Source organism: Suncus etruscus, chromosome 1 (assembly GCF_024139225.1).
Source record: "Suncus etruscus isolate mSunEtr1 chromosome 1, mSunEtr1.pri.cur, whole genome shotgun sequence".
NCBI classification, from domain to species: Eukaryota; Metazoa; Chordata; class Mammalia; order Eulipotyphla; family Soricidae; genus Suncus; species Suncus etruscus.
In genome coordinates, this window is record NC_064848.1 from 10,300,100 (window position 1) to 11,367,452 (window position 1,067,353).

Sequence of the window (1,067,353 nt, forward strand, 5' to 3'; positions counted from 1 at the left end):
GCACCCGTTTCATTTATTCATTGATTATCCCACTCTTTTGGGGGGAGGGCACACTCAGCAGTGCTTAGGGATAACAGCTCTACACTCAGAAATCACTCCTGGAAGGCTTGGGGAACCATATGGGATGCCAGGAATTGAACCCAGGTCAGCCATGTGCAAAACAAATACCTTACCTGCTGTGCTGTCAGTCCTATCACTCTGGGGTTTTTAATGAATTAACAATCATTTTGTTCCTGATCTATGGTAACAGCTATGGTTGCTGCAATATGAGCTGCATGTGCTTGAGCTAACTGTTTCTTCTCATCTGACGAAGTTTCATTTCTCCCCTTCTAGGATCCATAAGAATTTCTCTTCTTTAGTTATGGACTCTACTTCATTCCACAGTCTGGAGTTGTAAGGTTAGTTTTTCTTGAAGTCCAGTGTTGGTGGCTGAGCTTTGATCTGCATCAGATTTTTAATTGGAGAAGCTCATTCTTTTTTTAAATAGGGCCCCAGGATGCCCTTTGCTTCAATTCTGAGCCCTTCCTTGTGCCTATCCAGTCTGTGGGGACCCTCAAAGCCTTTCAGGCTGCCTGAGACCTACTCTTCTGGTTTCCTGTTCTTCTGGCAGTGACATTCTGCATACAAAGTGGGGTTCCTCATAATCTGGGTGGTCCTTTTCACTCTCAAGAGGCATGTAACCTCCCAGGTCATTCTTATGCACATCCAGAGAAAGATGCTTTCTGTGGGGACACATCAAAAAGTCCAGTGTTGGAAATCTTTACAAACATCTAGCCCCCCACAACAATGCTTCTATTATGTAGTGCCTCCAATTTCCAGTGGATTCTTGCTTTTATTGGGGGTGGGATGGGGTGAGGCCATACCCAGTGGTGTTCAGGCATTGCTTCTGACTCCACACTCAAATCATTTCTGGCAAGCTCAAGGACCATATATGATGCTAGGAATTGAACCCGGGTTGGCCATATGCAAGGTAAATGCCCTACCTGCTGCGCTCTCACTCTGGCCCCATTATTGCATTTTTATTTCCTTAGGTAGCTTTGCTCTTGGAGGTCTACCAGTTTGGTGCCCAGAAATCTTCAGCTTCTTTTCCCTTTTTATTTACCTAGTGCTTTCAAATTTACTCTGGCCTTCTATGAATCCATGGTCTGAGTTAGGCAGCAATGATAAACACAGAGGAAAACAAATAATAACAGAGAAGGAATACAACAAACAAGTTTTGTAGAATTTGTGAAGTAAAGAAAGACCCTGGTGGGAATGTAAATTGATGCAGCCATTACAGCAGACTGTATGGGATTTTCTTTAAACAACTAAAAATAGAAACTTATCCAGTTATCCCATTTCTAGATGTTTTCCCATAGAATATGTGCATTATTGCAGCATTATAATTATATATATAATATAAGAATTGGAAACAACCTAAATCCCATCGATTGCAAAATGAATAAAGATGTGATCTTTGTCCTTAATGAAATACCATTCAGTTATACCAAATAAGAGAAAGTAAACACTGCATGATTTGATACAGTGGTCCATAAAGAAATCAATAAATAAAGATGTTAAATAAAAGAAAAAGGAACATTCCCACTTTCAAAAAGAGGAAGAATGTGGTAGTGTGAATTTTAATAAAATTATTTTCTGTATTTTGAAATATAGACAGTTTTCTATTCCCGGCTTCAATTATCTCTCTAGAGCAGAGTACTGCAGCAGTACTGTGTGTGTGTGTGTGTGTGTGTGTGTGTATGTGTGTGTGTGTGTGTGTGTGTGTGTGAGAGAGAGAGAGAGAGAGAGAGAGAGAGAGAGAGAGAGAGAATGTGTGTATCTGCATCTGTCTGTCTGCATGCATTTGCACTAAGAAAGAAGACTGGATAGCAGTTGTACCTTTGTTTACATATTTTATTTGTGACCTCATGTTTCAGTGACCAAAATTAAAGTGATGATCTAAACAGGAATGACTGCTCCTTAGCCCATCCAACTGCTTGTAGAGTGCCCCTGGGAAGCAGCTGAGTGGATAATGTTTGCATGCTCAATCAGTTTCCTGATGCTTTGGTGTATAGACAGTTTTCTCGATGCCCTGCTCCTTCATTAGTGCTAGCAGAGGTCCTCAAAGAGCCCTTTGAGTAGTGAGCAAACCTGAATGCCTCTTACATTCCTCGAGGTATTTCCAAAGACAGGGGTGCAGGCAGAGATGCCAGAAGATAAAGTTGCAATGAGTACAAACTCTCTGAACCCCAGAAAACTCTAAACTAAAACCTAGGACTAAATACAAGCTTGGGAACCCTTAAATTAATATATTTAATTCACACTTCCAGAGGCGAGGGGTGACATTTTCATAAAAGTGTCTTTTGGTGGTTGTGGTTTATTAATTTTAAAATCTGTTTGAAGGGGCCAGGTATTTGATACAGGAGTTCAGGCACATGCTTTGTATGCTTTAAACATGAGTTCTATTCCCATCATCACATGTCCACACCACCTCCAGGGTAATCCTGATAATTCCAAGTACCTACTTATTCTTGGGCCTGGCACTAAGGCAGCTTAATTGACCAAATAAAGCTGGACATGACCCAAAAACTCCTGAGTACCACCTGTGAGACCCCCTGAAAATCTATTTGAAATATATTCTTATCAGATAAGTCTGCTTAACATATTAATAAATTATTAATCCTCTTGTATAATAACATCTATACTTTTAAGTAAAGTTTTCTTATTATATGTATAACTATGATATTAGATATTCTTACTAATATCTAAGCTAAGCTTATATTATTTTTTTATCTACTTTGTCTTCAATGATACATCACTTCTTGTATTATATGATCCCCCCCCCAAAAAAAGAACCCACAAAAACAATCTGAGTTAACAGAAGAACATAACCAGCTCCTTTACTGAGGATCAAAGGAGTGTCTCTCTAAGGGAAATACTTAGCATTTCTTCTATTAATACCAATTATTAAAGATTTGTTTAGGTGCAATTTCTGGGCCATATGCTGTAGTCATACAGGTTTCTCACCACTTTTACAACTAAACCACACGAAACCTATTTAGGTACATTTTGGATTTGACTTTATGAGTCTTTCATATATATTCATTCTCCAGTTTTCATGAAGATAATAACAGAGCTAAAAATGAGCAATACAAATCTAGAATATAATCTGTCCTTTTTTTGGGGGGTGGGCCACACCCAGCAGTGCTCATGGCTTACTCCTGACTCCTGGCAGGCTTGGGGACCATGTGGGATGCCAGGAATCAAACCCAGATTCGTCCCAGGTCAGCAGCTTGCAAGGCTTACCACTGTGCTATCCACTGTGCTTACCACTCCTTACCACTGTACTATCACTCCAACTCCATTCTGTTCTTTTAAATGTTTTGTCTGTTCTCAACTCTTCATGTAAATGTCTAGTAGTAGACCAAACTATAAGAATTCTATCAAATTCCAGTGAGCAATTATAAGTCAGAATAAATAGATCATACTGGCAAGTTCTGAGTATTTAAATGTCCCAATAAATCCAATTAGCTGACTCTTGGCTACTGAAATCATAATCAGGTATATCTGTATTTTGAGATTTGACCTTCACCCAAAACATCTCTCTAATTGCCTATTTTATGGATGCTATTTAGGTTTTATGTCCCTCTTAGGACAGAAACATTCACTAAAGGAGAAAGTCAGATCAGGACAGAATTTGTTTTATTTAAAATAATCATGGGGCTGGAAAGATAGATAGCACAGCGGTAGGGCAGTTGCCTTGCATATGGCAGATCCAGGATGGACCTGGGTTCAATTGTGAACAATTTCTGAGTGCAGAGCCAGGAGTAATCCCTGAGGACTACCAGGTGTGGCCCAAAAACCAAAAATAAATTAATAATAATAATAATAAAATAATCTGTGCTACTTCCTTGAAAAATGCTATTGTAGGTTATACCATAAACAAAGATCATTCCTGGTTTCTTTGTAGCTGTTTGTTTACAACTTGATTTCATTCGAAAACAAAGATTGTTTTATATGTAAACTATGTCCTTACTGCCCCATCTGGGGGAGGTCTCTGTACTCAATAAAAACAGTTCTGGCAGTTTGCTAGCGATATGAAGTAGAAGACTAACAGACTATGTGTTCCACCCTGGTTTGGATTATTCCAGCCTGGTTTGGATTATTTCGTGCACAATCCTGATTCATGCTACATTCACCCAGCGTTTGAAATATAGAAATATAGCATCTAGAGTGACTTTACACTACTGGTATTTTTGTTGCTCTTGTATCTGGAGGTTGCAGTGTCAATGGTCACATATTCTTTGTGGTGATTGTTGTGTTGAGAAAGTCACACTTTGTTGTGATGCCAGGGATGAAAATCAGGACCCCACAGCTTCAAGGCCTGAACTTTATCACTGAGTCACAGTCCCAAGTCCTACCTACCCTTGATATTTTAAGATGGATGTATTGGTTGCTTAAAGTAAGATAACCATTTAAATGTCCACTTCCACTCAGCAAACATGGAAAGACGTTTATCTCTTTGTCTCTTCTCTTTATTTTAGTAATGTCTAATTGTTATCTGTAGACAGTTCATTCACTGCCTTTCGTTTGCTACCAGTATTTCTCTTATCTGTTGCAGTTGCAAATGGACTTAAAAAATCCCTTTCTTTTAATTCATTGTTTTAAGTAGAAATGCAGTAGTTTTATATGGACTGATTTTGTTGTCTCTCAACTTTGCTGAACTCATCCATTATTTCTGGTCATTGTTTTCTTGTTTTATAATTGCTTTATTTAAGTATCCTTGTTAAAAAATTGTTCTGATTGAGGTTCTGTTTATAGAATTTTTACCAGTCTTCACCAGTGCGTATTTCCACCACCAAAGTGTCTCCAGTTTCTTTCCCACCACCCACCTCTACCTGTCTCTGGGGCAGACATTTTGCTTCTCTCACTATCTCTCTTTTTCCTATTTGACACTGTGGCTTTCACTATTGTTAATAAAGAGGTACCATACTTGTCACTTTATCTCCTTCAAGAACCCAGCTTATTCAGAGCAATAAATTCCAAATATTATTGTCATCATGGACTCATCACTTCTTATGGCAAATTTCCTTTTATGGACTGGTTCTCCTGATCCTCATTTCTTTTGTCTCTGGATATCAATACCATGTCGTCTTTTATTTTTCTTATATCCCACAAATGAGTGAGATTATTCTATGTCTATCCTTCTCCTTTCGACTCATTTCACTCAGCATAACAATTTCCATATCCATCCATATATAAGCAAATTTTATGACTTCATTTTTCCATTGTATAGATATACCACCATTTCTTTAACCACTCATCTGATTTCAGGCACTTGAGTTGTTTCCAGATTCTGGCTATTGTAAATAGTGCTGCAACAAATATGGGAATGCAGAGGGTTTTTCTTCATGGTGCCTGGTCAATGTTTTTTTTGTTTGTTTGTTTGTTGTTGTTTTTTAATGTGTGTATATGTGTCTGTGTGGTCTAGGATTTATTTTATGTGTATTATTTTGCTATCTGAAAACAGTGATAATCTTTTTTTTTCAATTTGGATTACTTTCGCTTCTTTTCTTGCCGAATTGCTCTTCCAAAATTTCTAATATTGTGCAGAAAAGTAGTGGTGAGAAAGAACATCTGTCTTGTTCCAGACCAAAGGAGGAAAAGCTTTCAGCATAGAGTTTGAGACTAACTGTAGATCTGCCATAGATGAAAAGTCTGCATTATGTTGAGATTCTTGAACTCTGCTAAAATATGAGCATATTAGCTTGATGTCTTCTAAAACTGATGTTCTTTTGGGAAGCAAAGAAAACCTTGCTTATCTTTGCCGAACATGACATGAGAAAGATAGGGTTGCTCTGTTTCCTGCCTTTTGGAATTATTTTTATCATGAATGGAAGTTGAATCCTGTCAAAAACTTTTCAGCATATACTGACAGGGTCATCAGTTTTGTGTTGTTGTTGTTGTTGTTGATGATGATGATGAGAGAGTTCATTAGATTAGTTGATTAGCATCTTTATGAATTTGGTCATGATGATTCCCTTATGTTCTTGCATTTGGTTTGCCAAGATTATGTTGAAAATTTTTTCAGGTGTATTCAAGATAGTAAACTGTGGTTTTCTTTTTGGTGTTGTCCTTTTCTGATTTAAGTATTAGAATAATTGTGATTTTTAAACTTCTCCATATTACCTCACCTGATTTCATTAAGATTTTGTTTTATTTTTTTTTCTTTATTAAAACAGAAATAGGCCAAGGAGAAAAATAGTTCCACTTCCTTCATTCAGGCAGCCAGAAAGGTGGGTGCTGGGGAGAATTTTAAAGGGGACCTCAGGCCTATCCGCTGCCCCCACCCAGCACATGTGGGAGGAGATTAGGGAGGGGGTGGGAAGATTTCTAGCTTCCGGTTCTACACCAAATCCTTTTCTGTTCTGGAGGCTAGCTCTCACTGGCATGGGGTGTGGGGAGACCTCAGGCCGAATGCCCTCTCCCTAGCTTGGAGGTGCTGGGAGGCTAGGGAGGCTCCCAGCCATCTCCCTGCTTCTTTTTCCTGGACTCCAGCGGCATGCCTGGGTGCTGGCCCAGGCAGCCAATAATGTAGGTGCTGGGGAGGACTCTAAAGAGGGTTGGGCTTGGGAAATCACCGGCAACTTTTTTTTCTCACTTGTCTCCATTTTCAAAACTGCGCGGGGGTGCTATATGGTATAAATCAATAGGATAGTATAATATAAATCAATAGGATTTCCTATGATTAATGTATGTTTTCAGATACAGAATATCCATTTATATTCTGCCCTTGCCTATCACCCTACAAGCTCATGTCTAGTCCTTCACTTCCCTCACCCCCAACCATCATTACCCCACATTTAGCCCTTTTTTACCTTCAGTTCTTGGTTCCTCTAGAAGTAGATCATTAGGACCACACAAAGCCAGCTACCAAACCACACCCTAAGTGATAGGATAGATTCTCAGCCTAAGAAGATCGCAATATACTGTTGCTATTGATCTACTCTTGGAGGCCACCTTTCCTCCTCTTTCCTTCATTGTGGGCTTTTGCTTGCTAAGATACTCAGTTTCTGAGAAGTCAAGGCTCAAGAATTTTTCCTGATATGGGTCCATCACCAGCTGGTTATCAGACTGCACAAGCTAAATTACAGACCAAAGTGATGCACCAAATTTAACACATCCCAACTATTTCAGAAACATAAAAGGTATGCATATATATCTTTTGAATATCTTGTATTATTCCCTTAATAGCTATAACCTTACTGAATATTCTCTTATACAGTGACGATTTTCCCCACTGTTTCGTCTGTTCTTCTCTTTGTGATCTGTTCAAATAAGGAATTCTGGTAGAAGAGTCCCTAGATTTAGAGCTTATATTAGAACCAAGCTACGGGGATTGTTGGACTTGTTCCAGCAGTCCCCATATGCACCACTAACACCATGAGGCATTGTTTCACTTTTGCATAGGCACATTAAAATGGGAAAATACTATACATACAGGCAAGTTCTTATCTAATGAGATAGGAACACACATATCTTGTCATGCAGTGGAACCTTACACCCTGAACATTGTCTTAATGACCTGGCTCAGGCCTCAGAAGACCCAGCATTGTCCATTCACCCCTGAATCAGGATGCCATCTACGAAACAACCACAGTTGTCTATAACATCACCTGGGAGCAATCCTCTACCACAGAAGACCCTACTGCTGCCCTGGCATTGATCTACTCCAAAGAGAGGTCCCTTAACACCAAGAAGACATAACAACAACAACTACCTGCTTTCAGGGCACGGCTATCCGAATTGCCCTCTAATTGTGAGGTGAAACTAGAGGACGCTCCACATCATCCTGACTTTGATGTAGGATATGCACAGATTCCAGGATATGTAACTACAGATACCTGAAACCAACAACAGTGACTTTGGGGGGGTGAGTGGGGAAAGGTTTATTGACACTACAGACAATGACTTCGGTTGGACAACCTAATATGCCTGGAGCCTAGAAATGGTCTTATGCCAGAAAACATCAGGGGTAAGGTCTCCTTGTATTTAGGCCAAGGCTTTTCCTTTTCATGTCCCCCATACTTTGCTGTGCCTATGCAAACAATTGCCACTCTAATACTATTTTTGCTGTACTTCTTTAACTCTTATCTTTAAAAAAAATAAGAAGAAAAGCTTATTAAACCTTTTGCTAAGCCTTTAAAAAAGTATTACCAGTATTGGTTTTATATATTTTTGTTTTTAAACAAAAAATGAGAATTTAATCTATATTTCTGCACATAAAATATATTATAAATAACTTGTTTGTTTGTTTTTGTTTTTGATTGTTTTGGATCACACCTGGTGACACTTAGGCATTACTTCTGGTTCTGTGCTCAGAAATCACTCCTGGAAGGCTTGAAGAACCATATTGGATTCCATGGATCAATCAGGGGATAAACACCCTACCCATTGTGCAATAGCTCTGGCCTCTGTAAATAGCTTTTAGGTCAACAAAGAAAGACTGAAATATTTATTTTTAGGTTCTGATTATCTAATTTTATGAATAGGTAATGATATATTTTATTAAGCATAAATTTATTACTATATCTAGATCATTAGATTATCTATGGGAAATTGCTTTTAAAAATGCTTCAATGAGCATCTTTGAATACATACATTTGCATATTGGCTATAAGCCTTTCCATTTAAACTGCCCTAAAAATTGGTTTCTCCATATTAAAAGCATCTTTGAAAGTCTTCTGGTCATTTATGTTTCCATTTTATAAATTGTTGGTATTCTTTTGTTTTTGCTGATTGTAGCTTTTTTTGGTTTAAGTTTTTTCTATGATTCTGTTATTTGCCTTCAAAGGATTAGTTTTCTTTGACTCTTTTTCCTGACTATTATGTCTAGACCAGAGGTTCCAAACATCACAGAACATGGAAATCAATTTCCTAGGGATATTTAAGAACTTCCAGATGCTAGCTATCATTTCAAGAGTTGAATGACTATGAATGGAAACTAACCCTTTTGCATGCTTCCATAGATGTATATTTTCTTCTAATCTGCCCCACTTCTTTTTTAGAAATTGATTTTACTTAAAGTATATTAACATCTTTTATTTATTTTTTTTAGAAAATTTTTATTACAGAACCTGGCACCATGGCGCACTGTTGAGTGATATCCCTGGACTTAGGTACAAACCTTAGTGCTATAACAAGAGCTAACAAGAGTAGCCAGTCTTGTGTCCAGTCCCACCTCCATGAACTTCGTAATCAAGTATACAACTTTCAGATATCGCAACATTTCATATTATATTATAAGCAGACATTTTAGTTGATTTTGCCAAGGAAGCAACTGAGTATGAGTGCCAATAGGGAGATTGGTTTTTGGACTGTCTAAATTTGACCTCCAAAGTATGACCTAGAGCAAATGGTTTGACTTTTCTTGACCTCAGTTTCTTCACCTGTAAAATTGTAAAATGGAGTGGTACAATAGGTCATGGCATTGTTGTTGTGTTTAACTATATGAGTTAATATGTAAAAACATTTATGTTAGTAAGACAGTCAATCCCACAGAACATTTCTGAAAATATATGTGTGTTATATATACACAGACACATATATATAATTTTTTGTTTGGTGACCATGCTGGGTGGTACTTAGGTTGCTTCTGGTGATGCTTTAGGGGACCATGTGGTGCCATGTTTAAATTCCCAGCTCTTAAATGCAAACTTTGAGTTGTCTCCCTATTTGAATACTTAGAGTTTATAAGATAACGTCTATTTTACTCAGCAAGATGATTTCATCATATCATCCCTTTGTATTTTGTGTCAATCTGGAGGACCAACTTCCCATTTACTACTCTATTTTTTTTTCTATTTTTTTTCGGCCCACACCCATTTGATGCTCAGGGGTTACTCCTGGCTAAGCGCTCAGAAATTGCCCCTGGCTTGGGGGGACCATATGGGACACCGGGGGATCGAACCGCAGTCCTTCCTTGGCTAGCGCTTGCAAGGCAGACACCTTACCTCTAGCACCACCTCGCCGGCCCCTACTACTCTATTTTTTACTGAGATTCTGCTTATATACTCCTTTTCCCAGATAAATGTATGAGTAAGTCTGGGCTTTTTTTTTTTTTTTTTTTCAAATTGATCAAAAATTTTCTCTGGGCTACCTGGATACCTCTTTTAGGTTTTATATTTAAGTTACAACCTGTGTTTGTGCTTCAGCTTAGAAGAACTTGAATTTTTTTTTTTTGTATATTGGGGATGCTAACCAGCCTGTATTCTAAAACTAGTGTATTTTAAAAAGTTGAGAAAACAACTATTTTCCATTTTTGCAGTGCGTGGTATGAAAAAGATGGGGTGCCTTTTGATACCTGTAGGGAGTGCCTGATGGCATCTGACCTCTCTTGTCCAGTGTTCCACCCTGTTCTGTCCATCCAGGCTACTCAAAATTTATAGTCAGAAAAGATTTAGGGGTCTCAAACTTGTGCCCCGCAGGCTACAAACAGCCCTACATATAACATTTTGTGGCCCTGCCCTAGAGGAATCTTTTTTTGTTTTGTTTTGTTTTAGTTGTGTTCAAGGCTTACTACTGACTTTGCACTCAAGGATCACCCAGACTTTGCCTCCTGCAGCCAGCAGGTAAATTGAGTTTGAGGTCGGGGACATACTTTATTCTTTTTACATTTAAAAAATTTTTTAATTTAAAAATTACTTTATTTAAACACTGTTATTTACAAGGTTGTTCATAAAACAACAGGGTTGTTTTATTCCCATAGTTATAAAGTTGTTCATTATTGACTTTCAATCATGAACAATGTACAACATCCTTCACCAGTGGATATTTTCCACCACCAAATCACCAAATGTCCCCAGTTTGCCCTCCCCTGTCTCCTCCTCTTCCTCTTCCTCTTCTTACTCTTACTCTTCCTCCTCCTCCTCCTCCTCCTCCTACTCCTTCTTCTTCTTCTTCTTCTTCTTCTTCTTCTTCTTCTTCTTCTTCTTCTTCTTCTTCTTCTTCTTCTTCTTCTCCTCCTCCTCCTCCTCCTCCTTTTTCTTCTCCTTCTCCTCCTTCTCCTTCTCCTCTTCCTCCTCCTTCTACTTCTCCTCCTCCTCCTCTTCCTCTTTTCCTCCTCCTCATCTTCCTATTTTCCCTTTTGAACACCTTGATTTAGCCTTAAAAGACAAACTGAAGGGTCTACTTTAAAACAAAACAGACCAAGAGACACACCAAACTCCTACACAAAGATGACACTAAACCCCATGACAATTATTTCTCTCAACACCAATGAACTAAATGTATCAGTAAAAAGACACAGAGTGGCAAAAATGGATCAAAAATCTAAATCGAATATTCTGCTGCCTACAAGAAACACATCTGAATAGTCAGACAGCAGCATATGGAGACAGCTACCTGCTGCTCCAGGTCTATTCAGCCCTGCACCCCAATAATTGTGCCTCCACAACTCTTAATTATTCTGACTCTTTACTACTTTGATCATGAACAGATGCTGATTGGCTAGTTTCAGGTGAGACACTGGGATCTGGCAGTCAATTCCTCTGGACACCCCTAGTTGTAGTAATTCTAAATTCTCTATATCCAAATGAGTTGGAGGAATGTAGTCAGGGTCTAAGCTTCAGTCAGGGTGTCCTAACCTAAGATTAGGTCCTGGAGGAGCAAAGCATGGTAGATAGCATGGACTAAAGCTTTACAAGTTTTTTGCAGACATTATTGTAAGAGTGCATTGGGAGGCAATTACTTAATATGGTTGAAAATTATAAGAAACAGGGTGGCATGCGAGGCTTAGAAATGAGAGTCTGTACCACTGGGATGACCAACACACTCCCAATGGCGTTTCTGCTTTCACAGAAGCTGCCAGAGCTATGGACCTGAATTAATAGATATAGAGGAAGTATTGGACAAGATCCAGTTGTCACTCTTGATTTAAAAAATACTCAGTAAAATCAGAACTTTTTAATTATGATTGAAGTAATTTATCATGAAGTCGGCTAACATCATGCATAGTAGTGAGAAACTGAAAGCCTTTCCTCTAAGATAAGGGACAAGAATGGACACTTTCACCACTATTATTCAAGAAAGAAAATATTGCAAGTCTTTGCCATAGTAATTATGTAAGAAAAAGATATTCAGGGAATCTAGATAGGAAAGGAAGAAGTCAAAATATTACGTTTGCAGATTATATAATATTATACATAGAAAACCTTGAGCTCTACCTAAAAAGACCTTCCAGAAATAATAAACTTGTACAGTAATATTGTGGGCTACAAAATTAACACTCAGATATTCATGAATTGCTTTTTGCAACAGAAGAATAGAAGAAAAAGAATAGAAAACTGATGCCATTCATAGAATCTTCTCTTTTGGGCTTTTCCTCATTATTGATGATATTCCTTCCCTAGAATCTTGCTTTCAGTAGTACCATTTGTATGGGTAATACTTCCTAATAATTGAGTGTCTGGGAAAGCAGTTGGAATGCTATTTACTCTCATTCAGGTTAAGTCTGACCTGGTGATGTGGGTGTCTTCCCCTTTGGCAGAGTGACTACAGTGAATATGCCTAGCCAACTTAAATTCCTCAATTCATTGGATATGATGCCTTGGGTTCTTCAGAGTTGTGCTTTCCCTACAACATGCATATGAGCTGTTGCACTTCACTCCCAAGACTCTTTTGCCTGGACTCCATTCAGGCCTCTTGCTTCCTTTTTACTGGTGCCATCAAGACGAGATGCCAGAAGCAGAGGGCTGCCTGTCTGTAAGCACGGATACTCAGGACTGAAACATTGGTACCACTGCCCATCCTTCCTTGAGAAGGATGCCCCCACCTTAAGGAGCCCACTTACCTGAATATGCCTATAGGAGGTAAAACAGCTCTGAGAAGCAAATAAGTACTAGACCAAATGACAAAACCCTCCACGCTTTGAAACAGGAGAAAGTCTGTCCAATCTGGTAGAATCCTCATTGCTTTGATCCTCTGTGCCCCTGACCAACAGGGACAGGGCAAGAGAAAGCCTTTCCTTTCCTTTCAGGAGTACCATGAGGGCTGGTGTCTTGACAATGGTTAACTTCAGTCCCTAAAATTCTGGATTGAGCCAAGAGATGTCACTATCCCTAAAACTTTCATGAATTAATCAGTGTTTCTAATCATTTACTACCATGCTTTAAAGTGCTTGACTCTGCATTTTCCCAATCTTGCCAGTATTGTTTTAACCATGTTTTTTCATTCTTTCTGTTTTTCTTCCTGGTTAGGATCACGTCAATATTTACCCCTGAGAAAGTAGTAATATCAGAACCTTGAATCCCCTAATTTGGAAGGTACCTAAAGGAGTTTCCAATGTTCTCCAACCTCATTGAATGTAAAATATGTTCCATTGTAAAGATCCCCACTGAGAAGTAGTCATCCAATGTCATTTTCTTCAGCTCTTATATAATTAATCTCCCTCACAGACTTGCGGACTAAGGCAAAAATGAGTGGTAGAAAATAAAAGATCATTAATCATCCTGGCATCATGATCTCATGTTGTTAGGAAATAAATATGTAAGCTAAACAGATCCAAATGCGTGCGCATGCATGCTTCTCGTGAAGATTTTTTTCCCTTGTTAGCCTGGGCATACACAATAGTTATGTGTAACATCTCTCCCCACCAATTGCTTATGACTCTACAAATATTCTTTCTACCTCTTTTCCCTGTCACTCTACTGTTGGCGAAAAGTGTTTTCTGATAAGGATTCTGAGGCAAACCCTACTAAAGCAGGAAACTTTTTCTCCTGACCCAGAGCTGATGGGTTGAAGAAAATGAAAATATATGGCCTATCATCTACCAATGTGGAGTAAGACCTTTTCTCTATGAATTTTCTTGCCCAATACATCAAAGTACAGAGTACAGCCTAAGATACTGTAGTCCATACAGGACATACATGTTCTTAGAGGAACACCTACTCTCATTCTATGTAAGGGCAACATGACAGAAGGTTACAGGCATGTTCATACCTTCCAGCTACAGGTGGTAAGTGTTGAGTTGTTCTTCTAATACCAACCTGGTCACTGGCTATAGACTGAAAATTTGAGGGCTCTGTTGAAAGAGGGTGGAACTCATGGGGAGTTGAAGGCAGTGGTGAGCATGGATTTAATCCTGACAATTGTCCTTTCCCAAACATTTTCTTCATTAACTCCTAATTGATGGAGGATAACTGAGGTTTTACTTCAAATTTCACCGTATCTAGGTTAGCACCTAGGGTATGGTTGTTATTATCTTGAATGAACAAGATTACCACAATTGAGCTCCCTGGAGTAGAATAGAGGAAAGCTTTTTCTAATGTTGAAATGTGCCACTGACCATGAAGTCCACTAGGGCCACTCTTCCCTTCAAACAAAAGTAGAATAGCCTTGAGGCTTAAATAGCAGAAAACATGCTGATAGGTGCCTTCTTCTAAGGCTAATACCTTTCTGGGCGAGTCAAAGATTGTATATCCTTTTTTTTAATCCCCACAATAACCAAGGGAAATGGTCAGTACAGCTAGGGAAGCTGAGGTTTCATACCTATCTTCCTTAAACATCTATGCTAGGGCCAGACAGCAAGCAAGGTGCTTGCATATGGTTGACCTAGGTTTGACCCCCAGCACCCTGTATGGTCCCCTCAGCTTACTGGGAGTGATCCCTGAGTGCAGAGCCAGGGGTAACCCCTAAACACAGGCAGGTGTGGGCCAAAACTGCCAAACAAAAAAGACCTATGCTGGTCCCAGTCCTTTTCCTCTACAATTTGTAGTAAATCTTTTATAAAAATAGTTCTTACAAAGTTTTAGATTAAACTTGAGTAGAGAATGTATTTATGTAGACATATATTATAATCTATATTTAGGGCTGTGTACTCTCAGTATTGTCATATTTTTCCCTGCAGGGCCCTGGACCCATGCAGATAAGAGAAAACTGTTGTTCTGAAGGGATAGATAACCACAGAAACACACATTTGGCATTCACCTCAGTGGACATCAATCTTTAGAGGTTTCTTGATCTTAGACTCTGTGTCTACTTTAAAAAAAAAAGCAAACCTCCTTCTAAAAAAAAAACAAAAAACAACTCTTTCTGCCATTGAAGCCTCCAGTGTATGGTGTTTTGCTCTGGGTCAGTGTCAGGTAGCTAAGAGGACCCAGAGCACCCTTCTCACTAGCCTCTCTGCATCTCCTAGCAGGGCTTTTACACTTGCTGCCCCTGCTTCCTGGGATGATCTGACCCTCAGATTTTCCAATGGTTCCTTCCTTGTCAGCCAAGTTTCACTTCAACCCTTAACAGCTCTGTGAGGCCTGAACTATGCTGCCCTGCTGCCCTCTCTTAGTTACCCTGTTCCTTTGCTACAGATTACCAAAACTCCAAAATCTGTGGGATTGACTAATTTTTTCTCATAGATCTTGAGAGCAGTGACTTTCAGTCTTATTCCTGTATCAGCTGTCCTCCCTGGACAGTGCTGTCACCTGAGGAGGTTCAAATAATTTTAATGTATGAATCATTGAAAAAAATTAAAGCAATGACACTTTTTTAAAAAAATGAAAAGGTTTGCAGGAGGGAGAGAGTCTGATTTTCATAGAGATGTTTCTTAAGAGAACCACATCCTTTTGGCCCCCTGAATATCTCATGCCTATCTCAAGCAACTGACCTCTTGGATATTACCTATAACCAGTATTTCTCAACTGGGTCATACTGTACCCCTGTGAGTCCGCAAAATATTGCAAAGAGGGCACAGATGAAAGTTGAATAAATGGGGGGCATAGCACGAGACTAGATGGTTAACCAATGATTTGGGGCATCCACAAGGTCAGAAGAGGGCCAAGAAACACGGGTCTCTACCATCCCATTTCCATAGATAAGTACAAAAGGTGGTTCTTGGTGACTTTCATGTCATTGCTAGAATCCTTTTTCTACATAACCACCTCTTTAACTGAATCCTCTCTATTAGAACAAGGATGCCTATGTCTTCCTATTCAGGAACAAAACAAAAACCACAGTGCAAGTTTCTTTCTATAGTTAATAACTAATGACAACTGTTGTGTCTGAAAGCTTTTTTGCCTCCGTCCAGGTGACTAGGCAGGTAAGAGCTTCTCATAATGAGATCTTCTATCTGGAAGGACTTTTCATCCAAAGCTGCTAAAAGCCCTGCAGCTTTTCTAAGTCTCTAGAAAATATTTACCCTGAGAGTATTTCTGGGTGAGTTAGAAAAGACATTTTGGTCGGATGATCACAGCTCTTTAAAAATGTTTAGTTACAGTTTATGGAGAGACAATGAATGTCTCCCTGTGGGCTGGGAGCAGAATCTGTTTATTAGTTGTGCTTTGCTTTGTTTTGAAAGGTGGAGCTAGTTTTATATGTACTTCACTGCAAAGTTGGGGTTTTAAAGAGGAGCTATTTAGCAGACACTGGAGATGTGAGAAATGAGGACCAAGCAGGACAGAGATTAGAAAAGGGATTATCAGTCTTTGCCTCTGTAGGACCACAGGTGTTCAGAACCCACCTAGACTATCATAGAGACTAAATTTTAGACCTGGGAACATTATAAATGTACTAGAAAGCTTTACCATCAATGCCTACATTTGCTATTTTGTTCTGTACCAAGGATGATTTATATCAAGATGAAAAACTATTTGTTTGTCCCCAGTGAACTTGTATTCCCCAGTCAAATTCTGGCTTGAAAATGGCCCTTGAGGCTATGAAAGAAGAGTAACATCAAGTCAATCCAGATGTTATATTTTTGTGGCTTGGATTCTGTGAACAGTACTTAAATTATGAGGTTGTGGACCACTCCTTCTTCTTTAAAAGATGTTTGATGGCAGTTGTGAATGTGGATCTATTTAAAGGTATCTAGCTCCTGAACAATAAGAGATGCCAAAACATTGTGAGATAAATTCAAAATAACTTTCATCTCAAGTCTGACTTGTGAATTTTTAGTACTAAGTCAGATATCTGCTTTCCCAATACCCACGTTTCTGTCCCATGGAAAATGTTAGTCTCTATCTTGTAACTAATACCTAGATTGTATGATGTGATATCCAGCCACTGTAGTCTTCAAAATGGTACATGTTTTGGGGTAGTCCTATTGTAGCCCTTGTTTTCTCTGAATAATTTTTTCAAGAAAGGGTTTTATTGATATAAATTATTAAATATTTCCATATAAACCTTAATTGGTAGGTTGATGTTTATTTAGAACAAAATTTACAGAGTATTTTATAACATGTATTTAATTTATTTTTCCATAGTGAAGATTGTGTTTTTGTTTTGTTTTATTTTGTTTTGTTTTGTAATAGTCCCAGAGTTTGTACTAAAACTTTTTAATAGGATTTTTAATGTAAGTAATTAGAACCCAGGAAGGAGAGATATTTTGAGAGCTTAGTGAAAAATTCTGATCTGAATTTTATTTTAAAATAGTAGGGTAAAGAAATGTAAAAATGAGACCACATTTTTTTTTTTATAGAAATGATAGTACCTTGGCTAACTAAAATTTCCTCTATGGAAATTGAACCATTTTACTTGTACCATAGCAGTGGTAATCCTGTAAAGTAATTGATAGAAAAATAAGAAGTGATTATTAATACTTGTACCAAAATTTTTGTGCCAGTTTCCTTGTTGATTTACTGAGTCCAGCTTCTGTCATGTTTTCAATTGTTACCTAGAACTGATTAGGAGGTATCACATTATTTTATGAACTAAGTAATGGTATCAGCATGATAGTCAGACTCCCTTTTGAGATCTGCTGTTTCTATAGATAGATCATATATTTTATTTTCAATTGCCTTTAATTATGCAGTAAGTTTTATGAAATTGAACAATGAAATGAGACAGTAGTATTAATAGAGAAAGAGACTGGGAAGCTATTCCAACAGTATCCTAAGAGAGCCCAACATTTATGGCACCTTGTTATAGCTACAGGTTAGATATTAGACATTAATGACTAAAATCACATGAGTTCTAAATTACTAAAAGTAAAACATGCAAATACCATTGAGTGAGATACTGAATTTGCTAGGTTTACATTTTTCTACCTATAGGAATATATATATATATATGCATATATAGGTATGGGTATATGTTATATATAGATATATGTACATATAAGAAGCCAGAGAATAGTTATTATAATTTGATGTAGATCAAGCTGACTTCAAACATGAAGAGTTTTTCAGTCCTCCCACTTATAGTTAATCATTACTTTGACTGCCCTGTAGTAAGGATTGGATAATTTATTGTATAAATGCCAAGCACTCTGGTACTTATCATTATTAAGAGTAATTTATTATGATTTCATTCAACCATTGAGTTTGACTAGGTTGGGCCTCAAGAAGCATAATGTCTTGTAATCTTATGCTTCCTTTTTCACAGTTGGAAAGCAAGCACGTGAGCACTTTTCCAAAAAATAGACTTTTATCCAATTTGTTTAACATGCACTTTCACTGGCTGCAGCTAAAGATAGTTCATACCCCAAGGATTTCCCTTCTTGAGACTGTAATCTGTTGGTGTAGTCTTTCATATTTATGAATAGCTTTCCATACACCTTAAGAAAAACAAGTTTTTCTTACCTGTTTTCGCAGACTTTATCTTCCTGACTAACTAACACTCTTTATTTTTTGTAGTGTTTTTTCTAAGAAATATAATATTTAGTATTCACTGAGTAATTATTAGGTGCAAAGTGTAGTTTATATGTTGCCTTCTTCATTTCACTTTCCTAATAAGCCTATGATCTAGATAGTCTCTTCATTCTCAAAGTGAAGAAGAAAAACACTAGAGAGTTGAAATGACAGCTAGAAAATAGCAGAGCTGGTATTAGCCCAAATTTGCACTGCTTTCAAACTTTAGAGATCCATTTAGAGTTGTAAGTTGTTATCTGTGTGTAAAAGGCCTATCCAATTGTAGTGATATGGACGTTTTTCTACTTTACTTTGATGGTTATTATTATTATTATTATTATTATTTATCTTAGAAAATTTTAATATAGTGAAAACATGGAAAATAATAAAATACTTTACACTTGCTACTAATATTTAATGCAAACAACTATTTGCCATAATGTGTATAGACATCAAAATTTGTTCATTAATTTCCATAGTGAAGCTCTTTATAATGATTAACCTTGATGACATTAGCTTCTTATATTAATGAGAGGAATGATCACCTTACTCTGTTGTCAGTCATATGTATTGCAAAACCAGAAACTGGCAAATTCTTCAAAAGATCAGATAGCTATGCTTTTACATTGGACTTAGTGTCTGATAAAGCTTTTTAATTTTTTATCGTAACATGAAAGCAGATATTGGTGATGCATAATCAAATGGAATGGCCATGTGTCAATAAAACATTATTTATAAGAAAATATACATAAGGTCAGATTATGACCACAGTTCCTCGATTAAGATCATCTATCTTTTTGCTTATGAAAACAACAATTTTTGTTAATTTTAACTTGAATATAGTTAATTTTTCTCAAACCTCTTTCTTTTTGCAGTTTTTATCTTATTTTAAGATATTATTTCTAGGAGCCTGAGTAATAGCATAGAGGGTAGGGCATTTGCCTAGCATGCAGCTGACCTAGGTTCTATCCCTGATATTTCATATGGTCTCCTGAGCCTGCTAGGAGTGAATTCTGAGCACAGAGCCTGAAGAAACCCCTGAGTGCTGCTGAGTGTGGCTCAAAAACCAAAGAAAAAATATATTATTTTTACTTGCATTAATATTTTTTCTTGGTAGATCTCCAAAAACTTTAAAGTGTAGCTTTTTAAATTTATGTTTCAGTTCACCTGGAGTTTATTTTTTGTGTGATATGAGCTATAAATTTCATTTTTTGTTGTCTTCCTCCAGCTCAGTTGTTCTAAACACTGAATAGTTCATCTTTTCTTCCCTGATTTGTTAAGCTGCCTCTATTATATACCAATTTATTTTAAAATAATCTTAGTTTCCCAACCCCTACCAGGAGTGATTCCTGAAAACAGGAGTAAGCCTGAATATATCTGGTTATGTTTCCCATATCAAAACAAGCAAACAACAAAGTACCTTATTTGCAAAGATAATACCAAACAGATATCTACCCGCTGCTATCTATGTGAACAATTAAGCCAAAATTGAGACCTTTCAATTGAGCAAAATTTAAATGTCCCAAGGAGAAACCTCTCCTGGGGATATTTGCTGGAGAAACCAGATGGTATCACTTAACCTCTTTGTATTCCTCAGGATAAATACACTCCAGTGTAATGAACAGCCTCCAGATTTCAGGGTCTCACACATTGAGGACCTATTTTTCACAGAGTACCAGGCATCGTAGGGACATAGGTCGTAGTGTTCTGTTCTCATCATTAAGGGACTTTCACTCCTTTACCTTCTCTAGATTCTCACCCTTTTGGCTTTGGGGGCCCTCCAATGGATACTCTGCCATAGGTTTATATATAATGGAAGAAAGGAGTCTTTTTGGATACTTTATTTTACCAACATTCCATTGGCCAGATCTCAGCCAAGTCTCCTGGCTGCATCTGACCTGGAGAAATTTTGGGAATGTGCTATATCTACATATGAGCCCAGGAAAAAGAACTCAGGAAGGTTGAGATGGAAAATGGAGAACTACAGAGGTTCTTCATTTTGGTGCAGAAATAAATTCTCAGGACAGCATAAATATGTTGATTTTACTTGCACATCTGCTTACTAATGTGCCAGGACCTGGCTTATTGTATTGTAGGGGTTCCAGAAAGACTAGAAAGGAAGGTGTCAAGGAGGAACAAAGAAACAGAGTGAGGGACTGATATGAAAGAATGGATGGAGGGCTAAGGCATTTCTGAAGTGATTGGTCAGACTGCAATTGAGTCTGCAGTTCACCCACAGAGCTACCATTACTGAAAGTGTAAGATACACAACTGACTGTGACTCTTCGGGATTTCGTTATCATTTTTCTGTTTAAGTCCATTAGAACTTCCCATGCATCTAAGTCTGGTTTTTAGTGACTACAGAACTGAATGGCACTAGAGATGGGTCTCTGCAGCTGAACAGAGATTTATCTTTGGAGCTTGGGCTTTCTTGGTCCCTCCTTAGCAACAGAAACTGGCTAGAAATATGTTCCAAGCTTCTCAGTAGACTGCTACGAAAACAGTGTAATCGATGGTAGGGCCAAAATATGAGGATTCTCAGATAAGACCCATTTCTGCCTGTTTTTGCAGAGTCTGAGATGGGAAATGCCCAAAGTATTGTACTTTGTAGTTATCAGTGGAACCTAATAAACCATTGCCAGTTCTGACATTTTTATTTTTATGGAACACAAAATGAATCCTGGGAGCAACCTTCCAAGGTCCCTTAGAAAGTGTTGGCAGAACCCAACGTTTCAGAAATATTGGGTGGGATGTAAATGTTTAGACAGATTAGATTGCCTAAGTGTTTTCACTGTATAAGAATAGTCTGAACAAACTGCTGAGGAATAGTTTTCAGTGTTGGAGATTGGTGTTTAAAACAGTGGAGATGAAAGTGGCTAGCCCCTTTATTCTTTTTGACCCTGGAACATATTTGAGATAGAATTACAAGCAAAAAGTTGCTGTGAGAAAGGGTATTTGTTTCCCGTGAACCCTTTCGAAGATAGAATTTTTGGGGAGGGATCAAAATGCACTCATTAGGAATTTTATTTTAAGATATTAAGGAAGAAGATGCCTGTGGATGGTCTAGCTGAATGGATTAAATTTGGCAATGGATTAATTTCAAATTCTGGATCTACCCATTGGTATTGACATCTGGAAAATCACTCAACTCCTTTGAGAATTATTTTTATCATCTTAATAAAAAGGGAGGGTATTAGTAATAAAAATGATTGTACTTAAAAACCAAATCCAAAGCCAATGACAACAGAATTGATACCCAATCTACAACAAGCGCTAGACACAGAGGGGACCACTTATACTAGCAGCTCAGGGGGTAAGAAAGGAGGATATGGGATGCATGCTGGGAACAGGGGGTGGAGGGAGGACAACTTTGGTGGTGGAAATTCCCCTGATTCAATGTCAATGTGTACCTAAAATATTACTGTGAAAGATCTGTAATCCACTTTGGTCAAAATAAAAATTATTATTATATAAAAAGGAGGGTATTATAGTACTTACCTTCACAAGTCTTTTATGGCACTATAGATTTCTTCACTAGGAAAGCCTTTCTATTTGATATGATTTGATAGACTCTTTGGGGGGGCCTAGCAATGCTCAAAATTTCTTCTATATAAATGAATGAAAATAGTATTTCCAGATCCAAAAAAATAACCTATTAAATCAAATACTAAATATGAACATTCTACTTTCCAATAGTGGGGGGGGACCTGCAAATCAAATAAGTAATCTAAGTGCTTGATTAGCAAAATTTGCAAAAAAAAAAAGGAAGAGATAGAGAGACAGAAATTCAAGAAACTTAGAACATGTATAACACCATTGCAGGGTCATCAACTGCCCAGGACTATAGGAGGCTATCAAGGAAAGAAAATTTATGAAGCATTTACCCTTAATTTTTCTATATCATTCACTGGAAAAGCTCCTGAGAAAGTTCAAGTTTCTTCACAGGAAGCTTGTCATGAACCAGGGATAAAGCAGTGACTTGAGAATGACACAAGACAACCAGTTCCTCTGAAGGTGTCAACTTAAGGTGGGACTTATTTAATGTAGATAATTACTCAGAAGAAGGTTGAAGGGGTCAGAGATGGGAGTGGGGGTGGAGAGAGGACAGTAGCTGGAGCAAGATTAATCCAGTCCTCTTTTTTCACACAAGCCTGATGCTCAGCCACACTGAATGATGGAATAATATTAGGAAGGACCTACTGTCTTACTTTTGGCTATAAGCCTTTTTTGTCCATGGTGAGAATATTCTGGTGAGAAATATAGGTCCTGGGAGACATATAGTGTTCGGCTGCAGAGTCATTGAGGAGAGAACAATATTAAGACCATTTGGGCCAATGAAAACTCAGAACCTAGGTCATTGACTGGTACTGGGAAAAGCCCTTTAACAATCAGGAATCCCCCTACCTCCAGAGAGGGCAAAACAACTCTGGGTCATTTTATTTGCCAGAGGTAAGGTTGGGGTGGGAGAGGTGACGTGTAGAAACAGTAGGGTTGAATACTAGGAGACATTTGGCCAATGAATAAGAACAGAAGGAAGAACCCCCTAGTTTAACTGAAAAAGGTCGAACCAGAGAGATAATTCAGGGCTTAAAGTTTTTGCCTTCTACATGGCAGATCCCTTTCACCATAAATGGTCCCCTTAACATTTTTAGGATTGACTCAGAGCACAGAGATAGGAGTAATACCTGTGTGTGCCCTGCAAATAAAACAAGCAAGTGTCAGGAGCTGGAGGAATATTATAATGAAGAAGGTGCATATGGTTGATACAGATTTGATTACTGGAACTCCATATGGTTTCCTGAGCCCCATCAGGAATGATTCCTGAACACAGAGCTTAGGAGTAAGCCTTGAGGACTGCTTAGTGTGGTCCAAATAACAAAACAAAGCAAAACTACAAACAAAAAAGCTAGGGCCAATGTGAGCCCAAGAAGCAGGGTGCAGGGAAGGCAGTAAGCATGTGCCTGGAGAGAGAGAGAGAGAGAGAGAGAGAGAGAGAGAGAGAGAGAGAGAGAGAGAGAGAGAGAGAGAGAGAGAGAGAGAGAGAGAGAGAGAGAGAGAGAACTGAGTTGAGAGCAGGTCTCTGATGAGGGGGAACAACTCCTCTTGCATTTTCCTCATCTGCAAGATGGGGGTGAGATGGGTCATAACATCACTTAATGATGGTAATTATGGTACCAAATTTAGATATTGGGAGAACATGGCTTAGTATGTCAGGGATTGAACCAGGATTGGCTGCATACAAATCAAATTCCTTAATCCCAACACTGAAAATATTAACCTAAAACAAGAATTCCAAAAACTCAAATGTCCCTAAGTTCTTCTGAAACTTTCCAAAATATACTATTTTACACTAATTTCAGAGTAAAACAATTCTGCCTTGTAGAATGAGAAAATAGGGCATTAATTTTTTCTCTATGCTTATCCTTGTTGTGGTTCCAAGTTCCCAGAGGCAGCAATGCTATGTTAGAGCCAGTGAGGTGGTCTTGGACAGGTACTGTTTGGGCTATGATGAGGCTTATTTGGGGCTATTTATGACAAGCAGGTGAAAAAGTAGGCAATTTCTTCATGGCAGAACACCTTTGAGCTTTTACTCTACTAATATGGATTATAGATTTGTCAAGAAAAAAGTCCAATCACTATGAACTACAAGATGAGACATAGACCCTTTGCTTCATTTCTTAGAGGCAAATCATGAAGACATTGTGGAAACTGGAATTGCTATGGTGACAGGTCCTGTGCCACTTTCTAAAGTTGACCAAAATATCTGATGACTTACTTTGTAGATAAGTAAATGGAAATTTGGCAAAATGGGATGGCTTGAACTCACTTTTCTGTGTTAGCCAGAGCTGACAACAAAGTCTTCTGGCCCTTTATGACAATTCTTGTGAAAACCTTAATTGAGTTCTTTGTATTAAAACATCAGGTTAATAACCTCTCTTAAAATCATTTTTCCTCTCCCCCACATTTTAAAATGTATTCCAAGAATAAATTAGAACCAAGTAAGGCATAAAAATCAGCAGTTCTAAATGCAAAAGCATTGAAATAAGACTTAGAATGCTCTAAGACCAGATAATAATGTTTAAATTAAGATATTTAACCAAAAAGCAGTTGAAACAGCTTTAAGTTGTTAAACCAACAAATAGGCCGATGTGAGCAAAGCTGGAAAGAATCTTAGAATATTATAGAAATTTATCATGGGCAAAAAATAAAACCTATTTGTTACTTTTGTAAAAAATCATGGAAAACAGCTAAAGAGAGGAAAAGCCAGAGACAGCAATTGCAAGTGTTAATAACAAAGTCTTTTAGAACTAAAGGGCAGACTTAGAACTGAATAAAAATTGCTGAAATTTCTTTGGAGGGACTTTAATGTGGGTCAAATTAAGTTGAAATCAATCATGGACTATGTAAAATGCAGCTAATAATATTTTTTAAAACAAGCCCTTACAAGTCAGTGTTATGGAATTCTGCCTAGAAGGGATGTTTTAGGAACTTTGAAGAACTGTTCCCCTAGTCAGTCTCATTTGTATTCCCTGGCTCACTGGGATAGAAAGAGAATTTCCACAAGGTACAGAGATTGAGAGTATGATGCTGGAAGTGTCTTGACTGGGCACATTCAGCCCTTGATGGCAAATATCTGGTTATCAGGATCAATTCAGGAGAAAAATGAGACTGAATCACAGAAATAGACCAGATAAATGTACCCACTATGTTGAATCATGGTGATATCATTCCATTTGTTTCCCATGGTTGTAAATGGTGAATTCTCAAAAACAAATGTATTCTTGACTCTTGCTGAATAATGATCCTCAATTTTAGAGAATTAGAGATAGTAATAGTTAGCGTCTTACACAATTTCTGTTGGCCAGGCTTGGCGAGATTGCTTTGGTTGTTGTTATTCATGAGGTGACAGATGTTGGCTGGGTCTCTCCTTATCTGAAATTTGTCAGGGATAAGAGGAGTCAAATCCAAAGTTCACTTCCTGGGCCGGCAAGTTGATGACCACAAATTGGCAGGGGATGTCAAACCTTCCCCACTTGGATTTTCCTCAAGACTGCTGTATTTTCCCTCTTCATGGAGGCTGACTTCTCCCCAAGCAGGATGAGAGGTGAAGTGGAAAATTGAGGTTACAATGTTTACAAATTACCTGAGTTTCAAAGTCAGAAACTGTCATCTTGTCCTCTATATTGGTCACATGGAGAGTCTTGATCAGTGTGTGAGGATACATCAGGGAAATGTGACTAGAAGAAGATGCTGATGGCCGATACCCATGGAGAAGCTAATGACTCCAACAAAGGATTCAAGGTCACGAAGAAAGTAGAGGATGTCTCTGTCTGGCTGCCACCAACCCTGCAGAAGGCTCAATAGGTACATAACTCAGAAAAGGAGTCAGGAATGCGTCAAGTGATAGGACAATGGTAGGGATTTTGCCTTGCACTCCAACCCAAATTTGATCCTTTGTACCCTATGTGGTCTTCTAAGCACATCTAGGAATGATCCCTGGGTTCAGAGATAGGAGCAAGCCCTAAGCACTATTGGATGTCCCCCACCTCCACCCCCAAAAACCAAAACAAATTTGAAAAACAAAAAGCAAAGGAGGAACTTCTATACACGTGGCAGGGAAAAAGATGGGCTGGTTCAAGCATTCAGTTGGGAACTCAGAGGAAATGGAAATGGGGAAGGTAGAAATGCCTATGATTTGCTCTCAAGATCCCTGGAAATCTATGGTAGAGCATTGGACTAGTTTGGCTTCCAGGAAGGACACCTGGAGTTGAAATTTTGGGTGCTTTGATACAGCTCTACAGTAAAGCTAAATGATCAAAGAGAAAAGCCACGTAATAGAAGCTGGATGAAGATACAGCAACAGAATGTCAGGATGCTTATAGAGTTCTACTGCTTCATTTAGTTAAATGCAAAACTAATCCAATAATGTAGCTCTTTTGGTACATACACAAGTCATTTTTCTCATAAGGAATGCATTTTTAAAATAAAAATGAACTTTAGAAGAAACAGATAATGAATTAATAAAAGAATGTCTAACCACATTTACAAAATGGATATTACAAAATGTAGATTTTTCAATATAGTAAATATGTCATATTCTCTATATGTGTTTGTTGCATTTCTATGTATATGTTTTTCCAACGTGGTGTCATTGCCATCATTTTTTTATGAACTACTCAATTTTTTTATTTTTGTATAAGGGCCACATCTGGTGGTGCTATTCCTGACTATGCACTCAGAGATCATTTGTAGTAGTGTCTGGGGGCCTTATAGAGTGACAGGGAATGAATACAGTCAGTTCAGCCATGTTCAAAGACTTTACTACCTGCTATACTATTTCTCCAGCCCTCATCTTTAATACTGAATGGTCATGAATTCCTTAACTAAAATAGTGCTTTTTTGGTATTGTTTAGCTTTGATTTTTAGGCCACACCTGACAATGCTCAGGGTTTATTCCTGGCTCTATGCTCAGTAATTACTCCTGGATAAACTTGGGACTAGAATCTCAGTGGTCGGCAACCTTTTTTTTTTTTTTTTTTTTTTTTTTTTTTAAATATGGAACGCTTCACGAATTTGCGTGTCATCCTTGCGCAGGGGCCATGCTAATCTTCTCTGTATCGTTCCAATTTTAGTATATGTGCTGCCGAAGCGAGCATGGCAACCTTTTTTTTCAACTGAGCCAACTCTCACCAAAACCACGATTGAAATTTATTTTGAGAGCCACACAGGGCGCGAGTCCTGACTCCTGGAGCAGCAGTCCGGCACACAGAAGAGCCACATTAAAAGTAGAAAGAGCCACATGTGGCTCACAAGCCTCAGGTTGCCAACCACTGGACTAGATCACAGATATGCCATATATTTTTATGTATTGTTGTTCTCTGTACTGCAAATAATTGCATTATCCAAATCATTCCTTTTACTTCCCAAGAGCAAATATTTATCCCATTTTGACAATGTGTGTTTTGCAATGTTTTATAAAGCTTTATGGGAGTTCATGATGTGTATGCGTTAAATTATATAATCATGTCCCTTTGCTAAAATTGTGTACTATTTCCAGTTTTTAAACAATATAAGACATCTTCATACATGGCCAAAACCATCTTTTTCCCCTGTAGGTATCAGGATCTTTATTGTATTTCCTTCTGATTTCCTTTCCCTTTGATTTCGTCATCATTCATTTCATCCTCATTTTCATCTTAGCAGTGCCTCAGTGACTCACTTTGTGGAGTTCATGCCCAGGAGGCAAATGTGAAAATAAATAAGAGGCCAGAAGACTATGTAACCAGAGAAGTTCTCCATTGTGAGTGAAATATATCACAGATACATAAGTCAGGGTATGAGGTCACAGGGTCATGATTATTAGATTCTTTTTTTTTTACATCTGTACAATAGGCTGGCACTAATTACCACATAACCATCTTTTTTTCCTGAGCTTTCAGTTGGGGCTCAGCTGTTAAAATGCTAACCCCAGATGTTGGAGCAGTCAGAGGAAATGCTATATTAGAGCCTATTTGACTTCTGAATGTGATATTAATTAAGCACAAATATCTCCAGGAACTCTGAACAGTTCATCCAGGGAGACACTGTGGATTTACGATGACATCAAAGCTGGAAAGAAATAACAATTTTTACTGGGATCTCTTTTTTCTTTTTTTCTCACTCACCCTGAGTAAATCTAATGATATGCATGTAAAATACGTTATGTCAAAGCTTCTCACAATTTCCGTCCCAGTAAAAAATGTTGCATGCTATGAGAGCAAGAACATCTGCTTAATAATTTCATGTCACTGCTCTACAAAGTCAGGGTAGGATTTAGTCAGTTGGGTATGAAGCAGATCACATGGAGAAGGAAAAATGCCATTTGAATCCAAGCTGAGGCAACTAATGTGACCTGAGGTCCTGAGGAAAAGTTTCATTCCAGGTTTCCTTATCCATAATGTCAGATAATGAAGGAGACACAGCACACAGGTTTGTTATGAGTTTGTAGTAGAGAAAAATGAATGTCCAGGGTTTTACTGCTAATATGTGCGCTAGAGCCAATGCCTCTGCAAGAGCTTAGTAAATAGTTGATGATAGTTGATGGCAGTGGAAGCATGAAAAAGACTTATATAGCACACTTTGGAATCAGGAATAGTTTTCTTTTTTCTTTTAGGTCTACCTCCAGCAATGCTTGGGTTTTACTCCTGACTGTATTCTTGGTTCTAACCTGGCAGGACTCAGAGGATCAAATGGGGTTCTGGGAATTGATCCCCAGTTGGGTGTATGCAAGGCAAATATCTCACTATACTGTCTCTTCGTCCCCAGGAATAGTTTTCTTGGCCTGTTGTAGCTGCAGCTGAGGTAAAGTGACAGTAACATATAATAGTAATTTTTATTTTTTTGGTTTTGGGTTCACACCCAGTGATTCTCAGGGGTTACTCCTGGCTATATGCTCAGAAATCGCCCCTGTCTTGGGGGACCATATGGGACACTGAAGGAATCAAACCACTGTCCGTTTTAGACTAGCGCACGCAAGACAGATGCCTTATGCCCTGCGCCACTGCTCCGGTCCCAATAGTAATTTTTTTTTCAGGTCACCATGAACTTACTTAGCAATGAACTAGAGTCAAAGAACAGACCCACAGCACTCTGCTCCTCACGGGTGCTATGGTATCTGGTCTTACTGACTTGACTCGGATTTTCCTACCTGTGAATGGGCCCAGGACCTTGTTCCCCAGAGTACACTGATAATGGAAGGAGTTATTGTAGAGTGTAAGCAGCCCCTTAGTTTTTGTTTCCTTCATAAAAAAATGTAATTTAATCACTCCTAAGTATTGTTCTTTTCATCCCATTTTCTCCTTGTAATTGATGGTGATGTCCTCTTTTCCTCCTGTGAAATATGCACACATTCTCAGGGAAGTGGGGAGACTCACACTGTCCTTCCACCTACCATAATTTCAAACAACTCCTATAGTTCTAATTTTAACCTTCTTCTAGCAGGTCTGATCACCTTCTTTAAGAAGCTCTCCCTGATTGATCAGTTCCACCTACCACTCTCTTTCTTAGGATTTCTAAATCTAGAACTGAGTAAACAATTTTACCATATTTTATTATGCCTATGCATGCATGTTTCCTTTGTATATGAATATTTGCCTTTGATTCAACTCCCAACAGATTAAAGTACTATGCAATTAAGAATTCTATCACTGGAGTTGGAGAGACAATACAGGGGGTATTGTGCTTGCCTTGCACACGGCTGACTCAGAATCCATCTCAGCATCCTATATGGTTCACTGAGCACCTCCAGAAGTGATTCCTGAGCACAGGTGAGCCAGGAATTACCGGTGAACATTGCTGAGTGTTACCATTGCAAAAAAAAAGAAAGAAAGAAAGAAAGAAAGAAAGAAAGAAAGAAAGAAAGAAAGAAAGAAAGAAAGAAAGAAAGAAAGAAAGAAAGAAAGAAAGAAAGTAAGAAAGAAAAGAAAGAAAAAAAAGAGAGAAAGAAAGAGAAAGAAAGAAAGAAAGAAGGAAAGAAGAAAGAAGAGAAAGAAAGAAAGAAAGAAAGAAAGAAAGAAAGAAAGAAAGAAAAAGAAAAAGAAAAAAGAAGAAAGAATTCTATCATATTTTTTCAATTTCAAGTTTTCTCTCACCCTGAATTCCATTCCTCATGCCTCCGACAAAACATAAATTTTTTTTCTAGAATAGCTCTGAACATAAAAAGGGTCTTCAAAATTAAAGCTGTATTTGAATATCTATTACTTTTAAAGAATTCTGCTGTTTCTCTTTGCCCGTTCCCCATATCAGATGCCTCATATATGCACAACCTTTATGTCTGTTTATTTCCTGCCCTGCTGCGACAATACATGTGGGGCCCTGACATCTGATCCCACTTGGTCTTTAGATTATATGAATGAATTTAGTCGTGTCTGTGTGAGATCTGTGGTTTCTTCACTTAAAAGCAGGTTGGATGGGATGCAGCCTGCATCCTTGCTGGCAGAGTTACTGATGTAAAGAAGGGCAGAAGGAAGCCTCTCTTTTACCTGTGGTGTGATTGGCTGTGTGCCCATTATACTCCCCAGCTGAGATCTGGCTCTACAATTCCAGTTACCTTTAACATCTTGATTCCCACACCCCACTCCATTGCTGTCACTAATAGATTCTGTCACCCTCTTCTCTTATTTCTCTTCCTTCTATTTCCTCTTTGTAATTCATTCTCCATCTATGTAGTCGAGCTGTGGTAGTGACCTCAAAATGCCTTTTTGTTTGTTTGTTTGTGGCCACACCCTGCAGAGCTCAGAGGTTACTTCTGAGTCTGCACTCAGAAATTATTCCTGAAAGACCCATGGACTATATGGGATGCTGGGAATCAAACCCAGTTTGGCCATGTGCAAGGCAAATGCCCTACCCACTATCCTATTGCTCTGACTCTATAATGTCTTTTATTTTACTGCAATAAAATAAATTTACTAAATAGCACATACTCTGAAAATTAAGGTGCAACAACATGAAATTTAAGTTAATAAATACATTAAAAAGTCAATTATAAAGGCTTATATATGACTCAATAGTCTTTCTTCGCTTCCTTCCTTTCTCTCCCTCTCTTACTCTGTTCCTCACTCTCTCTTTCTTTTTAGAAAAGTTATTTAAACATCGTAATTACAAGATTATTTATACTACAGTTTTTTTCCCTCACAGATAAAGTAGTTTATGATTGAGTTACAGTCATACAGTGTACAACAACCTTCATCAGTGCGTATCAGTTTCCCAGAAAAGATGAGAGGGAAACTGATGCCTAATTTTTAAGAACAAGTAAATCCCTTCCATTTATTCTCTTCAAAAGATACCACTTGTAAAGACCTTGGGCAGAAGATGGGGAAAAGGTATCACAATCTCATTTCTTCTTCCTTCATTCCTTCTTCCTTTCTTCCTTTTTCCTTCCTTCCTTTCTTCCTGCTTCCTTCCTTTTTCCTTCCTTTCCTCCCCTTCCTTCCTTCCTTCCTTCCTTTCTTTTTCTTTCTTTCTTTCTTTCTTTCTCTTTCTTTCTTTCTTCGTTCTCTTTCTTTCTTTCTTCTTCCTTCTTTCTTCTTTCTTTCTTTCTTTCTTTTCTTTCTTTCTTTCTTCCTTTCTTTCTTCTTTCTTTCTTTTTTGTTTCTTTTTTCTTCCTTCCTTCCTTCCTTCTCTTCCTTCCTTCCTTCCTTCCTTCCTTCCTTCCTTTCTTCTTTCTTTCTTTCTTTCTTTCTTTCTTTTTTCTTTCTTTCTTTCTTTCTTTCTTTCTTTCTTCTTTCTTTTTTGTTTCTTTTTTCTTTCTTTCTTTCTTCCTTTCTTTTCTTCTCTTCTCTTAACCTCTCTTTTCTTTCTTTTTTCTTTTCTTTTCTTTCCTTTTCATCAGCACCATGAACCAAATTCAAGGACCTAAAAAGCAAGTGTCCTCCACAGAGTGTCATGACTCTGCCTGGAAAAAGATCTCCTTTTGGAGCTGTGACATTGCTCTTCTCACAAACATCTCAGTCCCAAGGCCTGATAGTTCTCTTTCTCATCTATTATTTTTATTCTGTCTGTTTGGCATTTCAAAAATATTTATTATCTGCTTTTTCTTGTCTAGCGCTATTCTCAGCTCCAGAGACATGACAGTGAGTCAAAATGATTGGACTTTGCTTCCTGGAACCACATTATAGGGAAAATCATACACCATGATGGCATTTTGTGGGTTGGAACATTTAAAACTTAGAAACTTGGGGAACATCTACGTTCAGCGACTTATTTAATATGTGAAGTCAATTGCTGGACCGGAAAATAGTACAATGGTTAGGGTGCATGCCTTTAATGTTCCTGAACTGGACTACATTCTTGGTACCACAATTCCCTAAACATGGCTTGAGTGCAGCAATGATGGACCCAAGCACCACTGGCGTGTACTGGGTATTACCATCCCTACAGTATCTTACCAGCATAGGCCCTTGTCTTCTTGCATTGAACCAATGGCCTATTTGGCCAAGAATTAATGGTAGGGCTACCTGAGCATTGTTTGAAAGGTCGCTCTAAAATAAAAAGCCAATTGACAGACACTGCTTAGTGGGGAACAGATTCCAGAAACATAGAACATTTGATTTTATGATTTATAAAATTTGTTATAAAAATAGCTTGTGCCAGAGAGATAGTACAACAGGCAGAGCTTGCATATAGTCTCAATCCTTGACAGTCTATCAAGGTTCCTGAGCTCTACTAAGGAGCTTCACCCTGAGCACAGGGACAGGAGTAAATCCTGAGCACCTCTGGGTATCCCCCATCCCCCAAAAAAGCAAATAGAGGGAAAAAAAGTAAAAAATAGTTTTCTACAGATGTCACCTTTGATGAGTTTATGACTTTGAGCACTGGGATAGGAGTAAATCCTGAGCACCTCTGGGTATGTCCCTTCCCAAAAAAAAAGCAAATACAGAAAAAATGAAATAAAAATAGTTCTCTACAGATGCCACCTTTGATGAGCTTATGACTTTGTGGAGCTATGGACATGAGAACAGGAGGCAGTTTCAAACTCTACTCATTGACTGGGCCTCAGTTTCCTCAACTTTAAAATTATGGGGGATAATATTTCTAGTTCCCTTTAGAGGTAGATTCTAATTATTTTAATTCTACAAAATCAAGGCCTTTTTTCCTGTGGGGTGGGATCTTTTTTTGCCTTCTTCCAACAGAAGGAACCACCAGGGCATCTGAGAAATACCAAGTCTCCATTACAATGGTGTTGCCATGAAAATGTTGGCTGGCCTCCAGACACAGCTGGGTGGGGACTGTGGCCCAAAATTAAATTTAGATAAAAATCAGTTAGGAGCTAAATATATTTCCAGCTTTTCTGACAGGTTGCATCCATCATCATGGGAGCAAAAATAAGGAACTAGCTGCTTTCAGACAGGGAGTGAGCCCAGACCAAGGGTGATCTCAGGCATTGGCATGCTGGAATATCACTAATTTGAAAGGTCAGATCTGGATCCTGGGAAGTCTGTGGTCTGTGGAAGGCTTTGGCTTGAGGAATGTGAATATTCAAGTGCGAAAGGTGATAGCAGGACCTCTGTGTAACCCATGATGCCCAGAATTTCTAGAATGTTTATTGAGGGACTTTTTTTTTTTTAACAATGGCACCTGGAAACATTCTTAGCTGCCTCTTTTAACAACTTGCCTGAAAGAGATTCTTTAGACAAAGAGCATCCTTTAGTTGAGGAAAAAAGGTGACGCTTGAGTTGATGTCATTTCTTGTGAAATGCCATGTTGTCAGCACTAGACTGAATCTGAGTGCTTTTCCTCAGTCTTCCTCAGTTTTATTTGCTGCTGGCCTTGCCTTAGCAACCCCAATTGACAAAAGGGTATTAAAGGCACTTACCTGACAAGGGCTGTGGTAAAGATGGTGTGAGGGCATTGTGCAAAATTGTGCTTGTCTTGGTGTTGAGATGTCATAAATACTTAGTTGGTATTCAGTGTCTTTGTTTCTTTTTGTTTTTGTTTGTTTGTTTGTTTGGTTGGTTGGTTGGTTGGTTTTTGGGTCACACCCGGCAGCACTCAGGGGTTACTCCTGGCTCTGAGCTCAAAAATCACTCCTGGCAGGCACGAGGGACCATATGGGATGCTGAAATTCGAACCACAGTCTGTCCTGGATCAGCTGCATGCAAGACAAACACCCTACCACTGTGCTATCGCTCTGGCCCCTCAGTGTTATTGTTAGTTGGCATCCAGAATTATTGTTACTTCCCCCACTTTGGGGGAGAATCACATTTGGCAGTGTTCAGGGCTTACCCCTGGCTCTGCACTCAGGTATCACTCTTGATGGTACTTGGGAATTATATATGGTGCTGAGAATTGAACTTGGGTCAGCTACACGCAAGGCAGGTGCCCTATTATACTGTCTCTCTAGCTCTCATTGCTAATAATTTTATCCCTGTTCCCTCACCCAACAAGATTACAATCACTATAAATGTCCCTAAATACACCCAATGAAGACTCAGACTGCCACTTAAACTGTCTCTACTTGAGTTCCTGCCCTTCATCTTTCCCCTCTCTAGGTCTTTGACATTTACTGATTTTCTACTTCTGAGATTCAGCATAACAATGTAAGAATCACATGGTTTCATATTCTTAGCACAGCAGATATTCAGTAAATTCAGGGAATAGTGTGTTTGTGCGGTCACTGGGCTTTACTGTGGCCCCTCATGTAAGCTCTACAATTAAACTGATAAATAGTTGTTCAAACCCAACTCAACTGGTCATTGGTTGGGGGCCTCATTGCTTCATCACTCTGAAGTCCAGATTCCTGTTCTAGAAGTGACAATTGCATCAACTGTCTAGAGTAACTGTGGAGATTGGCTGATTTCATGTATAGCCTGCTGCTCTGGCACACAATAAAGTCTTCAGTGACTATTACCTTTTTCTTGCCTTCTCAGTTATCCTAAAAATGTGATACCATGCATGGTTTTCCCGATGGCCTTAAACACTGCTCCACCCATACTCCTATCCCCTCACATTGTTTTTGTGTATCTATTGCAGCTCTATTGGTCTATTATTCTGTGGGTTGCCAAGACTAGAAGAGAAACTTGTATGGTGAGAAAGAAAGCAGGTGGAGGTGACTCCTAGAGGTGAGAATTGCACAGGCACTGAGTAGTCTATTGACCAAGTGTCACCTAAGTCTGCCCTTGTCCATGATGATAAAGACCCACACTAAAATTTGCTTTCCTCCTGTGTGTCTCCTGGGGTGTCAACAGAAAATTAAGCTTGTCTCTCCTGTCCTTCATCTCAGTGGCCTCTGTCCTGTCAAGCTTTTTGTCTCCATGTCCACTTTTTCTTCTGCTATAGTCATTAAGCCCCTAGTTCTCCTGAGCTGGTGTTTGGATGTCCTACCAGCCACCTAGGGAAAAGAAGACAGTGTATTTGACTGTGATGGGGGTGGCTGCTCTCCTGCATTAGGGGAAGGGACTCTTCAAATCCCAACTGGAAGAGCTAATTGTGGACCCAAAATACTTGGTTTTCTTGGAGACTGGTTTCCTTGGAGGTCAGCTCATTGGAAAGAAATGTTTGTGAGCTCCACATTGGTGAGATGTAAATTTACAAGGTGCGAATTCACATTGATGAAATCATCAGCCCCAAACACACTTACTAAATGCAAAAACCTTCTGTGGCTATACAGGGTGGAGTCAGCCATGGAGTTCACTCTAGCTGGGGTCTCTTTGATGTGGATTGGTTCTCAAGCAGGGCTGCCAGGAGGAAGTTTAAGGTTTAGATGCTGAAACCCCAGCTTTTGTCTTGGCTCATCACTAATCAGCTAAGGATCCTGGTGTGGGAGCATCCAACTACACAGAAAAAGAAAATCCTTCCTCGAGTTTTATTTACCCATTTCTGAGGCCTATGGTGGAGGTTGGTGTTTCTGCAGTATATTAGATTCATGTTATAGTTCATTCCTTGTTCCCCAAGTGTTTCAAGCTAGTTTTTGCCCCTTAGAACTTCAGTGTTCCTAATTGTAACACAGATGGGACTAAATAAGATTCTATTTGCTGTCATCTTCCAAGGAGTGAAATTTGAGTTTTATTGGGGGGGAGGGATACAGATGAGACTGTGAGAATGATCAGAGAGGAAGGAGAGGTTATAAAAAGAATCTCCAATATCCAGGAGGCTGCAGCAAGGTTAATAATAAAAGTGAATAAGTCAGCTATCAGACAATTGTGCCTCTCCAGATCCAATGGCCATAGAACTGCTCCAGGGAGCTTGATGACAAGGCCAGTGCTACTATAAGGCTGGATTGTAGAGCATGGTAGCTGGACATATACTTACTTACATCACTTCCGCTCCCTATTGATGGGCATTTAAAAAGGACATCCGTCCTGAGAGCGCCACAAATACTTGCACAGAAAATGACTATGAAGCTGAGACATTAAGATGAAAAGAACCATGTTCCTAGGTTAAGGGTGGGATCTATGTGTTCACACATGCTCAGTAATTCCTGGAAGTAGAGGACTTGGAAGCACACCAAGATTGATATCAGAAAGCCTAAGAAAAGGAAGGATCCCTCCAATTATATCCCCACAGAGAAATGTGGAGAGGGAGTCTGAGGTTGCAAAGTTAAAATGCTTGAACTCAAGTTCAAGGCTTTTAACATTAATTTTTATGGCCCAGTGGCCATTACAAGGTTAAAGGAGGGGTCTTTCCTTATCTATGACAGCAGCTGGGTCTGTCAGATTTGCTCACATAGTAACATCTGTAATCCTGTCTAATACATGGAAGTGCTTAATTTAGTACATGTTTGTGTGATGAACCTATTGATTGCAATGGGTTTAGTGTCCTGTCTGGCTTATGCAGGATACACCCAGAAAAGATGCTTCTACAGAGATACTGTAGAATGAGAAGATGAGAATGTAGAAGATACTGCTTGAATGAGAAAATCAACCCATTTCTTTCTGGCTACAGAGTAATGTCAGAGAGAACATGTGCTCTGAACTTTCTACCTGAAGATCAAAGGAGACTTTCTTGAAGGTTGAATCTTACTGAGAGCAGCTCAACCCCACAGCCTGATTTCTCACTCTGAAATCTCCAGGTTGAAGGGTGCTTGGGAGGAAGAGAGGCAAAGGCAATAGTGAATTTCAGATCAAGGCTAAATTCTGTGTGTTGGACCCCAGTTACTGTCCTGGTAACCCAATTGCTCATGTATCTCATGTGGAGATTTGTCAATCGAGATTGAACTTTGCCTTTTCTTAATATATTTTATAGGGTATTTTTTAACCCTCAACACATTCTAATTAGACTGAACCTCTTTTTTGTAACTTGGCCAGGAGCCTTGGCATTCAGGCATATACAGTTTTAGACAGGAACAGGTTAGATTTGAGTAGCTAGTGACTGAGGCAATGCAGAAGGACAGAGATATTAGTAATTCCCAAGGCATTAGTGTGAGCATATTTGGGGACATGAAGTTGGGAGCCACACCTAGTGGTATACAGGGCTATTTTCTCAAGAAAGGCTCCTAGAGATGATCAGGGGATGTTATTCAGTGCTGGGAATAGAAACATAGTCATTGAAGAGGCCACATGCAAGACAAATCTCTTTCTCCTATATTATCTCTCTGATCTCTGTGTGTGCATGTACTTTTTTTTTTTTTTTTTTTTTTTTGGTTTTTGGGCCACACCCGTTTGACGCTCAGGGGTTACTCCTGGCTATATGCTCAGAAATCGCCCCTGGCTTGGGGGGACCATGTGGGACACCGGGGGATCAAACCACGGTCCGTTCCTTGGCTAGCGCTAGCGCTTGCAAGGCAGACACCTTACCTCTAGCGCCAATTTCCCGGCCCCATGTGTGCATGTACTTTTATCTTCCCAAGAATATGCCAGACCAAGGGTTCAAGACTTATGTGTGTGACTGTCTTTGAAAGCAAATAGTCTCTGTTTTATAGTTTAAGGGGCAGGGAATTGGTGCACTCACCATGTTCAGGGCTTACTCCCCCTCTGTGCTCAGGGATCACTCCTCACAGAACTCATTTATGCAGTGTGCCAGGGATTGAACCCAGATCAGACACGTGCCTCACCCACTATACTATATCTTTCTAGTCCCTCTGGTTCATACTTTATACAATGATATTTTCTTCTCAGCAAAGTAGCATTGGCATTGGAGCCTTGCTTTTTTTTTTTTTTTTTTTTTTTTTTGGTTTTTTTTTTGGGGCCACACCCTGTGACGCTCAGGGGTTACTCCTGGCTATGTGCTCAGAAGTTGCTCCTGGCTTCTTGGGGGACCATATGGGACGCCGGGGGATCGAACCGCGATCCGTCCTAGGCTAGCGCAGGCAAGGCAGGCACCTTACCTCCCGCGCCACCGCCCGGCCCCGGAGCCTTGCTTTTTTTAATAAAATATTTTAAAATTTAAAGCGTTATTCACAAAGTTATTCATTGCTAAGTTTTAGACATACAATATTTCAGCACTAACCCATCACCAGTGTCAGCCTACCTCCAACAGAGTCTACGCCATACGTCCCTGATGCTCCAGCCTGCCAACATAACAGGTACCTTTTTAAGTTTGGTTGTCAAAATTTGGATTGCACAATTTTGTTGTTGATGAATCTGGTTTGGATATTTAGTTCTGTCCTTTAACACCATCAATGTTCCTGAATCCCCTTGGAGCCTGTCCCTCATTATTTCACATATGTTTTTCTCCTCTTGTACTCTATTTCCTTCTCTTCACTATACTCTGGGGCCAAAAGTGTTCTAGGCTAACCCCAAATAAACCACTGAATTCTCTCATGGAGTTATTCTAAAAGCTACATATAAGTTAAATCACTTTATTCTTTTTCTTGTTTACATCATTTAAAATGATATCTTCCAGTTTTATCCATGTTGGAGCAAATTGCATGATTTCATCATTCCTTATAGCTATATAGTATTTTCTCATATATATGTTTCACATCTTCAAAATCCACTCAACTGTGGAATGAGTAGACATCTAGGTTGATTCTCACTCCTAGCAATTGAACTGAATGCTGTGATGAATAGTGGGTGTACAAATCCTTTTGAATGATTTTTTTTCCTGTGGAAAATGGAAATATTTGATCATACGGCAGCTCAATTTTGAGTTTACTGAGAATTTTTCCTACTGTTTTCAATAGGGTTTGTTTGAACAAGTAGTATATGAGAGTTCCTTTTTCACCCCATCCCAGAAGCACAGATGTTCCCAGTATTTTTGATATATGCCATAAAAATTCACTGGTATAACATAATATTTCATTGTCATCTTGATTTGTATTTCCCTAATGATAAGTGATTTGAGCATTTTTATGTGCCTGTTGGCCATCTATTGGTCTTCTTCAGAGATATTTCTATTCATTTTATTTTCCATTTTTGATGGAGTTTTTAAATTTGGGGGTTTAATCTTTATGAGTGCTTTGCATATCCTAGATGTTAACCCTTTATCTGATGTGTTGAGTTGATGTGTTGATTTTCTCCCACTCAGCTGTCTTTTCATTTTAGCCATGTTTCTTTTGACATATAAAACTTTTTAGTTTTATGTAGAACCATTTTTTTTTTATTTTTGGTTTTTGGGCCACACCCGGCGGTGCTCAGGGATTACTCCTGGCTATCTGCTCAGAAATAGCTCCTGGCATGCATGGGGGACCATATGGGACGCTGGGATTTGAACCAACCACCTTAGGTCCTGGATCGGCTGCTTGCAAGGCAAATGCCACTGTGCTATCTCTCCATCCTCGTAGTCCTATTTATTAATTAAATATTTTAAACCCTCAGTATCAAAGAAGGTTTCAACCAGACAAAAACTATTCATTCTTGAAGAGCTTCATAGTTGTTTGTTGAAACTAAGCAGATTTTTGCTAACAAGATAATGGCACAGCAGGCTGTGACTTCTTCCTCCCTTCCCTCCTCAACTCTCTGGTCCTTATCCTCAACTAACATTGCTTGTCTATTTCTATTATGCCAAATATGTGGGACTCAGAGATGAGTAAGACACAACCCCTGCCCTCCAAGAACTCACAAACTCCCAGCCTTCTTTTTTATTTTGAATACAGTTGATAAAAATATTTTAAGAAAGAACATTTTTTAAAATTGAGAATTAACATTGTGGAGAACAGAGAGATAAAAGACATGTAACAAGCAGGAAGTTGGAGCAGTATATCAACAACCAGAAGAGTCATAAAGTGAGAAATCGGCTAGCTGTTTCCTTCCACAAAGTAGTCTACAGCCTGTGCTCATTCATCATTTTTCTTCTCATGATGTAGAACATGTGAATAATTGGGAAGAATTTTCTCATTTTTGCAGATGAATTTGAAATGAAACCAGGATTTCTCTATCTAAAGCCTTAAACACCAGCAGTTTTTCTAAATCAATGGGCCATAGAAGAGTTTGAGGATTTAACAGTAGACTTTTGTGGGTATCCTCTTCCCCAACTTCTTATTTATCCCACCTGAATGAACAGAACGGCCCACCCCTGGAATGGGTGGGTAGAGAAGTTTGATTGGGGGTGGGGGAGAGAGAGGGGATAAGAAGGAGAGTTAGAGTCAGTAGAAAGATTTAGCATCAGCAAAGAAGCAGCAGTAATATCAGCAAAGGGAGTTAGTTAGTCAGCAAGGAAGCCTGGAGAAGCAGCTGAAAAGGAGACAGAGGCAGAGAGAGCCAGAAGGAGCAGAGAAGTGGCTGTTAGGAAAAGGTTTAGCATAGATGTTCTGTAAGGAAATGTAGATGTTAGGTTAGGACTGTGAAATAAAGATGACTGACTCCTGAAACTTCATCTGATTGCTTTGTGAATTTCTCTGTCATCACCCTGCAACCTTCAGATCTGCCAGGCCAAAGGGGCTATGGAGCCGGACCAATGGAGCCGGACCAAGTTGAGAAAGACCTCACCATTCCCACACTAACTCTAGGACTCATTAATTTATATATTAAAGCAGCAGACCTTATGAGATGCATGTTTTCAGGTGCTTAATGAACTTACAATATAACTTTAATTTTCACCATCATTCTCATTTTTTCCTTTCCCTGATCTGGCAGCAGCTAGTACTAGGCAGGTTCCACAGATAATCTCAACAGACAGAATAACATGGGGTGGCACTGGCCCAAACTGTGGCTGAGAACTACCTGGGATTGAACCCAAACTCAGGAGAAAAGGCACAACATCCTTCCCCTTTTCACTTATTGGAAATGAAATTATCAGCATTTGTGGCTTTGTTTGTGGCCTGAGAGATCTATAACCCTCACAACTCTTTGGAACATTGACAGGTAAGGTGGTCTGAATAAGGAAAATCTATCTTTGGAAATTGCTGTTCATGTGGAGCAGAAATTAGATGAGTCCAAAGTTGTCTTCTTTTTGAAGCTGCACATTCAGACATAGGATGTAGCTCAGTGACAGATTAGAACAGATGGTCCTGGGGCTGCCTAGCATTTAGAAACTTCCTCCCAGGACCAGAATTAATGGTCTTGGGAGAGTGAGTGATCTCTTGGTATGCAGCTGTCCAGGATGATACTTCGCTACCCTCATATGGGAAACATGTTGCATCTGAGAAGAGAGTTTTGGATCCTGCATCATGTTAGTATTACTGAATCTTTTATTAATTAAATGAGACGAGGAGTGAGAGATGCTCAGGGAAGTGCCTGTTTCACAACTTGGCCCATGTGAGTGCCAGAGCCAATATCTTCCTGAGTTGATGAGTCTTAGCTTAAATCTGTGTTGTTGGATTTGGGGGTAAGACTTCAGAATCAGAGCAACCTAAATTCCTGCTTTGTTTATGTCTTAAATGTGTGTCTCCTCCCCAGTTGGCTTTTTGTAAGATCTTCATCCCTTTGTTTCTGAAAATTTGTTTAATGCAGTTTATTTCCTTGTCTGGCAAAAAACTTTGGAATCCAAAGTCAAAGGATGGCAGGTAGATTTAACTTGGTACTTAGAGCCTGGCTGGATCTCTCTTAGAGAAGATTTCCAAGATTAATTTCAGGCTGGGATATGGGAAGGAGCCAATTGCTGATTAGTGATGTCTGTCATGGTGTCATGGTGTGGGATAGAATAAAGGGCACATGTGCTCCATCTCTAACCAAAGAAAGGAACCACAGACAAAGCTCTCTAGGCAAGAGAACATGAGGCTCAGTGTTCTCTCAATGTACAGAAGATGTTGCCATTCTGGCAGGCAGCTGAGACCCAAACAGCTGTTTATCTTCTTGCTCCTATTTCTAGTTTCTGGCTGTTTGTCTTTTAGCAAGGGGTCAGTGATTGAAAGCTCCCCCACATCTGTAGGGAGTTTCCTGCAGAATTAAGATGTGTAAAATAAACCCATTAAATCAAAGCCTCCAGCAGATGCTGAGGATGGCTTCCCACTAGAGTTCATCCTTCTTCTAGAAGGGTATGTTACTGTAAGGGCACAACATGGAGGCCAAACTTAGAGCCTCAATCACAAGAAAAAGTATCTAAAAAAGCAGTTCTTCATTTCCAATAATCAATGATTTCTAAAATGACCTACAATTTAGAATCCATTTAGGGAAGAGGGATAATATGATGCTTGCCATAAACCATTCTTTCTAGCTTCTAGAACCTATTTAATCAGCTCAGTGATATAGAATAAGTTGTACCAATTTTCTCATATAAAAGTACATGTTGAAATCCAGATATAGTACAGCAGGTAGGGCACGTGCCTTGCACACAGTTAACCTGAGTTTGATCCCCAGCACCCCGTGTGCCCCCAAACTAAAAATAAATAAACAAACACATATTACAGACTTGTTCTGTATTTTCTAAAGCAAATGATATTTATCTCCTGGAATGATCCTGGAAGTAGTACTAGTCTCAGCGAGGGTGCTTTTTGTTTGCTTAAAGAAGGTAGATTTCCAGGAGATTTTTGAGTTATTTTTTTTCTTGAAAAGAGGTCAGGCAGTGGTGGTGGTGGTGGTGGTGGTGGTGGTGGTAGGGTTTGAGGCATTGGTGGTGGTAATGCTGACTGGTGAAAGGGGGTGTTATTTTTTATGACTGAAACCCAACTACAAACATGTTTGTAATCATGCTTAAATAAATCAATCAAGCTTAAATAAAGATATTATTTTAAGAAAAGGAAAGAAAAGAAAAGAGGACAGTAGGCCAAGAAGGTTTGGAACCCTCTGAGAAACATGGAAATTAGTAGTATCTAAATACATACAGTATATCCATTGTCTTCATCACAACTTTGCAATATTGTGTGATTATGAAACCTAGGTTGTGTTTCCATCAAAATATGGAAGAGAAATTCAAATGTGAGTGACTGAAAAGTTGAAGTTTCTAATGAGCAGGGTTAAAAGTCAGAACATTTTATACATTGTCGTTTTAGCCTTTAAGAGTAGAAAGAAAAGTGATCATTTGACTATGATTGTTTTAGTTCAAGTTGAAGATCAGTGTTTAGACCCACTGGTATAACTTCTGGTCATTAATTATAGTCCACATCTAACCATGCTTAATTTGTTTTACAGTGCCACATGTGCAGAGATACCATAACTATCACTGATTGGACTTTATTTTGAAAGATACAAAATACCTTTCTATAAGCTCTACTTTCCAATTCTAGATATAAATATTCATCATTCGTTTCTTAAAATTTGTTTGATGCAGTTCTTTTTCACGCTTGGCAATTTACATACCATTCCTGAAGCAAAAATTGGTTTGAACCTCTAGAAACTTTTTCCATGCAGGAAATAAATGCTAAGAATGTTATATAGATCTATCAGAATGACTGAGAACTTTCCCATTTGCATCTGAGGAAAACAGTGACTCATCAGGGTAGGCTGATGGTGACAAGAGTCCCATTTAAGGACCAGAGAGATAGTACAGCGGTGTTTGCCTTGGAAGCAGCTGATCCAGGACCTAAGGTGGTTGGTTTGAATCCCGATGTCCCATATAGTCGGTCCCTATGCCTGCCAGGAGCTATTTCTGAGCAGATAGCCAGGAGTAACCCCTGAGCACTGCCGGGTGTGGCAAAAAAAAAAAAAAAAAAGAGTCCCATTAAAGCCTATGCTATAAGGAAACAAAAACTTGAAAGACAGGGACCACTTTCTGTTAGAGGTGCTTTTATCATCCTTCTGAGTGTGTGTGTATACATACTGTGTCTGATATGTGGAAGTGAATACAGATGGGTAGACAAAGGCTATTTTTAATCAAATTTTTTAATGTTCTTCACTCTAGCTTGGCATAGTCACAAGCCTGTGGATACATATCTAGCTCAAGGAGGGTTGTTCTCAGACCAACAGAGAAGTGTGGTAGGCTTTAGGTACTACAGCTGCCATGGTAGACCTAGAACAGATGAGGGCCCCTGGAAAGAAGCTGTTTCAGATTACAGATAGTCTTGAATGAATCCTAGACTAGAGTCCCTGGTAGACTAGGAGTGAAGCAAAATGAACCAAGGTCAGTGGAAGGAAATCTACTCTCAAAAAGTTTGGTCCTCATTTGTGTAGTGGATGTCATTCCAAGAGAAAAACCACAAATACTTGTCCTATGAACTCAACTCTGCAAGAATCAACTAGTCAACATGTTGTCCTAAATTGAAACTGGATAAACTAGTCTGGTTTGATAAATACAAAGTTTCCCAGCCAGGGACAGGGTTAAAGAGAATTTTGGATATTCACATTTGGTAACACATTTTGAACCCTGGGAGGTCCTGAAAAGCCTGGGCCCTAGGCATGAGATGCACTGGAAAGCCTGGTAGATTCAGCTCTGTACATAGAAGGGCATCTTTGAGAACACTAGATGGGCCTAGTGGAGAGCTAAGAATTTTGATCCATTACTGGGAGACCTGAAGGTTGGAGAGTTCGGAGTGATAACTCAGTGATCAAGGGTGATCAAGGGCAGCAGGACCCAAGTTCAAATTCCAGCACCACATGGACACTGAATATGACCAGGAATGGTCCTGGAGGTCCCTCACAACCAGTGGGTGTACTTGAGGATGTCCTTGGGCACTATGGAGTGACCCAGTGGTACTAGGCAGTACTGACTTGCTGGTCCCTACCATTGGGCCTGGTTAGTTCAGTGACCCAAGGACTATCCCTAGATCCTACTACTGAGTCATTCCCAAGAACAAAAATAATAGTTAAATGCAGGGGGTAGAAGCGCATTCCAGTCCATTGGCAGATAGGACCAAGTTCTCATCTGGACTCTCAAGAATTGAGTGTGATCATGTTTCTAAGTCTTTCTCAGCCTCCTCTACCTTCTTGGATTAATAACATGATGGTGCTTATAACTGCTTGGAAGGATTATAAAGATTAAATAGAACTAAGCATGTTAAACACACTGCAATACCCAGCAAGAGATAGTGTTCACGTTTCTCTTCGTGGGGTTATTATTAAACTATTTCTTCATTGCCTATTCCCCAAAGGTATTGCCTTCTTATTCAAACTAGTTGCAAAGGATTGCTGCTGACTGTTGATACATCTGAATTTTGAGTTTTGAATCCTAGCATTGCCCTCATTAACTGCACAGTGCCAATCTTCTGTTTTTGGCCTGCCTTGGAAGGGAAGGAGTCTCCTGGTGATGGCATAGGTACTCCTACAGGAACCTTCTTTGCCCCCATCCTTTACAGTAGCAAGGATAATTCGAAAGCAGTTTTGCTAACAAGTCATATGCCCAGGTTTTCCAAATCAATGTCTCAACAGCCTGAGCTCTCCCAGTGTTACATACTAGCATAGTTGACGCTCATGCATGGAACCTAGTAGACTCAGGCTGTGAGGTCATGCTCAGAGTATGTGGATGGTTATAAATTAACATGCAGATCTGTTTTGCAGTGAGGTTCTTTCGGCTCTGATTTTTCCTTTTATGGTGTCACTGGAGAAAGGCAGGAAGGGTGGGAAGTGGTACCCAGAGCAGATTCAAGTGTGCACGCTCATCTGGCCTGTCCTTGTCTGAGTTTCACTTTTTCTTTCCAAGAAAGTTTGGTTGTTTGGATTTGTCTCATTTGCAACAGAAAACTGAAATTATCTGCAGTATAAAGCATCCATTGCTATTTGCAGTAATAAACAGCTGGTGAGGTAAGAGAAGGAAGAATCTGGCCAAAATAGAAAGGACAAACCCGCAGAGACAGCATAGCAGGCTGCCTGTACCCAGCCCACTGGGTTAGGCCTGAGGTCACAGTCAACTCTTGACTGGAAACCAGATTGCAGAGTCTTGGGATTCTACCTTTGTTGCTCTAGGAGAATCCACAAAAGCCTCAGTTCTTGGCAGGGTGCTTTGCTCTAGCTATGGCCAACTCTGTCTACTCACCTCTTTTTGCCCTTACCTCCCTCTCAGTTGTCAGTTTAGCCTTATTTTGGTCCTCGAAAATTTTGATCTCCATAAATAGTATACAGTCTACCATTTCTAGTATACGTTTTACATTATGGTGTGTGTGTGTGTGTGTGTGTGTGTGTGTGTGTGTGTGTGTGTGTGTGTTTAGCTAGGAGGCACATGCAGCAGTAGTGCTCAGTGCTGTTTCTTGGCTCTGTGCTCTGAGGACCATATGTGGTACGAAGTACTGAATCAGGGTCATAGCACCCTACCAACTGTACTCTCTCCAGTCTTGACTAAAAACTGTAACCTCTACTTTCCAACAATTTCTCCCCTCCCTTCCTCTTTTATAATTTATTTTCCCTTTTTTCTTTACTGTCGCCTCTGTTTAGATAAGTAGTACTTGTGCCTTGAAATTATTATTTTTTTTACCCTCCCACTCACTATTCAAAACAGATTGAGTTTCTTTGCTCTTAGGAAATTTTTCCTGACCCTCTTGCATATGTAATGATTGTCCCCTTGGGTACCCTGTACTGTGCTTTGCACTCATCCCTTGTTTATGGTGCAGTATTTTTATTTGTTTACATTACTTGTCCCTATCTTAAAATGTGACTTTGGGAGAAATAAGAGCTATTTGTTATCGAGTGGGCATTAAGGATGGTCTATTATGTTGAGCGAAATAAGTCAGAGAGAGAGTGAGAGAGAGAGAAAGAGAGAGAGACAGAATGGTCTCATTCATCTATGCGTTTTAAGAAAAATGAAAGACATTCTTGCAATAATTTCAGAGACAAAAGAGAGGAGGGCTGGAAGTTACCAGCCCACTTCATGAACCTCACCACAAAGAGTGATGAGTTTAGTTAGAGAATAACTACATTGTGAACTATCCTAACAATGAGAATGTATGAGGGAAATAGAAAGCCTGTCTAGAGTACAGGTTGGGGGCGGGGTGGGGAGAGGGATATTTGAGAGATTGGTGGTAGGAATGTTGCACTGGTGATGGGGGTGTCCTCTTCTATGACTGAAACCCAACCACAATCATGTTTTGTAACCAAGGTGTTTTAAATAAAAAATATTATTTTAAAAAAAGGATGGTTTTAAGAGGTGTATTACATAAATTTAAACCCCAGAGCTACCATTTTCTAGATTTCTTGAGTTCCAGAACAGTTCTTTGCTCAGTTCTGAGCCTCAGTTTCCTAATATGAAAGAAAAAGAATAATACATTATTTTTTATTTAAAAAAATCTACTACCTATAGCTTCTGTGAGAATTGTAGGAAGCCTTGTTAGGCACAATTTTTTTTTTTCAGTATATCAATAGTTACTGATTTGGGTCTGAATCCACAGGCTTCTTCATGGCTTTGAAATCAATACATATTCTCTGGTTGCTTTATATCTAAGTCTCTGGCTGGACTGTAGACTTTTTGGGGAAGGACCTATACAGTCTATGCCTCTCACTAAGGTCTAATATATGGGTGGATCTCATTCCCATTCAGAGTTGAGAACCTGAGGTTAAGAGAGCTGAGAGTGACTTGCTGAAATCTATGATGTAATAGCATTCTAGAGAATTCTGAGTTTGAGCTAGAGTCAGAGATCCTAAAATGTCACTGCCGCTGATAACTAGGTGCTCACCAGATGGATGAACCATGCCGCACTGTCCCAGGAAACTTGTTTGGCTGCCAATCATCAACCGTGGTCCTTGGCCATGAAAGCATCCCACTTCCTAGTTTTTTTCATAGGAGAGATGATCAGTGTTTGCACTTTTATGATTCCAAAGATTCCATTTTTGGAGGACTCTCAGTAAGGGAGAGCTGAGTGAAACCTACTCTGCAGTGTCTGGTGAAGATAGCCACATATTTCTCAAACATTTGACTTCCGTCACACTCATTTCTTTTCTTTTCTCCTCTTTATTTCTCCTTTTCCCTTCCCTTTTCTAGCCTCTCTTCTTGGTCTACAGCATCTTTCTGTTTATGTATTTCTAGTTGTTGAATCTTTATCCTAACATAAGACCAACTATAGGCTACAGGCATACTAAATTTCTAATTCTTTCTCTGTGGGTCCCAGTAAAAATGTTCTACACAGTCACAGTTGTCATGGTCAGGTTTCTCTAGTTAAATATCCAGGATTTTATACAAATTCTTATGTCAGAGTCAGGGTGATTCGAAGCAATTTATGGTTTCATCTCACCATTAGGTGCCAATGCAGGGAGCCCTGCTTTGAAAGCAGGTTGTTGCTGTTACCAAGTCATCAGGGTATCATATGAATCCACCCTGGAGCAAGTCAATGCCAGAGCAGCATTGTGGCCATCCCTGGGTAGAAGACTGATTCCTGGTGCTGTGGTAGAAAAAACATGCTGGTTCCATATATGAGGTCCCAAGATTCAGGGGGTGAATGGCCAATGTCCAATCTTCTGGAGCCTAAGCCTAGTCATTATGACAGATGTTCAGGGATTAAGGTCCCAGTGCAATATAAAATTTATGTGTTACTATCCCTATTATATAAAAGCTTGTTTCCACACATAAAATTACCGCATTTTAATGTGCCTATACAAAAAGAAACAATGCCACATGGTACTATTGGTTCATAGTGGGTTAAAAATAACAAGCCAAATAATCTCAATATCCTGGTTCTAACATAAACTTGGGGCACAAGAGGGACTTATCTAATAGAATTTTCTACTAAATAGAACAAAGAAAAAAAGCAGTAGGAAAAATTGCTGTTACATAAGAAGATAGACAATAAGAATTATACCTATTAAATATTTGAGGGAGATATACATGTCCCTTTAAGTCTTTTGAAATATTCTAGGGGTAGGTTTAAAATATGGAGCACAGCTTTAGCTGTGTCTGAAAAATGGGTTTCGTCTGAAAAATGGCTCCTAGCAATCACATTTTAGGAAATATCCTCTAGCTGGTGGCTTCTCAGAAACTTAATCTGGTAGAAGCAACAGTCCATATGAAGGGAGGTGGGAGGAAAGGGGCAGGAGAGATCAAATCAGCAACAGCCGCAGTGGCAACTTCTTCTTGGGCTGAGGAAAGGCAGGCTGGGAATCAGTCTTTTAGGTTTGGGAGCTGATTGGCAACTGGTTGGTGTGGGGGGAACTTTCCACTTCCTGAGGAGTTAAGAACGGAGAGTAAAAAGGACTAAATGGGGGAAAATAACAGATCTGAGGTGAGAGAGTGAAGGGCTAGAAAAGAATTTTTAAGGTGGCAAGTGGAGGGGGCAAGGAGGTGTTATATATAACAGGGAAGGACAATATACAATGTAGACAAACATTATGTATATTACAAACAGACATTAGACAGATAATGTGGTGGCCAACACATACACTCATGCGCATATACATAGATACTGAGGATTGATCCATGGGTTACAGTTGAAAAGCTGACCCAAGTGGAATGGGTCAGAATGCTTTAAAAACGTAAAGCCAGGAAATCAGATAAAAAGGTTTTCCATTTTAAAAGCCAATCATCATTGGTGAGGTAAACTTTCAGAGGTCTCAAACTCAATTTACTTGCGGGCCGCAGGAGGCAAAGTCAGGGTGATCCTTGAGTGCAAAGTCAGTAGTAAGCCTTGAACATTGGGGGGTGTGACCAAAACAACTAAAATAAAACCAAACCAAAAAATATTCCTCTAGGACAGGGCCACAAAATGTACGGAGGGCCGTTTGCAGCCTGCAGGCCACAAGTTTGAGACCCCTGCAAATGATAAGGTAATAAGTACTGTAATAGGAGTCTACACCATGAAGAATTGTCAAGAGGGTCTTGAGCATCCAGGTTCCTTTCCTAAAAGCAAACTAATATCATGAGCATTACGGTATAAGGGTAAACTACCTACAATTGAATTCATTTGTAGAATTCATTTTGTACTTGATTACTCCTGCTAATGTAATCTAATTTTATGTCTACAGATAGCAATGGAAAATGCAACTGCATATCATAAACTCCTGCTACAGAGCTCACTCATTGAATATGTTTTTAATTGTATGTAGTTGCTCATGATTTTAGTTTGCTGAGGGTTTTCATTATGAATGGGTGTTGTATTTTTTCAAAAGATTTTTCTGAAATAATTGATATAATCATGTGTTTTATATCCTTCCTTTTATTAATGTGGTGTATGATGTGGGTTGATTTGTGTATATTGAACCTTCCTTGCATCCCTGGGATGAAACCCACTTCGTCATGACTTATAATCTTTTTGATGTGTTGTTAGATTCAGTTTACTAAGATTTTGTTAAGGATTTTTTCATCCATGTTCATTAGTGAGATTGGTCTGTGGTTTTCTTTTTTTTTCTGGATTATCAGAAAATTTATGCATATTAAAAACTCAAATACAAGATCTTGATTTGAGACAAATATGGAATTTCTTTTCTTCTCACCTCTCTTCTTACATCTAGGTATCTCTCATTCTTTTTTTTTTATTTTTTATTTATTTATTTTTTTATTTAAACACCTTGATTACATACATGATTGTGTTTGGGTTTCAGTCATGTAAAGAACACCACCCATCACCAGTGAAACATTCCCATCACCAATGTCCCAAGTCTCCCTCCTCCCCACCCGACCCCCACCTGTAATCTAAACAGGCTCTCCATTTCCCTCATACATTTTAATTATTAGGAAAGTTCAAAATGTAGTTATTTCTCTAACTAAACACATCACTCTTTGTGGTGAGCTTCCTGTGGTGAGCTGGAACTTCCAGCTCTTTTCTCTTTTGTGTCTGAAAATTATTATTGCAAGAATGTCTTTCATTTTTCTTAAAACCCATAGATGAGTGAGACCATTCTGCGTTTTTCTCTCTCTCTCTATGACTTATTTCACTCAGCATAATAGATTCCATGTACATCCATGTATAGGAAAATTTCATGACTTCATCTCTCCTGACAGCTGCATAATATTCCATTGTGTATATGTACCACAGTTTCTTTAGCCATTCATCTGTTGAAGGGCCTCTTGGTTGTTTCCAGAGTCTTGCTATGGTAAATAGTGCTGCAATGAATATAGGTGTAAGGAAGGGGTTTTTGTATTGTATTTTTGTGTTCCTAGGGTATATTCCTAGGAGTGGTATAGCTGGATCATATGGGAGCTCTATTTCCAGTTTTTGGAGGACTCTCCATATCGCTTTCCATAAAGGTTGAACTAGACGGCATTCCCACCAGCAGTGGATAAGAGTTCCTTTCTCTCCACATCCCTGCCAACACTGTTTATTCTCATTCTTTGTGATGTGTGCCATTCTCTGTGGTGTGAGGTGGTATCTCATCGTTGTTTTGATTTGCATCTCCCTGATGATTAGTGATGTGGAGCACTTTTTCATGTGTCTTTTGGACATTTGTATTTCTTCTTTGTCAAAGTGTCTATTCATTTCTTCTCCCCATTTTTTGATGGGATTAGATGTTTTTTTCTTGTAAAGTTCTGTCAGTGCATTGTATATTTTGGAGATTAGCCCCTTATCTGATCGGTATTGGGTGAATAGTTTCTCCCACTCAGTGGGGGGCTCTTGTATCCTGGGCACTATTTCCTTTGAGGTGCAGAAGCTTCTCAGCTTAATATATTCCCATCTGTTAATCTCTGCTTTCACTTGCTTGGAGAGTGCAGTTTCCTCCTTGAAGATGCCTGTAATGTCCTGGAGTGTCTTGCCTATGTGCTGTTCTATATATCTTATGGTTTTGGGGCTGATGTCGAGGTCTTTAATCCATTTGGATTTTACCTTCGTACATGATGATAGCTGGGGGTCTAAGTTCAATTTTTTGCAAGCGGCTATCCAATTGTGCCAACACCACTTGTTGAAGAGGCTTTCCCTGCTCCATTTAGGGTTTCCTGCTCCTTTATCAAAAATTAGTTGATTGAATGTCTGGGGAACATTTTCTGAGTATTCAAGCCTATTCCACTGATCTGAGGGCCTGTCTTTATTCCAATACCATGCTGTTTTGATAACTATTGCTTTGTAGTACAGTTTAAAGTTGGGGAAAGTAATTCCTCCCATATTCTTTTTCCCAATTATTGCTTTAGCTATTCGAGGGTGTTTATTGTTCCAAATGAATTTTAAAAGTGCCTGATCCACTTCTTTGAAGAATGTCATGGGTATCTTTAAGGGGATAGCATTAAATCTGTATAATGCCTTGGGGAGTATTGCCATTTTGATGATGTTAATCCTGCCAATCCACGAGCAGGGTATGCGTTTCCATTTCCGCGTGTCCTCTCTTATTTCTTGGAGCAGAGTTTTATAGTTTTCTTTGTATAGGTCCTTCACATTTTAGTCAAGTTGATTCCAAGATATTTGAGTTTGTGTGGCACTATTGTGAATGGGGTTGTTTTCTTAATGTCCATTTCTTCCTTATTACTATTGGTGCATAGAAAGGCCATTGATTTTTGTGTGTTAATTTTGTAGCCTGCCACCTTGCTATATGAGTCTATTGTTTCTAGAAGCTTTTTGGTAGAGTATTTAGGGTTTTCTAAGTAGAGTATCATGTCATCTGCAAACAGTGAGAGCTTGACTTCTTCCTTTCCTATCTGGATTCCTTGATATCTTTTTCTTGCCTAATCGCTATAGCAAGTACTTCCAGTGCTATGTTGAATAGGAGTGGTGAGAGAGGACAGCCTTGTCTTGTGCCAGAATTTAGAGGGAAGGCTTTTAGTTTTTCTCCGTTGAGGATAATATTTTCCATTGGCTTGTGGTAGATGGCTTCAACTAGATTGAGAAAGGTTCCTTCCATTCCCTTCTTGCTGAGAGTTTTGATCAAGAATGGGTGTTGGACCTTATCAAATGCTTTCTCTGCATCTATTGATATGATCATGTGGTTTTTATTTTTCTTGTTATTGATGTTGTGTATTCTGTTGATAGATTTAAGGATGTTAAACCATCCTTGCATTCCTGGGATGAAACCTACTTGATCATAGTGGATGATCTTCTTAATGAGGCATTGAATCCTATTTGTCAGGATTTTGTTGAGGATCTTTGCATCTGCATTCATCAGCGATATTGGTCTGTAATTTTCTTTTTTTGTAGCATCTCTGTCTGGTTTAGGTATCAAGGTGATGTTGGCTTCATAAAAGCTATTTGGAATTGTTTCCGTTTGTTCAATTTTATGAAAGAGTCTTGCCAGTATTGGTAGTAGTTCCTCTTGGAAAGTTTGAAAGAATTCATTAGTGAATCCATCTGGGCCTGGGCTTTTGTTTTTCGGCAGACCTTTGATTACCGTTTTAATTTCATCAATGGTGATGGGGGTGTTTAGATATGCTACATCCTCTTCCTTCAACCGTGGAAGATTATAAGAGTCCAAGAATTTATCCATTTCTTCCAGGTTCTCGTTTTTAGTGGCGTAGAGTTTCTCAAAGTAGTTTCTGATTACCCTTTGAATCTCTGTCATATCAGTAGTGATCTCTCCTTTTTCATTCCTAATACGAGTTATCAAGTTTCTCTCTCTCTCTTTCTTTGTTAGGTTTGCCAGTGGTCTATCAATCTTTTTTTTTTTTTCAAAGAACCAACTTCTGCTTTTGTTGATCTTTCGGATTGTTTTTTGGGTTTCCACTTCATTGATTTCTGCTCTCAGCTTTGTTATTTCCTTCTGTCTTCCTATTTTTGGGTCCTTTTGTTGAGCACTTTCTAGTTCTATTAGCTGTGCCATTAAGCTACTCAGGTAAGCTCCTTCTTCCTTCCTGATGTGTGCTTGCAAAGCTATAAATTTTCCTCTCAGTACTGCTTTTGCTGTGTCCCATAAGTTCTGATAGTTTGTGTCTTTATTGTCATTTGTCTCCAGGAACCTTTTGATTTCCTCCTTGATTTCATCTCGGACCCACTGGTTATTGAATATGAGGCTGTTTAACTTCCAGGTGTTAAGGTTTTTCTTCTGAGTCCCTTTGGAATTCACAAATAATTTCAGAGCTTTGTGGTCAGTAAAGGTAGTCTGCAAAATTTCTGTCCTCTTGATGTTATGGAGGTATGTTTTATGTGCCAGCATGTAGTCTATCCTGGAGAATGTCCCATGTACATTGGAGAAGAATGTGTATCCAGGTTTCTGGGGATGGAGTGTCCTGTATATATCCACTAGGCCTCTTTCTTCCATTTCTCTCCTCAGGTCTAGTATATTCTTGTTGGGTTTTAGCCTGGTTGACCTATCCAGTGTTGACAAAGCCGTGTTAAGGTCCCCCACAATTATTGTGTTGTAGTTGATATTATTTTTCAGATTTGTCAACAGTTGTATTAAATATTTTGCTGGCCCCTCATTCGGTGCATATATGTTTAGGAGAGTGATTTCTTCCTGCTCTACATACCCCTTGATTAATATAAAATGTCCATCTTTGTCCCTTACAACCTTCCTGAGTATAAAGTTTGCATTATCTGATATTAGTATGGCCACTCCAGCTTTTTTATGGGTGTTGTTTGCTTAGATAATTTTTCTCCAGCCTTTTATTTTGAGTCTATGATTGTTCTGACTATTCAGGTGCGTTTCTTGTAGGCAGCAGAAGGTTGGATTGAGTTTTTTGATCCATTTAGCCACTCTGTGTCTCTTGACTGGTGCATTTAGTCCATTGACGTTGAGAGAAAGAATTGTCCTGGGATTTAATGCCATCTTTATATCGAAATTTGGTGTGTCTTTTGGTTGGTCTTGTCTTAAATTAGGTCTTTCAGTTTTTCTCTTAAGACTGGTTTTGTGTCTGTGAAGTTTCTGAGCTGCTTTTTGTCTGTGAAACCATGTATTCTTCCATCAAACCGGAAAGTGAGTTTTGCTGGGTATAGTATTCTGGGTGAAGCATTCATTTCATTCAGTCTTGTCACAATATCCCACCACTGCTTTCTGGCATTGAGTGTTTCTGGTGACAGGTCTGCTGTAAATCTCAAAGATTCTTGCTTGAACATAAATTCCCCTTTTGATCTTGCTGTTTTCAGAATTCTGTCTCTATCTGTGGGATTTGTCATTGTGACTAGGATGTGTCTTGGGGTGTTTTTTCTGGGGCCTCTTTTGGTTGGTACTCTTCGAGCATGCAGGATTTGATCACATATATTCTTTAGCTCTGGAAGTTTCTCTTTAATGATGTTCTTGACCATGGATTCTTCCTGGGAATTTTCTTCCTGGGTCTCTGGGACTCCAATGATTCTTAAGTTGTTTCTTTTGATCTTATCATAGACTTCTATTTTCATCTGTTCCCATTCTTTGACTAATTTTTCCATTGTCTGCTGATTTGCTTTAAGTTTTTTTTTCCAATCTCTCCTGCTGTATGGAATTGTTATGTATCTCATCTTCCACTGCACCAAGTCTATTCTCAGCTTCTGATACCCTGTCCCAGAACTTATCCATTTTGTCATTCACTTCGTTTACTGACTTTTTTAGGCCTGTTAGTTGACATGTTATTTCAGTTTGGAGTTTTGTGATTTCTGTCTTCATATTTTCTTGGTTCTTATTAGTGTTCTGTTCAACTGTATCCTTGGTTTCTTTCAGTTCTTTGAGCATCTTCCATATTGCTAGTCTAAAGTCCTTATCTGAGAGGTTGATTAGTTGGTTGGTCATTATCTGGTCATCAGAATTGTCATCTTCATTCTCTATGTCTGATGCTGGCCTGCGTTTTTTCCCCATTGTCACACTTGTATTGTGGGTTTTTCTACATGTTGTGGTGGTATTCATTGGCTATATGATGTAGGCAGCACACTCCTCTGGCTCCGCCCTTTCTGGATGGGCTGACTTGCCTCTGAGGGAGGGGAGTCCTCCGTGGATGAAGCCTCACACTGGATCAAATCTTAGGCCCGAGCATGAGAGAAATTTCCGGAGAGAAATGCTTGCTTCTGTGATATAGCACAGTTCTTAGTGTGATTTTTCCTTCTTGTTGCGATGCTCCACTTCGGTACTCGGCCGTGCTCTGCTGGAGCCTCTTTTGCCCCACTCCCAAGAGTTTCACGCAAGAGACAGTAGACAGACATTTACAGGTAGCACTCACAGTTGGGCCCCGCTGGGCGGGCGTAGATTCGTGGCTTTTCCCCGCCTGATGTCCCAAACAGGGCACCCGGCTTCTGCGACAGTCTGCCGGTTTTTATGTTCTGGAGTCCCGCCCTGGAAATGGCCTCCAGGAGAGCAAGTTTCTGGAGCTCTTTTGCCCCACTCCCAAGAGTTTCATGCAAGAGGACAGTAGACAGACATTTACAGGTAGCACTCACAGTTGGGCCCAGCTGGGCGGGCGTAGATTCGTGGCTTTTCCCCGCCTGATGTCCCAAACAGGGCACCCGGCTTCTGCGACAGTCTGCCGGTTTTTATGTTCTGGAGTCCAGCCCTGGAAAATCTGTGGTTTTCTTTTTGTTGGGATCTTTGTCAGCATTGGAGATGAGTGTGATATTAGCTTCATAGAAGGTATTACAGAGAGTTACTGTCTTTTCAATATTTTGGAAGAGTCTAAAGATCAATGTAAGTAACTGTTCTCTAAATGCTCAATAAGACTCACCTCTAAACTTATCTGGTCCTGGACTTTTGTTCTTGGGAAGTTACCTAATTAGTGTTTCAATTTCCTTACTTGTTATTAACCTGTTTAAGTTTTCCAGTTCTTCCTCATTAGGTATTGAGATAATATTTTTCCAAAAATCTGTTTCTTCTAGGTTCTCTAGCTTAACTGAGTTCAGTTGTTCATAAAAAGCTCTAATGATGTCTTGGATTTCTTGAAGTTCTGTTGTAGTCTCTATCCCTTTCATTTCTATCCTATTTATTTGAGTATTTCCCTTTTTATTTTATTGTGATCCTTGCCAGTGGTTTGTCTATTCTCTTTATTCTTTCAGAAAAAAAAACAGCTCTTCATCTCATTATTACATTGTTTTCTTTTTTCTACATTTCTTTTCTATTTTCTATATTTCTGCTCTCATTTTTATTATTATTTTTTTTTGCCTGCATGTGGTTTCCTTTGCTGTTGGTTTTCCAGATGTTTAAGGTGTTCGTTTAGGTTGGTGATTTTGTCATTTTCTTCTTTCCTAATGTATTCCTATATTGCTATGAGTTTCCCCCTTCTTATTGCTTTTGCTGTGTCCCATAGATTTTGGCAATTTCTTTCTACAAAGGAATCTCTTTATTTCTTCTTTTATTTCATTTTATTCTTTTATTTCTTCTTTGACCTAGCTATTGTTGAGCAGCATGTTGTTTAGTCTCTAGGTGTTAGATTTTCTTCACATCTTCATTTTACCATTAACTTTGATCTCTATGGCATTGTGGTCTGATAGGGTGGTTTATATAATTCTTATATTTGTGACTTTATGTATGTTAGATTTGTGACCTAGAATGTGGTCTATCCTAAGGGGCCGGAGAGATAGCATGGAGGTAAGGCGTTTGCCTTTCATGCAGGAGGTCATCAGTTCGAATCCCGGCGCCCCATATGGTCCTCTGTGCCTGCCAGGAGCAATTTCTGAGCGTGGAGCCAGAAATAACTCCTGAGCACTGCCGGGTGTGACCCAAAAACCACAAAAAAAAAAAAAAAAAGAATGTGGTCTATCCTGGAGAAAAGTTCCATGTGTTCTTGAGAAGAATGAGCTCTTATGTCTTTGCTAGTGTTCTGTCTAGTGGGTCTGTCTAGTGGCGATAATGTGGTGTTGAAATTTTCCACTACTATGACATTTCCATCCATATGTTTCTCTAAATTTGTGAGCAAAGCCTTATATATTGCTGGCTCTACATTTGATGTATAGATGTTGATCAGAGCTAGCACTTCTTGGAGTATTGTTCCCCTGATCAATAAGTAGCAACCATCTTTATCTCTAAGCTTTTTCTTGAGGTTGAATGCAGTTTGGTCTGATATGAATATAGCTGTCTCCACTTTTTTTGTTTGTTTGTTTTCCAGTGGCTTGTATAATTGTTTTCTTCCTTTAACTCTGAGCCTGTGTCTATCCTGAACTTTTAAGTGTAGTTCCTGTAGGCAGCAGATGTCTAGGTTTTGTTTCCTGATCTAACCTACTACTCTGTGCCTTTTGGGTTTTTTTTCCCTAGGGGCGGGGTACACCTGGTGATGCTCAGGGCTCTGTGCTCAGAAATAGCCTCTGGCTTGGGGGAATATGGGATGCTGTAAATCGAAACATGGTCAGTCCTAGCTTAGCATGTGCAAAGCAAATGCCCTACCACTTGTGCCACTGCTCTAGCCCCTACTCTGGGCCTTTTGATGAGAGAGTTTAGTTCATTTTAAGAAACTATTGACAGAAAGAGCTGTTGTACTATTATGTTGTGTAGGGTTGTTGTTGTTACAATGGGGATTTGGTTTGTGTAATTGTTCTTCAAGTGGGTTGTTTTGTGTTGGTTTGATTAGCACAAATATTGCGAGTTTTTTTTTGTCCAAGAAGGTTTTGAATCCTCCCTCTCATGTATATGAGAGTTTTTCTGGATAGTGGACTCTAGGTTGAAAGTTTCTTTCATAACAGTAATTTGAATATGTCATCCCACCCTTCCTTTCCTGGATTGTTTCAAATGGAAGATCTGGTTTGGGTCTTAGGTTTTTTTCCTTTATACTTGAGATTCTTTTTCTCCATTACTACCTTAAAGAGCCCATCTCTCTCTTGGGTTGGTTGTTTGTTGGTTGCCATTTGTATTACTAAGTTTCTTGGTGTTGTTCTGTTAGGGTCTATTTTATTTGGCACTCTTTTTGCATCTTGGATTTTTAGAGAAACATCTTTTCCAAGGGTGGGAAGTTCTCTGCTATTATCTCCCTCACTACTTGCTCTTTCCCTTTCCAGTGTTCTTCACCTTCTGGTATTCTTAAAATACAGAGATTGTCTATCTTGTCTTTGTTCATTAAGTACAATACATTTTCTTCCAATGTTTTGTCTTTCCTTTCTTTTTTGACTTCTTTATCACTGCTGGCTTGTATTTTGTCTTCAAACTTGTCTATGTGATTCTTCACCTGTGTAATTCTACTATTATGGCTTACTAACTTGTATTTTAGTTCTTTCAGTTCCATTTCTATGGATAATTTCATCTTCTGAAAGAGTTCTTTTTTGAGTTGGTTGAATTGTTCATCTATAGTATTATTAATTTTGCAGACTAGTGACTCCTTGATTTTCATTGCTAAACCAGTGTGTTGATTTTAGGTTCTCATCTATAGGGTTCTGGCATTTGGGTGGACTTGGAGATTTGCCAGGATTTCTCTCCATATCTTCCAGTGTAGGTGTCTTCCTTAGCTTCCCTATTGATCTTTGTATTTAGTGGTTTGGAATGCTGGAATATCAGGTGTTCAAGAAAGTGATCTGTTGCAAAACAGCCCTTAAGATGGGCTTGGATGGTGGATGGAGGCCTTTGTCCTTAGGCCTTGGACCACGTGGCTCCATCCCTATTAACTGGAGGGTCTGGGTCCAGGAAAGCGATGGGTGTTGAATTCACTCACAGGCAGGCTTCCAGAGAGATAACATCTTTATTGTCCTGGCCAACAGATGTGGCTGCTAACCATTTGCGCGTGCCATACTTAGCTAGCCCTGCATCTTACTTCTTTCATCCATGTCTCTTCCAACCTCCATCCTGGCCAAAGACCAAAAAGCCCTAATCCCCTGGGTTAGAGGCCTTATATAACCTTCCCAAGACCACTCCCAAGAATGGGAGGGGTCCGGTTACCAAGACCCCTCCCAGGAATGGGCGGGTCTCAGATAGGATCAACTTACCTGGGAAGAATGGGGGGATGAGGCTACAGTGACCTATTTAATTGTTTGTATGAAATGTGGCGATAGGTATATCTTAATATAAATGTGTGATTTGGGAAAAGAAGAGCTGATGGGAAGGAGGAGGGTTTTCAGTAATAGTGCTGGAACCCAGAAGGAGGCTGAGGGAAGGCTGTAAAGAAGGCCCAGTTCACTCTTAGTGGTGGTGATGGTGAGGAGTGGTGGCGGAATAGGACCAAAGTTTTCCTGTTCCTGCCCAGACACAGAACTGATTTTCCTCAAGGGGGAAAAGGACAGCAATGGCAATGGCACTTGCACCCAGAAAGAGACTGAAATACCTAAAAAGACAGTCTCCTTTGTGTTTGGTGGAAGGGATTAAGATGTGAGGATCCCTATTGTTTCCCAGACACAAACCTGGCTGGTCCCTAAGGGTAGCAATCAGCAATGGTGCTGGAACCCAGAAGGAAACTGAGAGGGAAGGCTACAAAGAAGGCCCTCATTTATGCATTCATGCTTTGGTGGAAGGAATTAGGCTATTCTATTTTTTTAAGAATAATGACTTTGAGCTGGAGAAATGGTACAGTGCTTGCTTTCCATTAAGTTGACCCATGCTTGAGCTCTAGCATCACTATGGTCCCCCATGTACCACCAAAAGTAAAAACCCTGAGCCCAACTGGGTGTGGCCCAAAAACCAAAGCACAAAGAAATAAAGAAAAAAAAAAAGCATCTTAATTGCCTTTATGTCTTCTTTTTTTCCTAAAAAGAAAAATGTGCTTCATGTAAAGAATGTAAGCAAGCCAGATGAGGACTAAAAGAGAGTAAACAGAGATTCAGTTACACCCTGAGAACAAATTTTTATTAAGCAAGTGAGCATAATGCTAGCAATCTGTGTCACCTGACCTGTCTGTCTATCATACACACAGCACAAAGAAAAGAAGGATGGATGAAGTTGATTGATGATCAATCTATTGATGGGAAATCCATCAACAGGCTGACTTCAATTAGTGACCAAAGTGATTAAGAAAAATGTTTTTAAGGGAGGCCTAGAGATAGTATAGTTGGTAAGACAGCACTTGCCTTGCACTTGCCTGTCTCTCATATGGTCTCCTGCTCCCCACCAGTAGTGATCCTGAGCACAGAGGCAAATTCTAAACCAATTAACAAAAAAAATTTAATTAATAAAAGTGAAATACTGGATACTATAAAACACTATTTACTAATTTTTTTTTCCCTCTGTGATGTTTAGAAATAACATTGTTGGTAAGATTTTCACTTTGGGAATACTGGCATGGAAAGACTAGGATTGGGATGTGGGGACATTTCTGGTGGGCTAGTGAATAGGAAATGTAGGAGAGGGGCCTTGTGTTGGCACAGGCCACATTCCTTTCCTTGTAATCTCCCCGGGAGGCACAGTGGGAGGAAATGATCTGCTCTGCACTCTGTATGATGATTGCTCTTTGGTGCCCTCAGCTGTCCCCTTTTCTTTCTGCCACTATCCTGTGGTGCTTATTCCAGGAAAGATTATAGAAGAGTGTGTTAAGTGGATTCCAAGTGCTTCCCAGGGTCTCTAATTCCCTTAGTCAAGCATAGGCACCTTTTGAGGCTGTGGATCTAGACAAGAACCCATTTTGACCCTTAGCAGTGGAGACAGTGCTAGCCTCCCAGCATCACCAGACATCTCCAGCCAGACCCCGGACACCTAGATAATGGCTTTGTTCTTGTGGTGCCATCCCATGAGGCATTGGTGCCAAGTCCACTCAGATTGGGAGAAAAATCAGTGTCGGATTCAGATAGTGTTTGTGAAAACGCAGTTTCTCTGCTTATTTCCTGCATGTCTAGTCTTCCAGTTAGAAAGTTTGAAAAAGTTCTCATTCCCCCTCACCTATATACCTAGGTGCCTACCCTAGGTTCCTCCATATTGCATTGTCATAGTGGGGAATGTGGTATCTTCTTTGGACACACAAGCCAGCACCTGGTGGCCTCCTTGTCCACTGCATTCATCTTTCATGGTAGCTAGAACATATGACCCTAGTGTGCTAGCTGAACACCACATCTAATTCTCTATTCACTTTGGACTGTCAGGAATTATGATATCTGTGGAGAGAGTCACCTATGCCTAATTCCTCTCCTAGGCTGCTGCCAGCCAACCCTGGTGTTCCTTGGCTTGTGGACACAGGCTTCTAATCTCTGCCTTTGTCATTGTAGCTGCCTCTCAGGGTGTCTATGATCACTCTCTGATTCTCTTATAGACTTTTGTCACTAGATTTTGCCAGGATGATCCATTTCAGATCCCTGACTTAATTTTTTTTTAACACCACCCATCACCAGTGCAACATTCCCATCACCAATGTCCCAAGTCTCCCTCCTCCCCACCCGACCCCCGCCTGTACTCTAAACAGGTTCTCAATTTCCCTCATACATTCTCATTATTAGGACAGTTCAAAATGTAGTTATTTATCCAACTAAACTCATCACTCTTTGTGATGAGCTTCCTGAGGTGAGCTGGAACTTCCAGCTCTTTTCTCTTTTGTGTCTGAAAGTTATTATTGCAAGAATGTCTTTCATTTTTCTTAAAACCCATAAATGTGTGAGACCATTCTGCGTTTTTCTCTCTCTCTCTGACTTATTTCACTCAGCATAATAGATTCCGTGTACATCCATGTATAGGAAAATTTCATGACTTCATCTCTCCTGACAGCTGCATAATATTCCATTGTGTATATGTACCACAGTTTCTTTAGCCATTCGTCTGTTGAAGGGCATCTTGGTTGTTTCCAGAGTCTTGCTATGGTAAATAGAGCTGCAATGAATATAGGTGTAAGGAAGGGGTTTTTGTATTGTATTTTTGTGTTCCTAGGGTATATTCCTAGGAGTGGTATAGCTGGATCGTATGGGAGCTCGATTTCCAGTTTTTGGAGGACTCTCCATATCGCTTTCCATAAAGGTTGAACTAGACGGCATTCCCACCAGCAGTGGATAAGAGTTCCTTTCTCCCCACATCCCCGCCAACACTGTTTATTCTCATTCTTTGTAATGTGTGCCATTCTCTGTGGTGTGAGGTGGTATCTCATCGTTGTTTTGATTTGCATCTCCCTGATGATTAGTGATGTGGAGCACTTTTTCATGTGTCTTTTGGCCATCTGTATTTCTTCTTTGTCAAAGTGTCTGTTCATTTCTTCTCCCCCATTTTTTGATGGGATTAGATGTTTTTTTCTTGTAAAGTTCTGTCAGTGCCTTGTATATTTTGGAGATTAGCCCCTTATCTGATGGGTATTGGGTGAATAGTTTCTCCCACTCAGTGGGTGGCTCTTGTATCTTGGGCACTATTTCCTTTGAGGTGCAGAAGCTTCTCAGCTTAATATATTCCCATCTGTTAATTTCTGCTTTCACTTGCTTGGAGAGTGCAGTTTCTTCCTTGAAGATGCCTTTAGCCTCAATGTCCTGGAGTGTTTTACCTACGTATTGTTCTATATATCTTATGGTTTTGGGGCTGATATCGAGGTCTTTAATCCATTTGGATTTTACCTTCGTACATGATGTTAGCTGGGGGTCTAAGTTCAATTTTTTGCAAGTGGCTACCCAGTTTTGCCAACACCACTTGTTGAAGAGGCTTTCTTTGTTCCATTTAGGATTTTTTGCTCCTTTATCAAAAATTAGATGATTGTATGTCTGGGGAACATTCTCTGAGTATTCAAGCTTATTCCACTGATCTGAGGGCCTGTCTTTATTCCAATACCATGCTGTTTTGATAACTATTGCTTTGTAGTAAAGTTTAAAGTTGGGGAAAGTAATTCCTCCCATATTCTTTTTCCCAATGATTGCTTTAGCTATTCGAGGGTGTTTATTGTTCCAAATAAATTTCAAAAGTGCCTGGTCCACTTCTTTGAAGAATGTCATGGGTATCTTTAGGGGGATCGCATTAAATCTGTACAGTGCTTTGGGGAGTATTGCCATTTTAATGATGTTAATCCTGCCAATCCATGAGCAGGGTATATGCTTCCATTTCCGCGTGTCCTCTCTTATTTCTTGGAGCAGAGTTTTATAGTTTTCCTTGTATAGGTCCTTCACATTTTTAGTCAAGTTGATTCCAAGATATTTGAGTTTGTGTGACACTATAGTGAATGGAGTTGTTTTCTTAATGTCCATTTCTTCCTTTTAGTATTGGTGTATAGGAAGGCCATTGATTTTTGTGTGTTAATTTTGTAGCCTGCCACCTTGCTATATGAGTCTATTGTTTCTAGAAGCTTTTTGATAGAGTCTTTGGGGTTTTCTAAGTAGAGTATCATGTCATCTGCAAACAGTGAGAGCTTGACTTCTTCCTTTCCTATCTGGATTCCCTTGATATCCTTTTGTTGCCTAATTGCTATAGCGAGTACTTCCAGTGCTATGTTGAATAGGAGTGGTGAGAGAGGACAGCCTTGTCTTGTGCCAGAATTTAGAGGAAAGGCTTTCAGTTTTTCTCCATTGAGGACAATATTTGCCTCTGGCTTGTGGTAGATGGCCTTAACTATATTGAGAAAGGTTCCCTCCATTCCCATCTTGCTGAGAGTTTTGATCAAGAATGGGTGTTGGACCTTGTCAAATGCTTTCTCTGCGTCGATTGATATGATCATGTGATTTTTATTTTTCTTGCTGTTGATGTTGTGTATTATGTTGATAGATTTACGGATGTTAAACCAGCCTTGCATTCCTGGAATGAAACCTACTTGATCGTAGTGGATGATCTTCTTAATGAGGCATTGAATCCTATTTGCCAGGATTTTGTTGAAGATCTTTGCATCTGCATTCATCAGCGATATTGGTCTGTAATTTTCTTTTTTCGTAGCATCTCTGTCTGGTTTAGGTATCAAGGTAATGTTGGCTTCATAAAAGCTATTTGGAAGTTTTCCTGTTTTTTCAATTTCATGAAAGAGTCTTGCCAGGATTGGTAGTAGTTCCTCTTGAAAGGTTTGAAAGAATTCATTAGTAAATCCATCTGGGCCTGGGCTTTTGTTTTTGGGCAGACATTTGATTACTTTCTTAATTTCCTCAATAGTAATGGGTGTGTTTAGATATGCTACATCCTCTTCATTCAATCGTGGAAGATTATAAGATTCCAAAAATTTATCCATTTCTTCCAGGTTTTCATTTTTAGTGGCATAGAGTTTCTCAAAGTAGTTTCTGATTACCCTTTGAATCTCTACCATATCAGTAGTGATCTCTCCTTTTTCATTCCTAATACGAGTTATCAAGTTTCTCTCTCTTTCTTTCTTTGTTAATTTTGCCAGTGGTCTATCAATCTTGTTTATTTTTTCAAAGAACCAACTTCTGCTTTCGTTGATCTTTTGGATGGTTTTTCTGGTTTCCACTTCATTGATTTCTGCTCTCAGCTTTGTTATTTCCTTCTGCCTCCCTATTTTTGGATCCTTTTGTTGAGCACTTTCTAATTCTATGAGCTGCGTCATTAAGCTATTCAGGTATGCCCCTTCTTCTTTCCTGATATGTGCTTGCAAAGCTATAAATTTTCCTCTCAGTACTGCTTTTGCTGTGTCCCATAGGTTCTGATAAATTGTGTCTCCATTGTCATTTGTTTTCAGGAAGGTTTTGATTTCCTCTTTGATTTCATCTCGGACCCACTGATTATTTAGTATGAGGCTATTTAACTTCCAGGTGTTAAAATTTTTCTTCTGTGTCCCTTTGTAGTTTATATATAATTTCAGGGCTTTGTGGTCAGCAAAGGCAGCCTGCAAAATTTCTATCCTCTTGATATTATGGAGATATGTTTTGTGTGCTAACATGTAGTCTATCCTAGAGAATGTCCCATGTACATTAGAGAAAAATGTGTATCCAGGCTTCTGGGGGTGGAGTGTCCTGTATATATCTACTAGGCCTCTTACTTCCATTTCTCTCCTCAGGTCTAGTATATTCTTGTTGGGTTTCAGTCTGGTTGACCTGTCTAGTGTTGACAATGCCGTGTTGAGGTCTCCCACAATTATTGTGTTGTTATTGATATTATTTTTCAGATTTGTCAACAGTTGTATTAAATATTTTGCTGGCCCCTCATTCGGTGCATATATGTTTAGGAGGGTGATTTCTTCCTGCTGTACATATCCCTTGATTAATACAAAATGTCCATCTTCGTCCCTTACTACTTTCCTAAGTATAAAGTTTGCATCATCTGATATTAATATGGCCACTCCTGCTTTTTTTTGGGTGTTGTTTGCTTGGATGATTTTCCTCCAGCCTTTTATTTTGAGTCTATGTTTGTTCTGACTATTCAGGTGCGTTTCTTGTAGGCAGCAGAAGGTTGGATTGAGTTTTTTGATCCATTTAGCCACTCTGTGTCTCTTAACTGGTGCATTTAGTCCATTGACCTTGAGAGAAAGAATTGTCCTGGGAGTTAGTGCCATCTTTATATTAAAGTTTGGTGTGTCTGTTGGTAAGCCTTGTCTTAAAGTATGCCGTTCAGTTTTTCTTTTAAGAATGGTTTTGAGTCTGTGAAGTTTTTGAGCTGTTGTTTGTCTGTGAAACTATGTATTGTTCCTTCAAACCTAAAAGTGAGTTTTGCTGGGTGCAGTATTCTAGGCGAAGCATTTATTTCATTGAGTTTTGTCACTATGTCCCACTACTGCCTTCTGGCCTTGAGTGTTTCTGGTGACAGGTCTGCAGTAAATCTCAAGGATGTTCCCTTAAATGTAATTTCTCTTTTCGATCTTGCTGCTTTCAGAATTCTGTCTCTATCTATGGGATTCGTCATTGTGACTAGGATGTGTCTTGGGGTGTTTTTTCTGGGGTCTCTTTTAGTTGGCACTCTTCGGGCATGCAGGATTTGATCACATGTATTCATTATCTCTGGTAGTTTCTCTTTAATGATGTTCTTGACTGTTGATTCTTCCCGGAGATTTTCTTCCTGAGTCTCTGGGACTCCAATGATTCTTAAGTTGTTTCTGTTGAGCTTATCATAGACTTCTATTTTCATCTGTTCCCATTCTTTGAGTAATTTTTCCATTGTTTGATCATTTGCTTTGAGGCTTTTTTCCAATTTCTTCTGCTGTATGTAATTGTTATGTATCTCATCTTCCAGTGTACTGATTCTATCCTCAGCTGCTGTTAACCTGTGGGAAATCTCAAACATGTTTTTCTTCAATTCATCTACTGAGTTTCTCAGACCTGTTATTTGATCTGAAATTTCCGTTTGGAGTTTTCTCATTTCTATCTTCATATTCTCCTGATTCTTTTTAGTTTTCTCTTCTATACTTTGTTTGAGTTCTTTGAACATGTTCCATATTGCAACTCTAAACTCCTTATCTGAGAGACTGACTAGGTGGTTGATCATGTTCAAGTCATCAGAGTTGCCATCTTCATTCTCTATGTCTGGCACTGGCCCATGTTGTTTCCCCATTGTCACACTAGTACTGCGTGTTTTTCTACGTGTTGTGATTGTATTCATTGGCTAAATGCTGTGCACCGTCGCGAAGGGGAGCGGAGCAACCGTGCTCCTCTGGCTTCTCCCTTTCTGGGCGTGTCGACTCACCTCCACGGAAGGCTCACAGGAAGGCAGGCTGGCAGATGGGCCGCACCCAGGATGAAATCAGGCCAAAAATGCAGGACAGCAGAGTAGAGAGGCAGAAGGGTGCTGGCATCTGAGATCCAGCGAAGTTCAGTGGCTCCTCCCTTTCTGGGCGTGTCGACTCACCTCCACGGAAGGCTCACGGGAAGGCAGACTCCCCGGAAAGTTCACAGGAAGGCAGGCTTGCTGATGAGCCGCACCAAGGGTGAAATCAGGCCGAAAATGCAGGACAGCAGAGTAGAGAGCCCCTGACTTAATTTTATTCACAGTGGCACTTGTGTAAATCAAAATCATGGTCTGCATTCTATGATGTGTTCATATTTGTGAGCCCAACCACCACTGGGACTTTCTGAGTCCCTGAGCCCGCCTATCCTGCTGTCCCTTATCTCAGTCATCCCCTCACCATCCCAATCCTGTGTTCCAGGGAGTGCAAATGCCACCTAGCCTCTGCCTGACCACTGTAGGGCCCTCCATGGCTCTACCCAAGCATACCTGTACTACACACGTGCATGTGATCCAGCACATGTGCTCAGGTACCACTGTTGCATGCATCTCAGCTGCTGCATGGAGCAGCTGGCCCAGAGCACCCCAGTGCTGCAGGTCTAGAGAGCTACAGAGAGCTTCTGATCCCAATAAAAACTCTTGACCTCCTGTCCTCCAAAATAAATATATTAGTATGGGGGGAAAGCACATCCTTCAACCTTAAGGGAAAAACATTTGGCAGCCTCCCAAAACATATGAGCCTAGCTCAACCCAGCTTCATATGCAGAAGCATGTGGGTTCTAGCCACAAGATCCTCTTAGTACTGCAGAATTCCTCAAGTATTACAGGGCCAATTCCTCTCCCCAGCACAGAACTTGAAAAAGTAGCCCCCAAACATCCCCTAGGTATGTCCACTGTCTTAACCCCTGTGTCTCAACACCTGCACCAGTGCTATGTATTTATCTGTAGCTATTCTTGCAAGACAAAATGGTTTCAGGAAAGGAAAAAAATCATGAATTGTGTGTGATTTTCTCTGGCGCGTTATTTTACTAATCAGAAAAAAATTCTGTGGAAATAACAGATTGGAGTCTGAGCAATGGATTGTCCGTATGCCTCTTCATGGTCTGTGTTCATGTATAAGAGATGGACATGACAAATGTGATCTTGGCCCACTCAACAAGACTCCCTGGTGCTGTGGAAATGAATCTGACAAGAGTTCACTATTATAAGTTCTACTTCTTAGGTATCATCACTTTCATGAGCTTCAAGGTGGGAGATGAACATTAGGGAAGAAAAGCATGAAGAAAGGACACTCAAGAATGCTGAGTATGGGGAAAGGAGGGAAATGGGTAACATTAGTGTCCAGAAAGTAACACTGGTAATGGGTGGTGTACATTCGATGACTGAAACCCAACTACAAACATTTTTGTAACCACTGTGCTTAAATAAAAAAAAATATTTTCTAAAAAATGCTGAGTATGTGTGTGATCTTGAGGGATGAATGGGGAGAGAGATGTCATTTACCCTGGAGTGACATTTCAGGGGTGACCAGGGCTTACAGTTCAAATAAAAACTGTTCCCTTTCATCTTTATCCTTGACCCTTTTGCAGTCTAGCAAGTACCATCAGTTATACCGTATTTCACTGCATAACCATCACAGATATTATGCCAATTTTGTTTTTCAAAAAAATGTGGCTGAACCACCATTATGTGGAGCCTTAAAAAAATACTATGGGCTGGAGCACTATTATGGTAGAGCTCTTGTCTTGTTTGTAGCAGACCCAAGTTCCATTCTCGGCATCCCATTTAGTCTCCTGAATACTACCAGGAGTAATTCCTGAGAGAAGAATCAGGAGTAACCCTTGAGCACTGCCAAGTGTGGCCTCAAAAGAAAAACAACTGTGCTCGTATTACAGAAAAAAACAGGGCATGAGAGATAGTATTACCTATGGGACTTTTGGTTTTTGTAAGGTATACTTTGTTCTGTTTCTGTGGAGTGTGTGTGTGAGAGTGTGTGTGTGTGTGTGTGTGTGTGTTTACAACTTTTGGTTTTTGTAAGGTATAATTTGTTCTGTTTCTGTGGAGTCTGTGTGTGTGTGTGGGGGGGGGTTTGAACCTGGAGGAATTCTATCCTAACTACCTGCCAGATAGGATGAGCATTTCAAGAGCAGCAGCCACAATCTTGAGGCAGAGGAGGTGGTGGAAAGGAATCTGAGAAACGGGGCTACAGAGTGACCCCCAGATCTGAACAGCCTCCAGTGGGAGAGACTGGGGTCTATCCTCCCTGCCATTGACTTCATACTTCAAACAGAACAGCCAGTGCTACCCAGTCACATCCCAGGGCTTTGTTTAGCCATCATTTGGGTTTGAGATGTAACCACACCTAACAAGAAACCCTGGAAGGCATGTGGACATTGAGAAACTTTTGAATGGCATGTCTGTAATCCAAGTTCCAGGGACAAGCTGCAGCACATTACTCTCTACATTGTGTGTGTGTGTGTGTGTGTGTGTGTGTGTGTGTGAGTGTGTGTGTGTGTGTGTTTCAATCAAGAAGACCATCTTTCTGAGATACCTTTAACTTTTTCTTAGGACTCATTAGCCAGAAATAGGACAGCATCATTTTAGTTATGGAAGCTGGCCCCTCCTGTGTGCAAGGTTCAGTGGTCATTTCAGAATCTAACTGATTATGGGTCTGCTGGTCTAGGATTCAGAGTTGACAGAGCTGGAAGTTACCAGCATTATACCCAGCAGTGCTTAGGGGTCATCCAGGGGCAGGGATCAAGCTCACGGCCTCATCCAGCCCTTTGAACTTTCTCTCTGATCCCCAAACAAAATAGCTTTATTTTCACATTGAAACAGTCTCAAACTTACAGAAAACTTGCAGGTCTTATACCAATGTGTGTATATAATTTTTCTTAAACTATTGGAGAATTAATTGCTAGGATAAGTCACCATCTCACCAGCAGGACACACTTTCCATTCACAGACATTCTTAGGCATAACTTCTGTCCAGCCATCAAAGTCAGACCATGAATATCAGTCTATTATTTCTATTAGTGATCAAACACCATTCACCTCACCTACTGTCTCCAGAATGATTTGATGGTCAAAGTTTGTAGGTCAGAATCACACATTGTAATAATTTAATTTCCTCTATTTGGAACAACTTTTTCTGGTTTCTTGATTTTCACATATCTGATTTTACTCGGGGAGGGGTGGCACACACAACAGTGCTCAGGGATTACTCCTAACTCTGCACTCAGAAATCACTCCTGGAAGGGCTCGGGGAACTATATGGGTTGCCAGGATTAAATTAAGGTCAGCACTTCAAAGGCACGTAAGTACTTTACCTGCTGTTCTTTTTTTTCCTTGGCCCTACATCCCTAATATTTTTAAAACATCCAATATGTTTATTTGTATGGTACTTGAATTAGGAAAATCACAGAATGGGTGGTGCTTTTTTTTTTGGTTTTGTTTTGTATTTGCATTGCTTAAGGACTACCTACTTCTGGCACAATAATCATCAGCTATTTCATGAGATTCTGGGAGTGGAACCTGGGCCTCTTGCTGCATTTTAGCCCTTTAGACATTCTCCCTATGCTCTTACAGTATCTTAGCTTGCAGTTCAACGGGTCCATTTGATTCTTCTTTAGTGATTTCTAAATCTCATTATGCATACAAATATGTCTTTCTGTAGACTCCGGTCATTTCTTGGTATGTGAGCTCCATCAGTCTTCAATTATTTCGACTCTTGTGTTCTTTGTGATATGTCTCCATCATTCTTTCTGGCACAGCCATGTAACTCAGGCTTATCTTGGACTTTGTCAGCCCCAGTCCTGGAAGTTGTAGTTTTCCCAAAAACACCAGGCTCATTTTTCAATGAAGAAAGGCAAGATACGGAAATGAGGTGCAATGTGCTGCCAGGCATTACTATTCAAGGCACTGGCTGTGGCCAGCCTGAGACCATGTGTATCAATTGGTGGACATAAGACATAATTATTGAGTGCATCTCTGCATTCATCAACTATCTCTTGACCATTCAAACTAATTTCTTGTTCTGATTGAATGTAATGGGGACCATTCTAGTGTTCTCTTTTCATGCTTCTTACTCTTCTGAGGTGGATAATCTGACTTTCATCAGCCTTTACTTACTTGTTTAGTCACCTGTAGGTAATAGGCTTCTATTGTTCCTGCCATCTTCCCCTCATTTCATACCAAATGAGCATCTCCCCTGCTTGGCCCTTCCAAAGCACTTTTGATTTTTGTTTGGTTGGATTTTTTTTAGTTTGTTTTTGTGTTACATCCAGTAGAGCCCAAGGCTTATTCTTTGCCCTACACTAAGGATCACTCCTGGTGAGTTCGGAGATGCAAGGAATTGAATCCTGGTTGGCCATGTGCAAAGCAAGCACCCTACCCATTGCGCTATCCTTCCAGCTCTTGAGAGCATTTTTAAATGCTAAGAATTTGACCTTACAAGAATCTCTACTTTCTCTATGTCTAAATCTCCATTTCCAATCTCTCTTTTTATGGGATTGATGTCAGTGACCTACTGACAACCTTTTCCACATGAAAGTCCTGGTGATTATTTTGGATCTAAAAAGGCCCTGGGGCTGGTGTTGTCTATTCTTGGTGGTTATTTAAGTCTCTTTGCTGTCTCCTATGGTGGCCAGTAGTCACCTTTAATTATTTGAGCTTAATTAAAATTAAGTAAAATAGGGGTCAGAGAGATAATAGAGCTGGTCATGTAATGACCTTACATGTGGCCAATTTGGGTTTGATTCTAGCATGTGTAGAGGCTCCTGAATCCTATCAGGAGTGACCCCTGACCATAGAGATAGGAGTAAACTCTGAACACTACCAGTATGTCCTTCAAAAAAATAATCCAAATTTAATAAAATATAAAATTCAGATTCTCAGCAGTACTATCTCTGTTTTAAGTGTGTGGTCATTGTATGTGGTTGATGCTATTTTGGACAATGTAGAGAAGGAGCCTTTCCAGTACCACAGAAAGTTCTGTCAGCCAGCTCTAATATAGACTGCATGTTTCCCACTGCTCTTTCCCACCTACTATGCCATCAGTTCCTTTCTGTCTACTCTTCCTCCTGATTTTAGCTCATTTTTTTTTATTGTTCTGATCATCAGCAGAACTCTAAGAACTTACCATGCTACCTAGTCTGTCTCCATATCTATATACTAACAGCTCTCATCATCTCAATCTTTTTTATATTGCCAGATCATACACAATACAGGGGCTGCAAAAGAAATAGAGTATTTGAAATAGAATTTGGGAACACTCAGACTTCAGTTGCAAACACCAATTGAGGCCAGCGAAACAACCCATTGTCTACACTTTTGAAACACAACCTCTCTTTAGGGCACTTTGGGGAACCTCAATTCCTAGACATCTTTTCCATTCTACTGTTACCCAACTCATGGCATAAGACCCCACTTCTCCACTTTCAATATGCAATAGAACCCCAGGGAAGTATAGTAAAAATGCCAACCTCCTGACTGAGGCAGGCCAGAGGGAGCCTGGGTTCTAAATTTTAATGAGCTCAATGCTGCCCATGTGAAAAAACACCCACAGGTTGTGGAAGTGTCAGGTACTAGATGTTTGACAGGTCAAGAGTTGCCTGTTCTGTCTCCTTTCTTCTCCTACCCAACACCTTCCCTGGTGTCTAGGCACACATTATTGTTCAATAGAATACCTGGAAGGTCTATCTCCTGGTGAGATACATTCCTACACACACACACACACACACACACACACACACACACACACAAAACACACACACACCAACAAGTCAGAAATTGGGCTGGAGTCCAGGCCAGAGAGAACCAACAGAGATGTCTCAGTCTTCAGCTGAGTCTAACAGTCACCTCAGGCTAGCTCCAGATTTGACTTCAAAGGATGAACTCCTATTCCCAGCAGGGTCCTCAAAGGAAAATGTGCTCTGCTTCTCTCCCTCTAATGGCCATCTCAGTGAGAGTGACAGCAGCATCTGGGAATAAGGACTGAGTGTTGGGGTGACCCCTGAAAGAAAGAGCAATGCTCTTTAAATAAATCAGTTCTCAACGTGTTCTTATGAAATATGAGTCCTTTGGGGTCACATTGTGTGCAACCATCTCTGCATTCACTCTGTTGTCAGAGTCCCCCTTTTCTGGTCCCCCTTCCTACCTGTGCCCACAGGTTCACCCCATTTCTTAGGACTTTGAGACATGGACTATTGTGGAGACTGATAACCAGTAAAAAATATCTGACAAATGGGGATTAAATAAACATGAATTGAATGAATAACACATGTATTGGATACAAAGGTGCCGAGTGCAGAAAAACATCCCAGAATGTCTTAGTTTTTTTTTTCTCCTTTGGTGTCAACCCCTATCTTGCTCAGGTATTTTCTTTGTTTAAGCATGCAGATTTCCTTTTCTTGATTTTGTTTGTTTGCTTCAGGGTCACATCAATGATGCTTAGTCTATTCCTGGATTGATGCTCTGTTGTTTCCTGAGGACCCTGTCATGCTGGGGAGGAAAGTTGGTCTCCTGCAGAGCATGCAGATCGCTCTTTTGAGCCACCACTTATTCTGGCTAAGATGGTGGTCTTCAACCACAATCCATGGTTCATTGCTGCTTTGCAGATGCACACAGGTTGAAACCCATTGGTCTACTGCTAGTGTAAAATGGTTAAAGAAAATTGGTCTCGAAAACAGCTATGGAGAGAAGCTAGTTCATCTACCATTTACCTATGTGGACATACTTTCAAGAGACTATGCCACTAGCTGTTATTATTTTCTGAGTGGCTAGTACCTGTTCAGGGGCACAGCCCCAGAGACTCCTCTGTTAGCCTCAACAAGCCTGTGTTTTCTCTACTCACTTGACAAGGGAGCCAATTCCTCTATTCTTTACTCACTGACATGTTCACAGGTAAAAGTGGATCCTGCCTAGCATAAGTCAGAGGCCCTAGTGAAAGAAGAGTCATTAATTCTAGGGTTATCTCATCAAATGTTTGGAAGAGCTGGGAGGAGGCTGGCTCTGATCAGTTGTTTACATTAGGAAAGGGACAGAGGCTGCAGGAGCAGTGGAACTCAAGGGGAGATTGGTGTGGGCCCAGCTAGGGGCATCTGCCCTGCAACGGGCTGCAGGAAGGAGGTCAGAGCTGGAGGGAAAGCAGGGCATTACTGCTCAGTGAAAGAAGAGGTTTACAGTCCATTAATTTTAACGTAACACAAATCAGTTTATGGAAGTACTGTTACCTTAAAAGCATGAGTAGCGTGATAATTAAATCTGTATATATTTTATTCAAGCACATTTATAGTATGCCCTTGTCACAGCTGGTGTGATCGATATCCAGTTATAATGCTATACACTACAAAGTAATCAAAAAGGAGAAAAAAAATGAATTGCAATGCCAAAACCAAGGTAGGGTGTATTAACTTAAGCATCATTATTCTAAGCTGAACTTGGTTATGTTCCTGAATGTGCCCACATTTACTCACTAAAAATATCCCTCTGCTGTGCTGTGCAGTGTACAACATGAACAGACTGTGGTGTCTGGTTAATGTTTCCTTCTAGTACCTTCAAGTTGAAGCATGAGTTCTTGGTAAGGAGCCCAGTGCCTAGAATTTAGTCATTCCTGCTTAGTGGAGGGTGGAATTGCAACAAGTCCTTTGCCAGTGATCAGACACCCTGGGTTCTGCTTTGGGGCTGCCCCGAAAGGAGGTAGTGACCTCTCCACTAAAGTGAACATATGTGACTCAAATTCCTTCCTCCCTTCCTTCCTCCCTCCCTCCCTCCCTTCTTCCCTCTCCTTCCCACCATCCCTCCATCCCTCCCTCCCATCCTTCCTTCCTTCCTTCCTCCCTTCCTTCCTTCCTTCCTTCCTTCCTTCCTTCCTTCCTTCCTTCCATCCTTCCTTCCTTCCTTCCTTCTTTCCTTTCTGTCATTAATCTGTCTTGGACTACTATTTTTATTTTCATCCAAGAGTGTTCCATCTAGAAAAGCAGTGAGGGGAGCAGAGAATAAGATTTTGGGGACAAAACATTTTTGGTAACAGATGAGGGTTATTAATAAAATTCAGATACCCCACTTTCCTTTTTAATTAAAAGACACTAAAGCCGATGGCAAAAGAATTCATGATGTCATGCATTTTCGGTAAGCTTGCTAGAGAGAAGTATTCCTTTATGTAACTCTACTTTTTTTTCAAGAAAAAAAAGAAAGTCTTTCCTTCCCTTCCCCCACCCTCCCTGCCCCAGTAGTGGAATCCAAAAAGCTACTACAGCTACCCTGCACCCTCTCTCCTGCATATCATTTCAGCAACCACTTTGGAAAACTTTGGAAAACACTCTGCTCTTTTAATTTATTTTTTATTATATATATAATATTTATATTAGCACCATGATTACAAGCATGATTGTAGTTGGGTTTTAGTCATAAACAGAACACCACCCCCCCTTCACCAGTGCAACATGTTGCTTTTGCTGTTGCTTCTCCTGGAATCTCAGCTTCCATCCCTGCATGTATGGGGGGCACAATGAACTACACACATGTGGAATAAAGAGAGCAGATGGGATTGCCATATAATTTAGGAGGATAAAATGGAGGATGGGGTCCTGGAAGGATGGAATTATTATTCAAGGGAATGTTGAGGAAAGGAGGTGATAGAGAAGCTTGAGGAGATGTTGGAGAGCTGGAAGGGATTCCAGAATGGTGTCCTGAAGTGAGAGACATATGGTGACCAGTAGACACCCAGAAGTAGTCTCATTCTAGTCCTTGATCTGTTTGTGAGAGAGAGAGATAGAGAGAGAGAGAGAGAGAGATTTTATCTTTCTTTTCTTCCACCATGATGACCTGGCAGGATGATCATTCTCAGTTGAAAATCTCTTTAATGAGAACTCTGTGTTTCATTTCTTCTGTCCAATATGTGTCATTTCATAAAGATTTCCTTCTTTGTTTTTCCTTGGATGCTTACAGTATTCTAACTTTTAGTTTTTAATGCTTTGTGTGATATTTTTTAGTTAAGCAAAGGTTTTATTGAAAGAGATTTAGAGAGATGTGAGAGAGGGAATGAGTAAGTGAGAGAGAGAGATAGACAGAGATATTCAAGAGAAAACGTAGACTACTTCTCCAGGGGAGAAAATGCAGGAGAGAGAAAGAAATACATGTTCAAAAGATAACACAGCCTCAAGAGAAAAAAAGTTGAGTTTGTAATGTTGTCATTCAAATATGTCAGGCAGTCTGGTAGTGGTAAGGTGTAATTATACAACAAAAGCATAAACATTATCACTATTGTAAACACACTAGCTAAATTACAACTTGAATAATAAAAAAAATATGTGTCTTGGGACTCTTTGGGATTCTTTGATCCTTTTGTATTGGATGCTGTGCACTTTTTCCAAATTAGGGAAGTTCCTGGCTATTACTTATCTAAGTACAGTTTCTTCCCTTTTCTTTCTTCTTTTGGAATCTCTATAACCTGGATATCACTCCTGACGTAGTTTCACGGGGCTCTGGACCTCTTTTGCATTTATTATTATTTTTTGACATCCTGTTTAGTTTAAGTATTTTTTACTCTTATTTCTGTTTTCCAGACACTATCACTGTTTCTTGTTTTCTGCTTCACCCCTTTATTGTCCTTAGCTCTGCTATTTTTTTTTAATTTTTTTCTTGGAGCTTTTAAAATGTTTCTCTATAATTGTATAAACTCATTGAAGTTTTTTAATTGTTTTTATGATCTCATTTGGCATTTTATAATATTCTTTCTAAACTCTTCTTTAGGCAGACAGCTCTGCTCTACCTGCCTTCCCTCAGGTTTTTGTTTTACTCCAATTTCCCCATTTGTGTAACGTTTTTTGCTACCCTTGGTGTGCTGAGTTGAGCTGCTGTCTTGCCTTGCTGTGTAGACTTTGTTTGAGACTTCTGAGTCATGGGATTAAATCAGAAGAGATTTTCCCAGGATACTGTGATGCTTGTCGCTGTACATCCTGACACCCTGTGCCCTGTTCTAGCAAATAGAAGCTAATTCCACACAGAGTTGGAGCCGGAATTTGAAAATTTACTCCATTTGGGGAGAAACCTTGAAGTCAAGCCTCCCAGGAGACAGGGGTAGAAACAGCACCTGGTCCTCTAGGCAACTCCTCAATCTAATCTCTCCTTCTGCTCACTTATCCCCTCTCCCTGAGTGGCGACCTCATTCTGATCTATAGGTTCTGATGCTCAAATTTTTCCTCAGGGTGCATAGCGGAGACAGAGTAGGAGCTGCATTTGGACACTGGTTGCTTCAGTTTCACTGATAGTCATGGGGTATGTTTAAGGAGTGGTGAGGTGGGCATGGTGAAGGGGTGTGGTGATGGGATATGATGAGGGGTATAATGAAGGAGATGGGATGAGGGTGTGATGAGGAGGTGTGATGAGGAAGTGTGATGAGGGAGTATGGTAAGGGAATAAGATGAGGGGATGTAAATTGGGTGCATTAAGGTGGTATGATGGGGTATGATAACAATGTGGTAAGGTGTGTGACAAGAATTGTAGTGGAGGGATGGGATGGGTGTGGTGAGGGGAGGCAGTAAGGGATTTTATAGGGGGTAATTAAATAGGGTATTTGATAAGGGGTATGATGATGGAATATGGTAAGTATCTATGGGAATGGGCTATGGGGAAGGGGTATGGTATTGGATATAGTGAGGGGGTCCTTGGAATCTGTGTCATCAATTTAATAAGTGCCTTCTTACAGTTGCTCTCAGTTCCTGTCCTTTGGTTTCTCACTGATGCTGTCAGAGACACCAGCCCTGTAATGGCCCAGAGCATAAATGAGGCTTTCTATCAACTCAGCCTTGGAAGGAGGCCACAAGTGCAGCTCATTTAGCTCCCAACAAGTTCCACAATTGCCACCACTATTTCCAAGTGCGCCCTAAATTCAAATTCCAGTCACCTGCACAAATGGATTCATCGGACTGTCTGACCCCAGTGTGGTTCAGGGCCAGTCAGGCAGCCATAGCTGTAAATGCAGTAGCAGCTGTCCCTGTCTCCTCAAGGGTTCCAGCATTAATCAGTGGGCATTGGCCCTCTGGTCCCGGCCTTTTCATGTTTTTGTTTTTTCTTGGTTTGGGGACCACACTAGGCATTTCTCAAAGAATTAATCTCATCCTATTCTAGGAACTACGTGGTACCAAGAATGGCCTCTTGAATGTAGAACATGCGTTACAATCCTTTGAGCTGTCTGTCCAGTGTGATTTTGTGACTCATCTAGTGAAAAAAAAACCAACATCTTTTATAAGCCTCTGACTTTCACTTTGATTCCCCAAGACATGCTCAGGAAGTACTTGATGAATGAATAAAATATTCCTCCTTTAACAATCAAACACAAACAGACTAGGCATCTAATGTGCCAAGCAAAGCTATTGATCCCATACATGGTCCATAAGGATGAACATTGAGAAACTGTAGGCACTATGTGATTTGTGCCCCCATGACAATTGAGGAGTACCATGTGTATAATCTAGAACTCCTCTAGAACAATCTAGAGGTCCCTGTCTAGAACAATCTCACCAGGTGAATAAGATGGAGACTGGATTTCTGAAGGTTCCCCAGTCTTCAATAAATCCTACTCCACTGCCTGATCAAAAGGGAAATCATGAAGAATTATTGAATGACACTGCCATTCTCTCACACAACACACACACACACACACACACACACACACACACACACACACACACACCCTGCAAAGCTTGGTCTTGTTTATAGCGTTCATTTTTGCAGAATGTTGCTCCGGAAGTTTCTCTCTTTTCTCCTGTGTTTTCCTCTTTTTCTCTTTGTGTTTCCTCTGCCTGAATGGCACCAGTGTTGGTGTTTGTCAGTGGGATAACTGTCCTAGAACTGATGATGCTCTCCTCTCCTCCCAGGGAATCCTCTCATTTCAACATGAAAGTATGTTAAATGTTGTGGAAAGCAAAAAATTAGCATCTGTTGGATGCTAACCAGGTGCTAGATTCTTTCCTATCCATGATCTGATTTGAGGTGCTTTTTATGGAGTCTTCAGTACATGACAGCTCAAATCATGTCTACAAATGGAGATTCTCCTGGAGCAGAACTGCAAACTCTGAAACTAATAGGAATCACTGCATGCAAGACGAGAAAGCCACAGTCCATTGTCTCACACTCAGCTCACTGAAGGGCTTGTTTGTATTCCAGATTGATTTCCAAGACTGAAAATATTCTGAACAGGACAGGCTTTCCCCCAGTTAGTTTGAGAGTTGTGTGTGTATGTGTGTGTGTGCGCGCACACACATGCACACAAACACACACGCACTCACATACCATTATCCCAAGTATTGTCGAATTATGTGTTACTCATGACACTGCCTTGGGAGGGTAGAAAGGATGTTTGAACTTTGGCCCAGCTCCTGTGCACAGGGAGTTGGGTTAAAAGCCATGGGCAGCTGGAATAAGCTTTGCAGAGTTAAATTCACAGACAACAGAATTTTAGGATCACTGTAGTTACACTGAGTTTTTATCAGCAGAACAGGGGTCAAGACATAAAGTAATAGCTTGTTCTGTGTCAAAAGGAGCCAGAGATGCATAACACTATTCCAATTCCTCTGCAGTGGGCACTTCATTTGGTTCTCATTGTTGCTTCATCCAATGAGGTTGATGGCTGCTCTTTGCAGAGTGTTGTGTCTCAGGGAACCTCAGGTTTTCCTGAGCACCCAGATTAAAATTTTCTTGCCCTCACTTCCTGCCTAGATTTTGTTGCAGGTCTCTCCTATTACATGAATCGGGTGGGAACAAGTTCACTTGTTGATTTATTGTCCACTGTCTTCCACTCCTCCATAGACTGTAACTGAATGTAAGTGAAGACATGAAGGTGTCCTTCCCTTCAACTAGGAAGAAAAGACTTGGTACATAGTAGGTGCTGGTGTTGAGTGAATGAACAGAAGTGTGAGGAAGAAAGGTAAAAAAGAGGAAGAAGGAAGGAAGGAAGGAAGGAAGGAAGGAAGGAAGGAAGGAAGGAAGGAAGGAAGGAAGGAAGGAAGGAAGGAAGGAAGGAAGGAAGGAAGGAAGGAAGGAAGGAAGGAAGGAAGGAAGGAGAAGGGAAAAGAAGTGAGGAAAGAAGGAGAAAAAGGAGGACGGGGAAAAAGGGAAGAAAATGTAAAGGAAAAAGAATGGAAGGAAAGAGGAGGAAAGGGAAGGGTGGTAGGAGGGGGGGACCAGAAGGGGGCCTGTTTTCCCCTGTTTCAGCAGGCTGAGTAATGGCCTCTAGTTCCAAAAGCTGTGCCCTGTAATCCTTGTGAACCATCTGTCTCTTAGAGCCCACCACACATGCAAGTCTACCCTGAATCCAAGAACTGAGGGCCAGACTCTGTCCTCTCCCTTCTCATTGTCTTACCCTTACAACTCCTTTAGAGTTGGTTTGTTCCCAGAATATGTGCCTCCCTGAGCCCCATAAAGATACTCAGGCACAAGTCTTATGGGACAGTAGATCTAGCCTTGGATCCTGGTAAGATCTCAGTGGGGTTACCCAGCTCAGCATCTACATCTTTAACTCATGAGTGTGATAAAGGACAAGATTTTTTGAGGAGATTGGGAGAGACAGAAGAAAAGACCCATAACTGTGCACTGGGACTGTATGGCAGCCACTGCATGTGTGCAGTATCTGAACCCAAAATCTTTCCTGCCAGGCAGGGTCCTGCTCAGTCTTGCATAGCAGGTGGGGAAAATGCCAAGGAATGGCTGCTTCCTGCCTTCCTGCCTTCTGCTATCTCCTTCAGTCCCTCCCTTGTTGCTCAGGACACATGCTGAGCCACATCTGTGTTGCTGAGACATGTTGACCTAGTGTGGTGTGTCCCCACTGGCTCTGCCGGGAGGCATTTTCTTGGCTCTCACTCTGGCCTTGTGCTGACACTTGTCCACATGCATGTCAGCCTGTGGTTAAGATGGGAGCCCAAAGCATCTGGCTTTTCCTCCTGGAAGTGAGCTTTGGGTGAGTGGCAGGGAGAACTTACAAGAGTGGCGGGAGACTGCCAGGTTTGGAGCAAGTATTGAGGCATCACAGGCCAGCCCCCTTGCTCCCTTCCTACTTCTGGCTCTCCTGCCTGCAGTTTTCAGAGGGTGGAGCTGGACTCCGTGTCTTGGCAGAGTCTCCTACCAGCCAGTCCTTTCTGGCAGAGACCCACATTCCAGATGCAGGGATGGGAGATTTGGGAAGGATAAAGGAAAGAGAGTGAGAAAACTAAATGTGGCGAGAAATGGATTTTTCCTTTCTGCCGTCTGAAAATAATTGAGTTATGCTATTTTGTAAAATAATCTGTTTTGAGGGGTTTCCTGTTCCCCATCCTACTACCAATTGCCTTTACAATTTGGAGAGGGGGACAGAGTGTTGCTTTGGTCCCCATGCTGTAATTCCTACCAAATATCTCCAGCCCACTTCTACGAGGGGCACTGCTGTTGGAAAACTGGAGATAGGAGCAGCAGCAGATTGTCCTTCAAGGGATTTGGTGCTGGATCTTCTGTCAGGTCCTGGCTGGTCCCTTCCTTTCCCCAATAGAGGTCCCCAAAACAGCCTATGGAGTTTGATTTTTCTTTTCTCTAAATTATTAAGGGGAACAGTCCTTACTGGCAGAGATCCTAGTGTCTAATTCTGACCCCACCATGCTGTCCCTTATACTTTCCCTCCACATCTCACCTGTTCTTGGATTCTCTGAGGCTCAAGGGGCATTTCCCACATGAAGTTGATCTCAGAATAGATGGTACTCAGGCTTCTGTCCAAGAGAAATTCCATTAGATGAGTCTCCATTGAAAGGTAACTTCACCCTGCTACTGCAGGATAAGCTCAGGCCTTTCAAGAGCTTTAGCAGAAACGTTGATACTAGCAGTCACTTCTCCGTAGTGAACCAAAGAGGAAAGTGCTATATACCTTGACGTGTGTGTGTGTGTGTGTGTGTGTGTGTGTGTGTGTGTGTGTGTGTGTGTGTGTAATGATGGCAAAACCAAGGTTTTCCTTTGGTTGTAGTGAGGGTTCAGACAAGTAATGCCAAGGAAAGTCTTAGAACTACCTCTGCTCCACCTTGCCCCTTAGAAAAACATCCTGGCACCTTCACTGTTCTCCCTTAGAATGCAGTGACCTTATGCAAGTCACTGCTTCTCTAACCCTGAGTCTACTTGATACAAGGTGATACACAGAATGACATACAAGGCTCAATAGCGAGTGGAGACTTGGGAAAAGGTGTTTCCTGGTCCCTCTCTAACCTTGCCAACTGTTCAGGAGAAAAGATGCATTTCTGTGGCCTCTGTGTGTCCGTGAGTCTTATTTTAGTTTGGCACAAGTTCACAAACTAACCTTCAGTTTAAATAACCTATGCCTTTCTTATCTCCAATGCTTTTCCTATCTCTTTTCTTCTGCTGCCAGACAGCCAAGCAGTTATTTTCCAGAGCCTTATCTATTCTTAGGATCAAGTAGGGAGGCCCAGAGCTCAAACACACAGGAGCCTTTTCTGAATGGCTTTTAAAGGGGAGGTATTACAAAAAATATTTCCTGACTCTATTGCAGGCTTCTTTTCTCTTTTCTTCAATCTTGAGTAATCTTCACTTTTCCCTCCATAGTAATAATATGCCCTTTTCAGAAAAACTCTACAATTAGCCTATTCAGAGACTTGTTGTGTAAGTAAATCAATAACTATATCCATTAATCATATATCTGGCATAGCTTTGGTTCTCCTTAGGTATTCTTGAAGCCAGAGATGTTTATTGTTATCAATAATGCATTTCACCATGTTTTATTTTCCTGCTCTCCATTTACATGAAGATTCACTGAATTTTTCCAGTCATTTTATATTCTTGTCTATGTGTATCTACTAAATCCCTTCATGAGATTTAAGACTGTTTTGAGGGTAAAGATTATGCCTCTGGTCAGTAAGCTTATTCTGTAAAATGCCAGAGAGTAAACATTTTGGGATTTATGGGGTAATGCTCAATGCTGCCACTGGAGCATTAAAAGCATCTCTAAACAGTATAAAGGAATAAAACTTAATTTATAAAAACAGGTGGCAAATCAAATTTGGTCCAAGGCCATAGTTTGCTAATCACCAATTCATAGTTTACTATCATCAAATTTAGTGCTATATCTGCCTTTGCTCTTTTCCCTTTCCCCCTCTCTCTCTGGGAAAAGTCTGATATTCCTGGAATGTGTGGATGTGGTGGTGTGTGTGTTTGCATATGTGTAAGTGTGCATGTGTGGTCCCTGGGAAGAAAGAGACAGCCTGTTTCTGGGTTAATGAGGAATCCAGGTTGACTTGAGAGTGCTTCATGCAGCATTGGAAAATGTTAGAGAATCCTTTTCTAAGAGCATGTCATTGTACACCCCTCAATAGATCCAATAAATAAAGTGACCATGTATTTAAGCCATTCATTTATGATGGAAGCAATATCGAGTTTTCTTGTTGCCTGGAGGCTATGCCTTGTGAGGCTCAGGGCTCATTCCTAGGGGTACTTGACAGCAGGGACTATGTGGTGCACAGGATGGAACCCAGGACTTCAACATACACAGCGTGTAATCTAGCCCTCTGAGTGATCTCCCATGCCCCAGAACCCAGCATGATGCTATCCTTCCTTCAAAGTAAAAAGAAAATAACCATCAAGGCATTGGGAGTGCTGAAAGGAATTTAAACTAGCAACTGAAGGTATGCACAAATGTTTCCCGGGGAGCAAAGAGCTGACATCTCTTTGTGTGACAAGTTTCATTTGCATTTACTATTAATTTTATACATTTTATCGAGTCATAAAATAGCTCAGCTAAGGGTTACCAGAGGTACAGACCAATAGGATGCTCTAAAAAGAATGTATCCAACAGAGCCTAATTGTTCCCTGGAAACACTGCTTACTTGGAGAAGTTTTTCTGCTCTTTTCAAAATTTTTCACAAGTTTAGGTGTTAGAAATAACCTCCGGTAAACTCATGTTACATTGATCATTGTCAATGACCTTAAACTGTAGGCATGATGTTTTCAAGCTCAGTTTTGTGGGTGACAGGCAGCAAAATCAATGCTTGAGTTTTTGGGAGAGCAAGGGGTGGAGTATACAGGAAAGAGATAGGGTGTAAAATCTCCCCAACGCCCTACTTCAAGCTGATGAAGCATCCAGTTAGCATCAGATCTGAAAGAGCAAAGAACGCTTTTTATGGCATACCTATGGAGAATGTACACAAACATTCTAAAAGCAAAATGAGGTTGTTCGGATCCTTAGCTAGGAATGAAATGCAGATCTTGGCTTCAAGGAGGTGGGCATAGGGGGCTCACATGACAAAAGAGGGTGACTCTGTGATGAAGACTAGATGCTCTGTCTTCCAATCTTTGCCATGCCAGAGTTAAGTTTCTTTATTAGAAGAATTATGTCTGGTTAAAAATGAAAAAATATGAGGACTGAATTAGGGGAAGGATGCTTGTTTAAACTTAGCTAACCTGGATTTGATCCCTGGTGCCACATATGATCTTCTCAGCCCACCAGGAGTGATCCCTGAATGGAGAGTTAGGAATTAACCCTGGGCATCACCAGGCATAGCTCAAAAACAAAAATCCTAATTATAATAATTATCCCCACTTTTCGTTGTTCTGGGTCATTAAAGGTATGATAAAAGTTTCTCTGGAGTTTGCAATGTCTTAACCAACCTCACCTTGCAATGACACACATGCCAAGGCAATACAACTTGTGTGGCTTGTCTGAACATCTTTTGGAGGCCTGTCTTCCACCAGCAGTGCTTGAGGTGAGGCCAGATATCAGTGAAAATTTTATGGTGACATGGAATTGCACTGAAATAGAGTTCAAAACTTGACCTTGAGTCTCAGCCCCACCCTTTGTACCCCTGTAAGAGGGTAAGAAGAAAGAACAGTTGGCTCCTCTCTCAGAGAATACTAGCCTCAAAGCCAATGCAATAATGAGAAAGCACATACCTTAGTATTTGGCACTGTGCTTGGCTCTATCATTTTGTAGTGGTTGAGTGCCCTGCCTCTGTCTAGATGCTGGAAGCCCTTGGGCAAGTTTCTTTGCAACCCAAGCTCTGATTTCTCACCTATTCTGATAAGGCAATGGGTATCCACCTCAAGAGTTTCTGGAGGGCTTGACAGCAAGTGGTTTTGGGGAAAATATTAGTTTCTCTTTGGGGTTCAGCAAGGTTCACATGGGAGATGACCCTAAGTCAAGTCTGAGCAGATGAAAGATTTAAATATCTGTGAGTCCAGATTTCCTAGCACAATAATAAGGATGCAGGGAATCCACTTTCTTTTCATCACACCCTTTTGGAAAGTTTGACCCCTCCAGGCATTTTTCTGCCAGCTGGAATGGTGATTCAATGGGTTTGAGACTATGGTGCTGCTTGGGTCCTGTGGTGCTAGAGATTATTTGAGCTTCCCAGTGGTGCTTTGGGGCCTTTGGGCTACAGCTGGGGATGTTCCTGGAATTTCTGGGATTTGAAACATGCAAACCTAACCACAACAGTGAGGTTTCTAATAAAATATTATCTGGGGCCGAAGTGGTGGTGCAGCAGTAGGGTGTTTGCCTTGCACACGGCTGACCTAGGATGGACCATGGTTCGATCCCCAGGTCTCCCTCAAGCCAGGAATGATTTCTGAGCGCATACCCAGTTATAACCCCTGAGCCTCACCAGGAGAGGCCCCAAAACCAAACCAACCAAACAAAAACATTTAGCAGTGAGTTTTTAAAGTGTCACAGTATGTACTCTGACCATATTAAGTGGTAAGTAATATAAAATTAAAAATTGTTGGGGAATGGATTATAAATATATATATATATATATTTATATATATGAATATAAGAAACTAGGCTTCTGGTTAAATTTATGTTCAACTGCAGCTTTCTAGATGATCCTAACTACAAATATTTTGATGCATGGCTACAACCCAAATAATAAAATATCTTAGGAATTCTATTATTGAGGCAGTTAAAATACATTTCTCTGATATTTCTCTCCAAGTAATAATTAAAAATAATTCTTTAGACCATAGAAGGAATGCTTATCTCATGGAATATATCTCATAGAAATATATTCTCTGTATGAGAAAGAGAGAGTGAGTGAGAGAATATGAAATGGTCACTTAATTGGGTATTTTTTTTTTTTTTTGCGGGGGAACCATACCCAGTGATGATCAGGGGTTACTTCTGGCTCTGCATTCAGGAATTACTCTGGTGGAACTTGCTAGGGATGTCAAACCTGGGTCGGCTGCTTGCAATGCAAATGCCTACAGATTATACTGCCTCTCTAGACCCAGTGTGGTTAGCAATGTAAGGAGTTTGTACTTAGATGAAACTTTTCTTGGTTGTTAAACTCCTATAGTTCCTGTTACTGTTGCTTCTATTACAGTAACAAGGCCTCCAGAGAGTGATTCAACCAGGAATTTTAAGTTGGTACCTTTACTCCAGGACCCTCTCTTCTAACAAGCTCTCATTCTTTCAGCCTATAAAACTCCAGACCTATCCTCCATTAGCCCCAGTACTCTAGGCCTAATTCTGTTAAAAGGGTCCTTCAGTCCTTCGAATATTTCCTAAGTTTCTCTTCTGCAGCTCTGGATCATCTCTTCCTGTGACTGTCTTAAATGCTGAGTCTGCTGTGTCTTCATAGAAGCTCAGGAGCTGGCAAGATAGGGAAGAGACTTCATGGCCATAATGGAGGCTTCTTGTTCTGTGAATGACCTTGGCACTCATCATCCCTAGTGGTTTTTAGTCAAAATGGAAATTTAAAAATGTCTGAATGCTATTAAGCCAAACATAAAAAAATACCAAAAATTTTTGAAAATTAAAAGAATTTCCATGTGATCTAATGGACAAAAAATATATTAATGGAAAATATACAATTATATATATTTTATTTTTACACACCTTTTTAAATTGAATTTTTAATCTTTTATTTTTATTTTTTAATAATACTTTGAAGCACCATGATTAAAAACATGTTGGAAGTTGGGTTGTAGTTATAAAAAAGAATACCCCCCCTTCACCAGTGCAACCTTCCTACCTCCAATGCCCCCCCATCTCCATCCTCCCTCACTACCTGCCTGTATTCAAGAGAGGAATTCTATTTCTCAAACTCACAACCATTGTCATGATAGTTGTTAATGTAGTTATTTTTCTAATCGCATTCACCACTCTTTGTGGTAAGCTTTATATCATGGACCCATCCTTCCAGCACTCATCTCTATTGTCTCTGGGTACTACAATAATGTCCTTTTTTTTCTTAAATCCCTGATATGAATGAGACTATTCTGTGTCTACCTCTCTCCCTTTGTCTTACTTCACACAGCATAATAGTTTCCATTCCATCCATATATAGGAAAATTTTATGACTTTGTTTTTCCTGATGGCTGCATAGCATTTCATTGTGCATATGTACCATAGTTTCTTTAGCCACTTAACTGTTGAAGGGCATATGAGTTGTAGCCAGATTTTGGCTATAGCAAATAATATATATAGCAAGGAATATAGGAGTGCAGAGGGCATTTTTTCTTGTGACTTTGTGTTCCTAGGGTATATCCCTATGAGTGGTATAGCTGGATCATATAGGAGCTCAATTTCCAGTTTCTTGAGGAATCTCCATATTGCTGTTCATAATGGCTGGACTAAACTGAATTCTTACCAGCAATGGATGCTCCCAACATCCCCACTGCACTGATGGTTCTTGTTTTTTTTTGTGATGTGTGCCAGTCTCTGTAGCACGAGATAGTACTTCATTGTTGTTCTGATTTGCATCTCCCTAATGATCAGTGATGTGGAGCATTTTTTTTCATGTGCCATTTGACCATGTATTTTTTATTGATTGATTGATTTTTCTTTTTGGGCCACATTCGGTGATGCTCAGGGTCTACTCCTGGCTATGAGCTCAGAAATCGTTCCTGGCTTGGGGGAGCATATGGAACGCCTGGGGATTGAACCAGGATCTGTCCTAGGTTTGCATGCAAGGCAAACACCCTAATGCTTGCACCATCACTCTGCGCCCTGGCCATGTATTTCTTATTTGAGGAAGTGTCTGGTTATGATGTGGCATTGTATCCTATTTGCCAGGATATTTTTAAGGATCTTTGCATCTGTGTTCATCAGAGATATTTGTCTGTAGTTTTCTTTTATTGCAGCATCTCTGTCTGGGTTTGGTATTAGGGTGATGGTTGCTTCATAAAAACTATTTGGTAGTGGTTCTGTATTTTAAATTTCCTGGAAGAACCTGAAAAGTATTGGTAGTAGGTCCTCTTGAAAGGTTTAAAAGAACTCATTAGTGAATCAATTAGGGACTGGGCTTTTGTTTTTTGGAAGACTTTTGATTACCATTTTAATTTCCTCAATAGTGATGAGTCTGTGTAGATATACAAGATTATTTCTATTCAACCCTGGAAGATTATAGGAGTTTAAAAATTTATCCATTACTTCCAGATTCTCTTGGTTCGTGGCATAGTTTCTCAAAGTAGTCTCTGATTACCCTTTGAATCTCTGTAGTATCTGTAATGATCTCTTCTTTTCATTTCTAATCTAGTTTATTAAGTTTCTTTCTTTCCCTTTGTGAGTTCTGATAGTTGTTTATTTTTTCAAAGAACCAAATTTTGCTTTCGTTGATCTTTCAGATTGTTTTTTTTTTATTTGCACTTCATTGATTTCTGCTCTACACTTTGTTATTTTCTTCTGCCTACCTACTTTTGGTTCATTATGTTGATAATTTTTTTTGGGGAGCCACATCCATTTGATGCTCAGGGGTTACTCCTGGCTAATCCCTCAGAAATTGCCCCTGGCTTGGAGGGACCATATGGGACGCCAGGGCATTGAACCTCGGTCCTTCCTTGGCTAGCACTTGCAAGGCAGACACCTTACCTCTAGCACCACCTCGCTGGCCCAGTGTTGATAATTTTCTATATATTTTATAAAAATCTAAATACAGCCTATAAGTTAATGGTAGGTACTTATATACAACTTCCCTTTTCCCTTTCTGTCCTTGTAAGTATAATGCAGGAGACCTTGTTTCCAAGACCCTTGGTGGACAAGTCATGTTGTCATGCCATGACTTTTCTGATCACTCTGATACATAAGAATTTTTAGGACTGCTGGAAGATGATAACATAGTCTCCATTTAGGAAGAATCTTGTGCCTATGGGATGAGAAGAATGTCCCTTTCACACACATACACACATGTTTGTGCATGTGCACACACATACATACCCCATACATACTCACATAGGACAGAATTTTCCAAGAAGAGAGAAGAAGGGCAGAAGGCTTCCTTTCCCAGCCCTTCTCTAAGATGTATCCCTTGGGCATGTCCAAGAAATCTTGTTCTCTTGCCAAAAGTGGCTACCACAAATAAATAAGAAAGGAGACCAGCTTGATATTATGGACCTTTGTTTCCCCCAGCTCATGCATGTTTCATGTTCTCCTAGCTGGTCACTATTCTCTCATCTCAGAGCTTTCCTAGATTCACTCAGCACAGACCTTGTAGATTGGAATATCTACTTTTCTAGTAATCTTCCTCTATGGAATTTCATATAGAGCCATATGACTCCCACCCCATGTAGCCCAATGTACTTCTCTCTGCTGCCCTTTAGAGTTTTCCAGTTCATCGGCCTTGACAGTCTGCATTACAGTCATGCCTCCTCCACCTGTCCTTAGAGAAGTTGTTCTTTCTATGTTCCATGCAAAAATAAAGCTCAGTTCTCTGTATCTCAGCTACCATACTGAGGAGTACCCTAAGAACCTTAGGAGTAATCTTAGAAAATCTTTCTTTCTGTTTTTTGCTTGTGGTGCTTAGGGCTTACTCCTGGCTCTGTGCTCAGGGATTACTCCTATAGTCAGGGATTTCTCTAACTAGATTCAGCTATGTGCAGGTCAAGTGCTTTAACCTCTCAATTGGAGCCTTTGCTCTTAAATTGAAGAAGATTGTCCTTTCTACTTGGTACGGGGCAAGGAATGCCAGCAAAATTTTCCCCAGATATCCTCTGTCAAACTGCATTTCTCCAAGTGGGAAAAAGCTCCAAACATCTTTTGCATGTTTACAATTTCTTCCACTTTGAAGTCTTTGTGACAGAGCCTCTTCCCAATGCAACAGCCACTGCTTTTACTTTTAGATCGTGGCTGAAAATAGGACTGGATATCCTTGGATTCATATCCAGCTTTACTTTACAAGCTTCAGCTTTATTGACAGCATTGTTTTGTTGAGCAATCAGGGTCTACCACAAGACCCTTTCTCTTTTTATTGCACTTAATCCTTACAACAGCTTGAGAAGGAAATGGAAAGATTATAGGACTTGTTCAAGAGTGTCCACAGAGTGTGAGGGCTGAAATGGAAACAATTCTTGTACACAGCTCTAATTCAGTTTTGATTGCTTCTTAGATCAGAGACTTGTTTAAGGGAAGACTTCTGACATGCAAGTGAATAGATTAAAAACAATATTTTAGTAGGATTATCCTAAATAAGCTCCAACTTTAGAGTGTAGGGAATTTTTTTACTGTGGTTTGATATATGGACAGCTCCAATAATAGTTTCCTGAGAAGTTAATGGCTATAAATTTGCCTTATTTTGTTTTGGGACCACACCCAGCAGCTCTCAAGAGTTACTCTTGGCATTGCACCCAGAAATCACTCCTGGCAGGCTCAGGGGACCATATGGGATGTTGGCCATTGAACCTAGGGCCCCTGTGTGCAAGGCAAACACCATACCTACTGGCTTTTGCTCCAGCCCCATATATTTGCATTTTTGGCTCTAATTCAGTTTTGATTGCTTCTTAGATCAGAGACTTGTTTAAGGGAAGACTTCTGACATGCAAGTGAATAGATTAAAAACAATATTTTAGTAGGATTATCCTAAATAAGCTCCAACTTTAGAGTGTAGGGAATTTTTTTACTGTGGTTTGATATATGGACAGCTCCAATAATAGTTTCCTGAGAAGTTAATGGCTATAAATTTGCCTTATTTTGTTTTGGGACCACACCCAGCAGCTCTCAAGAGTTACTCTTGGCATTGCACCCAGAAATCACTCCTGGCAGGCTCAGGGGACCATATGGGATGTTGGCCATTGAACCTAGGGCCCCTGTGTGCAAGGCAAACACCATACCTACTGGCTTTTGCTCCAGCCCCATATATTTGCATTTTTGTTATGCAGGGCTCTGGAGTTTTCTCTCAGACATCCCAGAGCTTCTAGCCCACATAGGAAATACTAGTGGCTAAAACAGATATTTTGGACATTCAAGTAGCAAATACTTGTTGAAGAGATTAGTTTACCTGAATCTCAACTTGATCTTGTTATTTCCTTCCCAGACATGCAGGAAGTCCTTTCCAGACTCCCATAGTCAGGTTCTTCTGCAGCTTCTACAACTATAGAGCATGGAAGTTCTTGGTTCACCACCAACTTGTCCCTAGGAAGTTCCCATCTGGCCCCTAAGTTTCATTTGTCTTTTGAGAGCTTAAGACTCTATGCCTCTGGCATTGGTGATGAGGATGTTCCCACTGCAAGAGAGGACTTCTGGAGGAAGTTCATGGGCTCCTGGGAATTATTGACTCATTATTGTATTGTATTGTATTGTATTGTATTGTATTGTATTGTATTGTATTGTATTGTATTGTATTGTATTGTATTGTATGTATAAACTGGACATGAGAGATATTATATCAGTAGGTAAGGCACTTGCCTTGTATGCGTCAAATTCTGGTTTGATCCCTGACACCTCATATGACTCCCTGAGCTCCACAAGTAATTATCTCTGAGTAGATAGCTGGGAGTAAGCCCTGAGCACCACCTAGTGTGTCCCAAATCCTCATCTCCTAAAGGAATGATAAGACCCGGGGGGATAATACAGTAGGTAGAGTTTTTGCCTTAAATGCACTCAACTTGTGTTCAATCTCTGGTACCCTATTTGGTACCTTGAGACTACAAGGAGTGCTCCCTGAGTACAGAGCCAGGAGTAAGCCCTGAGTACCACTGGTAATAGACCACAAGAATAATAAAAAATGCTGAAGCTACTGGACTAATCAGTGGTCAAATGACTGGAAGACCCTCCCTTTTATGCTCTAGGTACATAGCAAGAGCCTGGGGGAGACCCTGAGCTTATGTGGCTTTATAATCTCTGTTGGAATGACTGCTTAGGACTAGGTGTTATTGTTCCCCCAATGGCAAAGCACTTGCTTTCTCTAATCCACAGTTCTTGCTCCCTATCTCTCCCTTGATTGTGGGAGGTGGCTGAAACTTTCAGATAGAAACAGAAAAAAAGTAAACTTCTAGCAGAACAATTCATTTGTTTTCTTCATGTCAAGGTGTATATGGTGTGTCAGTGTCTCAGTGACAAGTCATATTTTAACTGTTGTGCCTCTGTGAACTTCACTTCTTAACCAAAGATGGAGAAGGGATTGTCTGGGCCAATAGGTGGCATCACTTGTTTTATTGTTTGTTTGGAGGCCAAAACCAGCCGTGCTCAGGGCTAACTCCTGTCTGTGCTCAGGGATAACCTCTGGTAAGGTTCAAGGGACCTTATGAGGTACCAGGGATCAAAATGTACCTGCCATGTGCAAGGCAAGTATTTTAACCCCTATAATATGTCTCTGGCCTTGCTTGTCACTTTTTGACCCACCTACAGTGCCCAATAAGCCAACTGCATTCTAAATCAAAGTAAAGAAAAGGATGTGATGAGAAAGAGGACATGGTCAGAGAATGACCATTTAAATTCCCCTTGGAGTGGTGCTCTGCAGAATAGAAATCCACTTATTGGAGGGGGGAGTCTTGCCTGCCCTCTTCACCATGCTGGGCTTCTCTCCAGTTTCCTAAGTGGTTGCTTTGGGGAATGAATCTTGAGAATGAGCAACTGCCCTGACCCTTAAACCTCAAATTCTAGGAAAGAGGTTGCTTGCAGGGATGAGCTCAGCCTAATCACTTGACATGAAGGCAGCAGAAGAAAACGCCCAATCTCTGTTTATAAACCTGCAAAACAATTTCCTTGACACAGCTATTACTCAAGCAGAGACTATTCACAGATGGTGGCTTGCTGGGGCAGGGAGTGGACGCAAAGGCTAGGACTTTGGGTCATCAATCACTGTCGGCAGATATGCTACCACTGCCAAGCACTAGCAAATATATTGGGCTGAGGCAGGGGTTATGATGGGGGCTTGATTAACCCCCTTCTGCAGGTAGGGAGATCCTGAGAGTCACAGAAATCACCCCCAAACAACCCTCCCAATCAGAGTTTCAGCCAAGCCCAAACATGTACTCAAATTCCTCTCTCCTCTCTCCTACTTGTGGAATGATCTGAAGACCTATGGAAGGTATGTAGTCAATGGGGAGAGCATTCATCTCTGCTGTCACAGTGCTCAAGCTGTGTAAGTGGTGGTGTGTATACCTTAGTCTGTGCAGAAGAAAATTCTCTCCCTCTTCCTCTTCATCTAGTTTCAGTTCTGCTTACCCTTCCTTTGAGCAGCCTTCTCTGACCTTCCAATACTGAGTGTGGTGTTCCAGATCTGTGTTCCCCAGCTATACAGCACCTTCCTATCACAGTCCTTCTCATACTGAGATTTGATAGCCTTTCAGTATCTGTGCCACACTCCCCTTATCCTAACTCTGACTTTTGTGGGAGCAGTTCTTCCTGGATTTGTCCTTGCCAGCACAAGATGGTTTTGTTCTTGATTGATTTTCCATTTATGACGATAGTGTTGGAGTGGGGAAGTAGTTTTCAGCACAGGAGAAGAGATTCTTACTGGCACTGAGTGAAGAACAAAATGAGAGATGGTTTCTATATCTGTGGGTCTCTCGACTGATAATATCAGCTTCACTTGTGAACTGGTGAAAATGTACATTCCAACCTCACCTCACACCTCCTTGTCTTGGCCTGTAGAGCTGGAATCTGACAGTCAGTGTTTAAGAAACCCTTCAGGTGATTGCAAATGTGCATCAATGTTTGAAAATTTCAGAGTTCACACCTTGCAACTTTGACTGTTATTTACAACTGAGGCCAGTGAATGCTCCTACCAAGTAAGCCTGCCCCATGACTCTGGCAAAACAAACACAGCTTCTTCTGCTGCTTTCAAATGATGGATATGACTGCTTGGAGATCTTATGCAGAGAATATGACTTCACTGAGGGAATGTCTGTAGTGGGCATTGGTGTAAGGAGTATTTATCCATGAACTTGATTTTCACATCTGGACCCATTCTGCAGGTATGCTGGGTATGACAAAGGCAGTACATGGAGACACAAATAGGAAAACCAAGCAATGGCAGGAATTGCTGGTATAGAGTCCTCAGTCTGATCCCAGTCCTTCCAAATATTGTTTTATTTCATTATGGGTAGATTTTTAGAGAGGGGTCTGTAGAAGTATACTCTTATAGAGTATAGTCTGCAGTAAGGACACCAGAAAGTACAGTGGAAGAGAGCTGGCCTGATAAACTGTGCTAATGGATTTATAAACAACACCAGAGTGCAGCGGCCAATATATGTCAGGTACCTAAAGGAATGTTGTTTATCCATAAAAGTCCTTGCACAGACAAGTGTACAGGTCAAACTGCTACAACATGAGAACTCTGTGATGGATAGCAGTCATTCCTTAGAAATCTTGTAATTTGACTTGTAATCATCCCTTTTTCTCCTTACTCAGTATCTGACCCCAAAGCAAACACGCACACACACACACACACACATTTCTCACTCTTTCAAGCAGTGATTCCTTTGAAAGACAACATGAAAGCCACAGAACTTAAGAGGTTCAACCACTTGCCATCCACTTCTAAGTCTTACTTCTCAAAATTAGTCACAAAGATGCCCAGAAAACATCATTTGTCTTATATGATTATTCTGTTTGTGCCTAGAATAAGTCACTTTATCTAAGTGTGTCTTTATTATTTTGATTCCTTTATTCCTTATTATGACTATGTTGACTTAAAGATAAATAATTTGTATATTTACTATGACAACCTTCTGGCTCTGTCATATAGAACTAAAGGAGCATTTTCTAACAATTTTAATATAGTATGACAATCTTCTGAGAAAGAACAACCTTTTGTTTTTTTGTAAAGGTCTGTGATGGGGATGTGACCAACATCCACAAGATAAATGAGAGGTCAGTCAGCATTGTTAGCATATGACTTTCCAGCCAGCTTCTCTAGGCATACACCATTTGAATGGGCACTGGGCAGTCCCTTCCAACTCTACAAGCATTTACCAATCATTTATGGTGTTCAAGGACTTCTGTCAAGTTTACTAAGATAAGAAAAACAAAGTCCTCTCATCCTATAAGAACTCATAGGGTAAGTGGTGTACAAATAGGAAAATCACACAATGTAGTAAGAGTAGATATATTGTACTAGACACCTGAGCTCAGTCTTGTCAAATCTATTGTTTCTCTCCATTATGGGCCTGCTTTTTAAAGGAATAAGCTTAACTACTAGCTATAATTAAGAAACCGTTTTAAGTGGAACTTTTATTGTTGTGAGTCACTGCTTAATAAATGTAATTCTTTTTTCAAGGCAACAGATGATAACTTGTTTGAAACCAGTTGTTGAGATCAAAAGCTTTTAAAGGCTTCTTTTGGATTAGGCAGCTGGGGTGGGGTAGGGGAGGAGAAAGAGAGAGAGAAAGAATGAGAGAAAATGAGTTTTTCTTTAGTTTCTCTGTTTTTCCTTTCTTCTCATTGATGCTTTCCATGGAGATGAGTAAAGATCAGTTTATTGAAGTTCTCTTGAAGAAGGAGATTCTGACTCTCTTGCTTATCAGAGTGTTGTCCTCTTAAAGACAGGAGCACTCATATTCAGCTTGTCCTTCCCGTCCTCCATATCTAAGCTTTTTACAGCTTTAGTTTCCTCTATTGCCAAATTATCCCAGCTAAGTTTGGAGCCTTTCAGAGACTGCTAAAGCAGATGGTGGATTTATGACCCTAAGTCTCATCTTTCCCTGATATTAGATTAGAATGAACATTAAGAATTTGCACCTCCCCTGTGGACTATGCAAGAAGAGGTAAGCAACAGAAAATTGCTCAGATTCCCTATAGGTAAGCCTAGTTGAGCAATCCTTAATCAGTAGACTTGCAGGTTGGTTCACTTTTAGAAAAAGGAATGAGTACCACCAAAATAGAAGAGGGATTAAGGTGCTTACCTTGTGGCTAGACCTGGTTCAATTTTCTGTACCACATAGAGTACCATGATCACTGCCAGTATTGAAAAGAGAAATAAATAAGCCCCAGGTACTTCAAGAAGTGGCTACTAAACCATAAATAAATAAGTAATAAGGAATAAAAGGAGCTACAGCATGAAGACTACACAACAGAAATGACAGACAGAATCGATAGCCTAGCAAGGTGTGTGGATGCTTCCTAGATGCTGAGTGGGTAAAGGGCCAAGGTGGGCTCTATGGTGCGCCAACCCCTGCCCCCTCCACCTACTAATCAGACCTTGCAGGTGTGAGACCTCCAGCCAGATGGGGCAACCTCCCGGTGGTCGGCAACCTGCAGCTCGCGAGCCACATGTGGCTCTTTACACTTTTAATTTGGCTCTTCTGTGTGCCCGATGACCGCTCCAGGAGTCAGGACTCTGCTCCTAGCCTCTGTCAGTCCGCGCCTTGTGTGGCTCTCAAAATAAATTTTAATTGTGGTTTTGGTGAGATTTGGCTCAGTTGAAACAAAAGGTTGCCGACCACTGCCACCCCACTGCCAACCTTGGGAGACCTGCAGCAACCACGCCCTCTCTGCTAACCACCCAGACCGAGTATACTACTGCCATAACTGTTTCTGCCAGGTGCAGAAACGCCTGCCCCCTTCGTCAACTGCCTAGACCTCATGGACAACTATCCTGTCGCCTTGGATTGGATGTTCTCTGCCCATTCTTGGCTGAGAGCTCTTCTTCAGAGGTGAGCTGACCTGCCCACAAACAGTGGAGCCAGAGGATCTTTCACTACCATGCGCACCTTAGCCAATGAACACTACCATAACATGTAGAAAATCCACATTACAAATGTGACAATGAGAAAACAACCACATAGAGAATGAAGATGGCAGCTCTGATGACCTGAAAACAGCCAACCACCTAGTTAATTTCTCAGATAAGGAGGTTAGAGAAGAAATATGGAGGATGTTCATAGAACTTAAAGAAAGCATAGATCGAGTTGAATGAAATGCAAACAAGAGTCAGAAGTATATGAAGATAGAAATCAGAAAGCTCCAAATTGAAATAAAAGGCCTGAAAAACTTGGTAGATGAAATGAAAAACTCTATGGATAGCCTTTCCAACAGAGTAACAGCAGCTGAAGATAGAATCAGTGAGCTGGAAGATGAGCTGCATAACAACTCCATACAACAGTAGAGACTGGAAAAGAGACTTAAAGCAAATGATCAGACAATGGAAAAATTACTCAAAGAATGTGAACAAATGAAAATAGAAGTGTTCGATAAACTCAACAGAAACAACATAAGAATCATTGGAGTCCCAGAGACCCAGAAAGAAAATCCCCAGGAAGTATCAACAGTCAAGGACATCATTACAGACAAACTCCCAGAGATAAGAACTGCTTGCAACCAAATCCTGCATGCCTGAAGAGACCTGAAGAAAAGCACCCCAAGACACATCCTAGTCACAATGCTGAATCCCACAGATAGGGACAGAATACTGAAAGCAGCAAAATCAAAAAGGGAAATTACAGGGGCTGGAGAGATAGCATGGAGGTAGGGCTTTGCCTTGCATGCACAAGGACTGTGGTTCAAATTCCGACAACCCATATGGTCCCCTGAGCCTGCCAGGAGCGATTTCTGAGCATAGAGCCAGGAGTAACCCCTGAGCACTGCTGGGTGTGACCCCCCAAAAAAATGTAAAAGGGAAATTACATTCAAAGGAGCATCCTCAAATTTTACAGCAGACCTGTTACAAGAAACCCTCAAGGCCAGAAGGCTGTGGAGGGATATAGTGATAAAACTCAATGAAATGAATGCTTCCCCTAGAAAACTGCACCCAGGCAGACTCACTTGCAGACTTGAAGGAAGTATTCATAGATTTATGGATAAACAACAGGTCAGAAACTTCACAGATGCAAAACTAGCCTTAAAAGAAAAACTGAAAGGTCTCTTTTAAGATAAGACTGACAAACGGACACACCAAACTTCTACACAAAGATTGCACTAATCCCATGACAGTTATCTCTATCAATGTGAATATACTTAATGCACCTGTTAAGGGACACAAGTGGCTAAATAGATCAAAAAGCTGAGTCCAAACTTCTGCTGCCTACAAGAAACACACCTGAAAAACAGAACAAACATAGACTCAAAATCAAAGGCTGGAGGAAAATCATCTAAGCAAACAACACCCTTAAAAAAGCTGGAGTGGCCACATTAATATCAGATGACACAAACTTTAGACTCAGAAAACTTGTAAGGGACAAAATGGACATTTTGTACTAATCAAGGGATATGTGCAACAGGAAGAAATCACACTATTAAACATATACACACCCAATAAGAGACCAGCAAAATATCTAATATAATTATTGACAAATTTGAAAGAAGATATCAATAGTAACACAATAATTGTGGGAGACCTCAACACTGCCCTGTTACCTCTTGATAGGTCAACAGTCTAAAAACAGTCTGAAAGCCAACAAAAATATACTAGCCCTGAAAAGAGAAATGGAAGAAAGAGGTCTAGTACATATATATACATGAGTCATTCTCTAGGATAGACTACATGCTGGCACATAAAGCATACCTACATAAACTCAAGAAGATAGAAATCATGCAGACTACCTTCGCTGATCACGAGGCTCTGAAATTAGATGTAAATTACAAAGAGACACGGAAGAAAAACTTTAATACCTGGAAATTAAACAGCCTATTACTGAAAAACCAGTGGGTCAGAGATGAATTCAAAGAGAAAATCAAAAGATTCCTGGAAACAAATGCCAATGAAGACACAAATTATCACAATTTATGGGACACAGCAAAAGTGGCACTGAGAGAAAATTTATAGCTTTGCAAGCACACATCAGGAAGAAAGAAGGGGCCTACCTGAATAGCTTAATGACACAGCTTATAAAATTAGAAAATGATCAACAAAAAGAAACAAAAATAGGTAGACAGAAGGAGATAACAAAGATTAGAGAAAAAAAATCAATGAGCGGGAAATCCAGAAAACAATCTGAAAGATCAAGGAAAAAAGAACTTGGTTCTTTGAAAAAATAAACAAGATTGATAGACCACTGGCAAAACTCACAAAGAAAGAGAGAAACTTGGTAAACCAGATTAGAAAGAAAAGGGGAAATCACTACAAATATTGCAGAGATTCAAAGGGTAATCAGAGATTATTTTGAGAAATTCTATGCTATGAAACATGAGAACCTGGAAAAAATGGATAAATTCTTGTACTCTTATCACCTTCCACTGTTAAATAAGTAGGATGTAGCATATCTAAACACTCCCATCACTACTGGGTTTTAAAAAAATTAAAGACATTATTGTAATAATCCCAGAGACAATAGAATTAAGGGCCAGAAGGACCAGTTTACAATATTATGCTCACCACAAAGGGTGGTGAATGCTGTTAAGGAAATAACTACACTAACAACTAGCATGACAATGTTAATGAATGAGAGAAGTAGAATGCATGTCTCAAATACAGGCAGAGGTCGGGGAGGTAGTAAGGGGCATTGGTAGTGGGAATGTTGTACTGGTGAAGGGGGTATTCTGTTTATGACTAAATCCTAACTACAATCATACTTGTAATTATGGTGCTTAAAGATTTTATAAAATAAATAAATAAATTACTTAAAAAATTAAAGACCAAACAGGTACTAAAGTAACAGTTTGCCTTCTAGGCACATGCTTTGTAGAGCTTATGCCACAATAGAATGAGCAAGGAGGAGAGGGGACAGGAGATCTTGACCTTTCAAGATTCAGAGATGATTTCAGGACTGTCATGATCAGTGTGGACTGGCTTAAAATCAGAAGTGGGGAACCAGGATAGATCTTGGTACAGAGCTCAGCTCAGGCAAAAATTAGAGGGCTAAATATCACTGGAGATCTTGGAAAATAGATGGTAAAGCCTGAGTTTTCAATGTGCTATGTATAGACAGGAAAATAGAGGTCAAAGAGAAGGTGTTTGCCTTACATGTAGATAGCCCGGGTTCAATCCCCAACATTGTATGAGTATTCCTGAGTGCAGAGCCAGGCATAATTTCTGAGAACTGAAAGATATGGCCCTCCTTCCTCTCCAGCCAAAAAAGAAAAAAAAATGATCCTGGTTTATAGAAAAATGAGCCATCTGCTTTTAATGCAGGCTTCTGACTTTCCAGCAGATGGAGACGTTCTGTCAGGAAAGAGAAGTTGGCCAGGTAGGCCCATCCTCAGTTTCCCTTCCCTTCCCTCAGCAAAATAGGGTGCAAGGTTTCTCAAAGTACAGAGAAGCCCAAAATTCTAAGGCTTCACTTCTGAAAGGAAATGAGACTTGGGTTTTTTGAGGGGCCCACACCTGGCACTGATCAGGCAGGGCTTTGCACTTAGGCATCACTCCTGGCAAGGATTGGGGCACCCTTTGCCATATGCAAGAAAAGTCTTATGCACTATACTCTCAGGTCCCAGAAATGACGCTGTTAAAAAAGAAAAAGGAGAAGCCATTTGGGTCTCTAATTCACTAGGTAAACTTTTTAAATTATGAAAGTCTTTACCACTGTCTCTCCTCCTTACTTTGGGAGAATTTATCAAAACACACTTAGTTGTCTATGTGTTGCATTTAAAATCCACCAGCAGCCCAGAAGTCTGTTTTCTTGCTTGCTCCTGCATTTATATCTCAGACCAGACTACTTTAGAAGTCATGGTTTCAGGGTTGTTTTGGTTGTCTTATTTTTTCCCCCTGATTCTTAGAGATCAGAGCCTCTTGCTCCCTAGGCAATGGAGAAAGTTGTTTAGACAACTTGCTGGTGTTTTGTTTTAGGCTTCTGAAGTCTTAGACAAGATACTCTTATCATATGTTAGAAGAACTGAATGACAGTGCCTGCAAACTAGTACTCTACAAAACTCATTAACATGTTTTTAAAGTGGGGGGCTGGAATTAGGGCTTCTTTTTACACTTCGTTCTCATTTTGGTTTTGGACCACATCAATGGCAATAGGGATTTAATTCTGGCTCTGTGCTCCTGGTGGGGCTCAGGGGACCATAAATTATGGTGCAACTTGAGTGCCTCCTTACTATCTCCCCAGCTCCATAAACCATCTTTTTGATGGACCATGTTGTACAGGTGATCTCCATATATGCCCAAATCAAGGACACAGTCACCACAAATGAGGAGTTCCAAAGAGGTTAATGAGGCCTTGTTTTTCTCTCCTACTGTCCTTTTATTAATGATTTTAACCAAAACAAATCAACATTCACTCAAAGACATTTTCCTGAAAACCATAGCCCATGTAACTCTTCTTTGTAGAATAAATTCCAAGAGGGGGATGAGTGATTCGGTGGATTGAGTGGGTCGGTAGGATGAATGATGTCGTCTAATACCTGTTTTGTCCGCCCAATGCATCTGAAGATATCATGTTCACCCTGAATTTGTTTTTAGTGCTATTACTAGAATGAAATAGGGCAGAGGCATTTTTTGTTGTTAATTATCATATCTGTAGGGAAAAAAATCTTAGAAGTAAATATTAAGATCTGATCAGGGAATTCCAGGCATGCAGCTCCAAATCCAGGTCAGCAGAGCTTAGGAGAAGCATTGTAGGGATTTTCTTTAACAACCCAAACCCAATTTGCACATGCCTCTAAGTTCAAGCAGAGGTTATATTCCTTGGTCAGGGACCTCTTGCTGCCTGCCAGCCGAGAATGTCTGCATCTTCCTTTGATCTGTTCCCTCCACACTATTTCCTCTCTCCTGGGAAAGGCAGAAGCATGTGGTCTGCAGCCATCAGCAGCGAGCAGCCTTTCTGATGTATACACATAATCAAAAGATAAATGCAACTGTGCTCAGGATATCACACATTTGTAGTAAACCTGAAACTTTCACAAGAACACACTTGTTCTTGTTTCACATAAATTATCCCTTGAATTTGGCAAAAAAAGAGGCTGAACATTCATGAGATCTTATTAGATTTCTGCCAGAAAGGCTGTTTAATTTATTTTCTTTAGCCACTGGTGATATCTCTAGCATATTGTCTTTGTTTTGTTTGTTTTGTTTTTAATTTTGGTAAAATACATGATTTCACCATATGAGCTATTAGCCTGTCTATACGAAGTACATTCACCCAACTGTATGCCCAATCTCCAGAGCTTCATTCTTCTTGTAAAACTGAAGCTCCTCAGTCATTCAGTAGTAGCTTATTTCCCTAGACCCAGAACATCCTGGCAATATTATCCTGTTTCCTAGTTCTCTAGATGTCACTGCTCCAAGTACCTTCTATCAGTGGAGTCACACACACAAAAAAAAAAAATCACTTCATAATTGACTTGTTCTACAGAGAATAATGTCTTTAAGACTTGTACATGTGTCCAAATTTCCTTTCACCTCTTTGAATGCTGAAGAATGTTTCTTTTTTCTCTTGGTTTATTTTTTGTTTGTTTGTTTGTTTGTGGGGAAGACCACAACTGGCTGTGCTCAGGAGTCACTTCTGGTAAAGCTTGGTCCCATATGTACTGCTGGGTATCAAGGCAAGTACCCTACTTACCATACTAGCTCTTTGACTTCTGTAGTATATATATATATATATATATATATATATATATATATATATATATATATATATATTTTATTTAAACACCTTGATTACATACATGATTGTGTTTGGGTTTCAGTCCTGTAAAGAACACCACCCATCACCAGTGCCACATTCCCATCACCAATGTCCCAAGTCTCCCTCCTCCCCGCCCAACCCCCGCCTGTACTCTAAACAGGCTCTCCATTTCCCTCATACATTCTCATTATTAGGACAGTTCAAAATGTAGTTGTTTCTCTAACTAAACTCATCACTCTTTGTGGTGAGCTTCCTGAGGTGAGCTGGAACTTCCAGCTCTTTTCTCTTTTGTGTCTGAAAATTATTATTGCAAGAATGTCTTTCATTTTTCTTAGAACCCATAGATGAGTGAGACAATTCTGCGTTTTTCTCTTTCTCTCTGACTTATTTCACTCAGCATAATAGATTCCGTGTACATCCATGTATAGGAAAATTTCATGACTTCATCTCTCCTGACAGCTGCATAATATTTTATTGTGTATATGTACCACAGTTTCTTTAGCCATTCATCTGTTGAAGGGCCTCTTGGTTGTTTCCAGAGTCTTGCTATGGTAAATAGTGCTGCAATGAATATAGGTGTAAGGAAGGGGATTTTGTATTGTATTTTTGTGTTCCTAGGGTATATTCCTAGGAGTGGTATAGCTGGGTCATATGGGAGCTCGATTTCCAGTTTTTGGAGGAATCTCCATATCGCTTTCCATAAAGGTTGAACTAGACGGCATTCCCACCAGCAGTGGATAAGAGTTCCTTTCTCTCAACATCCCCGCCAGAACTGTTTATTCTCATTCTTTGTGATGTGTGCCATTCTCTGGGGTGTGAGGTGGTATCTCATCGTTGTTTTGATTTGCATCTCCCTGATGATTAGTGATGTGGAGCACTTTTTCATGTGTCTTTTGGCCATTTGTATTTCTTCTTTGTCAAAGTGTCTGTTCATTTCTTCTCCCCATATTTTGATGGGATTAGATGTTTTTTTTCTTGTAAAGTTCTGTCAGTGCCTTGAATATTTTGGAGATTAGCCCCTTATCTGATGGATATTGGGTGAATAGTTTCTCCCACTCAGTGGGTGGCTCTTGTATCCTGGGCGCTATTTTCTTTGAGGAGCAGAAGTTTCTCAGCTTAATATATTCCCATCTGTTAATCTCTGCTTTCACTTGCTTGGAGAGTGCAGTTTCCTCCTTGAAGATGCCTGTAATGTCCTGGAGTGTTTTGCCTATGTGCTGTTCTATATATCTTATGGTTTGGGGGCTGATGTCGAGGTCTTTAATCCATTTGGATTTTACCTTCGTACATGATGTTAGCTGGGGGTCTAAATTCAATTTTTTGCAAGTGGCTATCCAATTGTGCCAACACCACTTGTTGAAGAGGCTTTCCCTGCTCCATTTAGGATTTCCTGCTCCTTTATCAAAAATTAGGTGGTTGTATGTCTGGGGAACATTTTCTGAGTATTCAAGCCTATTCCACTGATCTGAGGGCCTGTCCTTATTCCAATACCATGCTGTTTTGATAACTATTGCTTTGTAGTACAGTTTAAAGTTGGGGAAAGTAATTCCTCCCATATTCTTTTTCCCAAAGATTGCTTTAGCTATTCGAGGGTGTTTATTGTTCCAGATGAATTTCAAAAGTGCCTGATCCACTTCTTTGAAGAATGTCACGGGTATCTTTAGAGAGATAGCATTAAATTTGTATAATGCCTTGGGGAGTATTGACATTTTGATGATGTTAATCCTGCCAATCCATGAGCAGGGTATGTGTTTCCATTTCCGTGTGTCTTCTCTTATTTCTTGGAGCAGAGTTTTATAGTTTTCTTTGTATAGGTCCTTCACATTTTTAGTCAAGTTGATTCCAAGATATTTGAGTTTGTGTGGCACTATTGTGAATGGAATTGTTTTCTTAATGTCCATTTCATCCTTATTACTATTGGTGTATAGGAAGGCCATTGATTTTTGTGTGTTAATTTTGTAGCCTGCCACCTTGCTATATGAGTCTATTGTTTCTAGAAGCTTTTTGGTAGAGTCTTTAGGGTTTTCTAAGTAGAGTATCATGTCATCTGCAAACAGTGAGAGCTTAACTTCTTCCTTTCCTATCTGTATTCCCTTGATATCTTTTTCTTGCCAAATCGCTATAGCAAGTACTTCCAGTGCTATGTTGAATAGGAGTGGTGAGAGAGGACAGCCTTGTCTTGTGCCAGAATTTAGAGGGAATGCTTTTAATTTTTCTCCATTGAGGATAATATTTGCCACTGGCTTGTGGTAGATGGCCTTAACTATATTGAGAAAGGTTCCTTCCATTCCCATCTTGCTGAGAGTTTTGATCAAGAATGGGTGTTGGACCTTATCAAATGCTTTCTCTGCATCTATTGATATGATCATGTGGTTTTTATTTTTCTTGTTATTGATGTTGTGTATTCTGTTGATAGATTTACGGATGTTAAACCATCCTTGCATTCCTGGGATGAAACCTACTTGATCATAGTGGATGATCTTCTTAATGAGGCATTGAATCCTATTTGCCAGGATTTTGTTGAGGATCTTTGCATCTGCATTCATCAGCGATATTGGTCTGTAATTTTCTTTTTTTGTAGCATCTCTGTCTGGTTTAGGTATCAAGGTGATGTTGGCTTCATAAAAGCTATTTGGAAGTGTTTCCGTTTGTTCAATTTCATGAAAGAGTCTTGCCAGGATCGGTAGTAGTTCCTCTTGGAAAGTTTGAAAGAATTCATTAGTGAATCCATCTGGGCCTGGGCTTTTGTTTTTCGGCAGACACTTGATTACCATTTTAATTCATCAATGGTAATGGGAGTGATTAGATATGCTACATCCTCTTCCTTCAATCGTGGAAGATTATAAGAGTCCAAGAATTTATCCATTTCTTCCAGGTTCTCATTTTTGGTGGCGTAGAGTTTCTCAAAGTAGTTTCTGATTACCCTTTGAATCTCTGTCATATCAGTAGTGATCTCTCCTTTTTCATTCCTAATACGAGTTATCAAGTTTCTCTCTCTCTCTTTCTTTGTTAGGTTTGCCAGTGGTCTATCAATCTTGTTTATTTTTTCAAAGAACCAACTTCTGCTTTCGTTGATCTTTCGGATTGTTTCTTGGGTTTCCACTTCATTGATTTCTGCTCTCAGTTTTGTTATTTCCTTCTGTCTTCCTATTTTTGGGTTCTTTTGTTGAGCACTTTCTAGTTCTATTAGCTGTGTCATTAAGCTACTCAGGTAAGCTCCTTCTTCCTTCCTGATGTGTGCTTGCAAAGCTATAAATTTTCCTCTCAGTACTTCTTTTGCTGTGTCCCATAAGTTCTGATAGTTTGTGTCTATTGTCATTTGTTTCCAGGAACCTTTTGATTTCCTCCATGATTTCATCTCGGACCCACTGGTTATTGAGTATGAGGCTGTTTAACTTCCAGGTGTTAAGGTTTTTCTTCTGAGTCCCTTTGGAATTCACAAATAATTTCAGAGCCTTGTGGTCAGCGAAGATAGTCTGCAAAATTTCTATCCTCTTGATATTATGGAGGTATGTCTTATGTGCCAGCATGTAGTCTATCCTGGAGAATGTCCCATGTACATTGGAGAAGAATGTGTATCCAGGTTTCTGGGGATGGAGTGTCCTATATATATCCACTAGGCCTCTTTCTTCCATTTCTCTCCTCAGGTCTAGTATATTCTTGTTGGGTTCAGTCTCGTTGACCTATCCAGTGTTGACAAAGCTGTGTTGAGGTCTCCCACAATTATTGTGTTGTTATTGATATTATTTTTCAGATTTGTCAACAGTTGTATTAAATATTTTGCTGGCCCCTCATTCGGTGCATATATCTTCCTGCTCTACATACCCCTTGATTAATATAAAATGTCCATCTTTGTCCCTTACAACCTTCCTGAGTATAAAGTTTGCATTATCTGATATTAGTATGGCCACTCCAGCTTTTTTATGGGTGTTGTTTGCTTGGATAATTTTTCTCCAGCCTTTTATTTTGAGTCTATGTTTGTTCTGACTATTCAGGTGCATTTCTTGTAGGCAGCAGAAGGTTGGATTGAGTTTTTTGATCCATTTGGCCACTCTGTGTCTCTTGACTGGTGCATTTAGTCCATTGACGTTGAGAGAAAGAATTGTCCTGGGATTTAATGCCATCTTTATATCGAAATTTTGTGTGTCTTTTGGTTAGTCTTGTTTTAAATTAGGTCTTTCAGTTTTTCTCTTAAGACTGGTTTTGTGTCTGTAAAGTTTCTGAGCTGTTTTTTGTCTGTGAAACCATGTATTCTTCCATCAAACCGGAAAGTGAGTTTTGCTGGGTATAGTATTCTGGGTGAAGCATTCATTTCATTCAGTCTTGTCACAATATCCCACCACTGCTTTCTGGCATTGAGTGTTTCTGGTGACAGGTCTGCTGTAAATCTCAATGATGCTTGCTTGAATGTAATTTCCCCTTTTGATCTTGCTGTTTTCAGAATTCTGTCTCTATCTGTGGGATTTGTCATTGTGACTAGGATGTGTCTTGGGGTGGTTTTTCTGGGGCCTCTTTTGGTTGGTACTCTTCGAGCATGCAGGATTTGATCACATATATTCTTTAGCTCTGGAAGTTTCTCTTTAATGATGTTCTTGACCGTTGATTCTTTCTGGAAATTTTCTTCCTGGGTCTCTGGGACTCCAATGACTCTTAAGTTATTTCTGTTGATCTTACCATAGACTTCTATTTTCATCTGTTCCCATTCTTTGACTAATTTTTCCATTGTCTGCTCATTTGCTTTAAGTTTTTTTTTTCCAATCTCTCCTGCTGTATGGAATTGTTATGTATCTCATCTTCCACAGCACCAAGTCTATTCTCAGCTTCTGATACCCTGTCCCAGAGCTTATCCATTTTGTCATTCACTTCGTTTACTGACTTTTTCAGGCCTGTTAGTTGACATGTTATTTCAGTTTGGAGTTTTGTGATTTCGGTCTTCACATTTTCTTGGTTCTTATTAGTGTTCTGTTCAACTCGATCCATGGTTTCTTTGAGGTCTTTGAACATCTTCCCTATTGCTAGTCTAAAGTCCTTATCTGAGAGGTTGATTAGTTGGTTGGCCATTATCTGGTCATCAGAATTGTCATCTTCATTCTCTATGTCTGATGCTGGCCTGCGTAGTTTCCCCCATTGTCACACTTGTATTGTGGGTTTTCCTACGTGTTGTCGTGGTATTCATTGGCTATATAATGCAGGCAGCACTCTCCTCTGGCTCTGCCCTTTCTGGATGGGCCAACTTGCCTCTAAGGGAGGGGAGTCCTCCGTGGATGAAGCCTCACACAGGATCAAATCTTAGGCCCAAGCATGCAACAGAGAAGACAGTCCGGAGAGAAATGCTTGCTTCTGTGATATAGCACAGTTCTTAGTGTGACTTTTTCTTCTTGTGATGGTGTTCTTTTCTTAGAAAGAGCGCACGGCCGCGTAGCGAAGCAAAGCGGCCGTGCTCTGCTGGAGCGTCTTTCGCCCCACTCCCAAGAGTTTCACACAAGAGGACAGTAGACAGACATACACAGGTAGAACTCACAGGTTTTCACAGTTGGGCCCCACTGGGCAAAGCGTATTTTCGTTGATTTTCCCCGCCTGATGTCACCAACAGGAGTATATATATTTTTTAAATCAAGTTTTTTGTGTTAATTCATTTATCCACAGAGAATCCATCAGCTTCTACCATTTGGCTCTACATAATGCTGCAGCAAACATGTCTCTAAATTCCTCCTTAAGAACCTGCTTTTAACTTCTTTTGGAGGGGGAGGATTGTGCCACACCCTGTGGTGCTCAGGGGTTACTCCTGGCTTTGCACTCAGAAATTACTCCTGGCAGGGGATCATATGGAATGCCAGGGATCTAACCAAGTCTATCCCAGATCGGTTGCTTGCAAGGCAAACACCCTACCACTTGTGCTATTGCTCTGGCCCCAACTCAGAAGTAAAATTGTTGGATCATATGATCATTTTATTTTTTCTGAGAAAGTGTCATCCATTTTCTTTGGTGACTGTGCTATTTGGACATTTTCACCAACAGTGCTAATGTTCCAAAGTCTGTAGTTCAACTCTGGTTGTTGAGCTTTGATAATAGTTGTCTTACTAGGTAGAGGACATGACTTCGCTTTTTTATTTTTTTTAAGTCATACCCTACTGTGCTCTGGGATTATTCCTGGCAGGTTATAAGGAACTTTATGGGTACTGGGAATCATACCCTGGTTGGCTACATGCAAGACTAAAGCCTTAACTCTCTCCTGTGGCTTCATTTTCAGACAAAACAATAAAACAGAGCAAACTTATACTGAGCAATTCCTGCATTTTCAGATAGACAAATATAAATCAGAAGAAACGAAGAAAAAGACTAACAATTATCACCCTACACTGAGTATCAAGATTCCCTAATAGCATTCAGGGCTGATAGATCATGGCTTAAGGTCAAGACACAAGTTCAACTCCCAGTATTGAAGGATTCTTTTATAATACCATACCGTTATATTATCTAGCCCAGTTAACCAAATAGTGCCAAGTGTGACCTCCAGCCACCTGAGCACTTGTTTGTGAAGGCCTACCCACAAACAAGCAAACTAATTGGAAGGGCCAAAGGAATCTAGGTCCAAGGCTTAAGGATATCATATTACATTTTCTTTGTTATTTTGTTTGATTTTCATTTGTTTTAACTTTTTGGGGCCACACTCAGTGATACTTTGAGAATGATGGTATGCTGAGGTATCAGACCTGGGCTCAAATCTGCAACTCCTGCATGTTAAGCTTTTTCTAGATCTCTTTAGCCATCTCTCTGGTCCAGATTTTCTGGTTGTTTTGGTATTTTTTTTTAAATTTCTTTATTTAAACACTGTAATTACAAAAATGTCCATTGTTGGGTTTTAGTCATCAAATGAACACTACCCTTCTCCGGTTTTTGATGATTTTCACTTTCTATAACTAACTGTTTAAGAAACAGAAAGGAATGAGAGTGGACCTTGAAGCATAGGTAGACCTACTGGGAAAATCTGAACTTTTCCTTATGTCAATCTATAACTTTAAATCAAATTAACATCTTCTATCTCTCTCTGTGCCTTTATTTGTCCTAAGGATTTGTTCATTGTATTTCACTATTTTCCTTAGAGCCTGATCTACACAGTACTATGGGAAGCTGTGATGGTAATGATTTAGTCAAGATATCAAATTTTTTCATCTTAAATGCATAACGCATGAAAAGAAAAGTTTTTTTCTATCTGCACCATTCCCACAGATATTTAGATGATTATGAGTAGCTATCTTTATCCAGACTAAATTACAGCACTGGGATCTGTTTCCACAGCTGGCAAGGAGTAAGGAACTGAAGGAGAACCTGCTTCACTAAGGCTCATAGGCTTAGTATTAGTATAGTATCAGAGATGGCTCAGGCTCCTTTCTTCCAAGTGAACCTGCCTGATGTCACTGGCTCCTCACAGGACCTTGCTGGCATGAGTTTTTGCTTTGCTAAGAACTTTGTCAGTAGATAAAGGTTGAATGTAGGCACCCATAATTATCCTTGAGAACCCAGACAGCTTTTAGAGGTAAAAAAGAGAGAAATCCACTCTCTATGCAGATTCCAACCATGAACCAAATCTTGCAGATGAACTGATTGCAATAACCAGAAAGAGAAAGAAAAGGGTATTATCGGGTTTTGAATGGCAGTCCCCAGTATTGTCTGCCAAATAACCTGTGTCCTGATATGTAGCCAACAAGACATGGAACCCTTATGCCTTCTCTCTTGTAGGTATACTTCTTCTCCACTCTGCATTGACAACCATTAGTAGCAAAATTGCAAAGGCCAGGTGACTCTGAAAGGCCTTAGGAGTAGGTACCATGAATTAACTACCTCCAGATAAAGTGATAATTTTCATAAAGCCTTGAAACTACAGGAATGAGAACCTTACCTATCATATTCTGCCCAAGATTGCTACATTTTCATGTAGCTGGTTCCTTAAATGCATTTCTTATAGAGCTCCCAAATACGTATTTTTACATTTCCCTGGGCTCCTTATGGCAGGGGGGAAAGGAAGTGGGCAATTATATTGAATGCCTGCACTTTTTTTTTAAATATTCTTAAGGAATTCTCAAATGTGTCTGTGAGATAAAGCCAGGCTAATTAATAGATATGAAGTAAAGTGGCTGGTGACTCAAGTTCAGCAAGTAGTAGAACTCCGAGTTAGATCCTAGTTAGGACAAGCAAAAGCACTTTTTTGCAAGGCAGTTGGATGAGCAGTATGACGAGCATCTTTTTTACTATTTGAAGATTATGGAATTTGAAGTTCTAAAGGCCCTGGAACCATCATACTGGCTGTGGAAAGTTGTGGGGAACAACATTGGGCCCCTAGTATGGAGGAAAAGGCTGTAAATCACTGAATTAGGGGGCTAACGCCCAAGTTGCCCTACAGTCAAGAACTGAGCTGTTTTGCAGGCTTCTTCTGTACACAGCCTTGACATGCTTTTTTTTCTCCCTTTTTTTGGTCTTTGTCCATTCTTCCCCCCCAAATACCACAAAACACTGTTTCAGCCTGAGGTTTCAATTAGATTCTGGCACACAGAGCTCATGTCACGCTTTGTGTGGCCACCATCAAGTCTCCTTCCCGGGGCTTCCTTTGAGAGGGAAACAGGCTGCCCTATTCCCTTTTTATGCCACCACAAGGGAACCTCCATTTCTCATTTATCCAAATCCTTGTTTGTCTTTGGGGAAAGTAAAATGCTTGCACTTGATTGTGATTGGGATGGATTGATGTCTCTTAAAAGTTGCATGGAGGAATGCAAGCCAGGCTTATTCAGGGGGATTAGTCTGGGCATTCAGTGGAGTTGAATGGGGAGGGCTGCTTTGGTTTGGTAAATAGTGGTGGTGGGCCCCACCCTGGCCTTTTTTTCCCTTGGTGGTTGTGCATATTTGGACAGAACGTGTTCTGCCTACAGATTGAGCCTGGGGGTGGAGGGAGGATAACACTGTCTCTCAGCAAGTAACTGTGACTTGAAGGGGGCACATGAAGTTGGCTGGTGACTCAATTCAGCATCATAATTTTCATCAGAAAAGTAAAACTGAGTATTTTCTACAATGGCCATGTCAGCCCAGTGGGACCTCAATACAGTAATGAGTGTTCCAAGCCTCTCCACCAAATCCTAGACTCTTGTGGATCTCAGAAAGACTGAGTCTAGCTGGTTGAAGCAGCCACTTGCTGGGTCCCTTTGTGTCTGTCTCTGTGTTTGTGCCTGTGCAAAATAGTCCCTTCTCTGTCTGGTTTACTGTTTATTTTGTTTGGAAAGTTACTGGCTGTCTGGGTTTGTATCCATTCATCCCCTCTGTACAGAGGCATGTAAATGAGCTTGTTAATTCAATTGAGTAATTGATTAAGCTGGTTTTTAATGTGCTTAATGCTGGCCTTGGCACAGCAAGGGAGCCCGAAAGAAGTCTTCGCTGAGGACTCTATCTGTGACCCTGAACAATGCCCAGGGGCTTTGCTGAGCCTCCTGTTCTGTCTGTGCACTCAGAGGCTCAACTAGATGATTTCTAGAAGGATATTTCCCATGTGATAAAAGACTTACTGAGGTTAAGAGTAAGACTTTTTTTATGACACAGAAGCCATTGCAGTTACATAGGAAAAATACTTTCTTGAGTTGTATTCAGAGTGAGATTTCTACCAAATAATTTTAAATGCCCTGTTAAACTTGGATTTTTAATCAACTAAATCAACAGTAAATATGTGCTCAGGGATCACTTCTGAGGTGTTCAAGGGACCACGTAGCATGATTGAATCATTGTAGGCTTAATCACATACAGTACAAATCAAGTATCCTACCCACTACTACTGTTCCAGACCTTACATATAAAAATTTTAACTGAGCAGCTTTCATTCTATCTCTAATCCAGAGAGATGTTAAGAGTTGGGGTCTTAGAAGGGCACTGCTTCTGGTGATCCTACCCTTACTTTCCAACAATATTTGCCTTCTTTTTACTTCTTCTCATACTCGCAGTGGTCCTCAACTATTGTATTTGTATCTGCTTTGTTTCTTCATTGCAAAATAAGATATATGCAGGGTGCATAAGAATTCGTTTATAGGTTTTGTTTTTATTATAGTCAGACCCTCCAATGGTCTGAGGGACAGTGAACTGGCCCTGTTTAAAAAGTTTGAGGACCCCTGCTAGAGTCATCGTACCAATGAGCACCAGTTCATGGAATTACTTTTCCCCCCATCTCCTCCCTCAGACCTCATTCACAAATTCCATTTCAGCAATGCTTCCTCAAATAAAGTCTTCACGAGGCTTGACTAATTACCCAGACAAAAATTCCCTTTGCCTACTCATTATTTCATGGGAGATTATCTTCTCAGAATTTGTCACAACATGCATGCTTGTATTTCACAAACACACGCTGAAATTTCAATTTATGCCTGTCGTATTAGAACATGAAAATTATCCTGAAAATAAGGATAAAACTTTTATCTATGGAGAAAGGGCAAACGGGTACCCATGTTGTGTTTCTACAACAGTTGGAGAAAAGCATAGCGGTCAGAGTTAGTCTAAGAACCAAATGTAGTATCTGAGAGAGAGCTCAAAGGACTAGAGCACATTCTTTGCACACAACAGGCTTGCCTTTGATTCCTTCCACTACATGGTCTCCAAAGTACCATGCACCCACACACTGTCAGGTGTGATCCAAAACCAAAAATAAATTGTTGAGTATTGTATAGGCAAAAATTGTATAGGTTTTGGTATAGGTATTTAGATAATGAATCATTGTGAAAAGAGAGATAGCATGATGAAAGTTGTTCTTCCATAGGATTTATTAAATGCAAAGGAGAGAGCACAGAGCCTGAGGATCCTCAAGATGATATCAAGTATAGTATATTCATCAAGTCCACAGAGAGTTTAAGTCTAGAAAAGTCTGTTGAGTCCCAACTTCCCTGAAACAAAGTCTGTCCTAAGCACAGGTAGTTTCCAGTGATCCAGGATACATGCCCAACTCATAGGTGTCTGTAGCCCAAAGCTGATACAAGGTTCCTTGAAGTCTTCCCGTGAATCCTGAGAATTTTTCATACTAAAATTTATTTTTCTTGTACTTTTGAAACTTTCTTTCTTCCTTCCTTCCTTCCTTCCTTCCTTCCTTCCTTCCTTCCTTCCTTCCTTCCTTCCTTCCTTCCTTCCTTCCTTTCTTTCTTTCTTTCTTTCTTTCTTTCTTTCTTTTTTTGGTTTTTCGGGCCACACCCGTTTGATGCTCAGAAATTGCCCCTGGCTTGGGGGGACCATATGGGACGCCGAAGGATCGAACCGCGGTCCTTCCTTGGCTGGCGCTTGCAAGGCAGACACCTTACCTTTAGCGCCACCTCACCGGCCCCGGAACTTTCTTTCTAATAAAGTCATTGTCCAGTGTTCAACCAACTCTGCATTGAAATGTTTAAGAGAGAGAGGAAAAGAGAGAGCACTTTTGTTGGAGTCATTGTTTGCTTTTCAGGGACCATGTGAATTGGCTGGATCTTCCCATGTATTCATGCCATGAGCTCTCATATGATCCATCCCAAGTGTTCTTATCACTGTTAATCATCCTGGTATAAAGCTATCAAACTGGAAGCTACATGTGTGTATACACAGACCATGATTGCATGATTGCAGGGCCATATCCACACAATGTATGTAGACTTATATGTATACATGCATGTGTATACATGTAAATATGCCTAAGAACATATTTCAGCATGAAAATACATGCTGGGACACATTTGTTTTGTTCTGTAGGATACAGGAAGTTAAGTACCTCTCGGTACCTTTTTGAGAGATGTTACATCTCCTCTGCTTCTGAGCTTCTCTGGTTTCTGAAACACACTTGACATGGTGTTTCACTTGAGTTCCCCTCTCTGATTCTCATAGCTCTCAAAAACCCCACTGCTTGACAAGAAAAAACTCATCACCTAGTTTTTCTGGAGGATGTATATATATCCTATACTTCAATATATCCTTGTCCACTCAGATAATTTCACAAGCCATAAGAAACTAGTTTCAGCCTTCACTTCAGCTCTCAAGCTGCTCTCCTGACAGCTGGCTAGACAGACTTTCTGCTGACAGAATCAAGTTTAAAACTTTTCCTTTTTATTAGATGTAGCATCTTAAGGTATAACACTACATGCCACACAGCTTAAAGAGTTTTGAACAAAATAGTATTTTTTCCATAATGGTATTTGTCTTTGGTTACTTTTTCCAGCTTTGGATTTACTCTGACATGAGAAGAAAATAAAATATTTTAAACAGAAAAAGAAAAGAAAGAAAAAAGAGTTGGGTAACTTGGACAAAGTTGGCTTAGCCAAGTCTCATGAATCTCCTTGTTAGGAATTTTATTTAAATAGGAAACTATGAATATCCCTTAGTATGCTCTCTGGAAAAGAGTAGAGAATCTGAGCCATGGAACTTAGTACAACTCTCAACACATGTTCACTTTTTCTCCAGATCAGTGGTCGTGCATGGCGTGAATTGCTCAGCTGTCTCCACAGCCTCAATCATACCATCTCCCCTTGGCCTCACTTCAATCTCTCTGTCCTTGGGCAAGCCATCTAGGAAGTAAAGCATGGCCTTTGCTTTACTTTTGCCTTGAGTTTTCTTTCCTCCCTTTCACATATTGAATGCTTCTTCATAGCTATAATTTCACATTTATTTGTACGTATAATTAATAACTGCCTTTCCTCTAACACTGTTGTGGCATGAAATTGAGAACCTGGTCTCTTTCTTACATCCTCAGAGTTTGTTCTATTAAGTGTTGGAATGGAATGAGGTAGAAGCTCAGTAAATATTTGATGTGTGAATGAATACATAGAATGATTTCATACAAATTGTGGCCCTGGGGGAAGAAAGTATGATAAACTTAATTTACTCTGGATCCTAGCACACAATAGAAGGTAGTGTTTGTGAGAAAAATGAACAAGCATCCCTCTTTAATACGGCATCATAAGAACAACCCTAGAGAGGTAAACTACTTAGACAGATAGTTCATATTCAGATAAAAGCATTAAAAGTTCAAAGTAGGGGTGGGGTTAGATTGTGACTCAAGTGGCTGAGCACATGCCTTTTAGGCTCTAGCTTCCACTCTTTCCTGCCACCACATAGCCTCATGGCCCCATAACCACTAGGTGTGCCTCCCACTATGATTCAATTTTTAAAACATTTACAGAGCACTAAAAATAAGAATTGTACTTTAGAATCAAGCCTGAAGGTATATTTTTGTTTGGGACATCATATCTGGTGCTGCTTAGAGCTTCCTCCTGGCTCTGAACTCAAGAATCATTCTTAGTAAGATTCAGGAGACCTGGTGGAGTGATGAATATCAAATCTAGGTCAATTATGTGCAAGGTAAAAACCTTACCTGCAGTGTACTATCTCTTCAGCCTCAAGCCCAGATTTCGGTACAGGTGATTTTACCTGGCTATCCACATGTATTTTAGAAAGTCACCTAATCTTTTCTTGTAGTGATCATATCCCACCACCTATGCTGGTTCACCCCAGTACTGAGGACACTGTAAGTTCTCTAACATGTTAGATGATGTTAGTGATTGTTTCCAAAATCTCAATGCATTTTTAAGTATGGCAGGTCATTGACAATATAAAAAGTCTTTTCACTTTCCAGGCATCAATTTTCTGCTGTGAAATTTAGAGTGTTGAGTTCTTCCCCGGGTGTGACACTGTGTGTCTATAGAGAAAGACAGCAGGGCAGACTTGCATGGCCAGGAGAACATTTAGGAGCTGGTAGGCAGAGCCTCATCTTTAAGTGCAGGTAGAATTAGTTTAGCTAGAGAAGAAAATTAGGGGGTCTAACCTTCCGGTATGTGTATAGCCCAACTTATAAGTAGGATGAAAAAGCAGATTTAGAAATGGAAATGAGAAGGTAGTTGTTTGGGAGCAGTGGGGAGAGGGAAAGAGCTATTACAGGTTCTCAAAATAGGGCACCCTGAAGCAAAATGATTTGGAATAATATAGCTTGAGTTGTTTGAATGGGGAGAAAGAAGACTTGGGTTCAGGGGGAGCAGATAGAAGACACAGACAGCAGATAGATGGACACAGACAGGTGAGAAACAGAGTTGGGGGTATCAGGAGGAAAATAGGAGGGAGAGAACCCAAAGTAACTGAAACACAGCTTCATGGCAAGGAGGAAAAAAGGTTGCCGGGACATTGGCTGCCACTGATGGAAATATCTCCTGCCCTTGAGAATTTTGAGCACTATCCCGGGTAGGCACATCTACAACTGGCTCCCCAGAAGAGGTCCTGATTCTACTCTTAATGGATAAGCCTATCTTGCCCAAAAGCCACAGCCCATGGACACAGTGCAAAGAGTTTGTCTATTCTCAGTAAGTCTAATACCAGTTTCCAGAGTTCTCCAACTTGAAATCAGGCAATTAATTATACAGTTCTAACCCAATTGGCTGAGGATCATGCACTCCCCAGATGTGAAGGGATTAGATCTACAAGGCTGCCCTCCATTTCAGACAGCATTGGCAAATCATGATACCTAAGTCCCCCTCATTTGTGTCCATCTTAACTACAGAGAAGAGATGTTGTGTGAATCACTTGCTTCTCAGGTTTGAAATTTACCGGAATAACTCACAGAACCCACTGTCACAATATACCAGGAAAGTTAAAGCTGAATGTCAGCCAGGTGAGAGAGGGAGGCCTAGATTAAAGTATGGGAACATACCACATGTGGTATGAAATTGATGAAATTTACATTCATCAGCTTGATGAATTGATGAAATTTCCAGCTCCTAGCCACTGGTGATTGATAAGGTTCCTCTTTCAAGATAGAGACACAGAATAGTCTCACTCATTTATGTTTTTTACTCTATTAACTTATCACGGTGGGAACCCATGGAAAAGTTAGTAGCCTGGGCCCGTGTCTGGCACCTTAACACATCTGCTACCCAAGAATCATGAACTGTTGAGACCAGTTTGGGGGATTGGGTAAGCAGAAGTGGCTCAACCTGAGAATCTGAAATAAAATCTGAGATCACTTCCTGGCAGGACATGGACTTCCTTTAGCTGACTGTCAAAGGGGAATCATAAAGTCTTTAGGTACCCATGAAATTCAGCAGGAGAGGTCTGCGGAGAGACTTTGATGAGTTGTGCCCCAGTTATAAGCCACCCAGTAGGTCACACAGCTTTTATTTCAGTAAAGGATGAAGAAGGGAGTGGCATAGGGTTCATTCCAAGGGTGGTACTGTCCATCCTCAAATGTGGATAAAAGCTGTGTTACCACATGGACGAGGCCATTAGCTTTCTAAGCTTCAGTGTCTTCCCCTTCCCTAGGTGAAAATAAGCTGATGAATGTAGAGTTTGGTAAGGAATGAGTGCTCAGTGCAGCCTCGTGCCACTATCCAAAAGTAGTAGAGAGAACCTTCCTAGGAAATCTTTGGTAGACTCAAATAAATGAGTGCTAAAAAAAAAAAAAAGCAATTATCCTGACTTTATATAGACATTGTTTAGCCTTCGGAGACCTGAGCGTATGATCTATCCTCATACCAAATAATACATTGAATCTCAAAGAACCCTGGCATTTAGTGAGAGCAGGACTGTGAGATGTTCACAAAAATATCCAGGGAAGGACCGTGGAAGTATTTCTACCTGCAACAAAACCAACATGGAAGCTGTGTTCACTTTTCACCATTTGTGGTCAAAGCAGAAGTCCCCATGAGATTTCTTCTAATTCATGAAAATAGACACATCCATGCAAGGGGGAATAAGCAAAGTGAAATAACTTAGACTTTTAGAAAGTGAAAGTGTTTTTCTATAAACATTAGACATAGTATAATTTATAAAAGGTGGTAATCAGTTCAGCAGCAAAATCCAAAAGCAGATGCCAATGGACTAGATCTGACCAAAAAATCTCTTAAAAGGCCACTGTGTGGCAGTTTTGTAGTTTTGTGCAAGCTTACATGCATAAAACAGTATTAGTTGTGTGTTTTTTTAATGTTGTTAAGGGATTTCTAGGGAGGCAGAGAGTTATCTAGTTATTCTAGATCAATTGGTTTTCTTGCTCCATCCTGGTTTTATAGTCTCCATTTTGGAACATTAGTTCTCAAAGTGTGTTTCCTGACCCAGCAGGAAATCAGGAAGAAATCAGGAGGATGCTGAATATGTAAGATCTGGACCTCTGCTCACTCCACATGAATCCAGAACTGTTGGAGGCAGAGTTCTTCAGAGTGTTTTTACAAGATGGCGAGGTGAAGTCTAATGAAGTTTGAGATCCACTATATGGAAGCATTACAGACTTAAAGTTTGTGCCCAACTGATCTGGAACAAGTAGGCTAACTTGCACATGGCCAACCTAGATTCAACCCCTGGCATTCTATATGATCCCCTGAATACTACCAAGAGTGATTTTTGAGTGCAGAATTAGGAGTTACCCCTGATCATTGCTGAGTGTGGCTCTCTCCATATAGTTTTTGCCCTTCGTTGGTGTGATTTTCATTATACTCTGGGAGTGGCTTTGACCCTCAGAGATTTATTTGTAAGGCCTTTCCCAGTCCTTTCCAGAAGCCATTCTGTTCACTGTATCTAATTCATATTTCTGAAGCTACTAAAAGACTTTTTAGAATGTCAGTTAAATAAGAGTCAGTGGGGTGCTGTGATCAAACTTTTAATGTTGAAATGACACAGTTCCAAGGATGGAGTTGAAGGTATATGGTCTTTGGTGCTTAATACAGTGGATGTCTTTGCATATATGTTTTGAGTGGAATCTGCCCCAAACAATATTTTTCTCTTTATAGGAAAGCTAAGAATGAGTCTTGTCATCTTCTCTTCTGACATTTTTCTATAGGGTTCAGTTTCCAGAGAAGAAAACCGAGCCTTTAGAAGCACACTTTTCATCTTATTTCCGTAACTTTCTTCTGGAAAAATAACCATCTGGGAAGAAAAAGCAGATTCAGTTGAAACTGGTCTAGACTGTGAAGTTGAAGACCAGATCCACAGACCTTTCCAGAAGACATTCTGTTCACTGTATCTAATCTATATTCCTGCAGCTAATAAAAGACTTTTTAGAATGTCATTTAAGTAAGAGTCAGTGGGGTGCTGTTTCATAAACAGGAGTATTGCATTGCAAATGTAGACAGTAGAGGTCAGACCAGGCACTGCTCTGGCCTAGGGGGCCACAGACTCTGCTGTAGACCCACACTCTTTTCTAGGCTGTGAGCAAACCTCCTGTATTTGTACGGACATTTAAACAATGTCAACCACATGTGTCTGATTCGTTAACACTTCACTCATCCGCATATGTTGGGTAAGTCTTTTGCCAAAACCAAGGTTTATGAGCTGCATTTATGAGGTTGCTTTAGTTGAACAAGAGTATCAAATAATCTACATACACACAAACACACACACAATTTGAGCCTTGGAAATTCAGTCTAAATTAGTGCTAAATATGGAGAGAACTAGTGACTGAATGGCTCTGAAATAAAACACAGATGTTCAAGAATAACTGGTGTTTTTGTTTAGTTTTGTTTTGTTTTTATTGACAGAATCTCCTCTCTTGCCTTACCTGAGTCTTTTCTCCCACATGAGTGAAGACCCAAGAATGTGTTATTAAGGAAATAGCTTCAACCTCCTTTCCTGCCACTTTAGTCCCATCAGTCCCTCTGTGAATCTCACCTTCTCCTTGCGACGATGAACAAATACAAACTTTGCTAAAATCTAATTTCTACATTTGAGGGACAATATTGCTTCCTAGAAAGGAAGGTTGTGCAAATTTCCTGAAAAGGAAGGAAGGAAGGAAGGAAGGAAGGAAGGAAGGAAGGAAGGAAGGAAGGAAGGAAGGAAGGAAGGAAGGAAGGAAGGAAGGAAGGAAGGAAGGAAGGAAGGACCAGACAGGAGAGATAATTTGAAGTCTACAATGCATAATTTTCATGAAGCAACTCTAGGCTCACTCTCCTAAGCTCTAAGATGAGAGTACTACTTGAGTAAGTCTGACTGTAGTGTGACATACTCCCTCATTCAACCAATCAATCAAAGACAAGAAGTTCTAAAATTGAGTTTGAAAAAGAAAAAGAAGGACCTATGTTTGATAGTATCTATGCTATATAGAATTCTGTTTCTAAGAGCTGGAATTTCTTTAACTTCTTTTAAGTTTAAGTTGTCATATTTAAGCAATGTTTGCTTGCACCTCTATTAATCAGGAAGGTCTACAAACTTTGCCACTCCCACATTTTTCATAAATCCTACATATGTTGGACTGACATATGACTGACACCATTCTGTGTCTCTCTCCCTCTGACTTATTTCACACAGCATAATACTTTTAATGTCCATCCATATATAAGAAGATTTCATTACTTCATTTTTCCTGAAAGCTACTAAGTATTCCATTGAATAAATGTACCGCCAATCATCTGTTGTTGGGCATCTGGGTTATTTCTAGATTATGGCCATTGTAAATAGTACTACAATGAGTACAGGTGTGCAGAATGTATTTTTTGTATTGTGTTATTGTGTTCCTTCCTAGGGTATATCCCTAGGAGTGTATAGCTGGAACATATGGGATTTCAATTTCTAGTGTTTTAAGGAATCTCTATGTTTTTTCCCATAAAGGCTGAACAACATGACATTACCAACACTACATCCTCACCATACTGATTGTTCTTGATTTTTGTAATGTGTGCCAGTCTCTGTGGCATGATATGGTACCTTAGTGTTGTTTTGAATTGCATCTCTCTAATTATTAGTGACATAGAACATTTTTTTCATGTGCTTTTTGGCCATTTGGTATTTCTTCTTTGAGAAAGTTTCTGTTCATTTCTTTTTCCAATTTATTTTTTAATTTAAATTTTGGGCCACACCCAGTGACACTCAGAGGTTACTCCTGGCTTTGCACTCAGAAATCAATCCTAGTTTGAGGGACCATATGGGACATTGGGTTCAATAGAACTGTGGTGCATCCTTGGTCAATGGCATGCAAGGCAAACGCTCTACTGCTGCACCACCCCTCTGGCCCCTCTTCTCTCAACTTTCTGATGGGATTAGATTTTTTTTCTTTATTAAGTTCTGTCAGTACCTTGTATATTATCTTAGCTATTAGTCCCTTATCTGATGGGTATTGGGTGAATAGTTTCTCCCATTCTGTGGGTGGCCTTTATATCCTAATCACTATTTCCTTTGAGGTGCATTAGTTGCTCATATAGTCCCATTTGTTATCTCTGCTTCGACTTGTTTGAACAGTGTAATGTTTTCTCCTTGAAAATGCCTTTAGTCTCAATATTATGAAATGTTTTACATACCTGTTCTGTTATATCTTTATGGTTCCGTGTCTGATATCAAGGTCATTAACCCATTTGAACTTGACCTTTATGCATTGTATTAGATGGAGGTCTGAGTTCACTTTTTTGCATGTGGCTGACCAGTTGTATCATCTCCACTCTTTGAAGAGGCTTTCCTTGCTCCATTTTGTGTTTTCTTGTCCTTATATCAAAGATTACTTGATTGTATGTCTTATAAACATTATTTGAATACTCAAGGCTATTTCAGCAATCTGAGGATCTGTCTTTATTTCAATGCTATACTGTTTTAATGACTATTGCTATGTAGTACAATTTAAAGTTGAGGAAGGGATGTCTCCTGTCTTCTTATTCCTAAGGTTTGATTTATTTATTTGTGGGTGTTTATTGTTCCAAATAAATTTCAGGAGTGTTTGATCCACTTCTTTGAAGAATGTCATGGTATTCTTAGAGGGATAGCATTAAATCTGTATAATGCTTTGGGGAGAATTGCCATTTTAATGATGTTAATCCTCCCAATCCATGAACAGGGTATGTATATTCATTTTTTTGTATTTTCTTTTATTTCTTGAAACAGTGTTTTGTGGTTTTCTTTGTATAGATTCTTCACCTCTTTAGTTGACACCAAGGTATTTGAGTTTGTGTTGCACTAATGTAATGGGATTGCTTTTTTAATGTCCATTTCTTCTCTATCATTATTTGTGTATAAGAAGGTCAATAATTTTGCATGTTAATTTTGCATCCTGTCACTTTGCTGTCTTAATCTATTGTTTCTAGTAGAATCTTTAGGATTTTCTGAATATAGAAGCATGCCTTCTGAAAACAGTAAAAGCTTGACTTCTTCCTTTACTATCTAAATGCCCTTGATATTTTTTTTTTGCCTAATTGTTAAGTACTTCCAGTACTATGCTAAATAGGAGTGATGAGATGAGGCAGCCTTGTCTTGTACCAGATATTAAAGGAAAGGCTTTTAGTTTATATCCATTGAGAATAATATTTTCCTTTTTTGTGGTAAATGGCCTTGACTATATTGAGAAAAGATCCTTCTATTCCCATCTAGTTGAGAGTTTTTATCATGAATGGATGTTGGACCTAATCAAAGCTTTTCTCTGCATCTATTGATATGATCATATGGTTTTTATTTTTTCCTTTTGTTGATATGATGTATTATGTTTATTGATTTGCATATGTTAAACCATATTTGCATCTCTGGAATGAAACCTACTTGGTCATGGTGTATGACTTTCTTAATGAGGCATTGAATCCTATTTGCTAGGATTTTGTTGAGGACCTTTGCATCTGTGAATATTGGTCTGTAGTTTTCATTTTTGCAGCATCTCTGTCTGATTTTGGTATAAAGGTGAAATTAGCTTCATAAAAACTATGTGGTAGTGTTTCTGTTTCTTCAATTTCCTGAAAAAGCCTGAAAAGGGTGGTAGTAGTTTCTTCTAAATGGTTTGAAAGAATTCATTAGTGAATCCATCAGGACCTGGGCTTTTGTTTAGGGAAGACTTTTGACTACCATTTTAATTTCCTCAATATAGTGATGCGTCTGTTTAGATACATTAGATTATCCTGAGTCAGCCATGGAAGATTACAAGAGTCCAAGAATTTATCCATTTCTTCCAGGTTCTCATGTTTTGTGGCATAGAGTGAAAATTTCTCAAAGTAGTCTCTGATTACCATTTAAATCCCTTTAGTATCTATAGTGATAGCTCCGTTTTCATTTTTAATCCAGTTTATTAAGTTTCTTTCCCTTACTTTTTGAGTTTTGCTAGTGGTTTATCAATCTTGTTTATTTATTCAAATAAATACATTTTGCTTTCATTGGTCTTTTGGATTGTTTTTTGAATTTCCACTACATTGATTTCTGCTCTAAGCTGTTATTTCCTTCTACCTATCTATTTTGGTTCATTTTGTTGATCATTTTCTAATTTTATAAGTGTGTCATTAACTATTTATTATGGACCCTTCTTCCTTCCTGACATGTGCTTTCAAAGCTATCAATTTTCCTTTCGTACCACTTTTGAGATATGCCACATATTCTGATAATCTGTGTCTTCTCTCACATTTCTTTTTAGGAATATTTTGGTTTTCTCTCTGATTTCATATCTGGCCCACTGGTTGTTCAATAGTGAACTGTTTAATTTCCAGGTGTTAAATTTTTTCCATCTGTGTCCCTTTGTAATTCTCTTCTAACTTTAGTGCATTGTGATGTAAGAAGGTAGTCTGTACAATTTCTATTCTCTTGATTTTATAGAGATATGTTTTATGGGACAGCATGTGTCTATCCTGATGAATGACTCATGTGCAATGGTAAAGAATATGTATCCCGTTTTCTGGGAATTGCATGCCTTTTATATATCTACTAGGCCACTTTCTTCCATTTCTCTTTGTAGTGCTATTAATTCTTGTTGGGTTGACCTATCAAGGGGTGACAGAGCAGTGTTGAGGTCTCCCAGTATTATTGTGTTGTTATTAACTTCTTTCAGATTTGTCAACAATTGTATTGAATATTTTGGTGGTCCCTCAGTAGGTGCATATATGTTTAAGAGTGTGATTTCTTTCTGTTGTACATATCCCCTGACTATTATGAAATGCCCAATTTTGTCTAATAACTTCTAGGTCTAACATTTGTGTCATCTGATATTAATATTGCCACTTCAGCTTTTTTAAGGCAATTTTTTGATTATTGTCATGCTTGGATTATTGTCCTGCAACCTTAGATTTGGAGTCTATCTTTATTCTGACTATTCAGATGTGTTTCTTGTGGGCAGCACAATGTTGGATTCAAGTTTTTTGTTTGTTGGTTTGGTTTGGTTTGGTTTGGGGCCACACCCAGTGACACTCAGGGGTTACTCCTAGCTTGGCACTCAGAAATTGCTCCTGGCTTAGGGGAGCATGTGGGATGCCTGGGGATTGAACCATGGGCCATCCTGGGTTAGCTGCATGCAAGGCAAACACCCTATTTCGGTGCCACTGCTCTGCCCCCTGGATTCAGCTTCTTGATCTATTTTGCCACTCTATATATCTTAACTGGTGCATTTAGTACATTAATGTTGAGAGATATAATTGACATGGGATTTAGTGTCATCTTTGTGTAGGAGTTTGATGTCTCTGTTGTCTGTCTTTGTCTTAAAATAGACCTTTCAGGGTTTTTTTAACCCTAGTTTTGAATCTGTCATGTTTCTGAGCTGTTGTTTATCAGTGAAGCTATGTATACTTCTTTCAAACCTGAAAGTGAATCTGGCTGGGTACATTATTATAGGCAACACATAGTTTTATCACTATATCCTACCACTGTCTTCTGGCTTTGAGGGTTTCTTGTGACATTTCTGCTGTAAATTTTAAGGATGCTCCTTTGATTGTAATTTCCCTTTGTGATCTTGCTGCTTTTAGTATTCTATCCCTATTTGTGGGATTCATCATTGTGACTAGAATGTGTCTTGGAGTGCTTTTCTCAGGTCTCTTATAGCTGGTACTCTTTGGGCATGCAGGATTTGGTTGCATGCACTCTTTAGCTCTGGGAGTTTCTCTGCAATGATTTCCTTGACTTTTGATTTCTCATGGGTATTTTCTCCCTGGGGCTCAATGATTCTTATGTTGTTTCTGTTGAGTTTATCAAAGACTTATATTTTCATCTTTTCACAATCTTTGAGAATTTTTTCCATTTCCTGATCATTTGCTTTAAGGTTCTTTTTCATTCTCTTTTTGTGTATGGAGTTGTTATCCATCTCATCTTCCAGCTCTCTGATTTGATTCTTACCTGCTACTGTTGGAGAGGCTTTCCAGTGAAGTTTTCATTTCCCCTACCAAGTTTTTCTGTCCTGTTATTTCAGTTTAAAGTTTTCTAATTTCTATTTTCATAATCTCTTGGTTCTTATTTGTGGTTTGTTCAGCTCAATCGAAGCTTTCTTTGAGTTTTATGAACATTCTTCATATTTCTTTTCTAATCTTATCTGAGTGGCTAAAGGGGTGGTTGCCACTTTTTGGGTCATCAGAGCTGCCATTTTCACTCTCTATGCATGGTGTTGGTCTGTGTTGTTTCCCCATTATCACTCTTGTAGTGTGGTGTTTTCTACATGTTGTGCTAGAGTCCATTGGCTAGAAGATGTGTGCAGCCACAGAGTAAGGCTTCTTTGGCTTTGCCCTTACATCATCACCTCTGATGATGTACCCTCAGGAAATGTTCTCTGTTGTCATGGCACTATCTTGATAAAAGTATTCCAGTCCATGAATATGAGTTGTCTTTTATTTTTATCTGTCTAATTTCTTCCAACAATGTTGTATAGTTTTTGTTATTTAATTCAGATTTTTATTATTAAATTTGTTCCTAAAATTTTTATTTTAATGAAAGAAATTTAGTCAAATGTTATAGTGCTATAATTGTTATAAGTGCTATAATTTTTATGTTTTAATTGATAATATGTAGAAATTTATGTTGTAAATTTATGTTGATATTTTATACCATAATCTTAATGAACTTTTTCATGATTCTAGGTTTTATTCTATGAACTACTATGTATACTCTGTTAATTCCATTCTTCTATACTTATTGAAGCCATTTTTATCTGACATATGTTTATTCCCACCCAGACATTATTTCATAAGCTCTTGAGAAGCATGTGTATTTGTATTCTGCTGTTGTTAAATAAACTAACCAGTGGGCATCTATTAAATCCAGTTAGTTTGTAGCTAATATGTTGCATTATTTTTGACCTCCCATCTTGTTGTTCTATCCATTATTAAAAGGGCTATATCAAAAAATTCACTTACTGCTGCAAAATTATATATTTTTTCTGTCAGTCTGCCCATGTTCGTTTCATGTGTTGTCTCCTAATGGATTGACATTTTTAGCAAAATTAAATACTCTTATTTCTCTCAAGTAACTACTTGTCTTAAAGTGTGTTTTATCTAATATTAATATAGCCACTACAGCTCCCTTTTACTAATGTTGCTGTTGCTTTTACAAGAGTGCATTTTCTGAGACTTGAACAATAACCATTTTGGAAAGTAATACTTTTATTCTTAAACACCCCTTCAAATCATTTTTATTTCTTTCTTTATTATAGACTTACTATCTCTTCTGTTTCCAAAGTTACCTCTTAGAGATGCTGTGATTTTGATTCCTGCATAGAATTGTCTCAAGGGTACTAAGTCATATTTTGGGTTCTCTTGCCACCCCCATCTTCCAGATTTTCCTGTTAACCCCTTTTTCAACTTCTTAATTCTTTGTTAAAAAAATGCCATGGACCTGAGAAAGTAGACTGCCCAGGCTTAGTATACAGAGGCAGGCAGAGTTCAATCCCAGGTTTTGCATAAGCACCATCAGAGCAACCAATCAAGCACAGAATTAGTTTCCCTAACTAACTGTATGTTGCTCCAACTCACACCCTCACTAAAGCTCTTGCTTTTATTATATACTTTTTAACTTTTATTTTTATTTAAACATTTCTCCTTACTGGGGACCCTGGACAGTGGAGCTGTTGGGGTCACTGGTAAAGGAAACTCAGTATATGCAGTGACTCTGGGGATTAAACTCATAGTGTCCTAGCCAAATGTATACAAATGCTTTAAGCCACTGAGATATCTTCTGGGTCCATATTTACACGTATGTCACTGAGCTTTCCAAGAGAAAAGGGCTCAACAATTCATTGTAATGTTAAAATATTTATAAAAGTTATTATTTTAACTCTTTGCTGCTTTATTCTTTGAAACCTAAATTTTATTCAGATCTTATTCGGGTTTCTTTGATATCTGGATTTGAAACCTGAACCTGGGTAGTCTCAGATTTTTTTTAAATAAAGTTAATTTTTTTAATTTGGGTCACTCCCAGCGATGCTCAGAGTGGCTCTGCCCTCAGAAATCTCCCCAGGCAGGTGTGGGGGATCATATGGGATGCCAGGAATCAAACCATCATTCGCCCTGGGTTGGCTGCTTGCAAGGCCCTACTGCTGTGCTATCTCTCCAACCCCAGAATTTTTTTTTTTAAAGAAATGCATGAGGTGACTTTCTTGCATGTTGTCAACCTAGGTTGCATTATTCTCACTCTATATGGTTCCTCAAGCACTACCAGGAGTGCTCTCTGAGCATAGAGCCAGGAGTAAGCCTTGAATATAGGCAGGGGCAACCCTCTCTCCTCCCCCAAAAAAGGAATAAGGAGGAAGAGAAGGATCAATGTCTCCAGTGTCACTCATGGATTTTTATTGGAGCGTGACTTCCTACTCTTGTCTGTGCATCAGATTCATCCAGAAGGGCTGATAAAATGCAGGACCTGACTCCATCCCAGTTTCTGATATAGGAGTGGCTGGTGAGGACTCTTGGTACTGACATTCACTATGTGAATTTGTGGCTCGTAAAAGTGTACAAGGAAGAAGACAAAAACACGCAGGGAGAATTAACAGAGAAAAACAGGAAAAGAATTTTGTCCGTCATGTTTTTTATCTTAGGGCTTCTGAACCTGGCCACTTGTTTTAAAGCCCCTGAAGCTACTTTCAATGTGGGTGAGTGTGTGTGGTGGTTTCCTACACCAACCAATTTTTCTGATCCCAACTGAATTCAACTCAATTGAGCTCAAGTCTGAAATTCTCTCTGTGGAGAGAAGATATGATTTCACAGATCAATAATTTGATCTCCTATCACTGTCCTCCACTTCAAATTCTAGTCACAAGTTCAAGTGATTACCTGTGCTTCTGAACAACAGGTGGTAGAAATGGAAGAAATGGAAATTCTCAGGACATACTCCTCAGATTCTGTTAATGTGCTAGAACAACACACAGAATTTAGAAAACCTGTTTACTCACTAGATCACCATCAGTTTGTTGCAGTGGGGAGCAGCCAGATGGAAAAGATGCAGAGTTTAGAGATTGGAATAGAGTGAGGATCCTTCTCTGGACACACCGTTCTACACAAATTTTGGCCTAAATTCCAAACTGGAAGCTTCCCAAAGCCCCTCTCTTAGCTTTTGTGTCAGCTTCATTATTTCTCCTAGGCTGATTTACACACTGGCAGTTGGCCTTTTAAAGCCTGTCTCCCTTTCCTAAGGGTCTGGGTGAGAGATGGGAAATTCCAGCTCTCTAATACCAAACTTGACTCTGGAAGCCAGCATCCTCATCTTTGTATGTTTCCCAAAATCTCAGTCACATAACAAAAGACACCTTCAGCAGCACTTGTAAGTCTTAGGTTTGGGGGAGTTGTGAGCCAGTCAGAAGACTGGATGAAGACCAAAGGTGTATGAGAAATAAGCTCTGATCATTTGAGTGACTAAATATAAATAGTCACATATAAATTTACGACAAATATATATATGTACATGTATATCTTATAAATCACATTAATATAAACCACTCCTCTCTCTCTCCTGACAAAACCATAACAAAATCTGCTTAGAGAAGAGATTCCTGGCATCAAATTTGTAATTTTATTCCGAGACGGGGGACAGGGAGGAATAAAGTGATTATTCATGAAAAGCTAATCTGAAGTAAAATGTATTTTTATGTGGAATTTTAAATTGGTTTGGGTAATAAATGCAAAGTCTAGACATGGCAGTGGGATCCTAGGCAGTTCAATGAGAGGATTAGTCTCAGCTATCCCCTTGGAAACTCTTTTCTTCTTTTTGGACAGTCTAAGAAGGCAAGAACACAGTTAGATTAGAGGATAACACTCAAGCTGCCTGTCCTTATTGAGAGGAGTCAAGACTAAAATCCAATCCTATAGGTTATTTTCAGGTGGCCAATATGAGGATCTTCAGTTGACCATGTCTTTCATATTTGGTCATGCTTTTATTGTCATTGTTCTCATATGCTCTATATAACTATGCTTGTGAATATTAAGAAATAAAATGTGGCTGCAAAAGCTTGTTTCCCAAAGGGTAAGATTTGTGTCGAGAAACTATAAGAATTAAGCAACCCAATTTTTTACCCCACTCAAGACTTCCTTGCAGAGTCCATTCTATTACCTAAATGATAGATAAAAAATAGTTGCTACAATCCCTTCTTTTTTTTTAGAGGGGGGGGGTTGTTTACCTGGTTGTGCTTTGAGATTAGTCCTGGCTCAAGGATTACTCCTGAGGGTGTTCGGTAATCCGTTTGTGTTACTGGGGATCAAATCCAGTCAGATTTGTACAAGGCAAGCACTTTACTCACTTTACTATCTCTCCATCCGCTTGAATCCCTTCTTAAATTAGAAGTTTGTAAGAGGCTTCAATTGACAGAGGCCAGGAGAAAACAATTTGGAAGAGATGTATTGCCCTAACTTCAATTTCTTTTTGAGATCTGGTTTTATTTTGTTTTGTTTGGGGGCCACACCCAGCAGTGAACAGGCATTACTCCTGGCTCTGTGCTCAGAATCACTTCTAGCAGCCTCCAGGGACCATATGGGATGCTGGGGATCAAACTCAGGCTGGCTGTAAGCAAGAAAAATGTCCTACACTCTGTGATATTGCTTTGGTCCCATCTGTTTTTTTAATCTGTACAATGATTATTTGATTTTTAAATCATTCCCAAAGTTGCTTCTGTTTTTGGTATGCTTGGCTTTTTCCAAGACCATTTCTTCTATCTCTTGTACAGATAACACGATTAATGAAGCCTTTGATTCCAAAGATAGAGCTCAGCATATATCAAAGGTTCTGTTATCCCAAAACCACATGGTCAAAGAGACATGTTATTTCTTGTTCATGCTTTTCTGTGGCTCAAATAGAAAAAAAAAATGCCTACTGCTATGATGGTGAGACAACTCACATAGATGGAAATAATGATGTATTGTGTTGTGTAGGAAAATATAAGTATTGTCAATCCAGTCATCTGATCTTCAGATCAAGACTCTGGAATATGCTGTCTGTGACTAAGCATAGCTTTACTCTAGTCTCCAGAAGCATTTTTTTAAATTGATGTCTGCTTCATTTTCTATCTTTGACATATGGAATATAAATTTTCCTCAGTTTTATTTGAAGACACATAAATTTCTCTGAAGAAGTTAGTTTTGGAGGTTATTAATTTAGCATTTATTGATCATCTACTACAGTAGATGTCACGCTCTCTGAGAGGTGACAAATATATAGACAAATATCTAGTGGGATATAGTAGAGAAAGAAAAACATAAAAGATTAATATTTATTTCCCTAGATGCTCCCCTGGGCCTTTTGAGCTTTTATTATGTGCCCAATTCTGTGCTCAATGCTGGGGATACAAAAATGAATTAGACACATATTTCTTGCAGTTCTCAAGAATATGTTCCAGTACAGTCTGGTTAACTCTCCAACCAAACTGCCAAATTTATCTTCAGTGATGTACAAGCACAATTAGCATCCAGAAGCACTTCCCAGAGGAGGTCACGTAGGAAATAAAAATCTAAGTAGGTATTAGTCAAGTGAGTGAAAGGCTGAAGAAAGGTCAGAAGTACCAGATGAAGCAAGTGCTGAGTTGTTTCTGGAATATGGATTGAAGGAAGAATAGTAGGAAATGAGATGGGGGAATTATTGCATTAAAAGCTGGGCATTTAGCAAGACATAAAGATGCTCTAACTGAATACTTTTAACATAAAAATAAAGCCGTGTCATAAATTGTCTGCTCTCTATGATTACTAATACATAAAATGTAATTAAGTTTATGGCAGAGCACTGGGACATCATCTATTATTTGCATTGTGAGATTCCTAAAGAATCTCCTTTATGAGATCCACTCAGCATCAAATCACTACTGTGCCATAGATCAAGATGCTTTCCTTTGCCATCAGCTACAGAGAACCCTAATAGCTTTTGTGAATCTTTTAAAGTATGTGTCCAGGAGATGTCCTGAGTAGGTGAATCCACAGTAAATCAGTAAATCAGTGCTTTCAAAGGCTGGAAGAGGGGAGAGGCTGGAAGTGACAGGGAACAAATACAGGATTTCTCCTGGGACATGCTGGGAAAGTTCTGCAAATAGTATTGGTGTGACTATAAAATATTATGAACGTACTAAAAGCCACTAGATTACATATTTTGGTTAAAAATAGTTCATTTTAGGTTTTTTCCTAACCAATACAGGGTTATTGATTTTGCTTGTTTGTTTATTTGTAGTAAAGGGCAATCGGAAGTGTGAGTTGAACTGCCAGGCCATGGGCTATCGATTCTATGTCCGGCAAGCTGAGAAGGTCATCGATGGCACACCCTGTGACCAGAATGGGACAGCCATCTGTGTGTCTGGGCAATGCAAGGTAAGTACCTGATACTGGCACAAGTACAGTGGGTTCATTCATTTAACTGTGATCTCTAACTCCAGGGCTAGCCTCTGAGGCCTTCTCCTTTCTCCAATCTGATGGGAAAAGATGGGGTCCTTCAGCACTCTGGGTTCAACTTAAGTTTGGGACAGTTCACTCTACTAAATGTTTGGATCTTTTGGAGTGATGCACATTTCAGCTATTAGGTGGCTTCTTTCCTTGCACAGACACAATATCTGCCTGGCCTCCTTCCCTAGTTCTAACCCAGAGCTCAGGGGATCAGTCAAGAAATAATCCTTCACCAACGCTGGTGGCATTTAAAGGGCATGATGTATTTTAGCTTTCCTCCCACCAGCCTTCCAAATGAAAGTTGTTTCAGGCCTTTTATAGCAAAAGTTGTACTTTAAACAGGAAGCATTTGCAGCCTCCTTGGACTTGTGAAGTTTGTTCCAGGAACTCCCCACCCTGTACTCTGCAAACATCCTGGGCTTGAAAGCATTTGTGGGATGCTAACCTTGGACAGCCAGCAGCATTGGGTTAAAAATAAGTCTTAGATGTGATGGCATGTATTCCATAGCCTCGTTAATTTGGGCCTGGTTGTCCACCCTCCTTTCATCTGTAAATGTATTTGTGGCTAAGTTACTAACAGGTAAATAACTCCTCAGAGCCCAGATGCCGTCTTAATTAACTCTGAATAATTGGCAGAACTGATTTTCATCAAAGGAAGCCCACTTTGGCTATAACATCTGAAAGTTTCAGCTACACTTTGAACATAAATCGCCACAGTGTTTACTCCTAGGATCATTTCACAGTGATTTCTAAGCACCACCTTCCCCTCCTCACCTTGATTTTAATAAAGAGGTTTCGTGTAAAATATAAAATAACTTATCTGGGGCCAGAGAGATAGCATGGAGGTAAGGAGTTTGCCTTGCATGCAGAAGCTCGGTAGTTTGAATTCCAGCATCCCATGTGGTCCCCCGAGCCTGCCAGGAGCGATTTCTGAGAGTAGAGCCAGCAATAACCCCTGAGCGTTGCCGGGGTGTGACCCAAAACTCAAAAATAAAATAAAATAAAATAACTTATCAAAGTAGCAAGGATAATCTCAGATGTTGAATGGAAATTAAGAAGGAAAGGCTGGGATTTGATATTTGGTGGGGAGAGGTATATGGAATAATCAAATCCCCAAATATTAGGAGGTAAAATAGAAGAGGTGTGAAGTGTGCTGAGGCAGCTGGCTTCTGATTTCCCACCACTTTGGGGAACCATTGGGCCTCCCATACCCTCACACCCCCTCTAAGCAGCATTGAGCATCCTCAGACAGTGCTTAAGAGAGTTCTATTAGAGGATGGGCCTTCTGCTTACTTGGTCTCTCCTGGATGATACTGGGCCTCAAATGGTGGACCTTAGACAATCTACTTTCTTTCAGAAAGGCCTCAAGCTTTTTTCTTAGTACAGGTACCCACAGCCAGGAGCTAGTTATTATGGTGGTTAAGACATGCTATCTGACATCAGACTGCCATTTTCATTGACATCCCATACCTTTGTGCCAGTTATGCAAGCTCCTAGTGCCTCCCAATACAGTCTCCTAATTAATATAGGGCTGCCTCCTATACCATAGGAAAGAATTAGGCATTAACTCTTAGAAGGCTTTTATAAGTGATCTAGAACTAAGGAAGCCTGATGGAATCTTGTTGTATTATTACTGTTTATGTCTATGTATGTCTTGTTGAATGGAATTTTCTCTGCAGAAGTATGTGGCTGTGTTTATATATCCTATTCTAGGTTTATGGGGTTCATTCTTTCTCCCTCTCTATTCTTTTTGTTGTTGTTGTTGTTGTTGTTTTGTGCCACCCCCATGATGCAGAAGGTATAATTTTGGCTTTGCACCCAGGATTACTCCTGAGAGTGCTTAGAGGATCTTACAGAATGCTGGGGATCAAACCAATGCTGTTATGCAAAGCAAGTGCCCTACCTGCTGTGCTATTGCTCCAGCCCTTCATATTCTTTTCAAGATAGTGACTTCAGTCTCTAGTCACAATCAGAGGGAATTGGTTGGGGGTCATTGTGGACATGAGTATGCCAAGTCTCAGGGAAGGTCGGAAAATTTCTGTCTAAGGAGCATCATACCTCATGTCATTCTGCTACTCATCCACGGTTTATGCATCTTACCAGGAACAGAAAAATTTCTGCAGACACTTAGATTTACTATGGTGAGAAAATATCCAGAACTGTACATGGGGAGGTAGGATGTCTTGAAGGGAAATGAAAGGTGGTCTCTTTCCATGGTTTCTCAGTGTGGTGTTAAATGTTTCTAAGCTATTGAAATGTAAGAACAACAAACACATGTACATAAGTAGGGATTCTTCCTAGTGGATGGAAGCCATGCAAAGTCCAGAGCAATAGTGTTTAAAGATGACAGTTGCTAAAAGACTGAGACAAACATTTCCAGTATATAAGGATGTTAATAGGAGTTTGATGTCCAAGAACTGCTTCAATACAGCTTCATATCCTCTATGCATTCGCCTACAGATTGTTCATTGAAGCTGTCAAAACCAATGACTATCTTGTTCTCCTCAGAGCTGTAGTTTAAACAACCAGAAGTACATTTGCTTTCCATGCTGAGGTTTCTGTTTACTTGGCAGTTTTCAAAGAGTCAAGTGTACTTCTCTGAATATTTGATTGGAAGCCCAGTTTGCAAATTGGTGTCTCCACTTCCCTGACTTGTGGCTGAAAAAACTATTCCTTCCTTGAAGACAGTTTTTGCTAGCATGTGTGTGTGTGTGTGTGTGTGAGAGAGAGAGAGAGAGAGAGAGAGAGAGAGAGAGAGAGAGAGAGAGAGAGAGAGACTGACTGGCTAACTGACTGAAATAGCTCCAGAAAACCTCTGCTGGACATAGAAAGTTAAAAGGCAACGTTAGGCTTACAATAGAATTTGGTGAAAGGCAAGACACATTAGATATAAATAGGGGCTACACACACAGAGAGAGAGAGAGAGAGAGAGAGAGAGAGAGAGAGAGAGAGAGAGAGTGTTTTGGGACCTTTTTCACACAAAACCAAAATCAGTTTTCATGCTCTGTTCCAGTCAGCAGAGTACTTCAGCCAACCTACATATAACCTGTTGCCAATGTGCCTCTGTGCTTTTAGTCCAAGATTTGAAAGAGGAGAATGAAGAAGGTAGACATCCTGAGCTGGAGAGATAATACAAGGTATAAGATACTTGCCTTTGCATGTAGCTGACCCCAATTCTATGTCTGTCACCACCTGGTTCTCCAGGCACTGCTGGGAGTGAATGCTGAGCACAGAGGCAAGTGTATCCCCAGCATCTCAAGAGCAGATATGTCACAAGAGACCCTCAAGGCCCAAAGGCAGTGGTGGGATATAGAACAAAACTCAATTAAATGAATGCTTCACTGAGAATAATTTACGCAGCCACACTCACATTCAGGTTGGAAAGAAACATGCATAGCTTCACGGGCAAACAACAGCTAAGAAACTTGACAGACTCCAAACCAACCTTAAAAAAGACAAATTTAAAGACCTAATTTAAGACAATACAGAACAACAGACACACAAAACTCCTACACAAAGATGACACTATATCCCATGTCAATTATCTCTCTCAACATCAATGAACTAAATGCTCCAGTCGAGAGTAGCAAAATGTATCAAAAAGCTGAAATGACATTCTTCTGCCTATAAGAAACACATCTGAATAGTCAAACAAACATAGACTTGAAATCAATAGTTGAAGGACAAATATCCAAGCAAACAACTCTCTTAAAAAAAGCTGTAGTGGCCATTTTACTGTCAGATGACACAAACATTAGACCTAGAAAAGTTATAAGGGGCAAAGATGGACATTTTGTAATAATCAAGGGATATGTACAAGAGGAAGAAATCACACTCCTTAACATATGCACCCAATGAAGATCCACCAAAATATTTAATACAATTGTTGACAAATCTGAAAGAAGACATCAATAGCAGCAGAATAATAGTGGGGGACCTCAGTATCACCCTGTCACCACCTGATAGGTGAACCAGGGTGAACCCTAACAAAAAGATACTATCTCTAAAAGGAGAAATGGAAAAATACATATACATACATACATACATAAAAATATATATGGCTCTCCATAGCCAGAAAATTGGATACACCCGTTCATGATAAAAACTCTCAAAAATATGGAATGGAAGGAAATTTTCTCAATATAGTCAATGCCATTTACCACAAGCCAATAGAAAATATTATTCTCAATTGATATCAACTAAAAACCTTTCCTCAAATATCTGGTCTGCCCCCTCTCAATACTCCTATTTAACATAGCTTTGAAAGTATTTGCCATAGCAATTAGAAAAGAAAAAGATATTAAGGGCATCCAAGTAGAAAAAGAAGAAAATAAGCCCCCACTGTTTGCATAAGGCATGCTTTTATATTTAGAAAACCCTAAAGATTCTACTAGAAACAATAGATTCATATAGCAAAGTGACAGGATACAAAATTAAACTGCAAAAATCAATGACTTTATACACAAATAATTATAGAGAAGAAATGGACATTTAAAACAATCCCATTCACATTAGTGCCACACAAAATCAAATACCTTGGAGTCAACTTAACTACAGAGCTGAAGGACCTATCAAAGTAAACTACAAAATACAGCTTCAAGAAATAAAAGAAAATGGAGACACATTCGTTGATTGGGAAGATTAACATCATCAAAATGGCAATCCTGCCCAAAGCAAATGGAGCTATATTAAACTGAGAAGCTTCTGCACCTCAAAGAAAATAGTGACTAGGATACAAAGGCCATCAAAGAATGGAAGAAACTATTCCCCCAATACCTGTCAGCTAAGGGGCTAATAGCTAAGATATACAAGGTACTGATAGAACTAACAGATTAAAACATCTAACCTTATCAAAAACAGGGGAGAAGAAATTAACAGACACTTCCTCAAGAAGAAATATAGATGGCCAAAAGGCACATGAAAAAATGCTCTATATCACTTGTCATCAGGGAGATGCAAATCAAAACAACAATGAGGTACTATCTTTTGCCACAGAGACTGGTACACATCACACACACACACACACACACACACACACACACACACACACACACACCAAGAAAGATCAGTGTGGTGGGGATGTGAGGAGAAAGGAACTGTCATTTACTGCTCTTGAGAATGCCATCTAGTGCAGCCTTTCTGAAAAACAATATGAAGATTCCTCAAAAAACTGGGAATTGAACTCCCATATTGAACTCTAGCTATACCATTCCTAGGGATATATCTTTTTTTTTTTTTTTTTTTTTTTTGGTTTTTGGGCCACACCCAGCAGTGCTCAGGGGTTCCTCCTGGCTGTCTGCTCAGAAATAGCTCCTGGCAGGCACGGAGGACCATATGGGACACCGGGATTTGAACCAACCACCTTTGGTTCTGGATCGGCTGCTTGCAAGGTAAACGCCATTGTGCTATCTCTTCGGGCCCCTAGGGATATATCTTAAGAACACAAAAACACAGTACAAAAATGCCTTCTGCACACCTATATTCATTGCAACACATTTTCAATAGTCAGAATCGGAAACAATCCAGATTCCAGATAACAAATGACTGGCTAAAGAGACTGTAGTATATATACACAATGGAATACTATGCAGCTATCAGGAAAAAATTAGGTCGTGAAATTTTTTTATACACAGATGATCATGAAAACTATTTTGCTGAGTGAAATAAGTCAGAGGGAGGAAGATAGATATATAATAGACTCATTCATATGTGGTATTTAAGAAAATAAAAGACAGTATTGTAATTATATCTAGAGACAATAGAGATAAGGGCTGGAACTAGTGGCCCATGATATTAAGCTTACCACAAAGAGTGGTGAATGCAGTTAAAGAAAGAATTATACTAACAACTATCATGACAATGTTATTGAGTAAAATAGAATGCCTGTCTCAAATATAGATGGGAGAGGAGAGACAGGGGAGCACTGATGGTGGGAAGGTTGCACTGGAGAAGGGGAATATTCTTTTTTATAACTGAAAACCAACTACAAATATGTTTGTAATCATGTTGCTTAAATAAAGATATTATAAAAACAAGAATGATACTTTCTGTGGCTATTATCTTGAGGAAAGCTCCTTCCACTCCTATTTTTTTTATCATGAATGGATATAACATGATGTCAAAATTTTTCTCTGTATTGTTTTATATGATTAATGGCTCTTATCTTTCATTTAATTAATGTGGTATGTTAATTAATTTGTGTATTTTAAACTATCCTTGCAATCTGGTATAAATTACACTTGATCAGGGTATATGTTTTATGTTTTGTATTTGTTTAATTAAGATATTGTTAAGGATTTTTTTTCAGTGATCAAGGTCATTTATCTGAAATATTTTTTTCTAAAAATTTCACTGTTTATAGAGATGAGGGCCAGGAAGACAAGTGTGTGGTAAAAAGCTTGTCACAAATAGCAGAAGAGGGGCCAGAGAGGTGGCGCTAGAGGTAAGGTGTCTGCCTTGCAAGCGCTAGCCAAGGAAGGACTGCGGTTCGATCCCCCGGCGTCCCATATGGTCCCCCCAAGCCAGGGGCAATTTCTGAGCACTTAGCCAGGAGTAACCCCTGAGCATCAAATGGGTGTGGCCAAAAAAAGTAGCAGAAAAGTGCAATTAGGGCAGAGAATGTACTTCTATGATAACGATAGTTGAAAATGATCATTTTGGATACTGAAAGGAGATAAAAATGATATCCAAAATACATCTTCTGTAACAATATTGTAAACCACAGTATCTAAATGGCAAAAAATAGAAGAGAAAGAAAAAAATGTCTGTCACAGAGGTGGGAAGTGGGGAGGGAAGAATGGAAACTGGGGACATTGGTAGTTGGAAATGTGCACTGGTAAAGTGTGTTGTACATTATATGACTGAAACTCAATCATACACAACTTTGTATACCTTAGGCATATACTATGGCCCACAGGCCACATATTGTACTTATTCCCGTTTTGTTTCTTCACTTCTAAATAAGATATATGCAGTGTGCATAGAAATTTGTTCATAATTTTTGTTTTTACTATAATCTGGCCCTCCAACAATCTGAAGGACAGTGAACTGGCCCCCTGTTTAAAAAGTTTGAGGACCCCTGCCTTAGAGTAATTCAATTAAATTATTTATAATTAAATTAAAAAAAAAAAGAAATACCAGGGGAGGAGGCCGGGCAGATATGTGGCTTCCGGTTCCTTGATCCTGGAGGCCAGCTCTTCCCAGGTATGGAGTTAGGGGACTCCCCATGCCGGAGCCCTACTCCCTAGCTTGGGGGTGGTGCTGGGAGGCTTGGCAGGCTCCCAGCCGTTCCTTTATTTCTCCCCTGGACTCCAGGCCTTCCCTGGTTGCCGGCCCAGGTGGACTCTATAGTGGTCCTCAGGCTTTCCTCCTTTCTCTCCCTACACTAAGGGGGGACACATGGGGAGGAGGGCGGGCCAATGCAGCACTGGTGTATATCGGGACATTCACTAGTAATTTTTTCCCATTGGTCTCCATTTTAAAAACCGTGCGGGGGACTAGCTCCCTCACACGTACCATATATATTCAAAATAAAAATGAAAGAATGGACTCTCAGGCTGGGAAGAGACCAGTACTCATTTCCTACTTGTTTACTCTCAGCGGCCTCTTGGCCTCTTCCTTCTTTCATTTTGTAACTGTGTTTGCTACCATACTAGGTTTCTGATTAGTTTCCACTCAAATGCATTTCCCTATATTGAACAGCAGGGAATCATTTTGCAGACTCCAGAAGGCTAAATCACAGACCAAAGTGGTATCCAGGATTCAGCACCCTCCTCTCAACTATTTCTAATGACATAAAAAGGGACATGCATATCTCCTTTGAATATTGTAGATATATTCCCTCAACCACTATAACTATTATTGAATATTCCCTTAAACGGTGACAATTGTGTCCACTATCTTAAGTTAGATAGTTTATTTTTCCCACTTTTTATCTTTTCTTCTCTTTGTGAACTGTTCAATAAGGAATTTTGGTGAAAGAGTCCCTCAGTTTAATGCTTATGTTTGAGCCAAGTCACAGGGATTGTTGGACTTGTTCTTGCGGCCCCCTTATGCACTGATAATGCCACATGGCATTATTCCTTGTTTGCATGGGCACATTAAAATGGAAAATACTGTACATACAAATAAGTTCTTATCTAATAGAGATAGGAACACACAAATCTAGTTGTGCAGTGGAACCTTACACCCTGAACATTGACATGATGACCTGACACAGGCCTCAGAGGTTTGGGCATTTTCCAGTCACCCCTGAACCAGGGAAGCCATCTACGAAACATCCAAAGTTGTCTATGTCATCACCTGGAATCAATTCTCTACCAGGGAAGACCTACTGCTGCTCTGACATCGATTTATTCAAAAGAGTCTTCCCTTAACACTGAGAATATTTAAACAACAACAACGACCTGTGTACTGGACAGGGCTTTCTGCATTGCCCTTTAATTTTGAGTTGAAAAATTAGAGGACGCTCCGCACCATCCTGACTTCAATGTAGGATATACAGATTTCAGGATCTTTAATACAGAAACATGATACCAACAACAGAGACTGTGTGAAAAATAAAACTGTATTGACACTACAGACAATGACCTGGATTGGACAAACTAGTTTGCCTGGAGCCTAGAATTGGTCTTATGTCAGAAAACTTCAGGGGTATGGTCTCCTTGTATTTAGGCCAAGGCTTTTCCTTTCCATGCTCCCCATACTTTGGTGGGCCTATGCAAACGATAATTGCCACTCTAACACCATTTTTACTGTGCTCCTTTGTCTCTAAACCTTAAGAAAAACCACTTAAACTTTTGAGGTTAACTTAAACTAATATGTATGTGCATGGAAATGTAAAAAACTACTATGTCTTCAAGTTTAAGGAGTTACATAAATTTTATGGCTTTAGATTGCTTTGTGTACTGCTAAGAAAATTTATAATGTACTACGATCTGGGGTCATGAGGGACAAAGTAATTGTACATGGGTTCTGTTTTATCTTTCTTTGATTGTAAGTTTAAAATTAAGTTGTTATGAGGGGGATTTCTTTTGAGAACTCTGTTTCTGGGTGATTGTCCTTCCACTGTAACTTTACCTTGTCCTCTTTCTTTGCATCATTGTTCACATAATTAAAAATAAAAAATTTAAAAAATAGCAATGTCTTCTTGGGTATTTGTATGATATTAGCTTCAAAGAAGGTATTAGGAAGATATTCATCTGTCTTCAATGTTTTGGAAGCGTATAAATAGAGAGGCAGTAAATATTCTCTGGGGGTTTGATAGAACTCACCAGTGACCATCTGGACCAGGACTTTTGTTCTTGGAGAGATTCTTAGTGTTTCAATTTCCTTACTTGTGATTGGCCTGTTTATGCTTTCTACTTCCTCCTCGTTCAGCTCGAGAAATTGCAAGACTATTCATTTCTTCTAGGTTCTCCTTAGTAACCACTCATTTTATTTTGAATTACTGGATACATTGTGATATTTTCCCTTTCATTTCTGATCCAATTTATTTGAATATTTTCTATTTTTTTCTTCCTGAGTCTAGCTAAAAGTTTATCTGTATTGTTTATTCTTTCAAGAAACCAACACCTGGTTTCATTCATTCCTTTAATTGCTTTCTTGGTTTCTATGAAAGCTTTAGCAGTTGGTTTGAATTCCAAAACTCTGTGACACTTTGTGACCTCCCTCCCCTCTTCCCAACCAAGTGCCATCTGTGTTCTGAGATCATCTAACTTGTCACCATTGAATGTTTCTCCTGCATGTCCAAGCTAAAAGAGCAAGAAAGAGTATTATTTGTATCTGAAACCATCGTGCTGAACATACTAAGAGTATGTCCTTTTTAAAGGATATGGATGGTGTTCTGCATACATTGGTGTTCATAGTTTATTCCTAGCTCTGTTAGGATCACTACTGGCAGACTGGGAACAATATGGAATGTCAGGAATCAAACCCACATTGGTCTCATGCAAGGCAAGAGCTTTACTCACTATACTATCTCTACAATCCCTATTTAGATTTGTTTTGTTTTTGGGTCACACACAGTGGCACTAGGGGATTATTCCTGTCTTTGCTCTCGGAAGTCCTCCTGGAAGACTGAGGGGACCATATGACATGCCAGAGATCAAACTTGGATAAGCCATGTACAAGGCTTGTTTTAACACTCTGGCCCCTATGTAAATGTTTTTAATGACTGCATGAACATTAATTACCCCTTGTCAACCCAAGGCATCCATGTCATTCTTTTTGTCCCCCAATTCACAATACATGTCATTCTTAATTTATTTAATGCATACGATGGAGATGCTCTCCACTAATCATGCATTGGGCATGGGAGATAAAAGGGATGAAAAAGATTAGTGTGGTTTTCAGCTATGATGTACTTAGACAAAGAGAGGAGAGCTGGAAGGGCCAGCTCATGACATGAAGCTCACCACAAAGAGTGGTGAGTGCAGTTAGAGAAATAACTATACTGAGCACTATCATAACAATGTGAATGAATGAGGGAAGTGGAAAGCCTGTCTAGAGTACAGGAGGGTGTGGAGTGAGGAGGAGTGAGAGTTGGGACATTGGTGGTGGAAATGTTGCACCAGTGAAGTTTTATGACTGAAACCCAACTACAATTATATTTGTAATCAAGGTGTTTAAACAAAGATGTTAATTTAAAAAAACTGAGTGGAGAAAGTACTCAAGCAAGAGAATTGCAGATACAGCTGAGTGTTGTGAATTAAAATTGTGGTGGCAATGATATTAGAACTAGGCTCAAGAACAGAACTCCTGAGAAGTGACACTGTTGACTTTGCAGTCACAGGGGTTACAGGAAGTGCATGCCTGTTCAGTCCAGGATCCTGAGCACAGCTGGTCTACAGGTAATAACAGTGGAGCTGGTCACTCTGAGGTTCTCCTGCTTTCTTCCCTGAGTTATTAACGTGATATCCCCTGATAATGCCCATGTTAGTGATCCCAAAGAGCTCAACAACTTCCTATAAATATGCTGCCTTTGACAGCAAAAAGCTCTCCAGAAAGTTATTCTGTAGATTCATAAAATCTTCTCTAGAAGTCAGAGGATCTAAGCAGGTTTGGGAAGCAACAAGAATTGACAATTTCGTGTCAATTAAGGAGGGGGAAGAATACAGGGCCAAAAATTTTACTCAGAGAGTTGGAACACATGCCTTCAATACGCAAGGCTCCAGGTTTAATCCCCAGTACTGCATGGCTTTCCAAGCAGTCTAGGGCCTGAGAAGAAGCATACTGCTAGAATCTGCATCTAACTGGTCCCTGAAAATAGCCAGAGGACCTCTGGGGGAACTCCTGAGCACTGCTGTGGAGACTCCCCCAGCAGTGACTACACAAGTAAAATTACAGTAAGGATGTCTAACTCTTCCTGGTGATTCTTCATATATTAGTGTCAGAGGAAAAACTGGAATTCCCTTCCATTGGATTTCTGATGGAAAAGTTCATCTTTATTCCAGCATACCCACCTCCCTGCACCTAAACAGAGCATAGATTAGATACTCAGTCTGAGTCTGAGCTGGCAGAGCCAGGCAGTAGAAATGTATGGTAGTGCCCAGAAAGTATAGCCAAAGCATGCATATAATTCTAGGAATAGAGAAAATTGCAGTATAATCTCAAAAAATTTTGGAACAAACCAAAAAGCTCAAGGGACCCATTCACATTGGCCCTTGCTATTCTATTCACACTCATGATAAGTTAGTTTGTATTCTTGTTGGGTGATATGGATGGACATAGGGTCAGTTTCTTCAAAAATCACTGGGTCCCCAAAGATAGTACAGCAAATGGGGTACTTGCCTTGCATGAAGACAAGCTGGATTCAATTCTTGCACTGCTGAGCCCTGCCAAATATAAACCTTAATCTTAAAGCCAGGAGTAAGCTCTGATCATAGCTGAATGTGACCCAATACCCCCACCTCTCAAATAAAATAAAATTAAAAACGGGCTACTTCACTTGATGGTGATTGTGATAGAGTCTTGAAGTTCCAGGAAAGATGTGAAGGTCGAATTATAATCATAACACTACTTTTGGGCAAAAAGTTCTGTCCCAAATTGGTAGGACTGCTAAGAAGCAGAAATGGCTGTTACATGATGGAGAGGGGAAAAGGTTTCCCCAAAATGTCTAGATAGAAATAGGAATCTGAGCACAAAAATGTCAGATGAAAACATTTCATTTGTAGTTCATATTTTAATAGAGAATGTGTTTCTATGACTCTGTATCTAAAAATATGATCCCTTTCCTCCTGTTCACCCAGATCCCTTGTCCCCAGCAGGAAATTACCCCTGTTTGATAGTTTCTTTTCTAAGAAAGGTATTTTTATGCTTCTATGAGCCTATTCATATTACATTATTTCCCCCTTCTTTTAACACAGATGTAGCATATCAAACCTTCCTGTTCTGGACTTTGCTTTGCTCCACAGAGCCTGGAGAACTTTCCACATTAATATCTAAAGAATGTCCTCATTCATTTTATGGCTGCATAATGCTGCTCTATATGCATTAACTATAGTTTATTTAACCACAGTGCCCATTGGGGTTATATTGTCTTTTACCTTCACCAACAAGAAAGTCCGAGGTGGACCATTTTGCATTTGAATATCTGTAGAATATGTTCTCAGAAGCAAGTCAAGAGTTCATTTGTATTTGTGATGTTTTAGGCCTACTGAGGGTAAAAAAAAAAAAAAAAAAAAAAAAAACTCCCTGGTGGCCAAAACAACTAAAACCTTTCTATCAGCAATATATCAAGTGTATATTGTCAAACTCTGAGATTTTTTTTTCCAATCTAATACTTGAAAAATTACACCTTGTGTGCTTTTTATTTTTTGGCATTTATCTCAGATCTGGTGAAGAAGCATGTCTTTTCCTGCATTTAGGAACCACTCAGGCAGGATCTGGACTAGTAGTATAGAACTACTGAGTATAGAGCTGTAGGAAGCCTGAGTATAGAACTGTAGGAAGCATTTCCCAAATTATAAGCTCTTCTTCAACTTCCTGCTTTGGACATCTCACCTGCCCCGTCAAGCTCAGCCCAGTCCCGTACTGTCCTACCAGGAACCATTTACATGCTTTTTGTGTGAACTGTATTCCCATGACCAGGCCCATTTCTCTATCAAATAGTTAGTTGACCTTTTTACTCTGCAGAAGTTTTTACACATAAAAATTATGTTTTTTATAATATAAATTAGTTGTTTTTTTTTAAAAAAGATAGGCTTTTGATTTATGTCTTTGCTCATAGGGTTATTTATTTGTTTTATTTGTTTGTTTGCCATACAGAAGGTTTAAGGCTTTTTTAAAAATTATTTCTTTATTTAAGCACAATGGTTACACACACATTTGTAATTGGGTTTCAGACATAAAATGTTCATACCCCCTTTACCAGTTCAACTTTTCCACCACCATTGTCCCCCCATTTCCTACCTTCCACAACCCCCTCCCTATCTTTAAACAGGCATTGTATTTCTCTCTATATCATTGTCATATTAGCTTTTAGTATAGTTATTTATCTAACAGCACTTACCACTCTTTGCAGAAAGCTTGTTATCATGGGCTGGTCCTTCTATCCCTCATCTCTATTGTCTATGGGTATTATTACAATAATGTCTTTTATTTTCTTAAATCCTACAGATGAGTAAAACTATTCAGTGCTTATCTCTCTACCTCTAGCTTATTTCACAAACATAATAGTTCTAAATCCATCTATGTGTATGAAAATTTCATGACTTCATTTTTTCCAAAAGTTGCATAGTATTCCATTGTATAGATGTACTATAATGTCTTTAACCACTTATATGTTGTTGGGCATCTGGATTGCTTCCAGATTCTGGCTATTGTAAATATTGCTTCGATGAACATAGAGGGCATTATTGTATTGTGTTTTTGTGTCCCTAGGGTATACCCCTAGTAGTGGTATTGATGGATCATATGAGAGCTAAATATCCAAATTTTTAATAAATATCCATATTGTTTTCCAAAAAGGCTGGACTAAATGGCATTTCCACCAGCAGTGAATGAGAGTTCCTTTCTCCCCACATCCAGCAATGATTATTCTTGTTCTTTGTGATGTGTGCCAGTCTCTGTGGAGTGAGATGCTATCTCATTGTTGTTATGATTTGCATCTCCCTGATGATTAGTGAAGTGGAGATTTTTTTCATGTGCCTTTTGGCCATCTGTATTTCTTCTTTGAGGAAATGTCTGCTCATTTCTTCTCCCCATTTTTTGATGGGGTTAGTTTTTTTTCTATTAAGTTCTGTCAGTACCTTGCATTTCTTATATATTAGCCTCTTATTTGATGGATGTTGTGTGAATAGTTTCTCCCATTCTGTGGGTGACCGTTTTACCCTAGTAACTATTTCCTTTGAAACACAGAAGCTACTCAGTTTAATGTAATCCCATTTGTTGATCTCTGCTTCTATTTGTTTGGACAGTGGTGTTTCCTCCTTGAAGATGCCTTTGGTTTCAACGTCATGAAGTGTTTTGCCCATCTTTTCTTCTATATACATTATAGTTTCAGGTTTAGTTTCAGATATCAAGGATTTTAATTCATTTTGATTTGATATTTGTGCATGGTATTAGATGGAGATCCAAGTTCAACTTTTTGCATGTGGCTGATCAGTTGTCCCAACACAACTTGTTGAAGAGACTTTCCAAGCTCCATTTTGCAATATTTCCCCTTTATCAAATATTAATTGATTGTAAGTCTGAGGGACACTCTTTGAATATTACAGTCTATTCCTTTGGTCTGAGGGTCTGTCTTTATTCCAGTGCCATGCTGTTTTAATGATTATTGTTTTGTTTTGTTTTTTGGGGGGAGGCCACACCTGGTAACACTCAGGGGTTACTCCTGGCTATGCCCTCAGAAGTTGCTCCTAGCTTGGGGGATCATATGGGACGCCAGAGGATCGAACCGTGGTCCATCCAAGGCTAGCGCAGGCAAGGCAGGCACCTTACCTCTAGCACCACCCCCGGCCCCATGATTATTGCTTTGTAGTACAATTTCAAATTGGAGAAAATGATGCCTCCCATCTTCTTTTTACTCAGGGTTATTTTAGCTATTCTTGATCATTTATTGTTCCAGATGGATTGGTTTTTGGGTCGTACCTGGTGATACTCGGGTTACTCCTAGCTATGTGCTCAGAAATCACTTCTGGCTTGAGGGACCATATGGGACGTCTGGGATCAAACCAAGGTTCGTCCTAGTCTAGACATGCAAGGCAGACACCTATGCCCTGTGCCACCACTCCGGCCCCTCTTTTTTTTTTTTTTTTACTGGATTTTAAATGAATCTTCCTTGACTTTTAGGAGTAGAATGGAAGAAATTCCATTTGTCAAAAGTACTCCAGATGATAGGTTCATGGTAGATTAGAAAGGGAAGTAAAGGGCAGGAAAAGGAATTAAATGATTATTTATTTTTATAAACACAGTAAAGAGACTGGAGAGGTAGTACAGGAACTAAAGTGCTTCCCTTGCATCACACTGACCCCATTCAAAAATTCAGCACCACTTATGGTGCCCTAAGCACCACTGGAGGTTGCTTCTGATGACAGAGATAGGAATAGTACCTAAGCACTACCAGATATAACTTAGAAACAAAAAGGGGGTGCAAGAAAGGAGAAAAAAACAGTAAAAGTTCTAGCAGTTATTATTCTTAGTACAAATGAGATTTGACGGAAGAAAATGCCATTACTGTAAGCAACCCAAATTTGAGATACCATTTTTTTTGCCATTTAATAAATAGGCAATATCCTCCAAAAATTGTTTCTTATTGGGGCCGGAGAGATAGCATGGAGGTAGGGCATTTGCCTTGCATGCAGGACAGTGGTTCAAATCCTGGCATCCCATATGGTCCCCTGAGCCTACCAGGAGCGATTTCTGAGCATAGAGCCAGGAGTAACCCCTGAGCACTGTCAGGTGTGACCCAAAATCAAAAAGAAATTTTTTTTTGTTTCTTATACATTGATTTTTATCTCTCAATTTCAGAGAGTTTATCAACTTACCTCCAGGTGGGTTGACCTTACTTACTTTTCTGTTGTTACATTTTCATCATTTTCAGAAAAATGCTAGTAATTTTAGGCTGTAAAGATGTTCTTTTTGGGAGGCACACCCAGTGATGCTCAGGGATTACTCCTGGCTATATGCTCATAAATCGCTCCTGGCTTGGGGGAGCATAGGAGACTCCGGGAGATCAAATCGTGGTCCATCTTAGGTCAGCTGTGTGCAAGGCAAACACCCTACTGTTGCACCACAGCTCCAGCCCCTGAAAAAATATTCCTAACCTGGTTTTCTTCATTAGTCTTTGGAATATTACAAAAGAAAAGATTTTTTTTTTCCTTTACTTCCAAATTCATCCACACCAACTAAAGATCAGGGGTAGCCAACATGGTTATTTAAAAGCAACACCATGTTGATCGAAAGAGCTTACAGTCAGACATTTGATTTAAAAATACTAGCCTTATATTCTCTGAATTGTTTTCTCAAGGCTTCTCAATATGTTTTTTTTTTCCTAAAAATCTAAAGTTGTTTGTCTCTCCTTTGAGAACTTTGATAACCTTTCCCTAGGAAAATAACTTTTGTATCTTTAGGTTTTAAATCCATTTCTAAATGCCTAATTAAATACTTCACACTTTCAATATGAGGCTTCAGATCTATGCTATAAATAAAGTTCAATGCCTGGTGTCCTGCTGAATTCTTGTTATTTTTCACTTGGGAATAAAGTCTATTTTTTTTCACATTAAAGATGTGTGAGCCTCTGTAGACCTAAAACATAAAATATTTTTTCAATGGAAGGCTGTATTTTTATGCTATGACCCAGCTTTTATAGACTAAGTATATGGTGCAATTGCAAATAAATGTGTCTTGTTGAAGACTTTAATTTGTGATGGGCCATTGTGTAGTACTGGGTGATAGCGTCACCTAGGGTTCAGTAATAAAATTACATGTCCTTCTTAAAGACTCTTCAAAGACATTGAACATAGGTTGAACTTTAATTTGGGGTTAGGAGTAAACTAAATAGGCTAAAATCAGAATAAGTAAAAGTGATAAAAAATCGTATGAAATCAGTGGGACAAAATTGACACAAATGATGGTAATTTCTCATTGACACACCACCAATAAATAGCATTTATTAAATAACAATAAATAACATTTGGGGGCCTTGACTCTTCTTAGGTGTATAAGAAATGTTAGTGGAATTGATGAATATAAGAAAAATGCAGGTGAAGCTTGATAGATAGGAGAGAAGAAACATAATCTTGGCAGAATGTTTTCTGAATCTAGGGGGAGGATTGTGTGGACATTTATTATTCTTACATAGTTTCCTTTAGGTTTTTTTTTAGCTCCTTCAAATTATATAGTCGAAGAAGGAAATTAAAATTTTGCCTTCTCCACTTTTGAGTTAATTGATCCATTTTGCATACACAGCATTTCCTTTTAGAGAGATGGTACCTGAAAGGATCTGGCACCATTGTCTGCCCTCTTTCCCACTCCCTCCCCAGGTTACTCTGATGTTCCAAACATTGAATGTGTCCGAAAGACGAAGCTGTCTTCCCTGAGGAAGAGGAAAGAGTCCAACAGTCCTTTGAAATGCATGTTCAGTTAAGAGACAAAAAAAAAAAAAATCAATTGGGGGAAATAGTTACAAAAGCTATATAATGTCACTCTTAGGCCCTCTGCTGGGCATGTGCAGAATTGTATCATCACGGGGTTCTTGAAGGCTTTTATTATCAGGATTGGTAAATCATGGTGCCTAAAATAAAATAAAAATAAACAATATTGGATTTTGTATCTATGCATGGATGTAAAATACTCTACTTTCAGATGATGTCTTTCAATTGTATTGGGAAAACGCCTGTAGACAGCCAACAATTCAATCAAGTCAATAAACTGGGTAACTTGAACATATGAAAAATAAAATTAATTACTTTTTAAAAGAATTTCCACATACTGTACCTTTAAAAAAAATCACAAAGCTGTAGTTTATTCCCTTACCCACTGCACCACTACCACTTAACCTGTTAAACTGAGCAAAATTAAGATACTAAGGGAAAGGAAAGTCACAAAGAAAATGCTCTTAAAATGCTTTTCTTTTCTTTTCTTTTTTACTTGATAAGAAAGGGGAGGAGGCAAATCTTACAAGTAAACACAGCCTGCTTCTTCCTTTGTTATGGGGGTTGCTAAGGACAGGAAGGCTTTCTCAATTGAAGAGTATGCTTCCTTTCTATGATTATCTAAGACCAAGGTGGTATTTTTCTAAAATAAGAGACCTTTTGTCATCTTTCTTTTTTAAGGTCCTAAGAAATGAAACATTTTATCAATGGAAGAGCTTACCATTAAACATGAACAGACACCCTGGACACGAAAGAAAAGGGATGCCTGAGTTCAGATTTGGACAAAATCAGCTTCAGTGGGGGTACACCCAGCACCTTCTCATCTGAAGTGGCTTCAGCTGGAATCTCAATTTTTTTCCTATATAAATAGCAAAGAGGCAACACTGGAGTCATGTCGTTTATCATGTTGTTAATCTTGATCCACAGGAATACCAACTCCTGATTGTGCCCCAAACAGACATCTATCAGGATACTAGTAATCCTCCACTGGGCTTTTGATTTCCTAGTCTACCTCCCCTGTGCCCAACCATGATACTTTCTTTTGTTCTGCACGATCACAGGGAAGTCAGTACTGAGTACTTACTCAAAAGAGGTTTGCTTCAAGGCCCAAATCAATGTTACTGAATCAGTCATAAATTGGTCATAAGAGGTCAATGGAGCAGTCAAAGCTGCTAGGCTAAGTTTTATTCATTCTCCACTAGGTTCTAATCTGCCCTGACTCAAACTCACCAACGCCATTAATGTTGGAGTGAGGAAGAGAGGAATGATTTTTGTGTTCATTCACTGTTCCCAGGTTCTTCAGAATTTTCAGGAGTGAAAATATTGAGGAGTATAAAGATGTGTCATTTTCTGAAATATAAATCTGAATATGCACTATCCTGCTGATAACCTTTAATAGCTCCTCTGGTCTTTAGGGCTCTGCTTTATTTTCCAGTTGCCATCTTATACTGCTTTTACCTGAGCTCTTTAAAACCTCTTTTTTTTTTTTTAAGTAATTTTCAGTATCAGGGATGGAACCCAGGGTCTCCCACATGCAAGGCAAATGTCATTGAGCCACATTAATCAGTCTCTCTAGTTCTTACTAATGGGCCCCTATTTAATTCTGACTCTAGGCTCTTCAGTATGTACGCTGCTGCTTCTGCCTGTAATTTCTTCGCAGTAGAATAATTTTGACTGTAGGTGGCAGAAAATTCAATACAAAAATTAATCCCAGGGAGGACTTAACTCTTTTCTTGGATTGATAACTACACTGAAGAGAAAGGCTGCCCCCACCATATGATGCTGCATATGAGTCTCCTCATTTTCATTCCTCCACTATGGGTCCTGGTGTCTTGTGAGCTCACACTTTGTGTTGGAACTGAGCAAATAATAGAATGATAAAGACCACACTCTCACACGTGGATGGCTCTGGTGGTTTGGGAGGTCAAACTCAGGGCCTCATGCTTGTGTTTTAGTTGATCAACCATCAATAGCCTCAAGAACATTACTTGTGATTCTGTCTACCTATTGGAACCAAGCGAGATGAGTGATTAAGAAGTGCCATGTGGGGCCTGAGAGATAGCACAGCCTTTGTTTTGGCAAGCATTTGCCTTGGCAAGAAGCCGATCCAAGAGGGATGGGGTTTCGAATCCTGGCATCTCATATGGTCCCCCATGCCTGCCAGGAGTTAAGCCTGAGCACCGCTGGGTGTGACCCAAAAACCAAACCAAACTAAAAAAAACAACAATTAAAAAAAAAAAAGGTGCCACGTTTAGGTATAATTGTGTAAAGGTTCTTGCTAAACTGTCTTTGAAAAAAACATCATTTTATTTTGAGGACATAATTTCCATTTTCTCCTCAGTGTTATAGCAAAAACAGTGAAATGATGCCTTTGAGGAGCTGCTGCATTGAGTTTATCCTAGAACCGCTCTTATAAGAATGACTTCTTTCCCATTTCCAACTTATCTTTATTGAGATGACTGAGGAGAGGTCTGGGAAGTCTGAGGTCCAGTGAGGTGTCATTTGTGTAAGCTTGGAAGCAGAGGTGGTTTGAGAGAATTGCCTCCTTTATCTCACTCAACTCTAATTCCCTTAATTCTAGTCAATTTGTGATTTTAATGCCCGTGATCTTTTTTTAATTGCCCGTAATCTTAATAAATTAGATTCATTCACTTTGTAATTGACTTTTACATAATATTATATTCAAAATAAAAAGAACTTATTTGTGTGCTTTGTTTTATATAGTGCCCAGTATTGATTCGCATTATGGCAATCTTCGTGCTTTCTGTGTGTGTATGAACTTGGAGACAGTGGCCTTGAAATAACTACTTTTCATGCCTAGATGGCGCTCATACATCAACTAGGAAATGGCCTGCTAGTGTTTTAACTGCTTGCTAGGAACTGATAAATTCTTGAATCAAGGTGGTGAAAAGTTAAATACAGGCAGCTTTCAAGCAAGGTGGGTGAATGGATTGATTAAAAGAGAGATGGTGAAAACCATGGACTGGCTGTAAACACATTTGATGATTATGTAGAAATCTCTTTACGTTCTGTTAGTTTTCTGCAGATCTCAGATCCCCAATCTAGCCCCAGAATGTTTGGTGTTTTACCTGGGTGTTCACCAGGCCAGAAGACAAAATCTGATTCAAGGGGCCCAATTCCCAGTGGCTACAAACTCACATAGGAAACTCAAGTCTCCTGGCCACTGTTTACTACTCAAAGAGAACTTATTTTTGGTGGAATTTGTAACTTGGGTGGTTAATTTTTATGGTACTTTTATAGACATAAACATTGATGATTACTACTCAGCACCACTAATGTCAAACTCCTGTTTTCAGGCTAAATTATCTAGTGGTGTTTCATTATTGTTTGGCTATGGCTGTATAGCAAACTTGACTTGAATTCTAGTTCATGTTCTGTCTCTGAATTCAGTGTGGTCTTAGGCAGGTTAGTTCCCCTCTCTGTGCCTCAAAGGAATGGAGGTACTAGTAAAATTAATTTCCTAGACTACGTGTGACAGTTGAATAGGATAATTCTGTGGCATCTACCTAGTACAGTACAGTCTTGGCTACACTGCGTGTTTCCCAAACACAGTCATTTTTGCCATTAATCTGAATTCATGAAAATCAAGAATTTTTTTTAAATTCCCATTTTATACAGGAAGGAATATGTTTTTTTGTTTGTTTGTTTGGTTGGTTGGTTTGGGGCCACACCTATGATGTTTGGGAGTTACTCCTGGGTGTGAACTTGGGAATCATTCCTGCTGGTACTTGGGACACCATATAGAAAGCCAAAGATCAGGCCCTAGTCAACTATATAACAAGGCAAGCACCTTCTCTGTTATACTATCTTTTGAGCTTCAGATGTTATCATTTTTTTCTTGTAGAAAGTGTTCTGTGCAAAGTCAATCAACATTGACATAAAACCTGTTCTGGGGATCAAGTTAAAATAGTATTTTAGAATCGGTTTTAATTGAGGAGTGGAGAAGATTGATGTTCACCCAAAATCCAAACTACTAGAAAACAAAACTTAGAGCATTTTAGCACCAACTAATAAGATTAGCCAATTCAAGTCTATGTCTAATTCTCTGCATTAAGCTTTCACCACCAGCTCATAAAAGATTTGTAGACACTGTGGAAATAAAATCACCAGTTAGGTTTGAAACTAGGGTAAATCAAAATCAGTCCACAGAGCAGCTGTCTAGAGGGACTTGGGTGCCTCTGAGGGAGCTGCCTGGTGACAAATGCTTACACTCAAAATGGGGACAAAGAAGAAGGGTTTGGTGTGGGACAACAATGTGTATTTGAACCTTAAAGAAGATAGGGATGGGACAGAACTGTGCTTTTCTCTAAGTCAGGTAAGGGCTAGTCCTTGTAGGAACTGGCTCAGGTAGAGACTTCCATGATCTTCTGGCCCCAGTGTTTCATAATTGATTAATGTTATAGCCTTAGAAAGGAAAAAGGGTATAGGTTGGAGCCTGTACTTGAGGACCAGAGCTAAGGACATGCAGAGTGAAAGGCTCCCTTTCCTTGTCCTTATTTTTAAAACTTCTCCCCTTCCATTCCCTATTCTATGGTTATTTCATTGTTGGTCCTGACACCCTTTGGTCATAGGGTTCTTTTATAGGGGACAGGGTAGTACCACACATTCTCCTATATTGAAGTAAAAGGAAAAGTCCCAAACTTAAAACTGTAGGCCTTCCCTTTGCAAGGTCTTGTCCTATGCCCAACTCTCCAAGGGTTTAGCCCTAGATGGAATTTTGCTCCTCTCCCCACAAAATATATCTCATGCCAATTGAGGACCTTTGGAGAGGACCCTACTAAGTAATAATATTAATGAGATAAAGCAGGAGTGTGAGAACCCCATGACTGAATTTGGTGTCATGTGAAAGGATATGCTGAAGAGCTTGCTCCCACTCTCCACATACATGCATGCACATGTGAAAACATGTGAACACATTCACACACAAGTGTTTGCATGCATGAACACAGCACACACACACACACACACACACACACACACACACACTGAAAAGGCCATGTGTAGGTATGACAAAGTGGTGGCATCGAAAATCCAGGAGCAAAGTCCTTATTATGCAGGAGCTCATACTTCATGACCTTAATCTCAGATTTCCAGCAGAACAGTGAGAAATTATTGTCTGTCATTTAACCCCTGCTCCTCCAACTCCCTAATCCGTGCTGCTTTACTATAACAACCAGAGCACTGAGGACAAGCCCACTCCCTGGGTGCAGACAAGGTCCTGGGCCCCTAGTCCCCCTTTACTCCTCCCTGGTGTTTCTAGATATACAGAAGTCAGCCTGGAATGATCTTCCAGGGTAAGCCCTGGTGGGGAAGAGAGCAAATGCTTTGCTCCAAGGCTCAAGGCTTTACAAGTCAAAATGTTCTGTTCTTTAAGATGGGCTTTAGGAACTAACTGAAGATCTCCTTTATCTCTCAAGACCTCTCTGATTGGAGGATTATGGAGCACCATGAATTTCCTACAGAGCACAGTATGTGGATCATGACTGCATGTCCCATTTGGTGACTGGTGCAAATGTGAAATTGCTTAGTACTGGGACTGGTACACTGCTGGTGCTCAGATTTTGGTGTTGCCTGCATTTAGACATTGCCTAACAGCTATAGCCTTGGTTAACCACTTGGAATCAATGGGTACTTTTTGGCACCTCAGTAGACCCGTGGCATGATATTCAGACATGAAGGGCTGAGGGCATGAGCAGTGGTGCAGGCTCTCTCATGGGATTCTGGAGAAGGGAACAACAAAACACCACTTATGGCTAGGAGCAGGTCCCCAGAAATGAGGATTTCCAGGTGATGCTTCCCAGTATTGCACATGGGCTAGTTGTTTCAAATAATGTTCGAAGTCCAAGATGGATGCATGCTCTTTAGACAACCCTGTAGATAATAACTCAGCAGAAAGGGACATTAATTTTATTTCATTATTTATTGATTTATCTAGCTATTTATTTACTAATTTGGGGGCCACACATGAGGATGCTCAGATCTTTCTCTTAACTCTGTTCTCTCTAATCACACCTGCTGGGGCTCAGAGATTGTACCCAGTCGGCCACATGCAACGCAAGTGCCCTATAGACTGTACCCAGAAAAGGCCATTTAAACCACTCTGCTTGCTCTGGCCTGACAAAGAAAAATAAACTTAATACAAAAACTTAAAGAGGGAATAAAATGTCATGTTGTTATCAAACAAGGCAGTTTCTATACACTGATATCAGAGGATAGCTTTGCAAGGAAGGTTGCAACTATCCCTAGCCAGGATCTGGGAGCTTGTCTGCCAAAGAAAGAGGAGCCTTTCCCCAGCTAGTGTGGGGGGAGCAGCAGGGGAACCCTAGGCCCCGCCTGTGACACCTCGCTCTTAACTACTTTAATTTATAGTTAATGCCTTTTAAGCAAACAAGAGAGGAGGGAAACCTGTTTCATATTATAGTGAGTTTCAATGAAGGAAAGTCTGAGAGTTTCAAGAAAAGAAGATCCCAGGAAAAGTATGGCCCGTTAAAATTCATTCCAAGTGAGCAGGAAGGCCATTGAAAAGAAGATTTTTCTCAGGGTTAAGTTGACAGTCTCATCCTCCCCTCCACCCCTCCACACCCCCACACCAATCATATCTTCTGATCCAAAGATTATTGTAAATAGGAACCAAATGAACAGGAAGTGGTTACTAAAATGTGCTAAATTGACTGCATCAATAAAAATAGCAGAGATTGGGCCAGAGCAATAGTACAGAAATCAAAATGCTTGCCTCGCATACACCAATCCTCATCTTTGCATACTGTTCCCTGGGCCCACCAGGAGTGACTCCTGAAAACAGAGCCAAGTCTAAGCCAAGTATAGGCCCCAAATCAATAAAGAAATGGATACAGCTATGCTCAGTTGGAGGGATCAAGTGGGGAAAAAATGAATCCACTCTCCTATTAAAGCCAGGGTTTCTTTGGTTCGGTGGGAGCCACAGAGAGTCCCTTTCTCTCCCCACATATCAGCTTTACCTTCCTGGAAGATCCCCCTTCCCTACTGATTTTCTGGGACTTTCTACCAGTAGGGTGGGCCTAACAGCTTCTTCTGATCAAGTAGCTCAGTGATGTTCTGAGGTCTGCAGAGCAGGAGTAAAAGGAAAGAACTGGAATATTGAAAAGAGTATAAAGGTACTTGCCTTACCCCATCCACCCTATGCCTCCCACACTGAGTCTTGATCCTCTCTGGAATAGGTTTGAGGCCCAAGACTGTGTGAATACTGCAAGGAGTTCAAAGATATTTGGGGTAGAGAATGGTTGAAGGCACGTCCAGAAGTTCATGTTGTGGCTGTGCTTACTGGGACACTTATAGTAAGGCTGATGTTTAAAGGATAATCTTGCAAGGTGAACCTACATCCTTCATGCCCACAAGCGATCCTACTGACCCTACCATGGTATGGGTTGGAGTAGATGTGCATCTTCCTCACCAGCCCCCCAAAATTTTTCATTCAGTTTTAACTCTTCAGGATGGTCCTCATATCATCAGTTCCTAATTTCTCCCTGAATTAGGCTTGTTGGGAGTGTGGGATCATTACTTTGCCCTAAAGAAAGAGTTTGGGATAAAATGCTGTTCTCCAGCATCTTGGCTTGACATTAGTGAGATTGGGAGAATAATACCTTTCAGAGGAGGCCTGATTGGTGTTGATGAGAAATGAGTGGAAATTTCACAAAGTGGGTGCTAAAGGAGGGGAGGTAGTGGACAAAATTGTTCTCTTCACCCAAGGTAACCCATATAAAAGCATAAAAGAGCACCCTTCTGTGGTCTTTTCCAAAGAGCCCAATGGCTCGTTCTCTCTTGAGGCATCAAGGCCTTAAGTTATCTACCCTGTTTGATAGAGAGCAGCATATTTCCTCTCTGAGGTTTCCTAAAAACCAATGGTTATGCTCAACCCAAGCTATTAGAAAGGGCTGCCTTTTTTGTAAACCAGATTAGAATTTTCCTCCTTGATTTAGAGCCCCTTAATTTGGATAGTTGTGCCATTTGGTTTGGGCATAAAGAATGTTTTCCTTCCTTTTTTCCTGGAGTGATTTGCTTGGGGATGACTTAAATAGATAGATAAAAATACTCAACTTCAGCAGTCAGAGGGTACAGGGCCATGTGCTACCTTGTGAATTTCCTTTGTCCCTGATATTTAGGTAATCATGCTCTTTGCTTTTTCCTGCTCGATTTCTTTCATACACAGAACGAATTTTGAAGAACATGTCAGCAAAATGGGGAACAGTTAACATGATCTTACTTGCTGAAATAAAAGGGCAAGAGTGTTTCAACTATGATGGGGATAAATGAGGAACATTCCCTGATTCTTTTACTTAATTCTGATTCTCCCTAATCCCTTATTAGAAATAGAGAGGTGGAACAGAATGGGGATGCAGACCAGAGATGAAGAAAGAGTTTCTTTAGAAAGGGTTGAACATGGGTGGGAGCTACAGAGGGTCCCTTTTCTTCCCTGGAAAATTCATGACTGTATGCACATAATACATGGGCAAGTACTGTAACAAGGTTACGTTTGGGTACCAACTATGGGGTGGAAGCCAGTGCAAGAGGTTTCATTCCCACAGAGAGCTCTCAGGACAGTGGTGGTACAGGTGTTTCAGCCTGTCCTTGTGGGGTAAGTTGTGAAAGGAGGTTCATCCCCAGAATTATCCAAAAAGCTTGTTGGAAATGACTAAGAACTCTATGATCTGAGTCCTTCCCACTATTCTCACTGCCTCTTTGTGGTTCTCACACTACACAAGGCTTCTAACCCTTCATGGTTCTGTACCTGTCAGGAATTTAACCCTCAGAGCTGCTGGGGCAATGAACCCTGGATCCATGCTGAACACAATTTTTCACCTCTTTCACTCTCAAGTCAGAGAACAAAGTCCTCTGCCAGCTCAGCTACCCTTACCATTGTCCTCTTTGGTTTTCACCACATCATTACCTCAGATAACATTGTGTATTTAGGTGTGTGCTTCTAACCCTCTCCGGCTAGGACATATGATCCCTGTAAAATGGAGTTTCTGTTTTTCCTGCCCATAGTTGGCTCCCTAATGTATTCTTACTAGACTACTTTTCCATGCATTAGCTTAATTCTTTTATGTCTCTGAGTGAATTATTATCATGGTCATTAATACTTTTCTTCATGGATGATAAAACTGAGTCTTCTGGAAAGTTATTGATTTGACAAAAATGCTTATAAGCTTTTGAGTAAGAATTTGATTTGCAGTTCTTGGTAGAGTACGAAAAAGAGCCAAGAATTTAACTCAAAATGGTTTTGTTTGTTTCTTTCTTTCAATTTTGAAGGGTTTATACCCAGCAATGCTCAGAGTTTACTCCTGGCTCTGGACTCACGAATTACTCCTGAATACAATAAGGGATGTCAGGGAATGAACCCAGATCAGCCATGTTCAAGGCAAGTGCCCTACATGCAGTACTATTGCTCTAGTCTTTTAAAAATGTATTGATTCATTTTCTTTATTTTGTTTGTTTTGTGGCCACACCCAGAAATGCTCATGGCTTACTCATGGCTCTGTATATGATCTATGTGACTATATGGGATGCCAGGGATCAAACCTGGGTTGGCCAGAAATAAGACAAGTACTCTACCTACTGTACTGTCACTCCAGCCCAAAATGTTTATTTGTAATATATATCTTAGCTTATATTCTAACATATTTGTTGCAATATTATTATAGACAATATACTCCTTGTCTAAGGTTTAATGTTCTTATCTATGAAATAATAAAATAAAACATTAAATATGAATTTAATTAGAACTACCTTCAAGTGTGTAACTTTTGTGGAGTTCAGCATACCTATCAAACATTCAAATATTGGTTAACTTATACAGGCCCATTTATTCAATTGTAAAATGCCCTCATTAGGATTATTATTAAGCTCAAATAAAGTTTTGTGCCAAAAGTATTTTGTGAACCCCCAAAAGAACACTAATGTTAAGTGATCATGTAATTGTCCTGTTCCATAACACTGGCTTTCTTCAGACTTTCTGAAAGAGAAAAAAATAGATGAAATTTTTCTATTTAAGATTGCTGGGAAGGAATACAGAAACATGAATGGAAGGTATTGAGCACATGGACAGTGCTAAGAGAAGGTACTAGTCTGCACCAAAACCATAACTATCAGTTAACAAATAAAGGGCAGAGATGGGAATGAAGAAATATTGAAGGTGGGGTGACATCGAGATGTAGATGGTGGAGAACCCTGGGCACTTCGTTGGTGGGAGTGAGAACTATCTTTGCACATTCATTACAGAAACTCTACCGCCTAAACTAGAATTTTAAAAAAGAAAAGAAAATATTCTGTTCATCATTAGACATTATTTTATAAACATTAATGTTACTGAAAAGTCATTCTTTTTAAATATTGAGGTAGTGTTCATTGACAAGACTGTAGGTTTTAAGAGTATAATTTCTTAATTTAAATAAACTTTTAATTGAATCATCATGAGATAACTTACATAGTTGTCCATGATTAAATTTTAGTCATGCATTGTCCAACACCCACCCCCACCAGTGCACATTTTCCACCACCAATGTCCCTAGTTTTCTTCTTGCCCTCCCCACTGCCTGTCTCTATGGCTCACATTTTTTTTCTTTCCTTCAGAGTATAATTTCGTATTCGCATACCATTACTGTTCTACCACTTTCTACTACTCCATGCCTCACTACCAGGCCTACCTCTGCCCTGCAGAATAGAATGGTTTGATTTCTCTGAGCTTTGTCTGTTCCCTTGTCTGATACTTTTTTTAAAATATTTTTTGGGTATTTTTTGTTTTTGTTTTTTTGCTTTTTGGGCCAACCGATGATGATCTGGGGCTACTTCTAGCTATGTGCTTGGAAATCACCCCTGGGTTGGGGACCATATGATATGGTAGGGGATCAAATTGCGGTTCTTCCTAGGTTAGCACGTGCAAGGCAAACACCCTACCCCTTGTGCCACCACTCCGGCCCCTGCCTTGATTCTTTATGCATATAAATGAAGACATCTAGTGTTTGTTGTCTTTCTTTCGACATATTTCATTTAGAATGGTCCCCTCCAGTCCCATGCATGTTTTTGTAAGTGGTAAGATTCCATCAATTCTTATAGCTGAGTGGTGCTCATGTGTGTAAAATATCTTCTTTGTCCATTCATCTGTCATTGTTGGTTACATATTGTGGCTATTGTCTGTCATGCTGCAGGAACAAAAGTGTACATGTGTTTTTTTTAGAGGAGTATATGTTCTCAACTCAGAAGTGAAATTACTGGGGAGAGTTGTTTTTGTGAAATTTGTGCAACTTTATATTTATTCTTATGCATAGATTTGGTTTGGGCTTTGGGAGGCACAGTTCACACCTGGCATTGTTCAGGGGTCACCCTGGGTGTTTGGAGGTGAGGGGACCATAAGTCTGCAAACCCAATCTGCTGTCCCAGTGCTCTCTGGCCTCCTGGGGCAAGTGAACTTTCTACTTTTCACTTCTGTAGGATTCCATACCTCTTAGAGGCTTTCTGACTGGTCTTACACAGACTAAATCTGCCTCTTATCCTGGGCTATACTCAACCCTCTTTTGTGTAGCTCTTAGATGATCAGCACTCCTGAACTTCTGAGTTTATCTGCAGGTTTCTCCCTGCTATCTTCTCATGAGAAGTGTCATGGACCCTTCTTTGTGTTTATCTGAAACTGCCCCTTTTCTCCCCTTTGATCTCTGTGGCCCCAAATACCAATGGTAATTTTCTTTTCAAATTCCCAAAGTATCCCCTAAGGGAATGGTTGTGGATTGAGAGGCTAGGTCAATTGTTCTCAGCTGACCCGTGCTAATAGAAGAAATAAATCACTTACTAGGACTCAAAAATAATATAGGTATATAAGAAAGGGGAGAAGAATTATATGTTGCCTGTTTTTAAAAGGCATGCCATTGGCCCCAGATAACCCAGGAATAGATTAAATGGTATATTAAAATTCACTTAAGTATCATGCCTGCTTGCTCGAAATTAATGGATTGGGATAAATTGCAGATTGAATTTATTATGCCTGCCAGCAGGGCCAGATGGCATGTGGACATATTTGCACACTGTGGAAATAGTAGCTTGGTTTATGATCCTTAAAGGCCCAAGCTCAGATCATGATGGGACTGTAATACCTTTTATTCTATGGGAACTGATTTATATTGGACTGTTGGAAGGTAACACCTTTCCATGTCTGAATTCTGGCCTTTCTCTCTCTGGGCTTCTGATGTGTCTTTAGTGAACATAACAGAGGCCCTCCTATGGCAATGACCAGAGCTCCCTTTTAGAGCCTAGTCCAACCCACTTTAAAGCTAAGATCACCTCACTTTTCCCTATGCTGTTGTACGGTCACTGTCATTTAAAAAAAATGATGCTTAAAGTTGCCAGAGCTGATTTCTGAATGTGTTTATCCAGCCAGCCATTGAGCAGGGACCCAGGCCAGGGTTTAGCTCAGTAGTAAAGCAAGTGTTTGACATAACGCCCTGGGTTTGATACCTGGCATAAAAACTGAACAAAGAAAAGACATTGTGTAGGGAAATCCATCTTAGAAAGATAGATTTTCTATGTTTCCTTTTTTAATACTCTGAACCAAATGTAAGAATCCTTAAAGGGATTACAAAGTGAAATTGAATTTTACTCAGTGTTACTCTGTCCTAATTCTACACTTCAATTATCTCTCACTGTATAACAAGTTACTCTAAAACAAAATGACCTGAAAACAATCACAAACTTTTATTTTTTAGCCCACACTGTTTTTTTATGGAACTTTAATTCAGTCACTGCTTCTTTGGATTGTTTGGATGTGGAGACTCTCATGAGGTGTCAGTCAAAATATTAGCTGGATCTGCCATAATCTAAAGAATCACAGGTCTAGTCCATCTTAAAGGCTCCTTCACCTGGTAATAAGCTGGTGCCAACTCTTTGTAGAAGCCTTAGTTCCTTGAGAGTCTGGGGGGCTTTTTGAGTGCCTTTTGAATATGGTGGATGGCTTTCCTAAATGATCCAAGAATGCACAAGGAAGTATCCTCCATGCTTTTAATGGCCTATTCTCAGAAACCATACCTCAACATCTTACTTGTTGCACAGATTGGCCTTATTTAGAGTGTGAAGGAACTACTGAAGGTATGCATACCAGTAGACAAAGAAAGATTATTAGAGATGGTGTTATAAGGTGGGCTATCACACACATTTTTTTTTGTTGCTGTCCTTCAGAAATTTCCATTTTCTTTGAAAAACTCCCATAGTGCTCAGCTAAAGAACCAAGGTACTGTTCAACCAAGGGATCTGTGGACTCTGTATGTGTCACTTCCAACATCAATATTATATGCAATAGTATTAGTTTAGGTATGTTGGAAACCAGAGAAAAATCTTAAGAACTAGACCATAGGTTTATGCATTCATAAGGACCCAAGTTCAGTTCCCAGCACTATCTGGTCTGCAAGCACTAAACTAGGAGTAGCCCAGAACAGCTCAGAGAAACCGCTAGAACAAAAATGAGCTACACGTTTCCAGATATATGATCTGATGTATGTTAAGAAACAAAAACACAGTCCAGAAAAGTCAAGGTCAAAAATTTGCTTTTGAACACAATTTCCAAGCAGGGTTTTCTTCCACCATGATGAGGCCATATGGGCACTGTCAACTTTCCTTTCTTAGTGTTTGCATTGAGGAAAGCTAAATAAACAAATCAAAACTGAATCTCACGTTAGAAAGTTACCATTTTATAGATTGTCATTCTGGAGTACAGACCAGTTTCTTTTGTTAGCTGCTGCTTTGAAATCCGTAGCCAAGATTACTGCCCTGATGCTTTGTATGTTGGCAAGCCAGCCTCAATGAGTTGGAAACTCATTCGGAACTAAAGGAAGGAGACTTGCAGCATTGTGGAATCCTATCTCTGAGGGCTTTGCATTTGGAAGAAATCCAAGAGACCCTCCAGGCCTCACTTCCAACGAATGTTGCTCTCTATTTTGAAACAGTAGAGATTGCAATAGGGGATCCTCCTACTTTATCAAACAGCCCTCAGTTTCAAATTTAGCTAAGTGTTGTTTCTGAATATCTTCTGACAACTGATTTTTAATTCATCCCCCAATCTGGAACAAAATCAAATGTGAAATGCCTTCACATAGTTAAAAAACCTCTCTTCTTTGGGTCTCTTCTGTCTTTTCCAGGTTAAACATTACATGTTTTCTCAGGCTTCTCTTCTGAGAATAGTCTCTAAATCCCATACCATCTTATTTTTAAGGTTCATCTGAAAATGTGGTATCCATTCATGTGACAAGTATTTGTTGAATGTTGTCTATTGATGAGGCATTGTGCCAGCCCAGATGTCTGAACAGAACAAAGTTGACAGAGACTGTTTCTTCCAATGAATTTGGATGTTTGGATGTTATGTTTCTATTGATGCACCCAAAGATTATAGTAACTTTCTTTTTTTCCTATAACCATGTCAAATTTTTGGATTATTTTTGGCTGTGATCAACTAAAATGATCAGTTTTTATTAAAGGGAACTATTCTCAGGCCAGGCTTCCCTAATTCATATCATTGACTTTTTGAACCAAAATTAAAGACTTCACATTTATCTATGTCCAACTCTATTGGTCCTTCTCATTGTTCTAGTCAATTGGAATCATATTGATGTTTGCTAACTCTTAAATCTTGATTTTATTGTATTAGTTGTTTAGATGTTTCTTGCAGATGTGTGTCATCTATACTTTTGATCCCTCCAACTTTGTATTCAAGAGGCTTAAGAGTGATGAGGAGTAGAATAATAGAACCAATAACACATCCATTTGGCTGGTTCCTGGACACCACCCTCCCCCCATCCATCAGCACTCTTTGAAAACAGGTTTTCAGCCAACTGTAAGCTGCCCAAATTATACTGTCATCTGGTCTGCATTTCTCCATCTTGTCCACAAAAATTTCCTGAAAGACTCTGCCAAATGCCTTGATTAATCAATACATTCTGGGTCTTTGACATTCACAGTTGTCAGTGGTAGTGACCTGCTGCTTGCCCCAAAGGAAGAAAGGGAATGGGACCAGCCAAGGACTGTTCCAGCTTCTTAACCACCAAATGCCTGGGACTGCCAGAATTATAAGGATGGAGCTGTTGACTGATCTCTTGCCTTGACCCCTAAGGATCAAGAGATAGTCTATTGCTTATAAGCTCTATGATATTGATTCAAATTCATGTCTCTCAACTCTTAACCAACTGTTCTTTCTAGCTGTTCTGGTTTCCATTCACCCTTCCTATTTAACTGAAGTTGTCATCTTTTATCTTTAAGTTTATGACTTTGACAATTCAAATTCCCAAATCATTGAGTACCTAGTGTATCTAGTCTAATTTCCTACATAAGATACATCTATCTATATCAGCCCGTTCTAATGCTCTATACAACTATTCATGCCCACACATGAATTCATAGGAAGCCATTTAGTTAAGTTCTCCTCACCTTAGCTTTCATTCAAACTTGGCCTTTCCTTACCATCCTAGTTGCCCAGTCTTACATATTAGGGTATATAGTCCTCCATTCTCTTTGGTTTCATGACCTGACTTACAGTTCTATCTGGTTCATAGATCTGAGTTTACACAATCTATCTTGGCAAAGACCTTGTTCCCATCAGGATATGAATTTTATGGATCAGCCACCACTGTCAATATTACTTTGTTCCACCTCTGACCTGGAAACCTTTATTGTTTATTATCTGATTATTAAGAAAAGATATACAATTTTTTTAATTTGCATCAGTCTAGGTGATCTGATGGGAAGGTGCTTACCACCAAGAGTCACAATTCAAGGTAACTGTGTTTCCCACAGCATTCTGTCTCTTGGTTTTCAAATACATATACCTATAAGCTATATGTAGTATACTCAATCAACTTGCCCTTATCATTTTTGGAAGGAACAGAGTGATTATGCTTTATCCTGGAACATAATAGTTCAGTCTAAACTCACATTTTATCTGGATATTTTCCTTTCTGAAGCTTAAACATCAAATTTCTCTGCATGAGTTCCCAGGTTTGAGGAGAAAAGCACAATTTCTATTTTTTTTATTTTTCACATTTTTATTGTGTTATTGACACCTAACATTATATTAGTTTAAGAGGTACAATATAATAATTCTGATATATATGTATATAATTATACAGTGATTTTGTTGACATCTAACACCTTACAGATATAGGGCTTTTTAAAGTCTTTCCAATAAAAAATTAAAATTACTTGTCAATTTTCATAAATGAGATACAGTATTGTTGGTGTTGGGACAATACTACAATGAATAGGTCACTTGCCTTGCATGTGGCCAACCTAGGTTCTATTCCAAGCTTCCAATAAGTGAGAATGATCCCTGTGTCTAGAACCTGGACTAAGCCCTGAGAACAGTCAGGTGTGGTCCCAAAACAAGAAAACAAAAAATAAATTTTTGTTGACTCTAATTACTGCCTATGACATAACTTTATCAGGCAGATGACTGGAAATTTGTACCATTAGCCACCTTCACCAGTGCCTCTGGTGAAGAATAATCTGTTCTCTGTATCTATGAATTTAGTGATTTAGTTCTTTTTAGACTCCAACCATAACTAAGATCAGGTAAAATCTGTTTTCCTTTGCTTAATTTCAACTTAGCAAAATGCCCTCACATCCTATCACACTTTTTCACCCATCAATGGACTCGATTCATTCCATATCTTGATTATTGTAAATGGTACTGCAGTGAACAACGGGCTATGGGTACCTTTTTAAAACAGTGAGTTTATTGAGGGTAAATGGCCAGAAGTGGACTTTCTATTTCACATGGTAGTTTTGGGTTTTTTTTTTGAGACATCATACATTCCCACCTATGACCCGGAGTGGCTTCCTTTTCTTCACATCATCCCAAACACAGTCCTTCTACCAGATGTGAAGTGCTATCTCGATGCAGCTTAGGTTTTTAATGCCCTATTGAACTTCCTGGTCAGTACATGTTAGCTTCCCATATCATTTTTGGCAAATGTCTGTTTAGGTCATTTGCCCCAAGTTTAATCAGATCCGCTTTTATTGTGTGTTGTTGCTCTGGAATTATATGAGCTCTTATATATTTTGGGTATTAATCCCCTATTAGAGCTATGATTTGTAAATGTTTTCTTTTATTTGGTTTATTGCCTCTTCATTGTTCTGATGTTTTACTTGTGTGTTTTGCTGTGATGTGAGGAAGAATTTTTGGTTTGGTATCCTCACACTTGTTTATTTTTGCTTGCTTTGCTTTAATGTCAAATCTAAGAACTCTAAGTATTTTAGTATAAATGGATATCCTCTAATGGTACATGAAAAAAATAGCCATTTAAAACTTTCCAAATTAAGTAAAATTTATACTCGTGTGTGGCCCTTACCTGAGTTATAGTTTTTCTGCTGGGTGAATGATTTGTAATAAATAGAACCCAAACTCCTAGAGCTTTCCCTGAACTACTAAGAAATCTGAGCTCTTAACCACTGAAATTCTTTAGTGAATTGCCTGTTTCTACTCATTTTCAAGCATATTTATCTCTTCTTGCCTTTGAAGAAACGAAAGTTAGTATTAATTGAAGCTAGATTCCTGCAGGATATTCAGTGTGATTGGCTGAATCATTACATAATTGTGATCAACACATGACCCCTTTTGAGCCTTGCTGCATCAGCGCCTGCATCTTGGCTGAGGTCCTGTAGTTTGACACTGGTCCTGCTATTAATTAGGGTGGCATTGAGAAGTAGACAGGCAGAAAAAAGAAAGGATTTAAAAGCCATTCCTGCTACCTTTTGGGGAGTTTCAAGTCCTTTCTAAATTATAAAACAAAATGACAGATTTATACTTTATTTTCTCCCTGGTCTCTCTCCTTGGCTTTCAGATTTAATGAGCCCAAAGGAAAGGGAAACACATTATTTAAAATCTGGGTGACAGTGCATTTAAATTTAAGGTTTGTATTTGCCCAGACTTTTTATCCCTGGGACCCAGGTTACCTACATATCAATCAAACTTCATCTGTTATATTGTTGGTATTCATCTCCCCCATTGGGCAGAGCTTAATGGAACGGGGTGTTTCCCAAAACTTGCTTTGTTGTTTTCTGACTTGTGAAGCATAGGGTATCAGCTGGAGCCTGGAGGGAACTGGAAAGAATGCTTTGGTCCCTTTTATGAGTTTTAAAGTAGTGGCAAATATGAGAAAGCCTATTCACAATGTTTATTGGCACTTCCATGGTGGGAGAGGGGGTCAAGGCTAAAGTTTTTGGTGACAACAGAGTGAAATGCCCAGAAAACAGGGCCTATATTGAAGTTGACATGGGCAAGATGAAACTCCCTTACTTTTCTTGAAGAAATTTGAAGGATATTTCTTCTTCCTCTACTTCCTTTCTTTCCCTCTTCTATTTAGATGTGAGAACTAGAGAAGGAGAATCTGGATCAAATCCATATATAATGCAGACCCTCACTGCTGGCTTGCCCCCCAACTCCTGGTTTAAGGAAGACAATTTAAACCTTGAAATGTATGTACCCTTCCTTCTCTCTCCCTAAGGCAGAAACCTCTAAATGCATTGTTTTCTTTCTCATCTCTCAAGCATCTGTTACACTGTTCTTCTTCCCACTATCACCATAAAAGCCATCATTACTTCTGGCTTAGATAAACACATTGGCTTTGAAAGCCACTTTTCCTTCTTCTAGCTGGCTGGTCCATTATGGTCATCAGTGCTGCAAAGCAGCCCACCCCCACTCTTGTTTTTCTTTCCAGAAACATTAGTGGTATTAAACCAGTGTTCCTCTGGAGATAAAATATCCAGCTCTTATCAAGTCTTGATTATCTTTCATGGCTCAGCCTTTGCTCACCTCACAATGATCCTCATTGCCCTTGTCCTGATCCACTGCAGCCACAATGGAATACGTAGTTCTTTGGCCTGGACACCTAATGTTTTGGAGTCCTTGGTTTTAGCTGCAGAAGACTTCCAGACCTGCCCTTTAGTTGAGAGTCCTCTCTTAGTTATCATTTTCTCATTTAAAATTCAGGTTTTAAATGGCACCTCTCTGGAATTTTATAAAATTCAAATGGGAAAGGAGGAATTTCCTATGTTTTTCAGATTTTTAGGACATGCTTTTTGAAGTTTTTCTCTGTCTCTTCACTTTTACATTCTCACTTTCTTCCTTCATTTTCTGTTCTTGTCCGTCAAGCCTCCAAAATCGTTTTTCCTTAAAAATAAAAAACTGCATTGTATAAGTTTATTTTTCACAAATTTACTAATTTTAGGAATGGTTAAGATGAATATGGAAGGGGTTTTGGGGGTTTTTTTGTTTGTTTTGTTTTGTTTTGTTTTGTTTGTTTAGGGGGCCATACCTGGTGGCACTCAGAGGTTAAGCCTGGCTCTGCACTCAGAAATTACTCCTGGCAGGTTCAGGGTTCCATATGGGATTGAACCCAGGCTGGCCTCATGAAGGTCGACTATCAACCCCTTATTGGTTGTGCTATTGTGCTCTGGCCCAATCATGAAAGTTACTTTAGTAAGTGATTACCCATGTCCTCTCATCCCATTTCTCTTTTTCTTACACCCCACTTCTTAAATTCAATTATAATACAGATAATAATAAAAACAATGACCTAAAATGTCTATTTACCATTCACATAAAAGAAATCTGATAATGGTCAGCTCAGGGAAATTTTGTTGTCCACGCTATCAGATTTCCTTTCGTCTTAATTTTTTCATATACCCAAGGTCAGCTAATCATCGAAAATGATTACTGCAGCTCCCCTCATTACACCCGAGTTCCAGCCATTAAGAAGGCATACTCAGGGCCAGAGCAATAGTACTGTGGGTGGGCATTTGCCTTACACACAGCTAATCTGGATTCAATCCTCAGCACCCAGTATAGTCCCCTGAACCCACCAGGAGTGATCTCTGATTATAGGCCAAAAGCAAACCTTAAGCACTATCAGTTGTGGCCTAAAATACCAAAAAGAGGAAAGAAAACTGTACACATTCTCTTTAAGAAGTTTGAAAGAATTCCACAGGTCACTTCTACTTCCATCCTATTGGCCAGAACTTAGTCACATGGCTACATCTAAATAAAAGATAGATTGAGGGGGCTTAAGAGAGAGCATGGAAGTAGGGCATTTGCCTTGCATGCAGAAGGAGGTGATTCGAATCCCGACATCCCATATGGTCCCCCAAGCCTGCCAGGAGCGATTTCTGAGCGTAGAGCCAGGAATAACCCCTGAGTGCTGCCGAGTGGGACTCAAAAACCAAACAAACAAAAAAATTGGTATGAACATTCAGTAGAAATAAAAAAATGATCATACTTAAACATCAAATCCAAAGACAACAGAATTGATACCCAATTCACAACAAGCTAGACACAGAGGGGACCACTTATTCTAGCAGCCCGGGGGGGCCAAGGAGGGGGATATGGAATGCATATTGGGAACAGGGGTGGAGGAAGGACAGCACTGGTGGTGGGAATACCCCTGATTCAATGTCACTATGTTCCTAAAATATTAGTGTGAAAAATGTAATTCACTTTGGTCAAAATAAAAATTATTTTAAAAAAAGATAGATTGAAAAGTGTAGTCTTTATTTTGTGCAGGAATATGCCCAGCTAAAACCTGGGTCTGTTACTACTGAATGATAAGAATAAAAATCATTCTTTGTGATGTGTGCCAATCTCTGTGGTGTAAAGTGGTACCTCATAGTTGTTTTGTTTTGCATCTCCCTGATGATTAGTGATGTGGAGCATTTTTTCAAATGCCTTTTGGCCATTTGTATTTCTTTTTTGTCAAATTGCCTGTCCATTTCTTCTCCCCATTTTTTGATGGAATTAGATGTTTTTTTCTTGTAAAGTTCTGCCAGTGCCTTGTATATTTTGGATGTTAGCCCCTTATCTTATGGGTATTGGGTGAATAGTTTCTCCCACTCATCTTAATATATTATATTCCCATCTGTTAATCTCTACTTTCACTTGTTTGGAGAGTGCAGTTTCCTCCTTGAAGATGCCTTTAGTCTCAATGTTATGGAGTGTTTTACCTACATGCTGTTTTATATACCTTATAGTATCAGGTCTGATATCAAGGTCTTTAATCCATTTGGATTTTACCTTCGTACACGATGTTAGCTGGGGTCTAAGTTCAATTTTTTGCAAGTGGCTAGCCAGTTATGCCAACACCACTTGTTGAAGAGGCTTTCCTTGCTCCATTTAGGATTTCTTGGTCCTTTTTTTTTTTTTTTTTTTTTGGTTTTTTTTTTTTTTTTGGTTTTGGGGCCACAGCCGTTTGATACTCAGGGGTTACTCCTGGCTAAGCGCTCAGAAATTGCCGCTGGCTTGGGGGGACCATATGGGACGTCGGGGGATCAAACCGCGGTCCTTCCTTGGCTAGCGCCACCTCACCGGCCCAATTTCTTGCTCCTTTATCAAAAATTAGGTGACTGACAAGCAGTGCTGGTGGGGATGTGGAGAGAAAGGAACTCTTATCCACTGCTGGTGGGAATGCCATCCAGTCCAACCTTTATGGAAAGTGACATGGAGATTCCTCCAAAAACTAGAAATTGAGCTCCATATGATCCAGCTATACCACTCCTAGGGATATACCCTAGGAACACAAAAATACAATACAAAAATTCCTTTCTTACACCTATATTCATTGCAGCACTATTTACCATAGCCAGACTCTGGAAACAACCAAGATGCCCTTCAACAGATGAATGGCTAAGGAAACTGTGGTAAATATACACAATGGAATATTATGCAGCCATCAGGAGAGATGAAGTCAGGACATTTTCCTACACATGCATGTACAGGGAATCTATTATGCTGAGTGAAATAAGTCAGAGGGAGAGAGAAAGATGCAGAATAGTCTCACTCATCTATGGGTTTTAAGAAAAAAAAAGACATTCTTGCAATAATTTTCAGAGACAAAAGAGAGGAGGGCTGGAAGTTCCAGCTCACTTCCTGAAGCTCACCACAAAGAGTGATGAGTGTAGTTAGAGAAATAACTACATTGAGAACAATCCTAACAATGAAAATGAATGAGGGAAGTAGAAAGCCTGTCTAGAGTACAGGTGGGGGGGTGGGGAGGAGGGAGATTTGGGACATTGGTGATGGGAATGTTGCACAGGTGAAGGGAGGTGTTCTTTACATGACTGAAACCCAACCATAATCATGTTTGTAATCAAGGTATTTAAATAAAGATATTAATTTTAAAAAAGAATAAAAATCATGGTTAGATCTGTCTTAAAGATGATATTATATCTAAAACAAGAAGTGCCTTTCTTTTTGCTTGTCCTGCCATGTTTGAGATCTGTCCAATTCCCCTCTATGCTTCATATTTGACTCATGAACTGATTTGGATGCTACCAATTATCCACACCTGTACTTGTGTTTTCTTATTATGTTAAATTATGTTTAAAAGATGTGTCTATCTTATAAAGTATGGTGACTTTTCTATGTTCTGAATTTCTCAAAGCTCATAAAGTCCTCAAAGCTTTTTGCCAGCGGGGCTCCTTGAATTGCATTCCAGGTCTGTCTGTGTACTTACAGCCTCAGTTTTCATTAATCTAGGCCACAATTTTCAGGTCTCCAAGTGATTGCAGGTCAGCAGCCATAGTGAACAATTAGGAGGACAGTGTGACGTTTCCCCTTGGTCTGGCTTCCCCCATGCCCCCAGTGTTCTACAGATTTTCAGAAATGGACTGGTCAAGGACTGAGAAATTATCCCCCAAACTTCCAATACGCTGTCTTTTGGTTGAGCTAGGCACAGGTGATATTTATCTACTATTTATCCTCCCATATGAATACATTTAGCTTGTGATATGTTCAACTTGCTCAACACATCTGCATCAAATATATCTTTGGAAAACTGCCCTTCTCTCAGAGGAAGGCAGGAAATTCACAATCTGGTTCTTTATTTTCCTCTGGTCTCCACACCTGATCTTGATTACTTCATATTCTTTCTTGTGTCCACATGGTGCCTAACCATAGAGTAGACTTATAAAAACTATAGTAGGTTAGCCAATCGGGTGGATGGACACAGGTGTTAAATGGTAAGATACAGAGACAAAGGTCATTGAAAACTAGTCTTTACCCACACAGAATTTTGGACAAATGAGAGAGCTAAACACAAACTAAACTTTGTGTTTGTAGAGAAAACAAGTGAAGCATAAATATCCTACAAAGTGTTGAAGTATCACAGTGGAGCTGTCTGAGCTGGATTTTGGTAGAAGAGTTCACTTGGCTGTGGAGAGAGACATGAACGCATTACACTGTGTAAAAGTCAACTTGTACAAAAATTATAAATGACTCAAGTTACAAATTTACATGTCTAGGCAATAACGCATGAGCGTCCCTCTATCTTAAGGATATTATAGTTTTTAAAATGTTGGGGTTTTTTGTTTTGTTTTGGGGCCACCATATGGCTATGCTCAGGGTGTATTCCTGTCTGCACTAAGGAATTAGACCTGGTAGGACTCAGGAGACCATATGGGATGTGAGGATCAAAACTTGGGTTGTCTATGTTCAAGGCAAGCACCCTACCCACTGTACAAGATATTGTAGTTTTAAAACATTTTTTGATAGAACCAAATTTTTCTAGAAGTGACTTATACTTGCTACTAATTTACCAAGTATCAGAAGTTTTAGAATGATGACTCCCTTTTGAAAAATTATTTTATTTTAAGCACCATGACTTGCAATATTGTTAATGGTAAGGGTTCATGCATAAATACATACATTCCAGTAACACACTTCTTGGACTGCTTCCCTCCACCACGTGCTAACCCCACTGTATTTACCATGCTTTATCTTCCATCACTGTAGACTGGTTCTTAGTTACTGTTGCCTTTGGACATTTTATTTACTTTCTATATTTATTTATATTGACATATAAAAGAGATCATTATGTATCTATTTTTCTCTTTCTGACTAACCACTCAGCATATTCTCTATATCTATCCTATAGCAGTAAATTTTATTATATTTTTCTCCCAGCTGAGTCATAGTCATATGTACCATAGTTTTTCTTTATCTAGTCATCTGTTCTTGGACCCTTAGGTTGTTTCCAGAGTTGGGCTATAGTAAATAGTTCTGCAATGAACATAGGAATACTAATGTCTTTTCTGAATAGAGTTTTTAGGCCCTTAGGGTATATGTCAAGAAGTGAAACTGCTGGGTTATATAGAAAATAAAGTTTAGTATTTTGAGAATTGTCCATATGGTTTTCTGAAAAAGTTAGACCAGTGACATTCTCAGGAGCTTTGAAAGAGACTCCCTTTTTTAACACTCACATCTCCAATATGGTTGCTTTTTTTCTTTGTGATGTATGTCAGTTTCACTGATGTTTGATTAGCATTCCCTTAGTGATCAGTGATGCAGAGCATTTTTTCATATATCCATTGGCCATCTTTTTCTTCTTTCTTCTCATTTTCTTTTCTTCTCATTTTTTTGGGTTTTTTTGGGGGACCACACCCGTTTGATGCTCAGGGGTTACTCCTGGCTAAGTGCTCAGAAAATGGCCCTGTCTTGGGGGGACCATATGGGGATGCCGGGGGATCAAGCCGCGGTCACGGTCCTTTCTTGGCTAGCGCTTGCAAGGCAGAAACCTTACCTCTAGCGCCACCTCACCAGCCCCTTTTCTTCTCATTTTTGATATGATTGTTTGTTTTTGATTTTTGATTGTTGATTTTATTTGTTAAGGTCTACCAGTGTTATTATGTATACTAGATATATAATATTGGATATTAATACTTTGTCAGATGAATGGTGAAATTTTCTCCCAATTTGTGGGGTCAATATTCTTGTTGTCAATAATCTTGTGACACAGAAGCTTCTTAGTTTGATGTAGTCTCATTTGTTTGTCTTTGCTTCTGTTTTCTTGGCCAATGGCACCAAATCACTGAAGATACTATAGTCAATGTTATGAAGACTTATACCTATATTTTCTTTTGGCATAATTTATAGGTTTAGATCTGATCTCAAGGTCTTTAATCAATTTTGGGGATTTTGTGCCACACTCAACGGCTCTCAGGATTACTCCTGGCTCTGTGCTCAGTGGTCGCTGGAACCTGCCAGGAGTAATTTCTGAGTGCAGAGCCAGGAGTAATCCCTAGATGCCACTGGGTGTGACCCAAAAACCAAAAAAGAAAAAGGAAGAAGAGGATGGAAAAGAATGGAAGGAAGGAAAGTAGGAAGAAAGAAGGGAAAGAAAGGAAAGAGAAAGAAAGCAAAAGAAAAGAAAAAAGAAGGAAGGGAGAACAAATGATTGAAAGACAAAGAAAGAAACAGAAAGAAGAAAGAAAGAAAGAAAGAAAAGAAGAAAGAAGAAAGAAAGAAAGAAAGAAAGAAAGAAGAAAGAAAGAAGAAAGAAAGAAGAAAGAAAAGAAAGAAAGAAAGAAAGAGGAGAGGGAGGGAGGGAGGAAGGAAGGAAGGAAGGAAGGAGGAAGGAAGGAAGGAAGGAGGAAAGGAAGGAAGGAAGGAAGGAAGGAAGGAAGGAAGGAAGGAAGAAGGAAGAAGGAAGGAAGGGAGGGAGGGAGGAAGGATGAAGAAAGGAAGAAAAAGGGAAGAAAGAAATAAAGAAAAAGGAAGAAAGAAAGAAAGAAAGAAAGAAAGAAACAGAAATAGAAAGAAAGAGAAAGAAAGAAAGAAGAAGAAAGAAAGAAAGAAAAGAAAGAAAGAAAGAAAGAAAGAAGAAAGGAAGAAGAAGAAAGAAAGAAAAGAAAGAAAGGAAAAGAAAGAAGAAAAGAAGAGAGAAGAAAGAAAGAAAGAAAGAAAGAAAGAAAGAAAGAAAGAAAGAAAGAAAAGAAAGAAAGAAAGAAAGAAAGAAAGGAAAGAAAGAAAGAAAAGAAAGAAAGAAAAGAAAGAAGAAACAGAGAAAGAAAGAACGAAAGAAAAAGAAAGAACGAAAGAAAAAGAAAGGAGAAAGAGTAAGAAAGAAAGATAATAAAGAAAGAAAAAGAAAGAAAGAAAGAAGAAACAGAGAAAGAAAGAACGAAAGAAAAAGAAAGAACGAAAGAAAGAAAGAAAGAAAGAAAGAAGAAAGAAAAGAAAGAAAGAAAAAAAGAAAATTGTTCCTGGAAGGCTTGGGAGACCATATGGGATGCTGGGGATAGAATCTAATCAGCCGATTATAGGGCAATCTAAGTGCTCTGATAGCACTCCAACCCCTTTCATCAATTTTTATTTGACTTTGTACCTGGTATGAGAAAGGGGTCTGAGTTCACTTTTTTTGTATGGACCAAATCAACTTTTCCAAACTTTGTGGTAGAGGATTTATTTCATTCACTATATACTTTTTGCTCTTATGCCAAAGATTAACTGTCCAGGAACTTGAGGATCTGCCTCTGAACTCTCAAATTTATTTCACTGATATGAAGGTCTATCCGTAGTCAAATACCATACTGATTATTGTAGCTTTATAGTATAGTCTGAAATTGGAAGAGAGCATCCCATCATTTTTGTTCTTAGAATTGTTTTAGCTATTTGTAGGGGAGTGTTATTGCTTAATGTAAATTTTAACAGCATTTCATCATTTAAAAAGGCATGGGTGATAAAAACAGCCTGGCTCCTCTACCAAAAGAAAATAATTGTCACTGATACTACCTGAGTAGCTCAGTCCTGGCTAATATCTCTGTGGCATTTGCAGAAAGCAGTAGAGAACAATCCCCCTTTCTGAGTGAACTAAGGCAGTCCAATACAATCTCCAACAGAAATAGCCCAACTCTACAACTTAACCTTATCAAAATTGCAAGCCAACTTTTCTTTAGATCTACAGATCCTGGCCCACATGTGGCAATCAACACCTCAATATTTTACAGTAGTTTCAGCCCCATAGTCTCACAGGAAATTTTATGGGAATGTTACGTACTAATCTACCAAGCTCAGTGAGCCTAAACAGTAACACAGAAGCTCAACTAGCACCAAGCACAACCCAGTAAATCTTGACACTGACTTCAGTAGCACTTTGAATTGACCTTATTTTATCTAAGTTTTGATCATTCCATTTGCCCTTGTGTTATGAAGGCAATGAAAATAAATTTGTCTGCACCTCGATGAAGGCAGACTATTGTATTGGATGAGAGTTTGGAGCACTGGTGAAGAAAGACCACACTGATGGTGGGATTAGTGCTTTAAAGGACTATTATGAACAACTTGGTAAGTTAACGAGTTATAATAAAAATTAGAAAAAAATGTCAATGGTATTTTAATAGGACTTCATTTAACTTGGATATTTTAGGATATTCATTGAATAATATTTTAGGCAAGATTGCCCAAGGACTAGGAATAAGATTGGTAGTTTGTTGGCATTTAATCTACTCCCTGCCCCCAAGGCACCAGTAAAATGGAAAATTTGGTTTCTTTTCAAAAGATAAACTACTGGGAGCCAAGTGAATTCTATACTCACTGATCTCTACAAAGAAGTTTTAAATCTCAACCTATAACCACAGCACAAGAAATCAAAACCACAATGTCAGGCTTGATTATGGCAGAGTGCCCAGAACTCTTGATGTATTTTGTGTGTCAAATCATTTAACTTTCCTGATAACCTGATGAGCGAGGTAGCATCCTTATCACAACATCTTTCAATGGTGAGGAAACAGTACAAACAGTACAAAGACTTTGTGACTGACTTAAAGATCACAAAACTAGGAACTGGTTAAACTTGGATTTTTTAACTCTTACATTAAAAGCATTTCAAAAGTTATACTGTGTAATAAAAGCTGTTGAGTTCTTTGTTGTTTTATTTTTTGTCTTTCTGCTAAATCAAGGAAACCTACAGTAGTCAAAACCAAAAGAAAAACTTTGAGGATTCTTCTGGGGGTTCTTAATACCTCCTGAGCTTCCCTCACCTTCCTGGTGAGGTTTGGGACTTTGTTTCCCCTCTCCTCACCAGCATTGTGTCTTCCTTGGGCTTCCCCACCCCAATCTGCCCTTCACTCATGCCACTCTCATACCTAATAACACTGTCTTTGCCCATAAGTATGCCGGTTTGTACGTGGTGATATTCAGAATCAACCACCATACATGTAAGTAGTGGTCCCCACAGTTCAGTTTCATGGAGGAGAACCAGAGTCTCTTGTAGAAGGTTCTGCCTCCCTCTGAGATGCCACGTGCTCTTCTTCCTTTGAAAGCAAATCTCAGCACTTTCCCCTTCCCATATTGCCACTCTTACTCACACAACCTGGCCTTGAGAGGTTCTGCTGGATGTCAGAGACATTGGGAGGTTTCTCTGTAATCCCTGAGTCTCTGAACCAGTTGCTTCCTGTCCTCCCTTGGATTTGCCCTTTTCAGGCAGATGTTTTTTCTTTCATGAGATCAACGGTGGCCTTATAGGAGATTTTCTCTACTCAGAGCTGAATTCAAATCCTTGCTCAACCACTTACAAAGTACTTTATGGAAGTTTCCAAGCTATTTAATGTCTTGAGTCTTTCTTGCAGTGTGCTCTTCAGAATTCAAGTATAGTAATCTGCAGTGCCCAGAAATAGGCGATGAATGGCAGAGTCTGGGTTCTGGGATTACATGTGGATTGAATCCTAGCTTGGCCCCTGACTCACATTGAACCTGTGATTAAGGGACTTGGCCTCTGTAACTTAGAGACAATACACTATCCAGAAGAGTATACTAAGACTCTTCAATTACATCGTGCTTACAAAGTTAATACGGTAAAGCACCAATCCTGGAGTCCAGCGCATAGTAGCAGTTCAATAATTTACCAGCTGCTGTAGGGTTCCAGAGTAGAAGGATGAGACCACACAACTGAAATAAAGTTTAATATTTAATCCGTCTGCCAACAAGACCCCCAACCTGGCCAGCCAGGGCCATCTCCCGAAGAAGATGAGCACTACCCAAGGTCATGAGGAAGATTATATAGGGAAGGGATATAGGGAGGTTCCAGCTTTCTGATGATCCTTAAAATGATTTGCTCTTGTCTAGGGGAACCTTCCTACTGCTCCCTTGCCCTTCCCTTATAGACTTCCTTGTATGACCAGGTAGCTTGGGGCTGGGTCTATGGAAATAGGCTTGTGAAGACCTAACATGTGTCTTATACCATGTAGTCCTTACAAAATGGCATCTCTCCTTGCTCAGAACCTGAGAAGCCAGCCATGTAGCCTTTACAAAATGGTGTCCCTCCTTGTTCAAAATTTAGGTCCCAACTGAGAAGAAGCCAGCCATGTGGCCTTTACAAAATGGTGTCCCTCCTTGTTCAGAATTTAGGTCCCAACTGAGAAGAAGCCAGCCATGTAGCCTTTACAAAATGGTGTCCCTCCTTGTTCAGAATTTAGGTCCCAACTGAGAAGAAGCCAGCCATGTGGCCTTTACAAAATGGCTTTCCTCCTTGTTCAGAATTCAGGTCCCAACACTGCTATAGTTTGTAGTAACTTATATACATCACCCCAATCTGGAACCTGTTGTTCTAGAATCTAGAGAAATCAGTAAATCAGTGGAGAAGGCTGGTTTTGGAGGTGTGTGTGTGTGTGTGTGTGTGTGTGTGTGTGTGTGTGTGTGTGTGTGTGTGTAAGGTCTTGTCTGAGTTGTGATTCTTTCAGAAAGCATTAACTCATCAGCATTCCTTCCAGAAAGTTTCTCTTAGTTGGCAAAGGTTTCCCAACCCATGGGAGTTCCACTCCAGAGAAGCTAGCAGTGTCTCCATGAGAAATCTTCCTCGCTTCTAAGGAGAATGCTCCAAAAACATCTCCTTTTTTGAAGCATCTTTGGAAGTTCTGACCTACTTGGAAATAAGAATCCTGGTTTTAAGAGGTTTATTTGGCAGGGGTTGGTTACAAGTTATTCTCATCAACCATATGTCCTCTTCATTGAAATGTCCTGAGTAGTAAACTTTCTTGATCTAAATTTAGAAAATCCAGCTTGGGGAGAAAATGTGACTTTGAAAGAGACAGGGAACTCTTTTATATAACTGACAATGAGATGACCTGATTGGTGCAGTGGATCCATAGGTGGCAGATGCTGTCCCAGAAAGGTCTAGTTTGGTGCATTTTAGCTGTGTGTATTGTCTGGGTTTCCTCATGTTACCTAATCTGTTCAAGTTTTATTGATTTTATTCACTTTACCAATCTGAGCCCTTTCTTTTGTTCACCTAGTTTTATCTCCAGGCCATGATCCCTGATGGCAATCTCAAACCAGATTATTTCATATTGATATTGATCTTGAACCTTCAACCCCACTCATAGTCAATGAGATAACTCACCTCCGCTCATCTCACTTTCCCAATCTCCTCTGCACAAAGACCTGACATGCACAGACTATGTGGGTGGTCTCACCAAGGTACTCCCAGCTCCACTGGGAAGAGGCAGAGAGAATTCCTTTCATTTTGCCATGGCTCCTGGTGGGCAGGGAAATGGTTTTGGAGTGGTGTTGAAAATCAGGATATTGAAGCCTGGAGCACTTTTAACAAAACCAGCAGAATTGCTGTGCAGGCCACATGCTGCACAGACATATAGACTCAGCCATTCAGGCCAGAGCTGGGGTGAGCTTGATTTGCACTTGCAAGGGTAGGGGCTGAGTGGCTGTTCCTAGTGCTTTCTCAGATGGTTCAGACATACACCCAATGAAGACCTTAGTATGGGCCACATGAGAGGGTTAGTATGATGTCTGGTGTGCCTCATTGATATTGGCCGCAAGATATTGATAGTACTCTAACCTTGAAGATGTCTGGGCAGATCCTCTGTTAGCCTCTAACCTGGTCCTGGGCTCTGCCCACTCATGGAATTGCATTGCCCCAGAGAACTGACAGCAGCCTTGTTCTTCATTGTCTTTTGCATGTGGATCATGCAGCTATTTACTGCTCTTCCAGGCAATTTGTCTCTGTTCCCATGTACTTTTGGCCTCTTGCTCTCTGCCATGTAACCACAACTTTGTTAAGGCTCTATTCTTCCTGGTTTTCCATTGGTGTTTTAACAGTTGGAGTCCTGCCTAAGGCAGAGAGATGGGAGGAGAACACATGGAGCATTCCTTGCCTATGTTCTCATAAGTCATTGTGACCAGGCTCTAGCTATCTCTCCCTCTTCATGATCCTTTGGGACTTGGAAGACGATGGGGGGCGGAGGGGTGGATCTCCTTCACTTTACTAGTCCTAGTCTACAGAAGACATTTCTCAAAGTGTAGTTACCAGATCCTCGAAATTATCCTTTGGGAAACTGTTGGAAATACAGATTCTCAGGCCAAAACAAGACCTAAAAATTTAGACTCTGAGCATAAGGTCCGACAGGCTGTTGAACAAGTCCTCAAGGTGATATTGATACACATTCAAGTTTGAAAGCCACTAGTCTGGGCCTTCCTCTTGGGCCCATCTGTAGCTATACTGATAATCTCTGTTACTAGGACTCTGGTTGGTCATTTCTTTCCTCCAGGGGCCCTGTCTGAGATACTGTTTTAATGAACATTTAGTTTGTGATTCCATAGCAGATACTTTAGTTTCTGTACCTTTATTGAACATATCAAGAAAGGTACACTTTCCTTAAGGAAACATTTTTGGGATGCTTTGGATTTTTTTTGATTTTTGAGTCACACCCAGCAGTGCTCAGGGGTTCCTCCTGGCTCTATGCTCAGAAATTGACTCTGGCAGACTATAGGGACCATATGGTATGCCTGGATTTGAACCACCAACCTTCTGCATGCAAGGCAAGCACCTTACCTCCGTGCTATCTCTCTGTGGCCTTGGATGCTTTGTATTTTAAGTGATAGTGCCAGGTTGTCCACAGAGGTAGTTTCAGTTTAGTTTTTCCTTTTTTTTTTTTTTTTTTTTTGGTTTTTGGTTTTTGAGTCACATTGGGCAGTGCTCAGGGGTTACTCCCTGGCTCTATATGTTCAGAAACCGCTCCTGGCAGGCTCGGGGGACCATATGGGATGCTGGGATTTGAACCACCATCCTTCTGCATACAAGGCAAACACCCTACCTCCATGCAATCTCTCCAGCCCCTGGTTTAGTTTTTTTTCTACATGGCTCTTGACTGACTTCCTCTGTTACTCTTCCAATGTCCGTCGTCTATCAGCTAGAAACTGTGTCAGTGTCATACTGCAGGGATATGGGTACAATAAGATAATCTGGGGTTTCTGTTCAAATTTAAATTCAGGTCAGATGGCACCTGAGATTCTGCATTTTATAGGGGTCACATCCAACAGTGCTTAGAGAATCTGACCACTCCCTTTAATGCCCAGTCTGGTGATATGATATGATGGTTGACTTTTAGGTTCAGCAAAACTGTATTTGGCTTTAGGATGCCTGAATGCTACCTGGACTACAGCCAATGGTACTGAGTGTATTGATGCTAGAGATCTAACTCAGGGCCTCCCAAATACCAGGCATATGTTTTTAACCTGGCCCTGGATTCTGCAATTTTAACCAGTTCTGTGTCATTCTAGTCCATACTTATCTATAATAATCAGAGTTTAGGAAAAGTATAAACAAATGACTACAAGGTGGGCTATAGGTTTAAATGTCCACTCAGCCATCTTCTTACTGTGGCTCTCAGAAAATCTCTTGACCTGCTTGAGCCTAAGTTTATTTATCTCTAAGACAGGACTTGCATCCTAGTGTTTTATGATGATAAGATTTCATATATGTATACAAAGTATGTAGCAAGACCGTGGCACTTTATGACTTTTCATAAATGGTGGCTCAAGTCATCATTTGCCCCATCTCCAGTCTGTATAGCTATCCTTAACTACCTTTACTGCTTCCAGTCATCCAGATTCACACCTACCCCAGACTCGTCTTGGAGGCCTCCTCCAAGCTGGACAAGAGTTGGAATCCAATACTTCTCTTTTAATATGTCTAGAAAGGGGATTCTGGCAGAGACACTGCCAGACCCTCTGCTGAGCAATGATTCTACTAGTTCTTGAAATGCTTGGGGCCACTAGCCCTCAGCTTCTCAGCGAGTCTCTAATTCATCCTTGCTTTGGCTGTCTTTAATCTGAGAGAGAATCCTTGGGACTCTGATACTTCTTCAAGATGAGTTGGGATGAGCATCCGCTGGCTCCTTTCACATGGAGCTCACTAAGACCAACTAGAACCCCTGAGAAATACATATAGATTGAATCATGCAACATGAAAACCACTGGTAATACAAAAGAAAAATCTAAAATGCAAGAGCCCTGGTGTCATAGCTTTGAAAATATGTTTTAGGCCTGTCCAGGGCAGCTGCCAGAGGCTGTACCATAAATGTCTTATTTTTTTCATGTGAAGTTATACCCAAATACAAGCAGATAGCCAGGAAATCTAGAAACATCTACATGAAGCAAGGCATGTAGGAGTTTCCCAGAGGTGTTCACAGGTGATGGAAATAGCTGTGTGCTGCCCTGTACCCCTCAAATTGGCAGCTCTAGGACTTCTAGGAAGAATGAAAGACTAGGCAAATAGTAAGAGATGTTTGAAAGTTACAGGACTATGAAGGCTGTATCGGGCACCGTTTGACACATATTACAGAAAAAGAAAGAAAAGCTGCTACCTATTTTGCACCTTAAACAACTCACCTCTCTGTATGTCCTTATCCCTTTCTGTTTTTATTCCTTAAATTGGGCCAGCTCATCTCCTACTGTTTTAGCATCCCCCTCGGGGCTACTTATTGTTGTGGATTCCTCACCAGACTAGCTCTTCTTCCAGATCTCTTTCCCTGCATCAGAATGTCTCCCCTGGAGCCCTATTATTGGTATCCCTAAGATACTCTTAAATTTTACTTCTCCATACCTGCTTCTCTCTGTATTTCTCACTTCTGAATTTGTGTCTTTTAAAGTTAGGATTGTACAGCTTAAACAGGACTGCAAACAGGAGCGGTGAGATGGCTGTAGGGTAGAGCCCAAATCTGATTTGATCACCAAGCACCGTATACCACCTCTTCTTTCCCCAACCCACCTCCACAATAGCAGCACTAGAAACTTCTATAAAGGAAAGTATTCTCAAACAGTGGTTCTGCTTGCTCCTACATCTCTCCAGCCTGTCTTTGAATCAGGTGTGCTACAGCAGAGCTGTGTGCCCAGTTCAAATTGTTTCTGTCCTCAGGGAGTGAAGGGCCTTATAGCCTGGGGTTTACTATAAAACAGCTTCATAAAACTGCCAGCTGCGGGTGTGCAATGCTTTCCTTGAAAATGTTGTCCATTACATTCCATAACATATGCTTAACAAGAACTCCAGGGAGATATTTCCTTGAAAAAAATGAATTAGCTGTGTTTGTCCTAAGCAAGGGACCTATTCTGATCTGGTGAATGCTCTTATATCCTGGCTTACAGCAAAGCTCAGAGCTTGCCTCTAGCAAGTACATGAGAAGGGACAACTAAGTGTGTTGTAGCTCAACTTCTCTTTGGCCTTTCTGGTGTCTGCATCTTGATTTAATTACATTACCCTATATTTTTCTGTATATTTATTTAAACTTCCTTTAAGATGGGCCATTAAATGTAAGAAATTACCCACCCCATTCTCTTATCTTTATAAATAAGCATGCATAGTATGTCTGTAAGGCAATATCCATGAAGTCAAAACTTTTTGAGTTAATAAAATTTGCAAAGTTCTCCCCAATGGATATTTTAAATATTAACAAAATTAAAGGAATAGTCATTCTAATGGCTTGCTATAAAACAGTGCAGTGTTGTGAAGAGAGGGTTAGATCTTGAATTTCAATGAGAATTTTCTGTGATAGGCAAGTGGAATATCAATTTTAGGTAGCAAGTACAATGTATGTGTGGTTTAACAGACACATTATTTATAGTAACATGGTATATAGCAAAAAATATTGGGGACCCTATTCAGATAATGGGGAGGGCCCAGACACAGGGCAGTGTGGCAGAACCTTCTGAGAACCTATTTCTTGCTGGGCTTCCCTAATGGGCCATTAGAGAAAGAAACTATTTTCTGGTTAATAGGAATGAAAGTTTTGACATTTTTCTGTAAGCAATCAAGTCTTTAATATCTCCTGAAACTACAGGTCTGCTTCATGTCTCATAACTGAAACAATATCACTTAACACCAGAGAACAACAGGCACCCTAAAATGCCATGGTAGGATTGGGAAGTAGAAAACATCTACGGAAACATTAGGCAGAAAGTGTTTGGCAAACTGTGTGTAGGATCTATAAATGCTAGCAGGAAGTTCTCATGCCTTTCCTTCCCTCCTTATCCCTTCCCAATTTCCTCTCCTTTCCTTATATCCTTCTTTCCTTTCTCTGTCTTTTTTACTTTCAATGACTCCCCTCTACCTGATTGTGATGTTAGATGAACATAATTTGATATTTTACATAAATTCCTGGCAGATGCAAATACATTCTCATTTGGAGGAGTGGTTAGTTTTTGTTTGTTTGTTTTGGCACCACACCTGATGGTGTTCAGAGCTAATATCTGATGGTGTTATGAGCCCAAGGATAATTCCTGGCAGGGTTCAGAGGACCATATTGAATGCAGAAAATTGAACATATTAATTAAGTTCAAGTCAAAAACCCTTCCCACTGCACTATTGCTTCAAATGTCTACAAATAAATTCTCTTTGTCCATTTACCCATGTAAGCAACTCTGTGATAGCAAATCTTTTGTTAGCATGGCCTTTCTTTTAATTGGTAAGCTTTCCATTTTCCTTCCAAAATTCTATACAAGTTTTAATTGTTTTTTCTGTAATAAGTAACTTACATTTTCATATACACTTTAATCTTTGTGACCTTATCTTTTCAATACAAAAATATTTTAACTATTAGCAATAAAAAATACTGCTAATACTTGGGATTTTTGGTAAGTCCTTTCCTATTCTTGTAAACATTAAATGGCGATGCATTTAAGAAGGGAATCCTATGTGTGTCCATGTTTTTAACTGTTTTTTTCTTAATATAAATTTTTATATTTTATATAGTATATCTGTATTTCACTATGATTAGTAGTAATGACTATTTTTTCCATTATATATTAAGTTTATTTAACTCCCTATATTTTGGCTTGGAGATTTGTATCATCTAGCATCTGAAATCTTAGAGCCACAGATAAATAAACACTTATTTCTTGCATACCCAATTAGGTAGATGGGGAGGCTGCTTTATGAGATTATCTTTTTTTTTTTTGATTTTTGGGCCACACCCGGTAATGCTCAGGGGTTACTCCTGGCTATGTGCTCAGAAGTTGCTCCTGGCTTGGGGGACCATATGGGACACTGGGGGATCGAACCGCGGTTCGTCCAGGGCTAGCGCAGGCAAGGCAGGCACCTTACCTTTAGCGCCACCGCCCAGCCCCTTATGAGATTATCTTAAAGAGAGGGGCTCCTACTCATGCCAGCTAAAGTATTTATATTCTTTTATGATATTGACAAAATTGCAAGAGTGCAGGTCAGTAGCACAAATTTTTTTGAGCCATGGGTTAAATCTTATTACCACACAAATTCCATTGGCCAAAGTAAATCCCATGATTCAGCCTGAAGTCAGGGCTCAGGTAATATACTGGGTCCATAGAGAGTAAGAAACATCATGAAGAGAACATAGTTCCATGCATGATTCTAATCTGTCACTGATTGTCTCCATTTTCCATTATTTTAATTGTTGACATGACTGCTCCTATGCATACAACTTGCACACCTGATAAATCTTTTTAAGGATAAGTTATAGAGGTGAAATTTGGTCAAGATTCTAGGGCATATAAAGTTTGGATTTTTAATGAGCGTGTGCGGAGCCTGTTGTTGTTCTCATGACAGTAGGCTTCAGGGGTGGAGAAACTTTATATCCCTTAGGCCAAAGGAATTCCCTTTGTAATTTCCCCAATACTTACTGTGTCTATGCAGGGGGAAAAAAAAAATAAAAGCACAAAGCCTTGCCATACCAGACCTTCCTTTTTTTTTTTTTTTCCATTCTCACGATTATTATTTGGGTTTTTTTTGTTGTTGATGTTGTTGTCGTTGTTGTTGCTGTTATGCTTTTTGTAGTTGCTGGTTTAGATTTTTGTTTTTTCCTTCCTTTTCCCCTTTCTTCTTTTAAATGGATTATAACCTCTAGAAGGATTCCTCCCAGTGTTTTTTATCTTTTCTTTTTTTTTTTTCAAACAGAACCACATAACTTGAATCATCTTGTTCTGCCTCATAAATTGGGGGGGTGGGTGGCACCAGGACCAAACAGTCGTATGAACATTGAGTAGAAATAAAAAATGATCAGACTTAAACACCAAATCAACAGAATTGATACCCAATGTACAACAAGCTATACACAGAGGGGACCAGTTACACTAGCAGTCTAGGGAGAAAAGGAGGGAGATATAGGATGTATGCTGGGAACAGGGATGAAGGGAGGACAACACTGGTGGTGGGAATGCTCCTGATTCATTTTCACTATGTACCTTAAATATTACTGTGAAAGATTTGTAATTCACTTTGGTCACAATAAAAGTTATTTAAAAAATAAAGTTTGTGTTTTTATACATGTGACCAAATCACTTTTTTTTTAATTTTTATTTTGATCATAGTGGCTTACATATCTTTCACATTAGTATTTTAGGTACATATTAACATTGAATCAGGGGAATACCCACTACCAAATTTGTCCTCCCCCCTTCCCCGTTTCCTTTCTGCAACCCATATACCCCACCATCACCCCCCGGGCTGCTAGAGTAGGTGGTCCCCTCTTTGTCTAGCTTACTATCAGTGATCATACATCTGTTTGGTCCTGGTGCCCTCCCTTGTTTCTTCCTCTATTTGAGAGGCTAAGCTAGATAAATCGAGTTATGTGGTTTTGTTTGAGGGAAAGAAAAGCAATAGAATGGGGTAAAGAATAAGAAAAATAATTTAAAAAATTAAAATATGCTGAAAATGGGCGGAGTCCTTCTAGTGGCTATCAACCTCAGTTTGGGAGAGGACATGAAGAAGGTAATTGAAACACCGTAACAATACAAAAATAAATGTCAAATTAAATATCCAGTGAGCCCTACAGCAATAAAGTGAAGCACTACACAATAGTCTCGGTTCTGAAATCAAATCATGCCGGAGTGCAAAAAGAAAGAGAAAGAGAAGATAAAATAATATAAAATAAAAAATGAATATATATGTGGAAAATGATTATTTTGTGTTTTTTTTTCTTTTTCCCCCTGCATAGGCACAGTAACTATTAGGGATATTATAGAGGGAATTCCCTTGGCCTAGGAGATACAGGGTCTCTCCATCCCTGAAGTATACTGTCATGGGATTAGCTATAGACTCCTTGCATGATCTTTTACTCTCCCCTCGGTCAGACCTCTGTATCTAGAGATCTTGGTGACTGTGCAGCTCAAGGAATGGAGCTTATGATGAAGGCTTTCTTTGTGGTTCTAGCAGTTCTGCTTCTTCAGTGTCGTTTTAATTCATCTTCTGTAGTTGGTGTTCTTGGTCATTATGTTGCTCCTAGTATGGAGCCTGGGACAGAGTCTTTCGCTATGTTTCTGGAAGACCCATTCACTTGTGGTTGTCTCAGTCAGACCTCTGGAATTGGAGATCTTGTTTGTTGAACAGATTGTAGACCAAAAGCTAGGTTAGAGCTTTGTATTGCTGTTGTTGATCCCGGGATGCATACTGTCTAGTCCTGGTTGTAACAACCAGTCATCTGTATATAGCAATCTTGGTTTTTGCACAGATCAAAGGGTCACATGACTTCTGATTTTATCTTATCATTGGCTGGTGAGGAAGGATAACTTGCTCTTAGATCTAGTTGTTCCTATTTCCTCGTTGTCAGGTTATCAATTTAGAACTGGCATGCGTTGACATCAGAGCAGCATTATGAATGCTCTAGAGGGGATTTGGTTCCTGGAGCTGTTGTGGAGAACTCTGTCGTTTCTATGTCTGGGATCCAGGAGTCAAGGCTAGACAGCCGGTGCCTATTTCTCTGGAGTCTAGGTTGGTTCCACATGACATACTTTCAGGGTGGGAGATGTCCCTGTGTTGTAAAAAAGTATAAGTTCTTATCCCTAGTAGATAAGAGCTTGTTTTTACACGTAAAATTTCTCCTATTTTTAATATGCCTTTGCAGGAAGAAGTGGTGCTACATTATATTGCTGGTGGATTTGGGGGTGGAGAGAGAAGAAAACAGACCCATGACAAAAACTAAAAATATATATGCTCAGACATATCTAAAGAAAAAAAGAGTTTCTTAAAAGAAAAAAAATATTAAATAAAAGACATAATTGAAGGAATAAATTGGGGCCAGGAGGGATAGCACGGAGGCAAGGCGTCTGTCCTTCCTACAGAAGGACGGTGGCTCACATCCTGGCATCCCACATGGTCCCCCATGCCCACCAGGGGCAACCTTTGAGCACAGAGCCAGGAGCACCCTCCGAGCGCCGCCAGCTGTGACCCAAAAGAAGCAAAAAACAAATCAAATAAAAAAATTGAACAAAACAAATTTTTAAAAAAACGAACAAGGTGGGGGGGACAAAGAAAAATGGAGAAAGTGATACAGGAGATTACATTTGGGGAGAAACAGTATAAGAGGTAGTGTTATATAGGTCTATACTTATGATGATAGTATAGGCTTCCCCATTGTTTTTGAGATTTCCTCGTGAGGTGTGGGCTCCAGGCAGGGAGGTCTTGGATAGAGTTCTTGCAATGGGAGTCCTTTTGGAGCTAATCCAGTATTAAGCCACAGTCCACAATAAGGAGAGGTGATTAGGAGGGCCACACTGCATGAGTCAGTCGGGGTGTTGGTTATATTTTCTTGCCGGGAACAAGGTGTGAGTTTGAGTGAGTGTCTCTTCACTTGGGTACAAGGTACTGGTTCGTTGGTGTAGGAGGTTGGTCTTGATGCCTAATGGGTTAAGAACTGAGGGTGAAGAGTTATAACATGGTGGGGATATTGGGGATTGGATTAAGGGGTGAAGGGATAGTCAGGTTTCTGAGGGGGGAGAGGGGATAGTACATGGGAGGGGTTATGTAGGGTATAGGTAATGGGTTGTTTGTGGTTTAGGTTTGTCTCTTAAGGAGGATTCCTATCTCTGTGTGCTCCTGCCTCCATATAAATATATAGAAGTTAGCTTAGGTATATATTAATGTAGAGAGGTGGGGAGGGCAAGAGATACACTGAGTACAGAAAGATAGGTAGGTATAGTACTTGTAAGGAAAGGAAACTAATAGATCAACTTTTGGATATGTATAGGTTTCATATCTCGAGTACTAACCATTGTGTTAGTGAGGTCTATATAGGTGTTTACCCTTTGCAGTATTGTCCGCAGCACCCTATATATCAGCTTTCTTTCCTTTTCTTAGAGGAACCATGTGGTTTTTATTTGATATGGATTGAATTGATGGTAATGAGAAGAAGGTGGAAGAAGAGGGAGACAAGAGAGAAAAGGGAAAACAAAACAGAACAAAACAAACCAACAATTAAACAACAACAACAACAAATATGAAGTAATGAGAAGAGAGGGTAAAAGAGCAAGGGCATGTTAATTTGCTTGAAGGTGTTTGATGCTTAGGCCCTGTAGTAAAAATCTGTAGCTCACGGTTGTTGCTTCGGTGGTCTGGCTGGTCATGCACTTCAGGTCCTAAAAGAAGGCATAATCTAGAGATAAAGGATATGGTAAAGAGTTTTATCCGGAAATTTTCATGATGCCAGCTGAGTATGGTGCCTCGTGTGACTCAGCACCGAGGTACCACTGTAGGATGTTCACACTTTGTATCCAGGAACCCCTATGGACCCAGATCACTTTTTTAGCATAGTCTAAAAACAAAACAGTTACCCAAGGCTGATTTTTTTTTTGCTGATATTTTTCAATTTGTTTTCAGGAGAGCAAAAAAGAGGATATTCACTAAGCCAAAAATTTAAAATAGCTACAATAATAGCAACAACAAAAAGGCCCTATACTTCACTGAGTAGAAAGGCTTACATAGGAAGTTCTGACACATACTTCCCAACTTCTAAGCATATTTAAAACATCTGGGTGTTTTATTTTTTTAATAGTATGCACTTCTGGCACTGTTCTGAGGGCCATGTGGTGCCAGAGGTCAGATTCAAGGCTACAGACATGTTAGCCATATGCTTTACCACTTGAGCTACCTCCCTAACCCCCAAAGTTTATATCTATATGTAATTATATATACATGTATAATTCTTGGTAAAATAATATTTTAAATAGATTTTTAGCTTTGGATATTTGAAAATATAAGCATGTCAGTTTTTTTCAACGAATAGCATTTCTTTCTTTTTTGTTTTATTTTGTTTTGGGAGGGCCATACCCAGCCATGCTCAGTGGTTACTTCCGGCTCTGTGCTCAGAAATTACTCCTAGCAGGTTCTGGGGAGCATTTGAGATGCCACAGATCGAATTCAAGTTGACCATGTACAAGGCAAACTCGCTTTGCCAAGGCTCTGGCCCCACATTTTATTCTTTCTAAGTAACAAAGGACCTTCCTTATATTTTAAAAGATCAAGACCAGGGTGATTGTCTCTAATACTGAAGGTAAATAACAACATCTGCTGCTCAGTACATCAGAAAGCCAAACAATGTCAACCAACTTGTAAAGAAGTAAAGGCTTTATTAAGTTCAGCGTACCAATGAAAGCAGAAACAATGCTCAACTCTACTTCAACGCTATCTCTTTAATTCAGGGAATAGTCTATACAGATAGAATGAAGATCTTAAAACTTCTATTATTTGAAAAGTATATTAATATGGGGACAAACAGTGTAGGCACCTTGAAGAAAAACAGGAGGTCTTGGGATAAACAGGATGATGATGTGTTTTCTGTATTTTCTCCTAAAATGCACCTTTTAAATAGTCTTAGATTATTTTGACTCTTTAGAAGGTAAGAGGCAAGCTGTTGAGTTCCAACCATCTACCTGGAATGTTTGTGTCCACAGCAGAAGGATGTCATGATCCTCTTTGTCCGGATACTTCAGGAATTCTCAGGGTCACCAGGAAAGTGGGTGCAGGGTTTGATGAATGATGGAGTCACACTCGGCTGTGGGGGTGAATCTGAATTGTGTGTCATTATTGAATGCTATTGGGATGTATTTAAACATGAATTTTACATGTGAAGAAACACCTACATCTGCTTTTCTGCAAGGTTAAAAAAAATTGTACTTTCTTGTTAGCAAAATGCTTATCAGTACATACTGTTTGACCTATAAGTTTCTTCACACCAGACAATTCATAGGCCTTTATTGTGGGTTACAAACCTAAGCTCCAATTAAAAGACAGAAAAGAGTTGAGCCAGAATCTTCTCTAGGCTCAAAAGGTTGAATTTTAACATCTCAAAGTTTTTTACTCCCAGGCTGGACCCTGGGTGTCAATTCTGATATAAATGAAAAGATTAGCAAGTTTGCCAGATGTTCCTGTGAAGAAAAGGTTCCTTTCATTTGAAGGAGCAGACTGATTAAAGATACAGAACATCTTTTAAAAGACTAGCTTCATTTGGAGGATTGCAAAGTAATTTTTATGTTTCTCTTGATGCTGATTTTCCCAGGTAAAATGATATTTAATCAAGGCCATATTTGCATGTACTAATTTTTGTCATCTGGAGGTAAATGCTCAAATATATACATACTTAACACAGCAATAGAGAGGTTCTTATTAGGCCAAATAAATGTTTGCTACTATTACTAAACTAAGCTTAAGAAAGATCACCCTCACTTTTGTAAAAAGTGACCTCTCTTTGAAGTCTTTTCTCAGCCATTCATGCTGGCAGGGGTGGGGGCAGCAGGCCCTCTGATTTTAACTTTCCTTAGTCATAGTAGTAGTAGTAGTAGAAAGAGATAAAAAGCTATACTGTACCTTGTAGTGGGAAAGTAAAACTTTCCTATACCTGCAGTTTATCCCTTGCTTATTAAGCCCAATTTATATCATTAGCCAGAACTATTAAATGCCCATGAGAAACTGTAAAAGGACGTATTTAACAACAATTTTTATTGATGAGATTCTGTGGTTTACGAAACTGTCAACAATGATTTTTCATGTAAATACTCATAAATAAATTATAATTATATAAATCATATAATGTAATTTAAATAATAATAAATCATAATTATATAATTTAATTATAAATCATATAAAATATATGATTATAAATCATATGATTAAATTATAATTTAATTATAAATTATATGATTATATAAATTATTATAAATAAATTATACTCAAAAATAAATAAAATTACACTCATCATCAGTACTTGCCTTCAAAGGGAGTATTATTTTTTTATTTATTACTTTACTTAAATACCACAGATACAAGGTTGTTCATATTAGTTGTTTTCTTTTTTTTTTTTTGTTTTGTTTTTGGGCCACACCCGGCGGTGCTCAGGGGTTACTCCTGGCTGTCTGCTCAGAAATAGCTCCTGGCAGGCACGAGGGACCATATGGGACACCGGGATTCGAACCAACCACCTTTGGTCCTGGATCGGCTGTTTGCAAGGCAAACACCGCTGTGCTATCTCTCCGGGCCCTGTTTTCTTTTTTTATACTAGTTGTTTTCATAGATATGAAGTTACTCATAATTGAGTTTCCATCATGCAATATACAACACCCTTCACCAGTGCACATTTTCCACCACCAATGTCCCTATTTCCCTCCTTGCTTACCTATGGGGCAGTTCTCTCTCTCTCTCTCTCTCTCTCTCTCTCTCTCTCTCTCTCTCTCTCTCCCTCTCCCTCTCTCTCTATCCCTCTCTCTCTCAGACACTCACTTTAATTTCCTCCCCATTTTAGACACTGTGATTTGCAATAATTGTTATTGAGGGATATCATGCCTATATCACTTTATCTTTTCTTAACAACTACTATTGCCATAGTGATCCCTTTTCTGCCCTAACTGCACTCCCCCACTATTTGTAAGAAAGCTTCATATATAAAGTGGTCCTCCTGACATTTATCTCTATCATCTTTGATAATAATCGGACACATTTTTAATGATGACATCAAAAAACAAGTATTGGGGAAAGTGTTGGTTTTCCAGTGAAAATTTTCTTTTCAAGACATAATAAAAGAGCTATAAAAGCCCCACCAGGTACACAGAAAACTCTAAGTTAGTAGATAATCGGCCATGTTGAGCTGAATGCAGTGTGGAGTCTCACAAACTAATGATAAAAATCACAATTCTGGGGCCGGAGAGATAGCATGGAGGTAAGGCGTTTGCCTTTCATGCAGGAGGTCATTGGTTCGAATCCCGGCGCCCCATATGGTCCCCTGTGCCTGCCAGGAGCAATTTCTGAGCCTGGAGCCAGAAATAACCCCTGAGCACTGCCGGGTGTGACCCAAAAACCACAAAAAAAAAAAAATCACAATTCTGCTTGAGTTCTTTTTTCTTAAACTTCCCTCAAATTTTATGTGTGTAAATAGTTGCTTAGTCTACCTAAATTTTAACCTGTGATTTTATGATAGACAGTTATTCATTACTAATATTTGGGCTTTAACGTAATACTGAATTTTGAGGCCAGTGACATGTTTATACTTGGAAACATAGAATACAAGGTAGTGTCATCAGAATATTGGCCTGGTTGGCCAATGTTTACATAAGAAAATAACTGGAAACCTTAGAGTTCTGGCTTCTGGTTCTAAAAGAGATCATCCACCCTGCCTACCCAGAGGGTTCTGAGTAAAGGATGGGAAAGTAAACAAACAAAAAAGACCCTCTATATGATGCATTAGTAGAGTATCCTTTTTCATATTGGGACCATTTTCTCAGAACAGCTTTTCTCTGAATCTGAGCTTTCTCAGGATTTAAAACTGACATAGAGGAAAGCATATAGTCCCAAAGGAAACTTTTGGAATCTTTTTCTACAAAATTCCTAATGCTCTGACCACCAGGGGAATCCTGTCTACTGATTTTACTGACCCTGAAAACATTGTTTCATCATGAAGAACATCCATGGAGAATGGTTCTACTTTTCTAAATTAGCTTTCCAAAAGGCCTGCATGCTATTGTTTCCATGAATAACATAATTAGACTCAGCAGGCTGTGTCTCTTTTCTAAAGGTCTTTTCTGATGAGATAGGTATACTATTAGTCTTCCAAATTTAATTTCGAGGAAACCAAAGCTCAGAAAGTCTTGCTTTAGACTGCCCAGAGCTTGAGTTTTAAACAGTACCTTTCTAGTTTTCAAAGTTCTTAGCTCCCATCAATTTAGTTAAAAGTAACAAATTGATATTAAATGCCATCTCTTCATTTTCCTCACAATTAAACACAACTTTTATCATATACTTTCCTCTGTTGACTGAGATTGCTAATACCACTTATTAAGATTTAATTTGTACATGAAGAAACTGAGACTCCAAGATGTAGAGAGATGCACCCGAGAAACAGCAGGGAATTCTTGATTGAGGGAGATCTAGAAAGGAGCAGAGTCAAGATTCTTCCTCTCATATCTTTTAATTTATATGAAGTTTCTGAGCCAGGAATTGGATCCAACTGATAAAACATGCATTCTGATAAATCACACATGACCTCCCCTCTTGGCCAGTGTCCAACCATTGCAGACCAGCTTGGTGATCATCAGTAATATGTCAATAAGTCAGCATCTTCAAGATTTCTCCACTCTGCTTTTTCTAACTCTTCCATTGCCTAGTGTTTTGAGACCTTGAAGGAGGAAGTGTGATTACTTTGATAAGGATCACTGCCACTTCTACCATCCTCATGCATGGTAGAGCTTCTCCTAACAGTCACTGGCACATCTGTATATCTATTTCTGCCCTGACTCTGCTGACTAAAGACTCAGATTCAAAGTCAGAGTTCCCTTAGTGGTCATCATACTCTTCATCTCTAGACTACAAATATTTTCCCTAGGCTCTAAAAATTGAACTAGGTGCTCTCTAAGTAATTTTGCTATAATTCATTTTCCACCTGGGGACTTATTGGGGTTCAGAAGAATGGTGGTTCTGTGGTGGAGGAGACACACTGGGCTTATATTTTTTGAGCTCATTACAACAAAGCTAAATTTGCTGGTTTCTCCAGAGCCTTGAATCTTGTGGAGCAGGAAGCCTGAGGAAAGTGGAATTTGGAGTCAGACCATGACCAGAAAACTTGCTCAGTCACCCAGCTCTGAAGAACAAAACTGGTTCCCACATGATTTCCCACAGTGGTCTGTAAAATGCTAGTCTTGGCTTACAGACATTACAGTATTAGCCCATATAAACTAAGTGACCATGTGAGGTCAGCGGTGCCTTCCCTTGTCTTTATGATGGGACCGATTCCCAAAGTTCAGCGACAACTTCCCTGTCCAGCCTATGGAAATAATTACATCCTCAAATACCACTTCATGATGAAAAACTTGTCTCACCAGGAATAGCTCCCTTTTCACAGTAATTACTTGTGGCAATGTCCTTTTTTTAGAAAAATAAATGCTGAACAAATTGAAGTCAGATCATTTTTTCCTCTCCTGCTAAAATAATTGCGTGAGTAAGAGGCAATTTCAGCCTGGAGACATTCGTAGTTTTATAGTAGTTTTATATACTGCCTGCTTTTCAGTCTTCCATGCCAGAGCACACCCTCCTCAGCATCTCTCAATAGTTATTTCTCAGTGTGGGAACAGAAATAGGATCCAGCTTCCTTCAAAATCAACCTTCCCTCCTTGGTGATATTATACCTCAACTTTACTTTTTTTTTCTTTTGCAGCTATCATTTTTCTTTTTTGTTTAGTTTCTAATTCAGTTTCAATTTTGTAACCTTGGCAATTTTAAACACTCAGAAACTCAGTTAAAAACTGGGAATAGGTCATTTTACCCCACCCAGGAGTTACCATGAGATTAGTTGAGAAAGTTACATGCTCTATCATGCCTCACATCTAATTAGCTAATTATATGCTCCATTCTCTCACTTACTTGCACATCTTCATTTAACTTGATGTCATGTAGATGTTACCTACCTCTTACCAAAACCCTGCTTAGAACCATCCACTACTCTCATGACACCAAGTTTCTGTGCTGGTTTTTGTTTTTATTTTTATTTCTTATTTGGATTTTTCTTCTTAATCTCTGAGCATGGCAGATTCTGCAGATCCTGGTGTGAATTGCTTTGTAAACAATTATGCAGCTTTGCTTCAGGGAAAAGCAGAGCTCCTCATGTTTGGAAATTATAAGGCATGGGCAGGTTCACAAGAGTCTATTCTAGGAGCAGGAGCCATAGTACAGCAGGTAGGGCTTCGTCTTCCACATGGCTGACCTGGGTGCAATCTCTGGCACTATGGATGGTTCCCTGAACCTTGCGAGGCATGATATCTGAGCACAGGAATTAGCTCTGAGCACTGCCAGATGTGTCCCTACCACCACCACACCATACCCCAAAAAATAAGACTCCTCTGGAGAGACCCTTTTGCCTTGGGTTCAGAGAAATATGTATGGTAGGTTTTCAATTTGACTTTTGGGGTTGCTAGCAATTTCTTCAGTATTTAGCCATGTCTCATGTTGATGTTTAAATTTCTGCCAATGGAGTAATTTCTAATGGTTCGTAGAACTTCTGATGAACACTGTCCAAACCTTCCCTTTCCAGCTGTTTTCAGCAAGTGTTAAGGAGCCACTTTTGAAATAGACTCATTTCTGGGCTGTCTCAAAGCCACACTTTGGTCCTTCCCTGCAGAGGATTTTAGTGGCAGGCACTCAGCTGACATCCGGCTTCATGTTTGTGTTTATGTTTGTGTTTCTTCTGATGCCTCTAGACTTCCCTTTCTTTATGTGAAATTGACTCTGCAGGAATATAGTGTGTTTATCTGTTTTTGTTTTTGTCTTCACAACTTATCTATGTATTTAGTACCGGAAGATGAGTTTTATGTTGTGGTTTATTTGGTAATCAAATGAGAGAGAAGTGAGAAAGAAGCTCTTTGCCTTTGGCACCAAAATAATGACTTTTGTTAATAGCTACAATATTACTTTCATTATCTATATGGAAACAATTCTCTTGTAGGTCAGTAGTAACCACTGGGTTTCTAAATTCAGTTGCCTTTTCTGAGTTTTTTGCATACATATAAATATTTTTAGTATTTTGTTTAAATGTAATTAAATCATCAGCCAAATAATCAAGTATTGGTTAATTATATTTATATACAGATATATACCATATACATTTGCATTATTCTAGTTCCAAGGGGGAACTATTCCCCCGCACTTTCTTTTTCCTTTGTTTTTGTTGTGAAGTCTGGGATTTGTCAGAGACCACCCTGCAATGCATAGGGCCATAGTAAAGTGATGTCAGGGAATAAATACGCAGCTTCATACCTGCAAGGCAGTCACTTCCCCACTGAACCACATCCCTGGGCCCATCTGTTAACGGGTCCATCTGATAATGCAATGCTTGTATTTCTTTTTTGTATGTTTGTTTTGCTTTGCCACACCTGCTGGTGCTCAGGGGTTACTCCTAGATCTGCACTCAGAAATTGCTCCTGGCAGGTTTGGGGGACCATGTGGGATACTGGGAATAGAACCTGGATCTGTCCCAGTTCGGCTGCATGCAAGGCAAATGCCCTATCGCTGTGCTATCATTTCAGCCTCTGTATTTCATTTTCTTAAATTTTATTTTTTTATAACAATTGTGATCTACAGAGTCCCTCACAGTTGAATTTCAGATATATGATTATTCAGGGTCATTCCTTCCACCAGTGTCAACCTCCCTCCATCAATGTTCCCAGAGTACATCTTATACCACCACCTCTTGACCTCTGGCCTGCCAGTATATCAGGTCCCTTTAAGTTTAGATTGTTAAAGTTTAGTTTCCTTGATTCTATTTTATTAACTTTGGCTTGGATATTTAATTCTGTCCTTCTTTATATCCCTACCAATGTAGCTGAAACCACTTGGTCCCTGGTCCCCAGCCTTCCTTTATTCCTTTCTTCTTAATTTTATAGAAAAATGAGGGAATATGTGGTAAAACCAAATAATCCATGTCCCCTGGTTCTATTAAAAAGGCAGAAGCCCTGATTTAAAAGATAAGAAAGAAAAAAATTTTAAAATGTATGTGTGGCAGGTTTTTTCTTTGTTTGTTTGTTGTTTTGTATAGGCACAGAAAAATATGGGGAAAAAAGAAAGGGAAAAAAACTTTGGCCTAACAAACAGGGAGACCTTACCCATGAAGCATCCTGCCACAAGACCAACTATAGGCTCCAGGTATACTAATTTGTCTAACCACAGAGTTTATCTCTGGGGCTGTTGCAGTCAGGTTTCTATAGTTAGAGATCCTGGTTTTTGTATAGATCCTATGTTAGATCCTATGAAGTTAGGGTGACATGGAGTATCTTCTGGTCTATATCACCATTAGGTGGCAGTGCAGAGAACCCTACCCTGAAAGCAAGTTGTTGCTTTCAGGACTTTAGGGTGTTATATGAAACCACTCTGAAGCAAGTAAGCATTAGAGCTTTCCCTGGTAGAATTTCAATTCCTGGCGCTGTTATAGACAACCGTGCTGGTTACATAGATGGAATCCAAGGTTCAGGGGTGAATGACCAAAGTCAGATTTTCTGAAGCCTAATCCAAATCACTATGACAAGTGTTCACGGTGGAAGGCCTCACTGCATTTATGCATTTATGCATTCCTATCACTATTAGATAAGAACTTGTTTTCACACATAAGATTCCCCCCCCTTTTTTTTTTGGTTTTTGGGCCACACCCGGTGACACTCAGGGGTTACTCCTGGCTATGCACTCAGGAGTCACTCCTGGCTTGGGGGATCATATGGGACTCCAGGGATCGAACAGAGGTCCGTCCTAGGCTAGCGATGGCAAAGCAAACACTTTACCTCTAGCACCACCATGCCAGCCCCAGATTTCCCCATTTTAATGTGCCTAAGCAAAAAGGAACAATGCCACCTGGTGCATGTGGGGTAAGAATAACAAGCTAAACAATCCCAATAACCTGGTTCTAACATAAACTTAGAACCCAAGAAAGACTTGTCTACTAGAATTTTCTATTAAACAGATTCATAAAAGGGAATGGGGAAAACTGCTGCTACATAAGAAAATAGACAATAAATGGGCCGGAGAGATAGCACAGCAGTAGGGTGTTTGCCTTGCACGTGGCCAACCCATGACAGACCTGAGTTTGATTCATGGCATCCTATATGGACAAAAGGCCAAAAGGCACATGAAAAAAATGCTCCACATCATTAATTACCAGGGCAATGCAAGTCAATCTATTTTAGCTCTTTCAGTTCCATTTGTATGGATTCTCTCATCTTCTGAAAGAGTTCTTTGAGGTGGTTGAATTGTTCATCTATAGATTTCTTAATTTTGATGCTAGTGACTCCTTGATTTCCATTGCTAAACCATTAAGTATTGATATTAGGTCCTCATCTATAAAGCTTCAGACATTTGGGTGGACTTGGAAATTTGCCAGGATTTCTCTCCATATCCCCCAGTGTAGGTGTATTCTTTTGCTTCCCCATTTATCTTTGTGTTTAGTGGTCTGGAATGCTGGAGTATCAGTGTTTAAGAAAATGATTTATTGAATTGTTTGTATAAAGGTAGCTCGAGGTATATCTTCTTTAGAGGTTATTTTTCTAAACTAGCAAAGTTGTCTAAGTATGATGAGAATATTGCATACTAGTTCATTGGTTTGGTCAGCTGGGTTTTGAGCTATATATTTTCTAAAAGAAAGTAGTGCTAGATCCAATCTGCCAGGAACTCTGATATAAAATGAAATGACTTCACACAGACCCACTATAGCATCCACGCAGTTCTGGAAAAGGAGGGCTGATGGGAAGGAGGGGGTTTTCAGTAATGGTACTGGAATCCAGAAGGAGGCTGAGGGAAGGCTGGAAAGAAAGCCCTGTTCATGCTTGGTAGAGGAGATTAGGACAGGATATTAAGCAGGATACACTGCCTTCAGTCTCCAGAAGGCAGACAATCAGGGGTCAGAGAAATAGCACAGCTGTAGGTAGGTTGTTTGCCTTGCATTCTGCCAACCCAGGACAGACCCTGGTTTGATTCCTGGAGTCCTAGGACCCTGAGGTTTCTGCTTTCCCATGAAAGTTTCTGCTTTTGCTAAAACTGCTCTGTATATTCCCTTAGTTAGCTTGTTAGCTTGTGGGAATGTGACTTGTGACCTTCAGATAAGAATTGGAGACAGGGGGCCTGGAGAGATAGCACAGCGGCGTTTGCCTTGCAAGCAGCCGACCCAGGACCAAAGGTGGTTGGTTCGAATCCGATGTCCCATATGGTCCCCCGTGCCTGCCAGGAGCTATTTCTGAGCAGACAGCCAGGAGTAACCCCTGAGCACTGCCAGGTGTGGCCCCAAAACAAAAAAAAAAAAAAAAAAAAAAAGAATTGGAGACAGGGCTCAGAGCTGTGGCGCAAACCTTGCACGCACTAGCCTAGGACGGATGGCAGTTCGATTCCCCCTGCGTCCCATATGGTCCCCCAAGCCAGGAGCGACTTCTGAGCGCATAGCCAGGAGTAACTCTTGAGTATCACAGTGTGTGGCCCCAAAACAAAACAAAACAAAACAAAACAAAAAATAGAGTTGGAGAAAAAAGGAAAAACAAGACCTGGAACATGGCATTACCCCCCGGGGATTGGATATGGGTGAAGAAACACCAAGCCTAGACTTTGGAGCCCAGGTGAAAGGGGTCATAGGTGGTGCTACACCAGTGGGCCCATGTAATATCACATCACACGGCAGGGTCCATACATCAACCCAAATGACCCAGTTGGCTGAGTGGGCCCTAGGTTCATTTTGAGCAGGGGTGGCGAACACGCAGCTCGTGAGCAGCATGCAGCTCCCAGCCAAAATGAATGTGGCCTATTCCTCTTATCATTATTTTGTATACTGTGGCTCTTTGTCAAGTTTAGATTTTCTTCTGCTGCTTCTGAGGAGGGACCTCTGAGGAGAGATCTCCGAGCTCGGAGTCCCGCCCCAAGGGGGGGGGGGCTGTGTCACATGTTGGGTCACATCTTTCCGTTAGTTCTTAGTGTGGAGGACGCAGCACACCCCACCATCACTGCAGGATTTTTACCCTCACTCAAAATGGCAAAATGTAACGTGTGTTTAATATATTATTGTTAAAATTATATGGTTTTGTGTGAGTGTCTGTTTTGGCAGGTCACTGCGTGATGTGGCTCTCTGACTCTTAAAGTTTAAAATTTTGGCTCTTGTGTCGAACTTGTTCGCCACCCCTGATTTTGAGCATAGCTTGGGAAACCCCTCTGCCCATGATTTTTTGTTTTGGTTGCTTGTTCTTATACTATTTCATCTATAAGCAGTGATAAGTGTACTGACTTTTAATCATTATTTTTGGTCATATTTTTGTCTTATTAAATAAGCTACTAATTTTGATCTAAAGTTAATAAATGAAATCTTTATATCTTTGTTCTCAGCTTTATTGAAGATGCTTCTTGTATTTCTATCTTCAGCAAGTTCATGGCATGGATAGACTTACTTACTGTTGATATGTTAAAGGGAAGTCTTATCTCATTTTGCAGTTCCACAGCAGACATTGAGATTTGGCTTTGTGGGGTTTTGTTTTTTGTTTTTTTCTTGTTGTTTGTGTTTGGGTCACACTCGGTGGCGTTCAGGGGTTACTCTTGGCTCTGAGCTCAGAAATGGCTCCTGGAAGGCCTAGGGGACCATATGGGATGCCAGGAATCAAAGCAAATGCTATCTCTCCGCCCCGGCAGACATTGAGATAAAGAGAAATAGAGAATTTTGTTACTCATAGGTTATGGAGGGCCTCCACAGGGAGGTCAAGAAAGGAGGGGTGTGCACAAAACCCAAAGCCATGCTTTTATTAGACTTTGGGAGCCAAGTACTTTGGACTTTACAGACTAGGGCCAAGTTAGCGAATTCAAACCAAGAGAACAAAGTCTTAGTAAATCTTCAGAGTTCTTATCTAATTCGCACAATGGCACAGAGGCCATGGAAGGTAGGAGATACTGTGGATCACAAGTACTGTCAGTAAGGAATTTATTTGTGTGTGACCGACTTTAATGGTCGCTATCTAGCCATGTGCTTACAAGAGCATGTAAATTTAAAACCACTGAATATTGCTTCACTGCAGGAGGGTGGGTGGAGATACACAGACAGTCATGCCATAGATTAGCTTTGTGAAATTCTCAACAGTTTAATCTTTTCGGATTTTTGCCTCAGGGTCCATAATAGATAGTTTGTGAAATAGATTTTTGAAATATTTGTTTCACTTTGTTATTGCTCAGACTCTGAAGTTTTTATCCTGTTCGACATTCTGTAATTACATTGGGATTCTTTTGTTCTTTAAATTTTGCAGGAAATTGTAGATTAAGTCTAATGAATCTGGTACTTTTCAGGAAATGAGGCACTTCTGTCAGATTTTCTAGTTGTTTAGAATATTGTTGAATATCATGAATATTGATGAATATTACTGTTTATATTTTTCTGTAAATATTGTTGTTTAGATTTTTTCTAGCATCAAATTAAGGAAATTATATTTTCTTCAAGAATTGTTCATTTATCCAGGTTTAAAATGCATTTGATTTGAATTTTAAAGTGTTTTATGGATATTTCAGTTTGCTTAGATTCTTTGTAGTTATCTCATAAAAATCTTTCTTACTATATTTGCTGTATTTTCCCTTTCCCAAGTTAAATTAGCTAAAATATTATCTTCTTTCAAACTTCTGGTTCTGTTTTTAATCTTGACCTATTTAGTCTTTAAGATATTTAGTCTTATCCTATTTGTTATCTTCTATTTTCTGACTCATTGATATCTTTTTTATTAACTATCTCTCCACTATTTCTCCTACTTTTTCAATTTTTATTTTTCTAAATTATGACACTCAACTCTGCTCTGCTTTTATATTTACAGTGAAAGACAACCAAAGGATTCCTCCTATTACTCTAACAGTTTCCCCAGCTAACTTTTGGTTGGCTATAATTCATCCTCTAGACTTAGAAAGCTTCTGAGTACAATACTTGTCTATGACATTGTATTGTCTTTTTTTTTTTTTTTTTGATTTTTGGGCCCGGTGATGCTCAGGGGTTATCCCTAGCTGTCTGCTCAAAAATAGCTCCTGGCAGGCATGGGGGACCATATGGGACACCGGGATTCGAACCAACCACCTTTGGTCCTGGATCGGCTGCTTGCAAGGCAAACGCCGCTGTGCTATCTCTCCGGGCCCGACATTGTATTGTCTTAAAAAAAAAAAAAAGTGGTCCAGAAGTTTCTGCACCTCAAAGGAAATAATGACAAAAAGAACACAAAGATTACACATGGAATGGGAGAAGCTATTTACCCAATGCCCAGCTAATACGGAGTTAATATCTAAAATATATAAAGCATTAGAAGAGTATAAAAAGGAAAAACCATCTAAACCCATCCAAAAATCAGAAGAAGAGATGAACAGAAACTTCCTCAAAAAAGAAATACAAATGGCCAAAAGGCACGTGAAAAAATGCTCCACATCATTAATTACCAGTGCAATGCAAGTCAAAACAACAATGAAATATCATCTCACACCATAGAGACTAGTATGCATCACAAAGATAACAAGAATAACCAGTGCTGGTGCAGATGTGAAAAGAAAGGAACTCCCATTCACTGCTGGTGGGAATATTGACTGGTCTAGGCTTTTGGAAAACAATACAGATATTCTTCAAAAAATTAGATATTGAGCTTCCATATGACCCAGCAATACAACTCCTAGGAATATACCCTATGGGTCAAAAAAAGCCCTTAGTACTACAATGTCCATTGTGGCACAATTCACAATATCCAGAAACTGAAAATGACCCAACCGCCCAAGAATGGATGAGTGGCTAAAAAACAAAACAAACAAACAGACAAAAAAAAACCTGTGGTAATCTACACAATGAGAATACTATACAACTGTTAGGAAAAATAAAGCCATAAAATTTGCTTATACATGGATAGATATGGAGAGTATTATGTTGAGTGAAATGAGTCAGAGGGAAAAGGATATAGAATGAGGATAGGAAGCTTGCCTCACACACACACACACACACACACACACACACACAGAGTGCAACAGTTAGGACTGAAAGGGGCCACTGTGACAATGGTAGTTGGAAATGATCACTCTGGACAAGAGCTAGATGTTGAAAGAAGACAAAGTGAATGCATGATAACAATATTTCAAATGACCATGTTTAAAAGGGAAAAATGGGGAGGAGAGAGAGAGAGAGAGAGAGAGAGAGAGAGAGAGAGAGAGAGAGAGAGAGAGAATGTCTGTCTCAGAGTCAGGCAGGGTCAGAGGGAAAGAGGGGAACTGGGGACACTAGTGACAGAAAACATGTTGGACATTTTATGATTAAAACTCAATCATGAAAAACTTTGTAACTATCTCATGGTGATTCAATTAAATAATTTATTTACAAATAAATTTATAAATACCCTTTGGAGGGCATAGTTTTCGGGGAGCTATAAAATCTGCTACTTCTGTACTGTCCCTCCTCCTCTTTACCACTTTCTATCCTCTGCAAAATAAATGATGTTTGTCTTTTGGATGTTGCCAGAAATGAAGGATGGTAAGCTTTTTTTCCTCCTTTGTTCTTATTTTGGATTATTTCCATAGGCACACAAGGAGAGAATGCTGACTGATAAAACTAGTCACACCAACAGTTCAATTTCCTCATGTTAAACATGTTTTTCTATTTTAAAAATAAAACACAGATACACAAATCCAAATCCTGAGACATGTAAAGAAAAAAAGCTCAAACTGTCACCACTGTTAAAATTTTCACATACTTCTTTCTAATCCCTTTTCCATGCTCACATGCTTCTTTCTCCACTAAAATAAAAATCAGTATCATTCTAAACCTGCAGTTTCACATCCTGATTTTTTTCAGTTGCTTTGCCCAAGTCACTGAAAGAGAACAAAGTTGTGATGAGGAAAAGATCTATAAAACCTACTTTTGCCACTTTTATATTAGACATGAGTTGATTACGTTTTAAGAATTATTGCTTATATTTTTCAGGTTGACAGATTAAAGTCCAAATTGCAAAGCAAGCCTACACTACCCACTATTGCTAAAATAAAAATAATAAAGTTTTGTTGCAACACAGCCTTCCCATGTGATCATTAGCTCTCTTTGGTTTCTCCCTCCAGTGGAAGGATTGTGTAGTCACACATTGATGACTTTCCAGGACTAAAATATCCTTCCTTCCTTCTTTCCTTCTTCCCTCCCTCCCTTCTTTCCTTCCTTCTTTCCTCCCTTCCTTCTATTCTCCCTCCCTCTCTTCCTTCCATACTTTTTTCCTTCCTTCCTTCCTTCCTTCCTTCCTTCCTTCCTTCCTTCCTTCCTTCCTTCCTTCCTTCCTTCCTTCCTTCCTCCCTCTCTTTCTTCCAATTTTTACCCTTCTTAACTTTCCTTCCCTATTATCGCGGGCATCTTTCCTGGTTCATTTAAACATGTTTGCATGTTTATTATATTATTATAACTTCCCAGAAAATGAGATACTTTGAAAAAAAGGAAATAAACATTTTTATAGCACTTGCCCAATTGTGCAACAAAAAGTCACTGGTTAACTGTTCTATTACCAGAGTAGGAAATTTTGCCCTTATCACACATCTTGGCCTCACCAGACATGTGTTTGATCTGTGACCATTTTGTCAATTGAAGAATGCCATTTTATTTTCAGTTGCCTATCATTGTTTTCTAGTAAGATACAATATCTATCTCTTCATCAGTATTGCTTCCAGGTCATTTTCAAGTTACCTTTCACACACCTTGTGTGTTTTCCCATTGGAGCATTTGGTTCTTCTTCATGATATATAAATAGAGCGAATAAATAGAGTTATGTATGCTTTGGATGTCAGTTTTTCTACACAACAATATGTTGCCCTTAGTAGTCATAGCAATAGAGAGGCACAATTAGTTGTAGTATGGCAGCTCTTTGAGTCTTAGGGTGGTTTGTGGTTGTGGTTGTTGTTGTTGTTGTTGTTGTTTTGGAAGAGAAGAAAAATCAAAACATGGTTTCACCTCTATGAGTCTAAGAAAAGGAGATATTTCAGGAAAGAAATATTGGGGTTTAGTTAGCAAGACACCCTTTTCCTCTTCTTGCTCTCCCCTCCCCTCTTCTCTTCTACACTCTTCTTTCTATCCTTTCCTTTCCAAGGTTCACAGCTAACACAGAGGCCTTTTCAAACTACAAAAATTTCACTACTCCTAAATAAGGTCCGTCGTTAGTTCAAAATTCATGAACCCTGTGGCTGGAGAGATACGACTGGTAGGGTGCTTAAGTTGCACATGATTGATCAATCCTGGCATCCTATGAGCCTCTCAAATGATTCCTGAGCCAGAACCCAGAGTGAACCCGGAACACCCTTGTGTGTAGACCTGAAACAAAACAAATACTCAGGGAATCAGCAGAAATTCATGTGTGTGAGGCTCACAAGCATTATCCCTAAAGCATGACACATTAAAATCCTTACTCTCTGGGAAATGTCTTTTTTTTATGTTTTCAGAAACCATAAAAAGAATTGTTTAGATAAAGAAGGAGTGTTAAATCACTGCAATGCATAAAGTAGCCCCTAGGAAAACCATTCCAATCTTCAAATTTTCCAAATAAACTTTTGTGAATTCAGGTGGGCTTTCTGGCTGAGAGGAGGCAGCAAGAAGATATTTCTGAATCATGTGGCTGTTCCTGTGTTAAAATAAACAAAACTGCGTGGGTTACCCGGAGTCAAAAGGGCTAGGAAGTCACAAGTGTACCAAAGGCAGAGAAGCCTCCGCTCAGGATCCTCTTTTGGGACCAAGTTTTCTGAGACAGAGCTAAAAAATTTGACATTTGTTCATGAGATATTTCTAAAACTTCTCTGATACATCAGTGCCTGAGCCCTAATTTAACTCTCACTCTTACAGATATTTGATTTTGTTTTTAAACAGTGTTTTAAGATTTACCCCTGAGTTTTGGGCTGGAAACTGCCCAAGTCTAATAACAAACTATATTTGTGTAACACTCACAGATCCAACATGTGTTATTCATGTTATCTTTATTATCCACATGGAAACTATAGCCATTATCCCAATTTCATGGCCAAGTAAACCTGGGGCTCTGTGAAGCCTAATGGGTTTTTGTGAGTCATGTAACTAGTAGGTACCAGCATTAGTTTATGAACCCTGACTTTATTTTTATTTTGAGAACTCCATACAACCTTATGGAAACAAAAAACAAACAAACAAACAAACAAACAAAAAACAGAATGAATTGCTCCCAAAATGTTGACATTATCTCTATTTTGCTGTTTTCATTTTGGGGTGTGGTTACTGTTTTCTTCTTTTCATGCCTCTTCAATCCTTTGTAGTAACTGTTTTGATTCTTTTTATTTATTTTACTTTATTTAAACATAGTGGTTTACAAAATTGTTTATAATTCAGTTGTTTTTGGCATTTAGTGTTCCAATTCCACCAATCCCACCACCACTCTAAATTCCTTCCACCATTGTCTCCAGTTCCCCACCCAACACTAAGCTTGACCCTTTGAAAGACACAAAATAATTTATTTTATATTGCCTGTTATAACTTAATGGTGTTGATGGGGTCTGGGAAGACCTCAATGTCGAAGGCTTTCTCCCTAGCTTGGGCGTGCTGAGAGCCTTGGTAGGCCCCCAGCCGTCCCCTCTCCTGCCCCCCGGCCTCCAGGCCTTCCCTGGGACCCAGCCCAGGCGGCCAGAAAAGGTTGGTGTTGGGTGGTCCCTCCTGGAGGGGATCCCAAGCTTTTCCTCCTGGAGGGGATCCCAAGCTCTTCTTCCAGTGAAGGGGGGGAGGGTATAGGGAGGAGGGCGGGTAGATCCTGGCTTCTGGTTCTCTACCAAATCCTTTCTTGATCTGGAGACTAGCTCTAGCCGGCATGGGGTCTGGGGAGACCCTAATGTCGAAGGCTTTCTCCCTAGCTTGGGCGTGCTGGGAGCATTGGTAGGCCCCAGCCGTCCCCTCTCCTGTCCCCTGGCCTCCAGGCCTTCCCTGGGACCCAGCCCAGGCGGCCAGAAATGGTGGGTCCAAATTTGGGGGTGCTGAGAGCTGCTCATTTTTACTAAGTCAGTCTCTGGCAATTTCTTACCAGTCTACATGTTCAAAACTGCGCTGGGGAGATATTAATAATATATCCTATCCTTAAGTTATGTTTTGTGTATGTAGAATGTCCATCTGGTATTCTGCTCTTTCGCACACCTCTGTAAAGCTCATTTTCACTTTTTAACTCTATCACCCCAATCATCAGAACCCCCATTTACCCTTTTTAACTTCAGTACTGCACAGTCCTATTCACACACCAAAGTGGTGCAGTGGATTTAACAACCCCCAACTATTTCAAAAGACATAAAATGGACACCTATGGCTTTGAATATTTCATATCTATTTTCTTTGACAGCTAACTCTTACTAAATATTCTCTTACAAAGTGAAGATTTTCCCCACTCTTTATCTTTTCTTCTCTTTGTGAGCTGTTCAATAAGAAATATTCGGTGAAAGAGTCCCTCAGTTTAATGCTTATGTTTAACCATGTCATGGGGAGTTTTGGACTTGTTCTTGCAGCCCCCAAATGGGCCTATAACGCCCATCATGTGGCATTGTTCCTTGTTTGCATAGGCACATTAAAATGGGAAAATACTACACACACAAATAACTTCTTATCTAATAGAGATTGGGACACACAAATCTTGTAGTGCAATGGGACCTTACACCCTGAACATTGACATATGACCTGGCACAGGCCTCAGAAGAATGGGCATTCTCCATTTACCCCTGAACCAGGGAAGCTATCTACGAAACATCCAAGGTTTTTTTACAACAACACCTGGAAGCAATCCTCTACCAGGGAAGACCCTACCGCAGCTCTGACATCTATCTACTCAAAAGAGACTTCCCTTAACACTGAGAAGACAAGAACATCAATGACCTACGTACTGGACAGGGCTTTCTGCATTGCCCTTTAATTGTGAGGTGAAACTAGAGTATGCTCCACATCCTGACTTCAATGTAGGATATGCAGATTCCAGGATCTTTAATACAGAAACATGATACCAATAACAGAAACTGTGTGAAAAATAAAAGTGTGTTGGCACTACAGACAATGACTTGGATTGGGCAAACTAGTTTGCCTAGAGCCTAGAGTTGGTCTTATGCCAGGAAACTTCAGGGGTAGGGTCTTCTTGTATTTAGGCCAAGACTTTTCCTTTCCATGTCTCCCATATTTTGGTGGGCCTATGCAAACAATTATTGCCACTCTAACACCATTTTTTACTGTGCTCCTTTGACTCTTATCCTTAAAAAGAAAAACCCACTTTTGAGGTTAACTTAAACTAATATGCATGTGCATGGAAATGTAAAAAAAAATACTATGCTTTCAATGTTCAAGGAGTTACATAAGTTTTATGGCTTTAGATTGCTTGATGTGCTACTAAGAAATATTATGTTTTACAATCTGGGGACTTGAGGGACAAAGTAATTGTACATGGGCTCTGTTTTATTTTTCTTAATGTTCTTTGGCTGAAAGTTCAAAGTTAAGATATCAGCAAGGGGACTTCTGAGAATTCTGTTTATGGGTGATTGTCCTTCCACTGTAACTTTACCTTGTCCTCTTTCTTTGCATCTTTGTTCTCATAATTAAAAATTAAAAATTTTAATAAAAAACAACTTAATGGTGTTAAAATTATCAGAAAAAACTTCAGTGAAAGAAAATTTGTGCAAATTGTTATATCTAACAATTGTAGTCTTTAAGTCATTGCTTGGAGGCTTACTAAACTATGTGCTGCTAGTGTCTTCTGTGTTGTTTTTGTTTGTTGGGCTTAGGTGCCACTATGCTATTTTGCCAACTAATTTAGTGTTTTCCTACTGGAGCATCAACATTATGGAATTTAGAGGCTCCAGGACTCCAGGATCTGTACAACTGTCTGTGCTTATATGTTGGCAGCTATTGAATATGAGTATGGCTGCTTGGGCTTTCAGAAGTATGGGGTAGGACAGCTGGAGGGAGATTTCCTGCCCCCATGCGGAGAAGATCCCAGAGTTTTTAGACAAGAAAACTTTTTGTATCATTTTCTTTTTGTTCTGATACCACACACAGTGATGCTCATGGGTTATTCCTGGGTCTGTGCTTAGGAATTACTCCTGGCTATGCTTGGGGGACCATATGGGATGACAGAGCTTGAACCAAGGTTGGCAGCATGCAAGGCAAGTGCCTACCTGCTATACTCTCTCTCTCTCTTTCTCTCAAACTCCAATGCAAGAAGTCTTTTAAAAGACAGTTTTGTCTTCTCAAGTTCCCTTTAATCTGTTCACTCTGCTTCTAGTACTCAGCATTGTTTCAGTGCCAGTAGTCTGCGAGGAAGGACTCACCTACCTGGACATTAGAGAAAGGAAAGTGCAAAGTGGCCCAAGGCAGAGTCTAGCAAATGAGACATCATAGTGCATGTGAACTTACATCCTTTGTGTGCCTAGAACTGGCTGTGTGTTGACAGGCTCAACCTGTGAGCACTAACAGTGCATGACTCTATTTTGCACTTGCTCATGGGCAGTATTGCTTTCAAGGATCATCTGCATGATGAACAGCCAGATATAACAATCTAACTTTAAGCTGATTGAGTACTTTGGATCAAGTTCATGTGTGTGTGTTTATTTGAGTGGGAGAATTTGGGCTACACCCCGTGGCACTCAGAGCTTACTCTTTTTTTTTTTTTTTTTTTTGGTTTTTGGGCCACACCCTGTGACGCTCAGGGGTTACTCCTGGCTATGCGCTCAGAAGTTGCTCCTGGCAACATATGGGGACCATATGGGACGCCGGGGGATCGAACCGCGGTCCGTCCTAGGCTAGCGCAGGCAAGGCAGGCACCTTACCTCCAGCGCCACCGCCCGGCCCCAGAGCTTACTCTTGATTCTGCTTATGGATCACTCCTGATGGAACTAAGGATACTAAATGTGATGTTAGGGGTCAAATTCAGTTTGGGCACATGCAAGAACAGTGTCCTACTCTACTCACTATATTGTTCTCATGTTTGTGCGTGTGTTGTATGTGTAAGCAGAAACAACACCTGGCGATGTTGAGTGGTGGGAGGTGGGCTGTGCAATGTGGTACTAAGAATTAAAGTCAATGTCTCACACTGTTAGGCGCATATTCTACCACTTGAGTCACTTCCCCAGACCTAGAAAGGTCAACTCTTTCAGAAAACTTGTGCATCCAAATAGGTTTTTTTTTTTTTAATGCTGAACCTGAGTTCATGAAAACATTCAGGTAAATTCAGGTGAAAATTATTTTTTAATTAAACTTTAATTGAATTGTCAGTTGAGTTGAACATTTGGGAGCAGTGAATTTTTTTAGTTGTTGTTAATGGTCATTGTCATGGGGGGAATAATAACCATGTGATTGCATGAGCTTCTTGTAGTTAAGAATAAAATAGACAGCTATATATCTCAGCCCCCTCCCTGCATAGCTACAACCTGACAGAGAGAAACCACGGCTCTAAAGACCCATTTTAGAGCTAAAAAATTATGGCCTCAGGTGTGCTTAATAGGGCCTCTGATAACATTTTCCAGAGAAGGGATACTTTTGTCTCTTTGAATGCTAACTTCTAGTATTAAACTGAAAGATCTTTTTCATTCTCTCTTGAGAAGTGTATTATTTTAACTAATCAAAGAGATGAATGCCAACATACAAAAGGGTGAGGGCTCTTCACTGCCTCATGATTTTCCTTATTAATGCCAACTTCCAATCTGAGAAACCTTGTATCCCAAACAAGTCAGAATCCAGTTCATAGTAAGCCCCAGATCTCACCAAAGGCTGGCACAAAACACCAATAGTTTCCAATCTAATGGGAATGCTAATTTTTAATGAAAATTTAACGTGTTCAAGCCACCTAAGTGTGTATTATAAAGTTTTCTATTAACCATTCTGTCTTTTGGGCTCCCCCAAACACCCTACCACCAAACCAAGACCCCAGAGAAGTCCTGCTGGATCCTTGCCCATTAGCAAATTCAATATTTTTCTTTCAAGTTCTGGTTCAGTTAAGGAAGAAGACTGACTTTATAAACCATTACCAAAATCAAAGCCCGTCCAAGGAGGACAGAAGCCCCTATACATGGAGATGAATTATTTCTGCTTCTTGATTCTCTGCCAGTGTGAGTGAAATTTCACAGCTGCTTATTAAAAAATCGTAGGTCAGGGTTATATGCTATTTATGTCAGGAGAAGCAGGAGACATAAAATACCCTGAAGATATGAAAACATTTTGTAAAGTGACATGTTTGTGGCACATATTTCTCTTGGAGTCTAGGAAGCGATTTATGCATACTGATGAAGTGCTGCTTGAAAAACCTCCCCCGAATTGCCCCCTTAATGGTGCCTTCACTCTCCTAAGTATTGATATAGCTGACCTGGCCAGGACTCATGGCAGGGAGGCTGAGGAAATGTGGGCAATTTTCTTCTCACAAAGCAGAAAAATGAAATGGTATGAGTCACAGTTTCTTCAAAAAGTAGAAGCTGGGGTTGGTATAATAGTACAGCAGGTAAGGCACTTGTCTTGCACACAGTCAGCCCAGGTTCAGCACTCCATATTGATGCCCCAGCCTGTCAGGAGTAATTCCAGAGTGCAGAGCTGGGAATAACATCTCTTGAGCACCACCAGGTATGACCCAGTAACAAACAAACAAACTAAAATAGGTATTAACTGTTCACAGTTCAAGTCAGCAACTGCCAATTGATGATTTCATCTCAATGTTTCTCCACAACTCAAACCACTGGATTCTTTTTGAGAGCGAAAAGAAATAATCCTTCTACTACTTGGAGTAGCTCCATACTTGCCCTCAAATGCAAGCTTCGGTTGCCTTTATAGAAAGAGTTGAATATGATCCATGAGCCAGCTAGTCCAAGAGCAGTATTATCCTAGCACAAAAGTTGAGTTGGAACATCTGATTGTGATTGTGGTGGTCCCTAATATCTAGTCCCACTCATCAAATAATGCACTAAATGAAAGTACTAAAAGGTATTGGAGAGATAATATAGAAAATATAATCATTATATCTGGAATATTATTATCATTATCATTATCACTGGAATAAAAAAAGATTGGGTCTAAACGGTCTCACCCACCAACTATGTGGACTGAAGAAGAGAAAGTCCAAAGCTGCATCATACAGATGCCTTTCACTGCCTACAGCAATTCTCCCAAGTGCACAGTCCAGTCAAATCATGCGCAGTCATTTCATGAGAATGCACATCAAGATAAGGATGTGCTTATTCTTGAAAGTGATGTGTGGTCACTACCAGAGAGACTGAAGAGGACTCCAGCATTTGAAATATTCAGTAGTGTCCCCAGGTGTCCATGGGAGAGCAATTAGGCTCGACACTGTCCCTGCACTGTCCACTGCAGTAAGCCCCCAGATCAGGTGCTAGTCTTCCTACATGTAGAGACTTCTCTGTGGAGGAAGTGATGATCACAGCTCCTTTGATTTCTTGGAGCTTTGTGATTTTCATTCTGGGGCCACACCAGCAGTGCTAAGAGCTTACTCCTACTTCAGGGATCACTGCTGGTAGGGTATGGAGAACTAAATGGGGTGCAAGCGATCAAACTCAGGTCAGCTACATGAAGGCAAGTGCCTTATTTACTGTACTATCCGCATTCCCACCCCTTTGGTGTTTTTTTTTTCTTTTTGGGCCACACTCAGTGACACTCCTGGTTATATGCTCAGAAATCACTCCTGGCTTGGAGAACCATATTGACGCCAGGGGATCGAACCGAGGCTCGTCCTAGGTTAGTTGCGTGCAAGACAAACATCCTACCGCTTGCACCACTGCTCCAGCCTCTCCCTTTTGGTTTCTTAATAGCCTGGAATGTTACTTGTCCCATGGGAATCTGATATTTTCCTTGATTAAATTGAATGGAGGTCATTTTGGGATGTATCAATTATATATAAATACCAGGAACTACAGTTTATTTTTTGCAACTATTGGTATAAAAAATAAATTTTTGAATTAAAAATGGAGTCATGTTCAGAAGAAAGCTGCTGGGATAAAGGTTTATAAATGGAGACAAATATTGAAATATTGTTGTTAGGAGGGAACTCAGGGCTCATCACTGGAATAATTGTCAGTAGAAGATGTGGGGTGTCTGGGGTAGCTCCAGACCAGGAAAGGGAGTTAGTCCCAACTTCCAAGAGAATTCAGGTATTTGTCCCAGAATAGAATTTACAGAGAAAAAAAAAGAGAAAGAGGTAAAACATTTTATCTTGTAAATGTGAAGAGAGATAAGAGAGAACCTTCTAAAGCAGGGGTCCTCAAACTTTTTAAACAGGGGGCCAGTTCACTGTCCTTCAGACTGTTGGAGGGCCAGATTATAGTAAAAACAAAAAGTATGAACAAATTTCTATGCACACTGCATATATCTTATTTAGAAGTGAAGACACAAAATGGGAATAAATACAACATGTGGCCCGTGGGGTGTAGTTTGAGGACCATTGTCTAAAGGAACTAATTCATGCACCCCAAATTGGCAGTTGCCCTCTACTCCAAAAGAGTATACAAAAAGAAAGAAAAAATACCTCACCCAAGTTGGTAAATGAGGGGCCTCCAAATGGAGTGTGGAGAGGTTGCTTTCATAAAAACTTAATCTATATGTGTTTTCCAAGCTGCCTTGGTTTGGGACTTTCTGTACCTCTGGGCCCAGGGTGAATGCTGGAGTCCCAGTCAAAGGAAACATTCCAGGCAGCTAGGAAGAAAGAAAAAATTGCTGGGCTGCTAGTTCCACTCTTTAAAACCTTTCCCAAAACCATCCTGCAATGTTCCCAGACATCTTATTGGTGAACCTCTAGCCACATGAAAAGATAGAAACTATACCTTTTAGTTGGACATATTGATCCATGGAATAAAATTAGAGTTCTATTTTAAGGAAGGGTGGAAATGAATGCATATGGGCAAATGACTCAGATTCTCCTTTACATTAGAAAAAAGGAAATGTATTTGCATGTTCCCCAGCCCCTTTCACTTGGGATGGTGGCAGCACAACTAAAATAAACCATTCTAGGAACATTTACTGGAACTGGGATTTTGGTGGCGTGAATAGGGTGATGAATTAATTACCAAAGAGAGGAAGAAATATGTGTTCTCAGGCTATACCTTAGAATTATGTTGCTTTTGTACTTTATGCCATGCACATAAAGTGATACATATACACACAATAATACATAACCCATGTGTTTAAAATGAATTCATTTTATATCAATTTACATTAGAACTTTGCTCAAGGAGTCTTAGCTATAGATATAAAATTTGAATTTCCCAGAAAGAAGCATTACTTTTGGGTTATTAGGATCTCAGCCTACTGCAGCCCTACTGCAGCCTGTTGTAATTTTCTTTCTTTTAGCAACATATGACTGACAGTCCTTGAACATAAACATATGATTGTAATGGTGTATCATCTGTTTAATAGAGCTAATGGTTTCTTAAAATATTTGTATAAAAATGTAGATTATTTTGATGTCTGAAAAGTATAATACCATTTCAGAATCATCAACTCAATGTTCTTGGCATATATATAATATCTTATACACACCAATGGAATTTTCAGAGTGAGAAATTCAACGTGTTCAGTTTAAAAATACACTAAAAGGAAACTCAATTCTTTACAAGGGAAGGGTGGGAGAGGTTGGTTTCAATGATTTAGGTGTTTGCCCCTCCCTGGAACAGCATGAAGCCAACATGGGCAGGTGTTTGAAATGTAATATTCTTTTGAATTTAATGATTAAGTAATTTTTAACAAATATAAATCCTGCTGTTGGATTCTATTACTCAAAACAATATTAAGTTTTGTAATACCATTTAATTAGAAGGAATTCACAGGAATAATCCATATGGTACCATAATTTATTATGCTTTAAAAGGACAAAAACTAAAAAAAGAAAAAAAAAAAAGGACAACTCTTTTCTTTTAGAAAAAGTTAATTACTTTTCACCTAATTAAAAACATTAACATTTTAGGAAACATTGCAAGTTGACACCCACAACCCCTCCCTGATGGTACAAATACTTTGAATATTTATAGAATATTACACATTTTTTTCACCCCACTGGTGCTTATGTGTTGAAAGACCTTACTCATAGAGGAGGAACACTATTGTATTGTTTCATGCACTCCTTCTTTTTAAATAGAAATGTTCTCTTAATTCTCATCAGGAAGAGCTTTCTAGAATCATTTCTTCCTCTCACTTACATGACATACTCCAACTCTTTTGACTGCTTCCTATGCATTGCAAGAACTACTGTAACTGTTTTCTTTGCTTCTGCTTACTACCTGATTACTGGTTGTTCTGGATACTACAACCTGATCAATTGCCCTACTACATAAATTTGGTCATCCAGCCACCATGCTCAAGAGTGTACAATTGTGTCATATTTATACCATCAGAAGTGTTATAGCTTGGCATTGAGAAATTTTGTTCTAGCCTTCCCTCTTTGTCTCTTATTTCCAAATGCCAAAGCTTTTTCTTTGGACTAATTAGATCAACTTCTGGTGCCCTAAGTGGCTGCTTGTCCATATAATATTGCCTTACATATTATTCACTTCTGCTTAGAGGGCCCACCTACATCTCTTTATTCAGTTTGATCTACCTCTCAAGCCCCAGAAAAAGAGTTTCTCTCCTTTTGCTATGTCTATCCATGCAATTGTGATCTCTCCAATGCTGAGTTCTTGAAGCATATATTGTCCCTGGTACAGACTTTTGGCTATTTAGTGTTAAATAGCATGTACTTCGTTTTATATGCATTACATCTTGTAAGCAATTTGAGGCCCAGTTTTGTACAGCTTAAGTACTTAGACAACACTACATTTAATAAGATATATCGGTAATTAAAGAATGTAAAAAGATCACCAAAGCTATTAACTTTGTTCTTTTTATACCCTTTCTCTATTTTTAGAGAAGTCAGAAAGAGAAAAAGAAAGCAATTAACATATATCTAGGTTTCTGTGTATAAACACTTTTGATTTTTCTTAGTACAAACTTATGAGGTAGATGTTACTATCCTTATTTTGCATAGAAAGAAACCCTTAGACTCACAATTAAGAATTTCACTGAGGGCCCGGAGAGATAGCACAGTGGCGTTTGCCTTGCAAGCAGCCGATCCAGGACCAAAGGTGGTTGGTTCGAATCCCGGTGTCCCATATGGTCCCCCGTGCCTGCCAGGAGCTATTTCTGAGCAGACAGCCAGGAGTAACCCCTGAGCACCGCCGGGTGTGGCCCAAAAACCAAAAAAAAAAAAAAAAAAAAGAATTTCACTGAGAACAGGGGAGGAGATAGCTCCAAGGACAAGAACATATGCCTGCCAGGCACTAGATCCTGGGCTCACTCTCTGGCAACACACCTTCTTCACTCCCCAAAGACCACAATAGGTGAGCCTTGTGGTTCCCAGAAACAGGGGGCTTGAGTAGCAACCATATCCAGGTATCATTGAACTGTCAGATCCATGCAACTGGCCCTAGTATCCCTGGAAGTGATACAAGGACCCCTAAGCACTGCTTGGAAACACCTCTACGCTTACACACACACACAGACACACACACACACACACACACACACACACACACACAAATAATTTCATGTCTCAAAGGTCATGTAAGTGCATGGCAAATTCTGAATTTGGACAGAATGAGCTTATCTGATTCTCAGACCTCATTTTCACTTATTCCCAGTCTCTATCTCTGCTTCCTTCTTACTCCTTTCCCTCTCCTCTATTCTCTACACTCTTATTTTCTTTCCTTATCAATGCTGCTATTTTTTAACGGCTGATAAGAGTGATTGCCTGAATACCAAGGTTAGACCAAGGTCATGATTAGCAATTTTTTGAAGAGGATATTTGAACATAGCAAAGGTATTAACGTTAATTAAATAATTCTACTTTATTTGACTTAATTCACTAAATATTGTGAGCATCTTTTATCACTAGCAGTTGAAGACAAGTCTAAATTTATAGATGCAAATAGGGAACTCCACTTGGTACCCTAATAAACCTCTAGCTCCATTTTTGATTTGGAGTCATTGAATTGTCTTCATGGCCTCCATTCCCCATCTCTGCCTCCTCTATTTAGTGTGCTACATAATTTCTTCAGTCAAAGAGGGAACAAATCATGCAGAGAACACATCTATTTAACTATGTTTAAGATCTGCCCAGGAATGTAGAACATTTTTAAATATAAAACCGAGAATGAGGCTTTTGACATTGATTGATTTTAGAAATAAAGTAGAACTAATCCATGATACCAATCTCATAGAAAAATATTTTCATAAAATTCCAGAACATTTGTGGAACCTGGACCTTAATTAGAGCCCCATTGTACAGGGATAAATGTGGTCATTATAATTGATGTAGTTACTGAAAGAAACGGTACATAATCAAGGAAAGTTGTGAATTTAGGTATTATACCTTACAGCATGATGGAACTAACACCCAACTATATCCCTTGAAAGAAATCTGTTTATAGGTGTTTATATATAATATATGTTCAGTCCAGGAAACATTTAAAATACATGTAACACTTCCTATGTGCCATTGAAATTAACATAGATTACTAAAGTTCATCAAAATTATAGAAAGAAAATGAATAAAGATATGTCTTCCTGTCACAGAAACACACTTTAGAAGTCATCATATGTTACATATTAAAAGGAACATAATAGATTTTCCAAAAGCAAGTTTGCTATATATTTGAATAATCATAAAATCTATTACTAATCTTCCAACTTGGAATTAGTTGCATACATTAATAACTGCTTACTGCAGTTTATACATCCCAAGTTAGAAAAATAAAGAAATTTTAAAAGGAGGGGTGGGAAGACAAATATAATTAAAGTGATGAAAAGTAAAATGTAAGAAGAGGTAAAACAGTTGATTGAATAATAACATATGGTATCATTACATATTAAATAATGATTAGAGGCAAGATATTTTCAGGCTCTTTTCTATCTTTGGATTAATAAAGAATAAAGGCAATCATTTTCTAAGTTGAAGAGATAAAACAAATACTTTTTAAAAGGTTTTTCTGACAAGTGATTAATATCAATTGTCCACACTACTAGATTGTGCCAGCTGTGATTCCTCACATGTGTGCCAGGCACTTGCCTGAGCTTCCTTCTTTTCCTTCAGAAATTTGTAGCTCCATGAGCTTACACCGACCTTAATAGCTGTCTAATAAACATTTGTCTCTTAAATGTCATGTATTTGAAGTGTACTACTGGTTCACCTATAAACAGATTTCTTTCAAGAGATATACTTGGGTGTTAGTTCTATCATGCTGTAAGGTACACAGCCCTCCCCCCAATTTTTACACTCCTTAGAATGTGAACTCTGTCTTTAATACTGGGGCTTTGTGGTCACAGCGATGCCCCTGTAGCATTGCCTCTGTGTCCCTTCTAGGGAGAAAAGAGAGAATACAACATGACTGCCAGCAACCCACGTAAAGATCTTTTTCATCTAGTAGTGCTCACTTACATTCCATTGACCAGAACTGTGAGCATTACTAATTGCAAGAGAGACTGGGAATGGTAGGTTTTTGCCTGAAAAAAAAAATAAGATCAATTCAGTGTTCTTTTAAGATAAGAGATGATTGTTCTGTCTGCAACTCATCTTGTCATATCTGTTTAAAATCCCATGGTTGGCCTGAAGACCATACCTCTTTACATAAGGCTGGATTTATATTTATTTTTCTGGCCCCATGTGCCAACTTAAAACTACCTTTTCTCTACTGCTTCAGTCTCACTTACCTAATGGTGCTTATTAATTTCAGGTGCTTTCTGAGCCCCAACATCCAAATCCTGACTATAGGCTACCATCATTTCTCCCTTTGGAACCAACAACTGTCTTAGAGTTGATTAGATCTGTGTGTGGGGGGTGGCTTTATCAACTGGAGACTTCTTTAGACCTAGACTTGCCTGCCCTATGGAAAACTTCCAGGGGTAAAAAGGGAATCAGCCTCACCTAGATTTCTTGTGCCCAGCTCAATCAACCCCTGAGCCACCCCCAGGTCTCCCTCTTGAGGGAAAAGGTTCATGGAGCTCTACAGGGATCTAGTTTGCAATTACCCTGCCTTCCACACACCCAAGAAGCTGTTTTAGCTTCCCAAAATTGAATATCTTCAACAAAGGAGGTCTGAAATTGTTCCCCTCCCTGAAGGCTGCTCCCCTTCTTCAAGTTAGGCTGCTTCTAACTGGAGTAATAGTTCAATGAGGAACTATTCTTGCTCTTGGGCCCTGGATTGAAAGTTTGGAGAGAGATTTAACATAGTAAGGCCAAAAGAAGCACTGAATTTAATTTCTGGATCTACACACTCATCTTTACCTAGATAAAAATCACATGCAAAATAGAAAAATGGAACCATTGTGTGGTAAGACATAAAGTATTGTTTGTACTGGCATTCATTATGTCAACAGTCTGTGGAGACCAGCTACTCCATAAATTAGCATTCCAGGACTCATACAGCTTGATCTTGGCTTGAGAAAAATAAGGAAAGGTGGGAAATAATGGTAGGAAATTGGTGGCAAGTTGAAACTTTTCAAAGCCTGCCCTTTTAGGGTTTTTGTTTTTGTTTAGGGTTTTTCTTTGGGGGGCTTCACCTAGCAGTACTCAGGACTTTTTCCTGGTTTCATGTTCAGAGATAACACCTAGTAAAACTGGGGGACCATATGGGTGCCAGAGATGGAACCCAGATTAAGTTCAAGGATAAGCAAGGCACGCTTATCTGCTTTGCTGTCTCTCCAGCCCCAAAATATACCTTTATATGGATAATGTCAAATAAATGCATGAGAAGCGAATGAGTGAATAAATTAATGAATCAGGCCTAGAGAGGCTGGTACAAAGATAAGGGTAGTCGCTCCTGTTGATTTTAGAGAATTGATGAGGGGTTAAAAGATTCTTGAAGGAAAGAAACAATTGTAGAAGCATTAAACCTAAAGCCATACAAATTGTCACATGAAGTATATATACAATTATAAGAAATATGTAAAAGAAATATGTATGATTACTGGGAGTGTAGCGCAGTGGTACTCTGCTTCACATGTTTAAGATCCTAGATTTGATGCCTCAGCTCCTATCTCCCAGTTAAAACTAGAGCTAGAGGCTAAAGTCACTAAAGGACTTTGAGGATAGCTTTCTTTGGATTCAAAATTTTAAATTTTTATTTTGGGATTGATTTATATTTACAGAAGAAAAGCAGAGTACCGAGTGTGATTGTACAAGTTGGTCTTAGTTTTGTTTTCTATATATCCTATATAATTGCTAAATCTGAGAAGCCAGTATTGATCTAGTACTGTTAACTGAACCTGAGACTTTATTCATATCCTCAGTTTTTCCATTACTATCTTTTTCCTGTTCTAGAATCCAGTCCAGGACCTGACATTTCATGATCTCATCCTTCTTCCTAGTCTACTCTGATCTCTGATCTGTGACAGTTTCTCAATGGTTTCTATTTTGTATACATTTAACAGTTTTGAATAGTAGGGCTGGGAATACTGTAGAATACATTCAATTGGGCTTGTGTGTTTTGCTAATGGCAACAGGCTGTGGGCTAAGGGAGAATATCCCATCAGAAAGCTCTTCTCATTCCATCATCTCAGAAGACACATGAAACCCACATGACATTAATAGTAACATTTAACTTGAGCTATTTTTTTACTACAGTGCTCTCTCCCAATCTCATCTGTTTGTCTCCCCCTCTCTCACTTATTTTCCCCTATCTCTCTCTCTCTTTCACTTTGAACCATGCCACATTCAGCAGTACTCAGAACTTATTCCTGGCTCTGTACTTAAGGATCATTCCTTATGGGCTAGCTAGAGAGTCCATATAGCATTCCCAGAATTAAACCCAGGCTGGCCACTTATAAGGCAAATTCAATACCCACTATACTATCACTTAAGCCTCAACATTTTTTTACCCCAGCATATACCCCTCTTAGGACCAAACCCCAATGTGGTAACCACATTAAGTGGAAAGAAATCTTTTAGACATTTCAGGCATAAGTGCTCAAACTCAAAACCATAAACCTCCATGTCTTCACTAATCCCCTTTTCTCACAAGTTCTCTTTTTGCTTAAGTAACAAGAATCTGTTTATAGAGTTTTGTGAAGTATTTGGGTATTGTCAAAGAGAGTGAGTGAAACAGAGCTGTACTCTCAAGGTGTTCTTCCGGCTTGAGGAAGAAAGTTCAAGTTGCTGAAAAGCAAAATTAGATACAGAAAAGTTAGGAGATGGAAGAGTAATGGCAGCCAAAAGTAGACAGCCAAATCAAATAGGGGCACAATTTGAGATTAAAATAGCAAATGCAGAAATGGAAAAGTAGTGGTCAAGAGCAAAAGTTAAAAAATTTTAAGTTTCCAACTTTGAAATTTTGCAAAAGTAAAGGAAATTTAAGTGGTGCTGGTCTGTATGAGAACAGAAACTTCGAGGGAAAATATGCTTCAAATGGGTAAGACTAATTTTAATGAAAAGCCAAATAACACAGTTATCTGATCTTACTTGTAAAAGGAAAGTACTTCAATTTGGAAAGCACTCGAAACTCTTGGCAGCTCCAGGATAATTAATAATGATCATCTTGGGCTGAATGAAGAGGCCTGAAGAGGATTGACTAAGAGGGCAGATTTTGGGCTTGTTGCTTTTTTTTAAATATATATACATATAAACAGAACCTCCAATTTTTCATTTGGACTAAAGAGACAAACAAAAAAAGAATTTGAAAACTAAAAGAGATTTTTTTTAAATTAGTGTGTAAGTTGGCAAAATGGTATTTTATTTTTGAGAAAAAGAAATTCACCAACCATTTTCTAAGGGCATTTTATGCTCAAGATATCTTACTGGATAGTTTCTTTTGCTCAAGGGAACTTATTGTAGATTATTTCTATTCAAACAAAGTGTCAAGACTATAAACTGCAAAGTCCTTCTAGTCTACTTAGTAGACACTCATTTTGTTCCTTAGTTCTCATTTGTGTCTTTTAGAATTTACGTATTGGCTATTAAAACTATACTAGGCAAAATTTTAGTTTTTGTTTTATTGCTTCTGTAACCCAGGATGTTCACTCTCCCCACTTTAAGAGAGGGTGAATAGTCTATTTCAGCATCTCCCCTCTAGCCCCTGCATAGAAACTAGACTGAATGGATTGGAAGGAATAATCTGAGGACCTTTTAAACATAATGAATTTGTCTCCATCAGTGTGCTTTACTTGGTAATTTTCATGTTAAACAAGTCCTTGTAGTTGGTAGGTTACCTGTCTGATGCCAAAAAGCACATGGGCCATTATATAAAGTGTTACTTCCATTCAAGAGTACAAGAATTTCATGTTATGCAAGTGTCCACATAAGCTTATGAAAATCCATGCAATAGATACAAAATGATGTAAAATCTTAAAATGAAGGTTGCATCTACGAATGAAGCTGCATCAATCAATGCCCTATTATCCTTTCTTTTTCAGTTGTCTTATACCATCATTGGGCTTGTTTAAAAAAACAGTATCTTGACTAATTTTCGGCCTGAACTATCCTAAGGTCTATGCCAGGCTGCTTCCTCACAATTGTGTGCTAGATTGTCTCTCAGGGTGAAGTCTTTTCTCTTCGTATTACTTCTTCATGAAGTAACCTCCTGGTTACTTCACCAATGATGGGTGAAGGAAAAGATGAATTATATCAGTGTACCTGTATTGTACAGTGTAGTTAGATTGATTCATCCATGATTTTTCCAAGACAGATGTAGAGTGAAATACAAAGAATAGAATTATGAACTTCTATGAGGAAATGAAAAGTCTTCAATGTGGAACTGCATTGGTAGTGACTTTTTCAGATATGTTTATAAAATAGACACACATCTACAGCTTCCTCCAGGAGAAATTCTAGTTGCACTCAATGGCTGCTTTCACTCAGTGTCCTCTTTATCACCTGTGTCAGCACCTGCAAGTCAGCTGGGCTACTTTAAAAAAAAGTTTGTACAATTTTATATCCCCTGAGGATACTTAAAACTCCAGAACTCAATACTTCCTGCTTGAGATTTTAATTTATATCCCAGGAACCAATTATTGTCACTGGCTTCTGGAAACAGTATTGCCTAGTTTTTAAAAGTTGCCCCCTCATTATTTTTAGGGGCCTGTTTTACAGCACACCATGTTTTTCAGGAGGGCATATTGAAAGGTACTTACTAAGCTATGTGTTTTCTTTTCACCTATGCTAATAACTCTTCCCTCTGATATCTTCTTAGCTCAGGCCACTATAACTTCCTTTGTCATGAAGTTTAAAAGAGGGGGTCAAAAGAGATAAGGAAATTATGCATTTTTATGCAGTTATGGCAACATAATGTTGCTATGAACCTCATCTGTCTGCTTCTAGACCCTGGTCCCCTTTTAAAACAAAGACAACTCTTTTAGACTTTAGAGATAAACCCATAAAACACACTTAAGGGCCCTTTCTAACTTTTAACCTTTAACTTTTCTAACTCCATTGACAATTATGCCAGTTTAATTTTATAATAATATGTCAGACTCTTTCTGAAATAAGGAATAGCCTCCATTGGCACCAAAAAAAGGGGGGGGGGAATAAAAGGTCCAATGGTGCAATAAGTTATTTGGAAATAATAGTGGGGGGAAGAGGCAGGCATGTGAGTGATTTAGAGAGATGCATTACATGAGCTGTGGCTATTGGTACAAGAGATACTCTTAATTACTCAGTGAATGGGCCCGGAGAGATAGCACAGCGGCGTTTGCCTTGCAAGCAGCCAATCCAGGACCAAAGGTGGTTGGTTCGAATCCTGGTGTCCCATATGGTCCCCCGTGCCTGCCAGGAGCTATTTCTGAACAGACAGCCAGGAGTAACCCCTGAGCACCGCCGAGCGTGACCCCCCCCAAAAAAAAACAAAACAAACAAAAAAAATTACTCAGTGAAATGAAAACCATATACTCAAGCAGTTCATATAGCTCATACTGAAGCCAACTCTTCAGGAGCATTGGGTCAGTGCCCATTTCAGACCTGCCCAATAGAGTTTCAGGGCTTGGCTTTGCCTTGAATTTAGCCACATCTCTATTGACTTATAGCTATTAATAATGGGTTGCTTACCATCAGAAAGTTAATTCAATTGAAATCCATCTACTCCCTCATGCTTACTGTAGAAGAGGGATGGTGAACAATGGTGGAACTTCCATAAGTTATTTAATGCACAGGTACTTTTCCCCTACCAAGTCCAAAGGATATGGCAGTGTTCTTCAAACATCAGGACACAGATTAGTACCAACCAATTTGGATCTGTAGAACTATTTAAAACTACTGTTCTACCATCTTTGTTATAACTTCTGGTCCATGGATTAGTAACAGGTATAAAAAGGTTGAAGAACACAGGGTTGTGTTCACCTTCTCCAGACCTTCCATGCCTCTCTCAGTCTTCTATGTGCTCCATCCCCACAGAACCTAGAGCAGAAGACATTAGACATGGTACAGTTCATCAGAGGATGTGAACACTCCAGCAGAAACCCTGTATAGATCCCAGTATACACCCTGCTATGGACCCAGGAGAAGTCCCTGAACTCTGCTTCTCAGTTTCTCAGCTTAAGTGGAGAAACTGAATTAGAACATTTTCTTCTCAGAAAAGAGAATATTAAAGCTTTTTTTAATTATTATAAAACACAATATTGGATCATTCTTCCTCTGGAGATGGGATCTATCTTCCTTATTTTTCAAAAATCTGTGTAATTTGTAATCTCTTACTAAAATTTTATCACTACTGGATTTTTGCAATGCCTTGCTGCAGCTTAAACATCTTAGAATTCTTTGGTAATACTACTAAAATAAAAGAAGGGAATTTAAAGACGTTTTTATAAGAGAGAGAAGAGATAATGCCTTTAAGTACCATCTAGGTTCTCTGGGGGCATAATTTAATATTATGATGATTGGGAGACAGTCCTTTCTGGATCTCTTGCTCATTCGTCTTCTTTATTCAAAATTTGAAGAAATTAAGCCTTTTGGATTTGAACCATACTTCGTGGTTGGGTTACTAGCAAGTAGTTCTGATAAATGAGATTAGGATTATGAACAAAACTAGAGCAAAGATCTAGTTGCTTTTTCTAAGAGGAATTTATTCCTCAAGTTCAGAGCTTCCTTGGTGGCAATACAAATGCATTGCCCATTAACCTCTGTCTGGGGTCTTCTACTTTGCCTCATGGACTTGGGACAAAGGTAACTAAGGCCATTGCTGGTGTGCCTGCTTCTTGCTGTGCCATGAGTAATGAAGTCTTTTGTCTCTGACCCAAAAGTTTCATATCTTCTGCCAGCAATAAATTAGCTCATTATCTTCTAAAGGAAAAAAAATCACTCCCAAACCCAGCAGTTGTTGCACGTCAGTTAAACACTGGCAGTAGAGCAGCAGGAGATTTAGAAGCCAGAAGGCAAAGCATCTTACTGAACTTTACACAGCTGGTCATTGGCAGAGCTAGAAATTAAGCCCAGGACTATGGATATTAAACCCACATAACTTCTTGGCAGTTTTGTTCATCTCAGGCACCATATCATATCCTCTGGTTAGTAGAAATCGTAAGATCAGAAATGAAAGGACAACATCAAATAGATTCTTCACAAGAATATTAGTAATATATTAAGTATTAAGAGACTTTTCCTGCAAAGCATACCATCTGCCACCTATTAGGAGCACTCATTGACCAGTCTGCACCACCGGTTTTCTTTAGATTAAATGAAAGCATTTAAAACTGGTTGTTGTGGTGTTTTATTGGCTTTAAAAAAGAATGTTCCCCCCAGAAACATCCAGTATATAAATATTAAATCATATAAAATGAAATGAACACAGTAGGAATTGTTCTAACACCCATACTGGCAGAAGTTATCAACTTTCCATGCTGGGGAGAAAAAAAAGTATTAAATAACCTCTAAAATGCATATCACTGTGATACTAAAAGAAGGAACTATGTTTTAGACTTTGTTTTTTTTTAAGAGGAAGTTTAATTTCACAGCAACATTAAAAGGAAAAGAAGAGATTTCTCCTAAATTCCCTAGTCTCCACATATGCTTCCCCATTATCAAATTTCCCCACCATTTTTACAATTGATGACCCTGCATTGATGCATAGCTATCAATCAATAATGGCTGTAGCTTCCATTCAAGTTTACTATAGGATATTGTTTATTGCAAAATATTGTCCATTGATAGAAAACATGCTTCCAGAACACCCAGTGAGCTTGATAGATATATTCTCTGCTCACTATCTAGTTACTGGTAAACTCCCAGTAATTGGTAAAGATTGTGATTAGACATTTGGTAAAAATTTTTCAATGAATGACAGTTATTTGTTAGTTCATTCATTTATTCCTTGGAATTTTATTGAGTCGCTACTAAAAAGGCAGATTCTTCAAGACACCAGGATCCATAGTTTAATATGGCATAAGTCTCTGCCTTCATAACCCTTTGGTCTCAAGAGAGATACCATAAACATGCAGAATTGGACTTCATATAGGCCAACCTATATGTTTATATGTGGTCATGTGATAAGCCATGTTTCCTTTAAGGAGAGTAAAGAAGAGAATGGGAAAAAACTGAAAAAAAAATAAATAAAACCCAGTCCCTATTTATCATGGAGTTGATCAAACAAACAAATGCCAAATTATAGGAAGCAAAGCAAGAATAAGAGAGAGGGAGTTGTGTTATTGTGATCTGTCTGTGGAACTGGTAACCAGGTTTTTCTAAAGGACATTTTTCTTTTGGGAGGAATTGAGGGAGAGGAAGCTGGGCCATTCTTGTTTCAGGGCTTACTTCTGGCTCTGTGATTAGGGATCACTCCTAGAAATGTCAGAAGATCAGAGACAGCTCTGTGGATGGAACCAGGGTCAGCCCTGTGTGAGGCAAGCACCTCAACCCTGTCCTATCCTGTTCATGTGCATTTTCACGAATAAATGAGAGGTTGAAACTTGAATACAAATCTCTTTAACTCAACTTTTGGCTTCAAGTACAAAAGGAGGAATTGTACATTATTTTCACTACTATAGCTGAAGTTTGGAAATAAAGTTAAATTTGAGAGAAATTAGGTGATATCTGAAGGCTGGGGTCTTTTTTTATATTTATATTTATGTTTATATTTTTATATTTATATTTATACTTACAAAAAGGAAAAATATTTGTTGCAAATATTTGAACATTTGTTGTGTTCCTTTTCACATAGGAGTTCAAATATGGGGAAAGGATTAGGATTTGAATTAGGGTTTTTTTAGATTAAGGACATGAAAGTAAAGTACAGGACAGTTGTTCAATTGAGGCTAGTGAGGATGTGGATTGGATTAATGTTAGGCATAGGGATCTGTTAGAGTAAGGGAATAGGCTTGGCTATGTTTCAACTTAAAAATGAAAAGTATTGGGCAAATGTTCAATTGAAGCTAATAGGTAAATTTGGCTGAACCTTGTTCATGGATCACTATTTAGATGTGGATTGGGTTAGCACTAGGGTTAGGGTAGGGTTCTTCTATGTTCAAAGCTGAATATGGCAGTTAAGTATAGGGTTTTGTTCAATTGAGGACAGTAGGTAAATTTAGGCCAAGCCTTGGTTATGGTTTCTATAAAGATATGGATTGTATTAGGGCTAGTTTTAAGGTTAGTGTTTGGATTCTGTTACAGTAAGGGTAATTTTTGGCTATATGGCATATACCCCTAATGTGAAGAAACTAAAAATGCCCTCCTAAGCTTCTGTTTGGACTTTTGCTTAATTTTGTAACGTTCAGCCTTTAATCCTTTCCACCATAAATCATTTAAGTGACTTTGATTAAATAACTGCTTCACTTTCAAAATTCTTCACATATTGGTCATATTCCTTGTCATATGCTAAGTAATTATGATGAGGTTTTACAAAGCAGGATCAAATGCCAACACACCTGGATTCCTCTTGGCAAGCTGTGATTTAAGGCAAGTGACTTCGCCTCACAAGGCTTAGCTTCAATATTGATAAGAAAAGCTGAGTATTTAATATACATCCCCTACAGAGACAGTGTCATAAATTTTATTCAGTTAGTGTTTAGAAAGGAAATAGACCCCAGGGAGGAATATTTTAATATGTAATAGGAAATCTGCTCTTTGGACCAGCTTGCCAGTTTTATATAATGACCTGTCTTGGGCTCTGCCTTTACTCTGGAGATCTTCTCTTGTCTCTGGCAATTGGTGTGTACTGTTTTCCCAAGGGCTAAGAGACAAGGCAAAAGGGTGTATAGGCAGATGACCCTGCAGATCCACCACCCAGCACATATAGGACATAGTCAGAGCCTATAATGATGTAAACTGAGCAATCACTGCCAATAGCCCTACCTCTGTGGGTGAACTATGAAATGCAGGGGCTCCTCTTTTTTCATTCTGCTACTAAGGTTTTACCCAAAATTCTAGATAATTCTTTCTCATTTTGTTCACTTTCAGTTCTGTAAGTAACACAGACTGATTCCCATGGACATGTCTGTTGCTGTGGTACAGAAAGCATTGCTTTCTCATCTCTAAGTGCTTGCATCACTTAAAGACAAGATAACTGTCATGGACATGGTTCCGATTTCTCCGATTGCTTCTGAAGTGATTATTAGGCCCCAAGAACAAGAGACAAAGTGAAATGTGGCTTAAGGGAAGGAAGAAACAAAAACCTTGGGTTTTTAAGTTTAAACTAATATTTAATGAAGGATAAAGACTACTAGTAAATATTGATGTATCTTCCCTCCTGGACCCTGAAGGGCTGAATCTTACAACTCAGAACATTGATTTTTATTCAGTCAATATTAGAAAAGCAATAATGGAATTCTTTTACTTCTTTTTTTTTCCTTTATAAAAGGTATTTAAAAAGCATTTATTTTCGCAGCAGGACCGAGCAATTGCTTGTGTATTAACTAGCACAGGCATGTGAGAACTGGCCTCTCTGTGGCTCAGTTCTTTACAAAAGGGGCCTGCTGCTTTTCCTGGCCGAAGCAACAATATTTTAAAAAAATGAGTTCTTTTGGAGTGGATGTTGAATGAATGTCCTGGAAGGATGGGAATAACCCCTCTCTGAGATATGTGGTTACCATGAGCTAATGTAATGGTTGAGCACTATTGATGTGATGGGTACAATCCAGGAACTGAATTTTATATATTTCATTGTACTTTAGTTACTTACACTCAAATAAACATTTGTGATAAGGGGATAACATAGTATTTTTCAGAGATTAATAGTTATCCAAGAGTAAGCTCAAGAAGTCGACTCCACCCCATTCCAGTGACTCAGGCCAGAATGGTACAAGGGTATCCTGGGAAATGGCAAATCCTAAAACATTTGCTTTCTCTTTAGAGTTAAACATTATAATTTCTTTTCTTCTGCATTCTGCATTGGCCAGCCAGCTTTTTAAATATAAACTCAATTAAGAAATAATTTGGTTCTTTCCCAATCATCAGCTGGGGGAAATTTCCTCAGTAGCGCACTGGGACGACATAAGATGACCCTTGATGGATGACAGGATCAACATACATATTATACAAGAAATTTAGTATGAAAGAATATGTCTTGGAAGATAGAACAGTCACATTTACAAAACAAGTATCTTCAAAAACTTGTTCCTGGAACACAGCTGAGGCCTAGATCCATGGCTGCCAGTTTGGGAACCAAGCCAGCCCAAAAGCGCCTGTGAATGCCAGGTGAAATGAGGTGAGCTAAACCAGCTCATGAAGGATGGAGCCTGATCTACACTGCATGCTTTTCAATGTGGGTGTTGCCCAAGACTCGAGGCTGCCAATTTTGGGACCAACCCCATCCAGAAGTGCCTGCAGAAGCCACATTGTGGAACACAGCAAAAGCAGTACTAAGAGAAAAATTTATAGATTTACAAGCACACATCAGAAAGAAATAAGGACCCTACATAAATAACTTAATTTTTTAAGAAAAAAAATATAGTTTAACAGAAAAATGATAAGCAAAAGTAAAAAATCTTAATGACACAACTTATAAAATTAGAAAGTGATCAACAAAATGAATTAAAAATAGATAGGTAGAAGGAAAAAAATAAAGCTTAGAGCAGAAATTAATGAGGTGAATTTCCAAAGAATAATTCAAAAAATTAATGAAAGCAAAAGTTCTTTGAAAATATCAACAAGGTTTATAAGCTACTATCAAAGCTCACAAAGAAAGGAAGAGAGAAATCTGACTAAACCAAATTATAAATGAAAAGGGGAGATCACTCCAGATACTAAAGAGATTCAAAGTGTAATCAGAGACTACTTTGAGAAACTCTATGCCATGAAACATGAAAACCTTAAAGAAATGGATAAATTTTTGGACTCTTAGAATCTTCCACAGTTGAACCAGGATGGCCTAGCATATCTAAACAAACCACTATTGAGGAAAATTAAAATGGTAATAAAAGTCTTTCAAAAATCAAAACCCAGGCCCAGATTGATTCACTAATGAATTCTTTCAAACCTTTTAAGAGGACCTTCTACCAATACTTTTCAGGCTCTTCCAGGACACTGAAAAGAACAGAAACACTATCAAATAGTTTTTATGAAGCTAAAAATCACTCTGATATTAAAAACATACATAAATGCTGCAAAAATAAAATGAAAACTACAAACCAATATACCTGATATGCACAGGTGCAAAGATCCTCAATAAAATCCTAGCAAATTGGATCCAACACCTCATCAAGAAGGTCATACATCATTATCAAGAAGGTTTCATTCCAGAGATGTAAGTATGGTTTAACATATACACATCAATTACCATAATACACCATATCAACAAAATAAAAAATAAAAACATATAATCATATTAATAGCTGCAGAAAAAGAATTCAACAAGGTCCAACGTCCATTCATGATAAAAACTTTCAGAAAGATGGGAATGGAAGGAACTTTTCTCTGTATAGTCAAGGCCATATACCACAAGCCAATGAAAAATACTCAGTGAAGATATGCCTTTCCTCTAAAATCTGGTACAATACAAGTCTGCAACCTCTCACCACATCTCTTTAACATAGTACTGGATGTACTTGCCATAGTAATTAGGCAATAAAAAGATATGAAGGGCATCCAGATAGAAAAGGAAGAAGTCAAGCTTTCACTGTTTGCAGATGACATGCTACTATATTTAGAAAACCCTAAAGACTTTACCAAAAAGCTTCTAGAAACAATAGATTCATATAGCAAAGAGGCAGGCTACAAAATTAACATGCAAAAACCAGTGGCCTTCTTATACACAAATAATGACAGAGAAGAAATGCACATTAAAAACAATCCCATTCAGGGGCTGGAGAGATAGCATGGAGGTAGGGCATTTGTCTTGCAGGCAGAAGGATGATAGTTCGAATCCCGGCATCCCATATGGTCCCCTGAGCCTGCCAGGAGTGATTTCTGTGTGTAGAGCCAGGAATAACCCCTGAGCGCTGGGTGTGACCTCCCTCAAAAAAAATCCCATTCACATTAGTGCCACACAAAATTAAATACCTTGGAGTCAACTTAAATAAGGAGATAAAGGACCTATACAAAGAAAACTACAAACACTACTTCTGGAGATAAAAGAGGACACAAGGAAATGGAGAAACATACGATTCAGAGATTGGGAGGATTAACATTATTAATAAGGCAACACTCCCCAAAGCATTGTACAGATTTAATGCAATTTCTCTAAGAATACCTATGGCATTCGTCAAAGACATGGATCAAACACTCTTGAAATTTATATGGAACAATAAACATTTATGAATAACTAAAGCAACCCTTAGGAAAAAGAATGAGAGACATCCCTTTCCCCAACTTTAAATTGTACTACAAAGCAATGGTAAAACAGATTGAAATAAAGGCAGACCCTCAGATCAATGGAATAGACTTGAGTATTCAGAGAATGTTCCTCTGACATACAATTAATTAATCTTTGATAAAGGGGCAAGAATTGTAAAATGGATCAGGAAAGCTTCTTCAACAAGTGGTGTTGGAACAACTGGTCAGCCACGTACAAAAAATGTGAGCTCAGATCTCCATCTAACACCATGCACAAAGATCAAATACAAATGGATTAAAGATCTTGATATGGGCCTGGAGAGATAGCACAGCTGTGTTTGCCTTGCAAGCAGCCGATCCAGGACCAAAGGTGGTTGGTTCGAATCCCAGTGTCCCATATGGTCCCCCATGCCTGCCAGGAGCTATTTCTGAGCAGACAGCCAGGAGTAACCCCTGAGCACTGCCGGGTGTGCCCCCCCCCAAAAATAAAGATCTTGATATAAAATCTGGAAACTAATGGTATATAGAAGAACACATAGCTAAACCACTCTATGACATTGAGACTAAAGGCATCTTCAAGGAGGAAACTGCACTTTCCAAACAAGTGGAAGCAGAGATCAACAGATGGGAATACACTAAACTGAGAAGCTTCTCCACCTCAAAAGAAATAGTGCCCAGGATACAAGAGTCACCCACCGAGTGGGAGAAACTATTTACCCAACACCCATCAGATAAGGGGCTAATATCCAAAATATACAGGGCACTGACAGAACTTTACAAGAAAAAAAACATCTAATCCCATAAAAAAAAAAATGGGGAGAAGAAATGAACAGACACTTTGATAAAAAAAAAAGAAATACAAATGCCAAAAGGCACAAGAAAAATTGCTCCTCGTCACTAATCATCAGGGAGATGCAAATCAAAACAACGATGAGATACCACCTCACATCACAGAGATTGGTGCACACCACAAAGAATGAGAACAATCAGTGCTGGTGGGATGTAAAGAGAAAGGAACTCTTATCCACTGCTGGTGGGAATGCTGTCTAGTCCAACCTCTATGGAAAGCGATATGGAGATTCCTCCAAAATCTGGAAATTAAGCTCCCATTCGACCCAGCTATTCCACTCCTAGGGATATACCCTAAGAACACAAGAATACAATACAAAAACCCCTTCCTCACACCTATATTTATTGCAGCACTATTCACAGTAGCCAGGCTCTGGAAACAACCAAGATGCCCTTCAACAGACGAATGACTAAAGAAACTATGGTACATATACACAATGGAATATTATGCAGCCGTCAGGAGAGATGAAGTCATGAAATTTTCCTATACATGGATGTACATGGAATCTATCATGCTGAGTGAAATAAGTCAGAGGGAGAGAGAGACACACAGAATAGTCTCACTCATTTATGGGTTTTAAGAAAAATAAAAGTAATTTTTGTAACAATCCTCAGAGACAATGAGAAGAGGGCTGGAACACCAGCTCACTTCATGAAGCTCACCACAAAGAGTGGTGAGTGCAGCTATAGAAATAACTACACAGAGAACTACCATAATCATGTGAATGAATGAGGGAACTGGAAAGCCTGACTGGAGTACAGGTGGGGGTGGGGTGGGATGGAGGGAGATTGGGGACATTGGTTGTGGGAATGTTGCACTGGTGAAGGGGGTGTTCTTTACATGACTGAAACCTAATCACAATCATTTATGTAATCAAGATGTTTAAATAAAGAAAAAGATGGAAAAAAAGACATATATGCACCTAAAAAAAAGAAAAAATGCTTCACAACACTAATAATCAGGGAGATGCAAATCAAAACAATTGGGGAGGGGTATAGCACAAGTCAAGGCCAACTGGTAACATGGGAAGAGGCAACAAGAAGGAAACAAGTCAGAACAGGGCCACAAATGGTAAAAGGTTGACAAACACTGCTTTAACTCATCTTTACTTAGCTCACTCCATATACATCTTTACCTATTTAGAACAGGCCTCTCAAAAGCAGGCTTATAAATTGAGAGTGTCAGGCTTTTGAAATGCAGCTTGTGTGGGAAAGGAAAAAACTCAGCAGCTAGTCAACTGCTGGATCTGAATTCTGTCTTTTTGTGAAGTCATAAATTGTGTCTTGGCTCCTGGTTTTCTCCAGGTTGCCTCGGGTTCTGCGGAAGTGGCTTTTCAGAAATTGTTGCTGTTGCCAGAAAGTGGGTTTTAATTTGCATCTTGACTATTTTTCAGAGAACACTGGCAAAATCCTGGCAGCTTTTTTTTTTTTCAGTGGTTCAACAGATGTCAGTGCTTGGGAATCACTGTCCTTGCAAGATCATATATGTCCAACATTAGTAATCCAAAGGAAGTCTAGATTCAGAGCCCTCAGGTTTAAAGTGAACCCCTAGATCATTCTGAAAGGTTTTTGGAACCAAATGAAAGTTCTCTGATTAACATTACCACAGGAAGTAAGATAGCTAGAATAAAGAAAATGGTAAATGTTCCTTAATCATGCATCTTGTTTGAGTGGAATCCAGGCTGTGTCCTGAAGAAGAGCCGAAGTAGTAAGGCAGAAATAAAATGAAGTCTCACTTATTGCAAATTCTCCACAATTTGCAATCTCATTGATCTACTTTATTTACTCCCTAAAGTGCCTCTAGGATATGCATTATTTCAGCATTTTTCTCCCAAATTTACCCACCAAACAACTGGATAATTGCTAGAACTGGATAATTGGTGGTGAGGGGAACATATGTACCAGTTGCTTCAACAATTTGGGCTTGTCATGAGGTTGCTCCAATGGTACTTTTTTTTTTTTTTTTTTTTTTTTGGTGTAACCCCTCTTTCCTCCTTTAGCTCACTCTCTGTAGTGGAGAAAAAAACTTTTTCTTTCTTATCCTATAAGTTTTACTGAAAAATTAAGTTCCTGTGCCATATTTCAGGAAACACTTGAAAAACATCATCTAGTCTAGTAGTTCTCATCCTTTACTCATTGAATTTTCTATATTCATGCCACTTTTTAATGTATCAGGTATGGTTATTCACTATTTGCCTTCAAATGAATGTGCTATTTTATTTTCTCTTATTCAATGCAAGACATAATCTACAAAAATATTGGTTTAGTATGCTAAAATTTTTCTGACATACCTCAAAATAACCATATGGTTATTGACTATTTCAAATGTTCATTGGTATATTGCCATCTTACTATTTTCAAACATTTTGGGGTAAACAGCATACTCTGAAAAGTTCATTAAAATTGAATACAATTTAAAATCACTTCTTTGGTTAAAGTAGAATGCCACAAGAGCTATACCACATTGAATTATGCAGACAGAGAGCACTCTGTCACCCTAAGAACTTGTCCTAATTATGTTTTTCTTATGCTAATGTTTTTCTAGGCATTTAGACTGCTTCCATTCACTTGAGTTAAAGTAATATATGGTAAAATATTTTTTTAAATCTGACTATGGGACTGAACAGTAGTACAATGGGTAGGGTATTCGCTTTGCACACAATCGGCATCTCATAAGATCCATGCCAAGAATGATCCCTAAGTGCAGTGCCAGGAGTAAGCCCTGAGCACTATCAGGTATGGCCTCAAAATAAAAACACAAAAAATTAATATTATCAAATTTGGAAATAACAATAAAAATATCAAACAATAAACTCCCCCCCCCTTTTTTTTAACCACATCTCTATGAAAGTCTGAGCAGCAAGGCAAGTAGAACCATTTAAAGATGAGTAATAGAAATGTTCTCTACTCAATCTTTTCTGTTTTGTTTTGTTTTGTTTGGGCCACACCTGGTGACACTTAGGGGTTACTCCTGGCTATGCTCTCAGAAATTGCTCCTGGCTTGGGGGACCATATGGGTCAAGGGGATGGAACCAAGGATGGATCAGCTGCCTGCAAGGCAAATGCCCTACCGCTGTGCTATTGTTCTGGCCCACTACTCCCTCTTTTCTATGGCACTCTCTTCCCTCCAGCTCTGTTGCTTTTCCTTGTCCCAGTCTCCATTTCTCTCTTCTTTCTCAAGGTGTCTTTGTATACCTTTAACAGGTTCTTGCTTCTTCTTCAAGACCCACCTCTTTGTGTTGTCCCTGTTTTCATTCTTGTTGTCAGTACTTTCTTTCCATATTCTTTTTTAACTTTCATCAAGGACTCTCCCTAATTCAAAATAATGAGATTTCTTGGTTTTCTTTTTTGAATTATTCTTCAGCTACCATAGTTTCTGACCAAATGAAATACTCAGTTATAACACAACTAAAAGTTCCTTAGATTTATGGTTAGTGTCACAGTGGACATCTCTACTTAAAAGGCCCAATGACAGGCAGTTCAGCCAATGTGACTAAGAATGAAACCATTTTTCCACTCGAATTCCTGCCTCCCTCACTGATGTAGCCAGACCAAACAACTTGCTTTAACCTACCTCTCAGAAAATCCTTCCTTAGAAAAATGAGAATTTTTGTTTGTTTGGGGGCCATGGCTTATTTCTGGCTCAGAGTTTAGGAATTACTCAATAGATTGATCTGGGTAGTGAACCTAGGTTAACCATATGCAAGACTGTTTTACTTCTCTGGCCCTGAACAAGAGAATATTTTTTATCATATTTCTCATTTCAAGTCTACGGAGTGACTCAATGTTCCCTTTGCGGCTTTATTGAGCAGTAGAGTGCTTTGGAAGCAGCAAAGTGGATGGGAAAGAGATTACCTCCTGGGCAGAATTCTCTATTTAGGTCCTAAGACAATGGAGATGTGAGGAGAGAACCTAGAGGCTAGCCAGGTATAATGGGTGGAATGAAGGGAAAGGAGCCTTCAGAAAGAAAGTTGAAACTACAGGAAGATACCTACAGGTGCTTTGGTGGCAAATCATTTTGTTTTGTTGAGCATATGCTATGTGCATACCCATATTTAAACATTTAAATATTGCAATGACTTCCATAATCTTCCCAATGATACTGAATTATAGGTATATTCTTAGTCCTATTTCACATAAGAATCATAACCAGAGCTTTAAGAAAATTGCAGCTAAAGGTCAGAAGTCAAGGATAATAGATTCTCAATTGTGTGAATTAAGGAGAAAGCTGTGGGGATAGTCAGAGAACATTGAGGAGCAGACTGGGGACATGGGATGACAGGCTCATAGATAAGACCCATGGGCTAAAAGGAATCCGTGAAATAATGACACAGGTAAATTAGTTTGTTCTTTGAAGCCATTCACTCAAATGGACATGAAAAAAAAAGTTCTGATCAATCCAAACAGTAAATTGTTACAGATAAACAACTCTTCTACAACTTCCTGTGGGTGAGGATACTGGTCCCCCTTCCTGGGATTGATATCTTAGACATCTTGTGGAGAAGAGTAGTCTTTTCTGAATAGACCACCACTTTTGTCCTCTGCTCTCTGTTGGGAGGATGCTCATCTGTACACATTTCTGGGCTGTTTTCTCTCAACTCAAATTTTTAGACAATCATTATAGACAATCTAGATTAGAATCTCAAACCCGTGGCCCGCAGGCTGCAAACAGCCCTCCCCTCCTTACATTTTGTGGTCCTGCCCTAGAGGAATCTTTTTTTTGTTTTGTTTTGTTTTGTTTTAGTTGTTTGGGTCACATCCCCCAATGTTCAAGGCTTACTAATGACTTTGCACTCAAGGATCACTGACTTTGCCTCCTGCGGCCCGCAAGTAAATTGAGTTTGAGACCCCTGAAGCTGTTTGAATCAGGTTCTGTGCTAAGCACTTGACATATATTCTTTCAAGAAACACAACAGTACAATGATAAGACTACCCTGCCTGCTCCCTTTTTCTGAGAGAATTTTCTAAGAAGATGGAGAGTTGGGTTACATTATTTGCCCTAAATTATAGATTGTGGTAGACCTGAGATTGATAGTCTCAACCAGAAGTTAATCCTTAATCACTATGTTCCAAAAGAACAGATGTCTGTTGGAGGGGAATACTTCCCTGAAAATTTTATGAATCCCCAAAGAATCAATAAATTGTAGCAACACACAATTGGAAGAGAATTCCTGAGAGTGAAAAGCCAACCTCAGCCATGATCACACTGTTTTTGAAATATCAGGAGACCACCTACCGACATCAGAAGCTGACTGATGGTACTAAACTTAGAAAAATAAAGGTGAGAGATAGTTATTAGATATAATAAAAAGAAAAACAACTGTTGTTTTCCTTAGCTTGTCTTCTAGTGATAAGTATTAAAGTTAGAGTCCTCAAATAATACTCTCCCCCTTTGGATTCCACTTAATTGACACCTTAAAAGTGACTTTTCCATTCTCTGTTAGAACAAAGAGTTGTGAGATTATGGATAATTTCAGGTAAGATTTTTCTATGATTTTAAAATAAAATAAACACACATGGTATTTTTAAAAGAAATTATTTTAAAATATGAAACAAGATTTTTTAGACATCATATTTAATTGAATCCATCTTGTCACTTAAACAATTTTTTTTCTTCGACTTTCATCTGTTCCTAGCCAAAACCATGAGTGGATAATATGATCTCTGGTTTCTTAGAATCTATGATCTTGGCAAAGTTTCTTTGTAATCATATATCTATCTTTCTCAAACTTAAAAATACTTAAACTTTCAGGACAATGGAGCTGTAATGATAGAACCTTGAATTTCTCTGCCAAGTGCTTGGTTGCTCCTTAGCTCATCATTTGTATTCTAAAAGAATCCATCCACTTTTGAATCATCTTATTTTCTTATGATTTACTTGGTAGATCAGATTTTGCTGTCACTAAATATTCCTGGAAGCTCCTTGGAGAAAAAGTGCCGTGAATAATAGGCATTTGTTCATTTGTCTTACTAATGTGTATTGAGTGCCTACTGTGTCCAGGCAAATATTCAGCATAAGGAAGATGGGATTGTCTTCAAAAGGACTCATTATTTGACAGAGTTGTTCAAAAAGTTGGTAGGGGCAAACTGGACCACCTGTTTGGTGGGTTACTTTGTGTTTCTGTGTAACAAATTCCTCTAAAGTTAAGGACCTGTAGTTCTTGAATACATTCACAATATTCTCATACTGGCATGCTGTTATAAAAAGGCATTTCTACACCTGATATGCCTCGCTTTGAAGATCATTAAGTCCTACTCTAAGCGGGAAAGATTGAGTCCAGTGAGACAGGCCAGCAAGTAAACAGTAGAATCAGGCTTTGCACCTCCAACACTTGTGTCAATGCACTTTTTACACTGAAAAGAAAGCCCTCTGGGTTAATGGTACATTTTGTTTATGCCTTTAAATTCCCCCCAATCATTATTGACATTTATTTACTCTTGGAAACCACTCTTTGGGGATAAGCCAACATGCGGTTTTGAAGCACCTTGGTAAAGCAAAGTCAGCTTTTTACTCTGGCTGTCTCCCAGACTAACACATGCATAGCCCACCCACAAAGGACAGAAGGAGAAGAGATGTAAGTATGAGTAGAAGAGAGGATAGTTAGGGATTGCAGTAATAATAATAACATAGAGTTTTAGGATGAAGGCTTTAAAAGCAGAAAATAGCCCTCATTGATTGCAGGAACTATATTAAACATTCTGTGCTTCAAAGTAGCCGTAGCTGGCTCTATCTGTGGTATTTGTCTCTTTGTAAGTGCTCGATTAGTTGACTGAATTAGTTTATGCAGGGAAGAGAAGCACATGTAAACACAACAAGAAACCCTAGAATCTTTGCTTTCTGCATGTCTACTAAAATAGATGTGGTTTTGCACCCCCAGGTCTAAGGATGGTGATGAAAGAGTCCAGACAGTAGTTGATGGATGTCTGTATTTCAGTGATGATTAGGGAAAGGACAGTCATTGTGGGGGCCAAAAGGAAGATGAAACTCTATCTGTAATCTGATCAGAGGTAGCCAGGCCATTTAGAATTCTCCTTTACACTGAAGCCTCACACACAGATGCCCTCCACAGTGAAGACTACATTGCTTTAATTGTAATTTAGCACATGTTACTTGGCAAGTGGTGGAAACGGGGTCAACACTTTGAGGCAATGACTTATACAGCTTTCTTTTTGGAGAGCAAAAAAGGTATCACGATGCCTATGTTTGTTTCCTGTGACCAATGTAACAAATGACCACAAATATGATGTGTTTATGCCAAAAAATTATACTCTCAGTTCTAGGGAACAGGTATTACTCAGTGGGACTAACACCCTCCAGCTTCTCAGGGCTGGGCATCCCCTACCTCTTCCAACTTCTGGTGCTCCTGAATTACTTGGCAGGTTTCTCTACCCACTCTGATTTCCTCTCCATATATTATGAACTTTGCCTCTTATCTCTGTGTCTCTTATGAGATTTAGAACCAAACGGAATATCCAAGACAATTTTATCTTCAGAATTTTAAGTACATCTGCAAAACCTATTTTCCCAAATAAGTGTATAGAAGTAGGGAACTATATAATATTCCTCTACTGCTTTAAGTGGTTGTATGAGCCTATGTAACAAAAGACAGATAAAAAGAGAAAAGCATATAAATCTAAGTGCTCTACATTTTAGGTAACATAAGAACTTTTAAAGCAATGACAATCTAAAAAAATGGTTATACCTAATATTTTTTCATACTAAGAGATTGTTTTATTTTGTTTTGTTTTTCTCTTCCATTGTTGTTATTGTTATAATCAGTGTTATTGTTGTAATTAATGCACAGCAATATGGTTGCTCTATGGTAGATATCACACAATTTCTTGTGGCATGGGGCATCCTAAATGGCTTGCCATTAGGATGGATCTGGAGGAAATTCCTGCAATGATGCCAGGGATTGAATTCATGCCTTCATATATACAAGGCAGGCACTCGGCCATTGGGCAAATCTTTTTTCCTGTATTAGGCAGAATGAAGCAAGGAGAATCATCAAAGAAAGTAGAAAGACAGACAGAGATATGGGGAAAAGTGTGGATAAGAAATGAACAGAAACTTCCTCAAGAAGAAATATAAATGGACAAAAGGCACATGAAAAAAATGCTCTGTATCACTAATCAAAATGCAAATCAAAACAACAATGAGATATTACTTCACACCAAAGAATCTAACACTCATCACAAAGAAAAGCAAGTATTGGCATGGATGTGGGAAAAAAAAAAAAGAGGATTCTCATTCACTGCTGGTGGGAAAGTCAACTGGTCCATCCTTTATGGAAAACAATAGGAACTTTCCTCCAAAAACAGGATTGAGCTTCCAGATGACTCAACAATTTCACTTCTGGGCATATCCTCTAAGGGCCCCAAAATACAATGCAGAAAATACATCTGCATGCCTATGTTCATTGCAGGACTATTCATCAAAATCTGGAGATTCAGTCAAAATTTGGAAACAACTTAAGTGACCAAAAACAGATGACTCAATAAAGATGCTATGGTATATATACACACTAGAATATTATGCAGCTGTTAGAATGATAAAATTATGAATTTTTCTAATACATGGATTAATCTGGAGATTATCATACTGAGAGAAATGAGTCAGGGGGAAAGGAACAGACACAGAATGATCTCACTCATTTGTAGTGAGATAACTAATGCCAAAAGATAATAGAAACAAAGGGCAAGAGAACTGAACCTTCATAGGAATCTAATGACAGTGGGGGTGAGAGAAGGGCAAGGATAGGACAATGATAGAGAAAAATGGCGACTCTGGATTAGAACTAGATGCTGAAAGGTGGAAAAGTGATATGTATAATATACCTTATCAGTAATAATATTACAAATCACAGTGCCTAAATAGAAAAAAGTGCTTGTCATAGAAGCAAGCTGGGGATAGGATGGAAACTGAGAGCATTGGTGGATGGAAGTAGTGGTGGTGACAGGATTCTGAAACTCAATCATGGATAACTTTGTAACTGTAATTCACAGTGATTAAGTTTTTTCTTAAATGGGAGTATATGAAGTTAAAGTTGTAACCTGGGGAAAACCTTGCAAAGCCTGTTTGTTCAGATTTCTCTTGACATCCCAATGTTTAAATTATAAGGACCTGCCTTTCCTTCAGGTACATGATAGGGTATTTCTACCTAGGGGTCCTATTACCTGCAAGATAAGAGAATTCTTCCTTATACAATGGTTCTCTTTTCTATTTGGTCTAAAGTATTCACTACCTCAAGTGCCATGTTTGGAGATGCTATGTCCTAAACCCCAGCAGTTACATTCACAAGTTCTGGGGATTTGGGCCCAATATTCTTTTGGGGAGCACCTTTCAACCGCTTTTAATGACGTGTTGAGTTAGGAGAATAATTAGATAGCAGGGAAGGGACAGCAGAGAAGGGTGGAAGCATTGGATGCTCAGGCCTTAATTCTAGAATGGAGTAGTGAAGGGTTGGATCAGGCAGAGGCTGATATTAAGGATGGAAATAGAAACATCATTCAGAATGAACTGAATGAAAGAATTTGCCCAGACTTTGTCATTAATAGGTGTGGTGAATAAGGTGAAAAAACCTTTTTCTTTGGTCTGAAAGCAGATTTCTCCCAAAGAAAATCTAGAGCTAGAACATACTAGATCTTAGATTGTTGGTAGGTACTATGTGAGGATGAAAGGCTTCTCTAGAGAAAGGTATTGGGGGCAGCATGGGTTCAACAGGCTAACAGGATTTTCTTATAAAGGAAACTCTCCCTTCAAGAAAGCTCCTTGAAGCTCTTGAAAAGGATGTGTATTAGAGAGATAACCTCTTTTATTAATTTTAATAATATTTTTAATTTTTAATTCTTTTTTATTTAAATGCTATGGTTAAAAGGTTGTTCATAATATAGTGTTTTTTCCACAGATAAAGTTGTTCATGATTGAGTTACAGTCATACAATATATAACAACCAGTACAGATTTTCTGCCACCAATGTCAAGTTTCCCTCTAACCCTCGCTGATTATGTCTCTTTTCCCAACCACCCTCTCTCGCCTGCCTCTGGGGCAGACATTTTACTTCTCTCTCTTTCTCTAGCTCTGCCACTCTTTCTCTTTTATTTTTTGACATTGTGGTTAGTACTACTGAAAAGGAAAGGATGTCATGGGTGTCCCCTTCATATTAGATCCTTCTCTACTTTAACTGCAGTTTCTGCTCTTTGTGGCAAGTTTTCTACCATGGATTGGTCATCCTAAGTCTCGTCTCATCTCATCTCTATTGTCTCTGGATATCATTCCAACACTGTCTTTTATTTTCCTTATATTCCAGTTATAAGTGGGATTGTTCTTTAAGAAAAATGAAAGACACTTCTCAACAATTTTCAGAGACAAAAGAGAGGAGGGCTGGACGTTACAGCCGACCTCATGAACCTCACTACAAAGAGTGATGAGTTTAGTTAGAGAAATAACTACATTGAGAACTATCCTAACAATGAGAATATATGAGGGAAATAGAAAGCCTGTCTAGAGTACAAGTAGGGGCAAGGAGGGGAGGAGGGATATTTGGGTCATTGGTGATGGGAATGTTACATTGGTGATGGGGGGGTGTTATCTTATATGACTGAAACCCAACCACAATCATGTTTGTAACCAAGGTGTTTAAATAAAAAATAATAATAATAAAGTGGGATTTTTCTATGTTTATAGTATTACATTTACATCAGCCCTGAGTGGGTTACCACCACTCATCAGATTGCACAGATACAGCTCAGTATTAAGATTAAGATTAATATAAGATTAAGTTATGGGCCCATGGATATAGAACTAATGTGTGGTACAGCCAGAACTTGACATCAAAGCTGTCTGATATTAAAACATATTCTCCTAACTACCCAGTTATTAATGTATTTATAGATATTTTGGATTGTAAGTGTGAATAAGACTTGGAAAAATACAGGAGGCGGATATGGAATCGGATGAGGCCAGGCCTGGGCTCAGAGCCAAAGTGGGAGATGGTGGTTAAAAAGTGCCTCTGGTTACATTTACTCACACTATGAGGTTGAAGGTTGGTTGGACAGATTTACTATGCAAAGATGACTCCATGCAAAGATTTTTATGTATTAGTGGGATGTTTTCCCAAGCATTGACTTAGAAATAACTGACTACTGTTATCACAGTCCAAGGGCAAAACATTCCAACTGTGAGGAAACAGGACCCAGACACAGAGGTCTATGCCTTAAATCATATTGGAGTCAGAATCAGTGGGGATTTCTAAGCAGTAAAGAAATCTCACTGGTCCCATAGTACAGGAGAAAGTCCTAGTCTTAGGAGAACGCTCATGAGGAGGCCCCATAGACCTTGACCTTGGCACTCTAACTCTGGACTCTGTGCCTCTCTAATCTGTGTGTCTCAAAAGCTAGAGACCACACCTCATTCATCTTCAAGCTTCCAGTAACAGGCACATTGAACATGCCCAAGAAATAGAAGCTGGATTCATTGAACTAAGAAATTAGAATCTATCCTGTTCAACTACATTATGTCTCCTGGAGACACAATCACATGTTAAGATGTTTTCACTGACTCATCAATGCTGTGTTGCAGACCTCTGACTTTTCTTCTTACAACTGGGGGCAAAGACATGATAAATTGCTACCTACTGCATTGAGTTTCCTTTTGTTCCAGTTCATTGCCTACTTAAAGAATCTTCTAAAGTCACATTTTATGGACTCCCCATCTCAGTGGTTCCCAGAGAGAACTGAGCCTATGTTCCCCAGATTGCAAAAGTCTTCAAACTTGCAGCCAGATTCCAGGATCCCTGCAATAGTCTCTTAAGCCCCTAAGTATTTCCTCTCTTAAATCACATATCACTGGCATAAGCAGAATATTTTCAAACTATTTTTTTTTTTGTTAGGAGACAGTTACTCAGAGGTCTACTGACTAGACAGAAACACAAGTCGTACTTGGCAGCTTGATTGTATTGATCTTAGGTTTAGCTTAGTGATTCCTTTTTAAAGTTTTTATTTATTTGTGTGTTTGTTTGTTTATTTATTGACCCTGCACAAGAAACCGTGTTGAATCTGTCTTGGCATGTTTACAGCAAGATGCAAGACTGTGTGTGAAAGGGCCTGTGCTAGTTCACTGGTGCTAATACTTTAATTTTATTTGACCCATAGGTCATGAGTCTTGCATGAGCCAGTAATGGGTATTGTAGAACAAAAACATTTTAGGTCTATATGCAAAATATTTTTTACTTAAATCTACAGTGGATTCTCTGTGAATTCTCAGTGTCAATCTGGCATTATGTGGAACTGAGTAGACTGGAGAGTGAGGCACAGGCTTCTGTGTTAGGGTTAGAACAGTTCAGCTCAGATCAACACATTGAAGAAACAACCATTTTATAAACTATTCAAACACCTCTCATAGTGACAGAAAAGGTATGTCTTCTGGATAATGAATGATTCTAAAAGGAGAGGTGATAAAAGAAATCAAATGATAGCTGAAGGAAGTTTGTGAAACTTTCTGAAGATATCTTTCCCATAATCAATATTTACTTTTAGCCCCCTTTCATTGTACAACTCAAAAATGTGAGTATTTGAAGTATTTTCTATATACACACATACGCATAAACTTGAAAACCATTTCCAATAATATAACATTAGATAGGCTTACACATATTCATTCATACATACATAAACACATGTTTGTTTATAGTTGTTTTGAATACTTGGACGTTCTTCCATGTTTCCTGACTTTTTTCCATGGTCTTCATTGATTTAAAACAATGTGCTGATTTCATTACAATATTTTGATACATAATTGTAAGCCCAGGGCAATTGCCTTAAAAGACTGAATTGTGTCTCAAAATCTTCTGCTGCCAGTGAGTAAGTACCAACTTTTCAGAATTATTATTACCAAAGTCATAAAAATTGAAAATAAATAACTGCTCCCTTGGGAATGCCCTCCTCATCCTTCCTCTCCTGCCATTGTCAGGTGGATGAAAGGATTAAAGGTAAGAGTCTGAAAAATTGAGCTTCAAGATGATCTAGCAGTTCCAGTTCTTGGCATCTATCCCAAGAGTACAAAAACTATTCAGTAAGAGCATTTGTATGCTTATGTTTATTGCCGCATATTCATACTAGCCAAATTTTGGAAATTCCTTGAGTGTCTAAGATCATATAACTGGATAAAGAAAGTATGGTACAGATATACATTGGCCATATTTGAACATAAGAAAAAAATGAAATCATGCAGTTTACCACTATGTGGATAGTCCTGGAGAGTATCATGTTGAGTGAAGTCGGTCGAAAGGAGAGAACCAGATACAGTATGATCTCTTTCATATGTGGGATATAAAGAAACATCATAGAGGAATTTTTTTAAATTCCCAGACAATAGGTTTAAGAACAGTGGAAGAAGTTGGGGCAGGAGCTGTAGGTTGAAGAGGGGACACTCTGGTGGAGTGTATGGTATTGGAGAATTGTGTACATAAAACTCTATAATCAACAATATTGGAAATTATGCCCCTAAAGAAACAGAGATTCGAAGCCAGAGCTTTTCCCTGTGTAGTCTGAGTATCTTAATGAGGATAAGTCTGACTCTTGGAGAGCTGTGTCCTTTAGAATGACAGGAGCTGCATGGACAGCTCAGAAATTTCCATTGCATGCAAGGCAAACCTACAAGGTCAACCAAATACCCTTGCTCCTTGGTAGAGTGATACAGTGGAAAGTACATGGACTTGATTCACTTCTCTACTGCTACTACAACCTTGGTAGAATTATCTACTCTGTAAGCCTCTGTTTTCAAAATGAAAGTGAAAACAAATGTCTTCCTAGATGATCAAGTCAAGTGCCAACATAGAATAGGCACTTGGTTAATATTCTTTCTCTTGCCTCTCTGCAGCCCATGATCTACCAGTAGCCCTCACTGGGCTAAAGTTTCTGTTTCTAAAATTAGAGTATATGAGCATCAACTTGGGGAATATTGAGGAAGGAATTTTTAGTGAATTCTTTGGATGACTCAGATGGCCTTGGGTAAAAGAATAAAAGTAAAATCATGTAAAGTGGAAGGCATTTAGATCTCATCAACAGTAAGAAGTCTGGGGTCTCTCTTTCTGTGGATATCTAACTACAAATATACTTTACCCTTTGTTGCTGTTATTGTTAGGACCACACCAGGAAGTTCCTAGGGACCACTCATGCTGAAGATTGCACCCAGACCTCTGGTTTGCATGTGCTCTGCCCACTGACATTTTTGTTTGTTTGTTTGTTTTTGTTTGGTGACCACACCTGGTTGTGCTTACTCTTGGCTCTGTAGTCAAGATTCAGTCCTGATACAGGCTACCAACCATATCAGATGCTGGGGGATTAAGCCTGGGTTAATCACATGCAAGGCCTTATACATGACCTCATGTATGACCTCACCAACTGTATGGTATTTTCAACTCCCAATGAGTTATCTTTATCGTTCTCATATGTCACACTCCTATCTAATACTGTCAACAGTGATGAACTTACCCACCTTTTAGTAGCAGTTGATTGCCATGACAGATCATTGATTTTCTTACTGGCCACCCCTATGACTCTAGATCCTTTGGGTCCACAGCTGGGTCCCATGTTCTGGCCTTTTGGCAGTTGGATGTGCCCACAGAAAGGTGGACAGTCCTGGTCATTATCTACTTTCTCTCCTGCAAACAGTTACTGCCAACTGTGCCCGGGGGTGATACTGGGAATAGCAGAGTCACTGGCAGCCATGCCCCAGAGTGGCTGACAGAACCTTGCTGCCCACCATCTGGACTTGACCCAAACAACAAATAAGCTCTGTGTGCTAAGCCATTAAACCTCCAGGTCTATCTGTTACAGCACAGGACTCCTTCACTGATAAACTGGATGAAACATGAGACGAGTTTAAAACCCTTTCCTTGATGATAACACTTGACATTCTTCTAAACCAGACAGCTTTGTTTTATAATTTCTTACTGTGGGAAACACTTTTCATAATTGTTTAAAAATTATTTGACAATATCTACTCAAAATATGTGCGGTATATTGATCATAAGAAATAACAAATAAGACTCTGTCAACAAGAAGTCTATTTGATTTTTTTCTTTGCCTCACAGTTTCAGCCAAAAGCCAGGGTTAGTGATTAACTGCATTTTTTGTATTTCTAAGTTAGATTAAACACTCCTGACTCCAGGTGCAGAGTTGGGAAGGGGCAGCTGAGTAAGGACAGAAGAAATCAAGGAAATTATTGTATTCTACATGATAAGAAATTCTGAAACTGGAAAGTTTTCTCCAAAGTAGCCTATATACTTCTGCATTTCCTTAGGCAAAGGCTACTGACCATAATTTTGTCTTTCCCAGTTTTCAGCTTCATCAACCATAAAATGAAAACTAATTCCTCTGATCTGAGGAGTGACTGCAGATCATGTCAACTTACTTTCCTGCCTAATGCCTGCTACTATGAGTTATTAAATCCACACCACAAAGAATAAAACCTTGACCCCCTTCTTAATGGTTTGTTTTATTGGATTTTGCCTTTGAAATATGTTATGAAAATGAGTTATCACCTCCAGAGATTTGTAAAGTGTCTTTGAGTTCTCCCTCAAACATCGATGCTTTTTGGTATGGTCTTGAACAATTTTTATGGATTGCTTCTTGCTGCTTTTTACTCATAAGCACAACCTTTCTAAATTCTAGTCTAACCATTTTTATGAGGAGAAAATAGGATACTCCTATTTATAAACTATAAAGTTAGAAATTTATAATATATATTATCATTGAGAACTCAACAAGTCTGTGAGCTGGGCGGAGGTAGCCCCAGAAAAGTGCAGACCATGGCTGTTCTGTCAGTATTATCAGTGACAAAGTTGTGAATGCTTCAAGACAATTAAGGCAATAAAGTCTAAACTTCCCCCTTGGCCACATTTCTTTACCTCTAAACCACTATTCTGAGAAGAGAGAGAGGGAAATGAGAGATGAGGTAAAGAAAGGTTATAGACTGAATAAGGAAAGGAAGGCTACGTATAAAGTACTTTGATGATTTTCTTGAGCATCTTGGTAAGAGGTGGACTGTTGTGTATGTAAATATTTTAGGGGATTACTATGTTACTCACCCTAAACTGATTGGTGATTGTGCCCTACCCTAGGGTGTGACCTGGCATTCTGCCCCCACCCTAGGGTAGGACCTGATTCTGCTTCCACCATTGGTTGGTATCTGATCCCACCATTGGGTGGTACCTGACTCTGGGGGATAAAAACAAGGGTCTGTGGAAGACCGAGGCTTTTTTGCTGGAACTTAGGCTGAGTCTTTGGACTTCTGTCTTGTCCACCGAATAAAGCTAATATTTCCACGAGCCTGACTGTCTGCGAGCTGTTTACCCGCCGTTTCACCTCAGAACCATCAGCTAGACAGGGTGGCAGATGCGTGCTCCGAGCTGGAAGAGAAAGGCCTCATCCTCCATCCCTCCATCAGTCAACCTCTTCAAGGGCTGACTTGCAACAGTGGACCATCTTGGATCACCCAAGCAGTGGTCTCTTTGCTGTGAGTTTTTGTATTATGTTACTTGTTTGAAGTTCAGAGTGGCACATAAATGCAACGAGTAGAGCACTTGCTTTGCATTTAGCTCACCTGGGCTCAATCCCAGAATCACATGTCCCTGAGCACTGACAGGAATGAACTCTAAGTGCAGAGCCAGGGGTAACCCTGAGCACCACTGGGTGTGGCCCAAAAACTCCCACTACTCTAATCCAGCCAAAGATAATAATATAACCATCTCTCTAAGTGGTAACCTCATGTGCCCTGATTTGAAAGACAGCAGAAAACGACCTCTCTTCTAGAGATCTCCTCATCCAGTTTGATATGAAGAAGACCTCATGCTCAGCATTTCTGCCTCTACATTTGGATAGAGTTATTTTTTATTCAAATACTAAATATGCTGTACTTGTTATGTGCCCCATAGGCATACCTAGCTCTATGTAAGAAAATCTTATCATCTAGAAAAGCATTCTTCAGCCTTTTTATACTTCAGACAAGCATCTGTTCTGCATACCAGTCAAGAGTTATAACAACCAAGATCAGCAGTTACAATCAAAGTGGCATACCTGTGGCAGACCAGTGCTTTCAACCTTCATACCCCCTGAACCAACATCATCAGTTCATGGACTGGTGGTTGAAGATTATCAGTATGGGATATTAACACAAAATGACTTTTAAAAAAGGCCTAGTCAAGAGAAATATGGGTGTTTTTGAGAGATTAACTATGTAGTATGGGAAAGGCACATTAATTTAAATTCTAGAGTTAGAACGCCTCTCTGTAAAGATCTGGTTTCAACTAAAACCCGAACAATGAATAGTTCTTTGGCAAACAAAAGAAGAAAAGCTCCAAACATTTAAAAAAAAAAAAAAGTGAGAAGATTGGAGGCAGGACCTATCCCACTCCCAACTCCACCCTCCTCACTTTAACCTATCACACTGGTTGAGATATGAAAACTTTTCTTGTTTTGGCTATTGGGTTGTTTAGGGGCCACACCCAGCCCTGCTCAGGGCTTGCTCTTCTTAATTCTGAACTTAAGGATCACTCCTGGCAGACCTTGGAGACCGTATGGGATGCTAGTAATCAAACCTGGGTTGCCTGCTTGCAAGGAAAGCATCCTATCCACTGAATTATCTAACCAGCCCTGGGAACTGTTTATAAAAATATTTTGGATCATTCCTGGCAGCGTTCATGAACCATAGGCAGTGCCGAGAATCAAACCTCTATGTTCAAGCAAGCCCTTTAACCCCTGTAATGTTTCTGTACACATCTCAAATGTGGAAACATCCCAGAAAGTAGGCATGTAGCTTTTTGGGTACCAATAAGAAAGACATTCAAGAAGATGTGTGGTTTGCAAACATTTTGGAGATGGGGAAAATGGTTGGAGTTCAGTTTGAACTCAGTGAACTCAAACATTTTACAAAAGAGTGCAAGAATCATTTACATTGTGCTAAAGAGCTTAGTCAGAGGGGAACCCCCCCTCACCAAATCCCCAAATGGCTACAAAATCATGGCTTAACTTCTTTATAGCTTTGTCTTCCCATCTGCAAAAACCCTGAGGTGTCAACTTGTCATGTGATTTAAATAAAATCAGTGTATCCTAACCACTTAGTACAGTGCCTACTGATGACAAAGTACGTGCTAAAATGTTATTGTTCTCTTTGGTTGAAAAGCAAGAGATGGAATTTGAATCAATTAAACAGCACTGGGCTCTGAATGAGTTCAGATAGTTTCTAGTTACTGTAGAAGAGATTCAGAAACTGAACAGAAGATTGTGGGCAATTCTGGTGGGGGAGTGTGGATGGAGGGAGAGCATAACTGCATCAGAACCTCCACTGGATTTGACAATTGTTTCTCTTCTCTTGCTTACTCATGAAGTGACATCAGCCTTAATCTGAGATCACTTTTTTCCAGCTTACATGATTATCTCCATATCCTCTGACATCTCTGTTGCCTTAAATGAGGACTCCCAACATAGTGATGCTCTAGGGTGCTCTAGGGCCGCAAACAGAAATGCAAAAGGTTTTACTGGAACCTTTGTCACTTAATTTGAGGCTCTGACGTGGAGACAGAAAGATAAGAAACACCAGCCTTCAGCAATGCCAGTACTAACCCCTCTGACTGATCACATCTCTGAAGGTTGAAATAATTTTGTATGTAGAAATGGTTTTGTCACATTTGTTGAACTCTCCCATGTTAGTATTGGTGCCATCAGTTACTGATGTTAGTGTTAGACAAATGTGCTAACACATGAAAATCCATTTCTCTATGTATTAGGAGCATTACCTCTATGCTACTTTTATCATACAATTAACTATAATTAAATACAATGCATAGTGGGAGAGGAGTGCTGTTTAAAACTCTTGGTAGAAGTATTTTTTCAGCCCTCTCTGAGAGTTACAAATACCTTCTTTTCCACAGAGAATTAATACCAATGCTTAGTGAAAGCTTTCCTACTGAAAGTTGTCACCCTTGTGTGCACCTTTCGCATTTAACTATGAATTTTAGGTCCTCTCTAGGCTAGGGTGTCTACCGTTTCAATACATAACCTCTAGGTGGCGCTTTTGCATTTTTTGCTGAGCTAGGTTTCAAAGTCCAGCTCAAATCTCCATGCATTTGATCTGAAGAAGATCACAACAAATTTTTGTTACTCTTTCTTATTATGAGTATTGTGTGTCTGTGGTGAGAACACTAAAACTTGCAGATTATAAAATAGGGAATATAAGCGTCACCATTCCAAATTAACAGCATTATTCTGAAGGAGAATAGCTTTTACTGTCTTACCACTTTTTACTCTACATTTACATTTACTCAATCTTACTACATTTTCTAATGAATTTTTTTCATTCTCCATATTCTCTTCTAATATTCCCCTTGAATAGCAAATGTTTATTTAATTGATATATTTAGGGAGGCCTCATAAGCAGGGCTCAGGGGTATCTGGGGCCAATCCTAGCATTACTTGGCCTGCTATGTCCAACAGTTCATTACTAGGAACAGGAAGGGGGAAATGTGGTACCAGGGATCACCACCAGGTGCAATTCAGGGTGCTGGGAGCCCTGTAGCCACATCTGGCCATGCTCAGAGGTGTAAAATCAGTCCCGATACACTGCCTCTGACTACTGTCCTAGTTCAATAGAAATAAATTTTAAATTCAAATTGGTGTTTCTATATATTTTAACACATTATTCAATAGTGGCATTCTGAGCTAGACAGTAAGATATAACTCAAACACTGTATATAAACATTCACATTTAACATTTTAAAATAAAATCATTTTTATTATAGAAACAATGGTGAGATAAAATTCTTTAGATTAGTTTTAAAATTTTAATTTTAATGTCCATGATGACTAGAAATGAAACTGGGTTCTTTTTCAAACTCTAAGTATTGCATTTGTAAGTTTTTGGCCCCTAACTGTAAGTTCTAACCATTGGAGATTATTAGACATTGCAAACCTTTGGGCCTTACCCCCAGTCCTATCGATTCAATCTCCTTAGGATTCCTTGGATTTCTGTGTGACAGTCAGCTCTCAAAGTACCTGTACTTGTATGTATTCACACCAGCCCTATCAACTACGCACCAGCATAAATGATAGCCAAGAATGGTTATTCTCATTCATAAAGATGAAATTCTGCTGTCTTGGATGTGTGTGATGTCAATGTTATCTGGTTTTGTGATTCTTTGTTTACTTTTGATATACAACTTCTTTCACCTTTCATTTCATGAAGCTTTAGTTTCTTTTCATTTGTAAAGTTCCTAATAACACATTCCCTCATTTTGTTACATTCCCTTTTTTTTAACATTCCCAAAAAGCCCTTGCCATTTCTATTTATGTCAGGCAATAACATTGAATATCCAGTTAGAATTTGTAAAAAAAAAAAAAATCAAACTCCATTAAATAAGTAGAGAAAGATTGAACAAAATCATCCTCAAAGAAGAAACACAGATGGCCAAAAGGCCCATGAAAAAATGCTTCACATTATTAGTCATCAGAGAGATGCAAATCAAAACACTGAGATATCATCTCATATCAAAATGAATAAGAACAATCAGTGTTGGTGTGGTTACAGGGTGAAAAGGACTCTCATTTACTCCTGGTGGAAATGTTGACTGTTTAAACTTTTTGGAAAACAATAATGGACATTCCTCAAAAAAACTAGAAATTGAGCTGCCATTTAATTCAGAAATAACACTCCTGGGACTACAGTCTCGAGACCCCAAAACACAAAGCAGAAAGTTTCTTTGCACTTCTATTTTAATTGCAGCACTATTCATCATAGCCAGAATTTGGAAACAACCCAAGTACCCAAGAATAGATGAATAGATTTTAAAATGATGGTACTTTTACAGAATGAAATACTGTGTAATCATTCAGAAAAAAAACAAAGTCATGAAATTTGTTTATACTTGGACAGACATGGAGAGTATCATGTTGACTGAAATGAATCATAGGGAGAAAGACAGACACTCACTTATGGGGTATTAAAAATTCCATAATATTAAAATAGAAAGATAGGGCTGGAGAGATAGCATGGAGATAGCGCATTTGCCTTGCATGTAGGATGGTGGTTCGAATCCCAGCAACCCATATGGTCCCCCAAGCCTGCCAGGAGCGATTTCTGAGCATAGAGCCAGGAGTAACCACTGAGCGCTGCCAGGTGTGACCCCAAAACCAAAAAAAAAAAAAAAGAAAGAAAGAAAGATAACAGAAATGCAAGCCAGAAGAACTAGTCTGTGGTGGAAGCTTATCAGAAAGGTGTGAGCAAATGCAGTTAAGAAAGGGACAGGTGGAGGTGAAGTGTACAGTGGTAGGGTGTTTGCCTTGCACGCAGTCAACCCAGGACGGATGGTGGTTCGATTCCCGGCATTCCATAAGTTCCCCTGAGCATTGCAGGAGCGATTCCTGAGCACAAAGCTAGGAGTAACCCCCAAGCGCTGCCAGGTGTGTCCCAAACACCAAAATAAATAAATAAATAAATAAATAAATAAATAAATAAATAAAAATTAAAAAAGGGACAGGACTACTATGACAATAAGAGTTGGAAACGATCACTCTGATCAAGATTAAAGTGTTGAAATGAGGTAAAGTGAGCTGCATGATGCTCTTTCAGTAACAGTATTGCAAATTACAGTGACTAAAAGGAAAGAGGGAGAGAAGAAAAATGTCCGCCATAGAGATGGGGGGAGGCAGGGAGGGACTGTTTGGGAGGGAAATTGAGTCATTGGTGGCAGAAGTGTACACCAGAGTGATAGCAGAGTGGATAGGGCATTTTTGCCTTGCATGGAGCCAATCCTGGTTCTATCCTCAGAATTCCATATGGTCTCCCAAGAATGCCAAGAGTGATATCTGAGTACAGAGCGAGGAGTAATCCCTGTGCACTGCTTGGTGTGGCCCAAAACACAAACAAACAAATAGAAGAGTACACTTGTAAAGGAATAGGTGTTGGAACATTATATGACAAAAACACAACCATCAATAACTTTGTAACTGTGTTTTTCATGGTGATTCAATAAAAACTGAAATATAGATATTTATATAAATGTGGACTGTGCTCACTGAACCCTGCAGCACTACATTCCAGTACATGACAGGTACAGATCTTTTGAATAAATAGACAAGTGAAATATTCATTTTTGTGGGGGCCAAGGCAATAGCACAATGGTAGGGCATTTGCCTTGCACGTCGCCAATCCAAGATGGACCCCAGTTCGATTCCCAGCATCCCATATGGTCCCCCGAGTCTGTCAGCAGCAATTTCTGAGCACAGAGCCAGGAGTAACCCTCCCAGAGCCTCTTGGTGTGACCCAAACACCCCCCAAATTCACTTATGCACCTTATTTTATTTGGGGGTATTTTTTTTTGGTTTGGGGGGTCATACCCTGCAGTGCTCAGGGGTTACTCCTGGCTCTGTGCTCAGAAATCTTCCCTGGCAGGCTTGGGGGACCATACGGTGTGCAAGGAATCGAACCACCATCAGGCCTGGGTTGGCCATGTGCAAGGTAAATGCCCTACAGCTGTGCTATCTCTCGGGCCCCTACTTTTGTTTATTTTTTGTTTGCTTTGTTTTGGGGCCATTGGCTATGCTCAGGGTTTACTCTTGGTTCTTCACTCAGAAATCACTCAGGCAAGCTACAGGGACCTACAGTACAGCAACAATTGAACTCTTAGTCAATATGTGCAAGAAAATGTCTGGCCACCATATTTGACAGTTAATTCCAGGTACAGAATCTTAAAAATATGTATAAATCTGTTCTGATTTCTGCCTGTCTTAGTGTTATCCTTAAAAGTCCTTCCACACTCCAAGAACATAGAAATATTCATCTATTTTCTTTTACCACTTTCAAACATTCATATTTAACATTAAATCTTTATTCTACCTGCCATTTACTTTTTGCATATGGTATATATTAGGGAAGTCATTTTATTTCCCAACTGTTGGCCGTGGTTCCAAATCTTTTCTATTCTTTGCTTGAGAATTTTAAATGACTCATTGATTGCATACTAAATCCTTGTACATGTCTAGTTACAGAAAGCACATTTATTCTTATATAAGTAGTTTTTGCCACTGTTTTAGTTTTTGGGGGATGCATTCAGTACTTTCTTACCTGACAATCATATTTTGAAGGAAAATATTAATTTTACAAAATAATACTTTCACATTTTGCATTTTGAATTCATTGTACTAGAAAAAAATCATTGCAGTGTCATCAAAATGTTTGAGGGTGGTTTGGGGTTAGTAAACCATACCCAGTGGTGCTCAAAGTTTATTCCTGGCTCTGAGCTTAGGAACCATTCTTGACAGAACTCAAGGGGCCATATTTGGTGCCATGAATTGAATCTAGGTCTGCCCCATGCAAGGCAAGTAGTTTACCCATTGTACTATCTCTAGCCTCCATCAAACTTCATTTGAAGTGTCAGAAAACTATAATGGCTTGTACAGTACCCGTGATTACACAGAATTATGGACCTCAGTAAATCTGGAGTAGGACCCAAGATTTGTCACATTTCCCAAAGCGCTGATGTTGTTGTTTGGGAACGCTTTGGCCTTAGAGTAAAATCTTAAATGCAGATCAAGGTCAACAAGGGAGAGTTCTTGATACTCCTCTGAAAAAAATTCTTTGAGTATCTCTGAGCCTGCCCACCCTAACCTTTGTACTCTGCAGGCATCTCCCTGACCATGTCTTCCATCCTGTTTCAAAGCACAGTATTCTTATTAGAGACCCCACAACGTGTGTAATCTAATGCAGGACTGTCTTACTGGTTACAGGTACCCAGGCATCTAGGCTTTAATCCCTCTCAAGCAAAAACCAAAGAAAGGTTTGCTGTGACTCTAGACTGTAGGTTTTCATTGTTTTCCTTACCTTGCCCCCCCCTCCCTCCTTCCTTGGTAGAAATGGCTCCTCTGGTCCACTCACAGGACAGACAAGTTCATTGTGAACAGCTGCTCCTGCTCCCAGATGGGACTTCTGGACAGACATTTTCCTCCTATTCCATACAACATGAATGTACTTAAAAATATGAAATAAAGAACCGTTGAGCAGTTCACTCATAGTCTTTGTTTCTTTGGAGGAGGCTGCATCTTATTCCTTCCTTGACAAAGGATGGACATTCTTTGTTGGAAATAAAAGAGCCTTAGAGATTTCTGCTATAGGTTAACTCATCTTTGCTATTGTGACAAATACCTCAATGTTTGCATGGAGTATGAGGTTGTAGGCTTCTATTATTTGTGGATAGTCATAGTTTTGATGCTTCTATTCTGTCACCCCCCCTTTATTTCCTTTATTTTTTCCATATACCACACCCAGAAGATAGATTGAAATAGATAGATTTGCATTTTCTGGAGGAATATACCATCTTGGAATTTCTCGCTTTCATTTGTTCCTTCCTGAAGTCTAAGATGCATGTTGAAAAGCTTTTCCTTCCTCCTGTCAAAAGACTGGTGGCCATCTGTGAAGGTTTCTCCTGCAGCCATGCCCTTTCTCAGCACACATGGAAGGAAGTTGTATGCAGATGATTGGGCAAAAATTAGGTCTCCTATTCTCACAACCTGGTTCTCGATTGAGTTAGATAGATACATCCGTTAACAATTGCATTGCAGTGCAGAGCTAGAGAGTTAGTTAACACACTTACCTTGCAAGCAGTTGATCCCACACTGTTGGGTGTGTTATAAGCATCCTCCTGCCTCCAAATTACAATATAGTTTAATTATTATTGCACAAGAGATCATCAGAAGGCAGCCTGGGATCTAATTGTGGGTATTTCTCTCAACATGACAAGGCACTAAGCCCAGAAAAGTTGACAATTAAATTAAATGAAAGAGGTACTCGTGTGGCTATTTCTATTGTTATTTCTAGCATTAATTTATTTATTGTTATTATTACTAGCATTTCAATGTTCTTTACTTTTTGAATGATCATTCATTCAGAACTTGAATTATCCTTTAAGTAGGCAAGTGTTGCATTAAATAATTAACGATGGGGCTGGATGGTGGATGATGCCATCCAGCCCACATGGCTCTGCAACCTCCATGCAGCTGGCGAGTTCCAGGCCCAGGTGAAATCACTCACACGCAGGCTTCAGGAAGAATCATCTTTATTCATGCCCTTGCCACCACAGGTGTGTGGCCTATGTCAACCTTTCAAGCATTCAGCAATATTTTGCTAGCCCTGCATCTTATCTCCTGTTAGCCATCTTCCCTTTGGGCTCCATGCGGCCCAAAGATCCAAAAACCAGGAAGCCAAGCCGGGCCAAAAGAGAAACGGCCAAAAGGGGCCAAAAGGGCCGAATCCCCTGGCTCAGAGGTTTATCTATCCTTTTCCAGACCCCTCCCAGAAATGGGAGGTCTTGCAGGTAGTTACACCTATTATCCGGTTCCCAAAACTCCTCCCAGATATGGGTGGGTCTTGGGGTACACCACATTTCCCCCTTTTTTAAATATTTTTATGCGCCAACGTAATAAAGTGAAAATTAATATACCAGCCCTTTTCAAAAACATATTATTTGCAAAATATACTTTACACCTGTAACCTAAAATTCTATTAATGCTTTTTTACCAAGCACTATTTCGGAACTTTCATGTTCCTATATTTTTAAACTATATTGGGGGAACTTTACTGTTCCTATATTTTTTCTATACACAAGTACTTCAGCATACATGCATAACATACATTTTAAAAACAGGCTAAGTACATTAAAATACACAGTAAAACATTTTGCAATTGAAAATATTAACTTTGAAAGACAACAAAACACATTTAAATTATAAAGAAAATGACTAAGACAAAGATGCAGGTGGTTAGAAATTAGATGTTAAAATGGGCTAATCTGTATTACCTCCCTTATATTTTTTTTTAACCACTAATTAAAACTTATTCCATCACCAACTATGAGTAAAATATTACTACCCACTAATTTTCTACACCTAAAACCATAGTTTAGATTAATTTGTCCCACGCTGATCTCACCACGTGGCTTTTGTAAACTTTTAAAGTTCAGATGTTGGTTTGTCCCACGCTGATCTTACCACGTGGCTTTCTTCCGTAGTTCCAGGCTCCGCTGCCGGTTTGTGATCTGGAGCGAGGATTCCAGGTTTTTCGCTTTTCCGGGCAAAGCTGAGCCCAGCCAAGCCGATCCCAGCCGAGATTCCAGCCGAGCCGAGCCCAGCCGCTTGGAGCTTTTTGCAGCTTTTTTTTTTTTCTTTGGGCGCACTTTACAAGCAAGTTTTCGGCCACTTTTCTGATGCTGGAGGGGCTTCACCGCTGCCTTATTTTTCCCTCCGGGCGCACTTTGGAAGCAGCTTATGGATGTTCAGAGTTTCAAGTGATTTAAACTAAAAGTTCAGTTCGAAATTTCCAAAGTCGAAATCCAAATTCAAGCCAAAGGTCATTTTTAGAAAATCAGTCCACTTTAAATACAGTCTTTTTTCTCCTCCGTTTCCAATTTAGACTTTTAATAAGTTTTTGAAGAGGCCGAGGTTTTTGGTTTTTGTAACAAAGTTTTAGTTCTGGGCCTTGGCCAGAGGTGGTGCAAGCTTTCACCTCTCTTGTTTTAATGGCCTTTGAACCCCCAGGTGGGGTGTTGGCCATCTTTGAAAATTGTTGCACGTGGCCCAGGGTTGTGGGCTCAGTGCACCCGACAAGAGCCAAAATTAAACTGAAAAGCAGAAATATTACCATTGTTGCTGGTTTCTTGGGTCCAGGATTCAGGTCAAAGTTCGGAGCGCCAGATGTTGCATTAAATAATTAACGATGGGGCTGGATGGTGGATGATGCCATCCAGCCCACATGGCTCTGCAACCTCCATGCAGCCGGTGAGTTCCAGGCCCAGGTGAAATCACTCACACGCAGGCTTCAGGAAGAATCATCTTTATTCATGCCCTTGCCACCACAGGTGTGTGGCCTATGTCAACCTTTCAAGCATTCAGCAATATTTTGCTAGCCCTGCATCTTATCTCCTGTTAGCCATCTTCCCTTTGGGCTCCATGCGGCCCAAAGATCCAAAAACCAGGAAGCCAAGCCGGGCCAAAAGAGAAACGGCCAAAAGGGGCCAAAAGGGCCGAATCCCCTGGCTCAGAGGTTTATCTATCCTTTTCCAGACCCCTCCCAGAAATGGGAGGTCTTGCAGGTAGTTACACCTATTATCCGGTTCCCAAAACTCCTCCCAGATATGGGTGGGTCTTGGGGTACACCACAGGCAAGAGATATAAATGTGCTGTCCAATCCAATATAATATGATTTTAATGTTTTTTAGTAACCATACTTTTTAGAAGTACATGCCATTAGTTTTAATATTAAATTGTATTTAATACAAATAATATGTTAATTTTACTTAGCATATAAAAGTGTCACTTGATAATTAGATGTTGATTTAATCAGAACAAATTTTCTGATATTTTAATACTCTGAAATGTTTTGCATTCTTTTTATCATATTAAATCGGGGCTAAGAGTAGTTTACATTTATAACATGTTACAGTTTAAAAGCGGTGCCTTTCAGATACTTCATAGCCACACATGGGTAGATGTTATATAGTAATACTTTTTCCTGCCTTTAATTTTCCTCTCTTGGGTAGCCATTCTTCCCAGATAATTCATATGTTTAGAAACAAATATAAATTTCATATGGGATAGAACAATGATCATATTACATTTTCTACTTTTCACTTTATACTTTAGAAATTATGTTCCACAATATTGCAGAAGAAGCAACCCATTTCTTCCTTTTTTAGAAATGGCCACTTTTAATAATAATGTGCCATGAAATAGCAGCATGCCATCAGAAACATTTCAAGGGAAACTTTTATTTTTGCAGTGCATTGTATAAAATATTGATTAAAAGAACACAGTATCCAGCCATGCTTTCTTCTTTTCTTGTTCTCTTTTGCCACTATATAGCATCCTGTTTGATGCATTTTATAAATTAGTTAGCATGGAGGTATTTAGTGCTAGTTAACAATGGGAGCTACGCCTTACAAAGAGACAATAAGTAACAGGAGCAAATGACATTCTAGAGAAGGGGATTAATGTAAAGGAATGAATGGGGCAAAAGGACATATAACAGTTGGGGTTGTTTCTTGTGGTTCATATTATCTATAGAGGAGGGTTTGTGTGTGTGTGTGTGTGTGTGTGTGTGTGTGTGTGTGTGTGTGTGTGTGAACAGAGGAAGGGGGATGCCAGAAGGATAGAAAAAGAGCAGATTGCAAATAGCCCTGAAGGGTCCCATGAAGGATTTCATCCTTAAGTAGAGGGTCATCAAAAGATTATATGAGGTGAGAAGAATAAGTAAATGAGGGAATTTCCTAATGGGGGGCTGATGAGAAAAATCATTTACAATAATAAATTCTCATGGCTAGACTAAGAAAGCATGAGGGAACCAGAAAGATACATTAGAACACTACATGGTAATAATTGCTGCAGGCAAGATCTATGATGATGAATACTAAAATTAGTGGACAAAGCTTTGAGAAACCAGATATTTGCATAGCCTCAAAGTATTTCCCCCAAATATGTATTAATTATAATGATGGCTTCAACATATGTCCAATTATTCTTTGATACTCCTTCTCCAGGAAGTGGAGCTTAATTCCACTGGACTTACTGACTCACTTCTAATGAGTAGGGGCTGAGAAAGAAAAGCCAGTGACTTTTTAGTGGACACAAGGTAAGCAAGGTTTTCATCACAAATAATGTCATATTGCTATTGGGTACCCCTGGCAAATGTGGCGAGAAGGGCACTTCACACCTACGATGTACTATCTCCAAATCCATAACCCTAGGATTCATAAGAGAAATATATCAGAGACACCAAAATTGAAGGATATTCTTCAAAATGACTGGCCAATACTTCTCAGAAGCATCATAGTCATGAAAAATATTAGGTGAAACATTGTCAGAGACTGGAAGAAACTAAAAAGACATGTTAGGGGCCGGAGAGATAGCATGGAGGTAAGGCGTTTGCCTTTCATGCAGAAGGTCATTGTTTTGAATCCCGGCATCCCATATGGTCCCCCAAGCCTGCTAGGAGTGATTTCTGAGCGTAGAACCAGGAGTAACCCTTGAGCGCTGCCAGGTATGACCCAAAAACCAAAAAAATAAATAAAATAAATAAATAAAAAGACAAGTTAAATGAGTAGAGTGGGTTCCTGGAACAGCAAAACAACACCTTGGGGAAATTTGAATGGAGTCAATATTATGATACTGACCTCAACTTAGATTTTATAATGTCCCTGAGTGATTTAAGGCAATGACACTGGAAGAAACTGAGTAAAAATATGCCACATACCATATGTTCTCTTTGAACCTATTCTGTAAATATATAAATATTTTAAACATATGGTAAAAAAAAAGGGGGGGCTGGAGAGATAGCAATGAGGTAGGGCATTTGCCTTGCATGCAGAAGGATGGTAGTTCAAATCCCAGCATCCCATATGGTCCCCCGAGCCTGCCAGGAGTGATTTCTGAGTGTAGAGCCAGGAGTAACCCCTAAGCACTGCCGAATGTGACCCAAAAATCCAATATATATGGTAAAGAAAAATAATAAGTGACATGATTAGATCCCCATTCTGAAAGAATTCCAGTGGTTGTGGAGGGAAGGACTGGCAAAGGAAAGGGCCAGAGCAATATAATTACAAGGTTTTGCTACAAGAGTAGCAGAAGGGGGTGGTGTGGGCCAGATGGAAGCAGGAAAGCAGCTGTCAGGGACTTCGGGCAGACTGGAAGAGACTGGAAACTCATTAAAACCTGTTTTGTGATAATTTAGAGAAGTGAAGGAGGAGGAGGACCTGTGATAACACCCAATTTTCAGTCTTCAAGAAATAATATAAGTAATGAATAATGCAGTTTAAACTGGAGAAAATAGGAAGAATAATGGAATGGGTTCCATTTTAAGCTTGTTGAATTTGGCATACAGTTGAGAGATCCAAGTATCCTGGAGGCAACTGGATGTATCATCTCACAGGTCAGAAGATGGTTGTAGACTGCTTTAAATAGTCCTCAGAACATAAAAGTGACCCTGGAGAAATAAGGAATGATGCAAGAAGAGAGTGGAGAGAGGACTGAGAACTTAGGCATTTGGGAGGGCTAAGTCCAGCAGGATGCAGGAAGCTGGAGCAAATTCAAAGAAGTGGAGTCAGTTTAAGCTGGGATTTAGAGACAAACTCCTAGGACCAAAATACTGACTTTGCCCCCTCCCCTGCCATTGGGTGAAATGGTCAAATTATTTTGTAAGCTGTTTGAGAGAGTATACCAGATACTAAATGTAAAGTCTTTAGATGATGCATGGCTTAAGAATGTTTCGAGAGGCCAGAGAGATAGCATGGAGATAGGGCATTTGCCTTGCATGTGGAAGGATGGTGGTTCGAATCCTGGCATCCCATATGCCCCCCCTCCCCCGAGCCTGCCAGGAGCAATTTCTGAGCATAGAACCAGGAGTAAGCCTAAACGCTGCCAAGTATGACCCAAAAACAAACAAACAAACAAAAGAATGTTTCAAGAAGATTGGCTTAAAAAAAAAGAATAATGGCTAGTTAGAGGTAGAAAAAATAAGAAAGAAGTAATTCAAAAGCTAAGGGATAAGCATAATTTTTAAAAGGGCACACATTTCACACCCCCAATGATGTTTTTATTAAAGAAGTAAAAAATGATTTTCCCTGTTAAAGAAGTAGAAACATTATAACCCTCATGCAATGTACTGTGGCTAATGGGAACATCACATGGTACTAATACCAGAGAACTGTTTGGTATATCCTCAAAAAGTGAAACATGGAATTTTCATAAAATTCAAAAATTAATTAGAATACAGCAAAAAAATGAAGGCAGGGACTAAAACAGATATATATATACACTCATATTTATACTAGCATTAATCATATGTGAGTGGTAGAAATAATCCAGTTATCCACAAGATGAATGGATTAAAAACAATGGGGCCTCCTTATTCTGGAATATTACTCAACAACAAAAAATAAAATAAAAGCATTTTCTGACACATACTACATCATGAACAAATCTTGAAAACAAAAGTACAAAGGAATACATGTAATATGACACTTAGCTATTAACCCAAAACAAAGGCATTCCCTCATCTTCTTCTTTCTTTTATACTTCTTCCTTTGATATGTAAAAGCCAACCTGGATCACTTGACCTTCCCCCTCCTGGTGAATTGGTGTTTGTTTAATAAAGGAAGAGCAGATTGGTTTTGGCAGGCACAGGCAAAGATACAAGGCAAAAAGAAAATTGACTCTATGACTCTCTCCTGACTGGCTTGGTTTATTAATTCTTCATGGCTACACACCTTCATCAGACCCGTCCACGTGGAGTTGGAGATACAGTGTGGGTGATGATTTCACAACATGGGGATTTATTTTACAGATACATATTGTATTATTTAGCTTTTATGAAGAGCCTAGAATAGGGAAATTCAAAGAGACAGGAAGAAAAAATAAAGGATGTTAGCAGAAAGGAATGAGAAGTCATTGTTTACTGAGTTACTGGTTTGGATTGATGAAACGTCTAGTCATGGATATGGTCGTAGTTGTGCAACAGTGTGAATGCACATAAGCTAAAAAGGATAGAATAGGGTGAGGAGATTGTAGAGAAGGTAAGGTGCTTGCCTTGTATGTGATCAACTAGGTTTGAAAACTGGGACATCATAGGATCCCCCAAGCACCCCCATGAGTGATCTCTCTGTACAGAGCCAAAAATAAACCTTGAGCTTATTTATGACTAAAAATAAACTAACAAACAAAAAATGGTTAGGTGGTGAGATTTTTATGTTTTATTTACCACCATGTTTTTGTTTTGGTTTTTGGTTTTTGGTTTGTTTTTTATTTGTTTTTGTTTTGGGTCACACCCGGCAGTGCTCAGGGCTTACTCCTCCTGGCTTTACACTCAGAAATCACTCCTGGCAAGCTCGGGGGCCTATATGGGATGCCAGGATTCGAACCACCGTCCTTCTGCATGCAAGGCAAACACCCTATCTCCATGCTATCACTCCGGTCCACCACAATGTTTTTTTGTTTGTTTGGTTTTGGTTTTCAGATCACACCCAGCAGCACTCAGGGCTTACTCCTGGCTCTACACTCAGAAATCGCTCCTGCAAGCTCAGGGGACCATATGGGATGCCGGGATTCGAACCACCATCTTTCTGCATGCAAGGCAAACGCCTTCCTTACCTCCATGCTATCTCTCCGGCCCCTCACCATGTTTTTTTAATGGGAGATGGAAGAGTGTAGAGAATGCAAAAGAGAAGTCAAATTAGATATACCTAGAACATGTGCCTTCTGTATGTTGCAACATTTCCAAAGACATTGTAGAGGATCACAGTTTCAAAGTCCATGCAGTGGTTGTATGGTGATTGGGGAGTGCCCTAGACTAGAGGTTGGCAAGCTAGAGTCAAATCTGACCTGTTGCCCTTTTCTCTAAATAAAGTTTTATTGGAACATTTCCCTCCTCTTTCTCTTTATGTACTATAAAAGCCTGTTTGAGTCATTACCACAGAAGTCATATAGTCTACCATATATTTACTGTTGAGCCTTTTACAAAGTTTCCCACACCCTTGTCTAAATAATGTGACTAGACTTGGTTTTCTTGGACGATTGTTGCATTTCTCATGTGGTTATTGAGTAGACGACATAGTCACACAAATGAAACAGGTCTCATGCCAAACAATCATAATGATAAATAAGAAGGAGTATGAAGAGAGTGAACTAGGAGAGAAGAAATTTCATCCTTTCTTCCTTGCTCTAACTAAAGATACTACCTTCATGTACTTTCCTTCTTGTACAGCCTGAAAAGGGGGGTTCTAAGACCTTCCACCAATGCCCTCCACCATATCCCCTCTGGTAAATTGCCCTATGACTGGTAAAACTAAATAAATATTCTGAGATGGTTACTGCAGTGTTGCTTTAAAGTTAATGTTGAAAATGTCTGCAACCTGAGGCTTTTCCCATATTTGTTCCTTTGCTATCTGGGACTTGTACTGGTATTTATTTCAGATGAAAGAGAAAGAGGACGCCTTAAGCAATTACTGTGTGGCAGGAACTCTGCCAAGTTTGGTGCCCAAAATAACGTCAGTAAAAGTGGTTATAAGTACTAGATGTCCTTTCATTAATTCATAGATAGATGATGGGGCGCATGGGTCATGTGCTCTCTAAGACCAACAGAAAGATAGCAGTTGAACTGAGGTTTGAACCCTTGTCTGCCTACATTGTTTGCCCTGCATCGAGATAGCATGGAGATAAGGCTTTTGCCTTGCGTGCAGAAGGACAGTGGTTTGAATCCCGGCATCCCATATGGTCCCCTGAGCTTGCCAAGAGCAATTTCTGAGCGTAGAGCCAGGAGTAACCCCTGAGCACTGCCAGTGTGACCCAAAAACCAATAAATAAATAAATAAATTGTCATCCTATCTTCTGTGGCCACAAAAAAAAAAAAAAAACCTCTGGAATAGTCTTCATATACAATCTGTACAAAATCAAATTCAGTGGACTCTTGAACTCTTTGAACTGTGTGGATCTTATACCAGATTTTTCTATATTCTGAGCCTCTACATTCACAGGTTCAATCTATCAGGAAGTTGTTTGAGTCCAGCCCAGAGGCTGTTATAAGCCTTTAAATTGCTATGCATGTATTTGGACTGGGGTGACTGGGTGGATCAGCATCCCTAACCCCCCAGATCACTCAAGGCTTGGTGGCAGTTGGTAGTTTCTCAACGTGTTTCCATCACTAAGTCCTGCTGTTTCATGTGACCAGACTACTGAAGGGGTCTTTAAAGTTCTGTTGGCTTTAGTGAAACCAGCTTTCTCAGCCTATTCCCCTACTCCCCGCTTTGACACTTAACCGGAGGTTTCTCTTCCAAGCCATCCTGTTTTCCAGTGCACTAGCACCTAAGCTTTGCTCTCTGCAATGATTTCTCTAGCTCTTGGTTTGGCACAGCAATCCTAGAAGGCAGCAAGAAGGAGATGCCATCACCATTGGTTTCCATCCTCTCATGTCCCTAAAAATCAACACATAAACACACGGTTCCCTTGACCTGGGTGAGGAAACTTTCACAGCTTGATTTCTGCAGTGTTCAAGTCAGAACTGAAAGGTGACTCATATTTATTTATAAATAAATAAACCCTTATTTATAGCAGTGGGGTAAAAAAAATAATAATAATGGAGACCCAGAAAGGGCTGATGAGGCATTCAGGCACAGACAGCCCTTAAGCAGCAGCTCCTAGTAAAGGTAAATCTTCCAGCTCCCAATTCTGGAGCTCTTCCTCCCACAGTCGCCTGCCTCCAGCCCCCTGGATTGCTGAAGCAGGAGCCATCCCCTGCCTGGGGAGTTGCTTACCTTGGAGCCCTTTTCATGAATGAGGCCAGATGCAGAAGTCCACATTGATCATTTTTCTCCCTCCCCTTTCTGCTTTCTGTTAAAGTCAGCCGCGCCCACCACCACCACCACCACCCCCTACCCCAGCTCCCAGCTGGCTCCTGTCCCCTCCCCCAGCCGGGAGAAGTTATTCCACGAAGAGATCAGCTTACCAGTTTTTCTTCTAAGCAGAGGCTGAGCTCGGAGCTCCGCTCTGGGAGGACGGTGAAGGAGAGCTGCATGGTGCCTAGCAGAACTTCAAGCTGGAACCCCAAGACACAAGTGCGTCTGCTAGCTGTTAGCGCTTGGCAGACAGCTCTCCTCTAGGGCAGTTCTAACTTGGGGTAATCATGTTTGTCAGCTACCTGATAATAACATTGCTCCACGTTCAAATAGCATTGTCAGCAAGACCTGGGGGAGAGGTAAGCCAAATAAAATCTCTTGTCAGAAGTTGTATTTTTGTCAGCATTATATTTCCTCTTTGGTCTACCAAGAGGGATGAGGGAATGGGTTTGTATGGTGGACAAAAAGTAATGCATTTCGAGTGCTTTTTTATTTTAGGCTTGCTTTGCCTTTTCTTAGCAGATTGCTTCTTTTCTTCTCGAAGAATTCTGTCATTCCTAACAGCTGGTTCTCAGGCTGCAAGAACAGTTGCCCCACAAGGGAGTTTCCTTGGTCTTGGTGACAGACTCTTGCACGCAGTTCCTTGTGCCTTTTGGAGAGAGTGAAAACCAATGTGCAGAGCAAAATCAGGGGAGCAGAGTTTACCTTGTGAGAATTTTCCTCTCATGTTGCAGAGAGAATGTGGGTTCTAAAAGAATTGCTAGACTTTACTCACTTGACATCACTTTTTTTTCCTCCTGTACAGCACTTGGGAGCATCTGTGTTGAACTTTCTAGCATAGGTTTGAGGAGGAAAGAAATGGCCAAGCATATGCCCATATCTACCTCAGAAGTTAAGCATGTTAAAAATATATATATCTTTGAGATGATTTCTTCCTTTGGGGGCTCATGTATTTGCTGGATGTATTTTTGCACATCGCAGATGTTTCTCAGAGCTGGATTGGGAAGCAAACCAGGAAAGAAAACTCATATAAACTGCAAAGGGACGCAGTTGGGTATATTTACCTTTACCTTTCAATAAGCCTGCAACAAATGTACTTCATTCATGCCCTTGACTCCATATTCTAATGAAAACTTTCAGACAGATGCCTGCATAATGAAAAGGAGAGCCTTTTTCCTAAATCTGTCTTCTCCCTTCAAAATCATCTCCTAAAAAGGCCACTGGGCCACTTCAGATCTCTCTCTGCCTTTTGTTTGCATTGTCAGAGAAGCAGGCTCTGCAAGCCCTAATGTAATTACTTTCCCTTTTCTAAAGAGAGTGGAAATGCTGTGGCCACAGCAGGCTGTTTGTTCCCTTTGCAATAGACCTAGGGCTCAGAGGTAGAGAGCACGACCACTTGTTTTTGACTTTTGGCCTATTAGTGACCCATGCCTCTACCTGCAGAAATTTTCTGGGTCTGTGAGAATTTTCTGGGTCTGGAGAAGGGAGGGAGGAAATCAAGGTCACGAATGGGAACTGAAGGAGAAAAGGGGTAGTGATGCTGAGAGCTGAAAGCAGACCATTGCCCTCTAGTTGTAGTCGAAGTTCACAACTCCTTCGTTGACTTTTTACTGCGGAGAGCAAATGACAAATAGGCTCTCCTAGCACAGCCTAGAGCACTTCAGCATGGGAGAGGGGCAGCTCATATGGAAAATATTTCTGTCACTGCCGCCTGCGCATATGGTCTGGGGAGACCCCCAAGCAGCGTGAATCACAGAGCCATGGCGGCCCCTCAGTGGTGTGCCAATTACTCTTATTAACAGCAATGCGAAGAGCTGGCTTCAGGGCGCAGTGGGTGTACAACTGGTTTCAGTGCAAGACTAGTCTGGAAGGCTTGTGCCTGCCGCTTTGTGTCACACTTGGGGGTTCAGGGGGCAGTTGTTTCACTGAACAGTCAGCAAAACAGATACAAAAAAAATAAAGGGATTACACAGGCTCTCCCTGTTCTTAATGGGAAGAGATGGGCAAAGTATTCTTGTCTCTTAAGTATAAGTTTGTGTGCTGACCATCTCGGAGTCCCAATCAGTGGTCTTTTGATCAAAAGCCAAGCTCTTCTGCTCCCCTTTTCTTCTCTGCTGTGTGAATAAAGCCCCCTGCTGTGCCTTTCCTCTCTTCTTTCTTGTTTCCCTTTCCTTCCTAGTCTATGTGTGCATATGATTGTACATGGGTGCTTGTTTGTACATTTTCACGTGACATGGTAGACCCCAGCTCTATAATGCCTCTATGACTAGCAACATATACAATTAGAATTCCTTTCCCCTGGCTGGCAATGAAATGATGAGGAAGGAATTCAAAAGTCACTCCCCCTCCCTCCTCAAAAAGAATGCAGTATATCTAGGATTTTGAAGAATGTGGCATTTATTTACTACAAGAATTTATTTTTCTTTTCTTTTCTTCAATTTTCTTTACTTTTTTGTTTTACGTTAGCTATGCTACTTACAAAATTCACCCATAAACATGTGACATTGTCCCCAAGTCACCAAGTCATCATTGGCTCTGCGGGGCTTTCTTGCAGGTTTTGATTATCTTCCCCTTGGATTCTCCTCCAAACACAGGAGAAAAAGGAATAAAGGGAAAGAAAGCAGGGAGCAGCACAGCTGGCTGTGCTGTTGAAAGCCAGGTGGCTGACTCCAGGTAGCTACTTACAAAATCAGTTTTGTAGGGTGTGAGGCCCCTAAAGAAGTTGGCTAAGCGGTGGTAGGTAGAAAGTGCTTCGAAACCAGCCTGATTGATATCCTATTGCTGGCATGATAACAACCCAGCCGAGTGTGGTGCGGAAGTCTGAGGGCAAACATAGAAAGATACTGCTTGCTTCATTTTCTGGTGGCAAGAGCATTACATTCACAGCACTGAGATCACTAGAATGCCTTTGCCCTTGTCAAAAGGAAGTTATTGTATTCCTTGTTCAAATACGTTTGTGCTCTTAGAAATTTACCAAGATCATCAGGTCAGGCTAACCCAATGATATATTTGCCAATGTGGGAGGTATGCCAAGATCCCAATTTCTTTGCAGGGTGCAGTAATGAGTGAGTGTGTGTGGTATTTTCTTTCCCATACTTACACTTAGCTGCTCAGATCTGGCAAATAAGGAAAAAGGAGGAGAGGCACCTAGGAGCCTATGCAACTTCATATCACATGGTGAAATATAATTCCAAGAAGTAGGTTTAAAAACTGCCTAATTTTGATAAAATTTGATTTGACAATTTTGATTAAAATAATTGGACTAAATTTGTCACAACATGTAAATAAAATGCTCTGACAATCAAAATGCATAGGGTTTCTTTGTTATTTATCTTGAATTTTGTTTTAGGGGCCACACTTAGTTGTGCTCAGTGATTATTCCTTGCTCTGTGCTCAAGGATCACTCCTGTCAAAGACCATATGGGGTGCTGGAAATCAAATCTCATAGGCAGTGAGTGTGCAAGGCAAGTACCCTACTATCTGTAATATCACTTCTACCCAGGGTTTCTTTTTTATTAAATATTATGGCACCATGACTTACATAGTTTTTCAAAGTTGAGTTTTAAGAAGTACAATGTTCCTGGGACCAAAGAGATAGCACAGTGGTAGGGCGTTTGCCTTGAACACAGCCGATTCAGGACAGACAGTGGTTTAAATCCCAGCATCCCATATGGTCCCCCTGGCCTGCCTGGAGTGATTTCTGGGCTTAGAGACAGGAATAACCCCTGAGTGCTGCTGGGTGTGACCCCAAAACAACAAAAAAATGAAGAAGTACAATGTTCTAATATCAATACCATCACCAATATTGACTTCCCTCCATCATATATCCTACCTTCCAGCCTTGCCTCTTTTGATAGGCACATTTCTAAGTTTGGTTATTGTGGGATTTTATTGGGGGGGTGTATGTGTGTGTTTTTAAGCATTTTGGGGAGGGCCACACCCACTTGACACTCAGGGATTACTCTTGGGTATGCGCTTAGAAATCACTCCTGGCTTGGGAGGACCATATGGGACGCTGGGGAATCTTTCTAGGCTAGCATTTACAAGGCAGATGCCTTACCTCTAGCGCCACAGCTCCAGCCCCATTTTTAAGCATTGTTTTTTTTTTTTCATTTTTTGTTTGTTTGTTTTGGGCTTTTGGGTCACATCCGGCAGTGTTCAGTGGTTACTCCTGGCTCCATGCTCAGAAATCACTCCTGACAGGCTCAGGGGATCATATGGGATGCTGGGGTTCAAACCAATGACCTTCTGCATGAAAGGCAAATGCCTTACCTCTATGCTATCTCTCCGGCCCCATTTTTAAGCATTTTTAAATTGAATCACTATGAGATATGCAGTTACAAAGTTATTGATGATTGAGTTCTGTCAGACAACACCATTGCTTGGCCAGTGTTTGCTTCCCACTGTTGTAGTTTGGATGGCATGCTAACAGTACTATTGGATTTCTAGCTTAACTTTTTTGTTCGTTTGCTTGCTTGCTTCTTGGGCCACACCCAGAAGTGATTAAGAGTTATTCCTAGTTCTGTTCTCAGGAATCCCTCCTGATGGACTCAGAGGATCATATGGGATGCCGGAGATTGAACCTGAAAAGCCATGTACCGATCAGCAAGCACCCTACACACCCTACACACAGTACTCCAGCACCCAGTACTGCATAGACCCTCAAGAGATATCCCTTGTTTATATATATATATATATATATATATATATATATATATATATACATATACCACATCTCTATATCACTAATATTCAGATTACCCTTTATCAAAGATCATAGAAATGAGAAGGACGGGGAGGAAAGAAACTGAGGGCATGAGTAAAAAATGATGGACAAGAGATAACAAGGGTAGGGGTCAGCAGTTTCAAGAACATATTGGAGGGTTCTTTTCTTGGTGATGAAAATATTTTGGGACCAAATTGTGTTGATTGTTCCAATCAACTTACTCTTACTTTATAAGAGAAAAGAGAAAAGTTCTAGTATAATTCTATTTGGAGGGGCTGTTTTGTGTCGTTTTGGTTTTGGGGTTACATTTAGTGATGCCCAGGGATTAATAAGAGTTCTCCACTCATGAATTACTCTTGGTGTTACTAGGAAGACCATATAGATGCTGGGGATCAAACCTGAGTTGGCTGTGTGCAAGGCAAGTGCTTTGCCCTCTGTACTATTGCTCTGGCCCCAAACATCTTTTAAAAGTGCCAATTGTATGGCTTGTGAATAATGTCTCCATTGCTGAATCAAAAGGTAAATTTAGAAAAACATGAGCCAGCTTTCCTCACATATAATACTAAGCAATAGAGTCTACTCAATAGGCAAATTGGCTTATATGCCATTTTCATAAGGCTGATGATATAATGACTGAAATGCTGAGTGAAATGAGTCAGAGGGAGAGGGATATACATAAAATAGTCTCACTCATCTTTGGGATATAAGAAAAAATAAAAGACGATAGATATGAGGGCCAGGAGGATCAGCCTATTATCTGAAGCTTGCCAAGAAGTAGTGAATTCAACTAGAGCACTAACTACACTGTCCACTACTATGACAGTGGTAGTGAGAGAAAGAAGCAGAATGCTTGTCCCAGAAATAGGCAGGGGGGATTGAAATGGGTGACATTTGTGGTAGGAAAGTTGCACTAGTGAAGGGCAATGTACATTCTATGACTGAAACCCAAGTATGACCATTTCTATAACCACAGTGCTAAAATAAACAAATTATTAAAATAAAATTTGAGGGAGGCCAGAGCAATAGCACCACAGGTAAGATATATGCCTTTATGTGGTCTACCCAGGTTCAATCCCCAGCATCCTATATGGTCCCCTGAACACCACCAGGAATGATTTCTGAGTGGAGAACCAGAACCAGGATTAATCCTCAAGCACTGCCAGTTGTGCTCCCATCCCCCCCAAAAAGCTTGAGGATGCTCTAAATATTTTGATGTCATTTACCAGCTGTGTACATGAGGTTACAATAAAAAGCCAGTTTACCAGCAGAATGAGTATTAATTAAACTTAGTAGAGAATGTGTCTAAGTTCCTTCCAAAAGATATCACTGTATTCATTGCATAATCATCACACATTTTTTCCATTAAGCTACATGATATTCCCATCAATGGTAAACCAAAGATCCTTTTTACTCATTCCTACAAATACTAGTTATTTCCAGTCTTTTGAATATATGCATTTCTTGATAGCTCAAACTTTAAAAAGGACACAGAATGTAAACACTTAGTGATCATGGAATAAGAACTCATTGATTAAAAGATGGAGGCCAATGAGTATGACTTAGTGGTAGAATGGATGCCTCTCATGCTTGAGGTCCCAGATTTGATTCCTGAAAACACACATACAAACACATTACTCCTCCTCCTCCTCCTTCTCTTCTTCCTCCTCCTCCTCCTCCTCCTCCTCCTCCTCCTCCTCCTCCTCCTACTACTACTACTACTACTACTACTACTATTCTATTGAAATTGAGAAATGAAGGGATGTGCATTGTGGATCTTTAAGTCAAACCCCAATGACTCACAACTTTATGACATGAAAGTATACAGAGGAAAATATCAACAAAGGAAAAGGTATTTGAGGTGATATCTGCCAGAAACCAGGAGGAAGCTTCCACTGCATTTTTCCCAGCGGAGTCGCACAGGACATGCTTAATTTCCCCCAGGAATAAGTTTGCCATTACATATGAAATGCTGTCCGTCAGAGATGTTCGCTTGAGGCTCAGCAAAGCAATTAGAATTTTCCTTGGGGCTGGCCACACAGACACCCTCTGCCAACCATTTGCATTATAGACTCTAAAAAGACTATTGTCTAGGCTCTAGAAAGGAATTAGTGGTCTGTGAGAACCAAACTTCTTGTATAATATGCCGAGTGTGCTACTTTGCCAGTTCTAGGACAGGTGTGGTAAAATAAAAATTCACAAGTTGTGAGATCAGCCCATGCACCATATCTCTAACCCCATAGTGAGGGGTCTGAAGAAGCAGGATAATGGTGAAATATTAATAAACCAAACCAGTGTGGTGTCGACTCTGAGCACCAAACCAAAACCGATTTTTCTTTTTTTTTTTTTTTTTTTTTGGTGGTTTTTGGGTCACACCCGGCAGTGCTCAGGGGTTATTTCTGGCTCCACGCTCAGAAATTGCTCCTGGCAGGCACAGAGGACCATATGGGGCGCCGGGATTCGAACTGATGACCTCCTGCATGAAAGGCAAACGCCTTACCTCCATGCTATCTCTCCGGCCCCGATTTTTCTTTATTATCTCAGAGCAGGGCAGAATGACCTAGGTGGGCTTTCACATAATCAAAGGAGAGATTTAACAGAAATAGGAAGAAATAGGAAGCCTTTGTTTTGGTTAATAGCTGGGTATCATCTTACAGGTGCAAATATTCCCAAAGTACCAAATTTCCAAGCACCATTTCATGGACAGCCTTGTGTGTAGGACTTTATAAATCCGAGTAGTCATATCTGTTTTGTGATCTCTTTTCCGCATAATTTTATGTTATTTTTAAAGTCTATTTTTAAACAATCACTGAAAATGTTTAATTGATTTTGTTTGGTATTGTTATATAAAATGGCATCTTGGTATGTTTTAGTCATTTAGTTTATTTTTAATGTTACATGGTATTTTTCTATGTTAACATACCATTTTCATTCGTGTTAATAGATCATTGAGTTCTTTCCAAATATATTAGCTCTTTTTTTTATTATAAATAATGGTGCTATGAACATTTTGGAACAAATCTCTTCACATTTATGTGTGAGGATTCCTTTAAAAGTTAATTTATTGGATTATAGCATATGTTTTTTTGTAACACAGCAAGATAATGTCAAATTGAATTTTCAAGTGGTCGTATCGGTTTTCAAACATACTAGCAGTATATATGTATCTCCTTATCAATATTTGTTGTAATTAGACAGGTTATTTATTGCCAAAGTACTAGTACAAATATATTATGAGTGACATTATTTATATTTCTCTGAATGCTATTGTCATTCTATAATATAGGTTATCTGTGCTTCATATCATTTGATATGAAGATCAGGGTTGCATTATCAGAGGTAGAGAACACTTGTCTTGCATACATGAGGCCACGAGTCCCATCCAGGCATCATTAAGGGAAAAAAAAAAAAAGAAATGCCTGCTTCTGCCTATTTCCTATTCTTAAATCTGATTCTTCAACTTTTCAATACTGATTTAGGAGTGCTTGATATGCTATAATATAAATTTTTTGCTTGCTATTCCATGTAATTTTCTCCAATTTATAGTTTATATTCAAATTTTTCTACTGCATTTTGTTTAATGAAAGTCTTCAGTTTTAATGCATTTGTATTGGGTTGATTTCTCATGTTAACTCTACATCTTTTGTATAGGGAGATTTATATTTGTACCCAGCAATTCTCGGGATTGACTCCTGGCTCTATGCTCAAAGGTCATTTCTGACAATGCTTAGGGGATTATAAGTGGATGCTCAAGATTGAACTAGGGTCAACTTCATATAAAACAAGCACCTTAATCTTTGTACTATCTATCACTAGAATGCTAACTACATCATTTTAAAGAAATTACTGATCCCAATGTTATAAAAAATATTCTCCATGTTTTTCTAAAATTACAAAAGTTTTGCACTTCACATTTATATCATAGATTATATTTATTACATCATAGGTAGTAAGCATAAATTATGTTTTTCTATAGCAAGTGAACAAAGGACCTCAGTTCATTTTTTGCTGTATTGTAATCAGTTGTTGCAGAGCCTTTCATTGAAATCTATCTGCCTTATACTTTTGGAATGTCTTCATTGTACTAAGACATTTGTTCATCTTTCTGAAATTTGAAATTAACTCATAAGTTTTCTTTGAAAAACCCTTGAGGACTCTGTACCCCAACTGAATTAATCTATCGATTCATATATTTCTAGATTGAGCCATTTGATCTGCTAACATAGTATAAGCCTCACATCATTCAGTTTTTCTTTGAAGTTTTCAGTAAAGTTTTATAGTTTTTGACATAAAAGTCTCACACAACTTTAGTTTATTCCTAGCTGCCTTGTTATACTTTGATTATAGTTCATTTTAATTAAAGTTTTGTTTGATACAAATGCTTTGGAAACAAATGATCTTTTATTCAATTTATTAAACATTTATTGATTTAAATTAACTACTTTAATTCTTGTGATTACTCAATCCCTAAGCATGCCATCTGTGAATCGTTAATACTTTGAATTTTCCTCTTCCAGTTCTTATACCTTTGTTTCTTTTTTATTCGTATTGCCATGTACCTTTATAAGGATCCCAGTAGACTGTTGAATAAAAGCGGTGTTATTTTGTTCTTGAGCTATAGGATATATACTTCTCACAGTTTGAATTTAAAAATAAAGTTGTATTTGGCTATACATTTTATTAGGCTCAAAAATTCTCTTATAGCTATAATCTTTTAAAAGATGCATTGATTCCTTACTTTCTTGATTGGTATAGGAGTGGTTCTCCCTAATAATACTCAGGGTTTCAGCAGTATGGCCCAGATGGTTCACAATTAAGGCAAGTGATGTAGTATTGTCTGGACCTGGTGACTCCTGGGAACTAGTAGGGCCACATCTGGCAGTGTTTTAGATCAAACCTAGGATCTCATGTATTCAAGATATGTACTTCAGCCCTTCTAGCTATCTCCCTGTCCCAAAGGATTTATTTTTTAATTATAATTAGCTACTGAAAATTTTAATGCATTGTTTCTATATGCTGGACAATTATTTAGTTTTCTATATTCTATAAATGCTATAAATTACAGAGATATATTGTATAATTTAAACTATCCTTGCATTCTCAGAATAAATTCAACTTGGTTATAATTTATTTCCATTTTATTCAATTTACACTTGACTTTATTTAGAAAAGCTTTTGCAAATCTATGCACATGAATTTAGCTCAGTGATAGAGGATATGCCTCATATGTATGTAGCCTGAATTTGATCTCTGGCATTATAAAACAAAAACAAATGAAAGAACATTAACTCCCCACTGCTTTCTCTCCCCCAAATTCCTGGTAACCAAGGAAATAAACTGATATTCAAGAATGACTTATAAACTCTTCTTTCTTTATACCAGTCTCCTAAACTCATTTCAGACACATCTTTAAATAACATCATTTCATTCATTCTATGTCATTTTATTATAAGTGGAAAAAATATCAGCTGATATTGAAAGAAACATTTGGACAGGAGAACAGTGGATAGGGTGCTTGCCTTGAAGGCACAGGTTTGATTCCTGGCATCCCATATAGTCCCCCAAACTCCACTCGGAGTGACCCTGAACTCAGAGCCAGAAATAAGCTTTGAGCAATGTCATGGAAAGAAGGAGGTGAAAGAGAAGAAAAAGGAAAAGAATGATGATGATGATGATGAACATATTAGCTATGTATATTTTCACTTCTCATGGTTTCCAAGACTGTCTTGATGTGAAGTGAGAAATTACTATATTCTTTTAAACTCATTTCTGGACATTTTTCTTTCAGTCTCTTTTATTTCTAGAAATTCATCCGAAAAATGACCTAGGTGAATTGTCTTATTTTACTTTATGGGAAATGTTTTTCTATTTCTTGACCACATCAGTTATCAGTGCTTGTAGTTTGCTCTAGAAGCCACGTGTTTCTCATGAACCACTCCCCTACAGTGTTCAGAGGGCATGTAGTACTAGAAATCACCCTCTCTATGTAAAGCACGCATTTCAGTTCATTGAACCATCTCCACAGTATGGAGATGAGATTTTTAAACTACTGATGCAATTCCTTGCTTGATTTTAAGAATAGTAAGACCCTTTCTTCTTGAATAATGCTTGAAAGTGATATATGTCTAGGAATTTGTCCTTTCTATCTAAATTTGCCAATTTTTCTTAACACAAGTATATTCAGTGTACCTATCTTCATTGTCAACAACATTGAGAATACACATCTTATTCTCTATTTATTTATTTGGTTTTGGGGTCACACCTGTCGGTGCTCAGGGCTTATACTTGGCTTGGCTCTCAGGTATCACTTCTGTCTTGCTCTGTGGACCATATATGATGACGGGATTGAACCTCATTTGATCATGTGCAAAGCAAACACCATACCTACTGCATTGTCACTCTGGCAAAGTTCACTTTTTCATTGTTTGATCCCAGCTTCTGCTTTAGTGATCATACTCAGCCCAAGACTTTATGCCATATTTCAGTTTGTATGAAATGTCAACTTTGGATTTGCTAATTCTCTTCATTAAATTTTTATTCTTTTTTCAGTTCTGCTCTTATTTTTCTTGTCTTTTAGGGTTTATACATTGGTTCGTTTTACCCCTTTAAATTTAATAACTTTACATTCTTTATGTATCTCATTTATTTTCAGCCTCAAGTCTGTTTGAATATAAATTTCAGAGATGTTGATTTGTCTTGAAATACCACTGTTGTTGCCTCTCTTAAGTTTTGATATGCAGTATTTTTATTATTTACTTTGTGTTTTGGCAACTTTTCATTATGATATTATTTCTGGCCCGTGCACTCTTTAGTTACATTTTTCAAAAGTGTGGCCTAAGTTTATTTCTAACATTACTGATTGTGGCCAGAGAATATTGGTATAGCAACTGTTTATTTTTTGGAACTCGTTTAAATTTGTTTTATGGACTAAGATGTTATTCTTTGCAAATAGACTAAGTATACTTGAGAAAAATGTTTATTCTTGATAATTAAATACAGGAATTTTTTTCTGTATCTACTAAATCAAGGTGGCATATTGATTTGTTTAGACCTTCTACACTACATTGTTTGTCTGATTCCTTTCTCAGTATTTGAAACAGAATACTAACTTTCCTTGGCTACTCTTTGAGCCTGTAGGGGAAGCCAAGGATTGATATCATTGTTCTTGGGGCAGTATTCTCTTGATATTTTTACCATCTTCACTCAGTAGTACCTTTTGCTTTTGGCACCTGGGTTGTAAACTTTTGAAGTTTCTTTCTCTACAGTTGTTATTTTGGTGACTTCCTCTGTCATGGTTTCTTGCTAACATAAAATTTTTAGTATCAAGAAACCTCTTTAAAAAATTATATCTGCATGGGGCTGGAGCGATAGCACAGTGTTAGGGCATTTGCCTTGCATGCAGCTGACCCAGGACAGACCTGGGTTCAATCCCTGGCATCCCACATGGTCCCCTGAGCCAGGAGGAATTTCTGAGTGCAGAGCCAGGAGTAACCCCTGAGCATCACTGGGTGTGGCCCAAAATAAAACAGAAAATTATATCTGCTGATTTTATCCTTGTTCTATAATAAATGTACAATTTATTATAGAACAATTTCTTGTTCTATAATAAATGTACATATGTATTTCCTCTTCGCCCATCTTGGTTTTGTCACTTTTGTAATTCTGGGTTGTACACCTATTTGAGTTACTCACACACACTTTATATACAGACATATGGTGTAGTTAGTCCTAGGAGACACAGTAGCAGTACCTCCAGAACTAAAATAGAGAATGTGAGGAGATGTCAGGATTGTGCTTGACTTTCACCTGAAAGGTAGGTATTTTACCACATGTGTCTTTTCTATCATTTGAATGGAATTTTGGGAAAGGAAAAATAAATAGCTTTGCACAGTTGCCCATATTAACCTTTTGTAAGACAGTATTTAAATTATTTTTATCTAATTAAAGAACCATTATTTAAAATAATTGAGGTTTAGACATATAATATTTCAACATTAATTCACCACCAGTGTCAACTTCCTCCACCGATGTTACCATACATCATCACCTTAAAATCCCTGATCCCTTCTATGCCACATTTTAATCTTTTCTTTTACTCTGCTTTGTTTAATTGAGCAAATATTTGTTTCAGATCTCTAAAGATTTCCTAATTTTTTTCAATAGGGAGGAGGTAAGGGGATGGAAGGGCACCCTGGTCAATGCTGAGAGAAAACTGATACTGGTGGAGGGTAAGATTGTGGAATGCTAGACCTGAGAAACCCTACCGTGCTTCAAATGTAAAAAGTAAATGAGATTAGTAAGAAAATTCATCCCAATGACATCTACAATTTACAGGAGCTTGTCAATAGACAAGAGTTTGTCAATATAAGTGCTTTCAGACAGAAGATATCCACAAATGTAGAGGATAACGTTAACATTTGCTAATGACTGTTTTTCCTTTTGTGTAGATAATTGAAAGAAGTTGCCTGGATATAACTTTTTTTTTTTTAATTTTTGGGCCACACCCGGCAGTGCTCAGGGTTTACTCCTGGCTATCTGCTCAGAAATAGCTCCTGGCAGGCACTGGGGATCATATGGGATGCTGGGCTTCGAAACAATCATCTTGGGTCCTGGATAGGTTACTTGCAAGCCAAACGCCACTGTGCTATCTCTCAGGCCCCTGCCTGGATATATCTTAAAAATAACTAATATGGTCCTAAAATATTGATGGCTGGGAAAAATTTCATTTGCTACTTTTAAGGAACTTAGTTCCTGAAAAAATAAATGCTGCATGCTTTACTAGAAAGTCACATATTGTGTAAAGGGAAATATTTACTTAGTCTAAAATAATTGATATGGCTCTTATTTTGCCTTTATTGTACTATATTTTTGGTCTGCATAGTAAATTAGGCTTTTGTCCTTTAGAATTAATTTCACCCTTAAAATTATATTTTCTGATTCATACACATTTATTTTCTTTTACTTGAAAGTTAATACTGAACTGACAAAAATAATGCTGAAATTGTAATCCAGGCATTTTTTTTGTTTGTTTTTTTGGGCCATACCCGTTTGATGCTCAGGGGTTACTCCTGGCTAAGCGCTCAGAAATCACCCCTGGCTTGGGGGGACCACACGGGACACCAGGGGATCGAACCGTGGTCCTTCCTTGGCTAGCGCTTGCAAGGCAGACACCTTACCTCTAGAGCCACCTCACCGGCCCCAATCCAGGCATATTTAAAGGAGCACAGTAAATGAAGTTTAAAAGATCAAGTGGTTTTATTAAAATGTACAAAATTCTGTAATCTACAATTATCTTTTTTACTTATTTTTCATATCCTTACATTTCACCAAAGAAAATAATCAATTCTTCATTATTATAAACAAGCAATGCTGTTTTGTAGATAAGGTTGTGCTAAGTCCTTTAGAATTCATAAAGAAGTAAGACCCTTCTCTATCTTCCTTCCACAGATGGGCACCTCCATGAGTAGGTTCATTGAAACTAAGATTTATATTAAGCTGAAAAGTCTATTTCAAGTGGCTTAAGGAGAAAATTAGAGATGGAATTGAAGAATGCTTAAGAAGTTTATAGATAGGTAGTTATGAAGGCATTTGTATAACTGTATAACTAAAGAGAGGGATTAAAATGGTAAAGGTCAGAGCATATTTAGACAATGGAGAGTGATTCTTATTTTTCTTTATTCCTTTTGGCTAGAATTCCAAGAACCTATACTGGAGACAATGCATGCAAAAAGGCTCCAAGTACTGGAGCCGGTAAGGCATTAGCTTAGGACAGACCGCAGTTCAATCCCCCAGTGTCCCATAAGGTCCCCCAAGCCAGGAGCAATTTCTGAGCATATAGAGAGTAATCCCTAAGTGTCACCAGGTGTGGCCCAAAAACAAAACAAACAAAAAAATGACCTTACATGGTGGCCAAATATGCCAAAATATGCCAATTTTTGTAAATGTTTTATGGAAGCTGGTAAAGGATACTTTACAATTTTATTTAAATATAGCTATATATAATATGTATGCATTCTTCCATGTAATTATATTATTTCTGTGTGTTGGGTATGCTTTTATATTTCTCAGGTTCTACGTAAAGTTCCTAAAACTAAATTAGCTCTTTAATATATTCTAGCTTAATACTATGGATCTAGGACTGATCCCTAAACTATAGAACACATCAGTAGCCCACTGAAGAGTGTCAATGTCTTTTGGAAAGTAAGCAAGGCCCATAGAGTTGAGACACAGGCCACTAAACTTGACTCACCTGTTCTTTAGGCTGAACGTTTTCTCTAAACATCATTTTTATCTAATTGGGAGTACCATGTCAATATCAGACAGTTTAAACAATTAGGTTTTAGCAATTTCCACAAGATATTTTCAGCACAGCAGATGTCAATGGCTGTCATAAAAATACTTGCTCTCAAAAAAATCCAATGGACTTTTAAGCTGAAACTGTGACAAAGGAAAAGAAGGAGGTTTACACAAGTTCTCTGGACCTTAGAAGACATGGAACTGTTCTTTAGGTCACAGAAATGAGGATCTGTAAGAAGGGTGGCATTGTAGGTATAAAAGAATGTTTAATGTTCAAAAAGAAACACCCCACAGATGTTCCCAGGACAAAACTGGAACAGTCTATAATGATACCCAGCATGCTCTAGGCATTGTTGTAAAGAAGAAAATAAAGGGCAGTATTTAAATGTTCATGTTGAGCCTATCAAATTCTCTATAGCTTCTTGAAACATGTGAGAGAAAATGATCAGGAAAAAAGGTAATTAAAGAGAAAAGATCTTGGACTCAACTGAGTTGCCAATGAGAAAAGTATGTTCCACCCAGAGAAATACACTTTATGTGAACCAGGGTGAAGAAGCTAGAACTGCTGGTACCCATTTCTTAGAAATTCATGGCACAACTAAGACTACCAAGACCCACCTAGCAAATACTGGAACTAAGGCTTAATAAGAGAAGCTCCCAGAAACAAAGGCCAGGAAAGGAAAGTTAAAGAAGGTCACCTGGGGCACAGTAGGGAGGACATTTACCTTGCACACAGCCAACCCAGGTTCAATCCCTGACATGCCATATGGTTCCTCATGCCTGCCAGAAGTAATTTCTAAGCACAGAGCTTGAAGTAAGTAACTCCTGAGTGCTGCCTGAAGTGACCAAAAAAAAAAAAAATCAACTGATCCCACTTGGTAATCACAATAGGACTCTTAACCTAGTAGAAGGTCATATGTGGGGCAGATTGGGAAAAACCCTATATAAACCAACTTGGAACAAAAGAAGGACCAATGAATTTGCTGCCCACATTCCCCCCTCTTGAGATGTGTACCTCTCTACTTTCATGCTGGTTTGTATAACAGATTGCTCTTCACCTTTGGAAAAGACTACATTCTCTCTTGAGCACATTAATCTCTTTTTTTCTTAACTTCTCAGTAAAGTTGTTATATCAGAAGAAAAAGAGAAATTAAATAATATCATGCAGGAGAGGTAAAAAAATGAAAAATGTAAAGTCTACCAGGCTACTAATAAGTGAATGGATAGATAGATACAAATATGGATATATTCATATAGATAAGATATAGATTAGATCGAGATATAGCTTCATAGAAAGGAACCCTTTTTGAGGAGAAGGGGATTAAGTAAAGCTAAGATATGTGTGTCCCATTATAGCAACATAGATAATGAGGGATATGAGAGAGGAAGGTTACATTGCTGAGAAGAAAGAGGGATTCACAAGAATAAAAGAAGTAGGATATCTCAGAGAAAAGAGTCAAGAGTCAAGAGGTTAGGTGTCTGTGGTGAGCTTCATGAGGGGAGCTGTAACTTCCAGTTTAGTTAGAGAAATAACTACATTGTGAACTATCCTAACAATGAGAATGTATGACAGAAATAGAAAGCCTGTCTAGAGTACAGATGGGGGTTGGGTGGGGAGGAGGGAGATTTGGGACATTGGTGATGGGAATGTTGCACTGGTGATGGGTGGTGTGCTTTACATGACTGAAACTCAAACACAATCATGTATGTAATCAAGTTGTTTAAATAATATATATAAAGAGGTTAGGTGTCTTGCCCAAGGCCACACAGTGGCTTTTCCTGGAACTGGAAGGTGAATAGTCTAGCAACAATGTAATTTTGACAGGTCTAGTAGTAACACCTGAAACCTTTGAGTACATGAGAATTTGGGAGTAACTTGGGAGAGTGACTGTGACTTTAAGTTTCATAACAACAAGAATTAAACTGAATATAATAAACATGTTCAGAGCTATTTGTAAGCTATTTGTAACTCAGCTAATATTTTGTTCCCCAAAGCTGCTTATCCTATAGTGATGCTGACATTTGTACAACTATTTGAGTCTTTTGAAGGTATATGTAGTAGGGAGAGGAGGGGATTCATCAATACATCATATATGAATAACATGCATATGCCATGCTTTGTTTTGCATACTCCAGTATGCTAATTTAATAAATATGCTGGCCTCACATTCTCATTTTCCTGCCCCAGAAATGTAGCAGAAAATCAGGGTGTGTATGTGATGGTATATCCATCTCATCAGACCTTCTCCTCTCTGCTCATTTCATGCCCTCCTCCTCCCACTTCTAGACACCCAAGCACACCACCCTCCTCTGATCCTAGTCCTAAAGAATTCAGTTCTTTGGCAGTCCACGACCTTGCTTCCAACTTGACTTAAGTTGCTTTCTTACTAATATGCTCCATGAACATCTAATTCCAAGGTAAGTCTGTAAACCTCTCAGACTGGGAAACCAGCCTTGCATCCTTATACTCCACGTCACCCCCATGATGCCCAGCACCAGACACTTAGATGTGTGTATGTACCACACACTTTTTTCAGACTTCATATCAGACTAGAGTAGAAAAGCTTTATCATGATTGTTGAGGCCATCCATCAGAGAGTAGCGGTGCAACAGAGCCTCACTAGGAAACACCCTAGCACAGACCTTGTAGCAAAAGCAAATAAATATCCATTGTAAGAATCAAGGCATATAGTTTTACTACTTAGGAGGCAGCTTCTTTGGAAGTATGTCCTGAGGAACACATTGAAAGAGGACTCCTGATGCTCTTATTGCCACTAAAATAAATGAGAACTATGACTGAATACAGTACAATTGGCCAGTGAAAGGGATACTAAACACCAAGCATTTTGATGTTTCACAGAGTTATAAGTCAAGATCTCAACCAAATTATTCTGAGTTTTCTGGTATCTTATTCATGAGAAAAAGAGCACACTAAAACCAAAAGAAAGTAAGCATTTTTCAACACATATCTTTATTGGGTTCAAGTAATTCAATTCTAAGCACTTACAAAGTGCTTGATTTCCTTGTTCTATAATATCTGCCCATGATATCATAACCTCAGTAAAGATAATAATACCCAACCTCCTCTTACCAGTAACTGAAGTAATGTACTTATGGCAATTCTATCCCATTCTGTCTATATTCCCCTCTTTGGGAAGCTCTCAAGGTAAGAGCTACTGTCATTCTGCTTATGTTGGGAAATGCATCAGAAATTAAAGCTACAGGGCTAGAGCTGCAGATATTGTACAGCTTGTAGAATGCTTGTCTTGCATGTGGCTCATCTGGCTTCCATCCCTTGCATCCAATATGATCTCCTGTGCACAGCCAGAAGTAACCCCTAAGCATTGTTGGCTGTGCCCCCCCCCAAAAAAAACCTAAAGTACCTGTGTCCTATGATCCCACCAATGGGGACATACATACCTCAATAGAACCATAGTGGAAAGTTCTGGAATATGCCTGACTAGGGTGCCACAGGAACATCAATGGAGGCTAATCCTTCTGAGGACAGTCCTGAAAGCTTCACAGAGGACAAGATTAGATTGGGGCACACAGTAAGGAAAACAGCTTGAGCATGAGAAGCAGCCAGGTTGAACCTAGAAAAGTCTATAATCAGGGGAGAAGTACATGGAATCCAGTGAAGTCATTTGAAAGAAATAAAAGGGAATTTAGCAAACCTGCAGTTTAATTAGGTCTCTGATACACGTGGAAGCATTGTCAAGTTTTAATCTCCCAGGCACTCTCTTATGAGAGTTGTTTCATAAATTGTTTCTTTATATCCCACATATGAGAGAGATTATTCTGTGTTGATTTCCCTCTAACTCCACTAAACACAATACTCTTTAGGTCCCTCTTTATATCAACAAATTTCATGACTTTATCTTTTCTTATGACTAAGTAGTATTCCATTTTGTATATATACCATATTTTCTTTATCCTGGTAGAAGTGGATGCTGGTGAAGAGAATGGCGTTAAAACATTGCATGCCTGAAGCAGAATCATGAATAACTGTAAATTCAGGGTGACTATATTTTTTAAACATTGTAATAAAAATTAAAATTAAAAAAGTAATAAAAATTTAATTTGGGGAGGAAACAACAGATTCATTTTCCACAATGAACCTCACAAAACACAGGACATAATTAGAGAGGAACTTTAATGACAGGGGATGCCTAATCATGTGACTTATTAATGAAATAATAAAATTGATTTTCTCTTTGAGAAAAATCAAAGAGATTGTTAAGTCTTAGATACTTTAAGCTGGTTTTTGAGATGCTTATACAAGTTTGACTATCACATAAAGGACTTGGTTCTCCACTTTACTGAAATTTTGGTGGGTGGTAAGGACCTCCTAATATTGAAACAGACTGAAGGCCTAAAATGATCTGTGCATCTGGCTCCCTTCCCAGCTATGTGATTTCTGGGAAATCTGAGGTTCAGGACAGGGGGAATAATTTACTATGGTCAGAGCTAATACTTCAGTAGATCATTTCATTTGGCTTTGTTTTACTATTTTTTTTCCGGAAATTCTATCATAAATTCAAGTGTCCTGAGGCACTCAATGCTATCTGTAACAGTACATGATTTGAATGTGGCATATTTACTCTTTACAAAGACTTAATCAAATAGAAATACAAACAAGAGTTAAAAAAGACTCACGGAGTGATGAGAAGTTCATGAAGGGGGTACGCCCATGTGTTTCCTTAATTTAGGGTCAGTCCACAGATTTTACCACTATTAATTCAGCATCTGCTTTGTGCTTAGGTACTAGACTTTATGTAATCCAGAGTTCTGTTGTCAGGAGGAATTTTTCAGTTTTAGGTATATATTTGGTGTCTCCCAAACTATGCTCATGGACCTCTAGGTATACCCCCAGTGCTGCTGGAGAGGGGATGATTAACGGAGCCAGAAATTGAATTCAGAGCCTTGTGCATGTAAGGCATGTGCCCTTGACCCCTGAGCTACTTTGTTGGCCCCAATATCCCATCTTTAACAGAAAGAAAAATGAGCTACACAGATACTTAACATGCCATATATGATTTGTTTCAGAGAACCACTGGGCATTGCCCTTGTTCTGCAGCCAACCTGAAGACATACCATCCTGCTGTAATTTCCATACTGTATAAACCCGATCTCTTGTATCATTTGCTTCATTATCTCCATTGCTTCCTTCCTACCCAGCAACTAGATTTTGATGGTCATCATTGGCTCACTATATCTCTGTAGATTTATAAACTCCTGTCTCCCCATAAGTCTCTGCTTCTTTCTTCCCCGCAAATTGCTTCTAAGTCCTTCACTCCAGGAGGAGGGTCAGAATGTGCCTCGGAATAATACAATAGAGCGACAGAAAAAGATGTGTGTTTGCTCCCCTGTTCCCGTCAACATCAGTTGAGATTGCTTTTGGGAGCAGTATCTCTCCTCATGTTCAGCTCACTCACAGTAAGAACGAAGATCCCCATAGAGAATCCCAGGCATCCCCTAACAAACTCTGCAACCAGCTAGATGTGGAAAAGAGGCAGCATGGCACAGATAGTCCCTATTGGTGAAGGTCCTTGGTCAGAAGCAGGAAAGTAGGAACTCTAGACTCCTGCCCTTGATCAAGAAGGTTTACAAACACTGATTTTAATTGCTGCTGAAGCTTAGCTTTCAAGTTTCTCCAAGCCAGTTTATAGCCCGTGATTCATACTTCAGGATAATACAATATTTCTATCAACTTTCTCTTGTATTTCCCCTCTCTTCTTTTCCTCAGTTTCTTTTTTTTTTTTTTCTTTTTTTTTTTTTTTTTGTGGTTTTTGGGTCACACCCGGCAGTGCTCAGGGATTATTCCTGGCTCCAGGCTCAGAAATTGCTCCTGGCAGGCACGGGGGACCATATGGGATGCCGGGATTCGAACCGATGACCTCCTGCATGAAAGGCAAACGCCTTACCTCCATGCTATCTCTCCGGCCCTCCTCAGTTTCTTGAGAGGACACACCTGGCAGTGCTTTGGTTCCTGTCTCAGGGAACCACGCAGTGCTGGGGATGAAACCGAGGCCTCCAATGTACAAAGCATGTGCTCAGCCCTTTAAACGATCTCTTTGGCAGTACTTGTGCTATTGATGCATGCCTATCTAAGCATCCTCTAATCCATGCATTGGTTAAGGTTGGACACAAATGAGTACAAAAGCAAATCTTCCAGTTAAAACAGAAACTGCAGGAACTTGAGTGAGTTGAGAGCAGCTGCCAAGCAACAGATTGGTGTCTAATATTCTACAATCAGGGATTGTTAGTTTCTTTTTTGTTTTTTGGGGGTTTGGGGGGGATTCACACCCAGCAGCGCTCAGAGCTTACTACTGTCTCTACGCTCAGAAATCACCCCTGGCAGGCTCGAGGGACCATATGGGATGCCGGTATTTGAACCACCATCCTTCTCCATGCAAGACAAATGCTTTACCTCCATGCTATCTCTCCGGCCCTAAGGACTTGTTAGTTTCCACATGAAATTCTCAGGATTCTTACTGTTTGTCAAGTGAGTCACCAAAGAATTTTTCAGTAAGGGAAGTCCTATTGATTAATATATTGTTACTGCTATGGCAAGTTTTCTTTAATAAGCAGGTATTACCCTAAATGGGGTAGAGAAAATGAGAAGTCATTTCCCCTCACCTGGATATTTTTTTAATCCTGACACTCCACACCTCACCCTTACCTGAAAGTTTTGTTTCTAAAATTAGATGTTTCGCTAGAAATGTTCCTAGAAAAATGTGATCTTCCTCTCAGAAGTCTAAAATTCCAATTGTTTTCTTTTCTAGTCAAAGACCCTGAAGCAATGAAGATTCTATTCTCTGATATCCATGACTGTGGGTACTCAGGCTGTCTGGATTTGCTATTTTGTTCCATGTTTCAAGAAAAATGCTAATCCAGATGTCAATGTCAACACAAAAAAAGAGACAGGGAGGGAGGGTGGGATGGAGAAGTTTGATTTAGAGTTCACTCTTGTTTCTTTTTCGTTTGTTCTTTTTGTTTGTTTATTGGTTTTGGTTTTTGGGCCACACCGGCAGTGCTCAGGGGTTACTCCTGGCTGTCTGCTCAGAAATAGCTCCTGGCAGGCACAGGGGACTATATGGGACACCGGGATTCGAACCAACCACCTTAGGTCCTGGATTGGCTGCTTGCAAGGCAAACACCACTGTGCTATCTTTTCGGGCCCTCACTCTTGTTTCTTTTTTCATCTTTCTCCGGTCTAATAATCAACATCATTAACTGTGCATTTATCAAAATTTATTTTTTATTATGTTCACTTTAAAAATATTTTTAAAACATGTGAAACAAATAGTAGAGGTAGTACAGGGGCTAGTTAAAGCACTTGCCTTACACACAGCCTACCCAGACTCACTCACTCTACTCTACATGGTCCCCCAAGCCCTACGAATAGTGATCTTTGAGTGCAGGGGCAAGAATAAGCCATTAGGACAGCTGGTATAACCCCCAAAATAAGATCTTCAGTCTATAAAGGTGTTGAATGCTCTTTTCTTATATTCCTACTTTCAACACCCTTATGAACTATTGGCCATGGAAATGTGAAAGTAACAATCCTTTGAACATCTAAAGAACATCTAAAGATACTCTTCCAGAGTATTATTTTCCTATATGATAGTTTAATTTATAAATTAAATACAGTAAGGCATAAGCAATGATAATATAAAAATTACAATAATACAATAATACAATAATAATTCAAATAATATGGTTGTTCCCTGAAAATATATTTTTGGGTTTTCAATTTCTTTATTTTGTTTGGGGGACACATGCAGTCATTCTCAGTGAGTTCAGGTTCCAAAACTAGGACCTGGAGAGATGGGGGTCTGGAAGCAAATGTTGACACAGGAAATAATCCATACAGTGAAAGAATGGGTTCAGGAATTACAACACTCAAGACAGGAATACCAATACACAAGTCTTCTGCTCCTAAGAAGGAAAGCAGGTAGCAGGTTGGTGAAGAAAGACTGAAGAATAAATGTACTGCCTTCCTGAAATCTGGGCTTTCATTAGCAAGAACCAGACCATAACCTAGGATAGAGAAGGAATATAAAGTAGGGAGGGATCCAGTAATCCAATCACCAGATCTCACTCTAGGATGGAGAATGAATACTGAGTAGTGTAGGATCCAGTAATTCAACATTCTGGACTTACTCCTGGCTCTGTGCTCAAGAATTACTCCTAGAGGTGTTCGGGGTATCATATATGGTACTGGTATCCAAGGGGGATTGCCTCATGTAAGGCAAGGGCCTCAGCCCTGTGCTATATCTCCAGCCTCAAAATTTTTTTATTCTGCACAATAGTTCTGGACAAAATTGATCAGAATAGTTGACAGATACCTGAAACTGCAGAAAGTGAAGCCACAGATAATGTGCTTAGAGCTGATCATTGATAGTAGACCTAGGAAATAAATACTATATTTCCAGACAAGTTTTTTTTTTCACTTTATCAGGATTGGGGAAGGAATGACTATCAGGCATAATGATGGTAAATGGATATTTGGCTTTATGTCTGACACTGTGTTTGTGTGGTTAGTCCCCCAAGGCCTTCACTATCTGACAGAGTGGTGTTGGGTAAGTCTCTTTCCTTCTTGGAGCTACAGTGTCTTCCCTAGAAACTTGGGAGACCAGTTGGCTCCAGGAGATTTGTTCCAGCTGCTACAGCATGTTCATCACTGGGTTCCTGTGGTTGCAGGCAATTTCCCAGACCCCATTTGGGTGTGTCTACTCACTTTCATGTTAGCAATTGCTCTGAGGTCCAGCCAGGCTGTGCCTCTAGGGATCATATACTTTTAGCCATTATCTCTGCTGCCTAAACGTTGGGGGCTGCATGCTCAAGACTGTGAATCCAGAACTCCCTAGGAGCCCAGGATGTCCTGTGAGGTATTTCCACTGTATTCACAGCCTGTTTTGTGGTCATTGCCTAATTCTCCATTTACCATGGGTTTTCTGAGAAAGTAGAAAGTGCATGAAGTTGAATCTAAACCAAGTGGAAAATAAAAAGTTACTTTCCCTCCCTTTTTAAAATCTCCTCTGAACCCTTAGACCCCATGTCTTAGATTCTTACAAGTTAGCTGTAGCTCTGTGGAGGGTTTCCCTTGGGGTGTAGAATGCTGCGTGTTGGTTTCCTATGCCCAAGTAAATAAACCCTGGCCTACAATTGAGGCTCCAGGTTTGTTTCTGGCATCCCTTTGCCTAGAAGTTTCTGTACTGAATAAAACAGAAATGTTTAGCAAACCCCAAGAAATTCCTTATTTAATGGAAAATAAAAATATCCCAGAGCTTATATTTCAAAATGTAATTCCCACGTTCGCATTGCATTAAGGCAATTCCCTACATATCTGGTCCACTTTTCTTAAAAAGCATTATCTTTCACCCCTATTTTCAAAGATATTTTGAATAGAATTTTCTTCTAAATTCTGTAGGAGAGAGAATCATCCAGAAGAGATTACTCTCTAACTCAGTTGTAAAGGTTCAGAGGATCTGGGTAACTTACATGTTATCCTTCCCACAAACTTTCCCTACATGTTCTTTTAAAAATTTTTGAAAGAATACCCAGCTCTAGTCTGTGGGGTCAGGGGCCCCTCTGGAAAATACTCAGGAGACCCTGTGTTGTGAAGATTCAACCAGAGCTCTCACAGGTAAAGCTTACACACACACACACACACACACACACACACACACACACACACACACACACTTTATGAGTCTTTAAGCATCTCCCTAGCTCCTGTTCATCTCTTCTGCTATGCAGCATGAGTATCTGTGTAGTAATCTATCATGATGACAGGGATGTCAGCCCCTGAGCTGCCACATAAAGTTGATCTTAGTTGCCAACTTGACATCTTGGAACTAATGGGAAATTTCTTTATAAATTCTATTTTTCTCTTCCACCATCTTTGAAGACAGAGCTCTTTCTTTAGCTTTTTTACTTTGAGGACTACACCTGGTAGTGCTCAAGAACTGATGTTGATATGGTGCTTCCAATGATGTTCGCAACACCAAATGATACTGGGAACTGAACCTGAACATCCTATAAGCAAATCATGATCTTTCTCTGAGGCATCAACCTCCTCAGTCCTTCATTTTCTTCTTATCTCAGCCAACTCTAAATGGCTCTTGCACCAAAAATAATTTTATTATAACATATTTCATATTTATTGTTGAGAGAAAGACTGAAGAACAGAGAGAGGTTGCAGAGAGAAACTTAGAAAAGCACAGTAATGAAAAGAAAATCAAAATCCCACCGCAGCAAGCCTTCATGTTTTGGATTCAGAAAAGTATGTTTGCCTGTAGTTATTTATCCAGGCCAATTATGTGACTTTCCAGTTGGAGGAAAATAACTGTATTATATTGTGAGCAATTTTCTGTATCATTAAATCGCCTTCAAACCCTGATTGTTAAGATTGGCATAACTTTCCGTTGCACAAGCAAAGCAGTTAGTTTAACCATTTTGTCAATGCTGAATTTTTTACCTTTTTCCTCCAGACCCGCTTTAAGCTGATAATATACTGTGGTAGCAGCTCATGCCTTCCACAGGACTGGCTTGCCCCACCAGAGAGGACTGGTGACACCAGCAGAGTCGTGTCTTATGCCTACTAATGTGATGCTTTATACTGGAAGCCATGCCAGTGACATCAGAGTCCAAAAGAACTTACACAGTCATCTAACATTAAGTCACGGTCAGTCCTGTCTTAGAGTAGTGAATTGTTTTCTAAGTTGAAAAAGTAGAATTAGAGTAAAGGTAGACAGAAATTTTCCCCAAGATAAGCTAAATGTGAAGCTCCATTTTGTTAACTCTGGACTCAAGATCTGACCCACAAAGACCAATAGGAGACAAGTCAGGAAATGCAAAATCAGGGGAGTTTATTACCAGCATGCTGGGACTGTTCCTGTCATGAGTGGCAACCCCTCTGATGAGACTTGCAAGTCCTCTTATAGGGTCACGAGGGGTTCAAGATAGGAGTAAAACTATAGGTTCTTAGTACACCTTGTGTCATCCAGGTTTAAACTGGTTGGCTGAAGTAGGAGAGGAGGGGTTTGGATGTCCACTGGGTGGGTACCTGCAACCTTGATGTGCAGTGACATGAGATTTATCACCCACAGACTAGTTTACCTAACTTTCCTTGAAGTTCCTGGAACTTGCTGTCTGAGCCTAGTCCCTCTTTTGTTAGGCTGAGCCTGTCATGGCAATTCTTATGTCTAAAGCAAAGCAGCAAAACAGCATCAATTAATTCTAACACATTTTCCCCTTCCTTCTCTTCCATTAACTTTGGTTGTTGCAAGAATTATGTTGTGTTGCTTGCTGGAAGTCAAACATTAGGTTATGCTATCTGAGCACACTCTGTTGTGATACTCTCTGGAGGTGGCATGCTTTAGTTGTGGTCCACATACATACTCTTTGGGGAGTGTACTACCGTATTTTCTGGAGTATAAGAAGACCGGGCGTATAAGACGACACCCTAATTTTACAGTTAAAAGATAGGTTTAGGCCTATATTCGCTGTATCAGACAGAACGTTTCTGTGCTGCATGTGCTGCATGTGTTCCTGTGCTCATGTACCACAGTGAGCCAATCACAACAAGCAAAGGTCCAAACGTTATACTGTAATAGACGTCCTCTCTGACTCTGGCCAATCTGAGCAGGCTTTTTACAGTGTAGATTCGGGTACAGAACACTGTATAATTTGCATGCATAAAAAGCCTGCTTGGATTGGCTGAGTTAGAAAGGCGGTCCGAGCAGCCTGGCAGTGACTGGTGCAGAATCGAGTTGGAAAATTTGTTTTGTGGCAATATTCAGAAATTTTCGTTTAGCGGCATGTTGAAACATTTTTCGGGATATACTCGGCGTATAAGACGACCCCCGATTTTCGGTTGACTTTTTTTTGTTTCAAAAGTCATCTTATACGCCGGAAAATATGGTACTTTAGTTGTACTCAGTCACATTCTGAATATAATGCTCTTTAATGGGTGGAACAGGGTAAGTAGAACTGGTCCTTGTGGTTAATTTCTTGAAGATCAAATTGATACTGAGAAAATAGGAATGATTAGGATGAGAAAAAGGTAAGTCATTCCCAGAAATAAAAAGCAATGCCAAAAAAGAGAGTTTAGCAGGTTGTGTGTGTGTGTGTGTGTGTGTGTGTGTGTGTGTGTGTGTGTGTGTGTGTGTGTCACGGTCTTGTACTAGCCTGAATTGATTACATGTGATAGTATCCCAGAGACTGCAACTAAAGAGGTCTGCCAGGGACACATCCTGGGAGGTCCTTGCTAATCCCACTAAAGAGGGTAATTTTAACCCTAAAGTCTTGGTGAAGCCACAGGCTTATAAGGTAGAGATCAGCAGACATGCGATTGATGGAAACTCACTGGCATCTGTAAGGGGACAACTACCATGGCTTCTGGAATGATACAGTGAGCTTAAGACTCTGAACCTTCTGGAATCAAGGAACATTATTACTTCCATTTCTGTTTTGTGGCCAACTCTAGGTGCTTAGTGTTTGCTTGACCTGAAGGAATCAGTCATAGATGCTAGACCAGGAATACGGGATGAAATACAAAGAGAAAGGGTCTTATTGGGTCATATTTAGTGATGCACATGAGCTTTACTAATTTAATGCCAAACAATTTCCACAAACATTATTCTTTTAGCCTAAGCAAAAACTAGATGTGGCTTCTAAAAAGATAGTTAACTCTAGGAAACAACCAACCATTGAAATGTTTCTAGAACCTTTCAAAATCTGAACCTCTGCTTTGTGAATTACAGAGTTTGTTTCTATTACCAAAATCTCTTCTCCCTTACCCTATGCCACCTGTGAAGTAAGTTAAACACCACACTGTTTTCATGTTAAAAAATATTTCTTCAAATTCAATGTAGAAATGAATCCTTAGGGATTGGGAGCATCTAATTTCCTTTAGACAATGTGCTCTATTCACATGGTGTACCTTATGGTACAGTCAGCTATGAATTGGCCATTTCAAAAGGATTATGAGCTATAATAAATGTCAGTATGGGCCTTGATTGATTTCCTGCTGCCTCACTACTTGTGACTTCATTTAGTGACTCAAAACAAATTGTGTGGCTTTGATTGCCTTTGGTTCCTCCAGTACTGTCAACACCTACTGGAGTAGCTGGAATAGGCCAGGAGGACTAATCTATGTCTGAGTGAAGAAGGATTTTCTGCCCTGTAAGAATGCCCCTCAGGAATATCTGGAAGAGGCCAGAGGATCTACAACTCAGGTAGACACAAGCTCTAGGTGAAAGGAAAATTCCTTTCTGGGGGCCGGAGTGAGTAGGGTGTTTACCTTGCACAAGGCTAACCTAGGTTCAATCCCTGACATCCCATATAATTTCCAGGAGCAACTTCGGAGCACAGAGCCAGGAGTAACCCCTGAGCACTGGCAGGGGTGTCCCAAAATTAAAAAGAAATTCCTTTCTGGAGAAAATAGCATGGAGCTACTCCACAGCTCTGCTTTCTGTCAGGACCTTGGCATCTGGTGAACACACCAGTGAGATTTTTGTGGACCCACCAGTGAAATTTTGTGAGGGTTTGTCAACTGACCAGCCCTTCTGTAGCCATGTTTGATGGGAATTTTTATTCCTAGTCCAACTCCAAGCCTTAGGCAGTGATGCCACCCTTTGTTTGCCTAGGTCAGCCTTTATTGAGCATCTGTAGTACCCCAACACAATAGCAGAGAGTCATGCTGTACCTTGGATTCCAGTGTAGTTTTCTTTGTAAAGTTCATGACTTGATCTTTAAGCCCATGTACGTGTATCTTGCTTGCTTGTCTCTATGTCCCCTTTCTTGCTTTTTCCACTCTGGAGAAGCCCGTATTCTCTCTTTAACACTTCCTTCCTTTCTCCCCTCATAAATAAGTTTTAATCAAAACTATCCTTCTTTATATCCACACTCAACATTTCACAATCCGTGGGGTATCTTGTATTATATATACTTTTGTACTTGTATTATATATACTTTTATACTAAAAGAAATTCAGGACACCATAAGCTACTCTTCCAAGACTGTGTGATCAATCACATGACAAGTTGGTTCATTCTTCTATATCCTCATGATACCAAAACTTGCCTTCTAGCTCTCCTTTCAAGTAAACCAGAGTGGTTGTGAAGTGTTTTTCCAGTGTCAAAAGGGACGAATCCCCAGCTCCATGCTTTACAGATCCCAAGCAACTTCTTTCTAACTCTGACCCTCAATTTGTTGCCAGAGATGGTAAATGATACTATCTAGATGGGAGATGATAAACCAAGAGGTACCAGAACAGTTAGGGAGAAGGTACTAACACAGAATGTTAAGAAATGGTGACTGATGCAGGGTAAGGTGGAAAAGTGGGGAGTTAAAGCAGCAGCAATTTCTAAGTGCTCTAGAGTTAGTGTTAGTGTTCTGAAGTTCAGTTGTGTTGGTTCTCCTGGTCTGATCTGTATACAGTTTATCTTTCCTGGATTCACTAATGCATCTGAGCTAATACTGCCACTCCCAAGTCTCATACTTGCATGGCTATTCAACAGAGTAATAAGGGTGAGTGACCCGCTTATCGTTTATCTTCTGCTGGGCTCACTCAGGCTTGTTTTTATGAGAATATATTATGCTCTCTAGATTGTTATGTAAAAAACAAACAAAAAACCCAGCAAGACATAACAGCAAGGATAAGGAAATAGATTCAATGTCTTCAAGAGAGGAGCATCAAAGTCACATTACCACAGGCAGAGATACAAAGAGATAATGAATAAGTCCCCCCATACTAACTGACTGATGCTGATAAAACCAAACCATTTTTCTAAAAACCTTAGAATGTCTTCAGATCAACCAAACTGTAGTAGCTACATGCCTAGTTCATACTAGTATCACCCTCTGTAAGATTATCTTCACTAATAGGGCTTTTGTGAAGTATCAGTGCATGAAGTTACTGTAAACAAAACTAGGAAGTTTGCTGTTGTAATTTGTTCATTGTTTATTGTTGAAGACATTGTTCACCTTAGAACCTGGGAGCAGGTAGTTATCTCTTATGTCAGAACTAGGCCCTCTTAGTTTCTTCAGAACTGGGCTTGTTTTTTTGTTTTTGTTTTTATAATTTACAGATTTGGACTCACAAAGCTCATTTAAAAAAATTATATACTTTTATTATAGATATATTATATATATCTATATTGTAGATATTTTATGTTTGAAACTTTATTTAAACACTGTGGCTTATAAATTGTTCCTAATGCAGATGTTTGGCATCCAATGTTCTAATACCAAACCAAAACCAACTACCCCAGTGTGATCTTTCCTCCATCAATGTCCCCAGTTTCCCACCTTTCTCCCTAAGAAGGCACAGAAAACTTTACTTTATATCAGTTAATATAAAAAATGGAAAATGAAATTATCAACAGTTAATTTAATGAAAAAACTTTCTGATGATTTTTAATTGCTTTACAAAATTGTTCATAGTTGATTTAAGTCATAAAATGTATATAATCTTTCACCAGTTCACCCTTCTACATGCCATCACCAATTTCTCCTGTTTCCTCTCACCCCCCACATTTGCTCTATGGCAAACAGATAGTTTCTCTCTCTCTCTCTCTCTCTCTCTCTCTCTCTCTCTCTCTCTCTCTCTCTTTCCATCTCTCTATCTCTCTCTCCTTTCCTTTCTGACACTGTGGTTTGCACTATTATTAATGGAGCAATGCCTTGTCTGTTAGTTTCTCCACTTTCAGCACCACAATGAGTAATTGTCCCAGGAGATCAGTTCCATCTATCATTGTCCTAGTAGACCCTTCTCTACTCTAACTACACTCACTGCTCTTTGTGTCCAGCTTTGTGGGCTGGACTTCCTGACCTTTGTCTCTATTGTCTCTGGGTATTAATACCATATTATCTTTGTTTTTCTTATACTCTACAAATCAGTGGCATTATTCAGTTTATACCTTTCCCTCTGACTAATTTCAAATAGCATAATAGTCTCCATGTCCATTCATGTATAAGCAAATTTAATGACAACATTTTCCTAACGGCTGCATAATATTCCATTGTGTAGATGTACCACTGTTTCTTTAGCCACTCATCTGTTGTCAAGCACCTGAGTTGTTTCCAGATTCTTGCTATTATAAATAGTGCTGTGTTGAACATAGGAATGCAGAGGGCAATTTTATATTGTGTTTTTGTGTTCTTGAGGCATATCCCTATGAGTGGTATTGCTGGATCATATGGAACTCAGTTTTTAGCCTTTTGAGGAATGTCCATATTGTTTACCAAAAAGGCTGGACCAATCTACATTCCCACCAGTAGTGAATTAGAGTCCCTTTTTCTCACACCAGCACTGGTTTTTCCTTGTGTGTGTGTGTGTGTGTGTGTGTGTGTGTGTGTGTGTGTGTGTGTGTTATGTGTATTAGTCTCTGGTGTGAAATGATATCTCATTGTCATTTTAATTTGCATCTCCCTGATAATTAGTAATGCTGAGCATTTTTTTCATGTGCCTTTTGACCATCTGTATTTCTTCTTTATGGAACTATCTGTTCATTTCTTCTCTCCATTTTTTGATGGAGTTGGATTTTTTTCTTCTTCTAAAGTTTAATCAGAGCCTTGTATATCTTAGATATTACCTGATGGATATTGTTGAATAGTTTCTCCCATTCCATGGGTAGCCTTTGGATCCTGGTCACTATTTCCACTGAGGTATAGAAGCTTCTGATGATGTTAGTCCATTTGTTTACATTTGCTTTTACTTGCTTGGCCAGTGATGTTTCATCTTGAAGATGCCATTATCAAAGCTAACTATCATCAAGTTATCTGCCCAAGGGGACTATATTGTGGAGTATAGTTTGCTACTGTTTTAGATTTCAGCTTTATGTTTTTGTTCCCCTTTAACACATACACTCTTTTAATCATATTTTATGCTATTGCATTGCATATTTTGTTAGGCCGTAAGTTATGAATGTAGTAGTTGAGAAAGTAAAGCAAAAGAATGAGTAAGAAAGCAGAGTACCTTAATATACCTATAAATATATTGAATCATCATAGTGCTTTTACTTGCTTATTTGTGTTTTGGCTAACTGCACATGGAGCCAAAATGCATACCTGAAAAGCTACTAGATTGTTTTGGAAAGTCTGCAGTTACCTTTGTGACCACTAGATGACACTCCTTATTATCATCTCTAAGCTGTATGGCCTCTAGTCTTCAGGAGAGTGGGCATTTATGAATGTGTCTCCTTTATAAAGGATTAGATGTACAAATATTTGGTACAAATGAAAAGAGTTGAGGAGATGTATATAGCATGTGGGCTAGTTCCTGCTTTCAGGATGCATTCACACTCTCTTAATTAAAGTTTTCAATGTCTCTGAGCAAAATATGAAAGGCATACATGGAACTAAATAAATGTTTTTAATGTATACTTTTAACATTCTCTTTTACTTTCCCATTATGACTTTGCTACATTTTTGGTGTTTAAAATTAAGTATTTGAATCTTAAGGTACTGCTTTTCATGCAGCTAACTCAGTTCTCAGTTTAATCCCCGCAGCATACTATGTGGTCCCACAAGCACTGCCAGAAGTGATCCCAGAACACAGAACCAGGGATGTTTACTGGCTGGTATGGTGCAAAAAAACAAGCAAAAAATCCATATATTTAAGAATAAAAAAGTGAATAATTCCCAAGATGGTTGATCTGAAAAAGTGTGGTTATTATATTTAATATAATCTTTCTCAATACATTTACATTATGTATCTGGTTAGCAGAAAATATGGCTTCATATCATTAATAGCCCATGTCTTGGTAAAAACCAAGCTTTTTGAAAAGGTGGTGTTTAGGAAAATAGCCCAAGGGATATTCTTTCTTTCTTTTCCATGACTGGAAATTCTGAATCTCTTCCCAAAGTACAGGCTACAATAATAACATTATAATGCTATATGTTCTTAGTTTTTACAGTATTAGATTTTACAGATCAAAACAATGAAACAAATGAATTAAAATTTTCTTCTACTTTTTTAATTTTAAAGCGTTTTTAAGGATCCTTCACAGTAGATCTTGAAGTTCCACATAAGAAACTTTTAGAATCCTTTCTCATATTCTATGGATCTATCTTTCTTCCTTCTTTCAGAAAACATAACATCTTTTGCCTACCATGGCCTCAAGTTCAGATTTTATATATTAATTAGAACAAGTTTGTTTAGTCTTAGGATTGATCCATTTTCAGTTTCCTGGGCTCTTTTAATTGTATTAGCCTTATAAAATCTTTCAACATAATCCTCCCAAACACTACATTAGAATGATCTAGAGGGGCTGGAGCAGTGGCCCAAGTTAGCTCAAGCTAGCCTAGAAGGGACCATGGTATGATCCCCCAGGTTCCATATGGTCCCCCAAGCCAGGAGCTATTTCTGAGCACATAGCCAAGAGTAACCTCTAAGCATCACCGGGTGTGGCCCAAAAACAAACAAACAAACAAAAAAGAATGATCTATAAATATTCCTTTTCTTTGAGAGGGCACACCCAGCTGTGCTCAGTGCTTACTCCTGGTTCTGTTCTCAATAATTATTCCTAGTTGTGCTTAGGAGACCAGACACAGTGCCTGGGATTGAACCTGGTCAACATACAAGCCAAGTGCCTTATCCACTGAACTATTCATTTAAACTCAAATATTACATGTAGTTTTGAGTTGCTATAATCTTTACCTATAACAAATATGTTGCTTATGTTAATTACAGACAGAAACACATAGAATATGATATTTAGAGAAGTGATACTTACAATATACTTTGAACAGAATGTAAATTTAAGGACAGATAGCTCTCCTTTAAAATAGTGAAGTATATTTTTAACTATTGCACTTAAAATGCTTATAAAATGAAACAAATTAAAAAAACACATGTCACCAGAAGGCCAAAGAGACAGTACAGGAATCTAGGCATTTGTATGTATGCAGGTGATCCCAGCCTGATCCCCACACTTTGTGGTTTCCTAACCACTTCAGAAGTGATGCTTGAGCATAGAGTCAGGAGTACCCCCTAAATATTGACAAATATGGCTCTGACCCCCAACTCCCCTCCCAAATAAAGAACTGTGCTATGGAAGACAAAGTGAGACACAAAAAAATTGAAAATTAAAAAGCAAATATAAAAATGATGTTTTTGAAATGGTGTAAGTTCAATGTCAGTTTAGGCTGGGATAAGTTAGGAAGGATACATGCGAGGTAAGGGGTGCAAGTATGCAGAAGGGAGGATAGAGGGTGCAGCCAGTGGGAGCAAAGACAGGAACAAGTGAAATGTGATGTGAGAGAAGGAGGGGAACCTGTCAAAGGGTTAATGATCTGTCAAAGAGCTTCTAGAATTTGCTGTGGGGTGTTAGACATGACGGAACTGATGTGTTTTTCTAGCTGGAGAGTGATTTTAAATGGCAGCATTTTAATGGAGTTTTTGAAGGTTGACATAGCCTTTCATCCACTCAGCAACTCCATGCTTGGGTACATACCAAAGGCCCATTAATGGATCGTGAAATCAATTTAGTGGGTTTTGACTAGCATTTAAACTATCGACTAGAATGACATGGTTATATTAAAGCATGGAGGATGCCATAGGGTAGTATTCTTTCTTGGAAAAGTTCCACTATGTCTGTGTGCATATTTGGTGTTTTATATAATGATAAATAAAAATAAATATAATAAAACAGATTTCTTGTCATGGATCGCAGTTAAAAAATATTTGAAAAGGACTGCTCAGAGAGACAGTCTTAGATATAGATACTCATAGTTTAATACAATAATGTCACTAGCAGCACTGCCTACAATAGTCAGTAATTGGAGTAACCTTTGATGTCCATCCTAAGGAGAAGAGATTAAGTAGGTTATGTTTGTAAGAATACAAACAACTGCTAGTGTGGCCTTATCCTCTCATAAACCAAACTATTCCAAAGTAGAAGAGAAAAGACCATTATTAATCACTTACTATCATTCTAGCACTTATATTTCCCTTAAAAACATACACAATATGGAGCCAGAGCTATAGTACCAAGGTTAAGGCATTTTCTTTGCAATCAGCCAACCCCAGTTCAATTCCTCACACTTCCATGCAATGTCAGGAACAATTCCTAGGAGTAGACAAGGGAAAACCTTTACCATCACTGGGTATGGCCAAAAAAAAAAAAAAAAAAAAAAAAAACCAAACAAAAATTACACAATTAAACTCATCATACATGTAAATTTTTGTAAATATTAGTGGAAGTAAAAAAACATGCATGCAGGGGTCAGAGCAATAGCGCAGTGGTAGGGCATTTGCCTTGCATTCGGCTACCCAGGATGGACCACAGTGCGATCCCTGGAGTCCCATATGGTCCCCCGAGCCAGGAGTGATTTCTCAGTGCATAGCCAGGAGTAACTCCTGAGTGTCACTGGGTGTGGCCCAAAAACAAAACAAACAAAAAAATCATGCATACAATTGACAACAACTGTATTCTCATAACTACCATGAGAACAGCGGTTATGGAAGTTGAAGGAGCAAAGGAAATGTGATCTGCAGAAGCATGTTTGCCTGTCTGGGTTACTGCTAGGTGATCTCCTGTCTAGAAAGGTCTATAAATGGTCCAGAATGCTTTTGCTCAGAGAAAACTTGTGGGTAGTTTCTAAGTTACCCCAGCATGAAGCTGATGTTGAAACTCTTGATGGTGTAGATTTGAAGCTCCATTCACGAGGATGAGGTGGGAAGTCAAGACAAGCTTCTGTCCTCCAATGGTCACAGTATAGCAATATGTGTAGTAGAAGGCCTGCACAATTACAAACATATCCTTAAGTTGTCTGTCAAAAGACAGGCTGGTCTGGAGTTTATCATTTGGGAGCTCAGAAAAAAGGAAATTAGGAGAACTTCAGCAAATCACTTCAGGTCAAATGGTGCTAAGTAGTGAAAAGAGGAATTGACTATGTTGCCCCAAGATTTTTTCTGGCTTTCCAATCTTTTGGGCCACATCCAGTATGTCTTAAGTCTGTTTCTTCCTTTTGGTGTGTGTCACAAGTCTGTGGCCATGCAGTAAAAGATTCGGTTGTGAAGATGTTTTCAGTCCCCATGAGCAAGATAAGTGCTGCCATGTCTTCCTCACTGTCACCTTCTAAGGTGCAGAAGCAGGTCATCACTTGGATTTCCTCCATTGAGCACTTGTCAGGTCCATAGATGACAGGTAGCAATGAAAGGAGGACCAGTATCATTAGAACTGTGTGAACTCATGTCACAGTGCTTTTGTCATGGCAAAGGGCAGCCATTGGGAGAATAAGGCCAGATGTACCCTTCTGCAAGAATGTTTGTAATCAGTCTACTTGTGAGAGAAATTGGTACCACTTATTTTCCTTAGCAAGGAAGGAAGAGAATAAAAATGGGGAAGAAAGGAACCATAAATCCAGGCATTTTCTATATACCATGAACAACAAACAACAAATGGCTATGGAACAACAAGGCAGCAAAATAAACGTGAAGGGTAATATTGAGAGGTGGTTTGACTACATAAGTAATGAGAAAAAAGGCAGAAACAAATGTTTATGAACTTGATATGTGACAGATTCCACATCAAACTCCACATCAAATATTAATTTTAAGAAGTTTCTCAGTAACCCTATCAGACAACTGTTAATATCTCTCAATTAAAATTTTTTTCATTGACTACTCAGATGTGCTACAAGTATGGAATTTTAGGGAGTGAGCTTCACAATTTTCTTTGAGGTTCAGTGTCACCACAGCACTACCAAAGAAATATTTCTGCTCATTCCTTCACTCCTTTCCCTCTAGTAGGAACCATCAATTTCAATTTACTGTCACCACAGCACCACCAAAGAAATATCTCTGCTCATTCCTTCACTCCTTTCCCTCTAGTAGGCACCATTAATTTCAATTTAGAAATTAGTATTTTTTTCAGTTCATTCATAATTAATATCCCACACAGGAGTGAAACCATCCAAAAATTCTTATACTCTCTTACTTATTGCGCATAGAATAATATCAAAAGTTTTATCCCAAAAGGCACATTATTGTCATTTTAACAGCAAAGTAATACTTCATTCGGTATCTGTTGTGGGTAGAAAGGTTGAAGGTTGATTCTATATTTTGACTTTGGTGAATAATGCTTTTAGTAAACACTTGGTGCAAAATCCTTTTGAATTGGTGTTTTCTCATCCTTCAGATACAAATCCATGAGTAGTATTGCTGATCACATGGAATTGTCATTTAAGGAAATGAAAATTAAGACATAAACTTGTTTGCACAAGGAGACTGGAGAATAAGATTTAGAGTCAAGATTTGAACAAGTGTTTTTCTCCAAAGCTAATTGAATCTGGATTAAAAGTGGTTTGGGGTTCTTGTTTGGAGATATCATAGAATTCTGGAATCATTTTAAAGCAGAAAGACCTGAAACATCAGTCAGAAAGTCATCATCTGAAAGTGTGAACATCAGTCCAGACTTGAAAGCATGCTTTTAACCAATGGTACTGTTAGCACTTTCATGACACAAGATCTTAATTGCAAGTGTGTATACATAAGTCCAAAGGATTGCATCCTTTACTGTAAATTGTATCTCCAAAGAGTTTTGCTAGTAATTATCTGAAAAATGTACTTTGATGGGAATATTCTTCCCTGAACTTAGATGCAGAATTCTCTCATTCTTTCACACCAAGATCTTGTAGTTTACTACCCTCCCTTTAAAGTTGTACTTGGTTGGGGGAGGGATAAGATACCTCCTTGAGCTAGTGTGCATGCTTTTTAAACATTGAAGCCACTAGCTTTAGGGAGAAGTTCCAAGTTTGAGCCCCAGCACTGCATAATCTCTTCAGCATCACTAGGAGCAAACCCTAAGCATCACCAAGTGTGGCAAAAAAAAAAAAAAAAGACAAAAAATTGCAAGGAACTGTTATACCACTTCTATAGATGAGGAAGCCAAGGCCCAAAGAGACTAAGAAACTTATAAAGATCAGTATGAGTGTTGGAGAAGGATTGGAGTCTGTTTGTATAACCACACTTCTTGGTTTCCCAGCAAGATGGCAGAACTTGGGCAGGATATATATATGGGGAAGTTAAAGGGGTAGGGAATAATTGTTTTAGCATCTCCGGATCATAGAGTCAGGACACAAATCCTACTGTCAAATCTCATGGCCAGTTTTTCTTTGCAGCAAATGTTCTGTTTATTTTTATGGTTGTTTTTTAAATCACAACCAGAATGTCCTGAGGTAGTCCTAGTTTGTATTATTATTTCTTATGAATATTCATTCCAGCCTTTATTAAAAACATGTCTTTCAGAGAGATCGCTGCGTGATGAGGTGATTTTCCTTTTGCTGATGGGTATGAGGGGAAATTGGCTTCCACAAATGACATGATTTGTTCCCTCCCTATGGGTAGACATTTAGTCTAAATCATGACATCATTATGATCATCTCACTCTCTTTTCCACAAACACCGTCATCATCCACAGGTTTTTTTTTATTATGAAAGAGAAGAAATCTTCTACTACATTGCAGAAGTGGCTATCTGTTTCTCTCACCCAATCAATGCAATCAGCCATCTGCAATTTCTGTGAAGCTCATTGATAAGAGTTGGAATTTTTTTATATTGTGTGTACCATTCAGATTATCCATAGAAATCTAACACTGCTTCCAAGGGAACAAACACATATGTTACTCTGGGTTTAGATACTGGTGGGACACTGGATTCTTAAGTTTCTGGGTATGAAAGAGATCTAGATTGACAAAGGCTGGAACAATTCTCCTTCAACTCACTTTGACCCAGCTGCTCATGAGGGATCCACTTCCTGCTTGTTTCCTCTGGTCTTTGGTTAGAACCTGTGGACCTTCCTGATTGGGAAGTCATGGACACCCTATGCTGAGGCACAAAAGCAGAGTGTGGTGGAAGGACAAAGGTGACTAAAGGAACACAGGCTGCTCCTCTGGCCTCAGAATTCTGTTATCTAAGCACTGCTGCCAGAGAGGGGGTGGGGAGACTGCGGCAAGCAGCCAAGAAACATTGAAGCCACAAGCTTAGGGAGCAAGGCTGGCTGAGGCAAAGAGGAACTATTGCTAAACCAAAATATTTTACTAGATTTCACTTTTTTTCTTCCAGTCCAAATTCTTTACTTGAACATTTAGCTTTGAAGTTGTTTCTTTTCTTAATGCTCCAACAATATTGTTTTATAATCTTGTTTTGGGGTGGAATGGAGACACTTTAGATGACTTCTAAATTATAGCATCAAATTTCTCAAATTCCTGGGTATGTTTTTCGTCATAGGCCTTCTGTGCTGCTACCCAGAATCTCCTTTCTCAAGGAGGGAACAATGCAAAACCAGCCCAGTCAAAAAAATAAAATGGAAGTATGCTTCTTTATGGATTTTTCAAATCTTCAAAGTGGATAAATAGATAATATACATTTGTCATATTTGCAACTCTTTTGTTTCTAACAGCAAGGGGTTTCTGCTATATCTTTGAGTAGAAAATACACTCTAAAGAACACACTAAGAATCATAAGATTTATAGAGAAAAAGTTTTTCACCCAAAAATACAAAGACAGAAAATACTATATTTTATTTCTCTTGGAAGAACAAGGGAAGCACTTGCCTGGTCAAAGCACCGAACATCAATAAATCTGTTTCTTTTACACACATTCTCTTAAGGCATGGATGACACTTAGGGGCTTTTAAGGAGCTTGGTACCATTTGCAGAAAGGGCTTCTTTTATTCATGGGCTTTGTGAGTAAGCCAGCAGATCCCATTGTCCACCCCCAAATGCATCTCCTTAGGGAACACATCTGAGTTCCTCCTAAAGGGAGAGAATGAGTGTAGGCTCTTCTCTTGCCCTTAAATTGCTTGTGGTATCTTTATTTAGTGAATGCCAGCTGGGAGCCAGATTCTGTGATGATCACTTAGATGATGACTTAAATGAATAAACCATGATTCCATTTTTCTTCAGGCCCCCAGACTATCCAAAGGTCCAGAAAGTGGGAAGGTGCTCACTAGAACCAGTTGAGTGACAAGAATATTAATGTTTAAAATGTAGGTAAAATGGAAGCCAGAATCTTGCAGATGAAAAGTATGTTAGGCCAATGGAGACAGCTAAAACAGACTACTGTCAAGGAGAAACTGAAGCTTTCTCTTTCAATATTATGAAGAGGTTTTCTGGTCTATTCATTAGAAAGGCCACACTCTCTAACTAAAGGGTGAGGAAATGTCCATTATTTTGTTGGTTCTCTTTCCCTCCTGTTCCACAGACCTTCCCTTCCTCCTCTCCTTTGTGCTAGGTGTTAAAATTTTTCACAAACCTAGGTCCTGAGGTTTGGGGGTGAAGCATGAGATCAGTATTTAGGAAAGTCTTCGAAGGTAGGAGCCAACAGGATCATGGTTTTATGTTTGAGAGAATCCACACTACTCATTCCAAGATTCAGGCATCTTTCCTGTGACCCACATCTGCTATTTGAGTGACTGTCTCATGTTCCCCCAAGGTAACAGATGCCTCCAAATAATGTCAAAAAAAATAAGCTTCCATCAGTAAGTGATGTATTGTGCCTCCCATGTCATTCTTCCCTTGGTACTATGGCACCATAGATTAGTTCTAGTAAATGAGGCTTCATCCTCTCTGACACATGATCTATATAAAGCCTGATCCAGCAAATCCATATTCTTCTGCCAGAGCCATCACCTTTGAATAATGTAAAAAATGAGAACAGGACTTGAACAAGTTCATACTGCTGGCCTAGATGTGTAAGGTTCAAGCACAGACCAGGATTTGAAACCCCATACCCTCTGACAAAATCCTGCAGCCTCTGAGGACACCTATCTCCCAAGTACTCAAAGAAATAATCTTGTCCACAAAGTTCTTATGACTTATTTTAGTTAGCCCTTAAGACTGATATTTGAATGTGTCATCCAAGAGCACCCTGGCTGAAGCCCCACTCTCCCTGTGACAACTACTCAAACTTGACCCTGACCTTTTTCTATTCTCTGATCTCCACCACCAATATTTTTAATTAACACCACTTGAAAACTTCATACTATTTGCTAAGAATATTTGCTTCCCGAGGCTTAGTTTAGTTTTCCAAACCAAAGTGTGGATCTTCGTGCATAGGAGTTTTATCTGTCTCTTTGAATCTAAGCCTCTGTCTTTAGCATGAGGCAGTGCTGGAGTGTATACTAGATAAGTACTGGACTTCTGTGCTATTGCTTTCTTCATGCAACTGGAAACGGGAGGAGTGTCTCCTGCAGAGGGTCCCAGACCTCTGGACTAAAAAGAAGAGGCAGAGCCTGCTTCCTTCATGTGATCATGCACTCATTGGACACAATGAGCTCTTAAGTGCCATATCCTTTTCATTTATTACCTCAGTATTTCTCTAAGCTCTTAAGTATGAAATTCATGCAAACACTTTACATTTATGAGAGGAAAAAAACATGGAGAAATCAAAGCAATAGCTCAATGAGCTTTTCATGCAGGAAGCCCAGGTTCCATCTCTTGGCATCACATGGTGTCTCCCAAATACATGCCAGAAGCCAACCCTGAATGAAGGACAGAGAGTAAGCCCCCAGTACTGCTAGGTATAGTTCAAGTACTGAAAAACAAACAAACAAATAAAGACCTATGAAGTCACAGAAGAGTTGTGAGGTGTCTCCAGGGTGCAAAGGACCTAAAGCAGGAAGCCTGACTTTCCAACCATGCAGACAATTCCACTCTAGCAGGCTGCCAATAAGTGCACCCCTGGCCAGGTCCCCCTCCATTTTCTTCTTAAAACCTGATGAGGGGTGCCCTTTTCAAGCAAGAATGATTATATTCTGGCTGCCAGCCTAGCCCTGAGGAATGTGTGTGCATTCAAGAGCAAATGTTGTCTCCTGTCATTGTGCGGGGAGGTGGCTTTGTGTCTACAGGCTGGGAACTGCATAAAGCCCCAATGTCTGCCCCACAAAGCGCCCCAGTATGAAAAGTCCCTTTCAGTACAAAGCCACTGAGATCAGCACATAGTCTTCTCTGCTTTCCCAGAAGCTCTCATTGCTCAGATCCAAACACAGCCAGGCTTAGGGGAGTGTCATCTTTCTCTTGTGATTTCATCTGGTAAAAACCTATTTAAGTTTCTTTCCAAAGTAACCAATTTGAGTAGCAAAAGGGCTCACTCCCCACCTTTGTTTTAAAGACCCAGCAATTAAGACTTTCTAGCAGTGTGATATTGGGAAAACTTACTTGTTAGTAACAGCTGGTGCTGTGGATGAGACCGTGTTCAGGGCAACCTTCACACACACACACACACACACACACACACACACACACACACACACACACATACACACACACACACAACAAGGGCCAGATGCACTTCATACACTTGTCCTTTACCTAGAATTCCTGACTCCATGTCTTCTAAGTGTCAAACTATGATTTTAATGGCTCAGGCACCACCTTCTCCATGATGTTCTCTCTGGTTTCCACTGCTTCTGTACTCCCCACAAATTCTCACTGGGCTTCTTTTAGAATCCTTTTTAAAATGTTCTTACTACTTGCAAAAGTAACTTTCACTCTTCAGTAAGATCCTTAAGGTAAAATTGTCTTTCTAATTCTGTATTCCTAATTGTTATAGTTTCCATAATGTTTATTAAGTGCCTTAAAATATATTTCAAATATGAAAGATGTATTTCAAAGGATAGATTTCAAATGTGCCTTAAAACATGGATTAAAGTCGTATTTCAAATATTTGGGGTGTGGACTAGAAAAGGAATGAATGGAAAAAACTAGATTAATCATCTTTGGTTTGATTTTGTGGTGTGTTTTTAAAAGTTGTATAAAGATATAGTGGATATATAACATTGGACTTAGTTAAATCAGAGGTCTCCAAATTTATTTAGTCAAACCCCCCTTTTTAGAAAGGCAATTCACTCAGTGCTCCTGGAAATGGAAATGTACCCTCATTAAGTTAAAAAAAAAAACTGACTCCCTCCCAGTTGCATCTGAATTACTGCTCTCTCTCCAGATTATTCCAGGAGAAATGTTGCCCAATGAAGGAAACAGAAATTTTAAAGTATACAACATAGTGATTTGAAAGACATGGTAGAAAGATCTCCACAATAAATTTAGTCAACATCTATCACCTCCCATAGTTATATCTTCTTCCTTATGATGAGAACTTTTAACATCTATTCTCTAAGAAGCTTTCAAATTAACAAAGAAGTATTATTAACTAACAAAGGACCACACGGTACATTATATCACAAAATTTATTTATTTTATAACAGTTTATACCCATACTCCACCATTTTCAATGACCTCCATAACTGGCTGCTGTATCTCATCTAGAGGTGATGATTAGGGCAATGATGATCATAATTAAACAGCTGCTACGTTTTACATTGTTTAAGTATTATATCCATACACACACAATGAATACTATGGAGCTGTAATAAAGTATGAAATCATATCATTGCTACAAGGTGGATGGAACTGGAGAGTAGCATGTTGAGTTGAGCTCACTCATCTACTGATCTCACTCAGTTATTATTTCTCCGATATTTTTATTTATTGGAGAATAATTCTTATTCAATAATATCCAATATTATTTCTCCAATAATCCACACAGAGAAAATGATAGAGAATCTACTTAAACTTAGCTTACTCTGACTATAAAACAAGAACCACTTTATACACTCTTATACTAAAGACTCTCCCTTGTGTAGTTCCTGATGTGTATACTTTTCCTTTATTTCTTCAAAGATTTGGCTGGGAGAGAGGAAATAAATGATGTATTTCTGAAATTAGCATTTTTCTGGTTTTGAATACATTGCTATATGTCCATTATATCTTATTACAACTTCTTTAAAATCTCTAGACAATCAAGCCAAAGATGACGGATCTAATTATTCCCATTCATTCTTTTTCTATCCCACAATCCAACTATGTGGAAAATGTTAGAAAGGCGAGGAGAGGTCACTTGCTCCAACACATCTTCAGAGGTTGTAATCTCCCTCCCAAGGCCTGCAGGGCTCTCCTGGACAAGAGAGTGGAAAACTGGGAAAGCATTCCCAGGCGGGTGGACTTTGCAAGGCACTGTCATAGGCTTGCCAAGCCCCTTTTCATCTTAGCTACTTCATAAATGACTATAATTGCACCCGGCTTTAGTGGAAGACTTTGAGTCTAATCCAAATGTCAAACTCATTAAGAAGGTTTCCAAGACCAAATAAACTCTGAAGAGGCTATAATCTTTGAGGGCTCATATTTGCAAATCACAAGATTGTGAAAAAATAGAGAGCTGCCAGAACAGAGCTACTGAGATGTCACTGTTTATTGCTTCAATGTCTTATGTTATAGTGGAGGTTTAATTGCGAGGTCAAAGTCTTTATTGAAAAAAAGATCACTGGACCAGAGAGATAGCACAGCAGTGGGACATTTGTCTTGCACACAGCACAGCAGTAGGGTATTTGCCTTGTACACTGCTGATCCAGAACAGACAATGGTTCAAATCCCGGCATCCCACAAGTAAACCTGAGTGTCACTGTGTGTGACCCAAAAAGCCAAAAAGCCAAAAAAAAAAAAAAAAAAGGAAAGAAATGAAAAAAGATCACTCATTTTTCTTAGTGACAAAGAAAGGTGTGTGCAAGAGCTGTTTTGTCACAAAGCAAAATCTAGAATAAGTATAGGTTTTTTAGCCTGGTATTCTGGCCAAAGTTGCATTCAAGTCAAGATGAAATAAATGGTGGGTTTTTTTTCTCTCTCTCTCTCTTTGTTAAGCCCCCACCCCAGGAAAGGTTACACATGTTGAAGGTAGGATTGCAACTAAATCTTAAGAGAAATTTAGGAGATAGGGTGTGCAGTGAAGTCAAAGCAAAGAAAACTGGTAAGTTGACTGGGCCAGAGCCATAACAATAGCAGTAAGGTTTGTCTTGCATGTGGTCAATACAGGACTGACCCCAGTTCAAATGCTGACATCCCATATGGTCCCCATGCCTGCCAGGAGTGTTTTCTGAGCACAGAGTCAGGAGTAACCCCTGAGCACTGCCAGGTGTGACCCCCACCCCCCCCCCAAAAAAAAAGGTAAGTTGACTAACCTCAGGGACTGATGCTAGAAGATCTCCAGAAACCAGAGAAACAATGACACAAAATTTATTAAAGTCTTCTCTGATACCAAATACTGGGCTAGAAGCTTTGCAAAATCTGTCTTTCTACCAGGCAATCCTATAGCATAAATCTTATAGAGACAAAACTACAACTCGGGCAAATTCATAGAGATAGACAGCTGATTACTGGCTGCAGGGCTGGGTGGAAAAGTGATAGGGGTTTTATGACTAATGGGTTCCTTTAGAAGGCGAAATGTCCTAGAACTAGAAAAGCATATTATTGGCTATAATTTTTGTGTATATTAAACACTTTAAAGTTGAGCTGTAAAAGAAGTATATCTTTAAAAAGTAGGATGAGGATGCCAATGTCCCAAGAAACCAAGTGACATTATCTACTTCATGAAGGGGGATGGGTGGTCAGCCAGCAAATTGGAATTTAAACACAAGGTTTAAAGCATACACTTGTCTCTCTCTAGATCTCTCTGAACTCTGTCCTTTCAGAATCTGTGAAGACCCAAGCAATACGTAAAACACATTTTTACTACAAATGCAATGACATTAACAGACTCAATACAAAGTTTCAAGCATTAAGAAACTCATAAGTTTGCAGATAGCACCATTAATGTTGAACCATACAAATCGGAAAGGAGAGCTGGTTTGCTGGCTCTCAAAAGGTCAGAGACTGGCTGAAATTCATGTTTTTTGGGGGCATCTTCAGTTGATAGGCTGATAAATTGATCCAAGAGGAGACATATTATTAAAAAAAAAAAAGCTTAAAATTCCTCCCCTCTCATGGGGCAATTTTAAGTTGGTGCATTCTGGAGATGATTCTTGCAATATACAAAAGGGTGAGTGCATGTGAAAGTAGGGTGAATAAGAGTACTACATGTGGTCATCTGAGCAGGAGTTGGGGAGGACATAGGTCAAGGCTTTTGATAGTAAAAATGATGAGGATTGAAATTAAGTGAGACACAAAGAAATGATAATTCCCTTCAGACACAGATGAAGGGTAGGGAGGAGTTATAGCTACTGAACATGCCTAAGTTTATCTATTGTTGATTACCAGACATTATAGTCTGGAAGATGAGAAAGTGTTGTGAATGGACATAAAATAGAAAAGATGAGACTAAGATTTATGAGAAAATAATTAAACCAGCCTAATGAGCTTGGGACAAGTGATGTTAGAACATCATGCATCAAGGGGCTGGAATGCTAACACAGCAGGTAGAGCATTTGTCTTGCATGCTGCTGACCTGGGTTTGATTTCCAGCATCCCATATGGTCCCCTGAGCCCAAAAAAGGTGATTTCTTTCTTTTTCTTTTTTTCCTTTTTTCTTTGTGTGTGTGGGGGTCAGATTGAGCCACACCTGACACTCCTGGCTTTGCACTCAGAAATCTACTCCTGGAAGGCTCAGGGTGGTTTCTGAGTGCAGAGCCAGGAATAACCCCTGAACACCACCAGGTGTGACTCCAAAACCAAAAAAAAAAAGACAGAGAGAGAGAGAGAGAGAGAGAGAGAGAGAGAGAGAGAGAGAGAGAGAGAGAGAGAGAGAGAGAAACATGCATTAAGAGTGTGCTAACCTCCTGGAAGTCTCTGTCTTCCACCCACTTTATAAAGGCAAGGTTGGATATCTGTATCAGAAAGAAATAGGTAAGAATAACAACACTGACAATACAATACACAATAATGAGTTGACCAAAGAGTACACTTAGATAACTCTTGAACAAACCCAAGTGAGCAAGGAGAGCATCTTCGGTCCCAAAGCAGCAGTAGAGGTGATGAGAAGTGTCTAAATTTTAGAGGTAATTGGCAGGTAAAAATGGTACATTATCTGTAGGGGGTGTGAAAGAGAATGTAGGTGGAGGTTGACAGCTAAATCTTTGGCCTAAAGGAAGAATAGAGCCCATCGCAGCTATGGGAAACAGCTGGGAAGACCAGATTTGCGGAAAACTAGCAGGAACTATTTTTGAAGGTGTAAATTTTGTAGGATCTCTTGGACACCTAAGTGAAGATGTCAGTGAACTACTGGATGTAGAAGTATCTGAGGTGCCAGATGTCGGAGGTGCTGGAGATATAATTGTGGTTGATAACACCAAGAGTCTGATGATCTCACCAGGTGTATCAGAAGAGAGAAGACAAAGAATTGAGCGCTGGTTTTTCAAGTGAATTAAATTCCTAGAACAGAAAATAAGCAAAAGATGTATCAGCAGCCAGAGCCAGTCATAAAAATATATTGTAGTAAGGTATAGTTAGCTTTTTGAATACTCTTATTAAGTGGGGTTAGATGGGGATTCAGATTTGACCATTGGATTCTGGTAATCTTAGATAACTTTGACCATGATGATATCTGTCCATGGTAACAGCAGTCATTCCACTACACAGAGTTCAAGAGAAAATACTGTCTCTCTTCTAGATTTTGGTTGGTATTTTATTTTTGTCTTCATGTTTTCTTCTTTCCCTACTCTCAGATATTCTCCTTGGTCTTTGTCAAAAGCAAAGACCTTTCATAACCTATTGGTACTGTGCCTAGACAGAAGCCACAGAAGTAATGTGCCAGTTTGTCGCTGGCATCTGGTTCCATTAAGAGTGAAGACTTTTTGCAGGGGTGTGGTAGCTCATTTGCAGTTCCTTGTCACTTAAGCTTCTGTGGCAAAATAAGTGTAATTTGAGGACAGCTCACTCCAGCATAGAGACAGGATCAGCTGCTCAAAGAAACCAGACCTCCCAGAAGTAACATATTTTAAGTGGTAATTTAATGTGGTTATTCTTCAAATTAGGAGATAAAATCAGAAAACATTTCAGAAGGGAGAAATCATCAGGGCTGGATGACAGCCTGAGTTGAGGGGATGAATTAGGGAAAAAAGAGAGAATTTACCAAAGCTTCTCGGGTTTTAGTCCAAACCTCAGCAATCCTCTAGCAAGAATGGATGGGGGTGGGGGAGAAGTGAGGGTAGCAGGACAACTTTGCTTCAGTGCCTTTGAAGGAATTATTAATGAAGGTTTTCTTTTGCTGGCTAAAACTAGAGATCAGAAACTCAAGTAAGTGGACCTAGAAATCTCTGACTGGGCAGTGGCAGACAAAGTTGTAATTCAGAAGAGGTGCATTTAGCAGTCACTGCAAAGGTTGGGGAAAGGGAACTTAACTTGTTTTAGAAATAAGAGATAATAGGGAAGCTTGCAGATGGCCTAGCTTGCAGCATGCCTCCACAGTTCAGACGGATAGCATTTGTAAGTAACAAGGACTTTGAGAAATGATAATAGGAGTTAAGGCATTATTTCATTGGAGGGAACTTATTTTTGTGTTGCTTGGTTTGGGTATTTTGTTGTTGATTTTATGAGCCACACTGGGAACTGCCCAGGATTTATTTCTGGCTGTGTTCAGGGGACCATATGTTATGCCAATGATAAAACCCTGACCAGCCAAGTGCTTCTCACCCACTGAACGATCTCTCTGACCCCCAGTGTTTTCTTTACTGACCCGTTAGTGGTGTAAGTTAAGTTAAATTAAAGTAAGTCTCCTCCTTCTGCATTCATTTGACTAGTTGCTAAGTCCCAACTTTAATTCCCAGTATTGAGGATTCAAATATGTAAAAGGGACATTGTCCACACTTTTTACTGTCATTTGGTGAGTAGAAAGTTGTGGCTTTGATTGTAAAAGCTTAGTAAGAGTTACAATGTGGGGAACAAGAGCCTGTTTTTTTAATTTTTTATTTAAACACCATGGTTACAAGGTTGTTTATACTACATTTTTCCCCAGAGATAAAATTGTTCATGATTGAGTTACTGTCATATAATGTACACACTTTACCAGTGCACATTTACCACCACCAATGTCCCAGTTTCCTTCTTACCCCCCCTGATGCCCTCTTCCCTCCCAACCATCCTCCTCCACCTGCTTTCTTCTGGGAAAGGCACTTGACCGACCTCTCTCTCTCTCTCTCTCTCTCTCTCTCTCTCTCTCTCTCTCTCTCTCTCTCTCTCTCTCTCTCTCTCTCTCTCTCTCACACACACACACACACACACACACACACACACACTGTGGTCTGCACTATTATTAATGAAAGGGTGCCATATATGTCACTTTATTCCCTTTTGCCACCCACCCAGTTACAAGAGCCTATCTTGAGTCTCAGTGGAGGTGAGCTATTAGAGTGTATGAAATAGATCCGAACAAGGTATACCAGGGGAACTACCAGATTTTTTTTTCAATCACAAACAAGGAACATCTTTAAAAAAGCATGAAGGATTCTTGATAAGGAGTTCAAAATGTCAGATGTACTAAAGGTTGGAAAGAATAGGTAAAAGAAAAAATGTGGACAAGGACCAGAGCAATAGCAGTTTAGGAAATTGGGGGTGGGGTGGAGAATGTGGGAGGAGGTGTAGTGGGTTGGGCTGATCCAAGTACTTTGTTCATTTTTTCTTTACTGACCCATGCTGATGGCTCTGGGAGAATCATGGGTACTGGGGATTGAACTCAGACTTTCTGCAAATAAAACATGTGCTTCAGTGCATGAAACTGTTATGCTATGCTATATTGCCATCTTCAAGTTTCCCCCCCTCCTTTTTTTTGTTTGTTTTTGTTTTGGGGCCACACCAGGTAACGCTCAGGGGTTACTGCTGGCTATGCGCTTAGAAGTTGCTCCTGGCTTGGGGGACCATATGGCACGCCAGGGGGATCGAACCGCTAGCTCAGGCAAGGCAGGCACCTTACCTCTAGCGCCACCGCCTGGCCCAAGTTTCCCCATTTATAAGGTTAGTGGTTTCCTATCAATTTAAAATATATACTCTTGGGCCGGAGGGGTAGCACAGTGATAGGGTGTTTGCTTTGCACGTGGCTGACCCAGGACAGACCAGAATTCGATCCCCAGCATTCCATATGGTCCCCAAAGCCAGAAGTAGCTCCTGAGCACTGTTGGGTGTGGCCCCAAAACAAAAACAAACAGATAAAGTATATGCTCTTGTAGAAAACTTACAAACCACACAAAATAGGGGAAAAACTCCTCCCAAGTTTGCAAGTGGATGTCATTCTTATTGGTACTTATTTAAAATTCTTTACAAACATCATGCTAATATCAATAGATAATATTCTTTAATGTGAATATGTAGTGACTTATGTACTCATTCTTCTAGCCTTACACAGTTGAGATATTTCTAGTTATGTAAATATTTACAAAGCTGTGAATAGGGGGCCAGAGCAGGGAAATATCGATAGGGTATTTGCCTTGCATGCAGCTGACCTAGGACAGCGTTCCTTAGGGTCCCCCAAGCCAGGAACGATTTCTGAACACACAGCAGGAGTAACCCCTGAGCATTACCGGGTGTGGCCCAAAAACAAAAAAATATCTGTGAATAAGTGTTGTTGCATATAGATCTTTGATCTTGTTTTGGCCTATGACTTTAAGATTATTTCTATAATTGAATAACTAGGTCAAAAGGCATGGGAATTTTTGAAGTTACCTTATTTTTATTTATTTATTTTTTATAATATCTTTATTTAAACATCTTGATTACAAACATGATTGTGATTAGGTTTCAGTCATGTAAAGAACACCCCCATTCACCAGTGCAACATTCCCAACACCAATGTCCCAAATCTCCCTCTATCCCACCCCACCCCCACCCATACTCTAGACAGGCTTTCCAGTTCAGCATGGGAATTTTTTAAATAAATTTTTAATTGAATCACCATGAGATACAGTTACAAAGTTGTTCATGATTGAATTTCAGTCATACACTATCCAATAGAGTGTATTTGATTGACACTGTTTTGTAACAGAGTACTATAGTTTTCAGGTGTTTAGTCTTAGTAGTCAACAACTTAAGATCACTTTACCAGTAAATTTCCTGATGTCTCTTGCCAAATGACTTTCCAAAAAGTTCTTCTAATCTGTCTCAACAAAAAGAATTTTACCACACACTACCCTAAGTAAATGTTACTTAAAATGTGGAACCAGAGATATAACTCAAGGGTAAAGGTGCATGCTTGACATGTGACCATGTATCACCCCTAACATGTTTTTTCAAGCATCACCCAGTATAACCATGGCGGAAGACCACCCCTAACACCAGTACTGCTGGGAAAGCCCAAGTGATACCTGCATTCTGAGGCCCTCACGTTGTGCCTTTAACTTGGTGGACAGAAAACCTGGACCTCCTGAGCATTGCTTTGAAAGACCAAGAAAAACAAATTAATTACATACAGTAAAATGTGGCATCACTTCAGACTCATGATAATCTCATAAAATGACTATTATCACCAATTTACAAGTGAGGAAACTGAGGCCAAAGGTTGTTTATTTATTTTCATGAGCCCTCATCTCTATTGTCTCTGGATATTATTAATATGCTGTCTTTTACTTTTCTGAAATATCACAGATGAGAGAGCCTATTCTGTTTATCTCTCTCCCTCTGACTTATTTCACTCAACTTAACAGTCTCCATATTCATTCATGTATAGGCAAATTCCGTGACTTCATTTTTTCTAACAGCTGCATAGTATTCAATTGTATAGATGTGCCACAGTTTTTTAGCCACTCATCTGTTGTTGGCATCAGAGTTATTTCCAGATTCTGGCTATTGTAAATAGTGCTATTATGAACATAGGAGTGCAGAGGGCATTATTGTATTGTGTTTTTGTAGCCAAAGGTATATATCTAGGAGTGTTATCACTGGGTCATATGGGAGCTCAATGTCCAGTTTTTTAAGGACAATGCATATTGTTTTCCAGCAAGGCTGGACTAGAAGACATTCCCACCAGCAGTGAATGAGAGTTTCTTTCTCCCCACATTCATGTCAGCAGTGATTGTTCTTGTTCTTTGTGATGTGTTCCAGTCTCTGTGGTGTGAGATGGTATCTCCTTGTTGTTTTGATTTAAATCTCCCTGATGATTAGTGATGTGGAGCATTTTTTTCATGTGGCTTTTGTTCATCTTTATTTCTTCTTTGAGAAAATGTCTGTTCATTTCTTCTCCCCATTTTTTGGTGGAGCTAGATTTTTTTCTTGTTACATTCTGTCAGTACCTTGTATATCTTAGATATTAGTCCCTTATATAATGGGTGTTGTGTGAATAGTTTCTCCCACTCTGTGGGTGACCTTTTTACCCTAGTCACTGTTTCCTTTGAATTGCAGAAGCTTCTCAGTTTAACTTAATCCATTTGTATATCTCTGTTTCCACTTGTTTGGACAGTGGTGTTTCCTCCTTGAAGATGCCTTTTAGTTTCAATGTCATGGAGAGTTTTGCCAATGTTTTCTTCTCTATACATTATAGTTTTAGGTCTGACATAAAGATATTTAATCCATTTTGATTTTACCATTGTGTATTATGTTAGATAGAAGTCCAAGTTTGCTTTTTTGCATGTGGTTGACCAGTTGTCCCAAGACCACTTTTTTTTTGAGTCAATTAGTAAGATTTATTGGTTGAATGACAAAAAATAATATATTAACAATATAATTGACAAAATAATTGACAAAATAATAAATTTCAGTTTGTGATATCAATACATTCTGTTATGTAATGTGGACCCGAGTAGAGATCATTAATATTATTGGAACTCAATTTACAAATTTTGGATCTCAGCCACTTGTAACAAATTTTTTAATAAATATAATTTTTATTTTAATCATAGTGGCTTATATATCATTGACAATAATATTTTAGGTACATATTAACATAAACTCGGAAATTTCCATCACCAAATTGCCCTCCCTCCATCTCCGTTCCTATCCTACCTCCCATATCCTCCTCCCTCACCCCTGGGGCTGCCAGAATACGTGGTCCTCCCTGTGCCTAGCTTACTACTTAGTGGTCCTACCCCTGTTTGGTCTTGGTACCTGCCTTATTTCCCACTCTAATTGGGAGGTGGGACTAGATAGTTCAAGTTATGTGGTTTTGTTTGAAGAAGAGAAAAGTAATAAACTGGGGGGAAAATCAAATATGCCAAGAATGGGCAGAGTCCTTCTGGAGGCTCTCATCCTAGGTTGGAGAGATGAAGGGGAAAAAGAAGGTAAAATACCACAACAGTACAAAAAGAGGTGTCAAATAAAATGTCCAGTGAGCACTCCAACAATAAAAATAAGCACCACATAAAAGCCATGGTCTTGAGATTAAAAAAAAAAAAAAACCCATGGCAGAGCACATAAAGGAAGAAAAGAAAAGAAGAAAAAAAAAAAAAACAAATATAAATGGAGACAACAACTTCAATATCTACACCAAAACAAAGAGATCAATAAAATCTAGATAAATAAGAAAAAATGTTTTGTGCTTTTTTTGCCTTTTTTTCTTTTTTCCTTCCCTCCTGCACAGGCACAGTAAATATTGGGGTCGTTCGAAAAGGAATTCCGTTGGCCTCAGAAAGGTTTCTCCACCCTTGAAGTATATTGTCATGGGATTAACTATAGACTCCTTTCAGGTTCATTTACTCTCCCTTTGGCCAACACCACTTTTTGAAGAAGCTTTCCTTGCTCCATTTTGCGTTTCTTGCCCCTTTATCAAAGATTAATTGGATTATATATGGCTTTAAGCAAATTTCATGACTTCATTTTTTCCTAACAGCTGCATAGTTTTCCATTGTATATATGTACCACAATTTCTTTAGCCACTCATCTTTTTCAGGCCCTTCGGTTGTTTCCAAATTCTGCTTAAATTCTTAATGCTTACTTTAAATTCTTAAATTCCAAATTTTGAGTAATACTACAATAAGCATAGGAATGCAGAAGGCTTACCGACATTGTATTTTGGGGCTCCTGGAGTGATATAGAGTACTGGAATTACTTGACATAGAAATTGGGCAAGAAAAAGTTATCAAGGGCATCCACATAGAAAAGGAAGAAGTCAGCTCTTACTATTTGCAGATGTCATGGTATTATATCTAAAGCATTCTAAAGACTCTACAAAAAAGATTCTAGAAATAATATATTTGTAAGGTATTCATCTACAAGATTAATCATGGCTTTCTATTTACAAGTAATGAAAAAGAAAAATGAGATACTAAAATTACATTTCCATTCACAATTGTACCTCAGAAAATTAAGTACTTTGAAGTCAACTAAAGAGATGAAATACTTATACAAAGAAAATGACAAAATATTGCTTTAAGAAATAAGGGGACATGAAATGAAAATACATTCATTTTCTGCTCATAGATTGGGAGGATTAACATCATAGAGATGGCAATACTTCCCAAAGCATTGTACATATTAAGGAGACCCAGGACATTTTTCAAAGAATATATATTAATAGATGAAACACTCCTGAAATTCATATGGAACAATAAATGTTCACAATCGCTAAATAAATTCTTTGGGGGGGATGTGTAAGCATCACTTTCCCCAACATCAAACTTACTACAGAGTAGTAGTCATTAAAACAGTATGGTATTGGAATAAAGCAATAGAATAGATGTTACTATCCTAAGATTTGCTCTCAGTATATGATCAATTAATCTTTGATAAAGAAGCAGGAAATACAAAGTGGAGCAAGGAAAGCCTCTTTAACAAGTGGTGTTAGAAAAACTAGCCAATTACATGCAAAAAAAAAAAAAGTAAACTCAGACCTCTCTTTAATGCCATACAAAAAAGTCAAATCAAAACGAATTAAAGACTATGATATCATACCTGAATCCATAAGATACATAGAAGAAAATGTAGGCAGAGCACTTCATGACATTGAAGGTAAAGGTATAGTCAAGGATGAAGCACCACTGACCAGGAAAGTGGACACAAAGATAAACAAATGAGGCTACATTAAACTAAGAAGTGTCTGCACCTCAAAGGAAACTGTTACTATAAACAAAGACTATCCAGGGAATGGGAGAAACTACTCACCTAATACTCATCTGATAATGGTTTAATATATAAAATATTTAAGACACTAGTAGATCTTAGCAAGAAAAAGAACTTCTAACCCATCCAAAATGGGAAGAAGATATGAACAGACATTTCCTCAAAGAAAAAATACAGATGGTCAACAGGCACATGAAAAAAATTCTCCACATCACTAATCATCAGGGAGATGCAAATCAAAATGACAGGAGATATCATCTCACACCACAGAGACTGGCACATGTCACACACACACACACACATACACACACACACACACACACACACACACACACACAAATAACCAATGCTGGTGTGGATGTGGGAGGAAGGGACTCTTATTCCCTGTTGGTGGGAATGTCAACTCATCCAGCCTTTTGGGAAACAATATGGGTATTTAAAAAAAAAACTATCTTTTAATATTTAACATATTTAGAAATCCTATTGGAAACCCTGCCTATTTGGGGAAAAATTAAGTAATGCTGATTTTGAAAATTAAGACAAAAATAGGAATAGGGTGAAAAAAATAGGAATAGGATTCATTGTTTTGGTTTTTCTTGCTTTGATGAGTTGGTCACTTAATCTTTAGTCGATAGATGATAGATAGATAGATAGATAGATAGATAGATAGATAGATAGATAGATAGATAGATAGATAGATAGATAGATAGATAGATAGATAGATAGATAGATAGGTAGATAGGTAGGTAGGTAGGTAGGTAGGTAGGTAGATAGATAGATAGATAGATAGATAGATAGATAGATAGATAGATAGATAGATAGATAGATAGATAGATAGATAGATAGATGATAGATGGATAGATAGATAGATAGATAGATAGATAGATAGATAGATAGATAGATAGATAGATAGATAGATAGATAGATAGATAGATAGATAGATAGATAGATAGATAGATAGATACTTGGAGCCACATATATAAAATGAGTAACAGTCCTTCAGCAAGATTCTCCTCTAGTTCCTCTTTTTCATAATTATCCATATTTATCTAAGCAAAACTGGCCCAATCTTGTCTATTTTTTCCACAACAATATGCTTATGAACTTGTATGTATGCCAATCATTGTTTTTTGAAAGGATTTGCTATCCACACATGGAATTAAGCCCATCTAAACTTCTAAATACATGCAGAACTCACGGACTTCAATAAATCAATCCTGATTAGGTGGAATGTGATATCACATCTGGGTCAAATTCCCAGCTGACCAACATGCATCCTTTCATGTGGGGTATAAGTAGAGCTCATCTGGGCTTTGAATGTGTTCAACTGGTATCCATCTATATACAGAGGTTTCAAAATTTATTTGGCCTTCCACCCCCTTTTCATAAAAACACATCACTCAGTGAAGCCATGGAAATATTTATCATCTTCACTTTTTAAATAATATCTTTATTTAAGAACCATGATTACAAACATGATTGTAGTTGGGTTTCAGTCATAAAAAACACCCCCCTTTACCAGTGCAGCATTCCCATCACCAGTGTCCCCCATCTCCCATCTCCTCCCCACCCCCCACCAGTATTGGAGACAGGCATTCTACTTCTCTCATTCATTGAGATAGTTGTCACTATAATCATTTCTCTAACTGCACTCATCACTCTATGTGGTGAGCTTCATATCATGAGTCGGTTTTTCCAACCCTCATCTCTGTTGTCTCTGGGCATTATTACAATGACATCTTTTATTTTTCTTAAAACCCATAGATGAGTGAAACAATTCTGTGTGTCTCTCTCTGACTTATTTCACTCAGCATAATAGTTTACATGACTATCCACGTATAGGAGAATTTTATGACTTCATCTCTCCTGACGACTACATAATATTCCATTGTGTGTATGTACCACATTTTTCTTAGTGATTCATTTATTGAAAGAAATCTTGATTGTTTACAGATTCTGGCAATTGTAAATAGTGCTGCTTTAATCTTTTTTGTTTTTGGTTTTGGTTTTTGGTTTTGGTTTTTGGCCACACCCGGCAGTGCTCAGGGGTTACTCCTGGCTATCTGCTCAGAAATAGCACCTGGAAGGCATAAGGGAACATATGGGACGCCGGGATTCGAACCAACCACCTTAGGTCCTGGATTGGCTGTTTGCAAGGCAAACGCCACTGTGCTATCTCTCCAGCCCCTGCTTTTATCTTTAAATAAATAAAGAAATCATGAAGATATTACCACCTGCTATAGTTTTAGAACCCCCAACTCAGGGATAAGGGTTTGGAAGGAGGCTATCTTTCACTTTGGGAAACACTATACAATGTCCTGAAAAGGAGTTTCTGTGTAAGGCAGATCATAAGCTCAATTAATAGATTATTTTCTTTTTCTTGCTCATTACACAGGGAATAATCATTGACATAATGTTAAACCATAGAAACTAGCTTCAGACATTGAGGTTCTATGATTGGACTAGACAACAGAATAGTAGGATGGGTATGCTTGCCCACTGAAGTCCCCTATCTCTTCTTTCTCCATTATCTAGCAACTCTAGTCTTGGCTAAATGCTTCTCTGTCTGTTCCAAATCTTCTCCAGGGAAGTAGAACAGCAGGACAGTGATCAGTGTTGTATATGCCCAAGGTCAGACATACTGAGTTTGGGGCCTGGACACATGTCTCTGTCTTATTGGCTCAGCTTCCATTGAGAGCAAAACCATGAACTTCATGGAGTTATTAGGAGGATTAAAGGAGTCTATCTGAAGTATAACTTTTACTTTATGCAGAGTAGTTATCAAAGACATAGATGTTTCTTTACTTCTTCCTCATTACTGTCTTCATCTCCCTTTCCTCTAATAAGGAACAGAGCAAAGACCTGAGCCTATTTCTTAGAGGGTTAACTATAATGTTAATCTATAAGAAGAAACAAGGACCATGACTTTTTGAAGTCTGCCTTTTCCAAGGTGGAAATTATGTTTTACTTGAAACAAGTAAATGCAATAGGGCAAAGAAGCATATGCAGCTCTTAGTAGGTGAGATGGGACACCTGGACACTCAAAACAGATTTGGACTTCCTGCCAGGACTGCTTTTGTTTAGGTTGATCCAGAAACCAGAAAATGTCTCTCAGCTTGGCGAATAGGGTACCCATAGGAACTTCACTGGTGTGATTTCTCACTTAGATAACGATTTCTGCAGAGCATGGCAAAGACTGTGTCTCTCATTTCTGTTTATTCTCATTTCCTACCCAGCAGCAGGCTCCTACTAAATTATATAAACATGCAATTAAAGACAGTAAAAAGAAAACTCAATATAAAAAAATGTCAGTTTTCAAAATGGAGAAGGGTATACTTTCACACACTGAAAATCTAAACTTGATGGTAATTTAGAAAACAACAAAAACAAAAACAAATAATCTGAAACAGGGTTTAAAAGCAAGTTTGAAAGAATCTGCACTTCATCTAAAAATGAAGAAATTTGAGCTGACCTTCATTAAAAACCACAAGTTTGATGAAAAGATTGAGAAAGCAAAACTAATTGTAGATTACAATAATAGAAATGCATGTTTCAAGTAATTATAATCCTCTTATTTTATTGGTCAGCCCATATTATGTTCTGTTCTTAAATGTTTAATCAAATTTAGACAACAATGAGCTATCACTTCACACCAGTAAAATTGGCAGACATAAAAAAATAAAGGACACAAACAACCAGAGCTGGCATGAATGTGGAGAGAAAGGACCCGTCATTCATTGTTAGTGGAAATGTAAATTGTTTTAACCTCTTTGTAAAACAATATGGAAATTTCTCAAAAAAAAATCTAAGAATTGAGTTTTTATGTGATCCAAGAATTTCACTTTTTAGCATCTGCCTCCAAACCCTCCAAATTCTACTACAAAAGAGGCATTTATGCTGCTATATTCATTGCAATAGTACTAATGGGAACCAAGACCTGGAAACAACCCAGGTGTCTAGAAATATATGACTGGTTAGTTATTGTGGTGTATATACAATGAAATACTACTTATCTCTAAGAAAACATGAAATCATTCAATTTGCCACTACATGGAAGAAACTAGAAGAAGTCATGCTAAGTGAAGTAAGAAAAAGGATTGGGATAGATACAGAATGATTGCCTTCATATGTGGAGCATAAAAAACATAATAAAGAAATAACAAATGGCCAATGATGACAGAAACTGAGAATTAGTCTAGAGAACTGGGCTTACCAAGGGCAGAGGTCCTGGGGGCTTGTGGGAGGGGTATAGAAGAGGAACACTTGGCAACACTGAGACAAGGTAGACAGAAACCGACACTGGTGGAGAGTGTGGTATTGGAATATTATGCATGAAATCCTAACATTAATAGTATTGCAAATCACAATGCTCCAAATAAACTAAAGTTTCTTTTCATCTTCTCATCCTCTATGAATTTAACACTTTTGTAACTTTCCTAGGATCCAGTTAGTATCACTTAAAAATACCAGCGACCAAAAAAAATAAAATTAAAAATAAATATATATACCAGTGACACCTTGGAACTTGGGTCTTTAATTCTGAACTGGAAACCATATCTGGAGCCAAAAAAAATGGCTTTGGTTTTGCTCTGAAAAGAGCATGGATATGCAGGTGTGGTGCAAAGTTGGTCTTAAAAATACAGCTGTTATTACCTCTGGTCTTTTGGGACCTAGAACAAATGAGCAAGCCACCCCAGAGGTGAAACAATAGTCATAAAATTGTTTCTCAATTCCTGGGTTTTGCTGAGCTGTCTCTTCATAACCTTTAGTGACTCTTTAATATCACCCTAACAGCTCTTTGAGCTAAATTGCTAACATTTGGGGAGCAAGGTTACATAAAACAAAATTGAATTATGAAAACAATTTTCCAGTTAACTATGGCATTTCTTTATTTCTGTTTATCTTTTTTCCTCAAAGGAACCATTTACTAGTACCCACTCGGCTGGCATGTGCGGATGTGCACAGACCCCAAAAGCTTAGCACACACCTCTGAACAACAAGGGGCCTTGTTTTCCATCTCTGGTCCTTGCCCAAAGCTTGGAAACACGTTCAGCCATGGAAAGATCTAAAACCCAGTGCCTAAAGTGGTCTTTTGAAGAAAATTATGATGCTCATTTAACCCCACTTAAGTTTTCATAAAATATCTCTCTTAGTCTCTTACTGTTGGAGGTAATCTTATTTATACAGAGAAGCAGCATGAGTTGATCCATGAGCCTTAAAGACAGAGGCACTTTCTAGTAAAGCTGAAAATGTGCACATCATAAAAGCAATTCCATTCAAGGCACATACTTCAGGGCAACTCTCCCACATGTACACACTTAACAGCAGTTAGAATGAATAAACTAGATGCACGTGTGTGTGGATGGCTAGCTCTCAAGAAAAGCAGAGAGTGAAGAAAGATATGGTGCTTTTATGCTTAATTTTAAATGCAGCACTACCCATACAAAATAAATATGGGTACACACCAATTTCAAAGACTTGGAGAGGAGGAAGGCAGAGAAAGAAACCAAAGGTTCTTTAGTGTTATAGATAATGCCTTTCCTTAAAAGATAAAACATATTTGAGGGACTGGAGAGATAGTGTAAAGGTATAGTATGCTTGTACAACTGTATAGTATACAAGTATAGATATACCTTAGATAGTATACTTATATTGATGTGGTTTACCTAGATCCTATCCTCGACTTCCCATATGCCCACACATGATAGATGTAGCTCCCAAAAAAATATTCAAAAAGAAAATATTTGAAGCAAAATTAAACAAAAAATTGAATTAAGGATCAAGTAATGTAAATTAAAAATAGTTGGTTTGGGATGTTTTTTAATATTTGTCTGAATCTTGACCTATTTGGCAAATTGAAAATAAACTCAAATATGTCTGGAGATATAACTCAGCAGTAGAGCATTAAACTAGCATGTGTAAGCCTGAGCTCTACCTTAGCACCAAAAAAAAAAAAAAAAAAAGCCAATGTATAATTTAATCAAAAGGGAAAAACAAAACACCAAGAGTTGACATCTGGGAGAAAAGGTTTCAGCTCTATTTTCCCAAGAGGACAGAAGTTCTGGAAGAGTGATGTTCAAACCAATTCATTCACTTTCAGCAGTCTATTCTCAGGACTCCATAAATACATGTTATTTAATGCTTAACTTCCTGGTCACATTCTTCTTGCTGGGCACACAATTTGGAACCCACTCGGTGATAATATAAATAAAAATTTCCATTGCTCCTGTCTATTCTGTTACTTGGGAGCTCAAGTTTCCTCTTCTTTCTATACGTTCTATTCAAATGGATGGCCCCAAACCAGGCTTCTAAGTCCATGACAGAGCCTCCTCTGTATTTCAGGTTGAATTGTATTTAATAAGCAGAAATAAAAGCTCCATGAGGAGAAATGTCTGTCTAATATTAACAGTTCATTTGTCTAACTAATCCATTTAACACCTGATTAGAAAGCCAGACTGGAATTTAAAGGTACTTCAATACTTAATGCTATTTCTGGTCAACAAGTATCTTTTCAATATCTTCTCTACTGAGGGCAACCAGTCTCTAAAATATAGATTACACATAGCTCTTTAGAAACCACTGTGCAATCCCAGATGTCATTTGGAGAAAAAAAATACTATATTGCCATGAAGTGTTATCAATGCCTTGTCATCTGTGCCACCTTAGAAAAGTTATTTCACATCTCTAATCTTTTGTCTCATCATGCCAAAAACATTAAAATAGTGATGCCTACTTTATGAGGTTGTTTATAATTAAGCACAATAATTAATGTACAATGTTTACCATTTTTGTATTGCATGCTATGTAGTATGCCCACCCAACATAGTATGAGTCTTTGAAAGCATAGATGTATCTTCCTATCCCTGACATAAAGCACAGAGGGAGATAACTTGTTGCTATACATATCTATAAAATCCATGAAGACACCTGGTTTGAACTCACATGGTGAGAAGCTCATTTTCTCTCTTTTTTTTTTATAAATTTTCTTTATTTAAACACCGTGATTACAAATATAATTGTAGTTGTATGATTACAGTCACGTAAAGAACACCCCCCTTCACCAGTACAGGATTCCCACCACCAATTTCCCAGATCTATCTATTCCCCACCCCACCCACACCTGTACTCGAGACAGGCTTTCTTTTTCCCTCATTCATTCACATTGTTATGATAGTTTTCAGTGTAGTTATTTCTCTAACTGCAATTATCACTCTATGTGGTGAGCTTCATGTCATGAGCTGCATCTACATGGGAAGATGTGGGGAAATAAGGGTTGGGACTGAGGCAGTAAAATATTAGAAATGAGATTTGTAGGGCAGTATCAAGGTCACAATACAAGATGGATGTTATGGATATATAAAATATATGCATACAATACTATCAATAGGAAAACTAGGAGAAAAAATTCCAGTGACTGTCCCAACATAAACCAGTACTAAAACAGCCCACCCTCCTCCCAAAGTGCATTTCCATTAGTGTAGGGAGAGGTGGGAGGAAGCCTGAGGACCACTAAGAGTCCACCTGAACCCACTTCTAGTCATCTGAGCTGGCACCCAGGGAAGGCCTGGAGTCAGGGGGAAAAGACAAGGACAGCTTGGGGCCTATCAAGCCTCCCAGCACTCCCCAGGCTAGGGAGAAGAGTTCCGGTATGGGGCCTCCCCAAACCCCATACCTGGCAAGAGGTGGTCTCCAGAATCAAGGAGGAAACGGGAGGCCAGATGTCTGCTCTCCCTCCTCCCCATGCACCTCCCCCCTGGAGTATGGAGGGAGGGGGGAAGCCTGAGGACCACTAAGAGTCTACCTGAACCCACTTCAGTGTGAAAATTTCTAATTTCAGTTGACAAATCTTCTTGATGCTTAATTTTACTCCAGTCAAGTCTATCGATGCTTTTTTTTTTGAGCTCCCTGAACATTTTCCATAATTCTACTCTAAACTTCTTATTTGAGATGATACCTATTTGTTTCCTACTTTTTAGATTATTAGAGGAGCCATCTTAATTTCTGTAAATATGGGGGTGTACTGCAAAATTACTCCATTGGCAAGGCTGTAGATTGCTTCTTAAAATGTGCAGAAATGGAATTCAGGGGTTACAAGATAAGCGTGCTTCTCGGGTGTGGGTCCTGGAGAGATTATAGTCCTTGGAGTGTCTAGGCAGGCTCAGCAGAAAAGAGGCAGAGATCATGGCCGCCGTGCTTTATAAGTCTCTGGGTACCCAATCATGCGGCAGGAATTGGCCCCACATGCATTGGGTGGGGACATCTTACCGGGTGTGGGTCCTGGAGAGATTATAGTCCTTGGAGTGTCTAGGCAGGCTCAGCAGAAAAGAGCCCATATTCTCTCTTAAACACTTTCTTTCTCTTCTCTCACTTCTCTACAAGTAAATTTTTTCCAATAAAACTATTTTGCTTCATTGAAAAAGGTACCTGTTTTGCATTGACATAGGAAAATGTTGATATAGCTTTGGTTGGTCATGCCAAGGATTTGCCTGGAAACTACAGAAAATTACATTCCTTTTTCAAACAAAAGTTATCTTCTCTCTTAATAATTTATCATTGTTCTAGCCAAATAATTCAGCTGAAGCAACCCCAATTATAATTGTGGCATCAGATATAGTTATATCTATATATATATATATACATATATATATGTAGTTATATCTACATATAACTATATATAGTTATATCTATATATTCAGTGTACAGCCTTGTACAGGGCTTGATAAGTGAAGTATTGAGTAGATAGATTAAAGCTATCACAAGACCACTACCCTTATCTTAGCCCTCAGGAGGAGGGGTGCAAAACTATCAACCAGCAAAGTCAGTTTCTGTCCAGTCTTGTCCTCTAGACAGATGCTTGCTGGCAACTTACTATTGTGTTATAATGAGCTCTAATAACTTATTTGACTCTAAATTTCTTCATCTTTAAAAATGGGGCTATTGAATGCTGGATTGTGCTTAATTTTTCTCAAGTTTTGTGTTCTGATTTTCATATTTATTTATGAGTTCTTACTGCATCTATGATTAAACTCTAAAACAGTGTTATCAACTCTTAAATACTCTTGTTATTTTCACATTATAGCATGTAGGCATTCCAGTTGCAATCTATAATTGATGATCATTTATTTGACTGTGAAAATACAATATTAAGTGCATGAAAAATACTGATTTAACTACTGTTCAGGGTTCCACAGGAAAGACAAAAATTACTGTCAAATATTGTCAGAAAATGAGTATATAGTACTGTACTTATAATTTTAGTAGAGGTTATTATCATATAAAACGACTAGGAGCTGCAAAGACTATTATCTCAAAGGAGGACTTGATTTGGTGTTACTAAAGACCCCTGATATCCCTAAATTGCTATGACACAGATTTTATTTCAGTTGTTTAGTTTTTTTTGTTCTAGTTTTTTTTGGTTTTTGGGCCACACCCGGTGATGCTCTGGGGTTACTCTTGGCTATGAGCTCAGAAATCATTTCTGGTTTGGGGGATCATATGGGACACCGGGGGATCGAACAGTGGTCCATTCTAGGTTAGCCGTATACAAGGCAAATGCCCTACCACTGTGCCACCACTCCAGCTCCATTGTTTAGTTATTTTTTGCAATCATTGATTAATTCTCATCCTAGAAAAATAAAGGTTATGGTAATTATATAGTATTATCTAATCATAATTATAATTAATAATTATAATTAATTATATGTGACTTCATTTATGTGATTTTGAGATTCTAATTATGAGAGTTGCTATAGCTGGAACACATTTTAAAATAAATGTTTGTACACTACAACCATATTGAAATGATTTTGTATTTGTTGATACTTAAACTATCAGCAAATATATGAATACTTGTGAAATCTACAAAAGTTAATTTACTATAAGCACAATTTTCACATAACAAAAAACTATTATTTATGCTCTTGATAACCATATTGTATTTATTCTTGCCCCAACCATAATGAGGATATAATTTTGTTATAACTACTAATGCATTTTTGATATAATATATATAATTGTTTTATGTGTTATAAAAGAAGCCAAGTTATCCTAGTTACTAATGGTGACTTATTGCGTAACTTATCAAGCCTTCATAACATCACTGCATGTCACATATTATATCTAAGTAACCTCACTGTGGCTCTCTGTATTGCTAAGAATTTAAGTAATTTTTTTGTTTTGTAAATATAATTTTTATTTTAATCATAGTGGCTTACATATCATTGAAAATAATATTTTAGGTACATATTAACATAAAATCAGGGGAATTCCCATCACCAAATTATCCTCCCTCCACCTTCGTTCTTGTCCTACCTCCCATATCCTTCTTCCTCACACCCGGGGCTGCCAGAATAAGGTGGTCCCACCTCTGTTTGGTCTTGGTACCTGCCTTATTTCCCGCTCTCATTGGGAGGTGGGACTAGATAGTTCAAGTTATGTGATTTTGTTTGAAGAAGAGAAAAGTAATAAACTGGGGGGAAAGAATCAAATACACCAAAAATGGGCAGAGTCCTTCTGGAGGCTCTCATCCGAGGTTTGAGAGACGAAGGGGAAAAAGAAGGTAAAATACCACAACAGTACAAAAAGTACAAATAAAATATCCAGTGAGCACTCCAGCTATAAAGATAAGCACCACATAAAAGCCATGGTCTTGAGACAAAAAACATGGCAGAGCACATAAGGGAAGAGAAGAAAAGAAGAAAAAAATAATAAATATGAATGGAGACAAAAACTTCAATATCTACACCAAAACAAAGAAATCGACAAAGACTAGATAAATAAATAAAAAAAATTTGTTTTGTGCTTTTTGCCTTATTTTTTCCTTTTTTTCTTCCCTCCTGCACAGGTACAGTAAATATTGGGGTCATTCGAAAAGGAATTCCCTTGGCCTAAGAGATACAGGGTTTCTCCACCCTTGAAGCATTTTGTCATGGGATTAACTATCCTTTCAGGTTCATTTACTCTCCCATTGGTGCTTTTGTGGTGTATGAAAGACTTCTGCTCCATCCTGGGTGATAAAATCAGACCTCTGTATCTAGACAGGTCAGGGAGTGGAACTTATGATGAAGTTTTTCTTTGTGGCTCTAGAAGTTCTGTTCTCTCAGTGTCATTTTAATCCGCCTTCTGTGGTTGGTGGTCTTGGTCTTTGTGCTAGGATGGGGCCGGGGACAGTGTCTTTTGTTATGTTTCCAGAAGACCCATTCCGTTGCAATTGTCTCAGACAGACCTCTGGAACTAGAGATCATGGTTGTTGTGTAGGTCGTAGCTCAAACCCTAGACTAGTGCTTTTTTTTTTTTTTTTTTTTTTTTTTTTGGTCCCAGGAAAATTACAGTCCAGTCATGGTTCTATCATTGCGATCTTGGCATTTGGAGAGACCAAAGGGTGGTCTCTCTGATTTTGTCTTATCGTTAGCTGGTGAGATAGGATAATCTGCTCTTGGGCCAAGTTGTTCCATTTCCTAGTTGTAGTATATCATATTAGAGCTGGCACTTGTTGGTGTCCAAGCAGTATTAAGGATGTCCCGGATGGGATTTGTTTCCTGTGGCTGTTGTGAAGAACTGTGTCATTTCTATGTCTGGGATCCAGGGTTCAAGGCTGGACGGTTGGTGTCTAATCACCTGGGATCTAAGTTGGGTCCACATGACATATTTTCAAGGTGGAAGATGCCCCTGTATTGTAAACAAGTATGAGTTCTTATCTCTAGTAGATAAGAGCTTGGTTTTTTTTTTTTTTTGTTTTTCTTTTTTTTTTTGGGTTTTGGGTTTTGGGCCACACCCTGTGACGCTCAGGGGTTACTCCTGGCTATGCGCTCAGAAGTTGCTCCTGGCTTGGGGGACCATATGGGACACCGGGGGATCGAACCGTGGTCCGTCCTAGGCTAGCGCAGGCAAGGCAGGCACCTTACCTCCAGCGCCACCGCCCGGCCCCAAGAGCTTGTTTTTATAAGTAAGATTTCCTCTTTTTTTAGTGTGCCTTTGCAAAGAGAAATGGTGCTACATTGTATTGCCGGTGCATTTGAGGGTGGAAAGAGAAGAAAACAGAAATAGGTCACATCCCAAAAAAGATAAAAATAGAAATAAAAATATATGTGCTCACATATATATATAAAGAAAAAAGATTTTAAAAATGAAATAAAAAAGTAATTAAAGGAACAAAGTGATGCAAGAGACTACCTTACGTTTGGGGAGTAATTTTTAACATGACTATCCCAGAAATAAGGTCCAGAGGTGTGATGCAGTGGTCTTGGAAGAGCTACTTAGAAAATGATTCTTAATGTCAAAATCTTGTATCAGTTATCCAAAGGACTGTGACACTGAGGGTTTGTGTTTAATTCCAGGGTTTCTCTAATTGACAGTAGAAATCTTAGTTTATCACATATGTCATGAATTTGTTAGTCTGAAGGAATTAATCAAAATACTGTTTCTATAAACATTTTTATTGATTCATCATTTCTGAAATCATGCAGTTTATGACTTGGTCCTATTTTGAGTAATAGCAATTACTTATGAAAGCTGTAAGATAGTTTCTGCCAAGCTTAATTAAACCTTTTCTGCCAGGCGACATTTTAAAGAGTTTATGAACTGTCAACTATGGATACCATAGCCCAAATATTACTCATAAAATAGAATCTCTACTAGTAAAAATAACTTAGAAGCATCAAATCTTCAAATCTGGAAACCAGTTGGCTCATTTTAGAAAAATTCCATGTCTCATTACCTCATCACAGCTTAACATTTGGTCTTGTGTATTATTTATGGGAGGATTCACTTTTTTTCCCCTAACATGCTATAACTCACTTGTTGAGATGTCCACTCACTCTATGTTTTACAATCACCTTTTAGAAATTTTCCTTGATATTCAAAGCACTCATGGAGATGTTCAAAAGAAAAAACTGTTTAGGATTTCTTAATGAAGAGCTTTTTTAAGGAAATATTTTGACCTGGTTCTATAAAATATTTAAGAAAAATATAGAATTTTAGGAATGAGGTGCCTTCAGATATACTGTATTTAAAGTAGAGAACTTTAGGGTAAGTAAATGTTTAGAAAGAGGTAGCTATGCACTTAGATTAAGGTGAAGTTTAATGATTGGGGTTTACTTAGCATTGAACAGATTTTGAATTAATAAAGAAAATAAGAAAGCTCAGTCCAGGCTGTGCACTATGTTCAAGGCCAATGAAAGAGTTTCTTCTTTATTAGAATTATGGTGGATGAGGAGAGAAGTGTAAGTGTAGGATGGTCTTGATAACCAGCAGTTCCCCAAGAATTTTGAATAGAGAAGGGATTTAATGAAAGCAATATTTTAAGAAACGAATCAATAGCTTTGGATAGAACTAGATGGAAAAAGTAAGGACAAGAAAAGTCGATAGGCAGTAGCTCCTATTTCTGTTTAATAATCTGGTATGTTTCTTTTTTTTTTTTTCCTTTTTTTTTTTTCTTTTTGGTTTTTGGGCTACACTTGATGACGCTTAGGGGTTACTCCTGGCTTTGAGCTCAGAAATCGCTCCTGGCTTGGGTAAGGTGACAATTGAATAATATAGCAGTGAAGTTTCACAGAATGGTTCCTGTATTGTGCCATCAATAATAATAGTAATAGTAATAATAATAATAATAATAATAATAATAAATAATAATGGTTACCACTTCTTGGCTGCTTGTTATGTGCCAGGCATGTACTTTAAAGTACATGTACTTTACATAGATTTTAAAGAACTATGTACTTTACATAAATTAAATTTTTTAATCACCTTATAAAAATAAGCTTTATTTTCTTCTTACATCTCTCCTTTTTGGTAATTACCAGAAGTTGTACAGGCATACACACTTGTTTGAGGACTTATATGTAATTATGGTGCTTGCATGCTTGACAGTCATGCACTTAAGTTGTGGTGCTTGCACACATTTGGGTGCAGCGTACTGGAGGTCATATACTTTATTATGGTCCCAGGGATCCCAAAGAACAAAGTTGCTGTCATCACATACAGGCATGTGGGCTGATTCAGGATATCAACTTCACAACGTTATATATGCAAAGCAAGTGCTCTATCATTGAGCTACACCCAGACGCCAATAAGTATTATTTTTAATCCTGTTTAGCAGATTAAAACATTAGAATTTAAAAAGCTGAATGAGGGCTCCAAGAGATAGTAGATGAGTTCATGCATTTGCCTTGCATGTGACTTATTCCAGTTTTAATCCCCAGAATGCAGAGGTTCCTCCAAGTCTCACCAAAAGTGACCCCTGAGCACAGAGCCAAAGTATGCACTTCCCTTAAAAAAATTGTGATTTTTTTCTAAGTAATTCAACAAGCTAGTATTTGACCAAAGTTATCTCATATCTAAGCTCATGCTAAGAGAGACATTAGAAATATTTGAAGGGAAAAATGAAAACTAACCAATATTTATTTTGCGTACTAAAGCATCTTAAACTAGTTAAAACTGCATTTTATTAGAACCATTTAAGAGCATCAAGTCCTTGACTTTGACAACCACAACTGAGCAGAACATTTTCTGGCAACATGAAAAAAGACCTTAGACTTCAACAATGAACAGGTCTGGAGACTGTAGTTAGTCTCATGACAGTATGCTTCAAAGGTGGAGACACCCTGTATCTCTTAGGCCAAGAGAATTTCCTTTCTAATTTCCCCAATACTTATTGTGCCTATGCAAAACAAACAAACAAACAATAACAAGAACAAAAAAATAAACCTTGCCACACTGCCACCTTTTTCTTTTCTTTTCTTTTCTTTTCTTTTTTTGACCAAAGTGAATTACATATCTTTCACAGTAATATTTTAGGTACATAGTGACATTGAATCAGGGGCATTCCCATGACCAATGTTGTCCTCCCTCCATCCCTGTCCCCAGCATGCATCCCATATCCCCCTCCTTTACCCCTGGGCTGTTAGTATAAGTGGTCCCCTCTGTGTCTAGCTTGTTGTAGATTGGGTATCAATTCTGTTGTCATTGGCTTTGGATTTGGTGTTTAAGTCTGATCACATTTTATTTCTACTTAATGTTCATACAACTGTTTGGTCTTGGTACCCTCCATTATTTTCCCCCCTCAGTTTGTGAGGCAGAACAAAATAGTTCAAGTTATGTGGTTCTGTTTGAAGGAAAGAAAAAACATAAAATATGGCAAAAATCAAAGAAGCAAAAAAATTGGAGGAGTCCTTCTAGAGGCTATAAATACCAATTTAAGAGAAGAAAGGGAGAAAAACATAACAATAATACAAAAAAAATCAAATAAAAGAACCTGAAAAAGCAACACAGCAATAAATACAACAACTACACAATAACCACGGTCCTGAAATAAAAACAAAACAAAGCACAAAAAAAAAACCACAGAAAAAAACAACAATAACAAAACCAAAAAAAAAATTAACTCGTGCTTCTTTTTTTTTTTTTCTTGCATAGGCACAGTAAATATTGGGGAGATTAGAAAGAGAATTCCCTTGGCCCTTGAATTCTTCACCCTTGAAGTATACTGTCATGGGAATAACTACAGGCTTCGTACATGACCTTTTACTCTCCCCTAAGTCTTTCTGTGGTGTCTGGAAACTTTCTACTCTGTTGTGGATGATAAAAATCAGGCTTCTGTAGCTAGAGATCTTGGTATTTGCACAGGCCAAAGGCTGGAGCCTAGGATGGAGTCTTTCTTTACAGTTCTAGAAGTTCTGTTTCATCGCTGTTGTTTTAATCAGTCTTCTGTAGTTGGTGGTCTTGGTTTTTGCACCTACCCTAGGATGAAGCCTAGGATAGAGTCTTTCATTATGTTTCCAGAAGATCTGCTCAGTTGCAGTTGTCTCAGTCAGACCTCTGAAATTAGAGATCTTGGTTGTTGTACAGATCATAGTCCAAAGTCTAAACTAGGGTCTTTTTTTATTGGTCCCAGGATAAGTTCTGCCCAACCATAGTTGTCACAATCAGTCTTCTGTAGATAGCGATCTTGGCTTTTGCACAGATCAAAAGATGACAAGTCTTCTGATTTTGTCTTATCATTAGATGGAGAGGTAAGACAACCTGCTCTTAGATCAAGTTGTTGCCATTTCCTCATTGTCAGGATGTCATATCAAAACTGATGCATGTTGGTGTTGGAGCAGTATTAAGAATGTCCCAGAAGGAGTTTGGTTCCTGGAGCTGTTGCAGAGAATTGTGTCAGTTCTATGTCTGGGATCTAGGGCTTGGGATTGGACGGTCACTGTCTAATCACCTGGAGTCTAAGTTGGGTCCACATGACATATGTTCAAGGTGGGAGGTACCCCTGCCATCGCTTTTTTATCTCTTTTATTTTCCTTTTTTCTTTTTCTTTCTTTTCTTTTAAATTTATATTTATAACTTCTAGACAGGGTTCCCACCCACTTTTTTTTTTAAACAGAACCATAGACCACGAATCATCTTGTTCTGCCTCATATTTCTCGGTCTTCCTACAAACTGAGTATATAAAAGTGGATGGTAGCAGGGGCAAAGCAGTCTCAGGAGGATAGAGTGAAAATAAAAAATGACCAGACCTAAATTCCCAACCCAAAGTCAATGACAATAGAATCAAAAGACCCAAACTACAACAAGTTATACACAAAAAGGACCTGTTACACTAGCAGTCCCTGAGGCTAAGGGTGGAGATATGGGATGCGTACTGGGAACAGTGGTGGGGGGATGTCAACATTGGTGCTAGGAATTGCCCTAATTCACTGTCAATATGTACCTTAAATATAACTGTGAAAGACTTTTAATTCACATTGGTCTCAATAAAAATTTTAAAAAAAGAGAGAGAGAATCAAGTCCAACATCAATTCATAAACTAAGATGAATGACATAGGATGGAATCTCCAGAAAATAGACTTGTGAGAGAGATTTGTGAGCAAGGGGTTTATTGGGAAGAATACTTTTAAAAAAATTTGAAGAGCAATGAGAAGATGCAACAGAGAATTAAACTGATATTAGAAAGACACTGGAGCATGAATGGCCTTTCAGAGCTGCCCCAATAAAAACCAGTGGACTGATCCCTCTTACCCCGCCAGCACATTGACTGCTCCCAGAAAGGAATAGTAAATCAAGTAAAACAACTTCTTTCTACTGATGGTGAGTCCTGGAAAGGATTCAACTATGCATTTAGAGCCTCAGTCCTTTAGAGAATCTGGACACCATTATAGCATCCACTGCACCAAAACATAAGAACCAATTATGTTTTTTAATTATCTACTCTTCAATATATAAACACCTCCAGGCACATTTGGGTGGGGGAGTGACTTTCCCTTTAAAGTGTTCTTTTGGTGGGAAGGAAACATGCAATAAATCTGTCAGTACATTTCTTTGCCATGGAGTGGTGGCATTACTTCTAAATGAAAATAATCAACATGGAAAGCATTTGGAGTGTGGCTTAATTGAAGCCCTGTGCTTTGGACCTATTTGGTGTTAATGTGTAAATCCAATACTGTTTTCACACCTGCCTTTTTTTATGATGCTCTTTTTAGTCAGGAGTCTAGTATAATTTTTTGCTTTGGCTATAGAAAGGGCATGAACTGTTATCATTGTCTAGAAGTAAAATTCATATGGTGTCAAGAAGTCATCTTCATGTCCATGAAAAACATCTTGCCTGGCTTTCTTGCCAAGAGAGCCTGTGCCAGAATCACGTGGGGAACACTCCTTTGTGCCACTCTTGATCTTGACAGCCATTAGATATATACAAACATTAAACGTGTGCCTGAATTTTGCCCCCAAAGAATCTGAAAAATGATTGTGAATAGATCCTGGAAAGGATCTATTATATAATAAGGCACACTTATTATATATAATATGTATACATTTTTTTATTTAAGCATCATGGTTACAAAGATGTTAGTAATTGGTTTTCAGCCATAAAATGTCTTCAGGATAGACATTGCATTGCTCAATCATTGGCATGGTAGTTGTTAGTGTAGTTATTTCTCTAACTTCACTTGCCACTGTGGTAAGCTTTATATTATGGGCTGGTCCTTCTGGCCCTCATCTCTATTGTTTTGGGTATTATTTTTATGCTTGCTTTTATTTTTCTTAAATCCCACAGATGAGTGAGACTATTCTGTTTATCTGACTTATTTCACTCAACTTAATAGTCTCCATATCCATCCATGTATAGGCAAATTTTGTGACTTCATTTTTTTCTAACAGCTGCATTGATTTAATTGTATAGATGTACCACAGTTTCTTTAGTCACTCATCTATTGCTGGCATCTGGGTTGTTTCCAGATACTGGCTATTATAAATAGTACTGTTATGAACATAGGAGTGCAGAGGCCATTATTGTATTGTGTTTTTGTGGTCCTAAAGTATATCCCTAGAAGTAGTATTACTGGATGACATGGGATCTCAATGTCTAGTTTTAAAGGAGTATCCATATTGTTTTTCAGAAAGACTAGACTAGACAGCATTCCCACCAACAGTGAATGAGAGTTCCTTTCTCCCCACATTCACACCAGCAGTGGATGTTCTTTGTGATGCAGGCACACTTATTTTTTAACAGCTTATAAGATTGACCAGAGTTGAAATGTCCCTTTCTAGTGAACCAGTAGAGACTGTTGATAAATTGTTCTTTTTGTAGGAGCCTTTGAGCATGAGAATACTTGTTGTATATTAGGGATCATCAGTAGGTTGAATCTATTTAAAGAAAAATAGATTTTTGGGGCCGGAGTGATAGCATGGAGGTAAGGCGTTTGCCTTTCATGCAGAAGGTCATCAGTTCAAATCCCGGCGTCCCATATGCTCCCCCCCCCCCCCGTGCCTGCCAGGAGCAAGCAATTTCTGAGCATGGAGCCAGGAATAACCCCTGAGCACTACCAGGTGTAACCCAAAAAAACACAAAAAAAGAAAAATAGAATTTTAATCTATTAGATTTACTAAATCTTAATAGATTTTACTCTATTAAGAGATTAAATAATTTAAATAATTACAATAATTTTATTAAATAACTATAATTTTCCAAATTATATCTATAAGTATGTAATATATTGTATATAGTTATATATAAAATTTACATTAAATATTCTATATAATTATATTGAATAATTTAAATTTAATCTATTTGGAGAAAGAAAAATGTCTTAGATGAAGTGGTGAGTGCCATCCAGAAATAATAAGGAAGGAAAGAGAGTTTTGGAAAATTGAGTCCAAATGAAAGAGTGAAAGGATGCAGGAGAGAAGTATGAACTGGAAGTGAGTCCTATGGAGTGTGGAAAAACTGTGATTCAGACATTTCCTTTAAACTCTTCTTATTTATTTCCACCCTCATCTGTTACTATTACAGGAAGGTCATTTTTGAGCATAGGTAGAAAATGGGTAGAAATTTGCAAGCAGAGATCTGCTTCTCTCTTATTCATGCATGCAGTAAACCTGCATTGAATGGTTAATGATAGCCAAACGACTGTGCTAAATTTTAATATGTGCTTTCAAGAAAATCACAATCTGAAGGAGAGGGCAGAGACTGCCAGATAGTGGTATACTGATGATATGGGAAACACCAGGACTTGAAAAGCATAAACTAGGTAGTCTCTAAACACTGTTCTAAAAGCCAGAGACAGCTTTGTGGGGAAGTTTTGTAATGCTACAAGATTTTTGGTTGCTGTGATTTTTCCACCCATAATTTTTTTCATTTTATAGATTATCTTTTATGTCCTGTAGGAGAGTTTTTATACATTTTTATGAAATATCTCTTGTAGTGTCCTTGAGATTATTCCTAAACAGTTTATAGTGTTTGCTGTTATCATAAGGAATACATCATATATCATTTTTCTTGTTGCTTAATGTTGGCCATAGAGGAGCACAATTGGTATGTACTATCTTATAACTTATAACTTTAATGTACTCTCTAATTCTAAGGATTTGGAGGGTTTCTTGCTTTTTCTTTGTTGATAAACAAATCACTTGCAAAAAATGGAAATCTTGTCTCATCTTTCCCAGTTCTATCTTATTTTATTTTTACTATTGCATTGTTTAAGACCTCCATATCTTGTTGAGAATCACTGGTGATAATTAGCATCTTTATTTATTTTGGGGCCACATCTGGCAGTGCTCAGGGATCATTCCTGGCTCTAAAGTCAGGAAGTACTCCTGAAAAGCTTGGAACACTATATGGGATGCTAGAAATTGAACTCGAGTTGACCATGCAAGGCAGGTACTATCTCTCCACCTCCTTAACTAGCATCTTTATTTTCTCCCAGACCCTAAAGAAAGAGCATTTCCATTTCCTCCTTTGAGAGTAATGTTTTCCATGGATAGATTTTTGATAGATAAGCATAGTAAAAATCACTTTATGATATTTAATTATCAGTGTACTATACTATAGATGCTATTAATTGATATCCTAGTAAGGTTTCTTCCTTTCACCACTGCTTGCTCAGTCACTGCCTCAGACCAGCCTTGCTTCAAAAAACTGATGACCACATGGATCTTTCCAGGAAAGGGTGAGGGGACTTCCAATGGCACAGAGCTGGCTCCATCTCCTCACTGTACTGCCTTTGATCTTTAATATAAACCTTTTTGGGCAGTACCAGAATACTCTGAAAATGCACTTTATATTTTATCCCCAAGTTCAGGGTTCTTGATTTCTTGTCACGCTTTCCTCTGGAACTTTCTAGAATGAAAGAGATATGAATGCTCTGGAAAAGTTTCTGTATAAAAGGAGATGAAATCCCATTGGTCCCTCTGCAGGAAGAATAGTTTCTCCCACAGCTTCTAGGTACCCCATTCATAAGGCTGAAACATGATGACTTTAGTGGTACAGTTTCCAGAAGGGAAACGGTCAGGAGAGGAGGAGCTTCTCATTGGCTGAGCCTTTTTAGTAGGTGTTGGGACCTAAGGAACTCCCCATTACAGACACAGAATATCTGGAAGTTCTTAGCTGTTTTCCAAGTGGTCCCACTCACTTTTTAAAAAATAGTTTAATTTTATTTGGTTTATGGGCCACATCCAGCAGTGCTCGAGGCTTACTCAGCAATTAATCCTGATAGTGCTTGGGGGATCATATGCGATGCTGGAGATCAAATACAGGTTCGCTGCATGTAAGGCAAGTGACCTACCCACTGTACTACCACTCTGCCCTCCCCCACTCACTTATTTATTATTATTATTATTATTATTAAATTATTGTGAGATACAGTAAAAAAAGTTATTGATAGTTGGGTTTCAGTCAGATAATGTTCCAATATTCATTCTTTCATCATTGTTCATTTCCCACCAACAATTTCCTGTTTTCCTGTCTTACACACACACACACACACACACACACACACACACACACTTTTCTGTTCTCTCTTTCTCTCTCTTTTTCTGTTCTCTCTCTTACTCTCTTTTCCCTTTTTCCTTTTAGGCACCATGGTTTGCATAGTATTCACTATGACTGCAGGGATATCATGCTTATCACTTTACTATCTTTAAGCACTCAGTTCTTGTCCAGAGTGATCATTTCCAACTATTATTGCCATAGTGATCCCTTCTCTGCCCTAACTCAACCCTCCATCACCTCTACTATCTTTAGGTATTATTCTGATATTATATTGTTTGGATTTTAATGCCCCTCAAATGAGTGTGATCATTCTGTCCCTCTCCCTCTAATTCATTTCACTCATCATGATGTTCTCCATATTTATCCATGTATAAGCAAATTTTATGACTTCATTTTTCCTAACAGCTGCATAATATTCTATTGGGTTGAAGTATCACATTTTCTTTATCTATTCATCTGTTCTCATGAACTTGGTTATTTCCAGATTCTGCTATTGTGAATAGTACTGCAAAACATAGGAGTACAGAGAGGTTTTCTACACTGTATTTTGGGTTGTTGGATCAAATGGAAGCTCAATTTCTAGTTTTTTGAGGAATGTCCATATTGTTTTCCAAAAAGGTTAGACCAGTCTACTTTTTGGAACAATTGATCACCCACATCCCTGGATCCAGGTGACAAAAAACATTCTCCCCCACATCTCTGTAAACCCTACCACCAAACATCTAATGTTTCCCCACCCCAACCCAAGATTAGCATCTTCATTCTTGTTAAGTTCCACGATGTGAAATGGACTTGGAAAAGGGCCCTTGTAAGAAGTAGAGCCAGCAGTATTCAGAAAAGAACTCGCTTTTTTTTGGCTTTCCTCCCCTGAGCTATCTGCTTCTTAGATTAGAAAGCTTGCATGTTGAGGGAGGGACTTCAGAGCATAAAAACCGGCTAACCTTTGCAAAAGCTGGCTCCCTGTGTGTGACACCAGGCGGGGAAAATCCGCAAAAGTACACCGGCCCAGTGGGGCTCAGCTGTGAAAGACTGTGAGTGTGACCTGTCTATGTCTGTCTACTGTCCTCTTGCGTGAAACTCTTGCGAGTGGGGCAAAAAGAGCCTCCAGAAACCTCGCTCGCCCAGACGCCATTTTCAGGGAGGGACTTCAGAGCATAAAAACCGGCTAACCTTTGCAAAAGCTGGCTCCCTGTGTGTGACACCAGGCGGGGAAAATCCGCGAAAGTACACCGGCCCAGTGGGGCTCAGCTGTGAAAGACTGTGAGTGTGACCTGTCTATGTCTGTCTACTGTCCTCTTGCGTGAAACTCTTGCGAGTGGGGCAAAAAGAGGCTCAGAGGAGCACGGCCGCTCTGCTTCGCTACGCGGCCGTGCAATCTTTCTAAGGAAAGAACTCCATTGCAACAAGAAGGAAAAATCACACTAAGAACGGCGCTATATCACAGAAGCAAACATTTCTCTCTGGACTGTCTTCTATGTTGCATGCTCGGGCCTAAGATTTGACCCAGTATGAGGCTTCATCCACGGAGGACTCCCCTCCCTTAGAGGCAAGTCAGCCCATCCAGAAAGGGAGGAGCCAGAGGAGTGTGCTGCCTACATCATATAGACAATGAATACCACCACAACACGTAGAAAAACCCACAATACAAGTGTGACAATGGGGAAACAACGCAGGCCAGCATCAGACATAGAGAATGAAGATGACAATTCTGAGGACCAGATAATGACTGAACAACTAATCAACCTCTCAGATAAGGACTTTAGACTAGCAATATGGAAGGTGCTCAACAGACTCCAAGAAACCATGGATCGAGTTGAACAGAACACTAATAAGAACCAAGAAAATATGAAGGCAGAAATGACAAAACTCCAAACTGAAATAACATGTCAACTAACAGGACTGAAAAAGTCAGTAAACGAAGTGAATGACAAAATGGGTAAGCTCTGGGACAGGGTATCAGAAGCTGAGAATAGACTTGGTGCTGTGGAAGATGAGATACATAACAATTCCATACAGCAGGAGAGATTGGAAAAAAAACTTAAAGCAAATGAGCAGACAATGGAAAAATTAGTCAAAGAATGGGAACAGATGAAAATAGAAGTCTATGATAAGATCAACAGAAACAACTTAAGAATCATTGGAGTCCCAGAGACCCAGGAAGAAAATTTCCAGGAAGAATCAATGGTCAAGAACATCATTAAAGAGAAACTTCCAGAGCTAAAGAATATATGTGATCAAATCCTGCATGCCCAAAGAGTACCAACCAAAAGAGACCCCAGAAAAACCACCCCAAGACACATCCTAGTCACAATGACAAATCCCACAGATAGAGACAGAATTCTGAAAACAGCAAGATCAAAAGGGGAAATCATGTTCAAGCAAGCTTCCCTGAGATTTACAGCAGACCTGTCACCAGAAACGCTCAATGCCAGAAAGCAGTGGTGGGATATTGTGACAAGACTGAATGAAATGAATGCTTCACCCAGAATACTATACCCAGCAAAACTCACTTTCCGGTTTGATGGAAGAATACATGGTTTCACAGACAAAAAACAGCTCAGAAACTTCACAGACACAAAACCAGTCTTAAGAGAAAAACTGAAAGACCTAATCTAAGACAAGACTACCCAAAAGACACACCAAATTTTGAAATAAAGATGGCGTTAAATCCCAGGACAATTCTTTCTCTCAACGTCAATGGACTAAATGCACCAGTTAAGAGACACAGAGTGGCTAAATGGATCAAAAAACTCAATCCAACCTTCTGCTGCCTACAAGAAACGCACCTGAATAGTGAGAACAAACATAGACTCAAAATAAAAGGCTGGAGAAAAGTTATCCAAGCAAACAACACCCATAAAAAAGCTGGAGTGGCCATACTAATATCAGATAATGCAAACTTTATACTCAGGAAGGTTGTAAGGGACAAAGACGGACATTTTATATTAATCAAGGGGTACGTAGAGCAGGAAGAATTCACTCTCCTAAACATATATGCACCGAATGAGGGGCCAGCAAAATATTTAGTACAACTGTTGACAAATCTGAAAAATAATATCAACAACAACACAATAATTGTGGGGGACCTTAACACGGCTTTGTCAACACTGGACAGGTCAACCAGACTGAAACCCAACAAGAATATACTAGACCTGAGGAGAGAAATGGAAGAAAGAGGCCTAGTGGATATATATAGGACACTCCATCCCCAGAAACCTGGATACACATTCTTCTCCAATGTACATGGGACATTCTCCAGGATAGACTACATGCTGGCACATAAAACATACCTCCATAAGATCAAGAGGATAGAAATTTTGCAGACTACCTTCGCTGACCACAAGGCTCTGAAATTATTTGTGAACTCCAAAGGGACTCAGAAGAAACACTTTAACACCTGGAAGTTAAACAGCCTCATGCTCAATAACCAGTGGGTCCGAGATGAAATCAAGGAGGAAATAAAAAGGTTCCTGGAAACAAATGACAATAAAGACACAAACTCTCAGAACTTATGGGACACAGCAAAAGCAGTACTGAGAGGAAAATTTATAGCTTTGCAAGCACACATCAGGAAGGAAGAAGGAGCTTACCTGAGTAGCTTAATGACACAGCTAATAGAACTAGAAAATGCTCAACAAAAGGACCCAAGAATAGGAAGACAGAAGGAAATAACAAAGCTGAGAGCAGAAATCAACGAAGTGGAAACTCAAAAAACAATCCGAAAGCTCAACGAAAGCAGAAGTTGGTTCTTTGAAAAAATAAACAAGATTGATAGACCACTGGCAAACCTAACAAAGAAAGAGAGAGAGAGAAACTTGATAACTCGTATCAGGAATGAAAAAGGAGAGATCACTACTGATATGACAGAGATTCAAAGGGTAATCAGAAACTACTTTGAAAAACTCTACGCCACTAAAAATGAGAACCTGGAAGAAATGGATAAATTCTTGGACTCTTATAATCTTCCACGGTTGAAGGAAGAGGATGTAGCATATCTAAACACCCCCATCACCATTGATGAAATTAAAACAGTAATCAAATGTCTGCCGAAAAACAAAAGCCCAGGCCCAGATGGATTCACTAATGAATTCTATCAAACTTTCCAAGAGGAACTACTGCCAATCTTGGCAAGACTCTTTCATGAAATTGAACAAACAGAAACACTTCCAAATAGCTTTTATGAAGCCAACATCACCTTGATACCTAAACCAGACAGAGACGCTACCAAAAAAGAAAATTACAGACCAATATCACTGATGAATGCAGATGCAAAGATCCTCAACAAAATCCTGGCAAATAGGATTCAATGCCTCGTTAAGAAGATCATCCACTACGATCAAGTAGGTTTCATCCCAGGAATGCAAGGCTGGTTTAACATCCGTAAATCTATCAACATAATACACAACATCAATAACAAGAAAAATAAAAACCACATGATCATATCAATAGATGCAGAGAAAGCATTTGATAAGGTCCAACACCCATTCTTGATCAAAACTCTCAGCAAGATGGGAATGGAGGGAACCTTTCTCAATATAGTGAAGGCCATCTACCACAAGCCAGTGGCAAATATTATCCTCAATGGAGAAAAACTGAAAGCCTTCCCTCTAAATTCTGGCACAAGACAAGGCTGTCCTCTCTCACCACTCCTATTCAACATAGCACTGGAAGTACTTGCTATAGCGATTAGGCAAGAAAAGGATATCAAGGGAATCCAGATAGGAAAGGAAGAAGTCAAGCTCTCACTGTTTGCAGATGACATGATACTCTACTTAGAAAACCCTAAAGACTCTATCAAAAAGCTTCTAGAAACAATAGACTCATATAGCAAGGTGGCAGGCTACAAAATTAACACACAAAAATCAATGGCCTTTCTATATACCAATAGTAATAAGGATGAAATGGACATTAAGAAAACAACCCCATTCACAATAGTACCACACAAACTCAAATATCTTGGAATCAACTTGACTAAATATGTGAAGGACCTATACAAAGAAAACTATAAAACTCTGCTCCAAGAAATAAGAGAGGACACACGGAAATGGAAACACATACCCTGCTCATGGATTGGCAGGATTAACATCATCAAAATGTCAATACTCCCCAAGGCATTATACAGATTTAATGCCATCCCTCTAAAGATACCCATGACATTCTTCAAAGAAGTGGATCAGACACTTTTGAAATTCATTTGGAACAATAAACACCCTCGAATAGCTAAAGCAATCATTGGGAAAAAGAATATGGGAGGAATTACTTTTCCCAACTTTAAACTGTACTACAAAGCAACAGTTATCAAAAACAGCATGGTATTGGAATAAGGATAGGTCCTCAGATCAGTGGAATAGGCTTGAATACTCAGAAAATGTTCCCCAGAGATACAACCATCTAATTTTTGATAAAGGAGCAGGAAATCCTAAATGGAGCAGGGAAAGCCTCTTCAACAAGTGGTGTTGGCACAATTGGATAGCCACTTGCAAAAAATTAAACTTAGACCCCCAGCTAACATCATGTACAAAGGTAAAATCCAAATGGATTAAAGACCTCGATATCAGCCCCAAAACCATAAGATATATAGAACAGCACATAGGCAAAACACTACAGGACATTACAGGCATCTTCAAGGAGGAAACTGCACTCTCCAAGCAAGTGAAAGCAGAGATTAACAGATGGGAATATATTAAGCTGAGAAGCTTCTGCACCTCAAAGGAAATAGTGCCCAGGATACAAGAGCCACCCACTGAGTGGGAGAAACTATTCACCCAATACCCATCAGATAAGGGGCTAATCTCCAAAATATACAAGGCACTGACAGAACTTTACAAGAAAAAAACATCTAACCCCATCAAAAAATGGGGAGAAGAAATGAACAGACACTTTGACAAAGAAGAAATACGCATGGCCAAAAGACACATGAAAAAATGTTCCACATCACTAATCATCAGGGAGATGCAAATCAAAACAACGATGAGATACCACCTCACACCCCAGAGAATGGCACACATCACAAAGAATGAGAATAAACAGTGTTGGCGGGGATGTGGAGAGAAAGGAACTCTTATCCACTGCTGGTGGGAATGCTGTCTAGTTCAACCTTTATGGAAAGCGATATGGAGATTCCTCCAAAAACTGGAAATCGAGCTCCCATACGATCCAGCTATACCACTCCTAAGAATATACCCTAGGAACACAAAAATACAATATAAAAACCCCTTCCTTACACCTATATTCATTGCAGCTCTATTTACCATAGCAAGACTCTGGAAACAACCAAGATGCCCTTCAACAGACGAATGACTAAAGAAACTGTGGTACATATACACAATGGAATATTATGCAGCTGTCAGGAGAGATGAAGTCATGAAATTTTCCTATACATGGATGTACATGGAATCTATTATGCTGAGTGAAATAAGTCAGAGAGAGAGAGAAAAACGCAGAATGGTCTCACTCATCTATGGGTTTTAAGAAAAATGAAAGACACCCTTGTAATAATAATTTTCAGACACAAAAGAGAAAAGAGCTGGAAGTTCCAGCTCACCTCAGGAAGCTCACCACAAAGAGTGATGAGTTTAGTTAGAGAAATAACTACATTTTGAACTGTCCTAATATTGAGAATGTATGAGGGAAATGTAGAGCCTGTTTAGGGTACAGGCGGGGGTTGGGTGGGGAGGAGGGAGATTTGGGACTTGGGTGATGGGAATGTTGCACTGGTGATGGGTGGTGTTCCTTTTATGACTGAAACCCAAACACAATCATGTATGTAATCAAGGTGTTTAAATAAAAAAAAAATTATGCAAAAAAAAAAAAAAAAAAAGAAAAGAACTCACCATAATATCGCTGGAGAAATGGATCAGGCACTGGTTAGGCCAACTGATTGGTACCAGAACAAGTAAGTTGGAGTTTGGCAGAAAGACCTGGTTACAAGCAGCTTTTCAACCGATCCACCATCCATCCTCAGGATGGGAAAAAAGACAACTTTGAAAGTCAGAAGTTGAGCTCATAATTGCCATGAAAGAATTGAGGGTGGTGCCTGGCCCTGGAACATGATGATTTCATTATCAAAGGAGTTGGAGGTAAATGTCACCTGTATATTATTCCCCATTGGTGACCAGTGTGTGGGGAGGCTGTACTTTCTTTTTCTTCTCTGATTAATTAACCCTGTTCAAAAGGGTTAAGTTAAACAATGTATGCCTTAGAATTCTGTTCCCGCACTTCAGACCAGGATTCAAACATTTCATCTATAATTCCAAACTGTAAACCTTTCAGTCTTTTTTAGAGAATTGAAGAACATGAGCTTTGAGGTCACTAGAGTTGTGCTGAATTCTTGATTCCATGTCATACCAGTTGAGTCATCTTAGACAACAAAAAAATTGCTTGACCTCTCTGGGCCTAAGTTTTACCATTTGTAAAATGGGTGCTAATAGGTTTACCTATTTGATACAACTTGTAGAAAAATTGTGTATGTTAGAGATAAGATAGCCAGTAAGGTACCTATCTTGCACACAATCAACCCAGATTGATCCCTGTTACTCTCTATGGTCCCTTGAGTCCATCAGGAGTGAAATTCAAACACAGAAGATGTACCTCCACCCCCCCAAAAAACTGTTCATTAAACTCTTACTAGTAGTATTAATTCATTTAACCAATATCCAGTAACCAAGAAGTTCTGTTAGTTATTCTTTGGAAATGCCTTTTAAAATTCTGGCCCACCCTTTCTCTCAGTGTTGACGTTGTATCTGTTCAGTGCCAGCAAACTCCCTCCTGCCTTGTACTATCAGACAGATGACCCTTCTGTGGGTATTTTACTAGGGTCACAAGTCTTCTGATTAAAATACTCAGTGGTTCTTTTCAGCCCACAGAATGAAATCCAGAAGTTTTATGTCTAAATAGATCTACTTTTTAACCCCTCATTCTGTAGTATCCCAGGATCTCCCAGTTGTTTTTTGGGTTTTTTGTTTGTTTGGTTGGTTGGTTGGTTGGTTGGTAGGTTGGTTGGTTGGTTTCCACAATCAGAGAACTTGACTGAACTTTACTTGCCTGTGTTTTAAATGTCTGTGTGTTTTCACATCCCTCGAAGTGTCAGTCAAATGAACTCTTTGTCCACAGTTTATATGTCTTGGACTGAAGTCTCTCACATTTTTTCCCTGTTATGCTTTAAATATATAAAGTTTTGTTTTCCCCAGAAGTGCTGTAAGTGATTTGGAAACATTGCCTGCTCCTGATTAATTTCTTTTCTACATCTCATGAAGGCTCTTGTTTATTTACATTAATAAGGAGACTATACAAACAGCTTACATGGAAAATATTCTCCTGAGGACATAGGCTGATGATAAAGGCTAATTCATGCATGGAGAAAGTTGAAGTTGAGGCCCTTTCAGCTCTTGTCTGAGTTATTTGCTGCACCAAGTTATTTAAACAGATATTTTTTTCAGGTAGTTGTTTTACTACTGATTCCCCCATTTTTGCAGTTTCCCTTAAAATTTATGTTTTTGCAATGGTGGTGGTAGTATGAAGATGATACGGGAAAGAATAAAAAAAAAAAACACAAAGGGGCCCGGAGAGATAGCACAGTGGCGTTTGCCTTGAAAGCAGCCGATCCAGGACCAAAGGTGGTTGGTTCGAATCTCGGTGTCCCATATGGTCCCCCGTGCCTGCCAGGAGCTATTTCTGAGCAGACAGCCAGGAGTAACCCCTGAGCAACACCGGGTGTGGCCCAAAAACCAAAAAAAAAAAAAAAAAAAAAAAAAAAAAAAAAAACCACAAAGAAATAAAAATAAGTTTTTGGAAGTCTTGGTCATAAATTGACTCAAAAGAAAAATATCTCTAGAAATATTTTATTGAATTATCCAAAAAGCTGGGGCTGGAGAGGTGGCGCTAGAGGTAAGGTATCTGCCTTGCGAGTGCTAGCCAATGAAGGACTGCGGTTCGATCCCCGGGCGTCCCATATGGTCCCCCCAAGCCAGGTGCAATTTCTGAGTGCTTAGCCAGGAGTAACCCCTGAGCATCAAACGGGTGTGACCCCAGAAAGAAAAACAAAAAACTTACTGAATTATCCAAAAAGTTGGACTTTCCAGACACCATTCTTGGTTGTGCTCAGGGAACTTAATAGGGTGCTGGTAATGAATCTAGGTCGGCCAATGCAGGGCAAGCACCCTACCAGCTGTACCATTACTCTAAGAACATTTGTTAAATAGGGACAAACTTTGATTACTTGGATATATATAGAGTTGGATATATATATATATATATATATATATATATATATATATATATATATATATATATATATATATATATATATATATATATATATTGTCTGGTGTATGTCTTTGTATATGCAAGTATGATATTATTGCTCTACTGTAGACAGGGCAGAGAGCAGCGGGGAGAGTTGTAAACTCCAGACTTTTCTCAATGGCTATTAAGACCTAGATTTGTCCTGGAGAAAGTCTAGAGTTTGCGACCAATCTCAGCCACTTTCCTGCCATATTTAGATGAGTGGGGTCAGAGGAAGATGAATTGAAGGTATCTATATGTGTATGGAGAGAGGGGGAGGATGGAATAAAAATGATCATGGAAGCTATCAGCCTGGCCACTTTTTGCCTTGCTGCTTTTAGGGTTGAAAATTGGCTGGAAGAGTAAAGAAAGGGGAAAAATAAAAAAGTAGTCTTTTAAATTTTCTACAGGAGCTTATCTGAAAAGGGAAACTTTCCCAGCCCCTTTCCCCCTAAAGAGCATATTGTCTATAATCCCAAAACAAACTCCACCTGGGCAGGGTAGGGTAGAGTGACCAGGTGGGTCCTTGATATATCAAAGGAGAGATTTGGCTAAGGAAGAAAAAATGTCTTTATTTTGTTATTGGCTGGGAGTCCAGAGAGGAGAAAAATTGGGTCTTTTTTTTTTTTAATTTTCTGCAGGAGAAAATTTCTCTGACTTTAGAGGTTTCTAAGAATGAAGAATTGGATGAAAAATGTTGCAAAGTGTTAATTTTGTGAGTGCATGACATTGTTAAAGTAACTCAATTCCATGTCAAATTTATCACCTCAAACTTAATGTTGATCTTACAATAGCTTTAATGTGAAAATCTCGATGGTACTAGATTGTGAATATCTAAAAAAAGGAATCAACAGAACTGGTTTAAAGATCTTTAGTAAGTACCATAAAGAACAATTTGGTCCAACAATTTGGTATAAGAATGTTTAGCAATTTGATTCCAAATTGACAGCAGGCAATTTAAGGACTAGGCCTTAGTGCTGGGTTCTAGGCTGCTAACTTGGGAAGCTAGTCTTTCTTCAGGAGTGGCTGGAGCGCCAAACCAACAAAGACCCTCCAGTGCTCTAAGCTCTAAGCATGTGGCTGCCTGTGGCAGGCAAGGCAGCAAAACTGCCCTCAGAGGATGAAGAGAGAAGAGAAGGTTAGAAAAAGAAGTGTAGATGAGTGTTTTATTCAAGAAAGTTAAAAAACAGAACAAAATAATGTACAGGAGGTTTGAGGGTATGTTAGGAAAAACTGTATTGTTATTAGTATATCTCTAGATTAGAAATGACCTAATGTTTTTTGGGGGCCGACGAGGTGGCGCTAGAGGTAAGGTGTCTGCCTTGCAAGTGCTAGCCAAGGAAAGACCTCGGTTCGATCCCCGATCCCCCGGCGTCCCATATGGTCCCCAAGCCAGGGGCAATTTCTGAGCGCTTAGCCAGAAGTAACCCCTGAGCATCAAACAAGTATGGCCCGAAAAAACAAACAAACAAAAAAAATGAAATGACCTAGTGTTTTTTTATAGAGGATTCTATAAAAGGAGCTCAAATTCTCTAGGTGCCTATTACAGTGCTCTTAGAAAAATTGGATTTTTAGAAATTACAGGAAATTAAGGTTTTTCAAATAAGATTTAAAATTACATGCATAATGGTTGTTCTATGTGTTCTGTAAACTGAGAAGCATTGCTTTTTTCCTTGGCATGTTCAGTATTTTTGATATTTCATGGTATTGTGTTGATTTGCATAAATACAGGCAGGAAGTTTTCCTCTCTGTAGTGGGGAGCATTCTTCATGCAGACAGGAAATCTTAAAAGACAGCGAAGGGACCCCCCCCCCCAGCTCTCTTTCATGGGAACAGAGTTGAAAGGAGTTGAGGTTGAGTGACAGGCAGGTCCCTATTGTTAAGCCCTTGACCAAGGTGACAGGAAGTCAGTAGCTCAACACTGCATTAAGGTGCCAGTGTAAGCCTCACAACCCTATACCTACCTCTCTTGCCCAAAACTGAAGGAGAAGAGGCACTCAGGACTATAATAATGGGGGTAATGGTCCAGAAAACAGACTCTATCTGCATCTGGATTAAGAGAATGACCACCCTACAGGGAGTACAAAACATATGTATGTGCCTGTTACCTACCCCTGAAAGGGCCACCAGGGTCCCCTCCCCTTACCTGGACTATTGCATTCAGTGTAGAGTACAATTTAGTTACATGGGGAAGTAATCCCTATTGGGGACTGAATGGGACATGGCTTTGTGTGGCCCTCCTTTGTGTTTTGCCACTGGTTTTGTAAACCCAAATGAGTTTTGCACCAGGGTCATTCTCCCACCCTAGGTGGGAGAGATGGGAGAGAGTAGATGAAAACAACTTAACTCTCCCAACAAGTGGACACTGCTCTGTGAAAATATTCTTTTTCTTTTGGGATGTTAGAAGTTGATCTCCAGAAGAACTGGAGACTAGATCTAGGCTCTGAAGGAAAAATGTTAAGTTAGGACTCACCTGTGAGACACTGCAGCAGGTAAAGGCTAGCTTGCAGGAGTGGGAAAGGTGATGGTAAAATTCTGCCACCTGGTATGAACAGTGGTTCAATCAACCTGAAAAACCTCCCTGATTAAGGTATTTGTGCTAAGGTCCTAGTATGTGCCCACAAGTAGGGACAAGGATGAGGAACCTCAAGGAGAGTCAAAGATTTGACTCATGACCATAAGAAGAGGAGGAAATGTTGGGACTTGGATTCTGAACAAGGAGGGATGCCATCTTGTAAAAGCCATGTGGCAGGCTTCTCAGGTTTTGAATGGGGAGAGAGGCCATTTTGTAAGAACCACATAGTGTGCTTCTAATTCCATAGACACTGCCCCCAAGCTACCTGGCCATACAAGGTAACCTATCAGGGAAGGACAAGGGAGCAATAGGAACGTACAATAGCCTAGACATCAGCCAATCATTTTAAAGATCATCAGAAAGCTGTAACCTCCCTATATCCTTTCCCTATATAATCTTCCTCATGACCTTGGGCAGGGTTCATCTCCTTTGAGAGATTGACATGGCTGGCCAGTGTGGGGCCTTTTTGGCAGAGGGATTAAAATATTAAATTTTATTCCACTTGAGGGGCCCAGAGAGATAGCACAGCGGTGTTTGCCTTGCAAGCAGCCCATCCAGAACCTAAGGTGGTTGGTTCGAATCTCGTGCCTGCCAAGAGCTATTTCTGAGCAGACAGCCAGGAGTAACCCCTGAGCAACGCCGGATGTGACCCCAAAACCAAAAAAAAATTTTTTATTCCACTTGAATGGTCTCGTCCTTCAATTTTGGACCCTAGCAGCACATTTGTTTCCAGATAAGTGAAAGTAAAGTTATTGAAAAAATTGGAAAAGAAGAAAAAATAAAAAATATAAAGAAAGAAAAAAATTAGAGTAGCAAGCATATTTGTGAAAATTATTTTATTTCCGGCGAAGTCATTAACAATGGCAGAAGGTTTAGTAAGCTCTTACTGTTACCTGTCCATTCTGTTAAATTGGGGTGTTCCTTTAAGGATGACAGTATTAAACAAATGAAGTCCAGAAATTCAAAGCACTGTTATTGATACTACAAGTTTTAAAGGCGAACACTTAGCTACCAGCCCCCAAAATTTGGGAAAGAGTCTCTGCACTTGCTCCAAAAAGTTCTGGTGAAATGAGCCCCCAAACTGACATACCTAAAGTGTGGTCAGATAGCTGTTCTTGCAGGAAATTGTTGAAGGTTAGTGATAAGTCAGGCCTTCGGGAAAATGGTGTTTCTGGGAGATGGAGGCAAACAGCATGACTTTGGCAGGGTAGAGGCTTGACCCACCCTGTCCTCCCAAAATGACCAACTTTCTGTTACATGGGCTAGTATATTCATAATCCTTTATGGCTCCATTTACATATAGTTCAAGAAAAAGTGCATCTATGGAGCTGGCCTGGTTTGAACATAGTGACTGTGTTTGTGGGCATGGTAGTTGCCAGACTTCCTGGAAGAAGGGTGATGGGGGGGGGGGCAATTTGCCCACACTCGCTCCAAAAAGCACTGGTGTTATCAGCCCAAATACCTGAAGTGTGGTCAGATCAGTGTCACCAAAGGGAATTGTAGAGGGTCAGTTACTATCACTCATCTTAACCCAGAGTTGCAGTGCCTTTCATAAGTCCTATGTGATTTGGAAGGTGTCTCAACTCCTCCACCCCTCTTCAAGATTTTCTAGCAGCAGATGCACACAGAAACAGTGACTTGGGAGATGTCTCACTGATAAAATGGGAGAAACATGTTGAAATAAAGACCATTCAGAAAATTAAAGGAAAATGACTGTTCTCAGAGGGCAAGAGAACAGTTTCTGGAAAGAGGCATTGCCCAGTTGTGCCCAGGTCTCCTGCATGTCAACTGTGCAACTTCCATATGGGACTTTGTCAGGGGGTCTCAGTTTTAGTTCAGTTACATCACACCCTAGGTTCCTTTTACTCTATTTGGATTAGCAACGGTTTAAGAGCCTTAATACACCAACCCAAATGAGAACCCCATCATAATAGCTTTCAGCTGGGGCTGGGGTTTGCTGGCCATTGTTTTCACACAAAAGCCTGATCACATTAAGATATTTCCTGCCATCCCATGGCCTCATGCTCACAAACATTTGATGCTATTTAAAATCCCTTCTCTACAAATCTGCTTTGGTCACATTAGTGCAGCACCCATTAATTGGGGCCAGATCTGAGACTTTCCCAGCTGTCTCTTCTATTAACTGACAGAACCTTATTTTTTCAGACCATTGGGGCATCTGAGAAAAAAACAAGAGATCCTGGAGTCTCTGTGGCACTTACCCTGACTGCCAGGATTCTAATGAAAATGTTTCTTAGAAAGGAATACAAAGACCCTTTCACAAATCTCTCTCCCAAGTAGATTTAGTGCGTGAGTGAGAACACACACACATTCTCTCTCTCTCTCTCTCTCTCTCTCTCTCTCTCTCTCTCTCTCTCTCTCTCTCTCTCTCTCTCTCTCTCTCTCTCTCTCTCTCTCTCTCTCTCTCTCTATTTGTTTGAGGCATTCTGAAAAATGAAAAGCTGTCTGGGAAAAGTAATCATCTGATCAGATGGTCTTGAAGATAGCCACCTTGTTTTCTGTGAGAGCAAAAATTGGACCGATTAACAACTGTGACTTTGCCAGACAGCTGAAAAGAGTCAAGACTTTTTCTGTCTTTCTATAACAGAAGTGTATTATGGATTGGTTGGGAAACATGACCTCATGACCTCTGATTACCAAAGACTTTAATTAGGAGAGAATAAAAACATACTATGCCCAGATTGCCAGTTATCAAAGAAATAATATATCACTGCTTTCAAAGCAGCATGATTTGGAACTGGAATGGTGGTGGTGGTCGCAATGATAGTGAAAATAATAACAACTATAAAATTAATGGGGTTCGTGTTTATTAGGCTCTGGCTGTGCAGCCCTGGAACAGCATACATTTTCATAAAATATCTCAGTTCACTCTTGAAAGCCTCTGAGGTAGGTGCTATTAGCTGCCTGTTTTATAGATGAGGAAATGGCAATGTCCCAGGCTGAGGAAAATTCCCAAGATCTCCCAGCTGGAAATGATAGGATCCAAACCTCCATCTCAAAAACAGTTCATCCTCTTCTCTAGTCCTGAAATGAGCATGAGAACTTGGAAGTCAGATCAAGTTTTGTCTGGATCTATATTGGAGCCTTCAACAATAACATTGGTTTTCAGATATTTAGTGTTTCAACTGAGGTAAAATAGGGAAGAGGGGTGAGAGGATAAAGGCTCTCTCAGTGTCCTGTGTAAAGAGAAAGTAAAGCTAACCTCCACAAAGAGGCTGTCATCAAATACCAGTCCTCCACCACCATCTCCTTTCCCTCTTTTGCATTTTGTTCCAGGTTTGTTTGGTTTTTGGTTTTTGGTTTATTTGTTCTGTCTCTGAACAAAAGAGTCCACTACCTCCTCATACTTCAGACCCATATTCTAGGTTTCTTTTTGGCTTTTTATTGAACAAACCAATATAGAAAAATCTTCTGGACACAAATTTTTTCCCCAAAATTCTGAATCTGTGCCTTCAACTCCTTTGGTCCCCAGATCCCAGCTGTTCCTACAGGAATCAAGAGCTTCAATCCTAATCTTCACATTTCTAGTTTATCACTGAACTCCAGAAGCACCTTAGACTCCAAGAGTCTGCAGGCAATTTACCAGCCCAGCACCCACATCCATCTGGAGATTTCTCAACTGGATTCATGTTCCTAAGAGAATATCTTTGGACAAATGTATTTCTCCCTAGAAAAGCTTACTAGATTAGGTTTTATCTCTTAAAAAAAAAAACTTGAGTGTTACTTTTGAGCATTTTTCCATGGTCCCCACATTCACAGGACTCCAGGGGGGGTCACAGTCTGAGAAATCAGGGTTAAGAGGACTGGGTCAGTACTTGGTACTGTTAGGGTCTGGAGTGAAGGATAAGACCACACAATTGAAATAAAGCAAAGCACAGCTTTATTCCATCAACCAACAAGCTACAATCAGAATCACACCCAACAGGAGGTGACCCAACTCAGGGGTCACAAACCAGATTATATAGGACTAAAAGAAGGAAGTCTTGACCTTTAAGTTGATTGGCTTTTGTCTAGGGTGTTTCATCGTTTTCTTTTATGGCTAGATTTCTAGGGAAGTATAGTGTGGTTTATAGGGCCTTGAGGTCTGTGTCATTATTGTTGGGATAGAAATGTAGCCCTTAAATGGAAACAGCCTTGTTAACCTTAAATGGAAATTTAATGTTGGGTTGACAAAAATGGAGTCCCTTCTTCTCTAGTCTTCACAGATTCAATCTAAATGTTTAATTTTTCCTTCATAAATTTGGGAACTCATTTGATGTTTAAGAACATTTCTTTTCTTTCTCTCTCTCTTTCTATAACATACAATTCTCCAAGCCCCAATAGGAGTCATTTATAACACAGAACCAGAGTAAACCCTGAGCACTGAAAGGTGTGGCTCAAAAACAAACCAAAGACTATTTCACACAGACTATGGGAAGTGGTTTAGATGCATCCAATTTATTTCTCAATTTATTTTTCAGTCACAACTCTTGAGAAGTTTTTGATTTAACACAGACAAGAAATTGCAAATTATAAACAGGAAATCTCTCTGAGCAAATAAAATTGAATAAAGTTTGTTTTGTGAGCTGTCTTCAAATGAGTTAATGCAGTGGCGTTTAATATATTATTACAAGGCATCTACTGCATTTGAGCTTGATGATGACTAAGTTCTTTCTGTTTTAGAGATATTTCATAGATAATTAAAATATTAAAATAGAACCTAGAAATAATTCGAAAGTCACTGATTTAGCCGGATTGTTTTTCTTAGCTACTGTGTTTTACAATTTTACAATACAATCTATGATAGGATTTCATGTATATAACATTCCAGCTGCCTCCACTAGAATATGTTTTTCTTCACTATTGTCTCTGGATCTACCATCTGCTGTCCTCTAGCCCTCATATATCAATTCCTCCTCTATCACCCAATGTCTCTTTATAAGTTAAATTAGCCCCAATGGCCTCTTAAGGGAACAGGAGAACTTCGGTTAACATTACTTCAGAACTTCATGACACCTCCTCTGACTTTGGTTGGTCCAGCTAGTCACTATGGTTTCTTTTGTTCTTGGGGTCTTCTGTTTTTCTGGCACTCTGTAATTAGTGGTATTTGCTAACAAGCCTGCTTTTATGGTAATAAGTCAATTTCCACCATCCCAATGGTTAGGCTATTTTGACTTCTCTATTACAAAAATTTGTTATGAGAGAAATTTAAGTTATATTTTCTCTTTTTTTCTTGTTTTTGTTTTTGTTTTTGTTTTGGAGTCACACCCAGCAGGGCTCAGGGGTTACTCCTGGCTCTAAGCTCAGAAATCGCTCCTGGCAGGTACAGGGGACCATATGGGATGCCAGGATTCGAACCACCATTTGTCTTGGATTGGCTGCGTGCAAGACAAACGCCCTGCTGCTGTGCTTTCTCTCCAGCCCTTAAGTCATATTTTCTGAAAAACTGCTAGATGTACTTTGTTTCAAGTCCATTTTATTTTTATTCCTATCCTTTTTAGTGATATTTAGGTAAAACCAAACTGTGTCTTCTACAGGAAACAGTGATTATGGGTTTTGCTCACACTCATTCGAAATTAACCATGAGGACCAACATTTAACATTGATTTTCATTTTCAGCTATCTCAGTGCCCTTGCCACTGTGTCTTCTCACTGACATTTTATTTTATTTTGTTTTTGGTCTTTGGGGCCACACCCAGAGACCTACAAGGGTTACACTTGGCTCTGCGCTCAGAAATCACTCCTGGCAGGCTCAAGAGACCATATGGAATGCCAGGGGTTGAACCCACGTCTGTCCGGTTCAGTAGTGTGCAAGGCTATCACTCCTTATCACTGTGCTATCACTCCAGTCCCATTTCACTGACATTTTAACTTACAGTTTTGTTTTTTTATAAATACTTAATCATTTTGTTGATGACTAAACCACAGCAGAAAGGAAAATATTTTTATTTGATCATGGTTTTCGATCCTCATAAAGAAACAGAAATTTTTCTCATTGTAATTTGAATAACTTCATATCAACCATGGAACTGTTATTTTAGGCAGATATTTTTCAAGGTCCAAAGAGTCGTTTCTAATAAGTTTCTCTAGCAGTTCTCCTTACTTTCCTCATCTTGGGTATAATGCCTGGGTAATCTCATGAAACTCACAAAAGGCACTAATTGATAACTTCAAATCAATATCCTAAAAGAAGACTGAAGGTTCATAGCCTTCCTCTGCTCAAGATAGCTGAACATTTCTTTATCTTAAAAAGATAAGGCTGTTTTCCCATAATTATTTAAAAATTGAAATTGAACAAACTGAAATTATAGTGGTGGATTTTTTGGATTTTCATGGGGAGGGGGTCTGTAACCTTCAAACTTACATAGAATAAAATCTCAAAGCAGGCAATCTTAGTTAATTGCAAGAACTTAGTTCACTGACATGTCAGGGGAGAGCAGACACTCTGAAGCCATCTTTCCTCTACCTCCTGTTAGCCAGACTGCATTCATTACAATCATCCTAATGGATTGCAAGTTCATCCACTTCCCAGGTTGTTCCCACTCCCTCCCATCACCTGGTAGTGGGTGCTTTCTGCCAGGACAGTTCCCTCTCAATATCTGTCTTGCCTACTTGGCGTCCACTTTCTCTTCTGTTTTTGAGTTTCTGCAATTGATACAGAAGGGTTTGAAACCTAATGTCAACACAAGCTCTGTAACCTTGCAAAATTCCTTCTCACCTCCTTTATTTAAATGGTGGTAGATGTTTTCACCCTGGTAGATGCCCCAAAAAATACCAGTTTCCTTGTTGGGTACTGGTTTCTTTGGTGCATAGATCATTATGGACCTCTCTGATAAATGAGAGAACCCACTTTTCTTGTGAGGCCCAAAGTTCTTTTATGATCTCAATTTTTATTTATTTTTTTATTCTTTCTGACATTAATTCTGACTCTCTTGACTGGGGTTTATTTTACTCTGCCAGAGAAATGCTTTTCTTTTTTGCTTCCCTACTTGCTGCCTTTCCACATTCCTTAAAGTCTATGCAGGCCATTCTCTAGTTAAATAACATTCCAAAGCAGCTATTGTTTAAGCTAGAAATGAGTATCATTTGTTTGCATTTCTTTGAAATTTCCCTGTGTTATCTTTGACTTGACTTTAAATAAAAGATAATCTGCATTAATTTCCTTCCATGTGTCACAGGCTTTTTTTTTTCCACAAATTTCATTCCCTTTCTTATCACAAAACTAGTTCAATAAATTATATCATACAATGAATAGTGCTAATTCATCTGTAATAAATATTCCTTTTTTATATTTTTATTGAGACTAATGTGAATTAGTCTTTCACAGTTGTATTTCAGGTACATAGTGACAGTGAATTGGGGCCATTCCCACCACCAGTGTTTACCTCCTTCCACCAAGCAGCATGCAACCCATACCTCCACCCTTATCCCCCTGGACGGCTAGTGTAGCAGGTTTCTCTTGTGTATAGCTTGTTATAGTTTGAGTCACTTGATTCTATTGTCATTGACTTTGGCTGGGTATTTAGGTCTGACCATTTTTTATTTCCACTCAATGCTCTTGAGACCTTTTGGCCCCTGGGTCCCATCCACATTTTTTTCTCAATTTGTAGGAAGATATAGAAATATGATGCAGAACAAGATGATTCATGTCCTATGGTTCTGTTAAAAAAAAGGGGGCAGGTGGGAGCCCCTGTCTAGAAGCTATAAATATAAATAAAATTAAAAAAAAGAAAAAGAAAGAAGAAAAGTAAAATAAAGCAATTAAAATGTGGAGGCAGATATAACAAGTTTTGTTTTGGTTTTGGTTTTGCGTAGGCATAGCAAATATCGGGGAAATTAGAAAGGAAATTCCCTTAGCCTAAGAGATATAGGATGTTGGGTGTCTCTACCCTTGGAGCATACATTCATGAGACTACAGGCTCCAGACATGTTAGTTGTCAAACCCCAAGGTCTTTCTTTATGGTGCCAGGGAACATTCTGCTCAGTCGAAGTTGTCAAAGTCAGACCTCTGTAATCAGAGATATTGATTTTTGCACAGATCCTACGACGAGGCTTAAAGTTTTTCTTTATGGTCCCAGGCAAAGTTCTGCTCTGTCATGGTTGTTGTAGTCAGTCTTCTGTAATTAATGATCTTGGTTTTTGCACAGATCCTAAGACAGAGGGTCTTCTGATTCCATCTCACTGTTAGTTATCCACACCTCCGTCACTCCTGAACTGTTAAAGCTTTCCACCTAGTATAATCGCAGGCATAGGCCTCAGAGGAAATCGTCAGCTTGTTTAACTGACAGCTGACATCAGGAAGCCTTTTGAGCCAGAGGAATGACATGATGACAGCAGTATCAGGAAGATAAATTTCATGGTCACATGCAGAATAGATTACCTCTGACCACAACATTAGCCTTTCTCCACTGACACATCTGCAGAGCATGATTTAAAAGCTCATAAATAGGATCTGCTTAAAAAAGGGACTGTTGAAAATGAAGAATTTCAAGGTTCAATCAAAGAAGAAGAAGAATAATTGTTTATTCACCTGGTTTGCATGTCCTAAATATTTAGGTACACAAATATATAGCATTAATATAAACACTTGAAAGCCACATGCAGATCTCAAATCTGCCATTGCTCTACCTTTCTCTTTAAAGTGGCAAGAGAAGGGACGTTCTTCATAAGAATCATTCATCTGGCTGCCACCTGTCTTACTGTTATGGAACACACTAAGTCTGACAGATAACCCTGTTCCTAGCTATTCTTCAAATAAAGCCTGAAGAAATCTTCATGTTTAGATATACCAGCCAACTTCCTTCATTTTTGTGTATGCATGAGACACAATGTCTTTACTTCTTAATGAAATAAATGTTCATATTGGATACATCAATGTTAAAAGGAAAATAAGAAGAAATTTTTATTCTTCCCAGACATGAAATATGTCTGGGGAAACCTTTATTTGATTTCTTGGTCATTCTAGCCCCCAAGTAGCAAGCTTTCATATTGCCTAATCATCTCTCCCATGGAACCTCTTGGGTTATTTTTACTTTGTAGTCACAAATATTTTTCATCTTGGTAAAATAGTAATTTCATTTCCCAGGAACATATAATATTAAAGAAATAATCACTATTTTAGTGAATAATTTTGGACCTTGAAATTTGTTGTGCAAGGAAAGATGGTATTATTATTCAGTAATTTGTGTGACTGAACATTTCATGATAGAAAGTAAACAACATAGGACTTTGAAAGGGCAGGAGAATAATCAATCAAAAGTTATAAGAGAGGCCAAAACAATTACTGTAGGGTGAGGGGGGGGGGCTCAGAATTTAATAGAGTCCCTGAGACAGGTCTTGGGAAGGCCAGAGAGCAAACCTGGAAATACAATGAATTAGAATAGATTTTGCCATTTTGGTCCTTGACTAATGTGAATCTTTGTAGCTCTGTTCTCAAGAAATAACAAAGGTTTTTCCATTGAACCATCAAATAGCTGAAGAGAAGAAACAGGGTCTTTGAAGTCAATGGTTCCTTTGATTAAACCCATCATCCAAGATTTGTGTATTTTTGATATACTACCTTTTCTGAGATTTTTGGGGAGAGGGTTGGGTTTTTGGACCACACTCAGTAACACTCAGCAGTTACTCCTGGCTATGAGCACAGAAATCACTCCTATCTTGGGGAACCATATGAGATGCCTGGGATCGAACCGAGGTCCATCCTGAATCAGCCATATGTAAGGCAAATGCCCTACCACTGTGCTATCTCTCCAGCTCCCCTTCTCTGAGTTTTTATTTAAGATAGATTTTATTTTAAGATAATAATGAAGACAATTAAATTAAATGACATATAGAAGGAGTCCCTTACATAATAACCCTGTCTGTCTTCAGTGAACATCTCATCTCATGGGTGGGTAAATTTTGCACTGTCTGAATCCCTAGGAGATGTTGAATCTCCTGTTTACTTCTGTATTCTTTGCAATTTCTAACTCCAATATGCCCTGGCTATAAGCACTGACCTACAACCTCTCTCACTTTTCTATAACCTCTCATAACCTCTTTATAATGTTCAAGATTATTTATTCAAGGGACAACATAATTCAGTAGTCCCTAAACTTATTTGGTCCACAGCCTCATTTTCAGAGGAAAACCCCCCACTTAATGATTCTTAGAAATATTATTTCTTTAAGCAAACAAGCAGAAAGTGCTCCCCAATTGCCCAGTTGCATTTGAGGGGTCCTTGTAGTGCCCCTACAGGTGGAATGAACCTCTTAGGAAAATATTGCCATAGTTGATCTCCAAGACAAAGTAGCAATGACACAAGAAAATACAATTTAAAAAAATAGACAAGTAACAATGTCATAGGAAAAAAAAAATCTCTGGAAATCTTGATTGCCAGATATTCTTGAAATGCATACTTCTGGAACAAATCAATGCAGTTGACTTGTTATAACTCTAATTTCAAAACCCCAGGAGAATCCTGTATCAACATCAGTGGGTTTTGAGTGGAGTGAGTGGATTCATGTGGAAATATATATGCCATGTGTGAGAAAATGATGCTTATAGTCATGCCCAAGGGCAGGTTGCTAGAAGCAGAAACACTGAGGAGGAAAGACACCAACATTCCAGATCCTATGTCCAGGTGGCTCTGACTTTCATCTGTTTATCCTAATTTACTTTTCACATGAGACTTAAGGGCAAGACTCCAATGCCTTCATTTTACAGGGAATATAAGACAAAGACTGAACAAATATCACCGTAGGTGGAAAGGGCATGAGAAAAAAAATGGGTGAACCTTGATATGTCTGGAGAAAAAATAGAACTTTGAATAGGTAGTGACAGAGAAGAGAGGTTTTAATTTAGATTATTAAAATGAAAAGGAGATAAGAGAAACCTAAGGCAGAAATTCAAGTGGCAGGAAAGCCAGTGTAACATCTGAGTTTTACTTGATTGAAGACTGGGCATAATGATGACCAAACAAGTAAATCATAGCAGCTGAACTTCAGATTTGAGGTCAATTAGCAGAGTCTTCCAGATACTCCCAACTTCTCTTTGGTCCCAAAGTCTCCTGCTTTTCTCCTCCTTCTCTGCTTTCTCCTGTCATGCAAGTGAAGCTGATCCTTTTTCTATTTCACTGTTTTCTCTTGTTCCCATAGTGCCTGAGAATCCCCAAGGTTCAGGATCCCTATCCCTTCCCAAGTAGTACATTGGTAGGAAGTAATGTAATTTTTAGGAAAACAGTTTGTCCCCTAACCAGAGAGAGCTCAACAGCCTGAGCATATGCTTTGCAGCTTGGGATTTGGATTCAACCCCCAGCACTGCAGGGAATGACTCTTGAGCAGAGTAGCTATTCCTTGGCACTGTCAAGTATAACCCGAAAGAGCACAAACGAAGAGGATAGTTTACCCACTAGAAGGAATTGTTCTAGTTGGCAGCTGACATCTTCTTTACATGACAGCAAGATTGTTAAGAAGGAAACAGAGAAAGTAGACAATTTTAGGGGAGAAAATCATGACACCCTGCTGCAGAAGGAGTGGTATGGCATCATTGAGTCATGGAAAGGCATCTGAAAAATGAAATAATTGTGACTCAGTTCATAATAGCCAAGATTCATAAACAACCCAAGTATCCAAGAATAGATGAGTGAATAAAATACTGTGTTTTCTGCATGCAATGGAATGCTACTTAGCTATTAATAAAAGGGGGGGGTGATATTATACAGTTTGCCACTACATAGATGGAACTAGAGTATATCAGGCTAAATGAGGTCAGTCAGAAGAGGAACAAATACAAAATGATCTCACTAGTGGGGATATAAAGAATCATAGTGACTATATAAAATGTAAATAATATATATTTAACTATAAAGATATTTTATATATAAAGAAGCAGATAGACAAAGGCCACAGAACTGGAAAGTTGGTCCACAAAATTGATCTTACCAGCTGTAAAGATAGTACAATGGGTAGGAGCTTGCTTTGCATATAGCTGATGAAGATTCAATCTCTAAAACCCTATATCAAGTCTCCTGAGCACCACCAGGAGTTATCTCTGAATGCAGAGCCAGAAATAAGCCCAGAGCACAACTGACTCTGTCTCAGCAATTAAAGATAAAACCAAAAAGAACAAAACTTATTAAGGTCTGGAGTGGTACCATGAGTGTAAGCTGGATGGAAAGGGACCTTCAGACATCAGTGGAGGGAAGTGAGTCCTCTGATGGATGCTAGGTGTGATCTTAGATCCTTGTGCGCATGATACTATCATTAATAATGTTGTATATCATGGTACCACAATATTTCCCACAAATGTAGGGGAAATGTTAAGTAAAAAAAAATCCTCTCTGTGCCACCTTGAAGAAATCATGTCCCCTCTTCACATTTTGTTGTTTTGGTTCATTAAGAATCCTGGTATCTTTCCTGCTGCCCAGTGTTCAGAAAACTATAGCTATTCACTTGCATCTGACCTCATTCTCCTGACAATTCTTTATTTTTTCCTGAAAATTTTGTTTTGGGGGGGGGCCACACCTGTTTGATGCTCAGGGGTTACTCCTGGCTAAGCGCTCAGAAATTGCCCCTGGCTTGGGGGGACCATATGGGACGCCGGGGGATCGAACCGCGGTCCTTCCTTGGCTAGCATTTGCAAGGCAGGCACCTTACTTCTAGTGCCACCTCACCGGCCCCTCCTGAAAATTCTTAAAGAGAACTCTTTCAAGGCATCCTTTTCTTGAAAGAAAACAAACAAAAGTGACTTAAAAGACAAATCATCCCAGCTTGCCCTGGAATTCTGAGGATGCTACACAAATGCAGGTCCCACCAGAGTAGTATCCAGAAACCCTATGGAACTCTTTTCCTTCTGTGATGCCTCAGCAACTGAGGTTTCTCCAATAACCACACTTCAAGTATGAAGAGATAATGAAATCTCTTGACTTTAGGTCAAGCCCTGCTTCTCATTCTTGAAAACAAATAAATAAAGTGGTATAAAATGCACATTAGATTGATTCTCCTCCACTAAAGACAAAACAAAAGTGTTTCTGATTCTAGAGGAAAGATCCCATGAAAGAGAGAATTAAAAGAGAATAAAGGGGCCGGAGGGATAACATGGAGGAAGGGCATTTGCCTTGTATGCAGAAGGACGGTGGTTAGAATCCCGGCATCCCATATGGTCCCCTGAGCCTGCCAGGAGCGATATTTGAGCATAGAGCCAGGAGTAGCCCCTGAGTGCTGCGGGGTTTGACCCCAAAACGAAAAAAAATAAAAAAAAAAAGAGAGAGAATAAAAAGCACTGAATTCAGTGACGTGATTGTCAGATCACTCAAACCCTCCTCTAAGATGTAAATGATAGCATTCCACTGGGGACCAGGGGCTAGAGGAGAGATTTGGAACGATGGGGGGTGGGGTGGGGTTAGAAACCTCAGGTGTAATTGTATTGGTAAGTGAGTTGGTCAGTTCTATTTGTTCACTTCAAGTAGATTTTCACATGGGGTGCTAAGTGATTTTTCTTCTATTAAAAAATAGAGAGTATAGGCCAAATAAGTCTGGGAACCTCTGCTCTGAGGTAACACTAAGTAAAGCTTTAGTCTTAAACAGGTAATACTGCTGTTCTGGATCCTCAGGCCAGTGACATGGGTGGGCCTGCCTATCTTCCTTCCTTCCTTCCTTCCTTCCTTCCTTCCTTCCTTCCTTCCTTCCTTCCTTCCTTCCTTCCTTCCTTCCTTCCTTCCTTCCTTCCTTCCTTTCTTCCTTCCTTTCTTCCTTCCTTCCTTCCTTCACCGGCCTTTGAAACCCTGGTCTTTTCCCTTGTTTTGTTGCCTCTAACCTGTTCCTTACTCTTAGTTCTGCTCTCTGGGACCACCTCAATGCAGTTTTTCATGTGCTTGTCAACCTCTGGTCTTCTAGAGGTTGTGCTGTTCACAGATTTTGTCTGTTAAGCATCTTTTGAAAGCAGCAATTTAGTGTTCTACTTCCCTACCTGTGAGTTTTGAGACTCAAATGTCTAAAAGAGTCCTTGTTCCTCCCTCCCACCACCAGGCCACATCATTTGAAGATTGCCCTAGGACCTAGGTGATCCTCAAAGCATATGTAACCCCAGAGTTGCAACTCATTTTTGGTAAATTTTTAACTTTTTCTTGAACTTTCTGGGTATAAAATATATTCCTATTACATTTCCTTTTTTTTTTACAATTCTACACACAGGCATGAAAATAATAACATGGCAGAAATTTGCACATAAGAACACAATAAATATGCAGTCACAGTCGGTCTGAATTGCTGAGTCTGCCTTTTTTTGTGTTTCTCAGAACCATTCATTCCTTCAGATGTTTTACTGTTTCTCATCCAGGAACTAGTTGCTCTCAGAAGGCTTATAGGTGCCATCTTGTGGAGGAAATAAACTTAAGTACATTTGGAGCCAGGATATGTGTCAAGGAAATGACAGGGTAGCAGCAGTCTCTGTTTTTGCTTGCCAGTGACTAGATTTGCTGCCAGCCCTTGAGGCCCTCTGGTCCTCACTGAACCAGAGTATAAATCAGGCCTGTGGACCAACAGTCTCCATTCTGAAGCAAATATCATCAAGTCCAACTTGCTGTTGCTTTTTGCTGATAATTTGGCTTCCAGAACTTTGTCTTGGACAGTGTAGACACAACTCTGCTCTTTTCTACAGGAAATGTCCTAGTCTTGACAGCATGGCAAATCGCTGCCTCTGGTAGGCTCATTCCATGTAGTTTTTTTTTATTTTTTTCTGATGCTAGCCCCTTCTGGGGCTCTACCAAGTGAAGAACCAAACTGAGCATATATTTAGATGGAATTCTGTCTAGAATAAAATCTCTTTATGGTGCTGGAGTGATGATATAGTGGGCAGAGCACTTGCCTTGCAAGCAGTCAACCCAAGTTCAATTCCCAGGCATCTACAATCCTACCAGGAATGATCCCTGAGCACAAAGCAAGAAGTAAGTCCTGAACGCTGCCAAGAAGGACAAAAAAAAAAAGTAAAATGGAATGCCTTTAAACAAAAAAGTCGCAATTCAGACTTACGTTTTGAAGGTAGATTTGAAATTCAGAGATTTCCATTTAACTCTGTACAAAAATCTAGAATGAACACTTTACTCTTTAACAGAGTAGTTATCATTGTCCTAGTTCATTTCATCATTTCATTCTATACTCCTCCTCCCCAGTTTAGTCTTTTAGGGAGGAAGACCACAAAAGTGAAGTCTCGGAATTTGAGAATGAAATATCACACACACACACACACACACACACACACACACACACACACACACACCTCATCTTGGCCCACAGAAATATGTCCCTGGTAGAAAGGAGGGAGAGGGTCATTTCTAGCATCTGAAATGTTTCCCTCTCAGGGATCCTGTCTGCAGATTTGTAAACACTCTATTAGTTGATTCTCATCCAGTTTTATCACACAAAAGTGCCAACATTCTTCTACAGAGTCTGCGCTAAGGTGCTGTTCTCCACTGAGAAATGAGGTTCTGCAGAGAGACAACCATAGCTGATGGAAACCAGATCCCTACCTTCACGATTGCCTTCATTAAGGAAGCCAAACCCCTTTTATTCCATGGCCATTTTTTCCCTCTTCAAATGAATGACACTGTCAGTTTACTTCTCACTGGTTCCTGTTTCCAATTTAATTTTGTCCACAGAAAGCAAATTCCTCTGACTCGAGACATGGAAAGATTCTTCCTATTAAAGCTTTATTTCCATTTTTCAACTTAGGCCCAGAAAAGACCTTAAGTATGACCCAGTTCAATGAGCAAATTGGTTCTGTAAGTTTTATCTCTGGGTTCCTCTGTCATGCTCTTTATTCAGAAAATAAACTGAGCACGTACTGTATGATAAACATTCTGTTCTTTCCAGCACACAATTTTGCTCCAACTGATGTTAGGTCAAGTGCAGGAGTAGGAGGCATCATGACTTTGATGGCAGTGCAGAACATTTTTAAAACCTGGATAGTGAAGTATCCTTTGCTTATATTCTAAGAATAGAATCTAGAATATAATGTAACTAGATGCCCACTAGATTCTCTGGCATCTCCAAAGTACTATTGGGGCAGGGGCTAGGACCATACCTATCAGTGCTCAGGGACTATATCTGCCCTCTGCTCAAGGGTCACTCCTAATGGTACTTGTGAGACCATCTGTGGTGGCAGGGATCAAACTGGAGCTGGCTACATGCAAGGTAAATACTTTAACCACTCTACTACCTTTCCTGTGCACTTCAGTACTCCTCTTTTTATACTTCTGTGGAATGATTAATGGTTTTAAGTTTTTTCTGAGACTCTAATGAACTAGAAAAGTAATTCTCAACTAGGGTCTTTCTTTTTTTTTACTCATTGCCATTTCTATTTTGGCAGCGTGTAGAAATATTTGTATTCAATATGCTGAAGGGCAGGGTATGATTATTATTCTACAGAGCAAAAGACAGACCCTCATAACCAAGAGCTTTCCAGTCCCAAATTTCAACGGAAACACAATAGAGAAAACTTGACCTGGCTAACGTCAGGTTTGATGAGCCACTCTGTTGGTCTCTTACTTTCTATTCCCAACAGGAGTTTTTGTTTTAAAAAACATTCTTTTATCTTCCTTAAAAAGTTGAGCATTACTGTGGTGGAAGGTGATAATCCAGACTTCTGTTATAGCTGTGGAATACAGAGATAAATAATATGGGTGTGCATGACAGAGGATGAGAGCGATCAGAGGGAAATACTAATTCTTTTACTCATTCTATCTCTGGCAGAACTCAGCCTGATGCAAGCCAGGAGTGCTTGGCTGAAAGTGCTGTAGTGACAGGGGTCAAAATTAGAGCCTTGCATGCGAGGCATGTGCTCTACCACTTAAACTACCTTTCCAACCCCTATAAACATTCATTTAAAACTAATAAATGTTTGTTGATTTATCATTAGTAAATCAATTTAATCTGATTTAAAATACCATTGGTGGAAACACTGACCTGAGCCTCACTCTTGATCACTCCAGATTCTGTTTAACCTCCTCTTAAAAATCAGTACTGCATATCAAATAAGATTATGTCTGCTTTTCAAGGCAATAAAAGGGTGGCGATTTTATTTTAGATACAAGATCATAAATATTTTATATTTGGGGGACATATAATCTTTTACAACTACTCAGTCCTGCCATTTTAACATAAAACATCAAGTGAGAGGCCAAACAATAGTAAAATACAGCGATTGAACAATTGTATGGCACTTTCCTTGCATGCAGCTAACCAGAGTTCAATCCCCAGCACCTTGTATGGTACCCCTGAGCCTTCCAGGAGAGATCCCTGAGCCCAGTACCAGGACTAAACCCTGAGCACAGCCAGGTGTAGCCACAAAATAAGCAAATCAAAAAGTCAGACCAATTAAGTCAATAATCTATTTGTGTTCCAATAAATCTTAATTTATACAAAGAGGAAATGAGCTGGCTTTGGCCATCCTGATTTAGATTTTAAAATGGAATTGTGTTTTCACTTGTGTCTTCCCCTGCCTGATATTGGCACATAATAGGAACTATATTAGTAAACATTAACTAAATTTTATTGAGGGGCAATTGTGCAGTGACGAAAGCTAGATTTTAAGGAAAATAACAAGTAAAAAAAAGATCCATGTGGTGTTTATCAGAAAATTTTTACATATTGTTGAACTGATTTCCTATGTTGAACACTTAGTATCATTTCAGTATTTTATTAATAATAATCTGTGAGGATCTCCTTCATACAAAAATTGTTGGCCTCACTTCTTATAATTTCCTTTGCACAATTTCCTAGAAAAAGAATTACTGAGTCAAACCATATATACTGCTAAATTGCTTTCCAGGAAGGTGGGACTGATCTACAATTCCGAACAGCAATAAGAAAGGAATATTTATTATATGCAAAGGATTTATTTCAACATTCTGTTGAAAGAAAAAAAAAACACAGAAGTGTTGGCCTTTATATTTCTACAAGTTAGCTCACCGTGACTGTGACTGAAGTGATGTTAATGCCTATTATTTTAATAATAATGTTCTCCCACCCTGCTGTAACTGCTAGCAGGATTCTGAAGATTCCTTATTTTACCTGTGGGTGTCAGCCAGCCAGAGGAGGTCACTCTTTTGTGTTGACTGGCCCTCCGCAAGACATGTGCTTCTCATTAAGGAAGAAAAAATTTTACTATGCACTCTTGGCACTGCCTGCCTTGACCTGATGTCCCCGAGGCCACCTCTCTGTGAAATTTACCACCAGAGATGCTGTCCAGATTGTGCATTTCCCACAGGAAATTTCATTTAGGTTCCTTTTGGCATACAATCAGGGACAATTCTTAAGCCACTTTTCCTGTGATGGCTGGCAGTGTACGAAAATTTCCTACAGCATGTTACAAATGAGTCAATGGAAGACTACTACAGATATCTGTTTGTTGTCCAAATGCCTTTGTAACAGCAAGAAATATCTCTTAAATAGCAGTTCATGGTGAGCAGTAACAACAAAAAAGCTGAGCTAAAGGGTTGGTGGTAAAAAAAAAAAAAAAGGCAGTTCTTTTTCACTGGTGACTATTAGAATTATTGGTTGAAGAAAGGCACTATGTAAGGGGGTTCCCCTATAGTAACCCTTAGCTTTTTCTTAGTTCCAGAGACTTTTCTGAATCTCTCCAAATAGAAAAGTAAGGATGTGAGACGTAATAAAACACATTCTAGAAATAAAAGGCACATTAGAATGGTTGCATGTTAAGATTTCTTTGACTGAGAAAGGATTCAACTACAGATGAACAAGTGAAAACAAGCATATAAAAGGAATGATAACAAAACCCAGGGTTTTCTTAGGAGCACTGTAAAGTGCCTTCCATGTTTTTCTCATTTAATACTCCCATAGGTGGAACAACTAAGGCTCAGAAATAGTTTATTAACATGTCCTAATATATAGGGCTCTCAAATGGCAGAGCCAGCAGGGCACCCAGGATTGGTAAACAATAACTAGTGCTCCATTTGGTGCTCGCTGACAGCCATCGGATTATCCAAACTCCCTGAAAGAGTTTGAAGATAGGGGTTATCAAATTAAGCCAACTTCATCAGGGACCAATTGGCCAGTTCCTTGATAGGTAAACCATAATTCAGAACAGATATATTTCTGAGCACTGTCCTCTAGAGGGTCTAAAGGTGGTAAAAATGTGTTTGCTGCTAACCCTACAATGCCTCACACAGCAGGCCTGATACTCGTTTCAAATTGCACCCTGGCTCCCTACATTTTTTCCTATATCAAACTACTTTTCTTGCTAAATGATACTAACAACCCTAATCACAAGAATAACCTTATCAACATCAGGGTAACAAATACACATAGCATGATTGTTCATGTATACTGTATATGTAATAGAATGTCATGGACCTACATATATACACACACATATGTGCATATTGATAAAAAGACAAAATTCAAATGAGATGTATTCTTGAGTTTGACATTAATGTCAGCAGGACCCCTTACTATGGGAATGTGCTGTGGTTACTTAGGGGAAGCTTGAGGATCGTTCAGTGGAACTCTCCATACTATTTCAGAGCATGTCTTAAATTATTTCTGTTGTATCTTAAACTATTTCAAAGTAAAAGATTGTAGCAATAATAAATTGATATCATAGAAAGATGAGCTAAATATATACGCATCTACTGTGACAAAGTGTAGTGTTGAAACTGTCATTGTGGGAAAGATGCCGAATGTGTCCAGTGCTTCTTAAGACTGGAAGAGGAGAATTTCAATGTCTTGTGGGCTAAGCTTTCACCCAGTCTCTATGTTAACAGTCCCATGATCTTGGTTCCTAGCTACTATCCATTCACCATTAACTACCCCTCATATAACCAGAATACTTTGAGGGGCAACTTTTGCAAAGTGGTTGACAGTATAGGTTTTGAACTTGGACCTAAGTTTAAGTGCCATATGCAACTCTTGCTAACTATATAATCTCAGGCAAATAAATTAAGTCTTTCTTAAGTCTTCATTTCCTGTCATTTTCAACCATATCAAGTTTGTGTGCTTTTAAGATTAAGAGAAATCTGCAATGCCTGTAAGTAGTTTCCCAACACTTGCAGTAAACCTAAGAGCACTAAAAGAGTTAAATGAAAAAAAAAAAACAAAAACAAAAACTGTGTTTGGAACAGACGGAGCATGGCAGAAATTTTGTAAATTAGAAGGATGATTCAAACTCCCTTCCCCCCCCCCCAGACAATCAATCAGTTATAGAGGCTGCTCCATTTTACTTCTGATTCATCTGTAAAGCCCTCTTCACTTTGTCAGTTTACCCTAGTTCAGGTTAAGATAGTACATCTTTCTCTAGACTTTATGAATCCTATTGCTAACTTGTCAAGGAAATTAGTATTGGATCATCATAACACAGAGAATGTTGGAATTTCCTGACCTAATTGCTTCACATTAACTGCTATCTGCCTCATCACCCCAGTTAGATGCAAACTTCCAAAGCTGGACCTATGTTCGTTTCAGCCTGAGATTTCCTCAAGGGCCTGTCCAGATACACAATACAGGTGAAAAAATTCCCATTTTTTTTCCAGGCTTGAATCCTACCTCAGCTACACTTCCTTATCTTTCTAGTATTGACCCCAGAGCCACTTCCCTTAACACAGTCTTCTGGACACGCCCAGTTTTTCCTCACTGATTATCTGAATCTCCTATTAACCCTGAATAGTAAGAAAAGTTCTCAGGCATCTAATTTACCAGTGGCCTCAGAGCTGAAAATACAGGCCTTGATTGCATGTTGTTTCTGTCATTCTCCTTTAGGGGCTCTTCCTCTTGCTTTCTCAGTGGATATGATGGCTGTTGACAACTCTTCTTTTTGCAAAGCATCTAGAACAGTAAGAAGATGCACCTTTACTTCCTGTCAGCCCACAAGGAAGATTCACACACTGTTATCCTGACTCCCCTTTTGAGGAATTGATCCTTGGACTCAGAATCCAGAGTTATACTCAGGGAGATGGGAGGGCCATTCATTCTTCAGCTGCCTCCAAAATAGAACTCTCCAAAGAGAAACTGTGCCAGTCTTTTCTTGTGTCCATATTCCTCTGTAGTGGCTGTGCTGTGCAGGAATTGGTAAAGACAAATTTCAAATGAGATGTATTCTTGAGTTTGTGTACTGCATTAATGTCAGCAGGACCCATTACTATGGGAATATGCTGTACTTCCTTAGGGGAAGTTGAGGATAGGTTAGTGGAACTCTCCATACTATTTCAGAGCATGTCTTAAATTATTCCTATTATCTTAAACTATTTCAAAGTAAAAGATGGTAGCAATAATAAGTTGATATCATAGAAAGATAAGCTGTTCATCTCTTGAGCACCTCTTGTTCATTTTTGAGGTATTCTCAAGAGACTCACTGGACTGCCTTTTTACCCCAAGTTGGCACTTGCTCCTCACTTCAAACTAAATTAGCATCTGAAAAACAAGTCTGCACATGACTGCTCTGAAGTATGCTTCAGAATCCCCTATGGTTGTTGACTCCATAAGATCAAATTTTAATTATTCAGGAACCTGAGCAATAGTATATAGCAGGTAGGGCTCTTGCCTTGTACATCATCAACCTGAGTTCAACTCCTGGAAATCCATGTTGCCCATATGGCCCTTCAACCACTGCCAAGAGTTATCCCAGAGTGCATAGCCAGAAGTAAGCCCTAAACACAGGTGGGTGAATCAAAAAAAACCAGCAAACAAAATTCTAATTGTGTACCCACCCCAGCCCTGCAAACAAGAGTCTTGACAAAATCATTTGGGTTATGTTATCGTCCCAGTGACTCTTTTCAAGATGTCCTGAGAAGGCTCTCTTCTGCTTTTTAAATGTTCTTGTCTCCCCCAATACCTCAGAACACCTTTCTCTGGAGTGACCTCTGAGAAGGGAATCATTAGGGACAAATTAAATGTAACATCCAGTTACAGCAGAATATCCAGTCTAAGAGACTTACAAAACTCCCAAATCCTATGGTCTGGCCCTGATATATGTTGGAATAGTTGCAAATGCTTTTCATCCACCACTTGTACTCATTTGTCTGTATTATGTGGTTCATAAATGTTAGAAACATCATGGGGCTGGAGAGATAGCACAGTGGTAAGGCGTTTGCCTTAGATGCAGGATGGTGGTTCAAATCCCAGCACCCCATAATGTCCCCTGAGCCTGCCAGGAGCGATTTCTGAGCATAGAGCCAGGAGTAACCCCTGAGCACTGCTGGGTGTGACCCCCCAAAAATGTTAGAAACATCCAATTGGCCCCTGGCAATGAAAAGGATCTCTAATCCTTGTCTTGGGATAACAGGAATCAACCATAAATGGGGAAAGAAAATAAGATATGATAGCTAGACAAGGTAGAAATGAATGATGACCACTTTTCAGTCCATCTTCTCCACTACTAACTTTCACAGCAGCATCTTCTTAATTCAATTAGAATCCTATTTGGGGGGGCTAGAACAGTGGCGCAAGTTGTAAGGCTTCTGCCTTGCTCGCGCTATCCTAGGACAGACTACAGTTTGATCCTCTGGTGTCCCAGATGGTCCCCCAAGCCATGAGCGATTTTTGAGTGCATAGTCAGGAATAGCCCCTGAGTGTCACCGGGTGTGGCTCAAAACAAACAAATAAAAAAGAATCTTATTTTAGCGACATGGACTTCAATGAGAAGTGGCATATATTTGTTTTTTGTTTATTTTTTGTTTATTTGTTTCAAAGCAAAAAATAGAAATGCTAGCCAGAGTAGAGGGAATATAAGTTAAGTACTAAAACGTTTTTCTAATCTTGGATCCCAACATTGAACTGGCACAGTTTTGGGCACCAATACCTGAACTCAAACTGCCCCTAAAGGAGGCCCAAATGCTGCCCTGGTACCACCCTGACCCAGGGTAGGTTCATTTGACATCCTGACAATGAGAAAACAGCAACAACTTAATCTAAGGACAGATTGCCCTACCTCAACACCTAACAGTGAGATGAAATCAGAAGACCCTCCATCCTAGGATCTGTGCAAAAACCAAGATCTTTAATTGCAGAAGACTGACTACAACAACCACGACTAAGCAGAACTTTGCCTGGGACCATAAAGAAGTACTTTATCCTAGACTTCATCCTAGGATTTATGCAAAACCCAAGATCTCTAATTACAGAAAACTGACTTTAACAACTGTGACTAAACAGAACTTTTTTGAGACCATAAAGAAAGATCTTTAGGTTTGACGACCAACCTGCCCAGAGCCTGTCGTCAGTCCGTATGCTTTATGGATGGGGTCACCCTGTATTTCGTATGCCAAGGGATTTTTCTTTCTAATTTCCCCAATATTTACTGCACCTATGCAAAAAAAATCGCCACATCTGACCCCCTTTTTTTCTTTTTCAAATTTTATTATATCTTCTAGATAGGGGCTCCCACCTTTTTCATAGAACCTTAGAACTTGAATCATTTTGTTCTACCTCTTATTTCTATGTCTTCCTGCAAATTGAGAAAAAAAAAAAAAAACATGGATAGGACCCAGGAGCTAAGTGGTCTCAGGAGCATTGAGTGGAAATAAAATAATGGTCAGATCTAAATACCCACACCAAAGTCAATGGCAATAGAATCAAGAGACTCAAATTATAACAAACTGAACATGAAATGGACCTGTTACACTAGTAGTTCAGGGAACTAAGGGTGGAAGTATGGGAAGCATGCTGGGAACTATGGTGAAGGGAGGTCAACACTGGTGGAGGGAATGCCCTAATTCACAGTCACTATATGCCTGAAATACATCTGTGAAAGACTTACAATTCAATGGTCTCGATAAAAATTTTTAAATCTTATTTCTTGCTATAATGTGCATGGGAGGAAGTAAGAAGTATTTAAGAGAGGGAAATACTTAGAAAACATGGTATTTTGAAAGGCTAATTGGATGTGGATGGACAGATTGAGATGATGTTCTGTGATTGTCAGAGATAATGTTTTACAGAGAAGCTATTTATGAAGAAAAGACAGAAAAAACAGTTATTATTGTTAGATTAATGTGCATTGGAGAATATGGAAACAATAATGCAGGCACAGTGTTTTTGCAGAAAGGTGTCAGGAAAAAGAACAAACACCTGATTTTCCTCCACCTCTGGGCTTTGACCTGTAGAACTTACATGAACAAACCCAGAATTGTTTCACAAAATTAATAAAGGACTTTGAATGGTTTTCTGTCTGCTTCCCTGAGATGTAGTCTGATAATTACCTTTAGAATTCAAGAACAAAGACAGGCCTGTGGGTCATAGAACATGCGTCTCAAGTTTTAGAAAACCATTCTAATTTCAATTCTCTTTCCTTATTCACATAAGCCAATGAAGGAATCATATCCTGATGCTATTTCATTGTCCAAAGTACAATGAAATATTTCTTCCCATCTCCCTTAAAAATGTAGCATTATTCTCTCCTCCGCCATGTACCCTAATTTTGCATTCAGAAAGCATGATGGTTAGTCTTATAAAATAGACTTCAGAGTAAAAAAAGATGCCACAGAGCTCATTCCAGGTTGTTTCTAGGACCATGGAGAAACATGGATTAGAGAGGGAAAAGAAAATTTTAAAAAATTTTGGGATGAGTTATGAAGGAAATGCAAAAGTTCCCTGAAGTTCCTCATCTGTTCCTTAGTCAACAAGGTTGTCTTGCGAAGGGCACCCAATTATTATTATTATTTCAACGTGCACTATCCACATTTGCTGATATACTTAGCCCTTATTTCCCTCCTCTCTTTAATCCCAGGAAAAGTGCTTCATGAAAGTCAAGCAAAAGTTCTACTACTCAGAGTCACAGTGACCAGATCTCAAACAACTTGATCTCACATCCTAAGAAACTAGGCCTAAGCACACTATTTGGGGGGCAGCTTGGCTAAGTATTTTACCAACTGTCCTTTAGAACAGAAGACTCCAGAGAAAAAAGTTCAACTCTAGGTATAGGGATCTATAATGTTAGGGACTAAACATAATGCCAAAGAAGTCTTTCTATAAAAATCCCTGCCCAAGTGCCATATTGGATTTAATTATTTGACTTTATTTATTTACATAGGCTAAAATCATATAGCAAGCAATCATCGCAAATTCACTTTTATTGATTTCTCTTCTAATAATTCCATATGCCAATCCTTTATGTTTTGTTGGTGCAAGTGATGTGAATGAAGTAAACTTGTTATTTGCCTACCAAGTGGACAGGTTGACAGTGGGAGGAAACCTGGAGACATTGGTCGAGGGAGGAAATTGATGGTGGAATTGGTTTTGAAACAGAACAAAAAACAATTCTATTATAAACAAGTTTGTAAAACATGGTGTCTTAATAAAAAACATTTTTTAATTTAATTAAAAAATACTGCCCATAAAACCTCCCTTCCCAGAGTCCAACAGGGAAAGGGGTTTACAGACGGCTGATCAACCAATACAAATAATTTACCAGTCTCGGGTGCCAGATAGATAGCTAGTGGTAGGGCATTTGCCTTGCACGCAGCAGACCCAGGATGAAACGTGGTTCGAATCTCGACATCCCATATGGTCCCCTGAGCCTGCCAGGGGGAGCAATTTCTGAGTGTAGAGCCAGCCCTGACCACTGCCAAGTGTGGCTCCCAAACCAAACTAAACAAACAAACAAAATATAACTTACCATTCTTTACATTTCCCTGGGCCTTTTCCCTACATTATTTTTCTCCTGATCATTGGCCACCAACCTTACTCTTCTTCACTGTTTGCACTGTCTGTAGTTCCATAAAGCTCTAGAAAGTACATTTCAGGAGAGAGAGAGAGAGAGAGAGAGAGAGAGAGAGAGAGAGAGAGAGAGAGAGAGAGAGAGAGAGAGAGAACAGCAAGTTTTTCATGTGATCAACATAGGTTTGATCCCTGAAATTTTCTACAGTTTCCTGAACCCCATAAAAAGTGATTCCTGAGCACAAAGTCAGAATATGCTTTGAGCAAGGCCAAGTATGGCCTAGAAAGAAAAAAAAAATCATTTTACTCAGAAACTAGAAAATAAGTCCTTTACCTGGGTGATACATAGATGCATGTATATCCTTGAATTTCAAGAGCTGAGTAAGACCAGGAGGAAGGCAGTTGTAATCCTCACCCCCAGTATATGTTTGTCATCACCTCCCACCCCCTCCCTCATGCTCCTACCATCACTACAAGTGCAAGGTTTCTTCGCCGTTATCTTGGCTGGGTATTTGTGAATCCAAGAACAGTCCCCAGAATGAGAAATTACTTCCCATCCCCTTGTCCCCTTTCGGGGGAAGACCTTGGTAATATTTATCCGCAGCAAGTAATAATCCACACAGACAAGAACGATAGGGTTTAAAAGATCGGGCAAGGAGAGCCAGAGAATCCTCCTGCAGCCAGCAGCTTTTCACAGAAGGACCCCTCACTCCTGTCCCTCAAGCTATTTATTGCCAACTCCACAGCGCCCCACCTGGAAGGGTTAGGTGGGGCAAAAGTCACAGAACAATCCTAAGGAAACACTTTTATATACAATTCCAAGAATCATCTTATGGAAACTTTTTCATATGCTACAACAAGTATCTCTTTTTTTCCCCCACCTCTTTGCAGAGTATTGGCTGTGATGACTACTTGGGGTCTGACAAGGTCGTGGACAAATGCGGAGTGTGTGGAGGTGATAATACAGGTTGCCAGGTTGTGTCAGGTGTGTTTAAGCATGCCCTTACTAGCCTGGGCTATCACCGAGTTGTCGAGATTCCACAAGGAGCCACAAAAATCAACATCACAGAGATGCATAAGAGCAACAACTACTTAGGTAAGAGAAAACTCTCTGCTTCTGTCTGATTTTCTAGGGCCATAAGATGAGCATTACAGTGTCCAAAGGTCTTTGGGAGTGGAAAAAAAACAAACAAACAACAACAACAAAAGGTTCTTCTTGCAAGTAAATATTTACTGTCTGCAATATTTAAATAGTCCTTGCTCTTTCAAGATGATAAAATCAATAATTAGGGGCACAGGAAGACTTCTTGAAGAGCCAAAAGACTCACTCATCCATGTTTGTTCTATTGAGTTTATATGACTAGTTTGAGTTTGGCCTTGGTTATCCTTTCTAAGTCCTCTACCTGGCACAACTGTATGTGTGTGTCCTTTGAACTCGCAGAATCTTCAACAATAGTTTTAAGTAACCTCATGAATCTTAAAGCCCCCTATTTTTTGAGGGGGTTTGGACCATACCCGGTGACACTCAGGGGTTACTCCTGACTATGAGTTCAGAAATCGCTCCTGGCTTGGGGGACCATATGGGATGCTGGGGATTGAACCAGGTCAGTCCAGTGTCAGCTGCTTGCAAGGCAAATACCTTAACACTGCATCACTGATCCAGTCATTTTTTTTTTTTTTTTTTTTTACTTCTTGGGTCACATCTATCAGTACCTGGCTCTGTGCTCAGAAATGATTCCTGGCAGGCTCAGGGGACCATACAGGATGCCTCATGGAACTCAGGACCAAATGCAGACAGGCACACAATCAGCTGTGCTATCACTCCTGCCCATTTAGGGGCCACTTTTTTTCTTTTTTTTTTTTTTTTGGTTTTTGGGCCACACCCGGTGTTGCTCAGGGGTTACTCCTGGCTGTCTGCTCAGAAATAGCTCCTGGCAGGCACGGGGGACCATATGGGACACCGGATTCGAACCAACCACTTTTGGTCCTGGATCGGCTGTTTGCAAGGCAAACGCCACTGTGCTATCTCTCCGGGCCCTAGGGGCCACTTTTAACCTATTTTCCTATCAAAGGACATTTTCATTTACCTTTATTTCCTTGCAATTTTGAAAATGAGTTTCTGAATGGATTATATTTTATTCAAAGCAAATCAGTCAGAGACCAATTTTTGCTAATTCATGTACATAATTGGTAAACAAATTAAGGAACCACTTTTTTTTTTAATATATTAAATCATTAAGCCCTTTCAACATCCCTAAGAAACTAAAGCTCTTCCCAGTTCCTTTTTGCAGGTAAAAATACAGATATAAGGAAATTGTGAATTTTGCCAATTTATTGCAGCCCAGAAGCGATAGAGTTAGGATTTAAACCCAGGCAGTTTTATCTGCAAGCCTGGTTCCTACCAAGAGATAGTACTCATGAACAGTTCTCAGAACCTGAGTTCTAGTGTAAACTATAGCAATACAATAGTCAACAGCCACAGAAGTTAAAAGTTTGTGACTTTTGCAAATTTCATAGCTCAGGATCACCTGTAATGTGCAAACTCTCTTCAAAGTGAAGTGAGGCCAAAATTAGCTTCACTCTTTTTTTCTTGGCAGGAAGAGGAAGGGATGACAGATGGAACTGCGAGAACAAGTTAATTAAAACGGAAAGCTGTTTCATTTTTGTTGGAAAATCTAGGAACTATCTAAAATGGCACTAAGCCTAGTTTCCCAGTTAGTGGTTTGTTATTTTTAGTAGCGAACTTAGTCTTTTGCTCTTTTATTATTGGGAGGGGGGAGTATATTAAGAGATTGCATCTCCAGAAACATCCTGCCTCCCAGAATGGAAAATGTTCTCCCTGGAATTATTTAAAGTTTGATTGCATTCAACTGCACTAGAAAATAATGCCACTTTATACAAAGTGTTGTTTTTAGCAAATTTTCCCCAGCTAGCATTAATCATATTCAGGAAGCATTTTTCAGGAGTTAACCAAAGAAGATATAAAGAGACAATCTGGGATAATATTCACTAAATGTCTAAAATGAAAACTTATCTCAGAACCCAGTGCTACCATTTGGAATAAAGGAATAAGAATCATGACTTTCTAAGTACTTATGAACGTCAAAAAAGTAACAATATTCAGGGTCCTGCAAAGTTCTGGCATTAAAGTCATTAACATTTGTCCTTCCTTTTTGAGAGAATTTGTTAGGATTTATTTTGTTATGCAGTAAAATATTTTTCTCCCCCATCCAAAACAAAAAGAAAAAGATGTGGCAGAGTAGAATGAAAGTATTCAGGGCTTCCAGGGTCAGTAGGAAGCTGATGCCAATGATCAAGTTTAACTTCCTAAGTCCTGCAACCACTTGAGTGCTTGCCTAGCATATATGAGACCCCCAAGTTTGCCCTATGGTACCACACAATTCTCTTAAATATTGCCAGGATCAAGGGTCATCCAATGTCTCCCAAGCATTGCTGGGAAGCAACCCCAAAACAAATAAATAAGTATTAAAATCTATTTGTTTTATTCACACTAGAAAATATGGTTTAATTCTGTCATTTTGAAAGTTAAATTCTGTCTAACTCTCAGACAGTTTAATTCTGTTATTTAGACAGGATTATTTTTTAGAGCCCTCAGGATTTAAATAACTTATCTTAGTCACTCAGTTAATAACAGTAATCATGCTATAAGAATAATACTTTCTGGAGCCAGAGAGATAGCACAGAGGTAAAGCATTTGCCTTGCATGCAGCCGACTCGGGACAAACCCAATTCAATTCCTGGCATCCTGTATGGTCCCTCGAGCTTTCCAAGAGTGATTTCTGAGCATAGAGCCAGGAGTAACCCTTGAGCATTGCCAGGTGTGGCCCAAACACCAATCAAACAATCAATCAATAAACAAAAAGAATAGTACTTCAGTACTTACATACACAGTCTTCAGTATTATTTACATGTCTGACCTTCTGGTATTTTAAATAATAAAAGTTAGAGTCATAAAAATTGCAATAACTGATTTGGAATACAAAGGATGTCATTTCAAAAAGAAAAGCTACATGGAAGAAAGAGGCAAAAAAAAAGAGCAAAGAAAAATCTTTGCTCCCATGTAACTAGTGATAGAAAAGTCAACTGGACTGAATTTACACTTCATTTAGCTTGGACGTCAAGAATAATGCCTGATAGCTTCCAGTTTCTGATAGGGCCTGAGTTCTGGCCTGTTAAAGCTTGGGAGGAAATTCAGCTTAGCGTTTACTGACGCTTATTGTCTTTTTTATTGTTTCCCCAAACAATGCTGGAGAAACTATGGCATTGGATAGATAGCTCCATGATTTCAGAATATATGATTTTTATGCACTTTACTGTAAGTTCAAGATCAATGAAACTGCAGAACCAAGCAACATTTTTCTGTGTTTGTATGAATTTTTTTACATTCTCCAAAATATAGACTGATTGATGGCTTATAGATTCTTCGAATTTTTCTATTTACTGCATAAGACTTTTAAATCCTTGATTTGTGGCAGGCTAAGCAGTCTCTTTTGTGTGTGAGTTATTCTGAATCTTGCTTTTTGGAAATAAAAGAGTAAGTCTAATTTTATTTAAGATGTTGGTGTGTTATTATTTGACTCTTCTTTAATATAAGATATTATGAAATTATTTTAGCTGAAATCACAAAGTTTGCCATACTATAGCCTGCTCAGCATACTAATGTCATTAAATAATAGTCAACAATTCAGACATAAAAGCATACAAGAAAAATTAATGCTAAAGGACATATTCTATATGCCAACATTTTATATGGTCATAAAGCCTTAGACTTGGAAGACATATTTTTAAAAGTCTGTACAATATTTAAAATAAACTGGAAACACCTTACTTTTAAGCATGTTTTCTTAAAAGTTTGTAGCAAGAAGTTATAAGTTATCCATAATTTGTCATTTTTCATTCCTTGTGGAACTTTGTATCTGAAAAAGTTTTAAAGAATATTTAAATATGATATCTTACATTTATATTACAATCCCATGTTTATATGCATTGCCAAGATTTTGAACTACATAGAGCAAAGAGATAAAATTCCTTCTTCATGTCAGCCCAATGCTTGATCTGCTGCCTTTTTCTGGTTTGGGGGTTTAGGCCAATTGGCAATGCTCAGCAGTTACTCCTGTCTCTGTGCCTGGGTGCTAAGTTCTGTACCCAGGTGCATAGTTGACCATGTAGTGCCAGAGATCAAACCATAAAAAACATGTAGACTTAACTATCTCTAACTTATACTATCTCTTCTTCCCATTGGCCCACTATCATAAAGTGCAAAGACTGAGATAAATAACCACTAGCATTCAGCATGTATATTGTGATTCTTTGTGGAAGGACAAATAAGAATGTGTTTTCTGGGCTGGAAAGATAGCATGGAGGCAGAGTGTTTGCCTTGCATGAAGAAGGATAGTGATTTGAATCTTGGCATCCCATATGGTCCCCCAAGCCTGCTAGAAGTGATCTCTGAGTATAGAGCCGAGCCAGGAGTAACCCCTGAGCGCAGCCGGGTGTAACCAAAAAAAAAAAAAGAATGTGTTTTCTAAATTTTTCATATCAATACATGTATAATTAATTTATTGGTTTTACATGAAGTTATTATAACAGAATTTAACTAAGTAGTTCCCTGTAGGAGGTCATTTAGATTATCTCCAATTTTCTAATATTACAAATAATACTTTAGGCCTTTTTTATTCAAGAGGCCAGACTGAAGGCCAGAAAGGTAGTATATCAGAAGAAAGTACTTGCCTTGTATGAATCTGACCTCCATTCAATCTCTGATACTGCATCTGGCTTCTCAAGCACTACTATGGGTCACTTCTGAACTCAGAGTCAGAACAAACCCTGAGCTTCCCAAGTCATGGCCCAACATTGCCCTCATTTTAGCCTCATTGAGCCCCCAAAAGAAAAAGTACAAGAAACTCAAGGTGGCATACGGAATACATCCTGTCATCCTCCCAGGATTGTATCAGAGTGACACTAAAGGAAGTAGAACGCAGTTGGCAAACATTCACTTTTAGAGCAGAGAAAATCACAAGGTCATAAGTCATAAGTCATAAGTCATAAGTTAGTGCCAGCCTCCATGCTGGAAGGGAGAAAGGAGTGAAAAATAGGGAAATGTAAAAAAATAATCGTGTATATTAACAGGTACCCTGCATACACATCTAGAATTCTGGCATCAATGTCACCTCAAAAATGAGGGAGCTGGGGGGAGGGGCGGAGCAGTGGCGCTAGAGGTAAGGCATCTGCCTTGCAAGTGCTTGCCAAGGATGGACTGTGATTCGATCCCCTGGCGTCCCATATGGTCCTCCAAGTCAGGAGCGATTTCTGAGCGCATAGCCAGGAGTAACCCCTGAGTGTCAATGGGTGTGTCCCAAAAATAAGGGAGTTAGGCATGGCAGAGAGTTCTCATGCTCCAAATCCTCTGTTTCCACTCTGGAATTAGAGAAAGGAGCAGCTTGTGACTGATGAATATATCATGTCCTCTCCCTACAGAATTTGACCTGTTAAAAGTTCTGAGTGTGGGGCTGGAGTAATATTACAATGGGCAGGATGCTTGCTTTACATGTCCAATCCCAGTTCAATCTTCAGCATCACTCCTGGGGATTGCCAGGAGTGATCACTGAGCTTAGATCCAGCTAGTAAGCCCTAAGTACAACATGTAGGGAAAAAATAACATTGAAAGTTCTAAGTGTATGCAGAGTTGTTGGGCAGTCTTTCCATTGCATCCCATATGGTTCCCCAATACAGGAGCAATTTCTGAACACATAGCAAGGAGTAGTCTCTAAGTGTCACCAGGTGTGGCCAAAAAAATTAATTCTTCTATAATATTTTCTCCTAATATTTTGATAATCATATTTTATATGAAGCATTTAATCATTTATAATTAATCAATATGTAAGGTGAGAGAGAATGATTCTTTTCTTAAAAACTTGATAATTGTTTCAACAAATTGTACAGAATTTCTCCAATAATTTAAAATGCTGCCTTGACTATGTATTAAATTAAAAAGTATGTAGACTTTTGGATTCTCACTTTCAGATCCATTAATATGTTCATATCTGTCTCTTCCTCCTTCAATTCCATATTGCTTTTACTATTATAATTCTATATTGTTTTCTTATTTTGTTGGCCTCCTCTTCAATTCTTTCTTTCTTTTTTTTTTTTGTTTGTGTGTGTGTGTGTGTGTGTGTGTGTGTGTGGTTTTTGGGTCACACCCGGCAGTGCTCAGGGGTTATTCCTAGCTCCAGGCTCAGAAATTGCTCCTGACAGGCACGGGGTACCATATGGGACACCGGAATTTGAACTGATGACCTCCTGAATGAAAGGCAAATGCCTTACCTCCATGCTATCTCTCCGGCCCCATCCTCTTCAATTCTATGCCCAAATAATTTATTATTTCCTAGATCTTCTTGGGTCTTCTTATACATTTTGTATTCATCTGTATATTTACATAGACTTTTTATATTATATCTAACATATAACCCTCAGGAATATGATGTTAGGAATGAGACCGTAGAGAGGTGACAAGGCTATATACTCCCTTATCATTGAAAGCAGATCCTTAAACAAGTAGTCTAAGAGAGATCCCTGATCCAGGGACCAAGTGAAACATGTAGAACATTCATTAGATTCTTATAAGACACCATATCGGAAAACACCTTTATCATGTACTTTCTGACTTCTAGAACTATGATGGAGAATGTTTCACAAGAATGTTTGTTTATAAGACACACAATCTATGGTTTTTATTTGAAAAACTCACATGAACTATCCCTACATCTGTGTCCTCAGCAGGCCTTTCCTAATTAATGATCAAAAGGAATCCAGGTTTCTGCCAATCTCTTGTTAGACAGGTTTTCTAGAAGTGTGCATGGGCCAGGGTTGTACAGTGACCAAGCACCAACCAGTGTCACTTAGAGAAGTACAAGAGGATAGAATAGTAAACATAGAGTGTTTATCAAAATAGTGAGTATAACATATGTGCCCCTACTTTATTCCCAAGCTCTAGTATTTATTGACTGTTTAATAAAACCCTAGAATTCCTGGTAATGGTTAAATAGAGCATAGTTTTCTACTCCATTGCCAGAGCCTCCAGGAATTTGCCTGTTCAAATGGAAATGTTTTTCTTGTCTTTTCATCTTGTTGTTGTTGGAATCATGATTTCTTCTTAAAATGGTTAAGGAAGTTATCTGAGATGGGATGAAGAAGCTTGAGAGACATGATGAGGTTTGATCCTAAGAGAAAACTTAGTTACTAGAACGCACTGTCTTGTTTTAAAATAGAGTAGAATATCAGGAGGTGATCAGAAGCCATTTCCAATGACTATCATTCATATTATCTTTAATTTTGATTATTTTCTGCAGAGTTGGAAATAAAACAATTTAACATTGTTAAGGAAGGATAGTTGGGAGAGTACAGGATAGGCTTTCAGACATTCTGTAATTACATTAACACAGATTTCTGGCTTGTTCACTACCTTTCTAAGCACACTTAACTCTTTACTATTTTTATATTGAGGTAATATTGGTTTACATCATTGCATATTTTTAAAAGTGCAGATTCACACCTCTTCAAATGTATATTACATCACATCCTCACCAGGAAAACCCTCCTCCACCACCATTGGATCCCCTCTGCCCTTTGCCCCCCCCCCAACTCTGATAACTTTAGTTCTGTGATCAGAATACAGTTTTTTTGGTTTTATCTGTTCCTTTGTTTCTTTATATACTACACAGTAATACAAGTATAGTCTGTTTCTTTTGCCTAATTTATTTTACTTAGCATCAGTCCCTGAAATTCTATCAGTGTTATTATAAATAGTGAATTTGTATTTGTCATAGTGAATAGCAGCCTCTTATGTATATAATCTTCTTTATCAGGTCATCTACTTATGAGTATTTAAGTTGTTTCCATACATGGGATATTGTAAAATCTACCTCAATAAACATAGGAGTGCTTTGAATTTTTGTTTTCTATAGACTAGTGGAAAGGGATTATTAAATCATATGGTAGTTCCATTTTTAATTTTTTGAGACACCTTTATATTATTTTACATAGAAAGCTACAATAATTTAAATTTCCTTCAACAGTGCACACCTTCACCACACCTTCACCAATACTTTCTCCACACCTTCACCAATACTTTTTGTCTCTGGTTATTATGAAATAGGTTATTCTCACAATTGTGATATTGTACCTCATTGTGGTTTTTACATCACTAATAATCAGTGATAAGAATGTTTTCTCATGTTCCTATTGGCTTTCTATATGTCTTCATTGGAGAAATGTCTATTCAGACCTATCTATTGACCATTATTTACTAAGCATATTTTTATGATTGGCAAATGGAACTAATTGTAAATGTCTAATACCATGTTATCTACTTCGTATTCTAATACTGTTGTTTATGTCCTTTAAAGCAGAGGGTTGAAGGCCTCTAATAATATTGGGTAGTTGTCAGTGTCTTCTCTAAGATTATTAAGAGTCACTTCATATACTTGATGTTCCTCTGCTTAGCATATACATGTTAATTAGTGTTCTATTAACTTGACTAGTTGATCCTTTATCATTGTATAATATTCACCTTCTTTCTTTAATTTTTAATTGGAAATGTATTTTTCATTAATAAAATTTAACTGAAGCACCATAAAATACAATTACAAAGTTATTCATGATTAAGTTTCATCGTACAATGTACAAAACCCTTCACCAGTGCACATTTCCCACCACCAATTTCCCCAGTTTCTCATCCATCCTCCCCTCTGTCCTCTCCCCTGCTTGCAGACATTTTTGTTCTCTCTCTGTCTCTCTCACTCTCTTTCTACCTCTCTCTGTCCATCTATTTCTCTATTACTGTTTTTCCTTTTAGACACTGGACTTGCAATATTGTTACTGAAGGGGCATCATGCATACCACTATCACCTTCCAGCACCCACTTGGAAATGTATTTTGAATGATGAAAATATAGTTATTCTATCTCTAATAGGTACCATATGCTTACTGAATTATTTTTCATTTTTGAACCTATCTTTGAAGTACAAATGGGTCTCCTGTAGAAAGCAGAAAATTGGGATTTGTTTTTAAATTCACGCATATGCTTTTAATTGGTGATTTCAGGCCATCTGATATTTAGAGAAATTGTTGGTATTTAAATATTTATTACTGCTTGATTATATTTGTGCATGTTTTTTAGGTTTTCTCTGTATTTTGTTCTTTTGTTCTTTTTTTTAATCCCTTGTACATTGATAGCCATCTTTTGGATTGTGCTTGCATTCCATTTTCTTTCTTCTATGTATTTTTGTCTTGAAGTTATCATAAACATTACATAAAAATCTGTGTTTGTAATTTATATTCAATAGAGAACACAACTTTTTTTTAATTTTTCTTCTTTTCTTTTTTTCTTCTTTTCTTCTTCTTTTAGGGAAAGAAAAGCAATAGATGGGGTAAAAAATAAGAAAAAAATTAAAAAAAAAATAAAATATGCTGAAAATGGGTGGGGTCCTTCTAGTGGCTATCAACCTCAGTTTGAGAGAGGACATGAAAAAGGTAATTGAAATACCATAACAATACAAAAATAAATGTCAAATTAAATATCCAGTGAGCCCTACAGCAATAAAGAGAAGCACCACACAATAGTCTCGGTTCTGAAATCAAATCATGCCGGAATGCAAAAAGAAAGAGAGATAAGATAAAATAATATAAAATAAAAGGGAGATATCAACTTCAATATCTACACCATAATAAGGACGTAAAAATAAATAAATAAATAAATAAATAAATAAATATATATGTGGAAAATGATTGTTTTGTGCTTTTTTTTCCTTTTTTTTTTTTCTTTTTCCCCCTGCATAGGCACAGTAACTATTGGGAATATTATAGAGGAAATTCCCTTAGCCTAGGAGATACAGGGTTTCTCCATCCCTGAAGTATACTGTCATGGGATTAACTATAGACTCCTTGCCTGATCATTTACTCTCCCCTTGGTTCTTTTGTGGTGTATGGAAAACTGCTTCATCATGGATGGTAAAATGAGACCTCTGTATCTAGAGATCTTGGTGACTGTGCAGCTCAAGGAATGGAGCTTATGATGAAGGCTTTCTTTGTGGTGCTAGCAGTTCTGCTTCTTCAGTGTCGTTTTAATTCATCTTCTGTAGTTGATGTTCTTGGTCATTATGTTGCTCCTAGAATGGAGCCTGGGATAGTCTTTCATTGTGTTTCTGGACGACCCGTTCACTTGCGGTTGTCTCAGTCAGACCTCTGGAATTGGAGATCTTGTTTGTTGAACAAATTATAGACCAAAAGCTAGGTTAGAGCTTTTTGTTGTTGTTGTTGTTGTTGTTTGTCCCGGGATGCATACTGTCTAGTCCTGGTTGTAACAACCAGTCATCTGTATATAGCAATCTTGGTTTTTTCACAGATCAAAGGGTGACATGTCTTCTGATTTTGTCTTATTGTTGGCTGGTGAGGAAGGATAACTTGCTCTTAGATCTAGTTGTTCCCATTTCCTCGTTGTCAGGTTATCAATTTAGAACTGGTGTGTGTTGACATCAGAGCAGCATTATGAATGCCCTGGAGTGGATTTGGTTCCTGAAGCTGTTGTGGAGAACTCTGTCGTTTCTATGTCTGGGATCCAGGAGTCAAGGCTGGACGGTCGGTGCCTATTTCCCTGGAGACTAGGTTGGTTCCACATGACATACATTCAGGGTAGAGATGTTCCTGTGTTGTAAAAAAAAAGTGTAAGTTCTCATCCCTAGTAGATAAGAGCTTGTTTTTACACATAACAGTTCCCCTATTTTTAATATGCCTTTGCAGGAAGAAGTGGTACTACATTATATTGCTGGTGGATTTGGGAGTGGAGAGAGAAGAAAACAGACCCATGACAAAAACTAAAAATATATATGCTCAGACATATCTAAAGAAAATAGAGTTTCTTAAAAGAAAAAAAAGATTAAATAAAAGATATAATTAAAGGAATAAAGTGGGGCCTGGAGGGATAGCATGGAGGCAAGGCGTCTGTCCTTCCTACAGAAGGACGGTGGCTCACATCCTGGCATCCTACATGGTCCCCCATGCCCACCAGGGGCAATCTCTGAGCACAGAGCCAGGAGCACCCTCCGAGCGCCGCCAGATATGACCCAAAAGAAGAAAAAAACAAATCAATTCAAAAACCAAAAACTAAAACAAAACAAATAAATAAAAAAAGAGCAAGAGGGGGAAAAAAAACACAAAGAAATTGGAGAAAGTGATACAGGAGATTACATTTGGGGAGAAACAGTGTAAGAGGTAGTGTTATATAAGTCTATACTTATGATGATAGTATAGGCTTCCCCATTGTCTTTTGAGATTTCTTCGTGAGGTGTGGGCTCGGCAGGGAGGTCTTGAGTAGAGTTCTTGCAATGGGAATCCTTTTGGAGCTAATCCGGTATTAAGCCACAGTCCACAATAGGGAGAGGTGATTAGGAGGGCCACACTGCATGAGTCAGTCGGGGTGTTGGTTATATTTTCTTGCTGGGAACGAGGTGTGAGTTTGAGTGGGTCTCTCTTCACTTGGGTACTGGGGTACTAGTTCGTTGGTGTAGAAGGTTGGTCTTGAAACCTAATGGGTTAAGAACTGAGAGTGAAAAGTTATAACATGGTGGGGATATCGGGGATTGGATTAAGGGGTGAAGGGATAGTCAGGTTTCTGAGGGGGAAGAGGGGATAGTACATGGGAGGAGTTATATAGGGTATAGGTATGGGTTGTTTGTGGTTTAGGTTTGTCTCTTAAGGAGGATTCCTACCTCTGTGTGCTCCTGCCCCCATATAAACATATAGAAGTTAGCTTAGGTATATATTAATGTAGAGAGGTGGGGAGGGCAAGAGATACACTGAGTACAGAAAGATAGGTAGGTATAGTACTTGTAAGGAAAGTAAACTAATAGATCAACTTTTGGATATATATATATAGGTTTCCTGTCTCAAGTACTAACCATTGTGTTAGTGAGGTCTATCTATATAGGTGTTTACCCTTTGCAGTATTGTCCGCAGCACCCTATATATCAGCTTTCTTTCCTTTCCTATAGAGGAGGTAACCGTGTGGTTTTTATTTGACATGGATTGAATTGATGGTAATGAGAAGAAGGTGGAAGAAGAGGGAGACAAGAGAGATAAAAGAGAAAACAAAACAGAACAAAACAAACAACAATTAAACAACAACAACAAAAATATGAAGTAATGAGAAGAGAGGGTAAAAGAGCAAGGGCATGTTAGTTTGCTTGAAGGTGTTTGATGCTTAGGCCCTGTAGTAAAAAAATCTGTAGGTCACGGTTGTTGCTTCGGTGGTCTGGCTGGTCATGCAGTTCAGATCCTAAAAGAAGACATAATCTAGGAATATAAATAAAAAAAAAGAAAGAAAGAAAAGGCAAGGCATGTAAATGACAGTGCATTTTACCACTCCAGTTCTAAACAATCAGAAAAGACCACGGTAACCTTAGTGCAAAAAAAAAAGAGTTTTATCCGGACATTTTCATGATGCAATTTCATGATGCATTTCATGATACAAGCTGAGTATGGTGTGAGTCAGCACCGAGGTACCACCGTAGGATGTTCACACTTTGTTTCCCAAAACCCCTGGAGAACACAACTTAATCTTAAATTTATCCTAACATTCCACATTGTTATTATTTTCCTTTCTTCTGCCGACCCTACATGTTTTGTGTCTTTGTTGTCTTGCTGCTTGTAAGTGATTTTTGTTTTTAGTTTTAGAATAGTGCCTTTTTTTGTTCTGTTTTGTTTGGGGGCCACACCCAGCAGCCCTCAGTGGTTATTCTTGGCTCTATGCTCAGAAATTTCTCTGGAAAGCTCTGGGGACCATATAAGATGCTAGGGATCCAACCCAGGTCAGCCGCATGCAAGGCAAGCACCTTACCATTGTAGGGCTATTGCTCAAGCCCCAAGAAAGTGCCTTTAATTATTTGTTGCAAAGCCAGTTTATTAGAGAGTAATTCCTTTAACTATTGCTGTCTGTAAAGTTATTTTTTTTTCTCTCCTGTTTTTGGGGAAGGAGAACTGTTGGACCACACTCTGTAGCCCTCAGGCATTAGTGTTCAGAAATCATTTCTGATAGGCTCAGGGGCTATATGGGATGCTAGGAATAGAACCCAGGTCGGCAGTGTGCAAGGCAAAGGCCCTACCCTCTGTGCAATCACTCTGGCCCCTATTTTTTTTTTTCATTTTCTTAATTCTGAATTCTAAATGACAGGATAACTGAATAAAGTACTGGTTGAAGATCTTTCTCATTTAACACTTTGTATATTTTATGCCACTCTCTCTGGCCTGTAAGACTTCTGCTTTGAAATCTGCTGATTATTTTACAAGGGTTTCCTTATGGGACTTGTTGCTTTTCTCAGTCACTTTTTTTTAGGATTCTTTCTTCCTTTTATAAATAGAACTTTTTTGTTGTTTTGTTTTGTTTGTTTGTTTGTTTGTTTGTTTTGTAAATTAGAAGAAAAGGAAAAGAAATCCCAAACCTGGGAGGAACTTAATACAGGACTAAATTCTTTTTTCTGGGGGGAACACATCCCTCAACTGGTGCTTTAAAATCTTTTTCAAGTGGTTTACATAGTGTTGCAATAAGAATACCTTAACTCATCATCCCAGCCCAATGTAATTTTTATTTTCTATTGATAGAATTACATCTCTGATATAATTTCCTAAGTCCTCATGCAGGCTTAGGGTGCTGGCCTGGGAAGCGGAAACTTTGTTCCCAGTTAAGATTACTGGAGCTGAAGAGATAGTATGGTACAGTAATCTGAGAATCCAGATAACAAATGGAGACTAAGTAGGCTATAATTGAAGTGAATGCTACTGTAGAATCTTAGTGCTACTAATGCTACTATAGGGTATGATGCTCTTAGGGGGAGGGGTTGTAGTTGGTTGAGATGTCTGTCTATAAACATTGTCATTTCAATCAGATTTCACTGACAAACTTCCCAAACATCTGACCCATCATCTGCATCTATGCCCAGCTATATGTCCCACTATGTACACTCCCAGCAGGTTCTTTAAAAGCAAAGATTTTCTCTCAAAAGTCTTGAAGAAGAGCAAAACAGTGAAGTGGGTAAAGAGCTGGCTGTGGAGATCAGACTTCAAGCAGATACTGTAATTCCTGTCTTCATAGCAATCTGCCTGGAAACCTGCAGAACCAGGTAACCAGGGGCATGTGTTTTTAGAAGGACCAAAGGAAATAGCTTGAGGCAGGTAAGTCCCCAAAATATGACCATAACCTGCCTTAAGCAAATTTCATAGGCAGATCTTTATGAGGTTCATTTCTTCATAGGTGAATAGGAAAAGAGATGTTAGAAAAGAGATGTTAAAAATATTTAAATGAAATAATGTATGTAAAATGTCTAGAATCTTAGATGTACTCAATACCTGTTCCCTCATATACCAAGGTCAGTGGGTCTTACCCTTACATTGAATTATAAGACACATGATATTTGAGGAACATTTGCAATATGTCAGTGCTTGGTTATCTGCAATACCTGAAATTTAATTGGTCTGATTCTTAAGTCCTTTGTGAGGTATTAGATAGTTTATCTATATCTTTGGTTCTCAACTGAGGACTATTCCCCATCCTGTAGACTTGATGATATCTAAAGGCATCTTTGATATAACTTGGGCAAGAAGGGGTTGCTATTGGCATCTGGTAGGTAGAATGAAGAGAAGCAGCTAATATTGAAGATGTTAGACTTCCTGCAATCTATAGAACAGCTTCCCCGAGGTGTCAGTAGGTCCAATGAATCTCTGGTCTAAGTTGTGAATTAATGACAACATTTCCCTCTGGTACCAAAGTTCTATGGATCACCTAGTTCAGAATATTGTCTCTACAATAATATTAAATTATTATTAAGTTTATTTAGAAATAAACTTACTGCTTACTTTATGCAGTAAGTGTGTGTTTATAAGTTCACTTTGAATTCTTAGATTCCCATGCCATCCTTCTTCAGTTTATTTAATATTTTATTCAGTTTGTTGCTTCAACCCCCTAAATTATAGAAGTTTTTGCCTAACACCATTTCTATAACCTGCCTGTCTAACATTTAGAATCCTTCCTTTTGTCTTAATATAGAGTGGGATAATTGAAAACAGGAAAAGCCAAAAGAATTAGATTTTTTCATTGGGTACCCAATGGATTTTAATACTACCACCAACTTTGCATTGGCCATATTTTTGTAATTTATCTTTTCATGTGTCCTTGTTCCCCTTGCCCCCACCCCCAGGTAGGCTGTGTACTCCAGAAGACACAATACTAATGCACCTTAGCTGTTCTTTTTCCCAACTGCCTTCCATATCAGCAATGGTGCTGAGTAAGAAAAAAACAGATCTAGTGCTCCAAGGGCCACACAAGTACTGTGTAGCTCATGGACAAGGGTCAACAAACTTATGTTTGAACATCTTTTCTAGAAGATGATGTTCATGATTCTTGAACTGTGTTACTCCCAACTGTTGGTATCTTGGGTCTCCTCCTTCTTATAGATCTCACAGTGTTCACATAATGGAAAGTTAATTTCAACATCTGTGTTCATTGTTAAACTGAGCACAGCATCATGGAAGGATGTACCAAGTTGAAGAGTTTGTGAATAAGGAACTGGAGAGATAATACAGTGTGTAGAGCACTTCACTTGCATGAGGTCAACATGGGTTTGAACCCCATTATCCCATATGGTTCTCTAAATAAAGAGCCAAAGGACAGGGCCAGAGTAGTGGCGCACAAGCGGTAGGGTGTTTGCCTTGCACAGGCTAAGCTAGGACAGACCACTGTTTGATCCCCTGGCATATCCATGTGGTCCCCGAAGCCAGGAGCGATTTCTGAGCATATAGCCAGGAGTAACTCCTGAGTGTCACCGAGTATGGCCCCAAAACCAAAATAAATAAATAGCCAAGAGGAGCTCCAGGTGTGGCACAAAAAACAAAAAAAGAGGTTGGTGGTAATCCTAATACTCAAGTTTAGGTACAGTCTGGCTATTTGCAAAGTGAGAAGTTGGGTAGAATCTCTGCTTCTGCCTTTCCCCACCCTTAGTGAATAATTTCTAATTCCGCTCATTCTATCTCATAGCTACCTCTTTGAGATAATTAAATTATCTCAAATTCAATTAAAGTCCTGATCACCTTTTGCATCCTTGAACTAGGTTGTTTAATTATATATCTATTTTTACTAGATTTTCATGACCTCCCTCTATCAAGTTACTCTGGAACCAAGTCATAAGAAAGTGTAGAACGTTTTAGAAAAAGAAGGAATAGTGTGTTTTTTTCTTCTTTTTAAAGTGTAGTAAATATATACATATTATCACTTTTGTTTTTTGTGAGTTTTATTCAGTTCCAGTTATCAATTCCAGAGTTTTTATATATGCAAGGCAAGTGCTCTGCTAATCACCTACATCCCTTGACCCTAATTCAATTATTTGTATGTATAAAATCACCAGGTGTTAATACATTCATACCTTGCAAGTATTACTACCATCCATTTCTAGAACCTCTTTTCTCTTTTTTTCTAGTTAAACAATGCTTAAAAATATGGAACGCTTCATGAATTTGTGTGTCATACTTGCGCAGGGGCCATGAAAATCTTCTCTGTATCGTTCCAATTTTAGTATATGTGCTGCTGAAGCGAGCATCCATTTCTAGAACTTTTAATCATTATAAAAAATATGTACACAATGAGCAATCATTCCTCATTTCCCTTTTTATCACTAACCCCTACTAACCTATATTCTATCCCCTGCTTCATAAATCTGTTAATTTGGGTACCTCATATAAATAGAGTCATGTAATATTTGCCTTTTTGTATCTGGATTATTTTACATAGTATATTGTTTCCCAGGATTTTCCATGTTGTATTGTGTATCAACATTTTATTGTTTCTTAGGTGTAGACTACATTTTATTTATCCATTTATTTGTCAGGGGACAGTTGGATTCTTTCCTACTTTGGGTTTATTATGAAAAATGTTGCCGCATAGGTATCTGTGTGAGTCTACTTTCAATTCCTTCTTGCACATACTGTGGGTAGAATTACCACGTCATATGGGAATTCTATGTTTGACTTTTTGCCGAACTTCCAAATTGTCTTCCCAAGTAACTGACTCATTTTATATCCCATCTGCAGTGCAAAAGGGTTCAATTTCTCCATCTTCTCGCAAACAGCTTTCTAAAAGAACGTTTAAGCAGGTGTTCTGATATATTCCAGTGGTCTGCTCTTAGACATCAGGATTGGATGTTCTGAATTCTGAGATGGGCTTGGAATCCCTCTGGTATTATCTGTCACAGATAGTGGTGACCCAAGAAACAGTCAGATCTCAAATACTCCAAAATGCTCCCCTGGCTATGGCAGATTATTCCTCAGAACTGCTAATTTATAAGAAAAGGTGAAGGTGATCATGGTGCCTAAAAGTAAAAAAAGAGATGAGAAAGAGAGAGATAGATAAAGAGACATAGACAGAGAGACAAGAAATGTATCTGCCATAGAGGCAAAGCAGGAGAGGGGAAACACACTGGTGAAGGGAAATGAACTCTGGTAAAAGGATGGGTGTTAAAACATTGTATGACTGAAACTCAAATATCAATAAATTCTTAACTCTGTATCTCATAGTGACTAAATAAAAAACTTTTTTAAAAGAAGGTGATTGATCATTCAATACTTAGTTTGCAAATTCTCTGGATGGCCAAATTACAAGATTAGCCATGTTGGTGTGATTTGACTCACTGTATCATATGTATATTTATGTAGATTCCATTATTTACAGACTCTCTGCTTTTTCAGATTATATTAACAACTCATGAAGACAACTAGTATATTTTATACATCTTTTAGCTCTTATAAAATTCTTCATTTTAGAGCCAAAGCGATAGCACAGCAGTAGGATGTTTGCCTTTCACGAGGCCAATCTTGGACGGACTCTGGTTCAATTCCCTGCATCCCATATGGTCCTCGAGCCTGCCAGGATCGACTTCTGAGCACAGAGCCAGAAGTAACCTCTGAGGGCCAACGGGTGTGACCCAAAAACCAAAAAAAAAAAATCTTCTTTTTAGAAATAGTTTTCTCTATGATTCATTTGGTGTTTTATTTGAATTCAGGTCTTACCTTTTCTTTAACAGCAAGTTTTTATAATGACTTTTCAAAACCACATCCTTTCAAAACTAATATTGCCTGCCTGTCACAGAGATGGTGCATGGTGCACCTTTTTGTGATTTGAGAAAGTGCTGTTGTTTGTTTTAATCTCCATCTTAATTTTGCACTAAATATGTATACATATATATTTTTTTCCACCTGGTGTCTGAAAGCTTGTTTCTCTTTGATTTAGGAAGGCTCTGATGTCTTTATATCTGTTTGCATGGTCTTGCTTTTCACTTTTACAGTCACTAGTCCTTGAAAAGCTTTTAGATACTCTGGAAAGAAGTGCAATCGACTTGGCTGCAGCCCCTTTTGCTCATTGTTCCCCACATTTCCTTCTTTTTAAGTTAGTGCCTTGTTGCTTATAAATGTAAGACTTTGTTTGGATTTGACTTGTTTTGTTGACTTTGTTTGTACTTGAATTTGCCTTTTGACTAATCAAGCTGTGACTTGGCTTTTTTACTTTCATTTGTTTCTCTCTGTCTTTGATATATCAAAAGCACCACACCTGCTTTTCTACCTTGACATAGATGCTTTGCTCAAATGCAAGAAACAGCTGCTGAACTGTGGAGACTGGGTCTTGGGTTTTAAAGAAATGATCTGACAGTCCTGCCCTTTTGAGGATAGCTTTCTCTCCCAGCATGCTCTGGATGACTGTACCTCCAGACAGCATCTTCCAAGGGACTATTAATGGCTCCCAGTTCTCCTACCTGGATTAGAGAGAAAGACTCAGAACTCACTATCTATGAGTCCAATGTGGCTAAAACGGTCCTAAATCCATCCATTCTCTAATCTGTTTGGATAAGTATCTAAACCTTCCCTCTGTGAGTCAAAATCTGGCTCTTGGCCATGTGTTAGATCATTGTACTACCACACTAGGGAGTTAATACAAGTTAAATCTCAAGATGAGATCTCTAAAGTTTAAGTCACATTTAGTAAATATGGTTGACTTTATGAAAGAGAAATGACACTTGAGTAAAACAGCAATTTCAGAATAACTTTATGAATTTTTAAGCAACAATGCCTTATGCAATCACCTACCTTTTACCTTTCCATAGTTATTTCTGCTTTTTGGAGCCCCCCCACCCCCCGCCTTATCTTAATTAAGAGTTAGAGCTTCAAATATCTTGACTTTCATCAGTTTCTCACCCCCCATGTATCATTTTTTAAGTGTAAGGGGAGTTTGCAATATTAGATCAGAGTGTAAAATTGTCTCATGAGAATATTAAATAAGGCCCTGTCTTGTAGGAAAGCACTGAGTACAGTGTCTAGCACAAAATACCAAGTGCCAGCTGTTTTTTTTGCACTATTTTTTACTAATATTTTGCAAACTAGTCTGGGATTACATGCTTTAGATCCACATATTTGTGCTTTAAAACATTAGACAATGAATACATTTTTTTTGAAAAGCAAAAAGGTCTTTTTATCTAGCCACAGCAAAACAATAGTGAAATTTAAATGTGACAGAACTTGCTTTATAAACCAAGTGAACTAGATCAAAAGTGTTTGAAATTTTTTTTAAAAATTAAAAAAAATTTGTTTTGTATCTGGACTAAGTGGTGTCCCCGGATCATTTGCTTGAAGTATTATCAAGTGATAACATCTGATACTTAGAAATTGATCAACACTTGTATTTTAGGGAGGACAAAAATAGAAAATTTGTATTTTTAGACATCCTATGTTTTGCACAAAACTGTCTTTCTATTCTGTGATGCATTCAATCTTTAAAATCTCAGCGACCCAAAGATCAATGCCATTTCTGTTGTGAATGGGTGAGTCAAAGGCCCCAGCACATAATACTGTTCAACCTGTACTCAAACTAGTAGCTCTTCTGAGTCCTCTGGGACACAGATATCTCCTGGAATGGGTGAAACCTGTTCTAACCCACAATCCTATGGACCATCTTAATTAATTTAAATCCTTAATATTTTCATCACAGAATTTTATCCTTGCTTTTTCAAGCCCATTATAATAAAAAGAAATGCTCATTTGAGTGCTGAAAATCTTGTCACTAGCCAGAACAACACACTGGCCTACCACTTGCTGACTGATAGAATATATACTCACTTGCCGCAGTAGCAATTATAAATACAGAAGTAATGGTCTTAGTTCAAATTGTGCAACTCTGATGAATTTTCACAAAGTGAGGCACCACCCCTAGCCAGGACTCACATCAAGATATAGAACTTTATTAGCATTCCAGAGCCCCTTCATCAGTTTCTCACAGCCAGTAACTCTCTCTCCAAGTGGAACCACTACATATTAGTTTTGCCTATTTTTAAAAAGTCATGTAAGTATAATAATATAGTTTATACTCCTTTGTATCTTAGTTTGTAGGTAGAGAGGAGTATTAACATTTTTAACATTGAACTTAGAGCAGAACACAGAATGAGAATAGAAATTTTCCCCACGAATTTAGCCAAATTTCCAACCTAATTTTTTGCTAATTTCTTCAATCTAATTTCTAATATTATTTCTAACACTTATTTAATATTATACTGACACATATTATGTGCTTATCTCTATCCTAGATCTTATTCATCTTTCTAGTCTCTGTTCCGTTTATTTGCCAAATAATCTCTGAAGCATACTTTAGCTGTAATAGTTTTTAAATGTGTTTTAATACTTTGTGCAGCAAGCCTCTCTTTCATTTTTAATATTTTAGATAAGTTAAACTAAAAACTAGCATTTTTTATTTTAGGTGAGCTTGGGAAGTGCTTTGTGGCATTCAAGGAAAAATACAATTGGTATTTTCACTTGGTTGTCTTTCTGTTTTTAAGATGCCTGCTGCTTTCCTCCGATTAAAGGCTCTAACTTTTTTTAATAAGATCCTTATTTAAGAACGATAATTACAAACATGTTTGTAATTGGGCTTCAATCATAAAAAAAAAAAAAACACTCCTTTACCAGTGCAACATTCCTACCACCAATGCCCTCCTTCTCCCTCCTCCACTACTCCCTGCTTGTATTGGAGACAGGCATTCACTTTTCTCACTCATTGACATTGTCATGATAGTTAACCTACTCAGTAAACATGCCTTGGTTGTGTTACAGCTCTTTTAGAATTTGTCCAGCAGGCCTTCTGGTCTCCACCGGAAGGCCCCCCTACTAAAAAAAAAAAAAACATGCCTTGGTGCCAAATGCCAGGCTCAACAGTAGACATTACATATCTTCTAGAAAATAGACGTCTCACCAGAACAGGAAAAAACAGTCCTATATTCTAGTGATGGGATCAGAGGGAAAAAGCAGTAAAAGTATAATTTCAGATGGCAATATATACTATACAGAAACAAATTCAGGGAAAGCAGAACAAGGTAATATTTGCATTAGATAAGTAGAGAAAGTTGCTCAAAGGAAGTCACCCTTGAATTAGAATTGACATGATGGCAAGACAGTAAAAGATCTAGAAGTTAATTTGCATGTACTAGCCATAGAAAAATGCACAACCTTTTAGATATATATTTCCACTATCCAAATAGAGTCTACCTGTGAGTAAGTAAGGTTGTGACATTTCCCATGTCGATTTTTTACATTTCTTGTGAAGATTGGTCTTAAGATATTTAGTTATATTTTGTTATGCTGTGATGATGGAGAATGAAACCTGTTCATATTTTATACTCAAAATTGTTACATCAATATTTGGAACACTATAGATTTCATACAGACATCTGGAAACTATTGAACTTTTATTAATTCGGAGAAATTTTAATTGATTTTTAAATTTTCTTAAGGATATTTTCATTCCATTAGGAATCAATGACAATGTTGCATCCTTCTCTTACACTAGCAATATTCCTAGATTTTTTTCATGATATATGCATATGTTACCAAAACATCTAAAACAACTTATCAGGTGGTAGCAGACTTTCTTAGTCTATCTGTGACTTTAATATGCATGCTATCAAGAAAGATATATGTGTTGCACAATACTAATTTTAAATTAATGTATGGTTGGTGCTTATTACCAGATTAAGAACGTCTGTTTCTAATTTTGTAAATGTTTTTACTGAGATGCATTCTTAAATGTCATTTTGGCATCTATTTAAATTATTGTTCCTAAAAATTTCTCATATTAAATCATTTTTGCATTCAGTGATTTTTATAAATGTTTTGCTGAATTCCACTTGCTGGTATTTTAGTTAGGATTATAGAAATCTATATTCATCAGGGAAACACCTTGTTGCTTTCATTTTGTGCTTTCTCCATGAAGTTCCAATTTAGTGTCCAAATATTTAAGTGTTCTGGAAATATTTATACAATTATCCATTCATTTAGATTTTAATGGAAACTCACTCATGAAAAGCATCTGGCTCTATTATCTTTCAGAGAAAAATTATTTTGGAATAACTTAAAAATATTCTATGACTACTAGCCTATTACATATTCTTATTAATCTTAAATTCATTAAATAAAAATTTTAATATTTCTTCTCCCTGGAGAATTTCAAATGCCATAGTATAGACTTACACATTGGATTCACTTTTAACATTTAAATTACGTTAACTATCTGAGTTAACTCTGAAACATGGGATCTTAAGCTGGCACTGTTGACATTCAGGCTGGATGCTTTGTTGTGGGATTCATCCTGATTACAGGATGTTTAACAGATCCCTGGTTCTGCTCATTGGCTACTAGTAGCACCTCTTCATCATAGTTCCATTGTCACCAGTGTCTTTCAGGTGAAAACCACTGTTCTCTAAAGGCTGTATTGTAGGGAAGAAATAGTATTTGTGTTAGATATTTTGGGGGTTATAGAACATGTGTTTATTCATATTTAAACTGTACTTTGACTCATGCACTTTTTAAAAAATTTTTATTGTGATCATAATGGCTGACATATCTTTCACAGTAGTATTTTAGGTACATATTAACATTGAATGGGGGAATGCCCATCACCAAATTTCTCCTCCCCGCATCCCAGTTCCCTTTCTGCAACCCATATACCCCACCATCACCCCCCAGGCTGCTAGAGTAGGTGGTCCCCTCTTTGTCCAGCTTACTATTAGTGGTCATATATCTGTTTGGTCCTGATACCCTCCCTTGTTTCCCCCTCTATTTAAGAGGCGGAGCTAGATAAATCGAGTTATGTGGTTTTGTTTGAAGGAAAGAAAAGCAATAGAATGGGGTACAAAATAAGAAAAAAATTAAAATTAAAAAATTAAAAAAGTAGTCAAATACTTTGAAAATGGGCGGAGACCTTCTAGAGGCTTTCAACCTCAGTTTGAGAGAGGACATGAAAAAGGTAATTGAAACACCACAACAATACAGAAAGAAATATCAAATTAAATATCCATTGAGCATTACAGCAATAAAGACAAGCACCACACAATAGTCTCGGTTCTGAAATCAAATCATGCTGGTGTGCAAAAAGAAAGAGAAAGATAAGATAAAATAAAATGAAATGAAACTAACAACTAATATGAAAAAGTTAATGAATGAGAGAAGTAGAATGCCTATCTCGAATACAAGCAGGGGTTGGGGAGGAGGGAGGTCAGGGGCATTGGTGGTGGGAATGTTGCACTGGTGGAGGGGGCGGTGTTCTATTTATGACTGAAACCCAACTACAAACAATTATGGTGCTTAAAGACTTTATAAAAAAAAAATAAAATAGTTTCTCTCATGCACAGGCTCTAAAATGTTATTGAAAAATGTTATTGAAAAAAAAAAAGTAGGATCCTTGTCCTGCACCCAGCCAACTTGGATTCAATTCCTAACACCCCATATGGTTCCCACCAGAAGTGATACCTGAGTACAGAGCAAGGAGTAAAACCTGAGCATTTCCTGGTGTGACCACCCTCAAAAGAAAACAAGAATAAATTTGTTGAAAATTCTAGGGAAACTTCCTTCATATAAGTAGTATTTATTGATATCTATAGTTTTCACATTTCAAGGTAGAATTTTAAAAGTTTATTAAACAAATAATAAGCTCATCATTTAATTTTGAGCCATTGTCCAAAGTATTTTAGAGAAGAGTTGCATTATCTTACAATTGTGTAAATATATATTCATATCTATCTAATATAAAACAGCTAGATTTTCTTTTTTTAATTTTTTCTTTATTTAAACATCTTGATTACATATATGATTGTGATTAGGTTTCAGTCATGTAAAGAACACCCCCTTCACCAGTGCAACATTCCCACCACCAATGCCTCAACTCTCCCTCCATCCCACCCCACTCCCACCTGTACTCTAGACAGGCTTTCCAGTTCCCTCATTCGTTCACATGATTATGGTAGTTCTCTGTGTAGTTATTTCTATAACTGCACTCACCACTCTTTGTTGTGAGCTTCATGAAGTGAGCTGGAAGTTCCAGCCCTCCTCTCATTGTCTCTGAGGATTGTTGCAAAAATGACTTTTATGTTTTCTTAAAACCCATAGATGAGCGAGACTAGATTTTCTTACCAGCTGCATTCAGTCCATTGTAATATGTAGTTTTTTGACTGAAGTAGATGAAGACAATCTGGCACCAGGTGGATGTGCATTTGGAAACTTAAGTTGTTTACTCATCTTTCAAGAAATTGAAGATCTTATTCTTTGATTCTGAACCAAACAAAAGATTAGTTACAGTGCAGAATCCACGGTTCAGGTGAACGAGGAAAGTCAGTAAAATTTAGACCATGTGCCAATGAACTGAATCAAAGCTGATGGCTTTAGAACAAAGAGGAAAGGTGGCAACTCTTCTTTCACATAGGAGTGTCTTTGTTGGACAGGAGAAATAATACAGAAGTTAAGATGCACCATCATGAAGGTGAAGTGATATTTCATTGTTGTTTTGATGTGAATTTCTCTGGAGGTAAGTAACAAAAAGCAACTTTTCATCTATCTTTTGACTATTAGTATGTCTTCTTTGAGGAAGGGTCTGTTTAGCTCTTCTCCCCCCCTACACACACACTTTTTATTTTTGGTTTTGGGGCCACACCCAGTGACGCTCAGGGGTTACTCCTGGCTATGCACTCAGAAATTGCTCCTCGCTTGGGGGACCACATGGAATGCCAGGGGATCGAACTTCAGTCCATCCAAGGCAAGGCAGACTCCTTTACAGCTTGCGCTGCTGCTCCGGTTCCTCTCCCCACCTATTTTTTATGGAATTGGTTTTATTTTTGTTGTTAAGTTATGCAAGTGCTTTATGTATCTTGAATATTACCCTTTTGCAGATGGAATTGTTTGTGTGTTTTGTTTTGTTGTGATTAAATAATGATCCAATATTCCCTTCCAGTATGTAGGCTGGGCTCTTTCTTCAATACAGAAGTTTCTTAATTTGACATAATCTCATTTATTTTCACTACTAACAATGGGAATCAACATCATGAAGAGTTTAACCTATTTCCTCAATGTAATTTATATATTCAGATCTAAAATAGAGGTCTTTAATCCAGTTTGAATTAACTTTCATGTATGGTGTGAGATAAGAATCTGATTTTCTTTTTCTATTTTTTTCTTTCTTCAACCTTTTAACATTTGTTATAGATGCTTTCCTTGATCTACTACACCTAAGAGCTTTGTCAAAAATTAGCCGTTCATATACCTTGAGGGTCTATCTCTGTACTCTTAATTCTATTATATTAACCTGAGAGTCTGTCTTTCTCCAGATATCACACAACCTTGACTACTTAACAGAGGAAAGAAAAGCACTTTTTTTCCAGAAAACTCTTAGTTATTTGAGGCATTTTATTATTCCATATAAATTTTAGCAGCATGATACAGAAATCATCTGTATCACACTTCAGTCAGTAACTCACTCTATCACTCATCAGTTAGAAACTCAATATTCTTTTTTTTTTTTTTTTTTTTTTTTTTTGGTTTTTGGTTTTTGGGCCACACCCGGCGGTGCTCAGGGGTTACTCCTGGCTGTCTGCTCAGAAATAGCTCCTGGCAGGCACGGGGGACCATATGGGACACGGGACACCGGGATTCGAACCAACCACCTTTGGTCCTGGATCGGCTGCTTGCAAGGCAAACGCCGCTGTGCTATCTCTCCGGGCCCAACTCAATATTCTTGTAGCCTATAGACTACATCTATTCTTTCACTCATTATTTTATTCATTTATTTATTCTTTTGAATGAATAATGTTTTATTATGACACAACTCTTTTTATGCTTGTAAAATTAGAGTTTAGTTTATTTTATAAATTTTATTGAGACCAATGTGAATTACATGGTTGTATTTAAGATACATAATGATAATGAATTAGGGCCATTTCCACCACCAATGTTGACCTCCATTCACTATAGTTCCCAGCACGCATCCCATACTTCCTCCACTCTTAAGTCCCTGAGCTGATAGTGTATCAGGTCCCTTTTGTGTTCAGCTTGTTAAAGTCTGGGTCTCTTGATTCTATTGTCATTGACTTTGATTTGGGTATTTAGGTCTGACCATTTTTTATTTTCCTCAGTGCTCCTGAGACCTACCCCTGGGTCCCAATAACTTTTTTTTTTCTCAATTTGTAGGAAGACACAGAAATAGGAGGCAGAACAAGGTGATTCATGTTCTATGGCTCTGTAAAAAAAAAAAAAAAAAAAAAAAAAGCAGATGGGAGCCCCTGTCTAGCAACTACAAATATAAATAAAATTAAAAGAAGAAAAAGAAAGAAGAAGGGGGGGCAGATGTGGCAAGTTTTTTGTGGGTTTTTTTTATAGGCTCAGTAAACATTGGGGAAATTAGAAAGGAAATCCCCTTGGCCTAAGAGATACAGGGTGTCTCTACCCTTGAAGCATACTGTCATGAAACCAACTACGGACTCCAGACATGTTAGTTATCAAACCCCAGGGCCTTTTTTTTATGATATGGGACAACTTTTTTTTTCTTATTCTTTTTGTTTTGGGATCACACCCAGCAGCATTCAGGGCTTATTTCTGGCTCTGTGCTCAGAAATCGTTCCTGTCAAGTTTGGGGGACCATATAGGATGTCAGGATTTGAACCACCATTCGTCCTGAATTGATGCATGCAAGGCAAAATCCCTACCACTGTGCTATCTCTCCAGCCCCTGAGACAATTCTTTTAGACTGTAGTTATCACTTCAGTTAAATCTATGGTTAATGCTTGCTTTGTTTACATATTCTCATGTATAATATGTGCAATAATTTATCTTACCTTTAATAGCAAAAGTTCTTTGGGGGGGGTTCCTTGGAGCTATAGTACAGAGGTGAGGTGTTTGCCTTATATATGACAATCCCAATTTCACCTCTGGCACTCCTAAGCATTGCAAAAAAGTGATTCCTGAGTTCAAAGAAAGCAGTAAGCCCTGAGCATTTCCAGGTGTGGTACAAACAACAAAAACAACAGCAATAAAGAATATTTGAAGACAAATTTGTTTTTCCCCGTTTTTCATAATATTCCACAGTTCCCAATAGAATGCATGCATTGAAGCTCTTAGCATGTGATTTTGATTTACTGACTAATGGAAAGTCTCTCTAATTCTGCTTGTCTTAAGCCCCGTCCAGAATTTTCCTCTTAATTTTCCAATAGTTCCCAAAAGTTACAGAGAACATTTTCCTTTCTGTTTAAAGAGTTTGTGTAGAATTAGCCATCATTAAAATCCAGACTTCACCCTAGAGATGGGAATATGCTCACAATGACATGAAGTCATCCTGATATTATATTCTGGATTGTGCCCTAATATCAAGTAATATTGCACTTGTTTCATAAAAACCAAAATGTAAAATGCTAATGTGTAAAAATGTTATCCCAAGTTATAAAATCTGCTCTCTCCCTTTCATAATCATGTCCAGCCTTGTTGAGAAGCTTATTAGAAGAAATAATGGGGGGAGGTAAATGAAAACCTTTATAATTAAAAAAGAATAATTCTTTTCTATGAAGGTGACCTCCTTAATACCCTTGGGGGAGTTTTAAAAATACTTTGACCTGCCTGTGATTTTTAAGACATTTTTTGGAGGGCAAAATGTTAACATCTTGGAATAATTGCTCTATAAGTTAGTTTTATATATTTTTAGTCCTTTTCACTTACATGTTTTACTCATGACAGCCATTTCAGAATGCAGTTTCCTTGGCTTCTTCTGTAAGAGGCCATTTTCCTGTTGAGCCTCTTTGGCTACACAGACTATTGTCTCTTAGGCAGGTACTGGGAACCATGCTCTGAAGCTCTTCCAAGCACACCTCAATAAGATCCTCATAAATAATGATCTTTCTTTTTTTTTCAATATTTTCAATATTTTACTGAAACCCTTGTGATTTACAAAATTCTTCAGAGTTGGGTTTCAGACATACAATGTTTTGGAGCCAATTCCACCACTCTCAGAGTGCATTCAATGCCACCACTCTGTCTCCCTACCCTCACCCCAGCCTGCCAGCATTACAGACACATTTTAAGTTTTGTTGAAGTTTGGGTCACATGATTTCATTGTTGTTGACTTTGGCTTGGATATTTGGAAAGGATATTTCATTCTTTCTATTGGTCCTTGGCCCCCATCCTTTCATGTTTGTGTTTCCTTCTCCTCAGTTTACGCAGAGACAACCCCCATTTAAACCATTGCATTTTTTTCATGCATTTATTGTAAATACCACATATAAGTGATATCATTCTATACTTCCCTTTCTTCTTCTGGCCTACTTCATTTAACATAATATCTTCCAGTTCCATCCATGCTACATTAAATTGCATGTTTGAATCATTTTATCAGTTATATAGTATTCCATTGTATATATGTAGCACATCCTCATGAACCACTTGTCTGTTGTTGGACATCTAGGTTGATTCCAACTCTTAGCTATTGTATTGGGTGCTGCAATGAGTAGTGCTGTGCATTCATCTTCTTAAACCAGTGTTTTTCTTTCCTGGTGATAGATATCCAAAAGTGGGATGTTAGGTCATATGTCATTTTGATTCTTAGTTTACTATAGAGACCCCTACATACTCCTTTCCATAGGGGTTGGACCAGGTAGCATTCCCATCAGCAGTGGATGAGAGTTACTTTCTCATCGCATCCCTGCCAACACAAAATTTTCCCAATATTTTTCATATATGCCATCCTCACTGGTACACAGATGATATCTTACTTTTGTCTTGATTTAGATTTCTTTAATGATAAGTGAGGATGAGAAAAAATTTATATGCTTCTTCGACATCTATTGATCTTCCTCAGAGAATTATCTATTAGTTTCCTCTCACCATCTCCCTCCTCCACCACCTTCTGCCTGTTTTTTGAGACAGGCATTCTACTTCTCTTATTAACATTGTCATGATAGTTGTTAGTGTAGATTCTTAATTATTATCTCAATTTCCTTGATTCTGATTGGCCTGTTTAGACTATTTATTTCATCCTTAATCAGTTTAGGGAACTATATTTCCAGAAATCTGTCCATTTCTTCTAGGTTCTCTAGCTTAACAGAGTACAGTTTTTCATAATAAGCTCTCACGTGTCTTGGATTTCTGGGGGTTCTTTTGTGGTTTCTCCCCTTTCATTTCTGATTTGGTTTGAGTATTTCCCTGTTCTGCTTGTGAGTCTTGCCATTGATTTATCGACCTTGCTTATTCTTTAAAAAAATAGCTGTTTTCATCGATTCTTTGTATTATTTTCTTTGTTTCTATATCATTCATTTTTGCTCTGGTTTTTATTATTTCTTTTCTGCTGTTAGTATTTGGGCTCCTTTGTTGTTGGTTTTCCAGATATTTAATGTGTGCTTTTAGGTTGTTGATTTTATCTTTTTCTTCTTTCCTTATGTATGTCTATGAGTTTTCCCCTAATTACTGCTTTTGTTGTGTCCCATATATTTTTGGTATCATTTATTTCTTCACTATCATTAGTCTCAAGGAATATCTTCATTTCTTCTTTGATCCAGTTGTTACTGAGCAGCATGTTGTTTGATTTCCAGGTGTTATATTTTCTTCACATCTTTTATTTACAATCAATTTCTGTGGCATTGTACATAGTATGCTTGGTATGATTCTTATGTTTGGGAATGTTTGTAAATTGGATTTATATCTTATATGTGATCTATTCTAGATCAATGTGCACTTGAAAAGAATGTATATCATGCCTTTGAGCCCCTGTATAAATCCATTAGTTCCAGCTTTTCTAGTTTCTCATTTTAGGACTCTTACGTCCTTTGTAATGTTCTGCCTCATGGATCTATCCACTTGCGAGAGTGGCGTGTTGAAATTTTCCACTACTATCACATTTTCATCAATCTGTTTCTCTAGGTTTGTGAACAAAAGCCTTACATACTTTGCTGACTCTACATTTGGTTCATATATGTCGTTTAGAGTTAGTACTTCTTAGTCTATTCACTTGATCAATAAGTAGTATCCATCCTTGTCTCTAATTAGCTTCCTGAGATAAATTCAATTTGGTCTGATACAAGTATGGCAGTTCAGCTTTTTTATTTTTCAATAACTTGTATAATTGTTTTTTCATCCTTTGACTCTGAGCCTGAGATTTTTAAGTGTGTTTCCTGCAAGCAGGAAATGATTGAATTTTGTTTCCTGATTCAACCCACTACTCTGCCTTTTGATGGGAGAGTTTAGTCCATTGACATTTAGGAAAACTATTAGCAGAAAGGGCTGTTGTGCCATTATATTGTGTAGGGTTGTTATTGTTACAGTTGCGTATTTGATTTATATAAGTGGTCTTTAAGTAATTCATTTAGAGTTGTTTTTGCAAATGTTGCAAGTTCTTTTTTGTCTGAAATATATATATCCCTCCCTCCCATATAAATGAGAGGTAGTGAACTCTAGGTTGAAAATTTCTTGCGTGTGTGTGTGTGTGTGTGTGTGTGTGTGTGTGTGTGTGTGTGTATTTGGGCCACAGCCAGTGACACTCAGGGGTTACTCTTGGCTATACACTCAGAAATCACTCCTGGCTTGGGGTACCATATGGGATGCCGGGGATCAAACCCAAGTCTGTGCTGTGTTAGCTGAATGCAAGGTAAACACCCTATTGCTGTACCATTGCTCTGGCTTCTGAAATTTCCTTTTATTCAGTAATTTGAATATGTCATTCCACTCTTTTCTTGACTGGTAATTTCAAATTGGAGGTCTGGTTTTATTCTTATGTTCTCTTTTTTCTTGTTGTTTTTTTTTCCCCATTTGGATTACAGTATGTCTTGGTGTTGTTCTGTTAGAGTCTATATTTTTGGGGCACTCTTTTGCCTTCTGTATTTATACAGTGGTTTCTTTCCAGAGAGTGGAGAAGTTCTCTACTATTATCTCTCTTACTGCTTGTTCTTCCCCTTTCCTTTTTTCCTCCCCTTCTGACATTCCTATAATTCAGAGATTATTTATCTTGCCTTTGTTCATTTAGTACCTTACATTATCTTCCATCATTTTGTTTCTATTTTCTCTTTTTTGACTCCTTTATCAATGTTGGCTTATAATTTATCTTCAAGTTTGTCTATATGGTTCACCACCTGTGTGATTCTGCTAGTATGGCTTGCTAACATATTCTTTAGTTCCTTCAATTCCACCTGTATGGATTCTCTGATCTTCTGAAGAAGTTATTCTTTTAATTAGTTGAATTGTTCATCTATTGGTTGCTTAATTTCACTGGCTAGTGCCTCCTTGATTTCTGTTGCTAAAGCACTAAATTTTTATTTTAAGTCCTCATTTTACAAGGCTCAGGCTTTTTTATGGGTTTGGAGGTTTGCTTAGGGGTTTCTCTTCATATCCTTAATTGTAGTTGTCCACCATCATTTCCCCATTGTTCTTTGCATTTTGTGGGTTAAAACGATGGAGTTTCAGGTTCTAAATTACTTAAGAAAGTGTCCTACTGAATTGATCATACAAAAGGTGGCTACAAATACATCTGCCTTACAGTTAATTTTTATAAACATTCAAGATTATCTAAATATGAAAAATATTGCAAATTACTTGTTTTGGTTAGCTGATTTTTGAGGCTGTATATTGTCTAAGAGAAAGAAGTGCTAGGGCCTATCTACCTAAAAATATTGGAATGACTTTTGCATGAATGCACATTATCATCTGTGTATTTTGGGGACAGGAGGGCAGACAGACCAGATTTCAGGACAGGTGTCAGGCTAAGTCTATAGGTTGGGGGAGGGGTCCAGCAGTGGCCTTGGGAGCCTGGAAAGTCCTGCTTCAAATCAAGAACCAAAAATCCCTCCCTCGGTGACACACCTGGGTTGGGATGGCAGATAAAATGAATGTAAGGACAGGTGCCCAGCTTTGCCTAGACCTTGGGAGAACAGGTCAGCAGTGCCCAGTAAATGATCTTCTAGTGAACAAATACACTTTCCTTGTTTTGAAAAATGTTTGGTTTGGTTTCCTGCTGTGGATGTGCCATGATTTCCTATCACCTAGCTGGGGACAGTAACTGTTTAGGTATAAATCATCCTTAAGAGACAGCTTAGAGGGCCGGGAGGTGGCGCTGGAGGTAAGGTGCCTGCCTTACCTGCGCTAGCCTAGGAGACGGACCGCGGTTCGATCCCCCGGCGTCCCATATGGTCCCCCAAGCCAGGAGCGACTTCTGAGCGCATAGCCAGGAGTAACCCCTGAGCGTTACCGGGTGTGGCCCAAAAACCAAAAAAAAAAAAAAAAAGAGACAGCTTAGAATGCAGAACTGGAATAAGTTCTAGCTCTTCACTTCCTGGCTAAATCATCTTACTAGGTTGATTCATCTCTCTGACCTTAATCATTTCATCTGCAAAATCCTAGGCCCTGGGAGAACTTTCTGATTTTTTTTTTTTTTTGAGTATGGAAGATAGACAATTCTCTCCTCTCTCTTTGGATCAACATCATCTCGGGATTCCAGGTGTTTGGTGTACCAGGTGGAGTGAGGCAGCTGGCTACTCTCTTCCCCAAGAGTAGTAAATCCATACATAGCACATTTACCTCTCAGTCAAAACAAAAGATTAAGGTCCTCAAAGATCTCTGTGAGATGAAAGTCTCCAGTGACCAAAAGTGCTTGGGATAGAATACTGAGCCTCTTCAGAAGAGTTAATAAGACCCCAGCTGGAGTGTGAACCCAAAGGAATACAAGGGTGTGCTCTTTATTTGAGAGGCCAAAGCCTAATTTAAGAGTAACTTTATACCAAACATTAATATACACAAGTGAATGTTCCAGAACATCCAAGTACAAACTAATAAAAGAGGCACAGATCCACATGTACAAGTAAAAGAACATTTGAATCTAATTTTTATTTTCCTATGATGCTAAATTGAATTCCTGTATAGGTTTCAAGAATTATAGTGATCATGAGGTCATTGTATTAGAATTATGCTGCCAGGTTATCCTTCCAAACCCTTCAGAACTGCTTTTCTTCTGTTCACTTTGCTGGTGCCAAGGAGGATTTAAGCCAAAAAGGCTGTACTTTATGACAGGACATATATTATTCCACTGGAGATTTTCCTCACTGACCAAGATGGGAGGTTTAACTGGGATCTGGGGGCATCAGGAACAGCCACGGTGAACTCAACTCAGGTATCCAACTGGCCAACCCTTAGTCACTTGTCTGTGCTGGGAGATTGGCCCAGAAGACTTCTGAGTTCTTGTGTACCTATGACCTAGACTCTGGAGTAGCAGCAGGAGAACCTGGGGAGGAGGGAGTGGCACTGAGATGGCTTCAGGTAAAACTTATTCCTGCTGCTATCTTACAAATTCTAACATGGGTAATATTTAACATGTAAGATTCTTTATTTTTTTTTTTTTTGGATATCAGAAATAACTTTAGTAACAAGTCATCATCCTGGAATTATAATTTCCATTAATCTCCTATTGGAAAAAGAGATCTCAGTTTCCTAAACTGATGATGAGTAATTTGAAAATTGTTTTTGAGGGACAGGAAGATAGCTCAGTGGTCAGGAGTGCGTGTTTTATAGGACTCAAGCTCAGGATACTACATAGTTCTCTTTTCCCCATCATATGCATAACCAGCTATCACCCCAGCATCGCAGTGACCATGCAACTTCAACATCCTTGGCCCAGTTGGCTAAGTATTACTGGGAGTATACCCAAGACCCTCTGAACATTATTTTGGAACATCCCCAGGAAAATATATAGCTTTATAAAATATCCAGGAACATTTCAAATTCTAGATGTAGTTAGAGGCTTTATTGATAACTGAATTAACACTGATGTTAACTTGTTATTCACTTCAGGATTAATATGGGTGGGGATGGCCCATCTAGGCTTCTTGGTAAGGCAGCTAGAAGTCTCAACACCATGACTCAGCATTTCTCTTGTCTTATCCAAGTAATTAATATGTTCACAAAGTTTTGACTTTTCTTCTTTCAACTGTTTTACCCTATGCTACCAATTTAATTCTTTTTAGCTTCTCATTAGCTGCCAGAATTGCTGTTTTAGTGACTTTTAAAAAAGGTCTACCCTCCTGTTAGCCCTGATCTTCACCACCATAATTGTCGTTAACATGGTTAAGTTGTTAAAAATATATATATGATTTTTCCAGTAGGGATCACTAAATTTCCTGGAAAATTATCTTTTCCTTCCTCTGTATGGCTCTATTAAAAATTTTATTGAAGTATTATAGAGTATGTACGTATATATGTATCTTACATATAAGATCCTGGGTTCAATCCCCAGTTACTCTTCCCCTCCAAGAAAATTAATCCTGGAATTATTTAGGGTTCACATGTAGTGGATTGCTTTGGGTTGACTGAAAATTTGTTGTTCATAAGCAAAAAAGCCATTGACAAGTGTATTTTTTTTCATTTTCATTGTTCTGTGCTTTATTTTTTATATTTTTAATATCTTTATTTAAGCACCATGATTACAGCATGTTTGTAGTTGGGTTTACAGTATTTAGTTTGGTTATTAAAAAGAACACCCCCATCACCAGTGCAACCTTCGTACCATCAATGTCCCCTATCTCTCTCCTCCCCTACATCCTGCCTATGTTCAAGACAGGCATTCTATTCTTCTCACTCACTACCATTGTCATGATAGTTGTTAGTGTAATTATTTCTCTAACTGAACTTAGCCCTCTTTGTGATAAGCTTCATATCATGGGCCAGTCCTTCCAGTCCTCATCTCTATTGTCTCTAGTATTATTACCATATTTTCCGGCGTCTAAGATGACTTTTGAAACAAAAAAAAGTCAACCGAAAATCGGGAGTCGTCTTACACACCGAATATATCCCAAAAAATGTTTCCAGTGGTGAAGGCATAGGCATTGCATGTAACTGACCCAGGTTTGTCCACATGGTGTCCCAAGCATCACAAGTTGTGAAGCTCGCCAGTCACTTCCAGGTTCCTCTGGCATCAAACCACTAAAAACCAAAAGGGTCCCCCCAGATCTACTGAGCATCACTGGGGATGCCCTAAAAAAGGAAAGTCAGCTATTTTTGTTATTATAATGTCATGTATCTGTCTATTAATGTTCTATTAATGGCAACTATTATCACTTAAAAGAATGAGGAAGAATGTTCATGTAGTTGAAATCATGGATAGTAATTCAGTTACCCTCTACTAATATTTCTTCTAGAACCATATAGAACATTAAGAACAAGGGGAATTACAGGATAAAAAACAAACTCACATAACTTTTGAGGACAGGCTGTATTCAGGGAACCAAAACTCAAAGGAGAAAGAACAGTATAGGGAAAAAGCCACCTCCACAACCTGCCCAGCTTAGAGATTTCAGGTTGATCCAAAGTCACTTCCAAGCATAAATTCATCTGAGTAGGATGAAGCACAGACAGTTTCTGGACACTCATGAACACATTCAGTGCTGGTTATTTCTGGCCAGTGATATGGTCAAGGGCAGAACAACTATCTGCCATGGGTCCACAGAGCTACTGTGTGGTTTAGGGGGAATGAGTATGCTCCCTCTAGGACATTTTCATAAGGACAAAATTGCCTAAAGATGCATTTTTCTTTATATCATATCCTGCTGTGAGATTTGAAAGGGCTTCTGGGAGAGAAAGGGGAGCAAGGAAAAGGTGCCTTTTGGCAATCAGGTGGTAAAGAGGGGAGGAAGGAGAAGCAGGAACAAGGGCAGCCACTGTGAAGGGCACACAGCTCTGAGATATTATGTGGGACTGGAAATATGAGGAGAGATGTGCCAGGGAGAATATTACATTGGAGCATGGCCAAAGAGACTAACAAGGAGGCTAGGTAGAGGAGCTGTCGCAGACATGTGGAATGGCAGTATGGGCGTTCAGGGAGGGGTGCAGGGGACAGGGAAGGGAACAAGATCCAAGAGCTGTGTATAAATTTGGGAGCCAAGAACTGAGATGTGGGGGTTGAGAAGGTGCTGGACACGGGCTTCCGTCGTCAAAATCCCATGATCATTTCAGGAAAATGAATCCTTGCTGAGGATGTGAGTATAAAAAACATTCACATAAACAGGAATTCTGTACTAAGGGTTCCAGAGCCCACAGCCTGCAAAAATATGTAGGTGTGCTATAAAGAATGAATAGACATTTGGTTGTAAGAGGGGTAAAAGGTAGTTACAGTTGCCATAGCACAGAACAATATCAAATCAAGGCCTTGGGCTCTGAAATGCACCCTAGAAAATGAGAGAAGGAAGAGAAGAAAAACAGCAGAAGCTTTCAATGCAAGAGGGTTGGAAAACAACAGTGTTTCCAAAACTTGCATCTGAGTTGCACATACTTCAAGGGGGGGAATAGGCTATATACTAAACATCACATCTGTCAGGTACAAAATATAAATTCTTTGGTGGTATATTATGTGGTATATGATGTGCAGAGCTTGCACAAATGAAATTCTACACAGAGCCCCTATTCACTTCACAAACAAGACTTAGAAGACATTTTTTTCACTGAGTAGTTTGTGGCCCCACAGCCTTGGCTCTCTCTCAGACTTTGGAGTCCCTCGAGGCTGTCCAAAACTGTGGTTCATGCCATACTTTGGGAACCATTTAGTGTTCACCATTTCCTGACATATGCTGGGGTAAAAAAAAAATAGGGGCTCCTGGCTCAGGAAGTACCAATTTGCTTTGTAAAACTCGGATTCTTGAGGAGAAAGGGGCTGACTTTAAAGGGAATAATGCAGTGTGGGTTATGGTATGAGATATTTGATCAAGGTTGTAATCACAGAGTGAAAACTGTTACAGTACAACTTTTACCAAAAATATTGTTTAAAAAAAGTAGGTAAAAACAAAAGACAATAGAAAAGGAAAAAATAGCTGGTACCATTCATCAAGTGATAAAGATATAATAATCTATAGTTTGCACATTTATGACTTGGATTCCATAGTTCCATGACTGTTTACTCCTTTGACAGCACAATAGCTTGTATATGAATGTTTTATATATTCATGTGAATATGTATTCCTAGCAGTGAGACCATTCTCAGCATTCTCAGCCCAGTTTGTTGCTTTGTTATAGCTGTATTTGGAAGCTACACCCATTGATGCATAAGGAGCCAGATAGTGCAAAAGACCAAAAATCATAATCTTTCACAGGTTTGGAATGTGCTTAAATCTAATACCTAAGCCACATTCCCTGGTCCCTGTACCCGTAACCAGGTTTATAAGTTGAAAGTGGAAAAAAGTGCAATAAAGGAAAATGGTTATGTAAAGGCATGCAAACAACCTATGTATCTCTCCTTGAAAGATGGATATAGATCCGTAGCATATGCTATCACATATTGCTTGCTAATGTGTCAGTCATCAGCGGAACGACATATAGCCCAGCTGGGCAATAGGCCATACTATCTGGTTTAGGTAATTATTCTCTAAGGTGTTCTCCCAACAGTGAAATTGCCTAACAGTGCATTTTTCAGCACATACGCCTGTCAAGTCCCACAAGACTACTTACAGGGAATATTATTCAGTCATTAGAAGAATGAGAGATTACCATTCACAAACACACAGATGGACCCTGAGGGTATTATAATGAATGAAATTATTCTAACCAAACAAGAAAGACAAATACGCATGTCTTCATTCATAGGTGGAATCTAAAAAAAATGCACAGAGAACAGATTGGCAATGACTAGAGATGAGGACATTGTGGGAGTGGTAAAAGAAATCAAGAGACAAAATTTCTAGGTATAAATATATATATATATATATTTGGGGGGGGGAGTGGTGGCGCAAGTGGTAAGGCATCTGCCTTGCCCACTCTAGCCTAGGACAGACCGTGATTCGATCCCCCAGAGTCCCATATGGTCCGCCAAGCCAGGAGCAAACGTTTTCTGAGCACATAGCCAGGAGTAACCCCTGAGCATCACTGGGTGTGGCCCAAAAATCAAATATATATAGTATGATTACTATATATAAATTGTATATAATTATAAATTATATATATTTATATATTATACTATATTTTATTTTAGATATAAATTCTGTTCCTGAACATGCACAGAAAAGGTCTGGAATGTTAAACTTAAATTCTTAAATATGGTTATCCTTATAGAGAAATCAAGCTGAGTTAAGGGAAAAGTGAGAACTTCCAATTACTATTTAAGACATTTCATTTTCTTAATGATCATAAATTACTTCTGTAGTTAAAAATTCTGAAGTTGAACTGGAGAGATTATTTAGCAAAGAGATAGCATGAATATCATCACTAATACTATATTAAAATTTTGAAAGTTGCTAATAAAATAAATCTTAAAACTTCTGATCACAGCCGCAAACATTTTGCAACTTGACATGTGGCAGATGGGAACTAAAAATCACGGTGCTCATCAAAACTTATTCACATGTCAAATCACTATTGTGTACACAGGAAACCCATAATGTTTTATGTTCAGTAGACTTCAATTTAGAAAACAAAGGTGAAGGAGGAGGCAGAAGAAGGATCAAGTCAGAGATATTTTATGATGCTGCGCTTCTGGCTTTGAGGATGGAGGATGGAGCTTTAAAACCAAGGAATGCAAGTGGCCTCTAGAAGCTCTAAAAGGAAACAGATTCCCCACTAGACCCCCTAAAAAGAACACAGTCCTGCCAACACCTTGACATTAACCCCATAAGACCCACTTAGGAGTTCTGACCTCTTAGACTCTAATATAATACATCAGTGTGGTTTTAAGACCAAAAACAAAATAAAGGTCTAGATTTCCATTCTATAAACATTCTTCATCATTACAAATAATGAAATAATGGAACAGTTCTACATTTAATGAGGATGTGGGTTCCTTTTTATTATTTAATTTTTTATTTTGGATACTGGTTTACAGAGTTGTTCAGAATAGTTATTTCTGAAATTCAATATTCCATTACAAATGTAAAATTTTCTTCAACCTGGTAAATGATAGATTCTTTAAGAGATACTGGGCTAACAATAAAAGTCACAGCAGAGTTTCATCTTGCATTTAAAATGCACTATGTAAAATTATACTATATTTTATTTTACATATATATTTCTGTTTCTGAACATGCACAGATAAGATCTGGAATGTTATGCTCTAAATTCTTAGAAATAGTTATCCTTATATAAATCTTCTTTTTTTTGGGGGGGGCCACACCCAGTGGCAGTGCACAGGGGTTACTCCTGGCTGTCTGCTCAGAAATAGCTCCTGGCAGGCACGGGGGACCATATGGGACACCAGGATTTGAACCAACCACCCTTGGTCCTGTATATGCTGCTTGCAAGGCAAATGCCGCTGTGCTATCTCTCCGGGCCCATAAAATTATTTTCTTAATTATATAAATTACTTCTGAGGTTAAAAATTCTGAAGTTGAACTGGAGAGATTGTTTAGCAGAGAAGACACTTGCCTTGCACACAGCTGACCCAAGTTTGATCCCTGCTACCACATATGATCCCAGAGCATGGCCAGGCATGATCTTTGATCACAGAACCAGAAGTAAGCACTGAGCACAGCTGGGTGTGACCCAAAAACAGTCAAAGAAAAAATTTTTTGAAATTATTTCTGATGAAAAACATATGGAGAATAAAACTGCCAGAGGTAACACTCCTTGGCAGCCTATAAATTATATCTGAAAAGCAGGTTCAGATCAGCTGCTCCTTGCCTAATCCCTCCCCACTGGGACTCTGAAACCAGACAGTCCACTGCAAAGCTAGTCACTTCTGCCCTCAGCTTCTCACTCAGATGCAGGATCCTCATACAGGGATTCCATCCACCTCAGTAGAACAGGGAAAGGCAGGGGAAATCCTCTTCAATATCTCCAGAGCATGTCACCAAATTATTTGAATAGCATTCTTTTATGAAAATTTTTTATTGTTTTTATTTTTTTTTATTTTCACTTAATCCCTTTACATAAGAGAACTAGGAGGCCAGGAAAAGGAGTGTTAATAAATATTGTATTCTATTGAGATCCCAGCCCCCTAAATTTCTTGATTTTTATTAGAGCAAACCCCAGTCATATTATTGAGAGAAATACACACACACACACACACACACACACACACACACACACACACACACACCACCTTCCCAAAAGATGACCATAGTCTCTTCTTAGCAGCAGGGCCACGCATTTGTCCTTTGTCAAAGTAACTCCTTCTGGCCTTCAGGACTTACTGTTCTCACTTCCTTGCATTCACAGGGCTGGTTTTTTCCCACAGGCTTCTTCTTAGAGAGGACTTCCAACACACACACACACACACACACACACACACACATACACACACACATACGAACACCACTGCATACATGCACACACATCACCATCACCATCCCTTTCAGTGACCTGTTTGCTTCAAAAAAGGCAGATTCCATGTCTCTCTTGAATCCTGGTACTCAATCCTTCACAGAGCACAGAGCAGTTGAGCTGCATGAGTGAATGAGTGAGTCAATCTAATGCTCACTTTTAAGAGATTGGCCCTAGCTTAGATGTAATTGTGTTCTCATATATGAACATCATTATGAAATGAAGCTCTATGGTTATTTTATTTTTCAGTAGTAAATGAGCATGGTGATTTTAATTTGTGTAGATTATGAGAGGTTGAACATAATTCCATTCATTGGTGTCATTGGCTCAATGGCTTGTTGTATCTAATGTTTCTTAATGTTTCTTCTTTCATTCCTAGCAGTTAACTCAAGTAGGCCCGAGAGAAGCCGAGAGATGAGTGGTTATAAGCTAGGGTACTTGCCAAAGAGCAGAGATAATTTTTACCTATATCAGAAGGGGTATCAGATTCTGGGGTCCAAACCCCAGAAGCTATGCTGTGACAGACAACTAAAGACATTTGGGGTAGCAGCAATAGTACAGTGGGTGGTGCATTTGCCTTGCATATAGCCAACCAAGTTCAATATCCCAGAAGGTCTCCTGAGCCCTCCAGGAGTGATCCCTGAGTTCAGAGAATCAGGAGTAATCCCTGAACACTGCTGTGTCTGGCACCAAAATAAAATAAAATAAAACAATGATGGCATTCTTGCCTTTGACCTTCTACCATCCAGAACACAGATCATCTAGGACTGGATGTAGCTTAGTGGTATGAGACCCTGTATTCTGTTCCCTGGAAGGCCAAGATGGAGGATGGTACAAGTCAGCCATGCAGGGAGAGGAAAAGCAAAGGCCAATGCTCAAACATTGAGAAAATCCAAGTTAAAAGTCAGATACGTACCAAGGAGATTACTGGTACCCAGATCTGAAATAGGGCAGATGGAAGGTGATCTGCAACAACATTTACTTTTGAGACAGGTTAAAACGATAAAACTGAAATCCTTTAAGCCACATATCAAATGCTGATTTCTTGGCTTGTGCTGGTCTTAAACTTTCACATATTTTTTTATCAAAACAAATTGTGACTATTTTAGACATCAAAAACCAAGGCCAGTTTTATTTGGGAACCAACCACTTTACCTTTTCAAATTATTTCCTGACTGAGCTCCAGTCTCAGTAAGCAACATTCCTGGAGCTCTAGCATCTTGTTCCTGATTTTAAAACCACAGTTTAGTTGGTTTTGCTTTAGTTTTTTTGTTACTCTCTTGGGGAGTTATTTCTTAATCTTGGCTCCTTTTGAAGTAGGAAATTATCAGATAAACCTTTAACTCACTGGCCTGGCCTGAATAAGTAATTTCCCACCCCCAGTTATCTACTTGGAAAAATTGAAGTCAAAATTCCCACTGGATTTAAGCAATAAATAGTGAAATTAACATCTAACCAAGCAAGCTAACATTTTTCTTGGAGAAAGCATTGTTTCTCAGATCAGAAGCCTGTCATATAAAAACAATTGCCCTTTTTTTTTTTTTTTTAGTAGGAAACTTTCCAGTACTCGGATATAACCTTGTATTTGGCTAGTGTGCTCTAGAAAAATGGAGTAAATTCAGTTTTCTCTGTTTTATTTTCTGCCACAGAAATTGGCATGTTCAATGTTTCTAAGAGAGTTAACTGAGTTCTTGTCCATCTGAAGGGTTTGGGCAATTGTAAGGAAATTCTATTAAACCTCAGAAGTTGTGACTTCTGTCCACTGGTTACAGTAGGCTTTGGTGTCATTGACCAATTTCCTCTCAAGGCCACGGAGGAGAGAGAGCAGAAGGGTTTGACAGAGTCAGAATCACAAGTATTGACTTCCAGAAGGTGATACAACCATTAAAAAATCATCAACAGGCCAAACGCCTTCTTATCACCTGCCTCTAGCATGCACCATGCCCCACACTGGCTTAGTATGCACCATGCCACACACTGGCTGATTTAGATCACATTGTTTTTAATCCCATCTTGAAATAGTCAAACTGAGATTAACTGGCAGTTTAGCAATAAGAGCTGGTATTGAGTACATCACCAACATTCTACTCAAAACCCAGACTCTGAGGTCAGAGCTGAAGTGGAAACCTCAAAGTATAGGATGCCATACAGGGTGACAGTATCCATTGTTCTAATAGAACGTTTACAGTATGAGGGCAAAGGTAACAGGGAATTAAGGGGTACCTGTCCATGCAGGAGGTGTCCACTGTGAGTTGGCATAGGAATTTTTGCCAAGCAGGTTGCTAAGCTGTTTGTGGTTATTTTTTTAATTCAGCCATGCACACGGTGGCCTTTCTCCAAGGAGATCTTTTTAATCATCACATAATTTCTGTCAATGTTCCAAGTGAGGGCATGCCTGAAACCTGGCCTTATTTTCTTAACACTCCAGCAGAGCCCCCATCCTGTGGTGGCCTGTGGTGGTGGGGTAACACATACATGGTGCAGAGAGCCTGGGTGGCCCTGGAGCACTGCCATGGAAAGCAGCAACAGTAACTGAGCTTTGCATCTGGGCCATCCAGTCCCTGTGGGCTGTACCCTGAAGTGGGAGGTGCTAGGCCATGTGAATATGTGATTATGCTGAATATGCAACAGGAGTCTTGTGTCCCTGGTCAACTCAGCTCAAGCTTTGGAGTGTATCTCTCTTCTTTGTTTCAAAACTTACTTCCTGAATAGACTGGGGAAGGAACAGAGTTAGAAGGTGTCATTGAAATAAAGCCATTTAGAAATGGCTCAAGGCTGAATTGTCTTTGTGTTTTGATTATATGGTTTTCTGACTGTGGTTAGGTTCCAGTCTGTAATTGTTAGCCAACTGCATGTGGAAGACAGAGACTAAGAGCTTAAGCAGCAGCACTTCTGTCCAATAAAAGGTCTTTATCAAAGCAGGCATGTTTGGGGGCCACTGAAAAAAACTACAAGAATCAAAAAACTACAGAATGTGGAGAAGGAGCTCTTCCCTCATCCTGCACTCCTATTGAATGAACAAATCCATCCTGTGTGTTACACTTTCCAACCAGGCATCATACTTGATACGGGCTAGTCGGTGTATAAGATACAAGAGGAGCTCCAGGATTCTCATCAGAAGATGAAACATCTTCATGAAAAGTGAATGCTGTCTCCAATTATGTCAAGGTTCTAATGTTGAAGATGGGTTTCCCCTGCTCTGAATCTCTTCCAGAAAACCTTCTCTAAAGATAATGGTTTTTACACATGCCTGCATATTAGAATCCCATCAGAAGTTTCTCAGTCTCCCAGAATAAAGACTTTACCCCAAACCCCAAAAACAATCAGAATTTCTGGGGGTGGAGCCAAGCATCAGGATATTTTAAAACTCTTCAGGGATTGCAATGGGCAGTCACATTGAGAAGCAAAGTCCTGCAGAATGAATTATCTGAACTAAGCAAACAGGAGCCCACTGAGAAGCAAGTAGAGATTTCTGGCCTCAATAGATGCTCAGCTTCTTGGATATTAGTAGGCAACAAGGAATTCAAACATTCCATGGTTACAGCAAAGTAAATGAACCCTATGTACACTGAGAGGCTGAGTCAAGGCCCTAAAATAGAGGTTTCTGAGTCAAACAAAATATTTAAAACAGAGAAAAGAATGGGGCCATGGATTCTTCTCCCCAACTTAGTACATCTTACCTTCTTCTCCAGGTTGACCTCTGAGAACACTGTGGCAAGATAGAAACCTATCAAAGTTGCTAGACTCCAGGAAACAGAGTTTTTTTTTTTAACATATTAAAGAATTTCCACAGGAATGAATTTTTAATACAGTCATCTGTATGGAACCTTGGAACCTTGATTATTTAAAGCAGCCATTTCCAGATACAAAGAGTCAATATAAAGGACCTAGGATCAAAACTTGTTCTCAGTTAGAAGAGGAATAGCACCGGTCTATGCTGACCCAGGGCCTTAGTAAATAGACCGAAATCCACTCCTGCGTATCATGTTGGTGCTGCATGTAGAACAGAAGAATGCCTGAATATGCTTTGCTGAGTTTTAGGAAAGTGATTTAAAAATGAAAAGTAAGTAACAAGAGAAGCTGAGCAATAGTACAACAGTGGAGGATACTTTCCTTGCACACAGCAAACCCAGGTTTCATTCCTCAGCACCTTATAGGGTCCCCTGAAGCCTGCCAGAAGTAATCCCTGAGCACAGAGATATGAGTAAGCAAACTCTTTTTGGGTAAGAAAGAGGTTGGGTTTTTGATGGTTGAGTGAAGCTACATGAAAATGCAGTGAATTCCTGGAATTCCTTCCACAGGACTGACGGTCCTTTCCCTACTCACAGTTGACAGAGGAGACTGTGGTCCACAGATGACTATAGTGGAAAAGTGGGGCTGTCCCCTGTAGAAAGACACCTGAGAGGGCCTTGGTAATTGGGATGTGATGCATTCATGGCCTTCTTTCTGATCTGCAGCTAACATGTGCTCAACATCCAAATCTCCTCATCAGAAACTACCCCAGACCCCCAGTATCCACAAACTTACCTGCCCAGTTTTCCACTATCGTCTCATTTCTTCCTCCATCCCCTCACTCCTCTGTAGCATTCTTCCTCACATCCCTCCTACAGCGCCACTATATCTTCTCACCCTTTAAAAGTCAGACCTTGCCCGCCTCTTCCTTATTCCAGGCCACCATCTGTCCCCATCTGCCCTTCCTACTGTCCTCTGCCTGGTGACCTGGTCCTCATTTAATCCACCCCTGTCCACATACCACTGTTTCTCCTGGAACTTTACTCTGTGGAAATGCTGCTAGCTTCGCTGGTCACTCGGCTCCCAAATGACTTTCTCTACCCAGTTTCTATTTCTTTTTTCATCCTTTTTTTTTTTTTTTTTTTTTTTTTTTTTTGAGGTCATACCTTGATGGTGCCCCAGGTCTGACTCCTGGAAGGATTTGGGGAAAATCATACTTTATTCCTATGTAATCTCTTTGGACCTCTGTTTCTTTTCTTACCTAAACCAGGTCTAATGGGATCTATGATAAATAATATTAACTAAGGCTAAAAATACTAATAAACTTTCCCTGTAATTAGTAGATATTCAAGGAAATCTGGAGTCAAACTAAATCAAATGATAATATTTAAAGAATGTAAATTAACTATGCTAAACTGTCATTTGCCAGTGAACTAAGAAGAAAGTTTTGACATTGCCCTTAACATCCTCACAACCTGTGATCATGAGGAACCAAGGGGAAAGCCAGCCTTTCTTCTCTGAAACTCTTGTTTTCAGTCCAAATGTGTTACATCATGTTCTACAAAACCATTGCTTTGATTCTAGTCAAAGCCCAAATTTTCAAAGCAAATCTGAACTGAAAAATTACTATGTGACAGAAATATCTATTTGTTGAACAGAAACCATAGTTTGAATAATTTGTCAAACTGGACTTGGCTCTACCCAAAGAAGGAAAAAAAAAAAGAAAGAAATGTTGCTGTTTTGAACAAAATGTTTCTGCATCTCTACATGTGTTTACCATTTTGGTCAGAAGCAAAGGGTATGTTTTTGAGGTTAAAATATTTTAACAGAAATATCTAGATGTAAATGGAACTTCAAAAAATTTCCAAGAATCTCCTATCTGAACATTTAGATTAAAATAAGAGAGAGCAGAAACATTGTGCTGATAATGTACTTCTATTCAAGGTTCAGTGCCAACCAAGAACCAAGTTTGGAGTGGGGACAGGAGAACAAAAATACATATTCAGTGCCTGCCTTCAAATCACTCACCTTCTAGCAAAGCTGACAGATAAAATACAGAGCCAAGAAATAAAATACTTTTTAAAACATACAAAATATATATTTGTGAATAGGTGCTATTTATTTCTTCTATTGCCCTTGTCAAATAACCTATACTTTTTTTATTTTTCTTGTTTTTGTTTGTTTGTTTGGTGATGCTTAAAAGAGTCACTCCCAATGGTGTAGAGAACAAAAAATCAGACCTACATTTAAAACCTGCATTCAACCCATTGAGCTACCTTTCTGTCCATAATCTCTCCTTTGTTACTAAAGTAGCATTGTATTATATGTTTCAGTTAAGCATCATTAAAAAAGCAGCATCTTGGGGCTGGAGCAATAGCATAGCGGGTAGGGTATATCCCTTGTATGTGGCCTATCCAGGTTTCTGGCATCCACATGGTCCCCCATCATCACCAGGAATGAGCCCTGAGAGCAGAACTAGGAGTAACTGCCAGGGTATGCCTAAGCTTTTAGGGGGCTCAGCCCACCAGATGTATCCTCAGATTTTCCTGGTGGGTAGAACTAATTTAACCCCATGGGGTTCCTTTTTCCCCTGTGTGGATGGTTGAGGAATTTCCAAAGAGACGCCTGGCATTACATTTTCAGTATTTATCTCTCCTTTGTATTTATCAGGCAAAATAATATCAGGCAAATAATTTGGCTCAGAAATTCCAGCACCACAGTTTATTTAAGAACCCCTTTTTTGGATATAGTCAGCCCTAAAAGCAAAGACAATTTTTCTCTCCTTTTCAAATATGTCCTTTGCAGCTACAGTTTCTGGTAATCAAGGGCGTAACCAGAATACAGATTTTGACTTTTGACCCTTCTTTAGAAATAGGGAAATTCATTCTTGGGGATTTGGTACCTCCCTTCATTTAATCTCTAAAACAATAGAGTCCAGCCTAGAAAGACCAAGTTTCTAGATATTTCCTACTTCCTCCTAATCCTGATTTTGCATTTTAAGTGGCTTCCAGGGAGTTACCTTGAGCTGTGACTTTCTCTCTTGTAATTTAGAATTTTTAAGTCACACCCATAGCTTAGGTATTGTTATTGTTGTACTAGGCTTTCTGATTGCAATTATTCTTCGCCTGTGGCTAATTTTACCCCTATAAATTTCCCTGCTCAAAAAATTAAACTTGTCGCACTCCTGCCAGAAACGTGTTGACCCCACATTCTCTGTGTGGTTTCATTTATTTCATATTTCATATTTCGGCCGCTCGTGCTCCCGCTTTCCTATCGTGTAGTGCTATGACCCACGAGAATTGCTGAGATGCAAGACGTCTACAGCAAGTAACCCCTGAGCACTGCCAGGTATGTCCAAAAAAAAAAAAAAAACCGAAATAAAATAAAATAACAATATCTGTATCTACTACACCCTTCAACCATTAAAAGTTCAATTCTAACTTTTGCTATGCAGTGGGCTTTGTTTTGTCTACTCGCCTATTCTTCCTCTTTCTAGTGACCACTCATTTTTATAGTATAGAAGTTTCTAGGTTTTTTTAAATTTGTTTTTGTTTTTGTTTTGGGACCACACCAGGTGAACCCCCGAGATTACTCCTGGCTATGAGCTCAGATATTGCTCCTGGTTGGGGACCATAAGGGACACCAGGATCGAACCAAGGTTCGTCCTGGGTCAACCGCATGCAAGGCAAATAACCTACAACTGTACTACTGCTCTGCCCCCCCCCTTTTTTTGCTTAATTTAGTTTATTCATCTTTTGGTTTCTCTATATGCCACATAGGAGTTAAAACATTTGTCTTTCTCCATATGAACTCCTGTCACTAATATAATAATAATATATACTTATATATCTTATTATAACATAATAACTCTAGTTCATCCATATTGTTGAGAATCACAGAATGTTAAATTTTTCATAGCTGAGTTATATTCCACTGTGTATCTATTCACATCTTCACTCTCCACTCTTCTGTGTGAGCACTTAGGTCATTTCCAGCTCTTGTCTGTGTAAATAGTTTTGCTGTGAGCATGTGGGTGCAGGAACAGGAGGTATATCTTCAAATTAGTATTTTATTTTATTTTCAGGAACTAAAGTAGGATAATTGGGATGCTGGATGCTACTTCTTTTCTATCACAATTGAACAGATTCCTCATAATTTGAATCTAAGTATGAGCCTGAGCCACTTTGATGGTTCACCTTATGTGCAACTTTGACCATTGGCCATAGTGTAAGACATTCCATTGACCAGATGTTTCTTGTGATCTGTACACAAGGCCTTCCCTGGGCAAATTTAAACCTTTTTCATAGAAGAAACTATTGAAGAAGATCAACTACCCCCTTCTCTGAATTCTTGCTGCTTATACAGTTTTCCATTTGTTTCTACAAATAGCACTTAAAATTCCCTTAAAGCTTTTGAACAGAAGATGGAGAGCTCCAACATGATCATTCAAGAAGTGGAAATCAGTGGTACTAACTGATTTCTAACTAAAAAAACTAAGTAGGCAAAATATAAATTAACTGATCTAACATCACAGTGCACCAGTATCATATAAGGGGTTGGAGAGATAGAACAGTGCAAGGCACTTTGCCTTGCACACAGCCAACTAGGATTCAATCTCCTGCACCCTATGTGGTCCTTCAGATCCGTCTAGAAATGAGCCCAGAACTGTGCTGGATGTGGCTCCCAACGCAAACGAAAAATAAGACTGCTGGTAAGTACATCAAGATAAAAATATCAGGACTTGGAATTTTTTGGTATAAATTTATTTAATTAAAGACCATGTATCACATAGTTGATATAGTTGATTCAGAATACACTTGTTTCCAGATAAGTGGGATCAAAATTACTTTAAAAGAAAAGAAAAAAGAGTACAGCAAAAAGAAAGTTTGTGAAAATTATTGTATCTCACAATGAGGTTATTAAGGCATTGTCAGAAAGTTTAGTAAGCTCTTGTTGCTAGTTGATCTAATTTTGTTTCTGCACATTAGGTGGCTTCAGATATACATTGGTATCTAAATTGGTGTGTTCCTATGCGGATGACAATATTTAAAAAAAGGAGTTGTTGCAGGGCTGCAAATGTAGCTGTGCATTCCAGGAATTATAAGGACCATTGTTGATACTGTGGCTATTGAGGAGCATGTTTTCAGCTGCCAGAGTTTCTAGAAGTATGAGAAAATGGGTGGGGAAGGGAAGGTGCCACATTCACTCCAAAAAAAGTTCTGGTGATGTCAGCCCAAATACCAGCACACCTGGAGTTTGGGTGAGATTGGTGTCTGTGCAGAGAGCTGTGAATGAGTGGTGAAGTAGAGTCATTGATGAATTGGCAATTATGGGTGATGGGTGCAGAAGTGTAGGTAGCTTCAGGAGGATGGAAGTTGGCCCACCCTCTCCTCCCAAGATTGCCAACTTTCGGCTAGGGACTTGGATTTATAAATGGTTTCTATGTGAATGTTGGAGAAGGGCATTGTTGGTGCAGATACTCAGGCTAAATATAGATGTACAGGGTGAATAATTAAAGCTGAAATTAAAAAAAAAAAAAACATCAAAAGAGAGTCACAGCACAGAGCTGTGAATTTGCCTTTCAAACAGGCCTCTGTCAAAGCTTGACCTTCAATGAGAAGAGCCTCTGGTCAGAGTCATGAGTCAGCTGCACCATTTTGTGAGGTAGTTCTGGGCATCATTAATAGTTCTGGAACTTCTCACAGGCACAGAAGTTGTCGGTGCAGCTGGTTTTGATCTGCCAGGCCAGGTGGGGGCTCGTTTGGAAGCTGTTTCAGAAGCTAACCCATGGGCATATGGAATCAGGACCATGTTTGCTAAAAATTTGATATGGCTTTGCAAAATATATGTGCTGTTCTATTACATGGTAAAAGATTCATCTAAACCTTTAGATGGATTAAGCACAGTAGATGGTAAAAATGATTCAGGTAAAATCACTGTTTTTTTATTTGGGAGAAATTTGAAGTTAAGGGTCTTCTGTGCCATATTCGAAATGCTATTTACAATTTCTTCTACAGTTACCATTAAGAACATTTCTTAAACTCTGAGTCTTAGGCATATTAATAATTTTATGAGTCACAGTTCTTTAATTAAATTTTTAAAAATTTTAAATATATCTCCAGATAGTATTTTTAAAGAGACTGATTTTAAAAAATAGAGAAGTGAGTAGGATATATCTGTATCCCTCCAAGGTATTTCTGTTTGTACTGTTACTTTAAATAGGCACACCATTGAGATTATGGGCTTGGTTCCAAACCTCCCCCAATCAAGTGAATATCATGATAATTGGTCACATAAATTTTTTTTGTTTCCCAGCAATATGAAAGTTATATTCTCCTTTCAAGCGTGAAATAGTGTGACATCTAAAAAGAAATGTACATGCCTTAATTAAAAATGCTTTGTTGCTTTAAAAAATGCTAACCATTCAACATCCATGATTATAATTTTTTTTGCATGAAGAGGGTCTTGTAAAAATGCAGTACCTGCAAAGCACAATAAAGTTAAGGGCAGTAAACTGTGGAATGCCTGTAATCATTAAACTCTTCCAAGCTTTAAAGAAACTAATTTATGCATATGGTAAAACAAATTTAAGTGGAAGTAAAAAGATATAAAATAGGAAATACACATTCCTCTTCTCCAAGTCCAATCCAAATCACAGTGCTCCTGTCCTTGAATGTTACCAGTTTTATGAATCTCTTTGTGGAAAACGTTATGCATATACACAAATGGTACCACACTCAATACAAGCTCTTTGTTTTGTTTAAAAGTGTTTCATGGGCTGAAGATAGAGCTCAAAGCACTAGGTATATGTTTTGTATGTGAGAAACCCAGGTTCTACTGTTGGACTCACATGGTCCCCTGACACTACCAGGAGCAGTCGCTGGGTACAAAACCAGAAATATCTTCTGAGCACCACTGAGTAAGATGCAAAAGTAAACTAAAATATGGTCAAATAAAACAAAATAAAATATGTTGTGGAAAAGATCTGGAGGATGCTGCTAGGGCAGAGAAAGACCACTATGATAATTAGTTGGAAATGATCACTCTGGACAAGAAATGGGTAAAGTGCTATGCGTATATTCCTTCAGTCAATATAGCAAAGCACAGTGTCTAACAGAAAAAAATAAGAGAGAAACAGAGAGAAAGATAAGAAAAATGTCTGTCATAGATTCAGGCAGGGAAGAAGGCAGTGTGTGGGGGAGAGACTGGAGACATTGGCAGCAGGAAATATGCACTGGTGATGGGATGGGTATTGGACATTGTATGACAGAAAATCAATCATAACCAACTTTGTAACTGTGTGTCTCATGGTGATTCAGTTAAAAATTTTATTTTAAACACAGATGTTTAAAATATGCTTAAAACACATGTATGTTTAAATATGTTTAAACACATATGGAGTCCTTTCTATATCCACACACTGATCAAATTGGCCCAAGTGAGAGTTCTTATATGTTTATCCACCAGGTCTGTGGACTTCAACAACACTCAACTGATGAACATTTAGGTGTGTTTTTGTGTGTGTTTCTCTTTTTTTAAAACATGTCTGCACAGAATAGACTTTTTTAAAAATATATCTAGCAGTATTTTCTCAAGCAGTCTCCTAAAAACAAAATTCTTGACTCTACTCTATAGTCACTTAAAATTTTAACAGTGCCATTTAATATACCATTTAATTTTAAATACCATTTAATTTGTCTGAAATAGTTTACATATTTATCAGCAAGATAGATAACCTATTTGTCAATGCTATCAGCTTTTAATTTTTCATATGTTTAGATGGGTATTCTGATGGGTCATGAAAGTGGAGGGAGAGGTTTACAGCAGATGGTGTATTTGCCTTGCAGACAGTCAACCCTGATTCAATCCCCAGCATCCCATATGGTCCCTCAAGCCTTCCAGGAGTAATTCCTATGTACACAGCCAGGAATAACCCCTAAGCATAGCAGAGTGCGACTCAAAAACAAAAACAAACACACAATCTGGATCATAATCTGATGGGTCAAGAATTGCTGTAGGTTTTTCCATTTCTTTTTTTTTAACTACAAATAGATCATCTCTTCTGTTGTTTATGGAGCTTGGTTTTCTATGAACTGTCTATTGTTATTTACCTACATTTTTGAACTATTTGCCTTTCTATACTATGTATTCTTTTATTCTGCAAATATTCAGTGAGTTCCCATGATGTGTTCAGCAAGCTGCTGGGCACTAGAACTACCACTACTACTTTTCCTTTGGGAGATTACCGTGTCCTGGGAGACAAGTAAGAATTAGATCCGGCTCTTTGGGATGTTACAGAAAGAAATGTCTTGAAGAAAAGGCTCTTGTATCTCTTAGCATATATGGAAAGGAGGCAGGTCTGGGGTAGGGGTGGAAGAAAACTTTCCAAAGAATTCAATATCTAAAGAACAGATACGATTTAGCACTGTGGAGGGAACATGATACACTAGAGGTGCAAAAGAAAAGCCAGGAGCCAGGACAGATAGAAGGGCAGTCATATAGAATGAAGCCCCAGCAGCCACATTCATACCCCACATCTTCTGCTGCCATGTAAACAACAGCCCAACTTTAAAACTAATTTCAGAAAAAAGGCAAATCAAGTCAAGCCACGAAAATCACTCGTCCCAATTCTACAGATCCTGGAGTTTCTGAGTATGTGGCCCTATGCTCTATTATGCAAAGCCTCCAAATTCCACAATATTGACAGGTCAATAGAAGCACTCCAAATTAATTGGGAAAGTAGCAAAGAAGCCAACTAACTCAATAAACAAAAACGTAACACAGAATGCTCACACAAGCAGCTTAGTAAACACTCAATGTCTTTAGTGACCCCATCATGAGATGTAATAATTTTTACAAATTTTCTTTTACTAAGTTTTTTTTTTTCAGTAATTCCATTAGCCATTTTGTTGTAACACGCAATATAAAATAAACTATTTTATACCTGCTAAGGCAGTAGACTAGGGGATGGAGTGGGAAACTAGGGACAACAGTGGAGGGAATGTTACACTGGTTGTGGGATTGGTGTTGGAACATGGAATGCCTGAAATAAATGTATTGTGAACAACTTTGTAAACCAGGGTATTTAAGTATTAAAAAATTATTCTCTAAAGTTCCAACTGTAAATGTTTGGGTTTGGGGAAGGGAAAGTTGATTTTGTATCTTTTTCATTTGGAAGCCACACCTAGCCGTGTTTCAGGCTTCTCCTGATTCTGATCATGCAGTGCAGGAAATCAAACCTGGGAACTTTATGTGCAAAACTTCAACCCTCTGAGCTGTCTCTATATTTTTTACATGAGATCTCATGGTTTTTTCATTTGGGTGCAATTACTGAAAGGAGAAAAAGAATCTGCAAAGGTCAAATTGAACTTATGTCTGGGCCATAATCAATTCTCAGGCTACCTCTGTGTAACTCCTCTCCTAAACAACAGGATATAAAATAGTTCCCTCCCCTCATTGCAGTCTTCCTACTCTTTCTCCTTTTTAGCTCCTTTTTCTCATCCTCTTTCCTGACCAACCCAATTCTTTATTTGTATTTTGTATATGGAATCCAAGGACTTGAAAGGACTGAGCAAGAAAGGTTGTTCCAGGTGCTTCTTTGTAGCCCTAGATCTAGAACAGCATTTGATATATAATGACATGGAAGGAAAAACTTGAACAATGTGTGTGTGTGTGTGTGTGTGTGTGTGTGTGTGTGTGTGTGTGTGTGTGTGTGTGTGTGTGTGTTTGCCTGAGCACAATGTTTCCTTTTTCCCAACAGCCTTGCGAAGCCGTTCTGGTCGCTCCATCATCAATGGCAACTGGGCTATTGACAGGCCTGGGAAATACGAGGGTGGAGGAACAATGTTTACCTACAAGCGTCCGAACGAGATTTCAAGCACTGCCGGCGAGTCCTTCTTGGCCGAAGGGCCCACTAATGAGATCTTGGATGTCTATGTGAGTGTGGGAGCTTCTGGGTGGTTCTCTGATTATCCTGTTGCTTCTCAGCTCACACTGAGAACAAACAAGCAACAAATCATTGTTCTGGTTCGATAAAACTGCTTGAGCAAAGTCTTTTGAGGTTCCCTGCAATGTGTGTTGGTCCTCTGGCCCATTCACCTCTGCTTGTACCTAGCTTGCCAGAAACCTTTAAACTCCCCCAGATGGTTATTATCGTCAGAGTTTATTGACCCAGTAAAACCAATTTTACTTGTTGAACCAAATCAGAGTCAAAACACATCCTTTATTTCATGAACATTGGCCCACCTCCAGGGCTTTCCCTCCTACTGCTAATTTGGCATATTTTCTTTTTATGGCAAAAGAAAGCAAATGCCTGGAGCAAGAGACTGCTCATAGTTCCCAGCCCTTTCAAATACTTTTCAAGCAAAATAAAGAAGGAGAACCCCAGAGTATTCCAGATGACACAATAAAGCTTGAAGTAGCAAAACAGTGGTTTATTAGAAGTTTCCCACTTCGCAAAAGACAGAACTCTGATTTTACAGAAACTACAATATTAAGTTGCCTGGAAGATTAATATATAGAGAGAGATCCTTATTTAGTTTTGGGAGTCACACCCAATAGTGCTCAATGCTTACTCCTAACTGTGTTCAGAGGTCAGTCCTGGTGGGGTTCAGGGAAATATATATGGTGCCAGAAATTGAACCTGGTTTGACCACATGCAAGGTAAGTACCTTACCTACTGTACTAGCCCTACTCTAGCCCCCTATAGATCCTTATTGTTTAAAAAGAAACCATTAGAATCCAGTGTTCATAAAATATTGGGAAATAAGAGATGATAATCAATAAAAGCTAAAAATCACATTTTGCTCACAAAAATGAACTTGCCTTTTTTGCAAGGTCTCCATAGCCAAACTAGTCTACACAGTATTGCAGCATTAGAGCTTTGCGAATGTCCTTTCTCAAGTTCCATGGTTACTTATTCATTCCCCATGGGTCAAGTGGTTCAAGGACTAGAAACTGTAAAGGAGTATTATATTATAAAAATATTATTTAAAAAAAGAAACTAAAGGAAGCCTTGTTCATTCTAAATATTTTTTAGACTGTCCAGTTGATTATTGGATTCTGGGTAAGCTTCACATGGCATCAGGGTAAAAACCCAGGCTGTTCAAGGACCACAGTGGGTGGTCTTGGATGTAGTGGCCAACAATAATTTCATCAATGGGATAGAGTTTTCATAGCAGAACAAGGCCACTGGAGAGACAAGGAGAGAGAAGGAGGTTTCTGGCCTTGGGTCACCTGTGGAGTGTGTGAAAGCAAGTGAGGGCTTAAGATGGGGACAGTGGGGATTTGGATCTCAGTGTTTACCTCCCTAGTTTCTGAGTGTTAGGAGCTAGTGATACTCATGTCAGTCATCTGTCAGATGATTTTGCAGCTGTTTCAAACTTTCACACCTGCAACAGAGCAGCTGTTGGAAACCACTGAGAGGCCCAACAGTGCAGGGAGCAGGAAAAAGCTGAGGGCAGACTCATTGCCCTCAAGAACCAAACGAAGTGACAGACATAGGAGGTCCACTGAGATTCTCCCTCCTCCTATGCATGAATAAATCAGAAATGAAGTTTAGGTAAATGGCTTAAAGTTGGAGAGTTGGTCCATAGGAGAGCCTGGTGAAAAAGCAGTATCACACAGCTCATGTATACCAGCACACACACACACACACACACACACACACACACACACACACACACACACACACACATACACCACATTCCTACTTTTGAGAGCTGGGGATGGGATCTAAAGGGTTTGCACTCCAAAGCCAATAGGAAGAAATTATTTCTGCTGGATCTTGTCAGTTCCTTTTATGGCTTGATCCCAGATAATATTTCATGCCAGTGCCCACAGCCTCACATTGCTCCCTGTTTTTGTCCTCAGCTCCTGAGAAACTTACTTCAGAGACACTGACCTTTCTTTTACCTGTTTTCCTTGTCATCTCTTTGCTGGTTTGGAGCTTTTCATGGACAAAAGTAGATGGGACCAGACATTCAGTGGGAGAAAGGGTTTTGGCTGACTTTTCTAAGCCACCCATGGGCCGCTGGAAGACTTGGAAGGATCTAAGGAGCCTCCTGGCTCTGTCAGTGGTCTACTTCTTTGCATGGTTCTATCTCTCCATTATTCATGGGCTCTAAACATGCTTTCTCTGTTGTGGAAGCAAAGACTGAACCCTGAAATTGGATGATGAGATGCCAACAGAGAAGTTCTCTTACTGTTAGTCTTATCTCCTATTTGGAATTGATGAAAAATCTTGACACTTGGCTTCATTTTGGCTTGGTTCTTTTTGTTTCTTTGATTTTTGTCACTGTTGTTATTTTTCAATTCCCTCTAAGACCACATTTTTTGTTCCTTGAAAGCAAATAAAAAAATCATCATATTAACAAGTTATCATCAATTGTGTCATGGGGCCATCACTATAATTAATGTGAATCACTGGAATCATCTACCCAGAGAGCCAACTTAGAGCCTAGAAGCCAAAGCTAGTGGGGAGCTCTAGCCGAATGGGGCTTAGGGAGACCCCATGTGGAAGGCCTTCTCCCTAACTTGGGTGCGCTGGGAGCCTTGATAGGCCCCAAGCCTTCCCCTCTTCTGCCCCCGGCCTCCAGGCCTTCTGGGGTGGCAGCCCAGGCGGCCAGACAAGGTGGGTGTCGGGGGTCCTTCCTGGATGGGGTCCCAAGCTTTCCCCGCCCTTCCCCCAACTCTAGGGTGGGAAGGGCACAGGATGGAGGGCGGGCAGATCCTGGCTTCCGGCTCTCTATCCATCCTCTCTTGAGCTGGAGGCTAGCTCTAGCCGCATGGGGCTTGGGGAGACCCCCATGTGGAAGGCCTTCTCCAAAGCTAGTGGGAAAAGAGGGCATGTGTATATCTTGCCATGACATCGGCCCTTGTGTTGTCAGATGATCCACCAGCAGCCCAACCCGGGAGTCCACTACGAGTATGTTATCATGGGGACCAACGCCATCAGCCCACAGGTACCACGTCACAGGAGACCAGGTAACCCCTTGTCTTATCACTGGACATGCTCTATCACTTTTTTAGATGGTCCCCTCTCACTCCTTTGTATCCTTTAGTCTTTTACTAAGTCGAGAGAAAAATGCATAAACACGGATTTCAGAGTTCTTTTTGCCATCAGTTTGAGCCTTTGCATGTTTTCTTTACTTGGTTCAGAAATGAAGCTGGAGCCATGGGTGGTGCAGGTAGTGTTTGCATGTGTGAAGCACTGGGTTCCATTTCCAGCAACCCACTTCCTCCCCTGTAAGCACCATCAGGCATACCCCTAATAAATCAAAACACTGCCACATACTGCTAGGTATTGTCCTGATAATGAGAGAGATCCTCCCTCAAATGAAATGGCTATCTGAGATCTGTCTTTCCAGTTTGATCTTTAGAGTTGCCTTATTTAAGTTTCTGGTGGTTGTTGTTTACAAAATAGCCTTGAATTTCAAACAATACACCTTTCCTATTTCTCAGTGCGAAATAGGTTAAGATTCAGAAATAAGCCAGGCGTGGCCCAAACATTTAAAACAAAAAATAGGTCCCCGTGTAAGTGAATCCACTTCAAATCCATATTGTTCAAAGATCAGTGGTATTTCATTGACAGTCTTTGTATCATTTATTTAAACCAGGATTTAAGGCCATTTATAGTTTATCCCTGTTCTGCTCTTTCAAATAATTCAAGAGAGTGAGAAACGTATCCCCCCAATGTCCAATATCTGGATGTTAGGTCAAAAGGAAAGTACATTTGAAAGTTAGATGTGTAGGCAGAGAAATAGCATAGAGGTAAGGCTTTGCATGTTGCAGACTCTGCCTCAAGCCTCAGGACTTACCATGTACGGTCCTGAGACCCCCTCAGAGGTGACTCCAGAGCACAGTGTCAAACACAGTGCCTGAGCACCACTGGGTACGACTCAAAACTCATACATAAATCATTTCCTTTAACTAAAAGATATATTATCAAATTCCCTTCCAAAAATGTGCTTTTTGTAAGCTTGGCCCTGCACATGAGTTTGTATGCCTGCATTTTCTACAGCGCTTAAATATTTCAGTGTTGCCAATTTTCTCACTTTGTCAGGTAAACAAAAATTCTGAGTCATTATTCCATTTTAGTCATTTATTGTGACTAAAAAATATGGTATGGCCTTTTGCTCTCTATAATTCTTCATAACCCTGGCCTGCTTTTCTTACTAGGATGTTTATCTTCTTTTTGTTTTTTTTATTTTTTATTTTTTTTTTTTTTTTTGAGAGGGGTGAGGGAGGCTTTCCACAAAGCTTTTTCTGGCTATTCCTGGCTCCTGGCAATTCTCAGCCACCTGGGCTGGCGGTTCAATGCTAGGGCCCAGGAATGTGATGCTTCGTAGCCCTGCACTTCTCAAATGCCCAAGGCCTCCCAGCAGTGCTTAGGGGCGTCAGGTGTGAATTGCTACACCCAGCAATTCCCAGGGGACCATAAGAAGCTATGGAACAAACCAGAGTCAACAGTAGACAAAGGCCTCAATCCTATCCGATCTCTAGAGTTTAACTTATTGGAAATAATGTTTTGAATATCTGGGAAATTGGAATTCATTTATTTTTATATAGGCAATGGATCAGAAATAATACTCTTCAGGCCAGAGTGATAGCACAGTAGGTAGGGCGTTTACCTTGTACGCTGTGCGCCCAGGTTCATCTCCAGTAGTCCCCAAGTACCTCCATCAATGATTCCTGAGTGCAGAGCCAGGAATTATGTAACTCTCTGAGTGTGGCCAAAATAAAAGAAGAAGAAAAGAAAAAGAAATGATACTGTCTCTCTGAGCTCTCAGGCTGGAGCAGTTTCCTCTTTACAATGTCCAAACCTTATTCCTGCTGTATGCTTGTGCCTCACCCAGGGGAGCCTTTCAATGGCCAGCTGGTCCCCGATGGAGGGAGCCCGGAGGACATGGAAGAGGAGAAAGAGCGGAGTGAGGAGAAGGATGATATGCATGGAGGAGCTCCTGAAGTGTTCACCTCGGAATCTGCTCAGACCTTCCCAGTCAGACTTCCCGATCGATTTTCTCCCCACCCACCAGACAACGTGGTGCCCCCAGTCCCACAGCCCCCTCGACGAAGCCGAGATTACAACTGGAAGCAGCTGGGGACAACAGAGTGCTCCACGAGCTGTGGGAAAGGTGGGCCTGAGATTGGGGCGGGGGAGGGAGCCCCCTAATCAAGTATGTTTGGGGGGAACAAGGACAAAGGAGACCTCTCTTCCACACCTATTTGTGTGAGGTTGTGTTGGGAGCTCTTCCCAGCTCTGGAACCATGCAAAGCAATTAGAAGGCTCTAGAATGCTGTTCTGCTCACAGTTATAACGTACTTCTTTGGAAGGATGGAGTTTAGCATCACCAGCAGGCAAAGGCACAAAGGCAGGTGCAACCTTGCAGGGAAGACCAGGAGCCTGGGCCAGGTTCTCCCCTCATCTGCACTAACAAAAAAACCAGTGCTAGCTTTTGTGGTATCTCATTGTTGTTTTGATTTTTGTATATCCTGATGATCAGTGATGTGGAGCATTTTTTATGTGCCTTTTGGCCATCAGGGTTTCTTCTTTGAGGAAGTTTCTGTTCATTTCTTCTCCTCATTTTTGATGCAGTTAGGTTTTTTTTTTTCTTGTTACATTCTACCAGTATCTTATATATCTTAGATATTAAACCCTTATCAGATGAATATTGGGTGAAGAGTTTCTTCCATTTCATGGGCAGTCTTTGTATCCTGGTCACCATTTTCGTTGAAGTGCAGAAGCTTCTTAGATAAACATTTGTTTATCTTTGCTTCCACTTGCTTGGTCAGTAGTGTTTAATTTTTAAAGATACCTTTAACTTCAATGTCATGGAGAGTTCTGCCTATGTTTTCCTCTATGCACCTAGTGGTTTCAGGTCTGATATCAAGGTCTTTAGTCCATATTTATTTGACTTTCGTGCATGGCGTTAAAGAGGGGTCTGAATTTTTTTTTTTTTTGCATGTAGTTGACCAATTTTCCCAACACTGCATGTGAAGTGGCTTTCCTTGTTCCGTTTTGTGTTTCTTGCCCCTTTATCAAAGATTAATTGATCTGAGAGTCTCTCAGGATATTTAAATCTATTCCATTGATTTAAGGGTCTGTCTTCTAATACCATGCTGTTTTAATGACTACTGCTTTGCTTACTTATATTAAACTCATCGTCTCTCTTAAACATGTATTTCTTTCCTTTTTGCCCCACTACCACAGCCCTTGCATCATTTTAAGTAAGTTTCATTTGATTAAAACCTATCTTGCTGCACTAAAAAAAATTGTTTAAAATAAAGCAAAATAATCAGTCCTGGTTCTCAGGCTAAAACGATACCAGGCTAGTGCTGTCCCTTCTCAAGTCATTCTAACCCCCTTTTCCTGTATTTAGTTTTTGGGACTCATCCAGTGGTACTTGGAGGTTACTCCTGGTTCTGCACTCAGAAATTACTACTGAAGGGGGTTCAGGACCATATTGGGTGCTGGGAATAGAACTGGGGACAGCAGTGTGCAAAGTAAGTGCCCTACCATTGAACTATCTCTCCCAACCTCCACTTTTCCTTTCTTATGACCATGACAATATGACAGCATCCAGGGTTGCTCCTCTTCTCTGCCCCTGGTCAGTTTCCCCTGCCCAACTCAGACAATGCAGGACTGGTGAGACAATGCCGCCAACACTAATGATCATCAGCTCAACTGAGGGATGCCCTACTGGTAATAAGAATGCATGTCCAAGAAACCCCGCATCTGCCTGTAATGTCCTGTTTGGGCACACAAGCCAGGTCCAGGCCCCATGTGACCTCACAGCCTGCCCCCTACACACCCTTTCCCTTCCCTCTCCCATCCTTCTGACAGAATCACCTAAGACCACAATGGCCATGTCACTCACATCAAGGTGGTCCTCCTGGGAGTGCTTTCTGATTTGTGATGTCAGGGCACCACAACATCTCCAACAGTAACTAAGAGTGCCCCCCACTCTGTGTAGATGGGGCACATACACCGCTGTCTAGTTTGGAAGATCTAGCATAGCTCAGTTGATCCCTGGTCTTCCAAGACTAGAATGATATAATGATGTACTTTTTTTGTCTTGGTGTGGGGAGATTTGGGAGCCACATTCAGCTGTGCTCATGGCTTATTCCTGTCACACAAGAGTAGTCTGAAGCTTTGAAAACCTTGTTTGCTCATCAAAAATTGAGACAACTAAAATTGGAACTATTCTATTAAAGTTAAAAAAAATTGGGCAGGGGATTTGGGCCACACCCATTGATGCTCAGGAGCTACTCCTGGCTATGCGCTCAGAAATAGCTCCTAGCTTAGCGGACCATATGGGACGCCAGGAGATCGAAACACGGTCCATCCTAGGCTAGTGTGGCCAAGGCAGATGCCTTATCGCTTGCACCACTGCTCTGGCCCCCTATTACAATTAAAATTTGAGATTATTGGAAGACAAGTAACTATGAATGTCTGACCAATCAACTAAAAAGCTAAGAGAAATTGCAGAACTAGCAAGTGTTCTTCAGGTCAGTTCTTCAGTGACCAAGTTAGGCCGAGGAGGGGTGTGTGTGTGTGTGTGTGTGTGTGTGTGTGTGTGTGTGTGTGTGTGTGTGTGTTAGAAAGTGGGAAATTGATGTCAGGCTGGGAAAATCTACGCCTGCCCAGTGGTTCCCGACTGTGAGAAACTGTGAGTGTTGCTTGTGCGTGTTTTTTTTTTACTGTCATGTCTCCTGAACCTCTTGGGAGTGGGCCAAAAAGGGCCCAGAAAAATCGCTCTCCCAGAGGCTCCACTTTGCTTCGTAGCCATGCACTCTTTCTAATGAAAGAACACCACTGCAATAAGAAGGAAAAAATCACACTAGGAACTGTGCTGAATCTCTGAAGCCCAGTATTTCTCTCTGGACTGTCTTCTCTGCTGCGTGCTTGGGCCTAAGATTTGACCCTGTGTGAGGCTTCATCCATGGAGGGCTCCCCTTCCTTGGAGGCGAGTCGATACACCCAGAAAGGGTGGAGCCAGAGGAGTGTGGCTGCGCACATCATTTAGCCAACAAATACCACCACAACACATAGAAAAGCCCACAATACAAATATGACAATGAGGAAACAACTCAGGCCAGCAACAGACATAGAGAATGAAGATAGCAACTTTGATGACTGGAAAACAGCCAACCAACTAGTCAGTCTCTCAGATAAGGAATTTAGAGAAGAAATATGGAAGAATCTCACAGAACTCAAAGAAACCATGGATCGAGTTGAACAGAACACTAATAAGAACCAAGAAAATATGAAGACAGAAATCACAAAACTTCAAACTGAAATAACAAGTCAAATAACAGGTCTGAAGAACTCAGTAAACGAATTGAATGACAAAATGGATAAGCTCTCCAACAGGGTAACAGAAGCTGAGGATAGAATTAGTGCTGTGGAAGATGAGATAAATAACAACTCAATACAGTGGGAGAGATTGGGGAAAAAAAACTTAAATCAAATGAACAGACAATGGAAAAATTAGTCAAAGAATGGGAACAGATGAAAATAGAAGTCTATGATAAGCTCAACAGAAACAATTAAGAATCATGGGAGTCCCAGAGACCCAGGAAGAAAATCTCCAGGAAGAATCAACGGTCAAGAACATCATTAAAGAGAAAATTCCAGAGCTGAAGAATATATGCGATCAAATCCTGCATGCCTGAAGAGTACCAACTAAAAGAGACCTCAGAAAAAACACCCCAAGACACATCCTACTTACAGTAATGAATCCCACAGATAGAGCAGCAAGATTAAAAAGGGAAATTACATTCAAGGGAACATCCTTGAGATTTACAGTAGACCTGTCACCAGAAACACTCAAGGCCAGAAAGTAGTGGTGGGACATAGTGACAAAACTCAATGAAATAAATGCTTCGCCTAGAATACTGCACCCAGCAAAACTCACTTTCCGGTTTGAAGGAACAATACATGAGGAACAGCTCAGAAACTTTACAGACTCAAAACTAGCCTTAAGAGAAAAACTGAAAGACCTAATTTAAGATAAGACTGACCAAAAGACACACCAAATTTCGATACAAAGATGGCACTAAATCCCAGGACAATTCTTTCTTTCAATGTCAATGGACTAAATTCACCAGTTAAGAGACACAGAGTGGCTAAATAGATCAAAAAACTCAATCCAACTTTCTGCTGCCTACAAGAAATGCACCTGAATAGTCAGAACAAACATAGACTCAAAATAAAAGGCTGGAGGAAAATTATCCAAGCAAACAACACCGTAAAAAAGCTGGAGTGGCCATACTAATATCAGATAATGCAAACTTTATACTCAGGAAAGTTGTAAGGGACAAAGATGGACATTTTGTGTTAATCAAGGTATGTGTACAGCAAGAAAAAAAAATAACTCTCCTAAACCTATATGCACTGAATGAGGGGCCAGCAAAATATTTAACACAACTGTTGACAAATCTGAAAGATAATATCAATAACAACACAATAATTGTGGGGGACCTCAACACGGCTTTGTCAACACTGAATAGGTCAACCAGACTGAAACCCAACAAGAATATACTATACCTGAGAAGAGAAATGAAAGAAAGAGGCCTAGTAGATATATATAGGACACTCCACCCCTAGAAACCTGGATACACATTTTTCTCCAATGAGCATGGGACATTCTCAAGGATAGACTACATGCTGGCACATAAAACATACCTTCATAATATCAAGAGGATAGAAATTTTGCAGGCTACCTTCGCTGACAACAAGGCTCTGAAATTATATGTGAATTCCAAAGGGACACAGAGGAAAAACTTTAACACTTGGAAGTTAAACAGCCTCATACTGAATAACCAGTGGGTCCGAGATGAAATCAGAGAGGAAATCAAAACTTTCCTGGAAACAAATGACAATAAAGACACAAACTATCAGAACTTATGGGACACAGCAAAAGCAGTACTGAGAGGAAAATTTATAATTTTGCAAGCACACATCAGGAAGGAAGAAGGGGCATACCTGAATAGCTTAATGATGCAGCTCATAGAATTAAAAAGTGCTCAACAAAAGGACCCAAAAATAGGGAGACAGAAGGAAATAACAAAGCTGAGAGCAAAAATCAATGAAGTGGAAACCCAAAAAACAATCCGAAAGATCAACGAAAGCAGAAGTTGGTTCTTCAAAAAAATAAAAAAGATTGATAGACCATTAGCAAAACTAACAAAGAAAGAGAGAAAAACTTGATAACTCGTATTAGAAATGAAAAGGGGGAGATCACTATCGATATTGCAGAGATTCAAAGGGTAATCAGAAACTACTTTGAGAAACTCTATGCCACTAAAAATGAGAACCTAGAAGAAATGGATAAATTCTTGGACTCTTATAACCTCCCACGGTTGAATAAAGAATATATAGCATATCTAAACAACCCCATCACTATTGATGAAATTAAAATGGTAATCAAATGCTTGCCCCAAAACAAAAGCCCAGGCCCAGATGGATTCACTAATTAATTATTTCAAACCTTCCGAAAGGAACTACTACCAATCCTGGCAAGACTCTTTCATGAAATTGAAAAAATGAGAACTCTTCCAAATAGCTTCTATGAAGCCAACATCAGCTTGATACCTAAATCAGACAGAACTGCTACCAAAAAAGAAAATTACAGACCAATATCCTTTTTGAACACAGATGCAAAGATCCTCAACAAAATCCTGGCAAATAGGATTCAATGCCTCATCAAGAAGATCATTCATTATGATCAAGTAGGTTTCATCCCAGGAATGCAAGAATGGTTTAACATCCTTAAATCTATCAACATAATACACAACATCAACAACAAGAAAAATAAAAACCACATGATCATATCAATAGATGCGGAGAAAGCATTTGATAAGGTCCAATACCCATTCTTGATCAAAACTCTCAGCAAGATGGGAATGAAAGGAACCTTTCTCAACATAGTTAAGGCCATCTACCACAAGCCAGTGGCAAATATTATCCTCAATGGAGAAAAACTAAAAGCCTTCCCTCTTAATTATGGCACAAGGCAAGGCTGCCCTCTCTCACCACTCCTATTCAACATGTTGTGTATGTAAATATTTTAGGGGATTATTATGTTACTGACACTACCCTGATGAGATTGTGCCCTACCCTAGGGTGTGACCTGGCATTCTGCCCCCACCCTAGAGTGGTACCTGATTCTGCTTCCACCATTGGGTGGTATTTGATCCCACCATTGGGTGGTACCTGATTCTGGGGGATAAAAACAAGGGTCTGTGGAAGGTGAGGGGCTTTTGGCTGGAACTGATGCTGAGTCTTTGGACTTCAGTCTTGTCCACCGAATAAAGCTAATGTTTCCACAAGCCTGACTGTCTGAGAGCTGTTTACCTGCCATTTCACCTCAGAACCATCAGCTGGACAGGGTGGCAGATGCGTGCTCCGAGCTGGAGGGGAAAGACCTCATCCTCCATCCCTCCATCAGTCAACCTCTTCAGGGGCTGGCTTGCAACACAGCATAGCTCTGGAAGTCCTTGCTATAGTGATCAGGCAAGAAAAAGATATCAAAGGAATCTAGATAGGAAAGGAAGAAGTCAAGCTCTCACTGTTTGCAGATGACATGATACTCTACTTAGAAAACCCTAAAGACTCTACCAGAAAGCTTCTAGAAACAATAGATTCATATAGCAATGTGGCAGGTTACAAAATTTTTTTTTTGGGCCACACCCAGTAACGCTCAGGGGTTACTCCTGGCTATGTAATCAGAAGTTGCTCCTGGCTTGGGGGACCATATGGGACACCGGGGGATCGAACCGCGGTCCGTCCAAGGTTAGCGCAGGCAAGGCAGGCACCTTACCTTTAGCGCCACTGCCCGGCCCCAGGTTACAAAATTAACACACACAAATCAATGGCCTTTCTATACACCAGTAATAATAGGGAAGAAATGGACATTAAGAAAACAACCCCATTCACATTAGTGCCACACAAACTCAAATACCTTGGAATCAACTTGACTAAAGATGTGAAGGACCTGTACCAAGAAAACTATAAAACTATGCTCCAAGAAATAAGAGAGGACACACAGAAATGGAAACACATACCCTGCTCGTGGATTGGCAGGATTAACATCATTAAAATGGCAATATTCCCCAAAGCATTGTACAGATTTAATGCAATCACTCTAAAGATACCCATGACATTCTTCAAAGAAGTGGATCAGGCACTTTTGAAATTTATTTAGAACAATAAATACCCTTGAAGAGCCAAAGCAGTTATTGGGAAAAAGAATATGGGAGGCGTCACTTTCCCCAACTTTAAACTGCATTACAAAGCAATAGTTATCAAAACAGCATGGTATTGGAATAAAGGCAGACCCTCAGATCAGTGGAATAGACTTGAATACTCAGAGAATGTTCCCCAGACATACAATCATCTAATCTTTGATAAAGGAGCAAGAAGTCCTAAATGAAGCAAAGAAAGCCTCTTCAACAAGTGGTGTTGGCACAACTGGCTAGCCACTTACAAAAAAGCAAACTTAGAACCCCAGCTAACATCATGTATGAAGATAAAATCCAAATGGATCAAAGACCTCGATATCAGACCTGAAACCATAAGGTATATAGAACAACACATAGGTAAAACATTCCATTACATAGAGACTAAAGGCATCTTCAAGGAGGAAACTGTACTCTCCAAGCAAGTGAAAGCAGAGATTAACAGATGGGACTATATTAAACTGAGAAGCTTCTGCACCTCAAAAGAAATAGTGCCCAGGATACAAGAGCCACCCACTGAGTGGGAGAAATTATTCACCCAATATCCATCAGATAAGGGGCTAATCTCCAAAATATACAGGGCACTGACAGAACTCTACAGGAAAAAAACATCTAATCCCATCAAAAAATGGGGAGAAGAAATGGACACTTTGAAAAAGAAAAAATACAAATGGCCAGAAGGCACATGAAAAAATGCTCCACATCACTAATCATCAGGGAGATGCAAATCAAAACAACTGTGAAGTACCACCTCACACCACAGAGATTGGCACACATCATAAAGAATGAGAACAAGCAGTGTTGGCGGGGATGCGGTGAGAAAGAAACTCTTATCCACTGTTGGTGGGAATGCCGACTAGTTCAACCTTTCTGGAGAGCGATATGGAGATTCCTCCAAAAACTGAAAACTGAGCTCCCATACGATCCAGCTATACCACTCCTAGGAATATACCCTAGGAACACAAAAATACAATACAAAAACCCCTTCCTTACACCTATATTTATTACAGCACTATTTACCATAGCAAGACTCTGGAAACAACCAAGATGCCCTTCAACAGATGAATGGCTAAAAAAACTGTGGAACATATACACAATGGAATATTATGCAGCTGTCAGGAGAGATGAAGTCATGAAATTTTCCTATACATGGATGTACATGGAATCTATTATGCTGAGTGAAATAAGTCACAGAGAGAGAGAGAAAGACGGAGAATGGTCTCACTCATTTATGGGTTTTAAGAAAAATGAAAGACATTTCTTAACAATTTTCAGAGACAAAAAGAGAGGAGGGCTGGATGTTACAGCCCACATCAAGGACCTCACCACAAAGAGTGATGAGTTTAGTTAGAGAAATAACTACATTGCAAACTGTCCTAACAATGAGAATATATGAGGGAAATAGAAAGCCTGTCTAGAGTACAAGTGGGGGTGGGAAGGGGTGGAGGGATATTTGGGACATTGGTAATGGGAATGTTACACTGGTGATGGGGGGGTGTCATCTTATATGATTGAAACACAACCACAATCATGTTGGTAACCAAGGTATTTAAATAAAAAATATTTTTAAAAAAAAGTGGGAAATTGTAGGTAATATTTTTGTGAAGGAGCAACTAGTTTCAAGCAATTGTATTGCGATCCACTGTTTGCATGGTCTTTTTATGGAAGTGGGGGTTTGTATTTTGTAGCCATACCCAGTGATACTCAGGGGATGAAGAGTGATCAGTGACAGCTCAGGAGGGAAATGAGAATTAAATCAGCTATGTGTCTTATTTAAAAACCCTCAGTAATACTTCATTGATGCCACTAGGAGGCAGCATATAATGGGGGTTTTCTTTTGTTTATTTATTTACTTATTTATTTAGAACTTAAAATGTTCTGTTAACATATTCTGAATTTACTTCAGAATAGGTTTTTTATACTTTATGACATATTTTATCCTTATTTAGCCAATGAAATTAGGTTGTGTAAGGGGCTAGAATGATGCTCTACTCATCCCAAATACTGCAGGATTTCCTCAGCCTGAACAGTTGGCTAAGAATAGCTGGGAGTAGCCTGGTGGCCCTGAACACCACTTGGGAGGGAAGAAGGAGAAAGAGAGGTGAAGAAGCAGGGGCAAGTAGGGAAAGAAAGAAACTAGACTGTATAATTAAACCAGCAAATAAGAAGCCTAGGCAGGGGCTAAAATGAGAGTGCAGAAAGGAGGACACTTGCCTTTCATATGGTCGACCTAGGTTCAATTCCAGGCATCCTATATAGTCTCCTGAGAAATCCCAAGAACAATTCTTGAGTGCAGAGATATACAGTCCACCTGAGCATCTCAAAGTAAGGCCCCAAAACCAAAAAAATAACCCTGAGCAGTTGCCATCTTTTATTCATTCATTTATTTATTTATTTTTAGTAAACTGATAAGAATGACTATTAAACCCTGAAAGCTATTCACAACACCCACTTATCAAATGCCTGTTGGCATTGTCCTCTAAGTAGCTCACTGCCTCTTCTCATAGTTAAGTAGATCTGTTGCTTCTCTAGACATGTTCTCTTGCCACTCAACAGTTGTTGAGCACTTTGGTTGTTTTCAGATCTTTAATATGACAAAAAACAAAAACAAAAAAAACAAACAAAAAAAAACACTGTATGACTGTAGAAGGTGCAAATACCTTTTTGAATGAGTGTTTTGTGGCATGAGTCCCTGTGTTTGTGCTGCCCAACAGTTGTTCTCTTTGTCCTTGCAGGATCCCAGTATCCAATTTTCCGCTGTGTGCACAGAACCACTCAGGAGGAGGTTCCCGAGAGCTCCTGTGACTCCAGCATGAAGCCCACCCCAGAGGAGGAGCCCTGCAACCTCTTCCCCTGCCCAGCCTTGTAAGGCACCCCTGGGGCCCAGCATTCTTGCTTACTGTGCATAGAGCCTTAAGGATATGATCTGATGTTTGGGTCTAAACATGAGATGTGGCCTAGGGAAGCAGTACATCCTTCTCAGAGGGCCCCATCTTTCAAGTTAGCAAGGGAGCCCATAGCCTCTAGCAGTCAACCTGCTGCATACAGCAAATATCTCTTCTGAGAAGCCCATCCTTTAACAGCTTAAAGCAGTGTTTCTCAACTGAAGAGCATATGACCCCTGAGGTTCCTAGGATACTATGTGGGGGTGCATGTAGGCTAGAGCAATAGTACAGTGTGTAGAACATTTTCCCTGCAAGTGGTCAACTGGATTCAATCCCTGTCACCTCCACATCTGCCAAGACTGATACCTGAGTCCAAAGCCTGTTTAACTCCTGACAATTACCAGGGATATCCCCAAAACAAAAAAAAGGGGGGAGGGGAAATGCTTGACACTAAGGGATGTGACATCCATGACACATGTAGGATATGTGAGACATAGTAAAGAAACAACGTCAGAAAAAGACTGAGCTAACCGGGCTTTCAGTCTTGGAAAGAGGAAAGCCAAGAGTGATCAACATTGCTGGAGAGCTGTGTCTAAAGAGAAAAAGACAGTCATAAATGCATCTACTGAGAAAAACCAGGAAACATGTCCCAGGAGATAGAAGTGATAAATAGGGGAAAAGGACCCGAAGAGGGGAATAAGCATAATTGTCAAAGTAACAAAAACAAATGTTATCCAAAGACATAATGAGCATGTGCTGAAGTCTTATTTAATGAATGACAAAGAGAATAGATAATGTGAAATTAGTATGTTAAAATGCATTTAAAACAATAATAATAATAATAATAATAAAAATAATAAGAGCAGTACAACAAATAGGGCACATACCTTGCATGCAATCAACCTGGATTCTCTCCCAGAACCCCATAGTGTACCCTGAGTCCCACAAGGAATGATCCCTAAACTCAAACCAGGAGTAAGCCTGGAGTACAGTGTGATGTGGCCAAACATCATCATCATCATCATCATCATCATCATCATCATCATCATCATAAATAATAACATAAAAGAATTCTAGCATAGAGTGTCTGAGTTCCAACATGAATTGGAGGTCCACAGGTCCTTAAACTATCCTGCAGGTGATTGACTTAAGGGAGTTCATTTCTTCAGTAGAAAAATGTCTTTTCACCTTCTCCATTTGCTCTCATGTGCCAGTTCTGCCTCTAAGTCAGAGCAAACCTGGAAGGGAAGCTAGGATGGGGGAGTTCCCAGCGAGTTCCCTTGGCTAGGCTCTTCCTCTCGTCCATTGCCAGCAACTCTCTGTCTCTCTCCTCCCTCCTAGCTGGGACATTGGGGAGTGGTCTGAGTGCAGCAAGACCTGCGGCCTGGGTATGCAGCATCGCCAGGTTCTGTGTCGCCAGGTGTATGCCAACCGCAGCCTGACAGTGCAGCCCTACCGCTGCCAGCACCTGGAGAAGCCAGAGACCACCAGCACCTGCCAACTCAAGATCTGTAGTGAGTGGCAGATTCGCACTGACTGGACCTCGGTAGGCAATGGGGGTGGGGGGAACCCTTCCTGCACTACCTCCCCACATGAGACCCTAACCCAAGAGAGTCCTGAGCTACCCCAGGGAAGCCTAACATGGCTGGCTATTTGGAAAACCATTGTAAGGGGGGGTGGCTTTTGTGGGTCCCATACGAATTGTGCATATTGTTTCCTTCCTCCTGCTTCATGGTTGAGGGCAGACAGGACACACAACCTCCATCTTCCTCTCCCATTTGACAGATGAAAAACTTACAAAGAGCAACAACCTAGGCCAGACAGCTTTGGTGGTACAGATAGTACAACTGGATAGAGTTGCATTGCTGAGGTCTCCCCTGCACCCTATGTCCTGGGAGCTGGATAATGAGGACAACGAGGGTACCATTCTGGAGAGTTTCCCACACTCACCTCGTAAATGTTGCTGTTTTGTTATTTCCAGTGCTCTGTGCCCTGCGGAGTGGGGCAGAGAACCCGGGACGTGAAGTGTGTGAGCAACCTCGGGGATGTGGTAGATGACGAGGAATGCAACATGAAGCTGCGGCCCAATGACATTGAGAACTGTGACATGGGGCCCTGTGCCAAGAGCTGGTTCCTCACCGAGTGGAGTGACAGAGTGAGTGTGGCCATTAGGCAGAGTGGGGTTGGCATCAGCTAGAGTAAGATCATTGGCGATGGGGAGCAAGGTCTGCCAGGCAGATACACAGGAGATACCTGTCCCTCGGTAAATCATGTGAAGATGAAGCACAACTTTGACTCTCCCTGTGGGCTTTGAACCCCATACTGACCATATGAAAAATTCAAGACTTAGATCAAATGGAAGAGCCCTACATTTTAACAGTGACTTTGCAAAACACCCACTCTGTTAACCTTTAGTCTGAGTGAGGCCATTTTTCACAGGGAACAAACATGGACTATGATCCTATCTCATGCTCCAGTGCACATGAATGAGGCAGGAAATTGAGACTTCGGTGGAAGGAATAAAAGAAAATGGGGTTCAAGTTTGCAAACACTTGAGGGTCTAGAGCAAAGGCTCCCAAACTGATTTGGCCTACTAACCCTTTTCGGGGTAATAAAAGTATACTTAGCACCCTCTGAGAGAGAAAGAAATTCTAGAAGCTGTTGCTTAAAGCAGAAGTATAATGATTTGGAATTTATGATAAAGCCTTCTAGTCCCTTGGGGACTAATTGGACCATATTTTAATTTCACTATCCCTGGATCAAGGAGATAGTCCTTAATAGAAGAATTTCGTGTGTGTGTGTGTGTGTGTGTGTGTGTGTGTGTGTGTGTGTGTGTGTGTGTGTGTGTGTGGTCTAAATAGAAGTGCATTTGAAGTCGGTTCCTTTCTGATCACAGAAGAGCTTTTTACCTCCTATATACACATCCTCAGTTGCTGTTTGAGGTTTTTTTGTACTGAGGAAATTCTGAACTTCCAAGGCAAAAGGTGTGTTGAATCAGGCCACCAGCATATTTTCAGAGAGGAGACGGCAGTGTGGAGTCACACTGGATTTTCATAGGAAAATAAAAAGCAGAACAGATGGGAGGAAAGACATGGACGAGGCCTCCTGGAAGCCTTTCTAGTAAGGCTGAGTGAGGGCAAGCCTCAAAAGATAGCACAGGAGGTAGGGAGAGCACTTGCCTCACACATGGTCAACCCAAGTTTAATTCCCACCATCCCCCAAGTACCACCAGAAGTAATTCCTGAATGCAAAGCCAGAAATAACCCCTGACCGTTGCCAGTTGTAACCAAAAAAACATCCTCAGAGACAAGACCAGAGAAATTGGGTAAACTTGACTCTCACAAAACTGGGTGGTTTATGGAGCCAAGAAGACAAAATAACATTTAGATTTTTATATCTGGAGTAGGAAATGAGGGGTCTGATCCTCCTGTGCATCATCTGAAAGGGGCTCAGAATCTGTAACCACTCTAACCTGTTTCTCCTGCTCCCCAGTGTTCAGCAGAATGTGGGGCTGGTGTGCGGACTCGCTCTGTGGTGTGCATGACCAACCACATCAGTAGCCTGCCCTTGGAAGGATGTGGGAACAACCGGCCAGCTGAGTCCACCCCCTGTGATAATGGGCCATGTGAAGGCAAGGTGGAGTGGTTTGCAGGGAGCTGGAGCCAGGTGAGTGAGCTAAACTCATATGTCTCTTAGTCTTGGAGAGAAGCAAAGGAAGTGGGAACCTGCAACAGTGGGACTCCCAGGCTTGAGTCCAAGCATGGCACCATTCGCAACCTGCACCTTGGCGTCTCATTCAGGAGTATTGATTGAGCACTGGAGATTTACATCAAGGTGTTGTGGAAATTACCACCAAAAGCCAGAGGGAAAAGAAAAAGTAGCACACCTTGAGAATTGGAGAAGCACTTTTATTATGCTAGCAGACAGTTCAGCTCATGCAGAATCAGAACAAAGGTATAAACTCTGTTTTCTAGAATATCTGAAAACAGTTGGGACATTTGCAGGCAGCTGGCAGGAAAATAAAGAAACAAAAATTACCAAGCTTATTATTTTGCAAAGCAGGTCTGAATCACCTTAAGACATGTTCCCAGGTTACCAAGGTTATAAAGTGAGACTCCGCCCATGTCAAGGGCACCCCCAATGCACTCCATGATTAATGTTGAGCCCAGACTTAGCTGCCTCTCAGCAGTACCTCCTCTCTATGTGCAATGCTCTCTACTATTTGAAATATGGGCAGGGGACTCTTTTCATCATCAAAGGGGGTGGAATGGGAGAGAAAGATAAAAGGATGTAAAGTGTGACTTCTGGGACTCTAGTGTGCAATGCGGTGTGGTTGATTGTAAAGGTAAGTAAAGTCCTTCCCTGTTCTCACACACACATGAGAGTGTGTGAAAGAGTGAGTCCATTCAATTATGTGACTCCTTCACTGTGAGAACATATACCAAGTCATCCTGTGAGCCCTTTAATCAGATTACAATATTGTGTGTCAGTCAGACCTCAATTATTCTTGGAGAGGAAAGAAAGCAGAACCAGAAAGAAGTTGTGGTTGTTCATTATGAAGAACAGATAATATAGGAGCTTTAATGACAACATTTCATTAGTGTAGTCTGCCCTCTTGCATTAAATAATTAACGATTGGGCTGGATGGCGGTGGATGGCGATGGATTTCTCTTTGCCATCCCAGGCCACGTGGCTCCTGGCTCCCATCCAGCCGTGGATCCCAAGCCCGGGTGAAAGGCAAAATCACTCACTCACAGGCAGGCTTCAGGAAGCATCAGCTTTATTTATGCCCTATCCACCACATGTGTGTGGCCTACTCATAACCTTTCAAGCACAGCAATACTTTGCTAGCCCTGCATCTTATCTTCTGTTAGCCATCTTCCCTTTTGGCTCCATGCTGATCAAAGACCAGAACACAAAGGCCCACAAGCCAGAGCGCCCAGCAGCGCAGAAAGGCCAAAGAGACCCCTAATCCCCTGGCTCCAGGGTTTATCTACCTATTCCAAGACCCCTCCCAGGAATGGGCCGGGTCTTGCAGGTAAGGTCACACCTAATATCCAGTTCCCAAGACCCCTCCCAGAAATAAGTGGGTCTTAGGTATCTACACCAAATCCAGGATCTCAGATAGGTACACCAACATGCCCTACTCCCCTTAAATTTGCTCTCGTTCCCTTCACCTCTGTCTCTCAGAGTCACTGGCTGCTTTTTTACATTCTTTCTGACTGAATGTCATGATTTATACATTATCAAAATCCTCTACCTCGTTAACAATATTATTTCTTCTAAGTAACTTCAAAAGCTTCTTCTGGCAATGGGGTGGAGGCATGGTCTCCTTGTCCTTGTAAATTCAGATGACCTTTTTGGAAAGCAATTTGGAAATAAAAATTAAAACATATAAAAATGTGCATTGGCCTGAGCCAATAAATCACCTCACTCTTGGAGATTCATTATGAGGAAAAAATTAACAGAAGAAACTGAAAAGGCTTGTTCAGCAGAGATGTTCCTAGCTTTCAAGTGAAGTTCAAGGGTTCTCTATTGAACCCTATAACTATAAGGATCAAGCCAGGGTGGGCCACAGTCAAGAGTCTGGCTATCACTCTCTGCCCTTTAACTTTTGCTTTAATCAAATTATTCAGTTTAGGTAACTCAGTAGCAGAACACTTGCTTCATATGTATGAGTTCCTCACTGAACATGTACAACTCACACACATGTATCCCTATAGGGATGCTGCAGCCATTGCTGCCTTCCCCCCATGTGACTTTGCCTTTCTCTACTTCTCTTGCCAGTGTTCCGTGGAGTGTGGGAGTGGGAGCCAGCAGCGAGAGGTAATCTGTGTTAGGAAGAATGCAGACACCTTCCAAGTACTAGACCCCTATGACTGCTCCTTTCTGGAGAGACCCCCCAACCAACAATCCTGCCACCTCAAACCTTGCGGGGCCAAGTGGTTTAATACAGAATGGAGTATGGTAAGTTGGGGAGGGGCTCTTCATTGTCCACCTGCGCATTCCCCATATATATCCCAAAAGTCAACTCTATGACAGCTATAAAGCTGAAGGAACCCATTGAGTGTATTCCTTAACCTCCTTTGGTCACTATTGGAGGTGCCTAAACTCAGCCTACTTGGTGGAAACCACCCCAAGCTGGGATAAGATTACTCTCTAAGCTGCCAAGGTCAGAGTAATTCCAGACTCAAGCATCTAAGAATCAGCCTGGACTTCACCTTGGAGTTGGAAACCAAGCACAGCTACAGAAGACTGGTGCTGTAGGGTGTCCAGGCTACTGTTGAGAATTTACACCAGGCAGTGATTTTGTTATTGAACCCCCTAGAAGCTGGAGCAATACAGCAACATGTAGGACTCTTGCCTTGCACACAGCCAATCTAGGTCCAATCTCTAACACCCCGTGTCATCCTCTGAATCCTACCAGGAGTGATTCCTGAACTCAGAGCCAGGAGTAAGCCCTGAATATTGATGCATGTAACCCAAAAACAACATTTCCAAACAATTTTATCCCTTATCAAATGGACTTAGTGTGCTAGTACCCCTGCCCTCTTCTTCTCCGCCCCCCTCCCATTTGTTCTAGGCATCACATTGGTTTGTAGATTACAACAGTTCCGGGACAATGAGCATTTTGTTTGGCATCTGTATGTACCCCCCATTACAAGCTCCACCAAAAGGCTCCTTTCCATACATGTAGCTACACTGTAAAGAAATTGAACAGCAACAACCCCAAGAAAAAACATCCTCTCCTTTTGTAAATGGAACATGAGGTGGCTTTTCCCTGAAAAATTCCCAAGAGTGAAGTCCTTTGTGCCTGTTTTTCTCCTGTGCTTCTTGGGCAGGTTCTTTTTTTTTATCAGTGCTATTTATTAAATATCTAGCTCATAATCAGCAAGATTTTACCGATATGCTCCTTTTTATGCTCAGTAGATTGTTTTCTGGTTAGAGGATAAGGTTTTCTAAAAGAGACATAAAGTCAGCAATTGAAAATTCTGTGGTGGACTTTCTGAAAAGAGTGATGACTAGATGGGGTTTTGTTTAAGGCTTAGAAAATAATCTTGATCCTTGAATGGGCACATTCGAACTTTGGCAGTGGGAACAGTAAGATAAACATTAAGTTTATGAACCTCATAAAACAAAGGCAAATCAGTGTGACTTAATTACAGAGTTAAGAAACAAATTATTTTGCACTAAGAAAAGCCTGTTTCCAACCACCAGCACACACATCATTCCACTAGCCCATCTCATCCCCTTCCCTTCCCAAACAACCTAAGAACATCTGTTTGGCTTGATGGGTTTTGTGTCTTATTTTTTTGTGTGTTGTTTTGTGTCTTCTTTTATAATTTCAGGTACATGATGCATTGTGATCTCAATTGTGAGCAGCAGGAGGGCAGTAGGGAGATTAGATTGTCCTTCCTTTTACTGAATTATTTCTCTTACAGTTTCATAGAAACTATGGAATTATTTCCTTTTTTGTTTGTTTTTGGGGCCATACCCAAGAGTGCCTACTCCTGACTGTGCTCATAAATCCATATGGGACTCCAGAAATCAAACCTAGATTGGCTACATGCAAGCCAAACCCTTCACCTTGTTTACTATTGTTCCCGCCCTGACATTATTCTTAATTTTTAGGTAAAATAAGGCATTTGGGTGATTTTTGGTTTGTCAGGGGACCACACCTGATGGTACTCAGAGGCTACACCCAGCTAAGTACTTGGGAGATTCGAACCAGTGGTACATGGGGGGACCATGTGATGCTTGGGTTCATGCATGCAAAACATATAAAAGTATAGCCACTGATCACCCCTTCAGTTTTATTCTAGTCATTTTGAAGAATCCTTGTGTTTTAGTGCTGCACACTAAAATGTTATGGACGAAGTAATGTGACATTTATATTTGCTTCAGAATAATGAAAGGAGTAGAATTGGTAGGCAAAGTCAGAGTTGCTTGACCATAGGCTGGTTAATGGATGCATGGGAATTTTTATTTTCTCTCTCATCCTAAAGATGTTTAAAATTGTCCAGCACTTTCCTGTCTAGTGTACTTACCTGGTTGCCTGCCAACAGTCCTTTCTCCTTTTGTCCCGTGCAGTGTTCCAAGAGTTGCCAGGGTGGCTTCCGGGTCCGGGAAGTCCGCTGCCTGTCAGATGACATGACACTGAGTAACCTCTGTGATCCTCAGTTGAAACCAGAAGAGAGGGAATCTTGTAACACTCAGGATTGTGTTCCTGAGGTTGGTAAGTAGAAATGGAGGAAATGATGGTGTCTTTGTAGAGCCAGGTATATTCCTCAGAAGTAGAATTCATGCCTTGCTTTATGTGGGGTTCTGGATTTGATCCTGGTCCCCAAAACAACAACAAAGTTTTTGGAGTTCTCTCAAGATCTCTGGTATGAAGGTATCTTCTCCACTTAGGTCTCTATCTGAGATAATATAGACTTACGTTGTTCAGGGGGCAAAGTACTTTGCCTATGATGCATCATAGTTAAGGATGACTGTTATGTAGAGGACAATCCAAACTGCCCTTCAAAAGATGTACTTAAATATGAACAAATTAAAATGAGAATGTGTCCTGATGGGCTAGAGCTCTACAGGCAGAGCACTTGCTTTGTATACAGATAACTGAGGGAGGTTCGACCCCCAGCACCCCATATGGCCCCTGAGCCCTGCCATGAGTGATTGTTGAGCACAGATCCATAAGTAAACTCTGTGTACTGCCTTGTATGGCCCAAACACAAAACAAAGAAGTATGTATTGGCTGGGGGGCAGGTTCAAGTGGTAGGGTATATATCTAGCATTACATGGTCTTTCACTAGGTCCCTGTCCAGCCCTGCTCCCCAGAGCTGCCCTGGTGATGTCCATGTACCAAACCGTATGTCTTGAACTCAGGATGGTCAAAGCTGAAGCACTGGGCCAATAACAGCTGGAAATGATCCCTTATAAAAAAAGAAAGAAGGAAGGAAGGAAGGAAGGAAGGAAGGAAGGAAGGAAGGAAGGAAGGAAGGAAGGAAGGAAGGAAGGAAGGAAGGAAGGAAGGAAGGAAGGAAGGAAGGAAGGAAAGGAGGGAGGAAGGAGGGAGGAAGGGAGGGAGGGAGGGAGGAAAGGAGGGAGGAAGGAGGGAGGAAGGGAGGGAGGGAGGGAGGAAGGAAGGAAAGAAAGAAAGAAAGAAAGAAAGAAAGAAAGAAAGAAAGAAAGAAAGAAAGAAAGAAAGAAAGAAAGAAAGAAAGAAAGAAAGAAAGAAGGAAGGAAGGAAGGAAGGAAGGAAGGAAGGAAGGAAGGAAGGAAGGAAGGAAGGAAGGAAGGAAGGAAGGAAGGAAGGAAGGAAGGAAGGAAGGAAGGAAGGAAGGAAAAGGAAGGGGAGGGAAGAGAGAGGGAGGAAGGGATGAGAGAGGGAGGGAGATTATCCTACAGTAACATATAGTCACGCCTCACAGACAGGAAGGCTTGGGCACAGGAACAAGTTCCACATGCTGCCCAAGCCCCTCCACTTATTCAGGCCACCACTGATACTGAGGAGTCTGGACTTGTGTCTCCCTACAGATGAGAACTGCAAGGACCGCTACTACAACTGCAACGTGGTGGTGCAGGCACGCCTGTGCGTGTACAACTATTACAAGACAGCATGCTGTGCCTCCTGCACACGTGTGGCCAACAGGCACCTGGGCTTCCTGGGAGGCAGATAACCCCATGCTGGGTATGGACATGCGGGCCTGAGCCCACTGTCTCCTGCCAACCTGTGGGCATCCTTCAGAGTCACCATGAACATGTGTCCTCTCCTTGGGACTTTGTCCCTCTCACCTGCTAGAAGAGTACAGGCTGTTCCCAGGGTTGCTATCCCTCAATGCCATTTGGGGGGGACAGTAGAACACCCTTTGTGGAACTGCCAGCATCCCCTGGAGTAGAAAACCTTGGCGACTGCAGCACCCAGACGTCCTGGATTCTGGCCCAAGCCTACACCATGCTGTCCCCCAGCCAGTCAGGGTACTTCCTCTCATTTACCAAGTCATAGAGCCCAACCCCCTCCCTGCCTTAGGACACCAGTACCCCATGAAGTATCCTGGGTTTTCAGGTGTGTTCATGAGACCCTGACATTCCAGCTCCAGGAGGCAGGACATGAAAGTCTTCATTTTACTGGCAAAAAAGCAGAGACCCAACTTAAGGGTGGGGTATCACCACACTCAGTAGCAGTGCTGAACCCCTACTCATGAGCCCCTTAGCCTGTGCCAAATCCTTCGGTTCTCCCAGCCCACCTACAGGTTCAAAAGTTTCCACTCAACCACCAGGCCCGGGCTGCGGGATGCTCTCAGCTGTCAGCCCCAACTCTCAGCTGTTTCCAAGTCTGCTTCTTTGTGACAACACTCACACCCTCAGTCAGAGATCATTAGAGGGATTGTTCCAGAATGGGAAAATCATCACGGTGTCCAGGTGACTTTCTGTTCCCTAGGGACATGGGTGGGACATTCTCCCACATCCATGAGTTCTATGTCAAGGTCCCTTTGACCCCAACCTTTTCATCCTGACTGACTTCCAGCACCTCCAGCTCTACACTTTGCTGCTCATCCTTCCTCTGCTGGACCATCGGCCATGCTTCAACCAATGCAAATCTAACCCAAAGCTACCAGTCCCAAGACAAACCTATATTTATTTGAGAGTCTATCTGGGGTCCTTCCCGTCTAACAGATGAGTCTCTTACTGTGCACCCAACCATCCCCCATACCCCATTCCCCACAATCTCCCCTTCCAGGCTTAAAGGTTAAGATCTGTGTGATTTATGCAGTCGAAGAAGGGGAGAGAAATTCCCTGCCCCTAATTTTATGTTCAGGCATCTGTTTAGGTGAGAAACTATATCAAAGAATGTATCACTGGGTAATTTCCTCCCTGTGCAAACCAGACACTGCATGCCACCCATGAGTTCTTTTATCTAAAAATCTGTGCATGGAGGATCGTGTACAGCTGTTGGCAGCAGCATTCACCACACGTCTGACACTTTCTGTTCAAGGTGAGGACCTTCAAAGGTCTCTGTTCTTTGAGGTATTACTAGAGAGACCCAGATACCACATATTCCAGGTAACTCCATCTCTCATGACTTAGAGATGTTATGTCTTCCTATGCCAACCGAGTGAAAACACCCCAAACAGTCCATCTGTTTGTGGGTGCTATCTGTGGGTTCCCACCCTCCCTTTCACCCCTTGCCTTCACTTTCAGTTCTTGTCACAAACACAAGCCTTCCCCTCTATGGCTTCTCTCAGAGCATGCTGAATAACCCAGACATTCAAAGAAGACTTGGAAGAGTTTCACTACAAGCTGAAGGACAAAACTATGACTTTGGAGAAAAAGAGACCAGGTTCAAGCTTCCACAGTGCCTTGTGGGCCATTCTACCTGTGGCCTTATTTATAAAGCAATTCAAGGACTCTTTCTCCATCAAGAGGGAAGGGAAATTCTGGGCCTTTCAACTCCTGATTTTGAGGATAGAGCTGAATCTCTTTATTTCTAACCATGTCCTGGCCAGAATTAGCCTTACTTTTTGTTTGTTTATTCTGTTTTGGTACCACACCAAGTGATGGCTAGGAGTTGCTCCTGATTCTGCACTCAGGAATCACTTCTGATGGTGCTCATGGAGCGTGTGGGATGCCAGGAAATGAACCCAGGTCAGCCACATGCAAGGCAAACACCCTCCCCAGAGTACTAGTACTATCGCTCCAATCTCTAGCCCTTCATTTCCTAGGACAGTGAACCCAGTAGGCCACCATGTGAATGGTTTTTCTGCCCATTGTAAAATTTCCTGGGATAAAATTAATATCTTTTGGTGGGAACAGAAATATCTACATGCTGGATCTCTTTTTAATCTTCCAAAAATTAATTGAGTTGTTCCCTGGGTTTCACTAATCTCTGGAAGTTTATATACTATGAGAATAGGAATTTTTGCAACTTACACATCTTATTTTCCTGTGTCACATGTGAGTAACTTCATTGTTAATATCTGCTGGACCTTTTGATATTTCTTGCTCCAAGGGAAAGAATCTAAGTGATATTCACCCTGGAGAGATGCTCTTCCTCTTTCTTGGAGCCTCATAATTTTACCCTCTTCTATTATCTTCTTTCTCCTCTATCCCCTCTAAGTGTCCTTTTCTTGCATTATTAGGCGAAGGAAAAGCCTTTTATTAACTTTTAATCATAAGATTGAGCTTCATACAGAGTTTATTTTTGACTTTCAAGTCGTGTCTTTTGCCTAGGCCAAAGAAATTGAATGCGGTCTATCCTTTTCGATTTCTCGCTAACTTGCCTTTCTTCCTATAGAAAAAGAAAAGGTTAAAAATAGGAATGTAGGGGCCAGAGAGATAGCATGGAGGTAGGGCATTTGCCTTGCATGCAGAAGGATGATGGTTCGAATCCTGGCAAATCATATGGTCCCCTGAGCCTGCCAGGAGTGATTTCTGAGCAAAGAGCCAGGAGTAACCTCTGAGTGCAGCTGGGTGTGACCCAAAAACAAACAAAAAAATAGGAACTTAAATTAGTAAACCCACCACTAGAAGGGTCCATTCCAGTTCACCAAAGTAATATGGGGTGATGCAGGGAGGCAAGTGGGGAGCAGAGATGGCAAGGCCTGTCTCCAGGGGGACACTGGCACTCAGAATTGTCACCCCTTCCACTTTGCCTAGCCTCTCTGATTCAAAGTCTTGAAAACTGGTTCTTTCTCCATTTCCTAGAGTAGAAGCAGCCACTATACTACATGTTACTTTTACCTAAAATGAATGTATTGGGGCTGGATTGAATGTATTGGGAGTGATAGGATAGCACTTGCCTTTCACATTGCTGACCCAGATTTGATCTCCAGCAACCCAAGTGGTCTCCGAACCCAGAAGTAAGCCCTGAGCACCGCTGGGTGTGACCACAAACACACAAACACACACACACACATGCCTTACAGAAAAATGAAACAGGGGTGGAAACACTGGTTTCTGGTGTGGGGTAGAAAGAGTAATTCCAAATACAGCATCTCCATTTTACTACCATAGTGACTTTGGAGCTAAGGGAGCAGAAACCAAATGTGGAAGCCAGCACATAAATAAAAAATAGATACCACTTCCCTTATGAACTGGACAGCCAACCCCAAAGAGCTTATGTCAGTGAGCAACTAGGAGCCAACCCTTGATTCCTGCCACATAAAGCATATTCAGTGGGCCAGAGAAATAGTACATCAGGCAGAGCATTTGCTTTGCACATGGCTGACCAGGTTCGATCCCCAGCATACATTTGGTCCCCTAAGCCCATCAGGAATGACTCCTGAGCACAGAGCCAAGAGCAACTAAGCACTGCCAGGTGCGTCCACCCCCCAAAAAAGGATGTTTTATGTGGCTTAGGTGGGAAAACTGGTAGATGACGAAAATTGTGGGTGACATGAAGTTGGAGACCTAATGGCTCAAGTCAGGTCAGGATCCAAAATTTTCTGGGAAGAGAACAAAATTTACATCTTAGAAATCCACTGGGAAGGAGCCTACCTTTAGGATTAAAAACAAACACATACACACACACACACACACACACACACACACACACACACATATATATATAACTACAAGGGATGGGGTGAGTCCAGTAAGGAAGAGGTTCAGTTCTGAGTATTTCTGTTGATTAAGCTCATGGAGACTAAAACTTAAGACTCTCTGTTGATTAAGTTCACAGAGAAAGTGGGTAAGAACCAGCTAACAAAACCCAGTGGCCTTGAAGCTACAAAGGTACCAATCCTGGGTAAACTCCCTCCCACTGCTGGTGTGTGCCATGGACAGAAATCTTTCAGGAAAATATTGATGCTTTGGAACTTTTGAATGAGAATGTCCAGTCCTGAGAGGAATGCTAATTGTTTGTTCTAGAAGTAGGAACTGGAAGGGTGGCAGATGTGAGCCACTCTCCACTCCTGGGAACCTTTGGCCGGTAAAGGGCACTGTGATCTCTGACCACTGACCCGTCTTTGGCCATCTCCGCAGAGAGGCAGGACCAGTGGTCAGGGATGCTGCAGAGAGAACCACATCCCCAACAGAGGTATATCTCATGTAGGTTCAGGCTTTGATGACTCTGTAAGAAGAGTGGCTTATAGTTAGTTACCTGATCTGGAAGAGAAGTACAGCCACCATGCGCCTCCATTTCCTTCTAATTTTAGTATATGTGTTGCCAAAGCAAGCACGTTACCTTCCATATCAGCCTCTTCCAAGCCAGCTCTGCTCGGCTCCCTCTGTTGACCCACCTCAGACAGGACAACCACCAGGAATCCAGTGAAGGCTGCCCTGTGTGGTCCTGCTTCAAAGATGAGTCCCCAAGGCTAGTTGTCTGCCCAGACAGGGCTACCACCACCTGGGGGTGAAGCTTTTCTGACTAAACTGGGACCTTCTAAATGCCAGCTGTTTCCTATCTCACTTTGCTTTACTGTCCCTTTGCTGAATCAAAGCAATTGTCTCCATGAACCACCCCTCATTTCTGAGTGACCCCTTCCCTCTCATCGTGTGGCAGGAAAATGACCACAGAGGATGGGAACATGCAACTGGTTTTTGTCAGTGTCCTCTCCTGTAACCCCAAGACCCCAATATTCAGTCTGACAAAAGGATATACTTTGTGATAACTTATTATTTTGTTCTTTGTAAATATAAGATGTTTATAGGAAATGTGTATTCAGAACTCTATCTGCAGAATGAGTCACTACACCAAAATAGTTCTATTACTTAGAATATGCTAATTTTAAAGGGACCTAATAGGTATTTATTTATATATGTGTTCCACATTTGTGTAAAATCCTTTGATCATTTGATACTAACACAGCTTCCTGGCAAATTGTTATACAATGCCTTATTCCACATCTATACCTATCATTCCATAGATCAATTAGTCAAGATCTCTGGGTTTTAGAATCAAATATCAATTACTTTGGGATTCATTCAGGGACTCTCACCCTGCATTATACCTGAAACAAGTCTGCTTGGATTGCCACAGTTCGCTGTTAAATGTCAGGTTTGCTCATATAATCTGTCCTCTCCTTCTCCCCAAATGTGGAGAAAGAAATGGGAGCTTCTTTGTCTTTCCTTCTATATATCTTCTCTCCTTTGTTAGAATCACCAGCAACAAGCTGCTTTGAATGAAGGTTGGGTTACAGCAAGGTTGAGGAAGATTTCAATGGAGCAGGGAATGTCACCAGGCCTCTGGGATCCCCAATGAGGCTGAGAGATGGCAGGATCTGTCCACTGTACAGCTATGCACAAAGAACTTAGGCACAAAGAACCCATCTTCCTATTCTCCACTGATGCCATTGAACTCTTCTTTGAAGAAGTAGAGGGTAGAAGGTAGAAGATGAATTATATGAGTAAATACCACCTGTTTTTCTTCAGAAAAAATTGGCAATTATTTTTTCAAATAATTTATTTTTTATTATTATTGAAACACAATAAACTTGTTCAGAGATTAGCTCTGTTCACACGTGTGTGATTTATTGGATCTTACCTTGTTTGCATCTTCCTTGCTGGGGTAACCCTTCAACATGCAAGAGCCACATGTAGGTGTATGGGGACTTTGCTGGGCCTTCAAGGGAAGCTGAAGTGCTCATTGGGCAGGGAACGCCTCAGGCACAAAGATTTACCATTGCTTCTTTCTGATCCTCCTCCTTGCCTGATGTTAGAGTCAAAATCCTTCAGCCCTGTGTTGCAACTTTATAGGCACTTCTTTAAATGTCTCTCTGAAGGGAGGCAATGTTAGAACCCATAGTGAACCATGTCATTTCACAACTTGACTGAATCTTCCAGTCCCTCACCAAGTTGACTTGGTCTTAATTTTAAGGAAGTGTTGGACAAAGTCAGGCTTCCTTGGTGTAGATGTGAAATAATCGATGTAGTTGCTAAAGCCCATAGAAAGTGTCCTAGAGCTCATCCATAGGGCTCTGTCCTGAACACTCCCTCCCCTACACACTCTAAAAAAAATTTTTTATTAATCACTCTCAAAAATTCAGTTTTATCTGAAATGTACTACTCACTCCTTCTGTCCAACATTCTACCTGGAAAAGCTTTCCTGCTTTTTATACCGAAAATTTACTTCCCATAAAACCCACTCTTTAGCTAAAAGATACCACTCATTAGTATTTCACTATATAACCAACCCCACAACATTTACTTCTGTGAACCCATGATTCCACTTACACTTCAGTTTCCACAGCAGAAGTCCTGCATGTTCCCAGATCTGTGTGCCTACACATAGTCTTAGCAAAGCCTCACAGCAAATCTGGGCTGCAGGAATTCTAGTCCTTTCTAGAAATACTAAAAGAAATTTCATCAACTGCTCACACTGGGACTCCATGGGCCGATGTTCCTCCTTCATCTTCCTACTGATGTTCTGTACTCCACCCACCTCTCTTCATCTATTTGAGTCAGTGGTCAGCTGAGCATGAGGTCTGAAGGGGGGCTTAGCCTCTAATGAGCTAGTGCAGTGAGGAAACTAAGTCTCCTCAGGTTGAAAAATAATGACCAGTGATGCTATGTGGCAGAGGAGTCTGTCTCACTTAAAATCTGTGCTTGTTCCTCTGTTTGCATGGCCTGATCCAAACAACTACACATACACAGAGTCTGAGTGCTCTTTGTAAGGAACGTAAGCCATAAGAGTGATGCAGTCATACAATTCACTACAACATGGATGGAACTGGAAGATATTATGTTAAATGAAGTAAGCCAGAAGAATGAATGAATATAGGATGATATCACTTATATGTGGTATTTAGAATAGCTTCATGAAGAAATGCAGTAGCTTAAATGGAGGTTGTCTAGAACACTCCTACCCTCAGAGTATAGTGAAGAGAAGGAAAGAAATTGAGTGGAGGAGGAGAAAGACAAATGTAAAAGGACAGGGAACAGAGACCAACAGGACTCAAGTACATTGGTGATATCAAGAAAGAACACACTAAATATCCAAGCTATAGAGTCAACAACAATGACCTCATGAGACCCAAACAATCAAACTTAAATATGGACCTATTATGATGGCAGGGTGGAGTGGGGAGCGATGGCACAGGTTGGACACTGGGAACATTGTTGGAGAGAGTTTGACACCAGTGGTGGGATTGGTGCTGGAACACTATATACCTAAAACCCAACTATGAATAATGTTGTAAGTTATAGTGATTTGAATCTTAAAAAAAATTTAAAGATGTCATGTTAAAATGAAACTACCCCATGTTTTGTTTTGCCTCCCAAGTAATGCTGCTCTTCAGCCACTTGGCCACACCCAGCATAGTTTGGAAAATCCCTGCAGAACCAGTGTTCAAACTTGGGTCTTGGTGCTTGTAAGCCAAATGCTCCATCCATTCTAGCCACATCTCACCAGCACCTAAAACCTTATTTAAAATGGGGACCAGAGAACTAATACAGGAATTTGGGTGTTTGCCTTGTACGTGACTGCACTGATTAAATCCCCTATCTGTTCTGGAGCCCCAAGAGCCCTGGAAGTCTCTCAACCTCATTCATTCATTGATCATGCTGGTTGGCTGAGAATCAATGAGAAGGACCCCTAAATCTCCCAAGCACCACTCACTAGGCCCCCTCAAATAAACAAATAAAGATAACTGAAAGCAAAACTTCCTGCCAAACATGTGGTCAACGTCAGAGGCTTTTCTCTGCTGGCCTGTGTACCAGTGCTGGACCTCAGAAACTTCTCGCCTCTCTCAAAAAATGCACCACAGTTTAACACCTGGTGTGCCTGGCTCTTGTAACTGTTATAAATATTGATATAGAAATACTCTTCTTATAAATAATGGTGGGTTTTTATGCCTTAAAGTTTCATTAAATGGTTGTTCTATGTTCAGCAGCCTGCAGCTAAAGAAAGATTGAAAAACAGCAGATGTTGTTGTAATTATTGAAGATTCATGAAGACTCTGTAGCCCTAGATAGAGGATCATGGGCTGCCCACACACACACACACAAACACACTTATGCATGTGCATACATATACAATCACACTAACACACTCATTCACATGCACAGGTGCATGCATGCATATTTATATTAACAACATACACTCAGACACAAATATAAATACACACTATCCTAAAGCATACACACAGAAATACATACTTAACAAACTCACACCCACATAGAAACATACACTAATATACATATAAACACATGCACCTACGTAAAACGCCTCCAGGAAGCACCTCTTCTCCTATTTCCTCCTTTTACATGTGGACTCCCAAACCAGCTTTATTTTGCAGGGGAGGGAATCACCTAAGAGGTGCTGAGGATTGAAGGGCTACTCCCAAGTATTCTCGGTCAACCAGAACATGGGGTTCAATTGAGTCCTGAGGCCTGCAGTGCCAGGAATTCCCAGGACCATGTGGGGGAGCTCAGTGGTCCAAGGAGTGCTGGTAACTAAAGAAGAGCTGGGCACATATCCTGCTCCTGACCCTGGGAACATCCTCTGATCCATCATGTCTCCTGTTTGAAGGCAAAACAGAGCAGACCAAAATTGGTTAGAGTGGGCCAAGAGTGGGGCAGTGGAGCCCAACGGTCAAACTTGCTCAGGAAGAAGCTCAGTTTTTGTCCATTGTGCTGACAGAATCCCAGAACCCTTCTGCTATCAGCCTGCAAGTCCATCGCCTACCTAACCTTACCCTCCTGGGGCTTGGGAGCTGCCCTGATCTCAACCCAAGTTCCTCCCCCAATCGACACTCAGACCCAGGTCTAATGGTTCTATCTCTGCCCCTAAAACCAAGTGGCTGAGCACTCCTTTCATAGACCTACAGGACAAGTGCTCAGTTGGACACTCTGGGACAGCATGTCTCTCCTCTAGGGCCAAGAGGCCTCTTCACACACTGGTCAACACCTTGGGTATTGCTGTGGCGTATTCTGGGCTACATGGGCCCCAGGTTTTCCTAGTAGCTGATTCTGTGATACCCCAAGCCTCTCCCTTCCCATGTGGCCTTTATACAAGGGCTTCTCCACCACAAACAGTAAAGGAGAAGGGGAGGGAGGAGAGAGAGAGAGAGAGAGAACAAAAAGCAAGAGAGAGCATCACCAGATACTGGCCTGGACCTGAAGGTCTCAGACATCAATCAGCACCTGTTGAGCCTGAGGGGAGGTGAGACCTATAGGCCACAGCCCATTCCTGACTCTGCTTCTGCTCCTCTGGCCAAAGTCCACTCTCTGTCCCTGGGACTCAGTCTCTGGGCTGCCTTCATGCCATCCCAGCTATTGCTCAGTTTATCAGCCACTGCCCACAGGGCAGAGCAGGCTTCAAGCAGGAAACCATGAAGTGAGGACCAGGGCCCCTGGCTCCCAGAGCTCACATTCTCTTAAGGAGACAGAAAAGCCCCAAAGGGGTAGCTGGAGCCAGGACCTGGGTGATGACCAGAGCTGAACACTGAGGAGGCTGCAGAGATGGAGGCTGGACAGGGAGCCAGGATGGGCCACTAAGTAGCCATTTCAGCTAGACAATTTGGCTGGTGTACATAGGACACTGGAATGAGTGGGAGTCCAGAAATGGGACATGTAGACAATGTGAATAGGGCTCAAACACCATAGGAAGTGAGGAGCCATGGCTGGACACCTGGGAACCAGGAAGAGGTTGTTCTTTCTGCTGATGAGTAAGAGGAGAGGCCCAGGGAGCTCCCTGGGGGATGTCGGGGACAGGAGAGTCACAAGCAGCCTCAGAGTGCTTTAGGCTTATGCTTCTGGGTCACCTGTGCCAGAAACCTTGGGTCTTCGAGCAGCCATCAGCACTGGGCAGAAACTGAAAATATACATAGGGGCAAATGCTGATATGTGAAAAAGTCTCATATAACTGATTGCAACCTCAGTCTGGACTGTTCATGGTACAATTCTATGCTGGGAATTATTCATCCTGGAGATGAAACCAATTAAGCAATTGTTTTAGTAATAATTCATTTCATTCTCTGCTTGGAGGACTGGAGAGATAGTATGGTGGGCAAGGTACTTGCCTTGCAGGTTGTCAACTCAGGTTCTATCCCCTGTACCACATATAGTTAATTCCCTAAGCCCTGCCAGGAGTGATTCCTGAGCACAGAGACAGGAGTAATCCCTGAGTTCTGCCAAGTGTAACCCCCTACCCCCAAGAAATAGGCTAGGAGAAAGAGATAGTACATGGGTTAAGGCACTTGTCTTGCGTGCAACTGACCAGATTTGACTTCCTGGCACCCTATGCGATCCCAGAGCACCCCGAGGAATGGTCCTAGACCACAAAGCCAGATGTGACCCAAAAATAAAAAGAGGCAGAAACATCCAATCCGCACTAACAACTTTGCTGACTTCAGCACAGGTGTAGGAGTCAATCACACTAATTAAGACTAATTAAGTGATATAAACTATGTAGTCAATTGACATAAGAGTGGCATCAAATTAGATCTAATGGCTTGATAGGCTGAGCTCAGGCTCTATGTGCAGAATCCCCAGGTTTGACCCCCAGCATTGGATAGACCCCCACAACCCCATCACCACCAGGACTGACCCTGAGATAGTACCTGGGGTAGTCCACACCAGAGAGTGTCGCCTAAAGACTTTTCAAAAAGGTATATTCCTGTCAAAGGCCAAATTCTATCACAGACTTATTGTTTGAGGTAAGGGTTGAGGCAAGGGTCTTCCTTCAGTTACGTGGGTGCCAAGAGCCGGTGACGTCGTCCTGTGAGGAGAATCTATATCCTCTGGTCAGTCCCTGTGTCCATGTTGTTGTGAGGGACAGTTGAGTTTCAGCAAAGCATTAGCCTGTGATCTGTGATAATTGCTTTTCATCTTGTTTATTTTATTAAATTTAATTATGGACATTAATGATTCAATGATTTGTCTTTCAAAGCTGTTGAGGAAGGGACAGACATAGCTGGAGGTGTGATGGAGACCTGAATGTGATGAGTTCAGAACCCTGGTAGTTTCTGAACTACTTCCCCCACCCCATCCAGGCCCTCGTGTCACTGATGGATTGAGCATCACAGGGACAAAATGGAAACAAAAAACAAAAGCTGCCCTGAGTGTAAGCCACACAGGAAGAACTAACTTAAAGCACCAGATGATCCTAACAGCCTTCCAGGTACTGATTCATCTGCTACTGAAGGTAGGCACCGCTAGGCAACAGTTAGGGTGCAGGAGGGCAAACACCAAGGTTATTGTCTGCCACTACTATCCTGGCCAACAAGACTCAACCATGAGTAAGGCCCCACAGCCCAGTTGGAACATGCACAGATTCAGTCTAGTTCAGCTCATTTACTCTCAACAGGCATCCAGGAAGTTCTCTGGTGCTCAAAGAAGTTTATTTTCTTGAGATGTTGAGGGTGGACAAGACACAGAACAGTACTAATAACAGGCTTATTCTCGACTCTGTGCTGGAAAACGTGACCTTTTGTGGTACTTCAGAGACCATGCAGAATGGTGATCAAAGTAGTCCGCTTTCTGTAATATTGAAGAGATCCCATTTCCACAAAATTTCCAAATGTCTTGGGCTAGAACTTGGATTGTGCAAGCGCCCAGGAATAGGCGATGCCTTTTTTTTTTTTTTTTTAACATGGAATAAAAGCTCCACCTGGTGGTTCTTCTGGATATTGCACGTGAATGAGGGCAGCACTTTTTTTGTTTGTTTGTTTTGGGGGTTTGTTTTTAGGGGGAGGCACACCCGTTTGATGCTCAGGGGTTATTCCTGGCTAAGCGCTCAGAAATTGCCCCTGGCTTGGGAGGACCATATGGGACGCCGGGGGATCAAACCGTGGTCCTTCCTTGGCTAGCGCTTGCAAGCAGACACCTTACCTCTAGCCACCTCCCCGGCCCCAGCACTTTTTTTTTTTTTAATGTAAATGCATTGTATTTTATACAAGACCATAAGTAATAAACCAACTAAACATTATTCTCTTATTACATAGGTCTTATTCTTAGTTCATGTCTTTGTGATTATATATCAGGCCGACTGTTAGAACTTAATTTCACATGTCCCATTCTCATCATTCTAAAATTGCACTTTCTTTTTTTTATTTATTTATAATATTTTATTTGAACATCTTGGTTACACACATGATTGTGTTTGGATTTCAGTCATATAAGAGGACACCCCCCATCACCAGTGCAACATTCCCACCACCAATGTCCTAAATAACCTTCTTCCCCACCCTGTCCCTGCCTGTACTCTAGGCAGGCTTTCTGTTTCTCTCATACATTCTCACTGTTAGGATAATTCGCAATGTATTTATTTCTCTAACTAAACTCATCACTCTTTGTGGTGAGGTTCATGAAGTGGGCTGTAACTTCCAGCCCTCCTCTCTTTTGTCTCTGAAAATTATTGCAAGAATGTCTTTCATTTTTCTTAAAACCCATAGATGAATGAGACCATTCTGCGTCTCTCTCTCTCTCTCTCTCTCTCTCTCTCTCTCTCTCTCTCTCTGACTTATTTCACTCAGCATAATAGATTCCATGTACAACCATGTATAGGAAAATTTCATGATTTCATCTTTCCTGATGGCTGCATAGTACTCCATTGTGTATATGTACCACAGTTTCTTTAACCATTCATCTGTTGAAGGGCATCTTGGGACACAACAAAAGCGGTACTGAGAGGAAAATTTATAGCTTTGCAAGCACACATCAGGAAGGAAGAAGGGGCATACCTGAATAGCTTAATGATGCAGCTCATTGAATTAGAAAGTGCTCAACAAAAACAACCAAAAATAGGGAGACTAAAGGAAATAACAAAGCCGAGAGCAGAAATCAACGAAGTGAAAACCCAAAAAACAATCCGAAAGATCAACTAAAGCAGGAGCTGATTCTTAAAAAAATAAACAAGATTGATAGACCATTGGCAAAACTAACAAAGAAAGAGATAGAGGGCAGCACTCCTAAATTGGTTGGGAAAAGAAGTTGAGAGGATGTCATAAAGGAAAGGATTGCCAAATTCATCATTTCTCCATTTCAACCACCCAGAGAGGCAAAGAGCCTCATCCAAGATAGCACAGTTGATGGACTCTCTTCCTTGAGTCCCCTGCAAAGTCATATCCCTTCTAAGGAAATGGAATCCTTTTCTTCAGAAAAAGTGCCACCAAATTTAAAATTTACAAAAGCAGAAATGAAGCAATACAAAGCCTTCACTTACTGGGAAGTCTTTTTTGTGGATTTCTAGGAAAATATTGTTCCATTCTGAGGTCACAGTTTTCTTCCTGGCAAATAACTCAGCAACTACTGTATTTCCACAGATCTTCTCAGAGAATTGCTAAGGTGAATATTTTCTATTGCAACTAAATGTTTTACACCTTCTATGACAGACTCAGCAGCAACAGTGGCCATGGATGTGGTGGCAGGAAGAGTGCATGGGGGCATCGGGGATGCAACCCATGAGCTAAACAGCCTGGTGCATTGATCTGATTCTTCGTGAGAATGAGGGCAGGAAGAAGGAAGCCACAGAAAAGACTATGGGAAAGGGAGTCAGAAGAAGTTTTTTATTTACTTATTCAGTTTTCCATTCAATAAATAGGTCTCAGGTTCCTTCTAGGTGGCAGTCTCTGAAACAAGGTATACAAGGTTTTCTGATCTCATTGAGCATATCTCCCAGTTGGAGCAGATGGGCAACAATAAATAGAATCAGATTGTTTGGAGATCATGCAGAGGATGAGGGGGACAGTGATAGTGTCTGGTCTGAGAAGGAACTTTTCAGCTGGGTGTTGAAGGGTGGGAAAGTAAACTGAGGAAAGGAGATTCCCAGGAATGCCAAGGGAAGGTGGAGGTAGAAAGTTGCACAGAGAGAAGTTAGGTGAAGACAATTATTGTGGGGCATCGTGTATCGGTGGAACCTTAAATAGTAATAGTTACCAGAAGGTGTTGTGTTGGAGAAAATGGGGAGTTGGTAGTCAAAGGGTTAGAAATTTCCAGTTCCTGTTAGGAGAGTATTCTGTCCTGCTCCAAGAAGAGATAAGTCTTCCCTTGCAGGTAGCCTACTCTGGTTCAATCCCCAACACCACTTATTGTCCCCAAGCACTGACAAGAGCTATCCCTGAGCACAGAGGTACAAGTAAATTCTGAATACTGTTGAGTATGTTTCTCTCTGCTCCACAACAAGATGAGTAATTCCTGGGGAGCTAATTAGGTTATTGTATTGTATAATTGAGAGTTGCTAAGGAGATCTTAAGTGTTTTCTACACACACACACACACACACACACACACACACACAAAAGTACACAAAGTTACACAAAGTGATGATTATATGAGATCAGGACATTATATATACTACATCCTAAACTTATAGGATAGGTCAAGTACAACTCAATATATAAACACAAAAATTTTAGTAAATTCGGATCATCAGAGCTGCCATCTTCAAACAATACGGAGATTCCTCAAAAAACTGGAAAGTGAGCTCCCATATGATGCAGCTATACCCATATGATTCAGGATATACAAAAGCACAACATAAAATGCCTTCTGCATACCTATATTCATTGCAGTGCTATTTACAATAGCTAGAATCTGGAAACAACCCAGATGCACGACAACTGATGAGTGGCTAAGGAAACTGTGGTACATATACACAATGGAATAGTATGCAGCCATCAGGAAAAATGAAGTCACGAAACTTTCCTATACATGGATGGACATGGAAACTATTATGCTAAGTGAAATAAGTCTGAGGTAGAGAGAGAGATACACAGAACAGTCTCACTCATTTATGGGTTTTAAGAAAAATAAAAGACATTATTGTAAAAATACACAGAGACAATAGAGATGAGGGCTGGAAGGTCCAGCAGAATGATATGAAGCTTACCACAAAGAGTGGTGAATTCAGTTAGAGAGATAACTACACTAACAACTACCATGACAAAATCATTTGGTCAGTGTAGACCAATTTAGACCGGCTGTGGTGAAAGCTAAGGGGAAAGACAAAATCATCCTGCCCAAGTCATCAGTCACTTTTTTTTTCTGTTTTATTTTTCAGATTTTCTAGATACTTTCCTAGGGACAGAGGCATTTTGGGGGGCAAATCAGTAGTGGCTACTTCTGATTCTGTGTTGAGGAGTGCTCCTACCAGTGCTCAGGGATCATGAAGTGCCAGAATAGAACCAAGGTTGCACCACATGAGAGACCAGTGCTTTAATCCTTATGCAATTTCACAGGCTTTTATACTTTTGGGGGCGGAGGCATTGGACCACATCTGGCGATGCACATGGCTTACTCCTGGCTCTGTGTTTAGGGATCATCCTGGAGGGACTTGGGGACTATATGGAGTGCTGGAAATCGAACCCAGGTATCCAAATGCCAGGCAAGCACCCTCCTGCTCTACTTTCTCTCTGATCCCCTACTTTGTTTTATTTTTTTTGGGGGGGGCCACACCCAGCGGTGCTCCGGGGTTACTCCTGGCTGTCTGCTCAGAAATAGCTCCTGGCAGGCACGGGGGACCATATGGGACACCGGGATTCGAACCAACCACCTTAGGTCCTGGATCGGCTGCTTGCAAGGCAAATGCCGCTGTGCTATCTCTCCGGGCCCCCCCTACCTTGTTTTATTATGCAATATTTTGTTTTGAATACAGGCAGGGAGGTGGGGGAGGAGGGAGATGGGAGACATTGGTGGTGGGAACGTTGCACTGGTGAAGGTGTGTGTGTGTGTGTGTGTGTGTGTGTGTGTGTGTGTGTGTGTGTGTGTGTGTTGATATATAAATAACTAAAACTCAATTACAAACATGCCTCTAATCATATAAAGATATTTTTAAAAATTTTAGTCAATTCTCAAAGGGGGTTCTATTGAAATGGATAGAGGGAAGGAAGGTATATATTAAAGTTAAAAAGACAAGGGCATTTGCCTTACACGACTGACCCGGGATGGGTTCAATCCCCGGCACACTATATGGTCCCCCAAGCCTGGTAGGAGCGATTTCTGAGCGCTGAACTAGAAGCAACCCCTGAGTGCCGCCGGGAATGTCCCCCAAGCAAACAAACAACAACAAAAATCAAGAAGACAAAAAGAGAAAATGACATAAAGGAAAGCAGAAAATAAGCGCCACAAACAAGCCTTCCCCATAGCTAGCTGCACTTTTCCCTGTAGGCCAGCAGGGAGCGACAGCGCATGTCGTGACAGCCTAGACTAGAATCTAGGCCCTAGATCAAAGCCAGCACCTGGAATTTTCCTTTTCTGCTGCGTCACGTCATGCACTCAATGCAGTGCAACCCGAGCTACATAACAAAATCAATTGGTCAGTGTCGCCCAATTTAGACCGGGTGTGGTGGAAGCTAAGGGGAAAGACAAAAACAAGCCAGAGTTTCTGCCCAAGTCATTAGTCACTTTTATTTTTTGCTGTTTATTTTTCAGATTGTTCAGATATTTTCATAGGGACAGTGGCGTTTTGGGGGGGCAAATCAGTAGTGCTACTTCTGATTCTGTGTTGGGGGATGCTCCTAGCAGTACTCAGGGACCATAAAGTGCCAGGATAGAACCAAGGTTGCACCATATGTGTTTTAATCCCTATGCTATCTATCTCATAGGCCTTTATACTTTTGGGGGCAGAGGCATTGAGCCACACCTGGCAATGCTCATGGCTTACTCCTGGCTCTGTGTTTAGGGATTATACTGGAGGGACTTGGGGACTATATGGAGTGCTGGAAATCGAATCCAGATAGTCCAAATGCAAAGCAAGCACCCTCCCTGCTATACTATCTCTCTGACCCCCTACCTTGTTTTTTTCTTCCTAGACAATATTTTTTTTCCTAGACAAACTTGAAACAGTTTGATGAAAACCCCATTAACCACTTCACACATCAATAAACCCTTAACTGCGTTTTCCTACCCAAATAATGTCATCTTTCAATATTCACTCTCATCTTTTAAAAAAAACTGATTTTGGGGTCAGAGTAATAATGATATAATGGGTAAGATACTTGCTTTGAACACAGCCAACCCAGGCTCAATCCCTGGCACAGTGTCTGGAGAGCTGCCAAGAGTGAATCCTGAGCACAGAGCCAGGAGTAAGCCCTGAGTACTGACCTCAAAACAAATAATGCAGTAGTTTTTGTTTTGTTTTGTTTTTTTAAAGAAAATCCAAGACATGGACTCGCTTCTCTGATATTTACTCCAGACTCTGATGCTAATAGATTATGGAGTGTCACTTGTGTAGACAGTCATCTGCACTCCTGCCCACCCCATGCTGACCCCATGCCAAGAGCCTGACAGGGAATGTAGATAAGCCTGTAAGGTAGTAAGGGTGCAGCCCAGCCTGCAGAGGGAGCAAGCACCGTTGCACTGGGGCTTCTGAACCCATTTTAGGAGAATTGCTCTGAGCAGTTGCATTTCCCTAAATGCCCTCCTGAAGAAAATGCACTTTAGAATGCATAAAGCTAATCAAATGTCAGAAAGTACAGCTTACTTCAGAATCAAGAACTTCAGCTATACTCCCCAAAATATTGTACAGATTTAATGCAATCCCACTAAGGATATCTATGACATCCTTCAAAAAAGTGGATCAAACACTCTTGAAATTCATTTGGAACAATAAAAACCCATGAATAGTGTTTGCTTCAGCAGCACATAAACTAAAAACCCACGAATAGCTAACGCAATCCTTAGGGAAAAAAAGAGAGGAGTCTTTACTCCAACTTTAACTTGTACTACAAAGCAATAATCATTAAAACAGCATGGAAAGACAGACCCTCAGATCAATGGAATAGACTTGAGTATTCAGAGAATGTTCCCCAGACATACAATCCATTAATCTTTGATAAAGGGGCAATAAATGCAAAATGAAGCAAGAATATCCTCTTCAACAACTGGTGTTGGAACAACTGGTCAGCCACATGTAAAAAAGTGAACTCAAACCTTTCTTTCAAACACCATGCACAAAGGTCAAATCAAAATAAATTAAATGCCTTGATATTAAACCTAAAACTATAAGGCATATAGAAGAAAGCACAGGCAAAACATTCCATTAAATTGAGATTAACAGCATCTTCAAGGAGAAAAACCCACTGTCCAAGCAAGTAGAAATAGAGATAAACAAATGGGACTACATTAAACTTAGAAGCCTCTGCACTTCAAAGGAAATAGTGACTGGGATGCAAAGACTACCCATGGAATCAGAGAATTATTCACCCAACACCCATTAGATAAGGGGATAATCAGAATGGGAGAAACTATTCACCCAATTCCCATCAGATAAGGGGCTAATATAGAAAATATACAAGGTACTGACAGAACTTAACAAGAGAAAACCATCTAACACCATCAAAATATGGGGAGAGGAAATGAAAAGATACTATCAAAAAAAGAAATACAAATGGCCAAAAGACACATGAAAAATGCTCCACATCACTAACCATAGGAAGATGTAAATCAAAACAACAATTAGGTACTATCTCATGCCACAGAGACTGGCACACATCACAAAGAACAAGAACAATCAGTGCTAGAGGGGATGTGGAGAGAAAGGAACTCTCATTCACTGCTGGTGGGAATGCTGTCTAGTCCAGCCTTTATGGAAAACAATATGGAGAGTCCTCAAACACTCGAAATTGAGCTCCCATATGATCCAGCTATACCATTCCTAGTGATATCCCCGAGGAACACAAAAATACAATACAAAAATCCCTTACTCATACCTACATTCATCACAGCACTTTTTACAGTAGCCAGACTCTGGAAACAACCAAGATGCCCTTCAACAGATGAATAGCTAAATAAACTGTAGTATATATACACAATGAATTATTATGCAGCCATCAGGAGAGATGAAGTCATGAAATTTTCCTATACATGAATGCACACGGAATCTATTATGCTGAGTGAAATAAGTCAGATGGAGAGAGATAGACACAGACAGTCTCACTCATCTATGGGTTTTAAGAAAAATTAAAAACATTATTGTAATAATGCCCAGAAACAATAGATATGAGGGCCAGAAGGACCAGCTCACAATATGAAGCTCACCACAAAGAATGGTGAGCACAGTTAGGGAAACAACTACACTAACAACTATCATGACAATCTAATGAATGAGAGAAGTAGAATGCCTGTCTCAAATACAGGCAGGGTTTGGGAAGGAGGGAGGGGGAGCATTGGTGGTGGGAATGTTGCACTGTTGAAGGGGGGTGTTCTGTTTATGACTAAAACCCAACTACAATTATCACGTTGTTTAAATAAAGATTTTATTAAAAAAAGATAAGAGGGTAATATTTAAGATATACAAGGCACTGATAGAATTTAGCAAGAAGAAAACATCTCACTCCATACGAAGATGGGGAGAAGAAATGAACAGATAGAAATACAGTTGGCTAAAGGGCACATGAAAAAATGCTTCACATCACTGATCATCAGGGAGATCCAAATCAAAACAACAAAGAGGTATCATCTCACACCACAGAATCTATCACACATCACAAGAACAAGAACAACCAGTGCTGGTGCGTATGTGGGGAGAAAGGAACTCTCATTCACTTCTGGTAAGAATGCTGTCTAGTCCAGCCTTGCTGGAAAACAATATGGATATTCCTCAAAAAAAAACTGGGAATTGAACTCCCATATGATCCAGCAATACCACTTCTAGGGATATACCCTAGGAACACAAAAACACAATGCAAAAATGCCCTCTGCACTCCTATATTCATTGCAGCACTATTTGCAATAGCCAAAATCTGGATACAACAACAGATGAGTGGCTGAATAAAGAAACTTGGTACAACTACACAATGAAATACTATGCAGCCATCAGGAAAAAGGAAGTCATGAAATTTGCTTATACCTGGATGGACATGGAGACTATTATTCTGAGTGAAAGGAGTCAGAGGGAGAGGGACAGACATAGAATAGTCTCACTCATCTGTGGGATATAAGAAAATTAAAAGACAATATGGTAATAATATCTAGACAATAGAGATGAGGACTGGGATGATATAAAGCTTGCCACAAAGAGCGGCAAGCACAGTTATAGCACTAACTGCTTTGACAACTACCATAACAATGATAGTGAAAGAAAGAAAAGTAGAATGCTTGTTCCGAGAGGCAGGCAGGCAGGGCGTGCAGGGAGGGCAGGGAAATGAGGGACAGTAGTAATGGGAAAGTTGCACTGGTGAAGGGTGGTGTACATTCTATGACTGAAACCCAACTACAAACATCTCTGTGACCACAGTGCTTAAATGAATTTTAAAAAATGTCAGAAAGTACAGCTTACTTCAGAATCAAAAGCCAGACAAGAAAATGCACCAGTTGGTGAATGCTGCTTATCTGAACAGTTGTGACTGGAAAGGCTTTAAGTCCCTACAGCTGGCAGGAGCTGGCAGGGCCCTCAGAAAATGTCTTTTGTCCCAGTCCTGGGTTTGGCAGTCACAACTCCTTCCACAAGCCAACTGTCTTCTCACCACACCCACCTCATGCCCCCACACTTGTATACACAAATGCTCATCCCCGGGTATGTTCCACCTAAGGACACAGACACATTCCTATCTGGGTGTGTGTGATGATAAAATATGATGATAAGGTATGACAAGCAGTGAGACTGCATTGGTTAGGCTGCCTATGTGGAAGAACTTGTAAGATATGTCTCTGCTAGTTCCCAAGGGGTACCCATTCACACACACACACACACACACACACACACACACACACACACACACACACACACACACACAGTACTTCCCCAGAGCCCTGCACTGCAGGACAAGAAAGGGGCACCCTAGTACTACATCCCACCTTAGGTTGCAGTTTTTCCACTCAGCTTGGCCCAGATATGAAAGGCTATTATTATATTAGTCTCAAATTCAGAAAGTGAGAGTTTCACCTTCAAATATGTCTCACTATTTCTTCACTGAAAGTCCCTGTTACTGCTAAATCATTGTTGTGACTGTTATCTTTCAAATGAACTGCAGTCTTTCTTTCTCTTTTCTCTTCTTTCTCCCTTTCTTTTTCTTTTAGTACTTTCTTTCTTCTTTCTTTTTTCTTTCTTCTTTCTTTCTTTCTTTCTTCTTTCTTTCTTCTTTCTTTCTTTCTTTCTTTCTTTCTTCTTTCTTTCTTTCTTTCTTTCCTTTCTTTCTTCTTTTTTTTTGGTTTTTGGGTCAAACCCAGCAGTGCTCAGGAGCTACTCCTGGTTCTTCATTCAGAAATTGCTCCTGGCAGGCTTGGGGACCATATGGAATGCCGAGATTCAAACCACCGTTCTTCGCATGCAAGGCATATGCCCTACCTCCATGCTATCTCTCCAGCCCCTCTTTCTTTCTTTCCCTTTCTTTCTTTTTATTTCTTTTTGTTTGTTTGTTTGTTTGTTTGTTTTTGGGTCACACCCAGCAATGCTCAGGGGTTACTCCTGGTTCCATGCTCAGAAATCATTCCTGGCAGGCTCAGGAGACCATATGGGATGTGAGATCCGAACCAATGACCTTCTGCTTGAAAGGCAAACACCATACCTCCATGCTATCTCTCCGGCCCCTCTTTCTTTTTCTTTGGTCACACCTGGCAACACTCAGGGGTTTACTCCTGGCTCTTCACTCAGAAATCGCTGCTGGAAGTCTCAGCGGACCATATGGAATACTGAGAATTGAACCTGGGTCCATCCCAAGATGGCTGCATGCAAGGCAAAATACCACATTGCTATTTCTCCAGCCCCTTTCTTTCTTGTTTAATTTGTTTATTAAGGTACTGTGCTTTACAAAGTTGCTCATAGTTGAGTTTGGGGTGTACAGTGATCCAGCACCAATCACAGTGCCAAGCCCAGTTGGGGTGGGGGTAGAGAAAGTGTCGACTTCTCTCTACCATTGTCTGTAGGTACAGATGGTTGGAAAAGAGGCACATGAAAAAAGTGCTCATCGTTGCTTATTATTAGGGAAATCCAAATCAAGACAGCAATGAAATAATCATCTCACACCAGCGAGGATGGCATAGATTAAAATGAGTGGGAACAATCTATGATTGGTCTTGAGGTGGTGAAAACGGAACTCTGCTGGTGAGAATGTCACCCGATCCAACCCCCGTGAAGACCATATGGAGAGTTATAAGTAAAGTAAGAACAGAGCTGCCATCGAACCCAACAATTCTACAGCTAGGTCTCTATACCCAGAACACAAAAATATTCATTCAAGGGGGCTGAAGAGATAGCACAGCAGTGTTTGCCTTGCAAGCAGTCGATCCAGGACCTAAGGTGGTTGGTTCGAATACCAGCATCCCACATGGTCCCCCAAGCCTGCCAGGAGCTATTTCTGAGCATAGAGCCAGGAGTAACTCCTGAGCATCTCCGGGTGTGGCCCAAAAAAGTAAAAATAAATAAAAATAATCATTCAAAAGAATATATGCAAATCACAATTTATTGCAGCATTCAGTGCTATAGCCATGATATGAGATCAACCGAGGTGTCCAATGACAGATGAGTGGATAAAGAAGGTGTGAAATATATACACAATGGAATACTTTCAGCTGCAAGAGAAGATGAAATCATGCAATTTGCGGCAACATGGATGGAACTGGAGAGTATCATATTGAGTAAAGGGAGTCAGAAGAAGACAAATACAGGATAATCTCTTATCTGTGAAATATAGAATAACAGGAAGGGAGATTCAAGGGATGAAAGACAGATGTCAGGTACATAGAGCATAGGAGGAGAAATACAGAGAAGAAAAGAAATTGAGATGGGGCGTTAGAGGTGACTGAAGGTCATAGGGTCATGGGCTGTGGGCCTCTAGCACAGGGCAGAATTGTGGTGTCTTATTTCTATGTATCTGAACCACACAGCCTACCATGTTGTTGCAAGACCCAAACTACTATATGATCAATTTTTTTTTTTTTTTTTTGGTTTTTGGGTCACACCCAGCAGTGCTCAGGAGTTACTCCTGGCTCTATGCTCAGAAATCACTCCTGGCAGGCTCGTGGGACCATATGGAATGCCAGTATTTAAACCACCATTGTTCTGCATGCAAGGCAAACACCCTACCTCTGGACCCCAATTATTTTTTCTTTTTCTTTTTCTTTTTTTTTTTTTTTTTTTGTTTTTTTGTTTTTTGGGCCACACCCGTTTGATGCTCAGGGGTTACGCCTGGCTAAGCACTCAGAAATTGCCCCTGGCTTGGGGGGACCATATGGGACGCCAGGGGATGAAACCACGGTCCTTCCTTGGCTAGCGCTTGCAAGGCAGACACCTTACCTCTAGCGTCACCTCGCCACCCCCCCCCCAATTATTTTTTTCTAAAAAAAAATAAGAACTTTGCTTTATCCTCCTCACAAACAGTAGTGCATGTTCATACTGAACATGAAAGGTTTCTGTTTGGGATAGCAAAATGAGTCTGTTTCTAAATAACAAATGAATTAAGCTAACGTGGAGTCTCTCAGCCAAGGGGAGAGAGGCTAGGCTGCTGTGGGCCTCTTCTCTCACCATGAAGGATGGACAGGTCTCTCTGAGGGGGCAACACTGTGCCAGGCCCCATGAGGTCAGGGAGCCTGGCAGAGGGGAGGGACTGAAGCAAACAGTTGCTCCTGAAAAGAAAATAAAGAGACTTTACTGAGAAAACATTCCTTCTGGTGTTCTAGAGTAGGATCCTTCAATCAGGGCACTAGGAAAAGAAACTTTTTTCTTGATTCAGGCTCTGTAAAGGGAAAGAAAACTGAGGCTTTAGATTAGGGGTCCTAGGCAGATTTACAGATATATGTATGCACAAATACATATACATAGCTGTGCTGTGGGGTCACTAGGCCTTTCCCGAGGTGAGGGACACTGAGCAATTTTCTCTTTTTTTTCTTTTTTCTTTTTATTTTATTTAAACACCTTGATTACAAATATGATTGTGGTTGGGTTTCAGTCGTGTAAAGAACACCTCCCATCACCAGTGCAACCTTCCCATCACCAGTGTCCCAAATCTCCCTCCACCCCACCCCACCTCTGCCTGTACTCTAGACAGGCTTTCTATTTCCCTCATACATTCTCATTGTTAGGATAGTTAGGATAGTTCTCAATGTAATTATATCTCTAACTAAATTCATCACTCATTGTGGTGAGCTTCATGAGGTGGGCTGGAACTTCCAGCCCTCCTCTCTTTTGTCTCTGAAAATTATTGCAAGAATGTCTTTCATTTTTCTTAAAACACATAGATGAGTGAGACCATTCTGCGTGTCTCTCTCTCTCTCTCTCTCTCTCTCTCTCTCTCTCTCTCTCTGACTTATTTCACTCAGCATAATAGATTCCATGTACATGCATGTATGGGAAAATTTTATGACTTCATTTCTCCTGACAGCTGCATAATATTCCATTGTGTATATGTACCACAGTTTTTCTTTAGCCATTCATCTGTTGAAGGGCATCTTGGTTTTTTCCAGAGTCTTGCGATGGTAAATAGTGCTGCAATGAATATAGGTGTAAGGAAGGGATTTTTGTATTGTATTTTTGTATTTCTAGGGTGTATTCCTAGGAGTGGTGTAGCTGGATCGTATGGGAGCTCAATTTCAGTTTTTGGAGAAATCTCTGTATCTCTTTCCATAAAGGTTGGACTAGGCAGCATTCCACACTGAGCAATTTTCAGGGAGAGCATCCATTCTGTATGGAATACAACCCCAGTGCTCCCCGTACACCTCCACACTCACACATACATTCATATCTGAGCATTTCCTGCACCCCAGAACACTGGCTTCATAACTGCTCCTTCTCCGAGGGGGTGGGATACAGTGCAGGTACTGCAGAATGTTCTTAAAAAAAAAGGCTTGCTCCCAAGACTAAATGATACAAAGAGGGGCTCTCCCCCAACAAGGTGCCCTACCAGGAAGGTACCCCATGACCCCACTGTCCTATCTAGCCAGCCCAGCCAAGCTACATTCCTCCTTAGGGCAGAGCCCAGGCTAGCAGCGGGGCAGGGCAGGAAACTGGAAGTCAGGTGCTATAGTTTTGTCCTGCACCCAACATCCCCCCCTAATCCCCTCACAGCCCCCACCCTAGTCCCAGGCCTCCCAGAGTCCATGAAGGTGCTGAGCTGTCCCCCTGGGAATCATTGCATTAGTGACCAAGTGGCCTCTTTGTCAGCACATTCAAGGCTTTGAGCTGACTAATCCTTTGGCGTCTGCCCCAGCAGCTGGCAGTCACAGATTGGGAAAGACCCTGAAATGTCCTGTCCACCTGCATTGTCACCTCTCAGCTAGGCTCGCTGTATCTGTCCCCCACACACACACCCAATGAGAAAAGAAACAGATGTGGGCTGGAAATGGGGTTAGAGGCTCATAAACACTGCAGCTGCCTCTCCTCTCTGGACACTAACATGGCTGCTGAATCATACCCGGTAGCTGGGGTCACACCGTGGGTACCAGTGTGTAGATTGGCAGAAGACCTTGAAGTACTTACTAGAGATCGAACTCAAAGATCCTGGGCTCAGAGTGATCCCTGACATCCCATATGTTTTCCGACCATCACCAGGAGTGACCCCTAAGAGCAAAGCCAAGAGTAAGAAGCTCTGAGCATCACCAGGTGTGGACCAAAGCAAACATTTCAAGGATCCTACATGCAAAGCTTGAGCTCCAGCTCTCCCAACCCTTTCTACAGTTGGGATTTGTTCTTAGTGATCCAGTAGGAAAATGCCACCACGATAAAAATCTGTCCCATGAACACACTTGTGCTGTCGACAACACAGCTAGCCAGATGCCCAGCTGACCTGAGACTCTGAATTCTGTCCTTGGTATTTTCCATCCAAAGGGAAGAGAAAGTTGAGCTGGAATGAGTAAAATGGGAGTCAAGGGCAAGATCAGACCCCACAAGTGCCTGTTGGATGGCAAGCAGACTGGGAATTTGGGCAGGCTGCCTAAAGGAAGTGAGCAGGCCTGAAGAGTGTGAAGGAAAGGGCAGAGCAGATTGAGTCCAAACAGCAAGAGGAGCTCAGAAGATGCAGAGAAGAAATGTGTGGGACAATAGTTCACTTCCTTCGGTGCTTCCCTCAGCTCCAGGCTGCCTTCTCCCCACCTCCATGCCCTTCCTTATGTGTTTACAGGAGATGCCCAGATGGAGCTGGCCCAGTCTCTCCCCCTTCCTTGGTGTTTGTGCCCTGCAGGGGATTCAAGAAAAACCCTCCAGGTGCCTAGATAGAGTCCTTGTGAAGCCCCTTTCTTTCCTGCCTACCAGCCAGGTCTCACCTCTCTCCCTTGAGCACCCCAAACTCCACACTCCATAGAGCCCCGCCTCCTGGAATCCTGCCCAAGAGCCCCTGCTGGGCTTTCTAGGACAACAGCTGACTCCCTGAGGCAAAGTTCTGAGGTACAAGGACCTCCTCCAGGGGTACCTTCCTTCCCTGGACCCCAACCCCTTACCTTCTGGTCCCTATGCCCCTTCCTTCCCAGAACCACAGACACTTCCTTCCCTGAACTCCTGACCTTCCCTTCCATTTGCCCTTGACCCCTTACTTCCGTTTGACCCCTGCTCCTAAGCTGCTCTGTTGATATCTGCTTCAATGCTTCAATGCCACCTGTAGCCTCATCCTCCACTCCTCTTTCTTTAGTTTTCTGAAACTGCCTTAGCAACCAAAGACGCCACATCCCCTTCCTACAAAGCTGCCTTCCTGTCATCTCCTGTCCACTTCCTCCCCTGGTCTGGCTCTCATTCCTGTACCCCTATGGGTTGGCTGCTCCTGTCTTAGCCTGTCCAGTCAGACAAGTTCCCAGCCTGCTGCCCAGCCATGGAAGCCCACTGCCTGGGGCTTGCTTTTTCTTCTTGAAGAGCATGACTGTGGGAAGCAGTTCAGGAATCAGACAAACACAGGAACCCCTGTCTCCACCCCCACTATTACTTTGTGGCTGTGTGACCCAAACAATCAGCTGAACCTCTCTGAATCCATTGCCCCATCTGTGAGCTGAAGCCAACAAGCTCCTCAGAGCTTTGGTGAGGGTGGGGGATGACAGATGATCTGCAGGTGTTTATGCCAATGCAGTTCTCAGGGGCTTTCTCTTTCCTTGGGAACAGGAGATAGAACACAGCAGTGCTGGGAATCCAACCCAGGGCCTGTGAGGTGGGGCTGGGTTCATCATGGTGGGGTCTCCTTGGTTACTCTTGCTGAGACCCTCTCCTTTTTCTTTTCTTTCTTTCTTTCTTCTTTCTTTCTTTCTTTCTTTCTTTCTTTCTTTCTTTCTTTCTTTCTTTCTTTCTTTCTTTCTTTCTTTCTTTCTTTCTTTCTTTCTTTCTTTCTTTCTTTCTTTTCTTTTCTTTCTTTCTTTCTTTCTTTCTTTCTTCCTTTTTGTCTTTTGTTGTTGTTGTTGTTTCGTTTTATTTTTAGACTACACCTAGTGGTTCTCAGAACTCTGGCTCTGTATTCAGAAATCACTCCTGGCAGTGCTCAGGGTCCCATATGGGATGTCATGGGTCAAACCCAGGTTGGCCACTTGCAAAGCCTTACCCACTTCACTGTTTCTCCAATCCCAGAGATGCCCCCTTTGTCCTTTTCTTGCTCTGTCCCCAGCTTCTAGGGCTCAGGCTCAGATTCCAGAATCTCAGGCCCCCTTGGATTTTTGTCTCACTGTGCACACCTGCTCCAGGGGTCTCTCCTGTGGGGCCTCTGCCAAACAGAGGCAGAAGAGCAGAGGTAGAAGTCTGGCCTGGTTGGGCATGAGAGTGAAGACATCTGTAGGATGCCCAGAAAGAGCAGAAAGTGTCACATCATGACAAGATCCAGACTGGAGGAAAAGAACATGGTGAGGATATGGGCTCAGAGCAAGTGAAAAAGATGAGCTGGGGGCTAAAGGGGTCTCTCAGGTGTGTTCATGGTGGCAAGTGCCCTTGAATCTGTAAGTTGCTGGGTCTAGAAACTGGGCAGTAGGGGGGACCCCAAGGTGCTGCTGGGCAGAGGTAGGGAGAAGCCAGGGGTAGAAGGACAGCCTTGATCTTCTGAGGCTGACTTTCCAAATCCCTAATACTGCTTCCCTGTTACCCTGTGAGTTAACCTTGACATCACAGCTAAGGACTCGGCCCCATCCTTAACTCAGATTCCTTCTAGAAACTGTGCAAGGTTCCCACACCCCCAATTTAACCCTAACTTAGGGACCCTGACCAAGCTGGCTGGCACCAGAGGTGAAGCAAGACTGTCTGACTCTTTGCTCTGAGTCGTTGAGCATTGAAGTGTGGCACAGGGTTGGGGGAAAAAAAAGGCTCTTTTCTAGTTTCTCTTGACATCTTGGTGGCCTCACACCTTATTCTGGTTCTCTCTGTATGAAGAATTCCTCATTCTACAATAAATCTTTGTTATCTATAAGAGAGTAATAGCACTGCCCACCAACCATTACTCTCTGGCTCAGGGAGTGAGCAGGAATTAGAACCTGCAGACAGCTCACTTCACTCTGCCTCTGGGCCCAGGGTTGGTCCAAGCAGGTACAGACTTTTCCTCCCATCTCTACAGCCCAACTAGGGGCATGGGACCACATCCCTGAGGACAGGTGGCTGTCCTAGAGAGCCCAGCTCAGCCATCTCTCCTGTCGTGCAGGCCCAGCTTCTGTGTCCTGAGAACTTCTGCCAGCTTTGACTCTGCAGCCCAGGCCTGGAAGAGTCTGCCCTGCCTGGGCCCTGCAGGACAGCTCAGGGTGGGTGATGAGAATCACCTGTGGCCAGGCCTTGTCCAGGGACTGAACTTGCTAGGGTAGCCAAACCCTGAGCCTGGACCCAAAGCAAAAATTCCCAAGGGTTTGATGAGAAGCAGCAGGACAAAGCTGGACACAATGAGTACACCAAGCCAGGACACACGTGTATAACACTTACACATGTGCCCACATACAGGTGCGCAATATACAGGTGTATGCATTGTACACATACGTATATCACGCATGTATACACACACGTTTCCCAGATACCCTCTGCTCAAAAAGCTTGAAGTTTGGTACTGGAGAGATAGCATGGTGGTAGGGCGTTTGCCTTGCATGCCGCTGCCCAGGATGGACCTGGGTTTGATCCCTCGTGTTTTATATGGTTCCCCCGAGTCTGCCAGGAGTGATTTCTGAGTGCATAGCCAGAAGTAACCCCTGAGTGACACCGGGTGTAGCCCCCAAATCAACAAAACACAAAAACAAACAAACAAAAAAAGCTTGAAGTTTTAGGGTAGATGAATGCAGCTTCCTTCAAGGCACAAGAGGTGACCTGTTGGTGGGCACTGGGGGGAGAAGTGGGGGCAGCAGGCTTGGCTGACTGGAGGGGGTACCTTGTAATGCTGCAGATGACCCAGACAGTAAAGATTAAGAGGATCATAAACTGCCTGCAGCGCTGTCCTGGTAGATTCTCCAGAGAGCCAGTGTTGTGAGGGAAAGTTGAGCTCCTGAGCTGAGGCGGAAGAGACAGAGAAGGCCAAGTGGCTAGAAGAGAACAGATGCAAAGGAAGGGAGACAGGGACCAGGCCCTCCTCAACTTCCGAGACGCTTTCCTAGAACCAACATTTATATTCAGCGCCTATAAACTCCAACATGGCTGCGGCAGCATCATCAGTCATATCCATTCCTTCCAGGAAGGAATCTGCAGGCAGATGGGACCTGGGGGAGGACCCTACAGGTATGACTTTCTTGGAGGTAGGATCTGGGCCTTGGGGGAGCAGGGGCAGTCAGAGCCTGAAGGTCAGAGGGGCCTTCAGGTCCAGCAGAAGGCAGAAGCGGTACAGGGGCGTGAGGAGAGGGGACAGTGTGACTGGAAGCTTTTTGCAAGGGGTTCGGGGGTCGAGAGTGACGCTGCCCTGCCGCAGGTGGAGGCCCCTCGCTGCAGTTGCAGTGTCGTGTATGCGGGGACAGCAGTAGTGGGAAACACTACGGAGTCTATGCCTGCAACGGCTGCAGTGGCTTTTTCAAGAGGAGCGTGAGGCGGAGGTTGGTGTACAGGTGAGGCAGGGCTGGGGCGGTGGGGGATGCTGGCCCCAGGGTGGGGTCCACGGAGAGGAGGAGGCGAGAGAGCACTGACCCCTGGGCTGCCTGGCTTGCAGGTGCCAGGTGGGTGCTGGGCTCTGCCCTGTGGACAAGGCCCACCGGAACCAGTGCCAGGCCTGCCGGCTGAAGAAGTGTCTGCAGGCGGGCATGAACCAGGATGGTGAGTCAAGAGCAGCCTGGCGGAGAGATGGGGGGGCACAGGTGGTGGTGCAACCTGACATTTGCTACTCTACTCCCAGCCGTGCAGAACGAGCGCCAGCCCCGCAGTGTCAACCAGATCCACCAGGGCAACCCAGAAGTAGTCTCAGGTCGGGAGCTCCTGCTGATGTCCCCAGACCCAGCGGTCCCCAGTCCTCTGGGCGCTCCCCCTGTTTCTGCAGCCAGAGTCCTGAGGCCTGGAGCACTGACACCATCTGGTCAGCGCCATTTCATGGCCAGCCTGATTTCAGCAGAAACTGGTATGAAGCTGGAGCCAGAAGATGGTGAGTGGGGGAGAACACAGTCCCTTGGCCTGATGACACCCAACCTGAATCCTCACCCAGGATGGGTGGACCCCAAACAATCCCTGCCCACCCCCCATCACCTACTGCACAACGGACTGATGTTCCCACAGCTGATGAGAATATTGATGTCACCAGCAATGACCCTGAGTTCCCCACTTCCCCCTGCGGCCTGGACAGCACCCACGAGACTTCTGCTCGGCTGCTCTTCATGGCCGTCAAGTGGGCCAAAAGCCTGCCTGTGTTCTCCAGCCTGCCCTTCAGGGACCAGGTACACACATCTGGCAGCCCTGGTGAGGGCACATAGGTACCTGTGCAGGTGAGGACTGGAGGGGTGCATAAAGTCTAAGTCAGTGGGGCTCAAGGGTAGCAGCGATGATTTGAGGTTTGTGTCTCTGGGTCTTCTTTCTTGCTGAACAGACAAACCCTGGGCTCTTAACTGACACGGCATGACAGCAGAATAGGGGGTCTCTGGGCTCCCCAAACAAGACCCCTTTTGCTTCCAGCCTTGAACTTTTAGTCTTCTCTCTTCAGGGCATCCAGTGGGTGAAGTTGCCAAGCTCACACGATCCACCCAAGCAGGCATGGAGGGGAGTGTCTGCCAGAGCAGCTCAGATGCCAGTGCTAGATTTCCTCAGCACACTCAGCTTGGGATGCTATTGCAGTGTGGATACCCATGCTCCAGCTGCTGCTCCAGCTGCATGTCTGGACCCCTCAGCAGCTGAACTAGAGGGTGCCAAGTCCCAATGCCCTGGCTCATGTTAGGCAAAGAACCAGAAGATGCTGCCATCTGCTAAGTCCTTCCCTGCCAATTGTCCGTCTATCCTCTCTACACACAGGTCATCCTGCTGGAGGAGGCATGGAGTGAACTCTTCCTCCTTGCTGTGATCCAGTGGTCTCTGCCTCTGGACAGCTGTCCCCTCCTTGGCCCTCCACAGGCCTCAGCTGCTGGCAGCTCCCAAGGCCAACTGGGGCTGGTCAGCACAGATGCCCGCACCCTGCAGGAAATCATCTTCCGCTTTCGGGTGCTAGCTGTGGACCCCACCGAGTTCGCCTGCATGAAGGCCCTGGTCCTCTTCAAACCAGGTCAATTGAGCATTGATTGCTTAGAGAGAAGAGGCTGAGAACGTAGAACGGGAAATCTGCTCTGGGAGTCATCTCGTCCCCACCCTTCCCCTTGTATTGTGGTCAGTGTGGTGCTGGAGGCAGCCCCAAACAGGCCTGTGTTCTCAAACATGAGTCATTTCCCCCAGCCCGACTAAAACTTCCTTCTGCCTTTCACAATCCAAAAACCACCCAGAGTCCCAGACATGTTCAGGTGTCTCCCCCTGGGGACAGGTCCAGAGGGGGATGCAGAAGATCTCATTGGAGCTGCTTCTCCCACAGAAACACAGGGCCTGAAGAATTCTGAGCATGTGGAGGCTTTACAGGACCAGTCCCTGGTGATGCTAAACCAGCACAGCAAGGCACATCATCCCAGCCAGACTGTCAGGTGACCAGCACAGACCTGCCTGCCCAAACCTTGCCCTCTTTACCTCCCTACCTCCCCACATACTGTCAGATCCAAAAACTCCTATGTAGTAGGCCCCAAGAATGAGGTCCCCAAAGTGCAAAATAATACAGTTCCTGTCTCCAGGGGGCCCAAGACTGGGATTACTGAGGAAGGGGGTTAAGTGTTTATCATGTGGGCAGAAGAAGAGGGGAGGCATTGTGGATGGGGAAGAGACCAACTGAGAAGGACCTCATAGAGTGGCAGCACTGGTAGTGGAAGGACATGTAGGTCTAAAAAGAAGATATTGTCCCCTTTTTAATTCTTGGGATTTTGTTATTGTTAATAATATGGAGGGCCACATCCATCAGTATTCATAACTTACTCCTGGCTCTATGCAAAGGTATGATTCCTGGCTCAGGAATCATATAGGGGGACCCTATAGGGTTCTGGGGATCAAACTTTGGTTCAAGCTGGCACCAGTATTGAGACTATAATTGACAAAAGTGGAAGGAGGTAAGCCTCCTGGGCTCTGAGCATAGAAGTCCATTTTAGGTGAAATAAGCAGGTGGAGGTAAGGTAAGCAGCAGTTGGATCAGCCTGTGCATTACTAGGACCAAACCCAGGACATTCCTCATTCGGCAGACAGGGAGTGCAGGGTGAAGGGGAGGTGCTAGGAGAGTGTTAGACACAGTCCTGGAGGGCAGTAGTTGCTTCTTTGTCCAGGGGTGGTTTCCTTCCTTCCTTCCTTCCTTCCTTCCTTCCTTCCTTCCTTCCTTCCTTCCTTCCTTCCTTCCTTCCTTCCTTCCTTCCTTCCTTCCTTCCTTCCTTCCTTCTTCCTTCCTTCCTTCCTTCCTTCCTTCCTTCCTTCCTTCTTCCTTCCTTCCTTCCTTCCTTCCTTCCTTCCTTCCTTCCTTCCTCCCTCCCTCCCTCCCTCCCTCCCTTCATTTTTTCTTTCTTTCTTTTTTTATTTGGTGTGGGGAGGACAGATATGAGCACCTCCAGGAACTGGAATGGCCCAAGCATGGCACAGGGTGGATGTAAAAAGCAAGGGAAGAGAAATTATTTGAGAAGAGATACACCAAGAAGTAGAAAGGAGTGTCAAAAGAGGTCAGTTTTGAGGGACATGCTATGGATTATGGAAAGGTAAGGCTCATGCAGAGGGGCAGTTATAGGGATGCAGTTGCATAAGGCAGGCATATAGGAAAAGATCCACCTCTGGTGGATTGTGGGAATAGTAAATGTGGCTGGGAGGACAGTTTAATGGACCCATAATCAGGACTGCCCAGCTTTGTCCAGCACCACAGATACCAGGGCATCACGGCAAGGCTAGACCAACTATTCACCAACAGCCACTGGCCATTTTAGACCTTGTTATCTGCACACATATGGGCCTCCCAGAAGTTCTCTCCAAAGAAGTGAGATAATATGGATACCTTAAATCATCCTTAATCTAATGGTCATAAGATAATAAATCAAAGTGTGCGTGGGATAGACCATATTGCCCAGAAAGATTTTGGCTGCTTATGATGGGGGAAAAAGATCCCTGTTCCTGGGGCCGGTGAGGTGCGCTAAAGGTGTCTGCCTTGCAAGCGCTAGCCAAGGAAGGACCGCGGTTCGATCTCCCGGCATCCCATATGGACCCCCTCAAGCTTGGGGCAATTTCTGAGTGCTTAGCCAGGAGTAACCCCTGAGCATCAAATGGGTGTGACCCGAAAAACCAAAAGAAAAAACAAATCCCTGTTCCCAAGGATTTGACATATTGTCAGACTCTTCTGCTCTAACAGCCACCGTTAGCCAAGTTTCTGTAGGGATCAACTTCCAGAAAGGCCCCATTTCAAACTATTGAGATTGCCTTTGTCACTTTTTTTTTTTTTTTTTTTTTGGTTTTTGGGTCACACACTGGCATACTCCTGGCTCTGCACTCAGAAATCGATCCTGGCAGGCTCGGGGGACTATAAGGGATGCCAGAATTCGAACCACCATCCTTCTGCATACAAGGCAAATGCCTTACCTCCATGCTATCTCACCATCCCCTCCCCCCCGCCGTCACATCTATAGCAATCTAAGACCAAGCATAAGTAGCTTCCCCAAGGGCAGTGAAGCAATGAGAACCGGGCTCTCTAAAATCTATTTGCTCCCTTCAGAGTCTGGATATAACAGATTCAAACAGATTTCAAAAGAAATGAGAATGATCTGCAATGGTGCTGCAATGCCCAGGGAGAAAGGTTAATTTCTATCACGATGCATGCAGAGCCTAAAATCAAGTTCCAATACAGTTAGTCCTTAGAAGTTAGTTTTTATTATTTTAACTAGATCTACAATATTCTTATGATTTACTTTTATTTTTAAATCGCTGGTGTGAACCACTAAATTAAGCTTCAGATGTACTAAAATTAGAGAAATTTCCTGATGTGATAGACCAATTCCTACAGCTCAAATAATTTACTTTTTAATTATAGTGACTTTTTCCTGACGAAAAGGAGGGGTTTGCCTCTGCTTAGCGCCACTTACTTGGCAATGAGGAGAAAAAGACAGCCTTAGATTGCATAACAAGATCAGCAGATAACAGAGTGGGTCAGGGGAAGGTGTGCCTCCATGCTGAAGCAGAGTGGAATCCGTACATTGGCTTTTGACTTTGGGCACTGACCTCAGCTATGATCCCCACTGCCAAGGGAAGATCTGGTTATCATAATAGATTCTTGGGACTTCAACATCCAGTTTTCTGCTCCAGGACTTTTGTCCTGGCAACTGTTTTTTTGTTTTTGTTTTCTTTAAAATAACAATTACTTTTATGGACGAGTGTCTCTATCACAAAATTTGCATCAGCTTCACTATATTATTTGTGTGTGTGTGTGTGTGGGGGGGCAACCAGCAGTGCCCTGTGCTCAGAAACTACTCCAGACAGGCTCAGAGACCATATGAGATGCCGGGAGTCAAACCCAGGTCAGCTGCATGCAAAGTAAATGCCCTACCTGCTGTACTATCACTCTAGCTTCTTTCACCATGTTTTTTACTATGGCTATGCCACCATATCCTTGTTTTAGCTTAGAGGAAAGTTCATAATCACACATAGCATGGAGAGATAATAATCACACACATCAATATTTCTGATATATTAGTAATTTCTCACTATCATCCTTAGACATAATAATAGTATTGTCAATGTCCTTCAATGGGGGCACGGGACCTCAGTGGCTCAAAGTAGGTGGCAGCATTCCTCTAGTGAATTAGGCCTTTTATTGAAATTTCTCTTCTCTCCCTGGCACTGCTTACAAATTCTCATCCTTCCCTGCTTTGGCCAGGAGGGACTGTATCCAGGCATTCATGCTCAGCAACTGATCATGAGTTGGATGGGGTTCTCTCTCCTCTCCAGGTTTGGAAAATTGCTCCTACTCCTCCCATCTTTGAGATTTATCACGTCTGAACGCATCGAGCTCCTCTTCTTCCGCAAGACCATAGGAAATACCCCAATGGAGAAGCTCCTTTGTGAGATATTCAAAAACTAATGAAGATGGAAGGGAAGTGGGTGGTCAGTTTGGAGAACTATGTACTGAATAAAGCTAAACAAACATTTGCTTATCCTTTAACCCAGCCAGATAGGGCCCTGATAAGTTTGTGCACCTGGCAGAAATGTTCTCCAAAAAGGTATTTTAAGAGTCTTCATATTAGCTCTATACTTTACATCGACACTAAAATGAACAAGTTGTGTTACATTCTGATAAAGGAAGGCACCAATAAAATATAATAAACTACCAAAGCATGCAAAAGCCTGGCTAAATCTCACAAACAGGAAAGCTGAAAACGCAACCTGGCACTAAACTGCATGTACAAAGTTCAAAAGTCAAGATGAGTCTAGAGTACTAGAAGTTGAAATAGTGGAATCACTTCTGATGTGCTTGAAACATTTCTTTTTCTCTTGAGTGGAAGGTAGATTCACAAATTACTCATGCTGAATAATTGAGTGGTGTACTTAGGTTCTGTATACATTCTGAGAGACCTTGCTTGCTAACACAGAGAACAAACCAAATCAGGACAAGAGATGCGAACCTCATGCTCTAGCTTCCCCAAGGGCAATGAAGGAATGAGAACCGGGCTCTCTAAAATCTATTTGCTCCCTTCAGAGTCTGGATATAACAGATTCAAACTCAGTGTTCTGTTGCCCTCGAGGGTCTCCCAGCATCCTTCTGGGGCCATCCCACCACTTCACGGCTTCTCCGATCTCATCCATATTCTTTCTGACCTCTCCATCTTCCATATCAAGCACAAGGAGAGTATTACTTCCTAATTCATTTTTTAAAAAGCATAAACATAAGGGCCAGAGAGATAGCATGAAGGCAGGGCATTTGCCTTGCATGCAGAAGGATGGTAGTTTGAATCTCAGCATCCCATATGGTCCCCCGAGCCTGCCAGGAGTGATTTTTGAGCGTAGAACCAGGAGTAACCCCTGAGCACTGCTGAGTGTGACCCCCCCAAAAAAAAACAAACAAAACAAAACAAAACAAAAAGTATAAGCATCATCCTTTTCAGAGACATACTGAAGACTAGTGAAAAAATAGTAGTTAACCTGGCAATTACTGTACAAACAGGTAATGAGTCAAGCACAGAATGTGCAGTTACTTAATCCTAATATTACTCTAGTGAAGTGATCAATATTCCCATTTATAAGTGAGAAAAGGGAGAGAAACAGAGAACAACTCTGAGGGGTCTTTGCTTGGCGTGGTTCTACAAAACTTGATTTAAATCTATCCATGTCCCCTCTACCCCTGAAATTGAAACATTCTCTAGCATCTTTTGCCTTCATAGAAAAATGCCATCAAGTTTAGAAGGAAAACATGAGAAACGAGGACTCCTAAGGACTCTCTATCCTTGGGTCTCTGTAAATTCCTTCAACAGAGAGATCCTGCCTCTATGCAAGAATGGCTCAGAGCACTGCTTGGGAGAGGACACCGATCAGGCTGTTTCTGAGAGAAAATAGCAGCAAATATTGCCCAGATTAAAAAAAAAGTCACAAAATATAAGATTCGCCTGAATTATCCACATCATTTAATGCCAATATAGCCATTATAGTATTCAAATCCATACCAAAAGTTTTTTTTCCATTAAAGGCCTACATAATTTTAGTAGTACAGAAGTGATAATGGTGGGCAGGACATTTGCCTTGTACCTGGCTAATCTGGGTTCAGTCCCTGGCATCCTATATTGTCCTCTGAGCCCATCAAAGTGATTCCTGAACACAGAGCCAGGACTAGCCCTTGAGAACCATTGGGTGTGGCTCAAAAAACAAACAAAAAACCACACACACAAAGCCTTAGCAAATCACTTTAGCAAGAAACATGTTTAAAATATAACCAAACAGGCCCTACACTCTTATCCAATCATCTTACTTTTGAGTGTAAGGCCACCCTGAAGTAACATTTTGCATAAGTTCCTCCATCTTAGCATAAGTGCCTCCATCTTTTAACCTCTCAGTCACCCTCTAAGCCCCATTCTCTCTGGAATGAGGCTACAATGTACAAGTGGACAGGGTAGACTGACCCACAATTGCCTAGTAGTTAATCCCAAAACTACTTTGAAACTTCCCAAACATGTATCCAATGAAGAGTATCAGTCTACCAAATAAGCAGAGGGAAATTGGTGGCTTGACAATTCCCAAGGAAATATGAACAATGAACTCTCCAGGTGGGTCTTACCAATTACTGTAGAGGGCATAAGAAAATTATAGGATTGCAGTTTTAGAGTAGAAAAGGAAGCCCATACCCAAGATTGGGGTCACTCTCCTCCTAAAGGGGACAGCCCTGGCAAATCAACTTCAGGACTCAATATTTATTTGACTTGTGATTTGCGCATAATAATAAAACCTTTTAAGACAAAGCTCATTGCTTTTTGTGTTCTTTCAGATACCAGACCCTAACATTGAGAATGTGAACTGAAAAGACAGTACGCCACATTCACAAACTAGTATCTGGGATGGCTGAGCACTGGGAAAGATTGTCTGGGAACTTCAGGAGGAAGTTAATTCAAGAAGTACATAACTAGATTATCTGGTATTAATACCAGAGTCCACCATGCTGCCTCCCATTTCCCAGATCTTGAATTACATTGAATTCCCAGAATTCTTGAATTCCTAGAACCACCTCCCCTGAAGCATTTTCCATGAAAGGGGCTCACAGATTTGTATAAAAAAGAAGGCGGGGGGGGGGGGCAGCTGGAGCGGTAGCACAAGCGGTAGGGCATTTGCCTTGCATGCGCTCACCTAGGAAGGACCGAAGTTCGATCCACTGGTGTTCCATATGGTCCCCCAAGCCAGGAGCAATTTCTGAGTCCATAGCCAGGAGTAACCTCTGAGCGTCACTGGACGTGGCCCAGAAACCAAAAAAAAAGTAAAGGAATAGGAGTAACAGGACAGCGGTAGAGCAGTAGGGCATTTGCCTTGCACTAGGCCTAACTGATACGGGGCTGGGTTTAATCCCTGGAATTCCCATATGGTCCACCAAGCCTGCCAGGAGCGAATTTTGAACAGAGTCAGGAGTAACCCCTGAATACCGCTGGGTGTGGCCCCAAAACAAAACAAAACAAAAAAAGTAAATATATTTTGGAGGCAACTGCAACCAGATCTGTAGGAAGAAAGATTTCACAGCACCCTCCTAAATATTCTTCTCTTGTGTTTTCTTTTTTTTTTTTTTTTTTGCCAGCCTAATGTTTTAAAAAAATGGAACCAATGGTCTCAGAACTGGAAATTTGAAATAAACTTGGCATTAGGGGAAAAAAATCTCTATTTCTCTTTCACCTTACAACTGGTTGGCATTGCCCAAAGATTGTTGCTGATCTTATCTAATTTTTAAGACTGGTTATGTCCTATTGCATGTTTGGTGATCTAGAAGTCTGCAAAACAGTGCTGTTGCAGATGCAGGAAGAAAGAGACTCTCATTCACTGTTGGTGGGACTGCCATTTAATCCAGCTTTGCTGGAAAACAATATGGATAGCCCTCAAAAAACTAGAAATTAGGTTTCCATAAGATTCAGCAATACCACTCCTAGGAATATACCTTAGGAGCCCAAGAAAGCAATGCAGAAAAGTCCTTTGCATTCCTCTGATCATTGCAGCACTATTCACAATAGCTAGAAAATGGAAATGACCCAAGTACGGGAGAACAGAAGAGTGATAAACTGTGGAACATCTACATAATATCTACATAACATCTACATAATAGAATACTATGCATCTGTTAGGAAACAAAGTCATAAAATTTGCTTATACATGTATAGATATGCAAAGTAATATGATGAGTGAAATGAGTCAGAGACAGCCCTAGACAGTCATAGGGCATAGAATTATCACATTCATTTGTGGGATATATATATATGTATGTATGTATGTATATATATATATATATGTGTGTGTGTGTGTGTGTGATTACCATGCTATCTTACTTTTCACATATATATAAAAAGTATATATATATGAAAAGTAAGACAGCATGGTAATAGTATCCAGACACAATATAGATGAGGGCCAGGAGGACCCATCCTACCATCCATGGTAGGAAGATTGCCACAAACAGCAGAGGAGTGCAGTTAGAGCAGAGAAGGGACCACCACTATAATAATGATAGTTGGAAATCATCAATCTGGACAAGAATACTAAAAGGAGATAAAGTGGTAAGCATAATAGCCCTTCAATAACAATACTGTAAAGCAGTGTCTAAAAGAAAAAAAGATAAAGGGGGAAGGAGGGAGAGAGAACTTTTCAGTTGTGAAAAAATAAACCCAATGGTATTATGAACAACCTTGTAACCTCAGCATTTAAATAAAGTGATTAATTGCTGAAACCTCAAGAAAGTCATCCAAATAACCATGGGCAGAACTTCCTAGACAGGAAAGCTAACATCCAGTGAAGACAAATGGCATTCCCAAAGTCATGCACTGTTGTGGTGAAATAAAAGCAACAAAAAAATATCTTATTTCTCTTACTCACAGTGCAGTTTCCAGTAAAAAACCCTTGGGGTCTTTTTTCTTAGCAGATACTACTGCTTTAGGCCTTTTAAGGTGGGGGTTCTAATAGAAATCTATTCCTTTTCTTTCATTTCTGGGTCTAAATCGATTGAATAAAATATTGACAACTGGGTTATAGAAAAGTTTAAAAATAGTTTTATTGGGTTTTGTTCTATAGCTGGCAGTGCTCAGGAACTATATGTGGAGCCGGGCATGAGACCCATTTTGGCCATATGTACTATTTGGCCATTGTACTATTTCTTCAGATCCCAAATGTTTAGATTTTACCTTTACTTAAGCTGCATTTCAATAACTACTACTTCTGAAGTTCTTTCTGTTATTTATCTACCCATCTCACAAATCATTGCTGTTCCTTAGGGCCACATTGGGGTGAGTTGGAAATGGGAACAGGAGTCAAGATGGTAAGAACACAACCACACACACTGCTGCTTTGGGAAGCTTTGTTCTTTAATGAGCCATGGAGTGATTTGTTCGTCAAGCTGCTTCTGTGTAGCCATACAGTGCATATTCTGAGTGGCACAAACTGTACTTCATACAGGTGACATCTTGCACGCCCCCCCAGAAAAAAACCCAAAACAAACCCCAAAAGGAAATTACAAAGTGCCTATTGATTGCATCAGGAATGTAATCAGTTCTGTAGATGAGAAGTCATTCTTCTTAGAGAATTATTCTGTTTAACAGTAAAATGATACTATAACTCATAGAATATGTCCCTTTACAATACAAAGTTCTTTAAAAATTTACACTCAATATACTTATAAATTACTTTAAATCCGTTAAAATATAATACTAATCTGTAGCCCACACCTTTCCTCTGGTAAATACATACAATAACTTGGTTCAAAAGGTATAACGTTTATGAATTTAAGAGGGCTGATAAATATTTAGTAAGGTAACAGGCCCCATGGTGGGGTTTAGTTGAAAACAATTTCAGCCACGAAACCAAAAAAACCCAATAGGTTGACCCACAATCATCATTCTGCCATGACCTTTTGAAACCAAAGAGAAGTGGGAGCAGATCCAGAGAAAACTGAATAAAAGTATTAGGGGCACAAAAAAGACAAAGAACTCCTACAAATACAAATAAACTGCCTCCCTAAGACTAGTACTTTGCTGGGGAATAGGGCTTGGAACGCATCACTAATGTGTGGGTGGATCTAACCCATTTGTCAACAGAGTATGATGCACGCTCCTTACCCAGCTCTCCAACAAGAGCAAAAGGGGAAGAAAAGAGGATGAGAAAAGCCACCTTTGAACGGTTTCTTTTTTAAAATTAAAACACTCTTAGCTTAAACACATCCTGAGAATACGTCTAATTAACCAAAGTGCTTGTGAAAACATTCATTATAGTTTAAAATGAAAACAACATATGGCTCACAGGCACTGACGTAGGCCTGTTGCATGGGGACAGGATATGGGGAGACTTCCTCTTCTCGGCATCCTCTCAGAGCTTCTGACCCTGAAATTCTATTGTGATGGAAGATGGAACAGAAGTCTTTGCTAACCTGCAGCTTTAGAACTATTCCTGCTCTCCAAAGCACAAGAAAACAGAGCTCTAGTACCCTACCCTAACCTTAAATCCCTAGTTGGAGAGCTTATCTATGTTTTGGGAAGCCCAGAGTGGCAAAATAATTAAAATGGCAGGAAGTACAAAGTGCATTACAAACTAAGCATGTAATCTCCCTGAATCCTTCATTTGCTAGTTTATTTTACTTTGTGATATACAATGTGATTCAAAAAAAATTTCCATTACATGTGTACAATTAAATGGATGTGTTAGCTTTGATGGGCAGAATGAAAAATTCAAGCTTTTTTGGGAAATGTGTGATATAAACAGAATATCCTTCACCTTAAAAAGTATGAGCTGTAAATATGGGGTGACCCCACTGATACCATTCAGGGTTACCTTGAGGCAATACCAAAGAAAACAAGCAAAGGAGAAGTAATAGGAAATACAAATTTGAGACTTAAGGTTAAACATCTTAAGTGACTGTAATGCAGCATCATTTTGTGATGACATCACAGTGACCACAATATAAGAATTTATAGCACTTGGCTCTGACAATTTTTTAAGACTTAAAGGCCCCATTTCTTTATCATAACAAGTCAGCAATGCCTGTTATTCAATGAGAACTGCAGTTTTCTGCCAAAGGGAGGGTCTCATACTTGTTTTTCAATCTTACAAATGTGCAGCTCACCCCTCCTGATAATCCTCCATTCTGGCAGTTTAATATATGACTAGAAATCCACAAATCTAGCAATTGAAAAATAAACATTTTTTTAATTGAACTGCATCCAAATTCAGGTTTCAAGTCCCTGAGAAAAATTAGCTTCAACATCCATGAACTTGTTCTTATAAAGTGACCTAGATGAGTAGTTTCTTTTTTTAACTGCCAGAAACATGTTGAAAGAGAAAAAGGGCAACAAACAAACTAAAAGCCCAGAAATATTTAAGAAGGGAGAACATCTTGCCATCCTCTTGACCATTCACTGGTCCAGAGGAAATTATTCCATGTGGGTACTCTCTTTCTCATACAGCATTAACAAATGCCCTGAAACTAGTTGAGAGCCCTAGTCTAAGGACAGCAGAATACCATTCTCCTAAAAATACTGCAAAGTGTTCATCTGGGGGAGGGTCCTAGCCACTGTATATCCCATGTTGACAAAAGCATACCAAGGGGTTGGGTTTTTCCTCTAAGATCAGATTTAAAAGGGGTTCAAACTGAGTCCTCCTCAGGATAGCATGAACAAGGTGGCAAGGTATTTGTGCAATACACAAATATAACACTTACTTACTAACTAACCATAATCATTCTGCAAATTTTTAAAAGATGACCCTAGCTCATCTCTGAATCCAAACAAGGGAGAGTAAGACTCCTTCTACCATTAGCTGCCACTCAAATGATCCAAGCCTGACTTCTGAGGCTAAATAATAACCACTGTGGCGGTGGCATGAGGTTCAGTGTTGTGTAACAGGCGAGAGTCTGCTGTAACATTTCCATACTTCAAAGCAAAGTATCAAAGAAAGAATAACCAAAATTCAGATTATAGATGGTAAAAGGCTCTTTTTTTAAGAACAGTGCATATTAGACAAGATGCATTTAGTAACTTTAAAAATAAACATTTTCACATACTTATCTGAAGAGTATCATGTTTCATTTCCATATATTATAAATATCAACAAACAGATTTCTAATCCCATAAATGCTACAAAGCTTAAAATGCTATCATAGTTCAGGTGTATGGAAACACCCAAAGGTGCAAAAGATGGTTTCACTTTTCCCTTAGTTCATTGTGGAGTGGTTCCCACTCCCCTGTCCACTGACCTCTAATCTGTGGGAGAAATTCTACAGGGAGGAGGGAAGCATAAGGTTAAAAAGAAATATGCATACTCTACTTATATATTTACAGTAAACTTCAGTAACCAGAATATTAACAAAAATAGCTTCAAGTAGTCCTTATTTTTTAATCTATTTAATACTGATGGTCTGAGAAAAGAAAACAAAAGTTAGATGGGTTGTATTAAAAACTTTTCTTTCATTTTTTGGCAGTTTTTGTTAATACTTTTTCATGCAGTATAGCCTGTGAATGTTTTGGAAAAAATGATTAGATGGTACATTATGTGGTTGCGCTTGTGGTAGAAATTCACCAGCAGATGAATTCACCTATTCATGTATGATTTCATTTAATCTACATAAAGAGAAAAAGCCTAATGAATTAAAATGAAACCCTCATGTTCGGCAGTCATCATGTCACTGGGACTTAAAAAACCGGGAGTGTGAACCTAGGAGACAGACTATGAGGAGATTATGCCATCTGGAACTTCAGTCCCTGCAATGTACTTCGCAGGAACTAACCAGAAGTCAGATCAGCATCGATTAACTTGACATCAAATGTCACTAAAAAGCAAAACACATCTTCTTTGTCACTGTGTAATTAGATGTCTGAGACAGGCTCTAATGGCTTACTAGAAATAATCTTTTTTTTTTAAACTTTCCCCAGAATATAACATGGAGTGTTTTCCAAAAATCTCAAAATAGAGGGCTTAGGCATTTTGTTTATAAACTCTTGGAAAAAAATTATATCCTACACCAGCTCCTAATTATCCCAAAATAAACCCAAGGCTTTTGCTTTTATGGTTAAGAAAAATTTATGTTTTCTTCAAATGTCAGGAATCAGTGGGTCCCTCAGGCCCACAATAGCCACCCCTCAGTTCAAGAACCACCGCTAGGAAGGGAAAAGATGGAGAAGAGGCCAACAAAAAGGTCTCCACAACGACTTAACTCCCCAAGCCCTATGTTTAGTGAAATCTAGTCAAATACAGCAGCCAAGGCACAGCTGGCACATCCCTAGCAGGCTTGAAAGAATTTTCCACTTCTGCAGAGGCCCAGGAACTCAGCACACAAGGTCTTCCTTGTATGTTTGGGCAAAAAGCAGAACCACAACTAGAATGAACTACCATGGATGAGTTGATGTGAAGAGGCTCCAAAGATGAGATGTTTACCATTCTGTAGCCATGAAGGGACACACATCTGTTATTTCAGACCATAAACTCGTTATTTCCAAAGAGAGCTAGCTGTTGAGTGGAGCTGCTGTCTGAATTCACAGCTTTCCTGCGACCAGATACAACTGTCCCCTCGGGGGTCTCTTTGGTTTTCTGAGGTGAGTTTTTCACATTCTTTAATTTTTGTTTTCCCTTTTCAGGGTTAAAGGTTCCTCTGCTGATGAATTGAGGCCTGTCTTCCAAGGATTTGGTCTGGCTCGATGGCCCTTCCATTGCTGTGGTCTCACCAGCTGAGGCAGCTCGGTAGAAAGGAGATTTGGAATAAATCTGAAATCGTTTTCTGGTCCCATGAGAAGATGAAATATTAGATGGACAAAAAGAAGAGACTGATGAATCCACTGAATCCAAAGAGTCTTGATGCCTTTTTAGCTGCTTCCGTAACTTGCTTGAAGGTTCAGATTTGCAAGCTGCCTTTATGGAGCTAAGGCCTAAATTTTTCTCTAAAGAGAGAGACAGAGAGGGGAGAGAGAGTGAGAGAGACTGCTGTAAATGATAGTTCCCTTTTAAAGCATCAGTTTTCAATTTTCTATCTGCTGCATCAATGGGCAGGCAGCTGAAAATAACTTTTAGTTACATGGAAATATCTTTCTGTGGATGATCAAAAATTTCTGCAGACTAGAACATGCAGTTCATGTATTGGCAATTCTTTATGTAATGAATAGGTATCACTATTCACAGGCCAAAACTGGGTGGGTTAAGATTTGGAGGATTGGGCCCCGAGAGATAGCACAGCGGCATTTGCCTTGCAAGCAGCCAAACCAGGACCAAAGGTGGTTGGTTCAAATCCCGGTGTCCCATATGGTCCCCCATGCCTGCCAGGAGCTATTTCTGAGCAGACAGCCAGGAGTAACCCCTGAGCACCGCCGGGTGTGGCCCAAAAAAAAAAAAAAAGATTTGAAGGATCAAGGTAGCAATACTTTTTTGCAAAATCATAACTCAATAATAATCACTGACTATTTCTATAGGTATCTTTCTATCATCAAGCGAAAAGAATGTTTGATCAGACTTCTAGGAGAGGCCTAGGGCTATCCCTATCATTAACAAATTATCAAGATACATAGTTAAGTTAGTTCTCTGTCCCTCTGAGCAATCCATAGATAATGAATATAATAAATAAGTCTATCAGTAACCAATATCTGTTATGATTATTTATTTTACTCAGCAGTAAAATAGGAGAAAATCATCAGGAAAAGAAATTAGACTAAGATAGAATTAAAAAAATTAATATGGAAGTTTCTCAAAGACTAGTTCAATTCCTGGTGACTTTGTTAGCTTTTTAGGTAAAGATTCTTCAGAAAGAATACTTATACTTCCACTGGGGGGGGGGGGGGAATGTATCTCTCTGGTCTAACATATTTATTTACCTGATTTTTCAGAGATGGTCTCTTCAGACTCAATATTCAGATTTTCGGAGCTATCAGCAGTACCAATGGAGGCTTCAGACTCAAGGGTTTCATCATCAGAGGCACGGGGTTCTAGTACAAGCATCTCAAATGTTAGCTCCTCCCTGTAAGATACAGTAAAGAAACCTGGGTCTGAAGCGAATAAATAGTACAGTGAGTAAAGCACTTGCCTTGAATTGACTCAGGTTCGTCCCTGGAATCACCTAGGGTCCCCCGGCCCACCAGGAGTGATCCCTGAGCACAGAGCCAAGAGTCAATCCTTAGCTCCACTGGGTGTGGCTTCACAACAGAGAAAACTATTAGCATTTGTTAAGAGGAAGCAAGAGAACAGGAAAAATAAAATCTCCTTTTGTCCTAAATTTAGTCCAGACTAATAGTACAGTGAGCAAAGAGTTTGTCTTGCATGTGGCCTACCCAGGTTTGATCCCCAGCATTTCATATGGTTTCCCCACACACCTATCCAAGCAATAGCATTGCTCAGAAATTAATTTCTGAGTGCAAAGCCAAGATTAACTCCTGAGCACTGCTAGGTATGGCCCAAAACCAAAACAAAACAAACCAAAAATAAAAGTCTTGAATTTTAAATAGCAAAGATTGTCACATATCTTACTGTCCCATCAAGAGTGGTATAAGCAGTACTTCACAGAAGGCAGGTTCCCTGTTTGTGACGTCAGGCTGGGAAAATCTAAGCCAGCCCAGTGGGGCCCGACTGTGAGAACCTGTGAGTGCTGCCTGTGTGTGTTTGTCTGCTGTCCTGTCTCCTAAACCTCTTGGGAGTGGGTTGAAAAGGACCCAGAAAATTCGCTTCCCAGAGGCTCATTCATGGGCTGGAGTGCCAAGGAACTGCTTCCTAAAGTAAAAACCGGCTATAAGCAGTACTTCACAGAAGGCAGGTCCCCTGTTTGTGACGTCAGGCTGGGAAAATCTACGCCGGCCCAGTGGGACCTGACTGTGAGAACCTGTGAGTGCTGCCTGTGTGTGTCCTGTCCTGTCTCCTAAACCTCTTGGGAGTGGGCCGAAAAGGACCCAAAATATTCGCTCTTCCAGAGGCTCCAGAAGAGCACGGCCGTGTAGCAAAAGAACTCCACTGCAACAAGAAGAAAAAAATCACACTAAGAACTGAGCTGGATCACTGAAGTCCAGCACTTCTCCCCGGACTGTCTTCTCTGCTGCGTGCTTGGGCCTAAGATTTGATCCTGTGTGAGGCTTCATCCACAGAGGGCTCCCCTTCCTTGGAGGAAAGTCAACCCACCCAGAAAAGACGGAGCCAGAGGAGCGTGGCCGCGCACATCATTTAGCCAACGAATACCACCACAACACATAGAAAAACCCACAATACAAGTGTGACAATGGGGAAACAATGCAGGCCAGCATCAGACATAATGAAGATGACAACTCTGATGACCAGAAAAAGGCCAACCAACTAATCAAACTCTCAGATAAGGAGTTTAGACAAGAAATATGGAAGATGCTCAAAGAACTCAAAGAAACCATAGATTGAGTTGAACAGAACACTAATAAGAACCCAGAAAATATGAAGACAGAAATCACAAAACTCCAAACTGAAATAACAGGTCAAATAACTGGCCTGAAAACCTCAGTAAACAAATTGAATGACAAAATGGATGAGCTCTCCAACAGTTTCACACAAGCTGTGAATAGAATTGGTGCTGTGGAAGATGAGATAAATAACAACTCCATACAGTGGGAGAGAAGGGAAAAAAAAAACTTAAAGAAAATGAACAAACAATGGAAAAATTAGACAAAGAATGGGAACAGATGAAAACAGAAGTCTATGATAAGCTCAACAGAAACAACTAAGAATCATTGGAGTCCCAGAGACCCAGGAAGAAAATTACCAGGAAGAATCAACAGTCAAGAACATCATTAAAGAGAAACTTCCAGAGCTAAAGAATATGTGTGATCAAATTCTGCATGCCCAAAGAGTACCAACCAAAAGAGACCCCAGGAAAAATACCCCAAGACACATCCTACTCACAATGATGAATCCCACAGAGAGAGACAGAATTCTGAAAGCAGAAAGATCAAAAAGGGAAATTACATTCAAGGGAACATCCTTGAGATTTACAGCAGACCTCTCACCAGAAACACTCAAGGCCAGTGGTGGGACATAGTGACAAAACTCAAGGAAATAAATGCTTCACCTAGAATACTGTACCCAGCAAAACTCACTTTCAGGTTTGACAGAAAAATACATGGTTTCGCAGACAAACAACAGATCAGAAACTTTACAGTCTCAAAAACTGAAAGACCTAATATAAGACAAGACTGGCCATTTAAAGACACACCACATTTCAAAATAAAGATGGCATTAAATCCCAGGACATTTCTTTCTTTCAATGTCAATGGACTAAATTCACCAGTTAAGAGACACAGAGTGGCTAAATGGATCAAAAAACTCAATCCAACTTTCTGCTGCCTACAAGAAACGCACCTGAATAGTCAGAACAAATATAGACTCAAAATAAAAGGCTGGAGGAAAACTATCCAAGCAAACAACACCCATAAAAAAGCTGGAGTGGCCATACTAATATCAGATAATGCAAACTTTATACTCAGGAAAGTTTTAAGGGACAAAGATGGACATTTTGCATTAATCAAGGGATATGTACAGCAGAAAAAAATAACTCCTAAACATATATGCACCGAATGAGGGGCAAGCAAAATATTTAATACAATTGTTGGCAAATCTGAAAGATAGTATCAATAACAAAACAATAATTGTGGGGGACCTCAACATGGCTTTGTCAACACTGGATAGGTCAACCAGACTGAAAACCAACAAGAATATACTAGACCTGAGAAGAGAAATGGAAGAAAGAGGCCTAGTAGATATATATAGGACACTCCAACCCCAGAAACCTGGATACACATTTTTCTCCAATGTACATGGGACATTCTCCAGGATAGACTACATGCTGGCACATAAAACATACCTCTATAATATCAAAAAGATAGAAATTTTGCATCCTACCTTCACTGACCACAAGGCTCTGAAATTATATGTGAATTCCAAAGGGACACAGAAGAAAAACTTTAACACCTGGAAGTTAAACAACCTCATACTGAATAACCAGTGGGTCCGTGATGAAATCAAAGAGAAAATCAAAACTTTTCTGGAAACAAATGATAATAAAGAGCCAAACTATCGGAACTTATGGGACACAGCAAAAGCAGTACTGAGAGGAAAATTTATAGCTTTGCAAGCACACATCAGGAAGGAAGAAGGGACATACCTGAATAGCTTAATTACGCAGCTCATAGAATTAGAAAGTGCTCAACAAAAGGACCCAAAAATAGGGAGACAGAAAGAAATAACAAAGCTGAGAGCAGAAATCAATGAAGTGGAAACCCAAAAGACAATCGAAAGATCAACAAAAGCAGAAGTTGGTTCTTAGAAAAAATAAACAAGATCGATAGACCACTGGCAAAACTAACAAAGAAAGAAGAGAGAAACTTGATAACTCATATTAGAAATGAAAAAGGAGAGATCACTACTGATATAGCAGAGATTCAAAGGGTAATCAGAAACTACTTTGAGAAACTCTATGCCACTAAAAATGAGAACCTAGAAGAAATGGATAAATTCTTGGACTCTTATAGTCTTCCACGGTTGAATAAAGAGGATGTAGCATATCTGAACACCCCATCACTATTGATGAAATTAATCAAATATCTGCCTAAAACAAAAGCCCAGGCCCAGATGGATTCACTAATGAATTCTTTCAAACTTTCCAAGAGGAACTACTACCAATCCTGTCAAGACTTTTTCATGAAATTGAACAAACGGAAACACTTCCAAATAGCTTTTATGAAGCCAATATCACCTTGATACCTAAACCAGACAGATGCTACAAAAAAAGAAAATTATAGACCAATATCGCTGATGAATGCAGATGCAAAGATCCTCAACAAAATCCTGGCAAATAGGATTCAATGCCTCATTAAGAAGAGTATCCACTACGATCAAGTAGGTTTCATCCCAGGAATGCAAGGATGGTTTAACATCCGTAAATCTATCAACAGAATACACAACATCAACAACAAGACAAAAATCACATGATCATATCAATAGATGCAGAGAAAGCATTTGATAAGGTCCAACACCCATTCTTGATCAAAACCCTCAGCAAGATGGGAATGAAAGGAACCTTTCTCAGTATAGTTAAGGCCATCTACCACAAGTCAGTGGCAAATATTATCCTCAATGGAGAAAAACTAAAAGCCTTCCCTCTAAATTCTGGCACAAGACAAGGCTGTCCTCTCTCACCACTCCTATTCAACATAGCACTGTTATAGCTATAGCGATTAGGCAAGAAAAAGATATCAAGGGAATCCAGATAGGAAAGGAAGAAGTCAAGCTCTCACTGTTTGCAGATGACAGATACTCTACTTAGAAAACCCTAAAGATCCTAACAAAAAGCTTCTAGAAACAATAGTCTCATACAGAAAGGTGGCAGGCTACAAAATTAATACAAAAAAAATCAATGGCCTTTCTACACACCAATAGTAATAAGGAAGAAATGGACATTAAGAAAACAACCCCATTCACAATAGTGCCACACAAACTCAAATATCTTGGAATCAACTTGACTAAAAATGTGAAGGACCTATACAAAGAAAACTATAAAACTCTGCTCCAAGAAATGAGAGGACACATGGAAATGGAAACACATACCCTGCTCATGGATTGGCAGGATTAACATCATCAAAATGGCAATACTCCCCAAAGCATTGTAAAGATTTAATGCTATCCCCCTAAAGATACCAGTGACATTCTTCAAAGAAGTGGATCAGGCAGTTTTGAAATTCATTTGGAATAATAAACACCCTAGAATAGCTAAAGCAATCATTGGAAAAAAGAATATGGGAGGAATTACTTTCCCCAACTTTAAACTTTACTACAAAGCAATAGTTATCAAAACAGCATCGTACTGGAATAAAGACAGGCCCTCAGATCAATGGAATAGACTTGAATATTCAGAGAATGTTCCCCAGACATACAATCATCTAATCTTTGATAAAGGAGCAAGAAGTCCTAAATGAAGCAAAGAAAGTGGTGTTGACACAACTAGCTAGCCACTTGCAAAAAACTTAACCCCCAGTTAACATCATGTACAAAGGTAAAATCCAAATGAATTAAAGATCTCATTATCAGACCTGAAACCATAAGATATAGAGAACAACACGTAGGCAAAACACTCCAGGATACTGAGACTACAGGCATATTCAAGGAGGAAACTGCACTCTCCAAGCAAGTGAAAGCAGAGATTAACAGATGGGAATATATTAAGCTGAGAAGCTTCTGCACCTCAAAGGAAATAGCCCAGGATACGAGTCACCCACTAAGTGGGAAAAACTATTCACTCAATACCCATCAGATAGGGGCTAATCTCCAAAATATACAAGGCACTGACAGAACTTTACAAGAAAAAAACATCTAATCCCATCAAAAAATGGGGAGAAGAAATGGACAGACACTTTGACACAGAGGAAATACAAATGACCAAAAGACACATGAAAAAATGCTCCACATCACTAATCATCAGGGAGATGCAAATCAAAACAACTAGGAGGTACCACCTCACACCACAGAGATTGGCACACATCACAAAGAATGAGAAAAAGCAGTGTTGGCGAGGATGTGGAGAGAAAGGAACTCTTATCCACTGCTGATGGGAATGCCGTCTAGTTCAACCTTTATGGAAAGCAATATGGAGATTCCTCCAAAAACTAGAAATCGAGCTCCCATATGATCCCGGAAATTGAGCTCCCATATGATCCAGCTATACCACTCCTAGGAATATACCCTAGGAACACAAAAATACAATACAAAAATCCCTTCCTTACACCTATATTCATTGCAGCACCATTTACCATAGCAATACTCTGGAAACAGCAAGATACCCTTCAACAGATGAATGAATGGCTAAAGAAATTGTGGTACATATGCACAATGGAATATTATGCAGCTGTCAGGAGATGAAGTCATGAAATTTTCCTATACATGGATGTACACAGAATCTATTATGCTGAGTGAAATAAGTCAGAGAGAGAAAGAAAAACGCAGAATGGGTTTTAAGAAAAATGAAAGACATTTTTGCAATAATAATTTTCAGACACAAAAGACAGTAGGGCTAGAAGTTACAGCTCACCTCATGAAGCTCACCATAAACAGGGATGAGTTTAGAGAAATAACTACAATTTGAACTATCCTAATAATGAGAATGTACGAGGGAAATAGAAAGCCTGTCTAGAGTACAGGTGAGGGTTGGGTGGGGAGATTTGAGACATTGGTGATGGGAATGTTGCACTGGTGATGGGTGGTGTTCTTTACATGACTGAAACTCAAATACAATCATGTATGTAATCAAGGTGTTTAAATAAAATATATTAAAAAAAAAGAGTGGTAATGAAGATCAGTGGCTCATAATAATGATGAAGGCCTATGGACTAAATGACAAAATAAAAGACAGCAAAGGCTAGGACCTTTAATAGGACTAAGGCTAAAGTTGGAAAAGGTGTTGCAGATGTAAGATATGAACCTCTTTGTCAAATTGTTTTCAGGTAATAAATGTTTTTCATAGTGGAAGTGGCAAGAAAAAAGAGGGATTAAGGGGCTTGTCCGGAATGCAGGTAATTAACAGATGCAACCCCAGATATAGCTGGAAGAGACCCCACCTAGCACAGAGCCTGGAGTAATCCCTGAGCACCACTAGATGTGGCCCAAACCTCTTCAAAGCCCATATTTTCCTAATACAGTTCTGAATAATTCCCAATCTTAAGAATTTTTTTCCCTTAGTTTAGTAATCCTTATTCCTCTGTTTAAGACAAATATGCTGATGGAGACTACTATCTGAATTGGTTAGGGGTCGGGAGACGAAGACTGATAAACCTCTTCATTACAGCAGCTTCAGGTTTCAGCTCAAGGAACTTCCTCCTGATTAGAGTGACACTTTTACCTGAGTGCAGGAATTCTTTGTCATCTCCATTCCTCTACAGCACTTGGCACAGTCCTTGCTACAGGGACCACATTTAATAAATAAGGAATAAAGGATAGAAAGGAGGAAATCAAGATAAAGATCTTGGGAACTCACTTTTCTTTCTGCAGATTCTCAATCTGCTCCGTCAGTACTCTTTCCTCTTGCTGCATGGCAGCTTGCTGTTGTTCTGTGACGTCACTGTCCATAGCTGCCTCACTAGACAAAGTATCTTCTGGGACATCAGACATGGAGGGCAATCGAACAACAGGAGATGATGGACTTTGACAGTTTCCTCGACGGAGTCGTCCTTTTCCCTGCAAAGAAAAATATATGTTGAAAAGTAAACTGAGTGCTCGCATTGGTTTTATGTCATTCCTTTAAGATTTAAGTGTACTTCCACCATACCAAGTAAATGGCAGAAATATAATGGAAATATTATGCAAGTCTTAGGAAACTTAGTGAGGGATCATCCACTGAACATCCATTAGTATCCCTTACAAAAGCACTAGAACATTGATTTTTATGTGGGTAGAAGTACAAGAACATACCTTTTCAATCACATTATTCAATAATGAATAATAATAACCATATTATTCAATAATGTTCAATCACATTATGTTAATCTAAACTGCATCTGCTCCAAGCTAACATCCAAATATGGCTATTTACATTTAAATTATTCAATTAAATTTTCACTAATTAAAATTACTTCAGTCACACTGGCCACATTCAAGTGTTCAACAGCCTCATGTGGATAGTGGCTACACACTGACTACATGATATGTTTCTATCATCACAAAAAATTCTAATGACCAAGTATTGTCTGCTTAGAAAAATCTAAAGAAATATGTTCTTAAGTTCAGTTTTGTTTTAAATAGTCATTTATATGTCACAAGGCAAGAAGCTTTCTTGATATCAGAGAAAGGAAAATATCATGACTTTTAAAAATTAACTATTATGTTTCTATACTTTAGCTACTGGTAATGGCCAACTACTGAGAACAGATAGATCAAACATTTAAAAAAATCAACATATTCTTAAAGAAACTAGAGAGCAATAGGTAGATCAGGTAAGGCTATCCAGCATTTGGGGTTAATCTAAATTTTATAGAGTAGACTAAGTCTGATCAGAGTTTTTGACAGGCTAGTACAGGGGTCAGCTGAGTGTGTGGCCCAAATCTGGCCTTGTGTCTGAGTTTATAAATAATATTCTATATAGGAAGACATTCATACTTATTAATCCATGCAGTTGATAACTCTTTGGCAGCACAATGACAGTGCTGAAAAAGAGGAATATCATAAAAATTAAAGCCAGGTCCATATATCAGTGAGTAAAACCTGTGCCCGATTTAAAAAAAAATCTATGCTGAGGTTATGGTCACTGATATTTTCTTTCTACCATAATGTAAAATGAAACTAAAGTATCCTTGCAGACACTTCTAGCTTTAACTTATCTGAACAGTTCAGAACCTTGCAGTCCTAAACATTAAAGAAATCCCGGTACTTTATCCTAAAATCTGGCAGAATAATAAACACTTTGGACCTCAGGCCTCAACATTTTTTTAATAAAATGATTTTTCAATACATTTTTCAAATGTCTGACACACAACTGAAGGCAATCAAGCACAAAAGAGACAAGACAATGTAAATGAAAATCAATACAAACATCAGAATAAAGAAAGCTTCAATGACTACAGGTAGTATAGTTACCAAACAAATTTAAAATAAACATATTGAAGGATACAGACACAAATTAATGGATTGGAAATTGTGTCAGAAGAAAATATCCAGAATTTATTAGAGAAAATAATGTCTTTTTCCTTGAAAACATTTATAAAATTTATAAGATAAAATGAAGTTACACAATGAAAAGAGTCAGAAGAGAGCCTACAGAAGAAACACTGAAGAGGTAATATCAGAATGTTTTTCAAAACCAAGTAAAGATACCAACCTCTTGATAGATAAGACATGTTTAATCTCTAAAAGGGATAAGTAAAAAATAACACAAAATTGCTAAAATAATCAAAGAAAAATACTAAGAGCCATCATATTTTTTTTAAACAAATGAAAAATTCATTAACTTCAAAGCTTATTTTTCATCAGAAGTATTCCCAAAAGCTTACTTACTTTTCAAAATCACAATGTCTGGTATTTTCAGAGCAAAGAAAGAAAAAAGTAATTGCTAACCTAGATAGCAAAAATAACCCTCAAGAATGAAGTTGAAATGAAGATACTCTGAGACAAACTAAGACAGAATCCATCACTGGCAGACCTACATTACAGGAAGTATTAAAAGACATTAACAGTATATAAAATAGGTGCAGAAGAACATTTTAAAAACATGACAGCAATAGTAACTAGGTCATATAACAGGTAAAGGATATTACAGTCTTTGTATTATTTGAGAAAAAGGTCGAAGTACCAAAAAAACCCAGCATTGCAGGTAGTAAATTTATGTTGTAATCTATAGTTTAACTATTAAAAAAAGAAGTTATAAACACTAAACTTTTAAACAGAAGGAAAAATAGAGTAACAGAGAGTAGTGAGGAGGCAATAAAAGGAACAGATATCAATTTATAAAAACTCTATAAACAAAAAATTAATTTTAATTAGAATATATTATTGATGACAGTCAATGCAAATATATTAAAATTTGAAATCTGTCAGACTATTTTAGAAAGCAAACCCTTGGGCCAGAGAAATAGCATGGAGGTAGGGCATTTGCCTTGATTGCAGAAGGACAGTGGTTTGAATCCTGGCATCCCATTTAGTCCTCCAAGCCTGCCAGGAGTGATTTCTGAGTGTAGAGCCAGGAGTAACCCCTAACCACTGCCCAGTGTGACCCAAAAACCAAAACCAAAAAATAAATAAATAAATAAATAAATAAATAAATAAATAAAAATAAAATAAAAAAAACCCCAACTATATAGTTTTTTCAATGAATACATCTAAAAATAAAAATTAGAAAGGCTAGACATCAGAGAGATTATACATTGGTTAGGCGCTTGCTTTGTATGCAGCAAATCCAGATTTGATCCCCACCTGCCTATGGTCCTCTGCACACTGCCAAGAGTGATCACTGACAGCTAAGACAGGAATAAGCCCTGAGCACTGCAGAGATGGGCTCAAAACAAAACAAAACAAAGGCTAAATGGGGGGGGGGGGGGCGAAGAAGGGAAGGCATACAAAGAAAACCAGGGTGGCTATATTAATTTTATACAATGTAAACTTTAAGTTAAGTGCCATCAATGATAACAAGGGCTATTTCATAATGAAAAAAGTTCAAATTATGGGGCCTGGTTCAGTGGTAGAGTACATGCCGCATGTGAAACCTAGGATTCAATTTCTGGCACTACAAAATAAAAGTTCTAGTTATTATAATGATATAGCATTTCCAAAGTTGTAAGTCCCTAAAAATGGTTTCTGATAAGATATAATCTTGATCAAAATGCTCAAAAAATAGAAAAAGTTATATAGAGAAAATTACTATACACGACCAACTAGAACAGCATAGCTGAATATACATAGGTGAAACTAATATATGTGTATATGAACTTAGTATCTAACAATTACAAAACATTCATCATTTAGTATTTTGGGGGGCCACCAAGTGATGCTCAGATCTTACTACTGCAGGTGCTCAGAGAACTCTATGGGAGTACTGACTTTCGGTCAGCCTTATGCAAAGCAAGTATGTATCATCTATCTCTCCATTAAGAATATTCATCATTTTAAATACATAAAGCAAAACAAATTTCTAACTGTAAACTAATTTATCAGTGCTTCAAAGTTATTTAAAATGAATTTTTATAATAGCAATTACAGAGAGCAAAGCTTAAAATCTTTCATATATACATATGCATACATACACACACATGCACACACAGAGAAATTAGGTGATAGATTTCTAAAAACTCAGGGGTGATAATGAAATCACAAAATAAATCAGAAAACTTTTTTTTAACTAAAACCATATTATCAAAATCTGTGCAATACAGTTCATCACAGTCTACTTTAAAGTTATATCTTTAAATACATATATTCAAAAGTAAGAAAGGTTAAACATTAGAGAGGTTTTAAATATATATTTCAGGAAGCTACATAATGAACAATATAAGCCCAAGGAAAGATAAGATTAAACATATATTAGAAAACAAAGAGAAACAAAGTCATAATATAACTTTTTGAAAAAACGGGAAAAAAAAGGGGGGGGCCAGAGTGGTGGCACAGCGGTAAGGCATTTGACTTGCACATGGCTGACCTAGGATGGACCTCGATTAGATCCCCCAAGCCAAAAGCGATTTCTGAGTACAGAGTCAGGAGTAACCCCTGAGTGTCACCGGTGTGGCCCAAAACCCAAAAACAAACAAACAAAAAAGAAAAAGAAAAACTAATAAAAAAAAAATTAAGGGCTACAGAGATAGTACAGTACAGTGGGTAGGGTGGTTGCCTTGAACACTTCAAACTCTAGTTCAATCCCCAGCACCCATATGGCCCATTAAGCCCCACAAGGAGTAATTTCTGAGTGCAGAACCAGGAGTAAACCCTGGGTACTGCTGGCTGTAGCTCAAAAACAAACAAGTAAAGAAATATTAAAGCTCTGGTAAGATTGAACAAGGAAATAAAAGAGAGAATTCACAAATAACCAAATTCAGGAAAGAAAAAGGAAGTATCACTTGCTGAAGGGTGTTATACATCATATGACTGAAATTTAATAATAAATAATCTTGTGAAAAAAAAACAACTGTATTATGAGCAACCTTGTAGCTATGGTGTTTAAATAAAGTAACTAATAAAACAAAAGAAAAGGGGGGCTGGGGCCAGAGAGATAGCACAGCGGCATTTGCCTTGCAAGCAGCCAATCCAGGACCTAAGGTGGTTGGTTTGAATCCCGGCATCCCATATGGTCCCTTGTGCCTGCCGGGAGCTATTTCTGAGCAGATAGCCAGGAGTAACCCCTGAGCACCGCAGGGTGTGGCCCAAAAACCAGAAGAAAAAAAAAGAAAGAAAGAAAGAAAAGAAAAAGGGAACATCACTACAAATATTTTAGGTATGACCAAGATGAAGCTATTATGAATAAATTTGTCAATATATTTAATATTTTAGACAAAGTGGAAAAATTTCTATTAAAATCCCACTAATACTCTCAAAGAAATAAAAAACTTAAAACTGAAAAAACTTGGGGCCAGAGAGATTACACAGCAGTAAGGTGTTTTCCTTGCACACAGCCAATCCAGGACGTACAGTGATTTGAATCCCGGCATCCCATATGGTCTCCTGTGCCTGCCAGGGGCGATTTATGACCGCAGAGCTGGGAGTGACCCCTTAGTACTGGTGGCTGTGACCATCAAAAAAATAAAAACTGAAGGGGCCGGGTAGGTGGCGCTGGAGGTAAGGTGTCTGCCTTGCAAGCGCTAGCCAAGGAAGGACCGCGGTTCGATCCCCGAGGACCGCGGTTCGATCCCCCGGCGTCCCATATGGTCCCCCCAAGCCAGGGGCGATTTCTGAGCACATAGCCAGGAGTAACCCCTGAGAGTCAAACGGGTGTGGCCCAAAAACCAAAATAAATAAATAAATAAATAAAAACTGAAAAAACTTTATATGACTTCACTTGCAAACAAGATAAAACAATTCTACAGAATTAAGACCAAGAATATTCCACAATTTGTCTTTAAAGGCCAGAATAATCTTGATGTCAGAATATAGCAATATCAATAAAAGGAGTAACTATTATAGGGAAATTTCCATTTATAGAGACTGTTGCACAAATTCAAAACACAAAAATATAAACTAGATACATATATAAAGCAGCAAATACTGCCTTTGAATTAGATCTATTGTAGTGTGACAATAGTTTAACATTAAAAAAGCATTTAGCACCATGTTTCTTATTTCAAGACCACGGCGTGTTTTGTTTGTTTGTTTGTTTTTTATTTTTTTATTATTTTTTTAATCTGTTTTTTTGTGGTGCCTATCGATATAACCGGAGTCCTCACTGGATATTTGACACTTCTTTTGGTACTGGTGGAGTGTTTCACCTTCTTGTTCTCATTTACTTCCCAAATCGATGATGAGAACCTCTAGGAGGATTCTGCCCATTTTCGGGGTATTAGACCCTTACCCCAGTTTATTTACTTTCTCTTTTTCAGGCAAAACCACGCAACTTGAACTAGCTAGCCCTGCCCCCACTTACAGGGGGAAATAAGGGAGGCATCAAGACCAAACTGATGCAAGACTACTAAGTAGTAGGTTAGATACAGAGGGGACCACATATTCTAGCCGCCCTGAGGGTGAGGGAAGAGGAAATGGGAGGTAGGACAAAAACGGAGGGGTAGGGAGGACAATTTGGGGATGGGAACCCCCCTGATTTTATGTAAATATGTACCTAAAATATTATTGTCAACAATATGTAAGCCACTATGATCAAAATAAAAATTATATTAAAAAAAAAAGAAAAGTTAATGGAGAAAAAAAAGCATTTAGTGTAATATGTCACATTAACAAAATAAGAAGGCTTCATAAAAATTTATATAGTAATTGCATTCCATAAACTTTAATATTAAACCACACTAACTCCTTAAATTAGATTAAAATAGGAATTTAATCTCATCAAGTACTTAATAATTCAAAAGTAAGAATAATACTTAATAGTAAAGAGATGACATTTTCTAAAAATTTCCCTTAAGGTTGGGAACATGCCAAGAGTAATTTCTAGCACTACTTCCTTTCAACACTGTCCTGCACATTCTAAGAAAGAGATAAAAGGCCCAAAGACAATAAAAGAGCAAATGAAACTATGATTCACAAACAATATGACTGTAGAGGTAGTAAAGCTAAAAGAATCCACAGAAAGAGTAAGTGAGATCAACAAGGTTGAATACAAGATAGAAAAAAAAATTTGTATTTTTGCTTAACAAGTAGCAAACAGAAAATAAAAAAGTTAATGGTGACATTTATAATTACATAAAATATATTAAAATCTTACAGTAACTTAAAGATATCTAAGACCCCATCACAAAAACTGTTAAGACATTTCTGAAAGAAAGTAAAGATTTATATAAATGGGGATATCCACTCGCTATCACCCGTTTTGTAGATGGGGGGAAAAAATCAATATTGTAATAGTATTAACCAATCCTTAAAGGGGATATATATTCAATATAAAATACCAATATTTCAAGAAAGAATCCCAAGAGAATATTTTATGAAGCTTAATTCTACAATTTACAAGATAATAAAAAGAGCTAAGAATAGTCATTAACACTGTATAAAGATTTATTCTAGCAAATAGTTTCACTACAATTGGTGATGCAAAGAGCCAAAAAGTGTCAAAACAGAACCACACAATAAAGAGCTTTAATTTTGTTTATGTTTTTCTTGGGGTCAAACTTGGCGGCACTCAGGGGTTACTACTGACTCTGTGCTCAGAAATCTCCTCTAGCAGGCACAGGGGACCATATGGGATGCTAGGATTCGAACACCATCAGTCCTAGGTTGGCCATGTGCAAGGCAAATACCCTACTGCTGTGCTATCTATCTGTCCCCCTTATCATATCAGTCTTTATTCTAGTATACTGTTTCTCTCTTCTAGTGATTTCCCAAGTTCATTAAATGTACATAACATTGTTCTGCTGAAAATAATCCTTAGGAAGTCTAGAAGGTTCTTCTGTAATTGAGGGGGGCAGGTTCAATTGTATGGTTTATATCTAACATTTACATGATCTTTCACTAGGTCCCTGACAGTCCTGCTCCCCAGACTGCCAAGTATAGTCCTGGTGATATACAAGCACCAAACCATATGTTCTGAACTTAGGATGGTCAAAGCTGAAACACTGGCCCAATAATGGCTGGAAGTGACACCCTATAAAGGGAAGGGGGGAACGGGAGGAGAGGGAAGGAGTGAGGGAGGGAGATGGAGGAGGGAACGGAGGGAACAAGGGAGGGAGGGAGGGAGAGGTTGGGAGAGAGGAAGGGAGTGAAGGAAGGAGGGAGGGAGGGAGTGAAGGAGGAAGGAAGGAAGGAAGGAAGGAAGGAAGGAAGGAAGGAAGGAAGGAAGGAAGGAAGGAAGGAAGGAAGGAAGGAAGGAAGGGAGGAAGGGAGGGAGGGAGGAAGGGAGGAAGGGAGGAAGGAAGGGAGGAAGGGAGGAAGGGAGGAAGGGAGGGAGGAAGGAAGGGAGGGAGGGAGGAAGGGAGGAAGGGAGGGAGGGAGGGAGGAAGGGAGGGAGGGAGGAAGGAAGGAAGGAAGGAAGGAAGGAAGGAAGGAAGGAAGGAAGGAAGGAAGGAAGGAAGGAAGGAAGGAAGGAAGGAAGGAAGGAAGGAAGGAAGGAAGGAAGGAAGGAAGGAAGGAAGGAAGAAAACTCCTACTGTCACACAATATATAAAAGTTCATTCAAAGTGGTTTAAAGACCTCAAGACTAGACCAGAATCCACAAATTATGTTGAGGCTAAACTTTTTAAGGTATATAGACCTCAGAGGTTCCTTCAATGATTTGACTCTATTGGAACAAAAAGTTATACAATGGGACTACAAAACTTTTACTAACTAAAAAACTTTTCATAGCAAAAGAAACTCAGACAAAAATTAAAAAATACACTTATGAACCTGAAAAACATTTGCACAAAATATTTCAGATAAAGGGCTAATATCCAAATATATAAAGCTCTCACAAGCCCAATAAAAATAAAATAACCTCATCAGAAAATGAGACAACAGAGCCAGAGACACAGTATAGAATTAAGGCATTTGTCTTGCACGCAGTTGACCCTGGTTCAATTTCCAGCAATATAAAGAGTCCCCTAAGCACTGCCAGTAGTAGCTCTTCTGTAGAGGTCCAGGACTTGCTCCTGAGAACCACTGGTTATGACCCAAAATCTACCCAACACCCCCCAAAATGTGAAGGTGATGAACAGATACTTCCTCAAAGAATATTTACTTCCAATTATCTTCTAAAAAATGCAATATGGTGACATTCCCTATTTAAATATCTTTTCAGAAGTTGGACAGATAGTACAGTGGTTAGGATACTTGCTTTGCATGCAGCTGATCTGGGTTTGATCCCCATCCCCATTTGAGTGTGAGTGCAATCAGGAGTAAGAGCTGGAGCACTGCTGGGTATGGTCCAATATTTTTTTAAAATACAAATTTTTTTTTCTAATTTAAAAATGCTTCGAAGCAGAAAACTCAAAATTCTTTGTTCTATATCTGGCTTTAATCTACCTTACTAAATTGTTTGTTACTTCCCTATTATCTTTACCTCAAGGAACAATTTTTTCATAGATATGCTGTTTCACATTTCCTTATATTTGGTTGAATTATCTTTGTTCTTTTTTCTCCGACTGTTAAATTAGAAGTCACTTTTCAACATACAGTGACTTGTCACATTATTCACTTAGAAAAGTCACTATACATGAACTAAGTTAGAGGGAGGGAGATAGACATACAATAGTCTCACTCATCCGTGGGATATAAGAAAAAGAAAAGACATTTGGTAATAATAACCAGAGACAATAGAGATGAGGGCTGGAAGAACTGGACCATGATATGAAGATTACCACGAAGAGTGGTAAGTGCAGTTAGAGAAATAACTACACTAACAACTATCATGACAATGGTAGTGAGTGAGAGAAATAGAATGGCTGTCTCAAATACAGGCAGGGGGTGGGGAAGGAGGGAGATAGGAGCATCATTGGTGGTGGGATGTTTGCACTGAAGGGGGGGCCTTTTTTTTTTTAATAACTGATTCCCAACTACAAACATGTTTGTAATCCTGGTGCTTAAATAAAGATATTATTAAAAAGTCACTATACATTTAATGATTGTACAGCAATTTTTTTCATCTATGTATATGCAGAAAACATATTGATTCTGATCAGCCTATTTGTAGTAGGTATCCTAAAAACTTACAGCCCTCTCTCCTAGATTAAATTCTTATTCAATACCATAGACACTGAATTTCAAATATGTCCATTTTGTGGAGTGATACTATTCCAAAGATCTAAAGTCTTTTCTAAAGATGAGTGCATATAAAGTAGGACTGTAAGTGTGATCTTTCATGTTCCAAAATTACAATTAGGACTCCAAAAGAATACTTATTATTCTCATCTTAGTTCCATTTCAAGGAAATGACCATGTACCTGTTTTTGGAATCAGTTCTAGCATCAATATTACAATGCCTTCCTTCATTAGGAATAATGAAAGGTTGAAAAAAGAGGAAGAGATATTTCCTCACTTTAACAGGGAAACAGAACTTTTAAAAAAGAGAAGGTACTTCTACATTTCACTTTTTTAAAAAATGTGTTTGTTACACATAAATCTGGAGGGTAAGAATATACAATTGGTCATCTAAAAGAAAGGCAAATGAGTATTTAATTCTGTTTTTTTTTTTTTGTATAGGCTAAAGACTCGCAATTTTCTTGTTATACACACAGCAGGAAAAATGACTGGGGTAAGGGTATGATGATAAAGTATCAGAGAAATAGGTAAGTCTGTTAATCATTTTGAATTCTTGCTTCCCAAGAAATAGCTTTCTCCACAAAGTACTAGCAGTCCCTAGAATTGGTTATTCTGGAATTGGCTGAGTTATTCTCTTTAAGCAGAAAAGGACATACACATCTGAATTCACAAGGTAAATGCCAATAGCCAGGATTTAGCCAGAATATATAACCAAGTCTTGCAAGGGACTATCAAAATCTAAAAATGGGATCATATTGAACTGTCAGCAAAGTAAATAGCACACTGACAATGAGCAAGCACAGTATTGTTAAACAGCTAAGAAAGAAGACTGCTGTGTCAACTGGTAGAATTCTGCTGCACTGTATCTCCTCCCAATGGAGAAAAGAGACCACAAAAAGAAGACAGAAGTGAGAAATGGAACCTACATATCTGAAAGTTTTCAATCCCAGATTATGGTTTGTTTCTCTGGGAGGAAATGATGTGAACTGAATCAAATCTATGCTTGAAATTATTGTGATATGAAAAGAACTAAGTTTTAAACACCAGAAAGAGACCACGATGTTTGAAAGCTACAATAGTGACAAGATGCTGTGGAAATAGTTGACATTTTGAGTGAAGTAAGATGCTGTTAGCTGGAGTAGGAAGAAAATAACTAGATAAAAAGCAAAAATTATTTATGTTCTAACAAAGTGAAATCTTGAATGAGTGCATTATATATAGATGAATAGTCTCTTAAGTGTGTGTTTCTCCATTATTTTTCTTAATGATGAATGAAATCCACTGTACTATGATATTTAATATTAGAACCAGTTCATTAATTTGTTCATTTATCTTTGATCTTCAGTTTGAAAACAGAAGAGGTATGCTTCTATATTTAGGGATATACCACTGAAGTTATATATGAATAAAAAAATAAGTATTACTAATGACAAAGAGGATGTTTAGAATAATATTGCATATTTCAAGTAGTAAAGATGGAAGAGAACAAAGCTCTTAGGCAGAAAGGTACTTCAATGTTCATCTTTTAATGACAATCAAAGAAGAAGTATACAAAGATGCTTAAGAGGAAATATCAGTAATATTGTAAATAGACAGTGTTCAATAATGTCATACAGAGAAAAGAAAATGATGGCTTCAAAAAGGGAGTAAGAGAGAGCAAGTGAAGGCTATTCAGAAAGTAGAACCTGAATTCGGACTGCACATGGAGGAAGGACAGGCATGGATGATAGACAAAGAAGAACAATTCCTAGATGGATGAAGAGACAATAATGTAAAGTGGCTGTGACACATTGCAGTATTAATACATACCGAAACTGAACTGCGGGTAATGCTCATAAATCTAACTGCAATTAGTACAGGTTTCTGGATTAGGAAGGACATGGAAAGGAAAGCAGAAGGTTAGCATGTACATGTTACTGCTCTATTAAAAGAGATGTTACTCTTTCAATGGAATGAATATATTCCTCTTTTGTACCATTAGGGGGAAAAAGCATATGTGTCTGCTTTGAAAAGAAGATATATAAGGTCTCTCTTTTCCCCTACATGTATTACTACTGAACTGGCTCTCAAAACTGAGCTCTTGAAAATGCATACTAGAGAAAGGTCTTTACTTTTTGTTGTTGTTGTTGTTGTTGTTGTTTTGTTTTTGGGCCACACCCGGCGGTGCTCAGGGGTTACTCCTGGCTGTCTGCTCAGAAATAGCTCCTGGCAGGCACGGGGGACCATATGGGACACCAGGATTCGAACCAACCACCTTTGGTCCTGGATTGGCTGCTTGCAAGGTAAACACACAGTCTCCGGGCCCAGGTCTTTACTTTTAATTGCTGTTTCTCTTTTCATTTTCTGGGGAAAGGTTTAAATAGTACCCTGTGAGCTTTGATACCTTTACTATATGGGGGAAAATAAAACCAGTTTAGTTTCTGAAAAAGATTGTTCATTGACTTAATCAAAAGCTGTTTTTTTTTTTTTTTTAAAAAAAACATCTGTTCTGCATCATGCAGTTTTAAACCGTAAAAAGCAGAATTGCATTAGTGCTAATCCAAGTATCAACTATGAAGATACAGAGGAAATATTACTGGTCCTTTAAAAAAAAAAAAAACAAAGGTTGGGGCCAGAGTGATAGCACAGCGGTAGAGAGTTTGCTTTGCACACGGCTGATCTAGGATGGATCTTGGTTTGATCCCTGGCATTCCATATGGTCCCCCAAGCCAGGGGCAATTTCTGAGCACATAGCCAGGAGTAAGTAACCCCTGAGCATTACCAGGTGTGGCTCAAAAAGCAAAAACAAAACAAAATAAAAAAAAAAAACCAACCAAACAACAACAACAAAAAATAAGGGCATGATGACAGGGAAACCTGCTTCTCTTCAGAGAATTAGTACAGATCTAGAGAGTTGGTGGTGGTATTCATCACTATAATTGAGAGGACAAGTAGCAAATAGGAAATAAACTTTAATACAGCAGTTTTCTAGTGTTAATTCAAAGACCCTACAGATTATTAATCAGAACTAGTTCTTTATATGTGGGCTAATGGAGAAAATAAATTATATTTCCAAGGTTCTTCTCATAATCTAATAATAAACCCTTTAAGAATTCTTTATCTAATACTGCAGACAGATAGGATTTCATTTACTATTAAAACACATATTTGCAAATAACTAAGTTGTCTATATTCCAAGGGTCTTAGAAGGACCAACAAAAGTACAGGATGAAGACAAAAGGGAAGGAATTAGAGAAAAAAAGGTAAATTCTTAAAGAAAGGATAGGGAAAAGAAACGAGGGATTATTAACCAGCATCTTATACAAATATTTAATTTTAAAAATTTGGTACACTTAATGGCTCATGTTTTGTACATATTCTAAAAGAACAAACACAAAAGATCCATACTCTGAGATTTGGTGGTTTTACTTGTATAATATAAAAAAAATATCAGCAGAATATTCTCTCTACACCATAAATGCACAATTAAATCTAAGAAAAGCATTATTTTAGCCTGTGATTTCACATCTAGTATCTTACCATTGATCTACGAATCAGTGATAGTCTGGTCTTTGCTTTACTCTCAGCAAATTCCAGGCTACTTATGTCTTTGAGACGAGCTTTATATTTATTCATTTGTTCCACAACAATCAGCTCCACACAGCTGAAAAGAGAGGGGGAGAGGGATTATTAAAAATGATTAAGATGGAAGTAAATGAAGTATAGCACCTATAGACCATGTTTTTAGTTAGGTAAAATAAATGTTTGGAGGAGAAAAGAGAAATCAGTATTCCTTATTTTAAGGGGCAGGATTAAGAACGATGATTTACAATTTTGGTATATGAGGTATATTTGTAAATTCTAATGCCCGGTTTACATCTTAAACTAATTAAATCAGATTTGGGGGAGAATGGGACACAAACATCAATATTTTTGTAAGGCTCCCTTTGCAGTAAAATTATGAATCACCACTCTAGACAGAAAGCAGAACTTTATATCAACAAAGGTGAAAAAGAAATACTAAAGTACCAAGACCTAAAGAATAAGAGCCATAAAACTATAATTATGTGGATCCTAGGATAACATAGAGTATTAGTAATTTGGTAAAATGTAATATTGAAATGTTAAAAAACTAAACATTCCTAAAGAATATGCAAAATAAAAAAAAAGTAAGATCCTTCAAAACAAATTACATTCAGTTAAAGAGACTTCAAAGAAAGTTTTAATCTGGGGGCCGGAGAGATAGAATGGAGGCAAGGCATTTGCTTTGCATGCAGAAGGACGGTGGTTCGAATCCCAGCATCCCATATGGTCCCCCAAAAACAAAAAAAAAGAGAAAGTTTTAATCTTTAGCACCAGAAAATCCAGTGAAGTCTAGCAATCTGAATTTAAAAACTTAATAATCTGAACTTTTGAAATCATTTACTATATTTAACATTTGAATAAAGTTACTACATTGACTCAGAAGTCACTGGAGTCCTGCAAAGGTGATGGTGACTGTCCTTACGTGGTAGTTTTACTGATGTCCTGAACACTTTGTAGTGGATCAATGGTGTCTGGGCACCGGAGAATGCAGGGAGCAAACACAATGGCCAAAGCATTAGCAGACATTCGATTAGTGTCCTCCTGTAGAGCAATCCTAAAGAACAAGAAGACCAAGTAAATTAAAAATAGGAAGGAAGAATTAGTTGAATAGGAGGTAGGAGAGAAGACAGAAGATATTAACTGTATCATACTGGAAAAACACTCATATCAATTGTAGACTTGTCCCACAGCAGTCTCTCTGCTGTCTTTTCTCTCTATTGCTTCTTTAAAGCAATGTAGGTCAGGAGATAGCTAATCTAAGGAAATTTTATGCAGTGGCTCAAAGTAACCATCAATAATAGAACAAGCATAAAGAATGCAAAATAGGGTCGGTGGTTCGAATCCCAGCATCCCATATGGTCTCCCGAGCCTGCCAGGAGTGATTTCTGAGCGTAGAGCCAGTAGTAACCCCTGAGCGCTGCCGGGTGTGACCCAAAAACCAAAAAAGAAAAAAAAGAAAAAGAAAAATGGCTTTCTTCTTAACTACTGATATTTATATTCATGGAATGAGAATACTATCTTTTAGTCAATTTCTGAGCATCAAGCCAACTTACTTTACTATGAACAAGGTAAAGATAACTTCTAGCCCAAGAGTTAGCAGGCTAGGCTATGCAGTGCTTTCATGGGGCTAAAACTGAGGCAAAAATGCATCTGTCATACAGTTCAACTCAGCTGAGATTTCTTCTCTATGAAATCACACATATTTGAGGGAATTAATTCATAAATAGGGGTAAAATCTATTTTTCAAATGGAGGAGGTCTTCATTTATTGAAGATCACCGAAGAGAAACTAAACTCTCTATTGTTTCTTAATGGTACCTGACTAGATGAAATATAAGGCGTTCCAGTGTACTGAGATGAGTTCGGGAGAGCTGGTCAATCACAGAATATACACCACGGATTGTCTCCTTCCTGTCCTGAAGGCCTAAAAAAAATAAAAGCAGTAAACAGACCGATAGCCTCAGCTATATTATTCTTAGATGAACACCAGATAGTCGGTGAGGATAGCTCTATAATTTTAGAGAAGGTAGTTATACTTCCTCTAAAAGCATTGCACCTCTTCTAAAAACATCTCTATGCTCTATTATCAGTAAGAACATTTCTACTTGAAAGTTTATTTTGGAGATCTCAATACAGTAAAATTTTTTCCATATGAATTAACAGCACACTCAGTCTCCAAAAATCTACCAAATTACATCAAGCTATAACACTTTAGATAGTGAAGAGAAGCTGTATAAAACTTAAATCTTTGTAAGTTTTATGTTCACTAAGGATTATCTTGAGTTTTGATAGGCTCAACAATTAAAGGCTCAATAATCCTTGACTACAGCAAGAAGATGAAGATATTTTAGTTATCTTTAAGTAATTCCGAGGTCTTCTCTTGAACCTAGAAAACCAGTGCTTACCCATAGCTCGAAGAAATTCCTCATAAAGTTCAAAGGTCATGAGTGGATTAGGCAAATCCCGAAGCCATTGTTTGAATACACTTGCAATAACATGTATGTTATAGTCATCTAGGTTTACACTTTCAACATCTATTTAGAGACAAGAGTTAGTTAAGGAAGCAAAAACTTGGTGATATTCCAATAACTAATTTTAGATACAATTACATCAAAAGCCTTCATGTTCTTAAACAAACAATTCCATGCTTAGGAAATATACTTCTAATTGTGATAAAGGAACAGGTTTTTTATTTATAATAGTTTACTAGTTTGTTGTAGACTAATGTGTAAAATATCACATATCTTCATGTGTAATCATTGTTAAATTTCTTTGGTGGAATACTTGATATCAATATCTACATTTACCTTATATATCAGCCTGTGAATGAGATTTTGAGCAGCAAAATTTTAGATAAAAACACAAAAAGAACAAAAATATAAAACTATTTTATGATATTCTTAGAATGGAAGGGAGAATATAACTGAGCTTAAGAAATATGAAGCCGGGGCCAGGAAGGTGGCGCTAGAGGTAAGGTGTCTGCCTTACAAGCGCTAGCCAAGGAACGGACCGACCGAGGTTCGATCCCCCGGCGTCCCATATGGTCCCCCCAAGCCAGGGGCGATTTCTGAGCACATAGCCAGGAGTAACCCCTGAGCATCAAACGGGTGTGGCCCAAAAACCAAAAAAAAAATAGAAATATGAAGCCACTGGTGTGGGAAATGAACACTCTGGTGAAGGGATTGGTATTAGAACACTTTGCGGTGAAAACTCGACTATTGATAACTCCATCTCAAACTCACACTCCACTGATTTTGGGGGGGGGGGCACAGCTGCTCAGGAGTTGCTCCTGGATTGGGGGACCATATTGGATGCCAGGGGATCAAACCGTGGTCTGTCCTAGGCCAGCTGCCTTCCTTACAGCTGACACTGCTCTGACCCCTCCATTGATTTTTTTAACAATGTAAAGAGATTATATTACTTTGTTGCATTTATGTTTTCTATAGTTACACATCTGATCGGCAATGTATAGATAATGTTCTTTGGGGGGGGAGTCCACACCTGTTGGCACTTAGGGGTTACTCTTGGTTTTGCGCTCAGAAATCGACCCTAGCAGGCTCGGGGTACCATATGGGATGACGGGATTCCAACCACCATCTGTCTTGGGTCGGCTGTGTGCAAGGCACATGCCCTACCTGTGCCATCTCTCCGGCCCCAGGATAGATGATTTTTCACTTGTACTAACTCAAGATACAAAAGATAAACTGGGGGCCCAGAGAGATAGCACAAGCAGCCGATCCAGGACCAAAGATGGTTGGTTCGAATCCCGGCGACCCATATGGTCCCTCCTGCCTGCCAGGAGCTATTTCTGAGCAGACAGCCAGGGGTAGCCCCTGAGCACCGCCGGGTGCCCCCCACCCCCCAAAAAAAAGATGAACTGGCAATTATATCTAACCTTGAGCAGTTTTAACACTCTGGTGGGCAGAACACTGCATGAGTTTTGCCTGGAATTTTTTTGTTTTCTCTTTTAATTCATTTTTTATTTGTTTATTGAAACAAAAGGTTTATCAAAAAAACAAAAGCATTATAATAAGAAGTATGTGGGTAGGTTCTTGGAAATAGAGACAACATTGTACTTAAGTATACTTCAAAAGATCTATTCCTGGGGCTGGAGAGAGAGTACAGTGGGTAAGATACTTGCTTTGCATGTGGCAGACCTGTATTCTATCCCAAGAAACCCCATATGGTCTCCCTAAGCCCCACCAGGAGTGATCCCTGAACAGTTAGGAGCAAGCCCGGAGAACCAACATATGTGACCTACAAACAAAACCAGAAAATACTCCTCTTTGTAATAATGGTAACAAGGCGTTAAGAATGAAACCAAAGCCAAACCACTGAATACATTCCAATACTGAGGACAGATCTCTCTACACAGACACATGTCCAGTCTAGTAATTACCAGTCAAAGCAAGAAGATTCACTAGATTGAAAAAACACTTAGCATATTCGAGTTTTAATAGGCTATAATATAGATTATGAATTCAGAAGATTGGGAAATAAGCCTCAACTTATTCACTCATTAGTACAGTTTATTTTTCTCTTTCATTATTAGTGTTAAGTCTTTAGGCAGATCCTCAGTAGATCCTCAGTTTCTTTATCTGCAAATAAGGAAAATATCCCTAATTCATAGGACTGGTGTGAAGAGGAGTTCAAATAACATTAGATCAGTGCATTGTATAATTACCAACAACTCATTACTTAATTTCCCATAACCTAAATTTTTTAGTAATTTTTATTGAACCCATTGTGAGTTACAAGTCCTTTATAGTTGATTTCAGGCATATAGTGACAGTGAATTAGGGCCATTCTCATACCACCAGTGTTGACCTCCCTCCACCAAAGTTCCAAGCTAAACCTACTTTTTTGTTTGTTTGTTTGGGGGCCACACCTGGTGAAGCTCAGGGTTACTACTGGCTATGTGCTCAGAAATCGCTCCTGGCTTAGGGGACCATATGGGACCCCAGGGATCCAACAAATTCTGTCCTGGGTCAGCCCCGTGCAAGGCAAACACCCTACCACTGCACCATTGTTCTGACCCCAGAAACTGCTTATTTTTATAGGTAAATTGGAGATACCATGATCTCTCTAGATGAAAAAAGATTAACATTGGTCCGAAGTACTGATAGTTACACAAGAAACACTCAGTATTTCCTGAATTGACCACAAAACAACAAAAATACTTTAGAAAGCTACAAAATATTTGGTTGATTTGGAAGGTAGCATCTTACCTGTATCTAAACCTTGTCGAAGCTCTTTGATTTTATTAGTTGAACCAGACTTTCGGTAAATACCTTCTGTATAAAGTCCATGCATTTCAATGTAGTTTATGAGCTTTTCCACAACTAAAGGAACTGTTCTATCTTCATTGGTCAAACGAGACAGTTCAACCCCAAACTGTCGAGAAGACTGCTCGGGATCATACTAAAGAAAAGATAATTTTGTCATCAAATACATTCAAATATCTATAAACTAATTTAATCAATTCTTTTTGTTTGTTTGTTTTTGGGCCACAGACCTGGTGGTGCTCAGAGGTTACTCCTGGATCTATACTCCTCCTGGCAGGTTTGGGGAACCATATGGATGGCAGAAGTCAAACCCAGGTCTGTCTGGGATAAGTTGCATGCAAGGCAAATGCCCTACTACTGTGCTATTCTTCCTGCCCATTTAATCAACTCTTTAAGAGGTCTATTTACCTCCTTGCCAATTAAATTTTTTCAGCATGTTTTTGAGGGGAAAGCAAATATGGTTTAAAAAATATGAGTGTTTTACCTATGTGTTATTCTATATATACCTTATGATTTCAGATCTAATAAGGACTTTAATCCATTTGGATTTGACTTTCGTGCATGGTGTTAGATTGAGGTCTGAGTTCGCTTTTTTTGCAAGTGGCTGACCAGTTGTGCCAACACCTCTTGTTGAAGATGCTTTCCTTGCTCCAGTTTGCATTTCTTGTCCCTTTATCAAAGATTAATTGATTGTACATCTGGGGAACATTCTCTGAATAGTCAAGTCTATTGCACTGATCCGAGGGCCTTTCTTTATTCCAATACCATGCTTGTTTTAATGATTATAGTTTTGTAATAGAATTTGAAGTTAGGAAAAGTGATGCCTCCCATATTTCTTTTCCCAAGGGTTGCTCTACCTATTCACAGATGTTTATTGTTCCAAATGAATTTCAGGTCTTTGATCCATTTCTTTGAAGAATGTCATGGGTATCTTTAGAAGGACTGAATTAAATCTGTACAATGCTTTGGGGAGTATTGTCATTTTAATTATGTTAATTAATCCTACCAAACGCTCCATGACATAGAGACTAAAAGCATCTTTAAGGACAAAACAACACTCTCCAAACAAGTGGAAGCACAGATAAACAGATGGGACTATATTAAGCCAAGAAACTTCTGCACCTCAAAGGAAATAGTGCCTAGAATACAAAAGCCATCTACAGAATGGGAGGAACTATTCACTCAATACTCATCAGATAAGGGGCTAATACAAAAAATATACAAGTTACTGTCAGAACTTAAGAAAAAACATCAAACCCCATTAAAAAATGAGGAGAAGAAATGAACAGACACTTCCTCAAAGAAGAAATATAAATGAAAAAATGCTCCACATATCATTAATCATCAGGAAGATGCAAATCAAAAACAACTATGAGGAATCATCTCATGCCACAGAGAATGGCACACATCACAAAGAACAAGAACAATCAGTGCTGGGGGCCAGACAGATAGCATGGAGGTAAGGCATTTGCCTTGCATGCAGGATGGTGGTTTGAATTCCGGCATCCCATATGGTACCCAAGCCTGCCAGGAGCAATTTCTGAGCATAGAGCCAGGAGTAACCCCTGAGCGCGCCGGGTGTAACCCAAAAACAAAACAAAAAAGAAAAGACATTATTGCAATAATATTAGAAATAATAGAGATGAGGGCTGGAAGGACCCACTCATGATATGAAGCTTACTACAAAGTGTTGAATGCAGTTAGAGAAATAACTACACTGATAACTATGGTGACAATGTTAATGAGTGAGAGAAGTAGAATGCCTGTCTCGAATATAGCTAGGGGGTTGGGGAGTTGGAAGGAGATTGGGGACAATGGTGATGGGAATGTTGCACTGGTGAAGGGTAGTGTTCTTTTTATGACTGAAACCCAATTATAATCATGTTTCTAACTGAGGTGCTTAAAGATATTATTAAAAAAATAAAAAATTGTTTATGAAACATGAGTATAAAAAACATACCTAATGAGTGTTAGCTTCAAGTCTCTCTCATTAGGTATTGCACCATAAAATGATGGCTCTGAGAATAAAATAAAGGTGGTGTGCCCTTCCTGATAAAAAGTTTCTTCAGATACGGCCAGGAAATAGGCCTAGTTTATCAAACAACACTTAGGACACATACTAGCATGTGTCCAACCCCTGGCATCAAATGGTTCCTCAAGCCCCACGGAGTATAGCTCTGGAGGCCTCTAAACACCAACAGAGTGGCCCAGTTCATCCCTGCACTGCAGGCCTGAGTAGTGTATCATCAGATCTTTGCGCTGCAGCACTAGTCTGGCTAGCCAAAATCATCAGTAGGCCCCTTGGCTTCTAGTGTAGTATTTGATAGCTTTCCCACCCCCCCAAGAAACTCTTCACATAAAGGTGAAAATACAAAATACAAATGGGAGAGACTTTGTACCCTTAAACATTCATCAAACACCATTAGAAAACCAGCTAGTTTAGCAAAAATTAATATTGCGAAAATTTTCTGAAGCATAATAAAGGAGTTAAAAGAGCTACTTAAATATTATATTTTATTTATAAAAAACTATAAAAGTTCTAGGCAACATTATCTTTCCTTTTTTTTTTTCTTTCTTTGTTTTGGTTTTTGGGTCACACCCAGCAGCGCTCAGGGGTTACTCCTGGCTCTACGCTCAGAAATAGCTCCTGGCGGGCTCAGGGGACCATACAGGATGCTGGGATTTGAACCACCGTCCTTCTGCATGAAAGGTAAACGAAACGCCTTACCTCCATGCTATCTCTCCAGCCCCTATCTTTCCTTTAAAAAAAAAAAAAAAAAAAAAGAATTCACCCTATACTCTAGTGAATGGTTAAAACAAGGAACTGATCATCTTAATACAATTAAGAAGAACCTCAAAGTCAGTTTGCAAGTGTTTTTTTTTTCAAGTTATTGGGTCACACCCAGTAGCGTTCATGGGTTACTCCTTCCTCTGCACTCAGAAATTGCCCCTGGCAGGCTCAGGGGACCATATGGGATGCCGGGATCCAAACCACCATCATGCAAGGCAAACACCCTATGACTATGCTATTTCTCCGGCCCCCAGTTTGCAGTTTTTATAAAATACAGTTTACCAATGGTTCACCCCTTTCCTAGGATTTGTTCTTTGTAATTCTCAGTACCCTGAGACACCAGGGTGGGTACTGGCTATAGTTCCTCATCGAAGGCTGATCCAATTTTTCTTTCCTTTGCACCAGAATGCCACAAGAAACTCTAACTTGCTTTTTTTTCTCTTGTACTAATTCTTGACCTTTTGCCTGTGTAGCATAGGAATTCAGAAAAATACAAATATGGAGCCGGAGAGATAGCACGGAGGTAAGGCATTGCCTTTCATGCAGAAGGTCATCAGTTTGAATCCCGGTGTCCCATATGGTCCCCCGTGCCTGCCATGAACGATTTCTGAGCACGGAGCCAGGAGTAACCCCTGAAGCACTGCCAGGTGTAACCCAAAAACCACAAAAAAAAAAAAAAAGAAAGAAAGAAAAGAAAAGAAAAGAAAAGAAAAGAAAAGAAAAGAAAAGAAAAGAAAAGAAAAGAAAAGAAAGAAAAATACAAATATGAAAAAAACTCTTGAGTTACAGGTTACTGTCTCTATTCATCTTAACTGTGGTTCAAGTACTTGACAGTTCTAAACTGCAGTCTTTGTAATAATCCTATGAAAATCCTAAATTTTGTTGTCTTCCCTTTTAAATGTGGCCACTTGCTTAGAAACTTATTTCTTTCCCTCCAATAAGAACTGATAAATTCTCACTAAGAGAAAAATCATCTTATATATTATAGAGTCATCACTCTATAATTCTTTTCACTTTAAGATAAAAGCCCTGAAAGTCTGCTTTATCTAAGTAGCCATCTGATAATTTGGCAACTGACATTTTTTCAGTTTCTCTCATCATATTACTTTGTCACAGCTACTTTACCCTGAGTAAAAATCAACTGTCCTGGCTTTAATTTAATTCCTGAATCAAATTTCTTTGTGTATTTTAGTATCATTTACCTACAGTTGGAACATTTCTCTTTTTATTTGTTTCGGGGCCACAACCAGTGACGTTAAGAGATTACTCCTGGCTATGTGCTCAGAAGTCACTCCTGGCAGGCTCGAGGGACAATATGGGACCCAGGGGTCAATCCCAGGTCCATCCTGGGTCACTGCGTGCAAGGCTAACGTCCTACCGCTGTGCAACATTTCTGGTCCCAGAGGTTTTAATTCTTTTTCAACACAAAAAACAAACATCCATTATATTGTGTTTAGACAGAAAACTTCTTACCTTTTTGGAACATTTAGCTGTGGTTTTCAAACAGCACTTCTTATGACAAGCATACTTGCACACTGAAAAATAGATTAAGAATTAATATATTAAGAATGCTATATTTAAAAAAAGAATGCTATATTTTAAAAAGTGTACATTGATGACAAAAATACACTGTTTATTACATCTTTCTGAACAGAATTTTTTCTTTAAGTATAAGCTTGCTATAATATATTCACATGTGTATATGGTAAATTTCATATCATACTGGAATAAAAAGATCTTAATTCATTCTATATAAAAAATAAAGCAAAAATGATGCCTAAAAATTCTAAGATTATTAATAAAATACTTTAATTCTTCTAAGACTGACTGCCATATTCCAGGAGAATAAATATTGATTAACAAATCAGAGTTCAAGGCTGGAAAGATAATATAGCAGATTGGGCATTTGCCTTCCATGGAGCCAACCTGGGTTCAATCCTGGCACCTGATATGGTTCCCTGATCTCTGGCAGGAATGACCAAAGTGTAGAGCCAAAAGTAAGCTCTGAGCAGAACCTGGTGTGACCCCAAAACAATAAACAATGAAAAACAAACAAGAGCTCATGCTTTCTCCAATATATCTGTCCTACAACTGATAAATCACATTGATCACATTAATAAATCACATTAATTAATTAACGAATAAGGAAGGCATTACTCCCAAAGACTTCATTATAAAAAAAGAACTTTGGTAGTAGTATATTAACCTTTTAAAATGTCTTAATTATAATATTCAAAATATGGACTATATCTTTCATTCCTCTTTGAAGAAGCAGAGCACAAAGAATATTAGTGATAGGGACCAAGAGATAGTACAGCAGGTAAGGTGCTTCTTTGCAAGTGGATAACCCAGACTCAATACCTGGTAACCTCTATGGTCACCTGAACCCAGCAGGAGTAATTCCTGAGTATAGAGCCAGAAGTAAGCCCTATGCACAGTCAGGTGTGTCCACCCTAAAAAAAAAAATCAGTGATAATTGAAAAGATGAAATCATTTCCTGGAACAAGATATAAAAGGAGGGTCTAAAGGACTGAAAGGTGAGAAGCACATTTAATATCCTTTCACAGGCAGTATTCACCCTTCCTTCCTTGGTTTTTGTTTGCCTGTTTAATTGAGGTAATATTTACAACATTGCAATGTTTAAGGGTATAATTTCTAAATACATAGCCCATCGTTCATTGGACTCCCTCCCCGCTGTAGTCACAATCCCCTATTCCTTCCTCTCTTATAATCTCAATCCTTCCTTAGGAAGTAATTCCAAATTCCATTCTCAAGTCATGGAGAAAGTGATACTAAAACCAGTAGGAAGCAGATTAACACAGAACAATCAACTCCCTATTTTTTACTCTCACTGTAACTTTTGGACTACTGATTAAAAAAAAAAAAAGGGAGCCATTTCTTTCTTTTATGTTTTGTTTTTGTTTTTGGGTCACACCCAGCAGTGTTTAGTGGTTTACTTCTGGTTCTGTGCTCAGAAATCCCTCCTGGCAGGCTTGGGGACCATATGGGTTGCTGGGAATCAAACTTGGGTCCATCCTGGGTCAGCAGCATGCAAGGCAAATGTCCTACCACTGTGCTTTCTCTCTAGCCCCAAAAAGGCTATTTCTGAATAATCACTGAAAACAAGTAAAAATACATATCAGTGATACTATTTGTTATGGTGACCATGACTTTTATCCTTGTTACCATGTTGAATCTGGCCCTTCTTAACATTAAATAACAAAACAAAACAAAACAAAAACCATGGCAGATATATGGAATACATATAACTTAATAGATAAATTTTCTAACAATTTATTCATTAAATTTATCCATCCTTTTATATGGTCCAGCTATTAATAAATATTTATTACATTTAAAATATACAAAACTATTAAAGGCACTATGAGATGTTTCTTAATAGGTATAACTGAGTAATATGAAAACACGCATAGTTATATTTACTGAGGTAACAGTTAACTACTTCCAAGATTACTAGAGCTAAATTAAAATAAAATGTACTGGACGGGGGGGTTCTTGAGTTATCCCCAGCAGAGCTAGGGTTCAATTCTGGCAGACTTCAGGGGATCATATGGAGTGGTGGCCAAACCCAGTTGGGTCTGTACAAGTACTATATATTCTACCATACCCTACTTGCTGTACTATCTCTCCATCCCTGAAAAGACAGAAAATTGAAGAACAAAGTGATACTAAGCTAGCAGAATAAGAAAAGAGGTCCTCTACCAGGAAACATCTGAATCAAGATGAAGAGTATTTTAAGTAAATCAGTAAGTCAAAATATTTGATTTGGCTTAAGAGATTAGATGTATTAAATAGTATTAAATATAAATATAAATTAAATAGTATTAAATAAAAAGATGAGACTAAAAAATAAAAAGAGATTATGTGAATTATTTCTATAAGTTAAAAAAGATACCAAAAAGCTCAAGGAAACAAAAATTTCATGTGGTTTTTAAAAATTCCATACATTTACAAACAGAGGCTCGATCCATTATCCATATCAAAGAAGAACAGTATTCACAGTATGTAGGGATGCTGTATTGTGTAGCCTTAAAGATGTGGCCATTGTGTTCTTCCACCTGAATGAAGAAATATATTTATGTTAAAGCAACTTGTCAAATGCTTTCTAACAGTCAAGAGAAATTCAAGTCACACGTATCACTGTAAATTTGTGGAAAGACAATTATCCTCTAGTTATCTGAAAACAAACATTTTATTAAATACCCACAGAAATATTGTCAAATTGTATTTCAGACTGCTGGTCTAAAATTACTTTGTTATCATATAAAAAGATTAAAATTACCATATCTGTTTCTTTTTTCCTTCTTTTCTTTCTTTCTGTTTTCGGCACCTGGTAAAAGAAATACAAAAAGATTAATATAACAAACACTAACATATTTTATTTTTGTAAATACTGAGATTTTTGTTCAATACAGTAAAGTAGCAGATCTTTATTCTTCAAATCTGTTCATCACTAGTAAGTAAATATAAGAAAATGTTAAGATTCATAAAACAGTGCTCATAAAAGCAATAGGTTAACTATTTAAGTAGGTTAACTTCTAAATTTCAGATATATTAAATAGCAATTAAATTATTCTTTATTAAATTACTGCATTTTCCATATTTTAGCTCTAAAAATTAACTATTAAGTGTAAAAAGTATCATTTGTAACATGGATAGCTCATTTTGCATAAAGACCTAAAGCTAGACCAGAAGAACTTTCGAGGATATATTTATACCTGACTACTTCAAAGCAACTAAGGTAATATATAAATCTAAAGATGTATATAAATTAGAATAACTTAATATAAATAAAACTAGGAAACACTCAGTTTGGGGGCCACACCCAGTGATGCTCAGGGGTTACTCCTGGCTATGCACTCAGAAATCGCTCCTGGCTTGGGGGATCATATGGGACACCAGGGGATCAAACTGAGGTCCGTCTAGGTTAGCCCGCGGTCCCAAAACTGATAACAATTTCTTGTTTTGTTTTGTTTGGGTCACACCCAACAGCGCTCAGGGGTTCCTCCTCATTCTATGCTCAGAAATTGCTCCTAACAGACTCAGGGGACCATATGGAATGCAGGGATTCAAACTGGTCTTTCTACATGCAAGGCAAATGCCTTACCTCCATGCTATATCTCCAGCCTCCCTGATAACTATTTCTAAGTCTATTATTGCTTCTGTAGTATAGATTCAAAATAATTATTAGCTTGAGCTAGAGCTAGAATTAAAGGATGTTCATCTGCAAACTACTTGTGATCTCTACACATATTACGAAAATTAAAATTTTTGAAACCATAAACATAACGAGAAAATACAGTCACATTTTTAAGCCCAAAAGGAATTTATGTACTGATTTCTATAAAAGTTGAGAATACAATTTTGACAGCAAATATTGAAATTTAACTCACTAAAGAATGAACAACTCTGTAAACCATGGTGTTTTAAATAAATTTAATTAAAAAACAAGAGAATGGAGTTCAAAAGAGCTATTGTAATGCTAAGTTGATATGCTTACTAAAGGCTTTTTTCAAATATCAGATGTCCCATGTAAGCCAGAAAGTATTCATAATTTAAATATCATATTTACCTTTGTGGCTATATAATCTAAAGTCTTGAATTTGTTCATATACTCATCTAAAAATACTTTAAAAGTATTGACCCAAACTCTCACTGGAGATTCACTCCAATCACGTTGTTCAAGTCGCATGGTCTTTTCCAGAATCTGTTCAAATAGTGCATAGAGGTCTTTATACCGTATGCTTTTCCCATCATCCACCTAAAAACAAGAAGAAAATAGATGTTAAAAGTTTATTAAAAATTGTAACATACAATATCAACAAAATTTGTACTAGTAGAATTTTACTCTATTCATAAATTTGCTGAATAAAATTTGCTAAATTTTAGTAAAATATCTGCTAGGTAAGGGGAAAAAAAGGCAGAGAAGGCTAAACTTTTTTTTATAAGAACTTATATTTTTATTCCAAAAAATAGGGAAGTGTTAAGCTTTATGAATATTTCATTTGAACTGGCACTGGAATGGTGAAATTCTTTTCCTAGAAAACATGTTAAATATGATAATAGAACATACTCAAGAAACTCTGACCTAAGTCTTTACCTTTGGAAGTTTAGATTTTGAGAAATATTTCACTTTTACTTATTGATTTATAGAGAAGAGAAATGATCTAGTGTGTTTTCATAAATAAGGAGTATGAAGTGTGTGTACATAGAGCGTATAACTTAATGGTGACAAATGTAATAATTTAAAATTTTAAGACACTGAACATAAATGCATTGACTATAATTACACAACTTTAAAATAATTTGCCAATGGGACCAAAGAGATAGCATGGAGGTAAGGCATTTGCCTTACATGCAGAAGGACCGTGGTTCGAATCCCAGCATTCATATGGTCCCCCGAACCTGCCAGGAGCAATTTCTGAGTGTAGAGCCAGGAGTAATCCCTGAGCACTGCTGGTTATGTCCCAAAACCCAAAAATAAATAAATAAATAAATAAATAAATAAATAAATAAATAAATAAATAAACAAACAAACAAACAGACAGACAGACATTTGCCATCAATATGTTTTCTTTGTCTAGAGATATGTTTCCTCTTTAAAGCCTAATATTTGGCAAGATGAAAATTTAAGACCCAAAGAAGTTAGTTTCCTGTTATTAAATAGCATTTTAATGAGCTCGATACTTTATTTTGCAAATATCCAACTGTAAAGTTTTCTGCAGTTTATTTTAGTAGGAAACTTTGACAAGAGTGTCTTAATTAATTAATCTGAAGTATCTAACAGACTACACCAGTGTCTTATTTGAACTAGTATGAAAAGAAGACATATATTGTAATCATTAGTGATGAATAATTAAACTGATTATTTATGTTTTAAAATCTAAGCATAGCAGAGTCTCCTGTGTTTGTTTTCAAAGACTACTGGTGTATTAAATATTGTGAAAGGAAAAAACAAAATGCATAGTAAGCTTCTTGAGGGTTGGTTGGGTGAATATTATACACATACAAAGATATGGAACTAGATCTCTGAACTTCCATTATACTGCAAACAGTGATAAAATATTATCTCCATACACAGTCCAACTTACTGCCAATGCAGATGAATAAAAGCTGAAGATATTCTGCCGAAATTCTTTCAGAGCTTTTTTAAATACAACATCAACTAGTGTATCTTTCTTGCTGTCTTCATTATCTAGGTCATTCATCTGTGAACCATAGAAAGAAGAGATTTGTACTCAATTTTATTTTGTACATAATTTTAAGGTGAATGTCACAATGAACACATGCTTTCCTTCAACAGTGCCTGGGAAATGCCAGTCATTGTTATTAAGGAGTCCAGATGAAGTCATGGCTGGAGAGATCAAGTTTTATTAATACAATGTAATATCTTAGGTCCCTTTTAACACTGTGTATTCTGTAGTTCTACTATACACAACACTTCTAATGTATAATGGCAAGTTGCCCCTTTATAAATGAAATATAACAAGAGTTTTAGTAAAATAAAATTCTATGACATTAAATTTTATCTAATCCATCATATTAATGCATATCCTACTTTTTTATACTTTTCTGATAAAGAAAAAATCACATGACTCACAGAAGCAATTTAACCTTAATATCAAAGGGTCATATCTAAATATGCACATGGTCAAAGCTACTCAGGAGCTTAAACCAACAAGCAAAGCATACCTTTTTCAGAAGAAATTCATCCATGCTTTTTAAATCACTGGCGCTTGCTATGATTTGGACAGATTCATTCTGCCAGTGTACAGACTCTAAAGCCACATTGCTGATCTTGACACTTCCCTTACGCTTTGCCTTTGGAGAAGGTTCTTTGTTCTCTTTAAACTCCTTACGGGAACTATCAGGCAATTCTGGACTCAAAGGAGGTATTGACTGATTCTGAGATAATTCTAATCAAAATAAAGCAGTTAAAAAAACAAATTAATAAAAGTATTATAATCACCCCATCCGCCTTTTTAAGATCCTTTGTAATTCACTGAGGAAACAAATGCAAATTCCTGAAAAACTAAGTAACAGTGTCTAAGGTCAGGCAAGTAAAAAATAAACCTATATTGCTTATTTGTACAGAAACATTTAACCATTACCACATTTATGTAGGTCATATATGGCCAGTGATGCAAGGGGCCTACAGTCTGAAAGCAAGAAACTTTTGAGCAATCACCCCATCCCCTATAATGATTACTGAAAGATCTATAATACTATTTCAGTATAGAAATGAAATCGTAATATAATAAATATCTACCAAATGCTACAATCTATAATATTAGTTCTTACATAAGTTTTCTTCTAAAAGAAACAATAAATTTGCTTATAATATATGCTTTTAACCAAAAAGCAAATTTCACAATTTATCTTGAGAATTAGCAGAACAATGTATAAGTGTGAAAAGTAAAAAAATCTATATAGGCAAGCAATAAAAAAAGGTGAAAAATTAAAAGTTTTCTAGACAAAACCTGTAATATCTAACTACTGAGTTAATCCTTATCAGTTGGCCAAATGACAGGGGCAAAACCACAGATATAAAATACATGGTTCCAATTATACTTCTAACATTTTTCAACTGACACAGGGTCACATGTGCCTGTAATCTGGCTCTTCCTTTCTTAAAAGTGAGGCTTGATAATCTTTCCTCTTTGTATATCTTGTTCTAGATATGTTTTCATTTACCAATAGCAACTGGATTTATTTATCCTTTGTTAACTTTCTAGTGTATCTTTATACTTAAATACATAAATTCACTCACTAGTAGTGATTTCACTCATTTAGTACCATATAGCCACTTTATATGCGGGTATATCCCTGCTGTCATCTTTACATAATTAAAAATTCTCGGGGCCGGGCGGTGGCGCTGGAGGTAAAGTTCCTGCCTTGCCTGCGCTAGCCTAGGACGGACCGCGGTTCGATCCCCCGGCGTCCCATATGGTCCCCCAAGAAGCCAGGAGCAACTTCTGAGCGCATAGCCAGGAGTAACCCCTGAGCGTCACAGGGTGTGGCCCAAAAACCAAAAAAAAAAAAAAATTCTCATAATACATGAGCAAAAAGGCTGGGGAAGAATGTATTGATGAAATAAAAATTGGCATTGGTGGAATCTTTGGCATATAGAAATGCCAATTTTATAAGAGATGAAACTATGAATTGTTTTGTGATCATTACATCCATAATTAAAGTAACAGCTACTGTTATAAAGTGCTAAGCCTTTTTTGTTTGTATTGGGGTCACACCAGGTGGTGCTCAGGGCTTACTTCTGTCTTTGCATTCAATGATTCTATGTGATGCTGGTACAGCAAGTGTCCTATCTGTTGTACTAACTCTTCAGCCCTAAAATGCCCAACATTGACTAAGGTACTTAACATCTACCACAATGGTGAAGAACACTGACTCAGAAGCTAGACCACTTGGATTCAAATCTGAGATTTGACTCAGAAGCTAGACTACCTGAATTCAAATCTCCATTAATAACTATATGTGTATATACTATAGAAGTAGTTTTGCTGTGCCTTAGTTTCATCTATAAATTGGGAATAACAATCATACCAACCTAGAAAAAGTGTTATAAGATTTAACAAATGCATCATGCTAAAGACAGAACCTTGCATATAGTAAATACTCAAGAATTGCTGATATCTTATTACTAATAATACACACTTATTGATTGGATTATGCTTAAATTTTAAACTAAAAACAAAGGTTAATCGAAGATTCACAATCATTCCTGAAGTTGCTGCTTACTTCCTGCTTTTATCTTATGTTTTCTTGGAACTTCTATTGTAAGTACAATGCAATTTTACAATTACCTTTTTAAAAAGGATTTAATTATCTTAGTTTAATCTCTTTGATATCTACCAACAGGACTGTTATTATTAATATTAAAGGCACAGCAAATTTTAAATAGAGAAAACAAATTATATAGACAATCCCCATCCTTAACCCATTTTTACCATCTGAATATTGATGAGCTGGGATCATATCAGACCCAGAATAAAGTGCTGAAACCTCTGTTTGAATATCAGATTTTGCTCTGGTAGTTTTCTTCTCCCCTTGTTTCCCTTTGGCCCAGAATCTCATTTTAGCTCTCGGTGGTCTACTTGAAACAAACAAAAAAAGGTAAAAAATGAAACCACCATGTTTCAGTAACAATATTTATATGTACTATTATGTAAAAACATTTTCTGTTAAACAGGAATCCTAGGAAAGCATCACATTTTAATTTAAACTTTACCAGAAAGGTACAGTTTCCTGTTCTGTATACAGATATAATATGGTCCATGTAAAATGTTTAAAAACAGAGAAAACAGAATTCCAACACAAATTTCCTGATTCCTAAACTTCTATCTTTTCATTTCTGTTCTAATTCTAGCTAACAATAAAGAAAATACCTCTAAAAATAATGTATATCATATCAATCTAAAAAATATTTTCCTCTGGGTTCCTTTTGTTCCTTTGGGTTTATAAGCATATCCATTTTACATCATTATAATTCATATACAATTTTATTTTGTCCTTTAAAATAAACTTTTAGTAAAAGTCTATTTTTCCATTATATTGAACACTCAGAATGTTTAAAAGCAGGAAACTTTATGTCCTTCAGATTTGGGTAGTTTACCCAAGCCATATTAACAATTCATTTCCTCTCCACTTTTTTATTTTCAGGTGGGGAGCATATTTCTTTTTTTTTTTTTTTTTTTGGTTTTTGGTTTTTGGGCCACACCCGGCGGTGCTCAGGGGTTACTCCTGGCTGTCTGCTCAGAAATAGCTCCTGGCAGGTGCGGGGGACCATATGGGACACTGGGATTCGAACCAACCACCTTTGGTCCTGGATCGGCTGCTTGCAAGGTAAACAGCACAAGGCTGTGCTATCCATCTGGGCCCAGGGAGCATATTTCTAAGCAGTGCTCAGAAACTTGGGGTTTTTTCACAGCTATTATGGAGCAACCTGGGCAGTGGAGATTTTAATGCAAGGGTCTGAGAATGTGGTGCTGAGGATTACAGAGGCTACCCCAATAGTGTTTAAGGGTGTCCAAAGCTACTCCCATGATGTGGGGGCCTCCAGGGCTGAACTCAGTGATGTTCTGGGGATAAAACATCAAGCGATGCCAGGGATCAAACCACAGCCAGTTGTATAAATAGTACCTTAACCTCTACTCTCTCCTGTGCCTCTATTACTTTTTCCTTAATAGTTCCTTCAATCCTATTTTTTCTCATCCCTCCCATCTCTTTTCTTGTGCAATTTTCTAAAATGTGTTCAAACTTTCTCTTGAGTTTTTTAATAGCTATATATGTAAGTAATTTATGATATAACCAATACGTAATTTGAGGTGTCCCTTATGATATGTATATATGCACAATCAGTGGTGCAGGGAGGGCTTAGGCTCACTCTTCCCAAAGATGTGGAACAGAGAATTCAGTGTGTGAGACTACTGGTGTTCTGGGGTCACCTAACTGTATATAATAGTACTCAGAGAACTATGTTGTACCAGTGATCTAACTCAGGGCCCTATTGAGAGATAGTAACTTGAAGCAATCTCTGAACCTATGCTATATATATTGTATTAAAAAATTGTTTGGGGCCGGAGAGATAGCATAGAGGTAGGGCATTTGCCTTGCTTGCAGAAGGATGGTGGTTCAAATCCCGACATCCCAATGGTCCCCCGGGCCTGCCAGGAGATATTTCTGAGTGTAGAGCCAGGAGTAACCCCTGAGTGCTGCTGGGTGTGACCCAAAAACCAACCAACCAAACAAAAGTTTTCTCTTTCATAATTTTTATAAATACAGCTAATATTTATAAAGATCTGATGATGGTTACAGTTATTCTCTATGATAAGTTTTCTTTGCCCACATTATTTTGACTCCGTCCAAGTTGTATTATTGTAATTTCTTTCATATTAGATGTTCTCCAAATATGAGTACAGTATGATTCAAAGGGGATGGCATTGTAGGGCCAAAGAGATAGATCAATGGGCTCAGTATATGCTTTACCTGTGGGAGGGCTGGGTCAATGCTCAGCATCATATGATCCTCAGAGCAATACTACTGAGCACAGAGCCAGGGATAGGTTCCAAGTATTGCCAGGTGTGGTACACCAATCCCCCAAAAGGATTTAAAAATAGAACTTAAAAAAAAAAATAAAAAAGCTATTTGGAAGCTCTAGTGTGCACTAATAGGGCTTAAAAACTGTGGTAGCATTCCTTTTTTTTTTATAATATCTTTATTTAAGCATCTTGATTACAAATATGATTGTGAATAGGTTTCAGTCATGTAAGGAAACCCCCCCCCCCTTCACCAGTGCAACATTCCCACCACCAATGTCCCAAATCTCCCTCCATCCCACCCCACCCCCACCTGTACTCTAGACAGGCTTTCCAGTTCCCTCATTTATTCACATGGTTACTCATCTATGGGTTTTAAGAAAAATAAAAGTCATTTTTGCAATAATCCTGAGACAATGAGAGGAGGGCTGGAACTTCCAGCTCACTTCATGAAGCTCACCACAAAGAGTGGTGAGTGCAGTTATAGAAATAACTACACTGAGAACTACCATAACTACTAGCATTCCTTTTCTAAAGTTATCTGTCTGATCTTTTGTTTTGTTTTGTTTTGGGGACACACCCAGCAGTACTCAGGGGTTACTCCTGGCTTTGCTCTCAGAAGTTGCTCCTGGCAGACTAGAGGGACCATATGGGATGCCAGGAATAGAACCAAAGTCTGTCCGAGGTTGGCAGTGTGTAGCAAACACCCTACTGCTATGCTATTGCTCCAGCCCCAGGCTGATCTATTTTATAGCAATCCTTTGATACTAATAACTTCAGGTATTTCCTCTATGATTATATAGAAAGCCCAAAGACAATTTTATTTTGGTTTTGAGGTCACATCAAGTAGTGCTCACATTAAGGAACTCACATCAAATGTGAAGCTAATTATTTATATCTAAGCTATAGTGTATCTGTCAAATATTAAGTATTTGTTGAAGAATCAATAAATGAAGAAACCAATGCAGAGCAGTATTGGAGTACTATCACACCCAGGTTAGGAAGCCTGAGCAAGTCCAACGATTAGGGGAGGGGGCTGCTAGACACGCTACACTATGTAGGTATGTATTTTACACCTCTTTGTACTTCACCATGAAGATACAAAAATACACTAACATCAAAAACAGCAAGAATACTGGACACTGAGCTTTCATTCAATGCAGCAATTAGTGGCTCCAAAACGCAATGCAGAAAAGCTTTCTGCACTCCTACATTCATTGCAGCACTATTTACAAAAGCCAAAACTGAAAAATAACCGAAGTGGCAGAGAATAGACTGGATAAAGAAACAATTGTACATCTAAAGAATTATATACTATGTATGCACATACTATGCAGTCTTTAGGAAATAGAGAGAAGAATCTGCATTAAGAGAGGATGTAGGGAATATGGGTGTGTGTTTAAACTGAGGACATTGGTGGTGGGAAGTGTATACTGGTGGATGGATGGGTGTTAGAACACTATGACTGAAACTCAATCATCAACTGTGTATCTCATAATGATTGAATTAAAAAAATTAAAAGTAACAGTAAATAAATTTTATTTTAAATCAGCTATTTTTCAATTTTCCTTTTAAAACAAGGTTCAGTAGTTTAATTATAGCAAGAATACATCAACACCCCATTGCATCTTACATATGTTTTATACCTTAGATCTGAAGTCTTTTGTCTTATTGACAATTGTGCAATTTCTCCTTGAGACATAGTCTTATGAAGCTTTGTTTCTCCATCAACTGAAGAAAATCGTTGTGATGTCTGAAATAATTACATATGTAAAAAGATTTAAAAACCAAGTATTACCAAGGTATTATAACTAAAATTAAAGTTACAAACTATTTAAAAAACAACGTTTTTTTAAAATTTCAAAATATATTCATACTATTTTGAGAAGCATTAAAATAAAGGAACCACATGAAACTATTAATTTTTACAGCAATTTGAAGAGAATTTGGGTCTAAGAAAAAGCTAAGTAGAACTTACCAGTTCAAGGTTTACAAAGAATATCAAACAGAAAGTTAAGAAAATAAGTCAGAGAATCAAATCTTCCTAATTTCACTGAATAAAAAGTCCAGGGTTCAAGAGAGAATACAGTGGATAAGGTGCCTGTCATGCATGTGCTGACTCAGGTTTAATTCCTAGTTCCCTCTATGGTTTACAAGTCCAGTAAGAGTCATCCCTAAGCACAAAGTCAGAAATATACCCTGAGCACAGCTGCTTCCCGATCCTCAATCCCCAAACAGGTGTAACATTTAAGGTATATAATACAATGATTCGAAAACATAACAAAATGATTATTGCAATCAAATAATTATTCGGGTATTTTTTTTTTGGTTTGGGGGTCACACCTGGTGACGCTTAGGGGTTACTCCTGGCTATGTGCTCAGAAATTGCTCCAGGCTTGGGGGACCATATGGAACGCTGGGGGGATTGAACTGCATTCTACCCTAGGTTAGCACGGGCAAGGCAGATGACTTACTGCTTGCGCCACCACTCTGGCCCCAAATAATTATTCACTTTTATGTAACAATGGTAGTGACAGAACCTGAACTTCACTTAGTCTCCAATGTTCAGAATAACTGTGAGCCTAACAAATCATAAAAGAATGGGGCTGGATTGATAGTATAGTAGTAGGTTGAAATCATTGTACTTGGTTAACCCAGGTTCATTCCTCAGCATCCCATATGGTCCCGCAAGTCTTTGGAATATAATATTCTAAAAAATATTAACAACAAAAGGTCCAGCATTAAACAAGACAAATTTTTTAATGTTTGGCATCTGATAAAGGGTATTAAAAAGTTATACACAAAAACAACTAGCCCATGAACAACTGTATCTTTCTAAAATAGCAAAAGAAAAAATTTTAAGAGCAAAGCTTTAATATATACAGTTTTAACATATCCCATAACAAAACATTGTCCTAAATGTTGTTAAATACCAACTAGTTTTCCAACTTAGAATATCAATATAAAAGTCTTTGTGACTATGTAAATTTATAAAACTTCCTCTGAGAAATTATTATGGCACACATATTCAAAGTGAACTTATCCTTACTGAAATGGGCTATCAAAACTCAGCCTTACTTTATTAAGTTTTTCTGGCATCCTTTTTTTGAGTGAGCAAAAATAAGTTCACCAAAATAAGGACCAATACCCTTATGAATACTAAATAAAAATAAGTATATAAAAAGTGACATGGAGGGAAAATAAAACTTAATGTTTACCATACTGGTGTGAAAAAAAAAATACTGAAATTCTGAAAAGCTCCCCCCTCCCGTTTTCAGACCACATCCAGGGCACTCAGGAGTTACTCCTGGCTCTACGCTCAGGAATTACTCCTGGCAGGCTCAGGGGACCCTATGGGATTCTGGGGATTGAAACCTGGTTGGCCGCATGCAAGGCAAATGCCCTACCAACTGTGCTATCACTCTGGGCCCCTCTGGAGAGCTCTTAAAGAGACAGGCTCATAGAGATTTATTACCTTAAGCCAAGAGAATGATAGAAAAATTATATTTATAGTTTCTACTAAATTCATAGATAGTATCTTCTCTGCACACAGAGAGTAAATTACATATATAATTCTACTATACTTAACGAATTATTTTACTTACCATTCAGGAGACTAGACAAAAAATTTATAAGTCACTTCAAAAATATTACTTAGCAGAACATGTCTTTTTGGGAAAAAACAACCCAGTGAGAATGAGAGCTGAGTGAGAATAAAATATGAAGACTAATATTCAACTGGCATTCAAAAGGAGTTAAAAAATCCCAAAACTATTAAGAAAGATGAATAAATTGTCTATTACTCTGTCTCCACTCCTTCATAGCAGATAGCAACTGATTATTCCCTACTCAAAAGGTAAAGTTTATCAAATACCTCCTCAGGTGATTAATTTATATTTTTCTTTTATACCATCATATCTTCCATAAATGGCAAAGTGAGAATGCTTCTTCCATGGTTTAATGAACATAATACTTAGCAAATGTCAGTGATGGCATCACTATCTAGTTTTTCAAAATGCAAGTGCCCAGAAAAATCAAACCATTACAATCCTGAAAATTCAGTAAATTTCATTTTGAAACAATTTCCATTTTCACAATATCAGATATTAAAACATGGCATATTTCCAAAACTAAGAAACAACACACTTTTTAAAACTTGCTCCCCTGCCCCATCCATCCCCAGTATCTCTCAGCATGTTCTAGAAAGCAAAGCTTCTTCATGCAAGTGTCCATCAGAGACTAATACCATCACCTGCTCCTAAAATAGCTAGTGATGAAAAAGAAAGACAGTGAGAAAGCTGAAGATGTAACTAACACACTGTACAGAGGTGCTCTACAACTTCCGGCATGCAGTGGCTATGAAGCAGGTGAACAGTCATAGGCAGAGGCTAACAGCTAGAACCCTTTAAAGGGGCTAAATGCTCCAAGCGAAAGTCCAGATTCCTGGTTCATCTCAAAAAGGAGTTCCCAGTGAGAAAGAATTCTACCACCAAAGGAAATAAAGTTTGTAACAAAGGAAACGCTCAGGAACAAAACAGCATTTACAAATGCTAAGTTTTTCCACAAATAAAAAGTCTGTGAACACTTAAAGATTAAGTATGATCCCTAATTACATTAAAAATACCTAAATCGTTTTCTTTAAAAGTACTTTGTTTTAGTATGATTTCATCTTTATTTTGGGGGGGGGCCACACCCGTTTGACGCTCAGGGGTTACTCCTGGCTATGCGCTCAGAAATCGCTCCTGGCTTGGGGGGACCATATGGGACACCGGGGGATCGAACCGCGGTCCGTCCTACGCTAGCGCTTGCAAGGCAGACACCTTACCTCTAGTGCCACCTTCCCGGCCCCGTAATTTCATCTTTATTAATCATATGAGTGTTTTATTATTTACAATTCAAAAAATATGGATACTTCCAAAAGAAATTTACCCTACACTAAAGAGAGGGCTTTGGATGATTATATATAATGTATTTAGCATAATTATATTATATACATATAAGTGAACATAACAGATTGTTTTCCATCTTTATGATCCTACAGTTTGGCTGAGGGAAATGTCTCATTTATTTAATTAGGGAAATGGTCATGTATTGTTATGGTTATTTTTAGTCTTACTTATCCTTTTTTTTAGATTATTAATATTAATCGTTTAAAAACTAGACCTGGAGGGGCCAGAGAGACAGCACAGTGGCAGGGTGTTTGCCTTGCACACAGCTGACCTGGGACAGGTCCAGGTTCAATTCCCGGCATCCTATAAGGTTCCCCGAGCCTGCCAGGAGCAATTTCTGAGTTCAGAGCCAGGAGTAATCCCTGAGCATGGCTGGGTATAGGGCCCCCCAAAACCAAAAAAAAACCAGAATATTTTTATTCATAAATACATACCAACCTGTCAAATTATCTATGAGCTTTGGCTAATATTATATTCAAAGTCAAAATAGTAAAGCTACTGCCAATGCTATAATTTGTGATTAATCAGAATGAACATTAGAGAGGGCCCAAGATAGTACAAGGAATAATCATTTGCCCTGAACATACCTGATCTCAGTTCTATCTCCAGGACCATGTTCTGCCAGGAATAACTCCTAAGCAAAAAGTGTACCACAAAAGCACACCTCCAAAAATATACATATAAATAAATATGCATATTGCATAGTGTCTTTTTCTTGGCCGGCTTGGTCTAAGGAAATAGTTTTAGAAATAAAAACATTTTTTAAATTTAAATTTCATGCTATCAGTAAAAAAAAAAAAAAGTAAGAAAAAAGTGAGACAAAGGGACACAAAAAGTACCTCATTTCTGCTAAGTGGATTATTCTGATAATAGTTACTGCTTTGCTAGTTTGGGGTCAGCAAAAAGCCCATAATCTGTTTGTTTGTTTGTTTGTTTTTGTCTTTGGGGGGGTAAATGCTTTTTACTAATACAGCAATGCCCATTTTATTTACTTTCTACAAATGATTCGACTAGATATTATGGGAGTTTAGTTGCCAAAAAACTATGATGTTAAAATGTTTATAATTTAGCTCTTTTAAAAAATACTTTGAGGGTCTCTATTCTAGATCTTTTAATATCTAACATAATACATCCTTATATAGGTACAAAGTTAAAGATTAATTTAAGAGCTAGAGATATAGTAAGGAGCTCAGTAGTAGAGCACTTGTAATGCGTGTGTTCAGACTCTGGGTTCCAATCTCCAGTATGACACACATCCAAAAAAAAAAAAAAAATTAAAAGTTTTGCCAATTTTATTTATCTAAGTCCTACCAAATTAAGGTTTAGTTTGAGTTGCTGTGTTCACTGAGGTTTCCCATGTACAAATCAACTATATTGGAAGAAGCTGTGAGGGTTAGCTTTAGATTAGCAAAAACTACTCCCATTAGATTTATTTGTTGCTTAATTATCTTTAAATTACTGTAAAATTACCATTTCGGAGTCACTATGAGAGGCCTGACCCAGGCTGGATGCAGGTCCTATCTCAGAGTGAGAGGCTTGGTCAAGGGAGAGTAGGGGCTCAATTATGTCATCGTAATCATCTTCCTCTGTGTCCCCCTCCCCATCGGCAAAAGTACCTCTAGTCAAGAAATCGGAGCGCGTCCGCGCCATTCGAGCTTTCTTTTTATGGGCCGGTCTGGCAACCTGCTTGACCAAATGATAAAACAAATAACACAACAATGTTTTGTTTTGTTTTTGGACATGATGCCAATGAAAGGCATCAGAGAGCTCATCAATTTCTTGAGATATCCCTCCACCCCACCAAACTCTGTGCACTGTAAATGGCCAGTATCACCAAAGCAACCCATACACAATACTACGGACAAAAACTAAGAATAAAAGCTAAGTCAGTTTTCCCTAGCCAATGATGTCGTCTTTCACTGCCAGAAGAAGTCATTATTTCTTGTATAAACTGTCTTCTTTTTTTTAACAATTTCTTTTTTCTAAACATTATCTAATTTTTAGACACCATTCTCTGCCTAAAATATGCCTCCCTAATTTTAACAAGCTTAAAGTGTTCTACCTATAAGAATAGTAATTTCTAGAATAGTATACCCCTATTTCAAAAAGACAGATAAACAATATTTAGTACCTACCTCTCCTTGACCTGGCCCACAAAATTTCATAGGCTTCGAAGCTGGTTCATTTATTTTATGAGGTTGGGGATTTGCACTGGTTAAGTCTTCTTTACTTAAACTTTAAGATAAAAACACAAGGGAATTCAGACCACACATTTCTTGGCAGCAATCTGAATATATTAACATGAACTGTAGCTAGTCAAAGAATTCCAGCACATCCTACAAATAGTATCAAATCTTATTCAATTTCCAAAGCAATATGTGAAGATACTACTATCAATTATTTATATGATAGGGGAGATTTCAGTGGTAAGCTTAGAGCATCTGCATCACAAGTTTAACGCCACAAGATTAATCTCAGGTGCCACCACATGTGATGAATAAGATCTTAATGGTAATTCTGCTTTTTGACTGGCAACTCTGCTACCTGGAATCTCTATAGCACAAGTGATTTCCGGTCGCATCATATTCATCACAACTAAAGGAATTATGACCCCAAACAATCATCACAATGAAAAGATGTGAAAATCTAGAGAGAACACAAGGGGTAAGGCTCTTATCCTGCAGGTGGTCCATCCTAAGATTTGGCTTCTAGTACTGCATATGGGAGGAGTGACCTCTGGAACAGAGAGCAAGAAATAAACCCTAAGCAAAATCTGGTGTGGCCCCAAAACAAAAAAAAAAAAAAAAGGTGTAAGCAATGTGACCAGAGACCCCCTCCAAATATAACATGGGAGCATCACTATATGTACTTAACCATGTATGCAACCTCTAGTTAATAGTCATAACAACATCAGAAGAAAGAAGGGAAGAGTTGAAGAATTTACACACATGACCAGATTACTAAAGTTGATAGTGCCTGCTAAATTCCATTAGGTTATCTAAGAACACTAATGAAATGAAATGGATATAATGCCAATTATGGTAAACTGTCAAATACCCAAAAATTTTTAGAATTAACCTTAGAAGCAGCATTTGACTTTATAGCCATTATGAAATGCATGATAAGTAGTCACCCACTGATGAGGACCTAATTTTTTTGCTTCATATTGAAGTGATCTTCATATTTAGATGATCTCTTTATAGTCTCAGAGGTCCATAAAGGTTGTCAAGAATCAAATACCAATTTGATATTGGTTAACAAATTTTCTGTTTTTTTTTTTTTTTTTCCCCCCCAGTTTGGGCTTGGAGGACACTTAGGGCTTATACCCAGGTGTTCAGGGCTTACTCCTAGTTCTGTGCTCAGTGGACCATATGGGGTGGTAGGTGTCAAATCTGGGTCAGCTGTGTGAAAGACAAGTGTCCCTGTATGATCACACCCACTGTATGATCTCTTTGGCTCTGCAAATTTTCTTTTGGGAATATCCACATAACTTTGCATCTATTTTAATTTTAAAACTTGGGATTCCACGAATAAAATCAACACTGGCAGGATAACATACTGCTATCAAGCTGGAAAAGTGTGCCCTTAGGACATATAGATGATATATACTCAACATTTTAATTTTACTTAAATAAGCATAATGATTCCTCTTTATTAACTATGTGAAAATGAATGACTAATGAAAATCTGTAAACTATATTTTGTGATCCCATTTACTATTAATTGTCAAATCTTAAAATTTATAAACATATTGCTTGTTACCTTTGCAAGATGTAGATTCATTAAGAATCAAATCTTACCTCAGAAATAATTCTGGGTTCTAAGTATTCATTGACTTTTGTTAGTTTTATAGTTTCATTGTTTAACTTTTTATAGGGATCTCAGGGCCTCTTCTAGCAGGGCTTACTTGAGGTGTACCAGGAGCTCAAGGGTCATCCAGGGCCACATCCAGTGGTCCTGGAAGAGTAGAGGCAATGCCACATATGCAAGAAACAAGCTCTGCCACTTGAGCTATCTCCCAAGTCCCTAAGAGTAAAAATTGACAGACTGTGCTTCCATTTAAAATCTTTCAGAAATGAAAAAAATTATTTGGAGGAGAGATTCCCAAGTGGTGATCAGAATGGTCAGAAGACCATTCTCAGACCTTAGCAAACTGGGCAAAAAGGAAGGTCTGTGAAGTAAATTTGGTGGTGCCAGGACCACTCACCTGGGGTGCTCAGGGTATATCTGGCCATAAGGGAGCCATAAGGTTGAAAGGTTGTCAGTCACCTGCAAAAGCATGAGCTTTAAGGCTGTACTACCTCCCTAGACTCCTGTTATTTTTTTACAGAGGCAGGCCAATGATTCTTAAGAGATTATCTTGTCTCTATTCTATGAAATAATCCCTAATCAAATCTAAATTGATGGCAATTTGCCCAGCTAAAAGCTTCTCAAAGATCTCCCCATTAAGTGTTTAATCAAATCTTAACAATCCCACCCCCTTAAAAAATCAAATTTGTTGCCTATGGACTTTGATTTAATCTACAAAGAAAAAAAGAATAGTATTTAACTATACTGCTTTTAAACATATCTTTTTTTTTTTTTTTTACATTTTTCCTTGATATGTTTTCTTGAGCCATATCCAGCTCTTTGTGCTCAGAGAACCATAAAGTGTGCCAAGGATCAAACCCAGGTCAGCCAACATGTACAAGGCATTCCTGTACCCTCTTTTCTGCTTGCTACAAGATTTATTTGTCTATTTGTCTGTCTTTGGGTTTTGGGATACACTCAGTGGCACTCAGGGGTTACTCCTGGCTCTTTGCTCAGAAATCACTCCTAGCAGGTTCTTGGGGACCATATGGGATACCAAGGATCAAACCCAGGTCAACCACATGCAAAGCAAATGACCTGCTCACTGTGCTATAGCTCCAGTCTCCTGATTAATTTTTTTATTCTCCACCATTTACCAGATGAAAACCACTTAGCATTTATCACTGCTATAGAAAGAATAGCACTCTAGGTTACTTCCTAAGTGTAAAACCCAATGCTAATTTCTAATCATAAAACTCAAGTTTTAATCTCAGCTTTTCTCTAAATATGTAACTCTGAATAAATCATTTAATGATGGTCCTAGTGACTTCAATAAGCTGAAACTGAACTAGATAATTTAGAATGGCCAACACTGGACTCTATAAAATTAGCATCTTTCTAGTATGTTTCTAGTACTAAAGACAGATTTGAAGTATAAAGTTTATCTTAAGCTTTCACACACCCAATACACAGAAACATTTATTTTAATAAGTTAAACCAAGTAGATTTTAGATTACTTCTCTTAGATAAAATGCTAAAAGGAATAATTCACAAGGATGATCAACACTTTTAAAAATCTACAAGAAAATCAAAAACACGGCTATGGATAAATGATGGTGTACACTCAGAGCTTGAGGGAAAGGGTAAGATGAGAGCTGTCTTTTGATAAGAAAGTTTCTTTTGCAAAATGAAAAATTACAGATGTCTGCATCTATTCGACAATACTGTACTACAGTTACAGATGGTTAAGATAATAATTCTGGGAGTATTTGGGGGGCACATCTAGTGATGGTCAAGGGTTATTACTAGTGTTCAGAGCATCGTGTAGTCATTGTGGATCAAACACAGGGCTCCTGCATGTAAAGTATATACACCAGTCCTTTGAGCTATCTCTTCTTGACCCCAGGTGGTAAATTTTATGTCAGGTGCTTTAACTACACACACAAAAATAAGTATAAACAACTTAGTGAAGACCACAGATGAAATAAAAGTTATGAAAAGGAACATTAACTTTGGGGGCCAAATCTGATGATGCTCAGGGTTTACCACTGGCTCTGCACTCAGGAATCACTCCAGGTAGAGCTAGGGGACCATATAGAATGCTGGGTATCAAATCCAGATTGGTCACTTGCAAAGGCAAATGTCCTACCTGCTGTGCTATTTCTTGGGCCCCAGAACATTAACTTTAAGTCTGACAATAGCACACTATAAACTGCCTTAATACAGCCAACACTTACTGACTACTTAGTGCATTATAAGCACTTACTGCCTTTCACAGTAATTTTTCACTTAATATGAGGGAAAACAGAAAACTCTTTATTTGTGCTTAGTCAAAAAATTATGAGGTATAATTATATCAAATTTTAGATGGCTGGCTAGGGTCAATATCTAGGGACTCTTTTTTACAGAGAAATCATTAATTTGAGTAGTATCTTCAAAAGTAACTGGAAAAGATCTAGGGACCCTTAATAATAATTCCCCATAAAAATTTTCATATAAGTCCATAAAAATAACATTTACTTACAGGGAAGTATTCATATTATCTTTTGGTGTGAAGAAAATGGCCCTAGTAGTTTCACTTCTGAAAGGGTCATCAGACTTGCGGCTGTAAGACTGAGATGACTTAAAATGTTCTCTTTTTGAAACGCGATTATTAGAGCGTTTAGAGGATACATTCTGCTGAGTAGACATTTTATATGCCTTCTGTGATTCTTTGTTAGTGTTATATTGACAGGAACCTTCTTTTCTTTCAAAAAACAGGGTGACAGGTCGGTCTTCCAGGGGCATGTGAGAAGAGGGACTCTCTTTCGGAAAAAGAGCTGCATCTTTTACAGTTACTGATGAAGGCCTTAGTACACTGGGTTCTTCCTTATTTACAGGATTTAGGATAAAGAGAGAGGAAGGTCTCTCTACTCTTTGCTTTGATTGATGAAAAGGTGATGGCAGGAGAGTTTCCCCAATTCGCTTTTCAACTGTCTGAAAAGCTTTACGTTCCTTTTCTAAAATGCCTGTCTGTTGTCGAATCTGTTCCATCATCTCTTTTTCATTCTGCTGCTGTAACTGCTTTTGCCTTTCTTCCTTCTCAGTGTTTAGCTTTTCTAACTTCTTAAGCACGGTATTAGAAGAATCCGTTTTCAAAGAAGTAACAATCAGATTTTCTCCGGAGAAGTGAGACTTTCTACCTTCCCTATTGATATCCAAAGAAAGAGTTGGAAGTACCTCTTCTTTGTTTCTCTGAATGCTTGTATCTAGTTGGGAACTGGTTTTCAGTAGATCTTGTTGAGGGATATAAAAAAAAGTAGGCAGACTATTTGAAATAAAGGAGTCTCTCACATGTGGCTTACATGTAATAGATTCAGAAGAACTAACAAGTTTTTCCTTCCTAGATCCATTCTTCAAAGGAACTGAGTCAGAGGGTGCCCCCTTAGAGTTAGTATCACTTGAGGTGCTAAGGGTATTATCTTGTGAATCAAATTTTGGGCTGCTTGGTATCTTGGGTGACAGAGACTGTAAGCCCTCATCATCTGGTTGGCTTTTTTGATTTTCTTCGTAAGTCAGAAGTTCCAAACTCCCTTGAGAGCTTTCACTATCAGGTGTACAACGTTGAGACTGAGGGCCCTCAGAAATCAGTTCTGTAGACCACCTACGTTCATCTGAAGGAGAAACACCTCCAAGAGAACGAACTTTCTGCAGTTCCAAGCTAAAAATAGCTTGTTCTAGTTCTCTCATTCTTCTACTTTCTCTTTTGGCTCGACCAACTTTTTTCTGGTGAAGATCCTCCAGGGACATAGGTCTTTCTCTTACAATCACATCATCCTGCAAGCTGATACCACTCTGGCTTCTAGTTCTCTCATGGTGGCTATTTGGGGACTCCTTCAAGTCCTCTGAACTTTCATATTTAATGCGATGACCCTCTATCACAGACTTACATTCCTCTATAGCTTTTACTCTGTTGTCAAAGGAGCAATCCTCCCATTCTGAAGGGTTGGAACCCTGAATTTCAAGAAGTCCAGATGGCTCAGTAGTCTCCAATCCAAAATTTAGTTTCATTTCTTTCACTCTTTGTTCTCTTAAAACTTTAAATCTGTATTTTTAAAAAATTGGAGAGAATGATTAGATAACCCTTGATTATTACAAAAAGAATATTAATAATACTCTGAGAAAATAGTATTGAGATTTTAAGAGGAAAATGTTTTGCAATGTTCTTTATATAAGACTATAGAAAGAGAGCCATTTTGAACTGCATCAGCTCTGCTACATGCTGTGGTCATGAAGCACCCAGCCTAGAACAAACAGCCTGAGGCCATGTCAACAAAGGTAAGCTGTTCTTGCCATGAAGGGTGGAGCCAAAGGAGTGTGGCCACTCTGTTTTGCGGCCTCACACATCTCCTAGCCAATGAACCCCAGAACAACACGTAGAAAACACCACATAAGTATGTTAATGGAGAAACAACACAGGTCAACACTACACACAGAGAATGAATATGGCAGCTCTGATCACCCAAAATTTAGCCTCTCGGATAAGAAGTTTAGAAAAGAAATATAGGGGGCCGGGCGGTGGCGCTCGAGGTAAGGTGCCTGCCTTACCTGCGCTAGCCTAGGAGACGGACCGCGGTTCGATCCCCCGGCGTCCCATATGGTCCCCCAAGCCAGGAGCGACTTCTGAGCGCATAGCCAGGAGTAACCCCTGAGCGTCACCGGGTGTGGCCCAAAAACCAAAAAAAAAAAAAAAAAAAAAGAAAAGAAATATAAAGAATCCTCAGAGAATTCAAAGAAAGCATGGATTGAGCTGAACAAACCACAAATAAGAATCAAGAGGATATAAAAATAGAAATGAAAAAAACTCCAAACTGAAATAACAGGACTAAAAAACATGGTAGGCGAAATAAAAACCTCAGCAGAACGCCTCTCCAACAGAGTAACAGCAGCTGAACACTGAATCAGTGAACTGAAGAGATTCATAACAACTCCATACAACACAAGAGATTGGAAAAGAGATTTAAAGCAAACAATCAGACAATGGAAAAAATACTCAAAGAATGTGAATAGAAGTCTGATAAACTCAACAGACATAACCTAAGAATCATTGGAGTCCCAGAGATTCAGGAAGAAAATCCCCAGGAAGAATCAATAATCAAGGATATCATTGCAGAGAAAGTCTGAGCGCTAAAGACTGCAAGTAACCAAAAGAGACCCAAAGAAAAGCACCCCAAGACACATCCTAATCACTATGATTAATCCCACAGATAGGGATAGAATACTGAAAGCAGCAAGATCAAAAAGGGTAAAATTACATTCAAAGGAGTGCTGTTAATATTTACAGCAGATGTGTCGCAAGAAACCATCAAGGCTAGAAGGGAATGGTGGGACATAGTGACAAAACTCAATGAAATGAATGCTTCACCTAGAATACTACACCCAGCCAGACTATGTTCAGTTTTAAAGAAAGTATACATAGTATATAATAGATCAGAAATACTAGACTCAAAACCAGCCTTAAAAGAAAAACTGAAAGGTCTACTTTAAGACAAGACAGACCAACAGACACACCAAACTTCTACACAAAGATTACACTAAATCCTTTAACCATTCTCTTTCTTTTTTTTTGGTTTTTGGGCCACACCCAGTAACGCTCAGGGGTTACTCCTGGCTATGTGCTCAGAAGTCGCTCCTGGCTTGGGGGGACCATATGGGACGCCGGGGGATCGAACCGCGGTCCGTCCGAGGCTAGCGTAGGCAAGGCAGGCACCTTACCTTTAGCGCCACCGCCCGGCCCCTAACCATTCTCTTTCAACATCAATGAACTAAATGGAGGGAGGGAGGGAGGGAGAGGGAGAGGGAAAGGGAGAGGGAGAGGGAGAGAGAGGAGAGGAGAGAGGGAGAGAGAGAGAGAGAGAGAGAGAGAGAGAGAGAGAGAGAGAGAGAGAGGGAGAGAGAGAGAGAGGGAGAGAGAGAGAGAGAGAGAGGGAGAGAGGGAGAGAGAGAGAGAGAGGGAGAGAGAGAGAGAGAGAGACACGGGGCCAGTTTGATAGCCAGCGGTAGGTCGTTTGCCTTGCACACAGCCAATCCAGGAGGGATGGCAGTTCAAATCCAAGCATCCCATATGGTCCCCCAAGCCTGCCAGGAGTGATTTCTGAGTGCAGAGTCAGGAGAAACCCAAGTGCCACTGGTATGACCAAAAACAAAACAAAACAAGTGAGAGAGAGAGAGAGAGAGAGAGAGAGAGAGAGAGAGAGAGAGAGAGAGAGAGAGAGAGAGAATGGATCAAAAAGCTGAACCCAACATTCTGCTACCTACAAGAAACACATCTTAATATTCAGAACAAATATAGACTCAAAACCAAAGGCTTGGAAGACATTCATTCAAGCAAACAACTCCCTTATAAAAGCTAAAGTGAGGGGCCAGAGTGGTAGCACAGAGGTAGGGCATTTGCCTTGTCCATGGCTCACCTAGGATGGACAACAATTTGTTCCCCTGGTGTCCCATATGGTCCCCAAGCCAGGCACAATTTCTGAGTGAACAGCCAGGAGTAACCCCTAAGTATCACCAGGTGTGGCCCAAAAACCAAAACCAAAAAACTAAAAAAGAAAAATAAAAGATGTTATTGTAATAATCACCAGAGACAATAGAGATGAGGGCTGGAAGGACCAGCACACAATATGAAACTCACCAAAAGAGTGATGAGTGCAGTTAGGAAAATAACTACACTGACAACTATGTTGACAATGTCATTGTCAACAATAAGCAAAATGCTTATTTCGAATACAGGTGGGGGTAGGGTGGGGGAGCAGGGGGATTGGGGACATTGGTGATGGGAATATTGCACTGGTGAAGGGGGGGGTGTTCTTTTTATGACTGAAACCCACTATAATCATGTTTGTAATCATGCTGCTTAAATAAAGATATTTAAAAACAAACAAAAAAAAGCTGGAGTGGCCAAATTAGTATCAGATGATAAAAAATTTAGATTTAGACATTTCATCATAAAATAAATATCATAAAATAAAATCTCCTAAACATATATGCATCCAATGAAGGACCAGCAAAATACTTAATACACTTGTTGATAAATCTGAAAGAAGACATCAACAGGAACACAATAATAGTGGAAGACCTTAACAAAGCCCTGTCACCCACTGATAGGTCAACAACAGGCTGAAACCCAAAAAGAATATAATAGCTCTGGAAGGAGAAATGGAATAAAGTGGACTAGTAGATAGAGGGCACTCTATCCCCAGGAAACTGGATATACATTCTTCTCCAATGCACATGGGTCATTTTCCAGGATAAGACTACATGCTGGTCCATAAACCATACCTCCATAAAATTCTACAAACTACTTTCTCAGATCACAATTACTGAAATTAGAAGTAAACTACAAAGGGACACAGAAGAAAAATGTTAACAGCTGGAAAGTAAACAGCTCACTACTGAACAACCAGTGGGTCAGAGATTAAATCAAAGAGGAAATCAAAAGATTCCTGGAATCTAATGTAAATGAAGATAAAAATGACCAAAATTTATGGGACACAACAAAAGCAGTACACTAAGAGCACACATCAAAAAGGAAGACAAGGCCTACATAAATAACTTAGTAACACAGCATATAAAATTAGAAAATGATTAACAAAATGAACCAAAAATAGGTGGGCAGAAGGAAATAACAAAGCCTAGAGCATAAATCAATGCAGTGGAAATCCCCAAAGCAATCAGAAAGATCAATGAAAGTAAAAGTTAGTTCTTAAAACAAAACAAAAAAAAAAACAAGATTGATAAACCACTAGCAAAACTCACAAAGAAAGGGAAACTTAATAAACCGGATTAAAAATGAAAACAGGTTATCGATATAGATACCACAGATATTCAAAGAATAATCAGAGACTAATCTGAAAAACTCTATGATACAAAACATGGGAACCTGGAAGAAATGGATAAATTCTTGGACTTTTATAGTCTCCCACAGTTGAATCAGGATGATAGCATATCTAAACAGACCCATCATAACTGAGGAAATTAAAATGGTCATCAAAAGTCTTCCCAAAAACAAAAGCCCAGGCCCAGATGAATTTATTAACAAATTCTATCAAAACTTTCAAGAGGAATTACTACCAATCCTCTTCAGGCTCTTCCAGGAAATTGAAGAAACAGAAACACTCTCAAATAGTTTTTATGAAGGTAATATCATCCTGATACCAAAACCTGACAGAGATGTTGCAAGAAAAGAAAACTACATACCAACATCCCTGATAAATACAGATGCAAAGATCCTCAACAAAATTCTGGCAAATAAGATCCAATGCCTCATCAAGGTCATACACTACAACCAAGTAGGTTCATTCCAAGAATGCAAGGATGATTTAACATACATGAATCAATCAACAGAGTACACCATATCAACAAATATAATAAAAAACATATGATCATATCAATATATGCAGAGAAAGCATTCAGTAAGGTCCAATGCCCATTCATGATAAAAACTCTCAACAAGATGGGAATGAAAGAAACTTTTCTCAATATAGTCAAGGCCATTTACTACAAGCCCCTTACAAATACTATACGTAATGGAGACAAACTAAAACCCTTTAATCTAAAATCCAGAAGAAGACAGGGCTGCCCCCTCTCACTACTCCTATTTAACATAGTACTGGAAGCACTTGCCATAGCAATTTTAGGCAAGAAAAAGAAATCAAGGACATCCAAAAACGAAAGGAAGAAGTCAAGCTCTCTTGTTTGCAGATGACATGATACTACATTTAGAAAACCCTAAAGACTCTACCAAAAACTTCTAGAAACAATAGACTCATAGAACAAAGTGGCAAACTACAAAATTAACACACAAAAATCAATGGCCTTCTTTGTGACAAATAATGATAGAAAAGAAATGATAGTAAAAAAATAATCCCATTCACAATAGTGCTACAGAAACTCAAATATCTAAACTAAAAGAGGTGAAGCAAAGAAAATTACAAAAAACTGCTTCAAGAAGTAAAGACACACGAAAATGGAAATGAAGACATGTACCCTGCTCATGAATTGGGAGAATTAACATTATTAAAATGGCAATACTCCCCAAAACATTGTACATATTTAATGAAATCCCTCTAAGAATACCCATGAAAATCTTCAAAGAAGTGGATCAAACACTCCTGAAATTCATTTGGAACAATAAACACCCACGGCTAAAGCAACCCTTAGAAAAAAGATGGGAGGCATCACTTTCCCAACTTTAAATTATTTGGGGTGGGGCTGGGTTTTGGGCCACACCTGTTTGATGCTCAGGGGTTACTCCTGGCTATGCGCTCAGAAATCGCCAAAGGCTTGGGGGGAACCATATGAGATGCCGGGACATCGAACCATGGTCCGCCCTAACTACACTCACCACTTTTTGCAGTAGTGATAATTTAATCCCTTTCTTTGTTTCTTTATACTCTGCATTACATAAAGATGGTATGCATCTTTTACCTTCTGACTCATTTTACTTAGCATGGCACCCTACAATCCCATCTTGGGGACAGCACCTGGCTGAGATAGTGCTTACACTTAAAGGTACCCAGGGACCAAATTGTTCTTGGCATCAAACTGGGCTTGATCACATGCGAAGCAAGCACTCTGACCTCTATACTATCACATTGCCCCAAATATACTATATTTTTTTAGTTTAAACAATTTATTTTATTTTACTGCAGATGTTTTTATTTTTACTCTCTTCCAAATGAGGCTTAAACTTGAGAATAAAGTTCTTTCTATCTAATCAAATTTTGAATGTTAAAAAATTAGGTATATTATTATTATTATTATTTTTGTGTGTGTGTGGTTTTTGGGTCACACCCGGCAGTACTCAGGGATTATTCCTGGCTCCAGGCTCAGAAATTACTCCTGGCAGGTATGGGGGACCATATGGGACGCCGGGATTCGAACTGATGACCTCCTGAATGAAAGGCAAACGCCTTACCTCAGTGCTATCTCTCCGGCCCCGGTATATTATTAACAATTAAATAAATTAGCTTAATTTATATATTTATAAAGTATGTCACATGCCTTCAAAATATCTTAATCTCATTAAGGAGGCACATATACACTAAAATGCATATTCATATATATAAATTATTTAAGAAATTCAGTGTAGTAATTGTTATTTTCTTTTGTTTGCTTTGGGGCCACTCCTGGCCATGTTCAGGGATCACTCCTGGAAGATCACAGGCGATCAACTGAGGTGTCAGGGACGGAATTCAGGTTGGTTGTGTCTGAGGAAAGCACTCCAATTGCTGTGCTGCTACTCTCACTCCCTAACACAGTAATTTGCAGGAAAAAGTTATGAAGGATTTGAATTAAAAAAGAAAAAAAAAAAAGATTTTGATCCAAATGGGAATTCTGTTGCCATGGCTCTTTCTTTTTTTTTTCTTAGTTTTTGGGCCACACCCAGTAGTGCTCAGGGGTTACTCCTGGCTGTCTGCTCAGAAATAGCTCCTGGCAGGCACGGGGGACCATATGGGACACCGGGATTCGAACCAACCACCTTTGGTCCTGGATCGGCTGCTTGCAAGGCAAATGCCGCTGTGCTAGCTCTCCGGGCCGCCATGGCTCTTTCTAATCCTCCATTACAACTAAGTACAGAAGAAGGTCAATTTCAAACAAACATTAAAGAATCCATCTAGTCCAAGCTACTTAGTTTTGGTACAGAGGAACTGAAGTTAGATTTATTCAGCTCTCTACAATCAGTAAGGCAATACTATTTTTAAGTAGGCATCTAGTCAAATGATAAATTAACTCAAAAGCTCTCATTTTTGTATTATCCTTATTTTAAAGGAAGGCTTAAAAATATAACTAGAGGTTTCTGTAGGTAAGAAATGTTGAGTAATCCTATTTTCATCCTAAAGATTCAACCTAATGTAACGATTAACTCTTGACCATCATAAATAATTAGGCCACTCAGGATTTCTATATAATTCATTTCAATAAACACTTACTTAGCTGTAATTATAGACCATATACAATGTAGGTAAAATGCCAGGAGGACAAGTGTCTAAGGAAGACAAATTATTCAGAAAGCCAATTCTAATACATGTTAGACAAGTGTTAAAAAGAGTACTTGGGAAGCAAGTAGTAATTATAACAACAAAAATTACCTTTGTCTTGCTCTGAATCCTCTACATGCTGACTGCAAAAGAATAATCCTATTCCTTAACAGGTGATACTTCTTACTTTCTCTGTGGCCTTTCCATCTTGCCTGTAGGTAGGTAGCAGCCGAGTGCCTCCGCCTAGAATATTCCCTCCACCTCCGCTGAATGGCAATCACTGCAGCCCGGAGCTCCAAGAATCGTTGCCTCTCTAAGTGAGCACGCCAGGAAGCTTGGAGAAGAGTGGCTGCACTAGCTATCACTAGAGCATCCTGTTGCACAGCTTCATCTCTAATTTGTTTCTGATTTAGGTGATTCCTCCAGAAACGCTGATGGAAGACAAAACAATGAAACCTATCCTCATATCAAATTCCAAAATATCAAAAAAAGTAAAAAAAAAAAGTATGTTTTTGGATAGGAGGGGTGGAGAGATGGGATAAACCATACACTAGGTTATTCCTAGCTCTGTGCACAGGGGACCACGGAATGTGGGGAATCAAATCAGGGTAAGTCACATGCAAGACAAATACCTACCCACTGTACTAACGCTTGGGCCCCCACAATAGATATCTTATGTCATACTTGGATGTTAGGTGGCTTAATGATCAAACTGAAGGTGGGCTAAAGTTAAAAAAAAGTTTTCTTTACCAGATATGCTTAGCTAGAACCACCATTTTAGATAATATAGCCTTGATGCTTTGATTAAGTCAATTATTAAGCTTAGGATAATTTAAATTTTTAATGCTACAAGGCTTATAAATTAATTGGTTGCTCTTTTGGGGCCACATCTGGCCATGCTCAGGGCTTACTTCTAGCTCAGCACTCAGATCACTCCTGGTGGTGCTCAGAGGAGCATATGGAGTGTCAAAGATAAAAACAAGAGTCAGGCACATTTAAGGTAAACACACTATCCACTGTACTATCTCTCTGGTCCTTACAAGTTAACAAATCATATTTCTATGCTATGACAGTATTAATTTACCCATATTAATACATTTCAAAGATAAAAGATACTAAATATTTTATTAAAAAAAAAACAAAACAACTGACATCTTCCAGGAAACCCAGCAATGTAACAACAACCACATACACAGTTGCCATGTTTGAACCAGGCCAGTTCAGTAGACTCACTCTTTTCGCAAGAGATGTAAACCAAACTGAGAAAGATTATGGCTACACAGGCCCACACAGAACAAAGCTAGCCCCTGCCCTACCAAAAACAAGCTTGCTGTCTCCATCATCCAGAAACAGTTTCCTTAATAGCCCTGCCTCATTACTGACCCTCTATAATTCCCTGTGGGAACACCAATCTGACCACACTTCACCTACGATGATTTGGGGGACTAATATCATTAGGGTTTTTTGGAGCAAGTGTAGGAACCTTTCCCCCATATTTTCCTTCTAACAGGAGGCCTGCCAGCTGAGTACATGCTTCTAATAGTCATAGTTTCAGTAATAGTGCTTTGAATTTCTGGACAACTTCATTTAATGCAGTCATCCCTAAAAGAACACCACAATTTAATAGATTGAACAGCTAACAGGAGCTTATTAGACCTTCTGCCATTGTATTAATAACTTATTGGAGATACAATAATTATCACAAATATGTTTGCTACTCTACTTTTTCTTTCCTTCTTTTTTTTCTTTCTACTTTTTCAATAACTTTGTTTTCACTTATCTAAAAACAAATGTATTATGATTAACTATGTCAACTATGTGATGTATTTTCTTAAAAAAGAAAAAAGTCAATATTAACCATTTAGGAACAAAATAAAACAAATGTGAAATAAAGTACCTAGCCTCTAAAATGAGTATATATTAGAGAGATAACTACACTAACAACTATCATGACAATGGTAATGAGGGAAAAAAATGTGGTAATGCCCCTGATTCAATGTCACTATGTACCTAAAATAGTACTGTGAAAGATTTGTAATTTTACTTTGGTCAAAAATAAAAATTATTTAATTAAAAAAAATTGAATGCCTGTCTTGAAGACAGTGGGGGAGGCTGATGAAAGGGGAATGGTGGTGGGAAGGTTTCACTGGGGAAGGGGTATATTTTTTATGAGTGAAACCTAACTACATACATGTTTGTAATCATGGTGCTTAAATGAAGATATAAAAAAATAAGATGAGTAGATAACAACAAACACCACTTAAAAAAAAACTGTTAAACAAAAATGACCATGTCAACAAAAATTAAGACAAATATTTAACTTCTTTGGCAAAATTGCTTTGTCCCTAACTCAAGCATCACAAGTAACTACAGATTCAATTTTTTTTTGGGGGGGGGGGGGAACCACACCCAGCGGTGCTCAGGGTTATTCCTAGCACTGCATTAAGAAATCACTCCTGGTTGGCGGCCCCGCCCCCGCCCGGTTCGCTGGGCCTGACCGGTTGGAAGCAGCCGCATGGCATGGCGCAGGATGGGGCGGAGGCGGGGGCAGGGTCTCGCCTGCACTTGCGCAGGCCCGCCCGCCCGCCCGTCCCTCCCTTCCTGGCCTTGGCCTGGCGGGTCTCCCACCGCCCCGGGTCTCGCCCCGGCTGGCCGGCCCCATCCCACCCCACCCCCACCCACCCAAGGGAAAAAAAAAAACCTGGATTCATACTGGGTTGGCCATGTGCAAAGCAAACGCCCTACTGCAGTGCTATCACTCCGGCCCCCAGATTAAATTTAATATAAATTTGACTACATTGAAATTTAATAAAAGTTTTATTACAGGAGAGTTAATGTTAGTATTAAGGAACTTTATTAAGTGAGTGATAAATAAATCTCATCTCTGCAGAAATGCATATTTGTATTTAAATATTTCATAGGGAAACCATTTTGTTTACTAAAACAATAGTCAATCAATTAGTCAATTTTATGCAAAGAATATTTTGTCTCCCACCTGGATAATCATGGATGCTTGTCTCAGTTGTAAGAAATGCTGCCTACACAGCAAGACCCTGAACCATCGCTGCAACAATATGATTCTGCGGAGTACCTCTTGATGAAGCACATCTTGTAGATGCTGTCGTTCCTGCTCCTTTAAGAAGACCTGTCAAAGGGAAAAAAGATGAGAAAGGCTTTTAGAAAAATGAGAAACCTATTTCATGGATCATCCTTCTGGTGATAAAACTTTCAGAGATGAATATAGGGGTAAACATTTAAAAGCAGTTTTGACAACATATTCCTATGTACTTTGTACAAAGTAGCATTCTCAAACTTAAAAGGAGAGATTAATGTGGGAATTACAAGGGTCAGTGGCCTTGATTATATTGATCTAGGAGAGTAGTATTGCTACATATACAAAGCAGAAACTCAACAATACTGTAATCATTAGACCTAACTATAACCATCAAACTGAAATGTGCCTGTCAAGGTGGCAGAAAAAGGGGGTTACAGGAGGGGGAGGGGAAAGCATGAGAGTTCTCAAAGGGCAAATTGACTGTGGTGGTGGGATTGGTGTTGTAACATTGTATATCTAAGATTCATCTATCAATAACTTTGCAAATTGTGGCTCTAATTAATTTCAAAAATGTAAATTAAAAGGAGGTATTAAGATATAGAAAGGAGGGGCCGGAGAGATAGCATGGAGGTAAGGCATTTGCCTTTCACGCAGAAGGTCATCGGTTCGAATCCTGGCGTCCTGTATGGTCCCCCGTGCCTGCCAGAAGCAATTTCTGAGCATGGAGCCAGGAATAACCCATGAGCACTGCCAGGTGTGACCCAAAAACCACAAAAAAAAAAAAATATAGAAAGGAAATAAAAAACAATCATGAACATAACAACCCCAAACCAGGCCCAAAGAGGTAGTATAGGAGTAAAGGTACATGCCCGTGCATATGGGTTACACTGGTGGTACTAGTAACCTCCAGCATTGCATCCTGAACCACTGGCCTAACCAATCCATCAGGGTCCATTCCATTTTGTTTGTTTGTTTGTTTTTGTTTTGGGGTCACACCTGGCAGCACTCAGGGGTTACTCCTGGCTCTACGCTCAGAAATCACTCCTGGCAAGTTCGGGAGACCATATGGCATGCCGAAATTTGAACCACCATCCTACTGCCTCCATGCCATCTCTCCGGCCCTGAAATGGTCCATTCTTGAGTCCCTCCGGCCCCGAAATGGTCCATTGTTGAGTCCCTCCACTGAACCACTAACCCAGAGGGATCAAGGATTGGCTCCTGATACCCTTGAAAGTTACTTGAGAGTTAAACATCCCACACACACAAAACAATAAAACAAAAACAAGAAACCCAACTTAGTACCAGAGACTGTGATACATTCATTATTCCTTTCAATATGAACATTACAAATATTACGAATGCTTCATTATGATATTATGAATGAATGTATTACCAATAATAGTTCGTATTTTCAAATGTGGTGGGATGGAGAAAAAAGTTGAGAATCACAGATCTAAAGTTTGATCATAAAATTAATCATTAATAATAGTCCCTCAAAACCCATTATGCATCAATAGCTCTTTGCTATCCATAGTGACTGACCACACTATTTTTGTTTTTTGTTTTGGGGCCACTCCCAGAGATGTTCAGAGGTTACTTCTGTCTCTCTGTACTCAGGAATCACTCCTGGCAGTGCTTGGGGGAATCATATGGGATGCTAGGTTGGCCAATGCAAGTCAAGTGCCATACTCACTATACCATCTATTTGGCCCCATTTTATTTAATTTTTCATTCCATTAATAAAACTTTAGGGTTATAAAGGGATACAAAAATAACTTCAGTATATTCTCTTTGGAAACAGCATTGATACATTTTACAGGTTAGGGCAGGTATATATTTAAAACTGTATATACTTAAATCAAAATATTAAGTTAAGAGTGAAGCAAGAGGCACATGGGAGGTAACAAGGATAGGAATCAGTGGCCTCAGACACATAGGTGGGATAACTATACATCTAAAACACAGAGCCAACAACAATGTAAACATGAGATCCAAACTTCAACAACCAAACTTAAAAATGTGACTGTTAAAGAGGTACATTGAAGCAGCGGCAGGGGACAAGTTGTTGAAGACAAGTTGTTGCTGGTGGTGATTGGTGTTGGAACTCTGCCTGAAACTCAATTATGAATTAACTTTGTAAATGATAATGCTTTAATTAAAAAAATATAAGAAGGCTGTAGCAATAGCACAAGCAGGTAGGGCATTTGCCTTGCAAACAGCTAACCAGTTCAATCACTGTCATACCATATGATTCCCCAAGTCTGCCAGAATTAACTCGAATGCTACCAGTTGTGACCCAAAAAGCAAAAAAGGAAAAATGTAAAATATAACAAGAACAAAAATGTAATAAAATTTTATATATTTAAGATATATGACTTTGTGATGATTTAATATATATGTACAATGTGACTAGCACAAACCAAATGGGTGTACAACACCACACCCTACATCCTACAACAGAAACAGCCCAGTTCCTTGAATAATTCAAAAAATATAAGCAGCTAAATCCTCTCAGATGAAAGAGCTGAGCTATAAACTCTCAGAGATTTTTTCCCCATGAAATAGGACTGGGCCAAGCACTGTTAGGAGTAATTCCTTAGCTCAGACCAGAAATAACCCTAAGCAGAGTCAGGCAAGGCTCAAAAACCAAAAAGGAGATAGAAGTAAAATTTTAAACAAAGAAAGGAAAAATTAAAGTGAAAAGTAAATCTGGGGTTGGAGTGATAGCACAGTGGTAGGGCGTGTTGCCTTGCATGAAGTTGACCCGGGTTCGATCCCTGACATCCCATATGGTTCCCCGAGCCTGCCAGGAGTAAACCCTGAATGCCTTTAGGTGTAACCTCCCCCACCAAAAAGAAACACAGTGAAAAGTTAACAAAAGATGACTGTTTTCTTGCCTACAAATATGTAAGTGTAACATAAAATGAGAGAAGTTGAGTAAAATAATCCTGGCAAGGTCATTTGGGCAAATTGAATTGGAGATAGCAGAAAAGATCCTCTAGATAAATTTTAGACCAGGGGTCTCAAACTTGCATGGGTCATTTGCAGCCCTCCGTACAACATTTTGTGGCCCACAGCCGGCCTTCAAATATCGAAGTATTCGCGATTATTCGCTTACCAAATAATCGCAATAAAAATCACATTAGTAAGGAAAAAATCGCATTAAACATTCGCATACCCCAAGCAGTTCCGTTCGGGGTATGCAAATGTTTAATGCGATTTTTTTTTTCTTACTAATGTGATTTTTTTATTGCGAATATTCGGTAAGCGAAATCCCTTATGAGGCCCTGCCTCACCCCGACTTTGCCTCCTGCGGCCCCCAGGTAAACTGAGTTTGAGACCCCTGTTTTAGACATTCTATAGTTTCAATTTTAACATTAGCTAGAAACTAAGTAATACTATACTACTAAATGCAGATTTTGACTACATCAATTTCTTTATGACACACGAACACTTTTTTTGTTTTGTTTTCTTTTTGAGTCACACCCGGCAGTGCTCAGGGGTCACTCCTGCTCTACGCTCAGAAATCGCTCCTGGCAGGCTGAGGGACCATCTGGGATGCCGGGATTTGAATCATTCTTCTGCATGCAAGGCAAATGCCCTACCTCCATGCTATCTCTCTGGCCCCCACACGAACACTTTTTAAAAAGAAATTCTTGTAGGCAAAGATTAGAGTATTATTTAAGTACAAAAATATAATCAATTTTGGCAAAGATTAAGATTATACATATTTACCATGGATTTTCCAACTTGATAATTATCTGGATTAAGATTTATTTTCCTGAAGAAATCCTGAATATTAAGTTTGGACGGAACAATATTGCGGGACAGTAGCACGTGGAAATGGCTCACAAAGTCCTAAAAAATGAAAGGAAAATGTAAAATCATAATATTAATTAGATATAAACAAAATCTTAAATCTAGCTAATTATCTTCTTATTGATTCTTTGTTTTTAAATCTTTCAAACAAGGTTAAAAATGTATTTTTCAGTACTAGAGGATAATTTGGAAAAAGCATAGAGAATGGGAGAACATATATTCTATTAATTTTATCATCAAAGAGAATTAAAATAAGAAAAGCAGGGCAGAAACTATTTCTTTGGGAAAACTGTATTGAATAAAATGGTTGGTGTTTTTTTAATGAACTCATAGCACTTGTTTTGCAAATTAAATTAAATGCCCTATGCAACAAAAAAGCTATCTAACGAAAACCTAAAATTCTTAGTAGAAATATTAGCAAAGGAAGCTTCCTATGGAACATGTATCACCATAAGAAAACTTTAGGGAATGGGTGTAGAGCAATAATACAATGTAGTGCTCTTGCCTTGCACACGGTCTACTGACTTGATCTTTGGCATCCCATCTAGTTCCCAGGACCCAACAGGAATAATTCCTGAGTGCAGTCCACAAACAAACATACAAACAAAAGAAAACTTTAGGAAAAACCAAATGGTGAACTTTTCTTTTGAACTAGGTAGTTCTGACTGAGTTATTTTAGGATTAATAAATATGAGAAATTCCATTATGAGTAATTCTAGTATTGGGCAAGAAGTCAGATCTAAAATGAGAATGTAGAAATACTTAATTTAATTACAATACAAGCTTAATGAAACTTCTATAATTAAATATGGGTGTGCTCTATTCCTCTTAAATTTTGTTTATAAAATAATGAAAGTTGGAGAAATTAAAAATCAATAAACATGGGATTGCTTAATGTGTATAGACATATTATAAAATATATAAATTTATATAACACTATAAAAGCATCACCTGGAAAGAATATTTGCAGCTGTATCCTGACTGACGAATTCGAACAATCTCCAGCATCCCAGTGTACCGAAGCTGTCTAAGCACTAATGCATCATTGAACCTTAAAGGTAGCTGAAACAAAATAATTGAAAAATACATTGAACAAGAAGAGATGGCTAAAATTATGTCTGTCCTACAAATATAAAAAATTTTCAAATATTGAAACAGATTAAGAAACCCAACATTTTTCTATTCAGACTGCAAACTATTTTCCCATGAGGAACAGAAAGATTGAAAATGTTTATGTATACATTTTAGCTATACTTTTGCACAACCTAAATATGGGGGAAATATTATAGAAAACAGAAAGAAATTAAGACTATTCACACTCTTCACTCAAAAAATAACCATTGGGCATTAAAAAAGTGTTAAGTTTTTATGTAGAACATAGTTTATATCCAAATAAGAGAGATGATAAATATTAGAGCAATAGTTACATAAAAATTCTTCCTTTTTGGGGCCGAAGAGATAGCATGGAGGTAAGGCATTTGCCTTTCACGCAGAAGGTCATCGGTTAGTAAATGAACTTTAAAAAAGCTCTCATTTACAAATTTTTTTACCTTTTCAGCATTAGAGCGAATGCATTTTACAAAATATGGTTCTGCTTGACCAAGTGTCTCCATTAGCTTGCTTAATGAAGCCTGCAATAGAAAGCAATTAATTAGCATTTTCCCCTTCACCCAAAAGTAATGATAGCAAAATAACCAAGGAAGGAAGGAAGGAAAGAAAGGAGGGAGGGACGAAGGAGGAAGGAAGGAAGGAAGGAAGGAAGGAAGGAAGGAAGGAAGGAGGGAGGGAGGGAGGGAGGGAGGGAGGGAGGGAGGGAGGGAGGGAGGGAGGGAGGGAGGGAGGGAGGGAGGGAGGGAGGGAGGGAAGGAAGGAAGGAAGGAAGGAAGGAAGGAAGGAAGGAAGGAAGGAAGGAAGGAAGGAAGGAAGGAAGGAAGGAAGGAAGGAAGGAAGGAAGGAAGGAAGGAAGGGGAGAAGGGAGGGAGGTGAATCAGCCTCCCTTCCTCCATTCCTTTCATTGCTACAAACATTTCTCGAGCAAACTAGAATTGCTTTAATTTGTAGCAATGTTTCCATTTCCAATAATGGTCATTTGAGCTTGACTTATTTTTCCTGATTTTCTTTGCTTTGAAAATAAAAACAGATTTAAAAATAATTTCTAATTAAAGTGGTAAGTACTGTTTTCTGCCCTTTAGCTGTTTTAAGATATCACTCATTTGATTTTTTTAAGACTAGTTTTTGTTATTTTTATTTAAATTAATTTTAAAATTTATACACCGTGGTTATGAGATTGATTATAATGTTTTCTTTCTTTTACAGATAAAGTTGTTCATGATCGAGTTACAAGCATATAATTTACAACGACCTCCACCAGTACATATTTTCTGCCACCAATGTCCCCAGTTTCCCTCTCACACTCTCTCATGTCTTCTCCCCTTTCTGTTTCTGGGGTATATATTTTCTTTTTCTTTTCTTTTCTTCTATTTCCTTCCCTTTCTTCCCTTCCCCCTTCCTTCTTACCACTCCTCCTTCATCTCTCTCTCTCTTTTGGGGGGGGGGGGACGGGACAAAAAGGGATCACAAGTCATATTCAGGAATTCCAGGAGTCTATCCTGAAAGTTCTCAGCCAACTCAGTGTGATGGCATGTGAATGTGACACTCTGCAGGATTATTTACCCTGGCTACTCCAGTGGAACATGAAGGCTTCCAGGGCCACACCCAATGCTGCTGACTACCTCTCGTGCACTGTTGGGAACCATGTAAGTGCTGAGAACGAAAACCGGGTTGGCCACAAGGCAAAGCATACATCTAAATCCTCATACTATTTCAATTCCTTGGCTTGTTTTTAAATTTGATTAAAGAACTGAGTGCTGAACGGGGATAGGGACATGCATGGTATCACTTCCTTAACAACAGTGCAAACTACAGGAAAGAGAAGGACAGGGAAAGGGAGAGAGAGAGGGTGAGGAAGAGGGAGAGAGAGAGGGAGAGGGAGAGAGAGAGGGAGAGGGAAAGAGAGAGGGAGAGGGAGAGGGAGAGAGGGGGCAAGGAGGAGGGAGAGGGAGGGAGGGAGAGAGGGAGAGAGAGGGAGGGAGGGAGGGAGGGAGGGAGGGAGGGAGAGGGAGAGGGAGAGAGGGGGCAAGGAGGAGGGAGAGGGAGGGAGGGAGAGAGAGGGAGGGAGGGAGGGAGGGAGGGAGGGAGGGAGGGAGGGAGAGGGAGGGAGAGGGAGAGAGGGGGGGAGAGAGATGATGGGAGGAAAACTGGGGACACTTGGCAGGAAAAGTGTACTGGTGAAGGGTGGTTTTTACGTTCTTCTCCATCATGAACAATTCTTTAACCATGGTACTTAAATAATTATTAAAAAACAAAGGGAAATGCACTTTTGTAAGATGAAACCCAGCTACCAACCCCAAACAATGATGTTTCCCCCAACTTCCTCCTTCCTAAAAACTACTCCTTTGATGTGTAAAAACCCACTAGATAGTACTTTTGTCTCTCTGAACCTGCCCCTGCCTGGTATTAGGAATTGGTTTTAATAAAGAAGGAAGAGTTCTGACTTGGGACTAAGGCAGAGAAAGGCAAAAGGCCAAGGATACCATGATTATCCTTTCCTGACGTCTTGGGTTATTTCTTCACTGCTAACCTGGTTCTTCAGACCCGTACCCCTAAGCAGTTAAAAACACAACGTGAGGAGCTGGAGCAGTGGCACAAGCGGTAGGGTGTTTGCCTTGCAAGCGCTAACCTAGGACAGACTGCAGTTCCATCCCCCGGCAAGCAAAAACAAGTTAAGAGCTTGTGTCCCAAAGTTGAGTAGATCTAGCACTACCATAAACCAGCCTATGTGAGTTTACACACTATTATTTAAGATCTCCAAAGAAAACCTCTTTCCACTTTTGTTGCTAGGATTGAATAAGAAAATACTTGTAAGAAGTGAAACGAAACAGCAGCTCAACTGCCTTACTAGTGAGCTGTAGCATGTGGGCAAATCATTCATTCCCTGTGTCTGTATTCTTACCAACAAAATGGGGGCTACCTGCGAGGACTGTGAGACCCACATTTGTCAACATATGCAGAGGACACATAAATGCCAAGCACAGGGGGTAGGGTGCTTGCCTTACAAGCAAGAGCTAGGTTCCTTCCCCAGCATCCCATACGTTCCCCGTGAGAACCACCCAGAGTGATCCTTGAACACAGAGCCAGGAGTAACTGGTGAATAAAGATTTATAGTTAAAAATGGATATAACTTCTATAATATTAATAAAATAAATTAAGTAAAATTATACAAAGCATTGCACCCATCAAATTTCTGGCTCATTTTTATAAATGCCAACAAATGAAAACAATGTTAGAGAAAGATGCTTTGAGGAAAATAAATAAGAATTTTGGCAAAATATTTTCAAAAGTTATTCAGGAAGCTATGTGGCTACTTTATTACAATGATATTCCTAAGTGCCCAGTCACAATAAAAGGAAATTAATTTATATATTAAAACCAAAACTAAGGGGCTGGAGAGATAGGACAGCAGTAGGGCATTTGCCTTGTATGCGGTCGACTCAGGATGAACCCGGGTTCAATTCCTGGCATCCTATATGGTCTCCCAAGCTTGCCAGGAACTATTTCTGAGTGCAGAGCCAGGAGTAACCCCTGAGTATGACCAGGTGTGGCCCAAAAACCAATCAATTGATAAATAAACTGCAAAAAAAAAACAACAACCTAAAACAGAAAAGAAATCTCACTAAGTTAAATAGGAAAGGCAATAGCATAAGGTTTAAAAAAGAACAAAAAGAAATTAAAAGAAAAACAACATGGGTCCGGAGAGATAGCACAGTGGTGTTTGTCTTGCAAACAGCCGATCCAGGACCAAAGGTGGTTGGATCGAATCCCAGGGACCCATATGGTCCCCCGTGCCTGCCAGGAGCTATTTCTGAGCAGACAGCCAGGAGTAACCCCTGAGCACCGCCGGATGTGGCCCAAAAACAAAAAAAAAAAAAAAAAAAGAAAAACAACACATCATTACTGATTATACCTAGGCTATAATAATTAAAAGGCAGAAATCTAAAAATACTTTAATATCTGTATTATATTATATTCAAATAATATATAGTTTTTGCTGACTTTCTCCTCACATTGAAAAATTTTGAATACAAGGATGAAAAAGAAAGGCAACTGACTTTTATCATCTTTGGCATTTCTCTCCAAAATAATCATTAAAGGGGCCGGCGAGGTGGCGCTAGAGGAAGGTGTCTGCCTTGCAAGTGCTAGCCAAGGAAGGTCTGTGGTTCAATTCCCCCGGCGTCCTATACAGTCCCCCCAAGCCAGGGGCAATTTCTGAGCGCTTAGCCAGGAGTAACCCCTGAGCATCAAATGGGTGTGGCCCGAAAAACCAAAAACAAAACAAAACAAAAAACCAAAATAATCACTAAAGTATGCATGACCTTTTAATCACATTAATCATTTCACTTGATTAATCATTTCAATCAGGTATCTTGCATAGACATAGTTCTGATAACAGATATGTTTTTGTTAAAAGTAAATTGGAAAATAACCTGAAACTGGGCACTGATGCTAGGAGGTTTCTTCTTCTTGTGCAAATGAAGAAGAGACTTTGTAATGCGATCCTGTAGTGTCTGTCTGGTCAGGTGTTTTAAGGAATTTATCTCTAGCAAGTTCTGAAAAAGAAGAGAAAGGGAACTCAAATTAGTCACATAAATTGAACTAAAAATGAGTTTAAAAAACAGAATTAATAAATAATAATAGCGGTGAACATGGAACACTGATATTCAATATCCATTCTACCCTCCTCCTATAGAAACTTCAAAGTACATTTCTGAAACTATTCTAAGGCAGATGCTTTAGTTTGTTTCTGCTAGAAAATATATGCATGTGGTATTCTTATTTTCCTGTGTACCCAGAGTATAGGGCACTGTTCTTATGAATTTTGAGAAAGAGTCTAGGGCAACTGAGTTGTTATTAAAACTCTAGAAAATATACTTTAACACTAGAATCAAAATGGCAGCAGCTCCTCCTGATAACGAACCTGAAAGCAGTTACTAAAGTGGCAATTCAAAGATTCAAAGAAGCCAGGACTGGTTCAAATAAACCAGATCAGAGACAAAAGGGGAGAACTTACAACGAACCCTTCAATAATTCAAAATATGAGTGGTTACTATGAACTTTATGATTTTAAGTTGGAATGCCTAGGAGAAATGGATAGATTCTTAGTCATGTTATCTCCAGAAGCTGAATGAGGCGGAAGTAAAAAGCCTAAGCAGGCTAATCACAAATAAAATCACAATAGTAATTAAGAATCTCCACTAAGAACAAAAGTCCTAGACCAGATGGGGTTCATTGATGAATTCTATCAAACCTTCAGAGAAGATTAACTACCATTACTTGTTAAGCTCTTTTAAAGCTTTGAAGACCTGGGAATCTTTTATAACACCTTCCATTAAGCTAACATTATACTAAGATCCAAAGTATAAACATTTCTAGAAAAGAAAATTTCAGACCAATATCCCTAATGAAGATCAATGCCAAATTTCCTTAACAAAATCTTAACTAGGGCCGGAGAGATAGCATGGAGGTGGGGTGTTTGCCTTGCATGCAAAAGGACGGTGATTCGAATCCCGGCATCCCATATGGTCCCCCGAGCCTGCCAGGAAGGATTTCTGAGCACAGAGCCAGGAGGAACCCCTGAGCGTTGCCAGGTTATGACCCAAAAACAAAACAAAACAAAACAAAATCTTAACTAACCAAATTCAACAACTTATCAAAAAAAAATCATATATCCTGATCAAGTGGGATTCATCCCAGGGATGCAAAGATAGTGTAACATGTGCAACTTAATTAATATAATTCTCTACATTAACAAAATGAAAGATAAAAACCAGAAGATCATATCAGTCGATGCAAAGAAAGGTTTTGGTAAGAGTCAACATCTATTCATAATAAAAACCCTCAAAAACAAAAGAGAGAATGTTCATCAAGTAAAGGCCATCTATAATAAAGTCAAAGTCAGTATCATTGTTAATGGTAGAAAACTGAAACCATTTACTCTGAGATCAGGCACAAGGTATAAAAATGTCTGTTGTCTCAATATTTGTTCAATATAGTATTAGGAGTCCTGGCTATAGCAATCAGGCAAGAAAAATAAACAAAGGAATCCAGAGTGAAAAAGTAGCCAGATTATCACTATTTTCGGATGACATGTTAATATACATAAAAGACTCTGAAGAGACCACACAAAAGCACCTAGAGACAATAAATCAAAACAACAAAGCAGCAACTTCAAATATTGGCTGCATTTTTATATACAAAGAGAGAATCAAAAAAGAAATCGAAAGTCTATCCCACTTAAAATAGTATACAAAAAATCAATTCTCTAGGAATCAATTTGAAAGATATGGGAGAGCTGGATCATGATAACTTTAAATCTCTTTAAGAGAGAAGACCTTAGGAAATGGAAAAATATACAAGCTCATGGTTTATAAGGATCTATCTATCAATTTATTTTTTGGGGTCACACCCGGCAGCGCTCAGGGGTTACTCCTGGCTCTACGCTCAGAAATTGCTCCTGGCAGGCTCAGGGGACAATATGGGATGCTGGGATTCGAACCACCGTCCTTCTGCATGCAAGGCAAATGCCCTACCTCCATGCTATCTCTCCAGCCCCAAGAGTCAATATTTTTAATATGACTATCCTATGTAAGTTATTATACAGAATCAATGTAATTCCCATCCAAATTCAGATGACATTCTTCAGGGACTTAGAAAAATTAATAAAGATTGCATGGAATCAGAAGAAACTATGAATAGCCAAAGCCACATTGAAAAATAAAAAATGTGGTGGTGTATCATTACTTAATTGGTTTGTTTGTTTGTTTGTTTGTTTGGCCACACCTGGTAATACTCAGGAGTTATTCCTGGCTTTGCACTCAGAAGTTACTCCTGGCAGGCTCGGGGGACCAAATGGAATGCTAGGGATTAAACCCAGATTGACCACATGCAAGTCAAATATCCTACCCACTGTGCTATCAGTCCAGTCTTTTGTTCCAATCCTTTGTTACCTAATTTGGAACTGTATTATAAAGCTATAGTGCCTGGTACTAGAATACCAAGATAGACTCTATAATCAATGGGTCAGAATCTAATACCCACTGACAAAACCCCATTATATACAAATAGTTAAATAAAATTTTTTTTTTCTTTTGGTTTTTGGGTCACACCCAGCAATGCTCAGGGATTACTCCTGGCTCTACACTCAGAAATCGCTCCTGGCTCCGGCTGGCTGCCGGGATTTCAACCACTATCCTTCTGCATGCAAGGCAAAAGCCTTACCTCCATGCTATTTCTCTGGCCTCAGATAGATTATTTTTAATAAAGGATCTGAGTACATGACATAGAGTAAAGAAAGTCAAATGATGCTGAGAAAAAAAAATGGATAAATACATTTAAAAATTAAAACTCAATGCATATCTCACACCTTATACAAAAGTCAATCCAGAGTGGAATAAAGACCTAGAGATCTGACCAGAAACTATAAAGTATGCTGAGGAAACTATACAAAATGTTCCAAGATTTGGACCTCAACAGTATCTTCAATGATTTTATACAAAAACAAATGGAACTATTATATCAACTTAAACAGCTTCTGCATGGCAAAAGAAATACAGAGTAAAACTAAGACTGAATGGAAAAATATTCTCATTCAACACTTCAAATATGGGCTTAATATTCAAGATACATAGAGCATTAACAAAGATCAACAATCCTATAAACAAAAATAGGGAGAGGGGCCTGAGTGATAACACAGCGGTAGAGCGTTTGCCTTGCACGTGGCTGACCCAGGACGAACCTGGGTTTGATCCCTAGTGTTCCATATGGTCCCCCAAGGTAGGAGTGATTTCTGAGCGCATAGCCAGGAGTAACCCCTTTGCATCACAAGGTGCAGCCCAAAAACTAACAAACAAACAAACAAAACAAAAATGGGGAAAGGAAATGAACAGATACTTTTCAAAAGAAGACAGGTGGATCACCATAGGCTCATGAAAAGTTTATTTACTATGATAATAAAGTTTATTTATTATGATAAATAATGATTTATTTATTATTATTGGGAATCCAAATTAAGATTATAATTAGATACCATCTCACACTAGTGAGAATGGCCCATACCAAAAATAGTAAGAACAAACTGTACTGGCAAGGAGATGGTGAGAAAAAAAACTCTCACCCACTGCTGGTGGAAACATCACCTGGCTAAACCCCTAGTAAGAAAATGGTATAGAGGGTCCTTAATAAACTTAAGAATTGAGCTGCCGGGCTGGAAAGACAGCATGAAGGTAAGGCATTTGCCTTGCATGCAGAAGGACAGTGGTTCGAATCCCGGCATCCCATATGGTCCCCTGAGCCTGCCAGGAGTGATTTCTGAGCGTAGAGCCAGGAGTAAATCCTGAGCACTGCCGGTGTGGCCCAAACCCCCCCCCCCCCCAAAAAAAAAAGGAATTGAGCTGCTGTGTAACCCAAAAATTCCACTTTTGAATATCTCTTCCAGGACTTAAAAACATTCATTAAATAAAAACATATACACACCATTACTCATTGCTGCAATGAGAAAAATAGCTAATATATGGACTCATCCTATATGTCCAAAAAGAGATGAATGAACTATAAAGTACACAATGTACTATAGAGCTGCAAACAATGATGAAATTATGTAATTTGCTGCAACATGGTTGGAACTAAAAAAAAATCTCATGTTGAGTGAAGCTAACCAGAAGAAATTCAAGCACAGGATAATCTCTACTTATCTGTGGTAATAAAATAATTGTAATAGGAAATGCAATGTAAAGAAGGGATGTCTAAATCATTCTTGACCCCAATGGTTGTAGTAAAGAAGGGATACCTAAATCATTCTTGACCCCAATGATTAGGGAGAAAATAAGAAATCACAGTGAGAAGGAAGATGACAAAGGGTTGTAATGGGGAAGTAGGAGTATGGGCTTCAGATTTATTGAATGTGGTAGAGCTATACATCCAAAGTATAGCCTAAACAATGAAAACGTGAGATCTATGGGGAAAAAATGTTAAAGAAAAGCTGGAATTGAGATAAAAACAATTTCATGGTCTTAGAAAAAAATGAAATAATAAAATTTACTTAATACATGAATACATAAAGTATCTACAAGTGAGTCAAGGTAGAAGAAAATACATAAAATGATCTCATTCATTTGCACAATATTAAAAATACAGCATGAGCATAATACCCAAGACAATAGAAACGAGGGCCAGGAGGATTGGTCCATGGTGGAAGCTTGCTGAGAGAGAGGGAAGGAGAGGGCGAGGAGGGAGGGAGAGGGAGAGGGAGAGGGAGAGGGAGAGGGAGAGGGAGAGGGAGAGGGAGAGGGAGAGGAGAGAGGGAGAGGAGAGAGGGAGAGGAGAGAGAGAGAGAGAGAGAGAGAGGAGAGAGGAGAGAGAGAGAGAGAGAGAGAGAGAGAGAGAGAGAGAGAGAGAGAGAGAGAGAGAGAGAGAGAGAGAGAGAGAGAGAGAGAGAGAGAGAGAGAGAGTGTGGTGCAGTTAGAAGAGAAGGAACCTCTATGACATTGATAATTGGAAATGGAGAACTGGGTGCTGAAAGGAGTTTAAGTGATATGCAATATACCCTTTCAGTAACAGTATTGCAAACCATTATACCTAAAAGGAAAAATGGTAGAAAAATAAAGAAAAGTATTTGCCATAGAGAACAGCTGCAGTGAGGGTGGCAGAATGGGAGAGAAACTAGGGACATTCATTGGTGATGGGAAAGTATATACAGGTGAAGAATGGATGCTGGAACATTACATGACTGAACTTCAACTATCATCAACTTTTCAACTCTATCTTACATTGATTAAAAAAATTTTTTAAGTCAACAGAAAAAAACAAACAAACAAAAATGTTTTTTGAACCAGAGCCATAGTATAATAGATAAAGTGTTTATCTTGCATGTATCCAACCTGAGTTCTATCTACAGCATCCCATATCATCCCCCGAGCACTACCAAGAATTAGTTCTGAGTACTAATCCAGGAGTAACTCTAGAAGCACTCCCTCCCCCAAATAAAAAGAAAATGTTCCTTTGACTCAAGTGTGATAGAATGATTTTCATTATATTATTTATTATCACAGCTCCCATAGCATGCACAGATTTAAGACAGTTTTATGAGCCATTAAACTTGGTTCATTTCATCTAGCATTAAATTTTTTTTTTTTTTTTTGGTTTTTGGGCCACACCCATTTGACGCTCAGGGGTTACTCCTGGCTATGCTCTCAGAAATTGCCCCTGGCTTGGGTCGACCATATGCAACCCCGGGGGATCAAACCAATGTCCATCCTACACTAGCGCTGGCAAGACAGACACCTTACCTCTAGCGCCATCTTCCCGGCCCCACATCTAGCATTATTTCTAAAAAGGAACCAGCTACATGTACAAATTAATCCCTACTTTAGATATAAATATTTCTCAACTTTGTATTATAGATGTTTTTTATTAATAAGAAACACAAGGCCAGAGACATAGTACAGAAAGTAAGATGCTTGCTTTACAAGCAGTGACCCAGATTCTATCCTCAGCATCCCATATGGTCCCTTGAGCAGAGCACCATCAGGAGTGATTCCTGAGTGCAGAGCCAAGAATAAGCCCTGAGCATTGTTAGGTGTGGCCCAAACACAAGCAAACAAAAAAATATGAATAAAGCAGTAATGAAGAAAATGTATTTCATAATACTCACCTTTGGAAGGCCAGGTTTAGGTTTCAAGTTCTTGTTTCTCCTACAGAGAAAAATCACACATTTAATAAATAACTATAGACATTAATGACTTCAAGGTACCTACTCACAGGACAGATTTCACTTAAACCTGTTCATACCCATATCCAAGAAGTAGATTCTTTTATAAGAAGACAATGATTCAAGCAATTAGGCACCTTTGGGAAGCAAATAAGCAAGGAAAGGAGAAATAAACATATACTGTGCAGTACAGGTATAAACAGTTGAGTTTTATGATCATAATGTAACATTGTACATTCAAAGCTAAATCTTTATCTGTTGGATATTAATAGGATTCAGGTTTCTATTTTCACTAAAGTGTTAGTTTTTCACTTAAAAAAATCCTCTGCTTTTACTTGGTACTGTTCAAAACTCAACACATTAAATCAAACTTTCGATATGGCTACAGAGAAAGTAGTAAAGTCCAATGCTTACAGACTTGATTTAGAAAACACAGATTTCAATATAAGATACAGTACCCAAGTGATCCTTAAAAACCTGGATTTGGATTGTGTGAGTCTACTTATACAACAATATGATATAAATGTGTGGTTACCAATAAATATATAGTGAATTATAGGAGTATTTCTTTTCCCTATAAGAATACTTTTCTTTTTTAAGGACATTTCCCTTTTACTAACCTTACCTTAGTATAAGAATGCAGTATCATATATAATACACATAACATACAAAATTATGTAGTTTATATGTGTCTTAACTGGTTAACAGAAGAGAATTAGAAACTAAGTTTGAGGGATATTAAAGTTATACTTGAATTAATTTACTCATAAGGAGTTAGTGCCTTTATTCCCCGTGTTGTTGAAAAGTCAACTATAATGTAAAATGAGGATAGATAGTAATATCAACAACCTCTTAAGAGTTCTAAGATTATTTCACAATTCAGTAATATAGCAAATCTTACATGAAAGGAGTCAATTAATGTTGTAAAGTAGTGGCTTAGGAACTAAGCAATCCTATAGTTATACATCTAATTGTTATTAGTAAAAAAAAAAAATGTTTGGGGAGATAGTACAAAGCTAGAACTGATGATTTCCATGCAAGAGCCTGGGTTCCATCCCTGGCATGTCTGGTAGTAAACCCTAACTACAAAGTCAGCAGTATCCAGTCAACGAAGTCAGAAGTAGCCACTGAACACAAAGTATGTGTTAGGCCAAATTTTCTTCTCTACACTCCATGAGTCCTCAAGCACTAATGGGAATAGCCTGACTAGCTCCTAAGCACTGCAGAGGGGGAAGAAGTGTGATGCCTAGTGGGAATATCACTGCTGGGTTAATGCACTGATAATGCATCATCTGACAATAGATGGCAGAATTTGGGGATTGGATCCTATCCCCCCTCCCAGCACTGCTTAGGAGGCTTTAAAAACAAAAAAGAAAAAAAAATAGGTAAGTGTCTGGAATATGCTTATACGTATCTAAAAACCTACGGGGCCTGAGGAAGCAGCTCAGTGGTAGAGTATTTGCCTGTATATGTATTTCTGAGTTTAATCCTCAGCACCACACACATACATAAGTGTGTAGGCACACACACTTTTTTTAAAACTAGTCCACCATGTATAAATTTATTTATATCTTCACATCACTTTTCATCATCAGGTAGTAAGAAATTAAATAACTAAGTAGACAGGTTCTATTCACCATTACATAGGAAGATTTTCACACCTAAATTGTTAGGACTGCCAGAATTAAAGGACAATTTCAAAAACTGGGAATCCTAAAAAGATCAAGTAATTTTATCTCTCTCTAGAATCCTAAGATAAAAGAAAGAACCTCATAAAGAATATTATTGAACACAACTTTCCTAGTGAGATAAAAATAAACATCAAAATCAATAGCTTTATAATGTATAAAATAAATAGCTTTGAATACTATTTTTGAGTTTTGACTCAAAATAATGCAAAACTATCACCATTCTTTCTTTAAAGAGCCATAAATTTTAAACTAGTGATAAAATGCAGTCAATATTATTGATCAATACTAACGTGAGAATTCCATGGGCTCTCTCCAGGAGCTTGCTGCTACTTGAATTAGCAAATATTCCATCTTTATCAAGCAGAGAGGAGCTATTTGATAGTCTATTCGGGTGAATCCCAGTTCTGCCATTCCAGGTAATATCAAATGTATCCCTGTAAAAATTAATTCAGTAAGACATCTCTATAAAGCTCTAAATTGCTTAAGTAAATAAAACTTTAAACACAATGGTTAGTTATGAAATGACAAATCATCATAAAACAATTTTATCACAGAGATTATTAATCAAGTATGTGATATCTTTATTCAGAACAAAAAAATTTCTAAGGATTTACTCTATTCGTGTACAAATGTACATGAAGATGAACATAGATCACTCAGATAAATCATAATGCTAAATCATAATGCTAATATCTGTAAATATGATTAATCTCTTAACCAAGAAATAAAATTATGTGTAGTATAATGTGATGACTTTTGTCTTTGTTAAGACTTTAGAACTTCCAAATGCTATTAGGAATACACAGTCCTAAGAGGCCTTCTCATTCTACAGAAGATTACATTTTCTACAGGAAAATCAGACCTTACATAAAGCTGAATCAAGAGTGTGTATATCCAACACTGCTTCTACTCTACCTTCCCTAAGCTAAGACCCCTGGTTGAGCTCCTACCATCTGTCGCTTATGTCAAACTCTAAACTTTATGCACCTCTAGTCCAATAAAAGCATGCATTTCCACCACATTTCCTTTTTAAAATTTATTTTATTTTTTATTAATTTTTTTATTTAAGTACCATGATTACAAACATGATTATAGTTGGGTTTCAGTCACAAACAGAACACCCCCCTTCACCAGTGCAACATGCCCACCCCCAATGCCCCCCTCCCTCCTTTCTATCCCCTGCCTGTATTTGATTACATTTATTTTTTTAATAATATATTTATTTATTTATTTGGGGGTTACTCCTGGCTCTACGCTCAGAAATTGCTCCTGGCAGGCTTGGGTGACCATATGGAATGCCGAGATTCAAATCACTGTCCTTCTGCATGCAAGGCAAACGCCCTACCTCCATGCTATCTCTCCGGCCCCTAAATAATATATTTAAGCACCACGACTACCAACCTACTAACTTGGTTTTCAGTTATAAAAAAAGAACACCTCCCTTTACCAGCGCAACATTCCCCCCCAACAATGCCCTCCATTCTCCTTCCTCGCCCACCCCTTGCCTATATTCGAGACAGGCATTCTATTTCTCACACTCACTACCACTGTCATGATAGTTGTCAGTGTAGTCATTTCTCTAACTAAACTCACCACTCTTTGTGGTAAGCTTCAGACCATGGACTGGTTCTTCCAGCCTTCATTTCTATTGTCTCTTGTATTATTACAATAATGTCTTTTATTATATATTTTTTCTTAAAACCCATAGATGAGTGAGACTATTCTGTATCTATCTCTCTCCCTCTGACTTATTTCACTCAGCATAATGATTTCCCTGTCCATCCACGTGTAGGAAAATGTCATGAAATTCATCTCTCCTGATGGCAGCATAGTATTCCATTGTGTATATAAATACAAGTTTCTTTAGCCATTTATCTGCTGAATCCACCACACTGACTGCAGTTTATATTGGTCTCTGATAAACAAGTTGTTCAGTATCACACTAACCTGTGGAATCTGTCATCTCTGTCATGTTTCTTATTATAACTACTACTCTTTTTTTTTTTTTTTTTTTTGGTTTTTGGTTTTTGGTTTTTGGGTCACACTGGGCAGCTACAGGGGTTACTCGCTCAGAAATTGCCCCTAGTAGGCACAAGGGACCATATGGGATGCTGGGTTTCAAACCACCATCCGGCCTGGATTGGCTGCATGCAAGACAAAAGCCCTACTGCTGTGCAATCTCTCCAGCCCTAAAACTACTCCTCTTGAAACCTAAACCAAGAACCCTCTTCTACCAGCATCTTGATTATATCAATCAATAGTTATTATTTCCAGAATCACGCAACTTCAAAATAAGAAATATTTCATATTTGGCAAGAATTCAGAAAAGCAGAATATATTACCAACCACATACACTGAGTCCTATAAGATGCATTCTCCTTAAGTTAGTCGAGAAGTGAGTTATGGAAGAGGATAGAAGAGTTACAGAACATTCATAATTTTATTATTTAATAAGTTCAATTCACAAAGGAAAAGTAGTCAGAGTGATTACTTTGAAAGGTCTAGGCAAAACTACTGATCCACCATATAGATGCCACTAAGAATATTTATGGAGATGAAGTATAAACATAATTAAAAGTTGAAATTCCAATTACCTCCACTTAGGCACAGTGCTGCAGAGAAGGTACCGGATACCACAGGTGACAGAGGAGGGTGGGAAACCTGAGGGTAGGCTCAACCCCTGCGTGGTCACCGCCGTTACCCCTACCTAGGGTGCAGAGAAGGTACAGGGCTCCACACCACAGATGACAGAGGAGGGCGGGAGAACTGAGGGCCAGGCTCAACCTCGCCACCATTACCCCCACTTTAGTGCAGCAGCACCGCCATTACTCCTCACCTCCTCTTCCTCACTGCCTCTCCGGACCAGAGTCTGTATACCATACAGGTCTAGGCAGACCAGACCTAACACTCATTTCCCTCAAATACTCCACAGCCCACAAAACAGAACAGCAAAACAATAAAGTAGTATGCAATTCCTCTACCATACTTTGATAAACTCAATCAACTAGGAAAAATAAACTCAAAATCAGATATACCTCTTATCGCTTCTAATACAGTAAGTTCAGCAGATCACTTTATTAAACAACCCAAAACTTCAACATTCAAAGCAACCAAATGCAAAGAAATATGGGTAAACTAAGGAAGGCACTAGCAGCCAGGGATATAGAGAGAAATCCTGTAAGTTTCCAAGTCCACCAAAATGCACAAGCCCAGCAGATGAGGACCCAAAAGCAGCAATGAATGTTATAGCAATAGAAATCAAGGAATCACTTAGCCTGCAAAATTGAAATATCCATAGATGAACAATTCAACCAACTCAAAAAACTTTTACAGATGAGAGAATCCATACAAATGTAATTATGTGATCAAATTAAGTGGAAGAGAGGAAACACAAAGTCTCGACTATCCTGTATACCATCATAAAGGAGCAATAATGTAAACAGTGGTTTAGAGTGAACAGCTTTTCACACAATCTCACTACAAAGGCCTATAATAATGTTCTAATGTATTTATCCAGAGCCAGGTGCAGAAATGATTGGAAGCCAAGAACTCCTGCTGCAGTGATTACTAACAATATGTTTTAATGCCTTAAATTTATTAGGTATAAAATAACCCTTCAACTTCTTTGTCCACAGTTGTTCTTGGAAATATAGGGTGGGCACCCTGATTTTGCAACTTGGTGCTCAATCATATTAGATACCATCTACAGTGCTCATTATGACAATGTCTTGATAAAACATTGTAATTTACTCATTTCCTTTTTGATTATGTCTTCTACTAGGACCTAAAGTGTATGATCATTGAGACCACTGAAACAGACAACTGCAAACCAGAGACTTATGCTACAGGTCCCACTCATGGAATACGTTTTTGCAAATTACTATTATCCCATTTCCCTTTTTTCCTACTTCTTTCTTTTTCTTCATCAATTTAGCCTATGTTACATAAAGCCCACACTGTCAGTTTCTATTTCAGAAAGGAACCTCGATGCATAAGATGCGGCAGACGATACTACATAGGGTAGACAGCTCTTCTAGTTTTCACTACCACATCGCTTAGAACTCTAGATGTGAAAATCATGCTTATCCCAAAATGTTCCAGCCACTATCTAACACTGAAACTTTAATTTAGCAAAGTTCACCCTATCACTGATGAAGTGCCTAGAAATTGGAAAACCTTACAACTCCAAGGCACCAGCCCAATTTATTTTTAACTTACATACTTTTTATTCATTTTTCTTCTCTCTTATCTTTTTTCCCTTTCTCTCCTAGAGATGATGAAGTGCCTAGAAATTGGAAAATCTTACAACTCCGAGGCACAAGCCCAATTTATTTTTAACTTACATACTTTTTATTCATTTTTCTTCTCTCTTATCTTTTTTCCCTTTCTCTCCTAATCTATATTTTAGCTATTTATCTATTCTTAATTCAATTTTTTTTTTTTTTTTTGGTTTTTGGGCCACACCCGGCAATGCTCAGGGGTTACTCCTGGCTGTCTGCTCAGAAATAGCTCCTGGCAGGCACAGGGGACCATATGGGACAACGGGATTCGAACCAACCACCTTTGGTCCTGGATCGGCTGTTTGCAAGGCAAACACCACTGTGCTATCTCTCCGGGCCCATATTTCTTAAGCTCTCTGACCATCCTATGAGAGTCAGGCCTCCAACAATTACTTAGAAATAGATCTCTAATGTCTGTCTGTATGTGGGCATGATTTTGTATAATGTACTCCTCCTCTTTGCCTGCCAAACCTATACTGTAGACAATAATGCATATACTGTTTATAGCCCCCTTATATATTATTCCTCCTTCTCCACTTCAGAATTCCTTCTATCCTCTCAACCTCCCAATTCTGATGTTTTCCCTTCCTATTTAACCCTCTTTACAATCAGTTCTTAACTCATTAGGTACTGAGACCGGCCTCCTGCCCCAAATAGCCACCACCCAGCTCCCAAAGCAAAAGGACACCCTCTCAGTCCCACATCTTGTGCCCGGCAAGAAACTGCAACCACCACTCCTGCTGACTCATTCTATGTGACCCTTCTTCTCATGCACACACACTCCAAATGTGGACTTTGCATGCTACTGAATTCAGCTACTGAATTCAGCTCCATAAGGACCCCCAGTTCAAGGACACTACCTAATCCCTTACTGCTGCAAACCATTTCTCAAACTCAACAAGATCATGGTGTGGGATGACAATGTGCCCTGGATCTCACCCCCCACAAGAATATCTCAAAAGACTTAATGGGATACCTAGATTTCCTTTGTATGTTTAATATACCTCTGTAGTAATACCTTTTAGTGTAAATGTAAATGTAAAGGTAGCCTCCTCCATCCTTTTCTTTAATATAATGTTTAAAAAAAATTTTTTTTTATTTTTGGGCCACAACCGGTGAGGCTCAGGGATTACTCCTGGCTATGTGCTCAGAAATCATTCTTGGCTTGGGGAACCATATGGGACACCAGGGATCGAACCAAGGTCTGTCCTGGATCAGCTGTGTGCAAGACAAATGCCCTACTGCTGCACTATCGCTCCAGCCCCAATATTTTTCTATTATATATATTTCTTTTCTTTAACATCACCCTGTTTTAGTTCTGCTTGGTATGAAATCCTAGAAGAAAAAGCCTTGCTTGAGATATAAAAGCGCAGGAAACCAGGGCACAAAGATTGTGTAGCCTGTCATTCTTACCCCCAAATGCACCAGCAATATAATATGGCACTGTTCCTTTTTACAAAAGCACACTAAAAAAGAGAAAATTTTATGTATAGAAACAAGCTCTTATTTATTAGGGATAAGAACCCATACATTTTATAATACAGGAGAACCTCCCACCCTGAACATGTGTCATGTGAATTCCATACGAGAGGACAGCGACTGTCCAACCCCAAACCCAGGATCCCAAATGTTGAACTGACACAGTTCCCTGCAACAACATCACAAACCAAACTCCCCCTGTGGAATTCCTAATACTGCCCACTCTGGCAGCAACTTGTCCCAGGTTAATATGACATCCTGACGAAAAGGAAACAGCAACAACTTGATCTAAGAGAAAGGTGTATATCTATCTCAACACCTAATGGTAAGATGAAATCAGAAGACATGCCATCCTTTGATCTGTGCAAAAACCAGAATCACTAATTACAAAAGACTGATTCTGACAACTGCAACTGGGCAGAACTTTTCCTGGAACCAATAAGAAAGATCCTAGCCTAGGCTTTGGCCTAGAATTTGTACAAAAACCAAGATCTCTAATTCCAGAGGTCTGACTTTGACAACTATGACTGAGCAGAACTTCTTTTTTTTTTTTTTTTTTTGGGCCTCCCTGAGGCCTCCCCTCCCACCTTCGCTTCTACAACTCTGAGCAGAACTTCTGAAACCATAAGGAAATACGCTATCCTACGCTGTCCTAGGATCTGTGCAAAAACCAAGAACACTAATTACAGAAGACAACAACTGTGACAGAGCAGAACTTTTAGAGCCATAAACAAAGACTAGACTCTGTCCTATAACCTGTGCAAATACCAAGATCTCTAGCTACAGAGGACTGATTTTGTCATCCACAACTGAGCAGAACGTTTCCTGGCACCATAAAGACCTTGGGTTTAGATAATGAGTGAGTAGAGAGCCTCTGTAGTTGTTGCCATGACAGTATGTTTCAAGGGTGGAGAAATCCTGTATCTCTTAGACCAAGAGAATTCCCTTTATAATTTCCCCAATATTTACTGTGCCTATGCAAAACAAATGAACAAGCAAATAAACATAAAACCTTGCAACACCAACCCTCCATTCTTTTTATTTTTCTTTCTTGTTATTGTTGTATTGTTGTTTTTTGTTGCTGTTGTGTCTTTTGTCATTGCTTGTCTTTTTTTTTTTGCTTTGTTTTTCTTCTTTTTCCCTTTCTTCTTTTAAATTGATATTTATAGCCTCTAGACATATTCCTCCCAGCTTTCTTTTTTTTTTTTTTCTTTCTTCTTTTTCTCCACAGAACCACGGAACTTGAATCATCTTGTTCTGCCTCATAAATTGAGGGGGAAAAATATATGGCAGCAGGAGCGAACAGTCATATGAACATTGGGTGGAAAGAAAAAATGACCAGACTTAACCAACAAACCCAAAGTCAATTACAACAGAATTAGGATACCCAACCTACAACAAGCTATACACAGAGGGGACTTGTTACACTAGCAGTCGGGGGACAAAGGGAGAGATATGTGATACATGCTGGGAACGGGGTAGAGGGAGGATAACACTGGTGCTGGGAATGGCCCTGTTTCGTTGTCACTATGTACCTTAAATATTACTGTGAAAGATTTGTAATTCACTTTCGTCACAATAAAAAGTATTTTTAAAAAAGTTGGAATTCCATTTCTCACTGATGAATTTCAAGGATTCAAGATGGGGGGAAGTACTACTAATATGCTGATAATAGCAAGATAATTAAAATTTGATTTTGGGGACCGGAGAGATAGCATGGAGGTGAGGCATTTGCATTGCATGCAGAAGTTCAGTGATTCGAATCCTGGAATCCCATATGGTTCCCTGAGCCTGCCAGGAGCCATTTCTGAGCGTAGAGCCAGGAGTAACCCCTGAGCACTGCCGGGTGTGACCCATAAAACAAAAACAAACAAAAAAAATTTGATTTTGTCTGAACTACTACAACCTCCTGATAAAATTAGAATAAAAGAGTTGTTTCTTATGAATGAACAAAGAAATTAATTTTGTGAGGAGCCAGCGAACTCAAAGGCAAGTGAATGCTTTGTATGCATAGATCTCTGGTGTTCTGCTCACTCATTTTGAGATTTTTTTTTTCAATCTTCCAAATTGTATTGCAATAGTAAAATTTAAAATCAATTAATATTTTAATAACTATGTAAATTTATAATACAGCACATAGTTTACAACAGAACTATGTTAGAATTAGATCAATCCAGTAATACAGTGTGTGTGCGTGTGTGCGCATGTGCATGCACGCGTATTTTTGGAGCAGAGGGTTTCTGGGCCATACTCAGTGGTGCTCAGGGATTATGCCTGGTTCTGCACTCAGGAGTTACTCCTGGCAGTACTTGAGAGACCATATGGGATGCTGAGGATCGAAACCAGGTTAGCTGCATGCAAGACATGGAATACCATATTTGCTGTACTTTTTCTCAAGTCCACAAGTGTGTTTTAAAGGGGGGGGGAAGGCTAGTAGAATGATTACATATCATTTAATGGTCAGTTTAAACTAAAACATCTGTATAGCTTGCTATTATTATATGGATTACATGTTATATACACCTACTTATATTTTTCACCAACTTGGCAAGATGGCAAACAACATTTATACTAAGACAAGCCCAACCAAACTGACTACATCTGATTTGTAAGAAATCAAAAGCCCACAGAGAAGAGACCAGGAATCCAAAACTGAAAGCATAATGCAACATATTGACAATTACAGAGTTATAACTATTAGAAACATTTTTGGATAAGGAGCACGGTATTCCTTTCTCTTACAAAAAATTTTTTTAAAGGCACATAAGTTAGTGCTCTCTGATGACCAGGCTAAAAGCAATGCCAAATAGACTAAAAGTAAACAGGCCATCAGGTTAATAAAGCAATTAACATCTAAATATAGTGATAGATTTCATCACTAGTCAAATATCGAAGCAAAGGATAATTTCTCGTAAACCTGTGGGCCCATATCTGGATAGTCAAGTCTATTCCATTGATCTAAGGGTCTGTCTTTACTATGCTCTTTTAATGATGACTGTTTAGTTTAATGACTACTTAGTTTAATGACTACTGCTAAATTTAAAGTTGGGGAAAGTAATTCCTCCAATCTTTTTTGGACAATCTTTTTTTTAGCTATTCATAGACATTTATTTCTCCATAAAAATTTGAAGCATCTGGGGTCAGAGTTATAGGTAAGGCATTTGCCTTGCATGCAGAAGGATAGTGGTTCGAATCCCGGCATCCCATATGGTCCCCCATGCCTGCCAGGTACAATTTCTGAGCAGAGAGCTAGGAGTAACCCCTGAGCACTGCCGGGTGTGACCCAAACAAAAACAAAAACAAAAAAATTTGAAGTATCTGATCCACTTCTTTGAAAAATGTCACAGGAATTTTTATAGGGATTGCATTTAATCCGTATAACGCTTTAGAAATATTGACATTTTTTAAGAAGTACTGACATTTAATTATGTTAATCCTCCCAATACATAATCAGGGTATATGTCTCCATTTCCTTGTATCATCTTTTATTTCTTGAAGCAGTGTTTTTAGTTTTCTTTATATAGCTCTTTCACTTCTTCAGTTAATTAAACTCCAAGGCTTGATTTTCTGAGAAACAACTGTTTGGTTTTTTTTGGTCTTGTTCTTTGGGCCACACCCAGCAGTAACTCAAGGGTTACTCCTTACACTGTGCTCAGAAATTGCTACTGACAGGCTTGGGGAACCATATGGGATGCCAAGGATCAAACCCTGGCCAGTCCCTGGTTGGTTACATTCAAGGCAACCCTACCCTACCCACTGTGCTATTGCTCTGCCCACCCCCACGGCACAATTGTGAATGGGACTGTGTTTTTAATATCTTTCCTTCTCTTTCATAATTCAATATAGAAAATCTATGAATTTTTACATATTAATTTGGTAGTCTGCCACTTTACAAGTCTATTTCTAGAAGCTTTTTTTTAGGATTTTCTACATACATAGGAATGTGTAGTAGCATGTCATCTGCGAACAATATGAGCTTCACTTCTTCCTTTCTATGTGAATGCTCTTCACTGCTGGTGGGAATACAGACTGGTCCAGCATTTTTTTGGAGACAACATGAACATTCCTCAAAAAGCTAGAAATTGAGCTTCCAAATGATCTAGCAATACAACTCCTAGAAATATACCCCCAGGAATACAAAAATACAATTCAAAAATGCACTACACTCCTATGTTCAGAGCAGTACTATTTACAATAGACAGAATCTGGAAACAAACCCAAGTGCCTGACAACAGATGAGTGGCTAAAGAAACTGTGGTAATCTACATAATGGAATACTATGCAGCCATTGGGGAAAAAACTGAAGTCATGAAATTTGGTTCCACATGGATGGACATGACTATTATGCAGAGTGAAATAAGCCAGAGAGAAATGGGATAGAAATAAAATGATCTCGGGGCCGGGTAGGTGGCGCTGGAGGTAAGGTGTCTGCCTTACAAGCGCTAGCCAAGGAAGGACCGCGGTTCGATCCCCCGGCGTCCCATATGGTCCCCCCAAGCCAGGGGCGATTTCTGAGCACATAGCCAGGAGTAACCCCTGAGCGTCAAACGGGTGTGGCCCAAAAACCAAAAAAAAAAAAAAAAAAAAAAAAAAAAAAGAAATAAAATGATCTCATCATTTGTGAGATATAAGAAAAACAAGAGATAGTATGATAATAATTCCCAGAGACAATAGAAACAAAGGTCAGGAGGTTCAGCCCAGGGTGGAAAGCTTGCCACAACGAGCACTGAGCATAGCTAGAATAGAGAAGAGTCTACTAGGACAATGATAGTTGAACTGATCACTATGGACAAGAACTCAGTACTGACAGTGAAGAAATTAACAAGCAAGGCACCCCTTTATTAACAATAGTGTAAACCACAGTGCCAAAAGGGGGGGAGGGAAATGTGAGAAGTAATTTGCCTGTTGTAGAGCAAGAAAGAGGTGGGAAGTGGGAGGGAAATGGAAGACATCGATAAAGGGAAGGGTGTACTGGTGAAGGATGATGTACATTGTAAGACTGAAACACAACAATGAACAATTTTGCAGCCATGGCACTTAATAAAGCATATAAAAATATAATTTTTTTTGGTTTTTTGGTCACACCCAGTGGTGCTCAGGGATTGCTCCTGGCTCTGCATTCAGAAATCGCTCCTGGCAGGCTTGGGGGACCCATAGGGGATGCTAGGATTCCAACAACCATTCATACTGTGTTGGCTGCATGTAAGGCAAATGCCCTACCACTGTGCTATCTCTCTGGCCCTAAAATTTTTTAAGAAATAATAATATATAATTTTTTAAAAAGCAAAGGATATATGCTATTAATGTTATTAATATTTGATATCAATTACTTTAAGTAGTTCAGTTTCCTGGTACTTAAGATGAATAAAGTTGAAGTTATATACTTGAGCTAGAATAGCTATTGTATGTGAAACTAGAAAAACTACGAGTGTTCTTTTAACAAGCATTGAAGCATTTTTATATTTATATATACACACATACACACACATATATACATATCACTGAGCATAATGAAAATGTACATTAGACATAATAACTCAAAAAAAATCAATGAAGCAATATTTTAATTTTAATGGCATCCTTATATATCAAGGCAAAAGTAAGCTCAATTCTAGTGTTTACAATGTATATACATAATACTCCAGTTCATGTTAAGTACAACTGCTTTGTTTTGTTTTTGTTTTGGAAGGACCACACCTGGTGTGTTCAGGGCTGTGCTCAGGGATTATTCCTGAAGCACCTACAGAGACCATACTTAGTGAAGAAGATTGAACTATGGTCAGATGAAGTCAAATACTTTAACCCCTATACTATCTCTCTTGCCACTTAAACACAATATTTATTTTAAAAAAATATGTGAGTGGGTGGGAGGGAAAATGGGGAGGTGGAAATGTACATTTGTGAAGGAGGTTAAATATTGTATGACTGAAACTCAATCATGAACAACTTTGTCATTGTGTATCTCACAGTGATTCAATTTAAGAATTTATTTAGAAGTCGGAGCCATAGCACAGCAGTAGGGCAATTGCCTTGCACGGGGCCAATCTAGGACGAACCTTGGTTCGATCACTGAGCATATGGTCCCACGAACCAGGAGCTATTTCTGCGCACATAGCCAGGAGTAATCCCTGAGCATCACAGGGTGTGGCCCAAAAAGAAAAAGAATTTATTTATTTAAAAAAAGATTATGTGTGAAGGACAAAAGAGAATTCAGAACATTATATTTGCTATTTCCAAATTTTACTCACGTTTTCTCCACTGAAAATAATAAAAAGGAAACTATGGTTATCAGACTAATCAATCAGTATTATATTGTACAGCTTGATGTAACTCAAACTATATAATTACTGTTTAACCAATAAAATTTTACCACAGAGAAGGATGGAGCAGTGGTGCAAACGGTATGGCGTTTGCCTTGCACAAGCTAACCTAGGACAGACCATGGTTTGATCCCCTGGCATCCCATATGGTTCCCCAAACCAGGAGCAATTTTAAATGCATAGCCAGGAGGAACCCCTGAGTGTCACCAGGTGTGGCCCAAAAACCAAAATAAATAAAAAATTTAAAAAAAATTAGCACAGAAAGCAGACAATTCTTGGATTTTCTTAAGCAAAAAAAAAAAAAAAAAAAATCGGGGGTGTGGGGGTTGGGGCCACAGCCAGCAGCACTCTGGGGTTAATCCTGGCTCTGTGCTCAGAAATTGCTCCTGGCAGGCTTGGAGGACCATCTGGAATGCTGGGATTAAACCCGGTTCCATTCCGGTTGGCCGCATGCAGGCTTGGAGGACCATCTGGAATGCTGGGATTGAACCCGGTTTCATTCCGGTTGGCCACATGCTAGGCAAATGCCCTATTCTGTACTATCACTCCAGCCCCAAAAAAAGACTTTAAAGCAAACTAGTTCTGATTTTTCTCATGCTTTCAAAGCCAAAATGTCTTGAGAGAATTTTAGTTCTTTCTTGCATGCTTCCTTAAATATACAAACTAAATATACTTACTGTTGGTTTTTTTCATTTAGAGTATTCATGCCCTGCAGATCAGAGAGTGGTGTTCTGGGATTTCTCCGTGTTATACCTAGCACATAAACAGCAGAACATTTCAAATCAATGCTAACAGAAACTAAAAATAAAATAATTTCCTAAGGACAAATGAACTTAACGTATTTGAAGAGTAAATATTCACCAAACATATTAACAATGTGACTGTCATTTACAAATCTAACTTAGCCAAAAATAAACTCAATAAGGATATGTATTAAGCTCTTTTATTTATCCTCATTTAAACATTAACATCAAAAACTAGAATTCAGAAATTTTAGAAGTTAATTTTTTAATATTTTGTATTAAAAAACTTGTACTTTGATCCCTTGGTATCATTTTTCAGCATGCACGTGGAAAAATATAATGAATGCTTGAAACTGAACACCAAAACTGGCAAATGATGCCATCTTGCTTCCTGATCCGATTTCAACAGCTATCAACACCAAGATGACCCACATGCTGCAATCAGCATTTTATGCTTAAAAATGGTTATTATAAAGCACAGGACTTGAAGTATAGAATATAAATTAACAAAAATCTCAGTAGTAAAATGGAAACTGTAAAAAGAAACAAATACAACTCAACTATACAGAAGATGAAATCTTGCAACATGTAAGAATGCCGAGTGGATCGTGCTTTGTAAAGTAATTCCGGTGGAGAAAGACTAGTACTGCATGATTTCAGTATATGCAGTTTAGAAAAATCATGGCAGCAAGTAAATTGGAGTTGTAATACAGTGATAGAGAGCTTGCCTGCCATGCATGAACATGACCCAGATTTGATCACCAGCACCATGTATGGTCCCCAAATGGTCCCCAAGAGTGATCCCTAAGCACAGAGGCAGGAGTAATAAAAAAGAGTTTACTAAACCACTGTATTAATTAATCTTCCATTGTATTAATAATACATAATTACAATGTATCATATTAATGATACAGTGCTTGTTACTGAACTTTTTCTGGTTTTAAACTCACTTTCTTCTCTTTTTATTTATTTTTTATTTTTTTATTTTTTTGGTTTTTGGGTCACACCCGGCGGTGCTCAGGGGTCACTCCTGGCTGTCTGCTCAGAAATAGCTCCTGGCAGGCACGGGGGACCATATGGGACACCGGGATTCGAACCAACCACCTTTGGTCCTGGATCGGCTGCTTGCAAGGCAAACGCCGCCGCTGTGCTATCTCTCCGGGCCCTCTTCTCTTTTTATTTTTTTCTTTCTACTTTGTTTTCAATAACTTTGCTTTCACTTATCTGGAAACAAATGTATTATGATCAACTATGTCAATTATGTCTTTAAATAAAGTTTTAAAAATATCCATCTTTTGCTACTTTAAGAAAGAGCTGAATAATGAATTGTCATGACATAAAAGAACCAAGAAAGCTAAATGACAACTTCCCAGCAAGAATGGTACACATAAAAAAGATCAAAAATAATAAGTACTGAAAGGAGTATGATGAAAATAAATGAACTCTTATTCACTGCTGTACTGCTGCATAATGCAATCTCTCTGGAAAAAAAATGTTTTGAATACTCCTACTCTATAACAAATTATAAATAAAACTTGCATATGAACCTAAAAAAAAAAAAAAGAGTAATAAGCATTGAGCACTGTCAGGTACAACCCCCACAACTACCAAAATAAGCCACAGCTAAAGAAAAGTGGTGAAGGGGGGTGTTCTTTATATGACTGAAACTCAACTACAATCATGTTTGTAATCAAATTATATAAATATATTTTTTTTTAAAAAAAGACATCATAATGAGCACTATAAAAAAAAAAGAAAGGGGCCAACATGGGGTCTGGGGAGACCCCAGGTGGAAGGCCTTCTCCCTAACTTGGGTGCGCTGGGAGCCTTGATAGGCCCCTAGCCGTCCCCTCTTCTGCCCCCAGCCTCCAGGCCTTCCTGGGGTGGCAGCCCAGGTGGCCAGACAAGGTGGGTGTCGGGGGTCCCTCCTGGATGGGGTCCCAAGCTTTCCCCGCCCTACCCCTGCACTAGGGTGGGAAGGGCACAGGGTGGAGGGCAGGCAGATCCTGGCTTCCGGCTCTCTATCGATCCTTTCTTGATCTGGAGGCTAGCTCTAGCCAGCATGGGGTTTGGGGAGACTCCATGTGGAAAGCCTTCTCCCTAACTTGGGTGCGCTGGGAGCCTTAATAGGCCCCCAGCCGTCCCCTCTTCTGCCCCCAGCCTCCAGGCCTTCCCTGGGTTCCAGCCCAGGCGGCCAGAAATGGTGGGTTCCTAACTTGGGGGTGTGCTGAGATTTGCTCGGTTGCACTGTTTGTCACTGTCCAATTTCTGACCAGTCTACAAGTGGAATACCACCGCGGGGGCACTGCATGTATTAAGAGTATTCCCTATCCTTATGTTATGTTTTGCGTATCTAGAATGTCCATTTTGTATTCTGTCTTTTCCCACACCCCTACAAAGCTCAATTTTACTCCTTAACTCTCTCACCTCCCCCCCCAACATCACTAACCCACATTACTCTTTTTAACTTCAGTACTGCACAATCCTAATCACAGCCCAAAGCCCTGCATTGTGTGAAACAACCCCCAACTATTTCAAAAGACATAAAATGGACACATATTTCTTTTGAATATTTTATGTGTTTTTTTCTCTGACAGCTATAAGTCTTACTAAATATTCTCTTATACAGTGACGATTCTAACCACTTTTTATCTTCTCTTTGTGAGTTGTTCAATAAGGAATTTTGGTGAAAGAGTCCCCCCCATTTCAATGCTTTTGATTGATCCATGTCATGGGGATTGTTGGACTTGTTCTTATGGCCCCCCATATGCGCCAATAATGCCAACGTGGCATTGTTCCTTTTATGCATAGGCACATTAAAATGGGAAAATACTATACATACCAAATAAGATCTTATCTAATAGAGATTGAAACACACAAATCTTGTAGTGCAAAGGGGATCTTACACCCTGAAACACTGGCATAAACGCTTGGCACAGGCCTCAAAAGAATGGCATTTTCCATTCACCCCCTGAAACCAGGGGGTGCCATCCAATGAAACCATCCAAGTTTGGTCTATAACATCACCTGGAAGCAATCCTCTACCCACGGAAGACCCTACACTGCTCAGACATCGACATGCTCAAAAGAGACTTCCCTTAACCACTGAGATCTTAACAACAACGACTTGCCTTACAGGACAGGGCTCTCTGCATTGCCCTGTAATTGTGAGGTAAAACTAGAGGACGCTTCACATCCTGACTTCAATGTAGGATATGCAGATTCCAGGATCTTTAATACAGAAACATGATACCAACAACAGAGACTATGTGAAAAATAAAAGTGTGTTGGCACTACAGACAATGTCTTGGATTGGACGATCTAGCTTGCCTGGGAGCATAGAGTTGGTCTTATGCCAGGAAAACTTCAGGGGTTGGGTCTCTTTGTATTTAGGCCAAGGTTATTCCTTTCCATGCCCCTCATATTTTGGTGGGCCTATGCAAACAACAATTGCACTCTAACCCCATTTTTACTGTGCTCCTTTGACTCTAATACTTAAAAAAAAAAACCCACTTAGACTTTTGAGGTTAACTTTAATATGCATGTACATGAAAATGTAAAAAAAATACTATGCCTCTAATGTCTAAGGAGTTACATAAGTTTTATGGCTCTAGATTGCCTTGTCTGTTGCTAAGAAATATTATAATGCATTGCAATCTGGGGACTTGAGGGACAAAGTAATTGTATATGGATTCTGTTTTATTTATCTTAATGTTCTTTGGCTGAAAGTTCAAAGTTAAGATATCAGCAAGGGGACTTCTGAGAATTATGGGTGATTTCCTTCCACTGTAACTTTACCTTGTCCTCTTTCTTTGCATCTTTGTTCTCATAATTAAAAATTAAAAATTAAATAAAAGACATCAACTTCAATATCTACACCAAAGTAAGGACGTCAAAAAAAAAAAAAACAATCGATCAATCAATAAATATATGTGGAAAAATGAAAAAAAAAAGACATGCCTTTAGATTCTGACAATAAAATAGAAGTTACAACAGAAAAAGGAGAGTGTTAAGTGGAACAGGTAGGCAGAAAAAAAAAATGTATGAGGTGGGTGATTTTTGGGACACTTGTAGTCAAGTATACAAAGCTAATGGAAAAACTTCATTGATTTAAGAAGTGACTTCCTTAAAGAATTGTAGTAAACTTTTTTTTTTTTTTTGGTTTTTGGGTCACACTCGGCAGTGCTCAGGAATTAGTTCTGGCTCTATGCTCAGAAATCACTCCTGGCATGCAAGGCAAACACGCCTTTCCTCCATGCTATCTCTCCAGCCCCAAACAAACACCCGGCTGTACTCAGGGGTTATATCTGGCTCTACGTTCAGAAATCGCTGCTGGCAAGTTCAGGGAAACATATGGGATGCCAGGAATAACCACCGTCCTTCTGCATGCAAGGCAAACAAACGCCCTACCTCCATGCTATCTCCAACTACAGTAAATTCTATAAGTAGTGGCCTAAAGATAGAAAAATATCTAAAAGTTAAAAAATTGATTTTCCCATATTTTCTTTTCAATCTCATTTTGCCCATGTTTTTGATTAGTCTCTTAAATATCTTAAGAAATGTTATTCTTAATTGTATAATCTGCTCTTTAACCATTTAAATTTGTTATTAAATTTATTGATATATTCAAAATTTTTCTACCTTATTATTTTATGCTTTTTTCTACCCCAATCATTAAATTTTCATTTATCTTTTTTTTTTTTTTTTTTTTTTTTTTTTGTTTTTGGGCCAAACCCCGGTAAACGCTCAGGGGTTTACTCCTGGCCTATCGCGCTCAGAAGTTGCTCCTGGCTTGGGGGGACCATATGGGACGCTGGGGGATCGAACCGCGGTCCGTCTCCTAGGCTAGCGCAGGTAAGGCAGGCACCTTACCTCCAGCGCCACCGCCCGGCCCCTTCATTTATCTTTTATCCTTGAAAGTTTTACAGACTTTCTATTACCCTTGAATTACAGACATATGAATCCTAAACTAAATTAGTTCTTTCCTAAAGAGCAAACAGTTTAGGCTGCCATGTTTGCCAACGGCCAACTCCACAGAGTCATGCTATTCTAGAAGGAGATGTAAATGAAGCTATGAATAATCATGGGTATACTTGTCTTGCAGCTGAAAATGAGGGCACTCTAGAGGAGGCTCAGGCTGAGTCCCCAGCCTGTGGAAGCCTTGCCAGCTGCATTCACCCCACAATTGCTGCTTCATTCAGGTGGCCCAACTTCAACCTTTCACCCACTAATCTCTACAGAGATTCCTAACAGAAAACTCCAGGTATACTGGAATTTGGGCTGAGATCAGCAGGTCTTTGACAGAGTGAATGAGGGCACTCCTCCCTCCTCACCCACCCCTCACTCACTTCATACTTCTGGAAGGCCTAGCATTTGTAACCATACCCTACAGCTGCCACTAAACAGCCACAGAGCTTGGAATTTCTGCATCACATTTCCATGTGCAGAAGTACAACACCTCCAAACTTTCAATACTGTCACCCAGTAGGAGCAACGCCAAATTAGAGGTCAAAGGCATAAAAGCCAACCTAATGTTAAGAAGTAAGTAACAGGGGCCGTTGTGAGGTGGCACTAGAGGTTAGGTGTCTGCCTAGCAAGCGCTAGCCAAGGAAGGACCGCGGTTCGATCCCCAGTGTCCCATATGATCCCCCACAGCCAGGGGCAATTTCTGAGTGCTTAGCCAGGAATAACCCCTGAGCATCAAACAGGTGTGGCCGAAAAACAAAACAAAACAAAACAAAACAAAAAAAAAAGAAGTAACAGAAAAATCAATTAGTGACAAATAGCTTAGTAAAACTACCAATGATGGCTTAATGACAAAATATAATACCTTTCACAAATTTTCTTTTGCTGTACTTTTAAAAAATAATTTTATTACCACTTACTTCTAACAAGCAACATAAAGCTAATTATTTCACACCTGTAAGGCTTGTAAATAGTGGAAATTTGGTGACTGTGGTGGAGGGAATTTTACACTGGTGGTGGAATCAGTGTTGGAACATAAAATAGTAGAAACAAGTATGTTAAGAACAACTATGTAAACCATAGTGTTTAAATAAAGTAACTAAAAAAGAGTACAAACACTTTAGAGGCTTTGACTAAACTGCAGTTTCTCTTTTTTATCACAGACACCGTTACCAGCATTTTTATTTTCACCTTGCATTCTCTTCCTACTAACCAAGCAAATCAGACATTACTACTAAGTTTTCAAAGTAATTTTTTAAATTTTACACATTTATTTGATTTAGGGGTGACCAAATCTGGATTACTGCTGGTCAGATGCTCAGAGATCAATGCTAGCAGTGTTTCCCGATGATCTAGGACAGGGGTCTCAAACTCAATTTACCTGGGGGCCGCAGGAGGCAAAATCGGGGTGCTCCTTGAGTGCAAAGTCAGTAGTAAGCCTTGAACATTGGGGGGTGTGACCCAAACAACTAAAACAAAACAAAACAAAACAAAACAAAACAAAGATTCCTCTAGGGCAGAGCCACTAAATGTTGTACAGAGGGCCGCAAAACGGCCCGTGGGCTGCGAGTTTGAGACCCCTGGTCTAGACACTTTAGCTGATTCTATTGATTGCTTAATTTTTATTTATTATTTTTGGCTTTAGAGCCACACCCGGTGATGTTCAGGGGTTACTCCTGGCTATGCACTCAGAAATCACTCCTGCATATAGGATGCAGGGGATCGAACCAAGGTCCATCCTGAGTCAGCCACATGCAAGGCAAACGGCCTACTGCTGTGGAATCGCTGTGCTCAGAAATTGCTCCTGGCTTGGGGGACCATATGGGATGCCGGGGATCAAACGGAGGTCCATTCTAGGCTAGTGTGGGCAAGGCAGATGCCTTACTGCTTGCACCACCGCTCCGGCCCCAAGATTGCTTGATTTTTATACTTTTAGAACAATTTTTTTTGGGGGGGGCCACACTTGGCAGTGCTCAGGGGTTACTCCTGGCAGGCACGGGGGACCATATGGGACACCGGGATTCAAACCAACCACCTTTGGTCCTGGATCGGCTGCTTGCAAGGCAAACGCCCACTGTGCTATCTCTCCGGGCCCAGAACAATATTATTATTATTATTATTTCAGTTTTGAAACCACATAGTATAAATTCCCTAGCTTTTTTTATTATTTTGGTCATTTTATACCCCTATATAAATTTTTCTTAGCACTAGTCAATTTCTAACAAAAATTTTGATGTGGTAATCATCTCAAAAATAGAAAACATTAACTCATTTAAATAGGCACTTTTTGCTTGTATTTATATACAAATATAGCATTTATTTTGTTAAATTTCTTCCTATTATTTTCATATTTCATATTGTTGTATTATTATCCATAGTGCTGCAGAATATTGCTATTTAAACTAACTATAGAGGTTGATGTGGGTATGGCATTTGTCTTCTATGCAGCTGACCTGAGTTCAATCCCCAGCATCCCATAGTCCCCTAGGTCCCATCAAGAATGATAGAAGTATTGATCCACAGTAAGTCACCAAATGTGGCCAAGAAAAATAATATATATATAGAATATATATCAAACATAATGATAACAATGGATTTATGCAGAAACAGGAATTTAAGAGCTACCTTAACTAGTTGGTTCTACAGTGTCCCAGCATGTACTCTATCTTGAAGAATGTTGCATGTATTGTGTATTCACTGTGAAAAGCCAAACCAGCATTCTTCCATTTCTAACCAGCTCTCTTCCATTTCTTTCTTCAAAGCCAGTATATCCTTACTGAGTTTTAGCCTCATGGATATAACAAGAAGTGAAAGACTTCGTTAAAGACTCCAACTACTATTGTGTTGCTTGATACTTTTTTTTTCCCAAATCTTTTAGCAGTTGATTTAAGTATGCTGATAGCCCTCATTGGGTGCATATATGGCTAGGAGTGTAATCTCTTCCTAATTTACAGATCCCTTATTAAGAAATGACCCTTTCTATCTCATAACCTTTTGAGCTGAAGTCTATGTCATGTGATATGAGTATGGCCACTTGGCCCTTTTAATGGAGTTGTTTGCTTGAAGGATTCTTTTCCAACCTTTGAGTCGGTGTTTCTTCTATTTTCTCTGACTTGTTTCTTACAGGTAACAGAATGTTTTTACTTGGTTCTTTTTGTTTGTTTGTTTGTTTGTTTTGGCTTTTTGGGTCACACCCAAATGCTCTACCTCCATGCCATCTCTCCGGCCCCGATTCTTATATTTTTCTGTTCAATCATCCTATAGTTCTACTGTAATCTGTTTATTTTGAGGATGTTTTTTTACATCTTATGTTTTTGTTTGGAGATTTTCTGTACTTCATCTTCAAACTCAATGATTCTGTCCTCAGTAGCTATTAGTCACTAGTCAGGTCTTCCAATGAATTTTTCATTCATTTGCTTCCAGTTCTGGCATTTCTGTTTTGTATTTTTCTCATTTTGCTCTCCTATCCTCCTGTGTTTTATTTGCAGTACATTCCATTGTTTCTTTGAGCTTGTTGAACATCCTAAGCATTTCCCACTCTGAATGCCATTTCAGAGAGGTTATGTAAGTGACTGATATTGATTAGGTCTGCAGGATTGCAATCTTCACCCACGAGATATGGTGGGGTTTTGCACTGCTTTAACCATGGTTCCCTTTGTAGTCTCAAGGTACTTCCTTCCTCTGTATCAGTCTTCTTCCCCAGTGCAAGGGAGATCTCAAGGGAGTTTAAGTGGGTGAGAGATTATATTGTGGCTTTCTAAGCTTTGGCCTACTTGGAAGGGTGCTGCCTCTGACCTTTATGGATGAGCAGGCCACAGGCTCCTCTGTTATTGAGACTGCTCTTGCAGACCACCCCACAGCCTGTGCCCAAGCTCACCTCAGATATGTGTCTGCCACAAGTTTCTTTGTTGTTGACTCACGGGTCTGCCACATGTCCTGTGCCCCAGGCTCACCTCAAATGTTGGATTTTTGGGTATAATTTTAGCCTCCTGTGAGATTCCATTTGTTAATTGTATCATCATTCCCTTGTATACAACGTGTCATATTTTCTTCTGGCTGCTTTCGAAATTTTCTCTTTATTTGTCGGAGTTAGCAGTCTGCAGATTGTGCTCCTAGTTGTGATTTATATTTATTCTGCAGAGGTCTTGGATCTGTAGCTTACTGCATTTTACCAAGCATACAAAGTTTTCAGCCACTACTTCTAAAAATATTTTTGTCTTTTACTCTCTCTCAAAGGTATTCTAGCTAAGGCATGAGGAAAAAGAATTTTTTAAATTAGGGCAGCTGATTCCTCCCAAACAATTTCTTCTTTCAAAAGGAGAAAAAAATGAGCCAAAGAGATAATAGGGGTTAAGATGCTTGTCTTATGTATGGTCAACATTAGATTATATAAGAAGGACTGCATTTTGTTCACATCTATCTAGGATAACTCAATTCTTCAAAATGTAAATACAGTCTTTGGATAAGGTCAAGATGGTGTTAATAGGATCCTATCAAAAAATAATTGGACTCTTCCTATATGACCCCAAATAAAAATTTCTTCTTTACTGAAGATAGCTAGCAGCTTTCTTGTCAAACGATAAAATCCTAAAGTTCTTGTTTTAAAATTAAGAATATAAAGATTCACCCAGAATTATCCTCAGGGTATCCCTGAAAACTCTGAGATAATTTAAGTTCTTTCCTTTAGCCAAAGTGCAGAAATGACTTAAAATATGACAAGCAGTATTATTCAGCTTCCCACCATAAGAGGTATGCAAAGGTACAAGACTCATTCACAAAGTATAAATTGGCAAATCGCATCTCACTTTGTTTTGCAACAGGTATCTCCTACTTGGTTTCCACTACTTTTCTGCTGAGTCTCCTAATTCTTCCCTGCATACTCCTAGCAGTCAAGTTTAATAAGCAGAAATTAGTTCAACTTTGTGTTTTAGAAATTTGCAAAACATCGTCAATTCTAGAGTTGCCCTATATTCCAAACTGGTCTTCTAGTTTTCAACTTATTTTAGCTAGTATGATTGTGATTTAAAAAAAAGAAAGAAAAGAAAAGAAAAGAAAAGAAAAGAAAAGAAAAGAAAAGAAAAGAAAGAGGGAGGGAGGGAGGGTGAGGGAGGGAGGAAGGGAGGGAGGGAGGGAGGGAGGGAGGGAAGGAGGGAGAAAGAGAGAAGAAAGAAAGAAAGAAAGAAAGAAAGAAAAGAAGAAAGAAGAAAGAAAGAAAGAAGAAAGAAAGAAGACAGACAGACGACAGACGACAGACGACAGACAGACAGACAGACAGACAGAAGAAAGAGAGAAAGAAAGAAGAAAGAAAAAAGAAAGAAAGACAAGAAAGACAAAGAAGAAAAGAAAGAAAGACAGAAGAAAGAAAGAAAGAAAGACAGAAAGACAGAAAGAAGGAAGGAAGGAAGGAAGGAAGGAAGGAAGGAAGGAAGGAAGGAAGGAAGGAAGGAAGGAAGGAAGGAAGGAAGGAAGGAAGGAAGAAAGTATGGAAGGAAGAAAGGGAGGGAGAATAGAAGGAAGGAGGGAGGAAAGAGGAGGAAGGAAGGAAGGAAGGAAGGAAGGAAGGAAGGAAGGAAGGAAGGAAGGAAGGAAGGAAGGAAGGAAGGAGGGAGGAGGGAGGGAGGGAGGAGGGAGGGAGAGAGAGAGAGAGAAGAGAGAGAGAGAGAGAAAGAGAAGAGAGGAGAGAGAAAAGGAGAAAGAGAGGAGGAAGAAAGAGAAGGAAGAGGAGGGAAAGAAGGAGAGGAGAAGAAGAAAGAGAGGAAAGAGAGAAGAGAGGGAGAAAGAGAGGGGAGAGAAAGAGGAGGGAGAAAGAGAGAGAGAAAGAGAGAGAGAAGAGGAGAAAGGGAGAAAGAGGGAGAAAGAAGAGAGAGAGAAGAGAGAAAGAGAGAGAAAGAGAGGAAGAGAAAAGAGAGAAAGAGAGAAAGAGAGAAAGAGAGGAGAAAGAGAGAAAGAAGAAAGAAGAGAAAGAGGAAAGAGAGAGAAAGAGAGAAAAGAGAGAAAGAGAGAAGAAAGAAGGAAAGAAAGAAGAAGAGAAAGAAAAAGAAAGAAAGAAGAAAGAAAGAAAGAAAGAAAGAAAGAAAAAGAAGAAAGAAGAGAGAAAGAAAGAAAGAAAGAAGAAAGAAAGAAAGAAAGAAAAGAAAGAAAAAGAAAGAAAAGAAAGAAAGAAAAAGAAAAGAAAGAAAGAAAGAAAGAAAGAAAGAAAGAAAGAAAGAAAGAAAGAAAGAAAGAAAGAAAGAAAGAAAGAAAGAAAGAAAGAAAGAAAGAAAGAGGCTGGAGCAATAGCACAGCAGTAGGGTGTCTGCCTTGCACGAAGCCAATCCAAGAAGGATGGTGGTTTGAATCCCAGCATCCCATATGGTCTCCTGTGCCTGCCAGGAGCGATTTCTTAGTTCAGAGCCAGGAGTAACCCCTGAGCACCACTGAGTGTAATCCCACCAAAAAAAAAAAGACTAAAATCCACAAGCTATAATTCTTACTCTCTGCTGTATTAACTTAAAAAAAAATAATAAACTCTCCTCTGGTTTCTGTTTTGTTTTTTTTTTTTTTGAGTTCCTCTATCTAATCTTTTTCGAATGCTTTTAAACTACTTCATAAATATATTTTCTCAAGTTTTAATAAGTATTCTCTGTAGAAGAATCTTTTTTTTTTTTTTTGGTTTTTGGGTGCTCAGGGGTTACTCCTGGCTGTCTGCTCAGAAATAGCTCCTGGCAGGCACGGGGGACCATATGGGACACTGGCATTCGAACCAACCACCTTAGGTCCTGGATTGGCTGCTTGCAAGGCAAGTGCCGCTGTGCTATCTCTCTGGGCCCTGTAGGAGAATCTTTTATAATTGTTTTTGTTTTTATACCACAGAGGATGGTGCTCAGTATTCACTTGATTCTACACACAGGAATTATTTCTGATGAGTTCTAGTTACCATATGAGTTGCTGATGATTGAACCCACGTCAGCCATGTACAAGGCAAGTTTTAGTATACAATCTCTTTGGTTCAATAGGAAGGAGGAGGGTTCTTTTTTTTTTTTTTTTTTTTTTGGTTTTTGGGCCACACCCTGTGACGCTCAGGGGTTACTCCTGGCTATGCGCTCAGAAGTTGCTCCTGGCTTCTTGGGGGACCATATGGGACGCCGGGGGATCGAACCGCGGTCCGTCCTAGGCTAGCGCAGGCAAGGCAGGCACCTTACCTCCAGCGCCACCGCCCGGCCCTGGAGGAGGGTTCTTTTACCTTATCAATCATTACCAAAAGCTTGTAATTGGCTGTTATTAAAAAAAAAAAAAAAAACTAAATTTAAGTTAGAAAACTTGTATTCCAAAATTTTACTAGTCATATTATAACAGAAAATGGAATAAACTATCAAATATAATGAAAAGGCTCCAACTCATACAAATGAATCTACTGTGGACACAAGTAAGTGGTCAATATTCTCACATAATCTATATTGAAATTGTTGCCATCCTATATTATATATACTATATGCCAGAAAACAATCAAGTCTAATTGGGGCTGTCAGGCTGAGTAATGAAAATGAACAAAGTAAACAAATCACTTGAATTATTTAACAATTAAAGAATTAATTTAAAATATCTAAAATGGTTTCCTTAATTAACAAACATATTTAGAAAAATGAATATGGAATGTATACCTTTCAAAAATAATGATAATTAAAACATTAAGGATATCTTCTTTAAATTACTTACCTTTCTAAAATAAATAGAACTGGATTAATAGTATTTTTAAACTACATCACACGTTATATCAAGAAAGCAAAAATGAACGTAACTGAAAAAATAATCTACAACATTTTTAAGAATTTCATATATTCTCCTATTAATATTTAAATACTATACTTCCATAAAATTTCAACCACAGTATTGTAAAATTAGAAAACTAAATCTGTGGCAATCTGTTTAAAAACAAGCTCAGAATTTAATATTAGTAACTTAGTTCAATTATATACAAATTGCAGTTAGGCTTGGAGTGTTCTGAAGATTTGTATTTACTTTATTCTCACTAAACAACAGACAAATCCCTATAATCTCACAACAGGCAAAAAGAAGGCCTTCTTATGTAGACTAAACATACAAGAGAAAAAGGAAATGGAGACCAGGACATCTTTAAATAAAGGCTAATGATATCTTTATTTAAAGATTTATTAAAGGCATCTTTATACTAATTTTTACCCCCCAGCTTTTGGGTCACACCAGTGGTGTTCAAAGGTAACTTCTAAGAATACCAGGGGATCTTCAGTGCTGGTGACTGTACGCAGGCCTTCCATACTCAAAGCATGCAGTCAGGCTTTGAGCTATCTCACTCTTACCGTCCACACACCAATTGTTTTTCAATATTCTATATGATTGTCACTGTGCTTTAACTAAAACATGAATATGCTGAGGTTTGTTGGTTTGTTTTGCTCTGAATCAGATATAGAAAGTCTTGACAAGATTGTAATCAAACTAAGTGAATTCACCACTATCACAAAAAAAATGTAACATTGCAGGATGTTGCAATTAAGATACCCATAAACATAAAAATCAGTCAAAACTGGGCAGAAGAAACTTTTAACAGTGTTGAATGTCAATTATCTCGATTGCAGTGATTTCACAAGTGCATATGTAATATCAAAACTTGCCAAATTGTATGTATGCAGTCTATTTACCTCACGTCTCAATGTTTTTAATAAACAAAAAAAGGCAGGAAAAAAATTATTTACTCTTAGCCACCACTTGGTTTCTTTAAAAGTAAAAATAGTGGGGCCGGATAGATAGCACAGGGCGTTTGCCTTGCAAGCAGCCAATCCAGGACCTAAGGTGGTTGGTTCGAATCCCGGTGTCCCATATGGTCCCCCGTGCCTGCCAGGAGCTATTTCTGAACAGACAGCCAGGAGTAACTCCTGAGCACCGCCGGGTGTGCCCCCCCCCCAAAAAAAAAAAAGTAAAAATAGAAACCAATTCAGAGTCAATAATCTATAAGTGTAATAAACTCAATGATCACAAGTAAATGTGACACCACTCACATAAAAAGAGTAAGTGAAGCAATATTTTCTCTTAAAGAGAAAGAACTATAATGTCAAAGGAAATGAAGTATTCTAAGACTGGTCAGAATTTCTGAAGGTCACACTGCTAAGCAATTTATGTCCCACTCTCATATAAATAGAATGTTCCTGGTTTCCATTTCCAAATGGATAATTGATGAGACAGAATTTATCAGAATTTGCAGCCTTACTGTACTTCTCTTCTTTGCACCTCTGTAGAATCTCCAAGCTCCGCTGGTGGACAGGGTGTTGGAGAAAGCTGAAACTATCCATGTTTTTCAAAATTGTACACGGCACTGAATCATCATGTCCTTAGGAAGAAAAAAAAGGAGAAAAGGAAAGGACATTTTATATACCCAAACTAATAGAGAGAATCAAGGACAAGGCTTCCAACTATCTTAAATACATTAAATAAATCAACTAATAATAGCTCCATGTGAATGACTTTCTCAGTTACTTAAAAAAATAATAGGAAAAATTGAATACACTTTTTAAGATTTAAAGTATCCTTTCTGGTACTGAGTGTTGTGAATTAGTACTACAAATGAAAAATTATCATTAAAAATACTAAGAAATTGGGGCCGGGCGGTGGCGCTCGAGGTAAGGTGCCTGCCTTACCTGCGCTAGCCTAGGAGATGGACCGCGGTTCGATCCCCCGGCGTCCCATATGGTCCCCCAAGCCAGGAGCGACTTCTGAGCGCATAGCCAGGAGTAACCCCTGAGCGTCACCGGGTGTGGCCCAAAAACCAAAAAAAAAAAAACAAAAAAACAAAAAAAAACTAAGAAATTATAAAAATAATTTGCATAATTTAAAGGACTAATTTTATCAAGTCTGAAATAAATTTGGCATATATGGACAATAATGCAAGAATAATAGACTCCCAAAGAGATACTCAAAATCAGTTTACCAAAGTTATGTAATTTTCTTAAATACTGTGATTAATCACACTGGTTGAAATCCCAACACATATGTCACCTTTGAAAGAATAGAAAGTACCAAAGAAAGAAAACCCATTAACACATTTCTACTCATAAATGTGTAAAAAGGGGGAGATGCTAGGAAAACCAGTACTTCACCCCCACTTTTTAATAAAGTACTTGATAAAAAAAAAAAGGCACATATTAGAAATTATCAAAGCCCCAGAACAGTACTACTTTAGAAGTCACTAAAGCAATAAATAGGGGGGGCCCCGATCCAGGTGGCTAGGACTATATTAGCAATAGATAGATTAAAGCAAAATTCGGGTAATTAGAGAGATAGTACAGGATTTAGGATGAATGTGGGGAATTGTTACTGACCCCAATCTAATCCCTGGTACCAACCACAAAGCCCTAATTGCTGAGTACAGTCCTAGAGGCCCAACCAGCACTGCACCATCAGACATTAACCCCCCAGGCCCAGTTGGCTAATAATTGCCAGCTCTCAAACCTCCAAAACAACTGCTGGGGGAACATTGCACACATACCTCCCAAAAGAATACAGATTTTCCAAGTCTTATAAATTGACAAAGTGGAATGTCATGTACTCAGAGAACGATTCTGACATTCAAAAGAAGTAATATATGTGTGTGAATAATTAAAATAATAAAGACAAATTACACAATTCCATTATAGCACACTTACTGTCTAATTTTGTTTTGTTTTGTTTTGTTTTTTGGTCACATACAGCAGTGCTCAGGGTTTACTCCTGGCTCTATGTTCAGAAAACACTCCTGGCAGGCTCGGGGACCATCTAGGATGCCAGGATTCAAACCACCATCCTTCTGCATGCAAGGCAAATGCCCTACTTTCATGCTATCTCTCCGGACTTTAAATGCAATATCATTATAAGTATTCTCGAGCAGAACTTTTTTTTTTTTTTTTTGCTTTTTGGGCCACACCCAGTGACGCTCAGGGATTACTCCTGGCTATGCGCCCAGAAATCGCTCGGCTTGGGGACAGTATCAGACGCTGGGAGATCAAACCGCGGTCCATCCTAGATTAGCACGTGCAAGGCAAACATCCTACTGCTTGCACCACAGTTCCAGCCAATCGAACAGAACATTTTTAAAGTGGTTTGCAAAGCACACTTTAGTCTAAATGTAATAATTCCATACAATGGGTTTCTTGACAAGAACAGGTTTCTATTTTACCCGAGATAAAATCTTCTAACACCAAATAACAATATATGCAAAAAAAAAAAAAAGGCCTTAATAAAATAGACTTGAAGTATTTTCTCATCCAAAGAAAGATTAAAAACACTGCCTCACTTATCCAATAAAGTCCAATGTTACAAATGCTTATAAAGTGGCAAGTATTAACAAGTTACCCAACACTTCTTACGTAAAAGTTAACTCAGAAAAGTCATTTTATTTGTACTATGATAACTCTACCCTACTACCTGCTTGGAAGGCTGCTTAAAGAAAAATGCCTACATATCAGACTAGTTTGTACTTGGTTGGCTGGAAACCCAGATGAAACTGGGTATGTTTTATTATTACTGTTTTTGGGTGACATTCAGTGTTGTTGAGGATTCAGTCTAAGATTTTGCTGAGAAATTTTCTTGAGAGATGTTAATTTCTGACTTTCATTTCTGAAGAGTCAGAATAAGTATCCAGATAATATGGCCTCACAGAACAAAAATGAAAGTTTTTTCTATCTACCTTCAAAGGTTAACAAAGATTTGGTGTTAATTTGTCTTTAAATATTTGATAGAATTCATCCATGAACTTAATGTTCCTTAACTTCATTTTGAACAAAGAATTTGCTGTTAGCAATTTGATCTCTCTCTCTACTATAAAATTTTCTAATTTTTACTTCTTCTGGTGTGTAGATTGTTTGCAGCTTTTTAGAAATTTATTCCTTTCAATTAATTTTGCTTTGTTTAGTTTTAAGTAGAATAATTACACAATAGAGCTTATCTTATTAAAGTTCAGGTTTAAAAATACCCCTTTTAAATATTAGCACACCACATGTGACACCAAACAATTCTCCACAACAAACCACTGGAAACCCTCCACATATTTCTCCTTTTTTTTTTTTTTTTTTTTTTTTTTGGTTTTTGGGCCACACCCGGTGACGCTCAGGGGTTACTCCTGGCTATGCGCTCAGAAGTCGCTCCTGGCTTGGGGGACCATATGGGACGCCGGGGGATCGAACCGCGGTCCATCTCCTAGGCTAGCGCAGGTAAGGCAGGCACCTTACCTCGAGCGCCACCGCCCGGCCCCATATTTCTCCTTTTGTTTTCCAAAAAATTAATTCTCCTTCTAATAAATTAGCTTACACTTGTTATACTCTGAAAAGCACAATTTATTATTACTTTATTTTCCCCTCATTTAAAAAATAAAATTTACCAAAGCTACTGATTCACATGGAAAAAAATTTTTTAAATATCAGAAAAATTCAAAATCGTTAAGATTTAAAGTGCAAATGCCAAAAAGCAATGAAAGTATGTCTGAGAGTTCTGAAGGCATTTTTTTTTATAGTTAGTGAGCTTTATTTAATTTTTTTATTGAAGCAAATGTGATTTAAAAAGTCCTTCACAGTTGGGTTTCAGATATACAATGAATCAGGACCAATTCCATCACTATTATCCACCTCCCTCCACCAATGTTCCCCAAGTACATCCCATACCACCCCTTAATCCCCAAGCCTACCAGTATAACAGGCCCATTTTAAGTTTAGATTGTTAAAGTTTGGGTCTCTTGATTCCATTGTTGCTGCCTTTGACTTGATATTTTAGTTCTGTCCCTTTTTTAGCACTACCAAAGCATCTGAGACTGCTTGGTCCCTGGCCCGCTCCTTTGATATTTGTGTTTCTCCTCCTCCTCCTCTTACCACAAAGATGGGGGAAAATGTCTGTGTGTACTATGGAGCGAATGAGCCTGGAGCTGAAGCCTGAGTGCAGGGGAGGAGAACATATTCTAAGCACTTGACATCCTCAGTGTTACGCCCCTTTTATTGCGCAGATATACCACAAAGTATAAGCAATGCTTTAACCGCACTTTCACTGTCACATACAGAGCTTTCGTTTAAGACTATTTGTCGCTGCTGCAACATTTTTTTATATTAACAAAAAAGTATTTTAAAAAATAATTTTTATTTTCTGATGTAAAATAAAAAGTTAGGTAAATATGTTTAACCAGCTGTGGACTGGTATACTGTAAATATACTTTGGCCTTGCGGGCTAGTTGCTCCCAGCCTCTGTCTCTTCACAGCGTCTTGCATTGCACCATTTACTCCAGAGTATTTTTTTCTTCTTTTCCTCATCTAAAAACTATGTGCGTCTTATGATCAGGTGCATCTTACAGAAAAAATACGGTAATATTTTCCCGCTCATTATAGATATTCTGGGGCCAAGAATATTCTAGATAACCCCCATTGAAACAATTGCTTTCTTCAAGCAATTATTCTAAATAGCGCATATTTTAATTATTCAGAAAAAAATTAAACAATTACATACAAATTAGAAAATGTTATTATGCAATAATGGTCTCTCCATGGCTAGATCTCCACAAGATCGTAAATAAAGAAAATATTGGGACAAAAAATACAAATGTAGAGCCAGAATGACAACACAGCAGACATTGGCTTTGCATATGACCAACCTGGGTTTGATCCCCAGCTCCCATATGGTCTACCAAGCCTTCCAGGAGTAATTTCTTAGAGCAGAGCCAATAACCCCTTAGCAATAGCCCAACTCTCTCTCCCGCAAAAAAGTATGGCAAAACAGAATTGGAATTTCAGTGACAAACTTAAGGCAGTATATTCTCATGTTGATTTTCAAAAGAGGGTCCAACAAAGAACACATAAAGTGGCAAAAAAAATGTTCATTATCATTTAGTATAAGGGAAAGGAAAATACAAAATAACAGAGGATAGAGAGGATTAAAAAAATATGACAATGAAACAACACCTCACAATTATGAATGTCAACTAGTACCTAAAAGACCTACAAGTACCAGTGGGGTGTGAAGAAAAAAAAAGAAACCCTCACACTTAAAATAGTCTGGAGATTTTGGAAAATATTTAATATAAACCTACCATCTTACCTGGCTATCCCATTTCTGTCTATCCACCAGAAAAAAATGAAATTCTAATTTGAAAACATACACATCCATATTCATTGCAATTTTATTTACAACAGTCAAAATAAAATACCCAGTGCTGTTTAAGGACTACTTCCCACATACTTAGCCCTATTGTGGCCCAATGACTTCAGTGTTGTAGCCTATAACTATGGTGTTGCTCAGACCCAGTAATCCCAGGACACACTAATCCTCCCAGAAAATGTTCACCCATTAGGTATTAGCAGGCCTCTATAATACCAGGATTTAAATTTAGGAAGCTCACATATGCAATCTGAGTTATCTCCACCTGACCATCCCTATAACACATATTAAAATCTTACTAATATCTATTAAATACCAAAAGTTTTATACTCATTCCTATCTTCATTTATTAATGAAAATATGCTAATGCACACACTATATTCACTTGTCTCAATCATCAGACTAAAATTTAATTTGTAAATTGAGTTGAATTTGCTTGATTCATTGCATGTCAAACATGACATTGATATATGATAAGAAAATAGAATGGAATACTACTCTCTACTGTGGAAAACAAGGCAAATAAAAAAAAAAGATTAAATTACAACAGAATACTGATATTTACTGCTTACCAGATTTTCTCCGTATGTGTCTTTTCCCAGCTTCCCTGAAAGCAATGACGGCTCTGAAAAAAGCTCGAAGTACTGCCCATCGGAAAACAGCTACAGGATCAATTCCAATCATCCCACAGATAAATGCACTCTTGCTACTTCTCAGAAGAGCTACAATATCTGGACGCATGTGATCTGTATTTTTTTCTCGAAAATCCTACATAAGAAAGTATCGTTATTTTTGAAAAACTGTCAAGCCTAAAATAGGTGTTATATTTAAATTGTTGAATAAAAACTATAGAAGTAGTAACTTAATAAAGTACTATCTAGCCCTAAATCTATTCTAGTTCTAACTCAATTAAATTAAAATCAATATCCAGTTTTGTTTTTTGTTTTTTTGTGCTTTTTGAGTCACACCCGGCAGTGCTCAGGGGTTATTCCTGGCTCCAGGCTCAGAAATTGCTCCTGGCAGGCACGGGGGACCTTATGGGACGCTGGGATTCGAACCGATGACCTCCTGCATGAAAGGCAAACGCCTTACCTCCATGCTATCTCTCCGGCCCCAATATTCACAGTTTTACTGTTATACATTAGGCAGAGAGAGGATATGACGGGACATCCAATGAAATGATAAAAGAAAATTGAGCAACATAAAGGAGCTAGATATGAGAAGACTAGGAACATTATTAAAATCTATGGTACTAGCTAAAGTTAGAACAGAAAGATCAGGAGTCAATAATTTGGGGAGAGGGGAGGGTTATGGCCCACTCCAGTAAAGTTCAGGATTTACTCCTGGGACTCCAATGGAGTTCAGGACTTAGGGCTCACTACTGGTGTGACTCAGGGTTCATATGCAATTTTAGGAATCAAACCATGGTCTGCTATGTGCAAGGCAAACTCCTTAACCTGTATACCATCTCTTCAGTCCAAATGCCTGAATATTCTAGGTAGAGATTAGGCAAATAATCTTGCAGGCTGATGCAAGCTGAAATTAGGGGTGTGGGTATTTTTTCTATATATATAAAATAGTCCCAGCAATGTCTTGCCCTGCTGTGGTGTTCTATATCAGACACTAGCAATACTAGGGGCCAACTGGGTTCACGCAACCATGTTGGAGTTTAACAAAAGAGCATGACATTTTGGGAAGCAAATTTGAGGCCTTAAATATGACAAGCTTGTGTTTAGCCCCTGGCCACTTTTTTCTAGTTTCTTCTATTAATTAAAGGAGCAGCTTAAGTAACTGCTTTTCAACTATTCTTTTTCTACTATATACATCTAGTTATAAAGCATAGCTTTACACTTTGATCAAAAATTTAAAAAAAAAAAGCATAGCATTAAATGCATCTGCAAATCTTGATAATATTGGACTTTTATGAACATTTGGTTTTAAGTATTGTTTTAACTAAGCTAGAGCATGGGTTTTTACTGGGGGAGGAACTGGGTATGGACTCTAGCAATGCTGGGGTCCACCAAAGCTACAAGTTAGTAGTGACCTACCTGGCATACTATGCATACACTACAGACTTTGAGCAATTCCTTTCTTATCTCTGCTCCTTAGTAATATTATGTTTACTCCTGGATTATTTAGAAGAATTTTGCTAAATTTCTAAATACCTAAGAAAAGGTCACAGTTATGTCACATGCCAGTGATTCAATTTTTCAATTTGTAATGATTTTGTGCATGCTTATTCTGTTACTGAGATACATATACACATCTATATCTATATGATGGAACTCTGAAGATAAGTCTACCTTTTACTCACTTTTTAGTCTATAGGTCTATAACTGATTAGGTACATGTAATTTTGTGAGCATGTCTTCCTATTAAACAGGTCTTCTTTATTGTTTTAAGTATCTCTTTATCTCAAAAACACTTTTTAGGGCCCGGAGAGATAGCACAGCGGCGTTTGCCTTGCAAGCAGCCGATCCAGGACCAAAGGTGGTTGTTCGAATCCCGGTGTCCCATATGGTCCCCGTGCCTGCCAGGAGCTATTTCTGAGCAGACAGCCAGGAGTAACCCCTGAACATCACCGGGTGTGGCCCAAAAACCAAAAAAAAAAAAACAAACACTTTTTATCTTGCCTTAAAGAGTATACATTTTCTTATAATACAATTAAGTCAACTATATTTAAAGTCAAGGTTTATTTACATGGTTGTCTTTTTTCCAACTTCTTTTACTTTCAGCCTATAAGATTACATGATTAGTATTCATAAAAATATATAATGACTCCATTTATCTGATTTTATCATCAAGTAAAACTAAGGATGATTAAAAATTAGGATAATCCCTCGGAATCCAAAATACTAAATACTAGTAGACAAATCTCTGTTCAGAGTTTATGTACGCAAAAGGCTCTGGGGACTATTGGTCTTGACACCTCGGACCCTCACATGCACTAGTAATTCCCTATGGCATTGTCCCTTTTTGCATAGGCACGTTAAAATGAGAAAAGTTAACAGATGCAAACAAGTTCTTATCTAATAAAGATGGGAACACAAAATTTTTTATACTGCAGTGGGACCTTACACACTAAACACTTGACATAATGAGTTGGCTTAGACTCCAGTTGATTGTACATTGACCATTCACCCCTGAACCATTACACTACCTATGGAAACAAACATGGTTTCCTACAACAGCTCCAGGAACATAAATGCTACCAAGGAAGGCCCCTCTACCACCATGGCACTGACTTACTTCAAAGACAGTTCTTATATCACCCTGTCAACAGGGCAACAGCTATAGTCTGCTTTTAGGGCAGGATTCTCTGCAATGTTAACTGATGGAAGATGGAACCAGAAGACACTACATACCACCTGGTCTTCGACATAGGAAAGACTTGTACAGAAACCAGGATTTAAAACTACAGAAACTTGACAGCAACAACTGTGAGGCTGAACAGCTGGCCACTGAGAATGACTAGGCGGTTGGACAACCGAGTATGCCTGGAGCCTTGAGTTGGTATTATGCCGAAATACTTCGGGGGGTAAGATCTCCCGGTTTTTTAGGCCAAAGGTCTTTCTTTCCAATTTCTTCCATGTTTTCCTGTGCCTACGTAAACAACTGCCACACACACACACATACACACACACACACACACACAAACACACATCTTTTTTTTTTAGTGTATCTCCCATCTCCAAAGAAAAAAATGAAGGGCATACTAAACCTTCGGCAACTGTACTAACGACTTTATTGGTGATACAATAATTTTCACAAATATAACTGCTAATGAACTCTTTCCCCTTCCTTTTCCATTTCTTAAATTCTCTATTCTCTATTTCTTAATAACTTCGCTTTTTGTCATCCTAAAACAAATGTATTATGATCAATTATGTCAACTATGTGATGCATTTTCTTTAAATTTTTTTTAAAAAATTAGGATAGTAGTGACCTCTAGTGGGGAAGAATGAGCTAAGAAGAATATAAAAGAATCTGTACACTTTAGATTTTGTACTTTGAGCCACACCTGGTGATGCTCAGGGGTTACTCCTAGCTATGTGCTCAGAAATCACTCCTGGCTTGGGGGACCAGATGGGATGCCAGGGATCAAACCGAGGTTCAGTCTGGATCAGCCGGGTGAAAGGCAAACGCCCTACCACTGCACTATCACTCTGGCCCCTAGATTTTGTTCTTTATACATGCACACTGTGATTTATGTCAAGAATTTGCTTTCATATTAAACTATTTTGAAGTCAATTTAATATAAGTAGTATAAGTTTACCATGTACAGTGATGTTTTGTTACATTTATATATTGCTTTTTTGCCTTAGAATTAGCTTTTACCGGGTACATTATTAATATTTCTCTTGTGGTGAGAACATTCTTACCTAGTCTCTAATAACTTTGATGTATATAATACAATTGGTAACTATAATCACAAAGCTGGCTTTAATCTCCAGAACTTATTTGTCTTATTTGCATTTGTCTAAATGCAAATATCTGGGGCCAGAGAGATAGCACAGTAGTAGGGGACATTTGCCTTGCACGCATCTGATCCAGAATTGAAAGGTGGTTCGAATCCCGGCATCCCATATGCCTCCCCCATGCCTGCCAGGAACAATATCTTAGTGCAGAGCCAATCCCTGAGCATCACCAGGTGTGAACACCCCCCCCAAAGGGCATGTTTATATTTCTTTTTTTTTTTTTTTTTTTTTTTTTTTTGGTTTTTGGGCCACACCCGGTAACGCTCAGGGGTTACTCCTGGCTATGTGCTCAGAAGTTGCTCCTGGCTTGGGGGACCATATGGGACACCGGGGGATCGAACCGCGGTCCGTCCAAGGCAGCGCTGGCAAGGCAGGCACCTTACCTTTAGCGCCACCGCCCGGCCCCGCATGTTTATATTTCTATTGGTCATTGGACAATTGACTTGTTTTTATGTCTTACTACAGTAAATAGTACTCCAATAAAAATGGAAATATAAATTTAAAAATAGAATTAAACTCCTGCTTTTCTTTGCCCCCCCCCCAAAAGGCAAATACCTATCCTTTACCTAACATCTCATCAAATTCTCTAAAGTCTAGCTCTTGTTATTCTTACCTTTTGTTTGTTTGTTTTGTTTTTGAGCCACACCCATTGGGGTGTTACTCCTGGCTATAAGATCAGAAATTGCTCCTAGCTTGGGGGGAACCATATGGGACTCCAGGGGGTAGAACCTCTGTCCATCCTAGGCTAGCGCTTGCAAGGCAGACCACTGCTCCGGGCCCACCCCCTTTTTGCTCTTGCTATTCTTAATGTCTGCTTTCACAGTGCATCTCTTCTTGTCTTTCCATTCAGAACCTCAAAGTCTCTTACCTGCCCAAGAAGTCATCAATAAAAAATAATGATTATACCTTCAAAATATATTTCAGAATCTTGTAAATGTCCTATGGCTCTATTGAGATTCAATTTAATTCTTTACCTCTGCTATTTGAAATACTATCTAAATGATTGCCTACCCTCTACATTTTTATTCTGCTATTCTTTCTTTTCAAAGTAAATAAAACTGTCCTTTAAAAACACATACATATATATTCCTTTAAAATCTTTTCATGGCTATTCCTCCTTTTAATAAATTTCATTACAACCAATTTCTTTAATGTGACCTTAATGTGTCTTGAAGAAATAATTCTATTTTCTCATTCAATTCGTGCCACTATTCCCCTTGCTCTATAAACTATAACTGAATTATAATTATTGCTATAATCTAATAATTCTGCCCTGTTTTTCATTATGCCAATATATTATGCATTTTTCAATCTCATGGCCTGAAATAGTTTTCAAATGCCCCATAGGCTGGTCTATCATCTCAATTCCTCACCAAGGTGATAATTCAGGGTCAGCTTTCAAAATTTAATTATCTCAAAGAATTTATTTTTAATTTACACATTCAAAATTCACTATTTCACTACTTTCACTTGTAGAACCCTTCATAGAGTTTACATAGCATGTAGGTCCTCATTTATCTGTTTATATGGATATGTATATATTAATACACAGATATTGGGAAACTTTTCATTGTCAGCTTAAACAGCAAGTATTTAAAGAGTAATGGGTTCACCAGTCATAAACAAATGAAAAAAGTATAGAGATTCCTTTCTGCAAAAGTTAAGTTTCAATATACTCAATAGGAATATGTTTGCAAGCGCTAATGGCATATGTAGCATAAAATTTCTATAGGGCCCTCATGAAGACAAAAAAAAAAAAAAAAAATCAAATAAGATGAACTAGCGGATTTCATATATGGATTACTATTTATTCTTTAATGTCTAAAACAACTATTGGGGGAGCCAGAGATATAGCACCGTGATATGGCATTTGCCTTTCACGCAGCCGACCCAGGACAGATGGTGGTTCAATCCCAGCATCCATATGGTCCCCGGATCCTGCCAGGAGAAATTTCTTTTTTTTTTTTTTTTTTTTTTTTTTGGTTTTTGGGCCACACCCGTTTGACGCTCAGGGGTTACTCCTGGCTATGTGCTCAGAAATCGCCCCTGGCTTGGGGGGGACCATATGGGACGCCGGGGGATCGAACCGCAGTCCTTAACCGCGGTCCTTCCTTGGCTAGCGCTTGCAAGGCAGACACCTTACCTCCAGCGCCACCTACCCGGCCCCCAGGAGAAATTTCTGAGCAGAGAGCCAGAAGTAACCCCTGAGCACCAGGTATGGCCCAAAAATAAATAAATAAATAAGTAAATAAATAAATAAATAAAAATTTGGATAAACTGCCCACATCAAATTTATCTTCAGGAGGAATATAATAAAAAGTATCACTAAGTCAGTAATACATTGAAGTTTTTTAATTTTATAAAAAAAAAAAATCTCCAAATGTCCAAGAGTCTCCACACTACATAAATGAAATAGCATAAAACCAACATTGATATGAGTTAAAAACACACATATCTGCCCAAAAGATATGCTCAATGAAAAAATTACTGACCTTTACACCATATTTAACTTTCCCAGCATAATGCTTTATGATAAAAGCAGGCTCCATCACAGCTGGAAATTCAATGTAAGAATTCTCTTCATGTTGATGTTTAAATTTGTCTAGCAATGTTTGATTTGTAGCCTGTGGAAAGCTGAATTAAAAGCAAAAAAAACAAAAATACTGAAGATGCAGCAATACAAACTAAAAAAACATTAAAATCACAATGATATATTACCTATTAAGCAATCTTTAGTTTTAACTTATATTGTATAGTGTGATTTTCATAACTAAAGTGAGCAATTCAAGGATTTATATTCCTATTCTATAAATGAGATATCAAGAATTGTGAATTGGGGGCTGGAGCGGTGGTGCAAGTGGCAGGACATTTACTTGCACACGCTAACCTGGGATAGACCCTGGTTCGATCCCCTAGCATCCCATATGATCCCCCAAGCCAAGAGCAATTTCGACCGCATAGCATAGACAGGAGTAAGCCCTGAGCATCACCGGGTGTGGGCCCCCCAAAAAAGGAAGGAAGGAAGGAAGGAAGGAAGGAAGGAAGGACGGAAGGAAGGAAGGAAGGAAGGAAGGAAGGAAGGAAGGAAGGAAGGAAGGAAGGAGGAAGGAGGAAGGAAGGAAGGAAGGAAGGAAGGAAGGAAGGGAAGGAAGGAAGGAAGGAAGGAAGGAAGAAGGAAGGAAGGAAGGAAGGAAGGAAAGAAGAAGAAGAAGAAGGAAAGAAAGAAAGAAGAAAGAAAGAAAGAAAGAAGAAAGAAAGAAGAAAAGAAAGAAGAAAGAAAGAAAGAAAAAAGAAGAAAGAAAGAAGAAAAGAAAGAAAGAAAGAAAGAAAGAAAGAAAGAAAAGAAAAAAGAAAGAAAGAAAGAAAAAAGAAAGAAAAAAGAAAGAAAAGAAAGAAAAGAGAAGAAAAGAAGAAAAAGAAAGAAAAAAGAAGAAAAAGAAAAAAAAGAAAGAAAGAAAGAAAGAAGAAGAAAGAAAGAAAGAAAGAAAGAAAGAAAAGAAAGAAAGAAAGAAAGAAAGAAAGAAAGAAAGAAAGAAAGAAAGAAGAAAAGAAAGAAAGAAAGAAAGAAAGAAGAAAGAAAGAAAGAGAAAGAAAGAAAGAAAGAAAGAAAAAGAAAGAAAGAAAGAAAGAAAGAAAGAAAAGAAAGAAAGAAAGAAAGAAAGAAAGAAAGAAAGAAAGCTGAATTGTCTGGAGCTAAGGATGTGGCTCAATGGTGGAGTTCATATTTCTCAAGTGTAAGGACCTGTTATTTACATTCCAACAAGCAAAAAAAAAAATTCAAACAAAAATATATAAGGGCTAGGGGGAGGCCTGACTTTTGTATGAGAAAGTGAATGACATGTTTAAAAGTTGTAATTTTTCTTTTTTTTTTAATTTTATTTTACTCATATGGAATGCTTCATGAATTTGCGTGTCATCCTTGCGCAGGGGCCATGCTAATCTTCTCTGTATTGTTCCAATTTTAGTATATGTGCTGCCAAAGCAAGCACGATTTTTCCAAGACTCACACTTTGAAGTGCCAACTGAAAAATTAACTCAAACTTTTACATATTTAGCTTAGGCTGCATTATGTCAGATTACTGTAGAAAGTATAGGATAAGTATAATCAAATTATAGTTGTCTGTAGTCAAGTATTTACCAAAAAAGGGAAATGACCTCTCAACTTTGATCCGCAGTCCATCTTTTTTCAGATGAATGTAACCCTGCAATGCTCAGGGGTTCATGCCTGTCTTAGGGGATCATATGGGATGCCTGGGGCCGAACCCAACTTGACCAAGTACAAGGCAAATAACCTACCCACTTCTTCTCAGCTCACATTGTCATTCTTTGTTTTTCTATTTCTCTATGTACAAGCAATCATTTTCTTTTCTATATAGTTAATAGTTTATAGCAACTACTGCAAATATACAACAATAAGTTCTACTTACAAGGATTGACTCAAATGAGGTATTAAAAATAATTATATATAGAAAATAAGAGAATATAAAAAGCCAAGATAGAGAAACAACAGAGGTTAGAAGTAATGAAAGGATTCAGAAAGAAGAAAATATGAGTTAGATCAAAGGTTGAGTAAAAATTTTCATACAGGGGCCCGGAGAGATAGCACAGCGGCGTTTGCCTTGCAAGCAGCAGATCCAGGACCAAAGGTGGTTGGTTCAAATCCCGGTGTCCCATATGGTCCCCCGTGCCTGCCAGGAGCTATTTCTGAGCAGACAGCCAGGAGTTACCCCTGAGCACCGCTGGGTGTGACCCAAAAACCAAAAAAAATAAATAAATAAATTTCATACAGACAATATGCCACTGAAAAAAAGAAAAGTGCAAGGAGCCAGAAAGATAGCTCAATGGGCTAACTGCAAACTCTGTATGCAGGAGGAGACTTTGTTTGGATTCCTGGTAGCACACAGAACTCCTCAGCACTATCAGTAGTGATCCCCAACTACAAAACCAGGACTAGCCCCCAAGAACCACCAGGTGTTAGGAGAAAACCAAATAAAGAAGAATGTAAACCTCCCACACTGTACAGCTGAAAATCCTAGTATAACTCTGACTACCCCACAACTTAATCAGTTATACTGGAAATTACTTTCAGGCTACCAATACTGCTCCACAGGTCCCACCCACAAGAAAATTTAAAGTTCCTTAAGGGAGGTAGGTTCTCTGTATTAGCAGTTTCACATTCCAATATTCAACTAACTGACTGAATCTGTACATGTGACATCTACAGACAGAAAAAAATGCGAATAAAAGTGGACCCCGGATGTTTATAGGTCAATCTTTCAACTTCAAATAGAAAAGTACAGCTATAGTCTCTACATAATAGGTTCAATGATTCTAATCTTACTTCATTTCACACTATCAAAACAAGTTATCAAAGTAAATTTTCTTCTAAATTACTGTACCTGAGTAACTTTACCTCTCCTAGTCCGAACATTTATAGATCATCAAGGTGGAAGAACCCAAGCACTTAACCTAATCTGTCAATTTATGGCAGAGTATAAATTTTACCACATAGCACAATGCTCTTCTTCAGAAAAAAAAACTCATTTTCACTAGGTAAACTTCACTAGGATATAGTTACCACTAGGTAACATTTTTTACCTTCTGCTGAGTAACAAAAATTAGTGATTTATTTTCTCTTACTTTGAAATGGAGAAAAACATTTACAAAGGAAAGAAAACAATAGTGATCATGTTTTTGTTTGTTTGGGGGCCACACCTGGTTATGCTTAGGGGTTATCCCTGGTTCTATGCTTAGAAATTATTTCTGGCAGGCTTAAAGGACCATATGGAATGCTGGGGGATCAAACCTGGGTCAGCTGCATGCAAACACCCTACCCACTGTGCTATCTGCTTCAGCTCCATAATAATGATTTTTCTTATAAATAGAAAAAGCTATGTTTCATGACATAGAGACCAAAGTAAGAATCTTTAAATAACTATATGTAACCATGTTTTTTATTTAGGGAAGTAAGACAAATGTAATATTAATAGTCTCCCCTTCTAATAATTGCATTTGTCTGTCACTTCCCATTTCTATGTAAAATATGCTTATTGTATATTACTAGGATGACATATAGCTTACTATATAACCAAAACACTGAGAGTAAAAGAATAAGGAAATTTTTTCTTATCCTTGAATAAGTAAACTGGATAACAAGCCTATGGTAATGTGCAGTTATCCTCCAATTACAGTAAATCTCTAATATTTTCTCTCCCAGCTTAGTGGGTATAATATAAATAGAAATCAGCTGACCCATTCAATTCCCAATCATTTTATTAGTCATATAAAACCAATGTACTACATAATTTCTCAAATTCTAAATTTGATTAGATTAAAATATATTTTATAAAGAACTAAGAACATTCTAAAAATTGCTAAGTAAGGCTTTATTTCTAAAGCTTATCTTTAATTTTGGTACAATGAACACTGTTAACAAGAGGTTATCACCTCCACAGTTCTGGCAGCATCATTAATCCATCAAACAAACTACTTTCTGCCAAGTGTAGACTATAAATACATCTCATTAATAAGATTCAATTCAAGAAGGAATGCAATAAAAAAATCAATATGCAAAAAAATTTACCGTATGTTCTGGCATATAAGACGAATGGGTGTATAAGATGACCCCCTACTTTTCCAGTTAAAATATAAGGTTTGGGCTATATTTGCCGTATAAGACTACCTCTCCTTTAATGCACACCAAATGGAAATTAAAAAACGTAAGAGAAAAAGAGTAGAACCCTCAAAGGTTAACTATATGTTTAATAAAGCTAGACTTTGGAGTGCCAACACTGATTTTACATTTGTCATTTGTAGTGAGTGACTGTGATTTTTTAAAATGTGATCTACATTGAAAGCAGGCAGAGGGGGCTCCTCCAAGAGCAGCTGGCTGGGGTGCAATGATTAATGGGACAGCTCGAGGGAGACAGAGTACCTCCTCTTAGTCCCATAAAAGCTGAACAGAGGACTGAGCACTGGAAAGCCGCATACCAGGCAGCAGGATGAGATGTGGTGCTCAGTATAACTCAGCTCCTCTGTGTGCCCTGAAAGATGAATGAGGACAAGCAGAGAACTGAGCACCTGAAAGGCGCATACCAGTGATGACACCCAGAAGCTGGATGGGATGCAGCACTCGGAACTCAGCTCCTCTGTGTGCCCTGAAAGATTAATCAGGACAAGCAGAGGACTGAGTGATGATGCATGGCAGCTGGATGGGATGCAGAGGTAAGAGGGATGTGGATCACTCATCCCTGAAGCTGGAGTAAGTTTCAGCATGCCATATACCAGCGTATAAGACAACCCCTGACTTTTGTTTCTCATGAGTTAAAAAGTTTTTTTTATATGCCAAAATATACAGTATATCAAAGTGACCTATACATAAAATATGAAAAGAAAAAATTAATGAAAGAGGTTCATCCAATTTTACTATGAACACCCAACAGATGCAAATAAAGGGATCTTTCCCCCCACCCCAGTTGGATAACCTAAGAAAATTCTAGATTTAAGAATACAAGAGGGGCCGGAGAGATAGCAGGGAGGTAGGGCATTTGCTTCCCATGCAGAGGGTTGACGGTTCGAATCCTGGTGTCCCATATGGTTGCCTGAGCCTGTCAGGAATGATTTCTGAGCATGGAGCGGGAGTAACCCCTGAGCACTGCCGGGTGTGACCCAAAAACCAAAAAAAAAAAAAAAAAAAAAAAAAAAAAAAAAAGAACACATGAAAAGCTGAAATGATAAGTTTTTTTTTTTAATGGAAAATAGTGATACTCACTTGCTTTCTTCATCCAAAAGATGGAGCAGTCCTGTTGGCTTCTTACTAATAAGATTTATGCAACAGGTATTATCAATATAATCTATATTGTGCCAGCTGATACCTTCAGTTCTATAGTCCTCCTATGAAATAATAGATTAACAGATTACCGACTTGGAAAAAAAAGGTATATGAAAGCAAGGACTACGAAGTTTTGTCAGTATTATAGGCTTAAGCCTACTCTTTTAAATCACAAAACTGTATCACAGAAGAATACGTAATTTCTGCTGGACAAATCTTAATGTCATACATATCTGTTTTCTTTACAAAGTAAATGCAACTACATGTTTGGTTTGTGTCCAATTTGTGATAACATTCATCAACACATAGGGCTGAATGTTTCAGTCTTTAATTGGTGAGTCATTATGAAAAATAGAAAAAGAAATCATCTCTCTTACATATGACTCTAAGTGATAAAAAGGACTACCAATATACTCGAGTATAAGCTGACCCCCCCCTAATTTCACCCTAAAAACTGGGAAAAATTAAGTGACTCAAGTGTAAGCTAAAGTTGAAAATGCAGCAGCCACTGGTAAATTTCAAAAAAAAAAAAATATATATATATACCCAAAACAATTATAATAAGTGAGGAATAATTGAAGAATCAGTAGACTAAATGTTTTTCAATATGTATTGCTAAAGAAAAACTGTAAACTAGCAACAACAACATTAAACTTGAAATAAAGTGCAAAAAACCATAACTTAACAGGTAATCAAGCTAAATCACAAAGGTTGCAATCCTTCAAAACTAGATTCCTCCTCATCATCATCTGGTATGTCCAAACAGAGCTTCAACTGTATCTGATGCGAGGGTATCAGTACAGACATTGTCATCAGCACTGAGTTTGCAGATATCATCTTCTCTTTTGTCAGTCTCATGCAAAGCACTGAATATTGTGGGTTACATAGTTCAGTGGCATACAGTTCAGTTCAGCCACCTACCTCTTCAGCTTAGCCGCGACTTGTGACTGAGCTGAAGCACTGCCCTGTCCAGCAGACTACAGAAGACGACTGGTGGCTAACGTGCATTTGATTCGGTGCACGAGCACCAAATCAAATAATCTGTATGACCCGAGTACAAGCAGAGTTCAGGACAAACTTTTGTGATGGAAAAACCCGGCTTACACTCGAGTATATACAGTAAGTATTTTCTGCATAAGTGAATTTAATGAATCAATGTGTGTCTGAGGAAAGTATAAAATTATCACTAATATAAATCACACAGAATTCATACACATTTAATTTTAGCAAAATAAAATCCTTAGATTATCATCAAAAACTGAAAAGGTTTCAAATGGCAAGATTTAAAAACACTAAACTCAGACCTACAAAAACTAAATAAAAGCTTCTGAAAACTCACTGTCCAATGTGTTTTTATATTTATAATAATTTGTAATTATATAATTTATGATTCTTTGTCATTATTAACAAATAATGAACCATACCCAATAAAGGACCCTAACATAAATTATACTGATTCTAAGTGGGAAAAAGACCCTATTAGTTAAGGCTTTTAAGCAGCAATTTTATAAATAAGTAGTTACTACAAAAGATTATTACAAGTCTGCCCACCCCATCCTATGCCCAATATTTATTTTGTTTTTTATTTGTGTGGTGTTCTTCTTAAAGAGGTGGTGTTTCAAAACTATTACTGACTCTGTGCTCAGGAATATTTCCTCAGTTTTCCACAATCTATATTTAAATTTTGTGCCTATATAGGATCATACTATATAGAATGAGTACATGAATTTTAATCATTTTAATCATTTTATCTCTTCATCTCTTCTTCCCAATGACCCTCTTATCCAAAGTTATTAATCATCCAACTAATATCACAGCTTTATAAGTATTACATAAATAGAATCCTACTATTTTTCATCTAGGTATTTGGTAACTAAGTTTCGAAAGCAATGCCATGTTCTAGAATGAATCTACAGTTTATTCATTTTGATTAAGTTTTTTTTAGGGTCTTTTTGTTACTTTTTTTTAATTGTTTGTTACTGAACTAGCAACCAGATATAGAAGCCAAAGAGAAAAAAATAGATTCCCTAAGCAAACCAACATTTTCAGACACGTGGTACATTTCTACCTATGTATATGCAAGATGCTGGCAGTGTATTACAGCATGAGTCTCATGTGTCATTCCGTGTAAGACCGAGCTTGGTCCTTATCCAGTGTTGCCTCTTGGAATTGTACCTGATCTTTATTACCAGTTTTCATCCAAATCAGTGAGAAATGGGCTGATTATGCTTGTTTAGTGGCCAGGAACTGCTTGATCCTAAAACTATAGTGGGAAGACATGGCAAAAATACAGCCATGTTCGACAGCAATAATGATGAAGAAAAGGTCTATCATATTTTTAATATGTAAAGGATCCACAACAATATATCTCTTGTATCACTAGATTTGTTAATTATATTGTTAATTAAATCCTTATATTTTTAAAATAGATCTTTATCAATGTTTCAAATATATTTTTAGATATATTTCATTTCAAAATATAGCTTTAGAATTTCATGATATTTTCCAAACCATGTAAAACTTCTATTAATAACTTAATAACTTAAAACCTATTTTGTTTAATTTTTTTTAGGTGTAATCCAAGGCAAAATTGGACAACCTTTTTTTTTGAGGGGGGGAAGAGGTTTTGGGCCACACCCATTGATGCTCAGTTCAGAAATCGCTCTTGGCTATGAGTTCAGAAATCCCTCCTGGCTTGGGAGACTATATGGGACTCCGGGGTGGGGGATGAAACCTCGATCTGTCTTAGGTCAGTGCGTGCAAAGCAAACACCCTACCACTTGAACCACCACTCCGGCCACAAGGTCAATCTTTCTTAAACTGACATCATTGAAAGTGGAATAAGCTAAAAGGAAACTTTACAAACTCTCCTATTTCTATCTGAAATGTCTATTTCATTGACATTTTGTTAAGTTACTAATGAATCTACGACCTCAGTAATTCTAAGCAAACAAAGGAAATAAAAAATAATTACAATAAAAAACGTACTTCCAAATCAAAGAAATCTCATTTGAACTGTCTCTTATTTATTATTACCATTGTCAAAACTTCAAAAAACATTCATGCATTCATACCATTTCAACTGGCTCCTACATGATATTCTTTCCTATCTTTAGTCTTTCATGAAATCCAATCCTGTTAAATATATTTAAAATAATTCCTTATTCTCCAAAAGAAAATTTCTAATATTTTCTACAATTTAATGAGTTTACTGATCATTGGCATTTAAAGCCAATGTCATTTCTCTTAAATATAGATTTTAGGGGTTAGAAGTAATACAGCATGTAAAGACACTTGCCTTGGTGGCTAAGCCACTTTAATCCCTAGTTCCTTTAAGGTATAGTCTGAAACCACTAAGAGTGATCCTTGAGCACAGAGCCAGGAGTAAACACAGACCACAGCTGGATGTGACCCAAAAACTAAAAAATAAAATACAAAGTTTAAAAATACCTCTCAAATATTTGTTCATTCCCTTATTTCTTTATGACTCTGAAAACTAAATTTGAATTTATTTTAATAGATATGAATAAATATGAATCTAAAAATCTATATAAGCCTAAAATTATGAATCTAAAAGTTAAAACGAAATCTACTTTTAAGTTCTTAAAGTAAAATACACATATCACCTAAAGGTTTGTTACACACACCAAAAATAAAAGTGTGTGTGTATGTGTAAGGTTACTGGGAGGGGGCAAGAAAAAAATGTAATTAGTACTCACTTGTTCCAATTTAAAGATATGCTGATTAAAGTAATGTTGTAAACGTTCGTTAGCAAAATTAATACAGAACTGTTCGAAGCTGTTATTTTCATAATCTTCAAAGCCAAAAATATCAAGAACACCAATGGAAAACGTCTGTAAAATAGAATCATATAGTTTAAAAATGTTGCTCAAATGAATTTAATATTCACAACATTAATAACAAGATGCTTAAAGTTCTTCTACAGTAGTTGGGGCCCAGACTTTAACCAAAATAAACCACTACTAAAAGTGATTTTTGATATGTTCACTTCATCTTTTTTATCCTAAAAATAAATGTAAAAATATGAAATATTTTAATCTCAGAAACTACTTAATTTCAAAACACAAAAAAGCATAAAAGTAAAATGTCAGAGGGATGACAACATATTACTTAGGGACCAGACAGAAAGTACAGGAGAAAGGCTTTAATGCAGCAAATTCCAGTGAATCAGGAGCACTCCTCTGAGTACCACCAGGGGTCACTCCTGTGTCCAGAGCCAGAAAGAGCCCCAGAGTACTGCTAGGCATGGCCCAAAATCATTCCACCTTAAAACATAGATAACAATTTTAAAAATATAATTTTTTCAAAATATAAGGTTTGCAATACTACACCATTTTAAAGAGATTTATGACAATAAACAAAATCCCTTCTTAATCTTCCTTTTTTGATCCCTAAAGTCAATACTCAAACCTTTTCTTTCCTTTTTTTTTTTTTTTGCTTTTGGGCCACACTGGTGATGCTCAGGGGGGTCACTCCTATCTATGTGCTCAGAAATCACTCCTGGCTTGGGGGATCATATGGGATGCCAGGTACGCCCTGGGTCAGCAGTATGCAAGGCAAACGCCTTATCATTGTGCTATTGCTCCAACACCAAAACTCAAACCATTTTAGTGTGTTTAGTATCAACTATATCAGTGTGCCAATTCTCATGCTTCCACTTTTCGATATTTTAGTTTTAGAAATTGCCCTCTTCTTACTTTGCATATTAGAAATTCAGCTCTAATATCCACAAACAATAATATTCTCACTACTCTAATAGCTAACTTATTCTTTTAGTAGTTATGTAACAATTTTGGTTAAATAAAAGCAAAAATTTCGGGGCCGGAGCAATAGCATAGCAGTAGGGAATTTGCATGCAGCTGACCCTGGATGGACCTGGATTCAATCCCTGGCATCCTGTATGCTCCAAGCTTGTAGGAGTGATTTCTGAGCACAGAGCCAGAAGGAATCCCTGAATGCAGCTGGGTATGGCCCTAAAATAAAATAAAAATTTTTGTCACTGATGTTAAGAATGAGAGAGAAAGAGAGAAAGAGAGAGAGAGATTATAAGTTATTTAATAAGTGAAAAAAATTTTGGGGTGTTTGGTTTTTGGGTCATACCCGGCAGCGCTCAGGGATTACTCCTGGCTCTATGCTCAGAAATCGCTCCTGGCAGGCTGGGGGGACCATATGGGATGCCGGAATTCGAACCACCATCCTGTGTCTAAGGCAAATGCCTTACCACTGTGCTATCTCTCTGGTCCCATAAGTGAAAAATTTTGAAGCTAGAGAGACAGTACAGCAGCAGGGTGTTTGCCTTGCATGCAGAAGGATGGTGTTTCGAATCCAGGCATCCCATATGGTCCCCCAAGCCTGCCAGGAGCGATTTCTAAGAGCAGAGTGAAGAGTAACATGAGCACCGCTATGTGTGACCCAAAAACAAAAAGGAAGTGATAAATTTTTTTTTTTTGGTTTTTCGGGCCACACCCGTTACAGGGGTTACTCCTGGCTAAGTGCTCAGAAATTGCCGCTGGCTTGGGGGGACCATATGGGATGCCGGGGAGATCGAACCGTGGTCCTTTCCTTGGCTAGCACTTGCAAGGCAGACACCTTACCTCTAGCGCCACCTCGCCGGCCCCGAAAGTGATAAATTTTGACTTCCAAACAATATTATTTAAAAATTCATTTTTCCTAATAATTCAGTCTTTATTAAAGACCAAAAATAATAACTTTCCAGAATAAAATAACCTGGATGAGAGTTACAAATAATTTTATAATGTTAATCTTCCTAAATAAAGTGTTGTAAGTAAATGTTATAATACCTAATACTTAGGACAGTAGATTTAAGTTATAAAAATCCTGGAAAGACAAATCATTCCATAAGAGTTGTTAGGAAACGAACTGGAAATAAAAGCAATTATCTAAAGTCTGAAACACTACCAGGAATTTAAAATCTACCACATTAACCTAAACATAAGAATTTTCAACAGAAAAGTATGAGTATTTTATGATATTAGAATGCAAAAGTAAATGCAGAATGAACAAAATAGCAATAGCAAGATTTATACCAAAATAATAGAAGGTAGAAATAAAGAAAACATGAGATGATACTTGATTTCACCTATCATTAAAACGACTGGTAATAGAAGAAGGGGGGGAGCCTGATCACCACCGAATGCCTAGCAAGCACTTGCTGAACTGACCCTCACTGCCAGTTTGCTGACTAACCCCACCCAGGAGCTTCTGTGGAAGCTACATGATAGGTGAGCTGGAACCAACCAAGAGGTGGAACCAAAGTAGCTGGCCGCTCTGCTTCGAACATATCTCCTAGTCCAGGGGTCAGCAACCCATGGCTCTCTTGAAGCTTTACCATTGCTCCTACAACAGAGCCAATAGCAGGGAGCAATATCACTTCCATATTTTAATTAGCTATTAATTTGCACAAAGATATTTTTTACATTGTTAAGTGAAAAAGTACTTTTTTTTCTTCAAATCGACAGCTAATTTCACAACCCTGTATAAAGCATTAAGATAAGAAACAAAGTATGCAGTGCTATATTTGCTTTAAATATCTGGTTTTGCAAATGCAAGGTTTTTTTTCCTTCAGTTGAAACTCCCAGGAATTTTCCCCCTTCAGAAACGAGTCCAAGTGACTCTTTATGTCTTAAAGGTTGCCGACACCTGTCCTAGTCAATGACCCCTAGCACAACACACAGAAAACATCACGCAACAGGTACAACAATGGAGAAACAATGCAAGGCAACACCATGAATAGAGAAAGAAGATGGCAGCTCTGATGACCAGAAAAATGCCAACCACCTATTTAACCACTCATAAGGAGTTTAAAGAATAAATATAAAGGATGTACATAGAACTCAAAGAAATTATGAATCGAGCTGAACTAACCACAAATAAGAATCAAGAAGACATAAAAATAGAAATCAGGGATCAGAGAGAGAGCACGGAGGTAGGGCATTTGCCTTGCAAGCCAAAGGACAGTGGTTCGAATCCTGAAATCCCATATGGTCCACCCTGAGCCTGCCAGGAGCGATTTCTGAGCGTAGAGTCAGGAGTAACCCTGAATGGTGCCACATATGACCCAAAATCAAAAAAAGAAAGAAAAAAAGAAAAAAAAGAAAGAAAAAAAAATCAGAAAACTCCAAACTGAAATAACGAGACTTATATGGTAAGCAAAATGAAAACTTCACTGGAAAACCTCTCCAACAGAATAACAGCAGCTGAACAAAGACCAAATCAGTGAACTGGAAGATGAGATGCATAACAACTCCATATAACAGAAAAAATTGGAAAAGAGACTTAAAAGCAAATGATCAGACAATGAAAAAATATTCAAAGAATGTAAATAGTAAAAATAAAAGTCTGATAAACTGAACATACACAACCTAAGAATCACTGGAGAACCAGAGAGTCTCATTGCAGAGAAATTCCTAGAGCTAAAGACTGCAAGCAACCAAATCCTGTATGCCCAAAGAGGAGCAGCTAAAAGAGACCCGAAGAAAAGCACCCCAAGACACATCCTAGTCACTATGATTAATCCCACAAATAGGGATAGAATACTGAAAGCAGCAAGATCAAAAAGGGTAAAATTACATTCAAAGAAGCGTTGTTAAGATTTACAGCAGATGTGTCACAAGAAATCATCAAGGTTAGAAGGCAGTGGTGGGATATAGTCACAAAACTCAATGAAATAAATGCTTCATCTAGAATACTGCACCCAGCCCGACTTACATTCAGGTCTGAAGGAAGTATACACAGCTTCATGGATAAACAATAGCTCAAAACCAGCCTTAAAAGAAAATCTGAAAGGTCTACTTTAAGACAAGACAGACCAAGAGACACACCAAAGTCCTATATAAAGATGACACTAAATCCCATGACAATTATGTCTCTCAATATCAATGGACTAAATGCACCAGTTAAGAGACACAAAGTGGCAAAATTAATCAAAAAGCTGAGTCAACATTTTCTGATGCCTACAATAAACACATCTGAATAGTCAAAACAGATTCAAAATCAAAGGCTGGAGGACAACGATCCAAGCAAACAAATCCCTTAAAAAAAAAAAAGCTGATATTAATATCAGATGATACAAACTTTAGAAAAGTTCTAAGGGGCAAAGATGAACATTTCATAATAATGAAGAAATATATACAACAGAAAGAAATCTCACTCCTAAATATATACAAATCCAATGAGAAACCAACAAAATATTTAATACAACTGTTGATAAATCTGAAAAGACATCAATAGCAACACAATAATAGTGGGAGACTTTAACACCACCCTGTCCACCATTGATAGGTCAACTAGGCTGAAATAAGAATATATTAGCTCCAAGGGCCAGAGAGATAGCATGGAGGTAAGGCGTTTGTCTTGCATGCAGAAGGATGGCGGTTCGAATCCCGGCATCCCATATGGTCCCCCGAGCCTGCCAGGAGCAATTTCTGAGCGTAGAGCCCTGCAGGAGTAACCCCTGAGCGCTGCCAGGTGTGAACCATAAAACAAAAAACAAAACAAAAAAAAAGAAAAGAAAGAATATATTAGCTCCAGAGGCCAGAGCGGTAGTGCAACAGTAGGGTGTTTGCCTTGCACAGGCTAACCTAACCTAGGACAGACCACGTTTTGATCCCCCGGCATCCCATATGGTCCACCAAGCCAGAAGTGATTTCTGAGCGCATAGCCAGGAGTAACCCCTGAGCGTCACCAGATGTGGCCCAAAAAACAAACAGAAAAAAAAAGGAATATATTAGCTCTGAAAACAGAAATGGAAGAAAGTGGTCTAGTAGGTATATATATTATATTAGATATATAATATATATTATATAGTGCCCTATATAACAGGGCACTCCATCCCCAGAAAACTGGATAAACATTCTTCTCCAATGCACCTGGGTCATTTTCCAGGAGACACCACATGCTGGCCCATAAAACGTAACTCCATAAAATTCAAGAGAATAGAAATTGTATAGACTACCTTCTCAGATCACAATACACTAAAATCAGAAGTGAACTACAAAGGGACACAGAAGAAAAACTTTAAAACCAGTAAATCAAACAGCTCACTACTGAACAACCAGTGGGCCAGGGATAAAATCAAAGAGGAGATCAAAGGATTTCTGGAAACAAATGTAAATGAAGATACAAATTATCAGAATTTCTGGGACACAGCAAAAGAGGTACTAAGAGAAAAATTTACAGCTTTGCAAGCACACATCAAAAAGGAAGAAGGGGCCTACATATATAGCTTAATAACACAGATTATAAAATTAGAAAATGATGAAATAAATGAACCAAAAATTGGTAGACAGAAGGAAATAACAAAGCTTAAAGCAGAAAATCAATGAATTGGACACAAGGAAATGGAGACACATACCTTGTTCATTGGTTGGGAGAATTAAAACATATGATATACCTTAGAAACTATATACACAACAATATTACTTTGGATAGAAAATTTGTATAGGTACAATAGTAGGTATATATGTAAATATACAGAAAATAAATTCTAGATAGAACACAGAAAAATAGCTTGTATATGGTAATAAAAACTGAAACCAGGTGGAAACAATATATAAAATTATTTTATTACTCTATATAATTCTGCTTATAAATTTCATATATTAATCATTCTATTAAAAGTGTTTAAAAAATACACAATAATTCAATATATTGACTCAAAATACCTTGGTGTTTTGTTCCAAATCTTTACTATTCAAAAGTGCATGATTAATCCGAAAAACAATCCAGTCAAACAGAGCACTATATAAAGACTTAGCCATGGAATTCCTCACAGTCACAGCCTGGGGGGAAAAAAATTAAGTGAAAAAGCAAAATTAGTAATCTCACTAAAATACAAAGTATCTTATTCATATTCAAGAAACAAAATTATCCTGAATGAGATAGCAATTTCTCTTCAACATAGTCTATCATATCTTCTATATGTTTTCTATATTTATTGTCAGTGTAGTTATTTCTACACCTAACCTCACCACTCCTTGTGAGCACATATTATGGGCAGGTCCTTCCACCCCTCATCTCTATTGCCTCTGGGTATTAATACAATAATATCTTTTATTTTTCTAAAAACCCATAGATGAGTGAGAATATTCAACGTCTATCTCTCTCCAACTTATTTCACTCAGCATAATAGTTTCCATGTCCATCCATGTATACAAAAAGTTCATGATTTCATTTTTCCTACAGCTACATAGTATTCCGTTGTGTATATGTACCACAGCTTCTTTAGCCACTCATCTGTTGTCGGGGATCAGGATTATGTCCAGATTCTTGCTATCGTAAATAGCATGGCAATGAATATAGGTGTGCAGAAGGCATTTTTGTATTCTGATTTTGTGTTCCTAGGGTATATCCCTAGGAGTGTTATAGCTGGATCATATGGGAGCTCAATTTCCAGTTTTTTGAGGAATCTCCATATTGTTTTCCATAAAGGCTGGACTAGATGGCATTCTCACCAGCATGAATGAGAGCTCCTTTCTCCCCACATCACCGCCAGCACTGATTGTTCTTGTTCTTTGTGATGTGTGCCAGTCTCTGTGGCATGAGGTGGTACCTCATTGTTGTTTTGATTAGCATCTCTCTTATGATTAGTAATGTGGAACAGTTTTTCATGTGTCTTTGGGCCATTTGTAGTTCTTCTTAGAGGAATTGTCTGTTCATTTCTTCTCCCCTTTTGGTAGCATCTTTAGGGTTTTCTAAATATGTCATCTGCAAATAGTGAAAGCTTTCTTATCTGGATGCCTTGATATCTTTTCCCCCCATTTTTTGATGGAGTTAGATTTTTTTCTTGTTCAAGTTTTGTCAGTACCTCATATAACTTAGTTATTTTATTAGCCCCTTATCTGATGAGTGAATAATTTATCCCATTCTGTGGGTGGCCTTTGTATTCTTATCACTATTGATATTTATTACTTTAGTTCAACTCAAAGAAATGAAGGTAAAATTGTAAGAAATGATTGGAGAAACAAAATGTAGGTACCAAAGTTCAAATATATTCCTTTGCGGATAGAATAATAATAACACAATGGGTAAAGTACCTGCCTTCCATATAGCCAACCCAGATTCAATGTCTGGCACCTGAGATCATCCCCCAAACTCACCAGGAGTGAACTCTGAGCACAGAGCCAGAAATAAGCCTTGAATGCTAATGAGTATCACCCAAAAAAGTGAAACAAACAAAAATCTTTTTTTTTTGATGATGCAGGTAATCAAAGCAAGGCTCTCAACTGTGTGTAGCAACAGTTAGATTCCAGAGTCTTAGTTCAAACATTTTTACTGTAAATTATAGTGTATATTTCATCTAGTACTTATAAAGTATAATTAGAAGTTTATAAAGTAACCAGAGAGACAGCACAGCAGGTAGGGTATTTGCCTTGCATGCGGCTAATAAGGGTTTAGCCCCTGGCATGCCACATGGTCTCCCAAACCTGCCAGGAATAATTTCTGAGTGCAGAGCCATGAGTAACCCGAACACCACAAGGAATGGCCAAACTCCTCCCAACCCAAAAAAAGTTAACGAAGCAATGAACTTTAGTAATAAATATATAACACTAATCATATTCTTAAATATATAATAACATTACAATATTCCTACTAGTTTTCAGCTGTTGACTGCAGTAATCTTTAAAAATTTCCCCATCTGAGTAATCACTTTTTTAGTAATTTATTAATTATGAAATTGGCAATGTAATTTTTCCAATACAAAACCTTTTTTCTATTTATAGACACTAACTGATTAAATTTTCTATTTATTACAACCTAAAATAATAATATGGACAGAACATATATTCTTGGTACTTAAAAGAAAACAAACCACAAAGTCATTTTTGTGGGGTTTTTATTGTTTGGTTTGGTTTTATTTGGTTTGGTTTGATTTTTGGGTCACACCCAGCAGCACTCAGGGATTACTCCTGGCTCTACGCTCAGAAATCGCCCCTGGCAGGCATGGGGGACCATATGGGATGCCGGGATTTGAACCACTATCCTTCTGCATGGAAGGCAAACGCCCTACCTCCATGCTATCTCACCGGCCTCCACAAAGTCATTTTTAAGTTTGTATATCCAGTATATATTTACATCTCTGAATTTAGAGAAAGTAGTAGGAAGTTAAGGTGTTTACTAACTTCAATCCCAGTTTCTCTTATACTAGTTCTGTGACCTCTAAAACCATACTCTCTAATATTACAGCTTATACATTTGGAAATAAACATAATGTTTATATAATTATATATATTATACACATAATGAATAAACTTGTAAATTTCAGTAAGAAATAAAAGAAAATATGATATTCTAGACCAAAACTTAATTACTGGTATCAAAATGATTGTTACCAATGTTATTATCTTCAAAACTAGAAATACACAAATATATTAAAAGTTATTAGATAAAAGAGAATTTGACTCCATAATTTTATACTTAGACAAGTTATTAATAAAGTATTTAAAAAATATCAAGGGGGACTTAGATATAGCTTAGCAACAGATCTAAGGCATAAACACATTTCTGGCTATAAAGATAGTTTTCAAATATTTAACTATACAAAAAATATTTATGTATGTGTGTCTGTTTATATGTGTGTATATAGAGACAAAAATTAAAATTACAAAAATCTAAGAAAGTTGCTTGAAAGATAAAAATATAAATAAGAGGCTAGGAAAATAACTCAACAGACTGGAGTGCATGCATGTAAGACACTAAGTTAAAAGTTAAAAGCACTAACTAAATCTTAGTATAAAAAAACCAACATTATTGTTTGGTTTTGGGAGGGGTCACACCTAGCAGTACTCAGGATCTACTCCTGGCTCTATATTCAAGGATCAGTCCTGATGGGCTAAGGGGACTATATGGGATGCGTGGGATCAAAGCTGGGTCAGCCACATGCAAGAAAAGCGCCCTACTGGCTGCACTATCACTCCAACCCAACTTTCTAAGATTTATCTTTCCCTGTTGTTTTAAAAATTCCCATAGGGCCAGAGAGATAGCACAGCAGGTAGGGCATTTGTCTTGCATGCAGCTGACCCAGGTTCAATCCCCGACATCCCACATGGTCCCCCAAGCCTGCCAGGAGTAATTTCTGAGCACAGAGCCAGGAGTAGCCCGAGAACCACTGGATGTGACCCAAAAACCAAAAATAAATAAGTAAAATAAAAAATATAAAGAATTCTTATAGTTAAGGACTAAAATATAATGTAAGACACTTAAGGTGTTGAAGAAAATTGGACTTGTTCAGTTATAGAGGATCCAAAAAGTGTGATAGACACTAAAGGTTCTGTAACAATAATTCTCACCTGGAAGCTTCTATACAAATGACATAAAGTAAAATCATAGGTACTGTTTGGATAAAGAACATAGAGATGGGGCTGGAGTGATAACACTGTGTATAGAGCATTTATTTGCTTTGCATGCAGTTGACCCAAGACTACTAGGAGTAATTTCTCAATGCAATGCAGAGTCTGAAGCAAATCTGAACACTTCTGGGTGTGGCCCAACTGTCCCCCCAAAAGATGATATAGAGATGTGGATGCCTGGAATGTTGCTCGGCAACAGAAAACTTGTCTTACATGAACGAGTAAGGTATAGGTTTGATTCCTGGCTTGTCTCACAAGAAGAGTGGAGGGGCAAGCGAAAGGCACACAGAGGAAGGAAGAGAAGGGATGTGAGAGAAGGAGAGGGAAGGAGGAGGGGAGGGGAATGGAGAAGATATGAATGTTCCCTAGAGTATCCCCTCTTTTAGGGATAAGGAAGAAAACAAAAGCAATGTAAATTAATGCAAAGGAGTGACCACAACGAAAAAGTAAACCACTAAAATATTACATGCTAAGAAGTCAGAAATTGTCTCAAAGAGTAATCAATGGAATCAAATATTATGTCTTTATAATCTACCTACTATATAATCTACCTACTAATATAGCGGGCCACATATTGTATTTGTTCTTTACTTCAGAATAAGATATACACAGTGTGCATAGGAATTTGTTCATAGGTTCTGTTTTTACTATAGTCCAGCACTCCAACAGTCAGAGAGACAGTAAATTGGACCCCTGTTTAAAAAGTTTGAGGACCACTGGTCTAGTAGATATAATCTACCTATCTAGTATAGTCATTAATAAAATTATTTTATGGATGATAAACAAATTAAGAAAAATGTAAATATGTAGTGTTAAGTTCCCAAGTGATGGGAAAAGCATAATCAAATTTTAAAGAACTGCCTCATTCCCTCAACTCCCTCACAAAATATTTCATATATTTTGGGGGTACATAAAATAAGACATATCAAACCCAGGGCTTCTTACATGTAAAGAATACTCTTTACTAATAAGTTATATCCCTGACACTCTTCACAACATTTTTTTGTTTTCATTCTTTTAAGAGAAAGAATACTGGGGTCAGAGCAATAGCACAGCAGATAGGGTGTTTACCTTGCATGCAGCCAACTCAGGTTCAGTCCCCAATATCCAATTTGGTCCCCCAACCAACTGCCAGGAGTGATATCTGAGTGCAGAGCCAGGAGTAACCCCTGAGTGTAGTTGGATGTGGGTCACCCCAAAGATAAAAAAAAATGCAAATTTCTCAAAGCATTCAGAGTGCTTTCTTTAAAAAAAAAAAAAAACAAAAAAAAAAAACAACTATTCATACCTCTGCTAGCTTGTATGGTAAAATAAGCTTTTCTCCCACTGTCATGGTCTTCCTTGTAACTAATGCTTCAAATAGCATCTCTTCCTTAACCTAAAATAGAAAAGCAAATTCAGTAATTATGATTGATGACATTTAGAGAAGCCAAATACAGGAAAATAAGATATTAGCATATACACAATGTGATGGAGGGTCAAAATAATGCATTAGGCAATTAAAATATTGGTCAAAGTAAAATATAAATGTCCCATCAACCCCAGCTTTTGATTTCACTAATCTTTTGTTACTTTATTTGGAGGGGGGGCATACAGTGATGCTCAGAAATCACTCCTGGCTTAGGGGACCATATAAGATGCAGGGGAATTGAACCAAGGTCCGTCCTAGGCAAACACCCTACTGCTGTGCCATCACTCCAGCCCCATGGTTTCACTGATTTTTTGAATAATGGTTTGGTTTGGTTGGTTTGTTCTTCTGTTTCCATTTCATTTAATTGATTTCTTCTCAAAGTTTTCTTTTGGGGGGGGAAGGGGTGGGCCACACCCAGTGAAGCTCAGGGGTTACTCATGGCTATGAGCTCAGAAATCACTCCTGGCTCCAGGGTCCATAAGGGACATCCAGGATCGAACAGAGGTCCACCCTGGGTCAGCCACGTGCAAGGCAAACACCCTACCGCTGTGCTATCACTCCGGCCCCGATTTCTTCTTAAAGTTTTATTATTTCCTTCCTCTGCTAGTTTTGGATTCTTTTCATTGGTCTTTTTCTAAGTGCTTAAGTTTATGCTGTTACATCGACTTTTTCTTACTTCTAAAAATATGAACTTTCCTCTTAACAGCACTTGTACTATGTCCCATATGTTCTGATAACTATTATCTTCATTTTCAGTTGTTTCCAGGAATCTTTTGATTTCCTCTCTGATTTCCCTCTTGGACCCACTCGCTATTAGTCAGTTTTTCATTTCTAAATGGTTGACTTTCTGCCACATGTTTAGGATTAATTTCCATTTCAAGAGAGAGGAAAAGTAGCAGAGATCTAGAACATTATGTATCCTAGGATGAAACAGTCATTCTCTACAGCAAGTTGAAGGATTATTTAGGATTATATGGGTGAAGGGGAAGCAAGCAAGAAAAGCCCAAACCTGGCAAATTCAACAACAAAATATCCATCTTCTGAACAACCACTATTAACAAAAACCATTAACCTTTTACACCTATAAAATAGTGATACAAAATAAAAATAGAATAGTAGGTAGTTTCTCCTGAAAATGCAATCACTCACTTCTAATAATTCAGATACAATAGGTAGAACTTCAGGATTACAAATATCTATGGAGTCATCCCGGTAAGTCTTCTTCTTATAACGAATATTACCCAAATGTAGTATTGCTGAGAGAAGAGAGAAAATCCTGTGGAAAAAAAAAAAAGCCACAAATTACAAACTGCATTTATGTAGACCCCAAATATTATTTCAAAACTCAAATCTAGGAAATCAACTAGTAGAAATATCAAATACTTAAGTCTTCAGAAAAATAAGAAATACAGAAACTATGACAACAAAACATTATTATGTGTAAACTGTAAGGTACTATGCAAAGTGCCTTACAATACTACCACTTGTCAATTAAGGCTTTTCAAAGAGGACTTCCTGGTATTGTATATATCAGTTGTGTCTTAAAAATGTATGTCTCAGGTCCAAAGCTCAGTGAGTATAGCACTTGCTTTGCACAGAGCCATGACATTTGACTCCCGACATATAGTCTCCCAAGCCTCATCAGGGTGATCCCTGAGCAGAGATCCAGGTGTAAGCCCTGAATGCTGCCAGGTAAGTGCTGCCAGGTGTAGCCTCTCAAAAAAAAAAAAAAAATTAAACTGCATGCCTTTTTAAATCATTTGAATTCAGCCTGATAAACCTTCCCCGTTAGCCTAAATTAGAACTAATGAATTTTTTTTTTTTTTGGTTTTTGGGCCACACCCAGCGGTGCTCAGGGGTTACTCCTGGCTGTCTGCTCAGAAATAGCTCCTGGCAGGCACGGGGGACCATATGGGACACCGGGATTCGAGCCAACCACCTTTGGTCCTGGATGGGCTGCTTGCAAGGCAAACACCACTGTGCTGTCTCTCCGGGCCCGATCTAATGAATCTTAAAGAAATAGTACTATAATTTATGCATTTTTTAATTAGGTGGTCTCTTCTTTTAAGTTATACATTCCTGAGGCCAAAGCAATAGCACAGCAGGTAGTGTTTGCCTTGCACTCAGCCAACCCAGATTCAATCCCCGGCATCCCATATGACCCCCGAGACGAGACTGCCAGGAACAATTTCTGGGCACAGAACCTTGCCTATGGCATATCCTGGTTTAATCCTCAGCACCACACACGGTCCCTTCAAAACACCACCAGCATTGAGCACTAAACACAAAACAGAGTAAACACTAAGAACTTACTTATGACACTTATTATGACACTTACTTATTGACAAATTTCAACACATATTAATTTGATAGCACATAAAAATTAACCCATCAAATCATAAGACTTGAGGGAAATCCATTGTCACATTTCAGCATCTATCCATCCAATAGCATGAAAATTTAATAATAATACGTTTAATAATAATAAATTTAATAGAGGGGCAGAGAGATAGCATGGAGGTAAGGCGTTTGCCTTGCATGCAGAAGGATGGCGGTTTGAATCCGGGCATCCCATATGGTCCCCCGAGCTGCCAGGAGCGATTTCTGAGTGTAGAGCCAGGAGTAATCCCTGAGCGCTGCCAGATGTGACCCAAAAACAAAAACAAAAACAAAAAAAGATATCATCTCACATAACAGAAACTGGCACACATCACAAAGAACAAGAACAACCAGTTGGGGCCGGGCGGTGGCGCTGGAGGTAAGGTGCCTGCCTTGCCTGCGCTAGCCTAGGACGGACCGCGGTTCGATCCCCCGGCGTCCCATATGGTCCCCTAAGAAGCCAGGAGCAACTTCTGAGCGCATAGCCAGGAGTAACCCCTAAGCGTCACAGGGTGTGGCCCAAAAACCAAAAAAAAAAAAAAAGAACAACCAGTGCTGGGTGGATGAGGGGAGAAAGGGACTCTTATTCACTGCTGGTGGGAATGTTGACCGCTGCAGTCTTTTTGCAAAACAATATAGACATTCCTCAAAAATTCAAAATATGAACCAGCAATACCTGTTCTGAGGAATATACTCAATGGACCCAAAAACACAATGCAGAAAAGAACAAAGAACTCTGTACTCCTACATTCATTGCAGCACTATTCACAATAGCCAGAATCTGGAAACTCAACTGTCCAAGAACAGATGAAAACATTAAAAAAAAAGCCTGTGATACTTCTACACAATGGAATACTATACAGCTGTTAGGAAAAATAAAATCATAAAATTTGCTTATATATGGATGGACATAAAGAGTATTGTGCTGAGCAAAACGATTCTGAGGGTGAGAGATAAGTATGGAATGATCACACTCATTTGTGAGATAGTTTTTAAAAATGTAACATAGTATGGTAATATCCAAAGACCATATAGAAGAGAGCCAGGAGAAACAGACTATACTAGGAAGCTTGTTACAAATAAAGGGAGATCATGAGGCCGAAGCAATAGCACAGCAGTAGGGCGTTTGCCTTACAAGACGCTAAGATAGACCACATGCTGGGCAATAAAACATACGAACATAAATCCAGAAAACAGAAATTATATCTATAACTATCTTCTCAGATCATGATGCATTTATCATTGAAAGTAGAAATTAATTACCAGAAAGTGAAAAATGACTTTAATACCTGGAAATGACTTTAACACCTGGAAATTAAACAGCTCACTACTAAATAACCAGTGTATCAGAGACTAAATCAAAAAAAAAAAAAAAGAATGATTCCTGGAAACAAATGAGAATGAAGACACAAATTATCAGAACTTGTGGGAAACAGCAAAAGCAAAAGCGGTATTAAGAGGAAAATATATAGCTTTGCAAGGATTCATCAGGAAGGAAAAAGGGGCCTACACAAATAACTTAATGGTACAGATTAAAAAAATTAGAAAATGACAAAAAAAAATCAATCAAAAATAGGCAGACTTAAGGAAATAACAAAGCTCAGAGCAGAAATTAATGAACTGGAAACAAAAAAATTCAAGAGCAATGAAAGCAAGAGTTGATTCTTTGATAAATATAAACAAGATTGATAAGCCAGAGGTTTGATTCCAGAGATGCAAGTATGGTTTAACATATGCAAATACATAATGCATAATATGCAATATCAAAAAAAGAAAACACAAAAATCATATGATCATATCAATAGATGCACAGAAAGCACTTGACAAGGTCCAACACCCATTCATAATAAAAAAATTCTCAACAAGATAGTAATTGAAAGATCTTTTCTCAACATGATCAAGCCTTTTACCACAAGCCTATGGCAAACATTACACTCAATGGGGGAGAAAATAAAAGCCTTTCCTCTAGCAGGGGTCTCAAACTCGCAGTCCGCGGGCCATTTGCAGCCCTCCATACATTTTGTGGCCCTGTCCTAGAGGAATCTTTTTTTGTTTTGTTTTGTTTTAGTTGTTTAGGTCACACCCCCCAATGTTCAAGGCTTACTACTGACTTTGCACTCAAGGACACCCCGACTTTGCCTCCTGCGGCCCCCAGGTAAATTGAGTTTGAGACCCCTGGTTAGAGTCTGGCAAGAGACAAGGTTGCCTCCTCTCACTACATCTATTCAATATAGTACTTGAAGCACTTGATATAGCAATGAGGTAAAAAAAAAAAAAAAAAAGTACCAAGGACATCAATAAGAAAGGAAGAAGTAAGGCACTCACTGGTTGCAGGTGGCATTATTTAGAAAATATGGCATATATTTAGAAAATCCTAAAGGCTCTACCAAAAAGGTTCTAGAATAGATATGAATCAAATCATTATTAAAATGGCAATACTTCCCAAAGCATTAAACAGATTTAATGCAATCCCTATAAGAATACCCATAACAATCTTAAAAAATGTAGATCAAATACTCTTGAAATTCATTTGGAACAATAAACGTCCACAAATAGCCAAAGCAAAACTGTACTATAAAGCCGTAGTCACTAAAACAGCATGGTATCAGGATAAAGACAGACCTTCAAATCAATGGAACAGACTTAAATATTCTGAGACTGAGCCCCAGGTATACGATCTATTAATCTTTGATAAAGGAGCAAGAAACAAATGCAGAGCAAGGAAAGCCTCTTCAACAAGTGGTGCTGGAAAAACTGGTCAATGCTACATGCAAAAATAGTGAACTCAGATCTTTCATTAATGCTGTCACAAAAGTCAAATCAAAATGGATTCAAGACCTTGATATCAGGCCTAAAACCATAAGATACAAAGAGGAAAGTGTAGAACTCTCCATGATATTGAAGCTAAAAGCATCTTCAAGGAGAAATACTACTGATCAATTAATCAGATGGAAGCAAAGATAAACAAATGGGACTACATTAAACTGAGAAGCTTCTACACGTCAAAGGTAATGGTGACAAGGATACAAAGACTACCCACAGAATGGGAGAAACTATTCACTCAGATAAAGGGTTAATATCTAAGATATACAAGGTACTGACAGAACATAGCAAAAAGGAAAATGACAACCCAATCTGAAAATGGGGAAAAGAAATGAAAAGACATTTCCTCAAAGTAAAAATACAGATGGCTAAAGGCACATGAGCATTGCTCCACATCACTAATCATGTGGAAGATGTAAATCAAAACAACAAATAGATACTATCTTACACACACACACACACAATAAGACCCAGTGTCAAGGTGGATTCAAGGAGAAAGTAACTCTCATTCATGGTTTGTTGCTGGAAATGTAGATTGGTTCAGCCTTTTATTAAAACAATATGGATATGCACAGCGGTGTTTGCCTTGCAAGCAGCCGATCCAGGACCAAAGGTGGTTGGTTTGAATCCCGGTGTCCCATATGGTCCCCCGTGCCTGCCAGGAGCTATTTCTGAGCAGATAGCCAGGAGTAGTAACCCCTGAGCACCACTGGGTGTGGCCCAAAAACCAAAAAACAAACAAACAAAAAAACAAAACAAAAAACTTGGGCCCGGAGAGATAGCACAGTGGCGTTTGCCTTGCAAGCAGCCAATCCAGGACCAAAGGTGGTTGGTTCGAATCCCGGTGTCCCATATGGTCCCCCGTGCCTGCCAGGAGCTATTTCTGAGCAGACAGCCAGGAGTAACATCTGAGCATCGCTGGGTATGGCCCAAAAACAAAAACAAAAAAACAAAAACAAAAACAATATGGATATTCCAAAAAAAAAGAAAATAACTCAAGAACTTGAGCTTCCATTTGATACAGCAAAACTACTCCTAGAAAAAAATATGCTCCACAAGAAGAAGAGCTCCAAGTTTTTGGCATTCTCAAAATATCTACCATAGTTTTCATACCATAAGATGAACACACATCCCTAAGTGCATCTTATGGAGCGAATGCCATCTGGAGCTGAAGCCTAAGTGCAGGGGAGAAGAACATCTGAAAACTATGTGTGTCTTGTGGTAATGTGTGTCTTATAGTAAGGTGTGTCTTATAAAGCAAAAAATATGGTATGACAAAGAGCAAATTCTTAGGAAAATTAATTGTTTTAGTAATGGTAATGCTGAAGAAGAAACTATCAGGAATGTCATGTAGATATTTATTTAAAAGGGCCCAGGAAGAAGAATCCTTGGAACACATACCACAATTTGTTCTCTACTGAGACTATAAATATATAATAAATAAACTCACTGTCTTCGTGTCTTGGGAAGAAATCCTACCATTTCCATGGCTAGTTGTAAGCGTTCAAAGTCATGCCTCAAATCTTCACCCTCCACAGTGAAACAATCCTATTTAAGAAAGAAGAGAGGAATCAAAATGACTTGTTGAAAATGTTAGCCCCTTAGAATATAGTAATTTTAGATAAACACATCTAAGTATAAAAATTAGAGTTGGTGGAATATTTAGATATAATCAAATCCCTTACACACCTTACTACAGGTATGGAAATTGAGCTCATACTTATGACAGGTATGGAAACTGAATATATACCAATAACTTACCCCTTTCCCTTCTATGACCACCATGGCAATGATCTCAAAAGTAACAGGATAAAATTTAAAGTAACAAGATAAACAACTAAAACTTGTTATTAAATATTATTATATCAAATTTTATTTTGGATGACATAAAGAATTTAAGATCTCAAGTATTTCAGAGCTCAGTTCCACAAACATGTTATTTATTCAATAAATAATAAATATTCGAATATAAAATAGTGAAGAAGATTCTGGGACACAGAAAGAAATCTAATTGAGAATTGGAACCTAGATTTATATACTATAAATAATTATATGATATACCAATGACTCTTATGACAGTGTAATCTGCCCCAAGCAAATGAAAAGCATACATAAAACACTAAGAAAGCATGGACTTGAAAGATAGTGCAGGGCTTAAGGTGCTTGCCTTGTATCCTGCATATCCTGGTTTGAATTCCTGGCACCATTTTATGTCCTATAATAAACACCAGGGGACAGACCTGAGCACAGTTAGGAACTGCACCTGAGCACCAGTGTGTAGCACCTAACTCAAAATAAATCAAATTAAAAATTAAAATGAAGCACTAAAATATACTTATATTGATTTCCCTAATGAAAGATTTTCCTTTTTTGGGACACAACCCCGGTGACCCTCAGAGGCTACTCCTGGCTATGTACTACTCAGAAATCGCTCCTGGCTTGGGTCCATATGAAACAATGGTCCGTCCTAGGTCAGCCCCGTGGAAGGCAACCGCCTACCACTGCGCTACCGCTCTGGCCCCCTAATAAAACATTTTCAGAAGTAATCTCAGTGTACTGACTTTAAGAAACATACTCAACTCCCTCCCCCAGCCACAAAACATCTCAAATATGCTTAACTGTATTCCGTGTTCACAAAGGTATTAGAAAAACTAAAGCTGTATTAATTTATAAAACCAGAAATAGGCTAATGTAGGTTCCTATCTTTATATATTGCTTTTTTGGTTGGAGTTTGATGGAGTTTCTTTTTAAGTACCAATAAGTGAACCCTTACTTGATATGGGTTCCTTTGGAAGAATATTTTGAGACTGTATAATAGGGAATGAAAAAAAAAAAAACCAGAAAGTTAATGTAACCTAAACTATGTACAATATTAATGCAGTTACAATAGTAGGTACAAGGAATTAAATCCCAAAGTAATTGCTGAAAAACAATATAAAGAGAGATAAGGAAGCTAAAGCATTTATATACCATCACCTTCCAATTACTGAATGAGAAACCCTCAAGAGATGGTTATTAATTTCCAGATATTCTAGAGAGCCACGCAGGGCACAAAAGTTTTGCAAAGTTTTAGGGAAAGCCTTCACACACACACACACACACACACACACACACACTCTCTCTCTCTCTCACATTCACACTCACACACATACACACACACTGTTCAAGGTTAGTCAAGGCACAACAAAATTATAAGATTTAAATAAGACAGGAGGGGCCAGAGTGATAGGGGCACAGCAGTAGGGCATTTGCCTTGCACACAGGCAACTCAAGAATGACCCAGGTTCAATCCCCGGCATCCATATGGTCTCCTGGCAGCAGGAGCAATTTCTAAGTGCAGAGCCAGGAGTAACCCTAGAGCACCACCAAGTAGGTGTAGCCCCTCCAAAAAAAAAAAGAGTAAGACAGCAAACAAGTGTTAGAACTCCTACTGAAAGACCGTTGATTTCTCTATTTAACTGAGTATAAGCTGTCTTTCTTGATAACACAATCCCCCTATAAAACAAAGTATTCCTCATGCAATTGTGATATTTTTCCATCTTTATATGAGATAATGAAAATCCTTTCTTATTGTTAAGTGACTATGATATATCTAGTGTATAGGAGACATTTAATATGGATATTTCAGAGAGAAGGTATGGGTGAGGTCAAATAAAGACTATAATAATCTTAATTTCTTTTTTTTTTTTTTTGGTTTTTGGGCCACACCCGGCGGTGCTCGGGGGTGACTCCTGGCTGTCTGCTCAGAAATAGCTCCTGGCAGGCACGGGGGACCATATGGGACACCGGGATTCGAACCAACCACCTTTGGTCCTGGATCGGCTGCTTGCAAGGCAAACACCACTGTGCTATCTCTCCGGGCCCAATAATCTTAATTTCTTAAGATGGTATTGTTTGGTTTGGGTTTTTAATTTTTGGGCCACACCCAGTGACATTCAGGGATTGCACCTGACTATAAGCACAGAAATCACTCCTGACTCAGGGAACCATATGAGATGCTGGAGAACGAAGCCACGTCCATCCTGGGTCAGCCGTGTGTAAGGGAAACACCCTACCACTGTGCTATTTCTCGGGCTCCTAAAATGGTGTTTTAAAATCCTTTGTAATGCTCAATTGACAACAGGATACAAATTTAAGACATGACTTTTAAGTAAAGATTCTAGAGACCATATAAGAGAAAATGATCATAAAGAATACAAGCTTAATTGGAATCCAGAAACCTTATTTACTTGTTTCAACAACATGAGGGAAGTCACTTATTCTGAGTTACTCTTCTGTTGCTGTTAATAATACTTTTAAAAACCATTGGGTTGTGCTCGCTTCGATAGCACATATACTAGAATTGGAATGATACAGAGAAGATTAGCATGGCCCCTGTGCAAGGATGACACACAAATTCGTGAAGCATTCCATATTAAAAAAAAAAAACCAACAACATCGGGTTTTTTTGTTTTGGTTTGGTTTGGTTTTTGAGCCACACCTGGTGATGCTCAGGGGTCACTGCTCACTACGCACTCAAAAATCACTCCTGGCTTGGGGGACCATATGGGACGCCAGCGATCAAACTGCTGTCGGTCCTCGATCAGCTGCGTGGAAGGCAAACACCCTACCACTGTGCTATCGCAAAGGCCCCAAAACCAGGGGTTTTAAATAACTAAATATGTCAATAGTTTTTAAATGGAAAAATATATGCAACGATTATTTACAAAGACTTCATAATATACTATCAGAGGATGAAAAATAAAGAACTGAAAGTCTAACTCAGAGGAAAATGGGCTGTCAGGTATTGCATGAAGTCAAGTATTGGTTTCTGATATAAACAATGGAAGAAAGTTGATATGACAAAGTTCAAATCCCTCTATATCAAGGTGATGCTGTCATACTGTCCTAAGACTATCACTTATTACTCAAACAATCATGAAACTACCTGATAATAGGACCGTAAAATCAAAGTTTGCTTTGTCTTTTTTGGGTTGTTTTTTTTTGTTGTTGTTGTTTTGTTGTTGTTGTTGTTTTTGACAATCACAAGGGCAAGGGCTTGAGAGTACAACGGGTAAAGGTTTTCTTGCCTTGCACATACCTGACACCTAGGTTCAATCCCTAACCTTGTCAGGAATGATCCTTGAGCACAGAGCCAGAAATAACTTCTGAGCACTGCCAGATGTGGCCCCAAAACAAAAGGAAAAAAATTACGTAAGTTTAACCTATGTGTTTAAAATCATTTTTAATGTTAAAATTATTTTAAATATTGGAGCGATAGCATAGTAGGAAGTACATTTGCCTTATACACAGCCTACCCAGGATCGATCCCAGCATCCCATATAATCCCTCAAGTCTGCCTCAGTCCAGAATCAGGAGTAACCCCTGAGCACCACTAGGTGTGACCAAAAGCCATAAAAAAAATAGTATTTGTATATTATAGCCTACATAAAGGAATTTAAATTTACTAAATATATCCTATATGTAAATCACTATTGTCACCTGTCCCTTAAAATCTCCTAAATCCAGGGACAGAAGAGAGAGTATGAGTAGGGTCCTTGCCTTGCATACTGTTTACCAGGTTTAACCTCTAGCATCCCATATGATCTCCCTATACTCCAGAAGTGATGCCAGAGTGCAAAGCCAGAAGTAATCCCTGCACACAGCCAGGTGTGGCCCAAACACCAAAAATTAATTAATTAAATATTACTAAATCCCTATAATACAGTAACTATTGTGTATGTGTTATAACTATATGCAGATTCATAGGAGAGAAAAGACTCAAAGGTTAAATAATTTACCAAAATAATACGAATGGTCAAATCAAAGTCTATCTAGTTCTAAATCCTCTGTTATCTCCCATGAAACAACACTTTCTCTTTTTATTTTTTTTTAATTTATTTATTTGGTTTTGGGCCACATCCAACTGTGCTCAGAAGTTACTCCTCTGGCTCTGTATTCTGTTGCCCAGGCAACCCGATGTTGTTGGTTTTTTTTTTTTTAATATGGAATGCTTCACGAATTTGTGAATTTGTGAATTACAATAAAAATGGAAAAATATGGCAATTTTCTCACTCGCCTATATTCATAAGTGCTACAGCACAAATGGTAGAAAAATATTTTTTAAATAATATTTTATTTAAACACCTTGATTACAAACATGATTGTGGTTGGGTTTCTGTCATGTAAAGAATTGCCAGTGCAGCATTCACATCACCAATGTCCCAATTCTCCCTCCTCCCCACCCTAGCCCTGCCTGTACTCTACACAGGCTTTCTATTTCCCTCATACATTCTCATTGTTAGGATAGTTCTCAATGTACTTATTTCTCTAACTAAATTCATCACTCTTTGTGGTGAGTTTCATGTAGTGGGCTGTAACTTCCAGCCCTCCTCTCTTTTGCCTCTGAAAATTATTGCAAGAATGTCTTTCATTTTTCTTAAAACCCATAGATGAGTAAGACCATTCTGCATCTTTCTCCCTCTGACTTATTTCGCTCAGCATAATAGATTCCATGTACATCCATGTATAGGAAAATTACATGACTTTATCTCTTCTGACGGCTGCATAATATTCCACTGTGTATATGTACCACAGTTTCTTTAGCCACTCATCTGTTGAGGGGCATCTTGCTTGTTTCCAGAGTCTTGTTATAGTAAATAGTGCTGCAATGAATATAGGTGTAAGGAAGGGATTTTGTATTGTATTTTTGTATTCCTACGGTATATTCCTAGGAGTGATATACCTGGATCGTCTGGGAGCTCAATTTCCAGTTTTTGGAGGAATCTCCATATTGCTATCCATAAAGGTTGAACTAGACGACATTCCCACCAGCAGTGAATAAGAGTTCCTTTCTCTCCACATCCCCGCACACACTGCTTGTTCTCATTCTTTGTGATGTGTGCCAATATCTGTGGTGTGAAATGGTACCTCATTGTTGTTTTGATTTGCATCTCCCTAATGATTAGTGATGTGGAGCATTTTTTCATGTGCCTTTTGGCCAATTGTATTTCTTCTTTATCAAATTGTCCATTTCTTCTCCCCATTTCTTGATGGGATTAGGTTTTTTTTTCTTGTAAAGTTCTGTCAGTGCCTTGTATATTTTGGAGATTAGCCCCTTATCTGATGGGTATTGAGTGAATAGTTTCTCCCACTCAGTGGGTGGCTCTTGTATCCTGGGCACTATGTCCTTTGAGATGCAGAGGCTTCTCAGCTTAATATAGTCCCATAAATTAATCTCTGCTTTCACTTGTTTGGAGAATGCCGTTTCCTCCTTGAAGATGCCTTTAGTCTCAATGTCATGGAGTGTTTTACCTACGTGTTGTTCTATATACCTTATAGTATCAGGTCTGATATCAGGTCTTCACTCCATTTGGATTTTACCTTTGTACAAGATGTTAGTTGGGGTCTAATTTCAATTTTTTGCAAGTGGCTAGCCAGTTGTGCCAAGACCACTGGTTGAAGAGGCTTTCTTTGCTCCATTTATGATTTCTTGCTCCTTTATCAAAAAATTAGGTGATTGTATGTCTAGGAAACATTCTCTGAATATTCAAGCCTATTCCACTGATCTGAGGGTCTGTCTTTATTCCAATACCATGCTGTTTTGATAACTATTGCTCTGTAATACAATTTAAAGTTGGGGAAAGTAATGCATCCCATATTCTTTTTCCCAATGATTGCTTTAGCTCTTCAAGGCTGTTTATTGTTCCAAATGAATTTCAACAGTGTTTGATTCACTTCTTTGAAGAATGTCATGGGTAGAAAAATATTTAACAATTCTCTTCCCAATAATGGTAGTCTTAAGTTTTCTTTTCATTTTTGTTTTTGGGTCACACCCGGCAGCACTCAGGGGTTACTCCTGGCTTTACACTCAGATCTCGTTCCTGGCAGGCTCAGGGAACCATATGGGATGTCGGTATTCAAACCACCGTCCTTCTGCGTGCAAGGCAAATGTCCTACCTCCATGCCATCTCTGGTCCCTAGTCTTTTTTTACCCCACTCCACTCCCCTGGTCCCTAGAATTAAGTTTTCTAGAAACATTAAGGGAAACAAAATTTAGTCTGTTCTCAATAGATTGAGAAGAAGAAGAAAGAGCAAACAAAAAAAAATCTCAGAATGACTTTTCATGATTAAAATTGTGATAGAGAAGAAAGCATGATGGCAAAGTGAATAGGGCATTTGCCTTGCACACAGCTGATCATTGTTTGATCCCCAGCATCCTATATAATCCCCTAAAATTGCTATGAGTTATTTCTGAGTGCAAAACCAAGAATAATGCCTAAGCACCACAGGATGTGTCCCCAAAACAAAACAGAACAAAAGCACAAGGTTCTCCACAGCAAAGACACATCTCTCTCTCTTTCTTTCTCTCTCTCTCTTTCTCTCTGTTTCCTCTCTCTCTCCTCTCTCTCTCTCTTTCTCCTCTCTCTCTCGAATACTACCAGAAGACACACACACACACACACACACACACACACACAAAATCTAGCCTGCTGGTATTCTTAAAACTAGTAAACAAAGCAGTTCTCAGGAAGCTCAATGCTGCAGAGATACTTAGAACCTACTGGTAAAGGGAATATCAAGATTCCCCTTCAGTGTTGGGTAAGCTGTACCCAACAATTCCAGGGGAACAAGAGGTACCAGAAACCACGCTGGGGTTAGCCACAAGCAAAGCATGTGCTTTCACCCCTAGACTGTCTCTCCAGATCCTGAGCCCATATAAATAAAAGCAGACCAGCACACAAGTTCACAAGAGTAAGTCTTATACATGTCATAAGAGTTTACCAATCTCCTATATACTTGCCATGGTCACTTAATGCTTCTCAAAGGGATGAAACAGCATAAAAATTTTACTTTAAACTTATTTAAAGTAAAAATTTAAATATTTACTTTCTAGAAAGTCATATCTAAAACTCTGTTAATACAAAACAGTAATGCAACTAAACTTTGTCTGAAATAAAATATTAATACCTGTAATTAATACCTTCTCAACTCTGAAATAGTTTACTTATGTAATTAGCAGAATTTGTAATTAAATGCAGTGAGAATAGAATAGTGGTTATTTAAAGCAAGGGTTAAAACATGCTGTTTCTAAGAGGATTGTTTAATAAGTTAATTCATTAGTCAATTAATAAATATAGGTGAGTATGTGCCTTTAGCTTCTTACGTTTGATTTCTGGTGGGTGCTATTTTTAGAGTTAAAAACCTGTCATTATAAACTGCCATAAACAGGGCCAGGGGAATAGCTCAAAGGGCTAGAGTGCATGCCTGTCATGCCAAGGCCCTATGTTCCAGCCATGGCATCACATCATTTCCCACTATTTTGGGGGATGATGCTAGTGGTCTCCAGAACCACTGGGCTCAAGAAGCACTGCAGGTACCAGGTTTTAGCACTGAACCGACTGGACATACCTCCAGATCAAGTATCAATGGGAGTAGCCCCAGATACCATGAGTACCTCTTGGGAACACACCAACATTTAAGTGATCACAATATCACAAATAAAAGCTAAGCTTATCTACTTCTTTCATATTATATCCTTGTAAATCGATACTGCTCTCAAATCACTCCATTTAAAATATAATATGTATAGTCTTTTTTTTTGGGGGGGGGGCACACCCAGCAGCACTCAGGGCTTACTCCTGGCTCTGTGCTCAGAAACTGCTCCTGGCAGGCTCAAAGGACCATATGGGATGCCAGGGATCAAACTCCAGTTCATTCTGGGTCAACCAAGTACAAGGCAAACACCCTACCACTGTGCTATTACTCTAGGCCCCAACATATAATATAATGTTATTTATAATATGGTCAATTCATTTTTTGTTTTAGGGACTGTACATGGATGGGGCCAGGTAGCAGTGCTGGAAGCCACCAGGATAAAATCTTACTGGCACTGGGGTAGGTGTGCATCCAACTCAGTGCCTCATGCATCCAACACATGTGTTCCATGCCTTTTATTTCTCTGACCCAAGAACGTCAAAAAAACATACTGATTATTAAAATCAAAGAAAAATCTACATGCAATTAAGTAAAATACTGTCTAAGTCAAATAAAACAAAAAGATATAGCTTTAAAAATAAACAAGAATTATTACTATGTGCAATAATATACAAGTAATTAAACTACTTTTTTTTTTTTTTTTAAGTTTTTGGGTCACACCTGGCAGTGCTCAGGGGTTACTCCTGGCTCTCTGCTCAGAAATCGCTCCTGGCAGTTTCAAGGGACCATATGAGATGCCGGGATTCAAACCACCGACCTTCTGCATGCAAGGCAAACACCTTACCTCCATATTATCTCTCTGGCCCCAATTAAACTACTTTTAAAACCAGAATAAACCTCACAAAATAACTGTACTACATAAAGATTCATATCAATATTGAAAATTAGGAATGCAATTGATTTATTGCCTGTCAAGACAAATACTAAATATAGAGCACATATTGTGTCCCAAAACAAAGTAAATTGGTTTAAATCAATCAATCATATATATAATTAATACATCTAAAGCCTGGTTTTTCTTCTTTCCTAGATTGCTTGTATTGTTATAAAATATGTATAAATGAGCAGGGTGAAGGTCCTTTAAGAGGAACACAGAATCTTTAAGTACTTGTACTAACCGGCTCAGAGTCATAGCAATAATCATCCCAGCTCTGTCTGAGGGGTTTCTTTGTTATCTGAAAGTAAGGCAGATTAGTTAGTTTGAAGTTGTGGTTATTATACTTCTCTAATCACATCTAACAATGGTCTGTTAATAAAATTGCTATCCTTAAAAAATTTAATTTGTATAACAGGCTAAATCAAAAGGCAACTAAAAGAACTCTAATCTAGGAGAAACATGTTGTTATAACCAAGTCAAACTTGTCATTGTCCACTGACTCTGAGGTTTCTATTAACTGCTGGGATCCCAGTCTCTAAAAATAGCCTAATAACAAGTATCTATGGCATAGCCACCAATTACCAAGAGATATGGAAGAACAATAATAAATATGTTATCTTTAATATTAATATGAAAAATAAGCTCATTTGTAGGTGATTACTATTTGAGGGGGGGGGGTCCACATCCAGTGATGCTTAGGTGTTACTTCTGGCTCTGCACTCAGGAATCACTCCAGGTGCTGGAGTTGGAGAGACAATATGGGATAACACAGGTTCCCTATGTACATTCCTGTGTTCCAAAAGCCCTACCTGTGGGTCCATCATTCTGGCCCAATTACCACTTTTGCTAAAATAAAAGTATTAATCACTTAAGTATAAGTGAGGGAAATTAAGAAGCTAAATGATTGTTTCTAACCTGCTTAACTTTATATTCAAAATGCTTGCCATATGAGAAAGTGTTATCTAAAAACATTTTTAAATTATTGATGTTTATATAAACATATACTTCAAAATTAAGACATCTGCTATATAGGATGCTGTATTATCTGGGAGAAAGTCTAAGATTATTACTTTCCTAACCCTAAATTAGTATTATAATTTTTGAGCAATAATTAAAGAATCAACTTTCTTCTAAAACTTTAAGGATTTTCTAATTATTTAAAGAGATTTCTTTTAGTAGACATTGTATCTAAACTCGATTACAAAATATGGGGAGATGATATAATATTTAAGTGAATTATCGTACAAATTCAATTAATATGGTTTTATAATTTTTATTATAAGAAATAATCATAAACAAATGAAAAATTTAAGATTATATTTTATAAATAAAGGGTGAATATTGAATTTCAAAGAAAAATACAACTTCTGAGGCATTTTCATTGATAAATTTTATGTTGAATGTTCAAAAAGATTATTAATTCAACCATAAAAATACATTCAATTTGCACCATCATGCAAATTAGACATCAAAACATGCAAGCAGGTGGCAAGCAATCTCTTGCCAAAGAGAAGTAATCCCTTGCCAAGGACAAGCATTAATCATTAGTAACATTAAACATGTTAGAGTCTATAAAATATAAATCAATTTGGAAAGAATAAAACATCTTGCTAAAATAGAAGTATTGTTATTTTTTAAAGCACATTAATCTCTTATAAAAGTCCACAGAAAGCAAAATGCATACATAGCATATACATGCATATTACTAAACATGTACAACTCATATGAGAGTAGTAATTTTAAGTTTGAGTACTATATCACATAAGTTTTTACACTCAGATATGAAAATGCTGGTTAATTACCAGATTGGTAAACAAAGTACGACTAAAAATTTTTAATTCAAGAGCTCAAATAATGACCTAAATTTCAATTGCTTTCTATGAAATCTGACCTGATTGAGATAATGATATTCTTCTGGTTCTTTAAGATGGAATGATAATTTCTCTTCTTCACTTGCTCCTGCCAAGAGGTAATAGAATACATGGTAGTTCCTGTTGGAAACAAATAAGTATATGGCTTTGTAATGAACATGAATTATGATTATTATTTAACAAAGAAAGTACATTATTAGTAAAATTTTTCTACTTTGCTTCACTTAAAGATAAATGAGGAGGGAGAATAAAAATATACAATATTGGGACTGAAGAAATAGTACAGCAGGTAGAGCACTTGCCTTGCATGCAGCTGACCCAGGTTCAATTCCCAGCATCCCATATGGCCCCCTAAGCCTGCCAAGCCTGAGGGCAGAGTGGAGTAAACTTTGAGCACCACCAGTGCAGCCCAAACACCAAAAAAAATTCTTTTTCAAATAAAGTAATCTATTCTCTCAAGCATTTCTCAGCTTTCCATCCTCCTGACTTCCGTCTATCTGCCATTCCAATTCACCAAGTTCACTCCTTGTGTACACAGACACAGACAGACAGACAGATATACACAACACACACACACACACACACACACACACAATGCTTATACCAAGGTCATATCAATTAATGCAGAGAAAGCAATGAAAAGATCCAGCACCCTGGTCATCATTAAAAATAAACAAACTAAAAATACCTCAACAGAATAAAATCTGAAGGGATTTTCCTCAACACTGTCAGATATTTACTACAAACTCACAACACATATTGGGGGGAAATCATTAATAAAAACTAAATGTCTTCCCTCTAAGATCAGGCACAAGACAAGGCTGCTAACTTTAACCACTTCCATTCAATATAGAGCAGGAAGTACTTGCCATAAGATTAGGGAATAAAAAGACGTTTAGGGCATCCAGATAGGAAAGGAAGATGTCACCTGTCATTAATTGTGAATTAACATAAATTATTCTAAAGACTCTACAAAAACTCCTATTGAATTGTATAGTAGAGTGGCAGGCTATAATAGCAATCCACAAATGCCCCCTGACTCTCCTATATGCAAACAATGAAATAGAAGAGAGAAAAATGAAAAAAAAAATTTTAAAGATCCCATTCACAATGGTACTTCAGAAAATCAAATACCTAGGAATCAGCTTAACCAAAGAGGTAAAATTTCTATACGAAGAAAACTACAATATTCTACCTTAAAGATATAAGAGGACATGAAATTGAAATATATCCCCTGTTCATTAATTAGGATTAACATAATCAAAATGAAAAAAAAACAATCAAAATGGCAATACTCCCTAAAGCATTATACAGATTCAATGCAGTTGCTTCAAGAATACACATGACATTTTTCAAAGAAACAGATCAAACACTTCAGAAATTTATATAGAATAATAAATCCCCCAAATAGCCAAATAATCCTTGGGGAAAGAAGATGGGAAGCATCACTTTTGCAACTTCAAATCATACTATTAAGCATGATATTGGCATAAAACATCATGATACTGGAATAAAGATAGACACTCTAATCAATTAAGCAGAATTAAAAAATTATTTTCAATTCAAAGACAGATATTCATGACTTTCATATGATCAGTCAACCTTCAATAAAGGAGGAAGAATTATGAAGTGGAGCAAAGAAAGCCTGGTTGACAACCTGCAAAACCTTAGACCTATGGGCACTATGCAAAGAACTTAAATCAAAATGAATTAAAGACCTGACTATCAAAATTAAATCCATAAGGTACAATGAGAAAAACATAGGCATATATCTATAGTACACTGAAACTAGAGGCATCTTTAAAGATCAAACAATAATGGGGCCAGAGATAAAAAGAGGAAGGGTGTTTGCCTTGCAAGCAGCCTACCAAGGACAGACGGTAGTTTGAATCCCGGCATCCCATGTGGTCTCTCGAGTCTGACAAGAGCAATTTCTGAGCGCAGAGCCAAAAGTAACCCCTAAGCGCCACCAGTTGTGACCCAAACCCCCACCCCAATAAAAGATGAAACAATACTAACATAGCAAGCAGAAACAAAATTTTAAAAAGGGACTACATTAAGAAGCGTCTGTACTTAAAAGGAAACAAAGACCAAAATACAAAGAGAGTCTACAGACTTGGAGAAATTATTTGCCTATACTTGTTAAATAAATTGTTACTATCCAAGCTAAATAAAGCACTTTATAAGAAAAGAAGTCCAAACACATTAAAAAAGAGATGAAGAGCCAGAGAGACAGCACAGTAGTAGCGTGTTTGCCTTGCATGCAGCCAATTTAGGAAGGACAGTGGTTCAAATCCCGGCATCCCATATGGTCCCTCGAGCCTGCCAGGAGCGATTTCTGTGTGCAGAGCCAGGAATAACCCCTGAGTGTCACCAGGTGTGACCCAAAAACCAAACAAACCAAGAGAGAGAGGGAAAAAGAGAGATGAACAAAAACTTCCTTAAAGAAGAAAACAAATGGCCAAAAGTCACTTGATAAATGTTAATATTATATCACTAATCATCAGGGAAATATCAAAACAACAATGAGATATCACCTCACACCACAAACACTGGAACTCGCCAAAAAGAACAAGAACAACCAGTGTTGGAGTAAATGTGGGGGGAAAAGGACATTCATTCACTACTGGTGAGGAATGTCAAGTGGTCTAGCCTTTTTGGAAAACAATATGGACATTGGTCAAAAAACTAGGATATTGATCCAAAAAATAAACTTCCATTGGATCCAGCAATTCCACTCCTGGGAATATACTAGTGATCCAAAAATACAATGAAGAACAGGCAGCTGGACTCTTATATTTACTGTAGCTCTATTCACAACAGCCAAACAGACAATGATCCAAGTGCCCAAGAATAGTAAAGAAACTATGCTTACATCTCACGGATGGAAAAAAAAAATCTCATGAAAAAAACAAAGTTATAAAATTTTCTGATACATGGATAGACATGGAGAATATACTGAATGAAATGAGTCAGAGGGACAGGGACAATGATTACAATCACTTGAAGGATATAAAGAAACATTCTATGAGAATACTACCCAAAGACAATATAAACAAAAACCAGGAGGAATGGGCCTTATAGAAAGCTTGCCCCAATACTGTGAGAAGTTACCCTTATAAAAATGATAGTGGGGAGTAATCAATCTGGACAAGAACTGGGTGCTGAAAGAAGGTAAAGTGATATGCATGATACCCTTTCATTAATAATGTTGCCAAGCCACAGTGCCTAAAAGAAAAAAAGAAAAGTGTCTGCCACAGAGGCAGGCTCTGTGGGTAGGAGGGAAGAGAGTTAAATATTTGAGAAAGACACTCTGAGAAAGACACTCAGGTCTGTATCTATTGATATATGAGTAAGAAATATGAAGTGGAGCAAGGGAAGTCTCTTCAACAAGTAGTGCTGGAAAAACTGGTCAGTTACATGCAAAAAAGTGAACTCAGGAGACCAGAGCAAGAACATGGTGGCAGGGCATTTGCCTTGAACGCAGCTGACACAGGACAGACCCAGGTTCAATACCTGGCATCCCATATGGTCCCCCCTCCCAAAAAAATGGGGTGGAAGGAGAAATGAACAGATACTTCTCTGAGGAAAACCAAAAGATGACCAACAGGCACATGAAAATATGCTCATCATCACTTATCACTAGGAAAATCCAAATCAAGGTAACAATAAGCTATCATCTTATACCAGTGAGGATGGCACATATCAAAAATACTGGGAACAATTTGTGTTGGTAGAGATGTGGTTCTGAGAAGAGAACTCTCATCCACTGCTGGTAAGAATGCTGCCTGAATCAATCCCTGTGGCAAACAGTGTGGAGGGTTCTCAGTAAACTCAAAATTGAGCTGCCATGAACTTTTTCTGGGACCAATAAGAAAAATCCTAGCCTAGGCTTCAGCCTAGGATTTGTACAAAAACCAAGATCTCCCAGAGTTAGGACTGTAATTGAGCAGAATTTCTGGAGCCATAAGAAAAGACTCTATTCTAGGCTTCAACCTAGGATTTGTACAAAAACCAAGATCTCTAATCCCAGAGTTCTGACTTTGACAACCGTGAGTGAGCAGAACTTTTAGAGCCATAAAGACTCTATTCTAGGCTTTGAACCAAGATCACTAATTACAGAAGACTGATTACAACAAACATGACGGAGCAGATCTTCTACCAGTGGTCCTCAAACTATGGCCCACGGGCCACATATTGTATTTGTATCTGTTTTGTTTCTTCATTGCAAAATAATATATATGCAGTGTGCATAAGAATTCGTTCATAAGTTTTGTTTTTACTACAGTCAGACCCTCCAATGGTCTGAGGGACAGTGAACTGGCCCCGTTTAAAAAGCTAGACCATAAGGAAAGACTATCCTAGACTGTGTCCTATGAGCTGTTGAAATACCAAGATCTCTAGCTACAAAGGACTGATTTTGTCATCCATAACTGAGCAGGAAGTTTCCTGGCACCATAAAAAGACCTTGGGGTTCGATAATGAGCGAATATGGATGGAGTCTGTAATTGCTTCCTTAACAGTATGCTTCAAAGGTGGAGAAACTCTATCTCCAAGGGAATTCCCTTTCTAACTTCCCCAATACTTATTGTGCCTATGAAAAAAACAAAACAAAACAAAAAAACAAACACAAAGCCTTGCCTCACCAGCCCTTCATTTTTTTCTTTTTTCCGTTTTTTTCCCCTCTTTCCTTTCTTGTGGTTGTTGTTTTGGTGATGATTTTTTTTGTTGCTGCTGTTGTGTTTTTTGTCATTGCTTGTTTTTTGTTTAAATGTTTTTCTTTTTTTTTCTTTCTTCTTTTTTTTTTTCTTTCTTCTTTTAAATTGATATTTATAGTCTCTAAACCAGGTGTCCTCAAACTTTTTTTCACTGTCCCTCAGACCATTGGAGGGTCTGACTATAGTAAAAACAAAACTTATGAAAGAATTCTTTTTTTTTTTTTTTTTTTTTTTTGGTTTTTGGGCCACACCCGGTAACGCTCAGGGGTTACTCCTGGCTATGCGCTCAGAAGTCGCTCCTGGCTTGGGGGACCATATGGGACGCCGGGGGATCGAACCGCGGTCCGTCTCCTAGGCTAGCGCAGATAAGGCAGGCACCTTACCTCCAGCGCCACCGCCTGGCCCCTTTTTTTTTTTTTTTTTTTGGAAAGAATTCTTATGCACACTGCATATATCTTATTTTGCGATGAAGAAACAAAACAGATACAAATATAATATGTGGCCCGTGGGCCATAGTTTGAGGACCATTGCTCTAAATAGATACCTCCCAGCTTTTATTTTTCTCTTTTCTTTTCCAACAGAACCACAGAACTTGAATCATCTTGTTCTCCCTCATAAATTGGGGGGGGGGGGGGGGAGTGGATAGATAACAGGAGCAACGAGTCATATAAACACTGAGTGGAAATAAAAATGATCAGACTGGGGCCGGAGAGATAGCATGGAGGTAAGGCGTTTGCCTCTCATGCAGAAGGTCATCGGTTCGAATCCCGGCGTCCCATATGGTCCCCTGTGCCTGCCAGGAGCAATTTCTGAGCACGGAGCCAGGAATAACCCCTGAGCACTGCCGGGTGTGACCCAAAAACAACAAAAAAAAAAAAAAAATGATCAGACTTAAGCACCAAACCCAAAGTCAACGATACCAGAATCAATAGCCAATCTACAACAAGCTGTACACAAAGGAGACCTGTTACACTAGCAATCCATGGGGCAAAGAGGGGAGGTATGGGATGCATGCTGGGAACGGGTAGAGAGAGGACAACACTGATGGTGGGAATGGCCCTAATTCATTTTCACTTTGTACCATATCAGGGGTCTCAAACTCAATTTACCTGCGGGCCGCAGGAGGCAAAGTCTGGGTAATCCTTGAATGCAAAGTCAGTAGTAAGCCTTGAACATTGGGGGGTGTGACCCAAACAACTTAAAAAAAAAAAAAAAAAAGATTCCTCTACAGCAGGGCCACGAGTTTGAGACCCCTGCCGTATATACTTGAGTATAAGCCAACCCAAGTATAAGCTGACCACCCCCACAATTTTACCCTAAAAACTGGGAAAACTTAGTGACTCAAGTTTAAACCAAGGTAGAAAATGCAGCAGCCATAGGTAAATTTCAAAAATAAAAATATATGCCCAAAACAATTACAATAATTGAGGAATAATTGAGGAATCAGTAGGATAAATGTTTTTTTGAATATTTATTGCTAAAGAAAAACTGTAAAATAGCAACAATAACTTTAAAACTTAAAGTGCAGAAAACCGTAGCTTAACAGGTAACCAAGCTAAATCACAAAGGTTGCAATCCTTCAAAACTGGATTCCTCATCATCATCATCTGTAATGTCCAAACAGAGCTTCAGCTGTATCTGATGTGAGAGGATCAGCACAGACATGTCATCATCACTGAGTTCGCAGATTATCAAGATCACTGCTGTCAGTGTCAGATAAAGCACAGAATACTATGGGTTAAATAGTTCAGTAACATACAGTTCAGCTCAGCCTCGACTTGTGGACTGAGCTAAAACACCGCCCTCTCCAGCAGATGGCAGAAGACGGAGACTACATGTATTTGATTCGGTGCGAGAGCACCAAATCAAATAATCTGTATGACCTGAGTATAAGCGGAGTTCGGGTTTTCTGACACAAATTTTGTGGCAAAAAACTCAGCTTATACTTTAGTATATACGATACCTTAAATATTACTGTGAAAGACTTGTAATTCACTTTGATCACAATAAAAATTATTTTTTATTGAGTTGCCATATAACCCAGCAATCTGATATCTGAATGTAGATGTTAAAACTCAAATTCTGATTCAATTACTTTTATCTCTTGTAACATGAAGCAAATAATTTACCGCTAATATCTGCTCTTTTCATTTGATTTCTTTTGTAGGAATTTATATTCCTTGTTTCTTAAGACCCAAATATTACAAATATTATATTATATATATATATATATATATATTATATATTTTGGTTTTTGGGCCACACCCGGTGACGCTCAGGGGTTACTCCTGGCTATGCGCTCAGAAGTTGCTCCTGGCTTCTTGGGGGACCATATGGGACGCCGGGGGATCGAACCGCGGTCCGTCCTAGGCTAGCGCAGGCAAGGCAGGCTCCTTACCTCCAGCGCCACCGCCCGGCCCCAAATATTCTATTTTTATTAAAAACTTTTCTCACGGATACATGTAGACTGCACCAGGGTCCAAAAGCATAATGATCAAAATGGTAAGTAATATATCCTTGTTCCCATTATTTTTTGCCTATCGACTAGAAAAGGCAACAATTCTATCTACCCTTTAAAAATATCCTCCTAGGACTATTTGAAAAAATCAGTATTCTTGCCAAGCAATTATGTATAAACTTATGAATATTATAAACAGAAGGCCATTATACCAACAATATTTAAAGTTAATGACAACAAATGCTAAACAGAATTTTTCAAATGAAAATATGTACCGTTCATTGTGCTCTTGATAGACAAGTCTGGACTTCTCCAATAGATATTTTTCAACATAAGCACTGGAAAAAAAAATACAACATAAATAATTTTACTTTTATAAGTATTTTTTAGCAAAGATATAAAAGTGCAAAGAGTAACACCCAGACCATTACAACTGCAGATTTTAATTACATCACACAAACACAAAGTCAAACTCCAAGGGGCTGGAGCGATAGCACAGAGGTAGGATGTTTGCCTTGCATGCAGCCAACACAGAACGGACCCTGTTCAATTCCCAGCATCCCATGTGGTCCCCAGAGCCTGTCAGAAGCAATTTTTTTTTTTTTTTTTTTTTTTTTTTTTTTTTTTTTTTTGGTTTTTGGGCCACACCCTGTGACGCTCAGGGGTTACTCCTGGCTATGCGCTCAGAAGTTGCTCCTGGCTTCTTGGGGGACCATATGGGGCACCGGGGGATCGAACCGCGGTCCGTCCTAGGTTAGCGCAGGCAAGGCAGGCACCTTACCTCCAGCGCCACCGCCCGGCCCCAGAAGCAATTTCTAATCACAGAGCCAGGAGTAACCCCTGAGCGCTGCCAGATGTGACCCAAAAACAAAATCAAAATGAAGTTGAACTCCTATTTTTCATACCTTTCTTTGTATTTCAATTCCTGTATTCCAACACTTTACCATACCTATGTTATCTTATGAAACAAAAGACATAGCACAAATTATTAGAACTATACAGCAGAGTGAAAATATGAAAAAGCGGTGGCGCAGGGTATAAGGGGTTTGCTTTGCCCACACTAGCCTAGGACAGACTGCGGTTCAATCCCCAGCGTCCCATATGGTCCACCAAGCCAGGGGCGATTTCTAAGCACATAGCCAGGAGTAACCCCTGTGTATTACTGGGTGTGGCCCCTCCCAAAAAAAGAAAGAAAATATGTAAGAGTAATTGTGAATTACAAGTACAGTGATCTACATACCTATGATGGAAAAATAATTTCAATATGTTACTGGTAAAAATTTCATATATAATGGGGCCAAAGAAGTAGTTCAGAGGGTAGAAAACTTGCCTTGCACTTGCCCAACCAGGATTCAATCCTCTGCATCCCAGGTAGACCCCCGAACACCACCAAGAGTAATTACTTACTCCTGGTAAGCCCTAAAAACTCATCATGTATGCCCTCACAAAAAACAATTCATGTAAAAGTAGATGCACACAGTTCAAACTTATATTGTTCAAGAATTAACTATACTTGCTATCCTATTTGTCCAAGCTACAAAACAATATTACAAACCTTTCTTTGTAATATAATCAAAGATACTGGGAAAGAACAATCTAACAACATTCAGAATCCTGCTTTTTGAGTATAAGTGCAAAGTATACCTTTGGAAACTGATCAATCTTCAAAAAAAAAAAAAAAGAAAGAAAGAAAGAAAGAAAGAAAGAAAGAAAGAAAGAAAGAAAGAAAGAAAGAAAGAAAGAAAGAAAGAAAGAAAGAAAGAAAGAAAGAAAGAAAGAAAGAAAGAAAGAAAAGAAAGAAAGAAAGAAAGATGAAAGGAGAGGAGGAGGAGAGAGAGAGAGAGAGAGGGAAGGAGGGAGGGAGGGGAGGGAGGGAGGGAGGGAGGGAGGGAGGGAGGGGAGGGAGGGAGGGGGGAGGGAGGGGAGGAGGGAGGAAGGAAGGAAGGAAGGAAGGAAGGAAGGAAGGAAGGAAGGAAGGAAGGAAGGAAGGAAGGAAGAAGAAAAGAAAGAAAGAAAGAAGAAAGAAAAGAAAGAAAGAAAGAAAGAAAGAAAGAAAAGAAAGAAAGAAAGAAAGAAAGAAAGAAAGAAGAAAGAAGAAAAGAGAAAAGAAAGAAAGAAAGAAAGAAGAAAGAAGAAAGAGGGAAAGAGAGAGAAAGAAGAGAGAAAGATGAGAAAGAGAGAAAGAAAGAAAGAGAGATAGAGGAGAGAGAGAAAGAGAGAGAGAAAGAGAGATGAGAGAGGAAAGAGAGGAGAGAGAGACGAGGAAGAAAGAGAGAGAGAGAAAGAGAGAGAGAGAGAGAGAGAGGAAGAGAGAAAGAGAGAGGAGAGAGAGAGAAAGAGAGAGAGAGAAAGAAAGAGAGAAAGAGAAGAAAGAGAAAGAGAGAAAGAAGAAAGAAAGAAAGAGAAGAAAGAAAAAAAAGAGAAGAAAGAAGAAAGAGAAGAAAGAAAAGAAAGAGAAGAAAGAAAGAAAGAAAGAAAGAAAGAAAAGAAAGAAAGAAAAGAAAGAAAAAAGATAAGAAAGAAGAAAGAAAGAAAAGAGAAAAGAAAGAAAGAGAATAAGAGAGAAAGAAAGAAGAAAAGAAAAGAAAGATAAGATAAGAAAGAAAGAAAGAAAGAAAGAAAGAAACAAAGAAACAAAGAAACAAAGAAAGAAACAAAGAAAGAAACAAAGAAAGAAACAAAGAAAGAAAGAAAGAAAGAAAGGTTATGAAACTTGCTACTGCCTTGGATTTTTTTAAAATTGAGCCTGTTGTTTTTCCCTAAGATCAGGATTCAGAGTTTCAGTCAAACTTTTTTTTTTGGTTTTGGGTCACACCTGGCAGCACCCAGGGGTTCCTCCTGGCTCTATGTTCAGAAATCGCTCCTGGCAGGCTCAGGGGACCATATGGGATGCCAGTATTCAAACCACCGTCCTTCTGCATGAAAGGCAAACGCCTTACCTCCATGCTATCTCTCCGGCCCCAGTCAAACTTTTTGTTTGTTTTTGTTTTTGTTTTTGGGCCACACCCAGCGGTGCTCAGGGGTTACTCCTGGCTGTCTGCTCAGAAATAGCTCCTGGCAGGCACGGGGGACCATATGGGACACCGGGATTCAAACCAACCACCTTTGGTCCTGGATCAGCTGCTTGCAAGGCAAACACCGCTGTGCTATTTCTCCGGGTCCCCCAGTCAAACTTTTTTTAATTAAAAAAATAGTATTTAGGGGCCAGGCGGTGGCGCTGGAGGTAAGGTGCCTGCCTTGCCTGCGCTAGCCTAGGACGGACAGCGGTTCGATCCCCCGGCATCCCATATGGTCCCCCAAGAAGCCAGGAGCAACTTCTGAGCGCATAGCCAGGAGTAACCCCTGAGCGTCACAGGGTGTGGCCCAAAAAAAAAAAATAGTATTTAAAAAATAGTGTTAAGACAAAAATAATGAATATAGTATAGAAGATGCAAAACAATTTCACTTTTTCTTTCAAATCTGATTACAAACAAAAAGTAGCAAAACTACACTTACGTATTAAATGCTTATGCATTATATGCATCTTTGTACTAAAGTGAAATTCTTTTCATATCAATGCAAAATAAATCAATATTAGAAATATAGTATTTTGGGGAGCCAAAGAGACAGCACAGTAGTAAGACATTTGCGTGGCATGCAGATAACCCAAGACAAAATCGGTTCAATTCCTGGCATCCCATATGGTCCCCCAAGCTTGGCAGGAGCGATTTCTGAGCACAGAACCAGAAGCAACACATGAGCATCGCCAGGTGTGGCCTAAAAACCAACCAATTAATAAACAAGCTGCTTTTTATAAAAAGAAATATAATACTTGTAATAAATCACAGAATGAATATCATGCTAACCTTCCTAGATACTAAATAGGCCTTTGACTAAATGCATGTTAATAAGAAAAGTATTTAAAGAAAATAAACCAACGCTCAACTTTGTTGGCACATGATAAAACATCCTAAATCCAGTATTTTAATTAGAGAGGAAAAAAGTAAAGGCATTGCATAAAGATATGAACCAGTATTAACACATTATAGAAATTATGCAATCAAAAACAAGACAAAATAATCAGAGCTATAAGAACCAATAAAATGGCTCTTCACCCCTGTTGTCCCTTGAATACAAATCTCACTTGTTATCTCTACTGTCCCTTGGTTTGCTTACTTTCCTCTCTAGAGAAGTCCATATTCTTTCTTGAACATGTACTTCCTCTCTCTCTTCTCTCCTCCATCTTTCTAATTATGTTTCATACAAAAAAAAAAAAAAACTACCTTGCTCCACTAAATTAAAAAAGAATTTAAGAAAAAAATACACTAAAGGATTGAAATAAAGTTGGCAGAATTTAATATTATTTTATAAAAATTTTAAAAACTTAATGCTTATGGGGCCAGGGAGATAGCATAGCAGTAGGGCATTTGCCTTGCACGCGGCTGACCCATGACAGACCTCGGTTCAATCCCCAGCATCCCATTCAATCCCCAAACCACGAACGATTTCTGAGTGCATAGCCAGGAGTAACCCCTGAGCCTCTCCAGGTGTGACCCAAAAACAGAAAACAAACAAAAAAAAACCTTAATGCTTATTAAAACTCTACTTCACATACCAATTTCAGCAAATTTTCTTAATATATTCAATATATACTTTTACACTATTTCTGGATAGGACAACATACCCAGAACAAGTATAACAAAACCAGAAAAACTAAAGAGGGATAGTACAGTGGGTAGCATTTACACTGCATACAGCTGACCTGGATTGTCATGTGGCATCGTCTTATCCATTCAGCATCCCTTATGGTCCTGAGTCTGCCAGGAGAAATTTCTGAGAGCAAGAGCCAGATGTAACCCCTGAGTGCCATCAGGTGTGGCCCCAAAATTGATAGACAGATGAGATAATGCCAGAAGATCATGAAATATAAAATAAAAAAAATCGGGCCAGAGTGGTGGAGTGGAGCGGTAAGGCGTCTGCCTTGCCGGCGCTAGCCTAGGATGGACTGCATTTCGATCCCCTGGCGTCCCATATGGGCCCCGAAGCCAGGAGCAATTTCTGAGCACATAGCCAGGAGTAACTCCTCAGTGTCACCAGGTATGGCAAAAAAAAAATAATAAAACAGAAAATCAAAACCTGAGTAAATAAAATTATGATGATGCAATCAAAAGATACAAGGCAAGAGAAAATAAGATTGTATTAATAAAGCATTAAAATATTTAAGACTAAGAAAATACCTAAAAATCTTTCTATAAAATAAAAAGTATTCAACTCTCTCAACTCTACATATGTGTGTGTACATTCATACATATACATTAAATATAAACCCAATAAAATTTAGTCATGAGAGATTATGTAGGAACCATCCATACATATTGCTAAGGGGAAAAAATCAACATATAAAAACTTTATTATAGAAGTCTACACTTCATTTGGAAAACGCAAAATTATAAAGTAAAAATACTAATGGTTGCATGCAAAAGGCTAAGTGTATGATAGGGATGAACAGGGAGATCACAGATAATTTTTTTTTTTTTTTTTTGGTTTTTGGGCCACACCCGGTAACGCTCAGGGGTTACTCCTGGCTATGTGCTCAGAAGTCGCTCCTGGCTTGGGGGACCATATGGGACACCGGGGGATCAAACCGCGGTCCGTCCAAGGCTAGCGCAGGCAAGGCAGGCACCTTACCTCTTGCGCCACCGCCCGGCCCCTGATCACAGATAATTTAAGAAAGTAAATGTCTTTGGTAGGATGTGTCTTATGCGTCTTTACTTGTCAAAGCCAAAGAGACTATACAAAACAAAAAGTAAACCATAAAGAAAATCAAAGATGTTAATTACTAATTATGTATCAATATATCCAACTTTAACTATTGTAACTACTAATGTGTTAATAAAATTAGAGTACGTTTATACAAAATACTACTAAAAGTGAAAACTGGGAAAATAAGTACTTGAAAACACCTATTCCTACAAAATGAAAAACTGAAAAACTCACTTGCCATTTATTTTTGTTGTGAACCTAAAACTACTCAAAAAAAAAAAGTTACAAGAACAGCTGGCAGAGTCAAACCAATAGTATGTCAAGCAGGGCATTTGCCTTGCATATGGTAGACCTCAATATGATCCCCTGAGCATGCCAAATCATAAAAATTAGCACACTATTGTAACCACATTACCTCAACTACAATTTAAAAAATGAAAATGCAATAGTATAGCAATAAAACAAATGCAGCAATTAATTCATAAAGTTACTCAGTTTAATGCCTACATAATTCTTAAAAGTTTTCACAAGTTAGAAATTTTCAGAAAGAAAAAAAAAAGCAGCTGGCGCTGGAGAGATGGCATGGAGGTAAGGCATTTGATTTGCATGCAGAAGTTCGGTGGTTCAAATCCCGGCATCCCATATGGTCTCCCGAGCCTGCCAGGAGCAATTTCTGAGCATAGAGCCAAGAGGAACCCCTGAGTGCTGCCGGGTGTGACCCAAAAACCAAAAAAAAAAAAGAAAAGAAAAGAAAAAAAATGAGTAAAAAAACAAAGTACTGAATACTGTTAGCAATGTCACTCAACTATTTAATAGCAAATGAGGACAGGAATATGGTTCAAGTGGTAGATAGAGCACATGTCTTGCTCTATTCAGTACATGTGAAGTGGTATAATTCCAGCATCACATGGTCAAGTAGACTGGGAATCAATCCCTCAGGAAAAAAAAAGTTTTAATTAAAAAAATTTTAAAAGCACTAAAGAAACTGTGGTACATATACACAATGTAATATTATGCAGCTGTCAGGAGAGTTGAAGTCATGAATTTTCCCATACATGGATGTACATGGAATCTATTATGCTGAGCGAAATAAGTTAGAGGGAGAAAGATGCAGAATGGTCTCACTCATCTATGGGTTTTAAGAAAAATGAAAGACATTCTTGCAATAATTTTCAGAGGCAAAAGAGAGGAGGGCTGAAAGTTACAGCCCACTTCATGAAACTCACCACTAAGAGTGATGAGTTTAGTTAGAGAAATAACTACATTGCGAACTATCCTAACAATGAGAATGCATGAGGGAAGTAGAAAGCCTGTCTAGAGTACAGGCGGGGATGGGATAGGAAGGAGGGAGGGAGATTTGGGATATTGGTGATGGGAATGTTGCACTGGTGATGGGGGGTGTTTTTTACATGACAGAAACCCAACCACAATCATGTTTGTAATCAAGGTGTTCAAATAAAATATTATTTAAAAAAATTTTAAAGCAAACAAGAACTCAGAGAAATAATATAGGAATAAAGCACTTACCCTGCACATAGCCCACCTAGGTTCAATTCCTGCACATTATGTTTTACCAAGTGATCCTGAGCGCAGAGCCAGGAAGGAATAAGCCTAAGCACAGCTAGACATGACCTAAATTCCCCTCACCACGAACAATCTCTGATTTAGAAAGACACAATTGCAAAGATATAAACATACTCCAAAAGTCTACTACTGCTACTTACCCAAGTACAGTGCCTGTTTCTTGGTAATTTACTTGAATAAACTTGCCAAAGCGACTTGAATTGTTGTTATGAGCTGTCTTTGCATTTCCAAAGGCCTGTCAAAATAAATACTTCAGATTAATTTTGTCTTTTATAAAAATGAAAATCTTTATGGCTACTCAAAGCAACAAAATACTAAAGATACAATAGAAAAATACATTTTCAAGCTCAAATGACTAAGGAGAATTAATAATTGTAATAAAGTAATATTTATGCTTTTACGTAAAAATCTGACTACTACTGAGTACTGCCAATTGGCCTTGGTGGTTCCCAGTACTGTCCCCAGAATCCTTGGCACTTAGTACTTCAATCTCAGGCTTGGTTTGCCGAGACCAGTCTAGAGGACTCCCTACTCCACCCAAAAAAAAATATAGATCAAGTTAATGGTCATTAAAATTCTATTTTACACTTAAGCACTGTCAGATCTCCTTAACAAATGTATAGATTTTTTTTTATTTTATTACTAAACTTAAGCATGGGGCACTGGTGATAGGAATGTTGAATGAATCTTCAAGACATAGTAACAAGAAACCAGTCAAAATCCTTTACTTACTGATTCCAGTTATGACATCTAGAAAATAAAGATTTTTTTCACAGTACTAAAGCTCTATAGTTTTTTTTTAAAAAAGCACTACATTTTAGTTATTCATAATTAGGTTTTAGACATACAATGTTTCAGCACTGATCCCACTACCATCATCAACTTCTCTATACCAGTCTTTTCAGTTTCTTTGTCCTCACCAATCATCTAGTTTGCAAACTTGGCAGGTACCTTTTTAAGTGTGATTGTTAAAGTTTGGGTTCTCATAATTTCATTTTTGTTGACTTGATATGATTTGGATAATTAGCTCTATCATTCCTTTTTCTGTTTTTTGTTTGTTTGTTTTGGGGTCACACCCAGAAGCGCTCAGGGGTTACTCCTGGCTCTACGCTTAGAAATCCCTCCTGGCAGGCTTGGAGGACCATATGGGATGCTGGGATTTGAGCCACCATCCTTCTGCATGCCAAGCAAACACCCTACCTCCATGCTGTCTCTCCGGCCCCTATCATTCCTTAATACAACCGATGTTCCTGAATTCACATGACCCTTAACTCGTTTCTCATCTATCTCTTCTCCCACCTGTTGTAACTCAACTTCTTTCCATTAAGCAAAAGAGAAAATGAGAAGCACCCACAGTTATGGGAGGGCAGGATATAAATATAAGGAACAAAATGTGAGTTTTATATAGAGATAAAACCATTCTGCATTCAAATGATAGATGGAACTTCATGTATCAGTTTTAAAAGTTATCAAATCTTACCCTAAGATTATTTCCTTTAATTCTAAATTTCTGTTTTCTTTTAAAAATTAATCATTATACATTGAAGAAAAGGGGCTGAACAGCGGTTAAGACATTTCCCTTGCATGCAGCCAACCCTGGTTTAATACCCGGTAACTACAAAGTCTTCTAAGGAATACCAATGAGAGTGACTCTAGAACACAGAGCCAGAAATAACCCAAAGTCATGCTGGGTATAGCCCCCTCCAAAGCACAATGCTGAAGAGGGGCCTACACACACTACAAGAAAAATTAAATAAAGTTTTTCATGTAGAAATAAAATAAGAAATAGAAAATTATAAATAGAGTCATTATTTTAGACAGCAGGGGAGTGGCAGCACTTTTGTACCAGTATCTAATTGGGGTCTGTCATGAACAAGGGAAGTGCCGTACCCCTCCCCTTGAACTACCTCTCTCTGTCCCCTCAAGAATATCTGAATTACTGAATTACATTTCTTAAAAATATCATTTATGGGGGCCAGAGAGATAGCACAGCAGTAGGGCGTATGCCTTGAAAGAGGCCGACCTAGGACCAACTGCAGAAGTGATTTCTGAGCAGAGAGGCAGGAGTAACCCCTGAGCACCACCGGGGGTGGCCCCAAAATGTACGTGTGTGTGCGCACATGCACGTGTGTGTATACATATATACATATATCACTTCTGGGAGGGAAGGAATGTAATAAAAATGAGCCAGGAGTGACCCCTGAGCACCACCAGGGGTGGCCCCAAAACGTGTGTGTGTGTGTTTGTGTGTGTACATACATATATATATATATATATATATATATATATATATATATATATATATATATATACATGTATTATTTATGGGAGGGAAGGAATGTAATAAAAATGGGCTTACAAAGAAACTCTGAAAATATTCTCTACCTCATAAAAGACACAGTATCAACTTTTTTACAATTCTGAAAATCTTATCCAAAGGCTTGTAATAATCCTTTGAAGTTTTTTTTTTTGGTTTTTGAGTCACACCCAGCAGCACACAGGGTTTACTTCTGGCTCTATGCTCAGAAATCGCCCCCGGCAGGCACAAGGGACCACATGGGATGATTCAAACCACCATCCTTCTGCATGAAAGGCAAATGCCTTACCTCTGTTCTATCTCTCTGGCCCCTAATCCTGTGAAGGTTTAATCAAAGAAATCTCAAAGGAGACAAGATAAACTTTGTGGCATTTTAGATTAGCTGATTATTTCCGTCTCTAGTTCTAGAGAAAAACCAATAGTCTACATTTTTTTTAATTTTTATTTTTCACAGCATTATTTATGGTACATAGTGACAACGAATGAGGGGCACTCCCACTCCAGTGCTGTCCTCCCTCCACTCCCGTTCCCAGCATGCATCTCCCTCCTTTCCCCCCAGAATACTAGTGCAACTGGTCTCCACTTTATAGCTTGTTATAGATTGTCTATTCTGTTATCATTTGCGATAAAAAGGATAAAAAGAAAAAAAGAAAGAGAAAAAAAATTGGCCACAACTACCAAAAAAAGAAAGAGAAAAAGAAGGAAAAAAATGTACCTGGCTAATGAGAAAAGAAAAAAAAATCACCAAATAATAACCACAGGAGTGAAAAGGGAAGAGAAAAGTGGAGGAAAGAAGAAAAATGAAGTCAAAAACTAACAAATCAAAACAAGAAAAGGAAGGGGTGCTGCAGTGGTAGGGTTTGGCGTTCCCTCCACTTTTTTAGTCTACAGTTTTTTTTAAAGCAACAAAGTTGTCATCGAAGAATAAGACCAGGATTAGAGCCAAAGTCCTGTACCAGAAAAAAAAAGTCTCAATTTCACCTCTATACCATTTTCCTTGAAGAAACACAATTAAACAGGTTATCTTTATATGCCCAGCCTTAAAGTCAGCTCACTAGTTCACTTGAGAACAACTTTTCTCCTCCTGTATATTTATTCAAAACAATCAAATATTTTCAAATAATGTTTGAACAGGAAGTGGAAAATAAGTTAAATAAATAACTTAACAAGGAAATTACTTGGGCCAGAGCCCAAGAAATTACTTGAACCAGATTAGTACAGTGGGTAGGGCATTTGCCTTGAATGCAGCAGACCTAGGTTCAATCGACAGCATCCCATATGGTCCTCTGCCAGAAATGACCAGTATCCCATATGGTCCTCTGCCAGAAATGACCCGAGAACAAAGCCAGGAGTAAGCACCTGAACACAACAGGTGTGAACTCCATAAACAATAAAAGAAAAACAAAGAAGCTGGTTAATTATATGTAAAAAGGGGGACAACAAAAAAGTCCCTTGGGAATACATATATATTCCCAAAACATTTCAGGAAATTTACAAGGCTATCAGTATGCAAAGAACTGTACACATGCCCACTTCATATAAGCAAAGACCTAACACCTTTCGCTGACTTTCAGGATCTATAGAAACAGGAAAAAAAGGTACAGCAGAGTTATCAAATGTGTATTGTTAAATGTCATGGGGATCCTTAAAAATACACAGAGCTTCAAAGAAAAGACTTCTTGCTTAAAAGATAACTGAAAAATATCTCCGCCCAGGGGTCAGAGATAAGTAGAACAGGTAGGTTGTTTGCACATGGCTGACCCAGGTTCAATCTCCAGCATCATATATGGTCCTCCAAGCAAGTCAGGAGTGATTCATGAGTGCAGAGCCAGGAGCATCCTCTAAGTACTCCTGAGAGTGGCCCAAAATTCAAGAAATCAACAAAAAAGAAATCTCTTTAGAGAACCACTAAACTAGGTGATCTGAAAATACAAACTTGGCATAATTCTTTTAAAGAAGCCATAAAATATCAAATAGCAATAACACAACAAGCAAAAATACCTGATCTAGGAAAAAACTATTATGTCCAATACTGCCAGTTAGTTGTTTTCTTTCTCTTTTTTGGGGGGGGTCACACTTGATTATACTCAGGGGCTATTCCTGAGTGACCTCTAGTGGTGCAGAGTCAAACTAGTATCAACCTTATGAATGAACTGATCTTCAGTACTACAGCATATGGTCATTGGCAGGAGACCCCTGAGCACAGAGATAGGAGTAAGCCATGAACATAGCTAAATGTGGTCAAAAGTACAAAAACAAACCCTCAAAAAATGCATTACAACCGTGCATTATCACAGAAAATTTCAATGGAGTACATAAATATAAAACTTCCCAATTTCTGGTGGAAAGACAGATAATATAGAAAAAAAGCTACTTGCCTTGCACATTGCTAATCTTAGTTTAAATCTCAGGTGCCATGTAGTGCCAAGCAACACCAGGAACTGCTCATGAACACAGTGCCAGGAATAGCCACTGAATATCACTAGGAGTAGCCAACACTCTTCCACCACCCAAATTCCCATATAAAATAGTAAACTGACTAAAATGAGAATTCACTGTACAGGTACAAAACAATACATGAACAAGCAAAAAAACTGGCAAATACTAAATACTGATCAGTGAATTGCCCAGGAATGCCTTTGGCAGTGCTCACAGGATCATGCAATCTCAGGAACTAACCTCAGGCTTCAATCTAAGAGAGTAAAAAAACTGTTTCAGAAACCTGTGGAACACCATCAATTATACCAAGAAATGTCAAAAGGAAGTAGCAGGAAAAAACTAGAAGAGAAAGAACAAATGAATGCTTCAAGAAAGAATGGCCAACTCTCACATAATTTTATGAAACAATAATTTACACATCCAAGAAACTCAACAAAACTCTAAATTATAAACTAAGCCATCTTTACCTAGACAAAACACAATTAAGCTATTAAATACACTAAATCTCATAAGCAGCAAGGGTCCCAGAAAGGAGATGAGTTTACATCAATGGTAACCATTAATGAAACATAGCAGTTGAGAATATATGCAAGTGAGAAAAAGACTGTCAACCAGTAATCCAATCTCCAGCAAAAGTACTTTTTTAAAAGTTAAAGCACAAGTGAAGATATTCAGGTAAACATAAATTCAATTAATTGGTCAGTAATAGAATAGCCTTTATAACATCACCACCCTTTAATGGTGTGATTCAAGCAAAAACAAAACACTACATGCAACAAATCAATGTAAAAAAAATGATTACAAGTGAAACTAAAAAATATAATTGGGGGGGGGGGGGGGTTTGGGCCACACCAGATGAAGCTTAGGGGTTACTCCTGACTATGCACTCAGAAATCACTCCTGGCTTGGGGGAACATTGGGATGACGGGGATCGAACCGTGGTCCATCCTAGGTTAGTCATGTGCAAGGCAAACACCTACTGCTCCAGCCCGTGAAAAATAGAAATTCTGATTTATTGGGGACCCTCCTTTCCTAATCTTACTTGAAAGACAAGTCCATAAAATATTAAACAGAAATATGTGTTAACCCTTAGCAAGACTCACCAAAAAAAATGGAAAGAAACTTAATAAACAGAATCAGATTTTCTTTATTTGGGTTTTTGAGACACACATGGCAACACTCAGGGATTACTCCTGGCTCTGTGCTCAGAAATTGCTTCTGGCAGTCTCAGGGACCTATGGGATGACCAGCATTGAACCCAGATCCGTCTCGGGTCCGGCAAATGTAAGTCAAACACCCTACCATGCTATCGCTCTGGTCTTATAGCTGGAGGTTGCACAATTAGTATGGCCAGAGCCTGTAGTCGGTCTGATAACAGTATGCTATATGGTAGACAACATTTTTTTATAGGCCAAGGATATTTCTTTTCTAATTTCTCCAACACACATCCATTTATTTTATTTTATTTATATCTTCTAGATAAAGGCTCGGCATTATCCATAGAACCTTGGGACATAAAATACTTTTTTACCTCATATTTCTACATCATTACAAATTGAAAAAGGAAAAAAAAAAGTGGATGGGGCCCAGGGGCCAAGTAATCTCAGGTGCACTGGGTAGGGAAAAAAATTCAGAACTAAATACCCAAACAAAAGTCAAAGACTAATAAAATCAAAAGATCCAAACTATAAAAATCTAAATATAAAATGGGCCTGTTACATTGGTAGACCAGACTGCAAAGGGCAGAGGTATGGGGTGTGTGCTGGGAACGCAGGTGGAAAGAGGTCAACACTGGTGGTGGGAATGCCCTTAATTCACTGTTATTATATGCCTGAAACACAACTATAAGGGACTTGTAATTCACAATGGTCTCAATCAAACTTTTTTTTAAAAAAGCAGATTGAGAAATGAAAAGGGGAAAGTCACTACAGACAATATAGAAATTCAAAGGAGCTGATTTCTGCCATGTGCTTTAGCACAAAGGGGCAATTATAAATGGCCTCTGCTCTGCTCTCAGCTCTGCTCAATGAGGCGGCCATGAACCACCCGCCATAACAGCTCCTGATGTCTGCAGAGGTAGGCTGTCTCTGCCCACGAAGTAGAGCCAAAGAAGTGAAGCAGCTCTGCTTCACTTCAAAACCACACAAATCTTCTAGCCAGTAAACCCAATACAACATATAGAAAACACCAACTACAAATGTGAGGATGGGAAAATAAGGCAGGCAATACCAAGCAAAGAGAATGAAGATAGAAGCTCTGATAATGAGAAAAATGCTAACAACCTATTTAGCCTATCAGAGTTTAAAGAAGAAATATAGAGGATGTTCATATAACTCAAAGAAAGCCTGGATCGAGATAAACAAACCACAAATAAGAAACAAGAGGATATGAAGATAGAAATAAGACAAATCCAGACTGAACTGACAGGACTGAAAAACTTGGTAGGCAAAATCAAAACCTCACAAGAAAACCTGTCCAACAGAATAACAGTAACTAACACTGAATCAGTGAGCTGAAAGATGAAAAGCATAACAACGCTATATAATAGGAAAGACTGAAAAATAATCTTAAAGCAAATGATTAGACAACAGAAAAAAAACTCAAAGAACAGGAAAAGACAAAAACAGAAGTCTGATAAACTCAGCAGAAACAACATAAGAATCATTGAGTACTCGCTTCGGTAGCACATATACTAAAATTGGAACGATACAGAGAAGATTAGCATGGCCCCTGTGCAAGGATGACACTCAAATTCGTGAAACGTTCCATTAAAAAAAAAGAAGAAGAATCATTAGAGTCCCAGAGACCCAGAAAGAAAATCACCAGGAAGAATCAACAGTCAAAGAGAAACTCCCAGAGCTAAAGACTGCATGCAACAAATCCTGCATACCCAAAGAGTACCACCTAAAAGAGATCAAGAGAAAAGCAACCCGAACTAATCCTAGTCACTAAGACAAATCCCACAGATAGGACAAAAATACTGAAAGCAGCAGGATCAAAAAAGGAAATTACATTCAAAGGATTTCAGTAGACCTGTCACAAGAAACCCTAACGGCCAGTAGGCAGTGGTGGGATATAGTGACAACACTCAATGAAATGAATGCTTCATCTATAATACTACACCCAGCCAGACTCATGTTCAGGTTTGAAGAAAGTACACATAGCTTTGAAGATAAACAGCTTAGACTTACAGACTCAAAACCAGCCTTGAAAGAAAAACTGAAAGGTCTACTTGAAGACAAGACACACCAAGAGACACATCAAAGTCCTATATAAAGATGACAATAAACCCATGCAATTATTTCTCTTTCAACATCAATGGACTAAATGACCAGTTAAGAGACACATAGTGACAAAATGGATCAAAAAGCTGAATCAAAGATTCTGCTACCTAGAAGAAACACAACTGAATAATCAGAACAAACATAGACTAAAAATTCAAAGGATGGAGGACAATCATCTAAGCAAACAAATCTCTTAAAAAAGCTGAAGTGGTCACCCAAAAATGTTCTTAATTCTTGATTGTTTCTAGGGAAAAAAAATAAAATGCCCTAGATTTGGAGGATAACATTCAAACAGGTCTCTAAAATCAGTGTATATGTAGAGGTGACTTCCTATACAGTGGTCCTCTCTGACTGCCAAGCCTAATTCATAAACAATTCATCTATAAAATGTATTTAGCCCCTTTGATATATTGCCCCTTCCCCACACCAGAGCCCCGCCTACTCCCTCATCTCCCAATCCGGTTTCGTTATGTTCCCCTTAATGAACCCTCTTTACCCACAGTTCTTAACTTGTTAGGCACCAAGACGGACCTCCTGTGCCAACAGATTATGCCCTTTCGCACACCCCTACAAAGCTCATTATTACTCCTTCAGTCTCTCACCCCCAACCATCAGTACCCCATATTTACTCTTTTTAACTTCAGTACTGCACAGTCCTAATCACAGACCAAAGTCGTGTGCTGGATTTAACAACCTCCAGCTATTTCAAAAGACATAAAATGAACACATATGTCTTTTGAATATTTTAAGTGTATTTTCTTTGACAGCTATAACTCTTACTAAGTATTCCTTTACAGTGACGATTCTAACCACTTTTTATCTTGTCTTCTCTTTGTGAGCTGTTCAATAAGGAATTTTGGTGAAAGAGTCCCTCAGTTTAATGCTTATGATTGAACCATATCATGGGGATTGTTGGACTTGTTCTTATGGCCCCCATATGCGCTGATAACACCACGTGGCATTGTCCCTTGTTTGCATAGGCACATTAAAATGGGAAATAATGGGCCCGGAGAGATAGCTCAGCGGCATTTGCGTTGCAAGCAGCCAATCCAGGACCAAAGGTGGTTGGGTCGAATCCCGGTGTCCCATATGGTCCCCCATGCCTGCCAGGAGCTATTTCTGAGCAGATAGCCAGGAGTAACCCCTGTGCACCGCTGGGTGTGGCCCAAAAACCAAAAAAACAAACAAACAAACAAACAAACGTATTAGGGCCCGGAGAGATAGCACAGAGGCGTTTGCCTTACAAGCAGCCGATCCAGGTCCAAAGGTGGTTGGTTCGAATCCCGGCGTCCCATATGGTCCCCCGTGCCTGCCAGGAGCTATTTCTGAGCAGAGAGCCAGGAGTAACCCCTGAGCACTGCCGGGTGTGGCCCAAAATCCAAAATAAAATAAAATGGGAAAATACTATACATACAAATTAGTTCTTCTCTAATAGAGATTGGAACACACAAATCTTGTAATGCAATGGGACCTTATACCCTGAACATTGATATAACGACCTGGCACAGGCCTCAGAAGAATGGGCATCCTCCATTCACCCCTGAACCAGGGAAGCTATCTACGAAACATCCAAGGTTTTTTATAACAACACCTGGAAGCAATCCTCTACCAGGGAAGACCCTACCACTGCTCTGACATCGACCTGCTCAAAAGAGACTTCCCTTAACACTAAGAAGACTTGAAAACAACAACAACCTGCTTACAGGACAGGGCTCCCTGCATCGCCCTTTGATTGTGAGGTGAAACGAGAGGACGCTCCACATCCTGACTTCAATGTAGAATATGCAGATTCCAGGATCTTCAATACATCAACATGATACCAACAACAGAGACTGTGTGAAAAATGAAAGTGTGTTGGCACTACAGACAAAGACTTGGATTGAACAAACTAGTTTGCCTGGAGCCTAGAGTTAGTCTTATGCCAGGAAACTTCAGGGGTAGGGTCTTCTTGTATTTAAGCCAAGGCTTTTCCTTTCCATGTCCCTCATATTTTGGTGTGCCTATGCAAACAATAATTGCCACTCTAACACCGTTTTTACTGTGCTCCTTTGACTCTAATCCTTAAGAAAAGCAACCCACTTAAACTTTTGAGGTTAACTTAAACTAATATGCATGTGCATGGAAATGTAAAAAAGTACTTTGCCTTCAATGTTTAAGGAGTTACATAAGTTTTATGGCATTAGATTGCTTTGTGTGCCGCTAAGAAATATTATGTATTACAATCTGGGGACTTGAGGGACAAAGTAATTGTACATGAGTTCTGTCTTATTTTTCTTAATGTTCTTTGGCTGAAAGTTCAAAGTTCAGATATCAGCAAGGGGATTTCTGAGAATTCTGTTTATGGGAGATTGTCCTTCCACTGTAACTTTACCTTGTCCTCTTTCTTTGCATCTTTGTTCTCATAATTAAAAAAAAAAAAAAGAAAGCTGAAGTGGGGGCCAGAGAGGTGGCACTAGAGGTAAGGTGTCTGCCTTCCAAATGCTAGCCAAGGAAGGAACGCGTTTTGATCCCCCGGTGTCCCTTATGGTCCCCCCAAGCCAGGGGCAATTTCTGAGCGCTTATCCAGGAGTAACCCCTGAGCATCAAATGGGTGTGGCCCAAAAAAAAAAAAAAAAGCTGAAGTGGCCATAGTAATATCAGGTGATACAAACTTTATAGACTTAGAAAATTTATAAGGAGGGGGCCAGAGATATAGCATGGAGGTAAGGCATTTGCCTTGCATCCAGAAGGTCAGTGGTTCGAATCCCGGCATCCCATATGGTCCCCTGAGCCTGCCAGGAGCTATTTCTGAGCGTAGAGCCAGGAGTAACCCCTGAGCACTGCCGGTATGACCCAAAAACCAAAATAATAATAATAATAATAATAATAATAATAATAATAATAATAATAATAATAATAATAATAAAGTTATAAGGGACAAAGACAGACATTTAATAATAATCAAGGGATACATACAACAAGAAGAAATCTCACTCCTAAACTTATACACACCCAATGAGGGAACAGTAAAATATTTAATACAATCATTGATAAATCTGAAAAAAGACATCAATAGCAATGCAATAATAGTGGGAGAACTCAACACCACTCTATCACCCCTTGATAGGTCAAGGAGGCTAAAACACAACAAGATATATAAGAGTTCCGAAAGAAGAAATGGAAGAAAGTGGCCTAGTAGATATATATAGGGCACTTCACCCCCAGAAAACTGGATATACATTCTTCTCCATTGTACATGGATCATTCTCCAGGATATACCACATGCTGGCCCATAAAACATACCTCCATAAAATCAAGAAGATAGAATCCATTCAGAATGCACTGAAATTAGAAGTGAACTATAAAGGGACACAGAAGAAAAACTTTTAACACCTGGAAATTAAACAGCTCACGACTGAACAACCAGTGGTTCAGAGATGAAATCAAAGAGAAAATCAAAAGATTCCTGGAAACAAATGTAAATGAAGACTCAAATTATCAGAATTTGTGGGACACAGCAATAGTGGGACTAAGAAGAAAATTTATAGCTTTGAAAGCACAGATCAGGAAGGAAGAAGGGATCTAAATAAATAACTTAATGAGACAGCTTATAAAATTAGAAAATAATCAACAAAATAAACCAAAAATAGGTCGGCAGAAGGAAATAACGAAGCTTAGAGCAGAAATCAATGAAGTGGAAATCCACAAAACAATCAGAAAGATCAACAAAAGGGAAAGTTGTTTCTCTGAAAAAATAAACAAGATTGACAAAACACTAGCAAAATTCACAAAGGGAGAGATAATAAATCACCGGATTAGAAAGAAAAAAATAGAAAACACTACATATTTACATGGTAATCAGAGACTACTTTGAGAAGCTCTATGCCACAAAACATGAAAACTTGGAAAAATAATGGATAAATTCTTGGACTCTTACCATCTTCAAGGTTGAATCAGGAGGATGATGTGACATTTCTAAACAGACCCATCATTATAGAGGAAATTAAAATGATAATCAAAAGTCTTCCCAAAAATAAAAGCCCAGGCCCAGATGGATTCACTAACAAATTCTTCAAACCTTTTAAGTGGAACTACTACCCATCCTCTTCAGCCTCTTCTAGGAAATTGAAGAAACAGAAACACTCCCAAATAATTGTAATGAAACTAACATCACCCTGATAACAAAACCAGACAGCGATGCTGAAAAAGAAAAAAACTACAGACCAATATGGCCAATGAACACATATACAAAGATTCTCAACAAAATCCTGGCAAATAAAATCCAATGCCTCCATTAAAACGGGAAAATACTATACATACAAATAAGTTCTTATCTAATAGAGATGGGAACACACAAATCTTGTAGTGCAATGGGACATTACACCCTGATCACTGACATAATGACCGGGCTCAGGCCTCAGAAGAATGGGCATTCTCCATTACCCCTGATCTAGGGAAACCATCTACAAAACATCCAAGGTTGTCTATAACATCACCTGGAAGCAATCCTCTACCAGGGAAGACCCTACCACTGCTCTGACATCGACCTACTCAAAAGAGACTTCCCTTAACACTGAGAAGACTTAACAACAACAATGACCTGCTTACTGGACAGGGCTTTCTGCATTGCCCTTTAATTGTGAGGTAAAACGAGAGGATGCTTCACACCAGCCTGACTTTAATGTAGGACATTCAGATTCCAGGATCATTAATACAGAAACCTGATGCCAACAATAGAGAACCACGTGAAAAATAAAACTGTACTGGCACTACAGACAATGACTTGGATTGAACAAGTCATGCAGTTAAAATTTAAGTTTAGGTATATATTCGCTGTATCCGACAGAACGTTCCTGTGCTGCAACTGTATGTCCCACAGTGAGCCAATCACAACAAGCAAAGGTTCAAAGGTTATACTGTAATAGACTTCCTCTCTGACTCTGGCCAATCTGAGCAGGCTTTTTACAGTGTAGATTCGGATCCAAAACATTGTCTAATTTGCATGCATAAAAAGCCTTCTTGGATTGGCTGATTTAGAGAGGCGGTCCGAGCAGCCTTGCAGTGATTGGTCCCTTATCATAGGCACCTTTTCTGGCAATTTCCTGGTGGCGTCAGTTAATCTCCCCCACTACATGAACCAAACAACACCCCATCCTCGGACCCTAGCACTGAACCACCAACACGGTTAGCTAGCTGGGTTTTTCCAGAAGTGGCCCCCAGATCTCCTGAGTACTGTTTGGGAGCCCCCAAGAAAGAGATTTGGAAACTCTGGGGCCTGATTTTTTTTGTTTGTTTGTTTGTTTTGTTTAGCAGCATATTGAAACATTTTTCAGGATATACTTGGTGTATAAGAGGACCCCTGGTTGACTTTTTTTTGTTTCAAAAGTCGTCTTATACGCCGGAAAATACGGTATATTATGTCTCTTCCTTTTTTCAAAAAATGGTTTTCTTTTTTGTTATTGAGCTTTGTGAGTGCTTTATAGATCTTGGATATTAACTGTTTATGGAATATGAATAATTTCTCCTATTAAGTAGGATGTTGAGCTGAAAAATTTTGCCATGTATAACTGGTTAATTTGCTGTCATCTTTAAGAGTTATTCTTTCTCTCTTTTTTGGGGGAGGAATTACACATGGTGCTTAGGGCTTATTTCTGGCTATGTGCTTAAGGGTCACTCTAGAGGAGCTTGGGGAACTGGGGATGAAACCCAGGTTGAACTCATGCAAGGCAGGCACCCTCCCGGCTACTACCTCTGTAGTCTTCTAAGGGCTCTCTTTTGAAAATCTAGAGAATAGCTGAAAAATAATGATTTGTGAGTGTTTTAGAAGTAATAATATCGGGGCCGGGCGGTGGCTCTGGAGGTAAGGTACCTGCCTTGCCTGCGCTAGCCTAGGACGGACCTGGTTCGATCCCCCGGTGTCCCATATGGTCCCCCAAGAAGCCAGGAGCAACTTCTGTGCGCATAGCCAGGAGTAACCCCTGAGCGTCACCGGGTGTGGCCCAAAAAAAAAAAAAAAAAAAAAAGAAGTAATAATATCAAAGAAAGTGAATACTCAGCTTTTGTTTTGGACTTGAAAGTTTTCTGAAATAATATATATGTAGTGACTGTACATATTTGACATTTGATAAAATGTCCTGAACATATTTTTTATTTTCAGAAACCCAATTGTACTTATTTTTTTCTTTTATTAATAATGTCTTTATTTAAATACCACGATTCCAAACATGATTGTAGTTGGGTTTCAGTCATAAAAAGAATACCCCCCCTTCACCAGTGCAACCTTCCCATCACCAATGCCCTCATCTCCCACCTCTACTCCCACCTGGATATGAGTCAGGCTTTCTATATCCCTCACTCACTGACATTGTTATGATAGTTCTCAGCATAATTATTTCTCTAACTGTACTTCCCCTCTTTGTGATGAGCTTAATAACTTGAGCCGGTCCTTCTGGCTCTCATCTCTGGGAATTATATCAATGTCTTTTTATTTTTCTTAAAACCCATAGATGAGCGAGACTATTCTGTGTGTCTCTCTCTCCCTGACTTATTTCATTCAGTATAATAGATTCCATGTACATTAATGTATAGGAAAATTTCATGACTTCATCTCTCCTGACAGCTGCATAATATTCCATTGTGTATATGTACCACAGTTTCTTTAGCCATTCGTCTGTTGAAGGGCATCTTGGTTGTTTCCAGAGTCTGGCTATTGTAAACAGCACTGCAATGAATATAGGTGTGAGGAAGGAATTTTTGTATTGCAGTTTTGAGTTCCTAGGTATATTGCTAGGAGTGGTATAGCTGGATCAGATGGGAGCTAAATTTCCAGTTTTGAGGAATCTCCATATAGTTTTGCATAAGGGCTGAACTAGACAGCATTTCCACCAGTAGTGAATGAGAGTTCCTTTCTCTCCACATTCCCACCAGCATTGATGTACTGCCAATGAAACACAGAATGATATGAGGGCAAAAATGAGAAAAATACAAACAGAAATGTCAGAATTTAAAAAATTTTGTCAGCAAAATGAAAAATGCATTTATTGGAAGGTCTCTCCAGCAGAATAGCAGCTGCTATAGACCAAATTAGTGAGTTTGTAGATTAAATACAGACAGCAGAAGATGGGGGGAAAAAAGAGAATGACATACATCAAAAGAGACAATACTGTTGGTAGGGGTGTGGCAAAAAGAAATCTTCATTAACTTTTGGGGGAAGTTCATCTAGTTTATCCTTTATAGAAAACAGTACAAAACTTCTCAAAAAAGAAAGAATAAAGCTTCCATATGACCCAGTGGGTCAACATACTAGAATCTACTCCAGAAACAAAACCATTAATCTGAACTGAATAGCTATATCCATATAACTATGTTTATTGTAGCACTTATTATAATAGCTAAGATATGAAAACAACCCAAATCCCAACAATGGATAAAGAAGTCATGGCATATCTACACAATGGAATACTATATAGTTTTAACATAATGAAATCTCGCAGTTCACTGTAACTTGTATGAAACTGGAGAGTATCATATAAAGTGAGATAACCAGAGGGAAAAAAGGACAAATATCAAGTGATCTCATAATTTGTGGTGTGTGTGTGTGTGTGTGTGTGTGTGTGTGTGTGTATATATATATACAGAGAGAGAGAGAGAGAGAGAGAGAGAGAGAGAGAGAGAGAGAGAGAGAGAGAGAGAGAGAGAGAGAGAGAGAGAAGAAAAAATGATGTGTGGAGAATGATTTGGCCTTGGATTACAAATACACTATTAGGCAGAGGGAGGATATAATGTGGGGGGGAAAGCAGAGAAGTAACCTAAGGACACTGGAAGATGGTGATAGATTTAGGTGATGAGATGTGATGACTGTACAGGATGACTATAAACTAAACACTTAGTTTTAAAAAACTATTGCAAATATGTTGCCTTAACTATAGAGAGAAAGTAAAATTTTAATGTTGAAGCACATATGCTAAGGTTACAAAGATACAAATATATAAAAATGTTTTCCTGAAGGCCACAGCAATATCACAGGCAGGTAGGGCATTTGCCTTGCATGTGACCAACCCAGGTTTAATCTCTGACATCCCTTATGGTTTCCCAAGCCTGCCAAGAGTAATTTCTGAGCACAGAGCCAGGAATAACCCTTGAACATAGCCATGTGTGGCCCAAAAACAAAAACAAAAAATTTTCCTGAGCCACCTATTTCCACAAGTCAGACATACAAGACCCATGCCAATACTATATCTCTTTATTTGGGGGCTGAAGGAGAGAAATAATGAGTTCCAATCATCTCTTCCAAATCATTATGACTCAGAGACACTCTTGAAAACAATATTACTACTATCACATGGAAAATACAATCTTCTACACCACCCCTTTTGCTTTCCCACCTTCCAATTTTCCTTGCCAATTAAAAAAAAAATTTGTGTGTGTGTGTGTGTGTATTTTTGGGGTCACACCTGGCGGCACTCTGGGGTTACTCCTGGCTCTGTGCTCAGAAGTCGCTCCTGGCAGGCACAGGGGACCATTTGGGATGCCAGGATTCAAACCACCATCTGTTCGAATCAGCTGTGTGTAAGGCAAACGCCCTACCACCATGCTATCTCTCCAGCCCCTAAAAAATTATTTTTTATTTTCATGTTCTTTTTTTTTTTTTGGTTTTTGGGCCACACCCGGCACTGCTCAGGGGTTACTCCTGGCTGTCTGCTCAGAAATAGCTCCTGGCAGGCACGGGGGACCATATGGGACACCGGGATTCGAACCAACCACCTTTGGTCCTGGAGCGGCTGCTTGCAAGGCAAACGCAGCTGTGCTATCTCTCCGGGCCCTATTTTCATGTTCTTATAGCTTCATTTTCTTAAGACTTGTATATGAGCAGAAAAGTATTTTTATACATTACCTCAAGTACTGGTCCAGCTCCAAGAATGATTTGTTCTACTCCACTGGCAAATCCTTTCTGACTGAGAGCAGTAAGGTGGTGAATAAGAAAATTTGTGCTTTGAGTCTTCCCAGAACCACTCTCTCCAGAAATCACAATGCACTGATTCTTTTTGCGCTGAAGCATTGCATGATAAGCAACATCAGCCACAGCATAAATGTGAGGCTCAAGTTTTCCCAATTGGTGATTATCATACATTTTGACATATTTGGGATTATAAATAGGAAGAAACTTGAATGGGTTAATAACTATAAGAATACTGCCAACATAGGTATAAATTTTTTCATGCTTAAAGCGATTTCGTAGATTTTCTAAGAGAGTTTTTTCATTTAAATCAGGCAAACTGCATAAGTCATCAAAGTCTTTCTGTTGAGGCTGAGGAAGAAAACCCCGTTCCATCATTCTACGTCGTTCTTCTGTTACCCGTAACCATGACTGAAGACTGCCATAATGAATTGAACCATCAACATTTTTTTCTCTCAAAAGAAAGCGGTAGTCCTCCCCACTGAGACGATTTTCCAAAGCCATTCGGGGCCAGAGCATCATTCTCTGAACTGGACAGTCTGTTGGATTGAGGATCCATTCTTCTCCACCAAATTCCTTTACCTCCGCTAGAACGTAACATTTTGTTTTGTCAAGATGAAGTCTGTTAATAAGAGAGTCAATCACCTCAGCAGCTGTGGAGTTTTTTCTGGCAGGAATGGGACAGTAGATTGTGCCTTCTGAAATTGTCCCAGGATATATATGTAATGTATGTTCGTTATCCTCAAAGCGTCTTCTTCCTCCATCATGTATATTCATGTTGGATCCTGTCCCATCAGCACAGAGAGTACGTGTTCAAGATTATGCAAACCATTTTCACAACTGTAATATAAGAAATGTGAAACATTTAGAAATTGTACTAGATCATCACAGCTTTCTGATGTTCAGAAAGAAAGGCTAAACAATCACATTAACTATATTTTTTTAGGATAAAATAGTCCTTTCTCAGCATAATAATTTTAAAAACAATCACAATGAGAAACAGGAGCTATTATAATACAGTAGATAGGGCACTTGCCCTACACATGACTGAGCAGAGTTTGATCCCAGCATAACATACGACCCAAGAGTGATTCCTGAACTAAGAACAAAGCCAGGAAAGACCTGTGAGCATTGTGAGATGTGACATCGGAAAAAAAATAATAAATTATTAAAAATGGGGCCAGAGCAATAGCACAGTGTTAGGGCGTTTGCTCTGCAAGAGGCTGACTCGGGATGGACCAGGGTTCAATCCCTGACATACCATATAGTCCCCAACCCTGCCAGGAACAATTTCTGAGCACAAACCAAGAGTATGGGGCCGGAAAGATAGCATAGAGGTAGGACGTTTGCCTTGCATGCAGGATGGTGGTTTGAATCCTGGCATCTCATAAAGTCCCCTGAGCCTGTTAGGAGCGATTTCTGAGCATGTAGCCAGGAGTAACCTCTGAGTGCTGCCAGGTGTGACCCAAAAACAAAACAAAACAAAAATAAGGAGTATGATAACCCTTGAGCATTGCTGGGTGTGACCCAAAAAGCAAAACAAAACAAAACAAAAATTAACAATTAAATAATAAAAAAAATCAATGATATCAACTAATATTACATTTTATAATATTCTCCAAATATGGTTACTGTCTAAAACAGCAAATTTGCCAAAACCCTTTTCAATGTATTGTTTTAATTTGAAATCCAAATCATACAAAGAAAAATCATTTTGTAAATGTCAAGAATAATCCTTTTACTCTCAAATGTCTCTAAGGATTCTGGGATTAGAATAAAATCCTATACTTAAAAACGTGACTTATAGAGTGAACTAGGACAGAACACAGTATAAATCTAATCATCGTATTATATACTTATATACTTATAAGATGAAGAAAGAGTGAGGAGAAACATACAAGTAATGAAAAAATGTGCTAAATTCAAAATAAAAAGGTAATAAGAGATCAGAATTAAACTAGAAGACAAAAAAAGAACAAGGAAGCAGACCTGTTTATGAAATAGATATGTTTTCAGGAATGTCAGTGTTCTAACTAATTCTCAGGAGGTGGAGAACATATTGAGGACTGATAACAAAAGACACCATCCATCCTGACACATTTTCCCATTCTGAGGAAAACCTACATCTCTAGCAACTATACTGGCAGGGTTCAGCAAAGCATGTGTCATGCCAGGGATCAAACTAAAATGTCTACATGTAAGTTTTAGAAGTCGTATACAATACAACTAGATAGAAAAGTAAAAGGGCTTGGCTTCCTAAGAAGGTAGTGGCATGGGCCCCAGGGATTTACATGCAAAACAACAGTTTCTCCAGTGACTGTTAGTAGTGGGACCCAACCTGCCTAAACAAACATATGGCCCCTCTCACAGATCAGAGGGACACCTAGAGGCATGGCATACCCAGGAGGCAGCAGATAACGTGACACAAGATAATCACCTGCCTTCAAAAAGCTCCCCCAGAAACCTCTTTGGCAGTGAGGAATGCTCTGACAATGACATAGGAAAGAAGTTCCTCTAGAATACAAAAGGAACCATGGAAAGCAGTACAAAACCCCACCAGGAGTAGCAGGTAAAGATTATCATTCTGTAGTCCCAAGTCAGTACTAGCCCCCTATATAATCTCTCTGAAAATGCCAAGTGAAAATGTTTAGGAAGTTCAACAAGCTCAAAGAAACAATGGAACATACTGCCAATAAAACATACAAACACACACACACACACACACAAAAATCTAAAAGCAAAAATAAGAAAAATACAAATAGAAATGACAGAACAAAGGCCAGAGCAATAGCACAGCAGTAGAGCGCTTGCCTTGTTGACCTCAATTTGATCCCTGGCATCCCATATGGTTCCCCATGCCAGGAGCAATTTCTGAGCCCATACCGGGTGTGGACCAAAAAAAAATAAATAAGGAAAAAGAAAGGGAGGGGGGGGGGAGGGGAAGGAAGGAAGGAAGGAAGGAAGGAAGGAAGGAAGGAAGGAAGGAAGGAAGGAAGGAAGGAAGGAAGGAAGGAAGGAAGGAAGGAAGGAAGGAAGGAAGGAAGGAAGGAAGGAAGGAAGGAAGGAAGGAAGAGAAAAAGAATCACTGGTATCCTATAGGGCCAGAAAGACAACCTCTATGAAAGAACAATAGTCAAACACATCATTGCTGGTAAGTTTCCAGAATGAAGAGTACATGGACCCAAATTCTGGAGGCCAAAAGTGTACCAGTTAAACAGACCCAAATAAAAACACAATATACATCCTAATCACAATAAAAAAAAAAATATATATATATATATATATATATATATATATATATATATATATATATATATATATATATATATATAGAATACTGAAGCAAGATTTTTTTTCCGGTGGTTTTTGGGTCACACCCAGCAGTGCTCAGGGGTTACTCCTGGCTCCATGCTCAGAAATTGCTCTTGGCAGTCGGGATTCAAACCGATGACCTTCTGCATGAAAGGCAAACGCCTTACCTCCATGCTATCTTCTGGCCCCTGAAGCAAGATTTTTTAAGGAAATTCCATACAAAGGAGCATCCTTAAGATTTATGAAAGGGGGCCCGGAGAGATAGCACAGCGGGGTTTGCCTTGCAAGCAGCCGATCCAGGACCAAAGGTGGTTGGTTCAAATCCCGGTGTCCCATATGGTCCCCCGTGCCTGCCAGGAGCTATTTCTGAGCAGACAGCCAGAAGTGACCCCTGAGCACTGCCGGGTGTGGCCCAAAAACCAAAAAAAAAAAAGATTTATGAAAGGAAACCATTCAAGCCCAAAAAGATAGTAAGATATAGTGAAAAAAATAAATGTCTCACCAAGAAAACTCAGACTCTCATTCAGATTTGAAAGAATACAAAACTTCACAGATAACAGTTCAAGAATTTTGAAACCACTTTTATAAGAACCAAAGGGGCTACTTTAAAACAAGAAAAATCATACAAACACACACTTCAAGAGTAACATGACACAAAACTCCATGACAATAATCTCTCTCAATGTCAATGGACTAAACACACCAATTAAGAGAAATATAGAGTATATAGAGAGAATGGCAGGATGAATTAGAAAATTTAACCTAAAATTCTGTTGCCTACAAGAAATACAACTGAATAGTAAGTGCAAACACAGTGTCAAAGGTTAAAAGACAATTCTGCAGATAAACAATGCCCTCCAAAAGGCCATATTAATACCAGACTGTAATCCTACCCCTATTCTTTGTGTAACCTTACCTACAAGAAAGACCCTCCCATTTCTGGGAGGGGTCTTGGGAGGTTATAAAAGGTTTTGCCTGAGGGGCAAAAGGGGATTTTGCCTGGATGGACAAGTAGCAGGAGAAAAGATGGCGGAAAGAAGCTAGACGCAGGGCAAGTTAACAAGACCATGCTTAAATGGGTTTAAGATTAGGCCACACATGTTGGCCAGGGCAAATAAAAATGTTATCTCTCTGAAAGCCTGACTACATGTGAGTTTTGTACCTGCTACAATCACCTGAACTGACAGACCTGCCGGCTAATGGAGAATGTGAAGCCACGTGGTCCTAAGCTGGAGAAGAAAGGCCTCCATACCATTTACCTCCATCCAGCTCCATCCTAAGGGCCTTCTTTATTTTTTAAACAACACCAGACCATTTAAAATAGTGTTAAATTTAAAAAACAGTATGAGACAGAGAAGATCATTTCTTTTGTTTGTTTACTTGCTTGCTTATTTGTTTCTAAGCCACACACAGAAGCTCTCAGAGGCAACTCCTAATTTTGTGCTCATAAATCTCTCCTTGCAGGCTCAGGATACCATATGGGATACCAAGGATCAAACACGGTTGACTGTGTTGCAAGGCAAATGCCCTACCTCCTATGCTATCGCTCTGGCCCCAGAAGATTATTTCTTAGTAATCAGAAAACATGTTAAACAGGAAGAACTCATACTCCTAAATATATATGTACCAAATGAGGGACCAGAAAAATGCTCAAAACAATTGCTAATAGACTTGAAGACATTGACAGAAACACAAGAGTAGTTAGACTTCGCAACTCTATGTCACCTCTTGATAAATCAACTAGATTAAAGCTCAGTAAAAATTACTAAAGGAAAAAAAAAAGCGAGTGGGTCTTAGTAAATATATATTGCATTTTTCAAGCCCAAAAAGCCAAATACACATTCTTCTCCAGTGCACATGATACATTCTCCACAATATAATACATCTGGAACATAGGACATACTTCCACAAAGTCAAGAGGATATAAATCAAACCAACTATCTTCTTAGACCATGAAGTATTGAAAATACAATTAATCAAACATAAATGGAGAAACAACTCAACAGAAAACTAAACAGCTCATTACTGAGTAACCAGTGAGTCAGAGAGGAAATCAAAAGATTCCTGGCAACAGGAAATGAGAATGAATATATGAGTGACCAGAACTTGTCAGACACAGCAAAAGAAAAAATTCTTTTGGTTTTTTGGGCTACACTTGGTGGCGCTCAGAAATCGCTCCTGGCAGGCTTGGGGGACAATATGGGATGCCGGGAATTGAACACAGGTCCGTCCTCAGTCAGCCAGTCAGCCGCATGTAAGACAAACGCCCTACCGCTGTGCTCCGGACCAGCAAAGAAATTTTAAAAGGAAAGAAAGAAAAGTTCATAGCTATGCAAACATTTATCATGAAGGAAGAAAGGGCCCACATAAATAAACTGGACAACTTAAGAAACTAGAAAATGACTAACAAAGGAGCACAAAGCAGGCAAGAGAAAGAAGATAATAAAACTTTGAGCAGAAATCAATGAATTGAAACCCCCACCAAAATATATTCAAAAGATTAATGAAACCATAAAAGCTGGTCCTTTGAATAAATACACTAGATAAATCTCCAGCAAGAAATTACAAAGAGAACACTAAAAAACTGAATCAGAAACTAATGGGGAAACAAATAGGGGATATCACAATAGAAACCACAGAAATTCAAATATCATCAGAGATTACTGTGAGAACCATTATGCCAAAGAAAAGAGAACCTAAAAGAAACAGATTCTTTAACTCCTATAGCCTCCAAAGGTTGAAGCAAGAAGATAGGGTATACCTGAACAAACCTATCACTTACAGAGAAATTGAAATGGTAAGCCAAAAACAAAAGCCCTGGTCTAGCTAAATTTACTAGTGAGTTCTTTTGAACCTACTTAAAAAAACCTACTGCCAATCCTTTTCAGGCTCTTCTGAGAAATTGAAGAAATACAAGCATTCCCAAACAATATCTATGACGCAAACATCACCCTGATACCAAAAGCAGAGATGAGAGAGAGAGAGAGAGAGAGAGAGAGAGAGAGAGAGAGAGAGAGAGAGAGAGAGAGAGAGAGAGAGAGAGAGAGAGAGAGTTGTTGCAGGTCAATATATCTGATACACAAAAATGTGAAGATCATTAACAAACTAGTAGCAAGTGAAATCCAACAATGCATCAAACAGATCATATACCATGAGCAAGTAAGACTCATCCCAGAGATGCAAATGGTTTAACAAAGTCAAATCAACATATCACCTTGATACCAAAAGCAGACACCAGAGAGGGGGTGGAGGGAGGGACAAGAGAGGGACAGAGAGAGACAGAGTGATACAGAGGGACAGAGAGGGAGAGGGGAGTGGCAGAACAATATATTTGATAAATAAAAATGCAAAGATCATCAACAAAATAGTAGCAATTAAAATCTATCAATGCATCAAAAAGACCATACACCATGACCAAGTAAGGTTCATTCTAGAGATGCAGAAGGCTTAACATATGCAAATCAACATAATACACCATATCTAAAGAAAAAAAAAAAGCAAGTGATCATATAAACAGACACAGTGAAAATATTTGATAACATCTCTCATCCATTCATGATAAAAACTCTTAACAAGATGGGAATTGAAAGAATTTTCCCCCATATTGTCAAAACCATTTACCATAAGCCCTCAGCAAACTACAGGGGGAAACTAAAAGCCTTTCCTCTAAGATCTGGCACAAGACAAAGTTGCCCACTCTCACTACTTCTATTCAGTATAGTACTAGCAGTATTTGTCATAACAATCAAGAAAAAAAAAAAAAAAAGATAGCAAGCACATACAGATAGAAAAGGAAGAAGTCAGGCCATCACTAGTTTTAGTTCACATGATAATATATTTAGGAAATCCAGCATCCCATATGGTCCCCCAAGCTGCCAGGAATGATTTCTGAATGGAGAGCCAGGAGTAATTTCTTAACTCAGAGCTAAGAGTAAACCCTGAGCACTGCTAGGTATAGCCTCCCCTCCCCACCCCCAAAAAATGGGGAAATGAACAGAAATTTCCTGCGGGGAAAAAAAAAATACAGATGGCCAAAGGGAACATGAAAATATGCTCATCTCACCAAACATTAGTGAAATGCAAAATAATTGTTTTACCTCGTGCCTGCAAAGCAGGATATTTTTTTTAAATAACTTAGCTATCCTTGGACCCTGAGAGTGGTTTTAACTTGGCAGGCTACTGCCAATGAAAATGACAAGAAAGGAAAAAAATGATAAGAAAGGATTTTGGGGGGCGGAGAGATGGCATAGCGGTGGGACGTTTGCCTTGCATGCGACCAACCCAGGAGGAACCTGGTTTGATTCCTGGCACCCTTATGGTCGGTACACAGCCTGCCAGGGGTGATTTCTAAGTGCAGAGCCAGGAGTGGCCCCTGAGCACCGCTGGGTGTGGCCCAACAATCAATCAATAAATAAAATTTTAAAAAAGTTTATGAAAGAAAGGAGTTTTTATTAACCATGGAAAAAATAATGGGACATATTTTTGCCCCTGTAAATAGGAATGGACAATATGAACATAGGAATACATTTTTTTTTTTTTTTGGTTTTTTTTGGCCACACCCGTTTGATGCTCAGGGATTACTCCTGGCTAAGCACTCAGAAATTGCCCCTGGCTTGGGAGGACCATTTGGGACACCTGGGGATAGAACCCTAGTCCTTCCTTGGCTAGCACTTGCAAGGCAGACACCTTACCTCTAGCACCACCTCACCGGCCCCAGGAATACATTTTTTAATTTTAACTGAAAAAGCATTTAAGAAACACAACACAGAAAAGGCATTAGCAATCCTATGTTCATTACAGTACTATTCACAATCGCCAAAATCTGTAAACAACCCAAGTGCTCAAAAATAGATGAGTGGGGCCACAGAAATAGCACAGTGGCATTTGCCTTGCAAGCAGCCAACCTAGGACCTAAGGTTGTTGGTTCAAATCCATACCTGCCAGGAGCTATTTCTGCGCAGATAGCGAGGAGGAACCACTGAGTGCTGCTGGGTGTGGGCCCCAAAAAAAAAAAAAAACTAGATGAGTGGATAAATAAATGATGATAAATCTACACAATAGAATATTATGCAGTCGTTAGAAAAAATAAAGCCAAGAATATTGCTTATATATGGAGAGACATGGAGAGTTGCACACTGAGTGAATTGAGTCAAAAGGAGAGGGACACAACAGAATGACTGCACCCATTTGTGGGATGATTTAGAAAAACACAGTATGACAATAAAAAAAAAAAAAAAAAACAATAGGAATGAGGACCCAAAAAAAACTGGTGTAAAGGTTCCATGGTGGGAAGCTTGCCACAAAGGAGGTATGGGAAGAAAGCAGTTAGGAAAGAAAAGAAACCACTAAGAGTCCTATTTGGAAATAAATAAGAACTGGGTGCTAAAGGGAGGTATGATATCCTTTCAGTAATAGTACTGCAAACCATGGTACCTAAAAGGAAAAGGGGTGGAGAGGATGGAAAAAGAGAGAAGAAATGTGTCTGGCATAGACGCAGGCAGGGGTGGGGGGAACTGGAGAGAAACTGGGGGCATTAGTGATGGATGTAAAATGTACACTGGTGAAAAATGGATATTGGAAAATTGAAAAAAACAACAAACTCAACCTTTAACAACTTTTATTTGAGGGGAGCACAACTGGTGACGCTCAGGGGTCACTCCTGGCTATGTACTCAGAAATCACTCCTGGCTCTGGGGACCATATGGGACACTGGGGATCGAACCAGGTCCATCCTAGATCAGCTGTGTGCAAGGCAAGCGCCCTACTGCTGCATTATCACTCTGGACCCCATTAACAACTTTTTGTTTTGTTGTTTTTTGTTTTTGGGTCACACCGGCGGTGCTCAGGGGTTACTCCTGGCTGTCTGCTCAGAAATTGCTCCTGGCAGGCACGGGGGACCATATGGGACATCGGGATTTGAACCAATCACCTTTGGTCCTGGATCGGCTGCTTGCTAAGCAAACGCCGCTGTGCTATCTCTCCGGGCCCCCCATTAACAACTTTTTAACTCTAAATCTCACAGTGATTCAATTAAACAAACCAAAATAAAAGTTCCACCTCTAGATTGTTTTAAAAAACTGACAAAATTAAACAATCAAGCAGCATCACTTGCCCTTCAATGCTAGCTTTTAATAAAGACATTTCATTCTTTAAAGATATCTATTACCTAAATTCCGTAAGTGTATCTACTACATATCTTCTCGAAACCCACATATCACACCTCTAACAAGGATGAATTTAACTTTTCGTTATTCTTTAAATAATTTTTTATTAAAAATGTATTCCTATATTCATATTGTCCATTCCTATTTACAGGGGCAAAAATATGTCCCATTATTCTTTCCATAGTTAATAAAAACTCCTTTATTTTTTGCAGGTATAGGTAAAACAATTATTTTATGCCACAAACTCTAATCACTCTATAATCTAGACAACTCAGTTATTTGGCTTCCCCTGAAGTAACAAAGTATGGTGTCGACATACCACAACCAAGTATGTTGACCCCAAACAAACACAACTGAAGTGTGTGACCTTAGGTAAGTACAATTACCAGCAAATATGTCTGGGTACATTAATAGTTGGGGAGATTTTCATCCCATTCTCATCATTGCATAGTTGTACCCAATGGAAAATCAGTAAAGAAACAAAAGCCCTAAAAAAGGGGGGGGGCAGAGAGATAGCAGAGCGGTGTTTGCCTTGCAAGCAGCTGATCCAGGACCAAAGGTGGTTGGTTCAAATCCCGGTGTCCCATATGGTCCCCCGTGCCTGCCAGGAGCTATTTCTGAGCAGACAGCCAGGAGTAACCCCTGAGCACCACCAGGTGTGGCCCAAAAACCAAAAAAAAAAAAAGTTGGAGGAGCCAGAGTAATAGAACAGCAGGTGTAGGAAGTTTGAACCCAGATTTGATCCCTGAGTCCATTATGGTCCCCCAAGACCACCAGAAGTGATTCCTGAGCATGGAGCCAAGAGTAGCCCCTAAGCGTGCTGGGTGTGGCCAAAAAAGAAAGTAAAAGAAAAGTTGGAAAAACTGAGATTAACTGATATAAATAGAATCTTCCACCCTCAAAATGCTGAATACACAGAATTCTCTACTGCACATGAACCATTTTCCAGGGTAGACCATATGCTGAGCACAATTCAAGTATGCATAAAGTTTCAAAATTAGAGATCATATCAAGAAACATCTCAGACCACCAAATCAGAAAGGTTGAAAACAGTGAGAGAAAACTCAAACATTTGGAAACTGGGTAACACACTACTAAATAACCACTGTATTAAAAAGGGTATCAAAAAAAAAAAAAACTTTTCTGCCTAAGCTAAGAAGACGCCATCAAACATAATTTTCAGGGCCCAAACCCAGTAAGGGGCTCACCCAATAAGTTGGGTGCTGATCCCTGCCGTGTGATTGGGCATAGAAGAGCCATTATAAAAGACTGCTGCCTTGCTCCCTGCTGTCTGCTTTTCTGCCCAAGAGAGTCAAGAAGACGCCATCAAACATGTGAACAGATGAAAATATAAGTCTTTGATAAACTCAACAGAAACAGAGTCTCTGGAGTCCCAGAGACTGAGGTAAAGAATATTAAGAAGAGGAGTTAGAGAAAGTGTAAAAGAAGGGGGGAGAATAAGAAAAGAAAGAAGCGAAAGAAAAAAGCAGAGGAGGAAGAAGAGAAAGGAGGGAGAAGTGGAAGAGGAAGAAAAAGAAGAGGAAGAGAAAGAGTAAGAAGGAAAAGAAGACAAGAAAAGAGGAAGAAGGGGAAGAAGATAATAAAGAGAAGAAAAAGAAGAGGAAGTAGAAGAGGAGGAGGAAGAAGAGAAAGAAGAGTAAGAGAAAGAAAAAAGAAGAGACTGAAAAAATGGACTGAAGATTTATTTTTAATTTCTTTTCTTATATTAGTGTCTTTGTTTAAGCACCATGATTATAAATATGTTTGTAGTTGGGTTTCAGTTAAAAAATTTAAAAATAAATAAGGGAGAAAAAAAGAAAAGTATTTTTTGAAATGAACAAGAATGAAGATACAGACTATCAAAACCTATGGGAAATTGCAAAAGTAGTACTAAAAGGGAAGTTCAAATAAATAAAGACCCACACCAAGGAGTTTTATAATCAAAACAATAGATTTTGATTACATATAAAATCTTAAGTCTATAAAGATGAGTGAAACTGCTGGCCAAGTGCTATGTGACAAAAGTGCAAATAAGCTAATAATATTCATTATCAAGCTTTATATCAAGAAAAAATCAAATTGGGTACTGAAATAAAAAATAATAGTCATTGGGCTAGGAGATAATATATCAGACAAACCCTAGTTCAATTCTATGCACATGGTTTCTTAAGCATTACCTGGTGTGATCCTAGAGGTACCTGAGCTCTATGTAAGTGTCATATCTGGTACCCAGGTCCAGAGCTGCACTGCATCCTCAAACTCTAGCATTGAACCAATAACTCGAGTTGGCCTAGTATTGTCAGGAATTCCCTAAGTACAACTTGGAAGGCTCCCCGGAAACAAAAGTACACAAAAGACAAAAAGAGCTAGAGTGAGTTCTTTGTTGTGTTGTGAGTTCTTTGTTGTGTTGTAACCCCAAATCCTTCCAGAGTATCAGTGGTTTTCTGAACAACACTGGGGGTACCAATTCCCAAGTAACTTCTAAGCAGGTGTGTTCAAAAAACAAAAATTAAAATAAAAAGGTGATGGGATCAAGGTGATATCTCAGGGTTAAGGGGCATATATTCCTTGTATGCCTAAGATCTGAAAGTTAGATACCCTATATCACATGCCCTACAACAAGCACTTTTGGGACCAAGTAGCTAACATTAAATTATCTGGTTCAACTGGCAAGAATTACCAAGGTTATTACCAGGTTATCTTAGCACTGTTTGTATAGTCAAAAAACTAAAGTTTTTTTTTTTTTTTAAAGAAAAAAGTAATGGTAGGGGCCAGAAAGATAGCATGAAGGTAGAGCGTTTTTTTTTTTACCTTGCGTGCAGAAGGATGGTGGTTTGAATCCCAGCATCCCATATGGTCCCCCAAACCTGCTAGGAGCGATTTCTGAGCATAGAGCCAGGAGTAAGCCCTGAGCGCTGCAGGGTGTGACCCAAAAAAACAAACAAAACGGGACCAGTGAGGTGGCGCTAGAGGTAAGGTGTCTGCCTTGCAAGCGCTAGCCAAGGAAGGACCGTGGTTCGATCCCCCAGCGTCCCATATGGTCCCCCCAAGTCAGGGGCAATTTCTGAGTGCTCAGCCAGGAGTAACCCCTGAGCATCAAACAGGTGTGGCCCCAAAAAAACAAAAAAATAAAAAAGGTGATGGGAAAAGTTATAAAATGAGAAATTCTAGAAATAGGTACATAGGTTTAGTCTGCCTAGTAAATTTATACCTTTTTTTACTAAGAGTATCATGTTTTCCTTTGAATACTATTTCTCCCTTGTCATTTGACATAATTTGACTGGAGAGATCTTGGGGAATTATTAGTTGTTCCTCAGATTCAATCAATGTATTTATTCCATTTCCTGCTAGCCACAGTGGCTACTACTCAATGAGATTTTTTTTCCTGGAACTTTGTTACAGCAACTTCCAGGGGAAAAAAAGTTTTAAGAAGGGCTAAGCTAGCAAGAAAACTGAACTTGTTGGCAATGCCCTTTCCTGAGTGCATTAAAAGCAACATCTCTGGGGCCCAGAGCAATAGTATAGAAGGTAGGGTGCTTGCCCTGTACACAACTAACCCAGCATCCTATACAGTCCCCTGTGCCCCATCAGGAGTGATCCCTTAGCACAGAACCAGAAGCCTTAAGCAGTGCCAAGTCTAGCCCAAAAATAATAATATAAAGCAACATCTCTGCAGCAAAAAAGATAAACACACAGTGTCTCACACAATCACTCAGCAAAGCCTTATGTTGCTTGACCTCCTGAAGTCAACTGTGCCTTAAATAAACTCAACCACATTGAATTTCCTTTTATGTATGTCAATGTCCCCTTAATTCCCTAAGACTGAGCTATTCCCATTGTTTACAACCAAAAGAACCCTCTATAACAGGTAGCTCTTCAGTAAATACTCTAAAAATATTTGTTATCCAAATTTTAAATAACTTATACTCTGAAGTTAGGAACCAAATAAATCTTAATAAATTTTGGATATTTCATTCATTAACATGCTAGTTATTGTACAGATTTGGTAAATCAAACAAATACCCTACATTGCCTAATATTTATACCAAATTCACTATACAAATTATGAATTTAACAGATTAAAGTATGCCTGTAATGTTAGTCATGAATACAAAAAAAATGTACACAATATGTCAAGTTTTTAAATATAAAATAGTATATAAATGTATACATATGTAAAAAAGTAAATTAAAATCTTAAGACTCTTGGAGAAGCTTCAATACTTAATATTTTTCACCAAAATATCTGATTACAGAATTTTATCTCATAGCACAAATGAGGCTGCGTTTGAGATAAGGCAAAAATCAGTACTTTACGAATCAGAAAAAAGGGTTAGAGAATAAAATATGAACATTTACTTTATTATGTTATTTCAAATCAACAAGGAAAAAGATTATTCAATAGTAATGTAGGAATGAATGACTGAAATCACAAATAGGAACAAGTGCAATGATAGACCAGATAGGGAACTTGCCTTACACGTGGCCAATCTGGGTTTGGTTCCCAGCATCCCAAGTACACCAGAACTGATACCTAAGCATAGAACAAAGAGTAAGCCCTGAGTATCACTGAGTGTGGCCCAAAACAAAACAAAAACAAATGCATGACCTTGTGGTGACTCAATTAAAAAAAAAAAGAACAAAGCACATTATTGGCACTTACATAGCAATCAGACATTGCTGTGCTTCTTATAAGGAAAGTTGTTTAATATTCTTTGTATTCCCTATTCCTAAGCAGTTACTTCAAAAGCTTAAGCATTTGAATGAAGGAAACAACATGGTAAGACAGTCGCTGTGGTCAGAAGGGTGTGGTTCTGAATAGGCCAGCTTATGATGTTATTCACTGGACTGAGTTAGAAGGAACTAATTATAGAGTGAAAATGTGGTGAAAGAAGAACACAGAGAAGACAGAGTTGCCTTAAATAAGTTCAGTTTGAAAGACTTTAAAAAACTAAAACTCTTAAAAGTCGTTTTGTGTCAGTGTGCTAATAAAATTTAATTTTCAAAAAAAAATGTATTTTGTCGCTTTTATTTAGTTTGGGTTTAAGCACCCAAAAAAGTAGCCCTGAAAGGAGGGATGAAAGTGGAACTATTTCCAGCTAGATGTCCTAGAGGTGACTGGGGGGATTATGTGGTGATGTGAGACTTCAGTATAAAAGGGCTCCAGACCTTTTAGTCCTCTCCCAGACTTTGACATTTTTTTTTATCAAATTCTCAAAACATTTTGTTGTTGTTTTGTTTTGTTTTTGCATCACACCCATCGGTGCTCAGAAATCACTCCTGACCAGGCTTGGGGGATCCTCTGAGATTCCGGGGATCAAACCCAGGTCAGCCGCATGCAAGGCAAACCCTACCCTCTGTGCTATTGCTCTAGTCTCCTCTCAAAACATTTTTAATTCTTTCTTACTATACGTGATTTATCATACACTTCTACTGATACAAGTTAAGTAGGATAACAGATTATTATTCAGTAACAAGAGTAAAAGAACATATTTAGGCTAATGTATGTCTAAAGAACTAAAACCTAACATCTAATTTTGATTCTGAAAAAGTAAATCAAAGAGATAACCAAATCAAAAAAAAAAAAAAACACCTCACCAGTGCATATTAAAAAGGAAAATTTGAGAAAGGTTTTCATTTTTGTTCAGCAATAAACCTTATGGAAGAGAATTTTTAATAACTAGTGAAGTGGTTTTTAAATATTAATTTGAAAAAGGCCACACCCAGCAGTGCTCAGGACTTAATCCTGGCACTCAGACTACTATCTCTCCAATTCCAAAAGTTAATATTCTTGGGGCCATAGAGAAAGAATTAGGGATAAGATAGGTTCAATACTCATCTCCACATATGGTTCTGTAAGTCCTGCCATGCAGAGCTAGAAGCTGACCAGTCAGGTGTAGCCCAAAAACAAATTAAAAAGCAAGTTACTATTCTATTTCTTCATTTTCAGTATTTTAAATATCATAATAACATAATCATATATAAATATATATGCAACTTGATTTATATTAGTTTACTTTTAAATCTTGAAAACATTGTTTTATAGTAATTGTTCCCAAAAGCTTTCTTTTCTTTTTATGGTTGTGAAGAAAACACCTAGCAGTGGGACTGTCTCTGATTATGCTGAAGTGAGGAACACCAGACTACTACTGCTTTTGCCTCACATGCAGGACGGTGGTTCGAATCCCAGAGTCCCATATGGTCTCCAAGCCTGCCAGGAGCGATTTCTGAGCATAGAGCCAGGAGTAACCCCTGAGTGCTGCCGGGTGTGACCCAAAAAAAAAAAAAGAAAAAAGAAAAATTGTCAGTTTCAGCCATCTTCTAACAGGGCCAAGGCCCCACACTGCCAAAGTCACATTTGCTACCTCCATCAACCAAAATCACCATTTCCCTGATGGCCTGCCTCATCACTGACCCTGTCTGATTCCTTGCAGAAAAGCCAATCTGACCACATTTCAAGTATGCTGCTTATTTGGCTGATAGGGCTTTTTGAGGAGCAAGTATGGGCACCCACCCCCTTTCTTCCTTCTTTTGGGGAGCCTGACAGCTATAACCACACCCACAAGCGAAGTTGCCAAATTCGAACCAGGGCTTTTTCCAGTAGGTCCTGAAGCTAAGTATATGCCCCTAGAATTCATAGGATAGAAGCTTTGATTTTCTGGACAACTTCATTTGTTTGATGCTGTCATCCCTAAAGGAAGACCCTAATTTAACAAACTGAACATATAACAAGTGCTTACTAAAACTACTGTCATTGTATGAATGGCTTCATTAATGTCATTAATGATACAATAATTTTACAAATGAGCTTTCTACTTTTTCTTTTTCTTTTTTTCTCTTTCATTTTTTTTTATTTTATTGAAACCATTGTGATTTACAAAGTGCTTCACTATTGGATTTCAAGCATACAATGACAGTGAATCAGGACTATTCCCACCCACAGGGTTGACCTCCTGCCACCAATGTTCCAGGCATACATCCTATACCACCACCCATAGCCCTCTGGCCTCCATTTTATTTTTATTTCCATTTTTCCCAATAATTCTGCTTTCACTTATCTGGAAACAAATGTATTATAATCAACTATGTCAACTATGTGATTCAATTTCTTTAAATTAAAAATAAAAGTGTCGGTCTTGGTACCAAAGAAATAGTATGGGAATAGGGCTCTTGCCTAGGTTCAATCTGTGGTACTCTATATGGTCCCTCAAGCCTGCCAGGAGTTATTACTGAGTAAAGAGCCAGGAGTAACCCCTGAACTGGCCAGGTGTGGCCCAAAAACTACAATAAAGTATAGGTCTTCCCTTGTCTGCTAATCGAAAGGAATCAAGGGGAAAGCTCTATAGTCCTAAAGGACTCCAGATCTCAAACAATCAGAGGGCCCTAATAACCAACCCATCCCTATCCACTTACACTGGACTGAGCAATGTGGTTTTGGGGGTTTTGGTGGATTGGGTTTTTTGGTTTGTTCGAAGGGTAAGGGTTTTGTTTTCTGTTTTTTTTTTTTTTTTTTTTTTTTTGGAAGTGGGTCAAAAGCTTTTATTTTTGGTTCTGTTCTCAGACCTAAAAGTTCTCAGGTACCATGAAAGGCATGGCATGCTAAACATGTGCTCCAGTCTGCTGAGTTATATCTAAGAAATAAACTCTTAATTTTGTAGTCATTACTATGTGGGAATTGTTTAAACTAACCCAATGTAGTACTATAATTTCTTCCAAACCCTCTCTGTATAAGTTACTATAAAGAAATTCCTCAGATTTGATCTATCAAAAAATATTGAGTCATTAGTTTTCAGCACTTCTATCTCTACCACTTAGTTAATACACACTATGATTTGCTCATCAGAATTAGGCAAGGTATGTCATCCTTGCATATCTATCTTGCTCTACTGCTGTCTATTTTCTGCAAAACAGGCAGTCATCCTTTATAGAGGCAGTCATCCTTCACAGTGTTACAGTTCTATTCAAAATCCTCACTAGTTTTCCATAGTATGATTAAAACAAATTAAAGTGTCTTACAGTGGCCAACTTCATCCTTCCCCTCATATTACTCCACGTCAACCTCACCAGTCTTTTTCTCTATTTAAATGTATACCTTTCTTAAAACTTTTATATCTCTTTTCTGATCCTTTATTTGCTAGGGCCTTCTTTCATTATCATTAAACTATTTACTCATGATATCAAAGAGGCTTTACTATCCAACAGAAAAATAATTTGTACTAATTTTTAAATATATGTATTACTTCAAGATGTAAAACACTCATTCATATACATGTGTATACCATTATTCACTGCTGCAACTTACTTAGCACAGTAGTTAGAATATGGAATCAACCTAGGAGTCCAATGATGAATGAATAAATGATGAAAGTATAGTATATACACAATGAAATGCTACGCGGTTACAAGGGGGGGTGAAATCATGCAGTTCCTATAACTTGTTTGGAACTGGAGGAGACCATTTTAAGTGACGTAGGCCAGTAGAAGATAGCAAATACCAGATGATCTCACTAACAAGGGAATACAAAGGGAGGATACCTCAATTAATCTGGCCCGAATCAGCAGTGTGCAAGGCAAACACCTGTTTATCTCTCCAACCCAAAATAAAGTCTCTAACCCTCCCTCTATCTCTATAAATTTTCTCTAAAACAAAGGAATGGGGTAAACCTGAGCACTATTCCTGCTTCCCTTGTACTATAAAATGCAGTAAAGTTTTTTCTTCTTACAAAATCCAATTTGAAAGCAGGCAGTGGGCACATAATGCTTCACATACATATCTATGAGTATGATCCCCTGCAAAGATTGTGCCCAAACACCAACCACCCAAAAATTGCTGTATATACATAAATGGAAAATTATGCAGCTGTTAAAAGAAAAATAAAAGCATGCAGTTTGCTGAAAGTTGGATTGAACTGAGGATATCATGCTGAAAGAAATTTGCCATAGGGGTGAACACCAGATGATCCAATTCATCGGGGTTTGTAGGATAGCAAAATAAGGGAATACATATTACAATTGATAACTCTAGGTACTAAAATGCAAATTGAGAAGACCAGATTAGCAGGTAGCAGTAAAACGGGATATAACACAGGCATGGATGGGCTTTGTGCACTTTGAGGTGGTGAGGTAGCTATGTTTACCAAGACCACAAGTGGTAATTCTACTTTAAACAGATTACCTTAACACTGTAAATTTTAGAAAAATAAAACTACCTGCCACATAGTGAAAATAGCACTTAAGTGCTGGCAAAAATTTACAAAGATGAAAATGATTCAATTACCTAGTAAAAAGTGGACACCTTTTCTATATGTAATTATGATTAACAATATTATTTTATAGCACCATTAATATGAATGTTTAAGACATTAAGGAGTTATTGCAAAACCATCTCTTCCCCAAAACATAATTAAGCCATATCCAACTTCCCTATAAGTATGACCTTCCACTAAATTAGTATTTACCTCAAAAGACAGTAAGAACTATGCCAACCAATATCAACAACTTGAAACAAAGTGGCTCATGTAACTAGGAACAATCTGAAAAAAAAAAAAAACTGTAATAATCTCAACCAACTACCACAGAAATTATATAAATTACAGAATTCTAAAGTCATAAACAAGCATTTGGCAACAGCCATTAAATCTTAGACATAACCTCTGCTAAAGTAAATGTATCCCATGGATTCAACAAATCACAAGGGAAACCTATACTAAAATAGCATTTATAGCCCCAGAGAAAAGAATTCTCCCTCCCTCCTCTCCCTCTCCCTCTCCTCTCCTCTCCTTCCCTCCCTTCCCCTTTCTCCTCCTCCTCCTCCATTGTCTTCTTCTTTTCTTTCTCTCCTCTCTCTCGCCCGTTCTCTCCCTCTCCCTCTCTTCTACTATGCTTTTTGGTGCCTCTCCTCTCTGCCTCATTCTGATTCTCTCTCTCTCCTCCCACCAGCCTGGCTTTTATTATTCTTTATTTAAAACAGCCCAGCCCAGCCCAGGTGTGGGCAGTCTGATCTCCAAGGTGGAATTAACATCTAAAAAAAACTTAAGTGAAAAAAAAAATTAAGGGGTAGGTTACATACTACAATGAAAATGGTGTGCTTATGTCCTTCCAACTAAATGTTTTTGTGTCCTGGGGTTAGATACCCAAAACTAGAATTGCTAGGTCATATTGTAGCTCATTTCTTTTTTTTTGTTTTGTTTTTTGTTTTTTGTTTTTGGGCCACACCCGGCGGTGCTCAGGGATTACTCCTGGCTGTCTACTCAGAAATAGCTCCTGGCAGGCACGGGGCACCATATGGGACACCGGGATTCGAACCAACCACCTTTGGTCCTGGATCGGCTGCTTGCAAGACAAACACCGCTGTGCTATCTCTCGGGGCCCTGTAGCTCATTTCTTATTTTAATGAGAATATTGTTTCCCACTGGGGTCAAAAGGCATTCCCACTAGCAGTAATTCCTTTTTCACCACATCCTCACCACCAGATTGTTCCCATTCTCACTAGTATTATCACACTGTCATCATCTGCCTATCTTCCTCTGAGAAGTAGCTGTTCATTTCTTCTCCCTAATTATTCATAGGGTTTTAATTTATTTTTGATCTTTTATTTTAAATATTCTGGATATCAACCCTTTACATGATACAGAGTGCAAATATTTTTTTCATTCAGTTAGCTGTTTGTTTTAGCCCACATTTTTTTTTGCCATGCAGATACTTTTTAATATTTTTTTTGCCTTTACCGATGTCATCACATCACTGAAGATTCCTTTGAAGTCCAAATATTGAAGTATTCTGGCTATATTTTCCTCAACGTACTTTATAGCTGCAATCATATCTCCTCAAGATCTTTGATCTATTCTTTTTGTTTTTGTTTTTGGGCCCCACCCGGCAGTGCTCAGGGGTTACTCCTGGCTGTCTGCTCAGAAATAGCTCCTGGCAGGCACGGGGGACCATATAGGACACCGGGATTCGAACCAACCACCTTGGGTCCTGGATCGGCTGCTTGCAAGGCAAACGCCACTGTGCTATCTCTCCGGGCCCTGATCTATTCTGAATAGACTTTTGTGTAGGTATGTGAGATAGACCCAGCTTTAATTTTTTACAAAGTTACCCAGTTTTCCCAGAAAAATTTATTAAAGACTCTTTTTTGTCTGTTTGTTTGTTTGTTTGGGTCACACCCAGCAGCCTTCAGGGGTTCCTCCTGGCTCTACGATCAGAAATCGCCCTTAGCAGGCTGGGGGACCATATGGGATGCCAGGATTCGAACCACCGTCCTTCTGCATCTAAGGCTATCTCTCCAGCCCCATCAACTTTAGGAGATTACTTAACTCTAAAACTTTACTTTTCTTGGTTCTCTAGCATAAGAGCATAAAGTTCACAGTAATTTTTTTATTATATTTAGAATTTCTGAAGCATCTGTGGTGATTTCTTCCCTTTTTTTTTTTTTTTTTTTTTGGTTTTTTGGGCCACACCCGTTTAACGCTCAGGGGTTACTCCTGGCTATGTGCTCAGAAATCGCCCCTGGCTTGGGGGGACCATATGGGACGCCGGGGGATCGAACCGTGGTCCTTCCTTGGCTAGCGCTTGCAAGGCAGACACCTTACCTCCAGCGCCACCTACGATTTCTTCCCTTTTATCTCTGGTTTAATTTATTTGGGCCTTTTCATTTTTATTCTCCTAAGTCTAGCTAAAGGTTTATCTATCTTGTTTATTCTTTTTTTTTTTTTTGGCCACACCCGTTTGACTCCCTGCTAAGTGCTCAGAAATTGCCCCTGGCTTGGGGGGCCCATATGGGACGCCAGGGATCGAACCGTGGTCCTTCCTTGGCTAGCGTTTGCAAGGCAGACACCTTACCTCTAGCGCCACCTCGCCGGCCCCTTGTTTATTCTTTCAAAGAATCAAATCTTGATTTCTTTGATTCTCTATATTCATTCCTTGGTTTCTATATTATTGCTGTCTGCTCTCCTTTTACTATTTTCTACTTTTGGGGGAGGGGTTGGGCCACACCTGTCTGCTCAGGGGTTACTCCTGGCTATCTGCTCAGAAATAGCTCCTGGCAGGCACGGGGGACCATATGAGATGCCAGGGATTCGAACCAATCCCCTTAGGTCCTGCATAGGCTACTTGCAGGGCAAACACCACTGTGCTATCTCTCTGACCTCTATTTTCTACTTTCTATTACTTCTTTGGTTCATTTGCCATTCCTTCTCCAATGGTAAGTAGTGTCCATCATTGTCTCTAATTACTCCATGTTGAATGGTAATTGTTCTGATTTAAGTATGGCTGACCCAGCCTTTTTTGTCTGCCACTGGTTTGTATGATTGTTTTCCATCTTTCAGCCACTCTGAACTTGACTTTATCATGTAAGTTTGAATGTGATTCCTATAAGCAGCAAATAGTCAAATTTTCATTCCTGAGCCACCCAAAATACTCTATTACAATTTATAGGAGAGCTTATTCCATCGACATGAAGAGATTATTGATATAAAATGGTTGTGTTGCCATTTGTGGGGGCAGGAAGTAATCAAGTTATTTTTGCAAGTGCCTGTGTGCTTTTTATAGGCAGACTTGCAGTGATTCTTTGCCGGGCTGGTCTATTTGTCACAAACATTAATAGCTTTTTTGGGGCCCGGAGAGTTAGCACAGCGGCGTTTGCCTTGCAAGCAGCCAATCCAGGACCAAAGGTGGTTGGTTCAAATCCCGGTGTCCCATATGGTCCCTCGTGCCTGCCGGGAGCTATTTCTGAGCAGACAGCCAGGAGTAACCCCTGAGCACGCCGGGTGTGACCCAAAAAACCAAAAACCAAAAAAAAAAAAAAAAAAAAATAGCTTTTTTGTCTGAGATGGTTTTTAGTCCCTCCTGCAAAATTAAATAAAACTTTACAGTATAGTGAACCCTAGACTGGAATTTTTTTATTCAGTACTTTGAATATTTCATTTCACTTTTCTTGCTCATGATACCAATATAGAAAGTTTGTAGTGATTATGTTATTTCCCTTATTCTTGAGGTTTTTCTTCTCTCTGGCTAATTTCAAGTGTCCTTTTTGCCATTTTGATGACAATGTCTTTGGTGTTCTTTCATTTGAGTCAATTTTGTAATCTTTGGGCTTCCTGAGTCCAAAGAGAGGCAAAAGCCTCTCTCCAGAGACAAGTTCTCAGTTATTGTATCTTCTACCAGTTCTTTCTCTCCTTTCTCTTTATTCCTCTTCTCCTGGTATTCCTATAATTCAAATATCTCTCTTGTAATATCTATCAAGAATCTTACCATCTCTTCTATTTATTTAATTCTCTTTTTATCATTTCATTATTATTGGTGGCTATTATTTGCCTCTAATATATTGGTACAGTTCTCCACATGTTGAATTCTGTCATTGTGGCTTACTATTGTATTCTTTATGTCCTTTAATTCTATCTATATGGACCGTTTGATATTCTGGATCAGTTCTTCCATGAGTTAATCAAATTTCTCTTCCAGTGACTTTTTATTTCCATTGCTATTGCAATTGAAGTCATCCTTGATTTAGTTTGAGGCTTTGAGCTTGAGGATTTGCCAGTACTTCTATCTTTATCTGCCAGTGCAGGTGAAGTCTTTTGATTCCTCATTGTCCTTAAGAGATTTGTAGGTATTGATAACTGAGCTTCAAATTGGCTGAGTTCTGATTCATACTAAAGGGCAACTATTCTTATTCTCTTTCTGGGCCCTTGAAGTGATATTATTAATGGTCGCTGAAGTTGAGTATCTAATTCTACTTACACAAAAGGGTTATAACAGTATTCAAGAACAAATATCACTGAGCAATAGCACAGTGGATAGGGTGTTTGCCTTGCAGGGAGACTATCCAGGGTTTGACCCCTGGCATCCCATATGGCCCTTGGAGCCTGCCAGCAGTGATTCCTGAGGGCAGTCAGGTTACCCCTAAGTACCACAGTGTGTGACCCCCCAAAACAAAAAAGAATAGCAGAACCTACAAGCCCCTGAGGTAGTGAGATTGAGATTGGAGGGGTAGAGGAGCTGATGTTTTTCTTATAGTTTTGGGTTTTCTTTCTTTTCTTTTCCTTCCTTCCTTCCTTCCTTCCTTCCTTCCTTCCTTCCTTCCTTCCTTCTTCCTTCCTTTCTCTTTCTTTCTTCCTTCCTTCTTTCTTTTTTGTTTGTTTTTTGGTTTTTGGGTCACACCTGGCAACACACAGGGGTTACTCCTGGCTCTACGCTCAGAAATTGCTCCTGGCAGGCTCAGGGGACAATATGGGATGCCGGGATTCAAACCACCGTCTTCTGCATGCAAGGCAAACACCTTACCTCCATGCTATCTCTCTGGCCCCGTTTTGGGTTTTCTTTTTCTTTTTCTTTTTTTTTTTTTTTGGTTTTTGGGCCACACCCCGCATTGCTCAGGGGTTACTCCTGGCTGTCTGCTCAGAAATAGCTCCTGGCGGGGGGGGGGGGGGGGGGGGGGGAACCACACCATATGGGACACCAGGATTCGAACCAACCACCTTTGGTCCTGAATCGGCTGCTTGCAAGGCAAACACCACTGTGCTATCTCTCCAGGCCTCGGTTTTGGGTTTTCAAAGAAGTCTCTAGGACACCTTGAAACAAATGATTGTGTTCAAATGCAACTTGAGTTTGCTTAAGGGGTCCTGGAGCCAAAGGAGTGGCAGCAAGGTTTTCTTTCCCTAGTCTGTGGGGCTATGGATGAGATGGTCACCACTGAGAGCAACATGACTGAAAGGGTTCAAAGTTTCTGGGTGCACCTGATTAAGTTGGAGGCCATGCAAACTTCATAGGTCTGTAGGGCCATGGGTAGAGAAGCAGAACTTCGCCTAGTACACCAGGCTGGGAAGGGATAATCAGCGTGGAAGTGGTGATCTGGGAGGAGTCCAAAGGTCTCAATTACAAAACTTTTAACTTTTTTTCTAAGATTTAAAGGAAAGCTTAAAATTTTGAATTAAAAAATTCAAAATGTATTCTAAATTTTTAGAAATAGCCATAACATGTATTAACTCTGAGCACAAATTTCATCTGTAAATTTTCTGTACCTGATAAGTAATTTTAAATCATTCCACTGTTTTCAATAGGAAAGGAGCAATACAATTTGCTGAATCTATCAATTCAAACTACAATGACAGCAATATTTTTACTGTATTTTCCTTTCTCATTATTTGATTCATAGCTACACCCAAAACAAACCCCAAAAAATAATCTGCTTAGAATATAATTTGATGTTATAATAATTGATAGTAACACGGTATCCAATATCATCCGTTATTTCAGAATATAAAAAGAAATATGAGACCTTACCTCATCTTGCCTAACCTCAGTTCCCCAGACTATGAGGCATAGCCCATATGAAGATTCTGGAGCTCCAGTATACCTCCCAGAGACTTTGAGTATGGCCTATTACCCCAAACACCTCAAACTACACTCCAACAACATTAAAAAGCTGGGAGCAAAGGTCCCAAAATCTATCACATACCTGCTTATTCCAAGAACCAACCCAAAGAATACCATCTGTGCATAAAACATTGATCCAACCAAACTTCATCAATAAATAGCGAACATAACATCAATGAATGATGAACGTAACATTTAAGACAATGGGAAAACAAAAGAACAGAGATCCTAACAGAAAACAACAAACATCCAATAGAATCACCAGTGACATAAGATCTCTATAATCTTCCTTTAGGACAAGAATGATATGATTTAAAAACAACATTCAAGAAAAAAAATCAATAAACTTGAAAAGAACTTGATGGGAAAAATAAAAGATATCATTTTAAAGTAACAGAAGAACGCAGTAACACCTTACAAGCCAACCGGATGATGCAGCTGAAAAGTAAAACTTTTTCTTTTCCTTTTTTTATTTTATTTTTTTTTTATTTTTGGGACACACCTGGTGACATTCAGGGGTTACTCCTGGCTTTGCATTCAGAAATCACTCCTGGCTTGGGGGACCATATGGGATGCTAGGGGATCAAACCGTGTTCCATCGTGGGTCAACCGCGTGCCAGGCAAACGCCCCACCACTGCACCATCACTCCAGCCCCATAAAAAGTAAAATATTTTTACACAAAGATACAGTAAACAAACAAAAATAGATACAGTAAACAAATCCAGCAAGAACAAAAAGAAAGAGGAAAGAGAAAAGTGAACAAGAAAAAAATACAGAGAATATTTAGGAAAATATTGTGAAGGCCAAGAATTTCAGAATCATAGGAAGCTTTTTTTCCTCTCCAGGAAAGGAACCAGAGAAGTAAAACTAATCGAAGAAATAATTGGAAGAACTTCCCAATCTGAAAAATGAGGTGGGATTATAGCGAAAAGAAAAATAAATCCTCAGAGTACCAAGCAAAATAAACCCAAACAAAACTACACCAAGGGGCCTGAGAAATAATACAGAAGGTAAAGTACTTAAGTGCTTTGCACCCAACTAAACCAGGTTCGAGCCCTGAGCACCTAAGGGTGTGACCCAAAAACCAAAAAGAAAAAAAAAAAAAAACAAGACACTATTTAAATTAAAATGACAAGAACAAACTTTTTACAGGCTCAAGACCAAAGCAAAACCTCAAAAAGGGGGAAATCATCTTATTCTCAGATTCGCAGCAGATTTCTCTATAGAGACTATGCAAGAAAAGAATAAAACAACATTCAACAAGTATTTAATGAAAATGACCTTCCAGCCAAGATTCCAGCAAGATTGTCACTCAGAAAGGAAGAAGAGAGAAAAACATTCTCAAGTAAACAGCAGTTGAGGACATATTTGGAATCTAACCCAGCCCTGGCAAGGACACTGAAAGACCCCAAATAAAAAGAAAACATCACATAGTTCAAGCAACAGAACTCCACATACAGCCGTGGCAACAAATACTTTCATATCATTACTCTAAATGTTAATAAACGACTCCTATAAAACAGCAGAGTAGCAAGGATCAAGAAACAAAAATCAACCTTCTTTTGCATACAGGAGACACATTTAAACAACCATGATAAACACAAGCTCTGAATAAATGGTTGGAAGACAATTATATAGAGGGTGTTCAAGAGAAAATACAGACTTCTCCAAAAGGGAAAAGGCTTTTTCTTTCCATATATTATTTTCTACTATGCCTACAAAATGTTCCTTCTATTCTATTCTGCTGCTTCAAGTTTACCTACACTATTTTTTCCTTTTGTGTGTGTGTGTGTTCTTGTTTTTGTTTTTGGGCCACACCCAGCGACCTTCAGGGTTTATACTCCTGGCTCTGCACTCAAAAGTCGATCCTGGCAGGCTTGGGGGACCATATGGGAGCCGAGGATCAAACCCAGGTCTGTCCCAGGTCGGCCACATGAAAGTCAAACACCCTATCGCTAGCTATCGTGCTATCGCTCTAGCCCTACATACTCTACTTTTATTTAACTATATGGATTCCCTTCAAATTCATATAATTAAATTCCTAATGCTCTTTATATGAGATTATCAGCATAGGGCCTAACTCAATAAAGTTGGTATCTATTAAAAAAAATGTTGAATTTGCAACAGAGATACAGTCTTAGAATTAAAAAGGCACACAAGGACACAGTGAAAGATGGTCAACTTTAAGCTGAGGAGAAGCTTCAGGAGACACCAAGCCTAATAATACCATGATGTTGACGGTCAGCCTTAAATAAAATAATTTTCTGTTGTTTAAGCCAACATCATGTGTCATTTTGTTACAGCCTAAATTAACACAACTGCACAGTATACAAATACCAAACCTGGCACAGTATTATTACAAACTAAAAAAGATATTAACTAGTTCTCTGCTATTGCCTAAGAAGCACAATACCTCAATGTTAATTTTTTTCCAAGAAAATTTCAAATGTTACATTCACATTATTTTCTCAACTTTGAACATCTTTTTTTTTTTTTTTTTTTTTTTTGGTTTTTTGGTTTTGGGCCACACCCAGCGGTGCTCAGGGGTTACTCCTGGCTGTCTGCTCAGAAATAGCTCCTGGCAGGCACGGGGGACCATATGGGACACCGGGATTCGAACCAACCACCTTTGGTCCTGGATCGGCTGCTTGCAAGGCAAATGCCACTGTGCTATCCCTCCGGGCCCTGAACATCTTTTATTTTCCATTATCAAAGGCATGTTTCCCAAAACAGACAATATGAGCTAAGATATATGTGTTTACAAACACACACACACAGCTTACACTAATTTCTCTTACTGCTTCACTCTATTTTTTTGCCAGATGCTTCAAAATGTAAAGCCTTGATATGTTAACATTAGGCATTTATAAGCATCATCAAGAAATGAAAGCACTCCAGATCATTATGCAAACTAAAGGCAACTTACACCTGTCATTTTGTAACTCATAATGATAAGCTCTTATGTGCAAATATTTACATTCCTTTTGAGGGGAATGGTTTTTGTTTGGGTTCTGGTCCACACCCAGTGATGCTCAGGGATCATTCCTGGCAGATTTTGGGAGCTGTATGAGATGCTGGGAACAGAAATCAAGACAACCATGTGTAAGACAAGTAACCTATCCACTGTACTTTTATTCCAGCCCCTTGTTGACATTCCTTGAGCTACAAGAGTTCCAATGATAATTCTATATAACTTATTAAAGTGAAAGGGCTTATTTAAAAATACTATTTGAAGAGTATTTAGTCTTATTGATAAAACAGTAACAAAATGGTTAATTAATTTTACTACTTGTATTTACATATCTGTGCTCATTAACTGAGTCATCTTCTATCCTCTTACCAACGAAGCACATTTTCACAAAGCAATGGCCCTCTAACAGAAGAATAGGGGCAGAAAAATAGTGCTGGGATTAAGGTACTAGCCATGTCAACAGCCAGTCTCTATTCTATCCCTATTACTGGACATGATTCTTCAAGCTTGGGAAACACACACACACACACACACACACACACACACACACACACACACACACACCACAGTCTCGCCCACATCCCCACCACACCACAAAAGTCATGAGTAAGTTCTGATCAATACCAAATGTGGTCCAAATCCCCTCCCCTAGTAAAAACAAAAATGGGAAATTCGAACATCCCTTTTCTAATCTAAGGAAGTCTAAAAATTTTTCTTCTCATTCAAATGGTAACCTAGAAATTAAAGCTTTACTCCCTAACAAATACTGTCTTACTGCCTCAAGAATCAAAACACTGAAAAAATAAATTGTTTTTGGGTTGGAGCTGGAACACAGTGGTAAGGCGTTTGCCTTGCACGCGGCCAACATAGGACAGATGGTGGTTCGAATCCCAGCATCCCATATGGTCCCGAGCCTGCCAGGAATGCAGGGCCAGGAGTAACCCGAGTGCCGCCAAGTGTGACCCAAAAATCAAAACCAAAAAATAATGGGGAGCTAAGGTGGGGATACCCAAGCTATGCTCAAAGATTAGGGTTTACTCCTAGTAACAATCCAATTGTGCAAGATAAAATGGACAAGTAAGTGCTCAGGCCCAACACTGGTGGCTATCAGGATCAGCACTTTGGTACTGAGAAGCCACCAAACTACCTATTCCAGATAGTGCTAAAGAGTAAAATTGTGTGAGGGTCATTTTGGGGACAAGAGCAATATAGTACAGCAAGTAGAGTATGTACCTTGCATGAAGCCTGTATGGTCCCTAGATTTCACCAGGAATGATCCCTGAGCACAGGGCCAGGAGTAATTCCAGAGTACTACTGGGTGTGAACACTCCCCCCAAAAAACAAAAATTAATCATTTTCATTCCTTCAGAATCTTGACCTTATCAATAACACAGAAAAGTTCAATCGTAAATTTTCTTGGGCTTTGATCTTTTAGTTTTTGTTTGTTGGTGGGGCGAGCTGAGGCCATACCCAAGGATGCCCAGGGCTTGCTACAGGCTCAGCACTCAGGGACCACTCATGACAGTGGTTGGGGAACCATATGGGATACAGGGGATTGAATTTGGGTTGGCTGTGTACAAGGCAAGCACCCTACCTACCAGCTGTACCATCACTCGGGCCTCACTTTGGCCCTTTTAAAACATAAAAACTGAGCATGTAATAAAAGAAGTCAATCACTATTTTCCTGAATGATCATCACAATTAGATATATAACAAGTCAAAAATACTAATTAGAACACCAATAAAATTTTAGCTCTGAACTTTTTAATAAATCATTCTAGAAAAACCAAAGTTTTCAACAAACCTGAATACTATCAAGCATCAGTGGTTATTTTCAAGTACTCTGAATGAAATTATTTCACAGTTCTACTTTTGAGTTTTTGTTTAGTTTTGGTTTTTGGCCACACCCATTGGTGCTCAGAAATCACTCCTGACAGGCTCAGAGGATGGAGCCTAGGTTGGCGTGTGCAAGGCAAATGCCTTACCTGCTGTGCTATCACTATAGCCCCTACCTAGTTCTAGCTTTTTAAGAACATACAGAATAAAATCAAGAATTCAGCATCATCTTCCCTAAATATTTGTTTTATTATTAATCAAATAATATCGCCTCACAGTTACTACAAATTAATGTGACACTTATATAAAGCAAAGATCTAATAGATAATTAGGTCAATTCTCCTAATACAAATAGTTAACCTGACTGATTTACTGAATTTCACTGTCTTGTGTAGAGAATCAACCAAACTTCCTTTTTTTCCAAATAAATTTCAGTTCTCAAGCAACTGCATATATTTGTCCTGTCAAATAGTAATATAGTAATAATATTAATATTAGTAAATATTATTTATATTACATTAATAATAATAGTAATACTAATATTAATAGGATAGTAGGAAGCTAGCCACTGAGTTGGGGGGAGATGTGAGGTGATCATAGTGATCAGGAAAGAAATCACTCGTTTCCATTGCCTTCAGGCATTAGTTATTCCCTTACTTTATTTCCTTACTATGTTTCTTAATATTCAACATATGAACGAGATTAATTCTGTCTATCCCTCACCCTCTAATTTCATTTAGCATGATAATCTCCAAATCCTTCCATGTATATTAACAAATTGCATGACTTCATCTTTTACAGCTGAGTAGTAATTTCATTGTGTATATGCATAATAGTTTCTTTATCTAGTCACCTTTTCTTGGGCACATGGGTCAGTTCCAGATTTTGGCTATTGTGAATAGTGCTGTAATGAACATAGATAGATGTGCAGATTTATTTTCTGCATTGTATTTCTGAGCCTTTGGAATATATTCCTATGAGTGGAATTGCTGGGTCATAAGAAGTTCAATTCCTAGTTCTTTGAAGAATGTCCATATGTCTTCAAAAAATGTTGGACCAGGGGCCGGAGATGTGGCGCTAGAGGTAAGGTGTCTGCCTTACAAGCGCTAGCCTAGGACTCAGTTCAAACCCCCAGCGTCCCATATGGTTCCCCCAAGCCAGGAGCGATTTCTGAGTGCACAGACAGGAGTAACCCCAGAGTATCAAAAGGGTGTGCCCTCCCCCCCAAAAAAATGACAAAGAAAGCTGGACCAGTCGAACTCTCCATCAGCAGTGAATGAGGGTACCTTTTCAACCAAGATTCATCTTATGTACTGAGTGTGATACTATACATGATGCCATATGACTAGAATATATTAAAGTGACCAAAGTAGGGTCGGAGAGATAGCATAGAGGTAGGGCGTTTGCCTTGCATGCAAAAAAGTGATGGTTCAAATTTCGGCATCCCATATGGTCGCCTGCGCCTGCCAGGAGGGATTTCTGAGTGCACAGCCAGGAGTAATCCCTGAGGGCTACCAGGTGTGACCCACAAAAATAAATAAAATAAATTGACCCAAAGTAAACCTAAACCATTCTAACCTGCCCCCTAACAATTGCATGGAAAAGTGCTTTGGCACTGCTCTAATGGGAGGTAATAGAAAAATTTGTGGGACAGAGATAGTACAGTGGGTAGAGCACTTGCATTGCATCCCATATGATCCCCTGAGGCTACCAGGAGTGATCCCTGTGAGCAGAGCCCAGGGTAACCACTTACTTAGCACTGCCAACTTTGCCCCCACCCCCAATCAAAGAAGAAAGTTTGTGATTTAGATCTTGGAGGTCATATCTCTTCTGTAATCTCCCAACATGGTCAGTAAGTATTAACAACAGACAACAGAGAAACAAAGAAGCAGAGCTCATTTAAAATCTTGTTTGGATACTGAAATTTTAATTTCATGTGATTTTCACAAGCCACAAAATATTCTCTGTATCTAAATAATTTAAAACATTAAAAACCCTTATGCAAACGGGTAGGGCACTTGCTTGCCTTTGCACGCGGCCAACCCATGTTCAATTCCCAGACATCCTATATGGTCTCCTGAGCCCACAGGGAGTAATTCCTAAGCACAGAGCCAGTAATAACCCCTGAGCAAAGCCAGGTATGATCCAAAAACAAAAAAATAAACAAACCCTCATGCTATGCATGAGTGGGGACTAGTATCTAGTTCTTTGCCCCACAAAAATAAATATAAAACACATTCTTAGTTTATAACTTTGTAAAAACAGGTGGTACAGGTCAGTTTCCCTTTAGTTGTAACCACAAGATACACACCACTAACTCAACTATCTCTACCCAAATATATATATAACTATGTTTTATATATATATATATATATATATATACATATACATATAGAACTAGCACACAATATGTGATCCTAAATACATAACACACAATGGAAAAAAAATGAGTTCTAGGCACCTTGAAGATGCATGTACAAATGTCACAACCCAAGGAGTAAAAATAATATTTAGAACAAAAAGAAAACAAAGCACTATGAATGAAAGCAAAGAACCCAGTCTAAAAATCTGGAAAATTTTATAAAACAAAGCCTCTCAATTTGGCTTCTTTTGGTTTTCTTTTTCTTTCCAACTTTTATTTATTTCCCTTCTTTTCTCTTCATTATTACAATTATATGGAGTCACACACATTTAGTTGTGTTGCTTAGCAAAAGTTGCACAATTCAGTTGTGGTCACACATAATTAAGTTGACCACCAGGATCATGATGAGCTGTGCCAGGAATCAAATTCACAGCTTCAGGTCTGCAAGGCAGATGGCACTATCATTATTGAATTCTTTATATAAAAGTCAGAAATTTCAACCAACTCATATGTCATCAAAATTAGAATGAGTGCTGGGTAGTTCTCTGTGTAGTTATTTCTATAACTGCACTTACCACTCTTTGTGGTGAGCTTCATGAAGTGAGCTGGAAGTTCCAGCCCTCCTCTCATTGTCTCTGAGGATTGTTGCAAAAATGACTTTTATTTTTCTTAAAACTCATAATGAGTGAGACTATTCTGTGTGTCTCTCTCTCCCTCTGACTTATTTCACTCAGCATGATAGATTCCATGTACATCCATGTATAGGAAAATTTCATGACTTCATCTCTCCTGACAGCTACATAATATTCCATTGTGTATATGTACCATAGTTTCTTTAGCCATTCATCTGTTAAAGGGCATCTTGGTTGTTTCCAGAGCCTGGCTATTGTGAATAGTGCTGCAATAAATATAGGCGTGAGGAAGGGGTTTTTGTATTGTGTTCTTGTGTTCTTAGGGTATATCCCTAGGAGTGGAATAGCTGGGTCGAATGAGAGCTCAATTTCCAGGTTTTAGAGGAATCTCCATATCGCTTTCCATAGAGGTTGGACTAGAAGGCATTCCCACCAGCAATGGGTAAGAGTTCCTTTCTCTCCACATCCCCACCAGCACTGATTGTTCTCATTCTTTGTGATATGCGCCAATCTCTGTGGTGTGAGGTGGTATCTCATCGTTGTTTTGATGTGCATCTCCCTGATGATTAGTGATGAGGAGCATTTTTTCATGTGCCTTTTGGCCATTTGTATTTCTTTTTTTATCAAAGCGTCTGTTCATTTCTTCTACCCAGTTTTTGATGGGATTAGATGTTTTTTTCTTGTAAAGTTCTGTCAGTGCCCTGTATATTTTGGATATTAGCTACCATAATCATGTGAATGACTGAGGGAACTGGCAAGCCTGTCTACAGTACAGGTGGGGGTGGGGTGGATGGAGGGAGATTTGGGTCATTGGTGGTGGGAATGTTGCAATGGTGAAGGGGGTGTTCTTTACATGACTGAAACCTAATCACAATCATATATGTAATCAAGATGTTTAAATAAAGAAAAAAAAGTTTAAAAAAAAGAAAGAAAAAGAAAAACTTATATGCTGAAAAATAGGCATATTCATCTATGTACAAATATATAAATATATTTTTATATATATAAAATATATATAAATATATATTTATATATAATATATACATATATAAATATATGTTCTTAAAAGTAGTCTGAGAAGTCTGAGCATCATCTTGTTTAGAGCAAGTGAGGAAGATTAAAAAAGTTTATATTATGTTTGAATATTTAAAATGTATATATTTAAAAATATATACCCCATGTAAAAAAAAACTAAGTGTAATAAGTGTGATAATAAAAGTATAATTTAAGATTTAAAAAAAAAGAATGAGTGCTGGGGATACAGCTCAAAGGATAAGTGATAACATGCTTTACATATAGAAGTTCTGTATTTGATCCATAACATCACATGGTTCCACTAGTATGCTGGGAGCAGCCCTCAAGTGCCATGCATGTCATGAGTGGCTGTCCCTAAGCACCACTAGGTGTGGCCCCAAAATGAAAAACAAAACAAAAAAATCCTAGAATGAATAAAGTGTACCATAAAATAAAATAAAACACTTTATCTCAAATATAATCTGCAATTATTTTACAAATACTGAAATTTATTAAATCATATAAAATACTGAAAAAAGTAAATAATGGCTACCAATATTTTCTTTTCTTTTTTTTAGGGGGGGTCACACCCAGCAGTGCTCAGGGGTTACTCCTGGCTCTACACTCAGAAATCACTCCTGGCAGGCTCGGGGACCATATGGAATGCCAGAATTTGAACCACCATCCTTCTGCATCTAAGGCAAATGTCTTACCACTGTGCTATCTCTCCAGACCGTATCAATATTTTCTTAGCTAATACCTCTGAAAGGGATGGTGGGAAGAGCAGATTCTTCTTTCTACATGAACTACACAGCCAAATGCCAATCCTACACCCTCTAAAGATATGCTTGGTCTCCATGACTGAAATCAAATAATATGAGCAGCTAAATTCTCTCAGGTGAGATCCATTATAGGGCTGAAAACTCTGGGTATTTCCTTGTGAAATAGAATTGGGTCAAGCCTCCAACACCAACCCACTACCGAAAAACTCAGCAACCCCACCCACTGCAGCCTTCTTCCTAACAGAAAAAAAAGGCCTGGCTTCTCCTCCAAGCTCCAAAAGAAAAGAATATCCAATACTTCCAGTAGTCTCTTCTGGCATCTCAGAAAGGGAGGGCGGGGTCAGATTCCTTCCTGCATGAACTATAGCAGCCCAACTCCAACCCCTCTGCCCAGGATCCTCAAACTTTTTAAACAGAGGGCCAGTTCACTGTCCCTCAGACCATTAGAGGACCGGACTATAGATTAAAAGAAAACTATGAACAAATTCCTATGCACACTGCACATACCTTATTTTGAAGTAAAGAAACAAAACGGAAACAAACATAATATTTAAAATGAAGCACAAAGGGTGGGGGAAAAATAAAATAAAATAAAATGAAGAAAAGTAAAGAAGCAGAATAAAAAGACAGAGAGAAGGAGGGGAGTAGGAGAGCGGGGCACACATTCTAAATATGCACACTGTGGACCCAGGATAAGTCAGCTGTGTAAGCAGGACAGGCAGCACGGTAAACACCTGGCAAGTCGGCTAAATGTCCTCAGCCCATGGGCCCTAGACTGAGGACCCCTGCACCTTCACCCTCTGACAGAAAGGGCCCAGCTCCACAATTAGCCTTATCAAACTTCCAAGTCAGCAAATTTTAGATCTATAAATTCTGGACCTCACAAGTATGTTACACCTCAATATATTACTGTACTATCAGCACCAGTAGTATCACAGGAAATTTGATGGGAAATTTACATAGCAATCTACCAAGCTCAGTGAGTTGTTTCTAAACAGTAACACAAAGGCTCGACTAGCACCAGCCATAGCCCAATAAACCCTTAGACACTGACCTCAGTATCCATGGCGAGATATAACAATCATTTCGAATTGACCTGTGATCTAAGTTTTGATCATTCCATTTGCCTTGTGCTGTAACAAGCAATATGAAGTAAATCTGCATGGAGGCAGGCTATAATAGTGGGACACTGATGAAGAGAGGTCATAGTGGTGGAAATACTGGCTTTAGAATAGTTAATGCCTGAAACAACTATACTGTGAACTTGGTAAATCACAGTATTAAAATAAAAATTAGAAAAAATAAAAACCAAAACAAGGAAAGCTAAACTATATTATTTAAGAATATTACCTAGGTCTTAAATTACGAATCAAAGGAAAGAGTCACAAAGGTAAAGTTAATGACTACCTCTACAGAGAAGGAGCGTACAAGGGCCGAAAAGGTGAGGTCAAGAGGAAATAGTTGTTGGCCTAGACAACATATATAACAACATAAATATTCACCTCTTAATTTTTTTTCGGAGGAGGGTACTGGAGGGAGGCCAGACCTATAGTTACTAAAGACTCTACCAGTCTAGGTGCTTGGGTCCTTCCTGTCAATACTCAGGACACCATGTAATGCTAGAAATTGAATACAGACCTCCAGCTATTGGAGTTATCTCACAATCCTCAGAATTTTATTTTCTTTTATTTTCTTTGGGGGGAGGGGGGATTGGCTCACAATCAGTGGTTCTCAGGGTCTTCACTCAGAGATATAACTGCCTTAAATCACTCAAATTACAGGATTCCTAGCATTCATTGGCTTACTATTCATTTACTTACTATCTAGCAAATTAGATAAGATGTATACACAAGTTAAGAGTTAGGGGCCATTCCTGGCCAGTTTAGGGGATCATATGAGATGCCAGGGATCAATCCCTGCAAAGCAAATGCCCTATCCACTGTGATAATTTTCTTAAAATGAACTATAAGTTTACTAACTCTCCTGTACATAAAATAAATAAAATTAAAAGTACCACTGCCTATTATTTGTAAGAATTTTTATACAATAAAGCAAACTACAATGTCTAGTATCTAGTATGCATATAAAATAATGAAGAGGGAGAAATAGAACAGAATACTGAGGTTAGGGTATCTATACCTATTCTGTCCTCTGGAACAGGTATGATACCTGGTAACACATGGTCCTCCAGAACATGACAGGGTGCAGAAACCCTACGGATTCCCTGGACAGATGTGGCAAGGGAGACTCCCAGCTCCCTCTGGATAGGCAGACATACATTGCAAGGCCCAAGCAGCAAGGTATCCAGGGACACATGTATTGAACTAATAGCCTGTTTGGGAAAGAATTGCCTGTGGGACTCCTGGTCTCACAAGAATAGCTTAGGCTCCATTCCCCACATATATACACAAACAAAAAAAGAGCTACAGGGCCAGAGCGACAGCATAGTAGTAGAACATTTGCCTTGCATGCTGCCACACCAAGCCCAGATGGACTCCAGTTCGATTCTCAGCATTTCATATGGTCCCCTGAGCCTTCCCAGGAGCGATTTCTGAGTGCAGAGCCAGGAGTAACCTCTGAGCACCGCCAGGTGTGGCCCAAAAACTAAAAACAAACAAACAAAAAAAAAGCTACTATTTTTATATACCTCAAATTGCACATCAAAGCAAGTTGATGCTCAAAAAATTTATTTGGGCATAGAATTTAGTTCAGTGGGAGAGTGTATGTATGCTCTGCTTATATAATAATGTCCTGGATTCCATTCCCAGCCTACAAATGAAATTTTTAACAAGTTTAATAAATGAAACAAATTCCTTTCAATCACTGGGGTAAAAGACAAATATGAATGATCTCAATGATTAAGTCCCTTAACTTTCAATTTCTATTTCATAAGCCTCAGACCTTAAGATTCTTTGTATTCTGGGGCAAGAGAGATAGCATGGAGGTAAGGCACTTGCCTTACAGTGGTTCGAATCCCAGCATCCCATATGGTCCCCCGAGCCTGGTGGGGGCAATTTCTGAGTGTAGAGCCAGGAGTGGCCCCTGAGTGCTGCTGGGTGTGACCCCCCCCCAAAAAAGATTCTTTATATTCCAAAAATGATTGTCTCTCTCCTTCAGTATTACAGATCTCTAACTCTTTAACTTTTGTATACATCTTATCTAATTTACTAGATGGTAAGTAAATGAACAATGAATACTAGGAATCTTGTAAGTTGAGTGATTTAAAGCAGAAAGAACAAAAGTAGTAAGGAAAGGGAAATTGTAGGGAGGCAAAGTGAGAAAAGAGCTTACATTTTATATGAAAACAGCCAGATCATCAGGTTTTTAGTTTCAATGCTTCAAAGAGACAGGAAACATAGGGAGATAATGCAGGTAAATCATTTATTAGCCCTTCTAACCTAAGAACCATAAAACAATTAAAGCAGATAAATATGTACTGATATCAATCACCTAACATTTAGAGGCATGAAAGTCTCAAAATGTACCTATTTCTAAAATCCTCTTAACGAGAAACAACAAAGTTCTCTCTCTAAATGAAACTAACTTAATTACTAAAGAAACACTTTTTTTTGTTTGTTTGTTTTTTGTTTTTTTGGGCCACACTCGTTTGATGCTCAGGGCTTACTCCTGGCTAAGTTGCTCCTGGCTTGGGGGGGGAACCATATGGGATGGGGAGGGGGGATCGAACTGCAGTCCTTCCTTGGCTAGCGCTTGCAAGGCAGACACCTTACCTCTAGCGCCACCTCACCAGCCCCAAAGAAGCACTTTTTAATAGGCACTGCTAATTCACAATTCAAAACATTAAACACAAATATACATCCAATATTATAAAAATATAATTTATATCATGAGAATTAAAATTTTATAAAATTTTAATTATGCCCCATCTATATAATAGGATTATGCCACTACATCAAAAAAGAAACGAAGCCTGGCAGATGATAGAGCAAGTAAAACACTTTCCTTGCATGCAACCAACCATGGCTGGATCCCCATAATCACTTATAAAACCCAAGCCAAGAGGACTACCAAATGTAGCCCCAAAACCAAAAGAAAATTAAATTAAAAGAAAATATTTCTGGGGCCGGAGATAGCATGGAGGTAAGGCATTTGCCTTTCATGCAGAAGGTCATTGGTTCAAATCCCGGTATCCCATATGGTCTCCCATGCCTGCCAGGAGTGATTTCTGAGCATGGAGCCAGGAGTAACCCCTGAGCACTGCCGGGTGTGACCCAAAAACAAAAACAAACTAAAGAAAATATTTCTATGTAGCAACTTAATATACTCTCTAGAATATATTAAAAGGAAAGAAAAATATGCATAATAGCATATAGTGTTTATTGGCATATGCAAAAGGAATATATACATCTTTTTTGTCTATTTGTTTTGTTTTGTTTTGGGGCTACGCCCAGTGCGGCACTCAGTGTTACTCCTGGCAGGCTCAGGGGACCATATGGGATGTCAGGGATCGAACCTGTGCCCATAATGGGTCGGCCATTTGCAAGACAAACATCCTGCCACTGTGCTAATTCTAGCCCCATACATACATCCTTTTTTGGGGGGTGGAGGGATCCACAGCCAGTGGCACTCAGGGGTTACTACTGGCTCTGCACTTAGAAATCACTCCTGGCAGGCTCAGGGGACCATATGGGATGCCAGGATTCGAACCACTGTCCTTCCTGTATCCGCTGCATGCAAGGCAAACGCCCTACCGCTGTGTTATCTCTCCAGCCCCACGCATATATACATATTATTTTTGGTTTGGCTTTTGATTTTTTGAGCCAAATCCAACATGACTGACTCTGTACTCAGGAATCACTCCTGACAATACTCAGGAAACCATATGAACATGCAGGGATCAAACCCAAGTTGGCAACTTGCAAGGCAAGAATTCTACTCACTGTGCCACTACTGAGGCCCCTCCATTTCATTTTTAAAAAAAAAAAACATCGAAATAATTTATTAGCAATTACGAAAAGAAGAGGAAGCAAGCAAAACAAAAGAACAGGATAGAACAAAATTTCTACATATCTATTTTCACCTGATTTCTCCTTTTTGATTATTTATACATTTAACTTAGTCTTTTAATTAAAAAGTTATTTACATATAAATCTGATTCTATCTCCAGCACCAATTCAAAAATAGGAGAAACAAACCCTAAAATAAAAAGTAAGTGCACTAAACACATTAAATTTATAACTAGATACTGAGAAGATAATGACTTCAGATAAAGACTGATTATAGTACTAATAGTACTAATAAAAACTATACTACACTTCCAGAACAAAATGACAGAAAAATCTTAACTTCAATGAGTTTTTGAAGTTGCTATTGTTGTTGTTTTGGTTTTGGGGTCACAGCCAGTGATGCTTAGAAGTTACTCCTGACTCTGCACTCAGAAATTATTCCTTTGTATTTAGGCCAAGGCTTTTTTTTTTTTTCCATTTTCCCCATATTTTGCTAGACCTATGCAAACAATGGCAATTGCCACTCTCACACCATTACTACTGTATTTTTTTAACACATTCTTTTTTTGGGGGGGCCACACCCGTTTGACGCTCAGGGTTTACTCCTGGCTATGCGCTCAGAAATAGCCCCTGGCTTGGGGGAACCATATGGGACGCTGGGGGATCAAATCGCGGTACATCCTAGGTTAGCGCTTGCAAGGCAGATGCCTTACCTCTAGCGCCACTTCTCTGGTCCTAACACTTATCCTTTAAGAAAGAAAAAAAAAACAGCTTACTAAACTTTAAAAAAAAGTTACTATAGTAAAATGCCTGTCTCGAATACAGGCAGGGGATAGGAAGAAGGGAGGGGGCACTGGTGGTGGGAATGTTGCACTGGTGAAGGGGGGTTCTGTTTATGACTGAATCCCAACTATAATCATGTTTATAATCATGGTGCTTAAATAAAGAATTTATATTAAAAAACATAAAAGAAATTATTCCTGGCAGTACCCACCATCTGGGATGCCAGGGATTGAACTTGGGTTAGCGTGCAAGGCAAGACCCCTACCCGTACTGTACTATCACTCTGGCCCCTGAAGTTAATTTTTAAATCTATTTAAGGTAAAATAAAAACTAAGGATTGCAGTACAGCACTTCTCTCTCTCTCTCTCTCTCTCTCTCTCTCTCTCTCTCTCTCTCTCTCTCTCTCTCTCTCTCTCTCTCTCTCTCTCTCTCTCTCTCCCTCCCTCTCTCCCTCCCTCCCTCCCCACCACTCTTTTTCCCTCCCCCTCTTTTTTTTTTGGTTTTTGTTTTGGTTTTTGGTTTTGGGGTCACAACCTGCAGCGCTCAAGGGTTACTCCTGGCTCTACACTCAGGAATCGCCCCTGGCAGGCAAGGGGGACCATATGGGATGCCGGGATTTGAACCACTGTCCTACATTCAAGGCAAGCACCTTACCGCTGTGCTATCTCTCTGGCCCCCTTATCTCTTTCTCTTAACTAAAAACAATTTTAGTAAGTATGAAGGAGGATTATCTTATCAACCAGCAATAGATGGAAAGAACTAAGCATTTACTCTATCCTTTTCAGTTTTAGTACTTCATTCCAGGTAGCTGGAATAATAAATAATAAATAATATATATAATAAATATATATAATAAAAATATAATAAATAATAAATAATAAAGTCCTTATACTAAAGAGTGATGACTAATAAATGTAAAAGAATTACAGAATTAGGAAAAATGAACATTTTATGAACTTTAATAACTGATTTGTCTAAAGCTCAAATAAGAACACTAGGGGCCAGAGTAGTAATGCAAGCTGTAAGGCATCTGCCTTGCAAACGCAGCCTAGGATGGAGTACGGTTCAATCCCCACTTCAACCCCTGCTTCCCATTTTGGTCCCCTCAACCCAGGAACGATTTCTGAGCGCATAGCCAGAAGTAACCCCTGAGCGTCAACGGGTGTGGCCCAAAAAACAAAAATAAAAACAGAACACTAAAATTGAGGAATAAACTAAAGGTAGAGGGCCGGGAAGGTGGCGCTAGAGGTAAGGTGTCTGCCTTGCAAGTGCTAGCATAGGACGGACCACGGTTCGATCCCCCCCCACCCATGTCCCATATGGTCCCCCCAATCCAGGAGCAATTTCTGAGCGCATAGGAGTAACCCCTCAGCATCAAACGGGTGTGGCCCAAAAACCAAAAAAAAAAAAAGAAATAATAAACTAAAGGTAGAAAGTATCAACTCCACAGATTATTATATTATTAATCATAGGAGTAAAAAATAAGACTTCTGGGGCCGGAGAGATAGCATGGAGGTAAGGCGTTTCCCTTTCATGCAAAAGGTCATTGGTTCAAATCCCGGCATCCCATATGGTCCCCCGAGCCTGCCAGGAGCAATTTCTGAGCGTGGAGCCAGGAGTATCCCTGAACGCTGCCGGGTGTGACCCAAAAACCAAAAAAAATAATAATAAGACTTTTACTGGGGGTCAGAGAGATTGTACAGAAGGTAAAGTGCTTGCTTGCCTTGCACATACTGGCCCAGATTCAATGCCCAGGGACCTCATACAGTTCCCTAACTCCACTAGGAACGATCCCTAAGCAGAGTCAGGAGTAAACCCTAAGTACAGCTGGGTAGGTCCAAAATTAAAAATAAAAACACTTTTACAATGGATAATCACACATTTTAAAACACTTGAAACATTATTAAAAAGTTATAGTTGCTAACAGTTATATATATAACAGTAACAATATATACTCAACAGTATGCTTAAAACTTAACCTACTAGAAAGCATTCTTGACAAAATTTCTAACTATGCATCCAATTAAATTTTTTTTCAAAGAGGTAATCCCAGCAGTGCTGATGAGGTCAGGACCCCGCCTACAATGCTTAGATAGTAGTGCAAGCTTGGTACTCAGAGACAGTTCCAAGCTCAGGAGACACCAGAGATGGAACTCAGGTCCTTACATATGCTATACATGTGCTCTACTGCTTGAATAGTCACCAAGCTCCAATCAGTTTTTAACATATAACTTTGAGTTTTCAGAATACAGGGAAGAGAGGAGCAAATTTAACGTTAGCACAAAAAAATCATCAGGTAACTCCATAAAACAAGTCATCTTTACAGAAACTGATTTGCTCTTGTTAAAGAAACTGCAATATATTGAGGGCGGAGAGATAGCACGGCACTAGGGCATTTGCCTTGCATGCAGCCACTTCAGGGCGGAAGGTGGTTTAAATCCTGGCATCCCATATGGTCCCCGAGCCTGCCAGGAGCAATTTCTGAGAGAAGAGCCACAATAACCCCTGAGCGCCGCCAGGTGTGACCCAAAAACAAACAAACAAACAAACAAAAAACTACAATATAACATTAAGAGTGAAGTCATTGAGGCCTGAGTGATAGCAAAGCAATCCAGTTCACATCCCAGCATCCCATATGGTCCCCCAAGCCTGTCAGGAGCAACTTCTGGGCACAGAACCAGGTGTAACTCCTGAGCGTTGCCAGGTGTGACTCAAAAAATCAAAAAAAAAAAAAAAAAAAAAAAGTGAAGTAATTATACTAGGTTAAGAGAAACTAGTTTAGACAATACAATGCAATGAAAAATTTTAACGAAATTCTGGTTAAAAAATAATTCATTAGACGACTGGGAAATTCTCAATATTACAGGAAAGCACTGTTATCTTTGTAAGTGCTAATGACACTGTCCTGATCTAGAAAATGCTGGAGCTGGTAAGGCTTTGCCTTTCACATGGTTGATATGGCTCAATTTCCACCACTACCATACTGTCCCTCCAGCCTTGCTAGGAGTGTTCCCAGAATGCATAGCTGGATTTAAGCCCTGAGCACTGCCAGGCGTGCATCTACCTCAAAAAGAAAAGAGATGGGGCCGGAGAGATAGCATGGAGGTAAGGCGTTTGCCTTTCATGCAGGAGGTCATCAGTTCGAATCCTGGCGTCCCATATGGTCCCCTGTGCCTGCCAGGAGCAATTTCTGAGCCTGGAGCCAGGAATAACCCCTGAGCACTGCCGGGTGTGACCCAAAAACCACAAACAAAAAAAAAAAAAAAAAAGAGATAAAAGCCAGTATTTTGAAATCAACTTTCAAATCAGCAACTTTCAAATGATTCAACACACACACACACACACAAAAGCAAATATGGATGGTATTTTGTTAACTTTTGGATCTATGTAGAATATGGGAATTTGTTCTTCTTTCAACTTTTCCATTTTTTCTACATTTTTTAAATATTAGAGAGAAGATAAGAAGAGAAATAAAAATAGTTGTAGACAAAGAAATATGATCTAAATCTGATCACTCATAAGTCATCTGAAGAACCTTCTCTCTCTTATAGTTAATACAACAAAATAACTGATTACACAGTTCACTATCATCTAATCAATATGAGTAAATGGATTTCAAACAAATACTTAACACACTACAAAGAGCAATACAGTACTACAATCTGTCAATGATTTAAGGAATGTTTGTCATTGGCAAACAGAATACTTCGGTATGATACCTCAGACAATCAAAGTACTTTAAGCCATTGAGAAAAACTCTTTGAAATTGCTTTTATTTAAAAATATTGCAACATATGAAAGACAACTAGAAGGGGCCGGAGAGATAGCACAGCGGGAAGGCGCTTGCCTTGCATGCAGGACAGTAGTTGGAATCCCGGCATCCCATGTCGTCCACCGAGCCTGCCAGAGGCGATTTCTGAGTGTAGAGCCAGGAGTAGCCCCTGAGCACTGCCGGTGTGACCAAAAAAAAAAAGGGAAAAATAAAGACAACTAGAAGACTGTCCTATTAAAAACCTTGTCTACACACTTTAAATGCCACACAATGAAATTCTTTAAATTATTTATCTCAATCTTAAAAATAACAGAAAATAGATATATACCAAGAGGGAAAAACTTGTTGACTATCAGCAATGTGTTTGATGCTTTGCATAGTATTTAATATTTAACTCTTAAAATTGAGGAAAATATTCTCATTTGAGAGGTGAACTATTTTGAAACACAGAAAAGTTAAATGGCTTGCCCATAAATAACTCAATATTATGAAACTGGAAATTAAAATGAGATCTACTGGAAATCTGAAGCTTGAAGCCCATGTTCTTGGCACTAAATTGACCATAATGAATTTATTGCTTATAGAGAGAAGTTCATCTAAAATAACAAAAGCAAAATAACCTGCTTAAAAGAATATCTTCATATTTAAAGCCACATTCTAAGTTAAAGGAAAAAAATGGAAAAAAAAAGTATTGCTAGTTATAAAACAAAGAACCAATTTTTAGCAAGTCAGCTGTCTATGACACAGGACAGCTAGTTGCCTCCCCACTGTACATGTAAAATTAAACTCCAGTTGCCCGTTGTTTGACCCCAAGGTCAAAAATGCTAGAAACATAATTCACATTAAAACCCAGAAGCCAAATACCATTTGGCTGTAAATGTTTCCCATAGCTGTGATTAACCATGTTCCTCTCACAAAATTTTGCTTTCAGCAAATATACTTTGAATTTTTCATTTTTGTATCATGATAAAAACTTGTTTTTAAAAATAACTGTAATGGGGCTGAAGCAATAGCACAGCAGTAAGGCATTTGCCTTGCACTCGGTCAAAACAGGACAGACCCCAGTTTGAATCCCAGCATCTCATAAGGTCCCCTGAGCCTGCCAGAAGTGACTTCTGAGTTCAGAGCCAAGAGTAACTCCAGTAAGCAAAAATCCCACAACTAAATTAAAATAGCAAGAGATCATTATTTGCCCACTGCATAAAAAGTATACCAAATCATCCAAGTACAACATAAGATAAATTATATCCTTTCTATAGGATCAAAATTCAACTAGCTGTTTCTTCTAAAGAGGCATATAAGGTGCCAGAGTGATAGCACAATGGTAGGGTATTTGCCTTGCACACAGACAACCTGGGACAGACCCAAGTTCTATCCTCAGCATCCCATATGATCCTCCGAGCCTGCCAGGAGCGATCTCGTTTTTTTTTTTTTTTTTTTTTTTGGTTTTTGGTTTTTGGGCCACACCCGGCGGTGCTCAGGGGTTACTCCTGGCTGTCTGCTCAGAAATAGCTCCTGGCTGGCACGGGGGGGGGGGGGGGGGGGGGGCATATGGGACACCAGGATTCGAACCAACCACCTTTGGTCCTGGATCGGCTGCTTGCAAGGCAAACGCCACTGTGCTATCTCTCCGGGCCCCCAGGAGTGATTTCTGAGCACAGAGCCTGGAGTAAACCGAGCACTGATGGGTATGGCCAAAAACAAAAAAACAAAAATAAATAAAGATGCATACAAAATATATGGAGAAATCTGTACGCTAAAGGTTTTTCCACTTAAAATGAAGTCTTTAAAGTAGTACAGTGACTAGAAGAGAACAAATGTCTTCTGAAATTGTAGTAATAATCTGTTTCTAATGTGTGTGTCAGTTATGTTGGTGTGTTCACCTGGCAAAAATTCACTGAGTTGTAGACTACTGATCCATATTTTGTCTGCTTATTTGACTGGGACCACACCCAACAAAAATCAGGATACTGAGCTGTGTGTTCTGGGTCACTTCCAGCAATGCTCAGAGGACCATTCAGCCCCAGGTTAAGATTAAATCAGGACATCCTATATGCAAAGCACACAACTCAGTCCAGCTCCTATATACTTTTTATGTTATAATTTTAACTTTATTTTCAAAAATCCTCCATCTAAAGCATATCTTATAGCAGCTACACTGATAACAAAAATGTTAAAAGTTCAGTGAAGAAAACAAACAAGCAATTTCATTAGACAGATACAATAAAAGCACTAGAGATGTCCAAAAAAGTGACAACTAATTGGAAGAAGGGAAAAGACTAAAAATGGTCAGTTAGAAATTAGTTCAGCATTGGGGCCGGCATGGTAGCGCTAGAGGTAAGATGCCTGCCTTGCCTGCGCTAGCCTAAGATGGACCGCGGTTCGATCCCCCGGTGTTCCATATGGTCCCCCAAGCCAGGAGCGACTTCTGAGCGCATAGCCAGGAGTAACTCCTGAGCATCACCGGATGTGGCCCAAAAAAAAAAAGAAATTAGTTCAGCAAAATATAATGGCAGAGTAGTAAGTGCAAAAGCAAGGGAGAATGTCCTATTACATTTTAAGCTTTTTCCTTGAAAGCAATAAGAAAGGTCTGAAGATCTTTTTAAGCATTAATTATGTTTATTTGTATTTTAAACATCAATGATGGTCATTGCCATGCTTGAAATCCCATCTTCTGAGAAATTACAATGTACAATGCATCATCCTTTTCACCATTATGATCATGCCCTACAACCACATGCACAAATAAAAACACAACCAACATTAAATGACCACGTGTGGTCACATGATCCGAGTACATAGGCTTGCTAACAGCCCACAAGAAAAAGAACTAAGCTGAGCCAGAGTGGTAAGACATTTGCCTTGCACATGGCTGACCTAGAACGAACTGCTGCAGTTCAATCCCCCAGTGTCCCATATGGTCCCCCCAAGCCAAGACTGATTTCTGAGCACACAGCCAGGAGTAACCGCTGAGCATCACCCAATGTGGCCCACCCCCCCCCCAAAAAAAAGAAAGGAAGAAAAAAACTGAGATAAAGAGATTGTTTCTTGGGAACCCAAATCAGAAAATCCAAAGAAAAAAAGTTAGCAACAAGAGTTCAAATGAAACACAACAGTCAAAGACAAGATGTTGGCATGGAAGTGGCATAGGAGACAGATTAGGAAGTAATGGAAATTATGAGATGGAGGTTAGGGAACAGAGACTGGGGGAGAGAGAACACATTAAGACAAAAAGAAATCAAAAGAAGAACTAATACACGTTAACTGTCTAGCATTAGATTGAAATGTTTTTTTTTTCCTGGTTCTAATTTTTTAAACTCCTAATCTTGAGACCAAGTTGTTTAAAATTTGCTTGGTTCCCTTGTGCATGCTTCCTTTCAATAGCACTCCACTACTTAAGGTAAAAAGTCTCTTTCTTGCAATTATAAAAAGCCTTTAGGATAAAAAGAGCACTTTGGAACTCTTATTCCGGCAGCAGAATAAACTGGAGAGTACGTAAAATTGGATGGAGGCCAATAAAGAAGATGATGTGCAGGGGTCAGAAAAATAGCACAAGGAGGTTTAGGCACCTGCCACCTTACACATACTGACCCCAATTAATTCCCTAGTACCATATATAGTCTCCAGGAGTGATTCCTGAGCACAGAGCCAGGAGTAAGCCCAGAGCAGCAATATGAGTGGTACAACAACAAAATGTCTAGAAAGCATTTCAGAAGCACAACAGACATATTGGAGTAAAATAAAGGACAGATAACAAAAATCGCAATGAAATGAGATTTGAAATACCATGAGGGAGAATGCAGGATTTAGTGATGCTACTAATATGTAGATGGGGCGGGAGCTTATTGCACAGTGGATAATGCATGTGCCTTGCATGCGGCTGACCCGGCTAACCTGGGTTCAATCTCCGGCATCCCATTTAGGCCCCTCCCCCACACACAAGATTGCCAGGAGTAATTTCTGAATGCAGAGCCAGGAGTAACCCGAGCACTGCTGGAGGTGGCAAAAAAAAAAAGTGTAGAAAGACACCCAGGTTGCTGAGAGCTTCACAGGGAGCGTGGGCCATTTGTCAAAAGAAATCAAAAGATAGGGCCCAGGGGGTCGGAGAGACAGCATGTAGGTAGGGTGTCTGCCTTGCGTGCAGAAGGACGGTGGTTCGAACAGTAGCGATTTCTGAGCATAAAGCCAAGAGTAGCCCCTGAGCACTGCCAGATGTGAAACCCCACCCCCCAAAAAAGGTCCCAGAGAAACAGTACATGCTTTGCATGTGGCTGGAATGGGTTTAACCCTCAGCATCCCACATGATGTCTGAGTGCAGAGTCAAAAGTAATCTTTGAGCATCACTGAGTATATAGATGTTTGAAGTGTTTATAAAATGGGAATTCAGTGGGAATTCAGTGAAGTCCATTAGCAGGTATTTAAAGGAACCTATATAGAGATATGAGAGCTATTCAGCAATTCAAGACTTGTGAATGAATAACCAATTTTATGGTTTGAAACAGTTCAAAATTTTCTTTGGATAACATTTATTCTAAAAATAAGTAAATATAACTTACTAAAACATTTTTAAACCTCTTGCACATCTCTGCCACCATTTAAGATTAAGCAAACTTCTACATAAAACCCAACATTTTATATACATATATGTACACATATGTGTATATATATAATGTATGTATGTATGTTTTGGGTCCACACCCAGCAGTACTCAGGGTTTACTCCTAACTGAGCTCAGAGATAACTCCTAACAGAGCTTGGGGAGATGATGCTAGGGATAGAACCCTGATCGACAGGGCAAATGCCCTGCCCACTGTACTACTGCTAGGCCCCTAAATTCAACTGGAGTTTTATATTTGGGTATACCTGGCAGTACTCAGAGTTTACTACTAGCTCTGTACTCAGGGATAACTCCTGAAAGGATAGGGTGACCATAGGGGTGCCAGAGATCGAACCCAGGTCAGCCGTAGGCAAGGAACGTACCCTACCTACTGTATTATCAGGCCCCATAACTTTTACTTTCTTAAAAGTATCAAAATTTCCTCTATTTCCTTTATGAACTACTCACCACTGACTTTAAGAAAAAAAAACTTTAAAAAGTCACAGTTAGGGCCCAGAGAGATAGCACAGCGGCGTTTGCCTTGCAAGCAGCCGATCCAGGACCAAAGGTGGTTGGTTCGAATCCTGGTGTCCCATATGGTCTCCTGTGCCTGCCAGGAGTTATTTCTGAGCAGATAGCCAGGAGTAACCCCTGAGCGTCACCAGTGTAGCCCAAAACACCCCCCCCCCCAAATTTAGTATGCACTTCTATCTACCCTCCAAACTGCAACCAGAGTTACCTTTTGAAAAAAAATCTAAGTACTTCAGTATTTATTTGAAATTCTTCAGTTAACTTACTTGATAAATTACCATGGGTCAGCACAGGGATTAATGTGTTTGCTTTGCACATGTCTTATCATAGGTCAATCCCCAGAAGTGCATATGGTCTCACGGGCACCACAAGTATCTCTGATAACCAATAATAATAATAATAAGGGACCAGAGAGATAACACAGTGGTAGGGCATTTGCCTTGCACGCAACCAATCCAGGATGGAGGGTGGTTCGAATCCCAGTATCCCATATGGTCCCGTGTGCCTGCCGGAGCGATTTCTGAGCGCAGAGCCAGGAGTAAGCACTGAGAGCCGCCGCCAGGTGTTATCCAAAAAAAAAATAAATAAGTATCCATGATAGCATCAAGAGTAAGCCCTGAGCATCGCTAAGAGTGGCCCAAAATAAACAAAATATCATGCAGCATTGTTTGTAAAAGGCAACAATGAAAATAACCTCAAGATGAAATACTGCCCAACAATACTGTTGAATAATCTCTAGACATTTTTATATAAAACGGAGGGAGTAGCTATATACAGAATGCAAGCATTTATCTTTTAAGTGTTTGGGGAACATAAGTGTACGGGCTTAATTATATGATAAAAATATAACAGGAAGAGCAAAAATAATGCCCACCTCTACAAATAGAAAATGGGTGTTTAGAAAAAAAAGTAGAAAAGAAACATTACTGAAACTCTTGAACCTCTGAACCTCTGACTTCTATAATCTATCTAGTTATCTATAATTTGAAGATGGGTTAACTTAATATATTACCTATAATTACCTATAATTTTAAGTGATTTTTTTGCTTCCTCAGTTCCATACAAGATTAAGTTTAAATACTACCAAAACCTCTCTATATTTTATTCCATATCAATATTCAAATTAATTACCATTCAATTAAAATAATTTCATTGTTATTTGGAGCCAAACACACTTGCTGTGCTCACTGTCCTGGTTCTGTGTGCAAGATCACTGGCAGTGTTTGAGGAACGATATACAGTGCAGGGGATCAAACCCAGGTTCACTGCATAGAAAACAAGTATCCTACTGTATTAATCTTTCAAACCCAAAATAATCTTTTGCTTTGTTTTGTTCTTTTGGGGCCATATCTGACAGTGCTCAGAGCTTATGACTGGCTCTGTACTCAGGGTTAACTCATAACGAGTTTGGGGGATCATAGGAGATGCCAGAGATCGAACACAGGCTGCACATTTGCAAGGCACCTACCCCACTGTTCTATCACTCCAGCCCCCAAAATAACTAATTCTTGACTTTTTGGGCAGATAAAGAGTCCATCTTCAATTTTTTACTCATTATCAGTTATTACTGCTCAGAAGACTATTTGAGATACGATTCAGGAACAGTCTATGCCTCCAGAGTTTGGAGTCTACACTGGACACCAGAATGAAAGACTGGAAAAGAAAATGTCACAAGTGAACAGTAGAAAATCACTCAATTTGCTCTCTGGAAAGCCAAACAATAATACCAAGTAGCAGAAAGTTATTATTAAATTAACAGTAAAATCTTTGAGAATTAAGGAAAACTATTACTCTTCCAACAAATTCAAAAGCAGCAAATCAAAAACAAGTACTAAGTTGGAAGGAGGTTGTTTGGCTTTTGGGGACACATCTGGTGGTACTCAGGGATTACACTTGGAGGAGATTAGGTGACCATATGAGGTCAATCAAACTAGGAATCAAACCTGGGCTAGCCAGATGCAAGGCAATCACCCATTCCACAGTACCCCTTCACTCCAGTACCTAAAGTACTAAAACATTTGATAATAACAACAATGCTATGTAAACAGGTATCTAATCATGCACACCTGATACTCAATATTATAAAGCAATATTACCTCAATCATTAATATATATATATACAAGAAAGCAAAAATGATACTAGAGATAATCTGTACTATCTCATCCTTACATAAAATTCCCTCTACAAACACACACACACACACACACACTAATCCTCTCTTCACAGATCTGTATTCACAAGTATGCACAAACTCTTCATAAATCTGCACTAATTCACAGGTCCGTCCTTCTCCACAGATCCTCACACATAAATGTACAAACACTCCATAGATCTGCACTAACTCACAGGTAGGTATACACACACCCTCTCCATAAATCTGTATTCTCACGTATACGCATTCTACAGTCTGGCATAGACGCATATATACAGTCAAAGGTCTCAGTATACAGTCTCAGTGGTACTCACAGATCTGAATACACAGTGCATACAGATTTGGTATACACAGATCTTTTGTTTGTTTTGGGGGGGTCACACCCAGTAGCGCTCAGGGCTTCCTCCTGGCTCCACGCTCCGAAATCGCTCCAGGCAGGCTCAGGGGACCCTATGGGATGCCCAGATTGGAAACACCTACCTTCTGCATGCAAGGCAAAAACGCCTTACCTTACCTTACCTCCATGCTATCTCTCCGGCCCCCGGTATACACAGATCTGTACTCACACACAGAGAAGACATGCAGGATCTCACATTGACACACCCAGCCCTGTATCCACCTGGAAACTCTACAGGTCTATGCTAACTCGCGCGTTGTTGTGCGCGGCATACCCACAGATCTGGACTCACACCGACCCGACACGCGCTCTACATACAGACATGCACCATGTCGCGTGCATAGACACACTCCACAGGTCTTGCAAGAGCTCCCAGATGGACGCGTGAGGTCCCCTTCAATACCACGGATACAGGGGTAAGCAAACATCAACATCCTCATCATCATCATCACCAGCACCAGCGCCAGGGCCACGCATATTGCACTAGGGCCAAGTGGGGGGTGCGGGGGAAGCAGATCCCCAGCCCCACCCGGAGGTGCTGGTGCGTGCACCAGGGAGGTGACAGGAGGCGGGGCGGGGCACCCTAAAGAGAATGCCAACCCCGTCTCCAAGAGCAGACAAGATGGGAGAGGGGAGAGGGGAGTTGGAGGACCACCTGGAGGCCGGGCTGGGGGGTGTGGGGCGTGGGGTGGAGGAGCCGGGCCGGCAGGGCCTGGGCGTGTGCTGGGTGTCTGGAGCCCTCGGGGCCGGCCGGGCGTCGGGCGTGGGCGTGGGCGGCCGTCGGGGGATGGATGCCCACTCGAGGCGGGAGGGCCGGTGACAGACAGGACGCCGGGCCGGCCGCGGAGGCCGAGGCGCTGCGCACGCACCAGGGTGGGGTCGAGCGGGGGGCTCGCGGGGGCCGCGGGAGGCGGCTCCGGGCCGGGCGTCTGGGGCGGGCGGGTCTCCCCGACCTACCTCGGGCTCCGCCGCGGCGGCCCCCGCCTCGTCCTCGCTGCTCTCCCCCGCGGCGCAGGCCGAGGCTCGCGCGGCCGCGTGGGGCAGGGCGCGGCGCGGCGCGGCGGGGCGGGCGGCTCGGGCGCCTCAGGGGCCGGGCGAGCGGCCGCCGCGCCTCCCCCGCCCTGTCAGCGACGCCCCGCCCGCCGCACCCAGCCCGCCCCGGCTTCTCCTCGCACCGCCGGCAGCCGCGGCCACCGAGCGTCAACCGCCCGCCGCCGCGCCGCTGCCTCCCTCGCCCGCTCCGGCCCGCGCGCGCGACTCACTCCTCCAGGCTGCAGAAGAGCCCGCGCGTGCGCGTGCGCGTGCGCGTATGCTGCGCGTGCGCTGCGCGTGCGCGCGCACTCCCCTCCCACACACCCCCGAGCGCTCGCTCTCTTTCTCTCTCTCCCGCCCGCCCAGAGAGTCGGCCCCGCCCCCGCGTGTCACGTGACGCGGCGCCGCCGAGGAGGGGCGGAGAGGCGCCTGCGCGGCCACGCCCCTCTCTCCCGCCTGCCCGGTAGCTCCGCCCCCTTTTCTTGTTCTTTTTTTTTCCTTCTTCCTCACCTTACGGCCAAGCTGCCCACTCGACTCCTCTAGGTCTCCCTCTACTGGAGAGAAATGTCGCAAGGTGACGCGCTTTGCGACCTCAACGCTCGCTTTCCGGCCGCTCCCCTCCCGCACTGTGCCCGGAGGCTGGTGGTGGCAGAAGCAGGTAAGGAGCCGCCTGCTTGCCCGCTCCCGACTCCGGGTTGATCGGGGTGTGCTAGGCTCCCCGACGGGGACACCAAGCGCTTGGGCTCCTCCTGCAGCGAATCTGGGGCGCGCTCGCTCGCTACTCCGTCCCCCCCATGCCCGGGTGGGGGCTCTCGGCGCCGCCCCCTGAGGCCACGCCCCTCCCCTCGCGCCCTCCTCCTGGCACCGTCCCGGGCTGTCTTGGCTCTCGGGGCCTTCCCTTGCCATGCATCCATTCATTCATTCTGCACCCTCTTTTTCACCCCCCGAGTGCGCCCCTTGCCAGCAGGGGCAAAAGAAAGAGTCGGCCGCCCCCTGAAGCGTTTGCATGGGATGGGAGGTGATCCCGCAGGGTAAAATGAAATGGCACCTCCCCAGGGAGAAAAAGCAAAAAGATGCTCCTGGATCACCACTGAAGTAGGGGGTGGGGTGGAGGGGTAACCATTGCAAAAAAACCCTTCTCAGGGTTTTTGACCATTTTGGTTTTTCGTGTGACAAGGCTCCGGGTGCAAACAGTTTGAGCGGAGGTTGCACAAGCGTGATACAGTCTTGGGGGGAATGAGAAGTTGGAAGAGGTCGCTCATGTGATAGGACAAGTGCATGGCCCTGAGTTCGGGGTAGCCCTGGCTCTAAGCTCAGGTGATGCCATAGATCGAAGCGGGTCAGCCTGGTACAAGGCAAGCAAGCGTCTTTCTTAACAGCCCTGTGCTAGGACTCTAGCCCCAAGCATTGTCTTAAAGCATGTAGGAGAAAGATGACTGATTAGAATGATGGACCCATGAATATTTTTTTTAATTGGAAGATTTTTTGGAGGGGGAACTTTAGGGGGCCACACCCGGTGGCGCTCAGGGGTTACTCTTGGCGAGCTCAGGAGACCTTATGGAATGCTAGGGTTCAAACCTGGGTTGGCCGCGTGCAAAGCAAATGCCTTACCCGCTGTGCTATCGCTATGGGGCCCCAAAAGTTGGGAAGCTCTTAAGCATGAAAAAGTACCTTGGGACCAAGAGTAGACTTTCCTAGTGAAAGTGACCGATACATAAGATCAGAAGCATTAGTGGAACTCAGCCTGTGTAGACTTAAAAATCTGAGGGATTAAATTTTAAATTTGATTTTTAAAAATCCAGAGATTTTAAATATAAAAGTAATATACCAGGGTTCTAAAGGAATGATATGTCAAGTAGGGTGTTTGCATTGCACACTGACTACCTGGGTTCCAACCATCTAGTTCCCCAAGCTCACCGGGAGTGAGCTTAGGGACAGAGCCAGGAGTAAGCTCTAAGCACCTCCCAGTGTGGCCCCAAAAATCAATAATGATATCAGGGCCAAAGTGGTAGTGCAGTGAATAGGGCATACCAGAGTTTTGATCCTCTGTATCCCATAGATCCTTGACCACCCCCCAGCACTGCCAATTTTAATTCCTGAGACGAAATCAGGATTAACCCCAGAAAGTCTCTGGGTGTGGCCCAAAATCAAAAATAATAATAATAATATCAATATTGTTGTTCCACCCAATGCCAATTTTAAAAACTTGAAGAGTTAGGGACCAGGTATCGTACTCTTAAGATTTTTTAAGTTCATTTTGTTGTGTTTGGGGATCACACCCAGCAGTGCTTAGGGTTTGTCCTTGCTCTGGCTCACAGATTACTCCCGGGCATTGCTGGAGACCAGGGTCAGTCACATGCAAGGCAAGTGACAGTACTATTTTTCCAGCTCTGTATGAGTTCTTTGTAAGATCTTCCTAGGTAAAGAATGAATTTTAAAGTATGAGAAACCATTAAGATAGGAAAGATAAGTAGGAAAAGGCAGAAAGGTGATACTTTAAGGAGTATACTTTATGGAGTAATACTTTAATGAGAAAGTTGATGATGGAATGATGAAATTTTTGAATATCTGCTCTGGGGAATTGGAGTAGGAACTATTCCTGCCATTGCCTTCACAATTCCATCCCTCATCCCTCAGTCTTAATCAGGACGACCTCACTACTCTCCTTTGCTCTCCCTTTCATCCAGGATTTTTCAAATGGGAATCCAGCCTTAGAATTCAAGAGTATTTACCATTTTATACCAAGCCAAGAATTAATGTTCATTCTCCAAGAGATTATTATACGTATACATTGTTAGCAATTTAGAATCTATATTCTTTTAATACATCATTTAAGTTAGACATAAACTTTAAAGATGTGTAAGATCATTTTCAGATCTCTTTAGAATTATAAGATAAACACAGAGAAGACACAGTCCAAGTAAGTGCATGGTTACTGTCTTTTCAACTTAGAGTTAATGCCAAAACCTGTTTATGTGTCTCCAGATAAGAAAGGGTTACAGTTATCTGGTATGATTAGAGCATAGTAAGGAGGTTAGGGGTGGGGCAGAGATAAAGATGATAAAGTGGGTATGAACAGAGTATGAGAAGCCTTAACTTTCAAGCTAAAGTATTTAGATTATATTTTATAAGCAGTTAATGCGTATATTAACAAATTAGAAATAAGATAACCTCTTTTATGCTCTGGACCTCTTTGGCAGTCTGGCCTGTAAACCCTACCTAGGAATTTTTGAAGTATAAAATAAACAGAAAAATGAAAGAAATTTTATTCACAGATGGAATGTGTGATGAAATATGTGATGATGCATTTAATATCATCTGGCAGCCTTTTAACTTCTGTAATTTAGTAATTTACTCAAAATAGTAATGAGTGTGAATTATATTTTGAGATACCAGCAACAACAGTACCTTGATAGTAAATGTCTAGGTATTTACCTATTGGTGAAAAATAGGGGCAGCTAATACTACTGAGATTTAGTGCCCATACTTACTGAAGGAAAATTTTTTTGTTTTGTTTTGGGGCCACACCCAGCAGCACCAAGGTTACCAGTGACTGTGCTCAGAAATTGCTCCTGGCAGACTCTGTGGACCTTATGGGATGACAAGGATTGAACCCAGATTTGTCCCTGGTTGGCCAGGGCAAGGCAAGCGCCCTACCTCTGTGCTATCGCTCTGACCTCAGGAAATGCTTTGTTTCAGTTAGAAATTATTGAGGGGCCAGAGAGATAGCATGGAGGTAAGGCATTTGCCTTGCATGCAGAAGGATGGTGATTTGAATAGAATCCCGGCAATCCCAGATGGTCCCCCAAGCCTGCCAGGACGATTTCTGAGCATAGAGCCAGGAGGAACCCCTGAGCACTGCCGGGTGTGACCCAAAAAAAAAAAAAAAAAAAAAAAAAAAGGAAGGAACGAAGGAGGGAGGGAGGGAGGAAATTATTGAAAATAAAAATGCAACTTTCCTCAGTCCAAATTCGTGGAACCTTTAAATTCTAGCCATATTCTGGCCTATTGATCCTACACTTACAAAAAGCTCAGGTAGGGCCAGAGATAGCTTGGAGGTAGGGCTTTTACCTTGCATGCTAAAGGACTGTGGTTCGGTTCCTGGCATCCCATATGGTCCCCCAGGCCTGCCAGGAGCAATTTCTGATTGTAGAGCCAGGAGTAACCCCTGAGCGCTGTGGGGTGTGAGACCCAAAGACAAAAACAAAACAAAACAAAACAAAACAAAGTGCTCGCTTCGGCAGCACATATACTAAAATTGGAATGATACAGAGAAGATTAGCATGGCCCCTGTGCAAGGATGACATGCAAAAAAAAAAAAAAAAAAAAGCAACAGCTCAGGTAATGACAATAGGGAAGATGACAAAGCAAGTCTGTATTTCAGAAAGGCACTGGAGCAATTTTTATTTCTGTTAAAGTAGGAATGAAAAACTGATCTCTTCTTTCAGCTCCTCATACTTCAGATGCAGCAACTAATATGAACTTACCATTACCTAATAAATAACTCGTATTTTAGGAGAGAATGAGTTTGTGGGTGTGTAAGTGGGGAGAAGGGATGGGTGAGTGGGTGGGTGTGTAGAAGCAGAACTAGAAAATAAATCAGGAAAGATGGATAGTATTTTTGTAGAATGCTGGGTTGTGATTTGTAGACAATTGGAGATAACTGAATTTAAGTATAACAATATAGTGTTTTGCTGAAAATGTAATCTAGCAGAAATATGTAATTTAGGTTAACAAAGATAGGAATGAGGGACCGGAGAGATAGCATGGAGGTAAGGCGTTTGCCTTTCATGCAGAAGGATGGTGGTTCCAATCCCAGCATCCCATATGGTCCCCCGTGCCTGCCAGGGGCGATTTCTGAGCATAGAGCCAGAAGTAGCCCCTGAGCGCGGCCAGGTGTGACCCAAAAACCAAAAAAAAAAAAGATAAGAATGAAAATCTTAGACTTAGCCAGAGAGATAGTATAGCAGATTAGCTACCCCAGATTTGATTTCTGGCACTGCATATGGTCCCCCAACTCCTATAGAGTGATTCCTGAGTCCAAAGCCAAGAATAGCTCTGAGCACCACTGGGTAAGACCCAAAAAGAGTAAAGGGAAAAGAAAACTTATTATGAAGTGATCTCTAATAACAACTCTCCTGAGTTCCTTTAATTTCACAATGTGTCTAGCCCATTTTTTATATTATAAATTATCGATCTTAGTACTTCTGATAAGGCAATAGCTTAGCTTCACCACATTATAAGTTACTAGATATTGCTAAGACCTTCTTCCTTGGTTAAATTTCATCATTTACACTACACACCTGTGTCATACATTTTTTTTGGGGGGGAGGGCCCACACCCGGCGATGCTCAGGGGTTATTCCTGGCTGTCTACTCAGAAATAGCTCCTGGCAGGCACGGGGGACCATATGGGACACCAGGATTCGAACCAACCACCTTTGGTCCTGGATCGGCTGCTTGCAAGGCAAACGCCGCTGTGCTATCTCTCCGGGCCCTACATTTTTAAATTTTTTAAAGTTAAGAATCATTTCACCTTGCAAATTCCTTAAACCAGTATTCTTCAACCACCAGTTTATTAACTATTGTGGGTATACAGGTGTGGACGAATTAGAAACTAGTGGTCTACCACTGTGGTCACAAATGCTAGTCTGTGGGCTGGTATGCAGACAGGTGCCAGTCCTCACCAGCTGTAAAAGTTTAAAACATCTAAAAAGGTTAAAGAATGCTGCCTTCACCACTGAATAAATTAAATGCTTTAACAAACAGAAATAAAATGCTTGAGAGCCTGGTTACTCATCTGATAAAATTTACTACCACACTATAAAACCTACTGCCTTTATTCTAACTAGTCCTCTGTGTATATTTTTTTTTGTGGTTTTTTTTTTTTTTGTGTGTGTGTGTGTGTGTGTGTGGTTTTTGGGTCACACCCAGCATCACTCAGGGGTACTCCTTGCTCTACCCTCAGAAATTGCTCCTGGCAGGCTCGGGGGACCATATGGGATGCCAGGATTCGAACCACCGACCTTTGCATGCAAGGCAAACGCCTTACCTCCATGCTATCTCTCTGGCCCCTAATTATGTACTGTCTCTGGGATCCAGGTTTTAGAATTCAAATAAAAAAAAGTTACTTGACTTTCTGAATCAGATTCTTTGAGATATTCAGCATGATTACTGGGGAGTACTGACATTCAATACAGACTTGAAAATAATAGTTTTGTAGAAATTGAAGTTCATCTATATGTCTTGTCCTCATCTAGGGAGAGATAGAAAACTGGTCATGTAAAAGCAAGAAAAAACCACTTGTGGGGCTGGAGAGATAGCATGGAGGTAGGGTGTTTGCCTTGCATGCAAAGGACGGTGGTTCGAATCCCGGCATCCCACATGGTCCCCCGAGCCTGCCAGGAGTAACCCCTGAGCACTGCCGGGTGTGACACAAAAACAAAAACAAAAACAAAAAAAAAAAGAATTTAATTTTAATGGGGGCTGGAACAACAGTACACCAGGTAGGGCAATTGCCTTGCACACGGCTGACCTAGGTTCAGTCCCCAGAATCCCATGTGGTCCCCAAACACTGCCAGAAGTAATTCCTGAGCACAGAGGTAGGAGTAACCCCTGAGCATTACCGGGTATGACCCAAAGCCAAAAAAAATTAATAAATGAAATTTTTAGAAATTGTTGCTAGATATTTAGTGCTTATTTATAATTGAAGCCTAGTCAAGTAGTTCATGGGTATTAATATTAGAGACAAATCACTGAGACAAAATTTTATATTTTGTATATTATAAATGTATCCCATCAGACTTCAATATAGTACAAAAATTCATTATTTTATTCACTCATTAAATACTTATTGAACCCCCACACTTTCAAAATTCAATAGGAGTTTGGAATAAGTTTACCTCATTTTTTTTTTTTTATTGTGAAGGGTCAAACAGTGTAGAAATGGAACCCAGGATTTTACATATGCAAGGCATGTGCTGTACCACTTAAGCCACATTCCTGACCTCACTAACAATTTACCTCTGAACTGGCAATGGAAAACATTAACTTACCAGCACCAAAATCTACAATTCAAGTAAGATTAATGTATGGTGCAATTTTATTTCTTATCAAACATTATGTTTGCATATAGTAATCATGTGCTAAAAACACAGTGATAGTTTATGAAATCAGACAGATTGTGACTTTTGCTTGACCTTACTTTATCAGCTTTTGTTACTATGTATAATATAAAATTCTGTTCACTCCCTTAGAAAATATTCTTACTCAAATCTTATTTATTAATAGCTTCCCCATATACTCTACTCTTCTCCCCTTCATCATTTCAAATTTTACAACTGTGTAAAGCCATTTGTCAGAAATTTTAAAATAAAATCTCTTTTAAGAAAAGATTGGTGTGGGCCAGAGAGATAGTACTAGGGTAGGGTTAAGGAATTTCTCTGTAGTTCAATCCCCAGGAACAACCACTGGGCAAAGAGCTAAGAGTTGACCCTGAACACTTATGGGTGTGACTCAGCCTCCAACCCCAACACACACACACACCAAAAAAATACTAATATCCCTGAGCACCTTGGTGGGCCCCAAAAAGGTCCAAGGAGTACCACACCCATAGGAATTGGATTGCACCAACTTTGCCTGGTTGGCAAAAAGTATTGCCAGGAATATGACTCCAGTCCTCCTAAACACTGCTCAGAAGACTGCAACTCATCCATGCAAAAAAAAAAAAAAAAAAAATTTTATAGACAAATTTTATTAAGGGGGAAATATGACACAATCCTACATGGAATCCTTGAGTTAGAATCGGTCGGTAGACTTAGAATAAAATTTTTTTCTTGTTTTTGTTTGTTTGCTTCTTTCTTTCAGGCCACACCTGGTAGTGTTTATGGCTTACACCTGGCTCTATGCTCAGGAATCACCCCTAGGAGTCTTGGGGGACCAGATGAGATGCTGATGATAGAACCCAGGTCAGCCACTTGCAAGACCCTACCCATTGTACTATCGTTCCAGCTCCCATGAGAACTGAATTATTTTCATGGTTGGTTGCTGACCGATATTAACAGTGGGTAGGGCATTTGCGTCTCATACAGCTCACCTAAATTTGATACCAGCATCCTATATGGTCCCCCAAGCCTGCCATGGGTGATCCCTAAATATAGAGTCTAGAATAAACCCTAAACACCACTAGGTATGCCCCAAAAACTTTTGTGTGTGTTGTGTGTGTGGTCAGTTACATCTTAGTCATTGTTAATTATAACTAATAATAGAGAAATATGATCCTTGGTACTAGGATCTTCATTGATTTATCTACTTGACCCCAAGCAGAACTAAAAGGAATGTATAGCAATCGATTTGCCAGATGTCATCAACATATCAAATGCTTCTGCTCATTGGAAAGCTGCATTTCTCTTTGTAAAATAATGATATTATGGGAATATTAATCAAATATATAAATAACAAAATTGAGAAATGTATCTGCATTTGTGACTATTTTGTAGTTTTTAGGAATTTTTGAATATACAAACATTTTAGCGTTTTCAGGAAAACATATTAAAACTTCTCTAGTTTATCAAGCAATGAAAACTAAATAGAGATGACTAACATTTCACCTTGCATTCAAGAAATATACCCTGGGGACCAGGTTGACTTGCACTGCAAGCAGTCTAGGTTTAATCCCTGTCACCACATATGGCCCCTGAGCCCTGCCTATCTCTTTAAGAAAGCTCTTTAAGAAAAGACTGGTGTGGGCCAGAGAGATAGTACTAGGGTAGGGTTAAGGAGTTTCTCTGTAGTTCAATCCCCAGGAACAACCACTGGGCAAAGAGCTAAGAGTTGACCCTGAACACTTATGGGTGTGGCTCAGCCCCCAACCCCAACACACACACACCCCCAAAAAATACTAATATACCCTGAGCACCTTGGTGGGCCCCATAAAGGTAAGAGAAAGCCCTGAGCACAGCTGGGCATGGCCAAAACAAAAGGTTTAAAAAGAAAACACAAAGAATCTTAATATGTTATTTATGTTTTATTATATCATGCTAGGTTCTGTTTCTGGTCAGATTATTAAAAGGCAAAATTGGCACCCAAAAATCTTTAATAAATGTCTTGCTTCTAAACAGTTTTAAGCTATTTTAAAGCATAAACTTATGTTCATGCCTTTACTGATTATCAGAGAATCTGATTCCTAAGAATTAAGGGCTTGTGTTACAGAATACAGACTGTAATTAGACTATTCCATCCAAGTATCTACATCAGCCAAGTAGAGTGAATTAAGCAAAGAAAATTGCTTGCGTCAAGAGGCTATGTGCTGGGGATCATACTTGAAGACTTTGAATATGCCTGGCATATATATACACTAGCCCCGTGAGCTCTTTCTAATTACTGTAATTAGTATTTAAAAGCATTTTCTCATCAAACTTCAAGCTGAAAGAACAGTTGCAACTCTAGTTAAAGGGTTAATTTGAAGAGAAATAGTACATTTGGTAAAGTGCTTGCCTTGCATGCTGCTGACCTGGTTCGATCCCAAGCATAACCAGGAGTGATTCCCAAGTGCAGAGCCAGGAATAACCCCTGAACACTGCCAGGTGTGACCCAAAAACCAAAAAAAAAAAAAAAAAAAAGTTAGTTCATCTACCTGAAACTGTCTTTGTTATTTTAGTTAGTTGTTTATGGGTCATAGGTAGCTGTGATTAGTTGCTATTCCTGTCTCTGCCTACATATAAAACATGAGCTCAGCCCATTTAATTTTCTGGCACTAAGGTATTTTAATAGATAGCCACAATGCTTTAGGAACTATTTTTTTTACTTTTTTTTTATTGTGACTGAAGTTCATTACACAGAATTATTTACAGTACATAGTGACAATAAATGAAGGGCTTTCCCACCACCAATGTTGTCCTCCCTCCACTCCTGTTCCCAGCTTGTCTCCCACATATCCCTCCTTTACCCCCAGAATCCTAGTGTAACTGGTCTCCACCTTACAGCTTGTTATAGGTTGGGTATCTATTCTGTTTGGTGTTCCAGTCTGGTCAATTTTTATTTACACTACATGTTCATATGACTGGTCCTAGTATCATTCTTTTCCCCCCTCAATTTATGAGGCTAAATGATTCAAGTTATGCTATTCTGTTGAAGATAAAAAGGTTAAGGAAAAGAGAAGAAAAAACTTGGTATCAACTACTAAAAAAGAAAGAAAAAAAAATCACCGAATAATATCCACAAAAGTGAAAAAGAAAGAAAAAAGTGGAAGAAAAAAGAGAAGTGAAATAATATCGAAAAACAAACAAAAAAATAAAGCAAAACAAAACCAGAAAAAGTGGTGCAGTGGCAGGACTTGGTGTTATCCCACCATTTTTTTTTTTTTTTTTTTTTGTATAGGCACAGTAAGTATTGGGGAAGGAAGGAAATTTCCATGGCCTAAGAGATTCAGGGTTTCTCCACTCTTGAAGCATATTGTCATGGGAACAACCACTGGCTCCATACCTTCTCATTGCCATATCCCAGGGGGGTTTTTTTGTTTGTTTTGTTTTTTGTTTTTTTGTGGTGTCAGGAACCTTTCCTCTTGGTTGTGGATGAGAAAATAAGGCCACTGTAACAAGCAATCTAGGTATTTGCGCAGGTCCTAGGACAAGGCCTAGGATAGAGTCTTTAAGGTTCTAGAGGTACTGTTCCAACATTGTTGATGTGTTCAGTTTTTTGTATCATGTGTTCCATGTTTTTGCTCGTTCCCTAAGCCGAATGCTTTAGAAACTTTTAAAATTAACTCAGTTAAAAATGTACACTATGGGGCCTGGAGAGATAGTACAGTGGCGTTTGCCTTGCAAGCAGCCGATCCAGGACCAAATGTGGTTGGTTTGAATCCCAGTGTCCCATATGGTCCCCCATGCCTGCCAGGAGCTATTTCTGAGCAGACAGCTAAGAGTAACCCCTGAGCAATGCCGGGTTGGCCCAAAAACCAAAAAAAAAAAGTACACTATGGGGGCCAGAGAGATAGCATGGAGGTAAGGCATTTTGCCTTTCATGCAGAAGGTCGGTGATTCGAATCCTGACATCCCATAGGGTCCCCTGAGCCTGCCAGGAGCGATTTCTGAGCATAGAGCCAGGAGTAACCTTGAGCGCTGTCAGGTATGACCCAAACCCCCTTCCAAAAAAAATGTACACTATGTAAAATAACAGTGGTCTGGCATAGGAATTAATTTTTCTCCAAAAGGCAAAGCAGTAAATAATTTAGGCTTTTTAGGCTACTCATCTCTGTCTAGGAGTTCAACTAAAAAATTAACATGACCTTTTTTTTTTAATTTTTGGTTTTTGGGTCACACCCAGTAGTGCTTGAGTGACTCCTGGCTCTATGCTCAGGAATCGCTCCTGGGGATCATATGGGATGCCAGGATTCCAACCACTGTACTTCTGCATGCAAGGCAAACACCTTACCTTCATGCTATCTCTCCGGCCCCAACATGACCTTTTCTAATAGAACTTACAGGCTATGCATCAGATTTGATCTATAGACTACATTTTACTGATTCTTAGACTAGAAACTAAAAATTTCAAGAAGAGGACAGATTTAAAAACTGGCATGGGGGGAGGCGGAGAGATGGCGTGGAGGTAGGGCATTTGCCTTGCATGCAGAAGGACAATGGTTCGAATCCCATGTGGTCCCCCGAGCCTGCCAGAGGCAATTTCTGAGCGCAGAGCCAGGAGTAACCCCTGAGTGCTGCTGGGTGTGACCCAAAATCCAAAAAAAAAAAAAAAAACTGGCATAGGGACTAAAAGTCAAGGTGCTTTCCTTGCAAGTGGCTGACAAGGCTTCAATCCCAGGCATCCCATATGGTCCCCCAGACACTGCCAGGAGTAATTCTTGTGTGCAGAGGCAGGAGTAAGCCATGATCTTTGCCTGGTATGGCAAAAATATATAGCAGATATTATTACTTAGAACTTTAGAATCATAGAATTAAAAAATTTTCAGACATCAAATTTGTTTTGGGGGAAATATCAAAAGTATAAAGAACTAAATTCTTCCTCCAGAGATAAATAATGTACATCTGCACTTAACATTCTTTTAGGTAATTCTAAATTACCCCTGAAAAGAGCCACTGTTTATCTAGTACAAATCCCTGTATACAAATGATGAAGCTGCAATCCAAAGGTTTTACATAGTTAAATGACTCATTAATTACAGATCTTTACTGAATCCCACATCTTCTGCCTCCCAAATTTGAGTATCTCTACTCAAAAGAAAGAAAAAGAGCAGCATCTTCCCTTATCAGATGATTCATATTGAACTGTGATTTACCCTTTAAGTTAGTTTTTAATTACTTTTTAATTGCATGCTTTTACGGTAAACAGAAATACTCATTTTAAAGATTTTTTTATTTTAAAGATCTTAAGGTTAATATGGAAAATCTTTTTACTTTTGTTAAATTCATATACATTCCTTTATTAAAGGAGTGTTGTGCATTAATTCAGTATTAATTTTGTTTAGTGACTAGTCTCTAATAGTTGGAAGCTTACCACAAAGATCAAGGGTGTATAATTAGGGCCGAGAAAAAACCCTGTGACAATGATAGTTGGAAACGATCACCTAAACTAGACCTGGGTGTTGAAAGGAGGTAAAGTAACATGCATGATACCACTTCAGTAGCAGTATTGCAGACCACAGTGTCGAAGAGGAAGAAAAGGAGAAGAGAGAGAGAAAGAAAAGAAAAGAGAAGAAAAATGCCTGCCATTGAAGCACACATGGTTGGAAGGATAGGAGGGAAATAGGACTTTGGTGGCAGGAAATGTGCACTGGTGAAGGGATGGATGGTGGACATTATATGACTAAAATGCAATCATGAACAACTTTGTAATTATCTCATGGTGATTCTATTTTTAAAATCATATAAAAACTACCAAAATAAACTAGATTCTGTAATCATAGGATTTACTTATTAAACTGACAACCACATAAGCATCATCACTTTATTCTGGGACTGAGAGAACTCTTCCCTAGAGTTAACATTAAACTTTCTTTTTTGTTTGTTTTGGGCCACACCTAGGGTGCTCAGGGGTTACTCCTGTCTCAGTACTTTGGAATTACTCTGATGAGCTCACAGAGCCATATGAGGTAGCAGGCATTGAACCAGGTCAACCTGAAACAAGTCAGATGCTGTACCTACTGTACTATCTCTTGGGCCCTAGCATTAATTTTTCTTAACAAGAACATTATGTCCTGTCTAGATCTGTTTGTGATAACTTTGTTTAATTATGTAAAGAGACAGATAATGATGATGATTACCATCATCATATATTAATGAAATCAAAATGTATAAAGAAAATTAATTAAAGGGAAGAAAGAACAAAAGATGTATGTTCAGGAGAGAACACTGTGTTCTCCAGAGGAGAAAAAGCCAAGAGTACATCTCACTGAAGACATAGGCCAACCTCCAGGGTGGAGAAAGCTCCTTGTATTTGTTGTAAAGTTGGTTCTATAGTTGGGCTTCTTCCAAACTACCCTGGTCTGGAGATCTTTGCATACAGAAAGATTTAATTTGGATGTTGTCACAGGGAAAAAGCCTTGGACTTTTGATGATCTTTTCATATTCTTATCACCTTAAAAAGTATTTATTTTCTGGGGCCGGAGGGATAGCACAGCAGAAGGGCTTTTGCCTTGCACATGGCTGACCCAGAACGAACTGCGGTTCGATCCCCTGGCTTCCCATATAGTCCCCCAAGCCAGGAGTGATTTCTGAGCACTTAGCCAGGTGTAGCCCCTGAGCGTTACTGGATGTGGCCCAAAAACTAAAAAAAAAAAAAAAAAGTATTTATTTTCTGATCACTTTGGACAAGAATTGGATGCTGAAAGGAGATAAAGTGATATGCATGATACCCCATCAGTAACAATTTTGCAAATCACAAAAGAAAAAAGGAAGATAGGGCTGGAGAGATAAGATGGAGGTAGTGTGTTTGCCTTGCAGGCAGAAGGACAGTGGTTCGAATCCCAGCATCCCATATGGTCCCCCGAGCCTGCCAGGAGCCGATTTCTGAGTGCAGAGCTAGGAGTCACCCCTGAGCGCTGCCAGGTATGACCCAAAAAAAAAAAAACAAAAAAGATAAAAGGAAGCATGAGAGAGAGAAGAAATATGTCTGCCACAGATGCTGGCAGGGGAGAGAGCAGGGAAGAGGGAAACTATGGACATTGGTGTCAGGAAATGTGCACTGGTGTATGGATGGGTGTTGGACATGAAAGTCAATCATGAACAACTTAGTGACTATCTCACGATGATTCAAGTAAATAATTTATTTTAAAAGTCTTTTTTTTTTTTTTTTGGTTTTTTGGGCCACACCCGGCATGCTCAGGGGTTCCTCCTGGCTGTCTGCTCAGAAATAGCTCCTGGCAGGCACGGGGGACCATATGGGACACCGGGATTCGAACCAATCACCTTTGGTCCTGGATCGGCTGCTTGCAAGGCAAACACCGCTGTGCTATCTCTCCAGGCCCCAAAAGTCTTTTTTTTTTTTTAATCTGTAAGATTCTTTGTTACCATCCCAGGTGGTAACAGAATAGAAAGGAAATTAATTATTTTTTTTTTAAAGAGAGAGAACTTCTTATATGCCATACAATGTGCTGAGTGTTTTCATTCAGGTTTTTCAGCCTTAGCAATCTTATGAGGTAGATTTTATTAATAACTCATTTCACAAGTGAAAAAATAAAATAAGCCCTGGCAAGATGATGAATAGTAACTCATGGAGTCACATAGATTGTAAGTAGTGAAAATCATAGCCTAGACATGCAATGCCACATAGACCCAAAATACAGAATGGTATTTTGTAGAATTTTATAAATAATACTCAGAGAAGGTTGTAGTATTCCTGATTCACTCCCATTGTTCCCTCCCATCCACCAAAAACAAGTACGTAGGTCCTATAATTCTAGAATTGACTGTCAATCAACAGAGAAAACAAAACAAAAGCAAAAACAGGGATATTAGAGACAGTATAAAATCTTGGGGCTGGAGAAATAGAGTAGGACTCTTGCCTTGCACTCAGCTGACCTGTGTTCAATCTCTGGCATCTCATATTGTCCCCAGAGCTCTGCTAGGAATAGTTCCTGAGTGCAGAACCAGGAGTAACCTGAGCACTACCAGTCGTGGTCCCAAAAACAAAATCACACACACACAAAAAAAAAATTATTTTGTTCTGATTTTGAGACATATATAGCAGTGGTGCTCAGGAGTTACTCAAATCTCTGCATTCAGAAATTACTCTTGGTGGGCTCAGGATCGAATCCTTGTCTGCTGTGTGCAAAACAAACGTCCTCCCCACTGTGCTATTGCTACAGCTCCCCCAATAATAATAAAAAGCATTAAGCCTTGTTTCTCTCCCCCACCTTCTCCAGTTTCTATCTCTCTTGTTTCACTCTCCTAGTAAATATTTCTTATACCTCAGATAGGCCAAGCACCATGCAACCCCATAGAAATTTCTCTAGTATGGTTCTGTACTGTTCTTGTTCTTTTATTAGGTCCCATTCTATCTCCTCCTCTCAGTAATAATGAAATAGTCATCTTCTCAGTTTCCCCACCTAAATCTTCCTATCCGTGTCCTAATTCTTTCATTTATTTACTCTCATCTGATAACATACCTATTCTCTGGCTGCAGTCTTTTCCTCCTTGCCTCTCTTTAAGCCCACTATTTCCTCAAGGTTAGGTCATTTCCTCCTACCATTAACTTCAGCTAAAAATGTAAATGGTCTCTAGCTCCAGTTTATTCTCTACCAGTTAGTCCTATTTACTGGCGGAGTTATTCATCTTCCTAAATCATTGACCTAGCCATTAATGACTCTCCTTTCCCTCCAGTACAAATTCCAAACTGCATCTGGAATTTAGACTGTCATCACTTAGCTTCCTCTAACCCTCACTTACACAGTCACTTCATACCAGCCTGCCTAAACTACATACTTGAAGATGCTTTTTTTGTCTCTCTGCCATCTGAATCACTTTTCTGTGCCACCAGCTCTACTTGCTTTTCAAGAGTCCATTTTCAATGCCATGCTGAAGTCTGCCTTGATCTAAACTTTCCTTCCCTTACATCCCCGGAGCCAGGAGTGATTGTTTTCTCCACTGAATTCTTATTCCTTTTATTTGTGCTTCTCTTGTGTTTCTTATCTCATTGACTGAATACTTCTTTGTATTCACACAATACCAACATTTGTACTCAGAAGGTAACTAAAAGAACTGTATATTCACAATGGAATACTACTCAACTATAAGAGTAGATGAAATCCTTCAATTTACTGCTCATGTTTATGGAACTAGATCATGCTGAATGAAATGAGTTAGAGGAAAGAAAACAAATACAAAACAGTTCCTCTCATAAATGGATTAAAGAGAAATATAGTAAGGGGGAAAATGGTAACAACCAGAGAATTGGTCTACAAAACTGAGTTTGCTAAGGGGTTGGGAATACAAGGGGATCTAAATAAATTGGTAGCGGAGCGCTGCCAATCTGGTGATGGATGTGATATTGGAACATTGTATGCCTGAAACATTACTGTTAATTAACAGTATTGTAAATTATGGTGCCAACATTAAAACTGAAAAAACTTTTTAGAAAATAATTATATAATAAGAGGCCAGAGAAATAGTACAGTAAGTAAGATGCTTACCTTGCACAGAGCTGACTCAGATTTAATCCCCAGCACATGTATGGTCTCCTAAACTTGCTAAGAGTGATCTCAGCACAGAAGCAGCACAGCTGGGTGTGATCCAAAAGCCAAAAAAGAAAAAAAAGAATTATATGTATTAATTGTACACATAGACAGTAGACAAGCTCAGTGAAAAGAGAAACTTGGATTATTTCTTTCCTGTTCTCTATTTCCAACCCTTAGCATATAAGAAAAACTCATAGGGAACATAGGATCCTGGGGATGAAACCTCTGTTGGGCATATGCAAAGCAAGTGCCTTACCCACTAGCAGGGGTCCTCAAATTTTTTAAACAGGGGGCCAGTTCACTATCCCTCAGACTATTGGAGGGTCTGACTATAGTAAAAACAAAACTTATGAATGAATTCTTATGCACACTGCATATATCTTATTTTGCAATGAAGAAACAAAACAGATACAAATACAATAAGTGGCCCGCGGGCCATAGTTTGAGGACCACTATAGTGTCTCTCTAGCCCCTTTTATGAAAATTTCTTGAGAGAAAACCATCTAACCTTAATACAAAGAGTGCTTTTACCTCGTCTGAGCAATTGCCGTGTTTTTTACCTTATGGACATTGTGAATGTTTAACTTAACACTCTCTGGTTAGCTGCCAAAAGCTCAAAGCCAAATTTTGGTCCACCCATAACAAATGTGCTCTATGCCTCATTAACTTCATTTCTGGCTCCAGTTTATGTCTGATCAAATTATTATTTCCTCTTATGAAAATCTTAATTCATGCTTTTATTTTTGTCGTAAACAAATGTATACTGAAAATGTAGTTTTATGATATATGTATATAAAACCATCATTGATATTTTATAGTTATATCATGTAGATTTTCTAAGGCTATATTTTTTTCTGCATGGGTGTTTTATGACATTTTTGTGGTAGGGGGGCTACATCAGGTACTGCTCAGAGCAAATGCCCTACCCACTTTTGGTGCTGTTGCTCCAGCTCCTCAGGGGCTATTTCTGGCTCTGGGCTCTACGACTGTATAATGCTAGGGACTTAACCCAGGCCTCTGACGTACAAAGCATATGTTCAGCTCATTGAACTATCTTTTCAGCTCACCTATAACTTTTTTGAAGGATTTTGATGATATGGAAATGCTATGCCATAAAATTTTATTATTTTAATGTGTAACTAAGTGGCAAGACAAAATAACTGATCTAATGGTCAGAATTATTAAATTTATCTCATAATTCTAGCCAGTCTTTCACAGAAACACTATTTTATTACTTTGTGATGTTTAGTAATACTATTTTGCTGCCAAGACAATGCTTAGCAGTTAACTCTTTGTTGGCCTCAGTCACTGTGTTATCTTTCATACTGAGATTTATTCTTGCCTTTATTAATGCCTTATCTTGTGATTAGCTGATTGTCTGCATATTAATTTTATCATGCAACTTGTCTTGCTCCTACTCAAAGTTAGTGAGGCTATTGTTTGGGCAAGATAATATAAATGGATGTTTGTTTCCAAACCTCATTTGTTTTGATAGTTTGGGGTTCTTTTCTTAGATTCTAATTATCTCACTAAAGTTTTAATTTTATATTTAATAACCTCTGAGTCAAATTATTTGGCCTTTTCTATAACTCTTTGAGCATGTAAAGCAGACAGTTGACTAATGCAAACGCAAAATCTTATAGATTACTTATTTGTGATGATTCTAACAAATCATTGTTAAAACTAGGACAAAATCTGGGATCCGAAGCCATATAGTGGCACTTGCTTTACACATAGCCAACCATACTCTGGACACTGCTGGGGGGAGAGGGGAGGAGGGGTGAGGGAGGAGGGGGGAGGGAGGAGGATGGGGGGGAGGGAGGGAGGTATAGGGGGAGGGATGGAGGGAGGAATGAAAAGAAAAAAGAAAAGAACAAGGACCAAATCCAGATCTTCTGATTCCTTTGCCACACAACCTTACAATGCCATAAGAATTTCTGGCATGTTTTGTAAAATTAAAAAATATCCACGAGTGGTGAGACTGCCCAGGCACCATGTTTTCTAGCCCCTTAGGCGAACAGGTCTGATGAGCAGGATAGCATAGAGAAATAATACCAAGCAGTCAGCAAAGATATTCATCAGAGTCAGCCTACTTTTTGCTTCATGCCTCTCTCTCTGCCCAGTCCAAAGCCATAACTCTTTTCTTTATTCAAACTATCTCCCAAATCGTGGAGGGGGAAGGTCAAGTCAGATACAAAGTAGCTTTTACAGCTCAAAGAAGCTGGTAGTGGAAGTTGGGGGAACACCTTTGTTTAGGCTCTTACCTAGGTTCACCTTATAATATATAAACATTACATGGACATTATTTTACCATTCAAGCTTAGTGATGAAAATGGGCAGATGTGCATCACTCTATTCATCATTCAGAAGCATTAGGAGTGGATTTCCCTATACTGGCCTCAGAATTTTCTGTTCATGAAATTATAGTTCCTTTTAATCACTATCATTTTCAATCATTGTCACTTCTAATTACTGTTACTTTCATTACAGAATAAGGAAATGATATTTTGTCTTAGCTCTTAAAAATTTTTTGGTTGGCCCGGAGAGATAGCACAGCGGTGTTTGCCTTGCAAGCAGCCGATCCAAGACCTAAGGTGGTTGGTTGGAATCCGGTGTCCCATATGGTCCCCCGTGCCTGCCAGGAGCTATTTCTGAGCAGACAGCCAGGAGTAACCCCTGAGCACCGCCGGGTGTGGGCCAAAAACCAAAAAAAAAAAAGAATATTTACTCTTAGGCACCAAGTAAACATTTTATAATTATATTTCATTTTTACCCAAACTTTGTAATATTGTCTGTTTATTATCCCAATATTTTAGCCAGGTATCTTATTCAATTGTCTTCTTCCTCTTTCAGCTTCTGGAATTTCTGAGCAGCCTTGATCAGGATAGATGGACCCTGTAGTCTTGAGCTACATGGACAGTCTTTTACGGCAATCAGATGTCTCACTATTGGATCCACCAAGCTGGCTCAATGACCATATTATTGGGTTTGCTTTTGAGTACTTTGCCAACAGTCAGTTTTATGATTGTTCTGACCACGTCTGCTTCATCAGCCCTGAAGTCACCCAGTTCATCAAGTGCACTTGCAACCCAGCAGAGTTGGCCGTGTTCCTTGAACCCCTGGACCTCCTGCACAAGAAAGTTGTATTTTTAGCCATCAATGATAATTCTAGCCAGGCAGCTGGGGGAACCCATTGGAGTTTATTGGTTTATCTTCAAGAAAAAAGTAGCTTTTTTCATTATGATTCCCATAGCAGGAGCAACTCAGTTCATGCAAAGCAGGTAGCAGAGAAACTGGAGGCTTTCTTAGGCAGAAAAGGAGACAAAGTAGTCTTTGTTGAAGAGAAAGCTCCTGCTCAACAAAACAGCTATGACTGTGGGATGTATGTGATATGTAATGCTGAGATCTTGTGTCAGAACTACTTCAAGCAACAACCAGAATCATTATTACAGCTACTTACTCCTACATACATCACAAAGAAAAGAGGAGAATGGAAAGATCTCATCGCCAGACTTGCTAAAAACTAGCTATTGACATAATTGTTGACTTATCAAGTCTCCTCTTTCTGCCTATTCCATTTATTGGATGACTGCAGTCACAGTGCCTGAGGGAAGATGCCTGGTAGAGGGAAACTTAGTGTTCTGAGTTCTTCTTCACAGTATCAAATCCTGTGCTTTATTCTAGTGGAAAGTTTCACCTTGACCCTAACTTGAGGAGCCACCAGGGCTATGGCTCAGTGGTAGAGCACTTGCCTTGCAAGTGTGAGACCCTGAGTTTGATCCTTGGCACCATAAAAATAAAATAGCCCTAACTTAAAACAATCTACTGGCTGTAAACTGCTCAAAAATATCCTACAGTTATACACCAACCCCCCTTTTTTTAATTACCTTAAATAATTCCCTTTTGGTCTTGCTTACACAAATTGGCTTTCCAAAGGAAAACACAGTAACCTATAAAACAAATCAAGAAATGTGCATTCTGGGGCCGGAGAGATAACATGGAGGTAAGGCGTTTACTTTGCCTTGCATGCAGAAGGTCGGTGGTTCGAATCCCAGCATCCCATATGGTTCCCCGAGCCTGCCAGGATCAATTTCTGAGCATAGAGCCAGGAATAACGCCTGAGAACTGTCAGGTGTGACCCAAAAACCAAAAAAAAAAAAGTGAATTCTACAGGAATACAAAAAGAAAACATAGAAGAACCATAATCTTAATTCACCACCTACTTTCTGAGAAAGATCAACTATCTAGAAGCAGCCTAGGACTTAAGATTCAAAAATTCAAGATCTATGTTCGACCCAGAGCTGTTAGACCGGGAGCTGTTTGACCGAGAGTTGTTCCCGCTCCTGCAGTCGCTGCCGCTTCGACTGCAGCATTTTTGTGGTGACAGTCATCTCCTTTCCTTCATACTCTTTCTCTTCCATCATACTGGTCGCCTTTCTTTTTATTCTGCCCTCACGGCTCAGGCTGTGGTCCAAAACCCAAAAAAAAATGAAAGACAATTGTTCAGCCGATCCAGGTGGTTGACTAAGGAATCCCACAGCTCGAACCCCGCGTCCCATATGGACCCCTGCTGCCTTAACATAAACCATTGTTTCCCTGTGTTGGTGTGCGGAGCCGAGGGGAGGTCGCTCTGGGCCCAGCCTGGCTCCCGAAGCCCCTACGGTCCGGCAGAGAGACCACTCCGATTCACAGAGCAGTCAGATCAAATCTAGGTAGGCCATGTGCAAGGCAAGGGCCCTACCGGCTGTGCTATTGCTCAGGTCCCAATTAAAAATAAGTTTTTAGGGACTGGAGCAATAGCACAGCGGGTAGGACCTTTGCCTTGCATGTGGCTGACCAAGTTCGATCCCTGGCATCCCATATGGTCCACTGAGCCTGCCAGGAGTAGCAAGAGCACCAGCAGGTATGGTCCAAATAAATTTAATAAAATAAATTTATCTGGGAGCAGAAAAAAAAAAACAAGATCTAAATGTTAGGAGAACCATTTATTAAGTTCTGTGCTCTTTGATTCACCGCACAAAGGATTTCCTGGCCTTCTGTACAACTTTGCCAATATTTGACAAATGTGATATTAGCCAATCTTACCGCTTCAATTAATCAGCTTTCATGCTTTAAAAAAGTGAGGTATTTTGAGTAAATTCATTAAAATAAATGCCTGTAGTAGACCTCTTTGCACAGTGAATGGGTTGACTTGTTACTTTAGACTAGTAACAGCTTTGCTTTGCTTTGTCTATTAAGGTGCTTGCCTTGCATAGGACTGACCCCGGTTCAATCCCTGGCACCACATAAGATTCCGCCACCCCCAAACCCACCAGGAATTATCTCTGAGCACAGAGCCAGAAATAAAACATGAGCACCACTAGGTGGGACCCCAAAACCAAAAATAGTAATATTCATAAAACTCATTGCTGTATCTCCTCATAGTTACCTGTCCTTTTAGATACATTTTCCCCCCAGGAGTCATAGTTTTTTCTCTTTTGTTTTCCTATTTTTATTCTGACATAATATTGTTTTCAGTATATGGTGATTTCAGGATTATTGTTTATCTGAAATTTACAGACTTTTTTTTTTGGAATATAAAGGGAAAAAGTGAACTTGGTGCTTTCACTTAACTTAAACTACAATGTAATATTTTTTTAATGTGGCAAGAGTAAAAAGAAATGCTATTCTTTCTAAAATGTGGGTTGTATGTTTTTTCAGAGTTGTTTCAAATAATTAACCAGCTAATGTTTTGAGTACACACATTTAGATTGCAATGTTTGAATCTTGAAGACCAAAGACTAGCTTTAGTCATGAAACTTATTTCAGGTGCCTCCCCTGCTCCCAGCCCTCGTGGCCTAAAATAACTTCACCACTGAGTGACCACAGACATTAACTCAGTTCCTTTTAGTCAGGGAGAAAAGCAAAGTAAGTATAAATAAGTACAGGTTACATACAATCAGGCCTGAGTGAACAGGAGTTGAAACTGAAAGTCAAAGAGAAAGCTACCAAAATTTTCCATTTCACATGAAGAGATAAAAGAAGACTTGATGGAAGCCTAAGGCAGGAAAAAAAAAGATTAGGAACTGGCAGTCAGCCCTTGCGTGAGATAGGAGCAATAAGAGCCGTGACAGGTTATGGAGTCAGGCCAAAAGTGTAGCTAGAGATAAGAGAACAATACAGTAGTCCCCTTATCCATGGTTTCAGTTACCCGGAGTTGGCATGGTCTGAAGATACTACATACAATAACATGTTTTGGGGTTCAGGGTTGTGGCTCAAGTGGTAGAGTACATACTTCATATGTGTGAGACCCTGGTTTCAGTCCAAGTACCACATGCCCCACACTAGTACCACAGGGTGTAATAAAACATTTTTGAGAAATCATATTCACAAAACTTTTGAAATTGATGTTATTGCTATTATATAATCTCTTGCTGTGCCTAATTTGTAAATTAAATTTTTATCATCAGTATATTTACATTAAAAAAAACCAGGTTTGGAGGAATAGTACATTGGGTTGGTTCCTTGCCTTGTATACAACTGATCCAAGTTTTATATCCAGAACTGCATATGGTAATATCCCCAGCACCCCCAAGCCCAGGAGTGATCTCAGAACAGTCAGAAATAAGCCCTGAGCACCTTTAGGTGTGGCCCAAAAAAAAAAAAAAAAAAAAAGCATAGTATATATGGGACTCAGTAATGACTATGATTTCAAGTGTCTATTGCAGGGGTTTCAAACTCAATTTATCTGGAGGCCAAAGGAGGCAAAGTCTGGGTGAGGCAGGGCCGCATAAGGGATTTCGCTTACCGAATATTCGCAATAAAAAAATCGCATTAAACATTTGCATGCCCCGAACGGAACTGCTCGGGGTATGTGAATGTTTAATACGATTTTTTTCTTACTAATGCGATTTTTATTGCAATTGTTTGGTAAGCAAATACTGCGATATTTGAAGGCTGGCCACGGGCCACAAAATGTTGTACGGAGGGCCGCAAACAGTCCGCGGGCCATGAGTTTGAGACCCCTAGTCTATTGGGTGTTAAGGAGTATATTCTCTGCATTTGTGAGGGGTGTGGGGACCAATGTATTATTGCAATAGATGCTGACTTACACATCTAGACTGTGAAAGAGTCAAGTCCTCCTTGTGAACAGTTGACCTCTTTCTTGATAATGCAAATTATGTCTAACTTGGGAAAAGAGACCAACTATACAACATGCTTGGACTATGCCAAAGGTTAATCTTCTATAAAATTCTGAGTATTACAAACATTGAGTAAAACATTTATCAGTCTCAGCATTGCAGATGTCAAGAAATCTTAGTTTTTTGTATTAAATACTGCATCTCTCTGTACTCCCTCCTAATAATCCACACACACTCCCTCGTCCTTCAAGAAAACTGCTAACACACACACACACATACACACACACACACACACACACACACACACACTCCTCCTTCAAGAAAACTGCTAATGCAGTCTCTATCAAGGAAATCTTCCTGAGACTTCAGGCTGAAGTTTATTAGACCTGAACCTTCAATATGCTCAAAATCATTTACCATTTTGTGTCCCTCTTCCCACTAAAAAGTATTTTTAATTTAGTCACCTTGAAATTACAAAGTTCTTCATGACTGGGTTTCAGTCATACATTGTTTCAAAAACAATCCCTTCACCAAGGTCCTTTTCCCTCCATCAATACCCCCTGCCTACCATCCCACCCCTGTTTGTTTTCTACCCACCAGTTTGCTTCTAAAAGTTTTTTTTCCTAAATTTTTATTGAAACATTGTTATTTACCAAGTTCATAATATGGTCCTTTCAGGCATTAAATGTTCAAAGATCAATCCCACCACCGTGTGACCTTTCCTTCACCAATGCCTAGTGTCTACCCACCATCAGAGCCTTTCTCCATGCAAGAATCAACAAATTTAATTTGTATTGCTTGTTATAACATAAGGCAAGAGGTATTATCAAAACTTAGATCGGGGTGGGAGAAAAATAAAACTTAGATCACCCCAGGTCAACAGGACTACCTAGAAAGTATTAGTCATTATTTTCTTTTGGAGCTTGATGAAGGAGCTGGGCGTTTTGTGCCAGAAAAATGGCGATGGTGAGCAGGGCTGCTGAGATTTTCAGATGTTCGAGGTGAGTGCAGAGGTGCTTGGCATAAACCCATTTTGCAAGGAAAGACCCAGAGTTAATCTCACCTGAGAGGATTTAGCTGCTCATATTTAATTTCAGAGCTGGGTCATTTCTATTGGAGGGTATAGGTAGTGGCATAAGTTCATCAGCTTCAACTATAGCTAATTTTATATATAGGCCAGTATCTTCGCTGCAAAAATCAACATATAGGTAGGCAACTCCTGGGTCTGGATCAGAGATTAGTTGCAATTCTTTCACACCTGAAGTAGCTGAAACCGTGCTTCACATGCTGAACTACTTCAAGTCCAGAATTAATTTAGGTCCAGATTCACCTGGCCCTCCTACTCACTAGACCTACCACTATGCACTGTCCCCCACTTTTCTTCAAATCAGGTTTTGCACTGTGGTTTACAGTAGCATCGCTGTTAGGGTTTTAAACATAACACCTGACCATCTTTCAGCACCACCTTCTCCAAACGCTTCCCTCCGCCACAGTCATTACCCACTCCTTGGCCTATCCTCCAGACCCACAAGCACAATTGTGACATGCTTCCTACTAAGACCAGTTCTCCTTTGTTTCCATTGTCTTTGTGTTATCTCACCATTATGTTTTTTTTATGTATCACATATGAAAGAGATTATTCTGAGTCCATCTCTCTCCCTTTGACTAACTTCATTCAGCATGAGTCTCTCCAGGTTCTTACATATAGCAGAAAATTGCGTGACTTTATCTTCTGGAGTGGTAATATCCCATTGTGTATATGTACCATAGTTTCTTTAGCCAGTCATCTTTTTTTTCATTCCACTAAAATGTTAAAAGAGTCCTGAAGACTAGGGACATTGATCCCCGATGATTGATATAGAACCTGACATATAGATATTACTTGGTACTTGGCCAATGAATAAATGAAATAGGGAAGCATTTTATAAATAAATATATATCATCTTCCCATGGCAATGCAGCAAAAATCAGAATGCTATCTTAATTAGCATATCATTTTATGCTTGCCTAAGAACAAACTTATGGGGGAAGGTTTGATGAACTTAAGCAACCTAATAGAAAAGAAGGAACTTACTAAACTCAACAGTCATCTCTTCAACTTATCTGCTGAGTTCTTATACACTGTAACTTTTTACATAGTTGCAGTCCATATGTAAGCAGTTTCGAATTCTCCTTTTTACAAATTTCCATCCTTAATTATTGTCTACTTGTTAAGTTTTGAGGTAACACGGAGTGACATTGGCTGATAGATCATATTTTGCTCGGTCATTTCCCTATCGTTAGGTCTTAGGCAGTGAGTAGCCATGCTGCCTGCATTCTTCAGGAGTAAGTTTTTCATTCCAAAGCATCTCTTTGAAGAATACAAAAGTAGAATGGAGACCTCCACACTATGAACAGTATGTATCCCTTAGAGGCCTGAGAGATAGTATAGCCTGTAGGGCATTTGCTTGTATGAGGCCAACCCACATTTGATCCCCAACATCCCATGTGGTACCCTGAGTACCACCAAGATTGATCCCTAAACTCAACCAGGAGTAAAACCTGAGCATAGCTGAGTGTGGCACAACACACACACACACACACACACACACACACACACACACAATGCATATCACTTTGTATAGAGAGCCTGAAAGTTTTCAAAAGATTTCACTGGTGAACATTCAAAGGTCAGAAGCACGAATTTTGGGATTTGATCCCTAGAAGAACTCCATGGTTCCCTGAGAACTACAGAACATTCCCTCAGCACTGCTGGATGTACCTCATGTATAGGGACCAGAGAGAGAGTATAACAGTCAGGGTGCTTGCCTTACAAATACATCTAATGCTGATTCCAACACCACATAGAATCCCCCCAGCCCTCCAGAAGTGTACCCTGAGAACAGCCAGGAGTAAGCCCTGAGCACCATTATGTGTAACTCCCCCCCAAAAGTACAGTACCAACAAAAAAATGTATCATATAAACCTTTATATAATTACAAGGTACCTACAACAGGTTTTTATACTTATTTACCTTATTTCCTGAAGATTAATAGAGAACAGCAAATGCTGTGCTCTTCCTATGCACCGGGGACTCCTTTGGGTTTTACATGTTTTCCCATCAGTGATCATAAAACTAAACTAGAGACTATTAGCCTCCTTCTAGAGAAAACTTAGGTTTGCCTGTTAAGTAATTGATGGGGTTTAAGTATCACTGTCCTGAAGCCTGAGCTTATGCTCTTTTACAACCTTCCCTTTTTTGGCTCCAGTTGTTGCAATGACTGAGGCTCTTGCACACTTAGTTGTGGCACTTGTTGGTTGAGTTGAGTTCTTGTGCTTGTACATATCCTTGCCAAGGATCCCTATCGTCTGGCTGAGGGGTTCCTGCACATTGTGTTCTCCAGGGATCACACACCTGCTCTAGAGATGCACTGGAGATTGCACTCACTGATGTGGCCATCGGTTCCCTGACAACAGAGCTGATGGGACTGTATTCAGTGAATTAGGGATTAAACTGTCATGGTCTCCCCTAGCAAGGCAAGCACTTTTTATTTGTGGGGGGGGGGGGGAGTAGGGGATGGGGTTCCCTGAGCTTCTCAGGACTTATTCCTGGCTTTCCTCAGGGATCACTCCTGGCAGGGCTCAGGGGACCCTATGTAGTATCAAGAATCAAATCTGGATCTGCTTCATGCAAGGAAAGTGCTGTACCCACTGTATCTTTCCTCTGAGCCCCAAAATAGCATTTATGAGCCATTCTTCAGGCCCCTCAACCCATTTCTCCTAACCATCATGATGGCAGTATCTTTTGTTTGATTCTTTTTTTTGGTTTGGTTTTTGGGTCACACCTAAACACTCCCCATAACACTCAGAGTTACTCCTGGCTCTGCGCTCAGAAGTCGCTCCTGGACGGTTAGAGGATCATATGGGATGCCAGGATTCCAACCAGGGTCTGTCCTGTGTTGGTCACGTGCAAGGCAAATTAACACCTTACCAATGTGCTATCGCTCTGGCCTCTCATCCAGTGATTCTTAAGGGATACTGAGATGCTGGCTGGCCAGGTGATACTAGGGATCAATATGGGCCTCCTGCATACAAACCATGAACCTTAATCTTTTTGGTTTTGTTTTGTATGGGAACCACACTCAGCTGTGCTCAGGGGTTACTCCTGGCTCTGCACTCAGAAATTGCTCCTGGCAAACTTGGGATGGGATACTGATAACGAACCTGGATCAGCTGCAAGCAAATGCCCAATCCACTGTGCTATCCCTCAGGCTTTTACCCTAGTCTTGAGCTATCTCGTCAGCTCACAAAACTAAATTTAGAAAGATAATGCAAGCCTAGCAGAATTATAGATCTGTACCTCTCCTGCCTATAGACAAATTTAGCCAGTCCTTCCTTACTCAAAGTGGCTGCTGGGCAAGATGTGACTTGGGGTGGGGGTGGGGGGAGAAATCCAGTTCTCAGCCCCTTTTGTACAAAGGAGTCCAGAATACATTATCTGCAGCTCTGAAATATCCTCTAGAGGTCTCTAATATGCAGAATGATCTACTTCTGGTCTTTTTTCTTCAGGCCATTAAGTTTGTTGGCATTGATGAATTTCCTGTGGCAAGGAAATCATTCTTTCTGTTGTCAGCTATTCTAGAAGTCAGCAGACCGATGCAGTTGGTTATTAAAATTATACCTGCTGATATTCTGAGGTCAAAGTCCTACTCTCCTGCTGTCTACTTCAGTGATTTCCCCCTCTGGGTGGTTAGACTCCACACCCACCCAACTCCAGGGTTGTTGGCAATGTCAGGGGACTTTTAGCTCTCATGAATTAGGAGTGAGTGTGGTAGGAGTCAGTGGGTAGAGGACAAATGTATGACTAAGCAGCTATAATATAATTTAGTCTTCTCCTCATAACAGAATTATGCCCCCAAAATGTCAGTAGTGAGGAGGCTGAGAAATTGTTCTAGATTAATTGACTTTGCTTGCTAAACCAATATTCCTCTTATTGCCAAACCAATATTCTTAAACCATGGAAGAGTCTACACTCCTCAGTTTCAAAAGCTCCAGGGGTTCTTTGTTGTGTCTCTCACATCCTGAGAGGTTTATTGTCTGATTGTTTGGGTCTACACAATAGGGACTCACTCCTGGCTCTGCTTTCAAGGATCACTCCTGGCAGTGCATGAGGGACCATACAGGGTGCCAGGGCTTGAATCCGGGTCTTCAGCATACAAGGCAAACACCGTGCCCACTGTACTATTTCTCGAACTTCAGGTTCCTGAGAGGTTTTGCCCCTTAACATCTGTTCCCTGACAGACACTCTCTCCACTGGTTTGCATTTGCACCATACCCTACACCACCATCTATATGCCTACCTTGTCTTCCAAACACATGTTTTGTAGGGCTCTTCTCCACATCTCTAATCCACATCTTTCTTGTTCTCAGAAGCAGTATATACAGCATTGCCCTCATAGTGATTGTCTGTTCATATCCTACCCTCTGTGCTTTACCTGGCTGTTCATGTCTTATGCAGTTACATTCCCTCTCTCTGACCTCATTTAGTCCCCTGAAGGGGGCCTCATGACATTTTGAATGTGCTGGCCTCCGTTTCCACAATGCAAAGTATGAAAATGATGCTGGTTGGCTGTGACTCTCTTAAGAGATTTGGAGTCAGATGAGATGTTTTTAAGTAGCACTCTGTACAGGGCCCAGAAAAGTACATAAACCCTACCGAAGCATATGCTCAGGATCCTATGGAAAGTGCTTAATAAATCTTTTAAACATAAAACCCCCAATGAGATTGTGCCAACCAGACTAGCCTGGCCTTTGGCACTATCAGCGAGGGAAAACTTCCATCAGAAATCCTACACTCATGAACACGCAGTCACGCTAGAGTGACTCCAGGAGCAGCGGGTGTCACATTCTCCCAACACAGGGCCTGCCACAGCCTCTGCATCGAACAAGTTAATGAACAGCTTGCAATGCTTGTCCGCTCTGGCCCGATTTAGAAACCCGTCAATAAGATAAGACAGCAATGTGCCAGGCTTGTTTTCCTAGGGTCCCAGCTGTTTATCCCCCCTCAAATGCAGTCACTGAGATAGAGGAGGCAATGCTAGCTAGCATCTGCAGAAAAGTCAGTCAAGCGTGGGTGAGGCTGCAGCCTAACCTTTGCCCCCAGCAGAGAAGAGCCTCTTCTCAGATGCTTTGAGAGAAGGGAAGGGGGCCTGGCATTCCAAACAGACCAAGCTTGGCTTTGAGCCAGACACAGAGTGGCAAACAAGAAGGAAGACATTCCAGGAAGGCAAGGAGCCCTGCCCTCCTGCCAACGCAGAGGCAGCCCAGCAAGCGTGGCCTGCTGGGCGTCAGGTGTGCCCTGACTTTGTGGAGGTCAGGCTCATAGAGGCACAGATTCAGGTTTCTCTGCATTACCACTTCAGAGGAGGTTCTGGTGCCTCCCCTTCCAGTCCAGTGGACAAGGAATGCATAGCTGTTTGACTATGAGTTTTCTCAGCACTGGGGCCCAGTGCCTGGCCTCTAAGTGAAGGCAGGAGGCCGTGAGGGTACCTCCTGAAATCACACCCACGGGAGCCAGATTTCAGGACCCTGAGTAGATAACAGACAATGCGGGCAATTCAGAGGAATGCCTGGGTTTGTGTCCCTGTTGGAAAAGAAACTGAATTATTCCCTACCCTTTGTCCCTGATACTTAGCAGTAACTCACACTTGTTCATCATCATCACTGCCATTTCTGCAACTGGTTGACTGTGAGGACTGGAGAACCCCTGGAAATGCATTTCCTCAGATTTACCTCAGGCTTTTTCTCAAGCTGCAAAAGCAAAGGAAAAAGAAAGGGGCAACAGTAGGGGAAAGGACAGAAATGACCTTGAGGGCACTGTGGCAGAGAGGACTAGGTACTGTGTGTGTGTGTGTGTGGGTGAGAGAGAGAGAGAGAGAGAGAGAGAGAGAGAGAGAGAGAGAGAGAGAGAGAGAGAGAGAGAGAGAGAGAGAGAGAGAGAGAGAGAGAGAGAGGAAGGGAGGAAGGGAGGAAGGGAGGAAGGGAGGAAGGGAGGGAGGAGAGAACGCACACCTTTATGTTCTATTCTACAGGGCAGGTAGAGGTTTTGTATATGTGAGCCTGCATATGACTTGTTGAATGAAGTCATTAATGTGACTTTTTCCTGTTGGAGTTTGCTGCCACCTAATGGTAAAGTGGGAACCATTTCCTCTTGGAGATGGGCTGCCTAACCCAGAGCCTTCTGGGACATTTCTCTGACATTTCTAGAATGTCAGTTTTTCAGCCCACCATCTAGGGGAGAGGCAATGTAGATCCACGGCCTCAGGGCTGGAGCAATAACACAGAGGGTACAGTACTTGCCTTGCACTCAGCTGACCCAGCATGATCCCCGCAACATAGATGGTCCCCTAAGCTCACCAGCAATGCAGAGCCAGAAGTAAGCATACAGGTGTGTCCTCAAAACCTATATTTTTATTCACAACCTCACCAGCTCAATGGGTGTCCTGATGCTAGAGTAACCTGGTAAGAGGGACAGAGCCAGCTGACTGGGAGCCTAGATATGCACATAAGAGCAATTTGGGGGAAATGGATGTTGCTCTTGGAACACCCTCATTGTTTTCTTTCCTCCTCCCTTCTTCCCCTCCTCTCATTCTTAAATTACCTTTCACTAGAACTTCTGCCCCTTCTAAGGCCTAGACCCAAGTTACAAAGCCTGAGGATCCTGTATAACATATGTCTTTTTCGCCATTTCTCTGAATTTAAGGTAGTTGTCATTCTCTTCTACTGATAGTTTCATAGAAATATAAATATAAAGCTAAGTTTCTTATCTACAGTGCTACTATGGAGAGTGAGAGAGGTTGTTATGGGCATAAATGATAAGCCATGTTTTACTGCATGTAACACCTATGTGTTTATTTCCTTTAGCCAAAGAAAACACCAGATTTCAGCACATACTTAGTTTACCAGTCCTAGTAGTCTCTAAGAATTATATTTAAGGGGTGGGAGAGATAGCATGGAGGTAGGGTGTTTGCCTTGCATGCAGAAAGATGACGGTTCGAATCCCAGCATCCCATATGGTCCCAAACCTGCCAGGAGCGATTTCTGAGCGTAGAGCCAGGAGGAACCTCTGAGTGCTGCCGAGTGTGACCCAAAACAACAACAACAACAAAAAGAATTATACTTAAGAGCATTGTGTAAAATTAAAACTGTCTTCTGCCAGATCTCAGCTTAGTATCTAAGAATTACAATGTAATATATATGAGAGAAAATTACATAAAATCAAAACTTCTTTCTGCCTTCCACTCCAGACACTTTTAAAAAATAGTTGTATTGGAGCCACTGTTTGCAGTGCTTGAGAAACCTGGAGTCACTTCCAATGATGCAGATCAGACAGTTCAATGATCAGTTGCGATGGTGTCCTTGGTATTCTTGGCCACACTCAGTGGCACTCAGGAAGCATGTGGAGGTGAAGAGTGAACTCAGGGTCTTGCACACGATTAGCATACGCCATTATCACTTAAATCACACCCCAAGAAATGTAAAAAATAATTATGCTACACAAATCCTGCTGTCTTGACCATTTTGTATAGTTTTTCAGTGTGAAGTGCATTCATTCAAAGCACTGCCCTTTAGTTCCAGAACCTTCTTTTGTCTCACATTGCTGAAATATAGTACCAAATACTCACACTCATTCCTCTGCTACAGCTCCTGGCAATCAATGCTCTTCTGCTTTGCTCCATTTGACTATTGTAAGACTCTTTTTGTTTGTTTGTTTGTTTTGGGGTCACACCTGGCAGCGCTCAGAGGTTACTCCTGGCTCTACACTCAGAAATCGCTCCTGGCAGGCTTGGGGGACCATATGGAATGCCAGGATTCAAACCACCATCCTTCTGCATGCAAGGCAGATGCCTTACCTCCATGCTATCTCTCCGGCCCCCATTATAAGACTCCTATAAATGGGTCTTACAATATCTATATTTTTTGTTACAAGCTTATTTTACTTAGCATTTGTTCTCACAGTTCATCCATGTTGTAATGTGTATCAGACTTTCCTCCCTTTTTAAAGCTGAGTAGTATTCCTGTGTGTGTGTGTGTGTGTGTGCCATGTTTGCTAAACATTCATCTCTAAACAAATATGGCTGTTGTGAATAATGTGCTATGAACAAAAAATATCCAGAGTTCTTAAATTCTATTTTCAGGGACCGGAGAGATAGCATGGAGGTAGGGCATTTGCCTTGCGTGCAGAAGGACGGTGGTTTGAATCCCGGCATCCTGTCCCATGTGATCCCCCGAGTCTGCCAGGAGTGATTTCTGAGCTTAGAGCCAGGAGTAATTCCTGAGCGCTGCTGGGTGTGACCCTCCCTCCCAAAAAAGTTAAAGGGATGGCTGGAGAGATAGCATGGAAGTAGATGGAGGTAGGGTGTTTGCCTTGCATGCAGAAGGGTGGTGGCTCAAATCCCGGCATCCCATAAGGTCCCCCGAGCCTGCCGGGAGCAATTTCTGAGTGTAGAGCCAGGAATAACCCCTGAGCGCTGAGCGCTGCTAGGTATGACGCAAATACCAAAAAAAAAAAACCAATTCTATTTTCAATGATCTTGAAAGGTATATACCTGGGTGTCAATATTGAATCACAAAGTATTTTTGTGTTGTACTGTATTTTTGGTTTATTTGTTTGTGGGCCCCAACTGGCAGTACTCAGGGCTTACTATTGGTTCTGCTCAGGTGTCACTCCTGGTGGCATTTGGGGGACCATATCTGCTGCTGGAGTCATCAAATACAAGAGGATAAGGTGCTTGCCTTATCTGGAGACCATATCTACAGCTCAAGGTCAAAGTTTGTGGCTCTTGAGTGTGACTTCAGTTTCTGATTCCACTGGGAATTGCCATGGGGAAATGGAGATTTCTCAACATCCACTCACCAGAGAGAAGACATAGTGCTGTGCTCTCCGGGGTCATCCTTCCCCCTTCCTTGCAGACCTGAATGAGTCAGCTCAGCTATAGTCTTGTGAGCTGCTCAGACCATTTAGCATTCTGGGAATTGTTTAGGTCACACCAGTCTCCTTGGTGCCAAATATGCCAGGAAGAGTTTCTTTGCTAAGTCATCAGAAGATAAAAATTATCTTTCTAGGTCAGAGTGACAGAATGACAGTATAAGAGTTTGCTTTCCTTGCACACAGTCAACCAGGGAGTGATCCCCATAAGATCCCCAGAGTACTGCCAGAAGTGATTCCTCAGTGTAATCAGGAGTAAAGCTCTAAGCAGCACTGGGTATAGTCCAAAAACAAAAATTCTTTCCCTGAACAATAGTAGTGGACTTTAGTATGTATACAGGGTGCTTTTCACTGATGGACATCTAAAGCTGATATCATAATATGGTGTTATTTCAACTTAAAAAGTAAATTTTCACACCAAAGGATGCTAGAAAAATCAGATTCTTTTAATTTAAAAATAATTTCAAAGAGTAACAATCATGGAACAACCCAAGGATCGTTGAGGCAAACTGTTGGGGAATCAGAGGTTCATCGGCCCACCCAAGCAGGTCTGTATAAATACACAGAGGGTACATACAAGCACAACAACAGAATGGACAACAGCCCCAGAGGACCATGAAGGACAAAAAGTGGGAACAGAAAGAGAATCCTCCAAAGGGATACACAGCCCGTGACCCTCAACTCTGGCCTCAGAAGTGCCCCCTGCCCCACCCACCCAGCCTGTGGCCCTACTGGAGACTAGACTTGTCAGCACCTCATCATAGCCACTTTGACCTGGCTCTACTTGTGCCTTCTTGGCTCAACCTCACCTCACAAGGCTCAGAGCATAGGGCTGGTCTCCCCCATCTTCAGCAAGGACCTTTGGGAGGGGAGGCACTGGGCCCTGTGGGATCATTTCCCTGAAAATTGGATAGAAAGAAACAGTGAAGGAGACTTGTTCCCTGGTAATGTAGGCATGTGGCTAGCATGGCAATGAGAGACTGGGCAGGAAGCTTCCCTCAAGACAAGCAGGGTCAGTGCAGGAGACCCACAGGCCAACCTTGAAGCTTTACCCTGTGACTGCCTGGAGACAGAAGGTAGAGAGCACTAGGCTGAGGTCAAGGAGGTATCACCAACTACTGGGACTGTCAAATGCAGAGTGGTGATGGCTTCATAATGAATGATTTCCATTTGAAATGCCCCCCCTGATCACTTCTCAGCTATCAGATGATAACTATTTGTAGCATCATCTACTTCCTTTCAAGTGACTCTCCCTCATCCCTGGCCTCCCCAATAAGGCCCGTCCAGAACCTTCTTAGCAAAGTGGAGTCTTGGGGTGAGCAGTTCAGAGTTGAGGTACAAGAAAAGCTTTTTAAAAATAAAAACCTTGACAGAGAAAGAAGATGCTTCATGGCAAAGCCACCTGTCTCCATTTCCCTTTCCCTCTTGTCCCCAAAGATTTCTGACAGGTTCCTTCAGCCTAGTCTCAAGGTGGCATAAATATGCTTTGCCTTGTAGTAACCCCACACCAGAGCCCAGCCAAGCCTTCCTACAGACAGGACTCTGAGAACACAAAGTAAGGCCTGGTCAAGCCACCCCTTCCTTTCGCCTAGGGCTGTGCACAGCAGTGGAACATGAGGATGAAGTCTGCAGACACAGTGATCAAAGGCCTCTCTCTACTTGGCACTGTGGACCGTGGCAGCTGAGGACGCAGAGGCCACCTGCAGGAGTTGCCCAGTCTCAGCCTGTCATCATCAGGGCCCCACACTGCCTCCCACTGGGCATGGGCAATCCAGTCTTCAGAAATTCTGTCAGGAAATCTGTGGAGGTCCCAGATCAGAGCAACCCAGAAGCCTCAGAACAAGCAGAATGTGGAGAGAGGGGAGCCTGGGTGGGCCAGTTGGAAGTCTGGCCCTATGCTGCCACTGCATAGTGTGATGTGTGACCATGGAGAGATGCATTCCAGGAAGGAGCCTCTGTTGCAAGGGTACTGCCTGCTGCCTGCAGCCTGCACAGTTCCCAAGAAATAAGTTCAACTTAGTTGGTTTTTTTTTTTTTTCCCTCACTGAAGTGACTGCTAAAGCTTTGTGGATGGAATTCCTTGGTGGCTTCAGAAGGCTGATTCTGAGTTCCCAAATCAAGGGAGCTTTGTAAACAAACAGGTCAGCTATGGCAGAGGGACAGGGAGTGGGGAGAGCAGGATATATTCTTCATTCAGTCCCAGCACAGCAGCAGAACCCAAGGCTTCATGGGTAGAAATTTGGCACCCGGAGTATTCTTCCTAGAGGCTGTTTGGGGGTCCTGAGACTGGCCCCCTGGTGGTGTCCTTAAAATCAGCAGGAGTCCTAGGTTCTTCAGCTGAGTAGGGATGAAAGCAGAGTGGCTGTTACCTGCACACAGAAGAGGCCCCATTAGATCCAATGCCCTGAAGGCAGCAAGTGGGTTGTGCCAACCCAGTGGTCCCCCACCCTTCAGTGGCATGAAGCCTTGCTTCCTGCCATCCAGCTCGCTCAGAAACAGGACCCAACACTGTCAAGTTGACAAGTGGCCTGTTGGGTGTGGAAGGAGAAAGCGTCACCTGTGTCCTGGTACTGGGCCTTCCCAGCTGAGGGCACAGAGCTGCTGTTCCAGCCGGGAGATGCGGAATGCCAGGTAGGAGGAGGACACGACCAAGAAGCAGATCCTGGAGAACACAGGGTGAGAAGGATGGAGCCCTCCTCTAGGCAGAAAGCATTTCAGGGGGCCAGAGAGATAGCATGGAGGTAAGGCGTTTGCCTTTTATTCAGAAAGTCATTGGTTCAAATCCCGGAATACCATATGGTCCCCTGTGCCTGCCAGGAGCAATTTCTGAGTGTGGAGCTAGGAGTAACCCCTGAGCACTGTCGGGTGTGACACAAAAACAAAAACAAAAAAATAAAGCATTTCAGAGGTTCATGCCACTGGAGAGAAGCTGGCATCTCCTGCCCCACATCCACACATGCCTGGCCACCATGTTCCCCAGAGGCTGTGGCACATCCTGAGGATAGTTCCTGTGGCAGTATCTTCACCAACCAGCAAGGTCCTAAGTCCTTCTGCTGAGCCCCCTTTCCTCTGATCAGCCACTCTGGGAGGCCACTGAGATGTCCCCCTATGAAGCTAGGGAAGCAGTCACTAATGGGGAGAGCCAGAGCCCAGCCACCAGAGACGAAGCATGTCACTGATGGCAGATGGAGTAACGCCATGAATGGCTGCTCTCTAAAGGCCCTGCCATGCTCAACGTGCAGAAGTGCATATTAGTCTAGGATTCCAGAACTTGCCTGAGCTTTTCCCCATCACTGGCCCCCAACTATTTGACAGCTCCCTCCAGTTTAGCCAGACCCCCTGTTCTCTTTTTTTTTCTTTTTCTTTTTTCTTTTTTTTTTTTTTTTTTTTTTTTTTGGTTTTTGGGTCACACCCAGCAGTGCTCAGCAGTTACTGCTGGCTCTACGCTCAGAAATCACTCCTGGCAGGCTCAGGGGACCATACAGGATGCTGGGATTCAAACCATCATCTTTCTGCATGCAAGGCAAACTCCCTACATCCATGCTATCTCTCCGGCCCCAACCCCCCTGTTCTACCTTGTTCAATCTTTTATTTTTCAATCTTTTATTTTTCTTTTTTTTTTTTTTTTTTTTGGTTTTTGGGTCACACCCTGTGAAGCTCAGGGGTTACTCCTGGCTATGCGCTCAGAAGTTGCTCCTGGCTTCTTGGGGGACCATATGGAACGCCGGGGGATCGAACCGCGGTCCGTCCTAGGTTAGCGCAGGCAAGGCAGGCACCTTACCTCCAGCGCCACCGCCCGGCCCCCCAATCTTTTATTTTTCTAAAGCTTTTCCTGCACCTCCCATTGCAGAGACATACCCTGAGTTACAGAACTGTCAGAAAAAGAAAAAAAAAAAAAAAAACTACAGGTGTTTTTCTTGCTCCAGAAGGGGTGATGGAGTCACCTCCAATCCAGAAGATCCATCCCCTCACCCTGGTTAGTGTCTTCCTCAGAAGCCCAGAGACCGGCGGGCTTGGCCCACCTCCCCCAGCCTAGTCACCTACAGCACGAAGAAGATCTTGAGGAGCCGATAATCCCACAGCCGTAGCTCCCCATCGCTCTTGCTCTTCTCCTCCTCCGGCTTCTCCTTTGCACAAGCAGTGGCATCTGCCGAGAAGAACACAAGGCATTTTCTGGTCCTGTCGCCTGGAACAGACCTACTTGCTCCCCCATTCATCCAAGCTCCCGAGGCTCGTATCTTTTCCTCTGGAGTTGGAAGGAAGGAACAGCTCAAAGAAATTCTGCCACGTGTCATACTTCATCCAGTAGAAGTAGGTGGATGGGAAAGTGGCCCTAGATGAAGAAGTCCCAAACTCACCAGGACTCAAAGACTTCCTGGAGGGGAAGAAACTCTCTGTAGAGTCCAAGGTGGTGCACGGAGCACTGGGGATGTGGTCCGGGAGTGACAGGGACCTGGAAGCAGGGCACACTTTCCTCCACTTCATTTCAGGGATGAGGACTTCCTGTGGGGTGGGCACAGGAGAAGGGCTTCAGGCTCCCACTTGTCCCACGAGTCCACACCAAAGCTGAGACCACTCCAGCTGCCTCACCGGCATGAAAGCAGGCACCACAGGGAACAGGATGTTGCAAGAGCAACCTAGCCTGCAGCTGTCCCCTCCTCACTGTGACTCATCCAGGAAAGCATGTCTTTGAAGAGAACCACCACTGCGATCTGCAATAGGAGCTGATCCGGGGACCTGTGACCCTCTGCACCTTTCCGGGCCCACCTCAGCACCTCCCTCTGCCAGGCAGAAGGCACTTGGAGCCCCACTCTGCAAACACAACAGCGGCCTGCCTTCTCTCCCTTGCATGGAGTGTGTGTGGCAGCCTCTACTAACTGCTTCGTGGCCAGTAAGGGATGCTTCAAACCCCCCAGGGCTTTAACCACCCCCATCCCTGCTCAGGACATGCAGTTCTGTCAACACAGAGTCTTCAGCTGAAGGAAACTGCCGCTAGGCCCCGGGCAGATGTAAATCGAGACTGCCTGATCCCACAGAGACTTCAGAGCTCTTCTCTAGAACAACTTTGTCCCCTTCTGGGCCCTTACAGCTCTGCTCATGGGAAGAGACAGGGTTGCTGATTGTCTAGACAGATGTGCGCCCAACCCAGACAGTACCATATTTTCCAGTGTATAAGACGATCGGGCATATAAGACGACTCCCTAATTTTACAGTTAAAACATAGGTTTAGGCCTATATTCGCTGTATCAGACAGAACGTTCCTGTGCTGCAAATGTATGTCCCACAGTGAGCCAATCACAACAAGCAAAGGTTCAAAGGTTATACTGTAATAGACTTCTTCTCTGACTCTGGCCAATCTGAGCAGGCTTTTTACAGTGCAGATTCGGGTACAGAACATTGTCTAATTTGCATGCATCAAAAGCCCGCTTGGATTGGCTGAGTCAGAGAGGCGGTCCGAGCAGCCTGGCAGTGATTGGTGCAGGATCAAGTTGGAAAATTCGTGTCATGGCAATATCCAGATGATTTTCGTTTAGTGGCATATCAAAACGTTTTTCGGGATACACTTGGCATATAAGATGACCCCTGATTTTTGAATGACTTTTTTTTTTTTTTTTCATTTCAAAAGTCGTCTTATACGCCAGAAAATATGGTATCTTGAGTTCTGGGCATTTGTTCATTTGAGAAGTTGATGAGACTGCAGGGCCCAGGGTGTAGGAGGTCTAGGGGACTTGAGAATAGCTGCTGCTAGCACCCAAACCTGGGCCAGTGGTACCTGATGGGCCCTAGTAAAAAGCAGCAGAACCACTGTGTTCTGAGGCCCTGACCCTGGCCTTACCAGAGACTCACACTCGGGTTCCTCTGGGAATTCTCTGATGCTCAGACTCTTCTTGCTGGAAGGCTAAGGAGGAAGGAGGACAAGCTCACCATGGGCCCATGGACAGGTGTGTGCAGACAATGAGAAAAAGTCACCTCCAAATAGCCCTTGAGGGTCCTGCGGAGCCTTGCTCTGAGGGTCCACAGGCAGAGAAACAGAGTCAAGGCCACCCCCATGTTGCCCCCACCTCCATACCTGGAGATGCGTGCAGATCCTCCGCAACATATCATAGACACTGTCCCGGGACAGCAGTGACACAAAGACATACTGGGACAACACGGAAAGAAAGCCTAATCAGCTGAGGGACTCTGGCGTGTTGCTGGGGAGACTGGCAAGGAAACATGGGCCCCCAGACTCACGAACCTTCTGGGTGGTGGTGGTGATGGCCAGGCCATTGGGAAGGAGACGAGCCATCTTGTGCTTTTTAACCATCTGCACAGACACTACAGGAATGGCCACCTGATGGGGGTGGGGGGTTGTATCCCTTAGTGCTCAACCCCCAGGACGATTCTTTGGTTTGTCTACGTGGGCTATGGCCCCTGCTATCCCTGATAGCAGAAGCACAACTGTCCCCATAGAGGATAGAAACTTTGTACCCGCTCTACAGGAACCCTTACCCCCCACCCCTGCAGTGCTGGCTTCTACCATGCTATCCTGGCTGGTAGCAGAAGCACTCAGCACTGGCTCACCCTGGTGGTGGCCCCCACACTCGACTCCCCAGAGACACCCACAAACAGGGTCAGGGGCTGTGAAGTGTCCAGGCCAGCCCACACCAAGTAATGGGTACAGATTGGGGCAGAGAAACTTCCCTGGACACTGGAGAAGGTACCTCAGCCTCACCGAGCAGAGGGACAGCATGGACTGAGCAGCCAAGTACTGTCCCTCCTGGGCCTCGCTGGGCTGTGCTGATCCGCCCTCTCTGCTACCTTGATATCCTTGCCAAAGAGGCTGGCGTGGAAGCAGAGCCAGTTGGAGGAAATGTAGAGACGTCCCTGGAGAAGCAGGTCCCTCCGGAGGGCGCAGGAGCACACTGGAGGATGTGGGAGAGAGGAAGGTCATGGGCAAGGTAAATCTAGAAGCTGCAGAGCCTGTGCTTACCCTCAAGAGTCCAGAGTCCAGCCAGGTGCTCTCTAGAACCCTTCCCAGTCCTGGGCCCCAGCACCCCTCTGCATGCCCAAAGTTCTTTTCCAAGATACCTGTCTGCCCCTCCCCACCCACAAGATATTTTCCTCTTTCATCACCGTGTCCCTGGCATGGAAGGTCAAGGCAGCCTCTGTCCCAGTGTCCCCAACACAGAACCACTGGACCCTGCCAGTTCTGCACCCAGATTGTGCAAAATGTTCCCACTGGGGCCAGAGACTGCTGGAGGGAAGAGTCCCTGATCAGGGCTGAACAGGAAAGGAAACTGAGAAGCCGGATGGCTTCCATTTTACCTCCCCATCTAGCTCCTCCAAGGATCTTAAATCTAAAGTGGGGTCAGAGTGACAGCAGTGGTAGGGAATTTGCCTTACGCATCACTGACCCAGGACTGACCTGGGTTCAATCCCCAGCATCCCATATGGTCCCCCAAGCCTGCCAGGAGCGATTTCTGAGCACAGAGTCAGGAGTAAACCCCGAGCGCCATTGGGTGTGGTCCAAACCCCCCCAAAACAATAAAGAGAAGACCACCCACCACTTCCCCAGCTTCCTGGTTAGGGTTGAACCATGGAGGGGACAGGGAGCAGATCTGGGCCTCAAAACCTAGAGGTGACCCCCAGGGCTGGTTCCATGGAGACCAGAGCTCACCTTTGAGGACCACCTCCTCTGAGGGGATGTCCTTGAACAGCTTGTGGTATTGCTGGTTGTATTTACTCAGGAGTATCTGAAAAACATGGGGTTCATCTGTGAAAGTGTGCATGGAGCTACTCAGCATGGGGCAGGGTGGAGGAGCTGGCTGGAGTGGGAGGGAGGTGAGCTGGCCAGCACAAGCGGTAAGGGGGAGCTGGTCACCTGGGGTGGGGTGGGGGAAGAGGCCATGGCCTTAGCACAGGTAAGCAGCCAGTGGCGTGCAGGGCTCCACTTGTCTCCAGACCAAGCTGGGTCCCTAGAGACTAGAGGACTCAAAGGTCCTTTCCAGGAAGGAGGGGACACTTTGTGGGGTTTCCTGGCACCAGCCCCCGTCTCCCCAGGGCCCCCCTTCAGTGCTCTGCACACTTACCCCTTCCCGGCTGCACTTCTTTATCTCTTCGCCCTTCAAGCCTTCTGGCCAGTGCAGACTGCAAAGGAGACATTCCATTCCAGGGACAGGGGACCCTTGAGTCTTACCCAGGGTTCTGTGCCAAGGTTGCCCTGGCTTCCAGCCAAAAGCTGAAGCAGAGATTTTTTAGACCAAGGTCCTTGGATAGGGGGGGGCACAACCTGGTGAGTATGTGAGGTAAAGGGCACCTCCAGATGCCAGGAATTGTGACTGAGTATCCTCTAACCCCCCCCCAATGTGTGCAGAGTCCCCACCCCCAAGAGCTATCTCCTAGAAATCCTTTGGAGCAAGCAACACACCTCTGGTGCAAGCAACCCACTCCAGCTGTGTCTCTGGCTAAGAGACCCACAGAGACTGGTTGGGTGGGAATAAATAAGCACAGGAGGGACTGGGTTGGTCAAGGGGAGGGAAGTATGAGCATAGCTCCAGGGCAGGACTGGCCTCTTCAGCTGCCTCCAGCTTCTAGCTTGGGGGTGGAGGGGTGGAGAAAGAACTGAGTGGCCTAAGGACAGGTGTGCAGGGAGACCAGCACCCCAAGAAGCCTGGACACAGTTGGGTCCCAGTATCCAGGGCTGGTCCTGTGTGTCAGAGAAAGAGTCCCTGGACTGTCTGGAACCAGCTAAAGGTCCCTGAGGAATCCTCACTCATTCTACCTACCCTCCTGCGGCTTCCCACAGCCATACATGTAGCTGACAGGGCAAAGCCAGAGTGGGCTCACCTTGAATCCGGGAACTCCTGGGTCCTCTCTGGTTTTTCTGGGCAGGACTCGGGGCTCTTGAGAGAAGCCTTCCTCCCATGCATCTGGTGGCTGCTGAAAACAAACAGACCCCTGTCAAGAAGGAAAGCCCCGGGCACACCGAGGGTGGCTGGCTCTGTCCTGAATGGTTACCTCTACCCCCACTTCGCCCAACATTGACCCCACTCTTCAAGTTGGGGTTCTAGAGAAACCGGCCAAGGAAAGCATCACCCTTCCTTTCCTGGAAGCCTGTTCTAAGGGCTTCTCTCCAAGTGGGCAGGAAAATCGATCCACCTCAAGTCCAGTGCTTGGCAGGTGCCCAGCTAGGCCACACCCTTGAGAGGCTGAAGGGGGAGGACACAGATCTGTTCTGGGTTTGGGCAGCAAGTACAGACGAACAAGTTCCAGGACGAGACATGAAGCACAAAGGCCTTCTTGAAGTGAGAAAGGCTGCAGCGGGTATGGGAAGGTGGCTTGCTACAGGATAGTGGGCAGTTCTGCTCCCAACCCAACTCAAAATGTCCCTGTGAGAGGGCCCCAGAAGGAGGAGAGACCCTCTCATGGGGTAGGTGGGAAACCCCCTCACTTTTGAATTTCTGTCCCTCAAAATCCCAATAAACTACTTGAGTAGTCAAACTGGACAACAGAGTGTGTTCAGAATCAGGGGCAGCAAGGAAAGGGGTGGGTGGTGGGAATAAATGACTGCACCCAGGGTACTAACCCCAATGCTTAGTCCCTCAACTTGACCAGGATAGGGTCAAGTTCTCTTCCCTCAGAGTTCTGTCTGCCACCCTCTTGTCAGCCCACTATACAGGTAAGAAATACATTGGCCAAGAGACAGGTTGTACTTAGAATCAGACAGATAAGAGTGTAGTGACCTCACACCCACGCTATGTGGCCTAGTTTCAGTACACCGTGGGACAGTTCCTGAGTCTTGAAAGATAACAGGTTGGGCTAGTGATTTTTTTTTTTTTTTGGTTTTTGGGCCACACCCGGTAATGCTCAGGGGTTACTCCTGGCTATGCGCTCAGAAGTCGCTCCTGGCTTGGGGGACCATATGGGACACCGGGGGATCGAACCGCGGTCCATCCAAGGCTAGCGCAGGCAAGGCAGGCACCTTACCTCTTGCGCCACCTCCCGGCCCCTTGGGCTAGTGATTTGACCTTTGATTCCCACAGTTACTTTTTGGATCTGCTTGGTTTATTATTCCAGAAATAGATTTTCCCCTCTTGATTTTTTGGACTCACTAGAAATAAACAGGAGACACACATAAAATATATTCTCAAGAATCATTTATAAGGAAGTAAAGCTCTTGCCTCGCATGTAGCTTATTCTAGTTCAAATTTTCAGAACAGCATATGGTAGGTACCCTGAGCACTGCCAGCATTCACTCTTGAGCAATGCCACAAAACCAAAAAGAAAAACGGAAGCAAGGCTTTACTCCCCATGGGACAGTAACTTCCTGGGTTTATCTCTTCCAATCTTACATGGCCAATCATGCCTATACCTAGATTCTGAACCCACCTCAGCCTCAGGTAAAGTATGACATTGTCAGGAAGGGGGTTCACCTGGGGTGTGGAGCACAGGCCCTCACAGGTGCTCCCCAACCACATCTGTCACTCTTGCTCTAACTACCCACCTCTTCTGGGGCATGAGGACTCTATCTCCTCCTCCCCTTACTAACCTCCCCAAACTTGCACCCCAAACCTGGCTGTGCCAGTACCCGGCAGGCCCTCATGGCCCTTTAAAAGAATAAATAAGGTACAAAATGGGTCTAGGAGATGGATACAAAGGATGATCCAAGAAGGAGGGGCTCATCTTCCTCCACATTACAGGGGAGAAAATAACACAATTTAAGGAAGTCCCAAATAGTTTGGATAACCTGACTTCTAATATCTGTAAAGACGATTCCTTCACATGTGGTCAATGGGATGGTTCTAGACCCTGCCTATGCAGCTGGCCTCTTTTTGTTTGTTTTCCTGTTTGTTTGTTGTTTTGTTTGTGAGGACCGCCCAAGTAAGGGTCAGGAGGTCTGAAGGCCTCACTGGCTATTCTTGACCAACCAAGACATCATTTTAGTTAAGGACCTGAGATTGCAAAACTGCTCAGACCCAGTAATTATGGGGACAACCGGGCCACTTTGGTGGTACTTGGGGACCTCCAGGGCTTTATGTGAGATGCTCAGGGGACAATCTGAATCTGGTGCTTGCTAGGTCTGTTTCCTAACTACTGTACTGTCTCCTGGGACCCCTTTAATTTTTGTTTTCTAAAAAAAAAAAAAAAATTAAATGTAGGGGGCTAGAGCAATAGTACAAAGGGTAGGGAGCTTGCCTTGCATGCAATAGACCTAGATTTGATCCCTGGCCCCTCAAGCCCCACCAGGAGTGATTCCTAAGCACAGAGTCAGGAGTAAACCCTGAGAATTATTGGGTATGGCCCCCCCTCTAAAAAGCATTAAGGGCAACTGTTTCTTTGGGGGACAGGGATGAAACCCAGGACCTAATATAATCAAAGTAGTGCTTGCCACAGACCACAGGCTGTGTGTAAGTATGATCAGGAGCTCTGATTTTTCTGCCAAGTGGGGGCAAGCTCTATGCTGGGGTGGGGAGGGGAACACTGGGAAAACTCAGAGCAGCAACTGATAGGAGGAACCCTTCTAGGTAGTCAAGCCCCAGAACTGGCCTTTCTTCAGGGACACGTCCACTCAGCTCACTACCCCTCATGGACTGTAGTGGTTTCTGGGTTTATCTGCTCAAGATGGGGTGGGGTGGGGTTGCTGCTAAGAGGTGATTTGCTTGTGAAGAAGGTTGGAGCACTTGGGGCCTCAGATCCTGTCCTGCTGCAGAAGAAGGGTGGTGCTGGATTTTAGCAGAGCTGTCAGGGTCCACAGGATGCTCTTAAGTCTCCCAGGGCCACATGGAAGACTCATCCTGGGCAATGTGGGTGCCTGCTGGGCAAGACTGGGGACACCTTCATGGGAGATGCTCAAGATGATGCATCCAGGACCACACGACCTCACTCTGATAGCAAGGCTGGCCTTTCTGCCTCTGCATCAGCCTGAACTATCACTCTGTCCAGCACTGCAGTCTGTGATCAAGAGGCACAGGATGTGGACTCAAGGGCTGCGGAAGAGGACAAGGTTTTAGTGGAAGCAGAGGGCCTAGATGGGGCTTCTTCCAACACCACATACAGGGCCATTATTCTGTCCTTTTCTGTATCACTTCTGCCCTCCTCCTTCGTACCCTGTGATCATTCAGCTGTAAGGCTGAGTGCCCAGTGGTACTGTCTGCCTGCCTACCTGGCCGCTGGGCATCCTCGAGGAATCCTGAAGTCATTCTCAATGCCCCTTCTCTCAGACTTGCTCCTCCACACTGTACCCTCTACCTCTTACAGTGGGATTTCCTCTTCCTTTTTCTTCTTCTCCTCCTTTTTTTCCTTCTTCCTCGTCCTCTTCTTCCCCTTCCTTCTCCTCCTCCTCCTCCACCCCTGGCAGTTCTCAGGGCTCACTTCTGGCTGTGCACTCAAAGATCAATTCTGGCAGTGCTTGGCGGACCATATGAGGCTGTCAGGGATAGAACCTAGGTTGGCCATATGCAAGGCAAGTGACCTACTCACTGTACCATTGCATGAGCCCATCCTTCTCTCTCTTGATGGGATGGCTCCCTCCTGGCAACTCTACTCCTCCCTGTTCTCCAAACTGGGCCACAATGTGGCCTCTCAGGAAGGAATGAAGGAGTGGATGGTAACCCAGGTTCCTGTGAGGCCAGAGGCATCATGTCAGGCATACCCTGTGTCCTCTGTCCAGACTTCCTGCCTAGGCCCAGAGTAGCAGAAGTCTGCTAAAGTTTAAGCCCTCAATGGCAGAAACTTTGAATGTTCCCCCCATCCTGTGTGATTTGTGATAGTTAAACCACATCCAACAGTGAACCAACCGTGAACTATCAGCTCAATTTTTTTTTTAATCTTTTTTTTTTTTTTTTTTGGTTTTTGGGCCACATCCATTTGACGCTCAGGGGTTACTCCTGGCTATGCGCTCAGAAATTGCCCCTGGCTTGGGGGCACCATATGGGACGCCGGGGGATCGAACCGCTGTCCGTCCTATGCTAGCACTTGCAAGGCAGACACCTTACCTCTAGCGCCACCTTCCCGGCCCCTATCAGCTCAATTTTAACTGACATCACTCTTTTTCTGTTTTGTTTTTGGGTCATACCCAGCAGTTCTCAGGGGCTAATCTTGGCTCTGTGCTCGAGTGACCCCTGGTTGTGCTCTGTGAACCATGTACTGTGCATAGTATTTGAACCAGATGGGCAAGGCAGGTGCTTTAACCCCTGCACTAACTCTCAGGTCCTTCATTTTTTAGTGGGTTGGGGCACATCTGGCAATGCTCAAGGCTTACTCCTGATTCTGTGCTCAGGCATCTCTTTTGGTTGTGTTATGGAGTGTTATGGATAGAACTCAGGTTGGCTAGGCAAATGTTTTACTAACTCCACTATCTCTCTCCATACACAAAAACCCCTTAAATATTTTTTGAGGGGACTGTTCCTGGCAGTCCAGCCTAGACCAGGGACCATCAGTCCTAAAACAGGTAATATTCAGGGAGTACTGTATTCTATGTATGGTATAGTTTGAACCACACTCCTGGTCCTTTTGTGTTTCTAGCTGGTCTCTGACAGGACCATACTAATCTCTGGGCTTCTCCAGTCTGACGTTTCCAGTGAATGTCTAATAGGCTTGCCACCCAAACCCTTGTATCTGGTACTCCTTCCATTCATCTTCACTACAGGGTTCCATTCCTGACATCACATCTGGTCTCCCAAGCACTTTCTTCCAGAAGTAAACCTTGAGCACTGTGATGTGACCCCAACTGGAAAAACAGAACATACATGCTACAGGAGATGGGATGCATTAGCTGAAAGTTTGGACAGAAGCTCATTTTGAAGGCGATATATTTTAGTCCTGATGAGGAGGTCTCCAGGGATGGAACCTGGATTGGCTCAGTGTAAGACAAGCACCCAGGTATTATTGTTCAAGCTCACAGTGTACTTTCATGGGTGAATGTGCAGGCAGGGTCTAGAACCATCCCATGGATTACATGTGAAGGGACCGTCTTTACAGATATTAGAAGTCAGGTTATCCAAACTATTTGGGAGTTCCTTCAATTGTGTTATTTTCTCCCTTGCAATGTGAAGGAAAATAAGTCCCACCTTCTTGGATCATCCTTTGTATCCATCTCCCAGACCCATTTTGTACCTTATTTATTCTGTTAAAGGACCATGAGGGCACAGCCAAATTTGAGTGCATGTTGGGGGAGGTTAGTAAGGGGAGGAGGAGATAGAGTCCTCATGCCGCAGAATCCTAGAGGTGGGTAGTTAGAGCCAGAGTGACAGATGTGGTTGGGGAGCATCTGTGAGGGCCTGTGCTCCACCCCCAGCTGAACTCCCCTTCCTGACAATGTCATACTTGTACCTGAGGCTGAGGTGGGTTCAGAATCTGTGTATAGGCATGACTGGCTATGCAAAGTTGGAAGAGATAAGCCCATGAAGTTACTGTCCCACTAGGGAGTAAAGCCCTGTCTCCCTTTATCTTTTTCTTTTTGGTTTTGTGGCATTGCTCAGGGGCGACTGCTGGCAGTGCTCAGGGTACCTACCATATGTGGTTCTGAAAATTCGAATTTTCAATTTTTTGTTGTTGTTGTTTTTGAGTCACACTCAGCAGTGCTCAGGGGGTTACTCCTGGCTCTATGCTCAGAAATCACTCCTAGAAGGCTCAGGGGACCATATGGGATCCTGGGATTCAAACCACCGACCTTCTGCATGCAAGGCAAACACCTTACCTCCATGCTATCTCTCTGGCCTTGAATTTTCAAATTTTCAAATTCAAGAATAAGTTACATGCAAGGTAAGAGCTTTACCTCCTTATAAATGATTTTTGAGAATATATTTATGTGTATGTTTCCTTTTTTTCTAATGAAAAATAGAAAAAATAAAATAGCCCATCAGACTCTGCCTCTCTCCTACACAAACAACTGTTTTTACTCAGGAACACATTCAAGAGGTTCATCCAATATGACATGTAGCTTTAGTTCAGAATCCCATCACGGGGACGCACAGCAATTTTTTTAATGCAGTTTCATATCAACGAGCCTTTAGGTAGGCCTCAGGATTCACCCATTACAGAAGTTCTGTTATGAACATTCCAGGCACTGTCTCCTGGACATAAGCTTTCACTTCTCTGAGTAAACACTTGGTACTAGAATCACTGGGTCACAAGACAAGTGGGTGTTCAGCTTTGAGCTTTGCAATACTCTCGGGTGATTTTAAACCTACAATTGGTGGCAAAAAAGCATTGAATGTTCGGCACATGCCTCCTCCTTTCTAGGCCCAGTTCTGCCCCTCCTCCTGTGCTTTACTCTGCCCCTCTCAACTTCCAGAATGATTGCTGGCAAGACAGGGGCTCACTCTGACCACACAGATACATTTTGTTTGTTTTGTTTGGTTTTGGTTTTTGGGTCACACCCGGCAGTGCTCAGGGGTTACTCCTGGCTGTCTGCTCAGAAATAGCTCCTGGCAGGCACGGGGGACCATATGGGACACCGGGATTTGAACCAACCACCTTTGGTCCTAGATCGGCTGCTTGCAAGGCAAACACTGCTGTGCTATCTCTCCGGGCCCCACACAGATACATTTTGACCATGAAGATCACTGATTATATTAGCCCAGTGGTGCCAAAGAAGGAAGACCTCTTTTCCAGAAGTCAGCACTGAACCCCACTGTCCAACTGAAGAGTCTCCCTATCTTCAATCAGGGCCACAGTCCAGGAAGTGGTTAGTCAGACCTTTGTCTCCCAAGGGGAAACTGGGATTGTATGAATAGTTTCATCACTATGCTAAGCTCAAAGATGAAAGCTCACTTTCTGGACCCAGATAGATGGTCCAGGGGTTGAGGCACTGATTCCAATTCAGTCCCCAACACCGCATGTGGTTCCCCCAAGCACCACCAGGAGTGAGCCCTGAGCACAGAATCAGAAGTGAGCCCTGAGGACTGCTAGGTATTGCCCAAATCCTCACCCTCCAGAAGTCTCACTTCTAAGGCTGGGCATTATAGCTCACATGATAGTACAAGCAGAGCAGCAAGGCATTTCAATTGCCAGCAATGCATTCCCTACTCCCCATACCCAGCATTGTCCCACCACATCTGAGCTACTTAGGTTCACAACAGCAATAGGGCCCCCTGTGAAACTGAGGGAGACCCTGTGAAACACAAAAGAGATATTTTCCTACTTTTGCAACAATTCAGTCTAGTGTTGCTACAATGTGCTCCACACACAGAACTGGAAACTCACCTTTGACTTTCTAAACTTATATTCCAGGGCCAGAGAGATAGTACACTTGCCATATATCCCACCGATCCTGGTTCAAATACCTGTCACCTTAAATGGTCCCCTGAGCACAGTCAGGAGTAACTGATAAGCACAGAGCCAGGTGTGGTCCCCCCCCAAAAAATAGGTAAATGAATATTCCAGGTCTAGGATCTCTATCTACCTTCCACCACTTATTTTCTCTTTCTTTCCTTCCTTCCCTCTTTTCATCCATCCATCCTTCCTTCCTTTCTTCCGTCCTTTTCTCTCTCTCACTTTTTCTCTCTCTCTCACATCAGGACTCAAACACAGGCCTTACACATAAAGACATAGACCCTTGTTATATGTCTACTGACTAACAGGGAGAGAAATCTCATAATTTGAGTCCACAATGAGTGTGACAGGGTTGGGTCAGTGAGTTGAAGACAACAAGAAGGTCCCCAATCTAGCTCTCCCTGGTCAGCAACCCTAACGAAGGACTCAGGAAAGGGTAGGTATAGCCACATCTGCTACCTGTTAAAAGCTAGTTTGAGGACAGCAGATTAGGAATGGGTTCTTTTCTTCCTTCCTTCCTTCCTTCCTTCCTTCCTTCCTTCCTTCCTTCCTTCCTTCCTTCCTTCCTTCCTTCTTTCTTTTTTTAGGAATGGGTTATTTTCTTTCTATCTGTGGCAGCATTCGAATAGAAGATAAGGGGCGGGGTGCAAAGCCAGAGTGCTGCTTCCCCAGACATCACAGTAGGTAAGGAAATGACCTTGGCCAAAGAAGATAGGATCATGGCTGTTATCAGACAAGTACTGAGAGTGGACAGCAAGCAGCTTCTTAGAGAGCAAAGATGAGGAAGCTCATCAGATCCCACCCTACTGAATCTGTCAGGAAATCCAAGTGGGTGGGAAGGAGGTAAGGGTAGAAAACAATCCAGAAGGAGCCCAGACAGAAGAGCATTTCAAGGGCTGCCCTGGAGACTCTTTGGGGAACAAGGAAAGAAAAGCAGGTCAGTCCCCAGTGCTGGAGAGTGAGAAGAATCTGGTCCTTGATTTTCCATCTGCTTTCTGTGGGTTGGTCCTGGCTCCCAAACAGCAGCTCAGAACCAAGGCACATGTGTGATGTCACTGAGCCCAAACCCAACCCTAGCCCTAAGCATAATTTCTAACCTCCAAGGTTTATCTCCAACCTAACCCTAAGCCTTAACACCAAACTCTTTTTTTTTTTTCCGTTTGTTTTTGGGCCACACCAGGTGATGCTCAGGCCTTACTCCTGACTATGTGCTCAGAAATCACTCCTGACTTGGGGAGACTATATGGGATGCTGGGGGATTGAATCACAGTCTTTCCTAGGTCAGCCTCATGCAAGGCAAATGCCCTACTGATGTGCCACTGACCTGGCCCCAACACTACACTCTTTTCTTTTCTTTTCTTTTTTTTTTTTTTTGGTTTTTGGGCCACACCCGGCGGTGCTCAGGGGTTACTCCTGGCTGTCTGCTCAGAAATAGCTCCTGGCAGGCACGGGGGACCATGTGGGATACCGGGATTCGAACCAACCACCTTTGGTCCTGGATCGGCTGCTTGCAAGGCAATACCACTGTGCTATCTCTCCGAGCCCAACACTACACTCTTAATCAAATCCCTAATCCTAGTTTCTAACCCCTAACCATAAATCCAAATCCTAACACTGAATTCCAAATTTCTGTTCGTGTATTTGTCTGTTTGGTTTTCTGGTGGAGGGGACCACACCTGGTGGTGCTCAGGTGTTATTCCCAGCCCTCAGGAATCACTCCTGGATTCCTGGATTCAGGAGCATATGGTTTGCCAGGGATCAAACCTGAGTTTGCCGTGTGCAAGGCAAGTACCCTTCCTGCTGTGCTTCAGCCCCTGTATTCCCTAATCTCTAACCTCAGACCCCAACCCTAATCTTCAGCCTTTAAACCCAACACTAACCTCCAGTACCTACCCCCAGTCCTAACCCAAACCAGCCTCTGATCCAACCATAACCTAACCCTATAACCTCCAACTTTAACCCTGTCTTGTATAGCAGGTGACACCTGTCCCCTTCCTAGCTCCCTAAATTCAGCTACCCAAGTGAAAAACCCATAGCAGGATGAAGACTTCCAGGCCTGGATAACCCTTTAGACATAGACTCTTCAGAGAGAGGCAGGAAGAGAGAACACTGGGCAAAATCAAGTGAGCACATCTGACTGGTGTCTCCTCCCAGGCTCAAGTCAGCTCTAGCTCCACATTCCACAGACAAGGAGACCAAGAGAAACAGAACAGCTCCTGACCACACGAGAAGTCTAGTCAGGCTACAGACATGTGCCTTCTCCAGTCAGGTTCCAACAGTCTATGTCTGCCTGAAGGAGCTTTCCCTGGCTCTTGAGATAACTCCCATAGAGGAGAGCTGGAGGAGACAGAGCAGAATTAATGTGGGAGAGAGAGTGTCTATTGATCAAGACCCCTGTATCTCAAGCTTTTATCTCCCCTACTGAAAGAATAAAACCAACAGAGTGGGTCGGCATGTTAAAAGAATGCCCTCAGGGCCCGGAGGGATAGCACAGCCGCGTTTGCCTTGCAAGCAGTTGATCCAGGACCAAAGGTGGTTGGTTCAAATCCCGGTGTCCCATATGGTCCCCCGCGCCTGCCAGGAGCTATTTCTGAGCAGACAGCCAAGAATGACCCCTGAGCACTGCCAGGTGTGGCCCAAAAACCAAAAAAAAAAAAAAAAAGAATGCCCTCAACCTATAGGACCTCAGCTCCTCAGGGGAGCCTATGGGCAGAGAGAAATGCCTGCCACCAGATTCTGCAGTGCCTCCCTGAGCTGCACAGGACTGTGCTAGCTTGTCAGACACAGCCCTATCCTCCTTCCCTGCCCCTGCACCCCAGCCCCAACTTGGCATATGATACCCCTAAAGACTCCCCTAGGGGTTACTCCTGAGCACAGAAACAGGAAAATCCTGAGCACTGCCAGATGTGATCCAAATGCCCCCCTTCCCCACCCCCAGAACATTTCCTCCCAAAGTCTGGCCAGCCTGTACCTCCAGGGAGGGCAGACTCTCCAGCTCTGGGTCCACACCATCTGCTTGGGCATCTTCTTGGCACTGACACGTTGATCTTGCCACTTTCTGATCTCCCCAGGACTTTGCCTCTCTTCAGACATAAAGTAAATGCTCAGTAACTGTTCACTACCGAGCACACGCTGCACAGGGATGCTCCTTGGTGCTGTCTGATCAGCAGGAGTGCCCTGGATACACACCAGACCTAGAGAACAACCCATTCAAATTTATTTCCAGCCTTCCAGACACACCCCAGCCACAAACCACCGTCATTCCATCACCTCTTCCCCAGAATGAGGATGCCCCAGACTTGGGGCACTGAGTGGGGACTGTCCCAGTTGCCTTTCTGTCCCTGTGTGGGATCAGCCCAGGAAATGGGGGCAGGCCCTCACAGCCCCGCCTGCACTGCCCAGAGCTGAGGCTCCAAACCCAATCATCCTTTGAAGGATGCCTAGAAGGCCAGCTCCCCATGTAAGGAGGCAGAGAGGGAGGCCCCAGAGTGTCACAGACTTTTCTTTTTTTTTGGTCACACCCCGCAGTGCTCGGGGGTTACTACTGGCTCTGCACTCAGAAATTGCTGCTGCCAGGCACAGGGGACCATATGGGATGCTGGGATTCGAACCACCATTTTTCCTGGGTTGGCTGTGTGCAAGGCAAACGCCCCACCGCTGTGCTATCTCTCTAGCCTGTCACAGACTTTTAACTAGGCTCCATACCTGCCTGCCTTCCTACCAGCTCAACCCTGCCCTTTCTCCCCACACCCAGAGAAAACTCAGTGCTGACCTGGGGGGCTTGAGGCCACACCACAGTTCAGGTCCAGACAGGCTCAGGTCTATTGGTCTCTTCTTCTCCCTCTTCAGGAACCTGAGGTCCCCTGCTGCCCCTTCTTGGCCAGAGCTCAAAGGCCTTCTGAGGGAGAATGGTCACCAGGGAGACAATGAGGACAAACAGCTGAAGGGAAGCTGTGCTACAAGGGAGATCCAGGATTTCCTGCAGAGCTCAGGCCCCCTGGTGAGGCAGGGGGTGGTGTGAGCTCTGCTGAGGGCCTGCTTGCTGCGTTCATTGCTGGAACAGCATCTGCTGGCATGAGCACCCGAGACCTGGTCTCAGACCACTTTTTCTTGGCAGGCTACTTGGGGCCTGGTTGTTTCCAGACAAGAAGCTGGTCATTCAGGTCTAAAAACAGACTGGTATTCATGAGGAAACAGAGCACCCCTGTGCTCCTGGCAGCCACCTCCACTGGGTCTGCAGAGGGCAGGACTCACAGACTGCCTCAGCTGCTCAGACACCCCCACTCAGGGTGCAGGCAGGGGTGGACTCCAGGGAAAAGTCAGCTCTGTCCATCCAGGGACACAGCACAGCACACTCAGACCCCCTGCAGTACCTCAACTACAGAATCTGAAAGCACAGGTGGGGTTTGAGGGGGCATCATAGGAGCCTTGGGGAGGGCTAGTCTTTCTAGGCCTCAGTTCTTCCTCTACTGAAGTGCCAGAAAAATCTCAGCTCAGGAGGAGAAGCCAATGTCTGACAGGGAAAAAACAACAGAAAGCCAGGAAAAGCTCCTGGGCAGCAGAGACTGGCCGGGTAATGTCCTCAAAGAGCAGCCGGTCTCTCCACCTCCTTTCCACAAACAGCTGCTGAATGTGGCTATTCGCGTCCACTCTGTGTGAGTGCTGTGCAAGGGGCATCAGGCAAGCTACTATCCCCAGACGCCCAGAGATGCAGACAGGAGACAAATATTTATGTAAGTCAATGCACCATTATAACTGTGATCAGTGCTCTGAAGGAAAAGCAGTGTCCTAGAAGGACCTTTCTCAGCGAATCCCAAGGAAGACTTCCTAAAGGTCTTTGAGACATGACAGCACTTGAGCTAATAATGGTTGAAAATCAGATGGCGGCTGAGAGAAGTCACTGGAGAAGGGTTAGGTCTGACGAGCAAAGGTCCTGAAGCCAGAGATGTGCGGCATGGAGGAAAAATATAAACAGAGCCCTTGTGTCTGGATGGTGGAAATGAGTCTCGAAATAGAGAGCAGAGAGATAGAGAGGTGGGCCTTGTAAGCCCACAGTAAGTCATTATGTTGAAATAAATGATCTAAACAGGAACAAGTATTGTGAATATTCTGTGCTAACAAGGTAACTCTGAATATCTGCTTAAGAGCAACTCAATGGGGCCGGAGAGATAGCATAGAGGTAAGGCGTTTGCCTTGCATGCAGAAGGTCGGTGGTTCGAATTCCGGCATCCCATATGGTCCCCTGAGCCTGCCAGGAGCAATTTCTGAGCCTAGTAGAGCCAGGAGTAACCCCTGAGGGCTGCCAGGTGTGACCCAAAAACAAAAACAAAAACAAAAAAAAAAGAGTAACTCAATGGAAGGGGGCACAAAGGAGTATTGATGAAATAAAAATAATATCTTATTAGCTTCTATTCTCATCCATAGGCCAATAATGCAGCCTGGTCTTTTATCCAAATTCCCGATTCACATATTTCCATTTAAATATTTCTTCTACATATTCAAGACTGAACTTGTGATGGTTTCCCACAAAACATTCTCTCTCTCTGTCTCTCTGTCTCTCTCTCTCTCTCACTGCTTCTCTCTCTCTCTGTTTTAACAAGAAAGAATAGTATCCTGGAGCTGGAGAGATAGTACAGCGATGGGGCATTTGCCTTGCACACAAGAAACCCGGTTCTATTCCTGGCATCCCATATGGTCCCTCAGCCTGCTAGTGGTAATTTCTGAGTGCAGAGCCAGGAGTAACCCCTGAGCACTGCTGGGTGTGGCCCAGAAACCAATCAATCAATCAATCAATCAATAAAGTTAAGAAAAGAAAGAGAAAATAATATCCTACTTAAGCCAGAAATCTAGAGTCAATTATTTTTTGTTTTGTTGTTTTTGTGCCACACCCAAGCAGTGCTCAGGAGTTACTCCTGGCTGTGTGCTGGGGTCATTCTTGGCAGTACACAGAGACCATAGGGAATAATGGGGCTTGATCTCAGGTCAGCTGAATGCTGAATGACGTCCTACCTGCTGAGCTATCGCTCCAGCCAGCTAGAGTCATTTTTTTTTTTTAACACTTCCCTTATTTCCTTTATTTAAGCGATTCCACTTAAATGAAGTATCTAGAATAGTCAAGTTCAGAGAAACAGAAAATAGAAAAGTGATTGCCAGGGGCTGAAGAGAACAGGAAATGGAGAGCTATCTAATGGGTGTAGATTCTAATTACGCAAGATGAAAAAGTCATGGAGACTAGTTGCACAATAACATGAATATAGTTAACACAATTGAAATATATAAACTTAGAAATGTTTAGGATAGTACATTTTAAATGTTGTTTTATTTGCTTGGTTTAGTTCAGGAACCACAACTGGCAGTGCTCAGACTTTACTCCTGGCTCTGTGCTCAGGACCACTCCAGGCAGGGTTTGGGAGACTGCAAGGGTAGTGAGGATTGAATTTGGTTCAGCCAATGCAACGAAAGCACCCTTCCTGCTCTACTGTTTTCTCAGTCCTGTTACTAATTTTTTTTTTTTTTTTTTGGTTTTTGGGTCACACCTGGCAGCGCTCAGGGGTTACTCTTGGCTCTATGCTCAGAAATTGCATGCAAGGCAAATGCCTTACCTCCATGCTATCTCTCCGGCCCCTAATTTTTAACCACATTAAAAAAAATATTAACTCAAAACTTGAGGCCACAGAGATACTACAGGTGTAAGGCACTTGGCCTGGTTCACTGAATATGGTTCCCTGCACGCTGAGCCAAAAGCAAATCTTGAGCAACAGTGTTGCTCAAAAATAAACAAACAAAAAGAACTCAAAACTGACTTTAAAAAAAGACCACTAATCCCGTTTAAAATGGGCGCATTTTTAAGTAAACATTTATTCAAAGAAGGTATCAAATAATAGGTAAGTGCAGATCAAAACCACAACGAACATCCATTTTGCAATTCCCAGGGGCTAATCAACCATGTGCTGATGTGGCTACAGAGAAATCAAAACACTCAAGCACTGCTGGTGAGAATGTAAATGGGTGCAATGGCTTTGAGAACTATATAGGCAGTACATCAAATGGTTAAACTCCTCCAAGTCCCCTCCAAGGTAGACCCCAGAAATAATGATCCCATGTGCACAACAAATCTGGCCTGACAATGCTCACAGCATGATAATTATCATCATAGTAGCCCAAAACGTGGGGAAAGAAAAACAAATACCCCTTAGTTAATGAATAGATAAACAAACTGTGGAATGTCCAGACAATGGAACATACTTCAGAGATAAAAGGAATGCAGTGTTGATCCAGGCTATGAAATGAATGAATGTTAAAAAATGTTATGCTAAGGGTCAGAGAGATAACACAGCAAGTAGGGTGCTTGCCTTGCATGCAGTCAATCTGGTTTTGATCCCTAGCACCCTATGTGGTATACTGTACTGTGCCCTGCTAGGAGTGATCCCTAAATGCAGAGCCAGGAGTAAGTCCTGAGCAATGCCAGGTGGGGGCACCCAAACAAAAACAAAACAAAAAATGTTAGGCTAAATGAAAGTGGTCACAACAAAATCGTATAGGGTTCAATTAAAATAAAATTCCAGATTTTGAGGACCAGTGAGATTGTACAGGAGGACTTGCCTTGTATGTAGCTATACCAGCCATTATTCTGGTTCAGTCCCAGCACTAAATATGGTTCCCTCAGTGCAGATTCAAGAGTAGCCTCTGAACACTACCATCTGCGGCTCAAACTCATCCCACACGCACCCTATACCTACCCAAAAATGTGGATTGGTAAACCCACAGGCAGTAGATAGTCACTTCTAGGACTTAAGAAGGAGGTTGGGGGAGTGACTAATCCATATATTGTTTAGGGAGTGATGAAAGTGTTTTGGCATTAAGACAGTGATGATGGTTGCAAATCTCTGTGAGTTCTCTAAAATCCACTAAGTGCATACCTTTAGAAGAGTAAATGTTAAAGCTGAGAAAGAGGTTCAGCAGTACAGCATATTCCTCCAATGTATGAGGCTCTGGATTTAAATATGTGGTGCCATACAAAACTCAAGTTTATGGTGGGCAGATTATAGCTGATGGAAGAGGAGGGGCAGGTAAAAAGAGAAAGTCTGAGATTTAAGAATCACGACACTTCAAGACTGTGGAGGAAGAAGAAGTACCCTCTGCCTGTCAGATTAAGAAAGAAAAAAGAGATAGGGGGAAAAAAACAGGAAGTGTGGAAAATAAAGAAATGCTTCCAAAAGATGGAGTGGGCTAGCAGTGAAGCTGGCTGAGAGGTGCAGAGGAGGAAACTAAAATCAGCAGAAACACAAGGCGAGGGTAGGTCAAGAGCAAAGGCAGCCCTGAGCATATGCTGGTCCTACAGGGAACAGGCTGAGCTAAGCCCAGGAAGGAGCTGGTCTCTGAGGCCAAGCAAGCAGGCTACTGGGCCAGTGGCTCTGTGCCAAGCAATCTCATATCCACCTCCCTTCCTTCACAGGGAGGACCTGAAGGGAGAGAGTAGTGCATTTATCTGGTTTCTTGAGGTTTGTCTGCAGTCAGGAAGGTTCACTCTACACCTACCATCCTCACTGGGTTTTTTTTCTCGCCCCCACCAGGATCTGCCTGTAAAAGGTTGGGTGTCACCTGTGGCTTGGAGAGTGGCCACACCCAGAATTCCAGCACTGCAGTCAGTGCCAGAGAACTATGTGCTGGAAACGCCCTAGGTGGGGGCTGGTGGGTCCTTAGACAAAGGGCAACAGATTCATATAGATTAGTCTGTGTTAAAGAAGGGAGATGGTAGCAATGTTCATATTTCCTGGCCCACTAGAAAAGGAACCTGCTCCCCACCCTAGACCAACACCAAACCTGGACATGAGGCAGGATTTGGACACACTAAGCAAGGTCTCTGCTGCAACTAACTGTGGGGGGCGCAGGGGGGAGGAAGATAGGGAAGTAAAAGTGCAGACTGTGGCCTGGGATCACTTACTTAAGGTAAGAATTTGAAGTAGGAGGGAGTTGGGGGGTTGGAGAGGGTATGGAGTAATAGTACAATGGGTAAGACACTTGCCTTGCACAAGGCCTATTCAATTTCTAGCATCCTATATGGTCCCCCAAGCCAGGAATGATTCCTGAGTGCAGAGCCAGGAGTAATCCCTAAGCACCGAAGGCCCAAAGAAAGTCTTTGGCACAGTAATAGTACAACAGGTACTATTGCACTTGAATTATACAAGGCAACCTGAGTTTAATCCTTGGCACTGCGGATGATCCCCCTAAGACACACCAGGAATGATCCCTGAATGCAGTGATCCCTGAGCACTGCTGGTGTTATCCAAAAACTAAAAAGAAAAAGAAGAAAGGAAACCGGTGTAGAGGCACCAGATCTACCTACATGCACACAAAGCAAGTGCTCAAATAGTCCATGTGGTGCAGCCCTGAGTTCCAATCCCAACACCACTGGACCTAAATACTTGTGGAAGAGGTCCCTACTAAAACAAATAAAAAACAGCCCCCAAATGCTTCTGCTTTACTGCTGAGCTACATTCCCCCACAGCAACACAGTTATCCTTCTATTTGGCCACTGGACCAGTTAGTGCTGGGATAGGAAAAGACACACAATGAGCTCTTACGGAGTTCATTCTTTTTTCTAGTGATTACAATAGCAACAGAAATACTTTCTGCATAGACTGCAATATACGTAAAAGGATTTAGGGGTAGTAATTCTATTCATATGACACAAATAAAAATATCTACTCATAAAAACGTTATTATAAAATTTTTTGTGTCTTTTGGGGCCACACCCAGCAATGCTCAGTGCTCAAGAAATCTATTGAAGGTGCTGAGGGATACAGGGGATCAAACATGGGTTGGCTATGTGAAAGGCAAGGACCCTCCCTGCTGTTTTATCTCTCTAGGACCTAAAATTCTAAGAAGAAATCCATATTTTCCAAAATAGCCTAAAAGATTTGAAGAAATAGAGAAACTTTGTTCTTGATTGGGAAGATTCAATATTTCATAAAAGTAAGTTGACCCCAAATTTAATGTGCAAATTTCTCCCTACTAAATATTTGAACTATTGCAGAGCTAAACCAATTACAATAACACAGTATTTGCTAGACTAGTACAGAGGAACAGGTCAATAGAAAATAAGGAAGTTCAGAAAATGATCTGTGATCACCTATGCACATATTTAGTATATAATAAAGAAGATTTGGGGCTGGAAGATAGTTCAAAAGGTTGAGTGCAAAGCACATTACATTCTGATCCTCAATACCTCCTCGGAACAATACCAACAGCCCAATCTCTGGACCATAAGTAGTCACCAAGCAATGCCAAGTATGACCCCACATTACCCAAATAAGTCAATAAACAACTAAATAATAAAGTTTCAAATAAGACTGGATTGTCCAGTAAATAGTATTGGGCAACTGACCCCCTCATACCATTCATAAAAATTCCAGGCAGATTTTAGAAGACAAACAAACATTCATAAAATAAAACAAAAGATATTAAAATAACAGGAAAGGCCTTTCTGAGCAAGAGATAAAAATCCAAAGCAGGGGCCGGAGTGATAGCACAGCGGTAGTGTGTTTGCCTTGTATGTGGATCATCCGACACAGACCCAGATGTGATCTCCGGATTCCCATATTGTCCCCAAAGCTTGCCAGGAGCGATTCTGGAGTGCAGAGCCAGGAGTAACCCCTGAGCACCACCAGGTGTGGCCCCAAAACAAAACAAAAAGTCCAAAGCATGTTATATATTTAATGGCATAAGCATTAAAAGCCTTTATGCATATAAATTTTGAACTGGCCATGAATTGGTATTTTTAATATGCAAGCTCATTTAAGTCATTAAGAGATAAACAATGTAATCTTTTTTTTTTTTTTTTTTTTTTGGTTTTTGGGTCACACGGCAGCGCTCAGGGGTTACTCCTGGCTCTATGCTCAGAAATCGCTCCTAGCAGGCTCGGGGAACCATATGGGATGCCGGGATTCGAACCACCGACCTTCTGCATGCAAGGCAAATGCCTTACCTCCATGATATCTCTCCAGGTCCCAACAATGTAATCTTTTAAAGTGGGGAAAGAGGAGCCAGAGCAAAAGCACAGCAGATTTGCCTTGTGTGCAACTGACCCGGCATCCCATATGATCTCCATATGGTCCTCAGAACCTGCCAGGAGTAATATCTAAATGCAAAGCCAGGAGTAACTCCTGAGTGCCACTGAGTGTGGCTCAATAAGAACAACAACAACGACAAATCTAACAAACAAAACAAAATAATGAAAATAAAATGGGTAAAAAGGGGCCAGAGTGATAGTCCAGCAGATAGAACATTTACCTTGCATACACTTGACCTGAGTGCAACCCCTATCATCCTATATGGTACCCTGAGTACCAACAGGCATTATTCCTGAGTGCACATAAAATAAGCCCTGAGCACCACCAAAAACTTTAAGGGCAGAGAGATAGTATAGGGGGCATATGACTTGCACCTGGCTTATTTCCACAGCATCAAAAATTATTTAACACATGATACATTATAAAGAGTAATTCCTAACTGCAGAGCCAGGAGTAACCCCTGAGCATCACTGGGGGTGGTCCAAAAACCAAAAATCAAAAATAAAATAAAATAGGGCCCGGAGAGATAGCACAGCGGCGTTTGCCTTGCAAACGGCAGATCCAGGACCAAAGGTGGTTGGTTCGAATCCCGGTGTCCCATATGGTCCGCCGTGCCTGCCAGGAGCTATTTCTGAGCAGACAGCCAGGAGTAACCCCTGAGCAATGCCGGGTGTGACCCAAAAACCAAAAAAAAAAAATAAATAAATAAAATAAAATAAAATAAAATAAAATAAATATAAGGTAGAGACTATATTCTTCTCAAAAAATATCAAAGGTGTTGAAAAACTTCTTTTTGGATTTTGTGTCATATACAGTGCTGCCCAGGAATTACTCCTGGCTCTGCACTCAAGAATCACTCTTGGGGCTGGTGTGATAGCACAAGTGGTAGGACGTTTGCCTTGCATGCGGCTGATCCAGGACCGAGCTTGGTTTGAATCCCGGTGTTCCATATGATCCCCCAAGCCAGGAGCGATTTCTGAGTGCATAGCCAGGAGTAACCCCTGAGAGTCACAGGGTGTGGCCCAAAAAACAAACAAACAAACAAACAAGAATCACTCTTGGCGGTGTTCAGGGAACCATATTGGGATGGCAGATCAAAGTTGGGTTAGCCACATGCAAGGCATGAGCCTTAACAGCTGTGCTGTTGCTTTAGCCCCAGGTATAGAACTTTGATAATATCCATAACTGAGAGCATACCAAAGACTAAGCAGTGAGAAAAAAGGCACATACATTTTTACAGGCAGAGACACATCAAGCCCATAAACCCCCACTACTAACCATTTATTCTTAGAAAATAAATGAACACAAATAAACATAAAAAAATGTTCACTAAACAGAAAAGTCAATAAGGCTGTGACCAAATCATGGTTTATTCCTAGGATGGAATTTATGAAATTCATAGTTCCCATTAAGTTCATATGATTTCCCCCGGTGTCCCATATGGTTCCCCAAGCCAGGAGCAACTTCTGAGCACATAGCCAGGAGTAACCCCTGAGCGTTACCGGGTGTGGCCCAAAAACCAAAAAAAAAAATAAAAGTTTATATGATTTAAATACTTAGTAAAATATTTATCATTATTAATAAAGCTTATTTATTAAAATAAGCCTATATTAACCTAGAAAGAAAACCATAACATGGAAAAAATATTCTATTGCATCATAAAGTATATATAAAAGGATGCTTGCAAAAATTCTAACAATACCTAAGTAGAATTTTTTTTTTGTATTTGGTTTTTGGTTTTTGGTTTTTGGGTCACACCTGGCAGCACTCAGGGGTTACTCCTGGCTCTATGCTCAGAAAACGCTCCTGGCAGGCTTGGGGACCATATGAGATGCCAGGATTTGAACCACCGTCCTTCTACATGCAAGACAAACAAATGCCCTACCTCCATGCTATCTCTCCGGCCTCAGGATTTTTTTTTTAATTTGTTTTTGAACAACCCCTGATGATGCTCAGTGCTTACAGGGATCATTCCTGGTGAGCTTGGGAGACCATTTGGGTTGGGGGAATGAACCTAGGTTGGCTGGGTATAAGACAGGTGCCCGGGGCCGGGAAGGTGGCGCTAGAGGTAAGGTGTCTGCCTTACAAGCGCTACCAAGGAACGGACCGCGGTTCGATCCCCCGGCGTCCCATATGGTCCCCCCAAACCAGGGGCGATTTCTGAGCGTAGCCAGGAGTAACCCCTGAGCGTCAAACAGGTGTGGCCCAAAAACCAAAAAAAAAAAAAAAAAAAAAAGACAGGTGCCCTACCCACTGAACTATCACTAAAGCCCCTTAAGTTGGAATTTTAGATACTGTTCAATTTTCTGGTTTATACTATTCTGTGTGATCTGCATCAATTTTATGATTAGGATAGTCATCTAAATGCATTGGGTATAAAAGCAAGAAAGAGGGGTGGGTGACATTTATTTTTTTTGTCTTTTTTTTGTTTTGTTTTGTTTTTTGTTTTTTGGGTCACACCCGGCATTGCTCAGGGGTTACTCCTGGCTCTATGCTCAGAAATCGCTGCTGGCAGGCCCGGGGGACCATATGGAACGTCGGAATTCGAACCAATGACCTTCTGCATGAAAGGCAAACGCCTTACCTCCATGCTATCTCTACGGCCCCGGTGAGTGACATTTAAAGGCACATCAAAATTAACTAATAAACTAAACACACATAGTCCATGTAAAACTAATGGCACCTGTTGAGATCCAGGGCTCCAGCAAAGACCCATTCCAGTATTGCACTACTGCTCTGTTGCGCTATTGCAGGCAGGATGGGAATGCTAAGAGAAACTGGGTATTACTTATCCCAAGATAAATTAAGGAAAAAAAAAACACAATAAAATAAACCTTGCACCTTAGAGAAGGAAAAAAGACAGACCTATTCTTAGAGCTGGGCTGAATCATCCCAGAAAGCCTTGTTTCAGATTCTTTTTTTTTTTTTTTGGGGGGGGGGGGTTGGGCCACACCCGGCGGTGCTCAGGGGTTACTCCTGGCTATCTGCTCAGAAATAGCTCCTGGCAGGCACGGGGGACCATATGGGACACCTGGATTTGAACCAACCACTTTAGGTCCTGGGTCAGCTGCTTGCAAGGTAAACACCGCTGTGCTATCTCTCCGGCTCTGAGTTGGAGGCACTGTAGGAAAAGGGCCAAGGAGCCTTGCTGGGGCCCAGCAATCGTAACATGGGACTGTGAAGCGGACCACATGTCTCAGAGGTGAATGAAAACAGGGAGTCTCAGAACCAGGAGTGACTCTGTTGGAACTTGTAGAGTAAGGTTTACAATACAGATGGCCAACAGGCATATGAAAAAAGTGCTCTTAGTCACACTCATGAGTAGGCAAATGAAAATCAAAACAACAATGAGATATCTCACACCAGTTGAGAATGGCACATATCAGAAAGTCTGGAAACAGCCAGTACAGATGAGGTTGTGATGAGAAAGGATCCCTCATCCACTGATGGTGGGAAGGTCATCTGGTTTAGCCTCTATGGACAGCAAAAACAAAAAACAAAACCCACACAAACCAGAAACAGAACTCCCATAAACCCCAGCAATACCATTTCTTGGCATCTACCCTAAAAACACAAAAAGAAAAATTCCAAAGCTATATGTACGTATACCTATGCTCATTACAGCACTTAGTATAATAGTCAACAAATGGAAACAATCCAAATGCCTAACTATAAATAGATGGTAAGTAGACAATAAAATACTGTGATATATGCCCAGAGAGATAGCACAGCTGCCTTGCAAGCAGCCGATCCAGGACCAAAAGTGGTTGGTTCGAATCCCGGTGTCCCATATGGTCCCCCGTGCCTGCCAGGAGCTATTTCTGAGCAGACAGCCAGGAGTAACCCCTGAGCACCGCCGGGTGTGACCCAAAAACAAAAACAAACAAACAAAAATACTGTGATACTCTAAGTAAAAACAAAATCATACAGCAACATGGAAAAAACTAAAGTGTATCATGCTGTGTGCATTCAGTCAGATGAAAAGGATACAGAATGATTTTTCTCATGTGAGAGTTAAGGATACACAACAAGGGAATAATAAAGGACTAAAAGCACAACTAATTTACACAACTGAGTTTTGGGTGGGAGTTGAGAAAGAGGAGTGTTGAGGTCCTTGGAGGATAGAGAAAGATATACTAGTGGGTGGGCATGGTGTTGGAATTATGTACATGGGAAACCATCATCAACAGTACTGTAAATCACAGAACCATAATCTATTTAAAATATACAAAAATAGGGAAAGAGTAGTGGCGCAAGCTGTAAGGCATCTGCCTTTCCCGAGCTAGCCTAGAATAAACCATGGTTCAATCCCCCGGTGTCCCATATGGTCCCCCAAGCCAGGAATGATTTCTGAGTGCATAGCCAGAAGTAACCCCGGAGCATCACCAAGTGTGGCCCAAAAACTCAAACTGAACCAAACCAAAATAAAAGTTTAAAGATGAAAAAATAAAGAAAATCCAAGTCTTTTTTATAAAGCTCAGGCTTAGGACCAAAGAAATATAATAATAATAATAATAGTAATAATAATAAATATAATAGTTATGGGTTTTGCCTTGTACATAGTATCCTGTATGGTCCCTGAGGCCCAACAGGAGTGATATCTGAGTGTAGAATCAGGAGTATGCCCTGAGCATAGCAGGATATGGCCCCAAAACTAAACAACAACAATAACATAAGGTTGTTCAGTTGAGAATACCTTATGGTATGTGTGTGTGTGTGTGGGGGGGGGGGAAACCAGCATCTTTATCCAAACAGATCTCACTCTAGCTGGTGACATTTCTCCAAGGAACAAGCCTGTCATGTTTCTTTCTTAGTAACACTATATCTTCATTGAAGGGGTGACGCCAGCATGCCTCCATGAGAGCCATGCTGAGGCTAATCACTCATGCATTAGTTTTCCCCAGGGCTGCTTCCACTTGGGGCCAATTGTTTAGTTCCAGCCTTGTTCCCTCATCACATGGGCCTACTGACAGTCTCATGTGACGCACTTAGGAATCCATGCAAAGTTGCAGGCTGTCTGTTAACTCCTAGAATTTGGGGCAAAATTGTTGTGTCTTAACAAAGGGACATATCTCTAGAAAGAAAGCATTTCATATTCATTAGGTTTATCTATTTGGGGGTCATGTCCAGCAGTTCTGGAGAACCATGTAGTCGTAGGAATTAGACTTAGGGCTCCTGCAATGCAAAGGATACATTCCAGCTTCAAGATAGCAGCCCAGTCTTCATTTTCATTATAGACTTTTTTCTTTTTTAATTTTTTTTACTTTTTTGTTTTTTGGGGTCACACCCAACAGCGCTCAGGAGGTATTCCTGGCTCTATGCTCAGAAATTGCTCCTGGCTTGGGGGTCCATATGGGATGCCGGGATTCCAACCACCGACCTTCTGCATGAGAGGCAAATGCCTACCTTCATGCTCTCTCTCTGGCCCCAATATTTTTTACTTTTAATATCTTTATTTAAGCACTCTGATTACAAACATGTTTGTGGTTGGGTTTTATTTATAAAAAAGAACACTCCCCTTCACCAGTACAACATTCCCACCACCAATGTCCTCCATCTTCTTCTTCCCCCACCCCCTGCCTGTATTTGAGACAGGCATTCTATTTTTCTCACTCACTACCATTGCCATGGTAGTTGTTAGTGTAGTTATTTCTTTAACTGAACTCACCACTCTTTGCGGTAAGCTTAATATCGAGGGCTATTCCTTCCAGCCCTCATCTCTATTGTCTCTGGGTATTATTACAATAATGTCTTTTATTTTTCTTAAAACCAATAGATGAGGGCCCAGAGAGATAGCACAGCAGCATTTGCCTTGCAAGCAGCCAATCCAGGACCAAAGGTGGTTGGTTCAAATCCCGGTGTCCCATATGGTCCCCCGTGCCTGCCAGGAGCTATTTCTGAGCAAACAGCCAGGAGTAACCCCTGAGCACCGGCGGGTGTGGCCCAAAAAACCAAAAAAAAAAAAAAAAAAAAATTCATGGCTTCATTTTTCCTGATGGCTGACTAGTATTTTATTGTATATTTGTACCATAATTTATTTAGTCACTTATCTATTGTTGGGCATATGGATTGATTCCAGATTCTGACTATTGTATATAGTGCTGCAATGAATATAGGTGTGTAGTAGGCATTTTTGTGTTCCTAGGGTATATCTCTATAGGGTATATCCCTATGCTAGATCATATGGGATCTCAATTTCTAGTTTTTTGAGGAATCTCCATATTGTTTTCCATAAAGGCTGGACACCAGCAGTGAATGAGAGTTCCTTTCTCTCCACATCCCCACCAGCACTGGTTGTTCTTGTTCTTTGTGATGTGTGCCAATCTCTGTGGTGTGAAATGGTACCAAAATTGTTGTTTCAATTTGCATCTCCCTGGTGATTAGTGATGTGGAACATTATTTCATGTACCTTTTGGCCATTTGTAATTGTCTGTTCATCTCTTCTCCCCATTTTTTAATGGGGCAAGATTTTTTTCTTGTTAAGTTCTGTCAGTACCGTGTATATCTTATCTGATGGGTATTGGGTGAATAGCTTCTCCCATTCTGTGGGAGTAGTCTTTTGTATCCTCATCACTATTTCTATTGAGGTGCAGAAGCTTCTCAGCTTAATATAGTCCCAACTGTTTATCTCTGCTTCCACTTGTTTGGAAAATGATGTTTCCTCCTTGAAGATGCCTTTAATCTCACTGTCATCGAGTGTTTTACTTACATATTCCTCTATATGGTTCCACCTTATGGTTCCGAGTCTGATGTCAAGGTCTTTAATTTGGATTTGACCTTTGTGCATGGTGTTTGATGGAGGTCCATGTTTGCTTTTCTGCTAGTTGCTGACCAGTTGTCCCAGCCCACTTGTTGAAGAGACTGTAGTCTATTTTTTTTTTTTTTTTGGTTTTTCAGGCCACACCCGTTTGATGCTCAGGGGTTACTATTGGCTAAGCTCTCAGAAATTGCCCCTGGCTTGGGGGGACCATATGGGACGCCGGGGGATCGAACCTCAGTCAAGATCTTTCCTTGGCTAGAGCTTGCAAGGCAGACACCTTACCTCTAGTGCCACTTCGCCGGACCCAGTCTTTTCTTTTTTATGTGATACTAGGGAACAAACACGAGGCCTCACATAAGCAAGATAAGTGGTTTTTTGAGGGTTGTTTTTTTGTTTTGTTTTGTTTTGTTTTTGTCACACATAGCAATGCTCAGAGATTATTCTTGCTCTGATCTCAGGAATTACTCCTGGGCCCGGAGAGATAGCACAGCGGCCTTGCAAGCAGCCGATCCAGGACCAAAGGTGGTTGGTTCCAATCTTGGTGTCCCATATGGTCCCCCGTGCCTGCCAGGAGCTATTTCTGAGTAACCCCTGAGCAACGCCGGGTGTGGCCCAAAAAACAAACAAACAAACAAACAAAAAAGGAATTACTCCTAGTGGTGCTTAAGGAACAATATGGGATCTGGAGATAGAAACCAGGTCAGTCTCAGGCAAGGTAAACACCCTACCTGCTGTACTATTATTCTGACCCGTTAGATTTTTTTTATGTAGCCATGATCCTTCCAAAGTATACAATATAGTTCCATCAACAGTCAGATGCATTTTAAATCTAAACTCTGGAGCCAATGAAGCAACGTAGTCTAGGGGTACGTTTACTTGCCTTGGATATGGCTAAATTCAGTTTGAGCACTATTGGAAGAGCTGGAAGTAGTTCAACTGGAAGAGTACAAAGCTAGAAGTAGTTCCCAAACATGGCTGGGTGTGGCCCCCCCAAAACAAGATAAATAAAGATAAATAAATTCTAGACTGGAGAGATAGTTCAACAGGCTTGTGCACATGCTTGGCATGTAGGAGGCTGAAGTTTGATAACTGGTATCAGGTGGTTCCCTGAGCACAGATATTTCACCATGTTTGAATTCAAGAAAGTACAGTATAAATATCATCTCCTGAAGTACTATCACTATTTAAAATTTTATTTTTCTAGAATTTGAAAAAATTTTAAAGAACATTCTGGGGCTGGAGAAATAGTATAGCAGATAGGGTGCTTGCACATCTGACCTAGATTCAATCTCCTGCATCCCATATGGTCCTCCGAGTACCAAAGCCAGCAGTAATCCCTGAGCATTGCTGCATGTAAGCAGCCCCCCACACACAAAAAAATAGATTTTGTGTGGCCCACCAGCTATTGGCAAGTTTTGAGCAACGTGACCGGTGTTAAAAGAGTAGACATATAAAATGTGACTGAATGAGGGAAGTAGAAAACCTGGCTAGAGTACAGGCCTGTGTGGGGTGGGGAGGAAGGACACTTGGGATATTGGTCGTGGGAATGTTGCACTGGTGAAGAATTTAATATATATATATATATATTTTTTTTTTTTGTTTTTTAAATAAAAAAAAAAGAAAAGGTAAGATAAGGCCTCCCAATTCTTACCATAGGCTGTGTTCTTTACACTGACTGTATAGAAAGAGGAGGTACAGTAAATGCACCCCATATACACCTCAACCCAGGCCCTTTGCCTGGTCTGTATTGAGAATTGGGGGACAAAAAAAAAAAAAAAAGAGTAGACATAGGGGCAAGAGCAACAGCACAGCAGTTAGGCATTTGCCTTGCATGCAGCTAACACAGGATGAACCCAGGTTCAAATCCCGGCACCCCATATGGTCCCCTGAGCCTACCAGGAGCGACTTTAGAGCACAGAGCCAAAAGTAACTCCTGAGTGCCGCCGGGTGTGACCCCCCCTCAAAAAAAAAAAAAAGACTAGAGAGATAGCACAGCGGCATTTGCCTTGCAAGCAGCCGATCCAGGACCAAAGGTGGTTGGTTTGAATCCTGGTGTCCCATATGGTCCCCCGTGCCTGCCAGGAGCTATTTCTGAGCAGACAGCCAGGAGTAACCCCTGAGCACCGCCGGGTGTGGCCCAAAATCCAAAAAAAAAAAAAAAAAAAAAAAAAAAGAGTAGACATAGTGCTCACTTCGGCAGCATATATACTAAAATTGGAGCGATACAGAGATTAGAATGGCTCCTGTGCAAGGATGACATTCAAATTCGTGAAGCATTTCATATTTAAAAAAAAAAAAGTAGACATAATTAAGGATTTTAGTTTCCCAAAGAAAGTAAATCCTTTTGCCAAAGTTGCTCAAACTACCCACTGTAATTCTGACCTAATGTCGACCCAAAACATCATTGACGTATGGTTAAGGCTAAAAGACTAAAGTGCATATTCTGCTTAGGTTTGATCTTCAGTACTACCTGTAGTTCTTCAAGCACAAGAGCAGGGTTGGCCAACACGAGGCTCTCGAGCCGCACCCAGTTCCTGGCCATAATGAATGCGGCTCTTTGCCTCTTCTCATGATTTTGTCTACTGTGGCTCTTTGCCAAGTTTGGATTTTGTTCTGCTGCTTCTGAGGAGGGACCTCTGAGGAGAGATCTCCGAGCATGTAGTCCCGCCCCAGGATGTGTCCTCCGCCTCCATTCCTTGGAAACGGGGGACCCGTGTGCCACATATTGGGTCACATCTTGGCGTTAGTTCTTAGTGTGGAGGATGCAGCACACCCTCACCATCACTACAGGATTTTTACCCTCAGTCAAAATGGCAAAATGCAATATGTGTTTAATTGTTAAAATTTTATGCTTTTCTGTGAGTGTTTGTCTGTTTTGGCAGGTCACTGCGTGGTGTGGCTCTCTGACTCTCACAGTTTAAAATTTTGGCTCTTTGTGTCGAACTTGTTCGCGACCCCAGCACAAGAGCAAGACCCAAATACTGACCTCGTAGCTGCCCTTGAGCACTGCTTGGTATGGCCTCAAACCAACACTCCTCCCCGCCAAAACATTAACAATCTTTCAAGTTTCATGCTTTTAAGCATGCCCTGAGGAAACACTAATAAAACAAGAACTGAAAGACAGGTTCAACCTCCCCCAAGTTATTAAACCATTTCAGTTCTGAGTTATATTCAAGCTTTTCTAAACTAATAAAAAAAAAAAAAGTAAAGCTACTCGGGGAGAAAGTGGGAAGGCAGTTTATTCCTGGGAACCCCTTCCTCGTGGAATTTGTGCAGCAGCAGGCAAGGACTGCTTGGAGAGACAGTTATTTGTTAATTATACAGGAAGCTTTATCCCTAATAGCTTCTGCTCTCCGGCCCCCTTCTACGTTAGTAAACAACTGCGGAATTAATCAAAACTTCAAAAGTGGGTGATAACAGGTGATGACAGATTAAAGCCCAGCCTAGCAGGTGAACAGAAGAGACCAAGTCAGACTTTTTGCCTGTCTGATATGCACATAGATATGACTGCAGAATGGAAGGAAAACATTTCTATTTTCAGGAAAGGAAAAAAGCCAATGGTTTTCTGTTATTTGGATGTAGACACTAAGGCCCAACTGGAATTTTTTTTTTCTTTTTTGTTGCTATGCTGTGGGGCTCATATCCAGTGGTGCTAGGGTTGGTCCCAGGGAGCCCAACATCCAATCCATAGCTGGCCCTTGCAAAGCATCTGTTCAATCATTTGAGCCACATCCTCAGCCTAATAATGCGCCTTTAATGACTTTATGGATAGGCATACACAGTTACAACTGAGACGTAGACAGTCATACTCAGGGAGTCATACTCAGGGAGTGGCAACAAAAGAAAAATTACATTAAAAAGATAAAATGGGGGGCCGGTGAGGTTGCGCTAGAGATAAGATGTCTGCCTTGCAAGCACTAGCCAAGGAAGGACCAAGGTTCAATCCCCCCCCCCCCCCCCGCGTCCCATATGGTCCCCCCAAGCCAGGGGCAATTTCTGAGTGCTTAGCCAGGAGTAACCCCTGAGCATCAAATGGTTGTGGCCCAAAAAACTAAACAAAGATAAAATGGGGCCAAAATAATAGCACAATGGGTAGGCATTTTCCTTGCAAAGGACTGACTGGGTTCAATCTGACTTCCCATGAGCCTTTCAGAAGTCATTCCAGAGTGCAGGGCCAGTATTTAACCTGTGAATAGCTGGGCATGGCCCCCAAACAAAACAAAACAAACAAAAAAGCCCTTTAAGCAAAGGTAATAAAGCTCACTGCATGTGAAAGACCAAGGATCCTAGACACATTGTCTTCTATACTGCTAGCAGCAACCCTCAGAGAAGTAGCAGGTGTGTCCCACAAACAAAAACCTCAAAAATGAAAGGGAAGGGGAAGGGTGGGGGAATGAAAGGGAAGCAAGCTAGTTATTAGAAATCATGGTGGTGCCAGAAAGACAGTACAAGGGCACTGTATAATGCCCCGTGTAAACAAACCCTGAGACCTAGCAAGGCACCAAGTTTGAAAAGGCCCTAATTGGCCGAGGGAGGGTTTTTCAAAAGCTGCCTACTATTGCAGGAACTTTTTCAAAGCAGCCTGTACTTGCAGAGAGGGTGCATGAAAAGTAGCACCTATAAGAAAAGATGCTTGGAAAGTAACTTGTACTCTCCGGTATTAGAGCCCTGAAAAATCTTGGTTGCCTGTCCATGAGGCACTCAAGAAAAAGGGGATGCAACATATTAATTGAGACATAACTTCAGCTGACATTTCAAAGATTACTCAGATTTAACATTTGCCTGGATTCAAATATTCTTTAATAATTATTACTCACTTTTCTTAGAGCCTCTCTTAAAGATTACTCAGATATAAAACACACCTTATGAGGAACATTCGCGTAGATTCAAGTATTTTCTATTTAGTCTTACAGAATAATTAGTCACCCTAAATCTAGCTTTGCTGTTACCCTACGTGCATTCATTTCAAGGGTTAACATTTCAGGCCCCAGTACAGAATGCATAAACTGGAATAAGACCAAAACAATACTAACTGACCTTGCTGGCTAGGGACCTCAGATTAGCAAAGTGGCTTCAAAAGTGAAACTGCCCTGCATCAGAATATCCCTTGAACAATTTGCCCCTCCACCTTTTTGACAAATTAGCTTTGTCTGAAAATTATGACTTGTCAAGAAATTGAGTATAAATATTCCACCTTTTGCTTTAAATAAATGGAACAGAGCTTGAACCCAACTTGACTTTATGGCTCTGTCTCCCACAGCCAACTCTGTATACCCACCTTTCAAGGGACCCCAGAAGATTCCTAAGTGTCAGGACTAATCAGTCCATGGCACAAGGGATTAGGCACTTGCCTTGTGTGCCACCAACTTGGTTCAACCTCTGGCACTGTATATGGTTCCCTGAATTCATCCTGGGATAACATTAAGCAGAGAGCTAGGAGTAAGCCCTGAACACCACCCCCCAAACCCAAACAAAAAGACAAAAACCAGAATCATGAAATGAGCACATGAAGGCCTTAAGAAAGTCTTACCTCCTTCCGTACCTTACAAAGGCAAAATCGGACCAGAAAAAAGGACCTACCTTGTTCCAAGTCATAGCAAAATGGAGCAGTCTGAGACTACAAACTGTTTTGAATCACGCCAATCTGATAAATATAGTGCTTAATATGCAAGGACCAAATGGCTGCTGAATAGGCTGAGGAGCATGAAACTGCTGGGAGAGCTCCACGGAGCTGGCTATCCAGAACCTACCTTGAATCCTGCCCATCTCAACCTCAGGGGCTCATTCTAAAAGGTTATAGATCTCAAAGGTAAGCTGGGTCTTGTCCAAACACAAAAAGCTGAGAGCCACCTCCAGATGATCAAGATATGGCCTGGGCTCACTGGCCTCAATAGATTATTTGGAAAAATCTTCCCAGGGGCAAATCAGGAAGAACTTCACTTGACTCCATAGAAATGCTCCTGAAATTCGCCCTGGCAGCATCTGTCTGCTTGTCCTTGAGATCTGCCCGTTTGGACCCTTACAAGGGTCCTTGTAACCTTACAAGGCCCTGGACAGGTCTTCTCAGACTGACCTGAGAGAGGGTTACCCCACGGGGTATAGAGGCACCCTCCACCCTTGAAACAGACCCCACCCCTCTGCATGCCACCCTCCTCCGTCACTGACTACATCCCTGCTCTTCTAAGTGTCAGACTTCACCGCAGGAGTTTGCATGGGCGGGCATGCCACGAGCTGGGCTGTGTCAGGGTTGGGCTCGTTCTGGAGGATCTGGGTGCTTGCTTGCAAGGATGGGGGAACCCTTAACAAACCACGCGGTGTGGTGGGAGTTTTCGGGGTAACAAAATAACATTGGATGGAGCCCCCACTAGACCCTTTGGGGCCAGGATGGGAGAATCCCATCCTACCCCCAAATCCAGTGGGGAAGTGGGTCCAGGGTTGGCTTTTACCCTACCAGATGGCTGGGTAGGGTACTTAGAGACCCTCCAAAGCTCTCCTACCCCCAAATCCAGTGGGGAAGTGGGTCCAGGGTTGGCTTTTACTCTACCAGATGGCTGGGTAGGGTACTTAGAGACCCTCCAAAGCTCTCCTCAAAGCATTTCGCTGTTCAGGATACCTGTCACCTGTCGCCTGCCTGGCCTCTGCCCCTGCCCCTTCCTTTCCCCACCTGCAGGAGCTTCCCAGCTTCCAGAGGGACTTTGGATAGACCAGGGGCTGGAGAGATAGCATGGAGGTAGAGTGTTTGCCTTGTATGCAGAAGGGCGGTGGTTCGAATCCCCGCATCCCATAGGGTCCCCTATGCCTGCCAGGGGCAATTTCTGAGTGTAGAGCCAGGAGGAACCCCTGAGCGTTGTTGCCGGGTGTGACCCTAAAACCAAAAAAAAAAAAAAAAAAAAGACCTGGAGACTCGTCCCAGCCCGCCCTCCCGCCCAAGGGAAGAGCCAGGCACGCGGGCGCGGCCGATTCGTGCCAGGGCAGCGGCGGGTCCCTGCAAGTGCAAACGGAGCCGGGCGAGGGGAAGAGGCGGGGAGCAGATGCTGCGCTGTCGGGATGGAGGGTTAAAAGCGAATGAATGAATGAATGAATGAGTGAATGAGTGAGTGCAGAAAGTGCAACGCGTCCTGACCCCCCGCCCTGTCCCGGCCACGCGGCCCTTCGGACAGACAGAGCCCACATCTGTCCTGGGCATCCTGCGGCCCGTCTCCAACGGGAGACGCCCGGGTGCGCGCCAAGGCGCAGCTCCGGAGCGCAGCGCGCATTCCGGCGGCCGGGAAGGGAAGCGCCCGCTTGCAGCCGCCTCGCTCCCCACCCAGCCCGGCCCGCAGACTCCGCAGCCCCGCGGTCCCCGGTACCTGCCTGCACGTCCCGGCGGCCTCGCCCCGGCTCAGCGCGGTCATCGCGTCGCCTAAAGCGAGCGCTCGGCCCGCGCGGCAGATCCGAGCTCCCCAGCCCGCCCCCGGCAGCTCCAAGAGGACCCGCCCTAGCCTGCCCATTGGCTCCCTAGGAAGAGGCGCAGAGCATTGGCCGCCCCTGCCCCTCTCCAGACCAGGTGGAGCCCCGGGGTCGGTACCACCCAGCTTCTTGGGGCTTTAAGGACGGGTATTCTTCCCCCAGGCTGCGCCAGGGCTTTGGGTATTCCAGGCACTTATTTCTTCAGCCCTTCTACTTGCAGTCTTCTACCTTGCGCAACAGCTTCTCCAGACTCCCAAGTCTGGTGCATTTTGAACTGCTCTCTCTCTCCACCCCAGAGAAGGGAGTTGAGGGGATTTTGAAAGAGAAAAGGAATGCCCAGGAAGGATTCAGGATTCGCTTTCACTTTTTCAGCCAGTTCCCCAGGCAAAAATTTTAAACATCTATGGACGAGCTAAGTGATCAGAAGCTGAGTGTGAAAATCAGAGCAAAAGAGCTCCTAAAGATGTCAGAAGTGAGGGGTTTCTGGTACAAGGTAGATCAGTGCCATATCGAGGTACAGAAGGAGCCAAGGGTCACAAGTGTTCCAGGAACTAATAGAACAGGGCCACTATTAGGAGCCAGGACGATTTGAATCAGGGGCCTCTGTTGCAAGCTCTAAGGGATGAAAAAAGCTGATGAGAAGAAGGATCATTCTCTAGTCTTCCCCCACTAGAGCAAGAGGGGCTAGGCTCCCCTTGATTTCCAGAGACCAGTCTCTTCTTCCCCTGGAGCAGCATTGAAAATGCAGTTGCTGCCACACCTTCCCTAAGTCGCCAGAGAGCCAAACCCTGCACTCTGGAGACTGATGGGAGCCAGAAAGTGGGAACATCCAGAGGCCCAGGCTCTTGCCACTTCCAACCTCCTCAGAAGGCTGGGCTCAGCTCCCCCACACCCCACGACAACCCCATCAGGAGAGGAAACAGGTGCTTCAGCTGTTGTTTATTGACATACAGGTAGGCTCTATAGCAACAGGCCCGAGAAGGCTGCAGCAGCCAGGAAAGTGACAGGCAGGCGGAGTGTTTGCTGCGGCGACTGCTGAGTGGAGTGCAGGAACAGAAGTGCATGAAGCACCACAAAACGGGAAAGGGGGAAATCTAGGGGGCTGGAGAAGCAAGAAAGTACCAGGGCCAGTCAATTCAACCAGGACCCCCCGCCCCAGACCCTGCGGCCCCCCTCTCTTGCGGTCTTCTGACCCCTGGCTGGGCTACTTGTCTGGGAATTGTTTTCTACAGGCAGTGGACACAGTACACAAAGGAGACAGAGCTCCTGCCCTCTAGGGCCTACAGCCCTGCACCCCTCCTCTGCCCCTCACTGCAGTGGAACACATGATGGGCGGGCGACCTTGGGGGACCATGCCCTGTGTAGGGTCTTAAAAAATAGCCATGTTTCACGAAAGCATTCATCTTCCCCGGTGTCCTGGCCCACCAGAGCCACAACTGCAGCCCTGTGTGAGAACTACAGGCAGGTTGCTGACCTATGGATGGGTTTGGGGAGGGGTGGGGAAGGGACCGGTGGAGAGGCTCTGCAGCGCCTCACGGCACAGGAACCACACGCATGGTATTGGTGAAGCCAGAGCCAGGGCGCCACCCAGTCAGCACGATAACCACATCTCCCTTCTTGAAGAAGCCTCGGGCCTTGCCTATGGGAAGGAGAAGAAAATGAGTGAGTAAATGGCAGGCATTTACGGGTTAGTGCACCTGACAGGACATTTACTTCCTCCCACCACAAGGTGGCACCAGTCTCACAAACCAAAGCAAGGGCCTAGCCTTAGTCCTTATTTATTACTCAGATGGCAGAGTTAGACCTTTGGACATGATTCACTCGAGAAGAGTGGAGAATCTCGCCCAAGGCCAGAACTAGCTGTGTTCTCTCCTCCTCTGACATTCTGCTCATCGAGGAACAAAGGTGTGTGTGTATGTACGTGCAGTTGTGTGTGTCCATCTACTCTACAAGAAAGTCCATCAATTTCATTACCAAAACTTCAGAAATGAGTTCATGACCAAGAGCAAACTATCCTGACATCCCAGGATCCTCTGCTATGGACCCCAGATGCAAAGAATAAAGAGCGGAACTGAATTGCTCTCCAAATTTCCCTTCCTAGCTCAGTCTAGGAACTCTGGGAATGTTAGAGAATGATTCAGAGAGAAAGTCTGTGTGGTCTCTAGTACTCTCTGGTCTTACATGATCTCTCTCCCAGGTATCACAGAGAAGCTAGTTACGGAGCACCCATACCCTGCAGGCTTTCCTTCACGTACCAACATTCATGGCCAGGTTCACACGGAGGTCCACGTCCTCAGCCCAGGCATCCTGCACTGGATCCTTACACACCACGGGGAAGATGCCACGGTACAGGTGGGCCTGGCGAGCCGTCTGATGATTCCGGGTCACAGCAATGATAGGGGCCCGGGGACGGTATCTGGCCACCTGGTGAGCGGACCTACAATGGGACAGGAATCAAGCCATAAGAGACCAATAGGAGTGTCCTAGGCACATCTCAGGAAGGCCAGAGAGCCTGTAGCAACAAAGCTCACTCTCTAATCCAACCCACTAATCCAGCCTCAAGTGCTGGCAATTTCAACATTCACTTCTTGGGCCCCACTGGGGGGTACAGGGTGGGAAGCAAGGGTAGAAACTGCCTTCCAAGGTTGTGCCTGGATTTTTCCGTCTGCATGTTCTACAGCACGTAGCTTCATCATTGTTCTCTCCATATGACCTTGCATGACAGGGTCATGAAAAAGACTGCCTTAGCCTGGTCAGTCTCATATGCTTGTCCATATGGCCCACTAAATTTTCCATTCTGGTCTTAGGAGGCATACATGGCTCAGTCTCGCTAGCAACCATTCTTCACTCTGCCAGCAAGATATACAAACCAAGAAGCCTATGAACAGCACCTGACAGGTCATATACAAATAAGAAAACAGACCACCCACAGGACAGGCAATGCTACCCCTTTCTCTGCAAACTTAAATGAGCTGAGCCTGTGGGGGCTCCTCTTGGGGTCAGGGGACCCTCTGAAGGGGGTATTCCCCATGCAAACAAGTAACTGCAGTTATGTTTCAAGAGTAAGAAAGGAGCTTACAGAGAAACAGGTCTTCAGAATGCATATTCTGAGGACACAGAGCAGCTGCACCAGAGCCTAAGCTAAGACCAGGCTTCCATACAAGGCAGGTCAGAACCCTTTATGAGGGAAGCCCAGGAGACTGAAGCTAAAAATAGCTGAATGGCCATGGTGTAATGTTTAACAAAGGTCAAGCCTAATGCTGAAGCTGCCCACCAGCTTCAGAACAGAAGCTGAGAACAGGGCATCCACCCACTCTTTCCCTCCTCCAAAAAACTCCAGTGGCCATGTAGGCAGGAACCCTGACTTAGGCTTGAAGGAGAAGAGTCCTTGTCCAGGGCTAGGAAGGTCACCACCTGCTGGCATCACGAAGCGAGACAACTCTATGACCCTTCCAGGGCTGCAACCTGAGGCCTCAACCCTGGGGGGAAGTGGGGCCACAGGCACGAAATGATGAAAGGCGCAGTGACAGGTACAGCACAGAACAGTGAAGCACCACTGTTCAAAGGGAACTTGAGAATAGCCTGACTATGCTCCACTATAGTCACTGGCTGAAATCTCTGGTTCACGGTGAGGCTATGAACTTGCTTGGAATCAAAAATGACCAGCAAACCTCCTGAGTGCTAACTGGAGTCTGCTCACTCTGGGCCTGGGTTGGGAAATGCCATTCCTGTAGGATTCAGGCTACGAGCTGCAGGGGTCTTACCTGAGCCCAGTGGCATCGCAGCACCCAGGTCCCCAAGGAGAGGTGTCCCTGAGCTGGGCCTCCCCAGGGGCCGCTCCCACCTCCTACCTGCCAGACTTGGTAAGGACGATTATCGCCCCACTGCAGCACTTGAAGGAGGCCTCCACAGCACCCACGGCGGCAGCTTCTGTGGGGTCGCTGGTAATGGGGGCCAGGCGGCGGAGTTCCTCAAATAATTGCATGTGGTAGATGGCGGCCTCTGCCTCACGGGCAATCTAGGGGAGCAATATCCGTCCAGAGGGACGAGGGGGGAGGGACAGAGCTTTGTCAGAGCCGTGCCACAATGGGGAGGGAGAGGAAGAGGCCACAGACACCAAGTGGAAACATGGCCCTGCACAGGCCAAGAGCAGAGCTTGAATGACTCTTGGGAGCTGGAACATGTGCTGGCACCTACTGAGGTGAAGGACCCTTTGGTCCTGCCCTAACCTCCCTGACTAACTTCCTGAAGAAGAGAGGCTCTGAGCCAGACCTTAGATGCAGGGCTCGGCCCTGGGCATCCTTGAGAACAGACGGCGCAGGAGACTGGACATCATTACCTGCCCTCAGGGCCCTACCTGCCAGACTCCGTCAGAACTATCAAAGCTGCCGCTAAGCATTTATAAGAAGCCTCCACGCTGCCCATGGCCATGGCTTCCATGAGGTCTGTGGAGTGACTGGAGGTGCGCACAAGTTCTTCAAACAGCTGCCGGTGGAACATGGCTGCCTCAGCCTCCCGAGCTATCTGCAGGGTTCCGGAGAGGAGAGGGAAGGAGGCAGGACAGAGGAGAGAGACAACCACATGGAAAAACAGAAGGGGATCAGTCAATCAGAAAGGTTAATTGGTTCAATCTGTCCATCAGGCAGAGGCAGGGTGAGGAAAGCCTGCCAAGGATATGTGGAGAAGACCAGCATCACCTGCTCCCACTCTCCTCCAGAAGAGGAGGGAGTTTCTACCCAAGGACAGTCACGAAAGACTGGACACAGCAGCAGGTGTGAGTATCTCCGGAAGGAGATGCTCAGGCTGGGCTCAGGCCACTCCCCAGCAGGATTTGAGCACACTGCCTCGTGACAGCTTAGAAGAGGAAGGAGAAGGCTTCTCTCCTCACATGGCTGGCTGCTCCCCACAGGCTTCTTGCAGGCTTCCAGGCACATGGGGGTGGCTACTTGGCCTCGGGACAGGAATGCTACAAGCCTCTCCCGAGGCTGCCATGGAAACGCACTAAGTAGCTCGGAAGAGCTGGCATCAGGCAAAGCCAAAGGAAGCCCCATGAGGGGGCACTGCAAGCAGCCAACTGGGTTTGACCCCCAGGATCCCATTACTCCTGAGCACAGCCAGGAGTAATTCCTGAGTGCAGAGTAAGGAGTAACTACTGAGCATGGCTGGGTAAGCCCCCACCCCCACCCCCAAGCCCCATGGCGCACTCATGTTCTCCACCAGGAAGGTGGGGCTTAGGAGAGAGCTGAGCATGAAAGGTTAGTGTTGGATCCCCAACACTGGTCTCCCAAGCACTGCCAGAAGTTGCCCCGAGCAACACAAGGTGTGGCCCAAAATTAAAAAAAAAAAAAAAGCAGGTGGACAAAGGCCACTCCTGTAAGGTCTAGTGAACAGCCATGTGAAGAGATAGACTCCATAAAAGCACATAGTTTAATCAGACCACGATTAACATCTAGTGATTAAGTCATGAGAATGTCACTGAGTTATTTATAGAGACTCCAATCAAAGCACACCTAGGATTAGAAGGTAAGCTTTAGAGGATTATATCATGATTTCCAGCACCCTTGAGAGAATGTTGGCGAGGAAGAATCAGTCCCCCCATATCATTAATGTGACAGGCTAAGAAGTGTGGCAAGATTTACTAGGTTAAGAAGTTTTTTTCTCTACCAGTAGAGCACATGCAGCCTGAGAAGGGACAAACAGGAGAACAGCCATTACCTGGTACTGCCTAGCCCTCAGTCACAGGTCATTAGTTGCACCAGTTACACATAGAAGAAAGCGGCCAACAGTTAAGAGGAGAAGCTGCCGGCCAGTGCTGACTGCGGGACTGAAATGGAGCTGGCACCAGCTGGCCCTGTCCTCATGGAACAGTGCCGGCGCCCAAACTTTGTTCTTGTCTCTACGGCATCTGTCTGATCATAGCAGAGTGGGGGCATGGAAAAGCAGGCAGGGAAGTCAGAGGCTAGAATCTAAATCTTAGTCCCTCATCCAGTCAGATCCTGCAGATCTCAGAGAATTCTGGTTTGAGGGGAGGGAAACAAGTGGGTGAAAACCAGGCTCCATTATCATGTGTTCCTCCACTTAAGTCCCTGGGATGAAATCTCTCTTATGAAAGTTATGAAGATTCTATCACCCAGCATAACAGTTATGAATATTTGATACTCAGCCTATAATTAAACACATATAACTCTCTTTACAGTAAGGCTTTATGAGGGAAGTGATTTGCTCAGACACACAAAACAGATTTTTGAATTTAAGGTTTAGGTCACAGATGACAATCTGGTCAAAGTCTGAGGCTATGCAAACAGCCTAGGAGGCCTAAGGAGGCCACTAGAGAAAGGAGGTGTGTGGAGAACCCCTTTCCATAACAACAGCCTTTCCCAATGGGGTCACTGGTTCAGGTCTATCATTTCCTGTGAGAGTGAAAGCACTCAGGTAGATGTGAGGAGGAGGTCAATGGGCAGTGGCTGGAAAAGTGCACTGGTAAACTCATCATGAACAACTTTGGAATTGTGGGGAAAAAAACCAACTGTATTATGAACAACCTTGTAATCACGGTGCTTAAATAATTAAAAAGATTCCTAGGCATAGGAGCAGCATAGGAGTAGCACCCAGAGGCAGCGGCAGCAGCCAGGGTCAGGGCACATAGGCAGCCCAGGGCTGGGACCAACCTCAACATGGATCTTTCAATCACCAGTATGCTAAGAATTTCTCAGAAGACTTCAAAGTGTTCAATAGAAATATGTCTTCTCAGGGCCAGAGAGATAGAATGGAGGTAAAGCATTTGACTTGCATGCAGAAGGACGGTGGTTCGAATCCCAGCATCCCATATGGTCCCCAGAGTCTGCCAGGAAGGATTTCTGAGCATAGAGCCAGGAGTGACCCCTGAGCGCTGCTGGGTATGACCCAAAAACAAAAACAAAAACAAAAAAAAAAAAAAAAAGGAGGAGAGAAATATGTCTTCTCATCTGCATGCAGCAAATCCGGATTCAATCCCCGGCTTCCCTGATGATCAGTCCCCCAAACCAGCCAGGAGTGATTCCTGAGCATAGAGCCAGGATTAACACCTAAACACTAGTAGGTGTGGCCCAAAAATCAAAATAAACACATAAATAAAAACAAATTAATAAATAGCATGAAAATTAATTTTGGGAAGCTCTGGGAGCAAGTGTCACACCAAGGGTATTGTTATTAATTCACTACCCAGAGAATATATAGGCAAATTAAAGATAAGACCATTTCTGGGTAAGAGGCAAGTTCAACAAGCCATACATCTAATAAGCACTGACCTAGGACCACTGAGGGGAAGTTTGTTTGCAGGACTCTCTTCTCTAGGCATAGGTAAATCTGACTAGATCCCTTTGTCAATCTACCCTCACTCTCCGAGAAGGATTGGATAAATCACAGGAGTACCAAATCTCACCTGGAAAAGAGCCAGGCAGTGGGACCTAGCCCAGCATAAAGGCAGAAAAGATCTATCCTCCCTGGGACGAGGAGGATGAATACAATCCAAAACTCTGATACTCTTGCCCCAGTAGCACTAAAATCGTCCACCCTTCCTTCCCCTTCTGTTTGTGGGACTGTCAGCTGTCGTTCACATTCATTCTTTAGTGTGCAGTGAGAGCAACAGCCCAGCAAAGCAGGTCCCATTCGCGGTTACCATGCAAGGCCAGCTCCAAGCCAGCTCAGTGTAAACAAGAGCTTCCGGGGCAGGCCCAAAGGCATTATTGTAGAAACATACAGTAAATGTCTCCCAGTGTAGGCAGGCAAGGGAAGTCAAATGGGAGGATGACTGGAAGGATACATGACCTTCTACAGAACAAAGCAGAGTCCCCTGGAATTATCCAGAGGAAGATAAAATATCCCAAGAGAAGGGGGATCAACCCAGAAGCCAGCAGTGGCTTGGGCTCTATTCAGTGAAAGAGAATGCCCTGACTAAAAAGGGCAAAAAAGGGCACAGTGGGGATGTGGGCAGAAAGCAGAACATTCCGAAATTCCAAACAACAAAAGCCACCCCCGCCACAGCACACACATCCTCATACTTGTTGGAACTTGAAGGACAAGATAATAAAAGGTTCTAGAGCTATAATAATAGCACAGTGGGCAGAGCATTTGCCTTGCACGCAGCCGAAACAGATTTGATCCACGGCATCCCATATAGTCTCCCAAGCCTGCCAAGAGTAATTTCTGTGTGCAGAGCCAGGAGTAACCCCTGAGCACCGGCGGGTGTGGTTCAAAACCAAACCAAACCAAACCAAACCAAATCAAAAGATTCTGGAGACGAAAACCTCCAAAAAAAAAAAAAAAAGTCACTGCACCAGAGCCTGCCTCCACATCTGAACCAGGCCAAAGATCAAAACTCACCAGATGCTGCATGCGCACAGCCTCCAGGGGATAGTCCCCCTTGGCTGTCTCTCCAGACAGCATGATGCAGTCAGCTCCATCCAACACTGCATTGGCCACATCGCTGCCCTCAGCCCTGGTGGGACGAGGCTTCTTGATCATGCTCTCCAGCATCTGGGAAGGGAGAGTGTATTCATGAGACGGGGCTGTCCTCAAGGACAATGGGCTACCAACTGATGCCCTGGAGTATGCATGTGCGCATGTGGGAAAGGGCTGTACAAGTAAGTATCTGTATATGAGCATGTGAGACATTGGGGGAGAGGGAGAGAGACCAAGGACAAGGATAGTAGAGACCCCGGGGGAGGCCAGGAAGTTTTATGTGCAATAGAAGACACCTGCCTGTGTGGCGCAGATGACTGGCTTCCCAGCCCGGTTGCACCGTCCAATCATCATCTTCTGAGCAAGGAAGACCTTCTCTGCAGGGATCTCAATGCCAAGATCACCACGGGCCACCATGATCCCATCACTGGCTTCCAGGATCTCGTCAAACCTGACAGGGAAGGTAGGAGAGAAAGACTATGGAACATGGGTCACAAAAAACCAGGAAGAAGGGCCAGTGAGATAGCACGAAGTTAAGGTGTTTTCCTTCCATGTAGAAGGATGGTAGTTCGAATCCCGGCATCCCATATGGTCCCCTGTGCCTGATTTCTGAGTGTAGAGCCAGGAGTAACCCCTGAGCACTGCCAGGTGTGACCCAAAGACCAGGAAGAATGCTCAGATATGCTCCCCTGAGACTCTGACTGGGCTGCTCTTACACCTTGCTAAACCCAGTAAGAGCATCATGCACATGCTGGGTTGGGGCATTCTAACAACATCGGTTCCCTCCTATCCTACTGGTAGCCCACTAATTGACCAGGAGCACCTCCACAGCGCTATATATTCATTTCCTCTCTACCCACATCCCGTTAGGCCTCAATATCACTTCCTAGGCTACAAGGTAACCTGAGGCCACTGAAGAACTAACCCAGCCCAGTCTAGTCCAGTGAAAAAAACATGAGAACAGTATTTGATGTGGTCCCCAGCTACAGAAGGCCTGAGTCTAGGTGGCTTTGTTTAGTCTCCCATGCCAAGGCCTATGAACACCCATGGCATCACGATGGCCAAGGGAGGACCCAAAAGAAAACCCCAAGCAGCAACCAAAACCAAGGCCAACTTAGTCCGAAATGTGCAGACTGGACCTGTGACACTGGTGGGGAGTCAAAGAGGACCAGTACCACCAAACTGGCCAACCTCGTGCTCTTAGTAAGTATGGGAATGGAAGGCACTGAGCTCAGACATACAAACATGTAGAATGACATGCTTTGTCCTGAAATGCTCATATCAGGACAGAAAAAGCCCAGGGGCCATTAAAGAGAAGACACAGAGTTTCAATGTCAACAACAGTCCAAGGTGACCTATGGCTCCCAGTGAGGGATTACAAGGAATCCTTTCCAGAGTGCTAAGCTTCCCTCCCAGCAGTCTCTTTAGTAAGCAAACATGGTAGTATTTGTGCTGTTTTTCCAGTACTGTCCTTGACCCAGGAAACAGGACCGAGAGGCTGGCATCCACCCAAGAAGTAGCCATTAAGTGATCTTTTTGTTCTAATCCCTATGCCTACCACTCTGCCCCTGCAGACTGCCTGACTCAGGGGGCTAGGGCAGATGTAGCAGCCTGCACTGGGATACGCAGGCAGCAAGGATTAGCAGGATACTGAACAGGAGACAGGGACTTACCTCCGAACTCCCTCATGGTTCTCGATCTTGCTGATTATTTTGATATTCTTTCCTTTCTCTCCAAGGACTTTTCTAACTTCATGGACATCTGCTGCCTTGCGGATGAAAGATGCAAACACCATATCCACATCCTGCTCCACCCCAAACTTCAGATCCTGAATATCCTTTTCTGACACAGCAGGCAGATCCACAGCAGCACCAGGAAGGTTCACGCCTTTCTTGCTGCCCAAGGAGCCCCCATTCTCCACCTCTGTCACCAGATAGTCAGCACCTATTCAGAAAGAAAAGGGGGATAGAACAAGGGCAAGTGTCCTCAGTAAGTAAGTCCTTCAGCCGGACAGACAGTACAGTGGGTAAAGCGCTTGCCTTGCAGGCAAGCAGACCCAGGTTCAATCCCTGGCATTCCACACATATTGTCCCCCAAGCCCACCAGGAGTAATTTTTGGGGGATTTGGATCACACCCAGCGGCACTCAGGGGATCAAACTCAGGTTCATCCTAGACTAGCGTGCGAAAGGCAGACGCTTACCGCCTGTGCCACAGCTCTGGCCCCTTAAGAACTGTTTTTGTTTGTTTGTTTGGTTTTTGGTTTTTGGGTCATACCAGGCAGCGCTCAGGGGTTACTTCTGGCTCTATGCTCAGAAATCGCTCCTGGCAGGCTCAAGGGACCATATGGGATGCCAGGTTTCGAACCACCGACCTCCTGCATGAAAGGCAAACGCCCTACCTCCATGCTATCTCTCCGGCCCCAAGAACTGTTTCTAATAGCCCTTGAAGATAGTCCTTTGCAGCAGACAGTCCTATCTGCTCTATGCTATCTCCAAACAAAACAAGGGAGCAGATAATTGAAGCTCTCACCAGGCCAAGTTCTATCTCCCTAGCTGCCAGAAGATGACCATCTCCAAGAAGTAGGACTTACCAGTTTAATGTGAATGAGTTTGAAAACACAGGGGCTAAAATGGTGGCTCACCCTCATCAGTTACACAGTCAGATAATTCCTGAACTGTGGGCCTCTGGACATATGTCAGGCCCTGCTCTTCTGAGACCCTAAAGCCTACCCCAGCGTCCCTGCTCTCTACCCCAGTAAAGCCAGCTTCTTAATCACAGAGAATTTTTGTTGGTCAAACTTCTGCTCTTAAGTCAAAAGAAATTTAGAGATGGGAGATAAATTTTGTCAATGACCTGACCCCAGTACTTACCTTTCTCTTTCACCTGCAGAGAAATAAGACCGTCATCTACGTAGATCTTGCTGCCTACTTCCACCACTTTGCAGATGTTCTTGTAGTCCAGCCACAGCGTGTTCTCATCACACTTTTCCATGTAGGCATTATCCAGAGTGATCTTGAGCTTGGCACCCTTCTTGAGCTCCACCTCTGCGGTGCCACTCTGCAAACAAGATAATCAAGAATGCCTGAGTTCAGAGTGCAGGGAGAGTCCAGCCCTGCTGGCAGGAAGGAAAGATGTACCTTCTGGGGAACAATGGTCATACTTAAGCAATGAAAAAGCATTTTCCTCTGGGAATAAATGATTATAGTTTTTAAAAATATATATATTTAAGGGCCCGGAGAGATAGCACAGCGGCGTTTGCCTTGCAAGCAGCCGATCCAGGACCAAAGGCGGTTGGTTCGAATCCTGGGTGTCCCATATGGTCCCCGTGCCTGCCAGGAGCTATTTCTGAGCAGACAGCCAGGAGTAACCCCTGAGCATTGCTGGGTGTGGCCCAAAAATAAAAATAAATAAACAAATAAACAAATAAATAAATAAATTTAAGCACCAGGATTACAAACATGTTTGTAGTTGGGTGATTATATTCTTTAAATATGGGTTAAGGAAATCAAGAGAAACTCCATGATAATTCAGTTATGTGATTTAATAAGAGAAAAGAAACCAAAAAAGTTTTTTTCCAGATGGAGTTGGAAAGTTTGAGAAAAAAATAAGAGTCCTTTCTAATTTCTTAGCAAAGTGTGTGGAGTGGGTGAGTGGGCCATTATTTCTGGCAGCAATGAATTAAACTGTCATTTATAAACCCAAAATCAGGATTATGGCTTCTGGGCAGGGAAGAGGCTGCTAAAGAAGGATACTCACGCCCTTAATGAGCCCAGTTCGGATCTCAGGTCCCTTAGTGTCCAGGGCGACAGCAACTGGTCGGTAGAGAATGGGGTCAGAAGCAAAGCTCTCTGTGGCCGCACGCACATTCTTGATAGTCTCTGCATGATACTACATGAGAGGGAGAAAGAGGGCACTAGAATGAGCCTTGGACTCAGAGTATGTGGAGAGATGGTGTGTCCATCACTCAATGGTATCAGCCATTCACTCTAAGAGCAAATCTTAAGAACATAGGTAACCTCTGAAACCCATAAAAGGCCAGGCATCTTCAACATGAAGAAAAGGATCTCCTCTGGCTTTTCTTTTACTCCAAGTAAAACAAAAAAACGACATAAATAGCTTCAGAATTGTGTTTGAGTAATGCTAGTCTAACAATCAGATTCTAATAGTTGGTAATTCAGAGCTTTTCCCCTATTGATTCCTGCTGCAGTTTAAACTCAAAGTTATTTACTTTAACAAATAGTTGCCCAAGCTAAATAACACATTGCTAAGAGTACACAGGCACAATTTCACAATCACTTTCCAGAAGTGAATCAGAAATGAGAATGGTATAGGGAAAGGCGAGAATATGCCTTTCTTGTAACTGTCTTTTACAAGTTCTCTTGCAACAAATCCTGACTCCAATCTTCCTATTTTCTCATTTGCCATGGCTGTTTAACTGAAAAGGGACCCATCGCTCAGATGTCAACAGTGTAGTAGGCCAATAGCAGAAGCACCATTAATATGACACTCTACATTCTGGGCTTTGTCACCTTACTAACCCTCGCTACCTAGGGTGGCAAGCACTTCTTAGAAGGAAATGAAGCGGGGCTTACTCTTCAAGGATGCTGGCTTAGAATTTGTGTCTTGACATTTTCAGTTTTTATTTTTTATTTTTTTGACATTTTCAGTTTTTATCCAGAAATATCCAATGAGAACCACTAGTAATTTTTGTTTTTAGTAAAAGGTAAAAGATTTATATCATCTGAAGAAAAATCAGAATACTTAATATGGCGATTTTTTTAATTTGGGGGTTTCATGTGATGAATAGAAGCTCCTAATTTTAAATAGCAAAAATTTCTACTGCTGGCTTACAATCAAAGAGCACAGACTACAGACTGATCACAGGTAGAAATGACATTTTAGGGGGCCGGGAAGGTGGCGCTAGACGTAAGGTGTCTGCCTTACAAGCGCTAGCCAAGGAACGGACCGCGGTTCGATCCCCCGGCGTCCCATATGGTCCCCCCAAGCCAGGGGCGATTTCTGAGCACATAGCCAGGAGTAACCCCTGAACGTCAAACGGGTGTGGCCCAAAAACCAAAAACCAAAAAAAAAAAAAAAAAAAAAAGAAATGACATTTTAGAGGAACAAATACTGTGTACTGCCAAATGTCATTTTCTAGGAATTGACAAGCAAATGGATATGTGATTAATTAAAACAGGAATAACCACCTAATCTATGTTATACTACACTGCCCACTCTATCCCAAAATGAGAACTCTGAGCTCCTGGAATTTCCTTGGCCGCATTCACTTGGGTTAGTACTTTTAATTTATAATTTCGGGCTAGCATGACACAGGACCACATCTTCATAAGATAGTTGCTCGCTTGCCTGCCAATTGTGGCAAAACAGTCAGAAGACAGTGTGAGAAGAGAAAGCATTATCAGCATTACGCTTAGAATCTCTAAGATGGCACAAGCTAGAAAAGCATGTTCTGAACAAATGTGCATGTGAAGAGCTGAGATCTGCACTCAATCTATTTATAGGACACTCCATTAGATCCCCTTTCAGATCCGTAAGCCCAAATCTGATCTTAGCATTTCTTTCTTGTCAAAAAGCTCAAATTAAATCAAGAAGCAGTGCTTTTTTTTTTTTCCTTTCTAAATCCTCTTCTAATCTTGTCATAAGCAATTCACCTTCACAGCCTCCTAACAATACCAAGTTCCCTGTGTTTCCCACTCTGACAGCTACTGCAGAACCCACTCAGCCTTGCTGCATCAGAGCTACCCGGTGTTATTTTACCAGTGGAGTGGACAGGAGAGTTCGGCTAAAGGTCAGCTCCAGATTTATTTCTGTTCCTTTCATGCCCACTTGAGCACTCTCCAACAGCAAACCAATCCTTACAGAATAGAGCTATGGAGACCCTTCTTTTGATAGAAGCTGAGGACCCCCTAACTTGGAAAATTACAAGATGCCACCAGGCACCTGTCTCACAGCTGACTGAGTCAACCGTACCCAATTTGGTCAAGCCTCCATGATAGGAGAGGCGGGAAGATGGACAGACAGATGGGGACAGAGATGAGGATTGCTCGCCAGGCCATCGGCTGTTTATGGAACATGGGTTAGGGACTCAGTGTGGAAGCTCATGTTTCCAGAAAGGGGGACTTCACATCTTGGGTTGCATTTCCTAGGGTTTTATTTTTACTCTGAACTTAACACCAGCTTCCAAATGCCAGAGGGCAACCCCTACCACCTGCCTCACCCGCGACTCCCCTACCAACACGAACTAATGGTTGAACCTAAGGGTTTGAGAAAAATCAGTCCTCCAAGCACCCACACTTCCCCCAAACTGAGTTGGCTCTGAACGTGGAACAGGCAGGAATGGAGCACTTCCCAAAAGGGCTGTCTCTCTGGCTCAGGCCTATCTCCAAGTCAAGCAAGTTCATAAATAGCTCAGGGTAAATATATTCCCACCAGACTCCTGGAGAAGTAAGTGAACCTGTTTTATTTTAATATACCAAAAACCTTGGGACAAATAGGTTGAAACAATGCTGAGGAAGTGATCAAAAGCCAGACAAATGCATTAAGTAAGTTGCTACCTGGCAACAAGAGATGGGTCTGACTTAGAATCAATTTGTGGAGGATCTTTCAGCTCACCACTATTTTAGGGCATTAAAGAAAACATGAAGTGCATTCTGTGACCGAGCTAATAGCTAAGAGGGCTTTTCCGTGGAACCCTTCCATGTTTTCCTTGGAGGGCCAGTAGTAACACAGGTGTTTAAGAAGACCAGTTCTGAGGCAAAGTGGGTCATCTCAGCTTAAAGAGACTCTCCTCTTGAGTTGCAAAGATTGGGAAATTTTTGTTCTCGAAAATAAATTGAGAGTAAGCTCATGAAGATACTTTTCTCAAAAGATGTAAAACTCATATTCATTCTTACCTACCGCACTGTAGCTAAAGGTACAATGTATCCTCACCTCAACAAGCTGTCCCAGAGACCAAAATGCCTAACAGGCTCACCTCATGAGTTCCGTGAGAGAAGTTCAGGCGAGCCACATTCATTCCTGACTTAATCATCTCCTTCAACATCTCCACGGATCGGGAGGCTGGACCTAGTAAGAGATAGTTATAAAAGCCCAAGTGTTAATTATTCAGAGTAGGAATAACCCTTTAAGTTGATTTTAAGGTTTTTGTTGTTGTTGGTTTTGTTTTTTGGTTTTGGGGCCACACCCGGTGACGCTCAGGGGTTACTCCTGGCTATGTGCTCAGAAATCGCTCCTAGCTTGGGGACGCCGGGAAATCCAAACGCGGTCCATCCTAGGCTAGCGTGCACAAGGCAGACAGACACCTTACCTCTAGAGCCACCACTCTGGCCCCAGTTGATTTCAAGTTTAAAGAACTATTTTTTCTGGGAGGGGAGGTGTCATACCTAACTGTACTTAGAAGGCATTCAGCATTCAATTCTACCTCTTCAGCTCCAGAAATTTAAAGAACTCTTAATATTTTATTTTCCCTCTAAATTTTACCTCCCCAAAGAGCCAAAAATTCTAGAAAGAACTGGTTTTTACTAGGCTAGTCCATTTTCTGGCTACCTCTTTTTCCTGCAGGATTTGGGGCTGAAACAATACAACAACAGGTAGGGCATATATCTTGCACACAACTGATCCAGGTTCAATCCTCAATATCCCATATGGTTCCCTGAGCTCCACCTGGAGTAATTCCTGAGAATCACCAGGAGGGCCACCCCTACTATACCAAAAAAAAAAAAAAAAAAAAAAAGAAAAAAAAGAAAGGGTGGGAGGGGGGGGGGGAGGGAGGGAGGGAGGGAGGGAAGGAAGGAAGGAAGGAAGGAAGGAAGGAAGGAAGGAAGGAAGGAAGGAAGGAAGGAAGGAAGGAAGGAAGGAAGGAAGGAAGGAAGGAAGGAAGGAAGGAGAAAAGAAATCACAAATCCTGCAGGATCTAACTGGAACAAAGGAAAGACTCAGTCTCTTTACTCACTATAAAATTCAGCCAGCTATCCAAGGCCAAAATCAATGTTACACAAAGCGTATCAAAAGGGTCTCTGAGGCTGGAAATCTGCACTTTGCATGCATGAGTCCTAGGTTTTTTGGTTTTTTGTTTGGTAGTACTCAGGGGTTACTCCTGACTTTGCACTCAGAAATTATTCCTGGCAGTACTCAGAGGACCACATGGGGTGCTGAGAATAAAATCTGGGTCAGCCATGTGCAAGGCAAATGGTCTACCACTGTACAGTCACTCAGGCCCAAGGATCTAGATTTATTAAAGTGGGGAGGAGAGTGTAAAGAAAACTAGAAGGCTTTAGTCAAACTTACTATAATAATCAGTTTAGAAGGCCAAAGTAATGACTCATAGGGCTAAAGCACTTTTTTTTATATGCAGAAATCTAGGATTTGATCCTCAGCACCTCCAGAAGTGAGCCCTCTACCCCTCAAAAAATGATCTGTTTAGTATCTCACTCAGCACTCGGTCATTTCAGGAGAGGAAAACCAAAGCATCTGTCTGGAATGTAGAGGGACATATACTCACCGATGGTGCAGATGATGCCAGTGTTACGGGCTGTGATAGGAGCCGAGTCAATGTCCAGGCGGCACATATGCTCCAGGAAAGTGTCGGCCATGGCTGCATGCAGCTGCTGGGTCTGAATGAAGGCTGTTCCAGCATCACTCTGGGACTTCGACATGGCTGCTAAAGTCCTGGGTCCAGGGGAACTGAAGAGAAAGGATCCATCTGAGAAGCCCAGCCGAGTTAACACACCAATTGGCACAGAGGTTGCTTTCTGCTTACACATTAACTCAATCAGCACACTCCATGCACAAGCCGCTGGGAGGGCTGCCACACTCGGGCTACATGGATGATACTCAAGGGTCTCAGGAAGACCCTCAAAGGTCATGTGAAAACCTCATGCCCAACACATAGACATCTCAGGCCTCCATTAGAAGATCGCTTACCCACATCCATTTACCAGCCAGTTTTATTGCTGACCCTCTAAATCCTGTAAATCAAACTTTATATCCACTAAATGTATGTCCTCAACAGGAAATTGCAATTAATCTTCCAGTGATAGAGACAACCAACTCCTAGTTTAGTACCCTGGTAAATCTAGAACTTTGAAAACGCTGCAAATGTTTATTACAGGGTGTGGCACCCACATTCACTCTTTAACAGTCCCCACTGAAGGCCAGTGATTGTTCTTGCTGTAAGACAACTCCCAACCAGGCAGTCCGGCTCCTGAATTATATATAGATTTCTACTAACTCAGAACATAACTGACATTTATTCCTGATCTTCCCTCAACCCTAAAAGTTGGTCCCAGCCCATGAGAAGCAATAAAAACCAGTCCCTAAACAGGAGTCCCCAACCATAATTCTAAATGCTAACATCACCAGGACCTGGACCAAAAAAAAAAAAAAAAAAAAAATCACACCTACTTTTACTCTAGGAAGTTGCATACAACCCACAACGACTACAGGGGTACTGCCGTTACAGTGACAATAATCATTTCAGTAATAATAATAGTGATAATAATGTAGTTTTAGAAGATTCCAGCTGCCTGTCAATCTTTTCCCCAACTGATTTTCGGACATGTCACTCTGAGTTGCTTTGTAAGTTAAAGGGAAGTCCAGCACCAGTAACAAAGACCATCTGTTCTAGGCAATTAAGCAGCCAGGGTCACAATCCTGACAACTGTCACGACCTTTGCTTTTCTTCATTACAACTAAACTCACTCAGCCGGTTAGTTGGCTGATTAGAGACAAAGATGAGAAGGCGCTTCTGGGCAGTGGTCAAGAAGCACCAGGTAAAAAGAAGTGAGCCAAAAGTCCTGCATCTGAAAGCTGTGCCTTTCCGCAAGTTCTCAGACTAAGGGCCACTCCCTTTTAAAGCCTTTGACTTAGGCCCAGAATGAGCCCCTCTTTAGCCCTGTCCCACCTCCCCCTAACATGCAAGAGTTGGAAAGGTAGTACAGCAGGGAGGTGCATGCCTTGTTTTCAGTCACCCAGATTCAATCCCCAGCGGAGCACATGATCTCCTCAAGTGCTGCAGGAGTAAACCATGAGCACAAATATGTGAGTCCCCCTCATCCAAAACAGGACTCAAACCACACCAGCCCATACATAGAACCTATTCTCTACTCTCCTCACTTGACTTTGAGATCCCTCTGGGGGGGGGGGGTGGTACAAGGAGAGCATTGTCTGTCACCACCTGGAAAAATCCCAAGGAACTGTGTTTCGTGACCAATTATGAGCAACCCATTTGTCAGCAACAGGTCCTCAATTTAGAGTCTGAAATGTTTTATTGGGGGAGGGGTGTGTTTGGGCCACAATCAGTGCCACTCACGGGTTACTCCTGGCTATGTGCCAGAAATGACTCTTGGCAGACTTGGGGGACTATAGGGATGCCAGGAATCAAACCTGGGTTGGTCCTGGGTTGGCCATATGCAAGGCAAACACCCTAACACTATCTATCGAATACTATCGTTCTGGCCCCTGAGCAATTAATTCTCTTTTCTTTTAGAACCAGAGTACTTAGATGATTTTGAGTACTTGAATACCTCTTTATTATATCTACTCTTGCCTCCCCAAATAATAACCAGTTCTGAATTACCAACAGAACAGCCTGAGCAGATAGGGTCTGTTGGCCTATCTCCATGACCAAAGCAGGACTGAATAGTGTCAATGTAGGCAAGTCTGCATGTTAAAGTCACATTTACTGACAAGATGGTACCAGATGGCATATCATGCCAGCTGGGACACAAAGACTATGCTGTTACCTCCATGAAGAGTCATTCAGTTTAAGGACTGTGACATGAATAGATAGATGAAGAGCTGAATGAGTATGCAGCAATGACTAAACTCACTCCTACATTCATGAGCGGGCACATCTGAGTCTCAGTCATTATGAGGGTCTCGTCTCTCCTTGAAAAAAATCTGGTTGGGAGCATACCTTGTGTTCTCTGAATTCGGGCTTCCAGTAACAGAATGATGGTAATGGTTTTGCTCAGGCAGTCTCCGTGGCCCCACTTGCAAAGACTGCTCGGAGCTGAATATGGTTCTCCCTGCAGAGCTGCACAAAGATTAAGGTAAAAGCTGAGTATAACTTAGGCTTTTTGGGCTAATGGAGAAATGACCTAAATAAGCAGATCTCCAGAAAGCTGCTTCTAGAGATTCAGCGATATTATAAGGGAAAACACAGGAGCAGCCTAAAAAAATGGCAGGGAATGGGCCGAAGCAATAGCACAGCGGTAAGGCATTTGCCTTGCACGCAGCCAACACAGGATGAACCCCGGTTCGAATCCTGGCATTCCATATGGTCCCCTGAGTCTGCCAGAAGCAATTTCTGAAAGCAGAGTCAGGAGTAACTCCTGAGCGCTGCCATGTATGACCCAAAAACCAAAAAAAAAAAAAAAAAAAAAAGACAAGGAAAACTCACAAGTAACAGCAAGTTTTCACTGGCTCCTCTGTAATGCTTTATTTCCTATCCTAAGTCCTAAAGACAGACTTCTCACTAAATTCTAGGATCTAATCATGTTTTCCTATTCTATTTTATAAAAAAAAAAAAAAAAAAAACCTAGTCCTTTTGGGGCTGGAGCAATAATGCAGCAGGTAAGGTGTTTGCCTTATATACAACCAACCTGGGTTTGAGCTCCAGCACCTCATATGGTGCCCCCAATCTGTCAGGAGTGATCCCTGAATACCACCATGTGTAGCACAAAAACCAAAACAAAAAATTAATACATTAATAAGCTGGTCCTTTCTTTTCTTCCTAGAAGAGGTGAGGGAGATGAAAGCAGTTAAGCATACATAAAAGCATGAAGGATAGTCACCAAAAGTTAATAGCAAGTTATCTGAGTGGTAGAATTACAGCAATTTTTTAATATATGTACTAATATAAGTTATAGTATTTAAAAGCTACTGATGTACAGCTTTTGAAAATGAAATTTATAAGTCCTGTCAAACTGTTGGGATTAAAATAAATGTGAAGGATCCAGTTATAGTATAGTGGGCAAGGCTTTGCACACAGCCAGTCCACTTCAATTCCCAGCACCCCATATGGTCTACTGAACTTGCCAGGAGTGATCCCTGAGTGCTGAATAAACCCTGAGCACTACCGAGAATGGGTCCCACCTCTCCCCCCAAAGAGCTTAAAAAACCCAGTTCCACTAAGTAGCAAATGCTACTCTATACAGTACACTCAAGAGTTTATCATTTAAATGTAGCAGTGACACAAATCTTGTATCATTGATCACAATTACACTGCAGGAAAATTTCAAGTGTTTAAAAGAAGCCAACATTGTCCAAGGAGATAGCTCAAAGAGCTGCAAGCTTATGTGTAGGTGTACCTATCTGAGACCCTGGATTTAGGTGTAGATACCTGAGACCCACCCATTTCTGGGAGGGGTCTTGGGAACCAGATATTATGTGTGACCTTACCTGCAAGACCCTGCCCATTCCTGGGAGGGGTCTTGGAAAAGTTAGATAAGCCTTGGACCGAGGGGATTCGGGCCTTTTCTGCGCTGCTGGGCGCTCTGGCTTTTGGGTCTCTGCGTTCTGGTCTTTGACCAGCATGGAGCCCAAAAGGAAGATGGCTGAATTATAAGATGCAGGGCTAAGAATGGCCGAATGCTTGAAAGGTTATGAGATAGGCCACACACCTGTGGTGGTCAGGGCATGAATAAAGATGATGCTTCCTAATGCCTGCCTGTGAGTGAGTCTTGATTACACCGATCACCTGGGCCTGAGACCCGCCGGCTGGATGGGGTTGCGGAGCCACGTGGCCTGGGATGGCAGAAAGAAATCCATCGCCATCCACCGCCATCCGTCTCCATCCTCAATTATTTAATTCAACACTTATGCATTGCCTGAGGGTGTCTGGGATTCAATCCCTAGTACAAAATGGCAAAATGGCGCCAGACCACCGTGCAAGAATAACCCAACTGGAAAAGTGAAAGTCACCACAATAAGAGCCTGGGTGATGGTCCAGTAAGCTTTGCCTTGCAAGCATGAGGCTATGAATTCAGTCCCAAATTGACCTCGATCCTGAGCCAGGTGGTTGCAAAAACTACAGTGATGAGTTCAAAGAACACTGTAATTAAAAATGTACATGAGCCCCACAACTAAAGGAGCCTGAACATTCAACATTCATACAAGCACATAGCTAAGGTATACAACCTTGCACCAAAGTATGAGCAACAAGCCAAATGTGCCACAGACCCAAGAGTGTGAGCACTACAACTAAGCAAGTGTGACCACCTGACAGCACAACAGCAGCAATGAAGCAAAGGAAAGTCAACCATGACACACATTCAAAAATTAAGTTGCCCAGGGATAAAGCTCAGTAGCTGAGTACTTGCCTTGCATGTGAAGCCCTGGATTGATATTGAGAGCCACACACAAAGGAAAAGAAAACCCAAAAGTTAATATGAACCGTGGTTAATTCCATTAGTTACTAAGATCTATTAGTTACTTGATCAAATACAAGAAGCTTCTTTTCCTGTTAAATCCAACCTTAATCCTAATGACAAAGACACACTGATACAGAAAGGCTCCTCCAGGCCCACAAACACAATTACACTGAGCTCAAAGACAAGCTCTATCTCACTATCTTATATGAAATCTGAGGTCTGGAAGTTGTGATTTTCTGCTCACCCAGACTACAAAGTACCAAACAAACAATAATTTTTTTGGGGGGGACATGAAATAATACAGTAGATCGGATGCTTGCCTTGCATGCAGTCGATCCCAGTTCAAATCCCTGGTACTGCATCCCAGAATGTCAGGAATGATCCCTGAGTAGAGCCAGGTATAAGTCCTGAGCATAGTCGAGCGTGGCCCAAATATCCACCCCTTCTCTTAAAAGGAAAAAAAAAAAGTGAGTGGATTTAAACAGCAACAATTTGGTCTGCCTGCAGACATTGATTTTCTATGCCCATAAGGACCCAACAAGTCTTCAAGCCCTTCAAGCCCTTCCATCTACCAGAAAAGGGTTAAGCATGGGAAGGTTTTCCTCATCCATTTCTTAAGGTCCTCACACCTCTTCTCTTCACAACAGGTCCTCTGAACAGACCATATCACTCCTCCAGCACAAAGGTAGCAGTCAGCTCTTGTTTCTCAAAATTGGCCTCTGGGAAGCACTCCTCCCTCGTGGTTCTCTGCACAGTGCCTGTCAGGACACGCAGCCCTGTGGGTGCCAGGTTGACTCACTACTGCATCACCCTCCTCCCTGGGAGGCACAGACATGCAGGGCCAACCTCCAGCCAGCAGAAGCCTGAAGAATCCCCAGATGGTGACAAAAGCTGTGCCCAGGTACAGCAGGAGCCTTATTCTTGAGCCTGAGCCCCTGAAGTATGATGTTCCTCAGAGCCATTTCCCTCTGAAACAAGACACCATGACACCATCAGAGGCCTTAGTATAGGCAGATAGGATGGAGCGGGTATTCATGGCAAAGATCAGGTTGCCCCTGTGCCAATCTCATCTTTATTTCAAGGGGTTCCTGCTTCTCTAAAACTTGCTTTATTGTGTGTGTGTGTGGGGGGTATGTGATCATTAGCACCACTTATAGCAGGTTCTGAGAGTAAAGATTCACTGCTTCATTCCGTTGTATACTATCTTCTACAATGGTCCCCATCATTCTGCCCTACTAAGTCAGCCTGGCTTCTGATTCAATATCTGTGCAGCCCATTTGTAACCAGCCAGGGCTTTTTGCACCAGTTTTGCTCTGAGACCCCCAAAATAACCTGTAAGGGCAGACCCAGCACTGTTCAATGTGCTTCCCACTTCCTCCTAGCAATGAAATCAGCATGCAGGCTTTCGATTCTCCAAAATTCTCCACCATAGACTCCATTTGAAAGTTCGCTTTATGTACTCGGAATGGCATTCGGGCCAGCCTGACCTCTAGGATTAGTCTCCCTCAAAGCAAAGGGAAAGAAGATGCCCAAGATTGGTTCTCATGATTCTAGTAGCATGAGCATCAAAATGGGTTCGGGCCACGTCACAGAACCTAGATGAGCTCTCAGTGGATGCCCTTTATCAGTCAAGAGCAATGATAACACATGGAGAATGGAATACACACAAACTTTATTGAAGAGATGTTGCCAATCTGAGGCCCCACCTACCTTCAGCAGAAAACATCAGAAATTATTATTTGGTTCTTCAAGACAAAAGTGAGCCAACATACAGGCTGAAGTAATCTCTTGTTTAGGGCTCTCACCACGTTTTCTTTCTCTTTTCCCTCTTCTTCCTCTTCCCTTCTCCCTTCTCCTCCCTTTCTCTCTCCCTCCCCTTCTTCAGTAAATTGTGCAATTTGGGGACTGAAGAGATAGGACAGAGGAGAGGTGCCTGCCCAGAAATGTTTAATCCCCAAGCACCAGAAGGAGAGATCCAGGAGCACAGCTGAGTGTGGACTACAAAGAAACAAAGAAAGAAAGAAAGAAAGAAAAAAAAAAAAGCACAAACTGGGGCCAGTGAGATATCGCAGGGAAGGTGTTTGACCTAGATGACCTAGGTTTGGTTCCCAGGATCACATATGGTAACCCAAGCACCAGCAGGAGTGACCCCTGAGTGCAGAGTCAAGAGTAAGCCCAGAGAGTATTTGAGTGTGCCACTTGCTCTGTAAAATAACAGAGAAAATTAAATGGATCAGTTCTCTATAGGACTCTTAACTCTGAGGCAGAGAAACATCCCTGTGCTCATATGCCAAGGTTTTCCTGTCTGGACTAGAGATGCTCAGAGCAGAGAACTGGTTTCAGCCTGAAGAGGCAACTTTGTATAAAGCTTTTAATGTGCAGTTCTGATGCCTCCTAAAGAGCCTTAAATAAGAGGTCAGAGAGATAGCACAGTGGGTAGGGGTAGGATATTTGCCTTGCAAATGGTAATGCCCCCCCCCAACCTGCAAGAAACAATTTGTGAGAGCAGCAGAGCCAGGTGTGGTCCAAAAACAAAACAAACAGGGGCTGGTGAGGTGGCAATAGAGGTAAGGTGTCTGCCTTGCAAGCGCTAGCCAAGGAAGGACCGAGGTTCGATCCCCTGGCGTCCCATATGGTCCCCCCAAGCCAGGGGCAATTTCTGAGCGCTTAGCCAGGAGTAACCCCTGAGCATCAAACGGGTGTGACCCGAAAAACAAAAACTAAAAATAAAACAAAAACAAACAAACAAAGAAACAAACAAAAAAGTCTTAAATAAAAAAAGAGCTGTTGGGACCAGAGAGATAGCATGAAGGTAGGACATGCTTCACATGCAGAAGGATGGTGCCTCAAATCCCGACATCCCATATGGTCCCCTGAGCCTGCCAGGAGCAATTTCTGAGCATAGAGTCAGAAGTAACTCCTGAGTGTTGCCGGGTCTGACCCAAAAATCAAAAACCAAAAAAAAAAAAAAAAGAACCATGCTTCAGAAGAGGTGCTCCCTCCCTCTTTGTAAGCAAAATGGTACCAGGAACCCAGGTCAACACCTACCAAGATGAATGATGGCAGAGAGAAGGAAGAAGGGAGACAGTGTATGAAGCTCTGGAAAAGGAATGACTGGAAGAAGGCAGGGTGCTGTCAACTTTCCAAGAGCAATGACCTACGGCAATCAGTAAAATGCATTCCCTATCACAAGCTTCATGGGTTTGCTAAATTGTGGTTATTTTTTTTTGGGGGGGGTCCTTACAACAAAAATTTCTCTTATACTGAATAATGTGGGTTAGAACAAAACAAGTTATTCTTTTAAACTGCCTTAAGCTAAAAAACAAGCAAACAAAATTTTAACATCTGAGGTGGGAGGGCTAGCACAGTAGAAGGGCATTTGCCTTGCATGTGGCCAACCTGGGACCAATCCCAGTTCAATCCCCGGCATCCCATTTGGTCCCTGAGCCTGCCAGGAGTGATTTCTAAGTGCAGATCCAGGAGTAACCCATGAGCACTGCTGGGTGTGGCCCCCACCTAATTAACATCTATATTTCAAGCACCTAGAACTGACCATTAACTTTTTGGGGAGAGGGAAAAATCACATGTGGCAGGGGCTCAGGAGACCATATAGGATGCTAGGGTTGATACCCAGGTCAGCCACAGGCATAGTACATGCCTCCTCGCTGTACTATTTCTCCAGTCCACTGACCATTAACATTTAAGAGATTTTATTTGAATGTTTTTCATATTTCTTTTTTAATGCCTTAATACAATGTACAAATAACTTTAATTTTTTCATCAGCACATGTAATGTCAATAGTTAGCAGAGATCTAGTTAACCCATATGCACTACTACATTTACAATTCACTGTATATCTATACCGTTTATGTAATTAAAAAAAACTTTTTTAGTTTAGTTTAGTTTTTTTTTTGTTTTGTTTTGTTTTTAGATTTTTGGGTCACACCTGGCAGCTCTCGGGTTATTCCTGGCTCTACGCTCAGAAATCATTCCTGGCAGGCTCGGAGGACCACATGGGATGCCAAGATTCGAACCACTGTCCTTCTGCATGCAAAGTAATTGCCCTACCTCCATGCTATCTCTCTGGCACCCCCCCCCTTTTTTTTTTTTTGGTTTTTGGGCCACACCCGGCGATGCTCAGGGGTTACTCCTGGCTGTCTGCTCAGAAATAGCTCCTGGCAGGCACGGGGACCATATGGGACACCGAGATTCGAACCAACCACCATTGGTCCTGGATCGGCTGCTTGCAAGGCAAACGCGGCTGTGCTATCTCTCTGGGCCCTCTGGGCCCCTTTTTTAAAATCTTTTTTTTAAGTTTTTTTTTGGGGGGGTCACACCCAGCAGTGCTCAAGGGTTACTCCTGGTTCCATGATCAGAAATCGCTCTTGGCAGACTCGGGGGACCATATGAGATGCCGGGATTTGAACCAATGACCTTATGCATGAAAGGCAAACTCCTTACTTACATGCTATCTCTCCAGCCCCTTAAAATATTTTTTAAAATGTTTGCCCATCTAGCTTATGGGCACACCATTCTCCTCCCACTAAAACCATCCCTGACTCCACTAATCAATACTATAACAATGTTCCTAGTACATCTGTGTGGGAAAGACATGGATTTCCTTTCACTAAGCCCAGAAATGGAATTGTTATTATTTTTACTTATTTATTTTTTTGGGGGGGGGCCACACCTGGCAGCATTCAGGAATCTCTTCTGGCAGGCTTGGGGGACCATATGGGATGCTGGGGATCGAACTCAGGTCAGTCCCAGACTGGCTGCATGCAAGACAAACAACCTTCCCGCTGTGCTTATGTAATATTTTCTGGGGGTCACACCTGGCAGTGATCAGGGGTTACTCCTGGCTCTACACTCAGAAATCACCCCTGGCAGGCACGGGGGACCATATGGGATGCTGGAATACGAACTGCCATCCTTCTCCATGCAAGGCAAACACCTTACCTTCATGCTATCTCTCTGGCCCCTGTGCTTATGTAATATTTTTAAAATACTGCTTTACTAAATACCGCTAAATGTCTCTCCAACGTGGTTATATCCATTTATAACCAACTAATAATGGGATTTCTTGCCTTCCTAGGTCTCTAGGACTTGATAGAATCTAACATTTAAAATGTTTGCCATCTAGAACCAGGAGAGATAAGACAGTGGGTAAGGGGTTCTTGCTTTGCAGGTGGCTTACCCAGGTTTGATTTCCAGCATCCCATAAGGTTTCCCAAACTCTGTCAGGAGCAATTCCTGAGTGCAGAGCTAAGAGTAACCCCTGAGCATTGCTGGGTGTCACAGAAAAAAGGTTAACATTTGTCTTTGTTTTGGAATGCAGCAACAAAAGAAAGATATTGGAGATAGTTTTCTTGCTGGCCTCTGAATGGTAAAATTCTTTGCACAGGGAAAATAGCAGCTACTTATATTTGAGTTACTTTAACAACCTGTCGGTTGTTAAAGATGTTTGGAAGGAATGTTTAAAATGTTTAAAAGAGTGGTTTGGGGACTGCAACAGCTAAGCTGGCCCACACTCTAGAATGCTATAACCAGCAACCTCGTTGCCCTATCAAGTGTGGTCCTGGCATCTCCATCCCTACAGTCTTTGCCTGGCTTCCAACAATGCTTGCTAGTTAGTGCTGGGAAAGGAGCAATGGGCTAAAGGAGATCGGAGTCGGGGAAGTGAGTCTCAGAGGCCATGAGAGGTACTGCAGCCTGATTCTGCCTCATACGTGCAGAGCGTGCTACAGCTCCAGGGGTGGGGCAGCGCCTCAGGGGCCCTGCGAAGCTCCCCTTAGAGCTGAGCAGCTATAGCAAGAAAGGGGCCAGCAGAAGCTACATAAGACCATATTGGCTTCACTTTCCCCCAAATATCTTTCTTCTTTTTTGGGGGGTGAGGGAGGGGTTGGGCCACACAGTGCTTAGTGCTCTGCACTCAGGGATCACTCCAAGCAGTGCTTTCTCCACTCCTCTAAAAATGATCTTTTGTAGTCATGACTTCAGGCCCTATTAGACCTATTACCACACACACACACACACACACACACACACACACACACACACACATATGCACGCACACACGCATGCATGACGCACACACAGTTGCAAGAAAACTACTCTCACAAGCGACTCATTCTTGTGGTAAACCAGCTAACTGGTATTTGACTGTGGATATTAGGAATGATTCAAAGAAATTAGATGAGTAATTTCCGACAATCTAAAGTTGGTCTTACCTCTTAGCCAAGACTACACATCTTAACTTGCCTTCATAAAAAAGCTGAGCAAAATAAAACACAGGCAGCATATTTGTGAGGCAAGAGTTATGGTTCCCCCTCACCTTCTTGCTCATAGCCATTTCCCCATTTCTTCCATTGCCTCAACATTAAGAAACAAACTTTAAGAAGCTTTTTTCTAAATAAGCTTTAAGAAGTAAAATGGCTTTTCCTGTGACCCCAGGTGAATGTCACAACACTCAAGGCAGAGAAGCAAATCCAGAGGTGCCAGCCCTGGAGACACCAAACCTGCCAAGTCACTCCTGGGGATACAGCTCTTATAGACTTAGCACTGCTCTCTGGAAAATGATGGATTCAGAACTAAAATTACTTATGTCTCAGGCAGTACTTGAAATGAGAGTAGCTGTGCTAACCTCAAGACTAATGTCCATATTTCTGGCTCAAGGCCAGTCACTCAGTTCAAGGACATTCTTTTTTTTTTTCTTTTTTGGTTTTTGGGTCACACCCAGCAGCGCTCAGGAGTTACTCCTGGCAGACTTGGGGGACGATATAGGATGCTGAGATTCGAACCACCGTCCTTCTACATGCAAGGCAAATGCCCTACCTCCATGCTATCTCTCCGGCCCTCAAGGGCATTCTTGATCCATGGTCATTGAGGACAATGCAGCCTCTATCCTACTAGTACTGCCATATACACTGGAGAAGATGCAGTGACACAGGTACAGCTAGCTGGGTAGGGGATCAGCCTCTGGTCCTCAGTTTTGGGGGCAAAAGAGTGAGCCCGGGATCCTGAACCAGCCAATTTACACTTAAATTGAATTTTAGGTCATACCCAGTGGTGCTCAGGAGCCACTCCTGGTTCTGCACTCAGAAATCACTCCTGGCAAGCTCCGGAGACCATATGGGATGCTGAGATTTGAACCACTGTTCATCCTGGATCAGCTGCCTGCAAGGCAAACATCCTACCACCTTGTCTCTCTCTGGCCCATAATTGGGATATTTTAAACTTTGGGAACTGCCTGTATATAATCCAACTCACTGAAAGGGGACGTGGACTCTTTCAATCTGCAAAGACCACTGTGCTACTTCCTACTCACCTAATGAAGACCTTTTTCTGAACAGCCAGGTAGTCCAAAGGCTGAGTCATCTTCCCCACTGAGGCTCTCAGATACCCCCCCACCCCTCACCCCCACCCAGACCTCCCAGCTCAGAACAGACCCACTGCATCCTCTTGCAACCAGAGGGCAAATTATTGGCTAACAATGCTGCAAACCAGGAGTCCTGACCTAGGACACATCTGCACCCAAGGGTGTGGCCATACCTTCAGCCCTGTTTCCTGGTGGTAGGGCATTAGCACCCCAACAGGGAAGGAGCCAGATTCTTTCAGGTCTGAGGCAGCTCTTTCCTTTGTCCTCATTCTTAGACCAAAGAGACCCAGAGATGAGCAAAGTAACAACATTAGGCACTTTGTAAACACAGTGCCTGACTTCCCATGGGGACTAGTTTCCTGGAGATGCAGGGGGTTCAGAGAGCACAACTCCCAGAGATGAACTGTGGCACTTGTGTCTGAGGTAGGCAGGGGCAGAGGAGCCTCCTGGCTCAATTACTGGCTATCTGTGACCAAAAAGACAGTGGGAGACATCTTTTCCCTGTATTACACAGTAGACTGTGTAATAACCTTGCTGTGCATTTAGAGGCTGTGACTCTATAGTCCCAGGCAGAAAAATCCCACTTAGTTTACACAAGAGAGGCAGAGCCCAGGGCAGAATTTCCCTCACCTATTAATTGCTTAACTGTGTTCATGACTCAAAGTCAATTCTACAAACACCTTAACAAGTTGGAAATGCTACCAGGCTGGACCTTTCACTATCAAGTTCACTTCACTCAGAGAAAGATCAATGTCCTTGGCTTTCATGGCAAGGGATGCGTTACAGGACTCAGTCTTTTCTTTTTTGATTTTTGGGGCCATAGCCAACTGTGTTCAGGGATTACTCCCCGAGAGGCTGCAGGGGCTGGGAACCTGTGTCTCCTGCCTTTTCCACAATCTTTCCAAGAGGTTTTAACCTTCAAGGTTATCGGGGAACAAGCAGGCAGTTGGCAGTAGAGCTTGTCCCTCCCCTGTGCAAAGCCCTGGGAGTGGATTCTTGGCACCTAAAAAAAAAATAATGTCCCAACTGAAGACACTCTCCTGCTATTTCGGAGAGCCTCCCTGAAGACCTCTTTGCACCTTCACTTAAGCCCACCCTCAATCCCTAAAGCCCACCTTCCTGATTGCATTTACCAGTGGCAACTTAACTTCACCCCATAATGAGAGAGAATCTGAGCTTTGCGAGCTGGGACTTCCTCTGATCATCCTGATCTCTGCCTACTTTTTCCAAATAGCTCTCAGAGGCACAGCTTTCACGTAGTGGATAGGGTTCGGTTCACAGCACCAAATCCTAGAAATTATTCCACTCTTTTCCTTCATGTTCAAACCTGTGGAGTTCGGGTTCTGCAGTCAAGTCAGCCCAAAAGGGACTTGCTTGGTTGGGCTACACAGAGGTGGAGGGACAGCTAGTTTCTCTGCAACCAAGAAGTAAGTCCCTTGTGCCCTTGGATGGAGCTGTAACGGGACCAACAAGGCCAGTAGATAGACTTCTGGGGCCTTCCCCTGAGAAGTGCAGGGCAGGGCGGCCTCCAATAGGGCCGGGCCCCCGAGCACCCCCTTTCTTCCAATTCTGTAGCCTGGGAAGCCCAGGGGTGAAATAAAAGTTCAAGCAGCGCCCTGGGGCCATCGCAGCATCTGTGCCCCCAAAAGACCATGTCCTAACGTCCTCCACTAATTACTCATCTCAATCCCCATTCTTGGGGTTGGATCCGCAGGGCCGGGGAAGCATCAGGAGCAGGAACAGGGAGGCGGGGAGCCGGTGGACGTGCGCTTGAGGCCGGGGAGGGGCGAGCAGCGGGCGGTGCCAATCACGCGGGGCAGGCGAGGGCCGCGGAGGCGCGGACGTGACCAGCATGCAGGGGGAAGGAGGGGCGCATGGGGGGCGCCGGGGCCCGAGGCAGAGAGAGTGGCGGGCCTCGGGGCGCTGCAGAAAGGGGTGCGAGGGAAAGAAAGCATCTAAAGGAGGATGAGAAAAATGCATTTCTTTTTTTGATTTTTTGGGGGGTCACACCCGGCTTTTTTGCTCAGGGGGGACCATGCGGGGATGCCGGGATTCGAACCACCGACCTTGTGCATTCAAGGCAAAGGCTCTCCGTTCATGCTAGAGGAGAATATATTTTCTTTTTGGGGGGTTTTTTGATTTGGGGGACCATGCGGGGATGCCGGGATTCGAACCACCGACCTTGTGCATGCAAGGCAAAGGCTCTCCGTTCATGCTAGAGGAGAATGCATTTTCTTTTTTGGGGGGTCACCCCCAGCAGCTCTCAGGGGTTCCTCCTGGCAGGCTTGGGGATCTGAGGGATCGAACCACCGTCCTTCTGCGTGCAAGGCCAAAACGCCCTAACCACCGTGCTAGAGGAGAATGCATTTGGGGGCAGGCCGAGTCGGGGCCAGGCAGAGGAAGGAGGCCAAGAAGGCGCCCCAAGAAAAGGAGGGGGGCCCCGTTGGATGGACGGGAAAGGAAGGGCTAGAGGAGGAGGGGAGGTCACCGAGAAGAAGAAAGAGGCTGCAACAGCCATCTGACAGCCAGGAGCAGGAGGACGGGGAGGAAGGAAGACGCCAGCAAGAGCAGGCCCAAGATGTCAGCACATCTGTCTCCACTCTGCAGCTCTGAGATGCTCAGGATCCCTGCGGGGCCGGGGCCGGGGCCGGGGCGGGCGAGGGCAGGCGAGCAGAGCCAGGCCAAGGCCCCGGTGGTGTCTGGTTGGAGAAGCCGAGCTTGTTTCTCCCTTCCCGCCCCGCCCTGCTCACCTCGGGCGCGACGGGGCCGGAGGAAGAACGAGCCGCAGCAGCCGCTTAATGGAACGCAGCGGGCGAGCGTCGATCCAATGCTGGGACGCGCGGCCCGAGCCTCAAGGTTATCTATCTATCCCCGGCTGCCGGACCGCCGCGATCCCTCCGCCGCCGTCCCGCCCAATCCCGAAGGCCCGGTCGCCTCGCTAAGCCACGCCCCCGCCCGCTAGGCCACGCCCCTCTCCATCACACGCTCGCCGCTCTCGCTCACCTTCAGCAGCGCCGCAGGGGCGGGGCGGAGCGCCTGCGCAGCGCACGGGCAGGCGAGTCCTTTGAGGAGGACTACATTCCGCGGCGGAGGTACACACTTCAGCAACGCGTCACGACGGCCAATCGGAAGACGGAGAAGCTCAGAGGCCCGCCCACTCGCTCCCCCCACCCTCCCAGGTCCCAAGGCCTCCTCCCATCAGTCTAGACTCGGCCCTCGGGCGCCTGAACCACCTGTCACACCGCCCAGTGAGATGGATGGCTGATGGATGGACCATCTGCTCATGCTGGCCAGATTTAGGAGTGACTAGGCAGAACCCACACACACTCAACTACACCCTGAGATTTACTGGGCTCAGAGCTCACTCCAATACTGAGCCCAGCTTGGGTTTGGGGCATGCCAAGTCTGCTGTAAATCAAGGCTAGGCCTTCTAGAGAGATTGACACCAGGGAAGGAGGCCCCTACTCTGAGTAGGCCTGAGTAGAGGCTGGAGCTTGGAGTATTGCAAGAGAGAAGAGGAGGATGTTTGAGATGATCATCCCTGGAGGATTTCGCACTCCTTCTCGACGTGGGGTCCTTCCTTCGGTCTAGGTGGAAGTTGCCATACTGCTGCTCACCAGAGCATTTCCTGATTTCTCAATATTTAGCCCTGTGTTCCTTCTCTTGCACAGCGGTTATCTGTGCAACAGCTAATGAAGTCTTACTCTCTTCTTTCGTTTGCTTTTGGATCACATCCAAAAACTTCTAACTTTAGGCTCAAAATTTAATCCTGGCTGTCTTGGGCAACCAGCTAGGGTCGGCAAGTGCCCTACCTGCTGGGCTCTCTATCACTCCAGGCCCCACTCTTGCTTGCTTGAAAACCTGTGAGAACATAGACAATATTGTTTTGTTTAAAATGGTGAAGAAAAAGCCTTGTTAGGTTCTCTTCTTTTTTCTGGATATTAAGACACTGGGATGTGCCCCTCTCATGCAGACACCCTGGCCTGCAGTTGAATCACAGGCACGTCTGCAGCTGAATCACAGACCGTTATTAAACTTTCCTGTTAGCTCAGATAAGATGGGAGGAGAATAATGACAGCCTGAATGTGAATTTCTGCTTGCGGAAATCTTTTCATCTCTTCTGTATGTTTTTTCTGGTCTTAGTTGAAGATAGGAAATAAATGATTTGAGTACTGGGGTGGAGCAAGAATATTAAATGGTTGCAAGGAAAACAAGTGTAACTCCAGTGAAGTCAGACTCCTCCTCCAAACCTAGTGAAAGCTGTGCTCTTAGCTAAGGACCAACTGAGTACAATGGTAGACACGATGGTAGGTACAACAGTAGATTGGAGGGACTCGAGGCACCTACCTTGCAAGCCTCTGGTCAGAAAAAGTGGCTTTTCTTGATTCTGGCAGCTGATTCCCAGTACCATCACTCATTATACAGATTTTTTTGCATACACCATCACAGCCAGGTGTATGCAAGCACCACCAAAAAAAAAAAAAAGAGGTACCGCTGGGAAGCACCAAAGTGGAAAAAGCTGTTGCATAAGTCTCAGTCAGGATAATGAACTCTGTAACCACCACCATCATGACTTATGTGCTTCAATTAAATCAAGGGTCTCAAATTCAATTTACCTGGGGGCCACAGGAGGCAAAGTCGGGATGATCCTTGAGTGCAAAGTCAGTAGTAAGCCTTGAACATTGGGGGGTGTGACCCAAACAAACTAAACAAAAAACGATTCCTCTAGGGCAGGGCCACAAAATGTTGTACAGAGGGCCACAAACGGTCTGTGGGCCACGAGTTTGAGACCCCTGAATTAGATGCTACCAAAAAGCAACACAGATGGTGTGTGTGCAACTCTAATCATTTCTAAAACCTCATAACCAGTAATAATGAAAAGGAGACTTTTTAAAAATAATTTTAAAAAATCCTAGGGACTGGAGTGGTAGCACAGTAGTAGGATGTTGCCTTACACACGCTAAGCCAGGACAGATGCAGGGTCCATCCGCAGCCTCCCATATGGTGCCCTGAGCCAGGAGCGATTTCTGAGTGCAGAGCGAGGAGTAATCCCTGAGCACCTCCAGGTGTGGCCCAAATCACTCACACACACACACACACACACACACACACACACACAGAAAGAAGAGGAAAATCCTAAATCACACACACACACACACACACACACACACACACACACACACACACACACACACACACAAAGAGGAAAATCCTAAACCTAGATATGGTCCCAAGACTGAAATGCATCTGTGTTTAAAGTGGAGAGCTGCGAATGCATAGTTAAAGACAGTAAAACAGGGAGTTTGCATACAGCTGGCCCATATTTGATCCCCAGCACCCCATATGGTCCCCTGAGCACTGCCAGAAGTAATTCCTGAATGCAGAGCCAGGAATAATTCCTGAGCACAGACAGGAGTGGCTCTAATACAAACAAAACACTTTAAAAAACTGGAGAGCTAGTTGCAAACTAGAGCTCCTCTGCTATAAATTTGTTCATGACATTTTGGCAGACTAATCTTGTATATCCTCGCTCACATTGGAAGCATCGTAAACATTTATTTACATTTGAGATTTTGGCTTTGTTTTTAGGTGGTGCCATGGATCAAACTCATATTTAGCCTGTAATGATGGATTTTTTTTTTTTTTGAGGGAGAGGGTTATTGGTCCACAACCAGTGGTTCCAGGCACTATTCCTGATTACAGTGCTTGCTCATGGATAACTCCTGGTGGGGTACCATATATGGTGTTAGGGATCAAATTGGTTCAGCTGCATGCAAGGCAATCACCCTGTACTCTTTCTACTTATATTGAATTTGTTTTGGTGAAGTAGTTCCTATTGAAAAGAAATTTATAGGGCCCGGAGAGATAGCACAGCGGCGTTTGCCTTGCAAGCAGCCGATCCAGGACCAAAGATGGTTGGTTTGAATCCCGGTGTCCCATATGGTCCCCCGTGCCTGCCAGGAGCTATTTCTGAGCAGACAGCCAGGAGTAACCCCTGAGCACTGCCGGGTGTGGCCCCCCCCCAAAAAAAATTTATAGATATTTGAGGAGAGAGGGGAAAAAGAGAGGGAAAAAAAGAAAAGCGCATGAGAGAGCATGTGCTTTTAAAGAGAAGGGATTCCATGCCTATGACTCTATCCTGCCATATGCTTAATTTTTTGTTTTTGTACTACAGCTGGTGGTGCTCAGGGATCACTCCTGGCAGTGCTCAAGAAACGATATAGAATGTGAGCATCAGACCCAAGTCAGCCATTACAAGGCAACCCTATCCATTATGATTCTTCCAGCCCCAATAGTTTACTATTTGAAAGTATATGGAAGAGTTCCTACTTCATAGGATAAGGTTTGATCTGGCAATCCATGTGAGTACAACAGTGCCTCATATTTTTTGTTGTTGATTTTTTAGGGCCACACCTCAGTGGTGCTCAGGGGTTACTTCTGGCTGTGTACTCAAATATTACCACTGCCAGTGTGGGGGACCATATGATTGCTGGGGATTGAATCCAGTCAACCATGTGCAAGATAAACACCCTGCCCAGAGTACTATCCCTCCAGCTCTAAGACTTCTATTATTTGAAAATACTAAGTAAGACAGTTCTTGCTTCACAGGATGAAGTTCAATCCAGCAATTTGTGTGAACACAACAGTGCCTGATAATATTTTTGTGGGGGCTACACCCAATGGTGCTCAGGGATCACTCTTGGCAGTGTGGGGGACCATATGAGATGGCGAAGATCAAACCCAGGTTGGCCAGGTGCAAGCATCCTAGCGGCTGTCTCTCTAGTTCCCAAAAGTGATTTGGAGTCTGTAGCATGATAGGAGCATCTAGTGATAGCAGACTCAGTCCTGGAGCCACAATGAGATTTGGACCTGGTAAAGGAGGGAAGTTAGACATTTGGTCTTCCCACCACCTAACCTTGGTCTATAACAGACATTGTTTAGTATTCTCAGATCAGTAGTGATTTAGGTCCTAAATATCAGGTTTAAAGCACTTTGAGCCTAGCCTGCCTATTCAGAGAGTAAGTACAAGTAGATTAGAGTTCATTCTATGTCTTTTTGTTTGTTTTTGGATCACACCCGGCAGCGCTCAGGGGTTACTCCTGGCTCTGTGCTCAGAAATCAACCCTGGCAGGCACTGGGGACCATATGGGATGCCACCATCCTTCTGGATGTAAGGCAAATGCCCTACCTCCAGGCTATCTCTCCGGCCCCCATTCTATGTTTTTTGTTCAGACTCTGAAGACCTTTTCAGTCCTACCTGGGTGCCAGGGTGGCACAAAGCTTTTTTTCCTTTTTCTGGTGGTACCTGGCATCAAACCTAGGGCCTCTTGCATGCAAAGAAAGTGGTCTTCCACTGATATATACTCCCTGAAACAAATCTTACTTCTAGAGTTTTCCCAAAACAAACTCTAGCAGGAAGAAAAAAACTGACCTGAAATTAGGGATAAAGATCTGGGTGGATAACAGGCTTCTTTCATGGAGAACACAGTGCTGTGATAGGAAAGGAGGAGGTAAAGAATGTTCCTTGAATGCAACTGTGTATCTAGAAACCTCTAACTTTCCCTCCAGTCTCCTTCTGAAATGCCTCCTTAGCACTTGAAGGCAGGATGGAAGTAGATTATGGTGTCCTTGTTCATTCCAATGGATGTGCTGCCTAGTCAGCAGATCTCTAGCAAATTCTCTCTAGAAAGTCCCCTCAGAGAAGCTTAATCTTGTTCACCAAGCCTTTCCCCCTAGAGGCCCTGTGTTCTCACTTTTTTTTTTTTTTTTGGTTTTTGGGTCACACCCAACAGCACTCAGGGCTCTACGCTCAGAAATCACTCCTGGCAGGCTCAGGGAACCATATGGGATGTCAGGATTCGAAACACTGTCCTTCTGCTCGCATACCTCCATGCTATCTCTCTGGCCCCTGTTCTCTCATTTTTTGATAGAAGTACAAAAGCTCAGGCTCCCTAAAACACAAGTGGGGTTATAAGTAACATCAGGCTGCCAGAGTAATCAAGATTTAGAAGACTGAAATGGCATCAAGTGTCTCCTTCCCTCAAAGTCCCCCTGCCACAGTTCAGTATCTACTTTTTCCTTAGCACCCTATAGTCTCCAACTCTATGCTTACTGGCCACCTGTTAATCCGAACCCTTAGCCCATGAAGGATAGAGTACTAAGGTTAATGGCAATGCATTTGTTTAAAGGATGACATCTTTGACTTCATTCCAAACCCCAGAGATTTATGAACTTCAGTGACATGGAGCCTACTTTATTCCCATGCCTTCCAGGGAGAAAAAAAGCTGGTGCAAGGGATGGGGTGGGTGGGTGGGTGGGTGGGTGGGAAAAGGTGGTTTGTGTGACCTATAGTTTTCTCCCTCCAGCTTTCAAATTGGTCCCAGAAACAGAAACATCTTTCAGACATTTATATGAGAGAAGCCATCCTGTAAGAAGGCTGGTAGGGAACCCAAGAATGACTCAGCATCAGATTCTTTAAACACACCCCGCCCCTCACCCATTAACTGGCAGTGAAAGGCAGAATTAGGCAGAAAGGCTCCTCCCTACAAATGGTCACATCCTCACCACACACTGAGTCACAACCACACCCTGATGATGTGGAAAATTACCATGAGATAAAGTCCAATTGGATTTGATCTCTCAGTACAGAACCACAGGCAACTACTTTCCAACAGGAACAGAAGAAAGCAGTTCTCATGGCCCTTGCCCTAGGCACAGTCAGGTTCAAACGAAGTAAGCTGGCTGAAATCCAGGACTACGGACAAGGAAGTCTGGAAGAACCCCACCAGCTGTCATGCTGTGTGCAGGAAGTGTGATAGCTGTAGCTTCTTTCATAGCCCTTAACTCCAGTAACAAGGCAGCCAAGCCGGAATGGGAGTGGGGTGGGGGGGGATGATGACAACGACGACGACTGGGAGGTTTATTTCCCCTCAACTCTCCTCCTCCCAGGTGTGGGGCAGATGCTACTGTAGAAACCTAGGGGTCCCTACTGCAAGTTTCCCTGCATGAAGGTATGCTCATGAATGTGCTGTAGGTTTTAAATAGATTTGGTTTTCATCATGTTTTGAATTTTATTAGATAGGATTATGAGATTTACATATTTCTTAGATTCAAAAAGTCCTGTTGTGCCCAGAGAGATAGCACAGCGGCATTTGCCTTGCAAGCAGCCGATCCAGGACGGATCCAGGACCAAAGGTGGTTGGTTCGAATCCCGGTGTCCCATATGGTCCCCCGTGCCTGCCAGGAGCTATTTCTGAGCAGACGGCCAGAAGTAACCCCTGAGCACCGCCGGGTGTGGCCCCCCCCCAAAAAAACAAAACAAAAGTCCTGTTAATATTCTGTGAAGCAATATAAATAGTATATTAAATTAATTCCACAATTTTACTGGCATAAAGCCATGATTTTCATGCATAGGCTTTTAAAAAAGTGATACTCATGAGACTAGCTCTGGCATTTGCATTTAGATAATAGACACTATTTGTTTATTGCTTTTCATTCTATCATTTACTAGTACTTGCTCCATCAGATACCACTGAAAAAGAATATCTGAAATGGGGGCCGGAGAAATAGCACAGCGGCGTTTGCCTTGCAAGCAGCCGATCCAGGACCAAAGGTGGTTGGTTCGAAACCCGGTGTCCCATATGGTCCCCCGTGCCTGCCAGGAGCTATTTCTGAGCAGACAGCCAGGAGTAACCCCAGATAAAAATGAACAATTTCCACTGGAGCGATAGCACAGTGGGTAGATTGTTTGCCTTGCACCAAGGTTCAATCTTCAGCATCCCATATGGTCCCCTGCAGGAGGGATTTCTGAGTTTAGAACCAGAAGTAACCCAAGTGTTGCTGGATTGGCCCACAAACAAAAACAAAACAAAAAAAAAGTTCTGAAACTTGAGCAAAAATGTTATGAAACCATTTAAGTTGGTGAAGCACGTAAAGTCAATTGCTGGAATACCAGTGGGAGCTGTTAGAAAATTCTCTGTGGAAGTAAAAAAATTTGTTAAATAATTAAGAGTTTGTGCCCAGAGTTGAGCAGATCTAGCACTACCATAAACCAGCTTATTTGAGCTGCTCTGGTCTCAGTAGTTCTTTTCTCTCTCGAGAGTATTCTACATGCACTTAATTTTATCATATGCATAACATGAATTTCTGTCCACCTAATTCACTGATAAAAGATTTTAGTGGATTTGTCATAAATATCTGTCATAAAGTAGACATGGCTTTGATTCCACCAAAGAACAAGTCCCAACTCCCAGGATATACCACTCTTTCCAACCACACACTCTCATTTGGGGGCTTGAGGCATGTGCTGTGTCACAGCCAGTCAGACCACAGTGATCATATCCAGTCCACAGCACCTTCCATTTTATTGTTTTATTTACAAACAGGGTGAAATCAACTGGGAAAATTGGGTAGGGAACCACTCTGGGCCATCCAAAGATGGAGTGGTTCCTGGGTGAAACTCCACCACGAAGGCCGCCTCTTCTCTCTTTTTTCCTGTTCCTTGGTAGTGGCCCCTTGATCCATCAGGGCAGCCTTGCCTCTGTTCCCAAGCCCTTTAATAAGGGCAGATGGATCCTAGGGAAATGGGGGTGGTACGAGGGCTGGGGCCCCCTCAGTTTGTGTAAACCTGAGTTCCGATCACACGCATGATTTCCTTCTGTATCTTGGGGTCCTGAGTATTAATGTTGGCATCGCCCACCTGACCATCCTCATATCTGCCAAAGACAGGGCAAGTATGAGCACAGGGGGAGAACAAAACTGAACTAAGGTCAACCCATAAAAGTGAATTTGGATCTGTAGTCATCCCACCCCCAAGTCAAAACCCTTTCTCTTGGAGGGAGAAAAACTTCTCTCTTCCAAGAGACCCTGATCCATCCCCAAACCCTTTCTCTCAGAGGAAAGTCCCAGTGCCAGCTACACTTAGGAAGCCAGGGAAAGTCTCAGAAAACAGAAACAGACTTTCCCAGTAATCGCACCTTCTGCACCCTCAAATCCTCAGTACCCAAAATACCCTCCTCAACTTACACAAAGAAGAACCGTGTGCAGACATGGTCAGACACAGGGCACACCCATATATTTCCATGCTTCTGGAGGTCCTTAGATGTAATCACTGGAAGGAGAAGGCAAGAAGTTATGCTTATTTAGTTGCTATTGTTGTAACCACAGCAGTGCTCAGGGTTTACTTCTGGCTCTATACACAGGGAACACTCCTGGTAGGGCTTGGGGGATATATGGGATGATGGAGACAATCTGGGTCAGCCATATTTGAGACAAGCCATTTTGTACAATTATTCACTGTATTATCTGGATGCCAGCTGTTACAATGAGAAGTCTCAGTTTTGGCAGGGGAGGGAAACTATGATGCATGCTTCAAAGTTACCCTTGGCTGGATTATGTGTCAAAGGTGCAAAAGACATAAAGCAGGGGTCTCAAACTCAATTTACCTGGGGGCTGCAGGAGGCAAAGTCGGGGTGAGGCAGGGCCGCATAAGGGATTTTGCTTACCGAATATTCACAATAAAAAATCGCATTAGTAAGAAAAAAAATTGCAAAAAATCGCATTAAACATTTGCATACCCCGAACAAAACTGCTCGATATTTGAAGGCAGGCTGCGGGCCACAAAATGTTGTACGGAGGGCCACAAACAGCCCGTGGGCTGCGAGTTTGAGACCCCTGACATAAAGGATCTGCTGTATCTTTGGGAATCTGAGATTTAGAATAAAAGGATCTGGGAGTCTAGATTAATGGGGCTGGTGGACTACTTACCTTCACAAAGTGCTATACAGTTTAGATTCCGACTCTGCAGGAACCTTGACTGAATGGATCTAGTCTGGCAAAGGAGAGCAAAGACAAGTTAAGGCTATTACAGCTTCTTCATAGAGAAAATAGCTAGTGATGGGATCTCAGCCAACACCATTTGCCCTGGAAATTATACTTCTCTTTAGTAGTCTGGATGAGTTCATGGTTCCTACCTACATGTTTAGGTCACTGCATTTAAACAGGCTGTGCTTGCTTATGACTGAGGCTACACATGACTCTGAAAACATCATCTTAGAACATTCCGGGCCCGGAGAGATAGCACAGTGGTTTTTGCCTTGCAAGCAGCCGATCCAGGAGCAAAGGTGGTTGGTTTGAATCCCGGTGTCCCATATGGTCCCCCGTGCCTGCCAGGAGCTATTTCTGAGCAGATAGCCAGGAGTAACCCCTGAGCACCGCCGGGTGTGACCCAAAAACCAAAAACCAAAAACCAAAAAAAAAAAAAAAAAAAAAGAACATTCCTTCAAATAATCTCAAACTCCCTCTTATCCACCTAGCAATCTCTGTGGCTTAAAATGATCGTTGGAGAAGTCAGTAATACCTGAGGGATGGTATTCATCCTGTTATATCTCTGAACCAACTCATCCTTGGAGGGCATCCTGTGCTGTCCTTTTCCCATTCCTGTCACAAAAACAAAGAAAACTAGACTCAGTTCATTCACCGAGACCTTAATTAAATACTACTAAAGTGCCTACTGTGTGTCAGGCACTGAACTTGACAGTAAATAAAAAAAATGATGACTACAGGAAAGGAACTACTACAATACATTCTGGTAAAGACTAAGGTGGGGGAGAATACAGAGTACTATGTGAAAGCTCTAGAAATGATCATAGCCCAAGAGCTTAGAGAAAGAATGTTTCCTGGTAGCATTGGGCTGAGAACTAGAGAATTAGAAAGAGATATCTGGAAGTGAAGTGGAGAAAGTGTTCTAGGCAGAGGTAATAGACTAGAGGCAGAAAGGAGAGAAAGTAGGGAGAAGTGAGTTAGAATCAGATCAAAGCATAAGCCATATTAGGTCAAATGGAACTTATCCTGAGAACATCAGTACATCACTAAAGGATTCTAAAATGGTTTCACACTAGAGAGCAGTCATATCAGCACCTTGCATCAGTGAAATGAATGGGAAAAAATTAAAATTAGCAAATCAGATCTGCTCCATCTCAGTTGAATAAGCTCTAACCAGTCATTCATGAGAAAAAGGAGAAAGTATAGCAGTTAATAATAGTAATTTCCCACAGGTAACTAAAATTACTTCAAAAAGTAATTCAAAAAATTACTTCCCAGAGGACAGATAGCTGAGAGGTCTGGCACATGCTTTGCTTGCAAAAGCCACAGGTTTAATCCCTGGCAATAAATGGTCCCCTGAACAATACCACGTGTGATCTTTGCAACAAGCTCCTAAGCATTGTTGCTGGGTGTGTGTGTGCCCCAAACCCATTCCAATAGTTTTTCAGTATTTCCATATTTGAGGAAGAGGTGCCAATTCTTGTTTTTGTTTTCTTTTGCCCCACCCATAAATCCTATACTTATCTTTATCATCTACTGAATAGGCCTATTTATAGCACACTCATTCTCACTTAGATATAAAATATGTAGTACTTGCGTGTACCTCTATTCCTAACTCTTTTAGACCTGTTATTAGGACATTAATCTCAACTCAGCTTGATTATAGGTCCAGCATAAGTTCCAGTCTTTTAAGCCCAACCTCTGATTTTTTTTCTTTTGTTTTTGTTTTTGTTTTTTGAGCCACACCTGGAGATGCTCAGAAATAGCTCCTGGCAGGCACCAGGACCATATGGGAGGGATTCAAACCAACCACCTTTGGTCCTGGATCGGCAGCTTGCAAGGCAAACGCCGCTGTGCTATCTCTCCAGGCCCCCAATCTCTGATTTTTAATAATGTTTAAAATATACTTTTATTACTAATCTTTGATGATTATATGGATCGTAAATGTCTACTCCCAAACTGCAGTTTGGAATAAACATATATAATCAATGTAATTTTTTTCTTTTTAAAAACCATATAGTTTTGAGTAAAACTGATCAAGATTTTATGATTGGGGGTTTTGTTTGTTGGGTGATACCAAACAATGTTCAGCAGTTCTAGTTTTGTGCTCAGGATTTGCTTGCACAGGTGCTTAAGAGGATCATGCTATACAGGGGATCAAATCCATGTCTACTGCATGTACACAAACTCTTTGCAATCTATGCCCACAGTATTCTATGTTTCATAGTTCTTTCTTTGTCCAATCTCTAGATGACTGGAATATAAGACTGAAATAATTGACTTTGTGGAGCTGGACTATTTGTCAAACTAGCATTTTAGCTTTACCCCCCCCCCCCATTTCTTTTTTAAAACTACTATCTCAGCACCTATATTTTAGAGGTATTCAACTTTCTATTCTTATTAAATCTATCTCCCAGCTTTATTTTCCAGGAATATTTTCATTTTTCAGAATTTTCTTTTTTATTTTATTTGTTTGTTTTTGGGCCACACCCGGTAACGCTCAGGGGTTACTCCTGGCTATGCGCTCAGAAGTCACTCCTGGCTTGGGGGACCATATAGGACGCTGGGGGATCGAACCACGGTCCGTCCTAGGCTAGTGCTGGCAAGGCAGACACCTTACCTCTAGCGCCACTGTGCCGGCCCCCAGAATTTTCTTAATTATAAAAATTGACAAAATTATCTTCTTAGCTTTTAAATTCTTTTTGTTGTTTGTTTTTGTTTTTGGGCCACACCCAGTGACACTCCTGGCTATGCACTCAGAACTTGCTCCTGGCTTGGGGACCAAATGGGACACCAGGGACCGAACCAAGTTCTGTCCTAGGCTAACGCAGGTAAGGCAGCTCTGGCCACAGCTTTTAAATTCTTTTTCATTCACAGGATTAACTTAAATAACTAAACAGGATTTTTAGTTGCTGTTTTAGGGTCACATCTGGTGGTATCAGAACTTACTCCTGGCTCTGCACTAAGGATCAATATTGGCAGGACTAAGGAGACCATATGAGTTTCCAAGATTGAATCCAGTTGGCTGCATGCAAAGTGAGCACCTGTCCTCTGTATTATCTCTCCTGCTCCTGTTTGATTTTTAATTTGAATATGACTATAATTAAGGTACTACTGGTATATAATACTATGTAAGTCTTGGGTTTAGATTCTTAATTCTTTGAAAGAATCACTTTTGACTTTTTATAGTACTGTGTATTTCAGGGGTCCTTACACTTTTTAAATAGGGGGTCAATTCACTGTCACTCAGACCACTGGAGGGCTGGACTATAGTTTAATAATAATAATAAACTGAACAACAGTGGCCCATGCTGTAGTTTGAGGACCCCGGCTGGACTGAGAGGAGGAGTCAAAGACAGAGAGAGGGAAGGGAGTTGGAGTGTGGCACACATTTCACACATCACACTGCGGGTCTGGTAGTGCTTAAGGTGACCTAGCACGCTTCTAAGCAGGACAGGCAGCACTGGCAAAAACACCCAGTGGGCCAGACCAATGTCCTCGGCAGGTCACATGTGGCCTGAGGGCTATAGTTTGAGGACTCCTGATCTATTGTATCTGCTCTTATTTCACTTAGTTTTGCTCTCAACTGCAATATCTCCTTTCTTTTACTTTTTTTTTTAAGGAGGAAGTCACAGCCAGTGATGTTCAGGACTTGTGACTCTGCTTGGGAACCAACTTCTGGCAGGGCTCAGGGAACCATATGGGATGCCAGGGATTGAACTGGAGTTAGCCACATGGAAAGCAAATGCTGTACTGCCTGTATTATTTCTCCGGCCCCTTTTCTATTTACTTTGTTTTTAGACGCTTAGTTCTGTGATTCTACACTTTAGTTTTCTAATCCCTGTTTCAGTTGAAATGCTAAAGAATATTAAATAAAAATCTAGTTTATAATAGTCTAGTACTATCCTATTTATATGGCAGACATGCAACAATATAGTAACTATTTTTAATACAGACACCATACAAAATAAGGAAAAAGACTGGGATAGTACATTCTTGCATTGCATGTGGATGACCTGAGTTCAAAGACCTGCAACCACATATGGAGGTTAGGCATTTGCCTTACATGCAGAAGGACAGTGGTTCATATCCCGGCATCCCATATGGTCCCCTGAGCCTGCCAGGAGTGATTTCTGAGAGTAGAGCCAGGAGTAACCCCTGAGCGCTGCCGGGTATGACCCAAAAACAAAAAACAAAAAACAAACAAAAAAAAAAAAAGAGAGAGAGATGGCTGAGAGGCAGAACAACTCCAAAAATGTAAGCCAATGGAAGTAACCTATGTTTTCAAGTATATTCACATATAAGGTCAAATACACACACACACACACACACACACACACACACACACACACACACACACACACACTAATGACAAACTGCCCTCAAAAAATGTGGTCTACAAAAATCTTAGTTTTGGGACGAAGCAATAATACAGTACGTATTGTGTATATCTTGCATGCAGCCGACAGGAGTTTGATCCCAATTCTGGCCCCCCAAGTCCCTCCTCCACAAGTGATCCTCGAGTGCAGAGCCAGGAGTTAGTTCTGTGTACCACTGACTGTGGCCCAAAAACTAAAACACAGTTTCATGTTTCATGAAGCTTAGTTTCATGAACTAGTTATTTCCTAACCACTTTAAAAGTCAACCTTCTACAGTGGATAACAGCAACTCCATGAGTAGAGAACTTCCTAAGAAAAAAGAGTGATAAGTTCCCCCTGACAAGAATCTAATTCTTTTGTTTTTGGATCACACCGGGCAGTGATCAGGGGTTACTTCTGGTTTTGCGCTCAGAAATCACTCCTGGCAGGCTCGGAGGCCCACATGGGATGCTAGGATTCGAACCACCATCCTTACTGAATCGGCTGCATAAATACTCTACTGCTGTGCTACCTCTCCAGGCCCAAGAATCTAATTTCTAATGAGTTAGAGATAAGACTTTCTCTTGACAACAGGGGAGGGAACTGACACAGACCAAGCATCTATAACAGAGAAGGAAGATGGCAGCATACATCATGTGTTCATAAAATGAATGCAATGTAAAGTGTAAAGGAGGCAGTTTCTTACCTGAGTATCCAAAGGAAATACTGGAGATGGGGCTCAGGTAGATGCCTTTGCCATAGGCTGCTCCATGCAGCTTGCAGGGAAACATCAGGATGAGCAATAGGAGCCTGAACACTCCCTTGGCTGTAGTTTAAGCAGCCACAGGGCTTAGACGGCATTCTCTCTTTTTACTTTCTCACTTATTCTAAGTTCTCTTAAAAGCTGAATAGCATCCCTTTGCCTGTGATCTACTAAATATTGCTGCCTTGGAGAGGAGAGGAAAGGAGGAACTACTCAGTCCTTCAGAATCCATGCTCCTAGCCCCCATGCAGACCGCCCCACCACCACACACAAAGGAACTATAAAACAGATACCAGGGAAGAGGGACAATTCCTGTATCAACTCTAAATGATCATATACAATAAGTTTTTAAATTACTAAATAAATTATCACATAGATAAATCAGTAATTTATATTCCTACCAATAAGCTATAGTCCCATTCCTAAAAACTACTAGAAATACAGCTGGAATCAAATACCTAACAGTCATATTCATCCTATACATTTAGTCAACGTCTCTCCCTGAGATAGCCTGAGTTTTAAGATGCTGAGAGGTAAAAACTATGGAGTATTATATGAAAGCCTTTCCCAAATCATGGGGCAGGAAGGAGAGCGTGGAGCAAAGCAACAAAAGAGCATGGCCTCACCTGCAGTTTGGTGTAGGATGCATTAACCAGCCCATTGCGCAGGATCGAATGCCAGTTCTCAATGTGGGACCCACTGTAAGGCAATGTAGAATACAGATCTTTTCATAATATGAGATTTCCAGGAGCATTTCCAAGACTCCACCCCCAGATTCTAACCTCCACAGCACATGAAATTGGATACAGCAATGGGCATGTATGTGGACATAGTTACAGATATTCAAGATGAGTGTGTGTGGCCAACCTATATATATCTTCATTTTTAGTCCTTTCTTGTACATCTAGTACCATCCTAAGTCTCAGCTGTAGGCTCAATGTTTTCATGATACTTCAAATTAAACAATTTATGTCAATCACAACTTATCACTGATCAGAATATGAGTCTAATTTTTTTTTTTTTTTTTTTTGGGTCATAGCCGGTGGCGCTCAGGGGTTACTCCTGGCTCTAAGCTCAGAAATCACTCCTGGTAGGCTTGGGGAACCATATGGGATGCTGGGATTCGAACCACCGTTCTTCTACATGCAAGGCAAACACTCTACTTCCATGCTATCTCTGCGGTCCCTCTACTCATCTTTCTTTTTTTGGTTTTTTGGGTCACACCCGGCAGTGCTCAGGGGTTACTCCTGGCTCTACGCTCAGAAATCGCTCCTGGCAGGCTCGGGGGACCATATGGGATGCCAGGATTTGAACCACCGTCCTTCTGCGTCTAAGGCAAATGCCTTACTGCTGTGCTATCTCTCCGACTCTACTCATCTTTCAATCACAACTTTTTTTTTTTGGTTTTTCAGGCCACACCCATTTGATGTTCAGGGGTTACTCTTGACTATGCGCTCAGAAATTGCCCCTGGCGTGGGGGGACCATATGGGACGCCGGGGGATCGAAACACGGTCCTTCCTTGGCTAGCGCTTGAAAGGCAAACATTACCTCTAGCGCCACCTCGCTGGCCCCTCAATCACAACATTTTTATGTAAATACCATTTCTCCTCATCGCCATCATAAGTAGTTTGAGAGGAAGTACTTATCTTTTTACTCTATAATACAAATCACAATAGCACTTAATCCATATCTGCTGACTGGTTGGTGGACATTGACAACATAGACTCATCCCCCTCAACAGAACTTGGTCACCCCTTCCCTCTGCATTATTTGTCCCAGCCTCCCTCAGTCTCCCATCCTCCTCACTGGAAGGCAAAGGTGCTGCCGTAGAGCTTCTTGGCGGTCCGGAACCGAGCCTCCTTGGCAGGAGGACTGCTCAGCAGGAGGAACTGGTGTGAGGTGTGCATGAACTTCAGCTGCTGCCCAGGGTGGGGTGGGGGCAGAAAAACAGAGAGAAAACCGAGATCAGGGAGGGTAGGAGTGGTGATGAGGGCAACCTTGCTTGTACTCATCCCAGAAAAGGAAATTATGCTTAGGCCCAAAAACTCTATTGGGCAGACCAACCAGGCAGATCTAAGAATAAGTTATTATTTGCTTTGAATCCCTCTCTGTCCCTCACCAGAAATGTAAAGACTTTTGAGGAATGGCTACTTACCCTGCTGAGAGGTAGTTTGACAATATGTGACCTGTTGCTAGAGATGATCCTGGAATCAAACAGGAAAACAATTTATAGAGTAAATGGGAGGTTAGCTCATCCTGAATAAAGCAGCAGCACCTGAGAAATCAAAAAAGGCTTCCTGGACTGAGGTGTGTAAAATGTATAAATCACTATCTGGATGTTTCTGTACAATGTAATGCTTGTGTATAAAAATGTGCAAGGGAACCTACAGACCAGAGACCAATTTATTACTGGGGAGGAAACAAGAGATGAACCAGAGTGGCCAGAGACCAGTTGCTATATCTAAACAATAGAAAGCTCATAAAAGATAAACTACAAATGAAAAAAAAATCACAACAGATGGCGACAACTTACACCTGCAATTCTGAGACTTAAAACTTGGGCTCACGGGCCGGAGAGATAGCATGGAGGTAGGGTGTTTGCCTTACATCCAGAAGGATGGTGGTTTGAATTTCGGCATCCAATATGATCCCCCATGCTTGCCAGGGGTGATTTCTGAGCCCAGAGCCAGGAGTAATCCCTGAGCACTGCTGGGTGTAACCCAAAAACCAAAAAAAAAAAAAAACAAAAAAAAAAAAAAAACCAAACCCAAAAAAACAAACCCTTGAGCTCAGGAGCTCAAAAGAATAGCAAGTTATTACTTGGGTAAGAGAAAGAAAAATAAACTAGTACTATTGTGCTGTATGAAGATAAGGAGAAAGGACAAAAGAGAACAAAGAAAGACATAAAAGATTAGGAACCGGGCCAGAAAGATAGTACAATGGTTAAGGTGCTTGCCTTGCATGCTGCTGACCAGGGTTTCAATCCCTGGCATAACATATGGTCCCCTAAACCCACCAGGAGTGATTTCTGAGTACAGAACCAGGAAAATCTGAGTATCTCCAGATATGACCCCAAAACAAACAACAACAAAAATTAGGTGAGATTTCTGCTTTTCAGTTTGATTTTGGCTTTTTTCGGATGTACTGAGCCCAAAACCCTGGGACACGTGCAACCATGTTCAAAGATGGCCGCGACCCCTTCTGGGGACACAAAGGCCTATGAAACATGGGAGGTGGAAGCTTGCAACACCTCCATCCCAGGCCCAGGACTTAAAGTTACAATAAACAAAAACCTCAGCCTCCTCAAAGACTGATAAAACGCTTTGGTTGGAAAAGTACCAGGAAGAAAAATCTTCCCTAAATGGACTGACTCCTCAGTATGACTATCGGCTTGAATTTGGACTTCGACTTTGGAAATTTTGAACTGGACTTTTTGGTTTAAATCACTTTGAACTCTGAACATCCAAAAGCGCCCTGTGAAGCTGTGGCCGAGAAGCTGCAGCGGCTGTGGCAGAAGAACCTGCTTCCAAAGTGCCGCCCGGAGGGGAGAAAAGGCAGCGGTGATCAGCCAACAGTGCCCGTCCAGCAGCAAAGAAGTGACGAAAAACTCCTAATCAGCCCAGAAACGGCAACACCTGAGGCTCGACTCAGCTCGGCTCTGCTCTGCTCTGGAAAAGCGGCAAGCCTGGAATCCACCCTCCAGATCACAAAGGTGAAGTGGCTCGAGCAAACCGACCTGCACAAAGTTTAAAGAAGCCACGTGGTGAAATCGTGGGACAAACCAGCATCTGGACTTATGGTTTTAGGTGAAGGGACTAAGTGGGTAGTCATACATTTTACACATAGTTGGTGATGGGATAAGTTTTAGTTAGTGGTTAAAAATTTTAAAGAAGGAAGGTAATATAGCTTAGCCCAACTAAAAGATCTGCTTTCTAACCGCCTGCATCTTTGTCTTGATTAAGTCATTTTCTTTATAATTAAATATGCTTTATTGTTTTCCATAGTTAATATTTTCAATTGCAAAATGTTTACGGTGTATTTTAATGTACTTAGCCTGTTTTTAAAATGTATGTTATGCATTTATGCTGTAGTACTTGTGTGTAGGGAAGGTTAATAGGAACAAAAGTTCCCCCAAAATAGTTTAATAGGTATAGGAACATGAAAGTTCCAGAATAGTGCTTGGTAAAAAAGCATTAAGAAAATTTTTTTTTTTTTTTTTTTTGGTTTTTGGGCCACACCCGTTTGACGCTCAGGGGTTATTCCTGGCTATGTGCTCAGAAATCGCCCCTGGCTTGGGGGGACCATATGGGACGCTGGGGGATCGAACCGCGGTCCGTTCCTTGGCTAGCGCTTGTAAGGCAGACACCTTACCTCTAGCGCCACCTTCCCAGCCCCGCATTAAGAAAATTTTAAGTTACAGGTGTATAGTATATTTTGCAGAAATGTTATATTTTTGAAAAGGGCTGGTATGTTAATTTTCACTTTATTACATTGTTGCTATGGAAATATGACCCTCCTTGGGCTATAGGCGGAAGTCACATAAATTATGCTTTTTGTCTTTATGTAAAAAAAAAGGGGGCAGATGTGACTCCACCCTGGATTTAGGTGTATCTACCTGAGACCCGCCCATTTCTATGCGGGGGTGGGGGGGTGTCTTAGAAACCAGATGTTATGTTAACCATACCTGCAAGACCCCACCCATTTCCTGGGAGGGGTCTTGGAAGGGGTAAATAAGGCTTTGACCAAAGAGGATTAGGGCTTTTGGCCCTTTTGGTCTTTTGCCAGTATGGAGGTCAAAGGGAAGATTGGCTGAAAGAAGTTAAAATGCAGGGCTAGCTAAGAATGGCTGAATGCTTAATTGGTTATGATATAGGCCACACATGTGGTGGATAGGGTATGAATAAAGCTGATACTTCCTGAAGCCTGACTGTGAGTGAGATTTCTACCTGCCGCTCTCATGAACCTCCAGACCCGCCAGCTGAAGGGGGTTGCAGAGCCACGTGGCCTGGGATGGCAGAGAAAGGTCCCTCCATCCATCCATCTCCATCCAGCACCATCGTTAATTATTTAATTCAACATCTGTGAGAAGCATTATCTCCTACAGTGGATACTCTCTGATTTTTTATGCTTCACCAATATTCTTATTATGCCATCCCAAATGGTCTATGCTTGGCTATTCATTCCTCATAATAGAAAGAATGCTATTTTGTGAAAGCACTGATGTCAAAAATTTAATAGAAAGAATACAAACTGTGGGGAGCCTAGCTGATGAAACCTAGAACATAGGACACCTCAGTAATTCCTAATCTTGTCACCCACGTGACCAAAGGCGCCCATGCCTTGAGAACAAAGGAAATAGACAAATACTAAAGTAATTCAAAGCAGCCCAATACATCCAGCCAGAAAGAAAAATATAGAGCAACTTGCCTTTGTGTTAGCAAAAGGTTATTATGATTACAGCTGATGTTTTATTTATGCTTGCGGAATAAATTTATAGGACTCTGTTTAAATCTTGTACTTTCAGAATAAACTCTTTTAGCATAACCATGTGCTCAGGTTTGCCCCTCCCTATTACCTGCCCCAGCTTATGCTAATGAGTGCTCACAATTGTAATTGGTGGAAAACTTGTAACACCCTCTGACGTATTTCAGCCCTTAAAAGCTGATTCCCCCTGACAATAAATCCCTTTTGAACAGCATGCGTTGTCTTGAGGGTCCTTCTTACTAATTTCTCAAGTTCTTCTTTACAGGTCGGTTCTGCTCGGGCGAACCCACTAATAACTAGCAACCTTCATTTCCACACCCCCGCGGGTCGGGGGTCCCCCACGGGAGGTTGCAACAAACTAAGAGAAAGAAGCTACGTCAAAAAAACAGAACAGAAATCAAAATAGAGAGGGAGTACATGTGGGTGGGAGGCATCAGGGAATAGTCATAATCCCTGAGGATAAAGGAATAACAATAATGTGTCAAGGCTCTGGGGAAAAACCAATAGGAAAAGTCTTGAGAAAAGAAAATGAGTGTAGAGAAGAGACAGAAATCTCTTTGAATCTTAGTAAAAATTAATTTTACAAAATTTCATTTTGTTAGTACTTTGGAGCCTCACAATGCAATGCTTAGGGACTATTTCTAGATCTGCACTCAGAGATCACTCCTGGTAGGCTAGGGGGACCACAGGGATTAGAGTGATTAAGACTGGGTGTGGTGCACAGACAAGTACCCTACAGGCTGTACTATCCCTCCAGCCCCAAAATAGCATTAATTCCTGCATGCACAGGGCACTAAAGAACCTGTTCGAGGGACTGAAGAGAGTACCCCATAGGTCCTGAGCCCTGCCAATAGTGATCCCTAAGCACTGAGCCTGAGTAAGCCCCGACCACCACAGATGTGGTCCCCAACCATTCCCAAACACCCTGTTAGAAAATAAGAAACACCTAGGAGAACTTGAAATACTATGTCAGAATTTGTCAGTCTTGTGTGATCTGAATTTCTGTCCAGGATACTAAGCCAGAGCTAAAGTATAGTATGGCACTTGTTTTGTATAGGATTGATCTGAGTTCAACCCCTGGCATCCCATATGGTTCTAAGCAATACCAAAAGTAATTCTTGAGCTCAGAGCCAGGAGTAAGTCCTGAGCACCACTGGGTATGACTCAGAAAACAAAACAACAGAAAAAAAGGAAAGAAAAGAAAAAGAAAAGCAGCCACAGCATCTAGGGAAGATTCTGAAACTACCTCTAAGAGAGATGTAGGCTTCTAATGTCAGGCCTACCTCCTTCCTCCAATCCCCACCCTCACCCCCACCACCACCAAAGAAGAGCCACTGCATTCATACCACTGCAGAAGAGGATGGGCTAAGGGGTCCAGCTTGTCCATCTGCTTCTTGATTTCCAGATATGAGCCCTGAAAGATAATGGCCATAACATCATCTACCAGAAGAATTGGAAGCCCTCCCACTCTACAGAGACTGACTATGGGGACCCAAGGTAAGGCACTGAAGTCAACATTGAGGCAAAAATAATTGGAATTCCCTCCGTTAAGGAGCTCAGTCAGATTAGGAAGAATCACAAGGATGAAAATGAATGAGGATGCTTACAAAAACAACATACAGATGGGTGTCCCTTTTATGCAATTCCTACAGCTCTTAAAAGTCGGTTTTAGGGGGCTGGAGCAATAGCATAGTGGTAGGGTGTTTGCCTTGCACGTGGCTGACCTGGGAGAGATCCAGGTTCCATTCCCGGCATTCCATATGGTCCCGAGCCTGCCAGGGGTGGCTCAAACACCCCCCCCCCCCAAAAAAAAAAAGTTGGTTTTAAATTAAAATAAAATCAATATTCCAGAATTATTAAACTAAGGAATCTTGTGGCAAAACTACATAAAATAAAGACCCCTCTGAAAAAAGGAATCTTCACCCCTTGGTGTGTCTCATCTTAGACTGATCTATAATATATAAGATTTGCTGAGAAGAGGCCCATCTGTAAATCTGAATACAAATGAATGTCTATTCATGCAGAGATTGCAGATGAGGGGTGGGGAATTCTGGTGAGAGACAGCCTTGATTCAAAAGATGGTCACTGCTCCATGTGGCTGCCCCACCCCTAGAAGGACAAAAGATGCAGGCCCCTGGGTCTAGTTCCTTACTTTCAAACCCTGCTCCAAACTCTCCCAGCTCTGGAAGAGGTCTTTCCCTTCTCTAACTCCCTGAGAATTATGGAGGAACATTAAATATGAACAACTTGTGAAGGAATTAACAGCAAAGAAAGATAAAGGCTGAGAGATTAGGAGGGAGAAAGAGACTAACAGTTAACAAAACAACAAAATTTGGGAAAGCTAAAGAAGGCCGACTAATGAAAATTCACTGATGATCTAAATAGCAACTCTCAATCCTTATCCCACTCCCACAAATTCCAAGCAGAACCAGACACCTAAGTTGCACAGGCAGAAAGCAGAATACCTGGGTCATCTCCCGTATGGACATCACACTATCTAGAGCTTTTTGAAGTCTCTCATAATTCTTCTTCTGTGGAGAATCAACAGAAGAGAAGAGAAGATGAGGATAAAGTAAGATGTGATTGAAAAAAAAAAAGAGCCAAATATACAAAAGAAGTCCAGGCCCTAGGGAAACAGTGTAGTATGTCATAGCTATTTCTTGACAATAAATATCTATCTTCTATTTCTATCTCCCTTCTGAGAAAGAAGACATAAATATGATAGATATTTATTAGGTAAATAGTATTCTCCCCACTTCACTGCTGGAGAAATTTTGACTATAAAAGCACTTTTTATACACATTATCTCATGTTTTTATAACAAACTACAACCATAAATCCACAGTTCAGAAAGATGAAGTGACTAGTCTTAACACCATTCAGCAAGAGAGATACAAAACTTCAAAATAGAATCTAAGTTTTCCTGACTCCAGACCTTTTACTATTCCCTACCAAGATATACTTAGTATTAATTCCTCTCCCCTTTTGACAAGCTTAGGTTTTTTCATTTTGTTTTGTTTTGGGGCCATAACCGGTGGCACTCAGGGGTTACTCCTGGCTCTGTGCTCAGAAATTGCACCTTTAAGGCTCAGGGGACCATATGGGATGCCGAGGATCAAACCTGAGTCCATCCTGGGTTGGCAGTGTGCAAGGCAAATGTCCTACCCCTGTGCTATCACTCCAGCCCCTGACAAGTTCAGTTATATATTCATTTAAACAACTAAATTTTAGAATTCAAAAATCCCAAGAAATACGTGTTCAGGAGCTGGAACAAAAGTACAGCCAACCTGGGTTCGATCCCTGAGTCTGCCAGGAGTAATTTTTTTATTTTTGGTTTGAGGCCAAGCAGTTACTCCTGCTTCTGTGCTCATAAATCACACCTGGCAGGCTCGGGGGACCAGATGGGATGCCAGGAATCAAACCCAGTTCTATCTAGGGTCAGCCATGTGCCCTATCACTGTACTTTCTCTTCAACCCCGTGCCAGGAGTAATTTCTGAGCAGAGAGCCAGGAATTACCTGAGAACCACCAGTGTAGCCCAAAAAACATTAAAAAAAGAAAAAAAAAAAGAGGAAAGAAAAAACTGTTCCTTTTTTGGGGGTTGGCTGGAGCAACCCCCAGATGTACTTAGGGCTTACTCCTGAATTTGCATTCAGGGATCACTCCTAGCTGAAGTGGGTGACTTTATGGGATGACAGGATCAAACCTGGATTAGCCACATGTAAGGCAAATGCCCCACTTGCTATACTATCTCTCTACAATTCTTGATTCCAAGCTCTTTTTTTGTTTTGTTTTGTTTTGTTTTTGGGTCACACCCAGCAGCGCTCAGGGGTTACTCCTGGCTCTACACTCAGAAATCACTCCTGGCAGGTTCGGGGGACCTTAGGGGATGCCGGGATTCAAACCACTGTCCTTCTATACGCAAGGCAAATGCCCTACCTCCATGCCATTTCTCCAGCCCAATTCCAAGCTCTTATGTAAACTCGATTAAATATTGTCTCCCACTTTATGTTCCTGTGCCCTGATTTTCTTCCCAAGCAATTATACCTTAGGATTAAAGGCCAAAGTCTTGGGATCAGTGGGGTCCACCACAGAGGGGTAAGGCTCAAAGATGATGCTCTTTCGAGGGGACTCCAAAGCTGCCCTACACATGGCCACCAGCAGATCCACCACCTTGGAGGAAAGGAAAGAGGGACAGAAGTTAATGTGATTTCCAGTAATAGAAATAACCAGGTAGGAATCACTACCTGCTGATGTCTCTCAGCACTTTTTTTTTTCCAGTTTGGTTTTTGGGCCACACCTGGAGGTACTCAAGGACTCCTAGCTTTGTGCTCTGGGATTACTCCTGGTGGACTAGAGGACCAGATAGAATACTGGGAATTGAACCTGGGTCAGTTACATGCAAGGCAAGTTCCCTACTTGATGTACTATTTGCTCCAGCTCCTCAATCCTCCTTTCTTTCTGAACTTTTAAAACCAAATATGTTCTTTTAATTAGAAAATAAAACTCATGGGGCCGGAGAAATAGCATGGAGGGTAAGGTGTTTGCCTTGCATATGAAAGGACGATGGTTTGAATCCCGGCATCTCATATGGTCCCCTGAGCCTGCCAGGAGTGATTTCTGAGCGTAGAGCCAGGAGTAACCCCTGGCTGGCTGTGACCCAAAAACCAAAAAAAAAAAAAAGAAAACTCATTATAAAATTTTAAGTCACAACGCTTTAAAAGGTTATTAAAAAAAAGAAAATCAGGGGCCGGACAGATAGCACAGCGGTTTGCCTTGCAAACCTAAGGTGGTTGGTTTGAATCCTGGAGTCCATATGGTCCCCCGTGTCTGCCAGGAGCTATTTCTGAGCCAGGTAGCCAGGAGTAACCCCTGAGCACTGCTGGGTGCAAATGAGATTTGTTTGGGGATGATTTTCTTTCTTTTTTTTTTTTTTAATGTTTTTGGGACACAAACAACTACTGATAAATCTGGTGTATATCCTTATAGGTATTTTTCTTATAGAATTTTACTTACATAATAAAAAAATTTTAGGGGCCAGAGCAACAGCACAGTGGAAGGGCATTTGCCTTGCACATGGCTGACCCAGGACAAATCTGAGTTTGATCCCCAGCATTCCATATGTCCCCCAAGGCCAGAAGTGATTTCTGAGCACACAGCCAGGAGTAACCCTTGAGTGTCACTGGATGTGGACCCCCCAAAAATAAAAATTAAAGAATTATATCATACATTGTGGTATGTCCTTATTTATTATAGTTTCTATCCATAAATTGTAACATATATTTACCTAATAATAATAATATATCATAATTAAACTAAACTCCCTAAAGTTAATTACAACCTTCTTTTTTAAAAAAAATCTATTACAGGGCCCGGAGAGATAGCACAGCGGCGTTTGCCTTGCAATCAGCCGATCCAGGACCAAAGGTGGTTGGTTCGAATCCCGGTGTCCCATATGGTCCCCCGTGCTTGCCAGGAGCTATTTCTGAGCAGACAGCCAGGAGTAACCCCTGAGCATCGCTGGGTATGGCCCAAAAACCAAAAAATAAAAAAAGTTAAAAAAAAAAATCTATTACAAATATTATTGAAGTGAATATCCTCATATGAAATGTTCTCAAATCAAAAAATTTCTGTAAGTTAAGTTCCAAGTAGTGAAAATCCCTTTGTCTTTATTGATCCCAATACCCTAGCCCCTTATGCTTCTCATACCTCAGCTCCTGTGGCCACCTCTTCTGCAGCTCCAGACATGACTCCCAGGGTGTAGAAGGAGAAGACGCACAGTTCACGAGTACAGACAGCTGGCTGAATATGGATACAGTAAAGAGACATGAAGGAGTGGAGGGAGAAAAAGACAATCCTGACCGTAACAACTCTAGAATGAGGCAGGAATTTGGGGCCTTCTATGTCAGGAAAACTAAGTGAAGTCTTACTTAAAATGCCTTATGGGTTATTTTGAGAGCCTCATTTCATAGTGCCAATGAAGCCATCAATGACCTGCCTACATAATGAGAGATCCTTTCTTCTGAACTTCCATAACATTGCTCCTATCTCTCCTTAAACTGGTGGTTTCTTTCTAACCTAGACCTGAAGGATAGTGTCCTACCCAACCATCTTGATCAATATCCAATTTCTTTTTTAAATATTGAAATAACACCAAAATATTCATAGCTTCTCATGCTTCTATACAAGGATGCTGAGATTTCATGAGAAAAAAATATTTCTAGTCTCAGAGGCTATGGATATAATTCTGACTTAAACCACAGACTCAGGAAGAAAGGAAGAAATGGTGAGGAGTAAAGGAGTCTTGCCTAAGGGTCAAAGGAAGAAGATAACAGAAGAGCTATACCTTGAGCATAGACCCATTCTGGAAGACATGCTGCTCATCACACACCACACAATACTCATTCAAGGTTGGAATTCTCTGTTCTGCATACTTCATGATCTGGAGAGAGAAGACATGTTACTAAACCTTTTGGAAGTAAAGACGTGAGTGGATAATCATTTCTGATGCTTTTCCAGTTACTTCGTTCTTTTTCATCCTGATGTCTAAGGTAGACTCTATTCTTGCAGGTTTAAGTGGAGATCTGAGAAGTCATTTCAACTACTTAGGAAAATTAGCCAGTGCACTGGTCAAAAAGCAGAAATGACCCCGAGAGCATAAATCCAGAGGCAATGCAGGAATAACCTGAAAGTTTTTTTTATTTGTTTGTTTGTTTGTTTTGGTTTTGGGCCATACATGATATTTTTGTTTCTTTTTAATATTCTTTTGTTTTGTTTTGTTTTGTTTTTTTCAGGCCACACCTGTTTGATGCTCAGGGGTTACTCCTGGCTAAGTGCTCAGAAATCGCCCCTGGCTTGGGGGGACCATATGGGACACCAGGGGATCGAACCACAGTCTTTCCTTGGTTAGCGCTTGCAAGGCAGACACCTTACCTCTAGCGCCACCTCGACAGCCCCTCTTTTTAATATTCTATCTTAACATTGTTTTTTCAACTATATAGGCTGTGTGTAACATAAAGTTTTTATCATCTCACATAATTCTGAACTGTTAGAAATATCTAAGGGCTTTTATACTTTAATTTAATGCAGTTATACTAAATACCTACCATGTGCACAGCTCAATGAAGTCTCCTTAATTATACAATGATGCAAAAAACGGTCTTTTCAGGTCCTATACTCCAACAGGTGTAATATGCAATATATACACTTAATTATAATTTAAGGAAGCATATAATACTGACTCATAGGTGCCTATATAATAGATAAGATTTTATACTAGATAAGATTTTATCTTATGGGAAATGTGGCAGAGCTTTGATTGCAAAAGGTAAATATGAGAAGATTCAGAGGAAATGAAAAGAAAAAAGGTAACAGAGATGCAAATCAAAGTACGTACAGAGAACAAAAAAACCATTTGCGGGGGTCGGTGATACAGTACAGCGGGTAAGGTGTTTGCTTTGCACTCTGTCGACATGAGGTTCAATCCACAGTATTCCATATGGTTCCCTGAGTCCCGCCAGGAATAATAATTCCTGAGTGCAGAGCCAAAAGTAATCCCTGAGTATTTCTAAGTGTTATGTCAGGGATGAAATCTAGGTTGGCCACATACCAAACAAACACCTGTATTATTTCCATCTCTGCAATCTAAGCGGTTTTTTTTGGGGGGGCCACACCCGGTGACGCTCAGGGGTTACTCCTGACTATGTGCTCAGAAGTCGCTCCTGGCTTGGGGGACCATATGGGATACCAGGGGATCGAACCGCGGTTCATCCTAGGCTAGTGCTGGCAAGGCAGACACCTTAGCTCTAGCGCCACCACTCTGGCCCCGGTGGTTTTTTTTTAATCTAAGCTTTTTGAGGATAAAAACTTTATCTTCTTTTTCTTTTTTTATGTGCATAATACTTAGTATAGTATTGGGATTAGAGCAACTGAGTAAATATTTAAGTGACTGAGGAGTTGAATATTTAGATGGGTAGAACAAAAGGAATTTAGATTTGATTACCTGGACAAGGAATCCATATTCCAGAGTGGGGATGTTCTTACAGTGACCACTGACCTGATGGAAGTTAAAGACAGATCTCATGAGCCTTCTATAAACTTGATGTCTTGATAAACTCATCACCTATGACACTCCTAAAGTAGCTAAACTCTAGCATCAGTCAGCCTAAGAAATCCTAAAGCTCAACTAGCAACATTTTTTTTTGTTTTTTGTCTTTTTGGGGCCACACCTGGTGATGCTCAGGGGTTACCCCTGGCTATGCGCTCAGAAATCGCTCCTGGCTTGGGGGACCATATGGGACGCTGGGGGATCTCGAACTGTGGTCTGTCCTAGGCTAGCGTGGGCAAGGCATTTATTTCATTTATTACTGCTAGCGCCACCACTCCAGCCCCTCAACTAGCAACTTTTTAACTCCTATCTCACAGTGATTCAATTAAAATTTAAAAAAAAAAGGGGAGGCCCAGAGAGATAGTGTTTGCCTTTCACGCAGAAGGTCTGTGGTTCGAATCCCGGCGTCCCATATGGTCCCCCGTGCCTGCCAGGAGTAATTTCTGAGCATAGAGCCAGGAGTAGCCCCTGAGCACTGCCGGGTGTGACCCAAAAACCAAGAAAAAAGAAGTCCTAAAGCTAAAGAGAAGTCTTTTAGATATTTCTGTCAAACATTCAGGAAAAAGACCCACTTATCCTTGACTCTCTTCAGAGTAGGGGGGAAAGTTAGTACAGTAACTGATTATAACTTCTTCTGAGGGGGGCCCACACCCAGTAATGCCAGGGCTTACTCTTGGCTTTGTACAAAGAAATAACTCACAGAGGTGTTCAGAGAAATCACACTGGATGCCAAGGATCAAAACCTGCTCAGGTGGGGCTAGAGAGATAGCATGGAGGTAAGGCATTTGCCTTTCATGCTGAAGGATGGTGGTTCAAATCCTGGTATCCTATATGTTCCCCTGTGCCTGCCAGGGGCAATTTCTGAGCATAGAGCCAGGAGTATCCCCTGAGCGCTGCTGGGTGTGATCCAAAAAAAAGCAACAACAACAAAAAAAACCCAAACAAACAAAAAAACCTGCTCAGGTGCATGCTAAGCAAAAGCCTGGCCCATGTTTATAACTAAATAAATCATACATGACATCTTTGTGCTGCCCAATACCAGACACTCTGCTTCAGAAAAAAGTTGGCCAGTTTCAATATTAATTTTCTGCTTCTAAAAAAAGTCCACTGGGTTTCATCCACCCACTGAGAATCCATTCCTAAGCCTGACTTATGACACCTGACCAATCATACTCCATATTTCCATTCCCACCCTGCCACCCAAAGCCAAACCTGCCCAACTCATGTACCAAAGGAGAGGTCCGTGCTGGGGGAGGGAGGCCCACGTGCTGGGGGCACAGAAGACCTGCCTGGGGGCTCGGAGGGTAGCCAAACACCTCTACTTTGGGGTTCTTCATGGTACAAGAAATAGAACGGTTCATGAGGCGCCCAACCCGAAGTTCTGGCACACCCAGTTTGCCCTTCAGCATGGAATCCTGTATGATAGGGAAACTGGGAGACCTGGAAGGGAAGCAAAGTTATAAAAAAGGGATTTATAAAATTATAAAAGAAGCCCTTGACAGGGAATGGAGATAAATGGGTCCCAGACCATGATAGGTGAACTGAGCTAGGCTAAAGAGAAACTAAAGGAAAATTTCACTGGATTTAAAGTCGAAACAGATCTGTCAAATAGCACCTAACAGTTCAGTAAATCTTTAGACAATAACTTTAGTAACACCATTATGAGATATATTATAACCAGCAATATAAATTAGATTATTTTGTGTCTGCTAAGTGGAGGAAGAGGTTTTGGATAACTGGGTATATTGGTGGAGGAAAGGACATGATGGTAGGATCGGTGTTGGAAACAATACTGAAATAACTGTACTGTAAGAAATTTTGTAAATCATGATATTTAAATAAAGTTCTGACTTTATGTCTGACGTTAAGTCTAACTTCTATGTCATTATCTATGTGTTCTTCAAGGTAGATCAACAGAGAGAAGGCAGAGAAAAAAACAGATCTTTATATAGCCACTGGGCTTAAAGAAGATGCCAATTTAATTTAAGTGTGAGTATGTTTATGTGTTTATATGTAATAATCCCTTGGAGAAGATGCCTGTTTCATTTATTCATTTAGTCATGTAACATGCACACGTGTATGTATAATTCATTAGAGAAAATGCCTGTTTCACTCAAAGGTGCGTGTACACATAACTATTATATAATTATGTACACATAATCAAATGCTTGACACTGAATTCTCTAAGAAGTACAGCCAAACAATGTGTGTGTGTGTGTGTGTGTGTGTGTGTGTGTGAGAGAGAGAGAGAGAGAGAGAGAGAGAGAGAGAGAGAGAGAGAGAGAGAGAGAGAGAGAGAGAGAGAGAGAGAGAAAGAGAGAGTGGGAGAGTGGGAGAGAGAATTAAGTACTTGACACTAAATTCTACAAAAGAAGTAAATACACCAAACAACTTATCTGATTCAGAAATGGTACCTTCGGAAGCTATAATTCTTGGGTCTTTATTTGCCTTTTGGAAGGTCACAATACACAAGCATGGGTTGGGGAAGTAGAAGAAAAGACCATGTAGGCCCAGGCTCAAAAATGAAGCAATGTGTATTCCTAGACCCTTGATACTATACCAATTTACCCTGTGTTAAAGTAGTGCTTATTCTCTGAATGTACCTCTTAAAAAAGTAAATGATGATGAAAGTCAAGAAAGGACAGATGGAGAGATTAATATACATTTCTTCAAATCATACCAGCCAGTTGTTTTAGTTAAAAGAAAACATTTTTTTTTTTTTTTTTTTTTGGTTTTTGGATCACAAGTAGCTCAGGCTACCATATGGGATATCAGAGATTTGAACCTGGCTTGGTTGCATGCAAGGCAAATACCCTTACCTGCTGTGCTATTGCTCCAGCCCTTTAATTCAATTTTTTTTGGTTTTCTTTTGTTTGTTTTTGGGCCACATCTGGTGGCACTCAGGGGTTACTCCTGGCTCTACACTCAGAAATTGCTCCTGGCAGGCATGGGGGACCATATGGGATGCCAGGGATTGAACCGGGATTTGTCACAGGTTGGCCACATGCAAGGGAAATACCCTGCCACTGTGCTATTGCTCTGGTCCCAGTTCAATTTTTTAAGAGCAGAAGATAAATACAAAGGGGACATAACTACCAGGAAGGTGTTAAAGGTAAAAGAATTAAGAGGACCTATAGAAGACAGAATAAGCTGAAGTAATCGATAGGGTAAAAGAGGTGGTAAGATATAATAAAGTTATTACAGATAATCAGCATCTCGAAGAGCACTCACTTGGGGATTGGTGAGAAGATACTGAGGCCAGCCCGGAACTTCTTGATAGTACCACTCGCCTTGAACCAACTGTGCCTCTTCTCCTGCTGTGTCTTCAAGAAATCGTTGCTTAGATGTTTCCATTGTTGGGATGTAAACATACATAGGATCCTAAGTAGTCAAAAAGAACAGACTTTCAGAGAGGAGTAGTAAAACAATAGAACAAGAAATAGAGTGGGAGCAATAGTACAGTAGGGTAGGATGTTAGCCTTTAAAGTAGCCAACCCAGGTTTGATTCCCAGCCTCTCATATGGTCCCTGAGCCCACCATGAGTAACCCAAGTACCACCAGATGTAGCCCAAAAACCAATAAAAAAGAAAGGAAATAGGGCCCGGAGAGATAGCACAGCGGTATTTGCCTTGCAAGCAGCCGATCCAGGACCAAAGGTGGTTGGTTCGAATCCCGGTGTCCCATATGGTCCCCCGTGCCTGCCAGGAGCTATTTCTGAGCAGACAGCCAGGAGTAACCCCTGAGCACCACGGGTGTGGCCCAAAAACCAAAAAAAAAAAAAAAAAAAAAGAAAAAAAAAAGAAAAGAAATAGAACTATAATCCAACTGTATTATGAACAAACTTGTAACCACCGTATTTAAATAAAGTAATTATTTTTAAAGGTTTTTTTTTTTTTTTTTTGGGTTTTGGGTTTTGGGTTTTGGGTTACACCCAGCAGTGCTCAGGGGTTACTCCTGGCTCTATGCTCTGAAATCGCCTCTGGCAAGCACAGGGGACCATATGGGATGCCGGGATTCAAACCGCTGCCCTTCTGCATGAAAGGCAAACGCCTTACCTCCATGCTACCTCTCCGGCCCCTAAATAATTAAAAAAAAAAAAATAGAACTATAAAATGCATACATCTAAAGTTCAAACCCAGTGACTACGAAGATACTTGTAGAAAAATATGCTTCAAAATTCCTAATATGGGGGTCAGAGCGATTGCCTTGCACACAGCGACCTGAACAGACCCGGGTTCTATCCCCGGCATCCCATATAGTCCCCCATGGCAGCCAGGAGTAACTCCTGAGCGCAGCAGGTGTAGCCTAAAATAACAAAAACAAAATCCCTAATATGGACCATTATACACTGAAATGTACTCTCCTAAAATACCTCTTTACCCTCACTACCAACATTACTTTAAATCATTGAAAACTGAAATTCCCATTTAAGCTCTGAACTGTATCAGCAACTGCTAACTTCCCTTTTTACTTAGTAGAGAAGATAAAGCTATAAGATACAGTTCCCTTAATTTTTCCATTGCTACTACTAAATCTGTTTCTATCCTAGCCTTACTTTCATCCTTCCATTCTTGAGACAAGGTAGCCCTCCTATAAAGGATCAGCTCTTCTATTTCTACTCTAGATCTTTGCCCATATTTGTCTCCTTTCCTATCAACTCCTTTCCGAAGTTTATAATTTGGAGGGAGGAGGGGCATACCCGGTGGTGCTCAGGGGTTACTCCAGGCTCTCTGCTCAGAAATCCTTCCTGGCAGGCATGGGGGACCATATACGGGATGCCGGGATTCGAACCACCATTGGTCCTGGGTCTGCCGTTTTCAAGGCAAACACCTTACCACTGTGCTATCTCTCTGGCCCCTAAAATTTATTTATTTATTTTTTTTTGGGGGGGGGGTCACATCTGGCAGCACTCAGGGGTTACTTCTGGCTCCATGCTCAGAAATTGCTCCTGGCAGGCTCGGGGGACCATATGGGATGCCGGAATTTGAACCAATGACCTTCTGCATGAAAGGCAAACACCTTACCTTCATGCTATTTCTCCGACCCCTACAATTTATTATTTTTGTTTGTTTGTTTTGGTTTTTGGGCCACACCCAGCGGTGCTCAGGGATTACTCCTGGCTATCTGCTTAGAAATAGCTCCTGGCAGGTACGAGGGACCATATGGGACGCCGGGATTCGAACCATCCATCTTAGGTCCTGGATCAGCTGCTTGCAAGGCAAACGCTGCTGTGCTATCTCTCTGGCCCCTACAATTTATTTTTTAATTTAGTAGAAATTTAAATGAAAACTCCTATTTCTCTTCAAATTTCTAAGGCCATACTTATTGTTTTCACTCTATCGCCAATCACTCATAGTTCAACTTACTGGGTTCAAGGATTTGTTATCACTCCACTACAATTGCTCTAATTGCTCTCATCTTGATATTAAATCGACAGAAACCAATTATATTCTCTTTCTCAATCCCTGACATCTGGCCCTCTTTATCTTTTTGGTTCTGGGATGGGCCACATCTGGGCATGCTCAAGAGTCCTTCCTCAGCATCAATCATAGAGGACCATACAGTGCTGGTAATCAATTGGGGCTCCCTGCATTTAAGAAAGTTCTAACCCTCTGCGCTACCTTCTCTGCTCCTGGACCTTCTTGTATGACTCTCCTCCCTTCCCTGTGATACCATTCTCTTCCCATTTTTCTCCATATCTCTGATGTACCTTTTCTCAGTACTTCTTTCCTACTATGCTTAAACTATTGGTTTATTTGGGTATTTCGTATGGATGTTAAACAGTGTTTTTATCCTTGTTCCTGCTTTATTTTCACTCTATGTTCTCTTTTAGCAATCTTATACACTAATTGTAATTCCTAGCCCTACACTGATTACATTGCCCTGAACATTTACCTAAATACAAAATCCACATTATCTAATTATTAACTGAGCATCTCCATTTAAATATCCCAAATTATCTTCAAGCATGTTTAAAATAGGGACTGGAGCAATAGTACAGTGGTACTTGTCTTGCACATAGCCATCCTGAATTCAACCCCCAGCATCACAAATGGTACTCCATGCCCACCAGGAGTGATTTCTGAGTGCAGAACCAGGAATAATCCCTGTGCACTGCTAAATTGGCTCAAAAACAAGATGAAACAAAAATGTACTTAAAACAAAAATAATTTTTAAGAAGCCATAGTAGTAATACAGCAGGTAGGGCACCAGCCTTGCATGTAGTCAACCTGAGTTCAATCCCTGACACCTCATATTCTCCTGAGCCCTCCAGGAATAATCCCTGAGTGCAGATTCAGAAATAAGCCTTGAGTACCACAGGGTGTGGCCCCCAAACCAAAATAAATAAAATAGAATTAACTTTTTTTTTGGTTTTTGGGTCACACGTGGCAGCACTCGGGGTTACTCCTGGAAGGCTCGGGGGACCATATGGGATGCTGGGATTCGAACCACCCTCCATCCTAGATTGGCTGCATGCAAAGCAAACACCCTACTGCTGTGCTATCTCTCCAGCCCCAGAAGTAACTTTCTATCCACATTACACAAACTAATCTTAAATACCTATTAAGTGTTTTTACAGTTTGTCTAGAATTTAGATTGTAAACAGAAGAATTTTCATAATATGGGGCGGGAAACATCATGGATTTAACCAAAGTGCCTCCACAACTGTGAAGCAAGAACACTATTGGGTGCATTCTTGATCAGTCCCGTGGTTCTTACAACAACATACAACTTATCCTCAGTCTTCAATTCTTACTGACTTTATACCCACAAGCATCTCTTATCTCTTTCATGTCTATTTTCATCAACAGTTACTTTTTGGTTCAGCCTGTAATGTGTCTTAACTTCTACAAAAAGCCACCTACTAAACTAGTCTGGGTCCCATGTCTTACTTCCTTCTGATATTTCAAATGCTATTACAATGGTTTTTCAAAAACAGAACAGACTATGCCTTTTATTTGCTTGTAACTTTTCAATGTTCCAAATGCCTAAAAGATAAAAAACATACTGTATACCACTACATGTCTTTTTACTCTCCCAGCTTGAATTCCCAGTTATCGTATTCACTAACAGTATTTTGCTATTTGGAGCTTCTTACACGTATGCCTGCTTCACAAGACTGTCTATGCATGCTTGAAATTCATTAATCACTTCCTTTTTATTCTTTATTCACAGTTCGCTAGCTGCTGTCAGAACAAGTCTTTGCTTTAACTGTGTTTTTTTCCTTACATATTTACTTCCACAAGAACATGACTGAGTCAGAATTTCACTGACAACAGAATCTAAAGCCCATTTCTTTTTGTGTACTATTTAGCAAGGTGCTCAACAACCAATAAACTCAAATGGAATTTCTACAGTCCACTCTCAGGCAAGGGAAATATAAAGATCTTTAGGGGCCAGATCAATAGCATAGCAGTAGGCATTTGCCTTGCATGGGATATACCCAGGTTCAATCCCCAGCATCCCAGATGGTTCCCGGGTCTGCCAGGAGTGGTTTCTGGGTACAGAGCAAGGAGTAACCCTTGAGCATGCTGCCACTGTGACCCAAAAACAAAACAAAAAAAACTTGCCTTAAATACCAGGACTGTACTTTTCCTTAAATGCAAAATATTAGCGACCCTATTAATTCCAGAAACTCTCTAAGCCAGACACCCCAGAACCATACACACAATCCCAAAGAACTACAAATTTAGCTCCCGGAATTTGTCTTTCTTGGGAGTCTCTTAGACTTTTGAAAGAAAAAAGTCTATATAAAGAGTCTGTCTGTTCAGATGCAATATGCCTATTCCTTTCCCTCATATGTCCGTGACCAGAAAGATAAAAATTCTTACTTTTTCAACTGAAGACCCAATCCAAACCCTTCCTTATTCGATGGCTGGAAAACCTCAATTGACGGTTCTGCAAAGAGAAAAAGAAAAGCTCCTAGCATACAATTAGTTCAATCAATTAGTACATTATAGAGTCTAAACCAGAGCTTCTTAAACTTTTCCCACTTACTACCCCTTTTTACCCAATACATTTTTACATGATCTTGGATATATAGGTACAGAAAAAGTTAAGACAAATCATTTACTGACCATAAATCATAAATTTATTATAAGACAAAATTATGAAGTTTTGTGACCCCATATGAAGTTATAACCCACAGTTTAAGAAACTTGGATCTAGGGCCAAAAAGATAGCACAGTGGTAGGTCATTTGCCTTGCACACAGCCGAACCAGGACAGATGGTGGTTTGAATCCCAGCATCCCGTATGGTCCCCCGTGCCTGCCAAGAGTGACTTCTGCACACAGAGCCAGGAGTAACCCCTTAGCATTGCCGGGTGTGACCCAAAAAGCTAAAAAAAAAAAAAAAAAACTTGGATCTAAACAATAAGAGTGAAATAAGAGTGAAATGTCAAACACAAATGGCAGAGACTGGGAGCCATTATAATGACTAGACCAATAAATAGTTGAAAAGTGGGTAAATGGGAATATCTGGATACCAGAGAAAATAAATCTGTTAACCAAAATGTTATTTTAGAGACTGGTCATTGGGTAACAGAAAATGACCTTGACTGGGTCCACAAAGCCCCCTATCATTGCCTACAGATTAAGCCCAAGAGCTTTGTCACTCTTCTCTCTTGATTCACTTACAACTCTCAATCATCAGAGCATACTCAGAATACCACTAAACCCCAAATCACTATCTTTACCTGGTCCATCAAGGTATTGTGAGAGAGAAAATCGCAGCCTCAATACAATAGGTTCTGTCCTGAGGACTTTCCAGGCTGTAGAAACTTCCTCCTGAAAAATAAATCTCCAATTTAGGAACAAGAAGAATAGACTTGGAAGTTTTCCCTGTATGACACATACATGCACATGACAGTACACACCACTGTCTGCTGATGGTCTAGGCAAGACAAGGATGAAGAATATGTGCTCCAAATATGGCGCTCAGAAACAAGACTCCTGGCCTACATGATAAAATCCACAAGTCCAGCTAGACATGTTGTTGGCAGGGACTAGCACCACTTACATCGAGGAAGCTGATGTTGATGTGGAGATCAATGTCCACGTCATCGATAGTTCCATATTCTCTAGAGACAGAGGCAACCATAAGTGACACTCATTAAGGGAGAAAGAAATGATGAGACTGAGGTGGAAGAGAAGCAACCTGGGCTGTCTCCAGGATCTTAGCTACAGCCTCAAATCACTAATATGATCAGTAACTTCTCACTCAAAGGTGAAACTATCAACCTAGAGGGAACTAAATTAAGAGGAAACTTCTAAGAAAAAAGGCTATATATTCCCCTAGCATTTCCTGAGAGCCAATCGTTCAGTATTTTGAGCAACTCCTATTCTTATTAAGCTCCTAATTTATCAATGTCCACAGATCCCCATCACAATATAAACCCTTAAAAACTCCATAGTCAACTGTGCTGCTTCCCTGGAGTCCCCACCTGACGGATACAGAGTTCTCACTGTAGATCTCCTTCACCGCTTCAATGTCTGCATCAAGCTGGGGGTGTCGATACAGATCAGCTGCACAGCTCCCCTGAATCAGCAGCAAAAGGGAAAGATAGGAGCAAAGAAAAAATTAAAAAAGAAATACCAGGAATTAAAACAGTAACCAAACACATAAGCAAAAAAACTGTTTCTATGAAGAGATTTTTGCAGGTGACCATAAAATGAAGAATTCACTGGCATTTTAGTCTCCCTCTATTACCTCTTAAAAATTTTTTTGAAAGATTAGCTACAAGTGTTGCTGAATTCACAAACTAAATCCTCCAACTTTTCCTCAGGCCTTGAGCAGCTTTTTTTTATTTTTGTTGCTGTTTTTTTCTTTTTTTGGTCCACACCCAACTATGCTCAGTATGGACTCAAGGGACCATTTGGGGTGCAAGACTGAGCTAGGGTAGGCCTGGTGCAAGGCAAGCACCCTATAACTAGACTACTGCTCTGACCCACTTGGCCAGAATTCTTAAGTATACCTTCTTTGAAAAAATAGCTGGAAAGATTTAACATATTGCTTCTTTCTTTTTTCTGTTTCTGCTTTTGGGGTCACACCCAGTGGTACTCAGGAGTTATTCCTGGCTCTTCGCTCAAAAATCACTCCTGGCAGGCTCAGAGGGACCATATGGAATGCAGAGATTTGAACCGGGATCTGTCCTGTATTGGTCGCATGCAAGGCAAATGCCTTACCACTGTGCTATCGCTCCAGTCCCAACATGTTGCTTCTTTCTAAAGAGTCCAATATTTCTGTTCAGAATCATACCCAGAGTACTGGTAACATTAATGGGCAAACTTTTACAAATGTGATCCTAATGAATGATGGTGTGCTCTGGATAGTGAAAACAATTCTTTCAAACAAAGAGCAAATGGCTAGCCTTCCTTCATAAAAGTGTATTTTACTTTGAAAAGGACCTAAGCCCTTGGCAGGTTTCTGCTCAGATCAACAATCTTCCACTCTCGTTATATCCAGACAGAAAAACATATTTAGACAACCCAACATGTCTTAGGGCTGTGGTCTCACCTGAACTCCATAGAGAAATTCCTCTGATTCATTATCTCCCTCCGAATCATCATCATTCCAGAACTGGCCTTTGATGTCCTAGTGATAAAAAGTAAAGCTATTTCCCTTTGTTGTCTCCTTGTTATTCCATGAAATGGGGATGGGGACATAGTATGGGATTCTCATTAAAAAAATGAGACATGGGACAAAATGTCCATGGGACAGAAGTTCCAATACCATTCCTCCCTTTTCACCTGTCTCACTCTCAGTCTCTTCTTGAATCTGATTATATCTACAACCTAACTTTGAATTGGTGAGATTGAAGAAAATGATAGGGAATTGGGGCCTTAGCATCATCATGGAAGTTTTGATAGGAAAGACTTATGGAATAAGGTTAATCTCTACTCATGTAAAATTCTACTACAAGCTGGCTTTTTCTCTTTTGTCTTTAGGGCCAAATCTGGTAATTCTTAGAGAATCAAGTGGCACTTGTGATCAAACAGAGGCCTCTTTTATGAAAGCATGCATTCCAGCTTGTTGAGTTCTCTCCCCGGTCAAAGCACACATTTCTAAGATCATTACCAGGCAATAGCTCATAAACACACACCTAAATTTTCTTGTATTAATCCCTATCTCTTATTATTTCAATCTTTTTCTAAAAAATCACCTATATATAAGTATGTATACATATATACATTTATATGTATATATATACATAAATCATTTCTTCTTTAACCAGGGGGTAAAAAAGCAAGTTCCCAAATGGATGCCTAAAACTACAAACCCTATACTATCTTTTCCTATATACCTATGATAAAATTCTATTTATACATCAAGCATAGTAAGAGGCTAACAATAACCACTAAAACTGAACAATGGTATGCTGCAGTAAGTTATATACATACATATGAACCTTATAAGTATCTCGTCACATTTTTGGCCTGTAGTTAATTATGGGTACTGAAATTATAGTAAAACAGGTAAGGGGATAAATGTATTTCCATGCCCATTCATTAATTTCAAATAGCCAGCCTACTTTTCAAAGGGCAGAAAGGACAATACCCCAAAAAACAGGTGAGGTCTACAGTTTATCCCATCTACCCTGGGGATCACCAGGTGGAGCAGAAGTCAGTTCTCACCATTGGGTCAGTGGATCACACACACTCCCAGTTCAGTGCTAGGCAGCACCCCTCCATACCACCAGCTGAACCCAAGCCAACAAGATGAACATTTAGGAGGCCACAAAGGGAGACAAGGGAGTGAGCAATATCGGGGGCTGACACGAGATCTGCTGGGGGTGGCAGGCTCTGCTGTAGTGATGGTACCAAGTCACTGTCCTGTGGAAAGTAGACAACAATTGGATTCATCACCTCTTAATAGTGGGTGGTAAATATACAAGTACGCATGTTCATGGATACACTTTTATTATACATATATAGAGACACTTAAATAAAGAGGCATGCATGTACACACACTTGATATATGAGCTCATTAAAGATAATGGAACATACATAGAAACACAACACAAACATACAACAATGCTGTTCTACTTAAGTTGGCGAGTTGGAAATAGGCATAAATCCCTGCTCTAGTTCAGAATGCTTTATCAAAGCCAAAAGTGATGGTGGCAAGACCTGATGTTATGCTGTTCTATTTAGAGCCATTTTTCATCGTCCCATCCTCAATCAGATTTAGTTTTGTTTCTATGTGTCACCCAGTGGCACTTGGGGGTTGCTCCTGGTGGCATTTTATTATTCTAGAACCATGGCCTCCCCCATAAAAAGCAAGTGCTCAGCACTTTGAGCAATCTATCCAACCCAGAATTAGATTATTTTTGGACTCTACCCCTTGTTATTTCTCAAGACTGAGTCATTACCTCTATTTCAAATATCAGTATCACTAGAAACTATGACAATCATAGCTAACTTTCGAAAGTCTGCACTACTGAACATCTCAGATAGATGTGACCTGAACTATTCAACCAAAAGAATACATGCCCTCATCATGGAACATATGCATCCCCCAAATGTGATGTCATAATAAATACTCAGAAAAATACACGAACTCCTGGCTCTTTTGCATAGTTTTTCTGTTCTTGTAGTCCTGACAACCTTCAGCTCTATTTCAGCAAATTGTAACCCAACCAAAATCTCCATATATGCAGCAGGATAAAGTTCATTTCATCTGTTCATTTATGAAGACTTTAATGGCAAGAAATCACAAAGTTACCTTAAAAGCAGCTTGAAAGCTAAAGTTGGAGCATAGGTTTTGCAGAAGACCCAGGCCACACCCAAGCTGTCCCTCAAATAACATCAGGAGCAACCCCTAAGCACTGAGGCAGTAATCCTGGAGAATCACCAGGTGTGGACAGCAAACCAAAAATAAGCCAAAAAGAGAAGACATTAGCATGAAAAAACTTTCTATTAACTTGCTATTGCTCTCTACATCTGTGGTTCCCAAAGTTGAAAGCACACTAGAATCAAACAAGCAAACTTAAAACTCCTGACCCAGGTTCCTCCCTCAGAGATGAATCAGATGTAACTGTCATGGTTGTGGTCTGGCCTTCAACCCTGTTAATAGGATATTAGACATCAGAAATTCTACAAGTTCTCTGGTGATTCAAATAAGGAAAGTTTAGGAGTTTCAGTCCTAGATCAGGTCACAAGAAAGGCCGTAACAGTAAAACTGTTCAGAGGCTTTTAACACACACACAAGTACACAAGTATTCTGTTCTATGAATAACTGAGTATAGGGTGAAAGAGACAGTATAGGGGTTAAGGTGCTTTCCTTGCATGCAACCTTTGATCTCCATAACCATAAATATTCTTTGAGTACTAAGAGTGATCCCTAAACCCAGAGGCAGGAATAGCATTTAAGTACCATCAAGTATGGCACCAACATTTCAAAACAAAAATAGCCCACAAAAACAAGTGAGTTACATGAGACTGGAGCTTAAGCATTAAATTTAAGTCTCTAGGTGAGGGCCATGAACAGTCAATGTTCTGCCCTGAATTGAATCCCCAGCACTGTGCTATCACTTTTTTTTGTTTGTTTGTTTGTTTTGTTTTTGGGCCACACCGGCGGTGCTCAGGGGTTACTCCTGGCTGTCTGCTCAGAAATAGCTCCTGGCAGGCACAGGGGACCCTATGGGACACCGGGATTAGAACCAACCACCTTTGGTCCTGGATCAGCTGCTTGCAAGGCAAATGCCGCTGTGCTATCTCTCCAGGCCCGTGCTATCACTTCTATTCCAAAAAGGCTCTCCAAGTGCTGCACAGGCCTCAGACTAACTCATTCAACTTTACACATAATTGCTCTTGGTCTCTCTCTCTCTGACAGTTCTAGAGAATCTTAAGACTCTGGATAAATGGAGTCTGTGAATTGCAGCATTGCTGTCATCTGGAAATCTGCTAAAAATGTTAATTCTGGGGTGCTGGAGTGATAGCATAGCGATAGGGCATTTGCCTTGCATGTGGCTGACATAGGACAGACTCAGGTTTGATCCCCAGCATACCATATGGTCCCTCAGCCTGCCAGGGGAAATTCCTGAGTGCAAAGCCAGGAGTAACCCCTGAATGCCACCGGGTGTGGGCACCCCACAAAAAATAAACCCAAAATAAATTAAATTCTGAAGTTTCTTTAAAGACTTAACTCCAGAGAGATCCAGCGATCTAAGACCCCCAAATTATTCTGACACACGATTAAATTTGAAAACCATTGTTATAAATCTATATGTGTCCAAACAGCCTACAATCTTTTTCTGCGAGCAATTTAAGCCTGGTAAGTGACTGAGGACGGGAACATTAAACACAAAGCCAAAGCAAGTAGAATAGAAGTCCTTCAGCCAGCAGTACTACCTAGTCTATTTTTTAAAAAGGGAGGGTGCAGCAAGAACATAGTGGGTAGAGCACTTACGTTGCATGCAATGGATCCAAGTTTTATCTCATGGTCTCTCAAATACTACTAGGAGCGATTGCTGAGCTGAAAGCAAGGAGTTATCCCTGAGCATCAGTAGGTATGCCCCCGTCCAAAGAAAAGGAACCTGCAGTTTAAATTATTTTGAAAAAATGACCTGATAATCTATAAAGATTTGCTTTAAAATATTTTACAAAATCATTACAAAATGTTAACTGTTGGTGAAGTTGAGTAAAGAGTGCATGAGGGTTTCTTTGTACTCTCAACTTCTGTGCATTACTGAAAATTTTCTAAATAATTTCTATTGCAGGGACTTTCCTAGAAAGCCAGCTTGAAATGTGAATATTACATCAGACGCTACAACTATCTCCATGCTATTCTTCAAACATAAAAAATTCCTTCTCTTATATTTCCCATTCTCAGAATGTTTTTCACCGATATCCATTCTATGCCTTTACTCTCTTAACTATGTTCAAAGGTCACCTTGATCATTCCATACAAATACTAGCATTCTCTATTCCATTCCCTTAATTTTCCCCCACTGCTCTGACATACAATATACTTACAGCATTTATCTCCCACCAGAATATAAGTTCCATGGTAGCAGGTATCTTTAACTATTCCACTGACTATATATTCTTTCCCTCAAAACACATTTATTGAATGAGTGAATGAATGGATGAACTACCTGATACTTAGATCATATGGAAGACACACAAGAGACTTAAAAACGTATCCTACACGGAGAGAAAAATCATACAAAAAGTTTTAAAATTCAAGACTCCATTCACCTTCAAGAAGCAGCTGAGAACCCAAACATGAAGATCTGGGGGCTGGTTTTGTGGGGTTTTTGTTTGTTTGTTTTTAAACAGTCAGGCGCTGGTCTGGATGAATGAAGGAACAGGGAGGCACTAACAAGCGACCAAGGCTGACCAAGGCTGTTTCAGGCCGAGTGGTAGGATGATGGAGGGATGGCAGCAGAGTCAGGAGTACTAACGTTCTCAAGGTCTTTGTCACTGTAGAAGCCAAGAAAAATTCAGCCTTTCTTGAAGGACTATTGCTGCTTGGTGTCTGCTGTTACCACAAAAAAAGGAAAAGGTAGTTCAGAGTAGTTTTCTGGTTCGGGAAAAGAGACAAATTGAACTGGCAAGTTTTCAAAACCAGGCTTCTTCTGCGAAAGGGACTCACACCCTCTACTCTCAATGCCCACTGCTACTGGAAAATGGTGAAGGGGTTTTAGAAGATGAAACTGAGTAAGAGCGCGAGCGAGCAAGAGAATGTGTATGTATAGGAAAGTACAACCTAGAATGTGTTAGAGGTGTGCACCCAAGAGGTGACCTGTTTCAGAAAGTTCCTGTTACACAGATCTCCCTCAAGCCCTTGCATATAGTAATGGGATGGAACTAGGACTTCAGCGCCAATCTGATAGGTCCTACATTAGGCCAAGTATGCTGCTGAGGGGTTTAAAAAAAAAAAAAAAAAGGCAGTAGAATCTTTTTATATATTGGGATTTGAGCTATCCCCTGTGGATGCTTGGGGGTCCTTCCTGGCAGACTTCAGGGGGCCATGAGGTGCTGGGGAGAACCCAGACACATGAGGTTTGCAAAAGTTTGGGCTGACCTTTTTTTTTTCTTTCAGGGGAGAGCGCGAATGCAGTCCCCCACTACCACAAATCGTGCAGTTGAGTTTCCCACATTTGAGGAATTCGCAGGGGTCAGCACATCCGGAGTGCAATGGATGAGCCTTGTCTTGGGGAAATCACCTTCGAGATCATGGTATCTCCCCTGCCAGGTAAGTATGGGCTGACTGTTCTTAACAAGAGGTATGGAGGTAAACAGTGCGTGAAGATGAGCCTGGCCCCCGGGATTGGGGTTCAGTTTTTTTGGAGGGGGGAGCTGACCGCCAGGGCTCGAGGGCAGCGTTTTTCAACCATTGTGCCATGGGAAAAATTCCAATTTCATCCGTGACATGCGGCTTCGGCTCACCAATAAGACCAAAGAGGCTCAGGTTTCGCACTGAGTAAGTGAAAATATGAAGGATTATAAAATACTTTATTCCTAAAATAATGTCTTTGTTTATTTGATTTCTATTCAAGAGAATTACTTTATATATAAAAATATATTTATAGTCAATATAGGCAGTTAAACAATTTTTAAACATTTTTAACATTTTCTAAAGGTGGTGTGCCTCATGATTTTATTTTTTCATGAAAAAAGTAAGTGTGCAGACGAAGAATTAAACGGAGATAATGGCCAAGATCTTCTCAGGTTATTTCACTGAAGCACACTTCAAGAACCTGATCAGTGGCAAACACCACTTTCTTTCAATATTTAACTATACCTGCTTGCTGTGTACCTGTCCTCCCAAGAAATGTTCAGGGATTCCTCAAGAAAACAACAAATGAAACTTTGGGTGATGAAGGAGATGAAGCAAAAGAAGAAATCAGAATCCTTGGGGGGTGGGGTGGGGAAAGTGAGAATTGGCTTTGAGTCTATGTGTTGCCTAAGAGAATGACTAATAGGTATAGTTTAATAAATAATCAAGCAATAAAGCATCCTTTCTAGCTTGTCAAATGACACAAGACAGAAATATCTGTATCGAAATCCTCAACCATTCTAAACAGCACAAATCTAAACATTATTTTTATGTTTTGTTTGTTTTTTTTTGGGGGGGGGGGTCACACCCGGCAGTGCTCAGGGGTTCCTCCTGGCTCTATGTTCAGAAATCGCTCCTGGCAGGCTTGGGGGACCATAGGGGATGCCAGGATTCGAACCACCGTCCTTCTGCATGCAAGGCAAAAAAAAAAAAAAAAAAAAAAAGCCTTTACCTCCGTGCTACCTCTCCGGCCCTAAACATTATTCTTAAAGCATAACTGATTTGATGTCAATACCTGACCTTCTTTGTATTGTGACAAACTGAAAAAAACATTTGAAAAACAGAAAAGAAAAGCAAAAAGGAAGTGTGCTTTTGCACAAAATAAAGAAAAGGTGGAAAAACACTGCTCTAGGGGTCTCCTGGTGCAATCTAGGGGTGTCCAGGGGGATCCTGGCCTCCTGGAGAATTGCAAAAATCAAAAGCTCCTAGGTGCACGGGCGGGCGTCTTGCACGGAGACAACCTGGCCTCGGGTCCGAGCAGCCTGGGAACGTGCCCAGTGGACTCTGGATCTGCACCTAGCAACGCCTGATGCTCCGGGAATGTCCTCTCCGGGACCCTCCAAGACGCCCAAGGCCTGTCCGCCCTGTGCGGGCCCCGCCCGGCCTGCAGGAAACCTGTTCCACGAGCAGGGCCCCGCGCTCCATCCATGCATCCGTCCGCATCCCACCCGGGCCCGCATCCTGCCCGCGCGGCCCAGCCGCCCCGCCCCGCCCCGCCGTGCCCAGGCCGCGCCAGCGAGTACTCACGGCGACCCCGGGCCGCGCGCGCGGCCGCCGCCGAGGGGGACGAGCGGCCCGGGACGCCCCGCGGGGGCGGAGCGGCAGGCCAAGGGGCGGGGGCCGGGCCGAGCCGCGCTGGGCCGGGCGGGTGGGCGGGCGAGGTCGCTCTGCACCCCCCCACGCCTCGCCGCGCCGTCACGAGCGCGCGGAACCACGCCGCGCACGCGCGTGAGGGCGCCAGGCGGTCACGTGGCCCGCCGCCGTCCAATCGCCGCGCGGACCGCCCCTGGCTGCGGCCCCGCCCCCGGCGCCGGGCGACGGGAGGGAGGGGCCCACGGAAAGCGGCGGACGGGAGGGCGCCTGCGCCTTGAGTGCGTGGAGCCACAAGAAACGAGAAGGGCTCGAGGCGTGCCAGGAGGGCGCTCCGGAGACGCCGACTTGACTGTGGCGCCCCCTGTGGTTCGGAGGAATGAATGGGGATGGCTGTCATGCCAGAAGTGGCCTCTTGGGGCCGCACAGGTAGCACAGCGGTAGGGCATTTGCCTTGCATGCAGAAGGTCATTGGTTCGAATCCCGGCATCCCATATGGTTCCCCGAGCCTGCCAGGAGCGATTTCTGAGTGCAGAGCCAGGAGGAACCCTTGAGCACTGCCGGGTGTGACCCAAAAATCAAAAGCAAACAAACAAACAAAAAAGAGGCCTCTTGAAGTCCTGCTAACTCCAAGAACTCTGCTTTGAAATTGAGAGTAAAATGCCTCGGCTCTTATTTTATTATTTTATGTAGAGGATACACCCCTGCTCTTCAGTGGTCACTCCCTGCTATTGTGCAGGGAACCACACAGTCCTAGGGCAGGCAAAACTCACTAATTAGTTCCTAGAACCATCTTCCTGGCCTCCATCATCTCCCCAGGCCCAAGCACCTCAGAAAATGAATATTTTCTTGTTTTAATTTATTTATTTATTTTTATTTTGGATAAAAAATACTGTTGTGCTATTGCTCCAGCCACTTGTTTTTATTTAGACTCTGTGATTTACGTAGGTTTTTTTTTTGTTTTTTTTTTTTTTTGTTTTTTTTTTTTTTTACTTTTTATAATGGGTTATCAGGCTTACAAAGTACCTACCTCAGATTTCACCACTCTTCCAGATTTTTTCTTCCTCAAACTAACTCCTTTGACAGTTACTTTTTGGGGGAGAGCAGGGTACACTGACTCTGCACTCCTAGAGGTGCTTCCGGAACCATATAGAATGCTGACAATGGATCCCAGGGCCTGCAAGGCAAGCACTGTACTATCTAGCACCAGACCCTGATAGTTTTGTTTGGTTTGGTTTGGTTTGGTTTGGTTTGGTTTGGTTTGGTTTGGTTTATGCACCATAGCCAGGGTGCTCAGGGATTATTCATGGCTCGGCACTCAAAAGTCACTCCTGGCAGGCTCAGAGGACATGGGATACTGGGAATCAAACCCGGGTCTGTCCCGGGTTGTCCACATGCAATGCAAATGCCCTACCGCTGTGCTGTCACTCCAGGCCCTGATAGTTATAAAGCTTAGTTATAGTTTGGATCCCATGCTTATGATATTGCTTGATCTCGTGGCTTAGAGATATAAGGATACTTTGCCTTTACGCCATAGCCCCACTGACTCTTGCCAGTCTGGAAAGGCCTTGTCTTCTTTTCCACACCTTTTCTCTCTTTCCTTGAGGGTTTTTTTTTTTTTCATTTAATTTACTTCGGCTTGCTCCATTGTTGAGCTGAGTTGGGCTAGAAAGCACCCAGGACTTCTATGCCAACATTGGATTTTAATTCTCACTCTCCAGTGACATTGTTTTAGAAGGTCCTGATCCTGGGAATTCTGATCAAGGTTCATTTGAAGCATACAACAGAGTCAACAAGAACCAGAGAAAGAATAGGAAATGGGTTTTTTGTTTGGTTTATTTTGAGCCATACCCAGCTATGCTCAGGGCTTACTCCTGGTTTTTTGCTCAGAGGACAAAGCTGACAGAAGACCATATAGGGTGCTAGGGATTGAACTCTGGTCATGCAATGCAAGCATCCTACCTACTGTACAAACACTCTGGCTCAAGAATAGTATATAGTTAAGAATCAGAGTACAGAGCTCAGGAAAGAACTTACCAGTAGGATTCATGTCTGATATGTACTGATCCTAAAAAAATATGACTCCTGACATGATTCTCCAAACACTTCCAGATACACTCCTGGAAGCTCTGAGCACTTAGGTAAGGTCCTGTTGTTCCCTGATATCACAGGGCCTGAGTATCTCAATATCTGACCCATAGCATCTATCTGTCCACTATGGTTGACAGAGTATCACCGGGAGTGGGGGAAAGCCTGTTCACCTCTTGTGGTTTTTTTTCGGGGGGAGGGAAGCCACACCCAGTAGCACTCAGGGGTTACTCCTGGTTGTATGCTCAGAAATTGCTCCTGCCAGGCTTCGGGAATCATATGCGATGCTGGGGATCGAACCCAGGTCCGTCCCCGGTTGGCAGCATGCAAGGCAACTACCCTACCGCTGTGCTATTGCTCTGGTCTCCTGTTCACTTCTCTTTTTTGGTCACACCTGGTGGCGCTCAGGGGTTACTCCTGGCTCTGCACTCAGAAATTGCTCCTGGCAGGCACAGGGGACCATATGGGATGCCGGCAATTGAACTGGGGTTCGTCCTGTGTTGACTGCCCTACCGCTGTGCTATCTCACTCCAGTCCCACCTCATTCTTTTCTTGAAAGAACACACACACACACACACACACACACACACACACACACACACACACAGCAGTTTATCCAATAGTATACACTCAGAGTGTCCAAATGTGTATATTTCAGAGAGTCATGCAATTTCTTTCTCTTTTTTTTTGGGGGGGGGAGCATACCCGTTGACGCTCAGGAGTTACTCCTGGCTATGCACTAGAAATCTCTCCTGGCTTGGGGGGACCATATGAGATACCAGGAGATAGCGCATGTAAGGCAGATGCCTTACAGCTTGCTCCACTGCTCCGGCCCCAAGTCGTGCCATTTCTACACAAATTTCTAGATTATAGAAAGGGAATGAGGGGCCGGGCGGTGGCGCTAAAGGTAAGGTGCCTGCCTTGCCTGCGCTAGCCTTGGACGGACCGCGGTTCGATCCCCCGGTGTCCCATATGGTCCCCCAAGCCAGGAGCAACTTCTGAGCACATAGCCAGGAGTAACCCCTGAGCATTACTGGGTGTGGCCCAAAAACCAAAAAAAAAAAAAAAAGAAAGGGAATGAATTAATAGGGGTGAAATATCCATGATATTTCAGAAAAGAGAAAGTATGGATTACCAGAGTCAAGTGCTATTTGAATTTTATTTTATTTTTGTTTGTGTTTTCTTTTTGGGGGCACACCCAGCAACTCTACGGGTTACTGCTGGCTCTGCACTCAGAAATTGCTCCTTGCAGGCTCAGAGGACCATATGATATGCCGGGGATTGAACCAGGGTGGGTCAAGTGCAAAGCAAATGATCCACCCATTATACTATATCGTTCTGGCCCCTGTCTTTTGGGTTCAAACCCAGGAGCACTCAGGGGTTACTCCTGGCCCTATGCTCAGAAATCACTCCTAGCAGGCTCGGGGGACTATATGGGATGCCGAGAATTGAACTGCCATCCTTCTGCATGCAAGGCAAACACCTTACCTCCATGCTATCCCTCTAGCCCCTGTTATTTGGATTTTAATCCTATTTGGTCACTTCCTGGAGTTACCACAGCAATGGTAAATTGTCATGGCATAGCTGGGTGGAAATTTTGCTTTGTAAAATACTGAAATAAATGAATAATAAAGCTGGAGTCATCAATTGGTCACTTGGTCTCTTATCTTGGACTCTACTGTGCCTAGACCAATCTTACATTTAACTGAGATCTCATTGTTCTTACTTTTTGAAGCATTTGTAACACATTAATTAGCAAAAACAGGGCTGGGTATTTAGCTCAACAGGATTGAGTTCCTGCTTTGTATACAGGAAGCTGAGGTTGAAATCCTGAAACTGCAGGTTTCCCAAGCAGTTCCCAGAATGACCCTCTAAGCGAAGAGTAGCCCCTGAGTATGTAAACTTCCCAGCATTGTATCTAGCTGCATAAAAGATGCATGATCCAAAATGGGAGTGAGCATGATGCTAACATAATAAAGGACATAAAGCTATAACAATATGACTACTAGTCATTGATTAAGCACAAGGAAATAAGATGTTCTAGTTGTTCAGCATCGCGATATCTGCACAAGGGAATGTTTTCCCATAAGACGCAAAGTTTTCTGAGTTCTTCCCAGCTTCTATGTGAGTCTGTCATCCTTGTGTTGGCCTTTCTCCTGTCTCAGGGCCATAGAGGTACTGCCCTAGCATGTACTTATGTGGCCTGCTGATTTTCTTCAACTGATATAAGAGACAGAAGATCCAAGAATGATGTTTTAACTAAATTGTCTCTCTCCCTAAAAATAGAATATAAATTTGTGTTGATCCAGGAAGCAAAGGAAACCTTATTACCCAGGACTAAATTGGATAAAGTCTGTTTAAAATGCATATGAGGGCCGGGTAGGTGGCGCTGGAGGTAAGGTGTCTGCCTTGCAAGCGCTAGTCAAGGAAGGACCGCGGTTCGATCCCCCGGCGTCCCATATGGTCCCCCCCCAAGCCAGGGGCGATTTCTGAGCACATAGCCAGGAGTAACCCCTGAGCGTCAAATGGGTGTGGCCAAAAAAAACAAAAAAAAAAAAAAGAAAAAAGAAAATAGCATTGGGGCCGGGTAGGTGGCGCTGGAGGTAAGGTGTCTGCCTTACAAGAGCTAGCCAAGGAAGGACCGTGGTTCGATCCCCCGGCGTCCCATATGGTCCCCCCCAAGCCAGGGGCGATTTCTGAGCACATAGCCAGGAGTAACCCCTGAGCATCAACCGGGTGTGGCCCAAAAACCAAAAAAAAAAAAAAAATAAATAAAAAAAAAATAAAAAAAATAAAAAATGCATATGCACATAAACCCTGCAGGACTCCTTTTTATTTAGATTGTGAAGTTCTCTGTTATGTTTTTACCTTATTGTTGTTATTATTGTTGTTTGTTTGAATCACACTTGGTGGCACTCAGGGGTTACTCTTGCTTCTGCACTCAGAAGTCTCTCCTGGCAGGCTCAGGGGACCATATAGGATGTCGGAATTCAAACCGGGGTTTGTCCTGTGTTGGCCGCATTGTATGTGAACACACAATTAAACTTTCTTTTTCTTGATAGCAATACAGTTGATTTCAGCCATTTTGAACCTTGAAAAGTAGCAGATTAGCTTCCTCCTCAACAACCAAAGATTTCCTTTCTGAGACTTCCTGTCAGATATGAAGACATCCAAGAAATAAGCTTGAGAGTTGATAGTCCAAGGAGAGGAGTGGAAAAAGGTGATCTAAGGGCTTCTTCTAATTTCTAAATTACTTGCATGCTAGCATCGCAAGGAATGCTCTGCTGGTGGAGGTCCTGTATTCACTTTTGTCCTGCTTCCTCTCCTGGAGGAAGACAATTCACAGAGAGTGAATTTGCTTCCTCTTCTCTTCTTTTGATATGTAAAGACCCACTTTGGCTTGATTAGTATTAGATAATTAGATCAGCCCTTCTTCTCATATTAATTATTCCTGAACAATAAATACTGTATGTAGAACATAGTCAGGTCCCCATGAGACTGGGGACTCTCTGACCCTATGCTTTGCTCTTTTATGTCTATGGAGATTTCATAACCTTTGTGCCGCCCCTGCTTTAGGCCCATTCACCCGGGACTGAACTTCGCATCTTCCTATTCCTAATACATAGGGCCCCCTCATAGCATCATATACATACTAATTTTCCTTTATAATTTAAATTATTTTATTTTGTTTTGGGGCCACATACAGCCATACTCAGTGGTCACTCCTGGAAAGGTTTGGGGAACCATATAGAAGCAAGCCAGGGATTGAACTCAGGATGGCTGAGTATAAGGTAAAAGTCTAATCTGCTATATACTTTCTCTCCAGTGCCTAAAACCCATTTTCTATATTACAAATCTTAGAGGGGAGAAGGGCTATATTCCAAGACAAACAATGAAAAGTTTGGGTCTTTGCTTTCCTAGGTCCTTGACAGCTTAAACAGAGGCAAGCAACCCAAGCAATGGAGAATTCTTTGTGATGGCCTTGGCTTTGACCCACTGCCTTCCTTAAGGACATATCTACACTTCTTTTGGGCATGGTGGGTTCCTAAGTTGTGCTCTGGAGGCCCTGGTGACCCCTAGCAATGATACTGGGCAAATTGGGCCTATAGTTTAATGTGAGTGTCCAAGGATGTGGTGCTTTGTGATCCCTACAGGACTAGGAATTATTGAGGTCACTGATAGTGTTTGGGGTGCTTCCTAGCAATGCTTGGGGTATATCATATGGTTCTGGGGCTAAAATCAGGGTTGACCACATGCAAAGCATACACTTTAAATTCTGGTCTATCTCTCTAGTCTTAATTCTCTGCTTGCTTAATTGAGTCTCTGTTGGTTCTTGGTTCTTGCAATCAATGAGATGAATATAATTAGACCTTAGACCCAAGAATGTCTAAAATGGCAGAACTGAGGTGAAATGGAGGCAGTCAGTGTAGATACAATTATCTTTGACTAGGAAGTTAGAAATCTGTTATGAGGTAGGTATCATGCAGACTGGGTCAATGACCTTCCCTTTTTCGGTTCTTGAATGTTTGATTGTGCATTCATTGTAGATGGAGATTTCAGGAAGCATAGATAAATATCTGGACACTGGAGTATGTTGGTCTTAAGATTTTCAAAGGTCCAGTAATTCTGCTTTCTTCTATGCTGGTAGATCCAGAACTGTATATAGGTTTGTTTAGGTTTTTGTTTCTGCTTGTGACCAGCAAATTAGATTGCCAAATGCCAGATGATAATGTGTCGAATAACTTTTGAAAGTCATTGCCCTCCTCCCTTAACTAGAATGAAGGAGAACAAAGTTGGGCATGTGATAGGATCTTAGGTCTCAAGATATTCCAGATATAAAACCTAATCTTCCAAGCCATGCCTGAATGCTCTCCCACCGCCATAAAAGAAGTGTGTGTACAATGCAGACAAAGCTAGAAATTCTCTTAGCTGGGAAACTTGGATGTGAGCCCTGTGGAAGATAGTGATGCCTAATGATTAGAGACCTCAAGCATCTCCTTTAATCACCTCAGCCATCTCCTTTTACTCTCATGTTTGGTATCCTACCTTCTGCAATAAAAGGTTTCCATTTCCGTATTTGTGGTAGAAATGCCACCTTCCTGGTTCTAACTTCCTTAGCAACCACGTGGTGGATTTATGATAGCACTCATACAACAGAGGGGCTAGAGTGTTAGAACACTGAGTAGGACATTTGCTTTGCACACAGACAAACTTGGGTTCAATCCCCAGCATCCCATATGGTCCTGAGCTTGCCAGGAATGATTTCTGAGCACAGTGCCAAAAGGAAGCCCTAGGTGCCGGGTATTGCCCCAAAACAAAAACAAACAAACAAACAAAAAAAGAAGTACCATAGAGTTCTTGCTCTGTGAGGTGCATGATGGCCAATGAAAAACAGGAGACAAGTGGTGAAGAGATGAAAAGAATCTCTTGATTTTTCTCTGAGTGAACTGTTCTGAGGTATGTTATGGTTTCTTCTAAATACTGTGCACTTGACAAATGGCCCTGCCAACAGACTTGCCCTCTCCACACCACTCATGGAAAGCAGTGGCCAACTCTGTCACGATTCTTCTGTTTTTCCACATCACCCCCTGCCTCATATCTTCCTTCCCACCATTCTGTGCTATCACCTTCATGAACATATGTGAACCCTTGAGTTCTTGCCTCAGAGCCTGCTTTCTTGATATCATGGGTGAAGATGTAATCATTCAAAACCCTTGTTCCAACACTAGTTTGCACAACAAGATGATCCTAAGAAACAATTGATATTTCCTACTCAGATAAAACCAGCCTGCTGACTTCTTATCAGAGACCCCATGCTACGGCCATTGTACCCCCACTTTCTCTGTTGTGCTAGCTAGAAGTTGACTCATTTCTTAACTCTTTTCCCGTAAATAAGGCCCACAACTCTTACTCAGATTTTCTTCTGGACACTTATAGAAAAGTCAGACCCCGGTATGCAGCCTGAATTTGTCTTTTGAGTCTCCATGCTTTTAGGCAACTAGAGGGCAGGAGTCCAGAGGCTAGCAATTCAAAGCCCTTTTAGAGAAGGTCTGTCAAAGTGCTGATTAGAGAAGATGCTGAGGGTCAAAAAACAGCCAAACAAACCCTATGATAAGAGTACCTGAAGCCAAGGCTAGAAAGAAAAAGGTGGTTCTTGGCCCTTTCTGAGCATGCACTTGGCATAGACTTGATCTTCCCTTTGCAGTACCCACAAGCTCAGACTAAAAAAGAAGCTGCATGGCCTGGTAGGACCTGAGCCCATAGTGTTTCTTTTTTCGCTTCCAAAATGCAGGCCTATATAAAAGTTGTGCAAATATACTGGCTAGGACAGAAGCCCTGGAAGCCAAATGTAGCTTTCTGATCTCTTTTGGCTTTGATTGTACCATAATGCTAGCAGGGAAATGAGGACAGTAGATGCCTGACAATTGCAACTGTGAATTCCATGTTCTTGGTGCCTTCTTTTGAATGATTTTGCATGACTGTTCTTCACGGAGGCAGAGGCAAGACTCTGGACCTTGTCAAAACATACAGCAAACAGACCCCAAGCTTCTTCAAAGCTAAGAAATCTCTTGGAGCCAGAGCGGTGGCTCAAGGGGTAAGGCATATGCCTTGCCCGAGCTAGCCTAGGACAGATCGCAGTTCGATTCCCTGGCATCCCATATGGTCCCCTAAACCAGGAGCGATTTCTGAGCGCATAGCCAGGAGTAGCCCCTGAGCGTCACCGGGTGTGGTCCAAAAACCAAAAACAAAAAACCAAAAAAATTTTTTAGAAAAAGCTAAGAAATATCACTCTCAGAAACAACAAAGTCTTTTTTCCAACATCCAGACCCAGATTGTATCCAGGGGATCTGTTTAAGCTGGACTCTTTCCAGAGTCCCCAAGTTGCACAAGTTTTCAGATGGCCCCCAAATCCAGTACCCTGAAGAGTGCTTTGTTAATGGGCCCACAGAGTAATTATGGGAGGATCAATTATAGGTTGTTCGTTGGTTAGAAATAAAAATTTATGTGGTTGCCTTACCTTTGTCCTAAATATTTTTTTGAAGCTGAGTCCAGGGGACCAGAACCACTCAGGGGTTCTAGTCATGGCCATTAGAGCATAAGTCAGCCAAATGTCAAAGTCAGTCAAATCTCTCTCTAAGAGCAGATTAAGAGGGACTCTCCAACCTAAATAGCTGTTCTTGAGGCCATGAAGTGAGTGAGGTTGAGGTGAGTGGAGGATGGATGGGCATAATGTAACCTAGGGTTAAGAAACAAAAACAACAAGTTTTTGTTTGCCAAATCTAAACTCAAGGGCAAGAACTCATCCAGATTCTTGGGAACTGGACAGGTAGTACAGCAGATAAAGCACTGGGACTGGAGTGATAGCACAGTGAATAGGATATTTGTCTTGTAAATGGTCAATCAGGATTTGATCCCCAAACCAAAGCCTATGGAATAAGGCAATTGTTTTATATCCAGTCATCCTGAGTTCAGTTTCCAGCATCCCCTATGGAGTCCTGAGCACTGCCAGGAGTGATTCTTAAGTGCAGAGCCTGAGTAAGCCCTGACCCCCCCCAAGTAATAAAATACCCTCAGAATCATGATATTATTTTATAGCTCACAGAGAGTTGAGAATCAAAGTCATAGGTTCTAAAAGAATTGTATCACCAGAGAATTCTCACACCTATAAAACAGGAATCTGGAAATGTCTATCTTATGTCCAAAGAGAAAGGTTCCAGAGGGATGTTCCAGTAGTGTTGTCTTGTTAAGACGGACATAATGGACACTGGAGAAAGGAGACTTTTCCAGTGGAAAGGATTGAAAGCAACCCATTTTGTTAATGAAAAAATTCAGTCCATTGTCCAGGATATGCTATATGCTATAGTTTAATGACCAAATTTTCTCTTCTTCTCTATTCCCCTTTTGTTTAAATGATTATCCCATTTCCCTCCACAATATCATATTAGTAAATTTTCTTCTAAGCCATAGGTGGAAAATTCATATTCAGTTCAATTGTAGAATTGTACTTCCAAGAAATCCTGAACTAAGATATCAATAACTTTACTGAGTATGTTTCTTCTGTCATTTGGAAAGTAAATTTTTTGTTGGGTCTAAAATCAATGCATCACTAGGCACATTTATGAAACTGAAGGTTTGTCAAGAAACGCATTGGTGAATGTTCAGCAACGTATGGAACATATGATCTATATTGCTTATCTGCTTATCACTTCCTTTGGGGGACTAACCTATTCCTCCATATAGTCCTGATACAATTGTTGATCACAATGGCTACTTTTATAGCCTAGAACACATGTTCATTCTAGCTCAAGTCTTCCAGAGTTAGAACTAGTGGGACACAAATATGAGGCAGAGCCAGGAGGTGTAGACAGCATCCTCTGGACACCTCCATAAAGAATGCAGGGAAATGCATTGGGTTTCTCAGCTTTCTAAACCAATGACTTTCCTACTAGATGAATAACATTTGTATCTGTTGATCCTTGCAACTAAAAAGGTCCAGACTAATACATAAACACACAAACAGAGGCACAAAACACCATGTGGTTCAAACTCATTAGATGTTACTCAAGACTTCATGATGTTACATAGGGTCAGCAAACTTCTTGTATCAAGGATGAGATAAATATTTAGGCTTTATGGGCCACATACACTCTTTGTCCCATGCTCTTGTTTTATCTTTACTTTTTACACCCTTGGAAAAATTAAAAGTCATTCTGAGTTTGGAAGCCTATAAAGAATGACAGGTCAGATTTGTCCATCTATCATTCTTGGATGTCCCTGACCTAAGTCATGCCAACTCCAGGAGCACTGGAGTCACACAATTGGCCAGTTTCTAAGTATGAAGAAAAAGTACTTAAAATTCCATTTTGGTTCCAATGTTTAGACAAATGCCTTGCTAAGGAATTAAGGTTCAGAGCAGAGAAACAGTGGGTCAAAGGGTGGTGGTGGGTGGGAGGGCTTTGCCTTGTGCCAATTTTCTGCCACATAATAGGCACTAAACAAATAGTCATTATTATTTCTTGGCAATAAAAACTTATTAAAATATACACTTAGTCCAAACAGATCTGTACAAATGATCTAGTTCATCCTCTGAGGTCCTTTACTTCCTTTGGGACACCTTTCTGAGCTCCTTTCGTGGGGGGGGGCACACCAAGTGACACTCAGGGGTTATTCCTGACTTTGTGCTCAGAAATTGCTCTTGGTGAGCTCAGGGATGCTGGAGATTGAACCAGGGTTGGTCCTGGGTCGGCTGCCTAAAAGGCAAACAACCTACCACTGTGCTATTGCTCCGGCCCAAGACAGTTCATCTAAGATAAGTCTGAACTAAGTAACTCTTCTTGCTATTACAAACTATAGTGTCTGTCTATTACGACTGCAATATTTGTCTGTCTTCCCCCTAAATTCTGAATCTTTAGAATATGCCTATGCTCTCACTCCAAGCAAAGTGCTAAGCAGTAAAGACCCCATGTCTCCAGGGGAATATCTGTTTGGTGTGTGGGTGTATCTAGCTCTACTCCTTGTTCAACTGGTGGTCAGTCTATGTGTAAGCCCTGTGTAGGTATACAGGTGCCTTTGGTAGTCGATCCTCTTTCCACCAGAAATTATTTGTTGACATACAGTGCTAATACCTGGTAATATGTTACCATTTTTTTGATTCCCATTCCCTCCAAAAATGAGTCAAAGACAGTGGAGCAGGTGGGAATAACTTTTCTTAGAAACTGTTAGGAAGGAGGAACCCTTTTCCCCCATACCCACATCCTTTACTATCTGATATGCTATCAAATCAGAGGCTCCCATATCAGCAACATCTGGGGAGCATATGCTCACCCACCACACCACTGAGGTCCCAGATTAGCTCGATCCATGATTGTGGGGTAGAGGGGAAATGATCTGCCTGGGGAAAATGTGTGCGAGGCCCTGCAGGACCAGAAGAGGCTGACCAAGGCGAGATGAGTCGTGGTCTTTTACGATGAATCTCTTGCCCATCTCACAGAAGCAGGCAGGAAGCACCACCATTGATCAGCTTTATATGGCACCCACTGTATACAACAGACAGACACAGACAGACAGACAGACAGAGCACACACTACTTCTAAGCTGAACACTGCTCACCATCTAGAAGCACCTTGGATAAGCACAAGTGAGACACTCTTGCATAGGAAAGGTGTACTTTTTAAAGGAATGAAGAAGTATTTGGCAAAACATCTACTTCCCTCCCAGGTCCTGGGTAAAGAGGGACCTCTAAATTCTGAAGCTTCTACATATTAGAAATGATCCCCTTTTTTTCAATGGCAGTATTTACAGTAGCAAACCTTCTGAGTGTGTTTTCACAGCCCTCCTATACATCCTGACGCTACAGGTGGGCAAACTTACACTTCGAGACAGAAGGCAGCTTGGAGCAAGGGGACACAGGGCTGGCTCAAAGGGAGGGTGCACAGGAGGTGTCTCTGCTGAGCCAAAGGCGGAGCCTCTGTCTATCTGGACAGGAATGAGAAGGGCTGGGATGGTGGCCTAAGGATCCCATTCTTCCTGCCTGGGGAAGCAGCAATGCCAGGGGAAAGGCAGTCAGGGAGAAAAGGCAGGCTCACCCCTGCTGGTTTGGGGGCCCTTGAGGTGGCAAAGGCCCATGCAGGCCAGAGCTTCTTCTGGGGTCTCTTTGAGGATCCTCTCTGAGTTTGTGGGGTCACTGCTTCCATAACTCTTGTAACTAGCATCTGAGCCTAGACCGCAAGTTCTTTCTTTTTGAAAGGTGGGTGCGGAGAGCATTGTTGAGGGTGGGGATGAGACACAGGACAATCTTTCTGTACCTCCCTCTGCCTCTGTTGGGCTTTCAAGGGTCTCCTTCACCCTGTCTCCTAGAGATAGTTAAAGGCAGCTTTTATGAGACTCTATACCGTCGTGTTTCTCTTGCAGTTTGGTTTCTTTTTTTTTAATATATATATTCTTAAAAAAAAAGCAATAGTCCTTTGGTCCCTAAACTCTAAGGAATGATATGATTTTGAAAGAAGTAAATCTGGGCTTCCCTTGCGGACAAGCCCTTGGCACCCCCAATGCCCTCTGCTGGCTTCCTAGACAGTCAATCCTCAGCCAGCCCCAGATGCCTTGCCAGCCTGAGCACATGTGCCCCAGGCATAGAACCACCTGTTCAATGAAACAATCCTTAGAGTGGCCTGAGCCCAGGCGCCAGGCCTGGGTCTGCTCCACCTTCATCTGCAGCTGCTCCTTCAGGAAGGGCGGCTCAAGCATTTCTGTGCTTTCCTTTCCTTTCTTCTCACTCTTCAGTTTCTGTTGGGAGGTATTAATTGATAAGGGAGAAGAGTCAAGAGAAAAAAGGTCATGATAACTCTGGAGGGTATGAAAAGCAGAGTAGCTCAGTCAGATGTAGCCTGATCCAATGAGTCAGGTCCTGGGTTCCAGGCAATGAGATCCCACCATAGAGTCCCCTCTGGAAGCTCCATAGGGTCAGCCTAAGTGAGGCAGGGTCATAGGGGCCTTCTAAAATGGCAAATGTGAAAGCTGTGGGTGGCTGGACCTGCCAGACATCTAAAAGGGTTTGCTATCTCTCTTCCTATCATCCATCATGTCTCACAGCCTCTATTTCCTAAGTTTATTTTCTTTTCTTCTCACACCCATGATCTAGGTCTAACCTCTAGTCTGTCCTTCGATTCAGCTCCTCAGTGAAACATGAATATGGTTCCATCTTCAATGTGGAAACCAAATGCAGGGCCTTCGATGCCCTTCACAGACTGGCCCAAATCTACTTCCCTAGTCTCCTTCTCTACCCTGCCATCCTCCCTACATACAGGGCTTTCGCTATACCCCAAGGTCCCCTGGAGCTATCTCTGGAGCACAGCTGGTTAGATGCTGGCAGTAATAGTCAGGGATATTTAATATACTCAGTCCTTGGATTAAGGGGGAAATAGAGTCTCTAACAGTGGTTTCCCCTCCACACTCCTGTCTTATCTGTCTCCCAGGTTTTTTCAGAAGTGGTTGCTCCCCGTATCTCAAAAGAATATAAGAGCTGAGGTGGTCTTATTGAGCTAGTACCATCTGCCTTGGGTTCATCAAGGGCTCACCTCTGTGGCTGGTCAGTGAAAGAAGATCAGTAAGGCCGGTTGGCATCCTTGGGCCTCTTTAGTTGGACCTTGAGCCTCTTCATGCCAATTTGAAAGCCATTCATGGCTTGAATAGCAGTCTGGGCACTGGTTGGATTGTCAAAGCTAACAAACCCTGAGGGGGCAAAGAGGGGGCAAAGAGGTCTGAGAACTTTGCAAGGTTGGGCCTCCTTTCTCTCTAATCAGACGCCTCTGCTTCCTGCTTCCTCAGATCCTTGAAAACATACACATTTGTACTGTTTGCACCAAGCTACATAATTCTCCAGTCAGGAAAGTGACCTGAGTCTCATCAAGGTGGATTCTTGGGCATATAAAAGGTAACTCATGTGGGTGCCTGGGCTGATCCCAACTTTCCCTGCAGTGGGAATTGACTGTCTCCTGACACAACTCCCACTGTGGTCCTCCAGATCACATTTGGAATTGGAGGGCAACTCTGATATTCAGATTCCTCCTTCTTTGGCAAGAATATACAATCTAGGGGCCCGGAGAGATAGCACAGTGGCGTTTGCCTTGCAAGCAGCCGATCCAGGACCAAAGGTGGTTGGTTCAAATCCCGGTGTCCCATATGGTCCCCCGTGCCTGCCAGGAGCTATTTCTGAGCAGACAGCCAGGAGTGACTCCTGAGCACCGCCGGGTGTGGCCCAAAAACAAACAAACACAAAAAAAGAATATACAATCTAACCTGGTCAAACCTCTTCTAGACATCATTCTCTAGTTTTTGGGAAATAGATGTGGCTCTTTTAAAGCATAACTTCATCACACGACTGTGACCTGTTTTGTGTTTTCAGCATTTATGGAGGAATACTTTTAGGGTCTATAAAGTTAGAACCATCAGCCCAGGAGATGGGGGTCCAGCTCACCGAAACACTTGCTCTGGTTGGTGGCACGATCCACAAAGACTTTGGCAGACACAACAGCTCCAAAGGGCAGGAATGTCTGGATGAGCTCGGCATCACCAAACTCCTGGGGCAGGTGATAGATGAAGAGGTTACAGCCTTCGGGGCCTGCAGGAACAGGGGCAGGCTGGTTCAGGGAAGGGGTCCAGAGGGCAGCCCGCTGGGGTCCTCAGCTCCAGCTCCCAGAGCTCACCTTCTCTCTGTTGCTGGGGCAGGGCTGAAGGCTGCTGGGCAAATGCTGTGCTCACGGGGGCATAGGCCGAGGGATAGGCTGCTGGGGACAGAGGTGGGAGTAGGAAGTGATCCCTGCCTCCCCAGCCCCAGCCTCAATTCCCCAAGCAGGGCCCCATCCGTCGGTGGGGGTCTCCTGCACCTGTTCATCTGAATGAATCCACAGTACATCGTCGAGGGGTCCTCTGGGCCTTGAGGTTGGGGCATAGGAGGGTGGACTCCTCAGAACAGAGTCTTAACCACACACCCCCGCCTCACCCCCAGCCATCTCCCTAGTCCTTCCTGGGGCCCTTCAAACCCACCCCAACCCCTCCAGGCCGCGGAGCGCCGAGGAAACCTGCGAAATGCTGCATCCCAGCGTAGGCCTGCTGCAGGGGATCGGCCACACCGGGGCTCTGGGCTGGGGAGAAAGTGGCGAGGCCCGCGGTGAAGGAGGGCAGCGGAGTGTGCATGGGGATGGTGGTGATGGTGGTGATGCAAAAAGGTGCTGCAGCAGAGAGAGGTCCCTATCCCACCCCATACCCACAGCTCCCTTCTGCTCCCCACTCCACCATGGGGATTGGGGTAGGGACTTGAGTCGGACAGGAGGGCCCACCTGGGTATGGGGAGAGCCCGTTGTTGTAGAGGCTGTCCGTGCCCGGCTGCCCGTTGGTCTGCGGGGTCAGGGGCCCGAATCCGTTGACCCCCAGGGGGGGCAGGCCGGGGAGCGCACCGGGGCCGCCGGCCTGGGAACTGGCTGTTGGTGGTGGAGGGCGAGGGATGTCAGGTGTCGGGGCACCTGTCAGCTTCGGGGGGCGGCTGTCAGCACCCCCCAGCCCTGCTGGCCCTACCTGCGTGGGGCAACAGCGGTGCGGCCACCAAGCTGAAAGCTGCTACGTGTTGCATCTGCGCCGCCACTGCAGCCACCGGACCCAGCCCCGGGCCCTGCGCCGCCGCCAGCAAGGCCGCCTGATGCTGCAGGATCTTGAGGCAGGGAAGAAGGGTGGGTGGATGCCCGGGCCCCACCCCGGGCCCCCCGCGCGCCAGGCACCTACCGCCGTGGTGTAGGCCCCGCATGCTCCCAATGGCAAAGGCGCGGGGTGGAAGGCGCCCAGCTGCCCGGCCATCTGCTGCATCCTCCGCAGTGCGCGCTCGCGGTCAGTGTCGGCCAGCTTGACCACCAGGCTGGACGAGGCGCCCTGGGCAGGGCAGAGCAGGGGGAAGGGAACGGTGCTGGAACCCCAACCCTGGGCCCTGAGACACTGGTGGCTCATGCAAAGAGGAGACCAGGCCCCCCACCCCACTGGCCTCGCTGCCAGTCTTGTCCCTGCACGCGCGCACGCCCTCACCGACATGGTCCGGCTGCCGTGCAAGCCCTGGATGGCCGCCTGTGCTTCCCCTTGGCTCCCAAACTTCACAAAGGCACAGCCTGGAAGCGGGGACAGAGGGTGCACAGGACCGTAAGGCAAAGCAGCGCGGCCCAGAGTGAGTCGGGGTTAGCAGGCAGGGCATCCAAGTCACCTTTACTAGTGCCATCCGGGCTGCGCAGGACTGTGCACTCCTCGATGTGGCCGAAGGGCTGGAAGAGGCGCCTGACATCATCCTCACCCTGCTGCTTGCCCAGCATCCCCACAAACAGCTTCCGGTCCTCTGGGGACAAATTAATCAGTGACCTGGGGCTCCCCCCAGGCCTCTGGGTTAGCCCTAGACTTGCAAGACGAGTTTAAGCAAGATCCATTCCCCACTGGCTAGTTCACAGGCCTAATCCTAACCCTACTCTTGAAGTTAGTGATAGGGCCATGAAGGGACTCAAACTTATTTTGCATGGGGAAAATGCCCAGAAAGGCAGACTTGCTGCCCTTACAGAAGGTGGGTGATTTGGTCAGTTTGGGGTCAGGTCCAGAACTATCACATAATTTTCTATTGGACCTCTGTTCTGGAAGGCTGGGTCCATTTATGCCCTGTTAAAAAAGGGTGGGGCAGGAGGGCTCAGAGAAGGCTTTTGTAATTTGGTTGGGTTTGGAAAGGAAAATTATATATGGCCTTTATCAGGGTATACGTACATTAGAATTAGTATCTGTCTTGCTCAAACCAAGGTAAAAAAGTAAAAAAAAAAAAATAGAGAAAGAACAAACAAAAATTGAAGCAAAACATCACCATCACCACCATCAATAATAAAAAAAAACCCTCCAAAACAACAACAAACCCAACCTACAAATTTGTTGTCTCATTGTACTACCTCATTCCTAGTGAACTGAACACTGGAATGAAATGATGAATCCTTACCTTTGCAAAGCATCAAACTCAGCTTTCCAAAAGTACCTTTTCTTTTTACTCTACCTCCATCTCCTCACTGAGCTCACCACTGGTCTCACTTCTAGAATTCTTACTGAGCCTGGCTACTTCTTAATTACTTTCCATAATCATTTACCTAGAGCCCTCCCAAAAAATGACAAAGGAAAAGAGCCATGTTTCTTTGTAGATGTGGATAACCAGTTGGGAACAAGTCAGAGCCCTCTCTTTGTCCATTTTTGCCTCCCTGAGCCTCCCTTTCTGCACCAAGCTAAGTGTTTGAATTCTGAATGGGTTACCATAAATTGTAGAGGTATGAGCAGGTATGTGGATTCAGGCTTCACGTTTAAGATCTCAGAGTGGGGCTCGGGAAGGCCGGGAGTCTCGGCCAGCATGGGTTTCGGCAGACCTCCGTTGTGCCAAAGGCCTTTTTAACCTGGCCTAGGGCCAGGGTGCGGGACTTGGGTCACCCCAGCACCCCTCTACCTCTTTCCTCCAGAGTCCAGGGCTTCCCCTGGGCCACATGCCTGGGAAAACCAGCAAGGGGGGTTCCTGGGAAGAGCTAATGGGGTACCCTAGGCTTTCCCCACTCTCAAGCCGGCTCCAGAGGGAGGCTTAGGGTGCAGGCTTTGAACTTCCGGCCTTCCTGCTCGGGAAGGATCTCCTTCCTTCCTGGGAGCCGGGAGTCTTGACCAGCATGGATTTCGGCAGACCTCCATTGTGCCAAAGGCCTTTTTTACTCTTGGAGGAGCTTAACTGGGGGTGGCAGATAGTTTCTCGGCTGTACTCAAGCAGTCACTGGTAATTTCATACCAGTCTACATGTTCCAAACCGTGCTGGGGCGCACAATATATATTAATAGTACTCCATATCCTTAAAATATGTTTTTATGTATGCAGAATGTCCAATTTGTATTCTGCTTTTTATCACACCCCTACAAAACTCATTTTTACTCTTTAACTCTCTCATCTCAAACTATCATTACTCCACATTTACCCTTTTTAACTTCAGCACTGTACCATCCAAAATCACAGACCAATGTGGTGCACTGGATTTAACACCCACCCAACTATTTCAAAAGCATAAAACAGCAAATATGCCCTTTGAATTTTTTATATCTATTTTCTCTGACAGCTATATCTCTTACTTAATATTCTCTTATATAGTGACGATTTCCCCTACTTTTTATCTTTTCTTCTCTTTGTGAACTGATCAATAAGGAATTTGGTGAAAGATTCCCTCAGTTTATCGCTTATGTATGAACCAAGTCACGGGGATTGTAGGACTTGTTCTTGCAGCTCCTATATGTACCAATAATGCCACATGGCATTATTCCTTGTTTGCATAAGCACATTAAAATGGTGAAATTCTATACATACAAATAAATTCTTATCTAATAGAGATGGGAACACACAAAACTTGTACTGCAATTGGACCTTACACCCTGAACATTGACATAATGACCTGGCACAGGCCTCAGAAGAATGGCATTCTCCATTCACCCTTGACCTAGGGAAGCCACCTACGAAACATCCAACATTGTCTATAACATCACCTGGAAGCAATCCTCTACCAGGGAAGACCCTACCGCTGCTCTGACATCAATCTACTCAAAAGAGACTTCCCTTAACACTGAGAAGACTTAACAACAATAATGTCCTGCTTACTGGTCAGGGCTCTCTGCATTGCCCTTTAATTGTGAGGTGAAACTAGAGGACACTCGACACCAGCCTGACTTCAATGTAGGATATGCAGATTCCAGGATCTTTTGCCAACAACAGAGACTGTTTGAAAAATAAAACTGTATTGGCACTACAGACAAGTACTTGGATTAGACAAACTATTCTTCCGGAACCTAGAACTGGTCTTATGCCAGGAAACTTCAGGGGTAGGGTCTCCTTGTATTTATGCCAAGGCTTTTCCTTTCCATGTCACCCATATTTTGTTGCTCCTTTGACTCTAAAACTTAAATAAAAAAAAAAACCTAAAAAAAAAAAAAGATCTCAGAGTAAAAGAAACCCCAATCCATACTCCGTTACTTCTTAACAAGCTTAGCTAGGAAGATGGAAGGTCTTGGATCCTGCATATAAGGGTAACGAGCTGGTGAGGGTTCTAGACTAAAAGCCAGGGTGACAGTAAAAATAATGAACAGATAGACTCAAGTTATCAGTAGGAGGAATCTCCTCTAAAACTGTGTATCATTAATTCTCTTGGATGGTGTAGGGTTCAGCCTTCATTATGTTACTACCTGAATTTGTCTGCCTGTCAGTAATTTCTGTATGGAGAATGGGAACTAACACTTATCTATGGTAGACAGAGGGGGTTATTCAGAGGAGTATTGTCCAGCAATCCTGAGGGGTTAAGAGATGAACAACAAACTCGCAGCCAGAATTCTAGAGGAGTTAGAAGCATTCTATGATGAGGATACAATCAAATAGGTATGCTTCACTTCTAAGAGACTTAGCCACAAATTTATACCCTTCAAACAAATCACTGGTTTCCTAACCTTTAAAATATGTGTTGAATCTACTGTTTGAACAAAAATAATAGGATGAGGACCATGTAGATAATATGGAGATAGGGTGCATATAACAATGTGGATTTAATCCCCAGCACCAAAAAATAATGCCCCTGTCACTGACCATTATGACACTGGCAGCCCATATCCTTGGACCCAGTATGTTCCATTAGCCAAGACTTAGCAGCAGTGATCTCCAGATTCCCTCAATATCACTCAAAGGCCCATGACCACCTAAATATTATGATAAAGTGACCAAAGGGGGACAAAGCAATAAGTAATGCATATAGGATATTTGCCTTGAACTCAGCCAACTCATATTTGAATTCATATGGTCCACCTGAGCTCAACAGAAGCTCCCTGACCACAAAGCTAGGAGTAAGCCCTGAGTACCACTGGATATAGCCTAACACCCATTGCCCATCTCCCAAGTAAAGAATCAAAATCAGTGACCTGAAAGCTAAAGCCTTTGTGCATTCCAGAGTTCCATACAGTGTACATCCCAGAACTGGAGGTGAATTTCATGTGGTTGGCTCTCCTGGGTCACCACTGGAAAACAGTTATCTCAAATTCCAGAATAATATGGCAGTATTATGCATTAGGACATTAGTATGACCAATATTTCTGCAAGAGACCCAAGAGAATCTGGAGATTAAAGGGCCCCAAAATCTCAAGGAGAAAAGGGATTTCATGACACCCTAAGTTACAGTGCATCTGAATAATTGAGGATGATCTGCAAAGGTGTTGATGGGACCTTTATAAGCTGTCACCCCATATGGAGCAGCATCCTCTTGGACTGGGGTAGGAAGAGAAATGTCACAGGTTGAGTTGGGTTCTCAAGACACAGAAGAGTTTTGTAATCTGACTTCTCCTCTGTTATTCCTCTTGTTGCTTTTTTTTGCTTTTTTTGTTTTGTCTTTTGGTTTTGGGCCACACTAATGCTCAGAGATTACCCAACTTTGTGCTCAATGATCACTCTTGGAAGGTTCAGGGGCCATATGGAGTACTGAGGCTCAAACCTGGGTCAGCCAAGTGCAAGGCAAATGTCCTACGCGGTGCTTACTATTTTTCCAGCTCCTCATTGCTCTTTTCTGTGGCAATGTCTACTTTTTTTTTTTTTTGGTTTTTGGGCCACACCTGGTGGTACTCAGGGGTTACTCCTGGCTGTCTGCTCAGAAATAGCTCCTGGCAGGCACGGGGGACCATATGGGACACCGGGATTCAAACCAACCACCTTTGGTCCTGGATCGGCTGCTTGCAAGGCAAACGCCGCTGTGCCCGGCAATGTCTACTTTAGGCTTTATCACAAACTATGAAATTCTTTGCTTATTTTTTCCCCAATGAGAGCCTTCTCATTTAAGAAATTTCATTTTTATGATAACATGACTCATGAACTAGACGGCTACTCAGTGAAGTTGGACTACAGGACTCATTGCATTTGAAACTGCAGTGAGCTTAGGTTCTAGGCTGAGCTTTGCTGTCCATATTTGCAAGCACTTTTTAAAATCCTATTCTCATCTCTGCTGCTTTACAGGGACCTCGATGCTGTCTTGCAAGAGAATGTATCTGGCTTACAATGACTATGAACTTCAGAGTCATCCTATTGTGATGAGATAAAAGGTCAGAGGGCCGAACAGGGTTCTGGGAATCAAACCTGGATTAGTTTATGTAAGACAAGTGCCCTGCCCCTTGTACTCTCTCTATCTCAGGTCGCAAGATAAGCTTCTTAAAAGACCTGACAAGGAAATAAACCTAGATAAAGAGAAGTATAAGATAGATCCTGAGAGTGTAGCTGCTAGATCCATAATCCTAATGATGCTGAGTACTGAATAATTCTCAGAGAGAGATGATGATGAGATTTATTTTTGTTTTGTTTTAGTTTGGATGCCACATCTGAAAGTGGTTGGCATTACTCCAGGCCCTGCTCAGTTTAGGGGAACCATATAGATGGAGGGACTAGAACCTGGGTCAATAATGTGACAAGTGTAGGGTACCTGCTATACTATTTCTTCATGTCCTCAATGATGATTTTAGTTCATATTATTTAATAATTTAATTTCCTTTTGGACAAACTCAACCAGATTGGTTAAAAGGGGATTCTAAAAAAAGGAATTCTATAAGAACTAAGTCTACATGAATAGATTTTATTAAAAGTAAATCTACATGAACAGAACTGTATGAATAAAAGTGTCTTATGGGTTGTGAATATATTCCCTATAAAGACAGGACTAGAGAGCAGATGTTGATCCTGGCTAGTGTAGAAGTAATTAAAAGGTAGCTTCAGAGTTGAGATATAGTTGAAAAGATAAATCATTGAATGGTATAATTGCATTTTTTGCTGGTGAACCAAACACTCTTGAACTCAAACCAAATGATTGGAGTCCTAGGTTCCTATCTCCCTAGTGTTAACTTGTGCTGCTGGTCAGGAAATCTAGTGCAGCAAGTGAACAGAGGTTGACCCATAATCAGAATCAGGCCACACCATATGCTTCAGGAAAAGGCAAAACCATAAAACTAAAATTATGTTGAAGAAAAGAGGCTTTGTGCCCCTGAATGTGATTCAGTAGTGAGCAGCTGCTTGCTCCATCCCCAGCCCAACCACATAAGCTTAGTATAATCTACAGCATTGCTATTTGTGATCTCCACCACCACAGCAAGTATGTGAAAGCAACACAATTAAAGAGAAGCTTATAGCAGAGGGCAGGATCCTTACAGTTGAGCACCCCTGATGAGTGTACAAGTATAGCAAGCAAATGTGCTGTAACAGCAAAGCAATGGGAAGTGAGGGGAAAAGGAGACTCTATGTCAGCCAGGCCCAAAGGAATGTCTGAGGTATCCAACCTTTGGATTCTTAGTATCTCACATCCTTCACTGCCAATGTTACCAGGATGTCACAATTAGATGGACCATTTAGGGACAAGCAAGGGGTCAGCATGGTGGTAAGCAGTCACCAAATGTATTCTATTAGTAGTAGCAGTCCAACTTTCAGTCCAAATACCAACACAAGCTGTCCTGCAGGTGGCAGGATTTGAAGTAAATTATCTCTCCACTTGACACTCTTAGTGATGATGGCAGCATAAAGAGCCAAGACTGAAATTGAGTCTTCTGATCAGATTTTATGAGACTCTGAAAGAACTTTAATTACACAAACACACACACACACACACACACACACACACACACACACTCTCTCTCTCTCTAAACAAGTTGATCAAAATATCAAAATATACAAACAACAGGAAAACCAATTGTGTTTGCATACTCTAGCAGTGAACAATCTGGAGAAAATATTGAGGGGGAAATTCTACTTGTAATTGCATTAAAAAGAATAAAAATAATTTAGGAATAAATTTAACCTAGGAAAAGAAAGACTCTAAAAACTATAAAATATTGCTGAAAGGAATTGAAGAAGATGCAAACAAATTCTTATTCATAGAGTAAAAGACAACATCATTAAGATACCAAGGTTACTTACTCAAAGTGATATATACATTTTTTTTCAGTTTTTGGGTCACACCCAGAGGTACTCAGGGGTTACTCCTGGCTCTGCACTCAGAAATTGCTCCTGGCAGATTCAGGGGACCATATGGGATGCCAGGAATCGAACCACTGTCCATCCTGGGTTGGCCTCATGCAAAGCAAATGCTCTACAGCTGCGCTATCTCTCCAGCCCCCTGAACAAAATTTCTATCAAAATTTTATGAGTTCTGGGCCCAGAGAGATAGCACAGCGGCGTTTGCCTTGTAAGCAGCCGATCCAGGACCAAAGGTGGTTGGTTTGAATCCCGGTGTCCCATGTGGTCCCCCGTGCCTGCCAGGAGCTATTTCTGAGCAGACAGCCAGGAGTAGTAACCCCTGAGCAATGCCGGGTGTGACCCAAAAACCAAAAAAATAAAAAAATAAAATTTTATGAGTTCTTCCTCCAGAAAATCCCATCACAAGTTCTTTTTTTTTTTCTTTTTTTTTTAGTTTTTGGGTCACATCCGGCGGTGCTCAAGGGTTACTCCTGGCTGTCTGCTCAGAAATAGCTCCTGGCAGGCACGGGGGACCATATGGGACACCGGGATTCGAACCAACCACCTTTGGTCCTGGATCGGCTGCTTGCAAGGCAAACGCCGCTGTGCTATCTCTCCGGGCCCACAAGTTCTTTTTTCTTTTTTTTTTTTTTTTTTTTTTTTTTTGGTTTTTGGGCCACACCCTGTGACGCTCAGGGGTTACTCCTGGCTATGCGCTCAGAAATTGCTCCTGGCTTCTTGGGGGACCATATGGGACACCGGGGGATCGAACCGCGGTCCGTCCTAGGCTAGCGCAGGCAAGGCAGGCACCTTACCTCCAGCGCCACCGCCCGGCCCCGCAAGTTCTTTTTTCAACTATCACTGATCCTTCATCCTAAATTTCTAATAAATTCTAAAAGATCCTGAACAGACAAAGAAATCTTGAAAAAGAATAAGTTAGAGGGCTTACATTTCCTAATTTTCCTGATTATTGATTTCCTGATTACAATCTATAGTAATTAAAACATATGGTACTGACATAAAGATAGACATGGATAGAAACCAATGAAACAGAATAAATAGGCCATAAATAAGACCTTGCATATACAGCCAAGAGATTTTATTGTTGCTATTGTTGTTTTGACTCTATCCTGTAATACCTAGGGCTTACTTCTGGCTCTACACTCAGGGATCACTTATGATGGGATCAGGGGACCACAGGGATGCAAGGAATTAAATGTCTATTATGTGCAAGGCAAACCCAGCTCAAGTGATTATTTTTATAAGCATATCATTCCTGAGCTTTACATGGAAATGAATGAAGTTGAACCCTTAATTTACATCGTAAACACAAATCAACTGAAATTGAAGAAAAAAAAACCTAAGCATAACTGTTTTAACTGTAAACCATTAGAAGAAAACTTATTGTGCATTTGGCAATAGTTTCCTAAAAATGACAACTAAAGCAAAATTAAGTTGTACCACATAAAAATAAAAAAGGTCTAAGCATTACAGGATGTAATCAGAGTAAAAAAGTTACTTACTATATGGGATAAAACTAGGAGTTAGGGGAACAAAGAGATAGTACAGAGGGTATAGCTCCCAAAGCAAAGCAGACAAAAAAGTTCAAAACAGTAGTTAATTTAAGAATATATGGGGCCGGGGCCGGCGAGGTGGCGCTAGAGGTAAGGTGTCTGCCTTGCAAGAGCTAGCCAAGGAAGGACTGCGGTTCGATCCCCCGGCGTCCCATATAGTCCCCCCCAAGCCAGGGGCAATTTCTGGGCGCTTAGCCAGGAGTAACTCCTGAGCATCAAACGGGTGTGACCCCCCCAAAAAAAAAGAATATATGGGGCTAGAGAGATAGCATGGAGGTAAGGCGTTTGCCTTGCATGCAGAAGGTTAGGTTAGTAATTCGAATCCCGGTATCCATATGGTCCCCCAAGCCTTTTACATAAAAAAAAAGCTGTGATTGAAAAATGAGTAGAGAGGGCAGAGAGATAGCATGGAGGTAAGGCATTTGCCTTGCATGCAGAAGGAAGGTGGTTCAAATTCTGGCATCCCATATGGTCCCCCAAGCCTGGTAGGAGTGATTTCTGAGCGTAGAGCCAGGAGTAACACCTGAGCGCTGCCGGATTGACCCCAAAACAAAAACAAAACAAAACAAAACAAACAAACAAACAAAAAGAATATATGTCAAACACTTTTTTTGGGGGGGTGCTACACCTGGTAGTGCTCAAAGGTTACTCTTGGCTCTGGAATCAGGAATTAGTCTTGGTGGTTCATGAAAGATCATATGGAATGCTGGGGATTGAACCCAGGTCAGCTGCATGCAAGGCAAGATCCCTACTCACCATACTATTACTTGGGCCACCCCAAAATATATTTAGAACTCTTAATATTCAACACAACAAACTTCCAAAATTTTGTTCTTATTTTGGGTCACAGCTATCAGTGTTCATAATTTATTCCTGACAGGTTTTGGGGGTCATATGGGATGCCGAGATCAAACCCAGGTCAACTGTGTGCAAGGCAAACACCCTACCCACTGTGCTATCACTCAGCCTCACCCAAATTTAAATTACTTGAGTAGATACTACAAATTATTAAAGTATATAAAAAGATGCCTAACATTACTAAACATTGAGAAAGTACAAAGCAAAATCACAATCTCATTATGCTCATTAAGATGAGTATAAAACAGCAGGTGTTGGTGATGGGTGTGGAGAAATTGAAACACTTCTATGCTGTCCATAGAAATGTATATTGGCATAGCCACTTTGGAAAACCATAAGGTGGATTCTCAAGAAATTAAAAATAGAATTATCATGTGATCCAGCAATAATAACACCTGGATATATGTCAAAAAGAATTGAAAGCAGGGTCCTAAAGACATTTTTGTTCATTCATGTTATTTGCTTTGGTTCATGTTAGTAACCAACAACCTAAATGTCTAGAAACATACAAATGGATAAACAAAATGTGAAATTAAATACTATTTAGCTGTATAAGGAAGAGAATGATGATAAATGCTACAACACAATAGCCTGGAGGTTATTGTGTTAAGTCTATTATAGAAAATTAAAAAAAAAGTTTGGGCCACATCCAGTGATGCTCAGGGGTTACTTCTGGCTTTGTGCTCAGAAATCATTTGTGACAGGCTCAGGGGACCATATGCGATGCTAGGGATTGAAACCAGGTCCGTCCTTGGCTGTGTGCAAGGCAAATGCCCTACCGCTGTGCTATCGCTCCAGCCCCCCAAAAGACAAATATTTTATAACTTAATGTATAGAAATAGGGGCTTGGCGGTGGCGCTAAAGGTAAGGTGCCTGCCTTGCCTGCGCTAGCCTTGGACGGACCGTGGTTCTATCCCCCGGTGTCCCATATGGTCCACCAAGCCAGGAACAACTTCTGAGCACATAGCCAGGAGTAACCCCTGAGCATTACCGGGTGTGGCCCAAAAACCAAAAACAAACAAACAAACAAACAAAATGTATAGAAATAACCCAGAATAATCAAACTCAAAGAAATAGAGTATAACTATGGCCACTAGTGACTATAGAGAAAGAAGTTACTGATGGGTAAAGTCTGAGTCTTGGAAGATGAGAAGATACTGCAGATTGGTTGCACAGTTATGCGAATTTGCCTAAATTACAGAAGTGTAAGCTAAAAATGGCAAAATGACAAAGATTCTATTTTATTACAATTGAAAAACAATAACAACAACAAAAAAGGTTTTCCAAGGAGAGCTAAAAAATAGAGACTTCTAACAGGAAACAGAACAGATACCACAATTCTCTTCCTCTGATCCAGACCAGGAAGGTGAAATAGAGAAGAGAGACAGCACCTGAGCTGTATGCCTATTGCAGACAGAAGCAGGCAGCCTTTAGAGGGATATACTTCTGAACCTGGGGGCAGTGTCTTAATCCAGGGTGTTGCCAGAGGTGCAGCCTTATCCCTGGCCTAAACGTATCAACACTCAGTAGCTTTGAATAATATGCTATGGTCAGACTGCAGGACCAATTGAGTCCCTTTAGCTAAAGCGATGGAGTACATTTCAAGAAGTGAAATGCTTAAACAAAATATTACATGGTTGTGTAAAACTTAATCAATTAGGTCTCAGTCAAAAAGATCCTTTTTGAGAATTTTGTAGGCATTACGGATGGATAGATACACGTGTCAACTAACTGATAGAAATTTTTGCTAGAGTCCTTATTTTTATTTTTATTTATTTTTTTGGTTTTTTGGGCCACACCTGGTGGTGCTCAGGGGTTACTCCTGGCTGTCTGCTCAGAAATAGCTCCTGGCAGGCACGGGGGACCATATGGGACACCGGGATTCGAACCAACCACCTTTGGTCCTGGATCGGCTGCTTGCAAGGCAAACGCCGCTGTGCTATCTCTCCAGGCCCTAGAGTTCTTATTTTAGTTAGGCTTAAAAGTAGGTGTCAGAATCCAGGGAATGTGGTTCCAGTGGAAAAGCATGTGCCTTACATGTGCAAAAACCCCTGAGTTCAATCCCATGCACCATATGCTCCTCCACCCTGAGACCTGCCAGGTATAGTTTTGGTGGGCCTCAAGAATCTCCTGGTCTGACACGAGCACTGTTGGAATGGATTTCCTACAAAAGAAGAGACTATATCTCTGTCGTACAAAATTACAAAAATTTGTAGCCCGAGAGATGGCATGGAGGTAGGGTGTTTGCCTTGCATGCAGAGGGATGGTGGTTCGAATCCTGGCATCTCATATGGTACCCTGAGCCTGCCACGAGCGATTTCTGAGCGTAAAGCCAGGAGCAACAACCCCTGAGCGCTGCCGGGTGTGACCCACCCACCCAAAAAAGAAACAAAATTATGAAAATTCTATCTTAAAATCACTTTAGGGGCCAGAATGATAGCACAGTGGGTAGGGGTAATTTCAGTACATAGGAGTAATTCCTGAGTGCAGAGCCAGGAGTACCTGAGTACAGCCAGATGTGGTCCAAAACAAAAAATACCATAGACTCCTCTTTTCAAATCTTGTTCTCTCTCTCTCTCTCTCTCTCTCTCTCTCTCTCTCTCTCTCTCTCTCTCTCTCTCTCTCTCTCTGTCTCTCTCTATTTTGGGTCACACCTAACAGTGCTCAGGTTACTCCCAGATTTGTGCCAGGAAAAATCACTCCTAGCAGGCTCAGGGGACCATGTGGAAAGCCAGGAATCAAACCAGGTTCATCCCAGGTCAGCTACATGCAAGGCCCAAATTCAATGATTTTGAAGACTTGAGGCCTTGGTACTAAAATATACCTTTCTAATAAGACTGAAGTTTACACTTGAACTCATTTTTAGTGTTTACACTACACATAGGCATGATATGTTTAAAAAAAAATTGGGGCTGGAGAGATAGCACAGCGGTGTTTGCCTTGCAAGCAGCTGATCCAGGATCTAAGGTGGTTGGTTCGAATTCCGGCGTCCCATATGGTCCCCCTTGCCTGTCAGGAGCTATTTCTGAGCCAGGAGTAACCACTGAGCACCTCCGAAAACCAAAAAAAAAAAAGGCATCCAGGGCCGGAGAAATAGCCTGGAGGTAAGGCATTTGTCTTGCATGCAGAAGAATGGTGGTTCAAATCCGGGCATCCCATATGGTCCCCCGGGCCTGCCAAGAGTGACTTCTGAGCAGAGAGCCAGGAGTAAACCCTGAGCGCTTACAGGTGTGACCCAAAAACCAAAAAAAAAAAGTCATCCACACTATTCATGCTAAACAGTAAGTAAAATAGACTTATCTAAGTACAATTGGTTGAGGGACTTGGGAATCCTAGCTCTGACTTCATATAATTTCAAGACCCCTTTTTGAGGTACTGGAGCTCTGAATTCTTATACAGATAAATGTTTCAATGTTGACATTCAAATAACTACAAATACTAACAAAGACCTTTTTGACACTATGCATCTTTAAAGTTGGTCTATTTAGGGGCCAGAGAGATAGCCTGGAGGTAAGGCATTTGCCTTGCATGCAGAAGGTCGGTGATTCGAAACCTGGCATCCCATAAGGTCCCCTGAGCCTGCCAGGAGTGATTTCTGAGCATAGAGCCAGGTGTAACCCCTGAGCGCTGCCGGGTGTGACCCCCCCCCCAAAAAAAAAAGTTGGTCTATTTAGAGATAAGTTCATTTTTTAAATTAGTTATATTGGGTAAAAACTACAAGAACAGAATATGGTCTATTCAAACAGCATGAGCAGAATTTATGAAAACTGGCTAGGATATATTAAGATACTGCCATAATACAATCTATGAATATGTGGGCATACATCTGGTATCCTGAAAAGAGCATGACCAGGACTGAGGGGTTGGCGATGGAAGAAGAGAATACCAGAACCTTCTTTTCAGGAAGATGTTGTTTCAGGAAGATGCTGTGCTGTTACTATTTTTGTTGCTGCTTTGAGGTCAACCTGTTGATGCTCAGGGTTAACTCTGGAATGTACACTCAGGAATTTCTCCTGGTGGGCTCAGGAGACCATATGGGATTCAGGGAATTAAACCCAAGTTAGCTTTGTGCAAGGCATGTGCCCTATCTGCTGCAATATATCTCTGGCTCCATGTTGTTACATCATGGGTTTAGAATGAAGAAGTGTTACCAATAATTTCTTTGTTCTTCTTTTTTTATTGTTTTTAGGTCACACCCGGCGGTGCTCATGGTTACTCCTGTCTTTGTGCTCAGAAATCACTCCTGGCAGGCTCAGAGGACCATATGGGACGTTGGAGATTGAATCTGAGTCTATCTCGTGTGCTAGGCAAGTGCCGTACCCATTGTGCTATCACTCTGGCCCCTTACCAATAATTTCTAAAATTAACACAAGTATATTTAAAATACAGATTATTTTGACCATAAAGTTAATGTCAACTGCATTACTATGCTGCATCAGCATAAAATTTTAAATGACAACATGTTAAGTAACTATTTCTATACTTAAAAATATTTGTGTGGGCCCGGAGAGATAGCACAGTGGAGTTTGCCTTGCAAGCAGCCGATCCAGGACCAAAGGTGATTGGTTCGAATCCCAGTGTCCCATATGGTCCCCCGTGCCTGCCAGGAGCTATTTTTGAGCAGACAGTCAGGAGTAACCCCTGAGCAATGCCGGGTGTGGCCCAAAAACCAAATAAATAAATAAATAAATAAATAAAAAGATTTGTGTGTGGAGGGGGGAGCGATAGTACAAAGGTTAGGGTGTTTGCCTTGTGCTTGGTCAACCTGGGTTTGATCACCAGCATCCCATATGGTTCCTGAGCCTACCAGGAGTGATTCCTGAGTATAGATCCAGAAGTAACCCTGAGCACTGCTATGTGTGTCCAAAAACAACCAAAAAATTTGTGTGTTAGGAATTGGAGCTATAGTAAAATGGATAGTGCATTTGCCTTATATGTAAATGACCCAGGATCAATGCCCTGCATCTCATACGGTTCCCTGTGAACTTCCAGGAGTGACTACTAAGAGCAAACCCTAAGCATCATTGGATATGGACCACAAATAAAAGGTTTTGTTGTTGTTGTTGTTGTTTGTTTTGGTTGCTGCAGAGGGCTGAGGAACACTACTGGCAGTGCACAGGGTACCATATGGGGTATCAAATCCTGGTCAGCCATGTACAAAGCAAGCACCTTACTCACTGTACTATAGCTCCATTCCCAAACACACAAATTTATTTGATCCAGAGAGATAGACAGCTCAGTGGGCTGGAGTGCATGCTTTGTCTGCAAGAGGTTGGGTTCAATACACTGATCACTGGGAATCATACTGAGAATGACCTGTGAGCACACAACTGGGAACAAGTCCCTGAGAAATGCTGTTGACTAATAACCAGTAAAAAGAAAAAAGCAGCCTGTGAGCACAATAGCATACTTCTCCTTGGGGATAAAATGGAAGTCTTTAGGCCAATAAACAAACCTGATAGGTTTGATTAAGCTCTCATTAGTGCTGATTCTCTTTTTTTTTCTTCTTTTTCTTTTTAATGTAATTTGTTGTTAACATAAAATAGAATTGGAATGTGAACTTTCTTATTAAATCATGATTACTTTACCCACTTAGATTTACCTGTAGGATTTCATCTGAAGATTTCTTTTCTTTGGTGCGGGGGATATGAGTCTCCAGAAGAAAATAGAATGTTTTAAAAATCATAGGTGGGGGCCAGAGTGAGAGCATAGCAGGTAGGGGATTTGCTTTGTACACGGCCAATGTGAGTTTGGTCCCCAACATACTATATGGTCCCCCGAGCCTGCCAGGAGCAATTTCTGAATGCAGAGCTAGGAGTAACCCCTGAGCACCACTGGTTGTGGCTCAAAAACAAAACAAAACAAAACAATATATATATATATATATGTTTGCCTTCATACTCAGAAATGTTTGTGTTAGTACTAACATCCTGGGAAGATACAGAAATCGTTAATAATCAACTATAAGTTAAGGAATTAAATTTCAGGAGTAATAAAAATATTTGAACTCTCATAGGAGTAAATCTATGAGGAAGGTGTGTTCACTAACTCTGAAGGCTTGTAGAATTTGGGGGATCAGAGAGAGGTAAGACCTGACCCACATAAGTGTCACATATTGCATTACAAAAGCAAAATTCAATTCCGTCTTTCAAAGTTGAGTTTCTAAATCATTAGTTTGTATTAAAATTTAGTAGAGAGCTAAATTAGCTTTATAAGAGCTATATTGAAGCATTGAAGAAAAATAGCACTATTTGATTGGTAATAAGATTATCTACCAACTCTGAAAAATAGTGTTTCCTAAAGGGTCCAGGGGAGGGTACGGGAGGATCAGAGAATGAGAGTGTCATTATGGAAGTGTAATGGCACAAAGATTCTGATGGTAGGTGCACTGAGGCTCATCCACTAGAAAGAAGAAAAGCTGTATTACTGAAAATGTTGGGATTTCTTGTTTGGCCACACTCAACAGTGCTGAGGGTCTCTGCTTCCGGTAGTAATCAGATGAATACAGACCTTCTGTTGCAAAGCATGAGCTTTCTCTTTTAAAACAATATACATGTATAATAATATATTATGTATTATATAACAATAATGATATTAATAATAATCTAGTCCTGTTTTCTATCTCCCCAGTCTCCTGAAAATATTTCTCAGTAGAGGTCACTCCTGGTGGATCCCAGAAGCCAAGCATCATTCCTGGGCAGTTCTCAGAGATCCATGGTTCTAGGAATCAAACTGAGGGTCTCACAATGCTAGGCATGTACTTTCTAGCACTTGAGACATCTTCCCTTTCCTGGAGTTTTAAACTTTTGTAGATACATAGTAAATTGATCAGTTTGGGATGGGGAAAAATCAAAATTGTATATATCCCAAAAAAAAGGATAAGTAACAAAGATAAGCTGGTAGTAAAATACTTACAAATCATGAACATTGTGTTTTAATATATATATATAATGTAAAGTATAAAGTAAAACTATTTTAAATGCTCTGTAAGACTCAGTACATATGCCTTTTTCCTCCTGAAGATGTAGTAGGAAACATTTAGTGAGTCTGAGTGAAAGCAAGGGAGAATTTAAAGATGCCAGCCTGCAAGAAGGATTATCCATGGAATTTTTGGATTATATGCTCCTGAGAGCCATCACTTGTCAAGAGACAGCTATATAACATTTAAGCACTAAAATTATGAGTTTTAGAGTTGTTACACATGGGATGCCACAGGTGCAAAATTTGTAAGTAGTGTGACAGTTGAAAATTCCTACCAAAATAGTGAAGAAATGGGGCCGGCGAGGTGGCGCTAGAGGTAAGGTGTCTGCCTTGCAAGCGCTAGCCAAGGAAAGATCGCGACCGCGGTTTGAACCCCCAGCATCCCATATGATCCCCCCAAGCCAGGGGCAATTTCTGAGCACTTAGCCAGGAGTAACCCCTGAGCATCAAATGGGTGTGCCCCCCCCAAAAAAAAAAACCAAAAAAAATAGTGAAGAAATTATAAAACTCAGGCAGATGCCTCTGCTTGGGCCCAATTGGACATATAGACCAGGTCCAGGAGAAGCTTTATTTGTGTAGGATCCACTTTTTCTGCAGTGATCCCACCCTGATAATATAGATGGATGTCAAACAGCAGGGGTGCCCTAGTAATAGGGGACTTAGTTCCCAAACCAGATTCCTAAATTGCACTGTGTTCCTCAGTCTCTTTATAGGCCATTCCTGAGAAATGCACCCACATCTGCTTCTAGCTGACTACCTCTTCCTCATCCTGGAGATAGCAGCTTCAATATTGTTCCACTGGTAGCCCAATTGGAGCTTCCAGACAAAGTTAGGTACCCCTTGTTTATGTCTCCCACGATTTCCTTCCCCGATCCTTGGGAAGTGATGATTACATTGAATTATGCCCTCTTGCTTACTTGTCTATGTTCTTTCATAGCTCCAGAGCTTCATGCGGCCAGGCACCAGGTCTGCCTTGCTCACATCTGTAATCAGAAGATGTTGGTTGGATAGTGGAATGAGCTACAGCCCAACCTTCTATTGTTCACTTCTTAACTGCCTTACTATGCTCAGTTGGCCTCTCAACTGTGGAACTGTCTAGTGTTCGTGGGCAAAGCTTAGAAGATAGACAGTAATGGCCTTGATGCTTAATGGTTTTCTCAGAAGCATAAATTTGGGGAGTCAAGTAAATCAGAGGCTTAGTATGCAGCTAGAAACTTCTCAAAAACTGGTCTTGAAATAATGACATGGAAAGGATATATATGTATATTTATTATATATATAGAGAGATAGCAAGAAGGAAGTTTGCACATATCTCTTCAATGCAGGTAAGGATGTGATAATATCTGAGGCAAGAAACTGATATTCGAAGACCAGAGATCAGAGAATTTGAAAGAATGAAGGGAGAATTTCTTGAAGAAAAGAATTCTTATATGGAGCCATGAAGTTATGAGAGCTATTGAAGGTATGAACACTGAGCACAGAGTCTCAAAGAATTCACAGAATTATTAGGAGTCAATAAATGTCTGTCAACTGAGTTTCATTCTGATCTGGGGCAGCTTCTTTCACATAAAAAGCCATGACTGATATTGGGTAAGGCAGGGAGATAGTATTATTTAAGGGAGAAAGTCAACAGATATTAGGGAAGGACTATAAGCAAATATGCTAGAACAATGTAGGATCAAGAGAAAGTCAACAAGAACTGATAGCAGAAGGTAGCATTGCTTTTTTCAACATGGAAACTATCAAGAACACATCTGGTTCTCAGCATACAGGAAACTTCCTTAATATGGTTTACATTTTTTTTTACCAAGTTCTTCTTTGATTGTGAATAAATATGCAATGGAGAAGGAATGAAAGGTCCCAATCCAGTCTGGAGTGGGCTTTTTAGATATAGAGACTGGAAAAAGAGAATACACCCACCTTCTAGTAAAACCACCTGGAAAACCAGGAATGTCTTCTCTCTAAGACCCAAGTAGAAAGACCCCCTTGCTCTATTTCCCATATCTGCTAAGACCCTTTGGGACTCTTCTGGGTCTAAGAGGGATACTGGATAGTTTCTGGGACTGAATAATTCCACTCGTTCCCCTGATGCAGGAGCCTCTAGTTATAAAGTAAGGAGTGGTCTGACTCCAAGAGCGTGCCCACCATCCCGTCCATGGGTGACCCCTGAGCTTCTTCAAACAGGGAAGTTACCTCCTCGGCCCTCACTGGCAGCCGGCTTCACCTGGATCGGACGATTCATCTGAAAGACATCGGATCAAAACAACCAGTCAGTGTTACTGCCTGGCCTCAGCCCCTGGCTTTTCCACCCCTGGGCCTGATTCTCAGGATCTAAGTACTAGCCCCTTTTGAGTTCTGCACTCTACCATCTACAAACTGGGACCCAATATCATAAATTTTCACCAAAATGCCCTCCTTGAAACCAGATATTGAGATGGTGCTGACAAGGTTTGGTTATAGGTAGTTTAGTGGCAAGGATAGGGCCGTCTGTGGCTGTAAAAGAGAATCTCCTGCCTGAAGACGCGGATAGAGACTGGGAATCCAGTTCTGCCATCACTGACTCAGAGGCTACGGGGAGAAGAAATAGGTGGGAGGGCGATGCTGATTTGTGTTTTGTGTCTAAAACTGAGAACATAACTCTCTGAGGCATTTAGTTGAAACCAACTGGGAATCTACCAGTGCTGAAAACCCTCCATTCTGCCACTGAATGATGTGACTGTCAGCAAGTTCCCTTCTCTTGGATTCAGCTAGTTGAGTGGGAGCTGCTGCCCCAGCTCCTGCGTCACCAGTGTTTCCACATTTGCTCCCTCATGCAGTGCTGGGGCCTGCCTTCCCCTACGTTACTGCGACCTCTCAGGCACCATCCTTGATCTTCCCTTTCTGGGGAGTCCCACCCCACCCCAGTCTCTGCTTCTGTCTCCTCACAGATGACTCAGAGTTCTACTTCTCCAGCCCACACCTCCCTCCTGAGCCCAGCTGCTTGCTGGACATCCCCTCTAAGAAGTCCAACTGGCACCTTCCACTTGACACCCCCAAGCCAGAGCTCAAGTTTGTGCCCGAATTTGGACCTGCCACTCATCCAGACTGGAAAACAGTTTGACCCCCGTACTCTCCACCCAGACCAACTTCCCCTTCTAAGTCAGGGGTTACCTGAGCAGGGGTAGAAAAGAATCACCTGGTAAGCGTAGCAGACTCTCAACGTGGGGCGTCAGCTCATTTGTAAAAAGCTCCTCGGTGATTCCCATATACGCTCCACACACTCCCACCCCCCCTACCGCCCTGAGAGAATTCATGATTGAATCCCCATCTCACCTTCCTCTCATGGGTGTTGTGGGGATCACATGAGAGAATGGGAACGCAAAAGGTCTTTGTAAACTGCCAGGAGCTGGGTGCGTAGGATGTGAGGAATTATTGTTGGGGGGCAGACAGCTGAGTGCCGGGAGAAAAGAACAGCAGCCTTCCCGTTCATGGAAGAAGGGGTACTGATGCCCATCTGGCCTGAGAAGGTGATGATCTGACCCCCTCCCCTCAGGAAATGCACTGCTTCTGCACCAATCAGGGGCCACTCCATCCCCTACCAAAGTGCTCGTTGCCCAGACAACAGGCAGCTTCCTGTTACCATAGCCACAAGTGCTACCCAGTAACCATGGTAACGCCCTGGCAGTCACAGTTGAGCAATTTCCTTTGGATCAAATTTGGGGGTGGGAGAGTAGGGAGGAAGGAAAGAAGGAAAGGAAAGGGGAAAGGAAAGGAGGAAAGGAAAGGGGAAAGGAAAGGAAAGGAAAGGAAAGGAAAGGAAAGGAAAGGAAAGGAAAGGAAAGGAAAGGAAAGGAAAGGAAAGGAAAGGAAAGGAAAGGAAAGGAAAGGAAAGGAAAGGAAAGGAAAGGAAAGGAAAGGAAAGGAAAGGAAAGGAAAGGAAAGGAAAGGAAAGGAAAGGAAAGGAAAGGAAAGGAAAGGAAAGGAAAGGAAAGGAAAGGAAAGGAAAGGAAAGGAAAGGAAAGGGAAAAGGAAAGGGAAAAGGAAAAAGAAAAGGAAAGGGAAAAGGAAAAAGAAAAGGAAAGGAAAAAGGAAAGGAAAGGAAAGGAAAGGAAAGGAAAAAAGAAAGGAAAGGAAAGGAAAGGAAAGAAAAGGAAAGGAAAGGAAAGGAAAGGAAAGGGAAAAAGAAAGGAAAGGAGAAAGAAAGGAAAGGAGGAAAGAAAAGAAAAAAGAAGAAAAGGAAAGAAAAAAGAAGGAAAAGAAAGGAGGAAAGGAAAAAGAAAGGAAAGGAAGGAGAAAAGGAAAGGGGAAGGAAAGGAGAAAAGAAAGGAAAGGAAGGAGAAAAGGAAAGGGGGAAGGAAAGGAGAAAAGAAAGGAAAGGAGGAAAGAAAAGGAAAGGAAAAAGAAGGTAAAAAGGAGGAAAGGAAAGGAAAAAAGAAAGGAAAGAGGAAAGGAAAGGAGGAAGGAAAGGAGGGAAGAACAGAAAGGAAAGAGGAAAGGATAAGAAAGGAAAGGAAAGGAAAGGAGGAAAAGAGAAAGAGATTAATCTTGAACTAGCAGAATCCTGCTCGTCACCAACACTCAGGGTCCTATCTGCTATGACACACCCACAGGTGGTAGAGTGTTCGCAGTGTACTAGGTTGTGGGTGAGAGCTGAGACACCAACAGGACTCAGGCTTCAGTCTAGAGGGAATGACAGATCTATCCAAGCAGGTGAGGGTGAGCTGGACAGGTCTGGACTGGCCTGAACTAGGGACCAGGAAGACAGGACCCATCCCTAAACATGGCTACCTGTGATTGTGAAAGGGCAACCAAGAGACAGAGCCATGGAGAGCAAGACATGGGAAGAGATGAAACCTGGGAAAATTGAGGGGTGGAGGACGGGTGGAAAGAGCGATCTAGAATGGTGTCCCAGAAGAGAGAAATGGTAGTGGACGTGATGTGAACGAGAAAGGAGAGTATGGAGGGACAGGAAGGGGATGCAGGCAAGGGAGAGAGGAGAGTGGACGAGGAGACGGAGAGAAGTGGAAGTCTGGGATAGGGGGCAGTGAGGGTGAGCAAGACCATCATTATTTTATTAGTTCTTAAATAGATTCTGAGAATTACTCTCTAGAGCCTAGAGTGACGAGTCCATATGACAGCAGTGGTTTCCATGGCAGCGGCTGCCCTGGCTGGGTTTCTGGGGAGATGGAACTCATCAGTGCTCTCCGAAAGACGCCACTTTTCCTTCTTCCCACACTCCACCACTCTCTGACAGAGAGTGAGGACATTCACCGCAGTGACTTAGTAGAGGCTGTGCCTTGGAGGCTAGCATTGAGGCTTTCTGCCACCAGACTAGCTGTCTGCATTTCCTGAACTTACAAAGCTTCTCAGCTGGTTTGTTCATAGAACATGGTGATGGCTCAGAGGACTCAGTCCTCAAAAATTCACAGAGAAGGAAATCAGACCACCCTTCCCTGAGAACCCATTAGGCATCACCAGACCCTTCCTATGGCATTTTACATACGTTGTTTCTAAATTCCTCCCAACCATGTTGCAAGATGATGCTATATCCTATAGTAGAGATGATATTTGCCTTGTTCAAGATCACGTGGCAGGTTAGGCTGATGTTTGTCTCTAGATCTGTCTGTCTGGTACTGACGTCGATGAATTCTGTAATGTGCTTCTCTACCTATCATTATTTGTGGGGGGGGTTGTGAATCTGGGCCACACTCACATTTATAGGATCATGTGATACTAGAAATCAAACTCAGACCTCTAACATACAAAATATGTACCTTGTCCTTTGAGTTCTCTTCCTAGCTTTTGATTCTTTTTTTTGGGGGGGGGGTTTTGGGTTTTGGGCCACACCCAGTGGTGCTCAGGTGTTACTCCTGGATCTGCTTAGCAATCACTCCTGGCAGGTTTGGAGGACCATATGGGATGCCGGGAACCAAACATAGCTCGGCCGCATGCAAGGCGAACACATTACCTGCTGTACTATAGCTCTGACCCCAACTTTTGATTCATTTTAAGACAGGACACAAAGTGACAAAACCCAAAGGCTCAGGATCTTGGGAAGTATGTGAGGTGAGGTGCTATGGCGAGGCTTGTCACGGCAGATAGATGAAGGTAATAACTCAGAAACTTCCTTGGGGAAGGCACAGTTGAACATGGGCTATGTAGGACAGGGAACACTGGACCATCAGCAATAATGTAAGAAGTAGGATTGGAGTCTGAGAACTTTGAACAGTTGTAGGAGGGAGGTTGCCTCTCCAGAGCAACAAGAGTTCTAGAAGCCATCCAAAGTCATAGCCAGGGTAAAGCCACTCGCTTCCAAGTGGATTACATCCCAAGTTCTTTTGTGTGTTTTGTTTGTTTGTTTTGGGGTCATATTCAACGATGCTCAGGGATTACTCCTGGCTTTGCTCTCAGAAATTACTTAGCTGGTGCTTGGGGCAATCATATGGAATGTTAAAGGTCACTTTAACATTAACCACATTAATATTGATCAGTTGTGTGCAAGGCAAGTGCCCCACTATCTATACTATTTCTCAAACCTCTAGATTGATATCTAAGTTCTATCCCTAGCAGTTTCTCCAAGATATTTGGCCCTTAGTATCCACATTACTAAAGATTGTGGTAAAAACAACGATGGCCCAATAGGTGCCCCAGATAAAATAAGTTTTATTAATTGAAAGATTTTTTTTCTTTTTTCTCAGGGGAGAGTGTGAACGTAGTCCTCCGCTACCATAAATTATGCAGTCAAATTTTCCATATTTGGGTAAATCACAGGGGTCAGCAAATCTGGAGTGCAATGGATGAGCCTTGCCTTGGGAAAACCACCTTCCAGATCATGGTATCTCCCTGCCAGATCTAAAATGGAAAGATAGGGAGGGGCCAGATTGGGCAGATTATGAAAGTCACAAAAAGGAATTTTTACTTTTTATATGTGTAGATGGCAAGAGATCTAAGGAAAGGTTTGAAGCAGAAGAAATGATTTGGTGCCTTTTGACTTATAAAGACTCCCATAAACTATCCCTGTGATGAGAAAGAATTAGAAAGGGAAGAAGAAAGAATATCTGTGACACAGGTAAGGGGTGAAGGTGGCCTGAATCTAGGTAGAAGGAATGGACAAATTCAAGAAATGTTCACAAAATGAGCAATGTTCTTTTGGCTTGAGGATCTGGGGAAGCAGAGTGGAGATGATGGCTCTCAGGTTCATGGCTTAGGTTTTGGGAAGTTGGCCTCGCAAGTGAGGCCATTGAAGATTTATGTTTTCTCCGTGTGGCTGGAAAAGAGGGCTTAAACACATGGTAGAATCTTATTCTGCTTCATCCCTAACTCAGAAGAAAGGGGATGTGAGTTTGGGATGAAAAGTCATGGCTCCCCACTGAAGAAGAGGATTTTACTTTCTTTTATTTTAATTTCAGTGTTTTATTTTTATTTTTTTACATATAATATTTATTTTAATCATAGTGGCTTACATATCATTGACGATAATATTTTAGGTACATATTAACATAAAAACAGGGGAGTTCCCATCACAGAATTGTCCTCCCTCCACCTCCACTCCCATTCTACCTCCCATATCCTCCTCCCTCACCCCCGGGGCTGCTAGAATAAGTGGTCCCCTCTGTGCCTAGCTTACTACTTAGAGGTCCTACACCTGTTTGGTCATGGTTCCTTCCTTATTTCCCGCTCTAATTGGGAGGCGGGACTAGATAGTTCAAGTTATGTGGTTTTGTTTGAAGAAGAGAAAGGTACTAAACTGGGGGAAAAAATCAAATAAGTCGAAAATGGGTGGAGTCCTTCTGGCAATATAATGCAGCACCATTTCTCCCTGCAAAGGCACACTAAAAAAAGGGGAAATCTTAAGTATAAAAACGAGCTCTTATCTACTAGGGATAAGAACTCATACTTGTTTACAATGCAGGGGCATCTCCCACCTTGAAAATAAAGATTTTACTTCCTTAACCAAGAACTTGCCATGGGACACCAAGCAAGTTCTTGACTTAACTGAAAAACTGCTCTCTGAGAGTTTCCTAGGAGAACACCAGAGCAGTGCCCATTTCAGGACTCGGTTCTGCAGAGGAAGATGAAGGAGGACAGAGAACCTACTTCAGGTGATGGTCAGCATCACACACACAAGCACTGAGACCCTTCACCCATGAATAGAAGGGAAGGGAAGACTCTCTCAGCTTAACTTGCTGAAACTCCTGCCTTTGGCTTCAGCATTGTCCTCTTCAGACACCTCTATTCCAATGCCAAGTATTCTCACCACTCAGCACACATGCCTTCATCTCCTTCCCCTTCATATAGGAGCATTTGCCAGAAACACAACACAAAGAGACCAAATAGTAGGTGTAAGAGGGAGATCATGGCAAGAGAAAGTGGATAAGGAAAAGGTGGATTTCATCATTATTAGTGCTGTTCTCTACTTCATCCTCTAAGTCAATTCATTTCCAAGTCCCATTGGCTCTAGAGAATCTCTATGAATATCTGAAATAGCTTTCAATAACTTTTCCTCACTCCAGTCCTGCTATATTCACCCATCCATGTCAGCACTGTCACAAGCAACAGTGCCTTAAAAAGACATCATGCCTTGGTTGCTGCCTCCCTCTCAGCCTTCATATTGTAGATAGCAATGTTTTATTTTGTTGTTTTGAGGCTTCACCTGACTGTGATCAGTCCTTACTCTTGCTCTGTACTCTGAGATCACTCCTGGCAGGGTTCTGGAATATTGGAATCTTTTTAAGAGCTCACTCACTCTCACTCACTCTTAAAACCCACCCATGGTTCTCCACTGTGAGTCTTACGATAAGATTCTAAGGTGGTAGTCAAACTTTTGGGCCTGGCCTCATTGCTCGACCTGCATAATATTCTATAAACATGTGAAATTTTCCTTAGCCCTCTCCACTGGACACTGTGCCTGCCAGTTCTTGCACTATTCCCAGAATTCCAAAAGTGGCCTTGGTCTTTTAGGTTTCTAGACCAGCTAGACCATGACATAGCTCTGATAGCTTCTTCTCCCTCTCCATCTCTGATTATTCTGTGCATTCCCAGATGCAAACCCCACTGAGATGCCATGAGCCATTTCTAAGATAGCAACTTCTTTTTTAGGGGTCACACTCTACACTCAGAATACTATATGGCAAGTGCCCTACCCACTATGATATTTCTCTGGCCTGCTTAAAGCTTCTTGAGATAAAAAAGGCTCTGTGTCATTTTTAGTAACTGCTAGTACATATGGTATCTCTGAGTTACAGGAAGGCACTCTCAATTCTGGGAATAAATCATAAAAGTGTGACCCCCCCCCTCCTCTGGGATAATAAAGTATGAGTGGCTTGGTCAAGGGCAGTTTTGGATTTTAGCTCCTTCTTGCCATTTCCAATGAAGCTGTTTTGTGCAGGTCACAATCTGAAGAAGCAAGTATGCTCAGGTCTGTCAGTGTCCTTTACAGCACTGAAGGGTGAGTGCCCAGGGGAATGGAGGGCATGAGCAGGGTGAAACACAAGAAAGCACCTTCTTTATTTCCACTTTTTGAGCCACATCCAGAAGTGCTTAGGAGTTACTCCTGGCTCTGCACTCAAGGATCATTCCTGACAATGCACGGAGGACCATATGGGATGCTGGGGATTGAACCCAGGTGCAGACAAGCTCCCTACTCATTATACTATCTCTCCAGCCCCAAGGATATTCTAAATAAAATAAAGTGGGGTCAAAGTTGGCATTAACTCTCTTGTTCAGATATATCTTGGAAAATATCATGATGATGATAGAACGAGCTTTAGTTTCTTGGGGGAAGAGACTTTATGGTACAGTTCACCAAGGCTTGAAAGAAGTCTTCAACAAAAGCCAATCCTGATAGGTGGCAGAAATGACCAGGGGGAAGGTATATGGGCACCGAGGAAAGGTTTCAGTTCAGCAGACATTAGTATTTCTCCCTAGACTTTCTCTTTTACGTTGCTCAATCTTACCTGATTCCAGTGACAGGCCTTCACTAGGAGCCCATTTGGAGCCTTAGCTCTGCTTCCCCAGCAGGTGGTGGCTGTGGCAGGACCAGTGCTAACGGAGAGTGGGGCACCACCTCCCTTGGTGTTGGTGGGCCTGAGGCCAGGTGACTGACTAAAACTGCTACTGCCCCTGGCAGATTCAGAGGAAAGATTGATGGCACGGACACTACTGGGGCTGGCCAAAAGGGCCATCGATTTTCATTTAAGAGAATAATTAAATATTAATTTTCACTTTGTTAAACTGGAAAGGGTGAATAAGGCCAATCCTGGCAGCTCTAAAGGAGGCCGGCTGTGTTGGAGGGCTATGAATAAAAGGGTGGGAGGAGGAAGAAGCACCAAATCAACAACCCCTTCCAAACCTTTAAGCCCCCATCTGCTACCTGTGCATTTCACCTCAAAGCCCAGATCTTTCCATCAGTAGTTGTGTGAACATAGGCAAGTCACTGGGACTCTATGACAATTGCCTCACCTGTAAAAATGAAATGCTAATAACAATCCCTTCTTCACAGAAGAGTAAATGTCTATGAACTTGCCAATCCTAGGAACACTGGTATTAGTAAACATTGCCTTTTCTCCCCAAAGAAATTTTTCCTTTAAAAATTATTCTGAAGAGAGGCCGGAGAGATAGCATGGAGGTAAGGCGTTTGCCTTTCATGCAGAAGGTCATCGGTTCGAATCCCGGCGTCCCATATGGTCCCCCGTGCCTGCCAGGAGCAATTTCTGAGCATGGAGCCAGGAGTAACCCCTGAGCACTGCTGGGTGTGACCCAAAAACCACCAAAAAAATATTATTTTGAAGGTGGGGGCAAAGAGATAGCATGGAGGTAGGGCATTTGCCTTGCATGCAGAAGGATGGTGGTTCAAATTCCGGCATCCCATATGCTCCTGCCAGGAGCGATTTCTGAGCATAGATCCAAGAGTAACCTCTGAGCACTGCTGGGTGCGACCCAAAAAAACAAAAAACAAAAAGAAAAGAAAAGAAATTATTCTGAAGGGGGCTGGAGAAATATCACAGAGGTATGGCATCTGCCTTGCATGCAGCCAATCCAGGACAGACGTAGTTCAAATCCTGGGATCCCATATGATCCCTCGTGCCTGCCAGGAGCAATTTCTGAGCACAGAGCCAGGAGGTTTTGTTTTGTGACTCAAAACCAAAAACAAACGAAAGAAAGAAAGAAAGACAAAGAAAGAAAGAAAGAAAGAAAGAAAGAAAGAAAGAAAGAAAGAAAGAAAGAAAGAAAGAAAGAAAGAAAGAAAGAAAGAAAGAAAGAAAGAAAGAAAGAAAGAAAGAAAGAAAGAAAGAAAGAAAGAAAGAAAAACAAAAAATTATTCTGAGGACTTCGTAGCAAGACAACCCTGATCTTGCAGAGTCTTGTGTCTGGTTAAGGGGGGTTTTGTTTTCCCAAAGCTCATAATTATTTTTCCCCATCCCTTCCATTTGTTTTCAGAATTAAGTTCAATTCTCTGTTTAACATTAAAATTTTCCTCTTCACAATTCTTTTTTTGTTATGTATTTTGGGGCTAAAGGTTACTCCTGGATCTGTGCTCAAGGATTACTATACTGGCAGAGCTCAGGGTACTATATGAGAAGCCAGGGATCAAACCCAGATCGGCTGTGGAAAGCAAATGCCCATTCACTACGTTATAACTCCACCCCTTCTCTTCCACAACGTTTTGTGAATTTTTTCTCTTTTTCTCTGGCCTGGCTCACACTCACTTCCATCCTTCCCCCAACACACACACACACACACACACACACACACACACACACACATGCAAACAAACAATCACTTTTCATACCCATCCTGTTATCTCTGGCTCTGCACCTTTACTATGCTGTTTCCCACCTGTAATATTACAGCTTGTCTCATTAAATCTCAATTCTAGCAGCAGAAGTTGTTTACTCATATGGTTGGCTGAAATAATGACTCCTCCTACTGCTCTTACTTAATAGTTTGTTGCTTCTACCACCACCATCACCACAAATACTACTGAGTACTTATTACTTGCCAATAACTATACATGCGTTGGCTTATTTGATCACTACAGTAACCCAATGAGTACAATTTTACAGATGAGGAAGCTTAAAGTGGTAATAAGGCCTTGGAGCAAGAGATTGATGGGCTTTGGATCCAGATCCAGGTTTGAATGACTACTAAGCTAGAATATTGCTGAGAGTAATGTGTTGGAGTTGGTTGGTTCTAAGTCTTCAAGAGTAATGCTCAAAGCTTCAATAGCTAGAACTAGAACTAGTCCTAGGACATGAGGCTCCACTAACAGCTTGATCAGTTTAAGGCAAAACTTGAACCATTTGCTGGGATGTTCTAGTTTAGAAAAATTACTTCTTTATACTGAGCTGAAAGTAGTAGTATTTATTCTTTACACCATAATCATAACCCTGTCCTGTGACGTTACCCATAAGAAATCACATTTCTCTTTGGAACTTGAAAATCATCACTTTCATCTCAGCAGTAATGTTTATTGAAATCTTACTCTGTGCCAGGCACTTGCTAAACCTCAGTTAGTCCTCACAACAAATCAGTGATCTAAGTAATGGTATAATTTACATCATACAGGAACTGAGAGATAGTAAATGAGAAAGATATTTTTAAACATGCTACTATCCAAACGGACTCCTGGCACTTCATATGGTCACTTGAGGACCATCAGGAGTGTAGAGCTAGGAGTGAGTCCTCATCCACTGGGTGTGGCCCCAAAACGAACAAGTAAAACCCCTACATCTTATAGATAATAAAATTGAAATCAAAAGTTTTAGTAATGTTATCACAGAACTATTAACTGATAAAGCCGATATTAAAATACAGGTCCGAGAGTGGGAAGCTAGTATTATTAACTATATTAACAATATAGCAATAACACCGTGGGAGGAGCATTTGTATTGCAAACAGCTAACCTGGATTCTATTTCCAGCATCCCATATGGTCCCCTGAGCCCACCAGGAGTGATTCCTGAGTGCAGAACCAGGAATAGCCCCTGAGCAAGTCAAATGTGGCCCCCAAACCAAAAAAAAATATATATATATGCACACACTTATATTAGTATGATTCTTTAACAACTCTCAACTAAACCACATCTCCATATGTGGAGAACAAAACACTCCTGTCTGTAAAACTGTCATTCCTGTGACATGTTTATGTCCCTTTCCTATCGTAGTCTCTCTCTTGTAGGCTAAAATAAGGACAATAGCTGAATATAGTTCCGGATTTGGTATGTCCAGTGTTTTTGTTCTAGAGCTATGACTTTTTTTGGATGAGAGAATATGGGGCTATGAGTGTAACCATGCTAGTTCCTAATATTCACCATTTGCCTCTTGTTCTATGATCAACCTGTCCCTGATTTAACCATGATCAATGTGACCCTGATTGGCCATTAGCCAAAAACATGTATCAGGTGCCACCGATACCCAACAGGTTGGCTACCTACAGAACCAGTGTTCTTCTAACTTTCATCAAGTGAGTGCAGTGTGGAAGGAAGGCCATCTTGGTGAGTCATTAAAAAATGACAGAAAAGGGATCAGAGAAAAGTACTACAAAGGACCCTTTAACTGGAGAAAATGGTAACATATTAATGCCTCTACCGCAGGATCTGTATATACGCTAATACCAGAGACAAATGATACCCGCAGTCAAAATTTTAGCCAAGGTAGAAAAATTTTAGCTTAGAACTCCTAGACACCTCTCCTAAAGATGGGGCCAAACACTTGAGTCACTAAGTTCAAGGTTTGAGTCAATTTCTTGGAGCAAAAATGACTGAATAAGCCAAAATAACTGTCTCTGTTCAGGGTACAGGTAAGCCCCCCTCCAAGGGAAAAAATGATACTGATTTTAGTTTCAGGTCCCACCCAGCCCCTATTTGTTGCTTTAGCATGCACAGAAGGCGTGTTCCCAGACTGAGGTAAGGCCCACCCCCCAACCCTGGTGGACTTACCCCTGGCAGGGTCTTCTGCTCGTGCAGTGCACTCTGGGCCTTGAGAGCAGAGTCCCGGGCGCAGTAGGTGAGGAAGGCACAGCCTGGGGAGGAAGAGGCTGGCTCAGGGGGTTTTCTGAGACCCCCAAATATTCTTTCTGAAGTCAACCCCATTAAGCCAACAAACTCAAGGTAATTCTCCTTTCAACAAGAATACTGCCTCTGAGGAGTCTTCTCTACCTCCCATCTTCTCTGAAGGAAGGATCTTTATATGACCGTGTCTCATGATCTGATTCCCTCATTTGCTCCTGAACTTCTAACTAGGGAACATGTGTTCTCCACATAATCACATGCTCAGACAACCCCACATCTCCCCACTTCCAGCCACTGGAATCACCAAGAATTAAATTCAACTACTTCCTGACTCAGAAGGAGGAGGCAAGAAGAGGGTTGGGAGCCAATCTCAGTCTGAAACTCATATTCACCCTGCTCCCCTCTGTCAAGTTTGAAATCAAGGGATGGATTTATTTGATCTGGGAAATTAGACTTGTTTAAGGACTGTTAGAGGTGGGAACTTCCAAGGAATGCCAACATTATCTAAGGATATTGATAAGTTAACTCTCCCAGGTTTTTAAGATAGAGCCTCTTCAAGGGTTGTTGTACCCCAAATCTAATTTCTTGAAGGGAATAATAGAAAGAGGGAAAATGTCTGGATTGAGTTAAAAGGTCAGTACTCTCATCTTTGTTTAGTCCTAGAACCTGTAGGTTAAGAAGCATTGAGTTTTTCCTTTCCAGTACTCATTGAACACTCACTCATTCAAAAATATTTACTGAATATTGGCTTATTGTGAGGGGAGCATTATAATGGGCTTTGGTATAAAATGGTAATAATATATATACATATATATATATATATATCAATCACAGGAGCACAGCAATTGAGTGAACAGGGTCAAGGAATATCTTAAAGAAGTCAATATGGAGATGAAGTCATAAAATTTTCCTATACATGGATGTACATTGAATCTACTATGCTGAGTGAAATAAGTCAGAGAGAGGGAAAGATGCAGAATGGTCTCACTCATCTATGGGTTTTAAGAAAAATGAAAGATATTTTTGCAATAATTTTTTTGGTTTTTGGGCCACACCCGGTGGTGCTCAGGGGTTACTTCTGGCTGTCTGCTCAGAAATAGCTCCTGGCAGGCACGGGGGACCATATGGGACACCGGGATTCGAACCAACCACCTTTGGTCCTGGATTGGCTGCTTGCAAGGCAAACGCCGCTGTGCTATCTCTCCGGGCCCTTTTGCAATAATTTTTAAAGACAAAAGAGAGGAGGGCTGGAAGTTCCAGCTCACTTCATGAAGCTCATCACAAAGAGTGATGAGCTTAGTTAGAGAAATAACTATATTGAGAACTATCCTAACAATGAGAATGTATGAGGGAAATAGAAAGCCTGTATAGAGTAGGCAGGGGTGGGGTGGGGAGGAGGGAGAATTGGGACATTGGTGATGGGAATGCTGCACTGGTGATGGCGGGTGTTCTTTACATGACAGAAACCCAACCACAATCATGTTTGTCATCAAGATGTTTAAATAAAATATTATTTTTTAAAAAAAGTCAATATGTTTTCAAGAAAATACTGGTTAGCCAGGTGGTAAGAAATCTGGTGACTTTTTCAGTAGAGGGGAAAGTAGATACTATATGAAGACTGAGGTGAGAATTTATTGTATTGGTGAAATGAATAGAAGAGGCTAGTATCATTAGAAAGTTATTAATGTGGGCAGAGTAACTGTGAGGTATGCAGAAATTCACTTGTCTATAATCTTCTAAATCTATCTAGATTTAAACTTCCTCCCTAAAAAATGGGAAAGCCACTAAAGAGTTTTCAGCAAGGCTGTGAGACAATAAGATTTTGTTTTCTAAGAGGACCTTCTGAGTGTAGGAAAGAGAGAGATTGAAGGAAAAATGTAGATGTTGGAAGCCTTTGATGAGTTTTCCACTTAATGCTCGCAGACTAAAAAAGTAGATGAGAACATTTTCTCTGTTGTCTTCTCTGTGGCCATCTCTTAAGATGATTGGGTGACATTCATTTATTGAATTAAAAGAACTTTAGGGAATTCCTGGGACAAAATCTTATCTACAGCAATCAGAAAACTGAACTCCAGCAAGATACTGGTGGCAGGGCAGGGCTTGGAATCTAGGATGAGAAGATTGTTTTTAAAGAACCATGACGGCCCCGATTAATACCCAACCAGTAAAGTAAAATGGGTCACTATGGCTTTTAGATATCCTTCTTGTGGGGTAGGGGTGGGGAGGATAATAATTTGGAAGACACCCACCAATCATCACTAAGGGAGGCATTACTGTCTTAGACAATTGTGGGTTGGTTTGGGGCTAACCAGAAAATGGGGCTGGAGTGATACACAGTAGGTAGGGTGTTTGCCCTGCATGTGACTGACCTGGATTTGATCCTTGGCATCCCATGTAATTCCCCAGAGCCTGCCAGGAGTAATTTCTGAGTGAAGAGGCAAGAATAACCCCTGACCATCACTGAATGTGGCCCCCTCTCAAAAAATCATTTTGATTCTGTTTACATATTTGCTTTTTCTGCCATCAAGTCATATCAGCTGGTACAGGGCTGGGGCCCTGACTGAAAGAAACAGGGGTCAAGTCAGCATCTAAAAGAGCCTTGGGTGAACTATCTAGAATAGGATATGGGAAAATAGAAATATGGAATGACAGAGAAATGTGGTTTAAGGGACAAGTGAATGAAAAATTAGAGCAAAGTGGAAAGAGAAAGGACAAGAGAACATTTCAGAGACTCTAATAGTGTCTCAGTAACAAAAGTATGAATTAAGAATATTTTATGTTTTCCTTGAATGTATATGGGCCAGAGAGATGAACAATTCTTACGGACTAAAATAAATGTCTAGAAAATAAGTTGCTATGGATGGGTGACCGCCATCTAGCTAGTCAAGCAAGTGACTGCGTTGGAAAGAATCTGACTCATGTGGCCTTATACTGTCCAGTCACCTTTAACAACTCCCTATCACACGGGCAGAAGATATAGCCCTATAAGCTAGTATCAAGTCTTTTAAAGACATTCTCCTGTGGCCCCTGTGTTGCTGTGCCTAGATATCTCAAGCCCTTCCAGTTGAAAATAGGTAGAGCCTGATTCTATCTCCCAGTCTTTAGGAAAGTACCTTGTAGCCTTTATCCAGTGCCTACCATTTCTCTCCTGGGGTAATGATGAAGGATTGCTCGTGACCCTACCCCCGCCCCCCTTAATCCTGAAACTGCAGCAAGGTTTATGTGAGAGGGATGGAGGTGTTTCTCCTCAAATCCATTTCCTTCCCCACCCATGTATGACATGTGACTGCCTGTTTTACTTGGGCCCAGCCTGGAAAGACTTTTCTGCATGTAAACAAGCCTCCTCCCTCTCTACAGAAAGAAAGGGGTGTGGCTGGACAGGACTGTGGTGTCTTCTTAAGCAACAGTAGAGAGAACCCTTTCTGCTTCTTCATCCTGAACCTTAAAATCCTGGTTCAGCACCCAGCTGTGAAGGAGGTGAAGTAGGAGGCCAAAAAGAGCAATAATGAGGAGGAAGAAAGGGAAATCAAGGAAGAGAGAAATGTTAGAGAATGAGAGAGGTGTGTAGGTTTCACTGAGGCTGTGGGATTATCTCAACTCGGGTTAGGGTTCTGACTCCACTCAGAAGAGGCTTAGAGTAGGATTGGAGTGAGTACAGTGGGTAGGGCGCTTGCCTTGCACAATGATCGGCCTACTAGGATTTAATCCATGGCACCATATGGTTTCCTGAGCTCACCAAGACTCATCCTGGAACACAGAGCTGGGAGAAAGGTCTGAGCATTACCAGGTGTGATTTAAAAGAAAAAGGCAGAGGATGGAATGTGGGACTAAGAGCTTCCTGGAAGAGGAACATAATTCTGTGGGTTAGCTAGGCAGGCCTGGATTCTGAAGAAGAGAGAGTTGGGGGTCTAGTTGAGGTGTAAAGCTGGCCAGTAAGAGTCAGAAGAAGGCTCTGGAGACCAACTTGGGCATGGAGGCACGGGTGACGGATGTAAGTTGGTCGAGGCCTGAACAAGGAAATAAATGCTCAATGGGGTGGGTGTTCTGGGATGACAGAGTTCTGGGCTTGGAGAAACTAACCGGAGGAGTAAGTTTCCCAATTCAAGATCTGGGATATTAGATTTGGAGGGGTGCAAAAAAAAAAAAAAAAAAAGGTTCAAAGGGTTAGGGGGACGTGAGAGGCGAGAGATTGGGGGGGTAGGCTGGGAGTGAGTGGAAGAAGGAAGGGTCAGGATCCAAGTGCTGATGCCAAGATGTCAGAAAATTCTGGGCTGGAGGCTCTGCACTCCTCCGGGGGAGGGGACAGGGCAGAGATGGGGGGCTGGCCCTGGAGTAGGTGGGTGTTGCAGGGCTGGCTGGAGCTGGGGCTGGGCCGCGCTGGAGATGGGCTTGGGGCTGGGCTGGGCTGGGCTGGGCTGGGCTGGGTTGGGTTGGGTTGGGTTGGGTTGGGCTGGGTTGGGTTGGGTTGGTTGGACCGGGCTGGGCTGGGCTGACCCCGCGCACCTTTGTGGAGGCCGGTGAGCCGGTCCTTGAGCACCGTCAGCTCGTAGATGCGGCCGAACTCCTCGAAGAGCGGCTTGAGGTCCTGTTCGTCCAAGCCCCGCGGGATCTGCCCCACGAAGAGCTTGATGGCGTCGTGGTCCTTCATGGGCACGGCGGCAGGACCCGGGGCGAGCCCGCTCACGCCGCCGCCGACGCCGCTGTCCGCGGTGCTGAAAGCCAGGCGCGGGCCCGGGCCGGCGGGCGGCGCAGACCCTCCGGGCGCGGCCGCGGCCATGTCCCCGCTGGCTCGGCCCCTGGGCGGCCGGCCAGTCCCACCGGTCCCGCCGGTCCCGCCGTCCCCTCCCTGGACCGCTGGAGAGGGCCCAGGGGGCGGGGCCCGGGCGCGGGGAGGGAGGGGCGATGGCGAGGGGGCGGGGCCAGGGGCGGGGCCGGCCCGGACTCCGGGGTCTGGCTCGAGCGTTTTGAAGCCGGAGCGCGCGGCCCCCCGGCCCCGCCCTCCCCGCCGCTGGTGACGTCAGGCAGCCGGCCGCCGGGTCTACGCACATGATTTGCATAATGAGGCGGCGGCGGCCAATCAGCGCGCGAGCTGGCCGGAGGGCTCGCGGGGGCGTGAGGGGGAGCGGGTGGGGGGAGCGGCGGGGGGCTCACGCGCTCCGGCTCGCCATGGCAACCGGTCCAGGGACCCGTCCTGGGGAGGTGTGTGCGTGCGCGCGTTTCGGAGATGTGCGGGCGTGGCCGTGCATCGCGCGATGCCTGTGTCGCGCGGGCGGGGGAAGGCGCTTCGTCATGCGTGGTGATGATGTCTGCGGGCGTCGGATCTCGCCCCCTGCCTTCCTTCCTCGCTCACTTGGGCAGCGCGCACAGGCATTGCACACGCTCCCCCAAGGCCCCGAGCCTGGACTGCGGGGATGGACGGGGATTCCTCTTCCCCCGCCCCCAGCCCCATTGCCGAGGTTGCTCCCGCGGGGCGCACCCCGCTGCACCCCGGTTCACCTCCCCTGGGTGTAGTCTCCCACCGCTTGCTCGCTCACTCACGAGCTCCAGATGCGCTCTCCCCGTCCGCAGCTGGAATGCCACCTTTTTCCCTTTGGCAGAAAGCAAAGAAAACAACATCTGAACTCCCAAACACAGTCCAAACTTAAGCCATATATATGTGTGTGTGTGTGTGTGTGTGTGTGTGTGTGTTTATATATATGTGTTTATATATATATGTATATATATGTGTATATATGTATATGTATATGTATATATATGTGTATATATATATATATATATACACACACACACACACACACACATTTACTCAGGCGCCGGCTTCGCCCCAGTTTTGTTGTACAAATAACAGCTGCCGGCCCAAGACTCCAGAAGCCTGGAGGGGTTCAGGACTGTGTTGCCTCCAATAAATTCTGGGTTTCCCTGCAAGAGAAGAAACGGAACTTGTCAGACAAGAGTTAAATATTTCAAATCCATCAAGTTACTATTAATGAAACAGGATATGTTCTCTTGTTTTCATCCCCCCCCCCAAAAAAAATCATTCATGAAAAAAAGGGGGGGCGATGGTGCAGTGCGTAGGGCGTTTGCCTTGTAGCACCACATATGGTCCCCAGAGTCTTCCAAGAGTGATGCCTGAGCTGGGGGAGATAGGCTGAGTGCTAAAGAGGGGTTTATGACTAAAAGGTGGCATAATAGTGTGGCTGATAGAATTTTACAACATTCATGTTTGAGTATTTGCTTGATGGGTAAGGGAGAACTAATACAATGAACATAAATAATTCATGTTATATGTTTTAATAACACCTTTTTGCCCTTTTTCAGTAAAACCGCTAAACTGTGTCCATTGACTATTCTAAGAATCATTTCAAAGAGCAGCAATAGGGCCCGAAGAAATAGCACAGCGGTGTTTGCCTTGCAAGCAGCCGATCCAGGACCAAAGGTGGTTAGTTCGAATCCCAGTGTCCCATATGGTCCCCCGTGCCTGCCAGGAGCTATTTCTGAGCAGACAGCCAGGAGTAACCCCTGAGCACCGCCGGGTGTGGCCCAAAAACCAAAAACAAACAAACAAACAAAGAGCAGCAACAATTTAGTCAACAAAATTTCTTAGAGTAGTACTCACATTCACAAATTCACAGATACATTAACCAGCCCTTTTCTCTCTGTTGCAAAAGCCACTGGGATATCCCAGGCTTCTCGGCTGTAATTAAAGTTTTTTAAAACTTTTTTTTAGATTTAGCTTTATTTAGGTTTTGGGGTCAAGTCAGGTGGGACCTATTATTGGCTCTGTGCTTAGGTATTACTCTGGGTGGAGCTCAGGGGCATGGCCCTGTGGTTCAACTACTTGTAAAGTGTCTTAATAAGTATACTGTCTCTCCAGCCAACTTTTAGTAGGAGTGATTAAAAGCCACTCCCCTTCGTGGGGGCTGAAGATGGCTCACTGATAAAAGCGCTCCCTGGGTTCAATCCCTGATGCCACTACCTGAGCTGAGCATAATCCTGGTAGCTCTGTTGTGTATGATTCCCTACACCACGACTGACTGATTTCTGACTGTACCTCATCAAGGTGTGTTTGAGCATCAAAACTGAAGGGCAAAACACTTGGCAAGTACTGTGGTTAAAAGATGTACGTGTGGGGCCGGAGCAATAGCACAGCGGTAGGGCGATTTCCTTGCACACGGCGGGTCCCAGACGGACCTTGGTTCAATTCCTGGCGTCCCAATGGTGGTCCCCCAACCAAGCCAGGAGCAATTTCTGAGCGCATAGCCAGGAGTAACCTCTGAGCATCACCAGATGTGGCCCCCAAAACCAAAAAAAAAAAAAGAAAAGAAAGAAAAAGATGTATGTGTGAGGCTGGAGAGATAGTACAGCTGGTAGAGCTCTTGCCTTGCATGTGGCCAACCCAGGTTTGATCCTTGACTTTCCATGTGATCCCCCATGCTCATTAGGAATGATCCCCAAATACAGAGCCAGGAGTAAACCTTGGGCAAAGAAGATGTAGCCAAAAGGAAACAAAAAGTCCTATGTGGGGCCGGTGAGGCGCTAGAGGTAAGGTGTCTACCTTGCAAGCGCTAGCCAAGGAAGGACTGCGGTTCGATCCCCCGCCGTCCCATATGGTCCCCCCCAGCCGGGGGCGATTTCTGAGCGCTTAGCCAGGAGTAACCCCTGAGCATCAAAACGGGTGTGGCCCGAAAAACAAAACAAAACAACAACAACAACAACAACAAAAGACCTATGTGCACTACAACCAGAGGGTATGTGAGCAGTACAATAGGAAAGTATGATATCTGGGAACTGTGGTGTTGATGTATATGAACACTGAAGCCTGATGTATGACACTATATATGAAAACATTCTGTGACTTATGTGTATTTGGGGGGGGGGTCACACCTAGCAGTGCTCAGGGGTTATTCCTTACTCTGCACTCAGAAATCGCTCTTGGCAGACTTGGGTAACCATATGATGCTGGGATTCGAACTACCATCTGTCCTGGATCGGCTGCTTGCAAGGCAAACGCCCTACTGCTGTGCTATCTCTCTGGCCCCTTATGTCTATTTTTGCTGAATTAGACTTCTGAGTTGACAGCTTTCTCTCTCTCTCTCCCCCCCCCCACTCATATCATTATGACCTTCATAGTTTCAGATGAGAAATGTACTTTTTTACTTGATTTTCCCTTTCTGGCAAGGTATTATCTCTTTCACACTGCTTTGACGACACATATTAGATCTCTTCCTCATTCCCCCCCTCCCGCCCCCAGTTTTTGGGCCATATCTGCTCAGGACTTACCTCTGTGCTCATTCTTGGCTGTGCTTATGGAACCATAAGTGATGCTGAGAATTAAACCCAGGTTGATCCTGTGTAAGTGCCTTACCCACTGTACTGTCTCTCCAGCCCCCCTAGTTTGATCTTCCTCTAGTGTGAGTGGCTCAGGGGCCAGGGGGTGGGGAGGATATTGCATCACACCAAGAAATGCAAGGGCACTCCTCCTCTTGAAGTCTGACTATTATGAGGCTCTATATGAATTCCTTTAGCTTTGTCCTCTTTGGAGTTTTTTTTTTCTTAATTCTAGATTTATAGTTTTGCGGGCTTTTTTCTCTCTAAATTTTCATAGTTTTAATCAAGTATTTCATCAAGTGTTTTGCTCATTTGTTTGGTTTTGGGTCACACGTAGTGGCTCTCAGACATTACTCCTTGCTCTGCGCTCAAAAATCACTGCTGGCAAGCTTGGGGAACCATATGGGAGGCCAGGATCAAACCCAGGTTGGCCCCACATGCAAGGCAAATGCCCTACCTACCTATTGTTCTATCACTCGAGCTCCATCATCAAGTATTTTTTAAGTCTCTTCCTTTTTCCCTTTTTTTTTTTTTTTTTTGGTCCTTCAGGACTATGAAAATAGAAATATTCTATGTATTTTATTATACTGCCACAGTTCTCTAAATCACTGAGGGTTTTTCTGAGGGAGTCACATCTAGCAGTGATCAGGCTACTCCTTATTGTGCTCTTAGGGGGTCACAACTGGAGGTAGGTGTTTGAGGGACCATAGATGATGTGAAAAATAAAAACAGTACAGGCCAGTGCAGAAACTGCTGTACTATCTCTCTGGCTACTGCTGTTCACCTTTTTTTATTTTTTATCTTTTTTTAATTAATTTTTTATTTTTAATTATGAGAACAATGATGCAAAGAGGACAAGGTAAAGTTATAGTGAAAGGACAATTGCCCATAAACAGAGTTCTCAGAAGAAATCCCCTTGCTGACGCCTAAATATTGAACTTACAAAGAACATCAAGAAAAATAAGGCAGAACCCATGTACAATTACTTTGTCTACAAGTCCCCAGATTGTAGTACATTATAACATTTCTTAGCAGTACACAAAGCAACCTAAAGCCATGAGTTTTATGTGACTCCTTAAACATTGAAGGCATAGTATTTTTTATATTTTCATGCACATGCATATTAGTTTAAGTTAACATCAAAAGTTTGAGTTTTTTTTAAGGTTAGTCAAAAGAGCACAGTAAAAATGGTGTTAGAGTGGCAAATATTGTTTGCATAGGCCCACCAAAATATGGGGGACATGGAAAGGAAAAGCCTTGGTTTAAATACAAGGAGACCCTACCCCTGAAGTTTCCTGGCATAAGACCAACTCTAGGCTCTAGGCAAACTAGTTTATTCAATTCAAGTCATTTTCTATAGTGCCAATACAGTTTTATTTTTCATGCAGTCTCTATTGTTGGCATCAGGTTTCTGTATTAAAGATCCTGGAATCTGCACATCCTACATTGAAGTCAGGCTGGTGTGGAATATCCTCTAGCTTCACCTCACAAATAAGGGGCAATACAGAAAGCCCTGTCCAGTAAGCAGGTCATTGTTGTTGTTGTCTTCTCAGTGTTAAGGGAAGTCTCTTTTGAATAGGTTGATATCAGAGCAGCGGTAGGGTCTTCCCTGGTAGAGGATTGCTTCCAGGTGATGTTATAGATAACCTTGGATGTTTCGTAGATAGCTTCCCTGGTTCAGGGGTGAATGGAGAATGCCCATTCTTCTGAGGCCTGTGCCAGGTCTTTATGTCAATATTCAGGGTGTAAGGTCCCATTGCACTACAAGATTTGTGTGTTCCCATCTCTATTAGATAAGAACTTATTTGTATGTATAGTATTTTCCCATTTTAGTGTGCCTATGCAAACAAAAATAAAGCCACGTGGCATTATCAGAGTATACAGGGGCGTAAGAACACGTCCAACAATACCCATGACTTGGTTCAAACATAAGCATTAAACTGAGGGATTCTTTCACCAAATTCCCTATTGAACAGTTCACAAAGAGAAGAAAAGATAATAAAGGGGGGGGGAATCGTCACAGTATAAGAAAATATTCAGCAAAGGTTATAACCGTCAAATAAAACACACATAAAATGTTGAAAAGACATATGTGTCCTTTTTATGCCTTTTGGAATAGTTGGGTGGGTGTTAACTCCAGGGCACCACTTTGGTCTGTGACTTAGGACGCTACAGTACTTAAGTTAAAAAGGGTAAATGTGTAGTAATGATGATAGGGGGTAAGAGAGTTAAAGAGAAAAATGATCTTTTGTAGGGGTGTGCCAAAGGGCAGAGTACAAAATGAACATTCTGCATACATAAAACCATAATTCAATGATAGTGAGTACTATTAATGTATCTTGTGCCCCCACACGATTTTGAAAATATAGACTGGTAAGAGATTACCAGTGACTGCTTCAAGAAGCTGGGAGGTCAGAAGTTCAGAGCCCTACCCAGACCCTCCTTAAGGAGCCGAGTTGGGAGAAAGCCTAGGGTACCTTCAAGCTCCGCCAAGGGACCCAACTCGCTGGCTTTCCCAGGCATGTGGCCCGGGGAAGTCCTGGAGATCTGGAGCAAGGCAGTAGAGGGGTGCTGGGGTCATCCAAGTCCTGCACCCACCCTAGGCCTGGTTAAGAAGGCCTCTGGCATGGCGGAGGCCTGTTGAACCCCATGCTGCTAGAGACTCCCCACTGCTCACTTTTTAACGTATATTTTTTCTCTGTTCAGATTGGTTGAGTTCTATACTATCTTCAATTTTACTGTTCTTTTTATGTCATCTACATTTGTTTGTTTGTTTGTTTGTTTTAGGGCCACGCTCTGCAATGCTCAGGGGTTATTCCTGGCTCTGCACTCAGGAATTACTCTTGGTTGGTGTTCAGGAGACCTTATTAGTTGCCAGGAAATTAAAAACTGGTTGACTTCATGCAAAGCAAGCACTCTCCTTGCTCTCCAGCCCCCACTGACACCTGCATTTGAATGTTGAAGTCATGCAGTGAATTTTTTCTTTAACTATTAACTTTTTTTTTTAATTTGCTGGGTACCAAACCTGTAGCCTTACACATGTGCTCTGTCATTGAGTTACATCTCTGTCTCAATTTTCCATCTTAGTGCAGTTTTCTACTTCTAAAATTTCCATTTGAGGGGTAAGAGAGTAATACATGAGTTAAGACACTTATCCTGCATGTGGCTGAGCTGACTTTAATTCCTGCACCAAATATGGTTCCCCAAGCACAACTAGAATGATACCTAAAAACTGCTTCTCCATCTATTCCTGCTCCCTCTCACTCTTCCACTCTTTTCTTTAGTGATGTTGGAGATTGAATCTAGGTCTCAAGCATGCAAGACATGTACTTGACCATTAAACCACACCTCTGACACCCTGTAATTCCCTTTTATTGATTGTAAATTGATTCTAATATACTCATTAATAAACCTCTTGATTGCTAAAGTTGGCCTCAGAGGAAGTTTCCCAGGGAATTACAAGATTCTATTTTTTCTACTCACAACTGAAAACTGAGATTGGATATGCCAGATTATCTTCTTTTATCTTCCTATCTAATGGTTTATTTTCCCAGATTTTATTACCTCGGCTTCCTTGGATGCAATATTTTATTACAGAGTTCAAAAACTACTTTCATTATGCATTGTTATTTTGTAATATTGCTTTAAAATTTTCAAGCACTGTGTTTTCTTGAAAGGTTTTATAAAAGCATATACTAGGAAAACAAGTATAAAACTTTAACTTAAATTATTTATGAACACTACCACCAGAAGAGCCATGTTAAAAGAATGAGGACTGAGTGTAAAGAAAAAGAAAGCTTGAATGATGGGGAAAATTATTTTTGAGATGGAAGATGTATTTCAATTAAAAGACATGGGAGAAGATTGCTCCCCAAAAGAAGCATGACTGCTATATCAATAAAAGAAGTCCTTCAGAGCTAGGCTGATAATGGTATGGTTTACTGTGAAAGAATTAGAGGCTTCCTATTATTAGTGGCCTTTTTCTTTTTTTTTTCTTTCTTTTTTTTTTTCTTTTTTTTTTGTGGTTTTTGGGTCACACCCGGCAGTGCTCAGGGGTTATTCCTGGCTCCAGGCTCAGAAATTGCTCCTGGCAGGCACAGGGGACCATATGGGGCGCCGGGATTCGAACCGATGACCTCCTGCATGAAAGGCAAACGCCTTACCTCCATGCTATCTCTCCGGCCCCTATTAGTGGCCTTTTTCAAGTAAAGCTCTTCATGCAAGGAAATCAAAGTTAGAGTTCTGGAATCTCAGTTATCTGAGAGAAACCCAAAGCTTGCAAACCTACAAAAATAAATAAATAAATAAATAAACATTGAGAAGGCTAAAATTGGTTGACATCAAATGGCAAATTTGTGTTTGTAACTTCCTTAACAGTGGCTACTTTAGAGCTAGAGAGATAGCTTGGAGGTAAAGCATTTGCCTTGCATGCGGAAGGACGGTGATTTGAATTCCAGCATCCCATATGGTCCCCCAAGCCCACCAGGAGCAATTTCTGAGCATAGAGCCGGGAGGAACCCTGAGCACTGACAAGTGTGACCAAAAACCCAAAGGAAAAATAACAAAACAATGGCTACTTTAAATTAAAAAATAAAGCACAGCATTGCTGTGAGGAAGATGCCATTTCTTTTTCTTTTTTCATTTTGGTTTTTGGGTCACACCTGGCAGCGCTCAGGGATTACTCCTGGCTCTAATAAAGTTAAAAAAAATATGGGGGTGGTGCCGGAGAGATAGCATAGAGGTAAGGCATTTGCCTTTCATGCAGAAGAACGGTGGTTCGAATCCTGGCAACCCCTATGGTCCCCCGAGCCTGCCAGGAGCGATTTCTGAGTGCAAAGCCAGGAGTAACCCCTGAGCGCTGCTGGGTGTGACTCAAAAAAACAAAACAAAACAAACAAACAAAAAGAAATGTTAAATACGGGCTGGAGCGGTGGTGCAGTCGTTAGACATATGCCTTGCACATACTAACCTATCCCCAGTGTCCCATATGGTCCCCCAAGATAGGAGCAATTTCTGAGCACATAGCCAAGAGTAACCCCTGAGAATCACCAAGTGTGGCCCAAAAAGCAAAAAAATATTTTTTTTAAATAAATTATATTGTGCTTGCTAAGAGGGCAGTATTAGGAGGTAGATGGAAAACTGACGCAATGGTGAAAGGAAGGTACACTAGTGGAAGGATTGCTGTTAAAACATTGAAAGCCTGAAACAACTGTATTATGAACAAACAACTTAGTGAATCATTGTAGAATCAAATAATTAAAGATGGAGCTGGATGGAAGCGGATGCCATCCCAGGCCACGTGGCTCCGCAACCCCCATCCAGCTGGCGGGTCCCAGGCCCAGGTGAACGGCAGAATCAGACTCATCCAGAGACAGGCATCAGGAAGCATCAACTTTATTCATCCCTGTTCACCACATGTGTGTGGCCTATCTTATAACCTTTCAAGCATTGCTATTCTTAGCCCTGCATCTTAACTCCTTTCAGCCATCTTTCCTTTGGGCTCCATGCTGCCCAAAGACCAGAAGTGAGAGAGCCAGCCAAGCCAAAAGCCAAAAGGGCTAAGACCCAAAAGCCAGAGAGCCCAGCAGGGCAAAAGGAGGCCCGGATCCCCTGGGTCAAAGGCTTATCTACCTTTTCCAAGACCCCTCCCAGGAATGGGCGGGTAATGTGTTTGCTTTGCATGTAGATAATCCAGGTTGATCCCAGGTTTGATCTATCATCCCCCGAAGAAGCCAAGAGTGATCCCTGAGTGCAGAACCAGGAGTAAGCTCTGAACACTGCCAGCTATGTCCAAAAAACAAACAACAACAACAACAACATAATGTATTTGAGAGATGGAGCAAATACTATAAAATATGCCACCCCTACCGCACACACATAACCAAAATAGCTCTAAAAAACCAACTGTCAGACATGACCCCTAAACTAACAAAAATTTAACATTACTATAACCATATTACTTAACCTATAGTAAAACTTAAATAGTATATTTGTACCATATATTTTTATTTTCTCAAATTTTAACTGTACTATTTCTGAAGTTAAATTTTTCTTCTCTCTTTTTCGGTTTGGGGGGTGTCATACTTGGCCGTGTTCATGACTTAATCTTATCTCTGTGCTAAGGGATCACTCCAGAGGGGCTCAGATGACCAAATGCCAGAAATGAAATTCAGGCCAGTCACATGCAAAGCAAGTGCCTTATCCACTGTATTATCTCTCCAGGACCCCTCTTTTTTCCTTTCTATCTTACTCTTTTTTTTTTAATTTTTCAGAATTGTGGTTACAGAAATGGGTTCCAGTCATAGACTGTACACCACGCTTCACCAGTGCAACTTTTCAGCCACTAATGTCCCTCATTTCCCTTCTCCCACCCCTGCATGTCTTTAGGATAGGAATTGTACTTCTCTCACTATCATTGTCATGGTAGTTGTCAGAGCAGTTACCACTCCTTATGGTAAGATTCATATCAGGGCTGGTCCTCCTGGCCCTCATCTCTATTGTCTCTGGATATTATTACCATACTGCCTTTTATTTTTCTTATAGATCATAGATGAGTGAGAATATTTGATGTCTATCCTCCCTCTGACACATTTCACATAGCACAGTAATCTCCATGTCCATCTATGTATAGGAAAATTTCATGACTTCATTTTTCCTAACAGCTGCATAGTATTTCATTGTGTGGATTTACCATAGTATCTTTAGTCACTCATCTGTTTCCAAGTACCTGGAATAAAGACAGACTTTCAGGACAATGGAATAAATATGAGTATTCAGAGAATGACCTCCAGACATGCAATCAATTAATCTTTGATAAAGGGGCAAGAAACACAAAATGGAGCAAGAAAATCCTCGCTTGTTTCCAGATTTCCTTTTCTTGTTTCCAGATTCTGGCTATTATAAATAGTGCTGTGCTGAACATAGGAGTGGAGAGAGCATTTTTGTATAGTGTGTATTTGTTCCTAGGGTATATTCCTAAGAGTGGTATTGCTGGATAATTTATGGGATCTCAATTTCCAGGTTTTTTGAGGAACATTCAGATTGTTTTTCTGCAAGGCTGGACTAGACAGCATTCCCACTAGCAGTGAATGAGAATTCCTTTCTACCCACATCCACTCCAGCACCAGTTGTTCTTTTTCTTTGTGATGTGTGCTAGTGTCTGTGTTGTGAAATGATACCACATTGTTGTTTTTTGATTTGCATCTTCCTGATGTTTAGTGATGCTGAACATTTTTTTCATGTGCCTTTTGGCCATCTGTATTTATTTGAGTAAATGTCTGTTCATTTCTTCTCCCCATTTTTGATGGGATTATATTTTTTTTTCTTGAGTTCTGTCAGTACCTTGTGTATCTTGTATGTATATTAGCCCCTTATTGGATAGATATTGAGTGAATAGATTCTCTCATTCTGTGGGTAGCTTTTATCTCCTAGTTACTGTTTCCTCCTTTGAAGTGCAGAAGATTCTTAGTTTAATGTAGTCCCATTTGTTTATCTCTACTTTTATTTGCTTGGACAGTAGGGTTTCCTCCTTGAAGATGCCTTTAGTCTAAATTTTATGGAGTGTTTTGTCTATGTTTTTTTCTATATACCTTATAGGTTTGATATCAAGGTCTTTAATCCATTTTGATTTTACCTTTGTGCATGGAGTTAGATAGAAGTCTGAGTTCAGGGGGCCAGAGAGATAGCATGAAGGTAAGGCATTTGCCTTTCATGCAGGAGGTCATCGGTTCGAATCCCGGCGCCCCATATGGTCCCCCGTGCCTGCCAGGAGCAATTTCTGAGCCTGGAGCCAGGAATAACCCCTGAGCACTGCCGGGTGTGACCCAAAAACAAAAAAAAACAAACAAACAACAACAAAAAAGAAGTCTGAGTTCACTTTTTTGTATGTGGCTAACCAATTATCCCAACATAACTTGTTGAAAAGGCTTTCCTTGCTCCATTTTCCATTTTTTGCTCCTTTATCAAAGATTAATTGATTGTATGTCTGGGGGTCATTCTCTGAATACTCAAATCTATTCCACTGACCCGAGGATCTGTCTTTATTCTAATATCATGATGTTTTAATGGCTATTGCTTGTAGTATAATTTAAACTTGAGGAAAGTGATGCCTACCATCTTTTTCCCCTTACAGATTGCTTTACTATTCCTGGGAGTTAAGTATTCCAAATAAATTTCAGGAGTGTCTGATTCCTGCCTTTGAAGAATGTCTTGGGTATCTTTAGAGGGGTTGCATTAAATCTGTACAATGCTTTAGGCAATGTTGCCATTTTGTTTTTGTTTTGGGGCCACACTCGGCGGTGCTCAGGGGCTACTCCTGGCTCTGTGCTCAAAAATCGCTCCTGGCAGGCACGGGGGATCATATGGGTTGCTGGGATTTGAACCACCTTTGGTCCTTGGTGGTTGCAAGGCAAACACCCTACCGCTGTGCTGTATCTCTGGCCCAGGAATGTTGTCATTTTAATTATTTTAATCTTCCCAATCTATGAAAAAGGTATATGTCTTCATTTCCTTGTCTCCTCTTATTTCTTGAAGCAGTGTTCTGTAATTTTCTTTGTATGCATCTTTCACCTTTTTAGTTAAATTAACTCCAAGTTTTTTTTTTTTTTTTTTTTTTTTTGGTTTTTGGGCCACACCCTGTGACGCTCAGGGGTTACTCCTGGCTATGCGCTCAGAAGTTGCTCCTGGCTTCTTGGGGGACCATATGGGGCACCGGGGGATCGAACCGCGGTCCGTCCTAGGCTAGCGCAGGCAAGGCAGGCACCTTACCTCCAGCGCCACCGCCCGGCCCCCAAATTAACTCCAAGTTAAATTAACTTGTGGCATTGTTGTGAATGAGATTTTTATGTCTATTTCTTCTCTATCATTATTTGTATATAAAAATGCCATGGATATTTTTGCTTGTCTATTTTTAGCCTACTACATTGCTATACAAATCTATTGTTTCTAGAAGTTTTTGGTAGTCTTTAGACTTTTCTAAATATAGTATCATGTCATCTGCAAACAGTGATAGCTTGATTTCTTCCTTTCCTATATGGGTGTCCTTGATACTTTTTTCTTGCGTTATAGCTATGGCAAGTATTTCCAGAGTTGTGTAGAATAGGAGTGGTTAAAAGGAGCAGCCTTGTCTTGTGCCAAGTTTTAGAGAAAAGGCTTTTAGTTTTTCTCCACTGAGTATACTTGCCATGGGTTTGTGGTAAATGGCCTTGACCTACTGAGAAAAGTTCCTTTCATTTCCATCTTGTTCAGAGTTTTTATTATGAATGAGTGTTGGACCTTATCAAATGCTTTATATATCTATTATTATGATCACTATATTTTCCTTTTGTTGATATGGTTTATTACAGTAATTGACTTGTATATGTCAAACCTTGTATCTTTAGAATGAATCCTTGATCATGGTGTATGACCTTCTTGATGAGCTATTGGCTCCTATTTGCATGAAGAGCTGGGCTCAGGCTGCACCATTGGTGTGTAAACTGTTCCTGGTCCTATCTTGTAACTCATCCTGCTGAAAGTCTCCTGATCTATGTCATCCTTTGGCTTCTGCAGCTGTCGGAGTCACTCGAGTCATTGAACTCCAAGTCATCCCCAGAGAAGAAGGCAGGCACACTGCTGTTGCTGGTGTGTTCCTAGTGGTCACTTTCTACCACTTATTTTCACCATAGACTGTTGCTCACAACTGGTTTTGGTTTTTTCTTTCTTTCTTTTATTTTTTTAAGTTTTTGGGTCACACCCAGCGGTGCTCAGGGGTTACTCCTGGCTGTCTGCTCAGAAATAGCTCCTGGCAGGCACGGGGGACCATATGGGACACCGGGATTCGAACCAACCACCTTTGGTCCTGGATCGGCTGCTTGCAAGGCAAACGCCACTGTGCTATCTCTCCGGGCCCTGGTTTTGGCTTTTTAAAGATCTTAGGCTCTATGTCATTTCCTAATCTGTGACTGTTACATGCAGTTTTTTCAGACTCCAAAAGACTGCACTGCCAAATGAAATTGTGATCCAGAATTTACCCTCTTCTCACACTACCTCAAAAGACTTAGGGGCTATGTATACCTTCTTTGCATACTTTTTTTGTTTTTGTTTTTGGGTCACACCTGGCAGTGCTCAGGGGTTACTCCTGGCTTTATGCTTAGAAATCGCTCCTGGCAGGCTCAGAGGACCATATGAAATGCCACTGACTTTCTGCGTGCAAGGCAAACACTTTACCTCCATGCTATCTCTCTGTGCCCCCTTTTATACTTCTTAAGTGAATGTCTTCAACATGTGTATTATTTTTTGGGTGGGTGTCACACCCAGTAGCACTCAGGAGTTACTCCTGGCTCAGAAATCTCTTCTGGCAGGCTTGAGGGGACCATATGGAATGCAGGGGATCAAATCTGGGTCTGTCCTGGTTAGCCACGTGCAAGGCAAATGTCCTATGGCTGTGCTATCACTCTGGCCCAACATGTATATTCTTTATTGTTTATTACATTGTTATTACCGCTTTCCCCCTTCTCTTTAGATTTGCTAGTAAGAATTCTTAGAATTATATCTTATATATTATAGATAGTACCCTTGAAGTTTTGAGCTTTTGATAGGGATTGTTTGGTTTGTTATTATCTTCCCCTTAGGCCCCAATAGTATGCTATGGCACCGTTCCTTTAGCATGGGAGCATTAAAATAAGAAAATATGGGGCTGGAGCAATAGCACAATGGTAGAGTGTTTGCCTTGCACATGGCCAATCTAGGACGGACCTTGATTCAATCCCCCGGCATCCCATATGATTCCCTGAGCCAGAAGCAATTTTGAGCACATAGCCAGGAGTAACCCATGAACATCACAGGGTGTGACCCAAAAAGCAAAATAATAATAATAATAATAATAATAATAATATATATAAAATATATAAAGTGCCCCCCTTTACAGAGCCTCGCGCTCTCCTGGGAGGTGCGCCCCACTATTTGAGAAGCACTGGCCTAGGGAAATTGGAGATCGTCTAGAAATGAATGGAACTGCCATGGCACATACTTGTCCCAGGTTAGCTAACATGCTAACCTGACTATGGCTTGGAAGTAAGCAATGACTTGCTTTGAAGGCAGATTTTCTGGCCTTGCCACTTAATGTTTAGATGGAACTAGGAGACACATCAAAACATCCTGACTATGACATAGGATATGTGCTAACACCAATATCTCCAATTACTGAAAGTAAAATCACTGACAGTGAAAACTGTGATTGAAGAGAACCTTTCTTAAAACCTTGAAGAAAGAATTTGGGGTTAGACAAATTAGTGACCCTGGTCCCTGAAGTTAGTCTTTGGGCAAGATGCTTTGTGAGTAGGGATACCCTGTTTTTAGGCCAAAAGTATTTTTATTTCTATTTTTCCAACTTTTGCTGCACCTATGCAAAATATTGCCAACCCCTTTATCTTTTAGTTAGAGGAATCTTCCCTTTTCTTAGAACCATGGGGTGTAAATTACTTTGTTTTTCTATAAAGTCAATTAGGAAGAGAGATGTTGGTTTACTGGGTTCTATCCTATTCAGTTATCAATCTCCATCCTAGGGTGTGATCTGGTGTTTGGATTACTGGGTCCCTCCCTACTTAGTATTCATTCTCCACCCTAGGGTGTGGTCTGATTCTTGCTAATACAAGCTTGGGTTTTAGGAAGACAGTGCATTAATTTTCCTATATTCCTGCACTAAATGTCTTCCTTCGTAAGAACAGAAGGTTGTGTATTGGGATTCCTGAACCCATTCTTGCCCCGTTTCAGTGTGTGGATTATTTCCCATGTCGATCTTTGCTTTCAGACCTGTGTCTCTCCAGATACTGGTTTTGGAGCCTGAGGTTCCCTTTACACATATTTTGCTTTAAATATCTTAAAATTGATATTTATAAAATTGATTGATAAAAATTGATAAAATTGATATTGATTAAAATTGATAAAAAAAAGATATTTAGGGGCCGGGTGGTGGCGCTGGAGGTAAGGTGCCTGCCTTACCTGCGCTAACCTTGGACAGACCGCGGTTCGATCCCCCGGCGTCCCATATGGTCCCCCAAGCCAGGAGCGACTTCTGAGCGCATAGCCAGGAGTAACCTCTGAGCGTCACCGGGTGTGGCCCAAAAAAAACAAAAAAAAACAAAAAAAAAAAGATATTTAAATATCTTAAAATGTGAAGCCCTTGCAAGCGACAGACCCAGGTTCTGTCACCCCTGGCATCCCATATGGTTCCCCAAGCCCACCAGAGTGTTTCCCGAGTACAGAGCTCAAAGTAACCCCTAAGCACCACCAGTTGTCATCTAAAAAATTTAAAAAAAAAGACAAATAATATGGTAATATTGTTTTCCTGATGTAACTGGCTTCCAACCTTTTATTGAAGGGACATATCTGTGCGTGGGAGAACAAGCCAACCTAACCTAACATCTGCACTGCTAAAGCAAGAACCTTATTGGCTAAATTTACCAAAAGAGGTTTATGTATAGTTTTCCCATCTTGTCTTTTTTATGTCAATTGGAATTCTTAGCTCAAAACCTCACTGACATTTTATACATTAAATTATTTTAATATAGAATAATAAGCCAGTTTTTTTTTTATTGTCTACTGTACCGTAACTCTGGCCCCTCAGGTTTGTTTTTTCTTTTCTTTTCTTTCTTTCTTTTTTTTTTTTTTTTTTTTTTTGCTGAGCCAGAGCAGCAGCGCAAGCAGTAGGGAATTTGCCTTGCAAACACTATCCTAGGACGGACCATGATTAGATCTCCCAGCATCCCATATGGCCCCCCAAGCCAGGAGTGATTTCTGAGTGCATAGACAGGAGTAATACCTGAGCATCACCAGGTGTAGCCCAAAAACAAAAACAAACAAACAAAAAAAGGTGTTGCCTTTTTTAAAAATTTTATTTATTTCTTTTTTTAGGGTTTTCCCAAGTGAAGTGTTGCCCTCTAAACAATGAAATACTCGTATTTGGGTATTAGCATCAATGCTTTAAAAATTAGTATTCAGGGCCCGGAGAGATAGCACAGCGGCGTTTGCCTTGCAAGCAGCCAATCCAGGACCAAAGGTGGTTGGTTCGAATCCCGGTGTCCCATATGGTCCCCCGTGCCTGCCTGGAGCTATTTCTGAGCAGACAGCCACGAGTAACCCCTGAGCACTGCCGGGAGTGGCCCAAAAACCAAAAAAAAAAAAATTAGTATTCAATATTTGTGCTGGCTAAAGCAAAAGGAAGTAAACAAGAAGTCTGATGTCCCTAAGAAAAAGAGAAACCCCAAATTATCAACAGGAAGCAAATGGTATGTTCAATTTTAGAATAGCACCAAAATGCTGAGTAAAGGAAAGATTCATTTGCAAATGAATGAAAGGAAACTGCAGTCATTTCTGGAGTTGAAGTGGTTGAGCCTATAATATTTTTTCTCTCTCCTTTTCTTCTGTTTTTTTTTTTTTTTTTTTTTTTTTTTAGGCCACCTGTGGCTATACTCAGGGCTTACCCTTTTCTCTATGATCAGGGATCACTTCTGGCAATGACTCAGGGAACCATATAGAGCAATGGGGAGTAAACCTAGGGTGTTCAATGTGTATTCAAGGTAAATTCTCTACTCACTATATACTATTTCTTCTGCCCCTCTTCTTTCTCCTTTGTCATCCTTTCCTTCTTCCTTCCTTCCTTCCTTCCTTCCTTCCTTCCTTCCTTCCTTCCTTCCTTCCTTCCTTCCTTCCTTCCTTCCTTCCTTCCGTCCTTCCGTCCTTCCTTCCTTCCGTCCTTCCTTCCTTCCTTTTTCTCCCTCCCTCCCTTCCTTCTTCCTCCCCTCCCTTCCTCCCTCCCTCCCTCCTTCTCTCCTTCCCCCCACTGAGGATTGAACTGAGGGCCTCTACAGCTAAGCTTCAACCCTTGGCCTGAGCCCACAATAGTTGTTGGGTTTTTTATTTTGATTTTTGGGTTGCACCCAGCAACACTCAGGGGTTACTCCTGGCTCCATGCTCAGAAATCGCTCCTGGCAGAGACCATATGAAATGCCGGGATTCAAACCACTGTCTTTTTGCATACAAGGCAAATGCCCTACCTCCATGCTAGCTCTTTGGCTCGTGATTTTTTTTAATTTTTTTATTTAAACAACTTTATTATATACATGATTGTGTTTGGGTTTCAGTCATGTAAAGAACACCACCGATCACCAGTGCAACATTCCCATCACCAATGTCCCAAATCTCCCTCCTCACCACCACACCCCCTCCTGTATTCTAGACAGGCTTTCTATTTTCCTTGTACATTCTCATTATTAGGATAGTTCAAAACGTAGTTATTTCTCTAACAAAATTCATCCATGTTTGTGGTGAGCTTCATGAGGTAAACTGTAACTTCCAGCTCTTTTCTCTTTTGTGTCTGAAAGATATTATTGCAAGAATGTCTTTCATTTTTCTTAAACCCATAGATGAGTGAGACCATTTTGTGTCTTTCTCTCTCTCTCTCTCTCTGAATTATTTCACTCAGCATAATAGAGTCCATGTACATCCATTTATAGGAAAATTTCATGACTTCATCTCTCCTGACAGCTGCATAATATTCCATTGTGTATATGTACCACTGTTTGCTTAGCCATTCATCTGTTTAAGGGTATCTTGGCTATTTCCAGAGTCTTGCTATGGTAAATAGTGCAGCAACGAATATAGGGGTTTTTGTATTGTATTATTGTGTTCCTAGGGTATATTCCTAGGAGTGGTATAGCTGGGTTGTATGGGAGCGCATTTTACCATTTTGGGAGGTATCTCCGTATTGCTTTCCATAAAGGTTGAACTAGATGGCATTCCCACCAGCAGTTCCTTTCTCTCCACATCCCAGCCAACACTGCTTCTTCTCATTCCTTGTGATGTGTGCCATTCTCTGTGGTGTGAGGTGGTTCCTCATAGTTGTTTTGATTTGCATCTCTCTGATGAATTTGTGATGTGGAGCATTTTTTTCATGTCTTTTGGCCACTTGTATTTCTTCTTTGTCAAAGTGTCTGTCCATTTATTCTCCCCATTTTTTGATGGGATTAGATGGGTTTTTTTTTGTAAATGTCTGTCAATGCCTTGTGTATTTTGGAGTTTTACTATTCTTCTTTACTGAATTATTGTGAGATACGTAGTTACAAAGTTGTTGATAGTCAAATTCAGTTAAACAATATTTCAACACCCATCCATTCACCATTATAAATACCACTACCAATGTCCCCAGTTTCCCTTCTGCCCTCCTCCCTACCTGTCTCTATGGCAGATACTTTCCTCTTCTCTCTCTCTCTCTCTCTCTCTCTCTCTCTCTCTCTCTCTCTCCCCCCCCCACTGTGGTTTGCAATACTGTTACTGAGTGTGTCATGCATATCACTTTCCCTCCTTTCAGCACCCAGTTTTCCAACTATCAAAGTCATAATGGTGCCTTCTCTGTCCTAACTGCACTCCTGCTCTTTGTGCCAAGATTTCTACCATGTCCTTCTGAACCTCGTATCTATTGGCTTTGGGTATTATTCTCATACTATGGGATTTTTTGTATCTCATGTAATATCAAAGCTTCCTTCTTAGATGAAGTTCAAACTAGAAGAAACTAATGGGAATAAAAGCCAAATATAGACAGGAATTTATTTTTAAAAAGTAGTAAAACAACCGGCCCAGAGAGATAGCACAGCGGCGTTTGCCTTGCAAGCAGCCAATCCAGGACCAAAGGTGGTTGGTTTGAATCCCGGTGTCCCATATGGTCCCCCGTGCCTGCCAGGAGCTATTTCTGAGCAGACAGCCAGGAGGAACCCCTGAGCACCACCGGGTGTGGCCCAAAACAAAACAAACAAACAAACAGAAAAAAGTCGTAAAACAAAAAAAAGGAAGCAGATCAAAAGAGTAGTGATTGCAGTTCTCAGGAGTCAGAAATCATGTCTGTTTTTTTTTCAATAATTTTTATTGTGACCAAAATGAATTACAAATCTTTCACTGTAATATTTTAAGTACATAGTGATATTAAACCAGGGGAATTCCTACCACCAGTGTTGTCCTCCCTCCACCTGTTCCCAGCATGCATCCCATATTCCCTTCCTGTCCCCCCCCCCACAGCTGCTAATATAAGTGGTCTCCTTTGTGTCTAGCTTGTTGTAGATTTGGTATCAATTCTGTTGTCATTGGCTTTAGATTTGGTGTTTAAGTCTGATCATTTTTTTGTTTCTACTTAATGTTCATATGACTATTTGGTCTTGGTTCCATCCATTTCTTCCCCTCAATTTATGAGGCAAAACAAGATGATTCAGGTTATGTGGTTCTGTTCGAAAAGAAAAGAACAAAATAGAAAAAGCGAAAAAGGAAAAATAAAAGAAAGGAAAGGAAAAAATATAAACTATCAAACAAACAAAAATAAAAAGCAAACAAACAAAAAAACGGGAGAAATCCATCTAGAGGTTATAAATATCAATTTAAAAGAAGAAGAAAAAAGAAGAAAAACATGACAAAAAAGACAAAAAATACAAAGAAAGAAACAGAAAAACAAAAGATAAAACTACAACAAATCAAAGAAACAAACAAACAAAAAAAAAAACAGAGACTACAAGAAAGCACCACAGCAATTTTTTGTTTGTTTGTTTTGGTTTTGGGCCACACCCGGTGACACTCAGGGGTTACTCCTGGCTATGTGCTCAGAAATCGCTCCTGGCTCATTGGACCATATGGGATGCCGAATATCGAATCCAGGTCCGTCCTGGACAGCAGCGCAAGACAAACACCCTACCGCTGTGCTATTGCTCTGGCACCATCACAGCAATAAAGACAACTACTATACAATGATCACAAGCACGAAATAAATAGAGAAAAGAAAGAAAGAAAAGAAGAAGGAAGGAAGGAAGGAAGGAAGGAAGGAAGGAAGGAAGGAAGGAAGGAAGGAAGGAAGGAAGGAAGGAAGGAAGGAAGGAAGAAGAAGAAGAAGAAGGAAAGAAGAAAGAAAGAAAGAAAGAAAGAAAGAAAGAAAAGAAAGAAAGAAGAAAAGAAAGAAAGAAAAGAAAGAAAGAAAGAAAGAAAGAAAGAGAGAGAGAGAGAGAGAGAGAGAGGGAGGGAGGGAGGGAGGGAGGGAGGGAGGGAGGGAGGGAGGGAGGAAGGAAAGAAAGAAAGAAAGAAAGAAAGAAAGAAAGAAAGAAAAGAAAGAAAGAAAGAAAGAAAGAAGAAAGAAAGAAAGAAAGAAAGAAAGAAAGAAAGAAAGAAAAAAGAAAGAAGAAAGAAAAATCAGTTCTCTAAAGAACAACATTTTAACTCTAAAGTTTTGAAACTAGAAGCTGCTTTTTCCATTGCTCCTTGTGAACAACAATAACAAAAAGCTTAAATTTGAACAATTGAAGCTGATCTTAACTGAATTCTATTAATAATTATTAAAGATGAACAAAAGAAATGAGAAGACAGCTTACAGAACTGGAGGACACACTTAACATGGTGGAGCCCAGGTTCCATCTCGAGCACTATATTGTGCTCTGATTATTTTGTTTTGGGGCCACACCCAGCAGTACTTAGACGTTACTCCTAGATCTATACTCAGGAATTACTCCTGGGGTAAGATTCAGGGTACTTTATGAGATATAGGGTCAGCCAGGTGCAAGGCAAACACCTTATCTATTGTACTGTCACTCCAGGACCCACGCCCAATATATATATATACATATATGTATATATGTATATATATTGGTGTTTGGGCCACACCCGGCAGCGCTCAGACGAGCTTAGAAATTGCTCCTGGCAGTCACAGGGGACCATATGGGACGCCGGGATTCGAACCAACCACCTTAGGTCCTGGATCAGCTGCTTGCAAGGCAAACATCACTGTGCTCTCTCTCCAGGCCCTACACAAATTTTTAAAATTTTATTAGTTGATTGGTTTCTGGGCTACACCTGGCCACGCCCAGGTGTTACACCTGGCTCTGCATCCAGAAATCGCCCCTGGCAGGCTGGGGGCCCATATGGGATGCTGGGAGTCAAACTGGGTCCCTCGGGTTGGCTGCATTCAAGGCAAATGCCATACCGCTTTTCTAACTCTCTGGACCCCTCACACTGATTCTTTCTTAGAACACTAGACTACAGATTAGTTCATAAAAGGCATTCTACATTACTGTGTCAGTGTTTTTGTTTTGTTTGGGACCACATCTGGTGATGTTCAGGGATTTCTTTTGGGTCTGCACTCAGGAATCACTCTTGGTGGGCCCAATGGCTTGTATGGGATGTGTGTGTGTGTTGCACAGGTGGCCTGGAGCAAAGGCAAGAACCCTCCTCACTGTACCATCACTCTGGCTCAACAGAGCTTTTTTTTTTGGTTTGGGGGCCACACCCAGAAGTTCACATATTTGTTTATTTTGGGGCCAAATCTGAGGCATTCAGAGCACTCCTAACGAGTTCAAGAATATATGGGATGCTGGGAATCAAATCCGGGTCAGCCACATGCAAAGCAAACATCCTACTCACTCTGGACCCTTAATTTTGTTTTTTTAAGCCACTCCCCAACCCCATGTGCTCAGGCTTGCTCTTGGTTCTGTGCTCAGAAATTGCTCATAGCAGGCATGGGAGCCTTATCACGGGATGCTGGGGACTGAATCCAGGTTGGCTGTGTACAAGGTAAGAGGACAATCTGCCTACCTGATGTACTATCACTTTGGTCCATCTTTGCTTATTTCTAAAAATATCTTTTTAGGTGCTTAGCTATACCCAGAAGAACTGAGGCTATTTCTGGCTCTGAGCTCAGAAGTGAGTCCCGACTATGCTCAGGACTATATATGACTATATATATGGTCCTGGGATGCAAACCAGGTCAGCAGGATGCAAGGTATATGCCATACACCCTCTCATATCTTCTGGGTCCTATTATTGTAAAATTATATTTATTTACTTTGGAATGGGGCCATACATACAGCTGATCAGTGGCTGGCCCAGAGAGTTCCTTTGGTGTTCATTCCGTCTGTTGCTTGTGCCGCCATGCTGACTGGGGCTTGTGCATCCAGTTGTGCTTGTTTGCACACTTAGAGTATTTGCTGAGGGCCACACACTGTAATTATAACATTTTGTATGCATGCTTATCAAGAGTCACACTCATTTCTGTGTGGTGTATGCAGACTTTTATTTGGGGTTTTTTGTCAGGTGCTCTTATTTAGCTAAAGATCAAACACTATTGTGATATTGTGGGTCCCACTCAGTGTATATGGTGGCAACAGGGTTCAACACTTGCAAGGCAAGTGCTTCCTGCCATTGAGTCAGTCCCTAGATCCTACACACACTTTGGAGTATCTTCCAAAACATCCTCTCTAATCAACTTGGTATAAAGGCAAAAATCAGGGTCAGAGAAATCAGCATTTGCCATGTGTGTTTGAGATTCATATATGTATAATCTCTAGAATGGAAAGAAATGAATAAGAACCATCACACTGAAATAACAAATATCACAGAAAAATTAGATTTAAAAAAATTCTAGAGGGGATCAAAGCGTTTGCACAGTGGGGAAGGCATTAGCCTTGCATCAAACCCAAGTCTGACTGATTCCCCAGCATCCCGAACCTGTCAGAAGTGATTTCTGAGTGCAAAATCAAGAGCAACACCTGAGTGCTTCCAGGTGAGGCCCAAAGACAAAAACAAAACAAAAAATTCTAAAAAAAATTATTTTGGAAGAAGCTAGGGACAGAAGAAGGGAACATATATATGTGATTATATATATATATATATATATATATATATATATATATATACACACACACATATTATTTCATCTCTTGAAAATGTAAATGTGTGAGAAACAACCCAGTGTCCAAAACAGATGACTGAACAAAGAAATTGTGGACTACTACTTATCTATAAGAAAAGTAAATATAATGCAACTTGCTGCCACATGAAATGATGTGGAGAGAAGTAACTACTGAGCAAAGTTAGTCAGGAGAGAAACAGATGCAGAATGATCTCCTTCATATGTAGGATATAAAGAAACATAGAAGGGGAATAACAACGGATTGAGAATGGGTCTTCAGTGGCTTGTGCATTCAGTTGTGGTTGTGTGTATGCAGTACCAGTATTTACTTGGGGCCACACGTTGTAATTTTAACAGTGGTGATGGGAGTGGAACAGGGTGAGGGCAGGCATTGGGACAATGGTAGAGAGAAGTGAATACTCTGGTGGAGGGTGCGGTACTAGAATGCTTTATGCAAATCCTTATCATTAACAATATTATAAATCATGATGGCTAAAATAAAATTGTTTAGTAAGAAAGAAAAAGCAAATGTGGTCCAGGGGAGATGGCACAGATCCTGCTCAGGTAGGAGTCCTGGGTGTGATCCCCGGCTGGTCTGCACGCTACCCTGAGCCAGGACTAACTTCACCAGCACTATTAGGCTCCCCAGCCCTGGCCAATCTACTGAGATGAGACAAGGTCCATATTGTTTATTTTGATATTGTTTATTTTACTCTCTCTACTTTTGGGAGATATAATGTGGACCTGAGTATAATTACTACAGGGGAAAAGCCTTCAATCAAAAGATTGAGGTTCAATATCCTTTTGTTTTGTTTGGGGAAGCACACCTGGGCTCAGAACTTATTCCTGGCTCTGTGCTCAGGGATCACTCCTGGAGATGCTTGGAGGACATGTGATTATCAGTAATCAAACCTGGATTAGCAACATGCAAGGAAAGCACCCTACTTGCTGTATGCCAACCCCTTACCATATTAAAAACAAACATACAACAATTCTATTGGTGTTAAATTTGGAGGACATTTTAATTTATATTTATGATTTTGGTCTCAACATAGTAAACAGAGCTTTTTTTTCAGTGTAATAAAATAAACAAAGAATTGCTATATTAAATAAACAGGATTCTTAAAAGAACTGTGAGGAGCTAGGGAATTAACTGCAGGACTGGACCACATGTCTAAGGCTCATCTGATCCCTGGGGACAGCCCTGATAAATCTTAGCTCCATTGGGTCTGAGCATTAAACTGTCCAGCCCACACAACTGGCTGAGTATCTCTGGGAATAGCCCTAGATTTTTGACACATTTGGGAGGCCTTTCACTGTAAAACACAAATTAGGGACCCTGAAGACTTACATAGTGAATAGTAGTGGGAGAAAATCAAGTAAATATTCCATTAATGTTTTTATTCCGTACATATTAGCAATTAGTATAATAGGACTGATTTTAAACCTGCCAAGAATTTCTTTAGGAAAAAAAATACAAATGATCTTTGGCGGTTAGGGGGCTGGGCCACACTGTGGTGTGCTCACTTGACCATATGTAGTTACAGTGTTATACCCAATCAACTCAACTGTGTGCAAGGCAAGCCTAACTCATTATGCAATCTCCCTAGTCCCCAGAGTGACTTTAATGAGCAAAGTATACAATCCTTACTTCTTTCCTTAAGGGAGAAAAGTTAGATGGCACACATGAGCATGGCCTGTGTTAATTTACCAATGAATCTGACAAGGTATCTAAACAGTGCCAGCAACGTTACTACCATGCACGTATTTTCACTTGAACATAAATTTAGCCTGGACTCTCCTAACCCTCTTCCCCCTCTGATGCTGGGGAACTCAACACCTTACACAGGCAAGTACACAAAGGCAAGTGCTTCTACTCTATTTTCCTTCCTCACTTCTTCTGTGTCATTTGAGTGCTACTAAACACCTTGAACCTCACACCTTCTGCCTTTTGTCCCCACAGAATTCGAGGATCCCCTGAAAATACCAGATTCCTATAAGGGCAAAGGGCACCTGCAGAGGGAAGCTAAAGCTCTAAGTATTCCTTTGCTCATTCCTGTTTTGCATCCACAGAAGACGGGCGATAGGAAATCAGCTGGGGTTCTCTATCGCCCCCTGGTGGTTACAGAGAACACAGCCGTTTCAAGCCATCTGGCCTAGTGCTGGGTGGAGATTGGGTGGAGATGGCTGCCCGTTTAGAACAGACTGCAGGCCTCAATCTGACCAGTCATGAATTTGAGGTCTTAGAGACCCTCAGAAAAAACACGGCTTTCAGTGGTCTAGTGGCCCCACATCACTAATCACATCATTGAAGATCTTGAGGTGGCCACACTGGGTTTTTGGGTTTTCTTGGGATTATAAAGATAATGTTTGCAATGGCAATAAATAAAAGCATAAAGCGTTACTTTACTGCTGTAATGTTTTCATGATGCTCAGTGAGCACAATTCCTGCTCCTTCCTGCCCAACATGAAACCGGCAGGGGCAGCAGGCAGGGCTCAGTGAACCACTTTCTCCCAGAGGAGACCCATAGGCAGTGCAAGCCCATTTCCTAGTGCAAACGCCTAAGGCTTTCTTTTAAGGGCTGAAAAGAGGTTCAAGGTGGAGTGTGTCAATGCCCAGGCTTTGGAGAGCTGATCAGGCCTCTGGGAAGACAAATCTGGCATGAACATCCATCACAGTGCCACTACACTGTATTCAGTAATGTTTAAATGTGTATTATGATGGAAAGGAAAATAAATCTCCAAGTAGAAAAGTTCTTGGGGCATGTTTGCATGTGAAAGAAGTGCTACTGTGTGGCAAGGCTGGCTCAGAGCCTAGCCATCACCCAGACCTCCTAGGAGCCCCAATGTGTCTCCTACACAGACATCTTGAGAGCATGAGTGACTTCTTCACATGAAGGAAGGGGCCCATGTCTAAGTGCTGTGTTGGAGAGTGGAAGAGAAGTCCTGGGAGCCAAAGGTCAGGCAGGGCAATTCCCATCCCAAAGCCACTCAGGCATTATTTTCTCTCAGGGCCTGGGAAGGCAAATACTTCTCCATGTGGGGAGTCGGGGAGACAGAGGTGTTCCAAAGCAGTGCCCGGGGGGGCTACTCCTTGCAATTCTTAGTCAACTGAGCCAGAATCAAAGGCCTGAGCCTGGCCTGGGGAGGCACTGCTGCTTAGGTCTCTGTACAGAGCCACAAAGATACCCCTAAGGTACTTAGGGTCGCCAGAGGCAAATCCAGCTATGCTTGGGGGGTGGGGTGGGCTGGGGGTTTCTCATGAGTCACTAGCATACTCAGAAGCCACCAGCACTACACCTGGCAACAAAGGGGGGTAGGGTCCATATGCTAGAGAGAAGCAACTTCAGTTAATGGGAGCTGGCATCCTAACTCCTGTCCTCTCTCCCTAGACTTCACATCAAATTCTTTAGAAACAAGAGAGCCACACTGGTGATAGAAAACTATCACATTCCTCTTTATTGGGCGCTGGAACCTGCACCAGCCTGCTTTCTTGACATGGGTGCAAGGGCACTGAGCTCCGAGCCCTAGCCAGGATGTAGCTTCACACCTGCACTCTGAGGGCCATCACCCTCTCAGGGCCTGCTGCCGGCTCAGCTATTCTCAAACTCCTGTTCACAGTAGCCTACGCTGAGGGGCTGGGCCTGGACACCTCGCCTGTAAGAGGAAATGAAAAAACCAGTGAGATGAGTCATTAAGCGGGGACCAAGCCCAACAGCTTCTTTGCCCCTCACCCACACTCCCTCTTTCTTGACACTTTCCTTCCCCCTTTAGGAAGACCCAACTACTCCCTCTCCCTGCACCCAGTGACAAAAGTCTTTTTGTTTTGTTTTGTTTTGTTTTGTTTTTGGGTCATACCCGGCTGTGCTCAGGGGTTACTCCTGGCTGTATGCTCAGAAATTGCCCTTGGCAGGCAGAGGGGACTATATGGGATGCCGGGATTTGAACCATCGACCTTCTGCATGAAAGGTAAACGTCTTACCTCCATGCTATCTCTCTGGCCCCCGACAAAAGTAAATTTTAAAAAATTGTTATGGGAGGGACTGAAGCAATAGCATAGTAGTAGGGCATTTGCCGTGTATGCAGCCAACCCTGGATGGACTCTGGTTCGCTTCCCCGGCATCCCATATGGTCCCCCAAGCCTGCCAGGAATGACTTCTGAGTGCAGAGCTAGGAGTAGCCCCTGAGCACCACTGAAGTATGATCCAAACACCATTATGTACCAGAGGCAATATATTCACTCTCAGCAGAGTTTCTTGCTTGAGAAGGGCCCAAACATTGGCAAGAAGCAGATTTCTCCACAGGCCTCTAGAATTCTTATACAAAACCCATTTCTCACCACTACGCCCAGATTCTGATAACCAGTTCCTCCTAAAGGGGATCAGTGTGATGCCTTTTGTGATTCTGGGCATTGTGAGTGTGGTGGCCTGAGGGCAGGCAGAAAATTGTTTTTTCCTTTTGTGGTTTTGGGGTCACAGCCTATGGCACTCGGGTTATTTCTGGCTCTATGCTCAGAAATTACTATTGGCAGACTTGGGGAGACCATATGGGATGCTGGGGATTGAATCCGGGGACTGAATCCGGGTTGACTGCGTGCAAGGTAAATGCCCCACCTGTTGTGCTATCACTCATGCCCCTAGGCAGGAAACCCTTAATCTCTTGAATCATCTGAATACCCATGCACCCTGGCAGTTGGGGCTTTGGCCAGTCAGTGGCTACGTCAGGGCAGGCCCAGCTCATTAGGGCACAGTTGCTAGCGTAACCCATCAGAGCAAAGCCATGGTCCAGATGTAGAATCTGGGCAGGGTCCTCTCGCAGGTGGGGAGAAAATAATCACTTCAGAGAGTTGTGCCCACAGTGCCAGCTGTCACTGTTAGTCGCAGCCCTTGGGAAGACCCCCTCACCCAATCTGCGTACACACCTCAGCAGCTCACAGCGGAATTCTGACAGGCGGGTAAAAGCAAAGTCCAGGTCAGTCACCAGCTCGTTGCTCCACAGTCTCTCGGCAATAGCCCCTGCCCTGGGCCTGAAGCAAAGTGGGGATGGACCAGGTTGGGTCTTTAAGGGTGCCACACACCCCTAAGAACCATCTCTTGGCACTTCAGATTCACTCAGAACTCATCTTAGAAACCTTGGGGGAAGAGGCCAAGTCCTTCTTTAGAGTAGCAGCCTGACTGGTGGGTGCCTCTCCATTGTCACCCAAAAGTACATGTGAGCAATAGACAGGGCAGGGTTATAGCACAGGCCTTACACATAGTCAACCCCAGTCTGGTCCTCCGAGGATATATGTGGTCCTGGGGACATAAACAATGTGGAGATGCTGCCAGTTTGGCAGGGGGCACACAGGATGTGGCCTGTGATTCCTTCCTGCTTTTCCTGAATGGATGTGCAAGGGAGTCAAGAGGGTGCCCTGATTTACAGCAGTGAAACCAAGATGTTCAGCACAGCCAGGTGAGGCTGCTTAGGACAGGGCACAGGGGAGGCAGATTAGAGGATGTCAGAGCAGGAAGGTCTGCCATGCAGGCCTCACTGTGTCTGCCTGTGGAATGGGAATAACCAACCATACCTCCACACCCACATCTGAGGGGATGCCTGAAACTCTGCCTAGAGCCTGTAGGCCCAAGCTCACTCTCCTGTTACTGGCTATTTGGGAGTGATCAGGGAAGCATGTGGCCCCCCAATCCTCCCTCCGTATCCTCACCAGAGCCTGGGCTCCAGGTTTGTGCTGTCCACGTACTCCCCCCACATACAGGCCTCTCCGCCGATCACCAGGGACTTCTGCTCCGGGGTACCTGAGGGGACATGAGCAGGAGCAGGTGGTGGGATGCCATGAGGGCACCCTTGCACCCATGTCCCCTCAGGAAGGGTGTATAGATGACATGACATGAGACTGTAGCCACCCTGCACCCCAGCCTCTCGGGCTAGCCAAGGAGCACCTACTTCACCTTCAAATGCCAGGGGCTCCACCAGGTAGGCATCCTGCCAGTCAGGTCCGTAAGTGATGCGGTTCAGGTACCAGGGTGCAGACAGCAGAGCTCGAAAGCCAGCCTCTGTAATAAGCTTCATCTCCTTCAGGTAGGGAACTGGTAACTCTTCTCGCCACACCTGGACGATGGTGTTGGACCGGATCTGTGGTGAAAGATCCCAGGGAAGCAATGACACAAATTTAGGAGTCCTGTCATTATGTACACAGCCCACACTATGGAGCAAACAGAAAAGCATCTCCCCAAAGACACTGAACAATGGAGTTCCTAGCCAAAATCCCAGGCCAAGAAGAAGCCCACAAGACCTTAAGAGAGCTGCCCGCTGCCCTTAATCCTGGACTTACATGGCTTTTGCTCCAGAGAAGAAACAAGCTAAAAGCTCAGGGAGCCAAGCAATAGGACCCAGGAGGCTCCAGAGGGGCTGCTAGGGCCAAGAGCTCATCCAGTGGGTTCGGGACATGAGCCAACTTCCTACAGAAGCCCTGTCTGTGTCTGGCAGGCAGCAGGACCCTTCTCACTTGATCAACAATGCAGAAGAGGGTGGACTGGCTTCCAGGCACAGGAGGCCCTAATCTAGGACTCCAGAAGGACAATCCACATCATCATGTCCATCTTAAGACCCCTGGGGAACCCAGCAGCACTGAGCACCCATGGATCTGCAGTGAGAAGATACACAGAAGCCCTGATATCAAGCTGAGGGCTCTGGTCTCTCCACGCCCTGTGGGGACATGAAAAAGAGAGGCCCCCGAGAGCGGCTACCAGCTCACCTTTACTCTATTGTCAAACACCTCCTGCCACACCACATAGCCCTTGCCATAGGCAGAGACAATGTCCAATAGTCTGGAAAGAAAAGGGAGATCCTGAGCCAGCAGCACCTTCCCAGTTGGGAACTAATCACTCTGGACTCTGCAGAAAGCAAAGGACAAAAGACACCTGCCGCCTGCATTCAGGAGCCTGCACGCGAGCCCCGTGGAAATCCCCAAGAACATGTCCCAGAAAACTTCCTTCCTCACATCTGGATGTAGAAGGATTCCAGCTGCTTATAGTCAGTGCCAAAGCCTTTTTCCTTCATAAATTCTTGGATTTTGGGGTTGGATTTCCTGTATCCGAAGAGAAAAAGAAAATGAATCTTATCAATGTCCTCCAAATGCAAAAAAGCTTAAGGATAGTGACCGGGATGCTCATAACTTCCTTTTTTTCTTCATTTTTATGGTGGTGGTGAAAAAGCCAGGAGGGGATGGTGCCACACCTAGTGGTGTTCAGAACTTGCTCCTGGCTTTGCACTTAAGGATCATTTCTAGAGGGGCTCAGGGAACTGTATGGGAAGCAGGGAGCAAACTGGTTTAGCCACAGGCCAAGCATGTGCCTTAACCCCTGTACCTCTCTCTTGGTTCCATCACTCTCTTTCACTAAACAGCCAATTGGCTGAGGACCTCAAAAGACACAATTTGGTAGTTGTGCCTGAGCAAGGCTCTTTAAGAGGCTCTGGCAGAGGCTGAGAGAGAGCAATGTGGGCCTTAGGAGGCTGAAGACTAGGGTTCACCCAAATGTCTCAAGCCCCACACTACAGCTCTGGACCATTGTGTCCTGGATTCCCTCCACTCAAGTCAAGCCACACTATGCTTCTCTTCAGCTACTGAGCCTGTATTCCAGCTGCATCTAAGTGTATCTATGTTGCTTTAGCCCAACCACGTCAACATTTTGTTCCCATTTCTTCCTTGCATTTTTCTCCCTCCTCTATCAAATAGTAGGGCTTACACTTGCTAGTGCTCAGACTCAGGGATTGCTCCTGGAGAGTCGAAGGGAACCATAATGCAATGCCAGGGAAAGAACCAGGGTTACCTGTGCGCAAGGTAAGTGCTGGAACCCCTGTACTATCTTTCTGGTTTCTATAGAAATCTATCAAGTACAAAACAGGAGGTAAATGGCAAAATTCAACAGGGTCTGTCTGCAGGTGAAAAGCACCCTACTGGTGAGGTAAACTTTCTTCACTGTAAGAGTCTCAGTAGGGCAGGATGGTAAGTTCAAAGGGCATATACCGAGGCTGGAGCGATAGCACAGCGGTAAGGCATTTGCCTTGATTGCAACCAACACAGGACGGATGGCGGTTTGAATCCCGGCATCCCATATGGTCCCCCGAGCCTGCCAGGGGCAATTTCTGAGCACAGAGCCAGGCGTAACCCCTGAGCATAGGTGGGTGTGACCTCCCCCCCCCAAAAAAGGGGGCACATACCAACAGGTGAAATCAACCTCATCTCCTCCAAGGTGGATGTAGAAATCTGGGAAGATAGAGCTGATTTCCAGGAAGAAAGTATTCATGAATTCAAAAGTACTGTTGAGGATGGGATTCACAGGTCCATAGGACCCAGAGGGCTGCGACCCAGAGTAGCACGGAGTCAACAATCCAGGGGCACCTGAGTCAAAAGAGAATGCCACATAAACATCAAAAGAACCCTTGCTCCTTAGTCAGACACAGGACACTGGATGACACAGCGAGGTGTTCATGTTCAAACACACATGTTCTTGCATACACATACCCAGACACAGGCTACAGTTAATATGTAGTAAGCCAAAAAATGCAACACAGCCACAAATGGAGAGCTAACGGGAGTCACCTCACCTCTCCCTGCCTCACCCCCTCCAACTGTCTCTAGGCAGAAGGACAGAAACTAGTGACCTTGCCAAACCTGCGTAAACTTTCTTTTGTTCACAGGTAAGCCCTTGAGGGAACTAATTAGACAAAGTTACCTAAGGGGCAGAAGCAACAAACGGCTCAAAGGACCAGAGTACACGTTTTGTGTGCCGGTGACCCAGGTTCTACCCCAGGCTTTGCACAGTCCTGCATCACTACCCAGAATGAACTTTTAGTACAGCTGGTTGTACTAAAAAAGAAAAAAAAAAAAAAAAAAAAAAGAAGAAGAAGAAGAAGATATTTGGGGCAAAAAAAAAATTGGCCATACTTTGAAAGTAAGTTGTGGCCTCCTTTGCTCAGATTAAATTTTGCCTATCTGAACTTCCCCAGTAGAAGCAGCTGATGAAAAACAGGGAGCAAGGTCTGGGGATCTCACATCTAAGAATAGAAGAACTGAGCCCTAAAGCCCCACTAAGGGGCTGGAGTGATTGCACAGCAATAGGGTGTTTGCCTTGCATGCAGGCAACACAGGATGGACCCCAATTCGATTCCCAGCATCCCATGTGATCTCAAGCCTGCCAGGAGTAACCCAAGCACCGCCAGGCATGACTCCCCCCACACAAAACAAATAAAGCCCCACTAAGGTGACATGTTCATATTCCCTCAACCCACGGATAGTATCCATACCTGGTCCCCAGGAAAGTGTGTGGCCAGGAGTGTCAAATTCCGCCAACACACGGATCCCCCGCAGCCGTGCGTACTCAATCACCTCTTTTATGTCCTGTGCTGTGTAGATGTGTGTGACGGGGTTGAAGGCCCCCTGAAAAAATACAGGGAACTCTTCAAGATCTCATGTCCAGATTCAATCATATTGACTGCTGGTCAGAGTGGCAAAATGCCAGGGAAACCAACCAGGGCAGTGACTATGCCCAGCTGATGGAAAAGAAATCCGCAAAACAAGAGACCAGGAAAGAAAATCTACCAAATGGCTCAGAGAAAGCCTGGAATTGGGTGTTCAGACTCCAAATTCAGTGTGGGAGGGCGGGGGTGAGGGTGGGGGTGGAGGGAACTACATCCCCGGATTCTTATTCAGGGCGATACCAGGCCCTACCTTCTTGGTGAGCTCTGGGAAAGTGAAGCTGTCGTAGGGGAAGGAAGGGTCATCTACCAGGTGCCAGTGGAACACGTTGAACTTGTTGTATGCCATGACGTCCTGTGGGGCAGCACACACTGGGAACCTGCACAGTCTCTGCTGGTAGCCTCTTCTGCATCCCCACCCCCCACAACCAGATTTTAGGGCAGTGTTTATGGGCATCTCTCTCCAAACTGCCCCTCAGGAGAGCCTGACCTGCAGAGCAGACGGCTCTGCAGAAATATCTGCAGACATTTATTTTCTCAGGGTACAGCCCCACCCAGCCCCATCACCTCATTCTGTGAAGACTCTAGCCACTCTGCAAAGACATCAACAGCGTGGTATCTGGTATTGAGACTTAATCACATACCACAGCCCCAAAGCCCTTAAGATTAATACTTTCTCCTGCCCCTGGTTTGGTGCTGTCCAACCTGCATGGATCCAAATGGTGAGGGTGTGGAGCTTTAGGAGCCTTCCAAGCAATCAACCTCAGAGGCCCCAGCCGGACTGGACAGGCCAGTATCCAAGAAGACCACTCCCCCTTAGGATGGGAACCTGCACACTAAGGCTTCTGATTATGTCTTTTCTCCACCTTGTCCTACCATAAACCAAAATTAACTCTCCATGGTCAAAGAAGCAAGATCACCTTCATTAGCTTAAAATAAGCCTTGATATCAGTCTCCAACAGCCAGGGAACCTATTTTATTTTATTTTATTTTTACATTTTTCGGTTGGTTTTTGAGCCACATCCAGTTGTGCTCAGGAGTTTATTTCTAGCTCTACACTACTCAGAAATCGATCCTGGCAGGCTTGGGAGACCATACAGGTTGCTGGGGATTGAACCCAGGTCCATCCCGGGTAGACCACGTGCAAGGCAAATGCCCTACCACTGTGCTATTGCTCCAGCCCCTAGGGAACCCATTTTAAATAATCTTGGCACTGTTCCGCTTAGAGCAAGTAATCTACACTCCCCCGCCTAAGGAGCTCAGAAAATAATAGGCATCACTTCAGTTCCAATGGGAAATGGTGCTTGGCCTACCTTACTCCAATACCCAGGACCCTAAAAAAACTAAGGCAGCGTTAGGCCTCGGGTACCAGTGTGTCCAGAATGGTTGGCAGAGGCAGATAATGGCGAGACGTGTCCAACAACAAGCCCCGGTGAGGAAAGCGGGGGTAGTCCTCAATCTCTGTCTTGTTGATGAAGTACTATGGGGACCAAACAAGGAGCAAAACTGACCAGAGGGGAAATGAGAAAAAGTGTCAAAGGATTCCCAAGAGCCCATCTGTGACTGGACCCTGGGTGCCCATATCTCCCACATGACCATACGCAAGAGTCCCAGCTGGCCTAACACAATTCCCTCCCCCGCCCCTGCCCTCCGCCCCCCACTAGCAAAGTCTGCACTGTCACTCACTGGTCGTGCTGACTTCCTGCATCACAGCTGTGGGCCCCAGAGCTTTGCTAAATAATTACTCAGGGGAACTGAATTACAGCAATTCTAGAAAATGAAGTACCAACCCAGTGTCCACCCATCTCTTTGTACCCTCCGGTGGGGGGCCAGCCCCAGCCACCATAAATAAAGTGACCTTTGTGCAAGATGTTACTCACCGTGCCCTCGGATCCTCTCCAAATGAGCTGACTAAAAGTCTCCAGGCCTGCGAGGAAATGGAGATGTAGAGGGGAGACTTAGTGTGCGGGGGTGGGGTGGAAGGGACTGGGGGGTTGGGGGGGTAGAGGAATCCACTGGAGTGCCTAGGGCAGCAAAGCCTGCTGTGTGGGCACCCAACAAGAGTGCACGAAGAGTTAGCTGATGACTCTGGACACTCAGGAGAAAGGATGGTTAGTGAAACTCTTACTTGGGGAAGAGTCAGGTTAGAAAGGGTTTGAGGGCCTCCTCCTGGCTACAAAAAGTGCCCTAATTCCCCTAAGCACTCAGAGAAATACCCAGGCTGAGCTGAAGGTTTGTAGAGACAGAAACAGGCCAAGCCTGCCTGAAGTTTTCCCCAGGGAACAACCCACAGGAGCTGAGGGAGCCGAGAAAACAGTGCAAAAGTGTCACAAGCTTGATTCTTGAAGAAGTGTGAGTCCTGGGGCCAGAGATAGCATGGAGGTAAGGCATTCGCCTTTCATGCAGAAGGTCATTGGTTCAAATCCCGGCATCCCATATGGTCCCCCGAGCCTGCCAGGAGCAATTTCTGAGCATGGAGCCAGGAGTAACCCCTGAGCACTGATGGGTGTGACCCAAAAAACAAAAGAAAAGTGTGAGTCCTCAGCTGGATCTAGAAAACAATCAAGATATCTCCATTTTCTCTTTAGCTTGAACAGAGGCCCAGGATCCTATGGCCAATCCTCTAAGATGGCACCTGATGTGAGGGCAGGTGTGTGGAGCAGAGCCTGACATCTTGTCAGCAGCTGGGACATCACCCCAGAAACCCCAGTAGGCCTATGAATGACTCTGTGCCCCAAAGTTTCAGAATACAAGGTTACTTGAGGCCCAAGTGCCATTTGACACCTAGTTGGGGCAGAGAACTAGGAACAGGCTTTGACTTCTTTCCACTCTAGAGGAGGCCATGAAATCTAGGGAATAGGGATCCCAGATATTCTCCTACTACAATATGACCAAGCACTATCACCAACACACAAGGTAACATGGGAGGAGTTAGCCTGTAGTTTATCATAGAAATAGAGGAGGAATAGGGCTAGAGATAGTAAAGTGGGTGCGGCTTTTGCCTCACTTGTGGGTGACCCAGATTTGATTCCTGACATCTAATCCTGAGCCTGTCAGGAGAGATTTCTGAGTACAGAGCCAGGAATGGGACCCCTGAGCACTGACAGATGTTGCCCAAAACAAAAAGGACTAACAAGCAAACAAACAAAACCCAAAAAAAGTCTGGAGCCAGAGCCATAGTACAGCAGATAGGGTGCTTGCCTTGCATGCAGCAGATTCAAGTTCAACCCCTGGCACCCCATATGGTCCCCGCTAAGCCGTGTCAGGAATGAGCCCTGAACACTGCTGGGATGTGGCCTAAATACACATAAGTGTATAGATAAAAAGAAAATAAAAACAAAACTCCAAAGCAAGCGATAACTCAATGGAATGAGCACATGCTGGCACACTGGCCTGGTCCCCTAAAAAATGCTGAGAGTGATCATCAAGGACTGCCAGGTGTGACCCAGATTCCCCCAAAAATAAACCTTCCCCATTATGTGTATTACATACATGACAGCTACAGGGACCTGTTGCCATGTGAGGCCATCCTTGGCTGTCTACTCCTCCTGAGGAAAGAGGATCAGCCTGTAGGTGTCCTGCTAGACCCCCATGGCAGCCCCAATGCTGCTGCTGCAGCACTAAGACAAAATACAATCGCTGTGAGGTAGAATTTGCCTGAGATGGGGCCACATGCCTGCTGGTTGCCACAGGAAAAATGTCCTAAAGTGGGGCTTACTGAGTCCCATCCTTAATATATCTCCCACCATTTCCCTCTTGTTACCTCGGAGAGCTCCCCACACTGTATCTGCTAAGAGGAAAGTCTGCTCATCATTTATGGTCAGCGTGTCTGAAATGAGAGAAATGATCCCATCAGGGAGGCTAACTCGCAGATGAAAGACCTTATGAGGTCTGTCTACGTAAGCCCTGGAAACACCCTCCTCCGTAAGAAAAAACGCATTGGGCATTGGTGATTCAGTGGTAGAATTCTCACCTGCCGTAAAAAAAAACACCCCTAGAGGGTGGGGCAGGATGGTCAGATTTGGGGCCAGTGAGCAGCATCCATGTAGGATGAGGATGGACACCCTAGGGCTCTGGGGACACACTCAGGTTGGAGTAGGGGCCCCCACTCAGAAGCACCTGCACACTGGGGCCACAGCAACCCCAATGAAGGCAGGAAACATGGAGGGACTAACAGCTAAACTTCAGCTCAGTACAAACACTCCCCCTCTCCTAATGTCAGATCTCAGAGAAAAATTCACAGGAATCACACCCTGTCTGGGAAGCAAGTACCATCCTGTGGGACCATAAACAGTTCTACAGAGCCAGCCGGCAGACACTGGGCAGAAGGGATGGGCACAAGCTCCTTATAGGGCTCTCAGTTCCAGGAGAGTCCCTCAGTCCCACGGTCCAAAAGCCTCCAGGCATGGTCTTCCAGGGTGACTACTCCAGATGAGGGGTCACCTTTTAAAACAGGGTACAAGCAAATACTTACAATTCTCCAATGACTTCAAAGTCGGAAGTTTTTCACATGAACGCGAAACCACAAAGAGAGTTAATGAGTTCTTCTCTGTGACGTTGCTTTTTCCTGCAAGGACAAGAGACTCAGCAGGGTGAAACTGTTGCCACAGCAGCAGGCTCTGTAGAGGGCAAGAAACCTGGGCTAAGGATGGCCAGGAGAACCTGGCGTTTCTCCTGGAACAGGCACCGTCTGTGTCAACCTGGGTTGCATGTCTGCCTTGGCTGCCTGGCCCCTTGTGAGGCACGAGCAGCCTTGAGCATTTTCAGACCACAACAGCTGCTTGTAAACCAAAGAAATGTGATCACAGACCATACAGTGGTCAAGTGATTTACAGATTGGGTAACTGGTTGGGTTTTAATGCCCCTGGAATGTACACTATTATCAACCAAGCACACTGCTTAGTCCTAACATTGTTAAAGAAGGTTTTCTTAACAGTTTTGCTTTACAGGGGCTGGAGTGATAGCATAGCAGGTAGGTTGTTTGCCTTGCAAGTGGCCAACCCAGGTTCAATCCCCAAAATCCCATATCCGACTCTGGCAGGAGTAATTTCTGAGTGCTGAGCCAGGAGTAACCCCTGAGCGGTACCAGGTGTGGCTCACCCCCCCCAAAAAAAAACCCACAAAAAACTATAACCTGAGTGCTTATAAAGTTGCAATTAATGGCAGAATTTCCTAATTGAAGTAATTAACAATGAGCTGTGATTAGTGCTTAATTCTACCAGAGGCCAGCATTTTTCCAGATCGTTCACTTGTATTACATCTAATGAAGTTTTTATGAACAGACTGACTCATGGCCTTATGGAGAGAAGTGCAAAGTCTTTGCACAAACAGTCCCGATTGGACCTTTCACATATCTCCTTGCCACACCCCCTCGACCCACGCACATGTTACTATCTGTGAGTTTTGATTGGTTCTGAAGATGGCAGGAAGCCAACCTCCAGCACCTATGAAGAGTAAAGGGTGGGAGGTAAAGTTAGTGTCAGAACAGAGACTGCTCACTTTCTCTCACTACTTTACTCCCTTTGAAATCAGCTTTACCACTAAGCTGGAGCTCAGGGACAGGGGACCTGGGGGATAACAGCACCAGCAGTCTCCTCCATGAGAGCATATCAGGAGATTTTAACAAGTTCCCAAGGTGATATCCATCTCCATGGAAAACGGATGTTCCCTTTAACAGGTAACAGAACATAGTTACAAGCACTCCAGGTCTGACTCAAAATAGAGCTATAGCCCCAGGCAAAAGATCAAAACCACTCTAGGAATCCTAATGCTGGTGGCTACCAGGAGAGCAGAGCCAGGAATTCCTGTTCATCTGGGACAGTGTCCTGGGAGAACCATCTCCTTGATCCTATAATCCCAGAGCATCAGGTCAGGGAGGTGGGAGATTGCTTACTGACCCCAAGGGAAGGCATTCCTTCTTCCTCTAAGCTTATACTAAGAGGAAAGATTCGATACTACACTCGGCTCCTCCCTGCAAGGTCATGAATTCAACAACACCCACTACTGGCCGGGGGAACCAAGGCTGAGCACCTTGGGGCCAAGAACCTTAAGCAATGTCACTGTGTGAAGCACAATAAAAGAAACAAAAAGTAGAAGGACTTACACTTGGTATGGTGAATCAGGACTGAAGAGGGAAAGCAAACCAGGTTTCTAATACAATGTCTTCGTCTTAAAGCACATCACAGAAAGCACCTTCTCATAAGCTGTGCTCATACCACTCCTAACCTGACCTCCCTTGTGTGACTCTGCTGAGGACCCATAAAGGGTGGAGAAAGTTTCCAGTCCAGTGGACTGAACTCCTGGATGATGCACACCAGCTCTAAATTTAGCACCTCTGGATGAGCAGAAGAAAAGCACCCTCTTTCATTTCAAAAAAAAATTATGGGTTGGGCAGCAAAGTCGGTTTTTTTTTTTTTTTATCTAATCAACAATAAAATAAATGACAACTGTCCCTTTTAATAGGCTAAGAAACTGACAACCTGACCCAACAAGAAACTACCTGTAAGGGTGAAAGCCACAAAAGAAGAAAGGGGCTGAAGAGAGAGTGCAGCAGGAAAGGCATTTGTCTTGAACACTGCTGATCTGTTTGATCTCTGGCACTGCACTACCAGGAGTAATCCCTGAAATAAGGATCCCTGAGGATTGCCAGGTATGACTCCAGAAAACAAACAAACAAACAAAAAAAAAAGGGAAAAAAGAACTAAAGAGATGGCTCAGTGGCAGTGAACAGGTCTTTTTGCATGTTGTGAGGCCCTGGTAAAAGGTCTTTTTATTGTTGTTGGTTTTGGACCACACCCAGTGGTGCTCAGAGGTTACTCTTGGCCCTGTGCTCAGAAAACACTAGTGGCAGGCTCAGGGGACCATATGGAATGCCAGGAATCAAACCTGGGTTGGACATGTACAAAGGCAAGCACCCTACCTGCTGTGCTATTGCTTTGGCCCCATCCCTGAAAGAAGTTAACAACTGACCAAAAATCTGAAATCCTGTTTGGAGAAAATGAAGTAAAGTGGAAGCTGCTCCCTAAAGGGTCTCCCCACCCCATTTTCATATATTGTTGTACTGTGAATACCAATTACTTCCTTCTTTCCTTGGCAACCTCCTTCAAAGATTACTGTAAAGATAATCATTACTACCCCAGCTTCCGAAAAGTCTGAAATATAGATGAAACACAAAAACAAAGACAGCAGTCAGGAGGAAAGGGAAATAGGTCGAGCACATGCTTTGCATGTCAGAGGCAGGGACTGATTATTGATACTGATGGTCTTCTCAGTACCACTGGGACCTCTGACCACCAGAGGGAATGTACAAAAATATTAATAAAGTTTAATACTTCAGGGGCCGGGAAGGTGGCACTAGAGGTAAGGTGTCTGCCTTGCAAGCGCTAGCATAGGATAAACTGCGACTCTATCCCCCGGCGTCCCATATGGTCCCCCAAGCCAGGGGCGATTTCTGAGCACATAGCCAGGAGTAACCCCTGAGCGTCAAACGGGTGTGGCCCCCCCAAAAAAGTTTAATACTTCAAAGAAAAATTAAGAAATAGCAGTAGGTGCTTGAAAACCAGGCAATTTGCCTACAGAAACATAACTGAACCAGCAATTTATGACTATTCTCTGGCTGAATCCTGAAAATAATTATGTTATAGAGTATAGACCATGAATTCTATAACATAGATTTTCTAGCAACATAGCCAAGACAGGAGGAGTAACAATAGCTGAAGAAGGGGGCTGCAGAGATAGCATGGAGGTAAGACGTTTGCCTTTCATGCAGAAGGTCATTGGTTCGAATCCCAGCATCCCATATGGTCCCCCGAGCATGAGTGATTTCTGAGCATGGAGCCAGGAGTAACCCCTGAGCGCTGATGGGTGTGACCCAAAAACCAAAAAAAAAAAAAAAAAAAAAAGTTGAAGAAAGTAAGACTTTAATTTCTTCAGGAACGAGGCCCAGTCTATTCAGACAGGATCATGTACTTCCTGAGGTTAGTACCAGTGCAGAAATAGGGTCTGAGCCCAAGCTACTGGGAAGACTCAAACAAGAAAAAAAAAAAGTATGTTCCAAAGAGCTTCTGAACAAGCATGATCTCTTCATTTTTAAAAATCTTGGGTTGCGAACAGAGAAATAAATCAAATGTCTAGAGCACATGCTTTGTATCAGGGGTCTTCAGTTAGACAACCAGTACTGCAGGATCACCAAGCACTGTGTCAGAAACAACCTAAGAACCACAAAGTGTGAATCTGAAATTAAAAACAAACACAAGGGTTGTAAGAACAAATCACAGGCCAAACCAATCCATTCCCTGTGATTCCAAATGGAACACAATGATCTTGCCCTCAGTAAAATAGCTTCCTTCCATCAATGAACTTCTCCTGCTGCATCCCTCCATTTTTCACATCCCCCTGCACAAGAAGAATAGAATTCTACCACACTCTCTTCCCTCTCTTCCTGCCTAATCCCCATTCTCTTTGCTTTTAAAACAACAAGCTGAGGGTTAAGAGATAGTACAGCAGGTGGGGCACTTGTTCTGCACATGGCCAACTCAAGATCAATCCCTTGCATCCCGTATATGGTGGGCCTTTTGAGACTTGCCAGGAATGATCCCTGAGTGCAGAACCAGGAGTAAATCCTGAGCACTGTCAGGTGTGGTCCCCAAACAGAAAACAAACAACCCCTTCAAAATAAAACCCCAATAAACTTAAAAGGATCACTCTTCCGTAGGAGTAAGCCTAGTCTTTGGAAAAAATTGAAAGGTTAAAAGACACACAGACTCAAGTTTACCTAGAATGGTACCTAGAATGGAGAGACATAACTACCTTTTTTTTTTTATTCTCCAGCCAAGCTACTTGATGTTATAGGTTTCCCTCCTTGATCCTTTTACATCTAGAAAATACAGAACAGTATTTCCAGCACATCTCTCAGCAGAGGAAAGAGTGCCATCCGCTGGGGCCAGAGGACAGTAAGATCCTCCTTTCCCCACAACAGCAGACTAATATTCCAGATTCAAAACCTGAAAGGAAGCGGACTCAAAAAGAAACCTGAAGGGGCCGGAGAGATAGAATGGAGGTAAGGCATCTGCCTTGCATGCAGAAGGTAGGTAGTTCAAATCCCAGCATCCCATATGGACCCCCAGCCTCCCAGGAGCAATTCCTGAGCGTGGAGCCAGGAATTCCTGAGCACTGCCAGGTGTGACCCAAAAACCAAAAAAAAAAAAAAAAAAAAAGAATCTTCCTTCCAGGGCTGGAGAGATAGCACAGGGATAAGGCATTTGCCTTAGGCGCAGAAGGGCAGTGGTTCAAATTCCATAAGGTCCCCGGGCCTGCCTGGAGCAATTTCTGAGCATAAAGCTAGGAGTAACCCCTGAGCGCTGCCGGGTGTGACCCAAAGACAGAAAAAAAAAAAAAAAAAAAGAATCTTCCTTCCACTCAAGAATAAAGAGGAATGGAAGGGGGTGGGGAATATTCTGGCATCCTAAATGACTACAGAAATGTGTACAAGAACATCAAAACAGAACTGACATTTATAATAATAGCTAAATAGTGTGGTTTCGATCAATGTTTTTCAGGAAAATCAAAGAAGAATGAAATTGGGTGATACAATCAGATTTAGGCACTTGATTGAGAATTTGCTTTTTATCAGCCCCATCAAGCCCCAAAAGTGACTTTCGATGGAAGCCATCTCAAATGCTCTGATCGGGCCGGGAAGGTGGCGCTAGAGGTAAGGTGTCTGTCTGCCTTGCAAGCACTAGCGTAGGACAGGCTGCGGTTTGATCCCAGGCGTCCCATATGGTCCCCCCAGGCCAGGGGCGATTTCTGAGCACATAGCCAGGAGTAACCCCTGAGCGTCAAACGGGTGTGGCCCAAAAACCAAAAAAAAAAAATCAAATGCTCTGATCATAGATTTGTAAAGAGGATGTATAAATTCCACTAAATAAACTTAATGTTTATTATTTATTTATTTTGGTTTTTGGGCCACACCCAGCACTGTACAGGGAGTACTCCTAGCTCTATGCCCAGAAATTGCTCCTGGCAGGCTCAGGGGATCATGTGTGATGCTAGGAATCGAACCTGGATCCATCCAGGGTCAGCCACGTGCAAGGCAAAAGCCCTACGCTGTGTTATAGCTATGGCCCCACTAAGTAAACTTAACAACATTCAACACACATGCTGTCCAGGGATGGAAACAACTCTCAATGACAAAAAGAGTAAATACTGAACAATGCACAGACTATTTAGCAATTAATAGGGCCAAAGCTAACACTTGAAAACAAATTGAAAATGGAATTGAACCTCAATATTAGATTTATTTTTCAGAAAAGGAAAGTGGAATTTCACAGATTTCCAGGATCAGATAAAAACCAAAAGTTGGACTGCATCAAAAGAAAGACTGGCCTGAAAAAACAAAAAAAAAAACAAAAAAAAAACCACCCTGGGACTGGAGAGAGAGCACAGCGGTAGGATGTTTGCCTTGCACGCAGCTGATCCAGGACAGATGGTGGTTCAAATCCCAGGCTCCCATATGGTCCCACGTGCCTTCCAGGAGCGAATTCTGAACACAGAGCCAGGAGTAACCCCTGAGCACTGTCGGGTGTGACCCAAAAAACAAACAAACAAAAATACACCCTAAAACCAAATGCAAAAAAGCCTATGAATGATATTTAAACTTGCATTTTTAAATTTTACTCTTTTTGTTACTGTTATTATTTTTGGCTTGTTTGTTTCTTGGTCTACACCCAGCAGTGCTTTGAACATGCTCCAGGCTCTGAGCTCAAGGATTACTCCTGGTAGGGCTTTTGGAACCATAAGTGATGTCAGGGATTAAACCTAGGTCAGCTTTGTGCAAGGCATGCACCCTGCCTGCTGTCTATTACTTTGGCCCTTAACCCGCTTTCATTACCAAAATCATCCCCACAGAAAAATTCTGGTTTGGACCTTTATGATGCATTTCTTTCTGATGTGTTTTTGCAGAAGCAGGTCTATATCTGGATTCTGAAGGTCTTCCCAGGAAATTAGGTTCCAGAGAGCTGGCTATTTGAAAAAACAAAAGAGAAGGTAGTTACTTGAATGTTATATCTTTGGTAATGTTCATTAAACTAGTTTTCTTTTTTGAGGGTGGGGGGATCATATCTGGCTCTCTGTCAAGGATCATTCCTTGACTCAGGGGGCCATATGGGATACCAGGGAATCAAATACTGACTGGTCTCATGAAAGGCAAGTGCCCTACCAACTGTACTGTCATTCCAGTTCTCTTTTTTTGTTTGGCACTCAGGATTATTCCTGATTCTGTGCTCAGGCATCATTCCTGACAGTGCTCAATGTAGGTACCATATGGGATTCTGAGGACTGAAGCCAGATCAGACACTTGCAAGGCAAACCCCTCTCTGCTGTGCTATAGCTCCAGCACCATAGTTTTCATTTCTTGTTTGTTTGTTTGTTTTTTGGGTCCACCTGGCAGCGCTCAGGAGTCACTCCTGGCTCTATACTCAGAAATCACTTCTGGCAGGCAGGGAAATTATATGGGATGCCGGGGTTCGAACCACCGAGCTTATGCATGCAAGGCAAACGCCTTACCTCCATGCTATCTCTCCGGCCCCATAGATTCTTAAGGAATAAGAATCCCCAGCTTTGTAAATAAGGCAAATTCGTTAACAAAGTTATAAATCGAAGTAAACATTAGATAAACATCTTGAGTTTCTTCATATACTTTAATTCAAATAATTAAATATTATTAAGAGTTTACAACAGGCCCTATTTATGGATCTGTTTATTTTATAATACATTGTCTCCTTATTTCCATATTTTGCTGACTGTACAGAAAAGTTTAGGACTACCAAAAGTTTCTGGGTTTTTGGAAGGCCATACCCAATTGCACTCAGGGATTACATCTGATTCCGTGCTCAAATTATCACTCCTCGCAATGTTTAAGGGACTTCCTTAAAAACGAATATACATGAGAGAGAGACAGAGACAGAGACAGCCAGAGACAGAGAGAGACAGAGACAGAGAGAGACAGAGACAGAGAGAGCAGTGGGTAGGACGCTTGCCTTGCATGAGGCTGACCTGAATTCCTGATTTCCGATCCTTAGTATTTTATACTATCGATCTGGCCCCTAATCACCATATTTTATTGTTTGGGGGTCAGGACTCGATCACTCCAAGTAGTGCTCAGGGGAACTTAAGTGGTGCTAAGGATCAAATCTGGATCAATAGCTGCATTCCAATTTTTTGTGTGTCTGCTCAAGTCTTTATTCTTTCCTGAAATATCTCCAGTACGGTTCTGGATAGTGTTATCTACCTACCACCTTTCTCCATGTGACTTCAAAATTCATTTCCTGAGGCCAGAGCGATAGCCAGCGGGTAGGGCGTTTGCTTTGCATCAAGCAGACCCGGGTAATTCTTAAGTGGTCCAAACCCCAAACCCCAGCTGGGACATAAACAAACTTCACTTCCTACTGAAAAGTTTTTTCATTTCTCTTCCATGGGCAATTTCCGTGGGTGACATTTTTATACGTCTTAAGTTAGTAGTAGTTTGGGGTGTCTGCTGAGGTCTGCGTAACTTAGGCCTTGTGCCTCTTGACCAGGGGGAGAGGGATTGACTTAGAGGCCCTATCTTGAGGGAATTGATGGCTGTCCTGATTGAAGTGGAGTCATGTAGGTGGCATTTTTTAAAATAAATATGTGGATTACAAATCATTCACAATAAAATCTTAGATCGATAGTGACATTGAATCAGGGGCATCCCCACCACCAAGGTTGTCCTCCCTCTGGCCCCTCCATCCCATTCCCAGTATGCATCCTATATCCCCCTCCTTGACCACCCAGGTTGCTAGTATAAGTGGGGTCCCCCTCTAGAGTGCCTAACTTGTTGTAGACTGGGTATGGATCCTGTTGTCGCTGGCTTTGGATTTGGTCCCTAAGTCTGGTTTTAATTTCTGCTCAATGTTCATACGACTGTTTGGTCTTGATGCAAGTTTGATGAAATGCAAGAGGATGGAGAAGGGGACCAAGGCGCACCATCCTATATCCCCCTCCTTGACCACCCAGGTTGCTAGTATAAGTGGGGTCCCCCTCTAGAGTGCCTAGCTTGTTGTAGACTGGGTATCGATCCTGTAGTCGCTGGCTTTGGATTTGGTCCCTAAGTCTGGTTTTAATTTCTGCTCAATGTTCATACGACTGTTTGGTCTTGATGCAAGTTTGATGACATGCAAGAGGATGGAGAAGGGGACCAAGGCGCACCAGCTGGCCTCGGATGTCAGGTCACTGCTAAATTAAAATGACATTTCGCCCCTGGGGGGGGGGGGGATGAAGAGGAAGCAGAGAGCGAAGCAGGGCGGAGGCAGCGGGCAGCGCTCCAAGCAGCGGCTCTGGCCCAAGGGAGACGCCAGGAGCCCCGGCCGGCCTCACCTGGGCGGCGCTCAGGCCTGGAAGTGAAGAGCAGCTCGCCGTAGCGCCGGAAAGCCTCGTCCAGCACCGAGCAGCCCGGCTGCGCGCCCGACTGCACATGATACTTGAAGCGGAAGCGGTGCGGGGACACCGTGTAGTGGAAGTCGGTGGTCTGGATGTACTGGGGCCAGGGCCACAGGGCCGGGACCGGCCAAGCGAGCGCTGCCGCCAGCAGCAGCGACCACCAGAGCTCGGAGGTTGCCATGGCCAGCACGTCTCCCGCGGCCCGCCGGTCGCGTCACGTGACCCCGAGTCAGGTGGGGGCTCGCTCACGTGACAACCGGCGCGTCACGTGACCCGCGCGGCACGCCCCCCCCAGGGGCCGCGAGGGGCGGGGGAGACGTCGAAGGAGGAAGGGAGAGAGGGAGGGACGGAGGGAGCTAAGGTTCCAGCGCTGGCTTGCAGCACTTAAATAGATTTAATATTTATCAGTATTATATATTTGTATATTTAATATTCAAATCTATAAATATTTAAATATATTTAAGATGTAACTATATCAAATATTTATAAGAATTAAAGTACACTGCATACTATGTTTTATAGAAATATATTCGTGCAATATATTTATATGCTATTGATATGCCTGTATTTATAGAATATATAAATATTTGCTATATTTATATATCTATGTGCATATAAAATATAATTTATAGGCATCCATTGCTACATTATGAATTTATATTATATATTTGTGAATGCTTGATATTTTTACAGCCCATGTCAATATTCATCTATAATGTAGTCAAAATATTATTTATATGCATATATTTATATAATATGTTTTATATATTTATATATTTATGTGCATACTATATATGAAATATATCATATGATTTATATGCAAATATTGCTATATTATTCATATTCATATTTGTGAATGCTTGACATTTTTCATATGCTACAGCACATGCTAACATTAATATATGATAATACATTCGATGTATTTATTATGTGATATGATATATAGACATGTGGATTTATATAGTATTTATTGCATATATTTATATAATATATAAATATATATGATTTATATGCATATATTGCTATATTATATTTAGAGATTTGTGCATGCTTGATATTTTTCATATGATACAGCACATGTTAATATTAATATGATAAAATATTAATCTATGATAATATATTCTGTATATTAATTATGTGATATAATATACGTGCTATTATGTTATATTATATTCTCACACCCACAAAGGCGCCAATGTTGACGAGCCAGCGCAGAGTAGAAGGGAAAGTTGCCAGATTGGGGGCTGTGTAGGCGCAATCCTGAAACTGGGATGAGGGCAGGGAAGCTGGCAGCCCCTGTGCCAAGAACCTCCAGAAACCGGGAACTGGAAGATTCATATAGTGCCGGGAAAAGCTCTAGGCCCAGGGGAACCAGCTGGTCTGGCTCTGCGGGAGAGGAAATCACGGGGTCATAAAAATGTGATCTCCTGATGATGACTAGCAGGGAAGGCATATTTTTAGAGCAAGTTCCAGGCGTTGGTTTTTCTGCCTCTGCCTGAGCTCTGTTGGTGGTTGATCATAATTTCCTAACTGCCTAGGTTCCCTCCTTGTTGACAAAGCTCCACAGAACGGAGTCTGTAGGTGCTGCCAGCGGTAATAAGATGCGGTGCTCAGACTTTGGGAGCAAGATGATGAATGGCCAGCAATAAAAATATAATTGGATCGATTTAAAGAGCAAGACTTTGTAGAGAAGGCCAGGGAGAATTTTTGGCAATAGCCTTTGGTACTAAACACAACAATGATGACATATAGGGTTCAAAAAGGTAACATAGGAAGTTCAAAATACAGGCCATCTTTTCACAAAGAGTTGTAGAAATTGTATGCTGAGTAATTGGATGGGTCCCATCAAGAATGGTCAATGTGTAGAAATAGTCCAAATGGTAAGGACAAATGAGTGGATAAAGAAATTGTGGTGTATATATATATACATATCCACAATGGGTTACTATTATTTGACTTTTAGAAATCTTGCATTTTTTTTAAACAACATGAATGGAATTAGAAGGTTATATTAAGGGAAATAAGAGGGAGAGAAATACCAGATGAATACGTCTGTGATATATACAGTAAGAAGGCATAGGAATAGACAGTTTACCATGATATCAAGCCTCTGGACTTTGATCACAGAACTAAGGTTATGGGTGTGTATGGAGAGAGTTTGTTGTTGGGGATGGAAGAAGTGCACAGAGTTGCGGGGGGACTTTGACACTTTGGTGGTGGAGGTTCTGTGACTTTATATACCAACCACATTTCTATTAAAACTACTGTAATCAGGGCCGGGCGGTGGCGCTAAAGGTAAGGTGACTGCCTTGCCTGCGCTAGCCTTGGACGGACAGCGGTTCGATCCCCCGGTGTCCCATATGGTCCCCCAAGCCAGGAGCGACTTCTGAGCACATAGCCAGGAGTAACCCCTGAGCGTCAAACGGGTGTGGCCCAAAAACCAAAAAAATAAAATAAAATAAAATAAAAAAAATTTTAAAAACTACTGTAATCAGAGTTGTGTAGAGCCACTGTTGGGAGTGCCATACACCAAGCACTTTCCCTTCCCCAATAATGAAGCTCCTTTTCCACAGGATCAACAATTTGGGGAGAGATCAGAGAAGATTCAAATGTGTGAGCAGTAGGTAAAAGTAGAGTTTCAGGATAGCATTAATAAGACACCCTTTATGCAAAACTCATCTTGTACTAGGGGAAAAGAGTTTTTAAGTTGCAATTATGGAACTGGACCTGGAGGAAAAAAAAACTACATTTGCTAATTAAAATACTGAAGGTATTTTGCTGAGAGACTATTCCAAGAATATTGCTCTAATTCTAACTCTCTGGCCAGTATTTCAATTGTAAGAATCATTAAGTATTTTCAGTCTTGCTAAAAGATGGCATAATAATGTATAATAGTTGGTTGCTTTCTTCATTTTTCCTGTTATTAAATACAGCTTTGCTAAATAAATAAGACATGGATTAATTTCCATATATACTAATTCTAATGAAATTTGTTTACTTGTTAGAAAAATAATTCACAGGGGCCGGAGCGATAGCACAGTGGTAGGGTGTTTGCCTTGCACATGGCCAATCCGGGACAGACCTAGGTTCAATCCCCGGCATATCATGTGGTCCCCGAGCCTGCCAAGAGCGATTTCTGAATGCAGATCCAGGAGTAAAAAAATCAAAAGCAAAAATAAAATAAAATAAAGTTTGTTTAAAAAAAAAAACTAATGCCCACCACTGTCTCCCTCCTCCTCCACCCCCTGCCTGTATTTGAGACAGGCATTCTAGTTCTCTCACTCACTACTGTTATCATGATAGTTGTTGGTGTAGTTTATTTCTCTAACTGTACCCATCAATATTTGTGTTAAGCTTTATATCATGGTGGAAAAGACTTTTTTTTGTGTGTGTGGTTTTTGGGTCACACCCAGCAGTGCTCAGGGGTTTTTCCTGGCTCCGTGCTCAGAAATTGCTCCTGGCAGGCACGGGGGACCATATGGGACGCCGGGATTCGAACCAATGACCTGCATGAAAGATAAACGCCTTACCTCCATGCTATCTCTCCGGCCCCGACTTTTTCTTTTCTTCCCTTTCTTCCTTCTTTCCTTTCTCTCACTTTTCCTTTCTTTTCCCTTTTCCCTTTTTCCTTCCTTCCTTCCTTCCTTCCTTCCTTCCTTCCTTCCTTCCTTCCTTCCTTCCTTCCTTCCTTCCTTTCTTCCTTCCTCTCCCTTCCTCCCTTCCATCCCTCCCTCTCCCTTCCTCCCTTCCATCCCTCCCCTCCCTTCCTCCCTTCCATCCCTCCCCTCCCTTCCTCCCTCCCTCCCTTTAGGAGGGAGACAGGTGGGGCATTTGTGATAGGAAGATTGCACTGATTAAGGGGGGAGTGTTCTTTTTTATGACTGTAATCCAACTACAAACATGTTTATAATCATGATGCTTAAATAAATATATTATTAATAAAAATAATTTACTAAACAAAAAAGTCTTTTCCAGAAAAAAAATTTTTAAAGAAGAGCTATAATTGGCTGTGCTCAGAGAGCCATGCTATATCAGAGATCAAATTTGGGACCTCAAACATAGTAGGTATGTGCCCTATCATTTGTGTATTCTCCACAACCTTGCTTCTTTTATTTTAACCTGTATAATTTGCTTTTATTCTCACAAGAATGCTGTGGGGAAGGGATGTTTGATCAAAGATTCTTACTCACTTTAAGCTTCTCTCTAAATCATATAATCTCATGGGAAAATATCATAAATTCTATTCTGGGATAGACCAATATTTCAGGCTTCAATGTTAGAATAGTGTGTGTTGTTTTCAGATATTAAATTCAAGGAGTAATCATGCAAGGCGAGTGCCCTAATACTGATTGCATCCTTAGTCTAGGAATGTTAGAAATTTCAATTTCTTTTTCAAAGGCAAGATCACAAAGATAGGACTGTTGTGTAGTATTTAGGTCTATGATTAAGAATTCATTTTGAGGGCCCAGAGAGATAGCACAGTGGCGTTTGACTTGCAAGCAGCCGATCCAGGACCAAAAGTGGTTGGTTCAAATCCTGGTGTCCCATATGGTCCCCCGTGCCTTCCAGGAGCTATTTCTGAGCAGACAGGCAGGAGTAACCCCTGAGCACCGCTGGGTGTGACCCAAAGACCAAAAAAAAAATTCATTTTGCTTAAAATATTTTTTGGTGGGGCCGAGAGATAGCATGGAGGTAAGGCATTTGCCTTGCATGCAGAAAGATGGTGGTTCGAAACCCAGCATCCCATATGGTCCCCCGAGCCTGCCAGGAGCGTTTTCTGAGCATAGAGCCAGGAGTAACCCCTGAGCACTGCCAGGTGTGACCCAAAATCAAATATATATTTGGTTTTAGGCATCTGGATTTATTTTGGACCTCATTGTTGGGTTTTTTTTGGTTTAGTTTGTTTTGGGGGTAGGAGCACAATTGGCTTACCCCTGGTTCTGCATTCAGGGATCACTCATGATGGGGTTTGGGGGACCAATAATTAAACCTGGATCAGCCACATACAAGGCAAGTACCCTATCTGCTCTATTTCTCCAGCCTCTGACCTGATATTTTATTTGTTTATTTGTTTGTTTTGGGGTCACACCTGGCAGTATTCAGGGACTACTCCTGGCTCTATGCTCAGAAATTGCCCCCCCAGCAAGCTCAGGGGACCATATAGGATGCTGGGATTCGAACCACCATCCTTCAGCATGCAAGACCTTATCTCTATGCTATCTCACCGGCCCCAGAAATGACCTTTTTAATTTTTGGGGACTGTATATAGTTCCTAGGATTTGAGGAAGGGTCAGGAGAGTTCTAGGCAAATGCCTTAACCTCTGTACTATCTCCCTATCCATACTCTTGCCTCATTTATGTCTTGAAACTTGACAGTGATAAGTATTCAAGCTTGAACAAACTTACAGGAAGAATCTGAAATCCCATTAAGTGAGATGGACTTTAATAAATCTTTTGCCAAGTAAGTCCTCTACCGAAAACCATTTAGACCTTATTTTCAGTGCCTCAGAGATTTCCTGTTTGGCCACAGAAGATATCACCCAGCCTCAACTTGTCTATTCTCCTGCCTGGATGTTGGTGTCTTATTTTCTTTCTTTGACAAATAGCCAGGATATAACCTCCAAGAACCCAAAATTCCTCTCTTTGTCCTTTCTTTGGCCATCCATAAACTTTTGGTTTCAGAAATGTCAAATACAAAAAAAAACATGTCAAATACAGGGGCCAGAGGGATAGCATAGAAGTAAGGCATTTGCCTTGCATGCAGAAGAATGGTGGTTTGAATCCCAGCATCCCATATGATCCCCCGAGCCTGCCAGGAGCGATTTCTGAGTGTAGATCCAGGTGTGACCCAAAAACAAACAAACAAAAAAGTTAGATACACATGGCTGTGATATAGAATTATTTTAATGTGAGTTTTCATGAATGTGAGTCAATTTCTAATAGTAAGACATAGTTAAGTGGCTGGAGAGATAGTACAGTGGGTAGGAGACTTGCCTGGCATGCTGCTGACCTGAGTTCAATCTTCAGCATTTCATACGGCTCTCCTGAGCCCACCAAGAGTAATTTTTGGGTGCAAAACCAGGACTATCCCTTCCTATGTGGCCACAAAACAAAATAAAACTAGAACATAGTTAAAATGTCTTCTTGAGGGGCTAGAGCAATCATATAGTGGGGAGGGCATTTGCCTTGCACATAGCCATCACAGGTTCAATCCCTGGCATCCCATATGTTCCTGTAAGCACTGCAGAATTAATTCCTGAGCATTGAGTCAGGAGTAACTCCGGAGAACCACCGGGTGTGCTCTTCTCAAACTGCTCTCCCAAAGATATTTTTTCTGCAGTGCCCTTTTCACCTTTCTCTGGTATTCTTGTGGATGTTTTCTTATTTGGGGATCTATTACTCCTTTTCAAAAAAAAAAAGGATTAAAAAAAGTAACCTGAGAAGAGGTGATTCAATATCAGGCAGAAGCAGCTTGAGCATAAGGTCTGTTAAGCAGAAGGAATGACTTCAAAGTAGTAATTCCCTAGTCACTCCCAGAGAATTTTAATTCATTTAAGATTTGTGGTAAGGCCCTGACTAGTGTATTACATGGCTATAAGTGTCCTTAGCTTGTCTCTCTTCAGGAACCTGCCAGGGTCTTAGTCATACAAAGTAGTTGGCCAGAATTTGGTGGTTGAAGATTTTGTTCCTGGCTTCATATCATTCTAAATAAAGATCAAGCATCCAAAAATTTCACAGAGAATAAACAAAGCTCTAATAAATAATAAACACTGGGAGAAATCAAATCAACATATGCCATGTGGAACGTATATCTGAAAACGTTCATACATGGTTATAAACTTGGTTTGAAAGTATGTGACAATAACAAAATTACCCCTGTGACTCCCTCCTCCACCCACCACCAAATGGATATTATGGAGGAAAAAAGGAGAATTATAAAAATGTAGCAATAAACATAATTTTATAAGTTTGAAATCACTTCCCTTAAGTATTAGCCAGGTCTTCTTCCTGGATAATCTTGGTGGTGTATATTGAAGCTGCCAAAATACAAGAATATCTTCAGAAATGCCAAAATGGGGTACCCTGCTCCTAACTCCACAGAAATTATGCCAGAAGGTCAATCCATAGATGTTAACCCTCAGACTACAAAGTAAAATGGAAGAGCATTGTGCTCTTCATTTAATATCAACTTCACCATTGTGTTCCCCACGGAGATCATGGCATTCAGTGATTGGGCAGAGAATTTAAGAAACTCAACTAAATGATTAGTACTTATGTGGGTTCTCACTTTTGTCCCCTAGCATGGATCAACATATCCAAGAAACAAGGAAGACTGGGACCTATGAATATTCTCTTGGTGTTAGACCCCAAGTGAACCATTGTTCAGGATAATGGTGTCTTAAAGGCTGATGAAGACATATCTTTTAGGGCCTTTGACTAAGCCATTGTTAAGGATGATAGTGAAGACATCTCTTTCATGGCATTTAATCATGGCTGATAGCACATCTTTGACAGATTTCTGTAAATGTCCTCCCTGTTAGCCACCTCTGGATGAGACTCTGACTAGTTCAGGCCTTCTAGTTCACTGACAAACACATGTGCCCGGCTGGCTGGAAGCCTGGCAGTGATATCATCAATCCTGATGTTTGAACAGCAAAGACTTTCTAAACACAAGTTAGCCCTGGGTCATTTTAGGGCAGTGAGCGGCCTTGAAAATAAAACATCTTGTTACTATTATTGTGCTTCCAACTTGAGACGTTAAACTCCCAGCTGTGATATAAAGTTGGAAGAGTTTTTCTATAGTGATTGGGGAGGGGTAAGTTTTTCTTCCCATGGAGAGAATAGTCTGAGATATACATCGGGAAGACAAATTACTGAGTATGGTAAACATCACCTTTGACCTTTTGTGGCTTCTATTTAATTGAACAGAAAAGAAAAAGAGAGAGCTGACAACCAGAGAGGGGCAATGCAAGAATAGAATCTTATTTATGGTGATACTTCCAGGGTGTAGATGTGATTCAATGGTCAAATGTTTTGTATGTGTTCTGTATGTAGAAGGCCTTGCTTTTAATCCTTGGAACTGAAAAAAAAAAAGCCATAAAATTTGAAGAAGAAAAGTTTTTTTGTATGGGGAAAACTTTTTTTCCCAGCAGCTAGCACATTTGTCAAATGGCTAAATTCATCCCTTGCTCCATATAGTATACTGCTTTGCATTGCAATAGGCAAGCCATCACAATTTTGAATTAAAATGATTCAACTAAATTAAAATATAGTCAGAGTGGTAAGATATGTGGCTTTCATCACCAATACTCCCCACTACCACACCGAATTGTGCCTCTGAATATGCCTGTGATTATTCAGTCTCCTGGAGATGTACTGGTGATCATAAAACCCACCAAGCCTGCATCCTTCTCCTAACCCACTGACCTTCTTCTAAACAAGGAATGATCTTTGGCTCTGAGTACACATGACCAACTTTAAATTCCCTTTATTTCTAGAAGAAAGCAATAATACAATTTCTCTAGCAGTCAGTATGCTTAACCAATGTTTTTAGTCTCTTGGTAGTAATTGATCTATCTTTTAAAAAATAAGCTTGCTTAAAAAATGCATTGGGGCCGGTGCAGTGGCGCTAGAGGTAGGACCGCGCTAGCCAGCGCTAGCCTAGGACGGACCACGGTTCGATCCCCCGGCGTCCCATATGGTCCCCCAAGCCAGGAGCGACTTCTGAGTGCATAACCAGGAGTAACCCCTGAGCATTACCGGGTGTGGCCCAAAAACAAAAAACAAAAAAAAGAAAGAAAAATGCATTAATCTACTTTTAGTCACATTTGCCAATGGCAGGAGGCCAGTTCCAGAATAAATACTTATTTAGAGTCAACTTAAAGGTAATCAGAACTTTACAATGGTCAAAATAGCAATGATTCATCCTATTACTCTGAGTGATTATATGTAACATAAGCATGTTTCAGAAATAATGATTCTTGTTCTATGTGCAAAAGGTTAAACACTTTATATACTTATCAATGGCCTTCAGACAAGGGTAATAATAGTACAGTAGGTAAGGCACTTGCTTTGCATGCAGCCAATCTAGGTTTGATCCCCAGCATCCCATATGGTCTCCTGAGCCTGCCAGCAGTGATTCCAGAGTGCAGAGCCAGGAGTAACCCCTGATTACTCATAGCTGTGGCTCCAAAACAAGCAAACAAAAGGCCTTTGGTTGCAAGAATACTAATTCGTTCAACAATGGGGAATCTATTTTCTTCACAAACCTCTGAACAGTAAGAAGCTGATTATAACTATGGTTGTTGTATCTCAGGGCCCATCAGGCCTCTCGTTCCTACCTCAGAATCTGCTTCTTTCTCCTGCTTCTTTCTTCCACTTTTCCTAAATTATTACCTATTATATACGCATATGAGTAGAATCATAGAGATGTACCCTTTTTTGTCTGTTTTCTTTGACTCAGGATCACATTTATGAGATTCACTCGAATTCTCATGTGCTCTAGTCTAGACTATTCATACTGCTGTATAGAGAGTGTTTTGTGCTTTAATGTTTCATCCTTTCCATTCTTATATTGATGGACAGTTGCATAACTTATCATTTGGGGACCTTTTGAAAGAGTGCTATTCTGAACATTGTAATACATGTCTTTTGGTGGACATATGGGCACTTTTCTGTTGCCTATTGAATTAGAATGAGAAAGCCATGTATTTATTCAGCTCCAGAAGATATGCCAAGCAATTTTTCAAAGCAATTATACTAATTTACACTCACAACAGAAGCATATGAAGGTTCCACTTGCTCCATCTACTTGCCAACACTTTAAGCCATTCTGTTAAGTGTGTAGTGAGTGCTGTTGCATTATGTACTCAATCTACATTTTTCTGGTTAAAGCATTTGGGCATTTTGCGGATGTCTGGGCCACACTGAGGGCTTACTCCTGGCTCTGTGCTCAAAGGTCATTCCTGACTGAGTTCATGGGACCATGTGGGGTGCCAGGGATTTAACCCAGCCAGGTCAACTGCATGTAAGGCAAGCAAGTGATTTATCCACTTTACTATCTTTTCTACCAAGGTGAGCATCCTTTAATGATCTATTTTGTTATTTTTTTTAAAGATTTCATCAAATATGTTCTGATTTGGGGAAAAGGGACCCCCTGGCAGTGCTCAGGACTTAGTTCTCATTCTTTACTCAGGGATTCCCTCCTCCTGGCAATACTCAGTACTCTAGAGACCACATGCAGTGCTGGAAATAGAACCAGGGCCATCCAAACACCTTAATGGGCTATCCAAGAACATTGGTGTTTGTAATCTTTTTCTCTCTCTCTTTCTTTCTTCTTTCTTTCTCTCTTTCTTTCTTTCTTTCTTTCTTTCTTTCTTTCTTTCTTCTTTCTTTCTTTCTTTCTTTCTTTCTTTCTTCTTTCTTCCTTTCTTTCTTTCCTTTCTTTCTTTCTTTCTTTCTTCTTTCTTTCTCTTTCTTCCTTCCTTCCTTCCTTCCTTCCTTCCTTCCTTCCTTCCTTCCTTCCTTCCTTCCTTCCTTCCTTCCTTCCTTCCTCCCTTCCTTTCCCTCCCTCCCTCCCTCTCTTCCTTCCTTCCTCCCTTCCTTTCCCTCCCTCCCTCCCTCTCTTCCTTCCTTCCTTCCTTCCTTCCTTCCTTCCTTCCTTCCTTCCTTCCTTCCTTCCTTCCTTCCTTCCTTCCTTCCTTCCTTCCTTCCTTCCTGGCTCTGCGCTCAGAAATTACTCATGGCAGACTCAGGGATACCATACAGGATGCCAGGGATCAAACCTGGGTTGGCCTTGTGCAAGGCAAATGTCCTACTTGCTTTGCTATTGGTCCAGCCCACTATGTGTAATATTTATCTGGCCCAAGACTTTCTGATTAAAATTCTTTTTAACTTTATTGATTGATTGATTGGTTTCTGGGCCACATCTGGCCAGGCCCCAGGGTTATTCCTGGCTCTGCACTCAGAAATCGCCCCTCGCAGGCTGGGGAACCATATGGAATGCCAAGAATCAAACCAGGTCCTTCCCGGGTCAACCGCATACAAGGCAAATGCCTCACCGCTGTACTATCTCTCCGGTCCCATGATTTAAAAAAATTGTTTTGGCTTTTGGGCCACAGCCAATGGCACTTGGATAACTCCTGGCGCTGTACTCAGGAATTGCTTCTGGAAGGTTTGGGACCATATAGGATGCTGGAGATCGAATGTGGGTCCTTCCCAGACACTTTACCGCTGTGCTATCTCTCCAGCCCCTTTTTAAAATTTATTGATTTGCTAAAAGGCTGTATATAGTCCTTCTATAAGTCCTTTATTAATTTCCATATTTGGGAGGATTTGGGCCACACCCGGCAGCACTCAGGGGTTACTCTGAGTAATTTCAGCGCTCAGAAATTACTTCTGGCAGGCTTGGCGGGATCATCTGCGATCCTGGGAATTGAACTAAGGTCAATCGTGTGCAAACATTCTGTACTATTGCTTTGGCCCAGATGTCCAGTTTCTAGCCATTCTATAGTTTGCCTTATTTTTTATTCTTGTAGTATTTCTAGTGAAAAACATTCTTAATTTTAATAAACACAATTTATAAAAATTCACCTTTATGATAAATGCTTTTTAAATCCTATTAAAGGATCTTGGTCTACTTCAATGATACAAGATATCTTCTCTGAACCAAAACATTCCATGCTGTTCATTAATACTAAACACTACTGATAATTGAAAAACATTTTGTTGTTTTTTTTTTGTTTTTTGTTTTTTTTTTTTGTTTTTTGGGCCACACCCATTTAATGCTCAGGGGTTACTCCTGACTATACGCTCAGAAGTCGCTCCTGGCTTGGGGGGACCATATGGGACGCCGGGGGATCGAACCGCGGTCCATCCTACGCTAGCGCTTGCAAGGCAGACACCTTACCTCTAGCGCCACCTTCCCGGCCCCTGAAAAACATTTTGTAAATATGTTTAAATATTTTAATAAAAATGTACATGTTTATAATAACATGTTTAAAATTTTTAAATATTTTAAAACTTTTCTTTTTTGGTTTTTGGGCCACACCCAGTGATGCTTAGGGGTTACTCCTGCACTCAGAAATCCCTCCTGGCTTGGGAGACCATATGGGATGCTGGGTATCCAACCAAGGTCTGTCTTGGGTCAGCTATGTGCAAGGCAAACGCCCTACCGCTGTGCTATCACTTCAGACCAAAACTTTTCTGTTTTGAAATTTATAATACAGGGCCAGAGAGAGAGTACTGTGGGTAAGACACTTGCCTTGCACTCTTCTGACCTGGAATCAATCCCCAGCATCCCATATGTCTCCTTGAACACCAATAAGAGTGATTCCTGAATGCAGAGCCAGGACTAACTTCTGAGCATTGCTGTATATATCTCCTCACCAAAAAAATGAGAGAAAAATATAATAACTGAAAAAATTTTAATTTAGAACATTTGGCTTTACAAATTGTGCTTATGAGCTCCAGATGCCATTTCTTGCAGTGCCTTTTCTAGCAGTTTAGCGTCAAAGACTAAGCATGCTGGGAAGTTCCAGCCCTGTGTGTGAGGGACCATCTGGACAGCCCAGTTGTACTCATGTATTTACGGGACCACAGTTGTTGTTTTTCTGGGGCTGCTTTTAGTGTTACTCGGGGGGAGGGGGGATGAGGATGAGCATGTGATATTGAGTATCAAACCAGGTGTGCTTGAACCCCATTCTAAAGAATCTCACCCTCTGTGAACATTGAAATGATGTCTAAGTCCAGAGTCCAGAAATGGTGCAGCCCCTAGCTAGTATATTGAGCAAGTGTATGTGTGCCTTTTAATTAGTACAGCCAGAATATGCCCCAACTTCACATAAATATGACCCCAGATAAGCACATATGCAAGCACTAAAGTGGCATGGCAACCAAATGTGTGAACACCACAGCAAGAACATGTACAAATTCTCATTATTGCAATAACCACCTTAGTGGAGGAAATGGACAGGTGTAGTCCTGAAATGTTATACACATACAAATTGGTATCTAGTGATGTCACATCCTTTTCTGCTACTAAGACTTGGCATTGCTCTGGGGTACCTGGCGATGTCTATGTATTTCTAGTGTGATTCATAACAGGACTTCCACAAAGATCCTTAAACTCCATAGTTTTTGTGTGAAATAGAATAGGTTTCCAGTTCCTGGATATTGTGATATACTTTGTCCTGCAGAATTTTTTTTCTAGTGTCAATGATTTTCATCAACTATACTTTAGTCAAATATGTCTTTTGGCAAGCACTTCTCATCCAATTTTTCCCAATCCCTGTGCTAGGGGAGAAGGATGCTGACTCTCTGTCCTTCCCAGAATTTTGTGGAGTCATTTTGGGGCCTGCCTCAGCTTGCACACAGCCTTCCCTAGTTCTCTGGATATAGGCTGATGTGGTGGATTACCATAGCACAAACCATAGGCCATAGATTTTGATTGCTGTTTTCAAAATTACATTCATATGTATTCAATTATTCCCTCAGAGACAAAGTCCATAACCAAATGGATCCAGTTCCACATGGAAGGGTCTAGTGCAAAATCAGAGTGTACTTCCGAGGTCTAAATCATTTTATTCTTCCAGCCCTTGAATTGTCTAGTCCAGTTGTCCAAGAATCACTTTGGGTGGCCCCTAACTCCCTGAGGGCCTACATATACGTACATGGTCTAACACACATGCATTTATACACACCACAGTAAACACACATAATCTCATGATCTCTCCTCAGCAGCTATGTAGCCTATTGTTCAGTGCCTGAAGTGTTCAGTCCACAGACTGTGATCACACCCGGATTTTATGGGCTTGTGAAGTAACCACATGCATGTCTGCTAATTGAGGCTCCCAAACTGCTTTTTGTAGGTTGGTAAGTGACATTATACACAGAGATGACAAATGTTCTGTTATTTGCATCACAGGCCCTAGTAAGTTTGTTAGGTTTAAAGTAGGTCTAGAAGTAGGTCTGAGGTCTGAGATCTGAGGGACTGGAAAAATAGTACAGCAAATAGGACATTTGCCTTGCATGCAGCCTACCCAGTTTCAATCCCTGTCATCCATATGGTCCTCTAAGCCACACCAGGAGTGATTCATGAGTGCGGAGCCAAGAGTGAGTCCTGAGCACCACTGAATGTGGCCACAAAATCAGAAAAAATAAAACAAAACAAACAAATAAAATTCCCAGAATTTATGTTCTTAGCCCAGCTCTCAGTAGAAAGTTCCAGTGTCTCATGAACTCACAGCCATGGTTCTTCCCACATCTTTTCTTATGCTGGTGCCTTCACTTCAATACCCTGATGAAGCTGTCAAAGTGTGCTACATCCCTCTGCTAACTGGGTTGCTGGGAAAACTCAATGTCTTGAGCACAGGGTCCTTCCAACAGAGGCCTCTGATCTATCACTCAAGACACAGCAGAGTTGGATTCAATGTTCAATTAAGGAGAATGGCCTTGGTGCCACAGTCCACAGTTTGTGCTTAGAGTGTCTTCAAATCTCTTTTCAAGCCACTTTATCAACTCTATCTCAAACTGATCTCCCCACCAGGGTTTCAAAATCAACTCAAAGGCAGAGCAGATGGCTCAAAGAGCTAAGCATATGTATGAGAGCTCAGTTCCAATCACTATCAATGGTATGTTCTCAAGTATCACCGGATGTGGCCTCTATGCATCGCATAAGGAACTGTATTTTACTCCAGGACCTAGTGAAATGAGTGACACATAGCCACTGCTAATGAAGCATTTATTTATTTATTTATTCATTCAATAAAGGAATTGAGAGCAGTCAGAGAAGGAAGAGTGGGGGGGGGGCATCACACCTATATTTACATGTTTAAATGTAATGATTTTCTTTAGCTAGGATCAAATTGGAAAATGAACAGAAATGGGATTAGAGCCATCTAGTGCTGGGCCCCTTCTTGTTCTGAACACATATGAGGTTATGGGTAAATAAATTCCGTGACAGTTAGACAGTAAAATGGCTGACCAGGTGAAGGGGAGGGCAGAAGTAACCATGACCTTCCACAATCCTAAGGCTCCCCAAATTAAGGGGGACCAAAATTACAACAGGGTAAGGAGATAGATGATGACAGACAGATGGGAGGAAGAAGGCTTGCCTCAAGGAAGGCCAAGAACAACTGCCCTTGAAAGACCACATACAGGTTTTTAATAAAGGGTGGAGAAAGAGTCACAAATCAAGGCCACCAGGGCTGTTGGACTTAGAAAGAGGGGAGACATGGGGACCCGGGCCATCCTTTGGGCTAGGCAATATTTCCCTCATCCTTGTAGCCTACCCTCCCTACCAAAAAAACACCCAGGTGCCTCGATGTCACCCGAGAGGCGGCAGCATCATGTGGATCAGACACACACCTACTTCCGAATGTTCTGTGGTAGCCTCTGCGGATTCAGCTTCCTCATGGTGCTCATGATGTCCCCGATGAAATGGGTGCAGCTCTTGGTGATCAAGAATGGCCTTGAGCTCTACGCGGGACTCTGGGTCACCTGTAGCCATGAACTTTGCTGGAGACAAACAGCCACACCACCTTGTGAGTGCCGCTAACTAAATATCACAAACCCCCTGACTCCAGAGATTTCTGCTCTATTGGTCCTTCATCTTTCTTTCTCTAAGACCTTTTAGTCCTGATGAAAGTCAATCAAACAGAAGATGAACTGATATTTTCTGTGGTGTCCTCGGTAGTATACGCTTCTTTTTTCCTGTCCCAGATAATTTTCTCTTCCATACTATGTGTTAGTATTCTCTTTATGCTCTGAGAACTCTTTTTGTTATTTAAATATTTATTTGCAGTGGATAAACCAGGCAAAAGGGGTCGATTACAAAATATATAAAACTAGTTGTTGGGGGACCGGGAAGGTGGCGCTAGAGGTAAGGTGTCTGCCTTGCAAGCGCTAGCGTAGGACGGACCGCGGTTTGATCCCCTGGCGTCCCATATGGTCCCCCCAAGCCAGGAGCGATTTCTGAGCGCATAGCCAGGAGTAACCCCTGAGCTTCAAATGGGTGTGGCCTCCCCCCAAAAAAAACTAGTTGTTGGGTGGTGAATACTATATAATATATACAAAAGTAGTTTATAAGACTGTATAACAGAACTATATAATGATCTGAACAAACGTTGCTTCAACTAAATGTTTTCTTCCTCTAGTGTTTTGTTGTTGTTTATTTGGGCCACATTTGACTACACTCAGGCATACTCATGACTCTGCATTCAGGAAATTATATAGGGTATCAGGGATTGAACCCAGATCAGATGAGAGGCAAGTCTCTTACCTGCTGTATTCTCTCTCTCTCTCTCTCTCTCTCTCTCTCTCTCTCTCTCTCTCTCTCTCTCTCTCTCTCTCTCTCTCTCTCTCCCCCTCTCTCCCCCTCCATAGTGCTTGGGTATTTGGGGGACCACACTAAGCTATGGTCAGAGGTACTCCTGACTCTGCACTCAGGACTCACTCCTAGCAGTGCTTGGGTGCTATATGAGATGCCAGGGATTGGGTTAGTCATGTACAAGGTGAGTACCTTCTCCATTTTCTAGTGTCCTCAATAAAATGTTTTAAAATAAAATTGTTGGGGCTGGAGATATAGCATAGTGGTAAGGCATTTGCCTTGCAAGTGGCCAACCCAGGACCGACCCAGCATCCCATATGGTCCCCCGAGCCTGCCAAGAGCAATTTCTGAACACAGAGTCCAAGAGTAACCCCTGAGCACAGCTGGGTGTGGTCCAAAAACAATAAATAAATAAATAAATAAATAAACAAATAAAAATTGTGAGTTAAATTTTCTTTGGTTTTTGGGCCAAACCCAGTGCTACTCAGAAATTACCCCTGACAGGCTCAGGGAACCATATGGGATGCCAGGAATCGAACCTGGGTTGGCCATGTGAAGACTAGTGCCCTACCCATGGTGCTATCATTCCTGCCCTCATAGTTAAAAAATTTTTTTAACTGATGGTCTTTTTTTAACTGATGAGTCTGATGGTACTTTACTTATAATTATGTACAGAAAGTATTTACTTTATAAACAGTGACATGACAGTTCCTTAAATAGTTAATATGTGCTAAGAAACAAACTGTTTATACATTGAGTAAATATTTCAGGGTTCTTTTATTTTTTCAGGATTCTTATTAAAGATTTAAACAATAATCTTAAAGCCTATGATCCTAAACACCACATTACATACATATAATTTATTTAGTTTTAGTCCTATATATTTTCTATATTTCTATCAAAATGGCATTTATGAGAGATAGTATAGTAGGTAAGACACTTAACTTGCATGCAGCCAATCCAGATTCAAACCTTGACATCCAATATGGTCCCCAGATTACCAAGAGTAATTCCTGAGTGCAGAGCAAGGAGTAAACCCTGAGCACCACCGTGTCATCTCCAAAAACAAACAAACAAACAAACAAAACAAAAAAGGCATTTGTAAGAGTAAATTCTGAATACCATAGACATAATACTACAGTTACTGCCACTTGTACGGTCCCCAGGGTTTATAAGAGTAATCAGCATTGGGCCCGGAGAGATAGCACAGCGGCGTTTGCCTTGCAAGCAGGCCGATCCCAGGACCAAAGGGTGGTTGGTTTGAATCCTAGTGTCCCATATGGTCCCCCCCCCGTTACCCCCGCCCCCGTGCCTGCCAGGAGCTATTTCTGAGCAGACAGCCAGGAGTAACCCCTGAGCACAGCCAGGTGTGGCCCAAAAACCAAAATAAAAAAAAAAAAGAGTAATCATCATTACTACAAAATATCTTCTAAAATCCTCTGTTCTGTTTGCCTTGCTCTTCAAGCCTCTTTATTCTTTTTTGTTTATTGGTGGTTTGGTTTTTGGGTCACATCCATTCATTGACTTTTATGTTGTCTGTTTTTTTGCCCACATCAAGCAGTGCTCAAGATTACTCCTGGCTCTGTTCTCAAAGGTCACTACTGCTGGTGTCTGGGGGCCAGAGCCTTACCACCTATTCTAACTCTCCCATATTATCAACTATTTTTAAGTAAGTTACAAGATTTTCAGTATCACTATATACATAGAAAAGGAACATGCTAAAATGGTTGAAAATGAATATTAAAATGGAAACCTCTGAGTAATTAATTTATGGTTGATTTTCTTCATTCTTGGTTACATAAAAAATACAGTGTAACTCCAGGGCCGGAGAGATAGCATGGAGGTAAGGCATTTGTTTTTCATGCAGAAGGTCATTAGTTTGAATCCCGGTGTCCCATATGATCCCCCAAACCTGCCAGGAGTGATTTCTGAGCATAGAGCAAGGAGGAACCCCTGAGCGCTGCCGGGTGTGATCCAAAAACAAACAAACAAAAAATTAACTTTTTCTAAACTTATATTAAACGTGTTTTGCTTTGCATTTAGAATTACAAACTCAAAAACCTTGTGATTCACATATCTCCAATGAGCTAGTTAAACATCGAAGTTCAAGTGTCACTTATGTAGTTGTAGTTGTAAATTATCTTTCATTTAACAACGAAGCTTTAGCTTTCAGAGTAAACAAATTCAGTTCTGAAAAAAGACTCAGAAGGAGAGTGCTTGCCTCATGTCTGAGGCTCTGGCACAGTCTAGGAAAGAAATTTTAATTATCAGTTAAGAGCTGGGAGAAATATCCTTATTTATTTCCTGGATTGTATGTGTCAAGCTGTGATTTATCTTCCTTTGCCTTAACTCACTTCTGGAAGACTTTTTTTTAAGTGGAAATCCCCCTCTGAACTAACCAAGACTTTTTTTTATCTTCTCCTTTACAGATTATCTCGAATATTCCAGGGTTTTCTTCATCTTCTCTATCATCTTTATTGTTGTTGCCCTTGGCTGGCTCGTCGCCTCTTGTCTCCCTAGAAGAGGAGGCACAGTAGACAACTTGGATCTGAAGGTATCCATACTCAGCTTCATGTCAGGTACAGACTTAGAATGGCAGGGTAATTAATAAAGTAATATTATCAATGGGAAAATGTCTCTGTGGAATTTCCTCCTCCTTCATTTGTCCTTTTTCTCTTCTTTAGTATCATAGCAAGTTGTCAGTTACCTGCTCTTTATTATGTATAAAACATACTTTGGCTGACTAAGACCAACAGAGAAGGCCAAGTCCCATTCTCTCTAACATGTTGGCTTATCTCCAAATTGGGATCCTCTCGATCCTTTTCGTACTTACAGTGTCTGTAAACAGAAGAATTGGGGTGGAAATTAAAGCAGATTGTAGACACTGATGGGTTCTGTAATCTTTTCTTCTGATCCTAGCCATCTGCTTGCTCTTCTGCCTCATCATATTTCTGAAACAGGTTCATTGGCATGCTGAAAACATCATGGAGGCTAATTTTCTATGGCCCTATTATCTTAATTGGTGGTGTGACCTATTCTACATCCTTGCCGGTGAGTCATTTTCTTGCCTCATGCTCAAAGAATGGAGGGGAAATTTATTTACTTCTTGAAAGGAAGGAGAGATAAAAACACTGGTCCTCCCCTCAAGATTATTGAGGGGCTTGAGCAATAGTACAGTAAGTAGAATTTTTGCCTTGCAAACGGCCAACCCAAGTTTGATTCATTCAACACATATTGACCCCGAGCTCACTAGGAGTGCTATTCCTGAGCACTGAAACAGGAGTCATCCCTGAACATCGCCAGATGTCCTCCCCTCCCCGAATGAGAGACTACTGATCCCGTGATGACAATTATGCACTTGCTAGGGGTCATGTGCTAACACACATCTGATTGTAGTGCAGTTGAAATCACTTGATATGGGGGAATAAATGTGGATTTTGGAGTCTGAAAGCCTATTTCGGAGGAGCAGAATAGAGAGCCACACTTGATGGTGCTCCGGGCTTATCTATGATTCTGCACTCAGAGATCACATCTGATGGGATTCAGGGGGCCATGTGGGAAGGTTGGGATCAAACTTAGGTCAGCCATATGCAAGTAAAGTGCCCTACCCACTGTTCTATTTCTCCAGCCCTGGACAGCCTAGTATTAGTCCTACCTCTAACTGAAGCAAGGATACATTGAGTAGTTTGCCCAAGACCACACAGAAAGTAGTGGGCCTATGATTTAAATCTGTGTGGTTCAAACTTTTTTCTAACCATGTGAAAAATACTATAATGTAGTCAGTACAGAGGAAGGTAAAATTATTCTTTTGGAAGGAGAGAGAGGGATGGCCTCACTGGGGGAAAAAAAAAGGTGTTTTAAGACAGTGAGAATAGGGGCCGGGCGGTGGCGCAAGAGGTAAGGTGCCGGGGCCGGGCGGTGGCGCTAAAGGTAAGGTGCCTGCCTTGCCTGCGCTAACCTTGGACAACCTCGGTTCGATCCCCCGGTGTCCCATATGGTCCCCCAAGCCAGGAGCAACTTCTGAGCACATAGCCAGGAGTAACCCCTGAGCATTACCGGGTGTGGCCCAAAAATAAAAAAAAAAAAAAAAAGAGGTAAGGTGCCTGCCTTGCCTGCGCTAGCCTTGGACGGACCGCGGTTCGATCCCCCGGTGTCCCATATGGTCCCCCAAGCCAGGAGCAACTTCTGAGCTCATAGCCAGGAGTAACCCCTGAGCGTTACTGGGTGTGGCCAAAAAAAAAAAAAAAGACAGTGAGAATAATTTCAAAAGCCAAAAAATGTGATGTCTACTAAACCTCATGGAAATTCTTTACTTCCCTAGGGATCATCTCCCTCCTCAACCACCTTACATCCAGTTCCCCTGTTGATCAAAATGTCACTGTGAAACCTGTAGAGAAGTCAAGGCTTGGGGTTGGCCCTGTCACTGAGGTCACTGAGGAAGCACCTGTTGAAGCTGAAGAACCAGTATTTCAGAATGAATCTTTACTTGTTGAAGATACAAAAGAACCAGATGCTGAACTGTGATGGCACCAAAAAAAAATCTCTTGCCTATCTTTATAAAACAAACTTAGGACAGGCTGATTGGGTTGGTATTGACTGGTATTGCAGAACCTAGGAAACTTCTAATTTCATGTCCACATTACTGAAAGAAACAGCATTAAAACTAATGAAATATGCTGTGTTGTACATTGGGTTCAAAACATTAAAGCCAGTCATAAAGAAACAGACTTCTCTTAAGAAAAACTCTGGGGCCAGAGAGGTGGCGCTAGAGGTAAGGTGTCTGCCTTGCAAGCACTAGCCAAGGAAGGACCGAGGTTCGATCCCCCGGCGTCCCATATGATCCCCCCCAAGCTAGGGGTAATTTCTGAGCGCTTAACCAGGAGTAACCCCTGAGCATCAAACGGGTGTGGCCCAAAAAAAAAACAAAAAAAATAAAAAATAATAACCTAATCGGGGCCGGAGAGGTGGCGCTAGAGGTAAGGTGTCTGCTTTGCACGTGTTAGCCAAGGAAGAACCACGGTTCAATCCCCCGGCATCCCATATGGTCCCCCCAAGCAAGGGACAATTTCTGAGCGCTTAACCAGGAGTAATCCCTTAAGCATCAAACGGGTGTGCCCCCCCCCAAAAAAAGAAAAAGTAAAACTAAAATGAATCACCCATGTTAAGTGTCATGAAGGAAGGAAAGAAATTGCAATCAAGGCAGTGTGAGAATCAAAGGTCATGCTGGGTGGTAGGGAAACTTCTGGAACAAAATGGGTCGGTGTGGGGCCAAAGTGATAGCACAGCAGTAAGGCGTTTTGCCTTGCACATTGCCGTCCCTGAACGGGCCTGATTCAATCTCAGGCATCCCATATGATCCCCCACGCCTGCCAGGAGCGATTTCTGAGCGCAGAGCCAGGAATAACCTCTGAGCACCATCAGATGTGGCCAAAATATAAACAGAAAAGCAAACAAACAAACAAAAACCAAAATGAGTCTGTAGAGAAAAATGTCATCCATCTATTTGAGATTTTCTTTGTTATGTATGACTTTGGATTTAGTCAGGAACATGAACTAAGCTTTTGAATTTAAACTAGAGATAATTACCAGAAATGGGATGATCAAATTTTTTGATGCCAATGGAGATAGTATCTATCATCCAAAGCAGTGTAACGAGCTTGAGGAAGAGATTTTGAGGAGTCAGTTTCTTTGAGGTTCAGTATTTTGAGGTTTAGTGTTTTGTTGTTTGTTTTGTTTTGTTTTGTGTCACACCCAGCAACACTCTGGGATTACTCCTGGCTCTGTGCTCAGAAATCACTCCTGGCAGGCTCGGGGACCACATGAAATGCCGGGAATTGAACCAGGGTCCTTCCTGTGTTGGCCTCGTGCAAGGCAAACACCTTACTGCTGTGCTATTGCTCCGGTCCCGTGTTTAGTATTTTGAAACCAATTAATTATGTAAACTAACTACTGATATCTACTTGATTTTTTAATCTGAAAAATATCTTAAGCAGGCATTCACCAACTCTAATAAATAATATTTTTGGGGAATCAGAGAAGATAGCACAGTGGGTAGGGCATTTATGTTACATACTGCCAATCTAAGTTCGATCCACAGGACCCCATATATAGTTACCCAATCCCTGCTAGGAATGATCCCTGAGCACAGAGCTAGGAGTAAACTCTGAGCTCTCCCAAGTGTGGCTCAAAATTTTTGTTATTGTTATTTTTTGTTTGATGGCCAAAAAATTGGCTCTTCTCAGGACTTACTCCTGGTTCCATGCTCAGGGATTACTCCTGGTGGGGCTTAGGAGAATTTATAGGTGCTGGGGATTGCATATGGTCACTCGTGTGCATGAAAAAGCACCCTACACATCGTACTATCACTACAGAGCCAACTCTAAAATTTTATGTACAACTGTGTACACATCTTTTAGTGAAGGTGACTATAAATTATATCAAATTCTTGACATACTGAGTCTTTGCTGGTGCGCGTGCGCGCGCGCGTGTGTGTGTGTGTGTGTGTGTGTGTGTGTGTGTGTGTGTGTGTGTGTGTGAAAGAGAGACAGTTGGCAGCACTCAGGGCTTATTCCTGGCTCTGAGCTCATTCAAGGATCATTCCTGGCTGTAATTGGGGACCACATATGATGCTGGAAATTGAACCTGGGTGGACCACATGCAAGGCAAAAGCCCTGCCCCACTGTACTAATTCTCAACCCGCCTCTTTGGTTTTACTTTAATTACTTTATTTTCCATTTTCCACCTCTTTGTAATTGAGTTTTTTGCTGCCATGGTCAGAGTTCTCACGTGCTTTATTGTGGTGCTCACACTGTTGTGATATCAAGAGTGACCTTTCTCCTTTATCTGAGGTGCTTGTACAGGTACTTGCTGTGGTGGTTTTGTGCTCACACATGTACTCTCTGAAGTTCACATGCCTGGCCACTGCGGATGCACATTTTTTCAGTCAGGTGCTTGCTTGCTGGGGCTGCACCTTTTAGTTGCAATATCACACACATCTGGTTGTGATGCAGCCACTGGAAATGACTTGTGAGAGAAGAACTGCAGGATCATGCTCCGTATGATCAGTACTGATGCTCAGTGCATCAGTAGCACCAGAAACTAAACTCATGGCCTCATGTTTGCAATGCAGGTGTTATTATTATTCTTTGGGGGGGGCACATCGGTGGTCGTCAGGGGTTACTTCTGGCTCTGAGCTCAGATATCACCCTTGGCAGGCTCTGGGGCCATATGGGATGCCAGGGATTTAATGTGGGTTGGCCACACGCAAGGCAAATGTCCTACCTGCTGTACTATTGCTCTAGCCTCAACAAGGCAGGTGCTTATCCAGTGAGCTACCTTCTGGTCCTCTTGTTTCTTAGGCATCAATTATATTTTGTTAAGCCAAGACTGCCTTCATTATGTGATGTGCAAAATATGATCAACCTGATGGTGCCAGAGAAAGTACAGTGGGTAGGGTCTTTACCTTGCACATAGCTGACCCAGGTTCAATCCCCAACATTCCATATGGTCCCCCGAGTCTACCAGGAGTGAATTTTGGGGGTATCTCTTTTTTATTTTATTTATTCTTAATTTTTATTTTATTGAAACCATTGATCTACAAAGTTCTTCTTAGTTGAATTTCAGATATATAGTGAATCAGGGCCATTCCTACCACCAGTGTTGACCTCCCTCCTCCAAGTATTCCCAGAGTGCATCCTATACTGCCACCTTCTGCCCCAAAGGCCTGACAATGTAACAGGCCCATTTAAGTATAGATTGTTAAAGGTTTGGTCTCTTGATTCTACTGTTGTTGACTTTAGCTTGAATATTTAGCTCTGTCCCTTTTTCCCCTCCACCAATGCACCTGAGACCACTTGGCCCCTGGTCCCCATCCTTTCTTGTTTATTTTTTCTTAATTTTATAGAAAAATGCAGAAAAATGAGATAAAACGAGATAAAACAGTTGAAAAGCTAAAACAGTTGAAAAGCTGACCCAGGGGCCCGGAGATATAGCACAGTGGCGTTTGCCTTGCAAGCAGCCGATCCAGGACCAAAGGTGGTTGGTTCAAATCCCGGTGTCCCATATGGTCCCCCGTGCCTGCCAGGAGCTATTTCTGAGCAGACAGCCAAGACAGCCAGGAGTAACCCCTGAGCACTGCCGGGTGTGGCCCAAAAACCAAAGAAAAAAAAAGAAAAGAAAAGCTGACCCAGGTGGAACTGGGGGCCGGGAGAGTTAGCACAGCAGTGTTTGCCTTGCAAGCAGCCGATCCAGGACCAAAGGTGGTTGGTTCGAATCCCAGTGTCCCACATGGTCCCCCGTGCCTGCCAGGAGCTATTTCTGAGCAGACAGCCAGGAGTAACCCCTGAGCATCGCCAGGTGTGGCCCAAAAACCAATATATATATATAAAAGCTGGGCCCGGAGAGATAGCACAGCGGCGTTTGCCTTGCAAGCAGCCGATCCAGGACCAAAGGTGGTTGGTTCGAATCCCGGTGTCCATATGGTCCCCTGTGCCTGCCAGGAGCTATTTCTGAGCAGACAGCCAGGAGTAACCCCTGAGCACCGCCGGGTGTGACCCCCCCCCCAAAAAAAATATATATATATATGCTGGCAAGTCAGATGGAAAGGTTTTCAATTTTCTGGGCAAATCATCATTGATAAGGGTAAACTTTACTTAAGAAAGAGTTCCTGGGTTAGATTGTGCATAGAGCATTCTTAAAACAGTCATAATTTTCAAGTCCAGAAAATATAAGCAATATAGTAATGAGCACTGTAAAAAGAGTCTATACCATAAAGTACCATCTAATGGGTCTTGAGCATCCAGGTTCCTTTTCTGAAAGCAAACTGAAATCATGGGCATTATGATATAATAGTAGACTAGAATTTTAAATAAATTGCAATACCATACTCAATGAATGAGCACTGTAGCAAGAATTTATGGCATGCAGTTGCCTATTCCAATATCATCTGTGGACATAAACATTAGATCACATTAGCAGGCATAATCAAATGTAAAATAGATAGATGTCAAGACATTATCTTAATGAGCTCTGTATTTTGAGTTTAATATAATTTAGTGCTGCAATGCAAAACTAAGCCACCAACCTATATCTCCAAGAACCATTGAATGGCCACAGGAGACAGACGATCAGGACTGGCAGAGAAACCTGAAAGGAGGAGTGATTCTTTTTTTTTTTTTTTTTGGTTTTTGGCCACACCCGGCAGTGCTCAGGGGTTACTCCTAGCTGTCTGCTCAGAAATAGCTCCTGGCAGGCACAGGGGACCATATGGGACACCGGGATTCGAACCAACCACCTTGGGTCCTGGATCGGCTGCTTACAAGGCAAACGCTGCTGTGCTATCTCTCTGGGCCCGGGGGAGTGATTCTTTTTTTTTTTTTTTTTTTTTTTTTTTTTGGTTTTTGGGCCACACCCGGCGGTGCTCAGGGGTTCTCCTGGCTGTTCGCTCAGAAATAGATCCTGGCAGGCACGGGGGACCATATGGGACACCGGGATTCGAACCAACCACCTTTGGTCCTGGATCGGCTGCTTGCAAGGTAAACGCCGCTGTGCTATCTCTCCGGGCCCCAGGAGTGATTCTTAAGCACAGATCCAAGAGTAATCACAGCTGGTGTGACCCAAAAAACCAAAAACAAATGAACAAAGAAGTACAACCAAACTGAAAGATTGTCTACACCCTGTTTTCTATACCTTGGGAATAGGGGATAGAAACCCAGGTAGATCTTTAATAATTCAAGATTCCTTTTCTGTGCATTATTTTTACCCAGGGATATTCTAATCTTAATATTATTCCAATTACACCATTATACTAATAAAGAGAGTATAGTAACTTTGAGAGGGAGCAATTTTTAATGTAGCATTCTTATTTTTCTTTACTTGGGGTAGGGGTTGGGTCACATCTCTCAGTGCTCAGGGCTTCTCTTTCTTAGGCTGCACAACTCTAACATTTGTGCTCAAGAATCCTCACTGTGGGGCTCAGGGAGCATAAGAGGTGCAGGGGACTGAACTTATGTCAGTTCCCTGATTTCTGTGCTGTCTCTTCAACCTGTGCTTGGGGCGGGGATCACTTTGGTGCCAAGGTAGAAGTGGTTTTGAGAAAGGTTCCTCCCCAAAGAAAACAATAAGAAATCCAGGCAGTCAGGGTACATGCCTAGCATGCCTGGCCTAGGTTTGATTCCCACATGGGCCCTACTTCCTTTACTGCTGGACCCATTAGCACAGCATCCCCAGGTCCTTATTTTGGATGCCACTAAACTAGTAAAGAAATCCTGATGGAGTTCAAAGTAGAACTTCCTGAGTTCTACTTATGGGTAGGAAAAAACTCAAGAAAGCGAAAAGAACAAATCAAGAAATAAAGTGATAGTAACATTACAAGTGATCAATTTGGGGGGGGGGTTACATCCAGCAGCACTCAGGGGTTACTCCTAGCCCTACGATCAGAAACCGCCCCCAGCAGGCTCGGGGGACCATATGGGATGACGGGATTTGAACCACCGTCCTTCTGCATGCAAGGCCTACCTCCATGCTATCTCTCCGGTCCCAAATGATCCATTTTTATGGTACTTAGGAACATATAAAATAAAACAGCAGTGTTAAAATGTTATAATATCTTCACTAGGGGTAGAGCAATAGCACAGCAGGGAGGATGTTTGCCTTGCATATGGCCAACCTGCATTTGATCCCCACCATCCCATATGGTCCCCTGAGTTTGCCAGGAATAATTTCTGAGCACAGATCCAGGAGCAACTCCTTGAGACCCCTGGGTATGACCTAAAAACCAAAGCATAACAAAATTTTCTAAATTTCTTGCATGAAAAAATTAAAAGCAAAAACTGAAAAAGATCAGCAGAATTAAAGGGGCTTAAAATAAGAATATTAGGGCCCGGAGAGATAGCACAGCGGCGGTTGCCTTGCAAGCAGCCAATCCAGGACCAAAGGTGGTTGGTTCGAATCCCGGTGTCCCATATGGTCCCCCGTGCCAACCAGGAGCTATTTCTGAGCAGACAGCCAGGAGTAGTAACCCCTGAGCAATGCCGGGTGTGGCCCAAAAACCAAAAAAAAAAAAAAAAACAAACCAAAAAAAACAAAAAAACAAAAAAATAAGAATATTAGAGATCTAGGTCTGTAGTAATAGTATAGGATTAAGGTGCTTGCCTTACATGTAATTGACCCTGGTTTGCTTATGGAACCATCCATATATGGTCTCCTGAGCACAGTGAGGAGTACCACAGAAAGTGGCCTCCATATGGAAAAAGGAAAGGTGGGTGGAGCAAATAGTACAGCAGGTAGAGTGTTTGTCTAACACACTGATAACCTGAGATCAGTCACTGGCACCCCATGTAGTTCCCCAAGAACTTCCAGGAGTGATCCCTGAGCACAGTGCCAAGCGTAAAGCTCTGGGCATGCTGGGTGTGGCCTGAAAACATACAAACAAAAAAAAATCAAAAAAAAAAAAGGAAAAGAAAAGAAAATTCAAGGAATAGTAATATGTCTCATGGATCTAATAAGATTTTTAAAAAGCATTTTTAAAAAGCAGCCATTTTAGAAAAGAGCAGACCCAGTAACTTCAAGTTTTTTTTTCCAGAAGCTGATAAATTCAGTTTGTTTTATTCTTGGAAACCTCATGAAAATTCTCCATAGGATCTGGAACTTTATATCATCTGCTCTGCAAGCTACATTTTTCCATCCACAGATTGTTAGGACAGAATTGTAGCCAGGCTCTGTAAATTCACGAGACTGTTTGCAGTTTTCTGGCTTTCTCTTGGTTAATCATTTTGTCATCTTTTTGGAGCGGAAATGGAGCCACTTTCTCTCTCTCTCTCTCTCTCTCTCTCTCTCTCTCTCTCTCTCTCTCTCTCTCTCTCTCTTTAATTATCTAATGAAACTGTTCTATGAACCATCCTCTTCTGTGGGTGAGCACTTCCTGTCCCACTAGTACACACTTGTGCCTGAAATTTGATGATTTGTTTGATTATTTATTTATTTATTTTGAAGGTGGTGGTGGTTCTCTGGCTCTGCACTCAGGGATCAACTTCTTGTAGGCCTCAGGAGATCACATGAACCAGGGATTGAAACGGATCTAACCACATGTAAGGCAAACTCTCTGTTGTACTATTGCTCCAGCCTACTTTTGGGGAGAGGGAGTGTTTAGAGTTCATATCCTATATAATTAGCCCATACAATTAGTTATTTGTCTCTTTTTTTTTTTATTAAAATAGGTCAGATAACATTTGCCACAAAATCTGTGCCTGATCATAGAAACTCATCTGGAGGGCTTTTACACCAAAGAAGACTGATTCAGTCATTCTTGTTACGTTTTTTTGTGGTTTTTGGGTCACACCCGGCAGTGCTCAGGGGTTATTCCTCGCTCCAGACTCAGAAATTGCTCCTGGCAGGCTCAGGGGACCATATGGGATGTCGGGATTCAAACCTTTGACCTCCTGCATGAAAGGCAAACGCCTTACCTCCATGCTATCTCTCCGGCCCCTGATTCTGTCATTCTTATCCACCTGTGCACAGGAATTATTCCTGGCTCTGTGCAAAGGATCACTCCTGGAAGGGTTTGGAAAGTCATCTGTGGTGCTGAGGATTGATCCTAGGTTGGACCTGTAGGGCAAGTGCCCCACCTGCTGTACTAATGCTTCATCCTCTAGTATTATTTGTTGAAAACACTATTTTCATTCGCTTGGTCTCTATCAAAGATCAGCTAGATTTTCTATGGGTATATTTCTAGATTTTGTTTCCCTCCATAAATCTATTAGTGCATTCTTTCTTCAGTATTGGCAATATTGTCTTCCTGTAGTTTTACAATAAACCTTGAAGTCAGGTAACACCATTCCTCAAACTTGTTATTTTCCCTTAACATTGCATTGGTTGCACTGGAAAAACAAAGAATGACTAATGGGAGAACATTGTAAATCATTTTAAAAACTTTTCTTGGCCTAAAGTTCTTTGCATATGTAAAAAATTTATTCTGAGTGTGGTCACAGGAAAAAGTCTTGGGCTCTGGATGTTTCTTTCATATTGTGTGTGTGTGTGTGTGTGTGTGTGTGTGTGTGTGTGTGTGTGTGTGTGTGTGTGTGTTGGTGTTTCATATTCTTATCATGGTCTTTAGTGGTTTCTCTTTTTCTGAGATGGTCCAACCTTTTCTGGGTAATGCTTCAGTTTTTTGCCTCATTTTCTTTTTTTTTTTTTTTTTTTGGTTTTTGGTTTTTGGGCACACCCGTTTGACGCTCAGGGGGTTACTCCTGGCTATGTGCTCAGAAATCGCCCCTGGCTTGGGGGGACCATATGGGACGCCGGGGGATCGAACCTCGGTCCTTCCTTGGCTAGCGCTTGCAAGGCAGACACCTTACCTCCAGCGCCACCTACCCGGCCCCATGCCTCATTTTCTACATCTGCAATGGGCACAGATTTACATCTTCAAAGGCGTTTTTTTCTCATGCCTTTGGTCTATTTCAGGGTTAGACAATTTCGTCTTCATTATATTATTTTCCTAATTCATTACCAACAAACCCACCTCCCATCTGCCTCCAACATTAATCCTAAGAAACTGATCAAGTTTCTAAAGGTAAAATTCAACAAAGTAGCAGGAGAGGGCTTTATTATGACTGGATTCTCAGAACTTGTTATTGTTGTTATTATTTTGGGTCACCTTGGCAGTACTCACAACTGTTTCTTAATTTTGCACTCAGGCATCACTCCTGGCAGGCTCCAGGGACCATATGGTACCAGAGATTGAAGTCCAGGTTGGCCACATGCAAAACCTTACCCACTAAATCCTGTATTCCCAGCAATTTTTATTTCTCAGATGTATCCACATGGAATGGTCAGCAGTTTATTTTGATTTAGATTTTCCTACCCTGGTACTGATTTTTTTTTATTTTGGGGGCCACACCCATTTGATGCTCAGGGGTTACTCCTGGCTAAGCGCTCAGAAATTGCCCCTGGCTTGGGGGACCATATGGGACGCCGGGGGATTGAACCTTGGTCCTTTCTTGGCTAGCACTTGCAAGGGAGACACCTTACCTCTAATGCCACCTCACCAGCCCCGGTACTGATTTTGTTTGCTTGTTTGTTTTGTTTTGGGGCCACACCTGGTGATGCTCAGGGGTTACTCCTGGCTATGAGCTCAGAAATCACTCCTGGCTTGGGGGACATATGGGATGCTGGGGGATCGAACCACGGTCTGTCCTAGGCTAGCATGAGCAAGGCAGACACCTTACTGCTTGCGCCACTGCTCTGGCCCCCTGGTATTGATTTCGATAGAAATTCTACTGGGTGGGGGGGGGAGAGATAGCATGGAGGTAAGGCGTTTGCCTTTCATGCAGAAGGTCATCGGTTCGAATCCCGGCGTCCCATATGGTCCCCATGCCTGCCAGGAGCAATTTCTGAGTATGGAGCCAGGAATAACCCTGAGCATTGCCCGGTGTGACTCAAAAACCACAAAAAGAAGAAAAGAAAGAAAGAAGAAAGAAAGAAAGAAAGAAAGAAAGAAAGAAAAAGAAGAAAGAAAGAAAAGAAAAGAAAGAAAGAAAGAAAGAAGAAAGAAAGAAAGAGAAAGAAAGAAAGAAAGAAAGAAAGAGAGAGAGAGAGAGAGAGAGAGAGGAGGGGAAGGAAGGAAGGAAGAGGAAGAAGGAAGGAAGGAAGGAAGGAAGGAAGGAAGGAGGAAGGAAGAAGGAAGGAAGGAAGGAAGGAAGGAAGGAAGGAAGGAAGGAAGGAAGAAGGAAGGAAAAGGAAGAAAGAAAGAAAGAAAGAAAGAAAGAAAGAAAAAAGAAAGAAAGAAAGAAAGAAAGAAAGAAAGAAAAGAAAGAAAGAAAGAAAGAAAGAAAGAAAGAAAGAAAGAAAGAAAAAAAAAGAAAGAAAGAAAGAAAAAAGAAATTCCTAATTCCTACTGGGGGCTCTATTATGGTAAGATGTGAGTTTCTGTATTATCTTTGCTTTGAGGGGAACTATGGCTTACTCAAAGAAGTTAACCTAAGAAGGTTAAAGAATTATTTAAAAAGTCTACTTTGAATTACCATAAAAGGATTTGGAGGAAGAGTCATTACCATTCCTAAGTTTGACCTCTTCTCTCTCTCTCATTACCATTCCTAAATTTGACCTCTTTGTTCTCTCTCTCTCTCTCTCTTTCTCTGTCTCTGTCTCTGTCTCTCTCTGTCTCTCTCTCTCTGTCTCTCTGTCTCTCTCTCTCTCTCTCTGTCTCTCTCTCTCACCTTTTGGGTCATACCTGGAGATGCTCAGGGCTTACTCCTGGCTTTGCTCTCAGAGATACTTAGGTTCTAATCCTACCTCTATATTCAGGGATCACTCATCACTCTTGATGGGGTTCAGGGGGCCATACAGTTTGCTGGAGATCAAACTCGAATTGGCTTCATGCAAGAGAAGTGTATGTGGCTACAATCCTAAATCTGATATCCTAAGGGAATAAGCAGCCTGACAGACAAGGGTAATAGAGATGACTGCATTTCAAGATCTCTACTTTCAGTGAAGGGACATGATAACCCTCAGTAATTGGGTAAGGAAAGAACCAGTGCATCAACATATTGATCACTGGACCTTTAATCTTCTCTCTGTAGCTGCCATTGATCAAATTGAATTAGAAGCTGTATGGCAAGAGGAACCATTTATGTAGTCCTTATCAATCAGCCTCCCTGAGCACAGGAGGAGAAGGAATTTCGAGGATATATGGAAGACAGCCAAGACTTTGTCACTGGGCCCAACAAAGCCTTTGGCAAAGAGGAAACTTTGAATAACACATTAAGTCTTACTATGTTGACCAACTCATGCTTATTTTTTAGGACATATCTCGTGAAATGTGGAGAATCAGAATTTAAAGGAGAGGAGAGACACATTAAGTTTTACATTTCTTTCGGTTTTGCTTTTGGGCCACACCTAGCAGTACTCAGGTGCGGCTCTGTGCTCAGCAGGAGAGATAGTGGGTAGGGTACTTGACTTAAACGCAGCCAACAAAAACTACAAAAAAAAAAAAAAAACTTTTGGAGGCCGGTGAGGTGGCGCTAGAGGTAAGGTGTCTGCCTTGCAAGTGCTAGCCAAGGAACGGACCATGGTTCTATTCCCCGGCGTCCCATATGGTCCCCCAAAGCCAGGGGTGATTTCTGAGCACTTAGCCAGGAGTAACCCCTGAGCATTAAATGGGTGTGGCCAAAAAAAAAATTTTTTTTTTGTTTCTTGTGCGCCAATGTAAAATTAAAATATCCATGAGTGGGGGCCCGGAGAGATAGCACAGCGGTGTTTGCCTTGCAAGCAGCCAATCCAGGACCAAAGGTGGTTGGTTCAAATCCCGGTGTCCCATATGGTCCCCTGTGCCTGCCAGGAGCTATTTCTGAGCAGACAGCCAGGAGTAACCCCTGAGCACAGCCGGGTGTGGCCCAAAAACCAAAAAAAAAAAAAAAATCCATGAGTGGCTGAGACCACGTATTTTTGTTGTTTGTTTGTTTGTTTGTTTTTGGGCTACACCAGGTGGCGCTCAGGAGTTACTCCTGGGTTACCACTGGGCTATCTCTCAGGCCCTGCATGCTATATTTTTTTTTTTTTTTTTTTTTTTTTTGGTTTTTGGGCCACACCCTGTGATGCTCAGGGGTTACTCCTGGCTATGCGCTCAGAAGTTGCTCCTGGCTTCTTGGGGGACCATATGGGACGCCGGGGGATCGAACCGCGGTCCATCCTAGGCTAGCGCAGGCAAGGCAGCATGCTATATTTCTAATCCTTTAGGCAGACAGGTCTGAAGAAGCAGGGTAGCTGAGAAATAATACCAAGCCAGCCAGAAAAGATATTCGTTGGAGGGGCCAAAGCGGTGGTGCAAGTGCCCACGCTAGCCTAGGGCAAACCGCTGTTAGATCCTCTGGCATCCCTTATGGTCCCCTCAAGCCAGGGGCAATTTCTGAGAGCATAGCTGGGAGTAACCTCTGAACATCACTGGGTGTGTCCCCTGCCCCCCCAAAAAAGATATCCCTTGGAGTGTCTGCTTTTTGTCTCTGCCAAGTGCTCTCTCTTTCTCTGCCCCAAGCCAGAAATGCTTTCTTTATTCAAACCAACTCCCAATACCAGGAGGGGGAAAATAGAGTCAGATACAAAAGTAACTATCCAGTGGGCTTTTACATATCAAAGCAAGATGTTACTGGCAAAAGGAAGTAGGGTAACCACCTTTGTTTAAGGTTTTAGCTAGGCTCACCTTACACCCCGTTGAATTAAATATTAATTATAAAGTCCTTGGGCCGGGAGAGATAGCACAGAGGTGTTTGCCTTGCAAGCAGCCGATCCAGGACCAAAGGTGGTTGGTTTGAATCCCGGTGTCCCATATGGTCCCCCATGCCTGCCAGGAGCTATTTCTGAGCAGACAGCCAGGAGTAACCCCTGAGCACCGCTGGGTGTGGCCCAAAAAACAAAAAAAAAAAAATATAAAGTCCTTGATGGTGATGGATGATGGTGAGATGGAGGGATGGAGGGGACTTTCTCTTCCGGCTGGGCAACCCCCTCCAGCCAGCCGGGTCTGCAGGTTTCAGTAACAGCAAGGAAATCATCCCCAGGTAGTCAGGTTTCCTGAGACATCAACTTAATTCAGGCCCTAGCCACCATGTGTGGCTCCTAAGCTTTTAACCTTTTAAGCCTGCTCCATAAGTAGCTCTGCATTGAAACCTGTCTCGGACCCGGAGAGATAGCACAGCGGCGTTTGCCTTGCAAGCAGCCGATCCAGGACCAAAGGTGGTTGGTTCGAATCCCGGTGTCCCATATGGTCCCCCATGCCTGCCAGGAGCTATTTCTGAGCAGACAGCCAGGAGTAACCCCTGAGCACCGCTGGGTGTGGCCCAAAACCCCCCCCCCAAAAAAAAAAGAAACCTGTCTCTACCAGCCACCTCTCTTGCTGAAAACCTCTCTCTCACCTCTTGCTCAATCTTCCCTAATATCTCCTGCTTCTTTTTTTTTTTTTTTTTTTTTTGGTTTTTGGGCCACACCCGGTAACACTCAGGGGTTACTCCTGGCTATGCGCTCAGAAGTTGCTCCTGGCTTGGGGGACCATATGGGACACTGGGGGATCGAACCTCGGTCCGTCCAAGGCTAGCGCAGGCAAGGCAGGCGCACCTTACCTTTAGCGCCACCGCCCGGCCCCTATCTCCTGCTTCTGAGGCAACCCCCCTTTTGCCTCTCAGCAAAATAGGAAGCCAAAGACCCCTCCCAGATATGGGTAGGTCTGCCTCTCAGGTGAGCAAAACATTTTGGGGGAGGAGAGTAAGTAACACACCCCAATGAAATGATTTTCATGTACCCCTGATAAATACTGAATTCCAGCGAAAATGGGATAAATGTTTGATCCCCAATACCATAAACACAAAGAACAGGATATTAAAAATGTTAATGAGGGGCTGGAGAGATAGCATGGAGGTAAGGCGTTTGCCTTTCATGCAGGAGGTCATCGGTTCGAATCCCAGCGCCCCATATGGTCCCCTGTGCCTGCCAGGAGCAATTTCTGAGCCTGGAGCCAGGAATAACCCCTGAGCACTGCCAGGTGTGACCCAAAAACCAAAAAAAAAAAAAATGTTAATGAAATCCCATTAACTAAGCAAGTGCTACTTCTCTGGAATGTTTAATATCCTGCTATTTTATCAAGAAGACATTTTCTGGGGCTGGAGAGATTGCACAGCTGCCTTGCATGCAGCTGGACCCAAGAGGAACCCAGTTTGATTCCTGGCATCCATATAGTCCCCAAACCTTCCAGGGGCTATTTCTGAGTGCAGAACCAGGAGTAACCCCTGAACACTGCTGGGTGTGGCCCAAAAACCAATCAATCAATCAATCACTAAGTTTTCGTTTTTTGTTTTTTTTTTTTTGTTTTTTTTTTTTTTGGTTTTTTTTTGGGCCACACCCGGTGACGCTCAGGGGTTACTCCTGGCTATGCGCTCAGAAGTCGCTCCTGGCTTGGGGGACCATATGGGACGCCGGGGGATCGAACCGCGGTCCGTCTCCTAGGCTAGCGCAGGTAAGGCAGGCACCTTACCTCGAGCGCCACCGCCCGGCCCCCGTTTTTTGTTTTTAAAAGAAGATATTTTCTTTTTTTTTTTTTTTTTCTCTAGGATTTTTTTCTGGATGCAATCACCTAAATTCTCTAAGATTTCTACTTCAAGTCCAAACCTGTTCCTTATAACAAGAGGAGAATAGGAAATGCACCCCCAACAGAAGTAAAAATAAGTAAGACAAACAAACATAGGTGATTCTGCTAAAACTGAAAGACAGTTCACTAAAATGGCACAGCTAAGGAGCCAAACAAAGACAGAGACCCATAAGGGCTAAAGAATCCCAAAGTACTAGAAAGTCAAGACAAATCAGCAACACAGGCTGCATTAAGGACCCACACTGAGCTGATGATAGGGCATGGATTAATTGTCAGAAACAAATTCATAACTCACCCAAGATTAGCAACTGAAGCAAAACCAGTTGACATAGCAGAGTTAATGCTGAAGGTAGGGATCGTATGAAAAGATGAGATGAGTGGTAACTCTGAGCAGTAATGAAAAGAATGTGACTGAAGTTTGGGATTACTATCAGAGAGATTCAGTTCAGAAAAATGATGACAAGACAATTAAATATAAGAGTTACAAAAAAAGGGGAGGGGCTGGAGAGATAGCATGGAGGTAAGGCGTTTGCCTTGCATGCAGAAGGTTGGTGGTTCGAATCCTGGCATCCCATCTGGTCCCCCGAGCATGCCAGGAGCGATTTCTTAGCGTAGAGCCAGGAGTAACCCCTGAGCGCTGCCAGGTGTGACCCAAAAACCAAAAAAAAAAAGCAAAGTTAAATATCCTCAATGGAAGATAGTAAAGAGATATTTAATAAGAATAAAAGCCTATCAGATCAATAACCTTTTTGTGTGTTGAGATTCTGTAGGTCTTCATGAAGAGTGGAGGAGTGTTAGAGGTAACTTGAAGATGACCATATGACCATTTGATAAAATCCTTCTTAAATTACCACTGCATCACTGATCAAGTTGATACAATGGATGCATGAGCATTATTTATTTATTTATTTATTTTTACTTTTTGGGTCACACCCAGTGATGCTCAGGGGTTACTCCTGGCTGTCTGCTCAGAAATAGCTCCTGGCAGGCTCGGGGGACCATATGGGACACCGGGATTCGAACCAACCACCTTTGGTCCTGGATGGGCTGCTTGCAAGGCAAACGCCGCTGTGCCATCTCTCCGGGCCTAGAGCATTATTTTTATAGACTAAAGGCTAAGTAAGAATCCAAATGAAGGTGATAAAATTCTCATTAGAGAACATTTTGTTTTGTTTGTAGGTCACACGCAGTGATACTCAAAGGTTATTCCTGGCTCCCTACATAAGAATTACTCCTGCTGAGGCTTGGGGGATCATATGAAATGCCAGGGATTAAACCCAGGTCAGCTGCATGAAAGGTAAGCACTTCATCCTGTAGTATAGATCTGGCCTCTTATTAAAGAGCATTTTAATGTTGGTGTGTGTTGTGACCAGGGAAGACTGACAATAATTAGGTAGCCATGCCACCAAGTCTCATCAGAACTCCATGACCCTATGGCAGGACATCTCAGCAGAATGGAAAGAGCCTTCTGTTTGGAAATTCAAAGTCTCATATTCAGTCTTCTCTACCTTAATTATTTAGATGGACTTTTGGCAAATGTTGAACTTTCTTGGGCTTAAGATCCTCCATTGACCTGAGAGACATTGAAGTTCCCTCTCATTCTAACTTTTATGCTCATAAATATAAACAATAAAGAAACTATTGCTGTAAACCTAGACATTACCAGGTTGTTTTAGTTGGTAACTTGGTCTAGTCAGTAATGAAATTCAATAATCTACCTTCAAAGTTAACTTTGGGCAATTTACTTCTTACTTTTCATTTAACTATAAATTCATAGTTGATTGCCACCATGTTCAAGTATTTTCAGTAACTATAAAAAGGACAAAAGACCCAGACTGGAGGCCTGATAGATAATACATGTATAGGGCGTTTTCCTTGCACATGGCTAACTCAGGTTATATCCCTGGTACTCTAAATGGTTCACCTGAGTCCCACCAGGAGTGATTCCTGAGTACAGAACCAAGAATAAGCTGAGAACCTCTATGAATGGCCCAAAAACCAAATAAACAAACAAAAAAAAATCTAGATCGTCTGAGACAAAATGTACCATCTATACTTGGAATTTGAGTAAATCTCAAATTTGAATGATTTGAATTTGAGTGATTTCTCAAGTTATTGAGCCCTTGAAACCATAAGCTAATTTTTGGGTTAGAGATGATAGTAGTTCACTGAGAAAATCTAATTTTCTACTACTGCTGCTGTCTTTATCTTCTCTGTTTCTGTCTGTGTCTCTGTCTGTGTCTGTGTCTGTGTCTGTGTCTCTGTCTGTGTCTCTGTCTGTGTCTGTGTCTCTGTCTGTGTCTCTGTCTCTGTCTGTGTCTCTGTCTGTGTCTGTGTCTCTGCTGTGTCTGTGTCTGTGTCTGTGTCTCTGTCTGTCTGTCTGTCTGTCTCTCTCTTTCTCTCTCTCTCTCTCTCTCTCTTGTTTTTGGTCCACATCCAGGGTAGTTCTCAGGATTTACTCCTAGCTCTGCACTCAGAGATCATTCCTGACAATGATCAAGGAACCATATTATGGGACTAGGGATTGAACCTAGGCAGGCCACATGCAAAGCAAATGCTCTACCTGCTATGCTATTGTTCCAGCCTTGCCTGTATTTCTTAATGGTCGAATTATCTAACCTTTAATTGTGTTATTTTTATAAGTAGCTTTTCCAAGTGATGTCATCCCTTTTCCATCTATTTTACTTCCTGAACCATAAGACAAAGAACCAAGAATGAATAGATGACAGACAGGGCAGGAGGTATTACAAGACACTTTTCTCCCTATATGTAATTAGCAGGTGTTTATTTTTGTTTTGTTTTTAGTCCACACCCAGCAGTGCTCAATATTTACTCTTATGTGTAGAGCCAAGAATAAACCCTGAGCATCACAGTGTGGCCCAAAAACAAAAACAACAAAACAAAATAAAAAAGTGATATAATTATTCTTAAACTATCTTCAAGATTGTAGGGTTTTTATTTTTCATAATTCTTTTAGATTCAAATTGTGTGATCATTAGTTTGTTCTCTTTATGAGCAATATTTCTTGGCATTTACATAAACACAGTTTAGCCTTTTTGGGGAGGTGGACATCAGGTGGTGCTGACTCTGAACTTAGAACTCACTCCTGGCAGACTCGGGGGACCATATGGGATACTGGGGACCAAAAAGCAAATGCCCTACCTGCTGTGCTCTGGTCTCACAGTTTAGCTTCTTAACCTCTGAAGTGCACTTAGGTTTTTGAGTTGAGCTATTATAAATAAAACCTCTACAATCATTCATGTATGAATATGGGGTCATATAAACAGTATCCCACACGGTCCTTTGAGCCTTCCAGGAGTGATCCCCATACACAAAGTCAGTTAGCCCTGAGTACAATTGCATGTGACCTAAAAACAAACAAACAAACAAAAAGTAAAACCATAAAACATTGAAAGAAACAAAAGATCTAAATAAAATAAGATATCCCTTATTTGTATATGGAGTAAAATATTTAGAAGGCAATTTCTGCCAAGTAATCTCTAGGTTCAAAATATCAATTTGGTTTTTTTTTGTTTGTTTGTTTTTTATTTTGGTTTTTGGATCACACCCGGCAGCACTCCTGCCTCTATGCTCAGAAATCGCTCCTGGCAGGCTCTGGGGACCATATGGGATGCCAGGATTCGAACCACCGTCCTTCTGCATGCCAGGCAAATGCCTTATCTCCATGCTATCTCTACAGCCCCCCAATTTGGTTTTTTAATAGAATTGTACAAGTTGATTCAAATTTCACATGGTAATTTACTGTATCTAGAAGGGTCACCATGAAGTGAAGGGCAGAGTGATTGGGAGATGGTGAAAAAAGGATGAGTGGGGCCGGGCGGTGGCGCTCGAGGTAAGGTGCCTGCCTTACCTGCGCTAGCCTAGGAGACGGACCGCGGTTCGATCCCCCGGCGTCCCATATGGTCCCCCAAGCCAGGAGCGACTTCTGAGCGCATAGCCAGGAGTAACCCCTGAGCGTCACCGGGTGTGGCCCAAAAACCAAAAAAAAAAAAAAAAAAAAAAAAAAAGAAAAAAGGATGAGCACTTGTCTGGCATTGAAAGGGCCTCAGGTTCAATCCTTGTACCATAGGGTGATGTCCAAGGGTGGAACGGTGGAGTGTTGGGAGGGGGGTGGGGGAAGAAACCCATAAACAAAACCGAAGAATCATTGAGTCTATTATATGCTGACTGCTTTAGACTAATGTAGCATAACTTAACAAACTTGGGGGGGGGCAAGGTGGTGGTTACTGGGTTTGCATTAGTTAAAATAAAGTTGTGTAGGCTTTGAATTAGGTTAGCTTCAAAGAATAATTTAGACTTCATGAGGGAATTAGGGATAATTGAACAAAAACAAGATTACTTGGAAAGGAGAAAAGGGAATCAATTCTGAAATGAAGTTACATTCCCATGCTATTTATAATAGTCAATTGCTTTTATAATAAATCGGTTGCTTTTATACACATCTCCAAAGGGTTTCCTTTTGTTTATAAAGTCTAATTTTTCTTACTTTTACAAATTAACAATAGAGGCCAGGGGCTGGAGCGATAGTACAGCAGGTAGGGCATCTGCCTTGCACACAATTGACCCAGGTTTGATCCCCAGCATCCCATATGGTCCCTTGAGCCAGCCAGGAGTGATTCCTGAGTGCAGAATTAGGAGCCATGCCGGAGCAATAACACAGTGGGTAGAGCATTTGCTTGCATGCAGCCAACCCAGGACTGACCTGGGTTCAATCCCTAGCATCCCATATGGTCCCCCAAGCCTTCGAGGAGTGATTTATTAGTGCAGAGCTAGGAATAACTCCTGAGCACCACCAGGTGTGGCCTCCCGTAAACCCCCCCCCCAATTTAAGGCCAGAGATAGTACAATGGGTAGGGCACTTGCCTTATATATGGCTGACTTGGGTTTAATACCCTGCACTCCATAGTCCCCAAAGGCAACCAAAAATGATCCCTAAACATAGCTGTGTGTAGCCCAAAACCAAAATATAATTAAGATTAAGAACTGAGAGAAGGGGCCGGGCGGTGGCGCTCGAGGTAAGGTGCCTGCCTTACCTGCGCTAGCCTAGGAGACGGACCGCGGTTCGATCCCCCAGCGTCCCATATGGTCCCCCAAGCCAGGAGTGACTTCTGAGCGCATAGCCAGGAGTAACCCCTGAGCGTCACCGGGTGTGGCCCAAAAACCAAAACAAAAACAAAACAAAAAAAAAGAACTGAGAGAAAGCTCCATGAGTTGGAACTAACAAGGCCCAGCTTTGGCCCTTTAAGAATCCTTGGGTATGGGGGGCTCCAGTCCCTGAGCTTCGGGCTTGGGAGGGTTTCTCTTCCTTCCCGGAGCAGGATTTTCAGCCGGCCCGGACGGGCAGCTGGCAGGCCCCCCATGGGCCAGCGGCCTTTTTGTCCGGCCTAGGGTCAGGGGGGCCCGGACTTGGGTCAACCGACCCCCCTCTCCCCCATTCCTCCGGATCTCCAGGTGGGTTTCTGGGAGGAGCTGACGGGGCACCCTGGGTTTTCCCCACTCCCAGGCCGGGCCGGGACACTGGCCTAGGGTGGGGCTTAGGGGGTAGATTTCGATCTGGTGGGTGGCAGATAGCTGCTCAGCTATACTCAGTCTGTCACTGGTAATTTCATACCAGTCTACATTTTGCAAACCGCGCGGGGGCTAGCGCCCCCGCGCGCATATTTGCTCCTTCCAACCATCACTACCCCAGATTTACTCTTCTTAACTTCAGTAACACATAGTTCTAATCTCTGACCTAAGACATACAGTATATCTAACAAATCACAGAACTATTTAGAAGGACACAAATTGAACACATATATATTTTTTGAATTTTTTATGGGTATTTTCTTTAACTGATGTTAAAGAAAAGTGATGTTTTTATTCACTTTTCATCTTGTCTATTCTTTGTAAGCTGTTCAGTAAGGATTGTTGGTGTAACTGTCCCTCAGTTTGATGCCTATGATTGAACTATGTCATGGAAATTGCTGGTCTTGTTCCTATTGCCTCCAGATGCACCAATAACGCCCCATGGCATTGATCCTTGTTTGCATAGACACATTAAAATGGGAAAACACCGTACATACAGATAAGTTCTTATCTAATAAATCTCAGTACAATGTACCTTACACCCTGAACATTGATATAATGACCTGGCACAGGCATCAGAAGAATGGGCATCCTCCATTCACGCCGGAACCAGGCAAGCTATCTACAAAACATCCAAGGTCTTTTACAGCAACAGCTGGAAGCAGTCTTCTACCAGGAAAGACACTATCAAGGGTCTGACATCGACCCCCTAAAAAGAGACTTCCATTTACACTGAGAAGACTTGACAACATCAATGACCTGCTCTATAGGACATGGTTCTCTCTAGTGCCCCTTAAGTGTGAGGTGAAACGAGAGGAAGCTATGCACCATCCTGACTGCAATATGGGATATGCAGACTCCAGGATCTTTAATACAGAAGCATGATACCAACAACAGAGACTATGTGAGGAATGGAGGTGTATTGCCACTACAGACGATGACTCGAATTGGACAAACTAATTCGCCTGGAGCATAGAGTCAGTCCTGTGCCAGGAAACTTCAGGGTTAGGGTCTCCTTGTATTTAGACCATAATTTGTCTTTCCATGTCCCTTATGTTTTGATGGGCCTATGCAAACAAATGCCACTTTAATACCATTTTTTACTATGTTCCCTTGACTCTAATTCTTAAAAAAAACAAGCCACTAAAACTTTCGAGGTTAACTTAAACTAGTTTGTATGTACATGGAACTAGAGAAATGTACTTTGCCCTCAATGTGTAAGGAGCTACATAAGTATAATGTCCTTAGATTATATTGTGTGATGCTAAGAAATAGTATGTACTACAACTGGGGATTTGAGGGACAAGAAATTGTATTGTACATGGGTTCAGTCTTGTTTTTATTAATGCTCTTTGGCTGAAAGTTCAAGGCTGGGATATCATCGATGGGACTACCGAGAATTCTGTTTATGGGTGATTGGGCTTCCACTGTAACTTTACCCTGTCCTCTTCTTTACATCTTTGTTGTCATAATTAAAATAAAAAAAGAAATTAAAAAAAAAAAAAGAAATAAGGAGGCAAGAGCCTGCAAAAAAAAAAAAAAAAAAAAAAAAAAAAAAAAAAAAAGAATCCTTGGGTATGGCCCAGGTAACCTCCTGAACTGCCTAGGTGACTGGGATAGTCCCAAGTACTAACAATGAATAGTCAGGCCTTCACTGCCAGGACAAATATTACTTGGGGGTAATATCTTCTGCCTCCTAAGCACTGTTGTGGAGGTACTCCAACCCTACAGAACAAGAATTAAAATTGGATTAGGAATTGTGAAAATTCCAGAACTTTAAAGGAAATGAAGTGATGATATTCTTTCAATAATAGTATTATATACCGCAGTACCTATAAGGAAAAAAAAAGAAAGGGGGTGGAGGGAGAGAGAGAAGAAAAGTATCTGCCATAGCATCTGGCTGTGGGGGGGGGGCAGAGAGATAGCATGGAGGTAGGACGTTTGCCTTGCATGCTGAAAGATGGTGATTTGAATCCCAGCATCCCCTATGGTCCCCCAAACCTGCGAGGAGCGATTTCTGAGTGTAGAACCAAGAGTAACCTCTGAGCGCTGCCGGGTGTGTCCTAAAAAAAAAAAAAAACAAACAAACAAAAAAAAAAGAATATGGCTGTGGGAAGTCAGAGGGTAACTGGGGAAATGGGTGGAGAGAAATGAACAGTGAAGGAATAGATATTGGAACATAATATGACCCAATAGAGTCTTAATTCTGTATCTCACAGTGATTTAGTTATAAATAAATAATGAATTCTGTTAAATTTCAGGACTAAAATTTCCCTAGTCACTTTATCTAATCTATGTCACGAGATTCAGCAAGGTCACAGCAGAGGGTATAGAGAATAAGAGTAAGATCCTTTCAAAAAAAATAAAAGGCGCACCCTGGGAGAACTAGTACAACAGACATGGTATTTGCACAATGCCAACTCCATTGATTACCAGCACCACATCATTCCCTGAGCCTTACTAGAAGTAATCTGTGAGTACAGACAGGAACAAACCCTGAGAATTGGCCTGCTGTGGTCCCATAACAAAAACAAATAAACAAAAATGGTGTGTCCTAGGCTAAGAAGAATGTAAGTGTACTTTCTTACTTTTGTTGTTGTTGTTGTTTTGTTTATTTGTTTTGTTTTTGGGTCACACCTGGCAGTGCTCAGGGGATGCTCCTGGCTCTAATCTCAGAAATCACTCCGGGCAGGCTTGGGGGATGCCGAGATTCAAACCACCATCCTTCTACATGCAAGGCAAACGCCTTCTTCTATGCTCTCTCTCCAGCCCCATACTTTCTTACTTTTAAAAAATAAAATAGGTAGGGGCCGGGCGGTGGCGCTCGAGGTAAGGTGCCTGCCTTACCTGCGCTAGCCTAGGAGACGGACCGCGGTTCGATCCCCCGGCGTCCCATATGGTCCCCCAAGCCAGGAGCGACTTCTGAGCGCATAGCCAGGAGTAACCCCTGAGCGTCACCGGGTGTGGCCCAAAAACCAAAAAAAAAAAAAATAAAAAAAAAAAATAAAATAGGGCCTGGAGAGATAGCACAGCGGTGTTTGCCTTGCAAACAGCCGATCCAGGACCAAAGGTGGTTGGTTCGAATTCCGGTGTCTCATATGGTCCCCCGTGCCTGCCAGGAGCTATTTCTGAGCAGACAGCCAGGAGTAACCCCTGAGCACCGCCGGGTGTGCCCCAAAAACCAAAAACAAAAACATAATAATAATAAAATAAAATAAGGGATAGTGGTCATACCCAGATATATTCAAGGTTTATTACTGGCTCTGTGATCAGGATTACTGCTGGCAGGGTTTGGCATGTCAGGGATCGAATCCACATTCAAGATAAGTATACTATATCTCTAGTTACTGTAAAATTAGTTCTTTGTAAAAAATAATCTTTGAATTTCCATTATAGTTTGATATTTTGTATACCCCCCCCCAGCTTTTTTTGTTTTTGAGAGGTCAATAGTAAGGGGATAATTTAACTTTAAAATTGACCAGTCATGGGCCGGAGTGACAGCATAGTGATAGGGCTTTTGCCTTGCATGCTGCCGACCCAGGACAGACCCGGATTGGATCCCCAGTATCCCATATGATCCCCCAAGCCTGCCAGGAGTGATTTCTGAGTGCAGAACCAGGAATAACCCCTGTGCACACCAGGTTTGACCCCAAAACAAAACAAAAAGCAAAAAAAAAAAAAACCACCCCAAAATAACCAATTTGCCAGTCATATGCATACCTATTATTGAATTATAGAAAAATATTATGGGTACATTATATAGGTAAAGATGTTATCCAAAGCAGTAAAAGAAAATCACAAACGTGATATGTGATACTTTGCAGTTATCAAAAATCACTGATGAGTACATTTAAAACAAGTGAACCCTATAAACCTTAAGGTTTTTAAAATTCCAGGCCAGAGCAATAGTGTACTGGATAGGGAACTTGCCTTGCATATGGCCAACCAGGGTTCAATCCTTGACACCCTATAAGGCCTCCATTATAGCTCAGTAAGAGTGTTCCCTGAGGGGCCGGGCGGTGGCGCTGGAGGTAAGGTGCCTGCCTTGCCTGCGCTAGCCTAGGACGGACAGCGGTTCGATCCCCCGGCGTCCCATATGGTCCCCCAAGAAGCCAGGAGCAACTTCTGAGCTCATAGCCAGGAGTTCCCTGAGCGTCACAGGGTGTGGCCCAAAAAAAAAAAAACAAAAACAAAAAAAAAAACAAAAAAAACAAAAAAGAGTGTTCCCTGAGCACAGAGCCAGGAGTAAGCCCTGAGCATATTGGGCATGGCTCATGAACAAAATATTTTTAAAAAAATTAAAAACATTTTCTTTAGGGGCTGGAGAGATAGCATGGAGATAGGGCGTTTGCCTTTCATGCAGAAGGACAGTGGTTCGAATCCCAGCATCCCATATGGTCCCCCTGAGTCTGCCAGGAGTAATTTCTTTCTTTCTTTCTTTCTTTTTCAGGAGCAATTTCTGAGCACAGAGCCAGGAGTAACCCCTGAGCACTGCCAGGTGTGACCCAAAACCAAAACAAACAAACAAAAAATTTCTTTAACTTCCACAAACAAGTACACAAAGTCCCACATTCTAATACTGCTTTGTAATTATCTTCCCTGTTTTAATTAGGGGAGAGCGATTATGCCATTCCACCAGTACTCAGGTTCTATTCCTGGCACCCTGGATGTTTAGGGAACCATATATGGTGCTGTTGCAGGTTATTTGGATCAGGTGCGGAGTAAGGAAGATGACCACAAAAAAACTAATCTTTGTTTAACCTGCTTTGGCCATCCTGAAAAGTGCTTTGTGTGTGGGTCAGGACTGTAAAGTGTGCTCTGAGCACCTACACTATGAGACAGCAGAGTATTACCAGTCCTACAGGCAGCCATTAAGCTGTGCCCAATACCCAATTGGTCTGCACAGCATAAAAACTGGTCCCAACCACCTAAATTAGTCTTGGGAAGCCATGGTTCCGACTGAAGTGAGGAATTGTTCTTTGTTTGGTTTTGGGCCACACTTAGCAGTGCTCAGGAATTTCTCCTGGCTTTGTAGCCACTCCTGGTGGTGCTCAGGATTAAATCACTGTTGCTTGCATGCAAAGTAAGTGCATTACCTGTTGTGCTATCTCTCAGGTCCTATTTACAAAGAACAATTGTTATCTTTAGGTCAGAATCTGGGTGGAGCTCAACCTAGTCCCCAGTCCTCTCTTAAGGAAACAAAAAAGGTGTTGACAGAGGTTACAATCTCTATTAATATTTGACTTCCAAATTTGCTCACATGATTGATTATGGGCAGGGTTAGGTCCTTAGAGACTTTTGAACCTATACTTCTAAGGAGTTAGTCTTTTACTTGTAGCTAGCAGGAGATAAACCTCAACTTATTGACTCACACATCAGGAGAATTCCATTTTGTCCTGAGGTTACCCAAGCTTTAATTTTGACGAAATGATTTATAAAGAATGTTAGGGCTGGAGTGGGCAGGGCATTTATTTAGTATGTGGCAGATCTAAGTTTAATCCTAAGCATTATCATGTGTAAACCCTGAGCATAGCCTGGTGTGCTTGGTCCCAAAGAGTTTGTACAACATAAAAATTAGCAGAACACTATGATGAGGACTAAAACATATGTGTGTGCTGTGAACTTGAACTTTCCGGTTGCCATACACTCTGGCCTGTGTAGCAGTTAATAATGTGAGTGAATTACATATTCATAAAGAATTATATATTGCAAAGGACAAATAGTTCTATATAGAATAATAATGAGAAGGAAATTTGAGATAATAATGGGCTGATACTGAAAAATAACTTATAACTTATAAATAATAATTTATGAACTTTATAAATACAAAACTTATAAATATAAACATTTTATAAATATAAATAATTTATAATAATAATGTATAAACTTTTTTCTTGCAACATATTATGATTATGACTTTAAATTATTTTCCATTTTCTTTGTTCTTCCCCATCATTCAAACTAGTTGTGGCAGCCCTGAGCCCAGCCACAAGTATATCTAACTCTGTCTCTACACACACACACACACACACACACACACACACACACACACACACACACACACACACACAAATTCTTGGCTTTTGGGGGGGCCACATTCAACAGTGTTCAGGGGTCACTCCTGGCTCTGTAGTCAGAAATTACTCTTGGGGGCCCGGAGAGATAGCACAGCGGCGTTTGCCTTGCAAGCAGCCGATCCAGGACCAAAGGTGGTTGGTTCGAATCCTGGTGTCCCATATGGTCCCCCGAGCCTGCCAGGAGCTATTTCTGAGCAGACAGCCAGGAGTAACCCCTGAGCATCGCCGGGTGTGGCCCAAAAAAGAAATTACTCTTGGAGGGCTTGGAGGACTATATGAGATTATGAGATGCTGGGTATCAAACTTGAGTTGGCTGTGTGCAAGGCAGACAACCTACCCTGATGTGCTATTGTTCTGGCCCCATAATTATTTTTTAATTTTTATTATAACACCATGACTTACCAAAACTGTTCATAATACAGTCGTTTTAGGCATTAAATGTTCAAACACCAACTCCATCATGATTTTGACCTTTCTTCATCACACTAGACTGCCCCTTTGCAGGCAAAATCAAATGTACTTCATATTGGTGGGGGAAATAAAAAGATTTTACTTCATATTTTTTGTTACAACACAAAACCAAATAGAATGATCAAAATTTAGATTAATAAAGGGAGTTTGAAATGATTGTTATATATCTTCATGGTGTTCCTAAATTCATGAATAAGAATTTACCAGATTTTTTAGTGCTAGTTAAGCCTTCTGTGTTACTGTTTAGGCTCACTGAGCTTGGAAGATTTCTACAAACTTTCTCATTATATTTCCTGTGAAGCTAGTGGGCTGACACTACTATAAAATTTTTGAGGTGATCCAAGGCCACAAGTGGCCACATGATCCAGGATCTATAGAGTAGAAACACATTTAGTAGCATGGCAGTTTGTTAACGTTAAGTTGTGGAGGGGCTGGAGAGATAGCATTCAGGTAAGGTGTTTGCCTTGCATGTTGAAGGACGGTGGTTCGAATCCTGGCATCCCATATGGTCCCCGGAGCCTGCCAGGAGCGATTTCTTAGTGTGGAGCCAGGAGTAACCCCTGAGCGCCGCTGAGTGTGACCCAAAATAAATAAATAAATAAATAAATAAATAAATAAATAAATAAATAAATAAATAAATAAATAAAAACGTTAAGTTGTGGAGTTGATCCATTTCTGTTGGAGGGTGTATAGAGTGCAGCTAGGCTGCTGTGATTCATTCAGAAAGGAGAATCACTGCTCCCAACTCCCCATTTTCCAGAATGTCACAGTGGTATCAGTCCGGATCAGACTATCTGATTATTTTCTTTTGGAATTTGGGAGAGGAGCTGAGGTGTTTCTCTTCAGGGGACACATTTTTTTTTTTTTGGTCTAATGCTGTGTTTTATTTTTGATTTTAAGAGATTTAAAATTTTTTGTTTTGTTTTTGGGTTACACTGGTGACACTCAGGTTACTCCTGGCTCTGTGATCAGAAATCACTCCTGGCAGACTCGGGGGACCATATGGAATGCTGGGAATCAAACCCAGGTCTGTCTGCGTGCAAGGCAAACACCCTACCGCTGTGCTCTCTCTCCGGTCCTCAGATTTATTTATTTATTTATTTATTTATTTATTTATTTATTTATTTACACATCTGGCGGTACTCAGAGGTTACTCCTGGCTGTCTGCTCAGAAATAGCTCCTGGCAGGCACGGGGGACCATATGGGACACCGGGATTTGAACCAACCGCCTTTGGTCCTGGATCGGCTGCTTGCAAGGCAAACGCCGCTGTGCTATCTCTCCGGGCCCCAGATTTATTTTTTAATCATATAATTAAAATGCTATCAATGTAATCTTTGATAGAATTTTATCAGAATTTTAATTTGGGGGCACCCCATGTTTTCCCTAGGCCAGGAATGATCATTGAGTGCAGAACCAGGAGTAAGTCCTGATTCTGCTGGGTGTAAGCCAGAATTTGACTATGTATTTTAGACCTTGGAAATTTTTGTTATTGTTGTTTTTGGGCCACACCTGGTGACGCTCAGGGGTTACTCCTGGCTATGCGCTTAGAAATCGCTCCTGGCTTGGGAGACCGACCATATGGGACGCCAGGGGATTGAACAGAGGTCCGTCCTAGGCTAAAGGGAAGGCAGATGCCTAACTGCTTGTGCTACCGCTCCAGCCTGACTTTGGAAATTATTAAAACTAAGCCTAAGGAATGCATTGCATTTATTTCATTTTGGTTTGGTTTTTGGGCCACACCTAGTGGTGCTCAGTGTTATTCTTGGCTTTACACTCAGGAGTGCTTCACATGATCATATGGAAGGTCAGTTATCAAACCTGGTCTAGGGGCCGGGCAGTGTCGCTAAAGGTAAGGTGCCTGCCTTGCCTGCGCTAGCCTTGGACGGACCGCGGTTCGATCCCCCGGTGTCCCATATGGTCCCCCAAGCCAGGAGCAACTTCTGAGCACATAGCCAGGAGTAACCCCTGGTCTGTCACATGCAAAGCAAATACTTTACCACTGTATTATCACTCCTCAAGAGGGCAAACATTCTTTTTTTTTTTTTTTTTTTTTTTGGTTTTTGGGTCACACCTGGTGGTGCTCAGTGGTTATTCCTGGCTCTATGCTCAGAAATCGCTCCTGGCAGACTTGGGGGAACATATGGGATGCCGGGATTCGAACCACTGTCCTTCTGCATGGAAAACAAACGCCCTACCTCCATGCTATCTCTCTGTCCTGGGCAAACATTCTTTTTTTTTTTTTTTTTTTTTTGTTTTTTTGGGCCACACCCTGTGACGCTCAGGGGTTACTCCTGGCTATGCGCTCAGAAGTTGCTCCTGGCTTCTTGGGGGACCATATGGGACGCTGGGGGATCGAACCGCGGTCCGTCCTAGGCTAGCGCAGGCAAGGCAGGCACCTTACCTCCAGCGCCACCGCCCGGCCCTCTTTTTTTTTTATTTTTTTTTTATTTTTAATTATGAGAACAAAGATGCAAAGAAAGAGGACAAGGTAAAGAAAGTTACAGTGGAAGGACAATCACCCATAACATAATTCTCAGAAAAAGTCCCCTTACTGATATCTTAACTTTGAACTTTCAGTCAAAGAACATTAAGATAAATAAAACAGAATCCATGTACAATTACTTTGTCCCTCAAGTTCCCAGATTGTAACACATTATAATATTTCTTAACAGCACACAGGGCAATCTAAAGTCATAAAACTTACGTAACTCGGGGCCGGGCGGTGGCGCTGGAGGTAAGGTAAGCCTTACCTGCGCTAGCCTAGGAGACCTAAAAACCAAAAAAAAACCAAAAAAACAAACAAACAAAAAAAAAAACTTACGTAACTCCTTAAACATTAGAGGCATAGTATTTTTTACATTTCCATGTACATGCATATTAGCTTAAGTTAACCTCAAATTTTAAGTGGGTTTTTTTTTTTTAAGGATTAGAGTCAAAGGAGCACAGTAAAAACGGTGTTAGTGTGGCAATTGTTGTTTGCATAGGCCCACCAAAATATGAGGGGCATGGAAAGGAATAACCTTGGCTTAAATACAAAGAGACCCTACCCCTGAAGTTTCCTGGCATAAGAGGGCAAACATTCTTTTTTTTTTTTTTGGTTTTGGTTTTTGGGCCACACCCGTTTGACGCTCAGGGGTTACTCCTGGCTATGCGCTCAGAAATCGCTTGGGGGGACCATATGGGACGCCAGGGGATCGAACCGCGGTCCATCCTACGCTAGCGCTTGCAAGGCAGACACCTTACCTCTAGCGCCACCTTCCCGGCCCCACATTCTTAACTTATACAGGATTGTACCTCCAAGACAGCAAAAGCTCTTTTGGAGGCTATGTGAAAAAATGTTTTCTTTTTCGGTTTGATTGTCCTTCCACTGTAACTTTACCTTGTCCTCTTTCTTTGCATCTTTGTTCTCATAATTAAAAATAAAAAAATTAAAAAAAAAGAATGTTTGCCCAGGACAGAGAGATAGCATGGAGGTAGGGCGTTTGTTTTCCATGTAGAAGGACAGTGGTTCGAATCCTGGCATCCCATATGTTCCCCCGAGTCTGCCGCTGACTTATTTCACTCAACATAATAGTTTCCATGTCCATCCATGTCTAGGAAAATTTTATGACTTTATTTTTCCTAATGGCTGCATAGTATTCCATTGTATATAATGTAATAATACACAAAGACAATAGAGATGAGGGCTGGAAGGATGGGCCCACAATATGAAACAGTTAGAGAAATAACTACACTAACAACTATCATGACAATTGTAGTAAGAGAAATAGAATGCCTATCTAGAATACAGGTGGGGTGGGGGAGGATGGAGATGGGGGGTATTGGTGGTGGAAGGTTGAACTAGTGGGGCTGGAGAGTTAGCATGGAGGTAGGGCATTTGCCTTGCATGCAGAAGGACAGTGGTTCGAATCCCGGCATCCCATATGGTCCCCTGAGTTTGCCAGGAGTGATTTCTGAGCATAGGGCCAGGAGTAACCCCTGGATGTGACCCAAAAACCAATAAAAAAAAAGCCAAAAACAAAGTAACTAATAGTTCACAATCGTTTCCCTTACTAGTCTGTGAGTGTCTTGAACACTAAATATAGCTTTATCTAGGATTGGAGAGATAGTACAGCAGGTAGGGTACTTGCCTTGTATGCAATAAGCCTGAGTTCAATCCCTGGCACCTTATATGATCCCGTGGACCTTGCCAGGAGTGCTCTCTAAGGACAGAACTAGGAGTAAGCCCAGCTGGCTGTGGCCCCAAGACAAACAAACAAACAAACAAAAGTAACTTTATTTTCTTAGCTTTATCTTTTTTTTGTTTGTTTTTGTTTTTGTTTTTGGGCCACACCCGTTTGACACTCAGGGGTTACTCCTGGCTATGTGCTCAGAAATCGCCCCTGGCTTGGGGGGACCATATGGGACGCCGGGGGATCGAACCACGGTCCGTTCCTTGGCTAGCGCTTGTAAGGCAGACACCTTACCTCTAGCGCCACCTTCCCGGCCCCCTTAGCTTTATCTTATTGTTGACATGTAATACAGTGCCTGACATACTGTTGGTGCAAAGTTGGCTTCTTAGAAAGACAAGCACAGGGGGCCGGAGCGGTGGCGCAAGCGATAAAGCATCTGCCTTGCCCGTGCTAGCCTAGGTCGATAGTGCGGATCCCATAGGGTCCCCCAAGCCAGGAGCGATTTCTGAGCGCATAGCCAGGAGTAACCCCTGAGCGTCACTGGGTGTGGCCCAAAAACCAAAAAAGAAAGACAGACAAGCACACAAGAAGACAACAGAAATGTTTTCCAATAATTAACAAATGAATAATGTTAAATCATCTCCAAAAGGTCACTGCTATATTGTTTGCCTTGCATGCAAAAGGTTGGTGGTTCGAATCCCGGCATCCCATATGGTCCCCCGAGCCTGCCAGGAGTGATTTCTGAGGTAGAGCCAGGAGAAACACCTGAGCGCCACCGGGTGTGACCTAAAAACCAAAACCAAAACCAAAACCAAAAACCCAAAAAAAAAACAAGGAACTATCTGGGATACTAACAATTGAATCCAGGCCAGCTATGTGCAAGGCTGTACTATCTCTACACCCACCATGCCCACTGCTTTAACAGTGAATTGGCAAATTTGAAAATCTCAAAGACCAAACACTGTGCTCTCTGTACCACATCTAACTTGATTCCTGTAAATTAACTCCATTAAGGAAGATCCTATTATAGCTGCATTTTTTTAAAAGATGGGAAACCAGGGGCTGAAGAGGTTAAATAATTTTATTAAAGTCATATCACTTATAAGTGATAATTCTAAGGGGCCAGAGAGATAGTACAGGAGGTAAGGCACTTGCCTGTCTGAGACCGACTCCAATTCAAATTCTCTATAATGCCAGAAGTAATCTATGATCACAGAGCCTAGAATAAGCTCTGAGCACTGCTAATTGTGATCCAGAAACAAAAAACAAAACACATAGGTGAGACTTCTAAGACGGGAGACCATGGTGCTAACTAACACATTACAGGTATATCTCAGCTGATGACTTCTAGCACGGGAGATCATGGTGCTAACATACATTACAGGTACCTCTTAGCTAGCTAAGAAGGAATATTTACTGCAGAAGCTAAAGTGATACTGTAGCTGGTAGTGTGCTTACCTTGTACACTGCCCACCCAGGGTTAAATTGCTGGCATCCCAGATGGTCCCCTGAGCCTGCCAAGAGTGATTTCTGAGTGCAGAGCCAGGAATAATCCAGAGCCAAGATATTGCTAGGTGTGGCCCCAAAACCAACCAACCATTCAACAAAAAACACAAAAAGGATATTTACTTTAGTACAAAATGTCCATTTGCAAACTCCTCTATGTATTCATCTAAAAAAAAATTCATAGCTCGTGCATGCAGTTTTCTATGACTCACAAAAAATGGGTCTGCCACTTAATTTTCTTTTTATAAAGAATGTGTACCAATTTAAAACTATGTTATAGACCTGGGGTCCCCTCTAGAATCCTCCCCGAACCCACCTTTCTGGTGGCCTGGGCCAGCACCCAAGCATGCCCCTGGAGTCTGGGAGGAAGCTGGGAGATGGCTGAGGACCTCCCTGGCTTCCCAGCACCCCCGAAGCAAGGGAGAGGGCCTTCTGCCTGAGGTCTCCCCACACCCCATGCTGGCTGGCCAGTGCTAGCCTCCAGAACTAACCCCCGCCCCCACCCAGCACATGAGGGGAAAAGATTAGGGAGGGGGTGGGCGGGTTTCTAGCTTCTGGTTCTACATTGAATCCTTTTTTGTTCTGTATATTAATCTATAGGATTTTCTAGGATTAATGTATGTTTTGCAGATGCAGAATGTCCATATTATATTCTGCCCTTGCCTACTGCCACACAAGCTCATGTGTAGTCCTTCACTCCCTCACCCCCAACCACCATTACCCCACATTTAATACTTATTACCTTTAGTTCTTGGCTCCTCAAGAAGCAGATAATTATCCCCACACAAAACCAGCTGCCAAACCATACCCTAAGTTATATGATAGACCTATAGCCTAAGAAGATCCCAATACTCTGATGCTATTGATCTACTCTCAGAGGCCTCCTTCCCTCCTCCTTCCTTTATTGTGGGCCTTTGCTTGCTAAGAGACTCGGTTTCTGAGAAGTCATGGCTCAAGGATTTTTCCTGATATGGGTCCATCGCCAGATGGTTATCAGACAAGCCTAACCACAGACCAAAGTGATGCACCAGATTTAACAACCCCTAACTATTTCAGAGACATAAAAGAGATGCATATTTATCTTTTGAATATCCTGTATTATTCCCTTAACAGCTATAACCCTTACTGAATATTCTCTTATACAGTGACGATTTTCCCCACTGTTTTGTCGGTTCTTCTCTTTGTGATCTGTTCAATAAGGAATTCTGGTAGAAGAGTCCCTAGATTTAGAGCTTATGTTAGAACCAAGTTATGGGGATTGTTGAACTTGTTCTAGCGGTCCCCATATGCACAATTTACACCATGAGGCATTGTTCTGCTTTTACATAGGCACATTAAAATGAGAAAATACTATACATACAGGCAAGTTCTTATCTAATGAAATAGGAACACACAAATCTTGTCATGCAGTGGGCCCTTACACCTTGAACACTGTCTTAATGACCTGGCTCAGGCCTCAGAAGACCTGGCATTGTCCATTCACCCCTGAATCAGGATGCCATCTATGAAACAACCAAGGTTGTCTATAACATCACCTGGGAGCAATCCTCTACCACAGAAGACCTGACCCTGGCATTGACCTACTCCAAAGAGAGGTCCCTTAACACGAAGAAGACATAACAACAACAACAACCTGCTTTCAGGGCAGGGCTATTCGCATTGCTATCTAATTGTAAGGTGAATCTATAGAATGTTCCACATCATCCTGACTTTGATGTAGGATATGCATAGATTCAAGGATCTTTAACTACAGAAACATGACACCAACAATAGCAACTGTGGGGGGGGGGAATTATTGGCACTAAAAACAATGACTTGGGTTGGACAACCTAGTATGCCTGGAGCCTAGAAATGGTCTTATGGGCCTGGAGAGATAGTACAGCAGCGTTTGCCTTGCAAGCAGCCAATCCAGGACCAAAGGTGGTTGGTTCGAATCCCGTTGTCCCATATGGTCCCCCGTGCCTGCCAGGACTATTTCTAAGCAGACAGCCAGGAGTAACCCCTGAGCACTGCCGGGTGTGGCCCAAAAACCAAAAACCAAAAAAAAAAAAAAAAAAAAAAAAAGAAAAAGAAAAAGAAAAAGAAATGGTCTTATGCCAGAAAACTTTAGGGATAAGGTCTCCTTGTATTTAGGCCAAGGCTTTTCCTTTCTATGTCCCCCATATTTTGCTGGGCCTATGCAAACAGTAATTGCCACTCTAACAATGTTTTTGCTGTACTTCTTTAACTCAGCCTTAAAAAAAAAAAGAAGAAAAGTTTATTAAACCTTCTGCTAGGCCTTTACAAAAACAAAAACTATATTATAGAGGTCGGAAAGATAGTATAACAGATAGAGCATTTGCCTTGCACATTTTGTCCCTGGCACTGCATATAGTACCCTAAGTTGGCATGAAGTGATCCCTGAGTGCAGAGCCAGGAATAATCCCTGAACGTTAGCATGTGGCCCCAAAACCAAACCAAACTATGTTATAACCATACTTTAAGTAACATTTAGGTACAACATAATTACTTTAATTGTTTTATTGGCCCTTCAAATTCTTTAAAAAGGGAAGTATATCCATTGTTTCTGTGTTTTAGTGTGTCAAACAATGCATCCTAAAAGGTGAATTATCCATCCTCGCATGAAAACAGCTCAAAGAACCCTGGACAGGAAACCATGTATCACAGGCCCTCATTATTACCTTACTGATGATGTCTGAGCCTATAGTTGGCAGAAGAGAAAAACCGGTTCTGGCGACATTGCAAAATAACTGCTAGGAGTGGCGTCTGGTTCCTGGAGTGGGCAGAGGTGACTATGCCTTTTGAATCATGGCATTGTCTCAAACTAAACAAAAAACAAACCAAGAGAGAAATTAGAAAAAAAGAAAAACAAAAAGAATGTGCAAATATTATGTTTCTAAAAGCTGTATTGAGGTGGATTTGCCTGGCGGTGCTGATTTTAGTTATGTTATGTTCAGCTATGTTATTCTTCAGCTCCTTAAAGCATTATTTTTTTACTTCCTATTTTAGTTCTTTACTCATTCATAACCAGATTGTAGCAGTTGTGTATGATGTGTTGAATTTCAACATTAAAAGATTATCAAGGGGCCGGAGAGATAGCATGGAGGTAGGGCATTTGCCTTGCATGCAGAAGGATGGTGGTTCAAATCCCAGCATCCCATGTGGTCCCCCAAGCCTGCCAGGAGCAATTTCTGAGTGTAGAGCCAGGAGTAACCCCTGAGTGCTGCCTGATATGACCCAAAAACCAAAACCAAAACCAAAAACAACAACAAAAAAGATTAATCCTGACTTGTCCGAAATATAAAATGTTCAGTTACCACTGATGGGGGGCCAGAGAGATAGCAGAGTGGGCAGGATGTTTGCTTTGAATGCTGCCACCCCGGGTTCGATCCTTGGCATCCCATATGGTCCCCTGAGCCTGCCAGGAATGATCTCAGAGCATACAGCCAGGAGTAAGCCCTGAGTGTCGCTGAGTGTGGCCCAAAAACAAAAGATAAAAACAAAAATGATTAATACTGATGGTGGGAGAGGGAAGATGTGCAATTGCCCCCAGAGAAAACCTAAATATGGGTCCTGTGAAGGGCATGATATTAAATTTCCACAGACACTGGAAAGAATAAACAAGATCATCAATGTTCATAGAATATTAGTTATACGTCAATATATGTCGAGCAATGAAGCAAATATCTACTGGTTTACAGTTTTAGATTTGTTCATTCATTACAAGACTATCCAAAGCTTGAAAGTTTGTCAGGAATGGGAGTTACACAGATAATTCATGTGCTTGGCATCCATGACTTAAGCTTCAAATGACTTGGAAAAAATCTTTACACATCTGGATAAATTGGGGGTAAAGAGTAATGAAAGTTCTGACCCCAGATGAATGAATTAATGGCAAGATTCTCCTTTTCCAGAATGCCCAGAAAGGTGTTTTACTTTGAGTAGAAACAACAAATATGATTATCAGATTTAAATTATAGTACAGAGGGTTGGGCATTTACCTTGCATGCGGCCAACCTAGGTTCAATCTCTGGTATTCCCTATAGTCCCTCAAGCACTGACAGAAGTAATTTCTTAATGCAGAGCCAGGAGTGACTCCTGAGCACCGCCAGGTGTGACCCCTCAAAAAAACAAAAAGTATATGTAAAATATTTTAAAATGTATAAAATAGGGGCCGGAATGATATCACAGTGAGCAGTAAGGCATGTGGCCAACACAGACTCTGGTTTGAATTCCAGAATCCCATATGGTCCCTCGAGCCTGCTAGGAATGATTTCTGAGTGCAGAGCCAGGGGTAACCCCTGAGCACCACCCAGTGTGACCCAACCCCACCAAATAAACTGTATAAAATATAAAATTATTGGTGATATCAAAATTATGATCTATGTATTTACTATTTTCACAAAGAGTTTGAGTTTAATATACATATATACCTATATATGTATAAATTAGAAGGGTCAATGAGGGCCGGAGCAATAGTAGACTGGGTAGGGCACTTACTTTGCATGCAGCTGACCTGGTTTAGATACCTAATATCATATAGGGTTCCTTGAGCCCTTCCTTGAGTGGTATTTGAATGCAGAGCCTTTAGTATAAGTGGCTATGATCCAAAAATAAACAAACAAAACCCAAACAAGAATGAAGCATAATTTTGTAAATAAAGGTTAATACTTCTATTTTTTTTAATATTACCTAGGTCCAGAGGGAACAGACATTGCTTAATGTCAATGCTTTTACAGCCAATCTGGACAAGGATATGCTTGATAGCAACTGCTCCATTATAACAAATACCAAGGCATATTTTAGAACAAAAATAGAATTTATTATAATTATATGGTAACAGTGGTGACCTTAAATTAAGAATAGATTTGAATCAAGCTTTGCCACTTGGGGCTGGAGATTTAGTATAGCATGTAAGGTGTTTACCGTGCATGCAGCTGACCCAGATTCTATCACCAGTATCACATATGGTCCCCTGAGCACCGTCTGGATGATTTCTGAGTACACAGTCTTGAGTACTTCCTGAGCATTTCAGGGTGGGGCCCAAATAAATAAACAAAAAAGGTTCCGCATCTATGTGAACTGTGACAAGTTTTTTTTTTTTTAAATCTGGCATTTAAAAAAAAGTCTGGCATTTTTATTCACATCTGTGAAATGAGGTTAAGAATTCCAATTTTGGGCCCAGAGAGATAGCACAGCGGCATTTTCCTTGCAAACAGCCTATCCAGGACCAAAGGTGGTTGGTTCGAATCCCAGTGTCCCATATGGTCCCCCGTGCCTGCCAGGAGCTATTTCTGAGCAGACAGCCAGGAGTAACCCCTGAGCACCACCGGGTGTGACCCAAAAACCAAACCCCCCCCCCCAAAAAAAAAGAATTCCAATTTTAGGGTTGAAATGATTGAATGGTGGGCAAGGCAATTGCCTTGCACGTGGCCATCATAGGTCCCTCTGGTCCCTGGAGCCTGCCAGGAGTGATCCCTGAGTGTAGAGCTAGGAACAAGTCCTATGTATCTCCAGGTTTTTGCCCCCAAACAAAAATTTCAAATTGGAAGGGGAGCAGAGCGATAGCACAGTGGGTAGGGTATTTGCCTTGCACGTGGCTAATCCAGGTTCTATCCCCAGCATCCCATATGGTCCCCCAAGCCTTCCAGGAGTGATTCCTGAGCATAGAGCCAGGAGTAACTCCTAAGCATTGCTAGGCATGGCACAAAACAAACAAAAATTTCCAATTTTACAGAATCATAAGGAGTAAATCTACTAATTCTGATGAGTCGATAATTAGCCAGTTTCCCCCCATTCATCAAATACATGTATAATACAATATAATAGAGATATTGTGAACCATGGGGAAGCTTTTATTTAATTTTCCAATATTATTTTTTTTAAAGAGGTTTTATCATTGGGATAGCTGCATATGCATTTGGAAAAGAGGATGGCTAGACACAATTTTTTTTGGGGGGTGGGTATTGTAAGCATATAACAAGGCCAAGTAAATGAGTCTTGCAATTACATGAAACACTGGCATCATGGATTTGCACAGTTGTCTAGTTGTATGATGAAATGTACTCTAGTTTAATTCCAATACTATCTTACCATATGTTGTAGATAATTACATGGACAAAGACTCAGGTTCAGTAATAAAGCCTGTAAGTCTGGTTTTCTGAAAGAAAGATAAGATGTAAATTATCTTAGCAAAAGGAATCCCAGAATCTATTTTTGGTTATTTCTATTTCACCATATTTCCAATATGGTCTGTAACCAGAGTTTCTGTAAGCCTTGCTATTACTTATTACAATGATAATAAAGAACTCTAATGATAAGATATAACTCTTAAAAATACTGTCATTAAATGGTTGTTTAGAAAATGTTTGAAGTGCTCAGATATAAATAAATGGGAAGTACTTTGTACTTTTGCTAAATTTAAATTTTAAATTAAATTTATTCTGACTTAAAAATTGTTTTACTTTCATGCTTGATAAACACAACCCACACACTCAAGTGAAATATGCTGCTGAAAACAAAGTTTCTAAAGAAAATAATCAAAAGTAATTTCTTTAAAGCTAGTTTTATAGATGAGTATATGATTTATACACATATAAGATTTTTTTACTTTTAGATGTTGTTTTATTTTCAATTTTATTTTATTGAAATAATTGTGATCTACAGAGTCCTTCATACATATAAAAATTTTAATGGGCCTTATCTACCCTTAGAAAAATTCCAGTGTCATTTAATTTTCATTTTTAGTGAAGCAAATGCTTTTTTTCTCCTATCTTTTTCTTTTTGAATTTTGGGCCACTTCAGTCCAAATGAAGCAAATAAACAAAACATTTGAAGAAATATACTTAGGGGCCAGAGTGCAAGAGGTGGTGCAAGCAGTAGGGCATTTGCCTTGTGCACGCTAACCTAGGATGAACCGTGGTTCTGTCCCATATGGTTCCCCAAACCAGGAGCGATTTCTGAGTGCATAGCCAGGAGTAACCCCTGAGTGTCACTGGGTGTGGTCCAAAAACCAAAAAAAAAATTGAAATATACTTAGAGAAATGTGAGAGGAGATAACAAGAGAACAAGAGAAGTTTGGGGTTTTTTTTGGGGGGTCACACCCGGCAGCACTCAGGGTGTGATTTCTGGCACTAAACTCAGACATCACTCCTGGCATTGCTCGAGGGACCATTTAGGATGCTGGGATTTGAATCACTGTCCTTCTGCATGCAAGGCAAGCACCCTACTTACATGCTATCTCTATGGCCCCAAGAGAAGGTTTTCTTTTTTCTTTTTTTTTTTGCCCCCCCCCACCTCTTTTTTTCTTTTTAAGGGGGACTGAAGCGATTATACAGCAGTAAGCCAGCAGTAAACTTGCATGCGGCCAGAACAGGATAGACCCCGGTTCGAATCCTGGCATCCCATATGGTCCCCTGAGCCTGCCAGGAGGATTGCTGTGCACAGAGCCAGGAGTAACTCCTGAGTGCCCCCAGATGTGACTCCCTCCCCTCAATAAAAGAGATAATCCAGGAGCCAAAAAGATGGTGCAGAAGGTGAGGTGCTTATCTTGCAAGCATCTGACCCAAGTTCTATCCCCAGAACCCCATATTGTCCTCTCAGCCATGGCAGGAATGATCCTTGGGAAAAAGTCAATAGTAAGCCCTGAGCACCAGTGGGTTTGCCCACCAAAGCCCATTTAATTTCAATTTACCTAAAAAACTCTTGCATATTCTTTCTATTGGTCCTTCATCCAAAACCGTTTGTTGTACATATAAATAAATATATATGGGGTTTGATTAATGACTGAATTGCATGTGTACAAAAATACATATCTTTTACCTCAGTAGGACATGGAGACAGTGGGAGTACTGGATTACCACCAACAATTTTTGGCACTAATGAAAAAAGTAACTTGTTCATTCCCCTTTGCAATGACCATCTGCTGTTGTTGTTTACAAACTACTACAATCACCATACCCAGTAATCACCATAGCTGAGAAAGCAGTACCACTGGTAACGCCTTTAAGATCAAGTCACTTAAAAACACATTGTATGTGGGTCATCCCTTGGCCAATTTGGGACCAGAGACAAGTTGTTACGCTGGTTTTTTTAAATAGCACAAAACCTAACCTGATTCTAAGAGAGTTTCCAAAATATCAATGGAATGAGAGTTCCTAAGAATTTGGTTATCAAAATTTAAACATGCGGGCCCAGAGAGATAGCACAGCGGCGTTTGCCTTGCAAGCAGCCGATCCAGGACCAAAGGTGGTTGGTTCGAATCCCGGTGTCCCATATGGTCCCCTGTGCCTGCCAGGAGCTATTTCTGAGCAGACAGCCAGGAGTAACCCCTGTGGCCCAAAAAAAAAAAAAAAAAAAAAAAAAAAAAAAAACAAAACCAAAAAAAAAATTAAACATGCATAGGAAGTTTCAAAACATAGAACTATGATACTGACCATGATATTGTCCCCAGAAAGGAGTCAAGTAATTATGGAATATGTTTCTTGGGAAAAAGAACACCAGGCCAGAAAGATAGTATGATGGGTAAAGCACTTATCTTACACATGGCTGATCCGGGTTTGAACCCTTGCATCCCTGAGTACCAACAGGAGTAATTTCTGAATGCAGAGCCAGGAGTAACCCCTGAGCATCACTTGGTATGGCCTCCCAAAAAAGACCAATATTTTCTCCAGAGAGTGTGGATGACATAGGTTATGTATATACATGCACAATTAAAATGCAATCTGTTAAAAAGTAAAAAAATAATATTTTTCTGAAAAAAAAAAGTGACACTTTTTCTTTGGTCACATCTGGCTGTACTCAGAGCTTACTCTTGACTCTTCACTTAGAAGTCACTCTTGGTGGAGTTCAGAAAATCACATGCAGTGCAGGGAACTGAACCCAGTGTTGGCTGCATGGAATCTGATCTTTACTTTTTAACATTTATATTTGTTTGAGAGTTTAACTATGCATCAGATACTGTGTCAAATACTTTAAAGAACTATTATTTTGTTTGATACTCACAAAGCCATTGAGCATGGAATTAAAATTCTCTAAAGAGACTGTTGGGGCTCGGAAGGTGGCGCTAGAGGTAAGGTGTCTGCCTTGCAAGCGCTAGCATAGGACAAACTGCGGTTCGATCCCCCGGTTTCTCATATGGTCCCCCCAAGCCAGGAGCGATTTCTGAGCGCATAGCCAGGAGTAACCCCTGAGCGTCAAACGGGTGTGGCCCAAAAACCAAAAAAAAAAAAAAAAAAAAAAAAAGAGAGAGAGACTGACTGTTGAACATTATAGAAGCAAATTCATCTGTTGCCCTCAAGAATATAAATCCTCGGGGCCGGGCGATGGCGCTCGAGGTAAGGTGCCTGCCTTACCTGCGCTAGCCTAGGAGACGGACCGCGGTTCGATCCCCCGGCGTCCCATATGGTCCCCCAAGCCAGGAGCGACTTCTGAGCGCATAGCCAGGAGTAACCCCTGAGCGTCACCGGGTAAACTTAATCTTTAGAATCTTCTTCTTCTTCTTCTTCTTCTTCTTCTTCTTCTTCTTCTTCTTTTCTTCTTCTTCTTCTTCTTTTCTTCTTCTTCTTCTTCTTCTTCTTCTTCTTCTTCTTCTTCTTCTTCTCCTTCTCCTTCTCCTTCTCCTCCTCCTTCTCCTTCTCCTTCTTTCTTCTCTTCTTCTTCTTCTTCTTCTTCTTCTTCTTCTTCTTTTCTTCTTCTTCTCTTCTTCTTCTTCTTCTTCTCTTCTCCTCTCCTCCTCCTCCTCCTCCTCCTCCTCCTTCTCCTCCTCCTCCTCCTCCTCCTCCTCTCTCCTCCTCTTCTTCTTCCTCCTCCTTCTTCTCCTCCTTCTTCTCCTCCTTCTTCTCCTCCTCCTTCTCCTCCTCTTCTTCTTCCTCCTCCTCCTTCTTCCTTTCTCCTCCTCCTCTTCTTCCTCCTCCTCCTTCTTCCTTCCTCCTCCTTCTCCTCCTTCCTCCTCCTCCTCCTCCTTCCTCCTCCTCCTCCTCCTCCTTCTTCTTTTGGTTTTTGGATCACACCCGGCAACGCTCAGGGGTTACTCCTGGCTCTAAGCTCAGAAATCGCTCCTGGCAGGCTTGGGGGACCATATGGGATGCCAGGATTTGAGCCACCGTCCTTTTGCATGCAAGGCAAACTTGCCTTGCCGCTGTGCTATCTCTTCGGCCCATTTAATTCTTCTTAATACTTTAGGGATCAAATTTGGTAAAATTCTATTTCCTGTTCTAATTTCTTGTGAACGTCACTCTTGTGACTCATAGAACTGCCTACCCAGGACCTTTACCTCAATATTTTAACATGCACATAAAAATAAAAAAGAGTAGTACAAGCCCCAAATCTAGTAGTCATTCTTGATTTCTCTATCATCAACTGCACAATCAAGTTGTGCACATCAACTGCATGTAAGCAAGTTTGTTGGCTCTGCTTTAAACTGTACTTGATTATGAGTTGGAGAGCTAGCATAGCAGGTAATGTGCTTGCCTTGCATGAGGCCAACTGGGCCTCAATACCTGGCATCACATATGACCCCCTTCACCAACAAGAATGTGTTCAGAACTAGAAGTAACTCCTGAACATCAATGGGTGTCCCCCACACCCATCATCAATTTTTTTTACTTGACTCTGGGTGCTTCCCATTATCTTCACTGTTATAATTCTACCGTCAATATGATAAATTCATCTGGACTATTTTTTGTTTGTTTTTGTTTGGGGCCACCGTTGGTAGTCACAGGTGTTTCTCCAGGCTCTGTGCTCAAAAAAATCACTCCTGGCAGGTTCTGGAGACCATATGGGACACAAGGGATTGTGCATGGCTGTGTGCAAGCCCTACTTGCTGTGCTATTACTCTGGCTTCATCTGGGCTATTGAGAGAACCTCATAATAGGTCTGTACTTTCATAGTCTATTCTTCATATATTTCATTCATCTGTTTTAAGACTATTACACACTGCTATTATTCAAACTTAGAGACAGCAAAAACACTCTACTGTTCCCCTGCCTTGATTTGTCTATTTATATTTGGGGGGAGGGCCACACTTAGCTTCAGTAATTGAGTGTGTGTGTGTGTGTGTGTGTGTGTGTGTGTGTCTAGTGGGGGGGAACCTCTGTCTAATAGTAGACATAGAGGTATGATGAAGAGACAGACAGAAGGTTAGGATAATTGCAAGTGTTACTGATTTTTCCCAGTTGGAACAAACATTGCAGAGAGGGGAGAAGAGGGATAACAATACTTTGTTTGCCCCAGAAATGGTATTCAATCAATTAAATAATCAAGGACCAAAGTAGGACAGTAAAAGTTTTAATTTGCACATTTTGAGGTATTTTGCCTTTTTTTTTTTTTTTTGGTCTTGGGGCCACATCCCAGGTCCTCAGAGGCTATTCCTGGCTCTGTGTTCTGGTGGAGACCTTTTGTGGTGCTGGGGATCCCAAGTGAGGCTTGCCACATGCAAGGCAAATGGGGTCCACACAGGTAGGTGGTGAGGGAGCAAAAGTGGTGGTGGGTCCGCCACATGCAAGGAAAGCACCTTTCCTGATATTTATCTATATCTATATATATCATCTCTCTCAGGACTCTTTTGCATTCAGAAAACACTGTTGTGAATGATGCTGAAGGTGACCTAGCCGTGAAAACTAGGCCAAGTTGTTCCGTGGTATCAGCCTTCGCTACAAAAAGGGCCTTGCGGCTCCATCCAGATGGGAGATCACACAAGACACTCACATGAAGTGCTTCGTTTGGAAAAAAACGTGGACTGGAGACTTTAAATAGACGCTGGCTGAGTTCATTCAGCCCATTCAGCCCTCACACCCCACCCCCGCTCTCCCCATCATATCATATCAGATCACATTCTTCAAGGCTTGATGAAAATACAAGGTATAAACAAGTGCTCCACCAGGGCACAGAAGCCCAAGAAGGGGCCCCAAATGCTGGCCACTGTCACCCCACATTAGCTAGAGGCTCCCCAAAAAGCAAACTTCCCAAACACACACACACACTGGTCACCCCACATTAGAGGCTCCCCAGACACACACACACAGGTCAACCCACATTAGCTAGAGGCTCCCCAGAAAGCAAACTTCCCGAACACAAATACACACACACAAACACACACCGGTCACCCCACATTAGATAGAGGCTCCCCAGACACACACATACAGACACACACTAGTCACCCCACATTAGATAGAGGCTCCCCCAGACACACACCGGTCACCCCACATTAGATAGAGGCTCCCCAGACACACACATACAGACACACACTAGTCACCCCACATTAGATAGAGGCTCCCCCAGACACACACTGGTCACCCCACATTAGATAGAGGCTCCCCAGACACACACATACAGACACACACTAGTCACCCCACATTAGATAGAGGCTCCCCCAGACACACACTGGTCACCCCACATTAGACAGAGGTTACCCCCTAGACACACACACACAGACATGCACCGGTCACCCCACATTTGATAGAGGCTCCCCAGACACACACATACAGACACACACTGATCACCCCACATTATAGAGGTTCCCCCCCAGACACACACTGGTCACCCCACATTAGACAGGGGTTCCCCCCTAGACACACACACAGACACACACCGGTCACCCCACATTAGATAGAGGCTCCCGAGACACACACATACAGACACACACTGGTCACCCCATATTAGATAGAGGTTCCCCCCCAGGCACACACACACACTGGTCACCCCACATTAGAGGCTCCCCCAGACACACACACATATACACACTGGTCACCCCATCCATATTAGAGGTTCCCTAGAAAGCAAACTTCACACAAACACACACACACACACACACA

At 40.7% G+C, this 1,067,353-nt stretch overlaps 10 protein-coding genes, 12 non-coding genes and 2 pseudogenes across 31 annotated transcripts; 11 read left to right on the forward strand and 13 right to left on the reverse strand.

Annotated features, from left to right (window-relative positions):
• Window positions 1-27,146: 27,146 nt before the first annotated feature.
• On the reverse strand, window positions 27,147-27,253 carry LOC125997160 (U6 spliceosomal RNA). The gene has a single exon (XR_007491637.1). It is a non-coding gene; the product is annotated as a U6 spliceosomal RNA (small nuclear RNA).
• Window positions 27,254-262,344: 235,091 nt separating this feature from the next.
• Window positions 262,345-262,476, reverse strand: LOC126030685 (small nucleolar RNA SNORA15). The gene has a single exon (XR_007503156.1). It is a non-coding gene; the product is annotated as a small nucleolar RNA SNORA15 (small nucleolar RNA).
• A 6,841-nt stretch (window positions 262,477-269,317) lies between these two features.
• THSD4 (thrombospondin type 1 domain containing 4) lies at window positions 269,318-462,920 on the forward strand. The gene is made up of 12 exons (XM_049777850.1): window positions 269,318-269,389; window positions 383,513-383,717; window positions 437,787-437,962; window positions 440,914-441,010; window positions 442,882-443,160; window positions 453,004-453,133; window positions 454,495-454,699; window positions 455,135-455,308; window positions 456,646-456,819; window positions 458,941-459,120; window positions 461,245-461,389; window positions 462,691-462,920. The coding sequence occupies exons 1-12, from the start codon at window positions 269,318-269,320 to the stop codon at window positions 462,831-462,833; spliced, it is 1,980 nt and encodes a 659-aa protein (XP_049633807.1). The 3' UTR covers window positions 462,834-462,920.
• Window positions 400,175-400,281, reverse strand: LOC126026778 (U6 spliceosomal RNA). Its single transcript, XR_007502003.1, has one exon. It is a non-coding gene; the product is annotated as a U6 spliceosomal RNA (small nuclear RNA).
• LOC126030088 (U7 small nuclear RNA) lies at window positions 404,820-404,881 on the forward strand. Its single transcript, XR_007503072.1, has one exon. It is a non-coding gene; the product is annotated as a U7 small nuclear RNA (small nuclear RNA).
• Window positions 462,921-462,991: 71 nt separating the features above from the next.
• On the forward strand, window positions 462,992-498,472 carry NR2E3 (nuclear receptor subfamily 2 group E member 3). The gene is made up of 12 exons (XM_049783949.1): window positions 462,992-463,131; window positions 463,396-463,575; window positions 489,725-489,932; window positions 490,504-490,663; window positions 492,508-492,609; window positions 492,797-492,929; window positions 493,031-493,134; window positions 493,214-493,456; window positions 493,588-493,745; window positions 494,314-494,560; window positions 494,861-494,966; window positions 498,340-498,472. The coding sequence occupies exons 1-12, from the start codon at window positions 462,992-462,994 to the stop codon at window positions 498,470-498,472; spliced, it is 1,914 nt and encodes a 637-aa protein (XP_049639906.1).
• Window positions 498,473-503,408: 4,936 nt separating this feature from the next.
• MYO9A (myosin IXA) lies at window positions 503,409-750,301 on the reverse strand. Its single transcript, XM_049777567.1, has 44 exons — window positions 750,278-750,301; window positions 697,610-698,512; window positions 680,838-680,932; window positions 673,647-673,709; window positions 666,216-666,315; window positions 664,566-664,622; window positions 655,421-655,518; window positions 649,918-650,044; window positions 648,646-648,735; window positions 643,674-643,790; window positions 637,689-637,823; window positions 633,910-634,031; window positions 628,631-628,772; window positions 622,233-622,428; window positions 616,763-616,882; window positions 602,512-602,587; window positions 590,046-590,189; window positions 588,008-588,047; window positions 581,787-581,909; window positions 577,794-577,874; window positions 577,195-577,305; window positions 576,160-576,282; window positions 572,365-572,514; window positions 569,481-569,800; window positions 560,876-562,435; window positions 556,698-556,797; window positions 556,033-556,245; window positions 551,260-551,366; window positions 547,526-547,671; window positions 545,253-545,476; window positions 544,652-544,768; window positions 543,133-543,321; window positions 541,843-541,890; window positions 541,507-541,618; window positions 539,013-539,074; window positions 534,692-534,884; window positions 531,869-531,997; window positions 531,282-531,387; window positions 530,387-530,518; window positions 529,420-529,543; window positions 527,710-527,763; window positions 516,065-516,264; window positions 508,908-509,050; window positions 503,409-507,983 (listed from the first exon to the last, which is right to left on the reverse strand). Exons 2-44 carry the CDS (start codon window positions 698,447-698,449, stop codon window positions 507,520-507,522), a joined length of 7,893 nt encoding a protein of 2,630 aa, XP_049633524.1. The 5' UTR covers window positions 698,450-698,512; window positions 750,278-750,301; the 3' UTR covers window positions 503,409-507,519.
• LOC126025166 (U6 spliceosomal RNA) lies at window positions 630,021-630,127 on the reverse strand. The gene has a single exon (XR_007501215.1). It is a non-coding gene; the product is annotated as a U6 spliceosomal RNA (small nuclear RNA).
• Window positions 636,081-636,249, reverse strand: LOC126012330 (putative 60S ribosomal protein L39-like 5; annotated as a pseudogene).
• On the forward strand, window positions 658,283-658,389 carry LOC126025976 (U6 spliceosomal RNA). The gene has a single exon (XR_007501550.1). It is a non-coding gene; the product is annotated as a U6 spliceosomal RNA (small nuclear RNA).
• LOC126026601 (U6 spliceosomal RNA) lies at window positions 688,122-688,228 on the forward strand. The gene has a single exon (XR_007501830.1). It is a non-coding gene; the product is annotated as a U6 spliceosomal RNA (small nuclear RNA).
• Window positions 750,302-750,870: 569 nt separating the features above from the next.
• On the forward strand, window positions 750,871-770,989 carry SENP8 (SUMO peptidase family member, NEDD8 specific). The gene is made up of 2 exons (XM_049778445.1): window positions 750,871-751,010; window positions 769,892-770,989. The coding sequence occupies exon 2, from the start codon at window positions 769,927-769,929 to the stop codon at window positions 770,563-770,565; it is 639 nt and encodes a 212-aa protein (XP_049634402.1). The 5' UTR covers window positions 750,871-751,010; window positions 769,892-769,926; the 3' UTR covers window positions 770,566-770,989.
• Window positions 754,581-754,687, forward strand: LOC126027370 (U6 spliceosomal RNA). Its single transcript, XR_007502253.1, has one exon. It is a non-coding gene; the product is annotated as a U6 spliceosomal RNA (small nuclear RNA).
• Window positions 770,990-786,679: 15,690 nt separating the features above from the next.
• Window positions 786,680-825,572, reverse strand: GRAMD2A (GRAM domain containing 2A). Its single transcript, XM_049778741.1, has 11 exons — window positions 825,565-825,572; window positions 792,956-793,045; window positions 792,199-792,256; window positions 791,787-791,862; window positions 790,928-791,031; window positions 790,365-790,460; window positions 790,197-790,268; window positions 789,963-790,025; window positions 788,491-788,629; window positions 788,171-788,372; window positions 786,680-786,788 (listed from the first exon to the last, which is right to left on the reverse strand). The coding sequence occupies exons 2-11, from the start codon at window positions 793,036-793,038 to the stop codon at window positions 786,680-786,682; spliced, it is 1,002 nt and encodes a 333-aa protein (XP_049634698.1). The 5' UTR covers window positions 793,039-793,045; window positions 825,565-825,572.
• Window positions 819,850-819,982, forward strand: LOC126031064 (small nucleolar RNA SNORA51). Its single transcript, XR_007503228.1, has one exon. It is a non-coding gene; the product is annotated as a small nucleolar RNA SNORA51 (small nucleolar RNA).
• LOC126028633 (U6 spliceosomal RNA) lies at window positions 820,400-820,503 on the forward strand. The gene has a single exon (XR_007502454.1). It is a non-coding gene; the product is annotated as a U6 spliceosomal RNA (small nuclear RNA).
• Window positions 825,573-826,588: 1,016 nt separating the features above from the next.
• PKM (pyruvate kinase M1/2) lies at window positions 826,589-845,188 on the reverse strand. 2 transcript variants are annotated; one of them, XM_049777884.1, is made up of 11 exons: window positions 845,041-845,188; window positions 842,626-842,807; window positions 841,099-841,190; window positions 837,861-837,992; window positions 836,975-837,161; window positions 835,777-836,047; window positions 834,404-834,554; window positions 834,026-834,178; window positions 829,516-829,682; window positions 827,920-828,101; window positions 826,589-827,303 (listed from the first exon to the last, which is right to left on the reverse strand). In XM_049777884.1, the coding sequence occupies exons 2-11, from the start codon at window positions 842,777-842,779 to the stop codon at window positions 827,197-827,199; spliced, it is 1,596 nt and encodes a 531-aa protein (XP_049633841.1). In that variant the 5' UTR covers window positions 842,780-842,807; window positions 845,041-845,188; the 3' UTR covers window positions 826,589-827,196. The 2 variants fall into 2 exon arrangements, with proteins under 2 accessions (XP_049633841.1, XP_049633840.1); XM_049777883.1 differs by lacking the exon at window positions 829,516-829,682 and adding an exon at window positions 830,022-830,188 and having other exon boundaries at window positions 845,041-845,187.
• Window positions 845,189-865,219: 20,031 nt separating this feature from the next.
• On the reverse strand, window positions 865,220-903,298 carry PARP6 (poly(ADP-ribose) polymerase family member 6). 5 transcript variants are annotated; one of them, XM_049777852.1, is made up of 24 exons: window positions 903,225-903,298; window positions 900,614-900,896; window positions 897,047-897,244; window positions 895,929-896,006; window positions 894,856-894,950; window positions 894,432-894,492; window positions 894,109-894,199; window positions 893,245-893,311; window positions 888,644-888,793; window positions 886,642-886,852; window positions 885,308-885,361; window positions 883,652-883,747; window positions 883,015-883,107; window positions 881,353-881,478; window positions 879,772-879,837; window positions 878,653-878,720; window positions 873,978-874,026; window positions 873,629-873,741; window positions 872,448-872,520; window positions 871,765-871,834; window positions 867,236-867,315; window positions 866,644-866,707; window positions 865,903-865,987; window positions 865,220-865,592 (listed from the first exon to the last, which is right to left on the reverse strand). In XM_049777852.1, exons 3-24 carry the CDS (start codon window positions 897,047-897,049, stop codon window positions 865,490-865,492), a joined length of 1,896 nt encoding a protein of 631 aa, XP_049633809.1. In that variant the 5' UTR covers window positions 897,050-897,244; window positions 900,614-900,896; window positions 903,225-903,298; the 3' UTR covers window positions 865,220-865,489. The 5 variants fall into 5 exon arrangements, with proteins under 5 accessions (XP_049633809.1, XP_049633811.1, XP_049633813.1 ...); XM_049777854.1 differs by lacking the exon at window positions 903,225-903,298 and having other exon boundaries at window positions 886,702-886,852; window positions 900,614-900,958; XM_049777856.1 differs by lacking the exon at window positions 903,225-903,298 and having other exon boundaries at window positions 873,629-873,738; window positions 886,702-886,852; window positions 900,614-900,957.
• Window positions 901,458-901,621, reverse strand: LOC126030525 (U1 spliceosomal RNA). The gene has a single exon (XR_007503131.1). It is a non-coding gene; the product is annotated as a U1 spliceosomal RNA (small nuclear RNA).
• Window positions 903,299-915,064: 11,766 nt separating the features above from the next.
• On the reverse strand, window positions 915,065-955,151 carry CELF6 (CUGBP Elav-like family member 6). Of its 5 annotated transcripts, XM_049777941.1 has the most exons (13): window positions 954,825-955,151; window positions 950,250-950,332; window positions 938,525-938,573; window positions 920,116-920,244; window positions 919,944-920,023; window positions 919,650-919,793; window positions 919,446-919,578; window positions 919,211-919,351; window positions 918,953-919,015; window positions 918,578-918,658; window positions 918,349-918,492; window positions 917,450-917,603; window positions 915,065-916,658 (listed from the first exon to the last, which is right to left on the reverse strand). In XM_049777941.1, the coding sequence occupies exons 1-12, from the start codon at window positions 955,096-955,098 to the stop codon at window positions 917,476-917,478; spliced, it is 1,449 nt and encodes a 482-aa protein (XP_049633898.1). In that variant the 5' UTR covers window positions 955,099-955,151; the 3' UTR covers window positions 915,065-916,658; window positions 917,450-917,475. The 5 variants fall into 5 exon arrangements, with proteins under 5 accessions (XP_049633898.1, XP_049633873.1, XP_049633867.1 ...); XM_049777916.1 differs by lacking the exon at window positions 918,953-919,015 and having other exon boundaries at window positions 918,578-918,655; XM_049777910.1 differs by lacking the exon at window positions 918,953-919,015.
• Window positions 943,006-943,166, reverse strand: LOC126033514 (U1 spliceosomal RNA). The gene has a single exon (XR_007504460.1). It is a non-coding gene; the product is annotated as a U1 spliceosomal RNA (small nuclear RNA).
• Window positions 955,152-981,775: 26,624 nt separating the features above from the next.
• Window positions 981,776-1,001,472, reverse strand: HEXA (hexosaminidase subunit alpha). The gene is made up of 15 exons (XM_049777877.1): window positions 1,001,209-1,001,472; window positions 998,737-998,832; window positions 992,288-992,380; window positions 991,577-991,642; window positions 989,694-989,740; window positions 989,183-989,293; window positions 988,067-988,168; window positions 987,643-987,775; window positions 986,557-986,737; window positions 985,337-985,423; window positions 985,091-985,163; window positions 984,285-984,468; window positions 984,041-984,131; window positions 983,261-983,365; window positions 981,776-981,996 (listed from the first exon to the last, which is right to left on the reverse strand). Exons 1-15 carry the CDS (start codon window positions 1,001,450-1,001,452, stop codon window positions 981,933-981,935), a joined length of 1,677 nt encoding a protein of 558 aa, XP_049633834.1. The 5' UTR covers window positions 1,001,453-1,001,472; the 3' UTR covers window positions 981,776-981,932.
• LOC126022947 (peroxiredoxin-1-like) lies at window positions 1,001,451-1,008,921 on the forward strand (annotated as a pseudogene).
• Window positions 1,008,922-1,016,245: 7,324 nt separating this feature from the next.
• Window positions 1,016,246-1,022,122, forward strand: TMEM202 (transmembrane protein 202). The gene is given in 6 exon segments (XM_049783971.1): window positions 1,016,246-1,016,338; window positions 1,016,557-1,016,571; window positions 1,016,573-1,016,813; window positions 1,020,028-1,020,177; window positions 1,020,518-1,020,649; window positions 1,021,920-1,022,122. Coding segments are annotated over 6 exon segments (834 nt in total).
• The last annotated feature ends 45,231 nt before the right edge of the window (window positions 1,022,123-1,067,353 follow it).

Bases quoted from the DNA above. Each gene is read 5' to 3' on its own strand.
- THSD4 (XM_049777850.1), top strand. From the start codon at position 269,318: ATGTTTGTCAGCTACCTGATAATAACATTGCTCCACGTTCAAATAGCA. The intron at 459,121-461,244 runs GTAAGTTGGGGA...TGTCCCGTGCAG, and splicing joins TTAATACAGAATGGAGTATG to TGTTCCAAGAGTTGCCAGGG. The intron at 461,390-462,690 runs GTAAGTAGAAAT...GTCTCCCTACAG, and splicing joins GGATTGTGTTCCTGAGGTTG to ATGAGAACTGCAAGGACCGC.
- NR2E3 (XM_049783949.1), top strand. From the start codon at position 462,992: ATGCCATTTGGGGGGGACAGTAGAACACCCTTTGTGGAACTGCCAGCA. The intron at 490,664-492,507 runs GTAGAAGTCTGG...ATTTATATTCAG, and splicing joins ACAGAGGCAGAAGAGCAGAG to CGCCTATAAACTCCAACATG. The intron at 494,967-498,339 runs GTGACCAGCACA...TCTCCTCTCCAG, and splicing joins CATCCCAGCCAGACTGTCAG to GTTTGGAAAATTGCTCCTAC.
- MYO9A (XM_049777567.1), bottom strand. From the start codon at position 698,449: ATGAATATACATGATGGAGGAAGAAGACGCTTTGAGGATAACGAACAT. The intron at 581,910-588,007 runs GTGAGTATTATG...CTTCTTTTTCAG, and splicing joins CTAAACCTGGCCTTCCAAAG to AACTTGCTAGAGATAAATTC. The intron at 531,998-534,691 runs GTAAGATGCTAC...GTCTCTAAATAG, and splicing joins TCGACAAGGTTTAGATACAG to ATGTTGAAAGTGTAAACCTA.
- SENP8 (XM_049778445.1), top strand. From the start codon at position 769,927: ATGGACCCTGTAGTCTTGAGCTACATGGACAGTCTTTTACGGCAATCA.
- GRAMD2A (XM_049778741.1), bottom strand. From the start codon at position 793,038: ATGCATGGGAGGAAGGCTTCTCTCAAGAGCCCCGAGTCCTGCCCAGAA. The intron at 791,863-792,198 runs GTAAGTGTGCAG...CATGTTTTTCAG, and splicing joins AGAAGTGCAGCCGGGAAGGG to ATACTCCTGAGTAAATACAA. The intron at 788,373-788,490 runs GTCCTGGTGAGT...TTCCAACTCCAG, and splicing joins CCCCTCCAGGAAGTCTTTGA to AGGAAAAGATACGAGCCTCG.
- PKM (XM_049777884.1), bottom strand. From the start codon at position 842,779: ATGTCGAAGTCCCAGAGTGATGCTGGAACAGCCTTCATTCAGACCCAG. The intron at 841,191-842,625 runs GTGAGTATATGT...ATCTCTTACTAG, and splicing joins TGGCATCATCTGCACCATCG to GTCCAGCCTCCCGATCCGTG. The intron at 837,993-841,098 runs GTGAGCCTGTTA...CCTCTCATGTAG, and splicing joins TCTCTCACGGAACTCATGAG to TATCATGCAGAGACTATCAA.
- PARP6 (XM_049777852.1), bottom strand. The intron at 883,108-883,651 runs GTATAGCTCTTC...ATCCATATTCAG, and splicing joins AGAATGGGTCTATGCTCAAG to CCAGCTGTCTGTACTCGTGA. The intron at 865,988-866,643 runs GTAAGTAGTCCA...TTCTCCTTCCAG, and splicing joins CTGTATAGCACTTTGTGAAG to TGATTACATCTAAGGACCTC.
- CELF6 (XM_049777941.1), bottom strand. From the start codon at position 955,098: ATGGCCGCGGCCGCGCCCGGAGGGTCTGCGCCGCCCGCCGGCCCGGGC. The intron at 918,659-918,952 runs GTTTCCTCGGCG...CTCTGTCCCCAG, and splicing joins TGGGATGCAGCATTTCGCAG to CAGCCTATCCCTCGGCCTAT. The intron at 917,604-918,348 runs GTGAGCTGGACC...TTGCCCCCTCAG, and splicing joins CAACCAGAGCAAGTGTTTCG to GGTTTGTTAGCTTTGACAAT.
- HEXA (XM_049777877.1), bottom strand. From the start codon at position 1,001,452: ATGGCAACCTCCGAGCTCTGGTGGTCGCTGCTGCTGGCGGCAGCGCTC. The intron at 983,366-984,040 runs GTGAGGATACGG...ACTTTGCTTCAG, and splicing joins AACCTGGAGCCCAGGCTCTG to GCCCAGGGCAGGGGCTATTG. The intron at 981,997-983,260 runs GTGTGTACGCAG...TTCCTCTTACAG, and splicing joins TTCCGCTGTGAGCTGCTGAG to GCGAGGTGTCCAGGCCCAGC.